Source organism: Corvus cornix, chromosome 2 (genome assembly GCF_000738735.6).
Source record: "Corvus cornix cornix isolate S_Up_H32 chromosome 2, ASM73873v5, whole genome shotgun sequence".
Classification (NCBI taxonomy): Eukaryota; Metazoa; Chordata; class Aves; order Passeriformes; family Corvidae; genus Corvus; species Corvus cornix.
In genome coordinates this window covers 137,812,310-138,965,742 of record NC_046333.1, presented here as the reverse complement: position 1 = coordinate 138,965,742, position 1,153,433 = coordinate 137,812,310, and the positions used below count along the sequence as shown (strand labels likewise).

The 1,153,433-nt window shown below is 36.2% G+C and overlaps 2 protein-coding genes across 5 annotated transcripts; one reads left to right on the top strand and one right to left on the bottom strand.

Annotated features, from left to right (window-relative positions):
- Positions 1-375,599: 375,599 nt before the first annotated feature.
- On the top strand, positions 375,600-989,112 carry CSMD3 (CUB and Sushi multiple domains 3). 3 transcript variants are annotated; one of them, XM_010404839.4, is made up of 71 exons: positions 376,302-376,479; positions 456,540-456,762; positions 484,680-484,792; positions 529,122-529,316; positions 567,062-567,269; positions 597,904-598,016; positions 621,643-621,951; positions 633,730-633,807; positions 638,434-638,521; positions 649,951-650,075; positions 652,377-652,498; positions 673,704-673,807; positions 679,823-679,935; positions 726,250-726,432; positions 727,586-727,912; positions 735,737-735,931; positions 740,136-740,274; positions 745,002-745,189; positions 747,631-747,819; positions 755,900-756,016; positions 762,851-763,066; positions 763,670-763,858; positions 772,938-773,107; positions 781,032-781,188; positions 784,476-784,667; positions 785,425-785,551; positions 786,097-786,299; positions 803,738-803,929; positions 807,615-807,753; positions 809,824-810,011; positions 822,580-822,774; positions 842,973-843,089; positions 871,104-871,217; positions 872,007-872,102; positions 872,971-873,174; positions 876,468-876,592; positions 878,907-879,003; positions 879,931-880,035; positions 885,023-885,141; positions 887,166-887,235; positions 889,417-889,533; positions 894,495-894,704; positions 896,159-896,347; positions 899,496-899,673; positions 901,121-901,266; positions 904,250-904,330; positions 905,468-905,581; positions 909,750-909,938; positions 910,331-910,477; positions 913,010-913,198; positions 917,564-917,749; positions 919,105-919,299; positions 921,009-921,182; positions 931,272-931,445; positions 932,820-932,993; positions 936,511-936,696; positions 939,865-940,038; positions 945,782-945,964; positions 947,559-947,735; positions 951,413-951,592; positions 955,282-955,455; positions 961,907-962,080; positions 962,339-962,412; positions 970,583-970,694; positions 971,964-972,143; positions 975,454-975,519; positions 977,582-977,740; positions 980,958-981,070; positions 982,916-983,003; positions 985,436-985,571; positions 986,967-989,112. In XM_010404839.4, exons 1-71 carry the CDS (start codon positions 376,302-376,304, stop codon positions 987,124-987,126), a joined length of 11,121 nt encoding a protein of 3,706 aa, XP_010403141.2. In that variant the 3' UTR covers positions 987,127-989,112. The 3 variants fall into 3 exon arrangements, with proteins under 3 accessions (XP_010403143.2, XP_010403145.2, XP_010403141.2); XM_010404841.4 differs by lacking the exon at positions 621,643-621,951 and having other exon boundaries at positions 375,600-376,479; positions 986,967-987,126; XM_010404843.4 differs by lacking the exons at positions 621,643-621,951; positions 633,730-633,807 and having other exon boundaries at positions 375,600-376,479; positions 986,967-987,126.
- On the bottom strand, positions 837,955-849,323 carry LOC120409697. 2 transcript variants are annotated; one of them, XM_039549170.1, is made up of 2 exons: positions 847,081-849,323; positions 837,955-838,253 (listed from the first exon to the last, which is right to left on the bottom strand). In XM_039549170.1, exon 1 carries the CDS (start codon positions 848,792-848,794, stop codon positions 847,976-847,978), a length of 819 nt encoding a protein of 272 aa, XP_039405104.1. In that variant the 5' UTR covers positions 848,795-849,323; the 3' UTR covers positions 837,955-838,253; positions 847,081-847,975. The 2 variants fall into 2 exon arrangements, with proteins under 2 accessions (XP_039405104.1, XP_039405103.1); XM_039549169.1 differs by lacking the exon at positions 837,955-838,253 and adding an exon at positions 846,016-846,700.
- Positions 989,113-1,153,433: the final 164,321 nt, after the last annotated feature.

Genomic DNA, 1,153,433 nt, shown 5'->3' with positions numbered 1-1,153,433 from the left:
GTAATTTTTCTTCTGTGTCACCTCTCCTTCAGTACAACTCAGGTACTTTTCAGTTCTGATGTTATAAAGTGCTGAAAGTCCTCTCAGAATCAATCTGTTGTAAGCACTAAGCCATATATATTTGCATCAAGGTTCACATATGAAAGAGAGTCAGCCAGGTAGCAGAACTATATAGTATGTGATAGAGTATCTGAAGGTAAAGAACAAGTCCCAGTTTGTTTAGAAGTTCAGACTAAGAATAAATAATGGAAACATTTATGCTTTCACTGATTATAGCAGGAGATCTATTCACTGAATTCCCAAACAGAAGTCGACATGAAGAGGACTGCCACAGTAAACATTAACATTGTCATTAGAAAAAAAGTATTATCTATAGATTTATCTTGTATGTACTTCACACATAATGCATAATCCATGTGTCAGACTTATTCTCACATTCTTATACACTTTCCAAAGGAAAATATTGTCAAGTACTTCCACAAGAGACATTAAGCTCTTTAATATTTTGAAACTCAAAAAATAGTTTCCTTAATCATTAATTACCTTCTTTCAGACCCTTGATGTCTTAACCATGTAGTTATCTACATTTTCTAATTGTGTTTTTAGAAATTGCTTTCTTTCACATCCACATATACCTCAGACTTGGCCAGGCTGAGCCGAATTAATACCAAGTCTTCTTTTTAGGTATCTGAAAGATGCAATTGCTTCACCTTTCGCATAGAATACATTCATGTCAGATAAAGCAGTGATATTTCTCTTTGAGAAGGATGGAAAAAGGAGGGTCCAGGATACTGGGGGTGAGGGGATGGCCTGTCAGTGGGACTATGCCAGCTGATGAGGAAATGTGCGGGGAAAGGGGATCAGGGAGAAACAAAATAGGTATAAAAGGGGCTGGTGACATGAAAAATGTGAATGGTCCTTATGCCTGCCTGACCAAACCCTGCACCTGATCAATGCAATCTGTCCTGTCTTCTCAGTAGCTATTTCCTCAGCTCTCTCTCTGCAAAATCTCTCTCCATTCAATATATGTGAGTGCACGTGTCCTTTTACTAGCAAGTACCATGCTGTGCCTGCCGGGGAGTAGGAGACTTGTGGGATGAGCGAGAGGGTCTGGGATGCTCTCAGTGCAATTGTAAAATTGTATGTGTGCCCACACTAGTGAGCTTCTCTCTCTGGCAGCCCAAGAGGCTGCCTGTGCTGGTGCTGTAAGTGAGTCCAGTGTGTAGGTGCTGTTGAAGCTGCTGCTGTGGCAGTCTGTGTGACCAACCATGTCAGTGTCCCCTGGTGTGTCTCTGAGTCATCAGCTCAGCTTTGCTAATGGTCGACCCTGCAAAGGGGAGAGTGACAACTGAATCCTCCAGCCTGGGTCTCCAGACATCTGGGCAGGAAGGTCCTGAGCTGAGGCTGCCAGAGGAGATGACAACTCCTAAGGTAACATAACAGAAATTATTCTGCCTTTTTAGACTTGATGGTGCCTGAAATGCCTGTATTTTCCCATGCAGAGGAAATCTAAGGAGAGGTAGGTTCCCCGGGCAATTAGACATCAAAATGTCACCCAGAGATTAATGTTTGTGGAATTTGTTTTCTTTGCATTCTGTTAAAAAGGTGTTAATTTTCAGCTTGATCCTCTTTTATGTAAATGGAATTTTTCTTACAACCCAAGAGGCTGTTCTCGCATTTCTTTGGCTCTTTTCCTACACTATGCCAGTCTTGGAAAAATAGCAGCATTTGTACAAAGAAGGTTTACTTGAAACTTTTTTTATTTGACTTGAAATTAATTCAGATAACCTATAATCCCTATTATAGGGATTTAGTTTTATTTGATGTTGCATTTCTCATAATGTAAGAAATTGTAATAAACGAGGAAAAGTAACTAAATTTTCGCTGTTTATCTAAGAGAGAAGAAAAGTTTTGTGTAGGCTTTTCACTCTTTTTCCCCTTCTAAGCATTAAAATGTCACTCATCATAATTTATTTCATGTATTTTTCTAATTAAAATGAAATTTGAATTTAAATAATATGAAATTCAAGTTCATTCAAAAATGAAAACATGCTTATTATTGATAGTATGCTTTCATTAAAATTACAGATTCTGACAATGATTCACATATCCCTTTACATTTACATGTCATTTTGGGCATCTTTGGGAAGATAACACTACACTGTGTGAAAAATTAGTGACGAGTTTTTAGCTCAGTTCAGTGCAGATTGGCTTTGTGTTTCCTCATGATTTGCCACCTCTTTTATATAAAGAAAGGTAGTAGAAAAAAATCAGCATGGAAATAAAAGAATACTAAAGGGAAGCACACTTTTTGTAGTTACAATAGAGAGACTCAAGGCAAAAAGTATAATTTTCAGGTATTAAATAGATGACAGATAACTTTGGTAACAAACTATATACAATCTTAAAGGTATACATCAATTGAAAATGCTAAAGAGATACGAACGACTTAAAGAGTAAAAACTGATATGAGTATTTATGATGTGGTAGAAAATGAGCAAAACTTAAAAACAGGAGGTGAAGTCTGACAGATGAAAACCAGGACTTCTTCAGAAGAATAACTTTTGTACTCTAAGGCTTAAAACGGGTTCTTAGCCCTGCAGGCTACACTGCTGCTGAAGGCTTCTCCAGATGCATTATGTCAGTAGGTAAAACCTATGAATTTCTCGTCTAGAACATCAAGCCCAGCTGGACTCTGTGTGTGTGTTTGTGTGGAAGAAAGAGAAGAAGAGAGAGAGAAAGCAACAGTTTACATTACATGTAAAAGCAAAAGGCAAAATGTTAATACAATAATGTTGAAGGGAAATTACTGTGCATGGGAAACAAATATAAAAAATTAATTATTGAAGAGGGGAAGAATTTGATGTTCTTATGGTTTTTGCAGACTTGTACCAAGCTTGTTTAGATCTGGAGCTGAAATTGGATTTTAGTTTCTGTAAGCCACCTGTCTTACCACCTAAATTCATTTCAAATTTAACTGCAAAGATTATTTCCACTTCTTTAGAAAAGTAACATATTTTTATTGATTGTAATCCAGATCTTTCTGAGGTTAGGTTTTATTAAAAGGACAGAAAGCTGTACTTAAAAAGCTTTTGCAACCTACATGTTGGAAGAATATATGTTTAAATTCATAGACTTTGTTTCTAGAGACATGAAAAAGACATCACACATAATTGCAAGATTAACTGGATGATTGCATTCAACAATGAGAAATGGCATAGTGTCATCATCATTGAACTACTCTTAAGCAGTAATTTTCATTAAATTTTGTGATGAGTTTGTTAAACATAAAATCAACACAAAATAAATAGCAAATATACGCTGTGAGTTTTCAATGAAAAATGATGAGGTGCTCTATGTATGTATTAGGATAGTACCAGGAATATATTACGCATGTTGTAATACTTCGGATATTTACAGAGTATCATATTAGAAATGAAAGCTGAGTCAGAGGAGACAAAATCTAGATATATGTTGCTTTTCTTTAGCAGTTATAAACTGAGGGCTTGATTATGTGACTTGAAGCTTTATTATTCAAATAGAGGAGTATTTCTTATCTCTCTCACAAACTCATGTCAAAAATGTTAAGAGAATAATAAAATTACAATGTTGAGAACACCAGAAAAAGAATTTAAATAATTAAGCTACTTCTAGAAGTATGACATATGTTGCATTATTTGTACCAACCTTTTTATGAACACAGTGATCAACTTGAGACCACTGACTGCTGAATGTCTCCAGCCAAATTAGTCAAGGGATTTGTTAGTTTTCCAGTTTTATGTCTTAACTACAAGTGACAGTGCACCGGAGGAGCAAGACGGATAAAATAACTACATAATTGTACTATATAAAGTGTGTCATGTGTAAATGCTGTCATAAAAAAGAATCAAATTAAGAGTGTACATGTTTTTCAGAGCAGAGAATGAAAGAGCTGAAATTAGGATAAGAAAAAAAACCAGCTTTTTTTCCAGAGGTTTTAGAAACAATATAATTGTATTAATTTCTGAAATATGGAAGCTTGGGAAGGTCAAAGGATAGATACAAATTACAATCTTATACTAACTGATTTATTTTTTTTACCTGCTTACTCTTTCAATATTTTGAAAATAAACACCAAAATTCCATAAAAACCAGTTGAAGTAACTTCTAAAAAATTATGTCCAGATAGCTTTTGAAAATTATCCGATACGTTGAAAAAATTTCTATTTAGGAAAAAAAAAACCAAACACAAAAAAAATCAGAAGAAATGTCTTTTTTAATTTTTAAAGTTTGTTAACATGATTAACAGTTGCCATGAAAAATATGGACTTCTAACATAGAATCTTCTTCCAAGAAAATTATGGGAATTACCATAGTTTCATTTGATATAAAAATCAAATGAAGGTTGCATTTGTGAACTTATTTGAAATAAGAAACCACAAAGGAAATTGAACTGTAGGGGTACCTTTTGTCTAGATTTCAGTTCACACTTTGCTGACTGTTTCCTCTATTCCAAGACATTAATTTATAGGGCAAAGTCTCATAAATCTCTATAAGAATGTGTCTATTGCAAGTATAGGAATAATATAAACAGCTCCTGTGGTGCTGCTCATCGGCCTTTTTGATGATTTCATCAGTATTTCAGAAGATGTTTATGTCATCTGAGTCTACATATCTTACTGCCAGACTGCTGCACTTTTCTACTCTAGATCAGTAAGAAGACTGGTTCCCAAAGCTGTTCTTAGTGAACAACAACAGTGAAGTCTCTAACCTCTAACTCAGGGGTCCGACTATGATCAGTCCTTTTACGCAAATTACTTTATGCACCTATGTCATGCATGTTTTCAAACCATTGGCCCTCCAAGAACAAACATGACTTTATGAAAACAAACATTAAATTCTTAAATGTCTTGTGTTTTCGTAGACTTCTTGCACCTTCCACATATCTACCCAAAATCATCCTGACTGCTTCGTCTGGGAAGTTCTATGATGGTGCTGAAATATAATTGTTGATTCTAAGTGAATAACTTCCATGATCTTGTATTTGTTCAAATTAGAACTAGAGCCATGTGAATCTGAAAAGCTTTCTTATCTCTGCTTATAGTCACTTGTGATGTATCATGAAAATTCAGGGATATAATAAGAATTTAGTTACTTTATTCCAACTTCCCATAATATTATTGGGATGACTTCTGGTAAAATAAGTGTAAAAGTGATTTATTTTTCTTTTAATGTAGCTCATACAGTCCTATTTTATTTTATTTTTATTTTTCTTACTTCACAGCTATGTTGATAAAAAATGGGTTTGGTGATTTATAATCCTGCAGAATTTCCTGCTTGGAGGGAAAAGCAGTAAATACTATTCTGAATCTTTAGAACTTGCTTGCTTTGAAGTTAAAGGCCTCAGTAACTCTTTGTGAAAGTAGCCGGGACTCCAGGTTTTCACTATATCAAGAATTCCCTAGCCAACAAGCTAGGCAGGACTCTAAGAAATCTATTTCTAGCCTCTTCAGAAAGTTAAAGTGAGTGCTAAGTCAGTCATGTTCAGTTGTCTGTAAGCCACAGCTGACTTAATTCTCTGTTCCACTCAGAGCAGATCACATGACCTAACACCACACACTTCTCTCATTGAAGGACCATGACACACCTTAATAAAATACAGCTTGAACTCATGTAACAGTTCCCTGACTGAGCTTTCCTTTAGATCTTCAGAAAAGTCTAAGGCGTTGCAAAAACAATATGTTCAGACTTAAGCTTTTAACAGGGCAAGTGCCAGAGGTATGTGGAGTGCCCAGATTATCACAGAATCACCAGGTTGGAAGAGACCTCTAAGATCATTGAGTCCAACCCATGCCCTAACACCTCAACTAAACCATGGCACCGATTGCCACATCCAATCTTTTTTTAAACATATCCAGGGATGGTGATTCCACCACCTCTCTGGGCAGACAATTCCAATACTTCACCACTCTTTCTGTGAAAATCTTTTTCCTAATATCTAACCTAAATTTCCCTTGGTGCAACTTAAGACTGTGTCCTCTCATTCTGTCAGTTGCTGCCTGGAGAAAGAGACCAACCCCCACCTGACTACAACCACCTTTCATGTAGTTGTAGAGAGCAGTAAGGTCACCTCTGAGTCTCCTTTTCTCCAGGCTAAACAACTCCAGCTCCCTCAATCGTTCCTCATAGGGCCTGTGTTCCAAGCCCCTCACCAACCTTGTTACCCTCCTCTGGACACACTCGAGCATCTCAATGTCCTTCCTAAACTGAGGGGCCCAGAACTGGACACAGTACTCGAGGTGCAGCCTCACCAGTGCCGAGTACAAGGGAAGAATGGTCCTGCTGGCCACACTGCTTTTGATACAGGCCAGGATGCCGCTGGCCTTCTTGGCCACCAGGGCACACTGCTGGCTCGTGTTCAATCGGCTGTCGACCAGCACCCCCAGGTCCCTTTCTGCCTGGGCACTGTCCAGCCACATTGTCCCCAGCCTATAGTGTTGCAGGGGGTTATTGTGGCCAAAATGCAGGACTCGGCACTTGGACTTGTTAAACTTCATCTTTTTGGACTCTGTCCATCCATCCAACCGTTCCAGGTCTCTTTGCAGAGTCTTCCTTCCTTCCAACAGATCAACACACACTCCCAGCTTAGTGTCATCTGCAAATTTACTAATAGTAGACTCAATACCCTCATCCATGTTGTCAATAAAAATATTAAACAAAACTGGCCCCAGCACAGACCCCTGAGGGACAGACACCACTGGTGACTGGCCACCAGCTGGTTGCAGCACCGTTCACCATCACTCCCTGGGCCCGGCCATCCAGCCAGTTCCTGACCCAGCAAAGAGTGCTCCTGTCCAAGCCGGGGGCTGCCAGCTTTTCCAGGAGTTTACTGTGGGAGACACTGTCAAAGGCCTTGCTGCAGTCCAAACAGACAACATCCACAGCCTTTCCCGCATCCACCAGGCGGGTCACCTGGGCATAAAAGGAGATCAGATTGGTCAAACACAACCTACCCCTCCTAAACCCATGCTAGCTGGGTCAGATCCCCTGGCCATCCTGAGGTGCTGTGTGATGGCACTCAATATAAATTGCTCCATTACCTTACCAGGTACTGAGGTCAGACTGACTGGCCTATAATTTCCAGGATCCTCCTCCTTACCTTTCTTGTGAATGGGCATCACACTGGCCAGCTTCCAGTCATCTGGAACCTCACCAGTGAGCCAGGACTGTTAGTGAACGACGGAGAGCAGCTTCACAAGCTCATCTGCCAGCTCCCTCATCACCCTGGGACAGATCCCCTCTGGTCCCACAGATTTATGAACATCCCAGCGGCTCAGCAGTTCTCTGACCGCTTTTTCCTGGATAATAGAGGGACCATTCTGCTCCCTAACACCATCTACCAACCCAGGAGGACAGTTGTCCTGAGGACAAGCCATCTTTCCACTAAGGACTGAGACAAAGAAGGCGTTAAACACTTTCGCCTTCTCCCCATCTGTAGTTACTAAGTTCCCTCCCGCATCCAGTATGGAACAGAGGCTGGTCTTACCCTTCCTTATGCTGTTAATATATTTGTAAAAACATTTTTTATTATCCTTTGCAAGAGTTGCCAAGTTAAGTTCTAGCTGAGCTTTGGCCTCTCTAATTTTTCTCCTACATGCCCTAGCAACCCCCTTAAATACTTCCTGAGAGACCTGACCCTCCATCCAAAGATGATATACCCTCTTTTTATTCCTAAGTTACTTCAAAACTTCCGTGCCCATCTAGGCTAGACGTTTGCCTCATCTTTGTGTTGGCTCATCTTTTGGCACACAGGGACGGTCTGTTCCTGTGCCCTCAAGATCTCTGTTTTGAATTGTTTTGATTACATATCACAGGTGGTGGTTTTATGAAGCTATTAGGACTGTTAAGCAGTTGCCATCTTGTATAAGCAGTGTGTACAACGTGAAAAAGAGAAAACAACTGGGCAAGAGCACAGATACTTTAAAATTCCTGGAGAGGAAAAAAAGAAAAAGAATTTTGTGAAATGCTTCAGAAATCGTCAAGCTCTGATGATCAAAGCACATACTCTAACAGAAGCTTCTTGACAAACTGTGATAAGCACAAAACCTCTATTTACTGTGTATTGAACCTACTCATTTGAGATACTCACCTGTCAGTGTACAACGTGCAAGAAGACAGAACAGAAAGGAGTTCCAAGAAGGAAAATCCTGTTTAATTTTCTGTCAGGGGAATTATGTAGTCTACTTCTTTTCTTGTTTTAGCCTAGCAATAGCATCATATGCTACCAGGAGATTCCAGAAAATTTACTTTGATTAATGCAGGATCAACAAAAATAACTGAGAGAAGTGTTCATTTCTCTCATTTGATAGGATTGTAACAAAAGCAGGTCTATTTGTTTATTTTCAGTATCACATTTTCAAGATCACTTTAATTCAACACCTTCAGCTGAGCAAAGCACTTAATAAACAACAACAGAAAAGACCTATTTTATATTTAGAGGCAAAAATGGAAAGTAAAAATTGATTACATAAATTCATGAAAGAATAGATACAACCAATGAAGCCCCATTGACTAAAAATGGGGTTGCACTCACTCTTCATGTAGCGTGACTAGCACATAACATAACTAAGTACCTCTATATATAGGTATATGTATATATATAGATATGTCTTTATGAAATAAAATGAGAGAAAAGTTGCAAGAGCACTGAAGAAGAGATGTGGTGAGAAAGAAAACATCTTTGGAGATAGATATTTACCTCTATATTGAAAAAAATCATTAAAATACCTTTTCATACCTTCAGTGTCAGTGACCTGAGAAGAGACAACTGGAAATGAGAGAGAAATCAGCAAATTTAATAGACACCTGCTGAACAGGTTTGACCTCTCAGAGTTAAATTTCTAAGATTTTTAAGAGCAACACCTTTAAGTAATCTTAGGAGCTCAGGATGACTCACCATCTTCTTGGTAACAACTTAAACAATTTCCAATCTGTTTGCCTAAAGTATAACTCCTAGATGACCCGAAGTATAGACCTTAATTAACAATTTATTTGTGTACTTGAAGGTCAAGGAAAGATATGTATTTTTTTTTTTAATTATGTATTCTTCTGCCTCATGTAATTTGATAACAGCTTACCATTAAGGCTATGTGGAAGTTTCAAAATCAAGTCCAAAGGAGAGGGGAGAGGTGAATCTATCCTCTTACAGTGAGTGTGAAATTTGCTCAGAACTGTTGAAGAAATTAGTATCCTTAAAGAAACAGCACTTTGAAGCAGCAATCATCTCATTTGAATTAGCCGGAAAACAAAATCAAAGTCACATTCTTGTTCTGAACCCTCAGAAACTTATTTTTGGGATAACTCAACATTTTCAAGGGTAGTCTATCAAGGAATAATTTAATTATGAGTTTTAATTTTATATCTGGGTTTTCTTGACTACCCATTGTCAAATTGCAATATGATCCCAAATATTATGACAATAAATTTCCAGCGAAGAAATGTAATTTTTTGCCTAATGAAAAATTGAAGTAAAAAGAAAGCTGCTCAAATAATATAAATTACACATAATGACAGTAAAAACTAAGAAAAAAAATCTCTATTCAATTCCTATGTCTACTATTAAAATATCCAGCTGAACTGCTGGGTGTCATTTACCTGATTTTTAAATTATTAGATAAATTGCATAATTTTCCCTGCAAACTTAAATTTAAATGACAACTGAAATTGCAGGTCATTTTCCCAAATGTTATAAAGTTTTTCATGTAATTGTAACACCCTCTTCTGAAGTAATAAAGTTACTTTAAAAATTATTCTTTGGTTTTAAAGACCTTTTAAAATCATGAAGTTAATGTTAAATCTGTTTCCAGTACTGCAATATGAGTTATCTTAGGAGTGCTACATAACATAAGATGTTTTCACGTTCTCAAAAACTTGAAGCTCTTTTGCTTTTTCTAAATTGCATAATGGTGGAACCGTGCAGAATCCCAGTAATTAGGGGATTTATTTGTCATGTGGGAGGCTGAGAATAAAAACCTTGCTCCAATTAGCATACAATTATTTATGCAAAGTGAATCAGGTCTAGAAGGAGTAATACCTTAGCAGGAATAGCAAATACACTGGTAGTGACCTGAACACTGAAGAATGGTAGAACAAGAAACTCAGTCATTTTCTTTATCATCCCAAAATTGTGTAAAAATTATTTACATTATTTTGATTCCACAAAAAAACTTAAGATTTTTCCCCTGCTTTTTCTATGTTAACCCAAATTCTACCCCGATCTTACTAAAGACAGTAAGGTATGTTGTTATGAGAATTTTAATTACTAATGTAGCATATAACATAATCCTTTGAAAAAAGCAATCACATAACAGTTCCCAGGACCCACTACAGCCTCTATAGAAATGAGAAAATATGTCTCTACATATGTAGAACTGTTCTTCTAGACTGGAACTATGGTACTTTGAGGTTTCCCTTCTTTTCAAAAATGTCTTGTGGATAGCCTTTGAGGATTCTGTGAAACTTACCTAGGATTTGCAAATTTTTGGCTTCTCTTCAGGCTGGTATTAATCTGCTGCAGGTCATTCAACTGCCACAACTTTTCAAATTCCAGAAATATTCATATCTCCTTGTCAGGAAGTGACAATTCTATAATTTCCTGGAAATATCTTTAAACTTAAACTGGAACATACTGTGTACACAGCCAGTTTCCTACATGTCAATCACAATAACTGTAATTGTGTGTACAGTAACTGTGTACATCTGCGTGTAACTTATGTACAGCAAATCTTGTCACAGCTCTGCCAGAAATCAGAAAATAACAATTTCATTCTGACCAAGGTTTATAAGCCAAAGTAACACCCATATGATTTGTGTCACTCCAACATTTAACAGCATTTTCACTGCATTAATTTTGATGTAAGAAAATGTTCCCTTTTAGTTGACTTTTTCTGATGACTGAAACAGTTTAAGCTGTAGAACATTCCTGAGAGTCTTTTAAGGCTATGAAAAATATTTAAATATTAATAAGAGGTCTGAAGTAGTTCATTTTGGTCAAAAACTGATGAACTATAATTTTATTTTTTAATTGTGGAAAAAAATAATTCCTTTCAAGCTTTTATTGAGACAGACCTTGAGGTAGGACTTTCTTTTCTTTCTGCTTATATCAGATATTTATTTCTTGTACAAAGGAATCAATTTTTCATGAAAATTATTTTTTTATATAGTGTTCATTATATTTTGCTTCATTATTCTCATAGCATCTGGTTGTGCTATTCACATACAGAATATTTTTCTCAAAGCACTGTGCCGGTATAGAGCACAAAGAGATCTGTAGACTTTATTAAAGTCTTAATTTTTTCAAACTTTTTAGAGAAAACAGAACAAATATTCAATAAAATGATACAAAGTAGTACAAGGAAAACTGAGACAGTAGTGGTTAATAGAATGGGCTGCAGCAAAGTAAAAGTTCATGGAAGACTTTGGAAAAGAAATATGAATTACTTTGATGGGTGACTATCTGATCCATGACAGAGAGCACAAAAATACTGGTTTGAAAATATATTTCTTGCAAGGAATGATGACAGTTTGTATTATAGGTGCCAGTTAACTTAATTAAGGCAAAGAAAACATTAACAATGGGTTAGATCAAACTTTCTTCTCAGGTTTAAAGTCTTCTTTGAAGTAAAACTTACTGGTTTATAGATTATCAGTGCTGAAATACTTACTACAGTATGATGTATATAATTATTTTGATGGTGTCAGAAACTGAAAGGAAGCTCGTTCAGTTCAGCATTCCCTTAAGAAGGTGTAAATTCCTGCCAGCTATTTCCCATAGACTTCCACCAACGGTGTATACAGTGAGGAATAACTTTCCAAAGAGTAAGTCTGAAAATATGAGTTAGGAGCCAATTTACTTAATTTATTTATACGGAGGCCCTTAAATAGGATGCCATATTCAGGGTGGACATCAGAATAGTGAGATTTTGAGAGAGATGGCACTTATGCCATGTGAAGAAGAAAACTCTTAAATCATTGACCTAGAAGCCATGTTTCCTGACATCCTGTCTGGAACTATAAATGCAACTCTATCTGATTAAAAAGAAGGAAGGCCCAAATTTACCTCTGGTCATGGTTTTTGCTTTGAGCAGTGGTCTGAAAAGGAGATAATATAAAAAGGAACAAATCCACTTTCTTAGGGGCTATCATACTATCTATTTTAATATTTGGGCTGTCATTCATTTATTTTTATTCCAAATTTCATGATAATGTTTGAGATTATAAAATACCTGCAATGCACTTTAGAAATACTAATTATATTCAGGCTGATTGTGTACAAGGAGGTTTGCTAATACAATAGAAAAATACTTAATACAGGGAATCACTGAGTGAGTTTTGTATGCATTAGCAGAAGTAATGCAAACCTATGTTCCCTTAATAAAGCATTAACATTCTGATTTAAATAAGCACATACTGGGCTTCTATAAGCATCAAAAGTTATTGTCCTTAATTCATAAATACATATTTAAATTCTCCTAATCTATATTTTAAATTCTGTGTAGGATAATAGGTGCTACAGGAAGATGTGGTCTGTCAAATAATTGTAAAATGGAATTAATGATGTTGAATACTATAGTTGTCATTTGAGCTATTTTTATCAGAATGCATATGTGAATAATTTTTAATTTCAGATCCAGACAGTTGTACAATGAGTTACTGGCAGAATCAGGACATGAAGTTTTACAGCTTATCCTTTGTGGGCGGAATTTTCAGTGGATTTAAGGAAACACAGCAGCGTCTAACTGCATAGAAGGCATTTTTGCTGGAGGAATAAAAGCTTAAGCATCCCTATACAACGTTGATTGGTTTCAAGAAGGTAAGTGCAGCAAAGTAGTTTCAGTCTCATGAGTAGAAGATGAAAGTGTGAACAGCTGGAGAGTCTAAACCAGCACAGGGTATCTTAAAGGGGTAAAGTACCCCATTCTGGAGTCTAATTTATTGAACAAGGCAGCAAAAAAGTAAGAAATAATATTTTTTATTGTCTTTATACTGGAGAACGTAAGGAGCAATTAGTAATTACCTGTCCATTACGTATGAGAAAGTGCATGACAGAGGATGGAACTTAAGACATATTGTTTATGTCCCAGTTTAGTGCATTAACCAGAGTAATTTCTACAGCAACTATTCAAAATAATTTTCTTCCTGAAAGTATCCCTCATTTTATAAATAGAAATCATAATTTATACCAATAAATACTTTCTTATACCACTGAGTACAATTAAGCAGAGAGATGGCAAAGCCATTGAGGAAATAAATGTCACTACAAAGCAAAGTACATAACAATTCTCAATTCCTAGTGCTCTGTTCAGACAGCTTCAAAACTCCAATAGTTGCTGCTGCTAAAATATCAATTAATGCTTTTCCAACGTAATCTGTTCAAAATATCCTTTAAAAAATGGATTTCTGTTTCAGTGGTGTGAGACTAAACATCTTCCAGAGGGACAGCAAAACAGGGCATAAGCTATCCAAGGGGAAGTGCCAAGTCGTGTTCCTGGGGCAGAACATCCCCATTCACCAGTGTGTGCTGGGGGTGGACCAGGACAAGCAGCTTTGGAGAAAATGTCCTGAGGCCCTGTTGGACACCAAGTTAACTGTGAACCAGCAATTTGTCCTTGTGGCAAAAACTAAAACTATCCCAGGATGCATTAGGAGGAGTGCTGCCAGCAGGATAAGGGGGTGGTCCTTTCCCTGCATTCAGTATTGGTGAGACCTGGAGTACCATGTCCAGTTCTGGGGTCCTCAGAACAAGAGAGATGTGGACATAGTGAAAAAAGTCCAGCCATGACGGTCCACAAAGAGTGACAAAAATGGTAAAGAAGTTGGAACACTGATCATAGAGGAAAAGGCTGAGATCATTTAGCCTGGAGAAAAGAAGACTCAAAGGGGTAACTCATCACAGTATAAAAATATCTGAAGGGAAAATGAAAAGAAGACAGAGTTAGGCTCTTTTCAGTAGTGTCCAGAGACAGGACAACAAGAAAGGTGAACAAACTGAAACACAGGACATTCCATCTGAACATCAGGAAACACTCTTCTTCTGTGAGGGTGACTGAGCACTGGTACAAGTTGCCCTGGGAGGCTGTGGGATATCCTTTAGTAGAGATATTTAGAAACCATCCGGACATTGTCCTGGGCTGCCTGCTGGAGCAGGACATTGGACCAGATGACTTCCAGAAGTCGATTTCAACCTGAACCAATCTGTCATTACGTGTTTCAGGTAAACTTATGGCTTTTACTGTGGCTAAGGTGAAAAAAGCAAGAAACATATCAGAGTGCTGTATTTTATTAACATGGCAAAACACTGTTTACAGCAATAAATATGAGCATTAATAATCAAATCTACTCCTCAGAACCAGACCAGGCTGGATCCACATCCTCACTGTTTATTCGTGGTTGTGAAGGATGCTGGAAAAGAAACTTTTTTTTTTTTGTATTTTCCAAGATGCTATGGAAAATTTTATATAAACCCAATGGAGAGATACAGCAAGGTCATGCTGACACTCCTACCAGCAGGTTTACTACTGCTGTAATCAGCACTCTGCAGAAACAGTCTGTGGAAGAGTCTTGCTATGATAGAGCAGTCTCCATTTTTCCAAGTTCAGGTCTCCCTTACCTGGAAGGAGTTCTGTGCTCAGTTGGGATCATATTTGCTTCAGAAACTTAGGTACTAAGTTGGCTTCAGACTGCTGTATATATAAAAATTGCACCCCAAATACTCTTTAAAATAAACTCATAACTATTGCCTAGTTTCCTCTCCTCCTTTGCCAGATATTACATGACAGAAATTCATTGACTGTTCCAAGGAACCATTTTTATCTTTCTAAATTTATGTAAGGAAACCTGTAGTATCCTGTTTCATGTAATGGTGTTTAGAAATGACTAACCTTGCCTGAGACTTTAGGTAGTTGTCTATTTGTCTATCAGGAAATATCTTTGTCCATTTAATCTGGAAGCAGATTTTATCACAATAACTACAGGAACAACATCTAAAATAAGCCCTAAACATTGCTCTCAATCTAATATTTTCATTTAGCTACTTTCCTATGCATGTTGGGGTTTTTTGCGTGGGAAAAGGGCAATGGAAGAAGATATGAATGTGAATACATCTTGAATGTATACATGTATGCAACTAACTGTAATCTTGAAAATGGTTTCAATCAACCTGAAAAACAAGAAAGGACAACATGTGCCAAATTCTGCTGGTTCGTAATGCTACATGTAAAGTTGCTATAGAGAAGAGAAAGGACAACAGAAGACCATTATTTGTGGAACTAACTGAGGTCTTACCATTCTCTTTAAAAAAACATTTTGAAAGCAAATTTATCTTGGTGAAAGACACGAAAAGAATGAAGAAGGTTGTAATGAAGAAATCCTATTCTACCTCTGATCAAGGTATGTGTTATACAGATAAAACGTAGCCCTTTATGAAAGCCATATGAAGAAGCAAGACTTCCACAAGAGGAGTAGCTTGCTTTACTGCATATAGGTTCATTTTTAAAGAGAATTCTTCATTAGAAATATAAGTAGAGTTTAAACTTTTTGTTTCTGATCCCCATATTCATAGTCGTATCTGTTAAGAGACGTGGAGCACTTTCACTATTTTTCATTCTTCCTAGTGCTTCAGATCATAGTTACATATGAATAAACTATTTTGTAGTCTACCATGGTCATTGAAAACATGAGTTCTAAATAAGGAGTTTAATGTACTGCAAAGGAAGAATCCCATATTCCAATAAAGTTGGAACTCTATATACCTCTTTTAGAGGGTATTTTTCAGGTTTCCAGTCACATAGGAAGGACATCTCTTTAGGTTAAGCAACTTTCTATTTTTCCACTTGTGCTCTGTGGACTAACATAGAAGTAAATCTGGCATGCAAACAAATAAGAAAGCAAAGCAGGAAATCCTCTGATGTTATTATCCCTCCATGTACAAAGCCCACTATGAAAACCACACATCACTTAAAATTCATTGCTCACTGAGCGCCTCAGAGAGATTTGATCCTGGCTTTATAAATGCTGCCCCTACAGCTTTGTGTGCCTAATTCCTAAGCTATCCATGTAACGAATGTGAGAGGAAGGGATAGTGTCACACTAAAACCAGCTTTTCTCTGTTAGACGAGAACAGTTTCCTCCTCCCTATATCACACAGGTGATTTTCTTAACATAATCCATAAGAAGTATTTATACTTTCAGATGAATGTTTGAACTACTGCATTGCTGAAACTTTGGCTTTGCTTGTCAATTGTTGTTTGGAGTTATAGGGTAGATATTTTTTCATGGACATGCAATGGTAGCAGCTGCCACATATTTTTTCATCATTGTGTACCATATATAATAATTTACACAGAATTAAAATCACTAGTAATTACTCCCAAACATATGTGCCCATTTCAAGGTCCCTTATCACAGTATAAAAGACAACAAAGTAGTGGAGTAGCAGCAGGATCACTGTCCTTTGCATAAAATGTACATGAGTTTTCAGCTGAGTTGTTTTAAAATTCATGTATATTTTGACCCTGAACCATAGAGTCATTAACAATGAAAATCTTAACAGCACAAGTCAGCTTATCTTAACAATGAACATTTTTTTTTTTATTGGAAGCAGCAATAAAAGAAGACTAAGCTGTATGTCTCTCTGATCCCTGCTGTTTTATGATTTTTAGAGCTTTACTAATGCAGAAAAATTTCAGACAATTGCTTTAATTGTGTAACTAGTAACCACTGTGCAGTTCCTTTGGATAAAACCTCCTCATTGCATTCTAGTCAGTATTTAACAAAAGCAAAGATTACAACTAATGGCTGCATAGTCACACATCTCTTTGTTTTAAGGTAATTTTCCCTGAATACAAACAGTCTTTAATTTTCACCTCTAGATAAAATTTAAAATCTCTCTCTTAGACCTTTTGAAGTAAGATATTTTGCTAGTTTACAAAAATAATCAGTATAATAATCCTCTGTATTTATGCACCGTCCTTAATCTCAGTGTCCTCAAGTGTTAAAGAATATTCTTTAGATTTTATACAATGCTTGTAAAGGAGGTGATTTCTGGGTCAAATCTGCCTGTGCAGCTACACAGCTCTTGGGAGTTCATTCATCTTCACAAGCTGTGCAATCACAGAAGCTGCCTGTAACTGGAGAGGCTGTGTCTAACTCACAGAAACAGAAGCCACTTCTAGACAGCCACTGTACTTGATAATAGCTAAGAAAAAAAAGAAATAAAACCAAACCAAACCAAACCAAGCCAAAGTAGTACATGATTTTAAATTCTCCTGATTCTTAGAGATAGCCCAAATCTCCTTATATTCCTGTTAAAAATTTGGGGGAGAATTTTAGAAAGCATCAGCAGAGTAAAATATTCAGTTCAGAAATTACTTGTGTAACCTGAAGAAGATACTTTTCCCACCGTAAGCTTAATACAAACAGCATATGAATATGAGATTTGTGTACAAAGAAAACAGAAAAAAAAACCTATTAGGCCCTCCTTTTTATTTCATGTCACCTGTTTTCAGTGTCCTTCTAGTTCTCCTTTTTTTTTCTCTTCATGCAGTATTGATTTCCATTTCTTATTGGCTTGTTCAAGAAGTGAATCCTGAATCTGCAAAAATTTCTGAACATGTAATTATTTTTCTTATGTGTGAAATCAGATTTATACAAGAATATTTGCTAGGCTGGGAGTTAATCTTAGATGAGAATGAAAAATAAAGATTTTGGAAAATTTTAAGTTCAAATGAACAGATAAGATGAAAATACTTTGCTTTGATTGTCAGGAAAATAATTCTCCTTGTAATATTTAGCAGTTTCAATTTTCCAGATCAGACTGGTAAAGCAAATAAGCTGTGCACTCTCACTGTACATCTTTAGGCTTCTTTAGCTCCTCTAGGTTGTATCATGTGCATAGGATGGGTGCAAACAGTTTAGGGAAAAGGTCTCTGCTTGATGATGACTTGTGAAGAGGAATTAAAAGAACTGTTTTAAAATATTCTATAATATGTTATGTATTACACATTACATATTTTTATATACACAATATCTTACAGCTTCATAAAATGATAGAATCATTTAGGTTGAAAAAGACCTTTATGATCAAGTCCAGCTGCAAATATAGTCCTGCCAAGTCCACCATTAAGCCACATCTACGCGTTTTTGAAGTATCTCCAGGGGTTGTGACTCTACCACTTCCCTGGGCAGACTATTCCGATGCCTGACGACCCTTTCGAGGAAGAAATTTTTCCTAATATCCAATCTAATCCTCCCCATAGGCCATTTCCTCTTGTCTTATCATTTGTTACTTGGGAGGAGAGAGTGACCCCCACTTGGCTACAACCTCCTTTCTGTTAGTTGCAGAGAGTGGAAGGGTCTCACCTCAGCTTCCTTTTCTCCAGGCTGCACAACCCCAGCTCCCTCAGCCACTTCTCATAAGCCAGACACTGGCCTTCTTGGCCACCTGAGCATATTCTGGCTCATGTTCAGCCAGTGGTTAACCAGCATCCCCAGTTCCTTTTCTGCTGGGCAGCTTTCCAGCCACTCTGTCCCAAGTCTATCAAGATATCTTGATTTCTCAAATCTGAAGTTTGCTTTAGCCCTACGGAAATTGGAAATACAGGCTATACTTAACTCCATAAGCAACTTCCAGTCCTCCAGAGCATATTCAGTCACAGAGCAGTTGGAAAGCTTTTCTTCTGGCAACGTAGACTAAAGAGTCAGAGTGGTGAGTGTCAAGTGCCAATGAACAAAAGTAAAAGGAGCAGTACAACAGCTCAGAGCAGTGATTCTGCTTCTGGATGAACTCCAAGTGCCTTGCTGAGTCGAGCAGCAGAAATGTTTTTCAAAGCAGACTTGCTTTCATGATGTGGGGAATGCTTTACATTTACATTCCTTGAAATTAGAGCCATTAACTTTTTAAAAGTTTTAATATTTCTCTACCCTCTCTGTTAATTATCAGGGTTTTGTTCTTCCTCACACACCCACATGGTCTTTCTCTGTGATCCTGCAATGAATTCATCATGTTAACATTTTGACAGTTCACTTATTTCCAAGCAGTAAACTACTATGTCATAAACATAGTGTTTTGATTTTGCTGAAGAATAAAGAATAAAGTTAAAGTGGAAAGAGAAAGAACATTTCTATTCAAAAGCAAATGTCAACAACAGTGACAGAGGGAAAATAGAACATTTCTGGCACAGAGAATTACTCAAAGAGCCACTATCTTTTATCTTCCTAACTTTTGGTATATTTTTCCACAGATACACATGTACAAACATCAGTGAAATTCCTTTATCACCATGTTCCATTTTTCTTGCTATCTTGCTGATTTTACTCAAAAGAAAACAATTTTTCAACAGGTGCTTATTTTATAAAAAAATACTCATAAATTTTCTCATGTATTTGACCATTTAGTATAAACTCTAAGACCAAACAGCAAAAAGCGATGTTCCTCTACCTTCACATCATGTCATAGTTTCCAAATTGCTTCTGTGACTATGATGAAATCCATAGGCCTTCATCATTCCAGCCCTAGCAAATTTGTTAATATTCAAAGCTGTTTTGTAGCTAATGAAAAAAAAATTGTATTTCCTACACAAAATGTTTATGAAAAGAATTGCTGACACAATTTTTAAACTTAAGAAGTTATTAGTTTACTTTTTAAAGAGAAAGAAACAAACCTTGACCCACGAGGGCCAACCATATCCTGGACCTCAGCTTGAGGCCTATGTGCAGTTTTGGGCAGAGCAATATAGGGTTATAAAGCTATTACAGGACATACAAAGGAGAACAACAAAGATAGTGAAGGGTCCAGAGGGGAATTGACTGGGGTTACTTGGCTTGTTCACCCTAGAGAAGAGGAGACTGAGGGGAGATCACATTGCTGTCTAGAGGTTTCTCATGTGGGCAAGCAGAGGGGCAGACACTGATCTCTTCAGTGTCAAAACCCGAAGGAATGGGCTGAAGTTGTGTCAGGGAGGGATAAATTGGATATTAGAGAAAGGGTCTTCACCCAGAGGGTGGTTGGGCACTGGAACAGGCTCCCCAGGGAAGTTGTCATGGCACCAAGCCTGACAGAATTCAATAAGTGGTTGGACAATGCTGCCAGGTACATGGTGTGACTCTTGAGGTGTCCTGTGCAGGGCCAGGAGTTGGACTTAGATGATCCTCATGGGTCCCTCCAACTCAGGATATTCTATTATTCTTGGACTTTGAATCAGTTTCCCAGAAGGCTGGTGTGTAGAACTCAGTTCAGTGTAAGCTGTAATTTTAAATAAAGTTCTGTGAATCTCTTGGATTTTCAACCACTTAAAAAAAAAAAAAAAAGAAAAAAGTTTAAAAGTGTTTATTCCCAGACTCATTCCAGCTGCTAAAATTACCAGTGTAACACTTATAAAATAAACTAATGCAAAATTTAAGTGCATTTTTCCATGAGACATAAAAAGGAAGGTGTTTTCCCACTTCAAATCTCTCTTCTGCTTATTTTCAAAGGGTATCTTTCCTGTGTCTAACCAAAACTTTATTTCTGTGGTAGACTGTCTATACAAGAACTTCTGCTTCTAAACCCAAGTTTATGACAAAAAAAGTCATAAACTTTTAAATGCAGACATTTTTTTTAGAACTGTAAATGACATTCTGACTTAAGTATAAATAATAAAAGATAGCTCTAGAGAATCTGAGATACTTAGAAAATATTTATCCTCACATGCCTATAAATCCTCACCAGTTTTGCATTCAGAGTATCCCATTCTGGGTATTTTAATCATAGGTAAGTATAAGGGAGCTCAGTTGGTTCTGTAAAGCATATTTCATGTTAAATGACAAGGTCTATTTATATTTGAGACATCTGACTTGTTCCATTTAAATCAAATGCTCAGTTCGGTTTGTTTGTGGCAAGTCAGTCCTAACTTTGAAATGATATGACAATGCTTTGTTTTCTTTTATTTTCCCGCAACAAGTAATGTTTTTAGACTCCTAATCTTTGGATTTAATATGTCATATAAATTCTCTTTACTTTTACTAGAATGTAATGCGCTCTACCATCATGGTAACTGCAATGCTTAGCTGATGTGAAAATCTTGTTGTATTTTTCTGTCTTTTTTAATCCATACTTCAAGAAAATCTTACTTATTCAGAGTACCAGTTTAAATTGCTAGAGTTTAGTAGACTCTTAATCTGTGTAAACCTGAGAAGATTGCATACTCTTGCTGTTCAAAAAAATACATTTTGGAGGAACTCAATGCATTTAAATATCAGGTTCTTAAGGTCTTATGCATATCCAGTCTTCAAAACAACATAAATTTTGTCCCCAGTTGAGAATGTAACAAATACCATAAAAATATGCAAAAAAACCCTGTATGACAATAATCCAGATCCTTATCAAGAAGAGACATGTTTTCAACAATTCAATTTCCCAATGCAATGACACACCTCTAAAGTCTTGTGGACTTCATCTGGAATAAAAAAAAAACAACCAATAAACCAAAACCAGGAACAGCAACAACAGAAAGCCCACAGCCTTGATCCAATGAACCTTAATTTAAAAGTGGTTTCAGGGTATAATCAGCAGCATGACTCCAGTGAAGAATGTGTGTATCATGTTTGAAGGAAGTATGACTAGGAATATATAGTAGCTTTCTTACTACAGAGCGGCTTAATTTGATTATCTCCCTGGAAAGTGCCTTTGCAAAAATACATGGAGAGTTCACAGTAAAATCAACACAGATGGAATGATATAATCAAGATTTTTTTTATTTTCACGAGACAATTTGGGTTTTGTTTTTTTAAAATAGTTCTTTTTATTTTTTGGATTGAATCCCAGGATGCTTCTACCTTGTAGCCCTTCAAAAACCAAATGAAATAAACAAAACCAAGCAAAATGCCTCCCTCTTATCCTCTAAGCTCCTCTCTCTCAGCGCAGTTTCTGTCATATGATTCAGCAGAGGTCAATATTATAACTCATTCTGAAAAGATGACTTGAAATTAATTGAAACTTAAGTTAGCATACTTTATGTTTTATAGCTTCATACTCTACATTGAAAATATTCCATCAATTTAAAAACAGGATATTGGGTGAAAATTTATAACTTTTCTGATGTCCTGATGATATTATCAGTCCTCCAAGAAATGTAAAGCAAGCTAGAAATGAATGCTGAATGTTCCACTTATATTTCTCTGCAATAGGTTTTTGAGTGGCAAGTGTCTTTGAAAAAAGGTAAAAGATTTTTTATAAACCTGAATCACTAAAATCAACAGTTCAGTGAATGGCATTGGAATAGGCTTTATAGTAGCCTTCACAATGAGGTTTTAATCACTGAATGGTACTCACTGCAATGTCAATAATCCTGTAAAATAACCATTACTTTCCCTTTCAAAATATTTAAGGAGGAATACATTTTCCCCCAGAAATTTTTCCCCAGTTATTAATAGGTTTAATAGCTCATGAAGAACTATAGATTCTCCAAATATCATCAAAATAAAACTCATATGCCTGCAAGTTTTGCAGCATTTCACATCAAAGCTTTTTTTACTGAACAAATGCACCTATCATAGTTTAACACAAAAAAAAGAGAGAAATACATTCTAGTCAAAGTGTGTCAATACAGAGTAGCTGTCTTATCATCTTATAGGAAGAGTTAGGTTTAAAATTATATGAAAAAAATTACTTGAAGTGTCTGCCTAACACCATTAAAATTGTCACCATCTTCATAGTCAGTTACATTTTTCGATTAACTCTCTTCTAAGGTATTACTAAATATCCCCTATAATGTTTTTTAGTTCTTCAGAAAAAGACTTTGTTAATTCAAGAATAGAAATCTTCAAGAACATAGCATAATGCAATTCCTTTTCTGTATTAAACCTGAAGTTTATGCAAGCCCTTGCTTCTATCATAGGCAAGGAAATGAAGGAACTGTTCTTGGAGGGACATAGGATGAGGTATAGCGAACAGTGAAAGATTTATTCTCCATTTAACTCAAGAATAAAACTACTGTTGAACAAAGATAGCCAAGAATTTCACCCATACCGAGGAGTGGAATTCAAATTCAAGGAGAGTTTAATTCAGACATGTCACTGCTTGTCTTGAATACCTTACTAGGGATCAATGACTTTTCCCAGTCTGAAAAGATTTTCTTCAGAAAATTTTTTATCCTCTATGGCACAGGCTGATTGTTCAGGTTTAGATACTGGTTGTAGCACAAGCTTGGTCTCCACATTGTCAAGATTTCTCAGGCTGTTAATCAGCAAATATTCTCCATCTGTTGGCAAGGCAATTTATATTTTTACTTCAGTTTGGACTTTGTGAGCTAATTCCAGGGAAAGAAATGCAGGCCTAAGGATTCTGGGTTGTAACCAAGTTCTTCTGTTACACTGGCAACACAAGTAGCTTGAGCCATATACCTTTGCAACCCTGAGCTTGCAACCCTTTGCACCCTTAGCATCTCCTCCTAAACCCCAGCTACCAGATCTGGTACTGATGTGGCCTTGGGATCTGAGGTGAAACAGCTTCTTTGTGTTTCAATTCCCTGTGCTATGGTGCAGAGCAATAGCACTTCTGCAGTTTATAGGAGTGATGCTGGAATCCCATAGTATCAGAAGTCTTTCTATGCTAAAATGTTGTGCTAGAGAGAGCCACACATATAAAGTCCCTTAGCAAGAATGAGAACCATAGGAGTCATAGACACTGCTGTGAGAGTGGATATTGGAGACTAGAAATGAATAATTTCCACTTGCCTGGCTAACCTTAGGGACAGGAATTATTTATGTAGTGTGACAAAGAGCTTTCTTTGACTCAGCAAGTCTACTTCTTAAGATACAACAAAAAGGCAAAACTGTAAAAGATACAAAAAAGCAAAAATAGCATTTTCGGCCTTCAAAATGTTTGTTTGTTTTTCATTTTGTTCACTATAACAGTCATGTCTGCAGTGCTGGTAAAAGACAAAAGAATGTGGAACAAGTTCAAACCACAGGTACATAATAGTTTATTAACTGATCAGCAGTGAAACAAAATGGAATAAAAATGCATAGCAAAGAAGTATGCATATTCCAACACCAGTTTTCAATACCTTATATCCTGTCATGACCAATAAAATTTTGTTTTTAAACCATTTCTTACTATCATTAGCCCCAAATAGTTCCTAATAACTAGAACTGAGGTTAAGCACATTAGTATTTAACAAATTGATTTGTACTCTTCTCATTCATTTGCAAGCTAGGAATTATATAATTAGACATATTAAACTAATGAAGTTTTTGTGAATTTATAAGCATATATAGATATATAAAAATATAATTTTTTTTAAACCTCCTGTTTTCAAGTAACAAAGACAAAATCTAAGCTCAAGTCTTGAATTACTCAAATGGCCCTGAATAAAGAATATATCTGAAATGTGTGTGAACTGCTCTCAGAAAATCAAGGAATATACCATTTTGAGATTTGTTTGCTGAGGTCCACTGAAAAGCCACACATAATATTTCTCTTAGTGTAACTCTTGGACACCTGTTCTTGGTTTCTCTGGTGCCCCAGGAAAGCAATAGATAAATCACCAGAGACACCTGAGAAAACATTAAAGATTTCATTCTTCAAAAATGGTTTTAAAGAAGAAAAGCCACTACTTGGTCCCACCCCCAAAAATGCCTAAACCAGATAATTTCAAGCCTTTCATTTTTTAAGTTAAGGGACTTATAAGGTAGTTTTTAAAACTCATAATTAAATCACCTGTACTAGAAGTAAAAATTTAAGGACGACATGTAAAACTTACTTTATCATTAAATATGATTTTAGTATCAGTTTATGACTTACTTTTGCTTGTGATGTTTCATGTATTTATTGAATGAGCACATATCTATTTAATCAAACTGCAAATACACTGCACTTGGAAGAAAAATATGGTGTGACTAGAGAGACATTGTCAATCAGAAATCTTATATGCATACAGTTGCAAGAGCTTGTCCATGGATTCTAGTCTATTACCTTTATCTAGGATGACACCTGGATTATTTATGAAACATTTTTTATGCTGTTTCCAGAAAACATATATTTCACAATGGTTTCCTTTCTGTCCAGTAAGACATGTAGTTGTCAGTAAAGTAAATTTCATTCATCTAATTTCAATTATCCTTATTGACTAAGAATCTGTATAAAAGTATAACATTTGAATACATCATAAAACTCTGCTTTTGTTTCTGTATAATCTGTTTAATGCAGACCTATAGTCCTTTATTAACTTATATTTTAGAGGCGATGCTCAAAAATATTGTTATAAAACTTAAGTTAATTTTCAAAAATTGTCCATAGAAACTTAGTAATTTTGGTTAAGTTTCTCAGCCAATGCTCAACCTGTGCTGTTGTAGCCACTCTTCTAAAAAACCTTTGTTTTACTCTAGCAGAGGTAATGAGTCTATAGAAGTCACCATCATGATAGGAGCTTTACCTTATCTTCAGTCTCCTCATTGATTTCTCTACAAAGAGAAATGATCATACAATTTAACTAATATATATTATTTTTGATCCAACCAGGAGATTCACAACAAATTCTACCCAGTGGATTCTGTTAGCTTATGTGATTAAATGCTAATTTTGCCCATGGAAATCTCTTTACCCTGAGTCAGAAACATGAGCCCCTGTTCCCTTGTCCCTTGGGGCTATCCCAGGGAAGCATTATGAGCCCTATGGGCTCGGTGAATCCCGACACTACGAGTCCACAGGGGCAGCTCCCTGATCGGAAGATGGCACTCACTGGGCCAAGAAAGAGTGCTGTGGGACTGCACAAGATAATGGAATGTTCTGGGCAGGAGCCAAAGGTGGGGCAAGGGAGAGATCAAAGTGGTTAGAAAAGCAGGAAAATAGAGGGATAAGGAGATAAAATGGGCTGGTATTGGGTAAGAAGAGAATCTATGCTTGTCTAGCCGTCGCCTGTTCCTAGTCAATGAGTCAATTCTCTATTCCAAAAAGACTGCCTTTCTATCTGCTTTCCTGAGTGAGGACTCTATTGGGAATGCATGTGCACATGTGGATGTCTCAGTGCAGCAGCTGGAGAGACCAGAGGGTGTTTGTGTCTGTGGTGCCAGAAGCAGAAGAGACAGGAACATGTGCAAACTGTACACGGGTGTGCATGTAGGTGCCTGCAATTTCCTAGAGAACTTCAGGGTGGACTAGATAATGAGTGGAATAAAAATGATGGGAATCAGGTGTTAGAAGTGCCATAAATTTACTCAAATACAGGAGAGTACAGAGGTGTTGAGACTGACTACTGGAGAGACAGTTGGTCCTGTCTAGCTATTGAGATTAGGGGATCTCAGGGAGGGCTATGAGCAAGGCCACAGATCCAAACCACCTACCTGTGAGTTCCATTCAAGCAGGGAGCATGTTTGGGCATGAGGCAAAGTGGGAAATGAGGGGACCCATGGGCCAGCTACTTGATAGACTGTTTAAGGTTTGTTACTGGAGGAAATTAAGGGGTCATGTGTCTCTGCATCCATGTGACCAGGGTTTTGTTTTTATGTGTGGGTATCAGCAACTGGAATGGGGCTGTGAACACTAGGGGTTCATATGTTGATGTGCTGGCTGTACACTAGACTAGGATCCAGAGACCACCACCATTTATATATGTGTATAATTTCCTTGATCAACCAGGAGGGGAACAGGATCAGGCCACTTCTGCTTGTTGTATTTGAGTTAGTATGGTGTGGTTCATATCTGTATTGATCTATATGTACTGAACCACGCAAATATAAACATACAGAGGGAGAGTATACATATTTAAAATACAGTCTCAGCCTCACTGCTGACTGGACATAGGGTTATCAATTTGCAACAGCCATGCCTCTGTTGGGCTGCAAAACTTGTCACTTTCTAAAAGAGTCACCTTTAGAGAGTGAGATAAAAAGGTGTTAAAATCTGCATGGACAAAATAGAGCTGATTACTCAGCAGCACAAAATACACTTCATTTGTACAAATAGCTATCCACAGCTTGTTGCAGATTTATACCAAAGAGTATAAATAAAATTTAAAAAATTAAAAGGGGTTATTTAAGATTTGAAGTCTCGAATACACAGGATTCTGAGCTGAATATTTTTCAGTGGCAAATGCTGAATGCAGTAAGTCTGAGCTCCACTGAATACTAAGTTTTGGGATATTTTGTCTTTGCTGCTGGGTAGTTGTCTATACAAACATTGAACAAACATTTTCTGGAATATCTCAGCTTTGAACTGTGTAACAGGTTCAATAAGTAGAAACATAAAAAGTAGAAAGCGTTATGTAGAAAATTTCTTACAAAAAGGACTTTAAATACTCCACAGGAGTAGAAACCAAAATGAAAGTAGGTTGCAAAATGATCAAAATATGCAGGTCATGAGGATTAAACTACACACTCAAAAAATGAAGTATTTAACTCTACCAATATAAAACCAAAACTCAGTCCAGATTTGTTAAAAAGGTCATGAACCATTGAACTGGACTTTTGACTCAAACTAAGCTTTTGAAAACTCCATTTCTTCCCAGAGGAGTAGTGAAAGAGGATTGCATTAGCTTTTGATATACTTTACTTGCTATCAGCAGGGATTCAGTAGTGCCTGAGGAGTTTTACTTTGAGTTTTCTCATTTGTTTCCACGCGTCCAAAGGAACTTAAAAAGCCCATTTTTCCTTTTCATAAGACTTATCTTGTTCTCTGGTAAAGTTTGGATAATTGATATCAAAAGGTTTAATCTTCTCTGAGAGTTTACCATCTTTGGCACCACAAGCTCCAACATTTGGCTACTTCTTTCTGAAATAGCACAATGACAAAGGCAATGTAAGAAAAAAACCAGCAAAAGTCCATATTCTGTAGAAATACCCTCATCCCCCCACCCTCCATTATGTTATTTAAAAAGAAGCTGGACTGATATGTACCTAAGAAGAATCTTGGAAACCAGAGTCTATCTCAAGATATCTCCTTTGGTCAGAATATTAAAGCATCCTTATGTAGGTAAGGTTGTCTGTCTTCTAGCTTGGATAAAACAGTTCTGTGTCTAAAAGGCAATGTGTGCAAACTTCTGCAAGATGGAGACATTATAACAACAAAACGATATAAAAAATGGCAATTATCTCCAGCTCATACATTTACACAAAAGCTACAGCTGAGCAACTCGTCAAAGAGTTGGTAACAATGCAATACGAAAACTGGGAAAAGCACAAATGGAAGCAGGAAGAGGCAGTTTCAGTTGCCTCTAATAATGGTGAAAAAAAATACATTGAAAGTTCCTCTATTATAGAATGCTACAAGTAATATAATATCATGAACACCCTCATATTTCAAATAAAAACTGGAAACTTATTCAAAATCTGGGGAAAAAATGGCAAATATAACAATAATTTAAATTTGAGATGTGTTTTAGGTATATGTCTGAGATTCATCTGTGATGAATCAGCTGTCATATAATAGAAAGATCACTTGACGTAAAGCCAGGAATACACCAATTTACTCACCCAAGCTGAGTGTCAACTGTTTTCCTAAGTGGGAAACATGATAAAATTACTTCAGTACTGCCAGTAACAAATGCTGTGAGTAAGCGTATTTGTATTCCTTGGTGACATTTTATGACTTGGGTTTAATCCATAATGGAGAAATTAAACTCCATTTAGTTATGGCCTTTTTTCACTTGAAACTTACAGAGGGCTCAGAAAGTTCCATTCTAAGATATCCCAGCCATACATTATTATTTGGAAAGTTTCCAGATTTATGTTTTAATTTCTTAATTTTTCTTTTTTAAATAATCAAATTAAATTATTTTTTTTTGTTGCTATATTCATACAGTAGTAGAAAATGGGGGGAAAAGTAATGGTATGACATGCAAAAAAAAAAAAAAACATTCTTTGCAGCTTAGGCAGCCAAATGATGATAATGCAGTCACTAGAACACTAAAAAGTGCCACTGCAGCATATCAGTACACACCTGGCCACCTGAATCATTGCCCACCTTACACAAATGTAATTTTTGGATTGCTGTGATTGCTGTGCTGGAAGTCACTATAAACTTCGCCCTGAGAAAGGATTTTCAGGAAAGCTGCAGAGCTCTCAGACAAGCTAGATCTGCTCAGAGCAAATTAATTATGGGGCCAACACCTCTAAATCTGCTTTAGATCTCCTAAGATCTGTAAGACTAAACTTATACTGCCCTTTAGAATGTAGGCCAGGAAGTGGAGCAAGGAAGCCTTCTCATACATTGTATAACATAGACGTTGATTAAAGGAAATCATGTGTGAATTGTATTGGACATGATTAGACTGAGAGACAATTAAGTCTGTGAATTTTGAATTTTTTTCGTTTTTATTTTCAATCTCAAAAGTCACTGCTTTCAGAAATTGGCTTCCAAAGTCACTGTGTTTGCTTCAGCACTGGAGTTAAAACTGATGGGCTATAAACCAGTTTTGTGAATTCAAACACTTATGATTTTTCTGGAAAGTTTCATGCCAGTTCCTTATGGATATTCTGGAATATTCTTTGGAATGAACTTGAGATTTTTAGTTAGTGGTCTTCTGCATCATGTCAAAGGTTGTCAGTAGTGTTCAAACTATGTGTCTATTCACATATACAGCGGGTATGCACACAGTACAAGGCAGGAAACTAATTCCCATTTTGCTTTAGAAAAAGTCCTGAAAATGTATTAAGTGACAGCTATGTTACCTCATTTCACATTCAGGAGCATATGTTTTCTCACTTGCCTTCTTCTGTGCCCAGGTCTCTGGTTCCACTCCTCAAGGTTTCCTTAACATATCCTGACTATGTATACTTAATATATTACAGAAATTTCAGCTCTCAGATTAGTTAGGGTTAACTAGTTTAAGACTGAAACTGCGGAGATTTGGAACCTTTAATTTTCTCCTATATCCATAGAAAGTGCAGAAACAAATTTTTGAGTCAGTAACCAGAAAACTGCCCAATCCCAAGTTATTAGAGGACTACATTTGGCTTTGTTTTTAATCTGTGTGCTAAATGGCAGCATGATTTCAGTATTTCAAGCCATTTTTGGAGCACACCTAACTTCTGCACCTTACTACTTATCAGAGGTAAACGTATGTCTGATCTAACTGAACCTTTTCTTTCTTCTCCTCTTTGAAGTTATTATTTTCTAGTTCATTTTTCATTTTGTGACTGGGACAAAAGGCAAGACAGTAAGGTTGTATATTAAAAGTGCATCACAAAATGCAATGGGCCTATTTAAGTGAAATTATCTAATTGGAACATGGAGAATAAAAATAATTAAAATTTAGAAATATAATTTAAATTTTAATTTATATATAGAATTGAGCATTTTGTTGTTGACTATGCATTTGAACAAAAAAAAAAAAAGAGGGTTTATCCTAGGAATGAAAAAGATATTTTGTTCTGCAATCAAGTTTCATAAACCCCAAGTATTTTGTGATAGTCTTTTAATCTTTAATTTTTTTACATTCAAATTTTGAATATGATTGTGCTGAAATTTAAATATATTTCAGAAATATATTTTCTCTGCTATCACTCTCTTTACTATTTCTCTCCAAAAATTCATCAAAAGTAACATTATAATTATTTTTTAGAGTTTTCTATTTATGATTAAACAAAATAGTGCCACAGATGATGCCTAAAAATAGCTTACTTATATAAGCAGTATTAATAGCTATTTCCAATCATTTTATACAATTTTATGCAAACTTCGTGTTTATTAACTGCTTACCAAATTTAAATAAGTAGACAATAATCTGATGGATGTGAGATGGCTCTGTTGACAATAATAATTTGACAAATAGGTCTTGGGAAGGAAGCACTTCCTCATGTAATTTTATTGTCAGAATGCTCAAAAATAAAGTGCATCTGAAAACAACAATTTCTCAGAAAAGACCAGTCACAAAATTGATTTGACAGGTTTGTTTTTGGCTTGTTGCCCTCACTCTCTTTAACATCTTAAATCAGCCTCCAGTTTTTCCTCTGACTGAAAGGTTCAGATTGTTTCTCTTCTTTTCTTCTTTTTTCTCCTTTTTTTTTTCCCCCCATGTTGGAATTTTTTTTTAGCTTTAATCTGAATATAGGCAGATACTCTATTTCTTCAGGCATGAACCCTAATTAAGATTAAAAGGTTTGCAATGAATGTAATCTGTTCCACCAGAAACCTAGAGCTCAATCCTACAGAGGACTTTAATACCAAAAATAGAATGTAGGTGGAATTGAGTTGCCTATATTTAAACTTGCTATCTTAAAAGCTTGGCAACCTGCACCTTAGCCTACTAAAGGTGAAAAGATGAGGTACGCTTTTGTTTAACTCCACTGTGGGGGCTGAGCTTCTCCTCGGCGTTTCAGTACCGTGACAGACTCCACATGGAATGATAGCCTACTTTAGCAATATGGTGCTGGTGTTATAATCCTCCTTTTAAATAATTGTCTCAGGTTTAAAACAAGTTTTCGAATCAGGCATTGAAGATCAGCATAATTCTCAGTTTAATAAATTCTATGAAAACCACTGGACATTAATTCTATTTTCTGGAAGACTGATCTACTTACCAAGTATATTTTAAATGTGTGAGGCGCCCAACTCCTGATAAAATTGCATCAAATAAAACAAATTATGTAAAATTGATCAAGCCCTTTACATTGTCAGAAGTGTAAATCCTGGGATATTCAACTCTGGAAATTGTGATCCCTGATAGAGCCCTGTTTGTGTATTCTCATCAAATGGATGTACATCACAGAAGAAATTCCTAAGTAAGGGCAGGAGCCCAGAATCTTTTCCTTCTATGTAAGTGCAGAGGACACTAAGTTGAAAAATCAAATACCCTCTGGTCTAGAGAAGAAAATGTGAATTATCTAAAAATATTTAGATTCTTTATTGTACAGGGGGAAAGCTACAAGAAAGGGAATAAAGAGTTGTCCCTACTTCTGACAGTTACTTCCAATATAGTCATTGATGAGAGTAGATTTGGGTTTCAATGCTCATTTTAGACATCTCAGTTGCTAACTTGCCTTCAGTCTAGCTCCATTCTGAGTCTAATTCTTAATCATGTACCTAACTGGATACGTACAGTGATACCATTTAGTCTCAACTATGATGCCAGTCAAAGAATTAAAGTGGAATGAATCACAAGCTATTAACTGGCTTTGGACTTACTGTTTCACATCCCTGCCCTTTTTTTTCCAAGTCATGCAGAACATAATAGAGGGGTCAAATGAGAAGTACAAATGTGGCAGAGTTTTCACACTCAAGTAAAATGTCTCCATTTAAAAAAATAAATAATAATAATCAAAAAAATCTACTAACTTACGGTGTCAGGCTTGGCCAATTGAAATGGGAATACATGAGTAGTGTTTTCACTGTTATTAACCAGAAAATTCTATAGCATTTTATCACTATAGACTTTTATCTTTACAATAAGCACTCTAAGAATTATTTTCTTATAGGTTCTTATTTCTTACAGTAATAATTATTTGGCTTACAAAGACACAAAATGGGAATAGCAACTAATTTTGAGAATTTTTTATTGAATGCCTATTGAAAATGAAATGTTTACTGTATTTACTCTTTGTCATAAAGTGCATGTTTGTTTCTACTTGCCGTCATCCACCTTATTTTAAAGAGATATCTATATGTAGGTCACAGATACAAATTTTCTTACAAACAAATTTTAAATGACCTGATATAGGATTTGTCTTGTAACAAATAAATTATTTCTGAATACATTACTGATCATTCAGAAGCACATATAACTTCAGTTACCTTAAGATCTATCTGTTTACCTTAAGATATTTCTGAGGAGCTACAGCTATTCTCTGTGATCTAGTATCAAGAACACAGATGTAATTATTATCCAACAGAAAAGCTCCTCCATTGAGCAGTATGTAAATGGGGGTTGAAAGCTATATTTATTCTCTTGACAGAGGAACTGAACTCCTGAAAAATACCACCACATTTACTGTAAGGTTCATTTAGGAGTTGTTTTCACTGTGCATCTCTGCATACGTCTCAGCACACAGAGGTGGGAGCTCTCTAATATAAGTGATGGTTTCCTTTGTATTGTTACAACTGCAGTGCACAGCTCTGCTAAGAGAAAAGATGTTTGCAAGACCTATTTTATCTTTCAGTGAGTACTGCACTCCTAGTTTCACTATTCCTCTTTGTTGAAATAGAATTATGGCAGTAACAATAAAAAGTGAATAAATGGCCAAGAAGTAAAAGACTAGTAACTAATGCCATATCATTGCCATTACCGTGAGGATGAAATCCAAAGCAGTAATCAAAAGGCAGTAACTAGGAAAGCAGCACACACAGGCTGATATATTTTTAATTTATATGAGAAATATCGTATTTTGAATATTTTTTCATGATCATTCTTCTTTCACTTAGTAAATATAGGTGTGAAAGAAAAAACATTTCTAAGGAAAGTTCTACTATGCGTTTGCAAAATAGTAAATGATGTGCATGTACTTGTGCATGAGAGACAAAGGAGGGGGTGGCTGAGGATATGAACAGTTCTCAGCTCTATTGTTTATCAAATGTAATATATGAGGTGAGACAGAAAAATAGTTACCACATTTATTGTTGTCATTGTTTTTCAGTTGGACTTTTTTTTATTTGACTACAGTAATTCCATTGATTCAAAATTCAACTCTAAGCAGGCATCTGTGTTTATATTGTTCTATCATAGCATGATTTTACATTTGATGAGAGGAAAAACTGATATTTCTGTAATCAAAACCTGTTCTGACATTCACAGAAATGACCACACAAAAGGGATGTTTTGCTCTAAAGGAACCTTTTTTCTCTGTACATTAAGATAGTACTCCAAGCAATGAACTTAAGCCAGCAAGTAGAGTACAGATAGACAGTACATTGTGCTTTAAGACTGCTTTTGGGTTGATTATTTGTAGAGGATTTTTGAGGTTTGTGGTTTGTCTTTTTTTTGTTTCTCTTGTGCTAAAGCAGTAGGATGTTTTTAAACTACAACAGTGAGAGTTCACTTTTAATTCCTGTGTTTCTCTCTGTGCTGGTTGGAGAGATAAGTTACTCTTCAATTGTTTCTTTCCTCTCTACTGATGTCCATTAAGTTCTCCTGAGTCTGAGTTGTTCTGAAGTTTTTGTCAGCAGTTTTTAAGAGTTTACAGATAAGATTGAAGACTATATTTAATATGATCACATGATAACACATAGCTCTTCATCTGTAATTGTTCAAATAAGTGAGCATGAATGATAACCAATGAAAATATGCATTTTTGTGTTTTGCATATAGTAACTTCACTTTTAATGTGAAAACTTTGACACACAGGCAAGTAGAAACTAATTTGCTTGAAATATGCCCTCTAGCTAGAGCACTTTCTCATATCAGGTATAGTGCTATTTCATTGTCATTGAAATAAAAGTTCACTTTTCATTGCCCAGACAGCTGAAAAATCTATTGCAACCTCAGGTACCCAGAGTTACACAAGCTGACATTTACATTTGCCATATCTTGGTTAATAAATTTCAGATTCTGACTTTCCTGACATTTTCTCATACAAAGTTACTTTCTTTACCTAGAAGTTTAGCAGGTGTGCATTCAAGTCTAAGAAACTGTAGTGTCAAGTTTGAGGGGTGAGGTGTAGAAAAGAGAGAGTGCAAGACAAGACAGAGAGAAAAACTTAGGGAACATAAATTAAAGAAATGAGAAGTGCATTGTCAGGGAGTTTATCTTTGAAGAAACATAGTTATACTTTGAGCTTATTTAAAAAAATAGCAAAAGACAGAAAAATTTTTTTGCAATTTTATTTGTTTTACTAAAATTATAAATCTGCTGATGAGATTTAAAACTCTTGTATTGTTTGTATAGATGTAATAAAGAGCAGTCTAAGTCAAATGATGTGCTTTATAGTCTAAGAAAGAAAGTTCAAAGACACTTCTGAAGTTATTGTTAGTACAGGGTCTAACTTGGGTTGTCATATTGATTATGCCTTTACTATGAAATATACCCACAAGCAATTGTATCTGGTTTAGCTGATGATTCACTTTTTAAACATATGTTTTTCCGCATAAATATTCACTTTACTGCTTTGATCTCACTTGCCTCATTTAAGGTCTTGTTGAAAACAAGCATGCATTTCAAATTTTGAAAACCATCTCTTTTGAGGGTCTTAGAGCAATAAGAAACTGTGACCACATTTAGTTTACTAGCATGCATTTTAAAATGCATAAAACAGATGCAGACAGAATATTTCCAAACTCATTTGAATTCCCATATTAAATAAGTACTTGCTAACTTTTAAGTTCAAAATGTGTGTTTGCTTCTATATGCAACAGCTTTCTCAATTCCAGTTACAATTTCAGAATTCCTTTGTATATGAATGATAAAAAGCTAGGATATGATTCTGATTTGACTTGGATCTCCCTGGTTCTTTAACTTAAACGTACTTAAGTGTTTCTGTGTTAAGGTAGTTATGAAAATAAAATCAAGCCTGATATACTGGGCTATTTTTCTGACAACATTAGTTACTCTTAAACCAAAGGTTTTATTTTTAGCACATTCCTTTATCTCATTTTAAGAATTTTCTCTCTAGGTACAATTCTGTAGGCATGTTAGCGCTAACAGGCACTTCTAAATCTCATGGTTTTGACATGACCTTTCATCATCATATTACAAAAATCTATGGTTTACATATTGTGCCACAAAATGTAATTGCTGCTTAAACATTCTGTGAGTGACTTTGGAAATTTCTGTGCAATGTCTGCTTCTTCTGAAGACACTTTCTGCCTCTAATAACAGATTCCCTGCCATCATCATCACCAGTTACCTTCATCTACCTGAGCTTTTTGACATTTCTATTGTGGCCTGCAATCCATTTGCAAGTTCATGTGGCTCTGTAATGGAATATTAACACCCTGAGAGTAGGCTTGCCAGCAGGAGGTGTGTCAGAGCAATTTGACAAACAGTGCTTTGAAGGACTGTGACCTTGGAAGCATCTAGCAGGACAATTTATGAATTTGGAGTAGCTGCCAGATTGAATTGTAAAAGGGTGTATATTAACACATGGGATTACAATGAAGACTCATTCATAAACATCAACATCCTGCCAAAGAATGGATCACACAAAAGTTTAATAGAATATCTATTCTCTTATTATGAACACATAAATCCCTCAAATTATCTGTCTGCTTTCTTGGAACACCACAATTGGACCATAGTTTTCAAGTCCTTATTTTTTACACTTAAACATTTTCCTTATAACATGCCAAATCCTTCCCCAGCTGGGCACTGGCACAAGTCCCACTGATTTTAGCAGAAGTAAACCCACCATCAAAAGACAGTTATGATTGTCATGTTAATATTGGAAACCACAACACACTTCTTTAGGCCACAGCTAAGCATCTGAAATTAAATTTCTAAATCCATATTGTTACTTCTACATAAATTTCACCGACTTTTCAAAGACTTTCAGTGGCCATGAATCAACTGAAAAGACCTAAAGGACTGAAAATTAGGTCATATTTATCTATGAGTCTTAATAAGGATTTGAAGCTTTAACTGCAGACGTCCAGGTTTGGAAATCTTGGCCTATGGTTGCAGCCCAAACACCTCCAATATTTTCTGGGAATGATCAGAAAATTATACAGTAAAGACCATGTGCAGTGCTGTTGACTATGGCATAATTAAAGAGAGACAATAAAGCACAGAGTGCTCAACTTAAAAAGTACTGTAAAATTACATGTTACCACTGAGCAGATTGTTTTTAGATTCTGTTGAAAAAAAACCTTCTCTGAGAAGTAAAACTATAGAAATAAAATATAAATTATAATTACTCAGCCTAAGTATACATTTGTGGGGAACTATTTTCAGTAACTTTGCATTTATGAACATAGTTTAAAAGGCAAATTCACACTGAATTCTCAATTAGAAAAAAATCTTCCATTTTGCAAACAGAAATATGCTGCTGTTAGACAGAAGTACTTACATTCTTCATGCTTGACAGTTTATCTCCTTTTTAAGTGTAAAGAAAATTTGAAAATGCTAATCCTACCAGCTTGCACTGCTCCTCAGTGCAGCATAGTAAGAACTTAAGCACGTATTGTCTGCAAAGAACCCTAGAACCATCTAATGTATGTAATTGGCATAAAGAGATATCTCCTTTTAGCTGGTGTCCCAGTTCAGTAAAACATGGCCTGACAGCACATGCGAGTCACACAATTCTGAAGCCCAGCCGGTATCCACAGCCTGAAGCAATAACCAACATAGACCTGATCCAAGGCTGGCTGAAGTGAAAAGAAGCTATCTTATTGTTTTCAGTGGCTTTTGGATCATGCAATCCTTGATAAATTTACCCTTTGCTGCACCCTGATATAATCCTTATATCACACAAGGTAGTGGACACAAAAGGTACTACACCATCAGCAGGCATAAGATTTATTTCAAGAAAGTTGTTGAATGATATTCTTTGTATGTCAAGGTTGATCCCCAGCCAGATGTGTATACCTTGCTTATTATTTGTCATGCCTCTAGTTTTAGTAGAAAAATACAATTCCTCCTGAAGTAGAATGTCATTTACTCCACTAATAAATTCAATGATTTTTAAAAATATTTTTCCCTCAGAGTTCATTTCACTCCATTTTGTAAATGCTGGTGTACAACCACATAGGGGCAGAGGCAGGCAGTGCCAGATCACTTGACCTTTATGATTCTCCACTGGCAAAGTAAAATTGTTTACCTTTACTGTGTTTTTTTCATATCTCCCTCTCTTTTCTCTTTTTAAATTCCTATGCTACAAACTGAACATATATAATTTATGACTAATTTTTTTTGTAAAATCATGGCTCGATTCACTGACATGAAGACTCTGCTTTTAACCTCAGCTTTTCAACACAATAATAAAGAGCTCTGTAGACAGTTCTGGGATAGCATTAAAAAAAATCATTGCTCAATAACTTAAAAAAGCAGTCAAGATGCTTTTTCCTACCCACGGTACCAATTTACATTCTTATAAACAGAAGAAGCTATTTTTTATTAGATTGTAATTCAATAAATGGCACTCTACAGTAAGGGAAGAACAATTTTCTAAAATAATTTTTAATAATGATGTATAAACAAAAAAAGCCCCCTTTAAATGCTTTATTTGTATAGTCCTTAGATAAACCACATCACCTTGAAAGAGGAGAGAACAAGTGAAACAAAATGAAAAATGTTGCATCTTTCAGTGGCCTTGAGTCACGTGTTCTGCAACAGATTTATGCTTCACTGCACCTTTGCTCCTTGTACTGGATGTTTATTTAAAAATAAAGCCATAGATAACCCAAATAAGAAGTGGAAGCAGAATTATAGTGAGAGGAGCTATTGAAATAGAAGGAACAGAAGGTTGTGGGGTATAAGGGACAGCAAGGCAACGGAGAGGAGTGTGGAGGAGGCTGCATATTTTCCATCACTAACTGAATATTCAGGAAGTTGGCACCAATCACTATGAACTCTAGCCATGGTTTCATGCCTAACAAAATTTAATCTGCAGATTATAAATGTGGAAATGCAGTACCTGACTATTTTTTGAGATAGAGCTGGGAATTCTACTCCCTGACTGCAATCACAGTTTCAAGTTATATTATTAAAAAAAAAAGAAAAATAAAGGGAAAATACAGAAAATAGAAAATAGGATTTTTTTTCTGTATATGTAATGGGCAGCTTCAGTGGAGTTTCTGTTAACACAAAAACTTCTTTCAATGTTTAGTTTAAATGTGTTTCTTATAATAGCATTGCACTTTGCATTATGTACCTTTTCTCCCCCACTGTTAATAAGTTCAGTCACTTTAGTGTGGAGAACAACCTGATACTTCTACAGTGAAATGACTGGCTTGCTAGATGAGCAGACAGCAGTCAATATTGTCTACCTTGACTCTGGTACAGTTTTCAGCACTGTCTCCCATAAAATCCTCAGAGAACCTGATGAGGTAAGGTCTGGGTGGGCAGTCAGTGAGGGGGATTGAAAATTGGCTGAATGACTGAGCCCAGAGTGGGGTGATCTACAGCACAAAATCTAATTGGAGGTGTCACCAGTGCAAACTGACAGTCAATACTGGGTGTGATCCTCTTTATTATCATCTTTACTGACCTGGATAATGTGGAAGAGTGTAATCTCAACAAGTTTGCTCATGACGCAAGACTGACACACCAGAGCGTCATGCTGCAATCCAGAGGGACTTCAACAAGCTGGAGAGCTGGATCGACAGCAACCTCATTAAGTTCAATAAGGTGAGGTAAAAATTCCTGCACCAGGGTATGCTGGGGACCACCCAGCTGGAAAGTAGCTTTGCAGAAAAGGACCTCACGGTCCTGGTGGACCATTCAGAGGACTACAGAAATCTCCGCAATGTGTGGCGATACCCATTCAATAGTTCAAGATACCTGAGTTACTCTTTTCCTGTATCACATCTTGATGTACATACACATCTTGACAAAACTTCATGACTCTAAAACTGCTATTCAAAAAGTTACTGAAATCTCACTCTGCTCTAAGTGATATAAAATAGGCACACATTCTTCTTTGATCATGAGTCTATTTGTATGTCCACAGGGGACAGACTAACCTTATGACATACATTTACTATCAACGTCCTTTGGGCAACAACACATATTATGACATTGTCTCAGTTTGCAGCCAAAAATATCTACCAAATACAGTCAGACTTCTTTTCTTTTTCCCTCACTTCTGCCTTTTCTTCAGTATATTTTTGCTATCAGTCACATGTTCCTTAAACAAATCAGGGTACAGACTTCCCATTTAAACACATCTCCTGTGATCCTGTCAAGGTCAGCCTCACTTTTGTTTGGTACAGCTCATTAGGGATACTGGAGAAGTTCAAGTCCTAGGAATACAAGTGTAAGAAGGTAAACTACCTTCCAGTTATCTAAAATTTAATGATTAATTTGTTGCAAAATGCCAAATGCCTATGTGAAGAAACATTCACTTCTCTTATTTAGTACCATGCTGCATGTACAGTCTAATGCTTTAAGTAATTCACTGCAACTATTTCCAATTCATATCCAAGGCTGTCTCGTGGTAGCTCTCACTGTCAGCCTGTATAAAACAGTAAGGTCATGCGGACACCCTGCTGTCACTTTACCATAACTTGTCTATCACACGAAATATGCTCAAAGCATCAGGATCATAAAACTCTCAGACAGAGTGTGCTTATTTGTATGTCCCATGAGGACAAAAAAAGCTTACTTTTTGAGCATCAGAAGTGTCTTCTGAAAATCAGAAGCATATAAAGAAAGACAAAACAATTATTTTTAAGTAATAAAATTAGGTTCCTAAGTGAAGCTTATACCACAAAATCTGTTAAGAAGAAAAAGCGAATTCCTTTGTGTATATCAGACTGTATTACCTGTCTAATTTTTAGAATTGCTGAAGCACATCCTATTTCAAATGCAATTGCAACAGAACAGTTGTGATAGCAGACATATATAGCAACTTTCTTTTCAGCATTTGTAATGGCACACATTACCACAGAAGCATTTATGAGAATTACAGCACTATGAGTTTCCAAAATAATTATATTTTACAGATATGAAGCCTCAGTGTACCTTCATGTTAGATAAATACAACTAAAGGCATGTCTTCTCTCTTATTCCTGGTGTACGTACAGACACAGTTCCAAGCAAGCTGAAGTGGTGTGGAGACTTAGGAAAACATGTTTAGGTGAGTCTCATTCTTGGTCCTGAATTTGGGCTTGTTTATTTTTCTTGTTCAGTATTTTGGCTTCTTTGGGGTTTTTTTTGTTATCTTACTTGCCATTTGGGACCACATTGTTCCACAAAACTTGTAGTGGCTAAATGGAAAAGATTATGTTTAAGCAAACATGGTTTTGCCTTCCAGTACATACATACCTAGATTTCTAAGGCACAGACTGGCCTTTATGAGTAGAATAGATAGTCAGTCTGTTAGCTTTTCCCCTTCCTCCTCAGCTCTTCTCTCATAAATCCCTTCTCATGCTTTCAGAACATTTCACCTTAGATTTTCCTATCTTTTAGTTCAGCATGTGGATACCTTGGCTGTCAGTTCATACAACAAATCACATATGATCCTGCTGAAGCCATTAAGAGTTGTACAATGAACTCCCTGGAGTCAGTATGTCAGTTAATGTCTTGAAGTTGTTAAAAAACCCCATCCAAAGAAAAAAACCCTTGGTTTTCTTTCTTCAGTTTAAGTGTGACAGCCCAGTACAAAAGGGCATAAAAGAGAGACTAATAATACTCTTTCCCTCAGCACCCTTGTGGCTGGATGGAAGTATTCCATCTACCTTGCAGTTAGGGAAATACACTCTCATAAATCTGTATAAGAAATTGATTTTCAGGGAAAGACTTTGTGATTGAACCAAAGGCTGGTACACTTTCTGAGGTCCTATAAGATCGTGTTCTCCCCTCAGTTTTGGTGCTAGCACTTCACATTCAGCCTTTGGGCTCAGCCTATAAACAGTCACTAAATTTACTATCAATCGTCTATCTTTCAAGGCCATTAGTGTCAAATGACTGCAGCACCAAGGTACATTACACAAATTCTCTTCCCTTATCTTCACATTACCATTGACTAGGAACACAAGAAAAATCTTGGGGAACCAGCTCATGTGGTCTCACAGCATGATATTGAGCTCTCACTGCTCCAAAAGTCATTAAGTTATACTTGGTAAATCTCCTTGCCTTTCTCTAAATTATGTCCTTTGGCAACAAGATGCAAACTCAAACTAGATATAAGTGCTTTCTCAGTCCCCTCTGATTGCCAACTGATAATGCTTTTTGCTTTTTGTTTGTTTATTTTAGAAAGAAACAGGAAAGCTGAACATGGCATGAGAAAATTTTAACAAGGACCTAAAAATAATCTACTCTCTTTTCAGTAAATATCTGGTAATCAGTTTGGATGCAAAAAGCAACACAGGATCTACGAGAATTAAACTTGTTTTCTAGTTGTCTAAATTTTCTAAAGTCTAATATCCAACAGAGCATATAAAAGCAAGCTTTAGTCGTAGCTCAAGAAAATGACATGACAATGGCAGTGACATAGCACATTGCAGGTCCCATAATCACCATTAAGTGATGAAGTAATGCAAGTTTGGCATGAAGTTCCAAGCTTCATGGTGCTTAGGGCTTACTTAGGCCTACACCATGTTGCCCATTGTAAATTGGATATGCGTAATGGGCCTTTATGTTTACATATTTGAAAGGTTTGATTAACATCTGTTTTTCAACTATAAGAGCTACCAAAAAAGACAAGGACTACTGTGTCTATACAAGTGGATATAGTCTGTATTAAGCAAGGTGGAAGCTTCATCTTAATTTTCATCTACGGCAAATGTAATTTAATTATTGTTAGGAACATTTTGTCAGGTGCAAGAAGAGACAGAATATAGCCCAACTCACAGCTTGACAATTGAAATATTGCTGGATAGAAGCTTAGAATTAGAAAGTATAATTTTAAGTACTATTGAGAAAATAGTTTAAAGATGTGCTTTTGTATTTTGATGAACATAATGACTTCCATCTAAGTAAGTTATGAGTACATTTCTAAGTAAGTTATGAGTACATTTATGCCAATTTGTTATTAATCAGTATCTTCTTCTGGTTAGATTTATTAAGCTAAATCCATTTTGTAGGCAGCACATGGGTGAGACCGGTGAGTGAAATCAAGATTTAGCTAACTTTAGCTCTGTTTCTGGCACTGACATCACCATTCCAAGTAGGAAGAGAGAGAGACATACGAGAGTGCAGGAGTGAAATGTCTTAAATAACTGAGTCTTTTGTCATATAAAAATCTTAGAGGAAAGTTTTACTTTGGGCTATTTTCAACTACTCACGATCTTATTCTGAAAAATAAGAAACACCTATATCAAACCAAATTTAAAAAAACAGAGAATGGGTCATCTTGTTTCTAGTAGCCTCCAAGTTTCTCATCCCTCTCAAATGCATGACTATAAAAAAACCCCTACTTTTATATTTTCCTACAGCTGCACATAAAAGCCTGAAACAAATTGCATTTTGAGCTTTGATTTTTGGCAAGTTGATAGCCCAAATATTTGTGGGAAATAAACAAACAATAGAAACTTGTGAAAATGTTTCTTTCTTTTTTTTTTTTTTTCCTGAGAACTAACATAAAATCATGGATTTTACATCATGGAGGACAGAGGGAAGAAATCACCTATTTCCTTTATTTCCTCAATGATGCCTTCTTCTCTAGATCAAACTTGAGAACTTCAAAATGGACTTTTAACATGACTAAGTGGAATACCTGTATAAAATATATATAAAAGTAAAAAGGATAATATACAGTGAATAACATCTACCAAATACTAATGTTAAATACAAATTTTTCACTTTGTGACTTGATTACAAAGAAGTCCTGGAGAGATATATCAAAGAACCAGAGAATATGCTGAGTTGGAAGGAACCCACTAGGATCATCAAGTCTAACTCCCAGCTAACTAAGAGCACATCCTCAAGAGTCACACCATGTGACTGAGAACATTGCTCAAACACTTTTCCAGCTCTGTCAGGCTGGTACTGTGACCATGTCCCAGGTCACAGTACCAGAACCTGTTCCAGTGCCCAACCACCCTCTGGATGAAGAGCCTTTTTCTAATATCCAACTTACCCTTCCCTGACACAACTTCAGGCCATTCTCTTGAGTCCTGTCACTGGTTGCTACAGAAAAGAGATTCAGGGTCTGGCCCTCCTCTTCCCCTTGTGAGAAAGTTATCGACTGCAATGAGATATCCCCTCAGTCTCCTCTTCTCCAGCCTGAATGGACCAAGTGGCCTCAGTCTCATGCAGCTTCCCCTCAAGACCCTTCACCATCCTCATGGCCCTCCTTTGGACACTCTCTTATAGCTTAATGTCTTTCTTATATTGTGAAGAACTAAACTGCTCACAATATTCCAGGTGAGGCCATACAGTTACACTGCATATGCTCTGAAGGAGTTATTAGGCTGAATAACACCACCAACCCGTATCATAATTACATCCATGCTATATATTGATAGTAGTATAACAGCTGCTAGGGAGCTGTTATGATGTCAGTGCAATAAAATTGGGATTTTGTTGGCTCAGCATTTTAATGTAAAGCATTTTTGCTGAGCATAATCCTGTCAAGGAAAACAAGTGGCCATTCTTGTATCATTTTCTTTGAATGGAAATAAGGAAAAAAAATATGGCTAAGTCTTCTAACGAAGAAAAATGGGGTTACTGAGAAATATTTCTGGAAGAACTACAAAACAGGTTCCTTGACAACAGGTAATACCTCTTTTGAAAAACCCACCATGGCCCAAATATTCCCACAGAAAGTTTAACTTGGTTTATGATTTCTGGGGACCACAAAGTTTTGCTTATGCTCTCTTTTGCAATACCTACAATGCAAGACTATTTAGTCATGATACATATTCATATATGTATATACATATATCTTTACATATGTATCCATAAATATACATAGAGCCAGTTTCTTTTATTTCTGTTACTTTATATTGAATTTTTAACACAAAAATAAGATTGTAAAAATTTTGTTAATATGAAACTTGCTTTTTCTTCCATAAAATCTCTACACAGATTTGAATGCATTTTTAATCTTTTTTCTTGCACTTAAACACTTCTCTACCAGCCAGTACAGAACTGTGGTATCTCTGGCATATTGGTCCCCTAATAATCTGTTAACTGCTTAGAAACAATTGAAGCTCTTACTTACAACCTTTTTAAAGCTTAACCACAGTCCTCTTTCCTGTGTTTTGATTTCCAAGGCTTCCTGCTAGCAGATATAATACTTTTCCAGCCCTCTGCTTCTCACTTTGATTCCAGATATTCCTTCTTTTTCAAAACAGAAATTTTGAATTCAAACTTTTGGTCAACTTTTGTTAATGTCCATCTTTGAATAAGTAGCAATAATAAATAAATGCAGCACAGACCATACAGGTAATCTCAGATCTGAATGAGAGTTGTGTTTAGGATTTCCAATGGGCTATTGTTCCAACAGGCATTAAAAACTATTTTTCTCCCAAGACCCTGCAGAAAAATTAGCATAATTTGCTTTAATCACCTTGGTGGATAAATTATAGTATCCGTTTTTCAAATAAGAGAGTCCTATGGAAGTCATTGGAAAAGTGAGAAGAGACTAATCTCTGAAACAGGTTAAGTTGATTAATGATCTTAGGTTCCTCTTTTTGATGAACTCACTGTCATTAAATGGTACAAACCATGGTCAACTTGAAATGCAGTCTAACACTGAAACATTTTAGAGAGGAAAAGCTTAATTCAACCAAAGCTGGTGAATAATAGTCAGAAGATTTGGACTTCTTTTTTTAATACCACATTAGTTAATTATTTTAAATTATATGGACAGAAATATTCAGCAAACCCACTGACTAGATTGTTTGTATATCTTTTAATTCTGTGAAAAATTAGATAATCAGCCTTATGCAAATTGTCACTGACCTTTTATTTTAGTCCTTGTTATTAAATTTTCAGAGCATTTATTCAGTAGAATCCTCAGTATCTTTGCTATTGCTATATAAGGAGAGATTACTTTTACAAATGACTGTCTCAACATTATAAATAGCCCCACTATGTTACAGTTTTCCCATGAGTATCCTCACTATTGAGTAAATTGACCTTATACAGGACAGTAAGTCATTTATGACTGGGAACCTTAAACTACCGAATAAATTTGGAATCACTCAGTTCCTGAGTAGACACTCTGTATTTAGCTTCAACATAACCATAAAAATGCTTTATAAAGTATCCAGCTGAGATCCTAATACAATTAGTCTCCTAGTCAAATCTGTATTTCATATATTCTGCTAAACTGCACTTCCATAAATGCACTCTCAGTGTGGGAAAAAAGTACTGGTAGAAGACATGCTTTGAAGTGCAACTTTTGCTATGTAGAATCAAGTGGTAATAATAAAAGCTTCTTCACAATTTTAGTAATGAACTTAAAGTGCACAGAAAAATCTTGTTCTTGTAACAGCTTAGTTAACAAATAGCTAAAAAATAAGCATAGTTTACTTCATCTGCAATTTAAGAGAACAACGAAAATTAGGAAAGCAGTTCACTCTCCAAATTCCTTGAGTCATTTGTCTGGTGAGATTTCTAGTATGAACAGTAGCTACAGAGCAGCTTTGTGATATGTGCTTGGCTTGGAAGTCCTGGTCTTGACAAGGAATTAAGCTGCTAACATGCTTTGGATCAGTACCACCCTGAGAAAAGATGACTGTAGTGATGGAAAAGGGTCATTAAGCTGTTCCTAGACCTCAGAACATAAAAATAATCTTGGTGAGTGTGACTTTCTGACTATTCAGGTTAAGAGTTGATGTTGCTAAATGAGAAAGATGAAAAGATGAGCAAATATTTTCAGTAATATCTTATGTATATACAGAGTCCTCGACTCCTCCTTTCCTCCCAATATAACAACTAAATCACAAGTAAATGAGGCTACTGCATATAATCCTGCACAAAAAAATCATCCTTTAGGCTCTTCTAGGTTATCATCTTTCTCCCCTATATTCATCCCCTTTTCTTAGTGTAAGGAAGGGTATAGTCACTGCAGCAAAATAATCATAGTCCTTCCCATACTTTAACTTCTCTAATCCCAGGTCTTGTAATGTCTGTGGTCACAGATGGTTCCAACTTCTCTTGCTAACCACCAGAAATCTCTTTCTTTATGGAGCAGTAGAGACCAGACTCCACTAAGAGTGGAGACAAACACACGAGACTATTCAGAAATATACTGGCCCCTACAGAGACCTGATACTTTTGCAGGAGTCTGGATTCCTAAGACACCGGTGCTAGTATCTAGACCTAACAGGTTCTCCTCATCTCATTTGGGAAAAACTATGAGATGGAAGCTTCTCCAAACCTGGCTTGTGCAACAATGTTTCAGTTAAATCCTAAGGTTTGGGTCAAGTACATCTTCTCTTCTGTGCAGGCTGTTAAACTGCTCAAAGCAGGTCCCATTCTCTCCTTCAGTTCACTGAACATCAGCTTAGCAAACTACCCACACAACCTTAAATTACCCATATTTCTAGAAGAGGAAATTAGGAGTAGAAAAGAAGAGAAAGAAAGAAAAGAAATAGAGAAAAGCAAGATATAGCTATCACCTCTTTGACTCTGGTATGATCTCAGCTGCCATACAATCCAAGAACAATAGAGCCACAACATGTGCTTGCCTCATGCTTTGGCTTAAGTATCCTTTGGCTTTCCTGATCCCTTCCTCCAGGTAGGATTTCCACGCTGGTGGCCACTGAGGAGCTGGGTTAGGGGCTCCAGGGACAGCTGTGGAGCATTGCCTGGGTGTGCCAGGGATTGGTGGCTGCTATGGGGATGGGCTCTAGGGTGGGGTGGGATGAGGTGTGTGGAGCAGGACCCTGCCTCTCCAGGACGAGACTCTGTCCCTTCCGCCAAACATGCACCTGAAATGTTTCGAGACAGAAATCCTTCCAGTCTCTCACACTGGCCTCAAAAAAAGGAAAAGAGAGCCAGGATTGCCTGTATGCTTCTCATCCCTGAAGTTTCCCATTGCAAAAGTGACCATCATTTTGACCATAGTATCTGAAATCAGCATCATACTAATGGCTCCAGAGAGAGTAGAATATGACCTGTACCAGATGAAGTACAAAGTTACTCTGTGGGAAGTAATTTAAATCAATACAAAATACCTCAGAATTCTCAGAGAGACTTTGCTGTCCTACCTGCTCACTACTTTATTGATGTACTACTAAATGAAACTAAGTAGTACATCAATACATAGTTTTAATTAGGATGCTGGGGCCTGAGGAGGTGTCTGACATTTTTTGGTGGGAGAAGAAAGTATCAAATCTAGCAAAGGAAAAAACAGAGCTAAAGGAAAAATCAGCGTCAGGAGAATAATAAAAAAAGTTAACAAAACCACCAGAGCTTGAACAAAGAAATAGGAGCTAGTGCAGGTGAAGATCCATGTCTCAAAGCAAACAGAAGGGAGAAAATGGACTGGTGATATTGACAACAATAAAACTTCACACCTCTTGTTATTTTCTAGGGTTGCTGTATTTTTTATAATAAAAATGCAAATATAGATTTAAAAAGAGAAAGAAAAAATTGCTAGTTGAAAGAATAGAGGTTTTTTTTCTCTTAAGTCTGTGTAAAAGTTTTCCTTAGGAAATTGTATTTGAAGCCATTAGATGTGTTTGGACTGTAGCTTTTCCTGCACTGATGAAGATGTCTGGAGTAAAAAGGTGAGAGAAATAAAAAGAAAATCTCAAAGCAGTTTGCTAATTGTTTAACCCAAGACAATTACTAAATTATCCTGAAGACTTCCAAACTACATTTCCGGACAATAAAAGTGCCCAAGGTTTGTTTGTGTGTGACCAGAAGAATGCTATGGATATTATCATTGCTATGTTTTATTTTGAAACGATATTCCAAGAGAAATAAATATATTGAATTTTTATAAATAAATAGAAGAGACACTTGTAATACACCACTAACCACTTTAAAATGTGTGCATGTGTAGATTTCAAAAGAAAGTTTCTTTTCAACAATATTGAACATTTTCTGAAATTTAGTTTTAGATTAGCAGAAACTATTATAAAATAGCAAGACATTAAATCAAGAGAGACAAAGATAAAAATTCAGCACTAATGCAGTTTCAGTGACTTAAAGGCAATTTTACTTCAATCAGCCTGATTGCTAAAATTAAGTAGAATCAGAACAGGTTTTCAGTTTTCAGTCTTATGAAGTAAAAACTATGGGAGAAGTCTTTTTATGTTGTTTTCTTTTACAACAATTCTGTAACAAATATTATTAATTTCCTTGTGTTCTTTCCTGGGTCTGTTAAAATTCTGGTGACTCCTACCTGTAAGAGACGGTCCGAAGATCCCTCATCTGCCTCACGATCATCACTGAGGACAGAGACTGAACACAGGAGTCCTGGCCTGGCTGAGGTGGGATGCCTGCCAAGTGTTGCCTGCGGATGTGCCCGCTGGGAACTGGTACGCATTCCTGAGGAAAATTAGTGCAGGTCACAATGGACTGCGCCGTTCTTGCTGCCCAGGCGGGAAGGACTGTGCTGAAGCGGAAAGGAATGACCTGTCCTGTACACCTGTCCTGTACACCTGTTCTGTACACCTATCCTGTACATCTGTCCTGTACACCTGTCCTGTACCTGTTTCCCAAAGCAACGGGCCCCATAACAATGGCTGTAGATTTCCCCACCTCTTGGCCAGCTGCTCCTCACTTCTGAAAAGGACTATAAAGGGACTTTCTGAAATAACTGAGTCAAGATCTCCCCACGGAAAGAAGACAAATCTATTGGCAGAAGACCACGAGGACTTTGTCTCATCCGTTGGTAGCTATTCCCTCCTCTTTTTCTCCCTCTCTACTTTGTTTTTCTTTATCTCTCTCTCTCTCTCTCTCCCCTCTATTGCATTACCGTGTTGTGGGCACTTATAAAGGTGCACTGTTTTGATTAAAATTAAAATCCCTTGTGTCCTTTTACACTCTGAGATCTATAAACGAACCATCATGACCCCTGCTTGTATTAGCAGATCGTGACACTGCCCTATTACTCTTGGCTTATAACACATTAACAAATTCAAAGGCATTTAATTCCTGGAACTAATATGTAATGAAGTCAGTAGTCATTCAATATTTTAATGAAGATAAAGTTCCTAAGCCTTTTACTTGAGGAAAACAATGATAGAAATAAGAAACAATAAAAAAAGAATTGAAATTTAAAACTAATTCAGTTTTGTCAAGACAGGAAGTCTTTTTTTTTTTTTAAGTTGCTTCATAAATCCATTAATTCTAGGTTATGTAACTGATGTTTAAATCAGGATTTAAGAATATTTCAGAGAAGATGTGAAATTATTAGACATTTCAAATTCCTGAGCAAATACCTGATAGAGATATAAGAATAGAAAGACACATTTTGAGAGTCCATAGAGAGATAGAAAAACAAGCAGAAAGTATTTTAATTGTGAATTGTATGGAGAAAACACAGATTAAAATATCAAGGTTGTGTTTTGTGACAGGCTGTCAGGCATGAAAGAATTCTATAGTAGGACAAATAATTTCACTGAGTGATCATCTTGGAATTATGATTTTTCATTCCTTGTTGACCATTAAAGCAAGATACCTTGCAAGGACCATTTCATTCGGAATGTGTGAGCCTTTCCAAAGATTGGCAATTTTCTCATGTACAGTGTAAGAGCTCTGTAAAATTAAAGTTTAACTCTGGTATTTGAATTTATGTCATGAAGATCTTGAGACTAAGCTTTTTTGGTGCTTCTGGGTATTTTGTTGGTGGTGCTGGTGTTTATTTTTGGGGTTTTTTTAATCAGCTTTACTATTTTTCCCACCAGGGTCACTGTACATTTAATAAAGGATGTAAATGAAAATTTTAAAAATATTAATCACCCACCTAGTTCTATTTCTATTACTATAAAAGTATTTAGTAAAATACTTTTGGCTTCAGGAGGAGCACCGGGATAAGGATTTATCTATTCTTTTAAAAAAGTTCCTCTTGGTATCTGCATTTTCTTTGCCAGCAGAAGAAAAAACAGTAGAAAATACAGTAGGGGCAGAAAAAGCAGAATTAGAAACACAGACTGAAGTGTTTTTAAAAATTTTGCTCTTATTCTTAGATAAATCTAGAGTAATTGCAAAGATGAGCATATTTATTGTTAGACAATGAATCACATAATATCAAGAGTTCTATCTCATCAAGCCTGGGTGGGTTTTCGATGTAATTTTGAAAAGTTTGTTAAACCTTTTCTCCAGCATCTCTTAGAAAAGAAAACTAAAAAACAAACACAAAAAAATCCCAAAACAAAATCAAAAATAAACCCCTACCCATAATTATTATAATCTCTAATAAAAAAGAAGCTGTGCTAATAGAATCCATTAGTGTCTTTGATAAACTCAGTTTCTATTGCCATAAAGAAAATACAAGCACAGTACACAGGATGTAGTCTCCAAACCAACCATGGCAAGTACTGACTTCCTCTAATTTTCAATATTCTGTTCAGCAATTTATCGCTCACATGCTTAATGATTTGAATACCAACTGCTCTTAGGTTTTAACAATTTATTGCATCAACTGCAGTTGGTTGTTGGTTAAACTGGAGATGGATCCAACGATCTTCTAACATTTGGTTAAATTATAAGATCCAAGAACACAGTTCAGTTCAGTTTGAGCACCATCAAACAGTTTTAATTTGTCATTAAAACTCATCCAGTGCAGGTCTACCACTGCAGTTGGTCTGTGCTTAATAATTAATGAGATTTGTATGCAACAATTTATCAGTGGGAGAAGATGATAAAGAAATTCTATCTATAGCATCGGGATGTTGATTTTATTCTGGGGGATGGTTTAAAATCTTCTTTCTCTATCACTGTCTAAATGTTTCTTTAGAATCTTGTTTACAAGTTGGCCTTACTTTCTAAGCATATGTCTATATAAATTTTTTATGAATGATTTTCTTTCTTTTTTTTTTTTTTTTTCTAAGCCAAAATATTTACCTTGTGGACAAGACTGTATCCTGTATTGCTATGAGACTTCTACTCAGAATAAGGCAGAGTAAGTGCACAGGTTTGGAGGATGAGAAATGCAGTCAGAAAGCTAGAAGAGGGCAAAAAAAGCTCCCCAATAAAGTAAAAATCTATAGAAGAATAATAGCTATACATATGGTTCTATTTTTAAGCCATATATAATAAATAATATTGGTTTAGTTGCAATGGTGGCTAAGGAAAAAATAACATAAAGTCTTTGAATTTTCTCTCATCGAGTAAAACCTAAAAACAATCAACCCTCCACACCACTTCCCTAAACCTTAAAAGAATTAATATACTGAAATAGCAAGCAAAATATCAGAAATCAAAAGGAGAAGGGCAATGGAGAGGAGCCTACAGTGTAGGTTCAAGATGTCTATCCAGGGGACAGGAACAGCCATTCTTGATGTTGATGGGGCATGTCTTGGGGTGACTTTATGATGTGTATCCCCTATCACTGCTCTATGCCCAGAAATTAATTTTGTGCCTTTCTGTGCCTTTAAACTGATCCTGAGATGGGGGAGAGGAAAAAAACCAGGCGAAATTTTCAAAGCAGTTGTTCAAGGACACAGATACACACTCCTCTGCTTCTAACAGCAGCAAGAGCGGAGGAAGCACCCTGCTTGCTTTTTGGCCAGTTTTCAGCTCCTTTTCTCCGGAGGGAGACAAAGAGTTGAACTTTGTTTTTCTGGGACTTCGGTTTTTCCCTTCTCCTCTTCTGGACTGTTTCAACATCAGAACACATCGGGAGAATTTTCCACCGAGGCCCCAGAGGTGGGCCCACAACCCAGCTCTGAGGAGGAGGAGAGAGACCACACCTACAGAAGGACGCTGAAATCTTCCCAGGTTTCTCTCCACAGCGAGAGAGGTTTTATTATTCAGCATTATTATCCTTTTCCTGTTTGTTTGTTAAATAAACAGGTTTTTTATCTCTTTCACTTTCCTCTGAGGAAAATTTTTTTTTCCTGAACCTGGTGTGGGAGGGGTGGTTGTAACCTGCCTTCTATCAGAGGATATTTTCCTCCAAATTTTTCCAAACTGGCACAGGGCAGGATGAGGGGAGGCCCCAGATGGTGCTGGGCGGAGCCAGGAAGGGTTGTTAGTATCCTCAGGACGCTGAGAAATTTGACCAGTGTTCATCTGTCATCATCATATTGCAGAATCAATCCTACCAGCCTTTCAGATATAATTATGAGAAAGATAGTATTAATATGGAAGGACTCTTTTCCTCAATCCCACACAGTTTTTCATTGGAACAAGCAATTAAGCAATTAAGCAATCCCTAAGTGATGTTTAAAGTCAGGGCACATTGACTATATTTTGTGTTCTCTATTCACTTGCAAGATAATGGATTTGTATTCAATTAAAGATAAACCAGGAAAAAAAAGTCCAAAGAGCACCACAGTATTTCAGTTTTCAATGAGCTATTAAAAATACAGTAACAAAAATCTCAGGTACCTGTTGGGGCCCTCCCCCCCTGCCATGGAGCCCTGAGAGAGGGGCCCTGGGGGGGAGGCACGGGCTTTCCCTGCCCCTGCTCAGCCTCGTTCCCCATTGGTTGTTTTGTGTTCCCCTGCGCGGGCAGGGACCCTCGGGTCCCGGGATTGAGCAGTTCCTCGGCAGAGCCCCGGCCATGTGGCTGGAGAAATAAACATCTCTGAAACATCTATCAAGAATCAGTCCATATATATTTTTTTTCCACGGGCCTCGTTGTCTGATACATCGTGTTGCAGTTTCCCCGCTGTAACGGGTACCTAAGATCATTCGCTTGTTGAAAGAATTAGTGAAGAGAATTGCTTAGTGAGGTGGTTTGGCTGTTATTCCTCTGAAAACACAGGACTTCTATCAGTTGCCTTATTGTTTCATAAAAATAAAAGTCTGGCTCCAGTTTGCTACTCCATTGGCATTAAAGGACCAGTTTTCAGGCTTGAGTGCATAAGATGCCAGTAAGCAAATCCCTAAATTAATGCTTAAAATGGTATTTTGTTGACTAAATAATGATCTATGTCCAAAATTTTTATACTTGACTGCTTAAAATTAGGAAGGGTAAATAAATCCCTAGTTAATAGACAGTTATTCATGCAGAAGTGGATTGATCTTCAAAGCTGGAAAAAAAACTAGTGGATGTCCGTGGAAGGGTTCAGATATGCATGCACTTTGCAGGATTAGACCTTCAGAAGATCAAGAATTTTGTTCTGTTTCCTGCATTTGGATTATAATCTTATCTTCCCTCAGACATTTTTTGAAAACAGTAGCACAAAAGACATAAATAATGAAATAGAGAAGTCATAGGGGGTTGCTATAATGCAATTATTTTAACTATTTTCTAATGACATGGGAAGATATATAGATTCAGATTCACTTGTGTGTAGGGTTCATTTCACTCAAACTTAGGTATCCTAATGTAGGTTCCTTCATTTGGAATTAGTTGCTTAGTTTCCCATTATAGATAACAGAGGTCTAATCAGCACATTCACTGGAATTTAGTCTTAAGTCCATTGTCCAGGTGTAGAACTTTAATTTAGATAGCAGTGAATTATACCTCAGCTTCCACACTGCTCAATTATTTGCCAATAGTGAGGGACCTCGGGTGATTTTCACATTGTAGTCACCAACATTTAACCAGATTAACCCAATCAAATTAAAATACTTATAACTTAATGAAGTTATTCCTAAGTGACAACAGAATGAGGAAAGAAATTATAGTTCTTTGTGAATGCATAATGTAATACTGGATCATTATTTTATGACTGGATATTATTTTATAACTGGGTACATTATTTTATAACAGCTTCTTCAAAATCAGCTGAAATAAAGTCCTAAAAATCAACTTAGGAATTTTACTTTTTCTTTTTTTTACCCAAGTGTACTCTCAACAAGTGCTGAGCATATTTGATTTTAAGAGGAAAATGAAAAAATCAATATTAATTTGTTCAGATGTTTTTCAGATTTTTAACAGCTTTGTGATGTGGTCAGCATATGAGACAGAGATCATTTTCTATTCATCACTACACAATTGTTTGAATGTTTCACCTTGACATAGCAGGAGTTAACTACTAGATTGAGGCTTGAAAATTTCATTTATTTATCCTGTGTCTAATAGTATAATGGAAAAATGGTGTGATGTAGGGCAGTGATGAGTGATATCTATGAGGATAAAAAAGCTTGCAGTAACTTTTTCCTTCCTGCTTGATTTGCAGAGACAAGAATAGGTGACCTCTGGAGAGGTCATAAATGCTCTGGAGAGCATTTATGACATGGGCATTTGGTTACAGGTTAAATAACATATTCTTGTGCAAATTAATGGTTTTCTATGGTCCAGTCTTCATTCTGCTTGGGCTGTACATGTTGTCATACTGATATAATGCATACAATTTTATTTTTTTTTTAAGTTTTAAATAAATGCCATTATTTCTTTTCACATCTCAAGACATGGGTAGAGACATAATTCCCATCCCTAATTTCCATGATAACCTCAGAGCTTCCTTTTCTGTTGGCTACAGTGGCAATATTCCAACAGGACAAATGCTGGTGATTAAGATTTTCTATTTCAAGAAACTTGTTTTATTCATTAGTTGTCAAAGAACTTTCTGAAGGCAAAATCCAGAAGAAAGGCACTGTGAGGAGCCTTGTTAACAAATCTAGGGCTTTCCAAACCTGGAAAAATGTTTATGATGTCTTATGTTAACAACAGTTGCTAGAAAGGTTTGTTTTCTCACAATCAGGTTTGCAGCCTGCTTATGACAATACAAGGAATATTTATTTGTCAGACAAAGCTCTCCCAAGGTTACCAGCCCATGTCATGAGTTGCTAAACACTGAACAATATTATCTGTCAACAGCAGAGGGTAGCTTGTAAGACCTTAAAATCTCAGTGCAAGAGTAAAGAATGAGCGTTCATATAGTATTTTAATTTTAGATTAGGACAAAATCAAGATGACACAGGAAAAAAGCTCCTTGGGTCTGTGGGTGTAAATACTGTACAAATTCCACCTCATTGTTTTGCTACCAGCTATCTGAAGAAGGTACCTTATTTGTAGTCAGAGGATTAAGTTGTATCAGGACACTACAAGTACTTTTACGTGGAAGATATGAATACACTTTTGTCTACACCTGTGAGACAGATCAGATGACTGGGCTTATACTCATCTGCACTGATCTCATCATTCCAGGATGATTTAATTTAGAGTTGCTTATAAGAAACAGGTGGTTTTTGCTTTGCAATACTTCTGCCTCAATTTAGATATCAACAGCAAGATGAAAAGTATGTGACTGTAAACAGGCCTATTTCTCTTCATGGGCTAAGAAAAGAGTCTTGAAGACTGGATCAGCTCTAGATATCTACCAGGTAGAGATGGATCATAAAAAATATCCTAGACCAGGCCAGAGATTATCTGACATGAGGTACCACAAGTCTATTTCCCATAGATACCCATGTGTGACTATTTCACTAGCTCATTTCATGATCATTTTGTTTGCTAGTGCATATCTTGAATGCAATAATAATAAAAAAGTAGAAGTATAAGCAAAAAGACCTTTGAAGCAGAGATCCAGGTTTCATTGCTGCACTATTTGTGTGATTAACCTGTGTAAATGGTGCTCCATTTATGTTATGTTATGCAAACCAGATTTTCACAATTCAGAAATGCATTAAGAAATAGTGCATCGGAGTTTTTAACCTCTGCCATTACCATATACATTTCTTCCTAACTTTTGACTAAGAACTTCCCTGTTAAAGATATACATTTTTTAAAAAGCCCCATCTTACTTGCAGTTACTTATTATAAGTTACTATTTTTAATCTCTTATTTTCTTGTTCGATGTCTAAAAGCTGAGAGCTGCCCAGCAGTAATAACCTAGGTGAATCTGGATGTGTGGAACTGAAACTAGGAGCCCACAAAAGATGGGCCCAGCTCCTTGTGTTGATAGAAGCTTAAAAAGAATTACAGTACCCTCTAGGCTTCAAAGTTATGCATTAAATTTTACTTAACTGAAGGCTGGCACAGGTTTGAAGGGAACATGGGAAATGTCTCTGTTCCAGCTTTGTAAAATACAGTGGTTACAGCAGATATTCTCTGAAGTAAATGCTTTAGCTCTATGGCTAAAAGTAGACCTTTGTGCCATCATCTAAGCTGCTGTTGAAGAGGTAGGCAGCAACCCTTCCTCCAGGGTTTTCAATAAAAATAATTGTGATTATTAGGCTTCCAGAGAATACTAAATGTACAAAGATTGTTCATATCAGTTTAGCTTCTTTGGGACCTGAAGCCAGTGACACTGGTTCTGTGAATCCTGAACAGCTGGAGGCTGGATGGGGCCCTGAGCTGCTTGGTTCAGCCAAGATGGCAGATCCTCTAAGTAAGTACATTGCCAAACTTTGGGTTTTAACATTTTTTCTGGTACAATTTGGTTGCCTTCAGGCTGTTAGGCACCTAAGTAGTTAAGTGGGAATTGCTGACCAGCTTTTTGGACTTCCACATGGAGATAAAAATTTACATTTCGTCATATAATTTTTTTTTTATTATTTCTCCCTGGGCTGTTCAGAAGACAAGAAAATCAGTTTGGTATAACCATTGGATAAAGTGACTTACTGCAAAGAAAATAAAGTTTTGTTTGTCAGTGAAAAAACACTCTGAGTGAATTGAGTTGCATTCTCTGCCTATTGCAGACATCTGTTTCATATAATTTTCTTTGAATATGTATTAAATATCACTATGAAATTAAAGCACTTGATCTTTTTCTTTTTTAATGTATAAATATATGCATGAGAGCAATATGTACATTTATAAGTTTCAATTTGTGAAACCGGGTTACAAATGCTGCATTGGAAACTGTTCTCAAACACAAAAGCAATTAATAAAAATCAGCAGGCAAACATATTTTTAAAGTTTTTATCCCAAGGGAAATCAGGCACCTTCTTAAGTTTCAAAAGTTTGACAGTGCTAGTAACAGTTAGAGAGTTTCAAAGTATCTGACACTCTAAACAAATTCAATTATTCTATTTCTTTTGGATTATGCATTAAGAATTTCAGTGTAAGTGTTATTGGAAGAAAAGCTCTTAGAATTAGTAAGATTTAATTCACTGATTCATATCCACTGCTGTTTTGTGCTGATCATTAACAGGAGAACTTATCTTGGCTGAACTGCCTGTCCCAAAAGGAGATTGCTTGATCCTACAGTGCTTTTTATGATAAAGAAAAAAAAAAAGGTTTAATAGAACTGGTTAGATTTTTCAAGAACAGGCAGTGCTGTTTTTAAATTTATGTACTTACAGGAACACTTGATTGCTAATTTTAGCTAGTAGCACAAGATTTCCCAAATAAGGCACATCATTCCAATATAAAAAATAACTAATCTGAGAAGTTGCAAGAGGATTTTCTCTTTGCAGATGTCAGACAAAGAATACACTAAATTGTATCATAGGCATTAAATATGTGCAAACCTATATGCATCAATTACTCCCACAACAGAGAAGCTTGGACTTTCAAATAAATTCATGGGCAGAGAATCTCTGTTGGGGAAGATGAAACAGGAAATCCTTATAAATATGATTGCCTGACAAAAGATTTTGGGAATATGAAAACTACAGGCGACATCGAAATGAAAGCCACTTTTGAAATACCAAGTCTTAGTTACTGAACAACTGGAAAACAATGGTATGGCCAACTGAAGGTAATCCCCTCTTGATTGAACAATACCCTCTGCTTGCAGGCAGGTCCAAGGGTCAGAGCAGACCCTACTAGCTCAGCAGAAGGGGTCTAAAAGAGTAGTTTTTAGAAGTTAAGATGTAACACTCTATGGTAATATAAGAACTCTTATAGGCTGTATGTAAATGCTATAGGATTTGTATCTTGTATTAGATTGGTTAGTGACAATTAGAATATTCAGTACAGAAGATGATTTATTGTATTGTAACCAAGACTTCACCATTCCACTCTTACACACTCTTACTACTTCTTCTTCACTCTCATTCCTCTCGCTCTCTCTCTCTCCTTACTTACCCGCTTACTCTCTTGCTCTCTTGGGCCTGCTCAGAGCTGCCAGCTGCAGCTCTAAGCAGTGCCCCTATACCCACGCCCTTTGCAATAAACCGCATGTTCCAAGATCTGCTTATAGAGATCTCCCGACCGAACCACCATAAAGCTCTTACAGTCTGGCGCCCATTGTGATTGCTGAACCCACACCAAGCACCTACAAATCTCCCATAAAATGTTTGAACTGGATGTCTTTTCATACACTCTCTGAACTTTTCATAAACTCTCTGAACAACTTGCCAATGAACAGTGATTGATGAAGACAGAAAAAAAGCAAGATGACGACTTACAGAAGTATCTGTCTCTCTTATGTATTTTTAACATCAGCACCAATTTGCCAGTAGAGTCTTAAAGATCATGCTGTTGTAGATTGTAGACTCTGATGATGAAAGCTTTGGAAAACCAAAAAAGAATTGTTGCTTTAAAATAGCATTGCAATGCTCACTGGAGGTTTTTGTTTTAAACTTGACAGCCTTTTGGTGAGCTACTTACTCACTTTTCTGCAATCACTGCTAGAATATCTACCAACAAGGTAGATAATGGTGTTGTTAAAATCAATATGCCCTTGCTAAATATTTATTTATTGATAAGGTTTATTTTACTTTGTGAGAATCATATTTGAGAAAGTTAAATGCTTTCTTTAATTGCTCCACCCCACACGCTAATTCAATAGCAATGATTGGATCTATACACTTTTTTTGGCTATAGATTTCTATTATTATATGAATTACATGCCATATATTCTGATTTCAGAAATTACCAGTCCATGAATTTCTGTTAGAGACTCACAACAGTAGGCATTTTCATGTTCAAATGTGAAAAATTTGAAAGCATTCTGAGTCTAATGGATATTTATTACACTCGACAGAAAACTATTTTACCTTTACATGGCAAACTTTGAGACTTTTCATTTAGTCACATTTTTAAACAGAAAAAGAAATAAACCAAAAAATCTCTTTCATAAGTAAAAAGAACAAGAACAAAAATATATTTGTATATTTCATTCATATATTTCATGCATAACACTTTGATTAAAATATTTTTTGCAATTTTATTATCAATTTTAAAGTTAAGTAGTACTTATTTTAAAAAAATTCAAAAGCTTCATTAATTTTATTTCCCCCTTTTTATTATATTCAGACAATGTTAGAGCTATTTCTGTGAAAAAGTTAGATAAAAAGTGGTATTTTTATATGTTTCATTTATTAGGAAAAAATTATAATCAAAGGTGATACTATAATACAAATAAAGATATAGGTACACTTAGAATTAGGGGAAAATGCTCCAGTTTTCCCACTGCATACCAGGGGTAATGGAAACTTGATTTCCCATTTTATCTCTGATATAGACTTTCTGTATAGTATTATGTGAACTACATAATCTCTTAGCCAACATTTGATTTGCAAGAAATGCAGTGAGGATTAATGAGCTGCTATTTGCGAGGGCTAGGAGGCTGAAAGGCATTTAAGAGCAGGACCACATTTGGGTGTGGATAAAATCTTGATATGTCCTAATTTGTCTATGACAGCAACTGGCCTAAAGACGTCTCTTGGGTTTTGTTTACAAAAGTATATTCTGAGCTCAGCCTGGGAGACAGTAAAATACTCAGATGTTTACGAAGAGTTGTGGAGAACCAGAACTGAATTCTGCTCAGTTCTCCCCTATGGACCATGCAAGCCTAAATTAATTCCTTCCCCTGACAAAATGTCACAATTTTTAATCTGTGTGTTTTTTTCAGTTCGAGACCCGCTAGGTGTGCCTGCCTTCCTTCCTTCCTTCCTTCCTTGCTTCCTTCCTTCCTTCCTTCCCTCCTTCCCTCCCTCCTTCCTTCCTTCCTTCCTTCCCTCCTTCCTTCCTTCCTTCCTTCCTTCCTCCCTCCCTCCCTCCCTCCCTCCTTCCTTCCTTCCTTCCTTCCTTCCTTCCTTCCCTCCTTCCTTCCTTCCTTCCTTTTTTCTCTACCTTTCTCAGGTATTCTGAACATTATCATGCCATTCACTGTCTATATATTAATAATGAGCAAGTGTTGATAGCTTATTCTGTGTATGAGCAATAAATGTACTAAAAGTAAAAGGGCAGAGGACTTAGGGAACTGTATTTTCTCTTTGTAGTTCATTCCCACCTAGATAAAATAGTGCTCCAGTGATTTAGGTTTCATATAAGATGAAAGCCCAGCATATGTTGTACTTTCGCAATTCTTTAAATAAGGATCAACAAAACATTCAAAGCGTTTGGATTTCTACTGGTGTAAATGAGAACTTTCATCAGTTTTCTGTGATCAGATCTTTGGATACCAAATGTTTTAATACATGATACTTTGGTGGAATACTGATAAAGTTGGTCAATGGTGAGCTGCTCTTATCAATCTAGATTCAGAGCTGGGATCTCATCTGTTTTCATTTTAGATGGTATGAATTTTCTTTTAAAGTATGTTTTATGCCAGAAAGTTAAACCTTTATTCATGGCCTGATTTAACAGTACACAAAACAAACTACACGCATTAAAAGCAAATTAAGCCCAATTTCTAACACGGACATCTTCTGCAGCAAGCCATTTGGATGGAAAGTTGGAGCCAATTTGCACAATTTACAATTCAAAACAAAGGAAATTTTGACAGTTGTCAAAGGATTATCATATTGATTGATTATTTTGTTTTTAAAACTATATAACTTCATCACATCAAACAATGGAGAAAAAAGATGTCAAAGGATGGTAAGCTGGATTTAACATTTCAGGTATTTGTTAACATTTCAGCATTATTTCTTAATATATAATATGATTTACAGACAAATACAGGAGCAGTAAGGAGAAAAAAAAGTGAAACAGATAGAAGCAGTATACACAGACAATTTTAAGTGAATATAAGTCAGTGTAAAAATTCTCCATCTCTAATGAAAAACAAGAGTCTAACCAAAATTTCTTGAAGTTAGTATGAGTGGTTTTATTATCTACAGAAATATTTTTAATATTATTTATTATTTTTATATTATATATATAATATAATATATATAATATATATTATATAATATATTATAATATATTATATTATTTTATATATATATAATTATATTTATTATTATTATTATATTTAATTTTTTAATATTTTATTTAGTTGTTGTGTCCTGATATGCCTCAGAGCAGTTAGGATCACTGATCTTCATTGTGTTATGTATTTTATGGATAATTGGGAAAACACGGTTCCTCTGTTAAGGACCTGACCATTCAGCTTTTATATTCAGCTAAAATTCTGCACTATTTGCAATGACATTGAATACAACAGAAAACAAATTTAATTTTAAGCCTTGGGTTGGATATTCTATCCTACTCTGACAGAAATTAATGGAACTTCTGCAAATTTATCCAGGGTGAAGTATAATGAAAAATGGTTATATAAAGAAGAAGCTACATCTGTTTCTACGAAAAATAAGACAGGAATAAACACTGTCTAGAACAGAAATCCAAAATGTTGCACAGTACTACCCAAATTTAAGCAGTGCCAGACAAAGTCTATTGTGCTCTGGTTTTTCTGGGAGTATAATTCATTCTAAAAGGAAGTTAAGTTGGGAAGTGTCCCAGAGGGAGTAAAGAAGTGGAATCTTTGCAGAGCTGTACTGTTTCATGTGCTGGTGGCCACATTTTCCTCCTGGGCCCATAAATATAGGGAAAATGCACTGTTGGACTTCAGCTGGATAGAAACAGTTCTGTCTGTGGCACAGTGCAATATCTTTCCTGCTCTGAAAAGTCCCATGCCTATGTAGCTCAGCAGCTAGTCAATCTCCTGCATCTCACACTTCATGGTGAAAAGCTAAAGAAAAAGTGCAGCATTGTAATGGGAGTGTAGTAGCTGGCAGAAGCACAGCAAAGAGACAGGAGGTTAATGCCGACAGGAAACCTTGGCATAACATGGCATCCAAGAACAGTTTCTGCCCTCATACTTCTATCAATCTCCTAGCCATGGAAGCCTGAGAAATCTTGAGGCCAGCAGCCTCTTGGATCACAATTGTGATGAATCACACTTTCATCATCACAGAACATGCTGGCAGCAAACGTTATTCATATTATGATATATTCTTGCTTCTTGCATATAAATTTTTCATGGCAGAAAGCATGTTGTGGAGACATTTCTCAATTTTCCAAGGACATCTACTTCTCTCCTCTTCCTTTGAGCACTGTCCACTTGGCAAACTTGACTTTATAAATAAGGAGCAAAAGTAGAACCCATGACAAGCGATTTGGTTTTCCCTTTATCAGTAATTTCTAACTTGAATTTATTTATTTTTGGAATCTTACTATCTTTTAACTGGGAAAAAATGCACATGTATTTTTACTTGTTACACAGGATGTAGAAGAAAATTACAAACAGTATGAACAAACACATTGAACTAAAACACCTAAAACATTTGGCTTGAGCCCAGGAATCAGGCTCTACTATGACCTAGAAATATATTTTTGATGTTGGCATGTCAAAGGGTATATGACTGGATTTTAGTGATGTTTAAGAATTCTTTTGGGTGTTTCAGTCCCTAAAAATTTAGCTGTTAATACTGCAGCAGGCTTTCCCAGGACAAATCTATACTCACACATATGTTCCACTGTTTTACAGAAAATCAGCTTAATCTAGGTAAATCAGGAAATTCCTGTTTAAATCAGGAAAACAGGAAAGAACAGGAAAAAGGCTTCTGTATGTTGGGCTAGGAAGCATATAACTTTTCTTTTTCACTAGCTTTTAGTCTGAAGACTTTGAATAACACTGAGTGAAAATTCTCATTTATAACATATATAGCTATAGTCTCTTCCCCCTATCTGACAGAAGCTGTCCTTGATTTTCCATTTTCTGAGAAGTAGTACTGTGAATATTTTCATGTCTACTTAGAATTTATGGTTCATGTAACAAAATATCCAAAGAACTGTTATGCTCTTCCCCTTTAAATGTCTTTGCAAGACGCTTGTGATAAAGCCACAAATCAAATGTCCATTGCTATGGATTCAGTAAAACTGAGCATAAAAATTATTCTGAAGATCTAATTGTATGATACTGGTTATCTGTCTTAGCTATTCGTTCCTTGTTGTCTAAAGGGTAGGGAATTAGTTGTTCTCTACAGAGGATATTCTTCTTACAGTTTTAAGTAATGTTTTGTCCAAGAAAAAGGCACCAATTTTTCTAGTACAACAGGATGGTGCACAGTCACACTCGTATTAGTGTTCCATTCCTAATGATAACCATTACGCCAGTGACAATAAGTACTAATTTTAATCAAAACCCTCCATACATAAAGACAAAAATGTATTTGAAACAATTTATTTTTGTTCCATTAGTTCACACAGGCTTAGCTACAGACTTCTCAGAAAGACTGGCAAATGAAATCCTGCCATAGCAAAGATCACAAGGGAAAAAAAAGAAGTTATTCTTAGGGATAGATAGTTCTTGCTCTTGCTGCTCCTGCTGCTATAAATTCACTTTCCCCCATCCAGTCCTAGCTTTCCCTTCAAAATCTATATTTTCTTCACTCCTACAGCATAGGACATCCTTTGAGGTACCATGCCAAGGTGATTGGAAAGTGACCAACTCTGTCACTGGCTTGGAGGAGCAATACCTAAGACTGCTTTATAAAGGGTGGTGCTGGGACCTATAGTTAATGTGAAAAAAACCCCAAACCACAGAGCACTAACATTTATGTGAATTACAAAGGCATCAACCTGGATAGATAGGTCTTGTACATCTATAAGGTCTTAAGTTGTATCAGATCAGTTTTATAATATCCAATAGGCTTAAACTATAATTAAATAATTAATATGTGCATAAATTTATACATATATGCACATATCTGTAAAAACAAATATACATATGTTCATATATGTATGTTTATATATATATCTAAATGTGAAGAACTGTGAAAAATGCTTTATGTCTACTGTTCCAAGTAAAGACCAGATTTAATCTTTTTCTTGCCTGTTACTGAGATTTTAGAATTATGTCCCTGGAAAAATAATTGTTCCTAGGTTTGTAGAAAGATGGAAGTTTTGATGATGGTGTAATATTGAAGTTCTACACACAAAACATACATGCACACATATAAACATTCACTCTCTTAGGAAGGTTGCTTTTACTAAATAATTCTGAAAAAAAGGACATTTTGTTGAAGTGTTTGGTCTTATGGTTAAAAAATATATATCAAATGTTGGTTTTAGCAAGACCATCTTTGGTAATTGCAGTCAATGTTCAGTAACAGATAGCATCAAACACATATTTCAACTTATGTCTACAGTAAAGAGTTATCAGCTACTTCATACATAAGTAAATTATTCATGTTTCCCTATTTATAGGAAGCCACTGTACCAAGGTGGATGACCTCAGCAAATGCCTGTATCTCAGCATCAGTTCTGCACTAGACTTCTGCATCAATGTGCCCTTGAAGCATAAAACCTTCATGTTTCAGCTCTGTTTTCCAAGTGAGAAGCTTTGGTCTTACATTGATACAACCTTAAAGTATTATGTCAAGTGAAAAGTGCAGAAAGGGGAATAATTTTCACAGTACATAAATAATAATAGCAATTATTTATAAAAACATATTGAAAAAACTTGAATAGAAAAGTGTGTTGAATGCATTACTTTCTCTTACTTTCTTCTTTTGGTAAGTAATAATGAAATTTATTCCAACTGCAGCATCTGGATTATTGACACTGTTAATTGGGGAATTTTACATTTTCCACAGGTTATTCATATATTTGTAACCATTCCTGTTTTCATTTGAATTCATTGTGCCAGATCCTTTTTCAGCAATGAATGCTCTATCTAAAGCCTGTTGAGTTCAGTGGAAAGTGCACTTCTGACTTCTGTATTGGAATCAAGGCCCATATACATTACAAATTGCTCTTGCAGGCACCAGGACAGTCTTCTAATTGAGAATAGCCATCAGCTGGTGAACAGTCATTCCATTTTCCAAGGGAATCCACCAGCTGCACCTCACTATAGAGAGCAAGCAGGTAAGACAGGACATTTTCAGGAAGTTAGAATGGCTGTAGACAGTCTCCACATATGGTATCTATCATCCAAAGCTGGTACAGTAATTCCCTGTTCAGTGTGAGAATATAGCGGTGCGTAAATGTTTTATAAATTCACGGATATGTTTTCAGTGGATTTTACTGCATGAGGTGTTATTTTTTGGATTTGAAAATTTGGGAAGGACTGGCTGTCAGTATGTCTTCCATATTAAGTACAGCTGGCTAGATAACAAGAATCCTACATCATGGAAAAATAATAAACTCAAAACCAAACTTCAGGTATCACAGAAAATTCTTTGTTTGTTTGTTTCAGTGACATGCCAAAAAACAAGCAAGCAAATGACACTGCTTCCTCCATTCCTCTTCTCAGTCAACAGTTCTGTGGTTAAGCCATTTTTCTGGCATAGAACAGAGCAAGTTGAGAACTCCTTCAAAAGGAATGCTTCCACCAGAGTTGTCCTCATCTATAGTGTGGAGGGTTGCACAGCTGTGTTTTCCAGAGTCAGTCCCAAGATGTGAGGAGTAAATTGGCCCTTCATCCCCATCTGGGCAATGGGAGAGGGGTAGGAAGGCAGTGCTGCAGCCAGAGGACTTTCCTGCTTCATGGCCGGTGGGATGGGGAATCACTGGGATGCTGCAAGCTGCCAGTGGTAACCAGGGCAGAAGTCTAACAGCCACACCCACCCAAATGCATTCAGTTTAGAGCTGATCATTAGGGTGCTTCTTGAGTAATGAGTCTTGCCCCCTGTTTCTGACTCCAGACCTGGGAAGTATTCTAGTGAAATTTTTGTGAAAACAGACACATTGCCACTAAAAGTTACAGCTGATGCATCATTGCTATTTAATGGAAAAACATTTTTTGAAAAATTCCTTTCTGTTTTCACATCACAGTATTTAACTGGTAGAGGAAGTGGTGGGTGTAGAGGGACAGCAAAATCAGCAAATGCTCAGAGGAAAGTCAGAGAAATTAGCTGTGAGCCCAAGAAAAATCATGATTAAGTAAGGGATGTTTTTCAAAAATAAGCAATAGGAAGTCAGTGTGACTTCTGCTCCCAAATCTTTTACTCAGCTTGATACTGCTATCTTAAATCTTTCTTCTGATCAGCTTTCTGTCATTTGAATATTTCTGCTATTGATGATGATTTCACTTCACTGGGAAATATTATTATGTTGCTAGGAAATAAATGTGGTAACCAGGATGCTATAAAACAACAAGAAGTTTATAACAGTTTTCTTAAAGCATGATATTGTCGTAAGTCAATACTCACTTGGGAAGTCTGTGATCATTAGGTAAAAGAACAGCCTGAGACATTCTCCAGAAATGAGAAATTGTAACATTTTCTTGCAAAGCAATTACAGAAGAAACATCTGAGACATTGCCATGCACATTAATGTGCTGGCTCATATAGTAGGTGATTCTGAGAATGAAGTGGTTGATATACAGGAGAAACCTTTGGAAATCAAAGAACAAAACTATAGAAATAAGCCATGTTATAGGAATAAGGATTCTAGTTCAGGTACTCCACTTCCTTAAAAGTCTCCAAAAGTGGTGCTGATTTAATGTCCCTCTACGATAGAAAACTTCATGGCAGACACAAATGGTGTTTTGACACTTCTCTTTTTTACCCTTTGTCTAGTAATTATATGAATCAATAATAAAATACCCTTGACTTGGAAGGGTAATTTTTTCACAACCACTCTGCAGAAATGTCAGTACCTGAACAGGTGCAAGGCAAGAAAACCATCACTTGATTTCTGAATCTAACTTCTGTGGGAAAATTGCAATTGTTTCTGGCTAGAATCTTGCATGGTCCTATGGGAGTGCCAAGGCTATTTATGTTTTAAGCTTTATTAGTATAAGATGCAGGACTATTATTTTCCTGGAAAAATCTTGAGATAGGGCTTTGTGGTTGTTTGCTCTTAAGTGGAATTTCTAAATAAAAATATCGTGGTTAGACAGAAATAATGCAATATATGATTTGCCATATAAGGATTTCTTCTTTTCTCTCTCCTTTTCAATTGTATTGTAGCTAAATTTCCACTTCTGTGTTTGTATTTTCAAATCTGTAATTGATTGAGGGCTCATTTCATTGTACATTTGAGTCGAATTACTTTTTTGGTGGGCGCAATCTGGTATTTAGACATCTAAGTACTTGTGAAAAACCAAAAATTATTTGCAAGTATAATTACTTGCAATCAAAAAGACAAGTGGAAAGGTGACATTTTCTTTGGAAATTAGCCCTTCTACACTAGCTATTTATTTATATAATACACACGAGAGACCAATTCACTTTTGGAAAGATTAAGTGGGATTCTTGGGAAATCCTAAATCACTCTTTCCTCACTGATGCTGTAAGAAGCAGTCAAAAGGAAATGTTCAGAGTAGGCAATCCTTCAAAGCATTTATGCATTACAAAAAAATAACTATACACATCAGTATTGAAGATATTTAAGTAGCTGATGCTTTTTCTGAACATTTGGCAAATATAAAATTCTCTCAGAGAAATTAATAAGTAGGAAAATCCTACTAAGTGGTTTTACAGAATTAGCTACGAGGAAAGAAAATATTTTTATGGCTATTTCTTTAACTGTCCCATAAACATGTAATACATAATTGCATGTATATTTAAGTGTTTTTTCAGAGTTCAGCAATTGCCTCTGAAATTGTTTTGTCATATATTGAATTTTACCTATTTCTTATTGTATTATGGAGCAGCTCTCCTATTTTACATATCATGACTTCCATTTAATCCACTTATTGGTAATTTGATCTGCTGTCCAAAGATCTGGAACTGGATTATGAGAAAATAAATAACTATTTTTAACCATATTTGCTTTAAGCAAATATATCTAGAAAATTTAAGAATCCTCACCAGATTTTAAATTCTTTTTAATAAAAAAGTAGTTTGGAAATGAAATGAAAAAGAGAAAATAGTATGACAGATACAAAATAAATTATTATTTAAAATAAATTATTTTGCAGAACCTGATGGTCCTTTAGATAACAAGCCATTTATTTCAATTTAAAGAACAAGGCCAGACAATGTGAATAAGAGAGAAGGCATTCTAAAGATACATTAATGTTGTACTAATTCTGTAGAAATTAGCGTTAATCAAACTTAGATAAACATTGCCATATATTATTCTTCAGTTTAGCAGAGAAATTTTATATCCTGGCATATGACTGTGTCACACATACAGGGGACAACTGCAAATGAAGTTGTCTCAGAAATATTTCTGAGGAATTAACAGATATTAAAGATATGTAAAGCTATATGAAAATTTTCAGAGTGCAGCAAAATGTTAGAGGGACTTAGACCCACTGTGTACATCTCGAACACACAGGTGAAAAATATGAATCCTGCATTTCCTCTAGGGCAAAAATAGGGTTCACATTTTCATCACAGGTTCTGAATATCTGGAGAGATGAACAGTTGCACCATTTACACTTTTATGAGTCTCTGGTATTAAGGGCATACAATTCCCTGTTAAGAAATTGGAAATTACCCAGGAGCATTTCAGGGAATGATCATCCAGTGCTTTCCATGCCAATTACACTTCAAACTCATCACAAACTGATATTTCAGCCCATCTATCTGGAGACAAGAAAATTAATTTAAACTGTCAATGCTTTCTTCAAAAGGTGGAAAGATAGGATAATCAAACACAAATTTGAATCATTGTAACCTGGATACCACATTTTTATAAGCTTTTACTAGTTGGTTTACCAGCTGAGTTATGGAAGAAAAGGTCAAAATTTACCTCCCATTCCCTACCCATTCCCTACTGGAAAGCAATTTAGGAAAAAAAACCCCAATAACTATTATTAAAATTCTCACCATTAAAATATCTCACCAATATTGGTCTGACAGTCTCAGTCTTCTATTCAAATAAACCTAAGACTTTCTATTAGATGGGGCAGATTTGAATGACAGAGGCTGAAAAAAATCTTCCAGTTCTTAAATTATTTATCCACTATCTCCCTATAAGCTACACTGAATAATCACTGCTTGAGGATTGTCAAGGAGACATAATTTTCTGGCAGAAAACATAAGTCCTGGAATGTGTTGTGGTCACTCCACAGACATTAATAGAATCAAACTGCAACTGGGGTCTTAGGAAACCCTATTCTGAAGCCTTAAGTTCAAGAGAAAATGGTTTTAAATCATTTAAATAATTTCCACTTCTGGAAATGCCTTAAATTTGGAGTTATGTTATTGTTGTGTACTTTGGTTGAATCAGGATACTGACCAAAGCTGGTGTAAAGGTGATCTTAGAAAGATTTTGGACCACTGCTCTGTCAGAGAAAAGAAATAAAAATAGGAACTGGATTAGACCAGGCCATAGTCTGCTTTTAGGTACTAGCAATGTCTTTGAAACCCTTAACACCTCCCAAAGAATTTTCATGTCATAGGTTTTTTTTCCCATATGAAACTAAAGTGACAGCATGAGGCTGGATGCTTTACACTATTTCCTTGATAGAGTTACGCTTCTCACAGGAGAAGAAATGTGTTCTTACTGCATCTGGTTACCAAGTGAGCATACCACAGGAGATAAAATTCAACATTAAATAATCAAGAATTATCTCAAAGTATGTTAAAAGAAATTGTTTTGACAACAATAGGAATTCTTCAGTTCCACCTATCTCTAAGAAATATTTAATGGAAGCTGAAATTAGACTGGGAACATCAAATAATAGTAACATAAAGATGTGATTGCCACAGCTTTCTTGGGTATGAAAATGCTTTTTCCCAAACCACTACTGGCTCAAGAGATGTTATCAGCTAGTAAGTGTTTGCTCCCTAGAGCTGTGGTAACTAGTGCTGTATGATTTTAAAGGAGCAGAGATATCCAAAACAGTCATTAAGCATTCCTTTTAAGTAAAAAATTGGATACTTGTTTTAAAATAGGTACTCTGGGAATACTTTTGCTTGGCTGAAAAATAGGACCAAATGAACTGATAGATATAAGAACAAATTCTCTTTGTGGCTGACTCATACAGTATTCGGGTTTCATTTAAAATTCCTTTTGAGAACACAAAACATTTCAGTTTCATCTTCTCTGCCTCCAGACCACACATTATTGCATGATATGAGACATTACCTTCAGATTTACATATTTTTAAAGTATGGGCGGAAATGCTTTAGTATGTGATAACATGTAGTTTTAAATTTAATCTGGATAGCAGCAGAAATGCTAATATTAGGCACAGCTGTTGTATAAGTTTATTTGCTAGGTTTCTGTGCCTAGCAGACAACAGTACATACTTTCCAATTTCACTATTCTAGTACACTGATTTTTTTCCTTCCTTCTTTCTTCTTTTCTTCCTAGCTTGTTTGTTCCCTCTCTGCATCCTTGAGCAGCTCATCATTTAAAATTTCTGAAATAAAAAGGAATGTCTGCTTGTCTTGCACAGCTGCTGAAACGGATTGTCTTTTCCAGCCCAGGCTTTCTCCTTTGGTGGTCTGACTGCTTTAGTATGGACTTCCTTGAATAATTAGCTAAAGATTGCATTCTTCACACGAACGCACTGGCACATGGGATGTAATTTGATCAGGTTCAATCAAATCAGCTATTAGAATGGCATTGCATAAAAAATACTTCCTACACATCTGAATTCAGCTCTGCAGCCTGCCTCCAAGCTTAACACACTTTGTTGTCATCTCTCACTGTTACTAACTTCCTACATGTTTTTTTGCTAATATAGCGCTTGGGAAAGATGTCTTCAGTAGCAACCTTATAAGACACAGCCTTATATGACACAGAAAGGAGGAACAAAGGTATTCCATACGTTCTTCTGCCTCCAGGAACTCCACAGCTGGTTCCTTCTCCTCTCCTCCTGACTAAATATGTGGAAAACTGTTGCCAATTCCAGTTTTGCTTCTGGTGTTGTGTTAAAAATATACGTTGCAATTAGGCATCAGTGAGTAAAACACTGATCTAAACAGAATGAAGTCAGTTTCCAGTCTAATATCTTACATGGTTTGCATAGTGATGTTGGGATGATCTGATATCTTTGCCTAGTGTACCTATTAAGTTTGGCATGAACAATTTTGGACATGGCAATATCTTCACCACACTTTTTTTTGGACTTATGTTGCACCAGTGAACACAATGCCTGAAAGACCTTTGCTACCTTACAGCCAAGGAGAACAGGAGGGCGAGGCAGTTAAGATACGTTAGTGGTGAATGTTTACTATTTTCACCTGAAAGGCACTGTCCCAAAAGTTCTCCAACCAGTGGTTGTTAATCTATTCAGTGTGTACTGGTTACTGTGGTTATTTCTCCTCATGTGCAGAACTTTGCGTTTCCCCTTGCAGAACTTTATGTGATTCATCTCTGTCTGTTTGTCAAACCCAACGAGCAGGTTGCTGCTCTATACGGCAGCACAACAACCTGGTGTGCCAGCCAGTTCCCTCAGTTCTGTATTTTTGAAACTGATGAGGGTGCACTCCATCTCCTCCTCCAGGTCTTAATGAAAAGTTTCAACACTACCGGTCCCAGTATTGACCGCTATGCCACCAGTGATAGGACTCCAATTGAACCTTTCACTGCTCATCTTAACTCTCCAGATGTGGCAGTTCAGTGGGTTTTCAATTCACCTCACTGTGTCCTTATCTTTGTAAGCTTCTCTATTAGAATTTTATTAGAAATCATGATGAAAGCTTTGCTAAGTTGAGGATAAATAGCATGAACTGCTCTCCCCTGTCAAACCATCACCTCACTGAGGTTGTTGAAGAATGATTTTTCCTTCTTATATCCATGCTGACTACCCTTCACCACCTTCTTGTCCTTCATGTTTTTGGAATTAGATTCCAGGTGGATTTTCTTCATCACATTCCCAAGGACTAAACAATCTCCTCTTAGGATTCAGAGCACTATCTCCTGGCTGCTGTAGCCAAGGGCTACCCTGACTTTCACATCCTTGAATAGTTCTTTCTTTGTCGTAAGTATCAGATCCAGCAGAGCACCTTTCTTTACTAGTTCTTCAGTTATCTGTACCAGGAAGTTGTCTTCAATGCATCATAAAAGTCTTCCAAATTGCCTGAGTCCTGCTGTATTGTCCATCTAGCACTTGTTATGGTGTTTGAAGTCCCCCATAAGAAACAGGGCCTGTGAATGTGAGGCCATACCTACTTCCTGATCAGGAGGTCTATATTGGATTCCGACTAAAAAAGCACCTGTGCTGGGCTGCCCACAAGCCTTTACCCATAAGTTCTTGACCAATTTCTGGACAAATCATAGAGACAGACCTTCATGTAATCCACCTGTTTCACACAAGGGGCAAATCCCGCTTCACAACTTCCCAGGCCCTTCCTTCTACAGAGCCTGTATCCTTCCACTAAGCACTAAGCCACGTGCACCTTTCCACATGTTCGTGTAGTCTCAGTGTATTGCAATGACAGAGCTGTGAAGAAGAAGAAGATTGGAGGGAAATGGTTGCTTTTATGACAAGCAAGAAAACCAGCCTGGCTTAAGGCAATCTTTTGCTTTACTTATTTATGTGATCAAAATAAGATTTAAAAAATCTCATTTAAAAATAAGAATGGAAAACAGCTAGTGCCTGTTCTGAATTAGTGTGACAGGTTTAAGATGTGCAAGACTTTAGCTAAAAACTGACTAGCTGATTAAATTTGATAGCCTTGTAATAGAATTTTATAAGACTTTGCGGAGGTGTATGGTATAGAAATGTGACTGCATGCTGAATAAGCTTTTAGTCCTCATCTTTTTTTTAATACCAGTACTGTCCAAACCAGGCTTTGAAGTATATTCCTTAACTAGAAGATTTGTTATATTTAATTTATGCAGAGGGACAAGCCCTTGGGAAATATCAAACTTTTCCGTTATTTAAACCAAATTAACTAATAAAGTTTGCACTTTACAAATTGTACTGGTGCTTGTATCTTATCTTTTAAAAATTACTTAGAAGAGATACAGCTGAACAGCTTCCTGCCTTCTTCTTTTTATCAGCAGTACTGTCTTATTCCTGTATTACCAAAACATAAACCAAGTTAAATTTCATCAATCAAAGTTCATTTAAAGGATATGTCAGCTCCAGAGCTAAAAGACCAAACTGAGGCTAATCCAATCACTTCTGAAAGTGATTTGTGACATATACAAAATTATTTTCTGTAGGTATAAGAATTTTTTTTTTTCTGTTTTGAATCTATTATTTCTCTTCAATTTAAAATAGATTTTGCTATAGAGGACCACTGTAGTAAAAAGAACTTTGTATTTGATAACAATTTTTTTTTGTAGCAACATATTAGTGTGATGAAAATATTAGTGCAAAAATTAGGTACAATGAAAGAGATACTTTGAGTGTCTTGGGAGTACATTCAAATGTAAAAAAAATACAAAATACTGTAAAACAGAAACTCTATTCCTGGTCAATATATGCTGCTATGTGTTTTGCAATACTAGAAAATTTAGGATGCAAATAGAGTAATAATAAGAGAAATTGAAATACTTTCTATTTAGATAGATATTCCAACAAAGAAAATATTTTAGAAAAAGCTTGCAAATGAAATTAATCTATAAAAACTGCTGATAGGAGCAGTGTATTCCACAAAGAAAGAACAGTTCATATTGAAAGATCAGTCTAGTAAACAGAACCCTGACTGTTCTGGACATTTCTCTTTACACACATTTGTATAAATATATTATATGAAGGTACACATGCATCAACATTTTTCTTAATGGAATAGCTAATTAAAACCAGGATGTAATATGTATATTATACATATTTTATATACATATGTATACACACAATAACCCTTTTTTTTTCACTTGAGCATTTTGTAAATGCCTACTATGCTATATATATTTAGCCAAATTTGAAAACAATGACAAAACCGCTTTAACAGAAATGATGAAATTGAGTGGGAGGAACCAAAATTTAGAGAATATTTAGGGAATATGGGATGGATATGTATCATGAAGATCGAAAATGCTGTTCCACAGCAAATATTGTTCTCATGTACAAAGTCATTTGTAACTCTACAGGAACAACTGGTTTCCATTGTCTGTTTTCAGATTCATGGCATAGGGAAAAATGCTGGGGACTGGAAATGGAAGCCATTACTTACAAACAGCATACTGGTAGAAGTTCAGAGATATTGCTGTAGCTCTGAGCTTCTCTACTTTTTTGGTAAAAAACAGACAGAAAGGGAAGGGTTGAATAAACTCAAATGTCAATGAAAGCAATTTCTATTATTGAGTTTTCACGTCTCATTTTTAGGTACCTGTATTTCTAGTTCTTACTAGTGTATAGGGATATGAGTTCTGCAATGAAAATCCATCTTTAAAGACATCATATGTTTTATGGCCCTCAGTAATGTGATGTGTGCCATGCCTAGAGAAAAGTTCATCACAAAACTAAGCACAAAAATCTTTGAGATACCCAATCACTAATCTGAAAACAGTCAAAGTCACAATTAGAGACACTGAAAAATAGGGTTGGGATAAAAAACCTGAATCCCCATCAGAATAAAGAATCTTGCTGTCTCTTCTAGGCCATCTACAAATACTTAATAACTTCAACAGAATACAGATAATTTCATGCAAAAATGTGTTTCCACTCCTCCCTGGAGTTTTCCAAATGCAGAACATTTAATGTGAAGCCTGAAAATTTTGCGATGAGTATTTAGTTTTCAATGATATGTTTATCGTATTTGTCTGAACTTTTCTAAGTCTCGCTTATAAGTTGCATCAGCTACCAAATGCCCACCCAGGTGCTCTCTCACTCATCCTTCTCAAGAGGACAAGGGGAGAAAATAAGATTTAAAAGATGATGAGTTTCAAAATAAAGACAGGGAGATTAGCAACAAATTACTATCCTTGGCAAAACAGACTTGATTTAGGGGCGTTAATGTAATTAATTGTCAATTAAAATAGACATGTATAGTGAAAAATAGAGACAAATTCAAACAAGACCTTACCCCTGCCTCCATTTTTCTATTAGCCTTCATGTCACTTTTTCACTCATAACTCATCTGTATCCTTTCTGTAGCTCAAGCAATACAGAGGGTGTGGGGGTACAGTCAGTTCATAACTGTTCCTCTCTGCTGCTCCTTCATCTTCACACTTATTCCTGTTGCAATGTGAGTCCTTCCCATGTCCTTCAGGATAAAGTTGCTCTGGAGTGGGCTCTTCACCAGATGCAGTTCCTGTATCTACCTGCTTCCACAGGGCCACATCTACTCTGGTGCATGGACACCACCTTTCCCTTCTCCCCTGACCCTGGTGTTTTCACTGTTCTGTCTAACACTTCATTTCCTCTCTGCTCTCTGGTGTTTTGGGCCTTTCTTGAATGTGTTATCATTAGATGAACCACCAGTGTGGCTGCTGGGCTCAGCCATGTCCCGTAGGAGCTGCATCTGGCATAGGGCAGCTCCTGGCCTCTCAGAGAGAGCACTGCACCCTCCCCACAGTCAAAACCTGGACATGAACATCCAATACACACAGCAAAAATGTTTGCTAAAAGGATTTTAATCTTTAACTTTACACTTGCACTAGAATTGCTTCGATAATATCTTGAATACTGAACAGTTGGCAGTAAGACTGAAGGCATCTGAGTGGTTTAGCTATGTTAATTAAGACACTGTGATGGCAGAACATCAATCCATGGGGGTGAGCCAGAACCTCTTGCTGTTTATTGCCCCCTGCCTGTGACTGCTGAGCTGTTGGGGTAAGGAAACAAAGACCCTGAAGTCTCCAAGCATGAATACTGTTCCTTTCTGTGACCTTGGCTTCAGAATCTGTCATGTTTTAGCTGTGTTACCTAATGATCTGTGCAGGCACTGGCTATTGCTTATTAGGAACAGAACAATAACTGAATTTTTCAGGCCATCTGAAAATATCTGCAAATAACTTTCAAAAATGTTGCTCCCATGTGTCCACAAATACAACATATTTTACAAAGGGTTGTGTGCATGGGAGAAGTTATTTAAGCAGCATATTTGATTATTATTTTCTTTTATGTTTTTGTATCTCCTCCCCTGGTAAACCTGTTGCCCTGAAAACCTTAGGCTAAATTTCATGGGCTTCATAAAATAATTCACTACCCTAACCTGTACCTCATTATTGCTTTTCTCTGTGCCTTGGGAGGACTCAGCTTTTCCATGAAGGTCACAGCTAAATTTTAGTTGCTCAAACCTTCAGCCTGTCACTGGTCCATTGCTACTGTTCTCTTGACCTTGCAGATAGAGTGGTGGCAATGTGTAATTCCTTACCAGAGAGGAAACAGAAGGGTAAAGAGAAAAATGGTACACATATAAAAGAAATTAAATGTAAAAGTTGTCAGGCATATTCCGTTGCTTTCTTGTACATGAAAGTAATTTCTAAGCAATTTTTTTTCTTAGTCTAGGTTTTCACAGAGATTTGATTAGGAGGGCCTGGGGAGTTCCTGAATGTGAGTGACTGTAAGAGGAGAAAAACATTAAAAAAAAAAAAATTTTTTACACTTACTATGCTAATGTGTTCAGGGGAGGTGCTGTTTGATTTTTTTCAAGGAAACAAGCACAGACACAACAAATAGGCCCAGAAGAAATCAAAATATTTTGTGCTTTGTGCTCCATCCTCAATCTGAAAGCTTCAGAACATGACTTGAAAACAAACTTCCAGCCTTCTCACCAATGTCAGATAAGACAAAGTACTTCAGAAATTAAACTTACAGTAGAACATAGTGTTTAACATGATTTTATAACATGCAACATACCCAATAACTGTTTTCACAGTAAATGTCATAAATGTACTCCCAAACAGCAGCACCATTACATATAGTCTCCTTCTTTCTGTCTTTCCACTCTGTTTCCATAATTGTTCTTACTGCTACATTTCTTTCTTCCTTCCTTCTTTTAAAAGTTTTGGATGGAAATCCTAAAAAAATATATCCTGAGGGTATCACATCAATCAAGAAAAGTTTCTACATAAACCCCAAATAAACATGACCAAAAATAAAGAAAACATGGAATTAATATCTTAGAAAATTAAACTTGGAACCTTCCAGTCAAGCTGGTTTATTTTGATTCATTTCTGATTGCTGAGCTACTTTTTCCTTGGGAACAGTAAAATCCATCCCTAGAATCACATTACAACCCTCAACAAAATCTTTCTTAATCTCATTTCTGTCCTGCACTAAACAGAGAAAACTCAAATGCCAGCACCAATCTTGGCAACACACACCCAAAGACAAAGTACACACTGAACCAGGAAGGATACTGCCAGCTGAGATTTCCACCAGCTGGAAAGTTGTGGAGCTGCCACAGCACAGTCAGTACTGGAGGTTTAAACAAGTTTATTGATCATTAGAGCAATTTTACTGCTATATCTCACATAAGTTATGAGCAAAACATTGCATGAAAATCTACAAGCCTGAAAATATGTTGTGTGGATATACATGAACTTATTATGCAAATACAATAAATATTGTTGAAAAATAATATAATAATATATACAACATATATGGAATGTGCCATATAGTAATATACCTTTAAAAACTATTCACTATAAATACATTATACATTTGTATTTATGATTTTAATGAATATTACGTATTAATATTTTCACTTCTAGAGAAAATAGAAATGTCTTCTGAAAGATATGGACTCTATAACTGTTCACCAGAGGGTGGAATGGGTTGGATTGCCAGCAGCTGTAGGTCAGTTCTATTCAACTGGTTCAGTTTAGTCTCTTTAATTCATATATCCTTAGATAAGAATTTAGCTTTCTCTGTATGTTGCTCTTCTCTTTTACCATGGACCCCATTGAGAAAATAAATCCCTGCATTTTTTTCCATGTGCATTCGGGTCAGTGACTGTTACTTTGTTTATTAGATAGATTCTGCTTGTCAGTAAAAAAGACCAGGTTGTTTTTTATATTTCTCATTAACTTCCTAGCCTCAGCTCTATTTCACAAAATATTCTGGTTTTAAAACCCCAACATCTGATAAAAACTAGGTAAGAACTTACTCTTATAGTTACCATGTATTTAATTTCCTCTCTTTTATTCAGACATAAAGAGATAATTGTGTGGAAATTGGGTCCACTATGCAGCACTCCATGTACACTGAAAAAAACCCCCAAAACCTTCTTTCCCTATATAAGCCCATAACGTAGCAATACGTTAAATAGAAAACGTAATTCTGATTATTCCATCTCCCAAGGTCACCCGAGGACAGAGAGACAATGGAACTGCATAAGGCAAAAAGGATAAAGTAGATAACCAAAAGCATAAGTTAAGTAAAGATTAAGTTAATATTAAATGGGGTACCCTGAAAATAAAATAGATGAGTAAAAAGGAGATGTGATGCTGGTCTGCCAAATCAAGAACGTTATAAAGAATTTGAATAAGCTGTGGCAGTGCAGATGGCTGCAGCCACTCTGTCCACCGAAAAGGACACCAACACTAAGCTGTAGTGGTCAAGCACCCAAGTCTAAAGCTGCTCACTCCGTGGTGAGGGTGAGAGCCCACAGTTCCCCAGTTCTATGATTTGCATGTTTTCCTACAATTGGCTCATGTTTTCTCCTCTCTGTTTTATGCATGAGTCTAATATATATTCATTCCCCTTAGTTAATATATGTAAATTCTAAAAAGTTCCTTAGTACTCAACACGCCATTGTTCCCTTCCCTAAGTCCCTCCTCTATGTAATTCCCATTGGTCCCCTTTCCCTAGACCCCGCCCAGTACCCTGAATCCCATTGGTTGTAATCCCTTTCCCCACCTTTCCGATCCCCAGTATAAAACCCCTGATAAGCCTCAGGTCCGTGTCACTCTGTCATGGGACTTTCACTTTCAATAAGCCCCCATTCGTGGAACCTATACAGAGTGTCCTCTCCTGCTTCTCTGCTGACGCGCTTCATACCTGAGCCCGGGGTGTGCTTCCTAGAGTGAGGAGCCTGCTGTAAAACAGCCGTGACCCACCCGTCAAGGGATGTCACTCGTGTGACGCTGCACCTTCCCCCTGAGCTATCCTTGAGGCTCGGCATCGCAATAAGCAATGAGCAGTATTTTGTCAAATGCAAGAATCAATATACACAAAATGAAATTTATAGGAGAAGAAATAAAGTAAAAAATATTTTTTCACATTGCATGTATTTCGCATGTTTATAGTGTCTTAAGTCTAAAAAAATAAAAATTAAATTAAAAGGGAGCTAATAAAGAAGAGGTATCCAGATTATTAACCATGATGATTGTTTTTGGAAGTGATTATAGGATACAGTGGGGGCAGATACCCCTTTATATTTGTCATCTAACATCTACTGCTCTTGGAGAAGAAACAAGGTTAAATCTTTAGCCTGACTTGGTGGTTTCTATCCTTTCACATTCTTATGCAGAGTCATCACAGATAATTGTTATCAAGTATTAAAGTGTTGATCAATGGTGATGTAACTAGGTGGCCTGAAAAGCTCTGTAAGTATTCCTTTTTAGTGGGGGAATTTAGGCCAAAGATCACACTGAACTTGTATAAGCCTGAAATTAATTTTTTTTTGTTTTATGATATTCAGTAGTGTTATAAGTATGCACAGGTTTAAAATACCAATGGTATTTAGGAAAATGAAAGGAAGCTGAAGGAGAAAACCAACCAACCAAACAATTTTTAATTGGATACTGTTGTCAAGCTTGCTTTTCTGGAACACACAAAGTACAAATAGCCACTAACTACTGGTGAATCACTGGGAGAGCTGGATTTTTTTGACAGTAGATCTCTAGTCAGAGTTTGCTGTTTTCCAGGACTTTCCTAGATGGTGTACTAGTTCTTTCTTTGATGCTCATCTGTCCAAGAGCCACATGCTTTTAAAATACTTTTACTTATCTCCTCTTGTTTGCATGGCTCAGGAAAATGGTGTTTTTTAAACAGTTTGTATCTCAGAAAAAGCCATACAAGCAGGTGGCAGGGCAAGTAATAATATTTACTTTCTTTAAACCTCCATTAGTGCTATAGGTTTAATTTTACATGCATTCTCTCATTTCAGTACCTAAGCCCCTTAATATCATATGCAGTGTTTTATCATGCATTCACTCTAAAGGTTTTAGAATAGGACTGGAATCAGGACTCCCGTGGTTGTGGCAGCTCACTCTGTTTTACCTACTATACATTTTTTCTGATAAATGGCAGAATCAAGATAATTGGTCTGGTAGACATTAGGTTTGATACTATAGCTCCCGAATCTTTATTTGTGTTAGGCTGAGCACATGGGAATTCCAGGCAGTAACAGTCGTGTTATTTGTCACTTTGAGTTAAGAAAGGCAGGATGTTTCAGCTTTATGAGGTTCTTCCTGCATTCTCAGCAGAAATCCTGAGATAGAGAGAGAGCTGAGACAGGCCCTGGTCTAGAATAAACTCCTTATGCTTCCCACTAGGCTTACTTGTGCAAGCACATATATGTTTCCCTTCTAATTAAAATGTAAATATATTAACTAAAAGTACCTGTGATTAAAATTTGATGTTAGACTGTAAGAAGGGAACAGCGAAGCTCCACATAGCTCGTAGCAATTGTGGCTACCCAATGTGAAGTTAGGTCAGTGCCTGCCAAGAGTTCTTTAAAAAAATGCCCAAGTCCTAATTTAAACACTGTTCTGGTCAAGGCCTAAAACTCATTCATGAATGACTGTGAATCTACACAAGTTCCCTTTGGTGTATCTAATCCTACCAGATCTATAATTCCTTTTTCTGAGTCCAAAATTGTAGGTCAGGCTTTTTTTCACGTCCAAGGATGCCTGTTCCTTGGTTAAGCAATTACTCCTCCATAGCTCAGCATTTTGAGCAAATAGGGTATCTCTGATCATGCAGAAGAGATATGCAGCTCTGTCCTAGGGGAAATGACAAAGTCACTGGAGAAGTGGTTTTGACCTTAAATCAGAGCAGTATAAGGGCTTGATGGAGTTGTATTTCTAAGGACTTCAAATTATGGAGTCAGATTACTGCATGTGAAATTGCTAATGTTTGAGGCTGACCTACAGACAGGATGTCTGCTTAAATAAAATCCAGACACCTCATGGAACAAAAGCTGCTGCAAGGATTATACCTACGGGTTACAGTGGGGAAACTGCAACATGCATATCAAACAACGAGGCCCATGGAAAAGAAATATATATGGACAGATTCTTGATAGATGTTTCAGAGAGATGTTTATTTCTCCGGCCGCATGGCCGGGGCTCTGCTGAGGAGCTGAGGCAATCACAGGATCCGAGGGTCCTTGCCCGCGCAGGGGAACACAAAACAACCAATGGGGAACGAGGCTGACCAGGGGCAAGGAAACCCCGTGTCTCCCCACCAGGGCCCCTCTCTCAGGACCACATAGCAGGGGGAGGGCCCCAACATTTCACCCATTTATTTTTAACAAAAAGAGATTGAAAACTTAACATTGAAAACAACTGGATAAACATAACAAGAACAGTTTCAAAACAAAACAAGCCACCCTCCTGAGTCCTTAAATGTCCAAACAGATTCTCTGGAACATCTTAAGGCTGACAGAAGGGAGACAGGACTCTCCGAGCATGCTTTGTGGGGAAACTGAGGCAGGAGAGGGTTTCTTCCATTTGCACCTGTTGGAACTCTAAACAACAATAGTTAATTCCTTCCCTCCCTCTCTTCATCCCCCACTTGGCATTGGAAAGGGATTTTTGGGGAAACAATTGGCAAAGGCATGGTTTTGTGAGGGAAACCATGGGTGAAAAAATGGATTGGGAATACACTGGGGGTAATAGGATATAGGATAAAAGGCAAAGGTGGGATTAGGAAAGGGAGACTGTAGGGGGGGCTTATAATGGAGATATTGTCAACCATGACTACGATTTTTAGCATATATATTGCCTTTTACAGAAACACCATCAGGCCCAGTGACCTCTGCTGCTTGTAACCCTTTTCTACCTTGCACAATTTTGAACTCCACCACTTCTCCATCTCCCAAACTTGGGATGTATTTTTAGGTATTCTTTTTAATAGCAGTTCTATGAATGAATATGTCTTCTTGGTTGTCACATCTTGTTATAAAACCATAATTTTGTTTAACATTATACCATTTTACTATTCCTAAAACCTTAGCTACAGTGATTTTTTCCTTTTTCTGAGTGGCTGCTGTTTTCTGTCTTGCTGCGTTTTCACTTTCGCTTTTGCTGGCTCCCACGTTGTAACTGCCAGTGCTGCCGGGGCCGCCAGGGCTGCTCGTGCCTGCACGCTCTTCCCAGGGTCGCATTCGGGGCCGCACAGGTCGGGCCGGGCCGGGCCGTGCTGCTCAGCTCCCTGCACACCGTCGCCTCTGCTCTCAGCTGCACTGCCGCTGCCTGGGGCCGCACCCACGTCTTGGCCGGACCCCCGAGCGACAACTCCCCCGCGCCCTGCTCCAGCGCATGTCTCGGCTAGGCTCGGCTCCACTCCACCGCCACCGCCACCAGCTGCCGCCCACGCGCTGCCCCTCTCAGTCAGGCGTTCTTGGGGCTCACTCCACCACACGCTGCACTGGGCTGGGCGGGCACCACCGGGTCGCCCCACTCCCACTGCGCCTCGCTCCGCTGCCGACACTGCAGCTCGCACCGCTCCGCCCGTGCGCGGGATCTGCCTCACTGCTGCCCAGAGAGCGCTCGGTCCCTGTGGTCTGGATCACACGGACTCTGAGGCAGGCTTCCCTTCACCAAGACACAGCTGATATTGCTCAACAGTCTCGGTAATTAAATAATATTCATGAAAATATTCTTCCATTGGCATATATTTTGACTCAGAAATTAACTGTGTCCAAACGGTGTTCCAAAAGTCTTTGGTAAGAATTAAATCCCAAGAAACGTAGAAAAAGTTCTTAAACAATCATGAAAGGAAATGTTTCAGTTCCTTTTGAGCTTGAATTAAGCTAAAATTTACATATTGTTGTTCAAGAATCTTTTCAAGTTTAAGATAAATGTCCATATGCAGCTCAGAGACCCAAGAGTCTTTCCACAGTTCCTCCATAGTTTAGAGATGGAACAGCAAAACAAAAACAAAAGAGAAATCCAGAATTTACTCACAAATCAGTTGCTGTCCTTAGGGATCGGGGATCGATCTGCCTGCATTCTTTACCATTTGTTACCGTGGGGAAACTGCAACATGCGTATCAAACAACGAGGCACATGGAAAAGAAATATATATGGACCAATTCTTGATAGATGTTTCAGAGATGTTTATTTCTCCGGCCGCATGGCCGGGCTCTGCCGAGGAACTGTGGCAATCACGGGACCCGAGGGTCCTTGCCCGTGCAGGGGAACACAAACCAACCAATGGGGAACGAGGCTGACCAGGGGCCCCTTTCCCAGGACCACATGGCAGGGGAGAGCCCCAACACCTATGCACACTACATCATCCTATGCACAGAGGTCTTACCGCAACCGTCATTGAGCACATCTTGAACAAAGAGTTTCAGAAACATTCCTGCCATACAATAATGCTTGCAACATTTCAAGTATAAGCTCATTCTTCTGTAGATCTACAAAACTAAAATATGACACTTAGGGTGGTATTTATTGTCATCCCAACCTTTGTACTGTGTTCCACCTATTTAGAGGAAGATCCCGACCTCAAGGAAGTACATTTAAGTTTCACCATTGAATAAAAATTGATACAGGGATGTACTCAGTCGGTGTTCTGAGAAAAATTATAATTGCAGAAGACAAGGAAGATACTCTTCAGAGGGAAGGTGATACTTAAAAATACCCAAAGCATTTTAAAAGGGATGAGGAGGTCCGCCACCCTCACTCAGGCTAAGCAGAGGGAACATGGGGTTGCTTTGTACCCTTGTCATATTTTGAAAGAAGAAATTTCATCTTGAAAGAGGAAGCAGAAGTTCAAAGCTAAAGCCAGAGAAGAAAAGAATTTTCCCTAACTGGAATTATCAACACAATAATATTCATCACATTTATTTGCTTTGAAAAAAATAAAACAAAAAAAGAAATAGGTAGGAAGGAAAAGTGGTTCCAGAAACAGAGTTGTAGAGGGTAGCAGGAAGGCTACAAAGCAGATGGGAAGATGTGAGCCAGGAAACTGTGTTCAGCACTACATTATTGCCTCTTACAATTACCTCCTTTTACCAGGAAAGACAGTGAAAGTCCTAGGTATTAATTACATAAAACTGAATGCTTATATTTAGATTTTTGTACTTAAAGTAACTTTCTGGTACCTTCTATAAACACTCTCTGTGTTTCTCCCATATTTCTGTTAGTGTGCTGTTGCTATTTTCTCTTTTATGTAATGGTTGCCAAATAATGAGCAGCAGAGAAGTTCATACTCAAGGTATGACCTTTGCCACCAATATTATATGTTAGGCCACATATCCTTTAAAGAGCTGGTTGATTCTTCAGTTGCTTGTTCACATCTTTAATAATTATTTGCTTTATTATTAATGATAATGCCCTTGTATCCATCTTGTCGTTTCCTTTTTATTGACTGGAGTTAGTCCTCTTATTGCATGTATGTATCTTTATACATATACATTTATCACTGTTTTATCTCAGATCAATCACTTACTGAGACTCTTTGTAAGGCTAGATTTTTCTTATGGTTTCATTTGACTGCCTCTCTAGTCTCTTTTTCTATCTTGATTCTGTAAAACTTGTATACAACTTGTGCTCTACATGGTTTAGACTTTCCACATGTGCATAGCTAAACCAATCTTAAAAATACTTTCCTGTCCAACCCTCCCTGCTTCTTGAGCTCAACTTCATTCCTGATTTCTCTACCTCCTCCCACCCAAGTCATGCACAGAATGGAGGTTTTGGTCAGTTCATCAGATATCTTTGCTGTTCCTTCCTCTTCACTCTGTTCTCCAGCTTCAGTGTGGGGTCCCTCCCACAGGAGACAGTCCTCCCTTAACTTCTCCAATGTGAGCCTTTCCCATGGGCTGCGGGTCTTCATGAACTGCTCCAGCGTGAGTCCCTTCCATGGGGTGCAGTTCTTTAGAAACAGGCTGCTCTACAACTGGCATCCCATGGGGTCACAAGTCCTGCCAGCAAACCTGCTCTGGAATGAGCCCATCTCTCCATGGGTCTGCAGGTCCTGTCAGGAGCCTGCTCCATCACAGGCTTTCCATAGGGCCACAATCTCCTTTGGGACATCCACCTGTTTTGGTGGAGGTTCTTCCAGAGGATGCAGGTGGATCTCTGCTCCACCATGTATCTCCAAGGGCTGCAAGGGCACAGCTGCACCACAGGCTTCAGGGAAATCCCTGCTACAGCACCTGGAATACTTCCTAGCCCTCCTTCCTCACTGACCTTAGTTATCTGCAGGGCTGTTTCTCTCACATATTCTCACTCCTCTCTTCTGGGTGCACATTGTGCAGCAACTTTTCTCCCTTCTTAAATATATTTTCCTAGAGGTGCTACAGTTATCACTGATGGGCTTGTCTGTGGCCAGCGGTGAGTGTGTCCTGGAGGCAGATGTCATTGGCTCTGTTAGACACTGGGGAAGCTTCCAGCAACTTCTCACAGAAGACAACCCTGTAGGCACCCCTTTACCAAAACCTTGCCATGCAAACCCAATACAGATACAGAGAGCTCTTTGTCACTCCAATTTTGTTGTATGCCTCTATTTTGGCATGGTAAACTCTACATCATTCACAGTATTATTATGCTGCATGGGTCAGTATGACAACACATATGGTAAATCAAAAATACTCAATTTGCAGGAAACAAATGTTATGTTCCTGACCATAGGTAATGAAGAGCTAAACTATAGTTTCTCTTAAATAGTTTTATCATAATCTTTGTAAGAATTCCTTCAGAATTAATACATCTCTGCATTTTAATAGCTTTACAAACTACAAGGAGGCTTTTATTTAATTTTTTTTCTTATGTCTTGTTATCCTTGTAGCATGCATGGTCTGTGTAGTTCTCCTTATATTGGAACAGTGTGCAGGTCCAAAGTGACTGCATTCTCTCTTTCAAATAATTCCCTACTATAACTTGCATTTGTATGCACATAACTTTTATTTTGTTCTTCAAACAAACAAACAAACAAACAAAACAAATACATAAGTACGGGCACCCTAAGTTAAGCTTTTCAGCTATTGTATAAACATTGGATTCCAGCAGTAGTTCTGCTCCAGAATTTTTCTGCTGCAGGATGGATACCAGAGAGTCTGACACACATGCAGTGCTGGGCACTAGTTATTCATTCAAACTTTGAATGTTTATTAATGTCTCTTGACTGAATGATTAATGACACTGAGTCTGTTCCAGAATGAAGCTTAAACTGTTTATGATTTATTTCCTTTATACTCATTCTTAAGCCTGTCTGCTTTGACATCATATTCTCAACAACTTAGAGTGTATATACAAAAGTACAACCTGACCTGGGAAAGCTATCTCCTTGACTTTCTCACTGGGAGGGTTTTGTGGGCAAGAAAACTTTAGCAGGCAGAATAATCAGCATAGGAGGGGCAGTCCTCAATAGGAACCTTGATAATAACTCAGTGAAAAAATTTCCTATTTCCTATTCCACAATAGATCAAGATGAAAGAGTAATTTCTTCTTTAAAAACTGTAAAAATGAATCTATTTCTTGGTAACTGGAAGAGCAATACATCAGTTTTGTGACTGAGCTGGAAAGCACTGAACTCTAATGAAATTTGCACCTATATTCTGATCTGCAATGCTCTCTTATTCCAACCCTGCCTATGTCTTGCAAACACACTGATCCTTATCCATTGTAATTACTCCATCAGAGTGACCATATCAGATGATAAAGTACAAACATCTTAAGACATAACAAATATGCAGTCACAAAAAAATTAATTAAAATGTAGGCATAATTTCTTGATGAGTTAGAAAGTGTTCAGATAATCAGTCCCCAAAGTACGTTTTTATGCTGTTTGCTTTTACGCTTTAGATTGTGGAAAATTTTATAAGATAAAAGGTTAAGTCTTTTGTGTGAAACAAAAAAGCTTGACAGGACTAATTTACAGACAAAAAGTTTAAAGTAACTGAGTGTAGTGTCAGATAGAAGAGCAGGAGAAGAAGAAAGTGGAGTAGGATGAGAGGCCATATAGGATATAATAGCAAGAATAAGGTAATTTGGGAAAGAGAAGAAACTTACAGGGATGCTATCTTTAGATTTATTGCCATACACTATAGAAGAACATGTAGGGTTAACTAAGGTTACGTAGCATTTGAAACCACAATACATCACACTACCCCATTGTAAGGATATTTTTCAAACATTAAAAGGCCACAAATCTAAAACACATTGTGTGTGTGAAACCAATACTGCTTTACAAATTGCAATACAAGAAAAAGTGCATCATTTCAAACTACATTTGGACCAGCTGTCGACCAAAAAACTCCTTATATCAGTTGCAGCATATTGGATCATCCTTTATTGTCTGAAGACAGGATGATAAAGTGTTATAGGCAGCAGCATTTAGAATATCTTACTGTATTTCCTGACCAATTTGATGTCAGACAATATCCTGGAGGAGGTGACTAGAAGTTACTCGTTTGTATCATGACAATTTTTTCAGAATTTGTCAGTTGCTGCCAAATCTATGCATATATGTAATATATCCCTATCAGGTGCTTTAACTTGCTTAAGCTTCTTTGAAGTAAGGAAGCATTTCATGCTCTTTTTATGAGTGCATAGCAACATTACCTATTTAGTCACCACAAGTTAAAAATTACACTCAGGTAGAAAACAAATAAACTTATATTCCAATATTGTTATAATTACTGCAATATCCAGTCTCTAATATATCACAGAACCTTCATTATGTAAAACTGACAATTGTAATGAGGTTTGTAGAGTTGTAAATTAACAATGCCACTATCATAGAACTTTTCACAGAAATCTCATCATAACGTCCCTGTTTACAGAACTTTAATTTACTATTAACTTAACCTTTTTTGACCTGAATTTGGAAGACCAAAAAATCAGCTCTTTATTTAAAAGGGGTATCAGATATACTTAGAAGAGACAACTCTAAAATTCTATGTGTAGAAATCTTATATAAAATATTTAAATAAGTGCTTTTCTTCTACTAAATGCATTCTGTCATCATCATATTTTAAGAAATATTTTCACAAGATTCAGAATAAAAATCTGTTTTCTATGTATTTGTTTTCTGATTTGTTTCAGATGTCTCTGCTGCACCCAGGACCTGAAGTAGGTCTTGAAGTTTCTTTATATACTTTTTTTTAGTATTTTCTGTTCTCTATGCCTACCAATGCCTATTCAATAACTTATTTAATTTTGTATCTAACTCTTAGATTATAAGCTCTGTAAATGAAACTTCTTTCCATCCCTACTGTTACTTCTTTGTAACACAGATCTAGCTACTAGTCTATGTAGCGTTAATAAAGGTTCTGTATCTGATTACTAATCCCCATTCTGCTCCCAATCCACTTTTACAAAAGTTATAACTGTGGAAAATATAGTCATACTGCAATTGTATGTGTCATATAATTTATTAGTATATGCTTACAATTTATTTGAAAGAGTGAAGGGTACTTGAAAACAGATATAAGGAGAAAAAGTAAAGACGTATACTCCTATGTGATTGATAGTTCTTACTCAGTTACATACAGATTCTCTGAGTGTGACCTCTGGGTTGTCCTAAATTATTGTTGATAGTGCTGCATGTCAGACAGAATAAATGCTTTATCTGTGTGCCTGATGATTTGTCTTGAACATCTCTATACCAATAATTTTCTACAGGGTTTAAAGGCTTTTATTATTTTCAGTAAAATCAATGAACAAAAAAAAATTTGGATAGTTTTTCCTTTATTCATTCTCAAGCGTTAGGCATACTTGAATTATGAAGGGTTTTAGGGTTTATTTAATACGATCTTTTTGTTTGATAAATAAACCCATAATGTTTCTCAGTGCATGTATGGCTAAACAGAGTATCTGAATTTTTGATACAATTTGGATGTAGGATAAAGCACATGAAGTTTATTCAAGTTGGCTGTTACTACAACATGACTGATACTAACATCAAGGGTAAAGAAATGCTCAGAAAATTTGGAAGTGGTGATAGGTTTGTGGTCTGTCTGAAAGGTTGTCATGGGAATAATCTGTGTGGATCCCCTTGTCATTTCCTTCCTTTCAAGCCAATGTTTAAGCAAGATCTTACTGAGAGAGAACTTCAGGATTTGATTTGCAATGACAGGAAGAGAATACTAGTGGCATGTTTTTCATGTTTCTTGGGCTATACCTTAAAATAAATTCCTAGCTGACTTTGAACATAGCTGAATCTTTAAGGTTTCAGTTCCTTTTCTCTGCAAGGTAGATGGAAGCAATTTCTTAGATGTAATGCTAGTCACTACTGTAGGATACTTCCACTGCCCACCCTTGGCCTGGCAGTTGTTCAGACAGACGTGTGAATAGTGGCTGTGAAAGGGACATCCTAAACTTCCTGAGAGCACCTTTGCCCAAAATGATCAATTTAAAGGTGAAGATGACTATCAGAGAGTTTAGACTATTTTGGGTAATACATTGAGACTTTAGAAATTAAGCATTATTGAGCTGGAAAAGATATATAGAAATGGCATGAGAATGCACAAAATTTTAAGTTGTAAAATTTGTGAGGGAGAGATCTAGAAGTACAAACAGCAGTTATCAAAATCCCTTTATGCACTGCTAGAAATCTCCGAATGACATCAGGACCTCTGCCTTGGCCAGCCAGAGGCATCAGATGCCATGACAACTTGAATCCTGTCATGCATGGGTGAATATGTCCTCACTGGGAACAGCACAGGTACGCATAAAGATGGAACACCCACATCTCCCACAGATGGTGTGCGCAAGTGGGACAACCCGTATGTTCAGGAGAGGGGGTGTTTGTGGCTTCTGTGAGAGAATGTGCGTGCAGTTCTATATATGCATGTGCATGGGTGTGAGGCTACATTTGGAATTGACTGTAAGGAGTGTTTCTTAGAGATTTTAAGCTTCTAACATGTAGGTTTATATATTGTACTGCTGATATCAAGCCTAAATGAATCACTGATTGACTACCAATTATGAATCATTAATAAATCAATAAATCATTTAGATCGTGATTTGGTTTAAAACACATGAACTGAGCAGTTTTTCGTAATGACAATTTTCATTATGCTGTTTGCATCAATACTTCAATAATTTCATTGACTCTTATGATCATTAAGAAAATGCATGTGTATTTTTATATATAACATATTTCATCAGTTATATGGATGATCCTTTATGGAAGGATCAAAAATTGTGCAACAATTGCCTATTTGCTTTACATCTGATTTACAAAAGGAATAAATGTCTTAAAAAACACCCAACAAGAAATATAAAAAGGCATGGTGACAGTTACTTGTGTCCTAGTTTAACTATTAGGGTTTATGTTACTCTAAGAGCTGCAGGAAATACATTTCCTTATTAAATTTTCAAACTCTAAGATAGGAGTGTGATATTTTAATTTGATTGTGGGTCTCATTTGTTTGGAATTTTTTTGCTTTGTTTTTAGGACATTGCCTAATATTCTGAGGGAAATTTACCACAATTTTAGGCATTCCTGCATTACAAATAAACAGCAATAAAAATATTAAACCTAAAAATATATATAAAATGTGATAAGGTTTAATTCCAAATTTGGTAACTTTCAAGTCAAAAGGTTAATTGAAGTCCAAATCTAATCAACCTAGGCACTATTGATTTTCATGACTCAAGTGAAAATTTTGTGTGGATAACAGAATTAATTTCTTCTTTTGCTGTAAATGCCGATAAAGTTCACTAAGATCTTAAAATATTCTGAAGGTAGCTCTAAATATGAAGACAAAGCATTTAACACTTTCCCTCAGATCACCAAGAATTTGAATAACCATGTACTTGATCTATAGGACCCCTCAGAGTGTCTGTTTTATATATGTGCCAGGAGGGGTAAAATATGTCCCATCCTTGTCACAGGAAGTCATAGAATCATGAAATATCCTGAATTTGAAGGGACTGACAAGGATCAGCTAAAGACAACTCCTGGCCCTGTACAGGACACCTAAAGATTCACTCCATGTGCCAGAGAGCATTGTCCAAGCACTTCTTGAACTGTCAGGCTTGGTGCTGACCACACCCTGAGGAAGGCTCCAGTGCCCAACCAGCCTCTGGGTGCAGAAACTTTACCTAATATCAAACCTAAACCTCTCCTGACTCAGCTTCAGGCCTTAGGTCCTGTCACTGCTCACCAGAGAGAAGAGATCTGTACCTGCCCCTCTGCTTCGCCTCAGGATGAAGTTGGAGACTGCAATGAAGTCTCCCCTCAGTCTCCACTTTCCTAGGCTGAATAGGCCAACTGACCACAGCTGCAACTTGTATGGTTCCCTTCTAGACTCTTCAGCATCTTTACTGCCCTCCTTTGGACACTCTCAAATAGCTTCATGTGTTTCCTATATTGCGGTGGCCAAAACTGTGCACAGGACTCAAGGTGAGGCTGTCCCAGTGCAGAGCAGAGCAGGACAATCCCTCCCTTGCCCAGCTGGTGATGCTGTGCCTGATGCCTCCCAGGACACGCTTGGCCCTCCTGGCTGCCAGGGCACTGCTGACTCACATTCAGCTTGCCATTGACCAGAACCCCCAGGTCCCTTTTGGTGGTTCTGTTCTCCAGCCTCTCATTCCCAGCTCTGTACAACAAAAAATCCCTGCTCCTCTCTCCCCTGCAAAAACACCCCACACCCCCAAACAAATAAACAAAAAAACCCCCAAAATGCCAAACAAGCAAACTACAAAAATCCAACCCAACCCAAACAAAAAATACCACCAAAACCAAAACAACCCCCCCCCCGAAACAATAAAAACCACAAGGAAACCCAAAACATCAAACAAAAAGTGCTAATCTCAAACCACCATAAAAATTTAGCCAAAGTAGTGGATCTTTCAAATGTCATATGGAGAAGTATCAAACAAGTGAGAAAAGTATGAAGGAAAATACAGGAATCAAAAACAAATCACCAACCTATAGATAAGTGACCCTTCCAAAACCAGTGTGGAAAAAAACCTTGTAAGATTATCTGTGGCTTAGACAAAAGTTACCCAAACCAAGAATATACTCGTATCAGATAAGTGTCTCAACAAATTATTTTGTTCATACTACCAGGAAGACCTCTCTAATTTTCTTTTCCAGTCAGAGGAGTTAGTCTAATAAAATCTTTCCTCAGTTTGAAGCATCCTTTTTCACTGGTTCATTCAAATACTTTCATCTTTCTCACCTCTTAACTCTTTCGAAAACTTTATTGAACTAAATCAACTGAGACTCTGTGGTTCTAAAATAATTATCTTCTGATCCTTAGTGTAATGCAGTAATAAAAACTATATTTTGTACCTGTGTGCAAAAATGTGGAATTATAAACACAATACTTAACTTCCTTAATTGCTTAAGTGTTTGCTTCATAGTTTGGTTGCTTCTTTACTTGCCTCTGTTCTATCAGCCTAAATTGTTTTATGTATAGCAAATATATAGTATGTGGAGATACAGGAGAAATATAATCATTAGTTTTTCTCAAACTTCCCAAGAAATAAGAGTTTCATATGTCCAATGTATCTTTCTATTTCTGTACTTTTTTAGATAAACTGATAAGGCTTTAACACCTGACATCCAATATTTTGCTGTCTGTAAAATATAATTATAGCTTTGAAAAAACTTTTTTTGCAAACATCTTGTCATATGACACAACATACTGTAAACTTAGTGTTACCTTTCTTGATATAGCACTTCCACTGTATAAAGATGTGTGAGAAACTGTTGTGATTATTAGCTGATAGAGAATAGTGGTGGCTCGTATTTTGCTGGGATAGTCTACTAACACTTTTATAAATTTACTTCTGAGGACATGTCAGGAACATAAACCAGGCTTCAGGCTGACAACAGTAAAAGTAGTCACAAAAGAGCCTGCCATGTTAAGAATTTGATGAGCAGTAGTGTTAATTGTGATTTAGAGATTTTCTGTCTTGGAGACAGGACCAACAAAAATACCAGTTTCATTCTGCTTGTTAATTATGTTTTTTGTAAATGTTCTGGAGCTATATTATTGCATACAATATGGAAAAGTTCTGGGGAATTTGCCTTTTACTGAATATTTTAGTTTGTTGCTTCCCATAAGATAAGAAGTAACTGATGAACCATTTGTTGATTTACACTAATAACAGTTTGAAGATGTCTTTTTTGATAGTATAATTTAAAAAAGCATTGTACCTTACAGATCACTTTTTTTTCATTCTTACACAAAACAGATCATTGTTTTTATGCTAATCATTAACTTTTTAGTGGAAAATAAAGGAAGAGAAAGGGAAGGAACAAGAAGAAGGGCAACAAATAATTCTGTGAGATGTTGTCGCTGAATATGTTATTTTCATAGATGAATGTTATATGTATGTATTGGCATGATAAATGAATACTCAATAGTTCATTGAATATATTGGAAAATTTATTCAATGCTGTGGTAGGAAAGATGAATAAAACTCAGGGTATAATTTTCTTAGGAAATGAAAATATGACTTGCTTAAAAATGAGAAAACAGTTAACTTGAAAAGAGAGTTTCCAGCATTGGAAGATCCAGGCTGAATAGGACAAAACACTTGGGCCCTTAGAATAATTAAGTTTCTAGGGAAATTCAGACTAACTAACTGGCCAAATAGAAAGAAAGTATCTGGACTCATTCATAAGCGGAAGCAGCTGTTAAACACGTACATTTCTGCCTACAGTCAAGATCAACACAGGGCTTTAGTAATTTCTTTCACTTGTAAAGAATATTCCTACCCCTGTAGTGAAAAGGCCACAATGCACAGTGTAGATGAATTCTCATGATTTCTTAAATGTAGCTGTTATTTTCATATAAATATTATCAATCTCTTATTCATATGTAGTCACATACCTTACTCATCTCTTACTCATAAATTTAATATAAATCCCTCATATTTAACACTTGCTCTCTTCAGGTCAAAGGGTATTTTTTTTTTTTTCATAAGGAACTTCAGGTTCACTTCAGTGCTCTTTCACAGCACATTTGTTTTCTGCATATTGAATGGCATACTGGATAATTCCTCTGGATGAGTAAACGAATTCTGAAGACAGCAGCATCTAATTCTAAATTTCCTGACAATTACAGGGCAGAAAAACTTCATGAGAAAAATGAACCCTTGCAGGAATGTGTGGGAGGACTGATATACAATAAAGAGACGGTAAGATCACAGCTAATAGGGAGAGGCAAGTACTGTATTAGCATGAAGTGATTAACTTCCAGAAGATTAAAATGAGTAATACGACATTAGCAAAGAAAATATTGGTCTGTAATTTATATTGAGTCAAAATGTGCTTGATGCCCCATAGATGGTTCTTAAAAAGGACACTTAGTGACCTATGCCAGATATGCTCTTATATATCATTAGGATAGGTAATTAGTATCAGTTTTTCTCTAATTGTTTTTGATTGAGAAATTGTGGAAAATAAGAAAATGGTATCTTTCTAAAAAGTTAGCTGAATTAAAGTTTTTAATCTTCCACTTCTGGTAGAGTTGTAAAAAGATCAGCTGTAATATTAAGAGATTTTGTAGAATCACTTGATATTTAAGAAAGGTTATGAGATAAAGTTTTGATAACATTAATTCATTGGGAACCTGTGGTGTAATTCAGTGAGATAATGAGGATGACATGAGGGGAAAGCCAAAGAGATTGCTATTTTTTTTTTTAAAGTAATGACCTACATTGTCCTTATATTCATTTTGTATCACTGCTCTGGAAAGAAGACAAGTCAAATTTCTTAAAGTAAAGCAGGATCCATCTTTTAATCATAAAAATTACTTAATACAGTTTCATTTTTATTTCTTGTGGTGAATTTCATACTACCTTCTGGTATTATGTTTGCAATCAGTATGAAAATATTCTATGAATGAAATGGTGATGCTTTTGAGGGAGAAGATATTACTTAATATTTACTGTTATTTCTTTTTGTACTTATTTTGTTTAAGTTTGACTTAGCAGTTTCTCATTCCTCAGCTTCTTTCTGACTCCTCTTTTTAACATGACATGAGGTGAAAATAAGATGAAAAAGCTTGTGGGCCAAGATAAAGAGATCACTTACCAATTACTGTTATGGGCAAAAGCCATTCAACTTAGGGAAAATGAACTTAGTTTATTGCAAAGTGGAATAGTATGGTGAGAAACAAAAACAAAAAATAAAACACCTTTCCCCCACTCCCCTTTTTTCCCAGGCTCAACTTCATTTTTTTATTCTGACTCCCACCCTGACTGGCACTGGGGAGATCTGAGGAATGAGAGTTGTGGTTAAAGGAAGTTGGAAGGCTCTGACACCTTGCCATGATTTTGTTTGTGCAGAGAATTTTGTTTGGTGAGAAGCTATGGTGTAGTTGTGTTCTGTATTCCATCATGTTAGTGAAGCAGGCTTTTTAAGTTGAAAGGCTGGTTCCGGAAATATGTTAGAAGTTCCTGTGTATTCATGTATCTGTGAAGATTTTGAAGGCTATCCTTAGACTTACATGGATAAGCTGTGATGTGGTATGGAGTGTAAAAAGATTCACATGAGCAAGTTACAAGGCCTTTTGGAGTTATTTTGCTTTATTTGCTTCCATTTTCCAACATATAACACCTAAATATTCTAAATAAATTCTAAATACATTAAATAAAGACAATTGTTAGTATTGTCTTGATGCTGAATAACTGATAATGATATTTTAATGGAAGCTATTTTTCTTTGAAATCTGTGTTGGAGCTAACACAGCTGTGTGTACATGCAAGTTCACACTGCATGTCATGCTGTGATCCTCCCCAGCTAAACATTTTTAGAGACACCACCAGAAGCATTAGCAATAATATTCTCTTTATCTGCTTAGGAAACAAATTTACATGATACATAAAATCTGCATGATTCATAAATACCGTGTTTCACACCAAATGATGATTCTATACTAAAACTAACAAAGGATTGTCAGAACTCTCTATAATCAAAAGAGAAGAAATATAGTTTATCATACTTCAGCCTACTATTGTGAAATTCTGCCAAAAGATAAGTAATATTTTCTGAGCGGCTGCAGAAACATTCAATATATGTGATAGTGATTAAGAACGTAACTGTGTGACCTGAATTGTCTCTAATACCATTCCACACCTAGAGTTGATATGCATTTGAGAAAGCCTAGGATCAGTGTTTAATAATATGAGAAAGAATTTATTTTAATTTCCTGCTAAGTTCGGGCTCTATAATTTTGACAGGTGATTCTAACAACAGTTCCATGACTCTGGTAGAAAAATACACAGACCTTAAATCTGGGTTCAGTAAATGCATACTAAGAAAATTCCAGCATATCCCTAGCAAAATCATCACATTAGTTAGCAGGGCTGATGTGAAGACCCTAAATCTCACTGTATTAATTCTCATGAGAAATGTAGTTTTGGGGTTTTCTTTTTTTTTCTTTTTTTTTTTCCACCCCAACTTTACCTTCCAGCTATTTTAAAAATCCTTTTTATTTTTATCAGAATGTTAAAGACCCAATTTTTCCTTGTCATCTGTGCTGTATTGACTCCAGCTGGCAGCTGAGCCCTCATCCAGTCTCCTGCTCACTCACTCTCCTGTGTTGAGATAAAGTTGAGATAAGGATAATGTAATAACTGTAGGGAAAAAAAAAAAAGAAAAACCCCGGAAGTTATGCAAAGGCAGTCACTCACCAGCTTTCTTCAGCAGTCTGATGCCCAGTCAGTCCCTGAGCAACAGCTACTTTGGGAAAAAACCCATCAACCTAAATTTGACACAGTTTTTTTCATCATTGTGTTAGATGTCATGGTATATCTCTGTAGTTAGTTTGGGTCAGCTGCCCTCTCTGTGTGTCCTTCCAGCATCTTGCACATCCCCAGCCTACTCACTGTGGGGGCAGGGCGAGAAACAGGTCAGAAATCTAAAACACACAGCCCCATATGGGCTGCTATGGAAAAAGTAACTCCATCTGAGCCAGATATAATACACACCTCTCAAAATAAGTCTGCTAAACTGATCGAACTGACCATGTATGAGGCTATGAAAGATGTCGAGTTGGGCTGCTGAAGAAGGGGCATTGTATGTAGTCCATTCTCCTGTTCCCATCCAGTTGCAGTTTTACCGAGTAATCCCACTCAATCAACCCTATAAACCAATCTTTCACACTCTTTGTAATCTCACTAGGAAGAACAATACTTTAAGTTTTCTTGCAGGAAACTACACTATTTTACTGAGTATGAAGATGCCCCTGTATTGATTTATTGCCTCATTGATTTGGTTGTTGCTAGAGAAATAAAAACAACCCCACACCCAAATTTCTGCTTTTTCTATGCTGCTCTAACTTCCCACTGAAGCTGCTCTGTAACTTGCTTAAATATGATTTATGCAGATAACATTTAATAAATTATGCTTATATTTGTACATGTTCTACCTGAAAAATGGCTCTTTAAATTAGCGTATTAGTTTACATACGCATGAATGTGTAAATTTATATATACATAAATATACACACATATATATAAATGTAAATATATATATATATAATATCATTACAGGACCCATGTTCATAGCTATTTTTAGGCTGTCCACATCATGTAGTTGACAAATGTTTTTGAATTATGAGCAGAAAAATCAAAACAAGAAAATTAAAGGCATTTTAAAATCAATTTACTAATCAGATCATATAACTTAAAATATTTTGTCAGTATTTGTGAAGAGAAAGATAGCCATTTAAAATTTTTTCTATTAGCGTTCAATGTTTGCAGTACATTACTTAGTCTTTAATGTCTTTTCTGACTGTTTTCAGATTTATTTCAGTTGTTTTCTGCCTGAGCTGTTCCAGGGTTGATAGACGGTCCTCTGATGAGCAATTTGAGAGCCTGCCAAATAAAGACTTGACTTAGCCACTGTTATCTTTCATAAAATTATTTACCATATCATGGCTTTAATAAGATTAAGAAATTCAGTATATCTGATTTACATTTCCATGTCCAAATTTTATTTTTTTGAGAATGGTGTTTGAGAAAGAAGAAACAGATAAGAAAGAAAAGAGAAAATGGAGACTTATCAGTCTGACATTTACCATAGAAACTGGAAAGTCTTTTCAAAGATTAATATTAATAATCATACGTGCATGTCATTGTAGAAAATGTTTTATACAAGTAAGTTAACAATAGTTATGCCTTTAATTATGTGAAAAAATTAAACTACAGTATACAGAAATGTACCTGAGGCTTTCCAGTATTAAGCAGATTTTTTAAAAATACTAAGAGAGAAGAAAATTGAACAAATTATAATTTATGCTTTATAGGTTTTTTAAGAGCAGTTGAAAACTAAAATATGTGAACTCAACTTATTTGACCTTGATGAGGAGTTCTGGTAAGTTGAAGTGGTTGAGATCAACAATAAACCATTTAGCAGCTTTGAATTTTTTTTTTGGTCATTAATTTGGAGAAGGTTTCATCTAGACAGATATTACTGAATTTTTGTTTGCATGAATAGTTTAAAATAGTGCTTTTCCTGAGTGAAAACAAGATCTTACACACAGTTTTGTAATGAAAGTAGACTGTACTTTTGTGCAGTCATTAAAAAAAATGCAGTCATTAATTAATGTGGTTGACTAGCATTAAAATACGCTAGCACCTCAGGCAGTTCACGAAAGTCTTATGATTGAGAGATCACACAGAGGAACAGAAATAGCATCACCTCTAATCTCTATCAAAGGGTTCTTTACGATCTTGAATGAGTCACTTAAGTTACCTCTGCACTAAGCAGTACCATGTCATAACAGAACTACCATGAAAAACAAAATTGACAAAGCTTTTAAGGTCATGTTGGTAATAGCTGTAGTAAGTGTTGCACTGTAAGGCTATATTAGCTACACCTCTGTACAAAAATACTTCTTGTTATGGGAATGCACCCAGCAATGACTTTACCATGACTAAGGCCATTCTTCATACGTGTGCTACTGTGGCACACTTAGAGATGCAGTCACACCACTACATATCTTTCTTGTCTTCATTTTTCCTATACTCCTCATTTAAGTTTAAATAGCATCTTTTCTCATCAGCTAATTTACCACTAACTTTTAAATAGCCCATCACTGACAGAGGACTTTGCTGCAAGATGTAGACAGAATTAGTCACGCTGTTCCTTAACTGTAACAGTGGGAACACACAGACATTCTTCTCTCTTTTGCTCCTTTTTATCCTAATTATCAATTGATGAACTGTAATTTCTACAAATCGGTTTTTATTATACAGACATCTTTGGATCTAATCTGCAGTGTAGATGGTCTATTGTGTGACAATGAAGACTAGAAAAGATATGAAGGCAGAAGTGGATATAAAATGCCCAGTGTTGAAAAAAATTGGCAAGAGTTTTCTAGATGGAGAAGAGCACTGGCATAATTTTCCTTGAAAGACTTGGTATTGGATATGTACCCAAATAAAGAATTTCATAATCTTTTTCCCCAGAAGGTTTTCATATTCTTTACAAACTAATTAAATCACCTCAACATTACAGGTATAGCATCACAAATCTACATTTTGTCTAAGAATATGAAATAATATTTGTTCTTCAGATTTACTCTGAGAATTCTGAAGTGTGTCTGAAATCTCTGCATAGAGAATGGGAATAATCTTACCAAAGATTAGCCAAGCAAAACCATGATAGATGACTCTTTGGCCTTTCCCACACCATCATATAGATAGTACTTGCTTAAACTAGTCTACATTTTAGGTGGATAAGATTGGATGAGATTAATTTCATCCTGTGGTACTCTATGTCAGACCAAGAATTACTTGGAGCTAAAGGTTAAAGAAAAATTAATCCTTTATTAGTTAAACAGGATGATAAAAATTTCTTTCATAATCCAGCTCTGGAAAACCCATTTCTGTATGGGCATCTTCTGTTAATCTCTTTATCTCCTCCTCATTCTGTCTCACAAGAATTTTCCTTTCAGTCAATTTTTACTGTAATCCTTTTTCAAGTTTTCTTTTCTTTTTAAAAGATGACCCCTCCACTAGATCATGGTACACTCACCCCAAATTTTAGTGTACCACTGCCTGATGTTTCTCTTCATTCTCACTCCAGACAGTAAACACTGGAGTGTCCCTTAGACCACTTCTTATTGTCCACCTCCCCTCATCTTTTTTCTCTAGCTGCCCTCATCCTTTTTCTTCTATTTGATTATTTCACTCTTTTCTTTTTTCCTGACCATATTCTAGCTTTTCTACAGAGAAAATTCATATCCTTGAGCTTTAAGAACTAGGGTGGAATTCAACTATTTACTTACCGCTGTAAGAGTAAGTTAACAGGCTGTCTAAATAGTTAATAAAGATAAATAAAAATCTTCAGAAGGCAATTTTTTCCAAAAATAATTTTCTCAGTCTATAGTAAATGGGTCAGTTCTACTCAGATGCATTTGTCTGTTAGTAAAAGGCACCTAGACTCTTAACTTTAAATAGATGCCTTGATTTTAGACAGCTTCATCTCTCATGACTCCCTGTCAGGCTGACAGATGAGCATCTTAGTGCCCCTTAAAGGAGAGTCACCCAATACAAGCACTCATCATTCCTGTTAATGGTATCCACTGCATGCCCAGTTCTTGTTGGTGTTTCCCTGGCTCTGAGAATCCCCATCTGCCTCAATCTAGTGCTCAGATGCAGAATTTACCATTGTTGCCACTGCCTGCCTTGCTGAGTGCTGATTTTGTGTGTTCAAATACTGTTTTATGTGTGCATGTGTATATCTCTACATTGAAATGCTATGCCAATAGTATTTAAATATATGCAAACACGCCATATTTACATTTCCGAGTATATTTATGGATATATATAAGTATATAAATATTTGCATTAGCTTCAATCAAACTGGCCTGAATTTCAGTTCTTTATAACCTGACTGATATTTCAAATTCCTTGAGTACATGGAAAATTATTCTTAATAATAATTACTGATAGGAGCATCAACTTAGTAATTCAGAACATCCATGCCAATTACCTTATTACTATATTATTGTATTACTTAATTGTATTACTGCCAATTACTGCAATGATATTACTGAGCAGAGCTGATATTGTTCAGAGGAATTTAAAAGAATTTAGTTTAGCATAGCAACATTTATCATTAGCTCCTTATTAGGAAATTGTATTTCAAAATTAAAACAAACAGCTTTATATACAAGAAAATAAATGTCTGAAGAAAATAAATATTTAAGCACACTTTTTTGTGTGTATAACCTTTTTTCAGAAATGGTAGGGTAGACTGTTGCTGTAGGATTTATTGGAGGATTTGTTATTCATTCTAAACAGTTTCTAAGGCATATGACTCCTACTAATTACTGGCAAAATGTAAAGGTTTTGAGGGCTCACTTGTGGATATGCTTGGCACCTGCACTCAACTTCTAGCTAACAGTAAAAGCAGGTGTTTTTTGTCAACTCCTGTTAGCTCAGAGTGGATATCCACCTCTGCATTTAGTATCATCTCGTGCTGTTCTTCAATGTTTCAGCTTTCCAGTGTTTATGGTCACTGGAACTGAAGGAAGTGAGACTGGTGTGTCCTCATTCTTTTTTACTAACCAAAGATTAATTCAGGCTGGAGTACAGTAAAAGGACAGTTACTAAAATGGTCAGTTAAATAGATGACTTATTTTTTTGAAGAACACTAAAAGAAATACATATATCTTGGTTAGGAAAAGAAGATCAAGAGTGAATACAGCTGAATTTCTCATGACTTCTCCAGGATGCTAAACACAAAGACCAAAAAAACTGAAGAGATAATTATATATAAAATGATCAGGTTGAAATTTAAGATGGAAGATATTTCACCACCAAGGTGGCAGTCTAGGACAGCATTCTACCAGGAACAGAATGAATGAAATTACTGTAGGATCAAGTTTGATCTACAAAAGAGATGATACTTAAATGTTGGCTGCCACAATATAGAAATGAGCTTGGCATGATCTTCCATCTCTTGAATTAATTTTCTTCAGTTATGCTATTGAGATATTTTCAATTTCAGTGAATTCATTTCTTACTCATGGCAGTGAAAGTAAATTCATATGCAATATTCTTCTTGTGCTTGTACAAGCACAAGGGAAGGTGCTGATGCAAGCTCTCCCTCATCTTCCAACTTGACTACCCCAGTATCAGGATTCCTTCCAGAAAAGTTTTAGAAATAATATATTTTTATGTCTTTACCTGAGCATTCATGTAGAATATCTGGACTAGCAAAATAGTGAGGTTTAAAATATGGCAGTACTGTAATTGGTGAAGAGCAAATGAGAAGTGTTAACACTTCCCACCTGCTCCTTATGAAATAAAATTCTAGAAGTAATGCAAAAATATATCATGAATCAAATATTTTCATAATTTTATAAAATATAATTATTTTATTGTGCAAAAGATAACTGCATGACTCAACTTTTTTCTTCTAGCAATGCCAGACTTCTGGGCTGAAGTTGGTCTGCAGTGTAAGAATTATATAAAACTTAAAACAATGATAACTGCTCCAGCTAGTGTGTTGGTAGGTGTTTCCTTTTCTGTAGGCAATGATGTTCATAACTGAATAAGTTTTTGAAACGCTATGATATAGATGTGAATTGACAAGAACAGCACATTTTGGAGACAGAAAAGCCAAAAGCTTCTTTTCCCATATTTAAGTGAAATTGCATACAAGTAGACAAGAAGAAATACAGCAGTAAAAAAAAAAAATGAACAACCCAAACCAAAAACCTCCCAAAAAAACCCAAAATACCCCAAGAACTGATGAACACAAGGCAAAGGAGGGGGAGGGGGAAAACTCTAAAACCTTAGATCTTTGAAGTCTTCCTTACAATTCAAGTTTTTCAGATCTTGAGGTAACTGAAAATTTTCTCAGCATATTTTATTTTTCTTTAATTGCAATCACATTTTTATTTAGCCACAAAGTATAGATGCATGAGGCCTGTTAACTGCACTGGTCTGCAGTGTGTGAACCTGACACACAGCCTCTGGTGACTATCCTGAGTAAACGTGTATGTATAGATAACATGGGAGCTTCTAACCAACACAACTGCCTTTGAGTTTGGTTCCTAAAACAGAATGATAAAAAAAGCAAAGGGAGGGAAATTGTTCAGTTGCTGTGTTACACTAATGTGGAATGTCAGGTAGGAATGAACTGTATCATAACTTGGTAGGAAACTTTAAAGCCTAGGGATATGACGTGAAGCAGAGTCTGTTGGCCTGGTCCAACATATAATTTAACCAGCTTTATCTGAATTCCTACTGAACCATAAATGCCTACCTTCCAAACAATACAAATTAGATCATATAAATGTATTATAGTCATATTTATCCACAGACCCACAGATTGTGTAAATATACAATTTATTTCATTTAGCTAAATGTAGAATTAGTTCTCAGTCAATGAAAAAATATTAGATTAATAATTATTTTCTAATTTTTTTTCTTTTTCCTTAAAATACAAATTATCTTGACAAGCTTCCCTAAAACATCATGAGAAACCAGTACCTCCTCTGAAGTCATCTTATTCTCTTTCCCAATGTCAGTGTTCGGCCTTCTTGCAAAATGATAGAATCATAGAATCATTTAGGTTGTAAAAGACCCTTAAGACCATGATTCACTCCTGGCAGGATCTCTCTGCGAAGGTTACTTTGTGACTTGTATTTAAGAAGAGTAGTTTTCTGGCAATAAGCACAGATTGCTCAGTGCTTCTCTACTTCTAGATTCAGGTCTTGAAATCTCTGAGGTTTCTAAGATACAATGTACTATGAATAGAGAGTCAAGTAGTGAGGTACTAATATGATGCAATGCTGAAAAACAGGCTGTAACACAAAACAAATTAAGATACTGCAATTTTCAAGGAGATACTGATTTTCCACTGAACAGTTGATTTGCTTCTACATTTTGTTGTATGGTTTCCTTTAGCTAGTACATGTGAGTTATAGTCACTGGTGGGTGAAAGTTCAGAGCAGACTTTATTTTATCCAAATTGTTAATACGTTTTTCTACCAATAATTTTCAAAAGAGGTGCTGGATATCCCAATATCCCACAATAGGAATATATGGTAGAAATGAAGGATTTGCAGATCTCTTAACAGATACATTTAACAACAAAGTGATAATATTTTCCTTTAAAAATAAAATAAAAATAAAAATATAAATAAAAATAAATTTTTGAAGTATTTGAACGTGTATCAATCAGGAGGTTAATAAACATAAATCCTTAAAACCAGCAGAATTTAAGCAAACATTCGAGGCACATTTCAGGCTAAATAAAGTCCTTCCATTAGGGGTGTTTTAGCCACTTGGATATATTTTACAAGAACAATCAATTTTTCAGTTAGGAAAATCAAAATATTAACTGCTTCTCTTTACTATCCTTGCTGAGCTAGGACATGCTGGATATGGAATGTCACAGAAGAACTGTGCCCCAAAGTATATTCTGCTTTATGAATATGAATTGCATGTTCCTGGGCTTTTATTCTTTATAACTATAACGACACAACTTAAAGAAGTCTGTAAAAAAGTGGTTTTTTTCTTGCAGACTACACAGGGCAAGAAAAACACAAAACTCAACTGGGCACGGCTCACAACATCAAAGTTAAGTGGCAGTTACCTTGGATAAGGGATTCAAAAGAAAACCTTAGAAGGAGTCTCAAAAGGAAGAGGCACGAAGTAGATCAGAATTGCTGATGATCCATATGATTAAATTCTTGATTCCACTGATCATAGGACACACATGCAGCAACAACCTCTAATCGCCAAATTCAGATTCAAAGAAACAAAGACATTCAGAAAGTACTTATGTTTGACATGCAAGCAACATTATTGCTAAATCATAAACAACATTAACTGTTTCATATTTTCCCATAATTGTTTAGTTCTGATTTTGAAACAGGTTTTTGCTCCAGTCCCATCAATATTCAAGCCAATACAACATGTCCTTATTCCTAGTTCTGAGATAATTTGGATGTGCAACTCCTACAGGAAAAGCAAATTGAATTTTCTCTTTGATGAAGAAGCTGTCCATCAAGAAGAGCTGTTTTATCTAAAACTTCCTTTTTTTGAGAGAATATGTCAAATTTTGACAATATGATTTACAGGAAAGAAATTACATGATATATAGCTCATAGATTATATGAACAAAATCAAAATATTTTACTCCAATATTATTAGAACTTTTTACTTCAATTTATGTTCCAATTCTGATGATTTATACTACACTGTAACAAAATAAAGGCATTTGAGATTTCAAAACCACATTAAAATATATAATCTCTTCTGAAATAGCTAAAGATTTTTGCTGTGCTTCTAGTGTAAGCAAGAGACAAAGCACAAAATAATTTTCCAGGATGAAATTAAATGAAAAACTTCTTTCAGAACAAGAACGTTTTCCTTCATTCATCTCCTCTTCCTTGATTTGATATAACTTTTAGTTCCTCAGCTATGAATCTTCCTTTCATTTGAAGGCCCTAAATCAGACAACCATGCAATCATAGATTCAAGGAATGGTTTGTATTGGAGTGGACCCGACATCATTTAGTTCCAGGCCCCCTGTCATGTGCAGGGACATCTTCCACTGGACAAGGTTTCTCAGAATCCTATCTAACCTGGCCTTAAACACTTCCAGGGACATGGACTCCACAGTTTCTCTGGGAATCCTATTTCTATGCCTCACCACCCTCACAGCAGGGAATTTCTTCCTGATATCTAAGCCAAACCTATCTTTCAGTTTAGAGCTATGCCCTCCTGTCCTATCACTACAAGCTCTTGTAAAAAGTCCCTTTCCATCTTTTCTGTAGACCCCTTTAGGTACTGGAAGGCCCTTACAAGGTCTCCCCAGAGCCTTCTCTTTTCCAGGCTGTAGAGACTCAGCCTGTCTTCATAGGAGAGGTGCTCCAGCCCTCTGATCATGGCCCTCCTCTGAGCTGACTCCTACAGGCATGTGGCCTTCTTATACTGGAGACCCCAGGGCTGGATGAAGTAAATCAGATAGGGTCTCAGGAGAAGAGAATACAGAGGCAGAACCCTTCCTGGACATGATGGCCATGTTTCTTTTGATTAGCAGCCCAGGACACAGTTGGCTTTCTGGACTGCAAGGGCACAATGTTGGGTCACATTGAGTTTCTCCTCTACCAATAGCCCCAAGTCCTCTCTTCATGTCTGCTGTCAATCCATTCTTCTCCCAGCATCTATTCTTGCTTTTGGTTGCCCCAGCCAGGAGCAGGACCTTACACTCAGCCCTGTTGAACTTCATGATGTTTGCACAGGCGCATCTCTCAAACTGGAAGATAACACTGTAAGACAAAATTTGATTCCATCTTCTATACCTTACACCTCTTTTACCTTTTGTATTTTGTTTATTCCCCACCTTCCCCATCATTTTCACACGCATGTTGCATTTTGACTATTTGGTAATCTTCATCCAGCCCTCTTGTTAAAGAAATTGTTTAGACAGTTTAATCAAACCCTGATGTCGTAGGTTAGCAAGCATAGTCCCGGAAGGGATGTCCTTGCTAAGGGGTGCTTACAGCTTCCTCTGGGAACTGATAGAACCTATCAGCTGGCCAGTTTGAATATGGACAATTCTCTAAGCCACTTAAAGTTGTGACCGCCTCTGTGATCCACACTTAAGACTAGACAAACCCCCCACAGCTCTGTCTCTCGTTTCCAGTGCTGGGACAGGTGGCTGTGGGGCCCATGTGGGGGCCAGCAGGCCCGGCCAGGCCCTGCTCAGGCCAGGCTGGGCTGGGCCATGGCCACCCTGGAGCCGATGGACCTGTTCCATCCGTGGAACCCCCCCCACTGCCTTGCCGTGGGCAGCTGGAGCAGCTCGGCTCTCCCCCCTCTCTACTGTGATAAGCAAAATTCCAGCTGCAAGGCTGAGGTGAGATTAACCCTTTTAGTGCTGTGAAGAGCTGGAAACCTGAGGGAAGAGAGAGAGGAGATGCTTAAAGCTGAAATTCTGTTGCGAAGCCATGATATATCAGAGTATCCCGTTGTAATTTCATGAAGATATGGGGGGTGGAGTGTTCAGCTCGTAAGCAAAAGCACCTGTGCTGAGATAGGCAGATGCTGACGCAGCTGTAATTTCATGAGAAGTTTGAACTTTGATGAAAGTTTGATGGAAGTGATGAGGACTTTTGCTCCAAACGGGAAAGGAGAAAACCTCAGTTCCTAGAGATGCCCCCAGAGATAGTCCTAACGATGAAGATGAGGGAGACCCTTTGCTCCCAGGGAAGGAGAAGGGCCTCTGTTCTTGTTTCTAAATGGCTCAACCTTAAAATTGTACCCCAAAAAACTTCAAGAGTGGACCCTCGAAAGCAGTTGTGGGAAAAGCTGCAAGTCGGGGGAAGGGACTCACATGCGAGCAGAGAGACTCCTCTTCCTAAATGGACTGAACAATATTTGGAAGTGGGCGGCTGTCTCGTTGTGATAATGTTTTCATAGCATGAGCAAGAAGAGACTTCTCTTTCTAAATGGACTGAACAAGGTTATTATGGAAGTGGTAAATAGACTGAACATCTGAAGGGTTGTCTTTTTACATTGTCAGTGGGAGAAGGGAGGAAGGTGGGGGGAGGAGGAGAGTTCTGAAGGTATGGTATAATTTTTTTCCCCCCTCTTTTAGGTCTGTTAATAAACTTCTTTATATTCTTTCAATGCCTGCTTTGCATTTCTCCTAATTCTTATCTCACAGAAGATAAGCAGTAATGAGTATTTTGGGCCAAACCACTACACCTGATTATCCCACTTCAACTGGGACTTGTTAGTATTTAGTCTTGATTACTGTATGGCCTCCCAGGTCTTTGATATGAGTTATACTACTGGTTTGCTACAGGAAACATAAAAGTCTAGGTAGCTTTATGAAAGCAGTATGAATCTAAGTTATGTGAGAGTTTATTAGAGCCCATATGATTAGGTTGCAGTTAAATGGTAATTGTTAAAATGTTTATGTCTCATAAATGCTGGATGATGGAACCTAAATGACTTCAGTTTCAGGAATGCAGTCATCTGAACTCTATTTACTTAAAATTGTCAGGAAACAAACAAGCACAAACCATTCTAAGTGGGGAAAAAAATTATACAAAGTAATGATTATTTTAATTTCAATTTTTTTTTTAGTGAATAATTTCAATAGAGAAATATACATGAAATATATATGAACATTTTAGCTATTCAAGATTCAAAGAATAATTCTATCTAGCTTAGAGCTGGGAATATGCATGACAGAAAGAAGTACCAACTCTCTTACCAAAATTCAACTTATTCGCTGAATAATATGAATCACAGAAGGCTAACAAATAGGCAAAGGCAGTCACAGGTTATGGTGATCTTGTTTTCCTTAGCCTTTAAGAGCCAAAACAGATACCACATTTGGGGATTCATTTCTAATAATGTCTCTTCCAGTGAAGTGACTCTGCTCTCCAGGCTCTCTCAGAACCCTTACTGTGAAACATGGATATGACAGGGCTGAGCTGCCTTTTCTAATTTATTAATGAAAGTAAATAAGATATGGTAGGTGGAGATATGCAGAACATGCACAGATAGATACGATCCATCAGTCACCTACAGCCTGTGGAGGAAATGAGGACATCATTGTTCCCTTGAACGTATGCACTGTGCTCTGCAAGGATATGGCCAGAGGTAGGAAGGAATATGGATCTACTGTCAGTCACTCTGCAGAATGTTGAGAACTGCATACTCCTTGAGAGCTCCCTGCTGAAGGTACTGTCTGAAGGAGAATGTCTCCGACAACCCTTGGCTTTAATAAATCAAAGGCTCTCCAAATGCTGTCACTGGTCTTTGAGAATGTAAGGCAAGATTTTTTTTTCCATGCAGCAAGAAGCAACCTGACTACCAAATAAAGTAAGATGGATGTAGTCAGCTTCCAGATGTCTCTGCTTCAACCAGACCTTGCCAACTATGCCTGTGATTTGTGCAGTCATTCCCCTGTGTTGTTACCTTATCTATGCATCATGTGACTTTACTTTGCATTTAAACTTTGAATTTGAATGGAATTTTTTTCCTTCCTTTACTATGTTTCCTGAAGGAATATTTTCATACCTCTTCTTTGTGATAGATTGTAGAAACAAATGTTATATGCATATAATAATGAGAGCTTCTTTTGTTTTGAAAGAATATTAATATATTCTGTTTTAGCAGTAGTTAAAAACTAAATGTCCATTATTTTGCATATTGCCATGAGTCTTCAGTAAGCCTAAGTGAAAATCCTTACTTATAATAGATTACTGAAGTTATCTTAAATATTTATAATGGTTGCAAATATAATTAAACTGAAACACCAACATGCATATTTTTGAATTCTTGATAGCTTGCAAAATATGCTAACAGTTTCTATAAATTCGCAGACTTAGGACTGCTTTGTAGCAGACCCTTGCTACTTTGCTCACAATATCACAGATTCACTGTTCCATATCTTTATACAAAAGGTATGAAATAAAGTCAAGATACTATCAGTCATACTGTTATATTTAGCTTTATTGGCCTCACAGTTTCACAGAGAACACAATATACCCAGTGATAGCTGCAGAGTAAACTAATTAATTACTGTTAGACCTCTACTTTGGACTTATTCTGATGTCTTTACTTAAGTAAGAATTCAAAATTTTGGAAATTTCAACCTCATATTTTGATGGCTGTACAATTCAAGACAATGTTATGCTGGTTCTCTGCAAGAAATTGGTATATATAACATAATAAATATTGAGACATTTTTGCATGGTTCATTTGTTATAATTTCAAAGACCAAAATATATCTTTAGTTCAGTGAAGTTTAGTAGGTGGTATCTCAAGCCTTTCAGCTTGAGAAAAGAAAAGTTGCAAATTATGAGGATAAGTAGATTTAAGAAATAAAAGTAACTTGGAGAGGAATGATTTTTTGTATCTGTGTAGATTAAACTAAGGGGATGTCTGTGGGGCCTTTATACTCACTAGTGTGACCCTACAAAGTTCTGCATGGTACAGTGGGCTTGAAATGTCTGGATACAAGCCAGATTCAGTCTGGAAGAAATATAGCTTCATTCACACAATCCTGCACAAAAAATAATAAATCTTTTCTCTCCAGACTGCAGTGCTTATGCAGCTATACTGGCTCTCATCTTTACAAGCCTTGGAAACTACATTGTGTTCCATTGTATGGTCTAAATTCACCCTCAGAATTTGACTTCAGGGCAAGTGTAGGCACATTCCTTTTCAGCACACTTCAAAGACAGAAGCTGTGTATATACTGCTTATTGTGTTAGGGGCATTTACTGGAAATGACACAACTAGGTACCAATACTTTTCAGATTTGATTGTGTTTGTTTTCAGAAACCTGCATTTTAATGAACTGAACTTTTGTGGTACACATCTAGAAACTGTAATTCTTTGCTAATGAAGCACTGGTATTTTTCACTTCCAGTTAATTTCTTCAGGGATTTTTGTTTGATTTGGCTTTTATTGAATTCAGACGTTTTTCTTGTAGGAGACGTTAGCTGTTTACATAGTTAATGTTATCAGCTGGGTTGAAGTTGAGATACAGCCATAACTAGATTCTGGATGCAAAATGACTTCTTAATATTTTCCCCTAACCTGAACACATATGTATAAAAGGCTATGTTATGCTTACGGTAGAAATGAACCAACAATACACCCCTGATGCAAAGGCAAATGGTTGCATCACACTCAGGATTGCCAGGAGGTTGAGGGAGGTGATCCTTCACCTCGACTCAGTGCTGGTGAGGCCACACTAAAAGTACTTTATCCAGGTCTGAGATCTTCAGCACAAGAGAGATAAGGCCACATTGGAGACAGTCCAGAAAAAGGCCAAGAGAATGGCCTAGGCAATCATTAACTGTATGAAGTTTAACAAAGTGCTGGATCCTGCACCTGGAAAGGGGCAACTCTGTATGGATGTTCAGACTGGGGAATGAGAGGCCCTTGGAAAGGAATCTGGGGGTTCTGGTCTATGGCAAGTTGAATGTGAGTCAGCAGTGCCCTGGCAGCCAGGAGGGCCAAGAGTGTCCTGGGGGGCATCAGGCACAGCATCACCAGCTGGGCACGGGAGGGGATTGTCCCTCTCTGCTCTGCACTGGGGTGGCACCACCTTGAATATTGTGTGCAGTTTTTGGCACCACAATAGGAGAAAGATATTAAACTATTAGAGAGAGTCCAAAGTAGAGCAACAAAGATGGTCTTGAGGGTAAGTGATTGAGATCATTTGGTCTGCTCAACCTGGAGAAGAGGAGACTGAGGTAGAGTACAGGTTTCTTGTGAGGAGAAGAGGAGGGGCAGACACTTCTTTGTGGTGACCAGTGACAGGACCCAAGGGAATGGCCTGAAACTGTGTCAGGGGAGGTTTAGGTTAGATATTATAAAAAGTTTCTGCACTCAGAGGGTGGCTGGGCACTGGAACAGGCTCCTCAGGTAAGTAGTCACAGCACCAAGTCTGACAGTTTAAGAAGTGTTTGGACAATGCTCTCAGTACATGGTGTGACTCTTGGTGTGGTCCTGTGAACAGCCAGGAGTTGGACTTATATGATCCTTGTCAGTCCCTTCCAACACTTGATTTTCTATGATTCCACGATCCTATGATTAAGGATCTGGTGCATCTCTCCTTTGAGGAAAGGCTGAAAGCATAGGGACTGTTGAGCCTGGGGGAGAGAAGGCTGAGGGGGAAATCTTATTAATGTGTGCAAATACCTGAAGGAAGGATGCAAAGAGGACGGCAGCAGTCTCTTTTCAGTGGTGTCCAGTGACAGGACAAGAGCCAACAAGCACAAACTGCAAACAGGATGTTACCTCTGAATATGAAGAAACACTTCTTCACTTTCAGGGTGACTGAACACTGGCACAGGTTGCCCAGGGAGGTTGTGGAGTCTCCCTCCTTGGAGATACCCAAAAGTTGTCTGCACTTGGTCCTGGTCAGCTGGTTCTATGTAGCTGTACTTGAGCAGATAACCCTTAGAAGTTCTATCCAACATCAACCATCCTGTGGTTATATGAAATCACTTTCTATTACCTACTCATGGAGTGCAAAGAGGAAATGATGATTATATTAGCCATGATCCATTATCTCTCCAAGACCTAATTTCCACATTGTGTGTTTAGATTGAATGGATCTTGTATGAGGTGGTGCTTCTGGGCATGCACAACTTATGAGGGAGCCAGTTGCTGGAACTCTTTGGGTCTGTTTTGCTGGGGAGTGCTCTGGAGGTGCACAAATGAGCGACTTTTGAACATGACATCGAATGCCTTGCAAGCACTCATGACTGTATACCACAGGACACTCAAACAGAAAAATTTACATCAAAAAGAACACCTTACACTAATTTGTTAGTGTGGAGCAAACAGCCTAATCTGTATCCCAAATCAATGGCAGTAGTTACAATAAATTATGAATATGAGTTAAGACAGTTCTGTTTATTTCTTTTTCCATTTGCCTCTTCCTGAAAATCAAACCGTATTTGTCAACATTTCCAATTTATTCTAATTTTATTTATTCTGATCACCCAGAAAGTCAACATATTTGAAATCATACTAATGTATGAAGAGTGCTCTTTGCTGTATGACACCCTTTCTACTCTATAACACTTTCTTTTCTGAGCTTAACCTGGCTGGACTTCCTGCCTTTGCTGCAGCCGGACTAAGTCTTATACCCTGTGTTGCTCCTCTACCCACAACCAGTTCCTCTACTCCTTGTATGAATCACGTCTCAGCTTTGCATTTGAACATTTAGACCTTTTGAATTTCAAATTACTTTTGACCTAGTTGCAGATAGTAGCTTTCCACAACCCCTGTTTGACTTCCAGAGTTTGGGAGAAGAAGAAAAGGCCCATGTCCTGGGGATCCCTAGAACCCATGAGGATATTCAGCTTGTGTGACATGAAGGAAAAGCAGTTCAGCTGCAGCCAGGAAGCCAATTTTCTCTCACAAACCTGGTAATGCTTACTGATACATTCTGAATCTTTTCTTCAGTGACATGTTAAAAAATTTGCCAATGGAAAAATTAATAACCAGAACACACTGAGATAACTGTGTTGTGACAAGGATTTGTGGTCCAGTCAGTGACATGGACAGAATGTACCGCGTCAGCCACTGCTGACCTTCAGAAATACTGTGTATCCAGAGTCCTATGTCAAATGATCTGCTTAGGATACTTAGTTTTATCTTGCTTATGAAATACATCAAGTTTCAATGGAATCCAAATAAAAAATTTGCTATTACTACAATAAAGAACTCAGTAAGATTTTCAGCTCAATAAAATCATTCCAGAGAGATGAAGACACTCTGAAATCACAGATCCAAAAAATGTGACACAATCTGTATAATTTTATGCATTCCCTGTATATTTGAGCACATACATCTACTTATCACACAGAAGTACAGGACTTACTAAGTAGATAGAGAGGGAAAATCGGACCCCTAACACTGAAAAAATACAGGAAAAAACCCCAAACCTTTGAAGAGGGCATATGTACCTTCCAGTTTTCCTTGTCCTGCTACATTCTTCATGCACATGTGAAGGAAGAAGCCTGTTCTGGAAGGAGATTGAAAGAGCTGCAGGAAAAATGCATTCCTTGAATTCTTTAGGAGGGACAGGTTTTATTTACACTGTACACAAAAAAAGCTACTTCACACCTCCTTAAGGTACCTAATATTTTCAAATGCTAGTAGTTTTGGTAGTTAAAATATATTTCTGCAAATCAGTCTCTCCTTACACAGAATAATCTATCTGATTTTTAAGACTACATGTGCATGCAGCAAGAGCTGTGCCTTGCTTGTTTAACACTATAATTTTAAATTCCACTTTCTCAGAAAAATAGTGCAATGCAAAAGCCAGAGGGGGTCTGATCTTAAACAGTGTCAGCCTAAGGTTTGAGGAAGAATCTACTGACCTCTAAAAAAGCTGTTTATTTTTCTCTTACCAAATTCCTGTATTTCACGAACCTTTTACCTAGACTTAGCATATTGAATCTGTGCACTCTTAACTTCCAAAAAATTCCAAGATGACCTGTAGGTACAAAAATGCTGTTAGTGAGGATCTTCTTGTTATTTTTCTAAGTCCATGAGAGACTTTTCTCTCTCACAGAAGAGGTAGCAGGGAATGTAAACAACCAAGCCACCTGCAACCTTGGAAAGTCTTGTTTATGGTATAGTAGAAATATTTTGATAATGGATGTTTTAGGATTTTGGCCAATCGCCCCCAAGGGGTGGCTGGTCCTTTGTCCAATTAGACTATGAAGAAAAAAGTCTATAAAAGAGTTTGTAAAATAATTAAATAAATCAATCTTGCTGCAGAATTCCTGCCTGCTGGATCTTCTCCTCCTCCTCCTCCCTATAGCTGCGGGACACGGTGATATACCGTAGGAACCAGGCCTGCGGTAATAATGACCCAAACTTGAAGAGCACCAGGTGGTGCTAAGAAGACTGGCCCTTAAGTCACAGGTGTGCGGGGCTCTGCTCCTGTACACCACTGGTGTCCAGGAACTTTTCATTTCTGAACCCATCCCAAGGACAGCAAAGCAACTTTTTGGCAAACCCAACTCTGTTGCCAGCCTGGGCCTTTTTCAGAGGTTTAGGGTCTGGTCAGAAAGTTTAATGATTTTTGTTTGTTTGTTTTGGTTAGAGTAGAAAAACCTACCTCATATAAATGACACAGAACTAGTTTTTATGGGAAAATAGAGAATAATTTCTTGAAAAAATTTCCAGGGAAACTGTACCTAAAAATTGATGAAGCTGAGGGCCACTTATTTTGTCTCTAGTCAATGTTGTACTCTCCATCATAAATATTGTAAAGGCTATAGATGTACTTGGTCAGATTGGGAACTTACTGTACAAGCACTGTGTAGGTATAGGCAGGAACTGGTCATTGGATAGAATGAAAAGACTTTGGGAAACAATTTTCTTTTTTATTTTCAGGTTACAAAGCATAAGAAAATTCTAATAGAGTGATATGTTTAAGGGAAACAGCAGGGTTTTAACTAAGAAATATTGTTGGCATGGGACACATCACATCTGAGAACCCACTGGTGTTATTGTATCATCTGCTGATTGTGCTGCTACTTCAGAAAACAATGCATGACAGCTGGCTAAATTGTTTTTGAAATATCATCTTGGAGACAGTTTTCCTCTCTTTAGACCCCAAGTGGCAAAAGCAATTGAAGGCAATATAACACAATCAAATAGAGGTAATAGAAAGGCAAATAGGCAGGAGAACTGATAGTTTTCTCTCCAAAACAGCAGGAGATGGTAAAAGATTGCAGGAAAGGAAGAAAATAAGTGAAACAGAGGTGTAATAAAAAGTCCTGGATTCAGTAACATGACTTTTAATTGCAAATCATAGACCAGTGGGACAAAATCAAGGACCAATTTTCCAGATACCAAGAAATGAAACTGTTTTTCCTTTCATAAATATTTTGTAATTTTGCAATATTCTTTTAAATAAGTAAAACATGTAAAAAAATTAAAAAGTTTGTGACTTGCTCAAGACCATAGTTTCTACTGCAAATTACTGTGTTATATGCTACCAAACTGGTAAAAAAAGTTAGAAATTCAAGTATTTTTAAGCATATGGGGCATTTCTTACATACTGTTTATTTCCTCTCATATCTTGTTTTCCTTTCACTCTTTTAAATTCCTTTTTTCCCTTCCATGAGTCTTCTTTTGAAGGTTTTCATTGTTTTTCCTTAATAGAATTTATTTGAATATATTTAGCAAAAGAAGTAAGAATATTTCTTCTGGGAGTTCTTTTTAAATGTTCGGTATTCCTTTGGGATAAAAATTTTGATGTACAATGGAGATTTTGACATTGTGTATGTCAGTTTCTCATGAAAGCGCTGGCTACTATGACTAGTAGGCAATGAGTGGAGGCTACACCCTGTGGAAAGAATAGAGGTTTTATATGTAATGTGTGGCACATAATTAAAAAGAAAAAATAAGCTAACTGAATAAAAACTACTACTCTAAAATAAGAATGAGCAGTAAATTTAACAGACATAACGGTACAACATTCTCACCCGTTCTTATTTGTGAAACATCATCATAAAATTGTGAAATTTGATCATAAAAAGTAGCATTTTCTAAATAAATTTCAAGTCTCATCCACACTCATTCTTGCTGTTGCATTAATGAATTAGAGACCTGCTCTGTTTTCTCTGAAATCAGTGGAAAATTGATTTTAATGGGTAACAGAAAACCTCTCAGAATTCAGATGCTCTTCCGGTGCTTAACTGAAAACTTTAACTGGGTGAAAATCTGTTAGTGATAACAAAAATTAAATCAGAAGAAAACTCACACATTACCCTAAATGAATATGGAAAAATGAAATCTTTTGTTCTGTAGATAAGAGCTGCTCTTACTCATATATCTCAGGTCAAAATAGAACATACTTGCATTAGCAAGCACGTTCTGTATCATACTGATGATCCTTTCCATTTGTAGAGGAAGTGATTATTTGGGAGTTAACTTATTTATTCCACTTTTACCCAGACTTCTATAGCATAATAGAGATATCAGCTCATAATCAATGAGCATGTTACCTAATTACAGTCCACATACCTTTTTTCTGACTGTTCAAAGGACATTCTGGGGTTTTTTGGATGGTGCGACCATAGAGCAATAGCATTTTCTGCTTATAGTGACAAAACTGCAAAGGGTTTAAGGGTAGAATGTTTAAAAATAGTAGCATGAAATTCAGCCATTTTTTATTACTGCTCTGCAATGTCAGTTCCTAATGACAAGAAGTATGCAGTTATCATCAGTTTTGCTAAAAGAAATCAAGACAGAAAAGAAAGCAGGCTGTAAAGCTAAGAATGCTAGAGACAAACTGTTCAGCTCTGGAGAATAATGTGACAAACACAAGGTCTCTGGAAAAATGACTTTGCTAGACACTGTGATCACAACTCCTGCCCAGAGAAGCTTGAAAGTTACATTGCTAACTAGGCAAGAAATTGTACTGACCTTTTTACTGTATTACAAGCATACTGTTATAATGTGATTGTTATTGAAATTGATTTTGGTAGCAGCACAGACGACTCATTTTTGTTGTTCATTGTGTGTTTGTTTTCTTAACAGTTTAAACTCATCATGGTGCTGTGTAGCAATATACCTTTCCTCAAACAGAATAAATTATATTGATTAATCATGACCTTAAGTGCATGTACAGAAAACCAAAAAACAAATCCCTCCTGAAAAAATTACGTAAGGTTCATGGCTCAGTCTAAAATTCATAATACCATTCTTTTAATATGACAATGGAGCAATTCTTTAAAAACCAAATAAACAAAAAAGGATTATATTCTTAAAGCCTTTTCAAACAGCTCTAAGTATAATGGTAACTGCAAAGTATGCAGAGGTAACTAATCATACAAGTAACTATTGAAAGAAGACAATCTCCCTGTCCTGATGGGAGTTTGGATTACTCCCATTAATTAAATGTAATTGTTGCATGTAGTTCTATAATAAGTAATGTGGTAGCCTGGTGACATACTACTATACTCTATATTTGTTTATTGTGGATGCAAATATGCTGCTAGCAAGAATTTCTCTTCCTTTTTCCAGTCCCGTGAGATATTTTTATCTCTCACTGAAGATATTAGAGTTCTAGAAACTATGAACACCTGTGACTTTGCAAACCTTTGTTTATAGTACAGTAGAAAAATATTTTGACAATATTTTGACCCAAGGGATGGCTGATCCTTTGACCAATTAGACTATGAAGAAAATAGTCTATAAAATAGTTATAAAATAATTAAATAGGGGAATCTTGCTCCACAATGCCTGCCTGTTGGATGTCTCTTCTCCTCCCTACCACTGCAGGACACCGTGATAGTTTATTATAAAGATAACTAAGAACACCTTTATAGTGTGGGAATTTTGGATTTCTAATATAGGGATAAAATACAAATATTGATGAAATTTAATTCAGCATCTGACTGCATCTGTGTTTTCATCTTTTGTGTGTAACAGAATGAATAAAATATATAGTGCTGAGGAAACCCCTTGAAAGTTTCACATTTTAAAGCCTTCTCATGAGAAAATTCACATCTCCCAGTGAAAAAGACCTCTCAGTCTCATTCATAACCTCCCATTCCAGCAACCCCTACCCTGATGGATCCTCAAAAATAGAACAATTATTTAGTCTTTTTATCTTAAGAGCACCTATAGAAGCCTGAGGATGAAAGCAAAGTTAAGTGCTAACCTTTTTTGCATTATTAAGAGATAAGGTGTGATATGGTGTTGAATGAATATTTCTGAGACTCTCTTGCTATTCATCTTAAATTGTGTAGTGCAACTGTACCAGATTATTATGTATTCACTGTGGAGTCATCTATTATCATATATTTAATTCATGGTGTTACAGTCAGGAAGAAAAATAATTCAGATTACAAACTTGAATACTGAAGCATAACAATAGCTCAAGATAAAACCTACGTATGGATTTTGCCATTAGCACAAGAGATAAATTCTTATGCTATGAGACTAATGGGCTTGGTTCTGGTAGTATACTAAATTATTAGCAGTACATGATGGCTAATAAGTTTTACAAAGCATTAAACTGCCCTAAGACATTCACATATCAGGAGATACCTGGAGTATTTCCACAAAGAGAAATGTATCTGCCTATGCAATCACGGAGATGTGGAAAAACAGAAAATGGTATTAGTAGGGATGAAGAAAGTAAATACTTAGTGACCTTGCAAAAATTATACACTAATATTAATTTTTATCATTGGTTTTCACTTAGATCTTGCTTGCTACTGTCCCTATAATTATTTGATTTGACAAGGACAGTCATCATTGTCCCAAATTACAATAATAGAATGGGCGTATTAGGCGTTAGTGACAGAATAATTTATGAATCAAGTAAGAGCTTATAAGAAAGTAAGACCAACACTATTTAATTTGCAGTGATGGAAACGAAGAGTTGGCAACAGCTGCTATCTTAGCTATAGGGTGAAATTCCCTACAGCCTTCTTTAAGGAAGCATCCGAGGAAAAAACACATAAAAATGGAAAATAACAAAGAGTTTGATCCTTCTCTCCACTGGAAAAAAAAAGATCTTCTCATTAATTGCAAAAGAAGTCATAAATGTGCTCTTCAGATAGCTGTTGATGTTTTAGCATAGGATAAAAAGAAAATTCAGAATCTCAGTTTATAAATTTAAATTTTGTTAAGAAAAAAATAAATGGTGGTAATGCTGACTATATTAAGTCAAATGGCTCCAAGAAGCCTAAATTTTATGACATGTAATTTAAATATTTTGTAGGTAACAAACACTTGGCTTATGTTAGGAATTTTAATAATAATAATTGACACACGACTCTCTACAGATTAAGGAAGGATATTTCAAAGTTCTTATGTTGGCAAAACATGCCCAGGAAGAGGGCTGTTCTTATTCTGAACATGTAGAGTTGAATATAGTAACTGCAACTCAGTTTTGACAGCAACAGAGAAAATAAGAGAATATATTTATCTTTGCATCAAGTCTTAGCTTTTGCAGATAGAAAACTACACCTATATGGATTTGCCAAAATAATAACTTGATCTTGGGGCAACTGTATGTTCCTTGCAATTCTCAGTCTCTGTTTACAAATTGTGAGCCTACAATGTATTTGCCATTTACTATCAGCAAAAATATGCAATGCCTTTCTGGATACAGAATTTTATTAGTAATAAAAATTAGTCTTTCTGTCAGAAACTTGAGGAAACTCTGCAATCAAGATTTCTTTCTCCTAACCTAGACAAACCATACCAAACCATGCTAAAAGAAACAGTCTCAACCTGTATGAAGAAGCAAAATGATGCATTTAAAATGGCCATTTTTAAATTTACTGAACTTACTGGCTTCCTCTTGTAGGTCTTATTGCTTTTGTACTCAATGGAATTTTTACCTGTGCACTAAGAGGACAAAGGGAAATGTTTGTATTGCTCTATAACTGATTTCAGTTGATAGAAAGTGAAGAAATGTGGACTTGTAATAAAAAAAAGACATTTTAAACAATGATTCAGACCATGAATTAACTGTTTAAGATACTATATAGGCTACAAGGGGTTTTTTTTTAATTTTTTTTTAATTGTTTGGTTTTGGTTTTCCCAGGCCCTCTGCTCTAATATCCAAAACAATGTACCATTAGATTTTGAAACATACTTCTAAAAAATTGAATTATTTAGATTCCTATCCTAATCCCATTGCAATCAACTAAAGAAGTCATAGTGATTTGGCAGCTGAATAAGATTGTAATTAAATATAAATCAAGGTGAAAACATATGTGCTGACCTTCACTATAAGCCGATTTATACCACTGGACTTCATTTTGAAATACTCAAAGAGAAGTTCTATCTTCACAACACATTTGCAAGGGAATTAAATATTGTTCTCCACATACCCTTCTAAAGAGCAGAATTTTAACCTTCTTTAGTCATATAATTTTTGGGGGGGGGTGGTGGTGTTCAGGTTTTTTTATTCTCTAACTGATTGCAATCCTGACAATTTTCTTTTTGTGTTAAAGTTTTTAAACTTTTTTTAACTCTTAGAAAAAAAGAACACTTTTTAAGGAAATGAGTAAAGATACCCAGATCATTCTAATTCATCTGTAACACAATAAGAGAGTCAAATTCTGACAGTTAAGTTGCATGCAGCAGAAGTAAGTGTAGTTTAGATTCTGTAAGAACGTTTTGTATTTTTATTACACGTTCAGTTAAAACAATTCTGAAAAGATTTATATGCATTTCCTGATTACCAGGCTTACCAGAAATTACTTTTTTTCAGTTGTTCTTATATCTCATTTTTGCTTTATTGAAATGTATAATCCAGTTTAAAGGTATAAAAAACTCCAACAATAACAACCAGATCGCAAAATAGTAATGAAACATAAATTCTGTTTATGCATGACTTATGAGACACTTAGGGCCTATTCCACACCTAATGTCAGTCAGTCCTTAGTAGATCAGAAATTTATGAGAGATTTTGTTAACTTCTAATTCATTAGATTCCATTTAGGAATACCTTTTTTTTTTTTAAATGGATAACTATAATTAGTATCCCCCCCCACTCAAAAAAACAAACAAAACCAGCAGAAAGGAAGTAACTTTCTCAGATTCTTATCCTCCCCTATTAATCAAAACAAAACATATCCACAAGATATTATCATTATAAACTGCAATATGAGATAGGAAGTGACAAAAGAAAAATCTATCTGATGATATTGAGAGTGTTAGCCAAATGTGGCTATCCAAGCTGCACTTTAACCATGACCCTACGGTAGTGATTAATGAAGTGTTCTGGTTTATTTTCAAATCCGTGAAAGTCTTGGGTGTACATAAGCCAGCTTTCATCTCCAAAAAATTTAGCAGTAGATAACAATAGTTTAAGTTGCTTCACTCTTTTGCTCTTCAGCTGATCATAATCCTGGCTGCCGGGAAAAAAATTCAAAGAACAGAATTCTCAACTCTAGATGATTTCTTTTTTTTGTGTTCTAATCTTCTCTCCTTCTTGAGTCAAATCTAAAGAAATATTTTTCTTTAAATTTAAAATCACAGTGTGAAAATATTAATGATTTTAAATTGAAGGATTAATGTTTTTCAAAAAAATATCTGTCGATTTCAGATAAATAGTTACCTTATATAAGTTCAGATAACAATTTTTTTTTCTTTCTAGGAAAATGGTGGTAGCAGGAAAGTAGTTTAATTAATGTAAGACAAAACATAGTAAGAACACCGTGGTTTCCTCTTGAGTCATCAGCACAATGGTTTGCATCCATATCTAGGTTGTGGAAAACTTTTACTTTTCTCTAGTGTCTGAAGGGATTTGAAGGAATTTATGCCACTTCTTTGAAGAGTGCTGTGCATCTGCATATCACTCTTTTGAGAAGGGATTCTCTCAATCCCTCTTGTTAAAGAGTTTAATTTAGTCTGTAATATTTAAATATTCATGTAGTGAGCAAAAGTGGAGAAACCAAAGACTGTAGTTAGTTTGGGGCAGTTACTTGCTGTCAGAGACTGAAATGTTATGGTCAATGGCTTAAACATTGTTAGGAAAGAGTTTTGCCCATTATGGCAAAACTGTATAAAGAAGCTTCGACCACCAAAGCCCAACACTGCCTGAATATATTTGACTGGAACTTTGGACTGTGAGTTGAGACACCTAAGGGAACTTGAGATAAGATAAAGGTGACACTATTGTCCAATTATCTCAGGTCTAGAGAGAAATAAACAAAGCTGAGGGAGAAGAATGCATTCACACGAAAGCCAAACCCAGTTCTGAAAATCATCTGCGGCTGGGCTGGGGGTGGGGGAGGCCATAGCCCACAGATTCATCTGCTGAGGCCAGGTTTACACACGCTCCTCCCCAACCAAGGAGGAAGGTGGGGAGTTTTGGGGTGTGTGGCGTAACCTCTCATCAGAGGTATAGAACACCCATCCTCCCTCACAAAAACTGGCTCAGCTGTAAAGCCCCTCACCCCAAGAATGTCCCATCTATGGGACATTCATGTGAGAGGCAGCTTAGGGGGTGTCATAAACCATCAAAGACCCCCAAAGTGCTCCCCAGACTCATTCCTGAGGTTTTGCATCACAGCATTGCACATGATGCAAAGTGATGCAACAGATCTAGAGTCTGTTAGACTCTGTCTGCAAGAGACAGTGTCAAACTTCCCCCACATCCCAGGGGAGGTACCTGGGCATTCGGCATTCCTACCTGGCCCAGGAAGACCAGATGGAGAGGATCAACGGGACGCCCTTGGGATCCACAGCGTGGTGATATTTTCTACTTAATCTACCACACTTTCTCTCTCTTCTTCTCTCTCTCTCTGATTTCCTGGTACATAACATCCATACTATTGACTTTGGCATATGGTATCATTTGCACCTTAATTCAGGCAAAGGCATCTCTCTAAACATTTTAATAACCAGCTCTTAACACTTGCCCCAGTGAAAAACTCAAATTGAAACCTTCTAAAAGCAGTGATGGAAATGTATGATTCCTATAACTAGGTCAACACAAACCCAGTGAAACAGATTTAATTTTTAGTGAAACAAAATATTCAGTTCTTTCCTTTTTTTAATTTTTTTTCCAAGAAAAAAAGTTCTGTTAGATACATTAAAAAAGCTGCCTCTGAATATAGACTAGGACTTCTAACATAGGAAGACACAGAAGACGGTTGCCAGTTTCCTCTTTTCTTTGCTCTTTTTGAATGAGTAAAAGACATTATATAGCTTTCAGCAGTTGAAAAAATACATTAATTGATTGAAAGAGCTCTCTGCCTGAGATATAGTTCAAAAAACTATTGATTATGATAATTTCATTATAAGAAGATAATTTCATACAAGAATGTTGTCTGTGAATCCCAGTTTAGCATAAAATTTACATTATCTTCTAGTCCACAATAAATGAAAAGGAAACAGTCATTGAAATACACAAACACTTATCCACAAGAGCTTTTCCTTGATCAGTATCAAGAGGGGTATTTCTTAAATGAGATTTAAGATCATCTTAATGGTTAATAAAAGGTGACTGTAAGAAAAAAAAGACAAAATAAGAGATTTTGGTTTTAGTACTGAAGGCACATATGGATAGAATGCAGTAGTGCTAAAACTTTGGGAAGAATAAACATACTGGAAATCAAGTATGCTAATAGCAATATTTTGTTCTGAAGCTCTGACACAGCATTACATATTTCTTGTTCTTGCTTTGAGAGTGCCTCTGGTGTGCAAGAGAAATCACATTTCATGATACGGGCCCAAAATACATCCCTGGTATATATTCCCCAATACATGCTCCAATTACTCACATTTCTCAGCACAGGAGTGTAACAGAAAAGTGGTGCAGTAATGCAACAGGAATTTTATTAAACTCATTCAAATATGCATCTGCACTCATTGATGTAAATGAGATTAATAAGCCCAGGCAGAAATAATCAGGCTCAGTGCAATATTAAATATGAACATTAAAAATTTGTCTTTGTTGACATCCATAATTTTCAAACTAATGATGGTGTTTTAATCTTTTCCCCATCCTGATCAGAAATTCTTCATTAAGCTAAAATTCATTGTAAATACATTTAAATTATTTCAAGGCAGAATTTGAAAGTCAAAAATATACAAGAAGTGCCTGAAACTTAGGACATTTGAAAATCCCCATCGTTATTTGTTTCAGGTGCATTGGTACAGATGGTTAGAAGGAGTCTTATATTTGCAGGCTCTGGTCCTCATAAAACTGAGAAAAATAACATATTGAAATGAGATTTATTTTACAAATCAGTTAAACCAGATAAATCAAGATCAATTAAAGCTCTGCCAACATTTGAATACAGATTTGTGACCTCAGATAGAGTTGACACTACTCAACTGATTTACAAATTCTACAGGTTTTAGGTTCTCCAGAATCCACTCACCCAACAAGACAAGGGTTTTCAACCTCAAGGAATTGCCTTAGGTAATACCTTAGGTAACCTGAGCCATGGGGAAGGTCCTCAACTGCAGGCCCAATGCTCCAAGGAGGAACTGACTCAACTGATCTTTCTGCAAGACTTCATTTATAGCCCATTCAAACCTGATCTTTGGTCAAATATGGGCTGGACTATGAGATCTTCAGAGCTCTCTGATGGACTCAGCTGTTCAATGATAGAAGACCTATCCTCTGTTCTCCAACTAAAAACCCTCCATATCATTAGTAGATAAAAGTGGATATTGCCATTGACAGAACATTGATGGTGATAAAATAGTGAAAGATATTCTGTCTCTCCTGGGGAAAAGAAAAAAATTAAAAGCAGTAGTGCCTTTGGTAGCCTGAAAATTTCTGATTCACTAGTGTGAGAGACTGGAAAGGTTGATGACTTGAGACATTTTGAGATGCATGTGTGTGCTGGAAGGGGCAGGTCAGGCCTTGCCCTTGTGAGGCAGTACCCTTCCCCACAACCCCTACCCCTAGAGCCTGTATCCCAATCCAGTAGAGCTGCCAATCATGGCATACTGGAGGCAGTGCTCCACACTCCCCATACCCAGCTCCTGAGTGGCCAAATGACCAGAAGACCCACCTGGGAGAAGGGCCCAGGAAGGCCAAGGGGTATTTAAGGCCAAACACGAGAGCATCACTATTTGGATCTCTTGGATTTGTTGCTGTTCCCAATCCTGTAAGATCTTGCTTTTCATTCACTCAGGAAGATGCCTGTCTTTGTAGCTGAGGAAGAGGTTTTAAGAAGACAATGTCCAGCAGATTATCTGCTATTATCCCCACACCCTTTAAAAATCTTCACATTCTGAAATGTCCCATAGTATTTGTACTTAGATAAGTGAATTATATGTGCCCACAGTAAAATATGTATTATTTGTTGATTTATAAATCTATGTCTGGCACCATTTGGTTTCATGTTTAATATTTATCAGTCCCCAGGCATTGGACCAGCTGAATATTTTACTAGTGATTCTAACATTTATATAAAAGAAATAGCTAGAATCAAAGGAAATTCTGGGATCCATCTAGGAATAACATTCAGTAAGTGATAATTCCCTATTTATAAATATTTTTGAGAATTTAACAAATCTAGCATATTATTTTTGTATTGTTTTAGGGTTTTTTATATATGTATATACATATTTAATTCATACATAATCTCATTGCTGCATCAGTGTTGAAATATAAAATCATCTACATCCATTTAAATCTGGACCATCTATTGTTTAGTCAGAGCAACATGAAGGGTTTCTTGTCTCCTTTATGATATATGGCAATTACTGAAATAAATGTTTGACTTGTTTTCTCTATCTCAATAACGAATACGGAGAAGAGAATCAGTTCTACCTCTATCCTTGCACCCTTTCTTGTGTAAGCATAATTTGGCTTTCACCCATGTTTATAATATAGGTTGCAACAAGCAGGACCTTGGCACCAGTTCTTTCTTCTCATAAATGCAGCCTGACTGCACCACAACCTTCAGAAAAAAAAAAATAAAATCCATTTCTTAATTAAACTAGCAAATAAACAAATCTTTCTCCTTTTCCTTCCTGACCTTGTAGTCTCTCCAACTGTCACTTCCTTCTCTCAATCAGGGAAGTAGAAAGTACTGTCATATAACTATTTAGGACAGAGAAAGTAACGTAATTAGAGTTTAAGGTCATTCATCAGTGTTGGTTTTGAACTTCACAGTGATTCTGTGTCTCTTTTAAAAGGTTCATGAACTTCTATGTGTTAATCAGTTAATGTGTGGAAGCTTATTAACAGGCATATTTCAGATTTCTATACAAGATGCAGACGGCAGAGCAGATGCTATTGGCAATCCTTGAGATCTGAAAAGTACAAAGGCAGATTAAACAAAAGCAGGAGACAACATATACACAGAAGTTGCAGTCATTTAGTTGTCAGTCCATTTTATCATGAGTCCACATATGTTCTGAAGTACAAGCAATGACCTCAGTTCAGCACAGAACTTAACCATCTGCTTAACTTTTATCATTCTTAGAATTTAAAGGAAACAGAGAAGTGCTTAAGCTTAAACAGAGATTTGAATCTTTTGGATATCTACATGTTCTTATTGGACACATTTAATAACAGAGGATAGACATACCATTTTTTTCAGATTTTGGAAAATTATTTGAGTTACCAACATTCAGTAGAAAAAAAGATATTCAGCAAAATTATAATTCAGACATGAATTAAGATACCTAAAACTAGTGAGTACTTCTGCAGTGAAAGTCTAAAACTTGGCTGTTGTCAGTAGAGACCTGTTGAGTACAGTTAAAAGAGCCAGCAGAACAATTTTGCTCAGTCTATTGTCCATCCAGTGAGAAAGACCTCCAAGTGCTGTTGACTTCACTGCCTAAAACAAGCGTTTTTTTGAAATCTGCCTCACTTACAAACTCCTACATATTCACACATAAAGTTCTTCACCTCCAACTGAGTATCATTGTTAAACTCTATTTAGATGAATCCCAGTCTAGATCTCTCATTATAAACAAAAAATTCAGTAATATGCTCTGCCCACAGAAGCTTAAGAATTTACAGTGTCTAAAATTGAAGCTAAGCAAATTCAGCTCAATAATAGGACTTTCAAATTTAAATTATGAGAAAAATTAGCTACCAGACTAGCTTGTAGAGAGTTCTAATTGTGCATCAGACAGAATATTAAAAATTAGATGGGTTGTTTCATTGGTACACATTGTCACTTGAGAATGCTAATCCTAGCTTTTACTGTAGGTCACATTTTGTATCTTTTGGCATTTTACTCTACGATATTTGATTTATCATAGGACTCACAGATTCGCCTCAGCAGAATTTAGAGTCCAGCACTGTTTTTTAATGCCCAATAACAACCTACTTTGCAAAATGGTGTTGATTGTTTTGTTTTGGTTTTATTTTTGAAAAACATTAAATTTACACTTTAAACTTTAAGATGCTGACTTACTGCCTTATAAAGAACAACCCATGCAAACTACAAATGTCTATTTCAAACAATGCACCAGGTACCCATTCACAGCATTTGCAACACACGATTTTAATTTTATGCATAGATCAGAGTCATTAGTGCAGTTTTGAGACAAGACTTAATGTCATTAAATGAGCAATCAGTTGTGCAAGCTTCTAGCATGAAGCAAATTATTATATTAATAAATCTAGACAACAAAAACCAACACTTTCCTTCGATTTTTTTTTGTTTATCTGGGTAGTAGTCTTTTTTCACTTCTGTTTTTTCAGATGTGATTGACGCTCTGAAGAAGGGGAACTGAGAAAGGCTATCAGACTGACTGTCAGTTTTCTCACCTTTAATCTTTTGATTTTTTCCTTGATCCCACTGGGGAGAGTGGGTGAGTGGCTGTATGGGACTTAGCTGCTGACTGAGGTTAAACCACAACAGTTGCATACAACACCTTCCCTAGACACTCAGATACTTTATGAATATAGTGGTATTGGCTTTGTTTATAGTTTAGAGGAGGAGTTACATACCAGGAAAATTTAGTTTCCTTTGTATCTCCTTTTTACTCTTGAAGACTCTTAGAGGAAAATATTTTTTAATACTGACTACCTTTTATATTTAATGAACATAACACTTCCCCTTCTCAAGGTGTCTTGAAAACCAAATGTATGGGTGCTTCTGTAATTTGGGTATGCTCAGTAATTTTTCTAAAATAGAGGGACAGGGAGGAAAGGAATTAATGAGACAGAAAAGTTTAAGATATATTAACTTTCAGTAAAAAGTCCTCTGTGTTGCCAGTGTTTTGCCTATGCATTACCATTAATCTTTCTGTACTAAACACTGAAAAGTTTATCTGCAATGCAATAAAATTAATTTTAAAATTACTCCTACTCAGGGATGGGAGTGATGTCACTTTTATTGGCAATGAATATTAGCACAATGAAAATAGGTTGTAAAATCTGCACATTGTTAGAACTTGTATGTTTAGTTTAAAATGTTATCACATTGTTTATCGAAGTACTAAACTTGGTCTTGGACTTGGTCTGAATTCTCAAATCTCTTGAAAAAAACTTTATAATCACTTAATGAAATTTGTTCCAAAAGTAAAATTTGGCCAAATGCTGTGTTATTCTCTTCCCAAAATGGTTATTATTTTTTTATCTATCTGAAATTATAATTTCTACTTCAATGTTACCAATGGTTTGAAGACCATAAATGTGGGGAGGGAATTGTCAGAAAGGATAAATCCCTTTTTTATTAAAAATTCTATTTTAAGTTGCAGCATTTCTAATGAAATTATTAGGGAAAGAAAGCCCAGACTCTACAATTAACATGCATACTACAGGAAGCAGAACAGATTTTCTTGACAGTTATCAAAAGCTTCAAATACAGGCAAGTCTGTGACCACCATCACAGTAACACCTGTGGAATTAAAAAACATGAATATACTTGCCACCACAGTACTAATAAAAGCTGCCAAAAACCATTGCATTCTACACTTAGAAACTGATTTTCACACAAATACATGGAATTTCAAGAAAATAAAATATAAAGCTGGCTTAGTTCTCCTAATCTTTGCCATACAGCTTTAGATGTTATATGAGTTTACCTATGTCTATTATAGCATTCACTGCACTTTGGTGGATTGAGGGACAATTCTGTTCTGGTTCCTACATTGGGTACATTTTTGCTTACATGAAGATATTTCTAAAATATACTCACAATGCAGTGAGACACCAGATGAAGGACTATATTATGCAACAGTATTTCTGCAGGACAGATTGCAATAATGAAAGTAAGCAAATAAATTTTTAAAAAGCCTCAATATAACTTCTACTTCCTTTTAAAAACTTATTTTCTGATACAGGGCACCAACTCTGAAGAACTACTTTCTGGAGGGAAAGTTTTGGTATTTAACTCTTCAGGGTTCATACTCTGCTTGTTATTTCTTGTAAACATCTTATTTTTTCCTATGTTGCCACTCTTTATTACTTTCTTCCCATCCTTTCTTTTTTTTTTTTTTTCCCTTGACTTTCTTTTTAACTATTATGGTCATGTTTTAAGCCTAGATGATCTGTTCCAGCTAAGTAATTTTTTCCTATAGAAAAAGTTGGCTGTATGAAAAGACGACCTAAACCTCTATTACTTTTTCTGTTACTTCCACTTATCTGAGATGAGGAGGAAAAGCTGGAGACAAACTGTTCCATAACATAATCATAAACATATGTTCCAAAAGAAATTAAAAGCAACTTATCCATTCCTTTATGTAACCATTTTCAGTTGGGAAATAAGGTAATAAACCATTCTCAAGTTAAAATGTCAAGCTGTGGTACTATTTGTGTGTGATGATTGAGGCAAAAACTTCAGTATGTTTGGGAAAAGTCCCAAACAGTAAAATAGTAATGAACTTAAAAATTGATTTCAATATGGGTCCCTGAGGCCAGGATTGACAAATTTCCTGACATGCTACTTTGCTACTCATCCAGTGTGGAAGGGGTTTTGAGATTTGATTTCACCCTGCTGTGAAGTGGTAGCTAGAACATCCACTTTGAATGTTTCAGAACACACAGTAAATTACAGGAGGAAATTGTCTGATGAAATTTACTTATGATTTCAATCTGTTAATTTTCTCTCATGATTCCTTTCACATTCTACTTCTGAGACAGAATTACTGTTCTAACTCAGAGCTGCCCAGACAATTCTGATCTGAGGAATTTTATTTGGATTTTCTAACAAGAAGAACCCCACAGATTAGAAATCACAATATAATGAGAAGGGGTCAGGTTTTCTTGGGTTTTGTTTGTTTGTTTTTCCTTTGTCACCCTCATAAACACTGTGGTCACAAACCCTGATCCATCCTATGCTTTTTCCTGTTCTTATTACAATCTTTGTCAGTGAAATGAAACATCAGAGAATTTTAATACCCAGTATAATCTCTGAAAGACAGTAATATACTGTGTAACTCTGACCTTTTCAGTATTCTGTAATTCGATTGGCAGGAAGCCATTCTAGTCCTCTGTTACATTTTTGGCAATCTAAATCTCAAAAGAGAGGCTGTATGACTAACCAGTCAAAATGCGAAGTATGTCAGATGCAGTGAGTAAAGTTCAGTAATATAATTTACAGATTACATTAGACTGATACCTTGAGGTGGCCACCTAAAACACAGAGGCTAGACAAAATTAAGAGAATAAAAGTAGGCATTTATTTGAAGGGCCTTCAAAGGTACACCCTGGGCAGTCAAAAGCCTACACCCAAGATGGACCCTGGGGCACGGGTTCTTCACACTTTTATAAGTGTGGTCCATTTGCATATCAGGGTTAATCCTCCAATTATAACCTCTGTTCATTATGTAATTACCCCAAGTTTGCCCTCCCTTTAGAGGCTTTAGTTTACACATTTTGTGGCCTGGTGTCCTTGAAGAGCAAACCTAGAGAGGCTTGTTATGTCTAACCAACATGAGAGAACAGCAGCTCACAGGCCACCTGAAACTTCAGAGTTACACACAGTAGGCAGTACAGGATTTGAAAAATATAAAATTTAAAACCTAAGGCATCAACACCACTGAGAAATGAGATTCTTGTCACTGGTCAATTATTGTATGATAATAGTGTTGATAAACGGCCAAAAAGAATAAAGAATTTCTAAAAAATGGGTCAAAAATGCTTTTTTCCCTTTGGATACTGATGAGAAGGATACTAGGATTAAGGAGAGTGGAGAAATGCCCATACGGACAAAAGATATATATAACACAATATAATCCTTAATATTTTATAAATACTTTTCTAAAGATCTCTGACTGTAATTTTGATCCTCTTTGTTCTGGCATAAAAGGAAAATAAGGAAAAAAAAAAAGGAAGGAGAAAAAAAGACAAAAGTTGTGTGAAAATTAAATGCAAAAGAAAGAAAAGCAACTATTCTCTTGCTAATGATTATTACAGGAGACAAAGCCGGTAAAGTCTAAAATCTAAAGACTTTGTATTCTCTGACAGCACATCAAAGCTGGTATCCAGAACTTAAAAGACTGAGGTACAGATAGAGAATAAGATGTGTAAAATCTTGGCATCTAAGACTGAACCAGTCACTCCTGGATCTCTTTCTAATCAGGGTAACACTTGCTTTGGCTCACTCTTAGACAGATCAGATGCATTTCCTTCTAAAGGTGCCTATTTCCATCCACTGTTTACAAAGTGAAGCCCAGTGAGAGGAGCAACAGCTCAGATACTTAACTTTCAGCAAGGTGAGTTGACCTTATCTTGATGCCAGATGCCCACCCAGCTTCTTTTCTCAACAGCACAGGGGGGAAAAAGGAAAGAGCTTGTGGGTCTAGATAAAGAGAAGGAGATCATTTATCAATTACCATCACAGGAAAAACAGACTTGACTTGGGGAAAATTAATTTCATTCATTTTCAATTAAAATAGATTTGGATATTGAAAAATAAAGACAAAAACCAAAATACCTCCGACTCCACTTTTTTTTCCAGATGATGCCATTCCTTCATTCCTAACTCATCCATCTCGCCTCACCCTGAGAAGTGCATTGGGGGTGGGAAGTAGGAGATTGCAGTGAATCCATTAAAACATCCTGATGCTCCTTCCTCTTCAAACTTTTCTCCTCCTCCAATGTGATTCTTTCCCATTGGCCACTTTTAAGAACTGCTCCAGCCTCAGTCCTCTCCACAGGCTGCAGTCCTCCAGGACCTGATGCAGAGTGTGCTTTCTACCAGCAGCAGTTCCTGTCGGGAGAACCTGTTCCAGAGCTCTTCATGACATACAGATTTTTCCAGAAATAGCCACCCACTTTGGCATGGTCGTCTCCATTGTCTGCAGGGAGATAACCTGTTCTGTTGTGGTCTCCTCCACAAGCTGCAGGGGAGTCTCTGCTCTGGCACCTGGAGCACCACTGCCTCTCCTTGTACTCTCATCTTGGTGCCTTCAGGGCTGTTTCTCATCCTTTTTCCTCTTCCTCTCACATTGTTGCACAGTTTTGCCCTATATTTTTTGCTGATGTGTTCAGCTTTGTCCTGTGGTGGGTCTGCTGCAGAGATGGCTGGAATTGGCTGGAACCAGCTGCATCCAACATGGTCACCTGTGGCTCCACCTCACAGAGTGAGGTGACCCACTGCCAAAATAGTAGCATGGACACCCAATGGGAAACAGCATAGATACACTACCTGAGACTCCAGAAAGAAACAACCCCGAACTCTGGATACAGAATTTGTACCACTATCTGTGGTTTAAAGCATAACTTGTGGTTCGTCCATTTACCTGCAGGGTAACTTCAGACTGTGAACATACATATGATACATTATTAAATTAAAATATTGTTTTTCAAATAAGATAAATACCTCCACCTTCCAGCATATGTGATTTAAATGTTATTTATCAATATAACTGTTCTTTTCAGCTGTGGAAGAATCACATAATCTTTTATGCAAATATTTGTAGCTACAGTAAAGACAAAGATCCTTCCAAACCTCTTAGATACAGAAAGCTGGAAGGTAGATTTGCTTTGCTCATAAAGAAATGTTAGAGAACAGTAAATATTTCCTTTCTACTTCTCTTCTTTTCCCATTTCAATTACGTTTGTACCATGTTTCATTGAAGAGGGATAGTTCCTGTGTACAGCTACAAGACACTTGCTCCAAATGGCAATGACGAGTAAGAAGCCCAAGGCTCTATCCTTCTGTATGACAAGCACAGATGCTGTACTTCCTTGAGCAGTATTAATGAGCGTAGCCCCAGTGCCTACATGTCAACATTTTATAGTACTAGAAACCGACACTGGCAATAGTGGAGAAAGTGAAAGCTGCAGGTCCTCTTGCCTTTGTTAAATGAGCAGACTTATCTCCCTGGTATCAGTGAATCTGCTTGTCAGCCTGGTTAAATGGAGGAAGCATTTAGAGCAACATGCAGGTGGATAGTGGCTGAAAAAATTGAAGTCACTGTCTCAAACCAAAGTTCAATAAAACACCTGAGAAATTCAGAATAAGTTCATTGGAACTGTCTGAAATATGTGGGGGCTCTAGCGCTTGTATTTTACCTGTATAATGGTGTGTGTTTGTATGGGAAAGGATGCCAAAGGCAACAGGGAGTCAGAAGAAACGAAAGATTGATAGGAACCAAAACAACTGTGGACTAGTGCTTGTACTAACTGAAAAGGCTGGTTAGAAAACTGAGAATGTGCAAATTGATTCCTCTGGCTTGATAAGGCCATTTGACTTGCCTGTGAAAATCAACAGAACTGTACATTAAATAACTAAGTATCATTAGCAATTTTTCTTAACAATGGAAACTACTCAGACTATTGGCTACCTGCTCAAGGGAAAAAAATAAAAATAAATTGAACCCACCCAAACCCCCTGAAAAACCAAATGCCAGAAGTCCATTTAGGTTATTAAAAGAAGAAGAAATAATATACTATATCATTCCTCAAAATTATTTTGAATATGTGTTGTACAAATTAACTGTGTACTTCCTTCTAAATGCTGCTTTCTCCATTAATAAGAATTTCTTGCTGCTGCAGTCACAGTTACATATTCCCTATTCTCTCCTCCCGCCCCCAAATCTGTCTGCTATAAGCTATGGAAATATATATATATATATGGGTATATATATATATTTCAAATATATTTTCAAAGAAAATTTGCCTTGGTTATAGTCTGGTAGGGGAAGAGACTGTCTCTAAACAAATATAGCACAAAAATCTAAAATATTACAATTAATCTGACTTTGAAATTAACATTTTAATGAGACTGACATAATCCTGATTTGCTTAAATTCCTTTTAACATTTCAGTCAGCTAGAAAACACTTCTTGTTCTTTCCAACATACTAAATCAAAATCACAAATATTTCTGAGGCATTGAGAATTTCCAGAGAGTCTAAAAAAAATCTCCTGTTAAGTCATAACAACACCATACCAGCCATAGTCCTCATACAAAAGAAATCTTCTTCACCTCTTGGATTTATAAGATATTGTTAAATTGTGCATAATGGTATCTGGATGAAAGACCACAGCTCTGTAACTATGTTTCCTTTACTGTGTTCTGTGAGAGACAAATGCTTAATGACTTAAACATTTCTAAAATCATCAGACGACTTTTGCCCACTATAACAAGCTGCAAAGCAGCTGTTCATTTGCGACCACTGGAGTCCACCCCTCTCCAAATAAGCCATCTAATTGGAATTTGGACTGTGACAGGAACTTGAGGTAAGATAAAGGGGATAATATTATATCCAATCATCCCAGGTCTGGGGAGAAGAATGTATCCACAGGTGATACTGGAAGAGACTGGAATGCTGATGGTTCAAACATTCAGGGAACGAGCTGCTGATGTGCAAAGTACCCACCTCAGTCTACAGCTGGTGATGACTGAGATAAGAAAAAGGCAAACCCTTCGAGGCAGGTACTGTCTCTTTGTCCTTATACAGGTGAATCCAGCTGTGATAAGTCCCCTGGTAGGGAAGTACATTCACACACGGGCTGAAGGTTGATACCCCAGAGGGCTGTGAGCCTTTCAGAAGAACCTTGACAGGTTGGAGAGATGAGCAGAGAAGAACTGTCTGAAATTCAACAAAGGCAAATGTAGGGTTCTGTGCGTGGGGAGGAATAACCCTATGGACCAGTACAGGCTGGGGCTGACCTGCTGGGAAGCAGTTCTGTGGAGAAGGACCTGGGGGTCCTGGTGGACAACACACTGTCCATGAGCCAGCAGTGCCCTTGTGGCCATGAAGGTCAATGGTATCCTGGGGTGCATAAGGACAAGCATTGCCAGCAGGTTGAGGGAGGTGGTCCTTCCCCTCTACTCAGCCATGGTGTGGCACATCTGGAATGCTTGTCCAGTTCTGGTCTCCTCAGTACAAGAGAGACATGGATCTCCTGGAGCAGGTCCAGAGGAGGGTGACAAAGATGATTAAGGGACAGGAGCATCTCTTAAAAGAACAGGCTGAGGGAGTTGGGCCTGTTCAGCCTTGAGAAAGAACAACTGAGAGGGGCTTTCATCATCGTCTACAAGTATCTGAAGGGAGGGTGTCAAGAGGATGGATCCAGGCTCTACTTGGTGGTGCCAAACAATAGTACAAGAGGGTATAGGCAGAAACTGATGCACAGGAATTTCTGATGCACCTGCACATGAGAAAGAACTTCTTTACTGTGAGCCCTCACACACTCACTGCACACCAGAACAGATTGCCCAGAGAGACTGTAGAGTCTCCTTCTCTGGATATATTCAAAAGCCATCTGGATACAATCCTGAGCAGTGTCCTCTAAGATGACTCTTGATCAGTGAGGTTGGACTAGATAACCTCCAGTGGTGCCATCCAATCTTACCCATCCTGTGATTCTGTGATTCTGCAAGTCAGAAAATCAGGGGGAAAAATCTCCTTTTTTACTCCCTTAACAAGGGACAAGGTTTTTGAGGCTGAAGCATGGGAAGTGTCATGTTATATGAGGTGTTTGATGGCTGTTAGATATCATCTTGCAGTCATCTGTTGTTATTTAATTAAATATTTCAGAGTCTTTTCTCTTTTTTTCTTCTATTCCAATTACACAGGACATTTTTATTAGATTATCAGTTAAATAAACTTGTTAACTTTCACCTACAACTGGTATAATTACATTTATGTAAAATTTCACTACATTTCTTATATGCTGTCTATGCTTCATTTCTGAGAGCAAGAAAACATATTTTATGTCAGTTTCTAGAGGGAAAAAGCCTGAAAGATCACACTGCTGTAGAATGCAATACAAGAATCTGGAAAAATCTTTAATAATGGAGGTGTGGTGGTATGAATCGAGTCATCATACATCTTCATGTTAAAACGTCTGCACTTTTCACTGACACAAAGACCTTTCCATTAGCTGAGGGCTCTTCACCCACCTAATCCATCTGAATTCATTCTTTGATCCTTGGAAAAACTTTGTTTGACTTATTAATGCTATTCAGGCTCTAAAAGAGTATCACAAACAAAATCTTTTGGAAAAAAAATAAAGAACTTATGACACTGAGTCTATGGTCAAAAGTAAAATGACCTATTTTCTTTGATTTTCTACTGATATAATTAAATCATGAATATATATATATATATATTAAGAGAAAGAGCCATTAGCAAAATTCCAAGGATTTAAGAAAATATCCGTAGTACAGCTATAAACTTCTTCCAAGGGGTTCAAATAACCTTTTAAGGCCCAAGTCAAATAGGAAAGGATTTTGTAGGATGAAAAACCCCTTGATATTTGTAAATTCCTAATAAATATCAACAAATGTCAACCAGCAGTTGATTTGAAAAAGAGAATTCCAAATGTTTGTGGGATATTTTCATACAGTGGTCAGTTACATTATTTTGGAAAATTTATATAATGGACCTCATCTCATTTCCGAGTATTTTAACTTTATAGGTCTCATGGGTTCATTTAGGAATAAGAAACCCATAAAAGTAAGACTTTTATATTGATGCCTTAGGATTTTAGCTTTTATATTTTCCATATATTTGTAATTCTGCAGTTCTTTAGTGTATAACTCTAAACTCCATATAGACTGTTAGCTACTCTTCTCCCATTTTGGTCAGATGAAAAATTTGGCCATTTTTACTCTCTAGGCCTGAGAATCAAGGACACCTTACTGTCTCAGGCCCCAAGAAATGTAAACAAAAGTGAGTTGGGGGGGAGCAAACTTGGAGTAAATGACGTCATTACCTGAAGCTGCAATTGGAGGATTAACCCCTGGTATGCAAATGGGCCAGACTTAGAAAAGTATGAAAACCCGTGATCCGGTCGTCCATTTTTGGGTGTAGCCCCTGGGGGGCTTCATCTGTCCTAAATGTACCTGAATACCCTTCAATAAACATAACTACTTTTTATTTTCTTAATTTTGTCTAGCCTCTGTTTTTAGGTAATCCCTCAAGGCATCAATATGTCTTCTCAAGGGTGTCAGAGCATATAATATTAGTACTGAAATCTAATGTCAATATAAAGGTTGGCCAACCAGCTACATCTAAATGAAGAAACCTGAAAAAAAGTAAGAGAGAGAAACCAAATTTAAAAAACAGGCCAACAAGAGCACATTTGAACAATTTGCACCTGTGAGGGAGTGCCTCTTTTTAAGACACTCTGACAAATACAGAAAATATTTTAGGAAATTAGGCTTTTACCTGTAATCAAAGAGCTCAGCATGGTGCAAGGCTGTGGGATCAAAATATTTTGGAGACCTGAATTATCTTATGATTTCTCAAGGAACTTTATTTTCTCTTTCCATGCTTTTCTTTGTCCACAGCATTTCTGCTTAGGCATTTTTCAATACAAGTTACAACTCAACTATATGGAGAAATAATTGTAATTAAAAAATAAGTAAGGCACCAAACAAGACTAAGCATGAAACATTATGGATATTCTCTGTGATTGTTATCTTCTACAAAAACTATGTTGGACTTGGAGGTCCTGTCAAATGGAATGAAAAAATTGTAAGAATATGTAAAGAGTATGTATACATACTCTTCACAATTGTCAGGCTAACATATCCAGTTTTAAAACATGTGGCTTGTTTTATACTGTTTTCCATGCATTTTTATAACATTAAAATACTTTTAATTGTATAACCAGATGGGAGAGAGAAAAGAATACTTAAAAAAAAAAAAATTAGAAAGAGAGAGAGGTTTAAAAAAGGACAAAAAAGCAGGATATAAAACATTAAGGGTAAGAAAATCAGAAAGAGCAATGATTAACACTTTTTGGGACTGATTTTCATTTTCCTGAAGTCAGTCATAAACATGAGAATAACAGGAATCAGGTCAGACCCTTAATCAGGTAATTGACTTGTTCTGAGTTCACTGGGATTTTTTTACTTCCCTGTAGGCACTAACAGGCTGACAGTCTTGGGCTGTAGAATTGCTGTAACTCTGCATGTTTCAAAAAATCCTGTAAAACTATTTACTATCCTCTGAGGATTTGACCTATTGTTTAGAAATCCCATAGTTACAGAATTAAAGATGATGAAAAAAACAAACAGAAAAACCTGAATGCCTCTGAGTTTCCACTGTGTCAGTGAACTGTGTCTTTGAAAATCCCAGGCAGGGTGAGACAAACAAGCTTAGTGAGGGATCCCAGTGGAGCACTCTCCCTAGCAACAAGAGTCATGTAAAACGAGTTTCTGCATCCTCTTCTTGTTCATGTAGCTATCCCTGGCTCAGAAACATTCAAAAGCTACACTCAGAGTAATTTTTGAGTCAATTGGTATCGGTAAAGATATATATGAGGAAAAAAGAATTATACAATACGGGGTTTTCTGCTAGAGCATACTCTAAAAAAGGAGTTTGTATTACTCTGCATATAGGAATTTTCTCAATTTTTAATATTTCCATCATAGTAATTTAGATTATTATATTCTGGTACAAGTATTAAAGATTAGAAAACTGATGTATTTTCGTATGCTTACTTAGGGGTAGTTTTCAGGTCAAATTTCTGACTAGTTCAAGTCCTACTCATGCTTCTTACACACAGGGGTTTTTTTTTTGCATTATAATAAGTTCCTATGGCATTTGATTCTTTCATTTTAGCCAGCCCTAAGAGATAAATAAATGACCTTTCTGTTGTACCAAATTCAGGTTATTCTGAAATTCTTAAATCTTGGAATCAGTGTATGTATGGCAAGGAGAGGAGGTTGCATCCAAAGTGGATGAATGTGATTAATGGCAACAGCTGAAGGGAAAAATATCAGCAATGGAAAAAGTATGAAAATTAATCAATCCTGGACTAAAAGCTCCAGAATGCACTAACTTGGAATTCACTTTCAGTAAAGGCTATTTTTCTTATTCAATTTCTTGATCTATTTGTTATCCAAAACATGCAGGAATAAATTCTATAAAATTACAGGGCACCATGTGAAAGAAACTATTATTTTTTTAAAAAAGCTAATATTAGGTAATTCAATTCACTCCTTTATTTTTTTGTAAGAAAAAAAGGATAGTTCCCTAGTTGCATCTCTATGTCATTCACAATTTTATATGGAGCACATTTTGTGAGTTTAAATCTTATTTGGTCTTCTATGCTTCTGATCTCTTACAGCCTACCCTAGAACATTTTCTACTTCCACTATTGCTTCATCTTTTTGAGGAAGTTCGATCAATAATGTTCAAGGAACACTATGGATTCATGTATTGGCCTAATTACATTTTCTGTTTTGTTTTCACTCCCCTTCCTAGTATTTCCTAGCTTGCCCTTTTTTTTCACATATTAACAGACTTCATCCCCTCTTTGACAGAGCCCTGTCATTTCTGCTACATGCCGGAAAGCATGTCCTAACACTCAAGTCCCCATAACAGCTGCTGTACACGCTTGGGTGCACTTGGCTGTGGAGGATTCATGATGCTTTTTAATGACCTGGGATCTGCCTGCACAAATATCCTGTGCCCAGAGCTGAGAAAAGTAGAATTATTCCATTTTGAAAAATGGAACAAGGAGCTACTTTCCTGAATGTTATCTGTACTTGTTTCTATCTAGAAAATGCTATCATATTTATTTTTCTAAATGCTGCTCCTCAAAGTTCTTAAAAACTAGCCCATTCTCATTACATTGTGGGCTACTGCACTGAATTATAGTATTTCAGGATCAGTGACCCACATATGCATTTCATTACTTCATTAAATATTGGTTCCTGATTTCCAGTTATTTCTGTACTTTACTCTTTTTCTGCTGCTTGAATATTCTCAGGCTTTTGATAGATTTTTGTAAAGCCAATTGCTGGCCTCCTCTTTTCTCCTATGGCCTGGATATATTTCTAATGGCCATCAGTATTTTAAGGGAGTTTTTCAGAATCAAATCATAGCTGAAGAAGGCAGCACTAGGTCTTTCCAGATTCAGTTTGACCTAAAATGCTTTCTGAAAAGTTGCTTAATGCAGTTATATCCCCACACCATTGTTAAGGCTTGCCTCTTTAACTTTTTTTAGTAAGAATAGCATCTGTTATAATTATCTGTTATAATCCTTGTACTTCTCTTCAAAGCCTAGTTTACTTTATGTCAGTATTGACTTGCAGGCTCTGTTCATACCCAAAGCCCTTTGTACCCAACAATACTTGTCAAGAGGCATGTGAAACACTGCCAAGCTGTTCCAATGACACTGATACTTTGCATGTAGAAATACACACAGTCAGCAGTTTAATCTGGTAAATCATCTAGAGTGTCTTCAATAGCTGGCAAAGATTAGTCATTCTTTTTCCTTGCTTTGTTGGGAGGTCTTGTACAAATTAATCTGAACATTTTCTCATGGTACTGAATTTATGTTTTTATCTATGCCAGTTGGGGCTGGGATATTGAAGCTGGGATATTGAAGAGGTATTGTGGGGTTTTATTTGTTTGGTTGGTTTTTTAGAAGTTTTTCAGTTCATCCTTTTGCATGACAAAATCTTAATTTTGCATATACCATTATATATGCTGATACTTTCTTTTTTGCTATAATTTTATCTACAATCCCTAATGAGTGTTTTCCTTCCTTCCCCATTCTGAGTATAGCTTCAAATTATCTTCTGGTCATATCCATTTATGGCATTGCTTTGTTGCCCAGCAATTATATCTCAGAGTACAAGGTTCTTGTGCGTGCTTCTTAATAGACATTTTACATTTGCAAGATTTGTCCTCACTATTAGAGTCATTATGAGATATCAGAAACATTTTTTCCACTATTTTGTTCAAACTAATACTACTAGTTTTCAACATTGATTGGATTAGAGGTCTAACTGAATTAGCCACCTATACAACAGCCTAGCTACAGAGGTAGCATTTGAGTGGGTTTTGCAATATGTGTTCACTAAGGATATCAGGATAGGCTCTTTATAGGCTATATACTCTCTTCTCCAACAGAGCTCTGAAACTATTCAGCCAACACCTGGACTTCAGATGACTAAGTGGCAGTGGACATAGATGAGACTCAGGTCACTAAATATCTTCTTTGCCTAAGTCTTCATCACTGGGGGCTCTAAGGCCCCTGTGATCAGTGAAAAGGTTCAAGGTTGAGAGCTCCCAGCTGTGAATAAGAGCTGAGTCAGGGATTACTTGGGAGGGTTGAACCTCTACATGTATGTGGAAATAAAAGGCTATATCCGGTGGTGCTGGGAGATCTGGCTGCTCTCATCTTTAACAGGTCATGAAGAGAGAGGGAGTATTCCCAATAACAGGAGAAATTCACATATTGTACCTATCTTCCAAAAAGTCCAAAAGAACAGTCTGGGGAATTACAGATCAGTCATAATTTGCTCCCTGTGAAAATCATAGAACAAGGCATGTTGGAACTGCTTTTCCTCAGACTGTTTTATGTATTTTTACATTGGACGAGAGAGCTGACTGTCTTTGTCATTTCTCTGGTTTTCTTTTGCCTAAAGCTGCACAGAATGCTGCAGTAGTATCAATTGTTTGAGTTAAAGAAACAATTTTTAATGAATTAAAATAATTTAAAATTATTTTTGTATGAATACATTTTAATATTAAAATTATAAAAATATATACAATTCTGCTGTCTTTATAAGTTGAATGACTTTCTATGTGACCCCTTCATACAGTCTCTAGAGACTCTATTCTACTTCAGTTACTGCCCACAATCACACCTTTAGGTTTAGTTCACAGCTGTATCTCTATGTTCCATTAGCAGGTGTTCCTTTTTTCCCACTACCTTCTAAAACTATTATTTTCCTTTCTGTGGACATCCTGGTAGTCCCAGTGCTGTCACTACTTCACTGCTTCTCATTATTTATGAGAGATTCCATGATACATCTACAAGACATAAGTTAGCTCCAAATATTCAGTTATGCCTACATGGAGTAACATAGCAGCTGTGGAAGAACTATTTCAGATTATCACTTATCCCCAGCCTGGTTTCTCAGCAAGATTATTGATTACTCAGTTGATGTAAAGCACTGCACTGACTCAGCCGTAGCATACATAGTTATGGGACTAGCTCATATTTAACTAATTTAAATGTATCTGAATAGTTGCTATGCTACTTGGAGCAAATATTTCCTACATATCTAAAACTAAACAGGTTTTATATAAAAACAAACAAAACAAAACACTTAAGGAGCGTGTAAACCATGCAAATAACATCAAAACCACAGTAGATAGTATAGACAGTTTTAGAAAAGTAAAGCAAGAAATAAAATAACCATACACTGTCATTTGTAAAGAAATATCAGCTTTTCACTTGGTGCCACTAAAAATGACTCTATTTGTCTTTCATTAGTAGTATGGTTGGAATTTTTAAAAGTAATATTCTTTAAATCACATGAATTAAGATATATTAAAATCATTATTCAATGAGAGAAGCATTTAAAAATATACTCCATTCTGTTCCCTATTCTATACCTTCATTCCTGTGTTAGACCCATTTTAGTGTTTTCCAGTGAATTCACAAATCTTGAAACAATAAGTAGAGTCACGTATTAAAAAATATAGAAATTTCTGTATAGAGTAGCTCAAAATAGCTCACAGTATGGGGTGTCTATTTTTTGTTTCTTCATTACTACCAACACTTTTTCCCCATGGAATTGTGTAAGTAAAATGTAACAGAATAGCAAGAGAGTTTCCAAAATGTACAGTAATTAATTAAAAGCAGACAAGTCCTGCAGCATTTAGGCCGGGAGTCAAGATGATTCCATGTTCCAGTTTCAGCTATGGCAGTCACTGACTTTGGACAACTTTGCTGACTTTTTCTCCTTGTTCCTTATTCAGCTCAGCTGCACAGCTGAGTAAAAAGCAAGTCACAGTGACAGCTGCTGTGCCTAACCCATACTGTCTGGGGAAATAAATTGAAAAGGAATAGGGAGGGAAGAGAACACACAAAGCCACCTACTATCTCAAACCAGATAATTGCAGAGACCAAAAAAGTGTCTAAATAATGTGCACAATCTGAAAGTCCATACTGAGCATCACCAAGATCCTTCTTGTTGAAGAGGCTTTTAACCTCATAAAAAGATACTCTTGCTGACATTTTATTGTGAGGTGACAAAGCACTGTTTAATACCTGGCACTTGTATTCTACCTTCTGTAAACCCTGGTTTCTGCTTATTATAATAAACATGTTTTATTTAAAATTTTATCAGGGCAATGCTAAACACAGCTAGCGCTTGACAGCCTATGTGTAGTCGATGAACTATGAGCAGTAAAAGTTTGTAACAATGTAAAACCTTGCTAAATTCCCACTGTCTCTCTAATCAGAATTGATTCAAACACTGTGAGAGCAGTTTCAGTGCTCCATCACTGAGCAATGTCAGGATTGAGACATACTGGTACAGCAGTGTGGAAAGCACAGCAGTGCTGATATCCCTTTTGCAGCAGACACCATTTCAGCTTCGGTAACATACTCATCATCAGATTGGCCTCACAAACAGTGGCAGCTTGTGTGTTTACCAGTGGGTTAATACCACCTATTTTGAATTTTGTGCAGAATGAGAAGGAAGTGCAGTCTGCGGTTTGAAACTTTAGGTATACATATGATTTCAAGCAAATAAATAAATTTAGTTAGATGCCTAAAATTTGGTATCTGAATTACTAGTTAATAAATGACTACTCAGTGTGATGTTTTTCTCCAAGAGAAGGTAAAACCCCCAAATCTGTTACAAAAAGCAAGAAAGCTTTGTTTTGTTCTGTTTTACTTGGTACAGTTTATTTCTCAGTCCATGGTGAGTCTGTTTAGCAGAGAGAACAAGCATAAGGTGCCCATGAATGAAGGGCAGTAGGCAGTTTCTCTCATGGTGTGCCCTGCAAATGTTCACAGATTTCACGCTCCTCTTAGTCTTTAACTTAGTCCTCAATGACAGGTCACAAGCATAAGGACATCTGTACTTCAACTTGGTCCCTAGATCAAGTCTCAAATTTTTTTTTTTTTTCACTGCCATACGTGCTAGCAGTGCCATTCTGGCATTATGCCCAACTACACAATGTTTGTTTACAAAGTAGTTTTTAGAGTAACCAAAGGTAAGTAGCACACTTGCCCTTTATCACAACCTGCTTTATAGCACTATATATAATTGTGAGCAGTTTATTGCAGAATTATTAATCCTACTTAAGACAGCAGAAGACAACATACTGCTGTGAGGCATCTTGCCAGAGACTGGTGATTTAAATGCTGTGATGTCAACACATTTTAAAGTTCACAGTTTAAGTGTCATTGTTATCTAACCTTTATTTATATCTTATGACTGGCAAACACCGAGGTACAGAACAAAACTCTGCATGATACAGATACAGCTGAAAATATAACACAGCCCAAATATTGTCATTTCTGAATGAACTATAAACCTGATTTATTAAATGTACTCTATCAAGGCTACACCAGGAACAGAGTGGTTACAGAACCTCTTACATTGTAAGAATGTATAATTATGATTCCTCCTTAAGAAGAAAGGGGATTTTTTTTATAACATACTTAGTATTTTTCAACGTGCTGGGCTGTGTAAAACTGATAATGAGTTGAAAATTAAGACTGTCAGCAGTACATTTTACAAAAGAGCACATAAGCCAGTCAAATCCAGAAGCTGTAATGAACATTTTGTTTGGGTTCTGGGAGGGAAATGGGCTGAGCTGAGCGATTTGGTTTTGGGGTTTTGTTCCCTTGTTTGGGAGGAGGACCAAAAAGGAGAAGCTCATGGGGAAAGGATATTGACCACCTTGTTACAGCTTTACAAAACAACACTTGAATTTCTATGACAGAAAAAAATTTTGTCATTATCTTGCAATTTAAACTACTATAATAAACATCAATATTCAATAAACAATACTCTTACGATATATTCAATATTCAATAATATTCAATAAACAATAATCAATATGCTTTAGCCCTCCATCAGCTCAAATTCCCAATGGACTCAATGGTAACTTTGCATTTGTGAGGACAGATTATGGCGTACGCCTCTCTGAAGGAGGCCAACACAAACTTTATGCAGCACTAAAATCTATCATATGTGTTATTTTGAAGGCTTATGTCCTATTTAGATGATATGAATATTTTTTTAATCTCAACCTGAAACCTGCAAGTTTTTCTCAGAAATTATACTTACCACTCTCGCTGTAGTAATCATCACCTTCTCATAGGTTTTTTAGTATGGCATGGCACCACATATGCCTCCCTTACTGTGATAGCAGTCTCATTTGACATAACCTGCTAATTTAACATGAAATCACTTGGGCTATGTTAATGTAAAACAGGTACGAGAACACTCATTTTGATAGGATAATTATATTAATGAACAGTGAAAGATTTCACCCATTCATTAATTAGTAATAATAAAATGAAAGTCAGTTTTACAGAGATAACTGCAACAAAATAAATGTTCTTGGCATTAAGCACAGATATCCAACTACGTTTTAAGAAAAAAAATCATAAGTGTTTTCTAGATCCATCTGCAAATGTAAATTATGTTAACACTCATTTTAATGATTTTCAATTTCTAGCTACTCAAATATTTATCAAATATTTTCTTTAATAATTGGCAGCATGTTCTACTGAGGTCATATTCTGTATCACTTAGTTACTGGACAAATTCTCTATGCACATTTTACTTGCATTGAGCTGGACATCTTGAGGAGTAAGATGCTATTCGATGACATGAATAAGATGTTAGAACATGTCTGCAAATGCTCAGGTAAACTAGAATTTGGTCACAGTTTAGCAGTAAATATTTTCAGAGAAATGATAAATAATCATGCAACTTTCATTTTATACTTTTATTTATCTCAGATGCAGCGCATTATTCTGAGTGAGGTTGGGGGAATACTAAGCAAAGAAAACTAAGTACCAGAGGTAAAGAAAAAAAATCACTCCTCTACAAAGGATAAGAGTATTAGGCCTGGACTTTTGATTCAATCTGTAAGTGATTAATACATATTATCAGGGAGATAGGTAGAAGCAATATGGTAACATGAACAGGAAATCTGAACTGATCTGAACTGGACAGATGAGTACTCTAAAAGCTTTTGATAGTAGTTGCATGTGAAGATTTTTTATTTTCAAAGATATGGGAAGAATCATGCAGATTGCTGGGTAAGGGGGACAATTAAATAAGAATATACAAAGAACATTGTGAAAACAATGAGATTTGGGAAATCAATCAATATGGGAGATTCACTATAAAGAGAAATACATGGAAAAAGATTGTCAACAAGAAAATGTTTACACCAAAAAGGCAAAGTAGGTAGCAAGGTCTTAACTCATGTACCACCTTATTATCAGGATATTCATATTTTGGGGGAAAAAAGCAAAATTAAGTGAACAATTTATCTGCATGAACATCTGAAAGAAAAAAAATGCTCACTCTTACCTACTTATTAATTCTAAATGCCCAAACAAGAAAGACCTCCAACTTGAATATATAAAAGAAGTACGAGTGGGATTCAATACATTATGTTCATAGAATCATCATCTTCCTTCTCATAATAACTTTTTAATCTGTTCTTATTTAGAGCTTCAGCTGCTGTCATATATGTTGTAATCATAGTGTGAGAGATACTCATGTGTAGCAATAAATTGTTTGTTAAAACATGCAGGGCAGTTTCTTTTATATCAGTGGGCATGTTTGTAGAAATGACAGATAAAAAGTTATATTAGAAATAAAGATATTAGAATAAAGAAATCATCAGCAGAACAGGAGAAGCAAACAATGTTCCGACAGAAGTCTAATACTTTCAAAATTAAAGACTGAAATGGATAAACATGATAGTTGAATGTTAGATACTCATAAGGTTCATATTTCTTCAGTGAAAATATTATCTCCCAGTCCCTTGCAGCTCTAGCAGTGTACAGCTGAGAATGATGTTCATATTTTGGTTTTTAGTTCACTATAACTTTGTTAATCTATGAACACTTGGGTTTGTTTTCAACTTAACATCTACAACAAGATGTAAAATGAAACACTGAACTGATGACTAGATAAACACATATGACAAAGGATATGGTTGGTGTAATATTAGTGTATCACACCAAAATTATTACTCCACAGAAATATTAGACCCACTGCATTCAACTTATGAAGCAACTTTCTGTTGCTCATTCAACCAGAAGAGCATATTTATATTTTTCTTATTTAACACATTCTTAAATTAGCATTGTAAAAGTGTAAAGAACTCATAGAATGGAAATCATTGACAAAAAATGTTACCAGCTTTCAAATGTAGCATGTAGAAATAAGCCTTATGTTGGTGTTTACAAACAATTTCATACAATTATTCTAAGCCAATCACCACAACAGAGTTCACAGCTGCACAGAGATCACAATTTTTACCTTGAACCTTGCCTCCACAGCTCAAAGCTGTGAGCACTTTGTATGGCTGTCTTTCTGAAGTCAAATGGAATTTGGCAACCTGGTATATTTCCAGCTTTTATTTCGATGTACTAAAGATGAGTTCTTTTGACACTTTGCTTCTTAGTCCCTTAAGTATGCATTAACAGCATACCATGATTTAGAGGAGCTACAAATTATGAAATAAAGCTGCTTATGACATCAGTGTAAGTCAGCCTGTGAGTGTGAAAGATATTGGAACTTACAGTCTTTGAATCTTTTTTCAATTTAGTAGTTTATTTATTTATTTCCATGCATATCTATTTTTATAACCTTGGATGAATAAATACATGTGCATACTAGTATGTCTGAAGCTTATTTGAAGCATTTTGAAGCTTATTATTAATGGGATTTGTAGACAAGCATCTCTGTCACTTGCTGTTAAAGGAGAGATTGCTCAAACTATGTATCTTCCAAGGAGAGGATACACATATAAATCCTTCCTTTTACTCATGTACAGATGTTAGTAGTAGAAGAGATTTTCTAGAGATGCATCTCATAACTATTAATATTCTCTGTCATAGTATAAAATTATAAATAGTTCTATTTATGTTATACAGATAAGGGGGTGTTTTTGTGTAAACCAAGACAGCCATTGACTCAAATTTCAAACCACTTACATTAAAGAAGACAGCTTTCTATTCGGACAGTCTTATGGCAAAACCTACAGAATTTAAGTTACAGTTGCGGAATAAAAGGTTTTTGGGATGCCTATGTATGCATCCACTGCACTTGGTTATTTATTATTATAAACTAGGAGTTTCCCACTTTGTCTGCATAGAAGAGCCAACAAACCAGCCCGAGACAAAGGACTCATCTGCAACAACCTGAGATTCAGGCAGTCATAAAGATTCCCCCAGCAGCTCGTGCTGCATCTGCACAGACTGAAAGACATTGTTTGTGTGGTTGATTAACCCTCTGGATGGAGAATGTGGCCAGAGACAGCCATGGGCCATTCCTGATATAAAACTGTTGGAAATTGTATATAAAAAGGGTTCTTGTAAACAGCCAGTAGAAACTGTGCTTGCAGATACAAAATGTTCACATAAGACAATCCTCTTCACATAGATGAGATAGTTCAGAGATGTTTTGCACAAAGTTTAATACAAATAATAGAAATTAATCATGCTGAGGGGGTTGTGTGGGACCACGGCCCAGATGGACATAAGAACAGAGCAGATCAGCGGTTTGAGGCGCCCTGTTCAATCCAGCTGGATGTCATTGCAAGGACTCTTGCAACAAAGACTCCCATCACCCTCTGGACTGTGACCAACCATCCTGTCACAGAAATTCAATTCCCATTATAGTATTCAAAAGATCCCAACAAATTAGCTTTTGTTTGTTTGTTGTTTTGGGGTGGTTTTTTTTGTTTAATAGGCATTCTGACCATGAGTGAAACAGTGTTCAAGTCTGTGAAAAACATAAAAAGGAGAACACTGATGCAATACACATGCAAACAACACGGACATGGAAATTCTTGTACAACCTTTTCTTATGCTGACACATTTTCTGCTTCACTTCCTACCTGTGCTCAGAGCAGTAACTAGTGTTAAAGTAAATGGCAAATAGTGAACAGCAGATAAAAAAAAGGCGTGAAATTAGCATCAACTCTCCTTAAAGGAGAAGGTTTAACATCATCTTTAGAAAAAATAACTGTACTTCTCTTTTATTCATTTTATGAGGAAAAAGTAATGATCAACTGTGCATCTGAATTAGTAGATTTTTTGCAGTGAACTTTATACAAATAGCTAGTGCTATCACAGGTCTTTGTGATGATTCCTTTAGAAAGATAATACAGATGAAAAATTCAGCAGATGAAGTGAAGTGAAGGTGAGGTAATTGTTAGAGTCTTCTCTAGGAGCTATTTCAAACTCAAGATCAGTAAAATAACAAGCAGTAGTCCAGGAAAATTATATCTACATTTCTGGAATAAGTTATGATCATTATTCAATATCTAGTCACACTTCAAGGTAAAGCTGAAAAATCATACCACCGTATTGTGCAGGAATAATATCTATCAGTCTATCAGAAACAGTATAATAAGATCACTATATCACATAATTACCCACTTGTAAATTCATTGCATCTATTTCTTATCTTGTTTTTCCTTTGAAAAGCCATAATGAATGAAAAGTAAAAATTGAGAATCCTTATTTTTAATTTAATATTGTACAATATATTCTATTTTCTTCCATGGAGAAAATCCCAGTAAAACTAATGGATTTGAATGGATCCAGTAATTTCATATCATAGCCTTATCTATCATAAGTTGTATTTTTAGATATGCAGTCCAGGAGCTGTAAAATTTCTCTTTTCTTGTAGGAAATTTTCCATCTGAAGAACAATCCAAAATAAAGCTTGGAGTATTTTACTCTTGTGAGATGCCTGGAATTTTTTGTTCCTGGTGCAGCATATCTTACAGCTGTCAAGACTTATCCTAAAATTTCTGTGTTGCATTTAAAATTTGCACTTTCCATTTTGTGAGTGCAAATGTAGGCAAAGAGGACCCAAAGCTCTTGTGTTTTTATAGGTTTTATCTTTATATCAAGGAGAGAAAGAATGAAATTTATTAAGAATCAGACTGAATTACTGATTTAAAAAATAAGACATGGGGAGTGAGGGTGTTCCAGTTCAATATACCGATCATAAAATGAATGTGAGCACTTCAGGGATGAAATATGCTTGAACATACAGAGAAGTGACAAATAGAAACTTACAGTCACATTCAGAATTAAATTAAAAATTCTCACGTGAAGTCCTCATCCTCTATTTTGCCTTCTAAGCACCTATAAAAGGTACAGTATGCTAGTCAAAGGTTCCACATATACCAAATTTGTTGTCCAGCTCCTGTTGGTACCTAGGGGGTTATCTACATGACATCTTGGTATGCAACACCTTGGTGTATTTTTCTATTACTCCATCAACATGGTATCTTTTAAATTTTGCTTTTTCTATATGTCTGTCTCCTCACTAAATTGATTTATTTTATTGATTGGGTGTAAGCAATTGGTACAATTTGTGGTTTATATAGTTTCTTTGCCATATTCTGTCATTTAGCCTGGTTATTATCTATTTACATTTATTATTAAACATTTCACGTATGCTAGTGTCAGTGTGTTCCTTTCTTTCAGAATCTTATTTCCTTGTCAACAGGTCTTTGCTTGGACTTCTATTTTCTAAAGTATACAGGCAAATCCTTCTTTGTAATTCAGACTTGCAGACCTGGATCATTTTGTTTGCCCCCTTTCAATTTCAACAATGTATTCCTTATATTGAGAAGAATAAAATTGAATGTGATATAAAAAAAAATCAATTCAATTTTTAAACCATTATCTGGGGAGCAACATAAAGTGCATTATTAGCAGTGTATTTTTTCTTTGAAATCAGAATCTGTTGTGAGATGAATTTAGGCCTCCCTGACTGCAATAAAAGTAAATGGAATATAATGGGCCAAAGTGTTATACAGCACAAGCCTTTTCAAGCTAAATTTTGTCTCACTGTCAAGTGAGCCTGATATGTTACCACAGGCATTAGTACATCTAAATTTATAGTAAATGCAAACTCTAATGGGAGATAGGGTGCCAAATCAAAAGAATCTGTGCAAAACTGAAGTAAATCATTTTAGGTATCTATTGTAGTCTCCAGCTGGAGCTTTGTGTCATCATTAATATCAGGTTTTAAAGGTATCACATATATACAAGGTGTTTCATGGAACAAATTAAGTTAGGAAAGTCTAAATTTTATGATTATTCTGTGGCTTCAATTATATAGATCCTTGGAGTTGAAATTTATGTTGTGCATTAGAGTAGTGAAGTAACATTCAGAATTTTAGAGAAGGATGCAATGTAAAAGAGAATAAAAAAAGGATGATGAAGGAAATGACAATGAGCATCCTACCACTGTTCTTATTTAATTTTTGTATTGAAGTCTTACTGTTTCACTAAAATAGCAGAATTTAAGTTGATGATTAATTAATCCAATGAGAAAACAATATAAAGATTGGATCACTTCCTCTCTACCCTTCTCTACTTGCTGAACAAATTGATGGCTGCATTCCAACACGGTGATGTAATTCATTTGTATCTTAAAATGAAATCTTCGATATGACCCACACTGTTGGGTTTTTTTCATCTGAGACAACAGTACCATTAGATGGCACTCTGGGTAAAGTTGAAAAATTACTTTGTAAGGCTGTTGCAACTCAAGTGTTTAACAAAAGCACAATAAAAGAGAAAATAGCAAAATTTTAATCAAATGAGAATATATTCATATTCATTATACTTTCAAGGGTCTATGTTGAATGTCAAAGAATTATTTGGATATTATATTTGAAAACAACATTTTTATCACCTTTTTTTTCTTTTAAATGAGAGGTAGTGAATGCTTCCTGTAAGGAAGATATACTAAGTTGTTCTTTTTAATCTCATTTTCAGACTTCCAGAGGAGATCTTAAAGGCAAAGGAAAGAATGTCAATATCTAATTATGTAAGACAAGTATCTCACAACATGAACATTTCACAGTATTATCACAGGGATTGAAAAAGTAAGTTACCTCTCAGATATATGTGATTATCTCATGCATATTTTATCTGAAAGTGAAAGCCTGAATTTTTTTTACTAAGTTTGGCTTTCCCTCTCTTTGTATGTATAAGTATTAGAGTACAATAAAAACATGGTTTTTAAGGATGTTTCAAGATTTTTTTTTTCTTGACAAAAGTCTCCATGTGAAAAAGAAGAAAGCAAAAATTCTGAAAGTCAAAGCAGTCAATTATTTAAGGGAAAAATTCCTCTCCTAGAACATCTAGACTAGTCTATCTTTTCATCTGTGTCTACCTGTACAGACATCCTACATCCTGGTAGAAACAAACCAAATAGAATATTTAAGTGATGATACACTAAATAAATATTTTAAATATTGTCCTTTAACTCCAAAATTGCCATTACTTAAACTCAAACAACCATGATTCCAGTGGAATGCTGTGCAGTTCCAAAAGTACACTTTTGGATGCAGAGCTGGGTGAAGGCCTTAGTAATTAAACTGTTCCCTGGCTTGTTTCCTATGAAAAGTTGGATTGCCAAAGTTGGAAAACCTTACACTTCAGAGGTTCAATTCTACTTTCAAGCTGTTCTTAATAACTTGTTTTCAACCAGTATTCAAAAATGATTCACCAGATGTAATCTCTAGACACCTCTATCCCAAATAAAGCATCACATGTATTTCAAGCAAGTGCCATGAATTCCAAACTAGACTTTTTATCATGAACACCAGCTAATATGCTTCAGTCTGCTCTATTTTGTGAAGAAGAGCACATGAAAGTTAAAGAGCTGGAAATGTCCTCCATATGCTTTTGGGGAGCAAAACATCCTCTGTAGTCTTCTTGTGCTTTAGCCATGTGAAGCTAAGTTACTAGAGGCTCTCCAACTTTTTAGGGTCAAGCTGTCAAATAATTTATGCCATGGGGACTTCTGGGTGCTTAGAAGTTCCTTAGGAAATTTTGAATAATTTATGATGGGTGAGTGATACTGTCTCCTTAACATAAGATAAGGAAAAATTTAGGATGTATTAGTATCCACTAATAGCATGTATTTAGTAGTAGTATCCACTCACAATAGGACGCGTAACAATATCATCTAATAGGAAGATTGATTGATATTTCAAAATTAATCCCTGTGGTTTATACCTTCTTTCTATCCCCAGTTTTGGTGAACATTAATTTCTTCTCCTTCCCATCCACTAGATAATTTCCACAAGAAGTCCCATTCTCCAGCAATGATGGTCTTACTTGATATTCAGACACAGGTGTGAAGCTGCCTTTCTTTCTGTGTGCAGACTTCAAAAATTAAGTTCCACTCTGTTACTTCTACAGGGAGAAATTGCACAATTCTGACACCACTAGGGCACTGTAGGCTAGATCTAAGTCTTCAGTCATTCCCAGATGATCCAACTGAGCTCTGTTAGTGCTGTTATTCACTTTTCAAGTCTGTATTAAGAAAGTATAGAAATTAAACTAAAAAAGAGGAAAGAATATTTCAAGAGGAAATCTTTTAAAATTGGAAATTTTTCATTCACTGCATATAATTTTTTCCTAGACTTTGGAAAGTCTAGGAAAATATAACTTCTCAGAGACTTATTCTTTCTTCTTCCTTTGCAATAGTCCCTTTGATGTCTTTTCTGTGGAATTCTTTTCTTGCCCTTCCCCTCTTAGCACAGAAATGTTTGCCCAGAGGTAGTATTTCTCCAGCTATTTGTTTCTTCTTCATTTTTTATTCAACCAGTCAATTAAGGTAAACAAATTTATTCAATTCAGTAGGCATTTCAGCAACTGGATCCACAAAGATATTTGATTTAAATTTCTATATGAATTTTCAGTGCTTTCTTTACAATGGAAACTCTAGTCTCCAAATACATACAGTAATTTTTGTGATGCTTCAGGATTCCATCAATGCATGAATGAACTAATCGAACTATTACCAATGTAAATCTCTTTATGCCATTTGGATGCAAATTTCAACCTTGTGGAATATCAGTACTTTTAAAGATAAAATAAAAAAAACAGCAGCACAACAGATTTTGCTTGTTTGGCTGGCTGGTTTTTTTCCAAGCCCTCTTTCTGTAGTGCAGGAGAAATGTGAATACAAAATTGCATAGAGAAAATGGAGCAGAGAGTTTTTTCTCTGCCTATCAGGACACAAAATACCATGTTATGCCTAGTTTGAGACAGAAAACTCTGCTGCAGTTCACCTAGTGGAATAATCACTTTGCCACTCAGCAGACTAAAGAGGAAAGACCCATCACATCAGGAGAGATGCTGGAGCTGAGTAAGACAGACCCACCTGCTCCCCGTACAGCAACCATCACAACTAAGTAAAGCCAAGGTGATAGCAGCAGGTTGCTCTTCTGAGAAGGATGGAGGCATCCACCTGCTGGCCTGCTGCACTCTTCTCTAGTGGTGAGCTCCTTACCAGGGGCTTCTATCAGGGCTGTTACCAGGACCACTGCTGTTTCCTGTCGGTGCCAATCATACACCCATGAGCAGCATGAGGAGTATCAAGGATTACAGAGTCTTGTGAGCAGTGATATGGGACTCAGAAGCACAGGTAGTTTTTTCATCAGTATTCCTGGTTTAAGGGAAGGATGTTGAAAGGGACATTCATATTTGGAGAATAAACAATGGTTACAGGACTGATGGCACAGCCAGGGGTTAAGAACTTAGACCATGCTGCTTGCTTTGAGAAACCTGTTCTGCTGAGGGTAGAGGGAACCCATATGTCAGAGAGAGGGAAAAACATCTTTGGTCACAGACTTGACAAGCTGGTCAAGAGGGCTTTAAGCAATAATTGGTGGATAAAGGGAACTTCATCCCACTCCTGTCAGTTTGATGCCAGTGACAGAATGAGATGCCCAGAGCCTAGAGCAGGGTTACAGATTGTTCCATTTTGGCCAAATTTAGAAATATATCCTCTGAGAGAAGGCACAACCACCCCTCCCCCACCAGGTTCGAGAAAAAATAAATTTTCCTCAAAGGAAAGTGAAGGAGATAAAACTATTTATTTAACAAACACATGGTAAAAGGAAAATAATGCTAAATAATAAAATTTCGCTGTGGAGAAAAAACCTGGGAAAGTGTTAGAGTCCTCCCTTTGATCTCCTCGGAGCTGGGGCTTGGCCCAGGGCCAGGCCCTCTGCACTCAGTGGAAAGTTCTCCTGATGTGTTCTAATATTGTAGCAGTCCAGTGGAAAAGGGAGAAAACCCGAAATTCCAAGGAAGGAAAAAAAAATTCAACTCTCAGTCTCTCTCCGGAGAAAAAGAAACTGGAAAAACTGGCCAAAAACTGACCTGGGTGCAGCAAGCCGGGTGCTTCCTTGCTCCCCTGCTGCAGCTGGAAAAAAAAATCTCTATCTCTGTGTGACCTTGAGCAAGCTGCAAACTGCTTTGAAAAAGTTTTGCTCAGTTTTTTCCTTCCCCCTCTCAGGCTCAGTTTAGAGGCATAGAAAGGCACAAGAATTAATTTCTGGGCATAGGCAGTGATATGGGATACACATCATAAGGTCACCCCAAGACACAGATCAGCAGGAGAGCACCCAAAGAGCAACACAAAGGAATTCCAGCCACTCCAGACAATAAGGCAGCTTCTATAGGGGTCCAATTTAAATGTCTCTATGCAAATACACACAGAATGAAGAATAAACAGGAGGAGCTAGAGGCATACACACATCTGCAGGGCTGTTATCTTATTGGAATCATGGAGATGTGGTAGTATGACTCTTATGACTGGAGTGCCAGAATGGAAGGATACAGGGTCTTTAGGAAGGACAGCTAGGTGAGACAAGGAAAGAGTGTTGCTCAGAATGATGGACACCATGGCAGGAAGGTTGGAACTAGATGATTTTTAATGTCTCTTCCAACCCAAATTATTGTATGATAACACAGAAAGCTAGAACACTGTGAGCCAAATGTCTCCTTAAGATTCTAGAAGAAAGCGATCAGTAGAAAGACAGCTACACCACACATTTACATGAAAATATAACAGAAAGTGACACTGACTTTCACAGAGTGTACTGACTATGTCGTTGTCATTAAGGTGCCAGACAAAAACCTCCATAACTATGAAATTCTCCAAAGGTCTTTTATCTGGTGCCTACCTCTTTTATTGATCTCATACAACTGCAAATCCCTCTGTCAACCAAATAACACTGTGTGTCTTTATGTTCATATCTTTCCCCTATCCTTGTCCTTTCACTCATAGTAGGCTATGCAGGAAGACCTGCAAGAGACATAGCAAGAAGTCTTCTGGTACCCTTAGCCTTTTGCATCACCTCCAGCAACCCCCAGAGCAGAGCAGCAACCATATCAGGAATGCTTTTCTACAAACCCCACAAAACTCTACATGCATATTCATACAAAGGTCAATTAGAAGCTTTTATTACTTTGCATAAATGAAAACACAGAGATATTAGCTAACCCCAGATTAAGCAGAGTTTAAAATTGGCCAACAGGAACCAGATGGCATCCTGTCTTTGTGTTCAGGACGGAGTCTGTCTATAGTTTACAATGTACAGCAGCGTAGTTTGTAGTAAATACATTTCTAATTCCTGAGTGATGCTTAAAAAAAAGCATTCTGCTTTTGTTCTGTCTTTATTCAAACATCTTTACTCCTTTTTTTCTTCCAGGCTGATAGAGATATTAAAGGAAGTAATCAATATGCTAAATAATACCTTCTGGTATCTTAAAAAAAGAAGTGCAACATTTCATTATGTCTAATCATATGGAGTGAATGGCAAACTGACAAACTTTCTGGGGTTGTCACAAATCTTTACACCTACACTGCACAGGAATTCAAATATTGTAGCTTTTTTACAGTGAATTGTTAAAGTAAATATATTTCATTGTCTTTCTCATAATCTTCAATGAAACTGTAAGTCAATCGTCAAGTTTTGATGGACGTTTACTGTTTAACAATTATTTCTTAGGTAGGTGGCAAAATCATCATAATTATTATTAAATACTTATTATTATTATTATTATTATTATTTCATAGCCATAGGTATTTTTATTTAGTATTTCTGTAGTACCTATAACTAGACTTCCTCAAAAAAGCAAGAACTTCATTTCATACAAAAAGTTAAGCTTTGGAATGCATTTTCATTTTGCATCAGGAAAAAAACAAACATATACAAACAACAACAACAACAGAACCACCATAAATAAAAACCAACCAAACAAAAAAACCTCTACAGAAAATACCATGAGAGAAATACAAAAAGAGTCCAAAAAGACAGGAATTAATACATACCCAGACAAGCAGCTGGATTACTACTAGTGTTGCTTACTGTGTGAGACAGCTTCCCACCTAATTCCTGCAGTGCATCTTATCCCTTTCCTTTTCCTACATTACCACAAACAGGACAAAAGTTGTGGAAACAGTAATAGTGACGCAAGTTTATAATTGGAAAGAAGTACAGATGCTGATTGCTACTGCTGCTACCTCTTCTCAAAATAGTTTCAATACGTTGATTATGCAGCCAGCTGGGAGGAATACTGATGATGTTTGGTTAGTCAAAGACTTATGTAAACCCAGTGGAATGACCAGCAGGAATACATGGGTGGATGGACTAGCTTAGAGCTCCGAACTACATCCAAGCTCTCAAACAGCTGAACAGCACATACAGTCTCTTCTTAGCCATTGGTGGGCCCAGAAATAACTGATAAACTGTATCCATGCACACTTTGTTATGTAACATAGAGACTGTTCCTCTATCTAATATGTGGAATGATGGAAAGAGATGTCAATAGACTGGGCAAAAGGAAGAGAGGGAGAAGAAAAAAAACTTAGGATATGTCAATATTAGAATTTAGTTTGGCACTTGAGTAAAAGATCTATACATCAAGACAGATGGTGTTGAAGATCCAATATTCAACATCTGCTTTTCAGAGGGCTTCTTCAGATTAGCTGTTGTCTGCTCCTAAAAGATGAATGTTCATTAATGCTAAGAATGCATTAGGTGTTCTCCTAGGATGCATTATCTTGTTTAGTTTCATCTAGAGGAATCTAGTTTGTGAGCTCCGAGCCTGCACTGTGATGCAATCTGAAATCCAATGACTGAGAACAGTAAGTAGATTTATTTTTCTTTCTTAATCTAAACAAATTGTAGACACACCCCTAGGCACTAGGAATTACTTCTTCATTTCTCTGGATTTTGTCCAGTGTTTGCAGGCTGTATATAAACAGTGAACTGATTGTCAATGGGTATTTAGGATATTAGTAGGGACTAATGGAAATATTTTAATTCAAGGTACATCCATTAAGAATTAGCTTAGTAACTGATTTTTCATTCTATGACTAAGAACCCTGTAAGTGATAATACTCTATTTCTTGCTTCAAAGATATAGATTGTGAAATAGTGACTGAAATGTTCCTTGAGCATCATCACCCTTTGTTTCTTCATGATGCATGGAGAAGTGTGAAAGATGTGCCCAGGTCCTCTAAACTTGCTGCATTTTTTCAGTGTGGCCATTTCCTCCCAGATAGACTAACTTTTGCTGGCTAGGTCAAAAATTCTCAAAACCTTGCCAGCTTGTTGAAGTTATCTGAAATGATGTGAAGAGTGTTCAACCCTAAATTTCCTGAAATACTATAACAGTTCAGAACTACACAAGTGAATGAGGTGAGAATTGGCAACCTTATTTTATAGTTGGAGAAACATTATTTTATTTTACCTTTTTAACAGAAAAAAAAATCTATGTCAACATGTTTGAAAATTTCACTGAATTGCCCCTGACATGAGTGTCAGAGGTCAGTGCTGTGGGACTGTAACTCCTTGCAATATTTTGCAAGAGGAGTGATAGAAAACTCCAAGAAGATCTTTAAGTTCCCAAGCACAGGATTCACTAACAACCCCTGAGATATAGAAGATGAATGGTGAGTGCTTTTCAAGTGCATTCTGTGAAAAAGATTTTTCACTTAACAACATGAGAATATGCAGCTTCAGAAATTTTAACCAAACAATGTTGAAAGCTGTTTAAAGCTGGCTAACAAAGAAATTTTAAAATAAACAATGTGATAATTTTTAATGTTCAAAAAATCTTTTTGATTTAATAAGATGAAGATCACCACTAATAGAGAATATACTCCCATAAGCATTTTACTGTACAATAAAAAGGGAGCATTGTTCACTTATTAATAGGGTAGAAATACATGCAAAGTAGTGACTTCTCTATGAGCAAAATGAGAAGATAGAAGCAGATAGATCATATTTAAATGTATTCTTACTCTGTTAGTTACATCATAATTGGAATTAAAAGGTTGAATTGTACAAAACTAACGAAGTCACCAAAGATTTGAGTCTTAACAAATGCAATATCAAGAGTTTGAATTATCTTTGTGCTGGAAAACAATCTTTTCCCAAACAAAAAAATCATTAGAAGAGATTGCAATCTGATATTTTCTAAATTTATTCATTTTTGGTATTAAAATGATCTTGGAAGTTTAATTGAGAAATATGTTTTCAAAATACCATGCTAAACCATTCTGATTAATCCATCCTACCCAATGCTTAGGAAAGTCTTCTCCTTGCAAAGATAATAAAATAAACAAATGAGGAGTTTTTCTCAGGAACCTGACAAAATGTAGAAGGGAACAGAAATGACCTAAAATAATGTGGAGAAAATGAGTCAAGGAGAGTGTTTGATTTCTAGCCTGAAAACATTTATACTCTCTATTCAATATTTCAATTTAAGAAATACAGTCCTCTACCCAAGACACATATAAGCAAAATGTGATACAGACAATAGCTTACAGCTATTTGCAGTGCAGAATACTATATTCAAAAAAGTAAGATCACTCTTTTAATGTAACCACAGTGATCTGCTCTTTTACAATATTCGAATGGACGCTGGATTTTTACCAAGAGAAACACATATAGCTAATAACATTTTCAGGAGTGAATCAGGCAGAATGGAGAACACAAAGGATCAGTAGGAAAAAGGAAAACAGAGGATAGTATGCTGAGGTTGCAGATGGATTGTACGTGAAGACCTTTGATAGCCATATCTCATATTTCCTTCTCCAAACTTTGTCAGGCAGATGTGAGTTCTGAAATTTCCCTCCCAGTTTCAGTCTCCAGCACCAGCTCTACACACTCATTGAGGATGTTAATTTAATGAGATTAGTATAAGCAAAATTATGCATGTGAAGTTAAATATACTTGAAACAACTGTAAAAAACTTGGTATAAGAATTACTCTGGATGTATCAGTGCAATAGGTGTAAATTGAGAAGAGTAGCACAACCAAATAGGACTTTTTTTTAAAATTCTAAGTTAATTGATTTTTCTTTAACCCTAGCATCTCTATAGTACACTGCAGATTCCAAATGAGTATGACACTGAGGTCCTGGATCCAGAGACACAAACCTTTTTTCTTGCAAAGATGTCCAAGATCACTCACAGAGAGGATCTAACTATTGAGATACATCTGGTAGTATCTGGCACTTTCAGCACTGGTTGTACAAAATTAGCAAATCTACATACAAATTGTAGACAATATATATGTCTTCAGTTTCAGTTTTTAAAGGAATTTAAAATTCCTGTGAAATAAAAATAAGTAATCATTTCCATGTAGTCACACAGAGATAAGTGGTGCTAACACTGACTTGAATAGTTTCTTTTTCTGTAATAGTTTTCATGAATAGTACAATACTCACATACACAGTTATGACAGATTCCCTTTTCACGCATGGTGTTATAAATCAACTTTCATTCAATATTCAGAGTAACTTGAATAAACATTAACAGATATTCAAAAATTGTTTTCACTTTTGTGTATTAGATGATAGTTGGGAAACAAAAGATCCAGAGAGTGGAGATACACTGGATTCTGCACCTGGAACGAGGGAACCCTGGTAGTGTGTACAGCCTGGGGAATGAAAGGCTGGAGAGCAGTGCCATGGAAAGGGACCTGGGGGTCCCAGTTGATGGAAAGATTAACATGAGTCAGCAATGCCCTGGCAGCCAGGATGGCCAGCCGTGTCCTGGGAGGCATGAGGCACAGCATCACCAGCTAGGCAAGGGAGGGGATTGTCCCTCTCTGCTCTGCACTGGGGCAGCCTCACCTCAAGTCCTGGCTGCAGTTTTGGGTGGCACAATATAGAAGACATTAAGTTATTTGGGAGCATCCAAAGGAGGGCAACAAGGATGGTGAAGGAAGGGAAGCCCTATGCAGAACAGCTGAGGTCACTTGGTTCACTCCAGGTTCAGCCTGGAGAAGAGGAGACTGAGGTAAGACTTAATTGCAGCCTTCAACATTCCTCACAAGGAGCTCTTCTCTCCTGTGACCAGTGACAGGACTTGAGGAAATGGCATGATGCAGAATCAGGGAAGGTTTAGCTTGCATATCAGGAAAAGGTTTTTAACATTTTGGTGCCCGCCCTTTGGCACCAGTGGCTGGGCACTGGAACAGGCTCCACAGAGAAGTGGTCACAGCACCAAGACAACCTGAGTTCAAGAAGTGTTTGGGCAGTAATCTCTGGCACATTAAGTGATTCTTGGGGAATTCAGTGCAGGGCTAGGAGTTGAACTCGATGGTTCTGATGGGCTCCTTCCAACTCAGCATATTCTATGATTCTGCGTGGACTATTTCCTGAGCTCTTATTTTTAGATTTAACCAACCAAAGGTCATGAGTCAGCTATTTCAGATCTTCTCAGAACTCCCAATAAGTTCATCGAGGGAAAACTTGTATGTACAGTAAGAACTTCATTACAAGAAGCCTGTATTATCTCATTTATATTTGTTAGGTAGCAACATCTAAGACTGATATAATATGTCTGCTTCTACCTGGTAGATAATTAAGCAAAGTAAAGTTTAATTAAAATTACTTCTATCAATAAGTTTACTATTTATATTGTTAAAAATTTCTTCAGTACTATTCAGCAAAGACTTTAATTTAGGATACATTGCCTATATTATTAATAATACTAGAAATCTCTATATTAAATAATTCATTTCCTTTTATTCAGGCTATTTTATATTGTATTTTTTAATTTATTTTTTAAAAAATTTTATTTCTGTGCTAATTTTAATTAGCATAGGAAATTAATTTGGTAGGAATGCATACGGATTTTTCCAAGGTCATTTTTGTTCAACATATATAGATTTAATATTAACAAAATTACCTTAAACTTGAGTGGGAGTGGAGAAAGCAGAAATCTTGTTTTCGAAGGCTTATTTCTCTGTTGTTTATTTTTGTGTTATTTAATAGCAATAGTCACTGCAAAGGTTGCTGTCTTGAGCAAAGTGAATTTGATTCAGCTGCTGCTAATCTTGTACAAACACAAACCTGCTAATTGAAAAGCTAATTATGATGATGGAGTGATGAGAAGCACATTGGGCAGGATGACATAAAAACCCATGAAACATCTATTATAAACCACCTGGTATCCTTTGAAGCTAGAAGTATTATAGATTGCTTTCTTGTGTTAAAGCAGGAATATTAATGTTATTCCTTGCACAGTTAGCCATTTTTTAAAATCTGGAACTCTCAATAATGACAAACTTTAAGCTGTCAGAATACTCCATAATAATAATATGTACATCAGTTCTATCAATGTTGACTTTAATGGAAATGTTTAATAAACAGCAAAATGGGAGGCATATGAAGTGCTGATAAATAGTCCATAATAATAATGTATAGGTCAGTTCTATCACTGTTGACTTCAATGGAAATGTTGAATAAACAGGAAAATGGGAGGCATATTAAGTGCTGATAAATATGAAAAATGAGAAGTCATTAAGCAAGAACTCTATTTTTGCTTCAGTCATTGAATTTTTGGCAAGATACTGATTTGTATTTGAACACTACTTAAGAGGAAGGTCAGATGAACAAGGATTTGAATCCTTTTCTATTCAGACATTTGAGAAAGTTCTTACTAGGTTACAGTGGAAGTTTGTGCCAAAGAATCACCTGGCTGCAAATTTTCTTACTTGCTGTGGTAAATATTGGACCAACCTTTTCGCCACAATGTGCCACCCAGCTGTCTAGCTCTGAGAAAGAAATCAGAGAAAGAGTAGAAATGGAGATCAGGTTCTTTTTCTTTAAGTATTTTACAGACAATAAAAGAGGCTAAATAATTCAGATGTTATAAATAAACCACTGTAAATATGTATTTCATTATAGTTCAATTGATTAAAAAAAACTTTTAACTCTGATATTAGAGTTAAAAAAAATTAAGTTAAAAAAAATAAAGGTGCAAGAAGTAGCCATGTTGGAGACTAACTTTTAGCTATAAAATATGAACTGGGGAGTGATTAATACTTCTTGGCATATCTCTGCTGAATTTTCACCTGAAAGTTCTTTGTACTGTCTCATCAGGGAAAAAAACCTCTTGTTAAATCTTGTAACGACATCAAATAAGTCTTTCTTTTTGGAAGGTCAGTAAGGCTACTTACCCATACTCCACCACAAGAAGAAACATATGACTATTGTGGATATTCTCATAAAGCCACAAATATTCTTAAATTTCGATATATTCTAAGCATTTTTATTGGAAAAAAAATTGCTTGATGAATTTGACATGAAAATATTCACCAGAAATTATTGTAATGTCATACAAAAAATTTGTGACTAATTAACATCTGTTCAGAAATGATAAAATGCAATTAAAGCAGTTGAGAGAAGATTTTAGACTGAATACCAAAGCACATCACATTTTCCTATGCAGATACAGATCTCACTTAAATCAGCACAACCCAGTTGTGATTAAGTAGCAGCTAGTAGGAACAAGCTTAACGGAAATAAGAAATATGTAACAGAAAGCATAAGCTAAACCAGAATCAAACCTGAAATTCAGTGTCTTCTTTAGTTTTATACCATTTTCTATTGATTTATTTATAGTAATATCTATTAGTTATCACAGCTGTGAATTATGGAGTCAGAGAACATATATCTGAGTGCATTGCCAATTTCTTCAATTCCTTTCTTCATGTATTTTTTATATTTATTTTAAATCTTGTATTATTCTATATTTTATATTTAAGGTTCAAAATCTGTGTTTCTAAATCACCACGTGAACAATCCTGTACATTACTATCCATGAAATGTATTTTATAAAAAGTTGTGTGGATATGCCCTCACTTCTATCCACAGATTTTTGTGAGAAGGAACTCAGATTTAGAGCTTGAATTCTTCCAGTCTGCTTGATGTGGCTTTCACTCATTAACCTGATTTGGGGGAGTTAGCTCAGATCAAGTAGGTCAGAATCAGTGATAATTGTCTCCCTCACCCAGCTTCCATAAAGATGGAAGGTTTCCAAGCATGAAGGAAAACTCCAGGGTCGGTAGATAATTTCCTACATCTGTTTTGTGCACATACAGAAAATATTTTTAAGAGAATAGTGGTAAAACTGATCAGACCTACAAGCTAACTTCAGGAGCTGAAACCAATTCTCAAGGAACTAGAAAGTCTGATGGACAGATTTTCCTGGGAATAGTTCACTTGGTCTTTTTGAAAGAACCAATCTCCTTAATTTGTGTACCAAAAAATTTTAACAATTTTAATTACGTTTCATATTTTGCTTCTCTGACTTCTCTGTGAATGTTTGACAGAGGTACAGAACTAAGAAAATACATCATGGATGTACATTTGTGAAAGAAATAAAATATACACTCACTGATAAGAGACCATGACTTTCCCATTTTTTAAGACTCTTTTTAGCATATCAAATTTCATGAGATTACATGGGGCATACCGATATATTTAAAGTTAGACCTCTTGATCAGACTTTTCCCAAGTATATCTGTTGCTCTGTCCTTGATGCAGGAACAAGAGTGCCAGAGTCTAATGAAATTTGACTGAACTTTGATTAAGATAATTGCACAGGGCTTTGAAATGCTAGCCTCAATAGAACGACTGGATCTATTATCTTCAGCAGTGTCTAGACTAGTAAATATTTGTTCAAAGTAACTCCAAATCAAAAAGCAGAAAAGCAAAACTGTAGTCTCATGCTCTGGGAAAAAAAACCAAACCCGACGCGTTCAATGAAGCAGTCTCTAAATAAAATTACTTTGAAAACATTCATTTGGTAAGAGACAGACCTGCTGAACTCTGTTCAGTGACACCATACGAGAAGTCAAGAAGATTGGTGAGAAAATGGAATTTGTACCTTATATTTAAAAAATATTTCACTATTTCTACAGAAATCACTGAATTATTATTGCTATGCTAATAAAGTCAGTTGGGTCACCTGAACAGTCTCCTTGCTATGTAATAAGTCTTTTAATAAATAAGTGAATCTCATCACAGGTTTGTGATATCTAGGCAAGTAATAAGGACTCTGTTGCACAGACAAAAATGCATGCCAACCAGCAAAAGTACTTTTAGGCAGAAAATAAGGAAAAGAGATTTCTAACCAGTGGCATTTAAAAATAATCTTTCAAAATAAAAGGACTGAAAAAAGGCCTGACTACTTTTAATATATAGATTTACAATCTGTATAAAGAAATACTGGATTATCCAAAGTCCTCCTTGTTCTACAGTTTTCACAGTTTTGTTCCATATAGTCTTAAAAATCAAAGAAGTCAACATATTTCCAGCAGTTACTGAATAGAATTTGACTGTACTCTGTTAGAGGCTGTTACAAAATAGAAGAAAATTATTCTTTAATAGTGGCACCTCTACAAACAGACATTTTTCCTGAAATTGCAAAGACATAAACTACAAGATGATATAAAAGGTGACCCACGACATTAGAGTACTCAGAAGAATTGTCACTTTTCCAGTACCTTTGTACAAAATATCCAGACTTTTACAGTTACCTGAACCCGCCCCCCCCCCCCCCCTTAAATTAGTATTTAAATTCTGTGTTTAGCCAAGTGCTAATAACCAATACAAATATATTACAATACTGTAACTTCCAAGTTAAAGCTGGGTGGTAGATGCCAAATTAAATTTCCTTTGGAGGTTTTCTTTTATAGAATGATTATTTATTTCATGTATGTAACATTCTCCAACCCTGCTTATGCTTCATTGCAATGTAGTATTTTAGCCAACTAGGTCTTTCTGTCTTCCTCAACTCTAAAGTAGGTCAATAATTGAGTAAGGCAGCACTTACACTGGAGGTTTTAAGTTGCCCTGCCACTTCAGAGGATGCATTTGCTGTAAGCAATTACAGTCATCACAGATTACAATTTTCACTTTGCTTTTCACAGGTAGGTACAATATTTGTGTTTTGAGAAGGTGGTTTCTGAATATTGAATGAGAAATATTCCCCAAACAGTTTTTCTTTCATCAAGCCAGAAGTAAGCTGAAAGAAATACGTATCACTGTCAACACCCAAGGCTTTGTTTTTACAATTTGACAGGAGTATACAATCCTTACAACAATTTCTCCAATGAATGAAGAACAGAAAGCAGTGTATAATATGGCTTATGATATGGGTTTTGCTACTCTGAGTGCGTATTTTTCTGTTCTGTGACAATGACAATAGTATTAATGACAAAGCAAAGAAAAAGAGAAAATAAGTAAGATTATGAAATATATCTTACTTTTTTTCCTCTCTATTTTTCAGGACGAGTACTTTCTAGCTGTAATTATATTTGCACATTCCTATATGTATCATTTTATAAGCCTTAAAAAGACATAGTAGCATATGTTGGTATATTTGGTAAGAGTAATCAAATTTGGGAAAAAAAACCTCAAGTCTTTTACAGATAAAGTGGGAAATACAATGTGTAAAGAATGGGAGATAATCAGTATTCCAGGCAAAGGTGTATTATGTAATTAGTACAAACTAGAAATGATCACTGTGTCACAAGAAAAATTTTCCTGATGTATTTGTGGTGAGAAACTTGAGCAAGAATCAGCTGAATTTACGCACACACTCCACTCCCCTTGTACTGAAGTTCAATTTTTTTTTTTTTTTTGTAGCCTTTAAAGTCTCCTGGCACATCATACTTCCCAGGAAGAAAATCACATAATTGTAAGTTCAGCTGGAACCTATGGAACAGCTCTCTGCTGATCTCAAGGCCCCATCAGGAGTAAAGTTTAGAGGAAACTGTCTTTTTGGAACATGTATATTATATTTTTGAATCTGCCTTGCGCTTCAAATGGCACCTGGAAAGGTCTGTGTGAATTAGCAGGGGGTTTTCTGAAGAATTCAACCTGTGTTGTAGAATAAAACTAGAATCTGGAGGGCACAAGAGTAAAAGAACCTTTACAGATGATCCTGTGAAAATTATTTCTTTTTTTAAAATCGAGTTTAAAATATTACAGAATTTTGAATCTTATTCTTTTTCTTTTTTTTCCTTTTTTGTTTTTACCTCCTGGTAATGATTTCTTACTGCAGATTTTATCCTTTCCTGACACTTTCTATTTTGGTATAATAAAAGACTTGCAGTACATCAATCTTTGTACACTAGGACCAAGTGCATATATGTTCAAATTCTTTTGGTTTCCTTAACAACTAAAAATGCTCTGTGGAAGAAGGGGATTTCTAGTCAATTGCGGCAATATGATGGTCTGTTGGAAGAAAGATTGGAAAATATGATTTACCAAGTTTAAATTTTTTTGTCTGCATTTTCTTTTCTGTGATGTTGCCAGTGTTCATGATGATTAATTTTGCAAAGTCCACTTGAGAAATATTCAGTTCCAGTAAGATTTATGTGTATCAATTAGATAATACTATTTCAACCCACAACAATAAATGAGAGAATGCTGTGGCAGTTGTCACTGTCAAAAGCTGCCAAGGTGAAGTCCCACACCCTGTTTGAGATTCATTAGCCATGTCACCTTTGCTAACTATGGCACCAGGAACTAATTATCCTTTGTTTTGCCCATTACTTCACCCTTCTAAAGTCTTAAATATCCATCTAGACCAATGTGAACGTCTTTTCACTAAAAAATGCTGAGTGAGCAGTTGCTGTCTGTTGATGTTAACAGGTTATTGCCCTCAGATCTGCAACAAGTGTTGTCCTGTTCCCTTCTTTTCTTTCTCATCTTTCCAAGTGGTTAATATTCACTCAGACAATTTATTCAGTCATGCTTTTGATGTGCACAAGAATGTGAGAAGGATGGGAGGAGTTTCATCTGCCACTCTGTGTTTGCAGTAGTCTTAAAGGTAGCTCTTCTTCCAAATTCAAATTCATACATATATATCTATTATATATACTTATTAAAAAATAATTGCTTTCCACTATTAGCTTCTACTTGTGCACCATCAAGCACACATGCTTTGTCCTACCAAAATTTCTAATTATTATTGGAAATACACTAATCACTCATTACTGACGGTGATTCACATTATTTGTATTTGTCCAGTTTTAACTATACGTATTTCTTTTGATTAAATCTCTGCAAAAATAATAAGAAGGAATGGCTCAACAGAAATATTTCTGATTAACAAAAGCTAGCTACAGGAAGGACAAATACTAGAGGTTAATAGGGTTTTTATTGTTTGAATTGATTGAAAAGGTCTCCCAGTTTTTTTCAAATTCAGTCTGGGTGGTGGGAGCCTGTTTATTGTACAGGAGACTTCTGTGTTTTCTTATGAATTCATTCTATACTTAATAGTAGAACAAGGCTAGACTTGCTAAGCTTGACATGTGACATCTTTCTTTGTTAAAAGATATTTTAAAATAGCAGGTGTAATGAAAGTATAATATAATAAACAAGTCTGCAGAGGAGAGCAAATTCATAGTACGGATGATGAATACAAATAAAACGAGCAGAGAATAAAATGCAGACAAGAAAATGCAATGACAAAAATTGAAGAATTTTCTTTGAAAATTTTCTTGAAATGTATTTGTGTTTATCATCATATGTCTCAGTGAACAGAAGCATTTCCTATCTCAAACTTCATTCCTATAGTAGAAAATTTTACTTTTCTATTGTTAGTCCTGAAAAAAAATTAAAACTACTCATCACCTGTAGAGAAAGTAGTTTAATATCTAGAATTTCAGTGAGAGAAACATAAGCAGCTTAAATCTGTCTCAGTCACCATGTCAATCACAGTCCAAATGAAATGTGATGCTATCATGGATAGCTATTGAGTTGATTTATAAAATATATGATAAGCATTAACGATTGTCACATTATCCACATAAAGGTTTTTAGGAACAATCACCTTTCAGTATTAAAATTGTGGGTCTCTAAATAATCCCTGAAATACCAGTTAGCATCTTTAAAATTTGCATATAAAGATAATGCATTATTCAAAGTGTAAAAGGATATAATTTTCCATTGGGCTCAATCTAAAAGTCTATAAGTAAATGTAATACATTAAAGTTACAATTCAAGGACTGTAAAATGACATAAATCAAATACTAGGAAGGTTGCAAATTTTCAAGTGTGTCATGTGATGTGCAACATTTTCTGCTATTACCAGCATTTTCAAAGGTGAGTGATTATATTAGCTGAATTTGTAACGGGCACTGCTATTGGATAAGACGCTACTAAATAGGAAGAAGTCAAGATGAATCAGACTGAAAACGTGCTTTAAGATCAGATGATAATTATTATACAGCCATGATTATTATGATAAAGGATGACAGATTCTGCTCTCTCATGCTATGCAAATCTAGAATCATTACATTTTTGGTAATGCAGACCTTTATTTTCTCATCAGAATGGCAGAAAGGAGGAAACCGTCCCAGAAAACATAACTGAAAGAAGTAAATATGCCTCAAAGTGGGAATAGGTAATATTAGAAAAGACAGTGAAATAGTAACTGAGCAAGGAAGTAGAAAAAATGATTCTTCAGATTCAATATCCAGAAAATAAAATATAAGGACAAAGTGAAAAGGCACAATTTAATAATCAGGTTCTTTAAAATACTCACCAGAACAAAATGATCTAAGGTGGAAACACTTACAATGTTTCAAATATGAAATAAAAATAATATAGATCACACATGATGCAAATTATAGAAAATATTATACGGTTCGAATGATGTTTCAAATAATGATGAAGTGTCTCAGAGCATGCCCTAAAAAGTTCTGATCATTTCTTCTCAAAGGGATGTCATAGAAATAGGGAAACCACAAGAAAGGGCAGTGTGAAATACGCTGGAAACTCAAAATCTTCAAAAAGACTGGAGAAAACAGGCTTTGTTCTTAACCTTAAGATGGCAGCTAAGGTGGGATATTACTGCAGACAGCTATCTAATGCTGGCTTTCCTGGACATATTATAGAGTCATGAAATGGTTTGGGTATAGTGAAACTTTAGATATCACCCAGTCCAACTTTTCCTGCTGTGTGCAGGTACAACTTCCCTAGATTATGTTGCTCAAGGTCTCATCCAACCTGACTTTGAACATTTTTAATGATTAAGAGGCATTCAGAACTTCTCTGGGCAACCTGTTCCAGTGTCTCACCAGTATTATCATAACAGATTTCTTCCTTATATCCAACTAAAAGACTCTTTTAGTTTAAATCCGTTGCTCCTTGTCCTGTTGCTATAGGCCCTGGTAGATGTCTTCCTCCATATTTCCTATAAGGCCCTTTCGAGTACTGAAAGGCCACAATGAAGTCACCTGGGAGCCTTCTCCTCTCCAGTTTGATCAATCAAAACTTTCTGAGCCTTCTCTTATAGAACAGGTGTTCTCTGATCATTTTCATGGCCCTCCTCTGGACCCACTCTAATCAATCCCTTCATGGATGTATACTATGAAAGGACAAAACCCAATGACAAAACCTACCAAAATAGATATTTGGTTAGGAAAAATTCTTCACAGTGAAGTTTGTCAAAGCCTGTAGCAGGTGCTCCAGTGAGACTGTGGAATTCTCGTCTTTGAAGATACTCTAAATTGACTGCCCAAGGCCACGTGCAGCCTCCTCTGATTTGGCCGTTGACACTTTACCGTGCCATAAATTAAGTCTCTCCTGATGGGAGAGAATTTGCTGAAAGTCCTTGCAAGGAGTTTGAGAGATAAACCGAGACGTCTCCTTTAGTTTCAATGCTTCCAGATAGTTGTTTATTAAGTCTTATCAGAGGAACAGAGCCACTAGCGTGACCCAGGTACAGCATAGAAGGAAGAAAAAGTAGGAGTGAGACCAATTATCAAGATTTACACAGCCTTTTAAAGATATTTTAACCAATGGTTACTAAAAACATACATTATTTTCACTCTCCTGCCAATTATTCAGAAACATGACTAGGAACTGTGGAATTTTCCATCCAATCATTCCAAACCGCTTTTACTGCAGAATATGGAGTAGTAGAAGAAGGAGAAGAAGGTTTAGAGAACAACAACAATCCTCCATTTTGATATTTTTTACTCTTATCTATTTACTATAAAGAGAAGCCCAAAACCTCTAAATGTGACAATCTTACACAGTAGTCTATCACCTAATTCACACCACTGTATTTCCTAGTTGTTGTCTGACTGTTGGTAATTTTTTCCAAGGTTTGAAGCTAAAACAGTGTTGTTCAGGGGGGTAAGAACCCTTAAAAACAGGCAGAGAAATATTCTCGGTACTCTGGGTTCCTACAGCCATGATCTGGACAGAGGTCTGGATTAGATGATTTTCAGAGATCCCTTTCAACCTGTCTTTTTCTATGTCTGAATAGAACTGAGAAAACTGTTTGTCAAAAGAAGAGGTTAGTTTCTTCTACAACAATATTTCCTCATTTAATGACTGTCCAAAAGCGAGAGGAAAGTTGGTTGAGTTCAAAATTTTCCAATGCTAAACTCTGAAATCCTTAGTTGCTCCTCAAACTAGAAACCATTATTAAAGATCTTACTGCACATGTGGGAAATTGGTCATCTTAAGTGTTTCTCATGATGACTTGAAAATATCCGGATTAATCCTTTGAATCTGAGTACTATTTTCTTTAGGATATTCACAAAATGAGCCAAGTTCAAGATTCTTGCTGCAATAATTTTTCAGTTATTTGAATGCAATTTTCTAAAGTAAAAGAAAAGTATTTTTCATATCAGCCTAACTCAAAAATAGTTACTCTTTTGCTGAAACTTTACAAAAAGAAATTCCATTGTAATCATCATTAGTTTGAACATATTAGAAGTTTATAGTAGCATACTTAATATCTATAGTATTTGACCTGTCAACAAAAACAGCAAATGAGATTGAGTATGTTCTGGTGAATAGGGCTTTATTCCTGGTTTTCACATTATTCTGATATGCAAATTGTCTTGCTTAGGTTTTTCTCTATGTGCTTGATTTTTTACCTTTTGTTCATCTTTTCTGAACAGTGACACTGCATTCTTGCTTGTTCGTTTTCTTCCTAGTATAATAGAGCTTCTGTGGTTAGAACATCTAAATAATGCTGTAGTGAAAATTAGCGAGCAATAGTAATGTTACAGTCTCAGATATGTTACAAGTCTTACACAGATTCAGGCCACCAGGTAAATTTAGTACAATAGAATTATGTTCGGTGATAAGAGCTGCTGATTTATGTCACTGAACTGAACTTCTGGAATTCTGACTTATTTATGTCACTGTCACCTGAGCTCTTCAGCCAGACGAAGTAACTTTTTAAAATTGTCTCTTGCAACAGTTGTTAGAGTTCTCAATTTGTCGTTTTAGGCACTATACAGACACATAATAAGACTACGTGCCTTACTAACCAGATCTCTAAACAGCTTGATGTCTAAGTGAATAAGGCATATATTTTTTAAAAGAAGGCAAATACAAAATTAGTAGATGATGAGTGGAGGAAAAAGGTCAGATATAAAGGACACTGAATTCAGTAATCCAGCATCCCATGCAAAAAAGATTTTGGATTAGATTTTTAAACATCAGAGAATAAAATCTGGCTCTCCCACACCCGATTTATTAACAAGCCTGTCTCCTTTGGAAACTAAAATAATTTGATAGGATACAAGAGTAGTGAAATAATACTGTTTGATCCATAAATTGAAAATATAAGGAAAGTGCATATTTCTTACAAGATTAAATAATGGATGAATTTATCCCTAAATTAGCAGGATAGCAAGTTGCTGGGAGGAAAGGGTTAAAAGAGGAAGAATGGTGAGGAGGATGGTAGATTCACTTAAGTGACCTTGCAGTTGGGAATGCTGAGGTCAGGAAAATATATTACGGGAAACCACATTATATTATGCCTACGGCTATTTATCCTCTTTCTGTTTCATGATGTAGAATCTCTGTGTAGAGATAACATAGGTGATTACAGAGACTTGTAGACACTCTCATGGACATGCTTGAACTCCCTGTCTTGGGAAAGAGATCAAAGCTCAGAGATCACAAAAAGCACAGAGGAGATCACGTTATGGTAAGAAACTGCATGCTTGGGCCCTTGATAAAATGGTGCAAACAGCAGCCCTGCCTTACTCTAGGATGAACTGAGCCTAATGGTGCCTGAGTTCCCATTTGTGTGTCTCTGCCTGGGTGTTGCTTCAGGATCCTCCAGTCAGCAAGGTAATGAAATAAATTTACTCTGCATTTCAACCATGGTTTTGTGGTTGTTCTGGGCACATGACTGTTTTGACTCACATACAAGTCCTCTGCAATATCCCCTTCCACATTCCTGATTTCCTCTACCCACTACTGAAATAAGCTGTCAGTCAAAGACTTTCAGGTTTCAGTGGATTGGTCACTAGTTTGTCTATATATAATATTTCTGCAGTGATCTACATCTGCCAGCCAATACAGGAAACAGCAATTGCTTTAGACGTCTGCATCCAAGTGTTTTGACTTACATGTAAGCATCAGTCTCTTTTTTTTAGCAGAACTGAATTTCTTAAAAGGATTTCTACAGCTTACAAATTCTTTTGAAACCTCTCTTTACTGTGCATGGCATTTTTTCCCCACAGTGTTTAGGTGAATTTATGTTTGAAAATCAGTATATTGGCTTAAGATGTAACTTCATTCTCACTGTTTGTTACCACACCCACGTCTCTGTTGTGGTAACCAACTTTAAGGTCACCCTTAATCCCTTGGTACAAAGCATGTTTTTATAGCTTTAGGATACAGTTCTTGTATATTTTATTTGATGGATAAGCTCATGTTTGAATTCCTGGGCCTCTCTCCTCCCAGCTTTCCTTTCTAGATTCATTCTGCAGTTCCTTGTTTCTTCAGCTAGCCTGATTAAATTTGTGAAATGCTTCTGAAAATGTCATTGGTGATATATTTTGGGAAAAGCTTTCGTAGTGATTGTATGATGTCACATTTAGATTATTGTAAATTTTATGTGATTTTTTTCATCTATAGCAAAAATTGCTTGGTAACTTTTCTAAACACTAGCATATATTGCACTTTTGCTCTGAAAACATATCTGCAAAAAGATGCATTGGGAGTTGAAAAGAAGCAATTTGATCAGATAACTTAAAATGTTCTGTAAAACTATTAAAGGACCAATTTTCACTAATAATATGGCCAACTAATTTACTTGATCACTCCAAAGGGATATCTGAGTGGGTAGAAGTGGTTTCCTGAAAAATCTTGCTTTAGAGGAGTTCTCCTGTTACTCTGAGGATGCTCTAAGAGGTGGCTCTTCGAGTATGTAGTAAATTAAGCAGGTCACTAATTCATGTGTCTCTGTAGAAACTCAGCCACATTCTCCTGCCCCAGAGGCTTACCCAGTTAGAAATGTTTATTTCAATGATTGTGATCTGTGTTAAGACTTATATTTTATTTTATGATTTTATTTTACGATTTTATTTTATCCCTATTATATAAAACAATTATGTGGTTTGCAGGGAACACATGTAAGATTTAGGTATGGACACAGATATGGCAAAGGTGGAATGCAGATAGTGGGAGGCTAACAGCTGATGGTGTGAAAGGAGCAGAGAAGGTGACAAGAACTCCAGTAAGTGGAGGAAGGACTGAGATGTCAGGGGTCCAGGAGTCTTAAGGACATTGGAGGCCTGAAAGAGTGTGAGGGATTTTATATTTTATATTTATTTTATATTTTATATTTTATATTTTATATTGTAGGATTGAGGTGTTTGCAGACCTGGAGTACAAGGTGTTGGGGTCTCCTCCCCCTGCCATGTAGCCCTGGGAGAGGGGCCCTGAGGGGGGGCACGGGGTTTCCCTGCCCCTGGTCAGCCTCATTTCCCATTGGTTGGTTTGTGTTCCCTGGTGTGGGCAAGGACCCTCGGGTCCCGTGACTCTAAGTGTTCCTCGAGAGAGCCCCGGCCATGCGGCTGGAGAAATAAACATCTCTGAAACATCTACCAAGAATCTGGCCATATATATTTCCTTTCCATGGGACTCCTGGTTTGATGTATGCGTGTTACAGTCATCCCCACTGTAGCAAATGGTAGAGAATGCGGGCAGGACACCGATCCCTAAGGACAGAAAATTCGTGAGTAAAAAACCACTCTAGATCTCTCTCTTCTCATCTTGGTTTGGATATTCTCTCTGGACTATGGAAGAATCGTGGAAAGGAAATATATTTGGCCAGATTCTTGGTAGATGTTTCAGAGATGTTTATTTCTCCAGCTGAATGGCCGGGGCTCTCCCAAGGAACTCTTACAGTCACGGGACCCGAGGGTCCTTGCCCACACAGGGGAACACAAAACAACCAATAGGAAATGAGGCTGACCAGGGGCAGGGAAACCCTGTGCCTCCCCTCAGGGCCCCTCTCCCAGGGCTACATGGCAGGGGGAGGAGACCCCAACAACAAGGGACTCAAAAAATTCTGGGTTATGAAGAAGCAAGGTGTCACCATGATCCTTTACCCTTCCCTTCCCTGAACATTTCTAACAGCTCAGTCTGGGACACATATGTAAGTCACTATTGCCATCATTCTCTGTCACTCTGATCCTCATTCAGGTATAAATATGATGATTAAAAAGATACAACTGTTGAAATTTTTTACAAATTTGTCTTCTATGATGCCTAGAGATCTGCTATATATTTCAAAGGAGAGGCCAAGAACATAGATGCTTCTAATATTTACTTTTCAGTGAACAAAACTTTCTATGAAATAGCGGATTGTGTAATGCCACTACAAATATACAAACACACCACATACAGGGCAGGTCTCTGCTTGCCAAAGTGGAGCTTATTCTTTGTTCCTTCTGCAGGAAGGGGAACCCAGCCCTTAAATAGGAGAAACCATAATTTTATGTACAGATGAAAATGGATGCATACTTCATCCTACCATTTTATGCTATGTAAGAGATTAGTCATTTGTTTGTCACCTTGGTCGGTTTTGTTGTAGCATTGTACAAAGAACTCTTCCCATTTAGTATGTACCAGAATGATAGTAAAACTTGTGTTCACTTATCTACCAGATAATTAAAATCTTCTGTGTACTTTGGTGGGCTCACTGACATAGCCCCATCTTAATAGTGTGTTGGAACCTTGCACAAAGAGTCTTATCTTTTACACAGACTTATTAAAGATTCAATATAAATTTCAATATAAATGCTCTAAATACACTTAAAACACTTTCATCTATATATGTGTACACATGCATCCATGCAATAGAACAGTAACACTTGAAATAAATTCATAATGCTATAAGCACTTTCCTTTTCCTGAAAAGGAGTTCCACATTTCAATTAAAAAAAAAGAAAGTTAAAAAGTGAATTAACTTCACTTCCTATAGGACTAAACATTTTAAGTTTTGATGGTTTTTTAAATACTTTTTTCCCTTTTTTTCTGTAGAATGTAAGAGGGAGATCACTCAGGCAGCCAAATTTCGCATAAATCTCATCATTCAGTACATATTATATCCAGGAGTATCCCATATTTTTTATTCTCCATAGTCACATTTTGATAACAATTCCCAGAAACTGTCTTAGATTTTAAACCTAAACCAAAAATCTCAAGAAGCACAAAATGTTTCTTTTTTGCTAGAGGAACAGATACACATTTGCAGTTCCTGTGTCCTTGCAGTAGCAGAGCATATCTTAGGTAAGAAGACCAAAAGACCTGGGAGAAAGATGCAATGGAAGAAGAGAAGAAATTTACCAACAAAATAACATCTCCTGGGAGCCCAGGAAAAGGTACACAAGTTTTATACTCTTATTCCAAATCAGAGAATGTGAGCAACACACAATTAGGCACAGGAATGATTTCTCAACAGTGTTTATTGTACATGACAGCTTTGTCTACTTCATCTCTTGCCTGCAACTATGGAACATAAAATGTATATGGCCTTGAAAAATAATTTAATATATTTTCAACTCAGTTTTCCATTAGGAATTAATTAGGAATCAAAATACTTCAGCAAAATCTCTCATGTTCCCAAGACAGATTAAATGAAATCAGCAAAGCTTTTTTCCTTTTTCCAATAAAAACATCCTCCTGGGGACTGCACATAATCGGAGGAAGTAGGGAAGCATTGACTCAGAAACTGAACTTTTGTGTTGATATAGGATTCTGAAATCTCATTCATAAACTTTATAGATATAGTAATATCTATTATTTTCTTTATTCATTCTAATTAGCTATTGTTAAACATAAATTTGTGTTTCCAGGAAAGACAGCAGGAAAATATTGGCTTGTTAAATCTGTTAACTTATTGTGTATTTCAGAACATTTCTGACATGAGCAAAAAGATGATTCACCATTGAGTTAGAATAAACAGGTATTTGTTCAACAAAGGATATTCAGTAATCTGGCTACCTAAATCTGCTACCTATGTGGCTGAATAAATTGAGCAAACTAAGTATGAATATTAAACTTGATTTTGCATGTGTGGGTAATTCTAGCAATATATAATTGCACTCAGGTCACAGAATCACCAAATAGGTAAGTTTGGAAGGGACCACAGTGGATCATCTCATCCAAATTCCCTGCATGGGATTGCATCCAGACAGTTCTTGGATATCTCCAAGTGAGGGAGACTCCACACCCTCTCTGGGCAATCTGTTCCAGTCCTCCACCATCTGCACAGTAAAGAAGTTCTTCTTCACATTCAATTGGAACTTCCTGTGCATCAATTTTGGCTTCTTGTTCTGTTGCTTGGTGCCACCCAGCAGAGCCTTACTCCATCCTCTTGACACCCTCCCTTCAGGTACTGATAGACATTGATGACATCCCCTCTCACTCTGCTCTTCTCAAGACTGAAGTAAATTCCCAAGTCCTTCAGCCTGTCCTTGTAAGAGAGATGCTTCAGGCCCTTAATTATCTTTGTCTCTCTCCACTGGATTTGCTCCAGGAGCTCAGATACTGATGATTTTCAGCATCTATTTGCTTTAATTTTAATAATTTCATCCACTAAGAAATCCACTCAATAAATAAAATCAACTAAATCAATAAAATATTTATTTGCTTTATAATGCTTACATGAGCTTCTAATGAACTGAATCTTGAATAAGAACTGAAGAATATGTATGTTAATTTGAGAAAACAATTATTGAAAATATAAGGAAATAAATGCCCTTCTGTTGTATTGGCAAGGTATTTAAATAGTAGGATATTTAGATAGCAGCACTGATATATACATGTTTCTTTCCTTGTTACTCACAATCTTATATGTTGTATATTAGCATAATACCTAATTCTAATGATTTTAGTAGGAGATAGCATATTTTTAAAGATGTCAGGATCTATTATTATGCACAATTAAAAACCTAAGTTAAATATGTAAGCATATTTTAAAAGGCAGTATTAAAAATTATTTAATTTTTTTAGTTCTTTGGCTTAGGAATTAAGAATGATGTGTTTTGGATTCTGACCAAAGAAATTCAGAGAACAGCTTTTTTGGTGAACTTTCCATCCTCAGTCACTTTCAACCTATCAAGAGAATGTTGGCAGTACCTAGTTTCTGAAAAGTGACTTTTTTTAGCTTGCTCATCAGTCTACACAAACAAGTTTCTGTAACTAACTTATTTTAGTGACAGACAATTACCATTTTAATTAGCAAGCCTCTGTAACACTTAAAAAAAAAAAAGAAAAAACAAAACCATTTTGTCTTTTACTTGCATATGTATATACCTCAAAGGGATAAGACTGATATAAAACTCTATCACAAACACAACATTTGGGAACTAAAAGTAATTTTGTTGTTAATCTTTCCTTCTTCTCTCTTTTCCACTATGTAATAAACACACAGAAAATAAAAAGTTTTCTTCTACCTATTTGAAACAATATGCAACTAGCTGCAAATGACAGCAGTAAGACTTGCACTCTGGAGCATAAGATAGGAGTCTGACAGTCAAGACTTTTATTTTATTCATAAAAATAAAATATAACTCAGGTTGCATTTAATTTGCTTCCGTCTTACTTCCACTTGAGAAGCTTTAGGAAACAAAGACCTAGAAATATTTTGGAAAATGGGAAAAAACAAACAAAAATAATGTGATAATTATTCACATATGTTCACATGCTCTGCAATAAAAATAAACACCAAGCAATATCTAAATATATCCATAGTAATTGTTTTCCTCAGCTATCACTCTAGAAATCTCCACCCATTTGCAGTCCCTTTTTCAAATACATAGACACAGCAAGAGTTTCTACACAGCTCTCTGCAGCCTCTTTGAACCCATCTGCAGATGTCTGAGCAGTCAGAGGACATGGCTCTACAGGAGTATCAGAAAGGGCCTGTTCCGATGCACAGTTAATTGACCCAGTTCTTTGATATAAATTCTGAAATCACATTTACAATCGTCATGATTAGCTCTACAGCCACGTATGCTATATATTTACTTATGGTGTTAGATAAGCCGGAAAAAACCTTTTTTTCTGAAGAACATCTTTCTTATTATTTATTGGCTCATGGCAGAAACAATGAAAGAAGTCTGCTTTTTTCATGAATAGTTGGTGACTGAAATACTTGGTGTACATGTTATTCTTTGCTTAAATGTATATAAGTAAATTATGTAGCTTCAATTAACAAAGAGGAATATAGCTATCAAGAAAAGAAAGTAAAGAAAAAAGAGGAGAAAGAAGGAAAGGAAAACAAAGCAAAAAGAGGAGAAAGGCAAAGGCAAGGCAAGGAAAGGAGATACAAAGCACAATTCTGGGGGACAAGATCCTCCCTGAAAATTCTCTTCCCTAGACTGAACAATCCCAATGCTCTCAGCCTCTCCTTTTAGGGCACAAGCTCCAGTCCCTCAATCATTTTAGTAGACCTTCACTAGATGCACTTCTGTATGTCCCTGTTTCTCATATTGGGGAGCTCAGTCCTGGTTACACACATCTGTGTGACAAACACTTGGCACAGCACCCAGATTGTGTCCAACCAGGGCTAAGCAGAAGGGAAACGTCACCTCAGTCAACCTGCTGCCAAATGTTCTCCCTGATGCAGCCCAGGAGGCTGCTGACCTTTGCTGCAAGGGCACATTGCTGGCTAATGGTGAACTTGTCCACCAGTACCCCACGGCTGTTCTCCACTAAGTTGTTTTCCAGATGATTAGACACAATGGGTATGACATCATGGCATTATTGTAATTTCATAAGGTTCTTGTTGGCTCACTCTTCCAATCTTTCCACGTCCTGCTGAATGGCAGCACAACCCTAAATGAACAAGTCGTTCCTGCCAGTCTTATCTGCTAACTTACTGAGGATCTGCTTAGTCATATCATTGGTGTCATTAAAGTGATGTTTAGCAGTACTGGCAAGTATTCATCTCTGGTATACCCCACCAGTGTCCAGCTTCCAGCTAGACTTTATGCTGCTGATCACAATTCTGTTCATGGTTTTTTTTCAGTATGCTGTCGCTGAAACCTTAAAGTTTACAAAAGATTGGTTTGTTAAAGACAAGAGGAAATGAGGAAAAATAAGAACATGAGAGATTTTCAAATTTTAGCTCATTTACGTATTAAGGCAGAAAAAAATACCTTTAAATTTAGCTGCTGAAATCAAAACAAATAATTTTGAGTTTTTAAATAATTTTCTTAACTAGTTTTAGTGTGTTAATTTTTGTGTTTTAGTGTGTTAATTATATGGTGATTTCTATCAGTGCCAAAATGTTAAAATTTCCACAGAAGTAAATACTTATTTTCTTTTGAAGTCAGAAAATGGTTGTTTTGAAGCATGCCTACTTCCCTTTTTACTGTTATCTCTCTTATTATAAAGATTTATGAACAGAGATAATTTAGGGACTGAGATAATTTTCCTTTATAAAGTTTATATTTTTAAATAATAATACTGGCCTTACAGTGACACATGCAGTTCTTGCTAAAACTTGGAACTGAAAACAAGCACTCTGCAGAATGAGACCTTTTTAAAGTAAACAACTGAAACCAGGGAGCTTCATTACATTTAAATCCTGTTTTCTTATTAGGACTGCAACTCCTTGCCAGCTGGAAGTGACAAGTGTTTAAGAAAGGCATTTGCTCTGCTACTACTTTAATTTTTATTTGTCAGTGTGCCAAGGCTTACCTCTTGGTTAGAGCATGGTGCTAATAATGCCAAGGGTGTGAGTTTGATCCCTGTATGGGCCATTCACTTGAGAGCTGGACCTGATGATCCTTGTGGGTCCCTTCCAACTCAGAATATTCTGTGATCAGCATCAGCATCTCATTGCAGCCACAGACCTGAGAAGAGATAGGACTTGGCACTGGTTACTGTAGTAAAGAATGCATCTTGTCAAGACTTCTTGAAAAAATTAGTGCCAGAACAACTTGCCAGGGAGAAATCCATGCCCTTTTCTTGATTTTCTTTATTTAAATTTCCTATTATTTTCATTGTAAGAAAATAATGAAAATAAATCTTTCCAAAATATCATGAGAGAGGAAAGACCAACACAATCAACTTGAGAAACCTACCCAGCTGATCTGAGGATAAGAATCCTATTTCATAAACAATTCTGAAGCACTGCAATGTGTTTTTGCCATGGAATAAACAGAGACATTTATCTTTTTTCAACAAGGAAAAGAAAAAAATAAGGACCAAAGACTACACAACAGCAGAGCAGACCTCAAACTGATGTATCAAGAAGTCCAGTTGTTTCTGCAACTACATTTTGATGTATGAATTAAACTGTGATACAGATTGGAATTTGGATCTCTTACCTCTCAGAGAAATGCTTTTTGTTGGCCTTTTGTGAGAAGGAATACTGAGGAATTGAAGCACTGCCATAAGTTACCTATGGCTCTCCCTGCAGAAGGGGAATTAAGTGGCAATCTCTGTGCTAGGTTCAGTTTCCTAATATTAATTGATTTGTCTCCTTCAGCTACATAAAAAGAAACACTGGGTCTGCTTTAGTTTTAGCTGCTTTAACAGTTCCTTCTGCCAAGAGACAGGATGCATGAAAACAGACAAAAATGCGTGGCAAAGACACTGTCAAATGAGGTCACACCCTACTGCCAGAATAGCCATTTGGTTTGGGAACGCTGAGACAAAGGATAGTACACCAGGAATCAAGTACCCATCTCTAGGCCAGGCAGTTCAGAAGCATGAAAAAACTAAACCTATTTTTGTAAACTGTTTGTCTGGCACATAGACTACCCAGCACTGAGAAACCAGCTTTTCTCTCCATAGGAAATTTATTTGTCCCAGCTTTGCTGGCAGTTTTTTCTAGTCCCTTGGCATGAACTTTCTGTTCACGATTTTATTCAGATCTTAAGGAACATATTATATGGAACACATTATTGTTCTTGTTGGTTAACATGCTATGACAGATAGTATCTGTGGAGTCCTAGCAGCTACAGTGAATAACAGCCTGAAATCTTACAATCTTTTAGGACATTGCTACAGTTAAGTGATTGTCTTCTCACATTCCTTCCCCTTTCCACTTCTTAGGATTTGCTGCTACTATGTTCATTGCTGATCCAGAAAAGCGTGCACTGCAGAAGTCTTAGCTAACCAAAATGGTGTTAGCATGAAATGCATACATGTTTTTCACCCATACATATCACCTAATTAATGGTTAATAATGATAATATTGTCAACAATAATAATTAAAACAACCTCCCTTAACAGGTAATATATATAAAAATTAATGTACTTTGTTTGACCAGCTGAGGTAGGTAAAGCATACAAAAGTTAAAGCAGAAAAAAGAGTTTTCATTTTTTAAAAATTTGTAAACTTGTCAGTGTCATTAGCACTTATGAAAGGGATTATATTTGAATTAGACCAAAGATAAGCTATCCCAAAAAACAAAACTTTTCAGTTTTCCTGCCTGACTGTCTAGGCATTTCAATCTTTAGTTGGCATGCCCTGTATGTTACAGATCCATACATCTCAGAGATGAGTTCTGACAACTGGGATGGAAATATAATGTACATCTTATTCCAAACATCTAGTATGTCATATATCAAATCTTCCTAAAAAGGCAGTCAGCCAAACTGCTGTACAATGTCCAGCTTTGTGAGTTCTAAACCTGAAGGCAAAAGTCACTGAAGGCAGAAGGTGATGAAGAGAGAAAGAAGTTTACCTGACTATGTACTGAGAAGAGAATGGATTGTCCAGCAAGGTCTGGAAATGCACTTTTTAAAGACTTTCAATCTTCACTGTGGTTAGGACAACAAGATGATGTTTTCTACAAAGTAGATGACCAATTGGGAGGACACACTTGAGAATTTCAGAGTGAAGGGTTACTTGGATGATGGTGACAATAAAATGAGCACTTTAATGGAATTTAACACAGATAGAATTGTATCAAAATAATTTTTAAAAATACAATTATATACTTCAATAAACTTAGTGCATTTATTCAAAAATTGTTACAATGGATCAGTCTAAGAAAACAAATCTGGAATAAATTTTGAAAGTATAATAAAAGAGCATTCAAACAAAAGATGAGTTCAGTATACAACTCAGTCACAAAGATTAAAAATATGATTGCAAATGTTTGCTACAAGCTTGAGAGAAAAAATCAAATGAGTCACAAAGATGCAACAGTAACCAAAAGCCAATTAGTAGCAGGAGGGAAAGCTAGAAGTGGGCTCATGTGCCACTCAGTGGAGAAGGAAAGCTATTGATAGTTAATATCAAATATATGAACTAATTTTTCCCATTTTTTTTATTTAAAAGCTAACTGAACTCAGCTATGACAATTATTTTCAGTGGCAGAAAGAGAAAACCAAAAAGAAATTATAACAGAGCAGGTTAGAGGGCTTAGTTAGATAAATTCAATGTAGTCAAGTTCATCAGCAATATCATTGTATGACATTTAGGCATCTGGCTGATGAAATTTAGAGAAAGGCATGGCCAGACTAAAGGAGGTCCAAAGGAGGACCACAAAGATTATTGAACATCTGGAAAACATGCCCAGTGTGTAATAACTAAAAATGTTAGGTCTTTTCTTCCGAGAGAAGGAAAGTCCCAGGACAGACCCACTCACAGCATTCCAGCTCTTAAAGAGCAGCTACAAAGAGGAGGCTCACCCTTCCCCAGGAGGCACACAGAGATGACACCTAAGGACAACAGGTGAAAATTGTCCTGGGAGAGGTTTCATCCCTACATAAAAAAAAATATTTTCTATAATAAAAACAATCTTTTGGTGAAAGGGTAGAGAGTTCCTGTCACTGGAGATTTTCCCTATGTGACTGAATGGAGTGTTGGATAATCTCATCTAGGCTTCTGTTCTCATGAATGGTTTGACCAGATAATATTTTGAGGTTTCTTCCAACCTGGTCTGTTCTAAGATGCTACAATTCTTTGATTCTATGGTCTTGTGAAACTCAGTCTTCCAATGATTTTCTTTACAAACTTTTGAAGGACAGGTTAATTTCCAGAGGACTCGGAAAAAAAGACATAAACTATGTCTTTAAAAAAAGAGCATATGGGATATTTAACAGACTCCTGATATTGATTTAAGTTTTCAAAGAAACACTAGGTGGCATCTTAAATTGCAAACAAACAAATAAACAACAACAAAAAACCTCACCCCACCTTTAAATAGTTCAAATGTGACAAGGACTAAGGAAAAAAAAAGAGATTTATTAAGAACAAGGCTGGACAAATTCTAATTCTTTTACATGAGAGTTTAACAGCATTAGATGGAAGAAGGCATACAGAAGGGAAGAAATAAATAAAACCAAGACCAACACAATGACGCATGTACAAGATTATGTTATTCAATAGAAAGAAAAATGCAAGATACCACATGTAGGAAGGAAGACTTTGAGCAAAAACAAGATGGTGAAAAATTAGCTAAATAGAATCCAATGCTTAGAGCAGATCAAACCTGTAAACAAGCTGACAAATGAAATGATGATGTTGAAAAGCTATGCAGGGCTTTGTAAACAACAGTACAGTACCCAGGATCATAAAGTAATCTTTCTGCTTTGTTCAATATTGGTAAGACACAAATAAAGTAATATAGAAAGATGGGGACTTACTAAGAAAATTGCACAAGAGATTGATAAAAATGATCAAAATATGCTGTCTGAAAACTGTTACCCGAACGAAGATTAAGGAGGGATATGATAACTGCTCTGAAGCATGTAAAAGGCTCCTGTGAATGCTTCATTTTTTTCATATTTATAGTGGAAAAGACAAAAAAAATATAAATTTAAACTACAGAAAAGATACCTATAAATAAAACATCAGGGGGAAAAAAGCTTCCTATTGGTAATGCTGGTGAGACTTAGAAAGGGATTGCCTGAGTAGTTGTAGAGTGCTCATTATGGGAGATCATTAAGAAATCATTAAACAAACATTAGTCAGAAACAGCAGAGACATGTTTGATTCTTTTCTGTGTTGGAGGCAAAGACTATTTTGATGTCTTGAGTGACACCGAAACTGAAGAAGTTATCCTAATCCTTCTGTTTAAGTACACCTATAAATAGTGCTGAAATTGGAAAAGAACTGCACATTAATGTCATATTCTGATAGTTTCAAAGGATGATGTTCATTGCCATACTGCATGTACTTACTTTGTTGCTAGCTTGGTAGATCTTTATAGGGACAGAAAAGGACTAAAATAAAACTGTAGTGTAAGACTGAACTGGAAGTGAGTGAATTTGGAAGTGAGAAACTTCCTCTCTAATTAATTTGAGTATGTTGCATTTAGCTTTCACAGAGCTACTGGAAATTGTGGTCACTTGTTATACTAGTATGAATGTCCTGCTGCACTTCCTAAATACATAAAGATAGAAAGAATAAGGGAAATTTATGAAGTGACCTAGTGTTCAGGGATTTGATATAACTCCCAGCTCCGGAGAAAATCCGGTTGCTTATGCATGTTCAATAGACCTAAGAGTAAAAGAACTCTTCACATCTGCAAAGGAGCTGGTCATTTCCCCATTCTCGTCTGAGAAAGGGGAAAAAAATAAAGATTAAAAAGGACTTAGGTATGACAGTGGGTCATTTGGGGAATATTCCCTCATCTGGGAATGGTGTCTTAGTATTTCTTTTTGTTCTTAGCTGTACTCATAATTTATTTCCTTCTTTTTTATTTATTTTCTTCTCCCAGTCCCCCCAAAATGGTAAGTCTTAGCTTCATATGTACGAAGGGCAGGAAAGAGTTCAAAATCTCCAGAGATTTTGAAGTATTCCTCACATTAACTTCTCCACACGTCAAAAGTTTCTTTAGTGCTGTAAATGGATTTACCTCAATGTGGTTTTCCATTATGTAACAACATATATAGGCTTTTCTGCTTTATATTTAGATATACCTTCCTCCACTTGCTAATATTAATGGTTGCTCAAACATGCATAATATGTAAACAAATAATTTTGCATATGGAATGGAATATTTTCTGTATAGGAAAAGTTTCTGAATGAAGTTTCAGAAAAGATAAACTGCCAACATTCAGTCTTCTGTAATGGAAGCCAATGAAAGAAAAAATCTTATTTATTTTGCTCAGCTCACTGAGAATGGTATCAAACTACCACTAACTTGAGCTCTGCAGCTTCTGTGCTGGAGTGTGAGGTGTTGCGATCTCTAAAAAGCATCTCCAAAGTGAAGCCACTCAGCAGGATCAGCTACCTACACTCACACACGCGTGCATGCACAAACGCACACATAGCTTCAGTAATACGTGTCGACGGCAATGACGCAGGAAGGATCTTTGCATGGCATTCCACAGGAGCAGTTTATTGCTGTCACACTGCGAAGGGTTCCAGGGGCAAAGATGAGAACAATGGAAAGCTCAGGTTTAAGAATGGGAGTGGAGCAAGCACCAGAAACCAATGATCTGAGGGTACGGGGGCGGTACAAAGGTGGGACTAGGGAATGGGGACCCATGGGGGAGCTCTGGGGGAGTGGCGATGGGGCAAGGGCCAATGGGGGGAACCTGGAGTGGAGAACCTTCTAGGACATGAAACAGGTAAGATAGCAAGGGGGCGGGGAGGCAAACAGCCAACTGGGGAAGCAGAACTGGGGGAGATTAACATAATAGAACAATGCATCCTGGGAGAAACCTTTCTAGTCACTCTAATCTGGGGAGGTTCTTTTGGTACTAGGGACTTGTCCCACCAGCAGACTCTCTTTGTCCCTTGTACCACAGGCTAATTGGCCACCACATCAAACTTGAAATAGAAAAAAAACCCAAAATACATTCCCTAAGGATCACACATCTTAATTGCAGGAATGACGATAAAGTGACACACATTAATATTAATCTCTGGAAGCATATCAGGGCAATGACTCCCATGTATTAATAAAATACTGATTAAAAATTCTCATCACATATCAAAACATAGAACAATTCAAGAAGTTTAAAGTTCTGTGATAAACTTCTCTCAAAGCTCTAATTAAATAGCTTCCCCCCCTGCCAAAGTAATTATGTGGAAGAAAAATACTTCTGAACATTGTTTTCACTATTGAGTAATTTGAAGTCTGAATTATTCAGAAACATTGTACTTTATTAGATGAGTTGAATGGTTGGGATTTGTGTGGGTGTATGTTTTAGTTGAGTGTTTTTTCTTTTTGCTACTGCTTTCCAATGCCTTCTACAAGTACTTCTCCTTCCACTACCCAAGTTTCAAATTTTACCCTCACTTTCCTTTTCTATCCGAAATACTGTTATTAAAAGAAAAAAACCCAACCAACCAAATGGAAACAAAACATCCAAAAAGCAAACCCACACACATAGTAGTTTTTGAACAAATAATCTTAGTCTGTCTGTTTTCAGTGCAATCTCCGTAAAGCTGATAGATCCTTGAATTCTTCTATGGGATACCTTTTAAAGTGGATTTTTGAGTGTCATGGTTTAGGAATGGTATTCTCTAATTTAGTACTCCAACTAAAAAGACCACATGACTTTCCCCTCCCTGGTCCAATGGATGCCAGAAAAGCTCAAGATGACTGGTTGAGATTCGAACAATTTACAGAAACAGCAATGAGATAAGAAAATGAACAGTAATGGTGGCAACAATAGTAATAACAAAAGGTATAAGAAAAACAAATTATTTACACAGAAAAACCCCTGAACTAAACAAACATACTGGAGTTCCACCTTCTCCACTGAAAGGAAAAGTCCCTTTGCCCTGACCCTGGAACTGACCAGAGGTCATATCAGATAATGATAGAATCCTGGCTACATGCACTCAGACACCCCACCTCCCAGCTCTTGCAAAAAATAACCCTGTTCTGGCTAAAACCAGGACAATGAGGTATCAATTATAGCTGAATGTGCATTTTATGAAAAATGAACAATAAAATTCTATTCAGTAAAATCTCATCTACCATAAAGTTTTTATTAAGTAGTTCTCAGTCTGTGTGTGATTAAATTGCTACCATCACTGCTCTCTGCCTTCAGATATTTACAAAGGATAATGTGAACAATTTGATAATAAAGTCATACACATAACAAAAGTCTTCCCCCCAGTTAAAAAATTGTTATTCAGCTAAAATATATAATAACCAGACTTGACTTTATCAAGCTGGCTTAAAGGTGATGATCACAAGCATGCACATTATTTCAAACACTTATGTCTCATATCTGGGTTTCATTGTATGTCAGCTGGATAATACTGCTATAACATGTGAAACTGTACTTGCTCCTTACATTTATAAATTGTAAATTTATAAAAAATTTCAAAGCTTTATTGAACAATATGAAAATTTAGTCCAAAACTGAGTTCCTTGCTGCAGCAAAAATATATTTCTCAAGTAAACATTTAAATATGTATGTTCCTCTGTTATCATTTTATAAGACTCTTTTCTAGGAGGTTCCAAATGCTTTCGGCTTTAATCTAAGAAAGTGTGTGATGCAAAAATCAGTATTGTGCTAATCCTTCCATATAGGTAATGCTGACTGAAAGATGTAAAATAAGGTTAATATTTATGTGACTTGCTGAACTAAACTAAACTCTGGTTCTTCAAAAGAGAATGTTCTCAGTAAATTACTTCTTGGAGTGTCAAAGGTTGGAAGATAGGTATAGGAATATACTGATAATGATGGAAGTTTAATTAATAATTCATACTTTTGTTGATATTAAGAATATTCCCAGCAGAAAGAAATCACAAACTAAATTTGTTTTAAGGAGATAAGTCTTCCAAGGCTTTCTATAGTCCTTAGAGAGATATTCTCTCAGAGAAAGACTCAAAGCCCCCACATCAGTTTTGCATTTTGAATCACTCTTTTAAATAACAGATTCTTTCTATCTGTATTGTCTAGTAGTTCAACTCCTTTAAGCTGAAAACAATTTCTGGGAACACCATGACCCCATCTGTAGAAGAAAATTACTAAATTTTGCGACTGCTGGCATAACTTTGCATGTGGTTTTTTTTCCTGCTGAATTTTTATGAGGTGTTAGATCAAAAGTAGTAAAATAATTTATTTTGCCTTTTCATCTACTACTTCCCAAAGTGCTTAGGAGGAAAAACTGGACCAGGATTAGGTACTTCTGTAAACTAATCTCTTCTTTCAGGTCTTTATTCTCTCCATGTCATGTGGCTTAAGCTTGAACCCTAAGAGCCCAGACTGCATTATGTGAACACTGCAATACATTAAAATTTTGTTGAATAGAAATGGCAGAGGTAAAGCTCTCTATGCAGTGTGACTAAATATGTGTTTTGAACATTAATTCACCATCTAGTTTGCATTATATTTTCTCTCCTATTAGTGTACTTTTTATATTGACCTCCTTTTACTTTTTATTCTGTGTTAAACTGTTGATTTCCCCACATGATCTTAAGACTGCTTTCTCTCACTTGTTCTTTTCACACTAAAATTAATTGTAACTCTTTTTAACTAGCATCCTGAGAATTTACTAGCAAATTTACAGGCTCTGATGCTCTGTCCCAACCTTCAGCGAAAGAGACTACTCAGCAGTTCCCGAAAATTAAGCTAGCAAAAACAAATTTTGAAAAAACAAAAAGAGGGTATGTGTGGATTTACCACAGTTCATCCAAAATAATTAGTCACTTTCAAAAAGCTTGATACAAGAATCTTATCTGAGTTATCCAGATGATTGAGTCTACTACTATGTGCGAGATGCTAAGCAGGATAAACATCTTTTATTCTAAGTACCTTGATATCAGCAGAATCACCAGCAGTTGCAAATCTGTTCTCAGAATGTATAAAACCTCTATTGAATGAATGTTAAGCTGCCAGGCAATGACTATAGATATAAAAATTCTATGTTCATGAACTAATTGATGAACACAAGGAAATTATATATCTTTAGTTTTGAATTTGCTACACCAGGTAAAGGTCCAGATGCATTACAACTAATTTCAACTCAAAATGGTTGTCTTCACCGGGCTTTCCCTTGAAAAGACAACAGTTCAAAATTTTTTGATCACAGTAGTATTTGGTAATTGTAGTGTGCAAATCATATTGTTCCCACCACTGGCTTTCAGAAGCCATTTAGAATAATGCAGGTTTTGATATGGAAATTTCTCCATTTTCTACCAGCGTAGCAACACAGTCAGAAACAAAACAAAAAAATCCTCTGAGAAGTGGTGAGGTCAACTGTTGTGAGAAACAGTTCCAGTTCAGTTAATTCAAGCTGTTAACAACACTTTAGATTGGTCTCTGAGTAAATAAGGCATAAAAAAAATTCTTTTATGAGATATGAGAAACTTCATTTGGAATTTTAGTAGGAAATCATTATTTTGTGCAATAATAATTAAATTTAGAAAAATAACTTTAAATTTTCACAAAATTCAACAAGGGACTAAGGGAAGATCAGAAGGACATCATGTGCAATAATAATTAAATTTAGAAAAATAACTTTAAATTTTCACAAAATTCAACAAGGGACTAAGGGAAGATCAGAAGGACATCATATAATGAAGCAAAGTACTAGCAACCTTGATTTTAATATTAGTTTTACATTAATAGTGAGTACTTAATTTTTAAAGAGGTGTGGTCACCTAAGTAAAATAAAAATGAAATGCAGAGAGGAAATTACTATTTCTTATAGTTTCTAATATGCTTGTAAAAGCATACAAATGAGCTCACATTTATATAGCACTTTTCATTCAAAAGATTCGTGAGGCTTTTAGCCAATATTTTCAAAGAATAGCTAAAAATTGAGATTCTTGACTGAATGGAGGTTGAAAGCTCAAAACATGTCATTCATAGTAACAACAATTCATGGATAAAGAAGAAATCAGTAACATATAAAATTTCATCATACAGGGAATAAAGTTCTATTTGCACAGTAAATACATAATGAGAGTTGAAGGGGAGCAGTTCCCTGACAGCATCTTTTACTGCAATCTACTGAAAAACCTAAGGGTTTTCTGAGCCATCCTAACAGTAATCAGAAGTCTTGTCCTCCAGAAGTGAAAGGACTGTAACTGCTATCTATGCCTCTGTTACAAAGTAAAACAGGAGTTGGGGCAGCTGTCTGTCCCTGAGGTTGAATGGCATCCACTACAAAAATGTCATGGCAAATACTACAATAGTGTTCTGCCCTGGGCCAGCACTGTGTCATAAGTGACACAACTTTAGCCCTAAGACAAAAACCTCTTGGTTCAAAAAGTCTGAATTAAAGGATATTTTCACAGAATGGAAATAATGGTGTTGCAGAATCAAGCAATATAGCATTTATAAAAGGTACAAGGCTTGTTAGGATAACATTTGACACTGAATAGCCAAACCAAGTCCAGTCTTGCCCCTATAGCATTCTAGAAATAGTCTGCAATAGGATGTCCCAAACACTGCACCATCACTTAAAACTTCAGGTTTTTGTAAATTTTAGGATGCTAGTAAAGTCATTAAGTGAGTGTCCTGGGTTGCAGTGTATTCTATTACCATCCTCATGAGCTGTTGAAATCAGGTGGGGCAGGTGTTTCCTTGCCTCCTCCCCCAGACTATCTTTCTGTTAATGGCCCATCATTGTCCTGCCACATGACTCAGAGATAACTCCCTCCGGACTATCTTCTGTTAATGAGCCTAATCAACACTTGGCCTCATGACTCATTACCCCATTGTGAGATGCTCCACCCAGAGGGAGGAACCAAGCATCCCATCGTGGATATAATCTGAGACTCTGAACACCAGAGACAACCCTTTCCACTGGAGTTCCAGAGGACAGGAGCTACACAGCCACCACTGGACCCTCTGAGGAAGAGCAGACCCTTTTCTACAGGATTACCGCTTCAGGAGGACTGCAGCCAACATTCTACTAGACTGCTACAACAGGGACTCAGGTTGTATCTTGACTCTCTCAGTTTGAACCAGCGTTCTCTTTGGTTTTTTTTTTTTTCCTTTTCTTTAATTTCCCCATTAAATTGTTATTCTGACTTGGTTCCTCCCACTGGTTTGTTTTCGAACTAGTACAGTGAGATATAAGGATAAGAATAAAAGTTTTCCTGTAATTATGTTGTCATTCGGTATTACAGCATCATGGATATCAGACTGTGTGCACACAGTGCACTTCAATCCCTGAGTGGTTTAGGAACTCCTCATCCTGTCTCTGAATAGATGAGACATCAAACTGATTTGGGACAAGTGACTCACCTGGGAGAAGGTAATTACTTGAACTCCCAGCTGCCCTCTCAGCAAAGCATTTGACTATGAAATGGGCATTGTATGTACATTTGATGTGTCAATTAACCTCCTGGGTGAAGAATTTATCAGTACCAGGAATTTAATGCTTCTGCGGACTCTTGACAATGAACATTTTCTTTGTTTCTTCTTTTGATATTTCTTTTTCTCCAAACTTTGACTAAAAGACTTACAAGACCCATAATATCTCACAAAGTTGAGGCTTCTTAAAATACCTATAAACATCTCTCAGTATCAACACCATTTCATAGTAATATTGATATTAATAAACAGAAATACTTGTACTCTAATATTGATAAAAGAATATTAATAAAATTAACATTCAACAGCAATAATATTTATAACACAGCAGCATAGTATTTATAATAACTAATACTCAAAAGTAATATTAATCCACATGAACATTGGGATCTAGAGAATGCATTTTATTTTGGACCCATGGTGTCTAAATTTACAGTTCATTATCTAGTGTGGTATGACTAAAATTAATTAGCATTTTAGGTGATACTTAAATTTGAAATATGAACTAAGAAAAATTATCTTTTGCTAGCATTCTAAAATTTATAGGCACGTGAGGATTAAGAATTTTTTATTTTAATGGAATATACAAGATGCTATTTATATGTTCCTTTCAGGTAATAACTATGCTTTTTTAATTAATCTAAGGAGTTCTATCTGAATGTTTTTGGTAAAGTACTTTTAAACTTTTTTGTATGGATTCCTTTATATTTTTTTTTATAAGGTTCCTTATACTGTCTTGAACTCGCATTTGCTAGGGAAGTAAATTTCCCTGTATGAGATTACTGAGTATAATAACCATAATAAAAGAGTATTACAAGAGTATTTTCTGGTTTTTCAATGGAAACTTCCATAACGTATAATTAGATTTGATATATGTAATGTACATCAATTTTGCTGCCCTTCTAGCAAATTACATCCCCAGGACTGATCAAGTGTTTTGGTTTCTCTGACGACACAACTGCCTCAATGGAAGAGGAAAGTTCTGTGCATATTATTTATCCTGATGTTAGAAAGGCTTTCCATTTAGTATCTCAGTATGTCCTTGCAATCAAACTATAGAGCTGTGGTTTTGAGAGTAAAACAAAGAACAGTGTGTGGGAAACTCACTGTACATCTTAACTGATAAGACTGTGATCAGCAGCAGGAAGATGGGCTGATGTCCAGTTACCACTGGCACTGATCAGGGTGCTGGTGCTGTTAAAACACCTTCAATAGTGACCAAGGTGATGTGGCAGAAGGGACCTTTTAAAAGCTCATAGCTGATACCCAACTGGGGAACATTTGATATGCTGGAGGGTAAGGCTGTGATCTTAACAGGTTGGAAAAGTTTCTGGCAAAGTATTAATGAATTCCTGCAAAGACAAATGCTAAGATCTGGGACAAAACAATCCTGTGTGACAGTACCTGCTGGGGAACAACTGGTTAGGAAGGACTTTTGCATAAAACAGGCCTGAGGGTCCTGATATACAACATGTTGAGCATGAGTAGGCAGTAAACCCTTGTGGCAATGGGAGAGTACAGTAAATATAAGTATTTTCCATAGATGTGCCACACAGGACAAATATATAATCAGAAATATTGTTCCTCAAATATTTGTTGTGTTTTTTGTATTTAATTACACATAAAGGTACCTGGAAAATAGATTTTATCCACAGATATGAATATCCAGGTACGTGTTCTGTCCTGGAACAAATGCTGAGAAAACTGTTCAATAATTCTATCCCTTCCAAATTATGGCAAGGCAAGGTTGTTTGGGTTTACTGGTTTTTATGGAATGGTACTCATGTAGCATCATCAAGCTGTTTCCTTGATACCTCATTTAAAAAATTCCTAAGTAAAATAGTGTTTACTAATTGTGGATAGAATGATCTGAATTGTTTATGCTTCCAATCCAGAAATGGGAGAGAAGTAACCAGAATTGCATCTTATGAATATATATGGGCAAAGCAATATAATTTTTGTTAGCCCTCAATTAGCCTGAGGGAAGCATACTCCATGTAAAATATCAGCCAAATGGTTAGAGATTGGCAAAACTACAAGCAGTTGTATGAATGGTCCAGGTTTTAAAACAGACTATTAAGAGTAATGAAATGGGAAAAAATATATAACTGGTTTTGAGAAGAGCTTGATATATGTGGTACTATTGAGTTATGATACAGTTCCCTGCAAAAGCAAAGCCCTGGTTTGGAAGAGACATTAAGATTTGGTCAGCTATTGAGTCACATTTCAGAGCATAGATATAGAAAATATTTGAAAACAATAGACACACGTAATAGACACAATTAGCAGCTTCCTTTGGAAACAGTATAGAATATCATTGTTCTTTGAATATGGAGAGCTCTCAGAGGGTACTTAGAGGAAATTTGAAAAAAAACCCAAGCAAATCAAAACACACACACACAAAAAACCAAAACAAAACCAAATTATGTCTTCTTATTTAGAAATTAGGAGGCTGTCACAACTACGATTCACTTTCACTTGATTGTGGAAATGCATTAACCAGCAGATAGAACTTTGTTTGTTTTCTGTTGTTTCATAGATTTTGAAAAGTGATCAGTCTTTGGGCCATGTCAAAAACCACTAAGCACCTCAAACATCATGGCAACTGTATTTTGATTTTTTTATTACAATACATTGGAAAGGCAAGATTTTTAAAGGTCTATCTAGAATGGCAGTAAAACAAAGTTTCTTTTAGGTCCTTCTGCACCACATGACAAAGTATCTAGGGGATTCAATGAAAATACAAGTATTTTGTTCATTTTTTGATCTCTCTATCTTTAGTATGGTCCTGAGGGAAATAAATACAAAATATCATATAAATTCTGTCATATTTCTACCCATGAAACAAAAGTAAAATTTGAACATAAAAGCAAATTGAGTATATATTCAAACCACATTCTAAACCAAAAGGGATGAAAATTTTTCTTTCCCCAACAGAAAAAAAAAGAAACCCTTTAGCCTAAGGCTTAGGAATTACTAGTAAATAAAATTTTCTATTTTCACTATTTCTTTTGGTTTATTAATCTGAGACATAATTAGAGTAGCTGAAAAGTTGGCACCACTGATCTTGTAAGGAACACATTAGCAATATTACTTCCCTTTTGCAGTTAGCACAATTGCCATTGTATGTTGTCACAGCACTTTAAATGTATTTCCTTCTGTTCTCCAAAAATACTTTGGAGGAATTTGTTTTTTGTTGTTGTATAATAGCTTTTCCTTTTTGTCTTTGTCAACAGATGCTGTTCTTTTAAGACTAAACCTAAGAATCCAACTACAAGTTTTTCAGATATCTCCAGCTAATTGAGAACAAGATGATTTACCCGGTAACACTGCAATTACTGACCTGTACCAGTCCTGACCAGCACATAAGCCATATCGATGTACAAGTCACTGAACTAGTCTTAAGAATCCAGTACTAATTATAATTTGCTACTCTACACATAAATCATAAAAATTAAATATTTCCTTGTCATTTTCAGCTAATAACTCCGCACATTATCTTATTACAAATTATTTATCTGTTTTCTGCTGAGTATAATTTGCTTAATAAGGTATCTGAAATGTGATGCTTTTTTATGTGCACCAGGACAACTTATTTGCAATACTTAACAAGCAAATAAATTATTACACTAGCAAAAACTGGGTGCAGCTTTTTAATGAAAATGAAGGCACAGATTAAGTTTAAGGCACACTAGTTTTCATCCTTTACCCTTTGCCTCCCCACAAAAAAAAGTAAGACTGCCAAAAGTACTTGTCTAACATCAAGTACAATCATCTCTCCTCAGGGACTTTAAAAAGGATCTAATATTCTATACTGATATTTTCCGTTACAATTCTTCTTCTTGTTGCTACTATTGGTCCTTGTAATATACCATTCTTGCAATTAGCATTCTCCAGCAGTTCTATTTGAAATTCCTGCCTTCCTATTTAATAATATTTAGTTTTATATAACCAGCTATTAAACAAAATATCCCTTGACATAGGCAAATGAATCTTAGAAGTTTGTGATTTGATCAGCATTTTGAAAAGCAAAATTAAAGTTGGCATCTGGAATTTCTCTTTTATTTTAAAGAAAACCAATGAATCAAAGACGATATTCTGGCAAAGGATCTTAGACAACAGTGAAACACTAGCTACTCCATGGTTTGGTTTTCAAACTGCTGATCAGAAGGTGATGGTCTCCTAGCTGTTCTTCTTCTTGTGTATGCAGTGCTATCAGTGTAGTAGTCAAAGCCCTGAAAAGCTCTTAAGGTTTAAAAAAGCTGCAGAAGAAAATCTCAGCTTTGAATCAAGGACCCTTTTACCAAAAAAGTACAAATCCTTGACAAATATGCTATGCATTGAAAGACTGATAGCTTTCTTAGACTGAGTTTACACCAAAATGTAGATCTACTTCATTAAAAGAATGTTATATAAAAAAGCCAAACTCAAACCATGGCGTATTTGATGCTACAGGGTAGTGACAACTTTCTATAGAACTTGAATGTTTCAAATACAAGTGAAAAATCTTCAAAAATAGTTCAGAACAATGGAATTGCAAATATTTATGAAAAAATTATCAGCTACCTTAATGTTTAGTCAGAATCAGGTAGAAGTATATTCTGTATTCTGATCTACGGCATAAAACAGACAAAATAATTACCTTCATTAATTCTTGCATTGTGACTCTAATTTCTGATACAGTTATAGTATGGTACTTAAGAACACAACTAATCTTCAGCCAATTTCATTTAATGTAAAGTCCTCTAGCTCTCTAGATACACTTCCCAATACTCTTTGTTAAAGTATACACTGTGTTTCTCAACTGAATTAGGTTTTTTTCCATTTCTACTTACTTATCCCATTATGTTGCTGTACTTACTCAAAAATACATTAGTATTCAGTTTATTTCAAACAAAACTTTCATGTTTTGTTTGCATTATATGCAGGTACTCATGAATATATTTCACAGAATCATCTGAAATATCAGTTGGAGAACATCTGGTTGGTTACAGCAGCCAAGATAGCACATTTTTAATTAAGAACTAGTCTACCAATCTGGAGTACAAAGAATCATACTTTCTTATCCTAACAATCACAAAGTTAGAATATAACAAGATGAAATTATTCCCTCACTCACCCTTTTTTGTACTTCTTTTGGAATGGAATACGGTTACAATAACAAAACTTTTTTCCCCCTTGTCTCTTCAGGATCATATCAGATTGTATCATATAACCACCAAATAAAAATACTATGTAACAGATCAGTGGATTCCCTTCTGTTCATAAACTAAAACTGTGGATCTGAACTGTGAAATTACTTTTGTAGTTTTTATTTATTTAAAAAAGACAAAAGCTGGTAATAATTCTTCCTCTTGAGACTAATCTTATGACAAAGCTTGAACTTCTCTTAATGGAAAAATATTGAATGCTTAGAAAGCACCTGGAAACAGCCCTCCCATGAAAAAACTAATGTCTCTAACACATACTGAGAAAACATCTTCATAGGAGAGGTTCTCCAGCCCTCTGATCATCTTTGTGTCCCTCTGCTGGACTCATCTTTCTCATCGTCTGGACATCTGTCTTGTTTTGAGGACCCCAGGATGCAGGATTGCAGATAGGGTCTCACAAGGGCAATGGAGAGGGGCAGACTCACCTCCCTTGACCTGCTGACCTGCTGGCCACTCCACCACTTAACCTGCTGGCCACTCGTCTTTTGATGCAGGCCAGAATGTGGTTGGTTTTCTGGGCTGCAAGCTCACACTGTTGACTCATTTTCAGCACTTTATCCACAAGAACCTCCAAGTACCTCCCCACAGAACTGCTCTCAATGACTTCTTTTCCCAGTCTGTACTCATTTCTGGGATTGCCCTGACCCAGGTGCAGCACCTTTCACTCGGACTTGTTAATCTTCATGAAGTTCTTGTGGGCCTGCTTTTCATGTTGATCCTGGTCCCTCTGGATATCATCCCTTTCTTCTGTTGTGTCATCTGAACTGCTCAGCTTTGCGTCATCTGCAGACTTGCAGAGCGTGTGCACTCACTCTGTGTCATTGATGAAGATATAGAAGAGTTCCCATCCCAAGACAGAGCTCTGAGGGAAATCACCCATCACCAGCTTCCATCTGGATATAGAACCATTGACCACAAGTCTCTGTCTGTGTCCATCTAGCCAATTCCTTATCCACTGAATAGTCAAAATCCATCCATCAAATCCATTCCTCTACAATTCTGAGGTTGTTATCTAGAAGAGTTATGTATTTACATTAATAAGGGAGGAGGTGACTAAGAAGAATGCATGGCCTATCTGGAGGTGTGGGATACATGAGTTTGAACTTGCTGCACAGAGAAATAAAGAAATTTTGTGATTACCCCTGCAAATGAAGAACAGTAGTTAGGCATGAAACAAATATTGACATTACTGACAGGTAGTTCCAGGAAACCACAAAGAGTGGCAATGAGGTATGTCCATAAAATTATTTTTCTTTTCTTTAAATGGCTTTTTGTCCTTTGCTTTTTATTGAAATGTCTAAAAATAAGAATTTCAAAATAAATTTTACTCCATCTCAACCTGAAATTAAACCAAGTATCGTGCAGCCTATCAAATTCATATCAGCAAAAAATAATCAGATGTGTGTAGTTCCTTGCTTTTTAAACAAAAGTCTCATTTTAAAAGTAAGACCTACACTACTATTCTGAGAACACAGATAATAAAAAAATTAGACATTTTATTCTAATGTCTAGCAGTATTTCTTCTGGGTTTGAACTGTTTAAATGAAAAAAAGGAAAATTCAATTTTTGTAAAGTATTTTCATTTAATAGAAAATTAATTTTTATTTAAATGTTAAATTCTTACCTACTTTTACCATCCATGCTTAATTTCTTTTTCAATGCTACTGTTTCAATTTACATTTAGCTGAGATACTCTTACTTTTGCAATCAACTGATCAATCACACAGCATTTGTTACAGTGGTGCTCTGAAGCATACATTTCTAAAGTAATAAATGGAAGCCACAACAATTGAAAACACCATAGAACTTGTAGTTTTATTCATTTATAAAAACAATTTAAACCCACAGCTTTCACACATCTTAAATGAATTTCAATTTTCATGGTAATGAGGCTTGACATAAACAATGACTAAAGATGTAATTATTACCTACTACAGAATAAATAATTTCTACATATTAACTGTGTGTTGGGAGTTTTCACAGAAGCTCTCAAAAATTCAGTACTTTAGTTTAAACAGTTTTACGTCCTTTCCCTGGAGTATGATTCAGTAAGAGCACCTAAACCCTTTCCCCCCACACCACTGGCTGGGGCTCTGGAAGGTTTTGCCTTTATGTCGCTATGGCAGACAGGAAGAGTACAGCATGACAAACCTATCCTGGATCCTATTGCAAAATTGCATCTTCTTTCCACAACTTACTTCTTGCTAATGCCTAAATTGTAAACAATAAACACCTAATGTCTTCCCAGTTTCAGGAGAGAAACCGGATGACTTCCAAAGGGGATAGGCTGCATATCATTACAATAAAGTTATTTCTAAAGTATATAATAAGGATCTGTCCCAATGCGTGTACCTTCTGCGTATTTCTTTTTTTTCTTCCCTTTTCAGGAAATTATTTTGTTCTGCTTTTTAGGTTACTGAAAGAGAAACTCTAGATTTACTGCAAAAATTGCATTTAGTTTAATGTTTATGAAAATGAATGAGACTGAAACTATTTTTAGGAAGAAAATAAAGGAAACTTACAATCAAAATTAATGATCTTAATCATAATCAAGATGTTTACAACATGATTAAAATAGTATATTTAAATGGCACTTCATAGAACAAAACTGAATTCCAGACCGGCACATGACAATGCTGTTCTATACAGAAGTCTCACACTTAGCTAAAGTCAAATTTAAATTAAAGTTGTTAGAGTTAGAAAACCTATCCTCAAAGAACTGTAAGTCTCACACATCCCCACTCAGAATTATAACCAGAGCAACAAAAAAAAGGTAAGTATTCTGGTAGGAAATGGAGGGAGAAGACTTTAGTTTATTCTCTCTTCACTAATACTTTCTTCAGTCTTACAGAAAAAAAAGCTCTCTTCAGATTTTATACCCAGAAGTGGACTATGGAGGGCAAAGATTGATTGCATTGAAGTCATAGATGAGACAAATTTCACTGCCTTTTTCAGAGATCTTCAAACATAGCATGCTGGTTCAGAGACAAGTCCACTTAAGGAATATAGACCTGAATGTGTTCCTGTGTAACCTGCTTTAGGTGACCCGTCCTTGGCAGGAGGATTGGACTAGATGATTTGTGGAGGTCTCTGTGATGATCTACCTTTGAGGGGAAGGAAGCACTTCCCTTGCAACCCTAACTATTCTGTGATTCTGTGAGCTTGATGATATTATACCTTTGCATGTTGAGTTTTAGCTTCAAAATGCAAAATATTTTTGCATTTTTATTACATTAAACAACTTAAAAAACCGATATTTTAATCAGTTCCTCTTGTCCAGTGTCATGTTTTGGATAGTTCCAAGCTTAAAACACTTATCATTGAGTAAAGAACACCCAAAATCTGTGCTCAGATTGGTGAAATTTTGGCTCTATCTACCCAGCCCCAACTCATTCCTATGTTCAGGTATTTTCTGGAAAAACAAAGTACAGAAAATAGTTATGGGTAAGCCTTGTCAAAAGCTCTGACGTGTACATCTGCTTTCTTGCAGCGCTTTAGCTTTCACAAGAAGGAACCAAAGAGGCATTCTAAAAAGCTTTACATACTTGTAACACATTTATAGCAGGGAGCCAGAAACTAATTATAATCCAGGTAACAACCAGTTGGCCTGAGGGTAATATGAGCAGCAAGGCCACTGCAAGTTTTATAACTCTCCAGACTAAAAAGAAAGAGTGAAAAAAATAGCCTCTTTTGTTCCCCTTCACCGTAGGGGGACACATTTAAAACCATGTGAAAGCTGACTCCAGTGCAGAAGCACAATGTAAAAAGCCAGGCAGACCTTGTAGCACCTTCCAGTACCTAAAGGGGGGCTAGAAGAGACTTTGAGAGGGAGTGCTTACAAGGACATGTAGTGGCAAGACACTGGCTTTAAACTGAAAGAGGGTAGGTTTAGATTAGAGATTAGGAGGAAATTTCTCACTGTGAGGGTGGTGAGGCACTGGCACAGGTTGCCCAGAGAAGTTGTGGATGCCCCATCCCTGGATGTGTTCAAGACCACGTTGGATGGGACCCTGAGAAATCTGGTCTACTGGAAGATGTCCATGGTCATGGCAGGGAGGTTGGAACTAGATGATCTTTAAGATGATCCAATTCAAGCCTTTCTATGATTCTGTGTACTCTTAGGTACCCTGCCAGCTACGGCGAGTGCCTTACTGCCTTGAATTCACAGTACTGGTCACAGCTGGACCAGAAGCATGGACTGATGGAAGCTTGCTCTGTATAGCGAGTGTGACTGTGTGACACACGTGCATGTTTTGTAGACCAGAAGTCAAAACCCACTAATTATATATATCCCATTCAGAAAGCAAATTTTAAAGATTTTTTTGCTAATGATTACTGTGCTTCTGTTTTTGAGATTTCCTCACTCCTAAACTCCTTCACATGAAACATAAAGTATGAGTTATTTGCACTATTCAGTCAACAAATCAAAACAAAGTTTCTGAAGCAATCCCATAAGTGGGATTCTACATGCACACATTTTGGTACCCCTTGATGGTACAAGAGAAAGTACAAAGTTTTCTTTAGTGAAACTAAATTGCAATAATTTGTGTTTACTCTCAAATTAAAACAATCAGTGTTCCTATAAATAGCTCTTACATTGACAATTAGCAATGTGACTCTTATAAGGATGCTCTGGCACTTGAATGATTAATGTGCCTTTTACATATTAAAAATGTAGTTATGCTTTGTGTAAATTATAAGCTCCCATTCAAATGCAAGGGTGCCAAGGAAATTTTTTTATAGTTTAGTTTTCAGTTTCAAATTACTTCTTTTCAGTGTACAGCTAACAGGGTTCAAATATCTCTTCAGACTTTATATAAATTTCTGTTCTGAACTAGCAAAGTTGTTTGTGTCCTAAACAAAACAAACTTTTTTCAGTGTTGCATACTTGCTACCATGATTCTCTTCACACATTATTCATTTGAATTTTAAAGTTCTCATTACCTTCCAATTGATAAATCACATTGTGTTCTTGGCCTTTCAAACAGATCTGCATTGGCATATATTGTTTCTCTTCTCCTTATTTAAATTTGATTAAAAATAGTTTTGCATGAATAAGTTCATAGAGAAAGTGAGTACTCTCGTGTATTTATGACTTTGGGGTATTGATTCCTCATATTAAAACTGATGAAACAAAGTGCAGAATTATGATTTACTATTTTTACATGTCAGTAGAAATCACACAAAAATCAAGACAAGATTGAAGGTTCCTTAGAAATATAAATATCTTAAGAGCATGAGAAAATAAGTGAAAAGAAAAACAAACCAAAACCACAAATCCCACAAAAAACCCAAACAAAAATACAAAACAAATATTTATTTACTTAAAGGAACATGTTTCTAGGGGATTCAATGATTACTGCTTTGAAAGTTAATTTAGTCATTAATGTACTTATTTTCTTAGTAATTTCTTAGTAACTTTCCTACTTCTTTGCCAAATAAATGAGCACCTGAAGAAAGACTAAATTTTATCACCTAATTGCCTTAATACAAGATGTTAAGCACATTCTGCAAGTTACTTTGGTCATCTCTCATATTGGCAGAAATCATCTTAAAGATGATATTATCTCAGCACAGAGTTAATTTAGTCTGAATAAGTTCCTTCCGTGTTCAAGACACATGTACTCAGATGCTTCTGAGTGCTGTGGAATAATAGTTAAAACAGAAACAAGATCCTACAAAAGAAATTCTGCTTTTTTTGTCCTTTGTGTTACAAAAATATTATCAAATTGCAAAGAATATTAATATCAAATCAACATACATGTTCTGTTACATGCATTTTTAAGGAAAAAATTCTACTGCACAAATGTTTATTTTATAATACTGAAGAAACGTGCTTAAAACCATCAAAAATGGTCTTGCATCTCTAATGTAATGTTTAGAAATTTTACTCACAAGGTTTACTAGAGATGTTAATAGAAATGTTTTATTTGAGGCTTCAGAGGGACAAGACTGCAAAAGACAAATGTAAAATGTATTTTTTAACCACTGAAAGAATATTAAAAAATATTTAATGCATGACTGAGTAATAATAAAAAATATTAATGTATGTGAAAGTATATGCACATATGCTTCACTGTATCAGCATTTACCACTTGAAGTAGGAGTTTTAATAAGGGTAGAATATAAAAGTATGAACTAGAAATATATGCCATAAAAAATAATTTTTTCAGCCCATTAATCATCAAAACTGCTGCAGGGCAAGTGAAATCTCATAGCTGAAGTATTAAAAACAGAAAGTGGTATAAATTAGCTTAGCTGTTTTGACTTCAATGGTTGAATTCAGCAAATATTTACTAATGAACCTGGGTCAATAAAGGAAAGTCTTGTGAAGTCCAGTAGAATGTTTCAAAGATGTAATTTCTATGACTGAGGTAAATAGAGCCATCTTAAATAGTTTGCTATTTCCAAGCACTAGTCAGAAAAAAACTTGTACAAATTGTTTTGAATATGGCAAAAGAGTAGGATTTAATACAATAACATGCTTTCCCTCTATTAGTTTTAAGAAAAACTTCACTACAGAAATGTTTTCTATTAGCAGTTGAGGCCCAGAGGAAGGAAAGAAAGTTCACAGGATTTTGCAGCAACACAACAGCAAACAAGGATATTGATTCACATTTTCTGGATTCCAGACTAACATTTATACTACTACAATGATAAACTCATACTGCAACTAGAGCACACATAATTGAAAAACATTGTCCATTTGTAAAACTGTTTCTTTAAACTAGAATGAATAAGCCTATGTGATATTTCATAGACTGAAGCATTTCCTTTGCCTCAGTCTTCAATATCAAGACTGGTTGTCCTCAGGATATCCAGCCCTCAGAGCTGGAATTTAGGGACAGGGAGCTTAGTGAAGCCCCCATAATTCCGGAGGAAATGGTTAGTGACCTACTATGCCAATCAGACACCCGTCAGTTATAGGCCCTGATGGGAGCCACCCCAGAGTAATGAGGGAACTGCCAACAGAATTTGCCAGATCACTCTCAATGATCTACCAGCAGTCCTGGTTAACTGGGGAAGTTCTAGAAGACTAGAAATTAGCAAATGTAATGCCCATCTACAAGAAAGATTGTAAGGATGATCCAGGGAAATACAGGCCTGTCAGCCTAACCTCAGTTCCGGGCAAGGTTATGGAAAAGGTCATCCTGAGTGTGATTAGATAGCAAATGCAGGACAAAGAGGGAACCAAGCACAGCCAACATGGATTTATGAAAGGCAGGTCCTGCTTGACCAACCTGTTCTTCTATGACAAAGTGACCTGCTTAGTAGATGAGGGAAAGGCTGTGGATGTGGCCCATCTAGACTTCAGTAAAGCATTTGACATCATCTCCCACAGTGTTTTCCTAGAAAAACTGGTTTCTCACAACCTGGATGGGTAGACATTTCGCTGGGTAAAAAACTGGCTTGCTGGTCAGGCCCACAGATTTGTGGTTAATGGAGCTAAATCCGGTTGGTGGCAGGTCCCTAGAGGTGTTCCCCAGGGCTCAGTTTTGGGGCAAGTTTAACATCTTTATTGATGATCTGGAGGTGGGGACCAGGAGCACCCTCAGTAAATTTGCAGAAAATACCAAGCTGGGTGGGAGTGTTGGTTTGCTCAAAGGTAGGAAGGCTCTACAGAGCGACCTGGAAAGACTTGATCAGTGGGCAAAAGATAACTGCAGGAAGTTCAATAAGACAAAGTGCTGGGTCCTGCACTTGGCTTACAACAACCCTATGAAGCACTACAGGCTGGGGAGGAGTGGCTTGAGAGTTGTTTGGCAGAAAGGGACTTGGGGGTGCTGTTTGACAGCTGGCTCAGTAAGAGCCAGCAGTGTGCCCGGGTGGCCAAGAAGGCCAATGGCATCTTGGCGTCTATCATGAATACTGCAGCCAGCAGGACCAGGGAGGTGATCATCCCCCCCTGCACTTGGCAGTGGTGAGGTCACACGTGGAGTGCTGTGTTAAGTTCTGGGCCCCTCACTTTAAAAAGGACATTGAGGTGCTGGAGAGTGTCCAGAGAAGGGTGACTCATAAATGGTTTAGAATCATTATGAGGAACGCTGGATTTGATTAGTATCAAGAGCGGGCTCAGGAAGGACCTCATCACTCTCTACAAGTACCTGAAAGGAGTTTGTAGTGAGGTGGGGGCCAGTCTATTCTGTCATGCCTGCAGTGAGAGGACCAGAGGAAATGGTCTTAAGCTGAGACAGGGGAGATTCAGATTAGCTATTAGAAAAAAAAAAATCACTGTTAGGGTGGTCAGGCACTGGAATAGGTTGCCCAGGGAGATATTGGAGTCACTGTCCCTGGAGGTGTTAAAGAGGTGTCTGGATCTGGCACTGAATGATCTGGTTTGGTAGTTTAGGGTGTATAGTGGTAGTGCTGGGTTGGCAGTTGGAGTGGATGATTTTAAAGGACTCTTCCAATCTTGATTATTCTATGATTCTGTATCTACAGATTAGTGTAAGATCTCAAGTGTAATTTAGACATGCTCATGTTTTGCTTCCCAGACAAATAAACACTCTTTTTTAATATTTTTTTTCTTTACTACTTTCTGATTTTGCCTCATCTGCCTCCTTATTCCAGTGTATTTTTGGTAACCTTATAAAGAATAACATCGAGGATAGGGTCCTGCAGTTGAATGCTTTTTGCTCTGCAGCTGATAGAAATCCATAAGCACTCTGCGTTGAAGTGGGACATACAAAAGAAGTTAAACAGAAGAGTTTCAAACATAAAGCATTGAGTTCTGCTACGAGAAAAGTGTCCTTTGCTATAGGGATGTTGGTACTTTTATTTATAGATTTCATTGCCATCTCTTCTTTTTCCCACTTTCCCCTTCTTTTTCAGGTTGTAGTGATCCTTCTATACTAGTTTGGGGAGTTGGACTTTTTTTGAAAATTAATTAAATAACTAATTTACTTATTTTCCATATTTTTCTTAGTAATTTCTTAATATTTTTTCTACTTCTTTGCCAAATAAATGAACACCTGAAGAAGGACTCTTTTATCATCTAATTGACTTAATATAACAGATTAGGCAATTCTGCAAGTAACTTTCTACTTTGGGCATCTCTCATATTGGCATATTCTTCACTGTGGACTAATGAACAACAAAAAGGATAAGCAATGAGTAGAGATGTGTTTACAGATATGGTTTGCCTCTCTTATCTCAGAAATGTTCTTTGATACCTTTGTATTAATAGCCACAAGAAGCAAAAGTACTGTCTTATACCCTTCAAACACTTAAAACATTTTTTCACTATTCTCCGGTGAAGAGTTTTATGCTCAGAACAATGATTTTCATTTTTCTTTGTCCTAACATTTAATACTTTCACTGACTGTAACAGTCCAAGAAGATATTTCTTATATGTAGCTGGAATGAGCAGTGGACAACAGCTGGGGACATAAGTTACAGGAAACAATGTAATTCCTTCCCATTTCTGTAGTAGTTGCAGAATTTTCTTAATTCTTGTATAGTTGGAAGTTATGCCATTATTTTACCAAGATGTTTGTTGCTGGGCTTGTTATTTATGGTCTGAAGCTTACTTTCAGCTGATCCTCTAAATACTTCTAACCTTGCTCCTGTGTCATGATTCACCCCAAGACACAAAGAGATGTATTCACATGAATATTGGTGAGAAGAGTTTTAATTTGACAGCTTAGCCTATGGAAACCTCACGATCCTCACTTCCATGTAAATGTAGCTGCTAAAGTTTCCTCTTGTTTTCTTTTTGTAAGTTTAAAACCTTCTATAAAATGCAAAAGGTATAAACATGTTTTCTTTGGCAGGGTTTTCAGAGAGCCCATAAAAATTAGCTATCCCTGTAGATGGAATGCCACTATGGCAAAGCACTCTGTCAAAGACTTTTATTTGCCTAATTCAGACTGATCTGGGATGAGAAGGTCTGCCCTAGATAAGTCAGGAGAGATACTGAAATAGGAGAATAAAATTTACAATTCTGGACCAGAAAGAGTGTCCCCTGGCCTGCAGCTAAACACCAGGTCACTTACAATTTTCAAATTTGACAGCTCATGGTTCAGTCAATATTTTTCACAAAATTCCATTTTCTGAGAACACCGTTTTCAGGAAGGTTTTCTCATTGTTCTACCATGGGAAAAAAAATCAGTACATTTCAAAGCCTAAACACTTGCTTCAGAATGACATTGATTTAGCAGTCAATTCTGGCAGCACCAGACACTCAGCAGCAGAAGGTTTGGGGGAACTTATAATTATTGTAGCACCAAATACAAGGCTTCAAAAATTATAAATCAAGTCTCTAGAACCCATTGAATGCTTACATGACATCATACATTATTTCCTGAGTTGTGATTTTTCAGTTTTCTGGTTATTTTCTATATTGCATCATGTTTTTGAATAATAATCACTAGAAACTGGAGGAGAGATTTTAATCTTTAAAGGGAGGTTTCTTAGAGAGATGACATTATAATTTGGAAACTGTGCCTTACAGATTCACAGACATTTTGGTAAAGTCCTAAGCCCAATTAAGGTTAATACTTAAATAAAATGTCCCTTTTCACTATCATCTTCACCTGTGAATATCGGATATAAACTTTTTATCCTGGTCCCTCTCTCTGCACTTTAGAACTTGGTGGTGGTAAGGCATTCCGGAAACATGGCTGCAAAAAGGCATCTCCAGAACTGGGAATGACCAAAAGTAAATTGTTTACTCTTGTAAACTGTGGATCAAAAATTTGCCACAAAAGTTTGACACATCCTGTGTCCTATTTCTATTGGCTGAAGTTGAAGTTCATGGCATAGTTATCATCTATGCATGTTTAACTCTGATCATGTTAGGTTGTATTTGATTTTAGACTCCAAGAGAAGGCATTTATAAGAGGTCTTAAAACCCCTCACCCCTTTGGCTGTGTCAATAAACATAATACAGGATATAAGTTAATTTGCACATACGTAACCTCATAATTTTCTTTGGAGAAGATAAATAAGCTTGGCTGTAGAAAAATCGAAGAAATGAATGTGAAATTAAACAACCAAGTTTTGAAAACTGCAAATGCTGATGAAAAAAACTGGCTATGAAAATTTCATCTTTCATTTTTGAATTGACTGTGTCTTACCATGTTTTCATGGCAAAATGATGCAATGACTGGCATATAAACCAGTTTCAACACTGTGATGCATTTTTTTAAGAGTTACCTGTATCATGTGATTGATTTAAAAAGTAATGTAAGGTTTATTTTACAATCATTAAGTGGGTAGGACTCCACATTTTGAGTTATCATGAAATTTTTATTTCATTTCTAAGAATATAAAGATGCTCCCATTAGTTAGATTGAGTTAAAAAAAAAAAAAAGGAAAATAAGAAATGTAGAGAATCAATTTCACAGATAGTGACAGGCAGTAGAGATTAGAGCATTTGCCACAACTGATAAAACTACAATAATTCTATAAAGTGTTCTTCTTCCCAGCTGACAGGCATGTAAATTAAAATAAACACATGGAATATAATTATACCTGTAAACCAACTGAAAGAGGGACTGTGGTTTGATTCATGAGTCTTGTCACACACAAAATCAAGAGAAGGCCAGATGCAGTTACAGTAACCATATAGAGACTACACAAGGACAATATCATTGATCCAAGCAAGTGGAAGCAGTGGAAGTACTGGAAGATGGTGCTAATACAAAGACCTCCTGTCCATCCAGGTAAATCACTTCCTGTCATACAAAAATTGAGTATCCCAGAAGTATATTTGAGCTATTACATCCCCCTGAGGATCAGTCAGGCAAATGGTTATTCTACTCTACACCTTCAGGTATGAGAAAGAGTATAACCCTTGATATCGACATGTGCCACATCCAGTGAATAGCTCTCCTGCACACATGGAGGAAGCAAAAAACATTCATAGCCTCCTCATCTGTGATGATAGACCTAAATCCAACACATTTCCTAACTTTGTCACCCATCTGTACATTGGGCTCCCATGCATGTATTCTGCTTCTATTGAATATAACTCACCTCTCTTTCCCCACATACTTCTACATACTGTATCAAAGCTCCCATTTATCCTTGCTCACTAACAACACATCTGTTATTTTAGTTTGCCTTAGATGTATTGGTGCATTCTTCGTGGGAAAAGCAACCTGTAGGAGACACTGAATCAGTGGATCCACATGGAGAGAGTGGAGGAAAATTATGCCCAGAGCCTACTCCAGAAGGATCCATTGAAGTCTTTCCTACAGCAATCATATGCATGTCCTTAATTCTTAACATTCTGGTTTAGATTTATTGATGCCTCAGCAATTCTCTTAGAATATCTTATTTAACTGTCATTACAGCTACACAAATATGAGATTCAGTCAGCCAAATTCATAGACTGGCTCACAAAAGACATCTGAAAAAACCTGGATTCCTGCAGCTGAAGCACCAGGGGATGAACTGAGTGAGATTAAATTTGTGGCATGTCCATACGAGTGCGAGTGTTGGGGTCCCTCCCCCCTGCCATGTGGTCCTGGGAGAAGAGCCCTGGGGGGGGAGGCACGGGGTTTCCCTGCCCCTGGTCAGCCTCGTTCCCCATTGGTTGTTTTGTGTTCCCCTGCGCGGGCAAGGACCCTCAGGTCCCGGGATTGCCGCAGTTCCTCGGCAGAGCCCCGGCCATGCGGCTGGAGAAATAAACATCTCTCTGAAACATCTATCAAGAATCGGTCCATATATATTTCTTTTCCACGGGCCTCGTTGTCTGATACACGTGTTGCAGTATCAGCACTGTAACATGCGAGAATGAGTTATGACAGAGTTTGTAAGGTCTTTTGCATTTCTCTGTCCTCTTGTACAGAGCTGAAAAACATTCTTTCCTTGGCAAATGTTTTGTAATGCAAAATTCAAACTTGTCAAACACAGGCTCTTGTGAGCCACAAGCAATCCCCTTGAAATATTGAGCCCTAAATAACTGTTTTTATTTCCTGAGCAAGAGTTTTTGTTATTTTCTTATCTTTTATTTCTATCCAGTGGACAATGCAGTGTTCTCACTAGAAGAGATCGTGAGAATGGACACAAATACAATGAATACAGATATAACTTTTAGAACAGGGAAGCTATTGTTGTTCGTGTCAGTCCTAGGGTATTATTCCATTTAAAAAGGGAGGAGGGGAGGTCAGAGGAAGTGGAAGAAAAGTGATTTCAGGTATTATAAATCATATTTAACAACAATAAGTTAAAAAGAATAGCTTTTAGCTCTAAGTTTTAGATAACTGCAAAATTAAAAATTAGAAAATATTAATGATAACCATGTTTCTACTGTTAGAGGAGAAACTTACCACATAATTATTTCACCTAGAAACCATCAAATAGATACTATCAATACAAAACAGAAGAGCTCAGAAAGTCAAGAGGGATAACATTTGGACATGTTCTATGCCACCATCTGTGGAAAAAAGTCCAGTCATTCCATTTCAAGGACAATGACAAAGGAGTTACCGGAATTTGTTGGCTTTTGTCAACATACCTATCTATCCTGTTCTTAAACTAGGAATTGGACTACCAAGAACAATGTAATCAAGGTGTGGCCGGCAAAGCTTGTGTGGGAAACTAAATAGACAGCTGTGACAAGACCTGTTTGCTGCTACTGCTATATTCTTCAATTCTCCAGATTAACACTTAGTTCACACATTCCCCAACAGTCTTTGTCACTTCTGTGTAATCCAGTGGTTGTTTCACATCCAATTCCAATCTCAGTTCAGAGTTGTGTTTCTTTTCCTTTTATGTATCCTTGATCATAAATTGGTGAATATATCACTGCTGAATTTACAGCAAGGCTCTGATGGAATTCCAATGACTGCATTCTGATCAAGTGACTTAAACTCATCTAAAGAGCTATGGTAAATCAATCAGCTGAATGGGGGGTTGCCACAACCTGCACCACACAAAGCCTGGGAGAATTTCTTATTGAAGGCCTCTTGAAAGAACTAGGTACGAAGGTGACACCTATATTTATTTGCCCACCAGGAAATAAGTGTAAGGGGAAAGAGGCAGTGAGGAAAAGGGGAAGAGAAAGGAAGAAGAAAGAAACAAAGGGAAGGTGAGAAGGGGAAAAAAAGCAGGAAGAAGAGATGGAAAGACAAGGATGAAAAATAAAGGTGTGGGGCTTTTACATAAAATTACAGAAGAGAAAAAGGAAATAGGTACCAACATGATACAGAGCATTGTCTAATATGTGGGTATGAGATGTGTGATATAACACTAAGCAAGTTTATGTCTAATTTATGCTCAGGTTGTTACTTTAATTAACCAGTTAGCCATGCTCAAAGGTATTAAGCTCTATCTACACAGGACTGACTTGTAAGTTGTGGAAACTTTAAAGCATGAAGTGCTTTCCAAAGGGAAGGAAAAAAGACAGAAGCAGAGTAAGAATCTGGAGACAGAATCTGAGAGATCTTAAGCCTAGATCTCAAAGCAAGAGCAGATTTAACCCAATGGACATCAAAGAAAAGATATTTGAACATTTCAGAATTGCAGTTTCTAGAGGAAAGCATGCCTTTTTGATCAGTAGAGTCTTACAGCAGGTTTTCCCACTCTCTCTTTAAAGTCACTACCAAAAGGAACTTTCCTATTTTAAGCAGGTGGATATGAATGGTAATCATATTTATCTTACATAGGCATTTTTTACTTTTATTTTAGAAGTTAGTAGAGAGACAGAAAAGCTTGTATTCAAACAATTACCTTAAATCAAGCAAAACAATCTGCTTAATAATTAACAATAAAGAGAATATTATGTGTCCTTCTTTTCAATATTTTCATTTTCTGCTGTGGTTCTTGATAAGGAGATACAGTGATGAAGGCAAAAAAAGAGATGTGCTTTTGCAGGAACTGCCATCAAGGTAAACTCCATAAGGATTGCTGCTCACAGCAAATGTGATGACTACTTGAAAAGATTGCACTATAGAACCATAGAATCATGGTTTGGAAGGACCTTAAAGATCACCTAATACCACCCCCTCCTCTCATGAGCAGAGATAGATGTCATGAGGTTGGATCCCAACAGGGACCCTATATGCACAAGTGCTGCAGGAATCTTCAGAGTTTTTTTCTTCTATTTGTGGAAAAAAATCATAGAATCACAGAATCACTTCAGCTGGAAAAGACCTTTAAGATCATGAAATCCAACTGTTAACCCAGCACTGCCAAGCCTACCACTAAACCATGTCTGTAAGTAACACATCTACACAACTTCTAAACACCTCCAGGAATGGTGACTCCAAGACTTCCCTGGAGAGCCTGTTACAAAGCGTGACAACCTTTTCAAGGAGGAATATTTTCCTAATATCCAATTTAGGCCTCCCCTGGCATAACTTCAGGCCATTTCCTCTCATCCTGTCACTTGTTACCTGGGAGAAGAGACCGATCCCCACCTGGCTACAGCCTTCTTTCAAGGGAGTTGTAGGGCGTGATAAGGTCTCCCCTGAGCCTCCTTTTCCCCAGGCTAAACACCCCCACCTCCCTCAGCTGCTCCTCATCAGAATTGTGCTCCAAACCCTTCACCAGCTCCATTGCCCTTCTCTAGACTCACTCCAGCCCCTCCAGCTCCTTGTAGTGAGGGGCCCAAAACTGAGCACAAAATTCAAGTTGCAGCCTCAGCAGTGCTGAGTACAGGGGAATGATCACTGCCTTAGTCATGCTGGACACATTAACAACTATTGATGGAGAATTAATAACTTCTTGGCTGCACTTATCGCCCACCTGAGAGCAAAATTTAAACAAAATCTGTGATTCTTTCATCCTTTCTCATATAAAAAATGGATTAGGGGTATATTAAACTTCCCAATGAAGAGGGAAAGAGTGAGTTTTCAGAGACGTATTCAAGAGAATATATTACAAGAGCAAAATAAATTTGAGTAGTTTTCCATGTGAGAGAAAATGATACACGTCCTCTCGAAAATGTGTAATTGGTGGGAAAAAAAAAGAAATAATGTGATACTTGCCATTCTCTCTTCTTTTTAACCCCTTTCATAAATTATTTTTCTCTCTGTACTTTTCTCTTCCTCATGCCAGGTAGACAAACATAATTTTTGCAAAATTAAGTTTCAAAACCAGTAAAGTGATGACTAGATTGCATCAATATGCAAGCTTCCTGTAAAACTTTTCACTGAAAAGTAAAGGAAGATGACACATGCTACAGTGGGGATACTGTAACACGATGTATCAAACAAGGAGGCTGTGGAAAAGAAATATCTATGGACCGATTCTTGCTAGATGTTTCAGAGATGTTTATTTCTCCAGCTGCATGGCTGAGGATCTGCCCAGGAACTGTTACAGTCACGGGACCCGAGGGTCCTTGCCGGCGCAGGGGAACACAAAACAACCAATGGAGAACGAGGCTGACCAGGGGCAGGGAAACCCCGTATCTCCTGCCCAGGACTACATGGCAGGGGGGACAAACCCCAACACTTCACCCATTTATTTTAACAAAAAAAGATTTAAAAATTAACATTGAAAACAACTGGATAAACATAACAAGAACAGTTTTAAAACAAAATAAGCCACCCTCCTGAGTCTTTAAATGTCCAAACAGGTTCTCTGGAACATCTTAAGGCTGACAGAAGGGAGACAGGACTCTCCGAGCATGCTTTGTGGGGAAACTGAGGCAGGAGAGGGTATAATTTCTTCCCTCCCCCCCTTTTCATCCCCCACTCGGCATTGGAAAGGGATTTTTGGGGAAACAATTGGTAAAGGCATGGTTTTGTGAGGGAAACCATGGGTGAAAAAACGGATTGGGAATACACTGGGGATAATAGGACATAGAATAATGGGGAAAGGTGGGATTAGGAAAGGGAGACTGTAGGGGGGGCCTACAATGGAGATATTGTCTAACATGACTATGATTTTTAGCATATATACTGCCTTTCACAGAAACGCCATCAGGCCCAGTGACGTCCACTGCTTGTAACCCTTTTCTACCTTTCACAATTTTGAATTCTACCACCTCTCCATCTCCCAAGCTTGGGATGTATTTTTCAGGGTTATTCTTTTTAATAGCAGTTCTATGAACAAATGTGTCTTGCTGGTTGTCACATCTCGTTATAAAACCATAATTTTGTTTAACATTATACCATTTTACTATTCCTAAAACCTTAGCTATGGTGATCTTTTCCTTTTTCCAAGTGGCTGCTGTTTTCTGTCTCGCTGCATTCTTGCTTTCTCTTTCGCTTGCTCCCATGTTGGAATTTCCAGGGCTCCTAGTGCTGCCGGGGCCGCCAGGGCTGCTCGTGCCTGCGCGCTCTTCCTGGGGTCGCGTTTGGGGCAGTGCGGGCCGGGCCGGGCCGCGCCGCTCAGTTCTCCGTTGCGTCGCCTCCTCTGGTCGCAGCTTTGCTGCCGATGCCAGGCGCTGCACCCACGTCTTGGCTGGGCCCCCAAGCGATGACTCCTCCACACCCTGCTCCAGCATGCGTTTCGGCTGGGTGCAGCTCCGCTCCACCACCACTGCCACCAGCTGCCGCCCGCGCGCCGCCCCTCTCGGTCGGGCATTCACAGGGCTTGCTCCACCACACACTGCATAGGGCCGGGTGGGCACCGCCGGGTCGCGCCACTCCGCTGCGCCTCGCTCCGATGACGACACTGCAGCTTGCGTGGCTCCACCCGCGCGCAGGAATTGCCTCGCTGATGCTCACAGAGGGCTCGGTCCATGTGGTCTGGGTCACACGGACTCTGAGGCAGGTTTCCCTTCACCAAGACACAGCTGACATTGCTCAACAGTCTCGGTAATTAAATAATATTCACGAAAATATTCTTCCATCGGCATATATTTTGACTCAAAAATTAACTGTGTCCAAACGGTGTTCCAAAAGTCTTTGGTAAGATTTAAATTCCAAGAAACATAGAAAAAGTTCTTAAACAACCATGAAAGGAAATGTTTCAGTTCCTTTTGAGCTTGAATTAAGCTAAAATTTACAAATTGTTGTTCAAGAATCTTTTCAAGTTTAAGATAAATGTCCATATGCGGCTCTGAGAGCCAAGAGTCTTTCCACGGTTCCTCCATAGTTTAGATATGGAATAGCAAAACAAAAACAAAAAGAGGAATCCAAAGTTTCTAGGGTTTACTCACATACATCAGTCGCTTAGGGATGGGGGATCATTCTGCCCACATTCTCTACCATTATGTTACAGTGGGGATTCTGTAACACGATGTATCAAACAAGGAGACCCGTGGAAAAGAAATATATACGGACCGATTCTTGCTAGATGTTTCAGAGATGTTTATTTCTCCAGCCGCATGGCTGAGGATCTGCCCAGGAACTGATACAGTCACGGGACCCGAGGGACCTTGCCCACGCAGGGGAACACAAAACAACCAATGGGGAACGAGGCTGACCAGGGGCAGGGAAACCCCGTGCCTCTCGCCCAGGGCTACATGGCAGGGGGGATGAGCCCCAACAGACACAATGAAATTTTAAAAGCAAACCAATTAGGCCTAGATACAGTGCACTATTTCTGGGTTTGTGACCTCTATTTAAATATAATTCCAACTTTCTTTGCCACTCTGTGAACATATGCTATTGTTTATGCTGCTTGCAGACAGATGGACTGTGCATTTGGCTACACAAATGGATAGGTAATAAGAAAAGCAGCTACTGAAACTTGTACAGATTCATGATTTCTTTTCAGAACTTTTTCTTACAACACCATCCAGGGATACTAATCAGGTTGCTGGGCTGAATTCTGTACAAAATGTGGACAGAATATATTCAATGAACAGATCTATCCATTAATTTACTGTACAATCATGACTATATTTTTAATACAAATTTTTGAACATCTATTTATCTATATAGGTTTATGAGCTGAAGAGGGTTCATAAAAAGTATGACTGTTGCTAACTTCCTCTATTGTGAGTATAATAGCTCACACATTTATGAAAATACTGATGAATCACTGGACATGAAATTCAAACTTTCAGGATGCAATCCAAAATTCTCTAATGTTCTGCAAAATTTGATTTATATGGTTATCAGCACAAAGTACAGTCAGATCAAATAGTCCAGCAGACTGATTAACATTAATCAACTAAAAGTATGAAAATCTGTTTTGAATGAAGCAGTACAAACAGGATATGAAGTTCTGTTCGAGTGTCTTTTGTTTCCTGACTATGGATAACCACATCTCTGGCAATGCCTCCCCCAGGTACAAGTGCTGACAAGGCAGGAATCTGTCACTGTGTCCAGCCAATTCAGTAAGCCAGAATCATTAACGGTGGATGAATGCATATGTTATGCTCTTCTTAAAGCCAAGATTTCCAAAGCTAGCTGCCTAAGCTTTTACTTAAATATCTGTTTTCAGCTGCTGTTTAACTCCATTCACAGTAAGCAATTAGAAACTTAATTTTATAATGTTTTTAAAATTTGAGTCTCTCATTTTTGCTTGTGTTGGTGTTCATATAGGAAAAATGTATGCTTTTCTTACAAAGAAATTGAAAGTTTGTTTCTTGTGCAATATAAGAGTATTTTTGAGATTTACAGTTGTGTTTTCTTTTACACATTTCTAACATGAACTTAAACCATCTTCACAGCTATGTTAAAATTATTGTGTTTTATGTTACTAAAAATAATAAAGCACATTGAAGAAAACAACAATGCATGCATATGAAATAGCTATAAATACAAGATTAGTTAGGAAAATTGGGTGAACTACAATTCTGCTTGCAGTGTTCTGTATCCAGACTGGACTAATTCTCTGCTTTTGGCTGGAGGCTCCAGATTTCCATCCCCACCTTCAGGCTTGCCAAGCCTCCTTCATCTGGTAGCTCTGCCATGCATCCGCCTGCCCAGCCGAGGTATCACATCCTGCTGACAGAACAGCCATAGCAGCCATTGGTTGCCACGGGCCTCGGTGGCACCTGCTCAGCCTGCAGCCATCTGACCTCCTTTCCCACCATCCCCCAACCCCTCCTGCAATCCCCACACAGTCGCAGAGCAGGTTTAAGATGTCCGAGCTTCTGATGCCACTGATGCAACCCTGTTCCCAGGCAGCAGGTTATATATCAGTCAGCCAGCCTCACAGCAGCCCCGTCAACCCATTTTTTGTCTTACCAGTCCGGTGTTTTCCCCACAGCTTCCAGTTCACCTGATCCAAAGAGTGTGCCTGCTGAAATAGCACTGCACGCGCAAGTTGCTCAGCCCTGTTGTCAGGTTCACATCAGTCACAAGTTTCATTCTTTGAAAACAGCCATACAACAGCTTCACTTCCTAGTGCGCTGTCAACAGCAATTGTCAGTCTGTTATTTTCCATTTGGATTACAATGCTTCTGAACACAGAGCTTTTGCATTTACTTGATTTCTGATTTCTAAATGTCCAACCATGATTTCTTTGTTCTTATTTTAATTGGGATTTCCAAATAAAATTCAGTCCAAGCTACTTAATATTTAATAGCAGGAGAAATCATTTTTTCAAAGGGAACTACATTTAAAATTTTTTCCATCATTTATCCATGATAATAGAGAATTAAGAAGAAAAACTTCTTCCCAGTGAAAAAAAAATAAGTAACCTACTTGGAACTGAAAGTTTTCTATGCCTATAAAGGAGGAGATTGATAATAGACATCTGGACAACAGCCACTTGCCTGCAGCTGTGTCATATGATGCAGAAGGACGTGTATTATCCTGGCTGAAGGATGGGGAATCCCTTTTGATAAATCTGAGTTTGACTGATGGTATCTCGAAGTATTCTGTATGCGATCTGATGCCAGTGTACTGATCACTGCTACAAGCAGCTCTTATTATCGAGCAGAGGAAGAGCTAAAATCCTTGATTCAGCAACAGCTTCATTTACAGGTTTTCACTTGGCTTTATAGTAAATGAAGAACAGGAGAAGGTTAAGGACGGGTTTAAACTGCCTTAATATTTCACATGTAAATAATTGTTAATTAACCAAAACTACATTAGGAAGCTAATAATGGACAATTATTTTTAATGAAAATGTTCTCACTACTTTGCAGTTTTGTCAAGGCATTCAGTACAGGCAGCATGTTAAATCATCACATTTTTCCAACAAGCTATTTGAAATCTGTGGCAGCCGGATTTGATTGATGCAGTGTACCAGACAGCATAAGTATTGCAGAAAATGCCATTTCAGAGTTCAAAGCAGTAGAAAAATTGCTGTTTAATAATTCAGCAGTGAAATGAAAATAATGTAAAGAAGATTAGCCATGGTCTTTTATTGGGTGGTATTCATAGTAACATCCTCATTTCTAGGCCTGTTTTTTCCAAGTTATATTTTTAATCAAATGCTATGAATGAAAGCTTTGTTCTTTTTATTGTGAGTGAGACCAGAGGGGGGACATCTTCTAAAACAATAAACTACCTTTTATTCAGCAATACAGCAGAAATAAAATTTATTCTGTGTGTTGTACTTTTCTTTTGTTTCTGTCATAATGATACACAAAACATTCAGCTGAAGTTTATGTCCCTCTAGAAGCTATTGTTTTCATTGTGTGAACTCTTCAAAAGCACTTGTAAACATTCAACTGCATCCTGTTCTAATATAGCCTAGATCAGAAGTGGAGTACTAGGAGAACTGTTCCATTTCAGTGTTTCTCCCATGTCCAGGGCTTCCTTTACACTCAAGATGAGCTGCTTGGCCGGCATACACCATGTCTCCTACACATTCCCATTTCCACCCAGTCACAATTCTCCCAGAAATCCTGAAAAGCAGGAATTCCTGAAAATTTGAAATATACTAAATTCATGACCTGCAGACCCTTTTATTTAGCACCTAAAGTAATAGGCTTCTGTGCCAATAACACTTCACACATTTCCAGGAAGACCTAAAAATTATGTAAATGCATATTCTTGAAAAAGCAAAACAAACTATTATCTCTTTGCAGTTATTTTCTCTACAACTGCATCCAGCAAAATAAATATTCAAAGCCATTTGAGCTTGCTTATCAGGCAGTTGGACAACCTGGTGAATTCTCAATTCTAAGAATTAAATGTCTGCGATTGTTCTGCAAATTGATCAGTTTCAAATGTTCATTGATCTGGTTGAATATCCTGGCTATTGGAAATCCAGTTTTCAGTGGAGTTTATTTACTAAATGCTCTGTATGTTTGAGAATACAAATACAGGGTACAAATATATTTTGGGGAATTGCCTCATCCTACACATTTTCCAGCATACCTTACGTGAGCCTTTTCCTATCAAAAATACAAAAGAACAACTTCCATAAGAATAATAATTCATGTCAGAGTGTTTCTAAATTTCAACTGGTAAAAGTATCCAGTAAATTAATTCAGCCATTATTTTACTTGACAACAGGTTTATTAATGGAACTGATACGGATTACTGGAATTCCAAACACAGCTGTAACAATGGAAATTTTTTGCTGCAGTGTATATCCACTACTGTGCAAAAACATCCCCTAAGACATCAAAAGATTAAGCCAGCCTGGACCTGTTGTTTAAAGAAAACCACCAGCAGTCACTGCTCTATTTACCAGCCTGGAACAGCAGTTCTAGCAACTTCTGTTCTAGCACTTTGGTGCTGCTCAGAGATTGGATGGCCCCATTCATTACATCAGTCATCCTAGATACATTTTTGGGCTCATTGTGATCTCTGATTAGAAGATCTTCCAATTTCTAAAAATCTTCCAATTTATAAATATATTTTCAGCAGGTTTTCAAACAAGTTGGAAAAAGTAAGAAAAAAAGACCCATCCCCAAACATAAACTAGCAATATCTGTAATCTACCCTCCCTAAAGTATTTGGAAGAATGCAGATTAAGAGCTTTTTTCTCCCCAAGTTTACATTCCTCCTTTTTTTACTTGTGTAAAAAAAAAACTTGGGAATACAATTTTATAGATATTGTTTACAAATGGAAGGGTATAATAGAGGAACACTATTTGTCTTCTGTTTTATGAGAAAATAAAATAATAAATATTCTTTCCAGTCAAAATTCAAGACATTCAACATATAAATTGTGTCATGGGTTAGCAAGCATAGTCCCGGAAGTGATGATCTTGCAAAGCGGTGCTTACAGCTTCCTCTGTGACCTGACAGAACCTATCAGCTGGCCAGTTTGAATATGGACAATTCTCTAGGCCACTTAAAGTTGTGACCGCCTCTGTGATCCACACTTAAGAATAGACACCCCCCCCCTCCAGCTCTCTCTCGTTTCCGGCTCTGGGACAGGTGGCTGCGGGCCCCGTGTGGGGGCCAGTGGGCCTGGCCAAGGCCCTGCTCAGGCCAGGCCGGGCCACAGCTGTGCTGGAGCTGATGGGCCGTGTTCCACCTGCAGAACCACTCCACCCCCCAGCCCTGCTGTGGGCAGCCGGAGCGGCTCTCCAGTGCAGCCAAGATTCAGCTGAAGCTGCCCTGCTGTCTGGCAAAGGAACATGTGACCAACAGCGATAAGCGACATTCCAGATGCAAGGCCTGGGTGAGATTAACCCTTTTAGTGCTGTGAAGAGCTGAAAACCTGAGGGAGAAGAAAGAGAAGATGCTTAAAGCTGAAATTCTGTTGTAAAGCTATGATGCATCAGAGTACCCGTTGTAATTTCATGAAGGCATGGGGGGTGGAGCGTTCAACTTGTACTTGTGAGCAAAAGCACCTGTGCTGAGATAGGCAGATGCTGACGCAGCTGTAATTTAATGAGAAGTTTGAATAGGGAGAGATGGAAGCGATGAGGACTTTTGCTCCAAATGGAAAAGGAGAAGACCTCAGTTCCTAGAGATGCTCCCAGAGATAGTCCTAGAGATGAAGATGAGGAGGACCCTTTGCTCCCAGGGAAGGAGGAGGGCCTCTGTTCTTAGAGATTAAATGCTCCCAGAGATGGGTGAAGAGAACTTTTGTTTCTGAACGGCTCAACATTAAATTTATACCCCAGTAATTCAAGAGTGGACCCTCGAAAGCAGTTGTGGGAAAAGCTGCAAGTCAGGGGAAGGGACTCACATGTGAGCAGAGAATCAACCCAGGCAGCTGTCTCGTTGTGATGTTTTCATAGCATGGGCAAGAGAGACTCCTCTTCCTAAATGGACTGAACAAGGTTATTATGGAAGTGGTAAACAGACTGAACATCTCAAAGGTTGTCTTTCTACATTGTCAGTGGGAGAAGGGAGGAAGGTGGGGGAGGGGGGGGAAGGAGAAGTGTTCTGAAGGTGTGGTTTGATTTTTTTTCCTTCTTTTAGGTCTGTTAATAAACTTCTTTATACTCTTTCAAGTTTAGTGCCTGCTTTGCGTTTCTCCTAATTCTTATCTCACAGAAGGTAAATAGTAATGAGTATTTTGGACCAAACCACTTCAATTGCAAAGCTGTTTCTCAGTTCTGCAGGCAGCCATGTATACGGGTAAAGCAGTGTATGTGCAACAGTCTGAAAACATCAAGGGTTACCTCACAGGTTAATCTGACATAAACTGGAATGGAGCAGCACACAGCAAATACTTGTTCATAACACAGACGCTATACCGTATCTTGCAGTTGCCAACAAATAACTTACATTTTGTTCCAAAGAAATCAGTGGAAAACATGCTGACCTTTTTAAACAGACAATAGAATCACTTTCTGCCAGGAATATCACCCATTTAAATTTGCCCAGATGTTTAGTTGCTGTCATGAAACCATGCCAGCATGTCCAGCTTCTTTCATTATGAGGTGCATTGGAAACACTGCCACAGCAATTATTTAAGTTTTCAATAGAGATGGAAAAATGACTCAAGGAATTCTAAATAGGGCTTGTCGAAGTTTGGTTCTGAGTGCAGGGGAACCGGCCAGAGTCACGACACGAACACCGATATGATTTGAGCATCGTGCTCTCTGTTATTGTTTACTTACACTCACTTATATCTACTTTACAAACCTTCACGCCCTATTCCCATAGGACAGCCTCTAAGCAGCAGGGGAGCCGACCAGAGTGTAGCTTTTCCCAAGGCTGTTCAAGGCTGCCTGCTGTCAGGTGTCTTGCAAGCCTGTCTGCGGGCTGAGGCCCCTTCAGGGGTTCTTCTGCAGCAACCCTGGGGTGCCCAGACTGCCCAGACTGTCCTGGGGTACCATATGCCCCTGTTCCATGAGGAATCCTTCTACATCGAAGAACATGTTTCTTAGTCATGTATGACAAAACACTGAGAAACAAGAGCAGGTGATCAGAGATCACTAATTTAAAAGAATCACTGATTTAAATGAACAAAAAGTACTGTCCACAGTATTATCCACCTGTTACAATGCAGTTTTTAAAATTATTAGAGTGATGTCTCTGCCCGAATTAAGGTGTAAACAAGACCATATGCTGAAGTCAATAGTATGGATTTTATTTAACAGTAAATTTGAGGTAGAGAGCGATAGCAAAAATAGAAAAAGAGGTGAGGGGGGAGAGAAAGAAAGTGGAAAAGATAGATTAAGTAGAAAATACCACCACTCCATGGATCCCAATAGCATCCTGTTTATCCTCTTTGTCTGCTCGTCTTGGTGGGTCCTGCAAAACACAGTCCAATGGATTAACATGTGTCTGGGCCGGGGGGAACGCTCAGGTACCTCCCCTGGCAGGGGAGAAGTTTGACACTGTCTCTTGCAACACTGTCTCTTGCTGGATCTGTTGAATCTCTTTGCATCACATGCAGCGCTCTAGGCTCAGCATTAAGTCTGGGGAGCACTTTGGGACGTCTTTGATGGATTATGACATCTCCTCAACTGCTTCTCACAGGAATGTCTGGTGTGTATGTGGCCTTTCCCTATTTGGCGGGGAGGGGAGGGTTACAGCTGAGCCTGTTTGTGCAAGGGAGGAAGGGTGTTCACTACCTCTGACCAGAAGTTATGCCACACACCCCAAAATGCTTCTTCTTCCCCCTGGTTGCAGGGAAGTGTGTGCAAACCCGGTCTCAGCAGATGAGTCTGTCGCCTGTCACCTCCCCCACCCTGAACCCAGCTAAGGGATGATTTTCAGGACAGGTGCTGGCTTTGGCTTCCTTGTGGATACATGTTTCTCCTCCAGCCTTGTTTACTTCTCCCTAGACCTGAGATAATCAGACAATAGTGTCACTTTTCGAGTCACTTTACCTCAAGTTCCAGTGGGCAGTTTAACTCACAGTCCAAAGTCCCAGTGAGGTGGCATATTCAGGGAGGGATGGGCTTTGGTGGTTGCAGCTTCTTTATACAGTTCTGCCATAATGGGCATAAAGTCCTTCATAACAATGTTTAGGCCATTAACCATAACATTTCAGTCTCTTACACCACCATACAAAATTATTCAATATTTTAATTAGGAGTAAGCTTTATAAGAAATGAAACAGAGTATAAAAAGAGCTGTGCACAGAACATAATTTTTTTCATTGAGTTTGTTAAAGAACTACATATTGGATTTTTTAGCACCAATTCTTGGAATCTCAAAGCAGTAATAAAGTTCATTTTTGAGGAATTCCATTAATCATTTTCCCTATGTAAACTTTATAAAACATTCCCCTAATGCGAACTCCTTCCTATTTAATGATTGTCTGTTTAAATCAAAAGGAATTGCTACTTTGGGATTTCAGAAGAAATATCAAACAATGTTTATCTAGACAAATAAAGGTAACTGTAATATTCAGAAAGAAGATGCAAAGTTTTTTATTCCGATTTTTATTAAGACAATGCTTCAAGATCTTGTAAACCTGTGCTTACTGAATGGACATTCTGCAACTAAGACTAGGTGATGCAACTGTACTGTGAATCAGCACGTGAATTTAATCTCTGTTGTGATGTGGGTACACATTCCTCAGAAAGCTATTTAAAATGCCTCAGTTTTTACATCTGCAGAAATAAGTGCTGATTTACTAAATTACTGATAGTTGTGAAATATTCAGTAAATGGAAGAGGCAATAGAATTACAAAATAACTTTGAAATTACAGTATCATTTTTGTTGAAAGTGAGACCACCTAAACAACCAGCTTTCTCAGGAAGGGTCAGCTATAATAGGTTGCCTCAGACCACCTCTGGACAGGCTTTGAATATATCCATAATGGAGTCTCCACAACCATTCTGGTCAACCTGCGCCAGTATTTTACCAACCTCACAGTAAAAAAAACCCAAAAAAAACCCCAAACAAACGAACAAAAACCCAATCAAAACAAACAAAAAACAACCCAACAAAACCAACCAAAAAAAAAATTGAATCTGCCTATTTTTTAATTTGTGGCCATTGTCTCTCCTATCACTGTCTACTACTGAGAGGAGCCTGCTTATCACATCTTTAATTCTCCCATCAGGTGATTATACACACAGATGACAACCATTCAGAGTCCCACCTCTCTCAACCTGCTCACTCCAGTGCCTTAGTCATTTCTGCGGCCCTCAACTGGGAGATCTCCATAAAAGTCCATATCTTTCTTGTGCTGGGAAATCCAGAAATGGCCTGGCATTCCAGATGTGTTTCATCAGGGCTGAGCAGAGAAGAAGGATGACTATCCTCAATTGCTGGCAACAACCCAGGAGGCTGTCAGCCTTCTTTTCCTCATAGGGCATTTCTGGCTCAAGGTCACCTTGTTGTCCACCAGGACCCCAAGTCTCATGTCTACAAATCTGCTTTACTGGTGCATAGGGATATTTCTTCCAGGGTGCAAGATTTTTCTTTTCCCTTTTTTGAACTTCATTAAATTCCTGTTGGTCCATTTCAAGACTGTCTAGGCCTCTGTGAATGGCAGCACAACTCTCTGGTGTCACAATTCGTACAACTTATCTCACGTTTTAGATCTCTGGAATTTAAGGGAGACGTCTCTGAGACATTACTATTTGCCTAACTTGGAAGATAGTCAAGTTTTTTGGACTCTGAATCCAAGGCAATAATCTGTGTTACAGTGGTTAAATTTGTATTGTTTTCTCCTTATTCAGTGTCCCTGTCTGCATGCAGAAACTCTTGAGTTCTTCCTGATTTAAAATAACAGTACTGAGCGTACCACAAAGCAGACCTTCCGCTGTGTTCAACAACATTACGAGGGGCAAGAACAAGCCTGACAAAGAGCTGACTTTGGTATTAATCTGGGAATTACAGTCATCACCCAGAAAATGGGGAGGTCTGGTCTCTTGGCCTTTTCAACCCTGAGTGATTTATACCAGCATTTTTCCTTCTTCAGACAGTCTCATTTTTTTTCCAAAAAGCCCCATACCAAATAAAGAAAAAACTACAAAGCAGGAAAGAAACTTGAGAAAAGAACTTAGGTCTGCCCTTTTTGATTTTTTTTTTTAAACAGATTTCAGCCTCTGCCTAGATATTTCTCTTCTGTTTCCATGATAAATGAACTCTCAATGGTTACTTGATAACCTATTATTTAGGGAACACTCTAGAAAAATGGTTTGGTTCCTTTTGAAAGGAGACAGGCCTTTCACTAGTCTTCATTAAATGACATTTGAGTACTATAGAAGTGATACCTCCTGGAAACCATACTTAAAATCCTGCTCAATATATGCACTTGCAGAGAATTACTTCAGCAGTACGTTCCAAGGGGATGAGCATATTCATCCTGAAAGCAGCATAAACTTTCAAAGAAGCCAGCCTTTAAGTTCCAAAATTGGATTCAACAGTATTGATATAGATAGCCCTGCACTTGGCCTTTCTTACTGATTAATGCTAGGTCAGCCCTTTTGCAGTATATTCATCTTTTTGGATTGCACTTCGGAAGTGACAGATACTTCTAAATGATTGTGTGGGGAGCGCAGAGGTCTAACCCTGACTTTCTTGGAGCATTACTCAGATGAGAATGTTGAATTAGTCTCTGTGGATCTCACCTGAAGGTTGCATTTATTAGATGCTGCTCTTTACTTTCCTGCCTTTGGATAGAGTCCATTGTCAATATTTAACATCACTTTTAAAAGTAAGGAGAAAATACCATAATTATTATATATAAGAAGCCAAGCAAATGAGAAATGATCACAATATGAAAGTATTTTTTTTCTGATTCAGAACAACCTTGTAATACTTACATGATAGTTATGATCTTTCTTATGATAGTATCATCACTACTATTTTTATAACCAGAACTTTCACAATGCAAATTTCATATGGTTTTTTCCATGATGGATTTATATTAAATTCACTATTCAGTCAAAGCAACCAAAATGGAAAGGCATACCAATGACCATTGAGGGAAATAATGGAAATTTTATATGATAGTAGTAAAGTCTATAAATGTCATGAATATGTCTTAGTTGCCAGATTTTCTCTTCATAAACCTGCACACTCAGGATTAAGTCCTGTAGCAGTAATGCTGCAAGTATATTAAAAATTAAATTCAATCTGAAGTGTTGCAGAAATGTTTTGGATCTCTGGTTTATCACCATGATAAGGCTGTATTTATATGTGTTTATACTTCTTGAAGAGGTACATGAAAAGTGGGGGAAGGCATGTCCTTGCCTTGGAAAGCTACCAAGGACTGAGAAAGCTCTGGTGAATGTGGTTAGGTGGAGAAGAGTCCCAGCATAGTCCCAAAGCCAACCTCTGAAGTGATGGAAAAATCTTCTTGCCAACCTAGGGGGCCTTAACAGAATGTGCTGCTATTCAGAAAGAGTATTAAAGCTGAAATGATTTGGGGATGGCATACCCACCTGGAATATAGGTAAGCAGGAGACATTTGTGTTTTAACCCTTTGTTAACTTACAGCAGGACAGTCAATAATTTATAAGTGCAAGATTTAGCCCAAAATTGTATTTCAGTCAATGTTCATTTCTGATGGTTTGCCTTTTTTTTTTCCCCGAGGAGACCCTTGTTACAGCCAGTCCCAGAAGGTGAGGATAACTTAAGGTCTTGTTAATAGATCCCTTGGGGTGGATTAAAGTGAAACAACACTGAATGATCAGTGTTTTTAAGTATATATATATAGGGTTTATTTTAGAATTGGCTGCAAAGGAAAAAAAAAGGTTTATTTTCTACAGTAATATAGCAATAAAGTAGTATAAAAATAACACTTAGGAAAACACATAAGGAAAAGAAAGGATAAACATTGAAAGATATATAATCACCACCCCTTGGATCCAGTGGCAAGACTGGGTTGTGCAATTCCAGTTTTCACTGGCCAAAGTGACAATCTCAATCCATCAGTAGTAGAAGAAACCCCCAAAATTCAACAATTTCATGAATTATATGCACTCAGGTTCAGGTGGAAATGCCCAGTTCCGCCCCCCCCCCCCCCAGACAGGGAGTTTTACACTGAATGATGTAATGCTGTGAGTCACAGGACACTTTTAGGAGTCTTTGATGGTCTAAATTGTTACAGCTGCCTATGAGGTCAGTGCAGTTGAGTCTATTATGGCCCATTATGGTCCCTCAGCAGAGATTACTACCTTCAAGCTACCTGTGAATGTCCCAGTACTTCCCAGAAGGGGAGTTATCACAGCTGAGTTCACTTGTGTAAGGACAAAGAGACAGTACCTGCATCACAGGGTTTGCCTTTTTCTTATCTCAGCCAACACCCAGCTGTAGCCTGAGGTGGGTCTGTGCTCACTCTCTGCACCTGGGTGAGTACTTTGCACATCAGCAGGTTGTCCCCTGAATTTTTAGGCTATAAGCATTCCCATCTCTCTTCCAGTATCACCTGTGGATACATTCTTCCCCCCAGATCTGGGATGATTGGATAATAGTACCTGCTTTACCTCAAATTCCTGTCACAGTCCAAATTCCAGTTAGTTGGATTGTTTGGGGAGGGGCGGACTACAGTGGTCACAGATGAACAGCTACTTCTTTGCAGTTTGCTACAGTAGGCAAAAGTCCACAATTTTAGCAATGTTTAAGCCATTAACCATTTCAGTGTCTCACAACCATGATACATGGAACAACTTGCCAGAACTGTTTGCCTGTGCCTATAATTCTCACATCTTTACCTGTGCTCCTTCCACTGCAATACTCACATAAAAGCTGTCAACTTCTCATAATAAAACCAGCTGAGTTGGGCTTATGATTTTAATTATTTATAAATTATTTAAAACAATTAAATTTTGTACTTAGCTAATCAGTGTAACTAAATACCAGTACTATAGTCACTGTCATCTGCTCTTTTTCCTTCTTGTGTTCAAAGGGCACATTTCAAATTAGATGTTAATTCCTAATGGAAACTTTCCTTCATGTGCAAAGGACCACACTCTGAAAAAGGGATTTTATAACACATTTATTAAATACATTTATTTGAGGTCACAGATTTGCCGGTGAAGTAAATGGCTAAATGCCATTAATGTCCTAGTGCTTTAAGAGTTCACAGAATTTCTAGTTCTATATAATTTCCCTCTATTTCCCCAGGACTGGGAAGGCAAAAAGAGAACTGGTGTGGGATAAATCAGCAGATAGAGAACCCAACTGTATAAGGAAATTGGCATTAAAAACAGCTTAGAGTTCCAAATTTCAGCAGAGGTAAACAAAGAACAAGAGAAATAGCTCATTACAATGAAAACATTTTGCAGCTTTCACTGCATCATAATGTTCACTCCCAACTGCAATGGCTGCAATAGAAGTCTTCATCTTCAAAGGGTGCTGTATAAACATAAGCTATATTATTTTTAATGCAGAAGGAAGTCTTTCAGAATCAAAGCGTAAAAAAGAGATTTATGAACATAATTTTTTGTGTAATGCTCATTCAGTGCTGATTCCAGAAAAATATTCTAGATGTATTTCCAGATCGTATCCACTCTGCCTATTAGCAAAGGTTTTGCTTTGGCTATAAAATTTAAAATTGTCATAAATATTTTTTGTACTACATTTATTTATGGTGTGTCAGTGGTAGAACTATTCATATAGTAAAGATAATTTTCATAACAAGGATTGATAACTGACTTTCATTAAAGTCTCTAGAGTATGTCTATAAACCTTCAACTTACAGGAGCCTCACCTTCTGCTCCTTTTATCCTTCACAGAATGACACCACTTAAGACAATTTCCTAATAACTTTGTGTGTATTCGCCTCAAAGAGGCCAACCACTCTTTTGCTGAAATCCTACTCACCTTTATCTATTTTCTAGTCCTTCCCACGAGATGAAAGTATTAATTCCACAGTAAAACAATGTATATATAATTTACAGCATTTTCTGCACTACATTTCCAGTAATTTAGTCAACCTATAAACTCTTTTTCTCAACCTCCCTGGATTTTTATGACTGTATAAATGTATTCATACCCTAGCATCTATATAAGGAAGCTCTGCAGACAGGGGTATATCTTAAATTCTGATTCTGTCTGCATCTTGGTGTCTACCTCAGCAGCTCTTGAAGTCAGTTGCCTGAGTGAGAGATCTGTATGTCAGGCTTTTCCCTGAAAGTGGTTGTTCTTGTTCAAATCTAACTGATATAGGATGCATTAGATTCACTGTTGATATGAAAATCAATTGCTGCTTGGTTCCATTGCTCATGTGCTGATCAGCATGCATGGAACAGCCATCACTTCCAGAAATCAATAGTTTGTTACCTGAAAATAATAATAAAAAAAGCACGTCAGATTGCCAGTACAAGAAGAAAGGTTCGCAAATCTGTTTCTGAAAATAGCACAGGGGCAGCTACTTTCATCTTTACCCCCATCTCCATCCTTCTCCAATCTAGCAGGTCCAAATGCAGAACCAGGTAATCAGGTTGAACATAGTTGGATCAATATTTTTGGTGCCTAACAGAATTCAAACTAAATTCTTTTCTATAGAACTGTTTGAACCACGTGTTGTTCTAAACGACCATCAGAAAACTTCAATGATTATAAAAAATGCCTGTGACATTTACAGTTTACCACATGCACTGATGTAATTGTATGATATAAACAGACACATTTGCAAAATAACAATGAAATGAGAGAAAACCTGCTTTTCTTCCATTTTAAGGACATCATTAAAAGAGATAAGTATCTTATACGCCACATAGGGGCAGCTGTCTCTGACATGATCATATTCTGTGAAATCTTTGAATCTTCATATTGAAAGGTGTCAGCCAGACACAGGGTATCGAGACATGCTGCAGAAAGGCTGAATGCTCACAAAAAATCTTGGGAACAATTAGGTCTTGATTCATTAAGGTAGACATTAAGTAATGTGACAGTAAGAATCGTGCTTTATGTTAAAATGTTTGGCTAGACTTTTCAGTACATGTTACAGAGAAAAGAAATGTCTTGAAACATGAATATAGTAAAGCTTTACATAGCTTGAAATGTTCATGATAGCTGGAAGCCAAGTAACTTCTTCTATGTTATCCACATCCTAGCATACATATTTATTTACACATGTATACATGTAGATGTGTATTTCTAAGGTCTAAAGACAGGTAACACCCTTTTAGAGAAGATCTATTTTCCACCAAATAAAGTTACAGAAATGTATCAACAGAGCAGATTTTAGTCTTATGGTCAAGTTCTTTGATACCTAGCAGGGGTGCCTAATTAATTTGGGAGCACAAATCCCTTTCGTTTAACCCAAAATTTATAGGATTTCACAAAGAAACCACTGTCAGGAAGCAGGGATATGACTCAAGTTTAACAACAGGAAAAAATGAGTGAGAGGAAAAGGATGGCTGTCTGGGGGAAAAAAAAAAAGATGTAGAAAAGTTCAAAAAAAGTCAGTCAAATGAACAAGAAGGCTGTAGACAAGTGTTTCAAAAAAGTTCATTGAAGAGAAAACTAAGCTTCCAAAAATAAATGTAATAATTCTTGCAATAATATCAACTGAAAATTTCAGAAAGGGCAAATTTGAACATTTGAATAGTTTGATTCTCTGAGTTGGTATGTATCTATTAATGATTCCTTTCCCCCTCAGCCTCATCCCCCCCCCCTTAAAAAAGTCTCTTGAGATATCTCAAAAATATACAAAAGTCAAATAAGTCTAGATATTCATGAAAGTCTTTGTCATACTTTTGCACTTGCTAGGTGAGTTACAGTACTAGACCTCCAAATAACGTTTTAAATTGATTACTGTTACAGTAAGTTCAAAGTTAACAGATATCAGATAAAAGAAACCTCTCCTATCTCTCCAGCTTAAAGGATGGAATGTTTTTACATGGTGTACCTAGTATTCCAAATTTGTGTATCTTCTGATTCATGGACTGTCCAAATGTTACAGTGAGTGACATAGTTATTTTCTAAAGTTTTGTCTACTATCACAGTAAAGTCTTAGAAATACATGCAAATAGATAGATGAAAGTAATTCATTGCAAACACTAAAATTGTCTTTCTCTTTAAAGAAAGGTTGCTGAAATCAATACATCTTTTGTCCCTGTATGTCTCCATAGGTAGCACTGGACGTTCAGCTTATTACAATACATTACTTTGGTTCAGATAAAGGGCAGATTGTGGTGTGCGGTGGGTAACAATGTGTGACATAAGAGCACAGTGAACAAAGGTCAACAGTTTATCTGTGGAACACGTACATTTGCAAATCAAAATATCTCACTGACTTCTTTTATAAGTGGAAAATAGAAGTAAGATAGAAAAGTATTTCAAATCAGAATTCCTGCCATGAATTCTTATCCAAAAATCTTATTTTTAAAACTATTCCTAATAATATATGAGAAAGATTGATGCTCTGAGCTTGAGATGCAGTGCTTGTAAACATCTCTACCAATTCTCTAAATTTGGTGTGGAAATTCTCCATTCACCCTTAGGCTGAGAAGAGTGGAATTCTGCATACTGGCAATATAATATTAAGGCTTTTCATTTGCTTGTGAAAAATTTTCAGTTTATTCACACATTTGTGTATTAGCATTGTTTATTTTTTCAATTAAAAAAAATTCATAAAGTTGCAGGATATATTTTTGGACAATTTTTTGAATTGTCTCAAGCCTACATAAAGGGCAGAGGTTTCTCTAAAATAAAAGCCATAGAGTAAACTTTTTTCACTGTTCTTTTGAAACATTTGGGAGAAGTATTATCTCTAGTAACAACTGTATTGATCAAAAATATAAAGAAGTTCTTAGATGTCCATTTCTAGATTTTGGTCCTAGTTGCCTTTATCAGCTTAGAGGTATTCAGTCTTTCTCTCCCAGCTTCAAAGTAGAAAGAAAAACTACAGTCAAAGACCGTGTCTGGAAAACCATTCAATTTCCTGCTAATGCAGATCAAAGTATTTCTGAATTATACTGGAATAAAAGATAAAGTCCCCAGAAGAACATTACTCTACTGGTAAGGGTCAAGTCATGGCAGCTGGAATGTGTGTGTAGATCAAGATAATTTATGTAATGAAAAACATACAGATACACATATGTATATACATATGTGCAAATTTTTATTATCCATTTCAAGCTTACTAAAATGAAATTTAGCAAATTTTCATTACAGGATGCTGTTTTTATTTTAAAATATATTTATCATCGATTCATATTGTAGGATAAGTGTCCTGTCTAATGTATAAAAGGAATGACTGACCAGCCAAAAAAAAAAAAAAAAACAAAAACCAATAATTAGGAAAGGGGGAAATGGCATAAACCCACCAACCATTAGGAAGAAAAACAGAGAATACAGTGCTGCTTCAGTTTTGATTTTTCTCAGAGATCTGACACACATGACTGCCTTGACTGGAGACTAAGACCCACCAAGGACTGCAGTCAAAAATTATCAGCAAATGGCATCAGATGTGGGATGTTTTGTTATTACATCTAAAATAGCATATGATTCCTTACTAAAGAGTAATACTTTTCTGCTGGTAGTGATGATGTTAATTAGAAGCACGAACTATGAAATAACAAAGTGTGTTGCTTAGGAATTAATTCAATTAAGTTTAGTTATAAACTGGTCTGATTGTTCAGTCTTCTAAACATTCCCATCCAAATGACCTCTGATTTCTTAACTGGCATATTGATAAATACGTATGTATGAAAACATGCATTTACTTGCCATAATGGGAAGGTACCTATTAGTAGAGTGGAGCTTGATTAGTGAAAACCAGACTGATTTAGTGTGTAAAATTTTTTTTTTATAATTTTTCCATCATGCTTTATATTCCTGGAATAGGCTCCTAAACTTACACATACCTAACTCTCTTCCTACATCCTATTAAAAATTATTAAATAACACAAGCCTAATTCATCTGAACTAACTTCTGTAATACTTAATTCCTGCAGTCAAAAAATAAACAAAAGTGATACATGAAGAAAAAACAAAGAAACAATCAGACAACAGATTACTTTGTGTAGATTCCCATTCACTGCTAGTGACTAGCTCATAAACCTTCATCTCATGCTTTCTCACATTCGCACTGACTGTCGTGCTTACAAATCCTCTACACTTGTGTATAAATGACTGTTGATTCTGCCATAGTATCTACTCCACTGGGAGAAAATATAAATCTGTTCTGATCTCTTTTCTGGCCCTTTGCACCTGAATTAGATTTATGTGTTCTATTATAGACAGCTGTGATCCTTTCTTATACCTGTGTGCTGCAAAACTAAAAAATTCCTGAATCTAGGTGATTGCTTGTCATTTGCTAGATGGATACTGTGGAAATACAGCTTTTACCAGCTAGTCTCGTAGTTCAATGCCTTAGAAAGCCTCGGGCAGCCTAGAGAGGTAGCATGGGCAGTCCAGCATTTCAGTAGCTCTAAAAGCGGCAAATAGTAGCTGCAAAGCTGATACCACCAGTGGAAGCAAAGAGGGAGAAATACAGTCTTCAGTTTGCCTAATTCCCGTGATTAGAAGCTTTCAAACAGAAACAGAGACACACAGATGTTCGCAGAAGGATTGCAAAGCCAAAGAGGGTGGGCCCCCTCTTGGGTCCTTCTTTTATTTGGAGAAGGGGAAAGGGGTGGACTGGGGGCGGACCCGGGGTGACCGGCCAATCAGACACTGCTAAAGAGTCTGAGTTACATTTCGTTTTGCCCGTGCTTGGAACAAAGCAGCACATGGCAGAGGCAAGTCCTGGCTTGTCTTGGGGAGGGGAAAGGAAAGCTCAGAACAGGCAGCAACAGGATACAGTTATCAGATTAGTATAGAACCATTAATTCTATAAAATAGTGAAGTTGAAAACTAAATTACTATATCCAAATGTTTGGGTTTTTTTACAGATCCTTTAGATTAAGAGTCTATTGTACAGAAATTCAGAATTTTTTTTACAGTAGATTAAAATGTTCTGTTATCACTTTATCTTGTGTTTCCATTTTCTGTTTTTCTGATAAATTTTTACTTCTTTCTTGATTAAATTGATATTTCTAGTAGAAATATTCTCATCCAAAGCCAAAATCTGCAGTATCATATGGGCTATGGCCTTTGCAACCTTGTTAAATATACCCTCAGTAAAACTAAACCAAGCCCAGTTCAAACCTATTCTTTACTTCTTGATTAAATTATCAGTTCATCTCTCTTTGTGGAAAAAAAAAAGAGAAAAAGAAAAACCTGAACCATTTCGCTATTTCATTGACAGATATCAAAAGCTGATCAAATACTTGAGACAGCTGACTAACTTAGAAAAAATTACCATATGTATTGGGTGTGCATGACAAGGTTTAGGTAGCAGGGAGACTAAAGGGGTGACTTCTGTGAGAAGCTGCTAGAAGCCTGCCCTGCATCCAACAGAGCCAATACCAGCCACCTCCAAGAAACACTGGCCACTGGCCAAGGCTAAGTCTATCAGCCACAGTGGCAGTAGAACCTCTGGGATGTATTTAAGAAGCAGGGAGGAGAAGGGAACGAACAAACACTGTAACAAAAACAAGCTTGCACAAAAGCACTTGCAGCCCCATAGAGGAGTGAGAATATGTGAGGGAAACAACTCTGCACACCAAAACCAGTGAAGAAGGAAGGGGAGGAGGTGCTTCAGGTGTCAGAGCAGACATTCCCCTGCAGCCCATCATGAAGACTATGGTCTTGGAGGTTAAGAGTGGAGCAGATACCCATAGAGGAGTACCCACTCGACCAGATGGTTGTGTCCAAAGGAGGCTGTGACCTCTGAAGCTCCTGGCAAGATCTATAGACCCGTGGAGAGAGGAGCTCACACTGCAGCAGGTTCCTGGCAGGACTTGTGACCTCATGGGGGAACCACATTGGAGCAGCCTGTTCCTGAAGGACTGCACCTCATAGAAGGGACCCATACTGAAGCAGTTTGTGAAGAACTGCAGCCTGTGGCAAGGACTTATGCTGGAGAAGTTTGTAGAAGACTGTCTCCCATGGGAGGGACCCCATGTTGGAGCAGGGGAATAATGTGAGGAGTCCTCCCGCTGAGGAGGAAGGAGTGGCAGAGAAAACCTGTGATGAACTGACTGCAACCCCAGTCCCTGTCCTCATGTGCAGCTGGGCCAGAAGGATGTAGAGAATTTGAAAATAAAGCCCAAGAAGGGAGAGGTCAGAGGAAGGTGTTTGGCAATAAATTAAATCAATTTCCCCAAGCAGAGTCTGTTTTGCCTGTGACAGTAATTGCTGAGTGATCTCTCCTTGCCCTTATCTGGACTCCCAAGCCTTTCATTTTATCTTCTCTCCCCCATCCAGCTGAGGAAAGTGATAGAGTGGCTTTGGTGGATATCTGGCATTCAACCAGCATCAACCCTCCACACCAAAATTTCCAATTGCAAGCATAGTAAACTAGTGAGGAATTGATGTCTCATATTTTAGCTTTTCTGTCATTTTCATTATAGGGTTAAAATTTAAAGCTAACCATGACAAAGTGATTTGGATTCTGGAAGACAAAAATACTCTTTGCATTTTGATGCACCACAGTTTTAGATATTTGCCTCCTAAATGGAATCCACTACATGTATTATACATGCTAACTCCACATTTAAAGCCCAGAAGTACATAAATGCATTAGGAAAATTGAATTGCCAGAAAGACCATATTGAATGGAAGATGCCTGAAGTAGCCAGAAAAATTGCTGAGGACCAAGGCAGATGTTAAATTTTGCTGCTCTTCAGAGTTTATGTTACAGAAATAGATCTTCTCTCATTTTGTTTTATGCCTTTTTGGGACCAGGTGCAGAAGTCCTTGTTTTACAACAGACAGATGGCAAAACTGGCACTATTTCCTTTGCTGTGCCCTTTTATTCAGTATCTGAACATTTACCCAAGACCTGGTTTCAGGTCCCAACAGCACCCTGATGAAATGAAAGTCACATCCACTACCCAACAGAAGCCTGACCTAACTACGGTGGTGCAGATCACCCCAGACTGCTTGAGAAGATGATCCATCTTCTGTAATATAACTAAATAGCTACAAGAAGGTGTGACACTGGAGATATTCTTTACTCAAAGAGTAATTGGTGGAATTACCATCTGTGGAGGTGTTTAAGGAAATTTAGTGCCATGAGTTGTGACATAAATGCATTTAGTGCATTTAGTTGACATGGCAGTGTTTGGTCACAAGTTGGACTCAATGATCTCAGGGTTTTCTTCCAACTTAATTGATTCTGTGATTCAATGGCTTGATCCCCAAATGGGCCACAGAATTGCTAATGATCTTCATGTCAATTTTTAATCATGAGAGTGAAAATAAATGTCAAACACCCTTTGAAATAAGCGAGAGATTTTTTGTTAGCTAAGAAGTTCAAGTTACTAGACCTGGGCAGTGATTGACAGGTATATTTTTGTAAATGGTAGAACATATATAAAACTATAGGTAAGTTAAACTTGAGGAGGTATTGTGAATATGATTTGTTATATAATTTATATTTCATTAAAAATATTTGATACAGATTGAAGAAAATTGACTGGAAGATTTTTTGATTTAATAAGTCTGACTGAATGAATTAAGGGACAGTTAACAGGGGTGAAACTGTTATGAGTTTTTACTACAGGTCACCTCATCAGGAAGAAGTTCATGAAGACTTTTATAGACATCTGGGTTTAGCTTCATGACTACAGGCCCTAGTTCTCATGGAGCACTTCAGCCACCCTGATATCTGCTGGAAAGATAACACAGATGAACATACACAGTCCAGGAGGTCCCTGTAGAGCATTGATGAGAGCTTCTTGACACAGGTGCTGAAGGAGCACCTGCGTCAAGGAGGGAGAAATGTGCTGTTGGACCTTGTACTAACAAACAAACAAAGAAGGACTGGTTGGGAATGTGAAGGTTGGAGGGCGGCCTTGGCTTCGGTGACCATGAGATGGTAGAGTTTAGAATCCTGCATGGATGAAGCAGGGCAATAAGTAGGATTGCAACCCTGGACTTCAAGACAAGTAACTTTGTCCTCTTCTGGGACCTATTTGGCGGAATCCCATGGGATAGGGCTCTAGAAGGCAGGAGAGTCCATGAAAGCTGTTTAATACTCAAAGATCACTTCCTCCAAGCTCAAGATCAGTGTATCCCTATCAGTAAGAAATCAAGCAAAAAGGGCAGAAGGCCTGCATGGATAAGGAAAGAGCTTCTGATAAAACTCAAATAGAAGAAGAAAATGTGTGGAGTGTGGAAAAATAGACAGGCAACTTGGAAGGAATATAGAAACATTGTCAGAGAGTGCAGTGATGCAATGAGGAAGGATAAGGTCCACCTCTTTTGTGAGGAAAGGCTGAGGGAGCTGGGCCTGTTTACCCTGGAAAAGAAATTATTTTGAAGGGATCTTATTAATGCATACAAATATCTTAAGGGTGGGTGTCAAGAGGATGGGGCCTCTTTTCTGTAGTGCACAGCAACAGGGTAAGAGTGATCAGGCCCAAACTGAAACAGAGGAAGTTCTATCTGAACGTGAAAACCTTTTTGCTTTGAGGGTGACTGAGCACTAGAACAGGCTGTCCAGAGAGGTTATAGAGTCTCCTTCTCTGGAGATACTCAAACCCAGACATGATCCTGTGCAACGTGCTCTAGTGGACCCTGTTTTAACAGCAGGGTTGGACTAGATGATCACCAGAGGTCCCTGCCAAGCCCAGCCATTTTGTGATTCTGTAATTGTGTGACCAATGGAAAGAAAATAAAATATTTACTGTCCAGTATCTAATTACTTGGGTGAGGGAGGAAAGCAGGTAGTAGATCTACATTTTATGCTACCTAGGTTATTTATGACTAATGAAAACTTCCTTTAAATCTTTAGAGGAGTAAGATGGACATCTTTCCTGTAGTTTCAATAGAAAGCTTCCAGCACTATGTATGTACCATGCTTTTTGTTCTATTAGATAAAGTATATTGTATGCTTAGAAGAATTCCAGAGAATTTTGTTCTTGCTGTTGTAAATTAAATACAGAGCAACTCCTCAAAAGCTGAGGATACTTGGCATCTGTGACTTACCATACAAGTGCAGCAAGCCACAGCTTTATAAATATAGATAGTTAGTGGTACTTGGTATCAATATCAAAGGGAGAAAGAGCAGTACAAATGTTTTCACAAAACTGTATGCAGTCTTAGAAAGACAATGACTGACTAATTTTCTCCACATTTTGTAAAAAGTTATTAAATTGGAAAACAAAGTCAGAAGCAGAAGTCCAGAACTGAAACACCATGCATGAATTTATGTACAGAAAAAAGTGGGATTTTTTTAAAGATAGACTTGAATAAGAAGTGGAATTAATTCAGACTGTACTACAATAAACATGTAGAAAATAGATGTCACAGTTACAACAACTAGCTTTTTGCAATGTAAATATCTAAAAATTACTGACGTTCATCAGCTGGGTACAATGCAGAGTTTAATAACCAAAGTTTTCTATTTTATATTGCTGGCATGATTGGTTTTTTTTTCCTTCAGGTAAAAGTTTGGAAAGGTACAAAACCGATATAGTCAAGACCTCTAAGTTGTTCCTAAAATATCTCTTTCCTTGTTCTCCTCCCTGTAATCCTGTAACAATGTAATATGAACTATTCAACTTAATCTCAGAGAACTGAATGGATTTTGTGATTTTGCTATGTTCTAAACTTGCTACAATTAAAAAAATGTGTGTGGTTTTAGTTTTGTGTGTGTGAAATTCAGACAGCAGTAAGTGATGCAGGATTTTATATTCCTTCAGTTTTCTAACTTCATAATTGTGAGTATTACACATTATCACTATGAGCTGACTGAGCAACTGCAGCATATGGTCAGCCCGTGATGCAGATCTGCACTGGTTAATGTTTATGTTTTACAATTTCTGAATCAATAAAAGTAAATAAAAGAAAATGCAACAACCACAAAACCATAAAGTGTCTTCTATGTCATTATTTTTACATTCATTCTCTGAAACTTTTCTAAAAAGTGAACTTTTTCAATCATTCAATCCCAAATGTAAAGTAAAACCAGTGAGTAAATTAACACCAAGTGAGCATTTAAGCTCTCAGAAGCATGGTAGACTGGTTTGCAATTGTGAAGGCTTAGCAAGCTCACCTGGCAAATGAGTTCTTCTTTGGATAGTTCAGCTTAAGCTGTCCAAAATCACACACCAGTGGAGAGATTAACAATGTTTGTGTCTGTCATTTTCAAGTATTCATTAAATATATTAAAACCTTTTCAGTCTTATTCACTGTGGGAGTGTTGTTTGTTTTCCTCTAGATTATACAAACAGTGTTATGCCATACTAATTGGAAAAAAATAAGATATTTGTTGTGAATCACCTCCTACTGTAAAATTGCTAAGACTCCTGATATTACTTGACTGCCAAAACATTGATAGAAAATGCCTGATGCACATCTATCATTCATTCTGAAGTAGATGGACTGACTGATTATCAATTTTTAACCAGTGTAACATTTTGAGATGTCAGAGTTTAGAAAGATTTGGAAATATATTGAAATAGTCAAATTTCAAGGAATTTTGGGGCAAACCCCTGTTTTAATAAGGTTTGTATTACTATAGTGTCTGAATTTTGTTGATCCTTATTTTCCTCTTCCAAAATAATATAAAGGATATGAATTATAATTTTAGGGACTAATGAAATAGGTGACAGATCAATATTGTGGGGAAAGTATTTGTCAGAGAATACAGTTTTGAAAAAGATATGATAGTTGCTGGTGGCCAGTTAAAATTCATGAAAGATAATGTTTTTCTTCTTCATTATTTTGAGGTAATTACCAAATGACAATGAACTTAGAAGGTTAAGGTAAAGAATTAAACATTAGTGTAGAAGTTGACTGCATAAAATTGAGTGTCTTGAGAAATAAGACACCTCTTCATGCAAGTCCACCTGAGTTATAAATCACTAGATACTTGAATCTTTCACTGTAGCTGGAATTCAGCTTGGGCATTGAAGGTAATTTTGAAACATAGTTATGTTCCTACCACACTGTACAGAATAATGAAATTTCTTTCCAAGGTAATATATTGCCCATCAAAGGACTAACGATTGCTCACACAGCCAATGCTTCACTCACCAATTTTCTTGAGCACCAAAGGTCAGAACATGACCAGAGCTACCAAAGGTAATGCTGTGAGGGTGGTGAGGCACTGATACAGGTTGCTGAGAAAAGCTGTGGTTGTCCCATCCCTGTAAGTCTTCAAAGGCCAGGTTGAAGGGGGCTTTGAGAATGTTGATTTAGTGAAAGGTGTCCTTGACCATAGCAGGAGGATTGGAGCTACAAGTTCCCATGGCATAATCGTTCAGGTCCTTTCCAACACAAACCATTATTGGGTTCGTTCAGCCTGGAAAAGAAAAGGCTTAGGGATCACTAATTGTGGCCTTCCAGTACCTGAAGGGAGCCCACAAAAAAGGTGGAGAGCTTTTTACAAGAGTATGTAGGGACAGGACAAGGGGCAATGTCTTCAAATTGAAAAAGAGTAGGTTTAGATTAGATAATAGGAAGAAATTCTTTACTGTGAGGGTGGTGAGGCACTGGATAGGTTGCCAAGAGAAGTTGTGGATGCCACATCCCTGGAAGTGTTTAAGGCCAGATTGGATGGAGCCCTGAGCAACCTGCTCTAGTGAAAGGTGTCTCTGTCCACATCAGAGAGGTTGGAACTAGATAGTCTTTAGATCCTTTCCAACTCAAACCATTCTCTGATTCTCTGATTCTATGCTGTGTAACTATCTAGGATTCTGTGAAAAATAGTAGCAAAGGGAAAAATGTAGTCCCCAGCTTTTGTTCTTTCAATTTACACTATTTTTAAAAGTTCATTTAGTTCATGACATGAAATAAAGAATTCAGCAATGAAGTTCATCCTAACTTATTTGAATCAAACTAGTTTTCTATAAAAACATATTAATGCTTTAGTCTACTTTGTCTCTTCCAAATAAGGAGTTAAGTCACAGTTTTCTGAATGAGTGTTAATGCTACCCTATGTTGTTATGTTGCTTCTGAAGATGTTCCTCAATCAAAGCATTCACCAGTTTATGTCATGAAATGTTTACTAAACCATACGCTGTTCTATGCAGATCCATGAACTTACTGGTTCATGGATAAGCATTGTCTTTCCTAAGTTCATAGCCATCTCCTGCTGTCTAAACATAAATTAATTATACAGTATCACATTAACTGGACATTAATTCTTACCATTCAATAACATTTCAAAAGTAAGCTCTTAAGAAAAAAACAATAGCCCTTAGATACAACTGCCCAAGAGAGTTGTTGGTTGCCTCATCTGCACCACTTCTGGTTTGGTAAGTGGCAAGGCTGAAGGTCTATTCCCAGAAGGCCTATGCACACAGAGCACATGCACATACCACATAAATACCTACACACATGGCCACAAAGATAATGAACTGACACACAGAGCCTTTGCACAAACACCCACAGCATCACTGACTTCATACTTCTTCCCTCTCTTGCTGAGCAGGTGGAGGTCTCCACTAGTGAGAATACATAGAGAATACATATGTACAATCTGGACTACTCCCAACCCAGCTGCTGGCACCCAGGCCTCCCTTGCTCCAGTTCCTGACACCCTAACCACATGGGCCCCTATGACACATTGTACCACTACAGTCGCTGCTGCTTACAGTCACTCACTTCAGTCTCTCTGCCTGCTGGCACTGCAAGCACAGAGACCTTCTGACCCATGGACTGACTCCAGTTGTCACACTGATGCCCCCATACACACACACGCACACAGACTAGAAAGTCCATCAGCCAGGAAGGAGTTTGAAAATAATTCAGTTAGAAGATGGGACAGACTGTGCAGATCAGGTGTGGCTCATGGTGTTACGATCTGGTTTAAACTCAGAGAAGGAAAGCAAGCTAAGTCTCTCTGCATAAACCAGAAAGAACTTAGAAGGTTCAAAATATTCCCAGAAATGAGATTAAAACCAAACAAGGTTAGATGTTGATGCCAAAAAATGGATGTATTTTATTTACTAGTAGAGAGGCAAAGAGAAGGAAAGGGAAAACAAAGAAAGAAATAGAAAAAGAAGTGTGCATGGGGGGGATGGGGGAACAGGGAGAGGTAACAGGGGTTAGGTGGAAGCATATCACCCATCCGAGGGTCCCAATGACGTCTCGTTGCTCCCCTCCATCTGGTCTGTTGGTGGTGACAGCACACCGCTACACACTACGCCACGCCACGCCACCACACGCCGAAGAGTACAGAACTCTGTGGATTAATATACACCTTGGGCCAGGTGGGAATGCCCATGTGTCTCCCTTGCAGGGGCTAGCTTGACACTGTCCCTTGCAACACTGAGGGTCTGTTGCATCATCCCTGGTGCTCTGGTGCAGGGTCTGGGGACCCCTTTGAGGGAGGTCCCTTTGATGGGCCACGTCACCCCCTTCTGCTGTGGATAAGCTTCCCCCTCCTCCCCCGCCCCTGCCCGGTGAGGACCCCTCAGCTGGGCTCCTCTGCAAAGTGGAGGATGGGCAGTCACTGCACCTCTGACCAGTGGCTTTTCCCAGATACCCAAAGCCTTTCCTCCCTCCACCCTTTGGTGCAGGGGGTCTGTGTGAGCCTGGCAGCTGATAGCCCTGGGGCTGTGGTCTTCACCTTGGAGGTGTTAAGCTTGTGCTTTGTGAATGTCCCCAGCCCTGAGTTGTTACTTTATCTTATCTTCATCAGCGAGCAGTGTAAGCCCTCAGTCAGGGCCCCATTCAGGGTGCGGTAGTCTTTTTTGCAGCTTTTGTAATACAGTTTTTTTTTTTTAAAGTCCTTTAAGAAAATGTTTAAGTCATAAACTATAATATTTCAGTCTCTGACACATGGTCAGACAAGCGTATTGACCACCAAATTCTTTATATGTCTGGCACTTTTTACCCCCTTATCCTCTCTGTTCCCATACTTGTTCCTCCCCAAATCATCTGAATATATCCCTTCCCCCGCCTTTGGCCCATCCCTAAACATTCACATAATAACGCTCTTCAAAAGTGCTCTTCCTCTGCATCCTAATAACATGTCTGGTATTGACTCATCATGATGGCTTTCATACCCAGTCACTGGGGCTGAGGCTGTCCTGGGACTGTCCTGGGAGGCACTCAAACAGGGTGTCCCTTTCTCTGAGTCCTTGACTGTCTACCATAGTGCCCTTGTGATACTATGAATTTAAGATGATAAGCCTTATCATCTTATGGGCTTATGGTTCCTGTTTTGGCCCTGGTAATAGTCTGTCAGGGTGTTATTTGGGTTTCCCTGCTCCTCTGTGAATTTACAGATGAGTTTTTAGCACACAGCCTAACATAATCAAAGTACAAGATGCAAGTAAAATATTTTAAAAGGCAAACCCCTGGAAATAAGTAATTTGGAGTCTTCATTTATTGCTATTGATCCTATTCCCTTTGTTATTCAACAACTGTTTTAATGGAATAATGCCTGCAATGGAACAATCATTCTCTTACAAAGAAACAGAGATGTATAGAAGCACCTCATATTAAGTTAGTCAGAAATACCTTATTGTCTATATAGGAGTTAGACATTATTTATTGGATAGTCTGTGATATTTGGAGGAATTTAGTATCATTTTAGTCAAATATGATGATCATCTTGGTCCACTTGATAGGTATCAGGAATAGACAGGCATTTATAAAGAGCAGATCATTCTGTAATTAGTGGAAGTTTTATGGGATGAATGTGTTTATAGAATTCTGTCTCTTTATAAGGCCTACTGCTGAGCAGGTAATTTAGCCTAGTGTCCTGGTTTCATCTGGGATAGATTTAAGTTTCTTCCTCATAGCTGATACAGTCTGGAGCTTTGGACTTAGGGTGAGAATAATGTTGATAACACACTAATGTTTCAGTCGTTGCTAAGCCGTGCTTACAATGTCAAGGTCTTTCCAACTGTTGAGGAGGCTGGGAGAGCACAAGCATCTTGGAGGGGGAACAGCCAGGACAGCTAACCACAACTGGCCAAAGGGATATTCTATACCATATGTCATCATGCTCATTTTATAAGCCCTGGGAAAAGCTGGACAGGAACCACTGCTCAGAAAGTGGCTGTGCATCAATGAGTGGTGAGCACTTGCATTTGGGAAGCAATTCTTTTGTATATTCTATTATTATTATTATTATTATTATTATTATTACTATTATTATTATTTACATTCCCTTTCCTTTTCTGTCCAGTTAAAATGTCTTTATTTTGACCCAGAAATCTGACACACAATTCTCTTCCCCATCCTACTGCAGGAGGGAGGGAGGGTGTGGCTGTGCGGTGCTTAGCTGCCTGAGAGGTTACACCACACACCTGGAAACCTACCTTTGGGAAGCTGGAGACTGGGCGCTTTGTTTGAATCACAAATTCTGTTCCTGGCTGTGTGGAATTCTTTAGACATAATTCCATGAATCTCTTAGAATTTCTCTTCCAGTGTGAGTGCCATCTGCTGGCTCAGCTCTGGGTGCAAAGGGGAGGCAAATACACACCGCTTCAGGGTAACAATAATTGTCACACCTAATGATATTTGGAGGTTGCAAAATAAAATGCCATCCCTGCCTGAAGGGAGAATACAGCATGTGATTCTGGTCTAATCAAACAGGTTTCCTTGAACAATGTTGGAGACTTGAAGCTTCCATTTTTCCAGTGATTTACAAAAAAATATGGTTCACAAAAACACTGTGCTACTTTTTAAAGCAAAACATGCAAGTTTGGTCTCCTAAAGATTCAGGTTGGCTTCTTTTATACTTATTTATTATCAGTGATGTCTCAATTAATGTTCTGCATTAATATCCATAACAGTGTTACCCCTTTTGTGTAGATGGTGCTTTAGAGAGCACTTCTGAGATGTTATTCCTCTCAGTAAGTAGGGGTGGTGATGCACATGATGAACAAAATGCAGCAGATTACAATTAACTTTCTTTTCTACTTTCTTGGCAAAGCTGTGCTAACAGTAAGTAATAAAATTAAAATTTATTTTCATGACTACAGTCTAATTATGATTCTGAATACACCACAGGTTCAGTCCTCTGATATAAAGAGGTGTCACTTTAAAAGATTTTTTAAAAGGAAAAAAAAATTATAATTTTTTTTTTTTTAGAACTAGAAGTACACTTTTAATATTTAAACTCTTAGAAGTGGTTATTTTAGGAATAATTACCCACAATTAAGGACAAAAATATATGGCACATAGATTGTTTTATTTTTCCAATTAATCTTCTAGTGAGCTGGTGAATTTTAACTATTTGGTAAATATTCAAAGAGTTGGTGAATATTAAAATTTCACACTTGCTTAAACATTTAATGAATGTCTTTTTTGTGACAACATACATCATAGCCTGTCCTTTAAGTAGAAATATGAGTTCAAATTAAGTAACTACAGTTATGTAAAGCCATTACCCCATACACTTCAGTCATCAATGACTGATGATGCCAGATATACTGGTCTCATACCAGATCCATACCAGTTAGGCAGGATTAGGATGAGCTTTTTACTGTTGTCACAGTGCAGACTACAAAAATATTGCAAAATTACAAAGAATGGGTTTGGGTTTTTTTCTCTCACACTAAACTCTGTCACGTCTATCTAAATGAGATAAGTTTTTCATCTGACATAAACATTTGGGCTCAAGCCAAAAGGCTTTTAATTTCAGTTCTAGTTAGGAGCTATTAATAGAGAGATTAGTCATATATATTATAGAATGTCTTATATAAGGTTTCGCCATATATATTTTCCTTAAAGGCTCAAAGTAGTTCATTGTTATTTGGCACCAAAGGTATGTTTCTTCAACATAAATATGTCTCCATATGAACTACCTTATTTTAATTGTATACTTTAAGTCACCTCAGCATTGACTATGTTGCAAAACTCCATTCTCCATATAACAGGTTCAACTGAATGACAGATGTAGAGAGTATAAAGTTGTTGATTTACCAATACAGTGAAAGACAGGCAGTGTTCAGCTCTTAAAAATGGGGAAAAAAGGTATCAAAAATGAATTATTATGTGGCTAAAACACGCAGAGATCCAGTGCAATTGTGCTTTGAAGGAATTTCTCTGATCCACTGTGGAAATCTACAGCATCACCTTCTCAGCTTAGCAATTATCATAGCACCATTTTATAGCCAAGGCGGAAGAATAGGCACTCACTGAAAAATAAATCTTATCCTAAAATGACCATATAAAATCTTATGTAAGGATTCTTCCTTTGACTATAAATGTAGCCTAGTGACTTTCTCATCTGTTGGTATCTACATTGCAAATATCTAAAATCATGTGACAAATTTAAAATTTAGAGTAGGATTTATTTTCCTAAATGGAAGTAACAGGTGACATTTGAGACATTCAAATCTTTGTGAGCTTGGGAGGCATCACAAAAACCTATAATTCTTGAGGGTCTTGGGATCAGGCTGCTTGAGGTCAGGCAGTGTACATTACATACCTAGAGTTAAAACATCTGTTATGTCTCTGCAGACAGTAAAACCTCATCCTTGTTATCTCTTCATCTTCTGTGATTTAACATGGAACAAGTGGGATATATTTCTCATACATTTGCAAGGAGGAATATATATTACATATTTGCAATGAACATCAGAGAATCTGGAGATGCAATATTGTAACTAAAATAAAAAGAAATTATTTGTGAGACCTTATAAATAGTTTCATGCTTTCTCAGGTATTGTTAGCACTAAATGGCAAAATTCAATGAGTAAGACCCAAGATAAAATAGTTTGACTTAATGGATATTCTCATACCAACAGGTATGATGTGCTTGCTTTAGGTGGTAGAAGCTGTTACATTTTGTCTTTTTGCCAAAAGTGAATGTATTTATAAAACAAGTCTAAACTATCCTTCAAGGCTGAAAGCTCGGTCAACTACTGACAGATCATTACAGACAAAATCATGAGATTACTGATGTTGATACTGATACACTCATCCTCAATAAAAGCATTCTCCTTTCCTGTCTATTTTCTGCCTGTGAGAGAGAGCTCTGGAATTCTGCTGAGGACAAACTATCCCAGACTCTGACACCTGACTTCTTATTTCTGTATATTACCTAAGAAAATGATGAATATTTAGTATTGCAGATGAAATTGAGCTTTAAATTAAAGGCAAAATTCCTTAAGGCACAAATACACAGGTGTATGTATGATGACAGAATAAAATTCTGGTTTATATTAAGGCAAAAAAAAGGGTTGTTATCTCACTGCAAAGGACATGAACATGCTAATTAAAAACTTCAAATTTAAACCTAAACTTCCATTATTTCAATATCTTGTTCCACCTGTTCTTTAGAATTAGGTTTGCATCCAAGTACAATTTGGGTTTTAAACATGAGATGTGAGTTAGCTCTGGAACTTGAGGGTGTAGGGCTGGAGATGCTCTAGGTGCCCCCCAGCCCACCTCTCTCTACCTGGGACAGTGGGACAGTCCTGGCTGCTAGACCCAGCCCCGCTGCCCCAGGGGAACCCCTCCATGCCCAGGTGCTGAGGCCACCCAACCCCATGTGCCCTGACACACCTGTACATTAACATCTGCCTTGACTGAAGGCAGTATTTCACAGTTCAAACACCTAAATGTATATCAGTAAAGTATAAAATGTTTATTATTATTATTAATTTACATTGATCCCATAAATGCCATGTAAGCTTTATGGAATAGATAAAAAGACATGGTCCATGAAATGAAAAGCTCACCATCTAATTTTAGAGAAGAGAGAGCCAGAGTAACCAAATAAGTCATACTGCTGAAGAGAGTAATGAGGATCGGTTTCCAGCTGCCAAAAAAGGTAAGCTGGTGTGGAGCAGCACATGTATGCTAGGAAAATGACAATATGAATCTCCTTAAGCTGAAAAGGTATACTGCCTAAGGCTCAACAGGAATAAAAAAATATATTTTCATGTGTTGGCACTGAAATCAAGCAAATGACTCTTTGTATGTGAATATCATGCATAAAAATAGGATTAAGGGAATACTGATTGTATCATTCTGACTTCATAAATGTGCAAATTAAATAATGAAACACAGCAATTTTATTTTAACAGAGAACACACTGTGAGAATACACAGAGTTCATTTCAGACAAATCCATTGGAGGAAATATGAAAATCTTACACTACTGGCTCTCACTAGGCACCTACATAATGCCAGATTTTTCATATCACACATTAAATAGTTTTTGGCAGCTCATACTAGGCAGTATTATTAATGAAAAGACTGTTTTTAAAAATTGGCAGCACTAGTGTGAAAGTGAAACTAATCATAACGTTGTGCTGTGGGAATTATTTCAAGACTGGTGGAAATATATCTGTTTCATTAACAGAGAGTCATTTTAAAAGGTAAAAATACACAAGAAACATTTCTTGAAATAAACCGATCCAGTAGCCAATTAGATGCAACACCAACTTCCTGTAAATTTGTAGTTTTATAGATGCTCCATATTGAGCAACCTATAAAAATATGACATGGATTAAACCAGTTGGATGATTTCCAGTTACTATTCCAATTTTCCAAACACTTTTCTTAATGCAGATAGTCCCTAACCCTTGTCAGACTGTCTCTGATTTCTTTTTGTGCATCATATAAGCATCAAGCTCAGTGTATGCTTCAGGATAGAGATCAAAGTTCTAATTATTTGGAAAAACCTGTGGACTTACTTATATTTATGTACTGAGGGTAGCATGTCTATGCTTTATAGGTAGTATACAGTGCATGAGGAGCAGATTTTATGTTTACAGCAATGGTGCAAAGCAAAGCAAAAACACTACCAAGGAGTACTGAAAGCAGAGATGTTAAAGATAGGAGGGGTCATCCAGCCTGTCAATTTTTCACTGCACATTGCCCACTCTTGCCATTTCTTATAGGTTTTCTGTTTTAACATATATTCTGTTTTAAATTTTAGTTTTTCTTTCAAGTCTTTATCAGATCAGCTCACCTTTCAGTAGAAAAAATCATGTTCTTGAATCTTTGCCATTATTAACTTTAGCATTTGTATCTCAATAAAGTACTCATTGTATCTTAATAAAATACTTATCAGAGTATTCCTGATTATTGTCCAGAATACGATCCAAATCATGGATCCTTTTAGCCACATCTCAGCTGTGAAGTTCAGATTTGCCTGAGGCACCAGACTAGACAGTAGTCTTTTTCAAACTTAGGGCTGCTGTAGATGTTGAAAAGTAGTGTTTCCCATCTCTTTTTTTATGGGAATGTGTTGCAGTGGAGTATCTTCTGCAGTCTTGGGGGGAGAAACCTGAAGTCAATCATCCATGTGTGCTCAAAATGAAACTTTCTGCATTTGAAATTGCTCAGTTCCTCATGTTAACTACCACATCCCTGTTACCACATTGCTGCCAGCCTGCCCACAGCTGCAAGGACGAGCAGAGCAACTCCTTCTGTTGCCGATGCTGCAGGAAACAACCTTCAGCATGTGCTTGCTGTAGTGCCCAGCAAACTGCAGCCACAGGACTTACCGAGTCCTGCAACGCCAAGCTGCATGGAAGGCTTTGCTCTGTGTTTGATAGGTTAAAATGATATATGTTTAACACACGTTTTCTCCTATGTGTGAAGAACCTTTATTACGTCTTTGACTGTATCTCATGGTTTCTACGTTCCTTATGATATTTTGTCCTGTCCAGATTACTTGAATCCAACACAATTCTCATGTGCAGCACTGAAGACCTACAGTATAAATCATGACCCTGGCAGTTTCCTGAAGAAGATATTAAGTCCTTTAAAGGCTATAAAGTGATATTTCAGCAAATGTCCCTTTGGCCATCTGATTTTTACTGAAATAATGAAAATGTAACACAGGTTTTACAGATGAAGACTGTACTAACACTATGTGTTTGTAAGAGGAGTTTTGTCCTTCTCTAATATTGTAATATTTCATATAGAGTATTTACCTGATTCCTGCTGTTCTAAGTGTGGTGTGTTGGGTGCTGCTGCCCAGGTGCTGGTGGGGGGGACTGCAAGGGTGGCCTCTGTGGGGAGAGGTTAGTGACTGTCCCATGATGGGCACAGCTGGTTCCAGTCATCTCAGGTAGACCCGTGTCAGGCACAGCTGAGGTATCAGTGACATCAGTGACCTCTGTGGTAATTTAAACCCCAGTAATTTATATAAGGTTTAATAATTGAATATCAGTTAGGTTTGTACATAGGCACTGTAGGGCAATAATATTTCATTGTGCCATGGCAACTATGAAAGTTTGAGTACCATTCAAACTCTGCCTTCTAAGTACATTCTTGCAAAAGTGAGATTCCTTCTGCACAGCTCTTTTCCCATTTCAGCTGAAGCAGTTAAAATGGTGTGAACTACTAAAGAGTAGGTAGGCATAATAAAAAAGTTTTCTTTACATGCTGTGAGCACATTAGTGTTTTCCGTTAAAAAGACACACACCAAATTCTCCAATAGACATCATTTTACCATTATGTTCTAGGTCTCTGGAAAGACAATGTGTTAGAGTGGAATTGCTGACAAACAGATTAGTTCTAACTGTATTGGAATAATAACTAGATGTCTCTTTACATATCTTTGTAGCTTATAGTGAATTCTTAGAAGTTTCAGGTTTTCACATAGTATTCAATAAAAACTGAAGTGGACATATTAAATACCTAAATATTTTCCATTAGAGAGGCTAATACTCTTTATGCATGAACACTTTTGTTGATTTATGATATCATATGATGCCAGGAGCTTATATTCTTCTGATAGATTCAGGTAAAAATTGTAGGCTAAAGGATTTTACAGCATACCTAGAAAATGTGACTAAGCTTAATGAGCAGAAAGTAAACTTTATCTCAATTACAACCTGAAGAAGGAAGGATGAGACACTAATATTATATACAATATTCAGTAATACATTTGGTAGCTCTTCCTTATTTTTTAAGAACCAGTATTTTGACTGTGACCTTGTATTTTAACTTCTGTGAAGACACACTCTCAAATAACATCGTTCTAAACTTATAAAAGCATGCTAGGAAATGGAACCACTCTGCCTACTGCTCACCAACATGTAGGATCTCAAAGGTTATGTGGTGCCACTGTTATATTCTGTCTGAGAGATTTTAATAAGGGGAGCTAAATTCTGATTAGTTTTGGCTTCTCAATGGTCTCACAGAGATTGCAGAAATGCAATTTCAGGTGGAAAAAAAACTACAATGAGATGTATCAAGGTTCATATGTGAAATACAATTCTACATTATGTGTAAAAAAGAAAGAAGGGAAAAATAAATAAAAAGCAATCTGATCTGAAACTACCACTGCCCAAGAGTAGCTGAAGGTTTAACGACACTTCCCTACAGGACAACATCCTATAGAAGCTCACATTCAGAGGGCGCAGTATCCCTTGAGTCCTCATTTTTGTTTTCCAGCATACCAATAGTATAGGCAATTTATTGAGAACCAACTATGGTCTAGGAATCTAAAAGCATGAGACATGACTGTAAATCAAGGAATTAAGATCATTAGCTTAAAAGTTAACTCTGTCAAATCTCATTTGCCATAATACAGAGTCACAGAATTGTTTAAGTTGGAAAAGACCTCCAAGATCGAGTCCAACCTTTGACTAATCACCACCTTGTCAACTAGACCATGGCGCTAAGTGCTACATCCAGTCATTTTTTGAAGACCTCTGGGGATGGTGACTCCTGCACCTCCCTGGGCAGCCTGTTCCAATGCTTAAAAACACTTTTCATGAAGATATTCTTCCTAATGTCCAATTTAAACCTCCCCTGGCATAACTTGAGGCCATTTCCTCTTGTCTTATCACTTGTTACTTGGGAGAAGAGACCAACCCCCACTTTGCTATAGCCTCCTGTCAGGGAACTACAGAGACCAGTAAAGTGACCCCCTGAGCTTCCTTTTCTCAAGACTAAACAAACTCAACTCCCTCAGATGCTCCTCATAGAACTTACTGTTATGATATGTGGGCATGACGTTTGTTGTAAATTCTCATCAGGCTGAACAAAGACACTGGACCATGTGTCAGAGAACTCTTGTTGTACAGTTGCTTTAACTCTGGCAACTAGCCCACCATGTAGCCTCAAAGGTGTAGGCTAACGAGCTCTTAAATTCTCAATACACTTTGTAAAAAGTGGACACAAACAAGCCCTTAGACTTTGTACAGCACATTTCTGTAAGTTGTCAGCTCCCACAACACCACTTCTCAAAGGTGCTGGATGACAAGATGCAATACACCACCAAAGGTGCTGGCTAAGAAACCGCAACACACCAATACTCAAAGGTGTTGGCTAACAAGCCACAACACACTTCTACAAGCTCCCCACTCCCACAACAAAGTTCAGTACAGAGTATGGGGTAGAAAACCACAGCTGTGTTTTGAACAGTCAAAGCAATGGAGGCGAGGAATAAAGACAGAAAAAGGAGAGAAAGAACAAAGAATATCACCAGTCCTTAGATCCCACATTCATCCTGCTGTGAGCATGGTCCAGAGCTAGAGTGAAAGAGAGGAAAAAGAGAGCGAGGGGTCCTAATCTGCTTCCTTTTATAGTTAAACTGGTGCACACCTCTTATGTAAACTAGATTATTTTGTGCTTTTTGCTCACATATGCACAATCATCCCTTTCAGCCCTCCTCCAGCAAGTGGGGTTGGGGGACACAACTGAGAGCAAGTCTCAAGGTAGAGCAGGAAGCTGGTTCAAAAAAGCACTGCTCCATTTCCCTGGGATACTCTCCTCTGATCACATTTTTACTGTTGTAAGAGACAGAATGTTTGAAACAAAACATGCTTAGGTCTTGTCCTTCCCCCTTACTCCCTAGACCATTCACCACCTTCATTGCCCTTCTCTGGACAAGCTCCAGCACCTCAATATCTTTTTTGAAGTGAGAGTCACAAAAGCGGACACAGTATTCAAGGTGTGGCCACACGAGTGCCAAGTATGGGGGGACAACCACTGCTCTGTTCTGCTGGCCACACCATTTCTGATACAGGCCCAGGACACCATTGGTTTTCTTGGCCACCTGGGCCCACTGCTGGCTCATGTTCAGCTGCTGTCAACCAGCACTCTCAGGTCCTTTCCTATTGAGCAGCTTTCCAGCTACTTTCCCCCAGCCTGTAGCTCTTCATGGGGTTTTTGTGACCCAAGTGCAAGACCCAGCACTTTGCCCTGTGGAACCTTACACCGTCGACCTCAGCCCATTGATCCCATACACTAAAGGGAGACATGGATACACAGTGTATTGGAAGAGGTTGCCCATTCCACCCAGACTCATTCACTCTTCTTCACTACCTTTAGCATTCCAGATGTTAACTATTACCAGGGTTAAAAAAATCTCTATATTTCTAGTTTTCATTTTTCCAATTTAACCTTGGGTTCTTTTGCTAGATTAAACTGACAATTTACAGTAAGTTATTTCCTTGGTACATTGTAGTAGCTGCTCAGGCAACTGAATAAATTTCTCTTCAATAAAATAATTTGATTGATTTCTTATATTTGTGTTAGAAATTATGTTTCCACAACCAAATACTTGATGTTGCAGTTTTCTGCATCTATAATGGTATTAAAAATTTTGCCAAATATGGGCATCACAATAAGACTGTTCCCGTATATTCTCACACAAGCATTGGTTTCCCTATAATACTTTTTAGCTACTTAAAGAAGCAGATGTGGAAAGTTTCCTTAGACTGTCTATTTTTTATAAGTTGGACATCAGTATTAGAAATGATAAATTATCCAGTTCAGTTACAGGCTACCAGGTAGCTCCTGTCTGCTACTTTTGGAATTTTTTTAAGGTTGCTTATGTCATGGTTATTTCTGAGAGAAAAATAGGCTTGTCTTTGCACAGTAACCTGAGACAAAGAACAATTTACCCCTTGGAATTTCTCTTTGAACTGAAATAGGTTAAAAAGAAAGTAGATTTTAGTTCAATTTTTTTCATGAGGGCGTTTTTTAGAATTCTAAAATCATATTCAAAGCATTTCTTCTGTCATAATATGTAACTAAAGTTGTAAGCGTACATTCAGTTCTATCTTACTTCTTTTTCTCTTTTCCTTATTCTATACTCTAAATGTCATTCATCTAAATGGAAACTTCAGAAGAAGCTTATTAAAAACTTTATCAAAATGTAATACACATTTCAGAAAAGAGATGGACTACATCTCTCAAGGAAGAGCATTCATCAGAAAGTTTTAAAATTAAAGGCAGGTTTCTAATATCTTTCAGACGTATAAAACAAAGGTCTTCATAAAAGAAAGGGTGTGCATATGAACTCTTTCCTTTTAAAAATATCCTCAAATTTAGAATATTTGCAATAAATGTAAAACATCATACATAAAACAGTAGAAATTTTCCCTTTTTAAAAATAAATCTTTTTCACTTCACTGTTTTGCACCAAAGACCAAACTCAAATATTGCCAAAAGACATACAACAAAATACAGTTTACATGAGAAAAAAATAGCAGTGAGTATGACAAATAATTAATGTAATGAAGTCTCTTACCATACTTATCCAATAATTCTGCCAACACCACACATGTATTTTAAAGTTAACTGGAAGTGGCACAAACGAGTTATGTTCAGTATTAAAATATTGCTTGAACCATTAGATTTGTCTTTATTCTTCCATATCTATACCTATATGTAGAATTGTCTGATTGACTAGCCATTTAATGATGGTTTGTGATAAGCTTGCTCTGAAGCAGATCTAGCACAGTAAATTTGATGTGTTACTCCTCTCCAAAACCTCATCACCAAACTGCCTGTAGGCATCCGGCAATGGAAAGTAAATGTACAACAGGGCATACAAACACAGCATGAAAAATATTTAATTACTTCTGGTTTTCACCTTTATGGACTAGAAATGTAAAGTAGAGGATGATTTATACAACAGAAACAGTCAATAGCAAATGAACTGCTATGATGTTTCTCATACTTATTATTTCATTTAATAAAGATGAGTATGTGATTCAGCTACATGCTACACACATGAGGTAGGAAAGAAAAATGGTGTAAAAAAAGCCAAGGAGAACAGAAAGAAGAAAGAAGATGCGCAGTTTCATAAGGATCCCTTCTGATGTGAAGATACTCTATCAGGGATGGTGATCATGGCCTATATTCACCACATTCATGAAGTTGTAAAGTCATTGCCTTTGGCTGAAATGCAAATCTAATAAAAATTATTGTCAGTAATTATTTAAATAAAGAAGAAGAAATTTTAAAAAAACATAGTTCCAAATAACACTCTGACTGCTCTAATTTGGACCAGTGAAAATATCATCGCCTAATTTCATTTTGAATTTTAAGGGAGAGAAAAAAAGAAAGGACAGGACTTGGCAAGAGAGAAGAAAGGCTAAGAATGGGAAAAAGAGAAGAATATAAAAACACAGACTTGTGAGTCTGGCTCAGCTATCAAAACCTGTTTAATTGTTGATAGAATATATCTCTGAATTTAGCATATTTAGGAGATAGGAGTTTTGATTCAAGGAAAGGTAAATGCAAAAACTGCATGTAGAAATACTGAAAACCCATCAGTAATTCTAGTGCAAAGCAAGAACTGAAAATATTTTATTTTTCTGTAATATGTTTTAGGTTTCAATAGGAGCATCATATCAATGTATGAGCTACTGGCTGTTTTGCCATTTTGAAGTATAAGTCTGATTATAAATAGTGGAAAATCTCATAGCGGTAGCATGCAACATTCTTTAAAAATGTATGTAAAAGTATCAAATGCCACTGCACCTCGCTAATAAGTCATTCATACTCTAAGGGTAAGTGTAGGTATAGAATTCAAGTTCTTTGCCTGAATATTAAGTAGTTGTTAAACAGAAATTTACAGACAAAGGAAATTCACCATGTGTTTCTGAATTGCCAAGCATTATATTAATATTCAATTGGTGAGCTGCTGTGTAGAAAGAAAGACTTCCTAGAGGCTTAAAATGCTAAATGCATGTCTCAATTTACTGTAACTGCATACTAAAAGCATTTCTCTGTCATACATTAGAAAAAAAAGTTCAATAGCTGTTGTAATGTAGAAGTCCAAATGCTAGGTACTTGGTTTGAGTTCTTAGAATTAATTGAAGTCATAAGAACACTAAAGGAGGGGAAAAAATCCTTTGCCTACATGAATACATAGTACTTTTCTCCTTAAAATTATATCTCTTCTAGGCTTTTGTATTAATCAGTATTTTAAAAGATATCTGTTATAATTGAGTGAATTGTTCTGGTTGAATTAAAGCTTATTCAAACATTTTGTCATTACTTGCACTTTTTGAACCATACATGGTAACACTGAAATATGCTTGGCTACAGATTTCTTCTTGTTCTACCTAGGGAAAACAGAAGAAAACTAGAGTCTTCTTACTATTCTGAGTCCATCCACATGAATTCAATGACATCATATGATCTCAAAAGATGCTCAGGGCAACCATACACAAACATATCCCCTGTGATGCCAAAAGAGCACAACTACAAACTGGGAGGCATACCCAAATTTCATGCAAGTCATGTGCAAATCATAAGCAAAGTCTGATTAATCTACTTAATAATCAATATTATCCTTGCAGGTTGTCATCATGTAAGGGTTTAGTACCATAGTAATGTTAGTGACAATGTTATTAGCATCCATGCCAGTCTAATTGATTCAGAAGTTTACAGCACACTCATCAGTGTACTGCACAATTCTATTCAAATATTTAGGAAGGCTTTAAGAAATTTATTTTCTTCCAAGAAAAAAAGAATGCAAAAGCCTGAACAAAACTAGTATTTTATTTCTTCAGAGGTAGCTTGCCTCTTTCTCTGCAGTCCTATTTAAAAAGAAGCATATAGCTATATTGCCTCAGGAAGCATCAAGAAAAGATATTATTCTCTCACAAAGGCATGATTTCCTCCCTATTCTTTCATTACTCCCAGAGGTTAGCAATTTGTTACTAGCTCTGAACAATGCCAAATGCTGTCTCAGCAACACTGAACACCATATGGGACTTGGAGGGAAGGAGAGAGGAAAAATCATGGTTCCAGTTTTCCTTTTGTCCAGTTTCCTCACAGATGCAGAGACAAAGCAAGGTCTAATTCTACCCTCACTTTGCCCAGATTAGTTGTTGCAGCAAAGAGGCTGGGAAGACAGTTTGAAGTTTTATTTCTCAACATAAATAAGGATAATAATCTGAGATTCAGAATTATTATCAGTTTGTAGATACTGAATTAATAATTCTCTATACATGTGGGATAAAGCCTATAGCACGGAATTCTTCTACCTTAATTCATATTACTTTTATATTTGTTGAAATTTCTCTAATTCAGAAAAAAATTTATTTTTAGCCACTTGTTTGGGGAATATGAGTGATTCATCTCCTTCCCTTCCCCTTCCCCTTCTTCTTCCCCTTCCCCTTCCCCTTCTTCTTCCCCTTCCCCTTCCCCTTCCCCTTCCTCTTCCCCTTCCCCTTCTCCTTCCCCTTCCCCTTCCCCTTCCTCTTCCCCTTCCCCTTCCCTTCCCTTCCCATCCCTTCCCTTCCCAAATAGTTACCACACTAAGTTTTAGAAAGCATAACTTTTAAGTCTAATCTTCCCTTTTTACAAAAAGTGTTTAAAATCATTAGACTGTTCTAAGGAGAGCATATGAGAACAGGGCTGTTCTCGAGGCCTTAGAAATGTTTCAGTGGAATAACACCATCAATTTTCAGTCCAGGTTTTAGTGACAAGTGATTAGACCATGACAAAATATCCTTCTTCTAAAACAGCACTGCCTGGAAATATATTATTTTTATGATTAATGCGAAGTGTGTGCTGTAAGATACCTAATTCAGTTGTGTGCATTCAGAGAACTATCATTACTGTAATATATTAAAAGGTTTAAACTGCGACTGAAGAATGGTTGTGAGTTACAGACGAAAGGAGCTCTTAGAAGTCTTTTATACAAACAGGAGAACTAAATGCTGTTTCTGAAAGATGTTCCATTGAGCCTACTAAACACAGGTCTGTGCACCAGGGTATATTGCACAGAAGTTCCATAGACAAGCAGCTGTGACAGCAGACCAGAAGAATTCAGATCCCTTTTTCTTTGCAGCTGTAATATCAAAGAGTTGTAAGCTTAAAAACTTTTCAGGTATTAAAAAATAACATAATAGCAGTAATTAAAGAACATTTAGAAATTTTATTTTTGTCCATTTGCTGTACCTATACTATAATTAATATAGGCAAACCCATCGGGTTTAAAACAGAATTCTTTTAAAATAAGGAATTACAAATATTAATAATATTTTATAAATTCTCTGATATGAATCAGAGTATTTCAGTCCCACTTCAATAGTTGTAGGGAAAAACACATAACTCATCATTTATGCTGACAACCAGACAACAGCCTTTGAACAGGTTAGTTTTATAAAACCCTCAAAACATTGCTGAACATCATTGTACATTGGTCTCAACACATTCTGTTCCTAAAGGCTTAATTTTCTTCTAAGTCTAGTTTTTCTACAAGCAATTTTAGAAAGGCCTGAAAAATGAAACAAATTTTATTATTTATCCTGTGTTCTCAGTGGCCTCTGTAGCTTTCGTTATGTTTAAACAACACTAAACAACAATCTGGTATCTGGGATGGAGCTAATTTTCTTTGTAGCAGCCTGTATGGTGCAGTGTTTTGGATTTGTGACTAAAATAGGGTTGGTAACACATCTATTTTTTCACTGTTACTGGGCATTAGAATGTCAAGGTTTTCTCTGTTTCTCACTCTGCCTCTATAACAAGGGAATAGGCCAGGAGTGGGCAAGAAGCTGGAAAGGGACACAGGAGGGACATCTCACCCTAAACTGCCAAAGGGATAGTCTAGGCCATGTGATGTCATGCTCAGCAAATAAAATAAAAAAAAAAAAACAAAGAAGCAGGGATGATTCAATGTTGTAGTTGCTTTTCAGAGACTGACTGTACATCAGTCTGCTAACAGCCTTTGAATCACTTTTGTGCTTTGGTTTTGTTTTGTTGGTGGGTTTGGTTGTTTTGTTGGGGTTTTTTTTTGAGGGGGAGGGGGAATGTGTCTCTTTCTTTTGCTTACCAAACTGTCTTTATCTCAACCCATGAGTTTTCTTGGCTTTAGTCTTCCTATTCACTCTTCAGTCCAGTTGTGGGGGGAAGTGAGTGAGTGGCAGTGTGGGTGCTTAGCTGCTGTCCAGAGCCAGCCTTGAAGCATTTGTCAGGGTTGCAAGCACATGACTGGACTGCTGACCTGACCTAGGGCTGAAGTTAAGTGATCAGGATGTGATAAACTGCTGGAGAAATAGCCAGACATGACAAATAGCAGTCTGAGAAGCAGCCAGGTGTTAAAGACAGTGCCATAAAGCAGAGATGCAGCTCACAAGTATTTAACGAAGAAAGAGGAAAGGGCTGAGCCTCACAGATCCCTTCAGGGAGCACTGAGTCCCATTGGGAGTGTGTTTGCTCAAGGCCAGCACTGCCAGGATAACTGTGACAGTAATGCTGTGCACCACTGTCACCCATGTGGCGATAGCAAAAATACTAAACGGGGTATGGATATAGTGGAGAGGGGACTGAAGGACAAAAATATAAATCAGAGCAGGTTATGAGCGTGCAAGAGTGGTAAAAAAAGAATCAAGAACCAGAAAAAATTATAACAATTTATGTAAATCATGCCATCATCATCAGTGCTGTCCAGGGATACTTGACAGGCAGCCCTGTGTTTGATGACACAGGCTGTGAGGGGTAAACCCTTAGGAGCGTAATGTGACTGTAAAGGGAGAAGGCCCAGTGGAGATGGGCAAGAGTGATGTGCCCATGAAGCTTAGAGAATAACTCAAAGGAGATAACTTTATCTCAAAACAGAGGGAGGTTGGCCTTTGTTTTAGTAAATAGCTATCAAGGTGAGTGTTTCAGCTGGTGTAAATGTTTCTCCTTTAGTTCATTACACGAGTGTGAAGTGTGATGCTCCCTCACCAATATTATGGAGAAAACTCCATGTCTCCTGACTGCAAGATTAAGTCAGACACCTGTGTTCTCATCAAAACATCGTTCTGGTCCAGGCTTTGCTGGTCAGATCAGGGTTGCTCACCAGGGACCTCCAAACAGCCCCACTCACAGGCTTTACTTCACCTTATAGTTAGGCTTTTCCCGCTATTTCTTCCTCATGGATAAATAATTCTCCTCCATTAAACTTTTTTCCCATTTATTCCAGTTTCACTGATTTTACATGCTTGGTTTAATTTTGGCCTTAGATACCAAACCCTTGGTGAGCCAGCAGCATCTGTCCCTCTATTTTTTTTTTGCTTCTTTTGCTTATATTCAACTCTATCACAACTTCCATAGTTTCTGCCTTTCCTGCCTTAGTAGTTTAGGCCCTGGTGTCTTGGGGTGACTTTATGATGTGTATCCCATATTGCTGTCCTATGCCCAGGAATTAATTTTGTGCCTTTCTATGCCTTTAAACTGAGCCTGAGAGGGGAAAGGAAAACTTGCGCAAAACTTCTTCAAAACAGTTTGCAGCTTGTTCAAGGTCACACAGAGATAGAGATTTTTTTTTCAGCTGCGGCAGGGGAGCGAGGAATCACCCAGCTTGCTGCTTTCCAGTCAGCTTTTGGCCAGTTTTTTTCAGCTTCTTTTTCTCTGGAGAGAGACTGAGAGTTGAACTTTTTTTTCCTTCCCTGGAATTTTGGATTTCCTCCCTTTTCTACTGGACTGTTTCAACATCAGAGGATTTTCCACCAAGCACAGAGGGCCTGGCCCTGGGCTAAGCCCTAGCGCCAAGGAGACCAAAGGGAGGACTCTAACACTTTACCAGGTTTTTTCTCCACAGCGAGAGATTTTTATTATTTAGCATTATTTTCCTTTTCCTGTGTGTTTGTTAAATAAATAGATTTTATCTCTTTCACTTTCCTTTGAGGAAAATTTATTTTTTCCCGAACCTGGTGGGGGAGGGGTGGTTTGTAACCTGCCTTCTCTCAGAGGATATATTTCTAAATTTGGCCAAACCAGCACACCTGGTCAGGTGGTGCAGCTATTTTTCCCCTTAGGTTTGCTGCAGGATACAGAAAATGGTCATCTTGAAACCCTAAGATGGAGCCCTGTGCAACTCCACTAGTGACATGTCACTAGTCTGATGTCACCCCATTCACTGTAATCCTTTGTGCCCAACCCGTGGGCCCGTTGATCACCCATAACACGATGTATTTATCCAATTGTGTGCTGGACACTTTAATATAAAGAACAGTGAACTTCTAAGGGTGCTTTAGTTGATGCTGGTAAGCACACTCAGATGGCATTTTCCATAGTTCCAGTACATTCCAAGACTCTTCCATATCTAGCTCCTTACACAGTGATTTTTATTTTGACTAGATGACCTATTAAAGAGGAAATCCCTGCTGTCACTTTGAAATTATGTCACATTGCTGTGAAACAGCAATTCAGACTATAAAGTAGTAAAGCACTGAAAGCTTTATATTGTACAAGTTTAAATCAAAAATTGTTTATTTGTATTTGCAGCAGTTACTACTTAAAACTTCAGATGAAAATTCCATTGTTCTATAAATAACTATAAATAACAATACTTCCTTAGACTTTTTTTGAAAAGTGTTCCCCTTCAACAATAACAAAAATATCATCTGTCATTCACAGAAAGACATACTGGTTAGAAGGTGAAAAATTACTTGTTTAGTTTCTTTCTTTGCTATTTGTTTTATTTCTGTCTTTTTTAAGCCTTTTTTTTGTTTGTTTTCTTTACATAAATTTGCAAGGTTGATGAAGCAATTAACCAGCTAGGACAGAGGCTAATTTCTCTGAATTACTCCTTAAGAGACCGCAGAACCCTGTAAAATCAGCTATAAACTGAAAAATCAGCTTTCATGAGTTGAGTGTGAGTTTTGAAAAATCACTGGAAATTAGTCCTGAAATAATATTAGCATAGTAGGACAATAAAAAGAAGCTGAGAAGTAAACTGAAAGTCCAGGGAGAAGAGCATAAGTTTTTTTATTTTGTGGACATTACTTATGTGGGATATTATCAACTTCTTGTTGTGAGGAATTGCAACTTTAAGAAAAAACTGAGTTATTGCTCAGACAGTGCAGTGATAGCGATGACTGTTGTACTAGTTTGAAAACAAACCAGTGGGAGGCACCAAGTCAGAATAACAAAAAAAAAATAAAAATAAAGGCAGAAAACACTGGGTTAAACTGACAGAGTCAGGATACAACCTGACACCCTGTTAGTCAGGGTGGTGGCAGCAGTCCGGTAAGATGGTGGCTGCAGTCCTCCTGAAGTGGTGGATGTGGTTCTGTCGAAGCAGTGATCCTGTAGAAAGGGGCTGCTCTTCCTCAGAAGGTCCAGTGGTGGCTGTGTAGCTCCTGTCCTCTGGGAATCCAGTGGAAAGGGTGTCTGTGGTGTTTGGAATCTCAGATTATATCCAGGATGGAATTCTTGGTTCCTTCCTCTGGGTGGAGCATCTCACAGTGGGATGATGAGTCATGAGGCCAGGCATTGATGGGCTCGTTAACAGAGGATGGTCAGGAGGGAGTTATCTCTGAGTCATGTGGCGTGGCATTGATGGGCCATTAACAGAAAGATAGTCCAGAGGGAGGAGGCAAGGAAACACTGCCCCACCTGGTTTCAACAGCTCATGAGGATGGTAATAGAATACAATGCAACCCAGGACACTGTGTAATTTTTTTCCTAAAGAAACAGCTACAGAGAAGAGTTTGTTTAAAGCATAAATAGCAACTTCTCTCTGTAGCCACTGAAATTAAAAAGTTAAGTAAGAGAGAATGTTAGTTGAGCAAATAATATATGAGTTTTTTGTTAAATAACTTATTAGCACATTATTAAATTATTACTCAAGAAGGCATACTAATAAACATAAATATGTAGCCAAAATCTTTTTGGAGATGGATGGAATTTCACCTTTTCTGCATCACAAATTGGAATAAAAATGTAAAATTTCAGTATTTTTTTGAAAAAATCCGTGTTATATTTTTGTTTGTTAAAGTAAAAAAATCTTGATAAGAAGAAAAAGTTTTACTTTGGTAGTATCATTTAGAATATATTATACAGTAGTCTAAACGACAATGCAAATATTATTGAGTCATAGATGTTAAAAGATGTCCAGCACCAGTCCTGATACTGATTCTTGATGAACACCATTCATCATTGCTCTGCGCTTGGACATTGAGCCGTTGACCACAATTCTATGAGTGCAACTCTTCATCCAATTCCTTGTCTGTTGAGTGGTCCATCTGTTAAATCCACGTCTGTCCAATTTACAGACAAGGATGACATGCAGGACAGTGTCAAATGCTCTGCACAAGTCCAGGGAGATGACATCAGTTGTTCTTCCCTTATCCATCAACACTGTAACCCCATCATAGAAGGGTCCAAATTTGTCAGGCACAGGTTGCCCTGAGTGAAGCCTTTGTGGCTGTCAACAATCACCTCCAGATTTTCCATGTGCCTTAGCATAATTTCCAAGGGGATCTGCTCCGTGACCTTCCCAGGCACAGAGGTGAGACTGTAGTTCCCCAAAATCTCACTTTTTAAAAACAGTGGTTATTTTTATAGTATTTATGCTTCCCTTTTTCAAATATGAAGTGTTTTGACACTACTGAGTCTGTTACAAAAATTCTGCTTATTTTTTTTGCAGTTTGGAGGTGTGGGAGAGAATCTGTCAGAGTACAATATAATACTAAGAAAATAACTGTCTTAAAAAAGGTATCAGCTAACAAATACTTTCATCAAGAGTATTGAACTGTGACATGGCAACTTCTATCAAAGTAATCAAAATAGAAGTGCAGGTGTTCAGCATTATCAAGTGTTGATATTAATAGCTAAAGGTGATTTTTTAGGCATTTATTAAACACTTTTTTTATAATTAAGGAGAGGGAAATTGGGTAAATTTGGGAAAATAAAGGTGTATTGTGATACAGTAGGAAATGTCACCACTTAAATAAAAGTTCTTTCTCTTCTCAATCTAGACAGTAAAATTTACTAATGAAGCTTCACAGAAAGGAGCAAAAAAAAAGAAAACTGCTGTTTCAACAATTATGTTATCTAATTCACTGCAGATGAACTATGGATCATCATCAGTGGAGCAGGAAAGGAACCATTGCTTGTTTTAGTCATATCTGAAGAGCCAAATCAATCACAAAAATCTAAATCATTGAAATCATTCAGTCTCTCTTAAAACCTTGAGTCACCAGTTCTTAGATAAGTCATCATCATTCATAACATTACTATATCAGAGATGTGCATAGCACTTAGAGTGTTCATTTAGAAAAATAGTTTCATCATCATCATTCTCCTAGTTTCACAACATCAAAAGTCTCTGCATTCTAATCAACCTTGACCAGATAAATTAATAGAATGTTTCTCAGAAGTGTTAAGAAAACACAATTCCTTTTGGTTTATAATAAAACTTCTAGGGAAGCAGAAGTACCTTTGCTATCAGCAAAATATTTTGTAAAAGTAAAAAAAAAGCCAACAAACCCCAACTTTACAATCCAGTTACAGGACAGCAGTATCATTCTGACAGAAGAGAGAAAATTTATTATTGTCAACAGTGACCCATGTCTACATGTGATCCTTTCCATATGTGTCTTTGAAAGCCATATACTGAACATAAGCGAAAACAAAATTATTTTCCATTAAAAATACAGATAAGAAACTTGGTTGAACACGGTTGAAATTTTAACTTACATCTTGTGTGAAAAGAATAGGAAATATAAAAATTGAGGTGTATCTATTGTTAATGCACTCTACTACTAGAAAGTCCACCTGACTCTATGGGGGCTGGTCACAAGGCAACTAAGACTGCTGTCTGTTTAATGGTTAGACAACCTCCCTCCAGACAGAAGTAATAACAATCTGAAAAATATTCTCATTGAAGAGTATTACACGTACTAAATAAAGAGATTTTGTAAAAAGCATTAATTTAAAAACTACAGAAATTTCATTAAGATGCTAAAATGTCAATTGCAAAAGTAAAAACAGTGTGTCACATTAAAAACATGGACAGATAAAAGAAATTTACCTTAGAAAAATGCAAATGGATATACCTGTTTAAAATAAATTCTGAAACCAAAGCAATAACTGTACCATCTCAACAGGCAATCCTGTAATATTACAGCTGGTGAGGGGTCAGTAGCTCTGACCGAGGAAGAGGTGACCGGTCCAGAGAGATGGTCCCGAAAGGAATCACCTTCCCGAGGCCCGGTGTCTTCCCTCAGCTGCTGGCAGGAGGGCCCGTGCAGAAGCTGTCAGCTCTTTAGTGATTGTCAGCTCGTGATTCCAGCTCAGCTCTGCAGGGCAGCCTCCAGGCCAGACCAGGGAGAGAGACGAGAGGCTCGTGTAGCTGTTCCACACGAGGTGGCTTTATTGGTCCGGTGAAAGGGAGCCAGGGACGAGAGCTCTCCTCTCGCAGGGGCAGAGGGCAGCTTTTATAGGGATACAGGGAGTGGGTGTCAGAGGGTAAAGGCCAATGGGTTACAAAGGACCTGCATAGGGTCTCCCAGAGGATTCTGGGTCTGTCTTTTCTCGCTGTAAGTACAAGGTTAGCTGCCTTCCCAGGGAGTCCTGCTGGGAGATTGCTCCATCTCCTTATCTCAGCAGACATCCCTTCAGGGCAGTGGCTGGGCATACCCTACACTGTAAGAAGTTTTTGCCTTCAAAAAATAAGGACTTCTTTCATTTAAAGATGTCTTAAATTGGTATTCCAGAGAAGCACTGAGACTAGCTGTGCTCTCAGTTCTGCTGACTGACACATATATGTTTGACAAGGCATTGATTCTGGTAATTCTTTTTCACCCCAGAGACAGTCACAGACAGATATCTCTGTGCTTGGGAATGATGTTCCAGTCTAGGAATTCACCAGAAGATGTTGGTCTGACAGAGAGACCTGAGGCACATACTTTGTGAGGAAGGGAAGGGACGTTTACAAAATAGTTTATTCCCACTGAGTTTCTAAAACATAGGCTTTAAAAATTTAGAATTCTTTGTTGTTTTAGGAGCTAATCTTAAAGAAGAGGTGACAGAAACTCTTGCTAAAAACATTGACTGATTTGGAACCCAGTTACAGACGTAGTAAAAGATGCTCTGGACCCTCTGTCCAGTAATTCCTTTTCTGTCTTGAACTGGACAACCCAGAACTGGAAACAGTACTTCAGATGCAGTCACACCAGGGCAGAGTAGAGGGGGAGTGTAACCTCCCTCAACCTTCTGGCCACACTCTTCCAACACTCAGCCACAGAACTTCCTGCTGCTACTACCACCTGCCTCACTGACTGAGTTTGTTCCACTGAACTGCTTTTCATTCTCAGAAATATCAGCTAGATTACTCTTCCTGTTCATGTTATTGATATGCTTGGGTTTTGCAAGGCTGATACTTCAAAAAATCTTTGATCGGTTAACTTTAATTTGAAAGGCAATAGATGATATACCAGACTTGAAGTAGCTAAAGGAATTCTACAAGAGGGAGAGGGACTTTTGACAATGGCATATAGAGATCAGACAAGGAGGGATGGCTTCAAACCGAAAGAGAGTAAGTTTAGATTAGATGCTCGGAGAAATTCTTTGCTGTGAGAGTGGTGAGGCACTGGAAGAGGCTTCCCAGAGAGGTTGTGGAGTCTCCTTTCCTGGTGATATCAAAAGTCCTCTGGACAAAATCCTGGGTAATGCACTCCAGGGGGCCCTACCTGAGCAGATTCTGTGGTTCTGTGACCATGATTTTCAAATAGCAAACCACTTCATCAATTTGCAACTAAAAGTATTGTTACTGTTTATTTATCCATGTATTTTGAGAAACCAACTTACCATTAAATCACTTTGTAATCAACATATTGAATCCAATCCATTCATTCTGCAGAAAGATGGGCAATTCACGTATATGTGTGCAGTTTTACTCAATACAGTTATGACATTGATTGTAAATTTTCAAATTTTATTGGGCTTTATTTCTATTTCAGTAGGTCAATTTCCCTTCTACTAGGAAGAATAACTAGAATTAAGAAAGTCTTGTAGGTAGTTTGTGTCCAGCTCAGTACAGGGACATATGGGATGCAAACTTCTAACTCCATTAATCACTTCAAAACAAAAAATCTATCTTCAGGTAGCAGGTACCATGTCTGTAATTACCTTGAAATGGATTAATATACTTTTTCATATTCCTTTGGTCATGTAAGCTACATCTCTTGCAAACTCAGCCAATTTTCTTAAGACTCTATGAGCTACCAATTAACGCAAAAGACTTCTGTTGATACAGCATTCCAGACAGCAATTCAAGTCAGCTCCCTTTACAAGCAGCAACAACAACCTATCTCTCTTTGTTACATTTTCAGATACAATTACACTTGAAAAGTGCCCCTAACTAACTACTGTGAATGGCAGTAATATTTTGAGACAGATATTTGTGGATGGCAAAGAAAGGACAGCAACCTTCTGCTTTTTGTCAGTGTGATTCAGCTTGAAGGCCCAAGTGAAACGTTAGCTTTATTTGTATAGGAGCACAGGCAAATGAATGAAATCTAAAAAGAATGTGTGTCATGAATACAACAATACACTTTTTGGCATATTGAATCTCCTTTTCTATTTCTACATATGTCCTGTGTATGGGTGGGTTTGCCTTACATCACGCCTGATTTTCAGATAAACCTATAGTTTATCTGAAAATATTTTTTTTTCAGATAAAATATTTTATATTCAGATTTTATCACTGCTGTCACATAAAAAAGTATTTGTTCCCATTAAAATCACCTTGAAGTAAACTTCAGATTTATCTATCTTATATTATTGGCTGCATTCTGTGCTATTGCACAGCAAAAAGAGGAGGAAAAAGAGAATATAAATGTCAGAGCCCTAGTCTGAGACTAGACTCTTGAGAGCTTTCTTAGATCTTCAAGTTTAGACATAGTGAACGTGGTTACAGAACAAAGTAGCCATGTATATTCAACATCATTCAGCTCTTTTATATCTGGAAAAGCTAGACTTGGCCAAAACATGCTCAGTGTCTGCATTTTCAGGTATGGGGCAACTGGGTCACAGAACATTGACATATTACTTCACCAAAATCCTGTACAGAAATGTAAACTCCTCAGGAACTGACCAAACACAAATTTTGGGGTAGAAAAAGCAGCAAGTGGATGATTAATCCTCCCATGACCCTGAAAAAAGTATAAAAACAGAGAGATAAAAAAGAAAAAAGGGAATAAATGAAATAAAAGGGAGGGGGGGGGGAAGGAAAAGCGACTAAATGAAATAGTGAAAAATATCAGACTTGTAGTCCCTAAAGTTTTGATTCATTGCACATGATGCAGAGGAGTCTATAACAAAGAAGGATCTCTGTGTGATTTTGGCAATATACATCAATCTTACGCACAGAACTATCTCTAAATACAAGTCGAGAAGCCACAGTGATTTCTTGCCTTTTAATTTTGCCATATAAGCAATGCTGTGAATTTGGTTTTTTAAGGCAGAAATACCTATGCACTATAAATTTAACTCATTTTATAATGGGTTGTTTGTTATCTGACCTGATGCAGATGTGAACTGAGAGTAAAAGACCCACTGCATTTTCAGAGCTCTGTGCAAAAATGAGTTTTCTCTTTGACCCAGTGCTTCAGAAGTAAATACATACCATCATTTTATCCCTTTAGCACTGAGAAAAGAATACTACATTGAGCATTCCTATTATATCCAAAGTAGTTAAAATAAATTCCACCTTTCAGGAAAACTATTAATTGAAGAAAATAAGAGTATATTGATTGTTATTTAATTTAGAAAAAATACTACTAGAATTCTCTCTGTACACTTAAAAAAAAATATTGTGGGAAAGTCACACTGTAAAGAAATTGAAATATATTTAAACTCAAGTAATTAAATTCCTGTGAACTACTTATTAAAAGAGTATCCAGCAAATTTTCCCTCATGATTAATAATTGTACATGCAAATAGAACTAGTAAGATATGTGTAGAATATCTGGAAGTATTAGGCAGAGGGTGTTTTTTCTGACTAGCTATTTCTGTAGGGTTCCATGTGAGCCTTATTTTCTTCATTAAAATTGTTAGGTTCTAGTTAAACTACTTTAAATTCACTTCCTTAAAACCCTCCCATTTTTTCTGAATTCTGGAAAGCAAATACCATGTTTATGCTAAAAGATAATCTTGATGGGTTATTTAATTTTTCCCCCTCCAAACTGTACCTCTTTACAAAAACAAAAAATTAGGTACTATACGAGATGTTGTATTCTAGATGATTTAGAAAATAGTTTCTGCGGTGTACTCTATGATTTACTGACTCAGAGTTTGAAATTCTTGCAAGTCACATATCCATATTATGTTTACAAATTAAAATAATAACATTCCCCAGAACTATAATGAGAATCTCTTAGTAGCATATTGCATTATAATTAGCTGTTTGTACTTGAATCTGAAGGGAAAAAAAACATTGCACAGATTTAAATGAAACTAATCTGATCTATAAATTAATTAGAAATCATTGTGAAGTTTAAGTAGCCACAACCAGTTGTTTTTTCAACAGTTATGTGAATAAATAGTTTAATTTTAAAATCTATCACTATTCAAAGAATTAATTCTCATTGTCCAAAAATTTTAGCTCAGTTTTTACTTTAAATTCTATTTTTAGTGTGGTAAGGATTTTAGTTAAAAACATGTATTTACAAATGCAAAAATATCAACCAATACGAAAACCCATCATCTCTACATGTTAATCATATTTCTCTTATTTGTTTCCATATGAATAATTCATTAATTGTAGCACATATGCCTGTGGCAGTTTTGGTTTCAATGGATCCTCATCTTTACAAATTTTTTTAGAATTCTTAACCTACTTCATTTTAATAACACCATACAAATTTACTGCTGTCAAATCATATTAAATCACAGTAGGCAAAGTCATAAGCATATTATGTCATCAGCTAATGTGTTTAATTTAGAATAGCTTTAGTTTGCAATTTGTCAGTTGAGGGTTTACATAACTTCTTTGTGGAGCAGGTGTTTGACATTGAATTATGCTTTTACATTGTGTAGTAATGTAAAATGTTCAGAGCATTTTTCTCCATTTCAGGCAACTGCCCATGATATTGACACTGATGTTCTAATGCAGCTCATTCCTGCCAGACATTTTAATCTTCTCTGCCTGGTTTTAAAAGACATTTAAGGAAAAGTATTCATCTTTATGCTGGCTCATACTACAATTATTACAAGGGTGGAAACTTGTTACAATGTGCTGCAGCCTGAGAATTATATGTTATTTATCAGCTTTGATCAGTGTTTTGGAGCTTCACTGCTAATGGAAGGGATAGATAGCAATTATATAGCACCACTGAGGTGCTATTCCAACTTGATCACAGTTTTGATTTTTTTTCTTCTTTTTCTCTAGAAACGAGTATGTTTTATGATATCTAATTTCCTTTTACATTATCACAATCGCTCTTTTCTGCTTCAGTTATAAACTATCAATAACAGTGCCTTAGTTATTTAATGCATTATGTGAAATATTTGTATAAGATATAGAAGACAGGTACATGCTTCAAAAGGGTGAGGACATTTTTACTTCTTTGTGAGGACACCCATATCCTTCTCCTCAGGGCTGCTCTTAAACCATTCTCCGTCTCCCTCTATATTTGTATTTCGGATTGTCCCAGCTCAGCTGCAGGATCTTGCACTTGGCCTTGTTGAACATCATGAGATTTGCACAGGCCCATTTCTCAAGCCTGCCCAGGCCCCTCTGGATGGCATCCCTTCCCTCCATCATGTTGACCACATCCCACAGTTTGGTGTTGTCGGCAAACGTGCTGAGGGTGCACTGGATCCCACTGTCCATGTCACTGACAAAGATGTTAAACAGTCATATAAAAACATATAAACAGCCGTACCAACCCTTGAGGAATGCCACCAGAACATGCTTAAGTGTTATTCTTTGTTCTACAATTTTAGGATGTGGCTATCTTGTCCTTATTGTTTTGGTTACTGTTTTGTATAACATGTATTGATCACAGTGGGTTTTAGTTTTCTTTTCAGTGTATTCTGCAACCTTACAGTTTCAAACACCCTTTTTCCTTTTAAGTTATTTATTTTTCCAGAAAAATGCTGACAAGCACACCATGAAGTGTCTGTCATGCACTGTGGGATTTGGCACCATGAAATCCCTCCTCGCCACCCCACTCCTGCCCACAAGAGTGAGTGAAAAAGTAGGCATGGTTTCTATGATGATCTTCACCTTGTCAAGAGGAGAAATGAAATTTATAAATGTACCACAACAGGTACATTATTGTTAGGTTTCTAAGGTCAAGGGTGACCATTAGTGAAGACTCAACTCAAAACACTGCTAAAAAGTCATTTCAGTTTGGAGTACTGCATTATCCTGCCCACATCTAAACCAATAGATTTTGTTCAGACCAATTCTTCAGAGAGTATAATAAATCACTCCAACTGTGTGTCAAAAGTGAGTGCATATTTCTAAGAGACTTGAGGTTTAGTTTCTTCTCAGAATTATATGTATTTTCCTTGTAACCTAGAGCCTCTGGATGCTCTCTGTGCTATGTCCCTCAGAGCTGAGAGAAGTCTCGTGGGAGAGAATTATAAAGAGACTTAGGAGAAATTACCATTTCCAATATCCAAGCAATCTTTACAACTCGACTGTACCATTATATGTTTTATGTCTTGCTTCCTGTCCCCTAAGGTGTAAGGAAGGTGAATCTATTGTGAGGAAAAATCTCAAGCTCAAGTATTAGATTAGAACCTATATTCTGCAGTTGCTTTGAAAAGATTAACATGATTTAAACATAAACATCTTTTGGGTTACATGTTTTCTTTATGAAGGAATATAGGAACCAGAAGCAAGGCTTACAGGAAGTGTAAGTGCTTCTTCAAAGCATATGTACATTTATAGTAAATCCAAGAGACGAAAACAAATTGAAAAAGGGATTTTCTAAAGCATTACTTGATATAAATACTTCTGAAAAAATGTAAAGAAAATCAGTCTCAAAAATGGGATATACTATTTTTAAAATTAAGCCACTCAAAATTGAAACCCATTATTTGCATGATTTCATCCATATTTCCTGGATTTGAATGTAGTAAGAGCAAGAAATTTCAGCTCTGTTTAAAAGAGATTTAGTTTCTGACAGGATTCAAGTACAAAAATGCAAGAATGCACAGACCATGGAAATGATGTAACAGAAAAATGACAATGTTAAGAAAAGTGGTTTGTGTCAAGGGCTTAGAACTAATTTTTAAAGAAAAGGTTAAGCAATAAGATAATCAATGAGAAAAAAGACCAGGTGGAACATCCTTTAAAACTGTAAAATTCTCCTGTTCACATGCGCCATATTAAAAACAAGTGAGAGTAACGAAATGTCACAAGTAAAAATCAGTAAAAATAGCAATATATGTATTATTAGGACTATTACATCATTATATCAAAAAAACAGGGATAGATTTCAAACAACAGTATATTTGTTTCTGAAATAGAATCAATATTACTGAAAATATCACAAAAAATCAATAGATATACATATGTGTTTAAAAAAATACAACTTCACTTTAAAGATTCAATTTAAGCAATGACATTCAGTAGGGTATAATTGGAAAGAGTAAAAAAGATGAATTAAATTTCCAAAGTTCATGTGTGTTAACAGACATTAACTAAAATCCTTAATGTTTTTCTAATAGATACAGAATGTCCTTATGACAGTTATGATTTTTAAAAAATTTTAGTTGACGGATCAAATAAGCTTAATAAATTTGTGTGAGAATAAGAATAGCTGTTAGGTTCCTATTTCATTTACATTAAAACTTCATGCTTCAGAGAGGTAATACTTGAGTGTTTCTTAGGTTTATCTTTTACTCTTGGATGTCTGGATCCGCTTTATATAATCCTTGCTCTCCCACTTTGCAGATGTTCTATTTGTAGTGGCAGACATTTTTCAAAAAAAGTGAAAGATCCATCAATTTGATTAGTAACTCTATAAATGTCTCAAAAAAGAAACAGTGAAGAAGAGGCAAAAATACCTAGAAATAAATTTACTAATTAGCATAGTATTTAGATAATTGAGTTACTTTTAAATGAGACAGTTTGGGCAATGGAAGCAAAATATTCTATCTTGGGCTCCACATTGCTATAGTGAGCCTGGCGTAAATTGGTTAGCTAGTTCTGGTATTTCATACATCATTATAAGATGATGGTCTCAAACTGGATCTGGTTTCTGTGTCCGTACACCCCTGGGGAGGAAATCATCATCATCCCATGCCATGCCCTGGCCCTATCCCAGTTATGCCTCTTGCTTCTCTCCCATCAGCTTCATGTCTGACAGCCTTTCCATCCTTGTAGTTTGTTCTGTGAGGACTTCAAGTTATTTCATAAAATATGAAGAAAAAAGTGAGAAAGACAGATTAGGGGCCATTTAATTAATTAATTCAATATATATATAAAACCCAAATATTCATATTTAATATTGGAAAACAAAAAATACCATCACCTCCCAGACTGATGAAACATTCATGAAGGAAAATTGCAACATGACTAGAACGTGGATCTGAAGCTGTGTCTTACAGGAAAAGTAAAACACGCATTTCACTTACTGTTTTCCTGAATGCCTTTTCAACTGCTGTCTAATAGATGGTTATATATTTGAAAACAACACTATTCACCCTAAGCAAGAAACAAATAATTTTCCCAGAATGGAAGTCTGATCCTTTCAAGTATGGGTTATATTTTTAGTCAGAAAAAGATATATTTTTAAAAATTTATTGTCTTATGAAATCCCTTGTTGGGCCAAAAATATAATGAGATATCATCTTTTATCTAGGTAGCAACATTAAGAGCTGATTCATGAATTCTCATTTACAGATAGTTTGATTTCTGATCCAAATACTGTACCTAGTTCTACACTTGAGAAGATGCTGAATAAGACTGCCATTCAACTAAAGATGCTATATATAGATAATCAAATACATTGACAAAATTTAATTGATGCAAAACTTCAGTTAAACTTTCCAAGGTTAAAAAAGAAGTTCTTAGTATGTTTTTAAAGTGACAGTTTGCTTTTACCATATATACATAGAGTGTGACTAGATTGCCCTACAAAAATGTAGGTTTTATACACCTTTCTTTGTATCCCTAAGTGTTGAATAATTTCAAGCATTAATTTACATTTCATTATTGATGCAACAAGCAATGACTTTCCATTAAAAGCGATTTGTTAATACATCTCTCTGTATTTCTAATCTTACTTTCTGATAGCTATCGTACATTTGCTAACCTTAGTGAGTGAAAATGTCAACAATTTAAACAATTTTGTTCAAATGAAGAATGGTTACTAGAAAGTGCTGGATGAAATCAACTACTATTTTAAAACCCAGGGTTTATTTTGAGGTATAATAATGTTTAATAACAATATCTACATAAAGTAAGTTTGAATAAACATCACTACTCTTTTTACAAATCATAATTTTTATTTTATTTTTAAACTCATGTCTTTTTAATACTTATTCCATAATGTCTATCCAAATGAAGAATGGGAGGGCAAGAACTTGGAAAAAAGGCACCTGGATGCTTCTTGGAGGAAAATGCCAAATTATAACAAACCTCTCCAAGTTCCACCAGCTGCTGCTGCTTCATTATGGGAATGTTCTTGTTTTAGGGAGGAGATGTTGCCAACCATATCTGGAAAAGCTGAAAGAATAGAGAATACCCTGTCAAACAACATTTTGTAGCAGTTCTTTGTTCCTAACCAATATGACTTAATTTTATAATTTCTACTCTTTTAAATTCAAATAATAAAAGAAATAAATCTGTCATCCATGTATGCCAATACCATACATCAATGAAAACCCCCATTTTGTTACAATACAATTGGGAAAGTGTCATCATACAAGACCAGCTACAGAGTCTCCTAAGTGTACATTCCAGTCAGAATATAGATAAGACATTGTGGGTGATAAATTGCAGTCAACCCCTTAAACCAAACTGCAATTCTTATTCTATGGATAAATATCCAACCTTTGAGCTTATTATCTGACACCGCACATAGAAACAAGTCTGTCTTGGGGTGACTTTATGATGTGTATCCCATATCGCTGCCTATGCCCAGAAATTAATTCTTGTGCCTTTCTATGCCTATAAACTGAGCCTGAGAGGAGGAAGGAAAAACTGAGCAAAACTTTTTCAAAGCAGTTTGCAGCTTGTTCAAGGTCACAGAGAGAGAGCGATTTTTTTTCCCAGCCAGCTTTCAGCCAGTTTTTCAGTTTCTTTTTCTCCGGAGAGAGACTGAGAGTTGAACTTTTTTTTCCTTCCCTGGAATTTTGGGGTTTTTCCCTTTTTCTGTGGATTGCTTCAATATCAGAACACATTGGGAGGACTTTCCACTGAGCACAGAGGGCCTGGCCCTGGGCCAAGCCCCAGCTCCAAGGAGACCAAAGGGGGGGCTCTAACACTTTACCAGGTTTTTTCTTCACAGCAAAAGATTTTATTATTTAGCATTATTTTCCTTTTCCCGTGTGTTTGTTAAATAAATAGTTTTTATCTCTTTCACTTTCCTTTGAGGAAAATTTATTTCTCCCGAACCTGGTGGGGGGAGGGGTGGTTGTGCCTAGAGAGGATATATCTCTAAATTTGACCAAACCGGAACAAAGTCAGACAACACTACCAACACATTTTTAAATGAAAGACTTCATAGGAATGAAATAAATTTATACAGGGAAACAACATAGTGGAAATGTACTAATTTCTTATTTCAAATCTCTTGACTGTTGAGTCTTAAGGCTTCATTTTCCACAGCTGTTGGTAGAATTGTAAGTATATTGGTAGTCTACACAAATCAGAATATTAATGAAGAGAGATGACCTATGAAAGTTTCCATATTTTTGTCTAAAAATATTTTTAGACTCCAAATGCATCTACCAACTTCTGCAGATTATAGTGTATAAGACTGAATACTCATATGTTTTTGTACAGGATTTGCTATGCAGGGGTGTTTCATTTGGGTCTACAAATCTTTAGACAACAGTGTCATCTTTTAATAACTTATATTTCCATTGTTTGAATGGTGTTTAAAGAGGATGCAAAGGTCCTTGAAGAAGTCCAGGGAAGGGCAACCAAGCTGGTGAAGTGGCTGGTAGGCACATCCTGTCAGGAGCAGCTGAGGACTTTGGGCTTTGTCTAGCTTAAAGAAAAGGAAGCTGAAGGATGACCTCATCATTTGCTACAGCTTCCTGAGGAGGTAAAATGGAGAGGGAGAGGCTGACCTCTTTTCCCTGATATCCAGAGGCAAGTGTGTGTGAATGGCTCAAAGCTGCATCAGAGAAGGCTCAGACTTGATGTGAGGAAACATTTCATTACTAAGATGATCATCAAATACTAGAAAAAGCATCACAAAAAGGTCATCAATGCCTGTTACTGTTCAAAAGGCATTTGTACAATGTCCATAATATCATGCTTTAACTTTTGGTCAGTACTAAAGTGGTCAGGCAGAAGGACTAGAAAATAATTGTGGTAACTTCCAACTGAAAATGTTCTATTCTATTTTTGAGATAAATGTGTAGTTCTCTTATATTCAGAAAAAGTCTTAAATGAATACTCACATATAAGCTCAAAGGTTCAAACCTGGAAGTCATGAAAAAAAACTGTTATCAATTCATTCATTCATGTATTCATTAAGATTTTTCATAAACTTAGAGGCTTGACTAATAATGTTTTAAATTTTGGCCTTGGAAAGAGTTTTAAACTACTCTTTAAGAAGAGTGGACATGTGTTATTTTCCTGAATTTTTGTTGAAGATTTTGGGCTGGGTCACAAGTGTTAGAATAGCCTCAGTTTTTAAACTGTGCACCTCCTGACATATGGTAGGATCCACAAGGGGAGAAATGTGTTCTTGTGGCAGCTACAAGTTACCATATAATCTTCCCAGACAACCTAAATTTTCTTAGAAGAACTATTATACAGTCAAATATCCTGCAAACACTTTTCCCATGTTGCTCTCTGGAATATTATGGATCAAAGTTTATTGATGTCCTTCCCTCCTGGACACTGGATCACTGGGCTTCATCACAGTACCTGTGTTAATGCTTACTCTCAACAGGACTGTTTGTATTTTGTGAGATGTTAAGAAATTCTTCTAAGTGTAATCCTTTGTTCTTGATACAGCTGTTGCAATAGGAATTATTTGAAGTAGATTAGCTGGTTGGTAAAATCTTTTACTATCCTAGAAGCAATTATGACACTGATTTTCTTCTTTTATTAAAGATAAAACTTACAGATTTGAAAAAGTGCTTTAGCGAATGTTCCTGCATAATCTTTTTATATATACCTACTCTGAGCTCAGATTTTAAACAAAAGTCAGTGTTTTGTTCATGATTTGTATAGTGCTTTCATTTGTTTTTCTTTTTCTGTCTCCCTATGTTTCTGCAACCTTGATTTACAGCTGGTTTGCCTTGATTAAGTCTTTTTAATATTCTAGAATATGTGGTCCCACAGCTCAGACATTTTTTTCCAGTAGTGAAATTTGCCAGCTGAAATTCTCCTTTTTTATTGCATTCTGCCTTTAAACAACTGCTTCTGGGAAATGATTGGATGCTTTTAAGCAAACTTCATCACATAAAAGACATTTATAGTAAAAAGAGTGACTTGTCTCAGCAGGAAATGCAATTTTCAAAGACATCAACCATAGGAGACGTCTACATTCAACTATGTATTATGACAAAGAATTTGGTTTCTAGCAGCAGGAATATCTCTGAGCTATAAGAAATCACAATGCTCTTTGAAACTGGAGAATATGCAATCTGTCCTATGCTGGAGATATATTTAAGACGTGATTAGACTTCTTTGTATAAAAGGGTAGCTGAAACAATGGCTGTCATCACATAAAAGGTGAAGAGTGTGAAGGTGGTCAAAAACTAAGTACATGGAATAAAAAATGGTTTCATTAAAATGTAATATTAAAAATAATGGATATGGATATGTCTGAATGTGGGAGCAATGCTAAAGGCATCAAGAGAAGAAAAATAAGATGAAAAAATGCACAGTATTCTGGGGGGAAATAAATTTGGGTTGCAATCCAGGAAGAGGATTTTGGCTTCCTTTATGTTACATGTTCAGAAGAACTGAATTTTGTAACATTTTATGTATATAATAAGGACTGTGCCAAATATATTTCATCACTAATTTCTTCTTTTATTCAAAGGGACTTTAGAACTGGCATTCATAGTAATTAATTCAGTTGGTTAGAGCATGATGCTAATAAAGCCAAGACTGTGGGTTCAATCCCTGTGAAGGCCATTCTCTTGAGAGTTGGACACGATACGCTTGTGGGTCCCTTCCAACTCAGAATATTGCCTAATTTTAATGAATTAAGCTGAATGAGGTGCTGTACTAGCTCACAGACTGCTGAACAACTGCTCCTATGGTTTAACTGTTAGGGATCCCACTTGCATGATTTATCCCACACCAAACCTCAACCTCCCAGACAACGCCTGAGTGTGGCTCAGGAGAATAATGGGCCAAAGGCATCATGAAGGAAGATACCTTTTTTTACTGTGGAAGAGAATACAACCATATGGAGATGAATTATACTAGGTCATTTGTTCGCTATCAAGCAACAGGGCCTGTCCCTTTTTACTTACTGAAATAGACACAACCTATGAGCCTTCATATCAGTCACCTGAAATCAGACATTGTGTTAGGTGCAAGGCGATGTTGCACAATGCCAACCACTTACAGCATGAACACTTAAATTGTCTTTTCCCAAACTATTAATACTGCACATTTACTGTATAGAAACAATTTTTAAAGTTTCAAATAATAATTGCCTAATTACAGAATCACAGAATCGCAGAATATGACAAGTTGGAAAGGACTCACAAGGATTATCGAGTTCAAGTCTTAACCCTTCACAGGACCCTCCCCAAGAGTTATACCATGTGCTCGAGAGCACTGTCTAAACTCTTCTTGAACTCTGTCAGGCTTCATGGTCAATATGGCCAAGACAGCTGCCAATCTCTAATTGCTCATGAGATTCACTCTGTTGACCAGCAGCAGATCAAGGAGCGTGTATTTCCAAGTTGGCTTCCTTAGGACCTCTTCCATAAAGCTGTCATCCGGGTCTTTTAGGAATCTTCTGGCCCAGGTTGTACCAGCTGTGTGATGCTCCCAGTTAATTTCTGGCAAGTTGAAGTCATCCATAAGGAAAAGGGCTGTTGACTTGGAAGTGTCCCTCAGTTCCTCAAAGAACAAATTCATGAGCATCATTGTCCTGGCTGGGAGGTCTACAGCAGACTCCTACAATGGCATCTGCATTATTTGTTGGGCCTGTGATTCTCACCCAGAGACTCTCAACTGTGCCATTGACCACTGTGAACTCCATACATTCAAACCCTTCAAACACAATGACAATCCCCAGCTTTTCTGCCCTGCCTGTGCCTCCTGAAGAGCCTGTAACCATCCAACAGGGCACTCCAGACACAGGACTCATCCCATCAGGTTTCACTTACACCAGTAATGTCAACTCTCTGGGACTGGGCCAGAGCCCGAAAGTCCTCTTGTTCACTCCTCATGCTATGTGCAATAGTGTAGAAACATTTCAGGTGTACTACATTGGAGCCAACACCTCATGAAGCAGACTGAGACATCCTGTTAGTGCTCATTTCCTCAACTTCTGGCACACCATCCCATCACTCATTACTGGCGAGCCTGGGTTTTAACCTTTCCCCCTTTTAAACCAACTTTTAAATTAATACTTCTGATGAATGTGTTATTCATCCACTTTTTTTTGCAAGAACTATTAAATCAGCATTTTATTTCAAGGTTTACAAAAGTTTAAAAGAAATAAAACAAAAAAAAAGATAAATAAAAAACAAGCAAGCTTTTTTCTTCTTTTTTTGGTGAATTCAGTTGTCCTCAAAATATTCTCATATTTACTTTAACATTGTTTTATGCTGTAGTATTCCTGAACTAAATTGAACCAGTCTTCATTTATGGTAATCAGTGTATATGACTTAAACTTATATGCAGAATGAAGCCCTCTTTGTTCCAAAGAGATCCCAAACAAATGATTGTCATTGCTGTGACTATGGAGATGTCATGCAGAAAGTCCTTAGTCCTGCCTTACAGTATTAACTCAATCATCTTTCTTGGTTTTGCCCTAACATGAGAGTTTAGTGATCACACTCACATTTTAGTCTAACATGTCACTACTAATATTTATCCTGACATAAATGTTAAATACTTTGGTAGCCAAAACATTTTTGACTGGCCGTTTTCCAGTGGGAAAAAAGGTACAGATCACAACCTGAGGAATGCAGAGAAAAGAATGATATCCCAGAAGAGCAAACTAAAAAATGCAGTAAGTTCTTGCCCAACTAGACAAATACTTTTCCTAAATTTAAGTTCTTTGAATGTCCCTTGCTACATTCACCTCTCTGCTCAATACAGATCTGCCTTGCAATGAGATTTTCTTAGTGGATGACCAGAAGGGTACAACCATCCCCAGTAAAGCCTCATGTATCAAAAATTCTGGTGGTGACTGCAGTAAAACTTGGAAATCCAGTTGAATATATTTTATGCATATATCATATGGTAACAACCAAAGTTCTTATAAGGTCTTGACATAAAACCAGAGAACACAAAAAATCATTTAGTCTTCAAACCAAGCAGTCATTTCCTGGCATCACAGTAAATCCACTGTTTTCCACAAATGTTCACTGGCATTTCTACATGCAATTTGTCCTGTGGTTTGTGCATAGAATTAAATTTCAGCCACTTCTACTGATCACATGGAGGACAAATGTAAAGTATAAACATATCCCTGCCAGAAGCAGAAGAGGCCTAGTCAAATCAACCTCTTGTCCAATTCTCATTATCAGTTCACTTTTGTATACAACTCTCTAAGTATTATATTCTGCAGTCTTCCTTGATGGGTTATGTAAATTTTGAGTCAAATCCATAAAGCTGAGGTAGTTGATGAAAACAGTTAGGAAATGGCCAGAAGGCAAATAAGATAGTAGAGGTACTGATTTTTCTTTCTCATTCTTCATTAGATTACTACATAGAGTCTAATTGCAAAGAAAGCATAGAATTGTTACGAAGTTCCATGCAAGGTTTAAAATATGTCATGTTTAACGGTGTCTCTTCCTCTCTCTTTTTTTCTCTGACAATGAAGTACAGAGAAATGACATATTTCTGACCCTGCAGGAAGCCAGGAGATCAGGGAGGCAACTGAAGGCAACCTATGACATTAGCAAGATGAACTCTTTAAACAGAAACTCTGTTAAACTGAAAGACAGTACTGTTTATTTTAAGCATATTCTTAAGTTAAACAGATGTCCTTTAAATAAATGACAACCAACCTTTGAATTTGTATAATAAAGGACTGCATACAAGGAGGAGGTATTGTGTTGGAAATTAATAAAAAATGTCATGCAGTTCATCATCTTACACAGTACAAGTTATGACAAGCTGAAAATTCTTGCAGCCTGCCACACAAACCTGGCGAAAATGAGAGATTTTAAATAATTAGGCTTATTTGATATTAAATATAACAACACATTGTGTCTCTCGTCTGGCAGCTAAGGTTCTGAGCACCTGATTAAGGCCTCTGAAACAAGTCCGTAGAATGTAGGCAGTTAGATCCCTTGAAAAGAGAATTCCAAATTTACATTAATATTTTAGTAGGGGAATCTGTGGTCCAGTCAGCATTGTCATTCCAGACCAGCAAGAGTTGCAAGCACCTTAGCTACTTTTATTTTTGCATGGGGCTTTTTATTTAATTGAGTCGCTAAACATTTACGTGTTTCAGTTCTGCTCTTACCTTTCGACAGAGCCTAGAGAGAAATTTAAATTCCCAAGAGGGTATTGATATTGTCTGAACCTACTTAAAATATATTGAATTAAACAAAAAAAGCACATTAGATATTGGGTTTTTTTCCACTAACATTGCAGGCTAGAGAAGTTCTACTGCCTATATACAGCCTATAAGACACTGCAAAAATTTTGGAGACTGGACTTCAACTTTCATTCCTTTGTTTAAGTGTCTCCCTTTCTCAATATGTATCATACCCATAGTTTTTACTTCTTACATTTTATCTTCTAAACACATAAGCCTTCCTATTCCTTCTTCTAGGCAAGGAATAACGAAGAAATAAACAAAAGAAAGATTAGCTCCTTAGCTCAATGATTACTCCTCAATTACTTTTGGTGTGGTTTAATATGTAATTGGTTTAGTTTTTGACATTTCACCGACTAAAATGGATGCTTAGTTCTGGATTCAGGACCAGAATGTAAATATACATTTCTAGAAAAGTCTCATAAATATTGTTATATATCCCTGGGTTGCTACTTCTTTGCTATTCTACTATACTTATTGCCTCTGACTATCATATCCTTAGGTATTAACTGTTCCAAGCAAAACCCAACCTAGTTTTTTGTCTTTGTTATTCTTTTCTTTGCCACAGCTTGGTGGAAAAGGCATTTTTTGCAGGGGAAAGCATTTCAGGTGAATAGGAAATTATAGGTAACATTTCTGATGATTAACTGGTGCAGTCGCACTAATCAGACTGTTAGAACACTGAATCACCTTTCTCTGCACCTCTCTCCATCCTTCAGCTGCTTTAATTATCTAAACAGCAAACCCTCTGAATCACTCACTCATAGGCAAATGTATGCATTTTAGGAACGCCTATATTAGTATTCCTTATGTAGTGATTGCCTTGACAGTAATAGATTAATTTTGGAAGCATAGTCACAATCAAATATGTAAAAAAGACTGTATGGATATAGCTGAGCATAACATTCCAAGAAAATGCAGACAGTATCAAAGATCAATACAGTATCAAAATCAGAATTGATATTTGAAAGTTAAACAGAACTCATCAGATAAAGCAGTGACAGGTATCTTTAAAAGACCTGTGTTTAGATACAAATTCTGATCAGTTAGCATTTGGAAGAAGTTCCTGAACTCTTCCTGATACAGTGACTACAACAAGAAAAAAACGAGCTGGAGGAGGTTACAAAGAAATAATAAAGAGATATAATGTGAAGGAAATACACTAAGACCTAGGTGCAGAAATGCAAACTCACACACACGCACACACTAATGTGATCATTAATCCTTGTGAAGTCTTAGTGTAACATCAAATAGAATGAATGTCATATATGAAGTATGAAGGAATTTCAAGGCCCAGTTTTCAAATACAGATTTCTAAATATAACTTCTTGACTGTATATTTAGGCATTAACCATATGTGTTGGTCATAAATTAACGCTGACTAGCTAAAACATGTATCTGGATACCTAAGAAAACCCAAACACCTCCTCCCCTCTCCCAAGGAATATTTGAAAGTCAACAATAGAGAATTACAGAATTCAATTTCATATAAAACGAAAACAAAGTATGATCTGGATTTTATTAAATTATGCTTAAAATATAATACAGCTATTTGGAGCTTGCATTATAAAGTGCCAGTAAAAGCATTGCCTAAAAATATCTTACCCATCCTCATTCCTTCTAATTATCTTAAGGTCAATTTAAAAAGAAAATAAAATAGGTGAACATGAAGGAACACTATAAATTCTAGACATAAATAGAGTGTCTTATACAACAAGCATTTGTAAAAATGTATTAAAAGAGGAATACATCATAATAAGGTTTTAGAAAAAAGAAACCCTAAGGCAACAGTAAATATGATTGCTAATCTGGTTTAAAACCCAGCAGAAAAACTGACCTCACTCAAGCTGCACCTCTTCCCTTGCCCCTTTTCAACAGCAGGGGACAGACCCCAAGTGGGAATCACATTTCCTGAAAAACTCACAATAAACACAACAATATCAATAAAAGAAGGCACCAAAGAGACAATGCTCTACCCACAAGTGAGTATTCACCACCCAACAAACAAAAACACTTCTGAGAGAGACGGGGAGGAGAGAGGAAGAGCCTGGCACTGTTTTGTAGACAAAGGCAAAATGCCATCTGTCCCCACGCAGCCCATCACATGGCGCCCTGGAGAACAAAGGCAGCATGAAGGACAGGCTCTTCCTGCTCACCTGCCTCTCCCCAGTCTGGACACAATGGAAGCCAGGGACAAAATAAAACCTGGGCAGCCGTTTCGAATGAGGAGTATTGCAGCCAAGCTGCTCACTCTACACTGCCCAGCCAGCTCCCTCTCAGCAGCTGTGGGGGTGCGGGTGCTGGTGTGGACTGGAGCTGCTCCAACCTGTAGTGGGCAGATTTATCCCAGTGCTGAGCAGCCACACAGTCCTGATCCTGGCCTGGCACATACCTCCCACAACAACAGCCCGGCAAAGAGATGGACGCCCTTCCTCTTCCAGCCCCCTGGCGCTTCCTGCTGAAACCACGGCCCCACTGTGACTTGGGTCATACAGAATTAGACAGTGCTAGAAACACCACCCCTCTTTCCCTCTGGACCCAGGACAACTGCAATAGCCTTACACCTTTTGATATTATCAGAAGAGTTTTCTGCATTGGTTTTATTTTTATTTTTGTCAGTCATAGAAAACATAAAAAGTCTCTATGTTGTCATCTTTGGGGAACTTCACTTGGCTGAGGAAATTGTTTCTCCAGTGCAAAGGTTTCATCTTTTCATCTCAGCAAAAGTTTCTGAATTTATCTGGTGCATGGTCAATAAGACAAGAATTAAAAGACACTACCATTTCTAAACTAGATCAATTGTGTACTATTGCATTAAATATTAGTCTCTATTTAATCTTAAAGTGGCCCAGAGATATCAATTTACAGTATATTTAATTTTATAAATGTTGCTCTAATTATATATATTAATTCCAGTGAAGCAGAATTGTAAGCGCCTAGAAAGCTGTGTCAGCAAGGGCATCATGTGTTTGAAAAAACAGTATGTGACACATCTGGCTGAGTTACAATACCAGTATCACTGAAAAGATCTTGAAGCAGTGGAGAAACCACAGCACCTTGTCACAGCCTCAAAGGCATTAACAGCTTCACCTGGGACCCTCACCCACTGTTGCACACAGACCTAGGACACCATTTCATCTCAGCTCTGGGGCTATTGCATCTCCCCAAACAATGCTGTAGAAGCACCAGTCTGCAGCCCTGTCCTGGTCCCCTGGATATACCCCCCAGCACTATGATTTGGCTTGCCTTCATCTGTCCTTGATTTCTTCTCCTTCTGCTCCCAGGTGAGATCCTGAACCTGGTTCATCGCTAGGCCTACTGATAGACCCTGTCACCTGTACTCAGCTTTGCCCCTGTGTTCAGTCCTTGCAGGATTTTCCCCCACCATCATCAGGAAAATGGCCTGCACAGAGCCAGCATTGGCTCTCAGATTCCCATCCCTTCAGTCCCTCACTTCTCCCTGGCACTATACTCTTAAAAAATCTTTACCTTTATGTAGTCTGAATTCCTCTAGTTTTCAATTTTTGAAGGCAGTTTTTGTTGTTCTGTAGTCAGCTAAGCTATCTTCTTTTCTGTTACAAGCAACTAGAGATCAAATGTTTATTTTTACTATTTCTCTTAAGTAATAATGCAGAGGTAGATAAATAAAAATAGGTTGGATTTTTTCCCCTTATGTGTCTGTTTTTATTGACCATGCCACAGATTTTGTGGTACAACTTGATACAAAATGTTAGGAATGCTACTAAGAATTGAATTTTGCTTATGGCTATAGATGAACGAGCAGGATTGTTTGAGGACTTTCCTACAAAAACCTCTGAAAACTATTATTTTCCAACGACACCGTAGGGATGAAAAACACTATTGGTTCTGCTACTACTATAGACAAAGGGATTTGGTGACACACAAATGTTACTAACACTTTTGAATCTGTACTGAGCTAGAAACCAAAGTACGGTACTAGAGGGCACAGACTTGCTAGAAACATCACATTTTTGCATCAGGCATAAAAACATTAAATCAATGATTGTGAAAGTCTCATATTTGTGCAGACATGAAAAGCATTAAAAAAACCCCTTTGGAAAATATTTTACCTTCTTGTACTGCAAATATCCATTTCCATCTTTTTGCTAGGTTTCTGAAATCCTGGAATGTGGTAATGTGGTTGTATGTTTTAATGGTTTAACCCAGTTACTCCCTTGCCCCCATTCCCAATTGGTACACCCCGAACTCTAGCCACTTCCCCAGTGCTCCCCATATGGTTGTTCTCCTCCCCTCGTTCCAGTCAGTTCTCCATCAATCACCCAGACTCCTCCCGTTATTCCCGAAAGTTCGGTGTCCATCACCTAAGCCCTCCCTGTTTGTCCTTATATGGTCCTAGTCAATCCCCTGAGATCCTGCCCCTTCTGATACCTCCCCTCTGGAAATCCCCAAAACCTCAATGCCCCATTGGGGCGTGTAATTCCTTTGCCTCCACCCCTTAAGACTATTGATCCACATGAATGCCTATCCCTGTCCATATCTCTCCCCCAAAGACCCCTATTGGTCCCCTGTCGGGCCATCCCCATTTATACCCTCCCTTTATAAGTTGTTGCGCTCATGGTCTGTGCTTGTGCTCCTTGGACTCCCTTTAGGCAATAAACTCGAAACTGTATCCAAAGGCAAGCCTCCCTGCAACCGTTTTATCCTCTCCCTCGTCTGGGCTGCTGACAGCCACAGCATCTGGGGCTTCAGCTCCCCTGGGCAGAGCTGGACTCCAGAGGAGCAGCTTTAAAGCCTTGAGCCTTCGGCTGCTCCCCACTCCTGCTGCACACCGCAGGTGCTAGCCAGGCTGAAGAAAGAGGTCACTGTGACACTGGCATATTTAGATGATATCTTTATTAACTGAATTTCTAATCTTATTTAAGATCATTAATTAATATTGCCTCACAACTCTCTCTCTGATATTGAGCCCTTTGTTACAACCCAAAAGAAGTCATATATGTTCATTTCAGAGATAAGGAACCTCTCATAATTGAACCATGCAGGTGCGAAAGTTGTCCTGTGCATTCCCAAGTATTTTCTCTGTAGTGCAATAATACAAGCATGTTCCTCAGGCAGGAGAGGCCCTGAGTCCGTATGTGGGTCCTTTACTTAATCAAATTATAAATCTTTTCTGTAGAAAAGGTTCTATTCCCCTGAAGAGACTGTGGACTCCCACATAAGGGACTGTGGGGAGACACTGCAGACCAAAGCATGGAGGGCCTTGGCAGTGCCTAGCAGGCATCCTACTGTTGTAAACAAGACTGAGACTTTTTGAAAAGAAAAGCCAACTCATTTATTTATTAACAACTGAGAGTGGGAACCCAGGATAAGCCCACGCTCTGCGCGACAAGCCAGAGTAAACCAACACACAAAAAGGACAGTGCAACCCACTGGGTGCTCACTTGCACCCCAAGTTCCGCAGGAGAACCCCAGATAAAGTCCCAGGTCCGTTCTTATGCCCTCTGTTGGTTCACAATTGGTGGATTTTGGATCTTTCTTCTGATTGCCTTGCTTCCAGGGGTTCTATTGGTCTTTATCACGATGCATTTTTGTCCAATCATTTCCTGAGGGCGTCAAATGATTGGATAATCCTTTATCCAGTAGCAGTCCAAGATGTTGACATCACCTGCATGAGGTAATTTTCTAGTCCATCACATCATCAAATACCCAATTGCGTCTCCACCTGGTGCTCACACTCTGATATTACACCCGGACAGTCTCGCAATATCCTCAGTTAACATGCTCATTTATTCAACTATCAACTCCTCTCTTTTATATCTCATCCAAACAGTGGCAATCAACACCCCAAAACCGATTCATTTATTACACTGCTACACGTGGCAGAAGTAGCACTTAAGCTTTTGCAGTAGGGCTGGACACTGAGATGGACCAATTTGTCGTACTACAAATCATCTTAGGTGAGAAATTTAAGAGGGGAGGAAGAGCACGTTAGGAAATGCTGTGCTGGAGACCTGTCTGCAGATCACACAGCACAGAAGTGGTGACAGAATTTAAAAAGTGATGAGAAATAGTACTCTCACATTAAACTAAGTAAATTGAAAGGAGAAAAAATCAGCAAGTCTCACTGTCATTATCTGTAACTAAGGCTTCTGCTATGTATAATTATCAACATCATGAAGGTCATTATGGAAAAAAGGCAGCAGAAAGGGATCAGTGAACTGATAGCAAGAAGTTACTGGAATAGCATGTTAACAAATGCTCATCAGCCTTTCTGATGATTTATATTGCATTCTTAAAATAATTCAAAAGAATTTGGGGACGTCACTTTATGAAATAATTTTTAAAAATTTACTTAAATATCTCTAGTTAGGACAGAGCTCTTCTCTACTGGTACCCACTCATGCTAGGAATAGGAATTCCTCTGTTTATTTTAACCAGAGACACTGGTCAGATTCATACCTCTATGAAGTCAATAGAAACACTTGTTATTTGGCATTATTTCTGATAAATCATCTGGCTTAATTGCTTAGAAGTTGTCAGGAAAGCCCTCCTCGGTATATTTTCAAAAACATAACTTGTATTTCAGCTGACATATGTTAGTTGACATAAAGCTATTATTTTTTGCTCTGAAAAATTGTCTATAGCCTAGTAAAAATACAGAAAATGTATCCCTTTCTACCTTTCCTAACATTCCCCTTTATGTTGCAATTGCCAGTCATCTTTATCTTTACATTATCTAATCAACTAACATAATTAAGTTAAATTTACAATATTTTTGGCTTGAAGTTTCCTCTTAACTTTAGAGAAGTGGAAAGACTTGTTTGTTCAACCTTTATTTTTCTTCTTTCTTCCCCCCTTCAAGCTATTTTATTTATATAGAAGGTATTACCTTATTCTACAAACTCTTGTCTCACTTTTATCCATAGAAATTAATGGCTTTTACAAAAGCAGCATCTAAAATTGGAACAGTGGTTACATGACCACCTTTTGCAGATCAGGTAGAAAAACACCGAGTATATTTTTCAGTGACCTTTAGTATTGCCCTATTGATCAAATCATTGTGTATTTTTGCCTGCATTCACAAGGTGTCCCTTTAAAATAATAAAATTTAAAGAAAAAAAAAAATTTTGGATTTTCAATATGATCTCACTTTGTTGATTATTTCCATGGAGAAAGAAATTATTTTACATGCTGGAAAGGTAATGATGAAGCTGTATTAAAAATGTATGTCAGAGATCCATTCTCCAATAAATTCCTTGTATTATTTCTTTAGAAATAACGTAAGAATTCTTGATACACTGCAGATATTGTGAGTGTTATACATTTCTTGTGAATAGTGTAATGATAAGCAAGAACTAATTAGATCTACTAACATGGCTTATCCTTTTTTTTTCTTTTATTATTGAAATAATTTGCCTGTAATTATAGAAAACAACAAAAGTAAGCAGTGTAAATAAATAGAGAAATTTATATAAAGATTCAGAATTATTAATTAATACAAACTTTTTAAAAATGCAGCAAATTTCAGATATTGCAAAGGAGAAAATAAATAAGGAAAAAATTCTATTTAGCCAAAAATTTTCAAAGGGTTGTCACACTAACATTGTGGAATTTTCTATTAAACACTTACAAACAATTTGATTTCAAATACAAAATACAAAGTTATTTAGATAGGAGGACTGTCCACTTTTAGTGCCTTCAGTACTGAATAGACTTGAGCAGAAGAAATTAATTGCTTTATTTAAGAGAAAGAATAAGTTATCAGTTAATGCCATTTTTTGAAGCTGCATCATAACAAAATTCTTTTTTGTGGATGGGGCTTCACACATAGAAATGTTGAACAATGGAGAACATTTATGTTAGGTGAGGTTATGGTACAGATGCACAGTATGTATTATGACATGAGAAATAAATCCTTTATCTGGATGCTCATGCTGCTATTCTAGTCTCAGTGACAGGTTTTACTGAAGGATTTCTCTACCTTTTCTTTTTTTTTTTTTAAGAGTTTAAAAATGATAAAAACAACACCTACTTCAATGAAAATTGAAGCCAAAGTTTATGTTCGAGAAGATCAAACAGACCCCTTGGTGGCCAGTGCTATGAACCTTGATGTTACAGTTTGCATCTTGGGATTTGGCTTTGGTTTTAAAAGTCTTGACATTTCTGACATCCAGTGACATTCAGCACAACTCCACTGAATTATGACAGAAACTAAACTATAACTGAAACTAAGAGCACATGCCAATCATTTATTGCCTTTTTTACCAGTCCATCTTTACATGGATTTTGACAATAAAATAACACTAGTTGAATATGGCCACTGTTACAAGCACCATTGCATTGGGTTTGCGTGGCAAAGTTTTGTTAGTGGGCCTACAGGGGTGGCTTCTGTGAAAGCTGCTGGAAGCTTTCCCCAGGTCTGATGGGGTCAATGCCAGCTCTGCTGACCAAGGCTGAGCCTATCAGTGACAGTATTAGCACCTCAGGAATCATGTATTTAAGAAGGGAAGGAAAAAGCTGTGGAACCACAAGACTGAGAATATGTAAGAGAAACAACTCTACACACACCAAGATCAGTGACGAAGGAGGGGAAGGAGGTGCTTCAGGTGCTAGAACAGAAATTCACCTGCAGCCCCTAGAGGATCCCACGCTGGACAGGTAGATGTGCCCAAAGGATGCTGTGACCCTGTGGGAAGCCCACTCTGGGCAGGCCCCTGGCAGGGATCTACAGAATCATGGAGAGAGGATCCCACGCTGGAGCAGGCTTGCCAGCAGTAATTGTGACCCTGTTTCTGAAGCTTGTTTCTGAAGGACTGCACCCTGTGGAAGGGGATCATGCTGGAGCATTTTGTGAAGAACTGGTTCCCATGAGAGGGACACCACACTCGAGCAGGTGAAGAGTGTGAGGAGTCCTCCCCTTGAGGAGGAAGGAGCAGCAGAGAAAATGACTGATGACCTCAGCCCCCTGTTGGAGCCCTGTTGCAGCGGGGATTTCTGCAAAATGTATAGACAGCGAGGCCCATGGAAAGAAATAGGGACCGATTCTTGATGGAAGTTTCAGAGATGTTTATTTTCCAGCCACATGTCTGGGGGACTGCCGAAGAGCTCCGGCAATCACGGGACCACCAGGGTCCTTCCCGGGCAGGGGAACACAAAACAACCAGTGGGGAACAGGATTGACCAGGGAGTAGGGAAACCCTGTGGGCTGTGCCTCTGCTCCAGGGTCCCCTCCCCCCAGACCCCATGCCAGGGGGGAGGGACCCCAACAGAGCCCCATCCAGCCTGACCTCAGATGGGGAACCCAGAATTTCCCTGGGCAACATGGTCCAGTGTCTCACCAGCCTCACCATAAAAAATGTCTTCTTATGTCCAATTTAAATCTACCCTTTCTGTTTAAACCTATTGTCCCTTACCCTGTTATAGAGGCCTTGGAAAGAAGTCTCTCTCTGTCTTGCTTGTACTTTTCCTTTATATATTGAAGTCCTCTTTATACAGACAGCAGCAACATAACCATAAATGCAAATAATATTTTGCTTTTTAGTCTAATGCTCAGTCCAGTTGATAACAACTCCACATCACACTTTTGCAGAGATCAGGTTCAAGGCTTATTACTGTCTTCCATTGTCCTCCACTTCTATGTAAAGTACAGAAGATTTACCTATCAGAAATGAGTAGGTAAATCATTGCCATGAGAGAAAATATGTTAGATTAGCATAGGAAAGTTGGTTTTTAAGTTTTATATTAAGAACGATTGGTTTAGAGTTGCCCACAATGAACAGAAGGTGGGTAGCTGAAAAACCCAATTAAACAAAAGACAAAATACAGATTTTTTTTTTTTTCTAGGAGAAAAGATGAGAGAGAAAGGACAAAAATAACCAGAACATAAGAGAATATTATCCTTAGGCTGGAAGACATATCAACTCCCTGTGTTACACACGGAGCACAGAATGTCTTCATGCTCACACTCTGTTTCAAGCTGATAGAATTTATGGATGATAAGTTCGATTCCCAAGGACAATGTTTATAGAAGTAGTCTACAAGTTGAATTTCAAGAAGTCCATTGGCCTTATTTATTCTGCTCCAATACGGCAATCTTACTCATATCATCCACGAATCTGTCAATTTGGAACTTAATTTTTTTCATGTCATATTAGCTTGGAAATTTTATGTACTACTGGAAAAGTAAAACTAGACAATCTAGAACAGTATTTTCTAGAAGAGTATTGCTAGTAGATAACTTACTAATAAACACACCAAACTGGATGCATTAATGAAAGAACTCAGTATTTATTTATTATTTATTTATGTTATTTATATTATTTATATTATTTATATTATTTATATTATTTATATTATTTGTATTATTTATATTTATTATGGGTTTTGTATTTTTATTTATACTTACAGATTTAATATCAGATTATATAGAATATATATAAGTATCAGATTTTCTAATTTGACACTGTTTCTAAGAATTTATTATTCTAATTCACTCTTTGTGAAAATTAAAATTATTTGAAAAAAAAATTTTAAGTCTAGCAAATAAAAAAAATTAAGTTAAATTCCTTATAAATTCTCTAAATGGCAGATAGTCTAGCATTTCCAAGTTGCTGACCTCCAAAAGAAGTGTTCTTACTGGCACTAATTCTTTACTCATTCAAGTCAGCAAAAATAACTTTGTGCTGGTTTTGATTCTTTAAGTGAGCAACACAAATAGTGCCCTTCTTCATATTTATAAATATTATTGATCAATCTTCTTGTCTTGCTATACAATTATAAATGTTTAGAGGTGTGCATTGGCTCTGATGGACGTCTTGCTAAGAAATTTTTCAAATTTTGTGGAGTTGGAAGAAGCAGTGTAACATACACTAGATGTTCAAGACAGTCTTGAAGTTATATTTCAGTCTTGAAATGTCAGGTAATGTGGGGGGAGCGGTCTGTCTGCACTTATTTGTTGTTCTCAGCTTAGCAGTTTTATCTGTTTCTGCTGAACCAGATTTATATGTATAAGTTTTGAAGAAACTAGTTTTAGAAAAATCTTTCTCACTGAACAATTTAAAACATAATAATAAAGAATTCAAGATGTTTCTTTTTTTCTTCTGTAAAACATACCAACAATTTGTACCCTGTTTGGAAGATATTAATGAAGTCAAAGTGCTAACTACATAAAAATATTGAACAATAGAGAAAAAAAAAATCAAAAAATTAACATGACTATTTCTCATTTAAAACATAATATGAACTATTATTTGAACATTGCTGATAGAACATTAATTTTGGTTTACAAATTTGAGGACTTGATTAGTGCAACACTGAAAGTACATTGCTCATATTCACTAATATGTAGCAACTGCTTTTTATTTGACTTAATCAGCAAACCATTCCAGCTGTCAGAGGCAAGATTATCTGTGCCTCAAAATACTTGAACATGCTATCTTAGGATATTAGTTTCTGGTAAGTAGTTTAAGAATCTACTGGGTTTAATTAAATCCTTATGCTTGCTCTCTTTGAGAAGCAGATTCTCAAAATTTTTTTTCAAGTATTTAAGAGAACAGGCTACCAACACAAGACAGCTATAAAAATATATCAGTTGTGCTTATTCCTGCAGAAGATCCTGAAAAGAACTTGGCCAGAATTGTCAGAACACAGCTAGAGATCCTGTAGAAGAATGATGCCTTAGCTGCTAGTTGCAAGTCCTCTTCACTATATATATTTTCAACAGCTTTATATTTTTAATACAAGAAGAAATTATATAATGGCGTTTTTCAAGTATGGCCCACCTACTACCCCACTATGCCTTTTTCTTAATTGAGAAATGAAAGAGGAACATTGAAAACTATATTAAAAGTACTCAAATATAACTGTTTAGATCTTATACACAGTACTTATAAATAAATAAGAAGCTCAGAAAAGTTACATCTTGTACATAAAATTACTTGCATTTTAGTTTATCTGGAAGAAATAATGAATAGCCAAAAGAAATAGTCTACAGTGAAAATTCAGGAAGAATTGCAACTGTAAAAGAGCAAATGATGTGGCTGGAATAAATTAATTAGAAATAATATCTCTGTTATTTCTCAGAATATAGCATTTTTAATATCTGCATTGTCCGTGTCCCTCCATGATTCATTATAATTTAACTTTCCTAGCTAAATATTATTGTACTTAAAATTTTTGCAGAGGTTGAGTGGGCTGATAAGCGTTACGTAGTAGTGATAAGCATTTTAGAGATGCAGGGTAAGCATGGTGTCCCCCAGTCGGATATCAAAACTAGAGTCTACAGAAGAGAGCTAATCCATCTTCTTGCACTAGCTAAATCCCACTGTTACTTCATTCCTCTCAGTGCAATGATTAATGCCTCTCCTGTTTATCACATGCATCCAAATAATGATACAGACCTATAAGCAAATTATATGAGGGAACCTAGAGATGTCCTCTACTCAGTATAAATGTCTGTCTGTTTAGCTAATACATAATGGAGGGCAGTTGACTCCTGAATTGAAGCTACTACTGAGAGCATTCAAATAATAATGCAGAAATCTGATGTATATTTATTATGTATGCATGATTAATAGGTGTATTTGTATATTTATTGACTGAGCTCAAAAGGCATAACCATATCACCATATTCTTCTAATTTAACATGGATTTTCTTAAGTGTTCTATGCTACTATGTAATACAAGTACGACTGTTCAGAAATAAAAACAAAGTACGTTGCATCTAGAAGAATATAAATTGATATTTGGTAAAAAATACAACCTAATCTGACTTGTGCAAATCCTGCAACAAGGCAGATGGTATTTTTATTTTTTTTTGTTTACACATAAAATGCTCTTATTTATGGTTCATTACCTTTATACTTACCAGCTAGGTTAAATTAATGGATTTAAATGCCCTTTTTACAGACTTTGTTCTCATTGTTCTCTGTGTTTGTTTGTTTTTTCTTAATTTGTAGTGATTCTCTTTTTGGTATTGGATGAGACATTGTGCTATCTCTTTCATCTCTCAAATATGTGTTTGATTAATATCCAATTCAGCATCCAGGATGATAGACTTATATATAATAGATATATTTAAATGATAAAAAATGGTTAACATACTAGAAATTATCTCCATGATCATGGAAAAAAAGTCTTCACTAAAAGTATTTTGTAAAAAAACATGTCCATGGCCTCATACAGTCTGTAAATGCTGTCAAATATTTGTCTGTAATCTCATAAGTGGAACACTACATTATATATAGAGACAGAGAGATACATAGATATAGATATATAGACATATAGATGTAAATATAGATATAGACATAGATATAGATATATTGCAATTGTTAACTGTTGACAAAGAAATAGTAATCTGGGGAGCGAAGGGAGGAAAACCCCCCAAAAAAACCCAACCACATAGATATTAATTAAGAGAACAGCTAAAGAAAAGGAAGTGAGAAGGAAAAGTAATTACATGCATGCAAAGCATCAAAGAAAGAGTTTGGTAGTGTTTCTGTCCTTTTAAATCTAATCTACACCTGTGGTTCCAACACCTTTCATTACTATTTTTTTAAAATATATTAACTGACATGCATATGCCCCTTTGCCCTTTGCAAGCACCCTGTCACAAATTAACAAGGCTTCCATGACAAAATGTCCCTGGGAGCAAAGTGACAGTATTGTAGTAAAAAAAGGTTGAGTCTAGTTTCTCTTGGGCAAAACTGTTAGGTGTCATTTATCCTCAAAAGTATATTTACCATTTTACATAAGATATTAAACTTTCATAGCATCTGGTGATAACACTTTAACAGAATCAGACTGCATAATTTACATCAGTTAACTACTGAATTTCATAAATTTTTTTCACCTTTCTTCTCATTATGCTTCCTTCTCATATTTCATCCTGAAATTGTTGACTTGGGTTTATGGTACCGGGGAAAGACATTCATCTTTATTTTCTTTCCTCCCATCCTTTTCTTTCTTACATTTATTTCTTTACCTTCCAAATTTACCTCCCACTTTTCTGTTCATGCTGTGTGTGTCATTTATCAATTTCAAAATAATAACACATGAATTATTGTGTAAGTATAGACATTTGTGTCCCTGACTTGCTGTTGCACAGGTTTATGTTTTCAGTTCCATCACAAAATAATATTCCTGAAGATTTATATCTCTTACATATTACAAAAGAAATCTGAATTATCTTACTGGTGTCAAGCTCAATTACTGATGTCCTCTCACATAGCTTCCTCTTCATAGAGATTATACATGTCTAATGATGCCTGCACTGTCATGAATAATATGTTTAATCTCAGTTTAAAGGATACTTGACCTCAGCTTTACCTTAATTATATCACATTACATTTTATTCCTTTATACAGCACTTTCAGTATCAAACACTGAGAGTGTGTTTCATTTTCAAAGGCTGTCCTTCCAGCATCAAGCTACATTACTTTTTACCTTGCCAATGGCTAGTAATTGCTTGATTAGCTATACTTTCTAACTGAGCGATGAACTTTTGTCTTCAGTTATTAAATATGCTATCACAAACCCTCTTCTAGGACCACAGGTATAAGTTACTTCAATAAATACATGGAAATGGATGAATACTCATGTATAAATATAAATATTTAAAGTTATATGGTGAAAATCTGTTAACAACAAGTGGTTGCATATATGAATAGATTTGTGTCCTGACTTTAGCTGAGATAGACTCAACTCCATCTCAGTAGCTAGTACAGTGCTGTGCTTTAGATTCAGTATGAGAATAATGTTGATAACACACTGATGTTTTGGTTGTTGCTAAATTGTGTTAATCCTAAATCAAGGATTTTTTAATGCCTTATGCTCTGCTAGTGAGAAGGTATGCAAAAAAAGCTGGGAGGGGCCATGGCTGGGATAGGTGCCCGAAATTGGTCCATGGGATATTCCTTACCATAGAACATCATGCCCAGTATATAAACTGGGCAAGTTATCTGGAAGAGGGCCTGATCAGGGTGTAGGACAGGGTCTAGAAGTGGTCAGTGGGTGGTGAGCAATTTTATTGTGCATCACTTGTTTTCCCTTGAGTTTTATTTTTTTCATTATAATTATTATTATTTAATATTTTTATTATTATATCTTACTTTGTTTCAATCATTAAAATGTTCTTATCTCAACCTAAAAGTTTTACTTTTAATTCTCCTCTGCATTCCACTGGGGACAGGGGGAGGGTGCAAGCAAGCAGCTGCATGGTGCTTAGTTGCTTAGCTGGGTTTCAACTGCAACAGTCCATTTTGGTGCCCAATGTGAGGCACAACGGGCTGAGATGACAGATCTGACCACAGTGTATTAAATGAAAGTTGTTATAAATGTTCATTGCATTGGTTCAATAGTTGCTGGTTATAATGTTGATTTGTTTGCTCTCACAATTGTGTTTTATCCCAGGGTTTTGTACTGTAATAGCAGTAGTATCTTACTTGCAGTATGTGTCCCCTGTGGTAATGTTTATTGTCCTTGGGGCTTGGGCCAGGATTATCACTGAGGGGTATTTTGTAGTATTGGCTTATGATATTTGCTGGTCAGTAAACGTATTCAGTATTGCAAACACCTCTGTACTTTGGGACTCATCTACTGGCAATGATCTGCTGGGAATGATTAATAATCATACTTGTGGCCTTTTCTCCTCAGAAAGACAACCTGTGGGGGAGATACATTTCTACATCTTCCTTTCTTTTTCCTTCCTTCTCCTCCAGGCTGAGTACCATAGTGTTTGAAAATTTTAAAGATTTTGAATATCCTTTGAACACCCTTGAAACCAACTTGATCTTTTTGCTAGGAACCAGCATGTTGCTGCATATGTTTCAGGTCTTGTTTAAGGTCAGATAGTTAAGTAAGAATATCACCCAGAGATCTTCCCAAAGGGTGGCAGGGTGTGTGGGATGGTAGGGGCAAGTATCTAGGGCAGTGGGCACCTCCAACGTGTTTGCACCTTACCCCTGAACAAGTGCAGAATCAAAAATACTAGTAAAATATTTGAAAAAGGTGTGCTGTCAACCTGGCGTCCTAGAGAGGACTCAAATCACTGCAACATGCTGGCGCCTGGCCCAGGCCTATCAAGTGATGTTCAACGCTGTTCAGTACCCTCAGGGGGAGAAGGTCTCTGGATCTGATCATAAGATAGCACACGCTGCAGCTATTCTAACCATTTTGACAGACAGTGTGGCTGCTTTAAACCCCAGTGACAGATCTGCCACTGAACCAGAGAATCAACATGTGCCAGTGTCAGTTTCCCCTGTAACAGAAACAGAAGAAATGCATGCAGAAGTCATACTGTAAAAAAGGTTTAGCAAAAGCAGTCAAGGAGGACAAGAAGGTCAGAGAAGGAAAAGAGAATGAAGAAGCATGGCCATCACGAGGGCTATTTCAATGCCATTACCAAGGCCATTACCAAGGGCCATCACAGGAAAAGGAAGAAGAGACAGAAGAGTCAACCACCACTCAATTCCTAACCTTGAGTGAGCTGCAAGGGATACAAAAAGATTTCCTGACTGTCCCAGAGGATCTGTGCATCCTTGGCGTAGAACATCTCAGAAGAGGATATTTCAAGGACCCAAAAGGGTACTGATGAGCTTTTGGTATAACTGCCGCAGAGACAGAGGAAATTAAACAGTTGTCTACCTTGCCTGGTCTCTTGATAGCTCTTCTGTTCTGGGGTTGCTGAAGGTTGAAGAACAGCAGGTGCCAATAACTACCATGATGACGCACTGGAGGCAATATCACACCAACCAAAACTCCATTACTCCCACCCATAAATTAATTCATTCACTGGAAAGCCAAGGTGTGATCAGCAGGACCTCCTCACACCCTTCAGCAGCCCCATATGACAGTGTGAAATTCTAATGGGGAATGGAGGCTGACAGTAGACTATCATGGCCTCAATGAAGTCACACTGCCTCTGAGTTCTGCTGCTCCAGACATGCTGGAACTTTAATACAAACTGGAGTCAAAGGCAGCCAAGTGGGGCCACAACTGATATTGCTAAAGAGTTTTTCTCAATTCCTTTTGTGGCAGTTCAGGCCACAGTTTGCTTTCACATGGAGGGGAGGTCGGTACACCTGTCATCGACTGCCCCAGGGGTGGAAACACAGCCTGACCATCTGCCATGTACTGATTCAGACTGGAACAGGGTGAAGCTCTGGAACACCTGAAACACACTTATGATGTTATTGTGTGGAGAAATACAGCAGCAGAAGTTTTTGAGAAGGGGAAGAAAATAGTCCAAATCCATCTGAAAGACAGTTTTCCCATAAAATAAAGAAAAGGGTCCTGCACAGGAGATACAGCTTTTTGTAATAAAATGGGAAGATGGACATCATCAATCCCAACGGATGCTATTAGTAAGATAACAGCAATGTCTCCACCAACTAATAAGAAAGAAACACAAGCTTTTTAGATGTTGTGAGATTTCAGAGAATACACATTCCAAATTACAGTCTGGTTGTAACACCTCTCTATCAAGTGACCCTGAAGAAGAGTGATTTCATATGAGGCCCAGAGCAATGACAATTCTCTGAACAAATCAAGCAGTAAATAATTAATGTAGTTAAGCCCTTGGGAGGCTTAACCCAGGCTCCAACCATGACAGCTTTGAAGTAGAGTAGGGTTCAATATAGAAAGAAGAGACCATATACCATTATACCTAATATACTATTATTCCTGACTGAAGTCAGACTGTTTACTTGTATACTGTGCAACATTTTTTCCTGGGTAGTTAGTCAGACTCCAGACTACTTTGGCATTTTTTACTATTCATTTGTATACTGAATAACGTGATAGCTCTAAAGACAACAATAGACTCCTAAAACTTTCCTCATTCCCTCAAAATTACATTACTATAATGAAATTTATTGCTTCTTAAAAAAGAAAGAACCACAGTATAAATAATTTCTTTTTCTGTTACTAAAAGTGGTTTCACTCTGTTTTATGACAAAAATAAAGGCTATAGATAATAAAAAAAGATTTTGCCATTCAACACAATGAGAATTGGCTGATTTACTCTGTAAGGATTCCAATAGATCTTTATGATGTTTTGGGAGTCATGTCCTCAGAAGAGAGACTAGGAGTCCAAATGCAAGTATCTGGCAACAAATTATATGTGGAATAGGCTGGACAACAAAGACAGGGGAAAATGTGCAATGAGAAGGAAAAGTTAAAGAAAATTATAACAATTTAAGAAAAAGTGATGGAAGTAATGAATACAAGATGTTAGGATCCGATTAGAAGAGGTGCCTGCCTGAATCAAGGTGCAAACAAGACTAGTAAAAAGAAAGCAGAGATGAAAAAGGAATGGTGAAAGTAATATCAAACAGGAAATAATTTGCAAATTAGTATAAAAGCATAGTTAACATTTCAAGGAAATATTCAAATCTAACAGGAGAATTTATAATTTTGGCTATACTCCTGTAATTCTTAACTACATATATATAGGCAAGTATAGTGGGTTGACCCTGGCTGGATGCCAGGCACCCACCAAAGCTGCTCTATCACTCTGCTCTGCAACTGGACAGGGCAGAGAAAATACAACTAAAGGCTCATGAGTTCCAAGGCCTAGGAGAGACCACTCACCAAATACTATCATGGGCAAAGCAGAGTCAGCTTTTGGATATTAATTGAACTTATTACTAACAAAATCAGAACAGGATAATGAGAAGTAAAATAGATCTTAAAAACACCTTTCCACCACCTGTCCCTCCTTCCCAGCTCTACCTCCTCCCCAGCAGCGGTGCAGGGAAACAGAGAATAGGGGTTATGGTCAGTTCATCACACATTTTTCCTGCTGTTGCTCAGGAAAAAGAGTCTTCACCCTGTTCCAGCATGGAGTCCCTCCCGTAGGAGACAGTTCTCCATTAATTTCTCCAGTGTGAGTCCATCCCACAGGCAGCCATTCTTCATGAACTGCTCCAATGTGGGTCACTCTTCTACAGGGTGCAGTACTTGAGGCACAGCCTACTCCAGCGTGGGTCCTCTATGGGGTCACATGTCCTACCAGGAAACCTGCTCCAGCACAGGCTCCTCTCTCCAGGATTCTGCAGATCCCTGCCAGGAGCCTGCTCCAGCATGGGCCTCCCACGGATTCATAGCCCTCTCTCAGGCATCCACCTGCTCCAATGTGGATTTCCTCCAGGGACTGGAGGTGGATATCTGCTCCACATGGATCTCCATGGGCTGCAGGGGCACAGCTGCCTCACCATGGTCTTCACCAACAGCGGAAGGGGAATCTCAGCTTCAACGACTGGAGCACCTCCTGCCCCTCCTTCCTCACACTGACCTTGGTATCTGCATATTTGTTCCTCTCACATGTTCTCACTCCACTCTTCTCTGGCCGCAATTACATCTGCAAAAAATTTTTCTTTTCCTTGTTAAATATGTTATCACAGAGGCATTACCACCATTTCCACTATTTCTGATAGGCCCAACCTTGGCCAGCAGCACATCTGTCTTGGAGTTGGCTAGCACTGGCTCTGCTGGTCATACAGGAAGCTTTCAGCATCTTCTCCCAGAAGCCACAACATGACCCCTGGTCATGCCAACCCAATATATCAAGAGAAGAGACTTCAGGCATAAGGTCCAAGAAGAAACCATAACATGGTACAAACAGGTTCTCTGGCAGATCTTAAAAGACTTGCCTGCTGGATAAAACCACCAGGAAGGTAGTTTGATGATGTCCATTTTAAGACAGAATTTGAAACTACATTTGCAGCTATTTTTGCCTTTCCTTTCTCTATTATTGACAATTTTTCCATGTAGGAGATACTTCTTTGGCTATGGGAAAATAGCACTTCCATTAAGTTTAGATCTTAAATAAATTTGGATTAGGGAGACATTTCCTACAAAAATAGTCTTCATTTATATAGTTCACTATAATGAAGCTAGGATGCCCTTTAAGGCATAGCTTTATGTATTTTGTAAAACAGTAAGAGAAATAAACACCATACATTTATTTACTCCAGAACAATTAAAATTTATGTTTGTCCTGGGTAACCCAAAATGGTTTTGTATTCCATATCTATGTGTGCCCAAAAAATTTTTACTCTCTCTTTAAAGCCCAGCAGCGTGACCAGAACCAGAATTGTGTGGCAGTCAGGAGGTGCCTGTGCCCTTAAAAGGCTGGGGCACCTGAGCTCCCTCTTTTGCCTGGCAGTGTTTGCTGAAGGCAGAGGCACTTCTTTGGAGGAGGTTTCCTCCTGCAGGTTTCTGGTCTCACAACCAGAGCAACTCAGAAAAACTGCATTTCGCTATTAGAAACGGTTTTTGTAGGGAACTTTGCAAACCCTATCAGCAGTGAAGCATGAGCCAGTCCCAGGTGGCTGTTTCAACCCAGTGTCAGCTCTGACAGAGTGGTCCTTTCCCCTTCCAACACGCCCACAGAGCAGGGGACGTCAGCACCAACACCGGCAGAGTCTGGCGGACAGCAGGAGGAAGCGGCAGGCAGCAGCACCGACCCCATGCACGCTGGCAAGTCTTCATCTGCTAGTAGAACTGCTCTGTAAGCTCCTACATTCCTCCATCTTGTCCCTTTGTTTCCCAGAGCACATGGTTGCCTGTGGCAGGCTCCACATTGGAAAGCGTCTGATGGCATTTTCCCTTTGTCTCTGTACACACAGTCAGCAGTGGGGCCATCTTGGAAGGGGGTGGTGCCCCACCATTTTGGGTGACCCTTCCCAAGGAATTCCTAAGATTAAGTAATTTTGTACCTAGTGATTACTCACTGTTATTTTATGGCCATTGCTGTTTCATTTGTTAGTAAACTGTTATTTTTTGCCTTACATCTTCTCCTAATAGTTGCTTATTAGTGGAAAGGGATTGGTTGAAACAAAAGTGAGGAAACTCATTTTAGAGTGTCCACCTCTTTAAATTGTCTTAAACCAAGACAATGGTAAAAGAGATTCTTTCCTACTTATGTAATTATTGCCTTACAAAAAAACGGTATCTGAAAATGGAACAAAACTTATACAAAATTTCACTTATTGTAGGAGGGTAGACAATAAGAGATCACATAAAATGGAACAAGACTACTAGATAAAATAATAAAAATGAGCTTCTATTTTGGAATTGTGCATAATATTAATGTTAATAATTATTAATAATATTAATTATTTTTAAAACTAATTTATGTAATTTTTCTTTAGTTCTCTGTTGATAGCCCCAGAAAGGATCTTCTCAACTAATTACTTTCAACTAATTTTCATGAGTCCTCAAACAAAATCTCACTCAGCAACTCAATATTCTTCACAAAGCATTTCTCTTTCCCTTTCCTGAAAGCTATTTTAAAAAATAATAACAGAAGTTTCCTTCCTTGAGTTGTCACAGAAATGTTCATGGTAACTGAAATTCTATTTTGACTAAAATAATAGTGCTTCTTATCATACTTCTTTCATGAAGCTTACAGTAGGAATTATATATAGGTCAATGTTTTATCTTTACAAATTTAAAGACAGGAAAAAGAGAAACTGAAAAATGAGTCACAGTACAATGAAACCAGACACACTACCAAAAAGATATAAAAGTCAAAATTTGAATGGGTATTGAAATGCAGTAAAACATTGTTATCCAAAAAAATTTTTGTGCAAGTTCTTATATACAGTTTTGTCCAATTTGCTTATATGGATAGCATAATGTGTATGTCATTATTTGCATAACTAATTAATTGTATAAATTTAATGTTATTTAAACATTCTCAAATACACTGATAATTTACAAAATAGGTAAGTCCCAGTTTTCTACCAATAGGTACACACCATCATCATTCTATATTTAGATAAATCTTAAATCCTATGTAAGAAGAATTTCCTATCAACTTTGTCGTAAACACTATTCCTTCATTTTTGAATACAGTCTGTTCTGTACACTTAGGTGTGAGACTTTCATTTTTTTGAAATGTTTATTTGTACAATATGTTCACTGATTGGCTAGTTTTACAGACAATAAGTGAAGTAATTCTGAAAGCAATCCGGATATCTTTCTTTTTAGACTAAATGACATTGTGGTCTTTTGTTGGATCCAACTAAAATCTTTGAAGAGTTGAATTCACAGGGTATGGTAATCACTATGACAGCTACTAATTTTTGGTCACCTTAAAACTTGCTTTAATTCCCTCTTTCCTTAATATTTTATGGATAAGACTAGTAAAAAACCCCCCAAGAATAAGATTAACAAAACCCAGAACACTAAGTAAGAACACCAGTAGCTACAGCTTCAATATTTTGATATATAAGAAAATGATTAAACATCTCACTCCTCAGAACTTCATAAGCACACCCATTTCATCATCATTAGCCACTTTTTATCTTCATATTTCCTCTGTGGTACCTTTATGCTACACCCACGAGTGTGTGAACAAGTTTCACAAAATGACAAGAACAAGGAGTTGACTTGAAAAATAAACCAGCAAAATACAATTAGGCTCCACAGAATTTCTCCAGCTTTTTAGTTTGTGCAATTTGTAGTTAGTTCCATGCTATAAAGCCCAAGAAGTCCCAAAATACCATATAATTAGGGCATTAGAGAACTTTTATGTGTAACGTGGGCCCATATTTCCTCAGACAAATAAAGGATTTGAGTTTATATCTTCTATGTTCCATCTAACTACTCTTTTCTTCCCTAGAGTAGGTGATTGGTACAAATTCTTCTCAGAAACATTTTACTAAATATTTTTTTCTCTATCTGTTTGCCTTGTTTTTTTTACTAAATCCCTGCCTCTTTAAAGGAGTCTACCTCTGTAGAAAAGAATTTAAGCCAACCCCAAAATAATCTCTTTTCCTAATAAAAACAACAATGAAGACAACAGCATTCACAATCTATTTAGCTCTCCTGAAAGCAATCAGTTTTCTTTTTTGTTTGTTTTGTTTTGGTAATTGTTATGTATAATATGTAGTCACATCAGTGAAAAATTTTTGTCACAGTCTGGCCACCAAGAATTTCTCTCTGTGATATAACTAAAGATGTGCTGTACTTTTTCCCGCAGTAATCTTTTCTGTTTAATTATTCTGGGTATTTTAGGGAAAATATTGATTGCTGAAAATCTGTATTGCTGTTAAGAGACCTCTGTGAAAACTGAAACTTCTTACACTGAAATGTTAATTCTACTGAAGTGGTGTCTATATAAGGTAAACAAGCTCTAATCCCCACATTATTTTAAATAGTTTTATCTCTACTGGAAGATAAGCCAGTCCAATCAGCTATAAATAAACTGTTTTACCGCTAAGTGAATTAAAATAGCAATTAGACAAAAAAGCAAACAGGAAGAAAAAACAGAAATCTCAGCCAGACTCCTATTTTGTTCCTCAAGGACACATATGCCCTTGAGTCATATCAGGTTCACATGCGGTAGAAAAATACCCTTTTTCTTACCAGTATTACACATGAGGTCGATTTGTAGATTCCTGTTCCATGTTAGAGGTTGCTTGACTGGGTAGCCTGATGGAGATGAGTCCGCTGTGCTCCCTGTTTCCAGAGTCCAGCTGGCAACAAGGCTCAGCACAAAATCCCCAATAAGAACACACACACTCACACCACACTCACAGCCTGCTACATGAACAGCCTGTCACACATACACACATCCAGCATGCACACAGCTGGCTGCACAGACAACACAGAGAGAAAACTGTGCCTTACCAGCACCTATGCAAATGTACAACATTCACATAAATATGAACAGCACAGATGGCTTGATTCTTTTCCTCCACAGTAGCAGGGTTTAGGAAAGTCTTCTGGTAGGATGGTAGAAACCCAGTGAGGTAGCTGATTGGGAAAATGCAGTATGCCTTTACCAATGCCAGACTCACCTGATCACCTTCTACAGCAAAATAGCATATTCTGTCAACATGAGCAGAGCACTTGCTTACTTCGACTTCAAGAAATCATTCAGCACCATTTCCCACAGCCTTTTCCTGGACAAACTGTCAAGGCACAGCTTGGATAGGTGGTCTGTGATTTGGGTATGGAATTGCTAACAGGCTGCACTCAGTGGTTGGTGATCAATGGTTTTCACTCAGGCTGGCAGCCTGTCACCAGTAAGGTCCCCCAGGGATCAATACTGGGTCCCATAATTTTAAGTATCTTCATAAATGAACTGGATGATGGGATTGAAAGCAGCCTCACCAAGTTTGCTGATGACACCAGACTGGTGGTGAGGCAGACATGAGAAGGAAGAGGCATCTTACAGAGAGACCTGGACAGGCTGGAGGAGCAGGCGAGCAAGAACTGTATTGTGAGGTTAACAAAAACACCTGCAAAGTTCTGCTCCTGGGATGACACAACCAAAGAGCCCAGAGCAGGCCATGATCTGTGTGGCTGGGGAACAGTGTCACTGAAAGGGACCTGGGGGTCCTGGGGGACAAGAAGCTTACCATGAGTCAGCAGTGTGTGTGGCTGCAACAGTGAAGGCAAAATGGACGCTGGGCTGCATCTGCAGAAACATTATTAGCAGCAGTAGAGATCATCCCATTTTACCCAGAACTTGTAAGGCTACACTTGAAGTACTCTGTTCATTTCTGGAGCCCAAAATTTAAAAGAAGATATGGATAGACTGAGGACAGTCCAGTGGAGTGTCACCATGAAGATCAAGGGGCTGGAGAACTGGCCCTAAGAGGAGCAACTGAAGTTAGGTCTTTTGTTCCTGGAAAGAGAAGGCTCGTGGGAACCTCATAACACCATCCCTGTACTTAAAGGATAATTACAGAGAGGGGTGTCTCTCTTCATGACAGAAGCCACATGAGAAGTCCATGCCCAATGGGTACAAGTTGCAGACCAGGACAGATTTAATCTTGATACAAGAAATAAAGTTTTGCAGGGAGAACAGTCAATGACTAGAACAACCTCCCCAGAGACATGGTAAAGTCCCCATCACTGGAATTTTACAAGACATGATTTACAGGATGCTAGATAATCTCATCTAAGATGAGGAAATGTCATATCATGATGTCAAAAATTTCAGTATGAATATCCTGAAAAGCAATACTTAAAAGTATGAGAAACAGAAAACACTTGCATTGTTAGCATTTTTGTGTGAAAGATACCTTGAAATAAAAGTTATTTGTATTATATATTTGTTTTATGTTATTTTTCATAATATTTGAAATTTGATCATATTTAATCATTAATATATATCACATCATGTTAGATTACATTTTAATATTTTTATAAATTATTAATTTATTTATAGCAGAAAAAAATGCTATGTATTAAAACTATTGTAGATTTCTGATGAAAAGTGTTGTTCACAAATTAGAATATAGACATGAATTCTTAGCAGTTCTAATGGTACCATATATTGATATGTGAAATAAATACCATATTGACTTCTTGCTGAAATCACTGACTGCACTCAGGATTCATGCGTCATTGCTTTATAAAACTACTTTCTGAGGAATAACAAAGGCTACTTAATATTAAGGTACTGCAAAAACATGAGAATCTTCCAGATAATCTTTCCAAACCATCAAAATCTTCATTTGTTACTGATAAAAATTGAATGACAAATACAATGTTTCCCAGATCTATAAAGAACTTTTTAGTGAAATGAAAACTGAAACAGTACTGAGTGCTTGATATCTTGATAAACTTATTTTCCTCAATGTTTTAGCCCAGTGGATTGTTAGGAAATTAACAGATTGGGACATATATTTAAGATGTGGAAAAAAAAGAAGAAAGCATTCAATAGCCCACAGTATTTTTATATGATTATCTGTCTAGTTTAACTCTAGGCATTAGAAAGAGCTGAGAACCTACAGAGACCAGCTTAGTATAGCCACCCAAGTATGCCTCAGTTTTATTGAATAGTGTTTCCTTGGAACCTCACTGCTCCCTAGCCGTGCCAGGGTCGGTTTAGGTTGTCCTCCCCCTGGAAATGTAAAAATATGTATTTGGGTATGTGGACAGTAAAGGAGCCAACACATACCCCAAGAGGAATGGTAGGGAACCAGCGCAGCTGGGCACATTGGGTAGTGCCCTAGTCAGTATTGACTCAGCTTTAGATGCCCGCTGCAGGAAAAGGTCGTTTCCCCTGTGGCAGCTCTCCTTCCAATAGTCAAAGCCCAAGGGTTTCATTAGATATGAAACTTTTAGATTATCTAACTTTTAGGTGAGCTGAATACCACCTTTATACTAAGCCACTCCAAAACAATGGAGACAAGCTCTATTAAGAAACTGAGCTTTATTCAGATACATTCTTGAGATGTTAGCTTTCCTCTGCAGTTGGCTGTCCCATGTTTCTGGATCAATATGGTACCATACCAGTGATATTCATCAAAAGATTAAGAGCCTCTGAGGAAACAAATTACAACATTTTACAGTGTTAACTGCTTTTTCATATGTATAATGTAACATATGAGTATTCTGGATTAATATACAGTATTGCAGAAAACTAGACTACCCAGCAAAAAGTAATAACAACAGATGCAGAGAATGAATTTAGTCATGAACTGCAGAACATGGGAATTTAAATCCAGCTTCAGCTGAAAGATCTCAAAAAACCTTAAGGACCTATTAACTATGGATTTAATACTTATGCCTACATATTTTTCTTTCTAAGTAGGACATTTTTTTCTCTCTGTAAAGCATAACTTGATACTGATGCAACACTGTGGCTTTACACAACATGTGAAATTTTAATGATAAAAACACGATTCACAAATTAGACATCTATGCAGATGTACATGATTTATGCATTGAATTATTTCTGTGTTACACAGAAAGCACAAGCAGGTCCTTTTGACCCAAATTTGACTTTGATTTTGCTTTTTTAGCCATGACCTAATTTAGAGCTGTCTCAAGCATGTTTATAAAATACTTAGCATTTAGACCATATGGTGTAGTTAGAGGCACATCATTTGAACCTTCCCTAGAATCAGACTTCAAACTCTTTGTAGTGCTAACATTAAAACCTAACTTTTTAATTTAGTAAATACTATACAACATAGAAGTAATCCTAAAAGCTCCTCACACAGAAATCCACCATTAGATCTTCAAATTCTCTGAAAAACTGTCCATCTCTTTCTGATGTCTATAAATAGCATTGTTCATGAGAAGACAAGACTGATGCTTCTTAATTTATGTCTGAGTAATTAACTATTCATAAAACTAAATATCTGCTGCTGCATTTGACCTAAGAATTGTCTGCAAGTATTAAATCACACATTGTCTTTAACCAACAATTAGATGCATTTACAAAAACTCCAGAAATGAATGCGTTTTACTGCAAATAATCCCATTGATGCTGAAACTGTTATCGGCATAAGCAAATAGACAAATAAAACCTGTAGGCTAAAAAATTGCCACCTATTCTCACATCAGTTTATATGTGCTAAGGAAAGAAGACACACAGGCAGGCATCTCAAGAGACTATCCAATCTTTCCAGCTGCCTCTGGCAGAACATTCTGTTCTATTATGTATAGACTATATAGATTCAAATTTGTGAGATGCTTTTTACTCCACTGTTGAAGATCCAATGAGAAGAATCCAACTCATTCCTAAGCAGGATTTTTAGTCAGCTTTGTTGTTCTAACTGATTCCTGCAAACCCCCATCTTTTTGGCAGTGAACTCAAGACCACAAGACAGACACAATTTTCTTGCCAGATTTACTGGAATTCCACCCTCAAGCTTTTTCGTTCAAACATTTTTTTTCTCAGCTTTCTTAGTACTATCATGAGGCACAATGTTAAAAGACTTTGAAAGCCAACTTATATGACTCTACTAATTCTGTTCTGTCTACAAGGGCTATTACCCTATTGCAGAAGTAAATTAGAGTGCTTTGAGGTGGTTTGTTACTGATACATCTCTTTTTGTCTATTGCTCTGCTCTTTCTTACTTGCAGGTACTCCAGGTTTGTTAGATTATTTGTTCCAGTTACTATTTAGAAATTAACATTGAAAGATGCACAGTTCCACAGCTCCTCCTTCTCTGCATTTTCTTTAAATGTGGCACAATTGCCTTTTTGATGTTTGATCTGTAAATTTTCAAAATAACTACTCTTTGTGGTCTGATTTCACCAGTCAATTCCTTAACTACATAGACTAAAAACCATCACACTTACAATATGAAAACACCTAACTTGTATAAGTAGTCTCTAGCTATTCTTGATTTATTTAACTATATTTACTTCTAGTTTACAGCTGATATTTTAGTCAAGAATTCTTAAAAAATAATTACTTAGCATGTTGACCTTCTTATCATCATCTGCCAAGAGTTTCCTACTCTGGTAATTGTGGACCCAGTATTAGTAAGCCAACTTTTTCATTCTCTGCATGCCTTCTTGTTATTTCAGTCAGTTAACAGTCAACCCAGTGATCTATTACTATATTTTTGGGAGGGATTAATTAATTTGGTGACATATAAATATCTCTTATGACTACACTTTGCTGTATAGGTAATGTAGTGAATCAGATGCTCTTAGAATGCAATTCAGCACATAACCAAACTGCAGCAGACAGTGAGTAGTAGTTTTCTTCTACTGTCAGGAAGAGTGCTTAGAATTACCAGCTCCCGTGCAACCATCTCTACTGTGTATATCTGTAGTTATGTGAGATTGCTTACAAAAAAGCCTAACTCATGTGATCTCTCAGATTTACTGATCTGTGGAGACTCCTATAATGTTAATGTTCCTTTTGTCCTGAATCATCACCCACAACATTTGCAAAAGGTCCATTTAAAGTTTCAGTGTAAGAATTTGTTCTTTATATTAGAATGCTCAGTTAGTCCCTCTTCTGTTGCCTTTCTTTTCTAGCAAATCATACCTCTTTCTTGGGCATAAAGGCACACTGCTGCCTCATGGACAGCCTGTTGTCCACCAGAATCTCTAGGTCCTTCACAAAGCTGCTTTCTAGCAAGTCTTTCTTCCAGTCCTTAGGCACGTCTCTTGATCACCATGAACTTTCCAAGATGATCATGAGTGGCATAGCTATGGTGCTTGCCAGCTTTCTCAAAACTCATGGATCCATCCCACCAGCGCCCATGAACCCAGGACCTAAAGAAAGGAAGAAAAAATAAGAACACAAAACCAATAAAAATAAACAAACCCGGTAAAAATTAATAAAATAAAATAAATTTTAAAAAATAATAAATAATAAATCAAAAATAAATAAACTCAGTAACAACTTTAACTCAACTCTATATTGATAAGAATAGTTAGTGAATGCTCTGCATCATCTTTGTGCGTTTTTTATTTTTAACTCTTCACTGATAAATGTTTTCTAAACAAGTATCCTTTCAACATTTTTTTCACCCTAGCATTTGCCCTCTGATATTTTCATTCATGATTAATGAATGGTTACTGAATGTTTAGTGCCATAAAATAGTTGTTGGTGGTTAGTTTCCATAGAAATGAGAAATACATTTATGCAGGTTTATCCCCAACCTCTGCAGAAAACTAAACCTGGGGAAAAAACCCCCAAACTTTACTTTATCAATTCTTAGAAAACCAATATTTTCAATAATTTTTCAGTGTCTGCACAAAATCTTACTAGTTTTCTTCCTAAAGCTGCTTAGAAAAACTGAATCTTTTAAATTTATTAGAATATATTTCTGTTACTTATGACTTTGGTGAGAAACTTCTATGATACCTTATTTGGATAATGGTTACAGAATATTAATATCTTTTTTCCACTGGGAAAAAAACCCACAACCAAATGGAGTCCCAAAGAAAAATCTTTGTAAAAATTAGTCTGAGGTACCAAGAAAGTAAGAGTTTTAAATTCCTCTTAGTAGCCTGTATAGTTGCTTTCATATGTGTTCAAGTAGCAAAGGATACACGACTGACCAAGTTTTGGTTATAACGAAGTCATTATCCATGGTACATTAAGTACCACATTTCCCTTTATTCAAATTACACAGATAATTTTATATGTTCCATGCCTAAAACATATAAATTCTAACTAGCATAGATAATGTTTGCACTGGCACAAATGAATACTAACTATAGGTCTTGTCCTTTTCCAGTCAACCCAAATTTCCACAGATTTTTTTCCCTTCACTATTGTGCTAGAGTTAAGTATAGACTAAAGTTACATGAAACATCTAAGGTGACATATCTGAAAAGTAATTGAGTATAGATTTCAAAATTCTGTGAAACAATGGAAAACCTTTTTGTTTGTTTGTTTCTTTGATCCTGAACTCTCTTTATAATGTAACTTCAAAAAACATTTGCACTCACAACTTTTCCTTTGGAAATTATCTGTTCCTTACAACTCCCAATGAAAATCTTCATTGTATTCATTGCTTCAGTTGTTGTCAATATGCCTTTCTCTCTTTGTGTATTGTACTATGTATACTGTGTTGGATTTCTGTGGGGAGATAAATGCTCTTGACTTGTTTCCAAAAATCTTTTAACACGCTTTGGGAAATCTGCTAGTAATGTAAATCTAACAGAGACCACTGCTGAAAATTTTCTTAAATTGCAACTTGAAATGGTCATTAGTCAGACATTTATTATGTTTATATGAAAAACTTATAAAAGAGCCTTTACACAAGGACTTTACACAAAAATGTTTCAATTTTGGCAGAAGATTAATTTTTCTGATGGGAGCTGAGATTTCTCACTGTATTTTATAACACTTTTGTATTATTTCAGCATCTCAGTAAAAATGTGTCATGTGAGCCTAAGTAGCTAAGGGTCTTGATGCACTGTAAATGTCAATGCTTATTACATTCTTTTGATAAATTTACTCTTCTCTGATGTGTAGAGCAGGCATATATAGACAGAGACCAAAGAATATAAAAATATTTAAATTATGCTGCAATTTACATAGACATTCAAATTTTCTAATACTTAAAATTTTTAATTCACCTTGGTAACTGAGAATGAAGGCAATGACAGGCAGAGATTACCAGAAAAGACTTTCTCGTTTTTTGATCTTCCCTAGGAAAATGTGGTATGTGTGGTAGTAATACATTTCCAGGGGGAGAGCAGGAAAAACTGAACCAAATGAAAATAGAAGATAACATTTCTCTTCTTGAAAGAAAAAAAAATCAAAGTTCTGAGTAGAATTAGTATGGACAGCATGATAGCAATGGAAAATTATATAAATGCTTCTTCCTTGTCACCCACATTTGCCTTATCTTTGCCCTTTTCTGCAAAGGAATGTTATAAAATTGGGGAAGCGTTTTCATTCATATTAAACTGCCAGTCTTTAAAGGAAGGTAGTTTTGTGTCCTGGTTCCAGCCAGGACAGGGTTGATTTTTGCAGTAGCCAGGAGGGGGCCTGACCAGGACCCAGAAGTTATTCTGTACCACCTCATGTCATTGACAAGGGTAGGGGAAGGGAGTCTCTTATGAGGAAAAGGGGTTCCTTCTGGCTGAGTAAGAGTGGTAGAGGGAGAGGTGAGGTGGTGGCCCTGGTTTCAGGCTGGAGGGGACAGTTGGGTACTGCTGGTTTCAAGCTGGAGTGAGTGTTGGGGTATTGTCTATTGTCAGGGCCTTTTACGGTGAGCAATAACATTTTCTTCCTTGTGTCCTCTGTCATTAATATTGCTGCTGTTACTGCTCAGTTTTCTCTCACTGCTGTTTCCAGGAAATTCCAGGAAATTGTTCTTATCTCAATTTGTGATCTTTACTTTTTGTGCCTCCAGTTCTCCTCTCCAGCCCACCCCGGGGTGGGAGGGGAAGGCAGCGGGGGGAGCAAGCGAGCAGTGCGTAGTTCGGAGAGTGGGAGTACTGAATGGGGGAGTATCATTCCTAAGCTGCGACATCTTACCAGACAAACACAATCAACAAAACTGTGGAGCAAATACTAAGCTACAGTTCCCTATGATGTTTGCACAGGCAGCAGTGCAATATGAGACAGGAGTAATCAATTCGCAGATAAGTTTCTCAAGTATACTGCAACTCATCCATTTATTTTCTGTTGGAGCCTTTTGTAGTCTTCTAGAGAATTTACAGACCACTCTACCTACAATGCCATGTATAGGTTCCATATTAGGGTATGATGCAATTTTATATCAAAAAAAGTCATTTGCAAAAATAGCCTAAGAGCCTCCTGAACTTTCAAAAACTCTGGTTTTGGGGTGAGAGAGGTCCAAGCAAGGTCAGATGTGACTGCTACAGTCTTTCTATAATTTGGTCACGTGCATTCTTATTCCAAATAGATTAATAATTTTCTCTGAGAACAACAGAGCCCAGAAACATCTGTACATGTATAATTAATGTAACAACATATATAGTAGAACACTATAATATAATACAATAGTACAATAATGTGTATAGAAATCTTGTGATATTGCTGGGATATTTATTTAGTTTATGACCATGTATTGATACGAGTAAAAACGTAGTTGCTTTCTGGATGTAACAGTTGCATATATCTTGCCAAAATAAATTCTTATTCTACTAAGACTTAGCAGTAGTAACACACACTGATTTTAAAAGAAAAACATGTTGTATGTAGTTACAGTGTCATAGATTCAATTATTGGACACTCTGTGAAAAAAAATTTTTCATTACTTTTTTGCTGGTAGTCTCAAGCATCCCCAGAGATGAAACAAGATGGTTCTGTTTCCTTGGTACAAAAACATGCTTGTTATTCTTTCAGGACAAAGCATCTTCCCAGGCAAAATGTGAAACATTCTTGAAGTAACATATATTCAGAAATCTGCTACCTCAATCATAAGTGTCTACTCCAAACGGGCCCTGCTAGACTCCTCCTGAAGGGTCTACCCAGGAACAAAGAGTACAGAAGTGCTTTTCTCTGCTATTTTTCAAACCTGTTAAAGCCAAAGGCTGAAACAAACATAAATATGCTAATGTAGCTGCTAGTTTGGCAGTTAATTTTCAGCACCATCTTGCTACTCTTATTTCATTATCCCAACTGACATTTTATTCACTTAGTCACAATTACACTGCAGGAAAACTGTAACTGTGCTAACATAACTTAGAATGGAAAGGCACATCATACATTCCTACCTATTAACAATCAACAGTTGTTGGCTTTTTCCACAATGTTAAATGCAAAATCTTTAATTCCTAAATTGTATAATATGTTTAGTCTTTGCAACATGGTACATTTGCATATTGAAATGGGTGGAAAATAAAAATAATGAACCATGCTGGGAAATCTGAATATAAAGAATAAGGAAAAAAAATGTTTAAACTCCTTTATTCTTTTAATCCTTCGAGGATGTAGCTTCTGTATAAAATGTTTTGCTGGTAACAATCTATTTAATGATGTTGGTTTCAATAAACATTTAGACATGTCCAGATTAGACTCCAGAAATTTTCCATTAGAATGCAAAACCTCAGTTCATCCTGTGATTATAGTTTTTTTGTCAGTTTTGGAGACATATTTCCATTTAGGCCTTTCTCAGCTATTTCAAGGTTCCTTTCTTCATAGTCTCCAAAACAATTTTCAGCTTTTAATTTCTAAATTTTTCTGCATACCACTACCCAGTTTTCATCCAAAATGATCTTTAGGGGCCATAGAGTACTGTTTCTCTCCTCTTGATCCAAAACTACAACTAAAACAAACAGAATGCCAGAAAGAAGAATGTGAATGAACAAACAAAACACAACCAGACCAAACCAAACCAAACCCAACCCAAAACAACCTCTCCCCTGCCACCAACTTGAAGAAGGTTTTTTCACAGATAGAATATCCAGTCAGTTCATCCCATTTCATTCAGATTGCAATGCCTAAACCTTCTGGCAATTTGAAAGTATGTCAGCCATTGCACATTTTCTGAGCAAACCTTTAAATGACCTCCTTGCAATCCATAAAACCATAATGACTCTTAAGAATGTGGACTCTTTTCTCCTCCTCATTGCATTAGATATATACTTCTTAGAACTAAAACTGTATTTTGAACACTTCGGGAAATGACCTGTTTGCCGGGCTCCCACAGCTTCTACTGATGTCAAGGTTAGTTACCTTTTACATTGTCCTATTTCTTTCTCCAATACATGACAGAGCTACAACTTTATGATCATTAATAACAGTTACAACTATGCAAGCTAACATAATTACAATAAAATTGTATGCTTCAGGGCATAAATTGATAATCTGTGGGAGTCAGGAAAGAACTTTTCTTCCCTCATTATGACATTAAACAGTGTGTTGGGGTCCCTCCCCTGCCGTGTAGCCCTGGGAGAGGGGCCCTGAGGGCACAGACACGGGGCTTCCCTGCCCCTGCTCAGCCTCGTTCCCATGGGTTGGTTTGTGTTCCCTGCGCGGGCAGAAGGACCCTTGGTCCCGTGACTGGAACAGTTCCTCGGCAGAGCTCCGGCCATGCGGCTGGGGAAATAAACATCTCTGAAACATCTAGCAAGAATCCGTCTGCCCATATATATTTCCTTTCCACGGGACTCCTGGTTTGATATATGCGTGTTGCAGTATCCCCGCTGCAACAAATGGTGGAGAATTGTGAGCAGAACAATCCCCGATCCCTAAGCGACTGATTTGTGTGAGTAAACTCTGGAAACTTTGGATTCCTCTTCTTGGTTTTGCTTTGCTATTCCATATCTAAACTATGGAGGAACCGTGGGAAGACTCTTGGCTCTCAGAGCCGCATTATGGACATTTATCTTAAACTTAAAATGATTCTTGAACAACGATTTGTAAATTTTAGCTTGATTCAAGTTCAAAAAGAACTGAAACACTTCCTGGCATGGTTGTTTAAGAACTTTTTCTATGTTTCTTGGGATTTAATTCTTACCAAGGGCTTTTGGAAAACCGTTTGGACACAGTTAATACTGGAGTCAAAATATATGCCGATGGAAGAATATTTTCATGAATATTATTTAGTTACCGAGACTGTTGAGCAATGTCAGCTGTGTCCTGGCGAAGGGAAGCCTGGCGCAGGGACCGTGCGGCCCAGGCCACGTGCACCGAGCGCTCTGCGAGCAGCAGCGAGGCAGTTCCCGCGCGCGGGCGGAGCCACGCGAGCCGCAGTGTCGGTGGCGGAGCGAGGCGCGGCGGGACCCGGCGGTGCCTGCCCGGTCCCGCGCAGCGCGTGCTGGAGTGAGCCCCGGGAACGCCCGGCCGAGAGAGGCGGCGCGCGGGCGGCGGCGGGCGGCGATGGCGGTGGAGCGGAGCCGCGCCCAGCCGAGACGCGCGCTGGAGCGGAGCGCGGGGGGTCATCGCTCGGGGGCCCGGCCGAGATGTGGGTACAGCGCCCGGCAGCGGCAGCGAAGCTGCGACCAGAGGAGGCGACGCACGGAGAACTGAGCGGCGCGGCCCGGCCCGGCCCGCACTGCCCCAAACGCGACCCCGGGAAGAGCGCGCGGGCACCAGCAGCCCCGACAGTTCCAACACGGGAGCGACCGAAGGAGAGAGCAAAGAAGCAGCGAGACAGAAAACAGCAGCCACTCGGAAAAAGGAAAAGATCATAGTAACTAAGACCTTAGGGATAGTAAAATGGTATAATGTTAAGCAAAATTATGGTTTTATAACAAGGTGTGACAACCAGCAAGACATATTCGTGCATAGAACTGCTATTAAAAACAATAACCCTGAAAAATGCATCCCAAGCTTGGGAGATGGAGAGGTGGTGGAATTTAATATTGTTCTAGGGAGAAAAGGGTTACAAGCATCGCAGGTCACTGGGCCTGATGGTGTTCCAGTAAAAGGCAGTATACATGCTAAAAATCGTAGTCATGTTAGACAATATCTCCATTGTAAGCCCCCCCTACAGTCTCCCTTTCCTAATCCCACCTTTCCCTTTTACCCTATGTCCTATTACCCCCAGTGTATTCCTAATCCGTTTTTTCACCCATGGTTTCCCTCACAAAACCATGCTTTTGCCAATTGTTTCCCCAAAAATCCCTTTCCAATGCCGAGTGGGGGATGAAAAGGTGGAGGGAAGAAGTTAAACCCTCTCCTGCCTCAGTTTCCCCACAAAGCATGCTCAGAGTTCTGTCTCTGTTCTGTCAGCCCTAAGATGTTCCACAGAATCTGTCTGGACATTTAAAGACTCAGGAGGGTGGCTTGTTTTGTCTTGAAACTGTTCTTGTTATGTTTATCCAGTTGTTTTCATTCTCCTTTTATTAAAATAAAACGAGTGAGGTGTTGGGGTCCCTCCCCTGCCGTGTAGCCCTGGGAGAGGGGCCCTGAGGGCACAGACACGGGGCTTCCCTGCCCCTGCTCAGCCTCGTTCCCGTTGGTTGGTTTGTGTTCCCTGCGCGGGCAGAAGGACCCTTGGTCCCGTGACTGGAACAGTTCCTCGGCAGAGCTCCGGCCATGCGGCTGGAGAAATAAACATCTCTCTGAAACATCTAGCAAGAATCTGTCTGTCCATATATATTTCCTTTCCACGGGACTCCTGGTTTGATATATGCGTGTTGCAGTATCCCCACTGCAACAACAGTGGACAAGTGCTTTATGGTGGCTTTTGCTGTTATTTGAAGCATCAAGTATAGGCAGCTACTTATGGAATCAGAATGCCAGAGTAGGTTTAATAATGTCAGTAATCTAACATTACTTCTTTTATAGTCTGATAAAATCTCACCCATTATGTCTCTTATTGTAACAAATAACATTGATATTAGAATGAATTCAGAGGTCATTTTTATTCTGTCATTCCTATGGTAAAAAATTATTCCTCAGTGTTTCCATTTGGCAAGGTTGGTTTTTTAGGTTGTTTTTGGGTTTTGTTTTTTTAAAAAATAAGTAAATTCCAAGTAAATAATTCTGGAAGAAAATCTTAAAAAAAAAAGTGAAAAGTTGGTGGGAGGCAATGAAACTAAGAGTGTTAACTAAGTGCACATGATAAGTCTGTCAAATTGACTCCCAAAAATGTGTTCCAAAGCCATGTTTTCCTTTATTCCATTTCCTTTAGTATAGAGGAAGAGAGGGAACAAGAAACAAAAGAAAGCAATCCTTAAAAAAAATAAAAAAATTTCTTATAGAAACCATGATATAATGAGAGTGCAATACAATAAACACACCCTTGATGAACTTCTCCAGTTCTTTGGAGGATCTGTTTCCAGTGACAATTGACAATTTTGGATAACTGGGAAAATAAAACTTTTATTAATTTTAAAATGATTGATTTTTTATTCCTTCTAAATTATTATCGTACAATATTACTTCACAGCTTTGATCAAATGGTCAGTGAAATAAAAAATTAAGTTCAAATTGGTAGATTTTCATCTTAGAACTAATATTATTAACTTGATATCCAGATAGAATTTTTCAAATCATTAACTACATCTTCCTTGTATCCTCAGTAGTGTACTATCCCTTGGGATAAATGCCTAGTTGTCTTCAATAGTGATAGAGGAATCAGAGGGAGTTTAAAATCACTGGGCCACAGTTAGCCTTTGGGGATATTTCCGTAGATTCTTAATTTTGTTGTTAAAATCAGGTGAAGTAAATTCTGATTCTGTATGTGAAACATGGAAACATGGAAAAATTTATTATTAGAAAATAAAGCACATTATTATTGCATGTGGATCCATAATAAAATAGGTCTAGTATCTTGGAGAGGGAGATGATCAGGAAACTGTTACCTTGGTTCCCCAGCAGCTTTTATCTAATGGAGAAACCATCCAGTACCAGACCATTTGCCTCTCTTCCATCCAGAAAATTGTTCTCATATCACAGTTTGATGTTTAGTTCCCAAATGAGGAATATTCAGTCAACCTGTTTCAGGTCTCTTGAGAGTGCTGTCATCATTCTCTGTCTTCAACATGTTATAATTTCAATTTCAGGTAATGCTTGAAAGAAAAGATAAAATGAGAGTTTGCTTAATTTCACTGACCTATCTAAGCACCCAGATCCCAAATTTCTGTGATACATTAGCCATATTATTGCTGTCAAGGTTATCTCTTACAGCTCTTTCCACTCCATTTTTTTTTCCACATCAGGCTGCCTTAATGAAAAAATTTAAGTTTGCAAAAGGTATTCATGCTTTCAAAAATGAGAGGAATTCCTGGTTAAAAACCTGCACAAATGAAGCTCTCTTGATAGCCCCATTTTATGCTCCTCTCACATAAAGAGAAGGCAGGTGTTTCTTTCTCTCTGAAGCTCTGTACATCTGTGTTTTCACTAAATTATTTAGGCAAACAAAACCCTCTTGCCCATCCTTCCAGTGGACCCACCAATGGGAATAGTCGTTCTTTAAAACTTGAGAACAGAGATATGGTTAGTTCACAGTCCTGTACACTCAAATATCTGTACATTAGTCAAATCAAGAAAAAGCTATAATGTGTCTATAATTAGTCATACCCAATCCACAGAACCCAAATCTAAAACACTGCATATTTATAAAGTCCTGTTTGTTATTACCATGTGGAAAGAAAACCTACTTTTTTATAGACAGGCTTGAGAAAAATCACAATGTGCTCACTAGTACTGAGAAAAGGAGAAGAATTAATTTACCAAAACACTTGAATAAACTTCCAAACTCTGGCCAGGGTGAAAACATTTACTTTTGGCAGGGCCTCATAGAGATATTTTTAGGCTGTAATCTTTACAAAGAGTGTGTGTATCTATGTATAAAAGAAAAATATTCAGATTAATTTGGGGGTGTAGAGTTTTTACTACTGTTCATTTGATCTTAATTTACTCAGCTTGAAGCAGGATCCTGATTCAGTTTTCACAACTAAACTACAAACATAAATCTGAACAGACTCTAAATTCAGGACCAGTCTTTGTGGCTTAGGTATATTATTGCTTTAAAAAACAGTAAAAATCATCCTCAGAACACAGAACATAGAAATGCATTATCCATCTGAGTTGGTTATTCCTTGAAGGAATATTTTATATTAAAAAATCCCTTCAGAATAATATCTGAGAGATGGGATGGAAGAAAACATGAGGATTCTCTTTTGCATGTTGTTTAATTACCCCTGCTTTAAGCCAGAAAAATTAACTATTCCCTTTAGGATGTGATCTGCAATGTGAGCTATGCTAATCATGAAGGCTACTGCTGCTGATCTTTAAGGCGTGACTACAAATTTTTTTCTGAATTCAAAAAAGCTGAAATGGAAGTTATGTGCATCTTGGATCTCCAAAAGTTTAATGATGCATTTATTTGGTTAGAAGGCATTGCCACCCACTTTATATTTTCACTTACCATTTTTAAAATTGAAGTGTGTGTACCTTGCAAGTCCACCTTGAGAAGACTGCACAACTGCTTTATCTATAAATTCATAAAGATGCTTATAGATTTGTCATTATATATATATATATTTTTACATTAACTGCTACATCGATGTCCTGACTGTTTTCAGTCCCAGTGAACACTAATAGCAGCTTAGGTCTGGTGATAAATTTAGAGGTCAAATACTTCCCCAGAAAGGTTCCACCATTGCAAAGAAAAATGAGAAAAGGAACGATGCTGCAAGTAGCTGAGCTATAGCTCAGCTGGAAACTACTGTCAATCTTCCTTTGGATTAAAAAGAATTTTCTTTGCCAAAGACAAGAGCTGGAAAACAGTAATTGTTAGAGAAATTAAAATACATATTATGCCCTGGGGGCTTGATATGAATACTTCAAGAAGAACTAAAAACTGACTCTGAGGTACTCAAATCTTTGCAACAAGAAATCATATTTTCCCAGAGAGTTTGTGGAGTCTCCCTCACTGGAGATATTCAAGAGCCATTCAGACAATCCTGTGCAGTGTGCTCTGGGATGACCCTGCTTGTGCAGGGAGGTTGGACACAGAATGAGTAAGATTGGAAAGGTCCACAGTGGGTCATCTGGTCCAGCCTCCAGATGACCCACTGTGGACCCTTCCAACCTTACTCATTCTGTGATTCTTTTATTTTAGCAGGAAGTTTCTAATGCATAAATGTAAAGTCTTTTGAAATTCAATGAGAAAAACAATAAATAAATAAAGTTTTAAGACACTGGCAAAATCATGCATGTATAAATAAAAACTGTTCAGAAGAAAAATTATCCCATCCAGTTGCCTTAAAAAATGGCAAATTTCCATCATAAAATGGATGCAATAAAATATACAGCAAATATTATATTGAAAAATATTTTAAATTCTGCACAGTTTTCATTTGCATATTTCAATCTATTGCGAGTTGAAATTACTCTGCCTGGGAGCTGGCCCACTGAGTTTCCACACATTAATATAGTATAAGCAGTACAACCAACTCGGAAATGGAGTCTTCTGGAATTCAAATAACAGGCTATGGAAGGACCCAGATGTCAGTGTAATATTAACCATCAACATTTTTCCTTCATTTTTACTCTGGTGTACCCTGTAAACTAAAAGCCAAAAAACAATTGAAATTTTTAAACTCTGCTCCTTTCTACTTCATAGAAGTCTTGTGGTCACATAATAAGCAACAAATGTAAATTTAATAGGAAACAGGCTAGACTTAGTCAGTTAATCTGATTTTACTGTTGTTATTCTTGATCTCTTCTCTCTATGTGTTGCAGAAAGAAATAATAGAAGAGTAAAGTTATTCTTGTTCAGTGTAGTATCCTCTAAAATATAAATAAATTCCTCAGTGTTACATCATTACAAATGATTATTATTATTCCCAAACAGTAAATTGAATTGACATCAGATTTCTTTTTAAATTTATATTTTATGAATGTAAAATATAATGAATATAGAGATTTTAAGGTCTTTTAGCATTTGTCATTCGTAATATAGATTGTTGCATTTAAATGTAATATATGACAATTTCAGTATTTTTGTCATACATGAAAGGAAACCACCCACTAAATGTCCAAATCTGCACATTTTTACTTGATTTTCTATGGGTGTGCACTGCTACATTTTTGTGTCTTTATTCAAATATTTGTATGTCTTCTGCAATAAAGGCTGATTCTATTTCAACTAGAAAAACTACAGTCCTTTTACTAAGGAAATAAGCCTTATGGAAAATTATCCAACCTCAACATTATGTTTTTTCATTTTGTATTTTAAAGAAATAAAAAATACAATAACTTTCACACCTAAATATTTATTTCTTTTTCCTACAAAAATCTGCAGAATGTGAAGGCATGAGGAAACTAACTCCCTACTATCTTCTACTATCAGAAGTATATTCTAAAATAAAATATTCTACCTCTAGCACCATACCATCACCTTTCTGTAAGTGGGTGTATTTAATAGATACACTTAAATAATTTGAAGTCAATGAAAGTATTCTCAGTTTCTTTAGTGACTTTGTATAAGGCTCAAAACCATTTGTTTCAACCATTTTAATTTTTTGTACATTTAACATATCTAGTTTACCTTCAGGACATAACTGATTGGAACTAATATTAGCCTTTTAAAGTGTTAGGTACTTAGGATGCCTCTGTGGTCAATTAAGATACCTGGCTGGGATATATATCACAGAAAGGTTAGATGTGCTTGTCTCTTGTTCCTAAATACCAATGAAGCCTAGATAGGTATTTGTCTCTAAATTTGTGGTAAGTACAAAGTTGTTTAAGGAATCCAAATCTGTTGATTTTAGGGTCTTCTGTGTATTTAGAAATTACATATCCAGATCCCCAAACATACAGCCCAAATTTTTACATACAATTAGTAAATTGTACATTGATGATAGCACTGAACTATTGAATCTGCTGTACATGCTAAAAAAAGTATCTTATTATTCCTAAAGATGGTCTTTTGATTAACATGCTAGACAGAGACTCAAGCTATCCTTACATTCACAGACAGCTTCACTGAACAGGAAGAGACTTTTGTTGGTCTTTAAAGCAGAGTGTTTTAAAAGAATTTCCCTTCCCTCTTTCCATTTCTTTTAACACAGAGCTCCTTACAAATTCAAATCCTTTGGCTTGTGGCATTTTTATTGGTGCCTATTAAATTAGAACTAATCACACTTGCATAATATATTATCATGCATAGTTATATTGACATATTCTCTGATTTTTCAGATATAATTTCAAAACTATGTTAAAATGTCTACATTCATTCATTAAAATTAGGATAGAAGTCATCTTTTATACAACATATATTCTGCTATTAAAGCACATAGCTAATGTTCCTCAATTCTGTAACAATACATGTCTTTTTTTTCTTCTTTTTTTTTTTTCTCTCCAGAGCAGTATGGATTTATGCCCTTTTTTTTCCTGGAATCACAGTAACAAGTGCAAATGATGTATGAAATTAAAAAAATCCCAGTCCAGTGTGCAGACAGAATATGGACAATGCTAGGCATTCTTAGACAGGACTTCCACAAGGAAAAAAAAGTGTGGAGGAAGAAAAAAAGGAAAAAAAAAGAATAGAATAAGCCAGAACACCTAAAGAGAAAACCAAAGTCCATTGTAGTCACAGAAAAGACTCTTATTAACCTCTGTAGACTTTGTATGTAGTGATTGTAGATGGTTTCTTTGAAGGGATGTCTTTTTTTTATCCCTTCTGTCAGACTTCTTTCTTTGAATCTTTAAAGCTTCTTGCAGTCATACAGGTCTAATACCCATGTTCCTTCAGACCCTGTATTTCAAATCACCTTCAACTGGAATATATATACAAGAAATTTCATAGAAAAATGACATAATCATAGAATAAGTCCGGGTTAGAAGGGAGCTCTGGGATCAGATGTTCACCTTTCTGTTGAAAGGAGGCGTTAAATTAGACTATTCATGGCTTTGTCAAAACTGTCTTGAATATTTCCAGCAAAGAAACGGAACCATTCCTCTGGACAATTTATTGCAAGATTTTGTTATTCCCACAGACATGATTATGTTTCTTATAGCCAAATGGGATTTTCCCTTGAAGAAACTCATGCATGTAGTCCTGCCACCATATATTCTTGCAAAGGAAATAATCCCCATCTTTGCAGTATTGATTTTCTAGGTGTTGGAAGACAGTGATTAGGCTCACACATGTCCGTCAGCAACCTCCTCTCATAATGAATGAAGCCGATTTCTTCAATGTTTTCATGCATCAAGTTCTCCAGTCCTCTAATCATCAGAGTGGTGGGCGTCCACTCGGCCCTTCTCAATATTACAGTTTTTTCTCCTTATTTGAACTGGGGGAACCTACAGCTATACTCATTATTCATAGGTTTTGCCTATGAAGTTCCAAGTAGAGTGGACTAACCACATGCCTTTATCTGCTGGATTTTATCTTACAGATGCAGCACAGGCTTGCCTTCCTTGCTGCCCTACCACACTGCTAATCAGTGTTCATTTTCCTGTCCACAGAGGCACTTTAGCAGAACTATACCTCAACCTGTATGTTTTTGGGGACTGTTCCCCTGTGCAGTACTTTCCATTTACCATTGTTAAACCTCATACAATTATTTCTAGCCCAAGCTTCCAGCCCATTGCCGTGTCTCCGTGCAGTGGCTTGTCCTTGCAGTGTATATACCTCTCCTCCCAGTCTGATGCTGCCTGCATTAGAGGCATACAGACCTGTAATCCAGATATTTTATAAGGATTTTGAATAGAATTGGACCCCATATTCATCCTTTTATGGAGAAATGCTTTTCTGAAAATGCTGATTTTTTCACAGCATGAGGACCAAAGAAAGCAGAAATCATTTTATTCTGATAGAATAATGCCTAACACAAAATCCAAAGGCATGAATGGGTACATCAACATTATACATCTAGTGAGTTAGAGAGACCTGTTTGGTGGCAATTTGCTTGTATCCATGCTCACAGTCCTGCACCATGCACCCAAGGGCACCACTGATATGCTCAGAACAGTTTCACTGCCAGTGGAGCCAGTGCTGAAGCCACAGAGCAGGGAGTCACTTAAAGCACCTCATGTGCCCCATGGATGCAAGGTTCTCCAGCTGCTCTTTCCATGTGTTCATGGCTTGTGCTAGGACCAGGATCTTGTGCAAAATTTGTTGGTAATAACTACATGGTGGTCCTGGAACCATAGCAGACCATGTTAAATCAAGTGTTTGACCTTCCTTCCTTGCACTGCAACTGACAATATTGTATCTGCATTCAGTAAGGACTATTGGATTCACTGTAATTTGAATTCACTGCAAACATCTAACTAAAAATCAGGAAATCTTTATTTCTTCCAGAGTGTCTTAGATTATCCTGCACAAAATACCTACTATTTGCACAGATAGATGAATTGTAAACCATTTGGAGCTAATGTAGCCCAGAAAATATATTATTGCTGTCCACAGTGTCTAAGTTAACTCTTCAGGGCATCAGGAGTAAAAATTTCCCAGATTGATCTTGGCCTGCCTAGAGGTGAAACTTGCTTTTTTCACTGCAACAACTACGTTGAATGCTACCTAACTCAATCTAGCCTAGCTGAATTTTCTACTGTTATTATACCTCTTGTTATAATTGTTGGGGTTCCTCCCGCCTGGCATGGGGGGGCCCTGGGAGAGGGGCCCCAGGGTGGAGGCACGGGGTTTCCCTACTCCCTGGTCAACCTCATTCTCCATTGGTTGTTTTGTGTTCCCCTGCGCGGTCAAGGACCCTCGGGTCCTGTGATTGCTACAGTTCCTTGGGAGTCGCTGGCCATGCAGCTGGAAAATAAACATCTCTCTGAAAACATCTACCAAGAATCGGTCCTTATATTTCTTTTCCACGGGCCTTGCTGTATATATGTGTTGTAGGAATCCCCACTACAATAATAATAACTTTTATAAATTTCTGTAAAAAAAAGATCTTCACAGCAATTAGGGTTTTTTTTATAACCTTAGAATAAAAATGAAACGCAGAAAATGACAAGTGTAAGATATTAGCAGAGGCTTTGAAAATGTGGGCACTAACTGAGCCTTCAAGCATAAACATCTAAACAATTATCAAATTTTTGTCAACAATGGAATACAGTCCTTGAATAATTTCCTTCAAGGAACAGCTAAAAGACTTACACCCCTTAAATTAGCTCAGATCTCATATACTCAGTTTCTTAGGTTTGCTCTGTGGCAGAGTACTCTAGAAGTACCCAAAGCACATTAAGGTTTTGGATCTTGAGTAGTTTGAATCATAGAGTAGTTGGAGTTGGAAAAGACCTTTGAAGGTCATTTAGTCCCATGCCCCTGCACTAACCAGGGACATCTTCCATAAGATAGATTGCTCAGAGCCCCATCAAGTGAAATCCACTTCCAAATTAAAACATTTATTCTTCTGCTCTGTAAGTATAGATTGCTTTATATCGCACATGACAATCAATATTATATTATTATACGTATAACATATATATGATAGTCAATATTAACCTTATATATTATAAAAGTTTCAGATGATACTGGTTTTTTTATTACTTCATAACCCATGTACACATCTTCCAGACAGGTATTTTGTGAATAACTTCTAACTGAATGATGCAATAATAAGAGGCAACCAGGTGATGGGAGTATTTTTTTTTCCATATGATTACAAGTTAGAGGTAAGATGCCTCTTGACACTTAATAAACTGGCACTCAAATAAAGGACTGATTGTTTATTGCATAAAACATTGTTTGATTTCTCTCCAATTATATTTTGGGTATTTTAACATTTACAATACAACTTTAACAACTTTTAGCTCATTGTGAATTCAAAATTATGTTGCATGATATAAAGATGTGGATCTGCTCTATATCACTGAGCCCTTTAGGCTGACTGCTTTTTCTGTCAGGTTGAACTGTAGTTTAACAACTTTTATTTTGTTAAGCAAACTTGCTTGATAAAGATACCCAATAAACTTAGAATTCTGTGATTCTAGTTTTAAAGGAGCAATTGCATCAAATTTTATTGACGTATATTATGGCTTGCAATCTTCAAAAATGTGAAATATATAGAAAATCATCTCTCTAATTCTTATAGTCAGAAGTTGTATGTCCAGACTTCTTCATAGGGTACCGTACCTTTCTATCTTTTATACTGTAAAAGAACAACATTGAAAAGTTAGAAAAGAGGACTAAATCAACAGAGGATAACAAATGATAATGCAAATTTTTAAGGCATAAGTCATAGTTTTCAAAAAAGGATGATTAAAGTCAAGTTGCTAAGTTTATGTTCAAGGACAATTAAATCATAGGAACTTTCTAAGAGTTTTATTTTCAGGAACCCTTGTCATTTATACAGGCATAAAAAGAAAAGATTAATTTATATGGGTTTTAAGAATCTTTTTTTAAATTTGGTTAACAAGTGCCTAAAATTGCATGAGTACAAATTGATTTTTGTCCCCTGTACATCTTATGTGCAAGGTATTTCATTTTCCAAATTTAAGTAACTCAGAAATTTATTACTTTGTTATTCTTTTAAAATTTTATTTATTTATTATTTATAGCTACTTTTCCTACCTTGGTTATAGTTAAGGCTGTGACTTGACATGGATTTCTCCTAGGCACATTTCAAGTGGCAGGGAGCCTCCAAATCCTGCACATGGCCTTCCCTTTGTAGCACCAGCTGTGTTGGTAGGAATTTTGGCGGGCTCCAGAAATGGCAGGTGAAGGAACTGATCTGCATAAAAGTAATTTTGAGAGAAACAAAAAAGTGAAACAAATAATAATTTTTTCCCCAATCCTTCCCCACAGATAATTGTATCAGTGGAAACAACAGGGGCAGGGCAGCTGTAAATGGCAGCAATGGAACTAGTTAAGGAATCCATGTCAAACCATATCCTGACTGTAAAAGGTTCAGCCCTTTGTGTCAGCCAGTTGATTGCTTTTTTCCCTTGATATTTCAATCTTCGAACAGAGGACTCTATACTATAAGCTTTACTTGGGTTAAGTAATAGCTATTAATTCAACCTTTCATACTGAAATGCCATTCAAGTTGGTGCCAGTAAATACCACATGGGTGTATTAAGGATTATGGCACTGGCCTCTCTTCCATTTGTTTAGAAACTGTTCAGTCAGCTGAAATTTATGACATATAAATTGCTCTGAATCTCAGGGTTTTGTTTGGTTTTCATTTACTAAACACATTCAAGTAGATACATCTAAGGCAAACAAAATTAAAAGATAATGTGAAAAAGTCAGTGAGTCATTCACTTTACTGACTTAGCAGCACTTGAAATAGTAAACATTAGCATTAAAAGGGAATAGCACTAGTAGTCCTCAAGTAGGATAAGACATCTATCTACTTATTTCAAATAATGCATTATCTTACCATGCTCCACTCAAATGAAGGGGGATGCTTGTAGAGGGCTCCTCCAGAATCACAGGAAAAAGGAGAGAACATAGGGCTTGTTCTTAAAAAGACTTTTTAAGAATGAGACTTGTTAAGATATGGATGGTAGAATCTTAACAAATTCAAAAGTTTTGTTCATAGAAAAATGAAACATTTCAAATTTTCCTAATGCTTTTGATTATTTTGTCTCCATGGACAGAGGACAGATGAATTTAAACAGATGACTAACTTTTACTGACCTAACACTGAGAGGAAGTACTGAATGCTTACCTCTTGCAGTTACTGGTGATTTAATAGTGGCTTGGTGGAAGATTTCAAAGCACTTTCCATAACCAATAGCTTAGCTTTACTCTGCTGCCTCATAGAATTGATTCACTGTTTCACTTTATATAATTTTATCCCATAAAGGATAACAAGGAGAACATAATTTTTTCAATCATTCTTTGTTCCTCTCACAAGCCAAACAAAAGAAAAACAGCAACAACAAAAAAAAACAACAACAAAAAATCCTGGCCCCACTCTTAGAGCTGGCCCATTCAGACTTACCTCTCCTGGATATTGTTGACAATTTATGGTGAATGAATCATTGTTAGAGGTTGATTCCTGTTGGTTTAATCTGAATTGTGTTTCCTGAAGCCATGATCAGTTATTAATCAGATTCATGTAATCTCGAAAAATGAATCTTGTATGCATCAGAGCCACAAGGAGAGGAGAGTGAGAAAGACAAAAAAAGCAATTTGGCAAGCAAAAAAGGGCAAAGAAGAAAGAAGATGAAGGACTGTAGTCATCTGGGGAGTAAACACTAGGAATAAATGGAAAATGTTGGTAGAAGGAAAATATTATTAGAAACTTCCTACTGAATAAATTAATGTTTTTAATAAGTTTATTATTAAGATTATTATTTACTCTAGAAATTAAAGATTAGTGAAAATATTCCAGAAGTATCTCAGTGACAATGATGTAGTGAAAGAATATAAATCAGAAGGAAGCAAGGAAGGATGAAGGGGATGCAAAAATTACTTTAATGATAAACTTCAATTTAATAATAAACTTCAATTTGTTGGTGCAGTAATTTCTGTGATGGGGTTATCTGTCACAGCAGATGACTCAGGAAGTAGAAGGGCTTTCATAGTTAAAATCTCTGATCTGAGAAGAAAGAGGACATGAAAAGAAAAACAAAGGTCTTATGACCAGCTTTGAAACTTGTTCATGTGTCATATTAGGCAAGCAATCTCATTGCACCAGTACAAACATGAAAATTTGTAGATTAGATGACAGACAACATTGTAGTTTCTTTTCCTAAAATGGCAGAAAAAAAAGCTAAATTACAGTTCAAGTTATAAATGAGGAGAATTTATGCCTTTGAATAGGTTGAAGTAGGGGACCATGGAAATTACAACAAAGTTCCAAAATATTAGAAGGATAAATTAAACTGAATTTTATAAGCTTTTCAATAGGATTTTGAAAAATGTTAGTTTTTCTAGCACATTTGGCATAAGCTTTATCATTTTATTACCATCACAGGATGCATAATAATCTTGTGCCATTATTAAATAGCATGGATTTTTAGATCACTTGCAAAGCCCATACTTGTGGGCTTGGATCAAATGGACTTACCATTTAAAGCCTGAGTTGATGAGTTTGGGGACAAGGCTATAACACACGTGCACGTGGCAGCAAACCGTGTTGCAAATTTCCTTATATTTCTTTTGTTTCATTTCAATTTAGAACTGTTTTACTTTGAAAATTAAAAGGAATTTTTAAATATTTATTATTTGAGGGTAGTAAGAAAAGAGTCTGCTTATGATGTACATATAAGTTACATCTTCCTCATAGAAGTAGGACCAACAGAACAAATTAAACTGCTGCATTCAATGTATTAGAACAATTTTTTTGTTTTCTTTTTCTAAGCAACAGATTCAAGGGACAGTTGAGTTTATAAGAGATCACTCACAGTTTCTCTTTGTTTTGGAACACAATAATGAGGCTGATCTTCTAACTTGAGTTAGAAGATCTAACTTCTAGCTCCTCTTGAGAAGTGCAGAATACAGCGAGAGCTGAGCTAAACTACAGAGATGAAAAACAGGTTTGAAGGAGTCAGAAAAACCAAATCTTTCTAGTTCACAGAGGCATTAGTGAATTAAATAATTTATAGGGCTCCTCTGAAACCTTGCATGTGAGCTAGAACAAGATGAATCTTCAGCAAAGGAATCCTGCAGGACAGGCAGAAGGGAGGGGAGTTTGATGTTCTCTAGTCTTGTAGTATGTATTGCCCATAGGGTCTCATGTAGTCCTCTTAGTTGTGCTTCTCCTTAATTCTTCACACATATGGTATCTCTATCAGTTCTTCATTAGGAGATGCAAAACATAGTCATTTATAATTCACTTATTTCCCTTTTATCACCTGCAGTCTCCTCATTTCTCAGGGAGTTTGTTACAGTGCCAGAGGCAAATCACTCCAAATCCAGTGCAGGTTCTTTCTACTTACAGGTTTAGGCCTTATTCTGGATGAAAACCAGTAAAATCAGCGAAAAATTTTCTAAAGCAAAACACATTGTATTCAAAAGAAAGTTATGATTTAGTACATTTTTAGCTCTTCTGAAATTAACTTATAGAAGAAATGAAAAGACACACAAATTCAAAAAACAAAGATCAATAAAGGAGACATTTCTCTCTCTAAAGCACCGTAGGAAAAACTGACAGCTGAGGGGAAATACATTCTTATCAGTGGTCACCAGGGAAATCAAGACAAGGCTTCAGAAAAGGAAACAATATGTTTTTAACAACCATAAATAAACTCCCTTAGAAAGAGTTTAAAATAGAGAGTTCAAGTGACTTTAAGAGATATTTTAGTTTGTTTATGGGTAGCAAGGGATTAAATAGAAAATTATGATTATCATATCCACTGAAAAAGACAAGTCTGTTGCGACAGATACCCTTTCAGACCTTTAAAGTGTTCTCTGTTAGATTATACTGCACCAAAATTATGGAATTGATAAAATGAGCAGCTTTATCCAAATGATTCATCACTTCACTTTTTTTCTTTTTTTTTAAGATTTTTTTCCTTTGCTTTTTAAGATAGATGATATATTAGAATTTATTGATATATTTATTATTATTACTGTATATAAATTTAATACAAAGACTGTGAATTGGTTAAGAAGCCTTGCATTTTCGTATAGATTTGCTTGGTGTTTAACACCAGCAAATCATGCTGCGCTGGGAATAGAAGATAGGAAGCTTCTGGTGAGCTACAATACAATGATTGATTGTACTTTTCTAAAGTGAACACAATTTACCTGTGGTGCTGAGATTATTTACTTTGTTATTTACTTAGTATTTTTTGTTGATCAAAACTGCTGGCAGTTATTGCTGTCAATATACAAACCCATTGCTTAAATGTTGAAACTAAACACTCTATTTCTGATCACAATTTGATCACCGGTGTGAGTTTTTCTATACTGAGTTTATGCTTATGTGTCTACATTAATTTCTTTTTTGAAAAATGAAGTTCATTTCTGTATGAAGAGTTTTAGAGATTCAAAATTAGAAAAGATACTTCCTTAGATTTCTAAGTGGAACAACAGATTAAATGAGTAAGATGGATATTGATTCAGTATTCATCTTCATCGTCTTGACCATATGCAAAAAACCCCCCAATTATACAGCAACATAGGGCCTAAAGTTTTTATTTTACTACTGGTATATGTCAGAGATAATTATTTACACAGTCCTGCAGTGGTGTTTGCATTCCAAGACTATTCAACTACTGAGGAACATGCTAGTGTTGTGTTTTAGAAAGTTATTGAAGTCTTGAAAACAAAAATACATTCATTCAAGATCTACCAGCGAGAAGAAACCATAATCTGATAGATAAAGAGAAAATTAATTATATAGAAAATTCCAATGAGCTTCCTTTCTATACTTTTTTATCCCCAAACACATAATTCTACCTACTTTATTTAGTAGGATCATGGAACATTAAGGTTGGAAAAGACCACTAAGATCATGAAGTCCAATCTTTGACTGAACACCACCATGCCAACTGTTCCTTTAGATGCAACTAAGAGGGTATTTCATCTTCCACAGTATTCCATGTATCATTACAGCAGTACTATGTAGTGGGCAGTGTCATTATATTCAGTTTGCAGACAAAGAGATTGTTTGGTTTTACCCCAGGTGGCAGCTCAGTTCCCCTGATGGAATGGGGGAGGGGATCTGAAGAGTAAAAGTGAAAAAATGCATTGGTTGAGATAAAGACAGTTTAATAGGGAAACCAGAAAGTGCACATGTAAGCAAAGCAAAGCAAAGCAAAGCAAAGCAGGGAGTTCATTCACCACTTCTAATGGACGAGCAGGTGCTCAGGAAAGCAGGGCTCCAACATACATAATAGCGACTTGAAAGACAAATACCATCACTCCAAAAGCACTGCCTTACTCCTTATTCCCCAGCTTTATGAGCTGAGCATGATGCCATATGGTCTGGAATATCCTTTGGGTCAGTAGAGACCAGCTATCCTGGCTATGTCCCCTTCCAACTTCTTGTGTACCCCAACACCCTTGCTGGTGGGGTGTCTGAGAAGCAGAGAAGGCCTTTGTTCTGTGTAAGCACTGCTCAGCAATAATGAAAAATTCCCTGTGTTATCAACACTGTTTTCAACACAAATCCAAAACACAGCCCCATACCAGCTGTGAAGAAAATTATCCCAGCCAAACCAGAAGAGGGATAAACAGATAAACGTTTAATTGCATGTCAGAGAAGACAGCTATGATAATTAAGACTTTGAAATTGTTTCAAGTGCTACATTTCTATTAGGTAAGACTTTATAAACTGAAAGCCAAGCTTTCATCCAGTTGTCTAAAATGAAAATGTCTTTTCAATTCAGTATTGCGCCAGAGAAACAGAAATTATACCAGAGCTTAATTTGCTTATTGACCTATGCATAAAGACTAGTATTTTAATTTTAAAAGAAGAACTACATCTTATTTTCATTCTTTTCAATAATAATAATAACAATAATAATAATCGTAGTATTTTGTTCCATTACTGGTTGTATAGTTTTTACTGGCTTCTTGGGGAATTCCCCTGTAAACATTCCCCAATATTTCATGCTTTGTGAAATACATCAAAAAACAGTTCACTCAGAACTGGAAAATAAGAATTCAACCTGCATTAAGAAAAAAAGAAAAGGAAATAAATGCTGCTGTGTAGAGTAAAGCAAAATGAAGAAAAGATAAACTGTTTAAATTACAAAACACCTATCAAAAAGAAGAAAACACTTCAACAAAAGTAGATGTGAGAATGTAGATATTCTAAAAAAATTTACTTGGTGGAATTTTGCTATCATGAAAATAAATATAAGGTACAAAATGAGTTTTATTTGGTTTCCTTTAGCATTGAATCACCATTGAAAAGCAGATTTGAAAATGCAATCTGAAAACCCAGTTACATGCTAAACATCAAATAACCTTAGTGCCATCATCAAAAACTATAAAATCCCTGCAGATAAAAAGAAAAGAAACATAAAGGTGTCAAGAAGTAGGAATGAGAGATAAAACAGTCTGGAGATTTTGATAGCAGAATAAACACTGCAGAACATAGAAAGCCAGTACACCATTCCAGGAGCAAGGTTCAAAGAAATAAAGGAGCATTTCCAAAAGGAAAGAGGGAAGTTTGTATGTTTCACACTACAACATGAATTATAAAATACATCAACAATAGTGGTAGATAGTTGTATCAACAAGACTTAGTCCAGTTCCTTTTTCTCTTTTTTTTTTCTTGTAAAAATAATAATTATTCCAAATCCAAGTTTTGAATGCTAGGCCATTATAGACATATATCATAGCTAAACTCAGACACGCTGACAGAGCACCTTAATCAGCATTCAGACTGTTGTACATTTTGTAACCTCTTTGAAGATAAGCAAACATGGTATTTGAGAGGCATCTATCTGGCACTCAGCATGAAATCTGCACAGAGAAAAAAATCACTAAAAAAGAACACACAACAAGAGACAGTTCCCCCTCCCCCCAATAAATAATTCAGAAAATAGAATCCTGAGCAGACAAAACACCATAATTTATCCTGCTCCTAGTAAAGCTCCCTTACATAAATATTTTATAGCTTTGTCATAGCATGATGTTGAACTTCTTTTCTGATTTTGGTATATCTGACCTTTTGGAGTCTTCAAAGCTGCCATATTTTAATCCTACTCCTTAGGGTTCTCTGATTTTCTTCACAGAGTAATTACTTCTTTCTTCATCCATAAAATAAATAGACTCTTGAAAAGCTTGGATTTACCCCTTACTTAAATGCCTAAACTGGACATGTAATTAATTAATTAGTACTAATTTAAAATATACTAAATACTTCTCACTGTGTTAATCATATTGCTCATAATAGTCCTTACAGATTAAAAAACAGAACTAGGAGGTATACAAATATCAGCAGGTTTCAAATATCTCACAGAGTGAATTTAGATATCAAGGAGAGTTTAAAAGCCCCCAAACACATAGGAAAAAAAAAGAAAAGGCATTAAATGAGTCCAGATTTTGACTTTTGTGCCACTATGAAAATTTTTCATCTGTGTTCTTTGTTTTCTCCATATTATCCATTCACCAGGTCTCAGCTGAGGAGCTAGCTCAACTTTTGGAAGGATACTTTTAGAACTTTTGTAGTGTTAGTTGAGACTTTTCCCAACTATTTTTCTGATTATGTTCCTGCTTACAAAGGCAAATATGACTAAGTCAGCTGATTACAATGCTTTAAAAAGGTGACATTTATGACCTTCACAACTTTCACAACAATGCAGTACAAATAAAGCAGTTCAGCTTTAGCATAAGGCAGAGCAAAAATATAAAGTGGAATGTGGAGATTAGTTCAGTTCTCTAGATGTTTGAATTCAAAGTATATAAAACTATATCCCAACAGGTAATTTCTTCATTGGAAAGTAGTAAATTAGGACTAAATCTTTCTCCTTTTTTCAGATTTTAGAAAGACACTGATAAATCTTCTTGAGATATTTAGCACTGAGAAACCCCAGAATAATCACTTAAAAGTTCTAGTCGAATTATTGATCAAAGCTTTTTTTCCTTGTTTGAAAAAAATGAGTGTTGCATTCAAAATCTTTTCATGGGCATGAAAAGTACACATTTTATTTGATAATCCAAGAACTTAGCCAATTAAAATGATTTGAACAGTCTAATCAAAGTATGGCAGATATAAAAATACAATAGAGCATGAGAGCAAGTCTTCAGAGTGCAAAAGTGTCTTCCAGCAGCTTGACTCTGGGTACTCTTGGTTGTCTATGTGTCCTTTTGTTCAGTGATTCCTGATTATTCAGGCTTTCGATGCCCCTTGTTAGCTTTAAAACAGATTTTATCTTGGACAATACCTGGTTTGATTTGTGACTTCTGTTTGCAAACTAAGACTTTTTAGCTCTGTAGCTCAGTAAATATATGGTTGGCATTGTTAGTAACAGGCTATGTAATGACTTAGTTGGGACTTCCAGACTGAGGCTTATGAAGTTTACTTTGTCTGATTTTGCTTAACCCGCCTGGAACTTTGTTTTTATCTGATTTTTCTTTAACAGTAACTTTTCCAATGACTGGGGCTATGCCCAGCTTGGTTTATTTTCACTTTTATTTGTATAGTGTAGCTGCAGTTTTTATACAGATTATAAGTACAAGCATGGGGGTGTCAAAGAGACAGAACACAGGCTCCAGACCTCAGGGCTATAAACAACTCAAATAAATGCAGACATAAGAGTTTTTTGGGGGGTTTGTTAATAAAGAGAACAAAGGAAAACTAAACTATACATATAAAATGCACCATATGTATGAAGTGGTTACAGACCAAAGGAGAAAGATCAAACTGCAAAGTGGGTCTAACAAAGGCATAAAAATAGCCCTAAGTAAATTCAGGAGAGAGAAGGAGGAAGAAACCATCATAATTAATTCCATATGAAATTCTTCCATATGAAAGGACTTAGGTTGCTGATGACTTGCAATACCCCAATTAGATTGAAGCCACTTACCTCAGGATACAGAGAAACAGTGAAAAGATGGTTGAAACTCAGAAAAAAAAGGTTAGTACCAGGATGTGTGCATAATAATTTCAAGTGTATTCTAAAAGTTATTTTTTTCGATAATGGTATTACTCTTTATTTTCTTACTCTGCAATAACAGAATCTGATAATAAATAAAATAAAATAATAAATCTTTGAACAGACTGTTAAGATTTCAACTGTATGAACAGTAAATTTTTTTGTCTGCATATATGATATTTTTACCCATAATAAGATTTCAGTACTAGGAAAGAGCCTCTGGTATCATTCTGTGTCCACTCATCCATACTACTCTTCATTCAGAGACAATTTAATCTGCACAGATTGATCTCACTATAAGGTAAAGCAAAATTTTTAAAAGTTACCTGATAATTAGACAACTGCTAATATATTTAAAAGAAAACAAGTACAAACACATCCTGAGTCCCCAAACCTGTGGCACTACTTGTAATGGCAATAACCTTATTTAAAGAAGATGATTGGATAAAGTGAAAAACACAGGAGATATGGATTAGTAAAAGTAATTGATAAGGAGAAATAGGAGAAAAGGGGTAAAAGGTGTGCGGGATAGGTGTACCATGGGGGTGAGATGAAGAAACAGTGTCGGTAGCTCTGATACCAAAAGAGACCGGTATTAGTGCACGTCACCTCAGCACTATGTCAAATACTACTGCAAAAGTCAGGGAAGCAGAGGGAATAATTTTTCATTCTGAATTTGCTAGCATCACTTGGGGCGTCACCAAGTGCTATATTCATAATTGTCACCTTTGCCACTTTAGGAAAACTTACCATTAATTTGCCTACTTATCATTGTTTTAGATAAAAGATCTACTTGTCAAAATAAGAGCTAGTCATAACTAAAATCAGATTGGGACTTTAATTCTTTTATCCCCAAGTGTGTAAGGTATCTTAGACTAATGTTTGGGTTAAAGTATATTCCTTGCCTCTCTCCAAACGAATTGTAATCAAGATAAGTGAACTGAAATAACTAAATGGCAAGGTGACCAGTTATTCCTTAGTCATATGAAGCACACTGATTCTACAAAGGCTATAGAAAATGTGTAGGTTTATTCTAATATATATATTAAAATATAAAATATACCTAAATAAATTCTAGTAATTTCTGCACTTTTTAAGTGTAGCTTAATATACAGAAGAGCTCTTAGTTAACAGTGGAAGCTGAGCCCTTCTTTTCCATTTCACTGAAGAGACATATAGTTCTTGGTAGTGATAAATCATTTCATATCTACTCGGAAGAACTTCACAACCTTTTCTAAATTAATTTAAAAAATCAATATAAAAAGCCAACTGTAGGTCCAAATACTGGAATTGATGTGTCACCAGAAAAGAAAGTTAATGAAGACAAGATACCAGTAAAAGGATTCAAGGTGTTACCAATGAATATTAAAGGCTCAGGCCTAACATCATCCAGACTTACATCGGCTTTTTATCAGCTGAGGTTCTGACCGTGAACTTAAAAGCAACATGGGGCCAGATGCAGCCTACCTACCACATGAAAGTGGTTTCCTGGCTCCAGCAGGATTTCCTAATGAGGCAGCCAGACTCCTTCCACAGCTTCCCCAAAAAGATCTTCTGGAAAAGTTACTTTTCTCTGCCAACATATTTCTCCACCTGCATTTCCAAGTGCTGTATCAACTAAAAGAACCAGGCAACAGAAAACATGAGTCACATCAAAATATTAAGAATAACTGTCTCATACTTTTTTGATCAAACAGGACCAGTGGAACAAACATAACAATTCTTTCACAGAGCAGTCTTGTAGTAATAGCACCTTAAGTACTTAAAGTAACAGAATAGAGACATTAAGTCTGGCCTGCCCTAAGAAGCCTTAAACTCAAAGCTCTGCTTTCTGAGAAAGTGTCTGAATTTACAAACTGCAGAGCCTGGGGCTGAGCAGTTAGCCTCCCTGATAAAAAGGGGACACTTTCAGTAACCAAATGCATTACCAGGAAAGTCATACAGACAGTAAGCAAAAAGAAGCCTGATTGCTTCCATAGGACATCTCTCTTCTGAGATGTAAGATTTTTCTTTTCTTCTGACCAATATTCCCAAGGGTAATAATGCATTTTATCCAATTAACTTTAAACGTTAAGTTCATAAACAATCTTTGACATAGAGTTCAGACTCTCATTCCCTCCCCTTTCCACAACCACCTTGCTGAATGACACAGTAAGAAATCCATGTTGGGAAGTATAAAATATTAGATAGAATAGCATGATCAAGGGCAAATTAAGAGTTTACCATTACAGGATTTTTTTTCCAGGTGACACGGTTAATTGGATTTGTCCTAAATTCACAAATTTCACTGCTTAACACATTTTTAAAAATATTGATCATATTGATTAAGCCTTTTTTTTTCTTGACTGTAATAACAATATATCTGATGAAAAATAAAAATTGTAGACATTATGTCTTTTATTTGGATTTTAGCTTTTGTAGTGTTTAGGGTTTTTTTGGTGGTTTTGGTTGTTTGTTTGGACTTTTTTTTTTCAGCATTCCCTATAAATTTAAGAATTAATTTTGGCATATGTGAGTACATTTATAAAATGTATATTTTGTACAGAGAAATGCTATATTAAAGGTTAGACAACATTTTTTCATTATAATTATCACTTAAAGAAGCTGTAGTATGCAGGTGTATTTCAATGGGCAACATGCCTAGATTCTAATAGCCTTCTTACAATATAAGATTTTAAACAAACTTTTCCATACCATACCATGCACTACATAAATTATATACAATATAATAAATTCATCATATATCTGTGTTTACACATAACTGGAATATGCACAGTGCATTATATTGGTTTTTTATTCCTTGAACAACTTTTGTGCATAAAGCCATGAATTGTCTTCTATCCCAGAAATGAAAATTAATTGAACGTCCCAAACTTACAGCACCATTTTGGAGGAGGCCTCTGAGTCTGCTTCTGCATTTTTGAGGTGGTTTCTTGGTGACAGCAAGGTCATTTAGTTCTGTTCTTATTAGAACTGGCTATACTTCTGAATCAGCACTTTCCTATAAAGCTGCAGTCAGTTTGTAACTATGACCTCATTGACATCCCTGGTTTGCCCGTTAGAATAAGGAACCTCTCAAACCAGTGTAGGAAATAGCTGGCATAATTTCAAATACTTGCTTTGCCCCATTCAGCTGAACAAGATATACCTAAATTCCATGATCCAGCCACATGTTATATCCAGTGAGCTATGGGTTTCTCTTCTTCATCTACTGATCACATTCTATTGATCAGGAAAAATGACTGAGAAAAGCAAGACAAACCAGTATCCAAATGGTCAAAGCAAACAAAAGGTGTTTCATGAAAAAGATTACTTTAATGTGAGAATAGAAAATAACAGGAAGACTTGAATCTGAATGTTTTCAGTTATTCCAACGTTTTCTTCAGCTTCACTGTTTCCTGATCCTGAAATTTTTTGTTCTGAAATTAAGAATTTCTCTTACTTACATTTTACATAAAATCAGTCTTCTTCTCTGGACATCTCTTGTCTTGACAAACTTGTATTGTCTAATAGAGCACATTTTGTTATTATACCAGTGTCTGCTTATAATACTTGTGTCTACCATCTCTAATAACAAATGTATGCCTGCAAGCTTCTCAGAATGATGGGTTTGAAGAGTCCTGAAGGAACAAAGCTGAAAAAAAACCCATTTTTGGAGTTAGAAACATAGATAAAGGATCCCTATTGCAAAATATTAATTTTTCAGACAACAGAAGAGACTTTTAAAGGAAAATAAAAAAATATGCAAATTAATAGTTAATCTAAATTTTTGTTTCATATACAGTGTGACAGTTAGTCTTGGAACCCTGGTGTAATAGTCTTCAGGATTTCAAGACAATCTTATTATACTGTATGATAGAATTCTGTGTGAAAATAGACTAAATTCTGATAATCTAACATGAATTCCCCATTTCAATGAAGTAGCTTTCAACACTTGTAAGAAAATGAAAGATATATTTTGTTAAGGCCCTAACAGCAAAAATTATTCTGATTCCATCTTATATTCAACCCTAAATCCAATTCCTAAATCCAGTCCATGGATTGAGTATTCTAGGATTATATCCTAAAAGCCAGATTAAATACTCAATTACTTTTACTTACTCCAGTATCTTTTTCCGAGCTAATGTCTTTATCAAACTATATTTAATGCTGAGCAGCTCTTCTCATGGTGGTCTGCTAAAACAGATTGTTTCCTATTCTAGTTAGAGTTTCATTTGCATGAAGAGTATCTTTGATTAGAAGCATTTACATCTTATTTTTTACCATGGCCTTCTGTGAAATTACAATCATTTTCATAGCAATAATTTGAGATATCACAAACAGAAGATTATTAATTGAAGTAGAGACAATAAGCAGGTAAGATCCTCTTTTCATTCAAGGTTCTTGGCCATTTGGAAAATAAGGAAATGGGTTACATAAAACTGCACAGCATCAGCAGATACTGCAGTGAGAGCTCTGAAGACTGATGTTTATTTGCAGAGCAGGTGTCACTACTTTTAGCTTCTCACACAAACATACTGGTAGGTGTTTCAGTCTTGTTTTGGAAGAAGTGCATCTGAGAGAGCATGTGAAGGTTGTTGACTTCGTTCAACAAGAAAGGGTGACACAGAAGCCAGTTACTGTATGAGAATAACAGCTTCTTCTGAAAAACATTTGATGAATCACTGTATAGCTTGAGAAGAATAGAGATAATATAATTTATTTTTATTTTCAAATTCTAGTTTTCAGGCACAAATGTACAGGCACATCTTAGCACTCTTTAGGCAATACTTTGCTTATGAACAATGTAAACATTCTTTAATTTCTTTTTTAAAAACATATTGCTTCATGCAGTGTTATCAACCACCTTAAAGGTAAATAGGATCTTTATTTTCTAACAGGTCATCTGTTCAGCCTGAATTTGTAATCATCTGTCCATGGTAATATAAATTGTTGGCAAAGCTTGTAGTTTTGAACTCATATATTTTGCACTGTTGGAAAATATTTTCATTGTTGTGCCTGTATTCTTGAATTTTAAGCCCTTTCTCATCAAACTTTTCATTAATTTTCTTTACCCTTGAGGTCATCTTGTAAGAGAAAGATTGTTTTCTAGAAGTTCACAAGGAGTAGACAGTTGATTTAAAAAATAAATTATTTTGTCAAAGGTCTTAAAGTATCAAGTTGTATTAAATGCCTACTGTTATTACCATCTGTGAATCATACGATCTTTGCAAAAAACTGATCTTGTAATTAATTAAGGACCTACATTCATTTGCACTTAGAATTATAAAATCACAGAATTGTTTAGGTTGGAAAAGACCTCTAAGATCATTGAGTCCAACCGTTTATGAAGACAAGTACTCCAAGTCCACCTCTAAACCACGTCCTTAAACACCACATCTACACATCTTTAAATACCTCTGGGGTGGTGGCTCAACCACTTCCCTGGGCTGCCTCTTCCAATGCCTGAAAATCCTTTCAGTTGAGAATTTTTTCTTAATATCCAAATTAAATGTCCCCTGGTGCAACATGAGGTCATTTCCTCTTGTCTTATTGCTTGTTATTTGGGAGAAGAGACTGACCTCCACCTGGCTACAACCTCCTTCCAGGGAGCTGTAGAGATAAGGTCCCCCTTGTGTCTTCTTTTCCCCAGACTAAACAATCGCAGGTCCATCAGCAGCTCCTCATGAGACTGCTCTAGACCCTTCACCAGCTTTGTTGCCCTTCTTTGGACACATTCCAGCTCCTCAAGGTCTGTCTTGTAGTGAGGGGCTTAAAACTGATTTTTATTTCTATTTTAAAAAGTACTTATTCCCATCAGAATTACAGACCCATCACATCTCATAAAAATGCTACTATCCAGGGAGGGCCATGTAAAACCTTTTACCCATGTAAAAGCGTTTAAGTAGGGAATATTTCCTGTTCATGGAAGCAGAGGCACAGAATCAAAAGCTAACGATTTACAGCAGCTTTACAAGTCACTGTTCATAAGGTGAGTTACAATAGACCATATGTGCACACTTAGCTCACCCTATCTTCTGAGGTAAAATGCATTAGTTTAAAGTAATTTCATGGGGGTATAAATTTTACCTTATCTTTTGGCAAGGTTAAGATGACGCCTAGTCCATTGCAGTGATATAGCATCTGTCTGCTGACTTGTTGGAAGGCTGTAACTCAGTCTGGATTGATCCAGATAAAGCTCTTAGACTATCAGCTTGACTTTTATAAAAGGTAATTTTTATTGATCTCAGTGATTGCACAACGATAAATCATCTCTTTCCAAAAAAATCCAGTCTTTATTCAAAGAGTAAGAAAGAGGAAGTGTTAGCATTTGTGAGAGACTGGAGAACATGATTATTGGCTCTAAACAACTGAAGCCTGTGTGTTGTGGGGGAGCAGTGCAAGTTCTGTGGAAGTGGGACATGCACTCCTCCACACCCCATCCTCCTGGAGCCTGTAGTCCAGCCCAGAATGGTTGTCAGTCACTGGCACACCTGGCACATGGGAAGCAATGCCCCCACCCCACCCCTGCAGCCCCAATTGAGCCCCAGAGTGGCCACAGGTCTGGAAGCCCCATCTGGAGGGGGTGGCCACAAGAGGCCAGAGCAGATAAAACCCATTGCCCTGAGACACGTGGTTGCATCCCTATTGTCCTTGGATTTTATGGCAGCTGAAACTATACCAGGATCTAAGACACTAGCTGTATTTTGCTTTTCTCTATTTTTTTTCTCTTTCTCTTATATTCCCCTCCTAATTCTGTCTTCTTGAAATATGGGTAATTTAAGGTTGGATGAGTAGAGTTTGCTAAGTCAATTCTAAGTGAAATACTTTATTTTGATTTAATGTTTTTATTTAAGTTTTCCCAAATTTCTGATCTTCTGAAGTTTGCCAGTAAAGCTTGGGTTTTTAACCTCCTGAGAATGTTGCTGCATTTCTTCCATGCACCCACCTCAGGGACCCCAAGACCCTTTTAAATAAACTTGCAAAGTGAGGACTGGGACTCCACACCATTTTCTACTTGACTGAATTGCATCTTCCCTTCGTCAAAAAATGTACCTTTTATTTCTAATTTCACCAGGTTTTATAATTTCAAGCTAGGATTCTTTTATACCTGTCTCTAGCAGATTAAAAAAACCCACAAAACCAAAATCTCACTGGAACTTTCTGTACATTAAGACATTTATACATTATTTGCAGTTTCTTTGAAGACTGCCTTGTAATACATGTAATTTCTACAATAGCATCAGCTTCAGTGAAGGAAATCACTTTCAGAAATGTTTTTAAATTCATTCTTCAAATCTGCATTTGCGATATACATCTTCAGTTCTCTTCATCATTGTCCTGGTCAGAGGGATAGGAGGCAAAGTTTAGCACTATGTGGGGGATACCAAACTGTGTATTCCACACCCCTCTACATTACCTCAGTGGACTGTCTCTTCAGGGCAGCAGGCAGAAGCAGAAGGGTGGCCATTCCTCGCTGGCTGGAGGCGAGGAGAGGTGGCTGCTGCTGGACCACACCGTGGTGTTGGGAGAGCCCTGCTCACACCGACACCCCCACTGCTGCAGCAGTACCTCCACTGGCCACTGCTGCACGGGGCCTCACACCAGCACCTCGGCAGAGTAAATCCCTTCAGACCAAATAGCCTTCTTTGATCTCCCGGCCACATGGCAATTTTGGTTTTGCCTGAGAAGTGGGGGGCCAGGTGGGGTTTTGCCTTTGCTGGTTTTGTAGGTAAACCATTTTCCTCTGTATTGTTTTCAAGTTTTGCTTCAGTAAAATTGTGACTCTAACATTTTTAACCTCTCACAGTCTTGAGGGGTGAGGCTTGAGCAGTCTTAACTTTTCTCCAGTGAGTTTTTAAAACCAGTACAATCATCAATACATACTTTTGATTTGTTATTTAATACTGACTATAAACATCAGTATAAACACAGCTTCCCAGTACCATAGCAAAGAGAGACACCTATGAATAGTTTTTCCAATATATTTTTAAAATGCAAGATTTTCAACAAATACAGGAACATGACCACGCAATTTACTTTTTTTCCTGTCCTCATTTTTTCCCGGTTTCCTACTTTTGGAATTAACAGGATCTTGTTATATTCCCCTTCAAAGCAGATTATGAATGCAGTTACTGGTGAAACTATATGGAAATATATCTTCCATTACTTTTACCACTTACATCTACTTAATCCAATATAAACTTTCAGATTCCATAATAAAAGCAACACAGATATTAATCAGTCTAGGCACACCAAGTAACTATTCATTTTGCCAGATTTCTCTTAAAATAATATAATTTTCTAGTCTACTTTTATTTTTAGTTCAGGATCTTACAATAATCAGAATAATCAGATTTTTATTCCTAAATTCTTTATACAGACGAAGTCAGAATATGGATTTTTAAGCAATTTTTCATTGTTCCTGAATGAAGTACCATGAAATTCCTTCAACGTGAATATCTTCATTTCTTTGTGAGACTACATGGATTAAAATAGGAGTTTCTACAGTAAATTGAAGATGGGAAGAATGCACACAGCACATAAAAATATGGTTCTAATGATAATCAAGCCATGTATGAGTTCAGAGAACTTCTTGTCTGAAGACTGTAATCAAAGAACAACTGCTGTTCTCTCCTACAGCCAGCTTTTGAGGCAGTTAAAGGTCTTGTTAATCCTTACTTAGTCTCCTGTATTATGACTGCATCTCCTCTCAGGGTGATGGCAATGGTCTGAGAATGCATTAATGCCATGTTCCTTTTTTTCCATTGTACAGTGAATACCTACATCCATTTCAGTAAATGTTCATCTACTTAATGAAAGTGTACTCTGGCACATACTGAAGAAAGCATGATATGAGACATGAAACCTATGTTCCTAGAAGAAAAGAACGAGTGTACAATATGTAGATAACAAGTTTTTCTTGCTGTGCTGAGATACAATGAAATCTAACATGAATGTCTTCAAGATGAAGACTTAACTAAATATAAGTTATGTTTTTCCATTGCTCTGGGCAGTGACCAATATAGAAACCTGTAGCATCAGAGTGCCACTTTATCAACTTGAGAGCTTTCAGAGCTCTATTGAATATTTAAAATTTAGATTATTTTATACTTTAGATACTGGATGTAGCCATGATTTGTTTTATAATAAAAACCATAAATTATTTAAAAGAAAGTCTAGAGTTTTGAAAACAAATTGATGCTTTGGAAAACTGCCTTGCCTCTCAGTGTCAAGAGATTTATGTAAAGACAAGTGTCACTAGAGAAAGAATCTTGTAATACACTGGGGTTTTAAAAATTTTAAGTTTTTCAGGCATCACACGAATAAAGCAACCAAAAAATGTTAGCTCTCACCCTTATAAAATCCTGTAATATTTTAAAGAACTGTGAGAAAATACATAATTGTACTATTATATAAAACACCTGCACACCTAAATATTGCCATCACATATCTTTGCATTAAATACTAAGGTAAAAGACCTCTAAGGATTCTACAGAGAGATTGATAACAAGTAAGACATGAACTATGTGATATTAGAGGGATGTATGTTTTCAGAACCTGGAAACCGTGGGTTGAAATTATTTCTGAATAATTGGAAAGTAGTGAATTGTCTATCCCTAATGCCATTCAAATAAATTGATTTCATTGATATTCATGATATACACTAGGTTCAGCACAAAATCTGAGCACATACTTACGTGTCCTATTGAGTTGAACAAGACTACTCAATACAACACAAGTGATATTTAGCACATGACAGAATTAATCATTTTGTAAAACAGAGAACAACTATAATATTGGATCATTGGTAGTCCTGTTAACTGAAAAAAATTTACAGGTACTCTGAGGAACAGGTTATGAAAGTTGTCAAAGAGATTTTATTTTGGGTTTCTTTAAAACACAGATGCCCCAGAAAAAAAAGCATTATTAGGTGTAAATAGAATCTTTAGTACAATATATACTGCACAAATATCAAGTTTTATCCTTGGAAGAAATTATTCAGAAATAAATTAAAATGAAACTTCAAAGATAATATTTTCTAAACAAAAAAAAAAGCCATCTCAAATATTTTATAATTTTCTGTGTATTTAGAGGTCCTGTAATTTTTTAGTATTTCAAAAATGTATTAGTTGACTGGTTGTAGTAAAGAAAAAAACCAATTTCCTAATATTAAGGTCCATAGGAATATGGTATTTAGTTCTTTTGCATTTTTGTATGCTATATTATTTGCACAAATTAATAACCTTCCTTAAAAGTTTCAGTCATTCACATGGTCCTTATAGACATAACAAATTGATTAGCCAAACTACCCAAAGATGAAGCAATAACAATGAACAGGGAATAATTAATCAATAACACGTGGAGTATGAATTTGTACATCTGAACTGTTCAGCAGAAAGAAAATAGAAAAGATATTCAGTGACATCAGGCTATTTAAGCAAATAATCCTCAAGCACAGATTACAGGAGTGGGTTTTTTCTGTTCACATAACAGTTTATTCTCTTTTACTTAACAAACTTTAAGAGAACTATTAACCTTAATAAAAATAAAATTATAGGCATACTTAAAATTCTTTATACAGAGACTGTATATTGATTCAATTCACAGAACAGGCTGCTAGCAAACAGACACTGCAAAGGTAGATGGTTCCATGCTTAAATTTTTAATATCCTTAGAGCTTCTGGACCTCTAATTACAGTACTGCTGCCTGAATTTCTGAAAAAGAAGTTACTTATTCAAAGGTTGTCCCTACAATTATACTGTGTTGCATCAGACTTATTAGCTGTATGGATCATATCCTCATGGAGTAGGTGGCCTTCTTTTAATTTAGAAGTTATTGGCTAAAGTCCTTTAAACAAATAATAATTTATGATATTCTTTTTTATGTAGGTTGGTCTACTGATTTCATAAACTACTCTCTAAGGTCTGGCTAAGCAAGCCTTCAAGAAAAGAAAAAGGAGGTATGTTTCCACAGAGCCTTTAAGAGTGCTTTTGAATTAAACATGTTCCGGCAGGAAAGAAATAGATAATATAATGGTTGAAGAGATCCCATTCGGGGAGTTTCTTGGTTCTCCAGAAAGAAAAGTTAATGTTCCTCTTGAATTTTTATGAAGCGGATGTCTCCTTTTACTAGAATGCATGTATGCATATACTTGCGTACAATTTAGTGTATCTGATATCAAACAAAACTTGACCTATACAAATTATGGATGCAAGTAGAAAAGTAAGCAATCAGACAATTCGTTTCACCTGTTGAATGTGTGCAAGGAAATCAGATGTACCTCAGTTTCAGCTAAAGACTCAAAATATTTCAGTGAAATTTATATCATATTCAGTAACTTTTGAAAAAATGAAAAGTATTACAAGGTAAACTTCTTCAGTCAAACAAACCTTAATAAAAAGATAAAAAGTCATATTAGTGGCTCTATGATTTATGTCATTGAAAGAATGTAATGTATGCTCCCCTTACAAGTATTCTGTCATGCTTCAGCTAACAGTACTATGAGCCCAGAGAATAACTTCATTAAGTACCCATCTAGAATTATTTCCACATAAAACATATTGATCCATCAAAGATGAACTCCTAGAAAATACACACTTGACTGGGCTGCCCATATTCAGTATGCTAATTAATATTTTCTTTCCTCTAACTTCGTCAATCTCTGTATTATCCAGAGAAAGAAAATAAGGCAGTTGGCATTTTATCTGAGTCAGAAAAATAAATCAAGTGAATGTCAAAAATATTCAAAAGGCATCTTCAAAATATTTTAAAGGATCACTTTATATTCCAGATTTTTGATGAGTGGTTCATATTTTTAAGTTGAGCAACAAAAATCCATCATCTTTGCTCAGGAAGTCTTTGAGATCCTAGACGAAATTTCTCATTGAAGAAGTACTTTGCACTTAAAGGCCTTGGAAGCTTAGATGTTACTTCTTTTTAAACACTTTCCAAAGATGAAAGTATGGGCTTTGTAGCACCTAGTTATGTAAAAAATTCACATGAGAAATTTATCAAATCAAAGCACGTATGTTGTCTGCTCAATAAAAATCTTCTAAATCTCCTGTATTTGTAAAGTCATAGAGCATTACTGAAGATTCAGACGATGTTTTACAAGAAAAATACAATATTTTAGTGTTCAAATAAAATATGAAAGACTGTAAGCAGAATTGCACATAATAATGTTATTAGCTCAGAACCGGCAATTTACTTGCCAGCTTTGGACCTGAAATTAATTAATTTCATATGTATAACATGGGAAAATCCATTTTAAAAAGGAAAGGGAATGTGAAGATTGATGCAATAGTTTTATGTTTCCAGTTTCTGCTCACTTGTGGTCTTTTCTGTTTCCATTCTCCAATTTAATTTTCCTTTGGCTTTTCTTTTGCTCCTGTTAAGTAACCCTGAACAGTTCTATGACATCCTTACCTCTTTAGTGTACTTTAAAAAGTTAAAAAAGGTCTTTATCAGTCTACAAATTGATTAAGTTTTTAGTTTTCTGCAACAATTTCTTTGATTTATCTTCTCCAATTGCAGTTTTTGAAAAAATACACGGGGCAGGGGGGGTGGTTTCCCACTCTGTTTTAAGACAAAGAACATTTGTATGATTTTTATGAGGCCTTTAGGTACAATCATAAGATGAACAACATAAGTCACAATAACAGAAAGATATTAAGCATATGACCTTAAATAATATTTATGTATTTTTATCTGTTTTCAGTTTATGAACTTCATATATTGTGTCAAGCAACATTCACTCTGTATTCTGCAAGACAAAGACAATTTATTTACTTACACGAGAAAGATGATGACAAAGTAAACTACTCAAGTCATAACAAGAGGTGATGAGAAAGGAGCTATTGCTCTGCATTTTAGATGGCGTGCTATGGTACAGGGTATCATGTATTTTTTAAAAAAAAGGATATGTCTTGCATTCTTGTTGCAGTGTGCTAAAATGAAGCAGGTACAAATAAATAAAATCAATAAAATCCTTGGACCTAAGTAGTAATTTATGATGAATGATTGAATGGATCTTGAATAAATGTCTTCTCTCAAGGACATGTATACCTACAGCTACATATTTACGCATGTACGCACAGAAACCTAACAGGTTGAGCTACACACCTGCTTGTGGAAGCAGCCATTTTGCCAATACAGACCATAAAGTTTTGTAGGCATATTTCAATGAATTCGTATAATTAGCTGTTAAATCTCATTTAAAAGCCCACATTGTTATTCTGAAGGCTTCGGAATAGAATTCTGGTTCACTTCTAGCAATAACACTGGTCTGTTTAGTAAGTCATACTTTTAGGAAAGGAGTGAGGATGATTCTTCCCTCAGGGTATTAATGATGAAAGAGCTCTAAAGTTCCTAGTTATTATAATCACTTTAGCATCAGCAGGTAGAATCCATCCCACATAGAAAAAAAAAAAAGAACAAAAAGTATTATTTTGATTATGTGGCTCTCTGAGATTCTCTAGGAGAATGTTTTTCAACATTGCTCCATCTTGTTAAAGAAATTCATACATTTCATTAGATCATTGCTGTAAGTGCAACCCCTCTAAAAAGCTCAGCAATTGCAAAGGACAGATATTTTACCTTTAGTTCAGTAATATTTTACCTTTAACCCCTGTCATATTTCTTTATTTTGCGACAGTTAGGTCTCAGAACAAATATGTCTGTATTCTATTACATTGTTCCCTAGTTTAACCTTATAAAGACAATTATACAATTCCAATGACCAGTGAATAGGAGCCTCTTTAGTATTTTAGTTCCTTAAACTCTGCAAAACCTCACACTCTGCTGGCATTCATTACCTGATATAATATTATGTTTATTTTTAATTAAAAGTCAGTGGAACCACAAACTACTCTGCCTTCTGGAAACTAGTAGATTTCTCTGAATTCTCAGTCATTACTTCTGTTAAAGGAACGTATCAACCAATTTTTATTCCAGGAACATAGCACAGAGGTATCATTAAATATGTACTTAAAGAAAACTCTATTGAACACACTTTGCTTTCTACCACAAAGGTATGCTCTTCTGAAACATATTTGTTTGTGCTCAATTAGCAATGTTACCCCCAGCTACCATTCTTACCTATGATATCATCTGAATCCTAGACTGTGAACTTAGCCTATTGAGTAAGCTCAATCAGGTTGTGTTACAGCAGATAAATTGTTCCAAAAAATATTGATTATAGTAAAACTCCAATATTTTTAGTCACATGCTGAAACATAAAAATCTCTATAGCTAGCACTGTTATGTGAAAATTTAGGAGCAGTTTAAGAATTTAAAATAAGCCTTAATGGAAATTTTGATAGGTATTGTGGTTTAACTGCAAATGGCAACTTAGCCCCACAAAGCTGCTCCCTCCATGAGAGAGTGGGGGACAGAATTGGAAGGGTAAAAGCAAGAAATCTCATTGACTGAGACAAAGACAGTTTAAGAGGTAAAGCAAAAGCCTTACAAAAAAGCCAAGGAAAGCAAGGAATTAATTCACCACTTCCCATGGGCAGGCAGGTGTTTAGCCATCCCCAGGAAAGCAGAGCTCCATCATGAGCAACAGCGACTTGGTAAGACAAATGCCATCACTCTGAATGTCCCGCTCTTCCTTCTTCTTTCCTCAGCTTTATATGCTGAGCGTGATGCTGTACGTTATGGAATACCCTTTTGGTCAGTTGGGGTCAGCTGTCCTGGCTGTGTCTCCTCCCACCTCCTTGTGCACTCCCAGCCTCCTCGCTGGTGGGGTGAGGTGAGAAGCAGAAAAGGCTTTGGTGCTGTATAAGCACTGATTAGCAATAATGAAGACAGTCCTGAATTACCAACACTGTTTCATCTGAACCTCTCCTGGAACTCCTTTGAAACATCCCCAGGTGTCCTGTCACTGGGTACCAAAGGGAAGAGCTCAGCATTTCGCTCTTCACTTCCCTTCCTCAGGAAGCTGTAGAGAGCAACAAGGTCGCCTTTCAGCCTTGTCCTCTACAAGCTGGGCAAACCCAGTGCCCTCAGTCACTTCCTGGAAGACACGCTTTCTGGCCCCTCCACAAGTTTAGTAACCCTCATTTGGATGTGTTCAAGTACCTTAACATCCTTTTTTATTGTGGGGTGCAATGTATGGGATTGCATTCCATATAGTATGGGAATGCAGTTAGTACATCTATAACTAATTGTTTCAGGATGTGCTATGTCAGAATTAATTTGCCTTGTATGGCCTTCTGCAGAGAGCAAAAAATGGCCTTAAAATACACTGGCTAGGACTTCATTTTCAAAGCATATGTTTTAGCTCCTAAATTCCAAGATGTTTGAAATCCTTGCTGCTAAAAGACTGTCTTTTTTCTCAAAGCCCTTTGGATAGTGGCCACTCATGGCAAGGGAATTAATCTCTAGCCTCACTGTACCTGCTGATGTATCAGATCTGTGTTTGGATACATGCAAGGGTCCATCTTGTCACACTCAGCTTGAATCAAAATGTTGGCATTCTTTAACTGAATAGCCATAGTTTGATTGCTTTCTTCACTTACTGAATCTGTTTTGAAAACATATTATCATGTATGGGCTAGAAGATTGTTTTATTTACTTTTATTAATTGAAAGAAAAAGAATTTTAAAAATTCCTTTGTATCTAAAAATATTAACAGTAATTTCATCACACCAAGGTTCTCAAGTGGTTTCAGGTGGTTGTATAAAAACCAAAATCTTCACTTCTTTTTTGAAGATATCTTACAGGTACATAGGGACTCTTACAGAGAAGCAGATGCTTTTCAGTGTCAGGTGACCATCTTGCCAGCCACCTTCTCACCCATATCAGCGTTATCAATGAGAACCTTACTCTTCACTCAATGCCTGCAGAATTACTTTAAAATTTAGCAACCTTTATGCACACTCCCAGAGAGTAAAGAGCATTCTCACTAACCACATCACACTGACCACCACTGTTTCATCTCTTGTAGATTTTTCAGTTATCTGGGCTGATTTGGCACTTCTCCCAATTAAATTTCCAAATGGAAGCTTGCTAATGTCAGCTGTGGTTATTTTCTTTCCTGGAGGTAAACACCTATTTTTAAAGTGACTAGACTGACATCACCAGTGGCACGTTCAGAGTCCACCCACACAGTGGGTGCTCACCCAGCCAGTGGAGGGCTGGCTCCACTGATCATGACCATATGGACTCTGGCAGGCTACTGATGGGTGATGGTATCCTTAACACATCTCAGGCTCCACCCTTCATGATCTGGTGTCATCAAATGTAGGTAACAGTAAAGTTCCTGGTCTGGTCTTCTGAATTTAGATTGTAGAAAACTATTGTTCAAGAAATAGGTTTCCTTGTTTACTTCGTATCCTGAATTTCATGCCATCCATGAGACAAAAAACAAGCTGTATCTCAGCCTTCTGTAGTGGGAGTAAGCTCTGCACTTCCTTGGCTCCATTTCCCAGGTGTTCTTACTCGTGCAAAACAGCCTGTGCTAGGATGGGCTCCAGGCTTGCTGCACTATCAGGAGCTGCCACTTTTCAGCTCTCTCTGCATGCAGTACAAGCATGGGGCAGGCATGACAGCACTTCTCGTGCATCACTGGCCGAGATGCACAGCAAAGCAAGTTTTTGAAGGCAAAAGGTATGCTTGTCACCAGTACGTGTCATACTTTCAAAAACACCCCAGAGAACCACACATCTCTTCAGTCTCACTGTGGTCAGTCCTGGTCATCATTCTTCAAGTTTCCACTCTTTGGGGAAAAGGGACCAATTGGTCTTGTATTGCTGCTGCTGCATTTTGTTGCTCTGTGACTTGCCTTTGTCAGACTGCAAGAGATATTTTTTCCAAGTGAAACTGAAGAATGAATCAGCCTCCTCTTGGCTACATCATCTTCTGTTAATGCTAATGAGCATCAGCTCTGAAACAGATTCAGAAAAAAATAAAATAAAATAAAATAAAATAAAATAAAATAAAATAAAGTTTCCTTTTGTAATCTTTGTGATATGTGTCCTTGAAAGTGTTTTGGGAGCTGAAAAAACCCTGGCATTTCAGACAATTAACAATCTCTTCATCATTTAACTCACGGTGAGCTCAGGGAATAGGATGGGAAGGGATAACATAGAATAGGTTATGCTATGTAATGCCTCTAGGACCTAGGTATGAGGGGTCCATCCAGGAGTAAAGGTATTTGCAGTGCAGGTCCCACCCAGCAGACAAGCTCAGAGACAGGCACACATACAACATACCTCCAAGCAGGGACTAAAACATTCCTGTATTGTCAACACTGATTTTAACACAAACCCAAAACATAGCCCCACACAAGCTACCATGAAGAAAATTAACGCTATCCCAGCCAAAACCAGCACAATAGGGAATGATTGCTTGTTTATAATATCCCTTTGAAAATACATCTCAATGTTATTTTCACATTGTACAGAAAGTGTTCAGAATACTTTTTCTAATTAATTGCATTTCTACTCGCATTAACAATATTTATAGTAAGAACACTGTATGAGCACAAATTGTATTTGTACTTGCATTTCCTTCATCAATTTTTCAGTGTTTTGTCGAGCCATAATAAATCATGTTGAAATTTTGTTTTCTGTGACAGTCTCTGAGGACAAAACGAGTGAGAAACATACCTATCATCAAGCCAGAGGCAGCAGGTGAAACACACTTTTAACCATTTTATTTGAGTTCTAGTTCTGTCTTTGTGTAGATGTGGAAGGAAAAATGCACATTCACTGTCCCCTATGGAACTCAATATATAGAAAAAGATTCAGCAACACTTGCTCTTTTTTTGGTAGATACTGTCTTTGTACGGGATACAGGTGTTAGACAGGAGATTAAAAAAAAAAAAAATCACACTCCACAGGGAAACAAAAACTTCTATAATTCAAAAATGTCTAGGGCAATAAGAAATTACAGTATGACATGAAGTTTGTGGTATTCAGTAGTCCAGAGTTTAAGAAGTTGGTGGGATACACACAGGCTCAAAAGTCAACACAGCATGAAAGAAAGCTTCATAAACTTTTTTTTTCAAAAAATGTCAGGCTTGGTGCCATGACCACTTCCCTGGGGAGCCTGCTCCAGTGACCAACCACCCTCTGGGTGAAGAACTTTTTCCTAATATCTAACCTTAATCTCCCCAGACACAGCATCATGCCATTGCCTTAGGTACTATCATTGCTCACCAGAGAGAAGAGTTTGATGCTTGGTCCTCTTCTTCCCTTTGTGAGGAAGCTGCAGAATCCACTACGGTTTTGGTCTCCTCTGCTCTAGGCTGAACAGACCAAGAGACCTCAGCTGCTCCTCATACGGCTTCCCCTCAAGGCTCTTCACCATCTTTGTTGTTCTCCTTTGGATGCCCTCTAATAGCTTAATATCTTTCTTATATTGTGCCACCCAAATATTCAAGGTGAGGCCATCCCAGTGCAGAGCAGAGCAGGACAATCCCCTCCCTTGCCCAGCTGGTGATGCTGTGCCTGATGCCCCCCAGGACACGGTTGGCCCTCCTGGCTGCCAGGGCACTGCTGACTCGTTCAAATTGTCATCAGCCAGGACCCCAAGGTCCCTTTCCACGATGCTCCTCTCCAGTCTCTCATTCCCAGTCTGTCTGTACCTCCAGGGTTGCCCCATTTCAGTGAAGAATCCAGCAATTGCCCTTAAACTTCACATGCTCGGTGATTGCCCAGTCCTCTAATTTGTTGAGGCCTCTCTGCCTTTGAGGGAGTCAACAGCTCCTCTTAGTTTTGTATCATCAGCAAACTTACTTATGACATAGTATGATTTATTTTGATTGTCCTTTAAAGTGCTTACTAGAGAATACATTTTTCAACTTTTTTTTTTTTGTTTAAGAACATGATTAAATATATTATGAAAAAGACCAGCTAGTTAGGATCTACCTTCTTTGACTCTGCTGGGAGCATATTGATTTATGCTAGTTATCTAGCAAACTATCTTAACTAAATTAGTATGATACCATCTTAAATTAAGAATGTACATTTCTTTGAATGCTTTGAAACCTTGCACTAAGTAGCAACTAACAGCTGAATATGGAGCATCTAGGTTTTCATACTCTCAATATGTGAATGCTACAGGACAAATACATGTTCCTATGTCAAAAGAAAGCTTATGAGTATCAACTCATATTGAAAAGTCTGTCAATTATGAGAGAAAATTAAAAACCCCAGGGTACTAGCACTTTCTATTAGTTACTGAAGAATAACTTTGTACAGAATATAATAGAATCCTTTACATAAAAGATACCACTTATGCAACACATAGTGTAGAAATTCTGTGATGTCAAAGAAGGTTTGAGCACTGTTGGAGAGGATGAAAGTTTGGTAAGAAAGTTTCACAGGTATGTAGGCTTAGCAGAAAGATCTCTGAATGTAGAAACTGAGGATGAGATAGAAATGAAAGCAAGTTTTGATATAGAGTAAAAGATGTTTTGCTGAACCAGTGATCACTGAATAACTGAGAAGGCAAAGGTTGGAGATGAGTTGGAAGGAGATTTTTAGGAATAGGCAAAGGTATGTGACTACAAACAAAGACACGTTTTTCACCAAGTAAATAAGTCTCAAGAAGAGCATAAGTAAATAGAAAACATGTCTTTACCAAAAAGAGAGAGATGGCAGGCAAACAAGAAATGTCGATGTAGCAAGAAGAAGAGAGGTCTGAGAATTTTCCATTATAAGCTTAAATTGTAACTTACTTACTCTTGTGATTGGATAATAATGACTATAATATGGTGATGGTAGTAGCTATGATAGGCTATAGGCAAATGTAAAGGTATTGTGTATGGTGCTTAGTGGCTGTTATGTATTAAGATACTCAGCAAAGAAAAGTATATAATGCTTTGTAACTTGAACAGAAAGTGGCTTCAGGTATGCCTACAGCTGGAGCTGGCAGCTGTAGGGCTGGCTCTGGATACCCACTCCCTGAACTGCTCTAACTTCGCCTATGCAATAAACAGCTTTCAAGAGAGCCACCTGAAGTTCAGACATCCTTTGTAGACACTTCTCCTATAGAGCATAACTTACTAGACCATTTTTAATTTTCTGTATGCATTTTGCCCTGTTTATCTTTTTTATGACAATTTTTCTCCCAAAAAAAAAAAAAAGTAATTTTCCTTTCATTTTTAGCTATGGTACATCAAAAATGTGTGAAATTTTCAATCCTGCTTTAAGGCCCTTGAGCATCGTAACTTATTCCAGAAAAGTTTTGAAATCTGAGTCTGTGCCTACAACATATTTGAGTGGACACTACTCATGTCATGGAAATAATTGTTTCTGTGGCTTTTATTTCTTAGACATATACTCAGGTGAATTACTCAATAATAGCCATCTCTTATTAAAATCTACACTTAGAGATTGCAAGTACTGGATAATTTGATTTTTTATTACATATAAATGTTTCTATTATTTTGCCAGTTTAGGAACTCTCCCTAATGAGCATCAGTCTCACACTTGAGGAAAAAAGATGTGCAACTCTAAGGTTTACAATGTTGGCTTCAGGCTTTTAAAGTAGAACACTTTTTTTTAAGTCCCTTGTGAAAGCCCGTTTTTTTTTTTTTCCTCTTTTTCTTTAAACCGTTTGAAGAGAATTTAGTGTTGATGAAAAGATGTATTGTAATAGTAATGGAAAGTGGGTTTCTTCTATGCTTAGAGCGAGTATACAAAGACATTAAAAATAAAGTAAAATTTAAAGCAACTAATTTACCCAATGAACTCATTTCATATGCCAGCATTTAATGATTTAAATGATGCTCATTTAAAGTTTCCCCTCTCTTCTTACTTTTTTTCCCAAGTATAGAAGTAAAAAGATCCCTTGTTAATTAGACTCCACAGGTCCTAGCATTTATGCATCTAACAACACCTACTTCAAATCCACTGAGGGATTTATGGTCCCTTTGATTTTGACATTTTCTTTCAATTTCCTGCTAAATCAACCATCAGAATTGCTAGATTCACAACAGTAGAACTGTCAGAAACATTGCTGATAATGTTTTCAACCAATCCAAAACTAATTGAAAATGTATGTCTTTCATTCTTCTTTCCCCTCCTAACCCAGAGAAGCAAATTCTGCATTTTTCTTGCTGTGGTTTTCCTACTTTTCACTGAGCATCACAATCAGACACAAAAGGCTTTGCATGGATTCATTAAAGGGCTAAAAGCTGTTCCAGCTCCAAACTGGAAGGCAAGAAATCATTGTGGAAAGATACAACAGCATGAAATAATCATTATTCAATCTACAGAGTGATACAGAGCCAGTCCATGATTACTATCTGCTGACCTAAAGTTGAAACAGAGAGTAGATATACCCTACACTGCATCCCTAATATAAACACTTCAATGCCATCGCCATAATGATAGCGAAGTTAATTAATTCCTTGCTCAAAGGCAAAAAGGGGTCAAATCAAGAGAGGATATCATCAACAAACCAAACCTTTCCACTGGTATTAAATCTCACCTTCAGTCTTTTCTGGAAAAAATATATGTTAGCAGAAGACAATGTACCCTTTGGTGAGGACTGTAACAACTTTTTCTGCTATTCAGATCTCTTATTTTCCTCACACTAATTTATTAAATCCTTTTCTTACCTAGTTTGTTGGTGTTGTCTCATTCTCTATCCTATGTATCAGTGCTGCACACCACAGGAATGGCAGCAAATGGAGAAGGGGCTGTAGGTCACAATATCCACAGATAGATGTCCCAGCAACTAGAGAGACCTGACTGTGTTTATCTTTCCCCACGGAATTTAATCCTGAACATATGTGTATCATTTTTTAGCAAAGTTAGAGTCCTCTCTGTGTGTGTGTGTGTGTGTGTGTGTGTGTAGGTGTGTGTGTGTGTATGAGCATGTGCTCACATGTGGACTCCATGGGACACAGGCTCAGCCTCACTAGCTGCCAAACCCACAAACAGCAACAGCAGCAGCAGCAGCCATGGAAGCAGGATGGAGAGACCCCTGGGTTCCCAGGCTGCATCTGAGAGGGCTTCAGCAACTGCAAAGAAGAAACTCTGGCCCTGGAATCCACAGACTTCAACAACTCATAACTTGCTAAACATTTTCACTCTTACTACCTTTGAATTAGATATGCTTGTTTTGATTTGATTTGCTTTGAACACCTTTTACACAGACCCATTAAAAATACAAAACAACATTATTTTCATCTGTTTGACTCATATCTTGTTCAGAGGAACACAGCATCTGATGTAGATCAGAGGTCCATTTAATCTAATTTTCAAACACTTCGTGCAGCGAGATGCTATGAAAGCTGCCATGTTCAATGGTTCTGTTAACAAACCCCTCATTTTAGAAATTATTAAATTATGGATCTAGGATTCTGTGAAGACTGGTAAGAATAGAAAATTCAGCACTAAGCATGGCACAAGAAGAGTGTCCTTCTGAGTGCAAGTATCCACAAGCTGAACAGCTGCTGCTTCAATGAGTATTACCAGCAAAAAAAGAATTTCCAGGTCCTTAGTGACAGCATGGAGAAGAGGCAACAGCAGCAATGAAGAGTCTGTGTGAGAAACAAAGAAGGGTACACACTAGAATCTGGGGGTTCCAGAGGTGGAAACAATACCTGCAGAAGATGAGTTGGCTGAAGGATGGTGCTCCTTCTCCAATGGTCAGTGCTTCAATGTTTAACTTTTAGACCATTGCTACATGTGTCTATGTATGTATGTGCACATATAGAATATATATATGTCTAACTATGCTTCAGTTAATTAGGAGAATGCTATATAGTGCTTAGAAGACTGACAAATGAGGGCAGTTTTAAGCTTTAAACCCAAACTTTACTAAATTTACTCATTAACAACATATTTAATGCTAATAATTAGTTTTTCATTATTACTGATCACCACTTTGTATACAAAACTGCCAGTCAGTAACATTAATATGAGTGTTAATTAATTAATAAAATTAATAAATAAAATTAATTAATTAATGATTTCTATTATGAGTATACAACACCCAGGATCTCAAGATGACCCTGTTGGCTATGGAAGTTGTTGGTTCTCAGTTGCTGAGATTAAAATGATTAAGACCAAGAGACTTTGATGAGAGAATTTATAAATGAAGGGCATTAATTTTCTTTCTTTATATTCCCACTATGACTAATGTTTCTAGGCTATTTGGTTCTCCCAAGGGTAAGCATGGTCTCAACTGCTCCTGAATCTGCTTATATTGAGGTTTTTTCTCGTTTTGTAAGTCATGCTTCTTGAGTATTCCCCAAATCATCCTGTATGCAAAAACACACATCTTTGTCCCTTTGATGATCACAGTCCTCACATACTTTGTGAAGTGGTTATGTACAGTGTCTCATTCTGCCATCACAGAACTAACCAATACATAATATTAATGCCTTATTTTAGCTTTTTTTAGCACCCTTACACTTGAGTTCAAGGCAAGTTAATACAGATTACAGCACTTACAGTTTCTCATTGACATAGGCCTCTGCTTTGGCTACAAGGTATCTGGCACCAAGACAAGTTATTTAAACTGTAAACTCAAAGTCTTAGCTCCAGGCAAAACGCACAAAGAGACCTGGGCAGTCAATAATCAGATGCACTACAGCCAGTCCTCCGAGTACAGAGTTTCCAGAATTAGCAATTATAGAATGATGAAAAAATGCATCAAGAGTTTACACACCTGATTCTCATCCAAAGGGAAATTATTTTATTCTGAGGATTATCAGCCTAGAATTCTCTCACAGATCTTGGCTCTTAAACAATTTCTTTAAGAAACACAGATGAGTCATTTATTCCAAAGGATGCCTGGAAGGAATTCTGCTTAGTAAAAATCTCAGGAGCAGACAGTTTGACAGGATTTGGGAGTCAGACTGGATGCTCAGTATAGGAGACAGACTACCTAGAAAGTATGGACACTGATCAAAGGAGAAAAACATGCTTTGTCCCTTTGAGAAAGGTTCATGAATAAGTATTAGATGATTATTCACTTAAGAGAATAGTAACATGTGTCTAGTCCTAGTAAGTATAACATAAAAGTCTTACTAAACTGTCATTACAGAAAGTAAAATTTAGTAAGTTCCAACTTTTTCACGTATTCAGAAATATTTTCTCATCTCATATTTTTTCCATTCTATATTCACTCTGTTTCCCCTAAATTCTATTTGTAATGATGTGGGAAGAGAGGAAAGTAAGGCCATTATAATCTGTTATTGTGAAATGGCGTAATTTTACTTATGTCAGTTAAATTACATCTATCATGGAACAGGTCCTCCTGGAAACTCTGCTAAGGCACATGGAGAAAAGGGGAGGTCATTTGAGATAGCCAGCATGGCTTCTACCCAGGGCAAGTCCTGCCGAACCAAACTAGTGGCCTTCTGTGATGGAGTGACTCCATCAGAGGACAAGGAAAAGGCTACAGACAACATCTATCTGGACTCCTGTAAGGTCTTCGACACAGTCCCCCATAACATTCTTCTCTCGTAATTAGAGAGATATGGATTTGAGGGGTGAACTGTCCAATGGATGAATAATTGGTTGGACAGACACATCCAGAGGGTAATGGTCAATGGTCCAGTGTTCTGATGGACATCAGTGACACGTGGTGTCCCTCAGGGGTCTATATTAGTGCTATTTAACAACTCCATCAAGAAGACAAAGCGATTGAGTGCACCCTCAGCTAATCTGCAGATGATACCAAGATGAGTGGTGCTGTTGGCATTCCTGAAGGATGGGATCCATCCAGAGGGACCTGGACAAGCTCGAGAAGTGGGCCCACATGAACTTCATGAAGTTCAAAAAGGCCAAGTACAAGGTGCTGCACCTGGATCAGAGCAATCCCCAGTATCAATCCAGGCTGGGGATGAACATACTGAGAACAGCCCTGCTGAGAAGGACCTGGGGGTGCTGTTGGATAAAAGAGACTGAGCTGGCAATGTGTGTACATAGCCCAGCCAGTCATGCTGTGTTTGATGCACCCCAGGATGCGGTTTGCTCTCACACCCAGTTTGGCACACTTCTGGTGTGCTCATGGCACACTGCTGGCTCCTGTTGAGGAGAGTCCTCTCTGCAGGGCTGCTCTCCAGCCATTCCTCTCCCAGTTTATACATGTGTCCACTGTTACTCTGTCCTAGGAGCAGAACCCAGCATTTGGTCTTGTTAAACTTCGTGCCACTGGTGACTGCCCAATGCTCCAATCTATGTAGATCCCACTGCAAGGCCTGTTGTCCCTCATGTGATTCAATGGCACCTCCCAGTTTGGTATCATCAGTAAGCTTACTAAGGGTGTATTCAACTCCTGCATCCAGATCACTGATAAAAATATTGAACAGAACTGGCCCTAGATTAAAGCCTGAGGAGCACTGTTGGTGACAACCAGATGTAGCCCCACTCACTGCAATCTGTTCAGCCAGTTCTTCATTCAGTTCACTGTTGAACTTGCTCAGCCTACAGGTGGACAAGTGGTTGAGAAAGATGTTGTGAGGGACAGTATCAAAAGCCTCACTGACTCCAGAAAAACTACTTTGACCACCTTCCTGTAATCCAGTATGTGGGTGGCCTTAATCAGAAAGGTACTGAATTAGGTAGAACTTTCCCTTTGTGAACCCAAGTTTACTGTGCCTGATGATTGCATTGTTCTTTAAATGCCTTTCAATACCACCCAGTATAATCTTCTCCATAATATTTCCAGGACCTGAGGTTAGACTAACATGTCTGTAGTTCCCCAGGTCTTTCCTCACACCCTTTTTGTAGAATGGAGTAACACTGGACAGCTGTCAGTCAGCAAGGACCTTGCTAAACTTCCAAGACTTGCAGTAGATGATCAAGAGGGGTCCTTCAATAACATCCACTAGCTCCTTCAGTACTCTGGGACAAACCTCATCAGGCTCATGCATTTATGGACATTCAACTGATACAAGCGCTCCCTTAAAACTTCAATGTCCACCAGTGGAAAATCACGGTTTCTGTATCTGTAGTCCTCCAACTCAGAGGATCAAGTAGCCCAAGGGCTACCAGTATTATTAAAGACTTGTTGGGGTCCCTCCCCTGCCATGGAGCCCTGGGAGAGGGGCCCTGAGGGCACAGACACGGGGTTTCCCTGCCCCTGCTCAGCCTCGTTCCCATTGGTTGGTTTGTGTTCCCTGCGCGGGCAGAAGGACCCTTGGTCCGGTGACTGTAACAGTTCCTCGGCAGAGCTCTGGCCACGCGGCTGGAGAAATAAACATCTCTGAAACATCTAGCAAGAATCTGTCTGTCCATATATATTTCCTTTCCACGGGACTCCTGGTTTGGTATATGCATGTTGCAGGATCCCCACTGCAACATAATGGTGGAGAATTGAGAGCAGAACGATCCCCGATCCCTAAGCGACTGATTTGTGTGAGTAAACCCTGGAAACTTTGGATTCCTCTTCTTGGTTTTGCTTTGCTATTCCATATCTAAACTATGGAGGAACGGTCGGAAGACTCTTGGCTCTCAGAGCCACATATGGACATTTATCTTAAACTTAAAATGATTCTTGAACAACAATTTGTAAATTTTAGCTTGATTCAAGCTCAAAAAGAACTGAAACACTTCCTGGCATGGTTGTTTAAGAACTTTTTCTATGTTTCTTGGGATTTAATTCTTACCAAGGGCTTTTGGAAAACTGTTTGGACACAGTTAATACTGGAGTCAAAATATATGCCGATGGAAGAATATTTTCGTGAATATTATTTAGTTACCGAGACTGTTGAGCAATGTCAGCTGTGTCCTGGCGAAGGGAAGCCTGGCGCAGGGACCATGCGGCCCAGGCCACGTGCACCGAGCGCTCTGCGAGCAGCAGCGAGGCAGTTCCCGCGTGCGGGCGGAACCACGCGAGCCGCAGTGTCGGCGGCGGAGCGAGGCGCGGCGGGACCCGGCGGTGCCCGCCCGGCCCCGCGCAGCGCGTGGTGGAGCGAGCCCCGTGAACGCCCGACCGAGAGGGGCGGCGCGCGGGCGGCGGCTGGCAGCGGTGGAGCGGAGCCGTGCCCAGCCGAAATGTGCGCTGGAGCAGGGCGCAGGGGGGTCGTCGTTCGGGGGCCCGGCCGAGATGTGGGTGCAGCGCCCAGCATCGGCAGCGAAGCTGCGACCAGAGGAGGCGACGCACGGAGAACTGAGCAGCGCGGCCCGGCCCGGCCCGCGCAGCCCCAAACGCGACCCCGGGAAGAGCGCGCAGGCACCAGCAGCCCCGACAATTCCAACACGGGAGCGACCGAAGGAGAGAGCAAAGACGCAGCGAGACAGAAAACAGCAGCCACTCGGAAAAAGGAAAAGATCGTAGTAACTAAGACCTTAGGGATAGTAAAATGGTATAATGTTAAGCAAAATTATGGTTTTATAACAAGGTGTGACAACCAGCAAGACATATTCGTGCATAGAACTGCTATTAAAAAGAATAACCCTGAAAAATGCATCCCAAGCTTGGGAGATGGAGAGGTAGTGGAATTCAAAATTATACGAGGTAGAAAAGGGTTACAAGCATCGCAGGTCACTGGGCCTGATGGTGTTTCTGTGAAAGGCAGTATATATGCAAAAAATCGTAGTCATGTTAGACAATATCTCCCTTGTAAACCCCCCCTACAGTCTCCCTTTCCTAATCCCACCTTTCCCTTTTACCCTATGTCCTATTACCCCCAGTGTATTCCCAATCCGTTTTTTCATCCATGGTTTCCCTCACAAAACCATGCTTTTGCCAATTGTTTCCCCAAAAATCCCTTTCCAATGCCGAGTGGGGGATGAAAAGGGGGGGAGGGAAGAAATTATACCCTCTCCTGCCTCAGTTTCCCCACAAAGCATGCTCAGAGAGTTCTGTCTCTGTTCTGTCAGCCCTAAGATGTTCCACAGAATCTGATTGGACATTTAAAGACTCAGGAGGGTGGCTTGTTTTGTCTTGAAACTGTTCTTGTTATGTTTATCCAGTTGTTTTCATTCTCCTTTTATTAAAATAAAACGGGTGAGGTGTTGGGGTCCCTCCCCTGCCGTGTAGCCCTGGGAGAGGGGCCCTGAGGGCACAGACACGGGGTTTCCCTGTCCCTGTTCAGCCTCGTTCCCATTGGTTGGTTTGTGTTCCCTGCGCGGGCAGAAGGACCCTTGGTCCCGTGACTGGAACAGTTCCTCGGCAGAGCTCCGGCCATGCGGCTGGAGAAATAAACATCTCTGAAACATCTAGCAAGAATCTGTCTGTCCATATATATTTCCTTTCCACGGGACTCCTGGTTTGATACATGCGTGTTGCAGGATCCCCACTGCAACAAAGACTGAGGCAAAAAAACCCCAACATTGAATGCCTCCACCTTTTCTTCATCCCTATTTGTTAGGGGACCATCAAGTATCAATCAAACATTTTCCTTAGACCTCTCGTGCTATTAGTATATTTCAAAATGTCTTTTTTGTTTTTGGACACAACACTGACCAGTTTCAGCTGTAACTAAGCTTTGGCCTTTTGTGCTTTCTCCCTGCATCTGGGAACTACATCTCTGTAATCTCCCTGTGAAGCCTAACCTTTCTTACAGAGATCATACAATTTCTTTTTCCTCTTGATTTCCAAGAGGAATTTTCTGTTCAGGCAAGTTAGTCTTCTACATCACCTGCTTGCTTTATTATACTATCTGTTAATATTAAAAAAAAATACTGAAAAATTATAAAGTTCCTATGGTATATATTGTAGTTTGCAGTTTCCATCTGATTCTAGGTATACTCCAACATTTTAATGTGATGAAAACACATTAATTATTTTGAGTAGCCTTTCAAATATTCAACATTATTTCCAACATATTTTCTTGAAATAACTCTGAAATATTTACAGTTAAATTTAACTTTCTCCATTTAATGACTGTAGAGCTACTAGATTCTTTTACAGTCACCTGAGTTAATTGTCAATTTTTCAATATATTCAATATTTAAGGAGCTCATTATTTTCTTTACTTGCAGCCCTTCAATGTTTCTAGTGCAAATATTTTTTCTCATTTAGGCTAAAATTTTTGTATACCATTTACTGGATCTCTAAAATACTTTTGCCAGAGGTTATTAGGATTTCAGACAAAAAAAGTACTTGCTTATAAATGAAACAATTGCCTTAAAAAGATGAATAGACTGGGATGCATATAGTCATACATTCAGTAAGACAATACACTACAGTCTTATTTTTCTTTGTTTCTATAATAATGACAAACACATATATGGATAGACAACATGCCTGAAATAAAAAGTGTAACTGATTACTCTTCCAGAACTGTAGCTAACACTTTAATGGAAAACTGGAAATCCTAAAGCAGTAAAAATACATCAGTATGGAAAATAAAAAATTAGTGCCTCCAAATATTAATACTGTACTTTCTATTTATTGAAGTACTTTATTTTTAATAACTGAATTTGAAGGACTTAATAGTTCATTCATGAGAATGGATAATATTATACATTCTATATTTTAATGTAAAAAACAGTAATTACAGAATAGTTCTAGAATCAAAACTAGTGTACATATCATGTAAACAAATTTTGCTACTAATGAAACCAATAAATAAGTAAGAAGCAGCACATTCAAGTGGACCAAACGACATAAACTATAGATGTATAGGACTGAAAAATGTAGCCCACCACCTGAAACACAGACTATGGTGCCAACAAGCAAACAAACTGTCAACAGGTCCCCTCTATCTTCTTCTCTCACCATTTTTGTACATTTGTTCCTACCCAAACCGGCATGATCCCTTCATCTGCCCACCTTTGGTTCCTCCCCTAAACATTCCATAGTAAGTCTCACACGATCCCAGCATGCTCTTTCCCTATATCCCATGATGAGCCCTGTCCCCCAGGGCAGGGATCCCCCAGCCTGTGTGTTGTCCCAGAGGATGACCCCCAGGGACACGTGGTGCTGTGTCTCACCTGGGGCTAATGCTCTCCCAGGACAGCCCTGAGGAACTCAGGGCAAGGGCTCGTGTCTTCATGCCCCTCTGTGTGGGGGAAGGTGAGCTTTTGATCACATCCCTTAACACAGGTCAGCTCAGATCTGCATTTCAAGCTAGTATCACCACATCAACACTCATTACTTTTAGCTCATCATTCTTCAAGTGACACGATGCCCATAAAGAGAAAGAAGCAAGAGACAGAGCTGGCTGTGAAATGCTATTCAAAATCAGCACCAATATACTCTTTGCTGTAATACTGCACTTGGCTAAAAAGGGGAAGGGATTCAAACATTATAAATCATTTTAGAGTGGAGTACAGAGAGAAATAGATAGCAAAAGGGTCTAGCTATGTTCATGCATACCAAGTATCTAGCTGAAACAAAATAGCTTGATACTAGTCCAATATTATTTTCCACACACTTTCTTTGACCCTCCCCCAGCTTTTAATCAATGTTTAACATTAAATAATATGAAGAAAAGTCTGAAATATTTTACTGTGACAAATTAATAATGCAGTTGTGAATAGAAATTAAATCTTAGCTGTTCATCAGATATACTTAAGTTCCAGTTTTGCCTGTCTTTTCTTCAAGATTATTAATTACAAACACTTGCTACCAAAATTTCCTAACTTATCTGTAACTTTATAATCTCAGCATATGGCATCTGAAAGGCATCAGTAGATGTTAGTTGTGTCCAGAAATATGTCTCTAAACCAGGTTATCAATTGTCTGCAATGTCGACAGTCCCTATACTCTTAAGTGTTTATTAAAGAATATACGGCAAGCAGATAGAATGCCCATTTTCTTTCTAGATACAAATAACTTATAAATGTTCTTTATGTAATTTTTAGTCTGAAACTAGAGTCAGGGTTACCAATATTTTATGGGCTTAATTTATGTACAGCTCCATGCACAGAATTCTGTTTCAAGCCAAGGAGAATCCTTCATGAAGAATAACAGAAAAACAGAGGCCTTCTAAATTTGTTCTAGATTTGTTTCTCTTCCCTGGCATATGCCAGAATATTTTTATCTGTAACTTCTGCAAGTATCATCAAGAATAATGATTAATTTTATATCTACAGTGCTTATCTTCCCTGAAACTTCAAAAAACCATACAAAGACATTGAAAACATTACAACAGATAGTACAGAAAAAAACAGTCCCAGAAGTAATTAAAGCAAAACCTGAGATGCAAGAAAACTTTTTTGTATGAACAATTCTTTTCACCCCATCAGCTAACAAATAGAAGTTTACTGAGAAAATCTACACTCATCAGTGGAATGCATTTCAGATTTGATCAATGAAGAATGATTGTACATACACTGCATTTCATTATTACCAAATTACAGTAAATAACTGACATGTTTAATATACCTTAACTATATCTCAATCCAATGCAAACAGAAAAGAGGAATTTGGAAGGATGGTTTAACATCCTCCCACCAGCTCACTGACTTTATGACCTACACAATCCACTAAAAAACCAAAATTTTTGTCTTCCCCTTTCAGCACCTCCCTACCCTTTCCTGATTTCTTTTCCTCTACATACTGCAGTAGTACTATTATGACAGAAGGATAATATTTGATGCAATTCTGGATAATTCCCTTTTCTTATTACATTAGTGACAAAGCACAGTGATTTCCTAGCACATTTTTTTCCCTGCAATATTTACATTTTCTTCTCCTTTGTTATACTGTCACTGCATGCAGTAATTTCCTATTATGGAAATTCCCTTTTTTATGTCCATGGTATACAGAACTCAAGGTGATAATCTACCCTGAAGTACATACTAAATAATTTTATTTGGTGCAATGATCATATTAAACGTATTTTCTAAATGTTCACCATTCAAGAGTCTTTTGGAAAGCTTCCACTGCACAATGGTGAGCTGTATCACACTCATGTGGGAGCTATCATGTTGTTATGCTCTCTTTTACTAATATATCTCCACAAAGCAGTGCATTGGGCAGAACAAACACTGGCATTTTTGGTCACAGACTGAAAGTCCTAAATTACTGGAGCTAAGGAGTAATACAACTAGTGTTCGAATAGGTATCTGAACAGATGCCACTCCATTACTAAAGACAGGGGGATCAAGATACAAATTCTGCCAAAGCTGATTGCACTGCACATACTATGTAAAAAGTCATTCTGCCTGTGTAAAGAACTCAAGACACTTCTGCTTTTCACAGACCCTACAGGATTCCCAAATCATCAAACTCTGCTGACAAGAGATGGCAGAACATTACAGTAGTGACAGCTTTTGCTGAGAATGCCAGTTGTCTAAATCTCAGACAAACACAACTACACGCCAACATCATCTTGACTGACCATGACTGATACAACACAGTAAATTTAGTCACTAAGATAAGCAAAATCTTGTAGCAGTAGACCAAAACTAATTCCTTGGATTCCACTTGAAAACTAAGCGTTATATGGTACAACATCTAAACCAGGAAACGTTGCATAAAATAGAATTGCATTCTCTCTCATCTCCAAACAGATTTCACACGTGGCCTGTAGCAGAATACAAGGAACATTTAACAGGGAGTTAACAAAATCACAGCTAATTGTGATACTGAAACATATTAACACCATCTCCCTACGCACAGTGCATCTGAAGGAAATATTCGTTAAGTCAGGACTGTAGTGGGTGCTCTTGTATATTGCTGCTATTCAGTTTTCTTGAACGGAGATATTTTGTGCTAGAGGCAGCTTAGAACCTTACTTGTGAAAGCTTAAGTAGCCAAGAGGAGGACAGTATTATGGCACTTCCCCCTCCAGCTGTCTCCATCACTATATTTGCTTTAATGCATCTTTTCATTGTTTGGGTTGTATTATCCTTAATCTTCATTCTATGGCTGTATCCTGTACTGCGAATATGAAGCAGTAACAGCAGCAAATTAGTAACCCAATATTTGTGGAATGACCTCCACTCACTCTTTCCCATCGAAACTTTATTATTTGTTTCACGCAGTAAAACTACTCTAGTCTGAGTGAAGTGGGGGTGGCACAATGGTGTCCTCCTCTTTGTGACATCCCATGAAGGACTGCAACACATGTTCAAAAGCCTAAGTGAGGAAATGGAAGTTTACAGCATATTTGTAATACTCTCCTACTGTTTTCAAGAATGTGAGGTCTCATTGATAGACATGCAGTCTGGGTTCTGGGTCAGAGTTCAGACTAGCAATCATACTGGTGTTTATAACCAGATGGACTAAGTTATGGGAGTACAGAATATTCTGTATTTGGTCAGGATTTTCAAAAGGATTATGTGATATGAGTGAATGAGTTTTGTATCCCAAGTCAAATACTCATTTTTAAATATCACTGCCTATATGCTTTACACATGCCTACATATGCTGTCTCTGCTTACAAGCATTGTGCACTGTATTATTCACAGCATTATTTGTCACAGAAGACCCCACCGCATTTTTTAAAGCAAAGCAATCAGTCTATCCACAATTTGAGTGAAGTTACCTGGAAGCAAAATGTAGGAGATATTTAACAAAATACGACTACCTTACACAAAAGTATATGACAGTGAATAAAGAATAACAAATGCAGCTGAAAATGTAGGAGGAATTCGTAATGTAATTATCAAAATTAAATTTGATCTGCCTTGGCAAAGTGAACAGGGAACTGGGAATGGAGAAAATGTGAATACCAATAGTAACATGTTATTCCATAGAACTATTTTGGTGTATTTATTTCTTGGAGATTCAGAGGCAAGAGTGTTTGCTTACAGATAGTGTAACTAAGGCATCACAGCCTGTCAGGTCTGTGATACAACTTTTCCACTAGCAGTGCTGATATTCATGTGCCTGACAGGTCAGACAGCTGAGTATCTGCCCATTTCTGATTTCAGCACATTTTAAAATTCTTGGGAGTATTTAATCATAGTGATTGACTTAATGGTCCTTGCCAAGTCACTTTCATCCTTGACTGATACCCAAATGATCAATAAGCTTGACCATGCCAAAAGTGAGAACGGAGAGAGGAGAAAGAGAAAAAAAAAAAGAGGGTGAGAAAGAAAAAGAACAAGGAAGAAAAAATAAAACACAAAGGGAGGAAGAAAAACAGAGTAAGAGAGCATAAGAAGGAAAGAGAGAAAGAAGGGAAGAAAGGGAGGAAAGAAATAAGAAATGGAGGGGAGAAAGGAAAGAAGGAGGGGAGAGAGAGAGAGGGAAGGAAGACAGGAAGGAAAACTAAGACAGAGGAGGAGGACATATTATGAACATGAAGCATACAGCATAATCTACAGCCTGAACCCAGAATCATACAAAAGGTTATGGGACACTAGTATTGAACAACAAATCAGTCACAAGAAAAATACACCATCACAGTGTTGGGGTGTACTATAAAGAAATTCCAGTCCATCCCTAGCATTAATATTACCAAATGTGCCTACCATTTGCCTTAGTAGCTGAAATGCTATTTTTAAAATGCATTTAAATTACTTGGAAACCTAAGGGTCATTGAAAATTAGTAGGAATTTAACCACAAAAAAAATCCTTGGTCCCCTTTTTAACTGTAAGCATTTCTTTGTTCATGTTTAACATCTAACTGATGAGCCAAAATTTCATTTTCAGAAGTAATACAGATAACTTGTGGCATAAATCTTGCTGGATGTCAAACAGATGTGACTTCTAACAACATTAGAGTTAAGACCTCTAAATAAATTAAGTATTGAAGTACTGAGTAATGCAATGCATAAATTAGAAATAAGAAGTCTTCAATATCTATTTCTTTTACTCTACAACTGATAAAGTATTTACCCCCAAGGGATTCTGAATTTCAGAACTGGAAAATGTTCTTGGGGGAATAAAGGCAGAATTTTATTCCAAGGACACACACACCAAAATATTAATACCCAAGGTGTAGCCATATATGCTGTTCTGAAAGCACAGGTCTCCAGTTCTGAATTTCTCTTGAAAAATGGATTCCAATTACATGCCTTCATACATGCCTAAATATAAATATATGTATACAGTAAAGAGAGAGATTCTGGAATTAATAAATGCAGTAGACAGGTTTAGAATAGAGTGATTTTCACCTATCCCACTTTAGCTAAAACAGGGACCACTGAAATTTTGTCAGAACACTGATCCTAACATGGCACTGCCCTTAACACCAACACAAGGCTCACATCACTTGTGCAATCACATTCTTCTGCCTTTGCAGAGGAAGCAAAGAGGCCTACCAAGTTCCAGTTACAGCAGTCACACTTCAAGATTTATGTGTCTGCAAGAGAAGGCTGTGGATGGTACACGAGGCAGTGAAATAGATACTTTTGCTTCTCCCCAGTAAAGAAACACATACGGATCTAATGGGGCTGGTTAGCGACAGCACTTGTAGCTGAAGATATTCCTTCCTCATGCATTAGCACTACAGAGGTGAGTTCAGCCACCAGACACAGAGCCACACTTTGAATTGCTGTTGGCCTCGCTAAAAGAGGGTATGGTTTTAAGTACAGGTGGAAGGAAGGCACATACTGCTCACCCTGACACCCATGTGGGAGCAGAATTACAGCCATGCAAACCTCCTTTTTTTACATTGTGCTTTGGGAGTGAAGGGTAAATCATTACCTTTCCAGGTTTCTTCAATACCATTATCTATGGTACTGTGATACTCTTACATATATCATGTATGTATAAAAACATGTGGTCATACAAATTCATATATGCATGTACACCTATACAGAAAGCCTCCGATCATGTTCAAAACTTCCTAACGAGGAAACATCTTCCCATAAATGTACTCCATGCACATAAGACACCCCCCACACACTGTTCAACACAGGGAAATGCAAACCCCTGTGTGGACACACCTGCAAAGATCCATGCTTTGTGACGGGTTGCCAAATTTCCCAGCTGACACACTCATGTCCATTGGCACTTCAGATTATGCATTTACACAGCTCATGCATTTACTTACGTGCACACACGTGCATCATATGTACATCCATGCAAAAACTTATGCACACAAACCCGTGTGAATGAACAGTTGTGTGAACAAACCCACGTGCATACACATGCAAGGCAAAAGCACATCAGATGCACGCATGCTGACATGTAAGAACACATTCACAAAAACACACGTGTACAAAATACATGTATACACAGATGCACGGGGAAGACTCTGGGCACACCCTCTCACACACAGAGATGTGTGCGCATATCCACAAAACACATGTGCGGACATACCCACACCGAATCACACAAGCACTTGCACACACATACACACGCACAATCACACACCACACGTGTGCACATGTGCACTCACATCCAACACGGCAGCACATGGAAGCACACACACACGTGCAAGCGCAAACACTCACGGACACACGCGTACCCAAAAACACACTCCGCCCCCAAAAGAAACCTCCCACGCACGCACCGGCGGGCCCGACACACGCGCGCACCCATACGCACAGAAATGCACCCCTACCGCCCCCGCACACCTGGGTAACACCTCCGCACCCACCCACGTGCCCACCTCCGCACGCCTCCGCACCGCAGGCGGTGCCTGCCCGCCCCCTCCACAGGCTTCCCGCAGCGGAGGAGACCGCCGCCCCGCGTAGCTTGCGCGGTGGTTGGGCGGGCAGAGGAGGGCAGCCCCAAGCGCGGGTGCCGAGCCCCGCAAGCCGGGGCGGTGCCGGTCCCCCCGTCCCCCCAGCCGGGCTCCCCCCGTCCCCCCAGCTGGGCTCCCCCCGTCCCCCCCAGCCGGGCTCCCCGCGCCGGGCTCCCCCCGTCCCCCCCAGCCGGGCTCCCCCCGCCCCCCGCCGCCGGGCTCCCCGCGCCGGGCTCCCCCCGTCCCGCAGCCGGGCTCCCCCCGCCCCCCCCAGCCGGGCTCCCCCGCCCCCCCCAGCCGGGCTCCCCCCGCGCAGCGCCCCCGCCCCCGCGCAGCGGCGCGGCCCCGGAGGCGCGGCGGCGCGGCCGGTAGGTGGCGCCAGCGCTCTTCCTGGCGGAGCCGCGGCCGCGCCGCCCCCGCTCCTGCCCGGCCCGGCCCGGCCCGGCCCGGCCCGCTGGGAGCCGCCGCCCGCCCGCCCGCGGCACCGCCGGGCCCGGCCCCCGCCCGCCGCGGCAAGGAGCCCCCTCAGCTACGCGCACGGGGAGCAGGGCTGTCCCCGCAGCTCCCCCGCGGCGCCCGGCTGTAATTAATGTCCCCGTGCAGAGCGATCAGCCTGCGCATCCCTGGGGGCCGCACACGCTGCCGCGCGGTCTGTGCCCGAAGGCGCGGGCGAGCCGGTGTGTGCGAGCCGGTGTGGCCATGGCAGCCCCGAGCACCGCACGTGCGTGGTTAATAACGAGGCTGTGACTGCTACCGCGAGCAGCGGCGGGATGGGCGAGCCCCGCCGCGCCGGCCGCCCCAGGCTCCTCCGGGCGGCGGGGGGACCCCGCCACTCCGTTATCTCCCGAGCCGTTCTCCCAGGCAGAACTGATCCTCCTGAGGGAATAAGGGGGTGGGGGGAGAGTCTCAATTGCAAATACTGTTTGGAGTTTATTGGAGAGAGAGTCTGAGCGTTGAGGTGCTCTCCCGTGGCTCCCGGTGGATGCTGTGAGGAGCCAGGATTGTGGTGGGTTTCGGCTGTGCAGGGAGTTGGGGTAGCGGGGGGGGTGGGGGGAGGAAAAGACACGATCGAGAGTAGCTGAGACTTTGTGCCCCCGTTGGAGAGATGGTTGAGTCCTCGTCAAGGTTGCTGTGGTATCCCAGAAACACCATTCACTCCGAGCTGTGACCGCGCACCATCAACAGCAACAACTCCGCTGCGCCTGGCCGAGGAACAGGAATTAGGAGCTCTCAAGAATAATATGAAAGGGATCTGCAGAGGGGAAATCCGTGCAAAGGAATCGAAATTAGCAGACTTTTGGGAAAGGGGATGTACTAAATGTGGCCGGCTGGACTTCATCCTGGTGAAGAAAATGGAGATTAAAAGTGGATTTACGTTTTGGAACCTCGTCTTTTTATTGATGGTTTCGTGTGTGAAAGGTAGGGTAGTATTTGAGTGGTATATTTTTAGGGGTCCATTTGCTTTCGGTCAGGGCGTTGCAAGCTCTCGCCTTATACTAAGGTGTTTTCAAAATATATTCATCTCTTATTTTATATTTTTGCCCTGGGTACTTTGCAATGGAAATATATAAATGACTGCTAAAGCGGGGAGGAAAGAAGGAGTTGATTCAGAGCTCTCTTCGGAGATAGGAAATGTATTTGCTTGCCAGGGCTGGCGTTCAATGCAGTGAGTGAGCTGGGGCTCAATAAATATTCTTGCAGTATCCTCAAACGGAGACGTGAGTTGGTTGATATAGCCTCTAACTAGTGTATGTTCAAACAAATCCCACTGCTTCACTTTTTTAAGGTGACGATGATGGTAGTGCGGGGTGTGTGGGGGATTACCTACAGTTCTGGTTTATCGGTCGAGCAGTGGGCTTTTTGCGGGAATGCCTGTATCGATGCACTTATTAGTTTAACCCGTTGCGTGGAGAAAGTTACGGCGAAGCCCAGCGTATGCGTAGCCGTCTCACAGCCCGAAATGCGCTTCACGCTCAGCTGTCTGTATGCATGCAGGGCTCCCAGGCTGTCGGAAAGGTGCGTTGGTAATTCAGCCTTGAAGGCATGGTCTGTCGCTGGGTGCAAAGACTGACACCTTTTCTCTTCCCTCCCTTGGTCCCTTTTTTCTGATGTATGTGAGGGGATTTGGGTGGTGGTTTTTGTCTCTATTTTTTTTTTTAATTTTTTCGGGGCAGGGGCTATTTTTCTTTCTTCTTGCTTCTGTGTTCATGAAAGGAGAGCAAAAAGGAAATGTCTAGTTAGCAGCATAAATATCGCCACCAAGTCTGTGCTTGCAGACAGTTAAGGGAAATGCTACACATAGAGAAAAGAAGAAATATGTGGCTTGAATAATGTGCACCTGCAGAATTACCCAGGCATCGCTAAACAGTGAAGTGCCGATCCCATCACGCGTGCCTTCAGTAAAAGGATCTATTCTGCAACTCCCCACAGTCGGCTGCCTACCCGAAATAATCTCCCCTTGTTTGTGGCCAGTGATTAATATCCGATTAATCACACTTTTATCCCCCTCCTCATCCTCATCCCTCCTCCCCGCCACACTCATACACTCCCAGAATATTTAGTAGACATTATCGATCCTCTCCGAGTTTTTAGACTTGGTTGTCGCCTACAGAGGTTGCCTGCACGGGTGGGAAGGAGGTGTCTTGTGGGGGTGGCATTCAAAGGCGTGCCTTCCTGAGCTGGCTCTGGCTTGGATGAAACAGTTTATTGTAGAGCTTTGCAGCTGCTTTTCCCCACATTTGCATCGCGTAGAAAAGGCAATTCGCATTTCACGGGGAGGGTGTGGAGGGCTTTTACCTCATCCCGCGTTATCCTGACGCGGGGTATCCAAGGGGAAAGGGGTTGCCTGCGACGTTTATGCACATTTTAATTACATACAGCTTCTCTCTGTTTGCATCTATTGGAGGGAGCCGCTCCCGGCGCTCTGCCCCGGTCTGGAGACGGTTTGCAATCGGCACCGACCCGGGTCTTTTGGGGCATTTCTTTCCCACGGTTCAGCCTTCTGCCATTAGCGCTTTTACGGTGCGGGGTGCCAGCCCCGGGCTGGATGCCGGCCAGGCGCGCCCTGCGCTGCGCGGGGCCCCGCGGGCGCGGTGCGGGGGCGAGCGGGGGCTCCGGCGCGGCTCCGAGGCAGCTGCGTTGTGAGCGCGAGTCGCGGGGCGGCAGCATCCGACCGAGGGACGCGCTGGCGCGGCCGCGCAGCGGAGCGGCTTCCCCGGCACCTGTTGACAGCCGCCGCTTGCCCTCGGGGGTGGGGTAAGGAAAGAACGCTGGGCACTAAGGGCAAAAGCTGGGATGAAACATCAGAAACAGCCCAAGAAACAGAGAAAAAAATGGGCTTTGCGAAACTGGACGTTTCTCCTCCTTCCCATTGTCAGGGCCTAAGCTTCCCCGGTGCCGATCCTGGCACGTTCCATAGACTTCCTTTGGACTGGGGCGGTTCTTCCAGAAGCTGCCGACCCAGGAGGTGAGATTTTACATTCTGGATGCGGGTTCCTTTAGGCAGCCAAGCTTCACAGAGCTGGCTTACACTCACTGCAGCACTGCATCTATTCTGGGCATTTATATTTAGTTCTCTCTCCACTCCCGTGAATGAAAGCATTTTACTTCGATTTACATTCCCATTGTGTCAACACAGCTCCTGCCCGCAGAAAGCAGAGGCAAACGATGAATGAGTACCTGCCCACGTAAAACATTCCAGATGCTGGGACCAAGATGACTCTCCAGATCCTACATCTGCTCTACCATTGCCTGGCAAGGCCTTTTTACCACACCCCATCTCTGCAAGCTCTAGCCTATATCCTCCCTTGATTAAGCACTTCTACTGAACAGTCCAGCACCACATCATAACACCCAAACTGTTGCTGTCATTTCTGTCATCCACATCCAGACCACTTCCACAGCTTTGCTTGATATCTGCCTCTCAGGCTCTACCTATTTTTGTCATTGTCCTGTTATCATTTCCCCGGTCTTGTTCCACAGCTCTCCCAACATTACAGGTGCCAAACTATCCCAGGATGCTTAAGAAACCATGTTCATATCTGTATAATTAAACATTCCTTGCATGCATTAATATAGGCCAAAAAAAATCCTTTGCATTTGTCTATAAATTCATGCTTCTTTGGAACCTTCAACAATACTTGAAAGGGGTTAGAAAAAGGAGAAGAAAGCAGGAGAAGATGGAAGAAAGGAAATTGTCAGAACTGCTGAGGAAGGGGTGATAGGAAGAACTAAGTAAAGAGGAATTGTTCATTTTTCAATGAAAATGTTGCTTACACAACATCCCATTATGCCATGGAACAATCTCCAACAAAATCTTCCTTCAATAGGCATGGAGTAAAAAAGCAAAGAAATGGCACCACTGAAAACTGTGAGAAACCATGAAAGACATTAAAACAAGCAAACCCATCCACGATCCAGCCTTTAGAAAAGGCCAAGCAGAGTGATTCCTGGTCAGCTACAGGGGGTGATGAGTCCTGTGCTCTTCCCTTTAGATGAACGAGACGCTCAAGAAAGCTCCCTCCCCTTCTCCCCCACCCCACACCATGGGAGGAATGAGAAGCAGCATTGAGGCACAGGAGATACAAACCAAGTTTGGAGGAGTAGGGAGTGGAAAACTCCACTGGCCAACTCCCTTACAGAAAGGGCAGAAGAAGGCATAAGAGAGGGGAAAAAAATTAGGCAGCATCAGTGAGCTTTGCCTCCACAAAAAAACCCCCCAAAACAACAAAACAAAAACCAAACCAAAAAAAAAACAAAAAAAACCAAAAAAAAACAAAAAAACCAAACCAAAACAAACAAAAAAAAATCCCCAAACCAAACCAAAACCCAAACAAACAAAAAAAATTGCGATCTGTTAGTGGAGGCAAATCAGAGGAAATCAAGCAAAATGACCAGATTCCACAAGACTCCTCCATCTCTTCTCTTTGGCTGTCGCTCCCAAGAGAGAGAGCACCAAGGTCGACTTTTGTCTGCCTGACTAAAATGAAGCTTTGCCGCTGCTGTTGTTCCTCTGTTCCCCTCTTGCAATTGTGACAAGGGGAACAAGGGCAGCTTTCAAAATGAAAGGGAGATGAAGCACTGAGATTTTAAACGGCTCATTGACAGAAGAAGTGATGAGAAAGTGAAAAGCATTCCCATTTCCAGTGATGTGTACCTGGCATGAGGGAGTATTTAGCAGGGACAAAGCATGCCCTGCTTCTTTTAACCACCTCTGCAATCTCCCTTCTCCCCCATTCCAACCTCAATCCCGCTCCTTTAATGCTCTGTCAGCCCCTCCCCACCGCTTCCTTCCCAGTCACTTGATTTATGGTGTTGCCGAAGATGGGTATGGGATTACTGGCGGATGGCTTTCCTCAGTGGGGCACGGGTGAGCGCAGCGAGGTGCTGGCTCTGTCCCCAAAGCGGCAATGGTGGGGAGAGTAACAGCAGGTTCAGGTTTCCTCATTTCCAGATGGTCGATGCCGGTGCTGCCTGTGTGCGTGTGTGTTTGTGTGTTGGGTAAATTCGTGTGTTTGTGTGTATGTACTCATGCAGGGGGGCAGGGACACACTGACTGGAGCAGGGACAGCGTCGTCCTTCTTCCAACTCCTCCGCACACGCTCACCTCCTCTAGGTACCTCTGCCACAAGCCCCCGCAGGTGACACAGGGCTCGCTGTGCTCAGCGGGCTGGGCACCGCGACTCACCGTTTTTTCAGCCTAAGCAGTTCTTCAGGGTTTCAGGCAAAGTTACCCTCTCTCACCCGCGCCTTTCTCAGGGCTAAAAGGAGGCACCGGTGTGCCCCCGCTTAGCGCTCCGTTCCTCCGCCTCCTCTCCTGCAGGGCAGCAGTGAAGAAGCACACGACCCCTCCCAGCAGCACCAGCAGGGACCGTTTCTCCCTTCCCTGCCGGTGCCACTCGGGACTCGCAAAGAGCTCAGGAGAACCCCACCTTCGCTTTCCGCTTTTAATTGTGAGAGGCAGCCGTCTCAAGGCGGAGCTGGCTCGGAGCGGCGACTGCCCGCCGGCTGCCTCCATTCGCGCCGGGCGGCGGCATCGCACCGGCCCCGCAGCCGTCTGAGGTGACCGCGCCTCCGGGCAGTCCTTCTGACACAGTCTTCTATCCTTTGGCTTTGCTTACTTTATCTCGGTGAATCCTGCACGTCTCTGGTTGACAAGTCTAAGGCAGCACTAGGGTGGTCGGTTGATTGGTTTGATTGGCTGCCACGCAGAAATAGCCCCTCACTCCCTAAGCACAACCAGCCCTTTCCTCTACGAGAGACTAGGCACTCCAGGCAGCCATACAGGATGGGGAGGGACAGGGTGTAGCTTCAACTCCATTATCAACATCTCAATTTGCAAGCACCAGGCCATGAAACCTAAAGAATTTGTGGATGTGTTTTAGAATCCCTCATTTTCCAAGACTTCTGTGCAGACACATAGCAGAAACTTGTAATCTACCTGCGGTTGTTTCCTTGTTTGTTTGTATGGAGGGGGTGTTTTTGAGCAATAAGTCTAGCAGGATCAATTGCCCATCTAGCTTAGTGCCCTTTATCTCACACTGTGACAATTAGCAGTGGTCTAGTGAAGGATTGGAGAAAACAGCAAGTGGAGTGACTAGCACATCCTGGATTTCAGCAGCCAGCAGTTTTGGGTCTCCTAAGATACAGGCTGCTGTTGAACCATCACATTTGAAAAGGCATGGACTGGCCTCTGTTCCACTCATTTGTCTGTTCTCTCTCATTCTGCTGGCCCTTTTCCCTTGCCTTGCCTTGCCTTCCTTCACTGTTCCATACCATGGCATTCATATGTATCCTCCATTCTTTACGCTCTTCATCTGGCTGAAAGCACTGGTTTTTATGAACACTTGTAATAAAATTGTTGTTGATGTGCTATGAAAGTCAACCCACAAAACTTGAGATTTTAAACCACTGAATGCACATGTATCTAGTAACAAGAAAGAAAAGCACATTCTTGATCAGATAAATTGTAAAAGTTTTGAAATATCCTGTGGGGATGGCTCAATTTTCCTGATTGTAACAGCTTTTCAGAGAAAATGTTACGAAGAATAAGATAGCCTTGTGTCCCTCCTTTTTAAACCAATTAGTGTCTTAGACACTGTCTGATTTTCAGAGGTATTGAATATTTATAATTTCAGGTGGCTCTAGTAGGAGTCTGGGCAACATCTTAGCATCTCTGAAGCAAGGCTGAGTGAGTCCATCATTATGATACTGAGACAGAGAGAGTATAAGTAAAAGGAAAGCATCTATAAAATAAATTAAAAAAATATATAAAATGTTAATTTCTACAGAATCTGATAAATCAGAGTGGTAGGGATAACAAAGGCTTTTTGATCTGCTGTAAAATTAGTTTGTTTTTTTTTTTCCTTTTCCACTAATAGGAAGCTTCAAATCTAATTCCATGGGGTTGTGACAGCTTCAACTTCTTGCTGATGCATATTATTCAGCTTGTATTTCTGACCATAATGGTTAAGGTTGAAAGGATAGAACAAAGTCTTTGTGGGAAATTAGCTTACCAGTTTCTACAAAGCAATTTCCAGGAAAGAGCAGTCAGAGAACAGACAACTTGGTCTAAGTTTTGTTTTTTCTTTAGATCCTGATAATTTTAAGACAGTTCTTACTCTGTGAGATATTTGAAGAAGCAATATTTACATCACAAACCAGAGAGGCATCTGATAAAAGTAATTATTGCAAGGCTATAAACCTTACCTCATAATACATAGTATATGTAATTTCCATGCTAGGGTTTATTGCAGAACTCTTACAAGTTTTAGACATGTGCCTTTCAAACAACTTTACAGAAGAATGTTTCCTTGTCAATGAAATGGTACAATTTCTCTAAAAAAAAAAAAAAAAGAGACAATATTTGCCTTTATCTAAAATTCGAGGGGCAATCTTTGGCAATTATCTTGGACCTAAATAGAACAGGGTGTGATACGTAATGTACCACTTTTCACCCTCCTTTTTATAAAAAAAAAAAACCTAGTTGTATTAGAAAATGTTGAAGATCTCCTTCCCAGTATCCAGCTTTTCTTCTGGGAAGTAGAATGGTGAAGGATATTGGATTATAAGGAAGATTATTTAAAATACACATATACACACTGACACACCATTTACTTTTGTACTTGTTTACATTCAGTTGTTTACCTTTCCTGGGCAGATTGACATTCATTGTTGCATTGCTTTGTTCTCACAGAACGTGTAAGATTTACTACGGCTTCATAATTTCAGCATTACAGATGCTGAGTACTGCTGTAAATGTCAAAGAAGGAAATGGTGGGAATTCATCATGTCCTTCCCAGGGTCTGAAATCTTAGTTGGATAAGTTTATAGATATAGGAACAGTGTTACTCATAACGAGTGAGCCCTGGGGTACTGGAAAATGGCAAACAAGGGATTCCAGCAGGGCTGGTCATCTCATAGAGCTGTGTTGTCGAACAACAAGATGGGATGCAGCCAGCATTGATAGAGAGATGGACTGCCCATTTTCCCTTGGATTCTAAAAAATGCATCATAGTGTCATGTGTCATATTTGCATTGTATCATAGAAATAGAGAAAATAACTGTAAGTAACTTAACCACAGAAGCATTCCTGGGGTGATGAATTCTCGCCCTACAAGGCCTGTAAATAACACAGACTGTCTTTGTAATAGAACTGAAAGAGTCCGGCGGCTATAGGCAGAAATGACTGATAATATATAATATGCATGTGTAGAAATTATATCCACATATTTGGTTTTGTATGAAGAAATTCAACAGACTGCGTTTATAATGCTTTATTGCATTATAAACCTAAAGATTACAAAAGTAAATTGTTTATGATTAAGGGAAAATAAATTATATATTTGGATATGGTCAGAAAATGCTCTTTCATTTCATTGATGGTCACATCAGCAGTTCTCAGGATGAGTCCACTGGATTCAGTGTAATGACAGTATGCTAATACAATGTCAGGTGTAGTCCTTAAACCCCAGAATAGTCCTGTTTTTGTCAGGACATATGCTGAATTACAGCAACTTTTTTAGCCTGGTTTCAAAATTTCATATTAATTTTTTGTTTTCCAGTAAAATATTTTGGAATTTGCACAATGCTACTAATGGCTGCAGAGGAACTAGGAGGACTTAAGAAAATAGATTGCAGTTTAGAATGATTCAAATTTAATCATAAATGCAAGTTGGTTTTACTTGTATCAGATTATCATATATTCCCGTATGTAGCTACATTTGAAAATGCTGACTTAGCTAGTAAAACCAAAGCACAAAAAGTGGGAAGTTTCCATGTTAGTTTTATTGCATTTATTTTCTAACACCTTCTTTGTTTTTGCCAACTATCTTTAAACTAAGATGCCTTAGTTTAAAGACATCTAATATTCTGAGTCAAAATCACAAGAACTAAAATATAGTGGAAAACAAAGGTCCAAATCCTGACTTTTGGAAAGCCTACCTGGTTAAACAAAGAATGGGGGAAGAAAAGAATAGGTCTTTGGCCTCCTCACATAATCATGTCCATTGGCTTTGTGGTAATAGATGCTTTTTCTTGCATGTCAAGATCCATGCTGGAACAAAGACGCACCAGGACATCTGGTAGCAGGCAACTGTAACTGTGTCCTCTGTCAAGAAGAACTACGCCTGGTTCATGACTATGCTCATCTTCTGTGATTTCCCTTGAATATGTCTGTGCTGACACTTCAGTTATACCACTCCTACTGACTTGAGTAATGCTTGTTGCATAGAATGGCAGAACTGGTTGGGTTGGCAAAGACCTCAAAGACCATCAAGTCCAACTGTTAACCCAGAACTGCCATGCATGACATGGCAGTTTTAATGACCACAAGAGAAGAAATAAGTATTCTTAGTAATTCATAATAAAAGAGCAATCTTTGCATCAATATAGTGCTCACAAAAGTTCTCATCTGATTAGAGAATTTGTATCGGTATAATATATTGAAGTATATTGGCATTTGCATTGTCAGCAGTGGAAAGCTGCGCCAATCAACCCTATAAGACAGTCTTTTTGAAAACATACTGAAAAATTTATGATTCAAAAGCGAAAATTTATCTGCTATAGAAACAGAATCAATGTTTAATATAGAACACATTCAATGTCATTGCTGACTCTTGCATACCTACCTCCATAACTTTCCTAAGGATATGCTTCAAAATTCCTAAATCTTTCTAGTACTACAATTGCAGGCCATTGAAATTTGTATGAGTTTCTACACTATTTTCAGCTGCTTTTAAATTAAGATACCCATAAAAACCCCCACCAATCTCCTAAGCTCTATCTATATATTTTTACTACACTCAAATCTAACTCATCAACTAGCTCCTGTAATTTTTCCGAATTTATTCAGCCTCCTCTGTATTTCTGGGCTCCCTTCCCAAATTCTCTTCCCACTCCACAAGTACCACTGGAGAAGTCCCAAAAACATAAAGCCTGCAGTAAAATATAGAAAGTTCTCTTCAGTTTCCATGTCATTTGTAAAGTCCTTTTTTGGCCCAAAGTAATAATCATGTAAGGGTAATATGCTAGGAAATGAAATATCCTCCCAGCTTTACAGTCATAGATTAGACTTACTAACTTTTTCAGGAAGTTCTTTGGATTTTATATCATCTGCAAGAAAGCAAGATTGGGAGAGTGGTTTTTCAGTTATATTTCTTTTCATTCTTCAGTATATTGTGCCTGTCTACCTGATTATTTTTTGGTAACCAAAATAACACCCATTCACCCCAAACAAGAAAACTTCAAAACACATTTTTGAAAAAAGTTCAAAACATAATAGCAACTTATTCTTACACTTATTTGTGTTCAAATAAACAGTATAGAATCAGATAGTTAAAATTTGAATACTTTATGTATTTTGGAAATCCAAGATACATCTTCTTGATTTTTCAAGCTCTAATGTATACAGTTAAATTGTTCATGTGCCATGGTAAGAGAAATATTAAAGATCTAATATTACTCCTGTATCCTTTACTAATATCATTGTTCTGGGATGACCACAAATGACTTGTTGGGACTCTGGATTCTACATAATATTGTAGATTAATAAAATAATTAAATAGAAAATGAAAAAAATCACATACGATAAAACAGGGCTAGGTTTGTAGGTATACTGTTACGTGCTCTTTCCCATTGACTCTGTGTATTCCAATGAAGGCAGGAGAGTTTGCTGTGTATCTGACTTGTGAAAGGTACTGTTCCAAATTGCTCCCTTTGGGGCCTCCTGTGTTTGTCACCTCTTTGAAATCCATTGACAGCTGAGTTAACACAAATGTCTAATCTGAGAGTCAGAGTGTGCCACAGATACCAACTAAGGAGAGAATCTGCTCATCAGAACCACCGTAATTATTTAGAAAACATGAATTACCTCCTAGAATTTATGATAAATCTGAGGTAACTGTACTGAAAATGGATAGTTTATTTTAGAATATTGTATCCAATACAGTGAGCATTGAATCATCACTTCTGAAAACATAACTGCACTCTAATGTTGAGGTGCTTTCTGAAGAATGTTTTCTTCATTCTTACAAGTTTTAATATTTTGCATTATTAAGCCAGCAGACAGTGTCCTGTAGGTAAACATCCTCTGGCCAAACTGATATGGATATATTTATTCGATCAACTTCTTGTCCTCGTCTGCTTCCTCCATGCTTCATGTGCATAAAATTTATTTGCACTATCTCTTTTGTGCCATACTTTTTTTGTGCCTTTAATTCACAGGTTGCTCTGGGCAACATTCATATTCTTTGTCTGGCACACTTGGATGATTGTGCACTTTTTAGAAGTTGCATCATTGATTTTTCCTCTTTTCCCATCTCTTATCAGTATTATAAATATACCCATTATTTACTTGAATTTCCCTATTTTGCAATCTTAGTGTCTTTTTTTTTTCCTACCTGACAATATTATTTTTCTATTTAATTTCTCTTGATGGCTCAATTAATGTTCCTAACAGTGTTTCTATTTCACACTGCTTGGTGGCTCTAAGTTTTCCCATTCAAAGCCTCTGACTTCGCAAGTGAGAAGTGTGCTTTTGAAAAAGAGTGATCATCCATGCAATTATAACCTTACTGAAATATTTACCAGTAGATTATTTCAGAGCTTGTCCCCACTGAACTGAAGAGAAGCTTTGTTATCAACTTTTAGCAGAACAGAGCAGATTGATACTAAAAAGCAAAATATCATTTCAATACAGAGGAGTTATTTAGGATGTGACAGCTCTACAAAAATGTTTATACCATGCATGGGACTGAACTGATGAAACTGAAAAGCTATAACAGGTGAACTCCACCAGATTCTTTTTGCCAGTACCCTAAAATGGTAGTAGAGCTAAGTGGCTAAGTTACTGACACTCTCAAAAACCTTACAGGCTCTGGTCCATTTCTGTTCACTGTCTTATGAGGGTAGTTAAATGAGTCGACAAAACAAATGTTTCAGACTGTAAGATTAATATCAGGTTTTATTATAGTTTTCAAATCCTATTTTAATTCATCATTCATTAATAAAGATGGCAGGAGGAAGACTACAGTTGCAAGATGACCAAAAATCTAAAATCCTTTTTAAAGCTTAAAGTAAATAATATCAAAATTTTAGAAGACAATGAGTCAACAGTTTATTAACCAATCACTTTTTTTTAACTGATTTGGTCTAGAATTTGGCAGAAACACATGACAAGCCCTGAGAGTTTAAAGTTTCTGGCTGATCTCTAAATCTAAAACAGCTGAGCAGATTTAAATATTTTGTGTAAACAAATTTGCATCCAGGCTGCTAATCTGCATGCCAGCTTTCAGCTTGACATTTTCTGAAATGATGGAAAAATGCTAAGCCCTTAATACTAAATGGAGTTCATAATGGAAATGCTGACAGACCCTTAATTACCTGTATTGTGATTCTGCTGAAAGCTTCTTTATCTGTCTAATCTGTCACAATGCAATAAATTCTTGAAAGATGGAAAAAAGGAAATTTGTGTTGGAAATGCTGAACTGTAGCAATGCTATATGTTCTTCTAGACATCCACTTAGCATCCATCCATGCAGCAGTGACAAAAAAATTATTTGAAGAAAAATGTAGCATTATCTGTGCAAATATAGAGGCAGCCAGTGATGCTTACAAGTTTAACTTAACCTCCATTTTTCAGTCTCTTTGAGTCACCTTTCTAGTAAATTATGACTAAACACATACAATCAACCATTTTTAATATGATAATGAGATATTATCATAGAAGAAATTTCTTATTGACTTGACATGGCAAAAAAACCACAACCAAAAAAACTACAGAAATTATCGTTTTGCTGCCCTAATACTGTGTTGCTGTGTTAAATTCTTCTGCACTGAATGGAGGAGGAACTAGAGGATAATATGAGAGAAAGGTCATTGTCTGGACTCTAACTTACAAATTCTGTAATGTAGAAACTCCGTTATCTGCCAACTTTAGAACAGAGTCCTTAAGATTCTCTTGAAGAGGTTTTTTTCAATGTTTTTTTTATTCCCCCCATGAAAATATTCCCCAGTTTGTCCAGGCTATAACCACCTGAAAAGCTAGACAGTATTTGCTCTGCAGAGATTGCTTAGGTTGGATGACTTAGACATACCAGCCTTGCTCTGGCTCCAAGCACAATCTGTGCACCAGCCAGGGCACACAACTGTGCCTGTAGAGCAACTTTCACATATGACAGTAGCCTTTCAAGAAAACAGAATATCCTCTAGCACTTTTGCCTTTGTGGTTTGCTGGGAGAATGAAATCTATCTCTCTAAGGTTCCCACAGCAATGACAGACAAAACTCAAAGAAAATATCCTGAGTGAAAGGGAGAAATATACCCCTCTGATACCTTCTTTCCAGACTGCCACCTTCTCCAAAAAGAGACCTGGAATTTTAATTTTTGCTGATGAAGCAACTACTTCAGTTCCAAGATCAGCTATTTGCCCATCTCTGTATCTTTACTATCATTCTGTCTTTCTTGACATAAGGAGATTAGAACTCCAGGCAGTGCTCAAGACAGGGGTACATCAGTGTTTTCTGGAGTGGTTGTTTCACTCTCACTGTCTTACTCTTCCTGATTGTGGAAGTGCCATGGAACATGAAGTCAATAATTTCAAAGAAATTCCAGTGACATGTCTGAGGTCAAAACTCTGAGTTCCAAGTTCAGCATCATGCAGATATCATTTAGTTATATTTTCCTATATGCATATTAATCTCTAAAACTTGCCTACTTATGCGTTTGCACACCCATTCATTACGTAAGGACATTCTGGAGTATCTTGACACTGGTGCATCATTTGATTACCCAGAAGATCTTAACAGTGCCAGTCTTACAGATTTCCCTGCATACTCCTTACTCTGTTGAGGATAAAAATGTGAGGAAAACTGATCCTATCACTGATCCAAAAGTGGGAAGTCCACTTTTGATTCATCATCTAAGCAAGTGATCATTGAGCCCTATTCTGTGTCTTATATTTTAACATCTTTAAGTTCATAAAATGGTCTTTCCATCTGTCCTGTGGTAAATTATTTTTAATAGCTTTTGGCAGTGAGCCTTGTCAAAAGATTTTTGCATGTTAACAGTGACTGAACTTAAAAAGATTACTTTTTCTGATTAACGGATCTATACCCAGAATTTCCTTCTCCTGTATGACAGCTTTAACCAAAGACCAAAAACCACTGGAGAAAAGCTGCCTGTATATGCTGCCTTGTATGCTACACAGAAGAACCATAAATATTTTCTAAATCAGAGCACTTTTCATAGTGCTTTTGAGGTACAATGAGACTGTTTGGTACTTTAATAGCTGACTTAAAAATACATTACTGGAATTGTAGGAAATGGTGCTGTTTCTGTTGGAAACACTTTCTGGAATTTGAACTAAGCTACTATTCCAAGCAAAATGGTAGAGACACTGAGCTCTTGCAGTTGCCGCGTTTCAGATGAGATGTAGCTGGCATGTCTGGTCCTGAAAGATTGCATGGTATTTTTCACAGAAGATTGTTATTAGCCTTCATCTCCTGGCTGAATTCCAATTTGGATAATTACAGTCAGCTATCTAAATTCTCTAAGCAGAGTGTGTTAAATAACCTTCTACACTTCCTTTTCTAATCTTCTGAGGGGCATTTCTGAGAATTATTAAATAATAGATCTATTTAATCTAAAAGGCAGCTGTTTCTAAATATTTCTAAATGCTAGGGGGAAGTAACTGTTTTAGAAGGTGTGTTGACTACTCAGTGCTCAGTGAGAAATTACACAGTGGGATTGGTGTAGGAAATGCTCCTTAGCACCATACAAAACGATAAGGAAACTACCTCCTTAACAAGATTGCTGCAATTTAGTTAAGAGTTCGTGGAAATATTTTAGATAAACAATACAATATGCTGTTCCAAGATGAGGAACATGAGCCTGGAGAAATCTACATAGAAAGTTTTGGAAAAGTTACAAGTTATTGAAGGTTGAAATAAAGATTTCGTATTCAAGATGAAGGATTAATACACACAAGTGTAGTACACAGGAGAATATAGAAAAGTACAAAGCTGTGCAAAGCTTTGAACTTTCTCAGATATGAAAAAAATCAAAGGGAAAAAATGGATCAGTTGGACCAGTCATGAAGTCAAGTCCCAGATTTGAAATAAATGGATGAAAAGGAAACGTTTCAGATTTAGTTGAATGCAACATTTTGCTAAGTACATAATAGTTCAGTTGTTTGTTTCAATGTGAGAAAAGAAGGGAAGGGAATTCAATATTAATCACAATTGCTTGACATGTTTTTGAACATTTGTAATTATTGGACTAATTTAAGGATAATTTGTTAAGCTTCAACTCATTGGTCCATCAAAAGTGGTGTTTGCTTCTCCCTCTCTGCCCCATGGTAAGTAGCAGCATTCAGTAAAATAAGAAAGAGATAGGAGGCAAATAGATGCCACAGAAATGTCTTGACTCAAAAGATGTTCTCACATTCACTATTTCCATCTTTTCTCGGGGCCTGTTGGCACAGATGTGTTAAACTAGAAAAAACCCTCTCCTGTACCATTTCTTCCAACCTCATTTACCTCCCACAGAATGCCCTCTATCAGGCCCAAAGGTTTTTGCTCTCCATGAAGAAAAGATGGCAGTGTCAACATTTTTGCTCATGGTTGTTCCACCCTGTATTTTGAAAACTCTGTACAGGTTCATGGCAAAATTTTTTGGGGGGGCTTTACAGAGAGCAATACAACATAGTTAATGCAACCACATAATAATTCTATGACTCCAGGTACTGTTTGGCATTATTTTAGTTCAAGAAGAAAAACACCATACCCACTCATGTCTGCTCAAACTATGTCTAAGCTCAGTCCAATCTGTTTTAAAAAGCATAATAACAAGATCATTTTACATAATGTTACATGCAAATGAGGTATTCAGAGGATTGATGCATGTCTGGATTGAATGGAAGCAGAGGTTGTTTATAGCTCTTTGAAAAACAATTTAAATCTGGTTCTAAGAAAACTCTGTTATTACAGTGCAGATGGTTGAGTTGATTGTGATCTTGAAGATTGAGGATATCTCCATTTCTCTGATGTTACAGAAACACAGATAACTTTTTGGCCTGATTATCACTAGGACTTACTGTTGCCAAAAATTGCATTAACTGCTGTTTTGGAGCCTCCTCAATACAGAATTTTCATTAGCATAGTTTCTTGTGTGAATACGATATTGGTAAATATGAGTGTAATACAGTTGTACAGTTCCAAACCAAGTAGAAGCATTCTTAAGATAACAATCAGGAGAAAAACTGAATGAGTTAATTTCTCTGTTAAATAGCTTCATTATCTGTTGGTTAGTGAAACTTCAGGTACTTTGGTGTGCAATTTACCACTATGTTGCCAAAAAATTCAGTATATATATTGCAGTTTGAAATGCACTTTGAAGTGTTCAGTTCTTTATAGTTGTGCAAGAAATTGGCTTCAAGGGAATTGCTACTATCCTTTGCTAGAGAAAAAACAAAAATAAAATCTTGAAGTTAGTGGGTCAAATTTCATCTGCTTTAATTACTTTAAACAGATGGAAATCATGAATAATTATTCATAAAAGCCTATTTATATGCCATTTCAAGGGGTATTACTGCATGATTTTTTTCAGTTGCATAAATAGCAAAGTGAAAAAGAGCAAGTAATATCATCTCATATCTGCACATTAAGAAACAGCAATAAATGGTTTGTTTTATAACTGCTCTGAGAAGTTTCATGGGTCCAAATCTGGTGTAGACAGCACAAAAAATTTACTGTTTGAGATCAAACTTGATTGAAGGATTTATTTCCAAGCTTCTAATTATTTCTTCTTTTTATCACTGTGTTTCACTAATGCATGCTGTTAAGTGGGAAACTGGGAATTAGTTTCTGAGAATTAGATTTTTCACTAGGAGAAAAAAAATATACCTCTTTTCAGATAAACTTTCAGATAATGCTTGATTTTTACCCGCTTCATGAGATTTAATTGTACATTTTACTAATGTTTCAGTATTGGAGCTGTTAATCTGTTACTGTACAGTCTGAGAATGAAACTGTGCAAATTTTCAAAATTTCCAGAATAAGGGTTCATTCATATATGAAAGCAATGTTCTTTTTCCTGATGATTACCCCACTTTCATAATTGTATTACATTTCATTTTGCATTTATATATGGGTTATTTCTGATTTTGAGCTCACTAACATATGTTTCTGCATCTGAAATCAAACATTTTCCTGCTGACTACTGGAGTGAATAATCTTATATAAAATTCTGAAATATATTAAAAATTAAAACCACACCCAAACAACTGTATCACCATGGGTATTTAGACCCATGCATCTGCTCAGTGTCCCACCCTTCTGAACTTGTTAACTATCTATATCAGCTTCTGAAAATTTCTCCATGTCCATTCTTATAATTCAGGGTATGCCACAGTATAAAAAACTTACCCTGTTAACAAGTGCTGAAATAATTTACTTCCTACAGTCCATTAGTGCATTTCGGCTAAGAGGCATCAGGTCCTCAAATTGCTGTTACACAACTACAAAATAGACATATGAGCATGTCTGTTGCCTCTTGTACTCGCTTGTGGTTTTGAACTCAGTCCCCTATAGTGGCATACTTTTTTTTAAGTTTTTTAAAATTTATTTCTGTCAGTTCCAAAAAAAAAGAAAATTGAATTTCAGAAAATGGAAGAAAGAAAGGAAGATTATTCAAGTGCCTCTCATTCTATAGATTTCAAAGACTAAAATAAAAATTTGAGAAAATAACTTTTATATTTGTAAAACCTATAAGCAAAAGTAATTGTTGGTTGTTTCTGCACTTTAAGAAGAAGGCACTGTATGTTGCTAGTTAACTGCAACTAAATTAGGAATCATAGTTTTGCCTTTGAAATATTACTTCTCCTCCCCAAGACAATTCAACACCTGTTTATCAAAACTGCTTAGGCAACCTCACCAAAATCAAGTTTCCTTACAGTTTTCATTATAAATCTTGTGGCAGGTTTTTGGTTGGTTGGTTGTTCTGCTCTTATCTGAGAAGTGGTTTATGAGTTCTTTTTGTCTCATCATAATTACAAGATTTTACAAGCAATGGATGACCTTCCCTGCTGGGATTGAGAAAGAAGGGAAAAAGAGCCAAATGATCCTTCTCTAGGCCTTTAGGGCAACATGTGCTGGCCTGACTCCAGAGATGCTGCTCTATAGAGACAGATAAAGGGCAGTCTCAATTTCAGTTCATTGTACAATTTGTGGTCCTTTGGGTTAAATGTTGCTACTTCCATGTAGCGTTACTTCAATAGCAAGCCACACAATTCTTTTAGGTATCTTTCTATTGTTTTCGGCTGGGAGGTTTATCTGCCAGCCTTCCTGCTCACCTGTACAGAGCAAGCGGACCTGCAGGGAGCAATGGATGTTCCTCCACAGAGCACAAAGCAGCCATGCAGAGTGGAGCATCCTCTCTGCTAAGTAGGCCATTTCCTACCATATTATAATAATTTCACACCACATTATATTGTGAGCCTTAAATGATTGAATGTCTCCTTTGAACATTCAAAGGTTCCCTACTCTACTAGCTCACTGTTACCGCTTTTTACATTGCCTCATGGCAAATTAGTTGAATATACTGTAAGGAAAAGAAGATCATCAACATCTTATTTGCATACAAACATCACATTATTTTCAAATTATCTTCTTTAAAGGTCGCATTTTCCTAGGATGTTTTCTTCTGCTTGTATGAAGTTTGCCCATTCTGTATGCATTCTCCTATTAGCGTTTTGTCGCATAACAGATTTGCCTTTGCACGTTTATTCTCTCCCTGGATATAAGCACTAAATTACCCAATGGTAAGAACATCAGCAATACTTCACAATTAGTTTTACCAACTTATACCAAGCTAGTCAGAAAAGTTAAGACAAAAGTGATACAAGATTAAAAAAAAAAAAAAAAATCAACTCTTCCCTTTCTCACTGCATAGGAAATTCTTGGATGGCTTGAATATTCCTATCATTGTCACTTTTCCTAAAACTTACAGAAAATTTCTCAGGCTCATAATGCCTTAGGCAGCAGCGCCTATGCTTTCCCCTCTCACAGAAAAGAAGAAAAGGCTTCCTTACCCTACACTCTTCATGGATCTCTTTGGCTCATGCCAGTAATTGTATTGTTTTTGTGTTGTATGACATTTTGTACTTTGAGGGACATGTACTTTAAAGGATAAGGGAATGGGAGATTATTCTTCTAAGAGGAACATTATGAAAGCAAGTTAATCTATGTACTGTTACAAGTGCCTCACTACTGACAATGTCTGAACTGCAGACATGCTGAGATGTAATAGGGAATCACAGCTTCAGGGAGCCATCTGTAGATCTCAATGCAAAATCATTCAACCCAGTAAAGTTAAAGCAGAATGAGATCTATTTGAGTTTTTTTCTTCTTCAGTTGGGAAAAGACTTTCTAAGGAAGATTACAGGAGAATTAATAGGTTTCAACTCTACCTTATTTATTCTTTCCCTTGACCAAACTTCTTTAGGCAATGATCTGGTTTTCATGCAGTACATAATGTTAACATTATACCTCTCGTGGAGAAAATATTAATGTTATTCCTAAAAGGACATTTTCATTGCAGTTTTTGAAACATAGGGAAATATGTAATTATGACATTCCTTAAGTTTTACATTCTGGTCTTCACTACCTGAAAAATATCTCAGAGGGTATTAGTATTTCTAAAGGGAAGTGTCAGAACCTTACTGTGTTAGGACTGAGAAAAAGTTAAAATGCTCTTTGAAGCAGAATTCTGTCCATTGCTTCCTATCTGTACATGACAGATTAGCAAGAACCTAAAGTATGTACAAAGCAAAATGAAATAGTTACTTAATGAAACTGTTATTTGCCTCATATATTCTACATGTGGTAAGAACTTTAAAGTGAGGAAAAGTATAATGAAATAAAAGATCCCATGGCAAGTCTTTAAAACAAAGTGTCTAACAAAGACTGCCATACATACCACACTGTTTCTGAATTTCATGTATTTCCTTTCACTGTCAGGTACTGAACCAAATGTCACTATACTTAGCATTGCAAAGTTCATTGGGCCCATCGTTGACTTCATGGGGTTTCAGGTCCATAGCAAAACAGACATCACTGATATGAGTAGTGAAACATATGTAAATCCATCACTAATTGCTTAGAACTATAAACCACACAAATAGTTCATTTCTAAGAAGGAATTACAATGTATGATCATATAATCGTGGTTTGACATTCAAAATAAGCCACAAATATTCTATGTTTGAAGTCATGGAAAGGAAAATTTTTAGGGGAGCAGGTGACACCTGGGCAGATTATCTGCCCATTGATTTGGCTATTTTTATTCTGAAATACAAGTTCTCTCTACCACTGATTAGGAACAGCATGCTTAAAAGCTGCACTTCATGTGGTGTCAGCTAAATATTGTCACTGTTTTGAAATGTGAGTAAAGAAACATTATCTTTCACAGAACACTGGTTTTCTAATAATCTCTGACAGTTAACTTTCTCTTAAAGAATTTTAATAATGCTTCTTAGATATAAAAAAATGTGATAGTCATTTCTAGTTAGTGAATGTTGAAGTATGTTTAAAAAAATTTCAAGCTGGTTATGAGGGTTTTAATTGCTCTTGTTTTTCCAGTCTTTCTCAATATATTAACTGTCACATAAATTTATACTATTAGTGGGATATTACATTAAGTGGTAATTAAGATTCAGGTCCAATATTCTTAGTGGTCTTTCTTCATTGTATTCTCTCTTTCAAAGTGATTTGTTAAAACTGAGATTCTTTGTTAAATTCACTCTCTTTCCTAGTAAGAGTTGCCTTACCTTACACATTTCTAACCGAATTGTTATACTCACATATCCAAAGCAGATTTCTCCATTTCAGGATAACAGCCTTTCTCTCAAATACTAGCAAAGCAACAGTGATGCAAAGATGCTGTTATGAGAAATCCTACTCCAAAAGACCTCTAAGATAATATGAAGTGTTAGTAAAATACAAATGCAGTATATGTGAAGCAGGACTGGTAAGAAGAAAAAGAGAATAGGAAAAATATTTCCAGAAAAAATACTAAGAGCAGCTGATCCAGAACAGATTGTTTAGACATAGTCTGTCATGTTTTAAGAGTATTTATGACTTTTTTTTATTATCTTCTATCATACAGTTTATTAACATTTATTAATTTTGTTATTAATTTATTAATTATGTTATTTCATCAGTATATTAAGTCCATGCAAAATCTTCAATCATTAGAAGTGCCATGCATTGAATTTACATCTGCTTCAATGGACATTTGAAATGTTTTTTTGATCTGATCAGTAGTTGTATAGAAAAGAGGATGGCCAACTCTGGACAAACAAAAAAACAAAACAGCGGAGACAAAGATAGGCTTTGAAATTAAACACAAACATATATTGACTTTTAATATAAAATACCTTTGTTACTACAGAATATCTGATAGATAAATAGTGCATCAAAAAGAACGGAGAAAAGGAAAATATCTAGAGCTAAAACATGTTAGCCTAATGTGTGAAGGCAAGTAAATTGATACAAAGTACAGGTGATCTAGGACAGCAAGCATTCCAGACCATTTAACTTAAGATCTTGATTGCAAGTTTGGTTTCCTTTTGGTTTTTCTGTCTCTCAGATTCTTTCAACTCTTCTCAAGTTCCGTTCAAACCTTTTTCTCAATGCACTTAATCCTTTTTGTCTCAGTCTTTAAGGCACCTTTAATTCTGCAGTGTCATCTCTGGTACGGGCTGGGCACTACCGTCTGCAGTTTTCTAGATACGATTGCACCATTAATATTATGCAATGACATTTTTTAATGATCTGTCTTACATATTGATATACCATCCCATGATTTAATATCTAGCAATGCTATAATCTTTAATGCATGTTTCCTTATACCAATGTCAGAAGGGAATAGCATTACCTCTTACCTCGCTTGCAGATAGAAAATCTTTCTGCAAGTCAGTTATGGACCAGATTTGCTCAGGGTGTTTAGGTACCTAATGATCCAGGCAAGTTCCTAGTGGAACTGACAGAATCCTAAATGTCTAAGACCCATTATTTCAATAAGTATTAGGTACTACATTTTTCAAAGTCATGCTGTACCCTATCTGGAAAATACCTTTTAAAAATCTTAAAGAATTTTAAAAATGTCCCAAGTGACTTCCCAAAGTTACAGAAATCTTTGGTCAGGCAGAAACCGGAAGCCATGTCTCCTGATCTCAGGACACCTCTGTTATCAATGATCCATGATAAATCCTCTCCTTTTCTCTGAGTAAGTGTAAAATACTAACCGTGCTGTTAGTAGGTATAAAGGAACAACGTCCATGGGGTTTTTTATATTATTGTAAATTGCTACTTTTTTTGTAATAAGATGTTAGGTTTTATGCCACTTTTCAGTACTGATCTGCCTTCCATATTAAATAATCAGACTAATGCAATAATTCACAAAATGGAAGTGACACACGTCTTTAATTTCTAGGTGTTGCTTTCTCTGACAAACTTTAAAAACTTGAGTGGACATATAAACTGATATACAGTCAAAGCCATTGGAAAAAGACACATATACAATGAATGCATATGAGAATCATTAGTATTGACTAAAATATACAAATAACTGTACTTCCATAACATATGTGCAGGATGTAGTAAATGAGACTAGTAAAAAAGGAATTAATATGGGGTTTTTTAACATGAACTAGGATTGATTCGTTTTAAACATTTTTCTTTGCTACAATTTCTCCAAACCTGGTACATGTCCAGCAGCTGGTGAGCTGAAACCACTGCACTTTCTTGTCATTAGCACCATCTTATTGTTTCTTTGTGCTCTGTCTGCATGTTAGTCTGCATGTTCTTATACTGTCTAATCTGCATGAACTTGCAATATCCTGCATTCTGTTTATCCTGCAGTCTTCTCAAACTGAAATTGGTGTCTTTCCTGTCTCAGTGCAGTGTGTAACACAACATACACCTTGTATATGCCAATATTTTGGAAATATTGTCATGTAGTAATGGTGGAAACTATGCATGTAGTTGATTCAGAGGGTCTAATTATTGACTGCTTGTCACTTTTGAAAAGCAGAGTTGCTATAAATAAAACCAAACCATAATTTTGCATTTTCAATGACAATAGAAATTTATGTTCATTTTTCAAAGACATTAATGGCAAAAGGACATTCACAGAGATGAAAGACCAAACCTCATCTCTGTGGAATTCTTGGCCTGTAAATAAACTGGACATCAAAAGTTTTTAATCTCTTAAGCATGTTTCAGTAGACTGATTAAAGATTAAGCAAAATGCATGTAACAATAACCTAATTATCTTCAAAGTTAGTTTGGTTTTGGTTGGGATTTATTAATTATATTAAAGTCCAAAATGGAAAATATTTCTCTTGAATGTCACAAACAACTTCATACTTTAACTGGAACTTTTTCATATTAAATCAATTATCAATCTGCAATGAAGAAAAATGTGATGGTTTCTTGAAGGATTTGGTTTTTAAGCATGGACTTAGAACAATGAATTGTCACGTTATAGGTTAGATATGCAGTAAAAATATGCCTACCAGTCTGTAAATATTCTGATTTCTCACATATGCATTGTGAAGCTCTGTATTCTTGTCTACATTCCATTTAATAAAAGTGGAACATATCTTTGCCAAATATTAATGATAATTTTGATATCTAAACACTGAACTTCCATTCCTGTATTGCAGAAAAATCCAACTAGCTACACAATACACTGAAGAGTGCAGAAATCTCAGAAAAAAAATAAACGGGCTAAACTTTCTTTACCGCCTTGGTATCCATTCTAATATGTATGTAAAGAGGCCAACCAAACAGCCAGTATGGAATTCACTCTTGTAATAAAGAACATACTAAAGTATTTGTTATTAATATGCTTTTTCACTACATTCCTATTGTTTAGTCATGTCAGTAAGATACTAATTATTTTTTAAGCTCCATCCTTAAATTGTTCTTATAAAAATTTTGCAGTGATAAAACGGGTTGCAAGGTTGTAGAAAATCAGAGCAGATGCAAACTAATGAAGATTTAAGCTCTGGTATTTATCTTGCACATTTGCATGTTGGTGTCTCAGGTGTATGTAAATATTCTGTCTTGATATATATTTGCTATCCATTTCAAGTTCAAATTAATATAAAATTTAAATTATCTTTTTTTTTCCCTGAAGTTTGGAGGGTTTTGTCCATGTTTGCTGTAGTTGTATTGGCCAACAGCTATTATTAATACTCAAGGCAGGGAATTCTACTTGTGACTTTATAGCCATCTTTTAGTTTGATGTATAACTCAAGAGATACAGAAAGAAAAATTATTTAAGTGGTTATTAGTGCTTGAACCAAGGAAATTTTTTGGCTTGTATTCTTGATCTTCCTTCCTGTCCAAATGTGTATAACAGTAGAATGACTACAAATGAAGGACTGGAGAATGTCCAAAGATCATAGTCTGGGGTTTAGGAAAATCTCAAAGACAAGTGAATTCCCTCAGGAAGAATCAACAATTTCTGAACCAGGAAGAATACTATAGTTATAAGCTTCATTGTAGTGTTTCTATTTATTTTTTTCTCTCGGGGAGGTTTTGAGACTAGAAAGAGGAACAGAGTGTTACATTCAATTGATGTATTTTGAATTAATTTGTGACTCTAGTAAAATTTTCTAAAAATCACAAAATTACAGAATCATCAAGGTTGTAAGAGACCTTCAAGAACATCTAGTCTATCAATCCAGCATCATCATAATCACCCCTAAGCCATATCCACAAGTGCCACATCCAGACCCCTCTTAACACTTCCAGAGACAGTGACTCCGTACTACCTCCCTGGGCAATTTCTCCCAGTGCCTAACCACTAATTCAGAGATTTTTTTTTTTTTTTTTTCTAATAACTAATCTGAACCTCCCCTGGTACAACTGAAGGCCCTTTCCTCTCACTCTGTCACTTGAGACATGCCAGAAGAGACCAATCCCCTACTTCACTACAACTTCCTTTCAGGTTGTTGTACAGAGCAATGAGGTGCCCCCTGAGCCTCCTGTTCTCCAGATAAAACTGTTCCAATTCCCTCAGCCTCTCCTGCTAAGATGTTTTCTAGACCCTTCACCATCCTTGTTACCCTTTTTTGGACACAACAGATCAGTATAGTTAAGAGACCTAGTCTATTAGATGTATTTTGAGAATGACTATTTTATGTTCTGAAGACATGAGAGAAAGGATGGCCTTAGTCCAGGCTAAGTATCAAAGAATTTCTCTGTGTCTCAACTCTATCATATTAAACCACAAGCTTTTAAGTTTATTCTGTCCTTGGTTTTTGGTTTTATTTAAATGGTGGCCAAGCAGACTTTGAATGTTTCACATTCAAGATGCTCAAATCTTCAGAGGTACTTTGACTCCAGTTCCAGTTGCTTCAGTAGCTTAGAAGTAACTTATTTAATCCCCAATTTAGCACAGAACTTCTGTATGCCCAATACTTTCTAAAAATACTGTAGTTGAAAGGAATATTTGGATAACATCAACACTTATCCAGTAGACAGAATAAATCATGAACATGATTTGCTAGATATCTTTATGTATGTATCCATCGGTCTATGTTTGGGTGATCTGTAGGTGGAAAAACTGGAAAATGTTTTATTAAGGTTTTTCACTAAGTCAAAATAGCATGTAGTAATGATGCATCTTAATAAGCATGAAAAATAGTTGACTCTACATACCTTGGCTTAAATTTCTTACACTGGGAATTTTTGTTAATAAGCAGGATTAAACAACTATTGCCGAATAATATATGGTTTGTTAAAGGAATTGCATTTGCTTATGACTTTTGTCTGTTTATTGGATGGGTATTTAAAGAAGTGTGTGTATCTTGTCTTCCTGTGGATGCTTATCCCTTCCTTCCCTCTGGTTTTGTAAATTCCCAAAATATGAATGCATCAGAAGTAATTCACTGGCCGTGCATGAAACGGCTACGTGCAACAACACAGTAACTGCTCTGTTTCTCATAGCTGAGTTCAAGCCAATGCAACTCTTTGTGCTATTAGGGATTAAACCTTCTCTATTTTGTGCTACAACGTCTGCAGAAAAACTTGGCATGCACATGGACCTTGTTTGTCATCTATATTGCTGGGAAAGAGAACTGCTTTCATTTACTGTACACGGCTGCTGAAACTAAACCAGCTGGACCTTGGTTTTGGTGTGAGTTTGTTGTTTGGTGTTTTTTGTAGGTTTGTTTGTTTGGTTGTCTGTTTTTAAGAAGAAATGTTCACAACAACAATACTAAAATATTATTTCAGTATTCAAGAAATAGTGGATACGGTTACTGTTCAGTTGTCACTGCATTTTGAAAATGGCAAGTCAGTCTCTCATCTCTTTAGTCTGCTGCTCTTGGCAGGCTTCTGACATTATTTATCCTGCATTTGATAATTCATCCTCATAAAGCTCACTTCTCTAAAAATCTTTGTTTGTGGGTCTAAGACATATGAGATGAATTCAGCCTGTGAATTCTGAATTGCATCAATTTCATCATATATAAAACATTCTTTTTACTCATTACACATAGATTTTCTTGTGTAAAAATTCTAATGCATAGTGTATAATAAAATAAATGCTCAAACCTTTATGTAAATTTCAATAATTCATTGCTGCAGCCTCACTTTTACTGAAAAATATTTTGTAAGCAGAGAAAATTCCTTTTCATTCCCTAAAATTATATAATAGGGACCAAATAATACTTGCAAAGGATTCTATGATTATGAGCCAAAATAATAGGGAAAATGATGAAGTATCTGTAATGCAGCATAATACCTATCTGTATGTTCTTACATCTATGTCTGATCCTGCACATAAAAGTTTAATTTAATTTACAGTGAAGTAATCCTACTCTTTCCTGTTCTCTTCCTGTTGATCTGAATGGCAAAATTCCCACAGGACTTGAAGAACCAGACAAATTTCTTAATATGTAAAGTTAATTCTGTGGCTAGATTCAATTACACGGGTATCATAGAACAAACAGCTTTTACTTGCTCCCTTAATACTGTTGCCTTCCCTCCTTCCCTTCCAGAGGCCATCTAAAAAAAGCATGTTGTAAGCTAGAACAGAGCTGTTCTGCTCCTGTCTGTGTATGACTTGTGTTTAACTTATGTAAAAGCTTAGATTGCCTCCAGCTTTTTTTTTTCAAAAATTCAATAGTCCTTTCATCCAGATTTTACAGATTTCACAGAGTTCACCTGGCAGTCTGCACATCTACTTTTACCAAGCACTTAAAAAGCAGTAAAATGGACATGCAGTGCGTGCATATGCAGAGGATTGGTTTTCCCTTCAGAAATTAGCCAACATAATAAACAAAAGTGCTGATGGAAAAAAAAGCATTGAGTAAGAATATTTTCCATGTACCCATCAATTATATAATTATAAACTTGAAGTGATATTTTAATTACTATACCATAGAACATTTCAGTGTTGCATGCAAGAGCATATTTCAGAGAGACTATTTCCCAGAATATTTTAGAGCAAAAGCAATTCCATCTGAAAAAAAAATCCAATTTCTTTTCTTCTTATTTTTTAGAAGATGATTTTCAAAGCTTATTAGGTAAAGTGGAGGTGTAAAAAGCCACTTGAAACTACAAACAAATGAACAGGGAGGAGAAAAGCAAAGAAAAGCAAGGAAAATCAGAGTAAACAAATATTAACCCTTTACAGTAATACCTTGCTCCCATTTGGCAGCAGAAAATGTCTTCAATAGCCTTATGTATAAAGCTGAAGTTTCATTAAAATGCTTAGCAGTTCAGCACATATTTAAAATTAGGCAATTGAATTTAAATACTTCCTTGAATTACAGGCTTTTTTTTTTTTTTACTTTTTCCAGAAGTTTCTCAGTTATTATCATATGAAATATCCCTGCATAACAGACAGCTTTTTCTACTCATGTGGTATTAAAAAAGCCTATGGTGGGTTCACCCCTGGTTGGACACCAGGCACCCATTAAAGCTGTTCTATCACTCCCCTCTTCAACTGGGCAGGGGGGAGAAAAGATAAAAAAGCTCATAGGTTGAGATCAAGGCAGGGAGAGATCATTCACTTGTTATCATAGGCAAAACAGATTTGACTTAGGAAAATTAATTTAATCACCAATCAAATCAGAGTAGCACAATGAGAAATAAAAGCAAATTTTAAAACACCTTCCCCCACCCCCCCCTTCCTTCTTCCTGGGCTCAATTTCACACCCAGATTCTCTCCCTCCTTCTCCTCAGTGGTGAAGGGGACTGGGGAATGGGGCCTGTGGTCAGTTCATCATGTGTTTTCTCTGCCACTCCTTCATCCTCAAGAGGAGGACCCCTCACACTCTTACTCTGCTTCAGTGTGGAATCCCTTCCACGGGAGACAGACTTTGAAAACTCCTTTGATGTGTGGCCCTCCCATGGGATGCAGTTCTTCACAAACTGCTTCAGTGTGAGTTGCCCTCAGGGTCACAAGTCCTGCTAGGAAACCTTCTCCAGGGTGGGCTCCTCTCTCCCTGAGACCACAGGTCCTGCCCAGAGCCTGCTGTAGCACAGCACTTCCCCCAGAGTCACAGCATCATTCAAGCACATCCACCTACTCCAGCACTGGGTCTTCCATGGGCTGCAGTTGATTATTTTCTCCACAATGGCCCTCCATGGGCTGCAGGGGAACAGCCTGCCTCACAGAATCTAAGAATCATAAAATGGTTTGGACTGGAAGGGACCTTAAAGATCATCTGGTTCCATACCCCCTCTACTACGGACAGGGACACTTTCCACTAGAGCAGGTTGGTCAGAGCCCCATCCAGCCTGGCCTTGAACACCACCAGGTATGGAGCATCCACAACTTCTCTGGGAAATATGTTCCAGTGTCTTGTCACTCTTACAGTGAAGAAATATCTAATCTAAATCTACCCTCTTTCTGTTTAAAGCCATAAGCCCTTATCCTATCACCACATGTCCTTGCAAAAAGTCTCTGTTCAGGCTTCTTGTAGGCCTCCTGAAGGTGCTGGAAGACTGCTCTAAGGTGAGCTCCATGCTGTGAAATCCCAACTCTCTCAGGCTCTCTTCATAGGAGAGGCATTCCAGCCCTCTGATCATTTCAGTGGCCATCCTCTGGACTCTCTCTAGCAGTCCATGTCCTTTTTATGTTGGGGACCCCAGAGCTGGATGCAGTACTCCAGGTGAAGTCTCAAAAGAGCGAAGAAGAGGAGGAGAATTACCTTTCTGGATCTGCTGGTCATGTTCCTTTTGATGCAGGACACGGTTGGCTTTCTGGGTTGCAAGTGCACTTTGCCAGCTCATGTTGAGCTTCTCATCTACCAACACCCCCGAGTGTGGCTTCTCCTCAGGGCTGGTCTCACATTCTCTGCCCAGCCTGTATTTGTGCTTGGGATTGTCTTGATCCAGGTGGCAAGACCTTGCATATGGTCTTGCCGAACTTCATGAGGTTCACAAGGACCCACCTCTCAAACCTGTCCAGGTTCCTCTGGGTGGCATCCCTTCGCTCCTGAGTGTTGACCACACCACACAGCTTAGTGTTAGAAAACTTGCTGAGGGTGCACTGGATCCCACTGTACGTGTCACCACTGAGTGGTCCACCCATCAAATCCATGCCTCTCAAATTCAGAGACAAGGAAATTGTGCAGACCAGTGTCAAATACTTTGTTCAAGTCCGGGTAGATGAGGGCATTTGTTCTTCCCTTACCCACCAACACTGTAATCCTGTCATAGAAGACCATCAAATTTTTAGGCACAATTTGCCTTTACTGAAAGCCATGTTGGTGGTCACCAATCATCTACTTATTTACCTTAGCATAGCTTCTAGGAGGTTCTGCTCTGTGATCTTGTCAAGCACAGGTGAGATTGGCTGGCCTGTAGTTTCCTCGATCTTCCTTATTGCCCTTTTTGAAAATGGGAGTTTTGTTTCCACTTTTCCAGTTAGTGGGACCTTCATGGGACTGTGAAGACTTTTCAACTGTGCTGGATAGTGGCTTAGCAATTTCAGCTGCCCATTCCCACAGGACCTGCAGATGCATCTCATCATGTCCCATGGACTTGTGCACCTTCAGGTTCCTTGGGTGGTCTTGAACTTGATCTTCTTATACACTGGACATTTATTCATTCCCCCAGTCACTTCCTTTGCCTTTTGTGACTTGGGTGGTGTGTCTGGAGCACTTGCCACTGAAAACTGATGCAAAAAAGTTGTTGAGTACTTCAACCTTCTCCATATTCTGGGTAACCAGGTCTGCTGTGTCTTTCCATAGAGTGCCCTCATTTTCCCTACTCTTTCTTTCACTGATGACATACCTATAGAATGTTTTCTTGTTGTCCTTGACCTCCCTGGCCAGATTTCTGTCAGTGCTGTAGCTTTCCTAACCTGATCACTTGCTGCTCAGACAATTTCTCTGTATTCTTTCCAGGCTGCCTCTCCTTGCTTCCATTCCGTATCTATTTGTGTTTCAGTTTGTCCAGGAGTTCCTTGTTCATCCATGCAGGCCTCTGACTTCCTCTTTGTTCGGATGCATCACTCCTGAGTTTGGAGGAGGTGATCCTTGAATACTAGCTAATTTCCTTGGGCCTGTTTCATCTCCAGGGCTTTATCCCATAGTACTCTACCAAGCAGATCCCTGAAGAAGCCAAAGTTTTCTCTCCTAAAGTCCAGGGGTGAGCTTGCTGCACCTCATCCTCACTGCCCTAAGGATCTGAAACTACCAATTCATGGTCACTGCAGCCAAAGCTTTACATTCCTTCACAACCTTTAAACTTCAAATTGCCCACCAGCCCCTCCTTTTTGGTGAGAACAAGGTGCAGCATAGTACCTCTCCTTGCTGGCTCCTCTATCCCTTGGAGAAGGAAGTTATCATCAATACATTCTAGGAACCTCCTGGATTGGTTATGCCCTGCTGTGTTGTCCCTCCAACAGGTATCAGGTGGTCGAAGTCCTCCATGACAACCAGAACTTGTGAATGTACTGCTCCCATTTGTTTCTAGAGGGCCTCATACATTCCGTCTTCCCAGTTGCGTGGCCTGTAGCAGACCCCTGTGATTATGTCACCTGCCTTTGCCCTTGCTTTAATTCTGATCTGTAGGCTTTTGGTCTGCTCCTCATCTATCCTCAAGCAGAGGTCCATGAACTCCAGCTGCTCTTTGACAAAGAGGGTAACACCCCATCCTTGATGCCTCTGCCGGTCCTTCCTGAAAAGCATGTATCCTTTCATTTCAACACTCCAGTCATAGGAGACATCCATCCCACCACATCTGCATGTCATACAAGTAAGATCACATCTCTGTAGGCATGTGCACATCTCTAACTCCCTTTGTTTATTCCCCATGGTGCTTGTGTTTGCATAGAGGCATTTGAGTTGGAGCCGCAGTGAAGCTGCCCTACTGTCTGGAGGGAATTCCTTTGTGCTGCTCTTCAGGTGTTCTCCTGCTGACCTGCAGTCCCTCTCCAGACTCTGGGCATCTCTTGCTGGCACTGGCGTCAAACTGGTAGAAGAGGGATGGACTGAGGTTCCTTTTCCCTGGCAGCTTCCATTGTTCCAACTTCCATAGCCCAACTGACAAATTAGAGCAAAATCTAACAATTCATTTCACTGAAAACTGCCAAAAAAGTTGTGTGAAGAATGCAGGCTACTAGCTTATGTAAACAAGCTATTTATAGTCTACAGACTTAGTTTTTTGTCTTTTAAAAGAAAGAATTATTTTCTTTGTGGACACAATACAAATATGTAGACAGTGTGCTGCCTTTTTAAGGTGTACACTTTTTAGCTTGGCATAGTATAGGGGGTAAGATTTTGAAAGCCCTTAGTATTCACCTAATCTTGCTTTCATTTAAGATACTTCTAGTGACTATAAAAGAAGGGATTTCTGTCAGGCCTGAGTGCTACTGCAAATCCTATCTATTATTTTTTGTTATACTTGTTCACTTTGTGTTGCTTTATGAATATGAAGTCTCATATGAAAAACTTAATAGAAAAATTCATGACTTATGAGTTAGACATTTCATTAATGCCAACAGTGAATGACAAGAAACTGTATCTTCAGACAAACACTTACAGTACTGAAAGTGCCATCTATCCATTTCAGTTAAAATTGCCTATACTGAACAAGGATGAATAGATTGATATGGCTTTGAGACAGACAAACAGGAAAGATGCTTGATGCTTGATTGTCACAAATATAGACTTATTCTGATAATTTTTTTATAACCAGTAACTTCTGCAGATATAATTTTTTATTTTAATTTAATTTTTAATTAAAATTTTACAATTTTTAAATTAAACACTTTATAGTGTAATTTAAATGAGTAAGTAAATTTCAAGTAAAGTTATAGAACTTTTAAATCTCCTAATCAGACATAGGCCACTATATTTCTCATGAATTTTTGTGTTGTATCCTCTGATCTAGATTTGGAATGAGTTCATTAAAAAATATAGTATTAAATTTGAATTGGAAAACTCTTCAACTGCATAAAAATATAACTGCTGTGCCTATTAGAGGTTGTCTGGATTTATATTTCTAATTTAAATTTCATTCCACTGTCCACTGGTGTCAGTCAGATTTACTTCCCTTCCTTCTTTCAGTGAAAGTACTTGAACAACATGAATGACAGGTAACTTGGTCTTTCATAAAAAAGAATATTTAGATTATTACAGAAATATGGGCATGGAAGAGATCTAGATCAAATTTTCTTAGCATTTTCAACATTTTGAAACATTTCAAAATCATGAACATCAGAGAGCCTGAAAGAAAGTCTTGAGAGTTCAAGTGTTCAGGGAGTACTGAGAATGACAGCAAGTACAGGGACGGAGTAAAGATGGTGAGCTGCCTGTGTGGGGTTCTGCTACATTTGCACTTCTGAAGTTTTAAGCAGGATTCTTAATGAAAAATGCCCTTTTAGAATTGATTCCATCTTAACGCTTTTCTTGTGCTTTTTGATAGTGAATACCTACCTTGTTTCCACTTTTTTTTCCCATTTGTGTCATATTTTGGATAATGTAATAAAACATTGAGAGTATCCACTGTACTAATTCCATTTACACAGCCAATATTGCTACTGCTGACAGGTCTGATATAAGGAAGGATGGGCTTGGGAAGCACTCCAGGTCATACTACTGTGGATAGGATTGAGAAATTGCTGCTTTTATGTAGAAAACCAGAATCATGTAGCTTCCAGAAAAGTCAGTCTCTTTTAAGCTGTAGCTCTCACTTTTATATTATTCCTGGTTTTCTTTAATTCTCTGTTTCTGTGCTGCTTTCTCTTTGTGTTTCTCCTCATCCCCCTTTCCCAAGAGGTAGTTAAGAGTTCTTCTCACCTTCCTAGGCATAAACAGCAGACTGATTTATTTCGGAGTGTTTATACAATTTTTCAAAGGTGAAGATACTTGGCTTTGGCTTAAATCTGTTGTAGAAGTGACCCTGCCAAAGACTGCTGTGGAGCAACTGCAAGCAGAGTTCCCTGTGTGTATGTGCCAGGGCAACTGTCAAAGGAAGAAAGGGAAAACTGCAGGAATGGGAAAAGAAGTAAAATGGAACATTCAGATTTGCTCTAGATGATAAATACTTACCTATTCAAATTTTTCTCTGGTTTTATGGGTTTTTTTTTGGTTTTTTTGGCTTTTTTTTTAGATTTATATATTTATTCTTATTTGGAAATCAAATAAATAAAAAGCCAATATACTCACAACTGTCATTTGGGTAGAATAATATATATAAACCATTCTCATTATAAATATCAACTTGGAAGACTAGACAAAAAGAATGAAAAGCTAGTACTTTTCAAAATAATAGGTAAAATTTTTATTAGGTAGAAATCAAAATAAAAAAAATCCAGGTCAGCTATGGTGTGATAACAAGGAAAGCTGAGGTAAGAAAAGGGAAACCAAATATAGTCAGCCCTGCATTAAATTCATGCTTTCCCCCAGTGGAAATGGTTATTAATCTTTCTGTTTTGGAAATAAAAGCATTCTTCACATTTCACCAATCCATCAGCTCTGCTTTATGACCCAGATATTTGTCCTATTAGTTTTTCATGTATGTAATGGGGCTGCAAGAGGCACACGTATTACTTGCTAAGGTCAATGACTTTGCTAATTTATTCTTACTTTAGGAATCCATCAATGACCAGCTTAATCTAGCGCAGGTTGGTTTCTTCTACTGAAGTATACTAATTTGGAATATAGAATTGTAGCATTGTTTCCAGCATCCATCTAATTTCCAATTAAAAATCAGTTACAATCTAAGTGGCCTTGATTTAAGTACTTTATTTTAGCCTTCCCATTTGAAAATATTGCCTATGTCTAATTTTAGTTTAAAAATTTTCAATGGTTTAACTGAGTAACATATTAAACACTAAAATTAAATTTTTTAAATGGATAATCATTTTTAAAATGGTAAATCATTACATCTATAAAATTTGCATTTATAATAATCTTCAGTGATATTACTTGACAATAAGGCTTCAAATATAAGCTAAAAATATCCACTTGTGTCTAATCTTTGCTGTCTTTTTGGTTGCCTATTCACTGTGATTTATTTCCATGCAACTTTCTAGTATTTTTAAATGTAAAAAGGAAACAAAGGGTCCTTTCAATGTTGGAATGACTTCATGCAGGTAGTGTTTATGTTTTTGATTGCCAATGTATACTGTATCAGCATTAAAATGACCATGCTATATATTTTCAGAAGGTTGTTGCAACTTATTTCACCTCCATTATGGAAATTTATTAATGCTATTAAGAGGATGTTGTTCTGGATTCAGTTAATCTTCAGCCTGGATAAAATGCTGCAACTTTACACATAGTGGTATCCTTGACATAGCTGCAGAGCAGATATAGGTTAATGTAATTGTTTGTGTGCAAGACCCTTGGTATTGACCTGAGAGACATCAAATTCTGCCTTTAGTAACACTCATATAAATCAGGAGTAGGTCCATTGATTTCAATTACTCATTATTTACAGTGAAATGAAACTGAGAACATAATTTGCCCTATACATCTAAATTTAACCTTGACACAAACATGCACAGTCCCTATTTACTTGAATGAAGCAGTTATAGAATTCCAGGACCATATTGTAAGTGCTAAGCAATCATATCCCATATAGGTAAAAGTTAGAAAAAGTAGCTGAACAGCCATTAAAATTTATTGAAATTACAATTTTGTCTTTCCTTCTGCCCACAAAAATATAATCTGCTTTTAACTTTCATAATCTCTTACCACATGTAGCTGTATTTAGAGTCATCCTTTTGGGTGACTGTGGTACAGTATGGATTACTCTTAATTTTGTCTTCATGAAGAACTATTCTAAATTATGTACTTTTGTGTCTAGCTTCTGCTACTTAATTCCATTAAAATAGAAGAAGTTACTCTCTAGTCTCTTAGGAGAGATTGAAAATTCATCTAAACCAGAAAGCAGTTATTCTTACCATGGAGTTTTAGTATTTATAGTAAGTAGTGGTTAATCTAAGCCTTAAAAAATATATACAGAAACTGAGATTATGACGCTATGATTAAAATACAGCTTCAGGTTTATACATGTATAGTAGAGGAAACACAACAGATGTTGTCTTTCACTCAGTTTTGTAGACTAAAAATAAATATTCATCAGGTTTTTATATCTAATAAGGCTATAATTACTAGTCTACAAAATATTAAGGTTTTTCCAGGAAAAGAATCCATATCTTTGTTTATGCCTGCAAAGAACCAGGTAGATCACAGTGCTCTATAAACTATGATATTGGATATTCCTTGTGCCTCAACTTTGTCTGTTTCAGCTGACTAAAACTGAAAGTTTATTTTAAAGTCTACGGTATTCTCCACAGAAATTATTTTTATATCTTTTGCTTTCCAAATGTACTTTATTCTCTGTTCCATAAATAACAATTCCTCGTGATATGGATATAATGATGTTTGCTAATTTTTTGTATATGTGGTTAATATTTTCTCATTTTCTGTAGCTGTCATTAAACTGTATTCCCTGTCCAGAATATAACAAAAGATGATAGCATGAAGTACCTATCTGGGTCATCACAATTAAATTGTATAGAAATAGATAAAAGAAAACTTTAAAGAAAATTGATTCCTTTCCTCTTCAGAGACTTGTTCCTCCAGGGTTTCCTCAGGATGGGCATCTTTAATCTTTAAAACCTTTAAAAACTATGCTCCAGAATAAAAATATTTTTGTACAGTAAATACATTTTGCAAAACTGAGCATTGTAGCTGTCATATTCATCATGAAAACCTCAGTATGGAAAGTTATTTATTTCTCTGACTTTGAGCCTACACTTACACCCTCACACATCCTTCTGACTGGGAGATACAAACCTGTGCTGCTCAAGCTGGGTTGTGTTCTGGGGGTCTTTTGCTTGTCCCTCATGCACATAGGAATAAACTCTTGACTAATTAATTTTTTCATAACAACTAATGTATTTTGTTCTATAATAATCCTCTTGAAAGTAAAAAATATAAGTTTTTAAAGAAAGATAGAGAGATGACAGAAAATACAGATGTGCATCTAGTAATAATATCAGCAGCACTTAAATAATTAATTTACAGCTCTCTCTGCATCAGCAAAAGCCTAACCCTCAATTCAAAGGTCATTAAATTTTATGTAGACATAACAAGCAAGTGGTAGAAAACTCACATTTAAATCTTAGTTTAAGGCTGAATGACCTGTTCTTTTATTCAGACATCATATCAAAAATCACTGAGCTCTTTCTCTGATTTTTATGTGGTACTGATAAGCATTTTCACTGGTATTAATATCACAGTCCCTTTTATATATCCACAGAAGTGCTTCCACTTTAAGAGCCAGGTATTTAATCTTGAAGAAATACATTCTGTATATCCTGGTGTTGTGAATTTTAACTTATAAAACCATGTCAAATTAAGATTAATTAAATTTGTACGTTTATATCTACTCAGTCCCTTAGAAGTTTAGAATAATCCCTTCTTCCTGCCTCAGAATTTACCATCTCTGCCTGTGGTGAGCAAGTTGAACAGAATTCCTAACATTTTGCAAGGCTTCTTGAATAAGGAGGGGCTGAAAAATCAGAACAAAAAATTGGTACAGGACTTCAGAGGACGCTAGATTGCTTTCTCACATGAATAATCCTTCTAGTAGGATGCTGTTTTCAGGCTGAATTAAAATAACAGAAGTATTTAATTGCCCTTCTAGTTTATCAGTGATATGTAGATAGCAGCTAATCTGTATATGTACTAATTTCATATAATTTACTTTGTAAATTTTACTAGCTAAACTTGAGGCTGAAATATGGCACTGTCTTATAATGCATTGATTTCTTCCTCTGTGAAGTAATGCAATATCAGAAATCTAATGTCATCAATCCCTTCCAATGCAAATTACCAAAAAAATTACTTCTGGATATGCTCACTCCTCAAAACTATCAGAATTTTGATGGGGAATGAAAATGAGCATATTAGAACTGAGTAATTTTTGACCCACCACCAAACTTGGAAAGTAACAAAACCTTGAGAGGAAAACTGAGAAACAATGCTGGGGGAATGTATGGTTATGGTGGAAAAGTTTTCAGTTTCACAGCAGGCTTATAAGCTAAGCAGCATTTTCATTATTCATCCACAAGGCCAATGATTAGGGATAAGTAGCCTTCACACTACTGCTCAGTCTGAAGATAACATTGGAAAGAATTTTCTCATGAGTATCTGTTATATATATGAGGTCTATTGCACACAAAGTCTTGAAGCAATCCAAAAAGTAAGCATTTAATTACTAGAGAGTTAAAATAGATGGATGGGAATGGAGAAGGAATACATTGTTCAAAAAGCTACACTGCAAGATACTTCTGCTTCTCCTTCATAACCATAGAATTTTTTTTCATCTATAGCAATTTATGTCTCAGTGTGATAACCACTCAGAACAACACTCCACTGTTTAGGTATTTCTCTCACTGATTTTAATGCCCATCCTCATCAAGCACGCACTGTCATCACATGGAAGGATGAACTAGTTTATAAACTATGGAAAATAGTGTGTCTCTAAAGTATGTAGTCAGGCCCTGTGGGATACAGATGTTCTGCTGCTTAAACTACAGTGTCCAGCATATGTTTGGAAGAGGCAAGGAAAATTAATCCTAATTAGAGAAAGAGTTAAAAAAAATTGCAATATACTTACTGCCACCAGCTTTGTTTAAAAAGCAAAATTAGGAAAGAAAAATATTATATTATGTCATCATTTATCAAGGGAGTAGAGGGGAAAATATCTTGTAGTTCATGTATCCATGAGCCCTCTTGATGTTTTTAGCATTTCTTCCTTGTCTCCATTACATCTTTTTTGTATTTCTTCTTGATTAGTTTCAATAAAACAAATATTTTCAATGCAAAGCAATGGTCTCATCCAAAATAATTTGGATTATTAGAGAGAGTAAACCAGAATAAAGATAGCAAAATAGGAGCAAATTAGAACTTTTAAATAGTTTCAGTTTATCATGGGTATAATTAAAAGAAATCTTATCAATTCAGCAGTAGCAAGAAACAGAATTTTTTATTGTGGAAGTTTGAATCTGACTGGATGGCAGATGCCCAGCAAAACCACTCTATCTATCACTCCTTGCAACTGGACAGGGGTGAGAAAATACAATGAAAAGCTGGTGGGTTGAGATAAGGGCAGGAGAGGTCACTCACTGATTACCATCATGGGCAAAACAGATTTGAATTAGGGAAATTAGTTGAATTTATTACCAAGCAAAATCAGGGCAGGATAATGAGAAGTAAAGCAAATCTCAAAAACACCTTCCTTCCAGCCCTCTGTATTTCCCAGCTCTACCTCCTCCCCCTCAGCATCACAGACAGACAAGGCATGGGGGTTACAGTCAGTTCATCACAGGTTGTTTCTCCTGCTGCTTCCTCCTCAGGGAGTGTCCTTCCCCTGCTCCAACATGAGGCCCCTCGCACAGGAGACAGTTCACGAATTTGTCAAAAGTGAGTCCTTCCCATGCAATGCAGTTCTTCACGAACTGCTCCATGGAGTGCAGTCCTTCAGGAACTCCTGCTCCAACATCAGTCCCCCACGGGGTCACAATTCCTGCCAGCAAACCTGCTCCAGTGTGGGCTCTTCTCTCCACGATTCTGCAGATCCCTGCCAGGAGCCTGCTCCAGCATGGGCTTCCCACGGGGTCACAGCCTTCTTTGTGTGCATCCACCTGCTCCAGTCTGGGTTCCTTCAGGGGCTGCAGGTGGATCTCTACTGCTCTGTGCGCTCCAAGGGCCACAGGGGAACAGCTGTCTCACCATAGGCTGCAGGAGAATCTTAGCTCTGGTACCTGAATCACCTTCCCCCACTCCTTCCTCACAGATCCTGTTTCTCTCATATATATCACTCCTTGTCTGCAATTACTTGCGTGCAATGACTTTTTTCCCCCTTCTTAAATATGCTACTGCAGAGACATTATTACCATCTGTGATGGGCCCTGCCTTGGCCAGCCAAGGGGTTGTTCTTGGAGCTGGCTGGCATTGGCTCTGTCAGACACAGGGGGAGCTTCCAGCAGCTTCCCACTAAAGTCAGCCCTGTAGGCCCCCCATCTCCACCAAACCTTGCCATATAAACCCTATAGACTTATTAGAGAAAGTGATTATTGTGATCCATGAAAAGAACTGAAACTCTTTGTTTACATATACAGTAAGTTATTACTGTTATACATAATATATTTTGTTCCTGTACTTTCTTTCTTTAATAATTGTGTTTTGGTTTGCTTTTATTTTCCCAACCTACACAGATACTTTCTGTTGAGATATTTTTAAAACTTGCTTTTCATAGTACTGAAAGCAGTGAGTTCATATGTATCACATCTTCACTGAATGCCTGTTTTATGTTTAAATTTGGTGTCCTCTTCTCCCCTCTAAAAAACTATTGCGAAATAAAATTCTTTAGAAATATTAAGCATAAAAACACATGTCTTAAGTTCATAAATTTCCAAAGTATTTGCAGAATATGCCAAGGAAGTTTTACTGCATGCTACCTTGTTTCACACTCTTCTCTATGAATTTAATTTACTGACTAAAGTATCATGCAGATAGGCCAGCCTAAGTTTTATTGGCTTCATTTTTAGGGCTGTAATGGCAATATGAGGAAAATTATAGTTTTTAACAAATGTATGATTTCCAATTGCAAAAAACATGTGTAATATTACTCATGCCCCAGGTTATATTCATTGTGGTAAAAAAGCCTGTATTATTCTCCCATGATAAAAAAAAGCTGAGATAAGAACATAAATTACCACTTCCTAAGAAAATAAGTACTGTAAAAACATAAATTGTTGTTGCTGCCTGTTCTGAGCTTCCCCTCCCCCCTCCCAAAGACATGTGCTCTGAGCTCCTTTGTTCCAAGCGCGGGCAAAGCCAAATGTAAACTCAGACTCTTCAGCAGTGTCTGATTGGCCGCTCACCCCGGGTCCGCCCCCAGTCCTCCCCCTTTCCCCTTCTCCTAATAAAGATGGTCGAGGGGAGGCTCCGCCCTGTCCCTCAGCTCAGCTACTTTCCTGTGAACATCTCTGGTTGTCTGTCTCATTTGAAAGCTTCTAACTGCAGGGAATTGAGCGAGCAGGGAGCTATATTTCTCCCTCTTTGCTTCTGCTGATGGTATTTGCTCTGCAACTGATTCAGGTACCGATTTTAGAGCTACTAAAGTGCTAGATTGCCCGTGCTACCTCTCAAGGCTGCTTGAGGCTTTCTAAGGCATTGAAATACAAGCGCTAGCCGGTATAAAGCTGAAAAGATACCTTCCACGTTTGGCGCCCAATGTGAGGCCTCTGAACTCCGGTTCTGAGAGACTTTCAGGGTGCCCCGGCAGCTGTGTGTCTGCTGGAGTTAGCTCTGCACGTCCTGCTGTGCCAGCTCTGTGTGGCGAGGTGTTACTTTTTGTGTAACATCGAGCCCAGAGCCTCAGCCTGTACCCTCCCCCACGCCACGTGGCGAGGGAACGGCTGGAAAGCAGAAGACCCTTCTCACGTTTTTTTTTCTCCGGACCTGCTTTCCTGTGATAAATCCAGAATTCTGGTGAGTATTTCCCTGCTGGTTTAGGGGCTCCTGTCTTAAGCTGGTGCCGGTGTAAACTTTCTCTTTTTTTTTTCCTCCTTTTTGGTGAGTAAGGGGTTGAGGTTTGCTGTGCATTCATAATGGGATCTGAAGTTTCTGCACACCATAGAGAAATATACCACCAAGTTCAAAGTTACCTTTCTTTAACTGGGCATAAATACCCTAAAATCTAGTTCAATCTTTTGTACAATGGTTTTTTCAGTACTTTCCTAATCTGACCTCCGAAGACATAAGATCTGCTGAATTTTGGGATAAGGTGGGGAGAAAACTCTCCTCTCTGAGGCGAGCAGGAGATGAAACAGTTTCAAAATTCTTTCCTCTCCTGTTACTAAGTTATACTTTGCCGGAGAAAAAGGTACCTTCCACAAATTGTTGTAAAGGAATCCATGTTGCAAGGCCTATTAAAGAAATTGGCTTTGTTGCCCAATGTACACCTGAGAGGATGAATACATTTATGGGTACTTGTTTAAGCAAAATGTTTGCTTTTGAACCATGTGTTGTTATTAAATCACTAGTAGCAGAGGATTCAGGGTACCTAGGAAGGGTAATTGGTAGCCATTTTTTCTTCTGCACTGAAACTGGTGAAAGTTTAATATTACTGCTTTTAGTTTTTCTTAAGTTATTTCCTTCATTTTTCCAGGAAAGATTGTGATGTACAAGCACCCTCATAAAATAAAACTGTGTTTTCTTGTGTTTCTTTGTGAGAAGAGGTCAATGTATGTGAACTGAAGTGCAAATTTTTCTTTTGTGCTCTTTGGTACTATGACCTGCCAGAGCTAATGAACACATGGTTTCATTCAACAGCTCTGCATGTGTTGGAGCTTTTTTACCTCTTCCTGGTCTTGTTTTGTGTTTTGATGCCTATGGAAATACTACATACATAGTATTATGGTCTTTATTCTATTCACAATGTTCCAATTTCTTCATATGCTTTCCTCTTCGCAATTTTGGTGTGTTACATAGGAAGAAAGATAACAAGTACCACTGCTGCTAGCATTTCATCTGCAAATATGCTGAGGGTATAATCTACACCATCACCCAGATAATTAATGAAGATGTTAAAGAGAATTGGGCTCAGAATTGACCCCTGGGGTGCATCACTAGTTACTGTACTGTAAGTACAGTTCATGCCACTGATCACCACCCTCTGGGTCCAGCCATCCAATTCGCCTCACTCTCTGCTCCTCTTACCCATACTTCAACATCTCTGTGAGGACTGGGAGAGATCAATCTGGGAAAAAGAAGTATTTCAGGAGTACCTTACGATGGGAAGATTGTCCTGCAGAAAATGCAGTCACTATATTGTAATTCTTTCTGTATTTTTTAAAGTAGAAAATAAAGAATAATGACTGCTATCATCCTCAACTAAAAAATATGGAAAAACATTAGAAACCTTACTTTATCTCTACTGGAGGTCTGTTTAGGAAGTATAATGGGAAATTTCCACATTCCAGTAGTTTCCCGATGCACAAGATTTTTACTAGTTTCTTTCTGAAAATTGTTGCTAACTGTAGTCAAATTACCCAGATTCCACAGTCTTTCAGGAAAGCATTAAAAAAAAAATTAATTTCCAACGTATCAAAATCATTAAAAAATTCTATATTAAATCTAAAATTTAGCATTTGAATTTCTAAATTGATAAACAAAAATTTAAATCTAAATCTATTATCTAAACCATAATGTATTTGTTTAAGAACCATAACATAGTCTGTGAATGGCATCTTTTTTTTGAGGGAAAAGTTTTCGAGATTGCTTGTTCTTTCTTTGTACATTTTTATTTCTTGCTAACGTTTCTGGAATTTATCAACAAGTAGATAATAGATGATAAAAGAATTTTAAGGTTTAAGAGAAAGATAGTAAACACCTCGTAGTAAATATTAACATCTTCAACCAAGTTGTGTGTATCTTTTTGCACTCTATCACAATCCAGAAGTAAGAGCATGTTCTGTATTTTTTGGACTCTAGTTTTATACCAAGAAGTTAACACGACAGATGCAAAACAGAGAAAAGATACCCAAGTCTGTATGAAAGCAGTTAAAAATACCCAGACATCTTTAATTTATGGAATCCCAAGCAGATGGTAAAATATGTTTACTGAACTCTTGTCTCTTTTCCTCTAAAGAACCAGAAGCTTTAAATATCTCAGCATGTTTCAGAATTTGGCAGTGAGGACGTGAGTTTTCTCTGGTTTCTTCGTTTTTTTTTGTTTTTTTTTTTTTTTGAAGTCCTAATAAGATGTTCTTCAATTTGGAGCACTGTTAAGATTTTGATACCTACAAATCTGAATCAAATTATTTCTTTGAGGTGTCTATGTGAAAAATATATTTTTAAAAATGATACAAAAGAGAAAATGTTGTCTTACTATTTTCAGTGTCTGTACTACAATTTGGTTTAGGAATCATAAATTAACACTGTCAGAATCAGGCTGCTTTGAAAGCTAAAGCTACAATTAAAATTATATAGTTTTTATTCTTGTATAACAGGATTAGAATAAGATGATTTCATTATTTTTGCACATAAGGACAATGTGTTTTTTGTCTGAAACATATATTCCAGATAGACATTCATTCCTGCATTGAGACAACAAAAGACTGGAGTCCTGCAGTCACTAATGTTTTGTTTCAGTCACTTACTGAGGATCATCTTAAAACTGTTGCCTTTCCCTGGTCTTAAAATTAAGAACGGTTTAAGGGAAAAGGGGTTTTTACCTTGGTATTTACTGAAGGATCCTTAAGGTGCACCACTTCGTCCAGGTGGAATGAGCCAAAATGCACACCGAAATGCACACCCGTGATAGATCATGCATACAATTTATAGGCCTTGCAAATTAGCATATCTATCAAAGATTCCCCAATGAGAGGCTCAAATGAACCCCCCCATCCCAAGGAATATCCCCCTGGATGGCCCTATCTTAGTTTACAGGATGTTCTCAGGATAGCATAGGACTTTCTGGCCTCCAACTGTGAGGCCTCCAGGATGTTTGGTCTCCTGGCTTAACAGAATATTGGGTCTAAACTAAGTTATCAGACTAAATGGATTACAAGTATGCATGCTAAAAGCACTGGGGATACATAAAAGCTATATAAAAGGGTATATAAAAGGTATATATAAAAAAAGGCAAAAAATCATCATGGCATCAGAACATTCTTTTTATTTCCTTCAATTCAGTTCAGTCGTGATGGTTTACATTTCCTTCATTTTTGTTGTTATTATTTCTTTTATTGTGAAGATTCTTGATCATAGTGTCAGAAATTGAATAACATCATCTAGATGATTAAAGGAAGAGTAGAAGGAGAGAATCAAAACTGTTGTTACCTCATATCAGTAAGTGATACCAGATGCCACATATCGGATGTTTTGTACATCTATGTGGCTTTTACTAGTTTGAAAACAAACCAGTGGGAGATCACAAGTCAGAATTATAATTCAATAGGAAAATTAAAGTAAATGCGATAGTTCAAGAACACTGACAGAGTCAGGGTACAGCCTGACACCCTGTTGGTCAGGTGGTGGTAGCAGTCGAGATGAAGTGGTTCTGTTGAAGTGGTGATCCTGTAGAAGGATCTGGTCTTCACCTGAAGGTTCAGTGGTAGCTCTTGTCCTCTGGGAATCCAGTAGGTAGGGCTGAGTGTGGTGTTCCACACTCAGATCACATCCAGGTAGGAATGCTTGGTTCCTCCCCCTGGGCGGAGCATCTCACAATGGGATGATGTAATTTTATGAGTCACACAGTGAGTCTAGATGACCCATCAACAGGGATGTGTCATGGAAGAGATAAAGAACACTTCCCTGCTTGGTTTTAATAGATGGTGATAGAATACATACTTTTGGTTACATCTTACATTGTAACCTAAGACAGGCTCCATGTTCAGGTTGCTGTTTTAGTAGTTTGCTAATATTCCTGTTTGAGGACTATACAATAGTAGTGTTCTACATAACTAGGTAATTATTAATGATTATACTGTGCTTTTGTGTCCCCCAGGTAGTCCCCAGTGTACTTGTTTTGAATTATTCTGAGAACTTATTTGACATTCAGAAGTTCCAAATTATTCAAAATTTTTTATTCCCACAATCTTCAAGATAATGAAGAATGCACTGTTGGATTTCCATATGAGGTTGTTGGTTTTTGCAAAGTGATTAGATGCAATATGTCTTAAAGGCTCTGTACAGCCTGTGTGACTCTGTCTGAAAAGATCGAGTTACAGTCTAGATCTTCTGAATACTTCTTTACAAAAGTGACTGTGACAGCTTCCTTAGAAGCCTGTCTAAACCAGAACAGGAGAGACCAAGCTGTGTGGCTGGGCAATGTGCAGGAAGGAAATAGCAGGCGGTTTCTCAGGTGACCATTCTTCAGGATTATTTCTATTAATAAATTCCTGAAGTTCAGTTTCCAGATGAAAGAAGGAAAACAGATTTTTGCAAGCTACATTTTTATGAGATTTTTAATGGATTCTGAAGGAACAGGCAACCTACAAGTGAAGCAGAATCAGAGCACTGCTGTCATTACTCATGTTTCCAAGACTCAAAGTGAAACTCCTGTCCTTTATTTTAAAATTTTTGTGGGAATAACTGAATTTAATTTTTTCTTCAATTTCTGAAGATAGATAGTATCATGAGAACCAAAAACAAGAGAAAGTATTCTCATTCTGAGTGTTCTGAAGGAGAACTATAGTAGCAATTCAGGGACGACTAAGCCTCAAATTTGAGTAAGGATTGTATGTGCATGTGCATACATGTGTACATATCCCATTTTACATATTGAAAAATACGGGGAACAGTGTGAAAGCTGAATTTGATCTTCCTCAATCCACAGGTTTTCCATTCAGCAAGTATAACCTTAAAAAAAAGGAAGATAATTTTTAAATATGTAACACTGTAAAATTGAATTTGACAGCAGAGGAGAACACCGTGTGGTTTGGGGAATCAGGTTACAATAGTATGTAGAAGTGGAAGTATGCACTTTTAGGATGGAGATACATATATTTCAATATATGCTTTAATATATACATTATTGTGATCTGTGTAAAGACTTCATATTTTTCTTCATGCCTTCCTAAAATTTCCATTTTTTGATTCCACAATTTTAAAATAATAATTTATTTATTAACCATTATATTGATTCTTTAAAAATTTTTCTGACCTTCTAACTGCCTACAGTAACATCCGATATGTATAAACATAGGGTTATAAATAATATTTGACATTATTGACATGAGTAATTTAATTTATTCCTTTGAACAATGACCTCTGAAATGCTGACATTCTAAGCTTTTGAAACATGAATGCTGCTCTGTGAAAACTTCTACTTAATGGTTTTGGAGAAAGTGAGGGTGTGAAGAACTTACATTTAAAAGGAAGTTTGGAAACGTTTCTCCTGAAAAATCTGGTTGTGAGTATGGTGTTAATTGTCCTCTTAAATGTTCCATTAAGCATAAGGGTGAGAATCCACATCTTTTATTTGGATTAAGCACTTTTACTACCCTTTTGTGGTTGCTAGTTATAAGCACTTGAACTGTACACACAATTAAATATTTTTTAAATTAGCTGTTCTGGAACTCCAGTCTTTATTCTCAAAAATGTCTAGAACTAAATGTCAAGAACTTGACTACAAATAAAGGTAGGGATATGAGAACAGGATTTATGAAAAGCATGTTTTCAGCTCTGCCCACTTGTAACAAAGACATCGAAACATAACTTGTCATTGTCTCTTCCTCCATTTCATCCAGTGAATTAATAAGAGAAGCATTTTATTAAGGCAGTGTCCTTAATACAAAAGGTAAACAAATATTTTACAGCCTAGCAGGTATCACTTGTTTGGTGATTTTAGGATATGGAAATGCAGGTTAAGCAACCTGCATCTTAGTCTTTCTGGAGGAACCAAAACTCTTACCTGTGGTTGTGAATTACTTCATAGCAAGGCTTTTTTTTAGTATAATCAGAGTGGGGAAGTAAGCTGGTCAGAGGCATTTCATGCCTTGTCCCTGGCTTGCCTACGTCTTGCACAAGTGTTTTGACCAGAACTGCTGGAATTCCTTTCAAATAAGTTAAAATTATAATAACTTTCTTTACGAACAGTTTACCTGTACAGTCATACAAGTTATGGATTCTTATTTGCTTTTGAATTCTCAATTTGTAAATCTGACCTATCTATTCTATGCACATCGTCTTTCTGCTCCTGAGAGTATAGGAGCTGGACTTGTAATAGCTATCAGAATGCATTTTCTAAAGCTTTATTTTTTTTCCTTCTTTAACCTTGTTCCTTAATGCACAAGTCTTCAACAAGCCAAGGAAATGGATCTAGTCAACTGCTTATCTTCCTTACTTAAAAGTACATGGCTGTCTCTTAAAATAGTCACATAAGGGGAAAGGAAGGAAGCATCCTGATGATCTGAGAGATAATAAAATTTCACTTACAACATTTTCTGATTTTCCCATAAAAAGAAGCACTATCAAAAGGGGACAAAATGTCCAAGCAGTGGAAGGAAAACAAAGTGCTATGATAAAAGTAGAACTCAAATCTGTTGTTATAGAATATCTAAATATTTATTTGGACAATGATTTAAACTTGTACACTTGTAAACCTGTACAGTACACTTCAAGGTCAAGATAGTAGACAGTCTAAATCTCATCTGTGTAGGATAAAATTCCTCCCAAATGCTGACTTTGTTTTTAAAACTCTCTTTCTGTATAAGTTTCTAAATAATAACACTAATTAAATGTGTTTCTTTTCTTTCTCTGAAGATTGTTAAGAAAAAACTCATTGCACATCTACCTTGTAATTAAGTGCATTAAGCATTGTTATACAGTATTTACACCATATTAGAACTACCATTTGTTGGTTCTTAATTTATTTTTAAATTGTGATAATATCAAAGCTTGCAATAAGGAGTCTTTTCTTGCTGTGGAAAATTCTCTCTGCATAAACGTATATTTATATTTATGTGAGTATATAGCCATAGCCTTCAGTGCAGATGTAGTTTGGACAGCAAGGGATGCAACATCAAATAATAATTATTTTCTGTGACATTAATGTAAATTCAGCAACTATAGCCCAAATTCTGGGTTTAAATGATCCGAGAGACTTTTGAGGGGAAGATGAAAAAAGGAGGTGGTCAGGACTGCTAGCAGTCAGTCCAAGGTAATGTCAAAGAGGCAAAACATGATGTGTAGCTCAGCAGAGAATCTGGGCCATAATTACCAGGGGTAAATCACACCTGACTGATCTGATTTTCTTCTATGATAAAATGACTGGGTATGTAGATGGGGAGAGAGAAGTGGATGTCATTTACACTGACTTTAGCAGAACCTGTAACACTCTCACCCACATTAAACCTTACGATCTGGATCGGTGAGAAATCAGATGGGTAAAACCTGTTTGGATGACTGGACTCTGAGAACTGCGGTTAATGGGTTGGACACAGTGCAGAGGCTGATAACAAGAGTCTTTGCCACCTTTATCTATAAATGGAAGAAGGTTGTGGAGTTTCTCGGTGACACCAAAGTGGGAGGAAAAAAGTAAAAATCAATACTTAGTAAAACCTGTTTTGAAATGCTGTAATTCACCACAAAAATTAAATTACTTAGGATTTATTGGAAAGAATAGAGATAATTAATATGAATGTGATGTTACTTCATTAATCTATTATAAAATACGTCAAACAGTATATTCAGAAAGATACAATCTACAAAAAGATTAGCATAGTACAACTGCAACTCATAGGTAATTTTCTGTTTTACTTAATTTAATAAGAATGTAGGGGAAATATCTTCCTATAACTCAGTTTCAAATGACAAGTTTTGGAAATGTAAATAGGACTTAAATAAAACTGTTCCAAATACGTAGTTAATGATCTGAATATATGACTTAAATTTTCAATTTGGGAACACTCAGAATTTCACACTGAATTTGTAGATAAACTTCTAAAATGGCTCCTTTTTCTCTACTTAAAAAAAAAATTCCTTTGGTATTTAGCATGTGAAATCCATGTCTGTCTTTTACTCCCTTAACAGCTCAGCTGCTGTTAATGCAGCCGTTGTTTCAAAAACCTTATAAACTTTTATGAACCAAACCTGCTTCTGACTGGCCTCACTCACTGCACAGTCTTTCAGTGGAACATTTCAGTATGAAAGCTTTTTTAATGGAGGAGAAAACTGAAGCAAGGTGTGTTGGCAGATATCACGCAATTAGTGATTATAGAGACTGCTAGATTTCAGGTTGAATCTATTATGCTCTCATCAGTCAGGTGGCACAAAGTTAAATAAAAAAAAACCATTTCTTGAATGCCAATGTTATGCATCTCAAGTTAATTTAGGATTTTTTTGGTAAGTTTTATGTATAATATGGGCATAAAACTAAATTTCTCTACTATCATTTGGGTTTTGTTGCCATAAAACACTGGGGTTTAACTACACTCAGAGTTACTAACTTTGGTGGAAGTTCTTGATAAAATTAGATGGTATCGTATAATTTCCTATAAAATATTTTGTTTCCAAGTAGGTTATATTATCATTATGAATGCAGGTGAACTGAAATACCTTAGAAACTGTATACATTACTATAAAGTTAAACTCCTTGTAAAATTATTTGTAAAAACACCAAAAGAAGCAGGAATAAAGGATTACCCCTGCAAGTACATTACCCCAGGCATAATAGAAAGAAAAAAACTTTTAGTTCATAATTCAGCACCTTTTTTTTAATAGAAAAAGTATGCTTCATTTCTGTTTTAATTGGAAATGTAATAGACAATGAAATTGGGATTGGGGTGCAGAAGAAATAAATGAAAGCTCCTATCTTCCTTTTCCTTGTTTTCCTATCTTATTCTTGCTCTTATGTTCTTATTTTCAGCTCAGCTTCTTTTCCTCTGATGGGAATATTGTTAGAAATGTAGATTTTACAGGACGTTCAGAAAAAAATATACCTGTCCAATTCTTGTTACAAGTCATTAAAGAGCACAGTAAGGATTCAAGTGAAAAAACTGCTATTTGACTATTCATATAAATTATTGATAGAGATTGTTTTTAAGACCATGTTACCCATGGTTAGAGCTTCTGTCTGTCTTTACTTTCAGTTTTCTGGATCTTTCTATACAAATTCTCTTGACTGAATAGTAAGCTGAAAATACTGATAGAACTCCCAAAGTTGACAGCTCTTCTCCCCATTTTGTCCATGGAGTACAGGACAGAGACATTTGAGCTCATGGGATGCCACTGGGGTTGCATAGCAACGGATGCGGGAAGCAGCTCATCTCTGCTCACTGTCAGACTCCCCGGACAGCAGAGGAAGTATTTCAGGGATTGCAACCCCAGATCTTTTAGACCCTTTAACCTTTTGTGTTTAAAAGAAAGAACTATTTTTAAACAGTACTGGATAAACATACATAGCTTTTCAGGTCCCACCAAGATGAGGAGATTTAAGCAGGAATATTAATACAACTTTTTTAAAAAGCTTTTTATTCTTCCTTGTACTTTCAGAGAATAAAGCTGCAGATGGGAGAAAAATATGAAAGGAAAATAACATACTTTACTGTCCATTAGCAAAATGGTGCTACAATTAATTTTTGTCAATGATAGAAAACCACTAATTTTTTGTATTTTTCTACATCAATGGATCTTTTGTTGTGTAGTGGAGCAGTAAGAGATGCATGATACACACAGAATAATGAAAGGGTTGGAAAGAAGGATTGACACTTAAAGGTGACAGTGAAATGGTTGCATTTGGGACAGATAACACTGGTCACTAAGCAGGCAGCACTCAGAATTCTTAACATTTCTAATATTTTAGTTTCAGGATTTTCATACTTTACAAAGTAGAAGTGGGACTTTACAAGTTATTTTCATTTCTTTACAAAGAAAACATGTGAATCCCAATAACATTTTACAAGTCTATAACTGTTCCTTTAGAAGATTATAAAGCCCCTTAACAACACAAAGCAACAAAGTTTTGCAACAAATTACTCCCAGAAATGAACAGAAAACAAGTATGGCTCCACAGAGAAATAATTAGGACAAACTGTCACACTGTTTAGATTGGAAATCATCATAGGATAAGATTGCCTTTTTAAGTCTCTAAAGAGCTTGAAGTGATAAATTAATTTGTCAATGAAATGTAGACACCTCCTGTGTTGAGTGAGGATTTTCAGGATCAGAAATCTGGATTTAGGTGCCTAAATTTCCCAAATTTCCTGTGATCTAGAGTCCTTAACAATAAGTGACTTAAAACAAACTTTTAAGGGAATCAGTAGTTGTTTTTGTCAGTAACTGATCCAAGGTCCCAGGGGCTGAGTTCAGGAGCGCTGACAGTTCCAATGGAGGCTGGCAGTACTGTGCTTTTGAACTTGTATAAACTCATGAAAGGTTGCATACTGTGAAGCAGTGTGAAAAATGATACGACTTAAAATATAAACATTGTAATTATTTTTAGATTTGAAGACTGTGATTAATTTCCTCTCCTGTAAACTGTATTAACTAATCTAGCATGGATATTTTTTGGTGAAGCCATACTTACAGTTTTGATAACTGATTCTTGTAGAAGAGTTGCTCTATCTGAGGCACAGGCACTGTATGTCGGTGGCGAAATTGTCTCTGCCATTTCACATACAGGTTTTTTTCTAATCTTTTCATATTGTTTTACTATCAGATTTTTAAAAAAAACCAAATTCTGAATGTTCATGCCTGATCTTTGCTTAAGAGGAATGGCATGCAATTCAAGAGGTGGCCAATTTGTTATGATCCCTGTCAACCAAAGGCTGGCCCAACTGGGCATGGTATCACCAACGCTGAAAATGACAGGTTTTGAACTGTTGCTGAGCAGACACAATTAAGGTCCTCATATCCCAAGACGAGAAAGTTAATTTCCATGCCTGTAAGCAAAAGTAGTGCCAAGTACTACAAGTGCCCCAAGGTGCAAGGGCTCCAAGACATTCTTACACAGATAAACAAAGCCTGGGATGCATTACATTAACTGCTAAATAGGTGGAGTGCAACACATTAGTAACATTCTTGCCCTCATAATGATGTTGCATATTTTTAAAAAACTATATTAAATAACATACATAAAAAGCTAATTAAGAAAAGGATGTTTTGCCAAATGCATTAGCATTGCCATTCACAAATTATTTTGAAGTAAATACTGTGATTTCAGAACCTGTTTTCATTTTGGAAAGGAACACAAGACTGGAACCTTCTGTTTTCATAAAATTCACAGAATAAACTAAACTAACATTACTAAATAATTTCACTTGTTTGAAAATGTAAAGTACAGTTAATATTCACCTATGAAATTGAATATAACACTAGCTATACTATTTTAAATATTAAAATATTTGGTAAAGCTGACCATTTGATCTTTTTTGGTTTTTTGCCAATATGACTTACCACATAACAAAAAAAAGTTCTATAACTAAGAGCTTCCAATATGTGAATATGTGACAATAGATTGTCCCAAATGACTTGCTCTGTATTAGCTTTACTACTGTCTAATGACAGGAATTTCTTCTGACCAAAAAATAATATATATATATGGTGGTAAATAAATTCACACCTTGGTTCACATTAAATAGAAGTTAAGATTTCTTTTTGTTTTAGTGTCAGTCTTGAAGACTATTGAATTTTTAATATGAAAGTAGAGCTCACAAAAATTTATCCATAAAAATTAAGTTACATACATGTTTATGGATGTGGATTTTTTAGGGTTTATTATAGTACCTTTCCTAGTATCAGATAATTTAGCAGCAGTGACCTTTAATATTTGGCAGTAGTACCATTTTCCCAAACAGTACTGGAGGAAATGAAAGACATGAAAAAATACTTAGCTTGTGTTTTGTGGAACTAACAATTTAAATATGTAAGCCTGAGGGAAAGATTTATTTTTAATAATCTATTTCTGTAAAAGGGATGCAGAGTCTTAAAAATTTATTTAAGACCACAACATAGTATAAAAAAAAATGATGGAATAATAACTGAGAGTAAATCTTAAAGAAATGTCAGTGATTTACTTGTTACTAAGTTCTTTTAGTCATAGAAATTTTCTCCTATATTCAGTGCTCTACTTTTCTAATCCTTGTTTCTACTCATAGAACTTACCTTATTCTTGCCTTTCTTAACTTCTTTTCATACTTATGCTTTCTCTCCACTTCTGCAATTGCTGAGAATTTTATGAAAGCACAGATGGAAGTATGTACTTGGCATGTAGTTAAGTATACATGTAGTATGTATTGTAAAACTGACTACTCACATTTTCTAGCATTTAATGACTAGAATAATTGTGAAAATAATATAGTCTTTTTCTGCCATCTGTCAGTAATATTTCAAGTAGAAAGAAGGAGTAAAATAAAGCTTTTGTTTTCCTTTTGATTTTTTCTCATAAATTTATTTTTCAAATATATGTAAGAAATATGACTTGTTCTTAAAAAGCCTTGAAGTATTTTCAGTTTGCCCATGTAAAGTCAAACATGCAATGATTTCAGTGGAACTACTCAACATGATTATGAAAAGGAGAATTACAGAGCGATAATGAGCTCCCTTTTCATACAATCCTTGTTTATTATTTTCTAGCATTTGCTGTATATAAGTATGGCAGCTTAGTTTATATTATTTTAACATATCTAAGCTTGCAAATTAAAGAACCTGTAGTATCAGAGCAGTTTTGAAACCTCTGTGTGAATGTCCAGATAAAGTTTGGTTTTCAGTTTTAAAAATATACTAGAGAAAGTAATATGTAGCACAGGATAGCTGCACACAATTTTCATCAACTGTTTTTCAATTCAAATATTTGATTTAAGTTCATGGTCCTCTGTCTTCCAAGAAAAATCAGAAGAAAAACACTGATGTGTTTGCTACAATGAAGTACTAAAATACTGATTTATTATAGGATTCTAGTTGAAATTGCACAGGCATCTTTCTCAGCATCTTTCTGTAAAATTAAGGCAAGAATACAGTACAGATAGATATCGATGTTTGCAAGTGTGCAGTAACAATATCCTTCTCTGGTATTTAGTGGCTTCCTGCCTCAGAAGTACTCTTTCCCTCTTGTCCCTTGCTACATGACATGAAAGTTTGTCATCTGCACTTGCCCAGAACTCAAAAGTAGAATCTACACATGGAAACTTTTGTCTGGAGATATTTTGACCTTTGATGTAATGATGTAGATTTTTGCTTTGCTGACTAATGCATCTCTTTATTGTTACCAAATCTATTTATTCCCAGAGCTGAGTTTGAGGTTCTTCAATAACATTGTTTTTCTTAGAAGATATAACAGAGAAGGAATGAGATGAGGGCTCTTATTGGTAGAAGGCTACAAGGAACACATCTGTTGCCAAACAATTTGTATTGCACAGTGTGAATTATTGAAGATTTAATGAAGCCATAACAATTATTAAATTCTGAGCAGGAAAGATACTGTGATAGGAGTTGGACAGAGGAGGGACTAAAAATAATTCTGGTATTTTGGACCCTTTTAACTTTTCCGCATGACTGATTCAGATTTTTCGGCATTTCCATAATTCTGTAACACAGAAATCCACAATATTCCAACTTCTGGAAGCTTAGAGATTTGCCAATTATGACTAGTTAAATGTGCATCATTTGACTAATATATGATCCTGTGGATGGTAGAAGTTACAGATGTCGTCTCAGAGAGTGTGCTCATGACAAATATTACTGATGCTACTGCTCAGTGTAGGTTTGCAGAGGAAAGTGAGAGCACCCTTCTCTGAGAGCCTGGGCGGTTCTGCATCTGTGCTGTGCGCCCGAGAGCCACCAGATGGAGCGGGTCAGTTAGCGGTGAATGAGGCTCCTCGCAGCTCCATCAGCGCAGCTGGCACCGGACCCTCCAGCACAGCAGTTAACACTTCTCCTTTTGAGCAGCAAATGCTTAAAAGCGTTCAAATGCGAAGCGACGGTGATGCAAAACATCTTACATTTCCAAATGTTATTTCTATAATATTATTACTGAATGTGAATACAGCTCTGTATCAAGTATACTTTCTATACATTCACAAAATTTAAGCTGTCTTATATAAATGTTATGCAAACTATCTAGTCCCTTGCAAAAATCTGTCCTTCAATTATACTGTATCTTTCTGGAAAGGACCTTTTTTTATTTTTCCAATATACATCATATGCATTGTGCTCTATTCGTAGACTTTTTAAATCTTTATTGGTTTAGGATAGATTTGCCATGTGCCATGTAGCAGAAACTAAGATTTATTTAATTTCTAGAGACTAAAATAGGCTTTACCTTGGATGTAGAGCTAGGGTAAAACAGTATGATGCGCAAAAGTTAATCTTCATTCCTCTGTTGGTGCCACATATAATTTAAAAAAATAATTTGTACATTAAAATATGAATCACACTGTGAATCCCTCCAGTAAGTAGTGTAAGAAACTCAGACATCAAGGATCCAGCAACTCCTTGCCACCCCTATCCCACCCTTCTCACCACAAAGTGATCTCTCAGTGCAGAGGAGCTGACCGGGGCCTCTAACTTGCTGGTCATAAACTCATATAAAAATAAAGTTGTGATGCTACTTTATCTTGATATGTGTCCGAAATAGTATGAAGAAACATCAGTAATAATCATTGTATTAAAAAAAAAAAGTCCTTCAGAAATGCAAAGGCTAGCTTTTAAATTGAAAGAAAGCTTAAAAAAAAATTATCTTATAGGTGTGGAGTTTTTTGTTTTTGTTTGAGGGGTGGTGCTTTGTTTTAGTTCATTTGGGAAGAAAATTAAAGTTCCTTGAAATTAGAAACATAGACTTTTTTCCCCTTTTTTTTTCCTCTTTGGATTTATAGCTCCTGGGCCTGTTTAAACTTATGGACTTATCAGAAAAAAAACAAATGCTTCATGGCATTAACCCCATAACACTCCACAAAGAAAACAAACTCCTTCCAAACAAATAAAGTCTGGATCTTTTTAGAGCAGTCAGTTAACAAAGGTACCTTCCATTCTTAAAGTTTATAATGATAGAAGGAATCATGTTAATATATCTTTCCTCAGCTGACTAACATTAATTTTATCTGGAGGAATACTTCTGTGAATAAATCTTGGATGCAAAGCTGAGCAGAAATATTTTTGCAATATGATTTTTATCACGTCAGATATTTTTGTTTCTCTAGAAAATAATTTTCTACTGACATTTTTTGTATAACTTACTGCATTTCCTGTGTTCACAATTTGAATTCATAAAACCAAAATTCAGCTGTTTTATGTCAAAAATATTTTTTAAATTAACAGTGATAACAAAACAATGTTAGCAATATGTCAAGCTTAACACCATTCAGCTCTCTGAAAAAATTTTTATAATCAGTTTTGAATTAAAATGCTCCATCTTCCCTTCAGCAAAAATAAATCAAAAGAGTAATAGCATAAGAAAAAATATGATGAATAACAATGATAATATCTATTGTTTTTGTGTTGGAAGATATGAGTTGATGTCTTTGTCGTGGTTCATTGGTGGATTCATTACTTGGAGAAAAACCAAAACACATGTCCCTATTCTGCAGGAGTTACTATACAAGTTTTTTTTCTCTCTCTTTCAAACCAGAGAAGGAGTTGTAGAAAGGTAATGCTGACAGCAGGTTGACAAACCAGTTCAAAGTTATTAATACTGAAAATGTCAAATCTTACCCAGATTTCAAGATAAGTGTTTTTGAAAAAAAGCATATTGGAATTCTTCAAGATTTTATAGATAGGGATAAAGTTGTTAAAGCATTTTATTTTCTCCCATATGTTTATGAGAATCTGGACGAAGTTAGAGATACAAGTTTCCCTATTATTTCAGCCAACACCAGATTTTTTTCCCCCAATTCTTTATTTCCTTTGATGTCTGAGAGGCCGTCAGCGAGAACCTCTACTGTTTGATGGGGAGGATTGTATGCAATAGTAAGGAAAAGAGAAGGCATCTCTTTGTGTATAGAATAAAGGCACCTAAAAAAATTGTTATAAATATATTTGATTAACAAAAAGGGAATCACAACCCAAAAAGTATAACACAATATTTACTAAGAAAAAAAAAATCTGAAAGAAATGGGTGTGCAGATATTAATATGACAATGGCAGCAATCAAAGTGAGTGTATAATCTGGTACAATGATGTGGTATCACATTAATATAGAGAAGAAGTATAGGATAAACATATATAAGTTGGTATTTTATTCCATTTTCTTTCAATGAGTTGATTTACAATATGCAGAGATTCAGAGGCTTTGATATAGTCACAATAGTCGTGTTTCATTTATTATTTGGACTGTATAATTTCATACTCATTATCATTGTGCAGTTGGGAAAGGAAAGAATAATTCATAGAAAGGTTTACTCTAGAGTGCCTTGTGGTGGAGCTACATCTGCCAGTCTGACTGCAGCTTCAGTTAGTATTTAATCCAAAATGTTTTTGTAGGATGCTCTAGGATTAAGAAAGAAGGAGATTTCTGAAGAAAGGGCTTTGGTATCTTTTTTAATCTTAGAAATTATAGAACTAGAGAAATTATTATGGAAAATTCAGTGGCTGTAATTTTGTAATCACATAATGTAGCGATAGGTATTAGCATATGGACCATGACTGCTTGTATGCCTATGTAATGTAATCGTGGGAACTATTTTCTTTCCATTGAGATAGCTTATCTTGCATTTTTGCTAAATTCATGTGCTAAGTCTTTTCTTGCATGAAAAACTTCTACAGAACACTGGTTAAACAGAACTTTAAAATGTATAATTATCTTCTTTTAACATTCAAGAATTAGGCAAAATAATAATTTCAGAGCATCTTATCTGAACTGCCTGACCTATCATTTAATCACTCCATCATTTTATATACCTCATTCTTACTTATCACTTTTAAATTGCCTCCTTTCATTCATTCTCACAGTGTCTCTGCACATTTTTTTCTCATCATTCCCGTATTATTTCCAAAGAGAAATGTATGTAGTTGAACGTTATCAGCTATCTTTTATCCGTGTAACTTGTTGGGCTTCACTTGATTTATTCCAATATGTATCAGAAGAGGATGTGGTTTAGTACTTCAGGGAAAGAATTTTCAGGTGCATTGATCCAAAATAGAAAGATTAAATGAATTTTGCATGTTCACACAAATTTTTAACTAAAAAAAAAAATATTTTAGATCATTGCTTCAGTATAACTAAGATTTTGTTCAGATAAAAAAATGATGTCTAGTTAAACCAGGTAATTTTCATTCAGAAGTGGGTTAAATCAAATCAAGCTATGCTCCTTTTCATCCACTTTCATTTTCTCAAATACTTTTTTGTGGTCCTTACAAACATCCTCCTGATTTTTTCCATCCTCCATCTCTCAAATGATTTCACATCAGTAAAATACTGATACCTCCTCTTTTGCTCTTTTCAAAAATCAGTATCCATTTAATGAATAAAGAGCTGTGGTACAACATTCTTTCTCTCCACTCTTTAAACTCCACACAATTTACAGCCTGATACAAGTAGATATTATGTACACCAACTTTTGAAGGTATTTTGTATTCATACAAATATAGAACAATGAAATTCAATCTTTGCTTTGTTCATAGATGGCATAAACTCCTAAGAAGGGGTAGGCAAGGAAAGAAAGGCAGCAGGATAGCTCTGTATGTTAAGAAGAGTTTCAGTTTTCTGGAGTTTGAAGCTGGTGATGATAGGTTTGAGTGCTTCTAGGTAAGAATCGGGGGAAGACCAACAAAGCAGGTGTCATGGCGGGAGGCTGCTATAGACCACCCACCAGGATGAAGAGATAGATGAAATATTCTATAAGAAGCTGGGAGTACTATCATGATTAATAGCTCTTGTGGGATACACTTTCCAGATGTCTGCTGGAAGTAAAATACAGCAGAGAGGAAGCAGCCTAGGTGATTCCTCGTATTTTTGGAAGATAACTTCCTGACACATCTGGTGAGGGAGACAGCTAGGGAAGGAACCTGTTTGAGAATGAAGAATTTGTGTGAGGTGTGATGGTTAGAGACCATCTTGGATGTAGTGATCACAAAATGATAGAGCTTTCTGTTCTCGGAGAAGTAAGGCATGGGCCTGATAGAACTGCCACCTTGGACCTCAGAAAGGCAGACTCTGGCCTGTTTGGGAGACTGGTTGACAGAGTCCTTTGGGAGGTAGTCCTGAAGGGCAAAGGAGTCCAGGAAGACTGGACATTCTTCAAGAAGGAAATCCTAAATTTACAGGAGCAGGCCATCCCCATTCACTGAAAGACAATCCAGAGATGAAGACCATTCTAGATTAACAAAGAGCTTTGTTTAGAACTCAGGAATCAAAGGAGAGTTTATGACTTTTGAAAGAAGGACCAGACAACTCAGGAGGACCACAAGGATGTTGTGAGATTATTCAGGGAGAAAATTAGAATGGCCAAAGCCCAACTAAAACTTAACCTGGCTACTGTTGTAAAAGAAAATAAGTGTTTCTAAAAATACATTAGCAACAAAAGGAGGACTAAGGAGAACCTCCATCCTTTTTTTGGATCCGGGGAGAAGCCCTGTGACAAAGGATGAGGAAAAGACTGAGGTACTTAAGGTCTTCTTTGCCTCAGTCTTTAACAGTAGAACCAGTTGTTCTCTGGTTCTCAGACCCTGGAGCTGGAAGACAGGGATGGGGAGCACAATGAAACCCCTCTAATCCAAGAGGAAATGATCAGTGACATACTACATTACAGCAAAATGTGACATCCATCTATAAGACGGGTCAAAAGGCGGATTCAGAGAAGCACAGGCCTGTCAGCCTGTCCTCTGAGACAAGGAAGGTCCTCGAGAAGATCATGTTCAGTGTCATGACACAGTATGTCAGGAGATGAGGCCCAGTCAGTGGGGGTCTGGGAACGGCAGGTCCTGCTTGACAAAACTGATCTCCATCTGCAGCAGGATGACCTGCTTAATCAGTGAAGGAAAGGTTGTGGATGTGTGTGTCTACGTGGACTTTAGTAAAGCATTTGACAATGGTTTCCCACATCATTTTTCTGGAGAAACTGTTCATGGCTTGGATGGGTGCCCTCTAAACAACTGGTTCTATGTCTGGGCCCAGAGGGTGGTGGTGAATGGAGTTAAATCCAGCTGATGGACAGTCATAAGTGGTGTTCCCTGGGGCTCAATACTGGGGTCAGTTCTGTTTAATATCTTAATCAATGATTTGGTCAAGGGGATTGAGTGATTTTTCAGTCAATTTGAAGATGACATCAATCATCTTCTGGAGGGTGGGAACATTTTGCAGAGGGATGTCTACAAGCTAGATCAAGCTGGATATGCCAATTGTATCACTTTCATCATGGCCAAGTGTCATATCCCGCACTTGGGTCACAGCAACCCTATGCCGTGCTACATGCTTGGGACAGAGCATCTTGAATGTTACCCAGCAGAAAAGAACCTGGGACTGAACATGATGCCGTATGTGCCCAGGTGGCCAAGAAGGCCAATAGCTTCCTGGTTTGTATCAGCAGTAGTGTGGCCATTGGTACTAAGAAAGCAGTGATGCCCCTATACTTGGCACTGGTGAGGCCGCATCTCAAACCTTGTGTCCAGTTTTGGTCCCCTCACTACAAGAATGACATGGAGGTGCTGGAGTGTGTCCAAAGAAGGGAAATAGAGCTGCTGAGGAAGATGGGAGTGTTTAGTCTGCAGAAAAGGAGGTTCAGAGGAACTTATGACTCTTCACAACTACCTGAAAGGAGGGTGTAGTGAGGTGGGAGTCAGTCTCTTCTCCGAAGTAACAATTGATAGGACATTGAAAAATGGCCTCGAGTTGTTCAGGGTTTAGACAGAATCTAAGGAAAAATTTCTTCCCCAAAAAGGTTGTCAGGTATTGGAAGAGGCTGCTCAGAGAATTTGTGGAGTCAACATCCCATGAGATATATAAAAGATGTGTAGATGTGGTGGTAGATGTGGTGTTAAGAACACAGTTTAATGGTGGACTTGGCAGTGCTGGTTTAGCAGTTGGACTCAATGATCTTACAGGTCCTTTCCAATCTGAATGATTCTTTGAGTCTAGATGCCACCATAATAAACATGATCAAATATGTACTTCTATTCACTTCCTTATTACCCTCTGTATCAATGTATTATCTTTCACCCTGATGTGCTGTTCAACTTAAGGTCTTCTAAGGCTTTTGCAAAGGACTTTTTTCCAAAGCTTTTCAGGCATTCAGATAAGTCATACCTGCTCTTTCTCCCCTGTGACCCTTTTTTGAACACTGCCATCTTCAAACACAATTTTTCTTTTTTTTTACTGTCTGGACAATGCTCTTCTGAATGTCATGACTTTCATTACAGTTTTTATCAGTTTTCCAAAACCCAAAGTACAAATGGCCCTTTAGCTACCAGTTTTCCTTAGAAGTCATGTTGAAATGATAGTGCTATCTAATTCATTGCATCTTAAATATCTTTTGAATGTCATTTGAAAAAAAAAAAATTAACAGAGGATTTTATACCAGCTGAATAACATATGGTTTTTGTTTTCTTTTCCTGAAAGTAGAAGATTGGAGTGAGGGGCATGAAAGTTACCCACTGAGCATTTTTTGAGCAGAGGTCTTCCAAATCTAATGTAAACTTTTTAACTGCTAATCAAGTCTCTGCAGCCAGACTGTGTAAGACTGCAACACATACAGTTCTACTGTTTTGTTCTAAGTATCTTTTAGCTTCAAAAATTAAAAAAAAAAATGAATTTTGTAATGAAATAAAGGAGGAAAAATAATAGCGGCAGAAATGAGAAGCACATTTTGTTTGGAAGTGCTTTGTGATTTTGCAGGTAGCAATTATTTCCTTTTCTTTCTCTTGGAGAATTTTTTTTTTTTTCTAATGAGTCATTTACAGATGTTTGAAGGGCAATGATCTTTATAGATATCATTGTGTAGAGCTGTAGTATCTTTTCTTCTCTGTTTTTTATTTTTTCCTAAGGCAAGGTGGCAATGGTTATCTTAGCTCAGAGTCAATGTCGCTATGTCATACTGCTATCAGTTCGGTCTGATCCTTATGAATTAATGATAATGATCTATGAACTCCTTTTCCTTAACTTTTTATATAAATGTTTTGCCATATAGAATCCCAAGGAACATTAATTTAGAGAAAATTAAAGAGAAAAGTGACCAGGAATGTCATAATTTGTGAACCCAGTAACAGCTCAGTGTAAATCTTTAAGTGTTCTTTCATCTTTCTTGAGCTCATTAGCTGTAATAATCTTCCTGATTCTGGGTCAGTCATTGAAGTGTAAAACTCTCAGGGATATGATTATATTTACCTGTTCTTAAGACAATTTTTTTTTTGACATCCAGGGACTGATGAGAAGGGTAACTAGATAATGCTTCTGCATTATTCCTTAGGCATTTTGCAAATCTTGTAACTCAGCCAGATGGAATATTTCAGTATGTTGCTCGACATTATCTCAATGTCATCTTCCCCTGTAGCCGGTAATGCAAGCCACAGAAAGGTTACTAACTTAAGTAGGCAATAAATTCCCATAACACGAAGTTTAGAAGGCAGATTAAGAGATGTTTTCTCCGATTATACGTTTTGAAAGAATTGCTGTTGACAATCATTATTTTTTTTATCTCGTACATAAACTACTTATCTCCACTTTTTTTTCACACTTTTTTTCTTCATTTCCACAGTATTATGAAGATTAGAGATATAGTGTTTAAACAAATTGTCCAAAAATGCAGCATACAATTTATTACAACGAAGACTTGTGTAAGAAAAGAATTAATGCAGAAACGAAGAAAATACTGAAAAAAAAATTGAGTAGATGATTGCAACTAATATGTAATGAAATGAAATAAATTAGTAAATATAAAACCATAGGGTTACCAAGATGTTAAAATATTGTCCCTCATACACTGATAAAAAATATAGAAACTTTTACAATTTTTACTTATCTGGGAATTTTAATATTTGGTGTCCTAAGTTAAATTAATTATAAAACATAAGGATATGTAGAAATTGTCAATAAGTAATATAATTTTAATTTTTTTCTTGTATTGTTCATAGTATATTAACTGGAAGAGAATATTTGCACTTAAATGCTCATTAAAGAAATGCATTTTATGTATGGCACAAATTGGGTACTATGTTATATCAAAAATTGAGATGTATTTAGTAAGTGCTTAATACTTAGAAGAAATCAGTTAAGCAGGTTGGAATTACCTGGTATTTTTTCCAAAGTATGGGTTTAGTATAATACTAGAGCCTTCAAAATTTATGGATTTTGAATTAAAATAAAATCAATATCATGTATCTTTATAAAAGTAGAATCCTTAATTGGTTGTGAATTCCAAGAAATAAGTTGTTTTGATTTACTCCCACTCACATGAAAAGAATCAATTCTGACTTTCATAGAGGCATGAACAATTTTAAACAGACTATTTCAATTATTCTTGCTGTTTATTAGTCTGCATGGGGTCATTAACCCTGTGATCATTTAGGATTACAGATTTACACAAGGAAAATATTAATCAAATATAGAGGCAAAGCAGAATAGAATGTCTCATGTCAAGGGTTTGCATAATTGTTTTGCTGAACAGGACCATCTAGGAAGTTGTTAGCCACAATTAATGATAGATTGTTTTTGACAAAGCATTGTAAATAAGAATACAGATTTTCCTGTGGTGTTGATAAAGTACAAAGAAAGGAAGTAAGTTAAACCTTCAGATTTTCTCCATGCTGGATATAATTTTAAAATATACCTCAGGGTTTTTAAACTATATATTTAATTAGATGGATAGGGTTGGAATTTGTTCATTGTTTTAAGATTTCTGCTGGATTATTGTGAGTTTTGGGCACAAGTGAAGAATTTTTTTGAGGTTGTTTTGTGACAAGAATCACAAAGTATACAAAGGAAACAAGATCTAGACAACATGTCTCACATTTTCTAAATGAAATCTAAAACTATATTGATTTTTTCATGTAAATAAATAGTCTCCTTATCAGGAACAGCCTTATTCTCAGCATTTCTGAATACTTGGTATACACATTTTTGATATCTAATCTATTTCAAATTAAAGCTAATGGGTTAGTTTCATTTGGTGGCTAATACGTTAAGTCCAATGGCACTTAAAAAAAATTAAATCACAATTAAAATTGATTCTGTTCCCTCCTTTGATTCTTATAACATTTATCTGATAAAAATAGATGCAATGCACTCTAGCATTATCCTTTTCAAACAGCTTGGAGTGGTGATTTGTTTTGTTTTTGAAGTACTGAGAAGTCCTCTCTGAATTTTCTTACTGCACATATGATGAGCTTTCAGAGAGCTTTAATGAACTTCTAAGATTTGAAAAAAGGTTGCGGAATCTTTGCATGGAGATATCTATTCTTTAAATGGAGATCCTTTCAGCTTTCTGGTGAGTTCTAAGAGTTACTCTATTAATCAACTCAAATCAGTGTTTAGCCTTGATATAGCAGATCATCTTATGTATTCAAAAAGCCTTTCCAGTATTAACGATCACAATGTCTTAGTAGGACACAACTTTTTTATAGTCTAGCAATCTGGATTTTTGAATGCACTAAGCAGCAGTTGTATTCCCATCCCTGCAGCATCAATCATGTGCAGTTTGCCACCATGATTCAATAAAGTCAATAGATCCTTTACATCCAAGAAGAAAGCGGTATTTTTTAGAAGTTGTTGGGTTCACCGTGCATTGACTTCAGCTTATTACAGTGCGTTAATACCCTAGTCACATCCCTCAAATTACATACATAAAAATATAATTGTGTTTTGTTAGAAAATTTTGTAGTTTCCATGCAGACTAGGTAAATTATTCATATTGGATGTGGATTTCACTTTTGCTTTACTGCACTGATAGCCTAATCACAGAGTCCTAATTATAGAGATAGTAAATAAGAGATAAAAGAATATGCCACCCTTTATTCCTGAAGAAATTTCTACTGGCACATTGAAGACTAATTAAAATTCATTATTGCATCACATTTTGCACCGATACAGAAGTTTTGTAGCATAAGACTTTGTGTGGGAAGGAAGGAGACAGAGGGTTACTGCTAGGATGCTTTTTCAGTAGTATTCTTGCTCTCTATAACTTGTTCAAATGCTTGAGATTGTTCCCACAAAGCTGTTGCTGTTGGTCCCTGGTGTAATGTGAACTGAGGTACTCTCAAAAGAAACCCAGTGCAGAGCATTCATTTGCAACAGCTGAAGCTAATACAATTTTCAGTTTCTCTTGAAGAGCTGGTTAAGCAGTATTGCTATCATGCACTGTTCTATTCACTGCCATCTCTCCACCAACTCCACCCTGCACACAGAAAGATCTGATTTGGGATCTGAGACAGAGGCAGAGAGCAGTTGAGCAGCCTACTTACCTTCTGAACTTCTTGGATCTGGGGGGGGGACTGTTATACAGAGCTGAAACAAACCAGCTTGATGGTCCTGCCATTACCAAGATGTGATGGCTTCAGTTATTACTGGAGGAAAATGCTGACAGATTTCTCCTTGCTATGCTGGCCATGTTGCATTCTCTTGCACATACTACAGTGGTGGCAGCAACGATGGCAACTCTGTGTTGTAATGTGCAAGTAGGAAATGGAGACCAGATGTTGGGCATGCACTGGTCAGGGACCTGACCCTCATCTCTTTCAGAAGAGGCAGAGGAAAAGAAAGCACTGTAAACCTTACAGATAAAATTACAAGTAAATACTGAAGGTGATAAACAATTGTCCACTTTTCCCTGAATTTAATCCTGTCTTTGAGAAGAAAAAAAGCAATTGTAGAATAGTTAGAAAGACCTAAAACATAGACATATCTTAGGCAGGATTCCTTCATGTGATGTTAGGCACCTGGGGGAACAGGTGTTTAAGTTGATCTAGGTATTTAAATTTCTGTTATAGCAAACAGAACCTTTATGGAGTCAGTTTATTTCATTGCAGTCAGATACACAGGACTAAGCGTCACTGAATCTATTGTCCAGGACTCTACTAATAATAACAGGAGCCTTGCTGTTAGGACACTGTAAACACCCACATTTAATCAAATTCTGCTCTTTATATCTCATTTGTAAGCAGATGAGAGAAGAATAAATGTCAGTACTGGAACATAAAGATGACTTAAACCCCTGGATTGCATTCAGTAGTTAGAAGACTCTGGATACACTGGTAGAAAAGTTACTGGACATACAGTTAAGGCTGAAAAATAAATCTGCTTTTACAAAAACACTCTGCAAATTTGGATTCAATCCTAAGTAAAAACTTTAATGAGAACTAAGACACTCGAGAAGATATGAGCATGAAGCTGACTTGCAATTAACCTATGTCCGATACTCTGTGGGACACATAAATTGGGAGAACATAGAGATCAAGGACTTGAAATTGAGTTTAGTATACCCCAGTAATTACTGTGAACAGCTAGCTATTACATGGGATGTCACTCTCAGTTAGACCAGAAGTTCGTGTTGGCACTAATAAACCCTAATTAAAATGTATTTGGATACACATTCAAAGGGGATTTGATTTAACAAATTTTTATTACATGGAAGTAAAAAAAACCCAAAAGAGATAAATAGTTATATCCAAACATTCTGATCAATTCTGCTTCCAACTGCGCCAACCATCACTGAAAAGACGGTGCCACACAAGGTGGTCACATCTTTTCTGAGATGGGTACTTTGATGCAATCAAAGCTTTTTCACTCTGGTGCAGTCTTTTACCATGTTCCACTTCTCTGGTATCTTTTTACCAAAACTCAACCCAAATTCCACTCTTACACCATATGCTGGGTGAGACTGAGCATTTCTTCATCACAGTGATCATTGTGGGTTATTAAAAAGAATATTTAATTTCCTAGAGAAGTATTATGTGTATTTCCTGCCTTTTTATCTGTCTGTCTATCTGCATTCACACACATGCATATATACAGAAACCAAATACTTTCAAAATGTTTCCCATGAAAAAGGCTGTCTCTGTATTCATATTTGCTCTCTTAGAAGCAGACATTTTCCTTTGCTGCTAAGAAGTAGGGAATCAGTAACTCACAATAACATATCTTCGGTTTAGGGAAAGAAAACAGCGTAAAAAAGAGGTGAGGTCCCTCATATTCTTACTAAGGTGCCAGGAGGATCCAGTGCTTATTTTTTTAATGCCAAAATATAAATCAAAGTAAAAAAAAAAGTCCCTCCCTCCTGAAAATTTTGTTAGGTAAGACACTGCCATTATCTCATATTTAATAAATAGAATATGACCTGAGAAAGACACAAAGGTCTCTCTCCTCATTGTTTTCAATTGAACAAGCTTTAATACTCTATTGAGATTCTTTACCACTGGGAATATTTCAGTGCAGTACAATTTGTTTCAAAGTAATAGCTTTCCTGCTAGAGCTAGTTTGTCATGTCAGAGGGGATGATTATTCATGATAAGCCACTGGCAATATTACCAGCGATTTTTTAAAAATGGAGGGTACTGATTAATTTCAGAAATATTAGCTACTGAAAGCAGACATCAGTACTACAGAATGGATGAGACACTTGGAGTAACAGTTGCCAAAAGGTGAAATAAGCGAAAACCTGGGAACACATCAATTAAAGATGTAAAGTCACCCAATTTAATAGAAAATGACGTCTTTTGCTTACTTGATCAGAAAAACACTGGACCCTGCTGAGTATTAATGATTGGGAGGGAGGAACTGAATGTCCAAGACTGTTCTGTGGTCTATTATATAAAAAATTGCCATTAAGTCTCAAGAAATAATTAGCACTTTCTTTTTCTTTTTTTTTCTTTTCTCTTTTTTTTTTTTTTTTTTTTGTTTTTTGTGCTGATATAAGCTGAAACCCAAGAAGAAAGACTCAGTCTAGACATCTGCATTTTTTCCATGCATAAACTGTTGGCATGGGAGTAGTTATAGTGTAATAGTCTGTAAGGTGCATTAGTGAATACACAATACCTAGCCCATTAGTAAAGTCTGTCTAAATTCCAGTCAGCAGATATGGCAGAAAGTAAGTAATATGCCAGATTCCTTTGTCCCATACAAATGAACATGAGGACATTTTGCTAACAATATCTCAGTATTTACAATAATAATTTTTAAAAATAAAATTGTATAACTGTCCTCTAAAATAATTTTACATTCCAACTATGCTATCCAAGTCAGAGCTACTTACCTGAATATTTTTTCTTCCCATTTCTGTTACTTCAGTGCTTCTCTGTTTAACTTTATTCTTCTGGGGTTTTCTTCCCCATCCTTAAACATTTTGTATAAATTCCTTTTTTCAGTCTAACTTTTCACATAACCTTTTTTGTCTAACTTTTTTTCTGCATCCCCAGTTCAGCATTTTTGGCCAGAAGATATTGTCAGCAGGAATATGGAAAAGGGTAACTGATCAGTTCTGGAGATCAAATGGGGTTTTCTTTGATGCTGAGCTGGTGTGGTTGGGTTTGTTTGTTTCTCTGTTTGCTATTTTCAATGGAGAAGGGAAAAGAAGACACCAATGATGCCATTAAATATTTATCCCTCTTTCCCCTTTCTTCAAATGGTCACAGTGTAGCTTCAAGCTTTATCAAAACAGGTAGAGAGATAATTATTCTTTTCTTGATGGTGATGACTCTACATGATGATGTTAATCTCACATGGTAGGCTGGAAACATCAGCTGGGGTGGATGAATCAGTTCATGTTGTCTCTCTATACCTCAAAGTCATAGTAAGGGCAGCTGGCCAGGGGTACTGCTCATCAGCTGATTATTAAAACCAGGCTGTTCACACCAGCTCCGAACATTTTGCCATAATATATTGACTTCGTCTTTAACAACTTGGGGTATGAAGTTCACCTGTCTGCCTCTGCAATGAAACAGGTTTTCTCTAGAAACGACCAGAATAAATATTTAGAGTAATAGCAACAGTTTCAATAGTCCTGTGACTACTGGGACCAAAATAACATCTGAAACAACACTTGATTGTATTGCTTGGCTCGATAACATTTTAGCGTTGTTATCTCTACTAAATAGTCTAAAAAGATCAAGAAGCTAACAGTGCCAGAGACTTGGACAGATTTGTACACCTTTTGATGTAGAGCAGTATTTTCAGCAGTTCTAATACCTTGTCTAGAAATTTTTTCATGACTTTGAAGTGTTTTCCAGGGTATGGAGAAATAAATCTCCATAAATTTAATTTTTAGAAAATTATTTTATTTTTTAAATACTACATATTTTAAAGACAAACTCTTTGTTGATGATGTTCACTTTTTAAATGGAAATAATAAATAGGAAGATATATATATATAATAGATAATATATAATAGATAATATAGATAATAGATAATATCGATTATATAAACAATGTTGATAATACTGAAGTTATTGTTTTTATGATATCAATAAATAAGGTACCATTAAAAAATCTTACAAGCTCAGATATCGCAGTAACTAACAGTGGTCTTTTGATCTTTCCTTAGTCTAAACTGTCTCAATGGACTACTGAAATTTAGATTCTGGTTTATGATACAAAAAAATATATTTATGACACATAGAAGTACATGGTAAAGATGTTTATAGTTTTATCTCCTGAAAATTCAGAAATGTACAGCATGAATTAATTCAAAATTAAAAACTGAGCAGAACTGGCAATATCTGAAAAATTACTTTTGGATTCAGATACCTGAAACCATTGAAAAAATCATAGCAGTCTTTAGATTTTAAGATGAGAAGAATTAATTTTTTAATATATTAAAAGACTGTTTCAATCAAAAATTACCTTTTTTAGAAATTTTTGGTGTAAAAGATGGAATTAATTTCTGTTTGTAAAAGATGTTTAAATTTTTCCAAGATGTTTAAACTGTGCTCCCTTCATTTTTAGGAACTGACAGAAACTGTCCCATAATGCCAAATCCTTCATGAGCAGTTCTCCTGATCTCCCTGCTTTCAGTTGGCCCTTATATAGTCTGTGTTTCTTTGAAGTGATTTTGGGTTATTTCCACTATTATGTGGTCTAGAAAATGAAAAGCAGAAAACCCCCTGGAGTCTGGAGTATATCAAAGACTATAGTTGGATTTTCCTGCTGCTGCTTTCTTTAATTGTCAACACAACTTTAATTTTGCTGCCCTCAGATAGTTTAGGTTGTTGTAGAGTACATGGAGTGCATTTGGTACAATGGTCCAAATCCTACAGTAACGGCATCACGGAGTAGCTATTGACATCAAGTTTTATATATGTCTCACTGTGAAAGGTGACATTTCACTGGAGAAGGTAATGTTTCAGAAGCATGAAACACTAGTTAGTTAATTATTATATAGCAATCTCAATTTTATAGCAGTCTCAAAGGTCTGAATTTCCCTGTGATTGGAAAGATTTGATTTTATTTTTTTTAAAATTATATTTCTTCTGAATGTCATCCCTGTGAGTGAATGAGGTGAACTTCTAGGCTGTTTATGTCTGAGGTAATCTGGGCTGCCATAGAAGGCTATGTTTTACTTTTTGGAAGAAGGGAACAGAATAAAGGAAGACTGTCTGTGGTAGTGTACAGTAAATACTGAGACATTCCTATGTTCAATTTCTACTGGCAGAAACTTTAAACAGAGCCTTATTTTTGTCCTGATTTTCCAAGCACTGAGTCTTCAAAATCTTTTCTAGTCTTTTTGAAGTCACTTCAAACCAGCATTGTATTTGTTTCCTAGTGCTTATTTCCAATCTGAATGCTTACAAAAAATTTTATCCTCATTCTGACTTTTTTACCCCTTCTCTCCACTCCCTTTTTGAGGTTGGCTAAATCTATGATGTTTTAGAAGGTTTATGGGAACTGTTTCTTTCTTTCTCTAAAGATATATATGAATTTCAGCAGACTACTTAAATTTACAATAGTCTTTTCTGACACTTACCTGAAACTGCTGCAAGATTTCCAATACCAGAGGAAATATACTGTTTTCCTTCCCTTCCCTTACCTTTCCATTCCCCCCCTCCTCCTCTCTCCTCCTTTCTTTTCACTAGATTATGTCAATGTATAAATCTCTTTGGAGTTGTCCATATCTCAGATCCTAGATTTTAATGAACCAGGTATATAATCACAGAGGATTACTGTGTATTCCAATGGGCTTTAAATTTAGGGAATTCAGCTCAGCATTATATTGTCTGTTTTCCTGTCACATTGCAATTAATTTGAAATCTAATTAGTGCTATGGGACATTTGAACTTTAATTTTAAAGTGTAGTACTAAATATATCTTAATTTCTTCAGAAGTTACTTTTGTTTCAAGCATTATTTTATGGAGGGTATTTCCTTATATTCCAGTATTGCCAAGAGCAAAGACTCTTCAAAAACCTTATTAAGTGACTGAATTCCCTTAATTAAGAATTCTCTTATTTACCAGTTTTACCCTATAGTTAATTAATTATTCTGATATGGACAACTTAATTTACTCTTTATATTTTTGCAAATAAAATTTCTCCAATTTTGAGAAATAGATATTTCTCCAAATATATCTATTTATATTCTAGAGACCCAAAGACCTGTACTTTACAACAAAGTAAATGATAAACTACTTTAGAAACTACAGTTTTACCTGCTACTGAAGTGGTTGTATTTTACAATTGTCTTAATGAAGTTGTCATGAAAAGAACTGACTACTTACCAGAACATTTTAATAAAATGAAAATTTTACTCTAAGGTATTTTATTTGATAATCAATTAGGAAATCTCTGTAGCTTAAGATTTTATTTCTAAAAGAACATAATATTTCAAAATATTATTGTCAGTACATAGTGTTCTGGGAGTGGTCTTCCCTGTCATTTTGACTTGGTAGGAGACAGTTCCAAGCTAACATTACAAATATTACAATTTAATTATGAAATTGACAGTTTTTCAGATCACACATTTGAGTAAAAAAAAGACAGCAAATAAAGAGCAGTAAACATCTTTGGACATGTGGTTAGCTTTGCAGAGAAAGGAACAGTGAAAAGGAAATGTAAAATAAATATAATCCTTTTGATAACTTATCTTTGCAATGGAACCTCTGTTCATGTCTTTTCCACAGAGTAAATTTGCTATGTTATCAAACACAAAATTTGCATGAATTCATTTTCAGACATGCTTTAGATATGATGTTCTCTTTAGGGCTGCTGGGAAGATTTCTGATGCAATTTCTGATTGTATGATGGTTACTTTCCACTTTTCAAGTAGAAAAATTGCAGGAAGAGCAGGTAGACACAGAAAAAAGACTGCAAGCTCAGAATACTAATGAAGGCACTTTTCACAATTAGTTCTAAAACAAGGAAGTCATAGCTCAAAACATTTATTCTTAAACACGGGAGTGAGAAGCAGGATGGCCAAATGTCATGGAGATGAGAAATTCCATTATTTGAAATCAAAATTATCTTTAAGAAAACCTCAAAACCCTTTAATATCTATTTACACTCTCCCCAAGCATAAAAAATTTTATTGCTCTGCAAGTCTGTAGTGCTAGCATGTATGAGGGGTATAAATCTGGCAGGATTTCAATCACAGAGAGTATTTTTAATTTGTTCTGTGATGAGATTCCAAATGTCCTCTCTTGTTTTTATGTCTAGTTCTATTGCCCAGATGCTTGTCACATACGAGAGATTACCCTTATCTGGCTGAATGAGCAAGGAGGCAGTTGTTTTCAAACAGATCCCTTGTCTACAAGGCATTGAGGTATTATGTGAGGAATAGGAGAGAAGTATTGAAATATCCTTAGAAGGAAAGTTAATTACATACTGGGCATAAAATCCTGGGTATATTTCGGCTGACTTTGTTGAAACTAGACTTTCATCTGTGGTGGTGCTAGCAATGCTTTTAAAATAGAAGCAGAAGACTATTCTGTGTCAGAGAGTTATAAACCAACGTAATTAAATGCTTAAAGGCGAGTTTAAAACCCCTCTATTTTCCTGTCAAGGTGATAGTCTTATATTGAATGACTTAGAGGTTGCTAGATTTATGTTTAATCTTTTTTTAAAATTCCTCAAAGACTGACAACACTATTGAAGTTAAGCCCTCTTTGTTTGCAGTTACAGGAAATGACAAACAGTTTTCTGTTGGAGAACAAGAAATACAAACAGTCTCAATAAATATTTATTCAATATATGTAATAAAAATGGTATGGGTACTTTTGTTACATGAGATCCAGTTTCTTATTTTGCCACCTTTCCAATTTAAGCCTTCTTCCGCTCAGGATGTCTTCCATGTGAACAGGAGTAGTCCTACTGGTTTTTAGACCTTATGTTTCTTTAAAGAAGTAACATATTCAATGTTGACAGGAGAGAACAGAAACTTTTGTCCTTCTAGTAGTTTTTAAAACTGAGACAAGTGAAAGACCAGACTAAGTAATACTTCTAAACCTCTTTCAGAAAATGTGTCTGAAACACACAGGAGGAAAAGCAGTAGCTCCAGAAAATGTTTCAAATGTGGTGATAATATACAGTGATCATTTCTTTTTGACTGTACCAGTTCCACTGATTAAGTTATAGAGTTGCCAGTCAACCCTACCAAAAGACTGGAAAAGCAATTTTTGGTACCTTGTTAGAGCTTATGTAAGGGTGTTACGATCCGGTTTAAACCCAGAAAAGCGAAGCAAACTAAGTCTCTGTGCATAAACCGAAAAGAACTTACAAGGTTCAAAATATCCCCAGAAATGAGATTAAAACCAAATGAGGTTAGATGTTGTTGCCAAAAAATGGATGTATTTTATTTAATAGTATAAGAGGCAAAGAGAAGGGAAGAGAAAACAGAGAGAAACAAATGGAAAAAAGAAGTGTGCGTGGGAGGTGGGGGAACAGGGAGAGGTGACAGGGGTTAGGTGGAAGCATATCACCCATCCGAGGGTCCCAACAATGTCTCGTTGCTCCCCTCCATCTGGTCTGCTGGTGGTGAAGGTTCCCCGGCCACACCGCTACATGCTGCCACACCATGCCGCCACACGCCGAAGAGTACAGAACTCTGTGGGTTAATATACACTTTGGGCCAGGTGGGAATGCCCATTGCAGGGGCTGGCTTGACACTGTCCCTTGCAACACTGAGGGTCTGTTGCATCATCCCTGGTTCTCTGGTGCAGGGTCTGGGCACTCCTTTGAGGGGGGCCCTGTGATGGGCCACGTCACCTCCTTCTGCTGTGGATAAGCTTCCCCCCCCTGTGAGGACCCCTCAGCTGGGCTCCTCTGCACAGTGGAGGATGGGCAGTCACTGCACCTCTGACCAGTGGCTTTTCCCAGATACCCAAAGCCTTTCCTCCCTCCACCCCTTGGTGCGAAGGTCTGTTCAAGCCTGGCAGCTGATAGCCCGGGGGCTGTGGTCCTCATCTTGGAGGTGTTAAGCCTATGCTTAGTGAATGTCCCCAGCCCTGAGTTGTTACTTCATCTTATCTTCATCAGCGAGCAGTGTCAGGCCTCAGTCAGGGCCCCATTCAGGGTGTGGTAGTCCTCTCTTCAGCTTTTGCAACACAGCTTTAAAAGTCCTTTAAGAAAATGTTTAAGTCATAAAATATAATATTTCAGTCTTTGACCTTACTCAGTTATTTGCCAAAAATATAACTATCTTTTCTCACAGCCTTAAAATGATGCAAACCACAGATAAGACTTGAACTTCTTTTGAAAATTTCATGGTGTCTAAACTTCATAATATCCTGATTTCCAGTAAGTTGTGCAGAGAATAGGCATCAAAATATCTTGTTTGAGAAAGCAAATGATTTTAAGAACAAATTGAAATAAAGTGGCAATTTAGTTAAGAAATCCTCAATTACTTGGAACCCCTATGAGCTGATATTCAGAGAGGTTCTTCAATGTTATTTATGCACTTCACAAACACAAGATTTTTGTGGTTTTTTGTTTGTTTTTGTAATAAGGCTTTATTAAGCAGGTCTGAGATTTCCTTGGGCTAAAGAAAAGAGTCTAAAATCAAGGAAATAAGAAATATATGTAAAAACCCCAAGAATAATTTACAAAAATAGAAAGTAAAAAACAACCCAAAATGATAGACATAACCAAGAGAGAAGAAGTTGTAACCAAGAGAATTTGAGTGGTTTAGGCTTCAGGGACACTTTATAGAAACCTTCCAGTACCTAAAGGAACTCTACAAGAAAGCTGGAGCAGGATTTTTTAGAAGGATGTGTAGTAATAGGACAAAGGGAAATGGCTTTAAATTGAAAGAGGATTAGATATGAGGAAGAAATACTTTGCTGTGGGGGTAGTGAGATGCTGGAGAAGGGTTCCCCAAGTTTGGATTTTCCATCCTTGTAGTGTTCAAGGCCAGGTTGGGCAATCTGTTCTAAAGGAAGGTGTCCCTGCCCAAAGCAGGTGTTTGGAAATATATGATCTTTAAGGTTCCTTCCAACCCAGAATATTTTATGATTCTAAGTTTTTATTACTTTGGGAACTTAAAATATATGACAGTAACAATTTTATGTGGTCAGGCAAAATATTAAATGTAGATTTTTCTCAGATGGTAGAAAGATCATTATAAAAGGAGCTGAGATAGAAGTGAGGATTCTTTGAAGTACAGAGTATTGAGTTAAACAGACACAGAGAATACAAGATAGTGTTTTCTGAAATAGCAGCAGCTCTGAAGCCTTGTGGCTGGCATGGATTCCCACCCCACTGTGAACAGATACCCAGGTGCAATGTACTTCTGTGCCAGTGTGCTGTGGTGCAGGGTTGCTGCTTGTATGTACAACTCCCATGCAAGCACAGGGGGAACAGGAGACTCGTGAAGAAAGAGGGGGTTATAATGTCCTGGTAGGAAGGCACACCAGTGAGTGTCCTTAGTGTAAAAGTCACCAGTCTTTTCATATGAAAACACAGTAGAATAAGAAAGAAACATGCAAGCTGCTGGACGCTTGGGGGGGGAAGACAAAAAGGTGGAGAGTAGGAAGGAACTAAGCCCAGTACATTAAAGGAGATGATTACCTTTCATATTTGTACTCATGTCAAAAAGTCAATAAAACTTTGTTTTATTGGAAGTTAAAGTTAATGAAAGGAGGCTCATTTTATGAAGAAAAGAGTCATAATGTGAAATGGAAAAGCATAAATTAAAGAGAATTAAGACATGATGAGAAGTGATAAAAGGTAAATTTCAAACACACTTCAAAGTAAAATGCAGTCATTACATCTGGTAAGAGCATCCTATTCTCATTTTTATAAATGGGCTCAAAGATCTGGGCGTGAGGCATGTCAGGACAATTAAAGTTGAGATAGAAATAAATATTAGAGTATTAGAAATAAATATTGAGTATATATTTTTCAAAACTGGGTAAGATTGATAGCAGAAGAAAAGGATTCACAGCATAGGGATGCATTCACATCACTGTGAAATTTGTCTCTGTTGAACTCTTTCTTTGAAGTGCTAACAAAAAGGATGAACATAGAGAAACCATAAAAACTAAGGTGATGATAATACAAGTGAACAGAAAATATAATATATGATAATACAAGTGAATCCAGAAAATAATTAACAGAACAGTCCATACTGATTTATGGTCAGCATGAAAAATAACTACTCTTTGCTGCCAAATACAGTCAGGTAATCAAAGATCACAAACAGAAAAAGGTGTTTCAGAAAAACGCAATGAACATGAGGAGAGGCAAGTGAATAAAGTAAATGTATTCTGAATGGAAGAGAACTACCATTTATGGAGACAAGAATAATTTTGCAAATAGTTAAATTGCACAAAAAAGAGGGACATTAAAATGAATGACATGGCTAAGGAATACTTTAAGATAGGGTTGACTGTATTTTAAGATAGGTGCAAGTGAAAGAAATGAAAGGAGATCACGTTATCAGAAATGAAACTGAAGAAAAATTCTGCATATGAACAAATCATCTTCCATTTGCTTGGTTTGCTCTTAAAATAAAAGAAAGCAAGTATTAAAAACTTATTTAAAAGGAAATACACAAGTAACTTAGAAATGTACAAGTGTGTTAATCAATGCAGACTCAGTATAATTATCTTTGGTAATGACTATTATTAAAGTACACACTAAACAAGGGAGATTAAGACTTAATGAAAGGCGTGGAGTACTTGGAAGGTGAAAGGTGTGGAAATATGCTATTAAACAGTATAATTGAATGGTCAGGAGGAAGAGAAAAAGCCAAAGACAATCTTGTTGAGTATTGAGTGAGTATAATTATGGGACATTCAAGGGCAAGGGGTATGGATGTGATGTAAGTACTACTTGCTTTGTTGGAAGGCAATGAAAGTTGAATAAATGTATTAAGAACTGCTGTTACTGATGCTCACAATAATCCCGCAATGACTCAAAGGATGACTGAAATCAGGAAGAGGAGCTGTGTTTTCTGATTTCAAGAAGTATTTATCCATGTAAAATTGATGAGAATTAAACATCTGAATTTTAAAATCTAGTAGAAAACAATGCAATGGAAACTTTGAATCATACTAGCTATTAAGAGAATATCATGAGAGGTGTTGTCATCACACTTACTTCAACAAGAGTTTTTCTTTTCTAGTCTAACTGCAAGCTTTTCAAAATTCTTTATTGTGTGCTTTGAATAAAACCTTTCTTTTAATGAAAAGCAGTTTGCAAGTAAATTCTGCTTGGAATGCTGGTTCTGAAATCTAAATGAAAAAGATCACAGTATATGCTACTAGTTATTTCAGCATGAATTTTACCTCTTGAAAATAAATGTCATGTTTTCCACATCTGATCAGACCAGTCAGTTAATGCACGCTGCCTATTTTGATCTTACCCAAGTTGGACTGCCAAGGTGAAGAGCATCACAGAATGTATTAACATACGAAAGCAGAGATTAAAGTGTGTGTTGTGCACATGGATCCTGTTGGCATGATTTTTTATTTTCTAGAAAAAAGAGTAGACCTATCAAAATCAAACTTCACTGTTGGTTCATTTGGGTTTTTTTTTCCAATCTTGGAATTAAAATTGTATATTCTGACACGTGCATAGCTGTGCTACATTCTGCTAGTCATCTCTGAAGAACATCCAAGTTATATCATCTTGCAGCATATGAATAATTCTCTTTTGTTACAGTTTGAATATGGAATAAAAGGAGTAATTGGAACTTTTATATGTCATGGATGTTTACATTTCATACCTAAATATGAATAGGACTAATTATTGGACTGAATATGAAGCATTGCACTGCTTAATAAGTAGCATGTTGTCTCACAGGGCTCTGTTCACTCACAGTTGTGGCTCTGGGGTTTTTGGTTGGGTTTTTTTTGGTTTTTTTGGGTTTTTTAAATATAATTTTATTTTGGTATCAGAAGACCTATTATAGATGAGTTTTTCTTTCTGTATTGACTTAACAGAATAGCCCACATGTAATTGAAAACATTTATGAAATAGGTACAGCAACAAAGGCTCTGTATTGTGGAGCTTTATTATGATCTTGAGTCAAAGTTTACACTGTGCTTTCCACACTTGGTCTGGAGAGATGCATGAAAATTAACAGTGCATGCTATTTAATTTTCAAGTCTTTCTCTAAGTTTCTTCTCTAATTCTATTGAAGTAGGTCTCAGCAAGAGATTTCTAGGAAAAACTAGATTGATAAATATGTACACAGAGCTATTTAATAAGACTTATTCCAGTGATTTTATTTGGTAGGAAGTGTTAAAGTTCGAGGATGTAGATCTTATGATGAGTAAATAACAGTTTATAGTTTGATTTTCTAAAGTGACTTGTGCACGAACTGTATTCCAAAAGACTTTTAAAGTGCTAAATAAAACATCTGAGCTTAAATAATAAATAATAACACATAAAGAGGATTTAAAAATAGTTCCAGTATATGAGGGAGATGCAAAAAGTGATAAATAAAACAGGCTCCTAACAATGAAAGTTGTGCAGGCACTGATATGAGAATGAATTCTCTAAGCTAATTTGCAGCAGAAGGTAAAATTTGCTATACATGTCAGATGAGATAAACAAATCCCTAATTACTTTCTAAGAGGATCTTTCCTTCCTGTTTTGTCCTATATATCTATGATACAGTGTTGTGTTAAAAGAGTAGTCATACTTCATAAGAGGCCTCTTTTCTCACCCTTGGAAATATATATGAAAAAGCTGCGGTAAAAATATTGTACATGCCACTCTTCTGTTGTCAAAAAAAGTTACTTTACAGCATAGCAATGTAAAGTGTAAAATTTCAAGAGATTTCTGCTTAGTACTTCAGGGAAAGAGGTCTCTGTACATTTAAATGCTCAATGCGAAGACAAGCTTGTGAATGTGCCATGAAGAAGATGATTTAATGAGCTCAAATATATACATGTGTGTATAATTTAAGAGTTGGCATCTGATTTGTTTGTTTGTAGTTTGTTATGAAATGTATATCATGTTTCTGTGAAAGAGGAACTCAGTGCGTTGTGCTTTCTCAGATGAAATCTCTCCACTAGAAGAGGGAGCTTGCTCTGAGCATCCTTGGGGAAGAGAAGATTTGGGAGTGCAAAAGGAAAAGCAGGAAAGCTGATCTAATATTTAAGCAATAAGAGAACAGAAAGCCTGGAGAGGGGATGTAGACCTACAGTTGGACTACAAAGCTGGTGGAAAATAAAAAATATCCCGCGGTCCCAAAAGAGTTAACTACCATAACAGCATTAGAACTTGAAACAAAAGCATAGAAAAGTACCCACCCTGCACAGTGCCTTGGGAGAGACCTTTTTACAGTTATTCTCTTCTTATTTTTCTCAGAAAATAGATTTTCTATATAAAAACTAAATTTTTTATAGTCCAAGAGAAATTAGGGTTTGAATGTAGGGGTAATTTTTTGATAGTTGAGGGTGTTCATTTTAAAAAGGATCTGTCAGCAGAGCAACCTTTCAGCTTTGACCCACTATACCGAATTTGGCTGGGATAGACTTAATTTTCTTCATGAGAGACTCTATGGTCTTATGTATTAGATTTGTGACCAAAACAATGTTTATAACACAAGAACATTTTATCAGTACTTACACACACCATCCAGGCCTCCTCTGGTACTCATACTGCTGGGAGTTGGCAAGCAATTGGGAGGAGACACAGCTGGGACGCAGATGACCCCAACCAATAAAAGGGATATTCTAGAACATATGGCAGCATGCTCAGTGATAAAAGCTGATGGAAAGAAGGAGGAAGGGACCGCATTCAGGGTTACGGTGTTTGTCTTCCCATGTAACCATTAGGCCTGGTGTAGGCCTGCTTTACTGAGGTGATTGAACACCTGTCGGCCAAAGCAGCCAATGAATTCCTTCATCTGCTTTGATTGCATGCACAGCTTTTGCTGTACCTATTAAAATGTCTTTGTCTCAGCCCACGAGTTTTCTCACTGTTACTCTTCTTTCTCTCCTCCATCCCACTGCGGGGGAAGGGAGGCCGGGGTGTGGATGTGGTGTGTGAGGGAGAAGCTCTGGGGCCCTACCTGATCACTCTAGTTAAACAACATCCGCGTAGGGTCAGTCAAAACATGTAAACTGTTAATCTTAATACTTACATGAGATAATATAATGATGCAACAGATGGTTATTTCAGATTGAGCCCTTAAGTACAGAGTTTCATAACCCAGAATTATTGTTTGGGAAAAGCTTGTTCATAGTAAATAGACTTCCAGCCTTTTCCAGAGCCAAAATGCATGGAGGAAAAGCACAGAGTTAGCTGGTTTAACCTGTATCAGAACTGTATCCAAAGAGGCTCATTTACTCTTCCCTTTGAAAAAAAAAAGGGAATTGATGTGAATACTTACTTCATAGACAAACAAATTTAGTCATAGATGTTGTTATATATATTTATTTTCAAAGTTGCTACCATATGTCTTTAGATAAACAGTATGGAAAACACATTTGTTAGGTGGGTGGGGTTGCTGTGCATTAAGTGGCCAGCATTTGTATTAAAACATAGTGTTTACCTTTCTAAATGCAGTACTTGCTAAGAAGCATTTTGATATTTTCTCAGAAATCATGAACTCTAGCGATGTATTTTGTTGAAGGTTGATATAAAAACAGATTACTAACTTTTGTTTCCTTGGTATTTTTTAGGATTTATTTATACCTGTGGTGGAACTTTAAAAGGACTTAATGGCACTATAGAAAGCCCTGGCTTCCCATATGGATATCCAAATGGTGCAAACTGTACCTGGGTTATTATAGCAGAAGAAAGAAACAGAATACAGATCGTCTTTCAGTCTTTTGCTCTAGAAGAAGAATATGATTATTTGTCATTATATGATGGGCATCCTCACCCTGCAAACTTTAGGACAAGGTAAATAATAAATATTATTACAATTTAACTTGTACTAATATATTAAAAAATATATGATAAAATAGTTAATGTTTTATTATGGATTCTTTCTCATTTAGTCTTTAAGGTGCACTTCCTTTAATTAATCATAGGTGTCAAAATGTATATCATGTGCTTTAATTCTAGTTAAAGTATGGGCTGAAATTAATGTAGCCCTCATAAAAGTTGTCTCAATGAAATGTAATTAATCAAGCATACGAGCATGGATAAATTAATGTAAAGTGAATATGAGATTGTAGAGGTCGCAGTTTGCATGATCTAGTAGCAGTGGAACTTTTGTAATCTTGTCAACAGGAGGCTTTTTATAAAAATCAGGAAAATATTAAGATAGACTAGGTAACTCTTCTGTGTGTGTTTGTATATGAGCATCTTCTAACAAAAAGGGATTACAAAAGTGAAAAAAAAAGTTTTTAAATATCAAGAGTGTGATGTGTCACAGAACATTTTCTATCAGAGCCTACTTCAGAATCTTAGCCCAAATGTTCAATTCTGGAAGGCTGCAGCTTATGGAATACACAATAATTCTACAATAGCAACAGATATATTAGTCATATATCTGCTAGTTATCTTTACTATCATCTACCTTGACTTCTGTATGTCAATTTGTCATCTACCTAGAGTTCTGTAAGGCCTTTGGCATGGCCACACAACATCTTTGCTGGTAAATAGGAGAGATTTGTACTTGATTGGGTGGACTGTTTGATGAATAATGCAGTGGCCACATGGTCACACCCAAAATGTTGCAGTCAACAGCTTAAAGTCCACTTAGAATTAGCAACAAGTGGTGTCCCTCAGGGGGTCTGTATTCAGACAAATACTATTCAATATCTCTGTTAATGATATGGACAGTGGGATTGAGTGCACCCTCAGCAAGTTTGGAAATGGCGCCGAGTTGAGTGGTGCACTTGATTTGCTTGAGGGGAGGGATGCTCTCCAGAGGGGCATCCACAGGCCGGAGGAGTGGGCCAATGAGAACCTCATTGTCTTGGGGCGACACTCATGACATTCAGTGAGGCCAAGTGTAACATCCTGGTCAGTTCTCAGTATCAATAGTGACTAGGGGATCAAGGGATTTAGGACAGTCTTGTAGAGAAAGACTTGGGGATATTGGTAGATGAAGAACTGGACATGAACCAGTAACGTAGATGAGGATAGGAGCACCTCCCCTACAAAGACAGGCTGAGAAAACTGGGGCTGTTCAGTCTGGAGAAGGGAAGGTTTTGTGGAGATTTGCAACCTCCAAGTATCTGAAGGGAGCCTACAGTGAAGTTGGAGAGAGACTCTTCATCAGGAATTGTAGTGATAGGTCAAGGGGGAATGGGTGCAATTGAAAGAAGGGAAATTCAGGTTTGTTATTAGGAAGAAATTTTTTACTATGAGGATGGTTAGACACTGGAACAGGCTGTGGATGCTCCAACCCTGGCAAGTGTTCAAAGACAGTTTGATAAAGGCTTGAGCAACCTTGTCTACTGGGAGGTGTCCCTGGGGGTGTTGGGACTAAATCATCTCAAAGGTCCATTCCAACCTCTTAAAATTCTCTGGTTCTATGATTAAGGTTGGATATGAGAAGGAAATTCTGTATAAAGAGTGCAGTAAGGTACTGGAACAAGTTACCCAGAAAAGCCCTTGCTTTGAGTAACCTGAAAGATGCCCCTTCCCATGACAGTGGGGTTGGAACTAGGTGATCTTCCGAACCAAACCATTCCATGATTTTATTCTGCGATAAAGAATTGCAATACCTGTTCCTAATCAGGGAACATCCAGTTTAATTTTACTTTGCATAATGATGCTCAAAGAAAGGGATGTGTTTTCATAATATTGTACAGTAAGTGTTGATAAACTGGTAATGATTTTTTTAAACTATTGCATAACAATCTGGCATCGGTTCACTAAAAGGAAAATGTAACTTGGTACTACAAGGAAACTAGAAAAGTAAAATTCTACGTCTCAAATTTGTGCTGGATAAAAATTCTCTTAAATGGTTAGCAGTCAGCAGATATGGAGAAACGCATCTCTAATGAAATTGTTTTTCTTTGTACTACTGTGTTTCCATTTCTATTTCCTGTTCCATGAGTGTTTGGATGCAATTCTGGTATCAGCTGCAGGAAAGAGGGAACCTATAGATGAAAGATTTGAGAGTTGTCTTCCACAACAAGTTTTTCTCCTTTCTATTCACTCCTCGAAAGATAAAACTGAGATTTTCTCAAATGTAGGAGCCTGAAAAGACCCTCACTGTCAGTCAAGACTTCTGTTGGTGAATCTACTCTAAGTTGCTATCTCAAGGAGTATGTGAACATTGCTGTACACAAATGCAAAAGAACAAAACTATTATTCCAGTTAGGAACCAATGGTCCTTACTGAGTTACAGTTTAAATAAGCATCGGGGAAAACAGGTGAAGATAGTTAGGAGGGTAAAGGGAAGATGAAAATAGTATCTTGCAAAGGAAGAATTAGTTTTCTTTATGTCTTGTTCAAGCTGCTGAAAAGGTTTATATATATTTGTGTGCACATGTACCCTCACATATGTATAAGTATCTGGATACATGGTTATATAGATAGCTATATATGCATTTATAGATGTATGTGTGCGAGATGTTTTTTAAATTGAACTAATTCTTCAATGCTGGAGATTTAGAATATGTTTTTTTAGAAGAAAGTCAAGGAAACCTGTTATGCTTAAAATTTTCAGTATTTTTTATTTAGGATGCCATTAGATTCTGGTGAAGAACAGTGTAAGAAGCTGTGTGGAAGAGAATAGAATCAGTCAGCACTTAAAAAGGAAAAGATGATTAAGCCTCAATATAGGGCTTGAAATAGACTACTTTTGCAAGATTTACAAGATCTTTCTACATTCCAGAGTGTGGGTGTGGAAGAATAGTACACGTTTGTATGAGTGGAGAATTTGTTTTTAAATTAAGAAGGCATGATAGTGAAATTTTGCAAGCTTTACTAAATCTTTCATGATGACATTTATTTTCTCAGATTGCTGTAGTAATTAGTGAGGTGATGTTTCCCATTGTTTTCTTTTTACAAATAAGTGAAGTTTTACTGAGGTGCAGTTGCTTGTGGAAACTATTCTTCTAGCATGACAATGGATTTTGTCATTTTACTTAGTGAAATTAATGAAAGTGTAATCAGATTATACTTGTCACCCTCCCTTTAATTTTGTAACAGACAAATATTTTCAGGGGACTACACGTGTATTTGAAAAAATATATAACTAGACAGCTTAAAAGGTTGTCTTGGATAGACAAAGTCACTACTTATGTTTTTTTACTTTGATATTGTGGAATAACTTTTATATTAATTAAATGATTTTGGGTTGACTATTTGTGAAGCTCATCACCTTTGACTCCCTCCTTGTCCAGTTTTGTACTTTATCTAATTGATCTCCTCAGAATTAAATCTTGTTGAAATTACATAATTGAATGTCCTCAGCTTTTAACTGATTTACCTGGCACTTAAATGGCAGCTAAACAATAACAAATCGAAAAAAAGCATGTCAGACATGACCGTTATGCAAAGTGCAGTCAGTATTTCATTTGCATCTTTGTGTTACTGTGTATGCTTGATTTAGTGTATTTCACGTGATAATCTGTGCCTCAAATTATAAATACAAAATAGCTTAACACAGTGAAATTTATGCCAAAAAAACGTTTTTTCATAAATCATATTTGCAATTACCTACAAAAAAAAAGTTTGTTTTCAGAAAGACATTTTTACTTCCTGTATTTGAGCCAAGCTTCCAGCAAAATTTCATACTTGGGAGTATCGCCGGGTCATGTAACAGACACCGTCTATTTTTAGAGCTTTCTTGTTGCCCACCCAATGCATATTTGTGATTTTTGTGTACCCTTTATTTCACATTTATACAACTAGCTCCCCTCAAAATAAATGATTGCTTTTAAAAACACTGTCTAGACCTTATTTTGGTAAGTAGCTAATACTTCCAACTCCGATTCGGAAGAAAAGAGTTGCATTTCCAGATTAAGACTACTGTTCAATTTTTTCCAAATTTCTGTCTTTCTCATTATTTTTATGTGGTACTAGATGAACCATTTCAGCTAAGCTGATAATATGTTTTCAGTTTTCTGAGTGCCCAGCTTGAGAAAAAAGGATTTTGTTTGCACTAGTGATAAGAAATCCCATGATTTAATGAAGTTAGCAGAAGGTATGCTTGAACCGATAAAACACCTCATAAATCAACTGCTTTGCAAAGCCAGTTGGAGTCATCTGATGATACCTTTTGCGTGTTATGAAAATAGTCTTTAGTGCAACCTGCAAATAATTCACTGTACTAGCCTTATCTTAGGGAGTGGCAGGAAAAGAGCTGCTCCATGTAGGGCACAAGCTGGGAGCCAAGGAGACCCCACTCAGGCTGTGCTGTGAGGCACAGCCCTGCAGGGGCTGCACATGGAGAGCAGAGCTGGGACTCTGACAGGGTCCAACACAGCACCCCACACAGCCAGTGATGAACCAGTCCAGGGTCCCTCCAGACAGTGCAGCTGTGAGCAAAAGGAAACAGGGCCAGCTAAGCTCCCCACAGAGTAGGACTGAGAGGCTCATGCAGGAGGGAGGGATAGGGGCAGAGCTGCAGCAGGTCTGGATGCCTCAGGGTGGGTTGAAACAGAGGCCCAGGAACCATGGACAATGGTGGGTGGCAGTGCCAACAGCTGAGGCTTGTCAGGGCCAGGAAGGGTTATTGATTTCCTCAGAGTCCTGATTCTGCATAAAAGAATCCCGGAGAAAATTATTTAATACTTGCCTATAAAGCAAAAGATATGGACCGAACTATACAAGTTCTTCATTGTGTACTTTTCAGGTCGGTCCTTGAAAAGTCACATGGAAACCATAATTAAACCATGTGCTTTGAGGCAGTGATATGGTGTATATATAAGTGGATGACAGAATGGCAATATGAACCGTGATATTTCCTTGCTATTATTTTTCTTTGCAATTTGGATAAGATCTTGTTTTCTTCTTTCTTTTTGAAATAAATTTCTGAGCATAAGCATACTGTCAGTAAACATCCAAAAGTACGTTGGTAGTTTTCTTTTTTTTTTTAAATTAAGGAGTTGGGTGATTAGAATTGAATACTAATTTGAAACAAGGTGTCATACTCAGCAGTTGTCTAAAACATTTTTTTCTCTAATTAGCCACCCCAACTTGCAGTGAAGTGTTCAAAAAAGCTTTAAATATTTGAATAATAACATGACTATACATATATATATATATATATATATATACCCAAACTCTGTTCACAATTCCAAGGAAATATGTTTCCAGATTTACTAGTACTTAACCAGTTAATTAATTTAACCAGAAAATTTAATTGCCAGTTAAATGTTCATCACAAAATTAACACTGCATTGAAATCAATGAAATAAATTCAGATCTATTTTAAACAGAGAAATAAAATGCATCCCTTATGCAATTGTACTGGGCTAAGTTGTAGCATTTAATACAGTATATTTATGTCTCTTTGTGTCAACTAAAATAGTCTTTCATATGTTTATGCTCAGAAAGCAATTTTTTATTAGCCAAAACTATATTTTACAAAACTAAAAATAAAATTATTTTGGAAATGATTAGCCTACCGTAGTGTTCTGGTAAAAATCATCAGAAAATTCCATCATGTGTGTCTTCATAAGCACAGACATAGTATGAAAGTTTGGAAAGCTCCACTGTTAGAAATATGATATAATCATTTTGTGACAGCTATTCATTTTTTGCATAAGTGAAAAAAAGTATGAATATGTTTATTTAACAATAATAGTAAGTGGAGCTGTGAGAAACTGCCACAAAACGGAATTTTTGATCACTTAATAAATATATATTTTCCTTGTATTGAGAGCCTGCAAGATCAGCATGTATCTGCAGAGATGTTTCTAAATGTTGATAATGTCAGTGTGTCCAAAGATTTAATTGTATTAAAATCTTCTTTCTAGCGACTGGTGGCTAATTTTCTCTTAGGAACTCTGAATGGAAGGAAGCTTCAAACATAGTGTTTAAAAAGGGAGTTAATACTCATAGTTTTTAATCTCTTGTATTTAAGCAAGATAAATCATCCTTTCATCTATACTCCCTGTTGAGGCCACCAAGAATTAAATGTACAGGTTACCTGATCAGTGCTGCTGAGCTGAATAGGAGAAATTAACTGAAATTACTGGAGACATCCGCTACCTGTTCTCTGTTGGTGAATTGGTCTCCTAAAATATCTGACTCCCTGATTATGCCTATGTTTTTAACATTTACTCCCCTTAGAGAGAAAAAATATTTTAAGTAGATTAATATGTAGTTCTTTAAAATTTCAGCATGCCCCTAGTGTTAAATATAATTTGGTATTGGCTCCTCACTCAAGTACTTCCAAAGGTTTGAATCTGGTACTTAATCAACAGACTCACGCTGACTATAAAATTAAAATTAATTTCTTTGGTCCAACTTTGGTAAAAGCAGAGAGAAAAATGACTGTAAAAATGTGTAAAATTACAATTAATCCTTAATATTCATTCATATTAAATACTGTTACAATTACAGGTAGCTGAATTTTCTGTTTGCTTGGCTCTGGGGAGAGGCTCTGGTAACCAAGAAGGGCATGGAAAACCATCAGACATGCCAGAACAAGAAGCCAAACTGGCTTGTCTGGCCATGCATAGGAGTTGGACCTGTGTCAGTGGTCTGCAGGACCACAGAAGGAGCTGAATGAGTGCTTTCCCCACCTGGGGAAGGAACACCCATATGGGTGAGCTGAGCACCCCACCAATGCCTGCCCCTAGCCTGACAACATTCTCAGATACCTGTCTCTCCATAATAAATGTGCCTGGTATTACTGACAACATAAGCAAATGTGTTTTAGCTCAAAACCCATAGTGTTGTTGCTCAAAACCAGTCACAAATTTAAGGTGTATTTTTTCTGAATAATTTACTTTTTTTTTAGTATTATTTTAGAGTTTTGAAATCATAGAATTATCCATCCTTTTCTCTACATCTAAAATTTTATTGAAAACCATTCAGGACACTGGATAAATAAAAACAAATCAAAACAATACCAACAACAAAATCCAAAGCAAAATTAAGAATACTTTGCTAATTTTATGTTCTTAAAATATAAAAAGCACTAAGTAAACTGCTAACAATCTCTAATTTTAAAAGGGGGAAAATATATTTCTAGAAGACTAGATTTTGCCTCTAAAACTTTCTATTTTTAAAGTGAAAGGATTATAATTTACATCTTCCATGTGCTAAATTGTCAAATTTATTTTACAGATTTTTTTATGAAGAAAGGCCAGCAAAGAATAAGTGTTGGCACTAGCAGAAACTTCCAGTGCCCTCATTTAATAGTTCCGTTTGCTTTTGTATTTCTTATTCTGACACATATATTTTTCTCCTTTTAATAGATATCAGTCTGTGTCAAACAGGCAGCTATTAGGCTATTCTGTTAATACTGTCATGTCAACTAATACCACCCTGGTAGCTACCGTAAGCCTTTTTTTCTGACTCAGACCCTTTCCTTCTCCTGGTCCTCAGAAATTTATCCATATTTTTTTCAGAACACTTATATATATGTATGTTGGATCCTTTACTATCTCCCAGCCAAGCTCCATACCTTATGTTTTTTGGGAAACTATTAAGCTATTATTATTGGAGCAAGTGCTCCAATCTTTCTCATATTCATTCTCCTCAAAACCAGAAGTCAAAACAAGCCCCACATTTTTTCTTTGCTTTTACTTCCTTCCTCCTCCGTTTCTGCTATGTCAGGGTTTCCACTTATAGAATTTCCTGACTGTAAGACTTGTTTTACTTGCCCTGTCTTTTCTCACTTCCTCTCCCTTTAGGTGATCTACAGTACTACAAGACGTAGTGCAGGGTGCCCAAAACTAGTGCCAATGTCTTGTCTGGGCAAAACGCCACAACAGTGTGTTGATTCTCCCTCCTGAATTCAAATTTTGTTGTATTGAACTCCATTTAACTTCATGCATGTGTATCCTTTTTTTCTTTTTGTTTCTCATATGAAAAATTCCTTCTTAAACCATATAAACACCCTTTCAGAGTATTTTATCAATTCATTTAGATTACTGCCATTTCAAACAGCAGTTGGAGTATCTAACTCCAAGTTAATTCTGTACCTTTCATTTACAAATATAACAGTTGCTCAAGTAAGAAGACTCTACTAACAAAATAAAGAAAAAAATGTCAGCTCTGTGAGGTTCTAGATTAAATCTGGCAAGCTCTCTTTGATTTTTTGGTTATCAGGGCTTTAAGACATGTCACAGTGGAATATTTGCAGTCTTCATTCACAACTAACTCTGAAAATTGAAATTTACAAAGATTTCTTTTTCACTCTCCTGCTTATGTCTTTTTGGATATTGATGTAGACCAGGACTTGTTGATAGGGAAACAATGAATCATTTACTGTACCTCAAAAAGTTCCATTATCAATCACAGCTCTGATTTTTTTCAGCTCAGGCTGTTTATTATGCCCTAAGAATACACATTTTTCTCCTCTCACCACTGTTCACTTTCTGTCCAAATTTTCAACCAGAGCAGATACTGTGAGCTGATTAGGATCAAATTAGGGATTCTCCACTTTTGAAAAAACTTCAAGTGTCTTGTCTCATTGATTTTTATTTCAGCTGCTCCATGGCTCTCTAGACATCTCCATTATTTGCCTGGAAAGATAAGAAATAAAGGAATTTAATTTCAAAATTTAGGGACTAGTGAACAAAACCAAACAGGATGACACTCTCAGTTCTTAAAGAAAGTGAAAATATAAAAGGTATAAATCCTAGACAAAGACCAACGAGGAGATAAGGATACAGAAAGCAACAGGAACAAATACCAAAGCAGATGAAGGAGAGAAAAACGGCAATTAAATAAAGAAAGAAGGCACCATCAACAAAAGTGGAAAACCGTGAGATAGGTAACAGAACTGAATGATTCTTAATAGGAAAATTTTCACTGCATGAACAAAAAAATAAATACTGCAAAGCTGTAAACAGAAGGTATGTAGAATCTTGAACTGAAAATTGATAGGGACACAACAATAAATATCTACAAGCAAAACTTGTAGATAAGAGAAACAGATAATTGAAAGAAATGTAACAGAATGAAATGTATAGGTAAACATATTCAGCTCTATATGGATTCTGAGTAGACAAGACATTTAAACAGATTTTTTTTTAGATCTGAAAAGTTTGCTTTATGAAAAAATACACTGAAGCAATAAAACTCTTGGCACTCTTCCTATAAATGCAAAGCTGAAACATATCAATTGTTCTATACTCTTAGGAATATTTTGATACGATTTTGAAAGTCTAGACACTGATTGAGAGAGAAAGGTATATAATTAAAACTGATAAAAGAATGTGCTAGCCCAGACAAGGCGCCACTTGTCTCTTGAATTTATGCTTATGTTACTGCAAAGAAGCCAAGGTTTTTACAAGTTTGGAAAGAATAGCTAGCTAGAAGGGAAATCTGAAGTTAAATTGTAAGGATTTTGAACCCAAACCCAAAACCAAACCAAACCAAACTAAATGAAACACAAGCAACCAACTAAAACTTCAGCTATATTTTAAGGTGGAGGCAACTTCCTAGTAACTGACATTAGCAAGAGACTTTCCCATTATCAGCCTTCCATAGGATATCTTTCCTTGAACTGAATGGCCAGTTGAAGTGGCTGATGGATATTGGACTAGCTTATTTACTTCTCATGTAGTGCAAGATAAACCTCTTTTACAACCTCTGAGTTTATTATCTATCTTTGGAAAAACTGGTAACTAGATTTAGCTGGTAACTACCTAAATATGAGGAGTGCACACGATAGTTTTGTAATGAGATGAGTGTGGTCATCTCTGAGAAACAAAAACTTTACTTATTCACTTTTCTTTGTGTTGTTAAATTGCTTAATGGCATTTGAAATAACCTAGGAAGAAAAGTTGATTTTTGTTGTGGAGGCCATCTTTGCACTGTAACACAACAGGCCAGCACTGTCTGTGGCCATTAGTTTTCCATCTGTGTTTCAGTGATAGAAAGGAATAGAATGATCACAATAATAGTCTTGTCCCAGAAAGTTGTAGTCTATGGGAAAGCATCATTCTATTACAGGGTTGTCTAACTGTTAGACCTGTTTACATGACATAAAGGTAACCCTTAAACCAGCTGTTAAATTCACCTTGTATTGTTGCAATTGACAGTATCAATAAAAATACCTTATAAAGTTGATAATTGAATCAGAATATATCTGGAACTAAATATATTGTCACTAAACTAAAACCTGAACATTTGGTTCCTGTGTGAATAGGCTATTTCTATTATCTTTGGAGAAAGTCATGATCCTTCTAGTTTAACTGGTACGTCTGCAGAAAGCCAAAAGGAACCTTTGAGGTTTTGTGCAAATATAGGTGTGTACGTGTATTTACATATACACTAATTAGAAAGAAGATCAGGCATACAGCTTGACCTAGAGAACTTTTCTCTCTGTCTCTCTAATATTTCTCTTATATTATGATTGTGGTTCCTTATTTCTGAAAAGTGACTCCTATAGATTATGTTACATTGCACAGTTGGAAATTAATATTTTATCATTCAAATTGTTTTGATGCCTGAAACTTAAGAACAAATTAATGTCAATAATATACTGGAAATCCCTGAATATGTTATGGACGAGAGACATTGCCTACCAAAAAAACCCCAAACCAAAAAATCACAAAAACTAAACCGAAAACAATGCCAAAAAGCCACCACACCCCCGCCCCCCCAAGATCCTTTTTAAGGGTTAGTAGCATTAAAAAATTCTCTAAATCTGATGTCATTTCTTCTGTATCCAGTGCAAGTCTTTAGGATGTAAATGTAGCAAAAGAATTAGTTATGCAGAAGTGTCTTTTTCATTAAGATTTACAAATTCAGCCATGAAATTATAGCTTTTCTTATATGGTCCAATATGCTTCCATTTTGCATTGTAAAACATATATCCTACACATCTAGTTTTCAGTGTATAAAAAATTTAGCTTCTGTATGTCTGTAACCTATGTACAAAGAACTGAGGTAATTTTGCTCATTAAATGTTGCTGCCTTATAATATGAAACAAGCTGTGCACAGAAATGAATGTGTATTTTATCTAGTTTTAAAGAATATTAGAAGCTCCTCTGAGGTAAAATAGATTTGCTTTTCTTGCTGACACTCTCCATATATCCACCATACTAAAATTATATAAGTAAACTAAGTTTAACTGAGATTTTCTAATTCTAATCTTTTATTAGATAAATGCTGTTCATTCTCAACTCTGGTCTGAAAGAAACCGATAAAGACTTCTACTGCTAAAGTCTGCAGGTGGACATTTCTCTAACACTTTTTTACAAGGTGATTAAAGTTGTTGATGAGAGAGCTTCTCCAGAGTAACCAGCATCTATCTAGAAAGAATTGAGCTCATATTTTTGGGTGGAATGCTGGGTGCTGGAAAAAGAAAAATGAAAAGGGCCTAGTGTGATGATCTAAATAGTAAATGATACATACAAAACTGAGGAATGTTTTGGAGAGATATTACATAAGTAAGATATGAGAGGAATGAGAGGAGATAGGTGCTGTAAAGTGCATAGCAGACCTATATACTCCCAAAGGGAACTGACACACTTCAAAATGTCAATATCATGAGTGGTGACAACAACTGCATTTTTGGCTATTTCTGTACTGTTAATTTTCATATATTGCACTATTTCAGTTGTCATTTAGAAAATAGTTGTCCATAATTCCAAAAAGATTTATACAGTTTGAAGGAAATGGTAAATACTAAAGGACATAATTTTCTAATAGAAACCACTGACACGCATTTTTTGTCATGGTAAAATCTGGAATTAAGTCAAAGTAATGTTTGGGTTTTTTTCCTAATTTGAAGCTCAGTAATTTCTTAGGTTACTGCCTTCATTACATACTATGATACTTGGTAATCCAGCTCTATAAATATAATCTGGATGAAAAAAGCACAGTGGCATGTTAATCATGGTAATATATTTCATAGCCTTTTGAATATTGATAATCGTAAAAATATTCTTTGCCTAGTTCCATTACAAACATGTTATACCAGACCATGTGAAAAAGAATCATGGCTGTAATAGTTCCTATTAATTATTTTTATTTCCTGTGTGATTTTGAATGAGTATGGGAAGTGAAAACGTATTTAAATATAGAATTGAAAAAAATACTTAAAATGTAAAAACATCACAAGATCCTCCATTCCCCACTCACACACAAAAAAAATAGAAAAATCAATTAAACCTCTTGACTGTCCAAAATACAAAGAAATATGAAAAATTACAGTATCCACTAAATAAATCAGTTAAACTTTTTCTCCCAAATGAAAGACTATAGTAAATATTACCAAAAAGTATTATGTTTCCACATATAAATACTATGGACAAGTCTCATTATCAGGAAGTGTATTATAAATTATACCAGTTTGGTTATAGGGAAGGTAAAAAATTATAATGGAGATATCTTGCTTTTCTGAAATTAGATGAAAATCTATGGATTTGACTACAGTTTTGCATGAAAAATAAGTACTGAATGTATTTGTAACTTCCTCTTTTCATAATATTACTTTCACTATCAAACTATTTTCTACAATTTATCTATTTCATTTCATTGAGCACTCAATAAAATTGTTTTATCCATTTCTATCCTACCTTTCTAAGACCCCCCTAATTAATCATTGTCTCATAATTTTTTTTTTTTTTACTTAACCATTCCATATTTGCAGTTCTATCTATGAATAATTTTTTTTAACATCACTTTTTTTTTTCAGGATATCAACTAAATTACTAAAATTATAAAATTACAAAAATCTCTCACCTACAAAAATGCTAGACAAGTTTCTATTTCTATCATAGTATTTGCACCTGTAATTAGCAATATGCTGGTAGGTTTTCAGCTTTGGGTATACTGAAAGTTGGAATTACATTTGAAACGATTGTTCAATTTTATGTGGAGGTTTTAGAAACCTTTTCTCTTGCCCTGTGTTTTGCCTGAAGTAGATTTAATCTTTCTGTATCTAAAGTTTTCTTTATGGTTGTCTAGGGAAATTAAATCTAGTTTGCTTGGGTTTTTTCCCAGTCTATTATTGGATATTGTTTTTTGTTTAAACATTTTGTTGTTTAGAACTGCACTATGTTATCGATCAACATGCTGTAACACCAGGTTACATTATTATGCTAATGTGATCCAGTTATATATGGAAGCGGCTCTTAACAATGGTTTATGAGGTGCAGCTGTAAGAAATCTTTTAACTGATAGTAAGCCATGAAGAAGTCAAATCAAAAACATGAGTTACTTTTTAAAAAAATAATTATAACCTTTGGCACACAAACAAATTTATTTATTTATTGTGCTTTATGTTTGGTTGTTGGTATGGCAGGTTTTTTAGCAAAAAATGTGTTTTCTTAGACAAAGTCTTTTTTTCAGATTGGTATTTAGAGTAGTGGCCAGTTATTCTTGATATTGAATTCAAAGTTAAATTTGAAGAAAGGTTCAAATCAAGACCAACTTTGAATGTTCTAAAAAATCCTATTCACTTTCTGCCCTGTTGAATGGATTGTGTCTGAAGAATAATTTTGAACTGATTTCAGACTTTGTATTATGAGACTTAGTGGTTTGAAGAACTTATATTTAACATTTTTATAAAGCATATATACATAAAATGTAAGGAAAATGGAAATGTTTTAAACTTTCTACATAGGCTTTTTTTTTACTGTGTTTATCAGTTCCAGTACTAAAAAGTAACAACTCTAACTCCTTATGTTGGTATGAAATGTAGGTATCTTTTTTGTGAGATATCCTGTTTACAGTAATGATTGTTTCCTTTAAAAGTCTTGTTTACTCCCCTATCTGATTCTGTTAATGTCAGTCAACACGGCTCTGATAGGAAATCAAGATAACACAGACTAACCTATCCTTTGATGACTGTAAATTGATCAGCTAAGTGGAATCCTATTTCTATTATAAATTAATTTTTATTTAAACCCATTTGTTAAAAGGCAAATGCTAGTTGCAGACCTGGCAGTCCAATTACTATCTACTGATACTCATTTTATGTGAACATAGCTATTATCCAATCCTAAATACAGAGACAAACACTAGTTGCATTTTCTTACCCGATTTCAGCAAAAGTAACAGAATCTTTTAAAATCTCTTTTCTGAAATTATTGTGGTTTTTCTTTCTTCATTTTGGAAGTACTTCTTCTTTGTTAGAACAGTTATTAGAAGATTATGAAAAGTGAAGGTTAGAATAAGGCAGCTAACACACTTCTGTAATATTATCTATACTTTCCAAGTTCAAATTTTTAATTCAGATTTTTGTCCCTTGAAAGTGGGACCTTATCTTCTATTTTAAACTCAGGTATCCTTTTCTTAAAAAATGCTTTTCATTTTCCTGCTAGAAGTTTTGCTATGGCATTTCATATGTAGTAATCAATATAGAATTAATAATTTATCTGCTATGAGACTGAAAATTACATGGTTTTATTATTTATGTTTATATAGTACATAAATTGTACTTATGTAATAGATACATTAATTTAGAACCCTTTATTTCACTATGTTTGTAAAGACCATTCTAGGGTCACATTTATGATTTGATGGGATAAAAAGCACCTCAAGAGCCACAACTTTTTTCCCTAGATCTGTCTTTTCCAGAATTTTAGATCTGCAAATGTAAAATATTTTCCACTATATCCTGGTTTTCTTATCTTCCACTTTGCATTTAATTTGATCATCTGTTTCATTGCTTTTGTACCCACCACACCCCCAAGGGCATTTCACAATGGATATCAGAAATTCAGAGCTTAATTTCTCACCACAGTGGTCAAAGAGGAAGTCTTTATTCATACTTATTTCTTCATTGCACTGGATTCAGGCTTTGCCTTGAAATACCATATGCTCCAAACCTCTACGTGTAAAGATAGACATTGGAGGAGAGACACCTTTACTCTAGCATCCTCTCTTCCCTCTCTTGCTCTTTCTTTCATACTCTGCTTATATGGTCTCCTTTAAAGTGACTGTGTGAAAATTAAGTTGGTTCCAACTCTGAGTGAAAGATTTCTGGAAGAATATGAATGAAATAAAGTCCATGGGATTTTGGTTTGCTTGTTTTAGCTATTGCAGCTAATTTAGCTGATGAACTGGTTGGTTTTATTCTATTGGTTGCCATTACTCAGTATTAAAAGACTGAGTTTTTCATATTAAAAGCATAGATTCTGAAATATGTGCATACAGTTTGTTCTCTTTCATATGCCCTGCTACTACAAATTTATCTCTATACCAGAACAGAAATAAAGTGTGTGGTGATAATGTCACAAGCCTTTTGCTCATGGATGAATTCCAAAATGATGCAGAATATTTAGTATAAGTTGAAGCTGTTCTGGAAGTTCCTGGCACCTACACTGGTGATAAGCAAAATATGGCATCTCTCCTTTACATATTGTGCTATTTTCACACATTAAGGCAAAGTTACAAAAGATAGTCCAAATCATAAAAGCTTGTTGTCACTCACAGAAGCAAACCCGTCTCCCATGTTCCTCTGATTTTGGCTGTGGGATCCTTCTCTTTTTTCCATTGGCTCTGGCACTCATCAGGCATATCACTTTGTGAATATGCTTCCCTCTGCTAACTGAATTGACTCGGGTTTATTTTTAAAGCATTAGTTCTCCATTGGGGTGGTTAAATAAATTCAGAGAGAAGGGTGCAAATGACTAGCTCCAGTGTGAAGTCAGTGTTAGAACTCTGGGAAAACTGGAAGAAGCAGGTTCCTCTCCTTTGGTGCTTTGAAAGCTCCAAGATCTCCTAAAATATATTGTCAATCTTTACCCAGTTTTAAGATGAGGACAACAGACTATATTGTCACAATGTTCCAGCTGCTCAAGGATAAAAATATGTACTGCTTACTTCATTTTTTTTTTAATCTAGTTACTTTAAGGACCTAGGATTCTTTCAAGTTCTCTCAAGGTTATTGTTTTGATATGTTTTGTTCTTATCAGTTTTTCTCTCCAAGAAGCAGGCAAATCCACATCCTACAGATTTTTAAAGACTATTTGTATGTAGTGCAATATCTCATTCTTCTTACTTATCATTTGAAGTTCTTGATATTTTTATGCCTTAAAACAAATTGACTGCTTTAGAAAAGATAATTAGTTATAAAATCTGTTTCATTTCTGATGCTAGAAAAAAGTGGAGAGTTGTATAATAAGTTTTACACTGATAATGGATGATGGCAGTTTTTAGAAACATGTTTTGTACAGAATATAGTGATCATACCAGAACCTGATGAGTGCTTTATTGTTTAGTTCAAAGCAGCTGTTCAATTAACAATGTTCAGCCTTGACCTATGATCATTGTTTTAAAATAGTAGATTGCATGAACAGTTTTGCATTTTGACAAGGAAAAATTATCATTTGACAAAAAAACAATTAGTTCATAAATCATATGTAAATTTGTTAATGACTTGTTGAATAAAGTATAAGATATTTTTATCACTATTTTCAGTGAGATTAAAACTTGAATCTAGTTGACCACTTCTGCTCAATCAAGTTTGCTTTGTTTTATAGACTATTAAATTCTGTTTACTTATTTTAGACCTACTGAATAGATGTATAAAAATTGTAGGAGTTACTCCTACTTATATTTTAATTAGAATACTTTTAAGGAAGCCTTTACATTTCTTACTTTCTTCCTGAGTCGATGGGTAAGTAACTGCTTCTTTAGAAGGAAAATTGAAAGACCAAAGATAACCTGAATTTTACCAGGATGTTGCACTTCAACCTTGCGATACTCTCAACTGCAGTTCAACACCTCTATTAACTTCTCAACATGTTCACATGAATGCACACAAGAATATCCAAATCAAACCCTGAAGGGAATTGAACTTAATTGTCCATTACTCAGTAGATAAGTGTTATCCTTTTCCAACACACTCCTGAGATTTAAAAGATGTTTGTTCTGAATTGGTGTGTAAGAAGGAACATAAGAGGCTGGGTTGGCTTTGGCTGGCTGCCAGATGCCCATCAGCCACTCCATCCCTCCCCCTCAACAGCAGGACAGCAAGAGAAAATAAGATTAAAATCTCCTGTGTCAAAAGATGAGGAGATCTTACCTTTACACCTGAACCCAATGCACACATGAAACTTACACGTTAAAGACCCTCAGTTTAATTCACTGCCTAAGAATTGATTGATTTCTTGAATCATGAGATTTTTATATCCCTCCTAAACCTTTAGCAATTCTATCAGTGATATATTCCTGAACTCTGAACTTACTTATTAGCTACATGTCCAATCCCTTTCTGAATACTTTTAAACCCCTGGATTAATTAAAGAACTAGTTCAACAAGGTAATTGAACTTCATCTTACCAGTTTTAGTTTGACACTTTCCAGTTTAATTAATAAATGTGAGTATATAACGAGTGAGAGACTTGATCACCATCATGAGTGATTGTGTCATCCAAATCATCTGAATTTTGGAGTTTATTTGATCCTCACTTGGATTAGCTACTAATGTTTGCTGACTTGCCCTTGCCATTCTTGGAACCTGCTATTAGGATATGGTCTTTTCTGCTCAAAGCTCAAAAAGGCATGGTTGCATAGGTGGGTGGCCAAGGCATGAAAGAGTTACTAAGGGAGATTAGTTTTACTCTGGCAGTTAGTAGAGTCATCAGAAAGATATGAACATGGAAATATTGTTGATGTTATCCATCAGATTAGATACAGAATTCTCAAATCTTCAGAAGCTTAAATTCTTATGCAAGATGTAAACAGTGTTATTTTGCTCTAAGAAATGTTGTGGTGTACTAATTTTAAAATATTCCTTTTTTTTTTTTTTTGGAAGATGTAAAACTTCTTTTCATTTCATTCTTCAATCTAGAAAAGGAATAAAAAATTTAAAAAGTAACTCAGAAAACCCATCCCAAACATATACTGTAAACTTAGGAATGTAGGGTGCTTTTGTGTGCCTGTAGAATCATACAATCATTGTGTTCCCTTGAGTCCTGACAGTGGTCACCACAGAGAAAGATCAGTGCCTGCCCCTCCTCTTCCCCTCAAGAGGAAGCTGCTGTAGACTGCAATGAGGTCCCCTCAGTCTCCTCTTCTCCAGGCTGAACAGACCAAGTGACCTCAGCCCCCATATAGCTTCCCCTCAAGGGCCTTAAATATCTTTGCTTCCCTCCTTTAGATGCTCTCTAATAGTGTTATATCCTTCTTATATTGTGGCCCCCAAAACTGTACATGGTACTCAAGTTGAGGCCACACCAGTGCAGAATAATGTGGGACAATCAACTCCCTCAACTGACAAATAATGCAGTGCTCGGTGCACTTTGTAGATCTACTTGATGTAGAAATGCTCTTGTAAGATTTATACAACAAATAAATAGTGGTAGTACTAACAAAGGTTTGATTTTTTCCCCTCCCCTCAGTTAGAGGTTTCAGGGACACCTTATTGTGGAAGAGGGCTTGTAAGAAAGAGGGGGAACACACTTTCAGTAGGGCATGTAATGATAGGACAAAGGTTAATTGTTTTAACTAAAAGAGTTTAGATTCAGACTGCATATAATGAAGACATTTTTTACAGTGAGGATGGTGAAACAGTGGGCCAGATTGCCCAGAGAGGCAGTAGATGTCCCATCCCTGGAAATATTCAAGGTGAGGTTGGATGGGATTCTGAGCAGCATCATCTAGTTGAATATGTCCCTGCTTGTCGCAAAGGACTTGGACTAGATGACTGTTAAAGGTGCCTCACAACCCAAAGCTTTCCATGCTTCTATGACTTTACTTACCGTAAGAACTGTGGAAAAGAACTGTCTCTCTGCAGAGAGTAGGGCTTTTAAAACAAGCCTGAATCCTGATATCCAATTCTCTGTACCTGTCCCTCCACTGGAAGAACAGCACTTTCTGACTTCAGTGTGACTTTGGTTATCAGACTAAAGATGTTAGAATTGGAAGGTCCTCTCTCCTGTGGTATTTGTGATCACTTAGGTCTTTTACAGAGATCAGGTGACAGAGCCTATTATCACACAGAATTGTTTGAATTTGATGTAGCGTGTCTCATGAATAGTTAAGGACTGGATATGACTGCCCAGAAGGCTGAGACACCTCCTCCTTTGTAGACTTTCAGGACTTACAAAGCCCTGAACCCCATTTTGACCTCAGACCCGCCCCTGCTTTGTTTGCTATCCTGTTATCTAGTGATGTGAAATGAATATTTTTTATATCCAAGCAATCTTTTTACAGTAACTTTCACAAGTATTTTTCATATTTTCAATATAAAAGCTTTTCTATTTATTTATTTGGGATGATTTATGTAATTTTGGAAACCTGCAAGGGAAAACCATAACAGGAGTGAGAAAAATCTTTCTTTTGTGGCATTCATGCTACTTTACAGTGGATATGGAGACAGTAAAAAATGCTAAAGCCATTAGAGCTGTGTCTCAAGCACTAGGCTGTGGGATTTGATATAGAAATCCGATAGCATGAGATGTACTTCAAACAGAGTGACCTGTATCCCTTTGTATATGGAATATGGACTATTCAGTTTCCAAGAAGGAGGAGAAGCATAGGTAAATATGTTCTGGACCACTTTAAAGGTTTTATTCAGAAGCAAAGATATTTGTACTTAACGCTTACAGGTAACTTTTAAAAATAATTTATTTTTTTTCTCTTTCATATACTTAAAAGCATTGTTGATATTTAAATAATGTATTTAATGACATAGCATATATTTTATCAAGGATTTTGGTAGTGAAATACATAACTTAATTTTTAAAAGCATATTACCTTGCCTTTCCTAGCTTTTCTGTTGACTACCATTTATGGCTGACTGCTATTGCTACTTTTCAGTAGCTTTTGAAACAGCTTTTCACAGCTTTTGAAACTTTCTGCTGGTGGATGCTCAGTTTGCTGTTCAGAGATCAAAGAAACTGTTGTGGTTTAACCCAAGCTGGTGACTAAGCACCACACAGGCACTCTCACTCCCTCACCAGGGGGAAGAGGAAGAGAAATGGAAGGGTAAAAGTGATAAAACTCATAGATTGAGACAAAGACAGTTTAATAGGAAAGCAAAAGCCACACATGCAAGCAAAACAAAACAAGGAATTAATTCACCACTTCCACAGGCAGACAGGCAGGTGTTCAGCCGCCTCCAGGAGAGCAGGGCCCCATGAGGAGTAATGGTGACGCAAGAAGACAAACGCCATCATTCCAAACATCTCTCCTTCCTTCTTCTTCCCCAGCTTCATAAAATGAGCACACCACCATGTGATATGGGATATCCTTTGGGTCATTTGGAGTCAGCTATCCTGGCTGTGTCTCCTCCCAACTTCACATTCACCCCCAGCCCCCTTGTGAGTGTGACAGTATGGGATACAGCGAAGGCACTGCCCAGCAAGAACAAAAACATCCCTGTATTATCAACACTGTTTTCAGCACAAATACAAAACATAACCCATGTTAATCAGTGTGAAGGGAATTAACTACTCCAGTCAAAATCAGCACAGATGCTTACATTCTGATGAATTATTATGGAAGCAACACAACAAGAAAAGAACAGAACAGCCTGAAAGAGAAACAGATTCTAGATTTTACATTCCCATGAAAGAAGGCAACCAAAAAAATTATCAACCAAAATATGTGATGTCAAATTTGATACACTCAACATTTAAAATCCATACTTCATTAAGTAATCACATCTTCTCTTTAATACCTCAGTATTCAAAATAAGAAAATGCCATGATATGCAGAAGTAAGGGGATAGGGTTCTCAGAACCCAATATTTTATGAGTATTAGATGAAAACAAAATTGTGTCTAGAAAAAAATACTGAAGAAGGTTGTTATTTTAGTTGAGTAGATGCTGGTCACAGGAAATGCAGCAGCAAATTGGGTGAGAAGATCATGCTTTTATCTTAGAAAATGCAAATAAGCAAACCCTTCTATTGAGGACTTTATTTTTTTTAATAATAATTAGAGCTAGTGGGAAAATGTTAAACAATATCTGGCAGGCAAAAGATCTCAGTAAATTTGAAATTGAATCAGTGTAGCATCACACTAGTCAGATGTTAAATCTAATCATCTGCTACTTAGAAAATTAATAGAAGTGTATATGAATACAAAACCACACAGATAGGGCTCCAGCAGCTAATAATTAATTCATTAACTTGTCCAACAAGACCAAGCCCCAACAGTACCTTACTAAGTTGAAGATGTATTTATTTGCTAAGTATTGACCAGTACTCTCTTCATAAATAACAGATAACAAGTTACTGGACAAACTAGCAAATAAAATGACTGGTATAAGGACAATAGTTAGCTTAATGGGAAAAATCCACTGGTGATGCAGCTTCATTTATATATGTGCTATGGATTTTAAGACTAATAGTCTCTGAAGATTACAAAATTAAGTATGTATCATTAAGACCAAAATTTCATAGTGGAAGGAAAAAAAAGTTACATTCATGTAAAAGAAAAAAAAAATAGAAATCTTTTAACTGTTCTTTGAAAATATCAGATATTTCAGTTTCATGTAAACAGCTAAATACAGAATAAAATTCCTGTTGCCTTCAGAAAGTTTGGTTTTATTTCTGGGGAAGATTCTCAATTATAGTATACAAAAGTTCATTTTACCTACTTGTCTTTTATACTTGGCATTTTGCTTATTACACATATTTTTTTTCAGAATCCATCTTCTCCTTTTGACATTAAGAATAAACAGTTCTTGTGAGATCAAACTAAAAGTGAGAATGTATGGGCTTTGACAGTCTTTTTAATTTTACAGTCAAAGTTACAATAAGTTGACATGTTAACATGTTTTATGTTTCTGCATCATTTTGCCAAAATTAGGTACAAACATTTCTTGCACCGTTCAGATTAGACTAAAATTCTTCCTGTTGTAAAATTTCTATGAGCTAATCAAAAATTCATTGAGATCAAGTGAGACTGCTATTCACTTAAAAAAACTTTTTTGATTAATTTCTTCAGATACTATCCAATCCAAGCTGAAATATTCTACAGGAACTGTGTTTTCTTTGGAAATCACTAACACACTATAGAAAAGATAGAATCTTGTGAACCTGAAAAGAAAACAAAACAAAGAAAAGAGCTGTTAAAATACCTTTTTAAAAATTACATATTTAAAAGCATAATCAACGCTTTGTCAAAAAGCTGATATCTAAGACCTACAAGAGAAGAGGAAATACAGTCATTTATCATGTCACCGTCTCAAGTAAACAATTTATCTAGGAGCACTTTTGTATGCCTAATCAAGATTGCTTTCCATAATTTTAACTTTGCAATTATGAAATGATTGCTCTATTTAGATCCTGAATCTGGGAGCTGGTCTTCCTTAAGGGCTGATGAGTTTATAGTTCAGCACGCAGCTTAAAGTTCACTTGACATACGATTAATGTTTTATCACAAGGACTACAGTAAAAGCAGAAAAAAAATGATTGATCAAACTGCAGAAATTTCCAGTCAAGAACTCTAAAATCTTGGAAACCACAAATCTAAGATGATTTGTCATTTTAAAATGATGTCATACGTGATTGAAAAAAGACAATGGGAGAGATTAAAATAGAGAGATTATAATTACTCTTGTAGTCTTTAAAAATATACTTAAAAAATGAAAAGAGATTCAACTGTCTAATGTATGTGCCTTCTTTTTTTGAATCTGTAGCACATGATAGAATATGGTAACCCACAGGAGGAAGAGACACAGTGACACACTCTGTAAATTACATGTTTGAAAGAAAATAATTATGTCATTTACAATCATTTATAATCCCAAAAAATATTACAAAAAATTTTCCTATAGATTCAAACATTATCACTACTGCTTAGAAATTATTTATTATATTTGAATTAATGGTGACAGAATATTTAGAAATTCCTGTGTACATAAGACAATGATTTATTTCAGACTCCATTGGGCTTTTTCCATTACTGAAAAAATAAATAAGGATGGAGTCAGAAGACACATAAAACACAGTGTGTTCACTGTGTTTCAAAACTAGTCTCTCACCTGGAAAAAGAAACCCTTTAGTCACTTTTTTGTATGTCAAGAAATTTTCTGCATTTTCATCCTGAGAACTTATAGACATCTGAGGACTCAAATAAAATCTGTTTTATTTCACCAAGAAGTCTTAGAATAAATATATAATAACTGTTATATTCACTTCTAAATATAGAAGTGAATATAAAAGTTATTATTACTAGTCTGTTTACAATATTATTAAACCTCATACTCAAAGCAGCTAATTACTTAAAAAAAATACAGCTAAAATTGTACAGATTCTTCCTAGAATCTACCTCTTTTCTGTGGTGGTGTTCTGTGGTGCTTTTGATGTCCATTTAGACACTCATCACTTTGGTTTCCTTGGGAGGATAAAGATGGCACCATGGGGTAGTTATGGCAAACAACCAGAAAGACTAATTCTTTGTCAAAGAGTATTATGGTGATGATTTTCTTCTCCTCAGTCTTGGGTCTACTTGGAGTAATTTAATCATGTATCTCATATGTCCTTTTCTCTGGCTCCAAGGCAATGGGTGTTTCTGTTCTCTGTTCTTATACTCTGACATGATTGCAAAAACATTGCCAGATTCACATTACTGAAACTACTTTACACAGCATTATAATTTTGCATGTAAATAATATATAAATTCTGAATACATATTGTGTTTCCAAATGATATATTTAATTTCACCATATTTACTACTGGAGTTTTAGAATCTCTATATACAATAATTTTTTTCAGGCTGAGCATCTGGTCTCTCCTCTGTAGAAAACTTGAATAAATAAAAATATCTCTTAACCTTTTCCTACACTCCCAGAAACATCTCTAGTCTTGGACTACATACATAATGTGTCCATTTCCTGTGGGTGTTAGGTGCCTGGCAAGCTTGTTAGACACACGAGCAAGAACAAAGCAAATATATTCATTCATATGCAGTGTATTCCTTTACAAATTTGTATCACTATTCTGTGTTTGATAACACTCTGTAGCTGAACTGCATAATCTAAATCAAATACTCAAGTAGAATGTCACAATTCAAAATTTGGGTTTTTAGGAGTTAAACCAGAAAGAAGTGTATTTTCCTCTCAGACCTCTCTCGACATTGTCTTTTAGTTCCCATGCTTTCCTATGGGTACCCAAGCCAGTATCAGTTACTTATGGGATCCCTTAATGAGGTCAGAGAGCACTAAATGAGATAATTCCAAAATCAAAAAGGGAAAGATGAAAAGGAACAGAGAATCCCACCAAAAAAAAAAAAAAAATCAAAAAAGAAAGCACATCTGTTGTAGTACAAATTTTTTCTGCCAAAGTGGTAGATTATAAAGGCATGCTTGAAGAGCCTAGCACAAGATGCAGGCATGTCTAGAACCCTTAAGGAATCCTGCCTGGCCTCCATCTCTCCAGAAGCACATGGATCTCATGGTGGTACAATGCCATATCTACCAACTCTGTGCTGATGTTTCAAATATCTCACAGTGTCTAAAAACAGAAGTAGAGAGTCACCTGATAACTCCATTAGGTATTTTAAATTTGAAAAAAGTTGATACAAATGGAATGAGATATGCAAATGGAATGTAAGATGGAAAATTGCTGTGATAAAAAACCCCTCAGCTATGAGAGGAAATCTAAATTTTAAATGTATTTAATATGCATATGATATCTATTTAATGAGATGACTGCATATTTTGCATAATTGTTTGACCTAAAGTTTTACTTTTACCAGAGTACTCAGACATTTAGTTGTGACTGATCTGAATAAGTGACAATAGGATGTATGCACATAAATTATCATACAGATATTTTGCTTCTTACCTGCCATCTCTCTCCTGCAGTTATGATGTGGTTGTTATGTTTCATTTTAAATGGCAATGAAAACTGTTCCAGATAACACTTAGGACAGTTTGTAGGGTTTAACATACAAATAAGACTTAAGATCTGAAGTCAATGTCCTTTTGTACCTAATAAATAATACTCAAGTATTAGGTTATTTCAATAGTCAGAATGAATTACATTACAGGTCTTTCTAAAAATCTGTAGTATTTTACTGAGTGAAATTTGCATGTTGAATTTTTACTCATTAAAATTTTTGATTAATTTTGCATTCACTAAACCAAAAATATTATCTCTGAATTTCTTCATATCACCTTAAGTGTAGCAACCAAATTAAAGAAACAAGCTTATCTTTTTTGACTAAATGCAACATAATGATGCCTATAAAAGGTCCACCACTGAAAGCTAAATGGTATCCAACAGCTCTTATAATGATCTGTTTTGCATCAGGAGCAGTAATGTTTACTATGCTCGTACATATGTGTTCATTTTAAAAATCCACTACCCATCTAAGCTGTGCCTACGTACCACTCACAAAATTGAACACTTTGGGATAACTGTGTATTTCTTTTCTGCTGGATATGTTTATACCAAGAATTTTTTATATCGTTGATTAGCTAAACAGATACCAGCTAAATCTACTGTGAGATACAAGTTAGAGTTTTATTCAAATTATTGGATTGATTTTACATTAGGCCAGCTTATCTTAAGTGTTGATACTTGCCAATGAATTAGCGTATTGGTCAATGACCAAGCCATTGAAAAAAATGCTTTGATATTGACTTATTAAAAGACTATGCATATGCCATTTTGGGAGACGTAAGCATTTTATTAACTTTTTTTATTAATAGAACAAAAACATACCTTCCTATCAAATAAAAAATGCATTTCCTAAATCATATATATTCTGTACATAATTCTCCATTTTTCATATTAACATAAATTCTTTAGTCTTCTTTTAATGATATTATTCATAAAGATGCCAATGACAAAACAAAAGATAGCTTTCTAAATACACCCACTGAGGACTTGAAACATATAAATATATGACTGTATACATCTTTAGGGGCCTTTGCTTCTTTTGTTCATGTTTTTAAATTTTCTGGTTATGTGATGCAAATACTATTATAATTTGTCTTTCATATCTGTCATGACTGTAACCAATGGCATAAATTGGCCATTGTATAGAGGAGGTTTTTCTTTTTGACTTTTTGTTTGTTTGTTTTTAAATTTTGTATTGTTTTCCAAAGATTGCTTAAGAAAAAACATCTATATAATACCCATTAGAGTATCTGTTAAGGACACCACGTATATAGTGATCAAAGAAAAACTTTTTATGATCCCCACAGCAAATAAGCTTCCTGGTAAATTAGTGGTACACTATATAGAACTCATCTAAATGTATCTTAAGGCTAAAAATAAGCAAAACATTAAATAAATGCTAATATTGCAATTACAGTATTTTTTTAGCAAATAATTTCCTGACCTTTTGAATTCTGGGCTTCTCATCACTCATATCCTTCCCTCTGATGAGACTAGAAATGCTGATAATGGCAGGACATAACTTATCAGTTAATTTGTGATTTCAGAAGAAGACTGAGACTGAATTTCAGAATAAGCAGCGGTAAACGTATTAAAACATCAGTAAACACCACTGGCGTTTGTTCTTACATCAATCAAAATTAAAAATATATGTCATCTCTTCCAGTAAAATTGAGTTTATATATTTCTCAATGTGTGCTCCAGACCAGCCTAGGTAGCTGTAGATATAGCTGCATTTAAAAACAAACAAACAAATAAACAAACAAAATCTAAACACAAAAAACCTTCAAACAAACAAAAAATTTATTCTAACAATGAAAAGAGAAAACGTATATCTTGGGTAACCTAGACTAACTCTGATTTTAAGGCCACTTTGAACAGTAGCTTGGACTATGTGGCCTCTATAGGTCCCTTTTGAGCTAAATTTTTCTGTAGTTCTAAATTCAAAATAAAATATAAAATAAGGGCTTATCTACAAACACATGAAAATAATTTTAATCTCAATCATTAATAAAATATATCATCCTAATCTGCTACACAATTCACCACACATGGCTAACTGGGCTCCAAATGTATGTCTAGGTTTCACTGGTGTGTGTACATAGATAAATTCTTCAACTTGTTCTGTACGCATTTTTGACAGGTAAATATTACAGCCTTTGTTGGTTTGATATGAACCCTGATGAAGTTATTCTCCTAAAACTGAGGGAGATAAGTGTTGTCATATATACATCAAATGAATATGTGGAAATTAGTATCAGCAGATCTTATCAGCAGTGCCGAGTACACGAAAAAATTTTCTTTCGTGTCTCAAACATAGTGGTTTTAATAGAACAAACAAAACCAAACATACAAACAACAAAAACACAAACCTTAACAACCCTGTAACTCCTTTCAGGAGAGCTTTTATTACGGATCTGTTATTTCACAATGACGCTGTTCTTTGAGTTGAAATCAGAAATTTCTTCTCAGAGGCTAAAGTGCACAGTTTAAATAATACTGAAGTCCCTCATTAAAGTGAATCATGGTCCCTGTTCTTTCATCATGTTACTGTGGAAAAATTCAGCTAATGCAAATTTTAATAGAAACCGGTGCAAGATATATAGTGCAATATATTTTTGAACATAACCCTAAAGAGTGTAAATTGTCCGGTGGACTGTGATTTCTTTGGTTGTTTTATTTTTTTCAGCTACTGATAATCTGAAATGTATTTAAGTACAGTTTCTACATCTTACTATCATCTATACTAAGCACAGTTTTATCAAACTGTTGTTTCAGTGTCCATCAAAAATAGCCGTTTTATAATCCTCAATTACTATATAAAAATAATTTTTTCAAGTAATGCAAGCTACATATTTTTAAGACAGCTGTCCTTTCCATGATCAAATACTATTCAGAGCAGCAGCCTTTCACATATGGTTTTGTTTTCCAAACAATTAACCATGAGTTGTGCTTTTTTGTTTCTTAGGTTAACAGGATTTCATCTTCCTCCACCTGTGACAAGCACAAAATCTGTATTTTCACTGCGCTTGACAAGTGACTTTGCAGTTAGTGCTCATGGGTTTAAAGTTTACTATGAAGGTAAGACATTCTTAACAAAATATTCTGTTTTTTTCCTCTGGTCTCTATACATACAAAACCTAAACATCCCACAGAAATATACAAAAATACACATACATAACTTTATCCAAGTTACAATATTTGCTTTTCATGTAAACATTCACAGATGCATAGAGTCATATGTCAAACCAAAATATTTAAAACCTTACAATGTATAGTCCGATCCAGACACAAATATTTTATGACCTCTAATAATGGCAAGTTCTTTAAATTCTGAAAAACTTAATTGTTATTGTTCTGGTCCTTCTGACGCATGCTTATTCAAATTGACATCAAGACATTACTAGCTAGTCTTGAATTTTGCTAGATAGTGGAATCTGAAAGTTTTGTGAATGGATTCCTTCTTATATGTTTGCAGAGGAAAACTGCTGACTCAGTTCTCTGAATTGACATAAAGCTATTTCTCTATTACAGTTTTCACAATTTTCTATAATTTTCACACAGACACTGAAGTTAATGAGCTGGAACATGCATTCTTGAAGTCCAGAAGTTCATAGTATTGTATATGTACACATATGTGTTGTATGTGTATGTTCCAGGAAGGATCTTGTTTATGATCAAGTTCAATATAGTAGTGTTTGAAGAATTGGTTTATATCATGCATTCATTTTTTAAACACATTTCTTGGTATCAGGACTATGCACTCTGTTTATAGGATATAAACAGAAACTTTTGCTTTTTCTCTTTTTCTTTGCTATTGTGTTTTGTGTTTTGGTTTTTTTGGTTTTGGATTTTTCCCCCCTCTTTTTTAAGGATACTTGGCATTGAGACACTTGATTATTCTGTTTCCATTAAGTGTCTCTGTCAGCAAAGCAGGAGCTACAGTAAACAGCCTGGAGAAGTTCTGAGGCCATTGTTGTACTCTGCTTGGTCCCATCTGCAACAGAAACCAGTGTTTGAGGAAGTAACTAGATGAGTAACATTTTGCTAGCTAGGAAAATATCCAAAAATTGGTAATGCAATGAAGGGCTGCTGTAGAAATACAGCCCAGAATCGCTCTGTAGTAAAATGTCTTCAGCCATTGATATAGTTTACCTTCAGGTATGATGCATTAGAATGTTACTTCATATACAAATTCCCTCCTATATATCAAGATATGAAATGGGAAACATAAAATAATTTTTAGGTCCATCTTGTTCCTTGAGTTATTAGAGAAAATAGCTGAAATTATTACATACTATCGTTTTATTTTCTGGGTTGCACATAAAAAAGAGGTAGATTAGAAATGAGAAATTCAGGCTATATGTAACTGGTTTTGTCTAGATTGTAGCCACTCTTCAGTCGAGTCAATTTTTCAAGCATTTGGTAACTTAAGCATTATTAAAAATTTTTATATTAAAATGTACATTGCACTTCCGATGGTTTTTTAACTATGTAAAATAAAATATATGCTTCTCATGCTTGTCGAATTCATTATATATGGTATCATCTGTCCATCTTATAAACAGTTTACCGAAAAATTTTGCACTGCTAATGCTAACAGAAACATACTGTGCATCTCAGTTATGATAGAGAATAATTAAACCTAAAATGGAAGATCGACAGTAGACTACAGCTTGCACATATGACTGACTCCTCACATAGTTCCTTTCTAGGTGAAAATAGCATGCTGATTAATAGAAATCAAGCTTCTAGGTCACTATAAAGTTGGGGGAAATTTTACCTTTAACCACAGAAATCAGCATTTTAGAACAAAACATAAACTTGCTACCTTGAAATTGATACTCATCTTTTTTGAAACTGATGTTTTATTCTGTGAAGTTAGGAATATTCAAAGTGTTAGGCTTTACACCAGAGCTTTAGTTCAATGGAGTCTCCCTTACAACAGTCAGATCTACTGTTTTAAGACATGAATCAAGGTAATTTCATTGTCAGAGAATTTTTCTTTCAATACCTGTTTTTTTTGACTTCATGTGAAGTTATCCATCTTTATACCCAGATGACAAAGAAATGAAAACTCATTACATTACATTCATTTAATTCCTCTTTCCTTGATGTGAGAGAATAGATGTACTTAAATGATAATCACATCAGGGCAATTTCCATTTCTGTTCTTGTACTCTTTGTGAATGTGTATAGCCCTGCAATCAGCATTTTACGATCTGGTTCTACCTGGTATCCAGTTTTCAAAAAATTTGATTGCCCAGTAGCTTCTTCTTAGCTTTTTGACAAAATGTCTCCATACTTAGAACGCCTAAATATCATGCCTCATAATTTAACGCTTCATTATGGATATGCAATTTGAAATTTAAGATAGAAATGATTAGCAACCTGTCATTGCAATAAAGCAAAATGATACATGTGACATGAGAGGATAGGGTGAGAAGTGGCAATATCTATCTGAAGGGATTAGATCCAGCTGTAATTTGAAAAAGAAGGAACATACCTTTCATAATCAGAGATAATTTAAAACACTTTCTTTTGAAATGCTTTGAAATAGATTAAATAGGTAAATGGATTCCCCATACATGGAATCAATTAATGTTCACTATCAAAAAAACAAAAAAAACCCCAAAGCCTCCAAACATCTATTTTTTCTGACTTCTCATCTGCTTGACAAATTTGCAGTTGAGCTGAAAGTTGGCAAGAAACTGCAAAGTACCTGACAGAATCTGTGAGAAATACAAATCTATGGTGGACTTTCTTGATGAAACATATGGGAACATACTCATTTTTTGATCTCCTGAGAATAAAAATGTTTATGAATATATATGAAATTATATTATTAATAGAAAGAGTATGCTGAGCCACCATATGTAAGCCACTGCAATTGCATTCAGTCAAACCAAGTGCACTATAGACCATAAAAATATCAACTCTGGCCTGCTAAACATCAATATTATAAGCCTCAGTCTGCAAACTGTGTCACTCCATTCTTCTCTCCTCTCCTTCTTTCTCTTCTTCTCAAGCCCTCTTTTTTTATTCTATATCAAGTGGCATATTTGAGTTATCTATGGTACCATTATGCACAAACTTCTCCATATTCAGCTTATTATTCAGAGAACACATCTGATAAACATACCTCCCTATATAGCACAATATCCCTGAAGAAAAATGATTTCGTGAGAGAAAACTGGAACAGATTACTCAAAAGTAATAGACTTCACTTACAGTGACAATAGAAAATGGTGAGGTTCACTAAAAATTAAGGAGGGATTTAAAAAAACCCGTGGAGCTAATTTTATCACCGTCTAGTGACACAGCATTGCTGGTTGGAGTGAGAAATGGGGAAGTTCCAAGTCTGCTGATTCTGCACCTTTTGTTCTGGAGACACTTCTGTGGAGGTTATTCAGTACCTTTCAGGCTCTCTACAACATGTATAGGTATTAATATCTGGAGGAGGAATGCTATACTTAATGTCCTATTTGATAATTTAGGCTAAGTCACAGTGTAGCTGTGCCTTTTTATTTTATTTCTGATGAGATAATTTGGTTTTGGAATAGAAGAGTTAGATGCACTTTTCCATTTCCTGCTGTCCTAAGATACATAAGCAGCTTTATTCATTGAGAGTACAGGAGGGGAAATACAGCTGCTGAGAAAGAAAGCAGCGTAGCAGCTTGCCTATACAGCAAAGGCAATTCAGTGGACTTAGTCCTGCTTTGAACAGTGCTTTCTTCTGTTCTCACTGTTTTATTTTACAGCTATTAAACAGGTAGCTGACATTGCTAAAATCATTTACTTGTTTAAGAAATGTACTGCTAGAATTTATGGTAATCTTTATTCAAGTTAAATATGATAGACATTTTTGTGTTATCCTGTTGGCCATGGCAAAAAAAAAAAAAAAATATATATATATGTATATAGATTACCTTTATAGTGAAAACTCTGAATGCCCAAGAGGTGAATTGCAAATATTTATAATTGTGGTATGAAATATAACTTTATCTGGTTTGTGCTGCTGCACATAATTTTAAAGATGAGTTATAAAATTGCATTATAAGACTGTATAAGTAATGAAATGGTCTTCATGTTTGTACTGGAGTGCTGCTATGGAGTTCAGCAATTCTGCTGAAATGTTTTTGGGAGGGATTTGAGCGCAATGTTAAAAATTTCAAGAATGATCACAGCTTTATGGATAATGGGAGGTGGGGAAGGAAAGAAGGGAGCAGATGGGGTTTATCAACAGAATAGGATTTCCATCTAGTGAATTCTGTGGACTTATCATGTATTTCTTTCAGCAACATTAAGAAAAACTGGTAGCTGATGTGCAGGCTTATTGAAGCATGTAGGTAAGAAATACTAGTAAGATTTAAATGTGCCAGGATGTGGGTGCTAAAAATAATTTTGGCAGTTGGTATAAAGCTAGAGAATGTGAAAAAATGGGATATACTGTTTTTAGCTCTCCTGCATATTGAATGCAGAAATGTGGCTACAGATAATCTAAATCTTGGATTCAGCTACGTCCTAGCTATATAATACTAATAATACCACTCCTAGTTTAATATAAAATTTGAAGGAGTACTAATGAATTATTGTTTAATGTTGGAGTTCTCTCTAAGAGAAATCCACTGAAAAATTGTTTGCCAGGTTGGGATTGTAGAAGCCACAGACTTTAAGCTCTAAGTTTGTCACCAGGCTTACTACCTGATGGATACTATAGGCTCTTTGTTGTTTCTGTTCACATTTTGCCATAACTACTCTGGGTATGGCTGCTTTCTGTCATTACATTGTTTCAGCAACACCTTAATAAAAATTGAAGAAAGGAGAGGAGAGGAGAGGAGAGGAGAGGAAAAAGGAAAGGAGAGAAAAAAGGAAAAAGGAAAGGAAAAAGGAAAAAGGAAAGGAAAAAGGAAAGGAAAAAGGAAAGGAAAAAGGAAGGAAAGGAAAAAGGAAAGGAAAAAGGAGAGGAAAAAGGAAAGGAAAAAGGAAAGGAAAAAGGAAGAAAGGAAAAAGGAAAGGAAAAAGGAAAGGAAAAAGGAAAGGAAAGGAAAATCAAAACAGGGAATGATTAAATTGCAGAAACAGATACATTTAGATGAAACATACTAAATCTAACAAAGCAACATGCTAGATATAAGCCAATCTGTATTGTCTATTCTTACTTCTATTCAACATGTTGGATAACGAGAAAAAATAGGTGCTGGAGTTTCTGTCTTTTGTCTGAATGCATGAATATCTGCCACATTGTCTATGAAGTCACAGAAAATTATCTAACAAATACTTTTTGTCTTGGAATACTATCTTGGATGAAAAACATCCCACTAATGGCTGTATCTACTACAGACTTTCATGCCATTCCTAATGCCAGATGAACATGTAAAGCTGTAGTACAGAAGACAATCACTCTTTATAAAATCACCAGGTTGCCATGGTGCTTCTACCTATTTTACCTGTATGTTGTATTGGTACCACCATTCCTATATAAGTCCAAAGGAAGTAGAGAGAAAAATAGCTCTGTGGACTTAATCTGGTTAATTTTTGTAGCACTTCACACCATTTTCTTGATACCACAAACACAGATTTGGCTAAAGAATAACTTCTGGAAACAAATTTAGTTCTCTAAGACATCAAGCTTTAAGAAATCTTTCTTTTATCTCACTGATCACTCTGTCTCACTTAGAAGTAAAATTTTTAATTCTGATTTTTGAACTTCCAGTCACTGGCTTTTGTTCTGCTTTTATCTGCTGAATTATAGAGCCCTTATTATTAGCATCTGTGAGTTCTTATGGAGGTTCTTAAGTACTGCAATAAAATCACACACTTCAGAGTACTCTTTCTCTTTAATATGGGCTTTTGAAGCTTTAACATAAAGTAATTTTCCAAATAATTAATTATTTTGTGTCATTCTTCTGCATTTTCATCATTATGTGAGTGCTGTGTGAAAAAGGGCTCTGATCAGTACACTTGTCTGGCTGAGGCCTGCACCTGATCCTATTTTCTTTTTAACCTGTCTTTTCTATTTAACCTGTCCTATTTTCTTATTAAATAACTTTTAACTTTCAGAGAAATCTCATTCTCTGTCCTGCCTGTGTGAGGGTTTAAAGGGCTGAGTGCCAGCTACTGGAGCCAGGCTGGGGGTGTAGATAACCCTGGCCTGGTATCAACTACTGGAGAGACTGGGATCTCCGTGCCAGATCCTGAAGTGAGTGGGGGGGTCTCAGCTTCCACTCACTGGGGTGGGAATGGCGTTTGTCCCAAAAAATAACTATCAGGAGGAACCAGCATGAATGAAGCAAGTGAGAGGCTCAATGCCAGTGCTTGGAGGAAGCCCTGTGACAGGTGCTGAGGCAGTGTGACGACAACTGTCTTCAGCTTCTCCATACTGGGTGTGCATGGGTCACTCACCAGCACATGTCCATCTGGACGAACCAGCAGGAAGGAGGTTCTGGATCTAGGGTAAAGTATCAGGTGGGTGGGGAGTCCATGCTTGACAAGTATGCCAGTACTGCATGTTTGCTAGTAACCATCAAACTGGACCAGCCAGTGATGAGGGGACCCCTGGGGCCAGTAAGACAGCCTGGGATCTGATCAGGGCTGCCAGGCAGACAGAAGGGTCATGCTGGTACTTATGGCACCTGTGAATGTATGTGTGCTCATGAACTCAGGTAATCCCTGTGTGTGCACCTCCATGAGTGACCTCCTGCATCTTCCAGACAAAGAGAGGGTTTGGCCACTGGTACTCATGTTCAGGGGGGTGCTGTCAAAGCAGTGTCGTGCCTGGGGCAGCCTATAGCCCATCCTGTTGGTGTCTTGTATGTGTCTGCGTGTTTCTTGGGGATACTTGCTCAGATGTGAAACTGGTTAAATCCACAAATGGGAAAGAAGCAAGAAAGTCCATTGGCTTGAGTCTTACATTCCCCAGTGTCAAGCTGCCCTGGCTTTGGGCTCCTGTGGCCAGGCAAGGAAATGCTCGCATTTCAGAGCCGCTGGAAGCAGTGGCCACTTATAACATCCCTTCAGATGCTTAAACGTAATTTGGCTTTATCAAGCATGGTTTGCCCTTGATGAGTCTGTGCTAACTGTTCCCAAATAGCTTCATCCTTCAGGTGATGGAAAATGGATTACAAAAATGTGGTCTTTAGGCTAATTCCAGGAATTGAGCGAAGGATTACTAATTCATAGTGCCTGTAGTGATCCCTTTTGCTTTCATAAGGAAAAGTGTATCACTAGTCTGTCTAGTCATGAAGGACTACAACTGATTGCTATAAGTTTCCATGGATTAAAGACAGCAGCTTTTCAGTCATGGTGGGACAGCTCTTCTGGTACCCTTGGGTGAATCTGTGAATGTGAATGTATCCAACTTTTCAATGTAAACCCAAAACCAATTACTGCTCTCCTTCCCGATTGGACTGCTACATGAACAGGTTACTCCTTATGAAGAACGATGCACACAAGGCATGGAGTTCCTTGGCCTTTTCTATATTGAATGTTATTGGGTTTGCCACCTACTGGTGAATCTTCAATTTTCCCTGTCCTTTTTTTTGCCACTAGCATACTTGTACAATCTCTTTGTATAACCCATAAAACCCCTTCCTAATGTTACTCCCCTTGGACTTTGACCTTCTTCATTTTGTTCCTAAGCACCATTTCTACATACCTTTCTTGCCGTCCATCTTTTTTTCCTTTTTTTTTTTTTTTTGTCTGTACTTCTTTGCATTTTAGTTCTTTAAGAAGCTCCCTTGTTAGCCTCATGAGTAATTTCCCAAAGTTCACTTCCCCTAAAAATATTTGGGATGTCATTTAAAAAATATCAGCCATCTCTCTGACTGCACTTCCTCCCCATAATTGCTTCCCAGGAGATTCTGCCTAACAATTCCCCAGATAAATCCAAATATGATGTCCTAAAGTCTAGTGTCCCAATTTTAGTACTTACTTCTCAGCCTGCCCTCTAAACCTGGGTGCAATTTTCTTCTACCCTGTAGTTAGGTGCCTGTCCCCTGAAAAGAGTATTTTTAAAGGTCCTCCTTCTGAGTTAAAAATGTCCACTTACGGTTATATTTTTATTTGCCTGGATCAGGTAGTTTCATTTTTTCCCAGCAGTCCTACTTCGTCTTCAGATGAGGTACTATGGTTACAAAGGCCAAACCCTTGGACTGTGCAACTAGGTATTGGTCTGCTAGATGCACTTGCAGCCAGAGCTTTTCTCCTAATCACAAGGATTGAAATCGATACCAACACCACAGGGGATCACATGCCCCTCATTCTTCCCCTCAGAATCCCATACCAACCTCAGATCTGCTTAACGTTTCCCTTGGCCATGTTACTACCACTCAGATGGGTGAATAGCATGAAGTAGCAGTTGTGAAGCTGAAAAACAGCAATTTCTCTGTAAATTATGCTCCTGAGCTCCAGACAAGAAGTACACAGTCCAAGACTAGAGGTCTGGCTTGCAGGCAGGGGACTTTCCATGTAGGAGGGAGTATCTGACCACTAGAACCTCTCAAAAGCTCATTATGGAGGGCTGTGTCACTTTATTATCAGTATGCAAAAGTACAGTTAAAGATTGTTTCTGCTGCCAAATATTTGACATCCTATTTTTGGGAGAATATGTGATGAATTCATCTAAATAGACTTGTCTTTCTCTTCCCTGTTCTTTCATTTGAAAAATAACATATAATTTTTAGGAAAAAACTCATGCACATGTGCTTGATTATAGACCCAGTGTTTCAGTCTACCATAACTAGCAGTTAGACTTTAATGGTTGTTGAGTGCTAAATTTTCTTTGATAAATCTTTAAAAAGAAATAAATAAGTTGATTGATTAGAGAGCCAGAGAACATGCATAATTTTGTTTCAGACAAAATGAATGGAAATATATTTATTTGCTTTAACATTTGCAAAAAAAAGTCATTCTTTGAAATTTAAAAACCAATGAATAACCTATCATTTCTTCTGTCTTGAGAAAAACTTAATTATTGGAAAAATAAGATGTCTCTCCCTTAGTCTGGTAAAAATCCACTTACTATTTCAATGTTCTGTTTAATTTATTTCTTTCAGAATAATGTTGTTAAATAAGCCATATTTGTCAACTTATGGTACTGCAATTTATCATTTTGATACATGCCTCATACTGAAGTTTAACTAAGGCAGTGATTAATTTGAAATCTTAATTATATGCCAGCCTTACTTCAGGGTTGTTGGTTTTTTGTAATATATATTTTCAATGTAATTTTTCATTTAAAAAATAATTGAATATATGCTGCAAGTCTTGAAAGAAATTTCCCAAGGGATTCTAAGGTTTTCTTGGTGAACTTAGATTTTTCAGCTACTGGACTGTCATATTGTTAAGACAAGTACAATACCCTGACAAAAGCAAATCTTAAGGTAATCTAATTTAAGATTCACATTTTGATCCCATGTCTAGACAAGCAGTGATAACTGTAATCCAATATAGCTGAAACAGTATTCTGTAGGAACTGGAATATACTGCTCGTTAAAGTACCTAATTAAATGCAGCTCCATGTTTATAAGCAGGTGCTTCCTTCAAATTTGAAGTTACAGCTCAAGGAAATTTTAAATAGCTGTTCACAATAGCAGACTTTGAAATATCCATTTCATAAAAATGAAACTGCTGATAAGTAACACATGTCTAGAACTACATAGCTTAATCCTTCAATCTGAATTTGATATTTGATAGCATTTTGGTTTTGATTTGTGTTAGCTTTGACAGAACTTCCGTATCAATACTATCAAAATATACAGATCTGCAAGAACAGGTTCAGTATGCCAGAACGCAATCTTAAAACTCTTCAAAAGACAGGAACTCTGCAGATGGAGACATTTACTTATGAAGGAACATAATACAGAATAATACAGAGCTGTAACCTAAGAAGAGACTCATTTTGTCATCTTAACAGCTTTTCAAAGTTTGCAAGTGTTTCATGAGTTAAATTATAGTTCATATTTGGACATATAGATCTATAAAAGATAGTCATACTGTAGTAGCTCCTACTAAGCTCAATACAAATTATGTGACATGTAAAATGCTTGGAAATAGGTGAACTTTAAGCATCCAGTTATGTCAGTCACTAACATCATCCTGAACAATACCAGTATAAACACTTAGTGTGATTATGACAACAATTATATTTCAATATGAAGAGAAGAGTAATTGTGTAGTGGTTTGGTCTAAAATACTCATTACTGTTTATCTTCTGTGGGATAAGAATTAGGAGAAACACAAAGCAGGCACCAAACTTGAAAGAATATAAAGAAGTTTATTAACAGACCTAAAAGAAGGGAAAAAAAATTATATCACCTTCAGAACTCTCCTCCTCTCCCCACCTTCCTCCCTTCTCCCACTGACAATGTAAAAAGACAACCCTTGAGATGTTCAGTCTGTTTACCACTGCCATAATAACCTTGTTCAGTCCATGTAGAAAGAGAAGTCTCTTCTTGCTCATGCTATGAAAACATTATCACTACTAGACAGCCGCCCACTTCCAAATATTGTTCTGTCCATTTAGGAAGAGGAGTCTCTCTGCCTGCGTGTGAGCCCTTTCCCCCGACTTGCAGCTTTTCCCGCAACTGCTTTCGAGGGTCCACTCTTGAAGTTTTTTGGGGTACACTTTTAAGGTTGAGCCGTTCAGAAACAGAGGCCCTTCTCCTTCCCTGGGAGCAAAGGGTCTTCATCATCTTCATTGTTAGGACTATCTCTGGGAGCATCTCTAGGAACTGAGGTTTTCTCCTTTCCCATTTGGAGCAAAAGTCCTCATCAGGTTCATCTGTAGGGACTGAGGTTTTCTCCTTTCCCGTTTGGAGCAAAAGTCCTCATCTGGTTCATCTCTCCCTGTCCAAACTTCTCATGAAATTACAGCTGCGTCAGCATCTGCCTATCTCAGCACAGGTGCTTTTGCTCACAAGTACAAGTTGAACACTCCACCCCCCATATCTTCATGAAATTGCAATGGGATACTCTGATATATCATAGCTTCACAACAGAATTTCAGCTTTAAGCATCTCCTCTCTCTCTTCCCTCAGGTTTTCAGCTCTTCACAGCAATAAAAGGGTTAATCTCACCTCAGCTTTGCAGCTTTGCAGCTAGAATGTTGAATTTTTCTTATTGAAGTGGAGAGGGGGGAGAGTCAAGCCGCTCTGGCTGCCCACGGCAAGGCAGTGGGGGGGTTCCACAGCTGGAACAGGTCCATCGGCTCCAGGATGGCCGTGTCCTGGCCCGGCCTGGCCCAAGCAGGGCCTGGCCGGGCCCACTGGCCCCCACACGGGGCCCGCAGCCACCTGTCCCAGCACTGGAAACGAGAGAGAGCTTGGGGGGCGTTTGTCTATTCTTAAGTGTGGATCACAGAGGCGGTCACAACTTTAAGTGGCTTAAAGAATTGTCCGTATTCAAACTGGCCAGCTGATAGCTGATAGGTCATAGAGGAAGCTGTAAGCACCCCTTAGCAAGGACATCCCTTCCGGGACTATGCTTGCTAACCTATGACAAATTGCTTATTCAGCACTGAAAATCTCTGCCCATTAAAATAAAATGAAATTTATTAGAAGTGTGTTTTGAAGGATATTTAGTTTTATGATCAGCTCTTAGAGAACTACTCAATAGCCTATGAGGCTATACAAGCAAAACTAAGTGTAAATGTAGGCAACTTTGAGAGCGGATGGATAATAATACTGTGAACTAGATGGTCAGTCAAATGCCTTACAATTTGAAAAAAAAATAAAATAATTGAAAGCAATTTATAATTAAATCATATATATATATATATATATGAAATAATTAAATAAAAGTTAATATTAATCTTCTGCCTGGAAGAGCCATTCTCCTTTGAATCCCTGAACACCATAAAGAAAAGGTCATTCCTTTGCCAGTTAGTTTACAGTAGGCCACTAACATCTCATGGACCATCAGTGGCAAGTTACAGCTAAAAATTGTTTAACCAAGCTGCTTATCCAAGATAAATGCTATAGATGTATTTGGAAAGGTCACAAAATATTGACAAAATTTTAAAACTTCTTTTTAAAATTTCAAAGCTAACGTATTTTTTTAAACACATATTTATTCTAAGAAAAAATTATAATGAATTCTTGATTTTAGGTGAATTGATGAATTCTTAATTAATTCTTGATAGATTTTTTAATGTAAAATCCTAGAAGATTACATACTAAAAAAAATAGTTCATTTCATGTAGAACATTTAAAAAGAATTTTCTGAAAATAATATCAATGGAATAATTAAAAGAAAACCCATTAAAATATCAGCTTAAGTTTGGGCATGGAATTCTTATACCTTCTTTTCTTTTGTTTCTAATTTTACATTCTGCAGTTTCCCTGCTATAAAATAGCATCTGAAGTGTGTGTTGAGAAAATGAAGAAACCTGAAAGGAAAACAATCCTACTTCTTTCATATAAAAAAATTGGAAGACTAGGGGACATCCTTATATATTTATTGCATGATTAAAGAAGAAACTAAAATATTAGTATCACAAAAGATTTTTTTTTAATTGAATTTAGTGTTTATGTTGTTTTTCTCTTACGCTTCTCTCTGTGTGTTGGTAAGCAAAAAGTGTTCTTAGCTCTTTTTAGGACCAGATACCATTGCCACTTGCAGCATTCCATCCCCAGTCTCTCTAAAGATATAATCAGCACTGATGTACTTATTGCCAGTGGTAGGGCTGATTTTGTGATGAAGATATGCATCCTATGGGAAACGACATGAAATCACGGGGTAAGAAAATGCCCCTAAATGGTGGCTTCTCAACATGAAGTCCAGGTCTGAACTGATGATGTAGAAATGCAAGTCTGTACTTAATGCTTATTCCTCTCAGCACCCCGTCACTCCGGATTACTAGTTGATAGTCAGTAGACAGATGACAAGATTTAAGATGTTTATAGGCAAGTATTGTTGTTAAATAACAATGTGCTGTGTCATCTTTAATTACAGTGTAGCATTGTTCAATTCTGTACTTGTCACGAGAGCTCATACTTCAAGAAATAAGCATGTGTTATTCTGGGCATGAAGCATCTTCATTTGGAAAAACTTTCTTCTTCCACCCACAATTCTGCTACTGTCACACCTAAAATACATTCCAGCTTCACATATTGTTGAGATGCAATGAAATACAGATTCCTCATCTTGTTCCAACCCCCAGCCATGGGCAGGGACACCTTCCACTAAACCAGGTTTCTCAGAGCTCCATCCAACCTGACCTGAAACACTTCTAGGGATGTAGCATTCACAACTTCTCTGGTCAACATGTTCCACTGACTCACCACTCTTACAGTAAAGCATTTTTCACAGAATCAAAGACTACTCTGGGTTGTAAGGAGCCCACAAGGACTATTGACTTCAACTCTTAAGTGAATGGCCCATACAAGGGCCTGTGACCTTGGCATTATTAGCACCATGCTCTTTATCATAAAATCTAATCTAAACCCACAGTTTGAGTCACTTCTTTATAAATTAAATACATTTATTTATTTGCTATTCATAGGATACCTCTTAAGTGCAACATAAAATAACATTTAATAAAACCAGGAAAAGTTGCTCAAAACCAAGGAACTAATTGGAAAAAATAAATCAAAAGTAGAAATTCTTCAAAGATTAAAATGAAAAAGGAAACTACCTAAGCATTGATGAAACCGAGTAAGTTATAAATGCAAAGTGATAGGAAGATTCTTATAACACATTAATGTTAGTGGGCAACACATTTCAGTTTTGACCAATGGACCAAGACAAATAACCACAGTACAAGAGAAGTTTTCAGGGGGGTTACCATCAACTTGCTGAGGTTAAGACAGAAGTAGAGAGAAGGCAAAGGAATTGAAAAAGCAGTAAAAAGAATATTTCTTTAATTTGTCACTATTACTTTTGAGATCCTACAGACTTAATCTGGCTCCTGCTGTCATGTTCCTTTCTCCCTCTCTGCTCAGCGCTCACCAGGCTATGTAGGGAGAAATCTCAGGGAAATAATATGGATAAAACAAATTTTCTTGCATCTGTGTTATTCCCTCATCCTTTTCTCTGGTCCAGCCTGCTTTATGGCTCAAACCACCAACAGCAACCCAAGCAACCAAAGTCATAAATGAGATACACACAATTGATGGTGTGAGAAAACATTGACAAGAGCACATTTACTTTAATTTGAAACATTTATCAAATTGTATCTTGATGCAACATGTGTAATGCAGAGTGACAATAGGAGGTTATAACAGTCTTAGAGTTGTAAATTGACCCACTCCTTATCTGCATTTCCATGCTTAAAACCTGCTGAGAGATTTACTGACACAAAACTGACTCTGTCCTTAGAAGAAAATGCATCACAGTATCTTGGATTTCCAAGATTGTTTTGAGTTGCAAAAGCTCCAAGAAGCAAGTTTGTCATGTTTGGGTTCGGGTCTTTCATGACAGGATTACACAGCATATCTGTTATATTCACTTGATTCCAGTGTGATCGCTATACAGAATTGAAATGACAGACTAAAAAATATAAATAAAATCCCAAAGATTAAATTTGTATTACAGATAGAAAATAATCACGAAAGAGAAGATTAAGAATTTGAAATCTTAACACTGACTTTCCTTCTGACCAGTTTCAATTTCTCTTGAGATTTAGATCTCTTTTTTCCAACCTCTCACCTGGAACCCCTCTAGTTTTAAGCTTGGTTTTCCCACGTGATATATTTCAGAGTATACTTTCACTGCTCCCTTCTAAGAGATGTTGTTCTTTTCTCTTCTCCTGTCTCTATATTTTAGAACTTAAATTGAGTTTATTTATTTGATAGACAGAATATTCTGAACTGTCCATGAAGATCACAATATGATCAGTCTTCACTCCCAGTATTACTTATGGCAAAAACACAAAACAAGGAAAAAAGAATACTGCCCTATTTTCTGGGATTAGTTTCCTTTCTTAGGAGTTGTTTTTTTTAACTTTCATTTTAATGCCATTGCTTCTATAGCTCCCTCCTTTAATCCCAGTGCACTATCTTGTAGGTGGCATTTTTAAAGACTGCTACATCAGTTTATAACTCCTACCATGTGTGAGGGATTAGGTGGTCAGGATTCACTACACGAGACTTCCAATACACATTACAGTGCTGATGTCAATATCCTGTATTGTCATTGCAGACATCCTGTATAGTAGTGGACAGAGGTAAACAATTCCAGAGTACTATGCCATTTTTTGTCCTCACTATTGACTATAAAGTAAGCATAGATGACTAGGCCCTGTAGGCACATAGGTAAGTCATACCTGGCCACAGTGCAACACACAGTTTTTTCTCTTCATTGGCATAATTGCACGTATTTGAGTATTAACATTTTTCATTCCATTCCCCAGAAATCTCAATCAGTTTTAAACTATTTTCATATAAGTGCATGTGACATGTTGAAAAACATAAGTACTTATGGCATTATTGCTGTTCCTGCCTTTGGGTCTCAGATGAGCATTGCATTGACTCCTAGGGCGCCTGGGACTTTCAACTTGTGGGAGTGCTGAAAGGCCGCAACAGTATTACAATTAAATTTATCGTCTCCTCATCAGAGCATTAAAGAGGCAAAAACTCTTCCATACTGCTATCCTCAACCAATTTGTCTGATCATTTCATGTGTTAGCTGCTGGTGGATTTTTCCTATGATTTTTGCCTGTATGGAATAAAGGCAAGAGTTGCTTTCAGTCTTTTTCTGAATTTGTCCACTTTGAAAGTCTGAAGCTAGGAAACTTATTCACAGAATTTACTTGGGTTTGCTCTGTATTTAAGGATACGGTTTACAGATCTGGTCTAAACATGTGTGTCTTCATTCCTGATCAAAATTAGAACTTCATTACAATTCATCTGATCTGTTGACTCTTTTTTGTCTTTGAGAATAACTAAATTAATTAATAATTATATAAATTAATTTTGTTCATAGATCTTCTATGAGCAGGAAGAATTGAAAAATTCTACAGTTTGTTGCAAAGCCAAAGTGACTTTCCAGTATACTTCTTTTTATGGTAATGAGTATTGCTAATTGGGCTCACACCATTTGAAGAATAAAAATTTAAGATTAACACGTACATCATCCTCTAGTTTTAATCTGTCTAAACGTAGCATAGGAAGACATAAACATTGCATTTGCCACAGGAATTGCACAGAATTCTAAGGATGATTATCAACTGATTTTACTTCTCTTTCAACACAGAAGAAGATTTAGGAACAAAATAAAGGAACTAATATTAGTTGTAATAGACAGGGCATCAATTGAAAGTCACCTGTTTTCTATTCCGCAGCAACAATTCAGTCTGTTTGGTATACTAAACAAATTTATATATCCTTATATATCCACATGTTAAAGCAGTAGATTGTTAAAGGGCAATACCATTAGAGTTTTGAAACAAATTAAAGGCTTTATTTCAAGGCTTGAGCTGCAGACCTTTGTCTTCCCAGTAAATATTGTAAGATACATCTAGTGTTGATTTTCACATAACAGAGAAGGTCACCCTTAGGGAAAAATAAACCAATAGCTTTTCTGTGATTCCCGTCTGACTCCTCTGAATATTTTTTTTTCTTTAGACTCTCATAGATATACTATACCCTCTTTTTAAAGAAAATTAGTATATCAGGAACTCCTGTTCTTGTCATTCGAGCCTAAACTCATCTTTTCTGTTACTGGGTTGTTTTGGGAAAACACTAATAGAATATTCTTTTCTTGTAACAGGATAAACATAAGTTTCAACTACTTGTTGAATTCAACTTGTTGATTCAACAGTGCACCCAGGAAGCAATGGAAGATAATAGCATACTGGGTTGCATCAATGCAAGTGTAGTCAGTAAACTGGGGGAAGGAAATTTTTCCACAGCTCTTAAATCTGGAATATGGCATTCAGTGTTGGATCCTCAGTGCAAGAAAGATGCTGATAAATTGCAGCAAGTTCAGGGAAGGGTCATCATGAAGCACTTCCCCTCCAAGGAGACATGAAGGGAGATGTGTTCTTCAGCCTGGAGAAAAGTTGGCTGGTGACAGGGAGATGTATCAGAGCATTCTTCAAATACTTGTATGGAGCCTAGAGAGAAGGCTCTTCATTGAAGTGAGTGGAAAGACAGGTATACTCACCAGAATTGTCTAGAGTGATCATGGAAACTCCCCTTTGAGATCTATTCTTCTAGTTGACCCTGCTTTGAGAAGGAGGTTGGACTAGACCCCTCCTGAGGTTTCTCTAACCTGAATTATTTTATGACTCTATACTAAGCAACTCGTAGAAAGTAACCAAGAATAATAATTTTAGCTTCCTAGTTTAATATGAAAATCAAACATGCATTTCTGAAGAATTTATTTCCCTGCAAATACAGACAGATTTTGAAGTTGTCTTGAAGTAGATCCAATTACCTGTAATTTTATTGTCAGAGAAAAGCAAAGGCTGGAAGACAAAGAACCTGAAACCAAGGGTCACTTTCACACAGGCAGTGCTCACTTCAATGGGGCACAGTCCCTCAGGGGCTCAATATGGGTAACAGAACCAGGGGCTGGTACAGGGTGAGGGCCAGGCTGGAGATAAGGTACCAACATAGTGCTGAAAGCCCTTACAGAGCTAAGCCCACTACATCACAGGGCCAAGGCCTCTGTGCTGCAGACATCTGAAGAGTGGCTGGAAGGCACTGATGGATCCAGACTGGGATGAAGTGGGACTCCTGGGCCTAGGGGCAGAAATGCAGATCCTAGTTAAGGCTGATAGAGTTCTATTGCTGCCTTCAGTTCCTTGGCATTTTATCTGTCCCAGGTTATTGAAGATATTTTTACTTTGTGTATATATGTTGTCCTTTTATTGGAACTGTGATAGCTGCAAGTGTACAGATCTGGCAGTTTCACTATGTATCTTAAAATCTGTAAATAAACAGACATGCTCTGTTAATCTTTACTGGGAAACATTGTCTCTTAATTTTGAGAACCAAAATAGGAACCTGACACCATGAGGATCTTGATAGATAGAAGGCTCCACAGAGGGATCTGGGCAGGCTGGATTGATGGGCTGACACCAGTTATATGAGATTCCACACTGGGGTCCTGCCCTTGGCTCACAACAACCCCCTGTACCACTACATGTTTGGGGCAGAATGTCCAGAAAGCTGCTGGGTGAAAACGGACTTGGGGGTGTTGGTCAACAGCCAGCTGAACATGAGCCAGCATGTTCCCAGGCGTCCAAGAAGTCTGGTGACATGCTGGCTTGTGTCAGGAGTTGTGTGGGCAGCAGGACCAGGGCAGTGAACATGTGATACTGAGCACAAACAAAATTAATCATTGATATTGATAGTGAATTTCCTTTCTTTTCAAAAGGTAATTGTACTGCTTTGTACTGCTATCTGGAGAAAGGAATTTAAGTGAATTATATTTTGGATATTTTAAAAGTGTCATCAAATTACATGTCATGTTTCAAAGTTGTAAAAAACACATTTCCTACCCCTGAAAGGTTTGCAAGTTGAATGTGTTACAGACCGTACTATACACAAGACAAAGAGCTGAGAGAGTATATTTCTACTGCAAGTTTATAAACTTAGATTAAATGTCTAAATTACATTACCAATATGGAATACATTTTGAATGTTCATTCCTCCTGGACCAGCATTAGAAAGAAAATTAATTAAATTCCATTAATTAAAGCTGCATAAACTCAATGCACCAACTTATTTGCATATTTTTGGCTAATTTTTCTGGCCAGCTAGCCAGAAAAAAAATAAATGTGGTTAAATGGTTATTACTATCAATAAGGATTGTGCCTTGTCCTGTTTAAACACTGTTATCTCTACCCTGTGTCACATTAGCTCTTTAAATAGACAGCTCATTCTTTTAACTTTTCTGGAAGCGTTCATCTACTTCAACAAACCATTGAGAGCTTATTAGCAGAACTTGTTTGTCTGTGACTTGTTTTGTGAACAGAAGTGATTCAAAAACTAAAAGAAAAAAAAAGGCAATAGTGGTATATATTATAAAAGTCTTAAAGATTTTTTACTATTAACTTTTTTTTCTTTTCTCTTCTTTCTTTTTTGCTTTTTTGTATGATTTTTCCTTTAGTAATGGTCAAGTATTCTGTCATTTACTAGGAGTTATGTTGTCATTGACATATTTCAAGTGAAAAAATCTTTGTAACTCATAGTACTATCATTAGAAATTCTACTTCAATATTAGACAGACCTAATTTCCAAAAGCATGGCTTCAAAACCTGAACCAGAAAAGTAAAGAAGTTGTCAGAAATATTGAAATATGACAAAAGGAAACAATATTTGGTCTTATCAAAGAACCTCAGCTAGAGAGACAGTGAATTATCATTGAACTGAGAGTTCATGGAAAACTGAGCAGTTCAAGAAAGATAACTGGATTATTGTGAACCTGAAAGTGTCTTGAAATGATCATAGGAATGGAAGAAGTCTACACAGTAGGAAAAAAAAATCTTCAGTTGATTTGTTGAAATTTTAAAATAGAAAAGGCAAATTTAAATCTTAGAGAGTAACTCATCTTCCTAATGTGGCTCAATCTTACAGTAACATACGGAAATGTCAAAATAATTTCTCATATAGAAGAACCAGATGCGATAGATGAATAGCTTTGCAATCTGCAAAAGATACCTGTCAGCAGGTTGGGAATTCCTTGTATTGATTAGAAAACTCCTTCTTAAAGAAAAGATCTAAATTTAAATTGCCACCCTGCTTGCAAATTTAGCTAAATTCAAAATGGGCACTTATTCAAGGTCTAGACTCTGTGAACCTGTTAATTAACAGATAATCTGCAGTGGGTGTCTCTCAGTCTAGATTGTTGCAGCTGTTCCACTTATATGGACAATTAGGTATTTATTTCATCAGGGATTTCAGTCTCTTCCATTCCAGGTGATTGTTCAAAGAAGCTCACTTCCTTTCTCAGCAAACCTGTCTAACCCAGTTAGATACTAGTTTTTACACCTTCTTTTCAGCTGTATTTAAAATGAGGAAATTTTCTTATTCAAAAATTTGGTATTGACAATATTATCTTTTGCACAAAAATGTTTTTTTTTTAGTCTTTTCTGAGTTTGTTGTGATGAACTCTAGTAATTTTAAAAATTGTAGTTAAAAATCTGTGACAGAAAAGCATTAATTCATATGATCTGAATAGTATTAAAACAGAAGAATTAAATGCTTTGTATATTTCAAACATTCAAGCCATCTTAGTAAGAAAATACTCTTTGTTACATGAAATCCTTTTTTTGTAGTGCAGTAAAAAAAAATAAAAATTGTAAAAAAATCTTCTTGCCCAAATTAAATATAATTCCTTAAAACAGCAACATTTAAAAATGTGGTCCTATTGGGGATCATATTATCAATGCATAATGAGAGAGTATGTACAGCACAATGAATCATAGTAAGAGAGAGATGAAGATAAAGTAATATAATTAAATATTTGCATTTATAAATTAATTATGTTGTATAGTATTGTGATCTATTGATTATTCTTCTTTCCTGTATGGTTCACACAACTGAAATACAATTTTCATGCTATTATGTATTTATCTTAATGTATTTTCCTTCATTCAAAGAAGCCAAGTACCACTTTGAACACCCTGGTTTCTCATAGCAAGACCAAGGCAAGATTCAGAGTTTGTGTGGAGTCACAGACCTTATTAAAAAAAAAAAAATCTGGGTAGTACACTGGTTCTTATTTCCCATACAGCCTTACTGAGTAGGGGGAGGCCTGATGGTGATTTCCAGTAAAGTTCCTAGTCTATTAAGGAGCAGCAAAACAGTAATGAACTTGAAGGCTTTTCTCATCCCCAGAACTCTGCCAGCACTTTGCTAAAGAACTCTTTGGCAATACAAATGGCTCGTGATATTTTTTTTCTTCTTTACATAAAGGAGCTTTATATAATTTTATTGAAAATTAAAAGAAAGAAAGAAAAGGCATTGTAAGACACTTTTGCAAGTAATGTTAAAATAAACCCACGTCATTGTCTCCTTCAGCAGACCAGTCCAGGGGCTCATAGAATGTTATTGGAGACTGTGATTCAATAGCAGCGTGATGTGGATTAAATCAGTTCTTGTCACTGTTCGGGATTTAACTTTATCCTGAGACTGCTAAACTGCTACAGGCAAGGTAGTAACTGCCAGAACTTCTACCCAGTGCACTGTAACTTTCTCCCCTACTTCTATTATGAACAGAACATTAGTGTGATATCTTGAGCCAGCAAACTGAGGAAAAAAACTCCTAAATCCTACTATATCATATTAAGTTATTTCAAGAGCATAAACCATATTGCATTTTAGTTCTGTTATAAATGCAGTTTAAATACTTGTAATCAAGAGCATATTATTCTATTCAATTGATACATATTCACATATGTTTTAGTTTAAATAAAATCATCTTTTTTATGTAGAGAATTTCACTGTGGTGATAGACATTGCTCTTTCATTGTCTTTGTAGGTATTCAATCAAGCTTTCAGTGTTGAAGCTGTTTTTTATCAGATAGTGAAAGTAAACTTTATTAAAGCATCTTTTTTCAAATGAAATGCTTACTGCATTCTACATTTACTACATTAAATTTTGCAAAATTCAATTAACTCTTCATATGTTCTCTTTAATATATTTACCTATTTTAATTGAATTTTCCTCTCCTGGAATTTAGCAAATAAATAGGAAAAGCAAAAGTGAACAAGTAGCATTTGGCTATACTGGCAAACAAAATGTTAACAATGAGAAAATTAAATACTCACTAAAGCCTGTGTGAAAAGCTCACTATTGAGGCTAAAAAATTGGCAAGATTAGGAAAAAAAAGGACTCAGTGTCTATGCAGTCACCCTCACCCCTACCCCAAGTCTGTAAAAGATGAGGAGAGATCCAGGACACTAGGATTTCATTTTAGAAACAGTGATATTTTTTAAACGATCTCTACAGTGTCTATAACTGCAGCATGTCTGTCACAGAAAATCTAGAGGATTCTAGGTCACTTCTCTGCTGTGAACTGTTGAACAAAAGCTTTGAATTAAAAATGCTTCTCGTCAGCATTTCTACTACCTGCAATATAATAAGAGCAGCAAAATTTATAAAATACTTTTTAAATTGACAAGGAGAAACCATTCAGCCTCTTTCAGTTTTCAAGTGCCAAGAGTCCCAGGCCTTCAGCTCCAGGGCAGAACCTTGTATTTTTAGTTCTATAATATAGCTGTGAGGATTGCAGACGATCTGTGATATCTGGGAGCATTTGCTCAAGGTGACAAACACCAAAAGAAGTGGTCTTGTAAAAGAGACAGGAGAGTGAGCTAGGAGTAGTCTTTAAAATCTTAATTTTATCAACTTCTTTTTTAATTACCATTTTATTTCCAGCTTATATTTGACATATGTACAAAAATGAAAAAGCAAATACTGACATGTAAAATTAATGACAACAGTCACACCTCTTACCAGTTTGTTTTTGCCCAACTTCTATTTCTGTGAAAAGTACGCTTTGAGCTGCATCTGCCCTTCCTATCATTACCACTGGCAGAGTGTGCTTTATATTGCATGAAGGACTTGGAGTAGTAAATGAGATGCATCAACTAAAGCGTTCTAATATTGTAGCAAGGTAGAAATGTAAATGTAGTCTGTGTACAAAGCAATCTCCTTTTCAGGATAAGTGGTTTATTTTGGGTATGCACAGCTGGGATAGTCTCTTTCTGAAGTGACTAGGAAGGAATTCTGCTTATAATAGTCATTGACAAAGACGGAAACTTTGATAGGACAGTATTAGTACAATGAACCTTAAGCAAGATGGGGAAGCGGTATTTGATATTTAAGTAGAAAAATACGTCAGATAAAGCTGAAACAAAAGTAGACAAAATGAAGAGTAAATAAACTGACACGCTACTTACATTCTGTTTTCTGTTTGGCCTGCTTCTGGATTGCAGGATTTTTTTGTTATGTCTGGAAAACAATAAAATTCTGATTGTAGGTTCTGGCAGAGTTTCCTACAAAGTGCACCTGAAGGCAAAAATAAAATCTAGTATTTAATCTGGAATGACTGACCCCAAGTTAAGATGACCAAATCATACTTGGTTTTGGCCAGGAAATTATGTCAGAGTATTCAGCAGTCAGTATCATGGAAAAAACCCTATCTTTTATAATTCAAAATTTCAGTGCTTTCACAGAACACCAAAAGCAAGAAAATATCCCCTAATGAAAATTTGCAGTTTCACAGTGCTCTAAAGGGCCACAGGACTTCTTGCCCTTGGTTCACTTGTACAGCTTATTACATTAATGTGAATTGTATGGGTGAATTAAAGGTATGATTATTGAGTAATTATCCTGACACTTGCACTGTGTATAACTTCTGCTGCACAGAAACCACACCAAGAGAGTTAGTTAAATGTATGCCAAAAATAATAAATGTATATGTAAAGTAGAAACAGGTATTTTGTATGTAATTCAGCTCTTTACAGGAAAGGGGATGAAAAAAATCTAGAGCACATTTCTGGCTTATTCCTGAAATCAGCTTCAATTTTTTGTTCTTTAAATATAACAGAAAAGGAGAATACTACAATGCAAATATTGCATTTTGTATGTTTCCATGAATGTTGTCATTATTATTTTATTGTTATTATTATTTTTTTATATTTTCTTCATACTAAATCAATCATTTCTTATTTCTGTATATGTTAAAAATTCATTGCTTGTGCACTGAAATCAAAAGTTTTTTTCCAGCTTTATTGAAAGGCACTTATGTCAAAGACCTGTATTTATTTTGGCCTCTAAAGTCCCTATTCATGTCACGTTTCTGTATGTGTCTTGTGGTGTTTATAAATCCATTAAATATATTCTTCTTTCTAGACATCAAGCCCTGACCTCTCTGTCAAAAATTATAGAGTTCAAAATGAATTTTTATACATGGCGAAGTAATAAAATCAACTTCCAATAGGTGTGTCTGATGAAGACAGACTGTATATCTTTTTACACAGGACACAGTACAGCCCCTTTTAATTTATTGTAGATTAAATAGAAAATCCTATCTGCACTATCTGTGGTAGTTAGTAATAGTAGTAATTATATATATTATCTGTAGTGGTGATTTTCACAGATGGAATCATTTTGAGTGGAAGATATCTAATCAATTCTACTGTGTGTGTAGCTAGAGCAGTTTCTTTGACTTCACCTTTGAGCAATGTGAAACCTGCATTATATGCAGAAAAACTTAATGTGTAACTAAAAGTTTTATTTGCGGAAATAAAGGACAAGACTTACTTTTTATTTTCTAGTTTAGGTAAATGATGTTAAGGACTGCTATAACAGAATTGCTTACAGGTTGGGCCAATCTTATTTAAGTACAGTGGTTAACAATATTGATGTTTGAAGGTGAGCTTATTGCTGTTGTTCTTCTGTAAGTGGCAGGAAATAAACCAAGAGCCGCCCAACTTGGTATAACACTGATGTCATTCATTAAGCTGATTAACTGTATTTTAAAGATGCTGCTTACAACTAATAAATGAAATGCAGATGAACAGTTCATAAGCAACTACACTATAGATGTCTGCATTTATCATAACCATCTGTTTTCCTGGAAAGTCTGTTTTTTTGCATCCTAGGGCTGTATTTTGTTAGCTTTATTTTGCTTTCATCTAAAGGGAACATTTCAGCACTTTTCTATCACAAAACAATGATGACTGATGCATAGGACTATGGAGCAGGAGTAGTTTTTTCATCTGTTGTGCTGTGTCTGTCTGTTGAGCAGGACTACTATCAGCATTATTAAACATGACCTGGGAAAAAAAACTTGAATTAAAGAGAACTATTGTTGCATGGTCACCTTTGGCTATGCTAAAAGGTTTATATTTGCCAACCATTCTGAAGAGTTCTTCGGGGTTAGCCATGTTCCTCAAATGACTTGTTTGTCATCTCTGTAACTCTGGTCATGCTGCCACAGTCAAGTTCCAGAAGTATAACTGAACCAAAATTTTCACAGTGAAAGAAATAAAAATTCTCAGCAGGGATTTCACCTAAAAGTTCTTGAACAATTAAACTAGGAAAGATCAATTTGGGTTACCACCAATGAAAATAATTACATATGGTTTAAGCTTTTTCTGTAAATAATATTTGCAAATAATTTTTGCAAACAAATTTTTGCAAATAATATGCACGTTAGTGTCCACTGCATTGCTGGTTTTTTCCAAACCTGATGCATTCTTTAGTGTTTCTCCTCTCTCTGATACTTGAAAGGATGTGTAGTATGGTACTTGGAGGAAAAAACTAACCGTTGTGTTTATTTTAAACCAATTGTATTTGGTCATGGGAAAACTTATTGTTTAGCAGCCATGTTGTTTTTATTTCTTGGTCCAATAAAACTGGTTCTGGAAGCATTTTGGATACTCTTAGGCTTTTAAAGCTCTGAATTTATATGTCAAGATGTATAACATTAAAAGAAATTTTAGTCTTATAGTTTTGATTGGTGCCACTCTTCTTTTGGTAATGTCTTTTTGTAATTTTTTTATTAAATAGAGGACCTGGATAGAAATGCTGATGTAATTTAGAAAATTAAAATTCAGCAAAGCATCTGGAATTCATCTGTTGAATAAATAGTTGGGAAACAGCACTGTATAATTCAAATTTAAAAAAAAACAAGTAACAAGTCAGAAAATGTTATGTTTACTTAATCTGAGGAAGAAAATGCCCAACCCCTTTTTTTTTTTTCTATTTTAGTTGTCTGTAAAGATGTGTAGAAATTCAAATGGTCTGATTAGATTCCAATGAAACAGATAAATCCCATGTCACCTAACTTTAGGCATCCATGGTGTACATATGACCTAGACACTGCTTCTTTTTGAGTTGGAGGAAAAAGGTGTGCTTCAAGAATGCGATGTATCCTCTCTCTGTACTCATTTACATTAGGAAGGTAAACTCCTACCTCGGCATCTTTCATCAGCCCTAGCAGCAGTCTTGCTGCCACACAGATTTTACATCCCATCCAAATGGTGTCAAGACAAATAAACACAAGTATGTTTTCCCTACACATGTAGTGCTTGCCCCCCAAAATTTCCATTACTCTGGAAATTTAATTTCAAATTTTTGCTATAGGGGGCCTGCCTTCTGCTTAATCCTGCTATTAACAGTGATTCCCAGAGCCTCCTACATAGAGCTCTTGCTCAGAGAATGCATTTCTTCCATCCACATCACATCTGCCACTTGCAACTGCATCAAAATTAAAGATAAAACAGTGATCCTAGCTTGAGCTTTGTAAGAATAGTTTCACGGTTTTAATTAACAAGGAACCTAATTAGTGCAGATGGCAAGACATTTATGCAACACTGACTGAATCACTGCAGTCATATATACATTAGTAACCCAAATGTCTATAGGATCAGACTACACCCACCCTAGTAGGTGATCATCTCTGCTATTTAATTGTAAAAATATTTGTTCCCTAGCATTTTTCCCATTTGTATAAATTAGTGCCCTGATACAATTCACAGGCATGATGTAGCAGATTGCACGTGTGGATGGGGCTGTCATGGTTTGGGAAAATACTAGAACATAAGAATCTTCACCATGGCTTTCCACTGGCTCTCAGAGTGGAGAATGATTGCTGACCTATTTCTTTACTAGCATATATGGAGTCTCAACCTCCCACCTGACAAACATATAAAAAGCACTTGCTGTGCATGCTTTTACCAGCTACCGAGTTCTGTATATTCCCATGGTCATTATCCATACCTAGCAACAACCTTTCCTTGGTACTTCATTTTTTCGTTGTGTAAGACACGGAACTAAGACATGGAATGCAGTTTTTTAGATTTTTACTTTGGAATATGGGTATTTAAAATCTAGATAAAGCAACACAGGATTTGGCAAATTTTTTACTATTAGATCATCATTTGATTTATTCTCAAAACCAATTCAAAGACAATTAGTTAACAATTTCACAATTATGGCAAGAAAAAGGGATAGTCACTTTTATCATGGCCTGGTAGCATTGGGAAAAAACAATCACCTCAAGGCACATATTCTTGGAGATGAAATAAAGTATCATTTATCTTAAGATGAAAGACTTTTATGAATTAATTTAATGATTTAGGAACAGTTCTTAAGCAGCTAGGAAAGGTGGATCCTTATGTTGGAAAAAGGGAGCAGGTACATGTCTAGCTGAGAAACAGTCATCTAAAAAAATAGATTGTTAGGTGTATGGCAGTTTAGCTTCCTGATAGACAGTTGAAGTTAATTAATATCCTTCTAGGTCATTAGGAAACTTTGCTTTGTCTGTAAAGTTTTATATGTTATATATTAAACATGAGAGAAGAAGCAACTGCTGGTATACTATCACAAAGCAATTGAATGCTGCTTAATAATTTTCATTTAATGCAAATCACCACTACTAGTAAATGAATTGTGTTAAGATAACCATCATTGCTTAATAAATAAATACTTTAATTTCAAAATTTGTGTTGTTATGTATAAAGCTACCAGATGGCATCTTAAAATACATCTAACTCTGTTGATTCGAGGTTTAAAAAACCCAAGTTTTAGGATGTTCGTGACATGTCACTTCTAACCTTAGACTCTGATTTCTCAAGTCATTCAAGAGATGACTGCTCTGGCAGACATAAAAAAAGAAACAAACTAAAAAACAGAAAGAAGGTAAATGAATGGGATGAGGGCAAATTATATGCTAACTGCAGAGAAATAACTGAATATTATATTAAGCTTCTATCTTCTTTTAGGCTATAAAATATATCAGGTTAAATCTGGTTTAATTTAAAATTGAGATAAATGCAAAATACTCTACAAGATACTGATGCTATTGATATTAATTTAACCTATGCCTTGGGGCAATTGCCCCAGTTTGAAATCAATACATCTACATAATTTCAAATTTACGGTAGCATTGATGAGATCTTTGCTTTGCTGCTCAACATCATGAATAATATGAATATTATGAAGAATATTGCAATCAGTATCCTGAAATATATCAAGATCTGCATGATCACTAATGTTGTGAATCTGTGGCATTGCAGAAAATGAAAGAAAAAAAAGAAAAAGAAAGTTTTCACATTAGGACACCATGGCTCCCTTATTTTTTCATTACCAAAGTTACATTTCATCACGAAAACATCACAAAATACCAAAGCAACTTATTACCCTTCCTCTGCTTCTTGTAGTAAAGAGAACATTGTCACTCTTTTCATTCCTACATTTAGAGAAACCAGACCCTGACTGCCACTTTCCTGCCCATGAGAGTACTTTACCAACTTTCTGTGTAGTAGAATTAACTACTAGTTAAAACCAAGAACTAATGCTTACTAACATCGAAGAAAAAATAAGGGAGGACAGGCATACAGATTATAGTAATAGAGTACAGAAATTTTCAGTTCTGCTGATCCTGCAACAGACCCTCTTCAGTTTTTATTTTCTATTTTACATCCTATTTAACGTGCTTGGAACATGGAAGTATGTGCATCTCATAATTGAAATAGTCCCTACTATTAATTAAATATATATATATATATATATAGTGCCCTGAAAATCTCCTGCTGTTGCCTGTAGAAGCCTTCATGTCTGTGGCAGCAGGGCAGGTAGCAAGTTGCAATGAATAGCCTGATGATAATGAGAGAGCTACAGCAAGTCTTTGTATGTCTCAATTTATATGCAAAATCTCTATATTCTCCAGATTGCAGCTCAAAGACACATTTGCAATAGTTCTCCTCAGCTGTAATTTTTCCTTAGAGATAGCACTAAATTATGGGATTGCTAAATTAGTGTTATAATCAGAAAAATAGAAGTAGAATACAGATTCCAAGGAAACCTTTAAAAATGTCATGATACCTTCATGACAATACCAATATTAAATCCAATATCCAAGCCAATTACAGTATGATTAATTCATTCTGCTAAACTATTTTGAAATGAAAGGTATTTTCTAACCCAAGATACAATGCCCTGATAATGTTCTTCATCTTAAATACCATGTTTTATCTGTGATTTCAAGATGTTACCCTGAGTTAAGACATTTTGGAAACAAACAAGTGAAGAAAAAATGGGATTTATCAGCTTTGTAAAAAATAGTTTAGCTAATTACTAAATCCAAAACAGTATTTAAGTAGAGCACCATACAATATAAAGTGTTTTCAAAAGAGCAGTTGAATTATATTTCCAGAATGACAAGGCAGTAGGTTTTGACTAGCAAAGGTTGCTGAAAGCAAGATTGTTGAAAGCCAAAATGCAAATAGACCAAACCCCAAGTAAACCCTGAATTGAATAAAAAGTAACTCTGAATTCTAGGAAGATGTCATATTAATAAAAATACCAAAGCACCTTTAACAAAATAAAAGCTAATTAATTTCACCAGCTAAATGTTATTCAAATTAAAACCATCTCAAAATAGTTTGACTTCAATCAAAATAGTAATCTCTTTAAGAAATGGTCAAAGACAGATAAGAAATATTTTATGCAACAGAAAAGTTTGAGATAATAATATATCGATGCATGAAACATATAATGATAAAGTTAATTAACAATACAGACACTTATCTGAATATTTTTCATGTCATATTTAAACGATTAAGTGAATCTTCTTGCCACAGTGTGCCATGTTTACAACATAACTTCATGGACTGCCTCTTCAGAACTGACTTTGAAGACGAGTCTTAAAAATTGTGTTCAGCTTATTTATAGTATCTATATGTAATATTTAGATTAAGAAACAGCTTCCCTTTGGAATATTGCAGAGTGGATTACTTATCATTATGTAGATGTATTTAATAAAGGGGTGTCATATTTTCTGTTGTTTATAATGTTACACTTTAAAGTTAATTTTTCCCATTTTCCAAATTTTAATTTCTGGGAGGACGTTTTTTCCTCCTGTCTATAAACCTTGAAATGTTTTGTACATTTTATACATTCAAGAAGATCTTGAAAATTTGACAAGGTAAACTTTGTGCATTTTATTACCTTGTCTAATTATGGCTATCACACAGAAAAACTGTAGAGGTCAAGCTCAGTAGGACTGTCTAGGCAACCTCTGAGAGACTGTGGTTATGAAAAGACCAGTTACCAGAAAGACTACGTGTTTTCAAACCTTTGGAATGAAACTTTTGTGCTTTAATGATAAAGACTTCCTCAAACACTGAGAGTGAGAGGAGGGGCCTTTCTCTCCTCTGATCCCAAGGATTCTGCTGCTGACACCAAGGACACATGATGCACTGCAAGGCCTATGACTGTTCTAAATGTCAGGAGCTACTTCTGGATTAAAGGAGGATGCAATTGAAGAAACTCCTTGTTCTTTCTTACAAAAATTGGAAGATGATCAGCATAATGAGAAGGAATGAAAGAATAAGCTTCTTTTGACAGATTTTTTTAAATGATATTTTTCCAGGCAATCACAACCTCTTTGTGCTTCACATATCTTAAAAATAATTTCTCCTTTCACAATTATTTTTGTTTCCTTGAAAATTATGAAATTCATTCCTATTGTCTAAAATTTATAGCTGAATAAAAATTTCACTTTTATTCCAGTAAGTTTGGTTTCCAGCTATAAAATCATTAGATTTTATAGCAGAGTTCCAAAGGTACATGGGTAATGTGTGTCATCTACTTGTAGTATGATTAGCACAACAGATCTTAACTAGTCATTAAATAAGCAGTATCATTCTTGAGAAACTAAAATATGAAAGGTCTTTTAGAAAAAATCCACTATGTGAGCCCTCTAGACATTCTTGTAATTGTGCCATCATCTTCTACTGTATATCTTGGAAACTGTTGACTCATATAATTTATAATCCTCTAAAATGACTTGAGGCTAGTGTGGTTTTAACAAAGAAAACAGATAACCAAAAAGAATAATACCAGAAGGAGCTGATATGAGCATATAGATATATAGATTTGCTTCATAAATTAGGGGGTTTTTATTGTTGTACTTAGAGATGTTATCTTTTCAGAAAAAAAATCTATATTGTTCACGTTCAAAAGGAAAGCTTGTGTTGTGAACCATGTCATATATTCCACATACTATGTGCATACTTGTTAAGGGTAGGGAGATAAACACAATTTCTTAAACTGTAAGCAATCAGGATCCCCTGAATTAAAGAATTTTAATGTGCAGAAATTTGAAAAAGACATTAATTACATTGTCATATGAAGATTATGTAATCACCAATAGGTCATTCAAATGGATCCAGGATTAGTTAGGACTAAAATATATAGAATGGATCCATTATTGATCAGAAATGGATGGAATTTAGGAAAGGATTTCACCAGGAATTGAGGTGATGTATTTTGATTTCTTGAATTCAATAAGTGGATTGATATGTATTTGAGGTTGCCTTGACATCTGTTTCTAACCCCTTGTAAAAAAATTACCCTTTATTCCAATGTTGTGGTGAAAAAGGCCACTTCAGTGCTGTATGATACTGTGACATGTACAAATTGAAAATAGTTGTAGTTATAAACAGTAACTGGCATTTCTGGACACTGCTGATACTTGGAATTTGAGTTTTGGCTATGAACCAAAGGACTGCAAGGCTGAAACCAGCACTGATTTTTGAAGAGCGAGAATATGTGATGATGCAGCCAAACTCTTGAGGTGTTCTGGGGATTGTTTTCCTTTTATACCACCACGACCAGACTGATCTCAGCAAAGACTGAAGCAGAAAGCAGTGCAGAGAAAAGGATGTTCTTTTCCAAGAAAAGATATTATACTAGTTTGGCTTTGCATAGCCCAAATTACACTTGACCCATCTATTTTCAGGAACAAACTGTGTCTGAAACATTTTCTCTTATCTTTAATATTTAAATAAGTTTCTAAATACAATCCATGTAAACATATACATAGAATTATAGTAAATAATAATAATAAAAAGTTTTATTTCTTTATTCAGTCACAATAATTTTCATCAATAAGTAAGTCCTTATTCATGCAGAGCTTGATATCTAATCACATATTTAAGCTTTTGTTCAAACACAACTGAATAACTTAAAAGTTTTAATAGCTAAGTATTCCCATAAATTGTAATTTTGGTGAAAAACTACTTATATCAGCAATGTAGCAATGCAATGAAACAGCTGCTAAGGAAAGTTTGTAACTCCTGATTTTGTTAAATCACTTTATTACCAAATATATTTTATGTCACAAAAGCAAAAAAAAAAAGAAAAAAAAATTAAACAAATAAGAATTTTTATTCTCTGCTCTCAATCTAATTTTTGATGTTACAGAACTAATCTACCAGAGTTACTAGTGAAGCTTTCTCAACTTTATTTAAAAAATGCTCTTTAAAACTGTGAATGAGGGACGATCACAGTATAAATTTGACATACTAATCTACAATTTATCTCCAGTTTGTAGACCTGATTAATTTAGATATTGTTACCTTTTTAAAACAGTGCTGCTGTCTACAACAGGAGTCAACTCTACCATAATGGTAGACTTTATACTTAAATCCTCCTGTAAATATAACATAGGAAGCAGAAATACACATACTTATTGCAGTTGAGATTATATATTTTTGCTTATGTCTCAGCATATTCCCAGTATCTTTTTGCAAAAGTTCCTGATGTAAGAGAAGGCAGAGCGCTACATTAAAGAAGTGAGAGACTTAAAATGGGATAAACTACTGGGAAAAAAAAAGAGACACAAAAGTATGATCAAAAGTTCCAGTTTATATAAATATATAGATCTATTATAGTAAGAGTTAATCACTCAATTGTCTTCATATAACCTATACGTAGAGGGAAGAAAATATGTTATAATGAAGCCTTGTTTGATCTTCTTTGAAATAAGGTGGATACTCCAGAAATCTCACCAAAACTGGAGTCCTGTCTATGTAGCGTCATACGTCTTTTAGTAAATATTTGATTAATTGATAAAGAATAAAATTCTTTCAGGATTTCCAGATACTCTCCCCAGATATCACAAACATCCGGAAAGTCTGCCAAACTTATTACAGCAGAATGTTGGGCCTAGCATTCAGGGTGCTGAGACACAAATAAGAATTCTGAGCATCTGTAAACTTCCTTGTTCTTGACTCAGTCCTTTTTTTTTTTTTTTTTTTTTTTTTTTTTTTTTAGTTGTCCTTATAGCCTTCTGTTTACATTTGGCCAAGACATTAATTCATAAAACATCTGATAACCAAGTCAATGTTAATTGCAAAAGTGCTTCAATTATTACAGATTTGTCTGATGAAAACAGACTTTTTCCCTGAATGAAAAGACATCTTTCTAAACTTGTTGAGAAAAAAAATTAAAAATGGATAATTCTCCTCATTTTTCTTGTTAACCTTTATTTTGCAGGGGAAAGAGGCGGAAAAACCTGAAATGTTCATTAGTTTGGTAGTGTCTGTCCAACAAAAATGGAAAAAATTAACCTGATAATAGGGGTATTTGTCTGTTAACTGACACTTGCAGCTTTTTTTGTCCTTATACATTAATGTAGAACTCTATATCACATGATTGAGAGTGTCAGATATAGACCAGAGGATAGATCTCTGCGTATTGCCTACAATTTCACACTGTGTTAACAGCCTACTTGTATAACATATATTTCTTTGACGCTGTTTAGCTCTTCTAACACACCAACCTGTCACTCTTTGAAGAAGTTTTGCAAAGATCTCTACAAGATATATGATCTTTCAGTGAGTTAGCACCACAACGAACACTTCATAAGCTCTGTCAAACAGTGATTTGTGCGGTACTGCAGCAGGCTTTTCCTAGAACATTTTTCTTTTTCTCAATAAAAGCACAGAATATTGAAAGTATTTAAAAGTAAAAGCTGACAGGGCGTTGTTCAAGTCATTTTTCAATACAGAAATACCAGTAAGTTCAGAGACATGACTGTCACAGCTGTTTCAGTATTAACCTGCCATGTAGAGACAGCCAGAGAAACGGTGGCCTACACAGACGTTTAATGTGAAGTTAAAGCAAATCTTGAGTTATTTTAATGATAATCCTTTATCTCCTTTAAAACTATGACCACTTCAACTCATTCCAATAACAAATTAGTCAAGAGAGGAATGACCCACAGAAGGTAACATGAAGGGATAGGAATAAAAGCAGTTGTTATTCTGGCTGCCAATATGAAGTCTGACTATGTTAATTCTAGCTTATATTAGTTACAAAAGGACACTTCGAAGAAAGAAAGTTTATATGTTTACGTCACATGAATTACTTGGCAGCTGCTCTCCTTCGTTACAGCTATAAGATATGATTAAATGCCTTTTACTGCTTATGTCTCAAACCAGATATTTTAAAGCAGGAAAAGCAAAGCAAGTTGTTTGATCTCTGATCCTACAAGACTCAGACTAGAAACAACAAATAACACTTTCTGATATTAAAATGTCTGGGGAGAAAAAATGATCCCCATGATAGCCTGTAGCCCAGAATCATCAGAGTACTGAATCATTCACACTGATATGTTATTTTCTTTCTCATTATTAGAAAGAGAAAGAAGTGTTAATTAACCACTTTTCTTCGAGCTCCACAAAGAATAGCTTATATAAAGCAGTGCCCGCTATGCCAAGTGATACTTGCTTACGGAAGAATGTTGGTACATCAATCAGTTTGAAAGTTCTTTCTTTCTTCAGCCATTTGAAATAATTTCTGCATAACAAAATCATATTTCATCAAACAATACACTGCTTTCATTCTCCCATGCTTCAGAATTCTGAAAATGTTTTTCCAAATGTGCCAGGGAACTTGGGAACTTGCCTCCAGCATAAGGCAAAGCACACAAATTTTGAGACTTGAGAGATGTTCTCTAAGAACTGCAGAAGCCCATGCAACGAAGGTGATAATAGAATGCTGAACACCAACACGAGGAAGAAATTCTTCACTGTGAGGGTGGTGAGGCACTGGAATAGGTTACCCTACCCAGAGAAGTTATGGATGACCCAACCCTGACAGAGTTCAGGGCCAGTTGCATGGGGTTTTGAGCAACCTGGTCTACTGGAAGGTGTCCCTCCCCATGTTAGTGAACTCGATGATCTTTAAGGTCCAGCCAAACCATTCTATGATTCTATGATTTTGTGCCTGCTTGAGACAAATTTGGAGGAGATTCTAATGTTAACTCTTGCAATAGGAAAATGATAGCATAATGCTGAAATAAAATAGCAATTGCAGTTGATTGCTTCTCAAGTGAAGGACATCTGGATACTCATACTAAAAGTGAAAAGGAAATTTGGAATAGGTAGGAAAAGCAGATTTAAATTTTTTGTGTTTGCAGTAGAATGTACCTTTTCTCCCATGGGGAAAGATGACTATTTTGGAAGGTACGATATTGTGGGTGCACATCTCAGTACTGATTCATAAAACAAAATTTTTGTGGAATATAAGATATTCAAAGGTTTTGTGCTTGGTCTTGATGAGTGGCCTGTGGCAGATGTTTATTCACATTTCTATCCATTAATTTGATCATACCCTCTTTCTTGGTTAATGAATCATCATGTAAGTAATTTGGACAAGATCAGTAATGTTCTATTATTTCACCTTATGAAATGGAGTCAATAAGGCATAATGCATTTTGGCACTGTGAAATTATCAGGGTTAGTACCATTAAAAGCAGAATAATGCATATATCCTTCATCTACTATTTTTAAATGTTCTCACATCTGGACATTTTTAATGAAAATTTCATATTATACCTGAGATGAACATTAACCAGAGAGACCTTTTCTAGTAAATAGGACTTCATTAGGTAGCCATCTGCTTCAGACCTTGAATATATGATTGTGTTTAGAAAAAAGACTCTGAGTATAGCACTTCATTATCCAAGGTATGCATTTTTGATGTATTTCAGAGTTGTATCATAAAAATTTAGAAAAATGGGCAAAATAAAGGAGCTTTACTACTGTTAGTTGTGCACTTTTAACCATAAATTTTCTCTTGCTTAATGTATCAACAGTGTTTTCAGCTATATTCTGAACACATGATCTTTGACTATAGTTTGATGTAAGCAAAAGGGATTACACTTCCATCCTAATCTAAAGTGGAGAATTCATTTCAGTATTTTGATAAAAATATTTTGGATCACCATAAGACCTATTTTAGAATGAAACATTTTTAGCTCATAGTTTTTCTGCATTACCACAAATTTACATTCTTCAGAGTATGAATAAATATTAATGACAGATATGCAATGTAATAAAACATGGCTAACTGAATAAACTGTAGGGCAGCCATATATAGTATGAAAGATATGCTGTGCACCATGAAGTATTCACAAAAATACTTTAAATGGAAACTTGGAGTAAGGGTTTTAAATTTCAGTTGATGTTCTGAGACCTTGAGACATAAAAGGATAAAGAGTCTGAGTCTTCTAAAAAGATGATTTATTGTAAAAATAAGAACACTCAGAAAATTCATCCAGTAGTGTCTCAACAAAGGCACAGCCCAACCACCATGTATCCTACCTACTGAGGTGTATTCTCAACCCACCAGTCAAGATGCACTATGGAATATAAAAAAAGACCTCTGAAGAGTTGGGTAATGTCCTCATGACATCCCAGAAAGCTGATTATGACCCTTTGCCATCAAATACGATAAGGGCATTAATTCTATTAAGAAATGGTGTGCTGCAAAAACAACTGTGATAGAGATTTTGGAGAGAACAATGATTTTATCTTCTAAAGGAAAATTATAAACCATAGAACTTTCTAAACAAAAACTAAATTACAGAGCTAAGGCCATCTTTCTTTTCTCAAAATGGCTAAACCAGAAGCATTTAGAACATAAGCACAGGAATATAGATCTAACTCTGTTAACATGTCTCCTGTAACCACTGCTTTTACATGTTTTTCATACCAGCAGTAATAATGGTGGAAGCCAGATTGAAATTTCACTGTAAGAGACAGTATGGCCTTTGAGTAAAAGAAGCATGTAATCAATGAAGTGATCCAATTGCCCCAAACATTTGGACTTCTAATAGGGCACTACAGTGTCCCCTAATATTAATTCTACACATAAACATATATACAGCAAGAGATGCATACCAAGTATATGGAATAGATATGAAAATTTGAAATATTCTTACCTCTGAGATGCATACAGGAGGAAATGCTTGTTACTCTGCCAGGTCATACAATAGCTCTGAATGTTTCAGGTGCCACCTAGTGCCCAGTTCTCATGTGTCAAAATCCCTTTCAGGAGAAAACTGGGGGTTTTTGTGCCCTTTTATGCCACTGTCCAATGACATAACCATGACATCCCATATCCACATTTTATGCTTTGAATTGCAATTTTAAACTCTGAGTGATCCACAGTAGCAGAAATAACTTTCTTTCTTTTTTTTTTTTTTTTTTTAAACAAGTTACAAACTTCAACATACAATAAGTTCTGCCTTTGTGTTAGGACACAACTTGTCAAGAAGGCCTATAGCAGGGAAACCTTGGCTAATAAGTCAGACATGAACCACGACTGATTAGCCATGTCACTGTATCCTCAGACTACACGCTGGTCAGTTCAGAAGACCTTTGCCAACAGGAAGCTGGAAGTGAAGTTACATTCTTTTTAAGGCTAGCCAGCCTCTAATTTATAATAATTTAAAACAGATCTTCCAGATTATCCTTTGTAACAGCTGAAGAGTCAATTCATTAAATAGCAATGCTTATCAGTGCTCACTGAAACTTCTCTTATATTTCTTATTTTTTCCTTTAGAAGTCCCAGTACTTTTACATTAAATGTGCTATTTTATTCTGTTCTCTAGTTTCAGAATTTCTATTATCTTCATATAAAAACTATGCATCTTCCTAGTATTTTTGTTACACCTTGGAACATAGATGTAACAAAAAATATAACCCTAATTTCAGTAGGAAACTAGATATGATAGTACATAAAATATATAAAATTAATGACTTTTATTTGACATATGTATCTATTTATGTGGAAATGCAGTCTATATAATACCACACAACTTGTTTGTGCTATGACATCCTCCTTCAGTGACAAAATTGATTTTTTCTAAATTCAGTTTGCTTTTTACATATTCGGTTACTGTAAATTCTCCAGGTAAGAACAGCCAGTAACAATGCAACATTTATATTACCTAGCATAAGGTAAAATCAGGTGAGGCATTGAGGCTAAAGTGGAATGAAAATATAGTGCAATGATATAGCTGTTGCCATAATATTTCAGAAATTGAAACTTAAATTATTTTATAAAACTCTAAAAGACATAGTAAGAAGTACATATTTCACAAGGATTATCAATGCAATATAAATTTTAGGATTATTTTTTACTTTAGATTGTCCTGGGCTCTGAAATAATCTTTTTTTTTTGGTAGTTACAACAGCCTCTTCCCAGATGCCTCCAGAATACAGCCATATTAAAAAACTACTTGGAAAACACTACAGTCTAAAAGGAACAATCCCATTGTGACACATACATAGGCATATCTACACAGCCTTTGCATCGCAGGCAGGGTGCATGTATCTGGACTTCATCCACCTGAGAAGCTGAACAACTATCACATGTGGAAGATATAGTATCTCAGGCTTCAAGTTACACTGATTTGATGGAATAGTTTGATAACAGTGTGGATGCAGCAATCTTTGTGGTACTTGCAGCTCTACACTCAGGCCAAAACTTCATGTAATTTCCAATGGTCTTCCTCAGTCCATGCACTACGTGCATTTACCTTCTGACCATACTCGGGATTTAATTCGTACCCTAAGAAGCTGAGCAGGAATTTACTGCAGCTAAAGCTCTATTCAAGTGGAATTTGGTAAATGCAAGTAAGTGTGGCTGGTGCTGTTAACTACAGCTTTACTAACTCTTTGGTACTTGCCTGCTTGTCACTCCCTTCAGGGAGCACTTTAGAAGTGTATCTGATAGGGAAATGTCAGATTTAACTATACCTACTGAAGCATGTAGTCATCATTCTGCTTGTTTCACTTGGTTCCAGGTTATGCTGTACTGTGGTTAAATTAGTGACTGCCATTATTTTTTTGCATGGTCCTTCAGCTCTCTAGTCCTGTTCTGCATTTGCAGCTGATTTAAACAGATATTCTGAACAGTGTATTGCATGTGAAGGGAATACATTGCAAACCCTGGACCATTTATTGCATTACATTTGTCATGCTCACTGTATTTATGTTACTACAGTATTGTAATTATCCCTTGTTCTTTTCACATATCCTTGAGATTTTTTTTCTGTACTTCTTGCTGTTCCCTTGCTTGTAGAAGAATTATGTTAAGGCAGTTCTAAATTAATGCTGAAAGAAGTTTGCTCATTTAAAAATAGCATATGACTTTATGCTATAAATAGAAACATTCTTGTCTTACTGGCAAGGAAGACAAATCCAGTGATTGTTTCAATGTATTTTGAAACAAAATCAAATTCAGTATAAAAATCTACATATAAAGTTCCCTAAAGACAGGGTCCTCTGTCATTTTTTGACATGAAAATAATTTCAAAAGGAAGAAAAAAGCAAAATTATGTCATTCATTAAAAAATAGGTAAGAAACTGCAATATAATTAGCTGTATTATCTTTAGTGAATGGTAGAGATCCCTAGTGAGGTTACTATTGCAGATATATTTACCAAGAAAGAGCAACTAGAATAGGAAAGGAAAATCATTCTTTTCCTTTGGGGAAACAATACCCCAAACATCTCACACTTTCTCTTGCTTGCCTATTTATAGTTAGACACAAGAATATGACAGTTTCTTTTGACTGATCTACAGAAAAATGCAGAAATTAAAAGAAAAACTTCAGAAAAGTTTAGATTGTTAGACAAACAGTTTCTGTCACTATTGTCGACAAAAGTGAATTTCAGAATAGTGATTCTTCATTCTGCACTTGCATCTTAAGGTGACAGATTTGATGGAATCAAGGCATGACCATTTTTGTTGTTGAGCTTCTAGAAAGGAAAGACCTGGATTTTGGGGGAGGGAATTTTTTTAAATTCAGTAAGTGTTTTAATAGATCTGTGCTGTTTGCGATAGATTTTTCAAAGCATTCATATATAATGTGTCTTTACTCTCTGAATCCTACATTTTTGTGCAGTTAAATTGACAGTTCAATACTAAGTTTTCCATTTTTTTCCTTCACTGCACTCATATTGACTTCTCCAAATTTTTCTTGTGGTTTCTCTGTAATCTCAAGTGCAACATCCATGTATATGTATATTTCAATATGTGTGTAGAAAGACAACAGTATTCCTAGACTCATCAGTTAATTCTTCTAGTTCCTACTAGATTTAAATCTAGACCATGCTTACTTACATATTCAGAGCACTGTGAATGAGGACAGAATAGAAAGTAAGCAAAATATAAGTTTTGAGAAAAAAGACAAAATATTATAAGTTGGAAGGTATGTATCTAAGTTACCTTTTTAGTTTATAAAACCTTTGGAAAACTATGGGCAATAAAATAAACTATTACAAGATTCAATATAATTTCATTTTGGACAATGGAATTTCAGGCTACTTCTTATTTTTACAAAGACATCACCTGTCCTAGTATTTGGGACCTTTAGAATGTATAGCTCTCCCTATAGCCACACACATACTACGTGCAGCACTTCTGAAATCAGCCTTGAACCTTCAATATGAAAGCATTCTTGCTTGTCAGTAAGTAAGAGGACATATGTGCAGCTTTTCCAAGGGATATCCATGTACAGACATATTCTAATATTTCCAGTACATCAAGTCCTGTTCCAAATGACAACTGGAGTGGTCCCCAGAATAACATATTCCCTGGGCCGTGTTCATGTTTTTATGGCAGAGGAATTACTGTTTGGAGTAGTAGACACAAGTGAACAAGCAGTCTAGGACTGGTACCATGCAGTAATAGGGGGATATATCCAAACTGGGAGTGTAGGGATACCAAGAGTATTTAATTTCAAAAGTACTACATGGAACAAGGATTATGTATTGGGATATTACGCAGGTCTTTCAATAAGTGAGTACTCATGAAGATGTACGTATTGACAGCGCTTCTCATTTTATTTTGGGAAAAATGGGAGCATAATGATTTGCAATAGCTGCAAACAAAAACCATGAAAATATATTGATCAACCCTTTAAAAAAGAAAAAATTATTTATGTTCCAAAATTTATAATAAAATACTGTGTGAAGGACATTAGTATTCATAACTAAGCTTAATGGAATGCAACACTATGACAAATGCCTTTATTACTGGAATGTGTGGATATTTAGGCATCAAATTATAAATTTCATGTTTAAACATTTTAGGGAGGATAGTGCTACTCTTGATTTCATAAATATAACAGAAAAAAAATTTCCTGACTTAAAATCTGAATAAAAAGCAAGTACATTTGAAATTTCCATATCTGGTTCTGCTTTGTTTCTCAAGTGAATGCTGACAAAGGGGGTCTAAATTTCTGCTAGCCTTGTTTTTTGAAAAAAATATCAGAAATAAATTATATTTAATGTTGTTTAATTTGAATATCTTATTAATTAGTATCTATAAGTGGCTGAATTTCTGCTAATTAAAGTCTTTAAAGGAGTGTGTCCACTCCCAGATACATTTTACTCACAGCTTTTTAACAGAATTTCCATTGACATTAATAAGAATTAATTCAATAAAAACTTATTGAACAGCACAAATTTTAAGCATCACGATTTACCATTATGTAAAAAAAAAGAGGACAAATATGTTCATACATACCTTGTTTACAAAATTAAATCTAGGACAAAGAAAATTCCTGTTTGGAGAAAGATTGAAACAATTGGGACAGCTTGCTTTGAAAAGGAGATGAGAAATAGTACACAAAAATTTTAAAAAAGTGGGAAGGTGAAAAAAATTCAATTATGCTTATTTTCAGAGTACCTGAACAAGGAGAAGTTCAACCAAACTACAAGACAGCAAATCTAAAAGGAAACTTTTCCACCCTTCATATCGTTAGTGATTATCAGAATGTCACTGAAGTCAAGAATCTATGCAGAGCTGAATAAAAATTACAATCTAGTTTGGCAATTCCTGTGTTCTCTGACAGATGACAATCTTAGGGTGACAATCTGTAGCTTTAAATGTCAGGGAGTTGGTAGTACGGTGTCACATTCAGTTTGAAAATAGATACTACCTATCAAAGAAGACAAATGCAGTTACTTGGTGAATTATCTCCCTCTCGTCTCCCAATAAGGCACTTGTATATGTTGAAAATGAAAATACTCATAGAATAAATTAATACACTTAAAAGTGTACAATTTATTTTTTCTACTTTCTTGTCTAGAATCAGGAACAAAATGTCTTGAAGGGTTAGAAGTAGTAGCATACTCCCAGGCCATTTTCATAAAGTTAAAAAGTTAATGAAAAATGCCAAGCATTCCTTTTAGATGAGTCATATAGTATTGAAACTGGAAAATTGGTTTTATTTTAGATGGAGGGTGATTTTTAATTAGTGCTTTAAAATATAATATAATTTCGCAAGAATAAATTGCCTTCTGTGGGTAATTCTTGGTGAGACAGCAGTAAAAGTAAAGGAAGCAATTTTAGGCAGTAACAGTTAAAGGCATTGCTAATCTTTATATTTTTTATTTCAAAGGACAGGGAATCTTTCTGTGACCTTTTTACAAAGCCCTAAGAGATACAGGCTTCTGAAAGACTTCATCTTCTTGGAAAAGTCAAAAATGAAAACACTGTGTACAGGCAGAGTTTTCTTGTTAATATAATATGATTCATATGATAACCAAAATCCACAGGATGATATTCTTACCTTCATTTTGACATACTGTGATGATAAATAACAAATTGAATAGCACTAAAAACTGTTAGAGGATTTAAAATAAATTCTTTTGCACAAATAGGCAGGACTAGCTGCAGCATTGCCTTCTTTGTAGACCTTGCAAGCAGATTTGACGGCAGGGGATTGTTTCAGCACAGAACACTTCAATAAAGCAATGGTAAGAATATCAATTCTTTAGGTGAACCTTGAAGTGACCAAGATGAGATAGGCTACTGTCTTTTGTTTTGTGTCATTGTGCAAGGTAATGAAAGTCAAATCCAAACCCACAGTTTATTATGTAACAGAAAACAGGAAATAGCAGCAATGACATCAGCAACAAATATACATATTTAACATTTCACATCAAAACATGATTGGTATATCAGGTCTTGCAAATGAGCTCATTGTTAGCATATATCTTATATATAGTGTATGTATATGTATGGACATATAGAGAATACATTTATTATTATAGTGGATTCTGCTTTTTAATAACTGTTACATAGCTTTGTTTCATGGCTGATATCAGAAATCTAGTAGTATATCCTAGTTCTTGGTAGTTCTGGGCATTGAAGTTTGAGAATGTAATGAATGCTGTAAGACATACTGATTGTTTTAATAAGCATTTATATTTTTTTTCTTTAATTGAAACCCACTATAACAGCTTAGTTATTTAAATATGTTGTGCACACACTCATGAGCACATCAGGGATACTGAAGAATGATTTAGCCAAATGGAATTCAGGAAAAGAAATTAAAACAATACATACGTACCCCTCTCTTCTTCCATCATTTTCCTTACTTTTTATTTCAGGGGAATTTGGTATGAATCCAAATACAGGTTTATCTGATTTGCCTCTTCCCTGTTAGCATTAAGCTGATAATTGGTACAAGTTTTGAAGAGCTCAGAACGAGATTATGAAACATCTTTTGTTCACACTTGCATAAAATCTATGTTTTAATGTACGTTAACTGAAGGACTTTGGTAGTAAATGACTGAAAATATTGTAATCAAGTTATTTATGATGCTGAAACACCAGTCAAAAGAGTACACAGTTGAGGTGTGAGTACCAGCTACTAAAACTGAACTCTAATTAATGACCTCAGAGATCAGACTAAGAGTGGCCATGAGTCATTTTGGATTCTCAGTGGTTTAAAGCCCTGTATTATAGTAGAAGTTACCAGACCTTTGGTATTTCACATGATTAAATTCACTAATCCTTTGCTCAGAAATACGTTACCCACAGTATCTCATCTGTTTTCCTCATTATCTAAAATCTATTAAATCATTAAACAGCTTCCTGATCATGCTCAGGCTTATGCTTGTTAAAATTTTCTCTTGTCTTGATTAATTTTACTTTTTCTTACAAATTTTGTTCAATTTGAATCTGATGTTCTTTCATGTGTGTATTACAATTTTGTTTATTGTTTTGCATTGGTGTAACTTGAAAGTCAGAAATATATCAAGTTGCTTGGTTTCCTGTTTGTAGGTAATGAATCCTTTTCTATCAATTTAACAAAAAATTTACATGAATATATAGACAGCTGTAGCTTAAGAAAAACCTCATGCTCATTACATTTGGATATGTGGGTACTTAAGCAGATATTAAATACACTAAGTCAGCAATGGATTTTCAGCGTTAAGAGTTGTAGAATACCCATGAAACCACACTATCTGTCCAAAGATGCCTTAATTTATGTGTTCTTTTTTTTAAGAAAAATGAAATATTTATCTATAAAAACATTTTAAATCATAAATATGTATCTTTTCCAGAATTACAGAGTAGCTCCTGTGGCAATCCAGGAGTTCCACCAAAGGGTATTTTGTATGGTACAAGATTTGATGTTGGTGACAAAATCCGATACAGCTGTGTAACTGGATATATTTTGGATGGACACCCACAGCTTACTTGCATAGCCAACTCTGTCAATACAGCATCGTGGGACTTCCCTGTTCCTATCTGTAGAGGTAAGAGAAATCCTACAGTAATGTTCTGGAATATATACATTAGTACTAACCATTTTTAATCTCTGGATTAATAATTACATTTTAAACTATGATTAAAGAACCCCACTTTTGAATATTTTGATCTCTTGTTCACATATATGATGTATCTCAGCATTTATACCTACTAATTTACGGTCAATATTCTACTAAAATTCTAGTTATCATTTATTTTAAATATATGTTATGTAATAAGAACTAGAAACCTAGTAAAAAGTAGAAGATAAATGTCTGTGTACAACATACTTGCAACTATGGGAATGTAGATTTGGCATCTGTTAGTACTTCCTAAGGACTGACTTTTTGTCTAGTACTAACCTGGCTATTGAGCAAACAGAAATGTGAAACTGTCAAAACAATTGTGCAACAGGGTCTTACTTCATTGTCATGTTTGATTATCTTAAGATTTCTATATAGGATATCTCTTGTATTATAACAAATATTGTAGGTAAAATCCTTTTCCCCTGCTCATATTAGAAATATAGCAGCAGTAGGGAACCTTGTATCATGGGTAAATCTTATTTTCTGAGAGAAATATTGTTAGAGAGAAATAATGTTTGCAGAGCAACAAATGGAGGTTATGCTGACCAAATGAAGGCACTATCACTACTATACACAACCAAAACCAATAAAGATAGTATTTTGACGAAACATTTCTGTCAGACAACCTTGAGATCAGTTTCTAGTTTTACAGGTTAATTTTGCAAAATGCAACCTTTTTATTTGTAAAAAACCTTGGTGAAATATTGCAGAGGGTACAAAAACTTTCCAACTGAAATTACCATTCTAATAAATACAGATTGGTTAAAACATGTTTAACCAGCACTGCAAAGAAGTAACTATGTATGAGAAAAGCGTGTCATTGGAAATACCCTACTTTCATTTCCTGTTGCTGGCTTAGAGCTATTTAATATGTTTATCCATGGTCTTGAAAAAATTAGAAATTTATTTTTAACAATACTATTTCCCAGTAAAAATATTTATAACTGCTCAATATTCCTCTCCTACTTCCCAGAAAAATGCTCGCTGATAATGAAGGAGATAGAAAATCAAGGCATATATCCAACTCTTGTTTTCACAGATGAGAATGTAAAAGATTTGATGAGAATATGCTAGCCTGCAAAAGACTTATTTAACAAAATAGAAGTCTAATGGGCTCAATTGCAGACCATTGTTCAAATTCTCAATCTGCCAGTTTTGAAATGAATTGGCATAAAAATTGTGTTTTTAAATGAGTTACACATTCTTCTTTTTGATACAACATTTTTCAGGAGATGTTTGGATATGTTTTGGTTTTGCTCCAAGGGGAGGTTAAAATATATTGTGTAAATTTGAACTGGTATGATAAACTCCCAAAGTAATGGTTAAACATTACTAGTGTGTAAGCAGAAGACTACTACATGAGAATATGAAAAACGTGTTTTTAAAACTCATAATTAGAGAGGTCATTATTTGAACAATGTCATTTCTTAAGGCAAAATAAAGTTAACAAAAGGATTCATAAAAAAAGGGAACAAGTTCTGTTAGATTTCAAAATTGTCATTTTGCCTAGAGACTGAAGGAACTCAAACTTTTCAGTGTATGTGAATGAGGATCAAGAAAATGGCTTGATTTACTGCAGAAACTGATGCAGAAGGGAAACAGGCTTTTTGAGAAGACAATTCTCTAATCGGTAGCAGTGAGGAAATTAAGGGGTAAAAGCTTGATGAATAAAAATAAAAAAAAACCCCAAACTACATATTTTAATAGTGGTGGTTACAAATTACTGAAACCTAAGAACGTGACAGATTCTTGATTTAAGTCTTAACATAATGGCTTAAAGCCTTAATGTACAAATTGCTGTTAAGGTATTTTTGGGCCATGTCCAATAAAAGAAAAATAACCAATTATTTTCAAGAGTTCCTTCTATGAATCAATGTTTTATATCAGAAACATCTAACTTTACATATAAAATGGACCCCTGTGATACCATTCAAATGAATCTCTCCTAATTTTGCCTAATACAATTATCCAACACAGAATTCTGCAGAAGGTTGCTAAATGTGATTACAGACTAATGAGCTTCTTATCTCTTTCTCACTGTTTGCCGGACTCCCTTTGATTAAACACTCATCCTTAAAGATTTCCTGTGATAAATGTCTTATTGTTCCCTACCAATGGTCATTGCATTTGACATAGAGGATCCTGACACAAGGAAGAAAAACCCCAAGAACAGAACAAAAGTCTATTTTTTTCAATATTAATTTGAGGGTTGTTTGTTTGCTTGGTTTTTTTTACATTTCAGGAAAAAATTGAACAAAGCTCTGAATTTGAGGCACACTTAGAAGTCAGCAAACTTAAGATCATAGACTTCTGTAGATCATCTCTGTATAAATAACATTGTCATCTTCCTCTTGTCATTCAGAACAAGTACATTTGAGGAGGGTTTTTTTATTATTTTAGATCATTCCTCTTACACTGCCTTCACTTTGAATGAAGAGGAAGAGGTCATGTTTGTGCTTTAGCAATGTTATTATCATGGATTGATATCTCAAAATGGGGAATTTCATTGGAAACAACAGTGTTTTGTATTGTCACAAGCACATATACAGGACACCCTACTAAATACTTTATTTTTTAATTTGTTAAATTATACCAATATATGCATTTTTTAAAGTTATATATTTTTGGGCCAAATTTTATTCATGAAGAAAAGAGTTATTCCTCAAATAGGTTCTTATTCCTTTACTTGTCTCTATATGATTTCACTGAAAAATCAGCGGACATGTTTAATGATTGCTTTATTTCACATCCTGTTTCTAACGGAACATTGTTTGAATGCACAAAGTTTTTCACCTGCCTGTTCTGGTATTCATTAAAATAATGTTACTTTATTAGATTTTTTAGAAGTGAAAAAAAATGAAAGCTAAATTTTATTTACTTTTTATGGTCACCTATGTGGTGAAGTTGCTCTTTATATGAGAAAACAGTATGTACTGACCTCTGTCTTGGGGTGGATGATGAGCAAGTTGAAAGTTTATGGGCTCAGATCAAAGAGCATATTAGTAAGGGTGACACTGCTGTGGGAGCTTACAACAGGCTGCCTGATCAGATGGAGGAGGGGGATGAGGCTTTCTCCAGGCAGCTTGAAGCATCCTCAAAGTCGCAGGCATGGGTTCTTGTGAGGGACTTTATCTACCCTGACATATGCTGGAGAAGCAACACAGCAAAGCACAAACAGTTTAGGGAGTTCCTTTGAAAGCATTGATGACAACTTCCTGTCACTGGTAGTGGAGGATCCCACAAGGAATGGTGACCTGCTCGATCTCGAATTGACACCATCTCCTTTTTGGAGGTGTGAAGGCTGGAGGCAGGCTTGGCCGCAGTGACCATGAAAATGTGGAGTTCAGTATCAGCAAAGGAGGAAAAAGGGCAGCAAGTAAGACTTCAGCCATGGACTTCAGGAGAGCTGATGTTAGCCGCTTCAGGGATGTTCTTGGAAGAGTCCCACTGAAACAGGCCCTGCAGGGAAGAGTGGTCCAAGAGAGTTAGTTGTTATCCAAAGATGACTTCCTCCAGAACCAATAATGATGCATACCAATGAGCAAGAAATCAGGCAAAGGGGGAGAGAGACCTGCATTAATGAACAAAGAACTCCTGTCATTACTCAAGCATGAGCAGGAAATGCACAGGAGTTAGAAGCAGCATCAAGACACTTGGAATGAATATAGAGAGATTGTCAGAGTAAGTAGAAACGAGACCAGGAAGGCCAAGGCCCATCTGAAATATGGCCAAGGATGTCCAGGACAACGAGAAGGGCTCCTTAAAATACATCAATAACAGAAGAAAAACAAAAGGATAATGTGGGCCCACTAGTAAAAGGGCGGGGGGGGGGGGAAGAGGACCCTGCTAACCTGCAGGGAAGGCAGAGTTATCAAATGCCTTCTTTGCATCAGGCTTCACTGACATGACCAGCCCTCAGGGTTCTCTGACACAGACCAGGGTAAAGGAGTCTTGGAAGGAAGACTTTTCCTTGGTGAAGGAGGATTGGGCTAGACAACAGCTTAGCAACCTTGACATCCACAAGTCCATGGGCTCTAAGAGGATGTATCCACGAGTGCTGAGAGAGCTTCTGGACACCATAGCAAGGTCACTCAGTCACCTTTGCAAGGTCATGGCAATCAGGAGAGGTGCCTGGGGACTGGAAAAAAACAAATTTTACCCTGGTCTTCAAAAACGGCAAGAAGGACAACACAGGGAACTATTGGCCAGTCAGCCTCACTTCAATCCCTGGAAAGGTGATGGAGCACCTCATTCTGAAGGCCATCTGTATCTATATGGATGACAAGAAGGTAATCAGAAGTATTCAGCATGGATTCACTAAAGGCAAACCAGGCTTGACCAAGAAGATTGCCTTCTAAAATGAAACAACTACCTGGATCAAAGAGGAGAGATTAATGGATACTGTCTATCTTGACTTCAGCAAGTCTCTCACAAAATCCTGATAGTGTTGACTGGATGAGCGCCCAGAGGTCAACTAAAATCTGGGTGAATAGCAGATCCTGAGGGTTGTAATCAGTGGCACGGTGTCCAGTTTGTCACTAGTGCTGTCCTCAAAGGTTCCATACTGGGCCTAGTATTGTTTAATTTATTAATCGATGACTTGGATGAAGGGGCAGATGCCTTCTCAGCACGTTCACTGATGACACAAAGCTGGGAGTGGATGATACTTGGGCGCTGTGAGCCCTTTAGAAAGACCTTGACAGGCTGGAGAGATGGACGGAGAGGAACTGTTTGAAATTCAACAAAGGCAAGTGCAGGGTCCTGCACCTGGGGATAAATAGCCCCATGCACCAGCACAGGCTGGGGCTGACCTGGAAGGCAGCTCTGTGGAGAAAGACCCGGAGGTCCTGGTGGATGCAATCCTGTGCCATGTGCTCTAAGCCTGCTTGAGCACGGAGGTTGGACCAGATCACCCACTGTGTTCCCTTTCAACCTTACCCGTTTTATGGTTCTTTGAATTATACTGTGCACAATCCATGACTAGTTTTTAAATAAAGCCTTCTCCCCTGACAAATTAATTTTGATAAGGTTGTTCTCAATATTGAAATGTGACAGAAGCTTAATTATATCGCCTATTCCTGAGGTAATGTTGCAGCTTGCAGTTTCTCTATAATGCAGCCAGCTAGAAACAATTTACTGTGGGTAATAAGTAATGCTACATTTATATATAATATTTTCATTCTATAAAGGTTATAACAATCAGACAATTTCATAATCAAGGAAGTATCCTGACTTCTATATTTTTCAAGAATTTCCTATTCCATGCTAAAATAGGTGTTGTAAGAATCTTCATTCTAAATTTTTTTTGAAAAAATTCAGAAATTTCAAGAGCAGAATACAGCTGTATTCATATTCCTGGATGTTCTACTAAAATATTTGCACTATTGCCTGTACATATAGCTACAAAATATTTGTCAATATAAAACTTCTGTTTGTATTTTCAACAGAGACTTTGTTATTCTACTTGTCTAAATCAACATGTATTTCTATCAGAGAAGTGCACAACCCACTGACTAGCTTCATTTTTTCCATGTACAAAACGTATTTTTGCTTTTTTGGCTATTTATCTGGGAGGACATTGAGTTATTTCTTGCATATATTGTGATGACTGGTAAAAGGCTGAAGAGTTTCATACTAAATTCCATGTCTGGTAATTCTGTAATTCCCTTGCAATACATATATATATATATATATTTATGTTCGTATAAAGATATGGGGTTTTTTACTTATCTGTATAAATGTATACTTAATTTCTTCTTCTTCAGTTGATTTATTCCAAATGAATTGAATTAAGATACTTATAAACTCATATTTTTAAAAGTGATCTAACAGGCTGTGTTAGACGCCACACAGGCATCAAATTTGAATTAGAATATTCAGCTCACTATTTAAATATTTTGACATTTCCTCTATGCAGACCCCACTGGACTGAAAATCTGTTAATTACTAGTCACTGGTATAATTATGTAACAACATAGATACATCACTATACATGTTTCAACTCCACAAGGTGTGTTTTAGGTCAGATAAAACAGAATAACTTCAAATGAAATTAAAGTGTCTTGTGGACCTTCCAACACACTTGAGTGCTTGTATTTGTTTATATATGGCGTAGAGTAGTATGGAATTTTGAAAAGTAAACAACTAAGATTAAACTTCACATAACTACCAAGAAACAATCATATAGCAATGTAAACATTTCGCAGACAGATACATTTGGTTGCAGATGGATTAATGATTTTATGAAATCATGTCAAATAGAACCTAGTAATATAAGCAGTAAAATAAGATGACTGCCTTTGCATCTTTGTTATAAGCTGGTCTTTGTAGGCTGTGGAAAGAACAAAGCAGGATATAAAGTCAAAGTACTGCACTTGATGCCATGTAGTGCATTAACTACTGGAACTGACAATATACACAGAGGAAAATAGAGTGCACTAACTTAAAAGCAGGAATGAGTTACATCTCACAGGGAACGAGCAGTATTTTGCCTGAAGCAAGTTCTTATATACAAACAGTTGTTATTGCTTATTCTTGGGAAAAGCCCCAGTATAGCTGTGTGTGTGTCTGGATAAGAAATATGTTGGATTATTTGAGAAAATTGAAAGGAAAGGAAAACAAAAAAAAAATTCTAGAATGATGTATTTATATATAGCAATTATGTATGAGCAATTTTTCAGAGCTTGTTCTGCAGATCCTTTTTAGGACAAAGCTAATCAGTGGCTTAGAATGGCCAACACTCTTATGGTTGGTATCTAAAAAAAATATAAATGGTCTAGAAATGGCAATGATGCTCCCTAGAACTAGAGACATTAATTAAGATTCTTTGGGAGGAGGAAATGATGAAAAATATCTATTGTTTTATTGAAATAGTAGAATAATGGTTGGGTGTTTTCAAGTACCATGCTGCATGATTTCAAGCAGGGCCCAGAAGATCTGCAAAATAACATCCAGAATGACTTTTTGAATAAAGAAATATAAATTACCTTTTGTTGCTTTGAATTTTTGCAATAGAAAAACTTTGTGCATTATTTGAGCCATCTTTAAAATGTGTATTTTTTATACCAATAGAATCAAACTTTATTTTTTGCATTTATAAAAAGCACTGAAATTGCTCACTGCTGTATCCTACCATACTTGTATTTTCTCATTATATGAGTGTTAGTCTCAGGATAGTACCTGGTACTCACTATCAGGGACATTTAACATAAATGCAGAGTCTACTTACATGAAAAAATATACCTGAGCCTGAAGAATAGCAAATCCTGATGTGACTTTTAATGTGTGACCAGAATTATGGATTTTTTATCATTGTAAATATTGGTGAAATTTTGCTGAATTATGTGAATCTATTTTAAGTCATTATTGAGGTGTTGTAAATCAGGAAATTGGTACAGAAATAGAGATGTTTATCATATTAGAATTATGATATATTCCTAATGTTAATGCTAAAATATACTAGTTTTACTGTATTAATAATAAAAACAATATTAGCATTACTAATATATATCGTGTCTGTTAAATGGAACTCACTGACAATATACCAGTAATATTAGTGATCTAACATTGTACATGCTCCTTAATCAAGCAACAACATTCACAAGAGTTCCAATTGGGTTTAATACAATGGAGTCATGTCTAAAACCTATGCTTCTTCATTTATGATAATGGTGGTCAAATAACGAAGTTCTTAGGATGGGTGGAGAACTGCTCTCATGTGAAAATTTATGGCATGCTACTGTAGTAGTGATGATACTTGAAAAAAATCACAAATTTTCAGAAAGCAAACTTACTATGGAAACCTTTCTAACAAAAACAATTTCATTTTTATTAGCTTCATTTTTTAATCAGGATTTACATTTTCAAAGCTTTGAATATCTTATAATGTTTTTCTTACCTGTTCTTTCTTTAAAAATGTATGCATCCACATAAGAATATTTATCAGGACATCAGAGTCATGCTTCCATTTGGTTTACATAGTTTGGCTTTCCACGTCTTTATGTCATTTCAATAATTCCTATCAGTAGTGAAGGGACGTCTCCTAAGATCCATTAGAAATTTATATTAGCAGTGGACTAACCCTCAGGTGGTGTGATATAGTCCAGAATGAAAAGGTATATGCATCAAAGTAATTTAAACTCATCAGTGTGGTAACCATGTTAATTTGGAAAACAGGCCTCTTACATTACATCTCCAAACAGTATACAGGGAACTGGGGAAAGAAGAAGAAATGAACTGTTTATAAATAAATTAAATTCTGCTTAAAGAAGAAAGAAAGTATATGCAATTATTCCAGGAAGAGAACGTTTGGAAAAAAGTTGTAGTTCACACCAAAGTAAGGAAAAGACAGACTTGCTACGTTTCACAGAAAAAGTACCAATAAGATCGAATTTAATTACGAAAGATTGTTACAATAATTGATAAAGGCAATGAAGAGGAAAAGAGAAAGATCAGGTTTTAAATTCAAGAAATCTAACCCAATACTGAACAAAATAAAACTTTTTGAATACTAAAATCTTCAGTCCCACCATTGTGTTCAAACTGGGAATTAGGACTTCTGACACTAGTGGGTGGAAGTCACTTGGGTGGTTTGTGAAAAGTTTCAAACACTAAAAACTGTTTTTATCTCCTGTTTTCTTAAATTGTTGTTTAATGAAGGAAAAAGGACATAGAAGTTGTGCTAATTGTTAATGGTAGCATATGCTATTGAAATTACATTGTGAAATTTTCACTGAGGACAACATAACAGTGAGAATTATACCTGAAACTGAAATTTCTTGACCTCCAGATTACTCTGAAGGTCAAGATGATTGAATGGGAAGAAGGAACCTGGAAAAGTAAAATATTGGTTTAGCATGCTGTTTATCATCAAAGCACAATACTAGAATTGTCAATTACAACAAAGACTCAGTCTTTCACATCTGGTTTAAAACTAATTTCTTTATTTGTTAGAAACACCTAACACCTATTTTAAGAGGATGGGTAATAAATGTATGACTAGCTTAATTCCAGTTTGGGCTAATAAATTCTGATTTTGCGAGGTTATTTTTTCCCTTTAACAACATCTGTTCTTTTAAGGTTAATTTTCTATATGGCATTCTTGGATAGATCCTTCATAGTTTTCAGTTAGAAGAAATAATATTTGTAAAATAATTTGAGATACTTTGAAAGTAATTACTGGTAAATCCCAGGTTCATTAACTCAATTTACTAAGCTGCTTAATCTAAAAAGCTTTGGCTGCCATGGGTTTTTAAACAGACTAGTATATTTTCCTTACATTATTGAAATTATGGCTTGATAAACCTTCCAATATCTTTGAGTTTCTGCCTAAAATGAGAATTTACCTGGATATAAATGGAAATTGTGAAAACATTGTTCAGTATTTAGCTATCACTTTGCAAACCCTGATTTATAACTGTCGTAATTACATGTGGAAGGCAGAAGTCATAGCAAATTAGTTTTCTGAGGAGTATTTATTTAAAGCCCTTCAAATATTTCTTTAAGAGAATAACTGATTGCCAGTAGTGGTTTTTGCAGGTGAGAGATTTCATTGCTAAAATTCTAGCATGACATTTTAGCATTCTTCAAGACTACATCTGTCCAAGACTGCATCTTTCTTAGCCTAAAGTTTGATTCACCTATGGAACATGAATCTTCCTCTTCAGCATTAATTAATCTTCTTCTTGTCATCATTAGCAGAAGTGTTGCTGGTTTATTTAAATATTAACACATCACTGTTGGGGTCTTGTGAAATGGCTTTCAGAACTGTAGCCTGTTTTTAAGTTCCAATATTTACAATTATACACTGATGAAGGAGTCTGAAGATGATTCAGTTGTGTTACTAAAATAAATTTGGAATTTCACAAAATTTATTCATCTTTTCATTCAGTTCTGAAAATTCAGTGTCTAAAACCAGTTTGCCTTAAATTGTCTTAACTCTGGAAGGGCATTTAAATGTAATGAAATTGCAGCAGTTTTACAACATATGTGTGAAAGATTCCAACAGCAAAGATTTAACTTCTTACAGAACTGACTGTAATGAACATACAGGTAAACAGTCTGTTTTGTTAATTTACTCATCTTGTATGAAGGCCTTCTGAGTTTTGTTCAGGATGAAACCTTTGATGGCAGACCTGTACAAGTGTAGCACATAAAATTTCTTTTGCATTTCAGTCAATCAGTGGAGGTGACCTTATCTCAGCTGCACCAAGCAGTTCGTGGGTAAAAGCTCTCTTTGCTGCACTACATCATAAAGTTAATTCTGGGTTCTTTTAAGACAAACTGAAAGGAGGTCAAAAACTTTAACTATGAGAATTTAGGATCACTAGCTGCTTCATCAATTTAACCTTCCTAATCCAAATACTCTTAACATTGCCTGGTATTTTACAGTTTAGAGAAAGAAACTTCCTGGTATGCAGTTATGCATTAATTCTCTCCATGTCACAATTCCCTCTTGTCTTTCATTTTGAACTTTTTATATCATATCACAACATTATATAATTCACAGAATCACAGAATCATCAAGGTTGGAAGATACCTTCAAGATTATCCAGTCCAACCATCTACCAAGCACCACCATAACTACCCATAAACCATATCCCCAGGTGCCGCACCCAGACGCCTCTTGAACACGTCCTGAGATGGTGACTCTATCACCTCCCTGGGAAATTTGTTCAAATGCCTAACCACTCTTTTGGTGAATTTTTTTTTCTAATATCTAATCTGAGATCTCCTCTGGCACAACTTGGGGCCATTTGCTCTTGAGACATGATAGAAGAGACAGACCCTCACAATTCACTTTTTTTTCCAATATAATTGTAAGTATGTATATTTAAAATTTTTGTATAAATCTTAGAACTTTTACAAACTGTGTAACTAATACTGAAAAAAAAAAAAGTCTTTGTTTTAGAAGCCTGCTAATTCCCAGTTTTGTCTTCTTTAGTGAACTGTGAGGGAAACCTTTTTCAGTATCAATACTTATATAATACTTTTATATAAGTTGAAAGGAAAATAACTTTAAACTAAGATCCATGGGAAACAGATACTTTGACCCATGTTTAAGTCAGGTAGCAGTGGACAGGGGTCAAAAACAAAGGATGCAGAATGATGGGCACGCGGGTGACATCAGAAATGATAAAGCAAGATGAAAGCATACCTGCCTCAAGTCAGCCTGAGACACAAGCAGGAGTCACAGGAGAGCAACATTGTGGGAGTAACTGAGACATGGTAGGACAGCTCACATGGCTGGAATGTAACAAAGGATGTATGCAAACTTCTCAGAAAACAAAGATGCAGAATGGGCTGGTCGAGTTTGTGGATCAGGATGAGAGAACAGGGAACCCATATTGTCAGTCTGTTACACACCAGTGGATAAGGGTAAGGAAATGTGTGAAGTGTTCTTTAAAGAGCTCAAGGAAGTTTCTAATTTGCACACTTTAGTTCTCACACACTTTAACCTTCCTGTTACTTGTTGAAATGGCAATAGGGCAGGATGAAAACTGTAAAGATTTCAGAAGATCTTAAAGAATCCATACCTGCATTTCACTGCAAGATTTATTCCCACTAGGTAATTGTCCAGATAGTTTTTAAAAATCTTCCCATTTTCCAAAGGCAGTGGTTTTCTATATTTTGTATTTAATATTATTAGAAAGGACTTTTATAATTTACTCCACATGTATTTTTCCTGCTAAAATTTAAACATGCTGTCTTTCCCCCCACCCTGTACATACTTTTGCACCTATACACATTAGAAACCAAATATTTTCTTCCTCTTTGCAACTTTCTTTTACATACTTAGTTTTGGTCTTTAATTACTGTAATACTAATGCTATCTTACTTCACAACTCATGAGACCACTAGTAATGTTTGCTAATTTCCTCTTGATTGCTTTTAATTTATCCATGCTTTCTTTTGAAACAGTGGGCCCCAATTAACAAAGACTACCTAAGATTTTTTGTGCTTCATGGATCACGACTCATAGTTACAGCATGCTCTTTCTGGTCTCTGGATGCGTCCAGTTATTCACCTAGTTAATCTGTGATGGTTATTTTAATTCTTGTCCCACTTTTTAAATAATATTCTGGCTTTTAAATAACATTTTTAATGAAAAATATTTTGGTTTTAGTTTTCTTGTTGATTAGTTGGTTGGTTGGGTTTGTTTGGGTTTTTTTTCAAAACATTAGTTGTTGAATTTCAGGTAGATGGGCAAGGCTTTTATCCTTCTGTATTGTCCATGGAATGAAGCACTTGTGGTAAGGCACAAATAAAAAGGCTTCAATAGACAAATTTGGCCAAAGTCCCAGAATAATATAGTGTTTATTTACTGCAATCTATAAATCTCTAGGTTGGCCAAAAATGGGGTGTCAGATTCCAATTTTCTAACTATCTGAAGTAAAAAGCAAAGTGCATGCATCTATAGGAAAAATGCGGCGGTTTAATTCTTCCTTTACTCTTATTTAATTTAATACAAATACTGAAAAAGTAATATTTGGAGATTCAGTCCTCCTGCATCTTTGGGCATGAAGTAAAAATGCTGAGGTAATGGTTTCTTCATGTCAAACTGAAAGAATGATAAAAATTATTTTCTACCTTTGTTTATCTGAACATCATTAAAAAAGCAGAGGTTTATTAGTAACAATGATTGTAACTTCATGAGCAAACATTCGGGAATTTTACTTTAATTGGAGATGAAAGCTCAAAGGTTTCTGTCATTTATCCAAGTCATGGATATAATCCATACACCAAGGATTTATAAAGTGTTCAGTTTCTATCGCCACTAGAAATACCAAAGACTGAAGTCCAATTTTATAATCACTAACAAACACTAGCTTTCCATCACCTGAGTAAATCAAATTAAAATGACTGATACTCACTGAGCTAGGGTTTATCACCTATGAATGGTACAGCAAATGGATTGAGAGCACTCCTTCACTGAAGGGAGAAAGCAGAAGAACGGACAGCACAGTAACAAATAGCTGGCTCTCTGGATTCCCAAAGTACAGTAATGACAGTTTTTCTCTTTCCTAATTCCCTGACAAGGAAGTCAGTTCTTTCCAGATAACATGCAGTTATGCATTAGTCAGTGTATAAGATTAATAACTCCAGGGTTCTGTCATCTTCCTTGTTTAATTGCAAAGCTGCATTTAAAATACAGCTAAGTCAGCAAAGTGACTTGCCAACCATTTGCTTTTTCTAAATGTTCCAGGCAGCCACAGCAGGTCCAGTTATTTTGTTAGTCTAGGTGCATGGTGACTCCATTATCCTCTTTTGCAGGTAACTGTAACTGCTCAAGTAAGCTTGAGTTGTGTAAGAAAAACAAGTATATATAACAGCTATATGTGTGTCTGTAGAAAAATTCTTACTATTTAAAGAGACCTCTTAAAAGGGACTTTGATCTCCCATTTTGCATATTTATGACTTGCTTTCTGAGTCTGTAAACTCTTGCCTTAAACTAAAGCCAGCATCATACATCTCAAACTCAGGCACAGTTTGACGGCATTTTTGGGACCTATTTTTCATGTTATTACAGGTTTAACATTTTATCACAGTCTTGGGCATCTTTTTGTTGTTTTTGTTTGGGGTTTTTTTTAATAAACAGAAATGTACTCAAATATAATCAGAAAACAAAATATAGATTCAACATATGATAAACATGTTCATGGTTCCTTTCACTTATTTTTCCTTCTGACAATCAGTATGTATCAGTAGAACAAGGTCCTCCCCTTTTGAACCTGTTTCATCTGGAGCTGTCTGGTAGAGTGGCTTGACATTTCAGTCATGTACAGTCGACACAGTAAGGCATGTTTCATTTCGCTTTCTAATGGCCTTATAATTATCAGATGAAAGATATTTTAAATTAGATATTTTCGTTAAATATGTGGGACACAAGCTGAATACTATAATTCTGTTCTTTTTACTTCTGTAAGTACCAATTAAAAGGCATTTCCTTCTCTGTGCTAAGGATAATTCTCTTAAGTTTAAACCAAGAAGATGTCCTTTCCAAATTCCTTTACTGATGCAGCTGTTTGCACATGGTATAATCAGTTCATTAGCAAAATAGAGAAAAAAACACCAACCATCTTAATGATTTTTTAACATTGTTTTTCTCAGTTTCATTCCCAATAGTGACACATTTTTCATTTTGTCCAAAAAGCCTTGGTAAACCAGGAATTTCTTTTCACCTATGTAGTAATTTCCCACTACTCTTTTAAGAAGTGTAGTTATCAAAGAGATCAGAGTACACTCCATGCTTCTTGGACTGAATTTCAAACATTTCAGGATGACAATTTTAACCATTCATTTTGCGTAAGAATAAAGAAACAGCATCTAAGACTGAGATTTTCTATACTTTGAAAAGTTTATGATAGTTTTCAATGGCTTTTCTGTAGTGAACTTATCCATTCATAATTTCACAAAAGTACAAGTGCTTAAGACATTTGTAAGCAAGTTATATTTATTCTTCAGTAAGAATTTTTCCCTACACCCCTTGTTACTTGTATTTGGAAACTAAACTACCATATTTAAACAATATAGTGGGTAAGTGTATAAATTTAGACTTCCACAAAGTTTATGCAAGTAGTTTCCTTGGACAGACATTGATTTTAGTATCTCTTCTAGTAGGATTAAAAACCTAAAAAGAAACTAAGGAAATAGGTTTCATATATCTAAGAGTCTAAGAATCATATAAGGAATGTATTTTTTAACCAAACCTTTTCTATTTGTTTTTTGTTTTGGTTTTTTTTAAGGAATGTGGTATTAAAAACCTTGAACGCCCAATGAAAATTTTTTCTCTCATTTCTAAAAAAAGAAAAAATATAATTAGCCGTGGTCAATGAATTTACATTTTAAAAATATACTAATGGACTTCTTGAGTTCAATGAATTTACATTGTAAAAATATATTAATGGACTTCTAGATTATAACTGCCACATTTTGGATCATTTGCTGAAGCACATGAATTCTTTTCTGGGGGTTTGGAGTTTTCCATATTAGTCAGGGTATCCACTGCCCCTGCTGCTTAGCAGGTTCTGTTTAACTGGTCTTTCAGGGTTCTCTTACTCTTAAAAACAGCATTAGCATGTGCCAAACATGGTATCTGACTTCTTCTCTGAATTGCGACAGTCTCCTTAAAGCAGTCATATAGCTATGTAAGGGAATATTCATGTTCTTGCCATGCTGAGGTTCCTTCTGATTGCCTTTAGTTTTGACTGTTGATTCTTTCTGCATTATTATTTACCAAATATATTTTAAATAGTACATAAGCTACCAGGACATTATCAAAATGCAAAAACCTGCAGCTACATATCAGTTAAAAACAGCATAGGGTGAAATTTCTATATAACATAGATGTGTTGAGAGGGTAAGGAGAGATTATTCAGAATATCTTTTTCTTCGCCTCAAGGCATTGACACAGTATTTGGTGCAGAGATGTATCCTCCTAAACTATCGTGCAAGAAACTTCTATCAGTGTCTGGGTGTTGTAAAGCCTTGCTGTCTTTGTCCCTCTACCACCTCCCTGGGAAGCTTGTTCCAAAGCCTGACGACAACTCACATGAAGAAATTTTTCCTAATAGCCAATCTTAACCTCCTCTGGTGCAACTTGAGAAAACTTTGTCTTGTCCTATCTCTTGTTACCTGGGAGAAGAAACCACCAGCCACCTCACTACAACTTCCTTTTCTCCAGGCTAAACAGCTCTCTCAGCTGCTCCTCATCAGACTTGTGCTCCAGTACCTTCACCAGCTCCAGTCCCTTCTCCAGCCCTCCTCTGGACATACTCCATCCTCTCAATGTCTTTATTGTAGTGAGAGGCCCAGAACTTAACACAGGATTCGAGGTGTGGCCTTACCAGTGCTGAGTGCAGAGGTACAATCACTGCCCTGGTCCTGCTGACCACACAATCGCTGATACAGGCCAGAATGCCATTGACCTTCTTGGCCACCTAGGCTCACTGCTGGATCATGTTCAGCTGCTGTCCAACCAATGCCCCCAGGTCCTTTTCCACCAGGAACCTTTCCAGCCACTTCCCCAAGTTACAGTGAAGTGAATTGTGATGGTAAGGAGCAAAAAAAAAAAAAAAAAAAAAAACAGAGGAAGTGAGCAAGACCAAGGGATTCAAAGGATTATGCTACAAAAGAGATATTGTGCTTCTGGGAAGGGTAAATATATATGCTATTTTAATAAACAAAGACTTCCTCTAGGAAGCCTACTACCTGACTTTCCTTTTAGTACAAATCTATATTAATTTTGTATACTGGATCCATGGTCCCTTTTTCCATCCTACCTTTTACAGAGCTCCTAAGATGATTCTGGAAAAATGTATGTCAATCCAGGATGATATGCATTCTGCACACAAATCTATCTTTCAGAAGTGTAGTTTTCAAGCATTCATTCTATCAAATGTCTGTCTCTCGACTCTGGAAGTATCCACAAGAAATGCAAGAAATTGCTTTAATTATAAGCTAATGTTGCTTTACAAACAGTATTTCTTCAACAGCAGTAATCTAGTTCTTAAAGACTCCAGATATAATTTCTAAGTTTGGCCAGTGAGGGAAATTACAGTTTTTCCAGGCTCAGTTTACTGGAAAAGCTACAGGGTAATCTGATTTTGCAGTATCTTCCTCAGTCTGTGATAGCACATTTTTGTTTATATACCTTATTTCTTCATTATGAATGCTACCTCTGCTCACCACCTAGAGCCTTAGGTAAATTGCTTGACCAAGGGTTCATGTGGGCAGGGAAGAGCCAGAAAAATGTGTCGTGTATCATGAAGTGCTAAGCCTGCCACTGCATGTTGATTCTGTTTGTTTTGTGCTGTGCCATATAGCCTTACAACCACTCTAATTTCAATTATCTTTGGATTATATTTGTTTGTGTATCATGTCTACCCTGCTGTTTGTAAGACTACCTGCCATTTTGAACAAGGATGTTATAATGATCTTGCTATTAGCCAAATAATTTTCTCTCAGACATAAATTCTAATGCTGCATATTATCCGCTTTGTGCCAGCACTCTGGAAGTGGTTTACAGACAATACTGATTTTGTAGCCCTCTAGTCCAAGAATAAATTAATGAATAATCTGCACAATGTCAGCATAGGAGTTGGCAGGCTTAGCAGATTCTGCTGCATTTCAGCCATTATCTGGCTAGGGTAGTACACAGAAGGTCCAATTAAGAGATTTGCTAAATGTGTACAACTAATTACACTAACAGCTCCCTTTTCCATCATCCCCAGTATTTCACTCTTACAATCTTTCTAAAGATCAGACTTTTTTCTTAATTTTTGTACAATCATTTGCATAACAGTCTGAAAGATCTATGGTCCAAATCAAGAGGCTGCTAGCAAAGAGCTTTGCCATCAATATTTAGATAGACTTGAAAAATAGCTTGAAATTTATCAGCAATTCTAGCACTCTAAGAGAACACATTTATTTCTGGACACTGATCAGCTATCTCTGTTAGGTAAAAGCTTTCAGTTAGTGGATAAATATTACACACATTTATAGAAAAATATGTAAAATGTGAAGATATAAATATAAGCATTAAGATCCTACAAACAAAGAAACTTCATGTAGTGGTTTGGTCCAAAATACTCATTACTGTTTATCTGCTGTGAGATAAGAATTAGGAGAAATGCAAAGCAGGCACCAAACTTGAAAGAATATAAAGAAGTTTATTAACAGACCTAAAAGAAGAAAAAAAAATTATACCACCTTCAGAACTCTCCTCCTCCCCCCACCTTCCTCCCTTCTCCCACTGACAATGTTCAAAGACAACCCTTAAGATGTTCAGTCTGTTTACCACTTCCATAATAACCTTGTTCAGTCCATTTAGAAAGAGAAGTCTCTTCTTGCTCATGCTATGAAAACATTATCACAACGAGACAGCCGCCCACTTCCAAATATTGTTCAGTCCATTCAGGAAGAGGAGTCTCTCTGCCTGCGTGTGAGTCCTTTCCCCCGACTTGCAGCTTTTCCCACAACTGCTTTCGAGGGTCCACTCTTGAAGATTTTTGGGGTACAATTTTAAGGTTGAGCCGTTCAGAAACAAAAACAGAGGCCCTTCTCCTTCCCTGGGAGCAAAGGGTCTTCCTCATCTTCATCTTTAGGACTATCTCTGGGAGCATCTCTAGGGACTGAGGTTTTCTCCTTTCCCGTTCGGAGCAAAAGTCCTCATCTGGTTCATCTCTCCCTGTCCAAACTTCTCATGAAATTACAGCTGCGTCAGCATCTGCCTATCTCAGCGCAGGTGCTTTTGCTCACGAGTTGAACACTCCACCCCCCATATCTTCATGAAATTACAACAGGATACTCTGATATATCATAGCTTCACAACAGAATTTCAGCTTTAAGCATCTCCTCTCTCTCTTCCCTCAGGTTTTCAGCTCTTCACAGCAATAAAAAGGGTTAATCTCACCTCAGCCTTGCAGCTTTGCAGCTGGAATGTTGAATTTTTCTTATCGCAGTGGAGAGGGGGGAGAGCCGGGCCGCTCCGGCTGCCCACGGCAAGGCAGTGGGGGGGGTTCCATGGCTGGAACAGGTCCATGGCTTCAGGATGGCCGTGGCCCGGCCCAGCCTGGCCCAAGCAGGGCCTGGCCGGGCCCACTGGGCCCCACTCGGGGCCTGCAGCCACCTGTGCCAGCACCGGAAACGAGAGAGAGCTTGGAGGGGAAGTGTGCCTATTCTTAAATGTGGATCACAGAGGTGATCACAACTTTAAGTGGTTTAGAGAATTGTCCATATTCAAACTGGCCAGCTGATAGGTTCTATCAGTTCCCAGAGGAAACTGTAAGCACCCCTTAGCAAGGACGTCCCTTCCGGGACTATGCTTGCTAACCTATGACACTTCACTAAGTTAATGATGTCTGTCATATAACTTGTACATTTAGGAAAGAACATGGAATTCTGGGACAAAAATGCATTTGTTCCTCTCCCTGTCATCTGTTTATTTAGGGAGTTCTGGAGATAAACTGTTCATGTCTAATTATAACATTTGTCATAGCTACTTCCAAAGATTTCATGTTGTTAAACTACCATTCCAGCTTTGTATCAAAATCTAAAGCAAATCCAAATAGCAAATGAAGATAAATGAACTGATTAAGCCACAGACACTTCTAGCCGGTAGGTAAACAGTCAACACATAATTTTCAAGGTCTCATAACAGTCCAGGTGCCCAGAGGCTGCACACCTAGGTGAAATTTATTTTGTGACTATAGATTAAATAAAAACTGTGAAAACAATGGACAGTGTTTTGACAGTATTTAATGTGAACAAATATTTGACAAGCAAAAGAGGCCTATGCAAACTGAAGCCTTATGCAGACTCTTAAGCTGAGGAGCATGTAAAGACTGTTTTGCAGAGCTGGCTAATGAGGACAAGTATGAAAGTCCATCTAAGAATAAGACTGATACACAGGCTATCCCAAAGAAATAAATAAAGAAAGAAACTCAGGACAGCCCTCTCTCAAGGCATAGGGCTCAGATATCTATTTGTAAGTGTCTGGAGAGTTGGTGTATGCTGTTTTTCAGGACTCAAATCCACTGACAGCGATTTTAGGTTCAGTGTTTATGATGGGGTGTTTTTCATACAGGAAGAAAATCTAAAATTTTGTACATGCATATGTGTATATGCAGATTATTTCTTCTACTAAATATTCAGATAGATGAATGAGAGTATTCTCACTGAGTTTCTATAAAAAGAAAGCTATACTCTTTGCATAGATTGTCTTGATACCAAATGTGTCAGATGGCTGGGTGCAATTCAGCTTGAATAGATTTCAATATAAGGTTTTTTATAGGGTCACTTGGAACATTTATATTCTATTGCTTCTTTAAAATTGGATCGTTTTCTATCTCAATTACTTAATTTCTTATTTTTTTAATATATTTAAATATATTTTTATATATTTAAAATGTGAAACAGTACAGTTGCAGTAAGTCAACCAGCAACATTATCTTGTCCTTCTGTGTAGGGTAGTTTCATGTTATATTGTTCTTCTTTTTATGAAATTTATCCTGTGTCTTTGTCAATATAAGTGTGGTATTAAGTGAAGATCTGTACTTGAAAAATAAAACAAGTTTTTGCCAAACAATTAGGAAACATTATGTGATCACCAGTTCTCTAGAGGATTCTATCCAGCACACTGACAGGGTTTCCATGGAAACAAGAACACTGTTAAAGACTCCAAAAAGTCCTGTCTTTCTCTGGTTTGTCCCCTTTCATCTTTTTTGAGGTAGTTTGTGTTGTGCATAAGCATTTCATTTCAAATCATGCAATAAATGAAAGAATTTAATCCCCTCATTAAATGGAATATATTCTTTTCTATAATAAGCTGTGAAATTCTGTGGATCTTGAGGTGCTGTCCTAATTTTAGGCAGTTTTACATTAACGGGATATGACTATTTGTTTACTGAGAGTGAATGAGAAATGTGACCTAGACTGCTATTTTTCTGTCACACTCATTTTTTCTAGTAGCTTGAACAAAAAAGAAAAAAAGAAAAGCAAGAAGAATGTGGCATGGGCATGTGACTTACATCAGCCTACTAACTTGCCTACTCTGTACCTGAATTTCCATAGTTCTTAAAGAATACTAACACTCAGAGTGTGGAGTTTCTTTCTTGGACTGAAATGTTTGCATTCTAGCATTTCTTCTGGGCTCCGAACTGCGTATGCAATTGAGATGTTTACCGACAACTGCAGAGAAATCATACTTGCAAAAATACAATATTTAGCTGAGAAAAGATTTTAATGAAAGATTCATTCAACAGGAAGGCACTAAATACGTTGTTAAATCTATCTTTGTAATGGAAATGAAACTGTGTTATCTTACTAATAGAACCATCATGTTCTGTTCTGGGATTTTTGAAAAATAGAGCTTAAGTAAGACTGGTTTGGTTTTTTTTTCCCTTTTCTCATATGTCCCTTTCTTATGATAAGTCATTTTCATATTATATGACTAATTCACATTAATACCACATAATATTTTTAATTAATTTTATGGCAGTTTGCAAATTTTTAGTATTTAGGAATACTGTTAGATGACCAAAGAGTTAAACATCCTCCTGTACCATCAACTGAAGTGAAGTTACAAAGCAGAATGGTGTTTAGCTGGATTTGGAATAGACAGGATGAGAGAGATTCCTCCAAGCATCTTTAATATAGAAGTCTACATATTCACTATATTTCTATATTTTTAAGGCCGCAACAAAGAATAAAACACTTATGGTCCATCTTATGGTCTCTACCAAAAGAAATAATAGATTTGTGATACATGTAGATTGGTTGGAAGGGGCCTCAGGAGACCTTCTGTCCACAGCAAGGTCAACTACAATAATTTGCTTGGGCCCATATCTACTTTCAGTATCTTCCAAGATGAAACTCTACTGTCTCTAGACACTGTCTCCTGGGCCCCGTTCCAGTGTCTGACTTCAATCATGGAAAATTTCTTTTTCCTTACATTGAATCTGAATTTCTCGTTTCAGTTTATGTTCATTCTCTCTTGTCCTTTCGCTATTTACCTTTTAGAAGAAACTGTCTCCATGTTCTCAGTACTTTCCCATTTGGTAGTTGAAGACAACAGTAAGGTGCTCCATAAATCTTCTTTTCTCCAACCTGAACATACCCTTTTTTTTCAGTTTCTCCTCTAGTCATATGCTCCAGCTCCCAAATCACTGTGGCAACCTTCTACTTGACTCAGTCTAGTATGCTTTTGTTTTTCCTGTTGTGGTGGGCTGACCCTGGCTGGATGCCAGGTGCTCACCAAGATGCTCTATTACTCCCCCTCCTCAGATGGGCAGGTGAGAGGAAATCTGACAAAAAGCTTATGGATCCAGGTAAGAACAGGGAGACATCACCCAGGATTACTGTCACTGGCAAAACAGACTTGACTTGGGGAAATTAGTTTATTACCAATAAAATCTGAGCAGGATAATGAGAAAAATCAAATATTAAAGCACTTTCCCTCCCCCCCTCCCTTCTTCCCAGGCCTAACTTTACTCATGATTTTCTCTACCTCCTCCATCAAAACAGTGCAGGGACACAGAATGGGGGTCGACGCCAGTTCATCACACATTGTCTCTGCTATTCCTTCCTCCTCATGGGTAGGACTCCTCAGACTTTTTCTGCTCCAGGATGAGGTCCTTCCCATGGGAGAGAGTCCTAAAAAAACTTCTCCAGACTGAGTCATTCACACAGGCTGCACTTCTTCATGAACTCCTCCACCATGGGTCTCTTCCATGTGCTTCAGAAACAGTCTGCTCCAGTGTGGGATATCCCATGGGGTCACGAGTCCTAACAGAAAACCTGCTCTAGTGTGGGCTTCTCTCTGTCCCTATGGGGCCACAGGTTCTTCCAGGAGCCTACTTCAGTACAGCGTTCCCATGGGGCCAAGTCTCCTTCAGGTGCATCTACATGCTCCCGTACGAGGCTCTCCAGAGGCTGCAGGTGGATATCTGCTCCATCGTGGACCTCCATGAGGTACAGCCTCCCTGTCCATGATCTTCACCACAGACTGCAGGAGAGCTCTGCTGGTGTGTCTGAAGCACTTTGTCCCCCTCCTTTTTCACTACCTTGGTGTGGGCAGGGCCATTTCCCTCATGGTCTCATACTTCTGTCCAGCTAAAATTGCAGTTTTTATGCCTTTCTTGAATACATTATCCCAGAGGTGCTATCGCTTTCACTGATGGGCATGTCCTTGGCCAGCTGTGGGTCCCTCTTAGAGCCAGCAGGCATTGGCTCTGTCAGATATGGGGGAAATTCCAGCAGCTTCTCACAGAAGCCACCCCTGTAGCCCACCTGGTTCCAAAACCTTGTCATTAAAGCCCTTTACACTCATACTGGACTTTTATTTGTTGCACTGTAAAAGTGTCTGTTTCTCATAAATGATTATGAAAGACCCTAAGGTGACTAACTCAAATATAGAAGTCTAGTGCATATATATATGAATACTTAGGTGAGATTTCCAGTTCCATATGTTAAGTGGATCCTGCAAATGCAAAGTGAAAGAAATTGCTGGAAAAACGTATCTCTAAGTACCAGACTATGAAAAAGAAGAAGCATGAGAGAAGACAAGATACAGCAGGCAAGACAATTCTGAGAAAAGGAGCAGGCAATTTTGAAACTGTTAATGGAAAAAAAATCACCACAATTCAAAGATGGGACAGAAGACAAAATATAAGTAAGAAAAATACAGTGATTATAGGGTATTGTTAAAGGACTAAATGAGAAGGTCAAAGCTGGGGGAATGGAGAGGGTGCACAAAAGGATATAAATATATACAACTGGAAACCAATTTTTCCAGGGCAACAACAAGTTGTATGTTTCCTTGAATGCATATGAATCAGTTGTGAGAAAAAAACAACCAAATTTTTGAATATGAACTAGTCTGTATTTTATTTTCTCTTTTTCCTATTTTTGTCAACATATGATCATATTTAGAGGCTGCTGCTCTTCATTTATCAATAACCACTGTACTGTGTTCTGCCAAAAATGGTACATTTCCCTTTGCTGAAATGAGATAAAGATTTTTGCTATGTCAGGAAGACAAACATGAATATTATCTCGACCACAAATTAGCAGACTGAATGGCAAGTAATCTAATTGCATCAAAGAGGCAAGGGAAAAATTCATTCATTATAGCATAGCATTTTCTCAAAAAGAAAGTAAAAAAAATCCAAAAGATAAACTTCATAAATCTGCTGCATTTTTAATGAATATTATGTATTTGCTAAAAAAAACTTATGCATTTTTCATATGTTTACTTTAAATAGTATTCATAAAGATATTAGTATTGAGTACATTATTTATACATATTATAAAAACATATTTTTATTAATAAATACGTAAATATATATTTATATAAACACTATAATGAAGTGACCTTCTATATGTATCTGTAGCCCTGTGATATTTTTGAGGTAATTTCCTTTAGCAATATTTTTGAAATTGTATATCACAGGCTGAGAACTGTACTTTTGATTTTGTTCAAGTTTTAATATTTTAAAAGCATAACTCTCTGATCTTAATTTTTAATCATTTCTGCAGAAGTATAGGGAATTTCTGCATTAGAGAGAAGGGTAGGCAGTAAATAGAACATGGGTTCAAAAATAGTAGTAATTTTTGTAGGACCTCAGTATCTAAAGGGAGACTACTAAAAGAAAGCTAGAGAGAGACTTTCCACAAGGGAGTGTAGTGGTAGGACAATAGGAGATGGCATTAAGATGAAGGAGGATAGGTTTAGATTAGATATTAGGAAGAAATTCTTTACTGTGAGGGTGGTGAGGCACTGGAACATGTTGCCCAGAGTCGTTGTGGATGTCCCATCCCTGGAGGTATTCAAGCCCAGGTCGGATGGGGCCCTGAGCAACTTGGTCTAGTGGAAGGTGTCCCTGCTCATGGCAGGAGGGTTGGAACTAGATTATCTTTAAGGTCTCTTCAAACCCAACCACTCTATGATTCTATGATTCACCCTCATTTAGCTGAGGTTATGGTAAATGCAGAGAAATACAACCACTTATAAAAAAACCTCCAGTTTAGAATATAAAAAAAAAGTAATTAATAGAGTCAAAACTATCAAGGTTTTTTTCAACATTTAAAATCTAAAGTAAGAAAGCTACTTAGCTATATTCAGGCTCTTATCTAGTCCTTCAAAAACAACCAAAATAAAAGAAAAACAAGGTAAAAATCTTTATTTTCTGTGGTGGTGGTTGTCTGTAACAAAAATATTGGCTTTCTAGTGATTTCCCTTCTGTGAATTTTCATTGTCTAATAGTATGACTGTATTTGCCCTCCAGTGTGTGAATTCTGCAATGGGATTAGTAATTTACATCTATACAGTTGCCTATTTTCAGGAAAATTTTAGCAGTGTTTTTCAAAATGTGTCACTACTGCTAAATATGCTAAAAGCTCAGCTATACATTCAAGAGGTGCTGGAGAGAGAAGTCAAACTGAAATTCTTGGTCAATTCAGCATCAAGTTTCAACAGTGCAGTCTGGGGCTTCTTTTGCATTTTGCTATACAAGAATCATATGTGCTGTGTTCTCCTAAGCATAATGTTTAATTTATATGACAATAATTTATGTTGTTGTTGAATTATTTAACTTTCAGGTAGTCTATGCTGTAATGTAAGGAATGTGTTTTTCTTTGATTCTGTTACGCTGTCATCATGATGAAAACAGCATGTTATGCAATTACTGTATAATTACATTGTGTGCTTTCAGAATTGTCACTTGATGCAAACACTTCGGCAGCCAATTAATTGCATGATGTTCTTCAGCCAATTTGTATTTTCTTGTTGATTTTCTTTGATGTTCTTTCACCGAAGGTGCCCAGACACATAAATGGTATTTGCGTTGTTGTCAGCATGACATTAAAACCCAATTCATTTTAGAATTAATCTTTTAAAATTCTTTTGATAGAAATTTAGTCTGCTGAACTCAGGTTTTTTCCTCATGTATTTCTAAATACATTCCTTTACTGAGTAAAAATATTGCTTTAGTAAATCCTGTGTAGTGCTATTGGTCCAGATGGAATTGCAATCCTATCCATCAGTACACACACCATCCCACCATCTTCATAAATATTTCATAAATAATGTGATCTACCGCGTATTGGATGAGAAGTGTTACAACTGAATATATATAAATATGTCCACATGCATATATCAGGGTGTTGGGTCTTGAAAACATAACCTTGACAGTCATTCTCATATAATGGGCAGGACAGTAGTTAGTAGTTACTGGTGCTTATCTTACCTTACAAATTTTTTACATGGATGTCTCCTATGAGCAGCTGCAAACATCCATGTCCCTTTGGTGAATCATTCCCATACTTCTCAAAACCCTTTGTGTATTGTGTCTCTCTGGCAACACAACAACACAAAAATGCTTATGTACTACTGGTTATGCTGTTACATTGGCTACACTGTTTCAGTGCATTTATTTTGGGGGTCAAGGTAAGCAAATATTAATTATATCTTGATTAATGCACTTTAATTTATGCAACTAATAGATCTCACCTCAAGCTACAGGAATCAGAATATGAAGTTGGTTACATTGAGATAAGATGTCCATACTGATTCCCTTTTGATATTTATTTCATCTAGGCACTTCGATAACATGATTCCTTTGTAATATGATATTTCATTTTCAACATGCTACCAATAAATATTTATCACAAATAATATCAGGATACTGATTTTAATATCTTTATCAGGACAGCAATTTGACAGCAACAATATGTACTCAGCTTTTTTAATACCCTGAAAAGGTTTTAAACTTAATAAGATAGAGTGTACTTCACAAGAATCTATAAAACAAAATAGCTCCATGTCTTGTATTTTGAAGGTGTCCCTGCCAGTGGTAGAGGGGTTGCAACTAGATGATGATTAAAACCCCTTCCAACCTAAACAATTGTTTGATTCTATATCCTGCTAGAGGATGAATAGGGAAATAAAGGATGAATATGGCAATAAACAGAAACTTTTTCAGAATTCAGAATTCTGATTTCAGCAAGGTGGTCTACTACAAGGTCTGTCATCAGCTCTGTTTTGTTTTAGGAAGTGTCTGTAACAGCTGTAGTCATACAGAGTGCTATGACTCTTAATATCAATAAACATATTGCAACATCCTTATTTGGAAACAGCACTAGAAAGATGTTTGTTATTTTTTATTTATGATTAGCTCAATTCTGCTATCACTGTTTTTTTCACACGGTCAGTATTACAAGTTTGGTATAAGTTTAAGTCCTGGCAATTGAATCTTCGAAATTTTCAGTAGCTGATAGCAAGCTAATGAAAATAAAAGATGAACATTTGAACCATGATCCAATCACCTTCTTAATCTGAAGTAACAAAATAGACACCAGCCTGAGATTTTCAGTTGACTATTAGACATTCATTGCAATCTTCCAGGAAAAAATCTATAATGAATTCTGACACATATTTTTAATGCTTTGGATTTCTATCATAAACCAGAATGGCTCTGAAGATGCCATGACTACCTGTTGACTCAATGATGTGTGAAATAAGAAGGATGTATATTGTAGGCCTCAATGGCTCCAAAGGAAAGGCTTTTAAAAAGAACTGTTATGTATAACTTTTTTGATTAACGTCAAAGGGACAAAAAGCACAGATATAAAATATATGCATGTGTATGTGTATGTGTATGTGTATGTGTATGTGTATGTGTATGTGTATGTATTCACTGTGCAATTTGTCATGGGGGAAAGGAATACCAAAAGATGTACTTGCCAGAGCTCAGTCTTTTAAGTAGAAGATCAGAGGAAATAGATGTGTCAGGGTGTAGCTTTTACCTGACTCACACTGAGGTATACCATGATCAGCCCTCTAGATCTGACGTCAGTTACATCCAGGGAGTCAATGCTCGTTCCAGCCACTCTCAGTGCTGGTGTTCATGCAGTGGCTGAGCTTTAATACAGTGCAGTTCTACTGTGGGCACTTTACTTCTGTGTGATTTTGTATGGCTGTATTAAAACATTTCCAGCAGATCTCTACAGACAAGGATCTTTGTAGGAAATCAGGTCAGTTCACAATGACACACGTTATGCACCTTTCCGTTATTTTCTGGTATTGTTCTGACCATTGTTGGTCTGTGGCTACTGTCAATGCTCATTACACTCAATTTGTGTTTACAGTATCCTGGTTTCCATGGCTTTCCACAGTCTGCACTGTATTCAGTTTTTGACCTAGGAGAGGGCACAATATTCCCAGAATCACAGAAACAGACAGTATCTGAAACTGGATGGCACCTCTGAATATAATCAAGTTCAAGTCCCTCCACTCAAACCAAGGCCACCTGGAGTGGGGTGATCAGAGCCATGTCCAGTTGAGTTTTGAGTATCTGCAGGATAGACACCCCACAGCCTCCCTGAATATGTTTGAATGTTCAATCAACCTTACAGTAGGAAAAAAAGCATGTTTAACTGTTTTTCTTCTATTTCAATTTCTGCCAAATTTTCTCATTATTTTTCTTGGTACCATTCAGAAGAGCCTATCTCCATCTTCCCTGTCAAGTATTTATGAGCACTAATGATTCCTCTTGAACCTTCTTTACCCCAGGCTGAACATGCACTCCCTTAGATTCACTGGTATGTCTGCAGCTCCAGCCCCTGAATAATTTGTGACTCTTTGTGGGACTCCCTCTGTCCATGTCTCATACTGGGAAGCCATCACTGGGCACAGTACTCCAGGTGTGAGGGAACTGGTCTCTATCTGGACTTTATGTTGCTTCTTGTATTTCACCACCTTTCACGCATTTCACTGCCTGGCTCTTCAGCCACTTTTCAACACACATCACAGACTCATCATCTACCCCATACTTTATCAGTTTGTCTATGAGAGTGTTACTGGCTAAAGTGAAGGAGATATATTCAACTTCTACTTGAAAAACTTTGTTCATCACTCAAGCAGAACACTGAAACTCCTATTTCTAAATGCTTCAGTGGTGTAAAAATCTTTTCCTTCCAGTTCTGATTTTAGTTTTCCAAATTTGAACATCTCTGTGAACTTTTCAAATGCAGGCAGACTTAAATTAAGTTTGATAAATTTTGGCAAATAAGGTAACAGAGCTGCCAAAGCAGTCATAAATTGGCTGAGAAAATGTCTTCAGAAGAGGTTAAGTCCTGCTCCTCTCTTCTGGTGAAGCAGTAGTCACAGTTCACATTCAGGAGTGCTGAATTTTAAGGTCTCTGCATAATTAAGCAACTACAGAAATCTTGACTTTAAAATCTTGGAAAAATTTTGTCATCATTTAGGCATTTTGTGCTGCAATAAAACAAAAATTCTTGTAGAAATGTAACATTACAGGAATAAAGAGATCACAAATATGCCACAGAAATTGTGCTTCTTGTTTTGTATAATGCTTGGTAAGAATACACCCTGATGTTTAGTGGTTTTACAAAAATGAGCATATGGAATTGCACATTTTAGGAAGAAATTTTGATGAACATTTGTGTTTTTCTTCAGTTCATAAAAGTAAATTATTTTAAGCTGCATGCTCCTTGTAATCCAGTTGCCGTTAGGCCAGAAGGTTCAAAGGACTAGACAATGAAAGTTATTATAGCCTCTTATGCCTCTAAAGTCCTATACTGAATGTAATAAAGAAAATTAGTATTAGTTGCTTGCTTGATGGTTTAGACACTGAAGTGGTCTCATTCCAACATTTTTAAAGCTAAGATAAAAATGACTGAAGATGTATGCATTGCAATCCTTTCTCCATTGAATGGTGAAATCTTAAAATTAGTGCACCTGTTCTGAGGAAAAAAAAAAGTACAACTTTTAATCAGGTCAAGAGAGTTGAAAATAAAATAAAGGAACTATTCTTTTTTCCCCTGATCTTGTTCTAGGTGTTCTCCTAGATTATGTGCAGGGAAATTTAAAAAATAGTGAGTGAATTCAAACAATACAAGTTCTTCACTGTTTTTGTTTTTCAATTTGCTTGGCTGTTATTTTTCCTTTCTATCTCTATGCTATCACAGAAATGATAGGAGAACTTATTTTGGGACTGTAGGAGGTTATCAAATCCAACACACCTCTCAAGTCTGACTTTAAAGGCAGTTATATTTTCTCCGGGTCTTGTGCAGCTCACTTTTGAAAATTTCCAAGGCTGTAAGTTCCACAGCCTCTCCAGGCAAACATAAGCTCCCAGGAAATAACCTGCATCACCATGGCCTTCTTCGTCAGCTACAGGGGAACTTCTGCACCTGTAGCCTATGGTACCTTCTCCTTCTTCACCGGTCTTGGTGGCTTCAGGTTTGCATCTCTCATTTTCCTTATGCCTCCCTCTCTCTCTCTCCCGCTCTCCCTCTCTCTGCTGTTGCACAGCATTTTTCCCTCTTCCTAAACATGTTACCACAGAGGCACCACCAATATTGCTGATTGCCTCTGTTTTAGTCAGTGGTGGAGCTCCATCTTGGAGCATCCTGGAACTGGCTCCATGGGGGCAGCCCCTGACTTCTCACAGAGGCCACTCCTGCAGCCCCCTGATACCAAAACCTTGTCACACTAACCCAGGATAATCTTCATTTGTGCTAGCTTTTTTCTTGGTGGCTTTCACATTCTGCCTGCTACACTCCTCAGAAGGTCCTTCAAACTAAGAGGTGTCAACTGATCCCAAAGGATGTGCTAACTCATCCTCTGTGCCTGTCAGATGACATTGGGTGCTCTGGTTAGGATTCAGCCTTCTTCCTGACTATATCACCTCATGGTTTTCACAAAACTGAAACAAACTTCTTTTGTACAGTAAAATATCAACAGATAAAACAAGTGCCACTTTGAATACTTAGTTACTCATTTGGAGTGAATGGCTGTGTGGTGCTTAGTTGTCAGCTGGGTTAAAACACAACATTGTCATTATTTTATACATTAGCATAAACTTTTTTTTTTATTCAATTACAACAATTTAATTGTAATTCCTTTATGGTTCAGAGGCAAACTGCAAAACCAGGTGTAAAAATCAGCTATTGCCAAGCTCATATTTGATGTAGTTTCTCTCCTGAGAAATCAAAAAAACCTCAAAATCCACAAGACTCCTAGTAATTTCTAAAATCTCAACTATTATGTTATTTATCATCTTCCACATTTTTCATGCTTGGTTTAAAGACAAGACAAATTTTGAAGATAAAATTACATTTATAAACCCTAGTAAAAACCATTCTTCCTTGTAGGTATTAAAAATAATTAGAAAGAAAGAATGGTTGAATTTCAAGTTGATGAACTGATCTATTCTAGGTATTTTTTTTCCTTTTCTTTGTTGAAGCAATGAATTTAAGTAATTTGTGTTTTCCTCTGTATTCCATTTCTAATGAATTTACTCTTATGCCTTCTGCCCCTCAGCAACTCAAACAGTAAATATCAGGCTTGGGAACCATGAAATCTGAATTAATATCTTAATGCTGCAGAACTTCTAAGCTTTATTGTATCACAAAGCAACAGGAAACAGTTTGATCATCAAGAAATGTTTGTAATTCTTCTGTTGTGCTCATATTCATACAAGGCCTGTCCAAATATTTTAATTTAAATTACCTTGGTTTGTAAGCAATAAAAGCACTAATCCCTTCCCAAAGTTCATTTTTATGTGAGAAAAAGCAGTAATTTATTCTTTTGTTGGAAGACAGCAGTAAAGGAATGGTTGACTGATATACAGACTGGTTATTTTTGTTAAAAAAATCTTGTGAGTTAATCCATCAATTTCAAGTCCTGGTCTACTAAAAGAGAAAATAATAAAAAAACCCTCATCTATGTACATTTTTAACTAAACATATAGGTAAGAGTTCAGGAGGCTACATCCTTTGGATTTTTTTTGTAAAAAAGGCAAAGTATTGGCTTTATGTGCCAAGATTTTACTTGTGTTTAAATGTTTCCTTCCTTCTTTATAGAATAAAGAACAATAAATGAGACTTCTGTGCACCGTTTACTAGAAAACAGTTTCTTTTCCTATCAGTGAAGGAGAGCCCAACTCGCCTAAATCACACCCACAACAGGACTTCTCCTTGGGAAAAAAAGGGGCAGCTCTGAGGATATCACTGAATTTTAATTTATTGCCAGGTAACATAAACATTTAGTTACTGATTCAGGATTTGCGAAAAGAAAAAGAAGACAGAATCTTAAAACCCGTAGAGAACAGAGATTTCCTCTGCCTTCACCTGGGTTCGATCCGTCCCTTCCCCGCGCTCCTGCCGCACCTCGCCTTCAGCCGGCCAGCGACCGGCGGCGAGGGGACAGCGCCCACGGCTCCGTTTGTCCTTCATCCTTCGCTGTGTCCGCACTTAATCTTGTCCTCCGGCGCTGCCCTCCGTGCCGGCCCGGCCCCGCTGTGCCTGCCGTGCTGCCCTCTGTGCCTGCCCGGCCCCGCTGTGCCTGCCGTGCTGCCCTCCGTGCCGGCCCGGCCCCGCTGTGCCTGCCGTGCTGCCCTCTGTGCCTGCCCGGCCCCGCTGTGCCTGCCGTGCTGCCCTCCGTGCCCGCCCGGCCCCGCTGTGCCTCAGCGCGGCCCAGCCGCGGCGCAGGTCGGGCTGTGCCGGGCCCGGGCAGTGCGCGGCCGCCTCCCTCAGGTGTTACCCCAGGCTGCCCAGTACAAGGCTCCAGGCAAGCACAGGCTGTGCGGGTATTGTAGTGTTTTCCCCTGGCATAGGTAATTTTTGTGGTTCTGTCTCAAAGGTGGCAGGTGGGAAGGCAATTTATTCCGTTTAACTTAAGCTCAAGCACCATTTAAGCTCCTCACCTCTTTAGCTACAGATGCATTATTTGATTGATATTTTTTTTATTGTTTTTTGCTGGCTGTCAAATCTGTATAAATTTTACTGGTATACTGAGCACAAAAGTGAAAAGTGGGAGATTTGAGGATGTGAATCATGTCAATTTATAGTCATCACTGGGTTTATTTGGTATTTAAAATCTGTGAGTTTTACAAATCAATATAGAAGATAAGACTTCCATTTGTCCTCAAGAACTCTTTTATCTCCCTCTACTCAAAAGCTGGATGAACTTTATGTAAGTCAAAGATGAAAAATCTTCTGCAAAGCTATCCTGAAAGATTTTCAGTTGATGGATATTTTGCAATCTTTATATTTCAATTTCTGAAATCTTTAAAGTTATTCTTGTGAATAAATTATGAGGAAAGGCTACAATTGTTTTATTCCTGAAGATTTGTAGAAAAAGTCAACATATAAATGTTTCTCAGATATTATATCTTTATATACCTATCTTACATTATATTTTGAGTTTTTAGAATGTATCAGAATATTATATAAAATAAATATACTATGAATTATACTACAAACACTGTTGTCTATACTGTATAGATGCATTATTTTATTCTCTGACTCTGAACGTTATATTATTGAGACTAAATTGAAGAGCTAGTTTTTATGTAGCGGGACAAGATCTTGCTCTCCTAATGGGAAGGTCTTTAAACTGGGCTTTTGTGGTTGGTTACCAAACCTTGCATGTTTATTGAGGAGCAGAGGATCAGGCAGAGTACACACAGAACATAGTGATGAGGGATTTCCTTGCGCTCTTTTTGGTGAAGTGGGGTGACCAAAACCAGCTCTCAAGTGTCTGTACACAAACAAATGTGGCATGGGAAGCCCAAGAATTGCAACTTCACATGCAATCAGAGATCAACAACATTTTTAAAATCACAGAGCCATAGCAAAACAGTTGGCACTGCTGGAGTCCTGTGATAGACATATACAGACTCTTCAAGAAAGGTGGGCAGGGAACAAAAGGACTAAATGTTTGTGCAAAGGAGGAAGCAGGGGGAGGTGGCATTGCCTATGGAGCTTCCTAAAGATATTTTTGCGCATATGGAATCTATTACTGTGCTCATTTGTGAGCTTCATAATCAGACTATAATACTACAGATTTTAAAACTGAGTTTAACTTTTTAAGGTGTTTTTCACTTTAGCCTGTATAGTTTCTATTCTGCTGCTTGTCCGTAGCACAGACAATGAAGAAACAGAATAAGAAATTAAATTGAACCTGGGGTGTTTTTATGAAAGCAATATAGAATGTGCAGAAAATTTAACTGTTTAGTTCACTATTAATATCTTGATAGATAAGATGATGTGGTACATTGTGTACCAGATTAAAGATTGATCTACCATGCAATCTCATTGAACTCTCAATGAAATCTATGAATTTGCATGTCCTATAAATCACTGATGATACTGCCTGTCTTTGATCACCTATTCTAATGAAATTTACAGTTCAATATTTATGTAACATTATTGTGAATATCACTGAAACCTACAAGAATAAGCAGAAAATTAAATGGAAAAAACTAGATAAATATATTTTCAAAATTTATTATAATAAATGAACAGTGAACAGCAAACCAGGAAGAAAATAAAAGATAAAATGTTGTGAAATCAGATTTCACCAGATTGTACACATGTACACATTTCACAATATTTTTTTTAATGGGTATTTAGTCATAAGATTGTAAAAGGAAAAAAAAAGAGAGAGAAAAGCTGCCTGTATCTCTGAACATAAATAGAAACAATCTATACCCACAAAAAGAAAAAAAAAACAAACCCCCAAACATTACTTTCATAATCATCACTCATCATAATATCAGTGATACTCCCTCTGCACAAGAGCCCTTATGCATATTCAAACAGAGATCTTAATTTGAATTCATAATACCTTGAAAAGCTTTTTTATGCCAAGTCCCCTCTTGCATATCGCTTTGAAAAGTCTTCCCCTTTCAGCATATGGTTAAGATCAGAGAAATATGTTAGGAAAATGACATCTTGGCAGTAAGTGTATTTTTTGCATTTATGCCTTCATATCACATTTGCAAGATTGTTATTGGATAAAATTTCCCAGTAGATGACCAAATCAATTTAATTTGAAAGTATGGAGTATGACTTTTAAAAGTAGGTTTTAAAAAAATATCAGTATTAGCTATGTATTTGTAATTGAACAATGTCAGATTCTATCAAGTCTTAACTGAAACATTGTCTTCTTACAATTCCTGTGAATGTTTTTTTTTTCATATTTGATAACTGGAAACTAAAAGGATGGGGACGCACCCAATTCTTTCAAGGCATTTAGGTGCTTAACCACTGTTTAGCTACTGCATTTTGATTGCAGTGATGCAGCACATACACATACAACTGAAACTGCTTCCTTAAACCCTCTTGATAACCAACAAACAGATAAATATATTCTCATTAACTACTATGTCCCATCCTTTCACAAACAGATATCATTTTACCGTTTCATGGACTTCATCCACCCCTCCAGATGTTCAAAAATAGACCATGATTTTGGATCCATTCATCAGGATGGGTGCTTAGGACAGGAGAAGCAGCACACTCGATCACTGGGCACCAACACTGGCCAGACCCAGGTCACTGCCATACTGTCCTTGCTCTTCCCCAAATTCACTCTTCATTGTTTCATGTCATTCCTGCTATTTTGCTCCCTGCAACATTAAACTTACACCACAAATTATTTTTCCCCCAAGGTTAAAGGTCCTTGAGGCACACATTGGGTTTCCCCATCCTACCACTTTAGCCACCAAGTATATCATGGTCCTTGAGCAAAGACAGTCCCATGAATGGGCTTGCCTTTTCCTATGGGGAAAGGGGGTTAGGCACTTAAAAGTCTTTGAGGACTCCTACCTTGGTGGTTTGTTGGAGGTAATTCAGAAAGTTACAGAAAGGCAGGGCAAGAGATTACTGTGGATCTATACGAAAATCACAGCAAAGTTTTCTCTCCTCTCTTTCTTCCTTGTTCACATGTCCTTATTGGGCTTGTTGCGTGTTGATGAAAGTCAGCCACTGTTACTCTTCCTAAATGTTTCCACACCAGTTATTCTATTTTCAACATTTCATAGCTGACATCGAAGAAATTATGCTGCTCCAATTGTGATAGAAACACAGGTGCTAAAATCAGGTTGCACAAGATACAATTACTACATTTTCTTTTATTTGTCAGGGTCTTGTGCACTATGAAGTTAGTGGTAGAAGTCCTATCAACAGTGTTTGTCAATTTACTTGAAGATCAAATCTTTTTTTACTCTGTCTTCTCAACTTAAGGCATCAAACATTTGCATGGGCATAATGTTTTTCAGTCTTCTCCCAGATGTGAGCTTTTACCTATGGGGATCTGATTGCAAGACTTGAACCAAGCAGATTATATTGTAGGTGGAGGAAAATAAGAACACAGTAGTGTAATTCTGTTATTTATTGTTCTAATGCTCGTTGCTTCTAATGCAATACATTAAGATGATATCCAGCATGCTTTTGGTTATACTTGCAACACTTAAATGTAGATAATATTAATTGTATTTGTAGCAAATTTGCTACATGAATCAGAATAAAAGCCATGAGGATTTGTTTGGTCCATTTTGTTGATGGTAGCAAAATCACACTTTGGCAAAAATCTCTAAGCAGCTGTGACTCAGAATAAAGGGCACACTCATTGACATTGTTTGTGTTTTTAAACAGTGCTGCACTAATATTTTTTAAGTTTTGGTAGACTATAGCAACATTTTTAGTAAATGGTTTATTTTGTTTCTAGGAACTAAGATATGTTTCTCCGTAATTCATTTGTGAAAAGAAAAGCATGAATTCTGCAATGCAGTAGGACAATTTGCTACTGTAAACTAGCAATTTAAAATTATTGTTCTGAATGTCCTTAATGCATGAAAACTTTTTATTTTTAATTCCTTTCACAATAAAGGACCAGAACTTGTGATGTGATGAGATTTCTAAGTTTTATTGTATTCATTGGATTCAAAGTGCTCTGGCTAATGAGTGAGATTAAATTTAATATATGTTTTTTGTTTGTTTTTTTTTTTAATCTGGCATGGCATAATTTAGCAGAATTTTTAAGAGATAATTTTACATTCCTAAACTGCTGAAATTAGGCGGCTTCCTATAGTCATGATTTTTTTTTTTTTCTGTTAAAAGTGAGCCAATATGTGTGTCAGAATTCTTTAAACTTTTTGTTCTGTGATCCTATACTCCTTAAAGCATTTTTTTTCCCATCCTTATCATTAATTTTTCATCAGTATTGACTGGGTTTTCAGACTCTGGGGCAAGTTTTATTCATGTTAGCACTCTAAGTGAGCAGAAACAAGAATTGCTTTTCAAATATGCTTCAAACATTTGGATAATAAACTGAATAAGTAATGCAATATGGTATTTCCATTCAAGTTATTTGAAAGGTATTTCCATTTTTGAAAAAAAAGCACTAGATTTCCAATCAATTTTATTAGCTCACAGAAATAATTTTAATATAAGATCCTCAAAAATAATTTTAGAGTTATTAGGCATATATACACTATTAATAAAGAAGATCCATAACATCAGCCATTTTAGAATTTTTTCATCATAGAATAAGTTCTTTTAGAACTGATTTTGTGAATATCTAATGTTTGCCTGGTTTATCCAGCATAAGATCACATGCTAAAAAATAGAGTATTTTTGGTTTCAGAGTCACCATAAAAAAAAAAAATCATTGTGATAATTGCTCAAATAATTTCACAGTTATTCATATGACATGAAAAATGTATTCCTATGATAAAATTGTAAATATTTGATCTATGAAAACTTATTAATCTTAATTGTGATAGCATCTTGCATCTGACATTAAGAAATCACTCATGAATGGCTTTGGTTTGAAAACTGATCAGCTGCTTGAAAATGAGAAAATGATTTTTCAAGAATAAAGCTAATCACTAGATGCTTACTAAAATAAAATAATACAATTGGCATATAATGGGTAAGATTCTCATGCTTCTTTTCTCAGTATAATGTGACTGCTGCACATTATGTGTCAGACTGTATATGATAGGGTTTGAACTCAACTTGATTTATGAAAACATTTTTGGTTAAAGCAAAAGAGGAAATAGTGTCATTTTTGCATGCTATTGTAAAGTGAGGGAAACAATGCTAATCCATATATATAATTATTAATAAACAGTAGATTATAAAAATATGTGCTGGCACAAGTATAATAATCTTTAAATAACTGAAATTTGAAGCAATTATTTTTTTAACACCTTAATTTTGGAGCAGCATTCCAAGTCAAACATGTTAAAAAGTCTTAAGCAATTGTTCACCTAAACAGTCATAAATTTCTATTCTCAGCAAGAAAGTGTACATTTTTTAAGGGGTGATTTTAATTTGTTTGGTTTTTTTGACAGCTGAAGATGCTTGTGGAGGAACTATGAGAGGATCAAGTGGAATCATCTCAAGCCCTAACTTTCCTAATGAATATCATAATAATGCAGACTGCACATGGACAATTGTGGCAGAGCCTGGTGATACTATCTCACTCATCTTTACAGATTTCCAAATGGAAGAAAAATATGATTATTTGGAAATAGAAGGTTCTGAACCACCTACAATAGGGTAAGTCAAATATCAAAATTCTAAAGTGATAAAACAGAAAAAGATGATGAAAAGTGAAATTACAACTTTTTGTTACTTTTCTTTTTGTGAGTATATAGTCTTGCTGAAAAACACCCCTCACAATAATAATTGTGACTATGACATAATGTTGATATTCCAATTGCAGCTGTAAAATGGTTTTTAAAATATTCCAAACATGTAGCATCAAGATGAAGGGCACTGTAGACTCATTTGCCTCATTGTCTGTGTGCCTTATCATTTAACCATTACTGTATTAAAAATGTATATATTTAGAAACAGAATGGAATGGACTGTTGTACTAGTAAGGACTGGTGAAGCTTTCAGAGAGTTTAATGATGTCAGAAAGTGAATGGCATGCAGGCCATTCAGCACAGAGCTAGGGGGAATTAGCATTGGCCCCACCTGTTGGTCACGGATTGTCTGTGGAGGATTTTCTGTACAGAGAACTGTATGCATGGTCTCTAAATAATGTGCTGTGATACACTTACCTAGAAATTTCCATCTTGATCTGTGAGATAAAACACCCTGAGCTGAGTAGTCACAATACTTTTTGGCTCTGGTTTTACTCCAAATATAGCACCTTTAAGAAGAGTTTATGACTGTTTGGTTTTTTGTTGACTTAGCAGTAGTAACTATATTTTTGCTAGTCTGACTTCTGCAATTCTTGATCTGAGTGTAGATGCATTATGTAGATGTTGTAAAACAACTACAAGAAATAAAATAGTAAATAACCTCTTTCAAGATCAAATTCAGTTAAATAGGAAAAATAAATTACACATTCTGTGGCTTTCCAGTCTGGTAGTTTTATGGTAACACAGCATCACACTACTCAAGAAACATGTCAATATGACAAATCCTTGTGTTTGTTTTATTGGTTTAAATATGCTGTTGATTCACAGAAAATAAGTTGTATACAAACTCATAAATCACAGTTATGGTCTCCAGTAAAATCTTGATCTCTTAACTGGCTCATAAAGCTTTATGGAGGTTCTGTAAGACAGACAGAGGCATGTGAACAACAGGTGATACAAGTTGTTGGCTAGACACATTGTAGTCAGTAGAGTCTTCTTTTCTTCATATTAGTATAAATCCTCCAAACATAACATAGACCAAATAAAATGCTCTTGATTTTATAATGAGGAAAGATCCAAAATTAGATAATTATATTGTTTTAAAAGCATCAGTCTTGGTTTCTGTAAGTGTTGCTTATAAGTAATATATTTTTACTGCTTCAGGGTGTAATAAAAGTCTTTAAGTCTAAGCTTTAGCAAATAGTGTTTTATAATTTGAGTTAATTCATACTGCCACCTACATAGTTAATTACCTGTATTAGAATATTAATTGATTGCCATTGAGTTTTTTCAGGCTCTTAAACTGAAATCTTTTGAACTAGCTGTCAGCTAAAATAAATTTTAAATAATAATTTATAATAATTAGTGAGGTAACACCAAGGACATACAGACATTGTGAATCACTTGAATAGCTGAATGTGCATTTGACTTTTCTTTTCATTATTCATTCATGAGCTTGAAACAATTATTTCATTTTTTGTTCTACAAAAGGCTTTGGCTGTATTCAAATGATATACTAAGATTACTTTATATATGGAAATTCCCATTATCTGTTTACAAAACATAAAAATTTACAATGCTAATTTAATAATTGTTCATGTAGAGAAGCAGACTGAGAGCATATTCTTTTTATAGCTTGTCATTTATATTCCCTAAATTATACTGATGTGTTCAATTATGGAAAAGTATCCCCCATATGTTGGGAAAAACGGATTTGGAAAGCTTAATTAACAACAATTTGTTAATTAGATTTAGAGTGGTGATACTGTATATGCCCTTAGACTATTGCTAATCCAAAACTAAACCCAGGTTCTTCATCTTTTCATTTTGGAAAAAAAAAATTACGTAATTTTAAAAATTACTAAAAACTTATTGATTGATCTGGGTAATAAGTATTATTATAATATAATTTCTTAGAACATTTGGTGCTTTATATGACTATTGCACCTAATGATTTAAAAAAAACCCCGCAAACTTTTCTTCTGCACATCTGCTGTGTAACAAAATATCCCTACTTTTTGTTTCTAAGTGAAATTAAGAGCCAGATTATGCATCAAGTAGATAGGCTGGGATTATCCATGAGACAAGACTTGGAATTCTTTATGAAGTGCTAACTTTCTGCAGTTTTCCAGTCAGTTACTATAATATTTCAGATACGACAGTCTTTCCTCTTAAGAAAATCTTGATAGGCCATTTTCATTTAAATAGTGGTGAAAAATTGTGTAGATGCCATTCAAGGTTCTTGTTTTGTTGTTTATTCTAATGTTTGCCAGGTTGAGTTGAATTATAGGATTGTTTACATTTTGGAAGTAAAAATGAAGGAAAATTATTAGTTTGAGGAAATTATTTTCTCTTTTTTTTTTTTTTTTTTGACAAAACAAAAAGCTGAACGTAAATAAGATATAGTGAAATGTTCCACTCTGTTCTCTCTGGATAAGAGTGCACTTCTGAGAAAACCTTTGTGTAGTGTTCTAATACTTGACCTACCACTGTCATGGTCATACAAAGTAGTAGGGCACCTAAGAACTCTGCTATCAAAAACAAATTTGAAACATGATACAATTGCTTCTTTTAAAATAAAATAATTCACCTAACTTCTCTCTTACTGTTACTATATTCCTGGATATTTAAAAGTAATTCCTAATATATTTTCCTAAAATGTAAGGGAAATGTAGAATTTTCTGTAATAAACTGAGGAATTGTCTAGACCATATGTCTGTGATTTTAGCCAAATTTTTTTCATATATAAATCTAGATAAAATGTACAGTGATATACACTGAATGAAATGTATGATGTTGAAACCATAGGCAATTTATTTCTCTTCTGAAATATATTTAAATATTTCATTTTTTGATACTGCATATTTTGTGCATCATCTTAATTGCATTAAAATAGAAAGCTGTTAGAGAACAATGGCTAACAAAACTAATTTCTCCTTTGCAACTGTGATTTTGTGCATTCTTTCCCCAATAAAAATACTCCTTTTGAATTAATTTTAAATATTCTGTGAAGAATGAAATTAGAATTTTTGGAAAAAGTCTTTCACTTAACTAAGATGGGCAGAACTCCATCCAGTTTCAAGAGGTTTTATCTGAGATATTTAAAACTTTTGATTTTTATAATGATCTTTTTCAAGATAGCCTGTTAGCTAAAGACTTCCTTACAGATAGTACAGATGAGAAAGGAAAAGAACACAAAAATGTGGGTCCTTCTTTGGGTTTCCAAATCAGAATTTATTCCAAGTAACTAATTACTTTTTATCACTTTGGGCCTATTTGACCAGGGAACAATATTAGGTTTGTGTGGCAAGGTTTTTGTAGCAGGGGGCTACAGGAATGGCTTCTGTGAGAAGCTGCTGGAAGCTTCCCCCATGTTCAGCAGAGGCAATGCCAGCCAGCTCCAACATGGACCCACTGCTGACCAAGGCTGGCCCATCAGCCATGGAGGTAGCGCCGCTGGGGTGATGTGCTTAAGAAAGGGTAAAAGAGCTACCCAATGCACTGCAGTTGCATCTGGAAAGAGGAGTGAGGGATACAACTCTCCAGACCAGGGTCTGTGAATCAGGAGGGGGAAGATGTACTTCAGACACCACAGCAAGGATTCTACCTCAGTCCTTGCTGCAGCCCGTGGTGAGGCAGCTGTCCCCGTATTGGTTCATGGCGGAACAGAGATCCGCCTGCAGCCTGGAAGGCCACACGCTGGAGCAGGAGTCCAACCTTTGACCAAACAAACATTATTTAGCTATTTGTTGTTAATTAGCATTTCGTGACTCTTAGTCTCATTTTACTAGTGCCATGAAAGAACAAAATGATAAACAGAAAGAAATATTAGAGAAGAAATATTAAGAAGAAATATTAGAGAAGAGTAAACTAACTAGTGATAATTAAAAGCAAAGTGAGGTTGAACAGGCAGACATTATCTATTATGAAAAAGGCTATTATTTGGGGTTGGGTTTTTTTGTGAGGAAAATGCAGTTATCCATGTTAAATATCTACATGGTAACTTTTATTGCCAGTTTGGTTACAACAGAAAGTAGCTTTTAGAAGGCATTTAAAAATTAAATGCACTGTTACAACAATTAAACCTAAAACAGATACATGCATTAATAAAACAGGTTCTCAATCAGATCTTTTTTAACAAGGTGGTTATTTTATTTATCCAGTGTCTGAATAAGTTAGATTTATTTTCAGTCAATGTACTTGGTTAAATAATGCTCATATCTAAGGCTACAGAGGAAAACCTCTGCCTGACATAAATGTGGCAGCACAGGGGTAGAAAATCACACCTCAATAGTACAAATACCAATGAAAATAATAATATGTTGAAGGAAAAAAAGCAAAACAGACAAAGCAAGAAGCAGAGGTTCTCATAAGAAGAGATTAAAACAGGAGGAAAAAAATCCCACCTCCGGCTCAGCATTTATTTTCTTGAAAAATTACTTCAAATTAGAAAGCGAGAAGAGTAGCAATCTCTTTTTTAGTAATGAAGACTGTTGACACTGCTTTAGATATTATTACTGTTTTCTCACTAATACAAATTTTTTAAATCTGTGTTTAATGCTCAGAGGAAGGACTCAGGAATGTAATGGTTATGAGTAATATGATTTTATTAAGGATGTTAAAAGCCCCAGATGAGAAAGTTTGTAATCTGATAACAGCTGAATTTAAAGAATAGTAGCAAAATTGATACTGCTTATCATCGAAAAAATGCTTTCAGAAGAATGTTGTTGTTGTAGCCAAATAGGTAGAAAAAATTATTCCATTAATAGAGCAAACAAAATGCAGTCATAAAAACCTCTTGTAATTAGCAAAGTATTTGTTTATTGATAGTGGATAGAATTATTTTTTGCTGGATTTAGTTGGGGAAAAAAAAATCACTGCAAAAAGCAGCCAAGTTTTGGAGGGCCTAAATCCTTCTCTCCTTCTGAAACAAGAAACAGAAAGTAACAGAGATAATGCTTCACTGTGGAACAGGGAGAGCAGAAAATCAGGAATAGGAGGAATACCAATGCTAAAAATATTATCTGGTTTGAGCCTTTGATAATCCATCCATTGAGTGTTATCATTTTTATCTTTTTTTGAAGGACTGAGAACAAAAAGGAAGTTCTTTGCTTTCTTGGAAACAAAAGCTTTCCATAGAAACCAGGCATTTCTGTCCTTTACTGTTTGCTTCTAGGGTTTAACTTTTTGCTTGGTGATTCAGCATTTCACCTGTGGCATTTTGATGAGGAATGGAATCCTCCAAGAAGCACAAGGCATTCTGTAATGTGTAGGGTTCAGGCACAATGATAGTGTTAGATGGGGAATTTGTTACTGTGACTGTGGAGGTTAACAGCATGTTTCTCATCATTCTATTGCATGATTCTATCTGGCAATTGTTATCTGAAAAGGACTTTGAAACTGGCTTTACATCTGGTACTCTCAAAATTCTTACTGAAAAATGAGAAGGATTTGAATCTAAGAGAGGAATCAGATATCAAATCATATGTTTAACAGTAAAGGCAGAGGCTTTTCTGTTATTTTGTACTACTTGTTCTTGTATGTTTCTGAAAAAATAGAAGGCCCTTCCGTAGTGAGTACCCTGTTTTGATGGGGTTTTCTGCAGTCATTTTTCATGTTGTAGTTCAAAGTGCAGTGACAAATGTGTCTCAAACTTTGCAGGCAAAATAGACACATATAAACATGAGTTACATGATGAAAATCTGTCATTTAACAGTAGACCTTGAAGTCTATGCTTCCAATAAGAGTAACTTTGTGGCATTTAGATTCAGTGCTTAGTAAAAGGAGAATCTGACTTTAAGAAATTGTCATATCCATGGAAATACAAATCAACCTACGGTGTAAATCCAGAGTTTAATCCCAGAATTCAGTATGTTATGTATGCGTCCACATAACCAGGTTGCAAGGAAACACAAGACAGAATGACAAAAGCTTATAAGCAGGATAGTTCAGCATGGAAGGGAGCTCAGAATCTGACTAGTCCAGTCTACTAGTGAAAGCAGACTCAGCTCTCAGGTGAGGCAAGGTTGCTCAGGCCTTTATCCAGACTGTCTTAAGAACCTCCAAAGATGGAGTCTTGACAACCTATGTGGACAACTTTCTTAATTTCCTGACTGTCCTCATGGGAGGAAAAGATTTTTCATTTTTTCCTCATTTAGAAAGCATTGCTTTCAGACAGAATCAACACACAAGAATTTATTATTACCAAATATCTGTTTGAGGTACAAACATCTCCTGAGCTCTCTTTCTTCTTTATGGATAAGCAGTGGTATGACCTTTCTCCTGAGCAGGTTGGCTGATACAGCCAATCCTAGCTCATGAGTTGAAGATTTTCCTTCCTCAGGCTCCAGTTGTCCCATTCATCTTCCAGGGATATGTACATGACCAGAGATATGATTCGTCCTGTCTTTCTCTAGAATACTAAATGCTAAAGCTTATCTGGCACGTGTGATTTATAACTATGTAATGGATTTAAGCCTCAGTGAGAAAACTATCTGTTAAACTCCAGTGTATACTTGCATCAGGCAGGGAGTCAGATGCAGGCACAAAATCCCCTTGGCTCATTGTGGTACAAATGAACACTTTATATGACCATTGTGATGCTGCTTCTGAAAAAAAATATGTTCCCACTTCTATTTTTGACTCATCCCCTATCTTGTGTTGGCTCAGGCATTTACCCAGTCACAAAGGAACTGCACCAGGAAGTGATACAAGTGAAAACCAAGCTTTTTTTTCCCTCTTAGTGAGCAGGAAACACAAGAGTTGAAGAGAACAGCAAGGTACATAGGGAGTGGCATATTGTTTCTTCAAGGAATAGAACAACTTTATTGTCAAAATAAAGCCTGATCTGTTGTCTTCTCAGGTACTTGTATGTTGAATAACAGTACCCATGCAAAGATCTACTTTTTTTCCCTTCTTACAGTATGTGCAGAGGCTTCACAGAGTTATTTGATTTCCTTTATATTTTTTATGCTGTATCCTTAATTTAATGCATTCTTATGATGGTATGAAATATTTTATTTTGATTGGTGTAGTCAATGTCAGGAAGACAGCATTTCATTGTTGCTGTAGCAAATAAATGAACTTCTTTTGAGGAAACCTTTCTGAAGCTGCTCTTAATTTCTTACTTTTCCTATGCTCAGGAGTATTGCAAAAGGAAACATTTGTAAGCCTTTTCTGAAGTTGCATGTTTTCATTATTCTGATAGTACTTCTTAATATGCATAAAGTTATTCTCATCTGGAGTCAAACGGATATTCACCAGCAGTTATCAAATAAGCAGTTATACATTGGATGGGCTTTTTATGTATATTCTCTACAGAGATAGGATTATATTATTTCACAAAGTCTTATCAACATTCCGAAACAAATTGAAAAACAGTTCTCTTGAATCTTTATATGCAAGAACTGTACTCTGGTTTTCCCACCATCCCTCTTAGACAAAGATTTACTGACTACTGTTTTTGTGCTTCCATGGGTCTCTTTAATCCTCCTTTGATGAAACAACCCAGAGTGCTTCCAGTGTGGCTTATTTGTAACTCTGCTTTGAAGAAACCAGGTAAATAATAGTGTAGACCTGGGGGATTTTCTAATGAATACTTAAAAAGTGTAATAAAAAGTAACAAAAGTAACAAAGAAAACCAGAAGTCTCTTACAGCAGTTTCGGGGAAAAAAATAGAAGTAGGAAGATGGCTTGATGATTTAACAGGGAGCACTTTCAGTGTGCTTACTCCAGCAGAATACTGCATTGTTTTGATGTGGTCATTTGCTATAGTCTCAGGATGGCAATTGTTGGAGTAGTGAAGGAGACTGATTACTCTTGTCCTGACTGAAACATCAGTGACTGAACTTACAAGTGAGTTTTATGCTGCCTGAGCTGTATGGTGGGGGAAAGTGTATTAGAATAGCATAAAGCTCAAGACAAGGCAAGGAAAAAACACCACAACCAACCCAAACCCCAAAGAATAACTAAACCAGAAAACATACAATTGCTTCATTTGTCATCCTAGAGTAATTAAAACTTCACATTTTCTTTTCATATGTTCTGAGTCCTTGCCATGTTTACTTCATTCAGCAAAGTAAGTGGCATGTTGTGGGAGAACAGTGATCCCTGAAGAGATAATCCCAAATCACTCTCATTTCTAGATTCTAAATTTAAAATTTTAGTTTGTTTTGTACATTGGGAAAAATATGTGCATTCATAATTCCATCTTTTATGTCTCAGGCTAAAACAGCAAAAAGTATAATATTTTGAATACATGAATGAAATCCTTTGCATTTATTAATAAATTCTGACAAGATAAAATATTATTTATATGGGCCCTACAAGCTAATCAGAACTTCACAAACTCATGCTTCTTTTTGTGATTGTCCATCTGTTTTGCCTGTGAATATCACATTAGGATATTTAGGGTGCAAATTCACTTGTGAAATGAATCAGTGACTAAAACAAACAATTAAACATCCTTTGAACATGCTAATGCAGTTCCATTATATTAAGGACCAACACAATGTCAAACTAGTGTCAGAACAATTTTTTATTATTATGTACCATCCAGTTTGCAGGTGACCAGTGACAACCCACAACGGTCAATAAGAAATGAAAATAAACTAGTTATGTACATTTACTGTATGTTTATTTGTGCTGCATATAGTAGATCATGCAAAATTTCACTGTTAGGGTGGTCATGCTTTGGAATAGATTGCCCAGGGAGGTGGTGGAACCACCATCCCTGTCGCTGTTTAAGAGGTGTCTGGATCTGGCACTGGGTGATATCATTTCGTGGTTTGGGGATTAGAGTGGTAGTGCTGGGTTGATGGTTGGACTTGATCATCTTAAAGGTCTCTTCCAACCTTGATGATTCTATGATTAGGTGATTTCACCTGACATTTTCTAATGTTTAATCACAATGAATGATAATATGTAAACCATACTTTTAATGGCAGTTTTATTTGGTTGTTTTGTGAGGCTTTTTTGTAGCCAACTACTTTTCTATCCTGTACTAAAAAGCTTATTATGAAGATACATCTTGATTAAGTGAACTCCATTCCTCTTTCTTTGCTAAGTAGACTTTTTGGATATTTATGTAAGAGCCCACAAGTAAGTTGGTGGCAGCTTCACATCTCTCCATCAGCCTTTTTGATATCCAGACTTGTGTCTTTGAAACTGCAGAAAAATTACCTACTGCGCAGTACATACTCTTTCTTCCTGAAGCGTATAACACGGGTTTTGACATCTTTCATGTGGATATATTGCACTGCTGCAGAAATTCTTCTCCCCATTATTTATTATGTCAGAGGACAAACTTTAACCATCATCTCTATTTTCTGAGCAAGAATGGGCTGTCCTGAATGTCCTAAAGGAAGTTAAGTGTAAGTTGAAGGACTGTTTGAATAAGGTTTATTTTCTGTTTAGTAATTGACACTATGTCTTTCAAGAAAAATAATAAAACCAATTCTGAACTGAAATTTCCAACTTTTTAACAAAACTTTCCAATCCTGTATAACCTGTAGAATCTGAGATTCAATCCCAAGATGCATGCATCTTTGCTTGTTTGTGTTTTGGTTATTTTTGAGGAGCATGTTTTCCAGAGAGTTAATTATAAAAGGGGATTTGTGTAATAAGGTGGAATTAAGGAAGTGCTACAGTGTTGAATGCAATTTAAAGCAGAGTTCAGCTCCTGTGGGAGAGAAATGAGAGATGATTATGACAGAAGCAAAGGCTAACAGTCCTGAGAGTATTATTTTTTCATTTAGCTTTGAATTACAAATGAATCTACTAGCAAGACCTTCCACCAATTGTTAATGGATTTAAAATAGGTACATGAAAGCTAAATTTATACTGAAAATTTCACTAACAATGAAGCTATAGCTTCGCTAGATGTGCTGGAAAAAATTTTTATTACTGTAGTCTGTGCACCAGACATATATAGGCATAAACTGGAGTGTTACAGAAATGTTGCCATTTGGTTTTGGTGATTTTGGACACATGGTCCCAAAACTGTGAAGTAGAGCAGCACATTGTATTGCAATTTCAAGTATGTGTTGCTGTTTAAAAGTGATGCAAATTGAATTAAATAAAAGCCTGATCTATTTAATATAACTTTTCCTCTTAGTTTCTGCAAAGCTTGCTACTGATGCAGGAAAAGGGTAAAAGATGAACCTGGTGGTTTCAATAGCCTAGTTCAGTTTACACAGTGGAGTCCAGATTACTTTGCAACATATCCTGTATTACTGGCCTCTGATTTTCCTTTGGCTTCACCTGGAAACATGGGACATAGATTTAAACTTTAGCGGCTTAGAATTCATGGCAGAAGTATTTGTTGTGGTCCTCAGATTGAAAACCATTTGATACAACAAACTGGGTCATTCAAGAGAATGTACATATGTGTTTTCCATTAAAAAAAAGATCTAGGAACAAACACTGTGAACTGAAGTCTGCAACTAAACCTGAATCAGAGTTCAGAGTAGGATGCAGCTGGGGAGAATAACGTTCAGCCAGCTAAATAATAGGGGGGTTTTTGATACTAAATCAAATAGACAGAAAGGAAGGTACTATTTAAACAGGTATATATATTTCTTGGCATTGAGATAAGCAAAAATAAAAATGATACAACATATCTTTGGTATTATATTTTAATATATATCTGAATTGAAAAGAAAAGGAAAAGACTAGTTCTGCCACCAATGAATGTTTAAGTAGAAGAGCAAGGTGTTCTTTGCATTCTGAAAGATTGGAAAATAGATACATATAAAAGACTATTTCATAAAAAGAAGGATTTAATTTATCTGGAAATCAATTGAAAGAGCAGAATGGCATTTTATAGGTACACTTAAGTTTTTAGAAATAAGATTTTTGTTTCTTTTTTATGCAAAAAAAAGTATTTGTCTAAAAATATGCAGGATTAAGGCAATTTCAAGGGAATTTTATTATTGTTTATGGGTAAATAGACATCAATACTAAGGAAAAGAACATCAGACATTACAAGACCTACCAAAACAACTTCAAAAGAGAAGGGGTTAACATAATCCACAGGAGATCTGGCTCTAAGTGGAAGTGAATGTATCAAGTACATAATAACAGGCTATCCTATTTCCAAAGAAAGATATAAATCATAATAAGAGACCTTTAAAACTCCTGGTGCAGTCATAAAGATACACAGAGCAGAAAGAAATTTTTCAAAAGGTGAGAAAAGAACCACATGACTAATGAATAAAAGCTTAAATACTAAGAAGCCTTGAGAATACAGTAAGAAAGGCAATCACAGTTGCTGAATTACAATTACCAAAGGATATAAAAGAAAATGATGGAGAGACCTTGTAACTACATTACAAGTAAAGAGAAAACAAGAAAAATTGGTTCCTCACTGAAAAGAAAATAACAGAGAGCAAAGGACAGGGACACCTAGGAAGTTGTAATAGAGACAGTTAGCTCTGAACCCTGGAAAAATAATGGACTAAATGATGACAAATTATTCAATGAAAAAATATAATTCTTTTAGTAACCCATTTTTTTATTACAAACTAGCCGAAAAAAGACTTGTTGATGCCTCTAAATATGTGGTGTACTTAATTGGGAAAAGGCACACAAAGAATAGTTACTGGTTACTCTAAGTCAGGTTGTGTTGCATCTAAAATGGATTAGGTCTGGGCCCAGTAATGATAAATATTTTTTCAATATCTTGGATAGTGGAAGAAGAATTATGCACAAATATCATTAATGGAACTGAACTGTGGAGGGTTACAGGCTTTTTAAAGGACAGCAATATACTTCAAAGTAATGCTGATAAATCAAAATTAACTTGAACATGTGAAATTTACTTCAGAGAAGTATAAAAAGCTGTAGACTAAATAAGGCATAGGAGTAAAATCAAATAAGGAATAAGTACCCAGTCAGAGGACTAATTCTGATTAAATACATCAAGAAAACACAAAACAAATAAATATTCATAAGAAAAATTATTGAACAATGTGTCCTTGTGTGCGCATGCTTTTATGTTTGCAAAAGTAAGTTGTTGTTATAGTATATGCCCTGCATTTATGCAGGCACACAACCTTCGTAAGTTGCAGATAGGGTTAATAAAGATGCTGGAAAGGGTTGAATTCTTAATGAGCTGAAAAAAATGTGCATTGATGTTCATTTACAAATGTAAATGATATTTTATATTTATATAGACTTTAAAACTGCATTAACAGTTAACACAAGTCTTTTCGTGTTTCCTAATCAGGTATTTCCTAGTATATCTTGATAAAATAAATCAAAAAACCATTTGAAACCATCTTAAATCATCAGCTGGCATTGTAGCTCAGTAGGCCCAACATTTGTTCAGTGTGTCATGCTAGGATGGGTATTAAGGGTTGGGACTAAAGCATACTGGCACAGCTGTGGAGCCTAAGCTTGCTTTCACCTGCCCATGTCTGGTTATCTTTCTAATAATTAGATTCTTATAAGTTAATACTTTAAAGGTCAGTCTTAATGTGTAGCATGTGAATTAGTGACCTATTACATTTTATCAGTTACTAGATCTGAGTATGTGCAAACTTTTCAACTGAGATTTTTCAGGAAAGTCATTCAGAGTGCTCAGATAACATTATCTCATTACCACTAATCAGTAAAAGCATCATATAAGAATTTAATAGATAATAGATTCTGATACAAGGTATTTTAAAACTGATATTTTTGTCTTTTTACTGCATAATTTAGAATATATCACTTTCCAGTCAAATGTCATGAGCAAAGGTTTCTTTTGGCAACTTCAGTTTTTGCAGTAGTACTTTATTTATATGGTAAAGTAAATAAAAATCATTATTCCAAGGAACGCTTACTTAAAATCTGCTCCAGTCTGGGAAATCTGCATAACGAGCTAGCTGTTCAACTAGACCACCAGAATTTCCTTGAGTATAAGATATTTTATCCTAAAACCACAGAATATTGGTATATTTTCTAAACTTTGTTCTCTAGCAGAGCTTTCATATTGTTAGTCAATATATTAAGTAATTCCATTAATTTTACTAAAAATAAATATGATAATAAATATTTTATGTTGCATATAAAAGCCAGCATTATTAAGCAGGTCTACTTTTTTCATTTTTGGTGGCAGAGGGAGAGGCAAAGACATGAAGATTAAGAACAAATTACATTTGCTTATATGACAAGGAAAAGATTGCTTTTACATTCTAAGGCACAAACATTTATTTAAAATGTTTTTTGTCTCTTTCAGCTTTAAATTGAAGACTTTTGAATCCAAGGTGTTTTTCAAGTAACCCAGATTGATATACCAAAATCAATTTGAATTATTTTGAATTATCAATCACCTTTTGTTTTTTAATAATATTAATTATCCACAATTAAAAGTAGACTATGGGATTTTACAGTATTGTGGAGAATCTTACACATTCTTTTTATTTCATAATTTCTCGTTGTATCATAGTTTTAGACATTTATTGCTCTTTAAATCTTCGGTACAGCCTCTGTTAATGGAGAGTGTGATGTCTTTTTTGGAAAAGTTAAATAAAAAATATTCATTTCAGACACATGGTGTCAAATCATGGGGAGGTGAAAATGCTGTGTCATGGCTTGCTCACTGGCTGATTTACTGGAGACAGCAGGTGGCTAGCAGTTAGATCCATGCAGTATCCCAAAGCATATTCTCATCTCTGAGAGCAGCATTTACTTTTAGAAAAAAATAAATTATATTAATTGTGATTTTACACACACCTGTGTATTAAGAATTGACATAAATAATTTTTACACTTATACTTACTTATGCTTCAAATTAAGAAACAAAAATTCCAGGTCTCATTTTCCATAAGATTTGACACAAATGTTGCTTTTTAAAATTCTTTGTATAATATTTCTTTTTCTAAAATATATTAAACACACTGAAAGACTATGTCCTTGCTTTTTCTGGATATCCTAGCATATGTAAACTCAATAATCAATATATTGAGTCAGCAAACTGTAGAATACTTTACAACATGATCTCTTGTCAGTCAGTAGAGTTTGGCCCAGACTCTCTTTACACACACATTAGTTCATGTTTATCTACAGGGTTGAGTTCAGTGTCACACCAGCCTAGGTCTAGAATTGGAAGCAGTAAAGTTGCAAGAATAGGAAACCTTGCTCAGTGCAATCATTCGTGCTTTTGAGTGCATGAGTATGTCTGAATGTTTTTTCAGTTTGAAACACAGGAGTGTTTTAACTCCAGCAAGTTAGCTATGTGGCACAAAGGGGAAGGACTGTGGGGCTCATTCATTCGGTATCTGATGTCCACATTGCATGCTCTCCAGTGGTTCAAACTGTAAAGCAGATGTGTGACGTTCAGAACTCAGATTTAATGAGATGCTTGGTGCTAACTTGAATATCTCAGAGGTGTTGCTCTTGATTGCCTAGCCATGCCAGTAATCTACAGAATATACACAGAACAGAAGAGGTCATTGATTCTGAGTAAAGAACAAAAGAGAGAACTTTAGTCACTAGTCTTGGGGGTCAGTAACAAAGGCATTGTTTTTGGATGAGAAAAGTAACTCTTCTAATTTTTAAAATTCAATATGTGTTTCATAGATACAGGATTTAGTGCCAGAAAGAACTAGTGGATAATCTAGTGCCCCCTCCTGTAAAAGAGAGGCTTGTGCATTTCATTTGCTTTTCTGTGCTAATTTAATAAAAAAACAAACAAAAAAACAACAACCTGTCTCTCTTAAAAGTCCTAAGTGATAAAATACCCAACTCTTCTTCTCCTTTTTTTTTTTTTTTTTTCAAATCTGCTCTGATAGTTACTCACCATTGTTGCAAAAATAGAGGAAAAAATGCACTTTGTATGTCTTTATTGTTGACTTCAGCTGCTGGTATTTTCATGTCTTTGTCAGGTTAGAGAAAGAGATCTTCAGTGTTTTTACACTAGTTTTCTGAGAACAGCTTCCCTCACCATTGTCTTCACCACAAGCTGCAGGAGAAATTTCTCCAACACCCAAGGCACCAGCTCTCTCTTCAGTGCCTTGGTGTCTGCAGAGCTGTTTTGCTCACATATTCTCACTCCTCTCTTCCAGCTGCGATTGTGCAGCAGTCTTTCCGTCTTCTAAATACTTTATCCCAGAGGTGTTACCACTGCCACTGGTGGGCTTGTCCTCAGCCTGCAGTGGATCCATCTTGCAGCCAACAGGCATATGTGCTGTTGGACATAGGGCAAGCTCCTAGCAGCTTCTCACAGAAGCCACCTCTGTAGCCACTCCATCTACCAAAACCTTGCTACTAAAACCCAGTGCATTCCTCCAAGTTTCACAGTTTCTGTTACAAGAGCCTCCTTTGACAAGGTCCGCAAGGGGAAAAAATTTAGATTTTTAAATCTCACCTAGTCATATAAATAGAAACAGATCATGTGTTCTTAATTGTTTACTTTGGAGTTTTTTTATTAGGAACCATCAAACTAGGAATTAGAGTCTAAAATCTTGTAAAGCGTAAAAGTAATTTCTCTCAAAATGAGGTGTTGTGCATGCATGCTGATAATACTTGCCCAATTCCCTTCTCTCTTTTTAATTCTTATCTAATAGGGCTAAATGTGAACTGTCCTGTCCCTTATTACTCAGATAATTTCAAAGGCTTGGTCCTTTGTTTTAAAAGCATTTTATTCCTTACATGTCTGTGAAGTAAAAGTGATGGTTGTACAATATCCACATTTAATTTTATCATAACATCTTAAAAATTCTCCAAACAAAAAATGTTAGAAACGTTTCCCTAAATGCAGTCAGAGAACATTTGGATATGAATGTTACAACTACAGTAAAGAGAAGTATGATCAAGTACACAGAACAACAATAAATTCATAATGTTGTTTAAAGGAGATCAATTGTTATAGAAAGCAGTTTTAATGACTAGACCAGTTTAATTGGGAGATTTGAAGTCTATTTCTGTCTAGGTTTAACAGGAGCAAGGTGGGAACAACTGGGAGCCAAGGGGCCACATTTCCTATTCACTCACCTGTGGTATGCAGTCCTCCAGCAGCTGAACACAGGTGTCACAGCCAGGGACTTAAAAGTCAATTGATAGCCTTCAATGTGGTAAGTGATAAACCAGGCCCCAGATCCCTCCAGGAGCCCAGTCAAACAAAGACGACCAAGAACAGAACTGGAGCAGTCTTAGGCTGAGCTGGAATGGGGTTCCTGGGTCCAAGGCAGAGGCATAACAGAGTCCCCAGGTAGGGCTAGTCAGGGTCAAGAAGGTGCCCTTACAGCCCAGGCAGTTTCTGATTTTTTCTTAGATTTTTGTGGTTGAGAACAAAATATTGTCTATGTGTTGGAATTTTTTTAAATGATTATTTTTATTATATAAAAGATGGTACAGTTTCTTGGTATTTGTCAAATACTTTGAAATGAAAGTTGTATAAAATCAGTGAGTAAGAAATTTATTATCTTACAGATATATTGAAGAAGGGGGAAAAATCACTACAGATAAATGCAATCAATTAAAACAATTAAATGTCTAATGTTATAAATCCAGTAGAATTAGAAGGAGGCACAATGTTGGGAATATAGAAGAAAGTTCTTGCACAATATATAACTGAGCAAAATATTAATCCACCTTCCATATAAGGTGGAAAGTAAGGTGAATGGCTCTGTGAGTAATCTGCGTGGATTCCTTGACTACAATTATATTTAAATTATGCAGTAAAATGAGCCTTTTTTGGCAGATTTCAGTATCTACCTTGATACATTTTCAAAGGGAAGAAACAAGAAGAAGTGAAGTCTCAGAAAAAGATCACCTGTAGTTTGAATTGAACTGTTTAATGTTTATCCTCTTACTTTGTATTGATGAGTTGTTCTTTAAAGGCATTTCAGGACTGTCTTATTATCACTCTTAAAAGATGAAATAGCATAACTGACTCAGACTTAAAATGACAGGATTTAGAATTTTTATTCTAATAAGGAACAACTCTTTTAAGATGTATTTGCATTTTGATTTAATATCTGAATATGAGTAACTACAGTGGCAGATACTCAGGAAAACTCAGATTCTAAAAGTACTTTTTCTTATAAGACCCATGGGGTTCTTAATTTTGCTGCAGAGTGGGAGTAATTTGACTTATATTTTAAACTTTATCACCATCCAGAGCTGCATGCCAATTTCCTTTCATGCAGTACAGAAAATACAATTAGAGTCTTTTACCAGTTTGACTACTGCATACCTATATGAGGTTTTCATTTTAACTAGTTACATGAAACACTAAGGATTAGGGAAAGAAGTTAAATGAGATATAGCTTCATGGAGAAGTACTCTTTGCTCCCTATTTCTAGTGCCTCCAAGTTTCTTTAGTGTGAATCTGCCCATACTGATAGCAACGGATAAGTCAGTAAATATGACTTTTGCCTGATTACTGGGAAGCGGCCACAGGCCTTGTATCACCACGTATTGATCTGACAGCTGGATTCTCTTAGGACTCTTCTGAAGTGTCTTGACCTGAGCTGTTTTTATCTTGTCTTTGTCTACTGGTCAAATGACTATATGACTATCATGTGTACCAAAGGTTTGACAACCCTAAGCAGTTGCTGTGCAACACACATTGGGCCTCTGTGTTAATTGGGTCTTGAGAAGGCTGGGAACCAATGAGAAAAAAAAAGATTCTGTTTAAGAAGCATCAGATAGCCCAAGTATGATTCAAGACTGAGGAAGGAGAGATGTATCATGATAATCTCAGGATACTGGTCATAGAATTATAGAATGTTGTGGGTTGGAAGGACCCTAAAGATGATCTAGTCCCAACCCCTCTGCTCTGGGCAGGGACACCATCCTCTAGACCAGGGTACTTGGAGCCCTATCCAGCCTGGCCATGAACACTCCCAGGGATGGGGTATCCACAGCTTCTGGCAACATGGTCCACCGCTTCACCATCCTTATAGCAAAAAATTTCTTCCTAATATCTGATCTAAACCCACTCTCTTTTAGTTTAACACCATTTTCCTTGTCCTACATGCCCTTGTCAAAGTTCCTTTCAAACTTTTTTGTAGGCTCCCCTCAGGTACTGAAAGGCCACAGTTAAGTCACCTGGGAGTCTTTCCTTCTCCAGGCTGAGAAGTCCCAATTCTCTCAGCCATTCCTCATCCCTCTAATCATTTTCATGGATCCCCTCTGTACTCCAACAGGCTTATGTCCTTCTTGTGCTGGGCACTCCAGAGCTGGATGCAGTATTCTGGGTGAGGCCTCACCAGAGCATACTAGAGGGGCAGAATGACTCACAATATTTTTTTTTCCTTTCTATTTGGGAAAGAATGAAGTGCTGACCTCAGGATGCTGAGGGACACTGAAAATTTGAACTTAACACTAGAGAAAAGGGATAGATATTAGAAAAATTTCTTTAATTGAAGAATTTACTGGTAGTATAAGACTTGTAACTATTTAGACTGTTAGTCTGTTAAAGCATTAATTTGACTCATAATAATTTTGACATGGGGCTATTCTTTTGCGTCCCAACAAGATTTTGTGTGTAACAAGTACTATCACAGAACAACAAATTGTAGTGCAAGTGTAATATTTTTAAGTTTTTAGTTTGGTTCATTTAATAACACTTACCAGAAGGGCTCAAGAACAAGCTTCCTTCCTCTATTCAGGCAATACTTGTAGGTATAACAATTTGTTATATAGAATTGAAAAGATACAGGCTGGTTCAGAAACTGAATATGGCAACATTTTAAGAGAGGTAAACTATATAAGCCTCTCACAGGTAATGGTCCCAGTTATTCAGCTTGACTGTTACCCAAAGAAGTATTGGTAAGTGTAGTGGTTTGGTTCAAAATATCCATTACTTACTTATTTTCCTTCTGTGAGATACGAATTAGGAGAAAGCAAAGCAGGCACAAAACTTAAAAGAATATAAAGAAGTTTATTAACAGACCTAAAAGAAAGAAGAAAAAAGTCAGACTAAACCTGCAGAACACCTCTCCTACCACCACCTTTCTCCCTTCTCCCACTGACAATGTCAAAAAACAACCCTAGAGATTTTTTCAGTCAGTATGCCACCTCTATAATAATCTTTTTCAGTTCACTTAGGGAGAGGAGTCTCTCTTGCTCATGCTATGGAGGCATCTCCACAAGAAACAGTTCTCTCGTGGCTTCAATGTCACAGCGAGACAGCTGCCCAGGTTGGTTCTCTGCTCGCATGTGAAAGTCCCTTCCCTCGATTCACAGCTTTCCCCACAACTGTTTTCAAGGGTCCAATCTTGAGCTACTGGGGTACCATTTTAAGGTTGAGCTGCTCAGAAACAAAGGTTCTCTTCACCTATCTCCGGGAGCATCTTCAGCTCCAGAAACAGAGGTCCTCCTCCTCCCCTGGGAGCAAGGGTCTTCATCACTTTCATCTTTCTCTGTTCAAGCTTCTCATCAATATCACAGCTACTTCAACATTTGCTTACTTCAGCACAGGTACTTTTGCTCACAATTGCAGTTTGAACGCTCCACCCCCATGCTTTCATGAAATTACAATGGGTACTCTGATGTATCAAAGTCCATCACCATAGCTTTACAACAGAATTTCAGCTTCTAGACTTGCAGCATCTCCTCTTTCTCCTCCCTCAGGGTTTCAGCTCTTCCTTCTTCACTGACTTTGGTGTCTTTATGGTGTTTTCTTCATGTGGCTTCACCTTTCCTTCTCCTTTGACTTGGGAGAGGATTGATGTCTGCAGGCTTCATCTGCTCTGGAGGAATTTTATAGCACTAAAAGCGTTAATCTCACTTGGGCCCTGCAGCTGGAATTCGCCTCTCACTGTTGGTGACATGATCTTTGTTGGGCAGTGGTCTCGGATGAATTTTCAGCTGCACGGGGTGGGGGGCTGGCCTGGCCGAGCTGCGCTGCAGGGCTGCTTGCATGAAGCACGGCTGCGGGGGGACTGGCCCACACTGAGGGGGCTGGGCCCGGTGTCCAGCGAGCAGAAGTGGGCTGAGATCTTCTGCCAAGATGCGCTATGGCCGACCCGGCCGGGTTGCACCGAGCAGGGCCCGCCACGACTCCTCAGTTACCTGTCCGAAAGCCGGAAGCAAGAGAGCTTTCCCGGGGTTTGTCCATTCTTAAATGTGGATCACAGAGGCGTGCCAAGCTTCTTAAGTGGCTTAAAAAAGTTGCCAATATTCAAACTAGCCAGTTGATTGGTTCTGTTTGGTCATAGAGGAAGCTGTAAGCACCTCTTTGCAAGAGAATGACTTTCGTGCCTGAAGCCCTCTTTACTAAAAAACTACCTCTTTACTAAAAACCCAAACTATACTAAACCATGAATACAAGTTGTATTCAATTTAGTTTTATTTAGATTAGTTGTTAAAGTAAGGGGAAGAAGTGTGCAGGGTTCCATGGGAAATGCTCAGATAATCACATTCATCTTTATACTTGTCCAGGGTCCTCCACTCTCCAGCCAAGGCCCTCAGATTTGGGATTCTTGAAAGAGACAGTTTGCTTTAAGATTTGCAGGAAAAAAACATCCTAGGACAGCTATTGGTGTCCACCTTATCATAGCTTCTGGGCCAGCAGGATCAGTGTCTTTGTGGGAGGCCTAAACTGCACAGCCTGCACCAGCTGGGCCTGTATCTTCTCAGTGGGGCATTAAGACTCATCTGCCTCTGCTCTTTGTTGACTGCCCTGAGCTTGGTCTCATCAATTACATCAAGGAGCTGTGTGTGCAACTTGCCACAGCTTGTGTGGTAGAAAGGTCTATGCGTTAACCACCATGTGCAGCCCAGGTGAAGTTAATATGTATTTATATTCCTTCCAAGACCCGCTCAGGGAAATTGAGTTGTAAGTGTGAGGTCACTTTGTGTGTATTTGAATCACATTTATGAAAAATTACTCCTTCTAAGGCCCTGACATTTATATGAAAATCAGCAGCTTGTAGTAGGCCTGCATGCAATCAGGACACAACACTGTTCATCAGCGTTATTTACTTATGTCACAAAGACAAGACTACATGTGTCATAGGCTAGCAGTTGTGGGTTTAGAAGGCTCCTTTCCTCATACTTTATTATTCTGTCAAATCAAGAGATTATTTGGAAAACTTTGACATAGGAACATCTGGCTTTATAGGGTGCAATCAACTTCTGAAGTTAAAAAGTATTTCTTAATCTTGGCACTTTTCAACATTTCGTATGTCCAGTACTACAAACTTTCATTAATCATCACTTGGACTTTTATTCAGTCCTTAATGATCATACACAGGCTTCTCATAGAGTTGCTTTATATGACAGTTACTTTACTCCAGAATTGAACTTTTTCCAGCATTGCAAAGGCAAGACAAAGCTTCCACATATTTCAACACTGGTATTTTTAAAACACTTTTTTTTGGTCTTTCAGACATCATCATGTACTTGACAAAAAGAGTCAAAGGGTGAATTATTTTTATCCCTCTAGATGAATAACTTTAAAATTAATCAATATATTATTAAAGTACTTTACAGAACAAGTATTTTTTTCAAGGTTAAATAATGTAGAACTTTTTTTCCTCTTCTTCCCAAACACTCGCTTATTTAAGTTTTCATTTTTTGTTTTATAAATCAGAAATAAGTGTTTGCAGTGAGGTTTCAACCTAAACCCTTAGTTTAGTTCTAAATAGCTCATGAGGTTAAATTTGAAGAGTGATAATTTAATGTTCTAAAAACAAAAACCAGCTTTTTGTCGTTCATTTGGCTGCAGTTCTGAGATATGGAAACAACAATTAATATAGTTTCAAATTTCTGAGTGTCCTCATTCTCAGATACATAAAATGCTCAGTCCTGCTATAAATATTGCAGGGACTGACCATAGGAATTAGGTCTTTTGCTAACTTCATAACCACTTAAAACTTGGGTTATACATTAACCTCAAACTGCTAGTAGAGTGTTAGATTTAAGACACTTTTCTTTTGGACATTTTTCCTTTACTTTTCTAATTAATATTTATCATTGAGAAGGCGCTTGTTTTAGGAAGAGAAGACTTTTTCTTCTTTCCTCTTTAAAGACTGAATTATTGCCCTTAAAATTCTCCTTGGAATGATGTGTTCTGCCTATGACTGGACATTGAACTATGGCAATGAAGAAGAATAACCCAATCCTCTTCTTTTGTTTTCTTTATTTATATGCTTGTTTTATTTCCAAGGTAATCTTTCTCTTCCTGTGTTATTTCTTGTTTTCATGATTTGAAGACTCATCTAGAAAACTGCTTAGTTTGATATTGTAATTACCTTTCAAGTTAGTCTCTTTTCTGAAGCCAGTCTGTTATCTCACAAAATGGACAATTCCTTAATCATCCAGGGAATTAATGACTTGAGTGTACTGACTGCACACACAAGAGCAGCCCTGAGGCAACCCACCTGCAGTTTGAGTTTCATGCATACAATTAAATGAAAAACTCAACTTGCATAAAAGTTCTATAGCTTCTGTCACAGAGACGTCTCATTTAGTCTTTTTCTGTAATACAGATATACCAATACTATACATGTTAATACTGCATAAATGTAAGATGCAATTAAAATTCTAGGGAAACCACATGTCTTAAAATACTTACTTTATATTGGAAATGCTTCACAGAAGCAAAATTTACAGCCAATTTTCCATTTTGTTGACCTTTGTTGTTATCCAAAGATAACTGAAAATGCCTATTAGCATTTAATATTTATTTGATATCTTAAAAAATTCAAATCTTGAGTTCTCAGACAGCAACAGATTTTGTAAGAAATACAAGAAGTTGGTGGAGCTTTTTTTTTCTTTTTGACAATATAGGTCAGAGCAGTATCCTTGCTTCAAAATGATTTAATATAATTTGGATAGAACATTTCCACGAAAAAAAAAAACAGTACCCAAAGCTGTCATGCAACAGACATTCACATCTATAATGACTGCCATTAAGACCCATTAATCTCTCATCACTGAAATTGGAAACATAAAAAATATTGATATGCCTAGTCATACAAAATACTTACTATTACCGCAGGCCTGGTTCCTACGGTATATCACCGTGTCCCGCAGCCATAGGGAGGAGGAGGAGGAGAAATCCAGCAGGCAGGAATTGTGCAGCAAGATTGATTTATTTAATTATTTTACAAACTCTTTTATAGACTTTTTTCTTCATAGTCTAATTGGATAAAGGACCAGTCACCCCTTGGGGGTGATTGGCTAAAATCCTAAAACATCCATTGTCAAAATATTTTTCTACTATACCATAAACAAGACTTTCCAAGGTTGCAGGTGGCTTGGTTGTTTACATTCCCTGCTAACTCTTCTGTGAGAGAGAAAAATCTCTCACGGACTTAGAAAATAGCAAGAAAATCCTCGCTAGCAGCATTTTTGTACCTACAACTTACTCTTTTAGTGCTTGACCAAAGGATGAAGTTAGGTTAGTGTCTGAACTTCATTGTAAACATCATACAAACTGGGTTAATGGAACAGGGGGGATATGTTAACTTAATCATTAAATCCCTCAGGATCTTCCAAATCAAGTAATGTATTAAATATTCAGTTGGCATCAGGTTTGCTTCTCTAGTGTGCAACTGGTTGTTTCTAAACAGATCTGGATTTATTAAATGAGAGATCTGAGTTTTAATCTTGTGCCCTTTAATCTGCATTGTGGGGTGGATTCTTTGCAAAAGAGGTTTATTATGAAGCTTGCTACAGGAGTTGTTGCTTTATGGGATCGAGGCAGTCATGGGGAACAAAGGAATGGATGCCAGACATCTTTGCTAATGTGTATATGTTGTATACACAGGAGACACAATAATCTGCAAGTGGTTGATACTTCAAATTTATATTTAATACAAGTACTGCCTAATTTAACAAAAATTTAATCAAACCTGATAGGTCATTGATCAGGTACTGTTCTTTTGGGCATGTCTTTCCTCTCTTTTCAGAGCTACTCTCCTTTGTAGTGTATTATGCTGTGTAAGTATTAAGCCCCAGTAGCACATACATGAACATGCATAGGCCTTATCAAAATGTGTGATAATTTGCCCTTTTTTAATCAAAGCTTTTTTATGCAGTAGTTTTATTTCAACATGCAAATAATACCAATGAGAAAGAAACCACACAGCTGCAGTTTGCATCAAAACAAGCACTTAGGATTTTGTAGTGCATGTATATGAGTAATGAGATCTAGGTATGCACTTAGTCATGCTAAGATGTAAGTCTTTGTTATCCTAAGGCTTTGGTAGTATTACAGTGGGTTTCAGCACTGTTTATAGATGTGGTAACAACCTCAATTTTTTTTTTTCCTATTAATTCCACTTCTGTGAATCTCCTAGCATGTGAGGAAGCATAGAAAATATATGCTTAATTTAAAAGTTTTAGGAAAAAACTTTGCTGTTTATTAAAAAGAAAAGCAAAACGTTTTATCTGTTTGGAATATATTTGGACATACTGAATGCCTAAATTAAGGCCTGCATTACATCATAATAATCAGTGTATTGACAATTGTGACAATCAGTGATAATATGTTTGTAAGAACTGTAGTTTTAGATGATTTTTAGAAATTAAAGTTGGTTTGGTACATGAACAAGACAGGAATGTTTAAAGTACTTGTCAAGATTATAGCTATCTGACTGTACATTTCAAATATCAAAGTAAATGTATAGTGTTCCTTCTCTGGAAGAAATAGAGGACGTGCACTATGATATTAAAAAAAGAAAACACACCAAACCTGAATTCCACCACTTAAGGTGGCAATTATGTGTTAGAATTTTGAGGGCAAATGAAATAATAATTGACTTCACTGGATCAGAATTAGCCTAAAGCAGATTTTTTTTTTTTTTTTAATTACTACCTAAATAATGTATAAAGGAAGGGAAAGGAGGCATGCTGTTGTAATGAAGTGCAAGAAGAATGAAATTTTGATTCTCAAAAATGTTAGTCCCCTATTGTTGGGGTCCCTCCCCCTGCCATGGAGCCCTGGGAGAGGGGCCCTGGGGGGAGACACGGGGTTTCCCTGCCCCTGCTCAGTCTCATTTCCCATTGGTTGGTTTGTGTTCCCTGGTGTGGCCAAGGACCCTCGGTCCCGTGACTGGGGAGTTCCTGAGCAGAGCCCCGGCCATGCGGCTGGAGAAATAAACATCTCTGAAACATCTACCACGAATCTGTCCATATATACTTTGTTTCCACGGGACTCCTGGTTTGAAATATGCTTGTTGCAGTAATCCCCGCTGCAACAAACTGGTGGAGGAATGCCGGCAAGACACCGATCCCTGAGGAAGATTCGTGAGTAAAATAACCACTCTAGACCTCTCTCTTCTCATCTTGGTTTGGATATTCTCTCTGGACTATGGAAGAATCGTGGGAAATGGGGCTCTCTGAGCCACAGAAAGAAATGTACCTAGAAGTTAAAGGAATCCTTGAACAACAAAACAAGAAAGTAATGGAACCGGGAGATCTAGAACTTTTTTTTAACTGGCTTTTCAAAAATTTCTCCTATATTTCTCGAGACTTACTTTTTGATATCGAACCTCCTGGATCTTGTCAGGGGTGTTTTTGGGACGAGATCTTGTGGGAGATGAAAGATCAAACAGAACATGCTATGATTGAACCCTTGCGTGGATCCCTCGTGGTCAGTGAAGCTATTCAGGAGCATTTATATGGTCCTATTACCCCTAAAGCAAAGGATGGCCATATCCCCCGCGGCGAGGCCGCGTGGCCGCCATCCCCGGGAGCAACATGACTGCAGCCCGTGCCACAATGGAGGTGCCTGCCGCTGGGATGCGCCGGCCCCCTCGGGAGCGGCCGCGCCTTATGGCGGACCCCATCCCTGTCTTTCGGGGTCCCCTGCCACACGGCCACGAGTGAGGGAGCGATTGCCGCAGGCGCCGCGGGGTTGCCGTTGGCCACGAGCAGCCAGGAACCAGGCATTCGGCGTGGCAGGCTGCTCTGAGCGGACTGGCTCGGAGAGCCCCTGTGGATGTGAGAAGCGGCGGTCTCCACAGCGACATGAGAAGCCGCACAGCGCAGCGCTGAGCCGAAACGGGGCCGCACTCAAAGCAGCGTGGAGTTGGCCGAGCGGAACCGCTCACAGGGCACGGAGCCAGCGGCGATGGCAACGCGGGCCGCACAGAGCCCAGACACGCGCCGGCAGCAGCGCCGCTCGGAGAGCGCGGAGCAGCCGCAACGCGGGGGGCCCGGCCGAGACGTCAGAGTCGGCGAGGCGGTGGCCACGCAGGACAAGCAGCCACGACGAACACGCAAGCATGTGATAGGAGGAGTTGTAGCAACTAAAATCACAGGAACTGTGAAATGGTACAGTGTAAAAAACAACTATGGATTTATAACACGAGATGATACAGGGGAAGATCTATTAATCCATAGAAACTGCCCATTTAAAGGAATAACCCTAAAAATTACCTGCAAAGTGTAGGAGATGGAGAAGTTGTACAATTTGATATAGTGCAAGGAAAGAAGGGTTTACAAGCAGCAAATGTTACTGGGCCTGGGGGTATTCCCGTCAAAGGCAGCCGTTATGCACAAAATTATAAACAATATCCATCCCAGCAATTTCCCTACCCACAACCTACTTCCCCCTTTTATCCTATACCCAATATGAACCCTTTCCTAAGTTTACCCTATCCCCAGTTTATTCCTAATCCATTTTTCACCCCATGGCTTCCCTATACAATTCCATTTCCCTACAATTCCTCTCCGATGCTGAGGGGGGCATGAAAAGAGGGAAGGAAGAAATTAAACCCTCTCCTGCCTCAGTTTCCCCACAAAGCATGCCCGGAGAGTTCTGTCTCCCTTCTGTCAGCCCTATGTTGTTCCAGAGAATCTGTTTGGACATTTAAAGACACAGGAGGGTGGCTTGTTTTGTCTTGAAACTGTTCTTGTTATGTTTATCCAGTTGTTTTCATTCTCCTTTTATTAAAATAAAATGGGTGAGATGCTGGGGTCCCTCCCCCTGCCATGGAGCCCTGGGAGAGGGGCCCTGGGGGGAGACACGGGGTTTCCCTGCCCCTGGTCAGCCTCGTTCCCCATTGGTTGGTTTGTGTTCCTGGTGTGGCCAAGGACCCTCGGTCCCGTGACTGCGGAGTTCCGGAGCTGAGCCCCGGCCATGCGGCTGGAGAAATAAACATCTCTGAAACATCTACCACGAATCTGTCCATATATACTTCGTTTCCACGGGACTCCTGGTTTGAAATATGCTTGTTGCAGTAATCCCCGCTGCAACACCCTATTTCTTCCATAAACTGTGGTTTACACACAAAGCAAATAAAGTGCATAGATGGGAATTTCACTGGCATATCTACATGCACAGTCTTACACTTCTACAAATCCCTTGTTTAGCAACAAATGTGCATTGTTTCAGTAAGCGCTTCTTTTTTCAAATACATTTTGCAGTAGGTAAAAGTCAATGCTGTTGGCTACACATAATGGTAAGATACTTTAAATCTCTGGTTCACAGCCAAGATTCTCCATGAACATTTTTAAGAGTTTATGAAAGACAGCTGCAGAAGGGAAGCCTACTCGCTGTTGACTGAAGTTTACTATGCAGGATTCTGTGCAGCTTGAGAGTGAGCTACATCTTCTGAAATATAAAAGAGCATGAGACAGCTGCATTTCCTTTATGGAAGATAGAGTGTTTTACTTTGAATTTTAGGAAAATATTGTAGATGATGCAGCATAACTATGCTTGGAATAGCAGCTGACACAGAAGTAGGTTGGGCTGCCAGTGGGTCACTGTAATGGTGAACAGCTTTATAATTTGCTGAGAAGATAAACTGATATTAGAAAAGGGGCAGTTATATCAACAGAATAAATTTTGTCCACTAACAAATCTACTTTCTGGGGAGAATGCCATAGAAACAATGAACTGTAAAAAATCAGATTGTAGAAATTGTGAATTTAATTAGAGGTTAGCATAGATCTAAGGATAGATGTGTTAATAAATACCTAATTTGATAGGTAAAATAGATTTTTAGCTATTTTAGAAACAAAATTATTCTTTTACTGTGAGCTTATTTAAATGTCTAGGGTGACATTTTCTCATGCCTCGGAAAATAAACTCGCAATTTATTTTTCACATGGTTTTGTGATTATTAAAGAGAAACCTTCTTATAGGCATAATATATATGAGTCAAAATAGGTGTTAAGAAATGTGTTTTACAGCCTTATTTTATTACAATTGTTTAGTAAGACACCTTCCAGTAAAATGTTTATTCTAAAATATGCAAGCAGTGAAAGGTTGTTGCCTCTCTCTCTGTATTGCCTAACAATTATTTATAGAGTGAGAATTTAAACAAAAGAACTATTTCCTCTTGCGTCATTAGGTAATATTATTGTACAGAGAAATAGCTGTGCCAAAAAGGATACCTAAACCTCTACCTTCCAGAAAACAAGCCTCAAATTAAAGTATACTTCTTACATTTGCAACAAGAAATTTGTAGCAACTAAAGCCACTTTATGGCTGTTAGGAAGTGTGTTTCATTCTAAAATTCATCATGAAAATGCAGAAATATTTGATGTTTTCTAAATGAAAGGTGTAGACTTCTGCCTCTTACATTTTATACATATTCTAGATCAGTTCTGACTTTAATCGGTACAGAGCATTCACCACATCCTATTGCAATCTAATAGCACTGGGGGTTTTTTTTGTTTGTTTGCTTGGGTTTTTTGTTTAAATTCATCATCAGGATTGCTTGGATCTAGGATTTGAAGTCAATTTCATAAGCTTAAAAAATTTAGATTCCATGTGTCATTCAACCGAAATGAATTGGATAACTAATGTGTTTCCACAGTATAAAAACATTCTTTTGCAAGTATTTAAAGGAGTTTTAATAGACTGTGGTGTCAGTCGAGCCTTTTGTCATTTATATAAGTGCCTGAGGGAACAAGGGTGCTAGTACAGTTTCAGAAATTTGGAAAGTGATCTTAAACATGTTTTGTTTTGAGGTAGAGTGGGTGGGAAAAGATGAAAAGAACACTAACTCTAAACTGTTATTTCAGAAGTCTTCCTCACAGAATGGTACCTATACAAGCTTATTAGTTATTTATTTAAGTAAGGTTTGGGGTTTTATTCCACTTAAAAAATTCACTTCAGAATTACTTGATTTATTATGAATAGAGTTTTTCTCAAAATAAAATAGGAATCCTTGATGTCTGAACATAAAATGGCACAGTTGTTGGCTAGTATTTTATTTTAACTACAGGAAGAGTTCTTTTTATAACTAAATGGAAGGACTAAATGGTATGTTGACATCCTGAAGATGTGACTTATCTTTCTGGTTTTGGTGAGAAATAGATCTTGTATTATTGGCTTGATGGAAGATTTTTCTATCTAAACTTTATTCACCTTCTTTATAACATGGCATCTCATCTAAAAATAAAATAAAAAAAGAAAACCCCCACAAAAACCCCCAAACAAAAAAAGAACTTAAATTCAGACTTCCTTAATGAGCAAGTCAAGATGAAAGACTACTATAATTGGAGCAATATCCTGAAGCTAAAAACCAAACAGAAAACCAAAACAATAAAAAATCCAGGTAATTTTGTATACCGGGTCTAATGGCTCGTAGTTAGTTTTTTCATAGAAGCCCATAAGGTGCTGTAGTTTGGATTTGTGATTAAACCGGAGTTGATAGCCCAACTATATATTGGGTACTTCTGAGCCGTTGTTGCACAGCATCAAGACTTTATTTTCCCCCTCCTCTGTCCCCACAGTGAGTAGACCAGGCATAGGCAGGATACTGGGAAGGAAAAAAAACTAGACAACAAACCCAGATTGACCAAAAGGATATTTCATGCCACGTAACTAATGGTAACCAATAAAAAAATTAGAGGGGCTGAAAGAGAGCTGCTAATCATTGCTTGGAGACCATTTTGATTGATCCATTTGTGGAATATGGTGAATGATTGCTTTTGTATCACTTCCTTTTTTCTCAACTCTTCACTTATTAAGCTGTCTTTTGAAGAGTCTTTCTTGCTTTTGCTCTTCCTGTTCTTTCCCCTTACGATTGCTGGGGGCAGGGAAGGGAGGGAGAGAGCAGCTGTGTGGTGCTTCGCTGCTAGCTGGGGTCAATCCACTAGAATTCCCTACTCTTCTAGTACATCTAATAACTAAATTTCAAATGCACACAAGTGATGGAATATTTCTTTCTTCTTTATACCCTGAATATAGAAAATTACTTACTCTTGAAAAGTAGATGTCTGTTTTATCATTTTAGATAGTAGTTTGCATTATCTAAGCTCTCTTCTTCCATATCTTGAATGTGAAAGTCACAGGGTACAAAACTTTCCCTGGTGCCCAGAGCAATGTTCTGTATAGCCCGTTATCTGACCTGTATAGACACAAATTCTTTCTATCCTGAGTACCATGTACTTCCATCCTGACAGTGCTGTGCCTGACCAATAACATGATTGTGTAGTTTCTAGCTTAGCACTGATTTGTATCCCATCACTTGGTCAGGCATAGTGTACAATTTTGTCTGTTCATGCTTGTTAGAATGCTACTAATTGATAAATAAAAAGCCCCACAGAGGGCATGTCAGTGAACGTTATGTTGAATATAAAAGTTTTCCTGATAATTTTGAAATCTTTTATTAATATCTTTTTATTTATTTGTTTTAATTCAGGCTCTCTGGAATGAATATACCTCCTCCAGTTATAAGCAACAAAAACTGGCTCAGACTACATTTTGTAACAGACAGCAACCACCGATACCGTGGATTTAGTGCTCACTACCAAGGTACATTTAAAGAAATACATTATTAGTTGTGGCTGTATTTGCTAGGAAAAATAGTGCCTGAAGTTGTAGGAAAAGGGAAGGGCCACTTAAAAAAAGCCCTTATAAGTATAGCCTGTTTTTCAACTTGCTATATCAAATTACAGTACATTAGATTATGGGCAGTGTATTATCTAGTGTATCTAAATTCAGTTACCAAAAAAAATTGCAGGAGATATCTGCTTTACTTGAACCTGCACAAGTACTTAGCACAGGTCCTAATATTCTGAAAGATACTGGTTAACAGTAACAGAAATAATGTCTTTATCATTAAATTATGGAATTGAATCTATAGTTGTATTAGTCATGTTTGTAAAGCAGTGAGTAAGTTTCTGTTTACTAATGTAGCATTTAATCTCTTTTACTTTTTACTATGTTTTGGAAGGCTTTGCGTTATTAAGGGTTTAATTAACCAGAAAGATTCTTACACACTGTTTTTATGAGCAAGCATTTATTTTGAGTAAGAGTAAAAGCATCTGAAGCATAATTTTGGGAATGTCACTGTTTGGAACAAGGTCCTTCTGATGATGAAGTGCCAATGAAAACTGAATGTCATTAGTGTATGGTAATACTGTAAATAATATTTTTCAATATCCACAGTGTATCAATGGATCTTCAGGGAACAGTAATCCTTTTTTGTGTTTTGTGCTTTTTCCATTTATCTGATGAAAAAACTAATCATGGCATTCCTATCAAGATTTAATTCAGGAATTTCTTTTGCAGTTTCTTATAGAAAATTTAGCATAGGAAGAGATTACTTACATAAAATTTTGTAGAATCTGATAAAATTAGTCAAGTAATGTAAAAATTGCAATTAAGAAAAGCCTATGACTAATGTTTTTAAGTTGATCTTTGATAACAGCAAATTTTACAACTCTGTGTTGTAAAATGCCTCAGATAGCATATTCCATACAAGAACAGAAAAAATTGATTACTATTTTCAGCAAGTAATGTATATCTTGATTTGGACTTCCTGAGTTTATAGGTGTTCTTGAATGTGTATTCTGAGTGAATTTACATGAAAGAAAATTTCTTACTGTAGCTTCAGGGCTGCTATAATGATTTATAAAAAGCACTGACTCATTTTTTGCATGATATTTTTCATACCACATATGATAAACCACACTCTTTAATAGGAAGCTGCTAGCTTATGGAACTGTTAAAAAGATAGAAAGTAGGACTTCTCTCTATTGAATCTACCCCACATTTGAGAAACCATGTGATAACTATTTTGGTGGTTTAAGTGAAGTAATTTGGAGTATTGAACTGTTTCCTTTGAACTAGTGAGAAAAGAAGAACAAACCGTGTCTCATGGTACACATACATGCATTTCTGCCAAAAATGTGAGGTAATAGCTAATGAAAGGGAACAGGCTTATGTTTACTTTCAAAAATATGTTTTATGCAGGACACATAAAATATGTGAGTTGGTAGGTGTAGGAGATTTGAATATGCTGTGTGTCTTCTAGTTTTCTTTACTGCCTAATAATGTAGTGACTAAGTAATGGGGTTTTTACTATATTTGTTTGCTCATTTAATTTTTAATGGTGTATTGCTGAAGGTATGTTAAACTGTACTCAACACTAAGCTGTCAAATGCTACAGTAACCCACCATACCTAAAATGAAGAAAATGTCTTCTGCAACTCTAAAATAAATGTAGGGAGTAAAAAAATTCAGCATGTAAAGGAATTAAATGTGCATACTCAAGCCTATATGATCAATAAAAAATAACCTTGATAGTAGAAAAATAGTAAAAATACATGGTCAGATAATAGGGGATGAGTAGTTTCTGGTAGGTTAATGGTAGACTAAAGGAGAGAGCATGAAGAAATTAAATAAATATTATAGAATTGTAGAATGGTTTAGGTTGAAAGGGACCTTAAAGATCATCTAGTTCCACCCTCTGTGCCATGACCAGGGAACCTTCCACTAGACCAGGTTGCTCAAACCCTGCCATGAACACTTCTATGGATGGGATATATTAAAAACCTTTCATACATTTAGAAAATAAACAAAAATATATGACACAAATTTTTCAGTTTTTTGAGAACTGTAACTGTCACTGTTATCCCCAGAGAATGGCAAAATCATGACATGAATCCAGGTCAGATGATATGGCCGATGCAACCTTGTTTAATCACCCATACCTTTTATAGCATGGTTTGCAAAAGAGAAATTACATGATTGGCCTATTGGCCCACCACCTCTCAAGGTGATAGATTGAGCAGTAAGACACCCATTTCCAAATATTATTCTTAGAGAAGGAAAATAATTTTCACAGTTCTCAAAACAACTTGCAGGTGTAGAAATGGTTTATAGTCTCTTGAACTGTTGTCCATCCAGTTCGCATGAGAACAAAAGCTTTCACAGAGAAGCTGTGAGAAGCTGGATTTCTCTAACTGCTCTCTCATGAGAAAGAAAAGTTTCACAGGAAAATTCCTCTGCTCCTGCCTTTTAGCATCCACATGTAACCTTATTCTTTTTCAGTTAGAGATAACATTAAGCCTTTTTGTAATGACAATTTTCAAACTTTAATTTCACTGATGTTCTGACATGAGTTTTCTGAAAACCAGATGACTGAATAAAAATTTTAAAAGTGTTGCACAAAGCCATGTAGTACAAGTGCTTGTTTTTCTTTTCAAGAGTTTATTTCTGCATTACTTTTGAGAGGGCATCTGTTAATTCTTTCAATAGCTTGTATTATCAGAGTGCTACATAGTAATAACTGTGTTAAAATCTTGCTCCTTCCCCTGCTTAATTAATGTAGATTGTCTGTAGCTTCTTTCTGAGTTTCCTCTTTGAAACATAATATTTGCTACATAGTACCACTATGACCAGAATTATTAATTTCTTAGTACTTCCTCTAGTTTTATTTTCTTTAGCCCATTGTTACATATTTTGAAGGACCTGGACTCCAAATTCTGAACTTCAGAATACTGCATAATTTTAGTCTGTCATTGTGTGGCACTTTTCAGCTAATCACTCCCTTGGCTTACTGATTTTGTTTGCACAAATGTGCATTTTGTGCTAGTGTATTTGGGTGACGGTTTAACCCTGAGTAGAAATGAAGCCCTCTCACCACCACCCATTCACTCCATCCTCACAGTACAACAGGGCAGAAAATAGGAAGAACAAGAGTGAAAAGTTTCATGGTTGAAATGAAGATGTGGCAAATCACTCATCAGCTACTCTCCTGGACAAAATGTCCTTATTTACTCTCCTCTTTGGACAGCTTATCTTCATTCCAAATACTTCCCCTTCCTCTATTCCACTACAGATTACCCTTTGTCTCTTTGGTGAGGTAGCCAGTGCAGGAGGTTCAGGTCAAAGTGTAAGAGTTAATTTCTGCTACTCCTCATTTCTCACTCTTTTCCTCTGCCATTTCTTCCCTCTTACTCATTTCTTCTGCCTTGATGTACATTGACCATGGGCCATAGCCTCTTAGTGGAAGAACCTGCTCCAGTGTGAGTTACCCATGGATTCCAATCCCTTTGAGGGTATTACTAGCTCTGGAATGGAGCACTCATTCTCTGACCTTGTTCATTTCCCTCAGTGTTTATTGCCTTATCTTATATACATCTTCATAGAGTTGTCACAAATTCTACTGATGGACTCTGTTTTGTCCTGTGGTGGGTCCATTTTGGAGCCAGATGTGGCCAGTTGTGACTAGCATGGGACAGCTCAATGCCTCCTGAATGCAGAGGTCACATGTTCAGCCCTACACCCCTCTGCTACCAAATCCCTGGCCTTTATACTAATTATAGTCTTATTCCCTTCTGTTCTCTTGATTTTATGAAAACTGGGTTTTAAGATTCTTTTTCATAAGGCAGCCTCGCATGGCCGAGCTTCAGTGTAATACCTAAAGCTATTTTGGCCTAGACATTTGAAAAGAATAAAAGTGATGCACTGGAAAATCAAAATACAGTTGCATATGGAAAAAAAAACCCCACAGCAACAAAAAAATAGAAAACCTAGGGTATTATGTAATTTTTTGTAAACAGACTTTTAATGTAATTAAATATATTTTCCTAATTTTCTGTTTAAGACCTTGCAAACAGGCAAAGAACTTTAAAGCATTTAAAAATTTTTTTAATTGGCTTATACAGAAAAAATGAAATCTGCTGAGGTAGATGAAACTGTGGAAAGATCTCAGTTTCTCTCAGTACATAGTCATGTGAGTTATGTGTATTACTTTCTTTAATAGGCAATTTTATTAATGAAAGGTATTAATTTATACAATATTTAAAAGACATTGGTAAACAATAACCAATAGAAGAGAAATTTCAATAAGAAATTTCAATTAGAGGAGAATCAAAATGTTTCCCTACCTAGGTTGTGGTGTCATAACCCACTTATTCTTGCTTGCCTGGTCATCTGTGTTTCAGCACTTCTTTCTATTCACTGAGAGTTCCTTGTCTTGATGTTTTCTCTTCTTGTTGCTTTGTTGAAACTCCCTTTGAATCAGAAACTGTTGGCTGAAGTAGAACAAAAGCTTCTTTGGATCTTTTTGAAGCAGCTCCTTCCTTGGCACCAGTAATCCTCTTTTCCTGTTTCTAAAATTAGTTGTGCTTTTATACTCCTTCCATTTGCAGTTCCTTTTGGTTGCTGCTTTCTGTTGGTTACTTTTTGTACTCTTATCATTTATGTATGAATCTATAATATTATCTAAGTGGACAGAGGGGTTAAGTTAGCTTCCCAGCATCTGGTCTTACTGAATGGCATACACAAACTTCAATCTTCTTTATATCAAGCAAACCCAGATTCAGAAAAGGCTTTCAGAAAAAGAAAAAAATCTTCATTTTCTGATAGGCATTACTTTAAGCATCTATAACTTTTCTTTTTAGATTCAGCATCCTTTTCCTCTCACTCTCTACCTTCGTCCTCCCTTAAAGCTCTGGAAGGTTTCAACAGTAGCCCTACAATTTCTATTCATTTCACTTGCGAAATCCATTTCTTAACTGATTTTGTTTCCTTCCCCTGTTTGTTTACCTCTGTTTAAGACATGTGCAAACTCATGTTTCCACTTTGAGCAAAATAGTATCAAATATGTAAACTGAGTGCAAAACACATTTGCCATCCATTAACAATCTTTGCTTATACGAAAATACAGATGAAGCTATGAAATATATCCATGAACTTTTCAAGATAGAATAAAATTTAGTTGTCCTGCTCATATGCAAATAGTTAATCTCCTTCATACTTGACAACCAACTATGTGGAGCTGAGGTTGGATAAATGTGAGAACCTTGAATGTGGGATGAAATATGAAGAAAAAGATATTGAAAATTTCTTCTTGCTCTGCTTGATTTTCTATTGTTACTTTGTTTTTCCTTCTGTCACTTTTTTTATGAATAGAAATGTATCTTCATTCATAAATTATTTATGGAGTTATCTTTTCTTAAATTTTTTAGTTTGCTTTGCTTTCAGACAGAATGTAAAGCAATTGCCAATCAGGTAAAGAACAATAGTACTAAGCTGCCTTACAACATCATGGCTAGACTTGCGAGAAGGGGAAAACTGTCTATCACTTTTTCACAACATTTGAAAATTAAATCTGATTTTGTCATTCATTCCTTATTTCAAAAGCTATTGCAACAAACAGTATACTGTACTAGTGCTGAAAGACCAGCAGTTGTAACAGAGACATAGGTAAGATTTTTGTTTAGACATCTATAGGTGTCTATATACAGATTAAAGCTGGAGAGCTGTGAAGCACTGTACCTGTATATCTGTGCACTGATGGATCACTGAAATCACCCAGGGTACCCAAGATATTTCTGTGGCAGAAGTGCAGAAGCTCTTTGGCAGACAAGCCAAGGTGTTACCAAGACATATGTTATGACGTTACAAAATTTCTGCAACTCAAATTATGTATGGGTAACTGAGCTTTCTCGATACCTTGCTAATCCTGCCAGTGTGGGTTGCAGAGTGATTCAGCTGACCACATGGTAGGTGTTGGGTAGAGGTGCTCTAGAGTAGAAGAGACATCTACATGGTGTTGGCAAGTTAGAACTTACAGATCACATGGTGTGTTTAGCATGTCTGACACCTAAACACTATGCAGATATTTGCTCCCAGCGAGACAGTAGAGAGACTCAGAAAAAAGGTAAAACTCATGGATTGGGATAAAGTCAATTTAACAGGACAGAAGAGGATGGGAAAGTAGTAATAATCACTAAAGAATATGCAAAACTAGTGATGCACAAAGCAACTCACCACCTGCCAGCCAATTTCCTTCCAGTCCCTGAGCACCTCCCAGACAAGTTCCCTCATCCCCTGTTTGGCATGATGCCATATGGTATGGAATAGTCCTTTGGCCAGTTGGGGTCAGCTCTCCCAGCTGTGTTCGTTTTCAGCTTCTTGTGCACCCTCAGCCTCATTGCTGTCAGAGCAGCATGAGAAGCTGAAAAGTCCTTGACTCATGGTGAGCCCTGCTCAGCAAGAACTAAAACATCAGTGTGTTATTCTCATCCTAAATCCAAAACATGGCACTATAACAGCAACTAAGAAGAAAATTCACTCTATCCTAGCAAAAACCAGGACACCATGCAATTCTGGCATAGAAACTGAAAGACAGGAAGGAAGAAACAGCATATAGGCACCTGTTATATCCTGTCTTAGATGTGTGCTTTAAAATTAATTAAAACACTACATTCCACTGACTACAATGACTAGATTTCCATTTATTGTAATAGTTTGTATGCATAGTACAATTACAGACACACTGATGTAGATATTAATCTCAGTTTACATTTACTACTCACTTACTGAAATGGTTTTTTAATACCAGAATATTCAAGGGCTTGAGATTCCGTAGGAGAAAGAAAGGTACTCATCACTTGAGTCACATTTGTAGAGGTCTGCTACTTAGAAAAGGGATGTATTTTCTGCTTAGGCCAGTGAAAATAAGTTGCTGCTTTCACTGATATTATATTTGACAGATGACAGATTTTTACTTTTTTTTTTTTTTAAGACAGATACTTAGTTATCAGAGTTGTGAATCTGTGACTTTTAAGACCTTGAACTTATTTTGTCAAAACAGCCCAGATGGCTACCTGATTCTGCAGTGGAGAGAGGAGAGAGGAATCCTCTCTTCATAGACTGAAATTACCAGAGTTTCTCAGAAGTTTGTTTTTTTTATTCACCTCCAGGCATAACAAGAGCTTAAATTGCATACATTGTCACATTAGTAAATGTTTTTAGTGGATTCTCATACTCCTGGGTCTGTCAGCTACACTTTATCTCATACTGAGATATATTTTCTAAACACATTATTTTTCACCTTTTTACCCTTCAGATGTCTTTTATTCACAACTATACACCCACACAATTACAGTGCACAGAATGACATTGATTTTGTTGTAGTCAAGTTGTAGAGGAGAAAAAATGTTGCATTTTGTTGACCATCCCCAAATTTAAACAACTTATTTTTAGAATTCTCACAATGATAGGTTTTAATAACACAACTATTGGCAGTTAGTTCTGATACTGTGTATGGATCCAGAGAGATCTAATTTTAAAATTTTAATTCAACTTTTTTATTTCAAGTTAGATCATATTTCATTTTAAAAAAGTCAGTAGAACTAACGTTAAATATTAAGACATGATAGTCTGTGCTAATGTTTAATTTATAGATTATGTATATATATATTTTATACATCTACTGAAAATATTTCATCTAAGAAAATCCACCAAAATTCAAGGAAAATTAACTAGGAAAATAAATTTTCTATGGCAGTTGAAATCTTCTATTAATAGTACATAAACTCTAGAGTGTATAGGAACTTCAAAATACTTCATTTTTATAAGGTCAAATCATTAATTTGTTAACCTACACATCTGTATGCTTCATAGCTACCAAACAGCTTAATATGTTAATCTGTTCTTAATATGACAATCTGTTCATGTCAGAATGACAAAACAACTGAAAGAAAGACCTGGAATAAAACACTTGTTCACATTCAGAATATTTAGTGGTATTAAGATTAAATGTTGGAACATTTTGTTTCCTCTTGGAAAATTGTTGACATGGAAATGTTCTCATAATATACTTGGGCTTTTTTATTAAATTATTTGTATTTTACTGCTGTGAAAATCCTTTCACAATAATTGAATGCAATTAGCCATTCAAGTTAGATTATTAATAGTTTTGACCATTATAAAGTTTACTGTACATTAAAGGAAACAAACCTGATGTGGTCTAACTTTAGAAAGTAGATTTTAAATGTTAAAACTAATAGTGTCACTGACATCAGATGCATTGGATTTATTGCTGCCGGAAGATTTATTCCCATTTCCTTCTCTCCCTCTTCCCTCACTCAGCATTTTCAACTTTTTTTTTAGTTCTAGGAGGTAATTTTACATTTCAGAGGGGTGATTTTCTACCATTAGAAAACACAAGGAAAGAAATAATTTTGGTAAGAAAACAACAGGCAGAGGAAGAGAACTAGATAATGAAGTAACTAAATATGGCAGTTTTTGTCTACCCTCACACTCAAATTTTCCCATGTACTTTCTAATCAACCTGCATAAATTATTATGCAGAAATATATTTTCTTTCTGTCTATCTTTATTCTCTTTAACTGAAATTGGGAATTGTTCATTATTTAGTTACTGAGAACACTTGCATTTGTGAGAGAAAGCATATCCTCATGGCCTTGAGGTTATAAACGCAGAGTAGTTATTTAATTTTAATTTTAACGTTAATTTTATGAACTGGCTAGGTATATGTTCAGGCATAAAATATGTGAAATACAGCTGCTGTGGTCTTTAAATGTTTCTCCCTGGTCTATTATTTGTAAAAACTAACCACACCATATGCATGAAGACTGAATAACATGCTGGATAACCTCCTGCCTAAAGATAGGAAAGTTATTATTTTTATAATAGAAAAAATAAATCCAAAATTCTGCTTTGGAATATGAATATGCAAGTGACCCATGCAAGATGTTGTGTCAGAAGTTATTTCTTAGTGTTAAATGAGATGATACCGTTTTTACTCATTCCCAGTATAGATAAGGTTCGGGACGTTTGGCATTACTCTTTAAAATTAAGTCCAAGATTATCTAATTTGAGAAGTAAAAATACCTTTTGCAAAGTATCCCCCAGTAAATAAGGAGTCAAGTCTATTTAATGAAAAGTTAATCTTCTAATGATTCTTCAAGTAAGAAATATTAAATTTTCTGAACTACCTTTTTAATTCCCAGTTACACTTTCTCCACTTTAGTTCCAGTGAATGGATCTCTTTATACTTTAAAACATTGATTGCTTTATTTGTGTACTGTATCAGTAGCAGTATGAGAAAGCTGAAAGAATTTTTTTTTTTCCCCATTCACAAGCACCAGGAAATGATTAAAAATATATCTCTGTTCAACAAAAGGTTTTCACTTAAATGCAGCTGAGGCAATACACCTTGCATACTAGGGAATATTATTCTGTGGAATTTGTTAATGTGCAAAATCACTAATTAGTACCAAAGAGATTCTCAGTTATGTAATTTCTTTAGATCTTTATTATGGGAAATTTCAGTACCATTCATATTTAAAAGAAAACTTCATAAAAGTGCCCTGAGAACCATGGTGTTCAAACCTTCAAAGTCTGTCTGAAAATTGTCAGAGCAAACGTAGAATAGCAGTGTGAATACTGAAGTGTTTCTAGCATTGATATATGTTGTATTGTGAGTTTCTTTCTAATGTACTTACTTGCTTTGTTTTATAGATGTCAAAATGCATTTTTTTTTTTGTCTGGATCCAGTCAATATGAACATTGAATGAAATTTTCTGAATATGTAGAAGAAACACAGAGAGGAAAGTAAAGTAGTTAGAGTGGAGAGCGAGGGATTGTGAGAGAAGGATTTAGCTGACAAGATGGGCAGTAATAAGGAGATTGAACCTGGAGAGATTCTCTTGAATAATTCTGACTTCTTGTATGATACATACCCCGGTTGGAATCTAGTCTGTGCTAGTTGGATTGAACAGTCAGCCAGGACAAATTTCTTTCCCAGGCTGAACAGTCTGAATTCTCTCAGCTTTCCTGCATAGGAGAGGTGCTCCATCCATCTATTTATCTTCACGGCCCTGCTCTGGACCTTCTGTAACAGGTCTATGTTCTTCCTGTGTTGACGCCTCCAGATCTGGACTCAGCACTCCAGATGGGATCTCACAAGGGCAGAGAAGAGGAGCAAAATTGCCTCCCTGGCCCTGCTGCCCACACTGCTTTTGATGCAGCCCTGGATACAACTGGCCTTCAGGGCTGCAAGAGCACATTGTTGGGTCATGTCCAGTCTCTCATGCATCAACACCGCCAGGTCCTTGGCAGAGCTGCTCTCAATCCATTCATCTTCCAGGCTGTATTGATGCCAGGGGTTGCCCTGAGCCCGGTACAGCACCTTGCACTTGGCCTTGTTCAATTTAACGACCTTCTCATAGGCCATTCCTCAGGCTTGTCCAGGTCTCTGTGAATGGTATCCTATCCCTCTGATGTGTCAGCCACAGCACTTTGCTTCTTGCAGTCTTCAAACTGGCTGAGGGTGCATTCAATGCCTCAGTTTATATCATTGATGAAGACGCTAAATAATACTGATCCCAATATGGACCCCCGAGGGAAACCACCTTTCCACAATGTCTGTCAGAACACTAAACTATTGACCATTACCCTCTGGACACAACTGAACAAGCAATTTGTCATCCATTGAACAGTTCACCCATAGAATCCATTTCTCTTCACTTTAGACAGAGGGGTGTTGTGAAGGATCCCATCCAAGGCTTTGCATAAGTCCAAATAGATGACATATGTGGCCCTTTGTTGATTGATGCAGTTGGTCCACCACTAGGTTGATTAGAGAGGACTTGCCCTTGGTGAAGCTGTGCTACTGCTCCAAATCACCTCCCTGTCATCCATGTGGCTTAGCACAGCTTCTAGGAGGATTCAGTTCGATGGTTTTCCCAGGCACAGAGGTGATGCTGACAAGTTCATAGTTCCCAGAATCCTCCTTTCTACCCTTTCTAAAGATAGGTAAAATGTTTCCCCTTTTCCAGTCACGTGGGACTTTGCCTGACTGCCATGACTTTTCAAGTATCATGGACAGTGGCTTGGCAATTACATCAGCAAATTCCCTCAGGAATCTGGGACGCAGCTCATCAGGTCCCATAGACTTCTTTATGTTCTGGAGGTCATGAACCTGAACTTCTCTGACAGTGTAAGGGACTTTGGTCTTCCAGTCCCTGTCTTGAAGTCCGTCCACATGAGGGGTGTGTGCCAGCGAAGACTGAGGCAAAAAAGATTGGAAATAAAATTATGAGATCTGTTGTTCATTTATATTGTCAGTAATATCAGCGAGCTCTTATGCTCTAATTTAGTCAGTATACTAAGAGCACTCCACAGTCCTCAGGTCCATACTTAGAATGCTTAAAAAGCACACCTTAGTGCTTTTCAACCTAAATATTAGGGAAAGAATAGAGGACAGCGCGAAAAACATGCTGCTGTATAAATCAACCTTCACCTTGACTCCAGCTGTTGCTCTGGCCTCTCAGTATTTCCAAAGAATAGAGCAAAGTTGAAGAAAGTTCAGAGAAAGCAAAGGTAGCAAACACATATCCATGTGTTTCTGATTGAAAGTGATTGATCTGTGTCGTAACCTGCAGTTCAAAAAATGAATATATCTGTGGGAGGAGGCGAGATACACAGACAGTAAAGTTATGAATCACCATTGGAAATATTTATTAGATCTCTTTTGGATGTCAGAGTTGAGGCACATACTTTATAGTGATTTACCCAAAGTTACCAGAATGTTACCAGTGGAATAGGGCACCAGGTCTTTTGAGCCCTAATCCAGGGCAGTTGGAAGCTAGGTAACACTAACCCTTCCACTTCTCACAAAGCTAGCTGAATTGCTTAGATAATGCTGGTTTAGTTTATAGTACTGCCTTGGTACACTATGATATATGAAAATATTTGTGAAGAGAATCTTTGACTTGAAGGACATATATTCAAATTAAATCAGGCTGACTCAAATTCTAAAGGGAAGAGGGATATTGACTTTGTGAAAGTAAAACAAACTGCTGCTTTTTGTATTTTTCTTCACCTGTGACTCCTTTTCCTTCTCAGTTAATAGTAAACTTGGGATTAAAAGCCATACCTTTTAATTCCTAATATATATGTCTAGTGTATATGTGTAACAGGCAGATAACGAACACAGATTTGTAATTGAAGATAAAAGAAGAAATGATTCTTCATTTGTTTGGTGGGTAGTTTGGCTTTTCATGAAAGATGTATAAGGCTTGCATGCTTAAATAAAATTTTTCCCTAGAAAGTTCTCAAACCTATATAATTTAAACAAATTAATGATAGAAACATTACAGTTTTGAAAGAAATTTCAATTATAATAAATTAACCATCTGTTTGTTGAAGCCATTGGAGCACACTCTTTTGATACTTAGAGCAAACCAGTCAGTAGTACTTAAGCCAAGAATCATTCAAATTCCCAGTGACTGTAGTGGGAAATTATGAATATTAACCAACCTGAAAGAAATTGACAGAATCACAGAATGGATATCATAGAATCATGGAGTCATAGAATGGTTTGGGTTTGAAGGGACCTTAAAGCTCATCTTGTTTCAAACTCCTGTCATGGGCAGAGACACCTTTCATTAGACCAGGTTGCTCAGAGCCCCATCCAGCTTGGCCATAGTAATGTTGGAAGCGACTACAGTGGAGTCATCTGGCCCAACTCCCTGCACAAGCAAGATCATCCTAGAGCACATTGCAGAGGATTGTGTCCAGATGGTTCTTGAATATCATATATTCATCCTTATACCACTTATGGAGGCTATCACAGTCATTTTTGTGTGCATAATTAATATTTCAATATCCCATGGTCTTTGTACAGAGGCAAAATGTCTCTTTTTTTACTCTGTACTCACTTTTCCTAGAATTAATGTGATGTGGGGTTTTATTTGTTTATTTGTTTGGTTTTGAGGGGGTTTTAATTTATTATTTCCTCAGGGAACAAATTTACTGCTGAAAACTCTCATTCACTGCTATCCAGCAACTTTTTCTTACGTGAAAGAAGTTACTTTGGAACTCTGTAGAATCTCTAAGAAACTCTCACCTCTGTAGAGATAGTCATACCATTTAATTTAGGTAAAGTAAATATCAAGCAATGACCATAAAACTGCTGACAGTTGTGAAAGTGGCTAAATTCTAAGATGCCTTTCAACCTCAACCATTCTGATGAAGTCTGAAATGTTCAGATATGGTGAGAAACCAGCTGTCTCAAAATTTGACATTTTTTAGTTCTATCATCCAAGAAGTGTAAGAAGTATCCAAAACCTGCTGCTGTTTCTGAAAAATCACAGAATCACAGAATTGTAAGGGTTGGAAGGGACCTCTGGAGATCATCCAGTCCAACCCTTCTGCCAAGGCAGGGTCACTTAGAGCAGGTTACCCAGGCGAATGTCCAGGTGGGTTTTGTGCGTCTCCAGATGCAGGCTCCCTGGGCAGCCTGTTCCAGTGCTCTTCCACCCTCAGTGTAAAGTTCTTCCTCCTGTTGAGGTGAAACTTCTTGTGTTTAAGTTTATGGCCATTGGTCCTTGTCCTTTCACTGGGTACCACTGAAAAGAGTCTGGCACCAACTTCTTGACACCTGCCTTTGAGATGTTTATATGTATTGATGAGATTCCCTCTCAGTCTTCTCTAAACTAAACAGTTCCAGGTCCTGCAGTTGCTCCTAATAAGAGAAATGCTCCAGACCCCTCATCCTCTTTTTTGCCATCCACTGCACCCTCTTCAGTAGCTCCTTGTCTTTCCTGTACTGAGGAGCCCAGAACTGCGCACAGCACTCCAGATATAGCTGCACTAGGGCCGAGTAGAAGGGGAGGATCACCTCCCTTGATCTGCTAATCACACTCTTCCTGTTGAATGGCAGCACAGCCTTCAGGTGTATCAGTCACTCCCCCCAGTTTCATATCATCAGCAAACTTGCTGAGGGTGCATTCAATTCCTTCATCCAGGTCATTGATAAACAAGTTGCATAAGATTGGACCCAGTACTGATCCCTGGGGATCATCACTGAGTACAGGCCTCCAACTGGATTCTACTCTTCTGATCACAACCCTCTGAGCTCTGCCATTCAGCCTATTCTTGATCCACCTCACTGCCCATTTATCTAACACACATTTCGTGAGTTTACCGACTAGGATGTTACATAAGACAGTGTCAAATTACCCTGTTTTTAGATATGCCAGTGTATCATTTTCTTGTGGAAGTTGTCTTTGTGAGCATTTCTCTGGGCAACATAAAGGTGAAGAAAGGTGCAGTAACTGAGCTATTTTGGATATTAGGAACCATTTTGGCTATTGAACAAGAACATTATCATTGTTATCATTGTATCGCAGTGCAAAATTGCCTGAAATGCTCACTAAGGCAATGCATATGTAATTCTTACAATGATTTTGAAATTTTAGTGTGTAAGCATTTACCTTAGGACATCTTGAAATTGTTGGCCAATGGATCACTGGGGTCATCTCACAGGGAAGATTTTCCTCAGGCGAAGCTCTTGTTTTGCACTGGATGCCAATTCATAGCTTAAAAGTTCACTAACTGCCCACTTGATGCTGACAGCACACAGTGTTCAGCAGGTAATAGCTTTATCTCTGTAAACTCTAGGTGGATTTTGAATCGGTTTTTATACCAAAGAAACATTCTTCCTTGCCAGAGAATTGTTTTCATCCCACTTAGGACCTGACCTTTCTTTAAAAGTATTATTTTTCAGTCTGTCCTGACCTTTTAGATAAAACCAAAAAATAAAAGACAGTAGTTTCATTTATAAATCATTCAACTTTGCTTTATAATTAACATTTATTCTGCTTAGAGATTAACTTTATTTATTCTGAGTGAGAAATAAGGGGAAAATAACACTTCTTGTTAAATGTAATGCTATGCTTTGCTCATAGGCACTGTATGAATATGAGACAAGCACAGGCCAACAGCTTCCTGAAGGCTTGAGAGCTCGGGGATCAGGATTGAGACTGGCAGTGCAGGGCTTTTCAGCCAGTGTTGGTCCCCCTGCTGCAGGGAGCAGAGGAGGCTGCATCTGGAGGCAGACCAAACCTTGGGCTTTGGGCATCTCCATGGAAAACAGGACAGGCCAAGGCCAGGCAGGGACATTACCCCCATGGCTAGGTAGAACAGGAATGTGGGAAGAGGGGGACAAACACTGCTGTGGCATCACTGGGACAGGGAGTCACGGCTTCAGCCTTGAGGCCATGGACCCATAGGCATGGGTGGTGGGAGGCCCCAGGAAGGCTGGGCAGTCCTGTTTTGGCCCATTAGAGCCCTCAGAGTCCTGACAGTCATTGGAGAGCACTTCAGTGGTGTAAGATACATAGAGAAAATAGTGTATGTTTGGCATACAAAACTTACAGACCAAAAGTTAGTTGGGTTGTAATGGACTTACATAATATAACGTTTGCCACATAATCTTGTTATCACCAAAGGGAACACAATTTATTGTTATTCTAATTAATGTTTTAATGGTCTGATAGTCTAAATTATCTAATATAGAAAAGCATCAATAATAACAATAATGCATTTATAAAAGTTAAGAATTGCCTGTCTACTCTCCTCTGTATTTCTTTTGTCTTATTTTCACCCTTTTCTTTGTGTCCCTGGGTGGGGATTACAACGAATTGAAAGCATCCAAAGATCTGTTAGGAGGAGTTTGACACTCCTGGACATGAAGAAATGAACTTCCTCTTCATTCTTGGAGTTCAATTATTCATTTTTTTGGTATATTTTCTTAACATAGTCTGCTTCTTTCTCATTGTTCTTTACTAAAATATGAAAGTTGCACATTAGTCTCTCTCAGCCTCACTAAGTATGTTGCTTGCTATGCAGGGCTTATGTAGCTTTATCACATCATTACTGTATGCAGTATTATCAGAGCACAACATTCCTGAAATGCCATTAGGTCAAGAAATATTCACTTGACACCTATGAATTATCAAAAATAGTGAAAACAACCTCAGGCCAAGGCAAGCCCACATACAGAATTTATGTGTCAATGTAAATTCTGTGGCCTTGTATTACTAATGGCAAAATTGTACTTACTAGTCTGCAGTCTCTGTTAATTTTGTGAGACATAGGTAAGGTAAACAATGAAAAATACATGCTTAAGTATTAAGATTTGTATTCAAGATACCTTTTCTGCAACCTTGTCTACCATTTGGCAAGTAAATGAACAAACTTTCTAAGGAGTTTACATTATTTCTAACAAGTACTAATCTGTTTAAAAACATGTAATAATTTTAAAAATATATTAAATATATTAGCTATTAAAATAATCTTCCCCGTAGTGAAGATTACTATATTGGATAATTTATCTTAAATTAGTTTAGCAATCTTCTGTAATAAGTTTAAGTCAAATAGCTTCTTGATGCCTAATACTGGATTTAGAATCAAAAGTTTGGGCATTTAGCCTGCTTAGGGCAAATATTAGTTAGACACTCAAGAGCAATGGTACAAACATTTTTTGCTGTTAATAATAAGTGAAAGAGATTATTACTGGGTTCAAGATTCATTATTTTCTCATGTATCTGAACTTCATTGAAAATATTAAAAAAAGGAGTGTCAGAGTCATATCAATATATAGTTCAAGGTTTAGCAAGTATTGTTCTGTCTGAAACTGTATATTTGATTTTAAAAAGCCACTTTGCTTGCTTATAACATTGAACAGATATTAGGCAACTAATACTAATATTCCTCTGGGAGTAAGAGGAAAGTGAGAATTTAATTTTATTGAAAAGAAATGAGAGCACTACAATATGATGGCGTATCCATGGTGATACAAGAAACAGAATTAGAAGTCAGAACCTTTAAATTTTAAGTGTATCTTTTTGTTAAATGGTTGCTATATAAATTTTAATGTACATAGTCTTTATAGTAATCATTCTTTTGGATTTGCTTATTTGATGTTATCCTATCCTTAAAAAGGGGAAATAACACTCCTGCACTATGATTCACAAAACTTTCAAAATTAGAAAGAAAATAAATATGTAAGACAATATTGGCAAGGCTTTTTACTTGACAAATACAATAAAGGTATTCTTTTTAAGGCCAAGAGATGTGAATACTTTCCTTTCCCAGCATTATATCATTCATTTCATTAATTTTTGTAATATTATTGAGAGTCTTGAAGAATTTTTAAGTAGTATTTTCTGGATTTTTTTGTATGTTTATGTTTGATTACACAGATTTATGTTACATTGATGCATATGTCTTTTGAAAAAAAAGAAAAGTATGACTATATGAAAATAATTATTTTGTATTTCAAATCACTCCTTTCTCATTTACTAACATTCGTGTTAAGTTTTGGTTTTGTTTTTTGTTTTTTTCTTAAAAGTAACAGGCCTTTCAGAAAGTACTTTCTCACTTTAAGTAAACCAACTGAAAGAACATTATCCATATGTGCACATATGTTGGGCATTTTCATATTTGCTTCTATTGAAAAACCATATATTGCTGCAATAAAAAAAAAAATGGTAGCACTCTGTCTATGTCCTGATTTTAGTAGTAAGAAAACAAATCATGTTAGAGCTGTTTGGCAATTTGTCTGAATTTCAGATTTCCAAATGTAATCAGTTTGCTAAAATTAAGATTCATAAATTTACCATATTTTTGGTATCTACTTAAAAAAGGTGATCTTAAGTTCACTGAGAGAGGCATATGGAAGATCACAGAGATATGCATTTGTCTATACTGAAGTATGACATATCCCCTGCATCACTGAAAATTTCTGGTTGTTGCTTAATTGTCACTTTCAGACTGTTTTGGTATGTCTTACTGCAGCAATTTATTTACGTGTAAAAGTTTACACAAAAAATAGAGAAAAAGAGAAGAAAGAGGTAACAATAAAGAGGTTGAAAAAAAGAGAGCAGAAAAAGGCAAGTTTAAAAAATTCATAAGACAATGCAGTAATGCAAAAAGGCAAGTTCTAGTACCAAAAGGAAATAAAAATGAAATTCTGAATCAACTCTCACAATTGTGGACAACACGAAAACAAAAGGAACCAGAAGGACTTTTTTAAAATTCTGGCTAGACAGCTTTTGGAGTCTTTGCTATTTATAGAAGTTCAGGAATCATTGCCTGTTTGAACTAAAGTCTAGAAATTTGCTTTGAACTGTATCTTTTTCAGTCATGCGTTTCTTTAAAACTACAGTTTTATTTCTTTTCTGAATAGCTGGAAGTTGAAAATAGATTTTGTCAGATGAGTATTTTATGGCAGCCCTTAATACTGATTTTATGTTCTAAAATATGTGTTTTATGTTATGTTTATGTATCTGTTTCTTTTCTATTACAATTTGATCCTAAGAACAGGTAAAAATACTAGAAATGTATGAATAATAAACAAAGTGATTTTTTAAAATAATAAGTCTGGAATGACATATGTTAAAAGAGTCAAATAAGCTGTTATGTCTACGCAAACTTGAAAATTCCTTTAACAGATACAGAATATATTCTTCTAATTAGGTTTCTAACTTTATTGGAAATTTTTTGCAAGCATCAGATACTTAACGACAGAGAACATCAAAGAGAACAGTTAATTAAGATAGGGAAAAAAAAAAAGCATCTTTTTAATAGAATGCACGGGTCACTCCAAAATTAGTTAAGTATAGGAAGTTTTAAGTAAGGCAGCTAAATAAGCCTTGACTAAAAGTCCTTGAACATTTGAAAGAAGAATGAAGATACAGTTATTATTCTTTTTAAAAATTCTATTTATAATTGTAACTACCTCTTTTTCTCTTTAATGAAGTATGCATTTATTTTTTTGCTTGACTGTCTACACTTCTTTCCCAATTACCCATTGCAAAATGATAGACTGGCTTCTTGCTAATAAGATAGACAGGAAAAGTCCCAGGCTGACCTCATGACAGTCACCTTATTAGCACCTTCCTGTAGTCTGAGTCCCGTTTAGGGTCATCTGCATTAATGACCTTTAGCCTTGTTTGGGAAGTCTGTGGCTGGATCATATGTGTCACAAGAACTAATAAAGTCCTGTACCTTTATTCATCCTGAATAAACAGGACAGTGAATATTTCTATTTGCTTTCACATTTTGACTCAACATGGTTCTTAGGAGCTAATCAGCAAAACAAACTCTAATGAATTAGAATAGCTGTTGGACAGTAGCCTTAGATCCCATTTGGTCTTATGAACAATTTGCTTGTTTTTATCTGTTCTTCAAACACTGAAATAAAGAAAAATTAAATTTAGAATATAGTCATAAATGGGCCAGACTTTCTACCTAGAGTGCAGTAACAAGTGGTATACTACAGATGTCTATTCTGATACAAGTTCTCTTCAATGTGTTTATCAATGAGCTTCAATCAATGACAGAGAGCAGTCTCACTGGATTTGCAGATGACACCAAAATATCAGTCATTATAGTCAAGGACCAACAGTCAATATAGTCGAGGACAGGCTTGCCATAGGGACACAGACAAGTTGGAAGAATGAGCCAACAGAAATCCAGTGAAAATCAGCAAGGGTCAGTGTAAAGTCCTGTATTTGGGTAGGAAGAAACCTTGGCAACAGGACTGTCTGATAGCTATGACCTCTGCTGAATAGAGCCTGTGTGTTGTGGCAGACAGCAGGCTGAGCAAGACAGCAGTGTGCCCTGGAAAGAAAGAAGGCCAAAAGCATCCTGAGTTATATTAATAAGAATGTCATCAGTAGATTTAAAGGGAAGGATTTTTGTCCTTGTCTCAACACTTCTGTGACCATAGCTAGAATAGTACATTAAGATTTGGGCTTCATGACAGGGAAGATGAGTTTTTCAGTGAAGCAAGTTCAGTGGAGGGTCACCAAGATGGTTGAGAGCTGGAGCACTTACCCTGTGAGGGAAGGAAGGCTGAGCAAACTGAGCTTTTTCAACCTAGAGAAGAGGGGACAACTTACAGGAAAGCTTTCCCAAGTCATAGTCCTCTAAAACAAAAAATAAAAGGTCATTTTCAACAAGGATTTTCACTCTGTTAGATACCGTTTTCTGCCTTATTTTTGTTTCTGGTGAATGCTTCTCAGAGTGGGCAAAGGTATTTATTATCTCCCTAGATTGTGCCCTCAGGAATCACTCATAAAAAGTTAGTCCATTAGATTAATTGCTAATTGAACTTTCACTATGAGTTTATCTGGGGTAAATTTCCTTTGGTATCATGTTTACAACAGGAACCCTGTGTATACTTGTAGCATATTGCATATGCAAAGTGTGTGCATCTAGCACAGATTCATAATCTATTTTTGGAACTTTGTTTCAGGCAAATGTCAAAGGCTCTTGCCTCTTTTCTTTACTAAAAATGATCCTGGAATCAAGAACAACTTCCACTTCTTTATAAATAGAAAGGCTTATGGGTCTCCCATATGTTTGCATTATACTAAGTTTTAACAGTAGCAACACTTTTGAGTAGTGTCTTGTTAAGACTAGTTTTCTGAACGGAATTTCTCTGTAGATCATCAGCTTGATCTCTTTTCACTTCTACATAGCTCTAAGTTTTTATGAGTAAATACTACTTCCAATCTTTCCTTGTGTAAGGAGGCTAATTTGACACATGAAAGGTCCTCAGTTTTACTGGTTTTTGTCTGTTCTCCTTCCACAGAGACTCGCTTAGAGAAATGCTGGTCCAGTCTAGTAGGTCTCAGACTGTTTTGAGTGGGTTGGTTGGGTTCTCTTTCTTTGTGACGCCATGCCCTAAACAACAATTACTCTTTTTAACCACTGTCCTCACTGCTTCCTCATATGATTCAGCCTAGCAGTTCCTCAAACTACACATCTTTTCTGGCTGATTGTGAATTCAAAGTGATTCTCTGCCTCTGAGTTGACTTCAGTAGACTGCAAAATTTTGGTTTAAGCTTTTCCCAAAAAGCAGAGATCAATCTTCCTTTCTTCCGTTTTGTGCCATTTATCATTAAAAGCTTTTCGTTCCTTTTTTTTCTTTTTCTTTTAAACCAGAGTATTAAAGTAAAACAATATAGGAGTATTTCTTTATTACATAGAAAAATACAATATTTAAAATAACCTCTTTGACAAACTGAAATGTCAGATGTTACTGGACAACACTGAAGTGGAGAGTATGGATTTAAAATGCCCATGCAACAAAGGTGCTTCAATTAGTCTAAGACTGTTTTCCCAAAATAAAGACCCCAAAATTCATACTTTTGCAGATTAAAAATTATATATACGGAAACATTGATGGATCTTTTCTGTGCAGTAGCTGATACTTACAAGATTGCTTATACATAACATTATTTTTTTCTCAAAATCTTCCATGTAAATCAAGCCATGTTGTTTAACTTTACTGATCTTCTGCATGAGTTCTTCAGTGTAAATGAATGTGAAAGCCTAACAAGTTAGGTGTTCTGTTTGAAAATTGCCTCTGTGTCAAAGCAGTACTTTTCAATGTGTAAGCTTTGTAGCTTTAAGTAAGTTTAATTTTTCTTGCTTTTTTCTTTTGAGATGAACTCTCCTTTAAGTTTTTCTCATTTAAAGTGCTGTGCCTATTTAAATAAATAGGATAGACCATGACATTTGATTGAGATTCTGAATATAGTTTTGCTTTGACCTTGATATTGGAAGCAGATGAATGCCTGTTCTTGTACATTTGCTTGCATGATAGAGATATGTTCACATAGATTTTGTTTTAATAGTAGTGATTATGTAACATACATTAAGTTTTCTTTGTTTTAAACAACATTTTTCTGTTCCAAAATATCTCTTGGCCATGCATTTGTATTTTCTGTGTTTTAAACTTGATACCAGTCTGTCAAAATTTATTGTATACTGAATCATAAGTAGTCTAGATTTTGATATTATGCACTGTTGTGACAATTTTCTTCTTTTATTATGAAATAAAGAATAAAAAATGTCTAGATCTATTTTAGTTACTTATATCACTGTCATCATAGGACAGTAAGTAGTTTTGGGTTTGGTCTCTGACACATAAACCTGGAGCTTACATGGTACTACTCAGGTTTTTTAGTTTTGCAGGGGAAACCACCACTATGATTTAGAAGTGCTGTATTACACAACTGATGTTAGGACATTGAATGTCAGATAGCAAAAATAGTATTTACCCACATCAGCTTTATTTGTTTTCTTTATAAAGCTAACATATCCTGTTATGTTAGTATTTTTAATAGTATGATAAAATAAACCATTTTTAGCCTAAAATTTCTGCAGTAATCAAAAGAGACTATTAGCAAGACTGAGTATTTTTGATATGAGAATCTCTTCCATTAATTTATACAGAACATTTGAGAACTCTGTCAAGAGATGTGATATACCTTGTGCATTAAATATACTATATAATGCTTAGTTAAGACTCCTCTGGGAGTCTCATTTCCATTTTCTAGTGGACAGGTTTTTCTAAAAGTGTGAAAACTCTCGTTGCTTTCCATCCTGACATCACCCACTACATTTAAAGGACAAGTCTCAAAGTATGAGAAGAGAGCGCAGAACCAAAAAGAGAAGTATGGAATATTATTGTTTGAATGACTGTTCAAGGGGCCCTAATCATTATTATGAAATAAAAAAGCCATGTTTTAAAGATACTAGTAAAATATAGTACAGTTTGTGCTACATCAGCTTTGTTCGACTATGTTTTTATGGTGAATTTTGTTATGCATTGCCCAGTCAATTATTCGTTCCAGTCAAGATGGAGTTTCTACTCTATTAAGATATTCTAAATGCTTACAGGTGAGAGACTTGGCTTCCAAACATTTGCAGCCAAATGTGGGGGATGGGGAAGAAAGAAAATGTTAACAAAATATGGAAAAATTGGCCCTATATTTTGAATAGTAGGAACCTTAAAAATGCTAACAATATTTTCACAAGCAGTGCATGGACAATTTTTTTAGCTTATTGAAACATTTTATATGTGAGGGTTTTTAGTAAAATAATCTGGTCTATTACAGAATTTAGAGTGCAAAAAGAGAATTACATATGAAGCCTTTTTACAATGTTAAGTATAAATAATACTGCTGACAAGTTTTGTTTAAATGTGTACCTTTTATTATTCATCTACACCTGGTCTCATGTCAAGTCTAAATGAGCTTTTAGACCCCTCTCAAGGGATCTTTGATGAAAATAATGAGCATATCTGAGAGCCTTATTAGCAACTGGAGTATGGCAGATTTTTCTGCTACTTAGGTTAGTATATAATGCTGCCATTTCACTCCTCAATAGGATGGTTTCCTAGTAGGGGCCCTATTAATGATATAGCTGTATATTTTGCTCTAGCCATGCTCATTTCTGAATGTGCAGGGCTGGAAATTATGTGCTGTCATTAAGACTGGTAAAAAAGTTTAAGTTTTGAGGACATTTAAATCTTAACATGTAATATCACTATTATTACAAAATGTTCACTAGCATTAAACAATGTTCTGATTGCTTCAATTTTTTAAATAAAGCCTTTTGACTTTCCTCTTTTCATGTCAGTTGTCTTTACTATGTTAAACAGAGGGAAATTTAATTTTTTAGATTGATCAAGAAAACACAGTTCAAAAGAAAAAGTTAGCATCCAGTACTACTGTGTGTCCTACAGGTTCTTCTACTTTCATCAAAACTGCCTCCACTGGTGAGTTAGAGGAGCATATTGCGGCCACTACTGGTGCCATTACTGTTGCTAGCACATCTGCTGATGTTGCTGTATCCAGTGCAGTGACCACCTGTAGACAATCTGCTGAAGAACAACGAGTACAAGCTATGAATACAAGAAAACCAATTCTGGAGTTGGCTGCTTACAAGGAAGCACTCTCTCTTCCTCAAGCAAATTTACAAAGCACAAGAAGACGACCAAGAAATGCTGAACAGATAGAAAGAGCTAAAGAACTTGCAGTTGTTACTCATAGAGGTATTGGATATTATTTTACTTGTGCACATGTAGTTATGAAAAAATATTTTGTATAAATTAAAAATGAAAGTTCAGGTATCCATTCAGGAAGTGTAATTGAACCAAATGGGAAAGGGATTAAATCTGCCTAAATTTGAGTTCTAGTAGGTCATTCAGATGGAAAAATGAAATTAGTAGTAATATTGTCTTCATTATTTAAATTGTTTTGATTTCTAAAAAGACAAAATGTACATATAAGGAATTTTCTTTTCATGTGGCTTTATAGTTTCTAGCATTATATTTCACAATAAAGCTTAGTGTAAGAGACATCTGATGGAAGTTTTGAGAATTGAGATTAGAATACTCATCTATTCTGCATATTTGATTAGACATAATTAACCATAGCATTAAAAATGTACTTTATAAATAGCTGCTGTTCTAAACCAGTAGGTGATGCAGTTGTATTCGTCTCCCTCCTGCTTAAATCTTCAGCAATATTTTGTTTTTTAAAACATCTGTACATTTTTATTCTATCAAACATGAAATCAATGATCAAAGCAACATTTAGAACACTAGGGAATTCAGCAAATATTAAAGTGCTAAAGCTAAAGATTTTATATATTTCTATATTGAGATGATCTAATCTGCATGCTAAAGTATTAATAATGAACAACATTTGGAGTATAAAACAAGCATTGTTTGCTGCGTTAAAAAGTAAATGTTGATATCTGAAACATGAAGGTGACAAAAAGTAATGCTGGAATGTCTTAAGTTAACCAACAGATATTCAGAAAAAAATTGCATGTTGGTGTGTTTTTAGACATACACAATTTCAGAAAAGGATCAGCTTAATTTTGCAGGCTAATGTTGTTGAATACCATTTATTATACATTTTGAATTTTTATTGTGTGCTTCATGTTAATCAATTGTACATGAAAAATTCATAAACACAAATATATTGATGAGAAGCACCTTTTATAGCACAAGACATTTGTAGAAATCTCATTATATGTTTGATGATTTGTAAAGAAGTTTTATTTGGAATCTGTTGTCTTACTGGATAGTCACCTAGTATAAGTTATTGTAGCTTCATTTACTAACACCTTTTGAAACAAGAGCTGCAGTTCTCCAGAATTTTAAAATATATAATTTAAATAGAGTAACTGAAAAACAAACACTGTATTTGGTTTGCATATGAAATAGAAATAATTAAACAGATGTTTATGTTTCATTTGCATTAATTTCAGTGGAAATCTGAAGTATTTTCTGGTTATTGACTGGTATAAATTAATCAACAGTTTGGTTTGTACTGGTTGTGTGGCTATGCATTAATTTCAAAATGTCTTTGGTCAAGTTTAAAAAAACAGGCTTGTTTTCAGTTATAAGGGAGTTTATGAGGATCTGTATTAATATCTTCTAATTTAAAGATGTAAGAATGTACTACTTCGGCAGCTAAATATGGCAGTAATTGTGATACACATATAGTTTTTTCCCATTTCCTGTTTGGAATCATTACACTACAGTGTCCTCCCCGCTGTTTTCTCAATGTTCCTTTCTTCTCTGACCTATTCTTTAATATAAGATACAGGTATGGCACATAATTCTAAATTATTTTATCATATTGAAGTGCTAAACATTAGATTATGAAAAAAAGGAGAATAATTTAGACACCAAGATACTGCTAAAATAATGTTATGGTGTTTATTTTTCACAAATTAAAATAGTACTACAGGTACGAAACATACAAGTGAAATCAGACTTGTATGGACCTCAGTGGAGAAGAAAGCCCATATCTAGTTCTGTGTGCATTTTATTCCCTCATGCAACATTGAAAGTCTTGATTTTGCTAGCATTCATTATACTAAATATTTAAATTTTTTTCCTGTGTCTGTGACTCACAGAACAGTATATGTGTTCATGCTGTTAAAGGGATATTCCTATACTGAGTAAAAATTTACCATTTTTACTCAGCAAACATTTTGATAACAGCCATTAAAACATATCAAATGACCTTCAATAAATAACCTATAATTTTCTTCCACAAAATATTCCTTGCTAAAAAGACACAGACGTATTTTGAAGGAATTTTTGTCAATGTGAGATAGCTGTTAATTGACTTGAAGAAATTTCCATTACGGAGGAACGTTCCAGAGGTATTTATATAGAGTTTCCTGTAGGTTACTACTTAAGTATTTTAATCTCTCTTTGAAAATGTATTATGCACAGAAGTCTAAAAACTCTGCATATTAAATAACTATGGAATTATATCTACTTAAGAATTTTATATTAAAACCTTCTAAAATTATTTCTCTGTTTAATAGATATTAAAAATTAGTTTTTACATTGGAAATGCATTTTTTGTAGTGCTCTAGATTGTAATTTAAGAATTACACTCCCAAATTATGCAAATTAATTCATAATTGAGAAGACAAAATTTTATATACTAAATATAATTACTAAAATTTACTGTTTCATATACACACTATGTATGTGTGAATATTTGAAATTGTAAAAATTTATTGTACATATAGATGTAACTGTAGGCTTTTCTGAGAATATTGCTAGTAAGACCAGAATAGTGCAGTTTTATGATACATTAGCATTGATGCAAAATCATAACTGCAGAAAAAGAGTAGTACTGTTGGCTTCCATGCGATTGTTCTGTGGATAAGGTCTTTCAGAATGAGTAGACAATAGCAACACTGTTTTGTTTTGCAAAAATTTTTTTGAAGTTTATGCATGAACGAGATGTATAGAGAGAACTAGAAGTCTATATGTACCCAAAATTCTACTGCTAGGTGTAAATTACCGTACTAGATACACTACCTGGACCTCAACAATAATTTAAATTGTGTCAAAGGCTGGCTGATGAATATCTTCTCTAAGCTTATTAGCTGGATAAAGAAACCCTAGGTGCATTTGGTGAAATATTTTCCTTATAGGTAGGGAAGTACAAGTATCATTTTATAAGAAAGTAGTGAGATCTCTTGAGGAATACTGTACATGATTATAGTTTCTTCATCAACAAGAATTCAGACTGAATCAGATAAATAAAGGTAATGTAATGGTGTAACATTTTCCTGATCATCCCACCTTACAAAATACCGTGTAAGACAGGATGAAAGCATAAATTTTGAAGTAAATGTCAGTATGTACAGAACTTAAATAAGGACAAGTTAGTACATAATATATAAAAATTTTTATTTGGGAGATGAGCAAGAAGAGTTCTTGTTGTTGCAACAATGAAGCCTTGTAGAAGGAGGGAGTAACTAAGGATGAGAGGCTTACTTTCAAGATGCACCTTGATAGGCTAAAGAAAAATATATTTAGATAGGATAGCTGATAGTGAAACACAGCACCTTTTGGGTCCTCAGTTCTAACAAAACCAAGTGGTCAAATTCAGAAAAGTTTATCTCTTCTGTTCAGAAGAAGGGGGGGAAAAAAGGAGATCCCTAAACCCTTCCACTCAGCTAAACCAAGGAACTTCGAATTCCCAGATTTTAGTAGAAATTCTTTCCTATCGTACAGTCACAGTTTCTAGTATGGTCCATATTTTTCAGATGTGAAAACAAGAAGGCAATTAAACATGATAGACACAAGATAGAAACATGATATTTCCTTGTTTTTTTCTTTTTTCTTTTTTTTTCCTGTTAAATATTTAGGAATTGTTGGCTTCATCATGACTAAAGTAATAGAGGATAATCTGACATTTTTGTTTTCTACTATTTGTGTTTCATACAGTTTAGTAATGCTGTTAGTCCTTTTGAATTGTTCTATAATTTATATCAACTACATACTTTACTTATTAAGGCTCTAGAATTTTTATTTGTGTATATGCATTCACCATGAGAGAGATTTTAGAACATTTTCTTGTGAGGGCTTATATAGCATACTTTTACTGTCTAAAGATATGTTAAGAGGCATATGGCCAAAAGCTAAAAGGCATTTGTACAGTATGCTTAATAATATGACTTAAATTTTGGTCAGCCCTGAAGTGGTCAGGCAGTTGACTATTGATTGTCATTGGTCCCTTCCAACTATTCTGTTTTTTCTATTCTATTCTGTTCTATTCTGTTCTCAATGTTCATTTTAATATGGAAATACACATACATAGTAATTAAATGGCCCGAGAAACAAATGAGTACCAGGTGCAAACAATGCAAAAAGACCTCTAGTACAGTTCGTAAGTCATAAATTAAATTTAGAAAAAAAAACCAGTCTGAAAAAGAGATACAGTAGTTGAAGAAAAAAAATTGCTTAGCAGACTCAGGCTCAAATAGTGCCAGGAAGTCTTAATGGATGACTCCAGTCATCATCTAGCAGTTCAAAAGTGTCTCAGTGCTTTCTTTAGGAAAATTATTTTCAAGAGACCTCTGGATTCCAAAAAATTTCATGACTCCAAACTTCTCTTTTCAAAGAGCAGAAATGTCACTAAGTATTTGCAAATTTTTAACCATATATTCTCAGTTTGAGGAAATACATATGTTTTGATAATTTTACTTAACTGTTTCTTTACAAAATCTTATTAATTTTACTGATATCTCCATTCTCTTTCTCTGTGTTTTCAGCTCTATTTTTTTATTACTTTCCTGTAAGCTTTTATAATTTCTCTGTCCTTTCCCCTTTCTTCTTTAAGAAGAGTTGTCTATCCCAGCTTGCCTTATGCTTTTTGATATCTGGCCTTATATAGCATCTTAGTAATGGCCAGGACAAAATGAATCAGGGAGAAAAAATCTTGCTACTGGGTGTTCCCTATTAAAACAGCATTTCTTTTTCCTTCTGTCTTACAGGAGAATTTATGATGGTAGAAGGAAAGAAGATTTTAAGATTTGTTATAGGAAAATAAATAATTTGCTAATAAAACTTTTGAGAACAAAAGCATGTTAAGAGAAACTTATCTTGATTTTTTTTTCTTTTCTTTGAAAGATTATAATGAAAGTGTATGATAGATCATTACATTGGGATTATTCAATATAAAACTTTTAAGGATTTGTTAGAAAATATGTATTCACATATCCTAATTTTTTGAGGTACTTAGAAGGAGCAAGAGGAAAGGAGGAGTAGGGACAGAGAGGTTTTTTGAACAGCTGTTAAATATTTTTAAGTCTAGTAGGTAATCAATGTGCATATGTCCTCAGGGTTTTTTTTTTCTTTGTTTTTGTAAGTGAAACCCAGAACTAAAAAGATGAGGGTTGAAGAAAGTAAATGTATTTGGCAGTAAGATTATTGCATTCTACATTTCTAAGATTATTTGTATATAAGAAGATTTGTATATAAGAAGTTTTCTTCTTGGAAAATTTTAAAAGTTTCAAGAAATAAGCATAACACAAACATAATCTAACACTCAAACACTTAATCCCTGAATTATATTTGTTTAATATTTCGTAATACTTTTGGAAATACCCACTTAACATGTGCAACAAATCACATAGATACATTCTGTTTGTTGGATGAACTTTATAATGGATGGTTTGTTAATGTTGAGATTTTTATTAGAGAAAAATTGACAATAATGTCCTAAACTTCTTGGTGTCTTTGCACTTGGAAGTAGGAAAGGAGATAATTTGTCATCCAAAAGTCAAGTCTGGAGTGGTTAGAAGGGAAGAAAGGGAAAAAGAAAATCAGCCATACTGATTTCAAAAAATTAATTGTGTTAATGTTTTAATTGAATTTTTGCCTTTTATACTTCCCTGTCAATTTTCTTCTATGAACTTGTTTTTCCTATTCATGTTTTTTTCAGTTCCTGCAGCTCTTAACTGTTCTTCATTACGCTATTCATGTTTACTTCTATAATTGATATTTGTCTGATGTGTTGTGGCATTACTTTCCCTCGGTATTTCCAGTTTTCTTCTTTTGTCCACAAATTGCTGGTATAAATCAGATGTATTTTAGTTAGAATGTAAAAACCAAATTATCAGTAGTGCAATTATAAATTAATATTAAAATACACATATTAACCATACTTCCTTCATTTTAAATAATTATTTTTTTCAAATTAGAGAAATTGATATACATAAAATATAGAAAATACTAGAAAAACTGTAATTTAGATCATTTTATATTAGTAATACAGTGCAGTAGTTCAATGTAGTAATGCAGTAGTTGCAGTAATTTGAAATATAAATCTTCTATACAATTTGATTTGACCAGGGGACTTTAGAGGTTAAAGGGGCAGAGGATATGGGGAAAAGGGTGGAGGGTGTGGGTAGTAAATGAAAAACTAAGATCAGCTCATGTAAAAAGTGAAAAATTTATTAGTATGAAAAGTGGATGTTTTCACCACTTTGTAGTCTGTTCATCTTCTGTATGGCTCTTCATATTTAAGAAATTGTTAACCCATGAAGTTCATGCTGTACTACAAAAACTGATGAAAATCCATGTTCTCTAATGCTGACTTTCAAGGTGCAGAAAGGTTGTAGAAGATAGTGCTACATTAGTTGGTGTGTTGGGTTACAGTGAAGTTTATTTGGGTAATCACTAGATTTAGAGATTTTTCACGTAAATTTCTAAAGCCTGAAGTGCCATCATATAAAAATTAAATAAGTTTCTATCTCTTTCCTCCCATGCCCACCCCATCTGTGCAATCTCTTAAAGTGGTGATCTCTAAGATACTTGGATATTCAATACTTGCATTGTTAGAATTTGGAAATGCTGGATAATTAGTTGTATCACATGTGTAGTCAATATGATGTGAATATAAAGAAAACAAAAAAGGAACTGACTTTCATGAGAGTAGTAAGTTCAGTGCATTCAGGCAGCAGATGTACTTCTAGAGGAAATACAATGAAATAGACATATGCCAAAGAGGAACTGGAAGTATCATGCATAATGTATCTGGCATATTTGCACATGCACAGATAATGCTGGGGTCCAAAGTATATGATGCATTTGTTTCTGTCACTAGAAATAGCAGTTGTTGTGAGTAAAATCTGCCATCATCATGTATCGAAGATTTTAAATAATCAGTGAATTACTGGTTCTGCACAAGTCAAAATCAGTTCTACGCTGTATTCCAAACAAATTTTTTTGGTCACTTCAGAAAGCAGATGATGAGTTAATTACTCTTTATTTCTCAGATAACTCATTTTCCAATAGTATGATATTTTTGCAGATGTAATTTAAGTAGGGATGTACATACAAACTTGAAATAATGGCTTTGCTGTTATCATATTGTTCTCCATCTCTGTTAGCTGAGTGATAGTGAATATCAAGTAAGAGTAGTTCTGGAGAAGGAAAGGACTTTTTCCATTGTTCTGTATAGTTACTTGAAGTAATGCACCCTGAGTGCCTGCTTTGTATAAAACAGTGGTGGTTTAGCCCTCAGCATTTTAAATATTGTTTATATTTGATTTGAAAATTTACAAAGTATAGAAATGATGAGAGGGACACTTCCTTTACATAAATGCTGTTGCATAACCAAAACAAAGACGCGAATTTACAGGTTGACAGTGTTTTAAATAAATATCCTTCACTTGGCTATATACCCTGATGCTTCTATATTGTAGAATCAAATTTTTCTTGAAATTGATTTCTCGTTTGGCTCTCAGGACACACTTTTTCAATGAAGTCAGAACTGTGTCAACTGAACAATCTTCATTCAAAATGAATTTTTTTTCTAGTGTTTGAGAGCTTGCTGTACTTAAGGTTGTTATTCAGATTTTACATCTAAGTGGGGGTTTTTACGATATATATACTTAAAACTTATTTACATGAGGCCCTTTTTTAATGCAGTACCTATCCTGAAGTATAAAATGCTGGAATTGTCAGACTTAGTCCTCTCTTACAAGTGTTTGTATGTAGCATGTCTGTATACATGCAAATATGAATTTGCAGAAATATACACAATTACACAACCTTTTTATTAAAGAAAAAAAAGACAATATTTTAATTTTTATGTGTGCCTAAAATTTTCCCTGTAAGTGTTAGAATCTTCATTATCTTACATGGGAGACAATTTTTGGTGAAAAACTTCAAGAAAATAATTCTGAACACATTTCACTTTTAATTGGCTGCTTGAAAAGTGTACGTGTCTCTCATTTGTCTATTGACTGAATGTTAGTTCACACATCTGTAACGCAAAAGTTCTTACCTGGACTTCCTTCGTTACTGGGACTGTTCATATCCTTCCCTCCTTAGTACAGCATTCAGTTCCATTTTCCTTATTTACAGAAAATATTGCGCCTTCTAGCCTTAGAAAAAGTTACAGAGAAAGAGTGTGAGAGAGAGAAAGGTGGGGCTGTTCAGTGTGAAGAAGTGAAGGCTTTGTGGAGACTTTGGAGCACCTTCAATTACTTGAAGAGGACCTACGAGAGAGCTGGAGGGGGGCTTTTTATATGGGCATGTAGCGATAGAGCAACAGGGGATGGCTTTAAGCTGAAAAAGGGTAGGTTTATATTAGATATTAAAAAGTTCTTTACTATGAGGGTGATGAGGTACTTGAACAGGTTTCCCAGAGAAGCTGTGGATGCCCCATTCCTGGAAGTGTTCAAGGCCAGGCTGGATGGGGCTTTCATCAAGGTGTTATATTGGAAGGTGTCCCTGCCCACAGCAGGGGACTTGGCACTAGATGATCCTTAGGTCCCTTCCAACCCAAACCATTATATAATTCTATAATAATAATTCTGTATTTTTATTAAAGTGACTTGAACTACGAATAAAGCGTGAGCAGTGTTGAGCAGAAATCCCAAGATGGATGCTTAAATTATTTTCAGGGTTTTGACATAATCTCTGATTTGGTTTCACAGAGTTCCAATGCTACTTGTTATGCTTCATCCAGTCATGTGATCAAAAATAGATTCAGGATTGACAGAGATTTATTTGGGTAGATGTTCACCAGTGTTCCTTCTCCTCCAAAAATAAACAGCGCAAATAAACACACCTGCTGTCCTTATCTATAAATTTAAAACAAACCAACCAACCAAGCTAGAAGCCACATGTATTTAAAGCATTATTAAAAAAAATTTAAGCGTCTCCTTGCATTATAACACTGAACAATGGTTATGTCATATAGGGTTTTATAAATTTAGATTATTTTTTAAATATACTAATGTCTTATCACTGCCTTCCTATTATATTGGTATGTCTCCCCAGGAGTATCCTACTTTGTTGGTGTAATCTATTTTCTTGGCTCTTGGCTGTTCAAAAATATGAGAACATACTAGTCTAACCATATTTAAAAATTTGTAGCATTGTTACATCTGAACTCTTTTTCTTGAGAGAAATGGGCATATAAACTCATCTCATGCAAAAGTAGGTATCTTAAGACCTGATGAACTGAACTCTTAATGTGTTTTTCTTTGTGGATGGGCTTAGATGCATACAACTACACAGTTTGCTGTCATGAATCCATCCTCTGAGACTTCTGGAAAGTGAAATCCACTTTCAGTACTTACTGTCATGTGTTTGACATGCAAAATAAGCACTATTTTGCCAAGTATAAAGTAATCTATTTATTGGGTAGGGGATGTTTTTTGTGATGGTGGGGTTGTTTTTATGTACATGCACTTGCAGCCCAACATATAGCTTAGTAGTGGCATGTTTGCCATACAAATATCTATAAATTCTCCTTCACAGTGTACTCAGAAACTACTGTTCAGTAAATCAAAATACAAACCCCAGTTAAGAGTAAAATTCTTCTCTTGTAAAGGTGCTTTAGAAAACTGGAATTGCTTGCTTACCTAATGATATTTAATAGCCTCAGCAAAGTGATGCAATGGATTATAAAAGTCTTTGACTGATTTCAGTGCAGTCACCAAGACACTCTTTTAACTATTTTCTGTTCCACCTTACATCTTGTGAACTCTTCTTGTGTACATAAACTAGGAATATGCCATTTAGGTGTTTCAGAACGAGTACAAACAAATGAACAAAAGTACAGGACAGTCTTCCTGCTTTAGTATGTTGTTGTGATGACTTCTGAAAATAAAGGACAAACATGTCTCTAATGAGAGCATTTAAACCCATTCCAGCACCTGAGATCACATATTCAAGACCACTCCCATTTTGCTTAGGTGCTGGAAGAATAACTAAGCCTGTCTTCTGATTCATGAGGAGTTATTTTAGACTGATCCTCAAAGAAAGACAAAAGAGGGTCAGAGCTATAGTACAACATTCCTATTTACGTAGAAATAACATTTTAGAAAGCTCAGATAATGACAAGAAAGCATTACTGTTATTCCAGTATTGCTCTACTGTATGAAGGTAGAGTTGTTGGATCTATGATTTCCACTGAGGTTAGAATTGTTTATGGACTTCTTTTAGTTTGGAGAGGGGATGGGGCTTCTCCTATTAAGGGTAAAAAAACCCCAAAATCTTGTACTTTGTGGCAACATATATTTCACTTCTGCAAATAATGTATTTCCCAGAACCATTATCATATAATATATGACATTATTGCTGGGAAATTATCACATATATATATATATATATATACACCATCAATGTTTATAAGTTACGTTGTAATAACACACAAGTAAATTTGCATTTTGCCTTTTGAGATAATAGTGATTTTGTATTTATAAGAAAATATGGTCTCCAATCAGAAGTGTAAAAAAAATTTATTAACATATCCTGTACCTATCCTATAAATTGTCTTCCTTAGTAGTACCCTCTTTCTTCTGAATCTGGTTCTGCTCTTGTGATTAGTAATAATACTTTTATTTATAAAAAGATAACAACAGTATTTAGCTACTCTGTTATTTATACCTAATGTAAAGGTTCTTTGAATATCCATTGATTTTCTGTAAGACGTAATGGGTATGAAAAATTCTTTGACAACATACAGTCTATCTTCTTATGTTAAGTTCTCCTAGATGTAGTTCCTTTAATCTATTCTGTCTTCATCAGCAGTATTTGCTTGTAGCCAAGATAAAACATAATCTTCCATATAGCTTTTTAAAAATATATAGTTGCTATAGTGGCTATAAAGCCACTTAAGTAATAAATTATATATATATAAAGCCACCTAAAATCAATTTATACTCAACATTTAGAAGTGTTTAAGAAGGTCCATTTTAATTTATAATTCACTGCTCACATGCCAAGCATATTAGAGACGAGGCACTTAGTTTAATGACTGAGAAGGAAAGTTTCTTGTAGTGTTTTTGCTTATTCTTGCTTACATTTTTTATATATGTTAAGTTTTGGATTTATTCTCTTTTTATTAGTTTTTTCTTTCAAAGATATTTTGAGGCCACAAGGTTGGCCTGGATTAACTGTGTATATCATAAAGCCAGTCCACAAGAAGGACTTTTACAGAAACAAATGAGCTGTAGGCTTAGGGGAGAGGTGGGAGATAGCTACCTTCCATATCACATTTTGGAAATAACAGTTTTCAAGCTAGAAAGACCAGCTGCAGAACCAACAGCAGGACAGCAGACTGTATTTTATTTTCTATATTCAAATATCTTTTTTCTTCTTTTTGGTTCCCAACACAGAAGAAACAGCTATTTTAGAGCAAACATATTTATAATCCTTTTCATTTTCCAAGTTCCATAAGTGTGTGACAATGTTTTACACAATTATGTGGTGCATGGAAATAAAATCTTTTGGCCATACTTTTTTAAACTGGTTATGCAGGAGAACAATTAACTTGCAAATATCACTCCTTTCCTTTGTCAGGTATACAAATTGGTCTCAATATTTATTTTTGTAAATTGTTTCACACCAAAGGTATAAAATCTGAACTTGTGAGGTAGCCAGTACTCTAATTTGTATATACTACCATGATAAAATTTGTCAAATGAAATATTTTAGATTGTATTTCCTGATACATGTTTTTGTTTTTGTTTTTTTAACTAGTGAAAAAGGCCATAGATTTTAAATCTAGAGGATTTAAATTGTTTCCAGGGAAAGACAACAGCAACAAGTTTTCTATCTGTGAGTGTATTCCTTTTTTGTTACTTTTTTCTAGTGCAAGAGTGAACTTTGTGGTGTATTGTTTGTGTGTAATTATCTATGTATTTCTTATAATAGAACTGGTTTCTCCAGTCTGCATGGTGAATTTTTAAGCATGGTTCTACTCTAAAGACAGACTTTCTATAAATATGGCATTGTAGAAGGACACATTATTTTGTCGATAATTTCACAGTAAATTTACAGTATTTGGAAGGAAATAAATACTCAGCCTCCTAGGTGTCAGCTGTAAATTCAGCTGTGAATAGATCTATTACTTTAATTGAACTCTAGTAGTAGCATCAAATGCTGTGCAAACTAAAGTATATCCTCATTTACAAGTGCACAACAACATATGAGGTCACTTTTTGACTTTTTTTTTTATTCATTAAGTTTGACATTTTAACTGATTAACTAGGTGTAGCTTTAAAAATTCTGGAGATGCTTGGTGCCTTCAATTTTAATTACAGAAATTAGAAACTGAAAGTGCTTGACGTCTCAGTGGACGATGTCCTGATTAAATTGTAAGGAGGAGTCAGGCAACTTTCTAGCACAAATTAAATAGGTGTGTCTCTAAATATATTAAAAGGATACTTTTGAAAAAGAATGTGCCATTTTTATAGAGGCCTTTTTGGAATAGAACCACATTGTAAATATTTTAGAAGTAAATAAAATAGACTAAATATTTAACATACGTTGGATTATACTACATTTCATTATTCTTCACAGGACTGAAAGGACTTGCTTTTGAAGCTCCCTAGGTTGGACATGTTTGCACTAATTATTTGTTTAAAGTATCAATGATGGATTCAGTTTGCAGAATTTAGCGGGATACATTAGCATACATTTTAACTTTCGGTGTTAGATTTTAAACTGTCAAGGTATTAGATATGATTTCTTTTTTTCAGAGAAAGATGTCTTTAAGAAGAAAGACTCTTTAACATTTACCAAGTCAGAAAAATAAAGCAAAGCACACTTCTGTTCAATTTTTGTAATGTCATGTATTGCCATATTCAACTTCCCTGTCAACTGCATCACCTAAATAGTTCTGTAAGACATTTCTGGTTTTTTTGAAAACTTTGTATCAAGACATTTAAAAACAAATATTCTTCTTATACCTATTGGGTGAATGGAAAACAGACTGATTATGCAAAAGAAATAACACTAAGATAATTACAGTAGTGTTTATAAAGTACATCACTTAGATCTCTGTCTGACGGCCCATCTGTGATTCTGTAGTTACAAATAGTAATACAATAATAATACAATGGATGATAAAAGAGATTGCTTATTTTGCACCAGTCATTACATTTTCAATTATATCAACTCTAACAGGAACTCCATATTTATAATGAAGTGCCAGATACTCATTATATCCAAAGCTGATTATTATTAAATAAGCGATGAAATTTATCAACATATTTTTGAAGGTCTTTAGATAATTTCATATGTTATGATATTCTATATGAAGCTGGAAACTTTATCTTTTAAACTCTTCATCTTTTTTGTTGTTGATTATGCAGAATAGATTATCTATATGAGTCAATAATAAGTGAAGGTGAAAACCTTGGTGATTTGTACTTCTAGTGATCATAATCTTGTCATAAATAGATAACTAAGGTTTCATATTGTAATCTAGCATTTGATTCTCAAGTCACTTTGGTAGCTGAGGATGTTGGAGAGATAGTATTTTGTAAGAAGCTTATGTATTTGGCTGTTGACTAGATAATTTTCTCAGTATGGCCTCAACTGGGTCTGTACTTTCATTACAAAGGCAGATAGGGTCCTTTAAAAAACAATGACCAACATTCAACTCTTAGTGAAAATAATGATAAGTGAATATCTATTTTACATTATGCCTTGTATTAGCAATGCCTTTAGAAATTTTCATCTAGCATTCTCATCTGTATGTCCTTTCATTATTTTACATCTTTTTTTTAATTATTTTTTTTAAGTTGTACAACATTCAATGCTAATGCACACGTGATTTGCACAGAGCAAAGCCAGAATGGTGATATTTGATATGATGATTCACTTTGAAACAAGTATGCATCAGCTTCAGTTTAGAAGTGTTGACCCTAACAAATGAATTAATTGGCAGACCTAATTCAATCTGAATTAGAACTCTGAAGTTTCTTGATACCAGTTTCATGACCAGACTATGAATGAATGCTTTCCCTAGATGCATTTAATTTACTACAGGAAACCCTTTAAATTGCTTATTGTCATATGAGCATCTAGGGTGTAAAACAAAAATATATTGACAATTATCTGTGGAATTACATAGGGCTGGAGACTGAAAATTCAGGCATTATGTCTATAAAAGTTACATGAATACAAAAATCCTAAAATGTGAAATTACTTTTCACTAGGTACTTAACAGAATGGGTTTAAGATTGTGCAAATGCACTTTGCAATTTGGATCAAATCAGAAATCAATATTTACCTCTTTTTCTTTTGTATTTTTACTGCAGTATATGTATGAATTATTTTTAAAATTAATTATTTTATTGATTTTCTTTAAAACTAGCCTTTATATTTTTATTTATGAATATTGTTAATTCCATAAATTTAAAATTCTATTTTGTAGAGTATTTCTAGGAAGGAGACTTTATACAGAAGGTGTTGAAAACTAATAGGATTTTCAAGCTTCTATTTCTAGAAGAAATCAAGCTGGTAGAAATCGAAGTGTATAATAGTTCTTCTGTCTTGCAATCCAGTAGAATGTTCTTTTTATGTGAATATTTGCTCTATTACCTGTGTATGGGGAGACATAATGTACAAAACCAAAATAAGTATTTGAAATATTAAAACATGAATTATAATAAATAGAAATAATATTGTTTAAACACTATTTCTATTTTTTACAGTAAAAATATCTTCTGTGTGCATTGATATACAATGCATGGCCAAATGGCACCATTATAATTTCTATAATATTATTTTCAGACATCATGAATAATTTTTTAACTATAGGTTTAATATATATCTAATATTTGAAAAGTTTCAATGTCTTCTATATATATGTAGGCTACTTTTGATGATTCTGAGTTTCTCATGTCTCATAATGAAGCACCCAGATGTTTCAAAGAGAGAGTTAGTTCCAAATGCTTATCCAACAAGATGGCCTTGTTAAATGTAGTCTATGGAATTGCAGTTGTCAGAGAAAGATATATATTCCAACACTAGCATTAACATGGGTTTCTGTAGCAAGTATGCTTTCATCACATGTGCACCTCTTGGAGGAGGAAAAGACTGAAATCTGAAACCAGGAGGAAGACTCCTCCTGGCCCAAAAGTCCCCTAACATGGAAATCCAGAGGAACAGAGATTGCCTTGGTTTGCTTTTAGAGCAACCTTTGACATATTACAGGTGTTTTGGGATGGAGGAGAGAAAATACTGTGGTTCCAGCTGACAAGTGCTGAGCTTGGTAGGTTTTTGGAGCAGTGTGCCACGTTGAGCTGTTTTCTGTTTAAGCCTCTACAACATTTGCATTTGGCCTTTGGCTTCTTCAGGGATGCAAAACTAATTCTTCCCTTTCTGTGTGTGCAAGAAGACAAATTTCAAGGAAGAGAAACCTCCAAGTATTCTGAATTATATTCCTCTTCATTAAAAGCTGAAATTTAATCAACACCCTTTAGAAATATAGTTAAAATACACTTTTTTTTTTTTAATCCAGTAGTAGGATTACCCTGATTGCATGAAAACCTCTTCCTTAAAGGGAAGTAAAATTCTAGTACTGCAAATCCACTGGTCTAGTTCATCAGTAACAAAGATGAATAAAGGTTAATGAAAATTACTTGGCTTCACGTCAACTTGTTTTTTTTTTTTAATATTTTTCCGTCAAGTCATGAATTCGTCAAATAGCCTAGTAACTTCCTTTGCTAATTTTTCAGTTTTGTGCATAGGTGGTTGAATATGCTGAGGGTTAGATTGTTACATACAAATTTCTGGAAAAAATACGGAGAATGGTTCACAGGAAGTTTCTCTCTGAAACCATTTTAGTTTATTGAAAGACAAATTTATGCAAATCAAACTGGCATTTTGAGTTTTCCTTCAGATCACCATATTTTGGGAATATATACATTTTCAATACTGATTAAAGACAATTCTCTCAGCAGAAGCTTATGCATTCAAGTTTTATTATAATTCAAGGAGAAAAGGTCAGCTCTTAGTGGAGATGACATTTGTTAGCGTATGTTCAGAATAAAATCTTACAGCCCTAAACCTGATGAACACTCCTTTAAATGTTAATGTTTCTAGAGAAATAAAAATAACATTTCCATTCAGATTCAATAATATTGCAAACAAACAAAATAGCTGATTAATACATCTGATAAAAAACTTGTGTTACTTTTTTGGAAAAAAAATCAGAAAATGCATGCTTTTTTTATTATAGTGAGGAAAAATGTATGTATTGAAACCAGAGTTTATAAGGGTGATCATATTCTGTAGAAATTCTGTTTTAAAAGATCCAAAATGGAAAGAATATACTCTTTCATATATATATAATTGCTTACCTCTGTGTTTTCTAAAAACTTCATTATTTTATCTCTTCTTTTTTTTGTTATTTTATTTTATTTTGTTGTTTTGTTTTTGTTTTTTTTCCAGTAAATGAGGGAGGTATTAAACAGGCGTCCAATTTGTGTCCAGATCCTGGAGAACCAGAAAATGGAAAACGGATAGGCTCAGATTTTAGGTAAAATATAAATTCTACCATTGTATCATTTCTCTAATACTGAACTTGGAAAATGAATATGTTAAAAATATATTACTGTTGCTGAGTACTCTTTCAAAACTGACTTTCTTAGTAAAAAGTGCGTTAGAATTCTGTACAAAATTATGTAATGTAATATAGCATGTACTTAGTATGCAAAAAGATAAAATACCTACTTAAAAGAGATCATGTATCTCTGAAAATCTGGCAAAATTTGGATTGAAGGTAAGTTTACGTTATTTTATCTTGTAATTACTGTGTTAGATTTATAAATATTGAGCATACATGTTGTACTGGAGGTTTTTGCAAAGGACAAAGCAAAACTGACTAGAAGACAAGAAGAACAATAAAACCTTAGAGAAGAAATTTTACATCTTACAGAAATATTCATTGGACTCAAAAAGAGAATACTGCATTTCCTGCAGTATGTTTATCAGGAACCCAGAAGTTTGATACATGCAGACGTATTTCCCTAATAGTCCTCACATTGGTTTAGCACTCTTATTACAGACTATTTTTTAAATTATTTTTTATGTATCCTCTTCTATTTGCAGATATCTTTCAAAGTCCTTATCTTGTAAGATAACATAGGCTTTCAATACTCTTTCAAAACATTCCCATGTTTCCTCAGTGAACATGACTCCTAATTTCAGTATCACCAGTGGTTGATGAGTAGAGACATATACATAATGAATTTTTGAGAATGTTTTGGATTAATTTTAATCTCTTTTCTGGGTTTCTAATTTTTTTCCTTTTCGATTGTTGAACATTTATTTTAAAGGGTTAATATGCATATTATTTTATATTTGACATATAAAGACAAGACTATAAAAAAATTAATCTAAAGCTATGTTCTTGTTTCACATCACATGCTAATTTCATATTATGTTTACAAAACCCTTCAACACACCTCAATGATGAAAGAAAAACAACAAAAGAAGTAGAAGGGAAATAATTTTAAAACTAATTGGTTTTATTACCTTCAGGTTTGTTTGCTACATCTTTTATATTGTACGTATCCCACAACACACTTCTAAGCATTTGAAGATAACTCTTAGAGTAATCTGGATGTACAAAGATCTTACAAAATTACGATACGTCATTCTTTTACATATCTTCTTGTGCATTTTTGTGTGAGTGTTTTGTCTTTTCTCCTTGTAATCAAACAGAAGACAGGACTGACAATTACATCCTAAGTAAATGTACTAGCTAGAAAACAGTTATAATTTCTCAATTAGTCATAATAGTCTCCCTATTTCTCTAGTTTTGAAAAAAGCAAAAGTTCAATGTGCATTAGAGAAAGCTTTACAATTAATTTTAGAAAAATGTAATTTCTAATGCTAGCTGGCAAAAAAAAGTTGATATTTTCAAAGAAATAAAAAAAAATTAGCTGTATTTAACTGTCACACTTTCTAGAATCATTACTTTGGCTGGTGTATTGTATTTTAACTTCAAAAATATGGCTTGAGAGCAACAGCCTTTGACAGACAACCTGCCAGTTCTTTTCTAGTGTTATCTCTGCAAGTGATCATGAAAAGACCTACTTGCAAAGATTGTTCTAGTTAAACTTATGCGAGGGCAGTATCTCAAAGAAGATATGATGATGATCATGCCCTCATCTTTCTTTTTGGACCAAAATATAAGGATTTCAGTTAGCATTATATTTCACTGTACACTGGGATGATGTATCAGGCTTTCCTATTTCAAATGCATTTATGAGAAAATGAAAGGAGAAGACATTCAAATTACTGAACAATAGTATACAAGATATACAAGTAGAAGAGTCAATATATTTTCCAGTGATTTTTTTCTCTAATTTCTCACTAATCTCAGTGATTTTTTTTTCTCTTAAAAAATAGAAAAGAATCCCCAAATTATCTGTTGGGATTTATACTAGTAAAGAATAGCACTGGTGCACATTAGTAAAACATACATTTGTCTCAAGCTGAACACTTCATACATTGATAAAGGTCTTATGGGGAACAAAAGCAGACTAAAAATTTTCAGCACTTAATAAAATTCCTTTTTGAGTTAACCTGGTTTTAGTTCTTGCCATTATCATAATGGTTGTTCAATTGCTTCATAAGCTTCCAAAGTAAGAAGGTTACAAATTATTTTAAATAAATAAGTTAGACATTTACATTTAGTTAAAAACATCCAGTACTATGGAAAATCTTTTCCAGGCTGTCTTATACCTGGCAGACAGAAAAATAGCACACTTTTGCCTTTCCCTTCTTGAAGTCACTCTCTCTGTAATGAAGGAAATAGCTTTACTTTAAGCTTGTCTCTTTTTTTCCTTTCTGAAAAGAAAGTGACAATTCCAATTACAATGCCTTCATTTGAAAACATAGTATTTTGAAGAAGGGTTTAGTTCTATCTCTATTAATTTAATTTCTGTAAAATTTAATATATTTTAGAGAAGAACATGCTCTTGTCACATCTCCTCAGCTTTCTTCAAATGTGAAGGTGCAGGTTTGGAAACATTGTATTGCAGTTTTACTTCTCTTCTCATTTCAACACTACCTGCTCTCAGCACATTCATTTCCTCTTACATGGTTCTTACACAGGGTTAGAAAATCTGTAATGCAAGCTCTAAGACAAACTGGAGTACTCCACGACATTATTTGGGGCCTGTAATTTCATGTTTACCCTTTTGGATATTTTTTCTAATGTGAAAATTCCGCACAGCTGTCTTTTGGAGTATTAAAGGCGTTGCTTCTGATGCTAGATGCCTATTTGAGCATACAAGATTTTACATGTTGAAATAAAGTCAAGGAGACTTACTTATAGCTGCCAGCTTTTCCTGTACTGAGAAAGAAAACTTCCCTTCCCCAGGAGTTTCTTAAAATTTTAGAATCAATAGTGATTATTCTGCTGAAATTTCAGATTTTACTTTACTTGTCACCTAGTAAAATAAACATATTTTCCACGTGTCCAGTTTTAGAATCAATGCCACTCTGTAAAATATAATATGTAATAGATAAAAAGTTTTCACGGGGTCTTGTTTTTATTTTTCTTTGTTTCTATGGGAATAAATATATCCAGATGACTTATTTGAACAGGTGTTTTATTGTGAGGCAACCGTGTTCTTCCACCACCATCTCAAAGTTCTGTCTTCATGATATGGATGAATGAGCGCTTCTCTATCCCTCTACCTCTGTAGTGTGGTCCAACTAGGATTTAAAGATGAGATTCTGATCAAACTTGTATCACAACAAAGCAGTGAATACTGTTGGACAAAAATGCTCGTGTAGTCTTAAAAATACATATTATACTAAGAGAAGGAAAAATATGAAGTTTATGATAAGGACAATTTATTTTACCAACGGGTGACTTAAATGATAATATATTCTTTCATTTTATATTATAAATTAATTTATAGTTATTTTCTTTGGAAGAATGAAGTTCAACATTAATTGACTAGATTGACTAGAAGTTTCACTCTTGATTTTCCCTAAATCTTCTCTGAATCACCTATCATTCTCTGCAGATATGCAGTGTGAGCTTCCAGACTCTGAAACTTGAAGCGAAACATCCTGAAAAATTAACAAAACTTGATTTGCAGTGTGCAATATGAGGCTAGTTTATACGGGATCTGTGCACCTATCACTTTTTAACAGTTAAGTGGTTCCTTTTTCTAGGACAAGTATCTGACAGTACAAGCTTTGTGAGAAAAGATTACTTTTTTTTTTAAAGATGAATTACCAATGACCTCTAGAGTGTCAGGAAATCCTCTGAAACTGAAATTTAGTTGTCACTTTAGCTTTTTCAGCATACAGTAAGGATTTTTCTTGATCAGAAGTTTGGAAGAGTTAGATATTCCAACACTATTATCATGGAATCCTAGCATTTTGCAGTAATATTTCCAAGTAATGTATCAACTGATCTACGAAAATGTTCCTATGGATGGTCTTGAGAGAGAAGCTGTGACTTAGCTCAGTTCTCATACTGTGACTCAAAGAGACAATAGCAGAACCTATCTGTATCTTGCACATAAACAATTGTGGATCAGTAGTGTGTAGAAAGTTGCTAGGTTAAAAAAAATATATATTCACTGCACATAATCTTGAAAGCTTACATATCTTTAGTTTATTTTGCTGCCGGTGGAAGAAATAATATATGTGCTGAAATGCTGATTATTTCTTTATGCTGGCATTAAAATATATCATAAATTTGCAATTTGATAGAGATGGACTTTAAGAGCTGATGTTTAGTTATTTCTGGCTGTACATTTTCTTCTATGGCTAAAAATGGTCTCCTCAAATTTGTTCAGTTGCAAGTATGAGCAGAATAGGTTAATACATCAGAACGATGGTTTTGATGCCTTGCATAATTGATTATTTCAACAATAATTTAAAGAACCTATCAAATAGTGGAGGAAAAGAACCTAAAATGAGGTAGTTTGCTACACAAATGCCAACTATTAAAATAATACTATTCAGTATAAATTTCATATGATGTTCAAAAGTTTAAACTTGCTCTTTCTCATCCTTTAGAGATTCTATAGCTTCATTTTGGACTCCTTACTGCTTTTAGTTTCTGTTGTTTAAAGAAGAATCTCAAACTTGAGGCACATGATGAAAACTTTAAAAACAAGATTAAAGTTTTGTCAAATTTGTATACTAACTTCCTTATTTAATATCTATTCATACTTTTTTCCTAATAAAAATGTATCCAAAGTTTGGGGTTTTTTTATGAAAATGCAAACCTAATGGCAATCATTTATTGTCCTATTAGAAATAGAAATTTGCAGATAAAAGTACTGAGAGACACAAGTCAAGCATTCATTTTTGGAGTTATGAACTACCTGAGCACACTATGTTGGATATGCAAAAGCTTTACATTAATTCAGGACAAATTAAGCAGCTTATGTGCATCATAGAAATATTGATTGGAAGGGTCCTTCCAATCCAGAAGGCATCCAGTCCATCCTCCTGCCCAAAGCAGGACTTGATCAGCTGTGGCTTTGTTTAGCCAGTCCTGAAAACTCCCAAGATTGAAGATTTCACAAGAGTTTCAGTATGCTGTTCCAGCTCTGCGTGGCTTTATTGAAGGAAATTTCTTGTAAAGTAAAATCTGAATCTTCTAAACTGTTCCTTGTATATTATCTGACACATTTAGAAAAGCTTGGCTTCATTATCTTTGTAATGGCTCCTGAAATAGTTATGCTCTGCTATCAGATAGTACCTTAGCTTTCTCTTTGTCAGACTAATTAAGCCTAGATGCCTTAACTTTTTACTGTAGATCCTGTGCTTTAAGCCTCTGACTAACCTCCAAACTCTTGAGTTTTTACCAGTCTCTCTCTTGAAGTGAGAGGCAAAATATTGGGCTTAATATTGCAGATATAGCTTCACCAGCTGAGTAATAAATTCACTTGATCTGCTGCCACCACTTCTAGTACTGTTAAATATAGTTTGTTTTATTCATGATGAGAACACATTACTGATCAATACTGCAGAACATTGTACCTCTACTTGTTGAGTTTCACGAGATTTCTGTTGGCCCAGTGCTGGACTCTGTCAGGCTTCTGAATTGAAGGTCTGCTCTTCAGTGTGTCAGCTACTTTTCCTACTTATTATGATCCATAAATATATAGATGCATAAATTCTGTCTCACCATCAAGACTGAGGATGAAAATATTAAACAGCATCAGACACCATATTGATTTCCTAATGCTCAGCTTATTACTGTCCACCAGCTGAATTTGAAGCCATTGATTCCTACCCTTTAAGCACAGCTGCCAGGACAATTTTGAATATATATCTATTCAGTGCATATTTTGTCAGCTCTCAAAACACACTGCTGTAAAAGGTGTTCTCAGAAACCTTGCTGATGTTAAACGCTGTTACACTAAGCACTGTTACATCTTCCACTTGGCCATGTAGCCAATCACTCTGTCATAGAAAACAATCAAGTTGATAAAATATAATTCAACTTTGGTAAATCTGTGTACATGTTCTTGATTTCCTGTTCTTTCCAGAGATCAATGTAAGATTCCTAGTATCTCCTTGCCCTTTTTAAAAGTTCATGTAATGTTAGCCTTTCTAAAATCAGTAGGAACATCTCATCATAGTTTTTCATAGATGATACCTTGCAGAGATTCAGTCAGATTTTTCAGCACCTGTCACGAACTGCAGCTTGGCAGTGCTGGAGTGAGGTGCTGCGGCCTTCCGAAAAGCATCTCCAAGGCAAAGCTGCTTGGCAGGGCCACCGCACACTCACTCACGTGTGCACGCACACACACACGGATAGCTCCAGTAAATGGGTTGATGACAAAGAGCCATGAAGGGTCTTTGTATGGGGTTCCATGGGAGGATTTTAATGCAGCTGCACTCGTGAAGGGTTCCAGGGATGAAGTCAAAGAACACGGGAGGATCCAGGTTTATATACGGGAGCAGATCGAGCATCAGACACCAATGATCTGAGGGCACGGGGGCAGTACAGAGGCAGGGCTAGGGCATGGGGGACAATGGGGAACGCTGAGGGAGTGACGATGGGGCAGGGCCAATGGGGGAACAGAGAGTGGAGAACTTTCTAGAGCATGAGACATATAAGGTAACAAAGGGGCGGAGAGGCCAATGGCCAACCAGGAAAGCAGAACTGGGGTACATTAACATAGCAAAGCAAAGCACCTGGGGAAAGCCTTTCTTGTCACCCTAACCTGGAGGTTCTTTTGTACTTAGGGACAGTCCTACCAGTGGACTTTCTTTGTTCCATAGGCTCACCAGCTGCCACAAGCAGCCTTTGGTGAAAGCTATCTGGCCCCCTGCCCTTGAATACAGCTACTTCCTTTTACCTGTTATGTCCTAGTATTGGTTGTTACTCTTCTTCACAAATCATGCTGGTACATGCAGAAGCCTAGGAGTACATCTGCTGTAGAAATTGATGCAGAAAGGCATTTAATGCTTCTGCCTTTTCCATATTGTATTTCAGCACTACAAGATTGCTTCATCCATTTACAAATGAACCGACATTGTATATGAACTTCCTTTTGTGACCAATATACCCAAAGAAGCTCTTTTGCTTACCAATATGCCTTACCAGTCTTAGCTTTAGCTAGGCTCTCATCGAAAAAGTCTAATTTAGTCACTCAGGGATTTCTAAAATAATAGATCTAGTTCAGAAAGTTCATTAACCATAAATGATCAGAAGATGAACTATAAATGGTTCCTGTATTCTAAAGATTTTCTCTAAGCATTGGCTTTTCATCACTTACAGTGTTAGCATACTGACCTAAATGAACCTATCTGGCCATTGAGTGCATCCACAGACAATTATTTTTATGAATATATTCTGCTTCTGAAATTTTTTGAGATTTTCATGCTATCCTTGAGATTTTTCTTTTTTTGGTGATGTATATCTATATTGTGTACAACAATGAACAACTTCATAGCTCTATCATGCTTCACTTCTCTTGAGATTTACAAAGCAGATATAGTCTACTCACACTTTTAGGGGGCTTCATCTGGTAAGCAGTTTGGATCAAATATAAGTCAGGAAATCAAACCATCCTTATTTTTCCACATGATTTTTGGTCATTTGTTCCCACAATCTGTTTATGGACTACTCTGCCAGTTTTCTCTAAACTAATATTTCTCTAAAATAAAACCTGCCCACAGTTCAGAGGTTCCCCTAAAACCAGCTTCCATGATCTGATTTTCTCACTCCACAATTTTTTAAATTCTCTTACATACCAGAAGGCTGAGATCAGATCTCTCACATGTCCTCCTACAGTACCTCTGGATATGTAATAGATATAATCAATTTTAGCCTATCGAGTATCTCCCTTTGTCCTATAACATGATGCTTAAATCATTTGGGATTCTGCCAAAGAAAAAGAAAATAAAAAATAAAAACTTAAAGCCCTACTGAAATTGCTGCTATGTCACCACACCACACAAACCCTAACCCTAACCCTTGGCCTATCTTTTTTTCATTTTGTCTTAGAGCTAATAATTATTTCCTGGTAATTTGCATGTCCTTTTTGAATCTTCATCATATTCACCCCATGTGCCTCATGCACCCTCCAGTGGAGGTACGTAGAGGGTGTATATACTCTTCTTGTACTCAAGTTTCAAACTTCTTTTAGAGAAAGACGAATTTCAAACTGAAATCTTCCAGGTCACAGGTTAAAGGTATTGGAAAAAAAAATATCATCATCAGAAACAAGAAGGATCTCTCCTTTGATCATTGTATGGACCATTCACTTAAGAGTTGGACTCCATGATCCTTGTGGGTACTTTCCTACTCAGAATATTCTATGATTCTGTGATTCTCTGATACTAGACAATTTTGTAAGAATTGCTGGGTTTCCATTTTTAAGAGTGTATACATAGATAATGACAGCAAAATATTAAAAAATTGTAATCTTGACTATGCTTTTAAGTTCCCAAGAGATGCATTTTCTTAACATTTTCTTGACAAGCTCTCTGTCTTTTTAATTGATCCTCCATAGGAACTGATCCCATACTCTTCCATTTTCTTTCTTAGACTGGTACTTTATCATCTGCTTATCTAATTGCCCTTAGTAAGTCTCACTCACACAGCATATGTGTCATAGATTTTGTAAATTATCCAGTCTTACTCTGAGTCCAGTCATATGCTTACAGTCATATACTATTGAATACCAGTTTAATATCAAAACTGATTTGGACAGTAAAGTGGACTTCATAATGTAAGTGTTATTTATACTTTTGTAGGTGATAGAAATAATTATCATACTTGTACAGTCTTCATAATCATTCAGACCTCTGGGATTTTTTGCCCATTACACTTTTTTTACCATGAGTTAAATTCTATTTGTAAGTGGTGTACTTCCTGCTCAGCATTTCCTCTTTAAATCAATCCATGGTTAGTTAAAGGAAATATATTTCCATGTTATTTTTCTTCAAGTGTTCCTTTTTTTTTCTAATAATCAAAGAGGCTCAGATTTTCTCAACATGGCTTTCTGAAGCAGATAGATCTTGAGAAAGATATTCTTGTCTTCCCAATTGCTACCTTTTGAACTTTTGTAACCATATAGTCCCTGTAGCAGCTGTGCATAATTTTTTACACTAGTGATAGATAATCTTTGTGTTTCACAGTTTTGAAATATCCTCCAACTCTATGATCTGCCTGGTGGCTCTTTTTCCTCAGTGGCATATCCTTACATTGTAAGGGCCTTTACATTATGTTTACTTTTTCTTTTTTTTTTTTGGTTTTTCACTTTTATATCTCCCTTTCTTTTTTGGTGAATTCTGCAACTATTCTTTATCTCATTCTTTCACAAACATTCTTACACAAACAGGAACTGTTTTGGAATGGTTTAGAGCACTGTTATCCACTATCAAATTCTCCTTTTCTGAGATGTCTGTTTAGGTGACTGTATCATCTTTCATGTCCTCATTTCTTATTACCTGTGTCTCTGTAAGGCCCAGGTGCTTCCCAGATTCCATCAGCTATTTTTTGCTGACACCATTCCTTTTCAAACATCTAACATTTCTAACTCCCTTAAGTTAATTCGTGTTCTGTTAAGTATCAATCTTCTTTAGTAGCTTTTTCCATCATAGATGCATTTGAATAGATAACCTAACAAAAGTTATTCTTTGGAATGTGTGCTCAGACTTTTTATTTTTCTCTCTGCCTTTGTGAATTGAAAAATTGCAGGACTAAAATGGCCATCTATATGGAAAGAAGAACAGGGCTCGTTCTTTGCAAGCCAAACCCTGCAGAGAAAAATTAATTTTAGTATGTGTTTTAGCAAAAATGAATTTCATACTTTGTGGGATCAAACCCAGATTTGAAGATTCCAGCCAAGTAAATATTGATACTTTGCTTAGAAAGATCTACAAAACATTTTTTTTACAAGTAGATAATGTATCAAACACAAGAAAATGTCATCTATCTGAGGAGGGTCAGGTAACTACATGGCTTAGAGTGTTATGCAGGAAGGCTGCTATAACAAACTCTTAGGGAGTTACTGCACATTTAATCTTAAAATACCCAGAACACTGTATTCACAGTGTAGCCAAGATCTTGTAAACCATGTGTATTTGTAAAACATTTTACACTTTACAGCTGTGACAGACAAGCTTTTAAACCCAGGAAATAGAAATTATGGAGTGTAAGATACTGATGTCAGAGAAAGACCTGATGTATTGGCTATTTTCAGCTGTAATCAGGATTTGAAACCATAATGATATTAAAGGAAAAGAATTATCTCAAGAATATACATTTATGTATTGAGTTATTCAACTTTTCCAAATTGGACCCCACTTCTCAGCCCTCCTCCTCCCTCACCCCCCAGTCCTCCTCAGAAAAACTTAAAAACCAACCAAAAAAAAAACCAAAAAAAGTTTTTCTGGACTTATTTCTTGCTTTGTCCAGTGCTAAGTTTCCAACACCAGATGTCACTTTCATACGAAAAGATACAAAATCTTTTCAAGCCAGCATTATAACTTCAGAAATAGTCATAGCTAAACACCTAGAAATATGTTTTTAGAAATACTTTGTTTTCTTCTACTAAATTGAGAAACATATGCCAGTTAAATGAGAAAATCCTTATATTCACCTTGTAACTTTCATTATCTAGTAGTACATGTTACATTCAGTATCTTGTTACTGGCAAGAGTATAGAGACCACTTCTATGAAGTTAAGATTTCACTGCAAGCTTAATTAAAATCTTAAGCTACTAATCAAAATATAAAACAATGCTATTCTAGTATTTTTACAATAATCCAAATTAATATATTCCTCCTATTATTAATATTAATAGTTTCTCTTACTAATAAGAGGAAACTCTTATTAATATTATTCTACTTTTTAAATACAAGAAACATTATTCATATCTAGCCCTTCTCTCTGGTATTGTGCTCCCCCTTTCAATGCCCCCCAGTTTTAATGTCAAAACTCCAGATTTCCTCAAGAAGAATCAGAGGTGGGAGATATTCACAGCAAACCATTTCTGTCCTGAGGTCTTCACTGGGAGGAATAAAATGTTTATAATAGGGATTTCTTTTTCAGTCTTGTAGTTGACCTTTTGACTTTTCTTTTAGGTGATTCCCTTATATTGCTTTCACATGCTTTCCTAGCTTCAATTTACATAAATAACTACTTCTAGTTACACAGTGTCCAGGTTTGTCAAATTTTTAATATATGGAGGTCTTATGTTAGGTTATAAATAGTCACTTAACCTCCAAATGACAGTTAAAAGAAGTAAACCAGCTGCAGCCAAAGTAGGCCCAGAGGGGACTGAACGTTGTGTACAGTTAGGCTAGTACATAGCTTTCAGCCTTTTACTACTGAGAGTAGAAATTTCTGGATTACATGTTTGTATCGTTTGTCAGGACTGTCATATCTAAAGGAATGGAAAAAATTGACTGCTATCTATTTTTTTTAAAATGCTTCTTTTTATGTCATTGTTTGATTTTAGCTTGGGAGCAACAGTACAGTTCTCCTGCGATGAAGATTATGTGCTACAAGGTTCCAAAAGTATCACCTGTCAAAGGATAGCTGAAGTTTTTGCTGCATGGAGTGATCATAGACCTGTGTGTAAAGGTAAACAAATTCTTACCCTCACAGTGATTTTTCCATTTTGCATCTATCCATTGTTTGATAGGGAATCCTATTAAATATTTTGTAAATACCTGAAATTTTAATCCTAGTGTTCCAGTTTCTTAGTTAAAAAGGATTTACCTATGCTGTTTTGTTTAACATGAACTTTGTATTTCAGTATGCTTGTTTAACTAGGCAGCTTACATTATGAATTTTGCTTCATAAGGAGTGGATGAAAACCTATCACATGCTAAATATTAGGGCTTATCAAGATGGATATCAAAATTGCAGTGATTTCATATAAAATCAGTAGTTCATGAAGTTTCTTCATTACCCATTTTACAAACAGATGAGAAATTCTTGAATTTATAATAGATAAGTAGTGGAGAAGTAAGTCTTCAACTGGTTTTGACTCTGAGCAAATGGATAAAGGGCAAGAAATTCAGTAAGAGAAGAAAAACACAAAGGAATTTTACTGAATATATTTGATATATTAAAATATATTAATATATTATAATAATATAATTATAATAATATATTCGACTTAATACAGTGGCAAGTAATATGATGAATAACTGAATCAAGGAATGAAGGTATTAGTGTATAGGTACATATCAGATATTAATACGTGTAATGAAAATATTAGTGTGCACAAATACACAGAAATTGTCATAAATACAATATTTTTTTTCTGTATTTCAAACTTACAGTGCTAAAAGCAAGTGTCTGTTAGGAATATTTCAAATTAGTATGAATAACAGACCTTGGAGGTCAAAGACTTAGATTTCATTCCACTATAGAATGACGTGGTTCCTTTGAGACCTTCACTATGTGGCTACACCTAGAAAAGGCAGCAAACAGAGCTCATAACTCTTCTGCAGCTGTGCTTTACATCCCAACTCTGCCCCAGAGGGTGGACTCACATGCTCAGATGGAGCAGCAAATTGTCTAGAACACTCACTGTTTTCCCCCTTCTGACTTACTTCCCACACATAGATACAGGCTGCAAGGAGTCATACAATTTCATATTAAATATATAAAGTCATGCTTGGCATTAGTGTCACTCATGACCTTAATGTCTTCAGCTACTGATCCTAAATGAGGAGCCTTCCTCTCACCTCTCCACTCTCTACTTGTTTCCAGGTGTCTGGTGTGACTTCAAACAAACTCATCACCAGAGTATTGTTTCTCTGAGGGTGGTACAAAAGTGACATTCTTTCTAGAGGCTAATGTGAGGGAAGGAACAAGCCTTCATCCAGCAGCAGCTGAATCTTCCTGTGTTCAGTATTGATCAAATAAACATGCTTTGTTAAAGCGTAATGCAGCTCTAGGATTATTTCACATATCTAAGTTTAATTTATTTATTCAATTACACAAGATGATCTGTCAGAATACAGTGGAAGAAATAGTTCTTTACCTTTTGCTGTTTATGTGGTGTCATAATAACCACTGGGGAAATAGGATAGGCTCATATTTACTTGAGGTTGCTTGTCAGTTTTACATCTTCATACAGAAAAAGTATATCAATAGAGCAATCAGCAAAGATCTGAATATCAAGGAAAGAACAATGAAAGTGTTAGTGACTTCAACAGACTAGGAATTTAGTGCCTTAAGAGTGTCATTTGCAAGCACACAGGACACAGTTTATATCCTTTGTATTGTGATAGAGATGCAAGCTATGTAAATAAGAATATTTGGTTTATATTTGACATGCTATTGTAAATAACCATACAGACTTTGATTTGAAAATAAATATCCTGTGTAGTCTTTAGAAATAGATAACATTGTTTTGTGCTAATCTAACTTTTACAGGTTTCCTTTAACCTTTTTGGTGCTTCGGCCATTGGTTTAATGGCTTGTACAGAGGTTATAGGAGAAAGAAATGCTGACATGCCACACACCAACAAATATGCACCAAAAAAGCACATATGCACAGTGATAAAAGTGATCTTTTTTTTCCTATTATTTAAATTTGTCTTTCAAGACCTTAATGATGGTGGGATAAGTTAGTCCTTGAAGTATTTTAAAAATAAATAGGGCAGTTCCGCTTACTGCAGTTGTTCTTTTTTCTCCAAATACTTTAAATTTTTTTTAAGATTATAAGCTTAGACACAAGAGAAGGTCTATTTAATTTTTTCAGAATAACTAAACATGAATGTTCTATTCTCTTGTAAGAGGTGATTCTATTTTTGTTCAATGGTATTTTAATTCTTTACATCTTGATTAGAGTAAGTTAGAGATTGGTTTATGAATCTGCTACATGCATTTTCTGTGTGAATTAAAAGGTGAACTTTCTTTTTGCAGTCAAAACTTGTGGATCCAATCTTCAGGGACCTGGAGGCACTTTCACATCACCCAATTTTCCATTTCAGTATGACAGCAATGCTCAATGTGTGTGGGTCATCACAGCTATCAATACTAATAAGGTAAGTTTAGTAGTCTGGCTTTGCTTTAAAAAAAAAAACAAACCACAACCCAAAAACCCCCCACCCTCCCCCTCTAAAAAAAAACCCCTAAACCAACCAAACAAAAGCACACGTAGACCATAACATTTTTCACTAATATGATTTATCTCTACAGTCCAGCTTTTGTACTAGGTGCATTTCAGACATTTTTAAGAAATGTCTGATATCAGATGAGTGTGGACAGGTGATAAAACCTCATGTTTTCCCTAAGATTGTTTTACTTTTTGTATGCCAAGTAGATGCTATCATGTTTTTATGTGGTTCTCTAAATTAATTCCCAGAAGCAACTATCCAATGGTATGAGGCAATGTCATGGGTCCACTAGTATTTTGTTACAACCAGAAGAGCTGCTTTGTGTATAAGACTGTTTATATCATGTTTGGCCTTCGACTGTGTGGGAAATCACTGAAGTTCTTGAATTCACTTTCCCTTCATGAGGAACTATCCTGAAGATGTTTATTTTATTGTCTGAACCACTGTATTAAAATCCCATATACTTTATGCCTACACTTTAAAGCAAAAGTACTGACAGTTCTGATAATGCCAGATGAGTCAAAGTAGAGCAGTAAAGCTAAGTTACGACACCAGTTGTCTTTAATTTCAAGAACTAGACACCTGGCAGCAATGGCTGTATTCTATTTCCAGGTGTATCATTTTGTCTGAACAGAGTGTAATGGACTTGTTTAGATGTAATAGAACACAAATTAGCTGTGCAGATCAGGAATGTCTTATAAAAGACTACCAACATCTGGGTTTGCTGGTACAGGGATATATTCTACCTCTAATTTCTGTTTTATATTGTCATCTGCATCACACTCCATTAACTGATCAGACAGGCCTAGAAGGCCCACTCCTTTGCACCTGAGTTCATCAGAGGACGCAGTGAAAACCTGACTACATTTCAAAAACCATTTAGCTACACTGATGTATTTCTCACTCTAATTTTACAAAGTCCTGTGTGGAAGGCATCCTTATGTTCCACTTTGGTAGAAGAAAAGAGGATATTTATACAACTGATTAGAATTTGATAATAAAGATTATAAATGTGTTGGGGGGGAGGTTGTCTGTTTGTTTGATCCTTGTCCCAAGGACTGCTAATCCAATTTATCCAATTTATAGATCATTAAAAAAGTATCAAGAGTCCTTGAAAAATGATGCAATCTCTGTTCCACAGATGGGCAGAAAGTTCAAAAGTAATAGTTAAGATCCATTACTCATTCCAAAGAATTTTCATATTTTTATTTCTTTAATTAAAACTATTTGTGAGCAAGATTAAATCTGTGTACACATCTAGAGTTTCTGAAAGTTTTTTCAAATGTGCCAGCTGATAGAATTTAGTATCTTACTATTTGAGGAAATGAAAGACAGCTACTTCACTTTGAACAAGTTCTCTAAATGGCCTGAAAATCTCCACTGAGCAGTTGAATGAATTTAAGAGCCATATGGACATATTTTGCATTATATGGTTTTATTTCTTAAATGCACCAAGGGCATGTCTACATAACAAAAAAAAACCAAAAAACCAAAAAAAACCAAATAAGATTTTAGACATTCTACCAATGGTAGGACCAAAACTTTAAGCTCACAAACTGGTCTGTATGCACTGGCAAGTCACAGGTGCCAGCAAGATTAAGATATTAATAACTTAGAGATTGTTAAGGATTACACTCTGCTGGTGGTATTCATGTCTTAATGATGCCATCCTCCTTCCTCCCTGCCAGTTCACAAGGTGGTGATGCAGTGTTATTTTCAAAACCTCAGAACTTCATTTTTACCAAAAATATTTTTACAAGAATATTCAAAATCATTATTCCTCAGTATTATTTTCCTTACAAATTTCCAGTTTCTGCATTTAAAGAACTGCAGAAAATTAAATGAACAAATGCTTTGTCTCTGGCTGTCAGTGTGGTTAACAGTTACAGAATGATTGAGGTTGGAACGAACCTCCAGAAATTCTGTAGTGGAACTCCACTGCTCAAGCAGAGTCACCTAGAGGCAGCTGTCCAGACAGTCTTTGAATATCTCAGAAGATGGTGACTCCATAACCTCTCTGGGCTAGTGCTCAGTTACCCTCACAGGGAAAAATTGTTTCCTGATGTTCAGAAAGAACTTCCTGTGTTTTAGTCTGTGCCCATTGCCTTCAGTCCTGTCACTGGGCACCACTGGATTGGTTTCATCTTCTTTACATCCTCCCATTAGGAGTTTATAGATGTTGAGATTCAGTGATCCTCTTCTTCTTTAGGGTAAGCAAGCCCAGCTGTCTCAACCTTGTATGAAAGAAGTTCCAATCCTCTTAGTGCCCCTTCACTGGACTCTTTTCAGTAGCTGCATATCTTGCTTGTACTGGGCAAGTGCAGTTGTCTTCCTTTCTCTCAAAATACTTGAAAGAACAAGTTATTCCGTATATAAAAATTCCAATTCTAATGAAAGTAAAATTGACCATCTCTTTAGTCAGAGGTCATGACTGCTATAGATCAAATAAAATGTCCTTAAGTGTTATTGTACACTGATTTTTTTTTTTCTGAAACTGTAAATACTGCAAAATAGCATATGACCATAACATGAAAACTGTTCTAGTACCTGAATGATAACACCATATAAGCATACACAGTTTTAATACTTGGGAATGGATCAAAACTCATAGGTTTAACCTCTGCTGGTTCAGTAAAATACTTCAGTGTATGCATGCTTCAGTTTGATTTGATTAGTATATGTGTTTTGAGTTTATTTACAAGCTAAGGTTTCAGTAGCAGGGATGGCTGTAGGGGTGACTTCTCTAGGAAGAGATCAGAAGTTGCCCCCATATCAGACTGAGACAGGTCTAGCTGGCTCCAAAACAGACCCACTACAGGACACAGCTGAGCAAATCAGGCAAGCTCATGGCACCTCTGTGATAACTTATAAGTAAGGGCAAAAAACACTGTACAACAGCAGATGGAGATGAATGAGAATACCTGAGAGAAATAACCCCACAGACGCCACAGGGAGAGCAGAAGGAGTGGAAGAAGGTACTCCAGGTGCTGGAGCAGGGATTCCCCTGGAACCTCTGCAGAGTGCCACTGATGCAGGTTGTCCCCTACAGCTCATAGAGGTCCATGGTGGAACAGAGATCCACTTGTGGTCTGTGTAGGACCTGTGTCTGAAGAGGTGGGTGTGCCTAAAGGAAGCTGTGACCCTGTGGAAAACCCAAGGGGAAACAGGTTTCTGGCAGGACCTGTGACCCCATGGGAGGACCATACTGAAACAGATTTTGAAGAACTGCAGATTGTGGGAGAGATCCATGTTGGAGAAGGGTGTAAAGAACTATTTCCTGTGGGAGGGCTGTGACTCTGGAGCAGGGAAAGAGCACGAGGAGGAAGGAACAGCACAGATGAAGTGTTACAAACTGACTGCAGTCCTCATTTCTTGTTCCCCTTTGCCACTTTGGGAGAGAGGAGGGGGCAGAAGAGTGAGGAACAAAAAAGTGAATTTGAGCCCATGAAGAAAGGTGTTGGGACGGTGGTGGGTTTAGTTTTTTGTCACTTTCCTACTCAATTTTTAATTGTCAGTAAATAAAATTATTTTTCCCTAAATTGAGTTTGTTTTGCCCATGACAGTAATTAGTGAGCAATCTCCCTGTCCTTATCTTGACTCATGGGCTTTTTTGTCCTGTTTTCTCATTCTGTCCTGCTGAGGGGTAGTGATAAAGTGATTTGGTGAGCATCTGACAGCCAGCCAAAGTTAAATTACCACACCTTGCGTATTTATCTGTCTCCTCATTTATTTAAATACTGTGAAGATATAGTGCAAGAGTGAAAACAATAATTAAAAACAAGTCACTTATTTAAAATTAAATATGAACTTTTAGATAAGGCCAAAACCAGGAATCCCCATTTGTTGATGGTACATTAACATTATACCAGTAATAAGTGCAAAGAAGTAATGTTAGCTTAAGCAAGTAATTTTATTTCAAAGCATAAGTTGGACACTCTTTTCTGAATTTCTGTAATATACCACTGAAATTTCTATACTCTGAGTTAGATTCATCACAGATAGATTTTAGTGCTAGGACCTATATTATAATAGCTTTAACATTGCCCAGAAAGTACTGTTCTTTGCTTGGTATTGGTTGGAATAATTATAACTCTTTGATATTGCAATGAAATGCAGATACACAGGAATTATGGAGTTTTTAAACTAAGGAATAGATAAAAGGTTTACAATGTTATCTGGAACAACATTCAGATCTGTTTATAGTTTTCAGCAAAGGTGTCTAGCATTGATTAGAAGAACCTAAACTTGTTGAGGTTAAAAGAAAATGAGATCGTTTTATGAGTTAGATCAACTTCTTTTTATGATATATTGAGAAACTTGCATGTATAAAATCTTTGATTATATCATCAGTGGTTTAATGTGTTTAGTTTTGTTTCATGCTAGTGTTGCCTTAGTGTTCTGAACACAATACTTCTGTCCTTGCATGACTGCTAGAAGGCATACTAATTGGGAGAAATAATGGGCAAAAGAAGTATTAAACTGGTTTATGAAGTAGAACAATAGTGGAGAACTCGTATCATAATTGAAGTGAAGGGTCCAGGGGTGGATTTTTTGTAATTTGTTCTTTTGTTCTGTGTTGTGATGATGTTATTTGTGGATTTGATGTCGGGAACTTTTTCCTTCTTTTTTGTTTAGTTGGGGGTTTTTTTGTTGTTGCTCTAAGTGAAGATTGTATGTTGAATGTAGATTTTAATGATGGTTTGTGCCTTGAAGTCAAAAACCTCACAGATGTATAAATGAAGATTTTCCGTTAAGAATTATTTATAATGACTACAACAAATAATGTGATAGTATTCATTATACCATGGCAATATTTACAATGTTTTATACCACAGCATTGAGGACCACCAGGACTTACTGATCCTGCTAGTTCAGAGCTGCTACTTCTTGCATCTTTTGCAACAAAATAGCTCAGAAATTGAGAATTTTTAAGGGAGAACGCAATAAATGAAAGACCCTGAAAGGCTCTTTAATTCTAGTGTAAATGGCTTTATCCAGGACTGAATCTAGCTAATTTTCTCCCTAATTGAATTCAGAAATAAGTTTGATAACAGCACCATATAGATGAAAGAAATATTCCCCAGTCAGTTATCTGCCTCCTTAGTTTTGTACTGCATTATAGTTGTCTCTTGCCTCATACAGTTAATCAGATATACTTTTCATGCCCAAGCCTTGTCGACAGTGGAGTAGGCCCATAATTAAAAACCTCAAACATGGACAGAGATGACAATGAGCTTACTATTGAAAAGTAGAATAAAAATTGTTTGTGAAAGGAAGGTCATGTGGATGGAGTAAAAAGTAAAACTCATTGATGAAGGTGCACTGACACATCTGATGTTATCAGTGAGATGGCCACATTTCCATTGTTCTTGTGAATGTTTTTTGCATTCTTATTCTTATATCAGGATCTTGTTCTCTGGAGTTGATCTGTTTAAGAGAAAACAACTAATTTTTTCAATTATTAATATTATGATTAGAATAATTATAATCTCTGATGTACAAAGTTCTGAATGGTGATTAGTGGAGGAAGAAGTGTGGGCAATTGATACCTAACTTTACAACAGTGAAATATCTGTGACTGCCTGTATGGCATCACACCAACATGTTCTTTAAACCTCCCTGATGGCTCATACCTTGCTTTGTTGCCCTCTTAGGAGGGCTGGTTGAAATTCTCAGTGAGGATCAGTACCTGCACGTGTAAGGCTTCTTCAACAATATATGATGGAGGTAATTCATGGACTGTTTCCCCATTTCTGGATTGTCTTAACATGGTTTCCATATAGTGTTTTATACACACTACTGAAGTGATTGTTGTCACTTATATCCATGGCTAGTCTGGAATCAACTAGAGCTTTTTTGATCAAAAATAGCAAAGCTATAGTTCCAGGGACCTACCTGAAAGAACATTCAAGAAAATCATGCTTTTATGTGGAGCTCTGAAGATGCAACAAAATTTAAAATTCTTTACTTGTCCTCAACAGTGACGCATATATTGTTAAATCCTTGGGTCCCTTGAAAACGTTCTTGTGAATATCTGCACAGAAACGAGAACAAGGATTTCTCAGTTTGGACTCCATTTCATTAAATCTCTCACATCTAGTAAGGCAAATGATACCTGAATGTCTTGTGGGATATTGTATAAACTCATCAGTTGGGTTCTGGACCATGCTATGCATTGCCAGTAATTTATTCTGATGTTAAGTAATGGGATAATTTTATGTTTACACTTTGAGTAGCAAATCTTTGTATTTTCAAGATTTAATTCCCATTTCCTCCCCCGTGCATTTTTTTGTACTTCTTTTCTCCTAAAAAATTAAAACCTCTTCTCCTTTCATTGTTTTATACCAAAAAAAAAAAGGAAGGAAGGACTACAAAATGATGAATTTTAAATTACATGCCAGGCTAAAATACCAGTGAAATCTGAATTAGGGCTAGAGTTAACCAGAGTTCAAGTTTTATGAATTATACTTGCTGATTTTTTTCTAATCCACAGTGACAGAAACACTGTGGAAAATGTCAGTGGTAGAATGACAGACTTTCTGACAGAACTCAGCCAGATTCACACCACATATCATTCATTACCAAGCATCAAGAAGGAGAAAAATAAGCAAAAGGGTTCCTTAAAAAAAAAAGTCAAGCTGGTTTTTTTGGTTTTTTTTCAGAATTGTAAGAAGAAATTAAATATGTGAGCTGACTGCTAAATTTAGATGGATTAGAAATCTAGGTCCTGGTCTGTTAATTTTATATGACAGGAATTTAAAAAAAATAAATTTTACATGTATGTTATCTTTCATTTGTCACCATCATGTTCTAAGTTTTATATTGAGTGTATTTCAAGCATAAAAGTCTTCTTACTGCTTGCATAAATATAGTCTTTAAAATGCATGCTTTAGAATATAGGTTTTTGTAAGTTTGACAGTGTTCACATTCTTATACGTTATCTATTACATTTGGAAATAATTTTGAAGTCTAGAATGACATGCCTGAGAGCTGGGAGGTAGCTGACTTTTGATTTTGGCTTTAAGGGTTTTTTTAAGTATTATTTTTGCTAGGGTTTTTTAGGGTTTGGAGTTTATTTGTTCATTTGGTTTCTTGGGGTTTTTTGTGGATGTCAATTATCTGTTAGGAAATCTGTAATCTGAATTTTGTTGCAGTGGCAGAGCTTACTGAAAATGTTTAACATCTCTTTCCAATTGCTGTAGTCCTTTACTTTTTAAGAAACTGTTGAAATAATTCAAAGTATCTGGGAAACCCCTCACATGACATTTTCTGCAAGTCTGGAGAATGATACTGAGGGAATAACTTGCAACTATTACTGAAATAATATTAAATATGGTTCTCATTTAATTACTTTGTATTAAAATAGTCTTTTTTCACTATGTTTTTATATTCCATTTTTCCCTTCCTCCTTCCTCATGTCATTAAGTTGCTGTTTTCTTCCTGCAAAAAAATGAATCTTTTAATTTCTGAGGTTTTTTTGCTTTTAGGCCAAGCCAGAAATAAGCAAAACAAATTTGGGAAAGTGCTGAGTATTTACGTTTAATTCTCCACAGCTGTGTTATTTTGTTAACCATGTCAAAACTGTCAGTGGAACATATCCTAAGCTTGCTGTTAAGCCTAAACTCAGTTGCCATCCATATTTAATCAGGTTAACAGTATGAATCTCATGCAGGCAGGGTGCATCAGCATGAATTGAAAACCTCATTTTATGAAGTTTCTTTTGGTCAGGCTGTTGGAACAAACCACACTGTACCTCTTTTTGCAAGCAAATGCCTCAAACTTGGCTTTTCCTAAGCCTAGTGTGAAGCTGTACTGTGGGTGTTGCAATCAGTGACATGATTAGAAAGTATGAGCGTACTTAAGCTCACTCTAAACTATATATTTTAACCATAATTTTGTTCTCCATTCATGCAGATTAAAAAGGTTACTGTTGTATTTATCAATAATAGATAATGCATTTTTATCTTACATGAAACTAGAAAGTGTAAATATATTTCAGTTCTGTTCATAACACAACAAACTTCTTTGTAGTGTTGGCTACACTAGTCTTCCATATTGTTAATGTACGTTTTGATCCAGTTAAAATATCTGAGTTACATATATACTATAGTTAAAAAATCCTAGAAATATATGTGGACAGAGGGGAGATTCTCTCAGCAGAATAAGAGTATAGAAGGGAATCCAGCTATTCCTATAATGGGAAGTTAACAGGTTTGGCTGTGAGGGAACAGAATAAATTTGTGAATAAGAAAATTTGGAGTCAGGAGGTATGTGCCGTTGTAGAGCGATAAATGGCTTGTCATTCCATCCCAAAATTTTGCTATAGCTCTTCATTACGGAAGGAGGACAGGTTCATTATCTTAATTATTGTAAATTTTTTTCCTGCCATGTCTGTGACTATAGGAGTGATGTTTCACATTCTGAAAATATGATCTACCCATAGGGAATGGTTGAGATTGTGGTTACTGCAATAGCTGAAACAAAAGCAATTATTTCTCTTTGAGCCATTAGCAATATTAGATTCTAGCCGTTGCCTGTATTTCAGCTATTAATTCCACCTTTTGATAGAACTTTTGATAAAATTAAATGTTAAATTTGAGTTTTAGTCCTGTTTGGCTTTCTATAAGTTCCTAAATTGGGTCTCAGTTATGTCTCCCACCAATTTTGAATGCAAACATTTCCTCTTATTTTACTTACCATGAATATGCACACCAAAACTAGAACTTTTAAAAAGATATAGGCATATGAATAAGAGACTTTGATACACAATTTCCAGTGCTTGCACTGTGAGCATTTGAGATGCTTCAGTCTTTTTTGTTTGATGATGTTTTGGCACAGAGACTTGTCACTTTTCTCCATGGTTGAGTTCACTTGGTTGCTCTTGCGAGTGATCTTTACAGGATATTGTTCTGCTCAATATATATCTTTTTTTGTGAAACTAGACTGGGAAATAGAGCTAGTAGTAGTTTGTTTGTTTGTTTCCCTCTTTTCTGTGAAGGGACTCCTTCAAAGGCTCATGGTACCATTCTATGGTGTGTTAATATCGGCTGCCAGATGCCCAGTTTAGCGGGGGGGCGGTCCTGAGTGCAGGGGAGCCAGCCAGAGTAAAGACACAAACACTGATACGATTTGAGCATCGTTCTCCACTTTATTGTTTACTTTCACTAACTTATATCTACTTTGCAAAGATTCACGCCCTATTCCCACGAGACGGCCTCTAAGCAGCGGGGGAGCCGACCAGTGTATAACTTTGCCAAGGATTTTCAAGGCTGCCTGCTGCCAGGTGTCTTCCAGGCCTGCCTGCAGCCTGAGGCCAGTTCAGGGGTTCTTCCTCAGAAACCCTGGGTTGGCCAGACTGTCCTGGGGTATCATATGCCCCCGTTCCACAAGGAATCCCTCTACACATCCCCCGTTTTCTTTTTGGGCAACCCAGACCTGGTCGATGATCTTTCGCAGCCCCGGTTTAATGCAAGAAGAAGTACACCCAAATACTATTAAACCTAATATAACTACAAAAAGCAATCGGCAGCCTTCTACTACCAAGCTACGCAGCCATCTGGTGATACCCAGACCCTTAAGCCAATCTCCAATAGGGTCGTCTGTCTCCCGAAGGCTGTGCAGGCCCCTCTGGAGGTCAGAGAGGTGCTTGTGAATTGAGACAGAGTGGTCAGAAAGATTCATACAGCACATACCCTGGAAATCTTCACAGCCGTGGCCATGGGCTAATAGTAGAAAATTAATGGCTGCCCTATTTTGTAATACTGCATGCCTAACACTAGTAACATCTGCGCTTAGCTTGTCAAGCATCTATGAAGTTATGTTTAGCTCGTGCCTCGGAAGTCTTGTGGGTTAAAATATGGGACCCTGATTAAACAGGTGCAAAATGGGTCCCCTGGTGTGGCCAGGCTCAGACACATGGAGTCTTGCCCCGTTAAATCAGGTAGGGTGACCCACATGTGTTGTCTCTTTTGGATTGCTGTCAACATTGTGCGGGACCCGGTTAGGATGCTTACGAGAAGCAAACCTCTCAGAATGTTTGCAGGCCCAGAGCTGCTTGGTCGCTGCCCAGCTCTCAGGGGCCACCACATGCTGCCGCGGGACACGAACCTGTGTGCTATACTCTCGCCCTAACACTGCCACACTCCGTACTGCCTTCACTTGATCTAAATGGGCAGACAGCCGATCGAAGATGTCCGCCAATGCCCTTGTCTCAAGACAGTCAAAACAATTCCCCACTCTACCTCTGTGTCTGGTGCTATACCCAAGAATTTACGCAACTCCCTTCCTTGATTCTGCCTTTGATCACAGTCCGCACAAGGCGGGCACGTATACCACCCACTTTCTAACATTAGCTCCCAGAGCAGGAACTGTGAAGGGGTTAACAACAATTGTGCAATGCTGATGCAATCATTAGGACACAGGACATCTGCTGTAAAGATACACTGCAGGATGCTCTGTGTAGCTTCGGACCGTAAGCCATGTGTGGTGACCATTTGCTTTGCTTGCTGCAAGAGCTTCTAGTCATGGGGTTCCCACTTTGCAGTGTCCCCCTGTATCCCCCAGGGCAGGCCCGGGCATCTACGGCGTGCGAGTCTCCTTCAATGATAGCATCACAGATAACTCCATTCCATCTCCTTCGCAATGGGTCAATCCTCACCATTGGGGCTGATGGAGGCGATGGCTGCACCTCCTCTTGCAGGAAGGGAGGGGCCATAGGCACTGTGCCTGGTTCTCCTGACAGGAACGTAGGAGTTCTGGTGGCTATCTTGACCGGTGGGTCCACAGGACGCCACGGTGCTGATGGTGTGGTTTCGCAAGCCTTAGATTCCAGCATGTCCTGACGCGTAGACAATTCAGAAAGCTTCTTGATTACTTCATGCATCATCTCTCGGTGGTTCTCCTCCTCTTGGGGCTGACCCCTGGCAGCCCTGGCTGGCGCTGTCTCTGCAGGCGACAAAGCCGTAGAGGCTGCTTCACTGTCGGACGATGATCTGCTGTCCGGCAGAGGGAGGTGGCGCGCTGCCATTTTCGGCCGGGAGCTAGGACCGCTCTTTTCTCCTCTGCTCGCCTGCGCCCCGCCCCCAGGGTCGGGAGCCTGCACTTCCGCCTTTGCAGCCATTTCTCCCTCAGACTTCGGAGGGGTAACTTCCTTCCCCGCCGGGTCCAGCAGCTCCCACAGCGAGAGGACGGGTGCTGCTGTTCCCCTCATCAGTCTACCCGCAGTCAGCCCAAAGAATCACACAACCCTGGACTCTGCCCTGGTCTCTGGCTGCCGCTCTGTAAGACCCCCATCTCTTTCCTGTTCGGGGCCGCCACCCCCCAGGGCTTCCATGGCCACCGTGGTCACCTTCCTCTCTGCTTTCATTTCTGCGAGGGTGTTAGTCACGGCTCTCCAAGTTAATCCAAGAGCTTTAGCTTCTTTACCTTCCTTTCCACCCTCAATCGTGGACAGCCACAGTTTGTTCCCAACTTCCCACCATGCTTCGGTTGAAAACAAAAGTGAAGTGCATTTCAAAAATCCTTGTTCCTGGGCCCACGTAATTAGGGTATAAAGATCTCGATCTTTTACAGTCTCACCTCTCTTAGAGAGGATACTAGCTAGGAGGCGAGTTCCTGCCTTGTACTCCATAGCTTCTTACCTGCAGGGACTCACTCGGCCGCGCGAGCTCCGGTCTCCAGCTTCACTCGGCTTTGAGACCCTTCCCGCTCCGGCTCCCCAGGCTCCAACACCGATGTGATGATTCGCAGTCTTGCCGCATTCAAGCGAAACCACATTTAAGCGAAAAACACACCACATTTAAGTGAAAAAAATCACTCGGGTCCCTGTTTGGGCACCAGGTTTAGCGGGGGGGGTCCCGAGTGCAGGGGAGCCAGCCAGAGTAATGACACAAACACCGATACAATTTGAGTATCGTTCTCTGCTTTATTGTTTACTTTCACTAACTTATATCTACATTGCAAAGATTCACGCCCTATTCCCACAAGACGGCCTCTAAGCAGCGGGGGAGCCGACCAGTGTATAACTTTGCCAAGGATTTTCAAGGCTGCCTGCTGCCAGGTGTCTTCCAGGCCTGCCTGCAGCCTGAGGCCAGTTCAGGGGTTCTTCCTCAGCAACCCTGGGTTGGCCAGACTGTCCTGGGGTATCATATGCCCCCGTTCCACAAGGAATCCCTCTACAGCCCACTAGGCTGTTCTATAATGCTCCCTCCTCAACAGGACAGGTGCAGAAAATATGAAGGAGAAGCTCACAGGTGAAGATATGGACAGAGAGATCACTCACTAGTTATTTTAGTATGCAAAGCAGACTCAACTTGGAGAAATTAATTAAATTTACTGCCAAATAAATTAGAATAGTTAAAATAAGAATAGTTAAAATCTAAATCAGCCCCTTCCTCTCACCCTGCAGTGCCTCTGCTCCCAAAACTTTACCATGTAAACCCAAGACACGTTCAGAGTACAAACTGAAGGTTTGCACTGAGACCTGAGGCGCAGTGTGATTCCTGTGTTTCTGTCCCTTTCAGGATGTGTGGCTGCCCATCAGGCGAGGCTGACATCACTTAGTGACCTCTGCTTTCTTTTGGAACAGATGGCTTACTCTCTGTGGGATTAAAAAGGGCTGATTTCTATGTTGGATGCAAGGATATCCTTTCTGGGTAACTACTGAAAGGAAGAACTGGAGCAGGGGAAAGTCCTTTCATATGATTGCAATCATCTTGCTATTTGAGAATAGTACTTTTTTTCTCTTTGTAAACTCTGACACTGAGCTTAGTTTTGTGAGGGAAGGATGAGCATGATCTTTTCATTGTGGTTTGCAGATTAGTTGATCTTTTTCCTGCACAAAAACATTTTAGAGTTTTCCTAAAATATTCCTTTGAAAGTAGCAAAATATATTGATGGCAATGCAGCTGAGAATAGTATTTGCCTTCTTTGCAACAAGGGCACATTGCTGGCTGATGTTCAACCTGGTGTCCACAAGAACCCCCACATACAATTCTGCAAAGCAGCTTTCCAGCTGGATGACCCGCAATAGGTATTGGTATGTGGGGTAGTTCCTGCCCAGAGACTTGACTTTGCGCTTCCCTTTGTTGAACTTTGTGAGGTTCTTAATGGTCCATTTCTCCAGACCATTGATGTCCCTCTTCATGGCAGCATGACCCTCTGGCATATTAACCACTACTCTCTTCTTGCTCTTGTGGCAAACTTGCTGAGAGTATGCTCTGCCCTGTCATCCAGATAACCAATAAAGATATTAAAGAAGACTTGTCCCATTGTTGACCCCTGAGATACACCACTAGTTACTGGCATCTGACTAGACTTTGTGCCACTGATAACCATCCTCTCTGCCCAGACTTTCATCCAGTTTTCAGTCCACCTCACTGTCTGCTCAGCCACCCATCAACGGCTTGTCTGTTAATATCTTGACGATGCCAAAGGCCTACATGAGGCCCAGGGAGACAATATCCACTGCTTTTCTCTGGTCTACCAGGCGAGTCATTTAATCATAGAAGTCTATCAAAGTTTGTCAAGCATGACTTCCCCTTGGTAAAGCCATGCTGACTACTCCTGATGATTTTCTTGTCCTTAATTTTCCAGGAATTTTTTCCAGGATTAGCTGCACCATGGTAGCAGTAATATTAAATAATATTATACCTAGTATAAATAATTTAAATAAAATGATAACTAAGTCTTACAATAAATGATTGATTCAATATATTTTCCTGCTGAAACTATTCTTCTGTAATCAGATGTATGATAACACAATTATTTTGATGAAGGAACCTGCAATTCTATGGAAGATTATGGAGGTAAAGCCGATCAATCAGACAGCAGTATTTCATTAGCTTGTACCATCAGATATAAATGCACATCATTTACTTTCTGGGAAGTAGTCAAATATTCTCAGCAAAAAAGCAAATAACCATCCTGAGGGCATATGAGGACACTCAGATGCAAACAGGATGTGTTTTCTTCTCCTTGCCTAGTTTCACTTCTACCAGTGACAAAGGCAACCAGAGATCATTAGCAGTCTTTGGGTAGCTTTTTTCTTGCTAGAGTAAACAGTGAAAAATGGAGAAAATAGGCATCTTGTGAATCTTTTTCAGTGAGGTGGATTTCTTGCTGTTGCTAGTATGTTTGGATCATTCATACCATGAGATTTTGCCAGATAATGTCTGCAGAAATGGTAGACCAATAACCAGTGTCCTGGAACTAGAAAGGTGCCAAGAATTTTCAAGTTCTAACATTTCTTCTCTTGCTATCTTCTAGGTACAAATGCTATTCGTATACCATCTTAAATTTAGTTACTAACCAGTTGTTTCCTTCAATGTCTAGATCAAAAGTTTTATCTTTTTTTCTAGTAGCTTAATAAAAATAAGTGAAAGTAACTTAATTTTAAGTACAACTGCTAGTAATTTTTATAAGTAGAATGTGACAGCATTTGCAAATATTAAGATATTTAATGTGAGAAAAAAATGGAAAATCCAATCTGAAATAATTGCCTAGAGGTTAATATTCTGTCTCCCAAGATAAAAGTTATCTAACAATTTTTATTGTTGGGAACATGATAAACAGAAACTTCAGTAAAAGACAATGTGTTTGGTTAATGATTTATTTGCACTCATTCATTTCCCTTTGGGGAAATATTGAAATTATTGTAGAATCCTGTATTGCTCTGAATAATTAATCTCAGAAACTCCTATAGTGAATTCAAGTCAACAAAATATAAGTCATACTTATATACAAACAGAAAACTATAACAGAAAAATAAAAAAATGTCTGCTGTTAATTTAACATGCATTTGTTCTCAGGACAAGGGAGGACTATCCATTTGTTTTTAACTATAACTGCTCCAAATTAAAGGATTCAAAATGATATAATATAATAATATAATAAATTTATGTGACTTAAGTACATTTCAGTTGCCCTCAGCATAGATATCCATATATAAATGCCTAATCTCACTTTATAGACAAGACAAATAACAAATAGGTACTTCTTACCTGTTTGATCTAGTGTGAATTATCTACCTTTTGATGAAATAGATTACACTCTTGACAGGTTTTTTCACTGTTTTTGAAGAAGCCTACATCAAATACAGCTGTTTTCACTGTAGATGTCTACACTTAAATATGATGAATTTCGAAGAAAGGAAGTCAACAATAAAGTGGCTATCCTTTTCAACTGGTGAGCATATATCACGTGTAATAATAATGAGCATTTATCTGGCAGCTTTTTTTTCTCTAATGTTCTGTGAACCTCCAGGTTTTCTTCTGTCTTTCTCCCCCCCCACCTTTCTTCTTCCCCCCCCCCTTCCAACCTTTTTCGTGCAGTCTGACACTCAAAGATTTAATTAAATTTGAAGGGACAGAGGTGCTTATGATTTAGGCTGTTTCAGTTTGGATTATGTTTTGTTCATATAATATGTAACTACAAAAGAACCAATTAAACTATTCTTATGCTACACAACAGTTCTTAGATGTTAAATTCATGGAAGGATGTTTTAATTCATATTCATTTCTTAATATTATATAATATATAGCTCATTTAAGCTGTATCTTAGCTTATACTTAACTACTCTTGTAAGGAGAAAAGATTCATAACACCTTTAGAAACTTCATCATTATTTTACAGGTAGAATGTCCCATTTTATGGAGTGAAAATGTTACTATACATCTGAAAATTTTGTTAGAGTTACATTTGCATTGGAAAATTCAGGATAACGGATGCACATATAGAAGTACATGCAACTTGGTATCTTTACACTTTCCCTTCAGCAGTTCTGAAGAACATATACTTGCCTCTGTTGCACACCATTCTGCTTTGTATGTTTTGAAATTTTTAAAAGTTGAGTACTTTGCCTGGAACACTACTTTCTTTGAAAAATCTTGAGGGAGCTAATTTTATCAGGAACTAGATACACATGTTGAGCAACTGTCTGGAAAACCTGTTGTCTGGAACACATCCTTTTGAGCACGTTCTCTCTGGAAAGCTGTAGGAAGTTCTCAAGGTAGTCATTAACTATTCAATAAAATCTTTTTCCATTTTACTTCTGAGCTGGAGTTTTGCCCAAAGAGGGGGTTCTAAAGGATATATTCCAAGGCACAGAAAGAAGGTACACCTACTGAAATTTGTTAGAAATTAGATCTCTGCCCCAATGATTCCTTTGAAAAAGTTCTTACAAAGTAATTGGAGACCAAAGTACATAATTATAATTTTCAGAAAGTTATTTTTTAAATAGGACTTTTTTTTTTTTCTGTAAAGACTGGATAATTATTATTAGTGTTACTGCCTTTTATTACTATTTTCTTCTGGTTTTATAACTTCAATTTAAGTCAGACATTAAAAGTTAATTGCTTTTGGGTTTATAAATAGCAAGAGCAGACCCAGAGGTAGAGAGACTGTTGCCTTCTGTTTATCTACTTTTGTATTTTTTTGTAGAGAATAAAGAGTGCACAGGTCAGCATATTTTATTGCAAATACTTTGGTTTCTTATATAGTGTGTATATGGAGGAAGAGAAAATAAAAGATTCCTTTTTCATCGCAGTAGTGCATAGGGACATAGTTAATAATATCCTCTGAAACAAAATTCAAGATATTATTAGCTTGTATCAGAACAATTGTAGCTGATGTATAAATACCTGCTGGATTTATCACAAATGCTACTATAAAGGCACAAAACTTTTATGGACTACTGAATATCTTTTTCTAAAAAAGAAAATTATTGTAATTATTATATTGACTAATTTTAAGATATTCTTCTCAATTCTGAAGTCATAGAGATACATATCTGGTATCATTAGTCAACTCATTATGTGTAAAATAATAGATCAAGAATGGTGGCAAAGTGCCTGAGATGGAATCTTTGAAATTTGCTTCTTGTGCCTTCCAGAACCCACTTTTTATAGTATAATCCTTTTATCCAGAATCATGTAGCTCAGACACATCACTGGTGAAATATTTTTGTTCGTAGTGTTGTTCCCTGATGTTCCCTTGTCATTTGAAAATGTTTTCTGATCCCTCATTTTTTCTATTCAGCTTTGAATGAGATTGTGGGTCAGTGGATAAATGCAATAAATACATAAATATATTATAGCATGATCACTCTTTATATGCATCAATAAAACCCATGGATCTTATTTCATTTTTATTAATGCTTTAATCTTGCTCTGGGAAACTGGAAAAAAAGACTTTACTGGAATATATAGATCAAGAAAACTACTTGCCCCTGTGATTCTGATTACTATGCATTTACTAACCAGATCAATAGCACACTTTAGTAATGCTAGTCTGATTTAAAAATATGTAGTATATAGTAATAAATCATCACAGCTTTCTCTGAAGTGTTTATTCTTATGAACAACAAACTAAAAAATAGAATTACCCTCAGGTTTTACTCTAATGTTAAACTGATTCACGGATGCCATCCAACTTTGGTTTTCCATTTATAGATTTTTCAGAAAAATGAAGAAAGACACTGTTAGATAACTGGTAAAAGCAGAATTTTTGGAAAGTTTATTAAAAAGTTTTAAGTTATTTACTCACCTAAATTTCAGTTTTTATTTTAAAAGGTTCCAGCATCATCAACTTTAAATGCTGATATCAGCAAAACACATTTTCAGTATTCTAAAATTTAATAAGCACTGCAAGTCTGACTGACTTTGAGTGTGATCAAACTGAAGCTGATGTTGTAAAACAAGGACTCTGAAAACATAGCCCTAAGACTACTTATTTTCTTGCTTGTTGGCATATTTAGAAGGACTTCAAGTACGTTTTGTATTGTAAATTGTGTGTGTACTTTGCATGTCAAAGATGAATTTCCATAAAGTATACAAGGTTTATTTTTACAGTAGAAACATATAAATCCTTGTACACTACATATTTAGTAAATTAGTTTCTTGTCTCTTGCATGTTGGATATTGATAGCTCTGCTGTTTCTATGTTACTTTGCTCTATTTTTGAAAATTCCCTTAAAATTAAATGTCTTCAATATCAGCTGACAAGCATATTTGTTAAATAAATGGCAAGTTTAATTTACCACTTCCAAAGTTAGTGCTGTAAATCATGTTAGGTTATGTTAAGCCTAAATTTGAAATGGGTTGTGTATTAACTGTTACATACAGCTTGTTTACCTTTTAATGACCTGGAGTTATGAAATACTTCTTTGATACTATAGAGTCGAGTAGCCATTAGCAACTGGTTTTAACCCTCTTCCAGCAGGGGTATGCATGGTAAGCAAAATGATTTCCTGCCTCAAGGAATAATATTTTACCTTTTACTATACAGAAAATATGCTTCTATTTGGTGATTGCTGTTTCTGATTTTGATTTACTAGTGTCAATTTTGCGCAAAGATGAAGCATTTTCTAATTTTCTGTTGAATCAAAAACTTCTAAGAAGAAATCCTGGTAATACACCCACAAGAATAAGATTATCAAATGTAAATATTTCAAATTTCTTATAGCCAGTTGCTATATTTTATTTTTTTATATAGTCTAAAATTTTTGAAGTTATTAATGACATCACTGCTTCTTATTGTCTTAAAACTGTGACTGTTTCCCAGAATCTGATACAAGACAAATGTAGACTAATCTATGCTCATGTGGCTTTATAGAACTACCATTTTCAGTGTCTTACCTATCTCATTATCACAGTTTTAGGTGACTTACAAAGAGAGAGAGACAAAAATCTTGTAATTAAACATCCTTTTCTGAAAACTACTAATGGAGAAGAAACAAGTTAGAAACTTTTTTTTTTTTGATGTACATCTCTTTTGATTAAAAGTAAAAAAAAAAAGCTCATTTTATCTCAGAAAAGAATTTCAGAGTGTAGAAAAGTGAGAGATTTTATCAGAGCAGCCAGATTACAACAGAATCATCAATAATTTGGGGATTCCCTAGAGACTAGTGGAAAGATTGACGCTGAAGCCTATTATTTGAACAAGAAAATTAAATTTGCTTATTTTTTCTTGTTCCACAGTATTCCTTAATGAGACAGATGTTTTTCAGGAAGTTCTCTTACTTTTTATTTGTGAGCATTGTTAAAAAAGAATGACAAAAATCTTACATTTCTGCAGTGAAATAAAGAAAACCATTTTTTGTCATTCCTGATTTAAAAAAACATATCTTAAAACTTATATTTTCCTTAACCTCGGTCTTCTCTGATGAAATACACATCGCATGGGATAATGTTGAGTGTGCTAAAGAAAACTTGTTTTACCTTTCTAACACAACTTATATAGACAAATACTTGATTTGCAAAAAGAAAGATGGCTTGTATCAATTTAGTGGCACTCAACTAATATAAAATATCTAGGATATTAATTTTAAAAAATATCACTGTTGCACTTACCAAAAAAAAATCTGATAATGAGATTAGATTTCTTCGTGTGTTTAATGGAAAACAGGACTTAAGATTTCTGATCATGAATTAGTTATACAATTCTTTCGCTATCTCGGTTTTCTTCTTATTATGAGTATAGTATTGATGGTTTTGCTACAATGTTATTTCAAAATATATTTCACTGTTAATAAGTGAAATATACTTTCAAGTTGAATTCAACTTACATTATTTGCCCATGTTTTATTGTGGAGTCTGTTCTGTTCTGATGTAACTGCACATCTAATTGCACAGAATTTAAAAGTGGACCAAAAATGATGGCTTTTTTGTTTGGTTGGTTTGGGGGTTTTTTGTTTTTGTTTTTTGTTGGTTGGTTTTTCAAGTACTGAATATGTGTCACCCTTAAATTTAGTTATGGATTTCAGTTTAAATTCTTATGTCTAGTCTTACAAATTTTGTGGCTAGAACAGCACAAAATGTACAGAATATTCTTTTAAACTAAGAACATTAAGAAGATTTATGTGTGGTTTTCTCCTCTTTACTCAATTAGAGCAAATCAGCTGCTTGCCTACACAATTTTCCATGTCCTTTCCATCTGCCCTCTCTTAACTCTCTGTACTTGACTACAGTCCCTGGGGTATGACACACATATATACATGTACACACATTCATTTGTATATGTGAATGTGCCACACTGGCTGTTCCTCAGTGTACTTATACCATCATTTACACCTGTAAAGGAAAGTGTTTCTCCTTCTTTTGGAACAAATTGCAATCCTTGGAACATACGTCAGTTTTCCGACTTGCCTGTACTGGCTTTTGCTCATAGAAACATATCCTTCTTCAATTCCCAGAACCCCAGTGTAACAAAGTAATATGAGCTTTCAAGGACATGATAATAATCCATCATAATGGCATCCACATCTTTAAACACAAATGCTCTCAGCTCTCAATTATAACTGTAATAGAAGACAATTTATTACAGTATTAAAATTACTATGTATAAGTATTCTGTCATTTTTATCTATATGAAATTTTGAGGAACTAAAGACAGAGTTACCATGATTAATTCATGGATGGAAACAATGTGCTTTCCCTTCCCTTCCCTTCCCTTCCCTTCCCTTCCCTTCCCTTCCCTCCTCTTTTTGTTCTAAATCAAAAAATGCATTCTTTTATTAAAATATAGCTGAAATTTTTATCCTTCAGCAGAAATATGCATAAAGCAATTTAATTTACAGGATATTAAGAATGGCTATTCTTCTGATAGTTGTATTTTACTCAACTTCGTGAAATAAAATTACTTTTGCCTTTGATGCATCTTTGTCCTCCTTAAGCCAGATTATAGATGTCAGGAGTAAATCATATTCTTCACCTTCACTGAATTTACTCAGTGAGGTACAATTATTTAGTTGGTATTTGAAGACAGTGGTATTGCAAAAAATCCAGTTAGTTATCCTGCCCTTTGAGTATATAGTAATCAAAATGTAATGCAATTACCCAGAACTGTAATAAACATGTAACAACTACATAAATAAGTGAAATTGTGGCACTTCGAGGAGGTCAGCAGAGTGATGATACCTAAAAGTTATTATAATTCGTATTTCATGATCCAAACCTTTGGGGTTAATTACACTAATTTATTGTGAAATACACTAAACTTACATGCAATTATTAATTGGAAGATTGGTTTTATTTGCATTGCTGAAAAGCTTAATTTACAGACTCATCTCTCCAGTACATTTATTTATTTATAAAATATATTTACTTACTTTATTTACTTATTTTATTTATATATGTAGGTTATTCAGATAAATTTTGAAGAATTTGATCTGGAGATTGGCTATGACACACTGACAATTGGTGATGGAGGAGAAGTGGGTGATCCTAAAACTGTGCTTCAAGTGTAAGTCTTTTGCATTTACAGTTTGTATACATTGGAGAATGTCATTCATGTGTTTTGCTGAGACTAAATAATTATTAGAATCAGATAAATCTGAGCAAAAACTAATCTCGCTGAGCTTCTAAATTTACTAAAGGTGACAGTTTAAGTACACTGTTATGTGTTTACTGTTCTGAAGTCAGAAAGAGATGAAGTGGACATCACAAAAGAAAAAGATGAGCTAGAATCAGAAATTTGAAAGACATGGTACAGACACACATGTAAATTTTAGGGACTATTGTGCTCCCTTTGTGTGTTCTCAAATTAAAAGTGTGTAAGAACATAATGGAAAATAGATACATGGGCAACTTGTGCACAAACTTTTATGGTCTCCTAGCAAGGTTATCATGACAAAAGATGTACTATAACATCTTGACTTTAATTTGCTTATTGACTATTATGGATAACTCAGAAGAGAAAGTTAACATAGTGAAGAAAATTACTACAAAGAAAGGCTGAATAGGGTGTTACCTAAACCACATGTTGCAAACCAGCATTGAGTATTGAATGAGATTTTTCTCATTCACAGACATTTTTCTAGAATGTGTGAACCCAGATATATAGATATGTAATATTCTTAACCATCATTGATTAACTTCAAAATCCATATTTCTCAAACACTTAGCTTGTGGCAATAATACTAACAACTGTCTCAAGAAGACAAACTCAGAATTGTATTACTTAGTTTGTAAAATTTTCAAGACAGTGTTATAAGTCAGCGATTCTGTTCATTCCACAGTCACTTGTAAATATGCAGAACACTGTAATTAGGCCTTACTTATAATTCATCATTTTATGTAACTCTAGTTCTAGTCTAAATAAGTCAATATCATGTAGGAGAAATGAATGTCTCTTAAAGTTCATTGGATTTATTTTTTTCAAATCTGAGTCAATTTTATTTAAAAAAAAAAAAGTTATCTAATGCTTAAAAACCGTGCTTTGCATGTAAGGGATTGTCTACTATTTAGAAAACGTTTTTTAAAGGCCAAATAATATTTAGCTGTTAATTTTAAATAAACTGGCCTTTCTGCAAGTACCTGATGTTATCATTAGTTCAAATGATTTAGTAATTGAAACACAGATAAGAATGTGATACAAGTTTAGTACAAAATATATTTACATAACAAAAGAATAACAAAATTAGGATTCCTTAGAATGATATTCCCTGCAGTATATTTATTGGAAATCTATTAAAACAATTTTATATATTTCAGTTTTCCATTATTCACCATAAGAATGATATCAAGAATTAGTTTGAGTACACTAAACCCAAGGTCTGACTCTTTTTCTGTCCTAATTTCACCTCATTAATATGAGTAATTGCAAAACTTCGAACAGAACATACATTTTTTCTAAGATTTACAGATTTTTCTAATGAAATGCCCTTTATATTTATCATCCAGAGGATAGATTATCTGACCTTCTATTTTTAGTTGTTTTTGTAATAATTCTATCCGTTTTATTTTATTCTATTTTGTTTGACATCTTTATCGATGGTCTGGACAAGGGGTTTGAGTGCACCCTCAGTCAGTTTGCAGATGACACCAAGTTGGACAGGAGTGTCGATCTGCTGGAGGGCAAACACAGAGCTGAAGCTCACGGGTCTGTAGTTCCCTGGATCTTCCTTTCTCTCAGGAGTGGTTTCCCTCCTTCCAGTAACCACGTGACGGCCATGACTTTTTGAATAATGGAGAGTGGCCTGGCAACATCAGCTAGTTTCCTTATGATCCTGGGATGCATGTCATCAGGCCCCTTAGACTTGTGACTTTCCAGTTTCATCAAGTGGTCTTGAACCTGCTTTTTGCTTACAGTGCGAGTGACCTCTCTCCCCCAGCTCCCATGCAGAGGATCAAGGACTTGAAAGAAATGGGAAGCCTGACAGCCAGTGAAGACTGAGGCAAAGAACTCACTGAAGTACCTCAGCCTTCTCCATCTCTGTTGTCACCAGCTCTTCCCTCTCGCTTATCAGGGGGCAGACACTCTCTTTGGCTTTTTTTTCTGACCAGTGTCAGAAGGATTGGACACTGTTCCAATGTCAGCCATTGGAAGAGGCTGCCCAGGGTAGTGTTGGAGTCACCATCCCTGGAGGTGTTCAGATGTGTAGATGTGGTGTTTAAGGACATGGTTTAGTGGTGGACTTGGCAGTGTTGGTTTAACTGTTGTACTTGATGATCTTAAAGGTCTTTTCCAACCTAAATGTCTGATTCTAGGATTATTATCAATGAAAAGACCACCATTTGGCCAGGTAGTTATGGTGCAATTGCTTTATGACAATTCAGTCTCTTAGTGGATTGCAGATGAGTTAATTGCTACTACTAATCAATTTGAGAAGTGTGGAAATACTGTAAATTCTACTTTTTAAGCAGTACCAATCATTCAAAAAATATTGCTGATAATGCTGGAGTTCAGTTTCAGCTATTCTTAGATTCCTAAACTATGTGGAATATACTCTCTTGTGGAAAGAAACTTTATTAAGTGCAAATTCATAAGTTCTTATTAAAGTTTAACTAAAGTATTGTTACTGAATTACAGTAATGCATTAAGGCAAAGTGCAATAATATTTTAAATTTTGAGTCATGTGGTAGAACAGTCTGTCCAGATTGTATTTCATTGAAGATGTTCGCATTTTATAAAATGATTTCTGATGATGTACCTTAGGTTGGGGAGAAATGATGGAATTACCCTATTAAAAGTGTCACAAACATAAAAGAATCCTGAGTAATTTTTTTTAAATTAAAAAAGTTAATTAGAATTGTCAAGTGTTAACATACGATAAGAGAATCTGTTCTGTAAATAACCAGGTAATTAATTTTAAAGAATTATTACTATGAAGATCCTGGAAAAGCAAAAAGATTCCCCATGAGGTTATGGGGGTTTAATATTAAGTAACATTATATACTAAGCCACAAGTATATTATGTTTTTTTAACAGTAGAATGATTATTCTGTGATCAGAAGTATCAATGGTGAAGTTATTAGGATTAAAATGCATAAAAAAATGACATAGAAGATGGAAGATAATTGAGTACTGTAAAAACCATGTAAAACTTTTCTCTCCTGTGAATCATGCAGACTTTGTCTGAGATATGATGCATAGCAAGCAAATCAGCTGTTGTATAACTTAATTTTTGGATTTTAAATTTTAAAATAATTATCTTCCCCCCAGAAAATTGCTGAAGAGCATTGGTTTAAATATGTCTGGTTTACATGTTAATAATGTGAAAACATTTGTCTTCCAACTTATCGGAGTTAATCAGGAAACATACCCAAGTGTTTAATCTGATGGTTTTACTGGGCGCTGTTTGATAGGAAGGTGCAGAAGCAAAAACTGAAGTTAAGTGGCATTTCAATAGAATTATGCTTCCTAAATTGATAATTGCAGTCCTGATTATTCCTATTCTGCTGATGTTAATCACAGAAGTAGCTAAACTCCAATGCCTTTTCAGTACTTGCCATTAAGTTTCCCTGGGTGCCTATAATTCTGAGCCTGTATATCCATGCACCCAGCAATGCGACAGTCTGCTCCCGCCTGGTGAGCCTGGCACCCAAGTGAACTTAAACCTGATTGCTATATTTTTTTTAGTCTGTTTGACCAGATGACTAATATGAAGGCATTCTTAGTGCTTTCCTATGGAACTAAGATTCAAGGTGGAACAGAATTAAGTGTTATTACCAAGGGATAGAGGGGAAGAAGGAGAAGAAATGGTGAGTTCTCCCTTCATGCATCAGTCACAGCACTTTATCAGGATATTTGGAAGTTTGGTTTCAGCAGTTTGGTCTGACATTTGCTGCAGGTGACTTTTAATACAATATCTATCTAGACACTGGTTCCTGTAACATGGAAAATCCAGTGTACAAGACATGAAACTCAATCTTTTAGTATGCTTGCTGTGTTGGCTGTGCATATGTCCAATCTCATATTACAGGCCATCTTCAGCAAATGGAGAGTGTTACAATCTTCTGAATAACCTCAAATCCAGTCTTCAGAGTACTCTCTCAGGGGGAGAATATATGTCACAAGTATGTGGGAGGAGTAGTTCTGGAGTCATAGAGAAAGAGGTGGAAAACCCTGCTGAGTGTTGTAACTGTTAAGCTGTTTAATAAAAAGGGAGACATCATAACCGCGTATTTCCATTTCTACTGCTGTCAGTGTTCACTATTCAGTTCTTAAAAGGGAACATGTATTTCCAGGAGAGGAATCTAGGTAATGAGTCCGGGTAGAGGAAGCCACATAAACCCCCAGAAGGACAGAAAGAATAATTCTCAACTGCAGAGTTTCATTATTATCTTAAGTAGCTTCTTTCATATAATACTGTTTTTTCTGGATCATATTGCTCTGTGGCCCCTTCCCACATGTTTTACAGGGATCCCTAAGGACTTAAAAAATAGAGTAACAAGTGATTTTTGTGTTCTGTTGATTTATTCTTTCTATTTTTCTTTTTTAATGTATTTTAAAATGGTATTTTTTTTCCTCCTGTACTATTTAATTGGAAAGCATTTCTTGTTAAAACTATGGATTTAAAAAATGTATTTATAATTAATTTCAGAAAATGGAAATGCTGAATGTTTTGATGGATTTTTATCATAGGAATTATTCTGTCTGACACAACAGAGATATTAATATTCTCAATTCCCTTAATATCCAAAATATGTACTGTCAGTCAACAGTGACAATTACAAAACTTTGTTAGCCGTTACATCAGTGTTGTTTCTCAGGAACATCCTGTTAATCTACTAATTTGGCAAAGACTGAACTCACTGAAGACACTTTCCCTTAGTGCAGGAATGAGCAGTTAATCTGTTATTTTGGCCAGGCATTTACTTGTTCAGTTCTGGCAAGAGTCTTTCTAGTAGCTCCATCTGTGAACACAGATGTGGGAAACAGACATGAATTTTTCCCACAGCAGACTATTTAATGCAGAAGGAAGCTAAAAAAGACCAGAGGGAAGAACTAAAATTAACTGTAAAATACATTTTAAATAGTCCATTTTAAGTTTCAGCTAGCTTTAAAGAATGGTTAGAACTTCAAAAAATGAACAGTTTTCACTGTTATAAAGCATTGGGCTTGTGATCCACTTTACAAGAGTGAAAAATATCTGGAAACTTTTCAGCATTTTGTTTAAGATAATAAGCTATAACCAAATTTGAGACAAAATTTTGGGAAAAAAATGCAATATAACATAAAACTGCAGCTTTCACAACATTCCTTTTTGCTATCACACGGTTCATTCAGCAAATAGAGTCAACATTTAGGATTGCACTGATTGACAGATTTTTGCAAACAATATTAAAATTAAAAAAAAAATTAAAAAGGAAAATCAAGTTTAGTTTTTTCTAGTTAATCAGCATCCTGTAACAGTTGAAGGCTTTAAGGTTTGACATTTGTTAGTTTTCTTAATGAAGGAATAGACAACATCTGAGTTTTGTCAGGCTGTTCGTCCTTTGTTGTAAAAGAGGTGATGAGGGGAAGTGAGAGAGTGCAGGGAACACACGGACTTTCATAATAATGCTGCCTAAAAATAGCAGCTTTCTTTTAAATATGCAAGGCATGTATTCCAAAGTGGGTAGTTGCATACCAGAAAAATCAAAGAATCACTATAATGCCTCATATGGTCTTCTAGTGCCATTGATATGCCTTCATGTGCCTGAGTAATTGACACAGGATTGACGGATAAGGTTAAGGATTAGGGAGGTTTCATGTCTTTCTGGAGCAGCAACTGAAAGTGAGATGAACTACTTCAATACAACATAAGCAGCAGTTGCATATGTTTATAGGCTACTATCAAATTTCCAGTCATGAAACGTGAGAGTTGTCTTGGCTAGCCAGCCAGTAAATAACCAATTTAGTGTGAGCTGAATGCAATGAATTTAAAAGCAAACATTAGAAAAATGCTTAATAGTTATTTAGATTTCTTACAAGAAGAAAGAAATCTACTTACTTAATGCTTAATAGCCTTACAGAATTTTTTTCTATCTATAGGTTAACCGGGAGCTTCGTACCAGACTTAATTGTGAGCATGAGCAATCAGATGTGGTTGCACCTTCAAACAGATGAAAGTGTGGGCTCAATTGGTTTCAAGGTTAACTACAAAGGTAATGATACATCACTGGAAGCAAATGTAATGGTGTACCAAAAATTAGGCCGATATTATGAAATGTTTTTCTTTCATATTAGTGGATGCATTCTATTTCCAGTCCTGTCAGTTTTAAAAAGAGGAAAATGTAAGCTGAATTGAAAAAAAAAAATTTAAAAAATGTTTGCTTAAAGGTCTTATGTCACGTGAAACTGCACACATTTTGTTTGATGTGTTGTTACAGAGGCTGGGTTTTGGCATATAACTTTACTCTTATTTTTTGTTATTTAGTACTGACAACTATTAAAAATGAAATAATTCTGTGACTATTTAAAGATAAATGAGTAAAATAAATTAATACTTCCTACATTCTTTTGAAAATTATTGCCTATTAAAACATTAAAAAAACACCGCAAGCGAAGAATTTGAATGAGTGCTAAGTTTTGAGCCTAGACAAAGAAAAACCTAATAATGTTGTTCTTTATGGTTTTAAAGTGTATAATGCACTATATAAACCATCTGTTGCTATTTGATACTTCTGGAAGAACGTACAGTTTTTATAGACCATGAACAACAGCAAAATCAACAAAAGCTAAAGTACAACATATATATACATATATATGCATTTCATATTGTTACAGAATTAGTCATATTTGTTATTTTTTATATTACATTTACAATAGAGCCATGTCTTTCTTACGAGAATTTTATTAATTGCATAGTTTCTGTCTAGCACCAGAAGCAGATAATAGAAATAGGACTATTCATCAGGAAATGAGAGAGGAGAAACAGAAGTTATACCAGTGACTGTGTGTATTAGAAACAGAGCTGATGTTGCTGAGGATCAGCAGATGGAGTGAAGAAGCATACCAGGAATAAACGTGCACAATGTGACTTGTTGGTTTTTTTCCTGTAGTGTAAAGTAAAGCTCCATGGTGGTAAGGTATGAGTGCACTTGTGCGCTCTTGATATTCAGATGTAGTGGACTAAGATAGGAAGATCTTAGTACTTTGTTGAATGCTAATCATTAAGACCTAGGATTTCCACATTCAGGCTGTTGAAAGGGGCAAGAGAATGATTAGTGAAAACAGGTTTAAGAATTTGCCAATACGGCAAAACTAGAACCATATTTGAGTGGAAAAGGATGAGTTTTAGATCTGAACTCTAATTTGCAGAGCTCAAGTTGTCTATTCTTTTATTTACACGATTCTCTCCTGATAAAATTAATTTTACTTGCAACAATTTTAGTTTGCAGAAAGCAGAGGGTTATTATCTATTCTTATATGGTATGCCTTATTTTATTCATGAGTTACATTTATTCTTAGAAGCTGTATTCTGCAAGAATAAAATTAACTGAATATGAATAGGTAGAAGGGTACAGACAGGGTGAACATTCACAACGGCATCTTCATATAATCAACTTTGTGATTGCATGCCTAGATATTGAATCTATTTCTCTCTTGCCCTACAATGGTACTTCACATTAGTTCACTAAATAGCACTTGAATGCAGCAAGCACTCAACAGATAGGTGTTCTGTGGTGGTGGTGGTGGGAGGGTGTAGGGTATGCCCATCCACTGCCCTGGAGGGACGTCTGCTGAGATAAGGAGATTGCTCAATCTCCCAGCAGAACTCCCCTGGAAAGGCAGCCACTTTTCAGTTACGGTGAGATGAAGACAAACCCAGAATCCTCTGGGAGACCCTATGCAGATCCTTTGTAGCCCATTGGCCTTTACCCTCTGACACCCACCCCTGTATCCCTATAAGAGCCAGCCCCCTGTCCCTGCGAGGGCAGAGAGATGTTTGTCCCTGGCTCCCCTTCGCCGGAGTACGGATAATAAAGCTACCTTGTGCAGAACAGCTACACAAGCCTCTCATCTCTCTCTCCCTGGTCTGGCCTGGAGGCTGCCCTGCAGAGCTGAGCTGAAATCACGAGCTGACAATCACTAAAGAGCTGACAGCTTCTGCATGGGCCCTCCTAGCTAGCAGCTGAGGGAAGACACCGGGCTTTGGGAAGAGGATCTCTTTTGGGACCATCTCTCCGGACCGGTCACAGCTTCCTCGGTCAGAGCTACTGACCCCTCACCAGCTGTCATAGGAGGGGATTGCCTTTTTTTTTCCTTTTTGTTTTGGTTTGAGTTTATTTTGTGGGTTGCCCCTCCCCCCCCCCGCCACCTCACCCCCAATCCAGAGTATGGGATTATTTTTTTATCTAAATTGCCTTCATTTGATCCTTGAGAGGATGTGTTCATTAGGCTTATCAGAAATTGGGCAATGCTCATAAAATAAAATGGAAAGGGTAGCAAGGGCAAGTCAGGTTTGAAGGGGTTGCTATTTCTGTTGTTGTTTTTAAAACTTTGTATTCAAGTCCTTTCTAGTAATGATGGTAGGCACTGAAAACAAATGTGTAAATGGGTAGTATTTTGGATTAGCAGCTGTTCTGCAATTTAAGTTTTAGAATTTATGAACTGGAAGTTGAGAGAAAGTCCAATGAGGTACACTGAGTATTTGCATTAGAACAGTGCATTCAGGGCTATGACATAACACTGAATTATTTACTAGAATCAAAACATTGCAAAGAATTTTCCCTTTTCAGAGGATTTTTGGAAATACTTAAGAGAATGATGATTTCTAGAAGTCAGGGTCAACGGACATTTCAGTTTAAGCTATTTCATGAATTCTTTAGAATGTATGCCTAACTTTCTTGTTCATCTCTTGACTAGACCAAATGTATTCCTTTACCTTGACCCCTTCCACCTCACAAGTTCCGCTATGCACTTAGCCACCTAGCTAAGGCTGATACTCTATTTATACATATATTTACTATATGTTTAGGTCTTTTAAGTTTCTGCTTACATAAAAGGTACAATTACATTAGCATTTTAAATTAGATCTAGCAATTTGATTTTTGAATCTTCTTCTGATCATTCCCACTGCCCTTGTTTTAGTTTTCATCATGGAGCAATCTTGAAAGGCACAAATTACACTCTTTTGAGGTAATTCATAAGATGCTATTGAATAGCATTAGGAATAGCATTCCTTCTGTGCTCCTGCTGCTAATGGGAATTTCTCAGGAACTTGTAAAGCTTTTCCAAAGTAAAACCACGAAACACAGTGAAATGTATATAGATAGTTGTTACAGTGGGGTTCTGTAACACGATGTATCAAACAAGGAGGCCCGTGGGAAAGAAACATACATGGACCGATTCTTGATAGCTGTTTCAGAGAGATGTTTATTTCTCCAGCCGCATGGCCGGGGCTCTGCCGAAAAACTGAGGCAATCACGGGACCCGAGGGTCCTTGCCCGCGCAGGGAAACACAAAACAACCAATGGGGAACGAGGCTGACCAGGGGCAGGGAAACCCCGTGTCTCCCGCCCAGGGCCCCTCTCCCAGGACCACATGGCAGGGGGGAGGGACCCCAACAGATAGTATGGGTACTGTATCTTTTATTGTTTCACTTTACAGATCTGCTTATGTTGGAGTTAATTACTTGATATTGTACTTGATAAACAGTACTTACTAAAAGCTAAAATACTTTACTACTAAAAGGCTTTGATGCCTAAATATCTGTTTCTGTGCTTCTCAGACTCAACTTACTAGAGGTAGTGGAGATATATGCCTCATCCCATCAAAATTCATAAAGATGTTCTTCAATCTAAGTGACATTTGGGTCTGATTCTGGCAGGCATTTTTAAGATTGTTCCAAGTCCTACATGGAATATGACAGGAGGAACAAAAGATTATGGGATGTCATCACCCAGTGCCTTTTACTCATTGTCCCCCAAAATGGTATACTTGCTTACAGTGCAAGATAGAAGGTCACCTCCTTTCTGACTGGAACAAAACTGAATATGCCACATCATTTTTAGTGATAGAAATAGACAAATTATATTAAATACATCTGTATTTATCAGGGTTTAGCTGAGTAATGCTTTAAAATTTATGTTATTACAGGAACTAACAGTTGATCCTCTTTTATGTAACTACTGTTTGAGAGAATCTAGGAATTTTTTGTGAAATAATAAAAATCTTTGTCTACTTCTACATTAAGGTGTTGCGTATGGAGTTATTTTAGGGTTTTAATAGCTAGATAACATTATAAATATTTAAATATTAAAAATAGATTTAAATATTTGTGAAACTATGCTAAAGTAAATAAATTTTCATTGTTGTTTTGAAATCACTTTTCCAGTATCCCATAAAATAAAACTACTTAAAAAGGTAGAATAATGAATATCAGGATTAGGCAGGACAGAAATAAAAGCACTGCCTCACTAGAGATAATATTTTATTTGTTATCCAGTGTAGTATAAACTGGTTTGGGTTTTTTTCATGCTTCAAATGTATGTGTAGCATTATTGAGTAAAAACGTGGAATATTTAGAAATCTGAAATTTTAAGTTAATTATTTTCACATCATAATTTTAGGGATTACTTGAAAACCGTAATCTTTTCTTTAGATATGAAATTAGACTTTGATGCTTGTGTAAATACCGAGTAAAACAAATAAATAATGGGTTATTTGCAGACTTTCCATATCAGTACTATGAAAAGAAACCACAAATGAATAGTTTTAACTGTTGACATGTTGCATGAATACTTAGGATCATTCAGTATTTCAGGAAATGGTGCCATATTGTCACAGTATCACTTCTATTCTCAAAGCCATGGTGAAGAGCAAAGAAGTATTTAGCTAAACAGTAGTAGAGAAACAATCTCTGACATATTCAAACACTGGAACTGAATGGTCTTCATCTATATTTGAGTAAAAAACAGCTGCACAATATATGAGACAAACAAAATCATGGCAGAGCCTTCAAAAAAAAATCATGGGAGAGCCTTCTTATCTGAGATAAGATTTTGCAGAATTGTGGATTTATTTTGATTCACAAAAAATTTATAATCTAGTGATGGAATATGATAGTTCTTGGAAAATTATATATGAGAATTTTAAGTGCAATAGCTTTCATATACACATCTCCTTTTTTAACTTTGGACATGTATGAAAGATTAAGTCCAAGATTTTCCTTATACACTTTTTCACCATAAACTGTATGACAAAATTTCTGGGATTAACGAATAATGTAAATAGTCATGGTGTAGATTAATAGGAAAAATTTCTGTAGGGAATGAAATCAGTAATGTAAACATAGTACAAAACAATATCAGCATCATGTGGGAAAGCTGAACTTGTGTTTAGGTCAGATTTGAGTCTTCTGGAACAGATAAAACTAACCTCAGGGCAGTCTAGTTCTGCTAGGTCCTGATATCACACCCTCAGTTTCTGTGCTCTGGCCAAATCTGAGAGATATTGTTCTCTTTTGGTGTAGCTGCTTTATTTTTCTCTATTCTTTGAAACCTCTTAAATCAGTAGGTTTTCCTAATATTCCTGCCTCCTATTAGGACAAAATCTGTTTATTAATACATCAGATATACTCCAATCTAATTGCATATGAAAATAAAGTTGAAGGTTACATTGACTGAAGTGCAATGATAGGTTGTAGAAGAGGATTATTTAAGATGCCAAGATAGATAGCAGTGTAGGTAAAAAGTGAATTTGAAGCAAAGTAGACTTGCTTATTCAATTTTCCACATTGATGATCTAATTTTAGGATATGGGATTTACACTCTGACACCCAGTATTTCAGAAGATTTCTTTTTACTTAAAGCATAACATTCATCTTGCTTCAAGCACTATGGCTTGTGTTCCTGAGTACTTGGGATACTAGTGCAGCCTGGGGTAGTGTTCTGGAGTTCATGATCCACATTTCATCCTATTTTCGTAGCAGTAAGCACTGAGTTTCAGACACATCTGAGGTTTTTTGGTGCAGATGGTGCAGAGATATTTTTTCTATGACTAACTGCCCAACAGCCATTGCTTTTCTATTGGACATAATACTGAATTATCTGAATTAGGCAGATAGTTTAATCCATTTTTAGTCCCCTAACTGTGTCTAGAAACATGAATTTCAAATGTGTGAAATAAGATAGGTTGACCATAACACAGACTTCAGGAAGGTCTCATTTTGACAAACTGTGAAAGTAGCTTATATATGAAACATATGCCTTCATGTTCATTCTACCAAGAAAAATACAGCTTTAATTCTTTCTGTTCTTATTATTGGCTAATTTAAAAAACCCAACAAAACATCAGTGTTTCATTGTGTAGTTTCAGATTTCACAAGACAGTTGATGTGTTTCTTTAGTTAAATACTATGTAATCCCCCTTTTGTGAGACTGGGGGAAGTGAAGCTTTTCTGCTTTCTGCACATCAAAATCAGGAATTAAATCTATTACACATTTCTCCTTTCTGAGCTGTTCAATTTTATAAATTTCAGTATATATTCTCTTGTGGTATTTTCACTGTTCTAATGATTTCTGTTGTCTTTCTATCCACTCTTCTCTATGTTTCTCATCATGTTCTTGTTCTCTTTGTGTGTTTTGCAGTGCATTAACTAGACAGGATCATATAAATTACTTATTTAATTGGATTCTACCCCCAATTCTATTCCTTGTGTATCCTAACTTCATTTTGCAGAAAGAATGACATGCAGATATTCACACTAATGGTGTAAATCTGTGCAAATTATTTTAATCCATGTAAGTTTCATGATTAGTTCAAATGCTTACATGCAAATACTGCTTTGTATTTTAAAGAAATTAAAGACTACTTTTTGTGCAACGCTGCTAACCAACAGTTTACTAATACAGGACAGATTTCTCTGTACTGATTCCGTGTCTGCTGAAAGTTATTCCAAGTTTTATAATTCAAGATCATTTCTATTTCAGATATCTCTTGAACGTATTGAGCAAAAGTGCATCCATTTCAGAAACTTGGGGCACTTTCCCTTGTTGACTTAATGCCAAGATGGTAATTGGTTTTGTATTTTACTCTTGTGTTCTTTCTCCTTTGTTGGCCACAACACACTACTGAGTTTTTCTGACCCTACTCAGTCAGCATTATCCAAATATGTTAATAATATTTTAATCTAATTTTCAAACAATGCATTCAACATAAAATTTCTTGTTTGTAATCCCTAGATTATAAGAATATGAGGACAGTTATACAGAGCATAATAAACATTCATTTAACTGGGTGCAACATAAGGAAAAGAGAGCAAGCAATTATATGGTGACACTTCTACAAAATGTTTTCTTACTCCCTAACGGTTTGTGGCATAGAGACTTCCTGAATCCACTGTATTTAGAGTAGGTAAAACTTGAGAGATTTTTTCATCCTTGATTTCATCTGTTTTTCCTCTCATGCCCACATACACCTTCAGTATTCTAAATATTTTATGGCAAGGACATTACAGTGAAGAAGTATTTCCTTTTGTTCACTGCAGTTCTACTAGCTTCATTGAATGCCTTTTCAGTTTTTTTCCTAGAAAATACAATGTATTTAATCTTCCATTTTACTGCTTACTTGGCTTTTCAGGACCTTCCTTTATTTCTTCACAGCTAATTATCCTCATTACTGTTTTGTGTAAGCTATCATCAGCAAGCTCTGTCATTTCAGTGCTTGCTTTGTTTTCCATCTACTAATATATTATCAAACAATAACTTTAACTACCCTGACATCTGCTGGACAAGTGGCATGGCAAAGCACAAACAGTCCAGGAGAATCCTGGAAAGCATTGATGGCAGCTTTCTGACACGGATACTGCAGGACCCCACAAGGAATGGTGTACTGCTTGACCTCATACTAATGAACTGGGAAGGCCTTTTGGGAGATATGAAGGTTGGGGGCAACCTTGCTGTAGTGACCATGAGATTGTGAAGTTCAATATTGGATGAGGAGGAGGCAGGGCAGCAAGTAAAATTACAGCCATTGATTTCAGAAGAGATGACTTCAGTCTTTTTGGGGATGCTCTTGGAAGAATCCCATGGAAAAAGACCCCATAGGGAAATGGGGTCCAAGAGAGTTGGTTGATATCCAAGGATCACTTCCAGCCCTGCACAAGAACGATGCATCCTAACCAGTAAGAAATTGGACAGAGGGGACAAGAGATGTATGTGGATAAATAAGGAACTCCTGTCATTACTCATGCATAAGCAGGAAGTACACAGGAGACAAAAGCAGGGATGGAAGAAGCCACTTGGAATGAATATAGAGGTATTGTGAGTATAAGTAGAAATGAGACTAGGAAGGCCAAGGCCCATCTGGAAGGAAATATGACCAAGGATGTCCAGGACAACAAGAAGGGCTTCTTAAAATACATCAATAACAGAAGAAAAACAAAAGGATAATGTGGGCCCATTAGTAAATGGAGGGGGGACCCTGGTAACAGAGGGCACAGAGAAAGCAGAGTTATCAAATACCTTCTTGGAATAAATCTTCACTGACATGACCAGCCCTCAGGGTTCTCTGACACAGACCAGGGTAAAGGATTCTTGGAAGGAAAACTTTTTCTTGGTGAAGGAAGGTTGGGTTAGACAACAGCTTAGCAAACTTGACAGGATGTGTCCACAAGTGCTGAGACAGCTTCTTGACACCATAGCAAGGTCACTCACAGTCATCTTTGCAAGGTCATGGTGATGAGGAGAGGTGTCTGGGGACTAGAAAAAAGCAAATTTCACCCTGGTCTTCAAAAAGGGAGGACACAGGGTACTATTGGCCAATCAGCCTCACTTCAATCCCTAGAAAGGTGATGGAGCACCTCATTCTGGAGGCCATCTCTATTCATATAGATGACAAGAAGTGTTAGATTAAAAGTATTCAGTGTGGATTCACTAAGGGCTTGACCAAGCAGATTGCCTTCTGAAAACACTACCTGGATCAATGAGAGGAGGGCAGTGGATACTGTCTACCTTGTCTTCCGCAAGGCTTTTGACACTGTCTCTCACAAAATCCTGATAGACAAAATCAGGAAGTGTTGACTGGATAAATGGGCAATGAGGTGGATTGAGAACTGGTTGAATGGCAGATCCCAGAGGGTCATAATCAGTGAAACTGGGTCTACTTGAAGGTTTTTCATTAATGGTGTCCTCCAAAGTTCCATACTGGGCCCAGTATTATTTAACTTATTCATCAGTGACTTGGATGAAGGGGCAGATGCCTCCTCAGCAAGTTTACAGATGACACAAAGCTTGGAGGAGTGGCCAACTCCCCAGAGGGCTATGAGCCCTTCAGAAGGACCTTGAGAGGTTGGAGAGATGGGCAAAGAACTGTTTGAAATTCAACAAAGGCAAGCGCAGGGTCCTGCACCTGGGGAAGAATAACCCCATGGACCAGCAGAGGCTAGGGGCTGACATCCTGGGAAGCAGCTCTGCAGAGAAGGACCTGGGGGTCCTGGTCAAAAAAAACTGCCCACGAGCCCAGCAATGTGCCCATGTGGCCAAGAAGGTCAAAGGAATCCTGGGGTGCATTAGGAAGAGCACTGCCACCAGGTCAGCAGAGGTGATCCTGCCCCTCTGCTCAGCCCTAGTGAGGCACATCTGGAGTTCTGTGTCCAGTTCTGGGGTCTTCAATGAAAAAGAGACATGGAGCTCTTGGAGCTGGTCCAGCGAAGGGCAAAAAAGATGATTAAGGGACTGGAGCATTTTCCTTGGAGACAGGCTGAGGGAACAGAGCCTGTTCAATCTTGAGAAGAGATGTTGGAGGGCGGCTCTCATCAATTTCTATCAGTACCTGAAGGGAGGGTGTCAGAAGATGAAGCCAGGCTCTTGGTGGTGCCAATCAATAGGACAAGAGGCAATGGGCAGGAACTAATGCACAGGAAGTTGCACCTGAACATGAGGAAGAACTTCTTACTGTGCAGTGACTGTGCACTGGAACAGATTGCCCAGAGAGCTTGTGCAGTCTTCTTCACTGGAGATATTCAAGAGCCATCTGGACACAATCCTGCACAATGTGCTCTGGGATGACCGTGCCTGAGCAGGGAGGTTGGACCAGATGACTCACTGTGCTCCCTTCCAACCATACCCATTCTGTGATTCTGTGAAACAGATTAGATACTGAAGAAGTCTGTTAGTGACTTCTCTCCTCTGGCAGAACTTTTTTACTTTTACCATCAACTAACTATATTTTTAGCAAACATGCAGAAAAAGCGTGTCATTTTATGAAAGAGTTCCTAATCTCTGTAAGAACCTTCCATTTGCTTTTCCTCTAATGCCCTTTTAGAACTGCAAATAGTATATCTGTACTAGTTTGAAAACAAACCAGTGGGAGGCACCAAGTCAGAATAACAATTTAATGGAAATTAAAGAAAAAGGGAAAAAAAAAAGGTAAAAGAAAACACTGTCAAACTGACAGAGTCAAGGTACAACCTGACACCCTGTTAGGCAGGGTGGTGGTAGCAGTCTGGTAGAATGGTGGCTGCAGTCCTCTGAAGCAGTGATCCTGTAGTAAAACAGTCTGCTCTTCCTCAGGAAGTCCAGTGATGGCTGTGTAGCTCCTGTCCTCTGGAAATCCAGTGGGAAGCCAGTGTCTCTGGTGTTCAGCCTCAGATTATATCCACGATGGGATGCTTGGTTCCTCCCTCTGGGTGGAGCATCTCACAATGGGGTGATGAGTCATGAGGCAAAGTGTTGATTAGGCTCATTAACAGAAGATAGTTCGGAGGGAGTTATCTCTGAGTCAGGCGGCAGGACAATGATGGGCAATTAACAGAAAGATAGTCTGGGGGGAGGAGGCAAGGAAACACTGCCCCACCTGATTTCAACGGCTGATGGGGATGGTAATAGAATACACTGCAACCCAGGACAATATCTAAACTGGATTTCTCTCATCTCGATGCCAGCTAATCTTGCTGGAAAGCATTGGTAAACTTATGATGCAGGACTTTGCTTTAAAAAAGCCATGCTGCTTTTGTGGATGTCATTTTTATCCATGTGTCAGATGAATTTAAGCTTAATTATAATTTCTACAGTCTTGTTACATCTCAGGTGTACATGTCTGTACTTTTCAGATGTCCTTTGGAATGCTTTCTGAAAATAGAAATTGTATTTTCATCTCTGTCCTACAGTACTAAAATCACCTTAAGAAAATGGACATTTCTTAAACCTTTTGACCTGCACTTTGGGTCACAACCCAAGTTCTTTCCATAGAATCATGGGTACAGAAAAATTACAGCTAGGCAAATTGGAAATTTTTGTTCTTCTTTCTGATGGAGTACCTATGCTTTTTGATTATTAGTTGTTGGTAGTTTTGGGGGCTTATGAGGGGGCTGTTTACAAATGATCATGTGTTGTTCCTGGAAACCAAGTTCATCCAAAACTTTGATCCATAACGTCAGAAGAGGTTTTCTGTTTGTTTGTTTGGTTTCGTTGTTGTTGCTGTTGTTCTTTTTTGCTTGTTTGTTTTGTTGTTGTTGTTGTTGGGATACTACCTTTAAATTACTAATTTCTTCCAGCTAGTTTTTTTTAACACTTCAATCTTCAATAGTTTATCTTCATTATTAGAAAGTTCATGTTAGTTGTACTGCTGAAACAAGGAATTTCCTATCTTTATCAGGATATAAGTTTTGCATTTGGATTTGAGCAAAAAGACTACTGCTGCTACACTAGCCATTTTCTACCCTTAGTCAAGAGACTGCATGCAATTTTTTGTGTACATGTGTATTTAAACACACACAAATATCCTTTTAATCCAACAAATAGTCAAATGTTAATATGCAATTTGTAATTTTTAGATATTCAAAATTATACACTTAATTCATAAAATTTATAGGGACAAATAGAAATCAGTGTTGCATCAGATTTGATCTTTCATAACACCTTACATGATATTTCTGAGTACTTAAAAGGCTATGCAGGTTACATTATAAAGAAGGTCTTAAAAATTTCATGTAGTAGAGAGTTAAAGAATTATAACATTGTGTGCAGCCATTGGAATTTAGCTTTTCAATAAATTTTTATCAGTATTTCTTGTAACTTTAATTTTTCAAAGCAAATATATTGGTCTCAAGTCATTTAAAACTAATAATAAACTGTGTCTCTAAAAGCAGTTGATTCAGAATGTATTTGAGTGTGTGGTTTTTTGGATGCCTTTTAAAATAATTTCTGAGAGGTGTATATTTTTTCTATTGAGAAACTTCCACTTTTCTGTTAATTTTCCCAAATTGGTGAAAATAGGTCTTCAGTCTAAAACCAAGTTCTTAGAAAATGAAATTGTATGCTTTTTCTCCATTTTGCCTATCTATTTCCCAAAATATTTATTTACTCGTACTTATTGCTTCTTTTTGAATATTGAGCTTTGAATCTGATTTGACTATTGGACTAGATGATCTCAGGTTGGACTAGGCCATTGTCAGAGGTCTCCTCCTACCCTAACTATTCTGATTCTCCACATGTTAGTGCTCTTTAATATTATATTCTCCAAGTTGATTTAAAAATGAGGTTATTTGTCTTCAACAAGTCAATTTAATATTCATAATTCTACTTAACTGTTTTGTTTGGTTAAAAGGAAGGTGGCATATGACTTATGATCCTTTTCTTCAACACCCCTCTTGTCAGTGGAGAGCTGATCAGACAAGTTTTTATTTGAAGGTGACTCCTACGAGTCACTTTTTAATTTTGTTCAATAAAATTGTAGGTCATTCTTTCCGCTTTACAATATTTAATTAAAAGCATTTAGCAATCCAACCTTTTGTGATAGTGTTATCCATAAAGAAGCAGAAGGATTTTCACTGCTCTGACCTTAGTCTGCTGGGCAATATGAATACATTACATGTGGAAAGGTCATCTTTTGCTATGTCCCTAAGTATTAGCTACGGCTTAAACCAGGACACTGGGCTAAATGGCTGTTACTCTGATTTGTCCTCTGCAGTATTTCAGTGTGTATTTAATGCAATCGATTTTGTTGTCTTATGCATTAAGCATATATGTTGCAAGAGACTGGCTATTTATCTTTGATTTCAGGGCAAAAAATATACTCAAAACAACTTGTTTAAGTTAAAATTTTCTTAAAAGGACTTTTTGAACTTTATCTCTATAACTGAAAGCAAAAACATATAGACAAATAATAAAGAGATTCATGCTTTTGGAAGATTCTCCTGGGAAAAGGGTAGAATTTAAACGCCCAACATGATAGAATAGCAGGTAGGGTATCTTGATCTGAAGATCTCTAAAAAGTGGCAGGAATATAGAGTTCTATGTCCATACTTAGTATCTTTCTTATCTCTGAGTGAATCTACCTCATTATTTACAGTACATAATTTTTGTGTTCTCCACCAACTGGCTGTGATTCCTGACTTCAAACCTGTCTCTTTTCTCCACACATTTTACAACACTGAGAATTTGCCATGCCTGATAGTCTCATTTACTACACTTGAATTTGAGTTGATGGAGGCCCCCTCCTGGCTGCACTGCATCAATTTTCTTGCAGTGGTGAAGGTCTGTGTGTGGCAGTCTCTGGAGCTGTCTGCGTTCAAAACACTAAGATTCATTTCCTGCTACATCAGCCTGTGAAAGGGTGACAGCAGTAAGATTTCCATCTGTTTGTCTACTGAAGTAACATCATGGCATAGTGGTTGCTTAATTTCTTCATCTGTTGGCATTGCATGAAACAGAGGGCTAAAAATGTATCTTACTTGGTTGGATGAAGAGTGGCGCTAGTTGTTTTGTTTTGTATATTTCAGTATGTTGGGTAGCTTTTAGCAGGTCAACACTATATTTAAAATACAGTCAGAACTTAAATTTAAAGAGTGTGTATGTATAGAGGTTTTTAAAAATGTTTCCAGATGAAACACTCAAAGGAATAATAAATTAAGATGTTGCACTTCTCTAACTTAGACTGCTGAGTTTTCCATATTGCCAAGCATATGCCCTGAGAATATTCTTTTTTTCCCTTCTTTTTCCTCCAAGTCAATACTTAATTTCTGTGAGTGCTATTATGCTAGAAAACAACTACATCAGTGGGCCTTTTCATCATGTATTTTCATGTTCTGAGAAACTTCTGTTAATTATACTGTATTAGAGCAGACTGTATCTTGCATTTATTGCTGGCTTATTATTTCAGTTTGCTGTTGGTTGGCATTTTCTGTAACATATTTCCAGAGAAAATGCCTATAAGCTATAATGCTTTAGATTTGCCTGACTGTTGCAGTTAACCCCAACAGGCAGCTAAATCCCACATGGCCACGTGCTCACACCCCTTGCAGCAGGATGGGGGAGAGAATAAAAAGGGAAAAAGTGAGATAACTCATGGACTGAGATAGAGTTTAATAGGTAAATCAAAAGCTGGACATAGAAGCAAAACAAAGCAAGGCACTCATTTTCCATTTCTCATTGTCAGGCAGATGTTTAGCTACTTCCAGAAAAGCAGGGCAACATTATGCATAATGGTTACTTGGGAATGCAAACTCTATAGGTCTGGATAGGTCTGGAAGTCCCTGCTCCCTCCTTCTCTTATTGCTGAGCATGACATCAAACGGCATGGGCTATCCCTTGGGTCAGTTGGGATCAGCTGTCCTGGCTGTGTCCTCTCCTGCTTGTGCTACCCCAGCCTCCTCACTGATAGGGTGGTGAGGAACAGCAAGGGCCTTAATCAGCAATCAAGGTAAAACTTGCAAGTGCAATCAAAATGCATTTGCAAGCACTGATCAGCAATAGGTGAAACATCAGTATTTTATCCATGCTATTTTCATTGCAAATCCAAAACAGAACCATGAGAGTCTGTGAAGGAAACTAACACTTACCCCAGGCAAAACTGTTACTCCAGCTTACTATATGATGATGCTTACTTCCAAAGATGGTGTGCAGATAATGCACTAACCATTAAATTACTTTGCATTAAATTCACTGATTATTTTTATGACCTGATGAGCCTGTACTTTCACTGTAATTGCCAATCTTTTGGTATGATTGACTAATCATCATATTTTGCTGGTGCTGAAGCAACAGTTTACTAAAAGCTAGTTTCTTTGTCACAGGGAACATTATGTGAATTTCTGCTTGATGTGCCTTTTTTTTTGCTTTTATAGTTTTTTTAAATTTTAATATTTTTAAATTGAAAATTATGCAAAAAACTATACAAAGAGAGTTTTAGCTTAAAAAAAAAGCTTATTTATGCTGATAATATATGTTGGTTATCTGAAATATTTATTGAATGTGCCATTTCATCATTGTATTTAAAGTAAGAAATGGAATAGAAATAAATTTTGCATTTTTCAATTCAAAATCCATAATCATGCTTTTTTTTCTGTCCCCTTTCTTTCAGTCCTGTGTGGTGTATATCTATACATAAAATATTTAATGACATATGGAATATGCTAGAATAACACATTGTTGATCCCCATGGTGCAAATCTGTTATTAATGTGAGATGTGTAGTGTGAATTTGCATTCCTTAAAACTAAGATAAAAATCCAATCTCTAATCTCAAGAGGATGTTTTTGTTTCTGTCTTGTCACATCAAAAAATAGACAATCACCTTTATCCTTGAATTCTAAATCTAGGCTTTTTTTTTTTTTTGTAAAAAAAAAAGAGGGTGGTATCTATCTTTGCCTTTAGCTTTAGCTTCTTATTGTTTTTTATTTAACCACTAGCAGCATGTGCAAAATGCTGAAAGATTCAATGTTATTGGAAAACAAAATACTGTACTGACTAGCCAGGGCTCCAAGGTGGTGCTAAGGTGTCTGAACACTGAGTCTCTATTTTCTCTAAGCTTAAAATACATTTGTTGTTGTTATCATTATTATTGTTATTACATTCCTGTGTTTTAATGTCTGGTGATGTCTTTTCTCATTTGCAATGAATGGATTCTCCAGATACCGTAGAAAAGTCATTCCATTTATGCAAAAAGATCTGTTTGCCAGGCCCACTTTCTTCTCTCATTTATTCTCCCTTCTCTCCCAGTCCTTCTCCCTCTCTCCTTCCATCTCATTCTCCTCTCCTTTTCTTTTCTTTTTTTTTCTCTCCCCTTCCTCTAGGCTGAAATATTTTGCATATTAATACGCTTGCAAATCATGCAAAAAGTGAACTGCTAAGCTGAAGTAACACAAGATGAGAGTACCTGATCTGAAATTCCTTGTAGCTTCAGGAATATTCATGAAGTCTGATTGAACACCTGAGAAAGTGGGTAGAAAAGTAACCCTAGGAAGCTTGAAGATTATATGACTAGGCAAATGTAACGGTTTTCAGACAACATGCTGTGGAATTTAGTGCTTCTGATGCAGTCTTTGGTCCCATTAACTCTAAAAATACAGTAAATATTCAGAAATAATTTTATTTTCTAGAATCTCTAAGTTTAAGTTTCTGCACTTACAGATTCCAAAACTTACATTACTAGACTGAGACTATGATAACGTCTGAATTTGATATTACCAGCCATAATAATTCTAAAAAGTATTTTTTCATGTTAATTATGACACATCCTTTAAATAGACAGGCCATTTGTGAGAAGTAGAGAACAAATGAGTGAATTATCAATATTAATAATAATAATAATATCACATCCTCTGATGAAAACAATTAATGAAATACACCCATATGAATAATATATCTCTGTTTACTTGTGTATACAACACCAGTTGAATCCTTCTCTGGCCATCCAAAACCTGCCTAATGTTATCCCATTTTTGAACTTTTACACCTGCAATAGGAAGGAATTCTGTAACTTTCTGTTACTTGCTCTAAGCTACCCAGTACAAGAAATGTATTGACTTAGTGGAGCAAGTCACAGGGTCATAAAGATGAGGAATGTGCTGGAACAGCTTTCATATGAGAAGGGAGTGAGATCACTGGAGGTATTCAGACAAGACAGCAGAATGCATAGGAGCATCTTATGTATATAAGTACCTGATAGGAATGAATGAAGAAGATGGAGTCAGACTCTTCTCAGCAGCACCCAGAAGAAGCAATTGACACACATTAAAATATACTAAATTCCATTTGGATGTAAGAAAACACTCTTTTACTGTGAGGATGGCTAAGAACTGGGACAGATTGTCCAGAGAGGTTGCAGAGTACTCATTCTTGGAGATCATTCAAAACTTGACCAGACATGGTCCTGTACAAACTACTCTAAGTGACCTTGTTGAGCAGGTGGGTTGGAATAGATAATCTCCAGAGGTCCCTTCCAACCTGAATATTTCTGAGAATCTATGATTCTGATATGAAAAATAAAACAAAATGCAAGAGACATATTTCTTGCTTTATTAGGTGGGGGAAGAAAGTAATGAGAGGGTAAAAAACTTTTTCCCTATGCTCTCCATGATAACTTCCTTCTATTACTCTGTTTCTAACTTTAGGTATCACAAAACACCTCAAGTTACAATAGAATTGTCAACATTTATATACTCTGTAATTCTGGAAATAATCTGGGAAACAAATATTTTTTCCTTTTTTAAGCAGGAAAAAAATGATGGATTTTGAAATATAAACTTGCACCTTTTTTTATGTCATTAATCTATAAATTAAGTTTTTTCTTGTTCTAAATTACTTGCCATAAGACTGACAAAAAAAATGTTTTATATCAATCCAGTGTCTTTTCTGTGGTTTAGTTTTGTCACATTGAGAACTACCAGGAAAATACCTGTTCCTTTATGGTCTGTAACAACCCAAGTTCTGTATTTTTCCTTTATCATGGAAAAAAAAATTACACTCCCTCAAGTGGGAACACTATTCAATGTAAAAAAAAAAAAAAAAAAAAAGCACACACAGACATGTTTGAATAATCTAGAAGAATTACATGTATGTGCAATTTCAATTATTTGACCTACATGAAAGTACAGCTACATCATGAAAGTAAAACTGAATGAAGTTCTAATTGTGTGGTGAACTTTATCAATGCTGATTGACAGGTGATGGAGACAGCTAATGAAAGAAGACCACAGCTGACTACTGAGCTAGACTGAGTCTTGGGACACTGTTTTGAACTACTTTAAACTGGGGCTTAGGAGAGAACCACTTGAAATTAACGTGTCTTGGAAATTTGAAATTGTTTCAAGAAACTTCAGCGATGCAGAAAGGCATTTAAGGTCTTTGTTTTAATTTCTGCAGATTATAGGTTTTTTTCCTTTTAACTGTATCTGGAGATGGTAAGGGGTTTGGGGTTTTTTTAATGATTAACAAATATGGAAAAACATATAAAACCACAGGGTATAAGATCAATGAAATCTGCATTTTAAATTATTTGGAAAAATGTAGAGATACGAGCATGTGCCTCTAAACTAACAAATCTTGATTATTGCTTTTGTTAGTCACTTCAAACTTTTCATTTGAACTGTTTGGATTGTTACAGAGACCAATTTGAGAAGAAAATTAACTTTACTAAATAGGTGTCATGACCAATATTTTAATTAAATGGTAATTAAAGAGATATTATGACAACTTTCTCTGAGTATTAATGTAAATTAGTGAACAAATACAGAAGTTAACCTGATGAAATTAATTAGATGACATGAAACAAATGAGTTCACAAGTCAGCCTTAGAAGGTGATTTTTAGTAGGCATTTAATAACAATGGAAATTAGAGGATCTGTTGATGATGTTATTTAAAACTCAACTGAACTCTTGGAAATAGGGAAACAAACTGATATTATTCCAAATTTTAAAAAGGAACTTCAAAAATTTTTGCTTGGTGAAATTGTGAACATCTTGTCTCTAAAATCATCTTTGAATTCAAAAAGTGGGGCTTGAAATTCTTCTTTTTTGAAGAGGTATTTCAGAGAGGTGATCTGAAGAAACTAAGATGATGAGAGCTGTGTCATCCAGACAGCACAGGAAGGGATAGAAGAGCAACTCGCACTTCAGTGGAGTGATAAATTCAGTCTAAGCATAAGCAAAAGGGAACACAAAAAGAACTAAGGATTTCTTCTTTGTCTAATTCACATTTTAAGTCTAGCATTCAGATTGTCTAATTAACACATAGGAACCTTATTAACAATACACATAAGATGGCACATAACCTTCCTAGTATCTGCTCCTTTTCCCTGGAGTTAAGTTCCTTTAAGTTAAGCCTTTCCAGTGTTTTCTTGTGTCCTAACATTAATGTTTGCCTTCCACTTGCAGAGGGCAGTGGGGAGGAATGTACTACAATTTATCAGCATCCTGAGTTCAATGCTTGGAGGAGTATGATGATCCTAGTGGGATTCCCTTCTCCTTTGGGTCTCCTTAGGTAGTTATCCTTACATACTTCTTCAAACAGCCAGCTTGTTTGTGGTTGGGTTTTTTGTGTTATTTTGTTTTGTTTGTTTTATTTTTCTTTTAGGATTCCCATTTACTGTTTTGAATTTGCAGAATACACTCCCCCACCTTGCACCCTCATTTCCACAACCACCACAGGCTGTTGAATATTATACAGTGTCTACCCCCATTAGTCAGAGCTTCACAGCACGTGACTGGCACAAAAGCTCAGACAGGACAAGTAATAGGTCACACCATTACCAAACAACTGCTGTTTTGGCTCAAACCAGTTAAAAGCAGCTCTGGCCAAGGCAAGCCCAGCCAAGCACTGAACCCTGCCATGACAGGTCATTGCAACACTTGTGGCCAATTAGTGGGGTAGGAACCACACTATGTAACTTTCTTGGAAAGAAACTTTAATTGCTTTCTAGACTTGGCCTCCAGAATCCAGAGTTCTCCCCAGGCTATTGCCTATGTGATGCTAGTAAATAGATCACATATAATTTTTTTTTTCCATATATAATAGCTATATATTAAAAACTGTGAAATATATAGTTGTCTGAATTAGTTCTGTGGAGAAAAATGATGTTAAATCCATTATTTCTTCAGTCTGAGGGAATAAAAAAAGTAATCAAAATCTTACATATGATGAGTTAGGGGTAAGGGAAAAGCCAGACAAGCGGTAGAGGTCACTATAATTAAAGAAATTGCTGGTTTTGTAGACCAGATTTACAGTAAATGCATGTAGGTGCATAGAGGAAATGGTTGCATTAAGAACTAGGAGTTTCAAAAGGGGAAAGATATTGTGCTTGACTATCTGAAAAATAGTGAATTATATAAAAAAGGTAAAGTTTTTTTTTGGAGTAACACTGCAGTAGTAATGAAGGAAAAAAATTAAAAGGAGCTTTCAGTTTAAAATTTTGGCTAAATTGAGGGGGAAAAAATTGTGATGGCCTTAACTGTGAGTGACAAAAATGGAGTGCGCTGGTGAATACAGTCACTTTCTTGTTGGTAAGACCTAGAGGCTGTCACAAATTTATTATTTATTACATATACCCTTGCATTTTTTAGACTGCTATCTTGCAATTTATCAAAACAGATATAAATATAATAGCTGTAGGTTATGCACATAGCTGCAATAATAAATCTTATAACAAGCTTAACTGTAAGAAGTATGAAAAAAACCCCTAGAGCATAAGTGTTCTGGTTGCTTTCTATGTGACATTTGTAGATTATATTTAAGTAAAAAAATACCTTTATATCTGATGATAGAAACCATTGAGAGCTATGGCTATCTAAAGATACTGTGTTGCAATTTGTTTATTCAAGTGTACTGTGCTAATATTATTTTCTCCTCACATGGGTTCTTTTTCTCCATATGCTTAACCACTTAAATGTATAGCAAGAAATAGATAAATTAAATTGAAAATAATCTTGAAAATGTCCGTTGTGTTAGTGTACTTGGAAATGTGTATGGGAAAATGTCTTATACTTGGACAGTAGGAAGATACTATGTATTCAGTTAACATGATGATTACTACTGCTAACTTTTTATTTCAACCTAAAGGACACCTGTAATGTGACAGTCCAGCCTCAGGCTTCATAAAATGAAAGCACAGACACAGTGTAATAAATAACATTTGGCATAGCTGTATGGTGCATTATTTGCTACTTTAGCATTGCATTTAAAAAGACTAAAAGCTGCACATGACAGAATTTAAGCCTTGGGCATAGTTTTTTCTCAAAGTAAAAAAGTGTCTCTAAATATTACCACCAAGAAATAAGAATAATCCAAAAGCTTCAAGGCACCTTTTCTACAACTCTGTATAAACCAAATCATTTCATCTAGTGTGACATATGTACTGTAATATATAATGTGCCAAGTCAATTAAATCACTAATTGTCTGTTTTTAAGAAAAACAGATGGTGGGTCAAATTTTATTCACTTTCAACAATTTTAGGTCCCACACCTATTGGTGATATGCTCATATTATCCAGCAGGGAGTTGAAAGAAGATTGTCAATGTCTTTCTCAAACTGTTTGCTTTTTCTCCCCACTTCCACCCCTTTTTTAAGGAGGATTTAAAACTGGTTTTATTTTGTGGATTTTTCTACAAGTATCATGGGGGGGGGGGGGGGGCGGGTGTTCTGTTTATCTATCGAAAATGTGGCTATAGGTTAGAAATAATCATATAAAGATGTAGAGTAGTGATTGGATGTTTGCTAGTTTTGATCTCTTCAACCAGTTATTAAGCATTATAAAATTAATTTGCTTTAACATGGCCTTATTACTCAGCTGACTGGTCCTAAAAATGTTTTCCCCATGATTTCTATAGTTTATTTAGTTCTTTTAAGTGCCTTTTGCAATATTCTAACAATGGCTACATTTAGGATATCTGACTAGACATGTGAACCATAATTAAAATAATTACATTTGTGGTGTGTTCTCAAATTTTTAAGTTTTGTTCTCTCTGTTCTCTAAGTAATAAGTAGTTATTACCTTCCATGCCAGGACAGCATTTTCTTAGAATAGAATCCTCAAGGTTGGAAGAGACATTCAAGATAATCCAATCCCACTCATTCAGCACTTCCACTGCAAACCGTAAACTACCAAACCAGATCATCCAGTGCCAGATCCAGATGCCTCTTAAACACCTCCAGGGATCGTGACTCCACCACCTCCCTGGGCAACCTATTCCAATGCCTGACAACTCTAACAGGGAATTTTTTTATTCTAGTATCTAATGTGAATCTCCGCGTCTCAACTTTAGACCAGTTCCTCTGGTCCTGTCACTACAGAGCAGAAGAGACTGGCCCCCACCTCGCTATGCCCTCCTTTCAGGTACTTGTAGAGAGCAATGAGGTCCCCTCTGAGCATCCTCTTCTTGAGATTAAACAAACCCAACTCCCTCAGCTATTCCTGCTAAGACACATTTCGTAGACCTGCACAAGCCCTGTTGCCTTTTTCTGGACACACTCCAGCACCTCATTGTCCTTTTTAAAGTGAGTGGCACAGAACTGAATGCAGTACTTGAGGTGAGGCCTCACCAGTACTGAGTATAGTTGTTCCTGCAGATGCCCTCTTTTTACATGGGTATGTCCACTAAAGCAGAACTGTCTGTTAGGTATATTCTGGAGTATATACTTTCATTTAAATATTAGTCTTTTAAGACTAGAAAGTGGAAAAGTGTTATATTCCGTTAGTGTAAAGCTTTGTGCAGGTAATGTATGGACAGCCAACAAAAAACTAGCTTATTCCTTTTGTCTCTGTGGTTAGCAAGCCAGAGCTGACCTGACCAAAAGGGTCACCATTCCATAGTCTTCCTCAGTGACTGTAAGCCTCCTGTTTCCAGTGAGACCAGTGCTACTGAAAAAACATCTCACCACAACATCTTACTTTGTATTTTCTTCAAAAACAGTAGAAATGAAGCAGAAATACCATGAAAGCATTTTTTCTTACTTTCTGTTCCTTTTGCCCCTCATACATATTTTCCATTCTTTTCCCATTAAGAGTATCAGAGGTTTTCTAAAAATCCAGGGTTTTCTCCCTTTAAATATGTTATGAGAAATGTTTTAAATTGACATCTTTATTTTAAAATATGGTGGTTTAGCTATACTTTTCATTCAGCAAGTGTGTGTGGGGGGGGAAGCCCTGACTTAGATAGTAATTTAAAAAGAAAAAGAAACCTAAAAAATTGGGATTTGCCCAAATTGGGCTATTCCTAAGACATTTGGAGAGACACAGCTTAATGTTACCTAAGATACTTCTGTATCAATTGAATTCTGGTTGGCTTTATGCCCATGGATGATTTGGTCATAAAGTCAGCATTCTATCTTTAATTTTCAATCTTTAATGCAGTCAAAATAAATGTATTTAAGTCTACTATTTCTGTGTTAAAGGATGTACTTATTGTCATCCATGATGTGCATGTGTTTACAAAAAAATTCATTTTCCCACTTTTTCTATTAGTTATGATATTTCTGAAAAGCCACATTTATTGTAAATAGGGAAGATTTCTTGTTGTTTGCTGACACAGTAGTTTTATTAATTTATTTTTCTGGAGCATTTCAAGTAACATTCTTGCCAGACTTAAATGCTCCTTTTATAAATTGTCATAATTCTAGGGTATGGTTGAACCCTAGACTGATTTATTGTGGGGAGGTAAGGAAGATTAGGAAGATTTTCGTGTTGTGGTTTGTCCCAAGCTGATAGTGAAGATGAATCATAGCAGCACAGGGTGATCTGGGCCCCGTGCAGCTGCAATTTCACATTACTCCTGTCCCTCTTCCACCATTACTGAACAACCAGTAATATACTTGACGTACTTAAGAAATGAATGTGGTTCAATAATGGTAGGTTTTGTTGCCACAGAAACCTCTTTTAATGAGCAGATTGCTTAGTGTATTTCAAGTATAAATTTACTTTGTATCCAGGTTTCTTTTGTTCAGTGAAATGCAGGTATACATAGAGTTTCCTTACAGGGTAAGAGCTTCAGTCCCTTGAGTAAAGGATAAAACAAGGTAGCTGATTTGTTGGGTTTTTCTTAGCTCCTTTTCAGCTTTTTATGGCAGCTTGTCTTCAGAATTTTTTCTGTGAAAGGAAATATTTAATGGCAGATATTAAGTTTTAGAGAAATAATGAACATTTTACTTAAGACCTAATTTCAAATTACTGTACTTTCATTAAAATAATTGGTAGAAAGTGAGGGTCAGTGTAAAGGACAGTCCTCCTTAAGTAATGGAGTTGGTGTGAACAATCAAATTTAGATCTTGAGAAGTTTCATAGAACTGTCTATTGAAAAGCAGGGGTGACACCCCACAGTAAAGCACAACCTCTCAATATGATAGTGTGGACATGGAATGGAAAATGTAAGAGACAAGGTGAATTATCAGTAAAAGGCAGATCACAAAGCATTTTATGCAGAGAAGTGTTCCATGTCCACCTATCTTGCAGAACTGAAATTTACTGGGTATTTTAGTGAAATTAAGTGTAGGTAACATCCCATTAGATCTCTTCTGAAAGGATCCAAGAGTAAGTCACTCTTTAGACTTCTAATTTTTCATGATTTCTAGTGTTATCTCATTTTTACGACTTTCCTACTTCTAAGCACCACTTACACCACTACTTTCAGTAGTAGAAGTGAGCTGATTATTCACAAAGTGAATATTTATTTTTCTCGCTAAGGAGTTCCAAATCTTGTTGGAGATTCCATTGTCATTTATGTTAGCCAGACCTTTCAAGTGAAAGTTTGGCCTGCTCAATACTGCCATCATGAGTTTGTATTTAACACTTGGCATTTATGAAATTAAATATGTAGGAATATATTTTTGTCACCTAGACTTGCTGAACCTGCTTTTGAGTAACTGGCATCTGCTAGAATGTATCTGACTTGTACTTTTTCTCTAATACCTGGCAGTCTTCAAATGCGCAAAATAGTTTCCAGCTGTAGAACACAGAGTCCGAAATTTGATTCCTTTCTGTCCATAGAGGTTCCCTTCAACAAAGGACATTTCTTATTTCTTTTGCCAGCTTCATTAAAACACTCTTCTTGTTGTCACAAAGGGAATGCAATTATTTCTTGCAGAATTTCTAAGTGACATTGAGGACCAACTTATGATGATATTATGTCTTTCCTTCTCTCACTCTTTCATTTTCTATTTCTTTGGTTAATTTTCAGGCTTCCATTAGATGACAATGGACATATACATGGTATATTCTTAGTCTCTAAACCCATAGCAAGCCCAGTTTCCACTCTGCCTCTTGAATCAGTGAATGTAATTCAATGAGATTAGGAATCCCTATTTAACTTCTATATCTAGAAATTATAGGGAGCTGTCACTAGTAAAACTCATTATAATAGAATGTTATAAAGCATAACTGAAATGCAATACTCAGCACTTGATGGTTTCTAGCTGTTTTTAAATCTGTTATTTTGGTTGTGTGCATGTGTTTCAAATCACTAGAAACAGTAAAGGCACTTAAAGGAATTCCAAGGGATGCAAGGAAGTCTAACTTATCTGAATTTAAATATCTTTCTTGGTGGTCATGAGGGTAATAGTTTTGTTTATAAGTTGAAGAGGAACACATGTTATTTGTTGGAATTCATTGTTTGATATGCTTTTTCCTACTTTGAGGTCATTGTCTGCTTTTAATTTCCTTGTCATGACTCCATGACTGTTGCAAATGTTAATGTTCTGACCTTGAAATTGCAGGAATGATGTAGAGATAATTATGTCACACTTTTTTCTTCCTCCTGATCCTTACTGTAGGTCCAAATTATTTTTCTGTACGTGGTAACTCAAAAATTAGGCACATGATTTTCATTTAGTTTTTGTTTTGAAAAATGCATGATCCATGATTTTGCAGTTCTAGCAAATGAAGGAGGTTTGCAGGCTGCATAATTTCCAAAGTACATCACATGTCCTTCTTAAAAAGTGATCTAGTTAATCTAAACTTCCATGGAAACCTGGAGAACTTAAAAACTGTGGTGTCTCTCTGACAGCTCTTAGTCATGGGAACAGTCTTGCCTTCCAACCTTTATGGCAAAATTGGGGTTCTCTGAAAAAAAAATTAATAACTAGATACTGCCTATCACTGAAAAGCAACAGTTACTTTATTATTAGTCAGTCTGTGTTCAAAAGGTGGTCCATGAAGAGAGGTTCTGTCTTTTTGCAGTAAACTTTTTATACATGACTGAAGAGACTGTATATACTACATTATGTACATCAGTAAATATCACATTCATTTAAAAAATCCCAACAGCACAAGTTAAATTTACAATAAATGTTCTTGCAGTAGTTTTGGTATCTACTTTCTCCCCATAAACCATTGTTATGATCCAATTAGTGAGAGATGCCTCTGCCCAAATTAAAGCTCTAAGGAGACCATATGCTAAAGTCAAAAATACAGAAGACAGTTACCACCCATGGATCCAGCAGCATCCCGTTGGCAGTTCTTTACTGTGGGCGTCTCAATGGTGGGGTTCCCAGAGTTTTCTTCTGGGGGTACCACCTTTATACAGTCCAAGTGCCAGGTATCCACAGGGTGCAGATGCTGCTCCCATAACTTAGGGCAATATATGTACCCTGAGATCAGTTCACTTGGTGCTAATAATGCCAGTGTTGTGAACTCAATCCCTGTATGTGCCGTGCCGTTCACTTAAGAGTTGGACTCAATGATCCTTGTGGCCTCTTTCAACTCAGAATATTCTGTATTTCTCTGTATGAGCAGTTACTTTCTTTCCCACAGTTTTCCACAGTGGGAATTTTTGCTTGGATGCATTAACCAGGATGTGCCAACCAAGTTGTACCTCCATCAGGCCTAAAATCAGCACCTTCATGTTGCAAATTCCTCCCTTCTGTGCTTATCGCAAATTCCCACTGTGGTGGTTTATTTCCTTCTGTGGCCTTCACAGTGTTTTGAGAGAGGCAACTGTGCTCTTTAAGTCCTTAGAACCATTAAAAAGTGTAATATCTTAATTGGTAATATCCTGCCACATAACAAAATTCTAACTACAAAATCTAAGCAGATAATCTGATAACTGCTCATCTTTTTCTCAGATCTTTATAATCTTTAATACTTAGTTTTGATAAAAATATTGGAATGGTCATCACCATAAAAAAGCATATGGAAATCCCCAAAACTGATTTTATCTGAATGTTGTTCCATTGCAGGCCTTAACTAGATGAGTGACTAATACCTAACATAAACATACACAAACCTAATTGAATAACAATGTTTTGAAAGCAAGACCATTTCTTCATTAGATAACTGCCACCAGAAAAATCAACTTTTAAATGTGAGATTGGCTGTGTGCTGCTTCTCTTAAAATTTTGACATTTTAGATTTGTTACTGATATAGAATTATCTCTTTCATTATTTAAAAAAAACCAAACAACTATTTATGTTGAGAAAATCAAGCTCAAATGTAATTGTTGTTTTAAATTCTGAGTCCATAATTACAGCTTAGAGGTATTTGAAGTGACCATTTCAGTAAAGAGCTAACTCATGCCCAGTACTATTTTATAAATCAGAGTTGTTTCTGTAGGAAGCAAAGCATGGAACAGAAACCTGTTTAGTCTTTCAAGACTTTTATGTTATTTCGGCACTTGAATGGGTGGTGTTTGAGGGTTGCATCAGCACAGGTCCAAGTGATCCTTTTCCACTGTGCTAGAATTAAGATTTCTCCACAACCAGTTTACCATTAGACCTCTGGTCTAGTCTGTGCCGCAGTAGTTCGTTTTCAAAAACTACCAGTGAAATATAGTATGATAGAGGTGAAAAGTTTATCTAAACAATATGTGATGTTTCTGTCTTTAGCTTAACCTATCTATGGAGTGGATTGAATTCAAAAACTGTGGGATGGGTTTTATCGAAAGTAGTCCTTTTGCAAAGTCGATTTTTCAAAAAAATTAAGAAATGTCAGTATGTAAGTTACTCATGAAAACATAATTCAGCCTCTGTGCACGAATTTATTAGCATAGTCTTTAATTACACAGTCACACAGTATTTCCCTTAGGCTCCCTGCCTCCTTCATTGCATTGGATGAATGGTGTCTTGAGTATGTGGCAGCTGTTGAATATTTTTAAGTTCATCATTCAAGTGTTGGCCTTTGCCTTATTTACTGCACACTCTTTTGAAGCCTGAAATAAGTACACAATTATTCTCTATCAGTTTTAACATATATATGACCTTTTTTTCTAATCATAACAAAGATTGTAATACTTCCTTCTCCACTTCAAGAGAGAAAAAAAATCATTATTATCCTAGTGTTATACATGGAGAAAATGGGATAAGAATAAATCAGAATTAGTGGCAAAACTACTGTTATAACTTGTTATTTCATGATGCAAAACTCAGGCTTTATTGCTGCTAACCAGACTGCAATATTAGGTGATGCCTTTCATCTCTCATGTACTTTCCTGATATTTTTATTGATCAGGCACTGGGATCTCAACCTAGACACTCCAAAAATTAAATTCACGTGGGAGATGGCCAAATGTTAAAAATGTGGTTTTTCATTCTCTCCAGGCTTATACATTAATTGGTATCATCCATTTAATGGTGTTAACATTTATATCGCATCACAGCCTCTAACTTCTTAGATTCTTCTCATCACATTTTTAACTGCAACAGTGTGCTCTTGTCTCCAGGTGGCTGGAATGACAATTTACTAGTTACTTTCTCTTCCCTGTAGACAATATCTCAAAAATTAACACCTCAGGCTGATTTAAAAACATAGTCAAACTTTTTGAACAAGAGTGACTGACATAAATAAAACTGTATTCATCCATAAAACTAGTATTTAAGAAACTGCTATAAATAAATTTACTCAATCAGCATTTTCCCTACAACAGTCCTTTCTGACTTTTTTTGTTGTACATATTTAATACCTATTTCTCAATATACTGATCTGCCTGCCTAAAAGGAAACCTTAGGGCCAAAGGAATTCTGCTTTCTTTGTATTGCAGGTATCTGTTAGTTTGCCTATATACTTATTTCTCAGACTAAGCTTATAGTTACAATCAAGGAGTAACATATTGTCCTAACCTGATAGCTCCTCCCAATTTAGTTGTCCTTCATGTGTTTTTCAATAACTCCCAGAACAGTCTTCTCCATAGTTTTACCAGCCACTGAAGTGAGACTGACGGTAGTTTTCAGGGTCGTCCTTCTTGCCTTTCTTGAAAATTGGGATGCAATAGCCAGCTCCCAGTCAACTGGGACCTCTCCAGATTCCTAAGAAGAATGAAAAATCACTTAGAGAGGTTTCCCCATGACATCAGTCATTTCTTTGAGCGTTCTCAGATGAATCCTACCAGGCCCCAGATTTACGGAGATCCAGCTGGAGCAGCAGATCCCACGCAAGTTTGGAGTTTCCTGGGAGTTTATCATACCCACAGTCATGTCCCTCCAGCTCAGGACAATGGGAAACCCATAGCCCATAATCAGTTTTTAAGGCTAAAGCAAATAAAACATTAAACATCCCTGCCTTGTCTAAGTCCCTGTTTTTCAGGTGACCATCCTCATGCTGCAACAGGATGATATTAATTTTGCACTGCCTTTTGCTGTCAATGCATTTAAAAAAGCTCTTTTAACTATCCCACATAGTTCTGGCCAGCTTCAACTTTATTTGAGCTTTGGCCACATGAATTTTCTCTCTGCAGTGGCAAGTAGCCTCTCTGTATTCCTCCTGTGTCACCCGACCTTGCTTTCACTGGCCATACACTTAATTTTTTCACATTAACCCCAGAAAATCCCTGTTCAACCAAGTCGGCCCTCTGCCTTGCCCGCTTGACATTTTGGAATTGCCTGCTCTGGTGCACTAAGGAGGTGGCATTTCAAAAGTGACTAGCACTGATGAATCTCAGCAGCTTCAAAAGCATCTGCTCTTCTTAGAGGTGAAGTTTTCCTGATAGTTTTCCTCCTGTCACCAGAGATTATAAACTGAGATGCTGTATGGTTGCTGTAGCCAATCGATGATGGTCATCAGTCACTGCTTCACCCATGAGCCAGTTATGATCCCACTTCTGACTCCAAAATAATGTTAGGATACAATTATTAAGAGATGCCTCTGCCCGAATTAAGGTGCAGACAAGACCAAAGTCAATAGTGCAGATTTTATTTAACAGTAAATGTGAGGTAGCAAGAGAGATAGGAAGAGAAGAAAGGAAGCGGAGAGAGGGGGAAATGGAGGGGTGGGGAGAAGGGAAAGGGAGTGGAAGACAGAGTTGGGGGGAAGAGGAGGAGGAAAGAGAAGAGAAGGGGAGATGAGAGGTAGAGTGTGTGTAAACAAAAGATATCAGCACCACCTAGGTTCCTGCAGCATCCCATCAGCCCTTCTTCTTCTGGTCTTCTCAGTGGGGAGGCCGGGGAGAGGCACTTTTATACAGTCCAAGTCCCAGGTATCCACAGAGTGTAAATGCTGTTCCCAGAGCTTGGGCTGGCACGTGTATAAGGACTTGGCATCCTTTCTCACAGTTTGCCATGGTGGGAATTTTTGTCCAGACAGGTTACTCAGATCTGCCTCACCAGGTCTGGGATCTTCCTCTTGCTGCCATCTGTGCTTTTCCCACAGTCTGCACAGTGGAATTTTGTCCCGTGTGCTAATTCCAAACCTTCCCCTCTGTTATGTCTGGTATTAACACCTTCCTGTTTGCCATCTGTACTTAGGTTCCTGTATGGTGGCTTATCTTATGGAAACTTCCTTCTTTTACAGTACTTGACAGTTCATTGTGCTCTTTAACTCTATTAACAAGCAACAAATCAAAGAGAACAATTTTTCTAGTCATCTCTTTAGTACCTATACCAAGAAGTTATCAACCAGGTGTTCTAGGAATCTTCTGAACCTGTTTCTATCATCTGTGTGGTATTTACAGTTAACATCTGGAGTGTTGAAATCCCCATCTTCAGTTTGGTTGGAGAGACAGCCTTGATGCTGTACCAAGACCTCTCAGCAGTAGCCAAAACACTGGTGTGTCATCAACATGTTCTAACTACCAATACAAAGTACAGCCCTATGACATCTGCTCTGGGGAAAGGTGACTCCATTCCAGCCAGACCCAATACACTTTACACTGCTTATTGTTGGTGTGGAGGGTCTGTCTTGCACTGTTTTCTCCTGAGATTTTTCCATGTCAAAACAGGGATTAGTTTATTCTGCTGCACTAGGAAACAGCTTGTCCCCAGGTTACATTCTTAGACAATTCTCTTTGGAGTATGTGCTCCAAAGTGATAGCTAAGAGAGGATTTAATTCCTTCCTAGAAGAGAAATATACAGGGAAAGGTTTCATTGTTCTGAAAAGCATGAGCTCATAGGGGAAGCAAATAATTTTCTGATGTTTTTCTTACAGAATAAAAAACAAACCCTAATGCTGCTGCTGATTAATCACTGCAGGTGAAATTATGTAACTCTTTTTTTTTTTTTTTCTGGAAAAAGGAGTTTTGAAATGCTCTACAGTTTGGTAGCACTTAGTGAATATCACAGAAGCCCAGCCTAAAACTTGCTTGCCAACCTTTGTATTAATTTAGGATAAAGTATGATTATGTTTATTTTACCTTGTGGTGTGGGCATATGCATAAATATTTTATCTGGATATGCACACCTTTAATTTTAGCTTTGTATTAGGATTCTATTACTGTTTTACCTAAGGTTGCTATTCTGACCTTCAGCAGCCTAACTCCATAATAACTTAAGTTTTAAGGTTGGAAAGAAATATTATTCACCTTTATTAACCATTAAGTACATTTTAAAAATAATTTCTAACTTAAAAATTTTTCCTAGTGGGGGAAGAAATTCCTATGTGTAATTTAGCAAGAAGCCTATGACACTCTAGAACGTGAATGTCTTTCAAGACATTTTCTCTGAGTTTTTGTTTTGTAAGCTTTCTTTCAAATGTCTTGTGAGGTTTTCAGTCTCTGCATTAGCTTAAGAGTAGCATAGTGACATTTTGTGGAACAACTCTTATTTTCAGGAAGCTGTCCAGTACTAAGGAGGTGATCCTTGAATCATTGTTAACTAAGGGCTCTTTTGAATATAATGCTTGGAAGAGTGGAACTCTAGCATAGCAGATGAGACAGTGACAGAAATACTACTTACCATTTATGGCAGGGCAATAATCAAGTGTTTCATGATAAAATTTTCCTACAATGCTGGTTAAAAGCTTTCCCTAAGTATGATAGTGTAAAGGAACAAATTGTAAAGGCAGTGCAGGCTCTAGGTCTTGTGTGAGATCGGAAAGTAAACAGCAATTTTTATCAGCTTCAGGTTGAACATCTAGTTCTGACAATGAGGGTAATTGCTGCATAATTGCTGTTTTGTTCTAAGAGTCTGTTGATTTGCTGAGGCCCAGGTGTATTATATTTGCTGGCATATCACTTGGAGTAATAAATCTATAATTATCTCCAGCTAATTTGTGAGGAAAACTCATGCTGTATTTGTAGTGTTACAGCAGAAGTGGCCCAAGGTGTTTGAGATCATTAGGCTACCTTGTCAGGAAATCATGCTCTTTCCCTTGAATCAGAAACAATAAACAAGAAGCTATAGTTGCTCTCTTGACTCTACTTGTAATATTTATCACTACTTCGAAATCATTGAAGCTTCTGAGAAAGATAACGGATTTCTAAGTCTTAGATTAGAAAGATAAGATTTCTAAGTGCATTAGTTTCACTTTTTTCACTTAATCATCTGTATTATATTTTCATAAGTAAACAAAAATGGTAATAGGCAGCCTAAAGTAATCTTTATGGCCAGCAGGCTATTCACGTTGTCATTTGCTTGAATCCTTTTAAATCGGCTATCAAGTGATATGTGCACAATCTGAATAAAAGTTATTGCTTCTTCAAGTGCTTTCACATAACTCCTTTAAATACAAGATTTTTATAGTATCATATAATGGTATGGCTTGGAAGGGACTTTAAAGATCATTTAGTGCCAACCCTTCCACTATAAGCAGGGATGCCACCCACTAGATCAGCTTTCTCAGGGCATCATTCAACATGTCCTTGAACACTTCCAGGGATTGGGCATCCACAACTTCATTGGGCAACTTGTTCCAGTGAGTCACAGTATAGAATTTCTTCCTAATGTCTGATCTAAATCTCTCCTCTTTCCATCTAAAGCTATTTTCCCTTGTCCTGTCAGAACATGCCCTTGTAAAAAGTCCCTCTTCAACTTCCATGTAGCCCTTTTAGATACTGGAAGGCTGCTCTAAAGTCCCCCTGAAACCTTCTCTAGGAAAAACAGCCCCAACTTTGTCATCCTGTCTTCATAGGAGAGGTGCTCCATCTCTCTGATTATCTTAGTGGCCCTCCTCTGGACTTTCTCTAACAGGTTCATTCCTGCGCTGAGAACCCCAGAGATGGATACAGTACTCCAGTGGAGGTCTTACAAGATTAGAGGGGCAGAATCACCTTGACCTGCTGATCACATTCCTTTTGATGCAGCCCAGGATACAGTTGGCTTTCTGGGTTGTGAGAGCACTTTGCTGGTTATGTTGAGCTTTCTGTCAACACCCCCAAGTCATCCTCAGACCTGCTCTAAATACATTTTCTGCCCAGCCTGTATTTGTGCTTTTGGTTACCCTGATCCAGGTGCAAGACCTTGTACTTGGCCTTGTTGAACTCCATGAGGTTCACACAGGCTCAACTCTCAAGACTATTAAGTCCCACTGAATGACATCTCCCCAGTGTGTCAACGGCACCACACAGCTCGGTGTTGGCAAACTTGCTACAGATGCCCACATTCTTGCTGTCCATGTCATATTAAGAGCTGGTCTCAATAACCAACCCTGGGGAACACCACTCTCACATGATAATCAGCACTACTGTGCGGCAGTAAGGCAGTTAAAAGGCTGTGTCTAGTAAGCAAAATGAAGTAGTGTGTGCAGAGATTTGTGCCACAGGACAGTAAGCTATTCTTTGACTCTGTCTTGTAACTTACATGTGATGCTGTACTTTAATAAACATCATACATCTATAAGATTCCTGAAGAATATTTCCTGAATTATATGAACTGTATTTTGTCTTTTCTCATCAGATTTAATGGAAATGCCATTAATACAGACTATGAAAAATGAGGCTTAGACCTAAGACAAAGACATGGTATTGTGTATCAAGGCAAATTAAAAGGTTAATGAAATATTATAATTGAATATGTTTTGAATCAGCCTGAATCAGTCCTTTTGTTTTCTGTGGTCCTAATTTATCTTATACTTCTGTTTCAATAAATAACATTACTATTTATATTCCAAATTGTATAAGCTATATAAGGAAGGTTTAGTACAGCAAAGGGATGGACATGAGAAGGAGAAAACAACAGGAAGAAGAAATGAGGTGCTCCTATATCTTTTTAGGTGGTTGTGTTCACTGTCCTGTAGTTGATCTACAATTTATATTTTAGAAAAACATTAAACTATCCATTAAGTATTTTTATAATTTAGAAACCAAACTTTCAGTTTCAGTCATTATTTATTTTTATCTTTAAAAATTTGGTATTAAATTGGATGTACATGGAATTTGGAATGATACACTTTTCTCTCATGGTCTTTAGATATTTCTTAGTCTTCTTTTAATGTGCAAATGTTCACTTAAAGCATGCAACTTATAGACACATTTATTTCAATACGTGGACTGGAAAAGTTATTCTTATCATGACATTGACATTTTTCCAATATTTTAATATTACAGCTTAGACACATAGTCATAGTAGTGAGCTTCCTGGTGTAGTGGAGAAGTTCCTTTCTAAATTTTACTTATTCTTCTCCCATCTGTATGTAAATAAACTCTTTTCTCTAATTTTTATCTTTTAACCATAATAGAGAGTGAAACAATAAAACATATTATTGGCAAAACCAATTCATTACTTTGAATTGTCACTTCCTAAGACAAGAACTAATTTATTGTTTACGGTTTAGAAACTCTGAACCTTAACTGGTTTTTGGGCTGAAATTATCTGTACTCAGTGGCTATCTCACTTGAAACGCTTATGAGCAAATTCAAGCAAAACACTTAGTAGCTTTGAAGACCATGATTTCAGGAAAATGCATTCATTGTAGCAAGTAAAAAAAAAAAGGAAGACAACCTTTTTGATAAGTTCTAACTTTCTTGCATATTGAATCAGTAACCTGAAATTTGGCAAGGGGATATCTAACCAGATTCAGTTTGTAAAATTCTAATTTGCATAGGCTTACTCATTTGTTTAAGAGGATTTAGCTTACAGAAACTGAAATCCGCAAGAGCTTAATCCGAGCTGCAGTCTTATCAGAGCTCCTAGCAACGTCTCAACGTCTCTCTCTCTTATTATTAGTTTATTTTTGGGGGCTAAGGGGTGTGTAAACACTCTATTTCTAACTTGGAAAATGTCTACATTCAACAACCAGGTTTAGAGAAAATTTACAGGCATCTCTGTGCTGGATAACCTTGTCTGACTGCAATAGGTCTACAAGGCTCCTCCCACTATCCCCCACAACAGAACAGGGGAAGAAAATAAGATGAAAAACTCATGGGTTGAGATGAGAATGGGAAAAAACTTACCAGTTGCTGTCACAGACAGACTCAACTAGAGGAAGTTTAATTTGATTTATTGCCAAATAAAAACAAAGTAGAGTAGTGCAAAGTGAAAACAAACCTAAAAAATTTCCTCCACCACCTCTTTTTCCCAGACTCCACTCCTTTATTCTCATCTCTTCTTTTCCTTCACCCAAGCAGTAAGGGTGGATCAGGAATAGGGAATGGGGACTGTGGTCAGTTCATAACACTTGGTCTCTGCTACTCCTTCTTCCTCATGCTCTTCCCCTGCTTCATTGTGGTGTCTTTCCCATCAACTGCAGTTCTTTTAGAGCATGTGTCCTTTCCATGGGGTGTGGTCCTTCAGGAATGGACTGCTCCACTAGTTGCAGATCTTTTCAGGGCTTATCCACTTGGTGCAATATGGGGTCATCCACAGGCTCCAGCAGAGACCTCCATGTGCTGCAGACAGACAACCTGCTTCCCGCGGTCTTCACCATGGGCTGCAGGGGAATCTCTGCTCTGATGCCTGGAGCACCTCTTCCCTTCCTTCTCTGACCTTTGTGTTTGCAGGGCTGTTTCTTACCTACTTTTACTGATCCTCTGCCACAGTTGCTTTGCAGCATTTTTTTTACTCTTTCTCAAATACGTTATCACAAGGGCACCACCATTTCTGTTGGGTTCAACTTTGACCAGAAGTAGGTCTTTCTTAGAGCTGGTTCTGTCCAACATGGGAGCAGCCCCTTCTCACAGAGGTCACTTCTGCAGACCCCTGACTACCAAAACCTTGCTGTCTAAACCCAGTAAAAACACAATAAATGACTTTTGTTGGAGCAAACCCTGCTTTGTGTTCATAGAGTTGATCTGGGAACAGTTTTGTGTGTGTGTGTTTGGCAGAGAACAGTATTCTGGGTTTTGGGATTGGGGTTTTTTGTGGGTTTGGTTTTAGTCTGTTGTAGCTTCCTTTTGGAAAGATATGGTTACCTTGCCTCAGAAGGGAATAACTGATCAAACTAGAAAGAAGCAGGTTGAAGGATCATGGGACCAGAAGCTTGGAAAGAAAACAAGCCATATAAATAAGTCTTGGTAACTCTTTATCTAGAGACTTTCCTTTTTGCTCTGTTCTGTGACCTTCTGAAAAAGGCAAAAGCAAGGTGGAACTAACAGTCTTACTTCCCTCCTAGATGTTTAGTTCAGCAAAACTGAAAAAGTTTAAGTGACTATAAAGTTGCAATCAAATTAAAACCTTGGTGGTGTAGTATAGTCACATGTATATTCAGAATATGATGCAGGGAACCATTATTTAAGGCATCAGAGGACAAAGTTATTAACTGCCATTAAAGAAGAATTGCAGAGCTGGTGCAGGTTGCCTTGATCAACAGATTTGAAAGGTTCTACAGATAACACACTATTTGCAAATAGATTCACTGTTGTCACAGACCAACTCTGTATGTATCAAGAGATACATTCTCCATTATAGCTTCAACAGTCTTGAGTATGGACTTCTATCTGCACACATTTACCATTAAAGATGAAAAAGAAGAGCACTATTCATAGCAAAAGGATCAAAATTCTCTGTACAATGCTGACTCCCATAGTGCCAGAAAAAAATCCCCTGAATTAGTTAATTTTCATTTATATGTTCTTCAAAAGCATACTGACAGTTGGAGATTAAGCTATTTAGTCCAGTGAAACATTTTATTTTCCTAAAGATTTTCTAAAGAGGAGTGAAAGGCCTTAGTCAAATCATCAGTGACACAAATGAGATTCCTGTTACTCCTCATATTATTAAAATAGTGTATTGCATGTTCTTATATAACCTAGAATATTTTGTAAACATCAAAGGACCACATTCTCTACAGCTCAGGTTTTTTATGATGATTAACAACATGCTTACATTTTATTTAGTCTATGGAAGGAAACCATTCTTATTTTAAAATGAGAAAAGCCCCACCACTTAAATAAAGATGATTCAGGCACAGAAATTATATAAATTTATGTAACTGCTAATAAATGGATTTTAGGCTTAGTGCTACCTTGAAAATTATTTCAGACATTTCTGCATATGGTGACTACCCATTCACATTCTTTTTCCCTTTTGACAGGCCAAGCAGTAACCACTGGTCCAAGGGATATTCTGTGTATTCACATTGAAACTTTTCATGCAAAGGATTGCAGACTTAGATAAAATTCCTCAGTATTATTTTCCATTTATTTTTCCTTGAGAGTGCCTAGTATCTGTAGTTCCATGAAGAAAGCTAGCAATGTAGTTGTCTGCTATTAAAAGTTGTATTAAGGGAGCGCTGCTGAAATTCATAGATGTTTTCTCTCTTTAACAAAACTATTTTTTGAGGCTTAAATATGTAATATAGCACTTTAGAATGTACAGTTGTATTTTAATCTTTAAATTTAAAAAGTTACATGAAACTTTCTTAATTATTTGGTGATCCATCATTGGTCCAGCTACAGTCAAGTACATTAAGGAAAAGTCATCCTGAATTAGTTAACTATGCCCCAATATAGTTGCTCCAGGTTGAAGTAGCTGTGTTAATGAAAGCAAATGTAGCCTGCCTCTTTCCAAACCATTTTCTAGATCCTTGATAGAGGGAAATTAGCTGAAGAAGAAAGGTGTGATTAATTAAAAGCTACAGTGTTTGGGAAGCAAAGGGGATTGAATAGGCAAAGAGGAATGTAAAAATACATATATACACACTGCAGGTTCAGAAGAACACAATGTCTCTCTTGACATGCATCTTGACATCAAAATTATACTGAAACAATGTAAATATTACATCAATATGTCTGAAGAAGAAAGACCATACTGACAGGGTTTGGGACAATAAAGTTATGAAGGCAACAGAAATCTCTTGAGGCAGCATAGATGGAATACAAACATTGTTGCTCATTCTCAAAACTTAAACTAAAATTTTTTAAGTGATAAAATACCAGCTGTTTTTGCAAGCAAATCTGGAATTAACAAGATGTGATTTAGCAATATGTCAACAGAAATTTAGGAAATACCCCAGTTTTTGTGAATTTTTTTATGAATGAGAAGTCCCATGGTGCTATTAAATTGTCTGTGTTGATAGTGTTCTACATAACAGTTCATTTTCTAAACCTAAATTAAGAGAGTAATTTATTTTATTGGAGGTGTGGCTATTATTTAAAGCCCCAGAGGGGTCATTCATTAGCTGGGCCAGCTTATTGCTGGCTAAGTAGTAAATAACTCTACTTTAGATATGGAACATGGTCCTGAATAGGAAGAGAAGGAATATATCCATAAAGTCTATAAGTACCTAAAATATGTAACAGAACATAATTATGAAATATTTTATGCTAGTAATAGAAAACTTCGGATAAATTATGCAATAAAAATCATGTTGCTATAACTGATGTCCCTCTGGAAAATCTGTTTTCGTGGAGAAAGGCTGTAACTTGATTTCTTTATACTAGAAATGTTGAGCACTTGTGATATACATAAAATATTACTTCTAATGGTGTCTGCCATTATTTTCTTACTTCATTCTCAGAGGAACCTCATCTAACTTTCCCATGAGTGTTGTTAGACAAATTATCCTCCTTTAATTAATTATCCCCCTTTTTTCTTTGTGAAAGATTCACATTCTGGCTCATCAATTTATATGATCAGGAAATGAGAAGTACCCTGGCAGTTGGCACAATTCAGCAAGGGTGAAGAAGGTTATCACCACCTACACAGTAGGAAAAGAACAACTCTTCTTTTATAGATTTTTTTCTCCCCATAGAATTTAGGCAGAATAGAACTGACACTATACCCTTGAATGGCTGTTCTGTATAACACATTATAGACTAAACATCTCATGAGTTCATATAGGGAAAAGACTGTATGCTTAAATCCTCCTCCTCAGCTCCTTTCCTCCCTTTGCATATCTGTTTCTTCTGTAATGGGACCCAGGAGCACAGAGAAGGTGCTGCAACACTGTAATGGGTCTCTTTCTCACCTGGAGCAGTCAGGCACAGCTGGAGTTTTCTCATCATTTGGCTGCAGCATTGTTCCATCCCGTTTGTATTTAAAAACATGTAAGATTCATTCCCTATCTTCACGCTTGCCAATTGCTAAAAAAATAGCCACACTATTCATTAGATAAGAGTCTTCTTTCCTATCTTTTAGGAAAACAAGGAAGAAAAAAAGAGAATAAATATAAAACCTATTGTGGTCACAATTGAGGGAGAGAAAATCACACTAGTTTTTCTGGGTAAAAGTAGTGGTTAAGGTGAACATTTTTTTATATATATCTGGGTTTCCAAAGACATGAAATCTGTTGATTAAAATCTGATCATTAGAAGGAAATAAGGGTACTGGTAACCTTTAAAATATAACTGAATATCACATGGCAATAGACACTTTGTTCTCTCGCAAATGTACTTCCATCCTTTGTTTATAAAAATATTCACACTTTAACAGTAATAGGTAATAGATAAAATTGTCTCTTTTATTTGAAGATACATACAAATATTATATTTAGGAGAAGGTATCATCCGTTAGGTGATTCAAATTTCTGTTTATTTACTGATCACAGCAATACTTAAACCCTATTACAAATAAATGTAAACAATCTCCAATCTATTACCATGTAAATTGGTAAGCATAGGCTAAGACTGCTGAAACTGGTCAAAAACTGTTTGCCTGCTATGTATCTTTAAGATTATATGTTTTGAGTGTACATACTGTGAAGACAAATGGTGTAATTTACATTATTCATCATCCTTATTTACACTGAGAAGTATATATGTTCTTGATTCATAAGTTATTAATTTTTATTGTCCTGATTTCTGCTTTTTCAGTGCCTTTTTGTCCTCAATATTTAAGTTTGAATTTTCAAGATACAACAGATGATGTGGTGGATTGACTCTGGCTGAATGTCAGGTGCCCACCAAAGCGGCTCTATCACTCCACTCCTCAGCAGGACAGGGGAGATGAAATATAACAAAAAGCTTATTGGTTAAGATACGGGCAGGTTACCAGTTACCATCACATGCATCACAGTCTTGACTTGGGGAAATTAATTTAATTTGCTTCCAATCAAAATCAGCATAGGATAATGAGAAATAAATAACTAAATATTTAAACATTTCCTCCCCACTTCTCCCTTCTTCTTGGGCTTAACTTTATCTCTCCTCCCTCTCAGTGGCACTGAGGAACAGTCAGTTCACCATACGTTGTCTCTCCTGTTGCTTCCTCATGGGGAAGGACAAATTGCCTCCCTCACTGGAGATATTTGAGAACTGTCTGGACACAATCCTGTGCAATGTGGTCTGGGATGACCCTGCTTGAGCAGGGAGGTTGGACCAGATGACTCACTCTGCTCCCTTCCAGCCTTACCTATTCTGTGATTCTGTGAAATATATGATGGTATATTTTTCTAACTTTTTGAATAAGAAAAGCCTGCATTGGTAACATTAGCATAACAATTTCACAACTAAGTTAGATATATGTATGCAGTAATGTGTATAGAAATTGTACATACCATGATGTTTCAAAGTGGGATTACATAGATTTTTATGCATTATCTTGCAAAATGTCAGTGTGTCAATATACGGTGGCGAATGCTTGTAGCTTTTGCATAAAAAATTCAAATATCAAACAGCAAGCTTTGTCCTTTTTGAATCAAATACTTGAACTGTTTCTTTTCACATACTAGGATTTAGTTCATCCAGTATTCTTTGCTTCAAGAAATAGTATGTAATGAATTCAAATGCTCTTTTACTAATGACTAAACAAATCTATTTGTGTATCAAATTTCCTTTGATATGGTCAGTAAAATAGATAATGGGCATTAGTCTGAGATGTTGTTAAAGCAAAGAGTGATTGGTCTTTGCCTGGTGTTTCCCTGAAGGATTATAGATTTTGAATGTCTGCTGAAGTGATAGCAAGTCTTCAGTGTTGTACTTTTCTAGTGTGCACCAGTGATCTCTTTTCTTCCAAAATTGTTTTCCTTATAAGAATCACATTCTTATCTTTTATTTACCCCTGAGTTACAGGAAGGGAAAGATAGATGAGTTACCTTTCACACCCTAACTCCAGTGTGATTCTGTCAAAATGCATTTGTGTAGTAAGTGACCATTTCTTTTGCCCAAGGCCCCCTTTAGTCACCTCCAAGATGAGCCTGACTTTCACAAAGAGAAAGGGTAAGAGAAAAAGAACATGCCTATCTTGCTATCTCTGTACTAGGGGCTACTGTAGCCTGGGGCTCTCCCTTCAGTACATCACTGGTTAGAAACCTGCAAAATCTTTCAGTGAGATACACAAAAGTAATGTAAGGATAATTTTAAATGAAAGGAGATGGTTATCTTAATTTTCTTTATATTATTCTTTCAGTTTTCCCTTAACCTGATATGTTTTCTAGATATTTCTTGTTAGAAAATACTTTGGCAATTATTAACTTAATTCAGTGCTGTGCAACTGCAAACTGTACAGATTTATTTAGGATAACAGCTGTTTCCAAACTTAGTATCCTAAATAGTTTCAACAGGAGTTTATCTTTTCAAAAAAGATAGCTTTCTAACATCACCAGAAATCATGCCTCCTTTTACTGTTAATGTCCTTCTTTGTGAAATAATTTCTGAGAAAAAGTGGATTTTCTTTTCTGTCTCAAAAACCTTAAAACACAAAAAAACATGCCTGATTCATTGTTAACATATTTAACAAATTTTATTTATGGTTAGAGGTCCTTTCCTCTTTTTATAAGGCTACAAAGGAAATAAGGACTATTTAACAGAAATAATATTAGCATAAGGTGTTGTATTTTCCTTAGGCACAAATAGCAATCCTAATTTTTTGTATCACAGTGGTAGTGATCACAGGAAAGCAAATACCCATCCTAGCCATCTCCTATTGTAGCTAACATGAAGTGCAAATCTCAAAAAGCAGAATAAATTGCAAAAGAGGGCACAAACCAATAGGTAAGACTAAAAAGTAACCAAAATGTAAAATAAAATACAAAAATGAGCTTAACCAATGAATTTATTTTTGAATTTTTGAGGTACCCTATATATATAATAAACTTATTCCAAATGCTTACGCTAATATATTATAGAAATAGTGTTTCCACTAAAATATACTTTATAACAATTTCTTCTGTGAATTGCACCTTTTTTACATTTGCATTATATGAAAGAGATCATTATAATTACTAAAATTTTAGTCCAGCAAATAAACTAAGCAGTGGACTCTTACACACAGTTTTATTGATAGGCTTTCAAGTTATGTTCCAGGAGAATAGCCCATATGCCTTCTATTTCTCTTCACCATTTGGTGCCTCACACTGAAATTTCCAATTTTATAGTTGTGGGGTTTTTTAAGTTTTAGTTATGGCATTAATAATTAAGCTGTCTTAAAATTTACTGGGTTTCTGCTAATCTTAAAACAACTAAATTATTTCCATTTATCATGAATGAATTATTTACAGTGAGGGACTAGTATGAGTTTATCAAGAAGAGAGGCTCTTTCAGGCTCTGAACCTAACTACTTAGGAATTTTCGAAACAAATATGTAGTGCAGGGAAGCTGAAACACAAGTGGTAAAACTAGCATTAAAAAAATGTGAATACAATTTACTCCTTAATGAATTAAAATAAATATGAATTCAAATAAATATTAATACACTTTCCTAAAATCAAGTTTTTTAAAATGTGATTATCTGACAAAAGCTCAGGAAGCAGCTTGTTTTTTTCCTGTCTGTTTTAAAGGAAGTTTATTGACATTCTCTAAAGAAATCTAAAAGGTATTTGTTCTTCAATTAAAAAAATCCACTGAACTAAACAGCAACAAAACCCCAAACAAAACAAAAATCAAACCCTATAATTTCTGCTCCTTTGGAAAATTAAGTAATGACAGAAATAGTCCGTTTCAAATCCAGAGATGAACTGATGGTAATACAAAATTTAAAAATTATATAAAAGTGTTGCAAGCAATGCATTCAGGAAAGTTTTAAAGTAATGAAGGAAATATTTGCTATAAATGTAAGTGAATACAAATGGGGTTTAGGGATGGTTTAATTCATTTAAATCCATTATTCATATAACACTTTGTTCAACTTGATTTTGTTTACGAAATCAAATTCAGTATAAGACTGTGGATGTAATCTCTCAAATGCACCAATCACATAGGATATTTTTTTCCAACTAGCTCCTGTAAATTATTTTACTCTGCCTAATAATTTTTGAATGCAGAACCAGTTCTTTTAAGTCCTAGAAGGGATAGGTGTTGTCAGCTATGTATCTTGTCAAATTTGAGAAAAAACATGGAAACCCTTTCCCAGCTACATCAAAATAGAGGCCCCAAAAGAGAGTAAATTGAAGTAGGCATGAATACATTTACTGCCTAGTATATATTGTTTGAGAAAGCTACATTAAATGAAATGATGTAGTCACTTGGAGAATTAGTTTATAGAATACATTTATTTATAGAATATATTTGCTTTCCCAGATGAAATATGAAATTACTCAGACACTTAGAATAGTATTAATCTACCAGGACAGCCTAGGAAAACTTTGTATTTCTTTGGCCGTTAAAAACTGAACAGTTCTGTAGGTTTGATATAATAGTCTCACAAAACTTGAAGACAGTAGAGTGAATTTGTGTGTTCTTTGGGATAGCTTATGTTGTTTCTTCGGGACAGCTTTAGCTTTTTTTTTGAGGTCTGTGAGCTCAGGATAAATTGAACCTGGTTTTATCCTTTTATAATGATGAATTATATCAACCATTTCCTAGAACTGTTTGGAAAAAAAAAAAACAAACAGTAAGAATTGTTCATGATTTTTTGTGCTTTTTATTAAATGGTTTTCTTTTGTTGTTTTTGACTTTTCTTTAGCCAAACAGAATAATAAAGCCTTTCAAAACTCCGTGGAGTATTTTTTAAAATAATCTCTTTTTCAGTTTCTTGTTAAAATGGAATGTTCTTTATTTGCTTCTTATCACATTTTAATTGTATTTAGAACCTTAATATCGGAAAGCTTTGAGAAATCAAGTGTATGCTGCTGAAAATATTACCCTAGAAAAATTGTTTGTTAAAATCAAAACACTTGCTATTTTTCATTTATGTTTGGTTTTATTTTCCTTGTACTCAAACTATCATATATGGAAATGTGAAAAAAAAAAAAAAAATAGCTGCAAGAACTTTAAAGAGAAATCCTCAAACTATGGTACAGGGATATTCGTTGCTGTCATAACAGGTAATAAATTAATTTTCTTTTAAGGCTTCTATTCTTTTTATAGTTAGCATCTCTCATGAAAGAAGTATGTGGTATTTGGACTGGACAACTTAAAAAACAATCTTCTTCTGCATTTCTATTGCTTATGTATCCTGTTTCCTCTACTTGTAGATGAGTGTATTCATAAGTTTCTTATCTGGAGCACAATATTTTCTTTACAAGTTTCTGCATCTAAGGGTGCTAAGAGAACTGGTGAACCTCCATCCAAGGCCACTTTCCTATCATCTTTGGCAGTTTGTCAAACTTAGGAGAGATACATAAAGACTGGAAACAAGTTTTATGACCTTTAACAAAAGCCTGGCCTGTGCAAATTTCAATGCTTGGGGAAAACACAGATCAAGTCTTCTTGGAAGCCATTTTCTGTTATGTGGAAGAAAGTGATTGTGAACAGATAATTTATTAGGGGTAAACCACACCTGAACAAGCTGATAGATCCTTTATAATAAGTTACTTGATCATTGGACAAGGGGACATCAGTGGATGTTGCCTACCTCAAACTTACCAAAGCTTTTCAGTTTGTCCACTCATCCAGAGTTGGATATGTGAACATAGTGTCCTGACTTGAATGAAAGAATTTTGTCAGAGAGAACTGATTAGAACAAAAAGGCAAAACAAAACACCAAAAGAAAAGCAACCAAAAAACAAACAAACAAACAAACGCCCTAGCAAAACAAAGAAAAAAAACTCCAAACAAACATTCCTTCCCTACAAAATACCCCTATAGGTTGGATGATAGGATAGAAGGTAGTAGTAAATTGGTCATACTGTACTGAAGACCAGTTCATCCAGTTTTCAGACACCGATTAACTGAAGTAGGTTCTGCAGAGGCCTGTGGAGGTGAACAGGGGCTGGAGCACTTGCCCACTTGTGATGAGAGCCTTAGGGAGCTGTAGAAGTAGGGTCTAATATTGGCCTTTCAGTATCTATGAGGAGGTTTTTGGGAAGACAGAGGCAGGTTCTTTATGTTGGTGCAGGATGGAAGGCTGGGGATACAATGCAATGGACGTAAGTTAGAACAAGACTAGATATAAGGAAAGACTTCTGTTTACCATGCAGACAGTCAATAAGTGAAACAGGATTCTCAGAACAGTCTTCATCGTGGGAGGTTTTCAAGATGCAACTGGATAAATCCCTGAGCAACCTGGTCTTGGGTCAGAGCTGAGTCTGCCATGAACAGGAGCCTAAAGACCTCCTGAGGTCCCATCCAGGAAGTCTCTGATGGGGGATCAAGAAAGTCAGGGCACAGCTGGAGCTGAACCTGGCTCGTTAAATATAACGAGGATTTCTTAGGTACATAAGACAACAAAGGAAGATGAAAGAAATTGTACCTGAAATAATGAGCAAAACAGAAGGTCTGGTTACAACTAACAAGGAGAAAGCTAAAGGTTTTTTGCCTTGAGCTTCACTGGCAAGGGCTCTGGGCATATCACCCACCTCACAGAATGGGAATATGTATATATACCTATGTATTTATGTCTAGCCTCCTTTTTAATTTGGGCAATTCTTTTGGTGCCACCACTCCCTTATTTGCTGTATTGTTGGTACCTCAATTTGAGCTGTATTGCAACGTGGACAGTATTTATACATTGGGGACCTGGTCTCTGTTTCTACTTTTAAGAGTTCATGTTCTACTACCAGTATTTTATTTAATGTCATTATTGTTTAAAATTTCATGAAATAAAACAGGGTATAAATACTTTTCCTCATATCCTTTAATTTTCAAATATTTTATAAACATAAAGATTCTGATTTTTTCTAATCCCATCTAGTGGTTTAACTGTAGCCAACAACTAAGCCCAACATGACCACTCACTTATTCCCCCTGGTGGGATTCCTTATTGCAGAATTTCTTCCTTAAGAAGCTGGGGTGTAGAATCAAACTCACTGGTGCATTCTGACAACTGGTCTTATGTAGATGATTTTAATTTACTTAGAATTTTCTACATGTCAGCATATACATGCAGCAAGTTTGTTTTATTATTTATAAATAAATTCCTTATTTATTTCAACAGAAATTGAAAAAGAAAGCTGTGGGGATCCTGGAACACCACTGTATGGTATCAGAGAAGGGGATGGATTTTCTAATCGTGATGTTTTAAGGTTTGAGTGTCAGTTTGGATTTGAATTAATTGGAGAGAAATCTATCATTTGCCAAGAAAACAACCAGTGGTCTGCAAACATACCAATCTGTATTTGTATGTACCAAATATTTTCTTCTTATTATTTTTGAGGCATAACATTATGATAAGTTTTTACTTACAGGTCATAATTTGTATGACTGATTTTAGAATTAGTACAATGTAATTAACTCTCCTGATGGGATGAATTTACTTTTTTTTTTGCAGGTTTGCCTAATGTACATGCCCAAGGGACAAGTTCTAAAACTGCTAAAATATTTTTTTTCTCTTAAACCAGTTGTCTGTGTGTGCTTTGATATAGTGGTGTATTATTGGCTTTTTTTTTTGTTTGGGAGGATTCTTTTGATTCTATGATGTAAATTATGTGTGATACAATTTTGATAGCACATTTTATAAACTAATATATTTCCTTAGATTAGAAGTTTGTGAATTGAAATAAAGGGTTTAAATTATTTACACTTTCCCCATGTATTATATATGAATACCTTTTAGAACTTAAATTATCACAGATATTTATAGTTCTCTTCTAGTTGCATTATATAGTATAAGTAAAACATTTTCAGTATATAGCATAAGTTGTGCTATATAGCGTAAGTAAATACAACGTTGTGATACTTATTTATGGCAGCACCTTTCCTAACTTTTCCACAAAAATAGTATGGATCACATATATTCAGAGTGCAATCAGTTCCTTTCATCTCTGCAACTCAATTTAATATGGCTTAACTGAATTGGTTGAACATAACATTATCCTGATAACAACAAAACACCTCTTGTCTCTTTGAGGCGTCTTAATTTCCTGGGCCTCTGCATGAACAATAAATGATAAGGGCACTATTGACATTTTTGCCCCTTTAATGTGCTCAGTGGGAGCTCTGCTCATATAAATAGTTCTCTACAAGAGAAAATAAGTGGTGCCAAGTGATTGTTATCAAGGGTAAATTGTAAGGACTGCCATGGATTTCCAGTGCAACAAGAATGTTCTTTATTTCTCGTGGGCTCTGCTTGGGAGGTAGTTTTATTGAGAGGAAGGGAATATGAAGATGGAAACAACAACCTTCTTTCCAGATTCACATATCACCACAAATAATGAATTATTCAGTTGAAGCAATCAGCAAGTTTTAAGATCTTTTGCAAAAACATTGCACTAGAACAGTCCTTATTGAAGTGTTTTATTCTGTTATCTAATTTATCTCTCTTTTTTTGGCAGTTCCTTGTCTTTCCAATTTCACTGCACCGATGGGAACAGTTCTTTCACCTGATTATCCAGAGGGATATGGGAATAATTTAAACTGTATCTGGACCATAATTTCAGGCCCTGGGAGCCGAATTCATCTCTCCTTTAATGACTTTGACTTGGAATCTCAGTTTGACTTCCTTGCTGTTAAAGATGGCGACTCTCCAGATTCCCCCATAATTGGAACATTTACTGGTGCTGAAGTTCCTTCTCATCTTACCAGTAATGGTCATATTTTGCGTCTGGAATTTCAAGCTGACCATTCAATGTCAGGACGCGGATTTAACATCACTTATAACAGTGAGTATTTTTTTTTCTTGTGTGTCTGTTTTGTTTTCAACATACAGTCCAGGAGATAAGCATAAGTATTTAAAAATGACTCTATGGTAATGCACCTTCAAGCAGATTCTATATACCTAAATATTCCTAATTTAGGTGTTTAGATTATTGCTCAAATACTGTTCTAGGGCTGAAAATATGTATATAGTTCTCATTTATGGCTTTAGAAATCATTGGGATAGGAGTGTTTGGAAGACTGGTAAGTCAGGCCAGTTCTGAATTGTAGAGTAAGACTTCACGAAATTTGCTGACAGCTCAGTTTGTGCCACATAATATTAATCACCACCATTGCCTGTACAAAACTGTTGTTCTTGAAAACTCATATGTTCAGATGTGAACATTTGTAATATCCTGGAGCTGATGGCTGCAGTCTTTGCTAGCTCCTAATCACTGCAGTTGAGTGAGCACCCATAGGAGCTCTTTGATCAGTCAAACCAAAATAGACTTGGGGTTTTTTTTGCTGTTTTACCTTTGTTATTTACTGACCACATAATAATTGAAGATGATATTAAATATCTTCTCCAGTACTAAATACCACTGGAATTTATTCACCTTCTTGCTGGCAAAACTGTTACATTTCTTCTGAAACACATATGAAGATCTGCCTACCTTGCATTGGTACCAAATGATTTGTCATTTATTCCATACTAAAATCCAGCCAGGGTATATTCCCATCTAGTGCAGACATGGTGATGCAAGGCCACAGCACGAATAATTGCAAAATACAGTGTGAAACTTTCCTGGGAGCATATGCAAAATTAAATTTTGCCACTCTAGCAGTATCCTGAAATATTAGACTTCCTGTTATGTGTAGAGCATGGTAGGAATAAGAGAGCATCTAGTACAGGCTTCATCGTATCCTTCAGCCAGAGCTTCTCCACCTCATCAGTCCCCCCACATCTGGATATTTGGATTTCTTTCTTTTTCTTTTTTTCTGATGGTAATGGTAGCAGAGTAGTTTTCCATGCCAACAGATAGAAAAAATAAGCAAAATATGATAACTATTTCGATATTTCCAAAAGTCTGATGTCATGTGTAACTAGTCCCCTTCCTGTCTTTCTCCCTAACATCTGAGAGTATATATATTTCCAGAGGTTTACTTGAGATGTAAGAGAATCTACCACAGCATGATTCGAAGGAGAGCATGTCTCTGTCCCAGAAAAATGTGTTACCTGCTGGACTGTATGGAAAAAAGCTTTGTATGGAAAAAATACTTTGTATGAAAAAAAATACTTTGTTGTTTAAGCTTTTTTGCTCTAAAAAAACCTAAACTAACCATTAAATCAAAGAGGAAATGAGAGATTAAGTGAGGTTGGTAATTGAGAGATCCAGACTCCACATTTTTCTCAAATGAATGTTAACAATTTATATTATATTAAATAACATTTCAAGAACTAAATTCCCCTGTCACTTTTTACTTTTCTCACATCATCTTTCACCTCTCCATCTTTTTTTGGTTTGGTTTGGTTTGGTTTAGGTTGTCAGTATTTCAGAGAACTCTTTATTAAGATCTACATTGAACATTGTTGTCTGAATAGGAAAGATAAACTGGCACCAGATTATTCTGTAAACATTGTTTTTCTGGTATTGTCTTATATTTCAGCTCTCAGCCCTCTGATTCATCCTCAGATCATTTGTCACAAATGTAGAATGTAAGCATGAAGAACATGTGGTATCTTCTTATGGGTTTCTATAGGTACCAGTCATCATTGCAAACTAACCTTTGACCGGTAGCTGCATATCTTAGTACCATAACTAAATATTGGAAAGTCAGCAGTTATTCAGACCTACCGAAATATGTAATCAGTTATAATGAAAATGGGATATTGAATCCATGTTTCTTTGCAGAAGTTTTCACATTTGCTCTATATTTTCTTTTTTTTTCATGTTCTTTTAACATTTATAACAGTTCTGCTTATTTAAAGTTTCATTGTGGTGTGCTCAATGCTGTCAAGCTTAAATCTATTAATGAGAAAATGAAAATCAATTATTGGAGGATATAAGGTAGTATTCTAGGATAAATATTAAGGCTGTGTATAATAGGATTTTCTCAAGTCATCCCATTTTGCTCAACTAGAACTAAATATAGGTCAGTTAATGTAGAATTTATCGTAAAAATGAAAGATGTAGAAGTTTAGCATGGAATACTCCTTATATTTAGTTTTTATTTTGAAATAAACTAATTCATCGAACACTGTCAATACTTCAGATTTAGTATTTCAGTGACACAGAAATATACTTACCTTACTTAAATTCTGAGTCTTTAAAAACTTTTCAGGCTTCCTTGGGCATGTAGTAGTCTAATCATGTCACTAAATTATGCACCAATAGTATCAAGTGATACAATTTTAATTTTATAGAGAAGCCACAATCCAATTTTTTTACCAGTTGTATGATGAAACCAATTAACTCTGAAAAGAATTTAAAGAAGTGTTTTACACATTTGAGCAATTTAACACATTGATATTTTTATTTCTTTGCATGGGTGTGTTTGTGCATGTGTTTGTTAAACTCTGTAGCTAAAATCTACTTAGAAAAGCAACAATATCTCCAAATAATGTCTCTACTATTTCTTCAGTGAAGACAGCTGCAATCTGATAAATCACAGAAGTAATCTTTCCATATTAAATAGTTTAAGGCCAAAAGAGATGATAAAAAAAGGAGTGAATAGAATTTCACTCTGTCTTAGCATTTGTAAACCCAAAGTTAATTAAAAATATCCATTTTCTGCTAACACTTCAGTCAATATATTCCAGACCTATCAGTCTCCTTTTGCCCCTTTCAAGAGTAGAAACACTATTTCACAGAAACAGTACATCTTGATCAATCTTTTCTAATAGAATATAGGCTAGTAATGTAAATAACTTCATTGATGTTTATGAGGTGTAGGATAGAGAAGAATAAAACTGCGTTGCTGCTACATAATCTGGTTGTTTAATGGTATTTCTCAGAAACTATTTTAATGTGCGTATTTACTTTTATTACAGAAACATGTGTCGTCTCAGATAATTGTTTTCCTTCCAGTAAAATTCAACATAAATCTAACTTTTGTTGGAAATAAGCAAAAATTAGATTTCAAATGTGTCATCTTTGAGTTATTTCACTAAGCCTAACAAAGATTTTCTAATTAGTTAAGTGTTAGGACTAGATAACAGATATATTTGACTTGAAAATGGATGATACAGAGAATGTTCCAATAACCAAAGGAATAGCAACTCAAAAGGCCGTGATTTTCTGTTTGGAAAATGAGGCAGAAGAGTGTTTTACTAGGTGCAGCAGAACACAGGGACATAGCAACCTAAAACTACATTGGTTTAAGTTGCTATGGAAATGCATACTTACAACCGATTCCTTGTTTTCCCTTTATATCCCAAACCCAGGAGCTGTTAATATTTCTGGTGCCTATGAAGATATTTATAAAGTCAGTCATAAGCTGTATGCATTGAACTCCACAGTTCAAGGGAAAGTATCAACCTTTTATCATATTTGTGACTCCTTTCTGAATGCTTCCCACTTTATATATATCTTTGTTTAATTACAGAGAACAGAGCTAGACATAATATTGAATATAGTCCCATAAATTACAAGCAATAAATTTATATAGTCTCTTTGCTTCAGTCTAATCTATCTGTTCTGTTAGACAAAATGCACGCATTAAGTGCTGTGTCACAATTGGAGGCATGTGACAGAGAATGCATATTTACTTCCCATGACAAAGGAGTTAATGCAGAGGAGACTAAAATTTGCTAGGTCCATCCATGGGCAGGCATTCCACAAACCAGACTCATGCTAACCTCCCTTTGGGCTGAGGTGCATGAGTATTTTGAGGTGGAGAACATCTTCCAGATTGCTTGATTTATGCTAGTGGGTGGACTTCTTTGAGCTGTTGCTCATTGATTGGGGTGTAGGACATGCTGGGCATAAGCTTAGACCTGCTGTTTGTCGCTATGTAGATATTTTTGTTACTGTTTTCATTACAGCTGTTTAATTGTGCTAGCAAAAACCTTATGAATTACATAGCAGCCTGACAAAGGTCAGCTATGGGCCTCTGACATCAGCCTAATTACTTGAGTCATTTCAGCTCAGTGGACAAAGGCACAGACAATCCCAGAGGATGTGTTTATATCCAAAGACTGATTTAGTGTGGTTTATTGCTGTGATAGGGTATGTTCATCACAGCACATTTTTCCTGACAGTCGCTCCTGTTAGACTTTTTCAGTCTCAGTACTTCTCAAGCTAGAATTCTTCAAAGTGCAATGTACTACAAAGTATGATGGTACTGAATGAGCCACTACTTGTTTACACACCTTTAAATAATCTTTCACAATCGTCCTTATTATGAAGTATATTATTTTCTATTCTCTTTTGTTTTTTCAAACTTTTGGTTTTTCTCTGATATTTTCTTCTGAAAGTGCTACCTTTACTCCAAAGTTTTGCTACACTTACCAGCTAAAACTCTTGGCAGGGCAATCCACCAAAACAATTAACTGTGCCAGTGGACTTTCTGGTCCTATTTAAAGGACCTTTCCAAGCTGGCTTTAGATGATGTAGTGGTTTGGTCCAAAATACTCATTACTGTTTACCTTCTGTGAGATAAGAATTAGGAGAAACGCAAAGCAGGCACCAAACTTGAAAGAATATAAAGAAGTTTATTAACAGACCTAAAAGAAGAAAAAAAAAAATCATACCACACCTTCAGAACTCTTCTCCTCCCCCCACCTTTCTCCCTTCTCCCAGTGACAATGTAGAAAAGACAACCCTTGAGATGTTCAGTCTGTTTACCACTTCCATAATAACCTTGTTCAGTCCATTTAGGAAGAGGAGTCTCTCTTGTCCATGCTATGAACACATTATCACAACGAGACAGCCACCCGGGTTGGTTCTCTCCTCGCATGTGAGTCCCTTGCATGACTTGCAGCTTTTCCCACAACTGCTTTCGAGAGTCCACTCTTGAAATTACTGGGGTAAAATTTTAAGGTTGAACTGTTCAGAAAAAAAAGTTCTCTTCACCCATCTCTGGGAGCATTTCATCTCTAAGAACAGAGGCCCTTCTCCTTCCCTGGGAGCAAAAGGTCTTCTTCATCTTTAGGACTATCTCTGGGAGCATCTCTAGGAACTGAGGTTTTCTCCTTTTCCATTTGGAGCAAAAGTCCTCATTGCTTCCATCTCTCCCTGTTCAAACTTCTCATGAAATTACAGCTGCATCAGCACCTGCCTATCTCAGCGCAGGTGCTTTTGCTCACAAGTACAAGTTGAACACTCCACCCCCCATGTCTTCATGAAATTACAACGGGTACTCTGATATATCACAGCTTTACGACAGAATTTCATCTTTAAGCATCTCCTCTTTCTCTTCCTTCAGGTTTTCAGCTCTTCACAGCACTAAAAGGGTTAATCTCACCTAGGCCTTGCAGCTGGAATGCAGCTTATTGAAGTGGAGAGGGGGGAGATCGGAGCCGCTCCAGCTGCCCACAGCAGGGCTGGGGGTTGGGGGGGGGGGGGGGGCGGGGCGGGCGTGGTCCACAGGTGGAACAGGGCTCATCGTCTACAGGATGGCCCTGCATGGGGCCCGCAGCCACTTGTCCCAGCACCAGAAATGAGACAGAGAGACTCTGCCTCGGAGTTTCCTATTCTGAAGTGTGGATCACAGAGGCGGTCACAACTTTAAGTGGCTTAAAGAATTGTCCATATTCAAACTGGCCAGCTGATAGGTTCTGTCAGATCACAGAGGAAGCTGTAAGCACCCCTTTGCAAGAACATCACTTCCGGGGCTATGCTTGCTAACCCATGACAGATGAGATGAGTTGTGATTAGCTACATTCCTGCCTTCCTATCTCATGAGATCTCTGCAGTTCCTTCCCTTATATTTTTGTTTGTTTTTTTTGTTTGTTTGTTTTGTTTTTAATGCAAAATGAGTATTTTAATATTCTTCTGAGTTAATAGCAGAATATCACCATCACCCTGATATATGAATATATTTCCTGGCATTTTTCCTGATATTGCTTAATATACCTGTGCAGTCATGGTAGCTGATGAGTATAAATGCCAGGAAAACTGGATCTCCTCTTTACATGTAATAGTTCATAAGGAACTTTTCCATGGTTTCTTGATTTATTGATTATTAGTAAAATATTAATTTATGATATACCCATGTGTTCTTCTTTTAAGCCTAAGGCTTGTAGTTAATATTACAGCTCCACCATGAAGCTTTTTAGAAGTATCAGCAGACTGAATTGTGCTCATCAAGTAATGTAACTGTAGCCAGGCTAGACTAAGAGAGTGACTGCTGTTGGTGGGACAGATTGTCTTTCACTATCTTGCCTCCCAAAGTCATTCTGTGCAGTACAATTGATTTCATAGGACCAGCAGTGGCAGCAGTTCCTGAGCTGAAATACAGAGCAATTAATTCATTTTTCAGCATTAATAAACTGGTGTCACACACAAACAAGCTAAAACTGGAGACAACATTTATCTACATTTATAGATAACAATATTGAAAATCTATCTCTGGGTTGTCTGAAAGTAGTAAGAAAAACAGACAATCAATGCCTTCCCTAAAAATGATGACTGTGAATAAAGTATTGGAAAAGTTTTTGTAACTCCTCTGAAAAAGTATGGGAATGCATAATTTTTAATGCCATCTTTGAATGATAGACAATTATTCAATGAAAGCACTATTTTCATTCCCAATATATATCTGGCATTGCCTAAGTCAAAATGTCAATAAATAAATGCTTTCTCTTGTCTGTTATGATTTAAAATACCTCTGTAATGGAACATCTGAGAAATCTTTCTGCTAAGTTATTGACATACTACTTTTTAAAAGAAGAAAAATTCATGGGGGGATTTGTATATGTTTTGTCTAGCAGACGCACCAGGAAAACTGCAGGGAAAAAAGTGAAAATCATATTTTTAGGACTTTGTCCATTCTGGTGTCTCCACATGTAAACATATTTATGAAGATACAATTTGCAGTCATCATATGTGAGGAAGGTGGATGTTTGTTCTCACAGAAAAATCAACATTTTAAAAATGATGAGATGTATGTGCAGTATTCTTCATCAATAAAACAACAAAATACAATAACTAATGCATATAATTTAAAGATAATGCTACAAATATGACTTTTCTCATTTTTGGTAGGAAGATGGTCTTTCTTCTCCAAAAGCAAGGTATATTCTGTAGTAAAAGACATGAACAGTCTGTGTCATAGTATCTACATGTATACAGGGAAATCATTTTTTTCAGTTAACCCAGACCTAAACTTGAAATATTCAAAGTTTCAGGTTTTTTTTCTTTGCCAACATAACTGTTTTTGTCACTGTTCACCAGCTCTCAATACAGGAAACAAAATAAAAGATGGTAGGATCAAGGCCATGAAGGTCAGTATGGCTCAAATGGTGAGCTAGTGAATTACATAAACAAAAGATGAGTAAAGTTTTTGTATCATACATAGATGTTTTCCCTGCCCTTCTGAAGGAACATTCTGTCCCATTGTAACATTAAATAGGATGGGTGTTGATGGAAAGAAGAATTTAGCTATCCCTGAAATCTGCCAGCAACAAGCTGTCCAAGCTGAGATTCATTCTGGAATAACTTTATATTTTAAGTCATTAAGTATACTGTTCTACATTTTCTGCAGTTGAGCAAGTTTTTGTTTCTTATTTTTCCCTTTGTTTCCTAATATAAATTGTTTGTTCTTACTAGCAAACAAAATCTTAAAAATGTTGTCTTCTTTGCAAGAGTTCTATTTCCTCTCCCACTTTTCTTTTTTCTCTTAAAAAGCATTTGGACATAACGAGTGCCCGGATCCTGGAGTCCCGATCAATGCTCGGCGTTTTGGTGACAACTTTCAGCTGGGGAGCTCAATTTCTGTTATATGTGAAGAAGGATTTATTAAAACACAAGGAACTGAAACAATCACTTGTATGCTAATGGATGGAAAAGTAATGTGGAGTGGACCTATTCCTAAATGTGGAGGTATGTAAAATATTTCTAATTCAGAAGAACTTGATATAATGCATTTCAAATTGTCACCAAATGAAGTTGAGATTTTTGCAAATGAACAGCGCAGTGCTTCTGTTCTTGCTGATACAATATCAGATTAGAATGAAGATGTTGATTCCTTTGGGTCTTCGGCTATGGTATTTAAAGCTGTTTAAGATGTTTTAGCTCTCTGTTGCAGTACTTGTGTTTCTTCTATCCACAGTGACTCCTAGGCTGGGGAAGAGTTTCTTTGCAATTGATTTTTCTTTTTATAGAAATGAAGTACTTTCATACATTGCAGCCTAAAAACACAGTGTTATACATAGTTCCTTAGACTTGTTTATACTAATTGACACTAAAATATAATCTTTTCTTCATTACTTGTCTATACTCTAAGATCTTTGTACCTAAAGGGGAAAAAAAATAATTCAGCTGTTTGTAATGATTAAAAAATTATTTAATCAATAATAATATAATCACTGCTTTATGGTTTGTTAGTTTCTACTTTAAACAAAAGCTTAGTTCTTATTTTCACTGTGACTGCCTTCCTGACAAAATTTGCACAATTTTAATACATTAGTGTGACTGCTTATAATATGCTTTGCATCCATGTTTATTTTCTATGATGAATGATTATTGTTTCATAGGTATAAGGTGTGTCAGTTTCACTAGACAAGATAGGCTATAATACCTTTTCTTTATTATAAGATTCATGGATCTGTACAACATTGCTAATAAAATATAAAGTTGCATTTTCAATGTTACGTTAAAATCTTAAATTACTGGGAATATTTTTAAGTGTCAGTCCATGCACAATGATAATCTGATCCATAGGTGATCTGAGACTCTGAGTGGAACATAGGTTGAAATCCTAAAGTTTGAGACACAGGTATATTTGTTGTTTTTTATCAGCTGTAGAATTAGATGTATTTTTTTAATTTACGATAAAAAAGGAAGGCAAGTGAAAATATTTTTAAATTAACAATTTAGTTTGGTCTGTTAGGGTGTTCAGAAGTTTTATTGATTGTGTACACCTTTGTCTGTAAAACAGAGTTGTTTGATATAAGCTCTACTAATACCTCATAATTTCATTGTCACAGACATCAAGTCATATGCATAAACTCCACATACTGACTAGGAATGTGACTGATTCCAGCTTTCCTTCCACTTCAGGAATGCCAGAAATTACAGTATGCAGGAGGGAACTTTTTAATAATCTGGTGCAGATGAACAGGGTCAACATACTCCTTTTTCAGGGCAATCCTGGCTAGCCTCTGCTGGGACTTCCTCCCAGCCCTGCCCATGGCCCAGGATCCTATTTCAGCTCAGACAGTCACTTGATTGCTTGATTGTCACCAGACCCCTTTACTCTAAGCAATTCACTCCTGCTCACATTTCTCAGGTGGAGCTGGATCTGTCTGTGAAGGCACTAACTCAGTTTGTGTGCGCGTGTGTGTGTGTGTGCGTGTGTGTGTGTGCATACAAGTGATCATCCCTGGTTCCTGGCTTCTTTTCTTTAGTGGAGGGGTCCTGCTTTTGCTACTCCCTGACAATTTTGAATTTGGGGCTCTTGTTGTCATGCCTTTCATCTTTCCTGTGTGAGGGCTATATGGAGGATTTTCCCATAATCTCTTGTAATATTGTGCTGCTGTACCCATGCTGAAGCTCTAACCTTGGTCTTTCTGCATAACTCCTGCAAGGTTTTCTGCATGACTCCTGCCATTCCATAGCATTAGTGAAAAGGTCTTCAAAAAAAACCATCCAAAACTATGAATCTACAAGATGTTTAGTAATTCTGTGAATAGCCTGTTATCCTAAAAGCTTTTTTCATGCTCACATACAGAAATTTCCTTTTTCACCCCCTGCATCTTGCTATACAAAGAATTAAATACAAATGACTTTGTGAGAATTCTTAGATCAGACTAAGAATTTTTTTTTGCTGTTTGGCATAGGTCTGTGTTTAAAGAGATTCTGCTTGATAACAACCTCTAGTTGTGTTATATTTCTAGAGTTTCATTTTGAACAAATGGGCATTGGGTATCAATCTGTCATACAACCATCAAATAGAACTATAAGAAAGAGCAAGGGATTAAAATCAGTGTAAAAAAGGTCAGGGAAACAATCCTTTGGCAAGATGTCTGGAGAGCTTTATTTTCTAAAAAACAAGGCTCTTTGAGATAAGCCTAGTAGCTCAGCTATTCTGAAGGGAACTACTCCTGGGTTTAGAAAACCAGCATGTGATGGTGAAAGTCAAATAAAAAAAATTCCTTGAATATTTATCTGCAAGAGCCAAAATCAGAGGAAGGTAAGAAACATTTTCTTTAAAGAAAACCAGAAACAAAACACTCCTAAATAAAAAAGAGAAACTATTCCAAATTTAGGCAATCTTCCAGTATGCATTATTTTTAATGCACTATTCATAGGAATATTTTTGTAACAGAGGTTTGGAGCTTTTTGTATTGTAAATGCAACCTGTGTCATGAAAATTTGGTGAGAATATGGAACTTTGTACAAGTTTAGTTATACTGTATTCTAACTATGGGAGTGTACTGGCTCAGAATAAGGCCACCTGGTTCCTATTCTTGTCAATATATTTTGTAGTTTACGGGCTGCATACATATTATGAATATTTAAAAGGGCGTATATACAATAAAATATAGAGATTATGAATGCTGTAGAGTTAACCTTCTGGTTGTTGAGGTAAATATGAGTTTAAACACCTTCTTGTTTAACTGGCACTCTTTACTGAAGGTAGTATGCAAAAGAGACTCTAAGGTAAAAGGTGAGAAGCACCCACTTTAAATCCATCAGTGAGTAAAAAATGAAGCATACAGCTGCATATTTAGAAGTGTTTGCAACATACTGAATTCTGAACTCTATAACTTCTAGAACTCTATAACTTCCTTTTCCCTGCACAGTAGGGAAAAGATGGAACATTATGTCCTAAAAAAACCCCAAAAAAAGCTATTTACAACAATTCATAACTTTAATATAGGATCTTGGTATTCTCCTGAGAAAAATGAAGATCAGAAAAATGTGTAATAATTCATGGTCTTCAACTTGAAGTTGTGTCAAAGAGAGAAAAATTAATCTATTTTTTGTAATGGAGAAATCCATAATAATATAGACAATGATATGTTCTGTGCTCCTTTGTCTAAATGAGCAACCAAAAGGTTTTGCAGGCTGTATTTGGTGAAAAAATCACAACCAGAAATTTAATAAATAGACATGTTTTTGTCAGAAAATGTTGTATATTTTACACTATTTTTAGTAGAGACACTAGTTTGTCAACAGTACAGTACGACCTTTCCAACTTCTTTGCGATACACACTAATAGGAATAGTCAGCTATGACACATAGCTTTTTTTTTTTTTTTTTTTTTTTTGAGTAGCCTTGTGTGCATAAAGACCACTGGAACAATGATTTTATTAAACTCTATGGTGCAGCTTTCTCTTCCTTCAAAGTAACATGCTTCTGCTCTCTAAATGGAAAAGGCCCTGGGTGTCCTGGTGGATACCAAGTTAAACATGTGTCCTTGCAGTAAAGAAGGCCAGTGGCATCCTGGGAAGGATAAGGCAAGCTGTTGAGCAGGTTGAAGCAGGTGATCTTTCCCCTCTGCATGATTACTGCTTCCAGAAGTATATATTACAATATTTATATATATTTTCCAATTAAAAAATATCAACTAATCTTTGTAAGAATGGTAAGTGTGTCTTTTTCATGAATGAGGAATTTGAACTGCCAACATGCCAAGCAAAATGTATGTGGTATGACAGTGGATTCATGTCAAAGTTAAAACAACAGTTCTCTGGTTTCTAGCTTTATACTCAGCTGAAACTAGCAAGTTTTTCAAGTCTCTCTGTCCACAAGTACAAGCAAAAATAATGACACTTTGTAGAGACCATGTTTTGTTTATGTTCTTCAATGCAGGAAAATGTATTATACACATAAGAATACAGTAGGGAAAAATTTTTTTCAGAATTATTGAACAGTTTGTTTTGTCTTTTTATTGTCTTAATTCAGTTATCTCCATCTAATTCTGAACACCATAGAGCCTGTCAGCTTTGAAGCCATTGCGTCTTCCTGCAACTGGATTTTCAATCTTTATTCATTCTAATTGTCCTATATTGAAAGTGATAATTATGAATTGCATTTAATAAATTTGGATTATTTACCTTTCTCTTTGTTTCACTTTTAGCTCCATGTGGTGGGCATTTTTCATCTCCAAGTGGAGTAATCCTTTCTCCAGGCTGGCCAGGGTATTATAAAGATTCCTTGAATTGTGAGTGGGTGATAGAAGCTGAACCTGGACACTCTATCAAAATTACATTTGAAAGGTCTTGGCTAATGTTTTTCTTATTTAATGTTTTCCAGTTTTTACTCAGAAGCAGGAGTTATTAGCTTTATCATAATATTAATTTGCACTATCTCTAAAGTCAAATAATTGTATTATCATGTAGGACTTTCTGAAACTCCTTCAGAGCATAGATACTATGTTCAGTGTAATTTCTACTTTGATGTGCTGAAAAGCATTTGAAATTTCTACCCTCTTGCCTATATTGAAGCCTGTTTTGCCCAGTTAAAAATGTTGTCTATTTTTAAATATTAGTATGTTTCATTTGCTTGTAACTATATTGCTATGATAAATTGCTAAGTTCTTTCTTTTCCCTCAATATCACATAATCTTCAACTCTGAAGAATTGAATCAACTGTGAAAACGAAATTAAATGCAGTCATATTTTTATCCACTCTGAATATTTAATTATCATATCAGCTGAGCTAGTGTTGTGAAAGGACTATGTGCTCTCAGGATGGAGTTCCAATGTCCCCAAATTACTGCAGCATTCCACTTTTCCCAGACTGATGTCTGTTACTAACATCCCTTCCTGATTCAAAGGATTAAAATGTGCTGAGCACCTTACATTTCTCATGGTAGCAAGATGTTTGCATTTAATTTGAGCACTTTATCAGAAAACAAGACAAAAAATGCAATAAAGAATGCTATTCTTCTTATGTTTTAGATGATTTTTAATTGTAAATATTAAAAAAATTACTTGACAATCCAGTAAAAAAGTGCCATTGATTATGAAAATTATAGTGTACAAATATCATACAAGTACTTTTCAGTTGATCTATATGCAGCATGTTTTGACTAGGCCTGCTCACACTTGACTTAAAAGAAGGTATTTCTTCATTTTAATGCAATTCAAAAGTTGTTTTTAGCAAGGGATGAAATTCATATTCTCTTAGCAAAATTTGTCACTGTGATAAGATTTTTAAAACCTTTTCTTTAGTACTATAGCTTACACTATATTAAAGTGTTCATGGAACAATATAAACAATCAAAGGACATGTAATATGTGCACTTCAAAGTTATTTTCTATCCTTACCATCACATGAAAGTTAGTCTTCCAAAATCACTAGTATCTCACTTAAAATAATGATTTGCCAAATTTTTGCCAATTAGGATACAATAAAAATTTCAGTAACTCCCTCCTGCTGAAACTTCTGTTAAGTTTTTGAAAAGAAAATTGTCATTTCAAATAGTTGATTTTTAATTCAGCAATTAATTTAAACTACACATTTGGTGTGGACAGTCATTTCAAAGTAAAAAGCATTTGCCTTTGTATTTGCAAAATACAATGCCAGCTGCATTTTTTCTTCGCGCCTGAGTTTTACTAAATCTGACAGTATCTTGCATACATTTTTTGTTCGCAATATATTAATGCCTTGTCATAAAATTGCACAACCTCTATTACTCTTGTAAGTAAGATCAATAAGAACAAGATGTGGTCTCTTTGGATCACAGAGAAAGCTTCTATCCTCTTTATAACACTTTTTTTTTTCCATTGCTGCTTATTTTTGACACTCTCATTACTTGTCAGAAATTGGTCTGATATGCATACTGCTCAGATGCAGCAATCCAGAGACGCCCTACTCACATATAAATGTTTACTTTTATGTATCTTTGTGAAGAAGTACACTTAAAAATACATCTAGGTATGTTCACACAGATGCACTTAGATATATATAGTTACGTCTGGATGCAAAGAAAAAGTTATTCTATAAATCAAATGATGAAAGAAATCTTTATAGTGTAATAAAAGAAAACATTTTGTAAAATACTGTCATTTTTTTATTTACACATTGTTATTTTTCACAGTTTAAATTTGCATTCTGAGTCATTTATACACTAGCTTTTTAAAGACTCATTCTAGTCTTGGCTACCCTTGTTCTGCTGCTCCTGCTTGCAAATTTTCAGCTACACTTTCTTAAAAGAACAGGATAATTTTTTTTTAAATATACACTTTTAAAACTATAGCCAAATCAGTTTCTTATACAATTAAAAAAACCAATTCATATTTTGCCCAGTTCTTTACATTTCAGCTTTGTCCTGAAAAACACACATACTTTTTCTAGCCTTTATTGATGCAAATACCAAAACTTCCACTATACGTGTGGTTATTTGAAAGGTTTTTAATTTCTTGGTCAGGGAAAAACATTTATAGTACATGTCTAGAACTTTTAAATAATTTTTGGATTTTCTAAGTTTCCCACTTGCAGAGTAGTTCCCTTTTAACCTTCCCATCTTCCTATATCTTCTCTCTTACAACATTGGATAGGAGAAAGGTTCTGCATTCCATGACTGTATGCTAAAGTGTTCCTGTGCCAAGGAGATAGAGACATGTGAAAAGAAGATCTACACATAAAGCAAATAAAATAACTATGAACTTTTGTGCTTTCAGTGTGAAAAAATAACATTTTCATATATTGTTATATGATTGTGCATGTATATTTTAAAAAGTTTATTTCTGTTCTACAGGCATAACTAAGATAGATAATCTGTTGGTATTTTGTTATAAATCAGTATCTTTTTAGGCTCAATTGAAAAGACAGAAGCGAGAAATGGCAATGCCATTCTTCATTGTAATGAAGTGTTTATCATGAAGCCTAATTATAAGTATTTAAATGTGAGAGATGCTGATAGCAAACCACTGATTGGAGTACTAGTCACACTTGTCTCTTGAGCATATACTGTGCAGCAGGAAATCCTGACACTGCATTGAGTTGATAAGGGTGTCTCTTAGAAATAAAGATGTGTTTTATAAATATGCAGGGACCTTTATCTATTCGAATAAGGCCTCTTAAAAAAAGTGTATGTGGCATCACCTGTGTTAAAACTTGTTTCACTCCTGTCTGCTTGTGAGTCCTCCGTAAGATTAGATGTCACATAGCAGTGAAGACATCCAGGTTAATTTAACAATAGTGATCAGTTAAGTAGGAAGGAACATTGGAAGGGTCTTACATGAGCACCGGGTATTTCTTACTCAGTTTTCTAAAAGCCCCTACTGTTTTCTCACACCAGAGAAAAAACAGTATGTAAATATAGCAGGTATCTTGAGCATCAAGAGGAGAGATATTGAAGGAAAAAGTGACATAAGCATCAGATTTATAAATTAAATTTAAATTGACCAGTTTTTAGCCAAATGACCAAGCAAAAGCATTGAACATAATCCCCCCTTCAAATTTGTTTCAGTTCATCTCACTTGAAAGTGGTTCTTACATTTTCTTTTTTGGGTGATTGTTAATTTTTTTCATCTTCATATTTTTCTGCTGTTTGCGGTGGTGCATATAGACCGAGTACTTTTGAGAGGATTTCTATTATGTCTTTGGAGGTTCAACTTAATTTCAACTTGACTGGCCTGATAGTTGCATTGCATTTATAAGGTCTGTGGCTTTTTACACCTTCTGTCTAAAGTATGCTTTTGATACAGGTGCTAAGAAAGCTAAGCAAGACTAAATGATCTGTTTCCAAGATTTCTCTTGTGTTGTGTGGATTGCTGGGAAGAAAAAAAAAAAAAGAGCAAATTATTGCTTAGTAGCTTTTCAGCAGCATGACATTGTGAGTTCATGTGGGAACTAACAAAACCCAAAATTTTCAGTTTTCCTGCTTCTAGGATTATCCCACTTCATTTCTGTAACTGTATTTAGTGGGATCAGAACATCAGTAAAAGAAAACACATTTTTTAGATTTAATTTGTCTTCTTGTCTTTTGCCAGACTCCTTTAGATCTTTAGGATCAGATTCATGGGACGTAAATGCTGAAATACCAAGTTCCTCAGTATATTGGCTTTACTCATGCAGTTCTTTGAAAGGATTTTACAAAGCTGAATTAGGCATCTAAGTAAATCAGAGGGAGAATTAAGACTACCTGAAGGGTCTTTGTAAGATCCTGCTGTTAATTGTTGCTTTTTAATTCTGAAAATGTTTTTCAATAATCTATCAGAGTCCATTATAAAGCAGTATGATTGATCTAAATTCTGTCATAGCAAGAAAGCGATAAACCACTGTCAAAATACCAGACAGGTGTTTGGAATTGCTGATACCATCTAAAACAACACAAGCAAGGAGATACCTAGCAGCACTATCACATGCAGCTTTTCCTTGCTAGGGAGAGCACACATGCTATATTTAAACAGGCATTTTTTTTTTCAGTGCTTTCTAAAAAGGATTTTTAGTTGTGGGGTTTTTTTCCCATAACTTCTGTGCCTATTTTGGGCTGAGTCTCAGCTGGCAGAAAGCCACTGGAGTCAAGGGTCAAGTAATTCTATCCCTGCTTATAGACAATTGTAAGGTAGGAACTCCAGAGTGTGATTCTTTGATGTTACAAAGTACCTCGATGATATTTGTACCAAATGGATCAATAAACCCTCCATATAATTTAATTGATTATTCAAAATAGCAAAATAATTTTGTGTTATAAAATAGCATATGCAATTAATATTAATCTTTATTAACAAACTGTTTCTGGCTTTTGTTTCCTGCCATACAAACCAGCTCCAGTATTTTAAATTTATTTTGCATCTTTCTAAGGAACTAACCTGAAATTTTATTGTTGCATAAAATATAAAGGATAATTAATATTATTGCACTGATACTGCAAAATAGATTCGTGGAGAAAAAAATATTGTCAGGAAAGGCACATAGTTTAAAAATATGGGTTTATAGAATTTTTTTTAACTGTCTCTTAAATTTGTGCCTCTGTGTGTTCCCACAATTCCAGATTTCAGACTGAACTCAATTATGATGTTTTGGAAGTTCATGATGGACCAAACTTATTATCTCCACTTTTGGGATCTTACAATGGTACACAGGTCCCACAGTTTCTGTTTAGCAGTAGCAATTTCATGTATCTTCTGTTTACAACTGATAACAGTCGTTCTAACAATGGATTCAAAATTCACTATGAAAGTAAGTAATTCTGTGTTGTATTATTTGATTTCCCTTCACCCTCAATGCTTACCTCAGTACAGATGTCATCTTGGGTAAATTCCTGTTATTTCTCAATCTGAGAAAAATTTAGTAATGTTAAACTGCAAAATGGATGACCATTAATTTTATTTATATTTAATGTCATTGATGTACTGCTCTGTGCTTTAAGAATCAAAAGATGAAAATGAGAAGCCAATACCTTTCTTCTGGTGTCTGCTTTTATGTCTTAATATTCTGATATTTTATACATTTTTGTGTGTGTAAAACGGCATGAGATAAGGATTATGCAAATTTAAGAAAATAATTGAATTAGTGTTCTGATTAATGTATCTGCAGCTCTAACTGAAGGTAGGGGAAAATGCAGTTTATATAATGACTTGAAAATCAAGAAATTGAATTGGCTAATTATGAATTTTTAGGGTTCTAAAAGCCTGCCTATCAGATTTTTTTCTGACATATAAATATTCTTTTGTCCGTATTATATTCATATAAACTATGCTGCAGAAAGTATCTGTAAGATTTCATACTTTATGAATCATTAAAATTCCTACAAGTTGAAATATTACAATTCAATTTACATTTTGTTTTTCTAAATATAACTTCTGTTTTAATAATTCCTACTTATATGACAAATAATATTTTTACTGTAATCACTATCTGATTTGCTTAGTAAAGGTCATAAGCACATTGTTTGTCCATTCCTGTTTCATACTTCTACTTGTTGGAATTACCACCAAAAAATTTTCAGATGTTCTTAATTTTTAACACTATTTTTTGCAATTCTCACTATTGCTGACCACTAATGATAAGGATATTAAAAACAATATGCATGGAAGTGGTGTTGTCAGATAAAATTTGGATTGATTTGAACTCTAGTGAATGTTAAATTCAGGCTGTTTATTGAAAAAAAATCTATTATTCCAAAATGGTTAACTGTCCTAGCATTCATCCCCAAACTTCCATTTGTATCATCATCTGCCTTATGAACAAGTGATGATTTTGTTAAGTTCTCATCCATGCTGAAGTTTGAAGGAAAGCTATCTTAACACATCAGGAAAACTAGATTAAGACTGCCAGCAGCGACCACTAAATTTGTAGAAGGACTGAATAATGTTAAATGGTAAAAATTATGCTTTGGGAATGTGAACAGAAAAAAGAGGAAATCTGCACTTCATACAAATAAATAATGCTTCAATTAAATAAAGTTGGAAAGGAAACCTGAAATTTCTTTATAAATAAATTCTTGAATTTCATTATAAAATCCCATATTTTGTAAAATTGATTCACACCCTACAGTTCTCTTTACACTAGTGGAGAATAAAAGCTAAATTTATGCTGTCAGAGAACATTGAAAATATATATTCTTAATATCTGTACACAAAATAAACAATTTTCAACAGTTGCTTTTCTGTTTAATAGCTCCTGTTTATGCACAGAAGTCTAGTATTCGTTTTATTTTTGCTTAATTCTTACTGGTTTCTCATCTTCTATTATCCGGTACAATCCAATTCTGTTTTCCTTTTTGGGTATATGAATAATAATGATCAATGGTCTCCTACTCATCATTTCTCCTCCCTTCAAATATTGTATTGAAAGCTTTTATATGGTCTTAATTTTCATGTTAATTATATCTTTCCACACTGAATTTCTTTGTAAGGAAGGATTTTTTATGACTTCTGTGTAGGAATAAAAGGAACGACACCCATAAAAAAACTTGCACTGAATACTTCTTATAATTTACTAACTTCAGTATTATTTGTAGAGGGTTGGAGTTTTTTCATTATTATTTTATAATGAACTTCTTTATATGAGCTTTTATATGAACATGTCAGTGGGAAATAATCTAAAAGGTTTCATTTTCTAGCACACATTGAAATTCCCTTTATCAAGTCAACTTCTGTTTACTCTTTTCTGCTATTCTTTATCTTCTCAATGTCTCACATATCACATAACACTAGGTATAAGTGTGATTTATGTAAATAATTGATCTATGTAAATATTTAAAATATCAATATCAAAAGAAATGAAAATAATTTTAGCTATGCCAGCAAATTTTGATCAGGAAAATATAAAGGCTGACAATCAGAATTTTGATTATCAAATCATCAATTTTTGGTCATCAAAACTTTTCAATATCAGCATCAGGTACAAAATCATTTGATGTTACTGAGACAGCATCAAACTAAATTATGTGATCTTTTTCTTATTTTTTTCTGCAGCAGTGGCAGGATTCAAATTGTGATCCATATCTTGTAATGGTAACACAGAGAAGAATAGTGGAAAGATAATTCACAGTAAATGTGTAATAGTGAAGCCTTCACCTTCACTCACATCACAAGAAATTACTTAATTAATTAAAAAAAAAATCTACAGTTTATTTAACTTTTTTCTTTTCTTTTCTTTTTCTTTTTTAAATCTAGGTGTAACTGTTAATACTTACTCTTGCTTGGATCCTGGCATACCAGTGCATGGACGTCGTTATGGACATGACTTCTCTATAGGTTCCACTGTCTCATTTAGTTGTGATCCAGGTTATAGGCTGAGTCATGAGGAGCCTTTATTATGTGAAAAAAATCACTGGTGGAGTCACCCACTCCCAACTTGTGATGGTAAGGATTAATAGATTTAGTAGAGAGTACTTTAAAATATACAAATTTTGCCAAACTATTTTTAGCCAAAATGAGTTAAATGCCAGAGGCTGTAAAACCTATATTTTTAGGAAAGAAAAAGAATAGTTCGAAGAAATAAATGTCATATATCTCTGTGATGAGACATATAATCATAAAAGCAGAGAATGATATATAGTTATTTAATTCTGCAGATTACTGAAGGTATGTCTATTTGAATTGATGTAACTGTGACCTAACTGATTGCAAAATTTGTGTATATCTTATTGTAAAGCACTTATTACAGCCTACAAATATTTTTGTTTGGTTATCCATCTATGGACACAGATTGCTGACATACAAAACATGAAATGAAGTTTATTTGTACCTGACTCAAAAACTGCATTTTCTCCTGTTTCATGGTGATCATTGTGTTTCTAGCTTGTTACAGAACTTGACACCCTTCAATCACCGTGAGAATTAATTAGGGCCACATTATATCTGATGATTATTAAACTAGACAAAAGTGGGATCAACTAACAGGTCTCCACCATATCATTAAATCTGAAAAGTTACCTAATATTTTCAGCCCTCTCTTGTAATCTGAATTGTTCATTTTAATATTTTCCCAGTTGGGGTCATATCAAATATATGTAATATTAAGAAAGTAGATTGTAATGTTCATTAAATTATGTTATTTAAGATGTTTGCTCCTTAAAACAGTTTCCGTCCTTGGAGCATGATACATTTTTTTGACGTTAAAAATGTTTTTAGGAATAATAGAACTATTTAATTCTAGGGTAGTATTTAACCAAAGAAAGTCTCCTGAGCTTTTATGAGGTACAGAATATACATGATATTGTATTTTTCTGATACAGTTCTTAGTGTCTCAGGACACTAATTTTGAAAGAAAAATCTGAATGAAGATTGATGAAGAAGCTCACTGAACCATGTGCGATTTGCCATATGGAAAACTATTCATTTCCACTGTATTACTTTATTTAAAAAATTGTAGGGATTTCCTTTGCCTTCACATTGTTTAGTTAGGAAATGCTTTAGGTTTTTAGATTTCAGTAAGTTGAAAGTGTCAGTATATGACAATACTCAAAATCTGTGGTGGTAGAAAGCGGTAAGAATGATCACATGCCTGAAAGTGGCCCTCTGTAGCTCTGCAAGCCCATTTTCTAAAAGATTCTGCATCTCAGTCAGGTTGTTGCAATGAAGAATTGCAGAGTTCCCACGGTTTGCAGTCAGGGGGGCTATATTTTGCCGTATAGGCCACAAAACTAAGATGTGTTTTCTCGTGGTCATAGGCACTAGATGGTGACCATGTAAAACAGTATAAACACACTCCCTATGAATACTGTGCTCTGTTGTGAAATAAACTTACATAAGATAAATTTCTTCTTAAAGATGCTGAACTAGTATGCAATTCATTAAGTAAATGAGGTTTCTTTTTCTCCGGAGCACATTGCTAAATGGCAATTGTCCATTCAATAAATATGCTTTAAAGGTAGGATTTAGTACACTTATTCTACTAAATTTTATCAGTTTATGGTTGATATAATTTTAATTTCATTGCTGAATTTCTTCTTTGGGGGAATGTTTTTTAAAACAATCCAGAGCCCTTGCACCCCAGAGAAAATAGGGCATTTCCTAAATGGGCTGTTCTTTGCATAAACTACGAATATGGGTTTGTATTAATCATACCACTAATAAACACACCAGTCACTATTACTGCACATTCAATATGTTACTCTGATGGTTTCTGAGGAGACAAGTTCTTTTTTGGTTGTTCTTTTTGATATTTTCATCTCTTTTTTATAATTACATTATGTAGTGATGTGGAGACAGGCCATGATAATTGTGCAGATAGGTCATGACAACTCATGAGTTTGTGTAGTTTGGAGAAATGAGTACAAAAGGAAAAAAATTTAGACTTCTTAAAGCAAGTTCTTCCTCAAAGAACATGGTGTTGACTGAAATTCTATTCTTTGAAGGAAAGTAATTTTTTCATTATGTGTTTGATGTTGCACAGGTAAACATCACCAAAAAAAGAGCTAAAATAGATGGTTATGAGCTTTGCTGAGAAAATATTGCTTGTATTGCATTTATACCATGCCAACTACTAACTATATATGATTCACTTTTTACCTATGTATCTGGAAAGCTCTGAATTTTTTAACTGTAATCACCACCCAGTGCTTAACTAAAAAGACCAAATTTTGTCTTATAATGTCCCTTCTATACAAATACTATAAGAGAATTTTGCTTTTAAGCTTTGAATATATGTGAGGAACCCTATTCTACCCAGTATACAAATTACTGGAATAATCCCATCAAAAATTACAGGAAAATTAATGTAAAAGTTAGATATCTAATTAAGAGTGTAAAGTGCTCTTTATTCCCTTCATCATAACATGAAATTGAATGCTAATAGATAATCCTTATTCATTACTTGAATTAAAAATAAATATTGTCGTTCAACCTGATCGTCATTTACTTAAGAAAATTAATAAATAGAATGAAAATAATTCAAGCAAGATAAAAAACCTTTAATGCTTATATTGGAAACCCCTAGATGTCCAAATGAATTAGCAAATATCACTTATGCAGTATATGAGGAACATATTCAGGGAATAATGCAGAGGTGTTACCTCCTTTCTGTTGACATCTCTAAAATAAAAATAATACTTCCATTAAAACACAGATGTTAAAAAACCTGCTTCAAATATTCAGTGTGGTAGAGGCCAGAATTGGAAATGGAGAGCACGTCTGGTCTATTTTAGATTTAAATAAGAAGGTAAAAATGCAAGTTTATATTGTGAGTAATCTAGGCTACATTAGATTCTATTAAACTAGTCTCTTGTGGAATATAACTCAAGTCCAAGGTTTCTTTCTTGAAGCTGAATATGTTAATTTGATGTCCATATCCTTATTTATTTACCCCTGCTGAACTACATCCCATTTTAAGATGCATTGCATTTTCTAAAATTTGGGAAGACAAATGCTGATGTTTCTTGGTCTATAAAACACAGTATGTAAGATTCAAACTCTAATTCACTGTTTCAATAATTTCAAACTATTTTATATGCCACTTTTATTATTCAATTGCACAATAAATGAAAATCATCTCAGAAATAAATTTTTAGTTGGAAGTTAGAGTCAATTAAGCAAATGAATGTAATGAGGCTTCTGTGTGTTTGTTCATATATATATTTGTATTTAGACTTATATATCTACACAAACATATTTCCATATAAAGAGATTTTTTCTTTTTTTTTCTTTGCACTTCTTTCTAAACTAGCATGTGTTATTAGTCTTCTTTGATTATGCTTGAAATCTAAAATGAATTGTTATTACTAATCAATTATAATTGTGGGTTTTCTCTTCTCATTACTTCTGAAAACTAAATAGTTTTAAATTATTAGTATTAACAACAAATTGAACTTAGGGAAAAAAGTTGTGTTTTTTTTCTGAAAGCTTGTCTTCATCTTAAGAGTATTTTATCTTTCCAGAGAAAATTGAGATACATCATTGTATGTTAGTGTTTGAGTTATGGTTAGTGATCTATGGCTAGTCTCTTGAAAAATCTCTACATAAGAAAATGATAGGTGATACCATTTGAAAATGTGAAAAATGCTGATTTCACAGATATCACCATCTTCAATCAGGCTCAAAAACAGTGGCGTTTTTTTGCTGAATTACTAGTGAACACTCTATGTTGAAATACATCGAAAAATGCATTTATATATATTTTTATCCATTTCTATATGTATATATATGTATTATTTTCACTTGATTTATTAAAATAACTGATATGTTTTCTTGATATTTTCTGTCTTTTTTGGATATGGGCATCCCCTTCCTCTCACATCCAGATTTCTTGACATTTCATATCACCATAGTCTTCATAACTCTGAGACTGACTTGTGTTACATAAAAACCAATTAGTTTTAAATAGATAGTAGCTTGTATTTGTAGAGCTCAGGTGACAGCAAACATAATCAGTCGTTGTTGAGTTTTATTGTAATGTATAAAAAGCAAAATTTAAGAGGGTTTCCTGTGAATAAGCATTAAGCTAGCTATACAGGATGCCACCTGCAGGAAGAGAATATACAAACTGACTTCGGCAGTAAAATATAAATATGTTAAAACTAGAACAGAGGGGATGTAATAATAAAATGGAAAGAAAAAACAAACAAACAAACAAATATAAGCAAACATGTCAAAATCTAATGTGAAGTGTCCTAGCAATATGTTTCTGTAGCATAGCTGCTTGACAAGGTAGCTAAGTACTTGCAATTGTTAATGCAGGGATTTTAGAGATGGAAAACATATCTTACTGAAGTAGATTAAAAAAACCTGTCTCATTACTGATCCAAAATCATAGATTCTTATGTGGTTTGCCAGCCTACCCCAGTGAGCCCCAAAAAGGAATAAAACATGACAGTTTAGCAGAAGATCAAATGGGTAAAAATAGATCATGAATAAATTTAAGCTAGAAATTATTAGGCTATTTCTAGTATTGCAAGATTGATTTCCTGTAACAGTTTTATAGTAGCATGAAATATGGCCTGAAGTGGAACTTTACTATGAATGACACAAGTCAAGTGTTTTTATTGCAATTATTCATGTACTTTAGGGATGAAGCACAGCCTGCGTATCTCCCACTGAGACATGAGTATCCTGACTAAAGATTCTGAAATTGTTTGGGCCAAAAATTGCTTTCAATACATATTGGGCCATTTTCTAAGCTAGGCTTGCTTGCTGTCACTTTTGTGATTGATCATGTTACTGAGAAAAATGAATGCAGTTGCAACAAAAAAAGTGTCAGTAATCAACCTAATATTGTAAGAATTTATTTCAGCTGAACATCTGATGTAGTCACCAAACTCCACTATTAAATTAGAGTCTTCACTCATAGTTATCCAAAACTTGCTTCTTAAATTGTTACATCATTTCTGATCACCACAGTGCTGTGAAGGTGCTTTATATATATATAATATATATACTTCTGTATATATATATATATAATACCTATCTGTATTTCATACAGTCACTTTTATGTTTTGTTCTCTTTACTTTTTGTTCTTTAGTTCTTGTTGTTTTGTGTTTAGTTTTGAGGTGTTTTGGGGTTTTTTTTATATTTTGTTTCTCACTATTTGGAAACAGTAATGCAGGCATGTCTTGATTCAGCTTCCCTGATTGCATAAAAAAAGAAATTTTTAATTAGTCTGTTAACATAATTTTCCATTTTCTACATTAGAAATCAAAAATAGTGCTTCAGTTATTTGCTTAAGTATTCATTCTACTTTTTCTCTTTCCTAGATTCCATCTCTGTGTAATTAGATAAAGTGAAAGAAAGGTAGAATTTAGAAATATGCGTGTTTATCCTTTGCTGTTCTTATTTTTATGTGGTTCTGTTTTCCTTTGCACTCTGAAAAACAGTCAGATACTATTAGTGATATTACATGCTTGGGCTGTTAGCCATCTTATCAGGGCCAGTTGCATATCTACTATTTCAGATTTGTCAACTTGGCTTTATTTTCTAAAAGGCCGGTCCCTTGATGTCTTTTTCTGCCATCTGCTAGCCTTCATAGAGTTACACTGAGGGCCTGATGGCATGCCATAGATGTTTTGTCACTATTTGCATTCCTGAAAGGTTTTCCAAACACCCCCTGTAAAATATATTATTTGTTTGGTCTATATCCCATGATTATAAAAACTGACTGTATTTTTTTTATTTAATGGATGAAGTAGTTACCATCAGAAGCTCCAATAACATGCTGTCACAGCCCTGATTATGTTTTGCTAATATCTAAATATAGCAAGATCAGATGATAGGGTGGCAGTGTTTGTCTTCACTGTCTGTTCATCAGAGAAGTAAGGAGGAAAATTAATATGGAAGGAGGTTATTTGCCTGTGGCAACAATGAAGAGATTGGGCAATTGTGGTCCTAAAATGCCTTATTTCAGCCTATAGTACGGGATTTGCAAATTTCCATCTTACAACTAGGCCAACAAAGGCTAGAAAGTTGGCAGGAGAAATAGCACATACAAAGCAATCAGGAGGCTATCCAGAGAAGTAAGCATGTTTAAAACAGAAATATAGTTAGTTAGAATGATGAGACAAATTTTAGCTAGGCAAGATAGGGCAGTCTTCATCCTAGGATATAGGATGAAATTCCATTTCAGATTTATAAAAAAAGTGTTATTAAGTGTATACTTCGTTTAGTGCCCTGAACACAGTGATGGTATGCAGGGCCATAAGCTCATTATGAAAAATAATTGATCTTTATGAAAACATTCCACAGTGCTACTGAAATGTCTGGAAAATGCCTGTATTTCATTGAAACAAATGTCTGGTTAGGTACAGGGTGAGATAGAAGGTACATTTTGGATAGTCTCTTGATTTCCCTGTCTGCTGTATCCTCAAATCAGTTATGAATGTACATCTACGCAGAAAATTGTGACATGTCAATATATTCATTCTCAAATATATAACATTAAAAGCAAAGGGATAATGGGTATAACTTCCATCATTTACTCCATCAATGTATAGCAGAAATTGCCATAAGTAGCATAAATATCAAGATATAGCAGAAGAAACATCATGATGCATTAAATCACTCAGCATCTTTCTCCTGAAGTATGTGGATGTTGGAGCACATACTGAAAGGCCAAACTACTCCCCCATTTACAAGTCATACTGTTGAGTGCTGCGTTAGTACTTGCTACTGGTGTTAAATATGGGTAGGAGCAGGTTAAACCAGCTAGTGCAGGTGGGGCAAGCATCTCTTAGAAAGAGTCATTGTTCCTCCAGCCTGAGACAGGCTCCTTCCCTCACCCTCATTGCTGTGGCGGCAATGTGGTAAGCACAGACATGAGCAAGAAATAGGTGAGTGACAGCTTATAGAACAAGAAGAGGGTTTGATATTTGTATCAACTGGAATTACAGACAAGTAGCTGCCATTTACATCTCTCCAAACCTGCCTTTCAAGACCTTTAACATGTGCAAAAGAGAAGAATTTGTATTCATTACTTTGGAAGGACTGCTCATGTGGAGAACTGCAATCAAATTTACTAGAATGGTCTAGATTATTTGACACGAATCTAGTGCCAGTAGTTCACATTGACTGGACTGTTTTTCTTTATTCTAAAATATTTCTACAAAATAATTTTTGTAGTGTGTATAATTAGGCTAAGGATAATAAAAGGAATAGATGCTTTTAATCTTGAGGAAAAGAAAATAGAACTACTCATTTGTTTTATAATGTATGCCCTTCTTAGATAATCTATATTCACAGAACTCTGATGTAATAACTTGGTACTGAATTTTAATAACTATTATTGATATATGATAATTCTAAGGTACAATAACTCTTCCTTACTAAAAATTACTTGATTAATGTTGTATTTCAAAAACCCTGGAATAGAAAATCATTGAACTATAAATTTTTGCCAGTGTTGTAATGACTAAATGTTTGTATTTTGCATTAATTCAAGATGTAGCTTATTTTTTGTATTGCTCAAATACTGATTACTTTTATAAAGTTGCTAAGGAAACTATAGAAATGCTTATTCTTATATCAGAACCTGTCATTATCACTAGCATCATAGATATAAACCCATAACCAATAGTTATAAGTATATACACAAACTCATGTCAACCTTCCCTGCACAAATATTTCAAGTAAATAATTCTTCAATAGCCAAGACACACCATTTTAGCTCTTCAACCTTGGCTTCTGCTTAATTGATATTGTTTGGCTCTGTATCATCTGCCTTCATCTCTCTGCTGAACTTAACGACTTTCACAGACTCTCCGGAAAACATGAAAAAACAGCTAATTAAACTTGATTTTGGTTCTCTAATGCATATTAAACACATATTAATTATTGATTGCATTTCATTTTACATTGTATAAAAATGGCCTGTAGTTATATTTGAAATTGCTAAATCATTTGAGTAACTACTTTTAAGTAATTTTAAAGGCAGAAATTTTCAGGTTTTCTCACATTTTCTCTTATCTGTATGTTTATTATTATTATTATTATTGTTATTATTTTCTTTATTTCTAGCTTTATGTGGTGGAGATGTTAGAGGACCTAGTGGAACAATTTTATCCCCAGGTTATCCTGATCTATATCCAAATTCACTGAATTGCACATGGACTGTGGATGTTACCCACGGAAAAGGTAAATAAATCCTTTTCTCTTTTTCCATCTTTTTTTTTTTTTTTTTTTTTTTTTTAATATATATAAGTCCGGTAGTCTGTGCTCTAGGACTAGACCTAAGCTAGCACCAAAGCACTGGGATTTCAATTCCTGTGTTTTGGGTTTGTTTAATTTTCTTGTAGAAACTCCTAGAATTCCAGAAGTGGACTAGGTCCTTATACTTCCCACAGAATGAAAAGTCAGTGAGAAAGAATTATACAATGACTGATCACAGAAGCTGAAGGACTGGAAGCTTTTAAGGAGAGGAAGTTATTTCTTGAAGGTAGATTTCAGGAAAAAGCTGTAATACTGATTTTAACTCTTCTCTGAGAGGTTAAATAATGCTTAGGACACAATGCTTAGGCAGCAAAGTTTCCTAGAAATAGTGTGTCATAGTTGCTTTCCAATGAGAGGTTTTGGTACTAGATGAGATGGATCATACTTTTAGCTTTTTGTTGGTATTTTATATCAAATGTAGGAGCAACTGCATAGTACTCTTGTGCTATGGGTGGAAAGAGCTAGAGAGGCATAAGATTTAATGTTAGGGGAAGGAGACAGAGATAGATGTCGTGAGAGAAATTGAATACAAAGAGCGTAAACTGGTAAGAACACAAAAAAGAGAATTATATTGTGACACTGGCAAGAATACAGAAAAAGAAATGAAAGGGAGAAGAGGGAAGACAAGTTCAATTCTGAATTTCATCAATGTTCTCTGTGAGGGCATGAAATGTGACAAAGTATGCTGATGATGTATTCCTCTAAGAAAGAGTTATTGGTAACATAAAAATAAGACTTCACATATAGAGAATTGTGCTGATCTGTGATCCCCTTATTCTATTTTGTACAAATAGTGTGATAGTTCCTCATCTAGATGTTAAATCACTCTGACTGGTTGTCCCATTTAAAACTCCTTAAAGCGTTAAAGTGGCAAAGTGTATCTCAAAATTATTGCTCCATCTGTTCCATAGTCTCTCTTATTACCAAGTGATGCCATTGTGTCAATGTAATTCGATTCTGAATATCCACAGTGAAAAAGCCTCCTGAACTTAGTGATGCTACATCACATACGACATTTGCCCTTATTACCTCTAGGGATGATACATGGCTTTTAGAGTTGTGGGAATATAAGTGACTGTGCATCTTTTCTTCTGGATATTCAAGAAAGACTAATAGAAAGTATAAAGAAACTGTTAGACCTGTAGTCATTTATCTTGCACTCTGTCTGAGAAGTCATTGGATAACTGCACAAGCTTTATAATCTGAGAATTAAAGGCAAGTAGCAGAGATGGAGTTTAGCTTCATGGAGTAATACTTGACAGAAAATGATGTGAATTCTACAGAAAAAAGAGGTCAGATTAAGCCACTTTTTTCAGGATTCTTGAAAGACATTTTATTAACACTTTCATTTTTCTTAAATTAAAAATGTAAGTGTGAAGAAAAGTACTGGGGAAGTTTTAGTTGGGTTTTTTTGTTGTTGTTTTCTTTTTCAGAAAATGAAGTAGCTTTTTTGTGGTTTATCTTTTTCCTTAAAACCTCAGCTAGAGAAGTACTTAAAAGTTGGGATGAATAAAAGCTGAAATTCTCAATGTTATAACATTTTATGTGAGGCTGTTAAGAAAACCCACCATATATAATGAGACTCCTGAGAAAACAAATTTACAGAAATAAAACATGCAGGGGAAGAAATAATATTACAAAGGTTATTTATAAGCACATATACACTGATGAATATATGCACACATATTTATAGACTCACATTCTTGTTTGATTCAATGTCATGAAATGTTACAATCCTGGGGCAGAGTAGCTGGAAAGCTGCTCAGTGGAAAAAGACCTGAGGGTGCTGGTTGACAGCAGCTGAACACAATCCAGCAGTGAGCCCAGGTGGCCAAGAAGGCCAGTGCCATCCTGGCTTGTATCAGAAATCGTATGGCCAGCAGGACCAGGGCAATGATTGTATCTCTGTACTCAACAATGGTTGTCCTGTGTCCATTTCTGGGCCCCTCAGTACAAGAAAGACATTGAGATGCAGTAGCATGTCTAAATTTTGGACATTAGGAGAAAATTTCTTCATGGAAGGAGTTATCAAGCATTGGAACAGGCTGCCCAGGGAAGTGACATCCCTGAAGCTATGTAGAAAAACATGTAGATGTGGCACTTAAGGACATAGTTTAATGGTGGACTTGGCAGTGCTGGATTAGTGGTTAGACTCAATGATCTTGGAGGCCTTTTCCAACCTAAATGACCTATGATTCTGTAAGTTTTATATTATCGCATGGAAATGTCATGCAGGAAAAACATTAAGTATGAATACAATGTCACAATTGGACATTTTGATTTATGCCGCTCAAAGAGCTGCTGGAAAAAATTATAGAGTGGGTATTTGCTCTGAGTAGGAAATAGTGTGTGAAATCCTCATACTTTGTACTTGTTGGCAAAAAGCTATTAATTCTTTAAGCTCTTCCTGTTGTATTGCATGAGGAAGATAGCTCTCCTTTTATGACAGTAAGTCACAGGCTTACTTAATTTAAATTTCTAACAGTAAAATTCTATGTCAGTGAGCTAGTCAGTTAGGACACTTCTGTATTTAATGGACAAATGCATATATCTTCAGGATATGAGTCATTGCACCCTGAATAGGTATCTAAAGCAGATAGAATGAACTATCCTCTGAAGGCACCTGTTTATCATCTAATGTCCGGGGGGTTAATACAGTCCCCAGAGGAAGTGTCTATGGGGAGACTGAGTGACTAAGTTTTACATACTAAGTTTTACCATTTAGAAAAATTAATCCCATACACATAAATGGGTTATTTTAATGAGAGGAAAAAAATAACTTCTTTCTGGAGATCTCATTTTCTGCTCTATTTCATGTCTAGCATAATTTCAACTTCAGAAACTCAAGGAGTATCTTCTACTGGCTACTAACTAGTGAGATCATTTCTACTTTAGACTATTTTGGGGTTTTTTACCAGAAAGTTTTATAGTTTCATGTCAGACTGCCAAGAAAAAGTATATAACTTGTAGCTCCAGAATACTGTGAGGTACTTTCTTATACACACATCTTTATGTTGCAACTTCATACTGATATTACATAATAACAGCTAATTAAATATATAGATTTAGTTATGATGTATATTTTATGTCTGGATATGTTGTGTTGCTAGGAAAAAGTTTCTGTGTTTGTACATACTGTTTTAAATAATAATATTGCAATATAAATACATGTGCTTTTAATTTTACTTTTTAAGTGTATCTAAAGTTTTAGAATTAATTTTTCAGTTGTGTTCATGTGGACCAGCATTATGATTCTTGAGTGTCTGTTACAACTTGATATAATTTTCTTTCATTTTTAAAAAAAAATTGTTAACTAGAGAACATTTATTTTAAATATAGTTAATATGTTTATTATTACTATTATGAAGAGAAAAGGAAACACCTATTGACAATAATTATTGCATTTGGTCTGTGATTAGAATGCAATTTAAATATATGGTGAAATGAAATTTGTGGAGTATCAGCAGTATGTTTTAAAACATTTATTATTAGATCAGTTAATTTACCCATCCCCCAACAGTCTGGATTGTAACATTGAGAAGAGACATTTTACAGTGTTATGTCTTCCTATCTTCATTTCAGATTTTAGATATTCCCCTTATAAAGAAAGCACATGTGAGGCAGAATGAGAAGGAATCTACCTGAACATATCTTTTAAAATTCTACCCCGGAGAAGACACAATCTGTCACAGAGCATATATTAATGTGATTAGAATATTTTCTGAAGAAAACTAAATTGTACAGCTACTGCTGGAATATACCTTGGGGTTTTGCTTAGAAATGTCATGGCAATCTGGAAAATTGATTGAAACATTCCCTTGAGTTAAACCTTGAGTCTGATGTTTGAACAATACTCAGTGAAGCTCAGCTGTGATTCACAGGAATTTCATTATTTTGGGTTGCTACCATAAAATTTTCTTTGGCATTTCTGATTTTGTTGTTTCAGTATATATGCATGCACGAAAAAGGCCAAAATTAATTTGGACTGCAATAAATGCAACAAATATGAGCTGAATTTCAGTCTTATTCTGTATATATCACATGGGTCTTTTTAAGAGCTCCTTTCATGTCAAATCAGCACTGTGTCATACATGAACTAAGTTAAAAATCCCAGACATTTAAGAATTTATTAATTCCAAATATAAATTTATATACATTAGTTCAAAAGATATCCAACCCAATCTCAATTCCAGAATTCTGTGTGTGATTTTTGCCAATTTATTTTCACACAATCTCAGAGAATAAAAAGGATGATCAAAATAGATGAATGGCTTTGCTCATGTAATTAGTAAATCAAGAATTCTTAACAGCCAGAATAAATCTTTTGGATTATTTATTTTTACTAAAAGCATAAAATAATATTCCATCCAGTATTTTCTATATCAGTGCTACTAAGTAAGGATGTGTTTTTCTGGATCCAGAGGGAGAATGTGATGTGCATGGAGTTTTAAGAAGATAAGGAGGCATCTACTTGAAAAAGTTCTGAATGGTTCTCCAGTCTCTTTAAAGGGAAGTAAAAGATAGAGGTCTCCAAGATCCAAGGTTTTTATCTGATTGCTCCCATCTGTATGTCCAGCTGATGGCAAGACTAAGCATGTATTCCAAAGATGCCAATATGCACATATGCCAAAGATGCCAATATATATGGCTGGTCACACAGATTAACAACGACAGAGGCAAGTGTCTTATTGGCACACATAGAAACACCAACAGCACTGAAACAGACATGAACAGCACAGGCAACCAAATCCTATTTCTCCATCCAGGCTGAGGGGAAAAGGAGTTTGTTAGAAGTGACACTCACATGCTCCCCCAACCTTCCATATTCTGACCCAGGAGCTGGACTCCAGATTCCATTCCTACTAGGTGCTGCCTGCTCTGTGACCAATGGCCTTTTTTCCAGTCTTCCCCTGATCTCATCCTGCTCCCCAGACAGTCCATACTAATATGCACTAGTGGTCACCCATGTGCTCACACTCTGGACAGAATATACATTGCTCACCAGTCAGGAATAGAGGACAGGCTGTGCTGGTTAGGTGCAGGCGTTAGTGAGAGAGTCTTAACCCTCTCTCTTTTCCCACACTTTTTTCACTTTTACCCAGCATGACCCCTTCCCTTATCTTCCTTTGGCCCAAAACATCTCACAAAAAGTTTTGAGGTCTCCAACTACCATTTTAAAAAAATCTCATCTTCAGTTTTACATAATCTCACAAATTCCCTCAACTACTCCACAGTAAATTTCTAATTTTCATAAGACCCAAGATAGTATTTTGTCCCCCATTATCATCAATTACTAAGTTCTAATTTAACTGCTTTAGATTATGGTGATACATTTAATTTACCATCAGACAGAAACATAAGAATTCTGGTCCTTGTTAGTACCTCCACTTAATCCTGCTCATTAAAGATTATGTGAGTGTGTATACCATTCATTACTTCTCTCATTTCTTGTCTCTGCTTCCTGTACGGAAAAGTCCTTTACCAGGATTGTAAACCAAGTGTCCTTGCATTCCAGATACCCATACAAGCTGTATTTCTTAGGTGTGATTGAGTTGCATTAACATAAATGTTTAATGCTATTCAGACAATGTCAGGAATATTATATTAAAAAAAAGCAATCTGAAAACAGTAGCTGGCAATTGTACTGAGAGCTTCTAAAGCTGCATGTGAGGTCTAGAAAAGATAACCCACAACACCTGAAGGGGCACAATGTTTCTATACTTAAACAGATGAGTCAAGCAGAGTATATCTAGCTTGGATTTTGTTACCCTGTTTGGGAAATTTGGGGCTGGTGGTGGCGGGGGGAGGGCGAGTACTGCAGTTTTGGGGCTATAGGAAAGGGAACTATTTCTTTGCTTTTTGATTAAATTGTGTCTACTATTAAAAATCCATTGGCCAGGAGAGTACCCAAAGGTCATTAATCTTCATCTACTATGTTAATCTTCAATCACATGAACGGATCATTCTAAATGTTACATCATCAGATAGACTTGAAGAGACTGAATCATTGATTTATGACTTACATGTTAAAACTGAAATGGATTACACTAGAGGTATCAGTAATCACTTCAGCTAGCTGATTGATTCTTCCGTTTATTTTTCTTGGCCTTTCTGTGCATTCTACCTAAAGATCATGGTCTAACTCTTAGTTAAAAGTGATTTAATCATCTGTCTTGATCTTTAAGTCTTTTTATTGCTATTGTGTTCCAGGAGATATCTTCCTTTCTGGATGTGTGATTTATATATGATGATTGGCAAAAAAAGTATACTGTTGATGTATGTCTCTTATTAGGAGACCTCCCCTTTTTTGGGAGGAATTGGTGCTGCTACTCTATGTGCCATTAGAATTTAATATCATATATTTTATAATCTTTCCTTTCACTTCTGCTATTCAAGGATACTGGTGATTGTAAGAAATAAGGTTTATTTTTTCTATTCTGCCATTAACTGTTTGTAGTTTTGAACATACATAGTGCATCATTGGATTTTACACAAAAATGGAAACATATATCTTTAAATTCTATAAATCAGATGTCCATATTGCAGATAAAGGCAAAAGTGAAAGATGATGTCAAAATGAAACCTGCTGCAAAGATATTTTAATTCTAAAATCAGGAAAGATACTAAGTTTTTGAAAAATTTGATTATCTTCATTTTCTAAATGATGATTCATAATGAGATGCATGAATTTTAACCTTGGCTTAGTTACATGGATGTTAATAGGGTGATCTGTAAATCTAATTCTACTTTTTCTAACAGGTGTGCAGTTCACCTTCTACACGTTTCATTTGGAGGATCATCATGACTACTTACTAATAACAGAGAATGGCAGTTTCACACAGCCGCTGGCACGTCTGACTGGCTCAGAGCTTCCTTCACCAATCAATGCTGGTCTCTATGGAAATTTCAGGGCTCAGTTGCGCTTTATTTCAGATTTTTCAATATCATATGAAGGATTTAATATTTCTTTCTCTGGTAAGGAAAGACCTGTAATACCTGGCTCCTGAAAAAGTTGCTTTTTGGGGTTTTTCTGCATTGTATATAAGGAAATAAAAAAATTGTATTTTTTTTTATGAATATATATACTGAAAAATTATATTATATAAATTGTTTCCTAAGCACAATAATTTCAAAGCAAGCAAATCTCTGTGCCTCTATAGAGGCAAAGGACACATTTGTGCTACATGATAAATAAGATGGCAGTAACTGTAAGACACTTTATCAAGTGAGGGAAGGAAACAGAACTAGTCTAATTTCTGTTAGTGAAATTCCAGATAAGATCAAGTATCAACTATTTAGTTTTTGTTGTGCCAACATTTTAATTTGGTTTATTTATCTGAGTTATTTATGGCTCTTAAAAGAATGATAAATCATGTTGTGTTATGCATCTTTAAAACATTGTGAATGTATTAATTTGTCTTACTTTTTGAAATAGTATAATTATCAATTTAACATTCACACAATACTTTTGTTTTAAAATCTGATGCCTGAATTGATAGTCAGGTGGAAATTACAGAAATTACTAGACTGTAAGATTACATGTTGCTCTCATTCAAGCTGATTTGCTCTTGTTTTCAGAGTACAATCTTGAACCTTGTGAAGATCCTGGGATCCCACAATTTGGTAACAGAATAGGATTTAATTTTGGAGTTGGAGATATTCTGACCTTCTCCTGTTCATCTGGATATCGTTTAGAAGGAGCTTCAGAGGTTATTTGTCTTGGTGGTGGACGACGAGTATGGAGTGCACCTCTGCCAAGGTGTGTGGGTACGTGGTCAGCTGCTTTCATTTGCTTGTATGTGTAGTCATTGTCCATGGACTTGCAGACTTACAGCATGGAAAAGCATGGTAATACACCTCTTTTTAATGTACTCTCATATTCTCCATATCTCCTTAGTCAATTTTTTTAGCCTTTTTTTTAATATATTTAGTATAATAACTATCAGTGGACTTCATAGTCTAGACTTGAAAGCAATTCAAATTGAGGGCACAATGATTACTCTTCTTATTTTGATTAACAGATCAGGAAATCTGGGTATAAATTTAAATCAGCATTTACCAGTTCAGATATCTAGTAATCAAATATTTTCATCAATGCAAGCTTCCAAGTGATATCTGTATTATAAAATTGTAATTAGAACACTTAGACCAGATTTATTTCATAAAACTAGGTCCATTTATAGGAGTACAGTCAACCTGGGCATCCTATGTAAGAACCATATCCTCAGAATATCCTTAGAACAATTATTCTGGTTTTAAAACAGTAGCTAAGATAACTGAGAAGAAACACTTTCTGATGATTCCTACCTAGCATTCTCCATTCACTGTAGAGGTAGCCTGTATGTGTGGCTTTGACTAGAAATTTAGCTTTAAATGGCTAAAGAATGTTGATTGAGCTGAATTCTTTCTAAATTATTTGGTTTTCAGTCCTGTTGAGAACTGTTTAAACAGTAAGATGTCTAAAAAGTAGGACAGTTACTTAAGTGTCTGCATTATTTTTATTTAAGAGTATATATTGCTGAAATGTATTAACGAGTATGTACTGTATGGAAAGGTTTATAAATGAAAACATCTCTATCAGTGTGCATTTAAAATATTTTATTTTTTCATACTAAATTGTATGTTAGTAAAACATAAATGTCTTTTGGATGTTAATTGCACAGTAAGTATGGATTGATCATGTGTTTCCTCTTACTTGTTGTTAGTTACTGTATCAAAGTTTTTAGGTCCAAACCACTCCTATGCCTACCTTGGTATAAGGAAAATTACGAATTTAGCATACACATTAGCAACATTTATATGTGTACCTACAGAAGAGGTGTTTTAGAAGATGATTCAGAGCAATGGATGAATAAAAGTTATTTTTGTGTTGGGGTTGATAAATTTTTAGCCATAAGAATAATAATGAATGTGTGCACAGTCGAGAAAACAGGTTAAATTTCAGTAATAAATTTCTGGAAGCGTTAATATACTGAAAATGAATTGGTAAATTATCAGCAAAAAGAAACTTCCACAGCAGCATAAATGAAAAAAAAGTTGCTATATAGCTTTCATGACATAGAAAAATAATATTTATGTTTGTTTGTTGGGCGGAAAGAGAAAAGCTGTATAAGGAATATTTTTTTTTCTAGTCAACATGTTTTCTCATTACTTTTGAAAATAAAAGATAGTCTCAACTAGAATGACTTAATTAGAAATTTTCCCCTCGTAAGTATCCAGCCTTTGTCAATCTTGTGCTTAATTTATATGTCATAATAATGAAATTCAAACAAGACAATAGAAATTGCTGTTGACCACTTATATTAGATTCAAAATTTATGTATCATTACTGCTGCTCATATTTGGCTTTTTTGTCAAAATGATTAATGAGATTTAGTGCTCCTGATATCATGTGCACTTTCACGTATGTACAACATCAATTGGGAGCTAACCACCGCACACAGAATTTGTGTTCAGCTTGTCAACACAAGAATAAAATGCAAGAAAGAGAGATAAAGTAGAAGAAGTTTGATGGAAGGCCAAGCATCACTTTCTGGATACAATGAAGGCCAATGTGTTGGGTCTTGAAACAGAGTAGTCAATCATAATTCTAAACCAAATAATTTGCCAGAGAATTAGAAGCCTACTTTCCTTTTCTTATTTAGAAGATGGGTTAATATTTGTTATTTATTAATTAATGTTATTATTCAATCTATGAAGATATTATTTTTTCAAACAATTTGACTTAAGACTTAAAAAGTGAAATTTTGAAATTAGGAATTATTAAATGGAAAAGTAATGTTCAAGTAGCAAAAAAATATATTTTTATATTTTATTTTTAAAGCTGAATTTCTCAACTGATGGTATTATCCCAATTCAGTTGCACTTGATGTTGTCCTGGAACAGTTTTTATAAAGGATTTTTCTAAAAAAGCATAAAGATTTTCCACTTTTTGTACAACATATGATGCAGTACTTCTTGGGGTAATGTCTGTAGTCACTCACTGGGCAAGCACTGTTTGATGGTACTGAAACTTTGCTGTGTTATCCACACTGTTTCGGTTAACAAATCTAAAACGCTCTGTATGAGTTGCTACCAAGTAACTACAACACAGCCAATAGTACAAGTTGTAATAAATGGATGTATCTAATGACGACAGAAAAGAGTCCATAATCTTTGAATTGCTTGCTTTGAACATTTCCATGGACAGTGAAAAGAAAATGCCTTTTTGACTCTAAGTAATTACTTCTTAAAAAAATACCTACAGTAAGTATGAATGCTTGTTCACTTTTGATTTTTTATAAAGGCAAACTCTAAGCTCTGGTGGTCCTAAGGAATCAACATTTTCCTTAATATGCTAGGGGTTTGTCTCCAGCTTGTAATACAGAGCAGAAGAATCATCTTAAGTTTGTGAATGTGGAGTTGTTTTCATAGGGTTATAGTGCCTCTGAAATGTTCTGATCCATTTGGAGATCAGATGTCTTTGCCTAGTTCTCTTTATAATTTTCAATGCCATAGATAGCTTACAAGAATTTTCCTGTAACGGTGTTACAGATAGGAACAAACAAGAGCAATTATTATTGCTTTAAAGGGAAAAATAGTGACATAGATAAAATTAAACTTTTCTTATAATCAATAATGGAATGAAGATGGTTAAAGAACTATTAGAATACTGTAATTCCTTAGTTTAATGGGTTATTTTCATGCTATATTCAAATATAACTAAATGCAGTGTTCATATTCAGCACACACATTTCTTTCTTGGAATTGCTTTTCCTTTCAGTGAAATGTAGAAAGCTGTCTCTATTATGCCAGGATTTCTTATGCCTTTTTTTTTTTTAATCTCCCCTGCCCTCTTCCAGTTTGTTTTTGCTTTCCTTATAAGGCTGTCCAATAGCCAAATTGTATTACTTTTCACTATAACTGTCGTTTATAGACTATAATTGTTTCTATGTAAAATAATCTGTGTCTTCATAGCTTCTCAACTGTGTCAAGTCTTTTCCTTTACCTTTCTTAGGGACATACAATTTCTTTCCAGACTGCTAAACCTTCCCTGGAAGACATTGACTTTAAAATTTTTTTCTTCTGTGCTACTTTAACATTTTCTGTTCATTCTTGTCAGTAGATCCCAAACAGTCTCTAATCCTGGACTTACAGATTTTTAAGGAACTATGCACCTTGCAATTTTAAAAAACAGAGAAAAACCATAAAAAATCTACAGGCAAACTCATTAATTTATATCATGTTGCATACTTTTCAGGTAATACTGTACATTAATTTTTGCTGGTAGAGATTTTTGCCAAGGTGTTCACTGATGTAGCTTCTTTGCCAAGCTTCAGTTAAGGTGCTTTTCAAAAAATACCAAGAACAGACAGAAATGTCTGAAAGGTTATATTGTATGAGAGAAAAATAAATTCAGTGTTCACTGGATATGCATAAATATGGAGCCAAGGAAGTGAAGGTTCTACCACAGATATATCCGTAGTAAATTCCTTAGTTAGCAGGAGAGCTATTAGTTACCTCTGCGCATCTTACTCTATATGCCATTAGTCTTGCTGCATCTGCATAGCTCCATTCATTTCTGTGCATATATAAAATAAAAGATAAAGGTTGCTTTTAATATATTTGGCTTGAAAACAATGTCCTTTTGCTAGCTTTGAGATTTCTTTTCATATGTGGACTGTTTGGGCAGCATGAATTCTGAGTTTAAGGGCTGTGATATCCACTTCTAAACGTCATTGATTCATCTCAGGACAAATGAATCATAAACTTTCTTCTGTTTGTCAGAAGTAAATTTATTCTCTTAAATATTTCTTCTATCGTGTGAATATGTTATATGTCTGTTATTTTCTTCAGGAGAGGATTCCTAAAAAAAGCAAAATACAGTCATTGAGGTCTCACCACATGTTAGTATAATAGCATTATAATGTGATAAGAAGTTTCTTAATGTTTCTTATGTATTTTAATATTTTTCATCAAGTTTTAACTGTCCCTGTTCCCTATGTGCAAATTTTTACTAAGCTCCAACAGTTCTAGCAGTTCCTTAGTTATTTTGTGGAGGAGTTTTTTTGGTTGTTCATGTTGTGGGATATTTTTGGTGGTGGTGTTTTTTAAAAGAATATTAAGTTATTTTAAAGGAAAATCATGCACATTGGTACTTTAAATTCTCTTGATATAGAATGTGGGGTTTTTAATACAATTTGCCCTGTTAATGTTAATGCAGAAGCTCATTTGTCATGCTATTTCTTCATCCTCCTTTGATCAGTTGCAATGCAGGAGCACATTATTTAAAGTATATGGGACTCCTACCCATTCTTGTCAGCTGGAGCAATCAGTTATGAAAAATAATATTAATAATGTAAGTAATTCTTTCTAAGAAAGATTTCTTTTGTATTTGGCCATTGGCCATTTGGCCATTGATGTAGAAATAAATACAGGATCTTCCCAGATCTGGAAATACTGTCTTTCATTATAACATAAATAATGTAGTCATAAAGCAGCCAAAAAATTATTTGCAAAATATATTGAAAATAAGTTTAATACACAAATAGATACATTAATCTTTTGATGTTCAGATCAGATAGGAAGTAGATACATATATTGCAGATACGTAATAAGAAATTTCTGTTAATCATTTTTGTCTATATGAAAGGAAGTCTTGTATTTTGGAACAATGTAAAATAAAAGGAAAATCCACTACTCTTGATTCAAGAAGACAATGTTTTCACTTTTTTCATCAGCATAGGGTTCCCTGTATTTAACCTGTCAGAATATAAAAACTGCCTGGAAAACTAGTCATAACCTTATAACTCATATTATTCACAGAAATAAAGCTCTAGTGATCACTTAATCCTTTCAGAATTTTTGTGTTATTGTCCATTTTGCTGCCTTGTTTTGACAAGAGTCTGTTTTCTGGTTTATGCTAGCCTTCAGTTGAAGAGGTAGAACATCTGAAGACAAACGGCTTTATAAGAAACCCTTTGTTGAGCACTGAATTTAGATACAGTTTCTGAAGTAACTGTTGATTTACAATCTAATACAGAGTTGTTTAAAGATAAAATCCTTTCTAGAATGCTTCTGCTTACTTGCCCAGTCAAGCCGTTGCAATACACAAGAGATACCTAACCAAGAGATACCATCTTTTCAAAGTACAGAACTGCTAGATGTAGCGCTTACCTTTTGATTCTGTGAGATCGTATTGAAGAAAACAATTTCATTCTGTCTGAATTTTGATCTGTAGGAGCACATCATGTTTTTTTGACTGATAATTATTTATGGTGAGCATTTAATCAGCTAAATTGTTGAGAAATATTGCAATATTCTCCTATTGTATTATTTTTTTAAAGCTATTCAATTCATTGAAGAAGTGTATTCAAATGGTTCAAACTGATAAATTTCATTCCTTGGTTAGATCACAATGACATTTTGCTTGATTACAGAATTTAAATACACTAATAAACAGCAGTTAAAATTAATCTGTTTTATTATGGAAAGGTGCAATGAACACACATTCATAGCCAAAAGCATAACAATCTTTTATTGTAATTATCTTGTTATAGAAGGTTTTACTTTTCATTATTTTTCCTTTGAGGTTTTTGTTTATTTTCCTTTCTAATACTGAAATGAATCTATTATTTCTGCCAAAGTCTGGAAACAGTAATTCACTTCAGTAATTTACTTACTGTTACATCCTTCTACTTTATATTAGGCTGAATTAAACTCTTTGTGAAAATATATCTGGATGTGGAATATTTTTCCTTTTTTTTTTCCCTACAAGAAAAGTGTGTAGGGTGGATTCTAGGTTTCAGCTGAAACAAGTAGAGCTTTTTAAAGAACAAAACTTTATAAATAAAGCAACCTGATTTTTATCTCTTTTGAACAGGGAATATTACTAAAATGAAACATTAATTCAGTAAAGAAATATTTGTAAGTTCTGACAACAGCTCTAATTATGCTTTAAAGAATGGCTACAGACTCTCTGATCTGCTGTAATGTTTCCTTTACTTCTGAAATACTCTTTTGTCACTTCTTTTTTCTGTTCTATGTTTCCCTATTTACACATATTCCCTTAATTTTATCCTGGTTTTCCTTTTAAGTCTCTTTTACTCACTATAATGCCCCTTAAAATTATTTTCCAAACACTTTGAAAAAATTGCATGTGTTTAATATTTGGATTTATTTTAAACTTAAGAACTCTATTTACATTACTTTTCCTGACACTTGTTTTACTCAGCACTTAAATGCAAATAGAACGATTAGGGTCTCTCCTTATTTTTGCTCTAGTATTAATTATAGAATAGAAGGAAACTGTAAGTTCCATGAAGTTCCATGTGATTTTAAAAAATGCAGCCACCTATTCATGTTTATAGATAGGAGTGGAGATTGTCAGATAGAACTATCTATGCTGCAGTTTGGAACACCTTACAATATTAATCGTGGACCTTCCCAGTTTGATTTAGCACTTGTTCAGAAATATAATCCTAACTCCTGTTTTTCTGTGAGTATGTGCTTGATACTTTGTGGTTAGTTGTTCTGTTGTGGCTTTTTAAGACATAATTTGCACTGACAGGAGGCAAGGAGAGAAGCCAGGAACTAACAGTTGATTTTGTCAGAATTCCTCTGACAAGTGTACAAAAGAAGCAGCTGTTGTAGGCTGGACTGTGTGCCTCCATGGAACTGTGATGATGCAATGGGAGAAATTCTATTATACTGTGGTTTTCGATCCTGCTGTTGCTAAACTAGCTTTCTTGTCTGCTAACACAAGACACAAAAAAACCACATAATGGTTTGGGTTGGAAGGAACCTGTAAAGATCATGTAGTACATCTGTCTACCATAGGCGGGAACATTTTTGACTCAATCAGGTTGCTCAAAGCCTCATTCAACCTGACTTTGAACACTTCCAGGGATGGGACATCCACAACTTGGAACACAATATTCTCTCTCTAAATTCAGAAAGTCATATTGATAAATATGATGACATAAAAAGTTTCCTTCTTTTTAACAGAAAACTTAGCCTGATTCTAAAACAGTAGTTAAAAATGTCCTAACAGTTAGCTGACTTCTGTGCTCAGATTTTAAAAAAATTGCTTTGAATTATATTTCTGACATAACCCAGAGTTGATGGATAAACCTAATACCATAATTACCTTGTGCCTTTTGGCTTTTTTATCTCTCTGGAATGGGAAAGGATATCTCACAGTCTTGAAATTATGATCATCTTACTCCTTTCTGTTGTAATTCAAAGTGACCTATGCATCTTTGAAATAGCAAATACCCATTTACTTGAGAGTGCAATAAAAGGATAGATGTGATCATGTGGACTAAAAGGTTTTCCACTTTTGCCTAGATTAAGTGTATCCAGCTATTCCAGTACAAAATAATATCACCTGAATTATTTGGGTACTTGTTCCATATCAGTGAATTAGATGTAGTCATCAAGCATTTGTTCTTTGTTCTGTGCCTTATTTGGCTTTCTGTGCAATGTCTGCTTTAGCTGCATACAGAAAGGGTAGTTAATCAAGTTGGGCTTTTTTTTTGTCATTGCTGTCCAAATCTCATATACAAAATATATATTCCAATATCCTGAATGTTGCTCAAACAAGTCTGGGGTGGGAATTATAATAATGTTAATAAAAATTAAAAGCTTTTAGAATAGATACTGTAGTTTGCTTAAGCATCTTTTCAAACTATTAAGATTATTGCATAGTTTTGCAGAACAACATTACTTACTCTGTGAAATTATAAATCAGTTAAATTCCCAGGTTAAAATAAATGAGATGCATTCTCATGAGACTGGGTAAAATAAGTGGCAAAAATATTGAAATAATCCTGAAAACAACCATAAAACCAGAAAATTTAGTGTTACAGTTAAATTTAAAATTAATCTAAATCTGTTAAAAAGAGAGGAAATACTCTTGTACTTTCACTATAATGGCCACATATCAAGACTAAATAAAAAGGGAAGCAAAGGATTATAAAAGTTTCTTAGTGTCTATTTAAAATACCTGGTAACTAAAGGCTAAAAGTTACTTAATTAAAATTATGCATATAGTCCAATATATGATAGGAAGTGAAAGTTAGTTAATAATGACTAATGAAGCATTGTCAAAAGTGTTTTATATTTCCAGGCTTTTGTTGATGATTAAATGAATTGCCAAAATCTTGAATTATAAGGCTTACTTCTTGAAATAATAGTATTATTTGAAAATACTTATTTATATTTTTAAGTCTTAATCTTAAACCAATTTAATTCACTTTTTTTTTTCCTCCAGGAGTTATGTTTTTCTTCTTTTATGTTATTGAAATTGGTTTTTTCTATATTTACCTGGTAGATGTAACATAACTATTTTTCTACTGTAATTTACATGATTGACTATGTTGGTTATCATGGTTAAATAATATCTGAGGGAAAAAGAATCATTAATCTATGTGAAAATGCATGTATCTACATATATATATATTTATGCATGTGCATGTATATATAAATAAATACGCATATAAATTTATAGAATTCTTTTACTTTCATTTAATTTGCAAGTCTTTATGAATTTCAGTGTTGGAGAAGTTAAAACCAATACACCAAAATTCAAGGAAGATCCTTTAAAACAATACCATTATGAAATGTGTCATTAATATGATTTTAACTCTCTAAATTTTTTGACATACTTTTATTAAAGTATTGAAATTTAGAAATACTCTTGCAGCCTCCAATCACTGTCATGATTGTATACTTAAAATTAGATTTTAGATATTAATAAACATTAATAATGTTAAACTAGGTTATATTAACATTACCATTATCACCATTACTAAAAGTATTTAGGTGTTCTATTAAAATATGCCTTAACATTTTTTTTTAATTGCAGCTGAATGTGGAGCCTCCACGACAAATAATGAAGGAATCTTATTGTCCCCCAATTATCCTCTTAATTATGAAAACAACCATGAATGTATTTATAGCATTCAGGTACAAGCAGGGAAAGGAATCAATATTTCTGCCAGAACATTTCACTTAGCCCAAGGAGATGTTCTTAAGGTATGTATTCATGTAACTTATTTGTTATTTCTGAGCTTGTACCACCTCACATCATTGAGGTTTATCTGTCTGCAATACTACAGTACCAGGTAAGTGGATTTCAAGCATCTCTTAGAAAATATGTTACTAAATTTGTTCCATTTTAAAACGTTCAAAATTAGGCACTCTCAGGTACCTCTATAATCTGTTTCTTAGTGCATTTTTTTCTGACCAGAGAAAATTAAAAAAGAGGTTGAAATAATAAAAGAAATGTTGCCATAATGGTTATTTTTATTCAAGTTTTAGTGTTAAATATTCATCAGTTACATCTTTTGATTTGTTTACTTACTCAGTATCTTCATATCTTGAGCTGTGATCTAAACATAATAAAACATAACACCCATAACTTTAATTTAACACTGTCTACATATTGCCTTCTGTACATAAGGTTTATACTTTAAATTACTTTAATCTGGTGTGGTATATAACATCTGCAAAATGGTAATCACAGCAATTGCATGTGAATAGAATTTTTGCATTGAAAAAAGAAACCACAAAGGGGAAAGAAGGATACTAGAACCTAGCAGAGTTTTATAGAGCGATTTCACCCTTTGATTTGTTCATATGTTTTATTACTGTACTCCAAAAAGTACAGTTCCAGCTGCATGTATTACTTAGCCAGCTACACATTTAAAGCTGATGTTGATCAGGGTGCCTTTTTGCACATCCCATCTGCAATAGCACACCAATGCAATAAGTTATCCGTGATTAAATAATTGTCCAATTGTTCAGAATTTGTAATTTAATTAAGTTTGCCTCTGTGAAATCAAAGGAACAAGAGGTACTATGCCAATCACATTTGATTTTTATAAGTTTTTCTGCCATATTCTTCCATGTACTTATTAAATGAGAAGGATTATGGAAATATATATTTCTAAGAAACAACTGTGATTCATACCGGGGTTTATCTCATCTAACTGTAGCCATCTGTACATTAGGGTAGGATTTCTGTCATTAGTTGTCAGATACAAGCTTTTTCAAAAGGGGCAAATTATACCTAAAATATAAGCAGACCTAAACAACTAATGTAAGATGAAATCAGGCAGCAAGAAGAAAAAAGTTATAATATGCTCTTCTTAAAGCAAAACACAAGCAAAGAAAAATAAACCAAAGGTAATAGATACCCAGAATGCCCAGGGTATCAATTTTAAATTGAACTTGTTGCTTATTTCAGAACCAAGTAGATGCCTTTTAATTGTTACCTTAATTAATTTTGAAAGATTTTATTTGAAAGTTGATCAGTATGCATTAACATGTAAGTAATATGGAAAAAACCCTCAAACCAACCAATGAACCAACCAAACCATTCGCTCAAGGAACTATTAACCAATAAAAGCATATGGCTAGATTTTTCTCAAGACTTTTTTGATTGAAACCATTCAGCTCTATTATCTTAATTTAAATCATACCACTGTAGGAAGGGAGCTACAGTTATGTGCAGTTAGATAAATATAAATGAACATAAATATAAAGCAATTCAAATTTTTCTTCTTTTTCTTTTTTTAATTATTTAATGTACATATTTGGAAAGATCTATACACTTACGACTTTCCAAGTTCCATTTGAACCATATGCACTTCAGATGTTTAAGTTTAACAAGACAATATTAGCTCAGAAACTTAGAGAAGAAAATTCTGCTTTAATACTGCTACTCAATGTGAAATCAAGAGTAACGCAAAATTAATTATAAATAGAGGAAGGCCACCACTCAGCTGTAAATGTCAGTACATTTACAGACACATTTGCTGTATTTTGCAGGTGTGTTTTTTAAATGAAGCTAGTATTGTGTAATTAGAGTGTTTGTTTTTCAAGCCAGCAGCCTTGAATTATAATAAGGAGCTGGAGTTCCTCCTGATCTATTAAAAAAAAAAAAAAAAAAGGTAAGAGGTATTCTTGATTATGGTTGTCTCTTTTTTCAGTCTATCTGGCATCATAGTGAGACAGAGGCACTCAACCTTTACAATTGTGGGAAGAAATATCTTTGGAACCCTCCATGTCTTTTCCTGCCTCCTTTCTTAGCTGAGGTTCTCACAAACTTAAGTCTTAATTCTGTCCACTCTTTTTTCATGTGTTCATTTGATAAAGGAATTTTTTCAGGAAATACATTAGCAGTCACACAACCCAAACTTTCCTCATGGAATCAGGTGTGAAGTTGTCTGTTGATCCCTATTTTTATTCTACTCTAAAAAAGTGAAAATACTGCTTAATTTGCCTGTTTTTCTGATTGTGGAGAATAAGCTTCTGGCTACAGGAATAGGACATTAGGGTTGTACTTTAGTCTTAAATAAATCAGTAATAGTCAACAAATGCTTTTAACCTAATATGTATATCTACTTTGTAACTGGAAGGAACTTATGTTTAAAAAAAAAAAATCATCCTGTCTTACAGAAAACGGCCAAGTGACATATAGTGAATACACAGTTCCCCATCAACTGTGAACTAGGGAGGGTATAGGAGTCCCCATTTTAAAATCAAGATACTTAAAACACCAGCTTCTAGAGAGGTCTTCCTTCCCCAAACGCAAATTAAGTAACTCCATAATATTTCATGGCTAAAGCTCAGGTTTTCAGTGACGAACTTTGCTTGGATAATCCATCTCTTTTCATCAGAAGTGAGGGATGAAAATGCTGGCAAAGAAGTTAGTCATGTACTTTGTGGTACTTTTTCTTGCAGCTAGGATTTTTAGATTACTAGAGGTATGCAGCTAAAATTCCATTCAAAGTGATTAGACTGAGTATTCTAATAAAATTTTGACAAGCTCTTTAATGACATCATGAGGTCTGCTGCTTGCTACTTGAATTAACTGACCATGGATGACATTTATATCTGACAAGCACTGTGATTGAAACAATGAAACAGCTGTGCTGGGAATACAGCATTAGGGAGAAACAGCATATTTAACACAAGTAAATCACCACCCTTACTATTACTCCAGGGGCAGAGAAGGAGGAGTTCCCTTTTATCACTTCTGAACTGGTATAGAACTGAGGTTTCAGAGTATATAATTTGTTTTTCATTTGCTTCATTTAGCATGCAATTCTCTTGTTCTCTTTTTAATGTAACTGCTCTGGCGACTTACATTAACGGTGCAGTTCTTTTGGTGTTTTATTAGAAACTGTAACAAATATGTAAATATCTCTACTTTTTTTTTTTGTGTGTGTGTGTGTGTTGGGATATAAGCTGCTCTTGACAGTGCCACATCTTGTTTTAATATTTCTGAAAGTTATATGAAGACATATGAAGAATTTAGGATCTGTATAATCACTACAGGCTAATCCATTTAATGTTAATCTCAGAAACTCTGTAACACTTGCTTCCTTCTTTGCAACTGTACTGATAACTGAGTTTGTGCACTATATTTCCAGAATTCAGTATTTTTAGAGTAATCTACCTATGTGGGAGGCAAAGATAAATAATGCATTTTTTCCAAAGTATGAAAATATTGCTAGCTGGTTTTTGTTCCTTGCTTTTATCTCCATCCCCAATTTTGCTTGTAAACTCTCTAGTCTCTGCTAGCTGTATGCAAATGCTTGAGATATACACAGAAAGAACAGAGTTGCCATTTTTCTGCTCGCCTGAATAGTCCATTGACAGTGGTGAACATGTTATTTGTGTTGAAATGTGTTGAATGTAGAAAATATTCTTTTATATCAGAGATATTTTAATATACTTTCTAATTTAGGGGAGAGGCACTTTTATTAAAATTGAAACTTGAACAAGGCTAATATGATTGTTTTCTTTATTTTAAGTAGATTTCAGCATAAATAAAAATGTACCTATGCATGGTACTAATTAATGGGTGGTTTTCTGGTAATGTTTAAATAAAAAAAAAAAACAAACCACCTCCAAAATTCTGCAGACAGTTTTCATTAGGTAAACCTAAAACACAAGAGAGAGGAACACCAAATATGAAAAGGACTGAGATAGAAAAAGAACATCAGTTGTTTCTGGGGATCTTAGTTCTCTTTTGTAGTAAACTATCTACTTGGCTTTATGTAGCGTGAGAGCTGCTGTGGTCAGTGATATTGCACCTATGTGGAAAAAACTGATTTAAGAATTATTTTTAATAATGCAATCAAGCAATCTTTCTTTTTCCTTTTACTAAAGCACTCACTGCAGCAACTAGCAGGTAACAGTGTGTCAGCAAACAGAACTGACACTCAGGGTTCCCTTCGCCTCTGCTTGGCTCAGCACTGTTTGTGCTCCTGCCAAATATAGAGGATTCAGTTTTACTGCATTTTTTCATTGTCTCCTCTATGAGCCAGATTATAAATGTGTATACATGATTCAGTTTTTGAGGGTTTTGGACAAAGACTTTGAAGGGATGTGATGTTTGGACCTTTTTGCTAATTTGTTTCTTAAGAATCTTCATGTTTGTAATAATAATACTTTTAGCAATGTCATCCTGAATATAACACTTAGAAAAAGGTAATAAATGTAGGGGACAAAAAAACCCCCAAAACATATGGACCCTTTTCTGTCTTTATATTAGTGCTTCTATTCGCATGTGATATACATTTGACAGGGTGTTGACAGCCTCAGTTCTGAGCTGCTGATTTTATGTTATTTCTTCTCTTTATAAAGGAACAGATCTTTATATCCATATGCCTTTTATGTTTCAATGAAAAATCTCAAAAATAGCTTGATTAAAATGCACAAATTTTACACATTCAGTTATGATACTCTCTTGGTAAAATTTTATATAGTCAAATAAATTAGCAGAAGAAAAGGCATTAATTTCCATCTAAAATTTGTTAATAATGGAGCCACTTAAGAGATTAGCAAATTTTCTTTGCTCTCTAACTGTAAATGCAAACAACGCTTCCTTCAAAAATGGAATATAACTTCTATTAGTTGAAATATTTAGGTAGAGTGTTCACTATTAGCATCCTACCCTATAATATTTCTATATATTACTGTGGTATGAAGCACATTAACTCAACTTTCTGTGCCTTTGTTTTTCTTTATGAATTAATCATTTAAAGTATTGGGCCATAGAAAAAGTAATAAAGATGGACCTCTGTTTTCTAAATAGTTTGTTACTGGCATATCTAGGCATTATCCAGTCATGAACCAATTATCTTTGAACTAATGTTACACGATGTCTTTAAGAAAAATATATCCAACCAAATAGTGTTTTTAAAATGATTATTCTTGGAATTACTTTTATCACCCAAGTGACTTAAATCTAGATGTGCTGGCAAGGCCTATAAGAAAATATATTTGTATATTAAAAATAAGCTAATTGTGCTACCTTAATTCGCATATAATATTACCTTCCAAAAAAACTATACAGCTGAATTACTAACTCATTCAAAATCATTATCTCCCACCTAATTTAACAAGGTTAGAAAGAAAATGTTGATTCTGCAAATCTCAGAAGGGTCTCCTACCACTTTATTGGCAAGTTAAATCGTATACTTTAAATGATTCTAAAAATATCCGGGTTTTTTCCTATTAACTCAAATGCAGCACAGAAATGAAAATGTGACTTAAATTGAGTTACACTACAAAAAAATGCATTAATTTATTGTCCTAAGGGAGACCCCAGTGTCTTAAGAAGAGGGGTACTTTGAATGTCTGAAAGACAGCAACCAAAAGAAAAAATAATTCAATTTAGTGTTTAAATGAATCAAAATCCTGCCTCAGCTAAATGCACTTCTCCTACTCAAATGAATTAGTTTCAGAAGTGTTAGATACTTTAAATTCTGTTCCTTCATAGAAATTATATAGGCTTAAAAATATTGTACAGTGTGACAGCTAGTTAGCCCATGAAATAGAATGAGTATTAACTAATGAGAGTGGAATAATGTGAAAGCGGACTAATGTGTTTGGACATCTAACAAAATTGGCAATAAAGGGTGTGTGGGGAAATCTAACCTGAAGAAAATTGGTATCATGACATGGTTTATTCAAAGTTTTGGTGAGACATTGAGAATAGCTGGTATAACTTATTAACAGCTTTCTTTGGTTAGGTATTAGCAATACACACATAGAAGAAAATGGTTTACTCTTATCTAGTTTTTAAAAATAAAATAAATCCTGAATCCTTGGTTATTATTAATTATAAAAGGATTCAAGCTGGGTTTTGTTTAAGTCTGTCATGATGTAAATATCTCTTCTGCATAGCAGTAATTCTCCTGAAATGGATATTTTCCTTACAGTTGCTAAAACAAAATTAAGTGCATTTCAGAATTAATTTTCTAGATTGGGTGGGGTTTTTTATTTGGATTTAGTTTTGGGGTTTTTTTTCTTGTTTTGTGGTTAGTTTTGGGATTTTTTTTTCTGTTTCTGGCTTGTTTTATGATCTCAGTATCATTTTAAAGGAGTTTTTTAAAAAGATAAGACATCTATTTTAATACTGCTATATATATATATCTTGAAATTATATTTTAGTTGATATGCATTAATTGCACTTTTTTTCTTCTTCTCTGATTTTTTCCTTTTACTCCATATAAGGACATCGGCTTTTAAATCTAAATTTGTGTGTAATTTATTTGTTGTGTCAGTAAAAACCAAGGAATTATGTCAAGTCATCTTGTTGTGCATCTTAAACTGCTGTACTCATTACAGATAGCTAGAAGTCACTTACTTGTTTTATTTCAGCATATCATTAAATGTAAAGTCTGTGTTATTACTGGAGACATGAGGATTTCTGGAAAATAGGATTTAGGTGTGTAACTCATTCTTACAGATGGGGAACAGGCATCATAATACTTCACATTTACTTTGTTGCCTTACTACTATTGCTGATGTATTTGTTTTGATTTCATTCTGATGAAAATTCCTGTCTAAAAATGAAAGCTTTAATTACATTTGTAATTAATAGAATTACAATAGAATTGAGAACTGCAGACAATTCTGTATACTTTAATAAGGCTTTATAATCTCCCTTTACTGCAATTCGAAAATTATTCACAGGTCAATTTACTGATTTGCAAGCGAAATTTTTCATAAACCACATTAATCAAAGTTTTAGTTAAATATTAGTTTAAATATATTTATTATATATAATATATATATAATCTATATAATCTATATTATATTATATATTTATATTATATATATTATATATAATATATATATTATATATATAGAATATATATTTATATATATATATATTATATATATATTAAATATAGTTAAATAAATCCTACAGGAAATAATGTTTGGATGAGCAATTATCATTAAATTTTAGGGGGTTTCTTTAGGAATTACAGGAATACAACAACCTTTGGTGTTTTAAAGCAACCAGATTTTTAGGGAAATTTCCTGAGAATTATTGGAAGATTGTTCGACATATTTAGTATTCTGATAGAAGGAAAAGAACAATACTCGAAGAAAAATAAAAATTCTGTACTATGATTTACATATAGATTACATTACTCTTTCAATTTATGGAAGCAGTTGTTAAATTTATTTCCTAGTCTCTTTTTACTTCACAGTTATATTTTAACCTGTCTTCACATGATAAAAAGCTACCACAGGTTTATTTAAGAGGACAAAATTGGGGATATGTGAGATTTTCTGTTATGTCACCTCAGACTTGGGGCAGATACACATTATAGGTGTTCACTGATAGCATTACAATACTGACAGTGAAAGAGAAAACACAGAGATCTAAAAAAAACTGAGCTGCCCACTTCTATTGTTTTGTAAAAATTGAATTGATATATTTTAAACTGCATTTGAAAAATCACCAAACTGAAGTCAATTTAAGTCAAGGGAGGCAAATAGTATATCTAAATAGTACTTCAGGTTGACTGGCAAAGATCTCCCCTGGCAGAGCTGTTTGCCCTCTTAATGCAAATGCACAGAATTGTTTTGTAAATAAAATGTATCTTTTTTTCTTTCTTCCTAACTGTAAAACTCAAATTTTTTACAGATCTATGATGGCAAAGACAACACTGCTCACCTGCTGGGAGCATATACTGGGGCATCATTAAGAGGCCTGACACTAAGTAGCACTTCAAATCATTTATGGTTGGAATTTAACTCGGACGTGGAGGGCACTGATGAAGGTTTTCAACTTGTGTATACCAGTAAGTATTTGAGAAAACAGTAGGAATAGATTTATGCTTTTAAAGGAATGAAAATTATTCTCTCATAAGATAAAAATGCAGTTAAATGACAAATATGGAAGAAATTCAGAGCAAATCACTCATCAAAAGAGTATACTTTCATAGCTGTACCTCAAAAAACCCAAAACACACAGAACACTGAAACCTGGCTTTAACAGTCATTTCTTTAATCTGGTACGTAAATCACTCTTGTTTTTCTAGAGGGTTATTTTTCAATTTTGGAAAGCATAAGAAAAAACAGGGTAAATTTCAGTTGATTGTTTTAGCACATAAAAATATTGAAGCATGTGAGTAGTTTAAAAAGTGCAACCAAAGAACAATGCTTCATGAAGATAATTCATAAGTAAAGGAAATTTTCCTTCTTAAGACTCATCTTTGATAGTTAGTTTGCTTTTGTTTCTGAGCTAGGATTATTTTTCAGAATAATCCAATTTGGAACCAAAGTGATAAAGAAAGGTTCTTAACAAAAACCTATATGTGGACTTAAACTATAAAGATGAGGAGAAGAAAAACTGGTTCTGATCCCTGGCTTAGAGGGTATATGGAAGCAGCTATATACTTTTATTTACCAAGTGTCAGGTTCTGAAAATTGTAGCACATGACTATTGACACGTAGCGTATATGACTTTTTTAGTGTATAATTATTTCATCATCACTGAATTATTACGTAGAACTAATTTTTATCAAGCAGGACACTGTTATAAGGTAATTCTGCAATGCAGCTATCAACAGGGTTTTTTTTGTCCGTGTACTCAAATCACTCCTTTTTCACCTGTTCAAAAATTGTTCTTTTAAAAACTAGACATAAGGTTTTTAAAATTAATTCTAATTAAAAAATAACGTAATTCTTGCAGAAGGAAAGGAAAATATTTCAAGATAATAAAAGAGTATGTAATTATTTTCCAGGTGAAAATTGCATAATTATACTCTGTAATAGCATGTGCTAGAATAGGACTGTACCCTATGATTAAAGATAGGACTTTCAGTGCTGTGTTACTATTGTAGTAGGTGTCAAGGTAAGTAATTTTTCTTATTTATGTAGGTACATCCAAGCCCAGCACTTGAACCTTATCAGTAATATTTCCTGTCTTTTGAGATATTCATATTGGACTACACTTTCCTAGCCTGAAGAATTCTTAGCCTGAACAGTGATGGATCTTCTTTTGTTGATATTGGTAAAATTGGAAGAAAAATACTAAGTCCAGATGAAGGCCACAAAGAGGATCAGAGTCCTGGAGCACCTCTCCTATTAAGAAAGGCTGAGAGAGTTGGGGCTGTTCAGCCTGGAAAAAAATAAGGCTCCTCATAGGACCTAAAGGGAGTGCCTAAAGGGAGCCTACAAGAAAGATAGAGAGGTACTCTTTATAAGGACAATGTAGTAATAGGACAAGGGGTGCTGGCCTTAAACTGAAAGAGGGTATGTTTAGATTGGATACAAGGAAAGAGCGCAATCTGAGCTCTGTCTGGGTGGATCCATCGGCCAGGATAGATAGTGCAGACCTCCCAGTCAGAGATGCCGTCTTTGCTCAGAGGAGTGCCCACCATCCTGCCTTGAGGGTCAGGTTGGATGAGCACCCTTGAGCTCTACAGATGGTCAAAAACCGGTGCTCCTTTGCTGAGTTATGAGGACTTCAAGTCTCTCTACTGGGCCAGTGGAAGCTTCACCCTTCAAAGAGGTGTTCTCCCTGTGTGCCCTCCTGCACAAACTGCCTCACCATGCCCTGGCTGAAGCACTCTGCCCTCTGCCTGCTCTGGTCACACCCAGTTAGGGCAGCAAAAATGCTGCTAGTTCCCATGGTTAGGCATTGGAGTTACGTGTTCCCCCTCAAGAGGGAGGTCATCAGTTAAAAAGCTGACTTGGGTTCTGTGTCTGTAAGGAGGCTGTCCAGAAATGAGGACATCTCAGGGATCAAGGCAGATCTGAACTTCTTTTCACATTGTGGTCAGAAGTTGTCTCAGAAGACAGGAAATTCTAGCTGGTCAATAAGTGTCCAGACCAGCATTATCAAAAATGGTTCTTCATCTGGGACTCACTTTAATGTCTTTCAGAGGTTCTGCAGCACACACTGTACTAAGAAACCATAGTTTAGGAATGAGAAAAGTTCAGCTCAGAGGTTTTGGAGGCTCTTCAAAAGGTGAGACATGTTCAGTCACATATGAAATGAGCTGAAGGAAGAACCTGAAAGATACAGCATTTGACATGGTTTTTTTCCCCCTTACATGAGCAGCCTTATCCAACGTTTACAATGCATTTGCAAGCATTTTGCCTGTAAAATAAAATAATCTTTTTTTCAATCAAGAATAGTAATGAAGCATCTGAGGAGAGATTGTGAAAGGCTACCAACTGTTGACCAGATGGCCACATACTGTGTGAATGATTTGTTGAACAAAGCAGACATGAAAACCCCTTCATTTCCTCCCATATTACCTATGTATAGGAATAGCAATCTGATGCAAAGTCTCTTTTTTTTTGCCTACAAGCATTCTAAGCTGCATGATATTGGTAAAAGTATTTGGTTTTGAACAAAACAAGGTTTTGAGTTGCTTCACAGTTAATAACAGAAAACTTGATTTGGAATAGAAAATTTTTCTCCCAAATTGTGGTTTATGTTTCCTCATTTGTTAGTATACCTCCCTGTTTCCATATAATGCATTGATATTTTGTTTTCTTCTTGCTTCATGTCTCCTAAGTCTCAAAAATGTCCCAGCTGTTTGGCTTGAATTCTCTGTATCATCATTGTCTTGAATTCCTGAATGTAGTTCTTAAATTTATGAACTACTGAACAAAAGATTAGGGTAGGGATTGATGAAAATTGCAGTTTTTCTTTGGTGCCACTGGTGCTATTGCGCTGTCGTTGTTACTATGAAAAATAATGAGAAATCTGCTGTTAAGTTTTGTTTATGAGCCTTTAAATGTCTATTCACAAGTAAATGGACAGTCCCTTTACCTGCCCGATTTTAAGTTATCATAACATTTTAAAACTTATTGATAATTAGAATGATTTTTTTTCTGTCTTTAATTGAACTCTTAGGAAAATTGAATTAATAACACAGCTTGGTCATGCTCTAAGAAAGATGTATTGGCAGTTATCCTACTTAGACTGCTTAAAAACAGAGAAGAAATCCTAAAGGTGTTGTTACATGTAGTTTGAAAATGACTGATTTCCACTGAAAACCAGAAAATCTGAATGCCATTAATGTATTTTTCTGTTTGATTTTGTAAATACAACATTTTATTCTTCCCACAGGTTTTGAGCTGTCACATTGTGAGGACCCTGGTGTGCCACAGTTTGGATATAAAATCAGTGACCAAGGTCATTTTGCTGGAAGTACTATAATTTATGGATGCAATCCAGGTTACACACTCCACGGAAGTAGCCTTCTAAAGTGTATGACTGGGGAAAGAAGGGCATGGGACTATCCTCTACCATCATGCATTGGTATTACACTCATATTTTTTTTATTTCTTTACTTACTTTTTGAATGCAAGAAAGAAAAAAAAGTAAGGGTTATTAGATCTATGTAAAATCTGATGTGTATGATCTATTTACAGATCAATTTACACAGGCATTTATAGTTCTTTCTGCATAGATCTCATCTAAGTTTATCTGATTGGTGTTTCCTTTTTAGGTTAAAAAATAGTAATTATTAAACATTTGTGAATACTGAAAGTCCTAATACATGAAAATCCTGTTAATGTCAGCAAATAATCAACATAAAAAGACAGTTTAATCAGAAAGGCATTGTAAAACTAGTATTTTTTTTTACTTATATATAAATAAGCTAGAAAAATTTAGTATACTTACATGAAATAGATTAAAGAAAATATATGAAATTTAAAATATAAAGAGATATAAAGTTATTTTGTATTTTTGTCACTCCTGTTTTTTTACAATATTAACTTCCTAAGTTTTGCAGCTACTTACAGGAACAATTATTACCATAGGAGAGTGAAAAGAAGACAAGACTTAAATATTATAGTAGCTTTCTTTCTTTTTTGTCTTCATTGAAAGGAAATTGGCATTGAGTAAGTAGGTGAAGCAAGGAGTGGAATGCAGTCCTTATACACTGCTTTACAATATTATGGTATATGGTCAGTTTTATTGACCAATACCTGTTCAACAAAAGAGTAGATGTATAAATTGATTGCTCAGATGATTAGCTGGAAAATCATTCCATAATGTTGTTTTTTATTAGCTGAATGTGGAGGACGGTTTAAAGGAGAGTCATCAGGAAGAATCTTATCTCCTGGCTATCCTTTTCCCTATGACAACAATCTGCATTGCATGTGGGTGATTGAAGTAGATCCAGGAAATATTGTCAGGTACTGAAAATGAATCTTACAATTTTAACAAATGTCTTTTACTATAACAACCAAATATTATTCCAGTGCAAAAAAAGCATATCTACAGAAGATTGAGCTTTAAAATTGGTTATATTTTTGTGAAATGCTGGAGGCACAGAACTCTTTAGTGAAAGACTATATGAAAAAAAATGTGAACCAACACAACCTTTAGCAGTTCTTTTTAGTTAATTTGCTTTGATGGGAATGTGATACATAATATTGTCTTAGGAAAACTGAAACTATTTTCTGAAAATATTGTGTAGATGCTTATAGATTATTTGAATGGCTAAAGTAATACATTACTTCATGGTGTACAAATTCAATTATTGTAAGATTTTTTTCTTTCAAATTCATTTCAGTATTGGGCTTTCATGCATTAAAGATAAATGTGTGCAACATTATAGAAAATTACCCTTTGAAGTTAAATTTTATTTGCTTTTTTCTGTTGTTTGTTTAGTTTTGCTGTTAAAGTTACGTTGTTGAGTAATATGAAAGCTGACAATAAAATCATGGTGTTCTTTCAGCCTCCAATTTCTTGCTTTTGATACTGAGGCATCCCATGACATTCTTCGAGTTTGGGATGGTCCACCTGAGAATGAGATGTTGCTCAAAGAAATTAGTGGCTCCCTTATTCCTGAAGGCATTCACAGTACACTCAACATAGTAACTATCCAGTTTGACACAGATTTTTATATCAGTAAATCTGGATTCGCCATACAGTTTTCAAGTAAGTTGATTAATTTTTTATTTATTTTATGAGATAGTTCATTCACAGATAATTGTAGTGCTGGAAACACTTGAAATCAGCGACAACATTTCTGATGTTTTTAGGGAAAGAATTGGCATAGACCTACAGATTTGTTGTAATGCGATATCTTTATCTTAAACAAACAAATAAACAAGAAAACCCAATAAAATATCATGTTCTTTGCTAGTTTTGGCTTTGTTTCAAGGGCAGCTGGGGCAGTGCCAGAATGCTTATAATTATGATTACTGTTTTTCACAAAGGAGGTGGTGTAGGCATGTTAAAAGCTCCATCCTTTTCTAATCAGTAAGTTTCTGCTTTCAGGGACATCTGTGGGGAGTTTTTATTTCTGTTGTGGTTTATAGGATGAAACAGAAAAGAGCTCTACAGGAACAGCACTGTCTTTCTCCCTTTTGCCTTCTAGTGCTGTATCATCTTATTACAGGCAGCAGGATGACAAATCTAAACAGTTGCCTAACTGTTATTAAATCCCTTTAGACATTTTATTGCTGAAACTGAAGGAATCATTGAGCCAGGTCCATTTTGACCTTCTTTTTCCTCTCGTCAGTGAAATGTATATATATTTTTTCAAGATTACCAAGATCTAGTCTAGTATCATTTTGTGTAGCAATAGCAACAATTCTAACATGGGTTGACACAGAGACTCTTACTGTTAACACTATTTACCTCACCGTGCTTCCTGTGCTTGAAAGTTGTATTAGCCCTTGTTTTCCCCTGCCCTCATTCTTTCTGTGTATGTGACAATTACCTGTCTGTGCATACAGTAATTTGAAGGAAGAATGAATTATGTAAATGAGAGTACAAAGTGAAAGATAATTTATTTGTAGTGAAAGAGTGCTTCTGCTCCATCAGCTGATTTTTGAAGCCATGAATAGAGATTTTAATCCCTTGGCTCCAAAGTATTTTTGCCATTTTACCACCACCTTACCTCCTTCCAGAGCCTGTCTGAGAGATTCTCACATATGTGCTTTCCATTCTCAGACATGCTCCTATATTTAATGTTGAAGGCGGAGAGGGAGACCATTATGCACTGAATTTATTTAGGCAGTCATTTAAGCTGAGTGGAAAAATAGATTGATGCAGAACAAGAATGTAGTTAAAGGAAAAGGGATTGTACATAGGAGTAAAGTTATAAAACAGCTCCTGATGCACTTGCAGTGATTTATGTGAAAAGAGATTTTAGAGGTTTATCTGAAAGGAGAGGCTTTTTATTTTTTTCTCTGTGCTGTTGCAGTCTGTTGACTTCTAATGACAGTTTAAAGGATCCATGAAGTCTTACTGTCTCAGCATTTCTCTTACTCTTCAGTCCAGACTCTCAAAATCACAGTGATCCTTCTCAAATAGTTGATGTGGCACAGTTTGGGTGTACATTCCTAGTAGAATAACAGAGTTCTTTGGGTTTTTTTCCCTAAATTAAGATTGTAAAAGTAATGTGCAAATAGCTACACAACCTAAATAACAATGTTGCTCTATGGACATATTATTCCACTGACCAATAAAGAAACATATTTGAGGGGACAGAAGAAAGAAAAGGACAATTCTTTGCAACTTTGTTTCAAGTATTCATATACTTTCTTTGAGTACATAATGTTGTCTGAGTGAAACAGATGGTGTCTTCATACTCTAGCTACACTGTAATTAACAAACAGAAAGCTCACACAAGGGAGGTATCTGCTTTTACTTTCCTCTTGCCATTTTGTGAAATTGGGTAAGAGTATTTAACTGGCTTATCAGCCCTTTTAGCTCAAGAGGAATGTTACTCAATGACAACAGATACTTTATGTTCAAACCCTTTTAAGACTTTGAATGCTTTATTTTCTTCTCTATTCTATTCTTATCCTTTAAGCAAAAAATGTTTCCAAAAATGGATTAACCTTATTAGTTCCTTACAGTTTTTTATTTCATTTTATCAACTGTTTTTACACAATTTTGCATCTGTCATTTAATGAGTGAAAATACCATTGATAGCATAATATAATTTATATTTGACTCCTCTATAAGCCATCCAATGTAATCAGAAAAACAATTTTTATATGATAATTCAAAAGGCATGTGAGATACCATCCTTCACCAACCTAAAGAGGGAAGGCTGGAAGGGAAAACCTAAAGAAGGTGAAATGTTACATTGAAAGTAGAAAGAAAATTATTATTTAATTAGTATTATGTATTACAAAAGGTAATATTAGAATTGTTTCTATCTAGGGCTGCCCAAAACAATCCTTTAAAAGGCATGGATGTTGTTATTAATTTTGTAAAATTTAGAGGATCTGAAGGAAAAGGGTTTCACGATGATATTTTTCTTGCCCACTGTGTCAATTAGTCTGTTTTGTTTCTTTTTGTTAGCTTTCCTTTTTTGTGGAGGAAAAAAAAAACAAAAACAAAAGGTTATTTGTATCTGAAATAGTAGAACTATTTTGATGGTTTAAACGTTCATAATCTCTTTCTGTAAGAAAATAATCACAGAATCATAGAATGGTCTGCATTGGAAGGGACCTTAAAGACAATCTAGTTTCAACCCTCCAACCCTCTCTCCATGGGAAGGGACACCTTTCCCTAGACTAGGTTGTTCAGAGCTCCATCCAGCCTGCCCTTGAACACTGCCAGATATAGGTCACCCACAACTTCTCTGGGCAGCCTGTTCCAGTGCCTCATCACCCTCATAGTAAAGAATTTCTTCTTAATATGTAATGTAAACCTACTATGAAACAACCTGTTTCAGTTTGCCCCTTGTCCTGTCACTACATGTCCTTGTCAAAAGTCGCTCTCCATCTTCCATGTAGTTTCCCTTCAGGTACTGGAAGTCCACAACTAGGACTCCCTGTAGCTTTCTCTTTTCCAGACATGTCAATCCCAATTCTCTCAGCCTTTCCTCACAGGGAAGGTGTCCTCTCTAATCATCTTGGTGGCCTCCTCTGGACTCACTCCAACAGGCTGATGTCCTTAGTGTGCTGGGGACCACAGAGTTAGATGCAATACTCCAGCTGGGGTCTCACGAGACCAGAGTAGAAAGGCAAGAAACTATTTATTTTATGCTGAACTAAGGAATAATGGAGAGTTTCTTATGGTTGAAAAGGGTAATTTTTTTATTTAACACAATTGGACACTACTCTGAAAGGAAGGAGTGAAAGTGATGAATTTCAGATGAAACATGGGAACTCAGCCTGATTGTGCTTCATTACTTTCCTCCAATTATCCAGGGCTAGTGAAAGTACAGCTTCTTTTATACCTCTAATGTAAACAAAGAAATAAATGACTTCAAGAAATATTGTTTAGCAAGAAATATTGTTTAGTATCACTAGGCAGAGCGGAATTTTGGTCTAATATGTCTTTTGTCTTTTATGTGTCTTTATGTCTTTCATTTTTGTGTTGGACCTCTGCAAATGACCACGACAGTATCTCTTAATTTAAACATTACAACATTTCAGTTTCTGCAGTCTTCTTTGAGACTACAATTAAGTAACATGATAGAAAACAGAGCCCACAAATCCTGAAAATCAAAGTAGCAAAAGATGTATAATAAAGCAGAATATTTCAAAAACTTTGTGTGTATGTGTAATAGGAAGATAAGAACCTCTGGTGATTCAACAGTAAGATTATAATTTGAAAATTTTGGAACATGTCTAAATGACGTGAATAATGTAGCTATAGAACAGATGCCAGAGGTCTATCCTTAAACTGGGAGAAGAGTGAAAAGTTGACAACAGGCCAGAAGCAATATGCAAACAGGAAATACCTGTTACAGCACATTTTCTCTCAACTGTCAGAGACAGAGCATGAAGACCCCAGTACGTACTGGAAAAACACCAATTAAATAAGCAATAATTATTTTTAACAGTAAATTCTGCACAAAATAGAAAACTTAATCTTTGAGAAAAGTGAAGGAGAAAGAGAAGGGAGCAATCATGTATTTGCCAGAGACATGAGCTGTGTATCTCAGGGTCAGGCCAAAATATTAGTCATATTAAAACATTTTCATCAGCTGACATTGCTTCATGTCACCAAGATGAAAGTATTAGTTGTGAAAAAAAAGACAGAGAACTGAAAGTAGTTGAGTAAGAACACTAAAATGCAAAACATTTAATGACAATAATTGTGTGTTTAAAAGAATATTTTTAATCACTTTAATATCTGTGAAGTGTGTAATATCAGATCAGATCCTACTGAAGTTAATCAGATTCTTTCCATAGTTTTCAATGGCCTTTGAATCTGGTATTACAGAGATGTTTTCTGTCTGCTAACTTTAACATTTCAGGTGCCATTTATCTTTTATGCAGAAATGTATTCATCTTCTGTAGGCCATTATTTCACCACTAATAGCTGCACTACTGAGTGTCTCAGCATTACAGAATACATTCTGCTCAGGTCTAAGAGTGCAGTCACATTTCTGACTAATTAAACATCACACAGTATAGAGCATTTTTTGAGCTTTATAAGGCAGCCAGTGCAGAAGTAAGCTGTAAATATTTTTTGAGTTTTTGGAAGCTTTTGTGAATAGATGCTCTAGCAGTATTTTATATCATGTGACAACAATTTCTTATATAACAGGATATGCCTTAAAATGCTTGGATTTACTGTCAAACTGTGGCTGTTCCTCCTTATTTTAAGACTGGTTGAATAGTCCTTTGAAGTTACTTGCCTCTATACACTATAGAAAAAGCCTAGAACACTTGAGGCAGATACCTGCTTGCATTGCTTCAGTCTGACAATATTAATTTTCAGTCTAGAATTATAAAGCATCATATTGCTTACTTTGATTGCTGTGATGATTAAATGCCTACAAGTCAGCTTTCTATATTTATGATTTATAGCCACAGTGTCTTCTAAATGTTTTGTGTTCAAAACTTTTTTGTTGTTGTTTTCTTTTGTTGTCTTCTTGTTGTTCTTTTTTGATGGGATTTCTTTTGTTCAAAGACACACCTATTAGCCACAGTCACTTTAAGGAAGATTCTTTTGATGCTGAACACCCTCCTGTATTTTTGTTTTTTTCTTTTCTTCAGCTTTCCAGTAACAAAGATCTCTATTTCTGACATATTTACCCCAAAGGTGATTTGCAAATGAATATGGGGTATTTTACTGGTTTCTTTCTCAGAATGCTGTTTCCTACCACTGCTGGTGTAGGGATCACTTCCTAACATAACTTTTTCACTTTCTGAAGTCAGTAACATAGGATTTATTCTTCCTTGTGTCTATTCCATAGCAAAAAGAACTGTTGATCTAAAATATTTCCACACTCTGGTTCGCTGATTTCTTTCAACTTTGAGAGTAATCCTTTGCATTTAGAGATTTCAGGAGGACTACTTTCACATCAGAAATATCTTTGAATGTCCACACTTGTAAATTCAGCTCAGTGGTTTTGGTTTAGGTTTTTGTTTAGGTTTGCAGGGTGTGGTGTTGGTGTGTGTTTCCTTGTTTGGTTTTGATTTTGGGGGTGGGTTTGCTTTGTTTTTAGTATCAAGATGCTTAAAAGAAAGAAACCATTTAACAGATTTGTTTCCTTCTATCTGCTGTTGCCTTTCTTTCAAGAAGCAGATATTAGTAAAAGGAATGACCATTTATGTCCTTCAGTGACAAAAATTCATTCCTGTCTGTCTTGGTTTGAAAGGCAGGTGTTTGCCAAGGAAGGCAGGAGCCTCCCTTGAAATGGAAAATGCAATCCCCTTCCCTCCAAATTATTATAATTTTGAAATTAAGGGGCTTTCAGGCAAAAATATGAGGAATAGGAATAACAGTCCTTTACTAATATAGATATATGTATGACAAGGCAAACAAACAACAGTATCTATGGCAGTAACAGCAAACAGAATGACAAACCCAGTCCCAGCCGTTTCGGCTGCCAAGCCCTTTCCCCTCGGGTGCAGTTCCGCTCGCAGCCGGCAGGGGCGCTGGCGGCTCCCGGTGAGCAGGGCAGGTGCGATGGTTCCCCCGCGGCTGCAGAGGGCGCTGCGGAGTGAGCTTGGGGAGCATGCGGCAATGGTGGCTTGGCCAAGCCAGGGAGGGATGGAACAAAGGCTTCACAAACCCCCCTGGGCAGCTGATCCCGGTGCCTGGCCGGACCCTCAGTAACAGCAAACTGGAGCAGCACGGACGAGCACAAATCGTGGGTGGCAGGCGAGATGTATCAAACCCTGGAGCTGCAGCAGGAACCCCCGGATGTCTGGGCAGGCAGGGCGTGCGGAGCTACAGTGTAGCGAAGGCTCAAAGTAATGACTGGGGCAGAGCGGCCGTGGCCGGCTCCCAGCGGGGCAGGGAAAGGCGGGCTTGGAATCCCAGGGTTTTCCCTGAGGCACCCGAGCAGACAGTGAACAGGTCCTTCTTTCAGGAAGGTGGGGTGTTAGGGTCCCAGTGCAACAGCTGCTCCAGTGAGCAAGCTCCACTCACGGCAGAAGGAAGGCAGCCGAAAGCAGAAGCCTGCAGTGCTGACGAATTCCCTCCACAATGATGGCAGCCTCTCTCCTTCGGAATGCCCAGAGAAAAACCAGACCCCCAGGGACTGAACCTAACCCCTTTTTCCCAGTTCAAATCTCCTGGCATCCCCCACCCTACATGAGAAAACCCCAGAAGAAAGGGAGTATCCAGTTGGTCCCCTCCCCCTATGGCCAGGTCTTTTGTTTTTTCAAGTACCCAGTAATTTGTTCACCTGGCAACATATATGGGGAAAATTCTTTAAGAGAAAAAACAAGCAAAAGGAGAACTCCTAAAACCCCAACACTGTCACAAGTTCGTAAATGACAATAACTTTTTAGTAGCTGTCATGTCTTATTTCAGTAGCATAGAAGGCATATGCATTTTATGCAGGCAAATACTATGAGTTAATGCTTCCATGAAAAATGTCCTGGTAATGGCTTATAGCTAGAGAGACCTGGAATTATGGTATTAATAAATGAAAGCTGAAAGGAAGTATCAAAAGAAATTGGTGACATAAGTAATTTTAACATTGTAAATAAACAAATCATCCTCTCAGCCATGTCACCATAAAATTAACTTATTTTAATTATATTTAAGATTGAAATTCCCTATTTTAAACCTCATGCAATATAGTTGGTCCAAACCCTTTTGATTTGTATCAATAGCAAGTCTTCTCACCTGCCCTAAATTTACATAAATAAAGTTGACTTTGTCTGACTTGTGACATGGCCTTTTAGAGAGATCAAGCTGATATGGTTCCAAATTTGGAATGTCATGTATCTCAGGTTAATATTTTAATTTAGTATATCAATTTTATAAGTGGGAAAGCTATTCTTTGAATCTGAAAAATCTAATGCTATGCTTTCTGTTAAAGAATAATAAAATTGAACACTGTGTTTTAAGTTTCTCAGGTAAAATTTTCAGTTCCAATGGGTTATTTTACTTGCAGAAGAAGCCCATTACAGATATTTATAATTGTGTATACAGCAAAGTGAATTTGGAAGTACAAAAGTATACTTTTGTGGTTCTTAATATTATAAATAAAATTACTTTTCTATTTCAGAAAAGGTTCTCTAACTTCCTCATCATTTTTTTTTCATTGGTTAATCCAACCTCTTTTATTGAATTCTTTCAAGTCAAAAATGGATCAAAATACAGCACCAGACAGCCAAATATTTATATATAAATAATACAAATCCTTGAAATTATTTCAACTAAGATACTTTGGATATTTAATTAATAGCAAGCATATATTTTATTTTCTGTTTTGTATTAGTTACTAAAAATTTGTCATAAGTATATGGGTTGTATTATTTTGTGTACCAGGTACCTTCCTAATATTTAGGTGTGACACCAATAGAAAAGCTTTACATTTTGGTCTACATCCACATACACAATCATATGATTTTCTTCAAAGTACAAATGTAATAGAATCATTAATGCTGGAAAATTTCTAAGATCATCAAGTCCTACCATCAATGTAGCACAAACACCATGTTACAATGGAGTTGACTTCAAGTTTTGTCTGTTCCTACTTTCCCTCTTACCCCATTTCTTGCCAGGGATAGCTGTTTTGTAAGATAGTAATATAAAAGGGAGATTTTTGCTGCTATTTTTTTGTCAAAGAAATTTTATTTTTTCTTAATAGCATTCCAGTAATCTGCTTGATCTCATAATTGACAGATATAGAAAAGACTCTTGACTGATGAATGCTCATCTTTCAGTCCTATGTGTATGAATGTGGAAAAAATTATTTGTGGACTGATGTCTTCAATTACTGACTGGACATATTCTGACATGCAGTCTGAGATACAGTTCATTTACATAGATGAATTTTAAAATCTTGCAAAAAATATAAAATCTTTCTTCTTATTTATATTCCGTTGTTGTTTTGGTAAGATGTAATGTGTATAATGCTAAAGAAAACAAAAGTTATTCTTTGACAGTGTTCTGTAATTTTTTTCAAGTGACGATAGTATAGTATTTTCTTCAATAGAAAAAATTAATTGCCTTAGCAAAGATCAGGGTGATGACATTCAAGTGTATGGACAGAATGTTACCAAATAATGAGGCCAATTCTGTATCATTGCCAAACATAAATTACTGTATATCCCCCTCTGCAAGCCAACCCAACCCCCAAAAAAACAACAAACAAACATATATAAAGAATTAATGGAAAAATTTAACGAAAGTAAAAAATTCAGACAGATTAAAGATTTGGCCCTATCTTTAAGAACTATCAAAATATTCTTGGTGGTTTGGAACTATAAAGCTATAATGCATATATACAATTTGTGAAACTAAAAGACAAAATAAAAAATTTAACTTTTAAGATAGGAACAATCTTCCCCTTTCCTCAGAAGATTTCAGTTAAAGGACAAGGCTTCAGTTAAAGGTACAACCGTATCCTTAGCAGTTGCAACAAAACAAGTTGCACATTATTCTGCAAACAAACAAATTAAATAGACATATTTTACCTCAAATCATCTTAATAATATTTTTAGTAGAAATGGTACTAAGAACTGAATGACCACTGGTAAGATTTTTCACTACACAGTCAGCCATTGTCTGTTGTCCAAGACTCTCATATTTTCTTCTTTTTGAGAAGGTATTTCTATCTTACTGTATTTTTATGTATACATAAAGAAATATGCCATCTGACACGGGGATGGATCTGGTATAAAAAGCTTTAAAGAACCAAAAGGTTCCAAAAAACCCCAAGCTCTAAACATGCAGTCTAAATGAAATCAAGATTTTTCAAAACACTTCTTCCAGCTGGAATGTATTGCCAAGATGATTAGATATTGTCACAGTATCCATTTTCTACTGAGTTTCAGAAATTATCTGAAACCATATGTCAATGTATTTATTTGGGGCTGGGTTTCATACTCAGTGCCAAAGCTATGAGCAAATGCCTAAGAAATAATACCTGGTCCGAACTGAAGCGTGAATACTAATGGAAAAAGATTATTACTTAGGAACTGGAAATAAAATAGCTCATAAGGATTCCACTAAGACACAGTAAGGGAAATGTAGTACTTCGGATGATTTTAACGACTAGTATAAATTGACAACAACAAAAACAATAAGAAAAAGTAAAATTATGTTATCTCATTAAACCTGTGTCAGTTATCTCCTGAAGAACTACAGCGTATCTAGTAGTAAGATCCATAACCTATCCTTTCTGATAACCTATCTATAATCCTATGTTACAGTAAAGTCAGATAAAGACCCTTAAGAAAGAACTTGATGTCCACTGTTCCCCTCTTCTCCCCATTCCCATCCCCTCAAAAAAGAGACTATACCAGGCTACAGTGTAAACAAGTTTAGTTGATGTCTGAGAGGGGGTCAAGCTGGTAAGGAAACTTGTTCTGACTGTGTGAGTGTGGGGTGTGTAGCTGTGAAGGAGTCTTGGCCCAAGTTTTGGTTGTGCAAGTGTGACTGCCAGAGTTGGTCCAGGATGGTTGGACAGGGACGTTTCCTTAACACAGAGACCTGCCTAGACAACTTAGAAAACCCTGGTTGTGCAAGATGTTGAAGTTATTTTGTGGAAGGGATGCGTTGTCCCAAATGAAATTCTGATTCTGTGATTTATTCTTAATATTTTCCCATTTTAATCTTCAAACAATAACTGACAAACTTAGATAGAATCCATGAAGTCATGCAAAATCAACAAATGGAGTCTGTGGTTAGAATTTACTTAAGAATTACAATGACTATGCTTCTAAATCTCTGTTAGATCTACAGCAGAAAAAAAGTTAAAAATAGATTAAAAAAGTGTTATCAGCAGTGTTTCTGTTGGCAGAAGACAATGAAAACGCTGTAGATAATTTATTCCTTCTTTTCCAGGAAAAGTTGTATAGAAGGTTGGCTTTGAGATAGCAAATACCAGGCTGACCTGGTTCTCAAACAGCATTAGAGATGCAGGGAGACTGCAGTGTCCATCCGGGTAAAGGTATTATGTGGCTTCTGAGACAAGCTTGAATTTTGAAGGCGCAGTCTGTCAGGACTGGTTCAGGCTGATGTGAGTTTGAAAGACCAGCAATACTAGAAACCCTTTATTTAAAGTTTGGAGAGTTTATTTATTTAAAAAGTTTGGAAGAATATGTTGATTTAAATAAATTAATAAAAATATTTCTGGCATGCTGTGTATTATGAAGAGCTTGAAATTTGGAAGGCTTGAAGCTGCTGACCTGATTGTGTGTTTTGGGAAAAAAAAAGGAGAAAAAAAGAAAAAAAAAACCCCAAATTTCCTTAATTCTTCAAGTTTGGGATTGAGTCTCTTTAATGATATTGGGCTTGGCATGCATTAGAACATTAAATTTAGAAATCATCGTTAACACCAAGAAATCCCACAACATTTATTATATTGTTTCCAGTATCAGTGGAGTCTATTAAAACCTTGTCACATTTTTAATGCCTTGTTCCAAGGTATCTTTCCTGCATGAGAATTGAGCTGTCCTTTTAAGACAATTCAGTCACCTATTAAATTTCTTGGGCTTATGAACTATCAGAAACTTTTTGACCCTGGCAGTAACTTACTGCTTTTGAAGCAGGAATGATCAATTTAGAATATTTAATTATCTGATTTATTGATTAAATATACTTCAGTCCCTTATTATTAAAAAGATGTATCAAAATGTTTTTATACCCAACATAAAGGACACTTGTAGAGATCTGTGTTTACATCTTTTCTGGGTACGACTGAACACTGGTTTAATGGCTTCTGTGGCTCTGTAGGAGCATTTGCACAGTATTGTACTGCTCGTAAAGAGATTTAGGACACTCCCTTGTCTCCACTGCTCAGAGCACATGAATCTGTTTATATGAATGGTCTTAGGAAAAATTAAAACAAGTTGTGGGGGGAACGGAACTGAATTTTTTGCATGTCTTGGCTGCAAAGATTCTGACCAAGATTCTGCCCGACTTCCTTCGAGTCACCTAGCAGAAATGGGGTAAGATAAGCAACTCTCCAGAGTAAATCCTTCTGCCTGTGCAATGGTACTTGTTTTCTGGAGGATTGGTGGTCTCATATTCAAAGTCTAAATTAAAGAATATGGTTATATGGCTATCTGAGATATTAAGTCTCACTTCTGGGTCCTTTGGTTATTTATGTGTTAGCACATCACACAGAAGAACTAAGAGGAGCTGAAACATAGATTGAAACAGCTGGTACTGAACTGCTGCTGGCAATGCTGTTCAGAAATATTCTTAGTTCAGAGTCATTCCACCACAGTTCAGTAGTATATCTTCAAATTTAGCTTCATCCGAATGAAAACAATTCATCTGCTCCAAAACCACGCCCCATTGCAAGCCAGAAGGCAATCTGGAGTTTTATTTTACAAACACACTCAGCTCAGAACTGTGTAATAACTGTTGAAATACTTTCTTTCACTCTGACCATGTAGAGAGGCATACAAGCTCAGTGTACCTAATATTTTCACTAATCTCTCACCTACTGAACACTTTCAACATGAGCCACATTCATTCCATCCTGGAATTCTTGATCAAGAATTATCTCTTAATTCTTTATCTAGCCCAAATGGTTTGACTGATTGCAGTGTGATTACTCTAAACTAGAAGTTCCAAGAGAAAAAGTAAAATAGGTTTCTGCATTTCTCGATCTTCATTAGGGAGAAAAAGCTCTCAGATGATCACTCACAGGCTTTTGCTACAGAGTCACTCTTGTACCTGTTATGCTGCACGTATTAGGTAATAGACACATTTGAGGTTTGTCTATTTCCTGTAAAAAAATGTCTTTTAATAGGAATTTAATTGATTACATTCACAAATCACAGCTTACTAGTTATTCAAGACAATATTTCCTAAACTCTGAGTTTCCAATTATGGTAATAGAATAAAACATGAGGTGTTCTTTTCTTACTTTATCTATTCTAATAAGTCACAAAGAACTTTAGTTCTTATACGTGAACTTATGGGGAATTGTGATAGCCTGCTCCATTTATTTTGCAGAAAGCTGTCAAGATTGCATTGCAGGGACAATCAAAGACATCAGGGACTTTGTAATTCCCAAAATTTTTGCTTACTCCACAAACTTTCATGGGGAATGATGAAGGCAGTGATTGAGGTCCCTGAATATACAATAAGAAAATACCCCCCACTTCTTGTACTGGAATATACAGTTCATAAACAGTATTGGCACTTCAAAAGGAGAAAAAAAATAGGCTGAAAGTAGGTAATGAAAAGAAATATTAAAAAATAAACATTAAAGAGGCAAACAGGGTTGAGAATGCAGAACAGAACACACAGATAAGCTCTCTGAAATAAAAAACTGCAAACATACACAGCTTTTAATAGTAATAATGGTGGGCTAGAGTCAGGCACATGAAAAAAACCCTTATGACTACAGAAGACATGACAGAAAGCTGCCATTAAGAAATTCAGTTTGAATATATGGGTAATATATGTTAACTCTCCAGAGATGCATTAGTTCTATAATTGCATACAGTACTGAGATAGTCCTTCTCCAGTTTCTTTCTTATATAACTATTTCTTAATTTTTCCCTCAAAAAAAATGATAATTACATATTTGAGGATTCTTATTTTGAAAATTTTATCAAAAAAAAAAAATTACACCTCCTTTTTGAGGTGAATATATGACAACAACCACGTAAAAATAGAATTTAACTAATAACAGATTTATTCTTAAAATAGAGATTAAACACTTAATATAAATTACTAATACAGCATTTCCATCTCAATGGAAAAAAATCATGTGTTTCTTTCTGTTCCAGCCCATGAGAATGTTAAGTGCCGACATTAAGTAGAAGTTCCTCCCTTGTGGTACTTCCTGACTGTAGAGGGAATCTGGGAAACAAGCTTATTAATAAGATGCCTAACTTTTCCACAGTTAAGTTTAAGTTAATTCCACTCCTAATTAAGCAAGTTGAATTTAGACACGTGTTTACAAAGAAATACATGTGGTTTTCAGAAATACCATGAAGGAATAACTTATTTATGCTTTAATCTCACTATAGTTGTGGAACTCTGGATACCTTCTCCTGGTTTATTATCTTTAAAGTTAATTAAACAGGAAAAAAGTGAAGATTAAGGAAATGGTCAATTTTTGGAATTCTGTAATGCTCACCTATTTCCACCACAAAGTATGGTAACACGTAATAAAAACAAACAAACAAAAATGCATATATATATATAAACTTCTACCATCATTTATATACATAAGCCTTTACCACCATTTAAAAATACAAAGTAAAATAACAGCTGAAATTTGGTATCTAAATCTTGTCAGTTCCAGTTGTTGAAATGCTTTGTAGAGGTATGTGTATATGCTGAAATGGAGGTGAAAGAGACAAAACATTGGAGTTCTTGCTTTCAACAACAGCAACAAAAAAATGCAGAATTTTATATATATATATATAAATAAATAGAAAAAATAGATTTTTATATATATTAAAAATTTTAATTTATATTAAAAATTTAGAGCAAAATATGTTTCAAAACCTTGTATATATATTTGAATTGAGCAGTATTCACACCTATCCAAAGTTATTACCTATTTTTACCATATCACATCTCCAAAGGCTGTGGGACAAATTATACTAAGTGCTCCAAGTTAGTAGCTTTGTAGCTTTACAGTGTGCTTTCACTAACAGTCAGCACTGTTTTATTGTCCTGATGATGATATTGAGGATAATGTCATGCAACTACATGAATAAATAAATCCCATATAACGTAGTAACAATATTATGCAGGTTTTTTTCTCTCTTCCTTTAAGTAGCACTTTACAGAGAATACAAAATTTCCCACAGATTTTAGGCAAATCTAACCAAAATGATTATTTATTTACAATGAAGCAAAGTATATTCTGTACTTTTAATGGCATGCTGCATTCTTTCCCTTTCTTACATCCTGTTCATTTAGAATAAATTAATTTATTTCTTATCAGCCTGTTGAGAAACTCACCTGGTCTTTCAAACCAATTCATAAATCCTTCAGTTAGAATTCATACTTTTAATAGAGTCTTGCAAAATGCTGAACAAACTCTGAAAGAAATGAGAATTAGACTTCTAGAAATCATCTACTTTAAAGCCTAAAACCCAGACGGTGAGATTGTGAGAACAGAGAATGTCTATTTTGTATTCTAGTGTTATAATGCAAAAATCAGTCTTAAAGCAATGGTTTTATTTTTAGATTTAAATTTAGTGTGAATTTGCAAAGTTTAAAAGTATTCATGGAATAGTTTAAGTTGCAAAGTACCTCTGGAGACGCCTAGTGCAATTGCCTGCTCGCAAAACAGTCAAACAGATAACAATCCCTCTGTAAAAAAAAAAAAAATTTGTTTGTCCACAGTTATAGTGAACCAGAGTTTTCTTTTATGCAGCTGGAGTGCTGCTTGTTCCATCTAGTGATTGCTATGTTTGTGCTTTTGCTGCACACATGCTTCCTAGAAGAGTTTTTGTCTTTTCTATTCCTTTTCTGTAAAGTTGCTTTCTGGTAAATTGTTTCTTGGGATTCATTTGTTCCAGATGCAGGATTCTGCATTTCCTTTTTTGAACCTCATGAAGTTTCTCTCAGGCTTTTTCTCCACCCTACTGAAACCTCCCTAAATAGCATCCCTGCACTAGAGCATATCAACTGATCATCCAGTGTCTGTAAACTTGCCAAAAGCTAACTTTGTCTCATTGTCCCCATCTTTAATAAATATTGAAGTCAACAACCACCCCTGAGGGACACTGCTGCTAATCAGCTCCTGCCTAGGTTTTGGATCATGGACACTCTGAACCTGGCGCACCAACCTGTTTTCCATCCATTTCATTCTCCACTTACCCAATCCCTGCTTCATCAATTTGGCTTCACAGCCAAAAGACCAGGAGGTGGGTTGAGCAGGCATGCAAGCATGCAAGATGACTACTATACAGGGCAAATAAAGGTAAGGTTGTAAGTTTGGCACACAGACCTCATATTATAAAGTTAATTTGCATAAATATTACTAAGTGATTAAAAAACCCAAACAGATTGTATCAGAAATTCCTGTGTGGCCTCTTAATGTCTTTTTCAGCTATATTCATTTTTTTGCAGAATGTTGCAATCTAGTAAGAGCAATATGATGTATAGAAAATAAAAAGTTTATACCAACATCCTTCTCTTTTTGGCCCTTCAAGATTGATTACAAATTCTGAGTAAGAATCACCTCCCATTCTTCTGGAATTGCATGTTTTAGATAAAGTAGAGAAGTGGGTTTTTTTTTTTTTTTATGGCAAAATTCAAGGTAGGTAATATTAAAGTGGGCAGAACACAGTTTGTCTGCAATGTAGACTGCTCTGACTGCCACCACCAATCAAAAGACAACAGTGTGTCCTGTGTTCTCAGCAGGGAGGGATGCACATTAGTATATGACTGGGTTTGCTACTTGCTTCAGTCTAAGTTTACCTTAAGAATTTTTTCTTTTAGTTCTGACCTGCATTAACCTTATGAACCTTTTCATATTTGATGAAATTCGATTCCAGTGTAATCTAGCTCCAGTATCTTATTCTCTTGCATGTAACATTTACAAGAGCTGCAAGTACAGTGCAGTGAATTTAGTAATTTCATATTTTAGTAATATTTTTTCTAAATTTAAACCCAGCAGCATATGTATAGATACAAACAGGAGTCATGGTAGTGCCTAAAGCAGAAGTTTTAAAAAATGGCATGTCAATATAAAAAAAAAATCATTATCTTTCATTTATTATGAAACATTTTAAAGAATATTTATTTAATCTTTGAGGACTAAGAAGCAAAGTTTTCCCTTACTTCTGTAATACTTGTTTTTTTGTGAGAATTTATTTGTGGGGATTTTTTTCCCTACAGTCAGTACTTTCTATGTGCAAAAACAACCCCAAAAATTCCCAGTAACTTTACAGAGCCAATTCTTATATTTTTTATTAAGTATGTCTTGGACAGAAAGAGACTTGGAGGGTTTTTTTTTTTTAGATAAATAACATGTTTAGACCAAAATTTTCTCTTCAAAAAAAATGTTAATACAAAACCCACATACATTTTGGATGAATGGATTGCTGTCTGCTGGTATTAACTCCCCAGAAAGAGGGCATCTGAATTAAATCTCAGTACTGCCACTTTGTGTTTATGTTACACAGATTGCTGAGCTCAGTGGGACTAGTTCTGACATTTGGTATTTATTTGTAATACATATAACATGCTTCAGTTCTATAATGTTAGTAGGAAATAATATTTACTTAAATAGACATTGATGTACTTACTTTTTGCTTAAGCATACATATTTTTGTGCATAACATATTTAATATGCTGATCAGAATATGTTCAATATGAGGAATTGATCTGTATATTTTTTATACTTTTCTTGTAGTCATTGTGATTGTATGTTATCTCAGTAATAATCCATACGTATGCATTATATATAGCTGTACATTCGCTCAGACTAAACCCTTGTGCATTTTTTGTAGTGATTTCTTTATTATTACTACAAAAGTCTAGTGTTGTAGATAGGTCATGTGCAAGGGTATAGATATGAGTGATCAATAAATTAACTTCCAAGGTCACTGCTAAATGTTACACCATACATATATTTATGAACTATAAAATTGTGGAGAATTGAAGATGTGTGCAGGCATACTTTAATCAGAAAACGTTAGGTCCTTCATCTGGTTTTTCCTTTATTCATACCAAAAATTACTCTAAGTTAAAAGTGCTAAATAATGTCCAGGGTATTAGGAAATCTCCTACTTCCTTTATATATATTGCAGTGCCTCACAGAATTAAAAAAAAACAAAACAGAAAAAATAGGAACTTTTAATAACTAAAGGAGGTAGCAAAAAATAATAGTATAAAAGCAGCAAATTGTTGGATGATTTCTCAACCTTTTTTAAGTGACTAGGAAAATTTTGAATTTGCAGAGCTTCCTGATTAGAAAAATGTAACAAAATGGAAAAAAAAGGATTGAAAAAATGTTTTTTTTCAAAAATTTATTTTTATTGTTTTCACTTTGCTGCCAGGTTCTGTAGCCACTGCCTGTCGTGATCCTGGTGTCCCCATGAATGGAACTAGAAATGGCGATGGAAGAGAACCTGGAGACACTGTAATTTTTCAATGTGACCCTGGCTATGAACTTCAAGGAGATGAGAGAATAACCTGCATTCAGGTAGAAAATCGGTACTTCTGGCAGCCAAACCCACCAGTCTGTATAGGTATGCAGAAAAAAAAATTAAATAATGCTTTCATAAAAATAGAAATCCTTATGTAATGAATCACACTGTTCTAGAAACTTGTTTAAAGAAAATACATTTACTGCACATCTTAGAAATTATTTTACATCAACCTCTGATAGTCATAACCAAAACCTTTCATCTGTAGTTCTTAGTATAATAGTTCTCATCCTTTCCCTCTAAGAGCCATCTCATTTATAACTTGATGATCTGGGACAGAAAAAGCAAAAAAGTCAATGTCAATGACTACTATCCTTGGTAGCCTATTCTTGGACAAACATTGCAGGGAGGAACTTGCCAGAGATTATAACTGCAAGGAGCACTGCACAGCTTTCAAACACACTCTTTCCTTTAATAACCTTAACTTGGCCTTACCTATTACAAGTAAAATCTGCATTCTATTTGCCTATGCATGCATGCACACCATCTACCCTGTTCATGCAGGACTACAGTACTGACTTGGTGTCTTGGCTATACAACTTAACATGTGAAAGTATTGTTTTCTCTGTTCTTACTCTACTTACTATGCCTTCCTGCATAGTGTGAGTGTATGGGCTTGAAGAAAAGAATTGTCTAGACTATTTTCTGGAAGACAGCAATAAAGTAATATTTTATTGCTCATCTCTTATAATTCTTATATGTGAAAATATGTTTTATATTAATGATAACCGAACATCTGTAAATGTCTAAGTGAAAAAGTAAAAGGAATTCTAGGACTCTGGGCCCTATAGTTAAAATATTCTTTTATCATGCTGGCCTTATTTGATATTGTTGTTTCTAAAATTTAATTTTCAACTGAAAAATAATTGCCCTGCTATAAAGTAGTACCAGCAGTTTTAATCACTATCAATAGTGAGTTGATGATATTGTGAAATAGATTAAATGTAGGTACTCAACTGGCATTCTGTCGATAGCACATATAAAAAAGGCATACACTTGTTTTTTACCTGCATGCATCCATTTACCTAATGCTGGTAAGTTCCACACCTCATGCAAAACACCTACTGTACACAGAGTAGCAAGAATGCTTATTATGATGATTTATTTGTCCAGCTATCAAGCATGAAGTTATCTACTATTGATTTCCTATAACGATACTTTCTTGGGGAATATGAACTGCTAATAGACTAAAATAGTGTGTAAACCTTGCCTTGGAGCTAAGTGATTTCAAAATTGTATGTTGTAGCTCAGTACACCCTGAAGTTCATTGATTTTTTTTCTCCTAACTTGTAATATATTCATTAATTTTGCTCCCGCGACTGTGAATCCAAACTGTGCAATACTTACCCTACAGATAACGTCAACATCATCATGGTTTATCAAAGTTTTAGAAAAAAACAAACATAATTTTGATGAAAGAATAAGAAGGAGGGGTAATTCCTAAGGTGTATAGTTGTACCATATTCTAGATCTATTTTATTCGCTCTTTACACACCAGTGTCTTTTTGAACCTCCTAATTATTAATGCTCAAAACTGGGTAAATATACTTTTTAATTTTTCTTACCTGGGGGAGTGCCTTGGTTGTTTTGATTCCCTTAGTCTTGCCGCTAGCAAAATTTTAAGAATGTCTTCATTTCCAAGGTCATAGCAATGGGAAAATAACAAAGAATTAAATACTGAGTCATATATTTGAATGAAAGATAATAATTAGAAATTCTTCTATACTGAAGAATTTCTGACAAACTATAAATTGGAGAGCATGTCTCTGCCAAAAGACAGTCCTTTTCTTATGCCTGTGCTGCACAAAATAGCTACATGTTTTCCACTCCAAAAATTTTCTGGATCCAATCTTGCTGAGATACCAGAATCTTAAGTGATTGTGTTTCCTTAGTTTTCTCAGGGATGAGATTAAAAATTCTGACATGCAAAAAGACATTTTATAATTCAGGTTAACTATACATTTAGGGGAAGTATAGACTCTCTCCCAGAAGTTTCAGACTTTCTCCAGAAATTCATAGGTCAATTTTTTGGGGGTTTTTTTGGTGGGTTTGTTTTGCTTGTTTTTACTGTTTTGTTTCAAGCAAGGTCTTGTTTATCATATTTACATCTATGAAAAAGGTTTCATTGTAAACAGTTAATTCCAGTGGTGCTTTCTGCAAAATTATCTATATGAAACTAATAGGAAGTAAAATTTCAGAATTTTTTTCATATTTCTTTATGATTATTTAAATTTATCTTCAAACTAGATATATAGAAGAAATTTTTTACAGTTAGGGTGGTGAAGCCACCTGGCTTGTATCAGCAAGGTATGGCTGGCAGGACCAGGGCAGTGATCATCCCCCTTTACTTGGCATTGGTGAGGCCATACCTCAAATCCTCTGTTAAGTCCTGGGCCCCTCACTATATGAAAGACATTGAGATGATAGACTGAGTTCAGAGAAGGTCAACAAAGCTGGTGAAGGGTCCAGATAACAACATTATGAAGATCAGCTGAGGAAGCTGATGTGTAGCCTAGAGGAAAGTAGGCCCAGTGAAGACATTCCTCCACTCAGCTACCTGAAAGGAGGTTGTAATGAGGTGGGTATTCATTTCTTCACCCAAATAATGACAGAATGAAAGGAAATGGCCTCAAGTTGCATCATGGGAGGTTTAGTTGGATATAGCAACAGATTTCTTCATCAGTAGGGTTACCAAGCATTGGAACAGGCTGACCAGGGAAGTGGTTGAGTCCCCATCCCTGGAGGTATTTCAAACAAGTGTAGATGTGGTACTTAGGGACATGGTTTGGTGGTGGACTTGGCAGTGTTAGGTTTATGGTTGGACTCAATGATCTATATGACTCTATAAGAAATTTAAATAACCTTAGAGGTCACAGAATCTCTGTTACAGGAGACCTGAGTGATAAATTACTTTCCTAGGCCCAGATGATCACTTAGTAGAATTAAAATTTCCAAAATTATAAATTTTTATAATCTTACCTAGAATCTTTTGAATAACATTGTAAGAAGTCCTTTCAAAAAAGATCTTTAGAAAACCTGATTATTCTCTTGTTGCTGCATGAAGTCTCAGATAAGGAATGCTGAAGAAAAAAAATTCATTATAACTTCCTTCTTTTTACTATTTATTTTTCTGGACCAAAACTCCACAACATCTGGGAACCTCAAAATCTCATAGAGAAATGTGGTTGTTTAATTCTAATTGTACTTAACGCTATTTTACTTATCTCTGAGTTTGAAAAGTGCAATTACTTGAATATTTTTAAAATTTTATTTATATTATATGCATCTTGATCTGAATTACTAGTCAGTTTTTTCTGGTGAAAAGGCAGATAACTGCATTATCAATGTAAGTAGATCATTTTTCATAGCCTAAGGAAGTTCTTTTAGAATGCCTTTAACAAGAAGTAGAAAGTGGAAAGCTTATCCAGTCAAGTTTTTTTATGTCTGTAGCCAGAGCATTTTTCAAGTTCACAGTATATTCAGAAAAGCCTTGACATAATATTATGCAAACAAAAGGACACAGATTTCAAAAAAAAGTAGTAATATTAGTATTTGTCTAAGGCAAAATGTGAGTACTTTTTTTTTCTTTCTATTAAAGCTTTGTAAATACCTCATTTGTTTCTTGTTTAACTTTTGGAGGACACTAAATGTCAGTGAACAGATTGCTGTTACTTGCTTCTTTGTTTCTTACCTTCTTTCCTCAAGTTCAATCCATTTTTATTCACAGCTCCCTGTGGAGGAAACCTGACTGGCTCATCAGGTTTTATACTTTCACCAAACTTCCCTCATCCTTATCCCCACAGTAGAGATTGTGACTGGACTATCACTGTTAATAGTGATTATGTTATATCATTAGCATTTATCAGGTAAGCTTCTAGTTATAATTTTTAAAGTTATGTTTATAAATTTATTATTGCCAGTTGTTCAGATCTCTGTAGGGTAATATATGTATACTTAATATGACTATCAAAGGGATTAGTAATCACTATCTTTGTTAAAAGTTACAATAAATATGTCGGAGTAGTCAATACACATACAGTTGGAGCTTGGAAACTCATTGCTGTTTCCTTAAAAGCACTCTGCTTACACTGGCTAACGATGGATGGTGCTCAATTTAACTAAGATTCAGTTCCTGAGAAGGCAGCATGGAGTAACTTGCTGAAATGTCTGCAACTTGGGAAGGTCTTTAATGATGAAACATATTGATTCATCATTTTTTGTATGTGAAACCTGCTATTTAGGCAAAATTTCAAAAGTAATCTTTAAATCTAGTTTTATTAGTCCATATAATTTCAGGATACTCAAGATACTTCCTGATGTTCTCGTTATTAAATGGAATTGTTCTAGAATTTTCCTTTATCACAATACAAGACTAAATAGAGCTTAATAGAATTCACAAAGGAACTTTTGCTGTCTGCGCTGTATGTAGCACATGGTGTAAATTAATACATCTATTATGTGTGAAAAATATGCATACCAACTGGGAAATATGCCACAGAAAAGATAAAAATGGTACTTGTGATGTCCCATCAAATTTAAGTTCTTATGCTGGGTGTTCTATAATAGTGTCTTTATTGTTCTGATCAGTCATAATGTGATGACTTCTTTAGAGGGGTAGGTCATATAGTGCTGAATGACATAGCATGTGTTTTGGTGAATTCATTCTAAGGAAATAAATCACGTAATTGTATTTACATAATTAACAATTTAACTATTTCGTTAGTGATTTCAAAATGTTATAAGTTGGTAAGGAAACTTTCTGTTGTGTAGTAGCACTTCTTTTTTTTTGTTAAATATCATGAGCTCAATATATTTAACAATATTCTGGTTTTTATATTCTACATTTAGATATGAGATCCTCCATCTTAGAATAAAAAAAAATATTTTGCAGCGTGACCCCAGATACTATGAACTATGTCTGTCTATGTTTAGAGATCCCAAATTCTGCCAAGTTAAAAAAATCTCAAAATCTGGTCAATTGCTATGATTCTTTGATAGAAACTCAGAAGCTTAGTCTTGGTCAAAGTAGATTGCATCTTTACTGAGAATTGCCTCATTTATGACACAGAGACTGATCTAGAGTGAGTAACACAAAATACTCCACTAAGTACTGTTAAATAGTCTTTTGAGTGGAACTTACTCCAGCTAATCCTTCTAAACTCAAGACAAACTACGGCGCTTAACTGTTAACTTATTACTTTTGCATGGAAATATTTTTGAAATAACCCAGAAGTTAAAAAATGAGCTCTATCAGGTCTTCAATGCCTCCAGTTTTTTCAGTCAGGGGCTACTGTCAAGTAGAGACAACATAGTTTGGATTTTCATTCTTTTACTAACTACCCTTTTTAAAAACTGGGGTTTTTTTATTGGGACAATCTTGCAAGTGAAATTGGTTAACTCTGTGCCTTTAACTAAAATTGTTTGAACTTAACTAATTTAGTTAATAAACTATAATTTAGTTTGAAGGAAAATGTGATGTTTCAATACTTCATCTTAAACTGATCACAGGCAAAATTCTTCTTGCTCCCAGAGATGTGGGAAGATTATCCTCTAGCTGTGTGAAAGTGTTTAGTCTGGCTGGAAGCTGAGTGCATTATATCATAAAGCATTTCTGCCAAGGATTCCAATTGATCTAGATTGTTTATTTTTCTAAACCTTTAGAAATATGTTATTAATTTTTTTCTCTATTTAAAAAGCTTTCCTTTTTTTCCTGGCTAGCAGGAAATTTTTGTTTCTAAGTAATGAAACAAAAGATATAGTATTTCTGTGTTTACTAATAAAACACTTCTACAAACCATTTTTTTCTGACAATGGAGGAATTTTTTTTCCTTTTATTAAAACAGTGGTAGTAAATTTAAAATTTAAGCTAATAAAAGTGAAAATGTTAGGCAAAGCATATTCCATCTGACATTTCCCTTTTGTTTTTTGTTCTCTAGCTTCAGTATAGAACCAAATTATGATTTTCTTTATATCTATGACGGGCCAGACAGTAATAGCCCATTGATTGGGAGCTTTCAAGATAGCAAACTGCCAGAGAGGATAGAGAGCAGTTCAAATACCATGCATCTGGCTTTTCGAAGCGATGGATCTGTTAGTTTTACTGGATTCCATCTGGAGTACAAAGGTAAATAAAATCATTTTTCTTACATATTTATAAAGTTCAATGCACAAGTGCAAATTTTGTTTTAATTTTCCATAGTTTTCTGCCTGGTAATGTTTTTGTTTTGCCTGAAAATATGATAATGTGAATAATCTATTCATACAAGTATAATGTTACAAGCTTGCTAACTTAAAATAAACTTTCAAGTATGATTTTGTTTACCTGTACTGTTGAATTCATGATTCCTTCCAGTCACAAAGCAGGCTTACAAGAAGGCTGGGCAGGCACTTTTCATGATGGCATGTAGTGATAGGACAAGGGAGAATGGCCTTAAGGTGAAGTAGGACAGATTTAGATTAGATATTAAGAAGAAATTCTTTGTTGTGAGGGTGGTGAGGCACTGGAACAAGGTGCCCAGAGAGATTGTGGACTCCCCACCCCTGGAGGTGTTCAAAACCATGCAGCTCTGAGCAACCTGGTCTAGTGGAAGGTTCCTTGCTCATGGCAGGAGCATTTGGAACTACATGATCTTTAAGATCCCTTCCAACCTAAATCATTCTATGAGTCTATGATTCTATGAAAAAATTGGAGACAGCAGTTTTCAGGTTTCAAAAATAATGATGCAGTGGCATTACTTAACAGCATATATACATGTTTTATCCAGAATTTATTTCATTTTTATTTTACATAGCAGGTCATGTTGACTTAGGTGTATTTAAGGTCCTGTAAGATGAAATGATGTGTAGAATCTAGGGATCCAATACTGAAAATAAAAAAAATATTTTCTTCATTTCAAAAGGCTAGACCTTTGTATGATAGACCACAGTAGGGCTGTCTGCCTGTCTCAGATCTGAGGTCATAGCACAGTAAACAAGAAAATATAAACTTGCAAGATATATAATCAGTAGGAACTTTCATAACTGCCTCTGCATGGCTTGATAAACAGAAATATTTGCTATTAGATGAATATGAAAATATTCTGTAAAGACAACCAGAAAGAAAATAGGGGTGATACAGACCTCCTTGGTCTTATTTTCTTCTCCATTTATTCTGAGACTGATTAGTAAGTGAAAATGTATAGAAGGGAAAGAATTATGTATTTATTGCTTTGTAAAACCCATGAAGCGCCTCCTTATACTTTCCTGCAGTCATTGGATTCTACAGATGTCAGGGAAGTTGTCACCACAGTGTGACCTAGTCCTGAAAAGTTAAAAGTAGGTCTCAACACGTTGATGGTGAGCCCAGATGTATGTAGTGCTTCAGTTCACTTAAATATATTCCTTCTTTTCAACTAAATTGAAGAATAATAAATGCAGATGGAAGTGCTATAGGAAGTGATTCAGGGTCACAGAACCTCTGAAGGACAAGAAAAAAAATTATTTTTAAAGAGGCCAATCTTTTTCTTCTGTGCTGTTGAATGAAGTCTTGTCTCACGGAATCCAAAGGGCTTCTCCTGTCCACCAATCCAAGTATGAAGGATATTTATTAGGGAGACAGTCTCTTCAAACTCTTGATCTAGGTTTAAAAAAAAAAGTGAACCGGTGTACTTTGTGAGAGGAACCAGTCTGATTTTTATTGATGCCTCAACATGTGTTATACATGAGGAGGAAAATTACTCCAGGGGCTGTACATGAGCTGGGAGTCCTGTCCCTGGGGACGCTTCGCCTGGCAGGCGATCAGGATAGAGAAAACTTCCATGATCAGTCTGGAAGCTACCCCGCTCACGAGGGGGCCAGATCCCTGGATGCCCAGGAAAAAACACTCGGGAAATCGGGCTATGGGAGGAGCCCTAGCACATAAACGCAGTTAACTGCGACAGAGCTGGGGGCCACTTTCTTTGGGTTTCTTGGAGGTACCAGGGGCTCTCCTGGAGGGTCAGCTTGGCTCCTCTCCCCGCTCCCCCTTCCCCCCAACCTTTTTCTCCCTGCGGTCCTGCTTCTTCCCTGGCTGTCCGTCCTGTTCGCACCTGTCCTGCCCTGCTTCGCCGCTTCCCCGGGGCAGCTCGACGCCGGGGCACCGCAGTGCTCCGCTGTTTCCCCGACGGAGCGGCCACCACCACCTGCAGCCGCTGCGCCCCAACCTTGAGAACCTGCAGTTGCTCCAGGAGCACATAGCCACGGCAGCCTGTTCTTCACCGACAGGAGGGACACACAGCCTGCTGCTGTTGGGAAATTGCGCCCAGCCTGTCCCTGGAACCACACAGACTCGCCGCAGCTTGCAGTTTACACGCTCCATCTGTTCAGCATGCTAAGAGGGCGCCCAGGGTACAGCGGTAACAATCTGTCCCGGTGTTCTGTTTCTCTCTCCGTCTTTCTTTTCCCCTCTTTGCTCCCTTTTCTATCCCCCTTCAGTAGGAACACTTATCTTTCTTTATCAAGAAACAGTTCTCCGATATAATATTGCCGTGCTTATGCTTTATTTTCGTCTGAGAAATCTATCAAAAAGAATCCTCCCCAACTCCCCTTCTAGAGTGGGATGGGACACTTTGTAATCAAGGCAGAATACTATTTCGAACAATTCTGATAGGCCATGTGTGCCACTAAGATGTCTTTCTCTACTTCAAGGAGTTACTGTGCCAGAAAAGTGCTGTAGCTATCAGCACATTTTTAAAGGGACTCATAAGTAATGGGAGGATGCAGGTATGTGTTTATGTGTGTATCTGTAAGTGAGGGAAGCTGGAAAGTGGAATCAACCTAATCTTAATTTTCCTTGTTCACCTGAGAGGATTATAACTCCTGCTTTTCTCACAATAACTGGAGTATGCATTTCAACATCTTCTTAAAAAAAAAAGAGACATAAAAGGAGGAACTATTTCAATTCACATAAAAATTTCAAGTACTATGAAATTTGGACAGCTCAAAATCCCTTAAGCAGATGACCAGCTTGCTTAGTGAATTTTCCCATTTTTACAGGGAATATCTGATAAATGTTCCTCTGCACTGTTTAATATAGGTGTATCATAAGAAGTCTTACTGTATGGCCATTCCTTGAATCCTGTGTTCAGTTTTGGACCCCTCACTACAGGAAAGATGTTGAGGTTCTGGAGCCGGGGCAGAGGATAATGGAGCTGGTGAGGGGTCCAGAGTAAAAGTCTTATGAGGTGCTGCTGAGGGAGCTGGCGTTGTTTAGTCTGGAGAAAAGGAAGGAGACCTTACATTCTCTACAACTACCTGAGAGGAGATTGTAGTGATGGGAGGGTTAGCCTTTTCTCACAAGTAACAAGCAATAGAACAAGAGGATGATTTACCAAAAATTTGAGTATCGATCTAATATCAATATCCAACTGAGGCAGACAAAAACTCTCTAACAGTTTAGAGTTAGAAAGTGTATGTTTTATTTGGTGCCAGGCACTGCGTGGGACAGCTCCCTAAGACGCAGGGCCCCGATACAAGCAAACACGATACCTTTTATTTCCAAATATTATGAATATCCAAAATACAAAATGCATATTCATAACATTAACACCTCCCATTCTCCACTTCATATGGAAATGAGCTTAAATGTCATTAAGCATGTGTAGTGTGTGTTCTGAATTGAGTCGGTGGTCTTGAATTGGGTCAGTGGTCCTAAGGAAGATGAAGTAACATCTTCCTTGCTTTGACCTTTTTGCCTTTCTGAGTTTTAACAATTCTAATTACTTTAGTGACCTCTAAGTTTCCTCGTGCATTACTTTTGGATGGGCTCCCACAAAGGGAGGAAATTGGTAATTGTCTTTATTCTATACACCAGCTTATCAGTGTTTCTGCTCATTATTCTAAGCACATCTAAACAAACATGCAAATGACAGATCATCAGTTATTTGGTAATCAGTTACTAACATCTAAAATTCTATATCATCAATTACTTGGTAATCAGTTACTAACATCTAAAACTCTATTTCAGGTCCAGCTCTCCTAACTATTTTGATTAACCCTCACTGGGCCCAAGCCTACTGCTGAAATCCCAAGCAAAATGACTAAAATCTTTATGTTTCCTCTAAATCTGTGTTTCAAGGAAGTGGGCTTAAGTTACACCAGTCTAAACCAGAGAAGGTTTAGATTGAATCTTAGGAAAGGAAGTCTTCATGGGAGGGGTTGTCAGTTGTTGAACAGGCTGCCAGGGAAGTGGTAGGATCCTCAACCCTGGAAGTATTTGAAAGATGTGTAGATGTGGCACTTAGGGACATGGTTTAGTGGTGGATTTGGCAGTGCTGGGCTTACAGATGGGCTCAATGATCTTAGAGGTCTTTTCCAGCCTAAGTGATTCTATGGTTCTATTCTATTATTCTATAAATAACATGGGTAGAAAATCAGCTTGACTGCTGAGCTGAGGCTCTTGGCTAGTATTAATTGTGATTAATAATGCAGCCAGTATTCTCTTTGTTAACAACCTGTATGATGGGACAGAGCAAATTTGTGAACGACATCAGTTTGGAGGGATATGTCAGTGCTACTCAAAGGATCTTATGAGGTTATAGAATCAGACTGACAGGAGCCCTGAACTAAGTGTTCTGGTTTCAGCTGAGTTAAAGTTAATTTTCTTCCTAGCAGCTGGTGTAGTGCTGTATTTTGGATTTAGGATGAGAATAATGTGGATAACATGCTGTTTTGGTTGCCGCTGGCCAGTACTTAGACTAAGTCAAGGACTTAGCTTCTCATGCTGCTTTGCTGGTGAGGAGTCTGGGGAAGCACAAGAAGCTGGGAGGGAACACAGCCACAATAGCTGACCCCAACTTTTCAACGTGATATTCTGGCCTGGGGGAGACTACTTAGATACTGGATGGGCATCAGTCAGTTGGTGATGAGCAGTTGTTTTTCATTTACATGATTTTTTTTTCTGGAGTTTTATGTCTGTCTTTTTTTTTCCCCTTTCCATTAAAATTTATTATTATTTCTATTAATATTATTGCATTTTATTTAAACTGTTAAGCCATTCTTATTTCAATCCACAAATTTTCTCAGTTTAACCTTTCCAGTTCTCTCCCGCATACCACTGTGGATCCCACTGAGTGAGAAGTTGCATGGTCCTTGTTGCTGATGGGCTAAAACATAACAGTCCTTTTTGGAAAGTTGACTGCAGGTCTGACCAGAGTGTGTTAAAACAAATTTGTTTTAATAATCTATTATGTTAGTTTAATAGTCACTGATCACAATGTTGACTTATTTGGAGTCAGAGTTGTTGTGCTTGTTTTGAGAATAGGGTTATGTAACAACTTACTTTCTATGTTCTTTTTTTGTTACATCTGGGAACTGGATTAAGGACATAATTTTGATGGACTGTGTAACACTGGCTTAAAATATGATAAAATAAATCCTGCTTGTCAGACTAATCTGGTATTTTTGCTCACTATTGCTGTCATATCTGTACTTTTAGGGAACCACCTCTTGAAAACTATTAATAGTCCCAACCTTTATCTTTTCTCCTCAGAGAGCCAATCTATGGGGCAGATAAGGGGGAACACTTGCCCCACTCCTGCACCTTTCCTTTCATCTTCATCTTTCCATTCTCCTCCAGGCTAATTTCAATAGCTCTTGAGAATTTTGAATATCCTTGAGATGTTCAAACCAGCGTATTCATATTGTGGTGTCTCCTGAATGTGTTTCAGGTTTTCTTTGAGGCTAAACAATTATTTAGGAATACTGCTGAGACATATGCTCTGCAGCTGATCATTATAAGTTGCAGGCTGCATGGGATAGTATGGGTAAGTACCAAAGACAGTGGGCACCTCCAGTGTTTTGGTAGTTCAGCCCTGAACAAGTGCAGAATCCTGAAAAACTAGGAAAATATTTGGGAAAAGCATCTTGTCACACTAGCAATTCCAGAGAGACACAAATCATTGCGATGTGCTGGGACCTGGCCTGGGCGTACCAAGCCCTGTTCAACATAATTCCCTATCCTCAAGTGGAGGAGGTCTCTGGATCTGACAGCAAAACAGTGGGAACCCTGGCTACTCCAGCTGCCATGACAGGCTTTGCAACTGAACCAGAGGAACAACCTGTGCTGCTATCAGTCACCCCTACACACAAACAGAAGGAGTATTGGATGCAAATGTCAGCTTGTTTGGTAAGGAAAGAAACTCCTAGTAAGAAGGAAAAGGAGGAGGAAGTGGATGAAGAGGGCTACTCCAGAGGGCCATCACAAGAGGAGGAGGAAGAGGAAGAACCCATAAACAAGTCAGTGACCATACAATCGGCAAATAGTCACCTTGGCTGCTCCAGTGCTGGGTTAACAGGGTCAGTAACCTCAAATTGAGGGTAACGTCCAGCACACAGAATCCCTTTCTAGGGAAGGGGGCATTAACAAACGGATTGAAGATGGGACATAAGCCCTCAGCTTCTGAAGGTGATTCCCTCCAGGCATGAGGACAAGGTTACCTTCTAAGAAGATACTCTAATCCATTCAGGCAAATGGATCACCATGAAGAGAGGTATCCAGTACCTGAAGGAATTAGCCATACTGCAGGGGATTTATGATGACCTGGATACTGGGCAGTTACCCAAAGATACGGAAGTCCAGTGCAAATGATCCATATGCTGTAAGTTTTTACAGAGCACATCGAATGACAGTTTAATATGGAAAACAAGAGTCATGCACACATACAGAGCAAAATAAGGAATTAATTTATCAATTCCCATGGGCAGGCAGATGTCCAGCCATCCCCAGTAAAGCAGGGGTCCATCACACATAATGGTGACTAGCGAAGACAAATGCATAACTTCAAATGTCCCTCCCTTCCTTCTTTTTGTCCCAAATTTATGTGCTGGACACGACATCATATGATATGTACCCCATACCATATGGTATGATCCAGCTTTGGTCATTTGGGGTCAGCTGTCCCAGCTGGGTTTGCTCCAACTGCCTAATGAGGGAGTGTTGCAAGGTGGTGGAGAATGCTGGCAAGACATCAATCCCTTGGGACAGCAACTGTGATTTGTGAGTAAACTCTGGATTTCTCTTCTTGTTTTTGTTTTGCTGTTCCACCTCTAAACTATGGAGGAACCGTGGAAGGACTCTTGGCTCTCAGAGCTGCATATGGATATTTATCTTAAACTTGAAAAGATTCTTGAACGATTTGTAAATTTTAGCTTAATTCAAGCTCAAAAGGAACTGAAACACTTCCTGGCATGGTTGTTTAAGAACTTTTTCTACATCTCTTGGGACTTGATTCTTACCAAAGACTTTTGGAACACCGTTTGGACACAGTTAATTTCTGAGTCAAAATATATGCCGATGGAAGAATATTTTCGTGAATATTATTTAATTACCGAGACTGTTGAACAATGTCAGCTGTGTCCTTGCAAATGGAAGCGTGCCTCAGGGACCGTGCGACCCAGGCCACGTGCGCCGAGCGCTCTGAGAGCAGCAGCGAGGCAGTTCCTGCAAGTGGGCAGAGTGACACGAGCTGCAGTGTTGACAGCAGAGCGAGGCGTGGTGGGAGCAGCGCGACCTGGCGGTGCCCACCTGGCCCCGCGCAGCGCGTGGTGGAGCGAGCCCCATGAACGCCTGACCAAGAGGGGCGGTGCGCGGGCGGCGATGGCAGCGGAGCAGAGCTGCGTGAAGCCCAGGCACACACCAGGATGGAGCTGTTTGCAAGGCGTGGGGGGCCATCACTCGGAGGCCCGGTTGAGACGTGGGCGCGGTGCCAGGCAGAGGTGGCAGCAGCGGTGGCACGTGAGGAGCTGAGCTGAGCGGCGCGGCGTGGCTCGGCCCGTGCAGCCCCGAATGCGACCCCGGGAAGCCGAAACCCTGTGACGAGAGGATGTAGGCACAAGCAGCCCCAACGGCCCTGGCAGCCCTGGCAGCTCCAGCAGTTCCAACACGGGAGCAAGTGAAAGCAAAAACACAGCGAGACAGAAAACAGCAGCCACTCGGAAAAAGGAAAAGATCATCATAGCTAAAGTTTTAGGAATAGTAAAATGCTATAATGTTAAATAAAATTATGGTTTTATAACAAGATGTGACAACCAGGAAGACATATTCATTCATAGAACTGCTATTAAAAAGAATAACCCCAAAAAATATATCCCAAGCTTAGGAGATGGAGAAGTAGTAGAGTTCAAGATTGTCCAAGGAAAGAAAGGCTTACAAGCAGCAGAGGTCACTGGGCCTGATGGTGTTTCTGTGAAAGGCAGTATATACGCTGCAAATCGTAGTCATGTTAGACAATATCCCCATTATAAACAGCCCATACAATCTCCCTTTCCTAATCCCACCTTTCCCTTTTATCCTGTATCCTATAAACCCCAGTGTGTTCCCAATCTGTTTTTTCACCCATGGTTTCCCTCACAAAACCATACCTTTACCAATAGTTTCACCAAAAATCCCTTTCCAATGCTGAGTTAAGGATGACGAGGGTGGGGAAAGAATTTAACTATTGTTGTTTAGAGTTCCAACAGGTACATATGGAAGAAACCTTCTCCTGCCTCAGCTTCCCCACAAAACATACTCGGAGAGTCCTGTCTCCCTTCTGTCAGCCTTAAGATATTACAGAAAAAAAATCCGTTTGGACATTTAAGGACTCAGGAGGGTGGCTTGTTTTGTTTGAAACTGTTTTTCTTATGTTTATCCAGTTGTTTTCAATGTTAAGTTTTAAATCTCTTTTTGTTAAAAATAAACGGGTGAAGTGTTGGGGTTCCTCCCCCTTGCCATGTGGTCCTGGGAGAGGGGCCCCAGGGTAGAGGCAGGGCCTATGGGGTTTCTCTACTCCCTGGTCAGCCTCGTTCCCCATTGGTTGTTTTGTGTTCCCCTGCCCAGGAAGGACCCTCTGGTCCTGTGATTGTTCAGTTCCTCGGCAGTCACCGGCCATGTGGCTGGAAAATAAACATCTCTGAAAATATCTACCAAGAATCGGTCCGTATATTCTTTTCCATGGGCCTCGTTGTCTGATACACGTGTTGCAGGAATCCCCACTGCAACAGCAAGGTAGTGTTGAAAAGACAGAGCCAAGGTCTTCTCAGGTGCACATAGTGATCAACTGAGAGCTAATGGACACAAGTTGAAATAAGAGAAATTTCAATTACATATTAAGAAAAAATTAATCACTCTGATGTTAGTCAAATGTTGGAACTGCTTGCCCTTAGATGATGTCATCTGAATCCTTTAAAATCATAACTGGACTGCACAGAGCCCTAGGTAACCTAATCAAATTGGCCCTGATGTTCATGGGGGTTGTACTACATCTCTTTCAACCTAAATTTTTCTGATGTGATGAAATTAAATTTTTTATACAAATTGTAACTCGTGCAGTTGTGGCCTATATGTACACTAATTCTATTTTAAGTGACAGTGTACTCAAGTTACACTTCATTGGTGGGCCGTATTTTTCAGATCCAAATCTCAGACTGACCCATGTCCCAGGTCTGATCTGTAACCATGTCTCTGGTTCAGTTTTATTCCCATTCTCTCTCCCTCACTTCATTTCTATGTTATAATGGAAGAAAAGCTTATTAGCCCTATTAAGCACTCTGGAGAATAATTATGGAATGCTTGCTATAGTTAGGTATGTCTGTAATATTATCTCTAAGAAGTCTATTATGGCTTTATTCTTTTCGAGATGTAGGGATGGACTAGTAAGTCATCACGTTCTGGACAAAGCACCTGCTTTTCTTGGCTTTCAATATTGTTTTCCATGCACTGAGATAGTAGTTTTCAGGAGGATTTTGGCATCATTACTCTATGTTATTCAACAGAGACTTCCTTGTTGATCTTGAGATTGAAACAGCATGTGTCACTGTTTTCAGCCTGTATTTCAGAGCCTTACTTGATCCGGTGGTGTGACAATGTTATCAGAGAAGTAAATGCTAGTTTGGTTGAAGCTTGTTGCAAAATTTTATTGTTTACAAAAGGAATTGATACCTGCTATGCACATCCAAGAGTGTAACGTTACTGTAACCCAAATCTGAACTGCCTAATGAAAAAAAAATATTTCCTGCCTACTTATTACAGAAAATAATTTTTAAAATGCTCCTATAGAAAAAAATCTTTATGTTAATACAGTACTTGCTAAATCTGTCACTGCCCTTATGTGGTTTTAATTTAATGATACTAGTATTCTTGGGAAAAAGCCAGGAAGGGCTACAGGGGTGTGGTAGTTTGGTGGTTTGTGTCAAACCACCTCAAGGGGTAATCAAGGTCTTGAGTTCCTCAGTTGGAGCAACATGACAGCAGTGGTGAAGAATTTTCCCTCCTGTCTCCTGGGAGCACTTAAAAATTTGCGGAAACAGTCTTCTTACTTGCTCTTTTTTTCACTGGTTCTCAGCCAGATCTGATGAATCCTTTTGCCACATTTGATTTATTCTTCATACACTGTAGTGTATTCTATTAACTTTTTTTACAACTTCACTTAGCAGTTCCTTCAGATTTGCAAAAGTAGTTTTAAGGTGCTTATTATTTCAGGCTTTATTTTTCAGAATTGGTATTAAGAAAATGTATTTCTACAGTGACATTGTTACTGTTTAGTCAGCAATTTCAGGAGCCTGTCACAACTATAATTTTGGGGAAAAGAAAATTACAGGGCTGTATTTTTTCCCTAGAGATAATTTGTGCTGTGACAGATCATTCTTTTCTCAATTTTTGATTTATGCACCAGACATAATAGATTACTTTATTTTTTCACTTTTTATTTTTTCATCTAGTACTAATATCTGCTTTATCTGTGTATCTTCTAGAATTATGAAACATTTTGAATTATTTTTGTCATAAACACGAGAATAATGATCTCACATTAGAAATTGTGAATCATTACAGGTGTAACAATATTGGTTCCATAAGAGGGAAAAATGATATTGTATTGATTTTCTAAAATATTAGTTGTAATCCTAAATTAGATTATCCTATTTTTTTTTCCTAAATTTGATAATTTGGACTTGAAAGAATTTGAAATTTGCCCTGACACCTGCCAGACTTCTCAAATGAAAATGTGGTTGGCTTACATAATGGTTATTAATATCTGTGTGATACCTTACAAACTTTCTAGTAAATTGCATCTTTCAACTTTTCGTTGTCCATCCAAATTTTTGAATGAGTGTTAAATAAGTTTTAGACACCACACTACAACTACCTGTATGAGTCAATATGAATATCTAATACCTGTTCTTAATGATTAAAGATGTACTGTAACTATTATTTGTTATTGTGTTGTTTTTCATATCAGAATCATGCTCTGTAGATTATATATGCAAATCATAATAAATTTTTAAATGCATTAGGAGATCTTCATGTTCTTTTGGAAAATGTGAAATTGAAATTTCAAAAGAATTATTCTGTGTTTCCATCTACAAATCCAAACACGATGTAATTATTTATCTCCTCTCAGAAATACTGAAACATAGAAGTGTCCTTGAGGGATGTACTTAGTTCATTAGCTTGGCTCTAGTAGGGACCAGTAGTTTATGTGTGGCCAAACTATATAAAAGTCAAATAAATAATAATTGTTCTTGCTTATCTGTAATTTTTCAGAAACTTCAGTTTAGGTACTGAAAGAATCAGATAAAGTGTCTTTTTATTTAAAACTCTTAAAAAGCCTTCCAGGAAGTTCAAAGCTCATATAGTCTTTTGGCAACCATACCTACCTGTAGCAGAAAGTTCCACAGTGCAAATATGCCTGGTAAATAAACACTTTTTTTGATGTATTTGAAAGCTGGCACTGATCTTGTAGAAAATGAAGAACTGTTCCCTATTAGCTTTCTCCACAGCACCCTTAAATGTTAAAGAAAATCTGAAATTTCCATCTTCTGCTTGATAAATTATATTATTGCAGAGTCCATCCTGCACAGCACAAAATCATCTGCTTTACTCCAGCTTCTACATAATACATTTACTCTTTTTTCCTTAAAGGAAATTACATTTTTTTCTTAAATGTTGTACTTTTCTCACCTTCTGTATAATAATGCTGTTAATTAAAAATGTTGAGTATTTCTTTTTGTGCACTTTGTTACTGGACATTGGTATTCACATTATGGAAGTAAGAGGGAGGCAAATATCCAACCATATGCATGTGTTTGAATTTATTTCAATATTTTGAAACAAATAGGTATAAATGATCAAAATTGAGATACATTTAGAGAATATTTTATATTTTTTCCTCCAATGAGGGATAAATATGTATATGAAAATACACCATTATATCATATACACATAGAAATTCATTTGGGGTTTTTAATTTTGAAGAAATTCTTGTTTGCATACCTCTTATTTTGTAAAAAATTGCTCATATTGATGTCTTCCATTTACCAGTTTTCACATCACACATTTTAAAACCAGGATGTACCTTATCTACTGGAAAAATATCCACATATCTAAATTAATCTAACTACATAAATTTATAATTTATCACAATGAATTCTGAAAAAAAAATGGAGCATTATAGGAACTACCTTTAAAAAAGGACAAAAGACATGGTTTCAGTCACTATATAGTAATTTGTACAGTTGTTAGAATGAAGTAGAGAAAATATTTGATGGAAAGGCCTCTTAAAAAAACCTCAGGTTCTACAGGGTGCTCAAAGAAGACCTCAAGAGAACTCCAGGAAATACTTACTTAATTATATTTATTTTTATTATTTATTCATTCTAGATTATATTTAGAATTGTATTCGCATTTTTTTCCTCTACAGCAAAACTTCGCGAGTCTTGTTTTGATCCTGGAAATATAATGAATGGAACAAGACTTGGAATGGATTATAAACTGGGTTCCACTGTTACATATTACTGCGATGCAGGTTATGTTCTTCAAGGATACTCTACACTAACATGTATCATGGGAGATGACGGAAGACCTGGATGGAACCGAGCCCTGCCCAGCTGTCATGGTAAGAACAGTTTTTCGTTTATTTCAGTTGCTGTTGTCATTACTCTTGCTTTGTAATAGGCAAGAAATAAGTTAAAAATTGGAAGTGATTTTAATAATATTCTTTTTCAGGAAAAAGCCCTTTTCAATGATATATGTAATAAAAGATATATGTGACAACTCAGGAAACTACTGATTCAAGTTTTTATTAACATTGGATAAATAGTCTTATTATTGTGAATAGAGCTTAGTAGTAATGTCATTCTCCATGTCAACATGTGTTCTTCAATTAACTTACAGCAGAATATAGAGATATACACCATATATGTATTTAAATACAACATTAAGTATACTTTGGGTGTCACAATATATGCTTGTTTCTTTTTGTTATTACTGGTTTTGAAAACACTCCGATGAAATATTTTGTATATACCACATTACAACATTTAAGTTCTTGGGCATGTGGTCTGTAGAAAAGTTAAGCCTTGAAATGCAGGAAAGATCCAATTATTCAAACTTTTATGGATATGAAGTCTACTCATGACAAGATTCTTCTGACTTTCATTGTATGATCATTGACTGTCTCAAGCATCAGCATTTTCAGATTTAAACTCTAAGAAAAGATATGTTTTATTTTAGTGATTTAACAGAAATTGATAACTACTTGCAATTTTCACTTTTTGAAAATTCACATATTCTGTACGATCAAGCACAAAACTTCTCCCATGTATGCAGATATTAATAAAACTAACATTTATTTCAAAAGTTAAAATAAAATCTAATTACCGTGTTACTTTACATTCCTTTTCACAACTTGAAGACAAAATACCTGTTAAATCCATTTCCAATTTGAAGTTCAAATAGTTTAAATAGAATATGGATTTTCTTTGTTGCATACTTAAATTTCTGTTGCAAGTGGATGGTGGAGTACTAGCAAAACCAAAACAAAAAAATCCTGAAATCTGAAGAATATCCAATATTATAAGCATTTGAAGAAGTTCAGTATTTCCATTATCTACCAAAACCGTCATACTACTGAATTCCAAAACTCAGTGGCATCAAATTGGGACACTGACCCTTGCAAGTGTTTGGAAGTTTGTTCAAACTTCTAAAATCTCTGCAATGGAAGTCAAAAGATTTTCCTCATTTTAAAATGAGAGATGAACATTGTTTTTTGGAGAGGAGTTGGTGAAGAAGGTTGCTGTATATCATAGGGAAAAGATTCCCTTTTTTTGGAAGGTCTTTTTGATAGGTAATGAAAGATAAAAAAATACTTTATGATGCAATAATTTTTTCTATTAGTGTCACTTATAATCTACTTAGAAATCTTCCAGTGCTGTCTGTTGGAAAATTCAGTAGTGTTTTGCTTGGAAGTACTGCCCTTGTAATAAAGGGGAAAAACAAATTTTATTATTAAAGAAGTAGTGGATGTCTCTCACTGATTCTAACTGGACCATTCTCTTTCCTGGATGAAAAAGGCCTGATTTCAAAGATAACAAACCCCATACTTCTTTAGAATATGATGGCACAGAATAGATATTTTCACTTGTTTTTCTTATATTGCTTTTTCCTCCAGTTAAGAGCCAATGGAGCTTTGTAGTTATGTTGCTGTGATATATTACAGTGTATTTGGACCACGTTATCAATGCTTTCCACTTTTGTGTGATTTACGTAGAGAAAAACAGAACTTTTATATAGATGCAAGAAAGATGATATCAGTTAATTAGCTTTCAGTTACACAGAGCTGGGAGAAAGAGTTGAAGAGATGAATTTAGCTCCTGAAAACCCGTCTCACCTACACAATAAAATTTGCATAGTAGAAGTCAGATTCCTCCATTCTGCAGTTTGTATTTTTGCAGCTCCATTGAAACTGATAGAGTTACAATGAAATATACATCTCCGTGTGTATGGGCGGTTTATTTAGTTAATTAATTATTTACAAGAAAAAATATTGAGCCTGTGAAGTCCCTTTATACCTGTAATATTTTGATCTAATATTTTAGGTGTGGAGTAAAAATAGTTTTTATAAAGTTGCCTATTATGCTCTCTAAATCTTTACATCTTTAATATCAAGTTAGAATCCAGGGGTTTTTTTTAAATTCTTTTGAGCCATATTTAACCATATAGATTTATAGGGAGAGTGAGGCTGGTAAAAGGGAAATACTACAAATTAGTATTTTCATTCTGTGCATATTTCACACTAAGTAGGTTAAAGGAGTGGAAGGGAGAACCTTCAGCGTTCCAGATGGCTCACAGCTCAAGGGAGATGCTTTACAGCAGATAGAACTGGTCTTGTAAAGAATCACAGAATTACAGAATATACTGAGATGGAAGGGATCCACAGGGATCATCGAGTCCACCTCCTGGCCCCGCACAGCACCAGGAGTCACATCTTGTGCCCGAGAGCATTGTCCAAACTCTTCTTGAACTCCGTCAGGCTTGTTGCTATGGGTGCTCTCACTTGCCTGTGGAGCCTGTCCCAGTGAGTGCCCAAAAACCCTCTGGGTGAAGAATGCTTTTCTAATATCCAACCTAAACCTCTAGTGACACAAATTCAGGCCATTCACTAGGGTCCTGTCACTGGTCACCACAAAGAAGAGCAATGCCTGCCCATCCTCTTCTCCTCATGAGGAAGTTGTAACTGCAGTGACGTCTCCTCAGTCTCCTCTGGGTTCTCCAGGCTGAACACTTAGTGACCTCAGCGGCTCCTCATACGGCTTCCCCTCAAGGTCCTTCACCATCTTCACTGCTAAAAGCTGCAATTCTACCTTTATTCCCTAATACCTGTTTTGACCTAGTCTTACATTCATTAGGCATGACTTGCACTAGGTTGAAATAACTTTTTAAAATTACCTCAAACCTCTTTATTAAGTGTGGGAAGTGAACCAAATCATTGGCTTCATTCTTTTATGAACAGATGCTAAGATTATCTAGGCTAATATGCTAAGCTATTTGGTGTTTCACCATGGATGTTAAGAACAGGGTGTAATGAACATATGCAGATGCATTATTAGTATGATTTCTCATAACTTCACCAACTATAGGTAATTTAAAATTTTTGGTAGCTAACAACAATTTTTTACAGAGTAGCAAAAAGCCCAGTAATGGGAAATCGTGTTCATAACTGAAAGTGAAAACCTTTTTCCTACCAGAAAAAATAATTTATTGATCACTAAAACATTTTATTACATTTCATTACAGATGTTGAATCCTTGGAAATATTTGAATCCAGGCTTCAACATAACTCCATCTGTAAGATATATCTAACAATATCCAATATTTTTATAACTGCCTATGATAATATGCCTATGCCTATGATTTAGTTACTTTTTTTTTGGTACCATATCCAATTCAGAATATTCTTTAAGTTTCTTTTGATCTGTATTAACTTATTATGGCTATTTGAGGCAGCTCAGATCAGGTTTATATCTGAAAAATTTAGGATAGAAGAGTGCACAGAAAAGCATAATCATACTGCTTACTGTTCTGTAATATAATAAATGCTGACAACTTTTTCAGAAATCATTCAACATTAATTACTTAATGAGCATCTTTATAGGTCACATTTTTATGCACTTTTTATATAGTGACCATACGAAGAGCTGCTATTTAGCTCTATTTCAAAATTTGAATGAGGAATAAGTTGGGCAGCTGCAAAAGCCAGAATATTCCTGAAGCTAATGAAGCTGAATGTTACTGTTGATGAGATGCTCTTTGTCTCTTTTATAGTTCCAAACTAATGGTCAGTTTAACCACTTAAGCAGCGTACTTTGCTCGAAATTGTCATATGTTGACTACTTACAAAGCATTTCTCACTTTCTTTTTGCCCAGAACAATGTTTGTTTTGTAGGATCACATAGACAATGACCTGAGTACTTAAAAGTAGAACTGAAATCAATTAGAATTTTGCTTTGAATACAAAAGTGCTATTTAAGTTCTTAGTACTCTGAAAAGTTAAGAATTAACAGCCAAACTTGAAAAATTGATTGAAAGTCCTTTGAAAAAATTACAAAGTATTTTATTTTATTTTACTTTATTTTTATTGTGATTGAACTATCTTCAGAGTACTTATTTTTGTTCCCAAGCTTCCACTGCCCATTTCTCACAAATCTATATCCATTGCTTTACCAGTCCAAGCTTTCCTTCCATATAGTCAGTGGAGAGAGAGACAGTCTTCTTAAAAGGTCATCAAAGGGGATTCAAAGAGCTTGTTAAGAAGGTATATTTTCCCATTTGTGTCTGGAGTGCATTAAGAGGATTTAATCTGCTTGCATGCTCAGCAGGATATGACTTAGAGAAACAACATAGGAAATACTACATCTAGAGAAATATCTGAATATACTGTGTGGAAGCAGTATATGTTTGAGCTGAAAGCATACAACAAACTCTACTTTGGAGGGATGTATGTGTTAAAATTTAGCACTTAGATGTCCAAGTAAAGGAGTAGGCGTCTAAGTCCTATAAACCTCACACTACAGATGCTTTTTGGTATGAGCACACTCATTATTCCTCCTCTGTGGAAAGGAGGCCATTGCACACCAAGAACTATCAAGTCAAAAAGCCAAAATGAGAAAATCTAGCTTCCATATAGTGGATTTTGCAGGTACTGACTAGAGATTTAGTTACCAGTAAATACTTCTGGGAGACAGTAGCCTCCTTTTTCTGAACACATGCGACTGATATTTTTACTGTAAAATACGCAAATTGTTTTGTGAATAGGAAACAAAATTAATATCTTTCTCTATGGCTATGCACACTGCTGGTATTTTGATGAAGACCCCAGGGTTTTTTCTAAATGTGATTGAGTTAAAATCTTAGCTTTTCTTAAAGATGTTCTTTCCATATCAGAAAAAGTTTGAAAATTTTACTGGAAATAACTATAAATATTAATAATTCTAGAAAGATTGGAAAAGAAAACTAAATGCAGACACATGCTTATATCCACAGCAAGCATTTCTCTGAGTGTCTGACCTTTTGCATGTACATTTGGAATTCATAATATGGCTTTACAAAGTCCATTGAATAATAGATGTTGCATGTAATTATTCCAAGCTTTCATTTAAGAAGTAATAATGTCATATAATGGTAAGTAAAGTATTAGAAATTAAGAAAGTTGTTAATTACAATGATCTTATTAAAATCATTTACCAGAGAATCCTAATTCCCAATGAATTTAAGGGATTAGTTAAGTGGAGTGCATCATAAAACCAGGCACTTCATCTTCTTTTGAACTAAATCTGCAGCCAAATTTTTAGGAGCATAGTTTAATGAAGGAAACGTTAAAAAGAAGGAGAAATACTTTAAGCTATATAAAATAGGGGTTTTTTTCAGCTTTAATTTTTTATTTTCTTTACTATAAAATAAATTATTTGAAATCAAGCTTCTCTATTCAAGCCATAATTTTAAATAGGTTTGCTTATATGCCACTGTTAGTATGAAAAAGCATCTTGAATTAGCAGGGAAAACACAACTTTAATATTTTTGAAAATAACATATAAATTATAAAATATGTAAATTAACTGACAGAGTTTCTACGTTGTTTGGCAATTAAAGTATACAAAAAGTACCAATGAAAATAGAGAATAAATTATGTGATTTTTATTCTATTTTAGAATATTAAACACTGACATTGTTTGTTTGCTTTGAATATGTAAATTTTCTACTAGAATATTGAAAAAATGTTACCTTAAAAAAAAAATTCTTTCATCATGTGTTTTGAGGTGGAGAGAAAAACAGTTTTTAGCAGTAGTTTACATAAATATGTGTTTGTTCCTGTATTTAGTGTTAGCACCATAGGTGCATATTTTTCTTTGAAGATTTTTTCAAACAGACAAGGTGACTTCAGGGTATTCTGTTCTTAGAAGGAAAAATATATCCCTACCATTTATTCACACAGATAAGCGAATATTTATTTTCCAAAGTCTGCGAGACACTGAATTGGGACAGGATTATGTAGTATCAGTTAATAATCATGGTAAATTAATTAATCACTGGAATGAAAGAAACTGATCCAGTCATCTGCACTGGCTATAGCTGACAAATATGCATATTTCTAACTTAACCTCAGGCAGCAGTCAGAACGTCCTCACTCTTGTCTAGTAAGACCTCAGTAATCAACTGGAAGAAGATTTATTAGGTGGAATATGCTGGTGGTTACATCCAAAAGACTAATTTCATTCTTTGCACAAGTTTTGCCATCTCCACATTGTCTGTGACGGTGGAGACTGGGGAATGGATGGTTCTGGGCAATAGAAAAAGACCTGCAATTAAGAGACTGCATTGTTTTAAAATTGAATTATATTTTGTTTTCCTTCTTGCCTGGGCTACATATAGCATTTTTGCCAACATACAATAGGAATGGTAGGCAAGGACATTGTCCAGCTTAAAGAGGATAGCTCCCTCTTTTAGATCCCATGTTTCTTGACATTTAACTCAGAAGCTGATTGTGTTACAGCTTTTTTTTGTGCGGTGACACTCTTTTGAAGGAACAGTGTCTTCCACAACAAAATGTTACTCCTGGTTTTGAGGTTTTCACTGGAACCTTTTTCATGATATAGTTCTATTTTATACCATAAAGAGTAGTTGTGTGTGTCATGGGTTAGCAAGCATAGTCCTGGAAGTGTTCTTGCAAACGGGTGCTTACAGCTACCTCTGTGACCTGAGAAGTTAATACAGAGCATCACACCACCATGCAATATACATTTTTGTATTCCATCTATTGCAGAAGTTGTTTTGTTGCTATGAATTTAAAAGATTACAATTTATTCACTCTTGTAATGTACATTTTATATGTTTCTATTATTTTGTTAATCAGTTGCTGACTTAGCTGGTAGTTTAAAGCTTTACTTAGGTGATATGCTAGGAAATACACTGCTTTGGTTTGTGGATGAATTTTTAATAAAAATAAAACTATTTTCAGACATTAAGCTATATTTATATTTACAGTTGAGAGCAAATATAAGTAATGGAAGGCCAGAGAACATTAATTTCATTGATATTTTAATTATCTTCAGTTCGAATACTGGTGATTCAGTTAACACCTTTTATTTCAGCATAACATAAAAGTATGAAATTAATAGAGAAGACAGCTGGCCCAAAGCAGAGCAGATTTGCTCAATGGGAGTAAATGTGACAATAGCATGCTCAAAAGGTGTCTGAAGTTTCTATAAAGCGTTCAATTTGGACACCCTGGGAGGAAAGGAAGAGGAAATTTTTTTTTTTTTTTTTTTTTTTTTACTTTTTTTGGGGAATAATATCAAACTAAGGAAGCTTGTTGAAATAAGATTTGAAGACAACAGCAAAAAGGTAACTATTTACTGGTGACCTGGAATGATGTAAAAACACCATCTTATAGTATCACTAATCAGAATCAAAATCTAAATGGATCACCAAAAGAGGTGATGAAACAACACAGTCAGGGAATCTAATAGAAATTAGGATATATATTTCAGGAGAATGAAACCCTGTTCAAAAGTAGGTAGTAGAAAGTGTGGCCAATAGGGTTTTGAGAAAAAACTTTAAAACCTAATTTAGCCAGTAATACAGTTTTACAAAGATTAAAAAAGTGAGGAACTTACTAAAGAGTCAACAGCAGGTCAAAGCCAAAAATATATTCAAGGCCAATGTTTTTGAAGGGAAGGAAAAATAAGTAACTTATATATTACATTATATTTCTTATATTACCTTACTGAGGTAACAGGAGAGGTAGTGCATTGGAACCATTCCTTTGGCTTGAAGGAACCGAGTCAAAATAAAAAAAATCAATAAACAGAACCATAGCAAGTTGTTCGGATAAGGTAGTCTATTCTGTGTAGTTCTGAAAGAGATAGATATGAAGTATTTGAAGCACAAATGTTGACCTTGAGGTTAGCCGTTTATCGAAGCAGTGGGAGGTGATGAACCTGTCAGAAATCTTCCTTGATGAGCAGTTGGCCAATTGCCACAGTTAGAAAATTGGTAGAGGTTATTTAAAAAAAGGAAAAAAGAAAAGTTGAACTGGGAGGCACATTGTTCAACATGCTGCAGAAAAATCAATATAATTTTTGAAGAAGAATGTGAATCTTTTTGGGATGTCTTAGAGCTCAACAAGCATATGAATGAAATTAAAAACAGTTGATACTGTATCACTGAAGTTTTAAATATGTGTGGCAGTGTCCATGAAAAAAGATTATCTTTTAAGGGAAAAGCAATACAGTGCATTAGGATAATATTTGATTACAAGGTAAGATTTGAAAGTTGTTGATGTGATGTCCAGTTTATGTTATCTAAAAAAAAAATCAACACAGGAAGGCTACCACAAAGATTCCATACATATTTTTTGTATGAATTTTGCTATCCAATACAAATTCACATAAAATTGAGATTACAAAGTTCACATCATCACAAAATTATATGGTATAATCATGTCTAGAGTAAAATGCACAGAGTAAAATGTACATCAACTTCACTTCTGTTAAGTGCCTACAAAATGCTTATAGAAGAAATAACCCTAAGTATAGGCATGTGATGATAATTAGATTTTGGTTGTGAAGTATCACAGAATCACAGAATAGCTGATGTTGGAGGAGACCACAGAGGGTCACCTAGTCCAGCCTCCCTGCTCAAGCAAGGCCATCCCAGAGCACATGGCACAGGATTGTGTCTAGATGGTTCTTGAATATCTCCAATGAACAAGACTCCATAAGCTCTCTGGGCAGTCTGTTCCAGTGTGTGATCAGCTGCACAGTAAAGAAGTTCTTCCTCATGTTCAGGTAGAACTTCCTGGCCATCAGTTTCTGCACATTGCCTCTTGTCCTGTTGCTTGCCACCACAGAGAAGAGCCTGGATCCATCCTCTTGACACCCTCCCTTCAGATACTGATAGACAGTGATGTGGTCCTCTCTCAGTTGTCTCTTCTCAAGGCTGAACAAGCCCAGTTCCCTCAGCCTGTCGTTGTAAGAGAGATTCTTCAGTCCAAGATAAATTATCTTGAAATCATTATTACTAGTCTTTTGCAGATTGGCAAAATTCTATCAGAATTATATTTAAGGATTTTTTTTTCTCACAGAGCATCCTAGCCCATAAGATATACTCTGATGAGGCAGTGTTAACAAAAAATAAACAACTATAACATGAAAGTCATATTTGCTTCTTGCCTGCAGATACAGGACAGTCTATTTCTCAGCACTCATAGTTCAAGGAAAAATAGAATTGGAGTTTTAAATATAGTCCCTATTGCAAGGAAATAAAACAGTCTTAAATTTCTGAGAAATGTAATTAAAAATCTTTCTAATACTGAGAAAAAGATCTGTGCATCATTCAATCTTCTGCTTGGTGATTTGAAATCTAGTAAATAAGATTCTCTGGGGTGCTGATCACTAGAGATACCAGTGACATGTCTGCAAGTTTCCCAGTTACAAAAGTTTCATGGATTTTTTTCTTTGTCTTTTGCATGTTTTAAATGTGAATTCTATATTATTTTATTTTATATTTTCAATTGGTATTTGGGCTCATAGCTGTTCATTGACCAGCTATTTTGACTGTTTTTATAATTCTTTCTGACCCTGCTTTTCTTTCCTGTGTTTCAGGAGTCCCTGTTCCTAACTTTCTTGCTTAGTTTTATTTACTTCTAACCTGACTGTGTCTTTAATTATGGATAGTTTCAGTCTTTTGTTCTTCCTTCTTTTTCATTTTCTTAAGTCTGAGTTTGAAAAGTGAGGATTTCTATCTTTTCAAAGTTAATTTAAAAGTCTGTGTTGCAAACCTAAACAGCAGTGATAGAAAACAAAGCTGAGATTGAGTGGATTACAATGACCTCAGTGAATTTATCATTAACTGTCAGATCTCAGATTTAAAATTACAATCATTAACTGTTCCTGCAGTTTCCTTTTAAACTGCTGATGCACACACACTCAAAATATTGAAAATCACTTGGAAACAAAGTTATCATCATTTGGAAACCTAAAGCTTCATTCTAGTATTGTAATAATATTTGCAGATGATTGGAAAAAAAATTTATTCTTTGTACCAGCTGTGATTCACTGCTAGTGCTTAAAAACTAATTTGGGTAAAAGAACATTCTAGAGACATGCAAGTCGGCAGTATACAATAACATCAAGGGGTTTTGAATGGGCAATACACTCATTACAGCCTCCCCGACCCTAAAATTGTGAAAGTCCTATTACCAAAACAGGATTCAGGAGCTGATATCACTTATGAGCTCTATAGTAATAAGTAGATTCCTTGTTCTGTGAAGTTTGAAATGAACTCATAAAAGTTACTGAGTTCTAAGAAAGCTCATGATTTTAACTTTCAGCCTCACATTTTTTAGGTTTCTTCTTCTGCTTAGAAGCCGTCATCATGCTCTTTATCACATAATAGGAATGATTCCTAAACCAAATTAGTAATGAAATATCATTTAGATATGAAGAGTGCACAGATGAATAAATAAATAATAAGTAGGCTATATGGCCTTCAAAAGAAAAAAAATAAAAAAAGGAAGTTTCTTGCTGGGAGGGATGTTTATTACTTGTGAAGAGATCTGTAAATCCTTACACATTTTTGATTCATATTTTCTAAAGCATCAATGTCTCAATTCTGCTATTGTAGCTAAAATGTGTTAAGCTTTGCTAATCTCTGATTTATTTTTACTTCTACACATCTGTCATATAATGCTCTTTTCCTCTTGCTGTCTTAATATACTTGAAAGACTCTGAAACGGTCTTTCCCAGAAGACTGCCAATTTTATTTTCTCTTTTTATTCATTTAGTATGTTGGCAGTTAAATTGTTTTTAAATGATTGTTCTCATTCCCTCAGAAGTTCCTTAAATACCATGTCAAGTCTTTTCTGCAGACAGTTGACTTGAAAAGCATGTTTAAACTTTTATTTAGTTACTTTTTTTCAGTTGTGGAAACTAACACTGGTGTGCTCTTTCAAAGGAATGAAGCTGTGCTGTGGCACAGACTGACTGCAGAGACCTATTCCATCTCCATTTATTATAAGCAGAGACTGTTTCACTGCAAAGAATTTTCTTCTAGCACAAAAGATGCTAGAAAACATTTTCTCCTATTTGATGGCTCCATTCTCAGAGCCTCCTACTTTACTTCAATTTTATTGGCAACAGGAAACAAAACATTACTTAAATGAAGGAACACAACCTTATTAAGTGGGTGCTTCTGCAGTAACAGACTCCTAGAAAGGTATCACCTGGAGTTCTAATGGTTTTATCAACTGGAGCAGTGGGAAACATGAATGAGAGGAGAAACCTCACCATCCTCCAGCTTGCATGGGAACACCAAGACAGGGAGAACTCAGATCCAACCCCTTGTCTTAGAGGCAAGCAATATAAGAAGTTTTCATCAGCTGCACACAATTCCTTCAAAAGTTAAGAAAAATATTAATGCAGTAAACATCACTTAAGATCCTAGAAGACTATACCACACTGGAAATTAATTTAATCCACTGCTCTCTGTTGAAAGAAAGCTGTCTTTCAGAAAGCTATTTCTTGCACTATTAGCAAAAAAAGTGAAGAATTAAGAATAATAGTTGTCTGCAATTTAGCTGTTTTAGATTCAAAATTTATTAATGCATCTCTTAAACAGGGATTTAAAAATTCCTATAATTTAAGACTAATTTTAATGTGGTTATTTTTTAGTTTTATTTATTAATTATTAATATATGAACCATATTTATTTGGTATCTGATTATGCTATGGAATATTTTGACATTTACATGCCACAGGCCTTGATAATAAATAATTTATGATGTGTAGCTCTACCCTGACATTTAAAAATGGAATCATTATATAGAATTAGATTTTGGGTTATAAAATTGGAAATCTGACTCTTCAAATTTCCTTTAATATTCTCTCTAGAGCTTTGACAATTCAAATAAGAACACACTATTTTGCATTTATGCTTGTTTACTTTATTGCTCGTCTAAAATGGACTTGAATTTACTCAGGGCAGAAACAGAAATATATCTAATTTCCAGCTAATTGCATTTGTTCAGAAAAATATAGGAAAAATAAATAAGGAAGAAATAATTTTGCAAACTGATAATATTTTGGATATTTGAATAACAGCCAATATTATGAAAGAGCTATCAGATGTGAACCCATTCTAAACCACAAAAAAAAAAGTAGTATTTTGACCTTCTGCCACATCTCAGTTTCTGTTAAAAAAGTTCATTTCATGCTTTTCTTACACTTGGCTAAAATGAGTAAATTTAGTGCACTACTTTTAAGCAACAGATGATTTCAGCACTTGAGAAAACTATATGGAACTTTTGAAAACTGTGCACCACAGTTCCTTAAGGAAAAATTAATATAATTGAGATTTGTAATTAATCATTAAATTGAGAGCAAATATTATTTCTAAATTTAGGTTTCCCCTGAAAATAAAAGTGTATCTTATAATCAGCTGTATAAAATCTGCTTTTTGTACCTTCAGAAAAACATCTGGTTTTGTTTAAAGGATTTAAAGAAACAGAAACTGAATATACAAAGTTATTTGGTTCTGGTGGTTTTAAAAGTAAAAGTTGATGAACTGTTAAATAAATTTACATAGAAATAATTTCATAGTGTGTTTGATTGCATTTTACGTATTTATATAAACTTTATGTATTAACATCAAAAACACTGCTAAATTTTCTGCTGCTTATCTTTATTTAAAAGAAAGAGGTATTTTCCTCTTGAAATGTACTTCTTAAAATGTACCTAATTGTTTCTCTGCTAATTATCTGCTATACAGATTCTGATCTCTTTTTCTCCTTACAAGACATATTTTATTGATTATACATCTTTTAGAAAACTTTGAAAATAGATGTAGGTTCTTGGTTTTCTGGGGCTTTTTTTTTAAGAATTGCCTTTAGGTGTTTTCCCATTTTGTACTTTTTTATTCATAATCTTTTTTTCTTTATGAGTTTCTCTTCTAGAAAATATAAAATAACCCATCACACTATTTCTTTCATTTGTGGGGTAGCACTGCCAGCACCAAGAATATTGAAAAAACTTCCTTGTTATCCTAGTCAATTAATATAGATAGATCCATAACCAATTATAATAAACATTGTCTCTCGTCTACTTTGATATTCTTAACCCATTGTGACAGATGTTTGTATCTCTCTTTCTTCGAGGAATCATACAAAAATTCATTAACTTCTCAAAAGTAGTTATGAGAATATCTCAAATTAATTTATTATATTGGAATTGCTGGCAGTTATTTCTCTAATCTTTATCTAAATCTACCACATCTGCAAAAAGTGACCAGACTGTCCATGTTCTCATTCTTCTATTTTGGAGACTAAAACCCCACTAGTATTTCAAAACTTTGTGCTAATATGATAGTAGAACTTGATTTTTTTTAAAGTGGCAAAAACTTGATGTGATGTTTTTGCTGAGACTTTACTGCTCTTATATGGAACAGAAATGTTACCTTCTATGTCTACATTAAAGCCTAGGTTAGAGATATCTTTCTTTACAGCACTGTTGTATTGAAACTCAAAATCTATCTTTGATCTGTTAAGTTTTTCTGCAACAGTCGCTAGCTGCTTTTGATCTTGCATTTCTACATTTGCTAATACTTTTTTTAAAAATTTCAACGTAGAATTTCTCTGGGATTTTTAGTTTGGGTTTGGTTTTGGTTTTTTTTTGGTTATTGTTTTGGATTTTTTGGGTATTTTTTGTTGTTTTGTTTGTTTGTTTGTTTGTTTTGAGATAATGCCATCATTTCCCCAGTTTCTGTTAATGATTCAGGGCCTGCTTTAGTAAATTTCTGAATTCCTGAGGGGATTTTGCCTCTGTTTTAACTAACCACATCCAAATACTTTTACATATATTGGCCTGAGTTTCTCTCTCATTTTTTACATCAGTTTTGATGGCATAGTTAAACTCTGTTGTGAAGACTGAAGAGACCACAGTATGGAAATCTTCTATATTCTTCATTATATTTTTCTTTTTTTATACTGCTTTTCAACCTTATGATGTTGCACTGTCTCTCTCTCTCTCTGTATTTTTGGTGTCTTTTTTATTTCTGATGTATTTCTGCTTTTCCAAGTAGCAACTAAAACATACATTTCTATATCAGATTTTCTTTTATATATTCATTGTATTTTCAAAGCAGCTTTAGGTGCTTCATCAGCTTCACATTTACAGACTGATATCCACAATAAATATACCTTTAATTTGGAACTTTAGAATAAATATTTACCGTTCTTATATGTTAAAGTGTCCTCTGCATGACTTTTAAAATTATTTTATATCTAGGAGATGATATATCAGTCACTATATTTGTTTTCTTTTTACCTATAACCACTCAAGAAATCATTGCAACTGAAAATCTTGTAATTGGACAACAAAGGATAAATGGAATGATATTGTATTACATGAGATTAGGAAAAAGAGCATACCATGATTTAATGTATGTGGAAGTTTGGGCTGGTATACAGTTAATTTTCTTCACAGTAGCTAGTAGGGCTTGTTTTTGATTTTTGCTGAAAAAAAAAACCAACAGAGGGTTTTCATTACTGCTGAGCAGTGTCTACACAGAGTCAAGGCCTTTGCTGCTCCTCATACCATCCCACCAGCGAACAGGCTGGAGGGGCGTAAGAAGCTGGGAGGTGACACAGCTGGGACAGCTGATCCCAAATGACCAAAGGGACATTCCATACCTTATGGCATCATGTTCAGCAATAATATAGGGGGACAGTTGGCCTGGGGCCACTGATCAGTAACTAGCAAGATACTGGTTGCTTGATGGTGAGCAAGTGTTTTCATTTGCATTACTTGTTTTTTGTGGATTACATTTCTCTGTTATTGTCCTTTTCTTTACAATTCCCAGTTTTACCCTTTCAATTCTCACTCCCCCAACAGGAGAGATGAGCAAGCAGGACTGTGTGGTGTTTAGTTTCCAGCTGGGGTTGAACAAAGATAATATATTAAATTTTATGAACATAAACCACGTCGCTGTGTAATTATTTTTCGGAACCTACTCACTTAGATGAATTGAATACTAGGTATCTTAGACTGGATTTTGAACGGTGACCAGTTTCTAGATAAAAAGTCAGTATCTCATTACCAGTTCTTCAAGGAATTTTTCCCTCCTTTTTCAGACTGTATGCACAGTTTTTCTTATTTTCTGATTGTATTTGTAGCTGTGTAATGAAATTTATCTGCATGACATAAAGCCATATTGTGCCATTCATTTTTAAGCCGTATTTCCCATTACTTCCATTGAGAACTGCTGCTTAAAAATGGATGGTGCAATATTGCACTTAAATCTGCAAATACAATTAAATTATATTAGATCTTAGCTGTAGGAGCTAGAAAGTAGGTGATCTGAAAGCAGGGACAGGAATTAAAAACTTCAAGCTGCATAAAACAATATTTGATAGCAAAAATATTAATTTTTTTAAAATGTTAAGAAATTTGACATTGATTCTTACCTTTATGTAGTACATTCTTCACTTTTTTCCTAATAAACTTTCACCCCATGCATCCTTTCTTTTGGTTAAACTGCAAAGGCCTGATGAAAAACGTATCAGCAATAAGCACATGACTGGGGAATTTAACCCTGTATTGTTTTGCTGGAGGCACAGGAAATTTGACTTTATAGTGGTAGTTAGGCATAAATTACAAGAATCTGTTGTTCTGCTGGGTGATTTTCCCTGTGTGGTTTTCAACTACATTTCTTTTACAACTACTGAACGCTGAAATTTGAGAAAAGGTGTCACTCCGATGGTAATGCATTTTATATTGTATTCTCTACTTACTAATACACTGCCATAATGAGGTAGAATGTAGTTCTTTGACAAAGGTACATGAATACTAATGATCAAGGTGGGTAATGTTCCACAAAAATGCTTGCCAATTTACATACAGAATAGGTGATACTTCGTTGTTTTTGTGATCGGGTTTTTCAAGGGCTACACGGGATGCTATTTTACAAGGCAAGATGCCATTAAAGTTCAGCACACACACAGGAACTTCTTGCCATTAATGCTGAAAATGTTTCAAGGAAATAGTGTAGTGAGCAATGCATCAACACACTGATCATTATCACACTCTTACCATACTCAAGTCCCTTGCTTTCCTAGTAGTGCTCCATTGCTAACCCTGAAAAGCAGGACAAGGACAGCATACTGCATAACATTTTTGTGAATAAACTAGAATAAGCTAGAGCATAAATAAATACATAAGGGAATACAGTATTTCAGAGTCTAAGCAAACATTATTAAAAAATAATGAAATACTATTGGAGAATTACATTAGAAAATATCACTTGTCTCCTGAGGGGTTTTTTTGCTGGTTGGTTGGTTTGTTGGTTTATTTTATTCTGCAGGATGTTTTACATTCCCAAGGGAATGGTTCTCAGCATTTGTTGCATTTTTTTGTTTGTTTAAAAATTTATATTTGGGGTGTGAAGGGTTTGCTAGATTTTTTACTAGAGGTAGACTTTTCAATGCAGAGAATAATAATTAGACAAGTTGATTTTCACAACTTATAAGTCTTTGACTTTGTATTCATAAGGAAACGAAAAAAATCCTTGCACTATGAAACTGGAACAAAGGCAATGAGACATACTTAGCTGAATTAAGCATAAGTGAAAGTCAATGGCTAGCATGGTATAGTGGAACTTTTACATCCATCTAAGCAACTTGGTGCTAGCTGTTTTCTGGGGGCAAAAATATATTACATATTTGCATCAAGTTAATGTTTTCAATTCACTGTATCTATGGTTTCATGTTCATCTTTGATTTCTGAGCATTAATATTCAGTGTTGGTTAGGGTAGAATCTTCTCTTCTTGAAACTTTTTGGCATTTTAAATTAAACGTTTCCCAAAATGCAAGGAAGGAAATATAATCAGTGAAGTCTATGAGTTTACAAAAATATCAAGCAAACCTCTTTCTCCTCCCTGATGCATTCAGAAATGTCTTGGTGGACCGTCTGGCTGCTATAAGAGCTAAATGATTTACTGACTAATGATTTATGAAATTTAGCATTTTCTCAGCTTGTAAAGGTCAGCTGGTCACATATTAAACCAACTTCCCTTTATACTAGTTGTTTTTGAGACCCAGGAATGTGAATTCTTCTGAAGATAGAATCATTACAGAAGCAGTTGGAAAATAAGGGACACAATAAGGGAAAAGGTAAACTCAGAAAAGGCAGAGTGAAAAAGTCCAGAATGAGAAGACCAAGAACAGAAATTCAGGGAAAGAAGTACTCAACACAGGTATTTTGTTCTTGCTGCTGATTAAGTGTTGCATATGTCAGAGTGACAAATAGTTCATGTCTAATGCCAGTCTGTACTGAGCACATTGTTGCAAAGGCTGCAGACAACTCTTGTTGAAAGACTTTGCACCTAAAATATCCTCACTGGAAATCCTGCTTCAGACTTGTCCTGTTTCTCTTCTCCCCTTGTGTGAGCAGATATATGCCAGCTTGTCTTGTGTGAATATATATATCCCCATTATAAATCCAGTGCAGATGTATGTTGCTTTCATGGAGTTCAGTGCTTGGGAAAATTGTTTAGATGTTTCAGTTAATCTGTCATATAAACATTTTAATTATCAACTGTAAAAGAAAATGGTATTATATTCACCTTTTAGAGACTTGGAAGTTATTTTAACCATAATTCAGTATTTAGGAGAACTCTTGGGATTTTTGAAGGTGCTAGATTTTTTTCTTTTTTAATTTGCAAAAAATTTTGGGTTTAATCACCTTTAGAGATTTATAATCATTTGTCAATTAAATTATTTTGTGACTTTTTTTAGCACCAGCTGTCATAAACACTACTTTTCAAGTATCATGACATATTTTGTCTAGATCTATACATAGGTAAATATATTTTGCTCTGGTTTAAGCATACTAGTGCAAGAACCCTTTTTTACAATTAAGATAATACCTTTACTAATTGCATAACCTGTAAGAATAAAAAAGAATCAGGGTATAATTTTTTCTTTATAGGTAAAGGTCCACTGTATGCTGAGGACTATATTTAGCTCTTAATTTTATTTTAGGTATTGTTTTTGTGTACTAAGACTTCAAGTTTCATTAAGGGTGAAATTCTCTTCCTTTTTGTGTCAATGCCATTGACTTTAGTGTAACTGTAGTTTTACCCTAAATTTGCACGTTATTTATATCTGCTGATTAGGAAGGTATAATAATGATATGAGTGCTGGAGTGGGACAGTGATACTGGTCTTTGTTGCTTAATTATTCAACTCACAAACAGTGAAGAGGGAAATGGAGTTAGGGATAAGTTTTTTTGGCAATCTTATTTCTTTTATTTTAATGCTTTTGTTGCTTATATTCTTCCATATTCTTTTCTGTTTCATCCAAAATCTGGAACAGAAAATCTTGAGTACTTACAAGCTGGTAAGCAGGTCTGTTTTTATCACAAATATTCACCACATTTAAATAGTGAAGATTTTTTACTTTGTGTTTTTTCAATAACTCAAGGCAAATAAGTCTCTGCAAATGAAGCTCACCCAAGACACTTACTACTTCTTGGAAAAAGTCCCAATAGTTCTATTATCAAAATACATTTTCACAAGAAATCGTGAATTTCTGATGTTTCACATGGTGGTGGACTGGGGGAAGGCACTGAGATTATTCTTTTAGCCATAGAGAACAATCCTCCATGTGTATGTGGCAGTCGGTGCTTACTCCGTGTGTCAGGGCGTGTGCCCATCCTGTGTATGAGCATCACCCAGACCGCATCCTGGTCTGGGTTCTGACGGATTTGCTTAGCTCTGATATATGTGCCACATCTTCCACATGCATACACATGTGCACAAGCAAAAGTCAAGACCCTTCTGTTGACATATTTCAAATACCATGACTTTCACACCAGCCCATTAAATCATTTCCAAATTGTGCATGCAAACTGGAGCAATAGGTGCCATCTGCTCCTGTTTCAGGTACGCAGTCTGTCAAACTCTGTAGTTACACCCTACTGAAAGGAATCCATGCTAATGCAAATTGCAGAAATCTCAAAATGATGAGGCCCACTTGCTACATTTTAAAGATGTGTTCTTTTCATGGTATACTCCACCAAATATTTTGTGTGAATTAAGTAAAAGTAGTTTTAAAATATATGATTTGTAGCTACACTATAAATATCTTGTATTTAGTATGACAAGCACTGAGATAGTCTTCTGAAATAATAGTAAGAAAACCATCTTTTTTTATTTAATACAATTCATGACTTATTAATGTTTTGATAAAATACCACAAAAACACCCAGATGTGTTTAGCAAATGAAACATTGAGTACTGCTTCATTTATAAATTCATGTCTCAACAGGAAATATATTTGTTAAATAGACAAGTTAGCACTAAACTCATTAAAAATGTTTTATAGTCCAAAAGAGAAAAAATATTCTAAAGAGATGCCATAGTCTTGAAAATGGATTAGGGTAAAATCTAAATTTAAGCCCTAAATTACTAAGTCTGTGTGAGAAGCAGGTAATAACATAGGAAACCACTAACATTGAATAATGGTTCATATATATGGACCTGTACATCTGATGAAAAAAAAAAAAAAAGAAATAACACTGTTTCTTGCTTGACAGTTTTGAATAATGCCAAATACTAAGTTTTGTTGTAAACCTTAGAAAAATAAATTATTGTGGTAAAAAGGATTTGTATCTATCTGCCATTTTATCAACTATTATAGCTGTGGTAGCATAAACATGATGTTTCTGTGATAAAGAAAAGTATGTGCTCATAACTTTATATATATAAGTTATAAATAACTGAGATATAAGTAAGTGGTACATCATGTTCAGCCAAGAAATCCTGACTTTCTTATTTCAGGAGCTGCAGACATTGTTTTGCATTATGAGTCTATTGGCATGAGTTAGAATTTACTAGTGTGCAAAAGGGCTGTATAATCTATGCTCTTATCATAGTATAAAGCATCATATGAATGAATAATAGATTTGTATTCTGTAAATAATAGCATACTGCATCTAAACCACATCATTATTTTTACTAAGATGGTTTATAAATTGTAAAGGAAAAAAAAAATTGATCTGGAAAACTGCAGAGTGCCATCAATTCTCTTTTGATATATGAGAAAATTGCACATACTCGGTATGTCACAGGATGTACAAATTTAATCCAGTGTTGAAGTGTAATAAAATTTCCTGTAATAGCATGTACCAACATACAACAAATCAATTTAAACTTATTTTTTAATGATATTACATTTTTTTAAAATTATTATCTTCACCTTCTAGCACCCTGTGGAAGCCGATCAACAGGTTCTGAGGGGACTGTATTATCACCAAACTACCCCAAGAATTACAGTGTTGGTCACAACTGTATTTACTCTATCACTGTTCCTAAGGAATTTGGTAAGTATGTCTGGTCTCATTCATATCTTTTTGTTGCATGGATACTTTCAGCAATTCTGGATGATTTGTATGGTTGCTTTTACATAAAAAATAGTAATGTGAAAAAGCTGTTTTAAGCTGATACTTCTATTAACACTTTTATCAATTTATAGTGCATTATTTTCTCAAAACCCTTACAACAATTGTCTTTATCTTTTGAAATTAGTGTTCAGTATTTTTGTTTCACTGTGATTACTAAAATGTAACTTAGAATATTACTGTGATGCTAACCAAATATATTAGCGGTACCACTTCAGGTTTCTTTTCACCCAAGGTGAGGTGCCTATGCTCTAGAAAGTTAAGCATAGCTCCAATAACTCCATATAAGCAGGGGAAGCAATGTTTATCTTAAATATTTGGTACTGTTGCTTTTTTAAACCCTTGGCTTCTCTGCATCATGAGGCAATGGCATAGTCTTTATTGACAAATGAAATTAGAGCAGCATGTGACTGCTTGTTTTTTGTAGATTCTCTGAACCGCCATCAAAACTTCACTGCCATGCTAACATTTTTTCTGTTGACTGGACAAATATTTTAATAACATCTTCTGTCCCATACAAAGACAGGGCTTCTACAGCACTGTTTTATCTCCCTGGATTTATGAATTATTTTATCGCACTTTATTATTAAACAATGTCTATGATAACAGCTGATGGTTTGTTGTCCACTTTTACTTCTTGGTAAACAGTATGCCACGTATTGAGTATCATTTAAGCTTTAAATATCCATGCTTTCAATTTATGTTTGGATAAGCAGGACTTCATTCTGACCCATGGCTCACCTTTCAGTTTGTCAAATAAGAGGTGCCTGGGGATGGGGATGGGTATTTATTAACCTTCCTTCATGTTGATTCTGAAAACATCTTAGCCAAATTAAAGACAGTGCTTCAGCTGCAATGTGTCCATCTGCCATACTCATGATATCTGGACTCCCTCAATATCCAATTACCTTGTTCTTGTGTATAGTGTCGAGGTGCATAGACTACTACAAAATAAAAGGTTTTTAAAAGTATTGGCTCCTAAGTCATGCTAATCTCTCCTTATTCCTCAAATATTAAGAAAAAATTAAACACATTTGTACAATTCTTGATTTATTTCTAGCTGTTAGAAGCATGTGCTATTGACACAGCTAATTGTTTTTAGATAAACTGTAAATTTTATATCCTTCCATTTTCATCAAATCTGAAGTTACTGATTTGATATCAGTACACTGATACGTCTTAGTTTATGAAACGGATATCAACATGTAAAACCTTAAAATTACTACAGTAAATGATTCAAAATGTTAGTTCTTTGTACTTCATATTTTTGACATTCTGGTTTGAAATGTAGTTTTGTGATTTCCAGAAATAAAGCCAGATTTCCCAAAACAACACATAGAAATGAGGAAAATCCTACTGCTCTGCATAGTTATTTGGAGTAATTTGAGAAATAGTTGTTTTCTTATATACTAAGCATGATAGTAACAGTGTTAAGGAATTCTGTTTGACCGTTTCACAGTGATTAGACAAAAAAAACGCTGATGCAAAAAAATGGTTTCGATATGCTTAACCTTAGCATACAAGGATTTGGTGACACATTGCGGAATATAAATTTGATAGGATATCTAAACTTTTTTTATGTCCTACCTTGGGATAGACTTTTGCTTTTTTTTTCTTGTATTTAAATAGTGTATTTTGACAATTAGTTCAGGTACCTGTAGAGTATACCATGGATCTTATTTGATCCATTGTTCTCTGCATGCAGAAAACAAAAATGCCTGTGTGTTGAAAGAGAAAGGTAGAAAACACATCTGGTAGTAACCACTCAAAAAGAGGATGACATGACACATTGAAACAAATGCTAAAACAAGTATTTCCATTTTAGCTGCTTTTTCTGATGATACTCCTACAGTAATAGGAAGCAGAATTCCTTGAACCCAAAAGCTCAGATTTTAAAATCTGAATCTTTCTTTGAATTGTACACTGGTGAACAATTTTTTTGCAAGTTATTAATATAGATTTTTTCCTGACCTGTGCTCTTCCTCTAATCTATCATTACTAAAATCATTCCAGTAAAAACTATTAAGAAAGGTAAAGTAATTCTGATAATTGATTTAACTGAAGTTTTTTACATTCAATAAAATTATTTGTCTTGGTCTAAAATTTTACCATATGAGTAATGAGTGTTTTATCTAATAGCTTTTATCTGTCACTCATCAAAATGTATTTAAGTACAGTTGCAGAAAAGAATAGCCATAAAATTGTTATTCTGAGCTTTTTCAGATCAATTTTAGGCAGTAGGAACTTTGTTCCTGTAACCTGGGTCCTGACAGATGACATTGCATTAAGAAAAGAGTCTCCACTTGCAATGCTTGATATGTAGGGATCACTCACTGACAAGATGGTTACAAAAAAAATCTGGACTTTGTGGAAAAAACACACCAAATTTCACATTCAATTCACTTGGTAATATACATCACATCATGTAGATTTGACAGAGATGATTCACAACAACAAAGAGTCAAAATAACCTTTTTGAGAATGAAGGGGTACTCCAGCAAAGCTGCTGAGATTTAGATAATTTAAAAGTAATTTTCCTAAAGAAAACAGCAACAAATCTGTAACCATCTCTATGGCTCCAATTTTCAATGTGAAATATAGCAATCAAATATTTGCTGAATGGAAACTCTTCAAGAACTGTTTTGGCGTCTGATACAGTAAATGAGAACTTATAACAAAGAACAGTTAAGAGAAAAAAAGTGAAAACCTGGTTGTTGCATTTCTGTTGTTTGGTAACATGTCGCAACCTTTCCAAAAGCGCCTCCAAGAAAGCCTCTTGGTGCAGCCAGCACACTTGCACACACACGCCAGATAGCTAGCTAAAACAGTCCGACGGTGAATGAACAGGAAGAGGTTTCACATAGGGTTTTACAGGAGAGATTTGATGCATCCGCACTCGTGCGAGGTTTCAGAGAAGTTCCAGGGTAGAGCAATGGGGGGTCCAGGGTAAGAGAACTAATCGAGAAACTCTGAGGACGTATCAGGTAACAACGGTTGTGGCAGCCAACAGAGCCAACCAGGGGAGCAGAACTGGGGTACATTAACAGAACAGAACAAAGCATTCTGCGGAAGCTTTTCAGTCACCACAAGCTGGAAAGGAACCTAGGACTTATCCCACCATAGGACTCCTTTCATTCCTTGTCCAACAGGCCCACCGGCCTCCACAACTCCCCCTTCTATATTAATTAAAAGGGCTTTTCCTAGGGATCTCAAAATCAAAGGTTTTAAGCAACTGAACACACATAAACAACAAAAACGATTAAAAGAATCCATAATACAACTTTGAACAGGGAAGCTAAGCACTTAGCGAGTCCCCAGTGTCTCAGCAAGTCTTCAAACCACACAGGTGGTTTTTCTTTCTAAGTCTTTCATCTTTTGGATGCTGGCATGGATGCTTCCACTATATGTTCTCTTTGGGCTGCACTACCAACCAAGCATTCACGGCCAATATTGTCAGGAGCATCCAGAAAGGTGGCGAGGCAGGTGCTGGGCATCATAGTGTTAGGTGTGGGTACAGGCCCAGGTAGCTGCTTCTGTAGGGGTTTTTAAACAAGATTCTTAAAAAAAATTTGCAAAATTTCAGGAAGGGGGCTTTCTTTTCCCTGCCTCTTTTCATTTCCCTTTATTAATTAAAAGCTTGGGAAAAAGGGGGTGGTAGTAAGGTGACAGGGGTATGGGGTTACATGGCTGAGGAAGTGGTAATGAGGAGTAAATAAAAGGGGAGTGCAATGCAACAGAAAGCATCCCAGTAGGGGTATTGGGGAGTGTGGCTGAGGGAAGGGCAAAGCAGAGAGGTGGAGGTAGGGAATATTAGCTGGTGGGAAAGCAACAGGAGGATAAAGGGGGTAGGAATTGCAATAATGAAGGCAATTTGGGAAAGACTTAAGGAGACACCACAACCGGTTAAACTTACCTGGTCGATGTCCTGGTTGAAGTTCTGGTGACAGGATGGTAGGTCGATGTATATAATGGAGATCTGCACTGTCTCTGCACTGCATTTCTTTGGTGTTTAGATTGTTCTCTGTCGGTTTCAGGTGTGGTTGTGTCCATGGGGACAGTGTTTGCTGGGCTGGTGTAAGGCTTGATGTTCTTTCTTGGAAGCTACTTTGGGCTTGCAGGGATGCCCAGGGTGGAAAATGCCAGGAGGAAGTGTCAGATGGTATCTTTGGCCTTCTCTCTTGCGTGGGCTGAGGCAAACACTGCTCCAGAAAAGGTGTAACGCAAGGCTGTCCCGAGCTCTGCTGGGCATTTCTTGAATGCTGCTGGTGGTGGTGTGGGCACCCTACAGATCAATGGGAGTCTTTGGCTACACGGTGTTTTAGGCAGTCTTTTATAAAATGTCCAGGCTTTCTACAGTTAAAACATCTCTGCTTATCTCTTGATGATGCCACTAGGGCTTCAGCCACCCCTCTTGAGACCACTGTTGCTATTATGTGTTCAGTGATGCCAGTTTGGCACAGACTTCAATCATTTGGTCTATTGTAGGCTTAGGGTAAAAAGGGAGGGCCCTTAAAATTTTCTTACACTCTAAATTTGAGTAGGTCATTACCAGACTACATAAAATCTCTTTGTGGGCTTCTGCATTCTCGACTGCGTCTCAGTAGAGCTCTTTGGACAATGAATTTAATAAGACTCTTCTGTGCCTTGTCTAATATCTGAAAAGTTCAGGGTGGGAGTGGCATCATCTGCGACCTGGAGCAGTGCTGCCTCTGCTGCTCTTTTAATGTCTCCTAGGACAGCCTCGGGGCTGATTTGAGCCTGGTCCTGGGGGCGCTCAAAGTCACGTTCTCCGCTCAGATGCTCGGCTGTCAAATGAGCTCTAGTACGGTCTCTTTGATATGTTTGTAGAAGCTGTCTTGTCTTTTCCATATCCATATCCATTCCCACAGCATATGTTCCATGGGGGAGAGGAGACATGACATAATGTTTTTAATATCACGGGGCACTAGGGTGAAAGTGGAGAGAGTGACTTGGAGCAAGTTTTTAAAGTAGGGCGACTCCTGCCCATATTCCTTAGCAACCTTGCAAAGCTCTTTGATTTCTCTGTAGGGAATTGGCTCCCGTATTCTTTTAATTGTGGGTGTCCCCCGCCTCCCTTTTGTTAAAACGACTGGGAAGGTTGAAATCTTTTGGGCCAATTCCCAGTCTCCCTCCCGGGTGGCTTCTCTCTGTGTTTGTGTCCAGCGATAGTCAGGCTCTGATTCAGAGTCTGTGATGCTGCTGTCATCTTCTGGAAAGGAGGACCAGTTTTCCCTCGGGCGAGCCGTGGCAGCCTGGAGCTGAGCAGCGGGGGGAAAGCGTGACAGCTTTTGGATACCGTCACTGCCCAAACCAGGCTGGGGGCGGGAGTCGCGGAGGACCAGGAGTGCTGTGCTGGAGCGGGGAGCACATCCCCGATGCAGAATGCAGCAGGCTGCCCCGCTCTGCCGCTGCGGCCCGGCGGGAGCCAGGGCCTCTCCCACCGAGCCGGGGCCGCTCCCACTTTGGGGTGAGGGAGCTGGGGGGGAGGGGCTGGCCAGGGGCGGCAGCGGGCATGGGGGACGCGTCGTGCGTGATGACGTGAACAGGAGAGGGCGGAGGGGGGGCGCGAGATTGTGAAATATCCGGCACCTCACGGCTGACGCCATGTTCGGACATAGCTTGGAAAGTGGGCACAGGCGGGAGATTTGGGGAAGAGCTGGGGATAGCGTGACTGGTGCCACTCTGGGAAGGGGAAGCGCCAGGAAGACGGCAGCAGCCTCACGCCCCTGGGCGAGATCCGTCCCTCGATTCCCTCCAAGGCAGGGAAAGGGAGTCAGGAATACAGGGAGAGAAACACGGCGAGGGGGTTCTTAAACTGGGGATACCATTTCCCGAACACTCCTCAATGTCTTTAACGCATTTAACAATCGTTGCAAATAAAGGATAGAACTTTCCCACTGGTAAGTCCCCTCTCGATTGTAGAGCACCCAACTTTGTCTTAACTTGATCCCAAAAGTCTTTAGAAAGGAGTGAATCCCGCGAAATGTAAGGAAAGTGTTTAAACAGCCAGTGAGATAAATGCTTCAGCTCCCCCCTTGAAAAACAGCAATTTCCCCGAACAAGAGCTGATTTGATTTAAATATAAACGTCCTGCTGGGACTGGGTCAGTTTAGCTCCCATCTCCCCTCTTCCTAACAATAGAGAGAAAAAGAATAAAAGGAAAAGAGAGAAAAGTGACTTAGTATCTCTCTCACGAAACTCTGGGCTCAAAGAAAACTCTCGGGGGACCTCCCTGTGGTAGCGCGCAGTTTGCTGCTGCGGAAGCTGGAGGAGCGGTGTGGAGCGGCGGGCGAGGCGGCGCCGCGTGGGAAGCTCATGGCGGAGCTGCACGGGGCTGGGGTCTGCATCCCCGGCTCCATGCCGGAGAGCACCGGCTGGACTGTGACCTGCTGCCTATTCTTGGAGCGGGACGCGGGCGGCATTCAGCCTCTTCCTGCTTCCCCACCGCTGGCCGCTGCCGCTGCTGGTGGGCCCGGGGGAACGAGAAAGTGCCGCCACCGGCCCGTACGGCGCGGCCAACGGCGGCTCCCCCGGGCAGCAGGGGCGGGAGGCACAGGCACTGCTGCTTCTGTAGCAGGAGCTGAAGGCTGTCACTTACTCGCTGCTGAAATGGCTGAAGGAGTGCTCACTGGACGCCTGCTGGAGGCGGTGGGATCCCGCGGGGGAATGCGCAGGAGCTGTGTCTTGGTGACCCACATCGAGGTGCGCCTGGGGGGTCTGGCGGCGCCCCCGCACTTTCTCCTGGGCAAGCTGTTTCGCCGGCTCTGACTGCTCCTGTAATCTTCGTCTTCAGTGAAGCGGCTGTGCCAAACGCGAACTTCCAGGAGTGCAGGCTGTTAGAGATGCTTCCAGGGGGGTTCCAAGGAAGTCCGTGTTCGAGCACCATTTGTCGCGTTTTTGTTGTTTGGTAACATGTCGCGACCTTTCCAAAAGCCCCTCCAAGAAAGCCTCTTGGTGCAGCCAGCACACTTGCACACACACGCCAGATAGCTAGCTAAAACAGTCCGACGGTGAATGAACAGGAAGAGGTTTCACATAGGGTTTTACAGGAGAGATTTGATGCATCCGCACTCGTGCGAGGTTTCAGAGAAGTTCCAGGGTAGAGCAATGGGGGGTCCAGGGTAAGAGAACTAATCGAGAAACTCTGAGGACGTATCAGGTAACAACGGTTGTGGCAGCCAACAGAGCCAACCAGGGGAGCAGAACTGGGGTACATTAACAGAACAGAACAAAGCATTCTGCGGAAGCTTTTCAGTCACCACAAGCTGGAAAGGAACCTAGGACTTATCCCACCATAGGACTCCTTTCGTTCCTTGTCCAACAGGCCCACCGGCCTCCACACCTGGTCAATATAGACAAAACCCACGAACAATGTAATAGCATATTCAGTGTGTAGAAGGGAACTCATTGGCCTGGATTAGTTTTTGATGGACTGAAAAGAAAACCTATTTCACATGCAGCTTCTCACGTTCTCAAGTCAAAAATTCGTTGGAAAAGTCATTTCAATGTGGACTTTTTCCCAGTGTTTCATTATTCTGTCATGCAGAATCACAGCTGTAATATTTCATACCATGACACTTTAAAGCTACAAGATAAATGATTTGCAAAAGCACATAGTGTGCCACAGGCAAAATCTTTTGTAAACATGGAAGACTCAGCTTCTTTGACATGCTCCCACTGATATTTTAAAGTGGTGTAATGATTGTTAATTGTTCAACCCTGAAGTACAGCTTTAGTTGCAATTAAAATGCAGATGTTTGAGATTTTATTTTTTTTTCCCTGATGGACATGACCTAATTTGTATGCTCTACTCTGTATAATGGTGTCATCTATTCTTCTTCTTCTTAAAATAATGTTTTTAACAGTAAAACAGATTTTATATTGGCCAGCCTTAGCAAATGGCTTTCCTTTTTGTTAGAGCAAAAAGATAGATTGAACATACACAGTAAGGTATATAAGTGTGGCTTTTACCTATGCTATCAGAAAATAAGTATATATTCTCAGTTGCCATCAAAAATTATGAAATTTAAATCAGAAATATCTTTTCTTACCAAGAAGCTAAAAAATTAATTGGGACAATGTCTAGTTTCCATGGAAACATTTGCTTTACAGCTACAGGAAAATATATTAAAAAAATTGCAAGAATTTTATTGGTAAGAATGACATTTTGAGACAAGATTTCTTAGAATTTTGGCAATAAAGGTAGATCCAGTAAACAGGGAAATTAAGTTCCACTATTCTCTTCAATTCTTGAATAATTGGCTTATATTCACAGATATATTTATGCCATTTTGAGCTTTTGATTATGTCTTTTCTTGAATTTCTAGGAGATAGTCCTGAGTTATTCAATATTAGCAACATCGAAAAGAAAGAACCAAACAGCTGAACTTTGGGGTTATTGTTATTATTATTAATAATATACTTGAAAGAATATTTTTTTGCCAATTACCGGAAGATAAACCTACAGATTTTATTCTGCCAGTGAAGATACGCATTGAGCAAACAATAGTGTCAACATGTGTTTTCTGTTAGACAGCTCACTGCATCTGGAATTGTTAGACAGCTTAACAGTCGTGTCACAGTAAAGTTATTTCAGTACTGTTTGATTTGATTTCAAACTCAGTTTACATTTGGAAAGAAAAAGATAGGCAAGGACAGATCATAAGTAGCAGAATGTGCCAAATGACAACCTCACATCAAGAGGGAATGAGAACCAAATGGTATTTGTGATAATACTTAGCTGCATTACAGTAAAACATTTGCTTTAATAACTTGAATCCATCATCACTGCTTTTTACACCTTAATGTAATTTAAGAAACATGGCAGATGCATATGGACTGACTTTTTTAAAATGTGGAGGATTTAACTCTCCATCTCAAGTTAAAATGGATGGAAATGTCTGGCTGAATAGCTAGCATCAATATTTTTAAACATAAACTAAACAATTATTGAATTAAGCATTAGTTTGCTGACGGGGAGATAGAAATGAAAGAGTATGATCAAAAATATCAAAATGCTGCCATAGGCAGGAATCTGATTCTGCTCCAACCCTCTTTTTTATACAAGCAACCACTTCAAAGTCTGTGAGACTGCACTGTTCAAACAATGATTACTTGTCAACAAGATGGAGCGAAACCACACAGACTGCTCCAAATACTTGAGTGTCCAACTGTGTAAAGGTTCAAGACAGTATTTCAGAAGAAAGAGACAGTGATCCAGCTTGTACCATGTATTCTATAAAAAGTAAGTCAGCTCACCTTTCCTTCCAAAAAAGAGAATGACTTCAAATCAAAATGACTTCCAAGAAAAGTAACCATTTATTTATTTCCCACTTTTTTTTTTTTTTTAGGTAGCCATAGAATGATTTTTTTAAGACAGTCTTCTATTTTTTTGTATTTCTTCACAAAATTTTTGCCTGAAAGCATAAAAACTGACTCTATCACAAGGCACTTCATATAAAAACTAAAAATGTTTGTAAAACATGTATCACTTAATCCAGAAATTTAATGAAATCCAGTTTAGTTGAGGATAAAAACTAGTTAGATTAGGAGTCTGGTAATTCAGTTTTTTAGTTTGTTTTCTCAGTTTTCTAAAGTACAGAGTGAACATCATGGAATCCTGACAATGTACGAAGTATTTATTGTTAAAAATTGGAAGAAGTACCTGCTGTGTAATACCAATAGATGATAGAAAATTCAGACCTCATCCTTTTTTTTTTGGCATTCTTTTAACTCTGTTGCCATGTTGTCATTTCTCTTAACACCATTCTGTTGCTGCAATATTTTCAAAGAATCTTGTAGTAGTATCTGAAAACATCAGAATGATTCTTAGTAAATTCTTAAAACTGACCTTTAAGAGTTCAGCATTAAAAAGTTTATAGCAGTCCTTTTCTTCAATTTTCTCCAGTCAGCTAACTAAGTTTCATTCAAAAGTACATAAGCAGGAGTTTCATCTATGATAGACTTCAGCAACCCTGGCCAGAACTGTGAGATCATTGTGCAAAGGATATCAGGCAGACACAGTTTTCATTCCAAAGATAATAAGCTTAATAAAGGTAATATTTATATGTAATATTTAATTACAATTGCTGAAGTAATTTTTTGTAATGATGTGTTATCATTATGGAAACATTCACAACTTTGGTGTAAATGCTGCTTTGTTAATGTAGCTCATTGCCAGAATTATTTTTATTTGAAAGTTCTCTGAGTAGACTTAACATGGTAGGTATATGTCTTTTCATTTGACTCTTTTTTAAATTTAATTTTGAGAGTTAATGAAGAGCACTGAAGAGGGTTAAGAATGGAGTCAGGTTGCTTAGAGTGAAAAGAATATGTAGGTTGTGCGCATTGTGCTTGAAACAAATTAATGCACACTCCTACCACAACAGAAATTGAATATTCTCAATGTTCATTCAATGTGCATTGAATGACTGAGAATGAATTTATTTTCCACTATTATTTTGATTAAATATGAAAAATGAACAATTTTTTTCTGAAATTTACAATACATAAAATTAACCATGCAAAGGCATGGTTCATTTCTTCCTTAAAATAAGAAGATGGTGTAGCTATATAATGAATACAATAAAAATGGGCAGAATCTGACTCATTGTATTCTGTGCAATTTAGCAAGCAAAGAATGTACAGGTGTTGAGCCAGAAACAAAAAGCTTAGAAGTCTATTTTCTACATACTAAATGGACATGAAAATCTTAATTAAAAAAAATCTTCATCCATAAATATAAGTTCTGGACTTTTGGAGTCAGATACAGTGACAGGATTTGTGTTTTAATTTGTATAATCCAAGTGAAGTTTATCTAAATCTGTGAATGTATCTTGTCTTGAAGTGCTACCCTTAAACACTGCAGATTTATGTGTATATGAATTTTAGGCTTGCATGCAAAGCACATAGGTATGTATACACATAACTGAATCCTATGCTGGAATATATTTCCTCTTGTTTTAGTTATACACCTAATTAAATAGATATCTAAACCATTCTGGTCCTTGCTCTAATCAACAAAAAGGGATACATATTCCCATGGTGTGATCCATCCCATCTAAAACATCTATCTGCAATTTTTGGAATAAGATAATTTATTTGTAATGTAAAAGAAAGAGCACAGCCTTATTTTATCATATTTGTTCTGGCAGCTACCATGGGTTAAATGAATTAGAGAACATTGCTGCATATGTGATCTCCATCCATCCTGCAATCACAATGCACACACGTAACTTCATGATTTTATCTTATGCATATGTAGTAAAGCTGGCAATTTCAGCTATGTTTCAGTGAGCAATGATTTAGTGGCTTGAGATTGGGTGATTCAAATTCAAGCTATTCTTAGTGGTGCCTCACCCGCAAATGTTTTCAACCTAACACTGGAGGTGAAGAAAATGTGTGTCTTATTATTAAGTGTATATTTGACAATAATATTTCTGCTTCTTTACGTGTTGTTGGACAAAATACTTAAGAAGAATTTCAGGTGATGGACTGCATTATTTTAGTTTTTCTGAAGGAACAGGGAGCCATGGCCTATAGCCTGTCTTCAGAATCAATACCTAATGGAATTATGTTCCCACCTGAAAAAGGAAAATGAAAGGCAGGATTGGTTATATGCTGGAAATAATTTTTTTTTGTGGTTTTGGGAGGGACTTTAGTGAGTATTAAGTATTCTCTTCTCCAGAATATATAATATACCTACCTAAAAGTGCTATTAAAAATATAAATACTTTCAGAGTTCAGTATAAACATCAGTATAGTACAAGAATTTAAGTTATATATACAAACTATGAAATTATTTACTCATTAATGTAAGAATTTATTCATTTGAAGAATATTTTCCTGCTTTTAATAAGGTTGTGCCAAATATTTTTATTTTTCATTTTATTTCAAGCACAGAGCAATCATACTAACTACTTTTATTGAAATATGAATATTGTATATCAAACATTTTTTATCATAAGTTCAAGTACACATGGATTACTGTGCTACAGGATTTCCATGCAATAGCTGGAGCTTGCAGTCTAAGATGTTTTGAAGAATAGAGGTGAGCATTATTTGTATAACTATTAACTTCTGGTTTGCTTTTCTAATTCAAGGACAAGTTTGTGTCACTCAGATGCTAACTATATAAATTACAGAAGTACCAGAAGGTCATTTCTCATCACTTTCCACTTAATTATGAATCTCCTAGGTTCTGAGAGGAAGGGCTAGAAGGTTTTATGTACTCAAACTCACAGCTGGGGAGTATTTCATACATTGGTTCAGTGCTTAACATGCTTGCCAAGCGAGCAGATGCCAATAAAAAGTCACCATAGGGTGACATTTAAAGGGCCTCAAACTATTCAGTGCATTTTTGAAAGGAAATTTAAAGAATTTGGTTGCTTCATATGATTTGAAGTCACTTTTTCAGTGCTGTTTTTAGATTTTTTCAATAAAAATGATTCGTTTTGGCTCAAATATTAATGATGTGTTTGAATATAATAATGCCCAATTTAATACAGACTGCTAAATAGCTTAAGCTATTGATTTTGAGTATAAACATATGGCAGCACTATAGCTGTCTTTTTAATCACCTAAACCCGAAGTCGAATGTAAGACCACATCTGTGGTCTTCAAAGAAATTCATAATTCCCCAATAAGTAAAATAATTTGACTGTAAAGTGATTAAATTGATGAAAGATTACTAAAGATTTTTTCTTTTTTTTTTTCCCCCTAAGCAGTGTGACTCCAGCTGCTCCAAATATTTAATCATCAAATCTTGTTCACAGAAAAAGCTATTATTAAAATAGATGAAATTAGTCTGGGATTCTGGTTATTCCAAATACCAGAGGAAAAACTACATTACAATCGTCGCTTACAAGCTTTCCAATACATGTTACTGTCCCAAGGAGGAGACTGAATGGTGGCATATTTTCTGAACAATTCTGTTTTCTATTAGATTTACTTCTTAGGACAAGATTGCAGTACTTCGGCAGGACAACAGCAAAATCTTGCATCTCCATTTATTAGGTCATTTTATCATAAAGTTATATTAATAATGAAGGTGTCAATTTTATTCTTAATCTCTACATGAGAATAAAGCTGCTTTCTCAGTCTTCAGGCTTGGCCAGTTGTGGGGACCAGGCCTTTCTTTCTCTTGGGCTTGTGGTTTTTCGGTTTTAGTGGTTTGGGTTATTTCCCTATGTTTCTCCCCCTCCAGTGCATTTTCCTATTTTGTAGCTCCAAAAATCAATAGGAAAATCATCCTAACAGAACAACTGCAGAAATGCCTGTGTCCCTGATACATTTTTCACTTGTTGGCAGTAGGAGACAGACAGATCTGGACAAGGAAACCATGATAATTCAGTGTGACCATGGCCAAGTTTCCATCCTGAAATATTCTGATATATTTCATGGAAGGAGCTTATTAGGATCAGACTAAGATCAAGGAACTCCAAAAAATTATTTTACAAAACATCATCGTCTTGTAAAATGGTTCGCTATTAGGCCCTGTTCAATATGGATCTGTAATCCATATTTCTCACTTTTCCTCTTCCTCTTATATTCCTTTGGATATAAGCCATTGCTCTCTCAAGTAAGATTATCTGTATTGACTCAAATATTTGTGTTCACCAGTGTGTACACAGACACAAAATTCAAGGATTCTGGATTTCTCTCAGTGATTTCTCTTTCCATACCTTTATTTAGAAAACAAATAAAAAAGTCTTTGCAATCCTCACTATATTTTGCTTTGTGTTTCTTCCATTTGTATTCCTGACTGGAGAACTGTGTGATTATTCCACATGCTTAAAAACAGAATCCCTGAACATTCTGTTTTACTGAAAAAAAGAGGAAGGGGTGTAAGCCATTTGCTGTTTGTATCCAATTGTTTATTTATACTAATTTTAAAACAAAATTTTCTAGTTGAATTTTAGATAGAACTGAATTGCATCTGCTCTGATACCGTGAGTAAATGTCAGGAAAATGTGAATAAATTCTCTAAGGGGGAAAAAACAAACTTGGAAGTCAGGTGCTTGCACATATTTTGTGGCAAAAAAAATTCCCACCTCTTTATAACAGTTTAGAACTAGAAATGTATTTTGGAAAGTCATGAAAATACTGTCAAAATATGGCTATTTGGTGAGAGGAAATTGCTTTGAGTTGTTACTTAGTGTTGAATTTCTGGTTTTGGAGGCCAGTGTGGAAACAATTGAAGGATGACAGTCCTATTGCTTCTGAGAGGTGACACCTAGGATATGTCAATAAAGCAGGAAATTGGAGAAGGACGATATAACAAGGGATGAATAGTGAAAGAAGGAATGGGAAGAGTAGGAAAAGTAGTTTATATACATATGTATGGTTACATATACATATTCATACATGTATACCTATAGTTTGTGAAAGGGTAAAGCCTCCCTGAAACCTACAGTTGGCTAATGAGACTTGCCCAGCTCTAACTGATTATGAGTGTTGCATGAGAAGAAAAAGGCAAACACAAATATTGTTATTGACATAGGGTGAGACCTACCCAAGAGCACTGCTCTGATAAAGCACCTGTACCACATCTGTCCGGGTTTTGTAAATGTTTGGGATGATGTCAGAGCGATGTGGTTCTCTTGTTGTGACTATCACACCTCAAATTCCACTCTAACAGTGTAAGTATTAAATGTAATGTTGGAAGGAAGACTGCTTTTTGCTTTCGTATTTGGGGCCTGGACAGACATGTCATTTTAAAAAACATGTGATGGTAAACACCCACTTGCACTGTTTAGAAGTTATAATAGACAATCAGAAATAGGCTTCTAAAAAACCTGTGTTTTGTGAGATTTCTCATTCTTGAATCACCAAGTCAAACTTACTTCTCCAAGCCATCTGTTCCTCCTGTTCTTATCCTCCTTTCTCCCATTCCCATTTTCTATAAAGGACTTTGGATCCTAAAATGACAAGCCGATTGTTATGCAAGATTTGCTTTCTCCAAAAACACAAATTTCTCATTTAGGTCTTGAAACAGTCCCTAGGTTTTGACTTCACATTTCAGTTATAAACTCAGGCAGACTGGCAACACATCTGTTGCCAGACTGGAAACTGCTAAGTGGTTATATTTACTATAGAGATCATATTGATGAAGTCCTGGTTCTCCTATTACTGCTATCAAATGGCTGGAATATTTTCACTTTTTCGTTTCACGGGTTTCCTTTATATAATTTTTTTATGGTTTTGACTGTGAAGGATTTTTTTTTTTTTTTAAGTATTCCACTAGGAGTTCTTTTGAGTTTGCCTACTAATGAAAAGATAAATAACTACTCAAATATTAATTTCATCCACATGATTCAGTAAACTGAAGTGATAATTTGTTTCAGCTGAATGAACTGAATTAATCATCTGATCTAAACAATAACATTTACTAGTAGGATGATAAAAGATAATTATTATATGCAGAAAGCTGTTGTACTTTTAATTAGTACCTCTGAATTAGCTGAGAGGTGATTGAAGAAACAGAGTTTTTTCAAAGTGACTTTGCCATTAAATCTAGAACCCTTATTACATAATTAATAGTATGGCTTGAATTAAATCTCCTGTCTTAATAAGATTCTTTTTTATTTTGGCTTAATATTGTTCTATTATTGTATTCCTATTATTATTACTATTGTTACTCTAGAATTTAAATTGTATATTCCTTCTATTATGTATGTTACTTAAGAGATTAATCTCCCTATGGTCCCTCCATATGCATTAAAGAGAGACTTAAACACAAACTTATTGAGGAAAGGCCAGCCTTCAAATTTGGGCACCTGATTTAAATAACTCATTAGCCAATTTCATGTTCCCTTGCTAATTTTTTTTTTAATAATTTTCTTACATTAATAAGTCAGTTCTCCCTAGAACTGTAATGAAGGGGTTTGTAGAATACAATTAATTTGAACTTCATGTAATCTGTGCCTTCATAGATAATAGTTTTACGAATTATTTTATTTTAACTGTTACAAGAGACATCAATAAAAACAATTTTTCTTGATCTGTTGTCTCTTTGGATATTCCTTCTGTTATATACAGGCTACTATTAAGATCTACAGGAAAGCAACAAAAAGTTGCAGGTGTTTCCTTTCTTCTTCAGAGACTGTAATAGAAAAATCAACAATTAACAAAATTCAGGTGTTTTACTTTTACCAGTATACTCCTCTTTCTTTGCAGAAAATCTTGCTTTGACAGTCAGATGCTATGGAAGTGTGATTCAGATTTGTTTTCTCAAAGTGTATAAGCAATTGTATAAGAACACAATGAAGCAGAATTGGAAAATGCTGCCCATGTTCAAGATTAACAAGATCTTCACATTTCTGCGTTTCAGATCACTTTTGTAGTAGCAGGGAAATGGCTTCCTGCTTACTCTCAGCCTCATCTAACCTTTTCCACTCACTTTTCTCAATAAAATGGACCAATGAAATGACAGATCATGCAATGTGCACAACTGGTCTCAGAATGTTATTATCTGAGTAGTAGCTTCTTCAGCTTAAAGCAAATGTCAGTAGTTGTTAGCTGTACGGTCTTGGATTCTTTTCCTGTTCACACACTATTTTGCAAGAGACATAAAAAAAAAAAAAAAGAGTAGGTTGCAATTACTGGGCCCAAATGAAAAGCTTTCCACCTAATTGTCTCGTCCATTTAAGAGAATCCTGAGTACTTGCACATCATAGCAGTAAAGAATTGTCTTTTATTTAGAAGAACAGAAATAATATAATTAATTATACTTTCGATTTTTTTTACTACTGTATTGCTCACTGATGGACTTTCAGAGAAGTGAAGACATAATTTTGCGCTTGCTATTCCCCTCAGAGTAGATTTGAAGCCAGAAGTTTAAACTGTACAAAATAGTTAATTGCAAATTAGCAGCTAGGTCTGCAGCTTTGATTACTGCATTGGTAAAATAATCTCAGAAAACACAGACTGTGCAAAGTAGATGTGAAACAGTCTCTCATTCTTCTGCTTTATTTAGGTTTATAGCATTAATCACTGGTGGATCTGTGAGGCATTATTATAGATTTAAAATGTGTTTTGTTATATACCACAATAATAGCTAATTAAAAAACATTACTAGTGACCAAAGACCTACTTTAGTTTCTAATAAAGACTAAATGCATGTCTGCACACCTTCATTAAAGCATTTCAGTAGGATGTTTTGAAACTAGTGTACTTTTATATCAAAAAATATATTGCCTAACTTATCAGTAGGCTTCTCCATGCAGCTTTTATTCAGATTAAATTTCTAATTCTCACTCTAGCCAGTGCTCTAGGTCTGTTAACGCACTCTCAGTCTGTTAAATAAAATATAATTACTGCTTAGGGCCATCTATATTTTTTTTGTCAAACTGTTCTACTTCATCTGTATTATCACTTCAACCCTCTTTCCCCTAGTTTAGAAATGACATTGGTAACATATGAGAGGTGTATTTTCCATGCAAGACATTGAGACTGACATTCTTCCAAAAATTTTTTTAAAAATTGAAAATAGTGAGTGAAGCAAAATTCTCAGTGTTGTGATTTGGGAAATTTAGTTCAATTAAGTGCTCCCACTAAAACCATACTGCCACTTGCTACCCCATTCCCCTTCCCTATTGTGGGTGACTGGAGGTAAGAACTGGAGGCACAAAAGATCATGCTTTGAGATAAGAACAATTCACTGTAAATGGCAAAGAGATAAGAATAAGATCAGTAGCAGAATGACAGAGGGCATAAGAAAAGAAACAATTCACATGGAAAAAAACCCAGATGATAATAGACAATACCAGATGGCTCCCTCTGCCAGGCTTACTGGACCTGAAGGAGCCCCTTCTCCTCAAAGAGCCTTCCTTCCCTGAGCCCCCAACAATGACAGTGAGGTGATAAAGAACTACCTCCTGTCCTGGCCCTACCCCCTCCTGGCTGCTGCAAAATGTAACCCTGTCCTGGCTGAAACCAGGACACACAGGAACAGAGGGCTTCTTTCTTTTTAAATGTGGTGCTGTATTTCCTTCCACTCAGCAAAAATGTTGAATAATAAGGCGCAAAAAACTATCTCCTTTTTAGGTCAGTTAGGCAAAATGAGATAAATTCAACATCTCAGATATCAAATAATAAATCTGAAGAGCATTAAAGGAGTTAAAATTATAAGATACATTGTTTTTTTGGTCCATAGGGATAAATAAACCTATGTTACCTGGTGAAACAAATTGTAATAATAGATGTTTGAGTTTTAGTTGGGTAAAATCAAAACAAGTCAATTTAGAGAAAAGAAAGTTTGGTTTGATGTGTTCTTCAAGGTTCTGTAATAGATAGCAGATGCACATGCTCCTAACTTTTAAATTATTGCAAATAATATATTCTGTAATTAATAATATAATATAAAATAACATGATATAACTATCAGTGAATAAAAAATACTGTTTTAACTGTTTTCACTCTACTGTGGTGTTGTTGCAGATCCTGAAAGACCTTTACATGTATGCATGATGATTCAGGCCGGGAGAGAGAGAGAGGGGTGTGAGCAGCAGAAAGGGAGAAGAAGAAAGGGAGGCAGAGGTTTGAAGCCAGAGGAGAATGATAGTTTATGTAAAGTAATAAACTCTGCTGATTTTAGAAGAAAGTAGGAAATGTGTTAATTAGGAGAGTTCAGTCATCTTCCAGCTTCAGGAAAAGTCCTACATCTCACATTTATGTGGAATTATGCCCATTTGTGGAGAAATATGCATATAAACTTTTTTCTGTGCAGTTTCACATCACTTCCTCACACTGTGCTTCTAGTGTTAATAACTGCCCCATCTTCTGTCCCCAAACATATTGTTTTTTTCATACATTCAGATGAACATTTCCTTTTCTCAAACATGAAATACAGCAGATCCCATCTCCCTCTTCCTCTCCTAGTCTGAGAATGCAGGAATACAGTAACAGGAGAGAGGACAAATCGTCATGTTTCCATTCAACACTTCTCTTAGAGAATTAAAACAAAGGAAGAACAGCAGAGGATGGCTTGCAGCTCAGTCTATATGTGTGCTCTGCTTTTTGAGATCATAGAATGGAACAGCTATTTTCTTTATCTGTGGGAGGAAAACGGCACATGAGAGCTTTAAGAACCAGAACTCCTTTCTATCCTTCCTTACCTCTTCCTTGTTTGCAGAGAGAATAGTTTATTCTGCCTTTTCCTCCCTAATCGTCTGGATGTCATGCCAGGAAATGTAGGATTCCATTTGACATCTCCAGTTGAGACTGCCAAAGGAACACCAATAACACTCGATGAAAAGCAGATAATTCAGTAAAGGCTTTTTCCACAGACTAAGAGATTAAGGACTAGACAGTAGTGTAAGTCACATACATTGAGATAAACTAGAATAAATTCAAATTAGTTCACCCTATTCAAGTACAGTTTACTGGCACATCTATGTGTGGTTTGGAAAACCTGCATGACTTTTATTTTGATCTCTCATATTAATTTGCTAATAACAGTAAATTTGTGCTATACATCTGATGATCTTGAAATAGAATCTGTTACATTTGAGGACTTTCGTAGGTCTGTCTTGTACAGTCATACTTTTATACACTGGGAAACTTGTGTGAAGCTAATCTATCATTCAGTAGCTATAGAAAATGTATATAGATATATATTGATGTGTGTTATACATATATCTATGTGTGTGTGGGTTCCTTTTTCCTATTGACAGCTTTAGCAACTTTTCAGTTATATAATTATTCTCTTTTATATCTGATTATTTTTTGTAGCATTAATATATCAAATCCATTTAGTTTAATTGCTCAGTCATTCAGCACCTCTCTGTCCTTAACTCATGCCAGTAAGAATACCCCTTCCAATGGTTTACACATAAACCCCTCACTAGCCTTATTTTGCCATCTAGTCTGCAGTGCACCCAAGAGGCTCATACAGGTGGAATTAATTTTTACTTCTTCCAAGGTCAGGAGCACTAGACGACTGTTTTATTCTGTTATTTGCTTTGAAATGAATCAAGATTTACACAGCAGGATACTATTAGCAGGGACTCTACTTTGTATTCACAAACAATTAATAATTTTCCTGTTACAGCACATGCTAAGAAGTGTCAACCATTACAGAGAAATTTAACTGGTATCACTAAAGATTAGTTACAGACACAGAGTAGACTGAATGTATTAAAAGTAACTGGCAGACAACCAAATGTTTGGAAATGTAAGAGGAGAAACATTTTTAAAAAATGACACCTCTGCTACTATTTTCATTTAGAAGTTATAGTAGCAGTGCTAATTCAGACATACTCAGTGTTATGTCAAACTGAAGTATTACACTGAACAGTAAAAGATCAGATCTTCTAATTCTTTCATGTGAGCTGGTCAAAATTAATTTAGGTTTCGTTACTGAGAGCAATATTCCTATCCATGAATTCTGTAAGGTCATCTCTTTAGGGTGTCATCTTTCAATCTTTTCCTTCAAAAACCTTCTCACAGATTATTGAACAGCTTCTCTTCAAAAAGCCCAACATACACTCAAATTATCTTGCAGTTTTACTGGACATTTTTCTCAGCAGAAGGGGGCTAATATCTGTTTGTTTGGTGTTTACGTGAGTATAACATAATTTTAAAATAGTGAGTCAGTCTGTAATTTGTATTTCTAGTTCAATGCATCACAGTGTATTGCTGGTTCATCCTAAATAGGAAATGAGGAAAACGTCATACATTTTTTCTTACCTGCTGTTTATTGTGAAGCCAAATACTTAAATGAAAGGAGTAATTTAAAGAGAAAGGCTATGTTCCAGTAGGAGGGGCAGATACAAGTTGCAACAGTAGGTAGCCTTTAACTTTTTTAACAGTATAGTAAAAGTAATTTTTCTGCTCGTCATAGATTAAGACAGCAAAGGGTCATAATAAGCCTTTGGACCAGATCATCTCTGAGTTTATTGAATACAATTTCCATTATTAAATTATGTTATGCAAGACTCTTGACTTGCAGTCAGTGAATGCTGAGCTACTTTATATAAATAATTGATGGACCTTAACTTCAAAATATTTCTAGATATTATGCTATTCATTTATGCATTTTATTTTTTTCAAGGCTACTCCATGGCTGGTTTGAGGTATCTTAAAAGTGACATCCAAAGAAAATCATGGAAGTGTAAAATTTAAGCAATGTCCCGTTTCTCACAAAAAAAGAAAAACCAAAAAAACCTCCAAAAAAAACACTCTTTCCTCCCCTCCTCTTCCTAAAAAAAACTAAAAAAGCCCCAAAAAATAAAAAAATCTGTAACTCCTGCAAAGAAAACTGGATCAAAGTGATTGTCATCATACTAGTGTAGTCAAATCTTAATGCAGGTGTCTATTTTGTGAAGAATTCCTCTCTTTCTTATGAGAATGGGCACAAGGGTTTTTCCTATCAGGTGATCATTTGATTGATGACACTAAAATGGTCGACCATAAAGTCTTGCTGAGTCTTTCTCATTGAGAGAAAACCTCACACAGTAGTTTCCTGCATCCTGTAGTTATGCCTGAATCCTGTTTATATAAAGCATAGATTTTCTCCATTGTTGTTTATCATTTGGCTGACTGACCATGAACCACCACTTAGCACAGTGAATGGGGTCTCCAGATTTGGGTGTTAAGATGCATGAGAAATTCGCATTTCTGCTTTCTTAGTGCGTACTTGTTTTCCTTAATCCCCAGAGACTTTTCTCTATTGAGAGATTTCTCTTTCTGTTTTTCAAAGAAGCTTCTCAAAAATGTGGACTTCTTTCTCTTTTTTTTCTTTCTCAAAGAAACAGTTAAATATGGTTTTGTAATTTCTTTATAGGCATTCATAGGAAAAAAAAGCTGAATCATAAGCAAAAAGAGAATATCATCAGTGGAACAGACGTAGAAACATTTTTATGGGTTTTTTTTACTGTGAAATAAAATCTTCATATTTTGTTTGTTCATGTTGTGAACAAAACTTTCTTCTGTAAGTATTATTTAGACTGATGACAGAAATTGTTTGAAACTATAAGAAGTTAACTTCTTCAGAGTAACCTCAAATTCTGAGAAAGACCTCTAGCCCTAAAATTAGACCTGTTTTATACCACAACTGTTAGACACCTTAACACCTTAATTTTTCATTCACAGTTAGAAGAAACCCGTTTTAAATATGTTAGAGAAAATTATCTAAACTACCATTTTCAAGCACAATTTTAAATTATCATTCTTAACAAATCAGCTGATTCATCTGGGTCTTTTGTTTATTGGGATTTTGCTCAGTTCTTCAAACTGATTTCATGCAAGAGAAACAGTGATGTTACTGTAGAAAATAATGACCATTATATAGCTCATGTATGCTTTTTCCAGACTGAAATAGATTCTGATTGGAGATACATATGTGTATTAAGAACTGTAAAGGTAATTTGGGTCCTATTATAGTAATACAGCTGATTTTAATTTTCCTTTGTCAGTTACTAAGACCTATCATTACAAATGCTGATTCAGCCTTTAAACAAATACCTGGACCCTCAACAGGAGGGCTTATATGTATTGCACATTTCACTTTCTGTAATAACAATGCTTAAACCATGTTAGTCCTTCTGGTATTTTCTTACAGGCAAGTGAATTACAATAGTAGTGGACTTGATTTTACACTAAAGCTTTCTTATTTCAATAAATCATTAGGCACACAAAAAATCTGTAAGAAGGGAAAACCCAGGGTGAAGAATTTATTATGGTCTTATTCCACTGTTATCCACGTAAGTTATTAGGAGTATTTCTTTAGATCCAATAGCTGGCATAATATATAAAATAAATATATTTTATCCAGGTAAATACTATTTGATCAGTACTAGCAGCAATGGCAATTATATGGTATCTATAAAGGTTTGAATTTGAGTTGGGTTTAATTCTTTACTGGGTCAGTGTAGTGGGTTGATCTTGGCTGGACATCAGGTGCCCACCAAGCCACTCTATCAGTCCCCTTCCCAGTGGAACAAGGGAGAGAGAGTACAGTGGAAAACAGCTAGCAGGTTTAAAGCAAAAAAAAGACAAGCACAAATTTGTGTGCTCATAAGCAAAGGGAAAAGTTAATCTCTACTTCCCATCAGAGAGCTATGTTTGAACATTTCCCAGGAAGCAGGGCCTCAGCACACATAGCAGTGGCTCCAGAAGGCAAGCATTGTAAGATAACAAATGTCCCCCACAACCCAATACTCTTCTCTCGCTTAGCTTTTATGTCTGATGGTACAGAATATCTTTGGTTAATTTGGGTCAGCTGTCCTGGTTGTGTCCCCTCCCAGGATCTTGCCACTCCCAGCCCCTTGTTAATACTGGTGTGTTATCAACACCCTTCCAGCTACCAATGCAAAGCACAACACTGTGAGGGCTGCTAAAAAAAAATGAACTCTATCTCAGTCAGACTCAATACAGACAGAAATGTGAGCAATTCAGGGATCTCTTTTGGAAGACTGTTATTGTACCTGGCCCTGGAGAGATGAGAAATCCAGGAAATACATTTCATTTTCAGGGATCACCACTTCAAGAAAAAAATGGTCCATGCTAATGATCAGACTATCAAACAAAGGTGGCAAAGAACCTGCACAGATGAACAAGGAGCTGCTGATAAAACTTGAACCTAAAAAAAAGAAAAATTCAAGAGGTTGAAGCAGGGTCAGATGTTTGAGGAGGAATATTAAAACTTGAAACACACTGAAAAGATGGGGTTAGGAAAGTCAAAACCCATGTAGAATTGAATCTGGGGTGAAGTCTCTGAAGAAAAATGATGCAAAGAAACATGAATTAATAAATTTCTTCTGAACTACAGTCTTTACCAGTAAACCAATCTTGAACAATCTCAGAACGCTGAGACCAGCAGAAAAGTCTAGAGTAAGGATGACTTGGAGGAGGACTACATGAGGGAGAACTTAGACAAACTGGGCCAATGCAAACCCATGGGACATGATGGGTTGCATGGGAGGTGAGTTACCCTTGAAAGGTCATGACAGCTGAGGGAGGTTCCCAAGGTCTGGAAGAAGACAACATTCCTATCCTAAAGAAAACCAAGGAGAAAGATCGAGGGAACTATTAGCCAGTTGGTCTCACCTCTGTACCTGGGAAGGTGGTAGAGAAAATAGTCCTGGTCACCTTCTGCAAATATTGGAGATGATCAAGATGATTAAAAGCAGAGAGTCAGGACTGTTCAGCCAAGGGAAAGAAAGGCAAGGCAAATCAAGGCAAGGGATAAAACCTGTAAATTAGGCAGGATGATGCTGGGTCAGGTTGATCAAAGAAGTTGTGGGATCTCCATCCCCATAGATATTCAAAACCTGATTATACATGGGCCAGAGCAACGGCTCTAAATTGCTATCCTGTCTGCAAAAGGACTGTACTAGATAATTGGTGAAGACTTCCAGTCTCAGTTATTTTCTAATTTTGTGATAGGAATTATACTGAGAATACTGTTCATAATCTAATACTATTTTAATTATATCAGTACTTTTTTTTTAACAGGTAGGTGTAATCTCTATACATGTATATTTTTTACTTCCAAAATGAAACTAAAATTTCTTTGATGAAATTTTTAACTAGCAAACTATTTTTGGCCAATTCCATCTGTTGTTAGATGCTTTCCAAACTCTTTGAAAGTGTCCAGATATTACAGTGATGAAGGCCATAGAAACATCTAGATATTTAGAGGCATGGAAAGTCCGCTTGTCTAGCTCTTGCCTGTTTAAAAGGGAGCTTGCTTGTGAAGGCGTATTTTGAATTAATGGATTCCCTCACTGTCTTAAATTACTGGCAGTATTAACATTACAGTGTGCCTGGAATTTTGACATTAAAAAAATCACACAAATGGAAATGTATAAAAAACCCTTTAGAAATGTATTTTGTTAATTTTTTGAGGAAATGCATAAGTTAGTTGTAACTATCAAAATTTCAAGAGAAAATCTTTTTTGAATAGCCTTGCATTGTTGATCTTGTAAAATAAAAGACAACTAAATATGTAAGTAAAATGTTAAACCATAAAACACAGGGAAAAATATATTTTATTTTAAATAGTATTGCTACAGAGCATTGAAGGCCAACATGAACATGAATTCAGAAATAATTTGCGGCCCAATTTTAGATGTCAAGTTTGGACAGGTGACTTTCAGTATTTCATGATAGTTGACAGGGGACAGCAAATGATTACGAATGAGTCATTATTTAGGGAGTATTTATCCATCCATCATTAAAGAAAAAAAAAATCACACCCAAATTCTTCAGTTGAAGTGATTTGATCTTTATTCGAACTGGATAGTAGTTTTCAGTTATTTGTTTCCTAAAGGCAAACTATACTGGATACTCACGTTACATTTTATCAACTTTTGTTAATTTAGAAGGTATTTTTGCATTGGCTTCAAATATGTTTGTTATTATTTAATTTTAAGAAAATTCTTTTTAAACACTAGAAAATAAAAGAATGAACACATGCCAAATGGAGTAGACAACAATGAGCACCAGAAAACACAGGAATAATGAACTGTTCTTTTTCTAATAATCAGAATTTCGTCTCTTGTAACATAATGTCAGCTGGTCAGGTATCAGTCACTATACATTGCAACATTTTGCAGTTTAATTAATAAAAAGAAAGTATCCTGGCACAGATAAAGGAAGGAACAGAATCTAAATTATTTCTTCCCAAGTGGCTGCAGCTTATTCCTGCTTAATTTGAGAAAGCAGCTTGACTCACGTAAATTGATCATAAAGGGCTCAAGCCCCCTTACTTGAGCTTTCTGCTCTTCCATATTAACCCCTTTCTGGCAGTAAGTCCTCTGTCACTTCTTTTGATGTCTCAGCCACCTCATCTTAATCTATTTTATCTCAAGTCGATGAAACCTTTTGGTTATGTTCTTGTATTTTTGTCTGTATTTTATTAAGAAATGCACAAATGATAGTGAAAAAAAAACAGTTATCAAAAATGATATATGGAGCTTTCTCTTTCTAAAGTGGCTGATTTTAAGTCACGTATTAGTTCACTTTCTTCAGTGTTATACTTTTAGACAGAAGGGTTCACAAGACAAAGCTAGAGGCGAAACCAGGACTGAAATACTTAAAAAACGTACAAAAAGACCTTGGAATTTGACTCACTATATGGTAAAATTTCTGGGCAAATATTTTATAATAACCCACTGCAATACAATATAGCTTAACAATTCCATTTTTACAGTTTTCCCAGGATACAACTCTTGATAACAATTATGTGTGCTTGTTATGGTAGCTGTATCTCTTGCCTGAATTTTGTGTACATAGTTTGAAACATAATTCAAAATGGGAAACAGCAGTGTCTCCCCTGATCTCTTTTTTCCCAGGCAACGAGCACATGGCACAGCAGTGGAAGTCACAAGGAACTTTTCTTGTCTCAATGGCAAAATGAAATTCGCTGAGTATGAAAAAAGATTTGATAAAAGTAAAAATCTGATGGAAACAATTAGCTGGGTTAAAAGCTTGTTAGTTGTCTTTAGCAACACCAAAAAGAAAACTTGAATCCAGATGAATATTATTTTGAAAATAAGCAGAACTAATAAAAAATCAAGGATAAATTTTGTGGAGATAGAAGAAGAAATTATGGACATAACTCAGCATGTCACTTATAGTTCCTCATAAAAAATGGACAAGAATCTTTGGAAGTGTCTCAGAAACACTTTTGTTTCAAATTTTTATAAATATAATGTCCAGTCTTTTCCTTCAAAAAAGGAAGGAAATATATTTGTAAATATAATGTCCAGTCTTTTCCTTCTTCTTAAAAAAGAGGCTTTTAAAAACTGAAACGGGTATATGATAAGATCATGAGTAAGGAACATGGAACTGCCTTTTTATGAAAAAATCAGTCAAAAAAAAAGTCAACAATTTAAAGACAATGCAGTTTTAATATACTATTTTTAAAGCTTTAAGGGTGTGTAATGAACTGAAAAAACTGGAGGTGAGAGCTTCATCTTCTATAACTAAACCTAGCAAATGAAGATATTGTAGAACTTTGGGAAGACAAATATAACCTAGTAGCAACACACTGAAATATTTATTCCAAAATGTCTAACCTGAATAATGAATAAGAACTGCTTCTTTCTCTTTTAAGGTGTTCCAGTATGTAAAACTACCTGACTGCTTCCATCTTTATACATGTATAGTCCCTAAGTCATTTTCCCATCCACTGCTAGTAGTATTGGACATAAATGTTTTCTAGGTACTAGGGTCAGAACTAACCCAAAAAATTATTTTTCTTTTCATTGATTACTTGTATTAAAAGTGAAAACACCTCTGATTCAAATGGGCTATGCAGACCTTTGAACTTAAGTGCAAAAATAAATCTTCCATTGAGTTGCTCTACTAGAATGACTTTAAAACCAAGAATTTTTGTGATTCAATAGATGTATTCTGAAAAGTGTTGCCTTTAATCAGTTGCTCATTTATTTCACAAACGCAAAGATATATTGAATGTTAATATTCTTTTAAAAAATGAAACATTCCAAGGTGAGTAAAAGTTACAGAGGGTTATCAACAAAATCAATTAATAAAGCACAGTGTATAATAATATGCCTGGAATTATAAAGGAGAAAATTGCACTGAGAATTTAGATGCATGTTGGGTGGGGGAGGGCACAGAATTTGAAAGTATATTCAAGAGCAGAAAAATTGTTTTGTTCCCTAATTACTAGAATCTTTTAATGATTATATGTAAATGTATGGCTTCTGTACCTTCATTGTCTCTTTTAGATGTATTTTCATCCTTTTACTGCTGTAATGGTATGAAAAACAACCTACATTCAGCACCAGGACGGCTGACTTAATTATTTTGAAACCATACATTAACGTATATTTTGTTCTCTCTTCCCCCCCCCCTTTCCTATTCTGTTCCCTGTGTTTGGCTTTGGTTTTGTTTTTTGTCTTGGCTACTGGTGCCTCTTCCATCTTTTCCTTTCTATTTGGTCAGTTGTTTTTGGCCAGTTTGTGTTTTTCCAGACATCACTCCATGACGTAGTTGAAGTGTATGATGGCCCAACTCTACAGTCGTCTTTGTTATCCTCTCTCTCAGGATCTCATTCAGGTATCATTTAATAGAACTGTCAGTATATCATTATTTACTTTTCTTATGAACCTAGAAATATAATGTAGTCCAAAAAAAGAGGAAAAAAAGGATTTTCATGTTTGCTTAAATTAATCTCTGGCAAATATATGAAATCCATTTTTTGAACTAAACACTTCAAAATCTTTGCATTGATGAATAAAATGAAGAAATGAAGTAAAATTGCTTTTTTTTTTTTAATGTTTCTCTCTTTTGATATTTATCTATTATTGTGGGTATTAAGGACTTCTTACACTGTGCCTTTTTGGCTTTAGTGAGTAGTTTGAAATAGCTTGTAGATATTTTAAAGGGAAAGCAAGGTATATTTGTATCAAAGTAAAATTAAGTAGATTAGTTGCATGTTGACTCAATTTAAAGAGGTGGGGGGGTTGGAATTTTTGCTGGTTTTTTTTTCAGTTTGGTTTTTGTTTTCTGGGGTTTTTTTGGGGGTGTGTGTGTTGTGGTGTGGTTTGTTTTTGTTGGGTTTTTTGGTGGTGGTTTGGTTTGGTTTTTTTGCAGGGGTTGGTTGTTTGTTTTTGTTAAAGGAAACAATCAACAAATATTCCTAGTAACTGAGATGAGTTTTAACACCTCTTTTCTAGAATGACATAATACTGTCAACATAAAATACTAAAAGTGCATATATCTTGCAAAGTTTCTTGAAGCAGAACAGGGTTTGCAGAGTATTATTTCTAGCTGCAAAGATGTTGACAGGTATTTTCTTTAGTAAAAAGTGGCTATGATAGCTTTGTATTTTCATTGTTTGAGTAGGTGAATCCCTTCCATTGAGCTCGGGGAACCAGATCACAGTCAGATTTACCTCAGTTGGACCAATAACAGCTAAAGGATTTCATTTTGTTTATCAAGGTGAGACAACCTAGAAAAATGTGTACATTTATTCTGTTCATCATAGTTTGTAAATCACCAGAGAGAAACAGACTGAGAATGAAGAGGAAAGTAATAGCCTTTTAACAATAGAACAAGTGTCATTATTTCTACATGTTTTGTAAAATGATAAAACTCTTCTTTTATCTATATTTCAAAGCAGAGGTCAAATACTTAAGCATAAGAGGGGTTCCAAATTTAAGAAGACAGTTACACAAAGCTGCTGTTTCTGTTTATTATCTGAATGACAAGTGGTAGATCCATCTGGGTGCTCTAACTGATTTATCTCTCAATTTAAATGTGAATATCTGAAAATGTTATTACCTGTGAGTTTAAAAGGATCTTACTGTTACTAAGATATTTTTCTTGATTTACATTATTTGCCTTTTTATGGGTCAAATGCATAAGTTTTTATATAGCAACACTTGCAGCTGCAATTCATTCTTTCATTACATATAAATCCTCATCTGACAGTCAGAATACACATTTAGAAATCCACATAAGTAAATGTAAACATCTGACACAAAATGTTATTTTGAAACCCTGTATTAGTTGAGTATCTCATGGAAGTATTTCTTGTAAGTGTCATTTTAGAAAGGCTTTCGTGTGGATTTCATGCATTTCTTCCAATCTTGGCAAGTATATCAGTACTATGCTCTCCTAAACAGTAACTCAAACATCAGAAGTGACCAATCTCTATTGTGAAAGTTTATTTGGGGATTATGGAAATATTCTTAACTGGGAAATAGCTGAAGGTTTCTTCCAGACATTTTAAATATTTGTGGTTCAATATCTGTATTCCCTCACCAAATCTAAAATTAAGAATCCACAATTGTTTGTATGTTCACAGCTGTTCCAAGAACAAGTGCAACACAGTGTAGCTCTGTGCCCGAACCAAGATTTGGAAAAAGGATTGGAAATGAATTTGCAGTTGGTTCACTGGTTCTTTTTGAGTGCAATCCAGGCTATATCCTCCATGGGTCAACAGCAATTAGATGTGATACAGTACCAAATGCATTGGCACAATGGAATGATTCACTCCCTACATGTGTTGGTGAGTTCCTAAGGCTTTTTAATAGAAATAATTACTGCTTAAAGTGTAGACCATTGTCTAGTTGAATGTATTTATTCTTTGTCATTGGTATAGTACTTTTTCTTGCTTACTTTAATTTACTGTCACTTTTAGTCAAGGTTAAGTTTTACTCTTCTTTCTATTCTAACCTTTCTATTCCATTTCTATTCTAACCTTGCTGTGACATTTCGCAAGTTTCATGAACATGCTCTGCTGCCATAAATTATGTGATAGCTACTCTTATATTAACATCACTGGGAATTCCTGGCTATCCCCCCTTAATGATGAATCAGAAATATTAGTTTGTGCCCTTACTTCTTGCAAGACTAAGATGATCTTACACTGCAGATCTCTAACAAGATATTGCAAGCTATTAGGAAGAATACTACTATATTAAAGACCTAGAAATAGTTACATTAATATTTCGTTACTTGCCAGGAAAAAGGCAGTAACTTTTCAGATCAGAAAATATACTTTGTCTGGTCATAGTCATACAAGATTAAATTCTCAAAATTAAATTCTTAAATTAATGTGTATCCGTTGGCATTTACAAACTGACTTGCACCAACTGGAAATCTAGTAATTGTGATGAAATTCCTCACTTTACTTTTCCTGATAGGGTAAAATGCATTGTGATAATGAATTCAACAGAGTACATAAACAGAGGTTTAGATGAGTTGATGAAAAACAATGAACATATTTTCATTAGGTTTATTTGTCACCTGCCATGCTAACCAGCTGATGGTGCAAGGGAGAGTCTGACTGGTTTTTTGTAAATTAAAAGATTATCTCCAAAATACCAAAATCCTGATAGAGCTCAAGGCTAAGTATCAATGGGGTAATATTGATAAAATACAATTAACGAAGTTTTAAACAAATAATGTTGATTTAGACTGTTTCAGGCATAGCAATAGAACCACAATTTCTATATCAGTAAGAAGGTGAAGTATACAGTACATAGTATCTAATTTAGTCTCATAGATTACAGTTTAATCAGTAGAATTGTACTACTTTTCCCCTTGAAATACATTCCCTTTGTTTTTTTCAGATATAACACCTTGGCAAAGTGTTGAAGTCATTCTTTTGGACATTAATCACAATATATTATTGATAGTTTAATACATGATTTAGTCTATGGAAGAGAAACTTATCTGTCTCTAGACAAGCTGAACTGAGGAAGGGTTACAGGCCACCTTCTGTGTGAAAATCCCTGTGTCAATAAAGGTGATAAAATACATAGGAGGTGAAAATTGCATTAAACTAAATCAGTGTAATAATTGAAGTGGTGGACATGACCATGTTAAATTGCCTTCATTCTAGTGAATGTTTAAATATTACATATTCAGAAAATAGGCATAGAATCATTGAATCATAGAATCATTAAGGTCAGAAAAGACATCCAAGATCATTGAGTTCAACCTTTGACCAAACACACCATGTCAACTACAACACAGTACTAAGTGCCACGTCCAGTCTTTTCTTGGACACTTACAGGGATGATGACTCCACCACTTCCCTGGACACCCCATTTGAATGCTTAACCACGCCTCCAGTGAAAAACTTCAACTGATGTCCAGTATGATCCTCCCCTGGCACAGCCTGAGGCAATGTCCTCTTGTCTTACTGCTTGTTGCGTGGGAGAAAAGGCCAACCCTCACGTGGCTACAAACTCCTTTCAGCTTGTAGAGTGAAAAGTCTCCCCAAGCCTTCTCTTCTCCAGGCTGAACAGCCCCAGCTCCCTCAGCCACTCCTCACATGATGTACTCTCTAGAGCTTTCACCAGCTTTGTTGCCCCTCTCTGCACTTGTTCCAGCACCTCAATGTCTTTCTTGTAGTTAGGGGCCCAAAAATTAACACAACACTCAAGGTGCAGCCTGGAATCAACCATTCTGTCTGTTCATCCTTTTATGAGTAATTGTTTAAACACTTTAAGTGACACTAGCTTTTAATTTATCCATGTAGTTCCAAACAGATTCTGTCAATTATATGCCATGCAATACATAGCTACAATATTTCTTATTAAGATAAGTTGCATTATATCGATTTTCTAAATCCTCATATTTGCAGCTCCTGAAATCCCTTCAGAATTTAGCAATGTTGCATAGAAGTGATACATTAGCTTCTAATGGACTTGATAAACCATCTCATCAATCTTTTCCTTCAACTTCTAAAATACCAACAGAATATCTTTGTGCAGATTAAGCTGTAATATTCTTTGTGTCTGTTAGAGCCTCTAATGATATAGACAAGATGCATTCAAGTTGAACATTCAAAAGAGAAACTTGATGGTTCTTAATGTATCTGTCCTGTTTCATGCATAACACTTTTATTAATCTGTAAACACAGATGTGATGAATGTAGTCTTACAAGGATCTTGAAAATTCTTCACTGATGCAATAGATCCACAGACTGTGATGGAATAACTCACACGAGCAGAGAACAGTCAAGGAGTTAAGACTGGTGTTATTAATTATTTAGAGAAGCAATATGAAGAAAGAATGTTACCTTTTTTTTTTTGGCACTTTTTATCTTTTATACTAATACAATCCGTAACTTTTCAAACTTTAAGCCTTTAAAAATGCTTTCTTTTTGTAAGACTACTAGGAGACAATGAAATGGATTTAACTTTGTAAAGGTCAAAAACATAAGGGGAATAACAGCATGATTCTGTCAGGTAGGAAACAGACATAATTCTAATTTTCTTCTATTCCTTTTTGGTCAGTTAAAAGAAGAGTTTTGGGATAAAAAATTTTATTTTCCTGAGGTGTCGGTGATTGAGGCACAGACCCAGATCAGCAGGGAATCTGAATTGTTTATTCAAAGAAATGAGCTGGTTTTATACACTTTTCCAAGGCACAGTATTTCCTTACATGGCAATTCTCACTACGTGACCTATCCCATGTCACCACATCAGCAACACCCTTTCTAAATGTCCTTCTATGGGGAGATCACTCTCTGTTCACCCGTCCGTCAGCTCCCAGCAGGCTCCTCTTTGTAGGGGTTTGCCGTGTGACACCTCCTTCCTCCAGGGTCCGGTGGAGACAAGCTTCTCTCTGTGCTGCCACATGCTCCTTTGTGCTGCCATGTGCCTCTGCCGGCATGTCCCACAGCCCAAACCCAATTCTATCCCATCTCTTCCCACACTGAGGCATATATATATTTTTTAATGTAGCATCTATTTAGAAAGTTTTCAGCCATAGTATAAGCTTTTATAATAAGTCTTCTCACTTCTGAAGTTTCATTCTTCTTTTCTTGCCTTATGCATTTCCTTTCAGTGCCCTGTGGTGGTTTTTCAACAAAGCGCAAAGGGACCATTTTATCTCCTGGTTATCCTGAGCCTTATGACAACAATCTGAACTGTGTGTGGAAGATCACAGTACCAGAGGGAGCTGGGATTCAAGTAAGTGCACTTGCTATTTGCTTGCTATCACCATTTAGAACTGTTTTTCCTGATGCAAAAGCTGAAAAGATCATTTGTCTGTACAGTTTTTCTATCTCATTAATGATTCTGAAAGTGGACTTTATTGCACATCTTTTTATTTATGCAATGATAAAAAGTTATAAGATTTTAAAAAATCTTAAAAAATGCACTTTTAGCCTTTTACTTAGAAGAAAATCACCATAACTTCCAAACATATTTTGATAGATCAGTGACTCCTTATAAGCCAAGGGAAATAGAGAGCCTTCCTAGGAATTCTTTTTTGCTCTCCCCAAATTTATATATCTCCTTTAACAGAGCAAAATTAAGTGAGTTGCTTTCAAGGACAAGTTATATATGTTTTCGTAGAAACTCTGCTATTTACTCTATATTTATGGAAGTTCACTGTGATGTAAAGATGCTTCAGTATGTTTCAACATTTATTCTTTAAAATAGTTTGAGAATTCTCGTTTACTTTCGTAAATTAAGAATTTCATAGAACACACAGTGGGAAAGTATCCATTAAGCTTAGTCATGTATATCTCTAGAGTTCACTAAAGAAACAGACAGAAATCTTTTTTTTGGAAAGGCAGTTGAGTTTAATAAATTAGGAGTTCTAAGCATCATCTGAACAGATTCCTAGCAAAACGCACATCAAGAAATTATGAGAACAAGTTTCCTATGTCTATCCTAGTTCAAAATGTAACTGCTGTAGAAAATGAATAAATAAAGAGCTCAGTTTATGCAGGTAAAGACTTAATAATGAAAATCGGAAAAAATGTAGACAGTTTATTAAAGCTTTTTAATAAATTTCATCACAGAGATTTCAATAATATTTAATAGTCTAAATCAGTTTTGAGATTGGTTTTGAGGAACACTACTTGATTTAAACAGTTGACTAGGACAGCTGACAGGATACTTTGTTCTGTGCATTTCTTATGCTAGGAAGATAGTTCAGAGGATTTAAATAAGGCATTAACTGTCATCCATCCTGACTTAGGCCGTCACTGTTGCTTTTTTGGAAGTGCTTATCTCTTATCACAGGCTGCATTTTTCAGAATCATTAATAAGGTGATTAAATTACTAACTTTGATTTCAATTTAGGTGTTTAATCTTCATGATATTCTTTTGCTCCAGAGTTGTAATAAGAAAAAATATATTTACTGTCTCCAAGTATCTGAAGCTTGCTAACAGTCAGGGCCTCTTCACTGCTTCACTTAAGAAAAAGAAATCCTTTGACTATAGTATCTGACCAATTCCCGCAGAAATAGGTATGGTATTTAAGGCCCCCATCCAAGAAATAGGTAGCCAACAGCCCATGACAACTGAACATTCATTTTATGTAGAACAAGGTCCAAGTAATATATTTCACATAGAAAATGACTGCATTACTTGGTTTTACTGGAACTGGTGGTTATTGCTTCTGTTGAAATGATTCCATTAAAAAAAAAAAAAAAGAATAATTGAGGCAAAAGAAGCATAATTCTCTAACTTAATGACTAAGGCACCCCTTTCTGAGTGTGGTTGGGGTTTCATCATGTCTCTGTCACTCTTTTAAAGCTTTTCAATAAACAGTTAAACAAAAAGCTAGCACCAGAAACTGTTCCCTACAAAACCATAAGAAGAATCTGGTATTTCTCTACTTTGTAAGGTGTGATTTGTGATTTCACTGTATGAGAACAGATATATCCTCCCTCTTACAGTTTATCTCCTTACCACTTTGCATCTCCTTATTGAGTGGAAGAATGTTGTCACCTCTGGAAGAAATGGAGTGGCTATTCTGCCGTTTGCTTATAGCATGCTAGTGACAGCTCCTTCTGAGGAGATGAGTTGGTGATGAATGTAGCCAAACACAGCAGTTTTCTCTTACCTGGAGGCAGAATTTAAAATGGCAAAATAGATGAATCATCATGCATCCCTGTGGGACTAGTTTAGTGCTGGTGAAACGAGAGAGAAAAAAACTGCCGTAATTGAAAATACCGTGTGTCATCTTCTCCTCAATGTCTTCCAAACAAGAGAATCATATTCTATACCCATCTGATTTACATGGTTGTGTGCCTCTTGACAGAGGTAATATGTGGTTGTCACTTCGGGTTACAGGATTTATAGTTTGAATTGGTAATCACATAAAAAACAGTTGCCATTTTATTCACTTCATGATGATTTTCCATTCTCTTTGACGAGAGCAAGGTAACTTTTCATGACTGAAGGCAACAGAGGCTACAATTTAGAGTCATCTTTGAGCTTGAATACAGAGGAGAAGCTTACGTTCTTTACCTCACATTTTTCTTTATAGGTGCAAGTGGTGAGTTTTGCCACAGAACACAACTGGGATTCCTTAGATTTTTATGATGGTGCTGACAACAATGCTCCAAGACTTGGAAGTTATTCAGGTGACTAAGAAGATTTTACAATAAATGGTTCACAGATTCAACTCTTTACCGTAAAGATAGGTCTCTTTCTATGCGTGTAAGCATGCTTGAGCATGGTATGTGTGTTTGTTTCTCCCATAATTAGCAGCAGGTAATATTATTTCTGTTTTAATCAGTTATCATCACTTAGGAGACTTTCATAAACCTGTATATTTTAAAATGTTAGACATGAAATAACTTTCAGAGGATTCCAAACTAGATCTCTCGTAATCCAATCTTTTTTCTCGCACTTGTAGCAGGGTCCAGAAATACAGACCTCAAAAATAGGTATCTCCTAATATTGTACATGACAAAAGGATGCATTCTCTATCCTTATTTTAGAAAAAGAAGACAGCCCTGGTTTTTTTTCCTTACTTTTTCTTGTGGTGTTTTGTTTTTTTTTCATTATACTAAAACCATGTGTATGTTAAGAGATCAGAGGCAATCATATTGTCTTGTGCTGAGACACAAATGAATCAATCACATTTCTAACAGTCCTGCAACATATTTTCAGAGCTGCTCGATATATGTGACTGTTATGTTTAGAATCATTCTGGTTACAGGATTTACTCTTAAGAAAACCCTAGTGAGTATTTCTCCTTTTGTGGATAAAATCAAGTAGCATAAATTTATATTAACCTTTGCTTGTCTGTTGTTCATGTCTCCGATATTGCGGTGCACTGAAAATGTAATCAAACTTTTATAGGGACAGGAGTTTGATAGCATCCATGATGACAGAATATTGTAGAATTGGTTATGTGACCTATCTCCTGTCCCCACCCTCTTCCCCTTTCTTTTTTTTTCTCTCCTTAACTCTGTTTATACACACACAAGAGACACACACACACTTACATGTGCATTTATTTAACTTTCTGTGCACTTCAATAATATTTTTAATTCTCTTTTCAGGAACGACCATACCTCCACTTCTAAACAGCACATCAAATAATCTGTACCTCAATTTTCAGTCTGATATCAGTGTTTCAGCCGCTGGATTTCACCTTGAGTATACAGGTAATTCAGAAATATTCAATTAATAAAGAGCACTTGCTGGTTCCAGACATCAGTTCTACCTAAACTATACAAGAGAGGAATAATTATTCCTGTTGCACATAATGAGCTACATACTGTAACTTCAAAGTCATTAGTAAAATCCTCATTTAAATACAAGTGAGCAAATTCAGGCCTTAAAACTGTACTATAAGGACTGTGAAATTTAGTTTGTCTTGCTTTCATCCTCAAGTTGTTTTTGCTCTCTGAAAAACTCGTCTGAACCTACAGTAGCCAGAAATAAATGCGGATATGCTCATGTGACAATCCTAATCCATTGTTTCCAGTGCAACCCTGGTCTCTTCCCATAGATAACACACCTGCAGCTCCACACCCCACCACTTCTTGCCAAAATCTACAAATTATGCTCAATACAGTAATAAATGTGCTATACAGCATGAATGTGTAGGACACAAATACTAGTCACCCTTGGCAAAGAGGAGAGAAGGAATAATCTGAAAACAGCATTTGTGCTTCTTAACTGAGAAATGCCTGCAGGTTGGTGAGAACACTGAATTTTTTCAAACATTTTTTATTATCGCTGAGTACCTCACTAGTGGAAAAGGCTGCGATTATAAACGTGCTTTCTGTCTGAATGACTTTGTCTCAGCTGACTGACAGGAATTTTGGCAATCACCAGCTGTGCAGCTCCCTCTGCTTGTATTGGTTCTGGTGTCTGATCTGCATAATTGTGTCACGGTTATTTCTTGTCAGTTTTACCATATGCAAATCCCATGCTCTGGTTGTCTGATTATCGAGATGGAGAACACAGCCTTGCAAAATTGCTGCCTGATCACTTGTCTATAACTAAACATTAATTATAGGTAGAGTTATCCTGCCACTTCTTGAAATGCAGATACTCTCTCAGCTGCTTACAACTTCAGATGGGAAAAAACTGCAGGAAGTTATGAAAATGAAATAAAATGAGGTCGAATCCAATGAAAGTCAAAATGCACCTTTGTATTCCCACACATCCAAATAATATATGTAATATACTGCCCGTATACAGTTTCCACCTTTAAAAAAAGATTCACTGTATACTTTTTAAAGTATTGGTCCATGTCAAGAACAATAGCCAAATATGTGCATATGGATTTCTACAGGGATGTATGTGTGAATCTGTACAAATGTAATGTTTTCTATGTGAGTGTATAAACACAAAGTATATGTTGAAAATTTGTGATTCAGGAAATAATACTGATGTCCCTCGTAGATACCCAGTTAACCAGTGGCTCAGTGAAATATGCTGTTTTACAAGATAAATGATTAATTAACTTTTCTTGTGCAAGTGATAAAGATATGTGATTACAACATCATACAGTCTGTGGTGATTTAATCCAGACAGCAGGTAAGCACCATAAAGCTGCTCGCTCACTTCCTTCCCCCCCCTCCCAAGGAGGATGGGAAAGAGATTTGGAAAAAAGTCAAATTTGTGGTTTGACATAAAGACAGTTTAATAGGACAGAAAAAGAAGGGGAAATAATAATAATAACATAAATAAATAATAATAATAAAATTAAACAAAACAAAACAAAACTACACAAAAAAACCACAAAAACACCCACCAAAAAACCCAAACAAACAAAAATTAAAAAAAAAAAAAGAAAAACCCAAATTATGCACAATGCAATGTTCACCACACACTGACTGATACCCAGCCAGTTCACAAGATGCAGCCTCCAGCCAGTTTTCCCCTTAGTTTATATGCTGAGCATGGTGTCATATGGTATGGAATTTCTTCAGTTGGGGTCAGCTGTCCTGAAACCCTATAGTTAATTGCTTAGTCTGGATTTCAAGCCCTAGGCACCAGCTGGTTTAGTCCTTGAATCCATGACTCTTACTCCCCCACTATTCTCCAAGAAAGTCACAGTTTCTATTTCCTGTGGAAGTTTTATGATTTTTTTTTCCCATCTGTCATTCAATTGTTTTTCAAGAAGAGACTGTGGAAAATTCTGCATTGGGCTGAATCATGAATTTGAGACTGGAGATTAAGCTAAGGGACAACACTTTGTCATCATTGCTAGACAGGAAGACAACAGAAACTGTACCTTGTGCATCTTTTGGGTTTTTGTCTCTTTCATTTTTGTACAACAAAGAGACTGGATGTGTTCTTGTGATTCCAGAACTCACAAAACTGCTGTATTTGTGAAGAAATTTCTCCAGAAAGAAAGAGATACGAACAGAGTTCACTCTCTTCAGTTGTCCTTGTCATATCTAATTCTCAGACAACAGTCTCTGCTCTAAAAGCTGTGATTATGTTTATCAAGATAGTTAGTAAATGGAAAGTAATGGCCAGATTTTAATGTCAGAGTTTCATAAATTCATTGCATTTCATCAGAGCATATGTTGGCCGAGGACATCATGTGGAGTCAGCTAAATTAAAGTCTTGGTCTTTGAAGTATCAGTGCCTGGTTCTCATGCAAAATCACATCAGAGTTACATATTTATATTAAGCATTTTTCAAGTGAGTTTGCCATAAAGATTGTTTTTGTTCAACTGGTAGTGGATCTTCCAAGTCTATTTCACCTATTCTAGGAGACACAAGTCTGAGGGGAAGTGCACCCCATTTGCCAAAATGATTACTTTTTCATCTCAGCAACAATTTTCTATAGGAAGAATTCATTCTGTTTCATTTCCAATATCTCTTTTCATCCCTCATGAATAGTTTTTTTTCCTGTCTACTAGGGATTATCTTTTGAGCTCCTAAAAAATCCAAATGCTTATATAAAAGTAAAAGAAAACAAAAAGAACTTTATTTGTTGAAGAAATATCTTAACACCAAGTAAATGATACTTTGACATAAGGGTATAAGTGTTCCTGTTCTGAAGCTGAGTAGTGTTCTTATCTGTAATGTTTTTTCTAGCAAATTTTTACTTCTCTGTTGAATCCTTAAGTTGTTATTGTATCCATAACATTCATTTTGTGTATTCCAATGGTACCTTAAATACAAAAATATATTACATTGAAAATATATTACATCACCTGAAGTTTGTCAACAAAGAACACCACAGAATGGCTTGTTAAACACTTCCATAATGTTTATATGTTTTATACCACTATAAAAATTTTAATTTATTCCTCATTTTCTCTAATTAAAGTTTTGTATTATCCAAAATTTCATTGGTAGTATTTTGTATTGAGCATCACAGGAGCTGCTGGAGAAGGGCAAGGCAGCATCAAATAGCTTCTTTTTCCTTATATACAATTCTTCTTATCTGAAAATTGGAAGGTACAGAATGAATGCATATGTTAAAATCTTTATTGCCATTGGTTATGAAAGTTTAAGAATCTAACACATTTTACTGTGAGAGTAGTATAATGTAGTTCAAGAAACTATTCATGCACCACAAATAAATCAATAATGAACAGACTGTCTTTATTAATACATTTATGAATACCTTTAAGACCTGAGTAAATATCATGACACTCCAGAGACACAAGTTCTGAACTAGTCCTCAGCTGGGAAGGTGTCAAAATTTGTTTCAGTTTCTTGAAAGATATTTTAGATGTTCAGACTGTATTTTTTTCCCAAATATTATTTTATTAATTGAAGTGAGAGACAATAGGATGAATACCTGTGAATGTGGTTTGGGCTGCTAAGGTACCCTGAGAAAGGCATTTAAATGAACTCATTTCACTTTGCATGGCCTGAGTATTCACATAGCTAGGTTATGCATCTCAGCCGAAGGTTCAGTAATTGGAAACTGAAGCCTACTAATTCTTTGTTTAACTGTTCAAAACAGATTATAAGCAATCGTCTGTGTAAGTCAAGCACACTTGTTATTTTGCATCTTCTGTACTTTTTACATGAACTGGATCACACTCTAACTGTTTGAAATGTAAAAAGTGGATCTAAGTCCATCAGCCATTTTCAAAACAGGTTCTTTGCTCTTCTCTAGTTTGAGAACAGAATATAGAATTTGAAAGCTAAAAATTTTTGTTAGCTTTTGTCTTTAATATTGTATAAAAATGCACTATTTTAAGAGTCTTCAAATAGTAGTTTTCGCTGAGTGAGAATCTTACATGAAGTGACCAGTTACATATAGTAAGTTTTAAAACATGCAGACTTTGATAATATTCTGAGGTACTAGGAGGCCATAATTGAATCCCAGTCAAATGTTTCCCTATTGTCCTGTGTACTGATGCCCAGTTGTGTAACAGACCTGACTTCACAACTAGGGTGCAATTCTTACAGTAGGCAAAGAAAGCAACTCAGCTGACTATGCTTAATGTTACACACATTCTTACATTCCTGGATCTTCCTGGGTAGATGCAAGGAAAAGAAAATTCTTTATCTTTTTGATGACCATGGAAAAAAGCATGTGGTCTCTTGGGAAACTGGCTTCTATTGCAATCAGAAATTCAATATATAAGTGTTATAGCTGTGTAGATACTTCTTTAAACATAGAAGATTAGATGAAATCTGATGCAAATATATATTCTATGTGTGTATATATGTGTACCTGAATCAAAGACTTGAGTCAGACCTGTGAAGGATGGAATGCAGGAGAGTACTTTTACTTGTACTGTTTTTCCTGTGTTTTCCACTTATATTTCAGCCAGCCTCCCCTGTAACACATTCTGGTAAAGGATAGTGGAGGTGCTCCCAGTCTGAATTATGTGGCTGTAATTAGGAGTGAGAGTGGATGTAGAACTGAATGAGTCTGTGCCAGGAGATAGTGGAATTTTAGAATTGAGAGTGCAGATTGGGAAGTGTTTGTTGCTGCCACACTGATTCTTTTCCTTTACTCAGGAAAGAAGATTTTATTTTCTGTTTATATACAGTTGTTCCAAAATAATATGTCACTTGTCCACTGACAACTGCTGATTCCCAAGAGTTCCCTAACACTTATCAATACAATGTGCCTATGTGCAATGTATGCAGTTCTGTCTGAACCTAAAATCTGGTTTTATGTTCATTAGAATGACTAAACTTCTCTATTTTTCTCAGCTATAGGTTTGGACTCTTGTCCTGAACCGCAGACCCCAAGTAATGGAATCAAAATTGGAGACAGATACATGGTTGGAGATGTGGTGTCTTTCCAGTGTGACCAGGGTTATTCTCTTCAGGTGAGCCAAGTTTCCAATTTCAAATGGTGCCTTTCAGTTTGTTAACATGGTTATGTTTGGGTCTCTCAATGCAAAATGGACACTGAACTCTTCAGGAATTATGAACACATGATAGGTTTGCAGGACTGTTTATTTTTCTGCCAGACAATAAATTAGAAATTATCCAAATATTCCATCAGAAGTGTGTGCCTTGGTGCTTCCTCTGCATTAGTGATTATAGGTTGTTATCTATTGTTGATGGCATCTTTGGTATTCAGAGCTGAACCAAGAAGTGTTGGCAAATTAAGTTAAAATCACCTGATGAAGAATTAACAATAGTTCTCTATGCACAGGAGGAAAAAGAAAGTAAGTAAAGAGGGGGACTAAAAACAAACAAAGGGAAAGACATAATTGCTTTTCTTAGAAAATCAGATAGTTGTTTTCTTTCAGCAATTTCTTGGGTCTTTTTCTCCAAAATATTTATCAAATAGGGGTGAATTTTTGCAATCTGTAAATTTGCAATGTCCTTACATTAGCAATAGGTATATCCAGGGGAAATGCAGTGATTTTAAATCACCAGTAGGAACTTCTCTGCCTATAGGAAAGATCTGGAAAATATTTTCAAAAACTTGTACAGTTATTCCATAGAATCAGATCCAAAACTGAGTAGTGTTTTCACTTGAGGCTGCTCAAAAAGACTCTGCAGATTCTACAGTCTTTCATTTATCTAGCACTTTGAGAGACAAAAGGACAGAAAATAATCACATTAACCAAGCACTCTAAAAAGAAAAGTCTTAAAAGAAGAAAATAATTTCTATGTAACAGCACATGATTAACTGCTCATGGAGTTATGTATACCTTTGGAGGAATATAGCAAAATATGCCAGAATGACCAAATACCATTAATATTAGTCTCACCTGTGACACCTGTTGATGTGTCAGACTAATTAAATGAAATTTAAAAATGCTAATAATTTCAAATATTTATTTCATATAATTCTGTGAAAACCTAGATACTAGGTTCATATGCACTGCATCAAAAATAGAAATCGAATTATATTCTTTGAAAAAAAAAGCCTAGTTTATGTATAGTGATAGAAACAAAATAGTTGTCTGCTTCCAGATTTCAACTGATGTTTGGCTTTGGGACCTGTATCCCAATTTCCCCTTCAAGACAGAATTCCTAGTCATGCCTGCAAATTTGTTGCATTTCAAGTATGGATGAAATACATGTTCTGTGCTTGCAGCTCTGAGAATGACTATTGAAGTTTTCTTCTAATATTGCCTGATTTTAACTGGTCACTCTAGGAAACAACATGACACATATTTTTTGCTTCTTTGCTTTAATTTCCAACTTATATACAAGTGTGTGAACAGATAAGCCACAGTAAATGGCTGAAATAAAGAAAATACAAAATACAGAAAATAAAAAACTTAAGAGCATAGACTGTGCAAACACACATGTAAAGTTTCTTCCCTCCCCTATGGTTTTTCTGGCTTATGCAAGTCTGACTAGATGGTTTTGGAAGATATCCCAAGTACCATTTTCTCTTAAGATTTTCCTTTTGTTTGCTTTCTCTGGAAGACAATTACAATTACATGAGGCCAATGAACACAGAGGGTGTCTCTATTAAGAATTTAAGATGTAAAGTCAGCACTTACATAATTTGTATATTATGTATAGTTTTATCATGTTCAACAAATGATGTAAATCCATGCTATGTAAACATTGTTTCAGTTAGACCTGTAGTTTCCAGACCCTTGGTTTATACTGAAGCATGCATAGAATTCAGCTGGATTCTGCTATACTGTAAGAAATAATTTTAATGGCATAGACACCATCATCTAGTGGGCTAACAGACACAGTCTTCTCTGCTGTATTGAAGACATGATACAATTCAAGGTGTACAATGTAATTACTATACCTTTCTGGTTTTGTATATTTTGATGATGTTTTAAATTATACATTCTTTTTGTTGAAATACTAATGTTGTGCTGTATACTGTATATTTTTATATGAATTAGCAAATATTGTGTCATTTTAGGGACATTCACATATCACTTGTATGCCTGGACCAGTAAGAAGATGGAATTATCCTATTCCAATATGTTTAGGTATGTTCAGCATACATCATTTTTCTTAAACATGTCAGAATGAGAAAACCGGAGAACTCTAATAGACACATGTCGTGGAAAGAATTGGGAGAACTGGAGGAACTTAATTAAATGTGAAAATGGTCGAATTAAATTAAAGATTTTCAAAGGTTCCTGCACATTATGTTGGCAAATCTTTTCTGAAGTGTCCAAGCAGTAAAAGAAAGACGTATGTTGTCCCTTTCAACCCAAACTGTTCCATGATATGATTCTATATGTTCTAGTCAGAAAATATCATCAATTCATTATCAGGGATGACACCTCCAGAGACCCTTGCAACACAACTAATTTATTTAGGACTCATTTCCCCAGAAGAGAATTGACAATTGTAGAAGATACTAAAATAGAAAAAACATTACGTTTTCATCTCTAATGAGTTCAACATAAGCATGTCTACTAAATTTCAGAAGATACATTATTTTTCAAGGTAAATTATATATATTTCTATAAAATTATTGGAAAAAGCACTGAAAACCTGTCAGAAACCAAAATGAAACCTCTGAAGTGCAGTTAAATATGCTCTTTTTATATGATGAATAAATGTGAGTAATGTAAAACTCCTTCTAGTTGTAATCTCTTTCACTGAATGGAAATGCCTTTTTGTTTGGGTTCTCTAACACTAAAAGTTATCAGGATTTGTAATCTTGAATGTAGGGAAAGCAGGATGCTTCAGATCTCATTAAAGATTTTTTTGCTTTGCTTTTCTTCAAAACAGTTAATATATATCCTCCTGAGCTGCCTCACATAATCCTGTTCTTAATCCTGTGGGGTGTTAAAAAGCTCCTATGAAGTACTGAGCTCCTTCAGCTTAGAATTTATAAATATTCAACAAGAATTTTTTCAGGAGTTAGTCTTCAGTTTTTGTCATTATGCATTAACATATGGTTAGGAAGTCTGATATAATTGCACTGCTCTTGGTAAATTCTGAAGATAAAGATGCTGTGCTAAAATTTTAGAGGATTTTTTTTTTTCCTTTTATTTTTCCTTCTTTTTTGCAAGTAATGATTTTTACTTGTATTTCAAATGATGTAGCAAATTTTACTGGAACAAAAGTGCTAAACAAAATTCTGTTTATCATAATTACCATCTTTAAATGTAATATGGAAGTCTGAGTAATTTTTTTTACTGATGTCATGCCTGAAAATAAAAATAAAATTAAGAAATGAATTTAGCTTAATTTCTGGAAGTATATGTATGTGTACTTTTCTAAGTTTGTTTATTTTAACTCATTTTTAGAACAACAGGATACAACTGCAGTTTTTAAAAGGCCTCTTGAAACACTTTGAGTACAGAGTCTTTTTATAATAGATTATCTTATGTTATTCAGATGCTCCTTTACAAACTGATGCAGAATTGTCTCAGTGCTGATATAAGCTGATGCGTGCTGCTTGCCTCTCACAAGAGCAGTTCTTGTAGACAGGTTACAGAGTAAAAGTTAGGGGAAAAAAGCTTGGGAAAGGTCTGGAGCACACGTCTTACGAAGAGCAGCTGAGGGAGCTGGGGGTGTTTGGCCTGGAGAAAAGGAGGTTCAGGGAGGTTATCACTCTCTACAACTCTCTGAAAGGAGGCTGTAGCAAGGTGTGGGTTGGTCTCTTCTCCTGGGCAACAAGTGACAGGATGAGAGGTCAGAGTCTCAAGATGCACCTGGGGAGGTCCAGGTTGGACATCAGGAAGAATCTCTTTATGGAAAGGGTAGTCAGGAATTTCAGATCATTTCTTCACAGAATGGGCTGCCCACGACGTGGTGGAGTCAGCATCCCTGTGGATATTCAAGTGGCTGGATGTGGAATTTAGTGCCATAGTCTAATTGGCAAGGTAGTGATCGATCAGAGGTTGGACTCAATGGTCTTGGAGGTCTTTTCCAATATAAATGATTCTGTGATTCTATGATTTGTTCTATTTTGGGTGTGTGTATCCCCCAAGTTAAAATCTACTCAATTCAGAATTGATACAAGTTTTTAAAGTGCTTACTTTTAAATGACTTTCTTACAGATATTTAGTGGTAAAGGTATGTTTGTTTATTTTTTTTAAATATAGCCTTAGGTATTATTATATTATTAATGCTATAAGGATCTTCAGTGTTCTGGATTAATTTTTACCTCAATTCACTCCTCTTAAAATTGTTTTTGCTTTTTTTTTTAGCACAATGTGGTGGTACCATGTCAGACTTCAGTGGAGTGATACTCAGTCCGGGGTTTCCTGGCAACTATCCTAGCAGTTTGGATTGCACATGGACAATAAAACTGCCTGTTGGGTTTGGTATGTGCTCTTTTATGGATTTAAAATTGTTTTTTTTATTGGTGCAAAACACTGAACATAGATTTTAAAATATTGTTAATCTTTATCCTAGCAAAAAACCAAAAGTAATTATAATTCCTTTGAAGAAGTTAACAAAACCTTAAAAGAAAGATACAGAATAGAAAAGCTACAAGGTTCTTGGTTTTTCATTTAATATATGCCACAATTTTCTGATAAAGGTGTAACTGTCTAATTAGAATTAAGCACAATTTTCTAACTTAACCGGATTGATTTCTCTTTTTGTTAAGTCATAAACCCAACAAAAATAAATGTTTTATTAATATTTTACACCAAGTCAATTTAGAAGTTCAAGTTACATTTTAATTAATTATTTTATCATTAAACTTCATTGCATATCCCAGGTGAAAATCACATCTGCATAGAAATGTTCTTTGAAAGGAAATGTAGAAGCCTGCCACCTAAAGTTGTCAAACTTCCCACTCAAGTAAAATTGTCAATAACACTGGACCAAGCCCATGACTGGTGGAACCTTCTCATTGGGGCTGCTACTCACCTAGTCAGTTCCCAGCCTGTAAAAGATAACGATGTTGTACTCCAGATGTAGAATTTTGAACCTCTCCTTGTGCAAACGTTATTTACTCTGTCCTTAAATTTTTTAGTGTTCTTCAGACAAAAATTGTGCCATTTAGGACATAATCCACAAGCCCTAGTTTAGTATCCTCCACACATTTGTTGAGGATGCATTCTCATTTTCCAAGTCTCTTCTGAAGGAATAAAACTGTAAGCTCCCATAGCAACCCACATAACATTGTGCTTGTTACTGGCTGCCAGCAATTGAATGGCTGATTATCACCCTTGGAGCTTCAAAGTTATGTTAATTTTTAACCGACTTCCTTTCCATTCATCAAGCTCATGTATGTTCAGCTTCCAGATGAGAATGTTATAGACCTAGTCAAAAGCCAAAGCAGAGTGAAAGTATATTATATACACTTTTCTCCCTTTGTCAATTTAATAAAAGAAGGATATAATGTTTGATTAGCTGTTATTTTCTGTTAGTAAATCCATGTTGGCTGCTCCCAAGTGTCTTTTTGTCTTTTTTATGTTTGGAAATTGCCTCCAATTAACTAAATTCCATAATTTTTCCAAGTACTGCAGCAAACTTTAGTTCCATTTCCCAGGTTCTCTTTGTTGTCTTAAAGGTGAATATATATTCAGACTTTTTCAAGTCACTAGAACTTCTCTTATTTCACCATGATTTTGTATAGGTATTATCAGCATTTTAATTACATTGGCTAACCCCTTGAGCAACTTTGGGTGGATCCTATACATATTTTATTGTGAAATCTTAATTCAAAGCTAGCCAGTAGAGCTGTCCTATCTAATTTGTTAACTTGTTGCACGTTTTTAGGAGCATGTGCACTTGGATTTTTTTCTTTATATGCTAGTTGAATGGTGTGCTGGTTTTCTTAAACAGGCCCCGTTGTTTTCTATTTTATACTTGCCATCTTCTGTCATACTCTTTACTTGATGGTACAGAATTTCTGGATCTTCCAGAGTGAGTGTGGAATCTCAAATAGTGTTCTCTTCTGCAGGAGTTCAGATTCTTTCCCTCTTCTTTTAAAATCAATTCTGTGGTATTTTTTATTAGAAATTCCATAGCCTAGTTCACTTATGATTTAAATGAAAGCCAATTGTTCTGCATGGGTTGTTTATATTGAAAAATATTAAACGTTCTGTAACATTGACATAACCGGATATATCTGGGGAAATACATTATATTAGAATAGGGATTTCTATATAGAACCCAATTTGTTTGTGTGCATTTTATTCAAAACACACAAGATTACAGTCAATAATTGTTTTTTTCTTTTTGTCTTAGTGTTTTATAGAAATAACATAGACACTTTAACTCTGCCACTACCTGAGTTTTTAGACAGCCTGATGGGACAATTTATAGTGCTTCATTACTAGTCATAATCCAGTCTAGAATCTCAAATAGATTTCTGCTCATTAAGTTATCAAAAAAAAGTTGTAGCAGTAGTAGGTGCATTAATCCTGGGTCAAATCTGCAAGAGAAAAGGATGTTCATAGCTATAAGGGAACAGGATACTTTGACAGATGGTTCCAAAGACATCTGCTAATAAAGAAGAAATAATAAAAATATGGAATATTGGTTACATTTCAAATTTAATAAAATGGTGTGTTCAACTGCATGCAGAACCTGCTGTCTTTTTATCCCAAATACATTGCAATCTGCCTCTTCCCTCAGTTTACTGCTATCCTGTCTCCATTCCCGTACTGACTCCTTACCCCATTTTCTATGCTTGCATTCTGTCAGGCTTATGTGTCCAATAATTCCAACTTAGCTCCTTAGACTGCTATTTACAGTTTACATTATTAACATACTGTTTAGTTTGACTTGTATTAGGCAGGAGATTCAGCTACTGAAGTTTTGGAAACAGTTTCTTGGATAAGTAAGTTTAACTCCATCAAAATCCATAGTTTGAACTGCTTTGTACTAACTGAAGGTTATTCACTGGATTTATGAATTGTTTTCCAGGAAAACTAAATGTTTAATTTTCTATAAGAAAACTAAGACTGCACAGATTGAAACATGCTTGACATTTTTCTAAGTGAGATACGTTTGAAACTAAATTGAATATTAAAATAAAATTTCACTGTAAAAAATGAAAAATATGACATTTGAAGAAGTGATGGCTAAAACTGGTTTTAGTGATGCTGTGACTGATCTGGTGGAGGCACTTAAATCCAATTCTTTTGTGTAGTAAATAGAAAAACTCAAGAAGACTTATCATGGGAACCTTGTATAGACTTTCACTTGTTTAACTCTTTTTAGGAAGTCTTTCTCCCAATTATAAGTTACAGATCATAAGCTTCTCCACTGTATATTAGCTAATGGTGTAATGTAAACCAATGACACTGTGTTGATTTGCATATATAAATATATTAAATGCTCTTTCAAGCAGGGTCTCCAAACTGCAAAAAGTCATAGAAAAAAATATCAGTCTAACAAGCTGAAGTCCCAGACAAATAGAGGCAGGTGCTACTGGTGGAGCAAGGGATGAATACTTCGGAAGATTGATATAGTTCAGAAACTTGAAGAGAAAGACAGTACGATAGAGAGAGCAGGATGATCAACAAAAATATATTTCTACATTTGTATCAAAGGAAGTTGGTGAAAGAGGAAAAAACTGACAGCAAGGTCATGTGAGCTGGCAGTTATTAATGACAGCTTAAACTTTGGGCAACTGTATGGTTCAGAGCATCAAATGAAAGGCCAAAATATCATGATAGAGAAAAAGCAAAGTTTGAATATAACATGATTCTCTGTGTAGGAAGTATTTGGAAGGCTGACAAAGTCAAGAATGACACTTCCAAGAAAAAGCTTTCTTATCACTTAGAGTGTATTCAGATAAAGCAAGACAGAAATTATCAGGGTAACAAGTAATTTATTTATGCACCTAACTTACTTATAAAATGTTTCATGCTTCAGAAAATCATTCATAAACTTTACATGGTATCTGGGGGGAAGTCCTAAAAGACAGTGACAAACACTATTTAGGTATTACAGTTTAGGAGTTACAGAACTATTAATGACTTTCAATAATTTATCTGTGGGCCGGTTTGGCCAAATTTAGAGATATATCCTCTGAGAGAAGGCAGGTCACCACCCCTCCCCCACCAGGTTCAGGAAAAATAAATTTTCCTCGAAGGAAAGTGAAGGAGATAAAAACTATTTATTTAACAAACACACAGGAAAAGGATAATAATGCTAAATGCTTAAATCTTTCCCTGTGGGGGAAAAACCTGGGAAAGTGTTAGAGTCCTCCCTTTGGCATCCTCAGAGCTGGGACTTGGCCCAGGGCCGGCCCTCTGCGCTTGGTGGAAAGTTCTCCCGATGTGTTCTGATGTTGAAGCAGTCCAACAGAAAAGGGAGAAAATCCGAAATGTGAGGGAAGGAAAAAAGTTCAACTCTCAGTCTCTCTTCGGAGAAAAAGAAACTGAACAACTCGCCAAAAGCTGACTGGAAAACAGCAAGCCGGGTTCTTCCTCCCTCCCCCTGCAGCAGCTGGAAAAAAAAGTCGCTATCTCTGTATGACCTTGAACAAGCTGCAAACTGCTTTGAAAAAGTTTTGCTCAGTTTTTCCTTTCCCCTCTCAGGCTCAGTTTAAAGGCATAGAAAGGCACAAAAATTAATTTCTGGGCATAGGGCAGCAATATGGGATACACATCATAAAGTCACCCCAAGACAATCTGAAATTACATCTTTTATTTTCAGTTTTATATGAAAATGTGTTGATTGTCTTTGCCAGAAATACCAGTAGGACTCAATTGTCTTTCTAATGAAACTACTGCATTATCATGCCATAGTTGCAATAGATCCAGACAAAATACAAATTTTACTTTGTTGTAACTTATATACAAATATGTATAAACAGGAAAATGTTTAAGAGCCTCCAACTATTCAGTGATGATAATTTTCTTCTTATGCCAAATAATTTTTGTAATACATCACCTGGTCAGGAGAAATAACTTGGAAATGGATATTAAGCTGCCTTGCTATTCCTTACTGAACCAAAAAATCAGAAATTTCTGTCACCAAGGCCATCGTATACCACAGTGTGTGTGTGCAGCACTTACTCACATGTACTCTGCTTTCACAAGTCCTTGGTGTACCAGCAGAGGCTCTGTCTGCCTGATATCCTGAGCTGGGCCCAAGGCCTTTCTGCTCACCCACTATTCCAATTTAAAGTTTGCTAGCAGATGATAGATGTGCAGCCCCACACACATCAGGACTGGGGGATATACAGACACTTGCCAGATAGCACGTGGATTTCCACCGGGTTATCTTCTGCTATTATAAGTGCAAGATGTACACACTTTATTTTCCCTCCTGGTTTTGGTACTGGTGGTGTTTATTTAGTGACTGTGTTTTTCAGGTGTCCATTTGCAATTTTTGAATTTCTCAACGGAGACCATACACGATTACTTAGAAGTTAGGAGTGGATCCACAGAAACTAGCACTGTTATTGGGAGACTAAGTGGCCCCCAGCTACCAGCCTCTCTGTTCAGCACAACTCATGAAACCAGCTTATACTTTCACAGTGATTACTCACAGAACAAACAAGGATTTCATATTGTATATCAAGGTGAGATTTGGACATTCTTATGAGAGAACTAGGTGCCTGTTAAAGATATTATGGAGTTTTGGGGATTCCTAAAAATAAATATGAAAGACTTTATGTGTTTCAGTCCGAAGGTTTAAACACTGAGATAAAACAGAAGAATGAAGAAAGTTAAGCTGAAAAAAGCAAATTAATTGCATATTTTCTTTAAAATCAGGTCAAATGTCAACAAACAGATAATTGCCAATATCTGAAGTTGATTGGCATATTAATTTACATTGCACGCCTTTACAAAGGAAGCATCTCTATTCTATGTTTGAAAGCATGCTAGAATTTTAATTTTGTGTAATGGGTTCTGGAAAGGATAGATCTAAATACTGTTTTGTATTACTGGATCAATGTAGGCTTGTGCAATTTAATGCCAACCCAAAAATCTCAAAATCCCTTTTATTTCCTAGTTCACCATTTCCCTGAAGGTTCTTGTTCTTTTGTACCCAAGTAGGTCATGCTGACCTGGTGAAGATCACGAGATCATAGTTCTATTTATAGAATTGCATATTCATTTAAAAGGGATTAGACCACCACTGTTCATGAAAAAAAGGTCAAATGTGTATTTTAAACTAGACACGTTTTCATTATATGAATAACACCTAAGAGTGATTTTTAAAGAGTTTTTTCTTTAGAGCAGTCTCCTATTACTCTTTTAATAGTAACAAATCCAAATTGATTTGAACTCTTTGTAACATTCTGAAAGTGAGCCACTGTAAAAAGAATTAGCTTTTAAAGAAAAAGTCAATTTGTGGCTTAAACTGCTAAGGACAGTAAAAACGTAAGACTATATACTCTTAATAGTAACAGTAATAATTTTTGAGATGCTGTCATTTGTCAAAATGCTGGAAAGTTCTTTTCTGTGTTTTAACCACATAAGACAGAACTGATTCTTTCAAGCATACACAACATGATATTCTTATACTGCAGACTGTGCACAGCTTATTTGTTCTCACATCAGTAATGAGAAGACAATGCTTCAAATCATCGTGGAAAAAATCACCAAGATGTGTGAGAAAGGCTTGTTTTCAACTCTTGTTCACTAGAAAGTCTTTGATATTCTAATTCATTATAGAGCCTTTTAATTTTTCTGGGAAAAAACAAATAAAAGTATAGACATGTTTATTTCTCATTTTCCTTAAACATAAGGATGTAAAACCTGACAACTCCTATTGGATCAGAAAAGCACTTCATCTAGCTCACTATCTTCAAACGGCAAAAGGAAATGTTATTTAGCAGCACAGAAGCGTAGCTGGTTTCACTGTACTTCTCCAGGTGTAGGATCAATGATTTGATCATCACCATCATGGAACTTTAGTTCCCAACATATGGGCTAGCCATGACTTTTAATTTTATTCTAATTAAAAGCTCTTATTTTTGAGATAATAAGAATTTGTATTTTACTAATTTTTCCACCGTTATTATTTCAGCATATCAGCTACAAAGCTGTCCTGATCCTCGACCATTTCGTAATGGTTTTGTTATTGGACATGACTTTACTGTAGGACAAACTATTTCATTTGAGTGTTTTCCTGGCTACACGTTAATTGGAAATTCAGCTCTGACTTGTCTTCATGGCATCAGCCGCAATTGGAATCATCCTCTCCCCAGATGTGAAGGTATGTTCCAGGTGACCTATAAACCCTTCATTATTTGAAAGTCTTTCTAAGACTGTTAACTGAAGTAATTTCAGCTTTTTGATTTTTAGAGGCCTGTATTTTTACAGTGTGGTCTTTGCAAAGGAAGTATTCAATTTTGCACATTAAAATTTTAGCAGAGAAGCTGAAATGCTTTGTAATATGAAATCTCTAAAAAATTATCTGAGAAAATAAGTTTGCTTTTGGTAGGTTAGGCTTAAAGTCTGGATTGTGGAGACCCATGCTGCTTTTAATCTGGGTGAGGCAATGCAGTAAAAGCTCTGGGCTGAATTAGGAAAAAAGGCTTCAAAAATTGAATTTACAAATTATGGCCACTTGTGTTCTGTCTTGTCAGTTAGAAAGAAGTGGTAAAGGTGGTCTAGAGTGAAATTATCCTCCAGCCAGTGCTCTGTGAAATCATTTGTACATATGTATTTTCTGAATTGGATTTTTTTTTAATTACTTTTTTTTTTTATTTTACATTTTTTTTTCACTTGTGCTTGAAACAAATAAGAAGGTTCAAGGAACTGTGACTTGCACACAGCTTAAATTTGCAGGAGACAGAATGACTGTGTCTGCTGTTTCTGTAGAAATGTTTATCTCATCCCTAGCTATGCTGAAAGAAACCTGTTTCTAAGCAGCAGGCCAAAGAAGGTTAGTCCTGCAGTTAAGGGCCTCACTTCCCTCTATATTAAATGGTAAAACTCATCATTGAGAATGCGATCCTCAATACTGAGTATGCAGGAGAGAAATGCCTAAATAAAAACCCCTAGCAACAACACCCCACTCCCAAAAAAACTGCTAAACCAAAAGCAACCACACAAACAGAAAATAAAAAGATTCTCTATTTTCTGGATTTCTGTATATTTTACACCATATACCCAGATTTAGGTACTTAAATGAGAAGCTTCATTATTCAAAATTCCTGCTGGAGTCAGTGAGCCTTAGGAATTTCTGGGGGATATGGTAGCTAAATGAAGACCTAACTGATACTGAATTCAAAAGGGGAAGCCTTATCATATAAAATGGAGATGGCACTTACACTGTCTTTTTTTTTTTGAAAGAGGAGGAAGTTAATTAATTATAATTAAGTTTCAACACCCATTTTCTGGGTTGTATGGAATAGTAATAGCAGTTCATACCTTCACTGCTAAACACTCAGCTTTTCCTATTAGTTAGTTCGAGCTTTATTTTCTGTGCCTCACAATCAAAACAGTTTATTGAATGGAGTGATTCTGTTTCTTTGAAATACCTTAATGGAACCAAGAATTTAATTAGTAAATTCTAAGATGTACAAAGCATGTTGGTGTTCTGAGTGTCAATTTTTAAGAAGTTTTTGAACAATGGCTGAATGTTCTTTGTTTCTACTTAGTTTGATATGAAAAGATAAAAAAATTCCACCAACTTGATAATAGACATTTAAGATGTGTGTTTGATGCATGATTACAGACTGTCAACACTACTCAGCTCCTAGACAAATTTCTTAAAATACATGGGGTTTTGTGCAGATACTTACTATGGTATTTTTAGTAAAGGGTTTGTGACATTTTTATATGCTACAGATCGTTTTGAGGTTTTGTTTTTTTTTTTCTTTACTGTTGTGGGAGAAGTATAATGAGCTATCTTCTAGTTATACTTGGTTTGATTTGAGATAAAGGATTGGTATTCAAAAGCATTAAAGTGAATCTGGCTTTTTTGTATGTGCCTAGTCCTAGAAATACATGGCATGTCTTAAATTTGTATTTGCTTTAATGTCTTTATTGTAAGACAAGATATACCAAGGCTTGTTTAATTCCTCAGACTTCTTGAAGCAGACAATCTGAATTAAATATGAATAAACTTGCTTTCTGTTTAAACAGTTTTGTTCTCTTCTTGCATCCCCATGCACCTAATATTCCTTTCACCTGTGCTCAGAATCATCTAACACTCTCTGACCCTTCCTAACTCATCTCCCTTGCTTTAATCTGTTTGGATTCTGTTCCCTCTCCTTTTTCAAGAAATCTTGTTGCCTGACAGTCATCAGACCATGTCTTCACTCCCTTAAGACCTGGCTGCAAAACCATTTCTGTCTGTTCTGCTCAAACCCCCTTGAGACTTTAAGGCTAAAAGCTGAAGATAAGCAGTGCCCAGGCTGTTGAGTCTGAATGGTTTATGTGTGACTATGGAGGTCTCCTTACCCTACAGTTCAGCACCAAAGTCTATAAACATAAACCATAACACATGCTTTAGTGAAATACAAACAGTGCATAATTCCTGCATGTTAAACGTGTTTCCAACAACCTGCTCCGGTGAGAGATTTTAAAATATATTTTAGAAAATCTGTGTTGCCATACCATGCATGTTTTGTGGTGAAGTGGGCAAAATAAGTGTATGCAAAATAAAGCAAATTATACAGTTTTAAGATTCATTCACTTTTCCAGAGCTAGGCTCTGGAAACCAGGTGGTGGTATAACCAGGTGGTGTCATATTCAACATACATCTGAAATCTCTATGGAAAATATAATCTAATTTGGACTAATAGTTTTCCAGAAATACATAGTTACGAAAGTCCGGAATCTGTATGGTCACTCCTGCACTGTATGATGTCTAAAATTAGTACTCTTCAACATGAATTATTGAGAGAACTCTTACTTTATCTACCAGAATCTATATCCATAAAAGCAAAATTACTATTCATACTGTAGGACACAATGTTTTCATTTTGAAGTTTCCTTCTAATCTTCACCCACCTCTCAACGTTGCATGTGCCTTCTCTCGTGTTAGTTTTGGTTGGCTATCTTCTTGTGACAATACATGAAAAGAATTAGTGTGATGTGTTGCTAATTTGTAGCTGGAATTTACATAAAGCCCTAACAAAGTAATTTTCAGTTGCACAGGGAATTTCACCACCAGTTCTGGTAGTATTTATGACATCAGAATTATGATTTTTTCTTTTATATTTGACCAATACTGTCAAAATAGACTTCTGACTCTGCACAAAGCTGAATAAAATCTGTTTTCTTTACACAGCAATGGTCATATGCAATGAAGTTATAGTGTACCTAATGTGTTTCAAAGTAGGGCTTTTATATGGTTTGAGTAGAACGCAAAAAGCATCTATTCTCTTTTTTAAAAAGTGTCTTTTTTATAGCTCTGTGTGGAGGAAACATAACTGCAATGAACGGCACCATATACTCTCCAGGATACCCTGATGAGTACCCAAACTTTCAAGACTGCTTCTGGCTTGTAAGAGTACCACCTGGGAATGGAATCTACATCAATTTCACAGTTCTCCAAACAGAGCCAATATATGATTTCATAACTGTCTGGTAAGAAAACACTTTTGGCATTTATTTAATCTTCATGTGACACTCTGCAATCAAACATGAATTTAAAAGAATATTTTTGTGATTTTCCCCTTGAAACTAGTGCTCTCTCTAGGAAAAATGACCATGTTACACCAGTCTATGTTTTCCAATGGACCATTCTCTTTAGATAGCACTGGACAAGAATTCAAAAACAATGATAGTGTTCCTCAGTTTGTCAACAAAGAAAAGCATATAGAGGTATGCTATAATAGCTCACCAACAATCAAGAGAAATAATACTTAGAAAAGGAGTGATAATAAGAAGTTTCAGATGTGTGTATTAGTGTTTTAGAGAAGGAGTACTTGAAACTAAAGTAGGGCAACAGTTCATTCATTTCTTCCAAGTTGGCTTCTTTTACTCCTAAGAGTACATAAAATGAGAGGGTCTGTTTGTATTTGGCTATGACAGAAAGAATTGAGCTATCAGTAACTGTAAACAAATTATATTCTCTATGTACTTGAATCCATGGCTGTCAAGGCTCTGCATGATGACCCTCAGCAGCAGCCTATCCCATTAGTCCCTCCAACACATATCTGAAGACATTTAATGGCTTTAGTCCTCATTTTTACATGTGTCAAAATTGTATTATATACATGATGGCTATTTAATTATGCAGCTTATACCACTTTTAGGATACTATTTGTTTACAGAGCAGATCAAAAAAATTATAGAAATTTCCAATGAAAAAACCCCAACATTTTATTCACAATTAAAATGCTTCTTCAAAGCATACAATTTCCCTGTTAAAACAGAGGGGAGAGGGTCAATGTGCCATAATTTGGACCAAAAAAAGTGAGGTTAAAAATGCTGACATTAAAGCATATCTAAAAGTAACTTAAAATAAGCTTTGCAAATAAAATGTGGATTTATTAATGTCCACATGCAGTTTTCAAGGGGAATATTGTGTATTCACTAGACTGTAAGCATTTTGGTTTTATTTTTGCTAAGACAATTTCCATTCTTGTCTTTTCAAATTATTCTATTAATTAATTCTAACAACACTATCTCTTAATTTTCCTAGGAATTACCAGTATCGAAAGACTGGGGGACATGAACAGTTTTAGTTTCATTTCTTTTCTGATAGCCACATTTGAAAGTATAGGTAGACAAATGTGATCAGACATTTTGGCAAGTAGATGAAGTAAAATCACAAATTCAATAGTTTTGAGTTAACTGCAATTTTTATTTGAAAATAAGAATGTGACTTTCAAAAGGTGGTTGAATTAGTATCCAGTCCACGTACAGGATATGAAAAGGTCTTCAGCCCTTGATGTCTGTTTTATCTTACTTTAGTTGTCTCATGCCTTATAGAACAATCTAGAGAAAATTTACTGCATTCACTTAAAATTTGAAGAAATTATATTAATTTTTGGACCAAAAAAAACCCCATTCTGTTTGTTTTTCTTAGGGATGGACCCGACCAAACTTCCCCTCAAATTGGACAATTTAGTGGCAACACTGCATTAGAATCAGTCTATAGCACGTCCAATCAGATTCTGATCAAGTTTCACAGTGACTTTACTACCAGTGGCTTCTTTGTACTTAGTTATCATGGTAAGTGTGACAAATTAAACTTTTCCACTGTTTATGCTGGTCACTGGAGGAAGACAAGGCATAAAAAAATGAGTTGGTTTTTCTAAGAGTTGCTATTATTAATATGATTGACCACTACTATGGTAATGCAAATATATGGAAGACTAACATAAATGATGAAAATAAGTTATTTTCTTGACAAGATATTAAATTTACTATTAGTCAAACAAAAATAAAAAGACTGCACTATGATGAGACATGAACAAAGAAGGCAGCATCAAGACCCTAAAGTTCAAGGTGCACATACTTTTATTTTTACAGTGTTTCTAAAATTCCTTTGAAACCTAAATGTTTTTGGAGGACACTGAATTTCTTTTACACATTTGGATATTTTGAAGAAAGTTTTGTTTTTGCAGAGACACCAATGATAGTCAACTATACCTATGATAAAATGTTTACTATACTATGTAGTTCAATGATAGTGAGCTACATAGTGTAGTTAACATTAATCTGCCCTTGAATTAAATACTGACTGAATGAAAATGTGTATGAATTAATGCACTGAATTCTACCTCTTTTTGTAGTCATCCAGACCCTCTGTGGCAAAGTGTCTTTTACACTGCTATAATTAAAAGGAGACAGATTGAGAAGTAAGGGTGAGTTTAGGTGCTTTGTGAATGCCGATTGGATTGAATACTCTAGGAAACGTGAACAGACACAGCCTGTTTTCTGGATCCTTGTCAAATCTTGTGACTAGAAGACTTTCTTTTTGACTTACTAAAGACCATGGTGAATACAGATAGACAGAATTAATGGTATTAGAGGAACTTTAATCTAAGCAAAACAAAACAAAACAAATCCATAAAGCCTATTATGAAAAAAATCCACCAGCAATTGAATTTGGAGTAGAGACTCCAGCAGGGCTAGGTTGAGAGGGATCAGAATTTCCATTCCAGATCTTGGCATCTAAATTGCATGTATCAACTTGCAAAGGACAAAATGACATTTTTTATTCATTAATGAATTGATAGGTATTGATATCTATTAGTATATCAGTATATGACCAAAAATATGTGTAAAATCCTCATAGAATCATAGAATTGTTCAGGTTGGAAAAGACATTTTATGTCCAGTTCAAGTCCAACAGTAAACCCAACACTGCCAATTCTATCAGTAAACCAGAATGATAAATAACACATTACATGTCTTGTAAATACCTCCAGGGATGGTAATTCCACCACCTCCCTGAGCAGCCTGTTTCAATGCTTGACAACCTTTTTGGTTAATACATTTTTATTATTATCCCGTCTAAATCTTATGTGAAGCAACTTCAGGCTATTTCTTGTGGTCTAATAATTTGCTAGTATTAAAGTGTCTCTAAAGATCTCCTTTTACTTGTTTTTTTTGTTGTGGAAATTGTCATACCACAGTTGTGGGCCCTAATGTACAAAAAAGATGCAAACCGAGTAGCACAAAGATTATTTATAAAGAAACTTAAAATGATTTTTGGTCTAATGTTGTCAAGATAAATAAATCTCTGAGTATCTTGGAGTCTATGATCCTTCATATCAGCTGCACAAAAATTATAGTAATAAAGACAAGGCAGTCAATGAGTCAAAAAAAGGCAAGGAGTCAAATTTATTTAAAACAAATAATGTTAGGATTAAAATTAATGATACTCCTGTTACCCAAAAATGAGAGACATTTGAGATTAATTATATGACTTGTTTATTAAATCAAATTTTAATTATCTTCATGATCTTTATTGTTATTTTTCTTAAGATGCAAACAGCACAGCTGTTTCATATTTAATTAGTGTGTTTTGTTTTAAATTGCTTTATTCTAAGGCTTTCTGACTCACTGATTTAAGTAGATCTTCATTATATGATTGACAAAATAGGAGTGTAATAGGAAGATATCAAATGAGGGTGACTCATCTGTAGTAACAAAAGGTAGTAGTAGTAACAATAGGTCTTATTTAAGGTATAAATTTTGTGATTGTTAGAAGTTTGACCAGTTAGAGTACTAAAGTATCTAATTACAGGAAGCAACCAAGAATGTGTATTATTGAAGCTGAACTGTCATCTGCCATAAGTAGTTGATGTTTCTGTGCTAAAGAGAAATGCTATAAAACACTGCTATATGAAAATGTAATACTAATGAAAACCAAGCATACTTTATCCTGAATGTTCACTTTATAACAGGAGAGACTCAACTGTAGGTGTGAATATATCAATGTGCTTTCTTTCCCCAGATTTCTGTCCTAATTGTATTAAGATTAAATGGTGTTTTGTCTGTCTCCAAACATGGGCCCATTTTCACTGGATCTCTGGGGGAAAAAAAAATCAATCTATGTAGCTTCTGCATACTCTTCCTACTTGTCTATTTATTTATTTCATCTAATTATTTTGCCTGACTGTTGCATCATGTGCTAAATCTCAGAAAATTATTTCATGTGAAGCTTCAAATGAGAACTTTGAAAGCAGAATTCTTCTCTGACCCTATCTGCAGGTGATGTGTGCTCCACAACTGTTTATTTACTGGGAAATTTCACATTCAGGATGCTTCTGTCCATTAGTTATGCTGCCTCTGGGTAGAATCTTTGGGATTCCAAAACTTGTATTTGTTACAAGGTTTCAAAAGTGGAAGAGTTCAACAGTAAAATTGTATTTTCAAAAAAAAAAAAAAAAAACAAACAAACAAAACAATGATTGAAAAATACAAAAATATTTGCTTTTTAACTGGGATCACTTAAGTAAGAAAATTGGCAACCACTTCTAAGCTTCTTATTCCGGAAGAGGGTTTCACCACTAAAACTAAATAACTGAAAATGAAGACACAACTTCCAATGTTTTCATTTCCTTTCTTTTGATTCTTTCGAAAGTTTCAAAATAAATTAATGGAGTTTTTATTTTATCCTGCTAAGGTGGATATTAAATTAGTTATTGCATGGCTATGACAACTACATTTGAGAATGTCAACTGTGCTTTGTTCCTGTTTATAGCCTATCAGCTCCGTGTCTGCCAGCCTCCAGCAAATATACCAAATGCCGAAATTGTAGCTGAGGATGATGAATTCGAAATAGGTAATATAAAGAAAAAAAAAAAAGGCAAAATTTGTTCATAAAGTAAACTTGCTGTGCACAGGATGCTTTTCAGAATGGAAATAGTACTTGTAATACTTCAGATTTTTATTTGATAATACATTTTTTAAGAAATCATTCCTCTTCTCTATGCATCCTGAATTCCATCTATGTTTCAGAGATTACATATAAATAATACAGTAACTCTTTGAAATTGACTTAATTTTAAAATACACTTTTCATACTGTTTAATATTAAACATTGTTTTACACTGAAACGAACAAACAAAACCCATAAGAAAACATGTAGACAATGTTGTATTCTATACCAGAATTAAGGTTCTGTGACCTAAAGAGTAAGATCAAATTTGTAAAAGTTAAAAGGATCAGAGAAGGGGGTGACATTCTGACTTTCTGAGACATGTCAATAATGTTACTATATTTCAAAGAAATATTATTTATATGATCTTATTTCAGATGTCTGGTTTTGCTCATGTGATGTCAAAGAAAAATAGGGGGTTTTTAGTATATACCAATATAAGATTAGTTATATAGGTCACAAAGAGAATTTTTTTTTTCCTTTTTTTCTCTGTAGTACGGACCAAAGAGAGGTGCTGGAACATGCCAATTTTTATTGGTACATAAAACTATACGAAGTACTGGTTTCTTAATTAAAAAATGACAATTCCTTATTCTCAGAGTGCCAAATTTAGATATCATCAACTAAATCCTGTTGCTATTTAATTTTTTTTCCCCTCAGGATTGTATGAACTACTGACTTGATCTTATACTTTTATTTAGTTCCGTAATGGTTATACTATAAATTATATTGCTTAAAGGTTTGTGGACATTTGGTTCACATGGCATCAGTCAAACCCAGATAAATAAGCAAACTATCTAACAAATAATGTGGTGGGAAAAAGTGATAGATGCAGCACAGTGTGCAACACAAAGCTCATTTAACACATTTCTTAGACTAATCAAAGCTGTTTATGCCAGAGGTCATTTAGCCCATTGTATAATATGGTGGTAAGAAACTTCATTAATCAATAATGTTTTCAAAGCTAAAAGTCCCAGTTAATTGCTGTTTAATGTTTCTTTTGTTTGTTTGTGTTTTGCCCTGTTTTGTTTTTCTGAACAGGAGACATAATAAGGTACCACTGTCAGCCAGGCTTTACACTGGTTGGTAATGAGATTCTGACATGCCGACTAGGGGAAAGACTTCAGATGGATGGAGCACCACCTACTTGTCAAGGTTTTTCCACCTTTTTACTTTCCTGCTGTCAGACCAGTTCATTGGTGATTCCTTAAATAACCTCTGCATCTCTTTACATAAGACAGCATACTGAAACTATTTCAGACTTTTGACAATTTATCCCAATATATCACTCTTTGTTTTGTTTCATATATGTCAGATATTAATGCAAAATATATAGCAATTTTTAATCAACTTTGCAAGTTCATGCTCTACTTTGTGAACATAATTTTATAGTTCCTTTTTTTTTCAGGGAGTCTAATTCAGTAAATAATGAGACTTTCATTTTATCTACAACATAATAGTATGAAAATTTATACGGAAATTTTTTAAAATGCTAAATTAACATAGCATGGATTTGGGTGAACAAGTTCACAAAATAATTTTTCAGGGCAGTTTTAAGTACTTCCATTTTTATTCAATGTATTCTAAAAACCAGGTTTTATGTGTGTGTGTGTGTGTGTGTGTGTGTGTGTGTGTATGCATTTGTTTGTTCATTTTTCTTCTTACTGAAAACTGCAAATAGATAATGCCATCTCATTGGTAAGCTCAAAACAAGATTGCATTCCTGCCAGTGACTAACATCACACTTTAGACCAGTCTTTATTAAGCTGAAATTTGATGTGTTACAGTAGAATATAATTTTTCTGTAATTTAAAAAAAAATGTGAGGTTTTTCTTTCATACCAAGCTGATTAGGGAGCTAATGAAGACAAGCCTTGCACATGCTTCATTTAAAAAATGGAATCTCTTTGCAGTTCCAGTGATGGGTATGAGTTTATGTTTTCTTACTAATTCTTCCATTTATATCTGGAAGGATGAATAAGGACCTACAGTTATAAACATGTATGATAAAATCTTTTCAAGGAAAAAAGACCAAACCGAAACACCACAGCCTCATAAAAGTATAAGTTATGTTAACAAAAGCCGTTTTGGATTCTGCTAGTTGCTGTGATATTCCTTTGTGATCCATCTGTTCCTGAGCTTAATATTCTAACATCTACAGCAGGATTAAAATACTTTCCCAAATCAGTCATAATAAGTGCATTTGATTTACATTTGTATTATATTAAAAATACTGCCATCTGTTTTTCCTACCAATCTAACGTTTTGGTGTGTCCTTCTCCAGTAATTTTAATTCATTAACATATCCATAAAACATTCACGATGAAAGATTTATTTTGCAAGAGTAAATTAATTGTGAATAAATCTACTACTTTTACAAGTAAAACTTTAATATTTTACTGTTTCTTGGCAATTTCTAAAGTTATAAAATGGTGTACAATATAGATGCTAGGAAATTAAACATCAGTTTATTAATTTTTAAGACTTTATTATTACTATAAAATTCACCTAAGCTTTGAGCTGAGAGTTAAAAAAAACTCTTGTATAAATATACTGTGCTCCTCCATTCCTGGAAAACTGGAAGGGTCTACTATTACAGCTGATTAAACTGTTTTCTCCTGATTTTATGGACAAAACTATGCAGAAGTCAAAATAATTCACAGCAGTAAGTCTAGTTCTTAAAAATGCAAAGTGAAATTGAAATGTGAGCTTCATAAGAACTTTAACACTGATAATTTCTGAAAATCTATGCATTTAGTTAAGTACAAATGTGTCTAGAAATAGCTTCCAACACCCCAATTTAAGTTTAAATCCTAACTTGGCAGACTTACAGCATTTAATAGGTGGAAAACCATAGTAACCTCCAGGCATTGCTTTAAATGTTAAAATAATGTAATATTAGATAGGGCAAATAGAGACATACGTGCTGATCCTGAGGCATTCTCTCAGCGTGTGTTGCTGAAGGCATATTTGTATTCAGCGCAAGACCCAAGACAAAAACTCAGGAATGATGACTTCAGTTACCGTAGTTAATCTTTTATCTGTCAGATATGAATGCTAAACATTGGTTCCAATACTAAATATTAAATCAACACTCTTATAATTTCCGTTCAAAGTAGAATGAAATTAACATGGTGTTCAGAGTTGGAGTCAGAAAATTAAAAAGAAAATTGCAAAGGAATTTGTCAAATTGTGTTAAAATGATCAGTTCAACTGGCAACCTAGAATAAACAGCAGCATATTTTCTATTTATTTATATAATGTCTAAGGTTGAAGATCAAAGCATATTAGTTAAATTTCAGTAATGAAAGATGAATAGAGAGCTTTGAGAAATATAAAGGTAGCAAAAATACATGCCAAAAATTTCTGTCTTTCATGATTTTACTTTATCATATTAGTCTATAGGTAAGCTACCATACTTCATTGTGCAGACTATAACACACCACATAAGAGTCACTCCCAAGTAAAAAACTCAGTTCTTCTGTTGGTTCATATTAGTATTAGTTTACTAGTTCTTTTCACTGGGTAGACCATATGTTTGTTGTTGGACTTAACAGTGTTAGTTCCTGATGCTTTAACCTTGTGCATATGTTGTATGCTTTAGCTAGTGTAAAGTGAGATTTGATGGAATTTTTCTTTAATTTTCAACTTGAAAATAATTGATACCTACATTCAAAATTAATCCATAAGTAAATCTGAAGAATGCTGCTTAGCAGAATTTAAGTAACAATATATTGGTCTTGAAGTTAATGTATTGCAGTGAAGGTATACCCAACAAATGAGCTATTCCTAAGGAAAAATATTGAAGCAAAATAAGATTTATTTGGTAATTTTAATTATTACAGCTTAGTTTACATCACGTTTAGCACTATTTTAAACTATGTCACTTTTTTTTTTTTTCTCTGTTTTTGTCTGGTGTGTGTTAGTTGAATGAGCATTTCTTTAAATTCTTGCAAATTTCCTTTAGATGTGAAAATACTCACTAAATTCCACAAGTTTAGCCAATGCCTATCATCTTATTTTGTTAAAATAGAGCATTGTCCATACAAAACATGTAGCTTTTCCCTTAATTTTGCTTTAAATTAGCTTCTACTTTCAGGGTAAAATGAAAATTTCAGAGTAAGAAGATTCAAACTGTATTTTGCATCATAATTAGGGGACCTTGAGAAAATTCTTTAATGGTGACTTTTAACTATATCTCAGATACATTTTCTCTGATTCATAGAAAACTTAGCTACCCAATTCCCAAGGGAATCTGTTTAACAGAAACAAGTCTTTAAATTCTCTATAAAATTCCTGAGGGATGTTTAACTGAAAATCCTCAAATTAAGGACAGTTTGCAAGACAAAACCAGCTGCAGATAAATGAGTGCAGCCAGATTAGTTATGCTCTTCCTGCCCCACATTTTTATATAAATATATGTGTACGTACATATATCTGTATGTACATATAAAGCTAAGAGGATTACCTTGTTCATTTTCTTGAGATATGCACAGCACTGTAGTTTTACAGCCAGGTTCCATCCATATGAGTTTTATTAAGTGGGTGGAGGTGTTGTATTTAGTCTCTTCTTGAGTAATTGAAAAAAACACAGGACATGAGAAACAACTTCTTAAGTTTAACAACTAGATGCTAATTTGCAACTGAGATACAAATATTTTTAAAATATATGGGCAGATACAGATCAGTTTGGATGGGTTTGCAGAGGATTGGACTAGATGATCTTCAAACATTGCTTCCAACCCAAATATTCTGTGATTCTTACAAAGAATTTTAAGAAGATGAATACTCTTTTTCTCTCCCATTCTCTGCTTTTCTGTGTTGTTTATCTCTCTTCATAGTCCAATAACTTTTTCAACACAAAACCTGATTTTTGTAATTAATGAGACAATATTATTTCCAGTATTCTTGAGAAAACTAAGATCCTATATTTTTTTCCTTGTGTAACTCAGGACTAGCTCATTTTCATGTAGGGGTGAGTTGTCAATATAAAAAGCTTTCAATGCTCCTTTTTAGCAGTGTTAGGTTGTGAATATACTGAAGGCATTTGTTCATATATCATGAAGCAAACATATTTTTTGAAAAAAGTTCCAATAACATGGTGATATCAACTATTTCTATTTAATGAGATTATTATTCTGTGGAGACCTAGTGAATCCAGATAAATTCAAAATTAACTCCATCACATTTTAAATCACCATGTTGCTCAATTTAAGGAAATAGAATGAGTAATCCAGTTCTTTTAAACTCAGTAAAATCTTGTCAATCACACGAAACAGAAATAATGGGCTTTAGACTGTTTTGCCAATTTTTCTGTTTCACAGTGCTATGTCCAGCCAATGAGATGCGTCTGGATTCAACAGGAGTAATACTGAGCCCTGGATATCCTGATAGCTACCCAAATCTCCAGATGTGTGCATGGACCATTACTGTGGAAAAGGGTTATAATATCAGCATGTTCTTCGAATTCTTCCAGACAGAAAAGGAATTTGATATACTTGAGGTTTTTGATGGTAACTATAAGATGCATAACTTTGGATGATACCTTGTCTATATCATTGTATTTTTATATTGCATCTGTCTAATTACTATTGTTTATGCATATAATAATTTTTCAGTATAAAAAATCTTAAGCAAATATTTTGATTTGGTATGCTAAAAAAACCTGCTGGATTACTGTATTTTAAAACTGTACGTCATGTTATACATAGAAATAATTTTTGTTTGGAGCAAATACATAGCTTCCAGTTATAACATATAATTTCAATTTTAAATTCAAATTAATTTGCCATTTGCTTGAAGAATGTTTTACATGTATATTAATTGTGTGCATATGGTTCATTGTATGTTATTTTAAACTTTGTAACTCCTCTTTCCTTTCTTTTTTTCCTTCCTTGGTACCAAGGACCAAATAGTCATAGTCCATTGCTCATATCTCTCAGCGGGGACTATTCATCTTCTCTAAATATAACCAGCAATGGCCATGAAGTCTTTCTCCGATGGTCAGCAGATCATGGCACCAATAAAAAGGGTTTCAGGATAAGATATATAGGTATGCTAATGTGACTTTCTATAGTCCATAAAATTTCAATGTGGAATATATGTTTATGTGAAAAGAGTAATATAAGCTATGTTTTGTATCCTTAATTAACCAAACTGAAAGGAAGTCAAACCTGTTCTATCTACATGAACCTGATGACCTCATCTTGTGAGGAAAAAAAACCCCACACGTTTTCTGTAGAGAATTAATAAAAGACAGGGTTTCAAAATGGCATAAGCCAGTACTAAAGATAAAAGAAGCAGCTTCCCCCTTCTCTCTCCCATTTACTTGCACTTGTATGCCTCTTCATACTGAGGTGTTTTTCTAACTGGATCTTTATACAATTCACCATTAAGAATTTTGGTGGAACAGGGGAAAGCACTGCAATAAGGCAGGAGTGAACACGATAAAGTGGAAAAATATGAGACCCTGAAGGGTTGAACACTTTAATTTAAGGTTCAACAGAAGCAGCAAACAACATTAAAAGAGATAAATTAGTATGTAAAAAAGCCAGTGTTTTATGTATTATTAATTCAAATTAACATATTTATGAATAGTGTGTGGAAATGGTACCTGACAAAGTTAGATTTTAGTAAAATTGCTTTAACAGAATTATTATAGAATATTAATTTTACTGGAAAATTATTTTGGTTAATCAAGCTAAATTAGTTTTGTTGTAATTTACAGCAATTACACAAAATCTGTATTTGCTTTTTTTATGATGAACATAGATATGAAAGACACACAAGGAAGAGTACTGGGGATAGTATCTGCAGATATTAAAGAAGTTGTTGGCATAAAGCTGTTTCATTTCACAAAGTAGAGAAAGAAATAAATAATAAGTATCAAATTCTTCTGCTGTGTGTTTTTGTTTTTCCTTACTTAATTTTTGGCTACTTCACAATTGAAGAAAAATAATTGGGATCAAAATATACTGTGAAACTGTATCAGTGTCATCTTTCCCTTTAGGAGAGGACAGTTTTCTCAGGCTTAAAATATCTGTTGTTAATGAGATAAAATTCACTGTTTAATAGACACAAAATAATATATTGTGGCAATTTTCATTGCACGTTATTACCTGTTGGATCTGTTAAAAGAGAAAGAAGAGAAAATTCTTCATAGTCTTTCCTTACAGGTACTGAGAGAACTGTTGAGAGGTAGACAGGAAATATTTTCTAGTGATTGCTTCACACTGAATATACTGGTATATTTTCTTATACACTAGAGAAGAAGAGGTGTCTGTATATTTGGTTCTTTCAAGAAAGGATAAGTCAGGAGAGATTTAGTGTAAGGAAGAAAATATTTTCATAGTATGTGGTCTGAAAGATATAGCAGTACTTCTCATTCTGCTCTTTGATTTAATATGTTTAATAAATATTTGTCATAAATGAACAGCCATGTAACTCCATTCTGGTCAGAGGAAGCTTTCACAGGAGAAAAACATTGACCTGAAGTAATTAATGAGACATGCAAAGTTTTAAAGAGAGAGTGAAGCAGCAGTTTGCTGTTTGCCTGAGAAAATAAATATCAATAGTTATCAACATTTTTCAAAGCATAAACGAAGCACTTGGAAACAAACTTCCAACACAGTTTTCTTTTCTACAAAAAGGGAAAATGGCTGTGATGGCCAGCAGGCATTAATCAAATTAATCAGAGACCAAGTTAACCTTTTACACAAACAAAATTCATCTTAAACTGGTTACCAGGTTATAAGAGCCTTCTGGTTCGCTCCTTTGACAAGACAGACAAACCTAAATTACCTGGTACTCGATGAAAAAGGGAGATAAAGGAAACATAGTAGCGACCAGTGTTTAATAACAGAGTTGTTAAGTACATAAATAATTTCAGATGATAAAAACTGTAACTCTTAGAGATTTTATTTGCTCTCATAATTAGCTATGATTTTTTTCATAGTCTCTAGATAAGACTTCTGTAAGACTTAATGTGTTCTAAATTAATCAACAGCTAAAATCAGATTAAGTATTTTTTGCCATGGATTTATCGTGGCCGTCATCAATATCATTAAAATCTATTTTAATTGTTTCACTTCACTTCAATGTATCAGAAAACTTAAATGAAAGAGTTTATTTAGGACCATAAAGAAAGGACTATTTTAACAGTTATGTTCAGGATGTGCTAGATGTTTCCTTCTTTCAAAAATTTGTATACTACTGAAATTTATAGATATATAATTTCAATATATTTCATCATAAACTAAAGTTCAGTAGATTATTTGATTTAAAAAGAAGATGGTAAAAAAAACCCAAACCCCAAAGCTATAGCCAGTTATAAAATGAGTTATCACTCTATTTTTTTGGAGGCTACTGAAACCCAAATCTTATAAAGTGCTTATAAAGCTCTTTTTTTATCACCTTTATATTTTGTGAAATTGCTCAATGCATGCATTATCAGCACAAGACACAACTTTTAGTGACATTTTCTCAGTGTCCTATCAGATGTCCACTGAGTTCAACAAGAATTTCTCAAGAATTGTTATCTGAATTCTAAACGCGTATTTTATTCATTCAATATTTATGTTTAAAGCTCTCTACTGCAGCACCCCGGAGTCGCCTCTGCATGGTTTCATTGTCAGTCAGACAGGTGGACAGCTCAACAGTATGGTTCGCTGGGCTTGCGATCGAGGCTTTCGGCTCATTGGGAAAAGTACTGCTGTATGCAGGAAGTCTCCATATGGTTATTACTCGTGGGATGTTCCAGTCCCAGCTTGTCAAGGTAAATTCTTTTATTCAAAAATATATACTCTAAGAAACTTTCTATTTCCTTTTGTAATGTAAGCCATCAGTTTTCTGACTTAAAATTAATAGCAGGTAAATATTTTATGGACATACTTCTGTGCCAAAATTTTTCAACCTCATAAAAACAAATGTACTTTGAAGAAACAGTATTTCAAGAGGATCTAATAAGCCTGACAGATACAAAAAATATTGCTTTAAGACATAGTGAAGAGTATTTAAGAACTTCATTCTGGTCTAATAATAATTTCTGAAATTTCAGGTAAGTCTTCAAAATGCTGGTGTTCTTTGAGAACTAATATAATTAAGGTCTTCCGTTTTCCAAGATCTCTGTCTGGTTTTTTATGTATATCTTTGGAAGTGGAAATGTGTTCTGAAGTTTGTGAAAAAGGAATAGATTTTAATGTTTCAGTTTGATTCACAGTATTGCCCAAGCTGATGTACGGTGACCAAACATTTCTTTGATAGATAATTTTTAGGGAATTTTGGATAGTTCCTATTTGTCATTTTTTCCTGTCAAATTATCTGATGTGGCAATAACTTATCCTGATATTGTCACGTTTTCCCCTAACTAAAAGATAATTTTCATAGAATCATACAAGGTTTTATGTCCGTTTCTCACGCTTTCACGTGTCGGAGGAAAATAACTTTCAGGGATGGGACTATGCAACTACACGAATTTATTGTTTAAAATAACAAATGCATCAGTCCAGGCATGAGATTTTACAACACCTCCGAGTAATGGCGACTAGTCACAAGATTTAGGGTTACATCGTAATTTATAACTTTCTAATCCAATAGATACTTAAAATGACACTTTGTTTTAGATTAATGACCTATCACCTGTGGCACTTCTCACTGCAATGCAGCTATGTCTTGACCAATAACTTCTCATGTCACGTACGCACAGTTGTCTCTTTTATACCATCTACATTCTGAACTTAAACTATATAAAACCACACTATTATATTTTAAAACCCTTCACCAAAACACCCAGTGTACAATTTTACTTATAATGATAGGAACACAAGTTTGTAATCCTTTTGCTTAAAGTCCACAAATCTCTGTCAATTAAGCCAGACCTAGTCTCTTCCAGGGTTGTAAATCAAAGCCTCCTTTAATTGCAGGAGTTTCTACTCCTCTGTCTCCCACAGTTTTACTTGGAAGGGACCCTAAAGATCTAGTTCCAATCCCTCTGGGATGGGCAGGAACACTGGTCATTAGACCAGGTTGCTTAAAGCCAATCCAACCTGGCCTAGAACACTTCCAAGGATGGGGCATCCACAATTTCTCTGGGCAGCTTTTCTGTGCAAGTTTCCACATATATGAAATTCAGGTCAAAACTGCTGTAATCTAAAATGTCATTGGGTGACGCTTGGGAGCTCTATTGTTTATATAAAAGTCTGTTATCAAGCATTTGGTGTGCTGGGTTGCATGTTGTTTCTTAAAAATTTAAGGTTAAGGGAGGGATTTATTTTTCTTGTGCCACAAGATTGACTGTTAACACGGATAATATGACTCAAAATTTGTCAAGTCACTGATGGAGATTTTTGAATACTGAAGGAGTAATTAATCTCAATGGTAGATACAGAACATCTCAAGTTGTAGCCAGAATGTATCTGATATATATTTTACTGATTGGTAAAAGAGAGAGAATGTGAATTATGTGCATTATGTGAATAAACAATGTTGTAGAATTTGTTGGTGGTTAGGATTGTAATCAATGCTGTTTACATGTTACAAGTATTTTGCAAGTGGATATTCATTTTCTGTGCTGCTGAGTGCTGGCCCTGATGTAACGCAGTGGACATTGTTCTGGCAACTCTTGTTATTGTCTCAAAGTTCTTGTTATCATTAATATGTGCTTTTGAAGGAAGAGGTTAAGCTAGGCCAGTTATGCAGTAAACAGTGTTGTTTGGTTATACCTTGGTTATACAAGCATATTGTTATCATCTTGGAATTTGCCTAGTCTGCAATCCAAGCTGTTGAGGAATTTAAGAAGTAATAAACATGGTCACATGTTTTCATTTTAGTGTCATAGAAGTTGTTTCTTTCTTTGGTGATGGCAAGTGAAATAGTACAGTTTTATCAGATGTTCAGTAAAAGACGGAAGATGGATATTCTGGTTTAATTAACTTGTCAGTTTTTATCTGTCTGGCATCATGTCCTCAGACACTCTGGAATTTTGAATTCAATTACAGTTTCTTGGGGTCTTTCATTTCCTCATCAAATTTTCTTACTTTCTTTTAAATGTGTATTTGTCTCTAGGTGCCAGTAGATATTGTGACAGCCATTAGGTATATGTTCTTATAGTTGCCAAGATAGGGTGATAGAAAATTAGGAATAGTTTTCTGTGGTCTTTTCAGCAGTGTGTCTGTACTGTGGTTTTTGGGGGTTTTTGTTGGTTTTTTTTTAAATTTACATGTCATGTGCAAGGGATTTTTTTATGGCAATGTGAGAATATTTTAACATTGATTCTTACACCCCTGGAAGTTGTTATAGGATTGGTGCTTTACCTGTGTCTTAGCTGTGATTATTAGCTTTGATACTGTGCCACATAGTTATTATATTGCTTATGAAGCAGATCAATTTTATGTCAGATCAGCTCCCAGTAGGGGCAAAAATAGATTGTGCTTTTTTTTTTTTCCAAGTATTTATACATAGTCTGAGAGGATTAATATTCCTGTGTGGGCATGATAGGTACTTTCTTAGGGCTCAAGATTTGACTTCAAAGTAAGGTACTTCAGACTTAAATGCCTAAGCCCTGTTTTTTCACTTTTTTTTTGATCTGACCTACATTAGATATATGGTTTTAGAATGCGGAAAAGGGTTAGTTTTTATTTTTATTCCCAAAACAGACAGAACATTATTTAGAACCAGATCTTCTCTGAGTACATTACTTTTGTTAAAGAAAATTAATTAAGTAGTGGCTTCCACTTTTATTTGTAGTTTTCAATTTGCTACTCTAAGAGAGAAAGGAGAGCCAGCAAGGAGAGGTGCTATGCTGGACCTTTTTCTCAGCATCAAGGAGGGGCTGATGAGGAATGTAAAGCTAGGAAAGGAAAGTGACTGTGACATTACAGAGTACAAAATCCTCAGAGCAGTGAGAAGGGTGGGCACTAGCTGCTCTTGACTTCAGAAGAGCAGGATTTGGCCACTTCAGTGATTTGCTTGGTAGACTACCACGGAATAAAGCCTTAGATTTAAGAGGGAACCAAGACACCTGGTTATTAGTCAGGGATCACTTGTTCCAAGCTCAGAAATGTCTCATCCTGTCAAAGAGAAAGTCAAGTAGAAACTTCAGGACACCTGCCTGGATGAGCAAGGAGCTCTTGGACAAAATGAAACACAAGAACAAAGCCTAGGGAGGGTGGAAGTGAGGACAGGCACCGTAGGAGGAATACAAAGTGTCCAAGCAACCATGGATCAGGTTAGGAAAGCTAGAGATGTGATAAAATACATCTGTCAAGGGGAACAAGAACAGCTTCTAAAGATACATTGTTGTTAAAAGGAAGACTAGGCAAATTGTGGGCCCTCTCCAGAAGGATACAGAAGACCTGGTTACCTGGGGCATGGAGACAGCTGAGATACTCAGCAGTGGTTTTGATTCAGTCTTCACTGACAAGTGCTTCAGCTGCACTTCCCAAGTCACTGATGACAAAGACGAGGGCTAAAACAAGCCTACAGGAAACCTGGAGAGGGACATTTTACAAGGGCATGCAGGCCTTAGGCCTTAATAGGATAGGTGGGAATGGCTTTAAAATGAAAGAGGATTGGTTCAAATCACACATCAGGAAGGAATTCCTTACTGTGAGGGTGGTGAGGCACTGGAACAGGTTGCCCAGGGGAGTTGTAGTTGCCCCATCACTGGAAGTGTTGAAGTCCAGGCTGGACAGAGTTTTAAGCAACCTAGTGAAAGATATTCCTGCCCATTGCAGACGGATTGGAACTAGATCTTTAAGGTCCCTTTCACCCCAGGCCATTCTATGATTCTGTGATTCAATATTTTCAAAAGGGTATTTTCTTTCTGCTTTCCAGGTTGAAGAAATAGAATCTTGAAAGTTGCTTTTAGTGTTTTGCCAGAGGTCACAAAGTTTGAATGGTTAGCTGCAGAGTTATGAACCATTGTTCTTATTTTTTGCTTCCTCCATCAAAATGCAAAAGCTTCATTGGATTCAATTCCCTAAAATTTTAAGAGCATTTATTTGCCTGCTTAAAACACACATTAATGAGTTAAAAATTAATGAGTTAAAATTTTTTTATGAATTTAAGACTAGCGATGTTGCAATGCATAAGCTCTTTGAGGTCAGTGGATATAAAAACCTTTGTCTTTCTCTCTACTCAGCAATATCTTGTGGAATTCCTAAAGCTCCAGTAAATGGTGGGATATTAACTACAGATTACTTAGTTGGCACCCGTGTTACTTATTTTTGCAATGATGGATATAGGCTATCAGCCAAAGAGCTTACTACTGCAGTCTGCCAGCCGGATGGTACCTGGAGCAATCACAATAAAACACCTCGCTGTGTAGGTGAGTAACATGTAAAAGGTCTCTGGTGAGTAAAAAGCTGTCTGTACATTTTTTTTATTTACCCAGGGAACAAATCTTCACATGACTTAAACTTTCATCTTCAGGTTATTTCAATCTATGTATTATTGCTGGTATTAAATTACTATGAAATACATATATGAAATATACGTAACTAAGAGATGCTGAAACTTAACAGCATAAGCAGAATAATTATGCTAGAGCTTATAGAATACACTCAAACAGCAGAGTAAATATAGTAGAGCTTAAAGAATGCAATCAAACTAATAATTCATTTACAGTTAAATCAAAGTTAATGGTTGTAGAGGTTTTTTGCAAAAGTCGTCTCTTCAGTGAGAGCTGCACAATTCATATACTGTTAACAAACCCTTTTTTACTCTCCAGAATTGCAAAACCTCTGTGATAATTGTTTGAAACTGCTGCTTATTATTTATATTCATCCTGTCATTATAGTCCTACACCATCTAAACTTGGGGTATCATCACTGCAGAGAAAATGCATTTTATTCCCAAAAAGAAGTGAATATCAGCAGTTACAAATAGGATATGAAAACCCAGGTGATTGTAGAGACCGGTACAGGGATGTCAGTGTCTCATGCGCATTAGAATTTGGATTATCTCACCCAATGAATTTTGGAAATGAAAGTAAATTAACACTGGAGTATTTTTCAAGGATTTCCCCTTTCTCCTTTTTTTTCTTCTTGTTTTTGAAAATTTCATTCTGTCGTGAATTTTCCTCTTTCTCAAAAACCAATGAAAATAGAGAAAAACAAAGTAGGAAAAATTGTTATGCTTCTTATACTATTTTTTATTATATTAGTGTTGTGGAATGTTTTTTTTTCCATATCTGGAGGAAGAACACTTAGAATTAAGAAATGAGACAAAAATATATAGCTGTTGAATAACAACTTGGATATGGATATTATTTTATCTGTCACCAACGTGCAGTCTCTCAAATAAGTCTACCATATCTCACAGAGTTTACCTGGGTAAAAAAATAATTCCTCCATTTAATCTACTTGAAATTTTAGTAAAGATTCTGGTGCCTGATGTAAAGTGTCATGGAAGGTCTACCTACAGAGAATTCAACCATGGTATAGCTTCTATCTACACCAGCTGTATCACTCTGCATACACAATCCCTGCTCTCTCTGGATCATTATTAATTAAATGAGACAACTCATAACCTTCTAACCACAGGCAATTTCAAATACAGCCTTAGTTTTCAAAGATTATGTCACTGTGTTTAAAATACATTTATTGATTAATAATGGTACAGATTTTCCCAATTTGCCTGTACTAAGCCACCAATAACCATATGTTTTTGTTATTTTGGAAGTTGTTACATGTCCGAGCATCAATTCTTTTACCCTGGAACATGGAAGATGGAGAATAGTGAATGGTTCACATTATGAGTATAAAACAAAAGTAGTTTTCAGCTGTGATCCTGGGTATTATGGTTTGGGGCCAGCATCTATCGAGTGTCTTGCTAATGGCACCTGGAGTTGGAGAAATGAGCGGCCTTACTGCCAAAGTGAGTACATGTTGTATCTGCATCCGCTGTACAGATTTCAGGAAAAAATATTTTATTGGGTGAATTAGAAATTAACTAATTTAGTATTCAAAACAGCTAATTAGAAAAAGTGTTTCTTGGCTGGAATTCCTGGATATCCTAAAGGCTGTTATTTACAAATATAATACATTAGATTTAGTGACAAGGACATATCTGTAAGCACACTTCTGAGTTTTAAAGGTCCCTGAATTTATAAAAGTACATAGAAGTAGTAAGAGAATATTTTCCTATATATTTTTTTTAGGTCAGGAATGCTGTAAAGTCTTGAAAAACGCAAAACCTTTGTGTCCTGTCTGCATACTTGATAAATAAAATAATCTCTCCTTTCAGCTAGTTACCATGTAGCATGCATTTGCTCATATCCACATCATTCCTACCATTAGCTGGTATGCTGATAACCTGGAATAGTTAATTTTCAAAAAATAAATAATTAATATTCAGATATTTAAACCAACTAAAGATGTAGCTGCAATTGTTTTTCCCACTCCCACTGCTGTGAAAAGCACATTTCTTTATAAATGTAAATTTAGACGTCTCGTTTTTCAAAACTGTGGTGTTTTGGTTACAATTTGAAGCCGTAACTCTTTCTCTTCATGGAACACTGTGTGATGTATCTTCTGACAGTGGCATATAACTGTGCTTTTGGTACCTGTATCAAAAGTGTGTATCTGCATGTTTATGTATAAATCCACATATACCTAAAAAGTCTGTAGATAAGCCAGATAACTGTGGCTTAAAATATATTTCTAATTCATTCACAATACATATGAAAAAAAAAGTAGTTTAAAAAAGCAATTGCAAAGACAGATTAATTATACTGGAAATTAACCTTAATTTTGGGTTCTTTATAACTGGAAATATAATTTATAATAGAGAGAATTTTTAAAAGTTAATTGCAATATTTCATCTCTGCTAGTGTTAAAAATACTGTGTATATGTCTGTACCTATATCTCTCTCTCTGTATATATGTATATATTCTACATACTAAATTTGTATTTGTATCCCTCTTTGCTTTAAAATAAACTATTTTTAACTATGTTTTGTTTGAAATGTTATGACATTTTCTTCTAGGCATAACATGTGCTACCTAATTTCAGCCTCTTACTTACTAATAATAAATTGGCTTTGTTAATTATTAAAAGAAAATTGAAAAAGAAAAATACTATTTTGATTGAAAAAATGCTTCCAGTTGTAAATAAATGGCAAGGAATTCCATTAATATCATTCATTCTTTGTAAAAATGTAATGTGTGAATGCTAGGGTAAGCATTTCATTATGACCTAGGTGATCCAAATGGCCTATTCCTAAAGAAATGTAACTTTAAAACTGATAGCACTGGTGAGGTTCCAATATGCAGAAAGTACTTGATAAAAACAAGGTAATTAAACAGCATTTAATAATGTTTTGAGTGGCTTTTTTAACTTCACAGAAATTATTTTAATTGTTCTTCCCCCTCTCTTTCTTAAGTATAATTTCTGGGGAAGGAATAGTTTTTGTTTGCAGGTTTTTAATCTATGTTTTCTACAGATTTCTCCAAAATATTTCAAGGTGTGAAATTTATTTATCTGATCGACTGGTTGATAATTATTTTTGGTTGTTAGGTATTATCGTATGTGTGTTTGTGATTCTCAGCTGTATACTTGTGTTTTGTTTTTGTTTTGCCATGAAGTTATTTCCTGTGGAGAACTTCCTACACCTCCAAATGGAAATAAGATTGGAACTCAAATCACTTATGGATCTACAGCTATATTTACTTGTGACTCAGGATACATGCTAGTTGGCTCTGCAGTGAGGGAATGTCTGTCATCTGGACTCTGGAGAGGAATTGAAACCAGGTGTTTAGGTATGGATACTACTGTCACAACTTGTCTATTTTCTGTCTCTCTAGGAGACAAAAGTAAGCAAAGTGATCTCCTTGTCTTTTTCTATTAGCAGATACATTGAAGAGAGCTCTGCATGTGTGGCTGGGCTGAATTGTTTTTCTCAACAAATTATAACTATGTTTATATTTTCAGAAATATTAATATCTTCACAACATGCAAAATCAGTGTTACTGTATTTTTATTTATGTCTTTAAAGTAGAACTATACATAAACAGCAAGACAGGTTGATTCCGTATGTTTCAGCTCTAATACATATCCTCAGTAAAATATCTGCACAGTAAACCTGAACTAAGTGGTTGTGTTATAGTATTAAACTGTATTCTTGAAAAGATACAGAAGGAGGAAAAAAAGTTGGTGGAAACTTTGACAGGACTACTGCAGCCTTATTTCTAAGAGAAAGTCGCTATCCAGACACTTTTTTCAGAATTTGAGACCCTTTACTTGTACAAGTTTAGGTATCTTCTCTTATTTAAGGCAACTTCACAGTTGCCTGAATTATCTATTATAAAATGAACACCTGAAACAATTTCAGGGCTTCTTTCTGATTCATCATGTGTACCTTGAGCTGGGTTATTGTATTTACTGTAGAGACATTCATTTTAACTCTATATATAATCAAAATTTTAATTTCAGTTGAAATCAAAAGCATGCTAGTATTCCAATTTAGAGTGAAATATGTACGTCATATTGTTTTCTTGTCATTTGTGGAGGCATGAGTATATAACAGAATATCCATAAACTGATAATTTCAGAAAACTGAACTAGTGTATACACTAAATATAGGGATTTGTTGCAATATCTCTTTGTATGGATTGCCATTCTCTTTTTTAAACTACTTTCTATCCCAAATAATTTTTCTTCTGTAAAACTGTATTATTTGCTAATTTCACTTAAGTGAATGACTCATGAATGAGCAAAAGTGTTGCTTATCAAGCTACAGGTCTGAAGCTGGAATGTTCACTGGCATATAGCAGAGAGGGATAGAGGCTTTATTTTATTTTCAAATTAAAAGAGGACCCCTACTTCTCAGAAGAGATTCATTATTATTTAGTTCATATGCTATAATGTCCAGTAACAGTAAACACTTAACAACTATATAACTAGAGGAGGAATACAGTAACCTAAAACACACCTATTGTATCAGACTAATAGGACTACAATAAATCTTTAAAATGCGTATCTTTAAAGCTTTATTGTGGCAAATTGTTGAAGATGGCATGAAAACAAGTATTACTCAGAGAATTAGAATATACATCATATACAGCACACAAAAAATGTATACCTTGCAGAATAAAACAAAAAAGTAAAGCTAGTGACAGAGGAAATTTATAAAAGGTAGAGTAATGGCTGCCATAATTTCTCTTGCAACAACATTGCCTACTGTGTTACATCACTGTGCAGGAATGAGCTCCCTGCAGACTCGGAATTGACTCAGTTCAATTCTTGTTTCTTCCATAAGTAATTTGAGAATTAAGATAGAGGGATGAGTTCAGCTAATGACAAATCAGAAATAAGAAATATTTTTAAGAAAGTTGTTGTCAGAACATGGAGGAAATGGAGGACATTAAAGAAATAGAATATGGGAGAAAGGAGATGAAATAGGGCAGGAAGACTTACAGAGTGGGTATTTTAATGGTTCAAGTAATTAATTTTTGTGCAACTTATCATTAAATTCTGGTGTTTGTTTTCAATAACTGAAAAATAGTAGGAAAAAAATTCACTTTCTATTTCTGATGTTTTACTGCTCTTAGCTGTAAACCTTTTTTATTATTTATCTTAGAGCCTTTCCACTTTTACTTTCTGAGAAATGTAGTTGTTCTGGGACTGAAGTGATTACCAGTGTATTTCTGTTTTAAGTTTTGAGGATGCCCTTAAGAGTACACTCAGATGACATACATGAAATCCTACAGGATAACATAATACCCTTTTCAAGTATTTTGTTTAAAAATTCAAGTTTTTTTGAAAGTGCTACTGAAATAATTGCATTTAATTGTTGGGTTAAATAGCCTGACTTTAATTCCAGTTATGTGTAATTCTAAGAATTTATGAAATGTGGAGTAAAGAAGAATCTAAGTATCTGCAGTAGAACTTTAAACTAGTTCATGGTGAACCTAATCAGATATAGATGAGAATTAGAACTGAGGTAATGTTTAAATCACCGAAAATATTGACTAAAATCCAAGTTGTGTTACTGCACGACATTGTGAACAGCAGTGCATAATTTTGATAACAGCCATAATAGTGTGAGAATATTATGATAGGTTTCACAGCTCTTTCTTTTCTCATTCTGGCTTCTTTTATTAAAAGATGGATAACTTTCTGGGTGTTGAATCTGTGGCAAAAACTAGAACACTTAACACAACTGCCTTCTTTTCTCAATCTCACTTTTTTTTTTCTTTAAAGAATACCTAAATGACAAAGTAATACTTCATGAGTAATCCCATTATTATAATAGTAGGAAATTGATTTCTGGATCCTTATTCTCCATAGCTGATGAGAAGAAACAATGTTCAAATTGAAAAAAATAAATAAAAACAGAATAGAGCTTCTGAAGTAATTCTGTTGTCAAAGTTTAAAAACCTAAATGTCTCAGGACATTTTATTGCGAAAAAGTCACTTTTGTCTTTTAGAATAAAATAACAGGCAGAGATTAAAATCATGACAGTTGTGTCTCCAACGTTACAAACTGCCTCTCACAATTTACTGTGCTTGATCTTTTTCTATACTGGTAACACTGCAACTGTCTATGTAATAAACCCTGAGAAACAGTCAGAAACATAGAATAGATTTTTACTGACTATCCTACTTATAAAAAGAGACTGACAAGTCTGTGATTTCTTTATACATTTTCCTCTTGGAAAAATATTTAAATATTCAACAAGAAATTGGTTATTGTCTGTTTACATGAAAACTTTGTATGTTTACAGTATTTACAGGTGACATATTTACAATTTTATATTTTACATTATTTCTTTTGTTTATTAAATTGATTTTATTTGCTTTAATTTAATGTCAGGAATAACATTGATCATAAAAACATATATTATCATAATTATAAAAAGTTTTGATTTTTTTAGCATATTTATTTTAATGCCTGTAATCAGATAGACTCAGAAACTTCTGGAACAATGGTTTTTTTTAGTTCTGCATATTAGTATTAAATGTCAAATAAAGATAAATGATGAGATATGATTAAATTTTTAAAGGTCTGTAAGATCTCATATTTTGTTGTTAATTGTGACATGATTAAATGACGTTAATTCTGTTCATTTGGAGAACACCTTTATAACAGTGTCCCTATGTTTAAAATGCAAAAAGGAAGAATGAAGTTTATTTGAAGTGTGGCATAAGGCATAAGAAAGTGTGGTTCCAATACATGGCTAGTACTAGAGGAGCTTTCAATAAAGACAGATGGGTAGAAGAAAGCAGCTGTTAAGGTTAGTGTGTACATTAAATATCAACATTTGCACTTTCCAAACAATAACATCAGGAATACCTTTCATCTCTTCTCCTAAGAGAAAGGCTAGACTTCACATACTGTGTTTTTGTCTGAATTAACAAATAATCCAGCAGAATGATGAAATCATGAAACAAATAATTGATTCTAAATTATCTACATTTGCATTACATATGGCTCAGAGAATTTTCCTTGGACTATATCTGGTCCAGTCCTCTGGGCTATATGTCATCATTACTCATATGGTTCTAAGTAGACAAAAAGATCTGTCAATAATTTTGACCACTTTTTTTCCAAAAGGAGATGGAACACATGTTTTGTGCACCAAGCTGAGCTTCTCAACGTGCTTCCTCTGACAGGAAGCTAATTTGTTCATAGTAAAACCACTCAGCACATTTAAGACTTAGAAGGAAGATCGGAACCAAAATTCTTATGTAGACATGTTTGATGTGTTAGCTGGGGAATATTTATTCCAGTCTTACTCAACTCTTTTTTCATACAAAAATACCAGTTTAAAATGCTAATGAATCATTGTTGGCAGATTGTTACTCGTAAAGGAAAAACCAGTTATCTATCAGCTCTGTAGAGAACAATGCTGTTAATGGAGTAAAAAGAATTGCAGACATACCATCTGGGGCAAAGCAACCATGTTAGCTAACAGCAGAGAATGTTCACTGCATTAATCTATCAGTGGTAGTTTTTATATTTTCTCAATCAGCTTTCAGTCACTGAAAGGTTTCTGTGGCTATATAACCCCTGAAGTGTAACCTCTCTTCCACTATATTCATTCTGGAAACTTCTGGAAAAATATATAAGCAACTACCTTCTTTGTCTTCACTGTTTTTAAATATCTTTTTTAAACTCTTGGTATTTCAGTTAAGGGGGATTCTGTATCTCTAGTGATACTGAATTAATATATCTAGAGTTAGCCATATGCTTCTCTTTGTTCTTCAGTACTGCTGCATAATAATAACAACTAGACTTTCAAATTAGGTATATGATGTTTCATCTTTAAAGAACTATTCAGCTATTTCAAGGAATTCAGCAGAGAACTTCCCTCTGTGGGCCATGGATTAAAAATGATTTTAAATAACTTAACCATTCATCCTGAACAGTTTTAGTACAGCTTGAATAGCTGTCAAGATGAGGCTCTTCTGAAAATTGCAAGAGAAATGCCCCAAGCCCTGTTTTGTCCAGGGCTCTGCCTTCTTATATCTTTTTATGAAATGCAAGCCCTGTAAAGAAGAAAAAAAATGCCAGGAAATAATTCTTCCCTTTTCAGCTGAGGTCATCTTGATGGGTTAATTAACTTTGTTGAATAATAAATAGCATAAATCTCTGTTTTCAATAATACATTGGTATGTAGATTTTTTTCACTACTGTGCTCATGTTTGACACTACTGACAACTAAAATAAGCATAGGCACATTTTTGCCATTTAATGTAAAGATTCTGTATTCATTTATTCTTACTCTTTTCATCTCATAAAACAACCTGCAGAAAAGAAACCTCATTTACAGCTATGGTTTCAAAGGTTCTGACACTAAGTTATTATGCTCATTCTTCATTGCTAGAGCTGGATTTCATGTCAAATTAGGTAATTTATTTGGTGCTCACAGGTTATTAATATCCTTTATTCCCACTCTTTGACTAATTTTGTTTTTTAATAATATTTCATGCCATTATTCTTCTCAAGTTTTTCTAGACTGGAAATTGAGAATGTTATATTTCTTATTTCCCCTCTCAAATCTGCTACACAGAAAAACCTTCACATTTAGTCTCTTTTAATATCTTTTTTTGCAGCTTTCACTTGTCTTTGCGAAAGTGGAATCTTTTGATTCAGCATTACAAGTTACAGGTTACATTAAGACCCAGGAGTCTCATCTGGATTCATAGAACTGCTACACAGGTCTTTTATATCCATATCATAGAAAAAAATGGAACTGGTCTTATGGTACAGCACCAAAAGAGAGATATTGACAATGGACAAAGTGGTAATGAAAATAGTCTAGAATATCTTAGCCTAAAGAAGTCTAGAATTCTAATTTAGTGTGAAGTCAGCTATTTACTACTAGGATATTAGAATATACTTATTTGTCACAAAGCCCTTATAATAAGAGTTTCAATGAAAGTCCTGAGAAACAATTGCTATCAGAATTGATCATAAAAACTACCAGAATATACAGTAATAAATATGAGCATATCCTTAATGTATAATGAACATCTTGGAATTATTTTCTTAGGTAGCTTAATAGAAAAATGTTAAAGGTAAGAATTCTACTAAAATTAATGATAAAAATAAATAAACACCTTACTTTTAGAAGAAATGCAACAAATCCAGAATAGAATTGAAGAGAATTAAGTACTATTACTCATTCAAATACAGGTGTTGATGGTGATAGTTTTTGTTTGGGAGTTGTTTGGGTTTTTCTTCCTCTAGGCTTTTTTTTTTTTCCCTTGATGTTGGAGAAGTAATGATAGCAACTACTATAAGTTGAGGTCTTTATTTTCTCTGGCAGAAAACATCTGTATGGATGTGTGAAATACAGTGGGAAAATAAAGCAAAGAATAAAAGTTCTGGAAAATATTAATGAGTCTCTAACTTTATTGGATCTTAGGGAATTTACTCAGCTGCATGAATCAGTGGAAATTCCAGTAAAGTTCTCTAACGTTCCCTTAACAGGAACTATGTATACCATTATATACACTTTTCATAGCAAACATAGTGAACTGCTTACCACATGCACCTACATGACATATGTCAATTATTTTATTTGAAAATAAAACAAATAATACTGAACCCATCATTTTGGGGTGTTGGATTGTTTTGGTTTTGGTGGTTTTTTTCCCCCTTTTTTTTGTTTGGTTTCGTTTTAATGAGGTTTTTTTATATCCCTAAGTCACACTAAACTTCCCCTGGAAAGCAGAGTAAAATGGCAAAAAACCCTGCAAGGTTTGGTTTGTTTTTTTTTTTTTTTTAATTTCTTTTTAAATTTGAGATAAAAAGTGTGTCACAAGTCTGGTATATTCTGCTTTTAAATGATATTTAATTGCTTAACACTGTCACCAATTGATTTAGAATTCTGCTATGATAGAACTACAGTTCTATAACACAGCTTTATAGTATTCTTCATGCATTCAGATTTATTTCTTTTTCAGTTTAGAAATCTTACACAGGGATAGAAGTAGGCTCTATTGTTTTAAACATATCTTTCATTACTAGTAGTGAGAACTTCACAATTGGTCATGCAATATAGTTGGTGCTCCAAAGATATAACTGTTACACAGAGTGGGAGGAAATAATCAAGACAGAGGGACTTGAAGTAATAGAATCAGAACAGCCCAAGTTGGAAGGGAATTTGAAAAATCATCTGATCCAACATTTCATGGCAAAGGAAGCTGAGATGGGATTATCTAACAAACCTGTTTAGTCACGTTTTGAAAACATCCCTGGCTGGATAGGTTGTTCCAGGGAATGCTTGTTCTTACTGTCAAAAGAATTCTTTCTTATCTCATTATGGAACCTTTCCAAGTGCACCTTGCACCCATTGCCCCTTGTCCTCTCCATGTGACTCAGTGTGAAGAGAGAGCCACCATTATCTTTGTAGCCACCCTCTAAGTACTGGAACACTGTGATGAGGCCCCGCCCGAGCCTTCTCTTCTTCAGGAACTAACGCCTTCAGCCTTTCCTCATAGGAGAAGTTTTTCAGCCCTTTGATAATTTTCATAGCCCTCCTCTGCAGTCTGTCTGTGTTTCTCTGCATCTTTCATGTGCAGCCTGGCAAGCACTGAGTAGAGTGGGATGATCTCTACCACTGCTAATAATGTTTCTGCAGATGCAGCCCATCATCCATTTTGCCTTCACTGTTGCAGCCACACACACTGCTGACTCATGGTAAGCTTCTTGTCCCCCAGGACCCCCAGGTCCCTTTCAGTGACACTGTTCCCCAGCCACACAGATCATGGCCTGCTTTGGGCTCTTTGGTTGTGTCATTCCAGGAGCAGAACCTTGCAGGTGTTTTTCTTAACCTCGCAGTACAGCCTGCTCCTCCAGCCTGTCCAGGTGTCTCTGTTAGATGTCTTTTCCTTCTCACATGTCTGCCTCACCACCAGTCTGGTGTCATCAGCAAACTTGGTGAGGCTGCTTTCAATCCCGTCATCCAGTTCATTTATGAAGATATTCAACATCATGGGGCCCATTACTGATCCTTAGGGAATCCTGCTTGTGATAGGCTTCCAGCCTGAGTGAAAACCATTGATCACCACCCTTTTAGTACAGCCTGTTAGCCAATTCTCTACCCATCTTAAAGACCACCCACCAATCTGTATCTTGCCTTTTTGTGCAGGAAAAGGCTGTGGGAAATGGTGTTGAATACTTTGCTGAATTGCAGGTATGCAACAGCCACTACCCCTCTCCTTGTAAATAGCAGATGTTGAAGAAAGTCAAAAGAAAAGAAAAAAGAAAGAAAAAAGAGAAATTCAAAAGTCAGAAGAAGTCAAAACTAGGGTCTGAGAGGTTTATGACAGTGAAAGGAAGTAGGGTAAGAGGATGAGATTTTTAAATTACTTTAAATTTTCTGGAGCGAGACTGGGACATTACTGCAAGAGATACAGATGATTTGCAATGCATTTTCACCTGTTGAAGTTGTATGAGTTTTGTAAAGTCTATGCACAGTTGCAGAAACTGCACTGTGATCTTAGTTACCTCTCATGTTGAATTGCTTCAGTTTTATTCTCTCTGCACAGGAAACAGAGATTGGCCTTTCTGGCAAAGTATTCTGCTTCCTCTGCCATAAAGCAACTGCCATAAAGCAACACTAAATTTTTAATTAAGAACTAAGCCATATATTTTAATTAAATGCAACTAGAAAAAAATTTCCTTGAGCATGGTCTGAATCACTTCAGACTGTCTGGTTGCACTTTTGATAGAAATTAATCTTTTACAGCTTAGTTTTTTTCCTCATCTGGTTAGTCCTGTTTATAATCGGAAATAGGATAGGGAAATCAGTTCCTTTGGGGCATTTTCAGAACAGTCTACTGCATGCTGAATGGATTATGAATTTCTTGGACAAGCAAGAAATACTCCGGCAAAAATTTTTTAAACGTGTGTTACACCATCTTATCCTAGAAAACATAAATTTCATGTATGCTTCTTTTTTACATAAGACTGAGGGAAACAGGGAGGGAGCAAACAAGGGATAATATACCCTTGAACAGTATCAGATTTGGACTCCTGCCAAATACACGGAAGTCAAATTACAGCCATCATTTTAATATATGTGGAGGTTCATATACTACCTATACTGTAAATTCTGATTTTGTAATGATTCCTACAATGAAGTACAATACAAAGCTCAAGTTGTAAGAAAATGCAAGATTTTCAACTTTTTTTTAATAGGAAGTTTCTAGCCCCAAATGAATGAGGCAAAATGCAGAAAAATACATCAGAGTATTAGAAGCATCTAAAATTTCAAAGGAAAAAACAATCCAGACCATATTGGTTCTAAATGTCTTTTCTTATTAGCAATCCCATGCTTTGGAGATTTGTTTGTGGGCTTTATTTGAAGTAAAGTAGAAGGGAAAAGGAGAGCAGAGGAGTTTGGCTGGCTGGTAGTTTGGTTGTTTTTAATAAATACTAGCTGAAACACTGTTTGGTTTTTTTGCTTGTCTTATTCTTCTTTTTTGCCGTGAGTTCTCTACCATATGTCACAGTCTTCATGAAGTCAACCATTCTTAGAAGACTTTTCCATTACCACATTTTTTTCTGAATCACAGAGCCCATTTTCCAGAATTCATTACAAAAAAATAGTAACTACAAATAGTTTGGGTTTTTTTCCTAGCTTCTCTCTAGACTAAATATCTCTTTATGACCTTCACAGTGAAAATACAGTATTTCTTATGTTTTGAGAATACAGAGTAGAGGATTAGGCCTAGGCATAGAAAGATTTTTGGTTGCAGGACATTTGGCAGCTGTTGTGCTGACTGCTTTCAACCAAAGGATGTTAATCTCTTTGCGATTCCACTGGAATCAGTAGGAGAGAAAGAACGGAAAATAGTACAGAGTTAAATTCCAGAAATAAATTGTCCCAGTTATTTTTTTTATATTGTGAAGAGGCTATATTCATAATGTCCATGTGGATTGATATCTATAATATTTATATTATTTTTATTTATGTGGAATTTTTATATTTAGTTAAATGCATGATACTTTAATGTTACCTTATTCATTTAATCATAGCCAAAATAAAACTAAGGTAAATAATATAGGTTTTTTTACATGTTACAATAAAAAGGAATTCTTCATATTTTTTTAAAGGAAATTTGATAATATATATGACATTTCATCTCTTTACTACATCGTCTATTTGTAATTTTTTTATATGTGTATAGTTCTACCTATACAAATGAATTACTGTGGTTTTTACCAAGCTAATATAAATAAAGCTTTGAATTATGTCAATAAAAAACCTGGAAAGATATTCAACATTTCTTGGTTTTAGTTAAGGAGGCTTATTTAAAATTTCTCTGGCATATTTACTGATACTTTTTTCTTTTTTTTTTTTTTTCTTTTTCTTTACTGTAAACAAATGTAGCTGGTCACTGTGGTATTCCAGATCTTATAGTCAATGGACAAGTAATAGGAGAAAATTATGGATATAGAGACACAGTTGTTTACCAGTGCAGTCCTGGTTTTCGGTTGATTGGTTCTTCTGTAAGAATATGTCAACAAGATCACAACTGGTCTGGTCAGCTTCCATCCTGTGTGCGTAAGTAAGCATGGCAACACGTACTGATTTATGTTACAGGAATATCTGTGTCAAACAAGGACTGAATGATTCTCAAAAGTATGTGGCCACATAAAATCTATGATTCATCTATCAGGTGAAGTTAAGTGTTGTCAGTTAAAATTTCCACTACATCTTTTGGCTACTGAATACCTGCTGTAATGGATGTGAAACTTCTTCAAAAAGTGATAGGACTTAGGAATGCAGTATTCAAATATGAAAATGGCTTTATGACCCATAGTGGCTTTTGGAAATCTTTAATGTACACTTACTTTCACTGTTCTAGTTAGATTAGTAAATACTGTTGAAGTACACTGTCAGCACGGAAGATTAAAATGTTTTCTTTACCAAATTATATTTTCTTTTTTTCTTCTTCCTCACAGAGGTGCTGTTACTTTGATTTGTGGTTTTGGGGGTCTTTTGAGTGAATATTGTCCTCTGTTAATGAGGTTTCTTTTGCATGATGTGTGTCAACACATCACATGAAAGATCTTTGAGTAATAACAGAAAATGCTGTATTTAAAATTCAGGAAAATTTGAGATTCCTCTAAGCACTTTAAAGTAAATTACCGCCATTTTTCAGGTTCAGTAATATTAGTGTATTGAAACTGTATTAATCTGCCTGCAAATATTCTATAGCTCTATCTTTGCAGCAGAAATTCTCTTAATGCCAAGTCATAGTACACAATGTTAATTCATTTGTTCTGTGATGTTTTATTTTTTAATTACTGATTAACCTTTTTTAAATCAACAGTTTGTTACAAAATAGAAGAAAATGTTCACAAAATGTTTTTGGATCATTTTGTGAATATTAATTTGTGTCTGATTTTCCTTAATTTTTTTTCATTTGGTTTTTGTGGGCACAGAAAATAAACTTTACCTTCTGTAGTCAGTTTTTGTGTAAACATAAGAAAAATTTCACTGTGCCCATAATTCTTTTTTTTTTTTTTTTAATAGTCATAAATTTATAGCTTCACTAAGTATTTAGGCCACAAAGATAAAATATTGAGTTGATAATAAGACAAACTTGTAAGAAATAATACCTGAGGAACTAACATAGTGAAATATTTCCTTTCAATTTTAGACTATGCTTAATGAAAATCCAGTGCTTGTTTTTCTCCTGCTTCTTCAGAAGAGTTTTCTTCATTTGCTTTCATTACTGCATGTCAAATTCTATTAAGTTAAATATTTAAGTAAGTTCTTGAACATGAATACATCATGGAAAGTGCGCAGTACCTTATAATATCAAAACTTGAAAATACTATTATGTAATGATTATCTATTGCATAATAAATAATGGAAAGTGATAACAGCTTGTTCTGTTTTTTGGGGGTTTTTTGATTGGTGCTATGCTAGCCATCAGCTGTGGTCACCCCGGTAGTCCTATTTATGGAAGAACAAGTGGAAATGGTTTCAACTTCAATGATGTTGTGACATTTTCATGTAATACGGGGTATGTTATGCAAGGACCAACCAAAGCACAGTGCCAAGCTAATAGGCAGTGGAGCCACCCGCCTCCAATATGCAAAGGTAAGAATGCAGCATTTACAGGTTTCTTACTAAGTGGTGTAAAATTAAGGCTGAAAAATAAACAGAGTTAAAGGAGCACTGTCAAGACAAAGTGATTCCTCTCTCACTAACAGAGAGACTGATTAACTAACACAATAATCTTATTATTAAAGACATTTTGTAATTCTATGATTTTTTATACTCAGGTTGCCAGGATAACAGTTGCAGAGAAACTTTCTTGCGTGTCTGTAGATTGTATTGCTTTTTTAAAAATTTTTTCTACAAGTTACTTAAGTAAAATTATGGAAAGATAATTGAGAGCTTAAATCCTGAAATAATGTTCTCTGCATTTCTAGCCAACATAGTTCTAATAGACACGTAAGAAAACCTACTTTCTTTTTCATTTTACCTTTCCATTGGTACTCCACTGAGCATCTGGACTTCGAAAATTGTTATTCTAATTCATTAACGTTGTCCATTTGTGTTGGTTCTCAGTGCTTCTAGATATTATATGTAAAATACTTTCACTTAGAAAAGTAATACTATTAAATTAGTTCTGTTTGAGTTTTTATAAGCAGTTTTAGAAAGGTTTTGTCACCCCTGCCTTTTTAAAATCACTTATGTGCTTTTTAAATAATTGGTTTTATTTAGAAAACTGTACTTTTTGCTGTAACCTGCATGTATGTATGCAGAAATTCTAATGATTGTTTTTCAGCATCTTCTCTGCAGCTTCTACAGGTTTTTATCTGTACATAAAGTAAATCATGTTTCGTTTTCATAGCAATTTTATTGACTGTATTCTCTTTCCAATAGGTATTCTCCACTTTCATTTGATCACTTTCCCCTAAAAGATACTGCCCAATAATTTACAGAACTTAAATTTTCAAGGGATTCTTTGTTGATGAGAAGATACTATTTTCTAAATTTACAATACTAAACATGTACTGTGTGTTTGGGGTACCTGCTTAATCTCATTTTCAATCCAGTTGCTATCAGTCACCTTGGTATTCTGGTATTGCAGAGTAATGTGTCAAAATGTCTGATAACTTACTGGCATGTAGGGATTGGTAAATATGTTGACCAGGTTATTCTTTGGAATTTTACACAGTCCTGGAATTGTATGTTGGTTTTAGAAGAGAGTCTAAAAACAAAAAGAATTAATCTTGTGTTGGGCATCATTAATCATGTCTGCCATGTGCAGTGAAATCCATTCTAATGATTTTGTTTTATTTGCTTTGAAGTTAAATAATAATAATAAAAGTGTTACCTTGCGTATTTGTAAACTGCCAAAAGTGCAATATTATAGAAAAGGCCGCACACCTTTGTGAAGACTTTGCTTTTGTCGCATAACTTTTTCATATAAATTCAGCAGTGCACTTGCTGTTGTTTGTGGGGTATGCCCAGCCCCCGCCCTGGAGGGATGTCTGCTGAGATAAGGAGATTGCTCAATCTCCCAGCAGGACTCCCCTTGGAAAGGGAGCCACTTTCAGTTACAGTGAGAAGAAGGAGAAGAAGGCAAACCCAGAATCCTCTGGGAGACCCTATGCAGATCCTTTGTAAGCCATTGGCCCTTACCCTCTGACACCCACCCCCTGTATCCCTATAAGGCCCCCTGCCCCTGTGAGGGCAGAGAGATGCTCGTCCCTGGCTCCCCTTCACCGGAGCATGGACTAATAAAGCTGCCTCGTGTGGAACAGCTACACGAGCCTCTTGTCTCTCTCTCCCTGGTCTGGCCTGGAAGGTGCCCTGCAGAGCTGAGCTGGAATCACGAGCTGACAATCACTAACGAGCTGACAGCTTCTGCAGGGGCCCTCCAGCCAGCAGCTGAGGGAAGGCACCGGGCCCTGGGAAGAGGATCTCTTTCGGGCCCATATCTCCGGACCGGTCACAGCTGCCATAGTTTTTATACTGTTTACAACTTTGTTAAATATCTAGTTTCTTAGCTAACCATAATAATGGCGGGAAACAATTGAAATGGTCAAAGTTCCTTGTATTTTATTTCAAGTGTTCACTACTCCTGATTAATGAATAATTTATTGTCATTACTTTAAATACATGCTTAGTAACGTGAACATGGACAACATTCTCAAACACATGGTGTGATTCTTGGGGCTGTCCTGTGCAGGGCCAGGAGCTGGACTTCAGTGATCCTTGTGGGGGAAAAAAAAGACAGAAATGTAGCTCATATTTTCCTCCAAGAAAAAAAAAAATATTATCCATCAATTTAACTAACAAATTGTTCTATCATTTACTGTTAAAGAAGTCAAATACAAGCAGAAAGCTATTTCTGTCCTCAGAAAAAGCATGTTGTCTAGGCCTAGTGTACCAATATTTGAGAACTACTAGAAGAAGCACACAAGCAGACTACAACATTTACAATAGTGGCTAGAGAGGACATGAGCCATAAAATGACTACAATGAGTAATTTAGATGGGAAAAATGATCTTGAATTGTACCTGGCAATAACGTTTTTCCTTTGCAGATTACAGAGCTTTTCAGCATATTTTGATAATTTTATATACACACATCCATGCACGTTTACCTCTGAAATCCAACAAATGTGAATGCAGGGTCCTACACCTGTGGAAGAGTAACCCCAGTAACCCCCATGCACCAGTACAGGCTGGGGGTGGCCTTCTGGAGAGCAGCTGTGCAGAGAAGGACCTAGGGGTCCTGGTAGACAATAAACTTTCCATGAGCCCAGCAGTATGCCTGTGCGGCCATGAACGCCAGTGTTGTCCTGGGCTGCATTAGGAAGAGCATTGCCAGCAGGTCGAGGGAGGTGATCCTGTCCCTCCACTCAGCCATGGTGAAGCACATCTGGAGAACCTGGAGTGGGTCCAATGGAGGGCTAAGAAGGTGTTTAAGGGACTGGAGCATCTCTCTATTATACTGAACTCACAGACAGATGTAAGGCACAAAAGAAAGGGGAAAAAATCCATCTTCAGAAGTTTTCAAAAATAGAAATTTTAAAGTAGCTAAGAACTCAGAAAATTCATCAGTATTCTTAACCATTAAATTTAACCTCTATTTTTAAAAGCTCATACCCACTTGTAGGGATATGTTCTTATTCTATCAGATTCGCCACACTCTTACCTAACTGATCATGTGCCCTTTAGCTCAAACCACCTGTCTTAAAGATGACCCATTATCAAAATGTTAGTATAGGAACATATGTATGTTTGTATTTCTGTGTGAGTTAGACCAAAGGAGCATCTAGCACCAAAATATGTTTCTATTTGTGGAAAATAGTGTATTTAAAGGTAAGAATATAAATTCATTTTAGTGGCCAATAATTTTACAGTATCATCACACTGTAAAGAAGCATTTCCTTTTATTTGTGCTGGGTTTAACATCTTCTGGCTTTAGTGTCTCACTGTTTCACATCTTCTTCCAAATTCACTATCATTATATAAAAAGTTAGGGTATATAAAACCAGGATATCAACACGTTGGATATTTCTTATACAAAGAATAGGAGACCACTTTAGGAGACCATATTTGTATGACTCTCAAGCCTGTGCTCTTTTTCTTTTTAGTGGTCAATTGTTCTGATCCTGGAATTCCTGCAAATTCTATAAGAGAAAGTAAAATCGAACATGGAAATTTCACGTATGGCACAGTGGTATTTTATGACTGCAATCCTGGATATTTTTTATTTGGCTCTTCAGTTTTAATTTGTCAACCAAATGGCCACTGGGACAAACCTCTACCTGAATGTATTAGTAAGTAGATAATGAGTTTGCTTCTACAAAGAATGTGGATACACTAGGTATTATTTTACACAACATTTCCATCAGTCTCATGACAGCAATTACAATAATCATATTTATATATGTGTGTGTGTGTGTGTGTGTGTGCAGTACTGATGGAGGGTCTCAGCAGCTGCTGAAGTAGCATATTGTTATTGTATGTAACAAATAACTTATTAAATGCAATAGCCAAAGCAAACATCTCTGAATGCTCCAGCCTAATCATTCCTGATAGCAGGGATACAAGGTCAAAACCTGTCTGTTGAATTCACCAACATGTGGCTTCCATTGGCCACAGAGTTCTTATCACACCGAAACGTAAAACCTACAGTATGCAATTATTGACTTATATCAGAACAGGAGTTTCTGGACTTCTCTTGGGAAAACAGAAAGATCAGACTATCTATAAAGATACCAGGAGTAATAGCACTGTAGAACACCTAACATGTCCTCTGGACAACATCCTCAGTTTACCACACTAATAGATGTACCTGAACATCATACTCATATGCAACCTATTCACTAAGGGAAGTGGATTAACACAAGTAAGTTATTTTTATTCTGGCTTTTCATGAACAACTTTCTAACTGTGATGCAGATATAGCCAGAGATGTTTCTTATGTTTTTAATTGGCTGCAACAGCTGATTACCTGGTTCTATTAGTCTGTGAAAAGGGTTTGGTTTAGGATCAATGTTTTTCACTGAGAAAGGCCTTTCTTCTAGGGATTAAAGGGAAAACAGTCTAAGGGTTCCTTATTCAGGAATCATGGACTGATATTTGCAATATTGTAGATATTTGTTCTTAGGAGGCTTCACTAGTTCTACTGTTATCTCTAAAAATAGGAAAAAAAATCAACTTTTTCTATTTTCTTATATTGCTAAAACTTTCAGTTATGGAACTTCTCCCTTTCTTTGATGGGATAAGTAGCTTGATTGCAAGTCACAGTTAAAACAAAGTGTCTATTGGTTTCACATTAAATTTAAAGGCAGCATTACCCTTTCAGAAAGACAAATATTGCTTAATAGTAAATTATCTCCAAACAGAAATTAATTTAAAGGTAAACTTGCAAAGATTTCTTCTTTCTACATTTGTATTATAATCTCTTAGTCATTTTTATCTCATTTGTCATAAGTAATTTAATAATACAGCCTTTACTCTTTTTTTAAAAGAGCTTTGGGAGTAAAAGTGCTATATGTACTTTTGAAAAGGGCATCTTCTGCTTTATTTCTGTCATTTATATAGAGGGGTCAGTGAATTCTATCTTAAGTGGTATCTATGGTATTTTGTAATCATGAGCTTAACAAAACTTTTTAAGAGCCTCTTTTTAAGAGCTTCTGGAGTGTTTTGTAAATTATCGCTGGAATGGGACTTTTTAAAATGGCATGTATTGATAGCACAAGGGGTAGTGGTTTAACCTAAAAAGGGTTCATTTATATTAGATAGAAAGAAGATTTTTTTTTTCAATGAGGGTGGTAAAAGAGAAAGGAAGAAATGAATTAGTATTAGGGAAAAAAAAAAAAAAGAAATTCAATCAACTTTTCATATGAAATCCCAGCTCAAAAACATTAATATCAAATCAAATTCTGTAAAATGCATAATCAAGGGTAATATTAAGGGTGCTATAACTTTTTAAGTCAATTATTAGGGATCCAAGTCCTCTAGATGTAAGTGTAAACAGAAAAGTGTGTGTATATGAAAGCCCAAAGCTGGAAACTGTAAGGCACCAGTATGAAATTAACTGTGTCCTGTATGACGTCCGAGTAGGGCAAAAGAATACATCAAGAACTCTACAGATAATAAAATATTCTGAAAAACTGTGAATGTTTTTCACAAGAAAAAGGTCTCTTTTTGTTGAAGCCTGCATGACCAAAACGCCTTTTTATTAACAATGTTCTAAGTTTTCATTCTCAGCAATCATCCATAACTGATAGCAGATTTTAGTTAGAAGCAAGTGATTAAAAAAATAACATGCTGACAACAAGTGCTTGTTATGCATAGGTGACTATTCTGGCCATTTTACTCAAAGTCCTCAAAGCCTGCAGAATGGTCACAGGGGTCAGTGAGACTAGGTAGGAGTCAAAGTCAGTCAATAACTTACCACATTCCTAAATCCTTTGTGCTCCTGTCAGGAAGGTTCTGCACCATGAAAGTTGGACCTTTGGGAGAAAGTGTCAATAAATGCAAATCAGTGTATATATCTATCTATCTATCTATCTATATATATATATATCAGTATATATATATAAATATATATACACATATAAATTAAAGCTCTAAGACCAAAAATAACCATTTAAGAAAGACAAATTGTCATGATTTTAGTCTTATGCTGTATTGTACAATCATTGTACAGTTGCATTTATCTGAAATGCCATGGAATTGAACATATGCTTAACCCTGATCAGGCTTCTGATCTGGATTTTTCTCTAATAAAAAAGTCCTGCTGAAAATAGTATTTAATACAATGAAGTTTTGATAAAAATTACATTTGTATGATTTAGCTACCTGTTCTACTACACTGATATTTGCAGCTCTAATTTGTGGGTTTCTTGGTACATAAATACAACTATCTCTGGCCAAGATAATCTACATGCCATGGACAGGTGTAAGATAAAAAGAAGTCAAACATCAGGCTTAGATTCAGTTTGTGTATATAGTGAATTTGGTTTATGAATTTTAACTGTGCATTTCCCACACTTGATTTATTTAGCTTACTTTTAAATTAACTCCTTGCTCTTCATTATTAAAAGAGAGATGAAGTTCTGCATATTTTCTACCACAGCAGTGACTTTGGCAGATACAGTGTTCCTGTAATTTTTCTCTGAAGAGTACAAGCATGAATGCATGTTTTTGTGTGTGTGTAGGTTCATGCCATAAAGATCAACTTAGTGAATTAGTGGTTTTGAACATCAATATCTGTATCTGAAATACCTTTTTTTGACATCTCCAAACATTTCTCTCACAGCTTTTGGTTTGACGCATATTTTGCGTTCTAATCCCATGATGTTCCCCTTTCCCCCAAACCCTAAAAATGGTAACCCCTTCACAAAGTTTATGTGTGCAGTTATGAAAATGAAAACTACAAATTGTTTGATCAGTGATAATAACCTTCTTTCATCTCCAATAATTATGCATTGTAGTGATTGACTGTGGACATCCTGGAGTTCCTCCTAACGCAGTCCTGTCTGGAGATAAATACACCTTTGGTTCTACTGTTCATTATACCTGCACAGGGAGACGGTCACTGTTAGGGCAGTCATCTCGCACATGTCAGTTAAATGGACACTGGAGTGGATCTCTTCCTCATTGCTCAGGTAATAGTTGTGAATTAATCCTAAAGTTGTTTTAAATTTATTTTTCTTTTTCAGAAGGCCATTTAAAAATCTGTAAAATCATGTATAAAACTGAATTACCATCTCACTAGGAGTAAAAAATGTAAAACCATAATATGAATAAAGTATTAGCAAGAAAATAATCTGGAAGAAGTAGACTTTCTTGGTGGCACTTAATATGAACAAAAAATTTCACATTCAATTGACTGTTAACAAAATGAGCTTGTTTTGAAAATATTTTTATGTGATTTCTGGCAAGAGTATTAATTTCCACAATGAAATCTTGCAACATTGTCTCTTGAAGATAATGGGTTAATTTTTTTTTTTTTCTTTTAACTTGTAAAATGTCTAGTGACTTGATGACACCTCAGATATAACTTGATTGTGTAATATGTCCATCTGTATAATAAGGCCAGGTGGGCTCCACATAATTTCAAGATAAGATGCTCAGTTTTTGAGGGAACACCATCTAATCCTTGTAATAGTTTGGCCCTCCCTGAAGTCAAGATATGTTTTCTGAAAAACTTATTGCTTAGGAATATTGTGTTTCACAGCTTCAGTTTGATTCACTTTAAGAGCAGGGATCAAGTGAAAAACAGAAATCGAAGTCACACACTAATTTGGGATTTGATTAAATCCCATTTGTTATTACAGACTATGTAAACAAATACTGTGATAAAGGTTAACCCTGTTATCAGTTTTAATTCTCAGTAAATACTGGCGGAAGTTCTTTCTTTTCCTGCTTATGTTTCATTATATGATTGAAGAAATCAGAGGGGTTTTGAATCTTATTTAAAGCTATGTAATTCAGAGAACTTAGACATGTTCAATGGCAGAAAGTAAGAAGAAAACAAGTGACATGATTTTCTTGGATTAGAGCTATGTCAAAACTAGAGGTGAAAATAACTGATATGCAAATCTGACTATGCTATACTAGTTTCACACTTAAAATCCAAGGTTCTTTACAGTATTAGTAAATAATAGAATCATAGAATGGTAGAAGTCAGAAGGACCTTTACAAATTTCCTAGTCCAACCTCCAGTCATAGGTAAGGATACCTTCCACTAGGATCATAGAATGGTTTGTGGTGGAAGGTACCTCCAAAGATCATCTAGTCCTCCCTTACTGCAATGAGAAGGGACGTACTCAGTTAGACCAGGTTACTCAAAGTCCTGTTTAACCTGACCTTGGAACACTTCCAGGGGTGTTGCATTAAGTTCTCTCGGCACCCTGTTCCAGTGACTCACAGCACACATTTTAAGAAATATCTGCTTTATGCCCAATCTAAATTTAGCCTCTTTCAGTTTAAAATTGTTCCCTCTTATCCCGTCACTACAGACCTTGATAAAAAGCTGCTCTATATATTTCTTCTATATTTTATATATTGAAAGGTCACAATAAGGTCTTCCGGAAGCGTTCCTTTCTTCAGGTTGAACAGCCCAAATCTTCTCAGCCTTTTTTGTACAGCAGAGGTGTTCCAGCCCTCTGATCATATTTGTTAATTTCCTCTGGACCTGCTCTAACAGGTCTTTGTTCCTGTTGTACTGGAAACCTCAGAAATGGATACAGTAGTTCAAGTGGAGGTCTCACATATTCCAAATGTTTTTGGTTTTTTTTTTCTCCTGCCCTCATCTCTTCAGTGTATTCAGTTACAAACTGATTATCAACTGCAGGTTCAGAATATGAAATTTTACAGTCCATGGCACAGAAATAGTTGAAAATTAATATGAGATATTAAAATACAACTTCTTGGTTAAAATACTGCATTAAATTCTGAAGTGTTGGAAGAATTTTTCAATATCTGAACCTTCTCCTGCAAACTCTCAGGAACCTAGAATGTGACAAAACCTAGAAAAATGAACACCTAATTTAATCCTTAAACTTTCTATGAATAAAGCAGAAGGAAATTTGCCACAATTAGAACAAAGATCAAGTTCTTATAACCTGTGATTTTTAGAGGTATGCACTAGAAATCAAACTTTAATGTAAAATAGTCTTATATAATAAATAATGATATATTCCTGTGTTTGAAAATTTGAACTATTTTAATAAAAAGTGTTTATATAGTTAGCGTGAATCCATAGTTGTTTGGGGGAAAAAATCCTCTTTAAATAAAATCTAAGGCTACTTATTGCAGTTTTTCATAGTATTAATAAGAAAAACTATTTAAAAATATAAATTGTGAATTTCAAAAATAATTTTAGAAAGAGACAAAAATATCAAGGAATACAGATTGGAAGCCTAAAAATACACATGAAAATATCAAAGCAGCCCTACTGAAAACAGGACTATTCTATAGTATTTCTCCTACTAAATTAAAGAAGTGTTGAAATATCTTGGGATAACCAATTGTGAGTGAGGTACATGAAATTTTTTTTTTCTAATTATTGTTTTTGTACCTACACATAGGAAACTCTAATCAGATCTAATTCATTTTTCTTAATACTTGAAGAAACATTTCCTTGACATAGGAACATTTAAATGTTAATGAATCAGATTGTACAGAATACAAACTCTTATTTTCTTTAACTGTACTGTACCAAACTATAATTCTTAGTAAAATTTTGAGATTTTGTTTTCAAGGCTTATATCTGAAATGCTTTCTCATTATAAGTAATTTGCAGTTCATGATACAGAACTTCTATATTTTGCGTCTAAAATATGTAAAATCATCTGCTTTCATTATTAGCCTTTAAATTGATTTCTTAATTTTTAATGCATATTAAAGTCTTAAAATTTGCATGTTTGTTGATAGTACTTACAACATATAATATAGAATATTTAACTGGGAAAAGATACAGCATGCTTGTCCTTTTAATATATAAAAAAAATTAAAAAAGGAAACGCTAGATCAGTGAACATAAGGTAACTAAATTTTGTCACATCATCCATATGACAGTTTCTTGTCACATGAAATTGAGCTAGAAGGAATTGTCATGTCCCATTGATAGATATTGGCATTCAGAAATAGTTTTCAATCATCATATGCATATCAGATGGAGTCAGAAATTTTTTGCAATGTAGAATTCCTCATAAGTACAGCAAGGGTTGTAAGTAGTCTAAATACCCTCCATTTCATCAAGATTAAATGTCAACTGAGAATTTGTTACACATGTGAGTGAAGGATGGCTCATAACTAACTGTAAAAATAATTTAGTTGAGTCTGCATGAGGTAATAAAAATATGTTCCCTTAGACTTCATCACAATACACAACCTCCCCATGAGGGGAAGAGGAGGGGCAGCACCGATCTCTTCTCTGTGCTGACCAGTGACAGAACCCTAAGGAATGGCCTGAAGTGTCAGGGGAGGTTTAGGTTGGATGCTAGAAAAAAGGTTCCAGAGGGTGGTTGGGCACTGGAACAGCTTCCCAGGGAAGTGGTCACAGCACCAAGCCTGACAGAGTTCAAGAAGTGTTTGGACAACGCTCTCGGGCATAAGGTGTGACTTGGGGATGGTGCTGTGCAGGGCCAGGAGTTGGACTCGATGATCCTTTTGGGTCCTTTCCAACTCAGCATATTTTATGATTCTTTGATTCCATCACATCCTGATTGATTAGTCATTTAGAAAAATTATTTCTGTAACCTTCAATCAAAAGAGCTGGTGGTTAACCTTCCTAAAATAAAAAGTCTAATAGTCCACAGTAATAATTAGGCATTAAAAAAGAACACGTGATTTCATTTAGAAGAGGAATATGTGATTTCTATCTGGTATAGCAAATAACCTATTTTCATAATTAAATTCTTTTAGGCATAATGTCAAGTAACTTGCCAAAAACTGAACTATTATTGTGGAGACTTTACAAGTATAGAATAATGAGTAGGCCCTGTTCCAATTTTGTCATAATCTAACTATATACTACTAGAAAATATAAGATACAGATTCCCAAAACAACACAAAACCCCACTTAATCTAGAAAACTTTAAAAATTATTTCAAAAATATGAAGCAGACTTTTTTCAAACTAGAGGGTTGTTAAGTCACCTAAGTACCTCGGACATAATTTTTTTTGAAAGCTTATAGAATTTTTTTGCTATAATTTGGAACGATTTGCAATTTCTTTTTTAACAGATCTGGCAAGCTGCTTTACTGATCTGTGTCACCTAATGAAATGGGTAAACAGAGAACAGCCTAACTTTGAGTCTGTGATTTTGAACCAGACAGTTAAGCCCTTATACTTGAGTATATTTATTATTTCTGAAATAATTTAAATACATAGTACCATGTACTTCTTGGTCATAGTGGACTAAGCCAAGTATTTGCTCATGCATGTTAGTTAGCAAAGCAAAATAAGCCAGTTCTACTCCTCTTCTTTCACTATGCGGTTCTGTACGTACTTTTGTCAGTAAAGAGTTGTGTCCAACCCTTCACTCCCAACAGCATTTTCACACATACACAGTGCCAACGAAGGCAGCAGAAGCTGTTTTTATCTGCATATACAAGTCCAGGGTCCTAACTTCTCATAGAACCCCTCTATAATGAGTTTGTCACTTTTGGTCTTTTGTGTATTTAGAGTTTGCAAATTTTTTACTATTTCTGTGTAAAAATTTCTCTTACTATTGCAATTTAAGCTTAGATAAACCCCAGAAAAATACGGCTACTCTACATAACACATTATTTACGTAATTGGATTAATTCTTTCTACCTGATTCTTGAAATTTTTCATCTTTACTTACAATAGTGTAACTAATTACAAAGTAATGCAGATATTCTCTCAAAAATATTATTATGTTTGATTTATTTTTTTCCTAGAAGACATTAAATTTTTTTGCAAGTTGTTGGAAAAAAACATGGACTATGGGGAAAAACCTGAACAGTGGAGCTCTTCAGTATTGAAACTCAGTAATAGAATATGCCTTTATCTCTTTTTACATAGAAAACGATCTTAAAGATCTCTAACAAAATAGATGATACTAAGTAAATATTAAGATTCAAACAAATGACCTGCTGTTCATATACTGTTACCTAGAACTTCCTAAAAGTTATCATAACTGAAGATTTAGATGTATAATCTTAAATACTATTATTACTTTTTATTATCACTATTATTGTGTTGATTATTCTATCATTTATATACAACAGATAGAATTTAACATTATCTATTTATTTATATATAAACAAATTTAACATTACTCTCTATCTTAGAATTTTCTAAAACATTTATATCTGAGGGAGATTTTAGCTATCAGGCAGTTTTGACATGATGTTTCAACATTTCTAAAATTCAGGAAAATGCTTCATGTCTAGTACACGTAACATTGTTGACTAGAACTGTAATTCAACGATAAAACTGTTCAAAATTTAGTGATATCATAAAACTAAGAAATACTGTATGAAAACTAGTTACACACAAAAAAGAAAATTGTCTTTGTAATCAGGACCTTGGTTTTCCTCAGAATTCCATATTTTAAATGAAAAATGACCAAGGTTTTGTGCTTGTCTTTTTTTCCACTATTTTGTTTGATAATTCTGTTATCAAAAGTTTATCATGGTATTAGGGGAATTTGAGAAAATTATAATTATTTTTCTGTATTTCTATAAAATAAGTACAAAAAATTAGTGGAGCATCAAGTAATTTTGTAATTATAGGGACTCACACTCACTGATATATATGGGGATTTTTGAAAATAATATATATAAACATATATAAATACATAGAGATGCATTATACATGCAGTATCACAATAATATTTCATACCTATTCTGATCTTTGTGCTCTAAAATCTAGGTGATACAGCTGGTTCTTGTGGTGATCCAGGTATCCCAGGCCATGGGTCTAGAGAAGAAAACAATTTTAAAATTAAAAGCACAATACATTTCAGCTGTGATCTTGGATATATCCTCCATGGCTCAGAAGAAAGAACATGTTTGGCAAATGGAAGCTGGACAGGAAGACAACCTGAGTGCAAAGGTAAATCAAAGATCCACTCAATTTTTAAACTGTGTTTTTAATACTGTTGATCAGAAAACCAATTTTGCATTGCCAGCTTTGTGTTGTGAATGGGATGCAGTTATTTTGGATGGACAATTAATTTTTTTCCAATAAGTTGTTGCCCTATAGCAGTGGCTTGGTATCAGGTGACAAATTTGAAACCAGTTCCTGGCACCCATGAAACCGTATGTTTACGGGTTTTGAGGAAAAGAAAGAGATAAGCCTCTAGAACTCAATTTTTTGATGAATATTGTTTCACTTAAAAATCTCACCGTAACCTGAACTTTAATCACAACAATTATACACCTGAATATCAGAAAAAAGAGCTCAGTTTTAGGAAAATATCAGAGTCAGGATTTCTTTAGATTTATACATCAATGTATAAATGGTTGACTTAAAATTTCATTTAATAATTCTGTAGACATTATTATTTTTCAATAGAAAACAAAATGCTGAAATAAGTTTATTTGTAAAAAGTAATTCTGGAAATTTCAAGGTAGATGAATTATCATAACAGAAAGCTATAACGGGATATTTATGAAGAATCATTTATTGCCTAAATTACCTTGCTTCAGGATAGGAAATAATTCCCAACAGATTCTTTTGCAAATCAAAGTGTCTTGAAAAGAAGAAAATAATTTGAGAACCTGTACTCTTACTTTCTACTTTATCACTGTTGACTGTGTTTTCTGTATGAAAAAGTAATTTTGTTTTAAAAACGTTTCACAAACTGGTTTTGTAATATCCTTTCTACTGAATGATTGTCGACTTTACTACATTAAGAAAAATACTTTATATATATATATATGTGTGTGTGTGTGTGTATGTATATTTATATTTATATGTTTTTATGCTGGTATCCAAAGGCATATGCTTTGCCCAACTGAACCATCTGCTATTTTTCTTTGACCTCATCTATTAGGGAAATGAATTAGGTCTTTTACATTTTAAGATAGTTTTGATGATATTTCTTTCTTGAAATGGTAAGTATAGTTTACAGATATATATATAGGTGTGGGTAGTGCAGGCACAGGTATATTGTTCTAGTTCAGATCATATAGATTAGATGTATATATATGTAATCACATAAGAAGGACACATTCAAATTCCCAGGCTGAGCATTAAAGAACTGGGAAACATCAGGGTTCCATCTGCCTGTGAAGTAAGAGTTGATTCCATTCAGTGCTTTGAATTAGGAAGAATATTTTGGTGATGCTGGAAATGCATGATTCAAATTAAACCTAAAATTATAATTGTAGATCAGATATTTTCTTATACTTGGAAGTTTGTTTTTGCAGCTAAATTTGCTTTTCACTAATGCAGACTATAAAGCTAAATTTGTAGGTTATGTTTCTCTACAAACCAAAGGGGAAAAAATAGTAATTCATGCACACAGTTTTTTACTGTACAGTGTGCCTTATCAGTAGGTGGTGAAACTTACATTTTTAAGGACAAGAGAATGGATTTCTACCAAATAACGTTGCTGGCAGAAGGATTGTTCCTGCTCCCATTTTTCCTATTTCAAAAATCATTTTTACTGCATTTTGAAAGTTTTTCACATTTTCCTTTATAGCTGTGCAGTGTGGTAATCCAGGAACAACTGCTAATGGAAAAGTACTTCGTATTGATGGAACTACATTCTCTAATTCAGTAATTTATTCATGCATGGAAGGATACATACTTTCTGGGTCATCTGTAAGACAATGCACTGCCAATGGAACATGGTCTGGATCCTTGCCAAACTGCACAAGTAAGACACATTTCTAAAGAATAGTCTTTGTTTTTCCTCTCCTCTGAAGTAATAAATAAAGTAAAATATAGAAGCCACGTGCCAGTAAATTTTCAGGTTTTTCTTGCACTATTTCCTACATACTTTTATATGCTAAATACTTTTAAAAACATAATGCTATGTATTATGAATAATATGTTTTTTAAAGGCACAGTATAGTAAAATGTATAGACTGCTTTTTCAGTTTAAGGGAGTTGTTTGGTTACATGATCTACCTACTTTAATTCTTTACTAGTACATATATTCAATCATGTTTATGTTTTGTGATATGACATATCCAGACATTTTTACTTTAATCACTTTGCTTCATCTTGAAAAATTAGCAGTATAATATTCTCTTCTTCCAGAGGGTAGAAAATAAAAGCCTTGTAATGAACACTTGAGAATCCTTTTCATAGTGACTCCAAGGTTAAAACTGTTGTCCCATTTTCACATATCATCTTCTGTTTGGCCTTTTCATTAACCTTAGACTTCCTTTAGCTACCCAACTAACAGAAGCTATTTCAGCATCTCTCACATTCATAATGAGCATTTTGCAACACTTTATTTTCAAGCCCATCTGTTCCTGCTTTATTACATGTCCTAGTTCATCTTTTAGTAGCAATTATGAAAATTTTACATTTATATGATGCATGAGACTGCCTATCATTTTGAAGAAACATATCCTCATCAGAGGTATAGCAAACTGCTTTTAAATTTTGAACACACTTACAGCAACCCACATAGAAGCCAAAAGCTAGATGATAAAACTTCTTGTGTTGTTTTTAAATTCATCCTTAATGGATTTTTGCAGTCATAAAGCCTGAGAGAAAGCCCAGTGGGTTTTTTTTATTATTTATTATTTTCCAAATTAGAATGAGAACCAGATTAATTGTATCAAAGATAAAGGTGGTTTGTTGTTGCGATAAGGAGTGATGCAGATTCCCCAGGCAGGTGCAAAGGAGAGTCACTTTATAGCAAAAACCTAGCCTTTTTAAGCAATTAGCTGGTTATCAGTTTGCACAGTTTTAAGGCATAACAAACATAATTCAACCAACAACCATACACATACATATGTGAGCACGCAACAGTCATGCAGCAAGTTTTTCTACTCCTAATTTATCTGTGTCTCTTTCCCACACTCCTTTTCTCCTTAGCTGAATTAACAGGCCTGAGTCATGATTTTACAAAGGCAACAAGGTTTTTTATAAGGTTTTACCTATATGCAGCAGTTTGTGATATCAACTGCATCTATATTTTTTTCTTGTATTTTAGAATAACATTTTACTGAAACACATGCCAAAACAGTCTTCTCAAGACACATTACTCAGGTAGAAAGATGAGATTTTAACTTGAAATATGTTGACAGAAGAAGTATCCTAGTAAAACAAAGAGAGGCAGATTCAGGATATACCACTCTTGTTTAGTCAAGGTGTTACCAAAATTTACAGCCAGTCCATACTTATTACAGCTCCTTCTTGCAGATCATTGAAAATGCTGGGGTTTAGAGCTGACACTGTAAGAAGAGAATAGCATAGATAATCTTATGCTCCTGTACAGGCTGGGAGCTCTGGGCAGTGTACCATCAAACAGGACTGACCCATGAGCAATGTCATACAGACCTTGACCATAGCAAGTCATTATAGGATTTTCTTAGAAAGAAACAACACTATAATTTCTACAGTCAAACAGAAACAATGTTCTCATGAGAGCTTCTTGTTGCACTGCTAAATAAAAAGCAGGGCCATGCAGCCAGCAAGGTGTAATCACTGAGTGGGGGCTGCCTGTAGCACCTCTGTTGCCTTGAGCTGGCTGAGGCTGTGCCCTGGACAAGAGATCTGTGTGGCACAGCACAGGTATGAAGACCACGCTGGATGCTGCAGCACAGGCCTGAGGCTCCCCAGGTTAACTCTGTTGTGATTCACTGGCTCGTCACTGGTCAGCATCACTGCAACAATTTAAGATATTTTTGCCTAGCATAGTGACTTAAGTGAAGGTGGTCCAACTGAAATGAAACAGAGATTAGAGGAAAAAAGGATAAAAGCATTAGCTTTATATTTTAATTCAGTCAAAACAATAGTATACCTGGAAACATGTTGAGGATAATCTTAGTAAAATTTGCACATTAAGTATAGTAAATGGAATATGTCAAATAATGAAAGTTAGAACATACAGAGTATTTGAAAATACTTGTGTAAATAAGAGAAACAGTTCTTTCTTTCCCAGCTCTATATTGTTTGAAAAGTGACCAAGAAAAATCTATGGCTTTTTAGTTTTTAAATAATTTGAAATTACTGTGTTACTAGGTAAACTCAAATAGGCTGATCTCCAGTTTTCTTTATCAGTACATTAGCCACCTTTACGCTAACTCAGATAACCCTGTGGTATGTCTTCTAGTCTCTTCTTTATCCATACAGTGATTGCATGGGACATTTTAAGATTTTATGTATGCTGTGTAATTAGTATCTGCTCCCTCTGTAATTAGTATCTGCTCAGACCATGATAGACTGTAGAGAAGGCATACTAAATATACCTTGGATTCTCAGGTCCCGAGTTATTAGGTGAAGGGAGCTGGACAGAATACACCACAAATATGTAGTCACGGATTTCTGTGATTTTGGAGACCAGGATCCAGACAGGATGCCATTCACATCAGCCATGCTTTGGCATTGAGTTAGAAGTGGCCAGGGCATGTACTCTGCCCAGGAAACTGCTTCTCACAGTTTTCCAGAAGAAATAGCAATGCTGTAGGGTGATTGTCAAGTTTACTATAAAATAAACCATAAAACACATGGGATGCTATATTTTGTATTAAGTAGATTTTCCCCTTTTTCTTCCTGAAAACAACCACTTTTTATCATTGCCACTAGTGTTCTCTAGATTTCTTACTCTAAAAACTGTTCCAGAAATTCATAGATCCAGTTGACCAGATCTGAGGGAAATTTACCTGTTTTAACACTGTTCTCAGATTACAATGACATAAAACTTTTATGAGTATTTTATGTCATTAGGAGATTAAATTATCTCCTGACACTAGAAGTCATAAGACATTTTGCGACCACTCCCACACATTAAAGTACTATAGACCTAGTTTTTTATGTAAGCCATAGCCCATGTTTGGGGGTCACCTGAATATTCTCAACTGTTTATGTACATAGCAACTATGTGAGCATTTATAAAGTGGGAGGCTTTTGCAGGCATATATTTCAAATTTTCCAGATTTTGTTTCCTTTCAGAATATACCCATAGAAAAGTAAACTAAATAATAGGCATCTACTTTTTTAAAAATGAAACTGAATTGATAGGAAAATTTGAGCATATCAAAGGGTGGTAGTGGCATATGGGTTGTTTCTTGCCTTTTTTTTTTAATTTTGTAATCTTGAAATTTTGTTGATCAAAATTGTACAGTCCTTTACTACTACTGTTGAACAAAAGTATGTATGTTCTCCAAATATAACTATTATATAGCTCCACAAATGTTTGGCAGCTAATTAAGATAGCATATCTTTATCTTCTCTCAGTGGAGATAAGGTTTATGATACTTTTTCCTTCTCCTTTTTTTCCCCAATCGATGCTTAGTTTTGTCATGTTTTTTTCCCTCACATAGAGATAAATCTCACTTAGATTTTAAAATATGTTCCTCAACTATTTACTTACAGTTATCAGTTGTGGAGATCCAGGAGTCCCAGCCAATGGCATGAGATATGGTGATGATTATGTTGTTGGACAAAATGTTACTTACATGTGCCAACCTGGTTACACAATGGAAGCAAATAGCTCCTTAATTCGCACTTGTACTAGCAATGGTACGTGGAGTGGAGTAATCCCAACATGCAAAGGTACAACATTTATTTTGCTTGTCAGCTATTTCTTCTGTGACATTTCCCTACTCTGTTTATTGCAAATTGTTAATTTATTGTGTATTTCCACAGAAACCTAAACTTATTTTTAATATGAATACATCGAATTGATTTTTTTTGGCTGGAGAAACAGTGACTTCATCTTTTGCTTCTTTTCCCTTTTATGTTCCTACAAGCACAGTATATTGAACCATTTTTTTATAGTTCTGTAGAATACTTTACCACTTTGCTGCTAAATGGAACTACCCTATATGAAATGATGGTTTAGATTTGTTAATTGCAGTTAGCATGTCATATGAAAATAGCCATATATATGTCCCTGCTTTTACAAAAAGAACACTCAAACATGTAAAAGACACCTCTGGGAAAGATCTACATATATAAAAACTCTGTCAAAGGCAAATTAATCTGGCTTTTTCTATAATACTAAGAGATTTTCCTCATCCCTCCTTTATTAGATGGGCACCTTTAAGCATCACCTTGCTACAAAAAGACTAAATCCTTCTTGCAAATTTCCCAATAAAGATTTTTCTGCTTCATGTTATTTTCTCTACTGTGAAAACTGAAAGGATTAATCTCAAGATATTCCTTTTTTTCTCTTCTTCAAATTGCATACCTGATTTTTCTGGGGTTTTTGTTTGTTGGGGGTTTTTTGTTGTTGTTGTTGGGTTTGGGGTTTTTTAATGTACCCTGTTAAAATTTTAACAGCAGAAAATCTGAATATTACTGGAAGATTAACTTATCTGTCTCATCAAAAATATTTTCTCTCAGAAACTCACTTTCTAAACCCTAAAACAACTTCTCTCTAGAGTAATTTTTCTCACTCGTCCTGATACTACATCTGTGGAAAATTAGCATTACCATTTGGTGTTTTCTTTCTGGGTTCACACTAAGTATGTCTGTTCTCTGTTCTTTCAAAACTTAGCTACATTTGTACTTACTTTGTTCTTATCCATCTTCCTTCTGTTTCATTTTAAGGAAGAAAAGTAACATACCTGCTAAGTGGCAGTCTTTTTCCTCCCCTGAATTTATTTGTCAAACTAGACCAATTTAATTTCAAATCTCCACCATATTTGCAATTACTTTCCTTGCTGAACACAGTTCCCCCAATATCAAGTCCAGTTTAATTCTAGTTCACCTTTGACAGCATCAATTTTTTATTTTCCTGACACATTCTTAAGGACATCAAACTTTGAAAACCTCTTGACATTTCACTTTTTTTTCCTATTTGCGTTGTGCTCATAGGTAGTCTCAGTCTCAACTGAAAAATGATTTTAAGAACAGAAGAATGGCCATAGTGGTCTTATTGACCAAGTCTCCAAGTCTCCAAGAGTGGCTGTAAGTCAACAGCTGGAAGATCATAAGACAGAACAAGTATTCATGATAAAGTCTCTCAGCCTCAAATTCTTAGGGTCTACAGGACACCTAACTGGGACAAGGAGATCTAACTCTGATTTGATTCAAACAGAATTATACAAAGAAAGAATTTTACTGCCAATTATCTTTGAGTCTTTCTGGTTTTGGGTCATACATATTTAAGGCTTGTCTAAATGCTAAATAATAATCCTATGAAGAATCTCTAGTGTTCTCAGAATCTCTAGTGTTCTCAGAATTTCATTCTACTTTATGTTGGTTTGTGTATGTACACTAGATAACTTAATAGTGTAATTAAAATAATATATAATTTGCAGTAATGTAAAATGCATAACAAGTAGTTTTTACTGTCAGAATGGAGTGCCAGGGTCCTTTGGTACTATTTAGTTAAAATAATTGGAAAATGAACTGGGCCAGATATGGATGCATAATTGTCACTGTGCCATTGAAAGGGAAGATACAAATACTGCTCTGCTATGCCTAGTTGGAAAAGGATGCATGCTCATCTGCAACTAAATATTCAGATATTCTAACTGTGTTTTCGGCAGACTTGTGTTTGTAATAGACTTGTAGTTCTTAAACTGAGAATGTTGTGGTATATATTTATGCCTAACTCTCTGACCAAAATCAAGAGGCATTCTGCCTTGTTGCTGGGTGTTGTTTTGTTTTGTTTTTCTTACCCTTAAATTCTGATGTTACATCTATTTTCTTCTACTTCTTCTCTACTTTCCCAATTATTCACCAATATTTCCTCCCTTATTAGTCAGCTCAGAGGTTAAAATATACAGACCTTTGACTATTTGTGAAGCTCTTGGAGAATGAGGACAGAATTCTGCTGCTTAGGGTACTTATTTTGAATTACTTTTATTAAAACACCACAAAAGTGTGGCAAAAGCTATCATGTTCTTTTCTGGGACAAAACCAAGGCCCCAAAATCTAGATTGTGTTTATTGACTGGCAAAGGGTTATTTGATACTAGTATCCTGAAACAGCCATGAATGGTGCTGCAAAGTATCTTTATGGTACAAAATTGAGATTCTCTCACTGAAGAGAATAATAAGGATGGAGAGATGGTACATAGCGAACCTTCTGCAGGTTGCATTCAAATACACATTACTCATCATCTAGTGCCTCTGAATTGTTTTAAGCCTGCAAGATAACAGCTGTTCTAAACATAAGTTTAAAGGTTATGGGGGCAACATTTAACTTCTTCCATTGTTGTGACCTGTGTGTTCTCTGATCAATTTTTAAACACATCTTCTCATTTATCCCAACTGGCTTTACCAGATTAAGTTGTATTAGTTTTATTTGCTTTCATTCTCTTTTGCTAGCACAGTTTCTCCAAACTTTTCTCTATTTTGCCCTTTTGTCTAACACATTCATTCTATCAACTTGGCCTAAATGTCACCCTTTCTATATTTGGTTCAGGTTTTCTTTCATTTAGTTTCTGTAATACCTTTCCCCCTTAAGCTTTCAATTAGCAATTTTCTGTTACTACACTACTATCCAGTGAATAACACTTTTATCTTCATCACAACAGTTGTATCTCTCTACTTCTACTGCCTTCCTGTACTGTTTTTCAGTCCTCTTGCCCACAGCTGAAAAGAAGATGTTTCTATTTTTTTCTTAGGAGGCCTGGCGATTAAAAAATATACTGAAATACTTCTTCTTGGCCTTCTTAGGGGTAGCAACACTAACAGTTTCAAGGAGTTGCAAATCCTTACGTTTTCTCACTCTTTCTAGAAACTAGATGCTTTTTGGTGATGAACTACTCATAAAGCAAATAGTAACCAAACTGTGGTACTTAGAAACAGGCTTTCAAGTAATATTTTAGAATAGTTGTCCTGGAATTTCATCCCTATGCATTAACATCTAGCAAATGCCTAAGCTGGTCAACAGGAAGAAAATATTTGATTATTGCCACACTAATAAAATATAATTGTACTCTATGTTGTCTTAACAGACAAAAAACATTGTAGTAGATTACCAGACGTATCTTAAATGTTGTACACGTCATAGTTTCCATACTGATTTTTAGGTAGTCTTCCTATTTGGTTTGATGCAGTATCCTGGTTTATTTAAGACACTTCATCAGTCATCCACTGCCTCCTAAATGAAGGAAACCAGAAGTACTAACTTCAGGAAATGTGGCAAGAATACAGTGAGAAAGATAGTATGTCCTGACTGTATTGTCCTCTAAAAAAGGTGAAATTAGCCCATATGGTTCTTCTAGTAACTGTGTACACCGGGGATATTTACAGCAGCTGGGCCTAATTATTTTGAAATTATTGCAGCTGTTACCTGCCCAACTCCTCCGCAGATCTCTAACGGAAGGTTGGAAGGAACAAACTTGGACTGGGGATTTAGCATTAGCTATGTCTGCTCTCCAGGATATGAACTCTCTTTTCCTGCTGTTTTGACTTGCGTTGGGAATGGAACATGGAGCGGTGAAGTACCTCAGTGCTTACGTATGTATTCACATTATAGTCTGTATTTTGCTGTTCAGCTATAATTGCTTTTTGCTCTAAAGTTTTGCCCCTCCCTTCCCCAGTGGCTCAATTAATTTCAAACTGGGGACAATTACAATCCTTCTAAAAATTTCTAAAATTTTCTAAAATTTTAATGTTAGTAGTACATTAAGAAGGTCATGGGAATATCTGTAAACCCTATGTCAGCATATAGGAGCCCTTAGACACAAACACACACACAAAAAAAAATTACAGGCAATATGTATAACATAATCCAAGGCAATTCAAGATTAAAAGGTGCTGTCTTGTTTTCAGATCCAGACGCATATGCGATAAGGTAACTTTCATTATAATCTCTTTTATTTCCTCATTACTCATCCTTCCTCCCTGTGATGTCACAGAGGAGTTTTTCTGGCTGTAATGCTGACTAGGCTCTGGGTGATTCTGTGACAATTATCTAATTTTCACCCTGCAGTAAATTAACATATAATTTTATGCAGTAAATTTTATTAATCTTAAAGTTATAAATAACATTGATGGATTTTTATATTGCTACAATTTTCATTACAATATCCAATCCCATTCTTTTTTTTTTTTTTTTTTTTAAGTGATTGTGATTCTTCTGAGGGATATTCAGTTGATTGAACTGAAGAAAGAGGTTTTGTAGTTATTTGTAGAATAATTATACCACTCTGTAATGGTCTTCAAAAAGGAGTCTGACTGGAAGAGGATAATATATTCATGGCTTTACAGTCTCTGAAATTTAATTTGAACTTGCCAAGTAGCTGTGCTTGCCAGGTAGCTTGCTAAATGTTGCAAAATGCACTTCTCTGTTCTTTCACTATTTTTTTCATCTCTCCCTGTCAAAAATGTTCTCTATTTTGGCTATATCCCAGTACCATGAAAACATATCATATAGATCATCTTTTCTTTTCTTTTTTTCCCCAATTATATTCTCATATCATCAACAACAGTTTTTGACTGCTGCTGAAACTCTGTGTGCCAGAGGTGGAACATGATGAAGGGCATTGTTTCTGGCAGAAAAAGAACAAGACCACTTTTTGTTGCTTAAATTCTCTATGTAGAGCTTTTCTAGAGTCCACTATACTGTGAACATCTGAGACTATGAAAAATTATTTTCATTATTTGTTCTTGATTGAAATATGGTGTCCTTCATTCATTTTTGGATACCACAAGCTATTTATGATTTTTAAAGTTGGAATACTCAATACTGCAATATACTCTGAAAAAGTGGGCTCTACCTTTAAAATTTTTAAACGGTATATTTAGCATGGAATGCAGCTGCCTGGGAATTAAAGGCTATTTCATGCAGATTACATTATCTGAATGTTGTTGATGTGCAATGGTTACCCATTGGCTTGCAAGAGAAAACAATTGGCAGCCAGTGCTTGTTGAAGAGTTTAAACTAGTTGCCATCTGGCAGAAATGAGAGAGAGCTGGTGAAAGTCATTCTCAATGAGCATCTTTAAGCACTTTTTGACATCAGAAATTTAGTTCCCAGCTTGGTTCCATAGAGCCTTTAGCTGAAGATATGAAAGGTATAGTTATGACATAGAATAATTATTCAGAATGGATTATGACCCTGTCCTTGGGTGAGTATTTGTCATCTATGACCCAGTAAATTTGTTTGCTTAATTACTCATGCAGTAATTTCAGTACAGGACTGCTGGTTTTATAAGCTTGGCAATAGATGGCAAAAATATAGACCTATGCCAGAAAATGCCTAACTGCAGATAGAATAATAGAATTATCATAGAATATAATGAATTGGAAGAGACCCATAAAGATAATAGAAGTCCAGCTGCTGGCCCAGCACAGAACAACCCAAAGAGTTCTTTTTTTACTCCTGTACCTGAGAGCATTGTCCAAATGTTTCCCAAACCCTGTCAGGCTTGGTGCTGTGACCACTTCCCTGGGGAGCCTGTTCTACTGCCCAACCCCCTTGATACACAACCGAAACCTCCCTGACACATCTGCTTATCATTCCCTTGGGTCCTGTCACTGGTTACCACAGAGAAGACATCAGTGTCTGTCACTTTGCTTCACCTCATGAAGAAGCTGTAGGCCACAATGAGGTCTTGCCACAGTCTCTTCTCCTCTGGGCTGAACAAATCAAGTGACCTCAGACACTCCTCATGCAGCTTCCTCTCAAGGCCCTTCACTGTCTTTGTTGCCCTGCTTTGGATGCTTTTGGATCCTTCTTATATTGTGCCACCCAAAACTGCACACAATATTCAAGGTGCAGAGCAGAGCAGGACAATCCCTCCCTTGCCAGGCTGGCGATGCTGTGCCTAATGCCCCCCAGGACACAATTAGGCCTCCTGGCTGCTCACTCATATTCAACTTGCCTCCCACCAGGACCTCCAAGTCCCTTTCTGCAGTGCTGCTTTCCAGCAGCATTTTCCCATTCTGGATGTACATCCAGGGTTGTCCCATCCCAGGCGCAGAATCATAACTTGCTGTTGTTAAACTTCATACAGTTGGTGATTGCCCAGTCCTCTGATCTGTCTGGGTCTTTATGCAGGGCACAGATGCCTTCAAGTGAGTCAACAGGTTCTCCCAATTTAGTGTCATTAGCAAACTTACTTAGTATACCTTTGAGTCCAGGTGTTTTAGGAATCTTCTGGACCTGTTTGTACTAGCTGTGTGGTATTCACAGTTAGCATCTGGCAAGCTGAAGTCCCCCAAAAGACAACAGAAGTTGATTTAGAGGTCTCCCTTAGTTCACTGAAGAATTAATTTGCCAGTGTCGACGTCCTGACTGTGTGTCCTATAGTAGACTCCCATAATAACATCCTCTTTGTTTGTGTGTCCCTTACTCCTTACCAAAGGCTCTTAACATGCCATATTGTCCTGGGTTTGGCCAGGACAGGGTTAATTTTTTTGCAGTAGCTGGGAGGGGGCAGGGCTAAGTCCCAGATGTTATTCTATAACTCCTTACATCACTACCAGGGGTGGGAGAAAGGATTCTTGCTTCTGAGGAGAAAGGCTTCCTTCCAGTCAGAAAAACATGACTCTGCTCAGGTCCAGTTGGGCGCCATGGTAAATATTTTGCATGTTAATCACCCTCTCTTTTGTACAGTTTTGTTATTAATAGTGTTGCTGTTAGTTTGTTTCTTATCTCATTGCTGTTTCCAGTAAATTGTTCTTATCTCAACCCGTGATCTCTGCCCTTTGTGCCTGCAATTCTCAACCCCAGCCCCACACAGTGGGAAGGGGGAGGGGAAAACCTCGGAGAGTGAAAGAGAGCAGCAGGGTGCTTTTGGGGAACCTCGGTGGGGGCCCCTGAATTGGGCAGTGCCATTCCTAAACCAGGACACATAACCAACAGCAAGGTCTGCCACCCCTCCCCACTGCCTCATCCCCTACCTCACTTGCCCTGCCTATCCCTCCTGAAGAGTGTGTAACCCTCCATACTGGCACACCAGTCACAGGACTTTTGTTTAGTCCAAGGATGTCATATTTCATGGGCTGAGTCAAGGCTTCTCGCTCCTCCTGGAGAAGACTGAAGGATCTCGCATGCTATCCATTGCATATCACAGATAAACCTGGTTTTTGTCCCTTTCTCTCATCCAGTGTAGTTTAAAACTCTACTGGTCAGCCCTTTGAATTCCTGCACAAAAATCCTTTTTCTTTTCTGAGAAGAGACAGTCTTCTGATTGCCATTAAATAGCAGCAGATCTGGTGTTGTATAGACCATAATATGATCAAAAAACCCAAAGTTCCTCTAATGACACCATCCTCAGAGCCATCTGTTGATCTGCTGGGTCTGCCTGCTCCTTTCAGTATTCTTCCCTGGTACTGAAAAGATTGAAGAAAGCACTAGATGTCCTCCTGATCCTTCAAACAATTGCTCTAAGGCCTTGAAATCTCTTTTGATTACCCTTGGACTTCTCTTTGCTACCTCATTGCTGTGGACATAAAGAACAGCAGATAATAATCAGAGGGTTGTACCAGACTAGACAGTTTTCTCGTAATGTCTCCTACCCAGGCCCCAAGGAGGCAGGAGGCTTTCCTATGGGTAAAGTCCAGTTGGCAGTTTGGGTCCTCGGTTTCCCTCAGAAGTTATTCACCTATGAAAACTACCATTTTTTATTTGACAGAGGTGGTGATGATGCAGGGGGTAGGTTATTTTGCCCTTCATCTGCATCTTAACTTGTCAGTCCATCCAGTTCCAGGGCCTCATACCTGTTGTATAAGGGCACCTGGGAAGATGAGGCAGGCTGGGAAGGGATTTGCCTGTCCCCCCAAGTAGTAACCTACATCTATTTCCCCTCATCTCTTAGATCCGCTCCTTCTTCCTGGTGGTGAGAGTGTAGGGGATCCTTTGTTTCTTGTGTCATAGTCTAGGTTGTACAGTATATCCATCTCAGGAATGGTAGAATATAATGCCACCAGTCAATCTCCTTGTCTGATGCTCCTCAGCCTGAATTCTTCCTCAAGAAGCGCAGTCACCAGGCTGAGCATCTCCTCTACCTGGGCACATCTCCAACAGGTGTGCTCACTGCTGCCATCAGACATTGACAAGAAATGTGCTGTTAATCAGTTAAATTTCTTCTAGGAATGAAACTAACCTCAGTCTCAGTGCCAGAACTCCATGGTCCCACTCTATTAAAGGCTCTCAGAGTTCTTAGGAAAATATTTCCATTCAGAGTGGAAACACTCATAGAGCTTTCAGTTCACTGCAACTTTAGTTTATTCTGTAGTCACCTGCTCTAGTATCAGAGGAAAACTGCTGTGTTTTGCCATGATGCCTGGTTTCCACATTTATTGATATAAGAGGCAGGTATTCAGTATTCAATGACTAGGTCAACTTGACTGACAACTAAGTGGTGGAGTTTACTTAGCTTTAGAAAAAATGAATAAATTTACCAAAAACTCATTTTTGAGTGCGAGAATTGTTTTTCCCTTCAGGGTTGTTGTTACTTTGTCGGTGCAAAGAACTGTTAGGAGACAATTTCAAGCCTCTGTGTTAAAAAATTGTAAGCGTTTCATGTATTCTCAAATTAAGATGCAGAATTTTCTAGTGAATGCATAACAACCATGATCTGTCATTCACAAAAAAAAGTACACTGTGTGTACACTATGTGACACTATCCCCAACCCATAGATCTTTTCTGGAGTTGGCCCACAATTTTGCACAAAGTCCCCTGCCACCTAAAGTGGTGAAATTGTATACATTTCTGGTATGTTACAGATTAAGCCCTTTTTCTTAACCAGTGTGGATGTGCATGGATTTCCCATACAGTCAGTGTCTGTAGAAAGAAGCAGAGGGCAGGAGCATTTCATGTGAGCAGGTCCTTTGGAAAGCTTAAAACATGGGTGACAAGGATAGAAACATTACAAATGCATTTTGAAGCTGTTGTTTGAGACATGTAATTTAAATTATGTTTGTAGATGAGAAAGATGGAGCACAAAATTCCACTGTTTGTACAGCATGTCTATTTAGAAACATATTATTGAACACGTATGGGTTAGGGGGTTTTATTATTATTGCTATTACTGTGTTTTCTGTCTGATATGAAATTAGGCTACACAGTATTGGAATTCATGGTGTGTCAAGGGATAATATAGTCTGATGACACAGGATTTGCGACAGCTGATTTAATTTCCTGGGTCAATTATTCAAAATCCAACTTCTGACGATATTCAGTACTTTATGCTGCAGAAAGCGGCCAGTAAATTTGCCAGCAGTGCATTTACTCAGTTATGACATGCTATAGACATAAGGAATCTTCAGGTGATAGGAATAAGGTAAAAATATCAATTTAAGAACAGATTTTTATCAGGGAAATTTATCCAGTATAATAACAGTTCATTAGTATTTGACTTTTAGATTGCTACAGAAGTTTCTTTATTAATTTTTTTTTGGTGTTTCTTTATTGTTAACTGTTCTAAATTTCAAGTATTGTACTTCCATACATACAAAATCTTACCTTTCAGTGAAGGATGTGGAAGCATGACTTTATGATTCCTAAAATCTATCTGATAAATCATTTAATCATACAAAAATGTTGAGCACTGGGTAGGTGGCAAGAAAGCAAGAGAGGAGGGAAGATTGACATGAAAGTTTGATACACTCTTTGATTGTTCTCTAAAGATTTGCAGATTGATGAGGTTTCGGTCATGGGTGAATTGTAGATATTTGGACTTTAATAAAATAAGTTGTCGACTTGATTTATTAAGTGTCATGTACTGACCAAGCACAATGTAGTCATTTTGAACAACTATCAGAACTACTGCAATCTGGCAGACTAAATATTATATATCTAGTCTCTCTGAATTCCTATTAAATGTTTCCATATTTGATCTGTGTTTAATAAAATAAATACAAAATTCGGAGTAATTTCTTCACGTGGTTCAGTTAAGTGTTATTTTAATTTTTTTAAATAAATTACACATTCCATTTCTATCATGTCTTTTTTTACAGCAAAGTTTTGTGGTGACCCTGGAGTACCTGCTCAAGGGAAAAGAGAAGGCAAAAGCTTCATCTATCAGTCAGAAGTCTCTTTCAGCTGCAATCCTCCTTTAATTTTGGTTGGCTCTAGCACAAGGATTTGCCAAGCAGATGGAACATGGAGTGGTTCTTCTCCTCGATGTATAGGTATGATTATGCCCATGCACTAAAATTTCTTGAAATGCTTATTATTCCTCTTCTTGCTAAGTCAACCTAGGGTATTTCAGTTATTTTGAATTATCTTGGTGTTATTCTATACTCTCTTAAGGATCAAATCACTTTATTTTTGTCTTTGTGATTGGCTTATTGCATGTTGCTGAACAAGCCTTATTTTGTCATACATTCATGTATGTAATTAAAATACTGTAATTTGTTTTGTCTTTAATATATTGCAATTTTTTTTAGAACCTACTCGCACAGCATGTGAAAATCCAGGAGTCCCAAGGCATGGGTCACAAAACAACACATTTGGCTATCAGGTAGAGTATACTATTTTTTAAATTAACTTGCATATTTAAATGTTTTTATACTACCTCAAAGTCTAGAAACACCTGATTAGAGGTTCAGAGACTGCTTCTGTAAGAGTTGTTTGTTGATGTGTTGATGTGTTTCCTTATTTCTGGATGTTGGATTACACTAACCCTGTGTCCCTATCAACAATGCACTACATGAAAAACCTTGTGATCAAGTTCTGCTTGATTTCACCTTGAAGAATTTTAGTATCTCCCACCAATATATAAGTTCTCCCTACAATTTATTAAATAGGCTTTTTCTGCTTAAAAATGTGTATACTGTGTGCCAAACTGCTAGTGTAGACATACTCTAAAAAGCAGGATTTTTTTTTCCTGAGAGAAATTCTGTTTGGAACCACAAATAAACTACAGAGTCATAGACCTGTTAGGAGAACTTCTAGTCCACTCCCCCTTCTCAAAGCTGGGTCAGTTAAAACAGGTTTATGAGGGCTGCGTCCAGGTGGTTTTGAATATTTGCAGGGATGGAGACTCAACACTGTCTCTGAGCATCCTGTTCCAAATTGATCACCCTTACATTGAAAATTAACACTTTTTTCTTAGTTTTAAAGAGCATTTCCTATGTTTCAATTTATACCTATTTCTTCTTGTCCTGTCACTGGGCACCACTGAAGAAAAGTCTGTTTCCATTGCTTGTCCTGCCCCTGGGGGTTTTTTTTGCAGGCTGGATAACCCCAAGTCTTTCAGCTTCTGCTTGTATTCCAGATGCTATAGTCCCTTATCACTTTTGTGGCCCATCACTGGATGGGCCACAAAAGTATATATAGAGTATATAGTGTATAGACAATATAGTATTGTCCTCGTCTCTCTTGCACTGGCGAGCCCAGCACTCACTTGTGACTCTCTGGGGCTGAACAGAGGGGAAGAAGCACCTCCCTTGACCATTTTTCCATGTTCTGCCTGATGCCTCCCAGGAGACTGTTGGCCACATTTTATACAAAGCTATGTTGTGGCAAACAGTGCTTGCATATGTTTCTGCTGGAAAAAGAATCATGAAACTGAAAATTATTTTGAACTGCTGATTTTCTGATTCACACAAAACAGTGATGTCAGTGAGATGTTTTCATGAGTGAATGGTTTAGGGATGCAAAAATGCACTTTATAATTTGCTAGGAATCTTGTAAACAAAGAGAGAGCCTAATCTATCTATCCTGTGACATCTGTGTTTGGTGTCAGGGCTGAAAGCTCCAGGCACATGAAAAGGAATGAACAGAAGAGTACCTAGCAGGTCCACAATTGCATGAGGTCTCTGTCTAGGAGCAGAATAAAAACTGCAGTTTGCTGGAAATGAAGGAAAGGGTTGAGTGAAACTTGAACAAATGTACAAAATGAAATTAGTTTTTAAAAGCGAATTGTAGCTAAAGACTTTTCTAGTTCATGGCCAAAAATTTCTTTGGTTTATCCTTTTGATGGCCTTTATGCAGTACTACTCAGTCTTAGTTTTAGCAATATTTGGGTTTTCAGATTGTGCTAGATCACAATCATATGCAAGTGAAAATTGTCTCAGTTTTCTCTAGGAACTGAACGTGCTGCTTTGTGCCAAGATAGGATATGCAGGGGCAGTCCTTAGCCTAATTTTGTTTGGTTATAATACAATATTATGCTAGAGGGCAACTCTTTATTCAACTATGTAACAAATGAATAATTTATTAAGTATTTTCTATAATTTTATTGTCACAGTTTCACATATTAATGAGGTTTCATTGAAGAAGCTAATGCAGTCTTTCTCATTTGTACTGTAGTTGTGAGTAACACGTCACTCACAGCTAGCATTAGAACTGTCAAAATATCAAGCAAAATGTCAATTGACAAATCATTTGTAAAATAAGCGTAACTGCTGGCAGAGTTTACAACCTTGTAAATTCTAAAAAAACCCCAAATTGTAAACAGTTATAAGGTTAGTGCCCAGTATATTTAAGATGTATGTGCTACAGTCTCTTTACCCAGCCAGCAACTTATTCTTACATTCACACAGTGAGTTTGATTTTATGTAGTAACTAAATTTGCAGTTTCTGGTTACTCTGATTGCTTAGTTAATACATAACAGTGTAGAAGTATCAGTCACACAGATGAAGCTGAGCTTAGTTCTTGATTGGGTGGAAACAATAGTGAAAATGATTGGTTCTAGACAAGTTATTGTCTGTAGATCCTGGAAAGAAATATTGCATTGTCTTATATTGTATAATGTTATGACTTCTTTAAACGACAAAAAATATTGTAAATGAATTTATATTATGCTATAATTAACTTCCTGTGTGAATGGGATTACAGTGATTTTTGCTTTTATCCATAGCAGGAAGGTAAGGAATGATTCTGAATTGTTCCAAAATACTGGTGTGGGTTTTTTGTTTTGGTTTGGTTGTTTTTTTGTTTGTTTTGCTTTATCTCTCCCAAATACTTAATATTTAAACTAATATTAATAAGGTAACTTAATTGACTTAATTGCCAAGGTTTAAATTTATTTCTCTGTCTCATAAAAAAATATCAAGCCATAGCCTTACACTAGAATTCAAGTCTTCATATGTGGAATCCTGTTTTAAGTGCTTTTCAACAAATGGCACTACCTCTTCTCTGACAAAAATCACTGACTGACACTTGCTTTTCACAATACTGATGTCAAGTTATGAACTTCCACAGCACTGTTGTTTTCATCCTGTTTTTTCCCCTACTCTTGATTATCTGTTTTGCTATCTCATTGATTGCACTGAAAGTTCAGGCAAACACAAGATAATTCGAGGCTTGACAGAAAGGTGTATCTAAACCTAACATCCTGGAACCTACACTAACAAAAGCACAAATATCACCACCTCACATTTGAATGATGCTTCAACTATTAAATAAGAGCTTTGAAGAAAAAGAGGCAACAGAATTTTGCATCGATTTTTTTGTACAGTATTGAATTCTTCAATCAGAAGCTGATCAGTTTCTTATGTGTTCAAATAACATCAAAATACCATTTTAGGGCTACTTGGATATCTGGCATGGAATGGAAATGAGTAGCATCACATTCTTTAATTGTTATGAATACATACTTCTAGGATGTTTACCTTTCATCTGAGCATTTTTTATTTGAGAGATCTACCTTAGCAGTGTGTTACAATGGAGAAAAAATAACTTTAAAACTTAGTGAATACTGACTTCATCTGTAATCTGGAAAATAAATCTCTCCTTGAAAAGAAACTGTGGGGTTTGAAATAGTTCTTCAGCTATATTGCTAGAAACATAGAAAAGTGCTTATAGCACTTTCACCATAAACTGTTGTAACACAAGGTACTACTGAATTGAAGAAACAATTTAGAACTGCTTAGACCAGTCAGTCATATATACAAGATTTATTACTTCTCATACTTTTTCCAACTTTTTTTTGGTAGAAATTCAGCTATTTTCCCTCATATTGAGGCATAAATTGAGCCAAAGAGCAGTCTGAACTTAAAAAGGAAAATAGACAGAATGCAGTAGTGGTAGCCTTCTGCTAGCTCTTGGATTCTGTTTTATGAAATTCCATATGAAACTTGATCTGCAGATGTTGAGCAGCCTTGCAAATAATCTCCTGTGAATGTAATGCTGATATAAACTTCAATGTTGATTGAATTGTAGGATGAAATTCCAAGAGAAGTGCTATACTACCACAATATATCTGTCTCCATTAGCATAGCTGGCACCATCACTGCATCCATGAAAAAGTAATTTTTATCAGACACCATGTATTTTCCTGGTTCCTACTGCTTCTCATGGTCATGAGGTCTCTGGTGTCAGTGTGTTAGTGTCACAATCTGGAGTGCTTCACTGGCACAAATGTGATTTTTCTTTTTTTTTTTTTTTTTTTTTTAGTCTCTGTCATTCGTGTTTCACCTGGGCTTATTTGTAATGTTTCTGACACACTTTTACACCACTCACACCACAGTTCCACACCATACACATTATATTTCTATCTATACTATAAGGTACATTTCACCTGTATTAGATAGTTGTTCTTTTTTACCTCTGAAACCTAATTCTGTCCAGGCCGGTATGTCTTTAAGGGTGAGTTGATCACAGCAACAGGATCTCCAGTGCTCAGACTTTGTTGCATCTTTTATCATAGTCACACTGTAGTCTTCTTCACAGCAACCTGTTGGCTGCGTTTCTCAAGGGCTTTGCGGTCGTTCCAGCACCAGGCCTATATTTCTCTGTACCACATCACATTAATGGGAAATAGCTCATTCTGCACATAGTAGATTCTTTTTTTACTGCTGTGGATATAAAGCTGTGATTGTACCATATAAAGACAAAGAAAGGCATAAAAACTGGTCATAGCTACTTGATCACAGAAAATTTAAATTTTACAGCTAAATCAAGTTTAGAAACGAAACAAAACAAAACTAAAACTAACACAAAATTACAGGCAGCTCAAGACTCTTTCAGACAGAGGAAGCCTGTCAAGCTTCTGTCCAGCAGTCTTGCAAACTCAAACCCCTGTTACAAGGGCAATAATGTATTACTGGGCTACCAAACTACAGATATAGTGAAGAGTTAATGATGTATGTTTTCATTCACTTAAAATATGATGCTAAAAGTTAGTGAAGAGAAATAACTGACATTCCCTTAGCTTCTTAGTTCTTTGGCACGAATTTCTGGGGATAGAGAAGTTTATTAGAGTATCTTCATGTTCTTTGGTAAACTGAAATCTAGAGAAAAAAACTGATTGTACAGTAACTCATGAGAGTTAGAAGTATCTTCTGTTTCTATAAGGAATATAAGAAATAACAAGGATAATAACTTACTATTATTGTTATAATAATTATTATACATTATTATAATCTTATTTGGTGAAAAAATTATCTAGAGTACTTTATAAATGGATGCAGATTGGTATTTATGCATTTTCTTCTCAGATTGCTATTTCTCCTTTTAGAGAATAACAAATATATGGTCTTTGGGTTTTAGCCAAAAAAACCAAAAAAGTTATTGATGTTAATTTTGGGAATATCCAAACTATAACTGACACTATAGAAAACCAGCTATGGAATAGACATGATCAAGCACTATACAAGGAAATATATTTTTTTTTTATTGGATACAAACACTGTTGCCCAGAGTAATAATGCTTCTACTTGAGCTGTAGAATAAAAATTAGAACAAATCAGAACATCTCAGGACTGGGAATTTTTAGAGCATAGAATCCTGTATTGTAGCGCCACCTGGTGCCTCTGACACGAGTATTGCAAAGTAGACCAAGAAACTTAAAAAAAATTACTTCTATTTGTTCAGTAATTACTATACATATCCTATATAATTAATAAATATAATATATTGATTATTGCATATTGATTTTAATTTTTTTCATTTATTCATTACCTTGAACAGCATGGCAGCACCTATTAAACATCTTCCTCTCTTGGGCAACTGTTGCATTTTTAATGCTGCTTTGGGGCTTACATATAAAATAAAGGTTGTGTTTCTGGTAAAATCATAAAATAATCGAATGGTTTAGGTTGGAAGTCACCTTCAAGATAATCTAGTTTCAGCCCCCTGCCATGGATAGGGACACCTTCTAGTAGACCAGGTTGGTTAGAGCCCCATCCAGCCTCGCCATGGACACAGCCAGGTATGGGGCATCAACAGCTTCTCTGGGCAACTTGTACTAGTCTCTCACCACCGTCACAACAAAGAACTTCCTCCTAGTATCTAATCTAAACCTACTCTCTTTTGAATCTATTCTCCCTTGTCCTATCACTACATGTGTCTGTAAACAGTCCCTCTCTGTGTTTCTTTTAGGCTCCCTTCAGGTACTGGAAGGCCACAATTAGGCTAGATTGAAGCCTTCTTTCTTCCAGGCTTAACAAACACAGTTCTCTCAGCCTTTCCTCATAGGAGAATCCCTCAGAACATTTTGGTGTCCCTCCTCTGGATTTGCTTCAACAAGTCCATGGTTTTCTTGTGCTGAGACCCCCAAAGTGGGACGCAGGACTCTGGGTGGGGTCTCATCAGAGCAGAATAGAGGGGCAGAATCACTTCCCTCAACCTGCTGCCCCATGCTGCTTTTGATGCATCCCTGGATACAACTGGCTTTTTGGGCTGCCAGTGCACATTGCTGTCTCATGTCCAGCCTCTCATCCACCAACACCCCAAGTCCATCTCGGCAGGGCTACTCTTGATCTGTTCATACCTCAGCCCAATCCTACTAAAAGGTCTAGTGCAGCACCTTATACTTGGTCTTACTAAACCTCAGGAGGTTCCCATGGGCCACTTCTCAAGTTTGTCCAGGTTCCTCTGGATGGATCCCATCCTTCAGATATGTCACCCACACCACTCAACTAAGTATCATCTACTAATTTACTGAGGGTGCACTGGATCCCTTTTTCTGTGTCATTAAGGAAGATATTAATTAACACTGGTCCCAGTACAGACCCCTGAGGGACACCATGTGTCATTGATGTCCACTGGGACTCTGAGACATTGACCACTACCCTCTGATTGTGACTGTCCAAACACTTTCTTATCCATCTAACAGTCCACTGATCAAATCCATCTTTGTCCAGTTTAGAGAGAAGGACATTCTGGGAGACTGTGCCAAAAGCTTTACAGAAGTCCAGAAAAATGACATCTGTATTGCTTCCCTTGTCCACTGATGTAGTCATTTGAACACACCTTTCATAAGGCTAATACTTTTTTAAAGTAATATATTATTGATGTTGATTAACTAAGATCTTTGCTACCAAAAAAAAAGCATTATAGCTTTTTGGTGCAGCTTCTAAAACTTGCAGTATTTTACTACTTTGTGCTTAATCATGCAAATGATTTAGTGTATTTTCTTCAAAATCTTTTAAAAGTAATTACATAGTCTAGTGAGCACAGAAAAGAGCAAAAAAGGGGAGATGAATTTTAAATCACATCCTGTGTTGATGAGCTACTATCTGTAGTTCATGGGTTATTATTAAATTTCATTCTGATGAGAAACTTGAGCTGAAATGGAATCGTACTATAAAGTTTCAAATGAATACTTGCAGCAGTGAAATGCTGTTTCCCTGTACTAAACTATCAGGAAAGAATCCACATTTTACCTTTGAGCATCAGTCTGAATCAAGTGTTATGCATTTAAACAAAATAATTTAAAAAATAAAACCCAAACCAGAACTATAAGTGTGCTGTCACAGATAGTTTCAAGTTTTCAACTTCTTGCTTAAACATGAGTTGATAAATATATTAATACAGGCCACTGGAGAACAATAGATACGATCTCTGCACCTTAATATTTTAGTTAACCACTCACACTGTGTAATACAATACTCTCTGAATGATATACTTCTAATCTAATTTCCTCGCTTTTGATGGAAACTAAGAATTATTTGCATTTTCATCAATTTCACCATGACTGGACATGCTGAACAAGTTATTCTGTGCAGAAACTGTAAGAAATCTATTTTCCTTTTTATGCAACACATATCCATAATAAGAATAATAATTAAAAGCTAATCTCAGATGAATTGCTATTTTAAATTGGAATGTACTTGTGTTCCGGTTTCTATTATCAAAGTGGTGTAAAGAGCGATTATTCTTTACCTCCTCTCATTAAAAAAAAATTAAAATATCATAGGAATATTCTGAAGCATGAGACAGTGTTGTTGACCAGCCCCATCTATTCTAATCAAATATTTCTCATTTTAACTTGTGAATGTATCCAGCATTCCACAAAGGGAACTTCTTTCTAAAAAAGTTCAGAAAAAGTCCTGCAGAATCTAATACCCATTTCAGTTCTGTGACTTCCCTTGTTTGTGGCAATTTTGCCCAACTGGCTCCTTCTTGGTCCAGAGTGGGGAAGGCACCATAAGCTTTGTTTCCAAACTCACAGTTTGTTACCTGGTCCAAGCCCAAAGCAACACACTAGAGAGACCACAGAAAATGAGGATTTGATTTTCTTCCATGGAGGATCTAACTTTGGGGGGAGAGTAAATCTACTGAGAATGAGGCAGTTTTTTGTTTCATATCAAATTGTTCTCTGAAAATAATTTACTTTCTAGAGAAAGAGAATCACAACTTATCAATTCTATATTAAATGAAGGAATGATCAAATTTGGAAAAAAAATCCCAGCTAATAGTTGCTCATAACAATATTGTTGTGTTTTCTACTTTTCAACAGGTGGGAAATGTTGTTCAATTTCAGTGTAAAAAAGGACACCTGCTCCATGGTTCAACAACACGAACTTGCCTTCCTGATCTTACATGGAGTGGAATCCAGCCAGAATGTATACGTAAGAAATGATAATTTTTTTTTCTCTCCTCAATTTTTTTTTTATCTAGACTATTTAGCTGCAGTAAAATTGTCATAATCTATATGACTTTATTAACTGAAAGGTAACAGAAATTTGCATTACTAGCTTACAGCAGCTAGAAATATGATTCTGAGTGAATTTTTCTATAAGAAACAATAGAATTTAAAAAAAAAAGAGAGAGAGAGAAAATTGGCAGATCTTCATCCAAAGTCACTTTCTATCTAAGAGGGTGCAACCCTTCCAACTCAGGAGGTGTGAGAACAGGACGTATCAGAAGGCCCTATTCTAAAATATGTAGGAGAGCATATAATTAAAATCAGTTCTAGTAAACAGTTTGAACTGTTTCTCAAACAAGGAGTCAGGGTATTTTAAGATGGGGAAAAAAGAGTTTGCAATTGGAAATTTTTGAATCTGAAATAGAGAGAATCTTCTTCGAGTACAGACAGCAGCACTTCATTTCGTAGATCTTTTACACTTTGGTAAATAATGATAATTTACTGAAGATATAAGATCAAGGTTAGTCTTTCTAGTTCAGCTAGTCAGCTGTACTTTTCTGGAAATTGTCTTACCTTATAAGATCTGACCCTATAGAATTACTTCAGTGAATGGAGAACATATCCACAGAAGGAAACAGCATTAGTATTATTTCAGTTGGTGCTAGCATTAATCTTAAGCAAACAAAAAAACAGTAGCTCAGTGTGTTGAAAGGTGAACTCTGCTCTTGGAGGTATGCTGTCTTTGAGATAACACATAAATCTCACATTCTGGTGATTGTTAGACACTTCATATGAGATTAGAAATATTAATTTAATTTTTCTGGTATTTACAACTCACCTTCAATTTCTCCTTGACCCTTCATAGAGTTTTCCAACTGACCATTTATTTACTGTTATACAATGCTACATAGATATCATAAGTGATGTAAGTCACAAGCCGTGATTGCTTTTAAGTCTGGTATGATGTGTGCTGTTTCTATTCTCATATGCAGACAACTGATCTTGTTCATGTAAGTGCATTTAAGTCAGTTATTGGTCCCTTGGAATTGAAAGGTCCATGTTTGAGAGTGTATTTACAGACTCACTGTAATATTTTATAGACTATATAGTAATTTATAATGTGAATGAAAACATATTAATATGTAATTTCTATTTATTTTTTACTTAGTTAACTGTCAGAATGAGCATATATTATCTTTTCAGAAGTATTTTCACCATTTCGACAGAAGGATATTTTATCTTTTCTTTGTAGCTCACAGCTGTAAACAACCAGAAACACCAAGTCATGCTAATGTTGCAGGAATGGATCTTCCATCACTTGGTTATACACTGATCTACACTTGTCAGCCAGGCTTCTTCTTGGCAGGAGGATCAGAGCATAGAGCCTGTAGGTCTGATGGCACATGGACTGGGAAGGTTCCAGTTTGTGAAGGTAAGCTCTTCTGTTTCCTGCTGCATCTGCCATCTGTCATATTTCAGTGCTTTTCTTTACTTGCAGTTGGCACACACACGCCAACAATTTGATCGGGCCCAGTCAGCATTTTTTAACAAAAGGCAGGTCCTGCTTGATGAATCAAATCTCCTGCTATAACAAAGTGACCTGCTTAGTGGTCACTCAGTACTTGGCACTGGTGAGACCACACCTTGAATAGTGTGTGCAGTTTTGGGCCCCTCACTCCAAGAAAGACATTGAGGTACTGGACTGTGCCCAAAGAAGAGGAATGAAGCTGGTGAAAGGTCTGCAGCACAAGGCTTATGAGGAGAGGCTGAGGAAGCTGGGGGTCTTTACCCTGGAGAAAAGGATGTTGAGGGGACACCATATTGCTCTCTATAACTACCTGAAAAGAGATTGTAGCAAGGTGAGTGTTGGTCTCTTCTTCAAATTAAGAAGTGGTGAGAGGAAAAGGCCTAAATCTGTGCCAGGGAAGGTTTAGGTTGGATATTAGGAAAAATTTTGAGGAAAATTTAGGAAGGGTTGTCAAGCATTGGAACAGGCTGCCCGGGGAAGTGCTGGAGTCACCATCCCTGGAGGTAGACATGTAGATGTGGCATTTAGAGCCATAATATAGTGGAGGACTTGGTAGTGTTAGGTTAGCTATTGGCCTCTAAGATCTTAAGAGGTCTTTTCCAACCTAAATGATTAAATGATTCTGTAGTAATATTTGAGAAAGGTGCCTAAAGTTCAAGATGTCTGAATCACTGCGTGCAATTAATCCATAGGGTTTAATATTATTTCATATTTTTATGTAAGGAACTGTATACTACTGGAAAACAAAATGTATCTACTTTGTCCTTGCTGTTCCAACCTTTAATTTTGTTTCTAATTTTTACTACCTACTTTGTCACAGTAGGACATGAAAAACACCATATCCAAGTCATGGTGAGAAAGGTGGTTTTCATGTGACATAAGGAATATACTCAAGTGTAGCAACTGTTTGGAATTTTATTTCCTGAATAATTAAAGGCCTTTTCAGATTACTGTTACCTAATGTTTCAGATGTGGTTATCCCCAGGGCTCTTACAGAGGCATTCACAGGCTCTGTAGCCAAACACTGCTACTTGGAAGGGAAATAGGAAATGAATAGTTTGTATTACTAAAAAAACAGGTGTCCTGGAATTGCATGCCAGGCAAGTGCTGGGGGAAAATAAAGCAGAGCTTTGGGATAGTGCTAGAAAGCTAGCAGCCAGGAAGCTTATGACTTGTTCAGTACTTGGAAAGTATTATGGCAGGCCAAATGTGATTCATAGGTTGTATTTTGATTCAAGAATTTTCTGCTGCTGCTGTTGAAAGACGTAGCATTAGTTGTATTACCTGATAGTAAGGAAGCTTTTTGAGATTTTTTTTTTTTTAAGTATTAAGTAGTAGCTATGAGTGTATCTACATTGTCATATAGCTTAGTTTCCCAATGTCTTGAAAAAATATTAGAGAAATTTAAAAAAATTTAGAAAGAGATGTGTTTCTTCTTCCTTTTTAGCAGTGGAGGAAGCTAATAATGAGCAATATATTGCAAAATGTTAACTCTAATTACATAAAGTAAAATATCTCCTAGGTAATTTCAGTTTTGGCTATAGGGCAAGGTGAAATATCTCTCTGATGGAGCATAGGAGAACACCAGATCATGTTGTTCACCTTTTATTGTGAACTTCACAAAAATAACTTTGAAATGGATGAAAAAGAATAAAATGTTTGGAGCTGAGAGCTCTAAAGGGATGTGTAGGGGAATTAAACTAGAATTTGATCCTTTAACTACAGAGTTGAAATCTTGAAAGTCCTACTCAAATATCTGGACCTAGAAACTTTAACTTCATAGTTAACTAGTTTTAGTTTGGATTTGTATTTAACATTTGCATTTAAGTTTTACTTCGTGTTTCAAATTTCAGTTCTGGACTTGACTAGAAATTTATTCAACTTAAGGAGGCTAACTGGCTCATCATCTTTTTACGCTAAAGCCCAACTAGAAAGTGTAATCCAGATATTTCTAACCTGAATTTAATGTAGTTGGAAAGCATATGCTGTTGGACCATTTCCTCCAGGTCAACAATATATAGTGAAGTTCAGTATGTTTCTTTCGAAACAGAGAAGAAATTGAGGTTAATCAGTCAGTAATAATAGACCATGAGAACCTTAGGTTGCATTTCAACCACTGCCCTTGCTTCTTTACAGTTTTAACATACATGAAAAGAAAAGACCTTTTGAAAAAGCTAAAATTTATTCTCAAAAATATTCTCAGTCCTTGCAAAAGTTTCCTTTTTATGCAGAAAAATACTCAACTCAGGGGGGAAGTAGTTTCTTTTCTTGTGTATTTGTTTAGAACATGGATTGGAGAGAAAAGGCCTGGGTTCAAGGCCAAGACCCACAATACAAAATATTGAAATCGCAATTGGAGCAAGGAATTGAGTCTAGTGCCACATGGACTATTTTATATTAGGAGACAGAATTATTTGTCTTCTTTATGTTCCAGTGAATCCAAATTAGTTTCTTCAAAATAAAATAGCTTCACCTCCAGGAAATTATAATGTCCTAGTGCATTTAGTTCATCATCTTCAGTGGTGGAAGAGTTCCTGCTCTAAGCAGAGAAGAAATTGTATTTTCCAACTTCCAGTTCTCATATCACCTGAGCAGTTGGCTATTCTGTGGACAGCCCCTTTGGTTTCTTTCTTTCTGTTGTTATTCTTCAAAGAATGAGTGACCTTCTCCTTCACTATTAAGAGATTATGTCAGCATCTATGGGTTTTCAGTCTTGAACACAAGATGTCTCACTCAGTACTGTTGAAGACAGTTAAGTCCTGGAGAGAAATGATTTCAAGCTCCCTTTGTTGTGTGTGTCTTCGCTGTTTGGTCTTACATTGCAGTCAATGCACTGTTCACTGTTCCTAATCCAAGTGACACAGCCAGGATTAGATGATATATTAGAAGGATCTCATATATTAGTGCACAGGCCAGGACTGTAAATTCTGAAACATGGATTCTGAAGTGAAACCCTGCACTGACTACTGAAAATGACTTGATAGCATCCAGGTGCCTGATTTAGGAGGATAATGAGGGAACAGAAGAAATTTTTGTGTAAGTGCTCCTGTGATACTAAGGTTTGATACCAACTGAAATCTCATTCATATTTGAGTTCGAAACATAGTCTTATATGCTTTTTAACAAATAAATTTCATGATGGAAATTATTTTATTTGTTTCTGAGTAACATTTTGCTACTGAATTGTCTTTATATAATTTATTCTTTCTAACAGCTGGTTCTAAAATATTAGTGAAGGATCCCAGACCAGCACTGGGAACACCGAGTCCCAAACTAAGTGGTAAGTACTCCAAGGTTTATATAGTTATAAACCATTTCTGTAGAAAAGACAACGGGGATCAGTTTAATGAGATTGCACTGGGTGGTTTAGAATGTGTAAAGGATATTAGATTAGGCACTAGATTAACAAGGAGGGAAAATAATTAAATTATTCCCCAATTTTGAAGTCTGCTTACCATATGGTATAATTTATATCTATATACAATTTCTGTTATGAAATGAGAGTTTTGTTGGTTTCACCGAAATCACTGTGTTCTCTGTAAGATTCTATGCAATTTACTTATTTAGAAACTGCACTACTCACCTTGAAATAATTTAAAGATGTTTTGCAGTTTTCTTCAGTCCTGCACATTTTTACATATTGCTAATTTAAATTGCTTTACCTAAATACTAGCCTTCAACATAGCTTCCAAAAAAGCTAATTTTAGCTGAGACAAGGTAACTTCTCGAATTTTTGCTAAAGTCTCAGGTTTTAACAGATTTGCTGAAGACCATATTTGGATGTTCTGACAAGAGAAGCTCTCTGTCCACTGACGAGATCTTTTGAAAAGAGCAGTCTCTGTAACTAAAATTAACCTTTGAGTATAATAAACCTATTGAATTTCTACTGATAATGAATAAGATTTAAAAGTAGTACTTTAGCATATGGGGATTTGGGGGCTTTTTTTTCTTAACATTTTGTGTACTAGTTCAAAACTATTTTTTTCAATGATGTGCTGCTGAGTGGTAGACATCAAGTTTTTAATTCAGAAAATTTTCATTCGTTTTGTGCAGTCCTGATTAACTGCCCATATAGCCCATAAAGATTAGTTTTCCTAAAAGTAGGGAAATATATTTCAGGCAGATTACAAATCAACAGCATCAGAGCATTTGCACCATGCAATTTCCTTGCTTGCAGGTCCAGTATCTACATGTTTTTTTCAAGAAACATATACATATATACGTACATGTACAGAGATAGAAAAATTAGGAACGCTCCTTTGCCCTTCATGGAGAAGACAACCTGCCTTTGTGTTGCATAAAACAAGCAATGAAAGAAAACTGTGGATATTCCAGTAGGTCCCAGTCTTGGATTTAGGGGTATCCTGAGAGAGAAAAGGGCAAATATTCTTCTCTGCTTATCTGACGAGATGCCAATGCACACATGAACACAGAGCTTTAACTTCAGTATGAATGACTTCAAATAATGTGAAACTGCTGATTTGAAATAGTGATTCTTACAGGGCTAACTCTGATACGTTACTTTTTAAAGTGTAGTAAGCCCATCCTAAATCATGTTTAATTTAATTATTTAACAGGTATTTCATGTTAAGGTTTTAAAGATTTGCATGTATCAGTTTTTACTTCATAGGTATCTTTTTGTTGTTTTGGTGGAGTTTTTTTGTTGCTGGAAAGCATTACTTAAATGAATAATTTTACAGTTTGCTAATGATAAATATAAAATGTAAGGGTATAAATCTAGCATTTCTATTCCCCAGCAGACTATGATCTGTTTTAAATTTTAAATTAGAGAATTAATTTTTTTCTCCTGGTGAAGCTTATAATGTTTTTAAGCATTTGAAGACAAGACAAAACTCCTTATATAATTTTTTTCATTAGAAAAATTGACCAGTTAATAAAGAAAATGCTTATATTTCATGTCATTTAAAGAAAATTATTATGAAATTTTTTATATCTAAATTGATATTAATTTCTGCAAAATGTAATGCTAGGTATATGTCCCTAGCCATCTGTGCAGGCATAGAAAAGATTCTACAGTGAGTGGAGTATGATCTTCTGGCCAAAGCTTTCAGAATTTTTGGAAATGATTTAACTCTGGGGCAGGTCTGTATTTTAGTAAAAAAGCAAATGAAGATGTAGTTGTGGTTGCGGTCTTCAGTGCAAATATGTTTCTTTCATAAATGTTCCTGACAGATTTGTATGTTTGATATCTGAAAATTAGGCCTAGTAGATTTATAAAAAGGAAAGAAAATGCTAATATTTATCATACATTTTGTTGGATATTTGACTTTGTAAGTACTAAATATTGCAATACGTATTGAAACATGTTTTTGTTTATATAGTTCCTGATGATGTATTTGCCCAAAATTATATATGGAAAGGATCTTACAATTACAAAAGCAAGAAGCAACCCATGACTTTGACAGTCACCAGTTTCAATGCAACTTCAGGAAGAGTAAATGCAACACTTACAAACAGCAATATGGAATTGCTGCTATCAGGTATGGGCTAAGGAAAACTAATTTCCTTTCTTTCCTTTTCCTGTCTTACATACTTTGGTTCCCTGTACCTTTCTGCATAACTTAAACTTTATTATTTTATCAAAGAAATTTTCATTGCATTTCAGTTCCTTTTCAAAGGTAGGGATTTTTCCACTTCTTTCCCTCCCCTTGGTTTTTTTTTTTTAAATTTTCCAGGTTTTTACTATATTTGGAGTTAATAGTCAATAAGGAGTGAAAGAATCATATTAATTCTCATGCCTCTCTTTTAAAAGTTTTAAATAAATTTCAAGTACTATTCCTGAGATTTTCTTAATTCTTAATTATAAAAATTACCCACAGTAGCCTAATGACTAATAACAAATATGATGAGATTGATATATGTTGACCTAGAAAGTCAGAGATACCTAATGAACATGGAAAGAAAGTAGAGCTGACACTTGTTAGATTTCCTAAGTAAAAAAAAGGAGGTAGAATCATAGAATTGTTTAGGTCTAAAAAGACTTCTAACATAACCAACTTAACCTAATACTGCCAAATCCACCACTAAACATGTCTCTAGAAGTGCCATATCTACACATCTTTTAAATACCTCCAGGGATGGTGACTCCACCACTTCCCTGGACAGCCTCTTCCAATGTCAGACAACCCTTTCAGTGAAGAATTTTTTCCTAAGATCCAATCTAAACCTCTTCTGGCACAACTTGAAGCCATTTCCTTTCACCCTACCACCTTCTGCTTGAGCAAAGTACCAAAACACCTCACTTCAACTTCTTTTCAGGTAATTGACGAGAGGATGTAGTCTGCCTTCAGTTTCCCTTTTTTTCAGACTAAACGACCCAAGTTTCCTCAGACTCTCTGCATAAGACTGGTGCTCCAGACCCTGCTCCAGCTCCATTGCCCTTCTCTGGACGTGCTCCAGAATTTCCATGTCTCTCTTGTAGTGAGGGGCCCAAAACTTAATGCAGGATTTGAGGTGTGGCCTCACCAGTGCAGAATAGGAGGGGATGATCACTGCCCTGGTGCTGCTGACCACCCTATTTATTATACAAGCCAGGAAGCCATTGGCCTTCTTGGCCACCTGAGCACAATGAAGGATCATGTCTAGCCATGAACAGCACCCCCAGGGCCTCCCAAGCCTGTAGAGTTTCCTGGGGTTGTTGTGACCCAAGTGCAGGCCCATTGATCCAGCCTGTCCAGATCCTTCTGCAGAGCCTTCCTACTCTCTGGCAAAGCAACACTACTGCCCAACTTGGTGTCATCTGCAAACTGACTGAGGGTACCGTCAATGCCCTCATCCAGATTGTTGATAAACACATTAAACAGGACTAGCCCCAGTATTGAGCCCTGGGGAGCACCAGTTGTGACTGGCCACCAGCTGGATGTAACTCTAATCAACACAAATCTCTGAGCTCGTCCAACCTGTCAACTTTTTATTCAGTCCAACCCATGAACAGTCAGTTTCTCCAGGAGGATGCTGTTGGAAATGGTGTGAAAGCCTTTATGAAGTTCAGTGAGACAACATCCACAGCCTTTCATCGACTGAGTCACCTTATCATAGGACACCAGAGTAGTCAAGGAAGATCTGCCATTCATAAGACTATTTGGCTTGGCCTGATCTCCTGTTTGCTGAGAGGGGTGGTCTACAGGAAGGATGTAATGAGCCAAAGAATCTATGTTTCTGCTGAGGTCTTACTTCCCAGTATTGAGTAGAGTAGTAAATTCTTATCATTAGATTTGTCTGTGAAAGGAATTTTGTAGGTGTCCTTTGAAGAATCATGCCTGAGAGTCTGGACTGAAAAACTCTTTGTCTTGGCTGTGTGTGAATTTTTTCTATTGTATTAATTTCATCCCTGTAATTTCCATGAAGATATTAGGTACAGCAGATGTAGTACTTTGTATTTTTAGAATTAGAAAAGTAAACCATTGTGTTTTCTCACTCAAAACCTTCCTCCTCCAAATAAAAGGTTCATTTAACTAGACACAAATGTGATTCCAAATGCCCTTTTCAAGTATATGTACAGGCATTACATATGTCATCAGGTAATTAATATTTTTTACTTCCCTGTTCTACAGATAGAACACTGAGATCCTGTATACTGAAAGGGTATCTTAGGGCCAGGGAAGTAGGGATGGATCAAAAAATACATTTACATGCCAGGAAGTTGAATTTACCTATACTCAATTTGTAGTTTTCTCAAATGAAACATAGTTTCATCCTCCTGCATCATTTACTGTTTTGCATTCCATCATTTGATGCATCTTTTTATACTTCTTTTTATTTTGACACCTGTGCTTGCTGTAATTATACATAGAATAAACCCATCTTGCCAAAGCACATTCATTTGAGCTCAGGGCAGTGTTAACATGAAAATAAGTCTTCTGATTAGCCCAGAGATTATTTATAGGAATGATACCTCCTATAGGGCAGTCACGGATCCTTGATGTGGAGAAGGCTTTTGTTTTCTCAATTTAGGCAGGTACACAAGAAACATGAATTAGGAATCATTGCCCACAGAAGATGAAATCACTAAACATATTGTGGTATTTTATTTCCGTTTCCAAATCAACAAATAATGATATTTGGGTTCTAAATAATTATTCTGCAGGAACAGTAGTGAGTCAATTAATTATGTCTACAAAGCAAAGAAGGTTGCATCTTCCTTTCCTTTCATCTATCATATGGAAGAAACTGTGTTGTAAGTGACCATACTAACTGCTGAAGAACAATCCAATTTTTAAAAATATTCTCAAATTTGGGGTTTTTTTTTTACATTTAGCAGCAGCTTTTGGAATAGAATTTGTATGTGGATCTTCCTATTATCACATTTTCTATGTAATGACTAAATTATGTGTATTGAAAGTAGGGATGTGAGGTTTAAATACACACTTCCTGATTCAGAACAATATTTTCCATTTCAAATCAGATTGCTGTCAATGTTTGTTCTGCCTAAGGCTTGAAGTAACAGCTGTGTGTATGGGGTTTTCCTTCCCTTCTCTCCTCTCTACAGGCTAAGCTAAAAACGGTTTTTATTGAAATTTTATGATTATTGAAATAATTTCAAAATAGAGTGAATTTTTCTAAACAAACAATGTTGACAATTGGTACCTATTCTTCCTGCTTTTCCTCTTTAAGACAAGAGATGATGTGTTTATTCTCAAAGATGACATAATTTTTCAAGTCAACACAAATGTGAATTTTTAAAATTATATTCTACAGGAGTGTATAAAAGCCAGGAAGCTCGGCTAATGCTCCACATATATCTCATTAAAGCACCCTCCCATACATCTGCAAGCAAGTTGAAAGAGGAAAAATGGGCTATGGATGGTTTTGTGAGTATATTTCTGCCGCAAAAGAGAGGGAATTTTTTATTTGTATGATTGAAATCATGTTGGTTTTCACACCCAAAAAATCCTGAGACGTATCAAATGGAATCTTGTTAGCAAGGCCAATTCATTAAATTAAATGAAAATTTTCTTGTAAAATGCAGGAGACCAGTCCGAGGGAAAAGTATGGGAACAGTCATAGAGTGTAGGCAAAATTATAATGCGTGTTAGTACAGAAGCCTTTCTCATAGGTCTCTTATTCCTTGTTTAGCAACAAGCAAAAGACAAACTGTCACATGTATGTGGAAAACAAAATAGATTACTCCAATTTATCATTAGGCCCCTTGGGGTTCTGGGTCTGAGTTTATTCTTTGAAACAGAGAGGAAGAGAGACCATAACTGAGAGGAGGAGAGGTAAAGGAGAGGGTTAAATAGCCCAGGTTTCTGGGATGGATTAAGCCATGAAAAGGAAATGCCTTGCAAGAATAGATAGAGAAAAAAAGTAGATTTTTTAGAAAACAAAGAGCTTAAAATTATTTGGATGATGATAAACACTTGTACATCCTTACTACACCATCTAATTTTTCAAGGAATTTGTCTGTTTTCCTATGTTTCACCTATTGGTTAAGCACTACAGGGACAGCACTATGTGTACACATGCCAAAAGAAAAGAAGAAGTGTACATTGAATTGCACACACAAATTTATATTTTTATAACAAGTGGCACTGGTTGAACAATAATTTCTTAAAAAGGTGCAGAATGAAAACCTTAAACTAAACTCATTAAGCAACAAATGTTCTAGTAAAAAGGCTTAACTCTCTTGGCCCGTACAAAGTTTAGGCTTCATGAACATGCTCCTGAGGTAGCAAATGCAGGGAATTTATTTTCAGGCTTCTAAATATACAGAAGTAGACAGTATATTCCCTACATTCCATATGCTATTTACATACTGTTCTTACTTGACCTTTTTTCTCTTTGAATCTTGGAATAGCGCACAGAGACTGCTTTAGCCCAAAATAAAAAAATCACCTAAGAAAGGCACCCTGTGTTCAGTGAAAACATAGCTTCAGGTCACTGCTGAAGATATACTGTGTCTTGAGAAAGGGAAGCTTAAGGGAAAAGCTTGAGGGAAACTACACTGAATTTAAACCTAGTAACTATTCTTAGAAGCAAGTATCTGTCAAATTGTATACATTGCACTACTTTAGATTGTACTTACTGTAATCAGAGAGGTAATCATAGGATTACAAACATCCCCTCCCTTCCACAAACCTTTTAGTTTATACTAGCATATTTTTCCCTTGTACCAAAGCCTTATTCAATGTTCTTCTGGTCCACGGCTGTATAATTAAGTACTTATTGGGATAAGCACTGAGAAAAATCAAAAGAACTGTCAATTAATGTGAGGTCTTTTTTATTTCATTTAAAACTAGCTATTAAAATGTCAATACTTGCATCCGTAGAATTATATGCAATATAACTTTTTCAATCTACTGCCTAAACAAAACAAAAAAATATGAAGTATCGAAATACAGTATTTTAGAAATACTGACATTTGAACTACTAGAAAATTTAGGTCTTACTGGTTTTAAAAAAATAAAGTTAAAGGTAGTATAATGTATCAGATGTGACTGTAAACCACCATGTCTAAGTTGTGCCTATAACAGTCCTATTTTTTCTTTTGAACTTTACATATAAATTTCCTAGAAAAAGAGGGTGTTTATAGTGGGGAATAACAGCTACCAGTCAAGTATAGTAGGATATAGAATAGAACAGCTCCCTTTCAAATAGATACATGTAACTTGCAACAAACTTTTCCCCATTTAATTCAAAGTACATTTTGCTTACAGGTTTCTGCTGAACCTGATGGAGCAACATATGTTTTTCAAGGATTCATCCAGGGTAAAGATTATGGACAATTTGGGCTTCAAAGAATAGGTATTCAACAAATTCTAGTTCTTTGCTAGTTCATTGTTCCATATTCTGTTTCATTATATCCAGTTGTATGAGGGTATGTGCAGGATGTTAACAGAAATTACATTTTATAGAATATTGAGATATTAATATCTTTAAAATGTCATTTAAGTGGTACTTACAAATAAATTGTAAGGAGCTATAGATGACTTGCAATGTACTGCTTAGTATACATATTCATTTGTAATATTTTGAGCAATGTTTTTATCCAAATACGTGTAAAAATTTAGTTTCGTATCTTAATAGCTATCTAGAAAATCCATGTTATAGAATGCTCTAATAGACTGATTTCTTGCTTATGGTGCTAAAACAACATTTCACCTAAACATTATTAGAAGAGGGAAACTGGTAAATCTTTACAAGTAAATGCTTGTATTACTTTTAAGAAGAAAAAAAGTCTTACTTAGTTGATAAGTGCTTTTTTCCTAAAAATTGACTTCTTGTTTCTATACAAAGAGAGCTTTGGTAACAGAGCAGTGGAGACAACATTCTGTTGTGCTATTTAAGAAAAGAATTTAATTTTCTTTTCTAAAGTTGTCTTAAGAACGGTGATATTTCTCCTTCCATGAGAATTTGAATTTAGTTAATACTGAATTTTAAATGATAAAATACTGTTGGGAATGCCTTAGAAGAGGATTTCCTTTTCACTAGTATAATGGCTGTTTAGATAGACTGCTTACCTTCAGGTAAAATTCCTATATGTGGATGGAAAGTGATGTTTATCAGCCACAAAATATTGTCCATTCTTTTTTTTTTTCTGTAAAATCAGGAAATTCTTTAATTCTTGAATGTGCTGGAAGGAAGGAATTTAAAGTCAATTTTTTCTCTTTTCACAGTTCTAAATCACAGTAAAATACACTGTTTGGGATCTTGTTTTTCACTGTAATTTCATATGAAAATTACTTTGCAAGAAATTTTAGAAATATCTTTATCTAGAAATGTTTCCTTTAAATGAATATAAGAAGTTATTTTCCTATAACTTCTTTAACATCTTAAAATATTTGAAAGTCATCTAAGAAAAATTAAAATGCAAGACTTCTTTGGCAAATTGTTCTGATTATTATGAAAATGATATTTCTTCATTTGATTTTTGGAGGATATTTTTGAGATTCTTTTCTGTAATATGTTGAAGATACTTTTTATTGGTGTATAACTTCGAGAAAAGAATGATTCACTCAGAGTCAAATTCTATACAATGTTTAATTGTAGCTAATATAGTCAATAATATCTCTATAAAGAGATTCACAATCTTTGTACAGATTTTACCATGCTTACCACTTCATTATTTCATGCACACAAACACAAACTTAGCTTCTCAAAAATAAAATGTTTTGATTGTTGTTCCCACACAATTTTCCTCACAGCCTGCATGGTTGTTTGGGGTCTTTTTTGTGTTTTGTTTTTCTGTTTTTTGGAGTTTTTTTTAATTTATGCATATTCTTATATGATCAAGAAATTCAGAAAACATTATGACCTAAGCAATTCTTAAAAGGTCCAGTTAAAATCTTGAAAATTAACTTTGAAGACGCATTACAGAATCACAGAATCATCTAGGTTGGAAAAGACCTTGATGATCATTGAGTCCAACGTATGACCTAACATCACCTTACCAACTAAACCATGGCACTGAGTGCCACATCCCGTCTTTAAATACCTCCAGGAATAGTGACTCCGCCACTTCCCTGGGCAGCTCATTCCAATGCCCAACCACTCTTTCTGTAAAGAATTTTTTTCTAATGTCTAGGTCATTGTTATAACCTTTCTTCACATTTAAAAGATGTATCACTTGTCTGTGTAGAAAATGTAGATAATGTTTTCTTCAGGAAGGTCATATTTCTATTTTTTCATCTATATCTGGCTTTAGCTATTCAAAATTGTTCCTATCTCTTTCACTCTGTGTATCCATAGCAGCACCTAAGGAAGTAATGAGTTTTCAATTTGCCTCTTTAGGTGATTGGCTTTTTCCTTGAAAGTATGTTTGGGTTTTATATATGTAGTATTTATTAATTAATGAAATAGACATATATAAACAGTAATATAATCAATCTAACATATGCATTATTATAAACTTGACCTTTTGTATGACAGTACAGTAATGTGTTTCCATTACATACAAAAGTTGAATCCTATGCTGAATTATGCTGTAAGGTATTTACTGTACCAGAGTATGTGTACTGTTCTGCCAACATGTGGCATCCACATATTAATCAGAATATGGTATAATATATTCAAATTCCGGGTGGTCTCAGCACACAGGTGTAGGTATGCAGCAGAACACATTATGATGACCCAGTAACAAGGTGTTACTGAATTACGAGGATTATGGAGTAGTATCAGTAGTTTGCTGATAACAGACATATAGGATATTACTTTTTTTTCTCTTTTCTTTTTTTTAGGTCTTAACATGTCTGAGGGTTCAAGTTCTTCTAATCAACCACATGGTACAAATAGTAGTTCAGTGGCCATTGCTATCCTTGTGCCTTTCTTTGCCCTTATATTTGCTGGTTTTGGCTTTTATCTTTATAAACAAAGGTAAGTACAAATTATATATACAGAATTCTTCTATTCCACTGCATGTTGGTGATTTTTTGTCTTCAGTTTTTGCTAGTGTAAATAAAGTTTTCTGTAAAACAAAAAGGACTTTGCAAAATATGCATGCAGGCAGTTCTTCCGACATCTATTAAGGTCTGGTATAATAACTATGAGATGAGTTTATTATACAGTGCTGTACTTTCATTCCTACCTATTTAAAATTTTATACATTTCTCTCTTTATGATAAAATAGATGCTATAAAGTATTGGCATATGCTGAATAATATAATTGGTAGATTTTGTGTGTATTTACAATAAATTGCCTTTATTCTTTTCTTCATGTGACAGAATGAATTCATATCCTGAGTAATTTATCTTAATGCCTGATCAGTTTATTTGCATAGAAGAATATGCAAGCATTATGTCATCAAGAGGTTTCATTTTGGAACTGTTTCTGCATCTGGAATTATTAGTTCATATGCAATTATGTTAAATAGCCACCAGTCTTTTCAGTTTCATTAGTCTAAGTTCAACCGTTTTGTTCATGTTACCGAGACCAGTATTAATTCTTTGGATGCAGTAAGCTTCTCCTGTAGCTTTAAAGCATTTGACGGCTAAAGAAACCTTAATCACTTTAATGCCAAGACGATTCATTGCATACTAACTGCCAAAATGGCGATTTACATCTGATAGTCTGACAATAATACTAGTAATATACATTACAGGATAACATTAGTTTAAAACATGTACCATCATTTTTGATTAGTACTACTTGTTTTCAATTGCTGCAGCATATGAAAAATTGCCCATGTAATTTTTTATGTATTTGCTATTAGCTGCATGCTGTAAGCACTTGCCTTGGCATTTTATATTGATGATTTACAGTACAGTATGGATTTTGTATAGCAATATAGATAAAAAGCTTGTAAGGGTTTGAACTCCGATGTTTTGAGTTATTTAGTGAAAAAGGGTGCATTTCAGCTGCAAACTCATTCTTGGTAAAATGATGGGGTCTCCAAAGGGAAAAAGAAAACCTCAGTCATCTGATTGGGGAATTACTGTGTCTTTTCAAGATTTTGTTGTACTCTATAATCTGATCATCCAAGTGGAATGGGTAACAACTTGGATAATGGATAATGGATACAATAACAATGGATAGCCTCTTCTAAGGTTGTTAACTAAGTTTCTAAGTGAATGCCATTTTTAAGGAATCATGAAGCCCTTAAACTTCAATAAAGACAGTACTAATTCTTAGCTTAAATATTTTTTAAAAATCAAGATATCATATTTAGCTCCTATAACTGGAATTGGGAACTAAATTCTGTTCTTATTCTTAAACCACCTTAAGTCATTGAGGAAAACGGCAGTAACAAATGTTCTGGCTTTCTTCTACAGGACTGCACCTAAAACACAGTACACAGGATGCTCTGTACATGAAAATAATAATGGACAAGCTGCTTTTGAAAACCCCATGTATGACACAAATGCAAAGTCAGTGGAAGGGAAAGCAGTACGATTTGACCCCAACTTGAACACTGTTTGCACAATGGTATAATGTGGTAATGATTTGTCTTCAAAGTCTGGAAATTGACACACAACACAGTGCACACACAGTTCACTGATTTAAAAACAAAAAAAGAAATGAAAAATAAAATTAAAGCACACTTTTCAGGATATAGTGGGTCACCTTTTCCTGAGGACGGTAGGAAAGTCTGGGTTGTAGTTATTTTGTTTTGATTTTGTTTTTCATAAACTGGATCAGAATTCTTCTTTGTGTATGCCACGGAGAGTTTTAAAAAATTTTGCTGCACTCCATGAGTGCTACTCACAGTTTATTTGCTTTTTTAAAAAAGGAGGTTATTCTAAAACATAAAACATATTTGCATATATTGGAGGAGCATCCACTATCAGTATTCTGTGCTTTATAAAAACTATAATAGAGGGACTGAGTTAAAAAAAAAAACAACAGATATAGGTAGAAAATAAGAGCTATAGTTACAGGAGACAATAGGTCACCGATTTCTCTTTAACAGTCATATGCTACATTTTTCTCATGAGTTTGTATCTTTTTTCCTTTTTCAGCCCGTTAAGTATTTTATTTTTCTCAGAACAGTTGAATTTCTAAGTCCAGGATGTAGTATTTAGAAATTGCAAGTATAACTTACTCTTTCCATATCACAGAAAAAAAATTTAAATTTCATGTTCTTATAAAATGAATTTTCTTCCCGGCTTCACATCTTGCTTCATTTTCATGTTCCAAGTCAAGCTTGTTTTCTCTGTTTCTATTAACAGTACCCACAAATTGTAACATTTATATATTTCTTTTGTCAATCATACATCTAGACAAATTTTGCAATGAAGAATCTAATATGAATTGAGCTTTGTATGTGCTTATGTTCCTTAATGTTGAAGAATGTTCAGGAGTGACCATCTTACATTTTTTTCAAAAGTTAAAACATAATTTAATATTTCCTATTAAAAAGTGCAGTTTACAGAAATATTAGTAATGAAATCCCTATATGAAAAATACGAGTCTATTTTTCAGTCCATGTTAGTTAAAACTAGGCCATATTCCACCTTTTTGTTCCTTCAGCATTTTGACAAAATGCATGCACAAAGCATGATGCGATCCCGTTGAGATTGATGGATTCTAAGAGACTTCAATGAACTTTGGATCAGATCTACAAGGCAATAGGGAGTTATAATTTGGAAATACTGTGTTTTCACATCTATTTTATCTATATATTCCGTACTCTATGGAAACAAATCCTTACAGCTCATTTAAAATTGAATATATTACCATAGTGCAATGAAAAAAAGTCTATATATATATATATAAAGCCATGATTTTATTAGGGACAATCCATTCATTATAGGGACAATTCAGATTCCACAGCCCTCAAATACAAGTTTTAGACATTCCAAAATCACTTCTAAGGAAATGCAATTTTTAGTTTTACAGTTATTTCATATCAGAATTATTCAGTGGGAACTCAGTAATTTATTTGATGTAGGTCATTGTCTTCCATTCATAGCATGACTCACAAATGCTGTGTTTTAGCCAGTGTGAATTATCTGTTATTGTCCCTTTCAGACATTAATAATTCTGTGAAAATAACCTTTTTATTACCGTAATAGAGAGTGCCTACCAAAAATCATTGTACCCAGGATTGCTGCTTGGATTTCTATAATGTTTGATGAATTTCTTATAAATCATTTTACAACACTTTGTTTTGAATATTCATACAACTCTGTCAAACTGTATTCTACTAAAAGGATGCTGTTTTATATTTTATACCATTGGTTGTTATTTATTCTTGTTTATTCAAATGACTGCAATAACTATGATTCATTCATTAATGTTAAGGTTAATACATTTGAGATCGTTTAAAATGTTTCTTCTGCAACTGGCTACTCCTCTTATATTAATGCATACACTTTTGTAAAGAAGTATATTTTTATGAAAAAGGATTTGTAAAAGTATGATGTAAATTTTCAGTGCAATGTAAACAAAATAAAACCGGACAATTGCTTTTTTTAACCATGTCTCTTCTTTGGAAGATGAGCTTTAAACTTATTTAAGTTGGGAAGATAAGAAAATAACCAAATTAAGAATTCAAATTTGGTGTTCTTGTGAGTATTAAAATCGTTAATTTTTTTGAATCTTTCCGCAAATTTTAGGTGAAGCTGTAAGATTTAGATTACTTGCAAAAATAATTGATGAGCACAATGTTTAAAGCTATTTATTTGATAAAATTAATTTTCTGTTTTACTTGAAGAAGCAGTTTTACAGAAAAATGGTCTACCATTGTCAACCCAGTGGAAAGCACAGGAAAAAAATTATTTTAAAAGAAAAAAATAAGTTAGAAAATAAGTTAGTTTTGTATTCCTCAAGGCTGTAGATAGCCTACTTCGTATATTATTTTGCTACCTCTTCTCAGAAATATGCAGGATATATTAACAGGTAGTACCCGTGCATACAATATTTTTCTGTCATTAAAAACCCCCAGTGGTTCTTTTAATGACATTGAACTGGAAGGAGGGATGTTAATTATATTACTATAATATTGAAACTGTCTTTTAATGACCCTTTTCACTTACAAGCGTGGAAAGTGGATGGCAAATCCTGATCTGAGATTCTATCTGATGATAGAATAACTGGGGTGGGAGAATAGTCCAAAATTCATCTGTGAATTTGATGCTCTATATAAATTAAAGACACCCATTCAGGTCCATGTTGAAATTTCTGAAAATTGTGTTATTAAATACATTAGAGAAAGAAGCATGGAGTCAGTTTAAAAAGTATGAGGATTATGTTGACATGGGGGAGAAGGTGGTATTCTGGAGCAAATTAGTTAACTCTGCAAAACGAAAAAAAAACCTGTTTCACAGTAGCCAAATTAGGATATGGAGTTAAGCTCTTCGATTTTTGTTTATGCATTATATGTTTCAACATATAAAAGTAAATAAAACTTACATCAAATTAGTTCCACAATTCTGTTAATTAGCTTAGCCTAATATACCCAGCTTGCCCTTTTCAAGGATTATACTGACTTCATTGTTATAGAAAATGCCCTATTCAAAATAAAATGAATTTGGGGTTTAGTTAGTTTGTTTGCTTTTGTTTTGTACATTGGATCTGTTTGTTTGTGGTTTTTTTTTTTGGTTTTTTTTTTTTTGGGGGGGGGGGTGGGGAGTGTTGCTGTTTGGGGTGGTTTTCTGTTGGTTTTTTTTTATTGTAGTTCCTGACATGTATGACTTATAAATTATGTGTGAACTGTTTGATTTTCTAGTAGCAGAATGGTCTGTTTTCACTGTGGCAGATGGAATTCCAAGTTTTGGTTGCTTTATTGGAGATTGTTAGCACAGTCTACTCACTGTCTTGTTTTTCTTGGGAAGGTAGCTGAATAGACTATACCGCTTTGGCCACATTATTCAAGCAAACAGAGTACACAGAGAAAATGGGCATGAATAGAAATCATCATGCAACTCTGTGAGCCTTTTCAAGATTAAGACAGTTTCTGCAATATTATGGACTAAGGGTTAAAACTTTGTTTAAGATTCTATTACATTGAGCCCTTTTATTTCTGCATTGTCTGCGTGTCAAGACCCATCTTGTCCAGTACATGCCATTAGATCACACTATGATCTGGTTCATTACAGGAATCCAGAAACTACATGGTTTCAACTAAACTCACCAAAATAGCAGTTCTAGTAGAACTTCTCAGAAGCATCATAAAATTGAGCTTAAAATCTCACATTTTACTTTGGTTTGTGAAACAGAATGGCATTGATATGAAGACATCTTATTGTGGAGGAATTCTTTGACAAAAGTAGAACAAGCTGTTCTTGTCAAGGAAATCATTTCATGGCTACAAATCTTACAGCTTCTTATGGAGAGCTAATGGGAAGTAAAGCGAGCCTGTAGACAAGTCATTAAACTCTTAAGTCCGTATGTGCTGCAGCATCCTTATTTACAGGATGATCAGAGTTGGAGAAAAATATGGCTTATAAAATTTGTTATATTAAAGCCCCACAGTCTTTGTTAGATTAATTTATGAAAATATTTTCTAATTTCAGATTTTCAGTGGGGATTGATATAGGTACACGAATAGCCTGTACGACAACTCAAGGAATGGTAAATTCAGCCACTGAGTTCCAGAGCTCCTCTTACACACATTGCTTGTAGTCTTACTAGCCTTTCATGGTACATCAGAAAATATACTTAGCATCTCTCAAAATCCCCAACTTTCCTTTCATTTCTTTGTGTTTCAGTGATTTAATTTTTATTTAGTTGCCAAAAGTTCAGTTAAGCATGATGGAGAAAGATGCACTGGGTTGGTTTTCTGGTAATCTGTACTACTGGTTAGCAAATAAACATATTACTCTTCACTTCCTTTTTTATTATGAAATAATTTATTCTTACACAAGTGAGTATTCATATGAGGCAAGCATGATATAATGTTTAGGAATGCAATTAGGTTTCAAGATTCTTGATTTGTATATTTATTTTCCAAAATCTTTTTGTGATCCCAGATGTTAAACAAATGAGGCCCTGTCATTTCTGCACTTAGTTTCAGACTGTCTCCCACTGGCTGATCATTTTCTTCATCACCTATTATGTACTGATGTCCTAAGTGACAGCTAGGACAATGGAAAAATGATTCATCTTTTGGTTTCCTTATGTAATAAAAGAAGCGCAACAAGTAATAGCTCAGGCAAATAATTTTGAATAATTTTAATGTCATATATTATGCAGAACCAATATTAAATTAACATTTGATTACACAAAAATTATTTCAGTGAAGTATCTTTGTTCCCATTAATTATCTTCTTGTGTCTGAAACTAAGACAATAATATCCTGATTTTCTGAACTAGGAGTAAGTGCAGTAATAGTTCTGAAATGTAGGTCCCATCATTTTATGGAAAATTGTTGTTTAAGACAAAATTCACAGTAATTATCCAGTGAATATTTTCAGTATTCCATACTTTGCTGCATACCAATTCATGCAAAAGCAGCCAGATTAGGTTGATTAGGTCAAAATACATTTTGGCTAAAGTGTATTGAGAACACACTTGTAGAAAGTGCCCTAGCGGCAAAACAGGCTGAAGAGAAGGTAACTTCCAACAAAGGAAATATACATGCATTTTAAGGTAAAACCACATTAACTAGTGTCCAGAATTTTACAGTCTGGTTGCATGCTCACGTTTCTAAGTATAAAATTACATATCTTCAATTAATAAAAGTGGCCTGGTGTACAGAGCTTTCCAGTCAATAAAGAAATTGATAGCACATGTGAATGACCTAAGATAAATTGTCTATTTCTCTCTGAGAAAGAGATTAAATGGCATGAGGGAAATTCATGGGAACAGGCAACTGGCATCACCACAGCCATGGGCTCCAGAGAATAATGTAAAGTGACAAAAGCAATTAAAGAAAATAAAGAGCTGATAGTTGAGGAGCCAACTAAGGTGAATGTCTCAAATCATTCCTAAGCATCCAGAAGACACTGATGAGTATATATCTATATATGCTGGGTGTATATTTATGCATACACGGAGTGTATAAATACTATACAATAAATAATAAACCAGATATATCCATGCACACATCTAATTTAAAATCAAGCCAATTGTGGTGAGATTTTCCTTATTCTTTTTAATGGAAATCCAAACTATATACAATATAGAATATACTATATAAATATATTATTTGTAACTAGTATACTACTATATACAGCATAGGTAGCATATGCAATATGTAGTCTATATATATATTGCATATACTCAAATATATATACAATATCTAAATTTTTATATTTACTCATATTCTTTTACCTATGTGGCTAAGTCAATTTTGCAAGTAGAGTATCCTCATAAAACATTTATTGCTTCAAATTATAGTATATATGCCATATATTGATCCATAACAGTCATAAGCATATCCAATGACTCAAGTAACATGCTATGTTTCATGTAAAAATAAGAGAAAAAGCTACTGTAACAAATGCCATAACATTAGTAGACATCTACAGCAATCTGAATAATTAGTAGCCTAATATTTTAAGAAATCTTAAAAACTTTTAATGATCCTTATAGTGTAGAAACACAATTCTATTCTTCATGCTTTAACTCTATTCTTCCATTCTAAAAATGTTAATAGTTTCATTATACCACAATAAAAATAGCCAGCTACATGACACTCTGTCCTTTATCATAATTCTTGTTATCTCTAAGAGTAAGACCTGGATACCTGCCTATACGGGATGTCATGACCCTGACAGAGCTAGCTTTATTTTCCCAACTAAACTTCGATTTTACAAAAATTCAAGAGATCTGAAGCCTACTCTTATGCACCACAGAAATATGCAACAGAAAGTAATGTGCTACATGCCTTTTTTTATCTATTCTTTTCCACTTTTTAACATACTAGGACTAGGTTATCAGCAAACAAAACAAAATTTTCTTCCTTTCCATATATGAAATTGGCAGAACATGATGCTTAATGATAAAGCATTTTCTTCTTTACTGTGCTTTTAACTGCTGCTTCCTTAGTAAGCACAAAAGATGAAAAACAAACAAAAAAAAAAGAGATTAAAAAAGAGCATTGTCAGCCAAATCTTTCCCTAGCTGAGACACTGGAGAGGGAACAGATAATATATCTGCTGTTGGACTTGATGACCTTAAAGGTCTTTCCAACCTAAATGTTTCTATGATTCAATGCTGTGTGCAACGTGAACAATATGAAAGAATTCTAGGACATCCATATAGCAGTTGTAAGTGATACAGTAATATTGATCATAAAGGAGAGCAGATTTTCAGTTCTTCGTAGTCATAATAGCCCATGAAAGTCAGTAAGAAAACACTAATCCATTCTGTGACAGGTTTTGAAATTTCAAAGGCTTTTTCAGTGTTTAAGAGGAGATATGTGTCCAGCTAGAATCACAATTTGTATATTACTCTCCTGGGAATGATTGCTGTCCAAAAATACCTCCAGAACTTGACTTCTAGAGTCTGTGTGCTGAGACTCTCTAAGTAATAAATAAAGCTACCAGGTTTCTGACAGAATTGTGCTGGCATTTAAACTGCCTTTGTGAAATATTTGTGTTTTGACAGAGCAACAAATTCTGGGGGGGAAAAGATGGTTTTGTGGAAGTGTTCTCTCCTGAGAAGATGAGGCTATATAACTCATGTAAGATATAGAAAAAAAATTATAAGTTCTCAAAACTAAAATAGACACATAAAACTCTCAGTGTTTCTTTCTAGTCAATTTTTAAAACTTCAAGTTCAAACTTCTTTTAACTATTGTGCAATAATGGAAAGCTGCAGTTATCATAGCCAGGAATATTACAATTGGGTAGGAAAGAATTTCAGACTACTGAAATAGTTCATTCTCCATCACAGAATCACAGGATTATATTATCATAGAGTAATTGGGGCTGGAAAGAACCTCAGAAGCTTTATCTAAGGTTTCTCATTTAACCATCCAATTGGGTCTTAAAAACCTCAATGAATGGAAACTGCACAACTTTTCTTTTAACCTCTTTTACATCCTAACTGTCCTCATTGGAGAAAAGTTTCTTTGTCGGTAAGGGTGGAGTTGCTCATGAATTTTGGCTGTTGTTTCTTGTCTTCCTGACATGTATTGCTGCAAAAATTTTGACTCTGTCTTCTTGAGGCTGTCTTTGCAGATATTTGGAAGACTGGCATTAGGTCCTCCCTGCAAACTTTTTTCTAGGCTAAATGAACTCAGGTCTCTGAATGCTCATAAAGCAAAATTTGCAGCCTCCAAACTTCTTGGTGGCCAAGCCAATTTATCAACATCTTTCTTGTCTTGAAAGTGTCTCGACTGGTTGCAGCATTCTAGGTGATGTCTAACAAATGTTGAATAAAAAGGAAATCCCTCATTCCACTATCTGTATTGCTATTAACTCAGGCCAGGATTCTTTTGGCCTGCTGCGGTGGAGCACACTGATGGCTCATAATCAGCTTGCTGCTTCCTTCAATGCCCAGGAGTTTTTCAGGAGAACTTTCTTCCCCTGCTGCTAGTCTCCGGCTTGTACTGTAGTCAGAGGAATGTATTTTCCAGGTGCAAGATATCCTATTTGTTCTTGATGAATTTCATAAGGTTCCAGTAATTGTATATCAGGTCCTTTTGGATGGCAGCACAGCCCTCAGCAGTATTGGCTGTCCTTCCCCTCACATTGTCATTTGTAAATTTGCTGAGAATTCAGTCTGTCAGCTCCTCTGGATCACTGATATGGATATTAAACAGGACAGGTTCCTGAATGGACCTATGAGGAATACCACCAGACCCTTTGGTTAGGGTAAACACTCTACTTTGATCCTGACCTCCCAAACAATTTTTTTTATTCATGTAGTTATCCAGCCATTCAAATGATAATGTCTTAACTTAGATACAGGAATATTTTGTGATACTTTAAAGACTTACTAAACTTAAGATAAATGACATTAGTACTCTTCCCTCATCTACTACAAATATAGTCAATTTTTATTATTAAAGGCAATCCGTGTATTTGGGCAATATTTTTACTACAGGGGTGATCAAATACACTTAAAGGCTGCCCACAGAAATTGTAGAATCTCCATCCATCTCTGGAGATAATTCAGAAATCAACTAGACACATCCATAAACAACTAGATTTAACTGGCCCTAGTTTATGTAAGTCTTAGTCTAGGTGACTTCCAAACAATCCTTCCAATTATTTTTTTTACTATGTTTCTGTAGAAGTCACAGGGGAATGATAGGGCATTCAGGTAGAGAAGAAGTCAGGGAAAAGGTTGCTGAGTGCAGTCACATAGCTTGTTTACTGGAAATGAGGAAGCAAATCTTTTATATTGGATTAGATGAGCTCTGTTCATTCTTTCTCATTCACACTTCATTATTAATATAACGAGTGAATAGTTGTCTCCCTTGTCATGCCATTCTAAGTTGCTTCTTCATCTCTAAATGTGCCCCTCTCTTTCCACCTTGAAAAAGTGGAGAAATGTGGTAAGGAAAAGGGAGGAAATTAAAGGCTAAAGGCATTTAAGTTCCAATCTACTTTGTTTGACCATTTCCTGGGAAGAACTCAAGGAAAGGCAACTGAGCAGGAATGGAATGATGTCCTAAGATTATGCAGGGAGAAAATTAGAAAGGCCAAAGAATTAGAATTTTATCTGACTACTAGTGCAAAAGTTAAAAAACATTTCTGTAAATAAATTAACAACAAAAAGAGAGCTAAGGAGAATCTCCATCCTTTATTGGATGTACGGGGAAACACAGTGACAAACGCTGAGGAAAATGCTGAGGTATTTGACGTCATCTTTGCCTCAGTCTCTTGTAGTAAGACCAGTTATTCTTGGAGTACCTGGCACTCTGACCTGGAAATGGAGAGCAGAATGAAGCCCCCATAATCCAAGGGGAAATGGTCACTGATCTCCTACACCATTTAGACTCACACAAGGCTGTGGGGCTGGATGGAATTCACCCAAAGGCACCGAGGGAGCTGGCAGAAGTGCTTGGTGAGCCACTTTCAATAATTTGCCAGCAATCCTGTCTAACTAGGGAGGTCCCAGTTGACTGGAGGTTAACAAATGCTGCAGCCATCTGTTACAAACTGGTTTAAACACAGAAGAGGAAAGAAAACTAAGCCTCTGTGAATAAAATTGAAAGAACTTTGAAGGTTTGAAATAGCAAAAAACAAGATAAAGACAAAATGAGATTAAATGTTGATGGCAAAAAATTGCTATATTTTTATTTAATAGTAGAAGAGGCAAAGAGAAAGAAAGAGAAAAGTAGAGAAAAGATAGAAAAAGCTACGGTTACTTTAAAAAGCATAGGATAGGTCACCACCACATTGTGCTACCTTTGTTGCTGATGAGATGGGGGTGGGGAGGGAAGCAGTTTTTGCCTTTTATTCTGCCATTTGAAGTGTCTTATCTGCCTTCTCCAACCTTGGGAGCAGTTTGGTCGGTATGGCGGCCAAACCTCAGTCCACTTACAGTTCTCTCACCACAGACTGCAGGAGCAGGGATAGGGGGTTCCACAACTCACTCGTGACTTCAGTCCAGGGGTGCAGGATCAGGGGCTTCTCCCCAGGCGTGTGGCATCAGCTCCAGGAGGCCTCAGGGTGTCCCGCAGCAGGTGATGGTAGTGGGATGAAAGGCAAAGGTTACAGATTCTTCCCCTCACTTTCCCCTCCACATTTTGTATCAGTTTCGACTTCCTTTTTATGGGCCTCAAGGCAGGCTACTCACAGTCCATTCCACATGTAGTTTTCAGGTGTTCAAGAATAATTATGACAAGCAGACATAAGGACGAAGCATTTTTTGAAACCTTTCTCTTATTATCAGGCTCTTACACCATCTACATTTTGAAACCTTTCTCTTATTATCAGGCTCTTACACCATCTACATCTACACCCTGGAAGGAGGAACCAGGGAAGTATAGGCCTGAGAGTCTGACCTTGGTTCAGGGGAAAGTCATGGAGATGATCATCTCGAGCACCATCATGTGCAAGAAAATCATGTGTGGTGGGTTGACCTTGGATGGATGTCAGGTGCCTACCAAAGCCACTGTATCACTCCACTCCTCACATGGGCAGGGTAGAGAAGATATAACAAAAAGCTTTTGGGTTGAGATAAGGACAGGGAGAAATCATTCCCCTAATACCAAGAACAAGTAACAAAGAAAACAGACTTGACTCAGAGAAAATTAATTTAGTCTATTAAGAATAGTTAAGAGTTCAATAATGAGAAATAAAAACTAAATCTAAAGCTTAAACACTTGATTCCTTCTACTTTCCCACCTTGTTATTCCAAACTGTCACTAGTAAATATACTTGGAAGTGATAAAAATATTTGGAGTTATTTTTTCAGCCTAACAAAATAATAGCCTTCATTGTTATACCATCTAGGCAGCATATTTGCTTGTTTATTTGAGGCATGCAACATTAAGCTTTAGGGGAATCTGCAGAAGTAGGCAAGAGAAAAAGCTGAAGTAAAAAATAAAAAAAACCAAAACAAACAACCGAGACAAAAATAAAACATGGCAGACTGACAATTTTACTGTTGTGACTATAGTGTACTTCTGTCTATTACCATCACCCAGGTTCTTATTTTGCTCTTGAGTTGGTAGCATGTGAAAACTGGATAACATTATGTGAAATCAAGTACATAAGTTAGACATAGTCCTAGAGAGAGAGACCACACAGTATACGTGGAATGTTTTTCTAAACTATTGAGAGCATTTGCTTTTAAGAAAAAAGAACCTAAAAATCTTTTAAAGTTCATTTAAAAAGTTTTTAGATGGAAACAGTTATTAAACACAATATGGCAGAGTAGGAAGCAAAATTCACTAGCTGTATTGCAAGGATTTTTATTAATTTCTGAAATTCTTCCTCAAATTTTCTAGGTGGAATAAATTATTCAGGTAAGATAACACATTTATGTAATATATTAGACCAGTATATGAATAAATTCTGATATACAGAAAAAATGGCAGAAGAAAACCACCTCTAGGGAATCTTGTACAGTGCTTTTAAGATGAATGAAGAGATGTATTTTTCCTGTTTCTTTAAGCTGTTAAACTTTGAGTCTTATTTTTCTAGTAACAACAGAGAGGCTTAGAGCATGAAAAAATATCAGTTATATTTGAGCGGCTCGAAGTTCTTTAGTAGGATTTTTGTCTCAAAAAACCAAAAAGGCTATTTGATTATTTTTCCATTACATAACATTATTCATTCTGTACACAGTCTAATGCCTAACTGAGGGAGGTTTTCAATCTCCAAACGTGTTTTTGTGAGTAGAATAATAAGAAATCAAGGTACCTGTTCTTCACTGGAACAGGTTGCCCAGAGAAGTTTTGGATGCCTCATCCCTGGAAGTGTGCAAGGCCAGGTTGGATGGAGCTCTGAGCAACCCAGTCTAGTGAAATGTGTCACTGCCCATGGCAGAGAGGATGGAACTCCTCCATTTTATGAGTCTTTGTCTCTATAATTCTCTTAAGACAGGAAGTGCTAGGGTTCAACTGACATGGCAAAATCAAACAGTCTGAAGAAGATATTCTTGTCTTATTTAACTTTGGCATTATATATAGGGCAATACAGAATTGCACATGTTCAATGTGAGTGCCGGTGGAATATAATTTCTTTGCTGCTGTCCGCAGGAAGATAAATCAGCCACAATCACTTACCACATTTTACAGACTATAAATTAGCAAAGAGTGTTGAGGAAATATATTTAACGGGTAAGATTTTTACCAGAAGTAATTATGTCAAATCAAATTAGAAACAAAACAGATGTAGTTAAACTATCTGATGAAGTATTTATTGGTCTTAGAGTCAAAACCACCCACATATTACAGACTGAAGATGTTAATTTTCCCCATTTTCTATTTGGATTATCTTGCAGCTGAGTTCCCTGTGTCCCTGTAAAAATAATGGTATTTCACCAATTGCTCTTAAACTAGCAGCCTACATATACAGCACTTTGGAAAACACACAGTCTGGTTTAGATGGCTGTTTAAGTGTTTGCTTTTCTCCATGCCAAATGTACCTCTTGGCAGATCTCATCACTGAAGAACAGCTGAAGAGTCATCAGGTAGAAATCATGAGTCACAGATATCCCTCAGTGGGGAAATCCCACACATGCCTTACTTGCAATGTGTATGAAATACATCTATCAGCTCTTGCAGCTAAATCTCATGGCCCACTCAGCAGATGGCACAATGACAAAGCCTTTCCTGGAAAGACTCTATGTACGTACAGGAGAAGCTGATGTGGTACACAGAATTATGGAAGTGCCTGCATTGCTCTTTGCTGATGGTCTCTAAGTAGTGAACTGACCAGAGGACACACAGGGCAAAGAGTACATTGTCTTTTGTCCAATATTCTACATTAAGATTTTTATTTAACACCAGGAGAATTGCAACATTTTGAAACCAACAAACTCTGCTTCCAGAAAAGCAAAAAAATTATGAAAGTATACATTCCTTGTGCTTAGAAAAGATTAAAAGATCCACAGTAAACCATTACCACAGCTTTAGCTTATGAGACAGAAGGCTGTGGAGATTTTATGAGTTTTGGTTTTTTTAATCTTCCTTCACTGAGTAACCTTTTCTGAGAAGACAGATCTTTTGTTTTGCTTCATGTGGGCGTGATCCTGCAAGCTCTGAACTTTTATGACAGTATCTCCACTCCTCTTGACTTCTTCTATAGTGGCAACTGAAGAATGATGCTGACCACCCACAGTGTTTTATAAGATTAGAGGAAAAATTAAAAAGTTCAGAGAGCAAAGACAAATGCATTTTTTTGCCTGTACTAAGAAAGAAAATAAACAAAAGAAATGTCTGCTGCGGAAAATCATGAAGAAAAAATTTCTAGTTGCATGAACAAATGTCCCACTCTGGTTAACAGAACTGTACTTCCTCATTGATTTGGCTCATTCTGCACTCATTTCTGGATCACATTGGGAAAACTAGCCCACTGGAGACAGCAGAGAGAAAAGCAAAGAAAAGGATTCACTGAACAGGGAAGGAGCTTCAGGCAAAAGTTTGGGGGTTATGGGATGACAAAAGATGTCCACTAAATTTTGTCCAAGATCAAGATTAATTGCTTATTATAGTAAAAAGTACCATAAGAAAAGTATCTGTCATCACAGGGCTACAGACATTAATTTTTCCAAACTCTGAAATATGAAATTTTATAATTTAATTCATGTCCTCATAGAAAAGCAGTTGCTTTACAAAATAGTCGATAAAATAGAGCATTCATTTGTACTGAATATTTTAAGAAATATATTTTATTTCAGCAAATATAGACATTTAAAACAAACAGTTTTGCATTGATCTGGAGAAAAATATATCATAGAAAAAGATAATCAGAGAAAAATTAATTACTCACAAGCAGCTGGTGGCTTTGCTGATCAAATGGTTTGGCATCCCTTGCAGAGAGTTGTCTAAACAATTTCACCATTTAAGATATCAGGAAAACCTTTGCTTATTGACTGTGAAAAAGGAATGTATCATTGCAGATCAACTGCATCCTTTTGACTGAGAACATTGAAAGAGAACAAAGTGATTAGAAGGTTCACTGCAAAATTTTTGAACATTTCTGAAACCCAGGAATGTATTAAGCAGGAGTCCTTGAAATACAGTAAAGATTTACATTGAGATATCTAGGTAATATTTCTTCACTAATTATCAATTATGTTGATAGTAAGCAGCTTGGTTCTAAGCATTCTTTCTGTAGCAAAGGACCCAAATACTTGTTTCTTCAAGGAAATTTTCAATTTTTATTGTTTTCTGTTCCACATGTGTTAGAATGCCTATGGTGTCACATTAAACAAATTTTTCTGTCAGAAATAAATCCTTGCAAATTTCCCTTCCTCCTTCTCCCATTCCCCAAAAATCTGAGCAGTGGATCAGGAAAAGTATAAAGAACAGCAGGATTCTTTTTTTCCCCCTCTATTTTTCACACCAAACTGGCTGACTATATTCAGGAACAGTTAGAGTGCTAAGTAAAAGAAATAGATTATAGACTGATTTGAGTGATTTTGTTTGGAGAATTTTAGAATGCTCAGTTATAATGATAAATTGCTGCAATGTTATCTCATTGTTATTGTTATTACTATTATTATTACTGCATTTCCTTAACAGATGGGGAAGTTACCGGCCAGTTATATGTAAATGGATGCTTAGAATGGGTAAATATGTAAAGCAAAGCATACAATTTCATATGAAATAGTTGTCAAAACACCACAATTCTGGATTATCCGGTGTCTACAGAGACATTGCAAGATTCTTAAAATCATCTTGTAAAAGAACAGGTCTTAAAAAAATAACCTTTTTTAATTTCTATTATAATTTTTATGATTATTTATTATTATTATAATTGCTCTTTTTTTTTCTGCCCGTCTTTAAGCAAGTTATGAATTCACTGATCATTCTTTAAAAATTGGTTTGGTGAGCTAATTTCTGTCAGTTTTACTCTTTACTGGTGACTTCAGAAGCAGAAAGACCTTGGTTGTGCATAATTTGAAGTAACGATTTTGTGTTATACAATATAGATGAGAATTTCATGTTAACACATTTGTCTTTCATCATAAAGAATCTCCTAATATTAGGGAAAATTAAGGTTCCCCCCGCCATTTTTGAGGTTTATCCATAGGATTCTGTGCTTTACTGAACTAATCTGCTGAAGTAGAGAATTAAAAATCAAACAAAAATCGGTTTTGATCAAGCACTGTGTAGTATTTCATTTGCTAATTAAATATGTTAAATATTAATATGTTAAATATCCAACAAAGTCCACACATGTGACAAAAATTGCTTTGGTAATAAATAATGTGATAGGTTGCTAACACAGTTATACAAACCTATTATTTACTTATTATTTAAAAAAAGGTTATCTCTAAAGAGTGGAAAACCTTATTGCGCACAGTGGTGAGTTGGAATTAACAGATGAAACAGTAATATGCAGCTTCCTAGTGACTTAAGACTGAACAAGAAAAAGTGATTTAGTGACGTACTCCATCAACTGTCTTGTTTGAACAAATAGCTTCATGAGTAGAAAAGCTGCAAAGCTTACAAAAGCTTCATGTATGACTAAGGCATAAAAATCTACTAAATAGCATTGTTCTTCATAAATAATCTCAGTATAACTTGTTCAGTAAATGAATGGATCTGTATGGCTGAGGGCATCAAACCAGTACATCAGAAACTTGTTTCAAATTGTCATGTTGCTAAACTAACCAAAATAAATTTCTCTGCCATAATGAAATGATTCTGCATTTTTTGAAAGCAGATTAATATGCTTTGTTTAGGTACACTGTCTAGTGAATGTTTTATGGGAAAACATACCTTGAGTGTTTTAATACAAAAATTTAAAGCAAAATCATTTACCTTGCAGTAACATAACTGGTAATTAATCTTGTCTTGCTTTGTGCACTAATGTATATTGGTCTTGGAATCTTACTGTTCTCTACTCACACATAATGAATAAATCAACTAGCAATAGCTCTACTAATTACTCCATACTTCACTAAAAACACAGATTTGTGAGACAAAAGATTTATTAACAACTAGATAAAGCAAATTACTTCTAAAAGAATTTAGCATTTAGCAAAAATAGCTAATTAAATTTATTATAAAATGTTGATCCAAATAAGTGAAATGACAAAAAATAATGACAAAAAATAGAAATTTAAAAGTCCCAGATGGATGTCAATTTCAAAAATTTTTAGAAAAATTGTATACAATTATTACAATAAAAACTAAATGCCTTATTTTTCTAAGAGACAGGAATACAGTTATCCTGGAAAGTACTTATACTGTTAGATAAGTAAAATGACACAGGTCTTTCTGAAGTGTAAGATTCTCATCAACTTTTGGAGATGGTTAATGAGGAATTAATGTAAAGACTGCATAGATTGTATTACGATGTACCACAAGACCTGTGGTATTTCCTCCTGTAATGGAGCTGAATTCAAAACTGGCATTCAAAACACTGAAAATTCTTTATTTAGACTTGTCATATTTATTTGCATAACTTAAATTACTTTTTGATGAAACTTTTCCATAGAGTATTTGTAGAATCAAGATTTTTCACCCTGTGCTAGACTTTGTTATTCAAAGCTTAAAAGCCCCTGATAAATTTCTGATAAAGGTCTGATAAATATCTCAGGATGTCACTATTCTGCATGCTGCCAAACAGCCTTTACATTCGTTAATCTTTATTTTGTATGCAGGAGAACTTAATTCTCCTGATATACCTCTTGATTTAGAAAGGTGTAATTGTCTTGACTTCAGTTAAGTTATTTCAGCAGGGATCTATACTGCTGTGTGGAAGAGGTGACCTTGTCCCTAAATATAATTCAAAAGCTTGAGTCATTGTTGATATACACAGGAAAGAGCAGGATGTTACAAGTTTCCATTATTTCGGTCTTCAATTTATGGCTTTGTTTCATTTTAGAGAGCTCCTGTAAGATTCTAATTACAGAAGGAAAAGGTAAAACATGCTGTCCATGAAGATAAGCAATAAGAGCCTTACACTTAGGTCCATACACTATGCTGATATTCTCCAAGTAGTGGACTTTTTTCAAAGGTCTGAATATAAATGCAATAAGACCTTTTTAGGTGAGAATACATTATTGGGGAACTTCAGAAATATATCATGGTAGCATTTATCAAGGTCTTTAAGAAAGCACATTCTAATTTGAACATTATAACAAAAAAAGAAATGAGAAAATATAACTTGTCATCAAACACTATTGAAAATCAGCGTTTTTGTAAATATGGAAAAAAATCCTACGAGGTGGCATTTTAATAACAGCTTCCTGTTGTTTGGCTGGAGGCTATCTATGGCACATGGAGAATAGGGAGGTGATTTGAGACAGCCAGCAGGGATTCACCAAGGGCAGGTCCTGACTGATCAACCTAATGGCCTTCTATGATGGAGTGATTGCATCAGTGGACAAGTGAAGCACTGCAAATGTCATTCTTCTGGACTTTTGTAAAGTCTTTGACATGGTCCCCCACAACATTCTTCTCTCTAAAACGCAGAAAGATGCATTCAATGAGTGGACTGTTAGATGGGTAAGAAAGTGATTGGACAGTTGCACCCAGAGGGTAGTGGTCAATAGCTCTAAGTCGCAATGGGCAACTGGTGTCCCTCAGGGGTCTATATTGGGACCAGTGTTATTTAACATCTTCATTAGCTCACAGACAAAGGGATCAAGTGCACTCTCAGCAGATTAGCAGACGACACCACTCTGAGTGGTGCTGTTAGCACACCTGAAGAACAGGATGCCATCCAGAGGGACCTGGACAAGCTCAAGAAGTGGGTCCATGGGAATCTCATCAAGTTTAAGAAAACCAAGTACAAGGTGCTACCCTGAGTATCCATCCAGGCTGAGGGGTGATCAGATTGAGAGCAGCCCTGCTGAGAAGGACTTGGGAGTGCTGGTGAATGAGAGCCCGGACATGAGACAGCAATGTGGACTTGCAGCCTAGGAAGCCAAACGTGTCCTGGGCTGCCTCAAAAGCAGCATGGCCAGGAGGTGGAGAAGGGTGGGTCTGCCCCTCTACTTCATGCTGGTGTAGTCTCCACCTCAAGTACCATGTCCAGCTCTGGGATCCTCAGTACAAGAAAGACACGGGCCTGCTGGAGCAAGTCCAGAGGAGGCCACCAAGATGATTAGATGGCTGGAGCAGCTCTTATATAAGGAGAGGCTGAGAGAATTGGATTTGTTCAGCCTGGAAAAGAGAAGGCTTCAGGGTTGATCAAACTGCAGCCTTTCAGTACCTGAAGGGAGCCTACAACACAAATGAAGACTTTTTTACAAGGGTACGTAGGACAAGAGGGAATGGCTTCAAACTGAAAGAGGGTAAGTTTACATTAGATATTGGGAAAAAATTATTAACTTTGAGGGAATTGAGGCACTGAAACTGGTTGTCCAGAAAAGCTGTGGACACCCCATCCCTAGAACTGTTCAATATCAGGCTGGATGGAGATATGAGCACCCTATCCGTGGGAGGGATGATGTTAGAGATCCCAGTCTACGATTCTATGATTCTGCATTAATAGTTTGCTTAAAAAATTATATATGCACTCATAAAATAAACACCATATTTCAAGTGACTTTTAATAGATTTGATTAGGCCATTGTAGTTCAGAAAGATGAAGATTTTAGGAGACACTGTAGTGAATGTAATGTTATTTCTCTCCCAAACAACAGACACTGAATTTAAAAGCAGTTTTCTAAAGAGCATGAAAAAAATATACAAAATTTGAAAAAAATTAAGCCCTTTAGTTGGCTGAAAGTAGGGAAAAAATGAGTGAAAGTCTATATAAATGAGAAATAATTCTGAAACCTCTAGGAAAGTTTTCAAAGTTTTCCTTTAATAACACAACTTCACATCCACTCCCACTCACTCTATTCTTTTTGTCAACCCTAACTAACTTTTCTGCTAACCTTTAGAAAACACCTAACTATTGCCCAGAGGAAAATATTGTTGAAGAACATTTCTCTTCTGCTACACAAAGGAGACTGAACAGTCTTGTGTGCAGAAATTTGTTGATGGAAACTATAGTGAACAGCATACATCAACTTGATGATGAAAGTTACTCCAACACCAAAAAAACCCCCAAACCCACAAAATTAACAGAGAGAAGGGGAAAGAGACAGTGAGACAGAGGAAACAGAAAAGGGAAAACTCTTCCCAGGTGCTCTGTTTGGGACAGGAGAAACATGGTCCCATATGAGCTCTCACCAGTGAAGCAAGTGATAATGATAAAAAATATGAAGATTATGATCTTTTGTAGATATTGTGCTTTACCTCAAGTTCAATAGACTTTCCATATAGAGAAGTATGCATGTACTACTGGTTGTGACACTTCAGGATTTTGTTAGTATTGACTGAAGTATGTTAATCAGAATTAACGCTGATCAGCTGTTAAGCTTCTGTTCACAATATTATTAGATGACATTTGTCAAGTACTGAAATTACTATTATTTTCTCAGTTGAGAATTGTGCTTTAGTTTCTTTAAAACAAGCCAAAGAACACAAGCAAGACATGTAAAGGAAGCAGGGACTAGGTGACTCAAAGCCTACAGTTATGTACTTCCCATGCATCACATTAAACAACAAAATAGAAATATGCAGGTGCATGCAAATGATAAAAACCCATATGAGACTAACAGCACTCAAAAGCAAAAGTGTTGCTGTGCTGGAAAATGCTACCCACATAAATAAAAAGAAAGGTTACATAATTGCAGATAGTGTATCAGTAGCATTAATAAGGACAAGTCAAAAAGTTACCCGAGAGAACTTGCAACAAGAGAAGCCTTCTTTTTCTCTAAACCCTAAACTCAAACCCTTGTGCTTTACCCAAAGTCCCCAGCCATGGTCCCAGGGAAGAATGTCACATGGCCAGGGCTCCTTGGAAGCATGCTGTCCCCTTTCATAATGCCATGCCAGCTGTGTTTTGCATATGTAGCTCTGTTTTTCCCTGAACCCAGACCCTAACCCCAAGTTCAGGCTGAGACCAAGGCACTGGTTCTGTTGTAGTAGGGTTAGGTCTAACAGAATTTTTCCAGTAATTGTACTGTATGTGTTCTAGAAATTCTTTTTAAAGGTAAAAATTGATAAAAAAAAAAAACCAAAACCAAAGTAAACCAACCTGACACCCTACATGTAATGCATATTTTTTCCCTCAAGATATTTAACTTTGTTAAATGTTTGTATTACTGTGTTTCCATTTTTTTAATACATGGACCTGAAGAGGCAGATGGCTAAATGGTTTGCAGATGGTTGAAAATGATAAATGGCTGTGACAAGGTTAGCAACAGTACTTTTGTTCACTGTATTAGCACAATCTGTTTCTGCCTAGGAAGAAACCTGAACTATTAAGTGGACTTAACAAAATATTTTCCTCTGCTTTTTGCTCTAATATTTTATGGGTTTGTTTTCAATATAATTCATATTTATCTGTACTGAGTTCCATTTTAATACACTTGTAGTTTTACAGCTATTAGCTGTGTCTTGGGTGAAACCTGCTATTTTATCTGTGTATATTATCTAAATTTTTTACAGACACATTTCCAGGTTTTTGAGTTCATAGCATGTAACTAATGAAAAAAGAAAATCCATATAGCCTCACAGATGCATTCTGTAACTATCCTGAAAAACTGGTAGAGGGAAGTGCCTTGTATTTGGTTTCATTTTATTCCCTTGAAATAATATGTCAACTGTGATAACTGGGAATGGCAAGGTTATTAGTAAAACCAAAAAGTATTATGTATTCTTATTTTTCTGTGTATTTATCAAATTATTTCCCCTTTCCCAATTTACTAGACTGACAGTAAAGAAAGTAGCAAGCAATAAAGGATAATTAGGTAGTCAAAACATTGGTAAAAGGTGTGGAAAAGATTATTATATGAAAATGGAGGCTTACTGTGATTCAAACCAATGGCTTGTCTGGTTAGGCCTTTTTTACATGACAGTATACAGCACCATTTGTTTTCACAATAAGGTAGAGGAAAAACAGTGACATTCCCAGTAATTAAATGCAGTCTTAATTTCATCTCCATTCCATTTCTGGGCAATGGAATTTTTAACTAGAAAAATTTCTCAATAATCTCTTCATTAAAAACAAAACAAAACAAAACCAAACCAAAACAAAACAAATTATGAGCTCAAAATAAACAGATTTTGTCCAGACACTGCTTTGTATTTTGCAAGGTTTTGTTCTAGCACAATTTATGAGTGGCCTTGCCATTTTCAATTTTGGGAATTTTATATACCATTGTATTGTCCAAGTCAGAAGTTTTATTAAATTCTTCAAACTCTTGACCATCTTCTCAGGTTTTGCTAAGAAGTTTTACACACAAATATTTCTAACATCAATTCTACTCTGGACCCACCATTATAAACACATCACAGTGGTGCAGTTAAAGCAGCTACTTTGATTAATATTCTCCCTCCTCTTTTCTGGTTCCAATCAAGTACTGTAACTCTCGTGTCCTTTACAATAAAATGATGTTCATGAGAGTTTGTGGGTAATGTTTTATCTATCTTATATGTCTGGCTCTTACATATTTATGTGACTTCTTTTGACAAATTTATGGCTTTCTCATTTGCTAGTCTATGATCACTGATGACCTACTCACCATACAGTTACCAAGTTCTTTCCCTCAGCTCCTTTTGAATATTATTTTCTTAATTTTTCAGTCATCTGGTGTCAGGGTCCCTCCCCCCTCCACGTAGCCCTGGGAGAGGGGCCCTGGGGGGAGGCACGGAGTTTCCCTAGCCCCTGGTCAGCCTCATTCCCCATTGGTTGTTTTGTGTTCCCCTGAGCGGGCAAGGACCCTCGGGTCCTGCGATTGAAGAGTTCCTCTGCAGATCCTCAGCCATGCGGCTGGGGAAATAAATATCTCTGAAACATCTATCAAGAATCAGTCCATATATATTTATGTCTATGGGCCTCCTGGTTTAATACATCGTGTTATAGTATCCCCAGTGTAACAATCTGGTACTTTCATAAGTTCTTAAAAGTCATTTCCAGTGAATAAAAGATATTGCCAGAAAGTTCTTAAAATATTGAATGTGGTTCTTCCAACCCTTCAGACTTTAAATATTTCTCCTATATCCATGAAACATACTCATTACTCACTGAAACTACAGAAGTCTCTCAAAGCCATGTAAACATAGCCCTGCTTCAGTCTGAATATAGACTAGAAATAGCTAATGGATAGTTCCATCTTTCAGCAATGTATCTGAGCAACCCTATGACATTTGCCTAGATTTAGATATACTGGAATTTGTTACCTTATTCATAATCTCAGCTTTATCTATCGTAATAGTCTAATATGGTACTGTGATATGCCACATTTATAAAATAGTCTTAAACAGATTATCCCACAGCATTGACACAGCTTAGTGCATCCGTTTAAAGACAGGTATTTTCAGAAGACAGCTAGGTAGAGGAAGTCCAGGAAGGACTGACTGAAGTCAAGTAGACCAGGAATTGGGTTTTGTGAAGAGAAAAGTTAGATAGGGTTGCCCTTTGGAAGAATTGAGACTTCCAAGAAGCAATAGGATTTAAAAAAACAAACAAACTACCAATGGATTACTTAAACACAGATAGCATAGTTGCAATTCTACTTTGGAAAATGTGGACAGCTAATTCAAGCTACAATGTCAGAGTCAGAATCTGAGAACCTGTGATTCCAAGAGATTTAGTACATTTAAATTGAAAGTGATACTATTTCTAATAAATATGAGGATCCTTAAAGCTTTAATATTGAATGACAGGGAAGAAAATAAGTGATGTTTAGTTCCTAAATGCAATAGTATAATTTACATTAACCACTTCTAATAATTTTAATTTAAGACAAGAGTTTTTGGTGATCATATTATCTAGAGATGGCTATTACAAAAAGAAGTAACTCCCCTTCCAAGGACATCTTCTGGTTTGTAGAGTTACACTCCCCTTATTCACACATACACATATAAATAAAGGCCGTCTAAATCATATATGAATTTGAACATGGTTATGCATCATCTATCCTATTCTTAAAAAAAAAGGGACAATAAATAAAAATCCAAATTGAATCTGTGAAATTTATTGAAATACAGACTTATCAATTTAAAATCCGCCTCAATTTTGAGCAGATCCCACCACCCAAATTTCCAGTGTGTGAGAATATTTCCATTAACATAGCCAAGAGCTGACTGTTGCCCCGAAATTGTTAAGGTAATTACTTTAAAAATCCTTTGACCCCAGGATATTAGTCATGAACAGATACTTTGCATTCTGTCATCCATCTTTGTTCCACACATTTTGTCCACAGAGAGCAGTCTAGAAATTGCAAAATAAACTTTTATGAATTTAGCACTTACTGTGTGCTTTATTTGTACCATTTCCTCTCTCAAGCCTTTTGAAGGATGAATATTGCAATAATGCATACATATTCATAGGCAATATTGTAAGCTAATTCTCACAAGACTGTTATTATTCACAACTTATAAATGAATCCTTAATAGCCACTCAAATCTATAAATAACCATCATATAGTTGGTCAAATTAAGTCATTTAACTGCAGTACAATGACAAAAGAATATGAAGAATTTAATATGAAGTACATTCTTTTGACATGTAATTGGAAAAAATACGACAACAGCCCAAAACACATATTTGATGTGGAGCCATCAAACAGTATCTTATGCATTAACTTTTTTTGTTCATAAACTTGCATCTTACTACCACATTACAATGGATGTACATTGCTGTAAACCAATCAAGAATGCAGCCGACCAAATCCAGAGATTAGGCTTAAACTATTGCAATGTACCAGCGTTAGTATTCATCATGACCTCAGTAAGAAAGGCATTCAGACTCCAAATTCATTTAAACACCGTTTATTGAACCAAATGCTATAAAGAAAAAGAGGATAGATAATCATAGGTAGCATCATAGAATGTTTGGGGTTGAAGGGACATTAAAGATCACCTTATTCCATTCCCTGTGCCCTTGGCCTTCCACTAGATCAGGTTGCTCAAAGGCCCATCCAACCTGGCCTTGACACGTTCAGGGGTGGGGCATCCACAACTCTGAGCAACCTGTTCCAGTGCCCCACCTTCACAATAAAGAATTTTTTTCTAATATCTAGTCCAAACCTACCTAGTTTAGAGCCACTACACCTTGTTCTGTTGTTACTTGTCCTTGTAAAAGGCCCTTTCCAGATCTCTTGTAGGCCCCTTTTATATACTGGAAAGATGTTATAAGGTCTCCCTGAAGCCTTCTTTTCTTCACATTAATCCCAACTCTTTCAGCATATTTTCATAGGAGAGATGTTCTAGCCCTCTGATCATTGTCATGTTCCTCCTCAGGACTCTCTCCAACATGTCCAATTCCTTTTATGTTAGGGGGCCCCAGAGCTGGACACAGAATTTCAGGGAGACTCTCACAAGAGCAGAGTAGAGGAGAAGAATCACCTCTGCTGACCTGCTGGCCACACTGTTTTTGCTGGGAGTGCATTCAATCCCACTGTTCATGTAACCAACAAAGATTTTAAACAGCACCAGGTCCTAAGGAATACCACTCAACACTGGTCTCCACTTGGACACTGAGCCACTGAGTGACGCAATCCAGCCAATTCCTTTTACAACCAAGTTGTCCGTTGTCCATTTGTCAAACCCATGTGTCCAGCTTAAGAACGTCATGTGGAAAAATGTCAAATGCTTTGCACAAGGCCAGGTAGATGACGTCTGTTGCTCTTCCTTTATCTACCATCACTGTAAGGATCTACCCATCATAGAAGGTCACCAAATTTGTCAGGCATGACTTTGTCTTATTGAAGCCATGGTGGTTGTCACCAATCACCTCCTAATTTTCTATGTACCTCATGGAGGATCCAGGACGATCTGCTCCATGATCTTGTTGGGCATAGAAGCAAGGCTGACTGGCCTGTAGTTACCTGTATCTTCCTTTTCCCCTTTTTAAAAATGAGGGTTATATTTCTCCTTCTCCAGCCAGCCAGAACTTCACCAAACTGCCATGACTTCTCAAATATGATGGATAATAGCTTAGCAAGTTCATTCTCCACTTTTCTCAGTGGTGATCACTCAGTGGTGATGCACCTCATCAGGTCTCATGGATTTGTGAACCTTCCAGTTTCTTAGATATTCTCAAGCCTGATCTCCTCCTACAGTTCTACATTCTTGCGGGCCAGTTCCTGCCTTTTCCTTCCTTGGGTGGTATGATTGGAGCACTTGCTGGTGAAGACTGAGGCAAAAACATTGTTGAGTACCTCAGCCTTCTTCATGTCTTGGGTAACCAGGGGTAGCTGTAATCCTATGTGTCTTCAGTTGCTTGGAATCCTAAATTGACCCCTGTTCAGCCAGGGGTCAATCTACTGAATAGAACTCCAGCCATCGTATAGCATGCTGCATGCCATGGAAAGGTTCACCAACATTATGGTCTTTAGAGCTCTTCTAAGATTTTCTTAGATGTAAAGAATTCTCTTCACCAAAAGGATACTGCTTGAGAATTTACTTCACTTTTAGATAGGGGAAAGGACTAATCTCTGAAGCCAGTACTGATGCCATGTGGGAGCTGTTTGCATGTTACTCCATTTCAACTAGTCAGCTAAGTTTATCCTGTGGCCAGATGACCATATCTCACTGTTTCTAAATCTGTTAGTTTTATCAGTCTGAGTTGGTGAGTTTGTTAAACATCATTCTAAACAATCATTAGGCAAAGCATGTCATTAAGCAAAAACTTAAGCTTCCATTTCTAATTAAAAATACAATTTCTACAGCTCATGATTAAATAATTGAAAGTGTAAAGTCGAAACATGAAAAAGCAAATGAAAAAATGTAGTTATTATCTTCTATATGTTATGGTTTTGGATAGGTAGGATTAGTTCAAGAGCTATGCCTGTATCAGTAAATTAGGAGGTACTCTGACCTATTCTTAAGTTAAACTCTTCCCACACAAATCAAGACAATGTTTTCCAGAATATGTTTTGGGAATTCTTGACTAATTTATCCCCTAAAAAAGTCCTGGAATTTAGGAAAGTGCCAGCTGACCTGGGATGAAACTGCACCAGAAATTAAACAATTAAAAGATAACCTGATGGTAAATTTTCTTTTTGATTCCATAAAACATAGCTTTGAATTGTCATTATCACTGACTCAGACAGTGAGAGAAAAGTAAGTGTGCAGGAAAAAAAAACCTGATCAATTTATTTTAAAGTAAATCAATTATGAGCGATATTTTGGAGCTTGTTTGTTTACATGTTATGGATGTGAATTTCAATAAGATAGCACACTCCCTAGAAGCTCACAAATAAAACTTCACATCTGTGGAAACTTTTCTAGTGAACAAAATTAGGGCTATGCAGTTTTTATCATGAAAGTGTGGTAAATAATCTGCGAATACAGAGATCGAAGTGTCTAGAAACAGTGAAAAATTCCAGTCTGTGGCCTCACTTGTACATACTAATCATAATCCTATGTACTTTTCCTTGAATTTAGTCAAATCTTTATCAGCAGTATTAATTGCCCTAGAAATTTTTAAGCTGTATCTAATATAACAAGTCAGGGTTTCAGTAGACTCTTCTGAAAAAGTCAGAGGTAAACTGAGATTTCCACCCATTTGGATTCTTTGTGTATATGTTCTTCTCATGTGTTAAAAACAGAATCAAGCAAAAGTCCTAAGAACTTCATCATTTTTAGATGAGGATATCTCATATGTTGAAAGGTTGAGAGAACTGGGACTGTTCAGCCTGGACAAGAGAAGGCTCTGGGGATCTTATCAATGTATATAAATTCCTACAGGGATTCTCTGAAGACAATAGAGCAAGGCTCTTCTCTGTGGTGTCTAGTGACAGGCAAGAGGTACAAATTGAAACAAAAGAGGTTCCCTTTGATCATGAAAATTGAAAGATTTTGAGAGTAACCAAACAGGTTGCTCAGGGAGGCCGTACTAGCTCCTTGAAGATATTCTAAAGCCATTTTGATGTGATCCTGGGCAGCCTGCTATATATGTGTCTGCTTGAGCAGAGAGACTGAACAAGATGCCCTCTTGAAGTGTCTTCCAACCTCAAATATTCTTTAATTCTATGAAAAAGAGCTATTATAGCACTACCGCACACCTCTTGACAAAAAAATGGTGGGATCCTGCCCTACTCTGATGCTAGAGGCAAACCTGAACCTTAATGAGGAACAAATTATATTTTCTAAGACTCGTAGATCTATCTTTGAAGGTTGGCTTGAGGTACCAATTTATTTTGGTTTACAAAGTCAGTAGAATTGGGTATACATTTGGCATTTTCTTGAGATACCTTTACTTAGGCAGTCTTCAAATAATAATCTGCATTCTGACAAAATAGAGGATTATGTTCTCCCTTACAGAATTAGAAACACAAACACTCTTGTTCCTTCCACCCTGTCTACTTCCCAAAGAAGAAAACGTCAAATAAGACTAAAAGTCATTTCATATTTTTTGTTTGGTTTATAATTGCTCTAAACATTCTCTTAGCTACCACAGGGTAGATAATGGTCATCAAACGTATCTCATCTTCAAAGCTGGACTCTGCCATGTATTAATTATCATCTGAAATTATTCTGCAAAATACTTCCTATTGTTTAACTTTCCTCTATTTAATCAATTTGAGGAAATAATTTTTTTTAGATTATTTTATTGGCATGCCTTCAGAATGTCAGTAAAACACAGCTCAGGATTATGTAGGGCTGTAATTTATACAACTACTTTAACCATGCTGCTTTCCTGTCTATAAAAGGTATTTCAAACCCTTACCTCTAATTTTTAAAAACTTTGATTCACACAATTTTTTTAAAATTTTTTCTGCATTATATGGAATTCATCAGATGGCCAAGGCAAGGGTTCAGTTTGATCAAATGCGCACTGAAAGTACAGTCACTCAGTGTCATCACATAACTACATAACTACATAACATACCAATGTGCAGGACCTTTCTTGAAAGATTAATGTTAGCAAAAAAATTATATTGAAACTACAGACAAAATTATATTGATTCAGAAACTTTAAAAAAGGACTTTTATAAAAGGACTTTTTTTTTTAAAGAATTACATACTAGTAAAAAATTTATTAAAAGAATGGGTGAATTATCTCTGAAGTGCTGAGAAACTCTGGAGAAGGAGCAGTAAGGCAGGCAGAAAGACAGATGAAAAAACCCAACTATATTCCATATTACTTAGTTTATTATTAGAGTATTACTATAGTATCAAAATATCTAGCATTCTTGTCATGTTGAAATGAATTTTCAGAAAATGAAAATCCAACTTTATTAAATCCAATACAAGACATGAAAAAAAAATCTTAGAGCAGAAAATGGATAGTGGAAATTAGAAACCCAAAGTGAACTTTTGAAATGCTAAGATGCTAAGAAGAGAACTGCGTGCCGTGGGTTACTCAGTTTAATAATTTGGAAAATTTGGTAAATATTAGCTCAATGCAACAGAATATCTTCCTGACCCATACTCTCTGAGGATAGCTTTATACAGGTAAGTTGTAATTCTGATTAAGAATAACAGTACTGACAAAAAATGAAACAATTTTTACAAAGGCATGAACTATCTTATCCTTCTTTTTAAGGGAATATCAGCAACTGAAACCTGAAAAAAAGGATGAGGCTAAAATCCATGTTTATATATGGATGTTAAAATTGATATTTACTACTTTTTAGTTATCTCAGAAATGCCAAACTTTAAAGGAAAGTGTAAAAGTCATGTTCAAATGCACAAAAAAGAGATAAGCACCTCTGAGAATCTATATTTTACTGCATTTCTTCAGAAATCTTCAATAGTTCCTGATGTAAAATCTTTTGAGCTAAACAATGACAGTCTCATTTATTTCAAAAAGTGTTGAATTATCCTTGTTACAGGATATTTCCTTTGCAGCAATCAAGTGTGGAATGTGCAGATTGTATATAAAATCCTGTATAATAACTATAGTTCATATTTATACAATTATATGCCAAATATTTTTTCATGTAAGGGAACACTGAAAATCCTTAGGAAAGACAAAATATCCTTTCAATGAACACAAACACTTCAGTGATAGCTGTGAGGATGCACCACTTTGCAGAGTGCAAGCTCAAAATGCTGCACATTCTGGCTGTCATTCCCTGGTCTCTTAGTCCTAGTTATACAATATAACTGTACCTGGACTACTGTTAATTTTTAGTAATAAGTGCCGTAATTCTACTGCGAATCTTTCTTCCATTGCAGGGCACATAGTACAGGTCACTGTGGGGTGAGGCTGTGTAAGCAAAGAGGAAGGACACCTGCTGGGTTTGACCAGAAGAATGACCTTCGGGCTGAAAAGAAGGAAATGGAGAACATTAAATATCTGAGATTAAGGCATGAAGCCAAGACAATGAAAAGAACATAATGGAAGTGTTTCTCTAGTTGAGTAACTGAAGTAAAAATAGCTTCTATTTTCATTACTATTGAGCTTGTTGGTTTTCAGGTTTTTTTCCCCATGTAAGTTTTGAAGATTTTATCATGAAATTAAGAGGAACACAATGATACTACTTTGATTATACCACCCTGGGTTACAAAATTTTGCTCTACTGTCTGTACAACTGAATGTGCAATCATAAAAAAGAACAGCCTAGTGCAAGGAAAGGTGGGCTGACCTGTCACTGTATATATTTGCATTTGATACACAAACCAGAAGGAATTATATGCTAGAAGTTAGCCACCATTTCAAATATACAGGTCTGTTAGAACATCTGCTGCTTTAGACCAATAATGGTTTTAACTTTCCATTTTAAATCATTCCTTGCCATTTTACATTTTACTAGGTTGTATTTCATTGTGTGTCAAATCACAATATAATTACATTTCAGAATAATGAAAAGCTAACATCCTGCTGGAAATTTGAAAGCATTTTTTGGCAATAAACCTTTTTTTGATAATAATATTCCTACTCTAGGAATTCAGGTAAACAGTCTTTTTTGAGACATTGACTAAGGCCTTGTCCATCTTGGAAAGTGGCTGTGCAGCCCAAATGTTACGTAGCACCTCTTCCTCATGTTAACAGCAATTTATTTCCTATGTGACATATTTTAGTCCTTGGCTCTTATGATTCCAGTTGGAGTGATCAAAGATAAAACTTCTTTAGCTGCTTGGCTACTGCTCTGTACTGGAAACTCCCCAGTTCTTGATTGCGCCATATGAAAAGAACATACAAGAACTTAATCTACTTCAAACAAAATAGCCATCTTGTCTAAAAATATCCTTTAAAGCTTCAACACTTTGAAAGAGTAGAAGGAGGTTATCATTGCAACTTCTTTCCCTACCGAGTAGTTTACTCTCAAGCCTTGCCTAGTTAGTCACATAGGGTAAGGCATAGCAATTAGTAGATTTTTGGAAATTTAAATAGAGCAAAGTGCAAAAATGAAAACAGATAATAGAAGATTTTGTTTTTGTAGAAACTTTACATTTCATTTTATTGAGAAAAAAGGTATAAGCAGACAAAAAGATCAGTAAAAGTATACTTAAGGGTCAGGTGAGCCCTTCTGCTTTACACGTATGTAAAGAATATTTGCAAGCAAAGTAGATAAAGGAAAGGGGAAAAAACCAAATACTAATCACTGATTTTAACAGAAAGCATCTGTGATGCTAACTTTGAAACGAGTACAATAGGAGTCATATTATTATAATGCCACATGTTGATCAGACTGTAATAATGCCCTTGTGTTGGAGTGCAGATGTTGACCATACTTGAACAGGATGCTAATCTTCCCCAAGCAGAAACACTAAAAAGCCAGATAAAAAAGAGTCCCTTGCTGGCTTTAAGCACAGTAGGAAATTTACGTAGCTTTTTTCAGCTAGAAGTCACTGTTTTGTACTTCGCATGCACTGCATTTGGCGGTTTTTAATCTCAAATGAGAACTACCATACCAATAATCTTAACCAGCTCATTTTAAATGAACATAATGCAATTGTGAAGTATTTTCTATATAACTTTGTAATTTTCTCCTATCAACTGATGTGCCATTAACAGAGAATAACATTTTTCTGTCTTGTTCTATGATCATACTTGTAATGGAAGTACCCAAGCAGAATCCATCATGACTTTATATGAATTTTCAGAAAAACGCTTTTCTCTAGTCAAAGTCTTCTTTACTCTGCTTCCAAAAGAGTCAGCAGCCTATCCCTACATAGAAGATACATTTATTGAGACTTTGAGCATGTTACTATTTGAGGCTTTTCTGGGTGGTAACACCACTTGTTGAGAGAAAGAAACATTTCTCCAAAGTTCTGAAGAAACTTGATGCTTTTTCTTTTCAGTGTGCACAGAGACAATCTCTGGACACTGAGTACAGTGTTGCTCAGATTTAAAAGGATTTCAAATTATTTAATGCTATGGATATTGGAATAGAAGCATAAAAATTGCTGGGTTTTTTTTCTCCTTTGCTTTAGACATTTTTTTCTTGACGAAAACAAAATTACAGGGAAGAGTCATCCTTTGTTTCTCTTTGCATATACCAGGCTAATTATCAGAGCATTCAGTGACTCCTTTCTTACACTAGTAAATGGAAGACACATTTTCCTGAAATTGTCCTGAAAAAATTTCCTCTTCAGTGCCATTCCAAACTACATGAAGAGCTTAACAAAAAACTTCATTGTTTTAAAAGAAATCTATGTAAATGGGTGAATGAATTCTAAATTTACTATCCTTTTCTAGACTATTGCACTCTATTTAAAAACTCCATATATACTGAGAGCTTAGTTATTTGAAGATGGTGTGCTCAAAGCCAATCTCAAATTACTATCTTTGACACATCCAAGTGTAGCAGATGTAGAGAAGAACCATGCTGTCACAGGCACAGTACAAGCAAACCTATGCATGCTGTATTTTTTTCTTACATTTTACTCACTATTTGGACCTCCATGTGAGTACTGTATACTGGTTTCCTTGCTGTCATAGAATTTTGAGTTATTTCAGTTATTGTCCTTTAGTTGTCTTCTAATTGAAATATAAGCAATTCTATATTCAAAGCAAAATATGCTTCAAATTCATCAAGCATTTTTCAATCAAAGCATTAGCAGCTGGGTATGATAAATAAAGAAAGATAGTAGAGCTTAAACACTGAATTTCTTATTAGGTCATTAGAAAAATATAATGCATATTTGATGGAAGATTTTTAAATGTGCAAGAAAGCAATCTCATTAGATTGCAAGGTAACAGAGGTAATTAGTAGAAGAAAAGTGAATGTAGCTGTTCATATAACACAAGCTATTTGAATTAGCTAAACCTTATCTCTGTTCTGCACTACTTATGAAGCTGCTCTGAATTTGAAGTGAGAATTTGTCATATTCACTGGAAAAGGTAGAAATCACTGGTAAAGTATTTGAAATTATACTTGGCTACTGCTGTTCTGTAGCCCATGGAAATCATGTTAAAAGACAATATATAAGCAAATGGTACATTTTACCTACAAAATAACTTAACTGAAGGCCTGGTCTGGGCTTACACAAGGGAGTTCTGTGTGAGACTGTTCAGGGCAATTAAGGCTTCATACTTAACTGGTGTGAGAGTACTTTCATATAGTTCTAGAAGTGAAGGACAGCATTCATTCCTGACAGTAAAATTAGTATTACAGCATTTCTGTAATCTTTTGTATGGAAATACAGAGAATCATACAATAATTTGGAATGACACAAACCATGAGAGGCTGTTAGTCCCACCTCTAGCTTAAAGCAGGGTCAGCCATAAAGTCAAATAAGGATGCCCCGGGCTGGAGACTCTCTAGACAAGCTGTACTACTTAATGACTGTGCTCATTACTTGCCTGTGATTGTTACTTAGAAGTTTTTATATACAGTCTGAACCTTTCTTCTTTTAACTTATGGCCTATTGTCCCATTAGGAACCACTGCAAAGATAGTTTTGTATCTTGATGACCTCCCCATAGATGTTTGGCTTCTAAGAGGTTTCCCCACATTGTCCTTTCTCCACACTGAATCAGCCTTTCCTCACAAGGAAAGTGCCCTGGCCTGCATAGTGGCTTTCCACTATACTGTCCCTAGATTATTTATTTCTTTCTGTGTGCAACCAAAAATTAGACATAGTATTATAGATGCAGTCTAATGAGAGCTGAATAAAGAAAACCAATAATTTCTCTTGATGGACTGGCTTTACTTCTGTTAACACAGCGCAGGAGGCTCTTGGCTCTCTTTGCTGCCAGTGCACACTGCTGGGTGATGATCAGCTTGCTGTCTGGCAAGACGCCCAGGGCCTTTTGAGTAGAGCTGCTTTCCAGGCCATCAGCCCCCACCCTGTAATGCTGTCAGGGATTCTTTCTTGCCAGGCACAGGATGTCCTGTTAAGGACAACCCATGGCTCCTGTTGGTCCCCTCATCCAGCCTGTCTAGATTGTCCTTGATGGTACTCGTGTCCTCGAGCACAGTGACTAGTCCACCTACCAGTTTGGTGCCATCTGCAAACTCCTCTCAGTTACAAAGGCACTAAACAGGATCAGTCCTAGGACAAACCTCTGGGGCACTGCCCTTGTTACCAGCATCTAGGTGGAGTATCACCCATTAATCAGTACCCTGGGTCCAATAGTTCAAATACTTTTCTGTTTTCCCTTTTTCCTTTTCCTATATGGTTGTCCATGCATCCAAACAACATCCCTACCTGGGTACAAGAATACTGTTGTGACAGAATAGCAAAAGGCATCCTAAAGACCAAAAAAATGGCATCCAGTGCCCTCCTCTTATCTAGAAATCCAGGCATACCATAGAATGCAATTGAGTTTGTCAGGAATGGTTTGTCCTTGATAAACTCATGATGGCTGTTCCTAATCAGATTTTTCTTTTCCAAGCTCCCAGAAATTTCAAAAGGATTCATTCTTTGATTTTCTCAGGGACTGTGGTGAGGCTGACCAACCTGCAGTTATATAAATTGTCTCCAAGCTTTTTAGTAGATGAGTGAAACATTTGTGTTCTTCCATTAATTGGAGATTCTCCTGATAAAAGTGACTTTTCAAAATGCTCGAGTTGCCTTGCAATGACACTGGCCAGCTCTCATCACCCTTGGATATAAGGCATCCATCCCACAGACTTACACGCTCAAGTTCTCTGAAGTGGTCCTTGACTCACACCTCATTCACTACTAGCAGATCTCTTCTTTGAATCCTGCTTTTTAACACAAGGGCCAGGGACACCTTGTAGGAGGAAGCTTTCCCTTTGCATCCCTTTGCTGAGCCAAAGAACACATTCATTGCCTCAGGCTTATCTGTCTCCAGTTTTAATCTATTCCTCCAATACAGTCCAGAAAATGCTTCTTTTAACACTTTGGGTTTTCAGCAAATAAAAGTATCAAACCCTTTACATTATGAGAAAAAAAAAATTTAATAATTTTAAAATGAAAGGGGTTTACTCTAAGTTTCCTGTAATAACCTACTGGAATGCTAACTTTAAATAGTGGGAGAATTATGTAGATGTTATAAAAATGTACAAACTATGAAACTTAGAAAGCTTTCCAAAAGTGTTGGTGCTCATAAATCATGCTTGAAGTAAAATGTCATTGTGATTTTGGAAAGCCTACAATTAATAAATCATTGCTCAGTAAAAGATTTTCTCCCTGCATGTAAGAGAGAATAGTGGGTACACTTCATATAATTGTAGCTTTTCCTTCAGAGGGAAGAGGGGGACAGAAGGGTTGTAAACCACACCCCTTTTAACAGGATATGCTTTAAAAGAATACTGAAAGTAACTGACTTATTTCGTGATGATTGGACAAAGTTACTCCTCTGTAAAAATTTTTCAGTTATTATTGCTATTGGAAAAAATATAAAATGCCCATCTTGATTTAATGGGATTTAATAATTTTATTTCATCCTTTTAATATCCTTTCCCTTCATGTTTTTGCTTAATCTCTCTGTTGTTGTCATTTCTTAATTAAGAATCACTGAGATCATCGAGTCCAACCTACAAACTCCTGCAATTGCTAGTGAGGAGAGTTTAAATTATCTTCTCCTTCCATAACATCAGCACAAACAAATGACAGCACATCACTTTGTAAGACAGGGTTCACAGTAGGAAGATCATTAAAGGTTTGCATTTTTCCCAGCTGAAAGAACACTAGACTTGAGAGAGCAACTAGCTTCATAATGAATTTGATTCCAGATGTTGTATTAAAACAATTTTGAACAACTTACTGTTGTTGTTGCTGCTGCTGCTGTCATTGCTGTTGTTGTTGACACTGATACAGACTGCCCAGAGAGCTTGTGGCTGCTCCATCCCTGGAATTGTTTAAGTCCAGGTTGGATGGAGCCCTGAGTAAACTCATCTAGCAGCAGTATCCCTTCCCATGGTGGGCCTTGGAATTATATGATCTTTAATGTCCCTTCCAACCTAAACCGTTCTATGATTCTATGGTAAGAACAGATAGTAGCAATGGCAGTAGTTGGAACAAAGAATACATCATAAAGTTTGAACAAGTGAAGAATTTTGTGTTTGATTCTTTGCAGCTGGTATACAGTAGTTCAGAAAAAAGCAAATAAGAAAGGATAAAAAAGTTAAAAAAGAAAGCTTACCTTTAAATGGAAATCTTCCAATTTATTTTGTTTTAACATTAGATATTATTAGTTTCCTTTTATAAAATCTTCTCCCTAAAACTCAGCTGCAGACTATCAGTGTGTCTACTGTACCATTTTCTGAACAAGCTGCTATTGCTAACATTCCTGTAATTGCTTCTAAAATACATCAATACAGCAGTGCAATGCTACTGCTACTACCATCCAAATATCAGTCTAAGTGTAATGTTCCCCATATTAGCCACAGGACAGGGAACAGCGAGGGCACGCTGAGCCAAGGGGAAGCCCAGAGGTCTGGCTGCATCCTCACTGACAGCAACTCTGCAGTCAGAGAGCGAGCTCCTCACCTGAGGGAGCTAGCCCTGAGCTAAGTTGTATGGGTATGTGGGCGAAGGCAAAGAAGAAAAAGGGACTCTCCTTATGGGTTCTACAAGCAGGTCTATTGCACATGAAGGATCAGGGACGAAGAGCACATTTTACAGAGGCTCCAGGGATTTTATACTCAATCAGAGTGGAGAAAAGGGAGATAGCCAATAAGGAAGGGCAAGAGGGGAGGAGTAGGGAGTTAACCAATGGGGAATGCTAAAGGGATAAATATTTATGATCTTATACATGAAACTGGGGGGAGGGGAGGGGAGGGGAGGGGAGGGGAGGGGAGGGGAGGGGAGGGAGGGGAGGGGAGGAGAGGGGAGGAGAGGAGAGGAGAGGAGGAGGAGAGGAGGAGGAGAGGAGGAGGAGAGGAGGAGGAGGAGGAGGAGGAGGAGGAGAGGAGAGGAGGAGAGGAGAGGAGAGAGGAGGAGGAGGAGAGGAGAGGAGAGGAGAGGAGAGGAGAGGAGAGGAGAGGAGAGGAGGAGGAGAGGAGGAGGAGGAGGAGGAGAGGAGGAGGAGGAGGAGGAGAGGAGGAGGAGAGGAGAGGAGGAGAGGAGAGGAGAGAGGAGGAGGAGAGGAGAGGAGAGGAGAGGAGAGGAGAGGAGAGGAGAGGAGGAACCAACTCAAAATAAGCAAATTAAGGAGCCCGAGGATTCTGGGAGCTCGCCATCACCACAGAGGTGATCTTTAGACTTTGGTGCCTGACCACCAGGATTCGGACGTTGTTGTTTCCTCTGGAGTCATAGGGGCCACAGCCACATGCACCACAACAGAACAGAGCAAATAAAGAAAGAGTTTGATATGTTATCTCTAGTAAGTAATCAATGACAGATAACTTGTGAAAATAATGAGGTAAAATGATAGTAAATTACATTAAACTGTGCTTATATACACATTGTGGGCCTAAACTTGAAAATGTTCGTTGTTCATAATATTTATTATCTTTTATGGGAATTTTGCATCCCTAGGAATTACAAGTTCATGTGCTGCTTTCTAAATTTATGAAAAGGAAGATTAATATGCTCAGAAATAGTAGAAAAAACATATTTGAGGGTATTAGCAGTGAGTAATGTTTACTGTTTATAATAATATGTAGACATAATAACTTACATCTTAAAGTATGTATTTCAGATTTAGTTTGGGGTCAGAATAAATTTTGAAGAAACATTGGAAATGAAATCTATGGGAAAGACAGTAGAAGTAACAAAGGAACAGTTGGTGGATAAGGGAAGTTTGTGGGGAAAAAACCAATTGGACAGTGACAACAGTGGAGGAGAACAAAAGAAATTATTTTACTGTGAACAAACTTTGCTAAATTCACTTATTTATCTTGTCCAATTACTTCAATGCACAGTAATATAATCAGCATATTTCAGAAATATTTAATGATCGATTTCTTTTTGCACATATGCACCAATTTCTACTGTTGAAAATTCATTTTTTATACTGTTATGTAATACTACTTATTACACAATATGAAGTCATAAATCCTTGATGTCTGCCCCCAAAATATGTGTATTTACAGGCAAGAGAGAGGGATATCTCAAAGCAGAATTATGCATTTCAAAACAAATATACAGACCAGGCACAAAATAATAATCAAAAGGATTTTAAAATATTATTTTTACTATTTACTAAATAAAAGGCAAAGAGAAACCTGTTTCTTTTCAAGAGTATGCAGCAGTGTTACACCAAACACACTAAGGTCTTTTACCAAAAACCCCTAAAAAAACTAAGGAAGATAGCTATCTTCCAGTTTAGGCTGCTTTCCATTATTTCTTAGACCTAAATATTTCTTAAACATAAATATTTCCCATTTACCCCTCTACTCTGCATTGGTGCTGCCTCACCTTGAGTCCTTAGTGCAGTTTTGGGCACCACAGTGTAAGATGGATATAAAGCTGTTTGAGAGCATCCCAAGGTGGGAGTCTGTGAAGATGGTGAAGAGCCTTGAGGGGAAGCTGAATGAAGAATGACTGAGGTCACTTGGTTTTTCCACCCTGAAGAAGAGGAGACTAAGGGAAAACCGCATTGGGGTCTGCAGCTTCCTTTTAAGGGGAAGTGGAGGGGCAAGCGCTGACCCCTTCTGTTTGGTGACCTGTGGTAGGACACAAGGGAATGGCAAGAAACTGTGTCAGGAGAGGTTTAGGTTAGATATTAGGAAAAAGGTTTTTCAGCCAGAGGGTGGTTGGGCACTGTAACAGGCTCCCCAAGGAAAGTGTCACAGCACCAAGCCTGACAGAGTTCAAGAAGTGTTTTGACAATGCTTTTGGGCACATGGTATGACTCTTGGGGATGCTCCTGTGCAGGGCCAGAAGATGGATTTTGGTGACCCTCGTGGTGCCTTCCAACTCAGAATAGTCTATGATTCTGTGATTAATCATGTATTCCAAAGTATGGTTTTGCTCAACTTTAGCTCATTCTTATTTAGATAGGAATAAATTTCAAGTGTGAAATATTTGTAGTAATAGTGGGTTTTGGATTTAAATTATGGTGATCTTTGTAGTGGATTATGGTATCAACGGATTGCTACACTTAGATTACATGTTATTTTCATTTCATCTCTAACTTCCCAAATGCCCACACATTTGAGGAGTTACTATTTTATCACCTTTTTTTTTTCCTCTTTGTACACCTTAATTATAGAATCCCATCAGAAAATGTGTTACACAGTCTTTGCTGTAGCTGCTATAAATGTTGTGAATCCAATCGTATTTGCAAATCATTGATCAAGTACAAAGGGGAGTTCAAATTATCTGTGAAGGAAAAATTTGTTGAGAATTGTTGACTACTTAGAAATATTGTTAAATTCCAGAAATTCCTGAGCAACTTAGCTTGTGCCTGGGGGAAATACATGTGCTTGTATCGTTCTTATACTCCAACCATCTACTTTTTTACTACTTCTAGAGACAAGACACAAAGTATGGTGGGTATTTGATTTAAATCCATAAGTTTTCTTCATGATAGTATTACTTATTTCTGATACCTTCTAGTCTTTTTGTTTTGTTTTATCTGTTTTCATTTCTTGGTTGCTGTCAGTACAACAGGAATTCACTGCTGTAATCACAACCACCCATAGTGATAACTATATTTTGTTGTTATCTTATTCTTAAAGTATAATCCATTTAAGGAGATAGTTTCCTATGATATGTACTTACATTTGAATTATCTTTTAAAAATGAAAAAGCAGTGGTGTTTTTTAGTAATGGAATTATTAAGACTATTATAAAAAAAGTGCATATACCAGAAAAACTGGTGTTTTAACTTCGCTTAAAATTCACCCCTCTTAAAGCATTTCTTGAGACTTCTGTTCTTATGCCAGTTCACACTGGAATCGAACTGGACACCCTGCAGAAATGTGTAATCACTGAATTTTACCATGAGTGATTAGAAAGATGGCCTCCTGTGTACAACAGTTAGCTAATTAATAAATTAATATATTGAACAAATGAAGATTTTAACAGAAGGGCACAGTAACCCAGACAAATGATCAATATAATGATATGAGAGATGTACAGGCAGTGCAGAAGATGTCAATGCAACTGCCTGAGGAGTCTGCCAATGAACCAGATGCTGCTGTAGAGAAAATATGTTTCTCAGATGGCATCAGGGTAGTGTTTGTCAACTGAAAGTGAAAATGATTTATGTTTGTAATGTGATAGGGCAAATAGCATTGTTCCATCACCATAGAGTCATCTTTATTAAGTGTCTTTGGAAATCCATTCTATATGTCGATTTTACATTTCATATTTCACTTGTGGCAGGACTACCTCATGTAAGTAATCGTGTGAAAAGTATTTGATTGCATCATAGGTAAATGATCACACAGAGAAACGTGTTTTCTATTTTATCCTTAGGAAAATCTGGACTCTTCCTTTACCTTCGCATTTCAACAAATGCTTTTTCAGACTGTATGGGAGTAATAATTAATGTTCTCACTCTTAAGACTGGACAAAGCTGAAGTCAAAGAGGTGTCAATGACACTGAGATTCAGGGCCATTTTTCCTAGTTGAAAAATTCAGAAATGTCACTGGTTTTTTTTCTCTCTTTGTTTGTATCTATCTAGATCTAGATAAATACATTTACAGATATATGGATTTATATAAAAACACAGAGAATCCTAACTCCCTTCTTACTTCGTGTGAAAAAAACAGACTTCATTTTTCAACCTTTCTCCCACTAAAAGGCCTTCAAAACAAAATTATCAATGACCAAGTGGCATTCTACTTCTGACATTATGACAGGTCTGGAATTCTTTGGACTTCAGCAGAGTCTTAATGGCTTGGCAAGGAATTATGAACATAAAAAGACCAAAAGTGTGTCTTAATTATATATCAAATTTCTATAAGAATGACTTATTTTTAAAATAATCACAGGCAAATTTAAGGTGACACTCTATGCTCCTTCACTGTACAGAGATTTAGTGATAAATTACAAGCAAAAAAAGGCAACAGACAAAGTGAAATAGCTTTTTTTCCTGCTGGATTAAGTGTGACAAGTGAATGTAGAGCATAGAGTGAATTTTGAAAAAATGTTAAGGTTTTTATACAGATGAGAAATTTTAAGAAATTCATTGTATAGTGCAAAATTGACCATGGATTTTTTTGTTTGCAATACCTAACATCCTTAGCCATGTTGCATCGCCTCTGTGTATGTTTGAATATTTTAGTTGTAGTGTAAGTGACCATACTTTTGTACTTCCCCAACACTGAGTTTCTTTGAAGTACTAATAAAACTAGAGTGTTCTGTTTAGTAACAGAGAGTCTGGAATTGAAATAAACTATTTAATTGATTGACATTGCCAATACGTTGACCTAATGGCACTAGTCACAGCAAGATCATTTATGTTAAATACAGAAACAGGGAAGAACATAGGAGACATGCCAGACTGAACTGCACTGGGCCTGCCCACTCTTTAGACAGTCTTCCAGCGGTTTTAGGGATTTTCTGATCTTGAAAAATGACTACAGGATAGAACCAAACCCACAAACATAGAAGGCCAAATCTAAATTCATTAAGGTAACTGTTATATGATATTTTCTTCCCCTTTTGAAAACATATGGACAATAATTTTACCATCTGAGAGATTCATCAAAGTAGATCTATGTTTTACCATGCTAATAATAAGTGTAATAAAAATTCTACCTTCCAGAATTACATGCAGTAGGTATGAAGCACAATTACTTTTGTACTATATCATAGAATCATAAAATAGCCCTTGAATGATCATCTGGTCCAACATCTCAAGGGAAAGGGAGTCTAGATGAGTGTATCCAACACCCCGTTCAGTCACTTCTTGAACAGGGGTTCACCACATGGTGACTTCACCACATCCTTGGGGAAGTTCTTCCAGTGTTTGATTGTTCTCACTGTAAAAAAATCCTTCTTTTATCACTATGAAACTGTGCAGTAAAACTTGCACTCATTGCCACTTGTCCTCTCCAAATAACAATCAGCTGTAGCAGATTAGCACAAGTGTGTTGAAGTAATTGGAACTGCACCATTTGAAGAAAGGTTTCCAGTAGCCCTGTTAACCTTTATACTCACTCTAATCTCCATTTAATAATTACATCAGGATCTGGATCTGTTCTTTAAAGTCCTAGAAAAATTTATTTTGCCTGAGTGACAAAATCCAAATAATGTAATCATTTTTGTATCAGAAGTTGACTCCAGTGAAGATTTCTACTTAAAAGCTGGTGCTGTGATATATTCTAAAATTATTTGGTAGAGTTAAGTCTGTTGACAAGAAACCATCCGTGGGATAGCACTTCTATGACTCTGTAAATAATGTCCCGATGGAGGTTTTTTTTATGGAACTCTCAAAATCATTTGTAAACATAAGGTTTTATGTTAAAATTTAAGGAAAACCAAAATACAGGAGCCATTGAATATTTCAATAAAAATAATATTGTCATTTACTTCTTTATGAGTTTTGCTGTTTGGCTTGTATTCACATGTCCCTCCCACACCTAACTTACAATAGATGGGAAAAAAAAAAAGATAAAATCAATAATTCTGATTTAGAGAATGAATTTTTATATTCATCAGGGATAAAATATTTCCAAGGCTATCTATTGCACCCATTATTCCAGTTTCTAAATGAAAAAAAATGAATTATTTCATTGTTCTACTGTGTTAATCCATTCTTGCAAAGCATCAACTTTCTTAAGCAAGAATTTTGTTTGTCTGTGTATTGGAAAGCTTCTTCCCACTTTTACTGTAATATGGAAATAATTAATTATATTTTTTACAACGGTCACAAATGTTGGCAATGCTTGTGTTACAATGTTTTCTGATAAATTAAATGGCTATGTAGCATAAGTGTTACCACAGGTACCAGGAGATTTCAAGGATGAAACAGGACAATCTCAGTTTAAACACGTGGAATAATATAATAAAGTTAAAACAATTTCATTGAACTTGGGTTTTTCAAGTGTGATGAGGGCAGCGCTCCACTTAGAGCACTGTTTTGTGAACTTTGTAACTTGGAAAGGAATTTGTCAGCTGTGTTCAGCACCTGATAAAATATGGGTTCATTGAGAACTTTCCAACTGACAAGGAATCTACTTTAAAAAAATAAATAAAATACTGTATGTGGGTCAGTTCTATTAGAACATTTGATTGCTCTAGTGTGTTATCAAAAAACACACCAGAAATTTCCAGACTAGACTGCTCGGAAGAATGGAAGCCCATAAATAGTTTATCTCGTAAATAATTTAAGAATAATTACTAATTGTTCATGCAGTATTTCCAGAAGTATAATAGAGTGTCTTCCAAATAGTTTACAATAGGAATCCACTGATTCCACTAAAATCCACTAAAATTCTCTTTAGATACTTTTTAAAAAAAAATCAATTAAATATTTACATTATTCTAAATGAAATATAAATCCAATTCATTAAAATTAATAATGATAAATGTCCTTGTTTCCATGAAACAAAAATGCATAATCAGAGAAAAATAGACAAATTAATTTGTTTACAAAACTGGGAGATGGTGGTTATGTCAAACAGATGCAGGTAAATAAATGGTTGAATGAGTAGTACATTATCAATTCATATGGAGGCTCTTCTGCAACAGACATAACCATTTCTCTCAGTTCCATAGGGAATAATTAAAAATTTAAACTAAGTATTAAATTAATGTGTTGTTTTTTATGGAAAAATGAATATGCAAATGAACCTCACAGAGTATCACACAGTAGTAAAATCTAATTCAGCCTTACCTTTTCAGCTTTATTTATTAAACTCTTGAGATAACAAATGAAAATGAGAAAAATATTGATCAAGTGTTTCCCTTGTTTCCACTTTTCCTTTAAAAGAAGGTGGTAAAATTTCTAAAATTTGGGGTGCTTATTTCTGAAATACCATACATGATTACTTCACAAAAAAGTTGTAATGCAAACTCTGAAATGCCTGCTGTGTGTGTTTCTATGTACTACTTCTGTTCTCTGATGAGCTGACTTTGTAACTAATGAACTCAGTGGGAAATTTGATTACCATAATCAAAATACAACATTCCAAATTGCTTTCTGCAAATACAGGGCACAAGAGTTTAAAATGCCCATGAACACTCTTTCTAATACTGGTTGCAATACCTAACAAGTCATAATTTGTCACCAGTAACATTATTTTCTCACTGCATAATCTCATTGTCATTTTGCTTTATGTATTTTTATTCCACTTATTTGGAATCCTCCAAAAACTTTATCAAGTCCAACATTGAATGTTATTTGCAGAGTTCTTGACACTTCATATTGCGTGAGGGACACTATTTGCTGCTGCCATAACAAAAACAGGAAATAATGATTTTAAAATTCTATTCAGTTGCCAGGAGTACTTGACACAGTGATAAATATAAAAGAATATGACTTTATTATTTAACGTGATTGAGAATGGGGCTTTACTGCCCTAGGCACCATACAAATAAGTGAAATCTGAATGAAGCAGTGGTGAGGATGGAGGTGTGTGGCCACCTTTCTGTCATAAGCAAGAGGAAATGATGTATCAGGAATGACAGTAAGCAGAAGCAGGACTGCTGGCTGCTCTCTGGCCAACAATGTGATGCAACAACAAAAGAAAATCTTTATCAGTCTGGTGCCTTGAGCCATTGGTAGAAATTGCCTTTTGTGAGTTTCTGAGCTATTGGCTACACTAGGCTGTGATTTTTCCACCTCCATATCTGCACTGCATGTTCCCAAAGACATGAGAATGCTCAAAGCACATTTGCAAACAATGATTTTTTTTATGGGATGGAGAACTAAAAGGTCACTTTAAGGTCTGCTTCAGGAACTTCTTCGTCTTTGATGCTTTAATTTCCTGTAAGGAAATGATCCATATATATTTTCAAACTGAGCCAGTGGAAACAAAAACCTACATGACTAGGTTCTTACAATGCAAAATCAGCTCAGACTATCCATTCATTCAATGTAATAGAATTTTGCAACAGGTGTGCCAGGACATTTTCCATGTTTATACCCATGGATGATTTTACAGAAACTGTCTGTGTGTCTTTAAGTAAAATTTGTTTTTCTGCAAAAAACAACAGATTTAAAACTATGGTTCTCTTTTTAAAACTTTTTGCCTAACAAATTATGATTAATCTGAATAAAATTTCATTGCAATATAAACCAATAAAATCTTAGAGTTGTGCAAATTTAAAAACCAAACCAAATCCTGGCATGGTTTAACCTAAGCAGGTAACTAAGCACCGTGAAGACACTTGCTTGTTCCCGCCAGTGGGATATGGGAGAGAATTGAAGGGTAAAATTGCAATCAGAAAGCCTTCCACAGCTTATTTCTCACAAGATAATATTTATTAGATTGAAATTTATTAATAAATTTTACTTACTCAAACTTGGGTGATTTGAGTTGGTGGAAAAACAAAGATTTTCAAAGAAAAGATAATGAGTCACATTGCTCAGATACAAAGGGAATTTCATTTATTTAAAGCATGTTTATCACCCAGATATAAATCACAAGGAAAACATCTAAATTATAGCCAAAAAATCCTTAATATGATTCTTTAATTCTTAGTTCCTCCTGTCTGTTGTTTGCAAAAATAGGGAAAATTACTTAAGCAAAATTTCTTTGTGGGGAAAAAAACCATTCAGCTGGGATCCATAGTGGCCCAATACAGTCTGACTGAGTAGCTGTCTGAGCTGGGGCTGTTTGTAACAGCACAGCAAAAAAACCAAAAGGGATATGTTTATAGTCCTGCCAAGCAAGTAGAATAGTCCCAGGGTATGAATAAAAATTACAATAATGTAATCATTTATACGAGAGAAAAGTCATAGAAAATATATTGTATTTACTTAATCCTGTCACCCCAGGCTTGCAAATGTAAAGGAAGTGACTTAGTGCTTAGTGATTTGTGTTATTCAGTGCTGTACTGTAGTCAAATGTTTGAGATTTAAGACAGATGTTGAAAGACAGCAGCATTAACCTTGTCCCCTCATCCCAGATTATGCAAAATAATTCGTCTTTCTGCTTCATTAGCTGCCTAAATCTACTCCTTTGGTATCTGTGATGTCTTTCAAGATATATGTTAGTTATCACTAACTCGATAGGCACTTGTCTGATGAATGTGAACCAAATTATTTAAGGTAACAACATGATAGAAATTTCAGCTGAGACCTCTCTGGAGAGAAAATCTCAAGATAAGTGCTCCCCAGGTGCTAGCCTCAGAAAAGATCCTTCCATCTGCAACTATAGAGCACGTGTTTGGCTGTTTGAGGAGATATTAAAAATCTACATTTCTCTGTGAGCTGAAGCCTAACACAGATGTCCAGGGTGATTATCAGGCTGTCTGTTATGAGATATCTTGGTATATGCCTCTGGCAGATATTTCTACTCTATAATCAAAAGACTAAAGGAATTCTGAGAATAAAGAAATTTTTCATATTTTTTGTAAAAATGTTTTGAAACTTGGTCTTTCATATCCCTTTGGGAGGATGCTATCTCAAGGTAATGGATATTCAGGGCTAAGATGTTGACTATATTCTTTCAAAGACGTGATAGATAGGAATCCAAAAGCTCTGTAATAACAGCTTAGGAGTAGAGGATAATCATCATCCTTGGCCTTTCAAAGCAGTTTCCAATTTTCCAGGCACAGTTTGGCCAGTATCCATTATTAAAAAAAATTTTCTTATACTAAAAATTTTGTTATGTAAAAAACCCCCACCTTATACATAAACACAGCAATTTATTGTTATTATTGTTAAAATCTTAGCAGCTGGATCATTTCCACTTGCCCTTACATTTCATTTCTCAGTAGTCCTTCTCCTATGGGTGGCCTGGAAAAGCTTATTCATCATGGAATTACAACTTGTTAATGAGATAGGCATTTGTTTCATTACTTCAGTGATGTTGCTTTTAAGAACAGAGCCTATGTGACTTTTCTGTTTGTTAGCTTCCTTTAAAGCTTAGGATGAAAGTTTTTGTCATCTCAGGCTTTGTTTCAATTATTCAGCCTGGTGCAAGCTTAGTCATCCGTTGTGTTATGCTCTCAATATGTGGGCAGAGCTGGAGCACTATGGAGATGAGGCTGGCAGCCAGGAGATGCCAGGAGAATCTGAAGCTGTTGACGTGCACTCAGTAGTCTGGCTCTACCTTCCATAATACTTTCAGGTTGCACACAGTGGAAACTATGTGATACTCAGGTACCATGATCATGAACTCAGTCCAGAAACTACATAGCATGGAAGGCAGCGAGGTGTTATCTAATGCAAGGCAATAACACCAGTCGCAGCAGTGGCAGAGACAAGAGACAAGTTCACAGAGAGCTGTCCACGTTCTCAGACTTTCTGTGAAGGTGGGTTTTTGTTTGTTTTTCATGTTTCTACATTTCTGTAGAAAGCTATTGATGCACACTACTTGTGTGCATCATTTTAGATTATCTAAGACCTCATTATTGGTCATCCAGACCCTGAAATAAAACATTTCCAGTATCTAAATTAATAGCTGTGTGAAAAGATTTAAATATGACAACACAGTAAATAGCATGTTGCATGTATTTTGAGACACTAAGTGTGCAATTTTAAGCTTCAGGGAAGCTTGAATTGTCAAGATTTCAAGGGGAAACAACACCAGGCTTTAGTTTGATTTCTGGTACACTCTGGGTTGCAATCCTTGGTGGACTTGAACAATCTTTATCTCTGTGCATGGGTTCTGCTCAGCTCCCATTTCCTGTACCCTACAGATGCCTGCCTTTGCAGGATTTTTTATCCTGCTTCAGTAATTGGAGTGTGGGATTTTGTGCTACACCTACTGAGTTACTGCTGAGACTGTATTTATTAATGGAATTTTGCTTTCTGACAGGCCCTGTTATAACCTGGCATGCACTCTTTGTGGTGATATGTTGGCCACAGGGTGTCCTTCTACAAAAATCATATGACCATGCAGTCTTCCTTCAGAAGAGAGATATGCCCTTGTGAATCCCTTATGTGCATTTACCTAAGTGGCTTACTAGATTGGATTTCCTTCACCAAAGACAGAGAAAGTAAGAAAGAACTGTCCTTTACATTTTCTAGCATGCAGAAAAAGATGCTGGATACTTCTTAAAACTCTGCCAAAGGAAAAGAGATGCTTCTTCTGTCTATCCTTGACTTTTCTACATGACATAGAAAATGTAGTCTTATGAGAACGATAGTTATTACAACTGAATTTGTCATATTAGGTACATTTAGGATGTAATCTTTCAAGATACTGGAGGCCTTTTGCTAGCAGTAGTGAATTTCCAATAACATCTAACAATCTAAAAATCAAGTTCTCGTGAAAAATATGCTAGCCATGAATACTGATACAGCTTTAACTACATTTGTATTTCAAAACAGTACTGAAGCATAGAGGAATGAGGAATTAAGACACATTGAAGAAGTTGAACAGTAAATCAATACCTAAAGAAGAAATTATTCAAGTCCAATTTTATTGGAAGTTTAAAACAGAAGGCAGCTAGGAAAGTATCGTCACTTCCTACAGTTTACAAGTCTACCTTCCATCTTTCACACCAGATACTAGAATAAAATATGAAAATAAGAGGAGAAGATTAAGTACCCTGGGTTCTTTCCTATTAAAATCAGATTATGAAATGTATCAGGAGAACTGTTCAAATACCCCAATTTGTCAGTCATCAAATCTGCAAGCCTGGGTTAAATAGCTACATGTAGAAATGTGCTGACATTTGCATACAAGCATAATTATGGATTTTTTAAAACCTACTTTATATAATACTTGTTTGACATGCCACACAACAGACCCTTCGAGAATCAGCTCCTCCTCAAGTGAGAGAGAAAGATAACATTTTGTCGTGTGTGCTTCTGTAGCACTTCGGACATGAACTGAATGGTGCTATCATCCTTTGGATTTTCTGATCCATGAATAGTGATAAACTGATACAGAACATCTGAGACTCCAGACATTTGGAGGAGTATAAAATGTCAGTTAGGTCTTTATTTACTATCATTAGCTTATGATCCAGTAAGCCTTCATCAGAGACACTGTTTTCGGGCTTTTTTCCCCCTACAGCTACAACACCTGGTCTCTCTTGGCAATAAGTTCTATGTGTTATACAGCAATTACCTCTGATACATAAAAAGCTTCCCTGAAATCTGGAGTGGAAAGCTAACTCATGGAGTCTTTTCACAGTCACCACAATATGTATTTAATTGACTATTTTACATAATTTTCAAAAAAAGTTTTGATGAATTCAGAACCTTTTATTGTAACTTTCAGTCTATTTGGAATTCTAGTCAGGTTAATGAGGAACTCAAACACACTCCGAGATAGGAGAAGAAGAAAAACTAGAGTCTGGGACTTTATACATTGCACTGACTATTTGAATTCAATTCACTAAAATAAGCTGACAAAATGTTCCTGTAGTATAATATTTTTGTGTGTTTTGTATTTTTGGTTGGTTGTTTTGTATTTTAGACTAGTTCCCAGAGGTATGGAAGTTCCTGAAAATTCAGAAAGACATGTCACTGGAACAAAAATACTACTCATTTTTCAAAAGTAGCATTCTTTTACCAGAAATATACATTAAAATATTATTGGGATTCTATGCATTGTATTATTATGTAGGATTCTATGCATTGTATTATTATGTACTGACAGTAGCATGATGATGTTGTGCTTAATGGGACAGCTCCTCTGCTACTTTCACCAAGAATCCCTTTTAATTTTGAAGACCTGCAGTTTCGGTGGGCTGTCAGGGAATGCAGGGCTAGAGGGCAGGAACAGTATCACAGGGGATCTCAATGATCTCAGAGAGGAGTATAGCAGAGTTAGAAATGACATAGTGTGCATCAGCCTGAATAGAGAATAGGCAGAAGAATAGGGAATAAGCATAAAAAGCCGAGGGAATAGAAAATCAAAGTCAAGACTAAACATAATTCTTAGTCGGGGATGAACCTCAGGGTAGCTTGCACTACCTTTTAAGGAAAAAATCCAAACTATTTTGCTGATGTACTAGACTTTATTTGCTTTATTTATGTCATAATATTATTAATTAACCACAGAAATGAAATATGAACTTTATCTTAAAAGGACTGGAACATATCAACAACTGTGTCAGAGCTGGAATTCCAGGAGTCTCAGGATTTGTTCCTTCTTTTGCAATGGTGTCCTAGTGTTAGGCAGTTTGTTATTTCTCCCTTTCTGGTCAACACCTAAATTGTGGAATCAGAAAACCTCTCCTCAATCCTTTCAGATGTGGCATAGGCACAGCATGAGTGCTGTTAATTTGCTGACCTCCTGTTGTCATATAAGACTGAATGTGGTGGTGTAACAGAGCTATCTTCTTGGAATTTAGATGTTGCAAACAGCACTTTAATATTTCAAATGTGGCAAGGTTTATTCTTTAAATGGATTGACAATTTTGTCTCTAGGCATAGACAAAATCGGCAATATGACACCCTGTGAAAACAGATCGACTGATTTATCATTTATCTAAGCTTGACTGGTTGATTACTACTTGATGAGAAAATTCAAATTGCAACTTCTCAGCAGTGGTAATTTGTGACACTAAAATAATCTGGAATGGAGGCCAAGAAGGCCCACCTACAGGAGGATTTAAATTGGCTGGAAGCAGGAATTCTAGAGACAGAGGGATGGACTCAGTTGAAGAGACAAGAAACAGAGAGCATTTACGTGTCCTGTAGCCATCCTACAATGTGAGAGTCATGAGCTACATTTGGGCAGCAGAGCTGACCTGGAGCTTGGACTAAAGGCTGAGCTAAGGTGGCCCACATCAGCATTCACAGGACTGGTGCTAATACAAGCAGATATAATGAATCAGTTTAGCGTAGGACTCAACTGGGTTAGAAATAGTGTCATTTTTTTGCATAGCAGTGAATTGAGTGCATTTGGGCTTGCCTGTTGCTTTCCTAAGAATGCATCAATAGTAAAATATTTATTAAGGATAAAAAAATTACCTTATAACTGTGAGACAGAAAATATGTAATTATGCCATAGCTTTAAGTAGAAACATGTGGTCTCCAAAAGCAATGAACACTAAATATTTTTGGAATTTATATACAGGTATTTATGACAAGGATAGCTGCAGAGTAGAAGTCCAAAAATAATGTGCCATAAGAGCTTGAATCTTGTCCTCATTTTTCATATATTGATGGCAAAGTAGTTATAATTTAAAATTGGTCTCAAGAGAGGTACAGGTTTTGGAGTGCAACTTAAACTGAGTCTATCTTACATCAAAGAAATTGAAATATCATTAGCACACAGAAACCATCTCTCCAAGGTATAATAATGTACTCTACATGTCAGCCTTCTGCCCACAATGAATTCATATTGTCCCATTTATCACTTGTTTTATTATTTAGGGTCTTGAAATCAAAAGAAAATAGATACACTACTCCTTCCTTGGTTTTTCAGTAAAGTTATTGAAGAATTGTATATAAACAAATAAAAACAACCCAGATAACCAGTTGCTGAGAGGGTTTATATTAACATCTTGAAAAAAGACACCAAACTATAAATTAAATGTGTATATGTTTTATTAAAAATAATCATCAATTCTTATCACAATTGCAATTGGTCATTTTCACTAGTGCATGCAGCCAAATTGTTCTTGGCCTAGGACTATGAAAGACAAGGACAAAGTATTGATACTTTTACCTCTATGGCACACAGTTGCCAATAAACTCGTCTAATTTTCTAAAAGCTTGATCAGTTTTCATCATGGACATGATGTATCAATGGAAGAGTATGAAGGCCTGAAAGCAGAAGACACCTGACTATATCTCCCTCACAAGGAAAAAATCTCATAATTATATTCAATAGCATTCTATTTGCTTTGAGCTGTTGAATATCCCAGAGATAGTGAGCTCTAAACTAGCATTATATCTCAAACTGATAATACGTGGGTTTTGTTTTGTGGGACTATTTTATTATGGTCATATCACAGAATAACAGAATTACAGAATGGGTAAGGTGGGAAGTATCCACAGTGGATCATCTGATCCAACCTCCCTTCTCAAGCAGGGTAATCCCAGCACACATGGCACAGGATTGCATCCAGATTATTCTTAAATATCTCTGGTGAGGGAGACTCCACAGCTCCTCTGGATAATCTTTTCCAGTGTACAGTCACTGCCCAGTAAAGAAGTTCTTCCTCATGTTCAGATGGAACTTCCTGTGCATCAGTTTCTGCCCATTGCCTCTTGTCCTATTTCTTGGTACCACCAAGAAGAGCCTGGATCCATCCTCTGACACCCTCCCTTCAGATACTGGTAGATATTGATGTGGTCCCCTCTCCTCATCTCCTCTAGGCTGAACAGGCCAAACTCCCTTAGCCTGTCCTCTAAGGGTAATGCTCCAGTCCCTTAATCATCTTTGTCACCTTCCTCTGGACCCTCTCCAGGATCTCTCTTGTCCTGAGGAGCCCAGAACTGGACACAGCACTCCAGATGTGCCTCACAAGGGCTGAGTAGAGGGTCAGGATCACCTCCCTCAACCTGCTGGCAATGCTTTTCCTAATGCACTCCAGGATATCATTGGTGTTCTTGGCCATAAAGGCACTGCTGGGCTTGTGGTCTGTTTGTTGTCCACCAGGACCCCCAGGTCCTTCTCCATAGAGATGCTTCCTAGCAGGTCAACCCCAGCTTATACTGGTGCATATGTATTGCAACTATTTTTAAAAGACTTACATTCTTTCCAACTCTTAGAATGACTATAGACTATTTTTGGGTGGGAAGGAGGAGAAATTAAATTATAATGATATCAGAAATTAAAAAGTAATGCATATGTATAAGAGCTGGTTAGAATTGAGATAATAAATTTAGATTTGGATGAAAATTGGTAATTACATTTATTCATATGCAAAGTAGATTTTCATATGCCAATCTGCCAGCTGAATAACTAGCTTTAGTATGTCCGATAATCTGAAATTCAAATAAATCAGTATTTGAATAAGACAAAGTAAGCAAACAGATAATTTTAAAATGTAGTACAAATTTACAAGAAACATTAATCTGATGTCCTGGATTCCTTATTTTTTTATAAAGTGAGGTTGTGACAACCTCAATATAAATACTAGTTCCAGATTCCTAACATTTTTTAATCAAAAATGATGGTGTAATCCCATACATTGCAATACAAATTGAAAAATATGTTACACAAATGGATTTACAAATATTTCAAATGTGGTATGCAAACCATTCTATGATTCTGTAGTAGATAACAGAAAAAAACTGAACATTCCAGAAATGATCAGGAGCATGTATTACAGATGTCAGGCTGGATTTTTCATTCTCTATTGCTTCAAAGGATGCTAAAACGTTTTTAAAATTAACTGTATAATGTTAAATAGTGTCAGTTTTCTGGAATGCACGAAGAAATGAATGTGCCAGCCATTTGAGAAACTCTGCAATGTTAAATTGAAGATGGATTGAGTCATTGTTGGAGATATAGGTGTGCCTTTTTTAATAAAGTAGAGTGGGTATCTACTAAACTTGCGATCAAGTATTACAGAAACTAGTGCAGCAGTCAGCCCAAGTAAATTTCTCTATTCTTTATATAGAATAGAGAGGATAGTTAGGGCAACAGAATCTCATCTGGAATTCTTTATAAACATCAGTCTTACCCATTAAATACAGACAGCCTGAACTATCTGAGATGATTCAGCTGCTTCTAGACATATATTAAAAATAGTTGTGCCTTTATAGTTAGATATGAAGATGGATTACAATTTAAATTGCACTTGAAATTCAAAAGGTCATTTTATAGTTGACTTTGCTACATGTGCTTTCTATGGTGATTTTTGTCACTTCAGTGAGAAACACAAACTTCCTACTTCTGACTGCAGATATTTTAGATGCAGTTGAAATGATTTTATAATTTGCAATTTTCTATTCTGAAAAGATTTTTCCTCTACTTTTAATAATGGGGTATGTTTTTCATACACCTCACTTATTGTTTTGAAGATTTTATATCTGTGTCTAAACATTCAAACTAAAATTTTTCATCCTGGATCTTTGCCTGAAAAATTATTAAACTTTCATGTTAAGTAATTCAGTTGCTTCTTCTAGTTCTAGAAAGTGTTACTTTTTTTATGTTTGAATTGCAGCAATTGGGATAGACATTTAGAATGCCTTTATCTGCAGAGTTGGGATAGACATTTAGAATGCCTTTATCTTAAATACACCTTTTGAGGTCTTCCTGGAACCTGCTGTCATCTGATGGAACTCACAAGCAGTTTAGAAATGTAATTTTTTCCTCAGCAGAATAGCTCATGGTTTTGCTGCAGTTTCTAAGCATTCTTAGAACTGCTCTGTTCCCCAAAGCTCTATCAATACCATTCCTTGTGCCAGCTTCACACAGCTCCTTCAAAAGCGTCAGTTCACTAAGAATGTGCCAAGATATAGGGGCAGTGATCAGATACGGAAGCTGGACACGCAGTTAAAGGAAACTGGGAGTTCCTGTAACTCCATGAGAGCAAAAAACGAGAAACGTGACCTAGTTGTGCTGTTTGTCTCATCTCTTTGACAAGATACTAAAAAATTTGCACCTCTCTCCTACTTAGGTGGAGTCCTAAAAAAATAATGTCCCTATATCCTGACCTTGGGGGATATAAGTTTCTCTTCCTAGAAAAGAAGTAGAGACTTCTCAGGATATGCAGTTTGGATGGCTGATGGAGATGAGCAAAGGTGAAGTTAAGGCACTTTGGCTTTAAAAAAAAATAAATTAGGCTTTTCTCTGTTGGCTACACTTGGCTTTTTTTAATTTATGGTGGCTACCTCAGAGGCATTTGTCCATAAAGGATTCCTCAAACACATGCCCAGCCAATCTGTATATACCTAGTAGTTTAGATAAAGCCAAGAAATAATTGTTATAATTCTTATGGTTGAAATCTTAAGTTTAGCCTACTAGTTCATACCAAATTGTTACAGAAAAATAACAAATAATAACATGGTTCAAATTATTACATAGCCCCTTTCTACCCCTTTCCTTTTATTATGTTCACCCTTTGCCCTTCTCTGTTTTCTACGATTGCGGTTTCATGCTGATCATAGTGCTGGTGGGGTACTACAGTGAGTTGTCAGCTCCTAGACACCTTAACCACCAAGTGGAATATAATGTGCAAGTTGATGGTTTCTTCTTCCTCACTCTAGGATCCACTTGAAATAATTTTTTTTTTAATATTTGCTAACACAGTTTTACACCTACACTCTTTTTTCATTGGTCTGCATTTCTATGTTCTGTTCAAATTTACTAATTATAGTGGCTTTTACCTATGCTGGAGTCATTGTTCTTGTTCCTTTTAAAATAATTTTTCTCATATTTTCCATCTGGCTTCATGGAATACAATTTGATACAAACAAACAAATGTGCATCCATTTCAGCATTATCCACCTGTGCAGTGAGGTCATGCAACCCAGTTTCATTTCTGCTATTTATATTCCAGGTTAATTACAGCTATTTTGCTAGGACCATCCATGTTTCTTAACACACCTTTTACTACGTATTAGTATCACATTGTCTGCTAGCTTGCTTTTGGCTCACTAGCTGAGGAAATCTGTTACAATTTTATTGTCAATATTTGAGCACCTGATACTGTGGGGATAACAACATATTTTAAGCCTAATAACACTAATGTTGAATGTTATGTCCAGCTGAATAAGGATATAAGGGTGATATAAAATGGCTGTGTCAGGTACTTACTGATTCTCTTGCATCCTTTTATTGGATGGAAATGAAGCACTTTACACCAACAAAAAAAGCAGCTACTTTTTTCTCCTCTTTCCTGTGTTCTCCCATGCCGGAAGGATTTTTTTACATTTCAATTCTTATTTAAAGGTTTAATTATTTTTCAAATTACATTTACCCTCTTTGTTTAAAATAAAAACTTCCCACACTATAAAATTAAAAAAAAAACTCTGTGGAAATTTCAAAATCTACACTAAATTTGTGTTGGAACATGACTATTACTCATGATCCTTTTCTTTTACCTATACATTTTTACATGGTTTTTTTTCTTGCAGGAAATAGTGGAGCTTTTTTCAAATTATTTACTGAAAAAAAAAAAGCATTGTGGATATAAACATGAAGTCTTTCTCTCTTTTGTAAACACTTATTTCCAGAAGCTGGCCTCTTTGGAGAAAAAAAAACCCCAAACAAAAAATTCAAAATATTTGAAAAAAATTACAATTGCACACTGGGACCTGACAACATTTCAAGCAAGCACCCTCTGGGCAAGCAATTAAGAGGGGTTGGATTAAAACAAGGTAACACATTTGAAGTGACCTTTTCTTCAGAGATCCATCTGCTCCCTGCTGGTGGGAAAGTCAGGTTTGGAAGAGGCTCTACCTGTACAGCTGCTTGCAGAAGAGCTCCCCCTGGCAGTGCTGGATACAGAACTCAGCTAACAGAGGTTAGCATCTGAAAATCTGCAAGTATCCACTCTAATGTAAACAAAACTTCTATTAATTTCCACTCTAGCTGGATTTTTTTATGCTTCCATGTTGTTTTAATGAATATTTTTTCTGCATCTCTGTGTTCTCTGACAAAAAAAAAGAAGTAATAAAAGTTGATAAAAATGGCATTAAATATTAATTTCAATGTGTATTCCTTTTTTTTTTTTTTTTCCCAAATATTCAGGAGTGGAATACTCATATGCTAAAAACATCACCACCAGGAGATAAATAAAAGTATGATGTGGTATAAAAAATGGGAACAGGAAATTCCCAGAAGGAAAAAAAAAAGAAGAAAGAAAGAAAATATCTGAAGGTACAGAGCAATTTAAAATATTAAAGTAAATCATCAGTACTGTATTGGAAAACCTCATGCATTGTTATAGGAATAAATGAAACAACAGTGAACTCTATAGATCTTCAGTGTGAAAATCCAAGCCTCTTTTTTTTTTATAATATTGCATTTCACAATATGATATTTACACTTTGACATTACCTATTAAAACCCTGAAAGCAAAAGGCCTGATATCAGTACATAACCAGGTTTCACAGAGAATTAGAGATTGAAGCATAGCCCATAGACTGAAAAAAGATTAGCCTCCATTATTCAGCACTTATTAGACCATATCTAGAATAGTGTGTCCAGTTTTGACCTCCCAATATAGAAGAGACATATATAAACTGTCGTGAATTCATTGTGGGACCACCAAGCTGGCTGAGACTGAAGCACCTGTCCTGTGAGCAGAATCTAATGGACTTGATCAGCCTGCAGAAGGGCCAGTTTTGAGGGGTGGAGGACTGGTTGAAGATGCGACTTGATAAGAACAGTGCTTGGTGGGTGGATGAGCAATGATCATAAGTTGAATTTTTTCCCCACTAATGGAAGAGGCTGCTCAGAGGGTCTGTGTAGTCCCCACCCCTGGAGGTTTTTCCAGATTTGATTAAGCCAACTGGATAAAACCCTTAGCAACCTAAATGGATCTCACACCTGACCTTGATGAACTAGAGATCTGATTTCTCCTCCAGCCTAAATGATTCTACCTATGCTATCTTTAACTGCTGTAAAGTTAAAAGCAATATTCTGAAAGCCAGGTTTTTTCTGCTTATTCCAATATCACCTTCCAGTTGTTAATTATGTACTCAGCACTTTTCCTTTGATGTGTATTAACTGGAATGAAGTCAGTGTCATATTTTCCGTGACCCAGAAACTCTCTTCTGTGCAGCAAGAAATCTCTGGCTTCCAACAGTCAGCTGCCATGAACTGCCAAGGAAAAGGCAAAAGGATGCAGTAATAAACCATGACTTCTAACCTTTTCCACACCATTTTCATTAAAAATACATAAATGATAGGGCTAAAAGCCACACCACTGAAATGACACATATTATTTCATCCTCAGCCTCTACTATGTGTGTTAATTTAGACTATCATCCATAAATATTTAACCTATTTTGTTTAAAGCGTATGAGAAGGAATAAGATGTTTAGTAGATTTGCTCGTATCATGAGGTAAAGATAGATACGATAATTTCTGAAAAAGTTCTACTTAATTTCTTCCAGAGTTCAAAGATGTAATCATCAATTTGAAATTAAAATTGATTAAAACACTGAAAAAAAAAGTAATTAAAGTTAAATGTCATTAAGCTGTTTTAAATACAACAGTGTACTGACTGATGTGGTATTCCACCCTTAAGGGGATAGGAGCACCCAAGATTTATAAATGGCTGTAGTCGACAGGTACAAGTCATAGGGTCCACAAAACCTCACAGTTTTCTGAGCAAATTGTACACTTGGCATGGAAATTGGTATGTTAGTGCTTGACCTACTATACAAGGACATAACAGTGGGTTTTGAAAAAAGGGGTAAGGTGAAAAAGAAGAGAGAAATAAAGAGATGAATTAAAGAGGACAAGACAGAAAAAGAGAAAGAGAGAGGAAGGCAGGCAGGCAGGAAGGAAGGCAGGCAGGAAGGAAGTCACTGTCTTCCCTAGAGACACTCCCTTCCTCCACACTTCGCCCTTGCCGCCACCCCCATCAATGACCTGAGGAGGTGCAGAATAACCTCCAGGTCCCAGCCATGTTCCCTCCTGGCTACTGCAAAAGTTAACACTGCCCTGGCTGGAACCAAGACAAGATCCTTCCTGATTTTTGCTATAGGTGTATTTCAATTTTGTGTGTGCTGAAAAATCCCAAAATTGTCCCAATGGCAATAGTCACATAGCCAGATAAGCTGTGTCTTCTTGCTTCTTTCCTTCCCATTCTCTGCAACTAAAAAGATAGAGAAAAGCACAACTTGTGCTCCCAATCCTTTAATCAGTTGTCACAAGGCCCTGAAGTCTATTTTGACCATCCATAGGTTTCTCCCTTAACTACCTGTTAAGGAATCATTCCAAATGATTTAAATTAAATACTTTCTTAGGTCAACTAACTCATCAGCTAAGCATTTATTGTACCTACACACACATTATATTTCCATTGTGCATGTCATTTTTGGTACTTGTGTATCATTTTCTACATTTACTATTTTGATTGTTATAAAGTGGTGAAGCTCCTAAAAGAACTAAATTTTTCTAGGATCAGACGTGAGTCTCTTTCGGTTTTAGGGTGAAGATCTGTCCATGACTGCATGGACAGGGGAACATATGAGCAGTCGTGCCAGCAGTTTAAGTATGCATGCTGTTATGTATTCAGAAGTTTTCACCACGTCTGAACAAAAAGAAAGTCATTACAGGTTGTTTATAATGTTTCTAATAACAAGTTTTGAAGACTCAGGTATTTCTAAGAAATTCAAATGTGACTGTTATTTGAGGAGTGCACCCTGATGCCTGCAGCAAAATTTAGGATAAGACTATATATGCAAATTGAGCTGTTATTTGGGGTGTTTTCTAGTACTATTTTATTTAGTAGTGTAGAAAGAGCCTTAATAGGTTGAACAGATGGGCCTGTACTTCCCAAAGATTTTCCTCTGACATAACTCTATACACTTGTCATGCGACTATATTCAGGTTTAGTGAATTCAGGGGGAGTGTGTGAGGTAAATGAAGACACAGAAGATGAAAATTCTGTCATTACACAGAAAATAGGACAAACTGCCTATCAGGGTGTTCATCAGATGAAGAAAAATAAAAGCAGATACTATTCCTTTTGTATGTGAAACTCAAAATCTCTGAGGTCATGTAATTTGAAGGGTAAAATGAGATATTTTTGAAAAATAGTATGGGTTTCTTTCAAAATAAAGCCAACTTTCTTCTGCCTGTATTTAGTTTTTATATACTTTGAGAGCTTAAGTTCAGATTTTCTGTCTTCAAGCATCTTACTACTCACCTCTTCGAAGGACTTTTTTTTTTAATGGGTAGTGTCCTGGAGAACAATTATGTGAATTACGCACAATTTCTGAAGCTAGTTAATGGGTCCCATTGAACTACCAAAGCTTTGGAAATACATCTTTAAAATGCCAATTTTAAAAAAATATAATTATGCTGATATGAATTACTACATTATGACACAATTCTGTGAAATAAATAAGAGAATAATGAAAAAAGTTCAGAGGGCATATTTGTTTCCAACAATGAGAATCACATAGAAATGAAATAATATGATGTCCTACCTTTACTAGCTGTATGTCATGTACCTCAAGGCAAACTAAAGTAGTAAAATATGTAATAATCTTTTGAATAGATCATATCGGAGAAAAGTTTCATATTAGCAACAGGGGCTGATTTTATTTTCCCCAAGTATTTGACATACTGTGCTATGGAATTTTGGATTTTACTCTTGGGCAATATTGATCTTAACTACTTGAAAAAAGTTTTCCAAAAATATTGTTCCATTTCTCTGTATTTTAATGCTTCTGAAAGTATTTTTTACCTTTTTTTGTATACATAAAATGTTAATAACTTTGGTTTTTAAGGATGACAGTGTTCCAGAAATGAAGCTCTGTATTTTCCAGTGATCAGATACAGCCTCAATGATTTGTCATCTTAAGTTTCAACCTGATGAGAGAAGATTAATATGTAAGTGAAGTATTTGGAAGTGGAGATCATAGCAGTGCATGAGTGAAACTGCAGTACATTTCCTATGATGATCCAAAGATTCCAGATGTGTCTCACAATCTCAGGTAGTCATAGCTCTATTCTTACACCAGTAGTGTATAATGTCAGTATCGTCATCTGCTCCTCTACTTTTGAAATGGGAAAGCACACATATATTAACACTTAGCAACAAAATGCAATTTTTTTTTTTTTTTTTTGGTGGTGGTGTTTGGTTTGTTTTGCTTTTTCCTTTTCCCCAGTTTGATAGGAAAAAAAACCTCTGGTGCCAATCTCAACTCTGGTTGATAAAATAGTGAAGCATCTAGGCAAACCTATTAAAACAAATACAAGCAAACCAACACAGATTAACCTGGCATGCCATAATGCCAATGTCATGGGTTAGCTAGCATGGTCTCGGAAGTGATGTTCTCACAAAGGAGTGCTTACAGCTTTTCCCATGACCTGATAGAACCTATCAGCTGGCCAGTTTGAATATGGACAATTCTTTAAGCCACTTAAAATTGTGACCGCCTCTGTGATACACACTTAAGAATTGACAAACTCCCCCCCTCCCAGATCTGTCTCGTTTCCGGTGCTGGGACAGGTGGCTGCAGGCCCCATGTGGGGGGCAGTGGGCCCAGCCCAGGCCCTGCTTGGGCCAGGCCAGGCTGGACCACGGCCATCCTGGGGCCGATGGGCCCTGTTCCACCCACGAAACCCCCCCACAGCCTTGCTGTGGGCAGCCTAAGTGGCCTGGCTCTCCCCCCTCTCCACTATGATAAGCCACATTCCAGCTGCAAGGCCGAGGTGAGATTAACCCTTTTAGTGCTGTGAAGAGCTGAAAACCTGAGGGAAGAGAAAGAGGAGATGCTTAAAGCTGAAATTCTGTTGTGAAGCTATGATATAGCAGAGTATCCCGTTGTAATTCATGAAGATATGGGGGGTGGAGTGTTCAACTCGTAAGCAAAAGCACCTGTGCTGAGATAGGCAGATGCTGACGCAGCTGTAATTTCATGAGAAGTTTGAACAGGGAGAGATGGAAGCGATGAGGACTTTTGCTCCAAATGGGAAAGGAGAAACCTCAGTTCCTAGAGATGCTCCTAGAGATAGTCCTAACAATGAAGATGATGAAGACCCTTTGCTCACAGGGAAGGAGGAGGGCCTCTGTTCTTAGAGATGAAATGCTCCCAGAGATGGGTGAAGAGAACTTTTGTTTCTGAATGGCTCAACCTTAAAGTTGTACCCCAAAAAACTTCAAGAGTGGACCCTCGAAAGCAGTTGTGGGAAAAGCTGCAAGTCGGGGGAAGGGACTCGCATGCGAGCAGAGAGACTCCTCTTCCTAAATGGACTGAACAATATTTGGAAGTGGGCGGCTGTCTCGTTGTGATAATGTTTTCATAGCACGAGCAAGAAGAGACTTCTCTTTCTAAATGGACTGAACAAGGTTATTTTGGAAGTGATAAACAGACTGAACATCTCAAGGGTTGTCTTTTTACATTGTCAGTGGGAGAAGGGAGGAAGGTGGGGGGAGGAGAAGAGTTCTGAAGGTGTGGTATAATTTTTTTTCCCCCTCTTTTAGGTCTGTTAATAAACTTCTTTATATTCTTTCAAGTTTGGTGCCTGCTTTGCATTCCTCCTAATTCTTATCTCACAGAAGGTAAACAGTAATGAGTATTTTGGACCAAACCACTACAACACACAAAAACTCCAAATGTAGGTGTTTGTTTTTTGTATAAAATGAATGAAAGTTACATGTACTTTGACCTAAAGTGAATCAGGATTTTATTAAAACCTTAGAGCCAAATTCTCCTTCTAGAGTCAACAGAAAAATTCCGGAGTGATTGAACATATTACAGCAGAAACAGTATCATTATTTGGCCTTACAGAAAGCCTTATGATCCTATGGATCAGCAAAATGCTGGACTGAAAAATGAGAATTTATTTCTAATCCTGCTTCTGCAAGTATTGTTAAAATGGTAGAATCAACTACTAGATTATGCAATTTTGCAGTTAAAATACAGAACCAGTGTTTTATACATGTGTAATTTCCATCTGTATTTAGTGTTATTTTTTTCCCTCAGTCATAGCAAAAACTTTTTCTAAATCTCTTCTATTAATTTGATGTGCCAAACAGTAATTTTACAGTAATAACAGTAATTTTAAGACAAACACTGGAATTGTTATTCTGAAGGGTTAAAATTAATTAATCAGCTCTGTCTGTTAAAATACTGAGATTTGAAGATAACAAAACATAACATAATTTTTCATTATTTTTAAAGTGTGGGGTTTTGGTTAATTGCTTTTTTGCTTGTGTTTGTCTTTTATCTTTTGGTTTCTAAGCTGTCAGGGTAAACAAACAAGGTCATATTTTCAAAACTGTACAACTTATGCATTTAGCAAATATTTTTGAAATATTTGTAATGTATGTTGAAAAAGAAAAAACATAAACAAGGTTTTGAAAAGAGAGTGCAATCAAGAAAATACAGAGGAGGAAAAAAAATTGACATTGTACTTTATTAAAAAATTGTGTGAAGGATTAGCTACTGAGTTCACTTCAGAAATATTAAATATATATATGCATAAAAATATATACTGGTTTTGAAAATCCAGTTTAGTTAGCAGCTACACTAAATAGCTAGGTTGCTTTTTTTGCTTTATTTTGCCTCCCAAGGAGGCAAACCAATATACTTTTTTTTTTTTTCTGGAACAAAATAGGCAACATTTTTACTAAATACACACAAGGTATGTTTTTTTTTGGGTATTTCATAGATAAGATGCATCTGTTTAATGTCACCTGGAATGATAATGCTTGAACTCACACTGTCTGAATCAATCTATAGATGCATCTTTATAAATCTAATTTTAACATATGGATAAGTCAAATTCATTCTGATGAAACTGAAATACACACATATTATTGTTTTTCTGAATTGTCTCATAAAGAGGAACATCTGTTTCTTTGCTTGAGGTTTTGCTTATTTCAACATTCACTTCTTTACTTCAATTTTCTCTATTTGGGCTGGAGGAAATTGTTTATTATCCATCATTGATTATAGATATGTCTTAGAGGACTATGTTATCAGGTGAATTTGATTACTATAAAATTTCAAGTGTTTATATAAATTCAGGGGATATCAGAGTAAGTTTTGCTTTTTTTTTTTTTCTGTACTGTTCCTGGAGTCTAGCCCAGAATTCTTCAAAGGGCATGTATTTGGCCTGAAAAATATTCACAACATCTTGAAAGTTACTGAGTTATAGCACTGGAAAAAAGGCAAAGTACATGGTGATCAGGCATATAGCATGCCGGAATCCGAAATCCTTAGATATGATGGTGTTTGCTGTGAAATAAAGTAGGCTTTGGATCATTCACAGAACTTGAGGGTAGAAGCCTTGTAGTCATTTAGCTAAACTCTCACCCTGCTTCAGACAGGGATCTGTCATTCATCTTGCCTGAGAGGAACAAGCCTGGGAGTAGAATGTCTCCAAACATCATCTGGAAGAGTATTTGTTGATAAAGGCCAAAAACATTTCTGGAAGCATTTTGAAGTGGTGTTTAAAACACACATCTCTGTCTGCTTTATTAATTTAGAAATAGACATTTTATACAGCATGCACTGAGAATGGATCCATAAAAGCTACACAGTAAAGTGAGCACTGCTTAATTGAGCATTCCTAGTCAAGAGGAAACACCAAGGAAAAGGGTACTGTGGCTAACTGTGGCTAATCAGACTCTGCTATCACACTGCATGCCTCACTCTGCACTTAAAAGAAGCATCTTCCTGGAATGAGAAGCAAGAGATTCATAATCCTACGAGGCCATGCACCTTGTTACTCCAAAGACAAAGTGCCATGGCACTTATTCAGGAGATCAAGATTCTACTGCCACTTTTCTTCTTGTGTGAAAGAAATTAACCCACAATTGGGTACAAGAAGTTAAGAAATATACACTAGTGTATGTTTCTTTATTTTTGTCATACTATGAATATTTAAATAGTTGCAAATTAGTTATTTCTGTAAAGGGCATTAATAAACACTTGTAGGGTGACTGCAGTGGCCAAGAATGATACCTATTTTTTTTTTTAACTACAAAAATTTATGGCTAAAGAGTAGCTTTTTTCATAATATTTAGAACCCATGTAGAAGAAAGACAATGAAAAAGAAGGTAAGTAATGCACATCAGTAATATATTGTAAAATCGTTTCAAACCTCATTTAATATATATTTCCTCAGTAAGAATTTCCCAACAGCAAAGTAAGATTCAGTTCTTGTGAGGTAAAGGATGAATCAAAAAAAAGAAGAAAAAAATTAAAAGTTCTGAGAAAGGTGTGATCTATTCTTTTGGAAGAAATTACTTAAATTGGAATTTGTCTTGTGTGCACACAAAACTTTCATTGAACTCATATGGTATCAAACCATAGTCTGTTGATACATTTCAGTAGGCCACCTTGATGCCTTAAGAAGCCTCCCATAAACAGAGTAAGGGAATAAAAGTAGGTATTTATTTGAAAGGCCTTCAAAGGTACACCCTGGGGAGCCTGAAGCTATTCTTAAGATGGACCCCAAGATGGACCCCAGGTCACGAGTTCTTCACTCTTTTATCGGTTTGGTTCATTTGCATAGCAGGGTTAATTCTCCAATTAAAGCTTCAGTTTTCCCCACAGCTTAACCCCTCTCCCCCCCCCCCCCCCTTAGCAGCTTTTTGGTTTATACTTTTGGCCTAGGACAGTCTTGGTGTCCTTGGAAAGCAGGACTGGAGAGGCTTTGTTAGACTGTCTACCTAGCATGAGAGAGCAGAAATTAACAGGCTACCAGAAACTTTAGAGTCACACACCAAGCAGTACAGAATTTGAAAAATATAAAGGTTAAAACCTAAGGCATCAACCTGAATTATTTGAAATTTGACAAAGCCAAAGATCATGGTCTTTCTTTGTAATCCCTTGTTTTAACTTTCTTCAAGATACTAAGTTTTGAAGTCTTACACAGGTCTCTGCTGTTCTGAAACCTAAAGCCCTTTTGTCCTGAATATCATCTTTTGAGGATAGACAGCTACCCCCATTCCTACTGTTCTTTAGCCATGCTTCATCTGGGCTATTAGGAGACTCGGTCCACACTCAGTGGGAATCCATTGTGTTACTCTTCTACTCTCCTAACAGTGCTTTTCGCCTGAATATACAGTAAAAGATATTCTGCCATCCAGTACTGTCTATTCTGCCCTCTGGTAACAACTCTCCTCCCTCACCATTCACAACAAAGACTCAGTGTGTCTCCTTTCTGGTTTTAATCGCTATCCTGTTCTATTCCTCTGCTCCAAATTATTTCATTTCATTCTCCTTTTATTCTTGTCATCTGTTCTTTTCATCTTGAACTGCTTCACTGAGCTTTCATGTTCACAGTTCATTTCCCTTTGACTCGGCGTGGAATAAAGTTCCACCCATCATCCAGTAGTAAGCTGGGATTGCAGCATGAGGCTAACATATCTCTGCTAGTCTGACACTGAAGTATATGTCCAGATATTTTTATAGTGGACCATATATTCGTTCTTTATAAAACCACTAGCATCTTCCAGCAGGTGGTTTTGGTTTTGTTCTGGCTTCCAGAAAAGCTGTCTTCCAGATTTTGGTTTTGTTTTGGTTTTGGTTGGTTGGTTGATGTTTTCTGGTTGGTTGATTGTTTATTTGTTTGTAGTTTTGTTTTGGTTTTTTTCTGCTTTCTTTTTTTTTTTCCTTTTACTTCTCATGGAAGTCATCAGTTCTTTGAAGTTTTTCTTACTCAGAAACAGTCATCAGGACAACAATTTTGTTTTAAAAACATCACCAAAATATCTACCCCATTTTGAATGGGGTCTGGGTATTATTTTGTTTAGGTAGCTCTTTTGTCTAGTTATAACAGTTGAAGTTGTACACACTGTATCTTTCAAGACACAATTCAAAAAGAATGAAATTCCAAGCAAAAATTTTTTTCACTTTAATGACAGTTATACATAATAGCCTGTCCTGAAACCTCAACAATTAAGGTTTGAGGAATGTTTTGGTTAAAAAAGGGTAGTATCATCAACATGGTCATTGTAAACTCCATGTGGATAAAAAAGTAACATTTTTATCTTGGACGTCCTGCAAGGGTAGGGGTTTAAGAAAAGGGCAATAAGAAGATGAACAGAGAGATACCAAGAATATAATTAGAAAATACCTACGACATGACAGACGTGTTAAAGAGCATATCTCAGTTGTCAAATCAGCTATTTTCATCGCAGTTTATAGATATCTGAAATGGAGTTCACAGAAAGGAATGTTAACCTAGACACAACACCATACTCAGAAGGCTGTTGGGCATTTGGATCAGAGCTAGTTCTATTTTCTCAATTTAGAGCTCAGTCAGGCTAAGCTCCACTGAGGTGCATGAACAAGTAGTTATGACTTTGAGTGATTGTAGTGGTTTAGTCCAAAATACTCATTACTGTTTACCTTCTGTGAGATAAGAATTAGGAGAAATGCAAAGCAGGCACCAAACTTGAAAGAATATAAAGAAGTTTATTAATAGACCTAAAAGAGGGGGAAAAAAAAAAAAAAATCATACCACACCTTCAGAACACTTCTCCTCCCCCCACCTTTCTCCCTTCTCCCACTGACAATGTAAAAAGACAACCCTTGAGATGTTCAGTCTGTTTACCACTTCCATAATAACCTTGTTCAGTTCATTTAGGAAGAGGAGTCTCTCTTGCTGATACTATGGAGACATTATCACAATGAGACAGCTGCCCGGGTTGGTTCTCGGCTCACTTCAGTATCATGAGACAGCCACCCGGGCTGGTTCTCCGCTCGCATCATGTGAGAGTCCACTCCCACGACTTGCAGCTTTTTCCACAACTGCTTTCAAGGGTCCAATTTTGAGCTACTGGGATACAATTTTAAGGTTGAGCCATTCAGAAACAAAATTTCTCTTCACCCATCTCTGGGAGCATTTTATCTCTAAGAATAGAGGCCCTGGGAGGAAAAGGGTCCTCATCATCTTCATCTCTAGGACCATCTCTGGGAGTATTTCTAGGAACAGAGGTCCTCTCCTTCCAATTGGAGCAAGAGTCCTCATCACTTCCATCTCTCCCTGTTCTAACTTCTCATGAAATTACAGCTGCTTCAGCATTTGCTTATTCCAGCACAGGTGCTTTTGCTCACAAGTACAGTTCGAATGCTCCACCTCCTCATGCTTTCATGAAATTACAACGGGTACTCTGATATAACATAGTCTGTCACCACCATAGCCTTACAACAGATTTTCAGCTTTAAGCATCTCCTCTTTCTCCTCCCTCAGGTTTTCAGCTCTTCACAGCACTAAAAGGGTTAATCTCACCCAGGCCTTACAGCTGGAATTTCACTTATTGCTGTTGGTCACATGATCTTTGCTGGGCAGTGGGCAGCTTCAGCTGAATTCTTTGGCCGCACTGGAGAGGGGGCCACGCCATCTGCACATAGCAGGGCTGTGGGGGGCCGCGGGGGAACAGGGCTGCACGGCTCCAGGATGGCTGTGGCCCAGCCTGGCCCGACCCGAGCAGATCCTGGCAGGGTCCGGCAGGGCCTGGCAGGGCCCGGCAGGGCTGCTGGGCCCTGCACAGACCCAGCCCAGTTACCTGTCTTCCGGCTGGAAGCAAGAGAGAAGAGCTTCCCAGGGTTTGCCCATTCTTAAATGTGGATCACAGAGGCGGTCAAAATTCTAAGTGGCTTAAAAAATTGTCCATATTCAAACTAGCCAGCTGATAGGTTCTGTCAGGTCATAGAGGAGCTGTAAGCACCCCTTTGCAAGAACATCACTTCCAAGACTATGCCTGCTAACCCATGACAGTGATTAAGACGCATCAGCCTTATCAGCCAGGCAGTTCATGGGCTAGTTAATTGTATGTTTTGATTAAAATTGCATTTTATCTCAGTAGTTACTCTTAAGCTGTTAAAATATTCTAAAAGGACTACCTTCGTACACAGTATTTAGAAAGTTAATAAATAGCATTATCTTCGGAAACTTGCCGACAATAATAATGCATTATCTGTATGTCTTCATCCTAGGATCACCCTTCTCCATGCTTGACTTTGATATGAAAAGAACTTGTGTGGGGGCTGGTAGGCCAGTGGTACAAGGAACAAGGAAAGTCCACTGGTGAGATAGTCCCTAGTATCAGAGATTCTCACCAGGTTAGGGTGACCAGAAAGGCTTCTCCCAGGATGCATTGTTCTGGTATGTTAATGTACCCCAGTTCTGCTTCCCAAGTTGGCCATTGGCCTCTCCTCCCCTTTGTTACCTTATATGTCCATTCCCTAGAAGGTTCTCCATTCCCTGTTCCTCCCATTAGCCCTTGTCCCATCGCAACTCCCCCAGAGTTTCCCTATTGTCTCGCTTAACCTAATCCCGCCTGTGTACTTCAGATCATTGGTCCCTGATGCTTGATCCGCTCCCGTACTTAAACCTGGACTCCATTGTTCTCTGTCTTCATCCCTGGACCCCTTCACAGTGTGGCTGCAATAAACCTCTGTCCATGGAACCCCATACGAAGATCCTTCCTGCCTCTTTGCTGTCAATTCATTTGGAGCTATCTGTGTGTGTCTGTGTGTGTGGATCTGTGTGCAAGTGTGGTGGCTGCACTGAGTGGCTTCCTCCTGGAGACGCTTTTGGGAGGGTCGCAGCACTTTACCATCCAGCACCGCATCGCGACAAACTTGGGTTATGTGCACTGCATCTTCCTTAGGGCTTAAATATGAACATCATATTCATATAAAAGGAAGGGAGAAATGAAGTTTAAATGGATATTTTATTAACATATGTGAAACTCATGTGAATGCTTTCATTTTCTCTAAAAATAGTTATTATCACTGGTTTTTTCATCTCCAAAGATGTTGCATGTCCTCTGTTCTTTAAAGTTGTCATTATTTCATAGCTTATTTTTTGTTAAGAAAATGTTGCTTGCATATATACCCAAGAAAGGCATTCAGTGTAAAAACATAAAGTTCTCTAGTTACCTAATTTAATCCATTGAATTATCACAGCATCTGGCAGAGCTGTTAAAGATACAATTTCAGATTGAGAGGTTTACATTTGTAAATGAGCATATGAAAGGAGTTGGAAGTTTAGTAGGGACAGTGGTAAATTCAGAGAGAACAGATTAGGCCCTAGTGATTAGAAGTGATTAGTGTGTACTGGGGTTGTTGTTACCTCAGGCATGGCATTTTAAGGCCAGAAGAATCACACTGGTCTTCTTACTGAGCTGTTATATTAACTCTGCTGTGTAGGGTTTTTTGTTATTTCAACAATAAGATGAAATGTGAATTACACTAAGGTCTTTGGCTTGTTTGGGGGAACGTAATTTTTGATTCAGCTATTCATGATTAACACAGTGTTAAAAATCTGAAGCTTGTATCAAGTCAGAATTCTCTAATTCCTAGTAATTGGATTTTGATTTGCTTTTGTCTATGAAATTAAATAACTCAATTATACAATAATATGTCATAAGACTGTGATGAAGTTGCTTCTAAGTCTTATTTGCAACAAACTATATAGTGATTTCCTTACATTTCTTATTAAGTAATCAGACCACAAAATACTTGAGACAGTTTTCAGATACTTATTAAACATTTTCTTATCGCTTTTGTAATGTTGCTTTTGATGTCTCCTGCTCCCTCTCTCCAGTGCTGTACAGTGTCACTAGTAGAAAAGGTTTTAGCATTGTGATAAAGGGCTGGAGAGCATTTTATGTTTTATTTTGTGTGAGTGTAGCTAAACTGTGATATTCTGTCTTCTCTAAATTTCAGTTACACAGGAAATTGAATTACAAAAACCTTGCCTCAGTGACTGTGGTTGTTCACTATGTTTTTGAATGCCTAACTGTATCTACCTTTCAAGTACTTGTCAATGCCGTGTAGGTAGATATTACCCTTCTTCATCACTGAATATTGTCCTCTTTTTTGACTTTTTAGAAGACTCACCTTCATGTAGAAAGATGTAGTTCTACAGTCAAGTATATAGTGATGCCTCTTCCCACAAAAATGTTCAGCTTATAACTTTTGCTCCAGTATCACGGCAATTTATCATTTCTTCCCCAGTTATGTGCAGAACAGTAGCTGGAAAGTCAGCAGAAATGAGAGCAAAGGATTTTAGAAAGTGTCCTTTGATTTCTGATTCTCTGAAATTTCTTTCTAAGCATTATTTTCATGTGTTTTGGCCAACTAACAGAGAAATAGTAACAAGATTCAGCTGGATTCAAAGGCAAGTCTGAATTCAAAGGATTTCAATAAATTAAATAAAAATACTGTAACATAACTCAGATGATCTATCCAAAAATGCCTCTGATAGAAATAAGCCTTTTCCCAGGCTTTAATGTCTTGCAATCAAGCTTTAGTCTGGGAATATCCTCAGATGGGAAGAAATTAAAAGAATATTTAATGCTCCCTTCTCAGATATGTTAAACTTTCTTATTTCCTTTCTGGATTAGCCCAACTAGCCAACTTTTTTTCCCCTTTTTTCCTTCCCCATAGCTACAAAGTTTGTCAGGTGTACTGCAGTCTGTGTACATCTTATCTTCTTCTGTATTTATCTCTCTGAATCTAGAAGAAAAAAAAAATGCAACCTTTCTTTACATACACACAGAAAAAAAATCATATATGGAGTTTAGGTTGAATAATTTGTCTTCTTCTAAAATACAGAACAGATTTAATTATGCCTTTTAATTCTTCTATATCTTTTACTTTCACTGAATGTGAATAATGTATTTTGACAGTGCAATACATTAAAATGTACTGTTATATTTAAATGCCAATCTTTTTTTTATTAACAGATTTCTCATCCAGAAAATATTATTACACAAAATCTAGGATTTATTTATTTATATGTGCGGTCATCTGAATTATTTAATGTGAGTGAAAATAGTTTTCTTTATCTAGCATGCATGTTTCTTAAAAAATTCAATCTTTTAATGACACTCTTCACAGCTTCGATGAGAGATCACTCTTCAATGTAAACCAGTGATGAGGAAAAAACCATCAGATTCTAGTAGGCCATTTACTTCCTCACTCACCAATGAAGAATTGTTGGATGTTTTACATTGTCAAGCATTTTGACTGGTCCAATTTTAAATGATTTGGTGATTGGCTACCCAATAATCTCTTTGCTAGACACATAGTTAAGCAGTATTTCCAGTGATGGCTTTATTTCTTTCTTTGTATTTCTGTCATTGTTCCTTGTTATGCCTCTCTGAAACAATTATTAGACTCTTATGTTCTGTTTCAACCTAATTTATATTTGCCTGATATTTTTTGCATGAGGTACTTATCCTTCTGCCTTGCATTCTTCAGGTAAACAGCATAAAACAATACAAAGCAGTCACTTTAGCTCAGCAAGGGTAGAGAGAAATCTGACATTCACATCTTCAGTGTGCTGAAAAGCATCAACTATTGTGTGTATATGGCTGTGGTGAGTTTTCATGGTCAATTTTTGGTAATTGGACAAATACCAGGGTGGCTTTTGTGAGAAGCTGCTGGAAGCTTCCCCTATGTCTGACAGAGCCAATGCCAGCTGACTCTGAGATGGACCCGATGCTGGCCATCAGTGGATGAGCCCATCAGTGACGATGGCTGAGGTGGGAGGATTTTATTTAAGAAGGGGAACAGAACCTATGCAACAGCAAACACAGCTGAAGAGAGTTAGATTATGTGACAAAAGCAACTGTGCAGACCCCAAGCTCAGTGCGGATGGAGGGGTAGAAGGTGCTATAGGCACCAGAGAAGAGATTCCTCTGCAGCCTGTGGTGAAGACCATGGTGAAGCAGCTGTGCCCTTGCAGCCCATGAAAGTTCACGGGGGTGCAGAGATCCACCTGGAGGAGCTCTCACTGGAACAGGTGGGTGCACCAGAATAGGCCTGTGATAACATGGGGAGCCTGTGCTGGAACAGAGCGCTGGCAGGATTTGTGGACCCATGGAGACAGGAGCCCATGCTAGAACAGGTTTGCTCCACATTGGAGCAGTTTGTTGCTGAAGAGCTGTGCATCTGTACTTTGTGAGGAACTGCAGCACACATGAAGGATTCACACTGGAGAAGTTCAAGGAGAACTCTCTCTTATGGGACGAACCCCATAATGGAACAGGGAAAGAGTGTGAGGAGTCTGCCCCCTCAGAAGGATGGAGCAGCAGAAACAAAATGTGACCACAACCCACATTTCCTGTTCCCATGCTCTACTGTGGGGGAGGAGATAGAGAAAATTAAGCGTGAAGTGGGTCCCAGAAAAAACGGAGGGCTGGGATGAAAATTTTTTATGATTTTTTTTTATTTCTCATTACCTTACTCTGATTTGATTGGCAATAGATTAAATTAATTTCCTTGAGTCTGTTTTGTTTATGATAGTAATTGGTGAGGGAGTTGTCCCTGTTGTTATCTTGATCCATAAGCCTTTCATTGCATTTTTCTTCCCCTGTCAAGCTGAGGAGAAGTGATAGAGCAGTCTTGTGGGTACCTGGTGTCCAGGCAAGGTCAAGCCCACCACAATGACCTTTTAAAAAGCAGATGCTTAAGATCTTCTTAAATGTTAACAGTTGATTTCTACACCCAGATCACCTTCATGGCATTCACATTTCTTGCTAGCCAAACTACCACAACTTAATTCCAATACTACATTAAAATATACTATTTATTCTGAAAATTATTATTATCCTGCTAGGAGCAGGGACTTGGACTCAATGATCCTTAAGGGTCCCTTTCAACTTGAGATGTCCTCTGTTCACATGATACTTGTATATAACTATACTATTATATGTATACTTACTGGTTTTTGCTAAGAAATTGCTTTTAATATCACTTAATGTTGAAAATTAAAAAATAAACATAAATACAAATGAAAATGTATCTGTAAGTGCTATAAAGGACTAGAATAAAAGTTGCAAAAGGGAGTTCACAAGTAGTTTACATGAATAACACGTCTAGCTACAAATTAAGCAACAAGTCATGTTCATAAGAAAGCACTGGAACTCCTGAGAAAACCATTGGCATAAGATGTAGGGTGTCAGGAATTCGTGAAGAGCTTGATGACCTGCACAACATTGTGTATGTCCTGGCTCTAGTAAAACAAAATATTGAAAGGGAAAAGAAGTCTTGAATGTTAAAAATAGCAGGAACATGCTGCTTAAATTTACAGAAAATATTTTTTTTTTTAAATCCAGCTCTTTTTTTCCCTCAAGTTTTAAAAAAGCAGCTTATAGCTAATATATTTAAATTTTGATAATATTTGTGATAACACTGGAAGATATGGGAGAAAAAAACCCCTCTGAATTTTGCAAATCATTGTTTGTTTGGTCTGTTGAAGAAACAGACACTAAGGAAGAAAAAAACCAATCAATAATTTTATGGTTGATAATGGCCATATTGCACAACTGTTGTGCTTCACAGAATAATGATATGGAAGGAGGGAGTAGGCAACCTGTAACTGAAAATCACTGATTATTTCAGAGGAAAAAAAAAAAAAAAGCCAATAGAAAGAACGTCAAGAATCTTAAAAATTGGATAGGAAAAAGTATGTCCCTTTGTCTGTGTATGTATAAGAGTATACAGAAATGCTTACAATTTCTCTCATAATTTCACTGGCTTTGGTTTTCCATAGTATAAAATGGAATATTGAAATTTCAGTCTCAGAGTAGAGAGATGAAATAAACTATGCTTAAAACTGTATGTTCTCTTGCCCTTGACCATGCTGACAGTTCCACTTGCTCTCACCATCTCTGTTTTTCAATCCATCAGTAACTGTCTAATGAAGTCAAGTCTCTAAGGAACAGGAAGTTTTTCTAGAACTTCAAGACTTGGGGGGAAATAGAAAATAGAATACCAGAGAGAGGACAATGGAGGAATCCAAAACTTTTACTCATAGTGGGGCTGTTTCACGCCTGGTAAATTCTTTTGAAAACATATCACAGGATATGCTTTGACTCTTGGGTTTGGGAAGATACAATACCAAGAGAGTAAAATAATGGAAATGAGCGTCACATGGTGAGCTGGCAATACCAAATAAAATAAAACTCTGCTAAACTGTTGTTTGGCTAAAACAGGTCTAAGTGATTTTGTAGCAGTAGCAGTAGCACAGCCTGAAGCTGCCATAATGGTACTGTATTGAACAATGGGGTAAGACTGAAAATTAGATGACTTTGGCAGAAGTTTTTCTTTCTTTCAGTGCCACATGCTTTTGCTTTCTGTAAAAATTATCCGATTAATGTCCTATGTCATCAAGAACAGAACTTTCCTTATCATTATAAGGGAAAAGCTGTTCCCTGAGTACTTTTCCTCCTCTGACATATTGGAAAGGTGACATACTGTATATTCCATGGTGGGCTCTGCTTGCCTTCCTTTCCATTTCTTCTTTTTATTTTTTGCCTCACTGACTGAACTCATTGGTTAATTGAGATACTTTACCAAAGTGTTTTTCCCTGAAACAGTATAAGCATAACACTCAATTACGACATAATGAGTCTCAGTTTGAAAATATCGGAAGAAGAAATCTGAATTAACCATGGACAAGAACTGTCCTTCACCATGGCTGATTAGGGTATAACTATGATTTACTATGTTTGGCAATAGGATTTATATGCCAAGCTGCCATTAAAATCTTATGATGTGAGATCTCAAGAGTCAGCACATTAGTCTTACTAATGTTATAACTTCAATAAGCATCAAATGAAAGCAAGGTCTTGAAGTTCAAGTAAAAGTTTTTTCCAAGATATTTAAAACTGAAACTTAAAATAAAAAAAAGACAGACTAATCTTTTCTGAAAGTTTTCTTAATACTTGGGAAAAGTCTAATTATCTTAACATATATAACCTTTTGGTCTTAACTAGGTTTTATGGACTACAGATTAACTACAAACTAATCTAGAAAGTACTTTTTAGTTTACATTCCTGGATAATTCAGTGCTAAAATTCAATCTTTACACATTTATTTGAGGATTTTTCTACATTTCTAGAATGGTTATCCTTTGGTTCTTACTGCAGTCCCTGGAAGACAGTCAAAACTACTAAGTAAGTAGAAAAGCACCCATTAAAAAGCAGCAGAAGATTTAGCAATGCATTCTTCACTGTTTTTTGTATATACACGAGGAACAGGTGAGGGGAAGAGGAAACAAGATAGAAAAAGAATAAGAACCAGAATGAAAAAAACCCCCTAGATTGATAGTATGAATGGAGTCCACAAAAAAAAAAAATGCTTGTCTACCTTACTTCTGACCAAAAAAAGGAAAACATTTATTGCTGCTAGAGACAAAGCCAACTGCCAAAACTCAGACAATTTTGAAAGAGTAAAGCTTAGAATACAGTCACTTCAGTGTGACTCAGAGTATAGAAGCTGTACAGAAACAAAAGCTTATTGTGGCATGGCTCCTTCATTTAGCCTTAAGGATTTTTTTGCCTGGATTAATTTTTCACTTGTTTAAAAAACATCTCCATAGTTTTTAAAAGTCTAGACACAACTCTGAAGGAAGCCGCATGTATACATTTTCAATGGAAACGTACACCCACCTAGTGAATTATAGCTTGCAACTAGCTTCAAGTACTTGCTCATATTTGGTTTTATCTGGTTCACATAAAATAATAGAAAAGCAGGCAGAGAGAAAGAGGAATCTTTGAAAAGGTCATGAGACCTCAAGCAAAAGCAATGCTAAGCTCTGTCCTGAAAAATATTAAGTTATTAAAAGATCAAGTGATCTGTAAAGCTTGCAAGAAAATTCCAGGTTTTGGTAAATGTATGACCAATACCGAACATTGAAAATGAAGCTGTAGCATGCAAAGGAGATTCAAAATATCAAAAACTGTAGTCAAAATATAGTTCAAAAACCAACTGTACTGAGTTATTGAATGAAAAATATAATCTCATAGATATATTTAACAAATTCAGTGTGAGTGCTGCTTCTCCATTTAAACAGTGCGTCATCATTAGCCATTAACACCATAAACTATCTTATAGTGCCTTATGAGTTCAGTCCCAAATTTGGAATGCCCTTTATGTAATAATCAATAATCAGCATCAGGCTATTTAACCATAACATGGCTGGCACAATAAAAATTTCAGGGGGCAGAACAGGGTTGAGCACAGACCGGTTTTTGGATCTTCAAAAAGCTCTGTAAATCATCTCTAACAGGGTTGAGATACCTTTATTAAAATGTGTAAGCAAACTTTCTCCTGATGTCCTGGGTTGCAGTGTATTCTATTACCATCCTCATGAGCTGTTGAAATCAGGTGGGGCAGTGTTTCCTTACCTCCTTCCCCCAGACTATCTTTCTGTTAATGGCCCATCATTGTCCTGTTGCATGACTCAGAGATAACTCCCTCCAGACCATCTTCTGTTAATGAGCCTAATCAACACTTGGCCTCAGGACTCATTACCCCATTGTGAGATGCTCCACCCAGAGGGAGGAACCAAGCATCCCATCATGGAGATAATGTGGGACTGAACACCAGAGACAATCCTTTCCACTGGATTTCCAGAGGACAGGAGCTACATAGTCACCACTGGACCTTCTGAGGAAGACCAGCCCCTTTTCTACAGGATCACCACTTCAGAGGACTGTAGCCACCGCCTTGGCTAACAGGGAGTCAGGTTATATCTTGATTCTGTCAGTTTGAACTGGTGTTTTCTTTTATTTTTCCCTTTTCTTTAATTTCCCCATTAAATTGTTATTCTGACTTGGTGCCTCCCACTGGTTTGTTTTCAAACTAGTACACCTGATGATACCTATAATTATTTCCTGTAGTGCCTGGCAATTGTATGTCATAAGGACAACAATAGCAAGAACTGTATCCTATAGGTTACATTTTCACACCAGAAGGGTTCCTGCTAACACTGTTAGATAATGCATTATCTACCCTGACACACTTTTGTGTATGGCATATTTAACCTAAGAATCATGAATAGTCTTAAAATTTTTGTTTAAATAATAGTAATTAAAATTATTTTTTCAAGTGTTATCTTGCCAGATTCATGCCAAATCATTTTTACTTTCATTTGCTGCATTCCAAAGGAATATAACATTTGGTAGAACCTGTCTTTGGCCACCAGAACAAGAGGCTGAGTCATGCACCCTGAAAATTTCAGTTAATATTTCTCTGCTGTAAAGTACAAAGTAGAATCCTTTTCTCTGTCAGGCCTGGTGCATTACTTTCACTGTCACTAAGAATCTACTGATGTTTAGCACAGAATTAAATGAGGCATAAAAACATATCCAAAAGAACTCTTGATTTCTTCCTAGACAGGAAATAATCAGGCCTGTAAGGCACCTCCAAAGATATGCATGTGTTTCAATGAGAAATGAGAGGATGGGCATCTTTGGCAAAGTGTAAAGATGTCACATGTTATTTAAATTATATGATGAGCAAAGAGACACATTATCACCCAGGAGGTGCTCAGATGTAATATAGTATTCATAGGCTTTAGCCATGTAACTTTATTGTCACATTCCATTATTTAGAATTACATGTTCTGGGTTGGGTTGGTTTCTTGGTTTGTGGGGTTTGCGGTTTTATGTTGATGAGTCAAAAAATAAACTAATTTTGTTTGAGGAAAAAAAACTTTGAAAAAGCATCTCTATAAAATAAAGAATTGTATACAAAATATTTCATGTGTATGATACCTCTGTACTTCCATGCATTAGTGTATGCCCTATGTCTCAGCATTGTATGATGTGGTATTTTGTTTTCTATCTCATACTTCTCATAAAAGCCAGATATAACACACAGTTGTAACATGACATTGTCTCTGGGCAGAAGAAAAAATCAGTTTGGTGTGAGTTTCAGTTCCACGTTTCTTACTGCCTCTTGGAAAATACTACTCTGGATTTTTAAATTTAAAATTACCTATATTTCAGGACAGCCTATACAACAGTGGAAAAAAAAAACCCCAACAAAACAAGCCCAAGTTTTGCTAGGTGATCAGCAAAATGTAAAGCATATTCCTCCAGAATGTTATTTTTTGAAAACAAGCAGAACAATTAAAAAAAAACTGTCTGAAAGAGAAGCATTGTAGAGTCATTGCTTTCTGAAAACTGGCTTCTTACACAACTGTAACCTCACACTCATTAGCCTGGTGCTCATTGCCTGCTGTCCTTTGATGTTAATTAATAAACACCTTTCTATTTCTATTACTTTGTTTAATTCTGAATATGTCTTCAAACACTGCTATATTTTTGTCTCTTGTCTGTCCTGAAAAACAAAGGAAAACATTTATTTTTAGGTTTTCTCAGGCATACATAATAAATCAGAATATTCAGAAATTTTCTTCTGGAATCTTCTTGTACTTTATATTTGTCTAATTCCACATAATCCTTCACAACATAGTTATTTACACAAAACCAGCACATCATAATAAATTAGGTCTTCAAAAGTAGATCAGGTGAATTTTTGCATCCTTTTTCTTTCTGAGAAACATGTTCTTAATTTCTGACACAACAGATATACATAAATTGATTTTTTGGAAACAGGACTAATGGGGACAGAACAGTTGCAGGGAGCAGGGCAGGCTTCCTAAGGCAGCCCCAGCCAAGGCATAAGGCACCTGCCTGGGGACAGGGCAGGTTGAGGCCAGTGCTGGCATGCTGGTCAGGTCCAGCGAGAGAGGAATTGGGGTCAGACACAAACCTGGGCAGCTCAGGGGATGGCTGAAATCAGGCCAGGATGTCAGTGCGTGGGCAAGGATCACAATCAGAGTCCCAAGGCTGGGTGGGATCGGGCTGCAACATGGCAGGAGCTGCAACTCAGGGGAATCATGGCCAGGACCCTGGCAGGACATACCTTGTGGAAGGCAAAGCCCTCCACCTACTGCAACCACGTTAGTGACAAGTGTCTTCTACTTTCTAAAGCTTTGATAAACAAGTGCTAAATGTTTCTTCTAGTGCCTGAGGCATAGCACACACCTGGTCATGCTGTGACCTGGATTAGAGTGACCTAACAGAAAAAACTGAGGAAAACAGATGCCAAAATCAGGGCACATAATTATCTTCTTACCAAGTTAGCTATAGCAGCATGAGGTGATTCTGCATGAACCCTTTGAATGACTGCATTTGCCATCTGCTATTCTCTTGCAAAACATTGTGCTTCTGCTTAGCACTCCTCAATGCACGCAAGCAGCATCCAGCTACCTTCAACCATGCACAGGAGTGGTGTGGGCTATTCCTCTATAAAAGTAGCTCTCTTTGGGAATATGGCACCAGCATGGGATAGTAATGAGCAATTATTATTAAAATTGGTAAAAAATATCTATTTTGACTATAGTTTTCCAGTATACAGAAATCACTGGTGTTTTGTGAACAAGATTTTCTTGTTTGTACATTTAGACTGGTGAGGGAAATTACATTCATCAATTATCATAATTCTAGCTGTTCTTTGGAATATTATTTGTGGCACTTTTCAAACAGGTGTTAGTCTGCTTGAGGTTTGAGATCTGTCGGCCTTTATAAATGAAGAAACCTAAAGTTTGAAGACTCTGTGTTGATCTGAAGACTGAATGCAGAAAAAGAAGCCTCTCTGCTCCCTTGACAAGACATGCACTTGGATGGGATTGGTTTACTGAAGCACAGATCAACATTCTGACTTTTCAGAATGTATTAAAAAGGAATCAAACCTCAGGGCAATTATAAGCATGCAACAGTAGTTCCCTGCTGACTTTCAAAGTATAATTTTTCCCTGTCAAGAAAAAAATAAAAACAGAAATAACCTACATAGAATATTTTTTTGGTACCTTTAAACATGTTTTTTTATTACAGAGAATGATTTTAAAAATAAAAATTGTTTAACTGCTTGCTAAAATTCCTCTTATACACTACCCAGGCTTCTTCTAATATATATCATAATGTATGATTTCAATATAAAGTTTGTATTTGAAAACATTTAAAACATGTTTTTTATGTAGTTTTTTTTTCCCCTAGGGCTGATTCTTTAATCTCTTTTTTCTCCTCCCAGAAACGTTGCTTGCAAATTCAGATGTTAAAAATAACTTCATAGCAACTGATTTGTCTTCACGTCCTGTGGAAGACCCCTCTGGAAACCATTACTGTCAGCATTCCAGCAGTCTTGTCAACAACTAACTGCTCTCAGTTGCTGATGAAGCCATCTAGAGCAGTTCAGTTATTAGAGTATGCATGTAATAATGTTAACACTGTGTATTTTTATAAACAGAAATCTACAAGGTAGAAGCCAAATAGTATTTTCAAGATATGGTTGCATTTAATGTAGAAGAGAAACTAGCAAACTCTAAAATGCTACTTTGAAAAACATGTTTTCCAGAGTAGAATGATACCATAAGTGATTATTTAATTTTGAAACATAGGAAATAAACTTTTGGAGTAGATTTAGAAAAATCTTCCTGACAGTTTTTGAGTCAAATAGCAAAAATATATAAGCTTCCAAATGTTTTGTAATAGAGCTATTCTGTATTTTGTAATTGAACTATTCTATCTATTACAAATGTTTTGTAATAGAGCTATTTTGTAATAGAGCTGTTCTGTGAACACAAATACATTGGCACTACTTTCCGTTACTGTTAATAATAGTGACAACAATGGCAAGAAAAGTAAACATATCTCGGGATATAATTTTGCAATAAGTTCTTTGCTTTTTTAATGGAGGATGGCATTTGATATGACTTTGGTAGTTTTCCTCTAAAGTTCAGGATGCCCACTTTATGAAATTTAAGTATGCAAAACTCTTTTTAAGGGGAATTGCCTTCATGCCTCTATCCTGTAGCAACATTCTTCACTTCATCTGATTTACTGCTGGATTTTAATAGAAGAGTCTAGATGTAAATGAGGAACTTAATAGCCTTAAATTATTATTAAATAAATGGAGCAAATATGCTCAATTAAAACAAAATCAAATTAAAAATGTTTTTCTCAACTGTTGATGACATGTCACTTTGATACATTTTTTTGGGGGGGTTGCATATTCATGTTATTAAACCAAAGAGTTATTTTCTATCATATAGGCTGTAAATCACCTTGAGTTGAGTTCTTGTTTCACATGTTTTTCTGAGGTCTGCACTGGGAATACTAGGAGAAAAAAGATATGCACTTATAGTGTATTGGTTACAAACTAAATTTGCCTTCAAAACCAGATGTGAAGCTTTACAGGAAATGTGGATTCATGAAAAGGAATGAGGATCTCTAAAATTCAGGTAGTTTGGCCAGGTCAAAATTCACTAATTACTTTTTACTATTCTAGAAGTTAATTGTAAACTCATTCTGTTCCTCCCATTGCAAAATGTTTGTACTACTTCCACATTTTTTCACATTAAAAGAAAAGGCAATGCTACATTTTTTTTTCTTGCAAATTATATTTTAAGATCATGTAGATGTGCATAACTTTTTTTTCACCTCCACCCTTCCTAGGGTAGAGTTCCCTAGAAATTATGGAAAACTAAGCTCTGACTCTGCTGAATAACTGAACACATAGTCAGCAAAAAAAGTTTTATGACTTCGGTTGTGCAGACTATGCAGCTTTCAATGGAAGATGAAATGTGATTCAAAATAATCTTTCCATCTTGCACCTTTTCATTTAAATAGTGACTGCTGTAAATTTCTACTTGCATAATGGAATGGGAAATTTAGTTTTCCTACTAATTCTTGATACTGAAGTTAGCATTTAACAGAGGTTTCCCTGCCTGACCAATTCAGTGACTAGAGGACAGGCTTTATTATTAAAAATATATCTTTACAAACAAACAAACACATGGTTCTGAATATTTTTGTATCGCCTTGGTTTCTTAGTTATTATTTGAATCTGTCATAGACTCAATTTTGAATATACCTTCAGGTAATATACAGATGAAAATGAAGCTAATACCTGATCTAATGATGCTTGTGGTTAATATGTCATGGGTAAAGTGGCAGAGTTGCATAGCTATTATATAATCAGGAAAAAAGAATACGCTTAGAATAGGATGTGACCCATCCACAGTAATACTGAATTACCAAAATGGGATATGATAATGATTCTGCATTGAGCTATGTGACTATATTGTTTCCAGAGGGAGATAACTAACCAAAGCATAAATATAATGATGCTTTGGGACTGAGCACAGTATCAGCCTGATTTAAAATGAAGGCACATTTGAAAGGTAGGTGTATATTAATAATTCCATGTGGTAAATCTGAATTAATAAACCTAGCTCCTCAGTCAGGGGAGGATTTTGTGCAAGAAGACAAATCCAGCAATTAATCTACTGGTCTCTACCAGTAGTGGCAGTTGGGTCAGTTTTGAGAAGAAGATACAAGGAGTCTATGAATAGACTCAGTTGAGTCAGTATTTTACTTTGCAGTTATACTGAGTTTTCAACATGCTACTGGGTCTATTCCTAATATAATTTTGGAGTACTTTCCTACACATGAGTAATGTATGGCATTACAGTCCTTTTACTATGAAAAACCAGGTTATCATATCTGTTTAGAGTCCATAACAAAATGGGAAACCTTGTATGCCTTATTTTGGCCAATCATAAGGAATATCCAAAGTGTCAGTTTATTTCTAGATAAAAGGAGTGACAGCTTATCTGTGGAGATAATAATATATTATCGGTCTACTTAAAGTGCAAAGAGTTTAATCAAAATAAAAAAGGTTAATAGTAAGAAAAATTCCAGTGATTTCCAGTTACAGCATTCAGTTCAAATGAACTTAGGAAAAACCTCTTTAATAACAGAGTTAACACTGTAAAAAAAAAAAAAGAGAAAAAACCTTAACAAACAAACCCACACAAATGAAAAAAAAATATTTAGTTTAATCCCTTTTTCTTTGTGTTACTTTCACTTATCTAGTGTCCTTCTGAATCCCCATGTCAACATGTTTAAAAAAAAAAAAAGATGAGGGGTTAAAACCAGGTTAAAATAGCTCAGGAAAAGAAAAATCCAGAGAGTTCATGCAACCCAGCATGCATAAGTTAGTACAATGTCTGCAGAATTTTCTTAGGAGGGGGACAAAAAATCACATTTAGTTGGCTGTGTTGGGAAAGATCTGTGGAGTTTTTCTTCTCAACATAACAAACTAAACTGATGATAAAGTGAGATTTCATGTGAGATTCAAAGAGGGATCAGGGAACTGTATTAGTCTGTGAGTAGGAATGTGGTATACCAGTAGTTATTTCATAATTCAGTTAAAATGTAAATATAGATTTAGTCTTGATGGAGGTTTAATTTGACTCTTTTATACAATTTTAGTCAGGACTGGCCAAATGCACATCCTTCCCCAAGCCCCAAATCATTCATTCATGCATGTCATCTCTTGCTAACTTGAGTCTCAAGTTCTACATCTTTCACAAAACTGTAAAATTTCTTCTGGAAACTATAATATATTTTTATGTGTTTAAACTCACATCACATATGTCAGGTAAATGTGTGTGCATATGTATGTTCTTGTTCTTGATATGGAAATTTGAATTGATATCACTCTTTGCCAGTTGCAAACCTAAGATAACTGCAGTCTTGAGCTCCATGTATTTTGACATCATAACTCTTCTTAATGGGTTTTCCATGTGCCCAGTAGAATATATTCCACCCCTCTGACAGCTGCATGCATATCTAAAATCTACTTTTTTGCATCTTATCTATCCAGGTAGTATTTTTTGGCTTATGCAAATCAACTATTGTCCCAAAGTGATGCACGTGAAATAATGAGACAATGAAGTCTCAAAGGAGAAAGCTTCTTCAGAAAAGGGGGAAGGTTTTCAAATAATTTGCAGAGTAACCATCTAAATGCACATTGTCTTGGCAGATATCTTGCAATGAAATGGAAAAAAAAATCTTTTACAGGCACCATGCCACTGGAAATATGGACAAAAATGTAAATAGACAAAAGATGAACTATGAGTAGGTTTATTAAAGGTATGACAATCTTGCCAGACCTTCACAGGGCACCCTGAGGATATTGCTTTTATGAAGGACAATGTGCTATGTCTAATCAAGCTTCTCAATACATTGTATTTGTTATTGCCAAATAAAAAATCGCCATCAGTGTTACACACAGGATTTCTGACTGTCGAGATGTGTTTGTTTCTGAGTCATTGTTATATGCTGTGGTGTAAAGCTGTCATTTAAGAGATTTTACCTTAATGTTATATATATAGCCATGGAGTTCCTTGAAGAGTAATAACTCCTTCTCATATATATATTACAGTGTAGATTATAAAATAATTATTATAAAATTATAAAGAATGAGAAACTTTTTATATCTGTGATTTCCATATCTACCTTGAGGACTTAAAACACTAAGCAAATGACGAAAGTCAACTAATGACAATCTCTGTTGCACAACAGCTCATTGTCAAAGTGTAGTTGACCAAGTACAGTTACACAGCTTGCAGGTACAACATATCAGTGTGAGCAAAGAAAGATCATGTGGAAAATGGCATACTCACAGCTTACCTTTGGAAGAACAGAGAAGTTTCCCCAGGATGTGATTTGAAAAGACACTGAAACCTGGTGAATACACAATGAAGGAAAAAGCATTTTTTGACTAAGAAGGAAAATGGTTGTATTAAATCTGTCTTAGCCATAAGTTTCAGTGTGTTTAGGTGTCTCTGTTTAATGAGTTGCTGTTCTCCATTTGAATTTTTCTGCATTATATTAAGCATGGTGTTAACAGATGACTGTAAACTTTATTAAGCTTCCTTTTTCATCAAATGTGTGTGTGTGATATATTAGGGGTTGGAGGGGGGGAAATTTTCACGGCAAGACCTAAAGATCACGTCACAAGGCCTTCATCATTTAGGATTGTGGAGAAACATAAGATACTAAGTTTGTGTAAAATTTAACTTTTTGCAATATGCCTTTGATCAAAAGTAGGTAAAATTCGCTATAAAACATTTCTGTGGGCAAGATATTTCCTAGTAGCTGCTTAGTCAAACTGATCTTATTGTCAATCTTTTTGCTGCTAGAAGAATTAGGGGATCTAAGAGAATGCTGGTTTTATTTAGCTTTTTAGAAGGTTCTAACATTGATGGCTAATTCTGTGAATTTAAAGGAAGCCACAGAGTTTGATCTGAAGTGAGCGGCTTAGTAAATTTGGCAGTGGTAGCTCCAGATGGGTTTTCCTCAGAGATCTAGAGATGAGCTAAGTTCCAAATAGAACATGAATTCTCAGGGCTTTCAGATGCCAAATATCAAAGGAGACTGCTTAGGTTACAGATATCCAGGCTTGGAAGTAGCCAGTGGTAGAGAATTTTAAGAAAGTTGTTGCAACATTTTGAAATATGAAAAAAGAATGCATTGCCCTAAATGCCAGAGGAATATACCCTTTAAATATGAAAAACTACTTTTGGTGAGATAATAGAACATTCTGTTCTATTATACAGACAGTCTTTTTCTTGGCTATAGATTCAAAGTTACTAAAAGCCTTGATGATAAAGCAGATCTGCTAAACTCTATTGGATATAGTTTCTATTACAGACCTGTATTACCGCAGGCCTGGTTCCTACGGTATATCACCATGTCCCGCAGCCATAGGGAGGAGGAGGAGGAGAAGATCCAGCAGGCAGGAATTGTGCAGCAAGATTGATTTATTTAATTATTTTACAAACTCTTTTATAGACTTTTTTCTTCATAGTCTAATTGGACAAAGGACCAGCCACCCCTTGGGGGTGATTGGCCAAAATCCTAAAACATCCATTATCAAAATATTTTCTACTATACCATAAACAAGACTTTCCAAGGTTGCAGGTGGCTTGGTTGTTTACATTCCCTGCTACCTCTTCTGTGAGAGAGAAAAGTCTCTCACGGACTTAGAAAATAACAAGAAGATCCTCACTAACAGCATTTTTGTACCTACAATTCCCCCTTTTTGTTTTATAAGATAACAACCCTACTATCAATCCTAAATAGAAATCTACATCAGTTATTAATTCTAAAAATGTCCTTAAGGCTTTAACTATCTGACTCCATAACAAGAAATTTAAAATTCAGTCTCTGCTTGTGGAAGGACCATCCCAGTCTCTGCTTGTAGAAGGACCATCTGCCTGATGGTTGACATCCTGGTCATCATCAGAAGAGTCATTAGGCTGATGATCTACATTCTGGTCGCCATTTGGATGGTTGGCGTTCTGGTCATCATTTGGAGGTTGCCTGTTCTGCCTCTGGTGCCGTAGGTCAGGGCGAACGCATTTTGAAGGTAGCCACCGTATCCCAGTATCTGTGGAAACGCAAGCATACCCACGACCCCAAACGATAAGCTCATGAGGGCCTTCCCACTGGTTAGTGAGTAAATTCCGTACCCAGACTTTTGCCCGGGGCAGCTGTCTGTCGCCTGCAGACTGCAATGAGAGAAAATGATTCAGAATAACAGGATTATTTGAATTTTGTGGTACTGTAAGGTGATTAATTGTATACAAAGCTTTTGCTAGTCGGCTCTGTGGGGTTTCTCCATGCATTCCCCTTTTCTGTTTGTCCAAAACACGCTTCAAGGTACCATGAGCGCGTTCGACAATGGCTTGGCCAGTAGGAGAATGTGGGATACCAAAGGTATGGTCTACACCCCATAGGTGTAAAAACTGCCGCGTCTTCTCCGAGGCGTAGGCAGGACCATTATCTGTTTTCACAGAAGCTGGCACGCCCAGGACTGAGAAAGCCAATTTCCAATGGGCAATGACATCACGGCCCTTCTCTCCAGTGTGAGCAGTAGCCCACATAGCCGAGGAGAAAGTGTCAATAGACACGTGCACATATTTCAGCCGACCAAATTCTGGGATGTGAGTTACATCCGTTTGCCAAATCTGCAAGGCTTTTAGCCCTCTGGGGTTTACCCCCGCTGGCAAAGGCGCAGCGAGTCCGTGACAGTCAGCACAAGCGCTGACAATGTCGCGCGCCTCGGTTGGCGTTAAATGAAACTGCTTCTGCAGGGTATGTGCACTTTGATGGAAGAAACCGTGCGATGCCTTGGCTTGTGCAATTTTGTCAGGCTGAGGCCCTACCCACGCAGGGTTGGCCAGCATGTCAGCCCTGGCATTGCCTTCTGTTAGAAACCCTGGTAAATTGGTGTGGCTTCGAATGTGCAGAATGTAATACGGATGCACTCGAGCCTGAATTGCAGACCACAAGGTTTGCAACAGCGAAAACAGAGCCGCATTGTTCACCTCCTTCAGAAGTGAACAATCTAAGCGTTGGGTGATATCTGCTACATAAGCAGAGTCAGTAACCAAATTCAAAGGTTCCTGTGAGAATCGCTGAAAAGCCATGGTAACAGCCCTTAATTCAACTAACTGAGCAGAGTCTGACTCGGATTGGTATGTTAATCAACCACTGCAAAGGCAGTGTAGGATGCTGTGCGCCCTTGCACACAGTGACCCCTGCTAAAAATTTGTCCCAATCCATATGCCCCAAGCTGCCAACACGTCCCGTCCCCAAAGGTTAAGGGGAGTGGTAGCAACATAAGGCCTAATCATAGCTGTGTGCCCCTCTGAATCCTTCACCATGGCAGGCCGTTCGCTTAAATAGCTCTGTGTGGATCCTCCTAATCCTGCGATGGCCGATCCCACAGGGGCTAAAGGCCATGAGGGAGGCCACGCAGAGAAGGAGATGATAGTTACATCAGCACCCGTATCAATCAAACCTCGAAGCTGAATCCGGGGTGGACGGGCGTTCGGCAGGATCAGGGTACATGTCATCTGTGGCCTTTGGTCAGAGATGTCTGCAGTCCAGAAGGCCTGCGGAAGTCCCGTAGATCCACTGCCGTTATCTTCATGAGTTTGTTGCTCTATCCTGGGGACACAAGACTTAAAAGGCACTAATTTAGCAAGGCAGGTCTTTTCAGGAATAGTTACAGGGGGTTTTTGCGTGGAGACCATAGCGCAAATCTGACCTTTAAAGTCAGCATCAATAACTCCTGAGTGCACTAAGATTCCTTGATGGGCAACATCAGGTTTTCCCACCAGCATCGCACTGGATCCCTGGGCTAAGGGTCCATATGCATCCGAGGGAACCTTACAAATACCGCTAGAGTCTAAGACGACTGCAGCTGCAGTGTGGACATCAAACCCGTCTGATCCGTGGGTGCCGTCTGATCCCTGGGTGCTGTCTCTAGGGTGGCTGGGTAGGCCTGTGCCTGTACCTGTGCCACTCTCTGGGGGAGCGACTGCATCGGAGAGCAATTCCCCCTCCTTGCACCCCGGCGGAAGTTTCCCGACAAGGCCGACCATCGGCATGAGTCCGGGATCTACAGTAGCCCGTGCAATGCCCTGGCCTGCCACACCTCTTGCACTGGGGGATCGGTGTGTTCTCTTTTTGACTCGGCTTAGGCCACTTCCGTTTCTTCACCTGTTTTGGTTGCTTTGGTTCACGACCAGAAGATGCGTGAACAGGCTGCAGGAACGCAGCCAAAGCAGACCTTCTCTGGTTCCCAGATCCCACCTTAGCGCAGGCTTCGACCATGTCTGTTACCTCAGGATCCCCTGGTAAGGCATCTATGATTTTTCTGCACTCCTCGTTTGCGTTATCTCTCACTAACTGCCTTAACAACAACTGTCTTAACCCATCATCCTCAACCTGCTTCTCGAGAGAAGCAGCAACTTTCTCTACAAAAGAAAGGAATGACTCTGATTTCCCTTGAACTATTTCAGTATATCGCTTTCTGGGTGCTGACAACTCTATGGTTTTCAACAGGGCAGCCATGCCGACCTGTTGAGCTTGCTGCAGGATGCTAGAGGGCAAGTTACCCTGTAGACTGGGATCAGAGAAGGGACCAGTCCCCATCAAAGCATCCACTCCTGCTGTCTGTCTAGGATCAGCAGCAGGGAGCTGCAAATTTGCTAATGCAGTCTTGTTGGCCAGCTTTCTCCAGGTTGTTTCAAAAACTGTAAATTGTACAGGTTGAAATAGAATTTGACCTAAGTGTCTGATATCAAATGGAGAAAGCAAATCTGTATTTATCACCCTTATTATCTGCATAACCTCAGCAGAACCTAGCCCATATTGTGCCACCTTGGATTGGAGGTCCTGGGCAACTTTCCAAGCAATTACCTCATGCTTGTCATGCTCTCCTGAATCTGGGAGAGCCTTATACACTGGGAAAGCATGGATCTCTTTTGGGGAACCAGTACCATCCTGAACTTCGGGCACAGCCTGCGGATGGAGTGTAACAGCTCCCCGGTTACCCCCAGAATCCTCAGATCTATTTGGCATTCCAAGGATTCCTAATAACCTCCAGTCACCCTCCCCCAATGCTTGCATCTTAAGAGACTCTAGGAATCGATTACGATGCGTCGGACGCACTGTTACCGTGCAGTCCAGAAAAGTCCAGGGGCGAGACCGGCGCAGCCTTTTTCTTCGCCGCGCGGCTACAGCCGCCTGACGACCTGGGGCCAGAACCTCATCTGCCTCACTACCTGACGAGGAATCATCAAGCAAAGGCAACTTCGGGGTGCTGGGAGGGAACAGAAATGTACGGAGGGGGAGGTGAGGCACTTTGGCTAAGTTCACCAGAGCCAGAACAGACAGGACAGACTGCAGCTGGCTGCACGGCAGTTTTTACAGCAGTTTCTTTATGGGAGGCCATCTCGGCCAGATCCGACCGAGCCGGTACTGAAGCTGAAGCCGACTCTGGGGCTACGGCCGCGCCCGGCGCCCGCGCGCGCCGTCTCCTGCACAGCAGCCACGTTCGGCGCGGTCGCCGCTTCCGCTGCTGTTTCGCGCTCCCCGGGCGCGCTCGGCGCCGCCGTCTCTGGCGGCGCTCTGCGGACGCGCCCGGCGCCACCGCTGGTCCGTTCTCTGCGCGGCGCGCCCGCCCCTTCTGCCCCCGCTCAGCAGCCGCGCCGCTTCCGGGTTTTCCCGGCAGCGCTGTTCCGGTTTCGCCGCCGCCGCGCCGTTTCTCGGCTCGGAGCGCGCTCCCGCTTCTGGCGGGGGCGGGCGGCGGGCGCGGATGCACGGCCGGCGCTGGCGCCGCTTGCGCGGGCTCGGGCATTCGCCGCTCTAACAGGCTGAGCAAGTCCTCCATCCTTCGGGATAGGTTTCGTAGCTCTCAGAAAGGGCAAATGCTGCATAAAAAGGTCCATGGTTCGGTTCTGCGACTGCGCAGAACAGTCCAGCGCCAGGGAGGGCAGCGGAGCACAGCCAGGCAGTCCCGGGAGGGGCACGCCCGGCGCTACGCCCGCTAAGTTAGATCCAGGTGCATACGGAACCGAACTAGGAGCCGCTCTGGGGGTCCAGTTGGCTAAGCCGCTGATCTGCGGCCCTGGATAAGCCGTGGCCGCTGTCCAGCCGAACGGCAAGGCAGGCTGTGCGCCCTGCCTCTGCCCTGACCCCTCCGCCTCTGCTGGCGCGGGGTCCCTGGGGGCTGCGGAGTCCTGCGACTGTGCAGGGTGAGCCGGCGCAGGCTCTGCCTGTGGAGCCGGGGGGGTTATTCCGAATCCACCATCACTTGCCCCAGAAGCCCAGTCAGCGGGGCCTCCCTCGGACATTCCTCCGTCACTCATCACCGAGATAGGCGAGCCAGCCCTGCTATCACACTCAAGGGCTGTTAGCAGAATAAATAACGACCGCCAGGTTTTGTATAATTCTAACGCTGCCGGCTCCCCAGTTGGGAGCTCGTGTCGGACAGTGCATCCGAGCTCTTGCCATAAGGAAAAGTCCAGGGCAGTTTCTCTGTCCATGGAAATCCCTTTTAAAGCAGCCCAGTCTAATAATTCCCGAACTGAGTTTTCAGGAATGGAGGTGTGCAATATGCTAAACACACCTTTCCAGACCAGTACGACAGCGTCGTTCTGTGAGCCGCTGTTCGCTATTTCTCAGTTCTGTCGGACCTCCCGGTCCCGGAGGGGTAAAGGAACAACGTACCTCTACAGGAATTTGGCTTGGCTCGCAGCATGCAGGACACGTCAGAGAGTGCAGATCACGTCGGGCAGCACCAAATATTACTGCAGGCCTGGTTCCTACGGTATATCACCGTGTCCTGCAGCCATAGGGAGGAGGAGGAGGAGAAGATCCAGCAGGCAGGAATTGTGCAGCAAGATTGATTTATTTAATTATTTTACAAACTCTTTTATAGACTTTTTTCTTCATAGTCTAATTGGACAAAGGACCAGCCACCCCTTGGGGGTGATTGGCCAAAATCCTAAAACATCCATTATCAAAATATTTTCTACTATACCATAAACAAGACTTTCCAAGGTTGCAGGTGGCTTGGTTGTTTACATTCCCTGCTACCTCTTCTGTGAGAGAGAAAAGTCTCTCACGGACTTAGAAAAATAACAAGAAGATCCTCACTAACAGCATTTTTGTACCTACAGACCTGACATAGGGATCAGCATTTTAGCACACTGCAGAATTTGAAAAAAGATTGTGGGCTTTGCTTTAGGACAGATCCAAACTGTGATGTAAAGGAACTAATTAATGTAACATGTTAGGTTGCAAAGTAGTTATTTTCTTATCAAAATGTTTGAGATTTAGTTCTAATGTGTTCTCTTAGAAGTTAAACTAGAAAGAGAAAAAAGTTAAGTTTTTACTTGCCTCAGAAGCAAAATGCCCACGTACGGCTTTCTTATTTAATCTTAAGGTATTCTAAGAACTTGAAAGTCTGCAGAAATGCCTAAAAATATAGATATATAATTCCTGATATGCTGCATTATGACCTGAACTGAGTTTTAGTTTGTTTCTGAGATACGGCTAATCCACAAAGCATATTCAAAGCATAACTGAAAAGAGCTAGATCTCTTTCAATTTTTCTCCAAATACATTTTCCATGCAATTATTGTCTGATAAAGAAGTTGAAACAATGCAGGAACCATGACCACCAAAAACTCCACTCTGCCATTCAGTGGCATGCACCCTGCTTGTAAGGCACCTACTCACAGAAGATGTGTAAGGACAGCCCAAGGACTCAAGGCAGCAGCACTCAGTGTGAAGCCTGAAGTGTCTCAACTGTACAGAGCACTGGAGTTTGCATGTGCCCTTCTTGTGCACAGCTCTTGGCCAGTGCTTGGTAGCTTATCTAGGCTTAGGGCAGTAGAAAGCCTTGACACAACAGGGATATTAGGTAGCAGGGTTTATAGCAGGTGAGAATTTATGGGAAGGAATGGATTACATAGAGAATGGTAGTAATAACCCAAATTTATTTTCTGAATTGGTTTGGAGACTGTTTGGGGGTTTTGTGTTTTGTTTTGTTGTTGGTTTGGTGGTTTGGGTTTTGTTGTGGTTTTGTTTTATTTTTACATTCTCCCTCACTAAAAATGACTATGTGGAAGTTTTCTAAAGTTTCAAATGTCATAGAATCTTCTAGCAGAACTCCATTCTAAATACTGTGGAAAATTATTTCCTTTTTCTGTCATGTGAAAATTCACTACATTAAACACACATAATCTTTATTAATATAATAATAATTTACTTTAAAGAACTACAAACATATAACTGAGAAAATATAATTACCTTTTTTCCCTATAGGTGAAATATGCTGAATGACACAGAAAAAAGAAATCCAGGCAAATCTTAGAAGTTCCCAGTTGAATCCAAATTTAATTTACAGTGACACACAAGCAATGTCCTTTGGAGGGAGAAGATGAAAATTTATTTTCACCTAATTAGCCCACCTAAAAATAAATTATCAAAATTAATCCCTTTCAAATTAGCTTTTATAGAGGCATTTCATGTTAAAGTTCAACAGACATAATGAATTAAATAGCCAGGACCACAGACAAGGAAAATCCTGCTGTCTTTATCAGCTTGCTCATAAACAATAGAACCTTGGTAAATCAACACAAGACCTCGTGGGTTCCATCATGTACCACTTAATTTAAATTTTCTTTGCTTCAACATTCCCTCTACAGCATGCAGTTCCCCCTTCATTTATCAAACATGGCATACATCCAGCACCCTAAATTAAGAAGTAAATTAAATTAGTTGTATTTTAGAGACTCTTCTTTGTCAGGACATTAATTTATTTGTATAGAATAAAGCATGTTTAGCAAATAAAAAGCTCTTTGAAAATTCTAAAAATGTTATTAATGGCATTATAGTAGATAAAAAATAAAAATATTATTTTATAGAATCCTATCATATTTATTGTCTGTCATTCTGAGTGATTCAGAGAAAGTAAGGAGAAAAATAATTTTAAACTACCTTTGTGGACTTCTTTTTCTGGGATCATGCAGCAAATTGCTTAACAGAATGTCATAGGTTAGCAAGCTGAGTCTCGGAAGTGATGTTCTTCTTACAGCTTCCTCTATGACCTGATAGAACCTGTCAGCTGGCCAGTTTGAATATGAACCATTCTTTAAGCCACTTAAAATTGTGACCGCCTCTGTGATACACATTTAAGAATAGACAAACTCCCCCCCAGCTCTCTCTCGTTTCTGGCACTGGGACAGGCGGCTGCGGGCCCTGTGTGGGGTCCAGTGGGCCCGGCCCAGGCCCTGCTTGGGCCAGGCCAGGCCAGGCCACGGCCATCCTGGAGCCGATGGACCTGTTCCAGCTGTGGAACCCCCCCCACTGCCTTGCTGTGGGCAGCCAGAGAGGCTTGGCTCCCCCCCTCTCTACTTCGATAAGCCACATTCCAGCTGCAAGGCCAAGGTGAGATTAACCCTTTTAGTGCTGTGAAGAGCTGAAAACCTGAGGGAAGAGAAAGAGGAGATGCTTAAAGCTGAAATTCTGTTGTGAAGCTATGACATATCAGAGTATCCTGTTGTAATTTCATGAAGATATGGGGGGTGGAGTGTTCAACTCGTAAGCAAAAGCACCTGTGCTGAGATAGGCAGATGCTGACGCAGCTGTAATTTCATGAGAAGTTTGAACAGGGAGAGATGGAAGCGATGAGGACTTTTGCTCCAAATGGGAAAGGAGAAACCTCAGTTCCTAGAGATGCTCCTAGAGATAGTCCTAACAATGAAGATGATGAAGACCCTTTGCTCCCAGGGAAGGAGGAGGGCCTCTGTTCTTAGAGATGAAATGCTCCCAGAGATGGGTGAAGAGAACTTTTGTTTCTGAATGGCTCAGCCTTAAAATTGTACCCCAAAAAACTTCAAGAGTGGACCCTCGAAAGCAGTTGTGGGAAAAGCTGCAAGTCAGGGGAAGGGACTCGCATGCGAGCAGAGAGACTCCTCTTCCTAAATGGACTGAACAATATTTGGAAGTGGGCGGCTGTCTCGTTGTGATAATGTTTTCATAGCACGAGCAAGAAGAGACTTCTCTTTCTAAATGGACTGAACAAGGTTATTATGGAAGTGATAAACAGACTGAACATCTTAAGGGTTGTCTTTTTACATTGTCAGTGGGAGAAGGGAGGAAGGTGGGGGGAGGAGAAGAGTTCTGAAGGTGTGGTATAATTTTTTTTTCCTCTTTTAGGTCTGTTAATAAACTTCTTTATATTCTTTCAAGCTTGGTGCCTGCTTTGCGTTTCTCCTAATTCTTATCTCACAGAAGATAAACAGTCATGAGTATTTTGGACCAAACCACTACACTAAATTGGTGTTTCTGCCCGGTTACAAACCGAACCTGCGACACATATAAAGAATTTTTAAACACTTTCTCAATTGTTTCAACAATTGTATTTCAGGAAAGAGTTCATTAAGATCAGTCCTGAAACTGTATTCTGAAGATCTTGTTCCATCTTTCAATATGGAGCAGGATGTGGTTGTGTCTTGAATCCTCTTTTTGCCTGAAAATTTACTATCACAGTACATTCTCAACAGATTTTATTTTTTTTTTGTTTTGCTTCTTTTAAGACATTTTTCATTTTCAAAGAATGTGAAAGGCTCTTGTTGAAAATAGAAATACAGTTTTTTCATGCCAAAGACATGTAACAATATTTTAGAATTGCTTTTAAACTCTTTCATAGTGGAAAAATACCACATGCAAAAATTTTATGTAGTGCAGAGACAATGATAAAACTCCTATTGGAGAAAACTTCATGATCAAAGTATGGATGGAAATGTTCTTTGACATATCTGCCAATGGCATTTCAGTTAGTTATATTCAGAGAAAGCCCCATAAACTCCATGTTTTAAAGTGCTTTTGTAGTTCATTGACATTTAAGCACAATGGTGCAGGGCACTTCTACTCTTCTCTTCTTAAATGTGAAATAAAGACAAACTTCATTCATTGAAGTTCTTTTCACACTGGGAAAAGGTCTATCTTTATTTCTTCCATAAGATATTCCAGTAAGAAATTAGTGGGAAAAAAGGTGCTAGTCTTACTTTTATTTCACTTTTATGATTGAAAGCAAAGCATCTACAGCCTCAAAAATAAATATATATTTTTTTAAGTCTCTCCTCCCAAAAATGAAATGGAATTGGAGATAGATTTTACTAATACCCATGCTGAACATTGTAACACAAAAAGCTAAATAATCAATGCTACTTTTACGGTTGAATGTGTCATTGAATTTTTCATGTGTGATTGATGATAATGGTGGATGAAAAAGAGGTGGCGCAACAAATTCTCAGGTAACTGGAAAGCAAAGACAGCTCAGTGGTCTGAAAACTTTTAATGAAAATTCTTGCCTCATTTTCCTTGCAAAAATTGCAAGGAAATGTGAAAACCACTCTTTGTCTAAGAGTTTTGTCAATTTCATTAATTATGGTATCACATTTTGCAAGAATACGTAACATCGTGTGTTATAGAGTATATTAAAAGTGAAGAGAAAAAACTGTCTTCTTGCGACTACTGCTCAGTGATTCCAGCTAAGACACAAATGTGTTAGTTGTTTATGTTATCAGGGCGTTTAAGAATTTAAAGTAACCAGAAATTTAAAAGGCCTCCAGACACATTTAATCAGCATTAGATATTTCTAAGTTATTTAAGTTATCTACTTAAAAGACATGAACAATTTACTTATGGGGTCTTACATATCCGTATAGAAATGCAGGATGTTGAAATTTATTCAGTATACTTTATAAAACAGTATCTTATCCATTTGTTAAAGTAAATGCCTAGAAAGGTTAGTTTCATAATATGACTATTGGGTGGGGTCTTGTTTGCCCCTTCTTTTTTGTCAGTGAAACAGGCTATGAATGAACAAAAAGCAAGTTATTGTATTAGAATTTCCTTTGGTGATACAGGAGCCTACTGGGAATTTCTGTGACATTCCTAGCACTTGTCTGTGTCTCACAAGACATGACTTATTTTCAGTCCCTGAGTGAAAGTGCCTGAGTGGCTGACTTAAAGCCTGATTATTTTATTTATTTATTTTACATGAACCAAAATAGCAAAGGGAAAATAGAGTGGACGATTATTATTGCAAATACTTTTCAAACTCAGACTGCAACTGTCCACTACTAGAGTAAAAGAGTTTTCCTAACTGCATGATAATGAGTCATTTATTGTTTTGTGTATGTTGGCAGTAAAGGTGGAAAAGTGTGATTAAGTTAATGTGTTTTTTTCAAATCTGGTAAACAACTCTACCCTGGGAACTGGATTATCAACTCACTTTGTGTGGGTCAGGAGATAGCTATCAGTCATAATTTTAGGGGTCTAGTCAAAAGGAAAATGCTGTCAATTTAAGTCCAACCCCACTCACAACACAAATTTGAGATAGACAGCATCTACGCTTGTCTACGCTCCTGTGGAATTTCTGGTCTTGTGCAGTAGATGTAAATTCTGGCAAGAGGTATGGCCAATTCCCCGTCTTGCTATACTAGTCATATTTGATACTGTTTTTCATAATTCTGTGTTAGAAGCAACCATGAGTTTCTCCACTGTCAGTTTGTATTATTTTGTTGTCTTCATTTTCCTTTAGCTCTTTATATTTGCAACCCTAGTTTAATTATAAAAAGAAACCTATATTTCTTTCCAAATTTACGTAAGAAATAATTTTAGACTTCTTTTTTCCTTTTCTAAAAAAATTTTCTTTACCCTGTACTTTTTAACAGGTTTTTTCTGCATTTATTCCAGCTCAAATATATGTTTCTTAAATATTGGATAAACAGCAGTCCATACTACACAGATGAGTTGCAATCAGTGCTTTGTACACATTGACAGTGACCTTATATCTATATTATGTTTACTATATACAAACATTACATTTGTTTACTTTCATACCTTCATAAGGTCGGTAGTTTACAACCACCTTATTATCAGTTCATAAATCCTGGTCTTATTTCTCCCCTGCTTCACTCTAATGAATGCCCTGTTCTTATTAGCATCAATTAAAGGACTAGGCATTGTTCCACTGAATTTCATACTTCTTTTTCCATCCCAAAAGATCATCCATCTCTTCATGAATAATATTCCAATTCTCTCATATCTTGTTCTTTCCTTTTAATTTTATGTTATAAATTAAGTACATTGTCATTCTTCTTCCATCAAGAAGGCTAACAAAAATTTCTATATTAATATGAGTAGTCCCAAGACATATTCTTTAGGAGTTCACCACATTGTTAATTCCCCAGTGTTATAATACCATGACTAAATCAATACATTTATTATGATCTCCTTCTAAATGTGTCAGTAGCTTTGTAATACATTTATTTTAGTGTTACGGGAGGGAGGTTAGGCTACTCTCTGAAATAGTGTCAAACACAACACAGTTCCATAAGTACACTTCCATTTCCACCAGCTTTTCTACTTCTGCCCTGTGTTTGAAATTATCTTTTTTTCTGGTATCTGAATGAAGAATTCATGTAATTTTTAGGCAATACCTAGATTATCTGCAATCTCAATGCTCTCCGAGACACAATGGCATACATCTCTCATTGCATTTAAGGTTTGATAAATCATATTCCTCTTGCTTTAATTAAACTTTGTAAGATGTATTTTGAAAGACTTAGTGAAAGTCTTAAATTATAGTCTCATTTTCTACATTGTTTGGTAAAATGTGAAGTCAGTCATTTTTGTAAGTAAAGAAACTGGCCCAGATTTAAACCTCACAGTGAAATTCTATACCAAGCTCAAGCTCACCCTGCTATGTCTGTTTCCTTGGTCCTTGTTAGTTACATACATATTGAAAGACCCCTGTATGACTTCTATGGATGCTAATATGAAAAAGAATTCATTGGCTGTAGAAAGCAGAAATGTTACATCCTCTGTGTAGTACTTTTGAAGTGGGATATGTTAAATTCTATTATAAACACATTAATTTCCTCAATTCAAGGAATTAAAAATAATGTCCCAAGATTTTAACAGACCATAAACAGCTTTTGTAGTCATTCTAATACAGGAACAACCGAAATACAGTGTTAAACACCTAATTTAAGCACAACTCTTAATCTCCATTATTTAGCTCATGACTGACTATATATTTAAAAAAATTAGTCTAAATCCATAAAGAAAAAGTAAAATGAAATTAACCTTTTTTAGAAAACAGACAGACAAAACTCAAACATCCAGCATTTCATTAGTTATACAAAAAAAAAAAAAATCTTATGCGTGTTATTACTATATATTAACCAGTAAATTAGTTGTCATGGTAATACATAAAATCATCACATCTTACTAATTTTTTCAACTCTGTATTCTAATATTTCATTTTGAAGTTATCTGAGTCAGGAAAATGTCAGTGAAGTGGTTGTTATTGTCTCCATGTGTGATTGATGGCTCATTTTAAATAATCCAGCATCCTGATTCTACTAGCAGTGACACAAGATATATCAGAATATTTTAATAATATACACTCTTGTATTTTTGCTGCTTTGAAAAAAAAATGATGTTCATTTTATTTTTAGCACAGAGCTGAACATAATAAGGATTTCTAAATTAGGCCATGCCATTGGTATCTTTAACTTCCCTAGTAAATAGCAATGTATGTAAACAAAAAACTGAACCTCATATAGAAAGTATGTGATTTAAATTTGAAATGACAAGATCTCTTCCTGAAGGTTAAATAAATATGGAAGACTGACCACAGTTAAACTCCTCATGAAAAATAGAGAAGACCCTGGACTCTTTATTTAATCTTCCTATATTCTCACAGATTATATATCAATGAAAATTTGAAGAACTTATTATATTATGGGCTTTTTTAAAAGTCTCAAACATTTAAAACCCATGAAACACATAGATATTAGATATGCAAAAAAATTCTGACTTTTTAGTCCACCTTAGTGAAATTTCTGTATCACCTATATTGTTAATTATGCAGCAGTACTGCTTTGTAATCTAGCTGCTGATTTCTGAAACCCTCTCAAGTACTTGAAGTAAAAGTGCTTTCTGAGGTATATGTTGTTTTTTATGCTTGACTTTAGTATAATTTTGAAATATTGGTTGATGGAGCCTTATGCAACATTCAGCTAGGAATTCCAAGGAAGAGATTTCATCAATTTCTTTCAGTTCTTCAGGAAGGTAGTCAAAAATAGACAGAATCTGAAGACTTGCTGGTTGTCTACTGAATGCTTTTGAAGTAGTTTTCATGTTTCAAAAGGTGACAAACACATCTTCATAGAGATTTAGACTTCCTGTCCCCTTTAGCTAGCTTAACTACAAGATTACTTCTCTTTTGCTTGTAATTACCTCCTTCCTACATATTTCACTGCATATTTCATGTAAAAAAAAAAAAAAAAAAAAAGCTGGGAGAAGTCAAGAGACAATGTTTTTCTTCAAAACACAGCTGTAACATGTTCAAAGTCATGAGTCCTGAATCATGAAGAGTATGACATTTATGTTGCAGCTTTCTTCCTCATTAGTCTTGGGTCACTTGGGTCCATTTTTCTGCTTGCTGAATGCAGTCTGTTCGTGTTGTCTTTCTTTTCTTTGTTTCCTAAATACTGATTTTGTCTGTTCTGTTTGTTATCAACAAAACTATTTTTGTCCGATTCACAAAACTGCACTGCTGCAGTGACCAGAAACTGAGCGCAGTATGTGGGACCATCTATGACCTGTAGTATGATCTCATTTCTCTGATTTTTGTTCTAGGATCACAGCTAGTTCATTCTACAGAGAATAACTACTCTTCCTATAAACTCAACCAAACTAAAAACAATTAAGGCAGAAATTTCTAGTTTGCAGCACAGTTTTTAACGCAGAGAAAACAAGTACAGATTGGCTAAATTCATAGCAGTCTCATGCCCTGGACTGTCAATATGAAATCTGTACTAGCAATAAAGACTGGGCTGCAGGAGATGAGTTTTTGAGTCAATTTGAAAAGTAGAGAGTCCTGCTGGCTATATTATATTCATGTCTCAATGACCTTCTCAGGAGACATTTTGAAATATTTTGGTACACCAGACATCTGCCACTTTAATGCAGTAAATGAAGCTGGATTTTCCTCTTTAAGTTGAAGTATATCAAAAAGTTAATTCTATCTGTTTCAGAATTGCTATCTGAAAATGGAATAGTACTGAGGCCTTAAGTTTTTGGATGTCACTTAAAATTTTACAGTCTTTGGGTATTGTAGGTTCATCATTCTTTTCATCCACAACATAACAACTTAATTTATCTCCTTGTTCTTCTCATGACTGCTGTTCAACACCCTTTATCAACACCTGTTCAGATCATCTTGTTTTTCTTTCCTTATGTTTTAATCCTATGACCCAGTCATGCAAAACGTCGACCCTGCTAAGACAAAGCATAAATATTGCTACACTGACTGCTAATATCTGACTTCTGCCCAAGGGGTTTTTTTTTTTGGCCATAGGTAAGTCTTTATCTGTATATCCAAAATTCATATTTTCTCATTTGATGGTCAAGGTACCTATATGCTTCTTTTATACTGTACTATACTCAAAGGATTCACTGGCTAGTGTTTGATTTACCAGATTACTTATTTTATTCATGAGTTACATTGTGAGTTGCATCCTTTGATATGTCCATATTTGGCTGTAAGGTATTCCATCAAGAAAGGGATTGACAGAATCAAAGACTTTTAGTATAAACTAGAAAATATTGGAATCCCAATCTGTGTTGTTCTGGGTCAACTATTTATTATAAAAGTTGCAAAAATTCTTCAGAACTCATTATTTGGCTGGAAATTTCAACTAATGAAAACCTTACGTGGGAATGTGGCAGGAGAACATTTGGACTTGAAGGCATACTGAGCTATGTAAGCTGCCTTTTTATATGAATTTTGGCTAAAACCACATAAGCTGAGTAACAAATACCCCTCAATAAAACACCAAATATCTGGATCTGCAGCTAGATGAAAGCATGAAAAACTGCACTGGAGCTTTCTGGGCAATTAGTTTTCTGATTTTATAGAAACATTAATTTAGGAAATTCCTGTGCTTCTCCTGCCTGTGTTACTATTTCTCACCTCTGCAACACAGATTGATGCTGTCCTATTTTGCCAATACTGTTTTCGCATGGGGGAAAGAAAGGAGAAATCATACCCCCAACCCCCAAAAAATACTAACCCATTTTCTCCCTGGGTTTTGGTGTATATGTACATATACATGCATATGACATTCATTAATCTAGCTCATGATCTTAAGCAGATGATAATGTCAGAGTCCTCATACCAAAAAATGTCCCTCATTTACACGTATTTTGTATTATTGCTGTCATTAGTTATGTTATAATAATTCACAACAGCTGTGCACATAATATGTATATAAAAATTCTAATTCATACTTTACAATGAAAAGCAAAAACATATACAGAAAGAAATATGCTAGCGACAACACCAGTAATACAAAACATTAATAATTATCTTTAGGTGTTTTTGGTTTGAATTTATGTTTGGTTCCTGAACAATTTAATGACTGTATCCTTTACCTGGAATTTTAGGAGATATAACTTTTTCTTTCTTTAAGTAATTGAATTAAAGAAAGACCTACATACTGACTTCAGATGAACAGAGACTAGGATCCTCAACAAAGGTATTTTTGCTGTTAAGAGGCAAAATTAATAGCCCTTAGTCATAGGCTATTAATGAGGTACCTTAATGTTCTTGTCTTTACTTAGAGAAAACATAATTGTCTCAATGTTCAAATGGAGCTCAGATTTTTCAGACAACTGTAAGAAATATTCTAACCTAGTAATTAAATGTGGATATTGAGAAAATAAAAAGACCTGAAAGGCAAATGAACTACAGCAGAACTAACCATGTAAGAAAGAAAGATGGATTTGGGCCTCTATGTTTTCTTTTTCATTATCAAGACCAGATATATTTGCCTGGACACTGTTCCTTCAGTATTTGTTTGGTAATATTCTTTCTGCTGTGCTAGTGATTAGGAATTCATCTTTAGTTCTGTCAGGCAGTGTTTATGATTTGGGCTTTTTGTCAAAATTGCTCTTGCTACTCAATTCTAAATTTTGGTGTGCTGTCAATTCTCTGATCTTGAAGTAATTAAACAGATAATAGTATTTTCCCATTATAGATATCTGCAATATAAAATTAATAGAATATTTAGAATAAACTATGTATAACAACCAATAATTTTTCTTTGACTCATCATATCTTAAACACCATTTTTGGCTTTTAAATAACCTTAAAGAATATAGTCACCCTGGAAGTAACTTCTATTTGCACTAGATTATAATAGGCACCAAAAATTCTACCTCTCCTCAGACCTTTTACTGGAATATTGTCTAATGTTTTATTAGCCAAGTTGATGCCTTAGGTTTTATCTTTTTTGTTTTTCAAATCCTGTACTGCTTAGTGTGTAACTGAAGTTTAGGGTGGCCTGTTAGCTGCCGTTGTCTCATGCTGGTTAGACATAACAAGCCTCTCTAGGTTTGCTCTTCAAGGACACCAGGCCCCAAAATGTGTAAACTAAAGCCTTGAGAGGGGTGGCAAACTTGGGGTAATTACATAATGAACTGAGGTTATAATTAGAGAATTAACCCTGATATGCAAATGGACCACACTTGTAAAAGTGTGAAGAACCCGTGACCCAGGGTCCATCTTGGGTGTAGGCTTTTGACTGCCCAGGGTGTACCTTTGAAGGCCCTTCAAATAAATGCCTACTTTTATTCTCTTAATTTTGTCTAGCCTCTGTGTTTTAGGTGGCCACCCCAAGGCATCAAAGTTAATTAATTTTTGCTAACAGTTAATGGAAAACTCAAAATTAATTTTTTATCCATAGCATCTAGGCCTTTAATATTGATTAAGCATAAGCAAAGGCTTTGGTATTTGTCTGTATAATCATCTTTACTAGTTTTTCAGTAACTCTTAAACCTATGTAAATTTTAGCAAATGGACTACTGAATAAGTGTTTTTGATGGTTCTAATGTGAGAACTGAAATTTCTCATAATTTAATTGGAACTGTAATATTAGTAACTTTACCTACAGGATATTATTTCTTTCATCCTGCATAATCCTTACACAAATGACTGTGAAAACGCCCCTTATCATCAGAGACAAAATTCTGAACTCAAGAGACCTATAATGTGAGATAAGACAGCTGAAGTATCCAAGATGGGCATTTTGCAATGAGAGTGAACTATTTTGTTTTAATTCTGCTTATTCAGTCATGATATAAAATTTTAATTTCTGGATGCTGTTCAAGGAATCACAGATATTAGAGGAAAAGAAAACTCTCACTGGAGACTGAAGGATTTGTTCAGACTTTATTCTTGTTAGTACACATTCTTTCGAATTTTAATGTCCTAGCATAAATAATACCTCTTTAATTTGTTCTTTTTTTCCAGTACTCATGATTAATGCTGCTGAGATCTGCATTTCTGTATTTATCTGAAGTTTTGTAGGGTGATCCTGCCTATGAAGAGTTGATTTAAATATGCAAGAAGGAATAAGAAAACAATAGGAAAAAAAAAGAAAACATTGAAAGAAATGCCAAAGAAAGAGATTGAAAGATGAAATTTCCAACAGTGGTGAGGAATCAGGGACTGGACTAGATGATATGGTGTCTTCTTCTATGAAAAACAAACAAACATCCAATTAACAGTGATGTTTAATGGGCTATGGGCTGAATTCACTAAAGTGAATATAGACAATTTAGTCTATTTTGTGTAGCACTATATATTTTACTGTGATTCCTGATGCTCCAGCTGGAAAACATGGAAAATAGGACCAGTTTCTCTCCACCCATCTGCTGCTGACAGCAAATACCACTGGACAAGAAGCTTCTGCAGTCAGCCTCCAAGATTATTGAAGCAGCCCTTACTATAGAAGCAATTAAATGAGCCTGTTTGGAGAGCAGTTAGTATCATCCACAGGCTTCAGAGGGAGCTTTCCAACATTTCTTAAATTCCAACATTCTACGTAGTACACACACAAACAAACAAACAAAAAACCCCACAGAAGTAAAGAAAATTCTCAGAAGATAGAAATGGTGACTAAAGAAATCCCCTGAAGAAAATATATCAGCATCTTAAAAGATTGAAACGAAGGATTTAAACTATCAAAATTTCTAGGTATTGCAAAGAAACAGCAGAAACTTTAGAGAATCAAAATATATAACAGGCACAAATCTACCTGACATCGCCCCAGGAGCATCACATCTTGTTTGTAATATGCTGAAAAGACCAAAAAGGCTCACATACTTCTGCAGTGTTAATTTTGCCTGAGGTTACAGCAACATGTAGAGATTGGTCAGGGCTTTCTTTCTCAAAAAAATCGCAAACTCTTCAAATGATACCATAAGCAATGGAATCACTAAAATAGCAGGAGACATAACAAATAATTGAATGTATGAAATGAGTGAAATATTTCTCAATATACTTGCTATATATTGAGATGAAAATACTGCAGATAATTAGTTCCTGTGGTACAGGAAGGATACTTTTGCAATGGTTATATATGAAATATGACATCAATTAACCAATCCTAAGAAGATACTATTTTCTTATAAATGAGAGCAGGACCCCATCTGCCTCTTGTAACTCTTCATCACAAATACTTGAAGGCATTTCTTTTACCATTCTGGTTTAATATATCAGTACTTTGGCCTCATCTCATTAACATTGTGCCTGTTTTATGTAGTCATTTGCTATTTCAAAACACTTCAAACAGAGCAATTTAAAGTATTAAAATGTGGTGCTATCCTCAGTAAAACTTCAAATCTCCTACACAGTTTGTCCAGATGATAAAAATTTTAAGTATAATCTCAACCTTTCAGAGACAGATCTATACTAACTCCATTTTTCTACCAGTGGGATCAAAAGTGCAGTCTGCTTTTGGGGGTTTTACAACATTTCTGTGGTTCTTAATGTGCAATTAAGAAACTATCTGTCCATGAAGATCCCTTAGACCTCAGGAGCAAGAGCTTTGACTGCAAGGACAACGTTTTATTGAAATGTATATATTTTATTTAGAAAATACCAAAACATATGGCCTGGCAGGAAAATATCAAATTTGAATCTGTTGTAAACAAACCTAACAAACTGAACACACTAAGTCTGATTTTTGTTGACACAAAACTTAATGAGTGTGGCATGAATGAAAGCCAAGGGAAATTCCTTCCCATATCAGATGTAAGGCTCCACTGGCTGACCTGACCTAGAGAGGTTTCCTGTTTGCTGGGGCTCAGACCAAGGACAACTTAGTCGGACGATTCTTGTCCAGACCTCAGAGCATTATGCACTGCTCGTCTTCCGTGTAGGTACTGACACTGCCATGGGAAAACCTGGAGAGTATCAAGCTTGCTTGCATGTCTCTAGAGGTGACAGCAAAGGGCGTAGAGGAATCACAGATTTTTGTCCTCAATCCTGTTGACAAAGGGAAATGTCTTGAGATTCAACAGAGTTCTGCAGGTCAACAGTTGCTTGCACACTTGGTGTTGACCAGAGTGTAAGGGTATAAGAAATTTCAAAGCATCAGGTTCTTTTGGTTCTCTGCTAAAGGACTATTTAGTACAACATAAAAGCAAATAAAAAGGAAACTGTTTAATTAAGCACACAGACCCACAGACGCTAAGTATTGTGTGGCAACAGGGACATCAGAGAAAATCAGAACCTATCAGCCACTGAGGGGAGAAGCTCAGGTGCTGCCTTGAAGAGGGTTGGCCTAAATTCATCACACATACAAAGGGAGAAACAAGAGTGACATGAGTATTTTGTTATATTTGCTGTGACTTCTGGAACTGTATAAATCTTACTGTTGGATATTTGAGGAGATTTGTGGAATATTCAGGAGAAGAACAAGTATGGTAAAAGAGGGACAAGGGGCCTAAAAGGGTTAATGGTTTTTAAGCCTGCAGCCAGCCAGTAAACCCATCTGACAGACCCCTACTCCTGAGGCAGCAGTCTGTCCTATCTTATGAAGTCTTACTATTTCTTAACTTTTTTTCTTTGTAAACCCATTCTACCCTACATGTGAGAGCTGCAAAGTGTGTGAATAGTAGGAACTGGAGGAGAGGCCTTAAATTAGATGTCTTGTTATCTGTCTGGTATTCAGCTTAGAAGACAGCAGTTAGTGATCCAGACAATGGCTAATCCAGAGTCATATATCTGTGTGGTGATATCTGACCACTGCTTAATCAAGGTATATTCAACCAGTAGTATAAGTAATTCTTGTATGCATAATCACTACATAATTAGTCAATGTGCATACAATGTGCATTTAATCATAACTATGCATAGAGTATTGTATTGTCCTCTTGAAATATTGTAGGAACTTGTTCATGACCTCAAAATTTTATAAGAACATTAGAGTGTGTTGTCCAAGGGAATGTTCAAAATTGTGGCCACATTCCAGATTTGATTGATGTCTGTGATTGATGGATCTGTTTTGTGAGTGAGGACCCATCAGAATACTAGTAAGTTTAATGAACAAACCACATCACAGGTGGAATCTCTGCAGCATACCGTGCCCTGACCAGACGTACACTCAAGATTTTATCATCTTGGGGTCCCAGCGTCAGAATCTACACTCAAAGCTTAATTATCCCTTTTCTCAGCACTTCCCCAGTGTGAAACAGCCTTGGTGTTAACAAATGGAGGGACTGGGTTGTCAATGTGTAGTGTAAAATGTGTTAAAAGGTATGAGTTCAGACAGCTGGAGACACCATAAACCACAGAACTCACAGGCTTGTATGCCAGCACTGAAGAGGACAGGGTGTATATGCATGAGAGGTCTAAATGCCAAGAGCGAGGATTATCTGGAAGTATGTACATTTCCTCAGTGAATTCAATCCTGCATGCATTAACACACGTTTGAGAAAACTCAGATAAGAACTAACTGAAGAGTGGGAGAAGACCTGTACCTGGAAAGATGCCTGAGCCAGTGGTTGGGTGAGTTCAGTCTCTGAGAATGGATATTAGGCAGACTAAGGCTCTGTTCTACAATGTGGTTACAGAAGTGCTTCTGAGATGACTCTGCAGCATCAAGCTGGACTATCCAAAAAGTAGAAGACCTGTGTACTGGGTAAGGATGCCCAGCATCTGAGCGTGGGTATTAGATGAAATTGCTGTGAAATATAAGCAAGATGCTTCCTGTCCTATGAATGTAGCGAAGTTATTCAGTCTTTATAGCACAAACAGGTGACACTAAGTCTTCTAACAGCAAAAAGTTATTGTAGTTAGAGAAGTAAATTGATAATTTATAAATTAACATCTACTCAAAGCAAAAAGAGGATTGTTCTTCCTGTATTTCTTGAGGAATATATTTCTAGGGCTAAGTCTGAGCAATTCCTAAATCGCTTATTAGAACAGGAGTAAATATTTGATATATACTATTTTTGTTCTTAATAGAGCTATCAACACCAGGGACACAAAAGTGTTTTCAGGACGCACATACAACAGCAAGTAGGGAAAATATTTTAAAATCAGATCCTGCTTTAAGATTATTAACTAAAATATTGCTTAAACATGAAGTTACTATTCTATATATTCTAATTTAGTTATAAGTACTTTTAGCAGTTTGATGTATTTAAGTCTATGTTTTTGTAATTAGGTTCCAAAAGAAATATCTTCTACTAATCTGAGACAGTAAAAATAGATGTGTTGATGTCTCACATTCTTCACAGTATCTACTATGGGTCTATGGGCTATGGTTTGGATTTGGGCTGAAAACAGTATTGATAACAGAGAGATGTTTTCATTATTACTGAGCGGTGTTTGCCCATCACCAAGGCCTTTTCTGCTTCTCACCCCAGCCCACCAGTGAGGGGACTGGGGGTGCACAAGAAGTTATGAGGGGACACAGCCAGGAGACCTGACCTCAGCTGGCCACAGGGATATCCCATAACATATGGCGTCATGCTCAGTATATAAAACTGGGGGAAGGAGGCAGAAAAGGAGGGATGTTTGGAGTGATGGCATTTGTCTTCCCAAGTAACTGTTTTGTGTAATGAAGCCCTTTTCCAGAGCTTTCTTGGAAATGGCTGAACACCTGCCTTCCCCATGGGAAGCAATGAATTAATTCCTTGTTTTGTTTTGCTTTTGTGCACAGCTTTTACATTACTTACTAAACTGTCTTCATCAAAGGCCATGGTTTTCTCACTTCTATCCTTCTGATTTTCTCCCCACCAGAAATTTCCATAGCTCCCAACATATTAAAAGGCAGAAAATTCCTGTAGTCATACAAGTGCTCAGAAACAGAGCAATGTTGCCTTCAGTGAATAATTTCTTGTTCTTTTTAAAGCTGTTTTTACCATTGTTCATACTTTATGTAAATTGAAAGAGCTTGTATAGAGACTTGAATAGAGTATACTCTATTCATATACTTATTTCTAGTGATTCTACACTAATTTATATGTTGATAATATAACCTGTTAAACTTTTAAGTTATAAGATGTAATCTCAATCATTAGAGATATTTGAAAAGAATTATTCGTGTTCTTTCATATTCACAAGAACACCTACTGAGTTGTTCTTGACATTTTAATGAAAATCGTATTCTGATCATCTTAAGAGTACTATCTTTTATCCTGACAATAATTATCTGTAATACCAAATTCCAAAACCATTGATTTAAAAACTTAGTTTTTAAAAAATTAAACCACTTGTTCCATCTCTTTTCATTGGTTATATTTGAGACATGCTGTAATTCATCAGTCTTTACTGTAATTCCTTCAGTGTTAAGTAGTACCAACTTCAAAGGCTACAGAAGGTCAAGAAAAAAAATTCTGAGATCAGAAAATTTATATGTAATTTTGTTTACTTAAAATAAAACACAAGGTATTATTGCATCATAAATTTTTACAATTTATTTTTAATCTACGCAATATTTCAACAGTTTAATAAAAACTCTTTAACCAGTTATGATGGTGCTAGCACTCACAGTCTGAAGTAATTAATACAAAATGTCTCTCTTAAACATTGCTGCAGTGAAAAGTTTACTGTCCTAGTATCTCTTATGTTTCCTTTGTGTTGCATTCACACTTGGACTGTTCCTGTGTGCTGATAGAAGATTGTGGAGCATGGCTATGACAAGTTGTGAGCCTCCTGATGTCTTTCCCAGGAATGCAATCATTGTCATAGCAAGAATTTCTTCCCTGTCTTTGTCTGGATGGCCATGATGTCAATGATGATAATTCATTCTTCTTTGCCCACTTAAGTCCATTTTTAACCTCTCTTCATAAATATTCATCTTTCTCCATCAGTTTGCAGCTCTCTTTTATTTTCAGCTTTACTGTATGCACAGCTTTTAATATGTGTTATATACTTATCTTTTTTTTTATTGCCCCTAAAAATGAGTTTTCCCACCTCCTGAGTTTACACTGTTACCACTGACTTACCATGCATGAGCTCTTGATAATTCTGAAGCCCTTTTTCATCTCTGGTATCATCTGGCCCATAGCTTCCAGGTGTCTGTTGTCACCCCAGTCTTGTATTTCTTCACATACATCATAACCTGTGTAGAGGATAGGGGAAAGAAAGGCTGTGGATGTTGTTTGCTTAAACTTTAGTTAAGCTTTTGACACTGTTTTCTCACAAAATTCTCCTGCAGAAACTGGCTGCTCATGGTTTACACAGGTGTATTGTTTGCTGGGTAAACAACTGGCCAAATGGCCGAGCCCAGAGAGTGGTAGAGAATGGGCTTAAATCCAGTTGGCTGGTCAACGATGATGAGTTCTCAAGGGCTCCTTACTGTGGGCAGTCCTCTTTAACACCTTTATCAGTGATCTGGGTGAGGGAATTGAGCACACCCTCAGTAGGTTCACAGATCAAAGGAAGTTGTGTGGGGGTGTTGATGTGCTGAAGGGTAGGAAGGCTCTGCAGAGGAATATGGAGATGCTGGATTGATGGCTGGAGGCCAACTGTAAGAGGTTCAACAAGACCAAGTGCTAAATCCTGCACTCAGGTCACAGCAAACCCATGCAGTGCCCCAGTCTCTCTGGGGGCAGAGTAGTTGGAAAGTGGCCCAGAGGAAAAAGACCTGGGAATGTTGGTTGACAGCTGGCTGAGCAGGAGCCAGCTTGTGCCCAGTGGCCAGGAAAGTCAATGACATCCTGGCCTGTGTCACAAAAAGTGTGGCCAGGAGGACCAGAGTAGTGATTTTTCCCCCCTGTACTCACCACTGGTGAGGCAGCACCTCCAATACTGTGTTTGATTTTGGGCCCTTCTCTTCAAGAAACACATGGAGGTGCTGGAGCAGGTCCAGAGAAGAGCAAAGAAGCTGATTGAATGGTCTGAAACATAGGTCTTAAGAGGAGTAACAGAGGGAACTGGGGTTGTTTAGCCTGGAGAGGAGGAGGCTCAGGAGAGATCTTGGTGTCTATGACCACCTGAAATAAGGTTGTGGTGGGGTAGGTGTCTGTCTCTTCTCCAAATTAACATGTGATAGAACAAGAGGAAGTGACCTAAAGGTGCACCAGGGATGGTTTAGGTTGGATATTAGGAAAAAATTCTTTACAGAAAAAGTTATCAAGCTCATTACAATGAGCTGCTCAGGTGGTGAGTGTCCATCCTTGGACACATTTAAAGGAAATGTTGACATGGCACATGGGATGTGGCTTAGTGGTGGACTTGGCAGTGTTAGGCTAACAGTTGTATTCGATGATGTTAAGAGTCTTTTCATGCCTTAATGATTCCGTGACCCTATAATTCTGTTACTCTAGGACCACAGACAGTTCTTTCTACAAAGTGTAGCCAATTGCTATGTCTATCACAAACAAAAATAAGACATAAACTACACAATTACACAAAGGTTTAAAAATCACTGCATTGAACAAAAATGCAGACTTGCACCCCTGTTGAAATTCTTGACCTTTTATAATTATCTTCTATTTTCCTCTTTTCCCATCAACCACAATACTAAGGTTTTTTTCAACAAATGCATTGGCAAAATTAACTTGTCAGTACAGCCGTCTGAAAGAAATGAAGGCTTGTTAATACCCTGTTTGACCTCAAAGATTTGCATCAGAATACATTACAGGACAATTTGACTCTCTCTGATTGATTTTGTTTGACCTTGTGTAAATAACAAGAAATTAAAATACTAAAAAAACCCACACAAAAGAAAACACCCCACAGTGAAATTCTTTCACTATTTTCTACATCATGCCTGTCTGGTTAAGTCAAATTTTTTTTGTCTGTAATGCAAGTTAACAGCAAGTTTTTAAAACTGACTTAAGACACTTTTAATATGGCAGTTGAATCCTATAGAGACAAGAACTCAAAAATATCTGAACATGGTGCAGATTCAAAGGAAAAAAATTGTATCATTTTACTGGAAATAGGAAAGTAGAAGATAGATAAAAATCAGGACAGGAAACTGTCTTGAAAAAGACCATGCAGGAAGTCTGCAGAAAATCAAGTAAGATATCTTGTGAGTAATACTCCTACAGGCATCATTCCCTTGTTTCTTTCTATTCTGTATATTTTTATTTCCTCTGCACTGACACCAAACATGTCCATCATAGCTTAGACTCACCAACTTTTATTCCTAATTTTCTGTATGAAGAAAGGATTTTCTAATACTACTTTCACAATAACATAGTTCTTCTACCTACAGTTTAATTAGATCAATGTCATTCATTGTTTTCATTCTTCCTCAAAAAATAAATGTTTCCATTTTTTTTTCAAATCCTCCATCACAGTAATTGAGTTCTGCTAAATGATTTTCCTGTCTGCATCTGCAATCTTTCCTTAAGAAAAAAGAAAAAAAAGAAAAAAGAAAAAAAGACGTGCCTGCCTCACTCTTTTCGGTAGATATAATAGAAAAACCCTAAAGGTGATAATCAGCTTTGTGCCAGGCTGAGTTGCAGAGAAACTGCTACTTCTATATCTTCTTAAAATATTCCAGGACTTAAATGGTTATCCCTGAAACTTTTCATGAAATTAAGCTATTAATTTTCTTTAATATTAATGTTTTCAGCTATTCTGTTGTAAGCACATTTATTGTAAAATCTGTTAATGTCAAAGAAGATACGTGTATTGGGTTTGCATGGCCTGGTTTTGGTAGCAGGGGGGGCTACAGGGGTGGCTCTTGTTGGAAGCTGCTGGACACTTTATTGGTGTCCAAGTTTCTTAGAGCCAATCCCTGGTGGCTCCAAAGATGGAGGTACCGCTGGTCAAGGCTGGGCCAATTAGAAATGGTGGTAACGCCTCTGAGATAACAGATTTAGGAAGAAATCAAAACAAAAAGTGCTGGCACAGTTTTAATTTCAGCCAGAGAAGAGCAGAGTGAGATCATGTGAGAAGAACAGCTCTGCAGACACCAAGGTCAGTGTAGGACGGGAAGGAGGTGCTCCAGACATTGGAGCCGAGATTTCCCTGCAGGCCTTGGTGATGACCAAGGTGAAGCAGCTACGCCCCTGCAACCATTGGAGGTCCATGGGGATGCAGAGATCCACCTGCAGCCCATGGAGGAGCCCCATGCTGGAGCAGGTGGATGCTTGAGAGGAGGCTGTGACCCTGTGGGAGACAAGTGGAGAGAGGGGCCCTGCTGCCATGCTGGAGCAGCCTGTCCTTGAAGGACTGCACCCTGTGGAAGAGTGACCTACACTGAGCAGTTTGTTGCCCGTGGGATGGATTCACATTGCAACAGTTCGCAGGGAGCTGTTGGTTGTGAGATGGAGCCATGTCAAAGAAGTTCATGGAGAACTGTCTCCCATGAGAGGGACCACATGGTGCAGCAGGGGAATGACTCTTCTACCTGAGCAGCAGGAGAAGCTTTGGATGATGAACTGACCATAACCCCCATTTCCTGTCTCCTTGTGCTGCTGGGGTAGGAGGTAGAGCTGGGAAGGAGGGAAGGCTGGGACGAAGGTGTTTTTAAGGGCTTGTTTTGCTTCTCATTATCCTGCTCTGATTTTTTTTAGTAGTAAATTCAAGTCATATCTCTAACTGAGCCTATTTTTCCCATGATGGTATTTGATGAATGATCTCTCCCATTCTTTATCTCAACTCATGAGCCCTTTGTTAAATTATCTCTCCTCTGTCCAGCTGCAGAGGCGAGTGAGTGAGCAGCTTTCGTGGGTGCCTGGCATCCGGCCAGTGTCAACCCACAATATGCTGGTTTTGCCTGTAGAATGCAGAATCAAGAACAAAGGTGGAAGATAGAAACATTATCTAACCAGGGAAAAACTCTCTGTATCCTTGAACCAAGGTGTATAAAATCAAGTTCCTAAGTGGAAATTTTGGAATGAAGATTAATAATCTGATTTTCAAAAATGGAGATAGCAGTGACTCCCACTGCTTTTCTGTGAAAGTCTATGTTGAAATTCTGCCTCATATAAAGACGAATACCTGCTATAAAGTGAATAACGCAGTCATTAACTCATCCTATCTTTGCCCCAAATCTGAAATGACCACCAAAACCAGCACACATTCATCCACATTTGCATTGGATCCTGTGTTTTTCTGTTTACACTAGAGTTACAGAGTTGTTTGTTTTGTTTGTTCAATGCACATCAGATACAGTGGGATTTGTCTGGGCTTGCCTTAGCCAGAGCTGTTTTTCCTCCTTTGAAAAATTTTCTAATGGCTAAGTGACTCTTGATTAATTTGTCTGAAGTTTGTGTCTCTGACTATCAAATGTGGTAAAGTTCAAACAAACCCAGATAGTCACTTCATCACAAGTAATAGGCTTCCAGTGTTACTTGGAGTTGGCAGAGGCTCTTGTGCAATAAACAGTTCAGTCAAACTATAGCTGGGGATGAACAAAAAGCAAACAGGCTGTGATAAGGATGTCCATGACAGGAGCTCCATTGAGGAGATTGAGGAGCAAGGGACCTCACCATGAAAATCATTTCTATGAAGTGAAGACTTCAGGACACTGAGTACTCCCTCTGACATTCCATCACCTCTCTGCATGGGAAAGACTGTTTCCATTGACCATGAAATCCAGAAAAACATTGGAAGGATGCACAATTAGAGGAAAAGGGTAGCTATTAGAAAGGAGATTTTTTTTCTATAAAAATATTCATGTTGTCATTATTAGTAGTATTTTTGTATTAGTTTGAACTCTGAGTGTTTGAATTACTGTAAGTAGACTAAGAGGAGATGTTTCTTGTATTTTGATTTAAATGTTAAGATTTTAATTAGACCAAAATTAAATTTTTGGCATCATGCGTATATGACTTGCTTCCTTAGTGTGTTACCAAGATTAAAAGTGCAATTGGTGATTGCTGGGCTAAAGTTCAGGTATTTTTCTAATTATAAAACTTTGCATATCATGGAATGTTCAGAATTTTGGCCCGGGTCAATCTGATAATTACTTAGAAGAATGCTAGTTGTGATTATTAATTAGTTCCTCTTTCTTTTTGTGTATTTTTACGTCTGATAATTCCACTGCCATTTAAGACTATCTGAAATAGACTTTAACTAAGAAATATAATTAATTTATTATTAGTTTTGTTTATCTCTAAGTGATAAGATAGATTTTCAAGTTTTTGACAGCCCAAATGGAAGTGAAATTGACACACTAAGAACGTGCAGTGGCATTCACTTAAACCATCTGCATTTCAGTAAACTGGAAATAAAAGAAAGGACAGCGACAGGAATTGCCTGGGAGAAAGCATATAAAGTTTGTTTTCTTCTTTTCAAAGGAAGAAAATAAAGAGTTGGAAGAGCTGAGGAAAAATCTGGTGATGTAACTATATCGAGAGGGAAAAAGAATGGTAAGGAAGAGTTAACCTTGCATGTAGAAGAATGTAACAGAGAAAAGAAAGGGAAGTCTTCACATGAATAAAGTAAAAAACGCAACAGGTGAGGAAACTGATATTATTAGTGATCCTTATTATGATTATGATCCTTAAGTTCATGGAAAAGTCAATAAATGCCACATGACTGAAGAAAAGGCATTAAGGATGGAAAATGCTGGAGTTACACTGAATGTAGAGGTAATGGAATTTAGAAGAAATTAAGGGAAGAACAGTTTGACAAGGAAAATCAAAAGTCAACAAAACATTGCATCACAGATCAAGTACAGAAATTGAAAGTATTTTGTGTCTGTTAAAACTGAGTTTACTAAACTTTAATGCAGTTATACAAAAAGGGACAGACCCCCAGGTGTTTAACAGAAGCAAATGTGAAGTATAAATTAACTCTGTTAATGAAAAAAAAGGAAGTACTGGAAAATAAAAAATTAGGCACTGATAAAATAATGGACAGGACAATAATTAATGGATAAAATAATGGACAGAACAGTTAAAAAGTCCTGGTTAGAGCATTAATAAGAAGGAAAATAGCAGGAATGTATGAATAGAATGAGCTGCTGGTCAAAACAAATCACCTTTTTAATAGAAAAATCTGAGGATGAAATGTTGAAGAGTGGAATAGATGAGTATGACTAAGAATCATACAAGAAAATAAGGACAAGGAAAAATGGACTGGAGGCACATTTGTGACATGAATATGAATGTGAAAATCACCATCAATGAGGATGAAAGATTAGATTCTTCACTTTCGTGCTTTCTCTCAAATTCCTCCCATATCCCAGCTTGGTTGGACAAACTAAGTGCTTCTTCTTGCAAAACTTTGGCAATCTAGGCAAGCAACATTGTTACGTGTAGAACTTTTGCATGTCACTAAGGGGCAAGTGTACACTCAGATTCCAAAAATGAAGCTGATTTAGGAAAATTAGTTCAAACTGTGCCTGCATTTAAGATCTCTAAGTTCAAGGGTCATAAACAAGAAAGTTAAAGTTCAAATAGTCAATAAACACAGATATGCAGATAACCATATTTATGAATTTAGAGACATCTTTGACAAAAACAAATTCAGGAACATGGATATACAGGAATAAATATTTTGTTGTAGAGTTTCTCGAAAATACTTGCCGATAAGCTGGCGATTTGGCTGAGAACAAAAGAAACCATATATTTTGTTAGGCCTTTGTAAACCCGGCAACTTCATCAGAGAGGCAATAATTCCAAAATTTCACTAACAAATGGGCCTCCTAGAATCTGGAAAGTTATCCAATTACAATTTAAAGAAATTTATAGTAAAGATGATTGACTAAAAGTCTCTGAAATTATTAGGAATAGAGAAGGAAGGAGCACTTCACTTTCCAATGTGAGTAAAGTGAGGAGAATTGTATCTGTCCTTCAGCATTATGTTGAGTGGGAAAAGTTCCCTTCTCTCTCTCTCTCTCTCCCTCTGCTCCTTGCCTTCCCTCTCTCACCTGCCTCACTCTTCTATGTGTCAATCTCATACTTATATGAAAAATTTTATATTTACACATTAAACAAAAAGTGCTCTTCATGTAGAAGCTCTGAGTGCTGTCAACAGAAAATTAAAAATTGGTGTTAATCCTGGCCTGAGTCAAGGGAGTGGCAAACAGTTTCTTCTCCTGGGAACAAAGAAGGATTTCCAGAGAAGGACTACTTTGAAAATCTCATCCATATCAGGATTACCAGAAGCTAGCAGCTCCTTATGATCTAAAAGCTCTTCCTAGCTCTGTCTAGGCACTGAGAGTTGTCCACATAAGGAAACAGAGTTATCGTGCCTGAACGGAAAACTGCTTAATCATGCATTCCCATCCTATATGCATCAAAGCTATTGTGAACTCTGAACTAGCAGAGGAGAGTGTCCAGTTGATTCAGAAGTATTTAAGATTTACTGCTGATCAAACCCATTTCTTCTTTATCATTAATAGCTCCCATCCAACTCATCCTTAAGCATGGATGGAATAACCTTTCTTTTTAACACTCACAACTTCAGATCCAAACTTTTATTTCAGACACTCTCTCTACAAGTCAGTGGATTCCCTGGGCACAAGCAGGGAGCTCACCCTAACAAACTCAGTCATGATTCAATTGTTGAAAGTAAAAATTGTTTGCATTCCAGAATTTATAGAATCAATGTAAGAAAGGACATACCAGTGGCCTTTGAAAGCAAGATCCATATTTTACATACCTTTCCTATAACATATTTTCTATAGCTTACAGAAGGTTTTGATCTCTCCAGTATCTGGCATATTGCCCATATCTGGTTTGAACCTTAAGATGCAGTCATTAAGCTTAGTACACTGTTCAAAAAAATGTCAAGATTATGTAGAATGGAGAAAGTATTCTGAAAATCTGCCATCTTGAGATATGTAAAAGAAAAGCCAAGATTTTGCTGTTCTACATACTCAAGAAAAAAGTTAATATTTTATAATCCTCTTCCTAATGTATGCCTTTTTATTCATGTTAAATTTCTGAATGCTGGTCTCACCAAAATGAACAAAATTTTCTTTCAAAGCAATTTACTATCATGTTTAATGGCTGAAACATGGTTTGGTATTTCTTGAGAAAAAGAGGAACCTAGAAACTTTTAGAAGTTACTTTAAGATTCCATTTGTTGAAGTTGTATTTGGTTTTGACACACTTCAATTTTGATCCTTGAAAAATATTTATTTCTTTTTACTTTTCTTCTAATCATTTGGAGAGAAAGGCAGACAGAAGTTTTCATAGTTTTACTTGTTGCTTTTTTCACCAGTAAACCAAAAGAAAATAATTTCTTACCATGAAATGCAGCATGTTTCACAGTAAATCACAAAATAAAGTATCTCTCCTTCAGGATATTTAGTCCCTTTGAGTTGATAGTCTGCACCAGCACTTGGAAGTAGAAAATATGGTCTGCCACCCTACTTAAAATAGTGAAAATTCCAGCAATTTCCATCACAATGGAAATACTCCTTCACTCTCTGTGTTTCAATAATTCCAATAATTAAAAAATAGTCAATTTCCTATTAATAATGCTAACATTCAGCTGGCATTTGCAGTTTAAGCTGCTTACCAGTTTTCTACTAAATATGTTGCAATGACTTATTTACTACCTTGTTCAAATCATAATGTACAGTTGTATGGGGATTACTCTGTACACCTGCTGAGATATAACAACTTTGGCATGGAATTTAGAGTCTATTCTAAGCATTCTGTCAAGGAAGTAGATTAGTTTAGGGACATGAAGATATTTAATTTATTATAAGGAAGTACAGAAAAGAAAATAATGTCATGTCATCTATGAAGTTTAAATAGAGGTATATCAGGATATTTCTTTTGTCAGGGTCTGATCAGAAGAAGTAACTAGAATATAATATGAAACCTTCATCAGTAAACTTGAAACAGACATCTCAAGAGGGAACAACAATTATGACAAATCTTCCCTTACTTGGCATATTTTGGGTGTCAGTATGAGATGAAACTATGCGCAAATTTAATTTTACAGACAAGACCTCACTGTCATTAGCAGCACATGGAGAAGTGCAGAAGCTCACTTTAATCTCTCACTGTCAAATAGGTTTTGCTACTTCCATATTCTTTTGCAGTTTTGCAAGTTAATAATCTTGATTACTTCTACTCTACCAATTCCAAAATGTTTGCACTGATTCTTCCTATTACAGGAAATAATCAAAACCATGTAAATGGCATGTAAATGTCTGAAGCGGTTATAACATACCTAATATATCCAAACAAACAAGTTTCCTTTTAAAAAGATGTGAAGAATAGCTGTAAAAAAGAATGCAAAACAAATGGAGTCAGCAGTTGGCACCGTATGAATCTTTCCCTTACTAATAAAATATACTTCTGTATACTTCAAATATATTAATTAAGAGATTCTTTTTTTTCCCCAGGCAGTTGACAACTCTTACCTGCACTTTCTTTTACAGAAAATTTGCTTCATGTTGAAGGGGAAACTGCCATCATAATAGTCTGAGTAAACATGAGGATGAAATTATCTTTGAGCCTTCTTTGTCTATTGTACCTCTAAACAGATAGGATGTATACGTATTTTTTATAAATTTAATCATTTGGATACTCACATTTATATAAAAAATTAACTGGAAGAAAAGTGAAAAGCAAGCCTTTAATTTTCACGTAATTGAACTGCAAAGGAAATTTAATATAGGAATATAAGACCTACAGATTTTAACTGGAGAAATCAATGTGCAAGCATTTTCTCGCTGACTTCAATATCTCACATGGGGGTCAATCTAGCCAGAAAATCTTTCATTTCTGAATTACTGTACTTCCAAAAAGCCTCTGATCTGGGGAAAAGCCATCTGAATCAGCACAAATCTTAAACCTCTGTGGAATTTCACTCCCTAAAGTAGATAAATAAAAGTTTAATGTATTTCAGAATCAATATCATTGCAAACTATAAGCCACCTAGAAGATGGGCTTAGGAAAAGGTTTTTTTTCTTTTCTGTCCTTTGTGACTGAAACTCCCAAGATACTGCTAGCAGTTCAATTCCCAATCTCCTAGCAGGTCCCATGAGAAACACACGCTGCATTCCAGCTCAAAATCAGATTTTCCACAAGACTGCTGCCCTTTTCATATACGACAGAAGGAAAAGTCAAAACTTCAAAGATGGCAGAAGCAGCATGTAGTTAGAGTACTTTCCCGTACTTTCATGACTTAACTGGCTGAAATAAGTTGCTTCCAAAAATTTCTTAACAAATGTAATGCTGCCTGGTATTTGAAGAAAAGAGCTTTGTTTTAGTTTATGCCATAGGACTATTAAATAAACCATTAATAAGGTTAAGTTTAAAATATTTTCTTTTTGAAATGATTAGTGGGCTTGAGTATTCATCTTTGTACCAACAGAGCTTTACTTCAGAGCTTTTAGCAGTTATAGTAAGGCTGATGCTTTTCACTTCTCTTACTTTCACCTCAAACAAGTTTTAAATAAAACTTTTTCTTCTTTTAGGATTACAAGGGCATTTCAATAAATTCCTTTCTATTATGTCATCCTGATAGGTCTTTGTTTATCCAGATACAAGATGTTAGATACAATACATATGTGTAGATCCAGCTTCTGACCTGGAGTTTCCATTCTCTACTTTGTTTTAAGCCAATATCAAGTGTCTTAAGTGCCGTAGTACAGTCGAAAATTGGTACATTTCCAATACCAGCAATACAAGTCAAAAACCCAAAGCCTGACATACCTTTCATATTGCTTAATTTTTAAGGTATTATAGCTTCAATGCCAGAGAATCACACACATACAATAAGGAATATACGAAGTCCTAGCTTTTAGGAAGTCTTGCAGAAAATTTTGATAAATTCAACCAGAAATACCTTAGGTATTATTTGTGCAGATATGGTTATAGTTACACTGACTACAGTTGCATGTATGTATGATCCGCCTGTATCATTTAAATTCAGCTGTAATTAAAGGTTTTACAGGTGTAGGAAACTGATAAATAATGATGTATCTGGTGGTGCTCATTGAAATTCTGACTGGAGGAAATGATAAGGTAAATTAGGGAAATCTGGTGCAATATAATGAAACTTGCAGAGAAGTATTTGTGAAAGCAAATAATTTCCATTATAGTCTTTATTGATTTTTCATGACAAGAGAGTGATTTTTTTTCCCCAAAAAAATATTTAGAAAGTGAAAATCTTAAGAAACACCATAAGAATGTGAGAAAATGGAGAGAAACTTGATTACTGAATATTTGGTGGGCCACATGTGAGGGTAGGAGGGTATTTGTTTTTTCCTTGTAGACTTAGGAAAGTTTCAGTATCCATCCAACTGCAAAAATAATGGAACTATTCAAAACTAAGACAACAAGCATCAGAAGAGTCAAAGGATATGTCAAGATGATGGGCAACTCATGAAATAAGTTAAAAGCAACAATTCTAAAGCCAGAAAGAATGTATTATTTTCTTAGACATTTTTTAAGTCTGAGGTTTAGAAAATTTTAAATATTTCTTACAAATTATTTTAAAGTGATAATGTTTCAATTGTAAATATATATATATGATTGCTATTACAAATATAGATCGCTATACTAGCATTTTGCACTGTTAAACAGAAAGTTTGTAGCTGAAAATGTTAGACTTTATTTTTGCAAGATTTATTGTATTTGTAGTTTTTTCATATTTAACATTTTTTTCTTTTAAATTAATTTGGAAATATTAGTTCAATTATATCTGTATTTTGGATGTACTTTATTTTTGAACTTCAAAGAAAAACAGAGAACCAAACTGTATGCTGAGTATATGAGACAACCGAAAATTTTGAAAAGCACTAAACATGCAATCAGTACGACTTTCAAAATGCCCAGCTGACTTGAGATCAAATGAACAAAACATGGTAAAGGAGAATAAAAGCTTCTTGTGTTCAAGGTGGTAAACATAAGGCTTAAATTATATTAAAAAGTGTATCAAGACTATACATTCCAGTAATGAACTTGAACTAGATTTCAGAATTAAAAAAAGGTGGATGCTAGATTCATCTGCCAGGAGAGACCTGACAGATAAAGAACAGTCAAAAGCAAAACAATGAGAAAAGAAGATGCAGGGGAGTCAGGAAATGCATAAGACATGCTAGCAGGGAAAATTCACAAGAATAGTAAATAGACCTTTGATGGCACTTGAGGGCTGTGAGACTACAACTGACTGCAAGATGATAGCTACTGTTGTTAATAAAATAACATCAGAATTTTAAACAGCAAAAGACTGTTTAAATTAGTCTGAAAAAAGTCTGAAAAAATATCATGCCTGTAACGTAACTTGTGTTTTGTGTTTACTGTCTTTAAAATCAGAGCTGTATTATGGAAAAAAAATTAAAAAAAAGAACATTCCTCCTCCCCCAAATCATAAACAAATCCCTTCCTCCTGTGTATTTATGGAAGAAAAAAATTATAAGCAGCAGCATAAATTCCTTGATGCTTTAATGCTGGACTTGCATCAGAACAGATTGTCAAAAAAAACCCTGAAAGAAACCAGAGAGGGAAATATCATGTGCTACAGATGTACAAATACTGGAGAAATATGAAGCAGAGCTGTGATAAAACAAGTAAAGTTAACTGGCCACAAATGAAATAGAGAGGAATAAAATAAAAATGAAATAAATAAAAAAAAAATTTTAAAAGCTCCAACTTTTCTGCTGTCACAGGTCAGATATCATTTAAGAACTTAACAAGATGGGAGCAGCTTTGAAAGGCATAATAACAAGAAAAGAGGAAACCGGACAGGGGCAAATAAAGTCATCGCCACCAGTGCCAGAAAAGTTGAGGTCATAAGTATTACTGTTAAAAACAGTTGCAGCCGTATGTGATGACAACAGTAGAAATTGCTGACCCTTCTACCTCAAAGTCTTTTTTTCTAGCTATTCATCTGAAGCTTCAGCGCTATACTCTCCACTTCTAACCTTACAATTTTGAATTCAGTCAGCCTGTCATATTACCATACCTATCACTTTCACACAAAGCTAGAGCTCTCATCAGAAGCCCAATTATTTTAAAACATCTGATCCAAACCAACACATTATCTTACTGCTGCCCTGAAGTCCAAAAGTGAATGGGGCTTAATCCCAAGGTCATCTTGGAAGTTCTTAGAATTTTAAATATTAGGGATACTGTCTCCTATTCAGACAGATCCTGCATATCCTCACCTTTTCTCTTCCTACTGTATGTTCAGATGCTGCAGTGACTGACCCTCAGTGACAAACCCTTAAAGCCCAAAATGAGATGTCCCAGTTCAACTTCTGGTGTGTGACAAGAAATAAGAATCTTGGGACAGAACTAACACCAGCTATTTCAGTGAACAGTCAGATAGTGACACCAAGCAAATATAAAATGATTCTGGAAAAGGTTTGACTGAAATTGCTTTTTTCCCGGTGAATTAAAAACTGCAAGAGAGACTATTTGCATGGTGTCTGCAGTAAGAAACAACATTTCTGACAGTCAAAGCTTCTACACTATTTTAAACAATAGCAAATAGAAGGTGCTTTAATTACACAGGAATTATAGCAATCTTTGAGTTTTGTTTGTTTGTTTTCCAGGATAACTAAGGACTAGGAATATTTGTTCAAGAAACAGAAGATACCTACTAAATTTCTTTTTTATCTGCAAGGACCCAACGCCACATTTTTTTGTTTACTCAATCCTTTTTACATGGATACATTTAAGATAAAAATAATTCCCCAAAATTGAATTTACTATGAAAAAATTTATTATTGTTGTTGTTGTTGTTGATGTTGTTTTCACTGTTGTTATTATTATTATTATTATATAATGATTGTATTGTGTAGTTACATATTGGAAACTTTAAAAAATGTATGTTTTTACTTCACAATTGAGATAGCAATTCTAATTTATTTTTTCAGATTTTTCCCAGACAATCGCAAGATTTTCAAGATGTCACATGAATACCAAGAGAAATCAGCAGGAAAAAGAAGTAAGCTGAAGCAGTTACTAAAAAAAGAGGAATATACCGAGGTTTCAGCCCTCCAGCACTCCATGTCAAGAAAAGTCTGATCAAGAAAGGGAAATGAATACTTTTGACCTCCTGAGAATCCATTAGCGAACATTCCTCTTACACTGCTGAGGAAAAAAAAAAGAGAATAAGGTCCAACACACCTTTACTGACACCATTTGGTTGTATGTCACATTTCTAAAGCAGTAAATAGTAAATATTTCTTTTTTTTCTTTTCTTTTCTTTTAAGATGAAAAAACGATGTTTTTATGTTAAGGCCAGCTATGCTTCAAAATGTTTTTCTTGCATAACTCGTCAGTTTACACCTGGCACATATCTATGTGGTTCAATTGCTCTATCAGCTGAGTTTGAATGATGACAAGAAACCTGAACAACTCATTATCTGCCTGTGCAATCTGTCTTCTACAGTGGCTAATCATTTATGTAGCAGACAGGCTTTGTATCCATTTTGATGATACATCTGTACGTGTTTAACAACTAGAATGACAGGAAGGTCAGTGAATCCAGCTATCCTTTGGCAGTTTCTCATCACATACAAATACTACCTGTGATTCAAGCTGAATTTTTGTGCCAGCAAATGCATGCAGAAAAATTGAAAATATGCCAGCCCTTAAAGGTATGCAATCAGGTGTATAATGAACACTAACACAGGTAGTGCAGTAGCTACTAGAATTAGTCACATAAAATCAAGCAAAAGCAAAGTCTTTGGGTAGTGCTTTATAGAGTTGATATAGTGATGTTCCCAAAGATAGAAAAGGAAGCACACATACAGAAAAGCAAGAAGGAAAAATCTGCCAAGCAAGGACATAAATCATTGTTCTGAAGTGAAACTACACATACTCAAACTTCAGATTATGAGGCAAGAGAAAATTGACCTGTAAAGGTACTAATTGTGGCATTAATCCTGCAGTCCTAAAAGAAAAGTCAAAATGATGGAATTGCTAAGTGAAAATCTTGACAGAAGTTGTGAAATATTCCTTGTAGAGCTGGATATTTCAAACATCTGCATAAAGTAAAGAGACAACATTATGGCTTCAAAAATTAAATATTAATTACTCCCGGAAAAAAAGAGTTTCTGGGAAACCCTAAGTAATGTGGAGAATTTATGCTTTCTTTGGCCTCTATGTCTCACAACTGATAAAAACATTCTGTCTACAAAAGCAAAAAAAGGGGAAAGCAGTTTAGAAAAAATCATTGTGTCTTGGGCCCCATTTTGTGCTTTTGGTAAAGTTAATTCCATGGTGTCCTAATTGGAATTGGTGTCCTGATTAGAATTGCTGCAATTTTAATACATCTTCTTGCAATCATGAAATAAATCATACTTAGATAAGATTCTACTTCTTACATGTAGGATGTCATTTTATACTTTAATATCAATAAAATATGAAATGGTTGTAATTGCATGCAACATTTAGCTCTTAGGTAGAAAGTAATTTGCATTGAAATGTTTGTCTTTCATAAGCACCTAGAAATAGTCATGTTCATAATTTATATGATTGATACTAATAAAAAGATAACTCAGATTTTAAAATGTCAATAACCTTTTTCACAGGGTAATAATATTTCCTGCAGCTATAATGTTAGTGAAGTCTAATAGATCAATAGAAGTTGCTAATGCAAGATTTGCTCTGAGTGCAAGTTCCATTCCATTCTTATATTATATATTATTCTTATTAAAAAGAAAAGTCATTTGAGAAGACAAATTGTGTGTTTTTATTTTTTCCCCACATACATATCATATCCTGCTTGAATATATGAGCAAACCGTCAGTGCAACTCTTAAACATTTTATATGAGATGAGATTGTCTCACAACCTGTTCTAAAACATTTAAACGTATTTAACATATATTTACATATTCAAACATACACACAGAATTCAGTGGGGTTCAACTGTTCTAGTACTTTGTTAAGAAAATTATTTTACAGAACCACAGAAGGGTTAAGGGACCTTAAAGATCATTTGGTTGTAACCCTCCTGCCATGGGCAGGGATCCTTTCACTAGACCAGGAAGAAGAATTTAATTGTTTTAAATTTCTTAAAATGCTATAGGAAAACAAGTCTTGGACTCTTTGAACCATTTCATGAATATTAATTATTGCTTTCTTCCATACTATTCCTTTGACAAATTCAGAGAGCATATAAAATGCAGAATGCCTCACTGGAAGAACATAATCTATACAAAGTTTACCCATTATGACATGGTAATCAGTATCATGATTTCCAAATAAAATTATCAGGAAGGATTTATATTCAGTTTTCTTTAATTTCAAATGTGAAATTGAGGTTGGGACTTGTTCACTTATGTATTTGAGTCATAGTCTATCAAAAAACATTATTTCAATTAGAAGTTGAAAATGTGACAATCTCCAAGCTGGAATTGTTAGATACACTAAAGCATTATGGAATCACAGGATGGTTGAGGATGGAAGTGCTGTCTAGATGTCTTCTGATCTAATCCCTTTGCTCAAGCAGGGGCACCTACAGCAAGTTGCCTAAGACCATATGCAGATGCCTTCTTTATCTCCAAGGAGGAGACTCCGCAACCTCCCTAGGAAACTTGTGCCAGTGCTCAGAAACCCTTGCAGGTAAACAGTGTTTCCTGATATTCAGACAGAACCACCTGTGTTCCAGTTTGTCCATCACTGGGCACTATTGCAGCTGGGTTGGGGTCTGTGGCTCAGACCCAGGAAGCCGTGACTGACCAGAGAGAGCGTCCTGCAAGGGACAGTCTGCCAGAGGTCTACGGTGTTCCCTCAGCCACCGGGGTGCCTCTGCAGAGGGGTGCCTGTCTCAGCAGGCTGTCAGCTCTCTAGCGATTTCAGTGAGAGTGATTTCAGCTCTTGTTCTACGAGGCAACCCCAGGCCAGACCAGGAGGAGAGACACGAGAGGCTCGTTTAGCAGTTCCGCAAGGGGCAGCTGTATTTATCCCGCACCCCGCGAAGGGTAGGCCAGGGACTAGCTCTCTGATCTCTAAGGGAGAATAGGGTAACTCTTACAGGGTTACAAGGGTGGGTGTGAGAGGGTAGAAGCCAATGGGTTACAAAGAATCTACATAGGGTCTCCCAGAGGATCATGGTTCTGTTTTCTCTCACCCTCACCGAGACCTGCTGCCTTTTCCAAGGGGATCTTTCTGGGAGGTTATGCAATCTCCTTATCTCAGCAGGCCTCCCTCCAAGGCAGAGGCTGGGCATACCCCACAGGGCACCACAGGACACAGTCTGGGTCTGTCTTCTGTACAGCCTCCTTTCAGGTATGTGCACTCTGATAAGATCCTCTCCAAGGTTTCTCTTCTTGAGGCTGCATAGTCCCATGTTTCTCAGCCTTTTGTTGTATGAGAGTTTCAGTCCCTTAATCATTTTCATGTCTCTTTATTGGACCCTGTGCAGTATGTTCACAACCCTTTTGTACTGACAAGACCAGAACTGGGTACATTACTCCAAGTGTGGACTTACCAGTGTTGAATAAAGGGGAAGGATCACTGTTGTGCTCATGCAGCTCAGGATACTACTAGTCTTTTTTTGAAGCAAGGGCCCATTTTCCTGGCTTAGTTCAACCTTGTTCACCAGGATCTCCAGGTCCTTTTCTGCCAAGCTGTTTTACAGCTGAGTGACTCACAGCATAAATTGGTACATGGGATGGTTCCTCCCCAGGTGTAACACTTTGCACTTCTCTGGCTGAACTTCCAGAGGTTCCTGTTAGGCCATTTCTCCAGTCTGTCAAGGTCCTTCTTCATGGCAGCAGCACCCTCTGGTGTAGGAGTAACTCCTCCCACCTTGTTGCTGAGGGTACACTGGGCTGTCACCCAGATCATTTATAAAGAAAGTAAAGCAGGTCAGCATCTAGTATTCATCTATGGGTTACATCACTAGTCATGAGCCTCCAATTAGACTTTGGATCACTATCACCACACTCTGGGCTTGACTACACTGCCAGCTTTCAATTCTTTGCTGTCTGTTCCTCCAGTCTATACACCAACAGCTTCTCTATGAGGTTATTATAAGAGACAGTGTCAAAAGGCTTGCTGAAGTCCAAGTATTCAACATCTACTGCTCTTGTCTCATTTACTAGGCCACTCATTTCATCATAGAAGTTTATCAAATCATCAAGCAGATTTCTGCTTGCTTAAGTCACACTTACCCACCCATACTGAGTATTTTCTCATCTTTAATGGGCATGGTCATGCTTTTCAGGATTAGCTGCTTCATCACCTTCCCAGGGAATGGGGTGAAACTGACTGGTCTGTAGTACCCTGAGTTCTCCCCAAACTTGCTTTCCTTCAGTTTTCTAGCACTTTACCCAATCACCATGATCAATAAAAGCGCAGCTCCCTCAACACTCGTGTGCATTCCATCAGGGCCCATGGACTAAATGCATATCCATTTTGCATAAGTGTTGCCTGATCTGGTGCTCTTCACCCAGTGTATATCTTTACTCCAGCCTTTTCCCTTTGTCTCTGGGATCTTGGTTTCTTGAAGGACAGTCTTGCTAGCAAAGACTGAGGCAAGTAAGACCTTTTATACCTCATTCTTTTCCAGGTCCCCATCTTGTTGAGCAATGGGCTCACATTTCCCCTAGTCTATCTTTAGTCATCTATGTGCTTATACAAGCTCTTCTTGTTTACTTTGACATCTCTGGCCAGATGCAATTCCGTTTGGCATTTAGATTTCCTAATTTCATCTCTTGGTGCTCAGACAATGCTTCCACATTCCTCCCATGTTATCACACCCTGCTTGCTTCGTACCCCTGTACAATTCCCTTTACCTGTTTGAGTTTGATGAGGAGCTCCTTGTTCATCCACACAGACCACCTGTTATTCTTGTCTAACTTCATATTTATTAGAATTTTTGGACACCATTAAGTATCAGTTACTATAAGCATGCAAGCTGCAAGTGTGTTTTTTCTTTTATTCCTTTTGGACAACATTTTGTTCATCTGGAACATTTAGAAACCTCTTTTCCAAAGTTCAGATTTGTGAAGCTGTGTGGCTTTTTTTTTTTTTTCTCTTTAATAAGATTTTTCTGGCACAAGGAGAAGACTGCTCTCAGTAGTTTATTCATACTTCCTTCAGATGTGATTCATCCATTTATTATGAGGTGTTACAGAATTAAATGCAGTTTGTGCTAGGTGTACGATGACTCAGAATCCTGCATAAATTAGAGTCTATTGTGCTGTGTGTTGTCACAGGGAGGAAAAGCAGCAGCGAGTTTTCATGTGCTTTTAAACATTATTTGTTCAGCATGAAAGAGCTGATATAAAATGCAGTGATACAGTGTTGCTTGTATATTTTTGTCTTTTGGAAAAGATAAACTGTATACAATTATAACCTTGCCATGATGTTCATCTTCAAACAAGGCATGAAAATATGTAACCACAGCAACATCAGTGACAGAGTGAGTAGTTTAACCTTTGTATGTGTTCTCCTACACCCACATCTCAGAACAACCTGCTGGATGCAAGATACCTTAATGCCCTGCAGTCACACTATAGATGTGATACAGAAGAGCTTGCAGCAACAGCATCTCCAGTGAAAAAAACTCTCAGGACTTTTGACATCTCTCCATTTAAGGCATAGTGTTACAAGGAGGTTTGGAAGAGACAGCCTCCTTTTTCCCCTCATGTATTAATAAGGCTTGTGAAAAAAAGCTATTCCAATCCAGGAGACATTTTTTCCCTTTTTCCTGTCTGCTATACACACTGTGCTTATGTCTCTCGTAGAGAGAATAGAAACATTAAGCTATTAAAAGTATTTAATTTTTTTGAGAGATTGTTCTACCTACTCCTAGAATCCTCCATATAATTTTCTTGGAAATCTTTGACAGGAAAAAATGAGTAGTTGGAATCAAATTTTAAAATTAGGAGAAAAATAACTTTTACATTTTAGTTTTAACTACATATGTATGACAATGGTTTTGGTCAGCATCCAAATCAGAAGTAAATGTTCCATCTTCCCTTTTTAAAATGTATGTCCTAATGACATCAGCTATGAGATATTACATAAATTTAGCATTTTTCACAGCAGATGCTTCTGTCTGGGCTGCAACACAGTCAACACAGGCAATAAAAGATGACATCATGTAGACTAATATTTATATAAATATCTTGACTAATAGGATCTTCTCCTGGGAGTTAGAAGAGATTCATTAGCACCAGGTTGATAAAATGAGCCCCTTTTCTCTCCTTAGAAATTTTTAATAGGGACACAACTTCTGTTTGGAAGGAAGGGACAGTCCTAGAGTCCTAGAGTTTGTGTTAGAGAGATCCTAAACCTATGATTCAATGCCTATGGCTATTTTCCAGCACTGGGAAAGCACTGTGGGGGAAGGAGCTGTGTATGCAGCCAGCAGCAGATATATTTCCCTTCTAGCTCTTTCATAAGTGGACTGATCACTAATACAGAGCCAGTGGCATTTGAATTGTGTTTTCCTGAGACGTTTTTCATGTGCATTTTGCAGTTCAAAGCACTTAACATAATGAAAGAGTGATGCCTTTGATGAGAGGGCAATAGCACCATGTGTTGCCTTAGGGCACAGTGTGAGGGTAATGGTGACATGAGTGAAGTCCTGTTCAGAGCTCTGTAGAAGGTGGAAGCAGTCATGTATGACACATTCAGAGTATATGTTTGAGACAGACTGTGGAAGTTATACTGCCAATTCTGCCATGATTTTGTTTTGGAAGGAAATTTTTGGGTCAGTCCAGGGGAGAACCAAGGCCAAATGAACATGTACTCACAGGGGTAATTAAGGGATCAGGGCCCTAGACAGAAAAGGGGAGCAAGACAAGCAGGCAGTGAGAAAATATAGACCATATCTATACCACTAAATTAAACACACTAGCTCTACATGCCATTACTTCATATTATCAGGTTCTCTGATAACAAATGCCCTGCTTATATAGATTATACCATGAAGAAAACTAACTCTACCCAGGCCAAAGCCAGCACTGACAGAATGTGAGACAAGTTTATTTTATATAATATTAAAAAAAAACCCTAAACAAAACAAAACTGAGAACCCCCTCCCTAAAGCCTACAATATTCTCAAATATGAATGAAAAAAAAGTTAAATAGTTGGCTCATTTTTCAACTACAGTGATAAAATGTTCTTCAAAGAGGGATCTCCTCTAACTACATTTGAATTGAAAATTTTCTGCTCTATAGGCAAGAAATTATGCTTTCTCTGTTGTCATTGTGCATCTTAAGCAAATGAAAGAATCCATTTTGTGTTTTCTAACAAGCCTATTAGTTGCAAACCTTTTTCTACATGAACAGATGCATTATATATATACCAGTATTATTATTATTATGTATATACCAGTAGTATTCATGTTTTCTAAAAGAAATAGAAAGGTAAAGCTTACTAGCTAATTAGAGATTTTGTAGTAATTTAAAAACAATGACTGTCTGAGGCAGTATTTAATGTATTTGAACTTTTCAGCATTTGAGGGTTGTTTAAAAATAAAATCAGTTAAAAAGTGATGTCATAGGCTAAATTTTCACCTAAGCACAGGGACACCAAGTTGTAGTCCAGGGAAAGAAATATGCTTCAGTCTCTTCTCCAGTGTAATTGCAAGTGGAATATTTTGTACCTGTCTTTTCATAGGAGCAAATTACTGACTTTTCCCCAGGCTTTAGTAGTAATATCAGGTATTGATAAAGAATAAAATTTTGGTTCCTTTCTTACTACTAGTCACTTTACCTGTGGTGTGAAGGTTCACAGCATATGTACAAATAAAAAACCAATACAAAAGCACAAGAAACCAACCAAACAAATACAAACAAACAAACAAACCCCAATCCCCTCTTACTTGAACAAGTTACCTACAGGGATATAAAATTTAATTCACCATAATTCAGAAAATGACCAAACAGGGAAACAGAAAGCCAAGACAACAAAATTTTAACATTCCAAAGGTCACCGTAGACCATCTGCAAGTTTCCTAAATGTAGGCCAATATCTCTTTGAACTTGGCTGAATTTTGGATGAAGTTTGGTTGTAGAGCTGTCTTTTCTTAGTAGACATAATGCCCCTTTTTTAAAAAAAAATTCTATTTTAACGCTGTCCACATCATTAATTGTTGTCTTCCCTGATGGGGGAGACGTTCAGATTCCTGCCAGGTGAAAAAAGGAGGTGAATGGGACTCCATGCTTCTCAGTCTCCAGATAGGTGTTTATTAATTCTTATCTAAGGAGTACAAGCCACTGGCATGGCTTAGACATAGCACAGAGCAGAGAATGCAGCAAGAAGACAACTTACAAAGATCTCATAGCCTTTTTAAAGGTAAATTACCCAATGAAAGCTTAAAATGCAAGATATTTTCACTTTTTTTACCAATGTCCAACAAGTTCCTAAATCACATAGACAGGAACTGCGGAATTCTTTATCCAATCATCTCAAACACTATTGCTGCAAAATATGGAGTTAGTGAAGAAGGAGAAAGAATCTTTTAACTACAACTTATCCTCCATTTTGAGGTTTTCTATCTATTTACTATGCAAATAGACCTAAAAACTCTAAATTTTTCACCCTGTGATAATCTCACATAGTATTCTATCACCTAATTCAAACCATTGTAGATTCAAATTCTTCCCAGAGGCTAGGCAAATTTTCCCATGGACAAAGGTCAAAACCAGTACTGTCCAGGGGGGTAAAACCTTTCAAAACAGGCAGAGAAATATTCTCTGCATTCTAGGTTCCCACATATTTCATATTTTCATTTTATTTTGTTGCTTAAGTGGAACTTTTATTTTAACAGAAAGAAGCATAGCTAAGGTATCATAGGATCACTCCATTTTAAATAAAAATTTATAATCTTATTTTATGTAATTTTATACATTAAGTACATTACTGAATTGACACACCTTCACACTTTTATTAGCTATTACATTTGGTGAACATTAGAGCAGAATTGACCTAATCCAAATAGCTAGTCAGCCAGTGACTTCAGGTGAGTTCATTAGTCAAAGACATGATAAACTCTGGCTTTCCTTTGCAAAAAATTGGAAAGAAACCTATTATAATTTCTTGGAAAATATTTTCCTTAATATTTTCAGTAGTAATTAGTAGAGTTTGTATATTTCTTGTAATTATTTTAGTATTTTTCTATTCAGTGCATGATTTGACCAGGCTTTCTGCTCTTCAGGAGAATTTCATTCTCATTAATCATAACTTAATTTTTCTTTCAGAAAACCCTTCATTTTTGTGTACACTTCAATGTTTGAATGTTATTACTGAGAATTATATGGTAGAATACAGAACAAAACAAAACTTGTTTTTTCTTCAAATTCTGGTTCCAAATTAAGAACATTCCTACCTCTATCCATCATTCTAATGCATTTTGTTGTATTATAAATAAGTGAATTGACACTGCTGTGAAAATGGTTTGGATTATGGATGCATTATTCTTCCATCTGGTCCTTTCAAACTAATTTTTGTTTTCTGAGTTCAGCTACTCTTTCTTTCTGAATACCTTTTAAAGCCTTTTTTTACAAACTGCTCTTGAACTATTTTTCCATTCTTTTCCTGTCTGGCAACACTCATTGCTAGATCTGGTCAAACAGTGATATACCTGATGAATTATGAATTTCAAAAGCAAAAAATACTGCTTCGTAATGTTATCATTAATTACTTTGTAGAGAATTGCAATTTTGTGAATGGAGAATGAATGTGAATATCTGGACAAAGGAGCACCAGAAGACTGAAGCTTATAACAATAACATATATTGATGCCAAATACACCAATAGGTCAACAGGATTACAACACATCTTTGTGCAGCTTCCTAGGACACACAGCCTGAGAAACAAAGGACTGCAGTTGCTGATGCAGAATGGAAAGACTCAACATTGTCATGTATCAAAGATTACAAAAAGATACTTCCAAACCCAGCACATTATAATCAGTTTAAGAAGAACCAAGGAGATATGATGAGAACTTGATCCATGCCATCATCTGTCCTTCGCTTCATTGTGAGGTTACATGTGCAGACTGCACAAATACTTAAATCACACTGCCTGAAGGCCAGACAGATCACTTTGGTATTTGTATCCTGGAGTCTGAGTACTGAGCAAACTACTTAAGCACATGTTTCTTGGTGCTTATGAGTGTGCAAATATGAGAGTGAAAGCAAGTTAAATGACTTAAATAAATAAAAACTGTAATACTTCAGTTTTGTTTCCTAGAACTTAAAGGTCTTGTCCGCTCTCCAAATTGTACTCATGTGATGTTTCAAATTCAGGAGGTCTCTAATCAAAGCTGAATCACTCATGAGGTCATTCCAGGTTGCCATTTATGTCTTAATCACTTACAAGGATGGAGACTGCACATTGTCCCTACAGAACCTGTTTTCAATGCTCGACTCTCCTGATGATGAAAAAAGGTTTCCCCTTATATCCAGTCTGCACATCTCTTGTTTCCATTTCTGCCCATTAGCTTAATCTATGAATGTGGATTACAGGAGCTAGAACACATACTCTTGGTAGCTTGGACATAGAGAGCACAGATCCTTAGATTAGTACAACAATTTACTCTCTGGTTTTGTAGTCTTTTGGATAGGTTTATTGCTCATTAAATAACTCTATTATGTTTCATACCTGGACCATTTAATTATTTCCCTTAGTGAACTATAAAATGGACTTGTTTTTTTTTTTTAGAGTCCATGTTCAGACATCATTGTATAAACCTTTCAGGAAAATAATAATAATTTATTGACTTTCTCTCCATCTGTTACTTAAAAAAATCTACTCTCTAAAGTACCTACTTTTGAAATACAATGCCAAGGTAAAAGTGTTTTGTGAGTATCAAAATACCTGAATATTACAACTTCATTAACAACTGTTAAATATGTGTTCTTTAAATAATTCTGTCATCTATATTATTAAATTTTTATATTATTAAAATGCCAGATGGATCCATGGCACAGATTTGGGCCACGCTAAAATCTGAGAGTTAACACAGGGAAGAAAACATTTCCAGTAGGCAGTCTGAGTGCAGGGCCAATGTATTGGAGAGTAAATGAATTATCCAGTAAGAATATTGGTAACTTTGTGCCATCCACTTCAGGGCTAGAGGATGGTCAAGGCATGTTTAATTTATACAGCTTCTGGATCTAGTAATTTGGCAACCCTTTTGGTAAAAAGTGTTCCAGAGAACATGGTGAAAGCAATGTCAGATATCATGTGAGAAAATATGTTCCTTACCACAGTATACTTTCTTTTGATACAGAAGACACATCAGCATTTTTTTTTATGTCTGGTTACAAGAGGACCAAGAGTCTGATTCTGCATTCAAAAAGCTCCCTGTATTGACTTGATTGTCATTCTTTTTTTTTTTGCTGAATCAGCTAGCAGTACTTCATTACCCATATTTCTATCACAAATGTGCCTTACATTTTACTTCTTTTCTTGCATCTCCCCTTTGAAAAAAAATTGAGAGATCAGATGCTCATAAAAATATAAGGACTGACATACTTATTTGCTTTTGGGTATAAAGATATCACATTCATGATCAGGCTAGTTTTGCTCAGGAGTGAGATTGTGAGGTATTTCTCCCAACTGTATTAATTTGATGCAGCATCTCATATTTGAATATCAATTAGCTTTGAATATATTGTCTCCTAAATGAATTTCTAGTTTAGGAAACTGAAATCAATATTGTTTTATTATAGACCTTCAAAGAAACTTTGGATAGCAGGAAGAGGAAAGAGGGAGAGAGAGAGAGAAGTCTTCCTTGGATCTGGGTAGAAAATGTACAGTATTATGTACTGCTGTCCAGCTTTTACGTCTACTGCTTTCACCATAATTTTCTGATTTATTAAAATTAAATTAATTTTTTACAATATGCTCCTCTTTCATTTCCCACAGCTTTCTGTCAGATATTTATTTCAGATATTTATGTCAGATATATATTTTTCTCTACCTGTCTGCTTGTCCCAATTCTCAAGTCTCCAAAAGCTCAGACTGTGTCACACACTTATCTGAGGCCCTGAAGGACCTAAGCGCAAACATCTACAATGCTTAGTTTCTTAGAAAGTTCTAATAGTCCTTTGTATGACACTGTGCTTTATGTGCATAACAGTAACATGGAACTGGGAAGCAGATACAGAAAAAAAAAAATCAAAAGAGAATGAAGTTTTATTTATGGCTATTTTAAACAAAATCTTCTGGGATATAAATTGGGGTCAATCCAGTCAAGGATGAACCCAAAGAATTTGCAAAGCATTCCTCAGGATGTCTTTAAAGCTCATTTTGTTAGCTAAAATAAGCCAACATGTGGAAAAAAGTGATATCATGATTTGAATATTGTTAGAAAATTGATATGGGTATTGTTAGGAGCAGCAAGGGAAGAAGTTTGTCTGTTCCCTTTAGCTTATATCAGACTACTTTACTTCCATGGTTGGATGCCTAACAGAGAAGTGTGGATCCTGAGCAGCTTTCTGGGCTTTTCTCAAGTGTGATGAGCTTTCATTAGCCTGACCCATCAACCATCAAGAAGAGCAAAGTTCATTTTGTTCCAATTTTCCCTAAGCTCTTTTGCTATGAGATGTCCGTACCTGAGATGTCTGTTAATTCCTGCTGCACTGGAAGCTGCTGTAAGTGCACACCTTGTGCTCTGCTTGGGAGATTCTACTCTGCCTCAAAAAAACCATTAAGGCTTTAATTGGATCCAGAATGTCTATGAAGAAGAAGCTTTCTTAGTTCAATTATGCTGTGTGACTTATTCTGTTAAAGCTTGCCATCCTTACAATGAGATCTATACATAGTTATGTGTTTTTGGTTTTTTTCAGTATTGATATAAGTAATTAAAATTAAAAATATTTTAAAAATCCAGAGCAAGCAATATATTAGTTTTTTATGAGAAAACAATCCTAAAATACTTGGAATAAAACTATCTCCATCTATCTATCTCCATCTTCTATTTTTTTCCCCTTTATCTATGAGCAGACAGCTTCATGCCCTTGGTTTTTCAATCTACTAAGTACTTGAGAGTTTCTATTAAAATAACTTCTGGTTTATGGAAAATTTATGGAGAAGATTTTGTACTATAACTGAAAAGAACCTTAATTTTTATTGGCATTCCCATTGCTTATTATCATAGAATCACAGAATGGTTTGGGTGGGAAGGGGCCCTTACCTCTCGCCATGGACAGGGACACCTTCCTTTAGATGAGGTTTCTCAAAGCCCCATCCCGGCCTTATTCTTTAAGCTTCTTATTCTGCTATCATAAACTCTCAGTTCTCCACAATAAGATCTACCACACTCATGGTTTGAAATGTAGGTGTCACAGATGTTGAAAAATTTAGTTCCTTCATCCTTCTTGCTTTTATTTTATCTGAGATTATGTCAAAAGACAGGATGACCAATAGTTGCATTCTCAAAATGTACTGTCACCATTTTCTTGTCCTTCTTTAACATTGTTTTCTTTTTGTTTGCTTTCTTAGAATTATAGAATTGTTTGGGTTGGAAGGTACCTTTGAACATCATCGAGCTCAAACCCCTGCAATGAATAGTGGCATCTTCAACTAAATCAGGACACTCTTGAAGAAAATTCTCTCACTGCAGAAAGGGCATCTTAGACTTCATGGTTGTAGCCTCATATGACCTCAGTTAGTTGTCTTAACCAGCACACTGACTCAGCATCTGTGCAAACAGAATAAGAATACTTGTTTTTTTATACTTTTCCTTTTTTTCATAATGGACAATTTTCATTGCCTTTCCATCCTCCTTTCAACAGACTGTTCATTTCACTACTTTGTTGACTGCTTTCTGGAATGTTTCCATTGCTTGGGATATTGTCCTACAGGTCCAATATTTTAATGGCCATGATTTGGTGGAATAATATGAGAGGTCTTTTTACCTTTCTAAATTATGTCTGCCGTCCAGGAGACCTTGCATCTTGCAGTCCTTGTTCCTACTATTATTGAGCACAAATGAAAATTCCAAAGAAAATCTTTATGTAGTTCTGGAGTTCTAAATCCACCATTTTGTTTCAGTCTCGCAATTGCTATGGCTACTGGTAATAATACTAAATCAGAATTTTCTCTGTGATTTACATTCATACCGTGAAGTTCAGATGTTAGACTCTTTTTAAGGTCCTCCACTCTCTGTCAGATGATGTGGGACAAAAGATAAAGATAATTAATTAGAAAAGTTCAAGTATGAGATTTGTATTAAATATCACAGAAAATCCCAGTCTGTAGTAGGATATTGATATGTTAATTAGCTTGTACTTTCACTAAAAGAAAATATTAAATATCTCCAAACACTTTATAAGCAGAACAGCCTGAACAAGGCTTATCCTTAATCTAAGAAATATTTTTATGAAATAATCCTTTGTGCTTATTACCTCATTTTTACAGCAGTATAGTCTTATATTTGACAAAGTAAAATTATTATTAAATTTAATATTTGAATAGAAATATTTCTTTTTAGTTTTATAGGGTGTTCGTCATAGTGCTTTGGCTGAAAAAGGGAGATAGGAATTTGAAAATAATTTAGGCATGAGGCTGGGAATGTCACACCCTTGGTTATTGAACTTAAGATACAAACCAAGTTTCAAGGACTACCTTTTGAGCTGCCACTTTGTGCTGATCTGCCATATTAGACATTTGTCTGCAATTGAGGTAAGAGATAAATTTATAATGCAGTCAGTTTTGTTATTGAAAATAATGCACCCATTCTCGTTCATTTAAAGAGGAATTTAGAATGTCTTTTTTCTGAAACTTCAGAAGGAGACAGTGCTAATAGCTATGTACACAGCTCCTGTTCCAGGCAGGAAACAAAGTTCTAAAACTATCCCATGATGTTGTAATTACATTTCTCTAATTTATTTTGTGTCTTTAATGTCTTTGTTTCTGCTTATTGTTCCCTTTCAACTTAGTCCTTTGGGTCTTTCATATATAAGAAAATTTCATCAAACAATACTCAATAAAATATCTATGACTAAATATGGTTCACGGATTAATTTTGTTTATTGATTTAAGAGATGCTTGAAGATCCATTTCATTATCAATTGCCTCTTGCAGCAGGTTACCTGGTATGTAAAAAAATCAGATATGTTTTTGCAATTAATTGAATAAAAGGGTGCTTAATTATCCCCCACCCACACCAGAACTTATTTATTAGACAATATGATCTGCATCTTTGATCGCACAGGACCATTTGAATGGAGCCTAACAGCCTCGGAAAGCAGTACATAGTTGGGTGGGAGAAGAGGGTCCTTTCACCACTGCAGCAGCTGCCACATGTACTGCAACCAGCATGCTCATATCTTGTATGTCTTTACCCTGTGACCATGCCATTTTGCTCTAGGAAAACACATAATCTATGTCTGAATATCTCCTCCATGTGTGAACCTATGTTCAGGTTGTCAGAGGGGTTACAAAACTAAGCAAATTCCAACAGCTTTGATTTAGTTTTTGGGTTTTATTTATAAATAATCCCCTGAGAACTGCAATATCTGTGGACTCATCCAGCTCTGAAGCAAAGCGGCAGCTGCTCTTGATTCTAGGAATAAATGTGTTCTGAGATATTTCAGTATTATAATATCCCCATATCCCAATACTTCTGTCCAAAGGAAAGCTGGACCTAACTGATAAAGATTTTTTCTTTTAACATGGCTGTTACCATATGTAGTGGTTTGGTCCAAAATACTCATGACTGTTTACCTTCTGTGAGATAAGAATTAGGAGAAAAGCAAAGCAGGCACAAAACTTGAAAGAATATAAAGAAGTTTATTAATAGACCTAAAAGAAGGGAAAAAAAATAAAATCATACCACCCCTTCAGAACACTTCTCCTCCCCCCATCTTTCTTCCTTCTCCCACTGACAATGTAAAAAGACAACCCTTGAGATGTTCAGTCTGTTTACCACTTCCATAATAACCTTGTTCAGTTCATTTAGGAAGAGGAGTCTCTCTTGCTCATGCTATGGAGACATTATCACAATGAGACAGCCGCCCAGGTTGGTTCTCTGCTCGCTTCAGTATCACGAGACAGCCGCCCGGGTTGGTTCTCCGCTCGCATCATGTGAGAGTCCACTCCCACGACTTGCAGCTTTCCCCACAACTGCTTTTGAGGGTCCAATCTTGAGCTACTGGGATACAATTTTAAGGTTGAGCCATTCAGAAACAAAATTTCTCTTCACCCATCTCAGCATTTTCATCTCTGAGAACAGAGGCCCTCCCCCTTCCCTGGGAGAAAAAGGGTGCTCCTCATCTTCATCTCTAGGACTATCTCTGGGAGCATCTCTAGGAACTGAGGTCTTCTCCTTCCAATTTGGAGCAAGAGTCCTCATCACTTCCATCTCTCCATGTTCAAACTTCTCATCAAATTACAGCTGCTTCAGCATTTGCTTATTCCAGCACAGGTGCTTTTGCTCACAAGTACAGTTTGAATGCTCCACTCCCCCATGCCTTCATGAAATTACAATGGGTACTCTGATATATCATAGCTTTACAACAGAATTTCAGCTTTAAGCATCTCCTCTTTCTCCTCCCTCAGGTTTTCAGCTCTTCACAGCACTAAAAGGGTTAATCTCAGCCAGGCCTTACAGCTGGAATTTCGCTTATTGCTGTTGGTCACATGATCTTTGCTGGGCGGTGGGCAGCTTCAGCTGAATCTTCATCTTTGGCCGCACTGGAGAGGGGGCCGTGCCATCTGCACGTAGCAGGGCTGTGGGGGGGCCACAGGGGAACAGGGCTGCACGGCTCCAGGATGGCTGTAGTCCGGCCTGGTCTGAGCAGAGCAGGTCCCGGCAGGGCCGAGCAGGTCCCAGCAGGGCCCAGCCTGGTTACCAGTCCTCTGGCCAGAAGCAAGAGAGAACACTTTCCGGGGTTTGTCCATTCTTAAGTGTGGATTACAGAGGCGGTCACGATTTTAAGTGGCTTAAAGAATTGTCCATATTCAAACTAGCCAGCTGATAGGTTCTGTCAGGTCATAGAGGAGCTGTAAGCACCCCTTTGCAAGAACATCACTTCTGGGACTATGCTTGCTAACCCATGACACCATATCTCTTTCAAAAGGTAGCACCAAGTTTTCTGTGATTGTGAAGTTCTTCAGGACAAACATATACAAAAAGATGCTTGAACAATTCAGTAAATGAGAGAAGACAGCCAAAATTTTTCTTTTTTTGCCAGTTCAGTTCCTCAAATTCCATGCTTCTGTCTTTTAAAATAGGTATACTTTTATAATGGTATGATAAAAATTTAATTTTCAAATTTCAAAAATTCCAATAAATTTAAAAAATCTGAAACTCAATAAATGTCATTGGCTGATCTAGATCAAACAACACTAGAATATAACTTGGTTGTGTCACACATTGCATCCACTTTTGCCTGCCCCCAGCCTTTTCACCAAATCTGGGACAGGTTTTGCCTGATTTGATGAATTTGTAAGAACCTCGTGGGTTTGGTTTTTTACTCTGTCTCAAGTCACTCAGAATAGTAACTGAAATGTGTGATTCACTTCAAGATTGATTGATGGTTTTGCTGACAGGTTACAGAGTGCTAGATGGTGAAATAGAAACACCTAAAAGTAAAAGCACAATATGATAGCAACTTTCTTGAAAGTACTATAAGACAATAACAGAGGGTCCAGGGTAAAAAATAGTTGTGGTCAATTACGATCATTAAAAGTTGAATACAACCCTGGGAGATGGACATACCTGTTCTCAGGAATAGCAGCAAGGAGCAAATCTTTAATGTATATGAAACACTCTCTGGGTAATAAAGCTCAGATACAGCCTGGGATTTATTGAGCAGTTGACAGGGAAAGTAATTAGACAGTGAAACAAACATAAAAAAGCCTCTAAAAAATTTCATGGATATACTGTTCTTGGTTATCTTTGGCTGAAATTAAGAAAAGCTGCCTCAGGGATCCCGGAGGCCTCACCCAGGCTTGGGGAGGGTTACTTTTTATGGATAGATTTCTTCACTTGGAAGATAGGTTTCTCAGGTTTTATGCAAATTAACTATCATGTGCAGTCCATTCTTTCAGACCATTCTGGAAATGAGTCAGATGGCTTCAAGGTCCTTGGTAGTCTTTATTCAACCCTACAGTCCATGCCCACTTCTTGGCCTAATTCTTGTGCTTATGCTGTACTGTGTTGTGCTTATCTCCAGGAACAACAAGGATATTTGTCCCAGAAAAGTGCTGCTAGGCCTGTCTGTCCCCTTGGACCCCCTTTTCCAGCCAAATCTTGTTCTTTTTTATGATGTGTTAATACCAACAGTCCTTGGTTGACTCCACAGCCATCCAGTTATCAGTGTTAGAGACATACACATTAACTCCCTTATCTTCTGGGAATTGAGAGCTCAAAGGTGTCACTATGGACCACTGTTTATAGGGTCCAAAGAGTGTGCTTTAGTTTTAGTAATTTTCCATCCTGGCCTCAATTTGACTCAGTAAATTTCTTTGAAGGTTCAATAACAAAAACATTATTCTACTTGGGGTTTTAATCAGGCAAGAAAAAGTAAGTTTTCAAGGCTGTTCATTGAAAAACAGGTGCTCATTAAGACAGCTGTTCTGGGACACACACAGATAGTATTTCAGTTAAATTCAAGAGGGGCTTAGCCCAGAGGCCCAGCAGGGGGAATACACCACCATAATCTACCCCATGAAAAAAGTCAGCTTCTCTGGACCTCTGCATGAATTGATGCTTTGAGAGCAGGGGCTGAGAAATAAAATAACAGCCTATTTTGTTGCATTTTATAGAACAAGACAGAAATTGGTTCTTATACAGAAGAGATCCTGTTGACTTTCAGATGCTCACAGGTTAGAATGGAAATTCATGATTATCTAAGCAGAGCACTATGAATAAGTTAAAGCAACGCTTCACGACACTGAACCATTTTCCACGATTTTCATACAGTCAAAACGCTGCAAATTAAGTTCCATACAGATCAAAGGTCTGAAAAGAAGGTGAATCCTGAAGGGAGTTCACAGGCAGAAGAGAACAGTATCCTTCGTAAGATCTTAAATGTCTGTGTTAGTTCCTGGGTACACAACTAATTACCAGATAAATTTGGCCTCTATGTCCTCTGCTAACTGATTTTCTTTTACAGCAGGGGGTTCAGATTAGCTGTCCATCAGTGCCCTGCCAGTTCAGTCTGATCACATAATGTATCCCAACCAAAAGCTGACTTCTTAGTCTTAGCATGTCATCTTTTTAGCAGGTTCTGTCACATGTGATGAAACAAAATGGAAATAAATCCAGTTTAAAAACCCTTACAAATGTGTGAGAATTTGAAAGAGCTAGGCTTTTATAATTCTCTTTTCTCATCTCCCTCCAACAATTTTAATTATGGGTCTGACTGCATTGTTTCAATTAGATTTTATACTTTTATTAATCTACCCATGCTTTCATTAGGATTTTCAGGCAAGTACCTAAAAATAATATTTATCTATACCATAATTTTGCCCTATCATGATTACTAATGCTTGTTTTACAATGAACTTAGTGCTCAAACTGCAAGCCAGAGAAAAAATAATACACGAAAGCTCAATTTATTCTGTGGAAGAGCTGCAATAAAATTATGCTCTGAAACGTTCCCCATGGCACATATGCCCAGTGTCAGAAATATGAACACTTCATAACATGACTTTTATGAAGTGAGGACTGTAAAGGCTTTGCCTGCTTGTTTGCTCAGGGTGAGATAAATACTTAAATCTCCATTTCTAATCAGTCCTCATCTATTTGGAAGAGCTTGTCTGGAATTTTTTTCCTCCTTTTCTTCAGTGCTAACACTTAGTATTGCTATATATGACAAACATTAGTAAATTAAAAGAACAGCCTTATTCCTCAAAGTCTGAAAATTTTCTGAGCTCAGTAACAATATCTGTCACCATAAATTCTAACTCCTAAAAGTGTGGAATTATGAACAAACGAGCAGGGAATACCAGTCTTGGATATTTATGATGCACTATGGCTGAAGTCCAGTTTAAATGGAAATATTAATAGGACATCTCAAGGTCTGCATGAATAGCAGATATCAAGGTCTGCGTAAGATTTTATCTCTTTCTGCCATCAGACCCTATGTGCCACCTTCCTCCTCTAGTCTGGCAACATGTACTAATATTATAGAATCATCGAATCATCAAGGTTGGTTGGAAGAGACGTTTAAGATCATCAATTACAACCATGAACTCAGCACTACCACTGTAACCCCTAAACAACTAAACCACACCACCTGGCGCCAGATCCAAACATCTCTTAAACACCTCCAGGTAAGGTGACTCCAGAGAATCAATGATCCAGTTTGGCCAAATTTAGAAATATATCCTCTGAGAGAAGGCACAACCACCCCTCCCCCACCAGGTTCGGGGCAAATAAATTTTCCTCACAGGAAAGTGAAAGAGATAAAAACTATTTATTTAACAAACACACGGAAAAAGGAAAATAATGCTAAATAATAAAATCTCTCGCTGCGGAGAAAAAACCTGGGAAAAGTGTTAGAGTCCTTCCCTTTGGTCTCCTCAGAGCTGGGGCTTGGCCCAGGGCCAGGCCCTCTGTGCTCGGTGGAAAGTTCTCCCAATGTGCCCTGATATTGAAGCAGTCCAGTGGAAAAGGGAGAAAATCCGAAATTCCAGGGAAGGGAAAAAAAATTCAACTCTCAGTCTCTCTCCGGAGAAAAAGAAACTGAACAACTGGCCAAAAGCTGACCAGGCAGCAGCAAGCCGGGTCCTTCCTCGCTCCCCGGCCACAGCTGGAAAAAAAAATTGCTATCTCTGTGTGACCTTGAACAAGCTGCAAACTGCTTTGAAAAAGTTTTGCTCAGTTTTTCCTTCCCCCTCTCAGGCTCAGTTTAGAGGCATAGAAAGGCACAAAATATAATTTCTGGGCATAGGGCAGCGATATGGGATACACATCATAAAGACACCCCAAGACAGTCAACAACCTCCCTGAGCAACCTATTCCAACGACTGACCACCGCAAGAGTGAAAAAACTTTTTCCCAGTATCTAAACTGAATCTCCCCTTTCTCAGCTTAAAGTCATTTTTCCCGGTCCTCTCACTGTAGGCACAGCAGAAGAGACCAGCTACAAACCTTGCTACATACTCCTTTCAGGTACTTGTAGAGAGCAGTGAGGTTCCCCCTGAGCCTCCTCGAGACCAAAGAAACCCTACTCCCTCTGCCATTGCTCATATGACATGTTTCCTAGACCCTTCACGAGGTGTCCTTGTTGCCCTTCTCTGGACATGCTCCAGCACCTCAATCTCCTTTTTAAAGTGAGGGGCCCAGAACTGAATTCAGCACTCCAGGTGTGGCCTCACCACTGCTGAGAAAAGTGAAATGATCACTTCCCTAGTCCTGCTGGCTGTACTACTCTTGATACACTCTGCACAGCACACACTGTTGGCTCATATATCTTTACGGAGTTGCTTAAATTGCTCATCAGGAGCCTGCCATATCATTACTTTACAGTCATACAAGCATTAGGTGTATCGTCACACTTCATTTCCTACTTGGAAGGACGAATTATGAGCACCTATCTTATGGAATGGGTCTGCAGGATGGTTTTCACTGGTGGTATCAAAGCACCTTTCTTTAGCAGTATGAAGTACAAGACTCAAGAGTTTACAAGATTCATAAATCAGCCTTAGTTTCCCATTTTTTGCTGCTGAGCTCTAAGACTTGTACAAGCTGAACTTGCCTATTTTGGGTCATATACCTGTCCTGAACTTTTTGCAAAAGAGAGATGCTGAGACTTAAACCAAAATAGTGTGAACAGTTCCTTCAATTATTGTTCAATTTAGTTTCAGTTTTTGAAAATTTTCAGGAATGTTTACCTGAAGATTTAAAAATAGCACATTTAGTTTTATAGTCTCTGTCTGTAAGGTTTCTATATTTAAAATATATAAATTAAAAACAAATTCAAGAATATGAAGAATCCATTTACTGTCCCTAATTATTTTGTTTGGTTGGTTGGTTGGTTGGTTTGGCTTGGTTTGCCTTGTTTTTGCTTGTTTCTGAGGGGGTTTTGGAGGGTGTTGTTTGTTTAGTGTGGTTTGTGTTTTGTTGGGGATTTTTTAAATCAGTTTTTAGTTAGTTTGTTTGTTTTGGTTTTGTTTTGGTTTTATTTTTAATTTTTCTCTGAAATACATTTAGGTGTCTAAGTCTTATGCAGTATCTGGTCTTCTGTTTATTATAAAGTTTGGTGAAATCCAAGACTTTTGAAGAACAAAATAAATAGCCAAATAGTTGGGGTTTTTTTTCCCCTCTCTCTATTTATCTATCACTGAGAGAGACACATCTGGACGTGTGTTCTTCTGCCAATCTCTTGTGGTTTTGGGTTTTTTCAAAATAGTTCCTATTTTGAAAACTCTTCTATAAATCAGATTACAATAGTCTGCATTGTGATGAATGAAAAAGAAATGCTGTAGCAGTAGGAGTACCATGGAGTTTAAAGCAAAATAAATAATTCATTTTTCAGTGAAATAAATGTTAACTTTTAAAGCTCAGTTTTAAAATTAAAACCTTGCTCATTTGCATTACACCCAGAAATGCTACTTTTTAAAAGAAGTTAATTGGTTATTACTGTAACAGTATCAGTAAACTGGTTTCCAGAAGATAAAAAAAAAGAAAATCACACTGTACTATAAGCTGTACTTCTAAGAGATTATTTTCTTCAGACTTTATTTCTTAACACAGCAACTTCTTCTTGTTGGTCTTTAAAAACATCTTAATTTCTTTCATTCCCTTAAAACATAGACCAAAATTCAGAAGAGTAAGTATGCATACCCACACACAAACACACATAGAGATAAGATACTGTTATCTCTTTTTAAAATTTGCTATTAATATCCAGTAGCTCATTACTATCAGAAGGGCTACTGCTGGTAATTAACTCATTCTGAAAATATACAATGACTGGAGATACTTCTATAATGTCTTAAGAGGATCTTTAGGTCTCATTCTAATTCTTGTGATCTGTAAAATCTGCCATATTAGAACACCATAGATATTTGTTCACTATGAAGCTCTAGCAGTTGCACTAATAACTGCTTTAATATTGCAGATTATTTGCACCCTTAATGTATAAAAGTGCTTTCAGTTTTATGCAAATTGACACTTAGCCATAGTGTTTGCACAGTATTGCATCTGCGAACATCTTAGATCAGTCTCAGAAGCATTGGGCAAGACATCATATTGTAACAACTTTGACTTGTTTATTATTCTAATAGAAGTCAAAGAAATATCCATGCTCAATCCAATAAGATTCAAAATAGACCATGAAAACTTCATAAAACTCCCACTTGGTTGTATGTGGCATTGTAACTCATATTTCTTTCATGTCACAGTTTTTGCTCTGAGTGACAGTTAATTCTACAATTACATTTGCTTTTGTTTATTATGAACCAAGTCCTGCAAAGAGGTGCCTTCAATTTAGATTGACTGCAAGGGAATAATTCCTTACAGTTTGCTATGGTTTCTTAGAAACACAAAGATGATTACTACTTTTTTGGTCTGTTTTCCAAACACTATCCTGCTGGCTTTATGACCTAGAACCTTCTGGTAAAATTTTGTGTCTAGAACTTAATGATGCTGTTCTTTGTAATAAAATATAATCTTTCCTTTTTTTTTTTTTTTTTTTTTTTGTTGTTAGTGTTGGTGTTGTTGTTGGGTTGTTGTTGTTGGTTTTTGGTTTTTTTTTTAATTTTAGTTTTTATTTTTCCAATTCCAAAAGTGAGGCTGAGACATATTTGAGAGAGGATAAACTGATATTTATTGATGCATACAATTGAATGTCTTGAGGAATCATGTTCTGGACCAAACATGCCAATGGTTTCTGTGTGGCCATTGTCAAATAAATTCTGTGGGCATGCAAGGCTGGCATTAAATTAGGAGAAGGACACTGGTAACCTGGAATAAATTTAGATTAAGTGGAGAAGATAACTATTGAAAAGATTTCTATAGAGACACAAGTGAAGATATTGCTCTGTGCTGTAGGAAAAGTTCCAAAGTTTTCTATGAAAGAGTAGAATGCAAAAACATCAGTTTTAGGCCAAACATTAAGCTTTTCATAACAGTCTTAAAAAATGGAAGTCTTATATTAAGTTGCTGTTGTGGAACTCATTAAAAAAAGCTTAGAATCTGATGTAAATGTATGCTTTCTGTCTAGTAAATCTATCAGGTGAGGGGATTCTGTATAGAGAGTTTTATTATTATTTTGTAATTATATGTTTAAAAAAAAAATTGAAGTAACTTTTAATGTTGCATTTCTGGAGCAAAAATAAAATTAGTAAGTTAATGGTGTCCAGCATTATGAGTGAAAAGGAAAACTTAGATGAAAACTGTATGAAAATATAATTGCTCTAAAATATAAATATGTATAACAAGTGACACAATTTTAGAGTGATTTTTAAAAACAAAGACAGCAAATAGCCTTTCCTGAAGTGCAGAAATATGACTTGACTTTTTTTGCTTTCACTCAACTTATAACTTCATGTCTACTATCTGCAAATCTTTGCTTTAAACCTTTAGATGCCAAGAGGATGCTGCTTAGTTTCCTTTAAGGCAGATCAGAGTCCAAAAGCTCTCAGGGGTATTAGCACTTCTAATTACAGGATGTGAATCAATGAACATTTTCCCCTTGCTCATGTTATCTATGTGCAATATTCAGGTTCAATGCAGTATTGCTTATTTCTAGACATGAAGTAATCTGGATTACAGTCTGGAATGAGAGAACTGAGAGTGCACTGTGGATTTGTTTGTAGACCCCATAGAGGGTGAACAGATTGTTAACTCTGTAGGTCTATCAGAGGTGTGAAACTGTTCTGGTTTGGCCAAATTTAGAAATACATACTCTGAGAGAAGGCACAACCACCCCTCCCCCACCAGGTTCGGGGAAAATAAATTTTCCTCGAAGGAAAGTGAAGGAGAGAAAACTACTTATTTACCAAAACACAAGGGAAAAGGAAAATAATGCTAAATAATAAAATCTCTCGCTGTGGAGAAAAAACCTGGGAAAAGTGTTAGAGTCCTTGGTCTCCTTGGAGCTGGGGCTTGGCCCAGGGCCAGGCCCTCTGTGCCCGGTGGAAAGTCCTCCTGATGTGCTCGGAGGTTGAAGCAGTCCAGTAGAAAAGGGAGAAAATCTGAAATTCAGGGGAAGGAAAAGCAAAGTTCAACTCTCAGTCTCTCTCCGGAGGGAAAAAAACCCCCAAAAAACAACTGGCCAAAAACTGACTGGAAAGCAGCAAGCCAGGTTCCTCCTCCCTCCCCTGCAGCAGCTGGGGAAAAAAACCTGCTATCTCTGTGTGACCTTGAACAAGCTGCAAACTGCTTTGAAAAAGTTTTGCTCAGTTTTTTCCTTCCCACTCTCAGGCTCAGTTTAGGGGTATAGAAAGGCACAAAGTTAATTTCTGGGCATAGGGCAGCGACATGGGATACACATCATAAAGTCACCCCAAGACAAAAACAAACCAGAGTTCTTTGCAGACTATGTGACACCATTTTATGAACACAGCCTATTGAGCTGTAAACCATAGAATTGGTTCAAATAAAGGGGAATACTGTCCTGTGACCAAGGGTATGTGAGAAGGACTAAATCATTTGCATGTTTCAAATTCCATAAATTCATTGAACCTGATAAATTCTGTATGGTATTTTTTCTTAAAGAGAATAAAAAAACCTGTCGCATGCATAATGACTTGAATCTTCCAAGTTTGGAATCAATTTCAAGATACCTTCTGTTGCACTAGCTCTGATAAGGCCATTCTTATTAGCCATAGAAATATTTTAGCAAATGGCAGGAGCACTTTATGGGGGATTCATGGGATGTTATCCCCTGTGTGTGTGTTACCCCTGAAATTAAAACAACATGAAAACAACAAAAATTTGGAAAAAAAATTAATTTAAGTGAACTGAATAAAATTGAAAATAAAAGGGGAAATTCATATTTCTTGGGCATGCTGTGCAAAGAGTTCTTGATTACTGAGGGTCCTGTTCTATCATAGTCTCTAAATACAGCATTTATGTACAGTGCATTGGTAAATCTACAGACCACATTTAGAGAAGGACAAAAACTAAAACATATAAAAATATCTTGAGTTTTTCCATACAACTTTGATAACAGCCTTGCATCCTGTTTCCATCAATGGCTATGTAAGTCACTTCCCAGGGAAATGTATCATTTTAGAATAATAGAATGGTTGGAAGGGACACCTTCCACTGGACCAGATTGGTGAGAGCCCCATTCAACCTGACCTTGAAAACTTCCAATGATGGGCAGCCACTTCTGGACATGTTTCAGTGCCTCACCACCTGTAAAGGGTTTCTTCCTAGTATCTAATCTAAACCTACTCCCTTTCAGTTTAAAGCCATTCCCTCTTGGCCTATCACTGTACTCCATGATAAAGAGCCCTTTGCCATCTTTACTCTAACCTCTTTTAGGTACTGGAAAGCTGCTCTAAGGTCTCCCTGGACTCTTCTCCAGGCTGAACATTTCCAGCTCTCTCAGCCTCTCTAGAAGATCTGCTTGCTTCATGGACCTCCTCTGGACATACTTCAACAGGTCCACGTTTCTTATGCTGGGACTCCAGAGGTGGATGCAGAATTCCAGGTGGGGGTCTCATGAGGGGAGCAGAGGGGGAGAATTACATCCCCCCCCAGCCTGCTGGCCAAGCTTTTGATGCAGCCCAGGATGTGGTTGGCTCTCTGGGCTGTGAGCATTGCAGGCTCATATTCAGTTTTTCATTTACCAGTGTCTTCAAGTTCTTCTGCTCAAGGCTGCTCTCAATCTACTTTTTATGCAGCCTGAATCCATGTTTGGGATTGTGCAGAGTCAAATACAGGACTTGGCCTTCTGGCCTTCAGAAACTTTCTGAGGTTCACACACACCCGCCTCTCAAACCTCTCAAAGTCGCTCAGGATGGCATCCCTTCCCTCTAGAGTATAACCACAGCATAAACCTGGTCATCCCCTTTTCCAGTCAGTGGAAACTTCACCCATCTATCATAGCTTTCCAAACATGAAGGAGAATGGCTTAGCTGTTGGCAGTTTCCTCAGGATACATCCTACCAGATCCCATGGACTTGTGCTGCTTCCAGTTCCTTAGGCGTTCTCAAACCTGGTCTTCTACAGTGGGCAGTACTTTACTCTCCCCGTCCCTGCCTTTTAATTCTCTGAATTGGATAGCGTGGCTGGAGCATTTGCTGGTGAAGACTGAAGCAAAAGAGTTATGGAGTACCTCAGCCTTCTCTATGTCAACTGTGTCCTGTTTCCCTGACCAGGTTGGGTTCAATTTCTCACATCTTTATTTGCTGTCCTGTGTACCTAAAGAAACCCTTGTTATTTTTCATATCCCTAGGCAAGTTGAGCTCCAACTGATCCTTGGCTTACTGATCCCCATCTCTGCATTCTAGAGCTTTAATATTCCTGGGGTGCATATCCCTGCCTCCATTGCCCACATTTTAGTTTTGTGTTTTAGTTTGGCTAAGAGGTCTTAACTTAGCCAAGATGGCCTCCTGTGATGAACTGACCTTTGCTTGGATGAGCTGCCTGAACACTGCTGGCCTGGGACTGATGTCTTTAAAAAAGTGCTTTTGCAGCAGATAAAGGAAAAGGCTGATAAGAAGCAGATACTGTGGAAATGGGGCAGTGCATTTTATTATGCCGATTTCCTCTATCCTGGTAAAGAAAACCTTTCCCCTAAGGAAGGTATCAGGACATTCACACATAAGCCTGAAGGTATTGGTATTCCTTCCTTCCTTCCTTCCTTCCTTCCTTCCTTGGCACAACTGGTACTACTACACTGTGATGAAAAGCAGGGCCAAACAGTGGTCATGTCATTAGAAAGGACCATAAACTATCAAAGACCTCTGAAATGTGAATTCTCCCTGATTACCACAGAGTTGCATCAGAGAAAGTCAAACCCCTCTCCATTCCCACACAGGCCTGAACATGTATAGCCTGTCAAACTATTTGTTTTGTGGGACTCCATCCACAGCCCCAACGCATCAAGGCTGTGACCATCCCTCTGATCACAGACATCAAAATTGCAATGATCAAGTCCTGTGTCTGGATGCACAAGTGGTGATATCTTTCCTTTCCACTATCTACTCTTGTACTTTCCTTTTCTTTCTTTCTTTCCTTATATATTTTCTTCATGATATTTTTATATTTTTATAGAAAATAACCAAAATTATCACATAATTCCTTTCTGGTGCAACAAAATTATTTTAAAATAAACCTGCCTCATATATACTCTGGCCATTCAGTGTCATTTCACTCTAACTCACCCCAAGGGCTCTATTAACAAGAACATTATTTACCCTTCATCATAACACCTCTTATATGCCCACATTGGGATTGAGAGCTCTTGCACACTAAGGAAGGTCCTTAAATATCTCCCATCTCTGGTTTGTTCCTTTGCCTCAGAGGGCAGGTTTCCAAGGGATCCCACATTCTAACCCCCTGAACAGCTGCAAGTTTGCCTTTATGAGGTTAGAATCCTGACTCTACTTCTCAGACTGAGGGTGGGGTTTCAGTCTAGCAGTGGGACACTTGGGCTGCAGGGGAAGACCATTTTGAAATCACACAGGACTTACTGGATGTTTACAGGAGAATACAAAATTGTGAAAAGATGATTTAGGCAAATTGAGGAGGAACAGAACAGTGAAATAGAGGCATAAGGGGATAATTGAAATACCTCTCTACACCTTGAGCAGGTAACTACTTTCACAGGGTGGAAGCGCTAGAACCAGGTTGCTATAAGAGTAAGGCATATTGATAAAGGAGGCTTTAGAAGTTTATATCTAGAGAAAGTCAAATAAAGAACAGTTTTTCACAGAATAGGTGATTAACTTCACAATAAAACACACAACAAAATGGTACAAAACCAAAGTCTTTTCTAAAAGGCATGCTGTAGGATAGGAGAAGTTATCAGGCAATAATTTGATTCAATATTAAAATTCAATAGACATTTGAACTAAAATATGCAATCTTACTGCTAAATATTGATTCTTTCTTTTTTGCCATGTTGGGTGCTTTTTTAAAATTACTACAAGCTTTTAGAAAATACAATGTCAATCACGTGATCATCAAAACTCTAACTTAGAAGAATACAAATTATCATTTTTTCTTGTACCTTAAAGACAAACTGTTTCTCAATAAGAAACTTGTGCCTATTATATAACAGGTACCCAAGCCAAAATATTGAAAACAAGTGAAATAAATATTTTTTAGAATGTTATGCCCTCCAGATGCAAATTAATCCATTAAACTCCCTGACTATTTTACATGTCGTGACTGTGAACTGCTATTGCTAGACAAGTACAACACTCTTATGGAAAAGATTAACTGTTTAATGATTTATCTGACCATTGTTGCTGGTTATCTTGTTTGAACTCAGTGAGCTAAAATGGCAGCTATGATCCTGATGTGATACAGACTCTGCATGGCATCAAATCTCACAAAAAAATGATAAACAAGCAAATTTGTAACAAAAAGCTTGATGATAAATGAATGTGTCTTGGACATTCAGAATCCAAAAGAATGCAAACACTCACGTGTGTGTGGTCTTCCAAAAATTATGATGATATGAAGCAGTGACAAGCAAATATTCTTCATGAGTACTGACTATATGCAATTCTCAGAAACATGTCAGAAAAACTAACACAGAAAAGTGAAGTTCCTAAAGAAAGCCCTTCAAGAATAATTGTTTAATTTTAATTAACTGATCAATTCTTTCAAGCCCTTAAAAACAAATTGGTGGTAGTAGCATTTCAAACGGAGAGAAAAACACAACATGTATTCACAAAAGAAAGATATAAATTGAACAGTGCATCAAAAAGTAGCAGCAACACCAGAGTAATTCATGAAATGAGTGGTGTTGTCAAGTTTGCAACTAAAGATAATTACACTTAGACTTGTGCATTCAGCTATGAAGTCATTAAAATTAACTCAATTCCCACCCTGCTGCAGCAGTTATCACCTTAGCCACACTGCCATAAGATGACATTAATCCCTTTGAGCAGCTCTGAACTCTCAGCAGATAGCACACTTCCCCTGAAAATAGGACACTTGGATGCAAACCATGTTTCTTCTCTCCCATGAGAGGTACTTTAAACCTCAGGTCATAGCAGAGAGTAGGCTGTAAACAGTAAAGGAGGAAAGAAGAAACTCTAAACCCCTCTTGTTTACCTTTAGCTATTGTTTGGAAAGAAATACCTATTCATGGATTCAAGATGTGATGGAGAATGGTTTTATTGACTTTGTAAAGAAATTTACAAAGCTTGGGAAGGTGAGTGGCTTGACCCTGACCTGAAAGACATTTCTGAATCTTATCCATTAACCCTTACAGAAAAAGAGTCATCGCAATGTTAATGAATTCAAAATGTAGATGGCAAGATTCACTGTGGAAAGAGCTGATCCTGTCTAGATATGGCAGATAATTTAGTGATACACTACTGCATTTGGGTTCTGAAGGTTCTTAAGTACCTGTGTCAATCTTCTGGAGCCTAAGTGAATTTGATAGAAGTCAGATGTCATGTTCCTGAGAACGTGAAAGTGGTTGAAAATTTAGAGATACAACCATTGAGGATTCGTAAGTCAAACTGGAAGATGTCTTTAAGACTTTGGAATAATATGACTAGGTGTCAGCCATGTTTTTTGTTTTTACTTTATTGATGTACTAATATAGCTTCTGAAACCGTGATCCTTCTATGAAAAATACACAATCTAAAGAGATTGAGTTGGATGCAACATAAAGTAGAAATAATGACCAAATACTCAAATATATATATTCTCTAGAATAAAGTGAAATACGCAGGTTCTGAACATTAACTGTGGTTTTTAACTGAAATCTGTTACAAGGAAGCAACGACAGCTGAACAATAATGATAAATAATATGTGTGATTTTGTAAAAATTGAGAAGGATAAATTAATGCAGCTAATTTCATAAAGTATATTATATGTATACACATATACATGTGTATGAAGCAGATGCAGCTATAATGGATGGATCCACACGGCCTAGTTGTTGCTCTGGTAAACTTGCATGTAAACTACAAGACAGATCTGGGACAGAAAATGAAGAGTATAGGTAATAGTTCCACAAAGAAATCAAGATGTGAAAAAGAAGACATGGATGGGGGTATCTAGAAATCCATATGACTATAATCACAGTTTCATTTCAGGGTAGGACAAAGATTTACTGTATTCTTTTTTTCTTTGAGTGTGTTCATTTGTAATTATGGAATACAAGCATCTGAAAGAAGATGTTAGAAAAAATGTATAAATATTGATTTTAAAAGAAGAAACATTAAATTAGACTTGCTTTATATTTTGATAGTTTCGGTTCAGCTGTTTTGGGAGTAGAAAATGTAAAGATGTAATGTTTTCACAATGCAGTTTGGTTTCAAAACATTTGGGGCAAATTATTTCTTTCTAATTTGTAACTAACTTTAATTGTTTTTGTTTGTTTTGTTCTATTTCTTTTCCCTCTCTTTTTATCGCAATGGTTTTTAATTATGCGGAAAGTCGTGATCAGGATTTACAGAAAGATAACATGACAATCACAATGCAATTAACATCAGCTCCTGATAGAAGCTTCTCCACCTTTGATGAGGATTCTCTATTGCTTTCAGAATATAAGTTTAAAAACAGATTTCTTAACTCACTATTTGACTTTCATTATGTGAACACTGCATAATAGCAGTAGGATACCAATTTTGAGGTGACTAAAATTAGCCATTATTTCACACTTTTAGTCTTAGCAAAGAGAGACACGCAGTGGTGTAATAAAGATACAGACTCTATGGTTTCAACAATTTATAATTTTGTCTTTTGGAGAAAAATTAATAACTTAAAATTACATCCTATTAGAAGAATATGGTGCTGCAGTAACTTGATTACAGAATTAATCACTTCCACATAAGATTTGGGGAAAAAAATTAATCTACTGGCATGGAATTCATATGGTAAGTTAGTATATAACCATGCCCTCCAGGCACTGAATTTGTTTTCTTTTATCAGTTTTTAATTTCACTTTCAGTGAAGCTATTTGAAGGAACATATGATATACCAGGATGGTCAACTTTTCATAAATGTAAGGTCTGTCATACCCATTATCTTGTTATCTAAGCATATACAAAATTAAGATAATATTTTTCCCAACATTTTAGAGTTTACTTTATAAACACATCCTTAGCTAAAAAAAGTGATATGGCAATTCTCAAATTTACTTCAGTTGTTCCATAGCAGTCATGGGTAGATGGTTTTGCTGTGTAGAATGTGTACCACAGACTGCATGTCTTATAAAAGAAAACATTTGGAATTCTCACCTGACGTTGGATGGGGAAGTGTCACAGTGAGCTGCAAAGGTTAGGATTAGAACTGTTTCAAGGCATTAAAAATAAGAGTAGACTGTCAGTAGGAATTTATTTGGAAAAGGTGATTATACAACCCAAAATCTTGTCTAGAAAGTCAGAAACTGACGTTACAGATCTTTAGCCTACAAATATGATCTCAATTCTGACAAACTTTTCTTTACTAGAACTACCTAGCCAGCCAAAAATTACTTGATTTTTCTCTAAATATTACTAGCTGTTATGTTTCTTTGCCAGAAAAAATGCTAGATGGTGTAGAGCCTGTTATTTGACTAGTTTCTAACTTCACTGTGCAGAACACTGGAAAAATTTCCATCAGTGCCTGCACTTCTACTATTTAATTGATTGCATAGCCAGACAGGTCTTTGGAAAAAAAAATCTCATTATTTCTATTGTCAATTTTAAAAAAAGATTTTATATGTTCCATGTTTGCAAGTTATCCAGACCAAGAAGATGGAGTGAAACCTCTTGGAAGAAGCACAAGGAGGTTACACCAGCACTGGTTTCTGTTGTACCAGGAAATAACCATACGATCACATGGTTTGTTAGGGGACTTGAGTTCCTTTACATTTTGCAAGCAGTAATTGAGGTGAACTACTGAATGGAGTTGAACTGCACACTGTAAATAAGAAATGCTTACTTTCCAGGGAGTAGTGCTTTAACTTCTTTTTAACGTCTGCTCTACATGGTCATGGGCACATTTTAGAATATGTGTTTCATCAGCTGATCAAACCAGGACCAAGAAAGTGAAAATTATAATTCTGAAATATCTGACTTGAGCTGCTTTCTATGTTTAGTTAGGTTGTCGGCATTGTGGTCATTTTCAGTAACAAACACATCTTTTCATTTCTGATGATAAACTGTTCTTCCTACCAGGATGTTCTTTACAACTTTAACAGGAATCAGAATAATAAAACAGTCAATCCTTTCTGAATGAAGCCTACTGACAGATGAAGTTGGCAACCCTCAGTGCTTAAATGAGTGTTTCACCAGTATTCTAAATGGAAGCAGATGGCAACTTCCCAGAGAATGTGCACATTCCCCAGGGGAGAGGAGAAATGTTACAGCACTCCACCACTGCACTGAAGCAGATAATTAGGCAATTAGATCTATTAAAAGCTGACAAAAGGAAAAGTATAGATGAACCTTCTCCTTAGGCTTCAGTATGGCAGCACTTGTAATAGGCTAGAAAAATTCAAAGTGAGCACATGATTTGTGAATCTTAAGACTGATTTGTTGCAAATTACATATGTATAATCCCATGCATACTTAATATATACTAGGTATATTTTACATATATCCATACGTGTTTACATATATAATACATGTGTGATTACAAATAATTGTCTTTTTTTCAGACAATGGTGAATTTGTTAAAAGTCCAAGGCAAAATTAGTTTATGCTCTAATTTTCCCCAGTGGACTTGATTCCACACAGATCTGTTTCAGGATGCCAAAATGTGAAGACTGGGAAGTATTCTGTCCCTCATGGAAGCCAGTTATCTTTTCCAGTGCATCTGGGAGAGACAAATGTTTTCAGTATCATGAGTGGAGAGAGAGCTTCTCCATTTCTTAAGCAATAGATTTGCTAGGAAATGAACTGATCTCCAGCATGGACTCTGTGTGTGTCTGCACACATCCTTCAGCAGTAGTCAGATAAACCCAACTTAAACCCTTGCACCACAGGAAAAAAAACTGTTGTAAGGATTTAGTAAGAACTTTTAGTTTTGGGATGCGGCATAAAGCTACTTAAAAACCTGTGAAAATAAGTAGATTTTAGGAAAGGGGATCCTTGTCAGTGACATGTAGGATAAATTACACAAATAAGATCTGATCTATGTGACAGTTATGTCAGCAATTTCCTCGTCATATGATTTTGGAGTTAATAAAAAGATTGGTGGAACTGAAACAAATTTCACTCTCATATTTGTTGGGTTAAATGCTAACACTATCAATGGTACAAAATAATTGTATCAGTTAGACCTGATTACTTCTGGTGTATGAGTACAAATAATAGATTTCACAATTTGTTTCTTGTGTGTTCCTTCTGGTAGAAGGAAAAATGCATATTTAAAGGCCCTTCCCAATCTGCTCTTTTATTAGCTAAAAAAGGAAGATGCAACTATAAATTTCTCTGTCTCTTTCCATATATTCAGGTATACATAGACATTTTGTTAAAAATATATAGTTAATTAGATAATAATACACTCTCTATGTCTTGTGGTTTGAATATACTATACTATATATACTAGTATATATACTTTAAACGTACTATTTGCTAATATTATTAAATTTTAGTTTATTTATTTAATTTATAATATTTTGATTTATTATATTTAGTTTATTTATAATATTATTAATATTATAGTTTACATGTTATGTTATGCCATGATTGAGGAGCCAGTCATTGTGCAAGGTACTATGCAAACAAAAAAAAGTGGATTAACCCACACTTTAAAAAATCTATACTGCACAGTATTTTAAGACATACACGTAGCTATAGGAACAAGAATAATAAATTAATTATGGATCATATAATAAAGTAAATTCACATCAAATAAATAGATAGGTCCTGATCACAAGGAAATTGAAAGAACCCAAAGCTAAAGTGACATCATGCAGAACATACCTTTTGATATCTGATGCAGTGCGGCACAGAAGGAAGAAATGAAAATACAAGAAATAACACAAAACCTTAGAAAGATAAATAATAAAAATAAGTAATATATAAATAAAAGTAAATAAAAAAAGTCAAGCAACACTAGAGGAAGAGATAGCAAACAGTCGCTAGGAGACAAAGCTATGGATAGGCAATATCATCAGCTTCTTAAGACGTTTCAGAGCTAAGTTAATTTAAAATAACTTTTCTTACTAAGAGGCCTATAGCTTTTAGCTTTTATGTTGCTTGAATACTGGGTTTATTCTACATCAACATTCTTCCTCTTGGGTTGCTCCTCTGCAAGAAAAGTGAAAAATTTCTTAGGTTATTTCTCTGCAAACAAGGAGATCTTTTTTCCTAAATTACTTTGCAGTTTCATTTACTTTTTAAAACATGGCATCCTTGAACTATTCCTACCTTGTTCTGAAAAGTGACAGTTTCACATTCTCTTCCATTAATTTCTGGACGGTTTCCAATTTCTATAACATATTTGTGAGGCCAAGAATGCAAATATTCTCTCACCACTGCATTGTAATTCTAATGCCCAACTTTTTGCAGGTTTCAGAGAGATAGTTCATGAGCACACAAGTGGGTTTCATATATATATGGCTGTCATTGAGGAAAGAAATTAGGAAGATCTCACTGTCTTCCTTGTCCTCCTCCCTTCTTCAGTGAAAACTGTTCATTGCATTGGCAATGTCATCATTAATGCAGGAAATCTAATGTTTCTGTACTCTCTCAGAGTACCTTTTGAGAGTTTGATTTCCTTTCAAGCAAGGAGACTAGACTGACCTTCATCAGATCAAGCTAGCATCTTTGAAGTTTCCTTATATGACTTCTCATGGGAAAAAACAGAAGTGATAAAAACTCTAAGACTTTACAAGTAATTGGTCTTTATACAGATTAACTAAGAAAAAAATTAAAAAGTAGTTCAAGCCACACAACCCAATGATTCCTTCTGGTATTTAATTCAACATACCTGTGACTTATTCTTTAACTATTTCCCCTTTCTGCCTAAGCATTATGAATATATTACTGAACAATTGAAAAGGCACAAATGGAGTGAAAAGTCTGTGTAAAAAGCAACTAGTTCAAATGTTGCTTTAGTATAATTAACACATAGGTCTTGGAACTTGTACCAAAGTTATAAAAGTTGTTTGTCTATTATATGGAGGGCAATTTATGAAATTTTTGGTAAAAGGATAAGTTATATTTGAGATGCTGTAAGAGTCATAATGGATTTTGAATCCAGGAAATCAAGATAAAGAGACTTTCAATCAGGTTGAAATGAAATAATGTGGTAGCTAGTTGTCGTGGTTTAGCACAGCTTGGGTTTTAGTTAAGGAGAATTCCACCACCCACTGAAGTGATTTTTTTACAAGGGGCTGCAGACAGTTTCCTCTAGACCTGACAGAACCAATCAACTCCCTACTTTGAATATTGACAAATCTGTTAAACCACTTAAGAAGCTTGACGCGCCTCTGTGTATACCATATTTAAGAAAGAACAAACCCCGGGAAAGCTCTCTAGCTCCCGGTTTTCGAACAGGCAACTGGGGGGCCCATGCGACCCAGCAGGGCCAGGCTGGGCCCCACTCAGTGCAGCCCAGCTGGGTTGGCAGCAGCGTGGCCTGGCTGAGATCTCAGCGGTTTCTGCTCTCTGGACACCCGGCGCAGCCCCCTCAGTGCAGCCACTGAAATGAAATTCTGCACCTCAAGAGCTCCAGCCACCACCAGGCAGAGATTAGGTGACCAACAGCAAGAGGCAAACTCCTGTTGCAAGGCCCAGGTGAGATTAACTCTTTTAGTGCTGTAAAATTCTTCAGAACAGGTGAAACCTACAGACATCAATCCTCTCCCAAGTCAGAGGAAGAGTAAAGGTGAAGGCACGTAGAGAAAACACATAGAGACACCAAAGTCAGTGAAGAAGGAAAAGCTGAAGCCCAGAGAGAGGAGAAAGAGGAGATGCTTCAAACCTAGAAGCTGAAATTCTTTTGTAAAGCTATGGTGATGGACTATGATACATCAGAGTACCCGTTGTAATTTCATGAAAAGCATGGGGGGGTGGAGTGTTCAAACCCCAACCATGAGCAAAGGCACCTGTGCTGAAACAGGCAAATGTTGAAGTAGCTGGGATCTAATGAGAAGCTTGAACAGAGAAAGATGAGAGTAATGAAGACCGTTGCCCCCAGGGAAAGAGAAGAAGACCTCTGTTCCCAGAAATGAAGATGATCCCAGAGATAGATGAAGAAAACCTTTGCTTCTGAACAGCTCATCCTTAAAATGGTGCCCCATTAGCTAAAGATTTAACCCTCAAAAACAGTTGTGGGGAAAGCTGTGAGTCGAGGGAAGGGACTTTCACATGCGAGCAGAGAACCAACCTGAGCAGCTGTCTTGCTGTGACATTGAAGCCACGAGAGAGCTGTTTCTTGTGGAGATGTCTCCATAGCATGAGCAAGAGAAACTCCTCTCCCTAAGTGAACTGAAGAAAGACTAGTATAGAGTTGGAAAAATGACTGGAAAATCTCTTGTCAGTGGGAGAAGAGAGGAGAGGTGGGTGGAGGAGAAGTGTTCTGCAGGTTTATTCTGATTTTTTTTTTCCTTTCATTTCTGTTAATAAACTTTTTTATATTCTTTAAAGTTTTGTGCCTGCTTCGCTTTCTCCTGATTCTTATCTCACAGAAGGAAAATAAGTAAGTAATGGATTTAAAACTAAACCACTACACTAGTGTAAAGTATAAAGTTAAGATTTTGATTACTTATAGAAAGTCAGGCAGTTTCAAGTTACAGAGTAACGAGTAGCTTAAAATACTATACACAATTAAATGAAGACTTTTGTATCAAGTTTAAATTTAATGTTCTTAGAATAAGAAGAATTCATGTTAGTTTTGTCAGCTGCTACTCAGTTTAAAAAGTTACATAAATTAAATAAATAAATAAATTTATTTAATTTATTTTTTAAATACACACTACTTCTATCATCATATAGAAGCTTGGTTTGGAATGGTTCTTTAATGCTACTAGAATATTTCTTTGTCTGTTGTTTTTCTTCAGTTCATAGAATGTCTGGATTGGAAGGGAGATCATGAACATATGTAACTCAGTTTCTGTTTAAGTATCTATAAGTTATTTTTGGCAGATGTTCTTTCTACTCTGTTTTAAACAGTGGTGGTGGAGGCTCCACAGCCTTGACAATATAGTTCAGTACTGTTCTATCCTTACCACTAGATGTCTCATCTCTTCAATTTCTTGGGTGTGATTATTATTGATTCTACACATGCATACACAGAAAGAAGGAAAACTGAAAAATATGGTTAGTTTAATTACTTGCTCCAAATATTTTTCAACAAACATATATTAGCCAGGTATATCTATATCTTGTAATTCCTCTTTTCTGATTTTATAAAAAATAGGGACCATAGAGCTTTAAGCAGTCTTTCAAAATCTCAACAAATTTCCCTGAATTCTAAAGAGATAAATGACTTAGACTCTGAGATTTCATTACCCAAAGTCTGTTTTTATATGAAATTAACCTATAAAAGGAAAATGAGTGAATTAACCCGAGCACTTTCAAAGTTCTTTCTTGCTTGTTCCAAAGATTTTCTTTCTCATTGTAATTGCCATTTGTGTGTTCATCAAGTTAGTATACTGTGATTTACTTCATTTTTGTGGCATTAGTACAAATTTCAAAGTTTCCATCTTGCTGTTAACCTAGTTGCAGAATAACTGCTTGCGTAACTTTGTTCCATGGTATATTTAATTTGTGAAGTGGATTTTCTGATTTTCCTCAGGTCAGTTTATGCTTAGTACCTTGTCCTAGGCTTCAATTTTTCTACATAATCTCTTCTGTGTTTGAGGTTCATGAAAAAATATCCATATTTAGCCAACCTGACTTTTTTAAAAATATGCCCAAGTTTTCCTGGAGTAGGACTGTTTATACATGTATTTTCAATACCCAATCATTAAAAAACCCCCAATATTGTAAAATTTCTTTAGCACTTTCTGACCTAGTTCTTAGGATGTTTTACAGGCTTTCAGAGTTTATGAGTTCAACCAGTAAAATGATGTAACATTAAAATACAAAATATTTATATTTCCATAGTTCTAATAAAATAATATAATAGAAACAAAAGTATTTAAGTTTTTCATACACTATTTTTTTCTTTTTTTTCTTCTTAACACAAAAATTATGAACATATTCTCAATATTCCAATTTTTTGAATGATATGTAGGACAACTTGTTCTGGAGGTGTTACATTTAACTATATATTAAAATAATTTTGCTGGGATTCAGTTCACTAAACATTGCCTCTTTGTCAATAGCTACTACAACTTCATCAGTCATCTAGGTTACATTTATAGTCTGTAAAGAAATGAAAAAGACAATTTTAATGTTGTCAGTGATGTGATCTAGTGTAGGGCTTTTTTCCCCCCAGAGCCAGTTCAGCTGATGAGCACTAACCACTCATGCACTCAGAATTGGGAAGGCAAAATCCTACCCTACATGTCATGCTGTTCTACCTCTCACAGTACCATACCAGGTAGCTAAAGCATCCCAACACCAATAATACCAAACCTTCACATGATTCTAACAGTTTATTAAAAAAAGCTGCATCTCCCACCCTTCTAGAATTGCCAGTGAAATCTTGTTATACAGTAATTTATTAATTTTCTTCTCAAATATCTATTGTTCTATATTTTACATTCCAGATGACATGTATTTGGCTCAGCATACAAGGAAAACACGGATTATTTATGAAGTCATCAAGGTCCATGCATGACCCAGTACTGGACCTCTTCATCTCCACTATTTTTGGTGAACTTTTCTTTATACTTCCTTAGGCTTTTGTTAACACTATTTTGTTACTTACATAAAAGAAAAAGTATAATTGCACTGTGTCCTTCCATCATTCTTTCATAGGAATGCTGATTTTCTGCCTCCTTCTCTCATATGAATGATTATGTCTGTCATGTCCTCCATAACTGCATTTCTTCTGTATTGTATTTCCTCATTCAAAACTCCTTTTCATCTCACTTTTATAATGACAGCTTTTTTCCAGCTTGCCTAGATTTCCTAAAGCCAAAAGGTGTAAAAATGCAATGGATGAATGTATTAGTACCTGGCTACATCTCTTACTTTGTGCTTAATATATATGCATAAAAATATAAAGCTTATTTTTTAATTTCATACATATTATTTTATAGTTTTCATATATGTGTATATATATATATATACTCACACATGCATACATACACACATACTTTTAGCCTTATCTGGCTTTTTTTTTCTTGTTTTTCAAAAATTTCATATCTTATTCATTTATTCTTTCACATTTTAAAATTTGGATTTCATGAACAAGCCATCTGTGCCTCTATCAGACAGTGAAAAAAGAATGAATTGGAAATTCACATTACTTTTCCCATAAACCTGTTTACTGTTAAATACTCTGATGAAATCTAGTTTATTACTTAAATATTCTCATGCACCTTTGAAATAAAACGTAGTCTGATTTCACAAAACTAATGCACAATAATTCAGAAATAAACTTCCATCCTGAGGCAATGATTCAATTCATGGTAAAAATTGAAATTGTCTAGTTTGATCCCACTTATGACATTAATGTATGTTCTTGTTTAGAAATTATCAGAGGTGTTAATTTAAATGAAAAAGTTAAAGACATGAGAATTTTTCTTATTTTAAGTATAATTCTTTTATTTTCAAGTTAAAACTGAAGCTATTAAAGCTATCATGTAAAATCATGACTTAAGCTGTGCCCTCAAGGATCTTTTCACAAAAGCTTACTAGGTATTGTCTGAAGATCTCACTCTCTAATCTAAAATTAGACATTTTGAATGTATTTTCACAAATTACTCACAAAAAAAACTCTAGGAAAAAGTGCTGTCTTTTACAAATACTGATTCATCTATAACAATATTTTTTAAACAAATATAGGTTACTTTTCTGAAAAACGGGAACTATCCCACTTTTTAGGGCATCCATTATTTTTATTATTTTTTTCTGCTAATAGGTTTCTATAACTGTGTGTCCTAATCTGTCATCACTGGTGCCTTAACAAACTGCTACAGAAAAAGAAAACGTTAAACAGAATGCAAAGGAAATGCTAATGTCTCTCATGCACTGGCTTCAAAATGTGAATGAGGCAGATGATAAAAGCCTCATATTGGTATGTTCTACAAATCTTCTGTTAGCAGCTTTACAAGAGGTAGCACTTTCATCCATATAGCATGAAAATGCTTCATTTTCCCCAACTTGTCACAGTACATTAATTGACTCAATTATCGTTTGCTGGCCTCATTTGTTAGTTCCTGACATTTAAACAGAGAATTTTTAGCAGAGAATTTTGTATTAAACTAGAGTTTGTTTACTGTATACCTTGATGTTTGGTTTTTATGATGTAAGTGAATTGTTTATCTAAGTATACACAAATTTCCCTTGATCAAAGTATATTATTCACTTAAATCTGAAAATGTAACATCAACTAATATATCTAAAAGCACATGCATGTATATGCACATATACCTATGATGACTTTAAACATCAAAATTCTATTCTTTAAGTTCTTAACTTTACAAATTAAGCCCTCAAAACTTAGAAAATGAAAAAGTTGTTACTGCTTTCATTTTTTTCACTTATTTCATTCCTTAATTTGCTTACATATATTCTTTGCAATGCCATATTAATGAGATCATAAATGTATATTTTCTACAAGACCTCTGTCTTTTTGCCTGCAAAAATACAATTGTTTAGTATGTGAATCTTGATAGTACCTATTATTTGGAAGAACACAGTGTTCCTTTGTTACTGAATCTTAAATTGAGTGGTTAGAGCCAGGACATTATATATAAACCTTTATAGTTAGTCGAATATCGTTTTGGAACTCTATATTAAACTTGAATTTGAGACATATTTTGCACATAATGCTGGGAAAAGCAGCCATAAAAAACTTTATATTTGTGTTTGGAATTTTGTGAATAAGTTTTTGAAAACCTATAAGAGAAGACAGCCAAGTTATTTGTTGAAATGCTATATTCCTAGCTTCCTCTGAAGTCTAGAGAACTGCCTACATTTCTAAAAATATACTAAATTAAAAATAGAAGCATAAAATTGTTACAACTGGAAAAGATCTCCAAGATCACAGATCATCGAGTCACACCAGTAAAATACCATTGCCACCTTCACCAATGAACCATGTCTCCAAGTGCCACATCTAAATATATTTTGAACACTTCCAGGGATGGTGATTCCACCATATACCTCAGCATCTTGTTCCAATGCCTGACCACCATTTTGGTGAAGAAATTTTTCCTAATATCCAATCTAAACTTGTCCTGAAACAAGTGAGGCCATTTCTTCTCATCCTAATGCTTGTTACTTGGGAAAAGAGACTGACACCCACCAAGCTTTAACTTCCTTTCAGGCAGTTGTATGAGAGAGAAGATCCTCCCAACCCTCCTTTACTCCAGGCTAAACAAACCCAGCTCTCTCAGGTGCTCTTTATGAGACCTGTGCTCCAGTCCCTTCACCAGCTTCATTGCCCTTCTCCGGACACTCTCCAGCCCCTCAACATCTTGTGTGTACTGAGGAGCTCAGAACACAAATTTGAGGTGAAGCCTCACCAGTCCTGAGTACAGAGGGATGATGTCTGCCTTCATACTGCTGGCCACTCTATTTTTGATACAGGCCAGGATGTCATTAGCCTTCTTGGCCACCTGGGCACTCAGTGGCTCATGTTCAGCCACTGTCAACCAGCACGCCCAGGTCTCTCTCTGCTGGGAAGCTTTCCAGACATTCTTCCCTCAGCCTGTAGCACTCACTATTGTGACCCAAGTGCAGGATCCAGCACTTTGCCTTGTTGAACCTCATACAATTAGCCTTGGCCTATAAATCCAGCCTCTCCAGGTCAGAACCTTTCTACTCTCCAGCAGGTCAAGACTCCCGCTCAATTTGGTGTCATCTGCAAACTTACTGAAGATGCATTTAATCCTCTCATCCAGGAGGAGAGATATTAAACAAGACTTGCCCCAATACTGAGCCTTGGGGAACTTGTGACAGCCACTAACTGGATTTAACTCCATTCACCACCACTTTCTGGGCCCCATCATCCAGA

What these genes read in the sequence shown, in the direction of transcription:
- CSMD3 (XM_010404839.4), top strand. Translation starts at nt 376,302, where the DNA reads ATGAAAGGGATCTGCAGAGGGGAAATCCGTGCAAAGGAATCGAAATTA. An exon ending in TCCAGTCCCAGCTTGTCAAG is followed by an intron (nt 913,199 to 917,563) that starts GTAAATTCTTTT and finishes CTCTCTACTCAG; the next exon opens with CAATATCTTGTGGAATTCCT. An exon ending in TATGGAATTGCTGCTATCAG is followed by an intron (nt 977,741 to 980,957) that starts GTATGGGCTAAG and finishes TATATTCTACAG; the next exon opens with GAGTGTATAAAAGCCAGGAA.
- LOC120409697 (XM_039549170.1), bottom strand. Translation starts at nt 848,794, where the DNA reads ATGGCGTCAGCCGTGAGGTGCCGGATATTTCACAATCTCGCGCCCCCC.